Source organism: Zootoca vivipara, chromosome 5, assembly GCF_965207765.1.
Source record: "Zootoca vivipara chromosome 5, rZooViv2.hap1.1, whole genome shotgun sequence".
Taxonomy (NCBI): Eukaryota; Metazoa; Chordata; class Lepidosauria; order Squamata; family Lacertidae; genus Zootoca; species Zootoca vivipara.
This window is the reverse complement of record NC_142588.1, coordinates 14,535,714-15,522,443: the sequence shown is the minus strand read 5'-3', so window position 1 is coordinate 15,522,443 and position 986,730 is coordinate 14,535,714. Positions and strand designations below refer to the sequence as shown.

Below are 986,730 nucleotides of genomic sequence, written 5' to 3'. Positions count from 1 at the left end.
TGAGAGGCCCCTTCCTCAACCATGTGTTTTGCTTAGCAATGTGCTTTTATGGCTCTCTCTGCACCCATAATGGCCAGGAACCTTTAAAATGAAAGCTGAAATTCTGCAGATCATTCTCAGTCTGGCATATTTGTATGATTGCAGGTGGCACACCAGCAGTTCTGCAGATTTTCACAGCTCTCATATATAAGTAGCCTGCATAAGACAGGAAGCAATTTCATTCATAACCTCAAGATACTTTGGCGCCAAGACATGCAGAATACCATTTGCTTGCTTCATGTCATGCACTGGGTTTTCCTTGCTGGTTTGGGGTGTTCAGTCTTCATCAGCATTTTCTCTGTTTTCCTTTTCTACCCCTTTTTCCAACCAAAGGGAATATTCCTATTTCTCTGCAATGAAGTCCTGCGCCATCTGCCCTGTGGCTTTGACTCAGATATCCCCTTCAAGAGATGACAGTGTTGGGAAATTTATGTACCACTTTTAGCCTCAGTCTCCAACTTGCACCATAAACTATAGCAACTACAGGGTAATGTGTGCCTCCAGTTAACAACAAGAGATGCTGCTGAAAGTTTCAGACAAAGACACCTTCCCCCTTGCTACTTCCTACATTTTATTAAAAGTCACTGACAAGAACAGCAGCTTCCCTTGAAGTATGCAATGCAAAAAGAGTTTCCTTGGAATTTGATGAGAAGCTAGGCATTATGCCATTATTTTTGCATTCATTTTTCCTGAACTCAAAGTTGTGGCGGCGGGAGAGAAAGTGCAGGTTAGATAAATTGTCTGTTGGGGTGGATTGGCAGAAAAAGTTGTTGTAACTCAGCAAAGTGAATAAAATACAGACTCAACAACACACAAGATGCAATATGTGCTAGTAGAAGAAAGGGGAAAATGTAACTTTCACAAAAATGGAATTTTCCTCTGAGGCTTCTCTAAGAGCCTGGCTTTAAGTTATATACCTGTAATGTGGAACTGGTGACTTTATACCTGTCTCTCTCTCTCTATTTTCAATAGCATAAAAGCAACATAAAAAGCCTTTTTTAAAAGGCATTGATCCATGAAGGGGGTCACATTGTATATTGCACTTAAAACGTTTTATTTGCAGCTGAAATAAAAAAAATTGAAAAATTGTCCAGTAGCACCTTAGAGACCAACTAAGTTTGTTCTGGGTATAAGCTTTAGTGTACATGCATATTTCTTCAGATACTACACTTAAAATGTTTTATTTGCAGCTGTATAGCTGAGACCATGGAGGTGCTTGGCTGAAAAAACAGATTTCCTTTAAATTTTTGGTACTTTACATATTTTGGTACTTTCCTATACTAATGATATTCTAGCAAAGGGGTCACCAATGTCTTTGAGCTTGTGAGCACATTTGCAAAATCGAGAAGCTGTCATAGCTGCCAAGTTATCCCTTTTTTACAGGGATTTTCCCTTATGCTGAATAGGCTTCCTCGTGAGAAAAGGGAAAACTTGGCAGCTATGGAAGCTGTTGTTGGGCACACAAATTGTGACCAAGGACACAGTAGTCTATTGCTTACAACAGAATGCTTTATTCAAGCTTAATTTCAGCAGGGGGTGGAGGAGCCTTCAGGCACCAGGGAAGGCCTCTGTGGGCACATGTGCTTCTGTGGGCACCAGGTTAGCGACTGCGAACACATACTTGTTTTTCAGAACAAGTATGTGTTCGCAGATAGCTAAGTTGGTAGCGCATGAGACGCTTAATCTCTTGTTGCAATCCTGAACATAGTTTGCTTGAAAGCAGGAGATGGGTTAGACACAGCATATTGCTTGGTATATCTGTTCCTGGAATGCAGAACTTCAGAATTTAGACTGGGAGAGAGATGTTCACAACCTGTGCTTTCCAGAATACTCTATAGGACAGTTTAGACTAGGGTACCTGTGGCACTGTAGACATTGATGGGCTACAACTGCCATCAGCCCCAGCACAGCCAATGGTCAGGGATGATGGGAGTTGTAGTCCGGCAACATCTGGAGAACCTTGGGGTGTTTCTTTAGCCATTGGAGCATAATATGCAATCTGTTTTGCTTGCAGCCAACTAGCAGTATTGCATTGTAAGTGACTCAAAGAAGCCAAGACTTAAAAAACCTCAGGGGCTGCAAGGGAGGCCAGAATGGAAACCTATTGTGAAAGTCATGGTGCCAAGTTCTTTGGCCAATCTGGCACTAGATTCATAAGGATTATTGTTTGGCCAAGTACCTGAAGCCCAAGTCATAGCTCAATGAAGCCTATGTCCCCTGTCTGAAACCCTGCAGAGCAGCTGCCATTCAATGTACCGGTAGTTAATAGATAGATAGGCCAGTTACCTGATTTGGTGTAAGACAGGTTCTTATACTGAACATGTTACTAAAATGACGTATCAACTGCAATGACTACTTGTCCATTTCAAGAGAACCAGGAGCAGAGAACCTGTGGACCCTCCAGATCTTGTTTAACTACAACTCACATCATCCCATGCTTGCTGGGGCTGATAAGAGTCAGAGGAGACAGATGTGACACAATAAAACAGCTCGCTTCACTGTGACTGCACTGCAAATGAGCCTTCATGCCTTAATTAGATTGGCCTGTGTGCCCCCAATCCCCTTTACTGCCACAACCTTTGCTGCCTCCCCTCTGCTCTGGTTGGTGAAAATTGATGTGGCTTTCTGCAGGTAGTTGCTTGAGGCTGGAAGTTTCCTATCCTACACACTTGGCTGCAGGCTGCTTTGTTAATGTTCTCCGATTGCAGAAGGAAGTAGCAGCAATGAAGGTGAAAAAAAGAGCAAGACTGACAAGTTGAGCCACTGTTTCGTTTGATGGGATGCTTGTCTGTCAGTTCAGCCGTGAAGACAGATTGGCAGTGCATCTGACGAATGCCCTTCTGAGCCTCCTTTTAATATTATGTCCACTGATGTCTTAGACTCCAGGGCATCAGGCCGTGCAACTGGGTATCCTTGACCTCTTCTAAATTGTGGTCCAATTAAAGAACTTGGACATCATCCACAGGAACACACACTTTCCCTCTGTCACTGGGAAGCAATGCAAGAGTTCTCTGGCATTTCAGCGAGGGAACAGTTGCGCATAGCAAAGCCCTTGCTCGTCCCATAGTTTTGCCATCCACTTTAGGCATCTGGTAGTTAACAGCTGTTTCTCGGGTGGCATGGAAAGGGATATGGAGGCAAAACCTCCCTAGCCTGAATTCTCCTTCAAGGGAAAAAGTCTTGCTCTTGAGGCAATTAACAGCTTACATGTCCTGTACAAGGCATACCAGGAATTTCGCACTCGGAGAAAGTCAAAGACGTCTTGAAAGTGAAAGCTGGCTTGGACCAGTGCTTGCCTGAAACAAAATGTCAATCTGTCGCGCGGCAGTTAGAGGAATGGGTATGCCTGAAACTGACCAGCTACTGAGTGACAATAGGGTATTAAATCAAACAGTTATCACACAACGCAACACTGCCATTAAATGTGTGTTTTGTGTGCCGGTGACAAGCTCCCCATTTTCCAAGTGGTAAACCAGGGATGGGAAACTTGTGGCCATCCAGATGTTGCTAGACTGAAACTCCATTCATCCCTGATCATTTGAGGTGCTGATTGGGGTTGATGAGAGTTGAAGTCCGGCCATATCTGGAGGGCACAGGTTCCCCACTCCTGAAGTACAGCCACTACACTTGTGAAAAGAGGGTACCCAGACACTTGCAGAGGGGTGTGGGGTGTGGGTGTGGGAGAGAGAACTGTTTATCTGCAGATGAATAGACTGAGCATGGGAAGCCAGGCAGGCAATGGTAGCAAAGCAGCGTTAGTTTTGCCAAGAGCACAGGCCCAACCCTTTGTTGTCTTTATATTTACCCAGGCTTTTTAAACAGTTGCTGCTGGTGCGGTTTTAGCTGACTGCATTGTTTTCCTTATTGTTTTCCTGTCATCATGAACCGTCCTGGGAACTTATACCTGTACAATGAAGGGTGAAATAGATATAATATTTAATAAACTAAGGCTGCTTCCTTCTGCCAGCTTGCAAAACCCTGCCTCATTCCCTGTCCACATTTTGCTTTCTCTGTAGCTCACTCCAATACAAACATGCCAGTCCCTACAGAACAGGGGTGAGCCTAGTTTCAAAGCCATGAACCATCAATGCTCATTGCAGAACTCTGCTAGAGCCTGGATAGCTCAGTTGGTTAGAGTGTGGTGCTGATAATGCCAAGGTTGCAGGTTTGATTCCCTTATGGTACAGCTGCATATTCCTGCACTGCAGGGGGTTGGACTATATGGTCCTCAGGACCCTTTCCAACTCTACAATACTCTTCTTCTTCTTCTTCTTTGGCGATCACTCGTATCCGAATAAGATTGCCTTCCATAAACACAGTTTTAACAATCGGTCCGTAAGTGACTGTGGAGGCCAATTCTGGATCCACACGTCCTTCCACAGTGGGGACATTGGTTTCTGAGCGGGAGTTGGTCACGGTGTGAATTTGCCAAGCCTGCCTTCCCTTTAGCACGTTTCTCCCTTGCGTCCTGAGATCGAGTGTCTTCAAAGCCCATGACACCTTTGGTAAAGGCTGTTCTCCTAATGGAGTGCTCACAGGCCATTGTTTCCCAGTTGGCAGTGTTTATACTACATTTTTAAAGATTTGCCTTGAGACAGTCTTTAAACCTCTTTTGTTGACCACCAGCATTCCATTTTTAAGTTTGGAATAGAGTAGTTGCTTTGGAAGACGATCATCAGGCATCTGCACAACATGACCAGTCCAACGAAGTTGATGTTGAAGAATAATTGCTTCAACACTGGTGATCTTTGCTTCTCCAGTACAGTGATATTAGTTCGCCTGTCTTCCCAAGTGATGTGTAAAATTTTTCAGAGACACCGTTGATGGAATCTAGTCTAGTTTATGCCATTGTAAGCTGCAAGGTACCATAAGCCTCTTTGCTGTCTGAGCTCAAAGAGCAGCTGCTGAGCAACTCTGTGGAATTTCCCCACACTGGCCCACTTATTCATTTGGGTATGTGGAAGAAGTTGTCGTTTTTGCTCACTGTTGATTTTATAATGGGCTTTATTAGATCCTGGAGGAAGGGAAAGCAAAATAAACATGACACAACAAAATGAATCCACAGTACAGGGCGTCTCCTCATATTTTGGCAAAGTCAATTCTTGTCACTTAAGCAGATAATCCTTTTATGCACCTCGTTGCCTATAGTATGGCATTGCCAATAAGAGTATGAGCTGGCTGGATTCTAGAAATGTTGATATCTTGGCTGGGTCACCTTTTGGCTTGTCTGATTCCACCCTTTGTAGGAATGTGACCCACCTGCATTAATTCACACCTGTTGTTGTCATGCTGGCAGCTGTTCGCTATATGCGATTTGTCTAAAATTTGTTCAGACAGTCTTTTCCTCACCCATATAGGGTCTGATCACATGTAAACCCTTTAGACTCAGGATGCACAGAACTTAATGGATACTCCATGTATTGAAGCAGTGTACCTTTGTATGTCAGGTGCTGAGGACAAACAACAGGGACAAACTACCACACCATGCTCTGGCTGAACCACTGTTCCCCACTCCCACCCCAAACAAACTCTTTATTAAGTGTTTGAACCATGGGAACTGGAATAAGAGCTTTCCCCGCACCAGGAAACTCTACTGTGACAGCTTAGGGAATCAATAGTTGCTTTGTCGCTTCTGCTGCCAATACCCTCCACGCCACATATAGCCTCCTTCGTTCTTGCAGTAGCCATCCTTCTGGTCCCAGAAGTAGCCCCCATAGGTGCTACTCTCGTTGTTCTCCACGAGGCTGTCCAGCTTCTCAGCCAGCTGGAACGCCAGGTTCTGTTGGGACGTGGGCTCCGTGTGGTACATTACAACTGCCTGGGTCAGCTGGTCTAAAGATGCCATTAGCTCTTCATTGATGATCATCTTGCTAATGATACTGTGCACTGTGGGCAGGTTGGCTGGACCACTGTTGAAAACGGACTACTGAACACCACTACTGAAATGGTGGTCTGATCCATAGTCTATATTATCTTGTAAAGTAGGTTCTGCAGTAAAGGACCGTATGATAGCCTGACTCAGTGGAAAATAGCTTCAGTTTGTATAATCATAGATTTAAATATATATCTGGATCCTTATTTATTTATTTCAAAAAAGGAATATACTGCTGGATTGTAGGGAAAAAACCTCAAAGCGGTTTACAGTACAACAAAGATAATAAGATTATCACTAAAAAAAAAAAGTTACAGCCGTTATTTAAAACATGTAGAAAGTTAAAACCACAATAGAATAGACTAAAAGAAACTGAAACTCATATGAAATTTTGAAACATCTGAGTAGGCTTGTCTAAATAAGAATGTCTTCAGCAGGTGCCGAGAAGAATTCAATGAAGGCGCTTGCCTGATATCAAGAGGCAGGGAGTTCCAAAGTGTCAGTGCTGATACACTAAACAATCAAGTTCTTACAGGTGGTGTGCAGGTATTATGTGACACCTGAAAAAGTGCCAATTCCACTGATCGAAGCAGTGGAGTGGGCACATTGGGTAAGGCAATCTTGTAGGCAAACTTAATTGATGGATGGACTGTGATACCTTTATTAGGTGGCCTTCAGCCTTGGATCTCAGAGCAAGTACGGTAAATCAGTAAATCAACAAGGGATAAAAAATGGTTTCATTTTCAATCCAAATAAGCTATGATTATTAGAATTAAGAAAACATGCCACTGATTTTAACAGCTGCTGGCACAAGTGGGGAGAGTCTTGTTGAACTCAGGTCCTGATTACAGGCTTCTCATGGGCACCCAGTTGAACCTTGTGAGAACAGGATGCTGGACCACATGGGCCTTTTAAGTTCTTTGAATGTCATCATCCATATCTCCATGCACACCCTCAAACTTAATCCCCATTCCTAGTCTTCTTTTTGGCTTTAATGCACTTTACAATTCAGCTGGCTCACTATTAACTATCAGAAGTATTAGGGTGAACCAGATTTTTAAAGAGAGGACAAGAGTCCTTATCTGGAAATCTTTCCCTGACAGGTGACTTCATAGCTAACAAGGGATAGATGAATGAAGCTGAGTTTTAAAAGAAAGAAAGATATATGACTGACGTTTAGTAAATGTTGGATGACTGAAGTCAAATCATAGACAAGTGAACTGGCATGCTATGCTTCCAGACCACCTTTTGAAGCTGCCGATGGGGCAGGTGGTGGGAGAAATCTAGCTCACACTTTTTCTTTCCCATTTTCGGTTTGATTCTAAGTGTGATGTAGTACTAGTTCAAACATGAGATGAACACTTGGGTCTTTTTTCTTTAGACATATTTACTGGAATATGTGCCAGAAAGCTTGTTTTCTTACTATTTCCTGCTGCCTTAAAATCCCTATAGATTATGATAGTGCCAAACAAGACATGGGAAACTATCCAAATATATTTAAATCTATACAGGGATAAGCACTGGCTTTCAACGTTACCTACCGGTACATTATGTTTCTGGTTCTGTGGTAAATACCCTGCGCAATTTTGGGGCAAGCCATTTATTATTTCTAATGCTGTAGGAGGGGGAAAAGAGAGATTTAAACATATTGCACATTTATATAGTATATATATTTTAAACAAAACTGTGAATGCCCAAACTGGAAGTAGACAATTGATCTTTTGGTTGGGAAAGCCAGAGGTTTGAGGCTTTGGTACATATCTAATGGTTCTAGCAGACACCACAATGAGTGGGGGGGGGGATGAAAACAAGATATCTGCACATTCCTCACACAAGAAAGGGGCTCAAAGTATATTCCCGAAGTTATTTGCACATTATTCAGATGTAGGAAGATTATATTTACTAAATCTATCCTTCTTCCCAAAGGAACTCAGGGGAGGCCAACAAGTGATAAAACAATGAAAACACCAGGTCAGATGCAGACTGGGAAAGGTCTTCAGTGCCTATCTGAAGCACTGCACAGATCCAGACCCGCTTGGTTTTTGCATGGTTGCGCCACCATGTGTTTTTGGAATGTGTCCACACAAAGCTTATTTGGAGTGCACATATTGACTAAGCCTGCTCGAAGATGATTGGTACCCAAGTGCCAGAGCTTTGTCTGTTCTTAGATAGAGAAGATGAAAAACAGCTGGTACCATGTCCCTATAACTCTAGGAAATTTGGGTGAAGGAAAGTTCATTCCCAAAGCACACTAAATCACATTTCAGAGGCTGCATTTTTATGAGATCCAGAGATTGGCTGTTTCTGGTAAGGCTGGCTTTCATGGTCTCTGGATGACTTCTGATCTGCGGTAGTGGAAGGAAAATCACCCTCAACCTCTTTTAAGCCTGTTCCTGTGAATTCATGGGGGGGATAGTTAGCTGCCTACACTTTCAAATGGTTTGAAGAATTGAATCCCTTTCTCACTTGCAGGGTTGTGTATTACTTGCTGCATATTTATTGGCCTGGGAGCTGACAAGTTGTATTTCATTGTGTACCATAAAATAGGAAGTCTGAACCTTTGGGGGAAGTTAATCATCACTTCAGAAACTGCAGTTCTATCTAGGCAGATGGTATCTCGGCAGCTCAAAGAGATTAAAAGAGGACACTCATTGACCACAGGCTTGAGGTTTAAGAGTAAAGGTGGACAGGCATTCTCAGGACCCTTCTGCATTATACATTTAAAGCAAGATCATTCCACTTTAAGCAGTCATTGCTTTCCCCAAAAATTCCTAGGAATTTGCTGTGTGTTGCTGTACATTGTTAGGCGAACCCTATTTCCCTCACAGTGCTACAATTCCCAGGGCTCCCTGTGGAGTGGAGAATTATTGATAGTTAAACCACTCTAGGAATTGTAGCTCAGAGAGAGACCCCAAACAAGCAAGAGACTAATAAGTATAACAGGTACCAGCTAAATCAGTCTTCCCCAACCTGGTCCCCTCCAGATATTGTTGAGCTACAACTTCCGTCAGCCTCGGGCAGCATGGCCAACAGTCTTGAACAAGCACAACATTGGTAGGGCTATGATAAGACACTGTCTAATAAATAAATATCAAAGAGGAAACAGAAACAGAGAGGGATTCCTGAGGAGTCCCCAACCAGGAAGGGGTAGGGAGAAGGATGAAAACACAACATACTTTTTTGCCCTCAACCTTTCTTCCACCAACCAAACAATAGGTTGGTCAACCTGCTCTCCTGCTTCTGTACCACACTGGAACTTCAAATCCAACTTTCCATTCCTGACCACAAGGCAAGAGAGCAGACAGGAAATGGGTGTCCAAAAGCAGTTCCCGGGGAAGGTAATGAAAAAGGAGGCAGGGAACTCTTCAGTTGAGAGAGAGTTATCCTCCCTCCAATTCCCTGGTGCCATGATGTTCTCCTTGATGCCAAGGCTCAGATAATGGTTCAGTACCTACAGACTTGCCTCTACTGCCCTGGGCACTCATGAGGGCTTGAGAAAGTGTGAATACTGCACCACAATACTGCTAACAGCTTGGGGAGAGATTTTGACCCCTCATATTTTTCTGCATTGGTAGAGGGTTTTTATAGAATCATAGCATTGGAAATGACTCCCCCCAACGGCCATCTGGTCCAACCCCCTGCAATGCAAGAATCTCAACACGCGGTTCCCCATCCAATTTGAAACCACACCAGACCCTGCTTAGCTTTGCAAATGTGTGCTAGCATTTTTATAGCTGCACCACTAGTTTTCTTCTCCCCTTCAGAGTCCCCTGCCCCAACTTTGAAGTAAGAATATGCCCTGATGGATCAGGCCAAAGACCCATCTATTCTAGGATCCTCCATTGTGTCATGGATCAGCTGGCAAAGGGGCCTATGTACCTGTGTGAATGTCCACCTGTGTGTGCGTGTGCATGCACACATGCAAGAGTGTGTGTGAGAGAAAGAGTGGGGTTGCCACATGCACCCTGTAGCATGTGGTCCCCAGAGGGTTGGCCAAAGACAGAATGGATCCCAGGTTGTGCTGTCTGTGGTCTCTGTGCCCTTTGGAAGTCACTTTATAGCATTCCTTATTCCCCTATTATGGATAAGGATTTGAAAATTACTAGTTCCGTAGTGAAAAGGAGTGGGTTGGTTAGATGAGAGGTATTAAAGGAAATAATCTGTATCCCTGACAGGTTAGTAAAATGGTTCAGAACACTTTGTCCTTTTACATATATATATAGGGGGGGGGGGGGAGGAAGGAAGGAAAAACATTGCCTCTGTACCACTGCCAATGTCACCAAGACCTTGAGTACATCTGTCATTCAAGTGACGGTGAGACCTGTTAAACTTCTCCAGAAAGTCCTCTAAACTTTTGCACCTACAGTAAGGTTACCAGATTTTTTTCAATAAAGCTGGGGGAAACTTAAATAAATAAATAAATAAATAAATAAATAAATAAATAAATAAATAATATACTTTTTTTAAAAGAGAGAGAGAGAGAAATTAAGAAAAAAGGCAACACCACAGATCAAAGTTTGCTTTAAAACTGAGCTTTGGTTAATTTAAAAACAACCCACCCACCCCCTACCCCCTGCCATGCAATGTATTAAATCCAGCATTTCTTCATCTTACATGTATTGGGAGCTCAAAAAGGTGTGCTGCATATATAAATATGCAGTTTTAGTATCGCGTGAGGCCTACCCAGCTTGGCCTGGTCTCCCTCCACCTTCACGAGCGAGCGCCGGATGAGGTGCTGAGGCAAAAACCAAAAGCAAACAGGCAGCAGCTCACCTGGCAGCAGGCCAAGGCCACCAGGCCAAGAGCTTTACCGATCATTGCCACCGTGGCCACTCCTCGCGAGCCCTCCATCACTCAAGGCAGCTGCCTCTTCTTCCGCTGAGGAAATCCAGCCCACCTCACTCAGCCCCTTCTGCCACTGGCCAGGCCACTCCGCCCTTGCTTGCCGGTCCCCCCCACCCTGGCCACACTGCCCTCTTGACCTTTCTCCGGCAACCCCACAGGGCAGTGGGTGGGAAGCTTTTTTCAATGAAGCCTGGCTCCAGGTTGCTAAGACTGCCACTGCCACATTTCCCAGGGACATTTAATGAAATCCGGGGACATTCAGGGGACGGAATTTGTCAGGGACAAATTTGCGAATCCGGGGACTGTCCCCAGGAAAAGGGGACGTCTGGTAACCCTAACCTAGAGACTCTGGTGTAGAAGTGGAGCCAAGTGTGGCACATGGGAAGTGGGGGTGAAGCCTGAATAGAACCTGGCGGTTTGTGGGTGGAGACTTGCGGAAAATGGTGTGCCTGGCAGATCCTTGAATTCATTGGCATTTCAGAACCCAGCGCTTTATAATTGCACTACTTCACTTGTCAGACAAATCAAATACTGGTAAGTGGCCAGAATTTGTTTTGAAAGTCAAGTTTGCCTCTACGGACGTAGCCAGGGGGACAAGGGCCAGGGCAGCTGCTCCCCAATGGTAAAACACTTAAGTGAAATTAGAAATAATCAGAATATTTGAAATTGAAATGCTCGCTGAGTTCACTTGGATGATGTTGTGGTGTATTCTGGTGACACAACTGGAAAGCTGACTGAGCAATAGGCGTGGTTTCTGCAAACTGCCCAATCACGTCACAGGTAGCTCGGTTCTGGAACTGGACAGGTGGGTGTCCTCCCCCACCAACATAAATCCTGGCTACGCCCATGTTTGCCTTCATAAGGCAATTCATATGTTTGGATTTTTAATGTTTTAAATATAGGACTAAAACAAAATTTGAGAGACAGCTGATGTAGCAAAACAGAGCAAATTTATTATTTATTTACATAGAGCCATCAGTGTTAATTATGCTTTTAATAGTTATTACAACACAAAGAGGATCGAGAACTCTCTCTTGCATGGCTTGCTGAACATTTGTACGGCATAGTTGGCAGGTGTGTTAGAGATCTGGCAGGTGTGACCCTGTGTGCCCCCCCCCCATCCCACACATGAAGAGTGTTTGTTTGAACATCGCTACTAGGAGACATTGTGATGGCTGGGGATGTGTGTACAGCAATGACCCTAAAGTTGTGTTTACAACAAGGTTTTCTGTGTTTACCTTTATTGTCTTGCACCCATTTATTTGAGCAAATTGCAGTTGGGGGAGGCCCGCTGGGCAAGACGTTAGGAGGTTTGTTTTCTGGAAAGCATCTTGTTCATTTTATTTTCTTTGGAGGTTGTTTCCTGGTTGATTATAACTGCCTGAATTCTTGTGAAATGCAATTGGGTTTTACTCTCACACTTTAATTTAGTCATTGTTTATTGCTGCATGGTTAAATTTAACGTTGACTGCTTATCTGCAAGTCTACCATTACTTTAAAGTGAAGGGGGCTTGTTTATATAATAACATCAAATTGGTATGTGCGGGATATTTGGCAAGAAGTAAACTGAGGCGAGAAATGGAGGTAGGAATTGGAGTGCAGCAAGCCTGCACCCATGGAGGAAATGTGTGTCTTTTGCTGTATTCTGCTTTAAAAAATCTAAATAAGGCAATCCCACCCACCCACCCCCCAGATATATATTAGGAAAATTCTTTTGAGTGAGACCATGATGCAGAGTATGCTGCAATAGTGTGACTGCCAGTTTTTGAAGGGAGATGACTACAAGGAAGCACTCTATGAATAATAAACTGCAGATCAGAGGGTCACATTCCCAGTAAGCAGGGAAGTGTATTTGACTGGCAAAAATGTCAATTCCACCAAACCAACCTCAATCAGGCATCAGCATTGTTATTGTTCATTATATTTGTTCATCTGATACTTCATACAAATCTACAGCCTTGTCCCTTGAAGATGAGGAATAGAATCATAGAATTGTAGAGTTGGAAGGCACCCTGAGGACCACCTTAGTCCAAGTGGGCGGGCGCAGCACGGCTTCCGCGTGGCGCCCTCCTGCCGGCCCGGCGCCCTGGTGCCCCACGCCACCGAGACTACCCCTAGAGCCGGGCCTGTTTCATGGCAGGGTTATGAACTCAAAGGCGCACTTTAGAATCATGGAATTGTAGAGCTGAAAGAGACCACAAGGGTCACCTAGTCCAATGCAGGAATCTTTTGCCCAATGTGGGCCTCAAGCCCACTAGTCTCATGCTCTACAAACTGAGACACCCCAACAGTTGTCTTTAAAATCATGCAAAAGGGCATTTTTAATCTTCATTTTAAAGAATTAAACACAGTTCTATATAAAAGATACTTCATGGAAAAATATATTTTAATAGTAATTGATGGCAGTTTAAAGAAACTTGGCATCTAAAACTTGTTCAGAAATCCAAAAGATTTTTTTAAAAATTTTTTAACACAATCCCACTCAGCATAAATCTCTAGAACAGACTGATATTATCTCCTGTCTTGGGTTGGAAAAAAAAGTGGACAACAACAGGCCAGGGATCTAATGCAGGGCAAGGTAGGGACTAGGAGTTCAGAGCGTGTTTCTGATTAATGTCATATGTGTACCATATATTTAAAGCACATGCTTCCTCTGGAGAATCCTGGGAGCTGTGCAGAGCCCCCCCCCCCTACAAACTACATCCTCAGGTTTTTTTTGCAGGAATCAACATGCTTTGAATGTGCGGTGTGGATGTGACCCAAATCATGCTGATATTGGTGTTTAGGTGAGCTGAGTGCAATGTCAACTGCTAAAAGACATGCAAAACTCAGAGCCTTGGACTTCCACAAAGCATTTGATGAAGTACTTCACCAAAGACTCCTGAGTAAGCTTAGTGTTCATTCTGTACATTTCCACTTCCTTCTGTAGTGGCAGCAGCAATAGACAGCAAATAATTGTTTATGATGTCTGCTAATCAGACTTGACAGTCCCAGGCACCAAGCCTTGCCCGAGGTTTTGTAACAGAGTGAAGCTGCTGGTGTACTGAGCCAGTGCAGATGGGGAAGCTCTGGCACTGAAATACTCCAAGGTCTAATTTCTGCATGTATCTTTATCCAGCTTGCCAATCATAAATTGGCTTCTAATGTGGCTCATGACAATTTAAAGAACAACAACAACAAGTTCTCAGCATCTGACCATGCCCAAAGCCTATCCAAATGGGTTCTAAGATCAGCTGACCAGGTCAACCACCTGATTCACAGCAGTCTCACAAGGATACCCACTATGAAGAAGACTGTCCCAAGAACACACTACCTTCCAGGAAAGCGATCTTCAGATATGTTTACACAACTGTAAATAAAAACAGATTTACTCTATGAAGTCATTGATTTTACACCACTCTGTGGTATAAGATTCCTCCCCAACCCGAACCCCTGAAAACTAGCAGATGGGGCTGCTCTGTTAGAGATCTCTAGCCTTCTGTGCAAAGTTATAGCTCCCAGGTTTCTGCACAGGAAAGGGAATGATTATGGAACCAGTTTACATCCGTGGTGTGGATGTGTTCTAATTGTAGCCAAATACAAGCAGTTCTTCTGCAAGACGAATCTTGAGGAAATGAACAGTAACAGCACTTACCATGCTCCTTTGTAGCTCCCATTGATTTCAATGGGACTCATGCTGAAGAACTTCCCATACTTTCCTTGCTATTTCCCCTCCATTGCAGTGTTTTGACATCATATTAAAACCCATGTGGCTTTCCCAAACTATTCCACCTTTCTGCAAAAGAGCTGTTAAGCTACATCACAAGTCAAGGAGTTCTTCCTGCGTATGTAGAGTGGTTTTCCATTTACTGACATTCTTGCTGATTCTCTCTTTCCATGATCAAAGCGGAAAATCTTCAAGAGTTATTTTCCATGGGATCAACTCTATCGGCTGTTTGTAGCTTATTAAAATGCAATCCAATCTCTTGCTGAATGTCACTTAGCTGCTGGTTTCGGTGTAACAGAATCTCACTGCTTCCACCATTTCTTAATCTTATGCTGGTACAGTATTCAATCTATACTGGAAAGGTTACCTAATATCAGCCTTGCAAACATTTTGTTGATCCTGTAGTACAGGGACTGTTACCGAAGCAGCTGCTTTAGCTTCAGCGATGAGGGTAGAATTTCAGTACTGGACAAACGCCATCTCAAAACAAAATCTAGAGGTCTTCCTAGAAGATGTTTGAGATCTGGTGAACCTCTAAAACAGGGGTGGCCAACTTGGGGAGAGGATTACACCTCACCTGCTAAGTTGCTCAAGGGCCATATCTTCCTGCTGCCTCTTACTTAACTGTTGTGACATGCCACGAGTTATGACCTCACAAATGCCTTTTGTTACATAAGCACCATCCTGCTGTGCCTTTCCTTTGAGAGTTATGCTCTCCTCATCAGTAACCTGTACCACAGCAAGGCTACAGCATCTCTCTCACCCATTCCTTGGTCTGTGGCCCAGTGAAGTGTTGGTTCGTGAGATTATTGAGGTGCAAAGAGGGGGTTCCAGTGGAGCTTTGAGAGCTACCCAGCCAAGGGAAAATTGGAGTTCTTGTACTATTTTAAGTCAATGTATTCTAATGGAAAGGGGAGGGGGTCTTTTTTGGACAGGTGATTTCTCATAATACATTTATTCCTTTTTTATTGCTTATTTCCTACAAGTTCCTACCTGCTATTTTCTTTACCTTTCCTAGTTGACAGGCCCTACTGAGAAATGATGAAACTGGTTGACTGTATGTTTCCTGAATCCTGGAGTGGTTGGGTTTTTTTAAAAAGAGGAAGACACTATTGTCTCTGCAGAACCCCAGCAGGAGGTGAAAATTACTGTAAGTTTGCTGATAACCTAGGATTAGTGTGCTGATCTTTACATTAAGTATTAAGAGCTCTGAATATTTACCAATGCCTTCCTGGGCTATTTGAGATAAGGAATTGTACCAGGGTGAAAATAGTTCATTGAGGGGTGTTTTTTATATCAAGTTATGCCAGCTTGATATAATAAACTACAGGGGGGAAAATCAGATTGGCATATACCAGGGGGCTGCTAATAAGTACGAGAAAAAAGTGCAGGCAGCAAGGACCATCTTAAATTAAACCTTCTTCTCCTCTCTCCCATGAAAGGAAATGCCATTTGGAAGATGATGCCTGTTACAGCACACACATTAGGATCTGGGAGACCAGGGTTCACCACTGAGTCATGGAGCTCACTGGGTTACCCCAGGGATTGTCTCTTAGCCAGGCATTGTCTCCTGGTGAGCTCCGACTGGAAAAAAAAATCCCTAGTTGTGAGAACTATGTACTATGTGGAGAGAACTATGTACACCAGTTTGAGCTCCTTGGAAGAAAGGGGGCATATAAAGGTAGCTAATAAATAAGTAAATAAATAGAAATGAAACACAAAGGATGCTTTTTGCTTCAGGACTATTGGTTTGGTATGTGCAAATAAATGCAAATACACTCATACCTTGGTTTAAGTACGCCTCGGTTTGAGTACTTTCAGTTTAAGTACTCCGCGGACCCATCTGGAACAGATTAATCCACTTTCCATTACTTTCAATGGGAAAGTTTGCTTCAGGTTAAGTACGCTTCAGGTTAAGTACAGACTTCCGGAACCAATTGTGTACTTAAACCGAGGTACCACTGTATAACTAATTGAGTCACTGACTTGGCATGTTTATCTAGAAGTCCCATTGGGTTTAGTCGTGCCACTTACTCCCAAGGAACTGTGCATGTATAATTTCACTGGGAACTCAATTGACTAAGAGTTCTTTAATCAAGTGATCGCTCTGAGCATTTGTTGTTGCTGTTGTTTTGTACTGGCTCGTGTTGTCCCCCCACCCCACCAATGCAGCTTTGAGGAGTAATGGCTCCTCAAGCAGGCTCAGAAGAATAATGAACTCTCCCAAGTTCGAAATGGGCTGAGGATGGCTTCCAGAGTTCATTTATTACAGAAGCCTCTGGCAGTAGGGGAGCTCCAATGGCACAAAGGTGGAGAGATCAAGTTTCCCATGCAGAAAGTGCCTGGCCAGAATCTGAGTTTAAGAGTCTCAGGAAGCAGATTCGAACCAGTATCTTTTGAAAAAAAGCAGGCAAGCAAATTTCAAGATTTGCACTTGGAAGACCTTGGAGAAGTGCTACTTGGAGAAGAGCCAGTGTGGTGTAGTGGTTAAGAGCAGTAGACTCATAATCTGGGTAACCGGGTTCACGTCTCCGCTCCTCCACATGCAGCTACTGGATGACCTTGGGCTAGTCACACTTTTTTGAAGTCTCTCAGCCTCACTCACCTCACAGAGTGTTTGTTGTGAGGGAGGAAGGGAAAGGAGAATGTTAGCTGCTTTGAGACTCCTTCAGGTAGTGATAAAGCAGGATATCAAATCTAAACTCTTCTACTAACCATTCCTTCATTGCAGGGGGTTGGACTAGATGACCCTCGGGTCCCTTCCAACTCTACAATTCAATGATTCTAGGAGTAACAAGTGTGGGTTACATCACAGCTGCCAAGTTTTCCCTTTTCTCGCGAGGAAGCCTATTCAGCATAAGGGAAAATCCCTTTAAAAAAGGGATAACTTGGCAGCTATGGTTACATTGGTCAGACCCCATAAGAAGGCAGCTTCCTATGTTCACAGTTAACTCACCTGGTTCAGGAAAATAAAAAAATTCCTTCAGTAGCACCTTAAAGACCAACTAAGTTTTTATTTTGGTATGAGCTTTCGTGTGCATGCACACTTCTTCAGATACACTGTATCTGAAGAAGTGTGCATGCACACGAAAGCTCATACCAAAATAAAAACTTAGTTGGTCTTTAAGGTGCTACTGAAGGAATTTTTTTATTTTACTTCGATCCAGACCAACACGGCTACCTACCTGTAACTGGTTCAGGAAGAAAGTCACGATAGGAATAAACCCTGACTGTCAATAACTTTGAGGCACCATTTGGGGTTTTTTTTGTTTCAAAAAAATAAGAAGAACAAAACAGATATGCATTATGCAAAATGAAACCAAACAATTGGGGCAATGATATGCCAGCCAAATAAAAGCTGCAATATGTCAATTCTTCTAGAAATTGACTTGAGTATTCAGATCATTTGAGGTGGAACAAATATTGCTGCCCCACATGCCACCTTTCTCCCTCAGAACCGATTTTTGGTGTCAGGCAGCCGTGAATACTTCAAAAACACCTAGATGGAGAAATTAATCTATCTTGCAGAGCATATTATTACATTAAGCCCATGTCTGATATAGCTTTACACAGATAAAGCAGGACTGTAGAGCTGAGACTTCTTATAATGATTCTCTCCCTCCCTTTGTAGAAGCACTCCAGTGTAATGGTTTTATAAGAACAGTTTTATGGGTGGTTTGGTAGAGCTGAGTTTGAGAAATAGAAGTTTTCACCTTCCACCCTGCAACCCACGTGGATCTCAGAAGCAGAGTTGTACTACTGGAAAGCTCACTCAGTGGCTAAAAGGCATAGCAAATGGGAAGTCTTACATTTTGCTTTGAGTTGTGGGGTGATTAAGGACTTATTTCACCCTTAAATAGCAAGTATTAACTGGGTCTAGATCCACCCCAGCAATTTTTGGTACTCTGAAACAGTGCAATTCTAGACAAAAGTGGGGATGGATCAATCAGTCTGTCAGTTTCAGTTTCTCTCAGCTTCTCATTTTTCCAGTCAAAAGTTCAGCTTGCCACATTTCCACATCAGTTTGCATTTAAACAAAAAACAAAAAGACCCATTGAAAACTAGCATTTTGGTGCACCTTTGTCCCAGTATACATATTTTTGTATACAATTTTTGCAAGCATTTTTTGCTAATATGATGCATTTTGCGTTATTTTCACTAACATATGCATTTTAGGCACACTTTCCCCTTGTATGCATACCTTTTTTTTGACTGGAGAATTTATTGCAAGATTTGGAGCCATGCTAAGTTCAAAGGATTCCAGTTTACATATTGTCTCACAAAGTGTGAATTAGATAGGTTTGCCTTAATGCAAACAAAGCCAATGTTCTGTCCTCTTGCTACTCAAATTTAAGTCTCATTGAGTGCAACGGGAATGAATTTCAGGAACGTGGGCATAGAATTCCTGCCCAAGTCCATTCACCAAATGTCCAAAGCCAACTAATGAATTCTTCTTTTAAAAAGCAGGCAAGCAATTTCTTACTATTAGTTTCAGAGTTTGCATAGACATCTGATAATGAGGACCCAGTTATATGTTAAGTCAGGTGTGGGGAATCTTTGGCCCTCTAGATGTTGCCAGAGCTCCCATTATCCCTGGCCATTGTGTCATGCTTCCTGGGACTGATGGAAATTGAAGTTCAGCTTAGCAGGCTCTCCACAGCCTTTGCCCTCAACCCTTTCCCCACCTTCGTGCTTCCTAGAACAAACAAGCAAGAAGTCATGCAGCCATGGCTCCCTGCAAGTGAACTGAATCTCTCTAATATAAATTTTATAGCTTACATATATGCTAACCCAAAGATTGCATGATCCTTCTTGTAAGGAAACCAAGTTATTTCTTTTTAAGTTGTTTGGAACCCTTTTTTCATCTTGGTTTTACTGCCAGCAGATGGAGATTCGTTTGCTGTAACTTCTAGAAACATTCACTTATTTGGAAAGCTAAATGTCTGTGATTTTTTCTAGCCTAAGTACTTCCATGGGGAATTTTTGTTTAAGGTGAATGAGGGCAGATGTAAAATCTAAGCAAATTTTGATGTGCTTGGATCAATTGCCATTGGAGAGTAGGAATCTCCCTTACAAATGTGTCTCTCCAACAGAAAGATGATCTCATAAAATTTCTGCACCCAGTTGAACATGCAGAATGTACTAACTCAGAGGTTTGCTAACATAAAGGTCACACTGAACAAATTAATATAACACTTTATTGCCAAATATATGGCTCCCCAAGAGATTCTGTTGAATCTCCTCTTTCAGCTACGCTACACAAACCCCCAAGAATCACCTCTCAACTCTCATCCCTTTGTTTGCTGTAAGAAAGTGCCTCTACATTACAGTAATCATTGCAGCAATCACTACACAGCGAGGCTGAGCAATATCTCAGATGCCAGCACTCTTCTGGTGTGAAGCACAGGCGAACTTTGAAGCTATGGTGTTATGAAAAGAACGACAACTCATTGCAAAGAGCATTATCTGAAGCACTACAATAGCAGCTATGTAACTGCATCTTGTAGGATGTAGTGAGTGAATCGTGCAGCAATTAAAAATATTGTTAAAATTTGCTCACTTACCGTATGTGTTTGGATTCTCTACTGGCTGAAAGTAGATAAACAATAGTTGGCACTATCTGTACAGCAACATTACTTCCTGCTTAAGAAGGTGACAGTGGGAAAACATGGTGGGAGAGATAAGGTAATAGAAAATAAACCAGAGGTGGTGACTTTGGATGACATTTTGCTCAGCAAATGAGACTGCTTGGCTTGCTGTGCTGCAGCTTAATACGATTTCTTGCAATGATTCTGGAATATAAAATGTAGCCACATCTGCTAAGATCCCATTGTGATAACCTTAATTAAAAATATGTTGTAATAATACATCACAGAGATGCATGATCATAAGAGAATTGAATCCTAAGCTACTTGCAACCTCTCCAGCTGAGATCACGAACCATCAAAAGGGTGCTTCCAAAATTAGACTGCAGTCTACGGTGTGTGATAATTGACAGAATCATCCCCCCCTGCTCCTTCATTTTTCTGTCTGTGCACAAAATCAAGAAATGTAATGGGGCTGTACCCAGCGCTCTCTGACCACAAAACAGGGGCTGTTGTGCTAGCAAATGGGTGAATTGCACAACAGAGGAATCTGGTGCAGCAGTTGTGCTAGCAGAAATTTGTTGCGTAACAGATGGCACACTGTTGTGCAACAAAGTCACAATGACCTGCCTGTATGTGCTCTTGCACAACAGTGTTCCACTGATAAAGCATTTTGCCACTGGAACAAGTCTTCTGCTGAGTGACTTCAAATTGGTGCTATGTTGGATAGAACCCATGGGGGAAGGGTTGTAATTTTTATTTCCCCTTCGGTTAATGGATCATCACAAACTGAAATACGACATGAGAGTCTCACAAGCTTCACTTTGGAAAGGATTATGTCAGATACGGTGTTCTCTAACTTTCTTCTCAAACTTGATCATTTCCTGAAGGGAAGAGAAGCACAAATTCCTCAAGCTTCACCAAGATCAAGAACTTAGAAAAGAATGACATCTCAGTTGTTCTATTCTGCTTATACTCAGGAACAATCAGATCCAAATACATAGAATCAGGGCTTCACAATAGTTAATCAGCATGTTCCAATATGAATGTGAATGAATGAAACAAGTGAAGTGTCTCTGAAAAACAAAAGGTCTCTTAGTCTAGTGGGCTTGAACTGCTTCAAATTGCAGGTCAGGGATCATGTTCCTCCACATAAATGATAGCATAAACATACTTCAACATGGAGAACTAGAATGTCAAACTAGTCTAGAACCCGTCACTCTAACATTGGTTTTATTTGGTGCAGGGGCATTTTGTATGGAGAAGCATTTTATCACATGACATTACCACCCACTGAATTTGAAGTGGTATACACCTCAAACAGGTTGACTACTTCAGTGAGAATCTAGACACACAGCAGCACTGGACAGCACTGCAATATTTGGAGTAGTTTTCTGGGAGAAAAAGGTCAGGAACAAAATTTGTACCTCCTTCTAGCATCTCTCAATATTTCAAAGAGACTCGTTTCACACTTCGAGTGCCATAGCTGAGTTCACCCAGAAACTAATGTCCCTAAGATGCATGGTGTGTGTGTGTGTGTGTGTGTGTGTGTGTGTGTGTGTGTGTGTGAATTTGCGCTGTTAATCCATGCCTTTGACTGAGAGCAAAGGTAGCCAGATGTTGTAGGGATATAGCGCTCATCATCCCTGACCATTGGCCATGCTGGTTGTGGCTGATGGGAGTTACAATCCAACACCACTTCAAGATAGGCCAGGATCTCAGCAGCTCTACCTTCACACTTGGGGCTTGATGGGTGAATGGTAAAGGAGAGGGGGAATGGAGAAAGGAGGAGTAGATTACCCAAAATTAGACTAAGTCTTCTGTGTTTGTCCCCCCCCCAAAAAAAATACTATTGTAGATTCAGCTGTTCCTTAATAGTTCTAGTCTGGTTTCTACTATGAAAAAACACAATTCCTCCGAAAAAATCCCATGTTACAATCTTGTTTCATACTCACATTTATTCCTTTGTTACTGGATTTATTTCTACTGCAGCATGTGATTCTATTGCTATGATTCTTCAGCAAATCAATACTGACAGGAGATGAAGTGAATTCCCAACCCCTATTTCTTATTAGCAGCTTTGCAGACAACTAGCCATGTTTCAGAGGTGTTCCTAGGTAAGCTAGAAGTGTATTAAACAAACAAGTTAAATGTTTTCAACACCAGGCCTCTCACATTCTAAATATATATTTTTTGAATTTATATTTTCTTAAAACATCCCCAACTATATCCATTTATGTTAAGTGCTTAATGCAGGGGTTCACAACCTGCAGCCAGCTGACTAATTCTATGCAACCCTTGGTCTAAACTGCAAGTAAACTATCAGTTCAGACCTCTGGCAAGAGTGATGTGTCCCTCTGCCAGCAGTCTGCTTAGCGGGGATGAAGAGAAAGAGAGAAAACAGGGTGGCATAGAGGGAAGAGGAGTGGCTCTGTCCACCAATGGCTTCAGCCCTATCCACCACCAACATTCAGCCCTTATCGGGGGGGGGGGGATTGTCTAGCCATATCTCAATTATTAAGCTTCAATTGACTACTTAAAACAGTGAGTCATTACTACTCATGAATTTTTTCCGAAATTCCACATATTTTCAGTATGGTTGTCATAACTGATTGCAGCATTGTGCAATCTGCAGGCTAGTAGGAATGATGATGATACCAATCTGCAGGTATAAAGTATACTTTGGGTTCCAAGCTTATATCTTGCCATTCCTTAATAATAATTATTGTTATGATGCATTTTTCTGGTGATCAGTTTTTAAATCCGAAAATTGTCATTACATGGGGTTCAAAAACATCTGCAAAAAAACCCCTCCCTCCCACTCGTTCACATTTTTCACACCCATTGTTGGTCTGATCTGCTGCTACCTTGCTACCATTTTTAATGCGAAAGCACATTGTTCACACTCTTTTTTTTATATTAGCTCTTTTACTGTGTAATAATCTGTATGGTGGTGCAGCATAAAATATGACTTTGAAATATCTGTGAGTTTTTAATTGCCTTCTGTACCCTTTGAATGCCCCACCCAAATTACCCCAAATTTGCAAAATCTGCCCCACACTCCAGTTTGATTCAGAAAAAGTCATAACATGGCACCATCCATGTACATGAAGAAGAAGAAGAGTTTGGATTTGATATCCCACTTTATCACTACCCGAAGGAGTCTCATCTCCTTTCCCTTCCTCCCCCACAACAAACACTCTGTGAGGTGAGTGGGGATGAGAGACTTCAGAAGTGTGACTAGCTCAAGGTCACCCAGCAACTGCATGTGGAGGAGCGGAGACATGAACCCAGTTCCCCAGATTACGAGTCTACCACTCTTAACATGGCATTTTGCAGAGTCCTATAAGCTTCTATTCCAAATCAGGTTATTACCTAATTGCATTACTTAATGCTGCACCTGGGTATAATTTCAGTGGCTCCACCTTCTGGCTTAGTTCAAATCTGAGATAGGAAAAAGGACTGCTACTATGTTGAAACATCATGACCATTATTTTGTTTATCAGACTTCTTCCTTGCTTTCGTATTTTTCTTTACTACTTTTCATTTCAGGGACAGACAGTGCAATCTTATGTGTGTCTGCTCTGTTAGTAAGTCAGTTAAGTGTGTGAGGGATTGTGGTGTAGCTGATTTTCATGGTTTATCAGCCTAATCGCTCTATCCCTGCCTTGCTATGGTAAAAAATTTCTCCTAGTTATCACATGGCTTGCAACTCCAGGAGTATCTTAGGCTTTAAACCACAGCTACCTACTTTTGGGTTTCTGATCGCCCTCTTTAACTGCTATTTCTTTCAGGTCTCTTAGTGATTCATCGTTCCCTGTGTCTGCTTTTATCTGCTGCATTTGTGTTAGCTAATGGAAATGCCTGGGCAATTAAATCTGCATACTCTTTTGTTTCACTTTCTAAGGCCTTTTCTGACTTTACATGGCAAATTACTGCTCTAGACTATGGTAATGCCACTGCGGTATACATAAATTTATTTAGTGCATGTTGCAACCCAATTCTACAATTGCAGCTTATTCTTAACTTGCAGTTTGTTCATTGCCTTTGTAAACAATGGGTTGTGGTCTATTGCCACAATAGCCATACAACCTTATATATTAAATACAGAACATTTATTTGCAACTGCTATGTTAAGGGCACCAGCCTTTTCTGTGATGGCGCGTGGGTTGAAATGTTTATGGATGCACCTGAAGTATAAAATTTTATTGTGGCTTCTGCATTAGCTTATAAAAGCTTATAAAAGGATGTCATATACAGTAGAGGAGGGTGAAAAGTTGTTTTCTGCTGCTCCAGAGAAGTGGACACGGAGCAATCCCTGACAGGATTCAAGCTACAAGAAAGAAGATTCCACCTAAACATTAGGAAGAACTTCCCGACAGTAAGAGCTGTTCGGCAGTGGAATTTGCTACCAAGGAGTGTGGTGGAGTCTCCTGCTTTGGAGGTCTTTAAGCAGAGGCTTGACAGCCATCTGTCAGGAATGCTTTGATGGTGTTTCCTGCTTGGCAGGGGGTTGGACTGGATGTCCCTTGTGGTCTCTTCCAACTCTATGATTCTATTATTCTCTTTTAAGGCATTCCTGCCTTCTTGAACTATGTTTGAATTCATTTTATCTTTCATCAACTTTCCTGAACAGTACCATTTAGGCTGTTGTTTTCATGGTGATGTGATTTCACAGTGTAACGGAGGATGAGATCAAATACTGTATGACAAAGGGCAGGATACAAGCAAATAGGTTGATAAATTATATTTGCTCAGATAATTGACAGCTTCTAGAAACCACGGGCAGTCATTCATTGATTGGTATTTGGCATTCTCTTGATGGTTCAGTGTTATCCCTTTTCACTCCTCTGGGTGAAATGGTTTCTCCCCCAAACACCATTAAATAACTTCTCGGAATATAACATGTTGCCAAATTAGGGGAAGGGGATCCCGAAAGCTGCAGCAGGGCAATATTTTTAGAACTGAAATGTCACAATGTGGTGAGCAAGATTTCTCTTTAGGCTGGATTTCAAAATACAGGTAAAGTGGGGCAAATGGGTAGATAGGAAACACCAGCCACAATGTCTACAAATGCTGGGGTATCAGCACCATGACTAGATTTTATCACATACACAGCCAACCTGAAGAACAGTTCTGGAGCACTTGAAATCATGCTCACTACTGAGCTCACTGCATGGTCAGCTGGTCATAATAAAGGTATTGTCCTGCTGCAGCAGTTGGATTTTCTCCAAACACGTTCCTCTCGGTTTAATTCCCTAATTGGATTTCAAAACAACCTAAGCTTTTTTGATCGTGTTTCTCTTTACAGTACTGAGTTCTCCCCTTGCCGGGAGGTGTTTCCCTGAGATGACATTGTGTGGGTTCTCTGGGGTGGCCAGTGACCTCAACGGCACTTACTGCATCTGGTTAGCTCTGCTTTAAAATTGTCTCGTAATGCGTACGGCACCTGTCCACACGACCAATCAGCAGGATTACCACCTTGTTTCCCTGCATGATGTGCTCACATTGCTACACCAGGGTTTCACATTGTGGTCTGTGTAGGTACAAAAGCATCCACCATACCACAGGCGGTCAGGTGGCTTAAACTTAATTTGGTATGCTCTAACCTTCCATCAGAGTGTTGATTTGCACCAGGTCATAGCAGCCAACTCCTAGAGCCCACAATAAAATATTTGAGGGCCCCCCACCCCCAGTTAATGGGCATTACCATTCAAATGGTGTGTGTGCGCTGTGTCTCGTGATTGATAATGCAAGTCGGGGCTTACCTGGCCCCCTCAACATTTTATTCAAGTTGGCACCCCTGCACCAGGTACTTCCTCCTGCTGAGGTCATATTAGGTAAAGGAGATCAATATTGCCATGTGAGTGTGCGCGGAGTGAGGTGCAGGCAGCGCTTTGTGCATATATTTATTTATTACATTTATATCCTGCCTTCTCTCTTATCCTTGCAACAATCCTGTGGTGTAGGTTAGCCTGAGAGGTAGTGATTGGTCCAAGGTGAGTTTCATAGCTGAGTAGGGATCTAATTTACTTAGGGCTGCCCTATATTATGTATTTTAGCACATAAAAAATAATAATCACATTTTCTCAGCCCTAGCCTGACACTCTAACCACCAAACCACACTGCCTCTCAAGTGAGGAGGCATCGATTTGTGCCATTATGTTTTTGTTTTCAAATGATAACTGAAAATTTAGGGAAGGAGCTGGCATGGTTATGACCCTGGTTATTCAGCAAGACTAATGAATACTTACTGGAATGAAGAACAATTAAATTGATATTATGTTTCTTCATGAGGCTTCTATTTACTAAAAAAAAATGGGTTTTAAAGCAAATATTAATGTTAATATGTGCCAGCTTAGATTGGTATTTTCTCCACAACATCCTAGAGTTTATATGATCTAAGAAACAGCTTTTGCAACTTTAAGCTTGACAGTATACAGAACTGCATTTTGAGGAATATTTTAAAAATCCACTGTGGAATTTTTCTGTACACAGAATATCCACAAGAGGGAACTCTAAAGATGAGTTCTTTCCTAACCCTTTCAAATGCATCCCAATGTGCTTTTGAACGGGCAGAATAAAATGCAAAACTCATCCTATTTTTTGAACACATGCAGCGATACTATTTTTAAAATCGTCCAGCTCTTCTAACATTCAATAAGAGAATTAAGGTATGTAGGCTTGCAAGAACCCAGGAAACTGACCTATTTGCTCTTGTTCTCCATTGCAGAGCAGTCAGCCTGAGACAGTGCTCAACTCCTAGTTTGAGTTCAGTATTTTTAGCCTGGATAAGAGGCGACTGAGAGGAGATATGATAGACATCTTCAGATATCTAAAGGGCTGTCACGTGGAAGACGGAGCAAGCTAGTTTTTTCTCCTGCTCCGGAGGATGGGACATAAGCCAATGGATTCAAGTTACAAGAAAGGAGCTTTCTACTAAATGTTAGGTAGAACTTTTGTGGACTCTCCTTCGTTTGAGGTTTTTAAGAACAGGTTGGGTGGCTATCAGTCATGGGTGCCTTAGCTGAGATTCCTGCATTGTAGGGAATCAGACTAGTAGTCTCTAGAGGTCCTTCCAACTCTACTGTTCTATGATTCATCATCAGAGCTGTCTTTCCCATTGGGTTTACTGGCGCGTTGCGCCAGGGCGTTATCCTCTCAGGGGTGCCCAGCGAGTGGTGGAGCTGTGTGGCTTTGCTGGTGCCGGCGGCCTCCCCTTTCCCTGCATGCCCGCTAGCTGCGCCCCGTCAACCATATGGGTGGCGGGCATGCACCTTGCCTCCCAAGTCTCTGCAGGAGGAGAGTGATCCCCACAGAGGCTTAAGATGGAAGCTGTGCCCCGCCAACTATATGGCTTGTGGACGTGCAGCTTCCTTCCCAAGCCTCCGAGAGAGGAGAGCGATCCCCACAGAGGCTTGGGAAAAGGTCGACAACTCTGGGAAATGGGCTGGAGGGATATTTGCACCACGGCACCGGATATACTTAAGACGGCCCTGTTCATCATGATGATGAAGATACCAACAAAGTCGGTGGCTTTGTAGTTCCCTGGGCACATACTGCATTGCTATTTTGCTACTGCAAAATAAAAGGAGCAACAGAAAGAAGATAACAGAGAATTTGGTGGAGGACAGTGCATGAAAGAAAGCAGGACGAACTCACATTAGGAAGCTCTAAATTAATTCTAGCATAGCAAAGCTGTGCCCTGCAAGCACATTTGACAGATGCCATGTTGCACTTAGCACAGAGGAACCGTGTTCTTTGTAGGAAGGAACCAGACCATTCTTCAAACAGTGGTGTGGGGCCCACAAGCTTCCCTTCCCACTCAATCCCTCCCCTATCACAGCTGGTCAAGCTCTTTAAACAAAAGCTGGTGCCAGGCTTTGTTGTTTAGTCGTGTCCGACTCTTCGTGACCCCATGGACCAGAGCACGCCAGGCACTCCTGTCTTGCACTGCCTCCCGCAGTTTGGTCAAACTCATGTTCGTAGCTTCGAGAACACTGTCCAACCATCTCGTCCTCTGTCGTCCCCTTCTCCTTGTGCCCTCAATCTTCCCCAACATCAGGATCTTTTCCAAGGATTCTTCTCTTCTCATGAGGTGGCCAAAGTATTGGAGCCTCAGCTTCACAATCTGTCCTTCCAGTGAGCACTCAGGCCAGGCATTAAGAGCTAAATATGTTATGGAGCAAACATTGCTTGGACGCTGTTGGGACATGATGCACAACATATCAAGGGAGAATTATTATATTGATATGAGATCTTTCAGCAGGGCTCTCAGGAGCTAGGTAACATGGCCACCCCATATTTAGTTTAATGATGGATCCATTCGGGATATGTGGCACTTAAGACATCAGAAGAGTCTTGCTGGATCAGATGATAAAATGTCTAGCATCTGGTCTAACATTCTTTTTTCCAGCAGTGGCCTCTGGGGAGCCCACAGACAAGACATTAAGGCTGTGTCCCTCCTCCAGCAACTGGTGTTCAGAGGTACACTGCCTCAGATCATGAAATATCCATTTAACTATCATTATTGGTTCCCCTTTTAAGCCATCTGGGTCAGCGGCACCATACCTTGCAGCAGAAAATTAAATAAATAAATTGTGCCTTCTTTGTCTGCCTTGAGAATAGCTCAGCCTGAGGCCCAAAGCCCTAAATACTTGCCATAGCACCTCTGCTACATTCCCATAACTCCATGGGCTCTGACCTGCATGTGCAGTGGTTTGGCTTGGCTATTGCTCCCAAGGCACTTAATTGCGGAACAGCAATTATTCAGTTACATCCAGGGTATATTGCAAGTAGAAACATGGATGTTTCTACTGGTTTTATAGTTTCCAGAGTCTAATTTATTTGAATACTTCTGCAGCTAGTTAACATTACTACTTTAAGACATCAGCCAGGTACTATATTTGAAGCCCTAGTCTAGATAGGTAATTTGAACATAACCATATTAGAATATAAAATGATTTTTCATAATATTAATGCAGAGACTCACATGAGAATAATAATTTTATTCAATTGCTGAAGTGGAGGGGGGAAAGAGTTGAGCAAAACGCATTGGCAAACCTCCATGGGAATCTAAAAGAATGATTGAGAAACATTTTTCCATTGTTCACTGGGCCCTCAGCTGAGCCTGATCTCAATACTTCATGGTTTAAGATTTTATGTTTGTAGAAAATAAAGATGGGGAAAACTATTTTACCAATTATCAACTATATATGCCTCTTGTGTGCTTTCATGGCAGATTTAATAGGATCTTTCATCTGTAATATCTGAAGTGCTCAGATGCTACTTAATTGGCAATGAATAATTACTTTGTTAGAGCTCAACCTGGCCAAAGCCAAGCTCTTCCCAAGCTACAGTCTTTCTTGGGAATAAGCCTCAATGAACACAGTGGGGCATGCTTCAGAGTGAGCACCAGGGTTTAAATTAGAAGGATTTAGACGAAATGCTTGGAAGAACCATGCAACTGACTGCCTTGGAAGGTGGCGGACTCTCCTTCATTTGAGATCTTGAAACAGAGGCTGGATGTCCACCTGTCAAGCATGTGGGAGTTGTGGGTTTCCTGCATTGACAGGCATTGGTTTAGATAAGCTTTGAGGACCCTTTACAAGCCTAGAGTTCCATGATTCAAATGCTTAAAACGTTAATGTGGATTATGGCTGTCTTGAAGCAGTATTGAACTGAAAACAAGAGAATCAAGAGAAATATACATATACTGTAGAGGTGATGAAGTTTGCACCCCACCCTTCATCAAATGAGCTCCATAGTTTGTGTGTGTGTGGATTTCACAATGTGTGTGCTACTTCATTCTAGTTACATATGTTTATTTAAAGAGCATGAAACCATCATTAAAATAGTCAAGGCTTTCCTTCCGCCACTGCTGCCAGTCTAAAGAAGGCCTTGTGAAACCAACGCAATTTGTGAGGTTCCCTAGTCTTCCTGCTCTCTTGTTTTGCTCTTGAATTCTTTTGCCTCCTTTTAAATGGCAGCTGGAGTGAATGAGCTTCCTTTGCCTTTCAGTGGGAACCAAATCATGCACAACTGCATGGCAGATTAGATAGTGTACAGCCACTGGTGAACAGGGCTACCAGGTTACTACCATGCCAATTGAAAACAAAAATTGTCATCCCTGAAGCCACATTCATGGATTACAAAAGCAATGCCCTTTTGTCTACTTGCTGCTAAAATGTGCTTGGAGCTGAAGGAGCAGAAGCAGAGGGGACCTAGTTTAATGGCTGGTTATTAATTCACAGTTTATCTCATTGCATTCCTCTTTTATTGATTCTCAGTCCTAGTGGTCATTAACTGGTGCAGAGGAGAGAGAATGCTCTAGAAATCCGGTAAGTTTGTTCAGCTTTCAGTGTATCAGGGTGTGGTGGTGCTTATTTAGAATGTTAGCCTTATTGGGATTTGCACATGTGTTTGTTTGGTTTTTTTATATAAAAAAATATAGGCCTATCTTGAAATGTTTCTGAGTTGTGTCCTGCACAATCCTATGCATTTCCTGCTGTGTTTAATGGGCCAGATGCGTATGAATAGGACTGCAGCTTTATAACGTAATCCTATGGACATCTACTTAGAAGCACACTCCCATTGAATTCAATGGAATTTGCTGTCAGGTTAGTGGGTATAATATTGCAGCCATAGAGTTTGAAAATGATGTGATAAGTTTTGAGTTTTTATGATAGAAGGGCAGAAATATCTAATAAGTGCAGTGCTTCCCCAAATGTGGATTGTGGACCACAACGATCCACAAGCTTCATCCAGGTGGTCCATGACTTGTCTGTAAAAATACAATTTAGAAGCCAACTCATATAACATCTAGCACAGTGTGTTACACTGGCTACAACACGCAGAAAATTCATTGGGTTATCAGTCAAGACCCTCAGCAATTTTCAAGTGGGCCATGGAGGGGGTGGAGTTTGGGAATCATTGCAACAACATACCTAATACCAAATTAAACATTAGTTAATTTTTGGGAAAGTGTTACCTGTCTTAGATGATGACAGGGAGAAAAAGAGCTGTTATTGAAAAATGGGAGAGATGAATGGTTCCTTTTGCTAAAACAGCTCCTCTCTACCTGTTCACAATTTCAAAGGCATCACAGCCTTATTAGCTCAGCAATATTACCGGTATGGGTACCACTATTTGTTGTACTCTAATGAGATATGCTACTGTAAAGTCATGTGATTGGCTCAGGATGCAATTCCTTGGAAGTACCCTTGAATTCAATGGACTTTACTTCTGAGTAGACCCACATAGAAGGGAACAGAACAAACTGAGTCAAGGTTGCCGGCAGGATGTGCAATCTCATGGGCAGTTGACCCATAGAAATGAATGGGATTTCAATGGGGATTGTGCAGGAGAACCCCTCACTGGATTGCACTCCCTGTCTGCCTGGGGGGGGATTAGATAATATTATTTTATTTTGCACAAGAATTCGAATGGAACACTGTAAACTTCCCAAGTAGCTGACAGCTTAGGCGAAAGAACAAACAACTCAGTGACAGATGCCAAAATGGACACCACTTGTGTCATAGGTTAAGTAACGATTATTTATAATGGTGGCTTTATGCAGGAGCTATAAACATATGACGAACAGGAGAGCATGTCCGTCAGTGCACAGCCGGACTCGGCGGTGTTTACCGCTGGAGTGAGGGAGCGAGAGGGACCCTCTCAGAGGGTGGATCTCCCTAGATCTCTGTGGATGGCGCGGAGAGACGCGTGTGCAAATGGTCTCCAGCGGACTCGCTTTTGCGCCTTGGGAATTCCGCGCGAGGGGAGACTCGGGCTGAATCTAGTCGCTGTGACGTTGACAATGGGCTTTACTTTCTCCTGGAATTCTCCCCTCCCCTGCCTGTCATGTAGGTTTCATTGCCAGGCTGCTTCTGTTGCATTTTGGGATTAAGTCTCTCTCTCTCTCTCTCTCTCTCTCTCTCTCTCTCTCTCTCTCTCTCTCTCTCTCTCTCTCTCTCTCTCTCTCTCTCTCTCTCTCTCTCTCTCTCTCTCTCTCTCTCTCTCTCTCTCTCTCTCTCTCTCTCTCTCTCTCTCTCTCCCCCCCTCCCCGCTATCTGTGCCAATTTTAAAACCATGAGCCATATTCGCGGAGATGGTTTTTCCTCCCTGGTGGTTGTTTCGCTTTAAAAGCGAGAGCGACAAAAGCCCGCACAAAACAAAACAACCCCCCTCCCTCGCATCGCGAAGCACCTGTTTCTGCAACTCAACCGTGGCACAAGATCCGGCTCGCTGCTTTCGTTCATTTTCCCAGAACCCACGGCCTCCTTCCCTGCCCTCAGCCAAAGATTGCTTTCAGATCTGGGCCGCGATAAAGAACAACAACACCAACCATCCCAGCCGAACGCTGGGTTTCAAGAGCAGCCTTTAATCGGCGGGGATCGTGTCCCTCTCGGGTTGCTCCCTATGTCTCGTTGCTCCTCCGATGGAGAACGAAGGAAGACAGAGAAAGAATGAATGGCAAACACAAGAGGCGAGCCGGGCGGGGGTGTAGGGAGCCCGATCTCTGCTCTTCTCTTCCGCCTTTCTTGCCATTTGGGGTCCTTCCTCCCCGGCCCGAGCATTGGGTATGCAAGTCACTGAGTTCTGCTGAGAAAAAGAGAGCGGCTGGGAAAACATCGGTGTATTGGGACTCCAACCGTATTAGCGAGCGGGAGGAGTAAAGGCTAGGGGAGGGGGAGCGCGCGAGAGAAGAGAGTGACAGCCAGTGCGTCACGCCATTCAGCAAGTGCCAGGATCGCGCAGGGTTTTTTTGCGCGTCCCTCTTGCGCCGCCGCCTCCACTGCCCTTCGAATTGCTCCGCGTCCAAGCAACGCGCGGAGCCCTTCGCCTTCTCCCTCCGTGTGGTGCGAGGAGGACTTGTTGAAGCGACAGGTCACACGGGCAGCCTGCGTTTTGGCTCCTCCCGCCGCTGCTGCGCCGCTACCTGTAAAGCGCGTCGCTCGCTCCCTTGCTCGCCTCCATCTGTTCGAGGCAGCCTCCGAGAAGCGCGCAGGGCCGTTTGGGAGGAGGCAAGGGGGAGCCTGGAGAGAGACCCGAGACGAGGCAGCAGCTTGGCCCGGGGGGAGCCGTCCGCGCTCGGCCTCCAGCCGTGAGGAGAGCCCCTTCTTCTTCTTGGGGAGCCGAAGCCGCCCCAGCGGCCGAATCACAAGACGCCGCTTTCCTTCCGCGCGCCCGGCGAGTCTCCTACGCCAGCTGCCCGGGAAGCTGAGGCGCGCAGCAACGGCGGGCTGGGCGCGTTGCTAACGGGCGGCGAGGAGGAGGAGGCGGCCGTGTGGCAGCAACAGCAGCAGCAGCCGAGGATGGCAGCCGAGGCGGCGGCCGCCGCAGCAACGACGCAAGCCCGGCTGGGCGAGTGGAGGAGGCTGAATTAGGAGAGAGGAAGGGGCTGGACTTGCCGGAGGGAGACGCCGAACGAGCAGGGCTGCGTGGGCTCACTCTCCGGTCGGCGGAGAGAGAGAGACAGGGCGCGACTGACGAGGGGTCGCTCTCCGCCTTGGCGCTCAAATCGTGAGGCGACCAAAGGACGAATCCCGGATCTCAGCCGGGACCTGCGCGCGTCTGCCCGCCCGCCCGCCTTCTCCCATTCGTGGCGGGCGTCGTGAGGTGCCGGCGCGAGGGGTGGCTGCTGGCTTGATTTCGGGGAGGGGGTGGGGGGAAGGGGGAGCCGCTGATTTGGCCACCGGGAGGAGGCGGCGGCGGCGCCTTTATTTCCCGCTCGGTTCCCTCGCGCCGGAATCTTGGAAGGAAAGGCGCACGGCAGCGAAGGCGCCAGAGCGAGAGGTGCCGAGGGGCGGCCGCCTGCCTGGACGTGCGCTGAGGCTCGGCTTGCGCGCCTCCCAGCCGAAGAGCAGCGCTATGGCTGGGGATGGGCTTGGCCGAGGGCGCTGGCGGCGGCAGCAGCAGCAGCGGGAGCTCCCCGGGGCCCCGGCGGCGCGCCCTGCCCGCTGTTAGCCATGGCAAATGGCAGCGGCGGCGGCGGAGGAGGCGGCGGCGGCGGCGGCTCCAGCGGCTCCAGTAGCTACTACTCGGGAGGAGGAGGCGGCGGCGGCGGCAGCGGCGGCATTAAGATGAACATCCCCATCAGCGCCAGCAGCAACCTGAACGCGGACTCCTCCTCGGCGCCCGCCAAGGCGATCAACGCGGTCATCATCCCCATGACCATGGAGGTCCCCTGCGACAGCGGGCAGCGCATGTGGTGGGCCTTCCTGGCCTCGTCCATGGTCACCTTTTTCGGGGGACTCTTTATTATCCTGCTCTGGAGGACCCTCAAGTACCTGTGGACCGTCTGCTGCCACTGTGGGGGCAAGGAGAAGGTAACGGTTTCTCTTCTTTCCCGGGTTCTCCCGCTTGAGGGCCGCTTCAGACGTTGCCTAGTGCGAGGCGGGACGCTGAAGTCGTGCAAAGCGCGCACATTCGCGTGTCTTGCAGTTGTCCTCTCCAGGGAGCTGCGAATGGCCGTGGAGTGGGGGGAAGGTGAGGGTTTACACCTGCAGAAGGTGTGAAGCGGCCCTTCTATCTCCTTTATTATTTGCAATCGCCTGTTGACAGGGAAATGGGGTCCCAGTGAGTTCAGAGGCTTCATTCTTGAGGGCATCTGCTTAGGAGAGCAAGTGCTTTTGAATGTCACACGCAGCTCAGACCTAAACCTGTTTCTTCAGAAGCTCTTCTTTCAAAGGACTCAGGGACTGCAGCCTTAGTCCCAAGTAAACTGCAAGGAATGGGGAGATTCATCTTCTTTCCTTCACTTCTTTTGGTCCTTTCTAATTTACTGTTTCCCTTCTCTATGTTTTCCCCATGCCCCCTTGTTTACTATTTTTCTTCATTTCCCCCTTCCATTTTTCCTTTCTTCCTCTTCTGATACTGTTTTCCATATACTGAGTTTTAGCGTTAATAGAAGTCAGAGTAATGTCAAAGGTTTATTGCTACTCTAACACAGATGACAGTAATTCAACCTCCTGCCTTCTAACCATCATCAGTTCAGCAAGAGTTGTTTGTTGTGTGTTTGCTGCCCCAGGTTGCCTCCTGCTTCTTTGGTACTACCGTAGGAGAGCAGTGGGCCTTTGTTGTTGCTGCTGCTGCATGAAAAGTTAAAGAAATCCTCAAAAGGCAATAGCCTCAGATTCTGGATAAAATTGTGTTGGACCAGCAGTTCAGTAGTGGTCCTGGGTGAGCTGAGGTTCAAAGGTTGAGACTTCTTTTGTCTGAAGTGGACAGGGAGTCTTCAGACCAGTGGTGGTGGTTCCCCTTTTCCTTGTTGAATGATGCTTCAGCTACTCCTCCCCACCTCACACAACAGGCTGAAAAGGAAACACACCTTGGCAATAATAAACTTGCTAGCCAATTTGCTCTATTATTGCTGCCAGGTCTCTCTTGCACTTGGATGGGTTTGGCTTTCTAACGGCAAGTACTGTCGATTTTGCTAGGTCCAAATCACATTTTGTTTGGTTTAGCCATAGGTGGTAACAAATCAATGGATAAACTAGTCAACAACGTGGATTTGGTGCCCCCCAAAGTTACAAATGGTAACTCAGAATATGTATAATCCAATTCAAGTTTTACTGCCCATTCATGTTAGATCTAATGACAGTGAATGCATTTTGGTGAGGAAAGGGGGAATTCGAGATTTGCCATTTGTAATACTTGCCAGAAGTGATGGCAAACTGTGAAAATACATATAAACAGAACACAAAGAAGACATTTAAATGGGCAAATATTCCTGAAACAATCTCACACTGCCCACCCTTTCTCATTCACCCCTGTTTCTTCCCATTTAAACAAAATCTTCCTCCCTGTAAGGTCAGAATTCAAACTGAGCCACTCTGTATGGCTCTTTCTTCCCTTCTTTGTAAGCAGAATCCATGTGCAATTGTCATCTGTCATGGAGGGTGGATTCCATAAGCACTGCAGAGGCAGAAACATTCTAGCTTGCCAAAAGTATTGTTGCGGAAGAGACCTGGCCACATTGCCCCCCTTAAGGTGACTGCTGAAAATTGTCAAGTAAAATAACTGAGCAATAGGTGGCGGGGGGACAGGGGACGGGGACAGGTCTGAATCCACACACAGGTATTGATGGAGCTAGGATTTTGAGTATCTCACCCTCTTTGAAATCCATGGGATCCTTGCCCAATGCCTTCAGTTAACTCAAGACAGTTGGGATTTTGGCTGTCCGAAAACACATTTTGGGCAGAATCCTGTGAGGGGTTACTCCCATGCAAGCTCCGTTGAAAGAAGCAGGGAGCTACAGAGGAGCACACAGCTGTTGTTTCTTTTGCTGGTGCTTGTGCAGGAAGGCTTCCCACAGGATTGTGCTGAATGATTTCAGTGGACCGAATATTTTGTGGTCTCTCCAGTTACTTTGGGTGCAAGCCTCCCATTGATTTCAATGCAATTTACTTCTGCAATTGTGTGTTAGGCTCCCAGACTTGGGCCACAGCCTACCTAGGACTGTTCTTGGAAATATTGTCCCTGATCCAGAGAAAGCTTCTCACTCCTGAGACCCACTGAAATGGCAGGTCACAACTAACTTGTGCTGTTGATTTCAGTGGGATGGAAGCATAGCTAGGACTGCAGTCCTAAACCACAATTATTAGGGAGTAAGCCCATGGAACACAGTGAGAATTAGATTTCTGTAGACTTGCAAAGGATTGCTATGTAAATTTCTCTGGACTGTGTCAGTCGGTGGCTATCCTTTGCATAGTTGGGTTACTCCTATCCCATTGACTGGTAGGATTTAAGCAGCCTCATTGTGTTCAGGATTGTAGCCTTAGTCCCTTGAAGTTCAGACACTGCCTCTAGAGCCCTCTGCCTTCCACTTGAGCAAAAGAAGTCCCATACCACTTAATGCAAAACAAGCCATACTGAGCCATGAGCTACACTGAGCAAGTCAGCCAGCCGCTGCATTTTGCTGCCCGACTCCATCTCCTGCTCACTGGGTGTAGGTCTCTGCTGCTGTGAGACTAAAAGTAAAAAAATACGATTGGAAAGCCAACACCTGTGGAATATCCACACCTCTCACCAATGTTTCATGTGTTATATCAGTGATGCAGAACCTTTGGCCCTTTCGATGTTGCTTAACTTCAGCTCCCATCAGCCCCTGCAAGCTTGGCCAATGGCCCGGGGTGGCTGGAGTTGTAGTTCAGCAACATGTGGAGGGCCAAAGGTTCTCCATCAAATCTGGCAAATGATGGAACTTGGTATAAGCAAAGTTTCTTGGTTCATGCTGCTTCTGTTCCCCATACACCTGAGGGTGATGGGGGCGACCACTGCTGAAAGGTGAAAAGATAGTAAAGTTGTTCCAAGGCAGCTTATTTTTCATATATATTTGTTTGAACCTTTTGACTTGGATAATCGTTATCCTTCTGCATTGGTGACTCCCTCTTGGTTGTCCCTCTCTGGGCCCATTCACATATGCATGTCATTGCCAGATGTGCAGCTCGGCATGTGAATGGACTCAGTTGCATTTGAGATGTGAAACGTCTCCTTTATCATCAAGTGATGAGCAGATATGTGTGAATCAGGGCAGTGAATGTGAGCAGCGCCAACCCTGCCATCTCTCTTCTTCCTCAACCTTGACAGGCCCACTAAGACCTGGAGCATGTCAGCTTAAACAAAAAATCCATCAAGAAAAAGCTCAAAAAGGATGTCTCAGGGAAACAAAGTGTTGCCTCTTCACTGCCAACTTCCTGTAAAGGGATGACTCGACTCTTGCTAAGGACTTTAACATCATGCCAACTTTTTCTTTCTCATTCCCGTCCCAGTACCCCTTTGCATACATAGCCTGATGAAGAATTCTGGAGAACTCAAAACCTTGATTGTTATTTTGTGAGGCTTGGGCAGGTCCTAATAAAAATATTTCCCCACTGTGGATTTGAGATTCTTGTTGAGGTGAACAGTGAAGCCAACAGCCATTTCCTGCTCAGTGGGATTACTCCAAAAGATGTGTAATGTGGCTTACAGCTGCCTTGTTAGGATTTCCCCATTCAGTTTTATGTATAGCTACCCAGAAGGTAGAATATGCTTAAAATGCCATCACATTTTGAAGGCTAGGAAACAGAGTATAATGAGGATCTTTGCAAGAATGCTTTTTAGCTAAAACAGTGTTAATGCTCTATATTTGCTAACGTGGCATCTGACAGGCTATTTGGACCCTCCAAAATAGACCAGCAGCTGGAGTTTCTCCCTTCCCCTTTTCACATTTTTCGGATTACGAATGGAAGAATAGATCTGCTTCAGCTATTCCTGGCACCCAGCTACACAAAAAGCACCCAAACCTTTTAAATATATATGGTTGCTAGGTTGCTGTCATGATTTGACATTCAGCTATCGGCTTCCCCTGCTTCCCCCAAGATATGGCATAACCTGGCTGTGCAAACGTGGATTGACTTTTATTTTTAATTTGAAAGTGGTTATGAAGTAGGGAAGTATGTGTGTCTGTGTGATGACAGAAATAACACTGCTATGCTGAGAATTATGAATGCAACCTTGAGAAAGTTAGGTGCATCTAAACCTGATCAAAATAGGTGGGAGCTCAAGTATGCTTTATGAATTGCATCTTGTGCAATTACTTACTAATTTCTGAGTTGTTTTTTTTGGGGGGGAGGGTGTAGTTAGGTTGTAGAATGCTCAGAGTTTCCTAAAAGCTCCTGTGATCTTCCAGCAGATGAATTGCCATCATTTCAAACTGGTTTTTCTCTGGAAAGGATGCTATCGTAAGGTATGGGGTAATGTGAAGCTTTAAAATTCAGTTTGACTTGCTAAGTAAATAACAGCAATAGCCTTTTCCCACTGAAGAGATTCTTTTTGTGGAGGGGAAATGGAAATGTGAGTTTTTGGAAAGAAAGATTTGTTGGGGCTGTAACACTCATCTCTATTTATATGATGACAAATGTATATTTTTGAAGAGAACTGGCTCCTCAGAAAGGAAAGCCAAATAGCTAGATAGGTCTGAAGGAGTATTTTTTCCCTCTCTCCCTCTCTCTCTCTCTGTATGTTTATATATATTCATAAATATATTCAAGTGCTTTCCTTTGTTTGTTGCAAGAAACATATTTAAGGAAGTCCAGAAGGCAGCAAATACCCAAAAATTGTTCGGAGATGATTACCAGCACTACCTATTTTTCCTTTGACCACCTGATCCCAAAGTTACAGAACTGAACAAAGTACCTATAGTTCTTCTGTGGGCTGCCAAGTCATCCTTGTGGACTTGGTTGTAGGAACAAGTTTCCATCCCTTGAATGTCCGGCAGTATTAGCAATTTCTACAGCCAGAGTGGGCTTCTAGTTATATGGCCCACTTCCCCGGGCAGTTAACCCTGCAGTATCTCTCTAATAATAATAATAATTATTATTTTTATTTTTATTTATACCCCACCCTCCCCAGCCAAAGCTGGGCTCAGAGCGGCTAACACCAAATATAAACTCCTCACCCACAATAATACAACCACCAGACTTAACATGGACACTGGTACCAGAGCCTGCAATAAACCCAGATGCCAACTTTGCTGCCACATACACCCAGACAACACCATTACTGGCCCCAACAACATCCAACATACCATCTCAGGACTATTTAATTGCTCATCCTCTAACATTGTGTATGCCATCAAATGCCAACAGTGCCCTTCAGCTCTCTATATTGGACAAACAGGCCAAACCCTACGCCAAAGGATAAATGGACATAAATCTGACATCAGGAACCAGAAGACAGAAAAACCAGTAGGAGAACACTTCAATCTCCCAGGACATTCTATACAAGATCTCAAAGTAGCTGTCTTACTACAAAAGAATTTCAGAAATAGACTGGAAAGAGAAGTTGCTGAATTGCAACTTATCACCAAGCTCAAAACCATGGAGGGACCTGGTTTGAACAGAGATATCGGATTCTTATCTCATTATACATGATAAGCGATCTTCAGCCATCTCAACCCTTGCTTTTTCATGCAAAACCATTTGCAGTCGTTTGCGGTCATCAACAGCTATCAGTCAGTCAATCACCCACTTCCACCACCCTTCTGAGTGATCCCCCCTCCCCTCCCCCTCCCCACCCCTCCCCACCCCTTCTCTACATAAGTGCCTGGAAACTTCCATTTCACTGTATCTGAAGAAGTGTGCATGCACACGAAAGCTCATACCAAAATAAAAACTTAGTTGGTCTTTAAGGTGCTACTGAAGGAATTTTTTTTATTTTACCAAATATAAAACAACTGATTAAAATACAACTCAACAACAAGACTAAATATATCAAAATTAAATTAAAAATTAAAAAAAAAATGCAGCCTCAAACAAAAGGGAAAAAGAAAGGGAAAATGGGGGAGGGAATCAGGTTGGCTCCAGGCCAAATGCCAGGTGGAACAACTCTGTCTTACAGGCCCTGTGGAAAGAAATCAGGTCCCGCAGGGCCCTGGTCTCAGGAGACAGAGCGTTCCACTAGGTCGGGGCCAGTGTTGAGAATGCCCTGGTTCTAGTAGAGGCTAATCTGATTTCCTTTGGGCCCAGGACCTCTAAGGTATTACTGTTTATGGACCTTAAGGTCCTCCGCGGGGCATACCGGGAGAGATGGTCCCGGAAGTACAAGGGTCCTAGGCCGTAAAGGGCTTTAAAGGTCAAAACCAGCACCTTAAATACTCCACCGGGAGCCAGTGCAGCTGGAAAAGCACTGGGTGAATATGCTCCCATGGCAGGGACCCTGTGAGGAGCCTCGCTGCAGCATTCTGCACCCGCTGGAGTTTCTGGGACAGCTTCAATGGCAGCCCCGTGTAGAGCAAATTACAGTAGTCAAGCCTGGAGGTGACCGTCGCATGGATCACTGTCACTGATAAATCTGGAGAGCCACACATCTCCACTTTTGCTCATTCACCATCAGTAGTACAGGGTGGCTGAATTGTGCTTTACTGTGCAGTGCTTAAAGTCCAAGAGAAACTGCAGAGATGGTACTCCTCCTGGCATGCTGCCCTCCCTAAGCCCCTGAGCAAGCTAATAGCTGACACTTCATAAACTGTCTTTGAAAAGAAGCCTTCTCATTCAAAACTGAAAGCACATACCGGTATTGCACAGTTGAACATTATTTTTGAACATGCCATATATTGTTGATGTTTCCTGGCCGGGTTACATATTGGGTAGGTTTTCTTACTGCCTTTTTCTAGCTAACATTACTGTCATTGAAAGGCCTGTGTGTCCTTCTGGTCTGTTGTTTTAAATATACAATTCATATCATCAAAATGTGTCCCTTGGTTGAGTAATTGTCCACATTTACAAAATACATGGCCATTGGGCTGTCTTCATTTCAGCGAAACTTGATTTGTTTTCTTTTTCTTCTAACTCTCCTTCGTCACTGTTCAGCCATATGAGCTTCAGACCAGTACTGGTTGGGAAATGCCTAGTATGCTTTCATGCATTCAGTTTCCACTCTTGTGAGAGCTCTTTTCTCTAATTTTCTGAATGCTCCATCTTCTCAATATGTTAGAAAGCCCCAGCCAGGGCCCTAACATTAGGCAAAGTGAGGCATGCACCTCTGGCAGTGTTTTGGTGTGTCATTAAAAATCAGGAAATTGTGTTATTTCATTTATTGTTGTTGCATTTTTTTTGGCCATTAAGGGGTCTACACAAATCCCCGCTTATTGGATTTTTCTGCCTTGTTACTGCCCAAATAACTTGTTTAGCTGTGGATACTTTGCACCTTGAGGTGCTATGCTGTAATGCTGTTCTGCCTCAGGTAGACAAATGTCTTGGGCTGGCACTGGCTGCAGCCATTTCTGATGCCATGGTACAATGGAAAGGCAAGAAAGGGAGAATGGGTAAGGTTTATTTCCAACAGGGAATGGAACAAAGCAAAAGCTTTCACTATATTTAGGAACAGTCAGCCCTCCAATGTGCGAAAGGAAATACAAAGTAGCTGAAACAAAAAATTATAAATAAATAAATAAGATTGCTCTTTCCTGGGTGACACCCCTTGCTTTCAATCCCACACATCTTAGTTATGTGAGGGTTGGTTTCCGCCGTGTGGAGAAATGATTTTATGCCTGGGAGCAAACAAATTCAGATCTGTGAATGTCTGTCTGGCAGAGGGCAAAGGAGAGCAAGTGGGAGATTTCCAAAGACACCTGGATTTTCTAAACAGAGTTGTTCTTTTAAGGGTATATGTTGGGGCAGGGAGCATATTCTACAATACAAACCTCTTTATTATGGCTCCCTCCACAGAATTTCCCCAACGAATCCTCAAGAGGTGCTTATATTCCGTGGTGGTGTTGTAGTAGTTGTAGTTGTCGTTATTTATTTATTTATATTTTTGTGTCACCCTTCATCCATCTCGGGGGGGGGGATTTCCACAGCATTAAAAATACATGATAAAAATAGCTCTCATAACCCCCAGGCAGTATGTGCCTAATGGTCACGGATGATAGAAACTGCAGTCTGAAACATCTGGAGGGCAGCAGGTGGAGGAAGTCTGACTGGGATGTAAGGCACTGCTTCCATACAAGAGGGAGAAGCAGATCAGCCAAAGAAGACCCACGTTATCCATTTCAGTTTGCAAGTGTTGGAAAGTGTCAAATGCTTGAATCTCTCCCACATAAAATCCTCCTCCTTGCAAATCATACAAATGAACATACTAGGGAGAAAGAGAGAGAGAGAGAGGTTCTAGCTGTTTTCCTGGCAAAGCATGCTGGTATTGTATACAGTGTGGGTTGTTTTTTTATTTTTAGGAAGCATCATTTTGAACATAAGGGCCTAGTTCCCATGGCTTCATTCTCACTGCATGCTGCATCAGGAGATTAGTAGTTGATTAATCTTCCTCTGTTTACTTTTACTAAATGCAGCTATAGTGAGGGAAAGGAACTGCTAATTGGACTTCACATGCAACCTGGAGGCATTTTAATCGTTCCTTCCCTGCACTGTTGTCCCAATCCCTTCCCTCCTCACCCCTGTTTCTTACATTTTGCTGGTGGGTGGAATGCAGTTGCCTGCATTATCATTTCATCTCAAATAGCAGCTTGGGGGTATGTGGTTTAGACTGGCACCGTAGGATGGGGGAACAGAGTTGAAAATCCCTAAGCCATTTCCCTGTTCAAATTAGCAGCCTCTCCTTCCTTGTGGCTGCGTTAAGTTTAAGGCTAGACAGAAGATAAACCATTGGTCTGGAATAACATGTAGTTTGGTTCTCACTGAGAGGTGATGAATAGGGACCTCTACAGCGGGAAGGTAAACGGGCGTTTCCGTGTGCTGCTCTGGTTCGCCAAAGTGGCTTTGTCATGCTGGCCACATGACCTGGAAGCTATACACCGGCTCCCTTGGCCAATAATGTGAGATGAGCGCACAACCCCAGAGTCGGTCACGACTGGACCTAATGGTCAGGAGTTCCTTTACCTTTACCTTACCACTTCAAACTGCAGGTGGGAGCTCACATAACTGAGTGTTCCTTCCTACAAAAGCCAAAAACAAACCCAAATTTTTATTGAACATTTTAAAAACAACAACTAGTAAGTCAGGGAGGGGGGAAGAGTCTACATAGCCATTCTTTTCCAGGGCCCCCCTACCCCTTGTATAGAGAAGTATTCAATTGTGTGAATCCCTACTTGTAGCTGGGATAGCTCAGTCAGCAGAGCAGAGTAATATATATATATATATAAGGTAAAGGTAAAGGGACCCCTGACCATTAGGTCCAGTCATGACTGACTCTGGGGTTGCGCGCTCATCTCGCATTATTGACCGAGGGAGCCGGCGTATAGCTTCCAGGTCATGTGGCCAGCATGACAAAGCCGCTTCTGGCAAACCCGAGCAGCACATGGAAACGCCGTTTACCTTCCCGCATAGCTGCCAAGTTATCCCTTTTTTAAAGGGATTTTCCCTTATGCTGAATAGGCTTCCTCGCGAGAAAAGGGAAAACTTGGCAGCTATGCCTTCCCGCTGTAGTGGTTCCTATTTATCTACTTGCATTTTGACGTGCTTTCGAACTGCTAGGTTGGCAGGAGCTGGGACCAAGCAACGGGAGCTTACCCCGTCACAGGGATTCGAACCGCCGACCTTGTGATCAGCAAGCCCTAGTGATTTCTCTATTAAAGATATGAATTGAATTATTAATGTCAGTTTTTAAAAGTATAACTGCAATTTTATGAAGTACTGTTTGCTTGTATAATCTAACGAGAAATATGTATTGTGATTGATGTTCTTCCCTTACCTTGGGTCCTGGTTTCCCATTACTGTGTAGTAATCAAATGCTCAGGTTCACAACTAGTTGTCAGCCCTAAATCTGATCCCACTAATATAGCACAGCAGAAGAAAGGCCTCAAGGTGGGAGGGAAAGGGGGAAAGCCCCCTCCTCACATTCCAGGCATGTTCTTGAAGGTCCCATAAAACACTGCCCATTTGTACTATTCATGCTCATTTTGCACTGTGGACATTTCGGCATTGGAAGGGAATGTCCGTGGTTACTGGTTGATTCCATAATCGTCTGAATTTCTTGTGATCTTTCCAGCTGGTCTGTTTGCACTGCACCTTCAGAACCCAGGTCAGGGTGACCTGAGGTGCACATGACTCTGCTTGTGGCTCAGGCCTGCCATGTCATGGAGTCTTTTCAGTCTTCTGGATAATGTTGGCAGCATCTGGAGTTGATCCAAAGTTGCCTTGCTTCAACCAGGCTGTGGGCACAATAAGGTGCTAAAGCCATACCTGGTGCCGTTAAACCCTTACCTTAAGTCACTTGATAGCAGTTAACCATTGAAAAGGCATGGGCACAGTTTGCCCTTACATAGTAAAGCCCAATACCTTGGCTTGAGGATTGTTTATTTACTTATACCGCAGACCCTCCAAGTGTCCCTGTTTTCCAGGGACAGCCCCTGATTTCCAGAAGCTGTCTTGGTTTATGTTTTGACCTTGGAATGCCCTGTTTTAATGTTTTATTACGGTTTTATATATGTTGCAAGCCTCCCAGAGTGACTAGGACAAGCCAGTCAGATGGGCAGGGTATGATAATAATTATAATTATTTGAATAGGACATCCTTATTTTCATTGGAGAAATGTTGGACAGTATGATATCGGGGTTGGGGGACATGTGGACCTCCAAATGTGGCTAAACTACAACTCCCATCATCGTGAGCATTTGTCCGGGGATACAACTGATTGGAACTAGAATCCAGCTACATTTTGTTTGTTTTGAAGGGAGGAAAAACTTTGGCTGTGTGGTAATTTGTGGTGGTCCCCTTGTTGGATGCATGTTATAAGAGTGCTTATATGTGGGCCTCTTGATGTTATTGGACTACAACTCCCACCATCACCGGCAATTTGCCATGGTGGTTGAGCCTGATGAGTGTTTGAGTTCAACAATATCTGGAGGCTGGTCCATTAGGGAGAATGGGGCACTACCCCCCCCCCAACTTCAGTCAGGCTGCACCTGCCTGTCATCTTAAAACCAGTTGGGGTTTGGGGTGGCACTGGTTGCCTTCCCCCTCAGTCTCTGTGTTGCCCCTTGCAGAACTGAGCAGGGAAGAGGATGACTATTTCTGTCATTGGCTCTGGTGCCCCCTGTGGTTGGGCACCCTGCTTTCTAGTCTTAATGGACAACATCCACCACTGTTTGGAGGGCCCCAGATTCCCCATCCCTGGCTTATCTTCATTTTCTGTCAGCACAGGCTAAATGGTACCACAGCTGAATCAAACAGCAAAGCAGGTGAGGATTGTGCATTCAAGAGTGCCCCTCTTGAATTTGGTGTGATGTGGCAACATGATAATGGGCCTTTTCTATGGTGGTGCCCTGAATGCGGAATGCTCTTCCCAGGGAGGCTCACCAGGCGCCATCATTACATATCTTTGGGCACAAGGCAAGAACATTTCTCTTTACCCAGGCCTTTGGCCATTAAATAACATAGCGCCGGTTAAAGGTAAGGGGGGCAGTTATTACGATTATTTTATTATTACGCTGCCTATTACTATGCTTTGTATAATGTTTTTTATGCTCTGTAAAATGTTTTAATGTTGTACATCACCCTGGGATCTTTTGATAAAGGGTAAGCCTAGGGCTTGCTGATCAGAAGGTCGGCAGTTCGAATCCCTGTGACAGGGTGAGCTCCCGTTGCTTGGTCCCAGCTCCTGCCAACCTAGCAGTTCGAAAGCACGTCAAAATGCAAGTAGATAAATAGGAACCACTACAGTGGGAAGGTAAACGGCGTTTCCATGTGCTGCTCTGGTTTGCCAGAAGAGGCTTTGTCATGCTGGCCACATGACCTGGAAGCTGTACGCCGGCTCCCTCGGCCAATAATGCGAGATGAGCGCGCAACCCCAGAGTCGGTCACGACGGGACCTAATGGTCAGGGGTCCCTTTACCTTTAATCTATAATAATAATAAAAAGGAAATAGTCTATTAAATCATTTATTATATTTATGTATTTAACACAACACATGACTTTTTTTTTAAAAAAAGAAATGTATCAAGGACTGGGTTCTTTATTGACCTATCAAATTTTATGCTATGCCAGCCTTGTGAATTGTAGAAGACCACCTTATTGCTATCCAAAGTAGAATGGAGAGTCTCTTCACTATGAATGTTGGAAGGTGGCCAGGAAGCTTGCAGCTAGACATTTTGGGGCACTTTGGGGAGATCCCTTGTCAGTCAATGTGAAACGGCAAAAAACTAAATCAGATACGTTTACAGTCTTTCAGAGTGTGATCTGATCTCAAAAGTAAGTCTCATGGAAGACTGGGTATAGGATTGCAGCTTAAATGTATCAATAGAACCTGAATTAGATTTCAAGTACCAGGTGTCAAAACGCATGCTCAGGTATCCTAGGGTGACTGATCACTGGCTGGGCACCCATTTTCTCCTCCCCCTTCCATTACCTGAAGCAAATTCATTGTTTCCAACGGACTCCCAGTGCACTAATGTTGATCTAGCTCCAGATTTTACCGTTCCCTGGTCATATTTTGTTGCTGCTGAAGTTAAGGAAGAAAGGACTCCTAACACAGAAGGACGGAAAGGGACCCTGAGGGTCATCTAGTCGAACTCCCTGCAATACAGGTATCTTTTGCTCCATGTGGGGCTCGAACCCACAACCCTGAGATTAAGAGGCTCATGCTCTACTGACTGAGCTGGCTGTTCCTTGCAACTTCCCCTCTTCCGCCCCTTGAGGAGCATTTGAGTGTCTGTATATTTTCTCTTATATCACACTTGCATGTGGAGAGAGAGGGGGAGAGAGATGAAAATTTAGGAAGGCAGCCTAGTATATTTCTATTTTCTCACTGGCTTTGACTCTGGAGGCCAGCAGTACCCTTAAATGCATGAAGCTTAATATAGAACCTCTCCAAGTGCCAGTGGGCATCATGCACATTTGCCAAAACCCAACTAAGAACCACATGGCAGCTGTTTCTGTGAAAACAGATGTTTTGGGGAGTCGTCTTGACCCGCCTTTGATTCAAATTACAGATGGTCTTAGGCTGGAATAACCAAAACCTGAAATGAGTAACCTTCTACTGTATGTTGGTTCTCAAATGAACTATCCTATTTATTTCAGTTAAAGCTTTCAAGAAAGCCCAACATTTAAAACATTTATTTAAAAAATAGGTTTCTTTGGGGGGTCCATGGCTCAGTGGTAGAACACATTTTTTGCAAGCAGAAGGTCACAGGTTCAACTCTTGGCATCTTCAGTGAAAGGACTGTAAGTTGTAGGAGTAGTACAAATGCATTGCTTTCCAAAAAACAAAGCTCAAGCAAACGTCAAGCATAACAAAGAGAACACTAGAAATCTCAGTCCTCTGCCACCTCAGGAACTGGTCCCTAGAGCCCCTACGCAAGACATGGGCTGGAACTGTGTTCCAGCCCTTTGTGAACTGGAATAAATGTAAAACATGGACTTGACTCAAACACTGCAATGACCTCTGCCTTAGACTTTGAGTAATTGTTGCTGCATCTTAGAGTACACAAGAGTAGACCCAGAGCCGTGCAAAACTTTTGGCTGGCTTTCCCTCCACCTGCCCCACAGCCAGCCAGGGAGAAGGGAGACCTAAAAGAAAAGGAGCGGCACCAGGCAGTGGGGCAGGCTGGCCAGCGGCCCTGCTTCTAGGGGGGCAACTGCCCCCCCTGCCTACGCCCATGAATACTTTAAAAATTGTATTTATAAAGAAGGTTAGTATGTACTGTGTGGTCACAAAATACATATTTGCTCTAAGAGAGCTCCAGCTATTCACCAAGAAAAGTTGAAATCTGAGCTTTGTGCAGATTATTGCAAATCTACAAATCTAGCATGTCTTACTCTGCTGATGTTAGTCACAGGAAGGAGCTATGACTTATGCAGAACATTATAACCTTGTCCCCCCCCTCCCAACTCCCAGTCTCTCTCTGGCTTTTGAGGTTTCACGGAGCATTGTTCTTATATGCAGTTGTCTTTGAAGTTATATGGAGTAGAATTGTTTTTCTTAGTAAGCCTTTCCAGCTAAAATGACAAGCAGCACTAGAGAACAGATCTCAGTCTCGGACAGTGGTTTCTTTTCCCAGTCTAGTAGGAAAAGTAGGGAAAGAGATCGATATATTCGTCTTCCTGTGGCTGGAAATGCTGCAGGTGGTGGCTGTCTGCAGGAGGTGAATGAGAAAAGGCAGATGTTTTGATCTGATCCCAGGTGCTACATTGGTTGCATGAAAAGGTTGAGAAAAGTGAGAAAGTGACAGGATAGAAGGGGATAAAGAGGGAAGAAAAGACTGGTGGAGCAGGGATATGTATCTGTGGGCAGCTGGGTATGAGACTGGGCAGGTTGAAGGCAAAAACCTATGACTAGTTCACACGTACGTGTACAACACTGGAGTACTCTTTATGCAGGCCATCATCACCCAATATTGCAGTCATCAAGTGATGAACATTTGCGAGAGAACCACCCTACCAAATGAAGAAGAAAGACTGAGAGGGAAAGAGGCTGCGTAATTGCTGTGGGTGATTCAGCCAGAGTGGCAGGTGGGCGGGCTTAGAATGTGCCCAGTGGAGGCTTTTCCTGAGACGTGACGGCTTTTGGGCTTGCAAAATATTTCACCCACTTTCCAAGGCTGGCTTTTCAAGGCTCCACTCAAGCCAAGTGCCAAATGCTCTCTGCTATGCAATCAAATAATGGATACAGATACGTAAATGTAATTGTAATGTTCTCTGATCTTTCAATGAGTCAGGTACCAGCCAGCCTGCAAGAGATGAAACAACCATGTTTACGCCTCTCACTCCTATCTGTGACAGTTTACAACCAGCTGCCTCCCTGTTCATTTATCTTTTCTCCTGCCTCGGAGGGAATGTTGCATCTCCAATTGCTTAGCCATTTAATAGCACGCAGACAAAAAAAAGAATACCTGAATTATACCCGTGAACCATGTTGAACAAAACAAATCCGTTTTATTCTCCATACTACTAGTCAAATTATGATGCAGAAAGATGATGCAAACTATCCTATTTGCTGAAGGATCACAGAACATGAACTAGGTAGTTGCAGAAACACTAAATACGTTTCTTAGGGGCAGGGGGAAGCCATGTGAATCTGGGAGGGAAAAGTAAGGAAAGAAAAAACATTGTTGCTCAGTCCAGGTAAATATATATAGCAGTAAATATATAACAGTAAATTAATGGAATGAAACTTCCTTACTTTTTGTGTGTGTGTGTGCTTACGGCTGTGAAGTTAGGCCTGAAAATGTATAGGCAAGATCTACTAAAACCTCAGAAGCCCCAGGGGTTGCGGAACAAGGTTTTCAGTGGTTGAAGGATTTCAATGTCCTTTGTAGTGCCTGCCGTACCTGCTCCCCATGATTAGCAGAACCAAAATTAATGGTGGAAAATGAGATGTACATGTACTTAAGTTGCATAACTTATGTATGTTACACAAACTGGCCTTTGGAAGCATAAGATTATTCTTATTACATTTATATCCCACCTTTTCTCCAAGGAGCTCAAGGTGGCATACACAACTTATCCTCTCCCTATCTTATCCTCACAACAACCCTGCAAGGTAGGTTTGGCTGAGAGATCCAGTGATCTCCATGGCCAAGGGATTCGAACCCCAGTCCCCCAAATCCTAGTGCAGCATCCGTACTGGATCAGAAGTGCAGAATTCGAAACTTTTTTCATAGAGCCCTGCCACTACTACTTTAGCTCTGAGCAGCGCAAACAGGAATTTGGCACTAGAAGTGCCAAACTCTCCTGGTCATGTTGATCCTGCTAGCTTGTTTGGAGTAGTAACCATCAGCAAGAGGATTGGTTATGTCTTATTCCTTGGATATGTCTTATTCCTTGATTGGACGTCTACTGATGGTTCACCTAAGGAGCATTCAGCCTCTGCATATTGAACATAGCCTTGGTCTGAGGAATTCTCACCCTAAAAGCTCAGCTGGTACTAATACTTCTATTACTGCTGCTACTATTTACAGAATTTATTTGCCACTGCCCACAAATAATTCTGAAAGCAACTTCAAAAAGATCCCAGGAACTGAAGTTTGATGAGGATGCTGAAAATTGCCTGTTGAAGATTCCCAGATCTGCTGTTTCAGAGCTCCCCGTGGTAAGGGGATAAAATCAATTTAAGTCTGTAGTGTAGATATGCTCAGAGTTTCTCTGGGCAAGGTCCATGACATCCTAGCCGCAGAAGAAAAGCAACTGAAACAATTCCCTTGACTCCCCATAGTTACTCCCATTAGTTTGGTCTGCTACATAAATCCTTAAACCCTCCTGATGCATCTCTCCACACAGCTTTACTTCATCTTCCCAGAGATTCAGACAGGAAGGAAAAGGGGCCTTCAAAGTTTAGCAATGACAAAATCACAATGCAGCCAGAGGTTTCACCATCTGCAGTGCTGTAGGGCGGTGGGATTCTGTCCAGAATCACAGAGCTTGCCATCAACCGCCAGCCAATTATCTCCAGGTTTCCATTCGCAGAGGGTACCGATCGTGCTCCCAGCCAGTGGCAAAGGGCTGCTTTCTAAGAAATGATGCCAACCTAGGCCAACATTCTTTTTTGCCATACAAGCTTTTTCTTAATTCAACACGGACTCCCACAAATGACTTTAGGGCTGAACATTTAATTCATATCTAGCTGTGAATGCACATTCCGACCCCCCACCCCCAAATCACGGGAACTAGAGTTTACCCCTCAGAGATCTACAGTTCCCAGCACCATTAACAAACTGCAATTCTGAGGATTATGGGGGAGAAATGATGCAGTTTTGGTGCGCTTTAAATATATGGTGTGATACACTGTATCAATTCCATTTAAAAAAAATGCATAGCAGTTAAACTATGTTTCTGCTAATTCCCTAAAACCCTGCAAATCCATCACCCACCCCAATGTGATATTTTTCTTCCTTAGGTTTAAAGTTTTCATTTGTCATTCCCCTCTGCATTATGCATGCCGCCTGCACACTAAGGGGTTAAGTTTCTTAAAAAGTTTCAGCTTTGAAGTGCACAGGCCACTAAAGAACCAAATAACCTGGCTTTTAGATTTCAGAAGGATTTCAGTTTTCAACGGCAGGTCTTGTTGGCAAGGCTATTCTTAGCCCTTTTAAGCAACGCATGTTCTCCCCAGCTACCATTTGTGAATGCAGTATTCTGTTCTTAAAAGGAAAATCTCTCAGAGCATCAGCTAGGCTCTCTGGCTATAACCAAGAAAGGACAACAGCAGGAGGCCTGTCCATTGGAGACTGGACCTGAGTCAACAGCTATTAATCACAAAGAATAATTCGTAAAATGTATCTTTTGCCTGGGCCTTGCTGCCTTGTGATGCTAGGGAAGGGAGAACAGGTGATGTGTTGGGAGCCAAAATAAACACTAAATCCGCTAGTTTTCCTTAAATGTCCTTGTGCGACAGATGGCAGGCTGATTTTGTTTAACGTGTCAAAGCAGCATCTATAAAAGCAAACGAGGTTTCTTTAACAGTCTGACGGAAGGAACTTGGCGTTGCTTCCGTTTAAGGGAGAGGTGAGGATTCTTTCCCAGTTCTGAGAGCCTCTTTCCTTCCTCCACAACCTTCCAGGGGCCATATGCTGATGGTGGGCAGTCCCAGAGACAAAAAGTCAGCAGAGGAAGGATCATCTCCACCCCCATTGTCCACCCTGGACACTGACGTCCAGCTCTGAGGGCCTTCTGGTGGTTCCCTCCCTGCGAGAAGTGAAGTTACAGGGAACCAGGCAGAGGGCCTTCTTGGTAGTGACGCCCTCCCATCAGATGTTAAGGAAATAGACAACTACCTGACTTTTAGGAGACATCGGAAGGCAGCCCTTTTTAGGAAAGTTTTTAATGTTTGATGTTTTATCGTGTTTTGAATATTCCCTTGGGAGCTGCTCAGAGTGGTTGGGGAAACTCAGGCAGATGGGCTGGGTATGTATGTATGTAAGTATGAACAAACAAACAAACAAACAAACAAACAAACAACCAAACAGACTATTACCATCACACAGTAGGCTACACTCGAGCCAGGCAAAAGTCAGAGGTTTCTGCAAGTGCATGCACACAAACATCCACAAACACATTGTCTATCCAGGCAAGCAAGAAGCATTACCACAGTTCAATAAAACAGGGCAAGAACGCTTCAAGAGAGTGTGGAGCTGGGCCAATAAGCTGTGTGGGGTGAGGTGGTTTAGGATGAGAGCTAGCAACCACCCAAAAGTCACCCTGTTTGTTTCATGTCTAAGTGTACAATTTGAACCCAGGGCTTCCCACTCTTAGTCCGACACCAAAACCTCCACACTACACTGGACCTCCTGGTTTATGCGGTGGGTTTTTCATGCAGTTGTCACTTCAGCATTCAATTTCTATTCTAATGAACCTTTTCTTATAACTCAAACCAGCTCACCATTCCTCCCTCTCAGGAATTTTCTATGGTTTATTTGTTGAAGTAGCTGTTACAGTATATGCATATGCATAAATTGTAACATAATTGTTACACTTACTGAATTAGGAGCCCTAGGGACGTTTGCTTCTTCTGCTCTGCATTGAAATGCAAGCAAGATAAGAGCAAGACGAGAGCAATGTAGAGCAGAGAATTAGCTAGTATGCAACGCTAGAAAGAGGATGTTGAATCTAATGTAATCAGACCTGGATTAGGAATTGAATATCTCAAGTAGTGATGCTTTTCTAGGTCATCCTTTATGTACCTACCCCAACCTTCTCTCCATTCTTCCAGTCTCCAAGTGGACTTTGGATTTAGCCCTTGGGATCCTTTCTCCTCTCTGCACCTTTCCCTTCTGACCTGATGCACGCAGAGGCAGCTCACTCCTTAATGCTGAAAATTTCTGCTCTTCAGATGCATGGAGTGAGGGAGGGACAAAAGGTTTTATCTTCCAAAGCAGTGAATGCCCAACTTAAATGGAAAAGGAATTTCCATGTATGAAAAGCAATTTACATGTACAAATTGGTATGGCTAATTTGACCCAACAACTCCCTCCTCCCCTCTCACACACAAACACAAACAAAACTCACTGCACCTGCCTCACAATATCATGTGTTTGGTGAGTGACTCAGAGATTCCCCACTCCTGCTGTAAGATATAAAGACCTCCAAGCAGTGCAGTCTACTGCCCACCACCAACTTCCCATGTTTCTTTCCTGCTAAATTCTCACAATTTCTTGTCTACTGAATAAATTCAGTCTTCATCATACTATTTTTGAGATGTTTTTTTGCTTCCTTAATTTTTTTAAAAAATTGTATTCAAACTTTGGGGTGCTCCCAAGCCATGCAGTTATCTCCCTCCTGTTTTGTTGTGGCCCCATTTGGGCTTTTCTGTTGGGCCTAATTTCTTTTGGTATCCTTCACCGAATTTGCCATCAGAAAGTGATACACTTTCAGGGTACACAGAAAATCTCACAGCAGCACATTGTCTAGAAGAGCAGCCTTTCTCAACCTTGGGTCCCCAGATGTTGTTGGACTACAACTCCCATCATCCCTAGCTAGCAGAACCAGTGATCAGGGATGATGGGAATTGTAGTCCAAAAAAAGGCTAGAGATCCAGGTTTGGGAAACCCTGCTCTAGAGTAGACCAACCTTTCTCAACCTTGGGTCTCCAAATGTTGTTGGGCTACAATTCCTGTCACCCCTGAGCACTGGTTCTGCTAGCTAGGCATGGTGGGAGTTGTAGTCCAGCAGCAGCTGGAGACCCAAGTTTGGGAAACACTGGACTAGAGGATAATTACAATATACATTACATAGTTTGAGGGGATGAAGGCAGAAGTGAGGTGTGTGGGAGAGTACTGAGGTACGGGTGGCTGTAAAAGCTGTAAGTGAGCACAGGATTACAGCCCTATACTCTCAGTTTCTTGGCATATTTGGTTTAAAATGTCCTTAGGTAGTAGGGCTGGGCAAGGTGATCAATGGCCTGATTGTTCATATGAATCAACTTCATATATTCAATAGCATTTTTTCGTGAAGATTTGGGAAAGAGGTGGAAAGTGAGCAATTTTTCGTGAAGATTTGGGAAAGGGGTGGAAAGTGAGCAAGAGGTTACAAAATAAGCTACAGGGGATTTGTAGGCTGAAGAGGCAGTGCAGGAGAATGGGCAGAACTTTTTTTAATTTAAAAAAGAAGGGGACCTTTCTTCAGCGCAGGAAGGTAGAGCTGGAGGAGCAATTGTCACAGGCAAGAATATATCAGCCTGATGATGATGGTGATGATGATATAACACTATCTGGTCATCGTTAGGTGGTCAAGCGTGCTCTGCCCTCCCTCGCTCTCTTTTTAAAAAAAGTGTAATTATGTAGACATAAAACATAACAGCCAACTTAATAGCAAACCATAAACTAAATCCAAAAGCTCACAGCAGCAGACAGTTTGTTAATGGTTATTTCAAGAATCGATAATGTTTCTCCAGCTTCTGTTAGAAATATTGATATTCCTATATCATTCTCTGGTTTCTCTAATACAAGTTAATTTCCCCCCTACGTCTTCAGTATACAAAATTATAGACATCCATTCTTTCTGTCTGTCTGGCCCTTGTGGGGTGTGAACTCCTTCCTCTTCTTCTCTTGTGCAGGCATTTCCCATTTCAGTTCACTGGTTAGCATTATACCTGTGCTAGCTTTTTAGCCAACTAACCCAAACCACAGTTTGGAAACCTGTTTCTATCCATAAGTAGCAAAGTGCTGTGCCAGGGTTTCGTGGAAGTGTGCTGTTGGATGATTTAGTGGAAGAACAACAGGCAAATCCCATTGTAGAATAAATGCGCCTCACTGTTATTGATCCTGTTTGACTTGCTAAAATTGGGCTTGGCCCCTTTGTGTAGTAATAATGCACACTTGCCATCTGCAGAGATCCATCAAGTTACCCTCCTTTTAATATATAATTATTATTAGAAATGGGCTTAGGAAGTGAACAAGATACAATATGATCGATTTTAAATTTTAAAAGGCTATTTAAAGCCATTTAAAACATTACTGATTGTGGGACTTTCCAGGGTGGCATTTTAATGCTGTTCATGAAACCAGATTTCCTCACTCACTCCCCCAAGAGTTGCAAAGACAGATGGCCTTGGCTCTTTTATGGGGCATGTGTATCTCAGACACCAGTGTAAATGACAAGCTGCCAGCCCAACCATTGGGCAAAATGAGGCATCTGCCTTGGGCAGCAGATTTTAGGCACCATTGAAATGTGTCAAAAATGGTCGGTTATTTAATTTATCGCCACTGTGTGTGGCACTGCTCAAAGGGTTGGCATCTCCTTTCCCACTCCACCTGGCTGTAAGATGCCTGTGTTTGTCAGCTTTTCCTGGCAGGTAGAAATTCAGTAGGTAGCATTTCCCATTGCTGTACCTCCAAGGGTGACAGCTTGAATTTCTGCCTGGCAGGCAGCTGTTTGGCACATGAACCTGGCCAGGAAAAATGAAAAAGTGGCAACCAACGGGAGGGAGACTCATTTGAATTTTTCGCCTCAGGCATATAGATGTTTTTGGGCTGGTTCTGATAAGCAGCATTGGATTAACCATGTGCATTAGGAACTGGGAAGGCTGCAGGAGCTCGATGAGTTCAGAAACATCATTTGGCTCAACAGGATAATGTGATATAGCCCATCTAAGTTGCCTTATTAAAAAAACCAACATGCAAGCATATTGCCTCTGCATATCACTTAACTAACTGCTTTAACTCTCCCCATCTTAATGGCCAAACCATTTTTTTTAAAAAAAGGGATTGATTCTATTTCCAATGAAATACTGAGGTTGTCAGAGCCTTAAAAGCCCTATAATTTGTGTAGCCAAGAGGCAATTAAGTTACACATCCATTTCCTCTCCCTATTTTTCACTTTTGGTTTGCTTAAAAGTGCCATTCTCTTGATTTCATAAGGACCAGTGGCTTGAACGGCTTACAACACCTAAGTAGTATTCAGTTGCTAGGCCACTGTCTTAACAGTGCAGTCTGCTGGCTGTACATGGAAGGTAATATTGCTTGCGAGGCTCTCTGGGATTCCACTGGTGGAGTGGAATCCTGGGGATCAACTCTCCAGTTGTGTGTGCACCTGCCCGTACAAGCCCTGTTTAGGCATTCAGCTAGAAATGAGCATCAGGGTTGTGTCTGCTGCTTCCACTGCTGCGCTCTATGCATTCAAGGGTCCCATGTACACAGAACCTATTGCACAATCCATACTTTGAAAAAGAGAGAGAAGTGTACGGATTGTGCACACAGAAGCCTGCACATGCCTCGTTGAGTGCATTGAAACTGGAAAGAAGACCAGCAGGCAAAACACTTCTTCATTTCTAGCCAAATGAAGACCTGAATGAGTCATCGAACTTTTACTTCTCCTATGCATCCTCCTGCCAGTACAGACATAAATTAATGGGGCAGAAATGAATGGGACCATTTTAGTAGTCAGGAGAGCTCCTCTGTGCATGCACCAGAACCCTCATTCTTACTGTAAATAACCAGATCATGGCATCGTGAGCCAACTATCAAGCCCTGCATATCATATCCTCTTTTGCAAGAAGATCGAAAAGAGGAGCTTATCTACCTTCTAGAGCAGAATGCCGCTTATGGGAACATTTGGCCAAAAAAGGCTCAAGGTGGATTTTTACCTCGTCCTAAAATATTCTTAGGGTAGTGCAGCCTGTACATTTTCCAATGAGTCACTCATGCAGGCCGCAGGCTGCAGCTACAGTTCATAAGTTGTTTGGTGCTGAACCAAGCAGATGATAATCAGCAGAAGGACCCAGCATCCTCCTTGCTGCTATTCTTCCCCTCCACTCTATTTTATTCCTTTCTCTAACTAAATGATCAAAGAAGGCTGGGCCACATCATTGGTCCAACTAGTCCAGTGCTACTCTATTCTGACTGGCAGTGGCTCTCCAGGACCATGGGCAGAACTCTCTCTCTGCCTTGCATTAATAAAATGAATTTATTTATTTTAACTGAGAATGCAACGGATTGACCCCAGAAGTATGCAGATGCAAAGCATATGCTCTGCCACAGAGCTATGTTCCTTCCCTTTGTCATACATTCCCCAAAGAATCCTGGGAACTGTGGTGTGTTAAAGGTGCCGAGAGTTGTTAGGAGACCCCTATTCCCCTTGCGGATCTACAATTCTTGGAGCGGTTTAACAGTCAGCCCCTCTTTTTCCCAGAGAATTGTAGGTCTGTGAGGGAAGTACAGGTTTCCTAACAACTCTTGGAACCTGTAACAAACTACAGTTCCCATGATTATTATTTTTTTTTGGGGGGGTGGAGCCATTACTGCTTAAACTGGTGTGACACTGCTTTAAATGTATAGTGCAGATGGGGCCTAAGGATGCAGGAAGAATATAGGATCAGACAAAAAGTCATAGATCATAGAATCAGAGAGTTGGAAGGGACCACAAGGATCATCTGTTCCAACCCCTAGGAATGCAGGAATCTTTCACCCAGTGTGGGGCTTGAACCCACGGCCCGGAGATTAAGAAGTCTAATGTTCTACCAGCTGAGCTATCCCTGTATTCTAGCATTCATATAGACCAGGCATCCCCAAACTGCGGCCCTCCAGATGTTTTGGCCTACAACTCCCATGATCCCTAGCTAACAGGACCAGTGGTCGGGGAAGATGGGAATTGTAGTCCAAAACATCTGGAGGGCCGAAGTTTGGGGATGGTTGATATAGACCCACCAGATGTCTTGCAAGCAGTAAGTGCTTATTTCACTTTAGGCCTTGAGTGCCAACACTGCTGTCTTCTAAGGCCTCCTCTAATTCCATTTCTGGCTGAAGCATGATTCTCGACAGCATGATGCAGATCCATTCAGGGTGCAGGAACTCCCTTCTCCTCAACTCAGCCCCTACTTTTCAGAGATGGGACCAGGAGATGGCGCACTGATCCCCCTTCTGCCACCAGTGCATTACAGGCAGTTTATGGGTTCTTTTTTCCCATCAGTAACACTTATTTGATGCATTTCATTTCAATTATGAATCTCTTCCCGTGAAACATTTCAATGTGATTTAGCCGTGAAAACAACAGCAATATTAAATGTATTCAAAGTAAAGGGCTGGCATTAGGGAACATGTGGTAGCCAGAGTGTCATAGGGCTCTCTGAGTTCTGCTGAGCAGAGGATATGCGATTTCCTCCTTGCTTAGGTCCACATGGGGTTCTAAGCTGCATGACTCCAATTAAAAAACAGTAGAAGTCAAGCAGATAAAAACCCCAGTACATTTTCAGCATTCAAGAGGCATAAGGTGGTGGTGGCTGCTTCCGCCAGGATTGCGAGTACAGTGAAGGGAATGATTTGCTTGCTAAGGCTGCAATCCTAAGTATTCTGACTTTAAAGCAGGTCCCCCGCTGAACGTGATGCAGTTTACTCCAGAGTAAATGTTGCTGGGGATGGACTGTGAACTTTAGCACCTGTCTGTTGGCCCAGGTTGGTTCCTGGTTCCTCTATCACAGTAGTTTTCAAACTTCCCACTTTTAGGAAATCCTTCCACATTAACTTTACTGTCAAGGATCCCCTGCATATAAGCCACAGAACCCTGCGTTTTTGCAGAGAATTCTGGGGCAAATTCTTGTTGGCAAATTCATATTGCATTACTGCCATTGAGTGAACTCAGAAGATCAGTAGTAGTTGGGATGGGGGTGGGGAAGCAAGCAGTCTTTGAGGGAAATTTGGTCACCAGTACTGATCTCCTCTTTGGGGAAGCCTTGATGAGGTACTCCCACAATTCTCCAGAACATAGTTTGAAAACTACTGCAATATATTAAGAACACTATCCTCTAGTCTACTGAGACTGCTCCCAGTCATTTCACTAGAAAGGCTTAGCAATGGAAATTTAATAATTACTGGAGACTAGGGGAGACGGAAATGGATCTGGTTTGCTAAAGTTCTTGAACCAGGCAGTTGTGACACAGTTGGCTGAAGCCCATGAAAGCTTGTAAAACTATATTTAAGGCCACAAAGATCATTGCTGTTTTTGCAGAGAGATGCAAGGGTTTCAGCATGCTGGGTTTTCTGCAACATCTGTTCATGTGGTTATACCCTTTTCAGCATAACTTCCAGTTTGAAATGAGCCCAGCCACCTTAAATGTTAATGCGTGCGCACGCACGCACGCACGCACACACACACACACACACACACACACTATAAACAATGGATATGCACAAGATGATTTCACAAAGGTGATACATGTATTGCATAGCTGCCAAGTTTTCCCTTTTCTCACGAGGAAGCCTATTCAGCATAATGGAATTTCCCTTAAAAAAAGGGATAACTTGGCAGCTATGATGTATTGGTGTGCTTCCCCCGGAGAGAAAAACAACCTCAGTTTTTCAATGGCCTAGTTTGCATGCAAGACTACGCCAAATCACAGCCAAGGCTTGTTCTTGGCTTGCCAATCATGGTTTGTCCAGGGGAGACAAATCACAACCTGGGTTGGGACATGACACTAAGCTAAACCATGGCTTGGGTGTGGGTAACACAGCAGCAGCAGAAGGACAGGGGGAAGAAGAGGAGCAATCATGATTTATGCTGTGAGTTCCCCCACATATACGTATTCACACCTAGCCATGGTTTAGCTTAGCATTCCACAGAATGTCTCTGACTGACTTTGACAAACTGACATTGTGACTCTTCAAGCCACGCCTGTTTGGGGGTCACTTGTGGGCCTTATTCCTGACTTAGAATTCTGATTAAGCCTCTTGTTTCCCATTCATTCTTAAAACCATCACTCTCCTTCAGGCATAGACTATAAAAAAAATTCATGATGCACTCTGGCACAAAGCCATTATTCCAGGGCCAAATTCTCCACCTTTATCATCCCCTGCATTGTAAGTCTTGTGTTACAGTGAGCTCCCAGCATTGAAGATAATCTTTAAGGATATAACAGTGAATTCTGTCTATGGACTTTCCGATTCAATCTCCCACCCTCCCTGGACTATGAACACAGATGAAAGATGCTCAGTGTTATAGATGGGATATGCAAAATACTTTCCTTCCTTCAGCTACCAGTAAATCTATGAAGAGGCAAAATACCAAACATAGGCACTTAAATGTGCCTTAAAATGGCTGTTTCACAGCCCTACAAATATCGGAATATTTTATTTTTAGCCTATAAGAAGCCTGAAGGCCAGTTAGGGGATTAAAGGATGTTTGAATCCAAATTTTCACCCCAGCATTTTGAAACTAACCTTTTTATTATTTCCCCAATGAAGCGTACCTATTACGGAAAGCAATAATATATTTCTAAAAGGAAGTAGCCTGAAGCAAAATATGCCAAAATTGGGGGGTAGTCTGTTGGAAATGTTTATTTTCCAAGATATGCACTTTGTCAATGGTGAGTGGGACGGAGGTTCTTATTTGAATGTATATACCAGGCATAGGCAAACTTGGCCCTCCAGATGTTTTGGGACTACAACTCCCATCATCCCTAGCTAACAGGACCAGTGGTCAGGGATGAAGGGAGTTGTAGTCCCAAAACATCTGGAGGGCTGAGTTTGCCTATGCCTGGTATATACAGTATAGTTATTAGGGCTTTGAACACTAAAGAAAGACCATGCTGAACTTACAACAGTTACTATTGTAGCACACTCACAGTGGTGTGGTCTATGGCCTGGATTAGCACACTATAGACTTTATTGTAACTTTATTTAGCTCAACCACACAGGGTCCCACTGTCAGGAGGCATCCTACTCACAAGTAGAACCTTGGCAGAGAGACATGCCCGACTGGCATGTTCCCTCCCGCCTGGTCGATCATTCAGGAGCTTCTTAAGCATTCTCCAGCCTGAACATCACAGCGACTGATGCCAGAAGACATCAGCACACTTCATGGACCCGCAGCAGAGGTTTGCGCAGTTGCGTAACAGAACTCAGTAGCACAGCATCTTGGCTAATCTACTTTATTTACATATAAACACATTCGGAGCACTGTAACATGGGTTCCTCTCTCTCTAGCATCAGACAGCAAAAAGAAAGAACAAAGAACAATAGTTCTACTTCAGAAACACAGTAAGACAAACATCTTGTCTATGTCACTTCTCATTCCTGTGGAATGAAAACACATATAGTTATATGATAGACAACGAACCCATGACTGCACACGGGGAATGAATCTCCAACACCCACACCTTCCTCTGTATGTAATGCAGTAACTAAACTCAGTCTGTCTAGCTAGTGCTTAGTTGAATTTTATCATGGAACTACAGTTCAGTAAATAATGTGCCAAAGGTCTTATACCAAATGAATACAATTAATTACAGCTGGGTCCAGGGATGAATTCTGTACCTATGACAGGCATCCCCAAACTTTGGCCCTCCAGATGTTTTGGACTACAATTCTCATCATCCCTGACCACTGGTCCTGTTAGCTAGGGAGCATGGGAGTTGTAGGCCAAACCATCTGGAGAGCCGCAGTTTGGGGATGAGAACTTTAGCTCTTCATCAACACACACTGATTTAAGTTCCAAATGTGTTGAAGTGTGTTTTCTTTTTTAGTTGTTATGTTTACTTGGTCTTCTAAAACGTTTACACGAATTTAATGAGGGATATCAGCTTTTTCCTCCGAGAACTGTCCCGTCCCCCCGCACTCCACTGGTCTTACGATGGAGATATGCATGGATGTTTCCTGAAACATGTCTGTGAAATATGTGGTGTCAGTAAGAGATTTTCCATTATTGCCAAACCTTTGCAGTTTAACACTGAAATACAGGCCATGCAATATTTTGTACCCTTATGTACCACCTTTCTTTTTACAAGAAAACCCAAGGAAGTTTACAACAAATTCAGAATTACCATGGTAACAACCATGAAATACATTCTCCAGAATGTCTCGTTTGGATTCTGTTGAAGGACAACTTTTGACAACCTCAAGAAAATGAGCTTGGAAAAGGGGTATAAAAGCCATCAGTCCAGCTCCTCCAAATTAGTTAAATTTATTTTGTTTAAAGAATGGTGAGGTCACTTGGCCCTCTCTGTGTGTCAGTGACTAATGTTGCTCATTGCAGGAAAATTCCGCTCCAGCAGTTCTGGCCACCTGGAATGAGAGCAGCACTGTAAGGAGAAACAACTTGGTTGGACGCTGCACCTTGACTTCAGTTCATTCCCACTACGATGACAGTATTCTGCCCAGGAAAGTAGCGCTACACTCAGTTTTATGCGCTTCCTAGCCTCAGATAATGATAGTTCTGCAGCACTCTTTGGAACCTCAGATATCTTACTAACAAATGCAGTGGTACCTTGGGTTACAGACGCTTCAGGTTACAGACTCCGCTAACCCAGAAATAGTACCTCGAGTTAAGAAATTTGCTTCAGGATGAGAACAGAAATCATGCTGTTGTGGCGCAGCGGCAGCAGGAGGCCCCATTAGCTAAAGTGGTAGTTCAGGTTAAGAACAGTTTCAGGCTAAGAACGGACCTCCAGAACGAAATAAGTTCTTAACTCGAGGTTCCACTGTAGAGCTTGGGTTTTGTAAGCCTGCACACACATTTGTGGCTACTCCTAAAAGCCCCCCTCCCCAATCTAAATATGAACTTGGTTCAAGTGTGTGAGGAGAAATGGAATTCCCACAGCCCCACATTCCATTCCAGGTGTAGTTTGGCTTGCTGTATACTGGATTGCTCACCTCTGCTTTGATGTAAACATAGCTCAGTTGTTGGAATATGAGGCTCTTAATCTCAGGGTTGTGGCTTTAAGCCCCACATTGGCCGAAAGATTCTTGCATTGCAGGGGGTTGGACCCTTGTGGTCCCTTCCATCTCTACAATTCTATGATTCTATGTCCTCAGCCTTAACTATGAGCTGTTAAAAAATATATCCAATTTATAGTTCTTTGTAGAATTTGGGTTGTCTTGAGCTAGGTGTGTCCATCAAATTTCACCTTTCTGGGTGGTGTTGAAATACCTTAACCATTTTGAGGGAGAGATGTATAAATGTTGAGGTGCCAGACATGCTTTTATCTCATGATGACCTGCCTGCTTGAATGAGGCCACCCCAAACATATTTGCATGTCAGGAGTGGGGAACAAGATTTGGCAAGCATTCCCCACCAGGTGCTTTGATTGGTGGGCAAGCCCTCCTGCCTGTCAATCAATCACCTGACATCACAATGATGGCAGATGAGTCAGCTTAAATGGAAAGAGTGGAGAGCACACTTAGAGGGAGTCCTAATAAAGCCAAGTTGTTTTGTTGAACATCATTTTCTGTTGTGTTTTAACTGCATGGTAGCCTTCATTTGACCATTTGAACTTAGAACTTAATTATTACTTGACAGTCACTTACAGATAAAGGCAGAGCAGGAGGTCAAGTGTTTTTTAAAGAAGAAGCAGATTGCCTAAATTATGAAATAGAGACTTGGCCTGAGGACAAGCATGGCCGATACAAAGGTTGGGAACCCTTTAGATGCGAAATGCTTTCATCATCATCATCATCATCATCATCATCATTATTATTATTATTATTTTATTATACCTGTATTCCAGCTTTCCTTCAGAAGCTCAGGGCAGTTTATCACATCAACTACCTGTGATTTAGAAGATGCTGAGTTTATGTTGACTAGTCCAAGATCACTCACTGAGTTTCATGACTAAACAGGGATTACTCTGTCTACTGCACTGTGCTGATCTCTCAAGTATAGATTTTATGTAATGCTGCCACCATTTCACTAGGCAAGGGTGTGTCTTATAGCGAATAGTGTGATAGGCAGAAATCCAGTAGGTACTGCTTTCTCCATCACTGGAGGGGAAGAAAAGTTGTACCTGCTGAATTTCGACATGTGACACCACTGTTAAAGATAAATAGCCTGTGTCAAGAACAGGGGAAAGTAACCTACCAGAAATCCATGAGAAATAGTATCTGCTGCAATTGGCATGTAGACTTTTAAGTCAGATTCACAAATGAAGAATTGTGGATTCCCTTCTGTAGCTTGTTGTGATGATAAAGCTAACACTTTTAACTTTTCTTAACCTAATTTTAAACACACTACTAGATTTTAATGGATTACTGAATATTGCTTTATTTGATATAAGTTGTTTATTTTAAAGTTATTGTGATTTTTTGTATTGGATTGGATTGTTATTATTAATTTTTGATATTTTATTATGTTTTGATATGTGTTGGGGCAACCCGGCCAGATGGGCGGGGTATAAATAAAAAATATGTTATAAATTATTATTATTATAATACAAAGTTGGGGAATGCTTAACTTTTAAAAAATATATCTCTCAAGTTTCAAGCTAGGTGGAAAGTTTAACAAGTCAGTCAGCAGATACTGTATCAGGGATTCTGTATTTTATATTTTCTCTTCGAAACAAGATGCATATTTAGCTATCTCAGGATTAGAAGAGGCTTTGGCTTGTCAACCCAGCTTTTAAATGGAGCACTATTTGAACTGCAGACTGCAAACTTTCAGCTTTGCTTCACAATTTGTGTTGCCTGTTTGCTTTTGGTGCTAATCATGCTTGGGGCTTTGGAAGTCACTCTAGCGATAAACATTTGGTAAGGAAAGATTGCTCATCCGTTGTGTATGTCTAGGTTTGGTGTGGAGAAACGTACTTGTTTATCCTAGACAAATTTATGGAGGGTAAGACTACCAATGGCTGGCTGTGATGTCTATGAGCTACCTCTCCTGTCTGGGGCAGCCTGCTGCTGTATACCAGTTGATGGAAATTGCAAGTTCAGTTGTGCTCAAGTTCTGTTAAGGGGCTTCCATGGACATCTAGTTGGCCACTGTGAGAACAGGATGCTTGATGGACCATTGGTCTGATCCAGCAGGGCTCATCTTATTTTCTTAAATATTTAATTTGAGAGCATTGGTATACTAATGCATTTCATAATGAGTGCAATACATGGAGCAGAGAATGACAGAACTCTTTCCATCTCAAGGCAAGCGAGAGACTCACTTTGGGGTGGAATTCTCATTCAAGAAGAAACTGCCCACCCCTTCCCCACCTCCCAGAGATGTTGTGCAGCTCTCATCAATTTTCCATAGCCCGGACTAGTACAATGTGCTGCAAATACAAAACAAGAACTCAAAATAAGCGCATAGCCAACAACTAAAGCACACAATCTCATCCACATACTATACATCCCATCACAAAATATATGCTATGCTTTTATGTGGCATATCATAAAGGAATTAAGCATTTGCACTTACCCATTTAATTTAATAGTTTACCTAAGGAATGTAATTTACCCTCCACTAGGGAGGCTAAGATTAGTTCCAAGGACACTGAGTGAATCGTTCAGAGAAGTGATTCAAATCTTATACAGAACAAATTACCCAAGGAAAGTGAAGCTATGAGATAGGTCAACTTCAGACATATAATTTTGGTCATAGAATGAAACATGTAAACCCAGAAGCAAGATTGTTGGGGCCTAGTGAATCTGGTCAAACTTTTCATTTCAAGGCCTGGTCATTTTAATGTAGAACTGTACTAGTTTTGCCCATCTCCCAACACCTTGGAGAAACAGTAGCACTCTGCTGCAATATTGCTGTAAGAATATTGCACACAGGAGTGGTTTTAAATGCTGTAATTTATTGGGGTAATAGTGAGGTAGAGCCAAACATAGGAAGCAAAAGTTAATGCTTTAAAAAAATGTCTGATGTGACCCTTAATCTGCTCTGGAGTTGTTATTTTCATAAAACAGGTGGCCTCTACCTCCTGTTTCTCAAAGCCTTAGTGATTTTTTTTTTTTTTACAAAAAAAGTAGCAAGCCTACCTAGGATCAAAGCATCAAACTTCCTTCAGTACAGGCTTTTAAAGCTGTAATTGGAGAATCCCAAAGAACAACAGGCTTCTCTGAGCCAAAGCTTCCATCCTTCCAGGTCCTTGAACCTCTGCTGGGCATTTGCTTCTCACTCTTCAAAATCAGGACTGCTGAGAAAAAGAAAGCATCCCTTTGGGAGGAACTGATGGGAAATGCAAGTTCCTGACTCAGAGTCCTATTGCATTTTTCTTCCAACTTCTAGAAACAGCACTTACAATTTAGAAATCTCTCTCTCTCTCTCTCTCTCTCACACACACACACACACACACACACACACACCCTCCCACCCGTGCCCACCCACCCAGTAAGCTTCCTTTCTCCAACAGAGAAAATATGAATTTGATAAGAGACCCAGTGAGCAGGCATGTTTTGCCTTGCATGGCGATTGCATGTGATTAAAAGAGAGATGCAACAATAAGACCGACATACACTCTGTGGAGTTTGTTCTATATTTGGGACTCTGGTATGACAGTATGTGTTGTCAGAGCTTTCCATCCGTCTCAAGCACCAAGACCGGAGTACCACGACTTTATAATCTGACAAAACACACAAAGCAACAAGGCTTGGAAAACATGCTCTGATGGTTAGCAGAGCTCCAGAGCAAAGCTTGTTTCAGGAAGGGGTTTCATCTAGGGAAAAACACCGAGTCTGTTATGTACTGAGCTGAATCCTAGAACAATAGGATCCAGAATGCAGCAGTCTGATTGGTCTGCAGGAGCCACCCAATCCAGCTCCAGGTGGAAGCGAATCAGCAACCTGATTGGCCTGCAGGAACAGCCAATCAGGCTGGCAGAAGTGAATCCGCAGCCGGATTGGCCTACAGGCGCAGCCCTGAAGTAGCCAATCCTGCAAGGCCCATTGTGTAAATAATGTATATAAGCAGACGTTTTGGGGAAAGAGCCACTCTTCTCTTCTTCTGTTGATACTACAAGCCGAATAAAGAGCATGAAATTCACTCTCGACTCCGAGTATATTTCAGAGTTATAGGCATTCGACAGTTTATTTTTTATCAGGGATCGGTAGGCAATTTGTGTTCCAGACTGCTGACAGCAGCCATTTTGTGTGAAGGGAGACAAAGAGGCAGCTGATGTTCATGGTATAACATACAGTGAACCTCTTGTAGATCTGAGAATCCCAGATCTCCACAGATGGCCAGATGAAGATGTGCCTCATGGAGAAGAACACATTATGCACTTAGAACATGAACTCCAAAATAGACGCAGGGCTGTGTGTACAAGGTGTTTTTTTATTATTATTTAATGTGAATGGAGAAGTAGTGCTGGAACTGGTGACAACGGAAACACCACCAGTTTCAGTTACAAACGTTCTTCCCTTACCATTGAACAACTTGCTTGCCTACTCTTCATTTCAGCGAATGGACCATCAGTTCAGAAATTTAACCCAACACATTGCATCAAATGGTGGGTTCTTGTGAGCCATAATTTAGTGCTAACCATCAAGACTAAGAGCCTAACAAACTTATGTCAAGGGTGCCTCAAGACACTCACGAATTTCAACCACATACCAACAAATTCTGGTTGTGCAATTGGGAGTTGAACCCCAAAACATTGGACTTTACGCAGTAAGGAAAGTGGAAGCAAAATGTAGTGTAAAGTGTGAGATGGCTGCCCTTGGGGAAAATGCTGGCAATTTTGATTTAAATGTAGGGTGGGGGGGGGAGCTATTCTCCTGGGCTCCTGTCTGCTGCCCCTTTCCCCACCCCCAAAGTTTCCTGCTTCAGGCTTTGTACAGGAAACTGCTTGTATTCCAGACAGAGAGGAGCTCACTAGGGCGCCACCTAGCAGGCAGGCATTAGTGGCTCACAAGAGTGGAGTCTAGAGCCTGCCTTTGATGTCAGTCCAGGCACATGAAGTAATTAAGAAGATAGTACCTTTTGAGTTTTGCAGTGATTCTCAGGAAATAAAAGGACTTACTGACTGATACCCCTTTGGCAAGTGCAAAGTGTCATTTTCTTTAATTTCTACAAAGGCCCCACACTTCTGGGATTAAGGGAAAGATCTTCCTCACTGGATAAATAGGACATTTCCCCTGGATGCACCCCTAGTGCATGTGTTGCAAATCCACAGCCCCAGTTGAAAACCACCTTTTAAAGCCCATAGTCCCAGTTTGCCACTTTGCCCATTGCACTTGGCAAGATTTGAGTCAGGAGGACTGGGGGAAGTGGCAGTTTAGGAAAGAGAAAGAGGTGGCATTTCCTTGGGTGAGTAGGGGTGCGAGATGGAGAGCCCACTCAGCCAATTCCAACTGTACATGTATGTTGGTGCAAGGAGGAAACCCAGTTTAGAACTATTCCCATGCAGAGCAGACAGATTCCTACAGCTTGGCCTAAATTCTGCATGTCAGAGGAGGAGACACATGTACTTTGATTCCGATTGTCTGCCTGAATGATGATTTTCTCTCTTGCTGAAATGAGAGGTTAAGAAATGAACAATTCTATCTCTTATTTATATATTCATAGAAAAATGTCACATCAGAATAGTGAGCCGCTGAGTGGATTATCATAAGCATCATTTGTAACGTAGCTGTCTTGACTATTAGCGGATGAAAATATCATTGGTTTTTATCTTCCCTTGAAAGCGAGACCTGTGCTCAATAACCTTATTTTGTTCAACATAATGTAGCTTCTGTTCACCTTCAGAAAGTATGTGATTTTTGCATACCAGCTGCAGTGTTATCACGTTAAGCCAAATTTGAGAAAGCCAGGGTTTCTGTTGTTGAAGGCTCTTTCTCGGGAATGTTACTGCTTGCTCTCTAGGGATTAGAAGAGGACATGTAGGGTCTGTGCAGGTCTTGTAAAGCGCAGAGATGCTGATGAAATGTAACTCTTAGATTGCAGGGAGAACCTTTGTGCCAACACTACTCAGAAGCATGGTGTGCTGGTATAACATGTATGCAGGACTGGATATTTGTATATTGAATGCAAATAAATGTAAATAAGTTGTAGTTATGATTGAAGATTCATATAGTAAAAGTACCAAAGTGACATTTACTCTGCATATTTCCATATACTTGGCATTGTGGTGGCAATCCCATTTCTGTAGGTTTGAAACTGTTTTGAGCTCTTGTTTTGTTTTACAACCAAGTTACAAATGCATTTTACTAAATAAATAAATAGCTTCCTTGTGCCGCAGCAATGAAACTGCTGGCACATTTGCAAAGCTAAGCAGGGTCTGGTATGGTTTCAAATTGTATGGGGAACCACATGTTGAGATTCCTGCATTGCAAGGGGTTGGACTAGATGGCCGCTGGGGTCCCTTCCAGCTTTACAATTCTATGATTCTATTGAATAAAACCATTGGCCCGTTGTCTTCACCAACTGGCTGTGTCTCTCCATGGGCAGGTGTCTTTCCTGGGAGATGCCAAGGAGTGAAACTGGGATCTTTTGCATACATAGCATGTTTTCTACTATCACTGAACTTCAGCCCTTCTTCCTGTTATACAAATAGTCCGGTAGGAAACCAGCTGAATTTCATGTGCTCAACTCTCACAGTTTGGTGCCTGTCCCCAATATAACAGTGGCAGAGTGTTCTCTTCTTTCTAGATAAACAAACCCAGTGGTCAGTAGAATTCCAACTTTATGAAATCATGTACAGTTTGATGCAGACTTTCCCCTACCTTTTTATATATTTAAAAAATGCCAAGATGGAAAAAGCCACTGTGACTTGGCAACATGATAAAAGTTAAGAATGAATGGGCATTCACTGGTGAGTCACCAAGGGTTCCACCAACAGACTGTGTATCATCCTGTTGTTACCTTTTTGAAGTAAATGAGTTGACCTAATAAGGACCAGATCTTCAACCGGAATACATAATTTGTCTCCAGATGCTCATTTATGCAAACCCAGAATGAGATTATGCCAGATTTGCACCATACCACTTCAAACAGTCATGCCTTCCACCAAATAATTCTGGGAGGTGTAGTTAAGGGTACTGAGAGTTGTTATGAGACGACCTATTCCTCTCGTAGAGCTACAATAAGCAGAGTTCCCTGTAAAGTAGGATTGATTGCTAAACTACTCTGCTTGCTGTAGCTCTGTGAGAGGAATAGGGTTATCCTAACAACTTTCAGCACCCTTCTACAGCTACCAGAATTCATGGGGGGAAGCCATGACTGTTTAAAGTACTATCTGAGTGCAATAAATGTATGTAGAATTTCAATTGGCTTTCCATATCCTGCCACTAGTGGGTGTGACATAGCCATGTGGGCTGGGAAGGGCACATTCTGTATATAATTTAAAAAATATTTTTCCCCATTGACTTTTAAAATAAATAATTTACTGTATGCTAAAGTATTTGCTTATTTAAGTACTAGTAAGTGATTACTTTAACAACTTTTTTTTTAAAAGTCAGCCACATGATTTGAAAGGTTGGCAAAAATCATCACGGTGTTAAAATGACCCTAGTTGTAAAAGCAGTGTGATTTTAAATTTGCACTAAAACAAGTGCTTTTGTACAAATTTTCACACAGCATTTTTTTTTAAAAAAAAGTATGGGCAGAAATTTGAGTCGGTACCAATTTTAAAATGACACATGGTTAAATAGAACTGGCACAAATAGTGGAGGTGTGCAAAAATAGATGCATAACAATGAGTCTACCCACCTGATACATCACTCCATGTGCCAAAACACAGCACTGAGGTGATTTATATTTGCAGACATTGCACTACTATTCTGTCCCCCCGCCCGCCCCAATAGTTGGATATTCTGTGATCTGAAAACAGGCGAAAGACGCTTGTCAAAAACATGGGAGAACGGCAATTGGATGGCAATGTCATATAGATATATATTTCATATTGAATGGAGTGCTGATTACAGGAAAAACATCAAGGGAATAAAAAAGTCATAAATATATCAGCAGGTGTCAACATCACTATTCCTTGGCCACCAACTAAAATGTGGCACAGTCATTTCTTGTTTACTTATTTTGCTTCCTGGGTTAGATGACGATTACAAGAAGCATCTCTTTCATCTGTCCTGAATTGTCCAACCTTTCAGCTTCATTGGATGAGAGAGGAAGAAAAACATGCATATTTGCGTGCGTGCGTGCGTGCGTGCGCGCGCACACACACACACACACAGAGGCTGGGAGCCTCTGAAGGCTTCACCTGGGGCAAAAAATCCTGGCCTGCCACCTGTAGTTATGGCTCTGACTTCTGTCCACTTTCTCTAGAGTCTTGAAGATGCTCTCGCTTCTAGAACAGGGTGTACGAATGAATATATGAGACTGTTGCTCTGGCTTTCCTTCTCTGACTAGTGTAGAATGATGCATGGAGGGTGTTGTTGATTGCCACAAAATTTAAGGCGTTGCTTTTGGAAATTGTGATTCTTGTGGCACTCCAGCCTATAAATTGTGTTACGTTTCAAACCTGAAATGGCATATTGTAAAGAAGTGTTTCAATGCAATTAACTTAATTACCTAGTGAGGACAGACTGTACAGCCAGAAACTGATAGCAAGCAAATAAATTTAAAAGGTGTACTCAGAAAATATAATCAGGCAGCTATCCAATAAGGCAAATGCGCCATGTTGCAAATGTCTCTAAAAGCAGGATAAGCAAAGGCTGTTAGAATATGTCTTGTAGACTTTTGCTTTGTTTGTTCTGAATTTATGCAAATCCACCAAGATTTTTATGGAAAAACAAGTCAGTATCCCTGGTAATTTGTGGAGGAAGGAATAGACAGCTCGACATTATTGTCCTCCCAACCTAGAATGGTTTTAGGACCCAGGAAGAGCTATATTCTAGGACAGCTTTGCTGAGTAGTCCTTCTATGTTTTTGCAGGGACTGCTGTCAGTTTCAGCCTCCAACAGCTTCCAACTGATCACAGAGTGTTAGTGGGGATAAGGGTTTGTGGCTTTCTGCTTCCAAACACTGCTTACCTGACCATAAGCCCCATTGAATTCAGTGGGACATTTCAGAGTAGATATGGTTAGTAACTGTTTGTGCTTAGTATGTAGCATTTACAGTTGGCTAATATTCAATTTTTTCCAATAAATCTTGATAGCAGAGATGCTTGGTTCCTCTAATTTCCTCTCCCCCAAATCATAACCTCTGGCTAGCATAATTCAATTGTTGAATGAATGAATGAAACTGCCCCCCCCAGTGCTCCCACTTGCTCCTATTCATGCTGTGTTTTATTGAGGCATGGGGAGAGGGTGGCAGTGTGGTCTAAATTACTGAGCCCCTTGGGCTTGCTGATTGGAAGGTCCGTGGTTTGAATCCCTGCAACAGGGTGAGCTCCCATTGCTCTATCCCAGCTCCTGCCAACCTAGCAGTTCGAAAGCACGCCAGTCCAAGTAGATAAATAGGTACCGTTGCGGCACGAAGGTAAACAACGATTATGTGCGCTCTGGTTTCTGTCATGGTGTCCCGTTATGCCAGAAGCGGTTTAGTCCTGCTGGCCACATAACCAGGAAAGCTGTCTGCGGACAAACACCTGTTCCCCTGGCCTGAAAAGCGAGATGAACGCTGCAACCCCATAGTCGCTTTTAATTGAACTTAACCATCCAGGGCCTTTACCTTTACCTTTTTATTGAGGCACAATGAATTAATTGTGTTGCGCCTTAGGATACTTCCTGCTGTAGGCCTGTGCTTAGAAACCTACCAGGCTGGATGAATTAGCAAATTTCCACAGACAACACACAAGTGGCCTAGGTTCATATATGAAGAACACACAGGTGCATGAGCAGGTAACCATAAAAGGAAATATACAAATAGGCTAAATCTCTGAAACCCAACTAACAACTTGAGTGCTTTACTTTCTCTTGTTGCTAGTGGTGACAGACAGGGAGTAGGTGGAGCCAGAGCCAATGAAAGGCAGAACCAGGTGAGGAGACAGGTGAGGGTTACCTGAGGGCGATTCTCCATTTGTCCTCAGACCAACCTCCACTGCTTATGGCCCACATTTCAGGGATGTGGGCATGTCGTTCAACACAGTGGTTTCCAAACTGTGCTGGGATTCCTTGGGTGCTTACCTGGGGTTCCTCAGTGAGAAGGTAAGCAATGGCAGATAAGCATTCCTGGATAATTGTGTGCCTACCCTTGCTGATCTTCCTCTGGTTGTCTTTTTAGTTTGCATAGGGGCACAGTGAGGCCAGCCGACCATGTGAACCTAGATCAGAAGCTCCCAAACTGTGGTCTGTGGACCATAGATGATCTGTGAGTTTTATAAAAAATACAGTTACAAAAAATAATAATAATAATCACACAGTATCTAGCACAGTGCATTTCAATTGCTACAACAGACAGAAAAAATCTTCAGCCAAGACCAAATTTTCAAGTGGTTTGCAGGGAGGGGGCAAGGTTAGGAACCACTGTCCTAGAATATAGTTAGGCAGTTGCTTTTTCTTTTAAAGAAAGTAGTTAAGTTAAACTTAGAATACATTTCATATGTTAGTTTTTAATACATTAATTGTGAGAGATAATTTTTTATATCAGATGCTTAGGCAAAAACGTGTTGGATCGTAAGGTACTCCTATAATGGTATATTTATGGTCTTAATGGCTTAGTTTTCACATCACACTAAATAAAACCATGGTTGAATGTGAGTGTGTGGGCTTCAGGAAGGAGATTGCAACTGCTTTTCTCAACCAAGGAGGAGAAAAGCATTTGCGGTCTCCTTCCTGGAGTTTCCCATCTGCTTTAGTTCTCTGCAGGCTAACCAAGAGCTGTAACCAGTGCTTACCCTATGGCTTATGGCATGCTGTTTGCCCATGAGTCTGGGCTTGGATGACACGCTAAACCAAAGTATGGTTTAGCTCGGGGCGATGCAGCAGCAAATGGATTGGGAAAGAGCGAAGCAACTGCAATCTCCTCTCCAGAAGCCTGAAGATTAATGCTAAGCCATTGTTTGACTCTGCATGACAGGCAAATGAGGCAAGCAGGTTTTTATTTTATTTTATGATGAGTGTATGGAGAAAAGTGTTCGGTATCTTCTGTTTGATCATACATAACAAAGCAAGTGTTCTTCAAGATGAATAACCTGGCCACTTCAAAAGCTTTAGTCCTGCTTTAAATGTATTTGTTGCATTTGTGTTTTTAACTACTTTTAATTATCTTTTGTGTACTGCAAATAACCTTGAGACAGTGGTTTAGAAGGTGGTAAAATAATAATAAAATGACGCTTTATAATACTATTTTCCTGACTTTAAAATGACATATATGTTTTCATCCCATCGAATACTACTGTTTTCTTCTTCTCTGAAGAATTTCTGACCCACTTTCCTAGCTATGATAATGAAAGTGGCTTAAAGAATAATTTCTAGAACCTAGCAAGACTAAGACAGACATGTTAGGGGCTGCTAGACAGTCGCCATTAGGAGAAGAAATAAATAAATAATTAGAAAGAAATAATTAGATAATTTCCTGGCTTTGGGGGAAATAATCATTTTAAGCAAGACACTGCGCTGGTTATTTCAGTCTGTTCTCTTTTGGGTCATCTCGCTCTAAATCGCTGTGACCCACTTGCCAGATGTGATGAGCTCCAGAAACCTTGTGCTAATTATTTTGGCTGAGTTTTCTAAGCTGGTTACAGTTTATAGCTGTGCCAACAAGAACTGGGAGAGTATTATGGTTATTATTTATTCAAACATGCTGTGCAGACAGGCTTTCTTCACATACTGTCTACTAACTTCTGTTGACTTTGAAATGTCTTCATTCTCCTGCTTCCTCTTTTCTGTTCTACTCTTTCTCCAAATCCAATTTCATTCCTTTTCACTATTTGGGTAACCTTATACCTAAATTGTACCCTCCAAAGCACAGCAGTAACTTTCTTCCCTCACTGCTCCTTACCATTGTTCTTCTTAACGCCTCAGGGGTGCCAACTTGAATAAAATATTGTGAGAGCCCAGGTAAACCCCACCCTAGTTAATCGTTCACATGACACTGTGCACACACACCATTTGAATGAGAATACCCATCAACTTTGTGGGGGCTCGACCCCCTCAAATATTTGAAGTCCCCACAGCCCCTAGGAGTTGGCTCCTGTGTAACTCCTGGTTCCTTCCATTCATGTGTTAAGTTTACATGCCTGTGTAAAACTAACCTCCATTCTGGCATTCTCCAGTCGCTTCCCCCACTCCATTATCTTTTGGAGGGTGGCAACACAAGAATGGGGTCTTCTCTGCAGTGGCTCCCCGTTTGTGGAATGCTCTCCTTAGGGAGGATCGGTTGCCTCCTTCATTATACACCTTTAGGGAGGCTTGCCTAGCACCTTCACTACATACCTTTAGGCACAAGGCGAAAATGTTGCGTTGATTGACATCCGATGCCCTTTTAAAATGTGTTATGGAAGGGGGGGATTATTGGGTTGTCTTCACTTTTATTATGTATTTCCTGTTTCTTGTGGTTTTATGTCGTGAACTGCCCTGAGATCTATGGGAATAGGGTGGTATACAAATTTTTAATAATAATAAAATAAATCCCTCCGTCCTGCTTTCCTTTGACTGTCTAGCCCAGGGGCATCCTGCAACTGTTTTAGACTATGGACTCAGTTAGATATGGTAAAGAAAAAGTGATTTATATGCGTTGTATGTGCGGTATAACATTGTGCCACCAGATGATGACGTGGAGTCCCGTTTTTCCTGTTTCAATTTACAACGCTTTAAACTGGAACACTTCTTTGATGTGGCTTAGATCCAGCCTATGACTCGCAGTGTCCTCTGATCATGGGTAATGCTGCCTGGGACTGATGGGATTTTGGAGTCCATAACATCTTGAAGGTCCCAGGTTGGCTACCCCTGGCTTAATCTCATTAGACTGTAAGGCTCAGGGCTGGGCCAGAGACTTGTGCAACTCTGACAGCACTTGGCAAAAATGGCAGGTCGGTCATGCTGGAGGCAGAAGAGCTTCACTGACTCATTGCAGCCATAGGGGAAAATCGGTAGGGGGTTAAGTGGAGAGTAATCCAAACTATTTCCCCCACTGTTTAAATCGGAACCAAAGCCAAACAAATAGTAATTGTGTCGCACATCCTGAATCTGAAACCGAGCCAAAACAGGATTTCACTCCTGTTGTAAAATAGACAGGTCAGCTCCCCGCTGAGAGGAAGAGCTGCAGTTCAGCAGCCGATCCCTTGCATTGCACGCAAAAGCTTGCAGGTTTAATTCCTGGCAGGGCTAGGCAGGGCTTAGCTTCCCTTCTGTCTGAAACCCCGGAGAGTCACTGCCAGTTCATGCTGACAGTACTGACCTAGGTGGACCAGTGGTCTGATTTGGCCATCCTGTGTTCCTAAGGGTGACACATATCTGCTCCCTATTTACTGTCTCTCCCCCAACCCACCTGCAACTCTTTGTTTCTGAAATTCCCTCTTTAAAATCCCACAAAGCAAGCATTCTCCCTGGGCTTTCCTGCACTCTCAGCCTAACCTCATCATCAGTGATGTGCCTGGAAATAAGAAAATAATTATTATGGGGCCCTAGCTTGTGGTGCCAGTTCTTCTGCTGTAGGACGGCAGAATGATAGTCTTTGTTACCAACTCATACAAGCTACAAAACAAGTGAAAGTAGAGTGACCAGAGGCAAAGGTTCCTGTACCTCTAGCCATTGTGTAGAAGAGGGAATTCCAGCAGGTAGAACACCCATATGCTGAAATCCCCTTTTCTATACCTATAATTAGGTGCAGGAGCCCTGTCCTCTTTTGCGCCACCCCCCCCCCGCCCACCCCAGTGGAAGCCTCCATATGGGTCAAATGTGATGTTTCTATTGTCCAGATCTAGGAAACCTTGAAATTCTGTTTGGCAGACTGGGTGGCCTCCATTAAGGGAAATCCATGCAATCAAGCTTTCTGGAAAGTGTATGTGAAATTGAGGCTATTTACAGACACCACCTAATTTATAAGGGTGCTTTTTTCATAAGGCATTTGATTACATCTCTTCCCCTCCACCCAAAGAATGCTTTGTTTCTTCCCCTTAACTCTTGTGGTTTAATATAGCTTTATTCAGATTGTGGCCTTACTAATTATATCCCTACTATGTGCAGATATAAATAGGTTGACTGGCGCTGGAGCAGTTGCCATCCTTGCTCTTTTCCTCTCTACTAATTTGGTTCATGGGGAGAATTCTCCATGCTGCAGTTTTAACCAGGAAAACAGAAGCGCCTTTTTATTATCTCTCATCTGTTTTGACTATCTACTTAACAGCTTCCAGGCTTTGCAGGGAAAACCCCTCTGTACAGAGATTCAGGAGGGAACTAGACGTGGTGTTTGACATGCAGTTGCTTCCAACCTATGTAAAGTTTCTCCTTTCCGGTTTAGTCAGACTTGCCTCTTGCATTATCCCTGCATTATCCAGACCTCGTTGCACATCAATAGCTATCTCTGGTTGGGAAACGAAAGGAACTCGCATGGGCAGAAATGACTGCCTGGTACAGAGTGGGGATGGGTGGGATTTGACCTGGCAAATTTCAGTAGCAGCTCTGTGGCAAAACAACAACAACAACAACAACAACAAATAACACTAATATTTATACCCCACCTATCTGGCTGGGTTGCCCCAGCCACTGGGTTGCTTCCCACACACAAAAGCACTGCTAGTCTAATATGTTGCAGAATCCAACCAACCAAAGCTTGACTATAAGGCTTCTTTGGGTTTGTGGGGAGATCTGTTTCTCTCCATATTCATATACTCCTGCCCTTCATAAAGATGGGTTTTGGTCGGTCTTCTTTACAGCTGTATATGTGGCATCACACAGCTTTCTGTGAAGGTATAATTACACTCTTATACTCCTTGAACCGGGGCAAAACTAGGCTTTATTTAATTATCTGTTGATCTCTGTGGATCTCTTTATGTGTGACTGTTGTTGTCCCAGCGTAGCTATGACAAGGTTCTGACACTACTGGATTCTTCAGAATATGCCTGGGAAACATTTACAAGAAATAAAATAAACTAGGTACAATTCCTGTGTAAACCATTTGCGACCTCATACAACTCCCTGCCTTTTGATTAGGACCTGTGCAGAATAAATTCCTAGAAGATTGTGCCTAGGCAATCCTTAGAACTCCTCCTTTTTCTCCTTGCTGGGACAATCTGCCCAGCAGTGGTGCTGGAATCAGCGTATCCTGTGCTTTTCTGGTTGACTAAGGGTGGTCCAAAGAAGTCCTCCTTCAATAGGGCTTGAGAGCCTATAACGCTTTTCAGAGATAATTGGGAGCTGAAACATGTTCAGCTAGAGATGAAACTGTTTTCACATGGATTCTTGCACTTTGGTCAAACACCAGAGGCTTGCATGTAAAACAGCGGCGTTTAAATTTCTTAAATGCATCTCTGTCCAAAGAGTAGGACACGTGCAGCTAACAGTGCAATCCTATATTCATTTACCCAGAAACATGTCCTAATGAGTTCAGCGGGACTTACTCCCACATAAGTGGATACTGTATAAGATTTTAGCCTGAGAGGCAGTTAGTTCATGCCATGTCTGTAATTGGCTGATATGCACATTGAGCTGCCCATGCAGGTGCTCTTATAAATGTGAGCAGTGCAGTGTTGGAAAAGGGGACTTGATACCTTTCATGAGCAGTGGGTCCTCCAAAACTAGTAATTCTATTCGCAGAAAACGATATGGATCTTCCGTGACCACGTAGAACCCCGTTGTGAGTCATTAAACACTCCTGTCGGCTCCTCATTTGGTTTATACTGCTAAAACTGAGAGTGTGAAACTATTTGCCCTCTTGGGAGTTTTATCTTCACAGCTCCTACTACTAAGCATGCTGTGTTTATCTTGGCTGGCTTGATGCAGACAGGCAGAATATGGCCTCCCGAAATGGCCTTTGCAGCTGCACCCTAATGATTTGCTTTGTAAAGTGCTATGCACATAGAAGGTACTATAAGGAGAGAGAAAAACCACATACACCTGTAATCATAATGACTACAATAATCTGAAACAATTTACAATTGTTTGCTTTTCACACTCCCATGTCATATACCTCATATCTTACCGGAGTTTGAGGCTCCAGGAAGCAAACAGTTAAATGTCTGATGCTAGTGCTAGGATTGGGGCGCAGTGCCTCATTGCTCCCAAACCTAGATGAGGCAACTCATGCAAATGGTATGTTCTCTCCATCTGCCTTTGACTTTTCTTGCTGCTCTGTTCAAAGTGAGTACTGATAGGAGGTGGGTAATTCTCATGGTTTCAGGACCCTGGCAAATGCCCAGCCTTGCTATTTTCTGATTCATAGAATCATAGGATTGTAGAGTGGGAAGGAACCCCTGAGGATCATCTAGCCCAACCCCCTGTAATGCAGGAATTTCAGCTAGAATACATGACAGGTGGCCATCCAATCTCTGCCTAAAAACCTCCTCTGCAGCTTGTCAGCCCTCCTTTGCAGCTTGTCAATATCCTTCTTAAATTGTGGTGTCCAGAAGTGGACACTGTACACCAGGTGTGGTCTGAAGCTGGCTTTGTATGCTGCAATTATTTTCTGAATCGGGCCAGAAAGTGGAATTAAAATTCTCAGGGATAGAATTAATTTGGGTCTGCCTAATATATATATATATATATATATATATATATATATATATATATATATAGTTTTTCCACACCCATGTCGCAAACAGCTTTTGAGTTCCCCTCGACTTGCTATATGGTGACCCTGCTGCCTGAGAAGGAGACATCCATAGTCCGCTTGGACATGTGAAAGTATTTCCACAGTTCTTTGGGTCCTGAACCATGCATTCTGCATATGACACTGTGGGAAAAACACCATTGTTTAGACAGCAAGTTCTTTTTGATTGGCAGGAGGCTATTTCCAGGAAGTGCTCTCAAAGAGATAATGCCACTTTGGCATTTTTAACTTCCAGAGTACAATAGAGCAGAGTGTGAAAAATGCTAGGCCACAGCAATGCTGGCTTTTAACATAAGGTCAAGGTGGAAGAGCTGCTTTAACCTTAAGGTTTTGGTGTCCTTAAGGGTGGCAATGTGAGTGACAGACAAAGCTGATCTCTGGAGTAGCATTCCTATGCAAGCCATAGTGAAATGTATAGGACTGCACAATGTCCCATTTCAACAGAGTATGTGTAGATGGAAACTGAATAGTAGACTGTCTTCACTTGTCTGCTTTAGGGCTGAAGAGACAGTAAACTCCAAATTATGCCATTGACCTGCAAAGTTTCTTTAGTGTCTGCCTTTAACCTTTCAAATTTTGCTTAGCAAATCTCCTAGACTACATTAAAAAGGGCCAGTAGTTTTGAGAACCTATTGTAGGAAACTGGTTATACTACAGCTCAGTTTGGACATCATATCAAACCATGGTTTGCACTAACTATGGTTTAGAACCCAAGCCAACATTTGAGCTTCTAAATATGCTACCGTTTAGAGCTGTTTGCTGATTTAATGTTTGCCTTCTCAGAGCTCCATCCTTTGGGTTCAGTGGGCTCCGAAGGCTGAACATTTACTATAATTAAGGTTTGTCAGTTCTGACATCAAACCATATTTGGCAGAATTCATGGTTTGCAAACTCATTTAAAAGCCTGGTTTCTTATTGATTTCCCAGCTGATCCCAGACTGTGCTTTGTGAGTGCAGACGTTGCAACAAATGATGTTTGAAATGAGCTAACAGTTGTTAGAGAAAGCCAAGAACCTAGACCAGTGGCCCATCTAGTTGTCAGGGACTGGACACCGGAGGAGGAATGGTGGAGACAGCCCCCCTCCTTCTCCTGAACCTTCCTGAGAAGAGGAGGGCAGTACATAATTACAATAGTAATTACAACAGTAATTTTGCAGAAGGTCATGACTGAGACAGAAGAGGGGAAAAGCTAGGAGACAATGCAAGAGGAGGGGGGAGCAGCAGAGCTGGCGCTTTATCATTAGAAAGCATTCCTGACCCCCCCCTTCTCCTAGAACCTGGTGTGCATTGAGAGGAGTAGAACAGAAAGCTCAGAGGCAGAAAGCACAGATTAGCTGGTGCAGGTAAGACGTACAATAGGAGAGGCGGGGGGGGGGGGACTTTACTCGGAGCAACGCCATTATCTAGGAGAGACTGCATTTCTACATTGTCTCTCTGTAATACACAGGCATGTCCAACTCCCAAGAAACTGTGATCTACTCCCAGTATAAAAAAACTGGCAGTTATCTACCCATTGTCATTGGAGGGAGGAGTAGCGTGCGTGGGGTGGGTGGATTGCCCAGAGATGTTGAATTTTTTTTAGGAGGGAAGTGCCCAGAGTTGTTGAGCTTTTTGGGGAGAATTGCACAGATTATTATTATTATTTTGCTTCCCCCCCTTAACTTTTTGTACATGATAAGGCTCACGCGATCTACCAGGATCAGCCAGGGATCTACTGGTAGATCATGATCTACTGATTGGACATTCCTGGAATGAAAGACTTGGTAGGAACCCTCCTTTATTTATCTGCTTCTTGGCTGCCACCATGGGAGGGATCGGATTCTCTGCCTGACACTAGCCCAGGATCTTGCTCTTGCAGGGGCTGCCCAGATGCCCGTGGGAAGCCCACAAGCATGATTTGAGCACATGAGCATGTTCTGCTCCTGTGGTTTCCAGCAACTGCAATTCATAAGCATTGCTGCCTCCAACCGTGGAGGCAGAACATAGCCATCATGACTAGTACCCTTTGATAGCGCTCTTCTCCACTGATTTGTCTAATCCTCTTTTAAAGCCACCATTTCTTCCTGTGGAAGTGAGTTCCATAGTGTAACTATGTACTGCATGAAAAAGTACTTTCTTTTATCTACCCTGACTCAGCATTCAGCTTCACTGGATGTCCAGTAAGTTTCCCTGTGTCATTACATCTCAACCAACATGCACCCAGCACTAACTACCAGGCCATCTGAGTGACGGGCAATATCTGCAACATTTGGGTCAGGCAGGCAATTCACATTGCGGTCCGTATGCCCACCACATCCCCAACTATCTTATACTGATCAAACCATCCACTAACACAATCCTCCCACCCACCCACAAGAGAATTATCCTCAGCACAAGAGGACAAATGGAATTCGTCCCTCAAGGAATAAGTGCTTTCTAAGAGAATTTCCTTTCCCTCAATAACTAATATGTAACCTAATCCTTAGGACACTTTTGTCCTTGTTCCCATAGCAGTGTAAATGTCAAAAAGCCTAAAATTTTAAGATGAAATGATTTCTCCCTTGACTTCAATTTTACAATTCCTCCCCTTTTTACTGCTTTGCTTTCCCTTCCTTGGTAACTCAAGATGCTCCTCCAGTTTGCTGGCAGTGTGGGCGTGAGAAAGACATCTGTGTACGCTAGTTAGCATGGGAGTCTGGGGGAATAACATGCTAAGAAGGTAGGCAAAGAAAGACTGCAGCAGCATGAGGCAATCCACAGGCTGCCTGCTTAGTACGGTTCCAACACAATCCTCCGTACGATTGGTGGCCACCAGGAATAAGCCAGATCACAGTTAATAAGTCAGCTGTCATGTCCCATAGAAATGTAGGTAACATGGTGGCCAGAGGCCAATGTGGGAAGATATGTGAGTTGCCACATAGGAAGCATTCAGGTCCAGGACAGGACCAATACATTGTGTGTGTGTGCGCGCAGTGACTCTGGAGTCTGAAATGCATAGTACAGTCCCATTGGCCTTTCCCCTCTGTGGCCCAGAAGGTACACAAACATTCAAATCTGGATGGTTCTGAAAGATGCGAGCTTTCCTGGGTTTCCCTGGAGGGTGTGGTAAGCACAATCAGTGCCAGGCTGCAGCTGGGCAACAAGAAGCAAAAGGAACCCAGGCCAGCCAACAGACTAAATCCTGACACCGTCCATGTTCATATAATTAGTATATTCATCAATACCTGTTTCTTTTCAGTGGCTATTTGTTATCCACAAATTTCCCAGGGATTCTGCAGAGTCTTTGAAAATGCCTCTCAAAGAACACACACAAAAGCAACACAAAGCTTTAAAGCCACCTCTAAGGGTTACAGTGTCCACAGGGATGAGAAATGTTGTTTTCTGTTTTGTCCCCGTTTGGGAAATTTAGCATCCTGTTATTCATTTAATTAAACTGGTTCCTATAAATTAATCAGGGTCAATTGTGTTTATATATGCCAATAATTCATTTAGAGGCCACTATACGACGAACAGCTAAATAAATATATTTATTTAGAAATCAATTATATAAATTACATGTTGCATACAGAGATGGAGGCTGATGGCTTTAGTACAGCAGTTTATGTCAGATTAATTGTAGAGAGTTATAATAAAGCAATGGTTATTTGCAGTGAATGGCAGGGAACACCCTTGTTTCCGGGGGGGGGGGGTAGAGAGGGAAACAGCATGAATTAATGATGCATTTATATGTTGCAATAGTATCCAGAGAGGATTTGAGACTCATATATGGCAGTACTCTTGTAATTGCTATTTTATTGGTGTAATATACAAAGACCATCTCTCCCTTTTTGTTATTGCATATAAAGGGCACGATTCAGTGAAAAGTTCTGCTGTGCAAGCCACATTGAAATGAATAAGGACCTGTGAAGGTCATGTTAAGGCAATATGACAGCCATCCCAGCACCTTGGAAGTCAGACACAGGTTTACTTCTTCCTATTCAGCTGGGGAGGAGACGAAGCCAGAGAAGCTGCCTGGATAACTCAGTTTGTAGAGCATGAGACTCTTAATCTCAGGGTCATGGATTCGAGCCCCACGCTGAGAAAAAGATTCTTGCATTGCGGGGGTTGGACCAGAATACCCTTGTGGTCCATTCCGTCTCTAAAATTCTAGAATTCTAAGATCACCCCTCCAATAGCTACCGATTCTGTACCAGCATAAAGTAAACCAACCAATCACCTTTCCTGTGCTCTGTCTTATGGTCCACCTTAATGAAAGCATTCAGCAATTCTTGTAAGCCTTACAGAGTAAAGCATGATAGTTCTAAACTGAAGGTCTAGGCTGTTTACATCCAGTATTTTTGTCTTGCTTAAAGGCAATTCACTGAGTGCTTGAATCACCTATGCCAACGATCCTATCCCCGCATTAAGGGTGCCCTCCTCCATTCCATCTGCCAGAGAGATTAAAATGGGAACTGATGGGCATGGAGCAAGCTCTCTGAAAGTGTTTACCCATGCTCTCTCCAGCTGGTTTCCCTCATTTGCCGCCTCCATGTGCCTGTCTGCTTGCATGCAAGTGAGGAAGCAGACAGGTTTTCTGTGTGATCTCCTGTGGTTAATCCCACCCCCCTCCACTTTTTAGTGTATGTGAATTTTATTCATGTTTTACATTGTTTTTATTATGTTGCTTTGTTTTCTTAAGTCACCTTAAATTACAGAGGAGGTTGGATAAATTAGTGAAATGTAAAAGAATGTGGTGGCCCTAGAATGGCCCCTGATTGTGGCGCAGACAGAGAGGACAAAATTTGTTTATGAGTATGATTTGTGAGAAAATTGATACATGTTAAGTACACTTAAAACCCCTCCTAAGAGATTCTTACAGATGCATCTTTAAATTTGTGGGACCAAAGACAAAAAGGAATGCCTAAGGTATTGCTACAGGCCACCCCAATCCCTGCTGAGCTATGCATGGGGTTTCCAGGGTCTTAGCCCTCCACTGGGGTCTGTGCTGCTTTGGAGAATTTAATTCCTTGGAGGCTGTTGTAGCTTTAAGAAATACGATTTATTCACGTACTTACACCTGAATTTAGAGGGAGTGCAGATCTTACAGCATGGTCATCTCAAGAGAGGCTTGTTCTCCACAGCAATGCAGCTCTTGGGTACAAAGCATCTCTTCCAGCCTGCCCTCAGCCAGCCTTCCCAATATGGATCCAGCCTTTTCCTAGCTATTCCAAGCCTCATGCCAAAGGCCCCAAACTCTCCCACTTACCCTGACAACTGTCCAAATCCCCAGTGTCTGTCCACACCTCAAGGCAGAGGGAAAGGTCAGGTCTCTTGCATTGCCAATGGCCTTGCATTGTTTCTTAATGGCCCTAGCTTGGCCAGGTCCTTTTTGCACAGGCTGTTGTTGTTTAGTCGTTTAGTCGTGTCCGACTCTTCGTGACCCCATGGACCATAGCACGCCAGGCACTCCTGTCTTGCACTGCCTCCCGCAGTTTGGTCAAACTCATGTTCGTAGCTTCGAGAACACTGTCCAACCATCTCGTCCTCTGTCGTCCCCTTCTCCTAGTGCCCTCAATCTTCCCCAACATCAGGGTCTTTTCCAAGGATTCTTCTCTTCTCATGAGGTGGCCAAAGTATTCGAGCCTCAGCTTCACGATCTGTCCTTCAGCAATTTCTCTGCAGCTTGCATTTCTCCCTTTATTAATTTCTAGTTTTTTGGGGGGGACCCCCACCCCACAAACCTATAACAGTATTAAGTTTCTTTAGGCAACAACATTGCTAACCATCACAGTATCTGCATTTGAGAAGTTACCTTTATCTCCTTCATCCTGCTGTGTTGGATTACAGAAGCACGCACAATTTGTACTACTTGCAACATTTTATATTTTAGCATGGGGCCAAAGGTTAAAATGTGGAAAACTGGATTATAGATTTGGTTGCAATGGGTTCTATGCTAGTAGCTGTGGCAGCTCCAGTAAAGGCAACTCTTAATTTGTTTCAGTGTAACTGATACTAGAATTACGTGCTGTGTATTGGAAAATTCTGCCTTCACTTGCCTGCTTGTATTATTGATGCCCTCTTTTTAGAGATACAAAAGAAAGAACCCAATGCCCACTTCTAAAAACAGCTCCTAATCATTTGATTATTGCTGTTACGTTAGGCATTAAAGACATAAAGGCAAATTTCATCTTGAGAGAAAGCGCAGAAGGATCACCGGGCTTATTAGGAGCACTCGTGTGTATAGCTGTATCTGAGGACTGAATTTGGCTCCCTGCCTAAGGTTTCAGTAGATCATCATGTAGCCAGGGCTGCGAGCTAACAGATCCATTCTTTATTTACCGCAGGCAAACACAATGAGAGTAATGTTTCATTGAAGCTTCGTTACGTAAAGCCTCTTCGAATAATAGTGTACAAGGATTTCTCTCCGGAAGGGTAAAAATGAAGACATGCCAGAAGGATGGAATCAAGGCCTGTTTTAGAACGGAGCAGCAGCTTTTGAAAAGTAACACCTTTCAATAGATGATGCATAAGAGCATGAAAGCACATTTCCAAGAGAAGTTAGCTCCCCGCGCCCCGTCATGGCCTTTAGTTCATCACCTCTGCCCCTACCTGTGGCCCAAGCTGAAATGAAACCTAGAAAAACAAGATGAGATGTGCAGATATTTCCAGCCATCCAGATTATATTCCTAAATGAAAGTTACAGGCAAAGGACACTCATCACCCATCGAACTCTTTTCCTTTCAAGCTGAGCTAGTGCAAAAGAACTCCCTCCTTGGTTTGGGCCCCAAAGCTTTGCTTCATTGCTCCCATTTGAGCAACTGATTTAATAAAGTCTGAATTCAGCTCTTTATGGGAAATTTTATCTTATATAGCTTCATAAATAGTATAGAAAACATTGATTTGGAAAGGAATAATAATTGCCAAACAAAGTTGAAGTTTAAAACCAAATGTTCATAAGTAGCGGAGAAAAACAAATGGGATGCCGTCACATCAGGACTAGTGAAATGGTTAAGGGGAAGTAATTTCAGTTAATTCAGATATAATTACCTATATACAGCCTAATGAACTGTGGAGAATTATCCCCCCCCCTCCACCAACTCCATGATTGTCCTTGGAGAGGAATTGGACATGGGCATTAGCTGTTCCTGGAGACAGACATACTGAGAATCGTCTTCAGGATCATATGCATCCCTAGCTCCTTCTCTGCTCCCACCTGCGTCTTTCACAAATGGAGAAGTATCAGGGCCTTCTTAAGCACATCCAGTGCCTCTGGCGCCCCCTTCCTTGCACTGCAAGTGGGCTAGACTGGATGACTCTCGGGATCCCTTTCCCACTCAACCTCCCCCTGAGGCCCTTTCGGGGATGCCTGGCCACTCTCCCTTCCCACTTCCCCTGGAGCCACACAGCTGGCCTCCTCAGTTGGGGAGGGTGGGGAAAAGGGAGCTGAGGAGGCTGGTGGGGGGAGACGCGCCTCTGGCGGCTGCTGAGTGAGCTTCTCCCGCCACCTCCTGATGTGATCACGGGGCGCCACTGTGGGCCTGGCCAAGCAGCTCCCGGAGGCCATGGCCCCTGCACCATGCCCAGGGCGTGGGAGCAGATGCTCCTCCCCAGCTTGCAAGGCCTCCGATAGAGGAGCCTGTACGAGGAGGCCCATCTCTTTCCCTTTCTCTTTCTCCACCTCTCCTTTCTTGGCGCCCCCAGCCAAGCCCCGCCTCTCAGCCGAGCTGGGCAAAGGCAGAGCCCGCCCGGCACCATGTGCTGAAGGTGCTGGGCACTGCCCAAGCCCAGCCACATCTCCCTCTTCCCCTTCCTCCTCCTGCCGCTGCTGCTATGCTTGCGAGGGACCCAGCTCGACCCGATGGCCACGGAACAGGAGGTGGTTGCCATGCCACTGCCTGTGCCCTGGGAGTGGTGGGGGTGGGGCAGCGGGCAGCGGTGATGTGGAGGGAAGCCCCTTGGAAGCCGCTCCTGCCACCGCCGCTCCTGCCGCTCCCTCAGGCAACAGTGGCTCGGCGGGCAGGGGATTCCTGCGGCTGAGGGAGAGGCGGCAGTGGAGCTATAGGGCTTAGTAGCTTGTTGTGCCCCGCCAATGCTGGGGCGCCCCTGAGAGGCCGACGCCCTGGCGCAACGAGCCACTACCCCGTATGGGAAGGATGCCTGTGAGAAGTTTACAAATGAATTGAAAATTCAGTGGTTTCTTAACTTTGTGATCTTCCCTGACCGTGGAAAAGAAAACCTTCTTTAAAGCAGGGAGGAGTTAACTTCTCCCAAATTACAAGAATTCCTGTGTTCAAATAATCTCCTATTCAGTTATTTATCTCTAAGTGCAGGAACCAAAGCATGAGTAAGGAAGCACCATGGAGCTATTAAAATGTGGTATATCACCCCTCCACTCCCGGTCTGCTAGCGGCTGTTTGCCCGACATCATTCAATCCCATAAGAGCAATTGTGAGAGAAAAACTAGCGCTACCATCCCTGTTTCCCTCCAGGTACCTCAATTGTTTCTCATTTTGAGGAATGCCACTCATCTTATTGCCTCTTGACAGGCCAAGTAAATTCAGGATCTCATCACTCTCACTGCTGACAATAGTTTGCTTCAGAAATGAAGGAGCTTCCAGTGGAGGTAATGCAAAGATCTATTTACACCAGGGGGAAGAGTCCCATGAGGTTTTTTGCACTACCTGCAGGAGGAAACATGGGGAAATGGAAATGTGGGGGGAAAATGTGGGGTGGGGTTCTCAAATGAAAAGATCAGCAATGGCAGAAAGACTTCCCTGAAAGACAGCTTGCTTTGCAACATATCATCTATCTCCTAATATGCACAGCTGCAAAAAGGCCTGCCATTTTAATTTCCAGTAATGTCCCAGGGTGTCACCATGTTGGGGGACATTGTGGGGACTCCAAAGGACACCTCAGACTACTCTGCAAGAGACACTGTTATTGTGTGGAAAGTTCAAGGTTTCCTCAGGAGGCAGGTTGATGTGGAAATGGCACCTTGAAGCTAGAAGGTTTCCAGAATGTTGATCTAAAGGTCAAGACAGGTGGCAAACATTTATTCCAGTTTTGACATCCACGCCCAAGCTCCTGCCAATATAGGTTGACTTCTGAATCACTTGGTGAGGCAATAGAATACCAGAGGATGCCAATGGTTATTACTTTGAATTTCAGCATTGCAATTCCTTGCACACATCATCTTGGATGAGCTTAGCATTTTCGGATTAGAGCATTTCAGCCACTGAAATGGTTTCAAGTTACAGAAACCATTCTAAAGGTATTTAGATATTGCTTTGGAGTATTCAGAGCACTTTTCGTCCAGTGTCTTATTGCAGTCTGTACAGTCCTGTAAAGTGGGTCAGTATTAATTTTCCTATATAGCACATAGGGAGCTGGGGAAGTTTGGCTTACCTAAGCCCCCTAGTGCATGCATTCTGGAGGTGAATTTGAACTGTGAGTGTTCTGAATTGCAGCTCAGTCAGTCTGTGAGCCACTACACTGCACCAACTCTGTTGGATGGTGCCAGTGTTTCTCTGGGAGATTCTGGCAGAGTTTCTGATGATGCTTGAGGTTCATAATTGTGACTTACTGACAAATTCAGCCTTCCCCAACCTGGTGCCTTTCAGATGTTTTGAACGTAAACCCCCATCAGCCTCAACCAACTTGACTCAGTTGACTAGAGCTGATGGAAGCTATAGCCCAAAATATCTGGAGGGCACCAGGTCGAGAAGAGTGGTCTCATGGAAATACCACGCTCCCCTCAAAATATTGTCTTATGTGCAAATTACATGTCAGATCATTCACAACATCACAGTGGACTTTGAAATTCAAAATGGAATGTGTTTAGAGCTGATCCATAAGTATGTCTGCGGCAAATGTTTGAAGAAAAGACAACAACTGTGCAAAACACATTTCTTTCCACATTGGAGACGGACACACACACGAGAGAGAGAGAGAGGGGGGGGGGAGTTTGTTCTTGTCCCTGCAGTAGGTATGATAAACTTCATGAATTAAATCCTGAGCAGAAAATAGTTTTCTCCAACTCCCTTGCCATTTTGCCTAATTGAATAGTTATATAAATCTAAAAAAAGGTCACAAGATCCTACCAAGATACTCGTTTTCATGTAACAAAAACCCCAAAAACTTCAGTGTCTGTCACGGGCATTAGCTATTACTAATATCATTATTGTGATAATTGTGATGGGGGGAGCAGTAGTACCTCTGATAGGCGACACATCATTCTCCATCTGGGGCAGTTTGCCCATCCTCACCCTGCACTCAGCTCTCACCTGTGGCTCCGGCAGTGGCCACACCCTGGGAAATGGATTTGATTGGATGGCTAATCCAGGTGCTGGTAGCTGATGGGTCTCAGCGAGTTAGGGACTTCGCCTACAAGCTCTCCGGTGTAATGCCTGGCAACTGCCCTAGGCCCAAGAGGCCTGGCCTGAGCCCTGCTCAAGCTGGCCGTGCTCACAGAATTTCTCACCATGTGCTGAGGGTGTGGCTTATCTGCAGGTGAGTCAACGTGGAAAGGTAGGCAGTTTGTAAATCATATTTAACACACTTGCTACTTTTTATGTAACCGTACAAGCCTTGTGTAAACACCCCACCACCAAGTCAGTATGAATTCCCCCCAGCCAGTAGCAGGTGTCCAGGGCAAGAGGTGACACACCAGTAATTCCAGTTTGACAGTAATTCAGTTATCCGTACCGGTCGTCCCCATCTCCCCTCACCAGAAGCACACTATTCTCTCTCTCCCAATACTTTTTTGCTGATTCATTCGACATCTCCCTCTATACTGCTTGCTTGAATAATAATAAAAAAATGCTCTGCAGTAATTTGAAATTTAATATAGGCAAAGGCCTGGGATGATGCCTTGAAGAAATGCAGTGGCTGTAGCTTGTTGGCAGCAAGCCTGCACCTCAGCGCCAGTTTTATGGGTTATTGATTGGCTTACGACATGCAGTGCGGTTCCTGTTCAAAGTAGACTGTAAGCCAGGCAAGCATCTAGGCTTAGACTTTGTTTTTAATTAACGTTGACAACCTATTGTGTACTTGGTGGTGGGGTTGTGCTTGAGACAGTGGTGCTCGCTTCCCAGGTTTGGGACCATTCTTCAATCATCGGCTTAAATTAGGTTAGTGGACTGTAATATACTGGAGCTGTTAACTTAATTATCCTCATAGGGGAAACTTAGGGGAGGGGAGTGGGGGACATGAGTCAGTAGCAGAATATTTTGCCTAATGAAAGATCCCAAGCTCAGTCAGTCCCTGGCATCTCTGAATGGGAGGGCAGGGGCAGACTTTGGTCTTTCAAATTTCAGTGGTACCCTGTAAAAGGCCGAAATTTGGCGACACCGACCCGCCCGCCTCTCGCCTTTTGTTCTGTTCAATTCACTACATTATAGTTGCAATGCCCTATTGGTACCCTGTAGGCTCAGTGCCCAGTGCGGTGGAACTGGTTGTGCTGCCCCAAATCCACCTCTGGGGAGAGTGGCTAACTGGCCCTGAGGAGGGTTTTGATTCACCCCCTCAAAATAAACTAGTTCCTGTGCCCTGTGAAGGAGCCCAGCAGGCCACAACCCATGTCTTGTGGTTATGGGTCACCGGTTGTACACAAGTAGGTATAGGAATCATAAATCGTTTCAGGGCCAAATCGAAATAACCCCCCGAGCTCTTTGCAAGAGAAAGAGAATGTGTTTAAAAAACAAAACCTAGCACCCAGCCAATTTTTACTTTTAGAACCAATTCTGCAAAGGCAGTATAAAATAATACATTGGAACCAGTGTCACCAGTGTGGACGATAAGAAGCTTTCGAATGAAGCAGAACTCTTCCTCAGGGTGGATGCTCAGAACAAAATTAGAAAAGGCAGGGATGAGATGTTTCTCGGTGAGAGTGTTCTAAGTGTTTCCTGCAGTTTACTTCAGTCCCAATACGGTGGTGGAGGATGCTGTAGCAGTCTAATTAGGTAAAAGGACAGTACATGGAGATTATTTGCAAAACAGATAAAAGTCATAGCAACTTGGGGAAGGAGTGGAGAATAAAGCCTGAAGTAAACAATGGTGATGTGCGTCTGTCTGCCAGTGCATCCCTTTGCTGAGCAGCCACGGTGTTGCTAAAGCCTGGAAAGGGAAAGAGGCTGAAAGAGGGGCGGGTTGTTTCCTGCCCGTGGTTGTGACTCAAGGAATAGAATTCTGTGATGAGAAGACACTTTCCATAGCAATGACTTTTCAAACCCCTCGTAGCAACATGTCGGCACATGACCTTTGGGCTCTGTGAATTTGATTGCATAACAAATATTGACTTTTTTGTAGACGGTCAGATTATCCTCATGTGAAATGAAATGGCTAAAATGAAATCATGGGAGCATGTTGCACATATATTATGCATACATGCAAATAGGAGTACTATAAAGGGTAAGGCAGAATTTCAGAAGCAGGACCTGTGGGGCATGCATGTCTTTTCGGCAGAAACATGCATGCAGGTTATGCGAGACAGAAAACTTTGCATCGAACAAAGGTCATTCAAAAGCAGTGCAGGTTCTTTTTCTGTCTTCAGCTAAATTGAATTCTTAGTGCACGAGTTCTATCATTTCTGTAGCTTCTATTTTTTATTGCGGTATATGCATGCATTCGAAGGCGCTGCATAGATAGATAGATAGATAGATAAATAGATACGGTTTTATTCATTTTGCAATGTATAATTTTTGGCTGATGGTGGGATTTTTATTTTAAAAAAAAGAATATAGAAGAGCTGCTTGTGTTTGGCAAGATGAACTGAACTGTACAGTATCCTTCTTCAAGTGGAATATGAATTATTTGTATTTACAAGCAAAAATTGTTACATGTATTCCTCGACTGTTTCCACCATGGGCTGAACACCAGGGTGAAGAATATACCTCATAGGTGGTCTGCCCATTTTTAACACATGCCTGACTTCTTTGGTTAGCTGAAAATGAAGAACAGTAAAAGTGGACGTGTACTACTGAGGATGTGGGAGAGAGGGAATTCCTAAACTGGTATAATCTAGTGCAACACCGTAAAGCATTCTTCTTCTTCTTTGGCAATCACTCGTAGCCAAGTAAGATTGTCTTCCATAAACACGGTTTTAACAATGGGTCCGTAAGTGACTGTGGAGGCCAATTCTAGATCCACACGTCCTTCCACAGTGGGGACATTGGTTTCCAGGTGGGAGTTGATCACGGTGTGGATTTGCCTTCCTCTTAGCATGTTTCTCCCTTGCGTCCTGAGATCGAATTTCTTCAAAGCCCATGACACCTTTGGTAAAGGCTGTTCTCCAACTGGAGCGCTCGCAGGCCAGGGTTTCCCAGTTGTCAGTGTTTAAGATTTGCCTTGAGACAGTGTTTAAACCTCTTTTTTTGACCACCAGCATTACGCTTTCCATTTTTAAGTTCAGAATAGAGTACAGTAGTTGCTTTGGAAGATGATCATCAGGCATCCGCAGAACATGACCAGTCCAACGAAGTTGATGTTGAAGAATCATTGCTTCAACACTGGTAATCTTTGCTTCTTTTAGCATAGTTAATTTCAAAATCAACATTTTGTAGTGCTCTAGATAATTCTCTATTCAGTACCCATGTATTTGATCATGTAGAGCAGTGTCTTCAACCTAGGTCCCCAGATGTAGTTGGACTACAACTCCCATCATCCCTAGCTATGACTAATTTGGCTGGGTATGATAGGAGTTGTAGTCCAACAACAAGGGGATCCAACCCTTCAGAATACTCATTTACTGTGTGTGTGTGTGTGTGTGTGTGTGTGTGTGTGTGTATGCAAGCTGTAGCCAGCATTTGGGGGGGGTGAGGTCATAAAGATTACCTCGTATGTTTAAAACAATTTAGTGCATTAAATGTTAAAAATGTAGGTAGGTAAATGCAGTGTACAGCCTACATAAATATGGCCTGCATGTTTTTCTTTATATCTCTGTAAACATGAGTGCTAGAGGCTTAGGTTTTCTAAAATGGAAATTAAGAGAAGCCTGGAATATGCCTATTAGAACCTAGCCCTTACAGGTCACGCCATAAAAGATATTAGATTAAGTTGGGAATCCACTTAATAATAATAATAATAAAAGCTTCCACACTTGCTTTTAATTATCATGTATAATTCAAAAACAACAAAATCTTGTTGATACCCTGAAAATTATTATTTATTTTGGCATTAGCTTTCAGGAACTTGAAGCCATTTCATCAGATTATTCTGAATTTGCAGACATAGAGAAAAAGAGCCCAGTTGTAATCAGACTTGTAAACAAAATTGTCACGGACAGTATTCCCCCCCCCAATCAGTCCCATTTTTACCTTTCAATAAACACACCTGCACTTTCCCTGCCAGCTGAGGTGAACTTCATTCTTTAGAAAAAGTGTAATTTTAATAAACTGTTAATTTGTAATAAGGGTATACATACGTATTAACCTGCATTAATAAACAAACAACGGAGGTAAGTACTGTAAAGCAATGGGCCCAGCTTCTAGGTAACAGCTGCTTATGATTCAAACATGTAGTATTTCTAACAAATGCCCTATTCTATACACACTTTCCTGGGAGTCAGTTCCAATGAGTTCAGGGGGAAGTACGGTACTTATGAGTAGACATGTATAAGACAGCACTGTAAGTTAGAAGGTGAGACTTGCTTATTCTCCTGGTTAAATTTTATAACTTTGAAAGGAGGCATAGGAGTATAAGATGGGGTGCATTTGATTTTTAAAATTTTGAAATAAGTTACAGATTCCATCCCTCATACTGCATGTGGTCTGACAGTAATTGCAGAGTGGGTTAGTTACTCATACAATCATCGCTGCAGTTTGTGCACACCCAGCAATTTCCTTCCCCAGATGCTATAGATGTGGCTATCTGTTTTGGCTTTGTGTTTGGCCAGGGTGGGGTAGGGAGAGCTATTCATTCTGCTTAAGTCAACTGCCTGGCAATGGAACCCTTGACATTTAGTTCATGTTGCATGCGGAATGAAAGCCACAGCATTTGAGCATGATATATGGGTGTGCCTGTCCACATAATTACTTCTGCATGGGGGCCAAGTTGTTCATTTCAGTACTGTTCATAGTTCTTTCTTCGTTTACATGGGATGTGTATTACAATTAATGCTTCTCTGTTGTATGTCCAAAACCATTTACAGTATTTGCAAAATGGTGCAAATAGTTGCATTTTGTGGTTATTTTTAAAAGATTGCATGTTATCTCAGTATTTTATTTATATTGATTTATATAGTTATTATCCGAACTTTCATAAGCTATATCTGGTGTTTTTTAAAACAAACAAACCAACAAACCAACCTGGGGCTTCATATATCCATTTGTGGAAGGAATGTCCTAGTACTGGAGTTAGTGGATTATGTTTCTAGGCCCTTCCAGTCTTGCAGTACCTGTGGTTTATTGAACTCAAGTTAAACCCCATGCCTAGCACTGGGAGATGGTGGGAAGACATTGTTAATTAGATTAAGGCAGCATTTCTCTCTGCCAGTCCAATGCTGCTACATGTGGCTGGCGTGTATTTGAATGCCAGATTCATTGCAATAAACAGGTCATCAAGGAAAACTATATGGAGCCCACAAGCCCACAAATGGTTATTAGGTGCAATTATAGCTGCTGTTTGTAAGCTAAGATAATCATATGCATAATTAAGGTTTATGGAGGAGGGGCCCAGGGTGCTGCCTGAGGTAGTGGCAGGAAAAAAAAGACCTCATCTTTTCTTTGTTTGGTCTTTTATGGCAAGGTAGAGCTACTCTGATATTTTCTTCTGCTAAAGATTCACTTTGGCAATCAGAAGACTGCATGGATTTAACTGATTTAATAATTCCTTTTCTTCAGGGAATGTTCTTTGAGGCTAGCTTGGGATCCACAACAAATAATTCTTAGCATGCACACCAAACTATACGCAGTTCCCAAGGAGGAGAAAACCAAGACAGTGAAACTGGCATAAGCCACGTTTGCAGAGCGGATCTGCAACTCTGACACTAAGAAGCAACTGTCCGCTGCCTCTCATGGAGACATAACATGCAGTCCAGGATAAGGTTGCCAGCTTTGTTTTTACTAGTAAAAATCCAGCAGAAATGCTTGCCGTGTCTCTTTCCACCCCATTTATTTATTACTGTATTTATTATTACATTTATACCCTGCCCTTTCCTCCCAAAGAGCCTAGGGCAGCATTCCAATTGAGTCCCATTGCTTGCCCTCCTCCCCCAGCTGTTGTGGGGGGTAAAATGAAAGTCTCTCGCTTGCTTCACCAAATGGGAAGGAGGGTCTGCAGTAGGATTCGAGACCAGCCAAGACAGTGGCTGTTGCACTGTACTGTGGAAACAGCCCTGTAAAAGATAAATCCACAAAAGATTCCATATACTTAATGCTGGCAATTTACAGCTTGTAAGTAAAAGACTCAAATGTAGAAGAAGAAGATTACCAGGTGAATGAGTGGCTGTTTACAGTCCCATGTTAAAGGCAAAGGCATATCTTCTGGGATTGTAGCTATGCAACAACCTTAGGCCATATCTATTAACGCTGCGGAAAGTTTTTCGTTGACTTTCACACCCAGTCAGGGCTTGGTGGTAGAGCCTCTGTTGTGCATGCAAAACATTCCAAGTTCAATCCTCATCATCTTGGGGTGGGGGCTGACTGGGGGGGACCCCTGCTTAAACCCTGGCAAGCCACTGTCAGTCTGTGTGGAATACATAATACTGAGTTAGATGAACCGATGGTCTGGCTCAGTAATAAGACAAGTTTCCTAATGCCTGGATAGCTCAGTTGGTGAGAGTGTGGTGCAGATAACACCAAGGTTGCAGGTTTGATCCAGGGAGTTGGACGAGAAGGGTCCTTTCTGACTCTACAATTCTATGATTCCTTTGTTCCTACTGCAGCTGGCCATTATAGAAGGGGAATTAAAAGATCATAGTTAATACGTTTTTCGGTATTCTTTAAAGTCTTTGCTGATCACTAGAGGTAGATGAGAGAGCAGATCCTGATGCTCGCTGGCGTTACCTCAGATGAACTGAATTTAGTATTATTATGGCATAATGGATTGGTTAGTCTTTAAGGTGGCACCGAACTCATTGTTTTTATTAGAAGAAAAATAATTTTGTGGTTTTGGTTTGTGTCCATCCATTGGGCCCATACACAATTGGCCCATCCATTGGGCCCATACACAAATGTTTAAGAGTGAGGGGTATGTTGACTTCTCAGGGGGAAAGGCAAGGTACCTGTTCAGGACCTGCTCCCAGGTAGGGCTGTGAGGAATGCGGAGTCATTTTTCTCTGTGATCTGCACCTGTTCTGGTTGATGTGGAGGAGCTGAAGGCCTCTTTGCAGTTAGCAGCTCTCAGAATCGGTAAGTGGACGTCAGTAGCACTAGTACAGGTATTTTAGCAGGAAGCAAAATGTTAAGAGGGGATTTTCTGTAGAGAGATAGCAAAGGCCACCAGTGGGGTGGTGGTGGTGGAGAGAGTACAGAGTCCTTTACACCCCCACCCATTACTATGGCACACAAACGCACTTGAGACATGTTGAGAGCTAATTCTGTTGCCCTGAAGGCTTTATTATAATCTTCAGCAAAAGCAGTTTGGAGTTGGAATATGCATAATGGGGAAGAGGAAACAAGCCTCCATCTAAAAATACCAACACTTTGTTCAAGGCTTGGAGTTTACAGTGCCTGAGAACCTAGGGCTTTTCTTTTTCCTTCAGGCATGGTGCAAAAGTTCGTTCCCCCTGCCTTGGTGAGGATGAGATTTGTCACAAAACGAGCTTTTTGGACACCTGCAGCGGGCATTCAGAATACAGCTTCTGTACATACTGTTTTCCTTAATGGCCCCTGATAAGATTTGCCCTCCAGAAGATTGCCTAATGCTGCTTTGAAGCCGTCACCACGAGATATTCCACAGAGCTGGTCTCCTTCAACCAGCTCTGTTGCTCTATGGTGTTAGGTTTTTAAAGGCTATTTCCCTTTTATTTATGCAGTGAACTAATTAAACTGCATCTGCTGATTCTGGCACCCTGCCGTTCAGGCCTAAAAACCACCTGGATGCTTCCAAAGAAATGCTCTTGAAATATATCTTACATGCTTCCTAATTTTTGAAAGGCACTTGCACAGCTCTGCAGAGATCAAGATGTATTATTCAGAGAGGTTTGATTCTGGAATTTAATGGCATTTGAACATTAACCGAACATGCTTCAGGCAGAAGAAGGTGTAAAATGAATGGTTGGTGACTAGAGACAGCTTAATAGAATGTATCACTGAGTATCTCAGCACCCTTCCACCATTCCTATTTGGCAGTCCTGGATGACGCAATGATACCACTATGGGATTGCAAGTAGGGAGTCATATTCATTTGCCGTCAGAACGCAGGCAGAATGGAATGGATTTCCTACAGGACCCATGTGCCACCACTGAGAAGGCCCCAACTTGGGACATAGCCAATCTCACTTGAATAAAAGAGGAAACATGGAGATGCCCCTTCTGCAGATTTGTGTGAATGAGGAGGCACAAGTAGCTACTAGTCATGGTGGTGGTATGCTACCTCCAGGATCAGGCTGGCTTTTGATCAGATCAAGGAGATCTTTTTGCCAGGCTTTAAGTAAACTTTTCAGTATTGAAATAACATGCACCAGCCCTTTTGATTGGTAGTATATTGACAGCCAATACAGTGAGTGTGTATTGGGGCACCCAGCTTGCCCTCTTTAGAAGGTGAGTGACAGGACTCTGTATTAGCTCCATCTCCCTAATTATTTTCAAGGGTGGCCCCATACAGAATGTGTTACAGTAATCAAGAGGGAGGTTATCAGACCATGATTGACTGAGGCATTATGATAACTTATCAGTAAGTGGGAATTACAGGTCATTGATTTATTGTAGGACATGGTGTTCTCTTTCATTCATTCATTTGTTCATTCATTCATCTTGTCTGGTAGAGGTATCTGTGCACAATATACGTGCCTGTGGCATCGCTTGAAAAGTGAGTATGCAATATATTATTGCTGCTTGTCGCTTTTAAAAGGTATACTGTAATCATTTCCCTCTTGCAGTATCTGTACAACAAAGGTCAAGCAACTGAAGAGGTGATAACACAATTGTGTACTTGGATGCCGCTTACATTAGTTGACTGAATCTGGGTGGGTTTGTTTCCAGAACTAATGGATGCCTGCCTCATATTGCTGAATCTGGTATTTTTTCCATAGGGATCAGTTCCTAAAGGAATTGGTCTCTTGTAGCAAAATCAGAAGACTCTGGTGGCACCTTGAATACACTTGTTGCATAGCTATGCTTTTAGAATCACTCCCTGTGGAAGAAACCAGATTTAACCTTACAATGTGGCAATCCATTAGACTCCTGAAGAACATTGCCAAGAGGCAGGTTTTGTGCTGCATCTTCAGGGTGCCACAAAATCCTCTCTTGGTTTTGCTCCAAGACTGCAGCAACCCTAACCTCACTTACCTGGGAGGAAGCCCCACTGAATTCAATTATACTTATTTCTGAGTAGGTACGGCGAGGATTTCAATGTGCACAAACAAATGTGAGAGGTTGTTGTTTTGTCGTCAACAGAAACAACTTTGCTAGTGATAAACTGTGTGTCTGAGTCATTTGAGGCAGGTAGGTGTGTCGAGACCATTTCAGGAAAGGGGAGGGCAGAGAGGATCAGAATGCTCATCCTGTTCCAGCTGCATAAATTGTCTTCATCACTTAATGTGTCTCTTTGTTAAATTGCAGCATTGGCATAGGGGAAACTATGTCATGCCAACTTGGCTTCCCCTTTCAGAAATCCCTGAATGATAATACATTATCTCAAAATAACTTCTGAGAGACATGGAGAAGATTAAAAAAAATGGGTGGATGTGTTGTGGGATGGAATAGAAGAGATGCAGTCCTAGTGATTTGAATTTATAGTGTCCAGCTGAAGTAGCAGGTCATAAATAATGCAGAATTTATCTCCCCCTGCAAGACTTAAGCAGCCACCTTAACAAATAAAATACATCTATTTCATTTGGTACACAAACAAGTCATAAATACTGGCTGTCAAAGTGACTTTAAATTCCCTTCCACCATTTTAGTGCCTTGTTTTATTTTATGTTTTGCCTTCAAAACCAAACTGGTGGGCTAGACTTCCCTGAGTAGCTGTAAGAGCCCTATGCTATAGGTAAGTGATTGAAAGGCAAACTGCTTCATCTAACTAATGGAAGCATTAGAAAACATTTATTGGAAACGGCATACAGTGGGTGGTTTTTGTTTGTTCTTAAAAAACAGATTTATGAACTGTAAGATGTCATATGAAATTGTATTTACATCCTGGAGTTTGGCAGGTGGTACAAAAAATAATGAGGACGGATATTATCCTCTATTAAATGATATAGCCTTAGGGTCATTTATACATTAATTTTAATTTCTTCTAAGAACCTATTAATTCTATAACCACAACATTTTGTGTTAGACCCGCTGGGTCTTTAATAAAATAAAATTCTGCCCTACACAAACAGAGCAAGTTACAAATTAGTTGTAAACCTGCCAGAACTATACAGGTCAGCCTGAATTTCACCATTCTTAGCAGGTTGCAGCAAATGAAGGGGGCAAACACTTATCAAATTAAAATTCCAGCTGAGTGATTGTCGCTGGTGCTGAGCTGTAACACTATGCACATGTGCACTAATGTGTCTCATGTGGTTGGTGGCTGCTGGGCACTGCCAGATGTGAACACATGTTCATTACTCTGTAATATAGACAGTCGCCTCTTAGGCCAGTTTTAATCAGATGCATGTGGAGAAGAGCAACCTATCCCATGTATCATTGCACATGTGCAGTGCTTTAAACCTATAAGGCATTACACGTGCATGGCTGGCGTACCAGGGCTCCATAGCCTGCTGGTGTGGGCAATGTGTTGCTGTGGCAATATGGCACCCATGAAGGCCCTCTTTAAAGGAGATGCCAAGCACATATAACGTGGTGCGTTCCATTGGGTGTGTTTATTGCCGGTCCAAATTGGAGGTGCGTGTGGTAAAATCAAATTAACAATTCTTTTTCCTGGAGAGAAGAGCAAAGAATGCATGTGCTCAGAGGCACTTAGTCCAAAGTGTCAAGATTATCAGCAACAAAAGTTGACAAAACCATGAGAGATATATTTATGGAGGGAATTTTGAAAGGATGACAAAAGGAGCTTTTAAGTGGTGGTTAGGCATGAAAGAAACACACCAAAGGCACAGTAGAGAGGTCTGCTATGTCATTTGGGGCTGTGTAGGAGATTATCTATTTTCCTTTTGAGACTTCAGTGGGCTGCTAATGTGTGATTTTTAGCTCAGGACAACTCTTGCCACATGGTTCACTTCAGTTCTGACAACTTTAAGAGGGGGATACTTTTACAATCACCCCCAACTCCCTACTCCCTGTACATAAATGCTTGTGGCTCCTATGAAGATTCCTTGTACCTGGTAAGACATCCTGCCAATTATGTTAGAAGAGTAATGCATTACATTAACCTTGTTTTGCCGATGTTGCAAATTGGGTATGTACTAGGCAAGCAGAGATTTCGCAGGAACGTGTTGTAACTTTGATTTAATTTCTAGATGCACTGAGGATTTTGTAAACTGCTTTCTTCTTGTAATAAACATACACTGACAAAAGCAGGAGGCATTACTCATGTTAAGTTGATTCCGTCTTGTCCTGCCTCCCTTCTGACTAATCCTGTAATTTTCCACATTCCTCCCCCCTCCCCTTGTGGATAGAGATTATATGTTGCAAAAATGAAAAGGGCAGTTGCCCTTAACGACTTCTAGCTTGGGATGAATATACTGTACATGTTTGTATATTCTGGTAAGTTATGAATGTTTTTATTTTGGGAAAGTCCAATATTTATAAGTAGTTAGGCCATCTGTATACAATAGACTCACTTGATGTTTATGCACGGTTCCCTGATTTTCCTACTAATTGAGAAGTGTCAGTTATTTAGCTTTAGCACATGTTAGATGCCTGCCCTAGAGTATGTGCGATCTCATTGAAAATACAATATAAAGTACACCAAATGCTTATTTCTGCCCTAATCACTGAAATCAATAGACCACAGCTGGACCCACTACTGTCTCATTGAAACCATGCGCACATGCAGACTTGAGGGTGATCACGCAAAGAAGAAAGAGTTAGTAAAAATCATAAACTCTCAGGTGTGTTGAGCAATTATCATTTATTAACTTGAAACTGATGCTTTATGAATCTCCCCCAATGCCAGCATTTAGATTGGGTGGGGGAACTGGATCCGGCCACTTCCCTTACCCCATGTGGGCCCAATTCAGCAAGCTGATGGGGCTGCCCACCTGACACTCAACTGATGTCACAATGATGTCAGGTGATGGGGTGCTCTGAACTTTCAACAATCTTCAAAGTGCCGTTCAGAGCTTGCAAAGAGCCTTGCATGGTGCTTTGAAGTTCTGTCAATCAGCTGACCATTGGTACTTCAAAGCACCAAACAGTGTTCTTAGCTTGGGGCTTGCAAAGAGCTCTTCAGCTTTGAAGCATTGCCCATCAGTTGACTATTCTCTCTTCAAGGCACTGAGCAGGGCTTTTTGCAAGGTGGAATGGGCTTGCAGAGAGCCTAGTTTGGCTGTTTGCAAGACCTTTAAAGGATCAGCTGGCTGCAGAGTAACACAGCAAATCCCAGCTGGATATTAATGCCTATCTGTTGACTTCAAGTTCTGCTTTCTGCTGAGATCAGCTCTGCTACAGAGCTCTCCATAGGGCAGATTGAGGTCCTATTCACTCCCCCACTGTCAATAACTATAATATTCCAATTTTGAATTTGTGCTGCAGAAACAGAGCTTTGGAAACCATTCATTCTCCCCTTGTAGTTTCAGGGTTCCAAATCATAGGCTTCTAAGTTTGTTCAGCCATATTTTCTTATAAAACCTCTTTTCACCTTGCCACTCAGTGGAAGGAAACGGGGGATGAGGCGCGGGAGGGGACATGGTGGCAGTTTTATAAAAAGCTATTCACCATATGGCCACTTAAACCTAGGTTATGGGTGCACTAACGAAATATTTAGGTGCCTTAAAGATGACAAAGCTGAAAATGAATTGTGTATATTGTGAGCTCCAGCTAAAATCTGCCATAGCAAAGGGGGGGGGGGAGCTGCTGTGCGCCAGCCAACCCAATGGTGGAGGTGTCAGGCACCATTGTGGCGCCCAGTTATCTTTCGCTTGGTCACAAGTACCCAATAGACAGGTGCAAAATACGTCTGGTGCCTGGTTAATTTTGAACTCTGCATGGTGGATGGTGGCAACATACATGTCCCATCTCACGTTATGCCCTCATGCTTTCTTTGAGGACCTGAACACTGACAGTGTGTCTTGGTCTCTGTGTTGAATTTGGCCTACTTATCAGAACAGTTCTCCTGAAGCTAACTGGAGTAGGAATGGAATTAAATGTGGTGTTTGTTGAGCAGCTCAACCCCAGCTCAAATCCAGTGGCCAGGCACACACACACATTCTTTATTATAGTCCAAAGACCCACAAAAACAATTTTGAAAGCAAAATACAGCAGGGATACAGGGGAAGCATTGCTAGGCAGTAATTGTGTTTTATCCAGAGCATGTTGATTTCTAATTCTTATTAGCTTCAAGAGGAATTTTGTCACAGCCAGGGTTGCTGAGCGGCAAATCCCACCAATCCAAAAAAACATGGCCAGTGGCCAGGGTTTGTGGGAGTTTTTGGTCAGTAACTTCTATAAGGCCAAAGGTTTCCCACACTTCTCCTGTCTTACACTATTCCAGAGGAACCACCAAACATCCATAGATTTTTGGAAAATGCAGGAGTCTGCAGTGTTGAAAGGGGAGCAGACATATGTATTCTGCAAGTGAAACTCTGTTCTCAGAAATCTGGACCCAATCTGCTTCTTACAGTTAAAAGAACTGGGCAAAACATCCTTGCTGTATCTTGATTTCAGATTGAAAAGGCTGCTGAGGACTGAGTTGGTTGTTGTTTTAGCAGGCCTAGCTTACATAGGCTGCCAGTTGCCCATTCAAAATGTTGGTGCAGTTGGCAGGAGGTTTGAAAATCAAGCTGTGTATATTTTGCTCCTGTATGTCTAATTCCTTATTTTCACTCTTTGCTTTGCATAAACCCTTGACCACAGATATGTCTTGTGGAATGAATAAGTCACAATCAGGAAATCCCATGCTTTGAGAAGCGCTTGGGTAAAGAATATTTTTCTTCATGAGTAATTCTGCAAGATCAAGATTTATCTAGATGCAAAGGATGACTCATTCCTTTTAGGTCTGGGCTTCAGTGTTTTCCTGTTCCTTTTTTCTCCACACACGTCTCTTGCCTCCAAGCAGAAAAGCACCACATTGCACCTCATGTGGGTTTGCCACCTTTGTGACAAATCTCAACCACACTCAAATAACTAAATGTCCTTGAGGCAAGGGCAGATGTCAGCTTTGTAAACTTAAGGGCTTTGATTATGCATCCTTACGATTATTAAAGTGAACGCTGCAATTTGTAGACACTCTATGCTGAAAGTTTATTTTAAAAAAAATTGTTTGCCATTTGTTGTATTCTGTTTTTTAACCTTTCAGCATATATGCAAGCTGCTTTATCAGTCTTTCTCTCACCACCAACCCCACATAAATTAGAATTAAAATACAGTGGTACCTCGGGTTACAGACCCTTCAGGTTACAGACTCTGCTAACCCAGAAATAATACCTCGGGTTAAGAACTTTACAGTGGTACCTCTACATACGAATAACTCTACTTACGAATGTTTCTACTTACGAATGGAGCTCCGTCTGCCATCTTGGATGCAGTTTAGATAGGATTTTTTCTACTTACGAATTTTTAGATAGGGTTGCTTCGACTTACGAATTTTCTCTCCCAATGCATTCCTATGGGATTTGACTTACAATTTTTTTGGACTTACAAATGTGCGTTTGGAACGCATTAAATTCGTAAGTAGAGGTACCACTGTACTTCAGGATGAGAACAGAAATCTCGCTGCAGCAGTGGCAGTGTGGGAGGCTCCATTAGCTAAAGTGGTAGCTCAGGTTAAGAACAGTTTCAGGTTAAGAACGGACCTCCAGAACGAATTAAGTTCTTAATCCGAGGTACCACTGTAACAACATCCAAAAGCTCCTAAATTACTTTCTGAGTAAGCAGTGCTAGCTTTTACCAGGATTTATGAGAAATCCTTTCAACAGCATAGGATACACTGTATGCTGTTTCCTCCTCTACCCTTGGACTTGTTACTCAACACCTAAGGTGCCAAGTTTGGATTGGTTTGTAACAATTACCTCCCCCCTGTTAAAAAAAGAAGAAGAAATGGCTCAGAAACCATTTCTTAGCATGGTTCACTTCTTAGCAATTGGTTCACAGGCAGTACAACATCAGACAAGCATAAACTGGGAATTTTTAGTTGAGCAGAAAGAGTTGTTTCTGCAGTGTAAAGAAGTATGTGCCTGTGATCTGTAACAAAAGGGAGCTGAATTATTCAAGTGCTGGTGTCTCTAGGGAGCAGCAGATATTGTGGTGTTAACTGATTGCTTTGCATATGGAATATCTAAAGTTAGCAATAGACAGAACTTCATTAGCATCTCCTGTGATTTATAGGGGGTTGAGACATCCTTGTAATCATTGGAGTATACTCAAGGTGGCAGTTTTGTATATATTAAGTGGCTGAGATGTGAGAGGCGAAAACACTATAATTTTTAAGTCATTTCAGCTTCATATAATAAATGGCTAGCCCAATTGAACTACCCTCTCTTGTCTTACTCAAAGGATCTCTCAAATAGAGCTTTGGCCTAACCTTGGGAGCCTTGTAGAAACCTTTCTGCTTCAGGTCAAAGCGCCAGATGTGGTCTACAAGAGAGGTGGCCATGGTTGTTGTTTTTTGCAAGCACATAGAAATTGGGTTGCTAGCCGTGTCTCCTAATGGCTTTGCCTCCAGTTTACTAACCTACTGCCAGAGAGACTGGCACGAGTTCAGGCCTGACTTTGTGCCATAACCAGACGCATAGGCCCCGCTTTCATCTGAGCATGCATTGCAACACATCCATATTAGCATTGCCAGATGTTGACTGATTGTGGTCATCAACTCGTTGTTTCCTTCTTTCTGGGCCTTTGCTTTCTGTCTTCCTTTGCTTTTGCTCTTGATAGCTGTCTTGATAGCAATATCGAAAGCAACACGATAGCCAAAAACAATTAGAATGTGAAACTTTATGTAATAATTTATGTAGTTTATGTAATAAAACATACTTTATGTAATAATTCAAAACATAAAGATTAACAAACTAAAGTCTCTGAAAGTACTGAATGAATCACGGTGCCAGACTTTACCTGGCGGAGAACACGCTGTGAAGCTTTGTAATTGGCAGTGTCCAATTCTGATGTCCAACTCGGAACTCTGCTGAACAGTTTCTGGATACTCTGGAACAGTGCTCATGCGATTATGTATGCTACATCTATTTAAAAAAAAGATTGGTTTATGAAGAAGTTACATACAGTATCTTTCTACTTACCAGTGTTTGTTGAACTAATTGGCTGATGAAGAATTCAACGAAACAGTAGTTGCTATCCGGAAACACTGTTCTGCAGAGTTCACAGTTGGACATCAGAAGCTTCTGTTCCTGGTGTGGTGGTTATGTGGAAGTGGAGCAATAGGAGCCTTTGTTATGTGGCATGCTCTGGCTTGGATTGAACTGCGTAGTTTCTTTGGCATATTTCCCCCCACCCCGGCAAATCCTATCTACAGTAATTCTCAAAATGTATCAATGGGGATTCCACTATACCATAGTAGGTAGGATTTTCCCTTCAGTTTATCCATGCAGATGCTTGGGTCTGGTAACCAGCCTTCAAGGTTATATATATATATATATATATATATATATATATATATATATATATATATATGTGTGTGTGTGTGTGTGTGTGTGTGTGTGTGTGTCTGTGTGTGCGTGCACAGAAGAAATTGTGTTAAGATTTATTTCATTTGTGTCTATGTGTGTAATAAATGTTTGTGCTGGTGTAATATCCCAGAAGGACGGTCCAGCAGATTAGAGGATTTCTGTGCATATTTCAGGAACTGTGCCAACAGAAGCTTGCCTCTGAATCCTAGCCAGGTTTTTTTTTTGTTGTCCCTGCTGTTTCTTCTCTCCCTTCCCTAGCCCCCAGTTGGCTTGGATCATATTCGACCATTTAGGACAAGCGTGCCTTGTAGTATCTGCATTGTTTTGAAGATAATGGTACCTCAGATGGGTGACTCCATTGGGTCATGATTTGCATACAATGATTGCAGGAACAACATGGCCACTCAGCCGCCTGAAGTTCCTGTCAAATGCTGTGTTTGAATCCTGCTGGTACACATGTCCTGCCCCCTAGGGTTGTCATGTTCCAAATGGGGTATTCCTAACGTGTGTGTGTGTGAAATTATTTGGGTTTTCAAATGCTGGATTTTATTTGCTTTAAACAAAAAGAAAAAGATAGAAGCCAAAAAGATACATTTCAATCTGAAACTTCACCGAAGTTGTTTTAAATATAAAACAATTATCTCTGTTATAACCTATTAATTGTTGTTCCTGTTATAATAGCATAGAAATATTGGCTTATTCAATGGCATATGCTCTGTTTTTTGGTACCTGTTTTCTTTCTCATTTTTTTCTAAGGGGTTTTTCAGATTATTATTGCTGTTGTTGGATTTTGTTGGCACAATTTACTAGAATTGCCAGTCTTGGGCTTCCAGATTTTTTCTTTAAGTGTAAAGAAATCAAATGTTGTGGAGTAGATGGTAGATGTACCATGCTTTCCACGCACAATCCTGCACTTGAGTGCTAGGACAGTGTTATTAGCCAGTGTGCTATAGTAGTGTCAGACTAGGACCTGGAAGACCAAGGTTCAAATTGCCACTCAGCTGTGAAGCTTATTGGGTGATCTTGGGCCACTCACTGACTCTCTGCCTAACCTACCTCACAGGGTTGTTGTGAAGACAAAGCAGGGAGGAGGAGAGCCATGTAGAACACCCTGAGTTCCTTTGATAAAAGCCAGAGCTTGTTATTGGTTGTTGTTGGCATCTGTCTGTCTCGAGAGACAGTGGAGAGCTGTGCCAAGTGTTAAATGAAACCGTTGTGTTAGCAGCACCAAAGTGACCTCCTCAGGGTGCAAGTTTGGGCAGTTTGTATTGAGGTCCTGGGCTGCTCAGATGATAACACCCCCCTCTTGGCCTCACTGATGGGATTCAAAGGAAAGCAGGGCAATACGTTTAGCACCAGATTGGCTACAAGAGTTGTCAGAAGGAGGCGTACAAGGTACCACCCAACCGTCTTAAGGATTCCACGCTGGATTTGCGTATGGTTTACTTCTTAGCTTTTTCTTCTCATGAAGATATCTTGCAAGGCAGTGGAGGTTTAGAATCCACTCTATGTTCTCCTAGATGGGCTACCTTCCCAAGCTGACATGCCCCATCTGCCCCTATACAAAAAGCCAGAACACAAATGTAAGCATAAAACAAATAAGATACCATCCAGGGTGTTGTTTGACATTTCATATGCTGCTGTGGGAAGTGGGATTCATTTTTAACTGTTGATGGTAGGGCAATTATGCTTGGTATACCTTTACTCAGAAGAGCAATCACCATCTTTGTTTTTCAGTTGGTGCAAGACCGGCTGATGCAAAATAAATGAATCCAGAACATAGAATCGTAGAATTGTAGAGTTGGAAGAGACCACAAGGATCATCTTGTCCAGCCCCCTGCAATGCAAGAATTTTTCACCCAATGTGGGGCTCAATCCCACAACCCTAAGATTAAGAGTCTTACACTGTACCAACTGAGCTATCCCTCAGCACCAACAGCTGGCAATGCCTAGTGGGGATAGGAAATGATGGGGTAGTGAGAATGGGGGTTCAATAACTAGAGGAGGGTGGTATCCTGACTTTCATTTGTGAAATGTCTGAAGGGTGTTTGCTGGAGAGGTGCAATAATATTTGTGGCTGCTTTGGCCACTCCTGCAGAGGATACCATTGTGACAGCAGGAATACTTGGATGGGCTCTAAACAGTATCCAGAATATTATGATCCACCGTTGATGACGAAACTGAAGGATAAGCTGGATGATTTTGAACGCCTTCAAAAGCAGTCATGCGTCTGGCAGCTGCTAGTGTGTTAGCTGCACTGTAGGGCCTGCTTAACCTAGATAGTAATCCGGACAGCTACTTCTATTACGCCCAGCCTGGTGGCTGTAGTATTCAGTGAGGCCAATGCCATTCAGAGAGCCCTTTTAAAGGAAATGTAAGACTGGAAGAGCTTGTAGTGAATCTTAATTGGGGCTGAGCCAAAACAGGCTCCCCCAGACTAGAACAAGAAATAGAACTGAGAGTAGCAGTACAGTAATCAAAACTATCTCATAATGAAAAAAACAAATCCAACTTAAAGTATAGCTGAGACATTACATTAAATGGCCTGGCTGAACATTTGTTTGTTCGTTTGTTTGTTTAATGTATATCCGACACCTCCAAGGACTACAACAAATTATACATGATTTTATTATTACAACAACATTGTGTGGTAGGTTTGGTTGAGAGATAGCGAGTGGCCCAGCATCACCTAATGAGCAACATTTTACTTGGTGTTGAAAAACATACATAGATAATGGACACCAGGTTACATCCATAATTGGCAGCATCACAGAGAAGGCTGTTTTGCTAATCACTGCCCGTCTTATTTCAGAGGGAACCCAGAGAAAAGTTTCTGAATTCTATTATTTTAATGTTTGGACAAGTTACTACAAGAGCATGTGGTCCTTCCAGCTCTTAAGTTCTAAATGTAAGAAACAGCACCACAAACTGTGTTTTGGAATCAACTAGGAGCCATTATGCAACTGGTGAGGATATCATCCACACGACTAGTCCTAGTTAGGAATCCTAGCTGCTATGCTTTGCACTCACTGACCGTTACTTTAGAACAGGGGTGGCCACCTCCCAAGAGATTCTGATCTACTCACAGAGTTAAAAACTGGGAATAGTCTCCTCCCTTTTGCGGGGTTCAGGTCAAAGCTGTTGAGTTTTTTTAAGGAAGGGAAGCCCTGTTTTGGGGGGTTCAGGTCAAACTTGTTGAGCTTCTTTTAGGAGGGAGGGAGGCCCATTTTTGTTTAAGGCTTCAGGTCATAGTTCAGCTTTTTTTAGGGAGGAGGAAAATTTTGGGTGAGCTTTTTTTAGGGGTGCCAGTGATCTAGCAGTGATCTACCACAGACATCCAGTGATCTACTGGTAGATCAAAATCTACCTGTTGGACGTGCCTGCTTTAGAAGCCTCAATTTGTACACCCCACCCCCGCCCCCGTATAGTTAGAATTGCCTGGAATCTTTTTCTGCTGTAAGGAAACAGGCCCAAGTTGCCACACATTAATCTCCCTAAAGTTATGCTAATCCTTATTTATAACCTAACGCAGGTCCCTGAACACACATCACACAGCACACATTAATCTATATACATACCCATGCTAAGTATTTCCTACTTTGGTGTTATACCACGGAGGAGATTAATGCCTTCGCAAGAGAAGAGCGTCTGTTGCTATCAATGGAATGGAGAAATGTGGCGTTCAGACACCACTCAAAGGGCTCTTTTATCTTTTTAAAATGCATGTTAGGTTTGTCAAGGAGAAATCGGTGTTTGATTTGCACTTTGTGGTGATGACCACAGATCAATAGGAAGGATTGACTGTCATGGGTCCACAGCATAACCATAAAGCAAAGCAGGTGAGAAGTTTCGAGTTACAAAAAACATTTTCCCTGCCATTTTTTGTGCCTCCTATGGGAGGAGTGCTTTACTGCAACTCCAAGGAATGAAGAAGCAGAACCCTTGTCAACTTGTTACCCATTGAGGATTCTCACAACAGCCCTATGAGGTGGGCTGAGCTGCAGTTTGAATCTGGATGTTCTGCAGTGAGCATCCTGGTTGAGGATGAATTGAAGCCTTAGTCATCCTTCCCAGTTGCTTAACACCATCCATCACAACAAGCTTTCAATTACAGACACTGCAGCAAGCACTGAATCTTCAGATAAGCAATAGATTTCAGGTTGTTATTCAGTTAACTTTTACTCAGAGGAGCAAATGCATTGAATTTAATGGATCCTAAGTTAGGGACGCGGGTGGCGCTGTGGGTTAAACCACAGAGCCTAGGACTTGCCGATCAGAAGGTCGGTGGTTTGAATCCATGCGACAGGGTGAGCTCTCGTTGCTCGGTCCCAGCTCCTGCCAACCTAGCAGTTTGAAAGCACATCAAAAGTGCAAGTTGATAAATAGGTACCGCTCTGGCAGGAAGGTAAACAGCATTTCCGTGTGCTGCTCTGGTTCGCCAGAAGCGGCTTTGTCATGCTGGCCACATGACCTGGAAGCTGTATGCCGGCTCCCTCGGCCAATAATGCGAGATGAGCGCTGCAACCCCAGAGTCGGTCATGACTGGACCTAATGGTCAGGGGTCCCTTTACCTTTAAGTTATTCATGGCCATTAATTCCAATGGATCTGTTCTGAGTATTAGCTGAACGCAGCCCTTTATTTTGTTCATTTGGGCATATGACACACCAGTAAGTCTTGCCCAGGAATCCACACTTTCTCATGCCCAAGTGGCCATGTGAATCTTGACCACTTTACATTAGTGTTATTATTTTAGGTATTGCTATTTAAGTAAGAAATACAAAGGACCTCAGCTCCCCAAGTGCAAGGAGAGCCATATATGTATCCAGTCTTCTTGACCCAAAATTCTGCACAATTAAATGCTTCCAGATACCCATATTAATGGAGGTTGGCCAAATAATATTTCTCTGACACCCCCTCTCCTCTTTTTCTTGAGTCAGTGCCAAGTTGAAACTATTGGACCCAGACCCACATTTAGACCTGATTCAGGTTCAGGATCCCCAATGTTTAGAGGCTTGTGCTGTGCTAGAAAGATGGAGCCTGCAGTGAAAAAGCAGGAAATACTGGCTGAAGTCCAATATTTATTCCATGCATGACCAGTAATCAAGATTCACATTTCCTGCCAGTTGCAGAGGATGGTGTTACAAGCCCCCATTCCCTTCTGTGTTTTTAATAAAACTTTCAGGTCTGCGTCCACAGACACCCCCCATTTAGGGGTAGAAACCTAACCATGCTTCCTTATAAGTAAGTCTTGCTGAGACTTGCTCCCAGGTAAGTGGGGTTATGGTTGCGGCCTAAGCTGGAGTCCATGCCGCCAACACTTGCAATTTCTCATTTAGGCCCTGAAAAACCAGCATGAGAGCAATATCTATATCAAACTTTAACCTCCGGGTTAAGGATAAAGCAATTGAGGATAATCAAGGGTGTGTTTTCTCTTAGATGCACAGAAACATTTCGTTGCAACGTAAGTGCTTTGGATGAAGTCTTTCTCTACCCCCTCCCTGACTTCTCTCACTTTATAATGCATAAGTGGGATGCTTTAAATGGGAAATGTTGCCTTTCTTTGCTTGCTTGTGACCAGTTGTTGTTAAGAGATGTTCACACGTATTTGTTGTGAGAGCTGAGAGTGCATCTAGGTTCCTGTGCAGATTCTGAGATCAGATTTTTTGGTGACTGCATAGTCAGTGAGAGGGAGTACTTGTACCTAAGGTTTTCACCCACACAGTAGGAAAACCTGTTGTTACTTGAAGGCTTGCCCCATGGTCTTGTTTTTTTAATCCAACCTTGTAAATAAGTCCATGTAAGTTGCTAGCCGTGTGTGTGTGTGTGTGTGTGTGTTTTACTACCCTCTGGCTGGATACAGCCATTTATGACACATTGACAGTTCCGTTATCTCCCACATCTATTTCCAAATCTGGTGTAATCCTTTGGAATTAATAGTTTATACAGAGAAGGTGTGCCAAGTGTGATAATACAAACATTTCATATGGTGTTTTTGCTATGAAGATTTTCTTTTACACCCACTAGCAATACTTGAATATAGTTTATCTGGGTGTTAGGGCTGATTAATGCTGCCTTGATCACTTTAAAAGAGCGCCCAGTTGCCAAGAACAAAACTTTCTTGGAGTTTTTAAAGCAGCGGTTGGATGGTCATCTGTCATGTATGAATTCTTGTTGAGATTCCTGCATTGGACCAGAAGACCCTTCCAGCTCTATGAGTCTATGATTCTGTGATTCCTATTTCACATATATGCCTTTCTGAGCTTCTTGGAGGAAGGTAGGATACAAACAAACAAAGCGTAAAAGAGTAAGACCTGTGTTAAAGAATGAAAATTAGAACAGGTGTCTACACATTAGTACATTAGTAGTGTGTTACATGAAAAGCCCAATCTCAGATCAACTCCCAGTTATATCTCCTTTTTTGGACCACCCACCCTCACTGATAGCAGTCGTGTGAATAATCCAAGAATTACAGAATCATGCAGTCCACTAGGTGTTTAGCATTTGGCTCCGGACAAGCTCTTCACATTTTAGAACAGTGTTTCCCAACCTTGTGCCTCCAGCTGTTTTTGGACTACAATTCCCATCATGCCTGACCACTGGTCTTGCTAACTAGGGATGATGGGAGTTGTAGTCCCAAAACATCTGGAGGCACAAGGTTGGGAAACACTGTTTTAGAAGGCAAGCCTACATCAACATCAAAGAGTAATTAGCAATGTTGCTGCTAATGCTGTAATCAATTCATTGGAGGCTACACCATTCTGCATTGAGTAGAATCCCCCCCCCAATGTTCTTGGACAACAATTCCAGGCATCCATGACCATATTATTCTATTATATTAATATTAAAGTGGTAATTTTGGGCAGAAATTCATGATTCCTCGGGGGGGGGGGATCATAGCATATGGAAGCCTTGCTCAAGAACAGATGGCAAAATCTTTCTTTAGAATTTGGGCAAGAATCCTGTGAACAATTTTGCATTTATGAAGCTCAGCTAAGACTGCATTTCTCTTATCTGAGAGTAACCCTCAGGGAAGTCAACCACATCCAAAGGGCCACAGGTCCCCAACTCCTGCTCTAAAGTTTGCCACTGAATTTCACCGAACAAGAAAAGACAAGGTGAATGTGGAGGTTTCAGCTTAGCAAACCAGTTATCAAGGAAGCAACACACTCAGAAGCAAGTCACGAAATTTCTTAGAAGAAGTTGCCCAGTGCTTAGGTACCCCCAGGTTTTTCCCTAAAGCAAAATGTTGATGTAGGTTCCTGTGTTGCAACAAAGAATAACTTCCATAATACTGATTACATTTTTCAGCATACATCTGTACTTCCCTAGGTATATCCAGGATTTGGCACCGGGAAAATGGCTCACTGAGCACAGTAATATGGCTAGGAAAAAGAATGGAGGGGAAGAAATTTGTGCCAACTTGGAAGGGGAAGCAGATAGGATAGGGGAAGTGCTGAATCAAGTTCTGAGCAGTTCCTTTTTATGATTGAATACCTGTGAGATGTACAGGGGAAAAAACCAAGTTTGATTCCCACCTAGAATTCAGGTTGTGTTTCAAATAAGATGAAAGCTTTGCAATGGATTTTGAGTGTACCAATTTTTGGGGGTCTAACAATACAGAGAGGGAGACCTGTTGAAAAATGCCTTTTGCCAGGTGGAGAACAGAAATGGCTTTGTAACCATGTCAGTGTGACTTCTAGAAGCCTGTTAAGAGGCATTATGGAGGGATGGGGGATAGCTAAGATGTAATATCGTACTGTACATTAAAAACTTTCCAGTGAGCATTTTTTTAGCCTTCATCTGCTGCACAATTTTAGAATCACCTGTTGTGTGCAAGGCATTTCTTTAAATAAATAAAAAATCCACTCCCCAGGGCGAATTGTAGAATCAAAGTGATGTTTCTCAAACTTGTGTCACCAGCTATTGCTGGACTGCAACTCCGTAGCTAGCAGGAACAGTGGTCAAGGATGATGGGAGTTGTGGTCCAACAACAGTTGGGGACACACGTTTGAGAAACACTGTTCTGGAAAAGCCTCGCTTTTTGATACTGAGATAGAAAAATGTGTAGGGAAAGGGGTGGCAACGGAGCTTGTCAGCAGTCAGAAATCAAGCTTGAATTCTAGTCTAGATGGTAGAAGATGGTAGGTGCTGTGAAGTATGCTGACAGATCCCTTCCCTATGCGCTATCATTTGCTTAGGGATTCAGACACTAAGCCTTTTGTCCGAAAGAGGGCTCCAAGTGGACACTGTCAACACTCGCAGGTGATAATGTGATCCCTTCCCTGTGTAACTCTTTCTATGGCATTTCCTGTCAGACAACCAAACCACTCTGATTAATGAGAGTGATGTTGCAGCTATTGATTGATGGTATCCATTACTTGATAAGCTGCAAGCCAGGCCTGTCTACCAAACCCTTTCATGTAGTACTTATGTCTAGAAAATTAAACACTATAAATGTCATCAAATGCCAGTTGCACCTGCTGGGTCATTGCTTTCTGCTTGGAAACTCTTTGTAGTGAAACAACATCCTGGGTCAGCTTGCTGTGTCACCACCAACACCACAAGTTGCGATATCCAGCCAGCATTGTATACCTTATACTCCACGTTTGCAATGGTTTTCCTGACATCATGCTTAACAAAAGCAAGCTCTTAGGCTTAGAAAGCTCAGGTGTTGAATGCACAAGCAATTTGAATCAGATTAAAAGACAAAGGATGTGATCAACGGCTTCATATAATGTATCTCTTGCTTCAGTCTGTGGGTGAAGGAGTGCAGTATTTGAAACCTCCCCAACAAAATATAACCTTAGCAAATGCTCAGCTGGCTTTGTCATGCAAAATTTTGAGGAACAGTTCACACACACACACACACACACGACAGATGCATAACGTGAAACATCAGTATGGGGTACACTTGACAGAACTTGTTTTGAGGGGCAGATGTACAAATGCCCCCTTTTAGACTGTTCTAATAATCGAGGAATATTCTGCATCAAAATGTAGCTATTTAACTTGTACTAAGTGGCATAACTATTTATGCGTATGTGCAGAGCTTTTTTCAGCTGGAACTCGCTGGAACTCAGTCCTGCCATCTCTTAGGTGGGCACCATTGCCATTCTAAGAGAACAAGGGAGGCGTTCATGGTGAGTTCTGGCACCTCTTTTTCTAGAAAAACTAGCGCTGTAAATATATAAATGAATACATGCATTTGGGGAGCTTTCAACCATGCAAGCAGCCAATCTGAGTGATGATGTCCAAAAATGGGGCTGGGTAAAGAAATTCTCTCCCACTCCTCCGTAACGTAAAGTAAAACAGACATTGGCAGCAAGCAGAGCGCATAAACAGGTCCTATGGACCACTGAATCTGCAGATGGCTGTGCAGAATGAGGTGCAAGGATTGCGATGCTGGCTCAGTGGAGCCACTTGGGATACTGCTGTGATGTTGCCACCCTACCAAGATCATTGCACAAATAGAGCTGTGACTGCACACATGCTGGTGGATTGCAAAAGCTGAGCACAAAGCTGTTGCATATACCAGTAAACGAACAGAGAATTGAAGCATGGGGAAAGATTGGAGAATTTAGGCCACCACAGACCATCTATGATGAAATATTATAAAAGGTGGCATCGTGCAGAAGGATAGTCCCACAATCCCCTATAGCTCTGGCAGTGCAATTTGTTCTTTGCTTCACAGCCAAGTTATTTTCCAGTTCCTGGTGTTAGAATGGTGTTTCATGGTTTTGGACTCCACAAAATGCATAAGACATGCTAAAGATAAGAGGTTAGAATCCCTTGCAGGTCATACTCTGAAACTGGTAATGGAGCAGTATTTTTGATCTGACATCATCTCTCACAACTGACCTGTTTTCAAGCATATCCTTCAATGTGTCCTTAATATTGCTGTGGGTGGTAGCAAGGGATTGCCCCCTTCCCGCCAAAAAATGGGAAGGGAAGAGCATCATCCAACCATACCCCCACCTCACACAGAGTCTATTTTGTAATCATTCCCTGAAGTTGTAATATTTAGAATGAGTCGCCTGCATGTCCCCCCGATTCCAATCTTCCCAGTCAGTGAATGGATAATTTATCTTCTAAAATTAGTTTCTCATGGGTTTTAAGGCGGGGAATCATTTGGAATTTACATTAAAAGTTGATAGAAAGGTCATTCATTGTCCTCCTTTCTCTTTCAGCAAGTGGGACTAGAGACCTTTCCTAGATTAATTTCATTTTGTAGCCATCAATTCCCAGAAACCTAGGTAGAATTTTTGCTGTATCCACTTTGAGCTCCCAATAATAAAGACATTGGGAAAGTAGCAAAAGGAATCATTGTTTTTGTTGTAATCATGAATTCTTATGAGAGCTTATGTTCTTATAATGACTTTCTATTGAATTTGAGGCTTCTGTTGAAATTTATAAAAGTTGTGCCAACTTTCAAATGCCTGTTGAAAACTTGTGCCACCAGGTCTGTGCAGGCAGTTAAGAGTACATGCCTCACAATGGTCAAGTGATGCTTGTTTTTAATTCATTTTTATGATTTTATTGTTTGGTTTTATTTATTTTTTTAGGTTGTGGTAAGCTGCTGTGATAGATCTCTATGATACAGTGGTATATAAATATTTTGAAATAAATAAATAATAGGCCAAAATTATTCTTATGTGGCATAAGGTGATTAGGATTTAGACAGGCATTCATACCCCACTTTTCAAGATAAACGCCTCCACATAGAGACAATTAAAACAGTTTGAGCATAGTTAAAACATTTAGAAACACAACGCTTAATGTCCATGAGTTATAAATAGCTTCCCAAAACATAGAGGCCTTCCAAGTGTGTCTGAAGGTAAGAGGAAGAGAGAGCTTGGTGATTTCCTTGGGAATGAATTCCACAACCGTGGGGCCACCACTGAAAAGGCCTTTTCACTGATACTTGCCTGTCCAATGTTATTAGCCAACGGTGGGACTGGAAGCAGGGCCTTCACCATTGATATTAAAACTTGAGTAGGTTCATATGTCACGAAGAGTCGGACATGACTAAACGACTAAACAACAACAACAACAAGTTCATATGGGCGAAGGTCCTTATGATAGCCTTTAAATCCCTACAGTTTAGCACCAAGTTAAAAGTAAGTTTCATCACTGTAAGGCAGCCACTGTGAATATATTTGTGCTTGTGAGGATGGTTATAGCCTTCTTCCTAACATGCTAGTATTCTGTCTGAAGGGATTTTATTTTGCGGGGGTGCTTTTAAACATGGAACACACACCTTCAGCCAGAAGAGATACAGTCCTGGAAAAGCGTTGGTGATTGATTCTGCTCAGTGGTATTTAGCACTGCTGGCCTGCCAAAGCCTCATGTATGGACACATCACAGGGATGTAGTGGGATACAGGCACAAATGTACTCTTTGGCTGCAGTTTGGCACCCAGGGAGAAAGCCCAATTTTACTCAATGTGGCTTATTTTTAGTTGACACATTCAGGATTGCACTATACATTAAGCATAACACTTTAAAATGCAGTGTAGCATAACCATTCACTACGGTGTCCTCTGAAGTGGGTAGATAAAAATGTCCAGTAAATCTAATGTTTATTGTTTCCAGTATTGTTTAGGGACTCCTTAGCCCCCCCCCCCTCCAAAGCTGTAACATAATTGCTTTATGTTTGAATGCTTGCATTAATGGAGATTACCTCAGATTTTTGCATTAATATTAACAATTTTAATTTGTGTTCATTACTTAAAGATTTACATGATGTCTTTCAAAATAGGGGACTTATTAATGTGGCTTACAATTAATACATATTTTTAAAAGACTGTTTGTAAAATTACAACTAACCAGCAGGATAAAAATAAAATCTTAATTTATTACATTTCTTAATTTTTAAAAACATAAAGCAGAACCAGTTTAAAGACATAGCTCAATCTTATGTTTAACCAAAGAAACAAAATATCAAGGCTTATTTAAAAGCAAACATTGAAGGAGCCAAGCATGATTATATTGGGAAGGAATTTCATAAGATTATGATCTGTTTCGCACAAAACTTACAAGAGAGGAAGCAATAAAAGTGTATACGTATAGTCAAATAAAAGTTAAGGTAACAACCTACATTGATTTACAGGGGTGTAGATTTCCTCTAATATGCTTTCACCCTTGCTTATTGCACTTTACTGTGTCCAGATGGACGGGGAAAATTATGTGGATCATAGAAGATAATACTAATAATTTTTGTCTCTTCTTTAGCTGCCATGCAAGCAATTTCCCACATTTATTAGCCGATTCAAAAGTTTTTTGATTCATCATTTTAACCTTCCATTCTATTTCTTGATTTAATAACTGCGAATACTGTACTTGTAATAATTTTATACTTTTTTGAATCTGCTGATTCTTTGGATCTGACCTTAATTTCTTCTCTTTGTCTTTTAATTGATCCAATATTGAGAGCTCTTAATGTCTTTTAAATGGCTCTTAGTGGTCTGGTGGTTTCTAACAGTTATGAAATGCACCCACTGCTGTTCTTTTAAAGTGTGTGTACACACCTGCATGTGACTGCATTTTAACTTAGCTGGCAAGGTGATTTTTTTCTTTTGTTAAATAGTGTGGAATTCTACATGTCAAGGTGATTGTTCCATCAGTGGACACAGAACAATCTCTCCCCCCCCCCGCTCCCCAGGCTGTTCTGGGTTTTTTCTTTACCTCCAGAACTGATTGTATGTGCAGGAAGCATGCAGGGGGCAGAGGGGAAGCCTCGTTTTTCTGGCTCCCACAAGTACAACTGTCTAGTTGAATCTGCCCCTTAGGGTGGTATTCAACTAAGTTTCAACAAACTTAGTTGAATACTTTCACTTTCAGGATGTTTCTAGAAGTGCCTGTTAATTGGGACAACTTATTGAATTAACTAGGCACCCAGATTCATGTCCTGTTTTGAGAATCTGTGGTAGGCTAAAAATGCAGGGGACAAGGTCTTGAATAAATATGGATATAATTTGTGTGTATGGCAGTAATGATCCCAAGCGAGTTTTCCCTATCCACTTTCCAGAAATAATTTAACCCAGTCTTCTGTCTGCCCTCTTTTACTTCAAGTTCATGGTGCTTTCTGCTCTAGCTTATTATTCTTGCTCAAATACATATCCTCCTCCCCTTCCTATTTGGGAGATTATCCCATTTTATCCTCACAAGACTGTGAGGAAGGCTAGGCTGAGAGAGCATGATTGGTACTGTAGTTCTTGCAGCCTAACCAATGTATCACTTTTTATCTCAGCTGCCTGAAGCACAGAGATGACATAGTAGGTATTTTCATGCATGCCTAGGAAAGGGTGAAGCTCTAAGGGACAGCCAATCTGAGCGACAGCATGACATAATAAAGGATGAAGGAATAATTTATAAAATGCTTTCTGAGGCCCATGTCAACTTTCTTATTTCCTATGCCATCAGACTCTCCTACTGAGCATTGCTCTCTGACCACCCCGAAACTCATGTCTGTCTGTACATGTCTCTTTTTTGCATACTGGTGCTAGTATTTGGCAAATTAGAATATATGCACTGGACGTTATATATGCAGTGGCTAGCATTATGCAACTCAGTGGGAATATGAAGATTTTGAAGGCACACATTCAAATCTATGTGTAGGTAGCGTGAAGTTTTTAATTGCTACACACAAGTACTAGCACTTTTTACATTTTAAGCACAAATGTGTGGGTGCACAAAATTAATAAAGAAATTGATTTTGTGTGCACAGGAGTTCTTTTTGCTGTCACATGGGAGCTTCTTGGATTCCTTGAATATAATTCCATTAGCTGTGCCTTTTGAATAGCGATGCTTTTAGCGGCTCTTTATACATATATAAACAATACATGTACAGCAAAAATTTCCCTCAACCTGGAGCTCTGCTTTGATTGTATTAATCCACAAGAAAGGTCCACGTACAGAGCCGAGCAACTTTAGGCCAATCAGCCTGTTAAATGTAATTGGGAAGTTCTACTCCAGGTACTTGTTAAACAAGTTATCAAACTGGTTGGAGAGTAATAATATCATTGTAGATGAACAGGCAGGCTTTCACCCCGGAAGATCTACAATGGACCAAATATTAATATTGAACCACTTGGCTGAAAAGTATGCAGGCAAAGCCCCAAAAGCTCTGCACGTGGCCTTTATTGACTTCAAACAGGCCTTTGACCAGATTTCTAGAAAAAAGTTATGGACAAAACTGGCTGCCACAACAATTGATTGTTGTCTTCTTCATCTGATCATTAGCCTGCATTCGACCACATTTCTGAGAGTCAGGATAGATAATAATGGTCTAGTGCAGGCATCCCCAAACTTCGGCCCTCCAGATGTTTTGGACTACAATTCCCATCATCCCTGACCACTGGTCCTGTTAGCTAGGGATCATGGGAGTTGTAGGCCAAAACATCTGGAGGGCCGCAGTTTGGGGGTGCCTGGTCTAGTGTCTAACCCTATTACCACCTCTAGGGGAGTAAGACAGGACTGCCTGTTGGCCCCAGCACTGTTTAATTTCTATGTTAATTCGCTGGTGGCCCACATGGCCAATAATGCTTACCACTCCCCTAAATTAGCTGGTTGATTACTAAACATTCTCCTGTATGCGCATGATGCCGCACTCCTAGCTAGATCTCCCATCGGGCTGAGGAGAATGCTACAAGCACTCCATGAATATTGTGTACAGCATGAGCTTCAACCTAATTATGCTAAGACCAAGATTATGGTCTTCTCCGCCCAACCAAAACTTCACTCATGGTCGATGAATGGTACTACATTGGAGCAGGTTAACTGTTTCAAATATCTGGGACAAGTAATTCGATCAAATAGGTCCTTTCTGGCTTATAGTATACAATTACAAACACATCTAAAGCAGCCATGATGATCAGATCTCTATATGCTAAGAATCAGGCTCAATCAGTGAAAGTTGCCTTGAGACTGTTTCAAATGAAAGTCCTGTTGGTGGGCATTTCCCTGGGTACCTGTAGAGATTTTCTCAGATTGGAATCTATCCAATCACAATATCTTAGAGCCATCCTTAGGATCCCCCCTTCTGTAGTGGGTGCGGTCATGAGATTAGAGGTTGGTTGGCAAGCATTCCGGTATGTGGCCTTGAAGGCAAAACTCTGGCTATGGCTTAAGCTATGTTTTAACCCGGTGGGCATGGCCCCCTTGATATTGAGGGATGATTTCCAATCATCGTGGGAAAAGGAGATCATAAATGAGGTGCAGGCCTACGGATTGTCACATCTTTTCCTGGAGTCTATGACATTTAGTCAAGCCAGAGCTGTGATCTCTCAAAGACTGAGTGACATTGCTAGACAAGAGGACATTGCCCTTGTGAAACCTGGGATGTTCTTGGGGGATCAGATATTTCAGATTATACCAGCCCCTTATCTTGCGGAAATCCACTATGTGGAATACCATAGACTCCTCACAGCTGCTAGGTTAAATGTCCTGGAATCGGCGGTATTGTTGGGAAGGTACAGGGGAGTCCCATATGCCCAGAGATCTTGTCATTGTGCCCTGGGAGTGTTTGAGTCAACTGAACATATTCTTTTGATCTGCCCATTCTATGCAGATCTTAGACAAAAACTTATAGCTCCACTCCTATGCCAATTTAGCCCTTTAGCCAGCGAAAGACAGGTTTTGTTTCTGCTGAACAGGTTTTACTGGAACAACAGCCTCCTTGGTGGCCAAATTTCTTTTTCTGGCCCTTAAGCATCGTAAGGTTAAAATTGACAGCATTGACATGGGTCTAAATGTATAGCCTATTTCTTATTATCGGTTTAAGTTTTAAGTTCTTTTAGATGTTTGATGTTTTAATTTTTGTATGGATAAATGTTTATTTCTGACTGACAGTTGAATAAAGTCTGATTGATTGATTCTTCTAAGAGTCACCTGGTATTTGTATAACAACAAAATTTGCAATAGGTTGATTGGCCTGGTTTGCATAACAACTATGCCAAACTATGGCTTTCTGAAACTGCATGGATGAGCTCCAAAGAGGAGTTCACAGTGGCTTTGTTCCTCTTCAACCTTTTCTCTTCCTGTTAAGCTAAGGTTTGTCTCAACATGTTATCTGATCTTGATCTTGCGGTTAAGCTCTCTCCACACTAACCACAAACTGTAGCTATGGTTTGTACTCAGCTACAGATCATGGTTAGCTATGTGAGAGCTCAGTCATAAGCCTAGGTTCAGATGAGCTAACCTTGGCTTAGCTCAGTGCAGTAAGGGAGTAAAAAAGACGTGGAAATAGCAAAGTACCTGAGCGCTGGAAGCCCACAAGTTTGAATTGTCCCCATGAGCCATTTCTTTGCTTACTGTGATGTGTGAACCAGACTTTTAAAATGTGTGTGTGTGTGTGTGTGTCCGTCTGTCCGTCTGTCCGTCCGTCCAAATGGAGCATCAGTAATTTTGTAGAGGGAAATAAATAGCAATTTAAATCAAGCAAAATAGGAACATTTCTCCCTTTTATATATGGTATTTCAATCTTTCACCTGTAGTTTTACTAGAGAGCAAAAACAGAGGTGCCAGAGAAGGGTACTGGTAGAATCTTGTCCTAAGTGGGCATTTTATTTTATTCCACAGTCCATGGGCATTTTGCTGCCTGTTTGCTTTTGGAATAAACCCACAAGCTTATTATGTGGGGAACGAAGTCATAGTTTAAATTCCTTGTTAGCTGAATGATGTATTGAGTCCGAAGGATAAGATTGAATTAAGCTGTGTAGTTTCCTTAGTTATACCACCAACTACTAAAGGCGGGGAACATGGTTTTAAAAGCATTCTTTATGCACCACTAATGGTGCATCCAATTAAAAATAAATTAAAATGTAAATCTCTGCTGACTGCCTGGATTTTTTTTAAGTTCCCTTCTCGGGCCTCGGCAAGTACTTGAGCAAATTAATTAAATATGTGCTGAACTGAGTACCAAGTGAAGTTCACCCATCTGAGAACACGACATCCACTTACCTCTGTCACTCCTTCATGCTTGTCAAATGAAGGATCTATTTTGAGACCAACAACATAAAAAAGAGAGATGAAAAGTAAGGCTGATTTGAACTAGATAATCTTTTTGTAATTATTCCATTCTCCCTTCTCCCCTCAGTGTTACTCTCTTGGGTGTCATGATAATATTGTTAAATGACATTTACAGAAAACATAAAGGGCATTCCTACTGGATCAGAGTTGTATAAGTAGATATGTAACAGAGCAGGTAAGAAAATCCTAATCTGTTTAGATATGATATATAAATCCAGTTGTCAAAGTTCCATCATGTCACACTATGGTCAAGACGTCAAATTTGGGATTACGTTCTGTTCTGGCCATAGTCAGGGGCTTGTAAGATGATACAAAGACCTCAATAAATTGAAATGGTCGTATTTCATCCCATGAGTAGTTCATCATTCAGAAGCCGTTCATCAGAGGAGGAAGAAGCAGGGCAGGCTAGAAGATCAGTCAGATATGGGCTGCAGGACCTTGGACAGTTCCAAGCCCTTCAACTTGCTCCAGCAATGCACCAAATCTAACTCCTTTGTGTTGGTGCAGGTTCTGAAGTCCAGCCTAGCCATTCCTGAGTGGAATAGTGTTTTCTTAAAGGCACCATGCCTTGCACTCATGTGGTGTTTCATACTCTCTTGGTGAGTTCTTGGGTGTCTCTCACAATGGGTGGATGCCTGTGTGCATGTGTGCGTGCATTTCAAGAGGCTCCTCCTAGCTTTGGGGTTTGTTACTGGTGGCAGAGTGCTGGCAGAGTTGTGACTTCTCTGTGAAAAGGGGGAAAGAGACCTTCTGGGTCAGGGATTCTGGGCAAGATGGCCAGCAGAATGCTTGTCCCACCACCAGTTTTCCACAGCAGCTAAACAGACTTTTTAGGTGTGTGTGTGTGTGTGTGTGTGTGTGTGTGTGTGTGAAAATCAAAGTTTAAAGTGATGCAGGCATTTTCTGTGCCACCTCATACCCCCATGGTTCTTTCTCAGAGCCCAGGGGAGGTAGCAGGCAGGCAGGTGGAGGCAGGTGGCTAACTGGACACCATGTATGGAAGCTGAGTTTGGCTCTTGAGCGGCATGCTTGCATTTCCACACAAGACCCTGTGGTAAGTGAGCAGGTGGCATGTTGGGGCAGTGAGAGGATCTTCTTCTGAGACCTGGAACCCTTGGCCAATGCCTGACTTGGCTGGCTGCTGGTGCCGGATCTGCACAGCCACTTTGCACTGATCAGTATTAGCATCCAGGCGTAGCATCATACTATCCTTGGGGTTCAGTCTCATCCACTGTGTGGGGCCATGACTACTGGACCTGTGCAAATGGGGTTATGAAAATAGGAACAGGCTTGGTTCTCAGTGGCTCAGGACATCAAGGATGGAAACGGGTTTAGCCCCCAGCTGACATCTTTTCTCTCTTACATTTAGATCCCTTTCATTGCTCTGCAGAAGAGTACTTGGGAACACTGTCATGGTGAAAGGCAAATATGCCTATCATGATGTTGGGCTTTTTCTTTCTTTCTGCATATATATAACCAGTGATTTATTGGCATTGTAGTTAAACACTTCTGATACACTTTAGCTTGGGTATAATGGAAGTAGAGAACTGGTGGTGGGACAGTGTGTCTTTGTGTGAAACAACACAAAGTTTATTTATTCATTCATTCATTTCTTTCTTTTCAACATTTATGGGCCGCTTTTCACTAGAAATGCCCTCAAAAGCAGTTTACAAAACCATCAGTGAAACAGTGCATCAGTCAAATGATATAGTATTTAAAATGATAAAAACCAAAAGTAGAAATGTGGAATAGGCCTAATGCAACTTACTTAAAATGCCCGCTGGAATAGTCTTTGTCAAACACCTGAAGTTCAACAGGGAGGAGACATGTCTGGCCTCTTGTTGGGTTTCTGTAGAGTTGCATCACTTTTGTGGGAACACGACACTAGCGAGTCTACTAGCAAGTATGAAAATGCTCTCATTGTTTCACGAACCCTTTATTTTATGTGTATTTTCATAATGTTCTTTTGAAAGAGTGGTGAGCATCTGAATAACTCCCCCCCCCCACAGGGCTGTATCCCAATCTCTTGCCCGTGGAATGGATGTTTCATCATTATCTTTGAATGTAGACTATAATATAAAAGCTAAACTTCAGCTGAGGCATGCATTTCAGTGATCAATTGGACCAAATATGAGCTTTATCCTATCTCAAGTGGCAGATTGACAAATAAATAACCTAGATAGTTTCAGAGGACATTCCTATGTGGAACTAATTCTCAACTAATTAATACATTATTATGCCTTGTGGACGGAGGTGTAGTTCATCAATGAATCGCCTTAGCTAGCCAAGAAGAAATGGAAGGGGGTGGGAAGCGGGTGTATTACTGCTACTGCAAGGCTTAAAGGAAAAAAGCCCTCATGCAGGGTGCTGGTGATGTCTGGGAAGTGACATGAGATTATAGAGATAAATCGGACAGTCTGGAGCACTCCCAAGGCACGAGGCCAGAGAGGATTATGGGGCAGAAAGGCAAGGTCTAATGAGAAAAAAATATATGGGCAGAGATGCATACACAACAACGGCCGAAATTTAAAATATATTGGAAGCAGTTTTGCTTTTGAATATGTGAACTTTGCTCTCAGAATTGTGTTCTCTGGGCATTTCTGAGAAAGAGGTGTACACTTAACACAGGGCCTCTTCATGCAGCCTCACAAACAAGAATGCAAAAGCTACTAACCCACAATGTTTGTTTTTCACTGTGCTGCCTGCCTATGCATATTGTAACCATTTTCTAGCTATTGATGTGCCTCAGGAAGAACAAAAAATACTGCTCCTATCCCAAGTTACAAGAAGGCTTCCTGCCTGATCACCCTGAGGCTGTAGTTACTCATCGTAAGCCAATAGGCAACTGACTATTTACAAGCCTCTCTTCATGCTGCTGAATATGTATTTCTAGCAATTGGCTAGATATGCTTCCTGTGGAAATGTAAGGCGGCTATCTCAAAACACTAATACACCATACTGTGAATAGTAATAGTTTGTAAAAAAAGAAAAGGAAAATTTAGATTTTAGATAACAGAGCATTTAAAAAATGCAGATATAATGGGCACAATTCCATTGAAATCAGAGAAACTTTAGTTCCAACTAAGACTATAATCCTATACATACTTCTATGATAGTTGGAACGACATGTCAACTTCAGTTCTGTCAGTTTCTCATTTATTTCTAATTGCAAAATTGTCTTTAAATATGAACTGAATTGAATTTTCCCTCCTTCCCTACCTGGAAGTAGGTCTCGTTGACCTAAATAAGGCTTACACTTGAGCAGAGCTGCACAGAAAGTCGTATTCCACTGCCTTCAAAAGCCTCGATTAACTTTTGCTGGCTTGTCCCTCTCAACTCAGTTGAGTGAGGGTGGGAATCCTTCAACGTGTTGTACGACCCATCACTATGGGAACAATTTTCAGAACAGATTAGCCAGACTGGCAGATATAGATCAGCAGAGCTTTATAGTGGAGCTTATTTAAGTAACCCGCCAAACACATTTTAAATGTACTTGACCCTTCCCCTGCTTCACTGGTTTGCCCTTGCAATCCCACCCAGCCAGGCATATTGTCAGCCATGGAGCCTCATTTGTGACTATTGGCTGCAAGACTTTATTTGTGGATGAATTGCATTTCCTCACACTTTTTTACCCAGAAAAGCTACATACAGATAAAATAAAATATTGCTGGGTTGCAGGAGGAGTGACAAGAGAAAAGCAGGTCAAGGGTTAAGCACCCTCTCCTTGCTGATTATCTTCTTCAATTGCTTCCAGCTCCTGCATTCACTTTATTTCATTTATTTATTTAGGAATTGCCTCCCATAAGACACCCTGAAACGATTTGCAATAATACCGTGTTACACACACACACGTGCGCGCGCGTGCGCGCGCACACACACACAGTTAAAACCATTGCCCATACGTCATGTGGAATGGACCTTCCAATAGAATGGTATCTGTAGGTTGCCCTCTCCTGCAGAAAGCAGTGAACAGTAGTAGGGGATGAAGCAATTTCTTACATATCCTGGCCCCAAGCTGTATAGACTTTGGGGTACCAATACCAGCACCTAGAATCTTGATTGGTAATTTCCAACCCAAAATGCTTTGAGGCATCCCAAGTTTGTTGTGGAATGTGCAGCTCTGGCTTTGCATCCTTGCCACATAGAAAAGTGAATGTCAAGCCAATGAAAGATGCCTTGCCTTTACCACAATGCAAAGCATGCTAGCAAGGTAGTCGCTTCCGTGTGGGAGAATTTTTATAGGAAAAGGTTTTGTTCTAGCTAGCATCCTGATATCTATTGGATGTTTAATAAGCTGTCACGATTTCTATAAATCAATCTGCCTACTCAGTGACCAGTTAACATAATTATTCTAATGAGGGAATAGCTTTGAGGATAATTGTAGTCTCTAGCTTTATTAATTGCTCGTGGCTAACAGAGCTCACTTTGGTTCAGTTTCAGCCCCCTCCCTGAAGACTGAACCAGCTAGAAAGCAGGGCTTTCTGGCATGCTGTTCCATGTTTTTCTACAGCATGCAGGAACCTAAGCGATCCCCATTGTCCCCCTGCCCAAGAAAAACCCTGGCATGAGTTAAGCCTCTCCCTAGATTGCAAGCAGAGGCAACCTGGACACGAGGCCCAGTTGCTTTAGGCTGCTGAGTTCTCCACAACTGCATCCCATTCTGCCTTTTTTGTGTGCTTTTGACTGAGAGATGCTTTTGCTCCTTGAGAGTTGAGAGAATCACAACCAATTAAAATATATTGTGGTAGGTGAATCTGTGGCCTGACTCATTTTAAGGCAGCTTCATACATTTAAATACATTTAAATTGTATGTGTGCAAGGTGTGTGTGTGTGTGTTGGGGAAAATGTCAAAGTCCCTGGGGAGTTGGGCATTTAGTGTCTCCTGTCTCATGCTGTGGAATGTCCTTCCAGCAGAGATTCGACAGGCATCCTGACTTTTAACTTCCAGGTGTCTCTTGAACCTGTTTTTTTTATGCTGTGTAGTTGCTTAAAGCTTTATTGAGTAGCCAGTCATTTTAATGATTCTTCTTCACTGCTTTTAATGGTTTCTAACTGTTTTTATATTGCTGAACGCCACTCTGACAATTTATGAGTGGGTGGTACATAAATGCTTTTATTAATAAATAAAATAAATCAAGTAAAATACCAGTAAGAATTGGTATTTTGAGAATGCAGCGGTAGGGACATGGGATAGATTTTTTGTATTAATTAAACATGTTTCCCTTAAAAGGTTCTAGGAACTGAGTTTGCCGTGGGTGCTGATAATTCTGTTTTAAGAGACCCCAGTCCCATTCTCTTCCTTATATAACCACAGTTCCCATGGGAGATGGAATGACTATTGAACTAGGGTGAATCTGTAATTTTACAGATTTAAAATTAGATATTTTACAGGTACACACAAAAAAATGCATTATTTCCTCTATGACACACTCATCCAATAACCTGCTTTGTGTTAGGAATTCATGAGTAATGCCATTAATTTGCATCTAGGATAACAGATCCAAGTTGTGGGAAGGTCGTTTTGATTCTTATTTATTTGTTGACATTTTTTGCTCTGTGCCATTTTGAGGAATGTCAACGGTTTGATCTAATAACAATAATTGTGGAGAAATCTGCATTTAAAACAGCATCCTCTCAAACTGAAATTATGCATTCTTTCATTATTTCTAGCAGCATTTCATGTGGAACACGCAGCTAATTTTTTTAATTTACATTTTTACATTCCAGGTCTGACCTTTCTAAATGTGTTTTAAAGGGAGGAAATTCTGCCTTATGAGAAGATAGATGCCAGAATGGCCTAGTTCTTTCACAAAGAGAATTTGGAAGTAGCTAAATGGCTTTGACAGAAGGTGAAGAGGGCAAGTAGAGGGAGCCTCATCCTGCCTTCCTTGAGGGCTTTTGGGGGAAAAAACCCAGAAGGTTCAGGGTGGCTGAAATTCCCCAGTTTAAGACTTGCATGTCAATCTACACCAAACATGTAAACATTCTTATACCACCTTAATAGCCATGGCTTCTCCCCCCCCCCAAATACTGGGAAGTGTAGTTCGTTGAGGGTACTGACCATTAATAAGAGACCCCCCTTTCACAGAGCTACAGTTCCCCACACCCTTCTTTGCATGTATGGTGTACTGTAGGTGTGGGCATCCCATGAGTAAGAGTCAAAAGACAAAAGATGACCTCTTCCTTTGTCTACCCCTCCCAAACAATCCACATGTTCCCTTGTTCTTCCTACTCAAGCCCTGCTCTTCTCCTTCCTTTTGCAGTGCAAGGTTGTTAGCTTTCACTAGGGCGGGGGAAAGGGAACTAGGTTCAAGTGTATGCAGAGGCAATGGAACTAGTCCAACACCACATCTTGATTTATTGAGTAGATGCTAGTTATCCTGTATTTTGGGGAGGGGGGCTGAGGAATGGAGAGAAAATCCACATATTTGGATTATTAGGGGCCCTCCAGCCTGCTGTTTTATTGTTGTTATTCTGCAACATGCTCTTGACACAATAATTGTGTTTCTTCTGCTTCTGGTTTGCTCTGTGATGCTTCCACTTTAATTGCTCTCTGATGGGCCCATTTGTGGCATAAAATGTGATGGCATTTCAACAGCAAGTTTCGGTATATGCCCTGGCTGGAAATGAAGCACTGTAACCCCCCCCCTGAAAAAACACCCCCCAAAACATTTGCAGCCACAAATCGTATTGAAAGCGGGGTCGCGTCTGGCAACCCTGATACCATCATAATCACAAATAATAAGGAATGCACAAAAAGGGATCTGATCAGAAGATACAATTGTCCTGTTTTCAAACTTTTCAAGTATTCAGGACTCCTGATACACTAAGCTAATAGTAATAATAATAATAATAATAATAATAATAATAATAATAATAATACCCCACCCATCTGTCTGGCTTTTCCCAGCCACTCTGGGTGGCTTAAAGGACATATAAAAACATAGTAAAACATCAAACATTTGAAACTTCCCAATATTGGCTTGCCTTCAGATGTCTTCTAAAAGTTGTATAATTCTTTATCTCATTGACAGCCGAAGGCAAGGCGCCACTGCCAAGAAGGCCCCTCTGCCTGGTTCCCTGTAACTTCACTTCTCACAGTGAGGGAACTGCCATAAGAGTTGGAGGAAGACCTCAGTGTCCAGGCTGAGTGATGGGGTGGAGATGCTCCTTCAGGTATACTGGGTCAAGGCCATTTAGGGTTTTTAAGGTCAGCACCAACACTTTGAATTGTGCATGAAAACATACTGGGAGCAAGTGAAGATCCTTTAGGACCAGTGTTAAATGGTCCCAAAGGCTGCTCCCAGTCACCAGTTTAGCTGCCACATTCTGTATTAGTTGTAGTTTCTGAGTCACCTTCAAAGGTAGCCCCACGTAGAGCACATTGCAGTAGTCCAGACAGGAGATAACCAGAGCATGCACCACTCTGGTAAGACAGTCTTCAGGCAGGCAAGCCAGTCTACCAGATGGAGCTGGTAGACAGCTGCCCTGGACACAGAATTGACCTGCGCCTCCATGGACAGCTGTGAGTCCAAAATGACTCGCAGACTGCACACCTGGTCCTTTAGGGGCACAGTTACCCCATTCAAGACCAGGGAGTCCCCCACACTACTTCTGCCTTGTCAGGATTCAGCAGATTTAGCTGCTATCCATCCTCCAACCACCTCCAGACACTCACAGGAAATTCACTGCCTTTTCTGGTTCTGATTTAAAAGAGAGGTAGAGCTGGGTATCATCCGCATACTGATGAACACCCAGCCCAAATCCCCTGATGATGTCTCCCAGCAGCTTCATATAGGTGGGTTGAAACAATTTAATATGCAACTATTTTCTAGTTAGTTGAAACGCTGTAGCCATTTCAGAGTGCAACTTGTTAAATGAAATGTGGGAATGGTTGAGGAGGAATACATTGTCCCTGTTAATTGTTCCCCATTAATAAGCGAATATTTGTGGTTTTCGGGACAGTCCAAGCTTGCACATTTCCTGGATAGGTATCCCAAGATGGCTCAGAATAAGGCTGCTTTAATCTAGCCCTGGAGCTGTTGATATAATTGTCTGCTTGTAGCAATGTTTTCTCATTTGGCTATTATCTGTACTGGAATTTGACCACTAAACAATCTTTTTCTGAAAGCGGAGATGTATGCACTGGGTTCATTCCTTAAAGGGTTGTTCATAGTTGAGTGGAAGAACTGCTTTCAGATATGTTCATTAGTGATATACTTCCAAAAGGGTTTTTAGTCTAGTTGCATTAATAATGGTCATCAAATGGGCATTTTATTGCACATGTGAGTATTTGCATTTGATTTTTGATTTATTTATTTTTAAGCCTGGAAATGTATTAGAAATAGAATCAGGCATGACATTGTAAGGTGACTTAAAGGGACCCCTGACCAATAGGTCAAGTCGTGACCGACTCTGGGGTTGCAGCATTCATCTCGCGTTATTGGCCGAGGGAGCTGGCGTACAGCTTCCAGGTCATGTGGCCAGCATGACAAAGCCACTTCTGGCGAACCAGAGCAGCACATGGAAATGCTGTTTACCTTCCCACTTGTAGCGGTACCTATTTATCTACTTGCACTTTGACGTGCTTTCGAACTGCTAGGTTGGCAGGAGCTGGGACCGAGCAACAGGAACTCACCCCGTCACGGGGATTTGAACCGCCAACCTTCTGATCAGCAAGCCCTAGGCTCTGTGGTTTAACCCACAGTGCCACCCGCGTGACTTAGGGCCAATCTAAGATGAGTGTAATTTTTGTTTGGTGGATTTCAATCCTATCTCAACTAGTCAATCCTCCACCTGGTTGCTTTTCTCCCGTGGACCTTTTGGATCTCCTGCCTGTAAGATTATTATTATTTAAATAAACCACCAACTCATAAGAAAAATCATGGTGGTGTACAGTAGAATAATCAAAACACTGTAAAAACATTACATACAGAGCCAATGACAAGCAATGAATCAAATAAACTATCTAAAAATGCTTGGTGAAACAAAAACATTTTCAGTAAGTGATGGGATATCAAAAGTGTAGAGGCCTGTATGATTGCTCCATAGGGACAGTATTACTGGGACAGTTACCGGTGCCATTATGCCGAAAGCTTTGATTCATGTTGAAAGTGTTATTTATTTATTTATTTATTTATATATATATATATTAGTGGCCAATTTGATTCTTAGAAGCAGTGATGTGCAGTGATAAATTGTGGAAACAGTCCAGCTCCATGGGTTTTCCCCAAGTTGCTAGTACCTGGCAAGGTCTGGTATTTGGATCATTTTAATATGCATGCCACCCGGAGTGAAAGATCAAACATTCCAAACTGAGTTCTCACATCAGATTTTTCATCTAAATACAATTTTCCTCCCACATGGAAATCTGTATTAAGATGTTCATTTTTGACAGATGTCCTTGATAGGGATTTTCCTCATTCGCTTGCACAACTTATAAAGAATTATCTGGATTCCTAGCAAGTGGATCTGTACTCCCCCCTCTCCCTATCTCTTTTACCTGACAGGCTATTAAAGATAAGATTGATGGGGAAGATAAACTTTGTACTGAAGGTTCAATCAGTGTGATTGTTAGGACTGTCAGAAACCAGATAGTAACAAGGAATGCCATGTTTTGCTGAATTTGCTCAATAAGTGGAGATAATGCTTGAAAGGGGTTTTATAATTAATTTGTTAGTGATGCACTGTGAGAAATATATTGATTGGGCTAATTTACGCACCTTGTGAATGTGAATTTGTGTGCAAGATAGTCATTATGAAGTGCATTGGATGGAGCCTCAAAGACAGAGAAGCTTCCAAAAGTCACATTTTTGCCAGAAGCAAGATACTGGACAGGGTGTGTCATAGCCTGGAATGATAGCCTGTGTCAGGCTATCATTCCAATGAGTTTCCTGAAAAAAAGTATATAGGCATGATTCAATACAGACAAGCAGCTTTCAGCAGCATTTTTGTAAAGTAAGGTCTATGCTACAAGCTTGGGCTGAGGCAATGCCATGTTTTAACAGCCATGTGCTTTCCCCCAAAGGATCCTGGAAAGTGTAGTATGGTGAGAATTCTGTGGTTTATTCATTTATTTCCATACCACTTCCTACCAAACAGCACAAAGCAATTTAACAATAAAAGCTTCAGTAAGGGGTGGGGTGGGGGGAACCCATATATAAATTTAATAAAAACAATGTGGTTAGAATATAGGGCTAGAACCTGGGAGACCAGTGTTCTAATCCCCTCTTCAGCCACAAAACTCATTGGGTGACCTTGGGTGAGGATAAAATGGGGCAAGGAAGACTGACATATGGCCCCTTGAGCTCCTTGAAGGACAGGTGGGATGGAACTGTCATAAACAAATAAAACAGAACCGATTCATGTTATAAAGATAATTAAAAGGATTTAATTTATGAAAAACATTTTCAAATCCCATGCAGATATACTGGCATAAAAAAAAACCACTGTTGCAAAAGATGTTCCCAAGACAGTGGAGACGGCACCTGCCTGATTGCAATAAGAGTGTGTTGCAAAGGGTGGTAGCTGCCAAGCTGAAGGCTAATTTCCAACATGGTACAGAACAGTCCTCCTGATAAGTTGGTATCTGGTATTAGAGACACCTAGGCCACTTCTTCTCCCACTCCTTCTCCCTACTTCTCTGTCACTGAAATGCAGCTCCCTTTGGAGAGGGAATGGATATTACAAAACACTTTTGGTTTAACAGATGCTTATGGACCTGCTTTCTCTCTGGCATTTTTGGGGGCACTGTCCATGACTAAATCGAACCTCCTGATTCAGAGGCAATAATGCATCTCTAGATGTTGCTAGAGGGAAAACAGCAGGGTAGGGGTTATGCCTTCAAGTCTTGCTTGCAGGCCTAAAGAAATCAGGCTGCAAACAGGATGCTGGCCCAGGAGGGCCCTTGGTCTCATTTCACTCCTGTTGATGCTGCTGCTTTGCAGCGGCTGAGTAACAACTACACATTGGCCTCCTACCGTATGTTATGTAAGCAAAACCTATGGATTTCACTATAAATCTTACAGAGACACATCTCTGCAGCCTACCATACATGGTAGTTATTGCACACAGTTATGCCAGTCGGCTTTCATCCATGTGGAATCAGCTGCTGAGGTAAAAGCAAAAGGTCAACCATTTCATAAAGCCCTTTTCTTGCAAACCATTGCATTGCAACTCCAGCATGTCTTTACAGAAAAGTAGCAGCAGCAGCAAGCTGTGTTGTTTTGGCATGGAATCGTAGGTGGGGCCAGTTCAGGTAGCAATGATGGGTATTGTCAGTAGCTGGGGAAACTGCCAAGAGGAATGCTTATTCAGAGCTTTTCAGCCACTGATAAAAATAACCAGTACGTGGAAAGGCTTCCTAGGGGCCTATCTAATAGGCTTGATTCATGTGTCTGTTCACTGGGGATGAGTGGATGTCCCCAGTTCCACTTTATCACTGTTCTGTAGGTTGGCTCTGCTTCGTGTTCTGCTCTGCCTACCTTTCAGTTTAATTGCGAAAATTAATTTCAGAAGTGGCTCTTGTGCTCTTTAGCTGCAGTTTTCACTTCATGTCTGTGTTTTCCTTACGGCCACCAATGCACGCCAGAGGATGTGCATTGAATGAAACGCTGCCCAAAGGGGAATGTTGGCTATCATTTGTCATGTCAACATTCTGCTTTTGTGCAGAGTTTTTAATCAGCACAGATTAGTAATCTGTAAGCGGGGAGAGGGATTTTTGCAGCAAACTGAGCACTCTGAATCAAGTATGGAAATTTGCAAGAGTGAACAAATTGTATATCACTAACACAGTGCTGCTGCTCTAAAACCAAATAGATTATTATTCAGAACCCTAAAGGGCAGGTAGAAATTCAGATGGGAAGGATTTTGTAATATTTGTATTCCACTTTTCCAACAACTAATGTTGCGCTCGCAATAATCACAACAGCAGTAAAAACAATAAACATTGCATTCCCTATACTGTACTATAATATCAAACACAGTAGCATATAAAGCAAGAACAACAAATTCATCAAAACAATACAGTTCAATAAACAACATCAAAATGGATTAGCTGTTGGTTATCAAATGCATTGACTTTCAACACTGAGCCGGAAGCTTCATTCACTTTACATGAATTCTAGATACCATGTTTGCTTGAAACCCTGAGTGTTCACTGCAAAACCCACATGCATAGCAGAGGATGATGGGTAGTACTTACCAAATGGTGCCAGCCAGGCTGCTTGGGCCTCATTGTTGCTTCTGAAGATTTGAAGCAATGTATACAAGCTGTCTTTGGAACTCGTAAGATGTCCCAGGAACACAGTTGGAAAAGCACTGTTTATTATGTTCCTATTTAAGCCATGAAAGGCCTCTGGGGCTGCTTTGTTCATGTGTCAATTTATTTTTATTTTTAAGTGGGTTAAGCAGGCCATTTTCTATCAAAACTCTGTAGCAACAGTTTTCCCAAGGAACATCTAAACAGGTGGAGAAGAGAAAAGCTGGATACATTTTAGATTTCTCCCTTGTGTCTTAAGGGGAAGAATTAGAACTTTGGGAGATGATCTTTTTTCCAAGTTTTGTAAATTTGTGCAGTGTGAGCTTCCTCCTCCTCACTTTCCAGGAGATGTTTCGTTGCTGTTTTGCCAAGGTAGCTACGTACTTTGGAAACATGTCCCACCCTGGAAAAGATACCCTAGCTTAGGGGTGGTGCAAAATTGCAGTGCCTTGGATTTTCCTGACCAGGAGAGGGTCATTTTCAGAGCCTTGGGTTGGCTTGGGAAATTAGCCGAGTTCTTTTTGGCTTTTCTTTTCCAAGGCCTGGGGGGCAGGAAAGCTCACCCCCTTCTATTCCTCTCTGGATTGAAGCCTGGCTCCTTTGTTGATCCAGGATTCAAGTACAGTTTCATCAACAAGATGCTCAAAGGAATCCCCCTCACATAGCTGCTAGACAAGAGCTGTGCAGCGTGACATTTTGAATCTGTGCTTATTTCTGCGTTTAATTGGAAGGAAGTTTTTGAGATACCTGTAAAACGGAAAGGGCTTTGATCATGTCTCCCTTCAAATATTCATGGGAAAGGAAAAACCTTTTTTTATTTTTGCAGTTGTGAATCATTGAATACAAGATCTCAGCAGTTTGTTAATTACGGTAAACCTCTCCTGTGCTGCTTTCCTGCCTGCCATTTAGCCTTGTTTATATGGACAAGAAAGGCACACCTGCTACCTGGTGCCTAAGCCCTTTTCTTTTATTTATGACACTGCAGCCTAGAATAAGCTGTTCTGTGTACTAAAAGCTGAGAGAGCAAACTAGCATAATGAAACAATTTATTCTGATTTGGACACATTGATTGTTTGGGAGCTGTGTTGCTGCTGCTAATTCTGATGGTAACGTATTATGGATGACAGTGAAATAATCAATATTTCTGTGTTACTTTAAACATGTGCACATAGCTTCTCCAGGAAAACAGGGGAAAAAACCATTAAAACATTAAACGACAATGAAAAGAAATGGGGGGGGGCAGTCAAAAAAATGCAGCACTAGTGGTAGCAGCAGCAACACAATGTTGCAGCGGCCGCTCAGCAATCCTAAACCTTTTTTGTATCCTGTCCAAAAAAGCTGTAAGAACATGACAGCCATGGAATGCATTGGGGATGTCGTTCCACCTACTTTAATCAATTTCAGGAAAGGGACTGTGCCTTTCACAGATGCAGAATACACATGGCAGCTGGGTTTGCATGAGAGAAGACTTTTTGACCTTTTTTTTTACAAATTATTTTTTTACACGTTTTACTCAATTTGACAGTGTTACGTGCTACTGCAATCACAGGTGGTGCCACGAATCAAATCAGGGGCTGACTTACTGAGTTGTCTGAACCTGCACTCCTCCAGCCCTGGAGCAAAACTGAGGTTGGGTTGCAGTTTAATTCATTTATTTATTAGCTTTACTTCCTTTTCTACCCAGTAGGCTCAAAGTGGGTTGCAGGAGTGCCTTGGCACACAGTTCCAGAATCATTGATCTGAAGACGGCAAATCCTGGCTTCTAGACTCTGCTGCTCACCTCCCTGAATGCAGTTCTTTGGCCAAAGTCTCTCACTTAATTGAAATGCGCAGTTTTATAACTTGTTTGCTGCAGTACACGTGAGACATACTTAGATGCTCCCCAGCCCCTTTCTTTCAGATTATTGATTGTATAGGTGCTACGGGGGGGGGTGATATTGCCTCATTTCATCATGTATACTGTAACATATCAAAACTGTACCTTTCTAATTTTTATTTTCTGAAGCAAAATGTCACCAAAGCATAAAAGCTGAATGGAAGGGTAAAAGGAAACAGAGGTGCATGAATGGAATTATATGGCTTGACCTAGTTTTTCATAAAGGACTGAATGGCTGCAGTGAATGCTTTTGTAAATTGAAAAAACCCGGAAAGTGCCACTAACGTATGAATTTATATAATAAATGGGAGCTTAAGAAGTAAACCCTAATGCTGTGGTTTGACTTCACCCCCGGAGGCCCACTCCATTGTTTCTCGGGACAGACGGATGCCAGCAACAAGGGTGTCCAGCTGAAAAAGAGGACAGGCCTCCTCAACCTTTAACAATTGTGTAGAAGAGGGAGTTTCAGCCAGTGGAGCTGAATGACAAGCAAATTGGGCTGCACTATTGAAGCTGCCTCACACTGAGTCAGACCAGGTTGGACAGCATTCCCTGCTCTAAATAGTGGTGACACAGGCCTCCCAAGTTCCCAGGCTGAGGCTTTCCACATTGCTACCAGAGATCCTTTTAAACTGGAGATTGGACCTTTGCTTATACAAGGCTTCTGCTCCACCAAAGAGCTGAGACCCTTCTCCACTGCAGCTTGTTTTGCAATTGTAAGATTGACATTTCCCAGGCTATATTTTTTTGCAGGATGAAGAGTTGTTTTGATTCACAGTTGCATCTGCAGTCCTTACTTGGTAATCAGTAGGATTTACATCCAAGTAGATGTAGTTAGTATTAAGCTGTAGTAGGTCAGGCATAGACTCAGCCCTCCAGATGTTTTGGGACTACAATTCCCATCATCCCTGACCCCTGGTCCTTCTAGCTAGGGATCATGGGAGTTGAAGGCCAAAAACATCTGGAGAGCCATGTTTGCCTATGTCTGCTGTAGGTTTTCCTTTAAAAACTGACCTTGCAAATGTATTCTCTATCTATATCAACCTTGGGTAGTATGCTATATAAGTACACACACATACACACACACCCTCATCCTCTCTCAGGTTTACAGTATATGCAGCTTCTAAGGTACCATATCATGCTGCAGTTGAAACCAAGCCATAGCCATGGTGAAGAATTATGGGAAATGGTCATAGGAATGGAGGGAGGAAAAAGCTCTGAGAAACCAGTTCTTACAATGCAGCTGTAATACCTTTGCATGCTTCTGGCAACGCTTTCATCTTTATACTTCAAAGTAATCTGTATGAGCACATATCACTAGGAAAGTTTTACTTCAGGTAAAAGAGCCACCATACCCTTTAGACAGCTGTGAAAATTTGTGTCCTGAGCTTTTCAGACTCATCTATTCATGTACGATCAGAAACCAAAGGGGCAGATTGGTTGCCAGATCCTTTTAAGGACATGCATACCCAGGACCTGAAAGCCTTCTGGAAAATCCTCTGGAATTTCAGATGCCTCAGGTCAACCTTCAGCTTCTAGTGGGTGAGTTCAGGGAAATGGTAAATATAGAATTTATTGTAGTACACACACAAACCATCTATCATTTCTCCTCCAATCCAATTCACAATATAACTGTGAAATCATTAAGTAAAAGGGGGGGGGAAAAGATATTTATTTTAGAAAGAGACACACACTGTCCACCGTTTGTTTGCGATCCCTCTAGCAAGGTCATGAAACAAATGACAAAACAAATAGAAGGGGGTGGGGTGTTAAAAATTGCTTGACATTCTTCATGGGAAGGCTGTGTTCCAGTACTGTAGTTCTAGTGGAATAGCCTCCACTGAAACAATGAATTAGTGCACACAAATGATCTAGATTAGGTTTCTTCCATAATTTAAAGGGACTCAGTTTACCATTCATGATGACTTCCAAATCTTACGTTGTAGCAGCAGGTCATTTAATTTGATTGATTCTTTCCATATATCTACCATGATTCCTAACAGATTACTGTTTATAAATGTCTGCACACAATATTTTGCTCTTTGTGTTAAGGCCACAAAAAAGATTAACAGAAGAATATGGTCTGTTTATCTTAACTCTATTTTTCTGCATTTTAGACACCAGTCCAATTGCCTGTTGTAAACAATTTCACACAACATAAGACTGGGGACACCTAATCCTCCTTTATAGCCATCTAAGGCAGCAGCTATCATCACATCTGCTGTAGGTAAATTCCACGAGTAAATATGTATTATGTGACCTATAATGTTCTTTTGTCTTGTCCTGAAGCTGCTGCCAATCAATTTAAGTGGAGGAAAAGGAGAAGGGTTGTTGCTGGTGGAGGAGAGAACTTTTTCCATGTCATTCACAATGTTTATAAATGGATCTACACAAATGTGCTTGCCACTGATGAATTCAGTTGATTACTGTGGCAGTACCTCCTGAAGGGCAGTGAGATCTTTCAGATTTCCCCATGACTTCGGATAGGATCAGAATGGAGCATGTAAATGGTTTTATGTGTCAGCTTCCAATTATCTGATTTTAATGGTGTTGCAGATGTTTGTTAAAAGATCAGCAGTTCCACATTTGAAGTTTTTTTTTAAGACCAATTGAGTGAAAGCCATTTGGCCCTGCCAACTTGTTGGTTTGTAATTTGTCAATCACAACATCATCTTTTTTCTATAACACCATCTTTCCCTCTCTATTTGACATAGCGCCTCTGATACCTATTCTAAAAACAGTGTTCCGGTGGGATTATGTCTCCAACATCTTCCCCAATTAGGGTCAATGTAAAGAATTCATTTATCTTCTCTGCAATGTTTGTTATTCAGTTATCTAAAAGTTGTACAGCCCTCCACGGTGGTTGGTTTTTCTCTGATGCATTTAAAGATTTGATCTTGGGTTGTTCTTATGCCTTTAGGAATTTCCCTCTTCACATTCCTTGCCTTATCACTGATGTGTTTGCTTTGCTAAAACTTGTTTGTTTGTTTTCTTCATTTTGGAACAGCTTCCACTTTTGAAAGAAAGTTTTTGGTTTTGGTTTTGGTTTTAATTTGCTATTTAAACCATGTTGGCAACATCTTAAAGGGATCTCTTTTTTTGCCTGAATGTATGCATTTCTATCTGGGCCTTTATTAGTGGTTTTTTTTAAGAGTGGTCTGGGCTTTTATTTATTATTATTCCCCCCCCCCATACATATGAATACAAAATACAAAAACTTTCCAACCGAGATACAGAATCAACTTATAAAATACATCAAACTTATAACTACCCTATATCCCCCCTCCCTCCCCTCCCCCAACCCCCCCTTCTCTCCCTTTCTCACCTTTTCCACCTTTGATACTGTTTAAACCAAATGTTTTATTAGTGGGCCTTTATTAGTGGTTTTGAACAGAACTGCAATATTAAATCAATTCATTAAGCAGATCCATCATTTTAAAAAAACACTTTGATAGACTAAAATAAAAATCCCCAAGTAAATAGGCAGCAGATTTTTTTGGTGGGGGGAAGGCAATTGATATTAATAACATTCTGTTTTCTCATGTGCAATACTGTACATACCTTAAAAGTGTCTTTACCTCCCGCAGGTGTCAAAGAAGGGGAAATATTTTCCCAATTCTGACACCTCTGTTTTGATACCTGCATCACAGGGGGTTGGACTAGATGATTCTTGGTGTCCCTTCCAATTCTACAATTCTATGATTCTGTTTCCTATAACATATGCATGCATCTTCTAGAAGGTGTGCCTTTTAGGAGAATCTTTTTTCCATTAAAATGGTTTGTGCAGATTCAGTCAATTAATTAATCAATCAAAAACTCATACAATTAAAGATTTCTATGAGTGGCTGACCAAGCCCTGGTTTTGAATAACCTTGGAACTTTTTGGAGGGACTATGGCCTTCCTGAATCTCCTTTCAACTTCCAATTTACTAATCAGCATATTGTTTTATTAAAACGTTATAGCATCCAATTCCTAGCTTTCAGGTCATTTTTCATTCCTGTATATGGTCACACTTCCTAAGCCTTTGGGCAACAGTTGCATCTCTAACCAGGTTCCTGGCACTGTTCAGTATTAAATCAAGAGTTTTCTCCAATCTTGTTGGTTCCATGGATATTATATGACACAGTCATTTATCGTATGTAGAAATGTTGTCCCTTTGTTATGACCTGAATGTACACTGACCCGATCAATGTGAGGATAATTGAAGTCACCCATTACCACTGTATTTCTGCTTCTAGTTGTTTCCCTGATTTCTTTCTCTGTCTTGAGATCACCCATCTCTAGAGCTGTGGTCTAGAGGCCCAGTATTTTATTTCCAGTACTGTATTACTTTTCTCAGCTTGTTCACGCATGCATCTAGATGACCTAGTATCTCCTGACTTAAATACTGATCACTCAGCTCACATCTAAATGTGTGAACTGATTCCCTTGAGAGGCTTGTGTTTGGAGCAATGTGAGATCGTAGGTGGTGTGCAAGTTCTGTAGCATGTGTTCTGTGATAGCTGTCAGTTACACAGGCTGTTCTTCATTTGATGCTGTAGGTCTGGTTTACGCATGCAGCAGAAGTGGCAAAATGAACTGCTCTACTTCAGACTGCAGGTTTGGAGGTGATGGTGAAATCACTTTTTTTAAAACAACAACAACAATGTTTGTTAAAAACTCATTGCAAGTAGAAAACAAGTACAAAGTGTTCGGCTTGAATACTTGTTTCTGATTAGCTGGCTTTCTGTTTGCAAGGAGGTGTTTCACTTTTTAACAGGAAGCATTCAGGGGTGGCATCCCTCTCCTCAGCATTTCACTGCCCAAGAGCCACCTCATTCTGCTGCCTGCCTAGACCCATCCAAGTAGCTCCATTAATGTGTGAAGGAGCCCTTAGAAACTATGTGATGACAGCTGCAGTGTGAGAGTTGTCAGATTGCCCTCTTCTCCAGCAAAGTTATTCCCTTAGGGTATATAAGAAGCGACATTGGTAAGTGTAAATTGCCCTTGACCTTTTCTCAACATCCAGTTCAGATTTCAAGACCTCAGATCTTTCTCTTGGGTTCTGACTGACAGTGTCATTGAACTAGCTCCCTGACCGAGGGACAGGAACGGATGCTCGCAATCATTCTGTCTGAAAGAGACCAAAATGTACACTTCTGAGTTCTTGATGTCTCTTTTCTCCTTTGTACTTAATCCATGAAAAGGGCTGCTTAAAAGGGAAGAACAGGGAAGTTTGCGCCCTGAGCTATTCCACTGCATTTCCTTTTAATATACCTGAAAGTGGTTAGGTTCATAGAAACATCTTCTCAGTGCTTGCATACCTATATACATAAATATCCTGGAATTAAATAGCCTTATGATAGCAATAAATAAATGTGATTGCCAACCATGGCTTTTCCATGCAGGTGAAAGAAGTTCTTTGTTCAGCCCTGTCATCCCAGGGAAAAGGTGTTCCTCTGGAAAGTTAATAAGAATAATATTTCTCCATCTAAATCCTTTTTGACTGGTTCAATTAGTATGTGGAAGAAATGATCTGTTACCAGGATCATTTGTGTAACCATCCTCTAGCAACAGCGAATTGTAAATTGCTAGAAGAATATCTGAAATCCTGGAATATGGGATAGGAAATTAGGCAATTAGATTGAGGGATGGGCAAATCTGCCAGTTTTTCTCTTAGTTTCTCTGTTTTTCATTCTTAAATATTAAATTAGATTCTAATTGCATTTCCCATCCCATATTCCAGGGATGGGAAATATGGGATGGGAACATAGATATTAAAATTCTTATTCTTATTGCACATATGTCTATGCAGTTTTGCCTACTACCCTATTACATGCCGTTTTGAACATGTCACTTGACAGGAGAACTTCACTGCAAAATCTGGAAAATGTGAATTATACAGGTGCACAAATGATATTATAAACTTCAAACCTGAGTGGCTTGAAATAAATACTGAAGCTTTACAACCCGGGAGGTTTTCAAAAGGTCTGCTTTCTAAGGAGGCAAATGGTAGTTGTTCAAACTAAGGGTGAGCATCTTCCTCACATTTTCTTGCCAAGCTCATCTGTGCCTGCCTTTGGAGCATAAAGCAAAGCCTTGCCAGGAGTAGTTCATGTGCTGGCTATTTCAAGACTGGATTGCTGCAAAACGCTATGTTTGGGGCTTCCCTTGCGCTTGATCGGGAAGCTGTAGTTAGTGCAGAATGCAGCAGCACGATTGCTGGCAGGAGTGAGGCCTTGTCAGCAGAGACCTGCCTGCACTGGTTGCCAATTTGCTACCAGGCCAACTTCAAGATGTGACTATTCATATATAAATCCCTTAACAACTTGGGACCGCTTTACCTAAGAAATTGCCTTGCCCCACATTTGTCCATTGGACCACTGCAATCAGTGGAATTGGCACGGCTACATAATACCCGTTCTGTGTGTGTATGAACTCCAACATTTAGTGTGGCGGTGTCTGTACTTTGGAACTCCCTGCCTCTTGAGATCAAGCAGGTGCCTTCACTGTACAGTGGTACCTCGGGTTAAGAATTTACAGTAATTCGTTCTGGAGGTTTGTTCTTAACCTGAAACTGTTCTTAACCTGACTGTGCTGCCGCTGCACAATTTCTGTCCTCATCCTGAAGCAAAGTTCATAACCCGATGTACTGTTTTTGGGTTAGCGGAGTCTGTAACCTGAAGCGCCTGTAACCCGAGGTACCATTGTATTCTTTTTGGTGCCTGCTATTACTATTAAGACAAGCCAAACCCAGATGCTTAGAAAGTTGAGGTAATTTTTAACCTGCTTTAGTATTTTAACTTTTTAATGTTTTAAACTATGGTTGTGAATTTTATTGTTTTATCTTTGAGGTTTTTTAAAAAAATAATAATATAAATATTATGAAACAAACAAACAAACAAATTGTACCATAGCACTGATGGACAATTTACAGGCTAAATGGGACAATTGGGCAAAGATTGGATGCCTTTGTTTTGTCTAAAATGTGCTCTCCGAGGTTCTCATTCTCTCTCTCAAACCTAGGAAGCATTACTGTGACACACTTTGAGATAGAGCTGATGTTATTTATATATATTATTATTATCATTATTGCATCGAAAGATGCACTTCCAGCAAAGTAGACAGCTGAGTAGAAGAAAATTGATATTTTTGAGGGAGTTGTACAATCCACGCACTAGCCCCAAGGCACCATCCATGTTCAAGGAGGTTTGAAATTTAATTGCATGCCTTTTTAGTCCAGTCCCATTTTGCGAATCCCTCTTTTGTTTGTTTGTTTCCTCTCCACATCTCCTCCAGTGGCCCCATCCTCTGGTGTCTGGAAGTGAAGTGCAAATCACTAAATGTGTGTGCGTGTGTGTGGTGTGTGGAGGGCAGGGGAGGCTGTCTCTGTAGCAGGTGAAAGTCGCTCTGCGTTTGTATGTACAGTACACAGCTTCTTTATTCTATGAGGAGGAGGCAGGCTGTAGTCAGTGAGGAAAAATACTTTTAATATAGTCAAAGGCATTTTGGGTGCATCCATACGGTGGCCTACTTTGCAGATGGGTTACTGAGATGCTGCAAGCAGATAGTTGGCAACTGTTTGTTTGTTTATCAGATTTTTCCTAGGAAAGGGTAAATCCAGATTAAATGGGGGAGGGGAAAATACATACTGGCATTTTGATACCAGACGGGCTTGTAGATGTTGCATAATAATAATAATAATAATAATAATAATAATAATAATAATAATAATAATAATAATAATAATTGCTTATGAGGATAATCAATCCCACGATAAGGACCTGTCTAGAAGCATCGTCAGTTTACTGTTCTGTATCTTGCCCTATGACACGTAGAATCATATGAATGGGAATGTAAGTATTTTCATCTGTGACATGTTATAGGCAGGCATTGTTAGTCAAACAGAGCAATCATAGAATCATAGTAGAGTTAGAAGGGGGACCCAGAGAGTCATCTGGTCCAACCTCCCGCAATGCAAGAATCTCAACTAAAGCATCCTTGACAGATGGCCATCCAACCTCTGCTTAAAAACCTCCAAGGAAGGAGAGTCCACCACCTTCTGATGGAGTCCATTCCACTTTGACTAAAGCACCAAGGTGCAGGTTGAACTGAGGAGCGCTGGGGCATCATCATCACCATCATTTTATTTGTACAGTATGCTGCTTTTCCATAGTTAGAACCATGCCCGAGGCAGCTGTCACAGATGGGGTGTTGGCTACTCCCGAGTAAGCACTCCACACATCCTCTGGATATTCATAGTTTTATTGTGCATGCTATATACAGTGGTGAGATGTCTCAAATCATGTCTGCTCTGCATGGGGCAGAAGCCCACAATGGCGTCTCGTGGGCTCTGACCCCCCTTTTAAGACTCCAAACGCCCCTCCTCCTTGCTCTATGGGTCCTCCGTGGTCCCAAACCAGGCTCCTGAGGTGCTGTTCTCTCTCCTCCCTCCTTTCCAGCCCCTGCTGAAGCTAGCTCCTCCCCTGCTTCCCTGCTACCAACCTGGAGCTGAGCCACCAGGACTCTGCAGAGCCCTGGACCCGTCTTAACCCTTCCTGTTCCTGATTTGAACTCCCAGACTTGCTGCTGCTCTCCCATCTGATGGAAGTAAGCAGAGTGGGCTGCTCTCTGCAAGCCCTCTCTCTTACATCCACCCCCCCTCCAGGCTCCCCCCCCTTTCTGAGGCCTGGTTTGCCTGGTCTGATGTCTGTAAAGAGGGCTGGAAGCCTGACAGGTCTTCCTCCTCTGTAGTGTGTGTAAAATCCTGTTCCCAGTCGGTGCTGGGTGGCTGGTCCGTGTAGTTCCTTCCTTTGTCATCCTCCTCCTCCCTCTGGAAAATTGCTTCCGATTCCCGGAGGGCTCCTTGGGTCTGCGTCTCCCCTGCTCCCCACCTGGGATCGCCCTCCCCCTCTGTGTTCCCTGTGCTACTGACGTGTGGTGGTTTGGGTCTGTGGGAGAAAGGAGCGTGCAGTTCCAGTGTGCGGTCCTCCCCTTTCATGGTGTGCGTGGTTGCCTCCGCGTTTTGGGAAGCAGGAGTGCCCTGCCTGGCCATCAGACATTTTAACCCCCCTCCCCCCACCGGGAGCCCGGGCTCGCTGTGGCACTGTAGACCTCCTCCTCTTCCTTTCTTTCTGGAACCTCTTGGCTGCCTTCTCCCTCCACCCTTCTGTCTAGTGTCTTTTGTGTGATTTCCTCCCCCTCCCTCCTGTCAGCGTCTTGTGTTGGATGTGTGTCACGTCCTCTGAACCTTTGGGCTTTCCCTAAAGTGTGAGAGCAAAGACCTTTGACCCACGGGATGGACCTTCCTCGCTGTAGGTACTTCCCCCCTGAAGGTGACAGGGTTGATCTGTGTCAGAACCTTGAAGGGCCCCAGCCTTCTGGGTGCCAGCTTCTTCCCCCTTCCCCCCATGGGAAGGCCTTCTGACCACAGCCAGACCCTGTCCCCTCCGTGGAAGACCTTCTCCAGTCCCCTGTGATGGTCTGCCCCCTCCTTGTAAGCCTCATTGCCCCTTGCCACGTCTCCATCCAGTTGTTGGTGTACTGTCTCCCTCCTCTCACCCCATGCCTCAATAGGTGGTCCCCCAATCTCCCCCTCCCCCTGCCCTGGGAAGGCTCTGGGGTTTCGCCCAAGACTGGCCTTACTGGGTGTGAGCCTCGTGAAGACATGTACTGCATGCCCCTCCGTGGGGTTGTCATGATATTGCCTGAGAATCTTCCCTCTGAGGGAGTCCTGGGGCATATACCGGGCATCATTGCTAAAGAGTAACCCCTCTTTCTCTGCAAGCCCTTCCCCTGCCCCCTCTCCCTCCCTCAAGTCCCTCCGTATGTTCTGGGTAAAAGTGTCCTCTTTGGTGAGTTGGCTCAGTTTCTCTTCCTGCATCCCCGCCTCTGCGTCGTTCCATCCGCCTGGGGAGCTGATGTGGTGCGATCCTGAGGATTCTCCTTCTTTCCTGCAGTGCTCCATGCAGTCTGCATCTCCAAAGGTGAGATCTCCCTGGCACTGGCTGCCCACAGGGTCATGGTCAATTAAGTCAAAAGCTAGCACTTCTGAGTGCCTATTCACTGTCCTCTTCAGAGAGGGGGTCTGTTGCGTGACCTCCCCCTCCTGCAATTCCCTGCCGTCTATGGCCGAGACGCTCATGGGAAGCTTCCTTGGGAAAAGGGGAATCTGATTCTGCCTAGCAAAGTCCACCGATAGAAAATCATTGCTGCTGCCCCTGCAGAGAAGCCCGACTGTCTCCTGGGTCTGGCCTCTTGGTAGCTGCAGACTTACTTCCATCACTTTGCCGTGCTGTGGGGTGTTCCAGGAGGGCTCTGTTGCTCTTCCTCCGCCTGGCCACTCCCCTCCTGATCTGGCAGCCAGGCTGGCTCGTTTCCCCACGCTCCAGTTTGCATGTTGAGCTCTTCCATCTTTGTGCCTGCCTGCTCTCGCCATTCCTTCCTCTGGGGGCAGTGTTCCACCCAGTGGCTGGACGCATTGCAAAGGAGCCATCCCCCGCCTTTCTCTTCTTTCTGTTTTCCCGCGTCAGCGTTTGAAAGCACCCGCGCGCGGGCTTTATCCCTCTGCATCACATCTGGTGGGAGGGGTCTGTGCTGGGCTGCAGCTGCCTCACCAGGACTGTGTGGGGACTTGGGGTGGCAGCCTTTCCCCTCTGTCTGTCCCTCCTGTCCGGAATCGCCTTGCACTCCCTCCTGCGCTTTCATGGCACCATGTCTCTCAGCCTCAGAGCCAGCTCGTGCTGGGGGTCGCCCTTCAAAGTGCTGGCCCGTGACGGCACCCTGCTCATCAGCCCTCCCGAGTGTCCTCTCTGCTTGTCCAGCCTCCGCTCCTCTGGCCTGGCTGTGTTCAGAGCTGCTCGGTTCACTAAGCCTGGCTTCCCCTGTGATTGGGCGCCTACCTTGTCTTTGAGCTGTTCCATAGTTGCAGGGTGCTGGCTGCAGCTTGCTCTCCGCTGCTCCCCTCATGCATGCCAATCCTTCCTTGGCATCTCTCCTTTCCGTTTCAGATGCTGCCAATTCCATGCCTGCTGCCACGTTTGCAGCTCTCTCTCCTCGGGGCAGCCATCAAAGATTGTGGGCTTGCTGTCACAGATGGGGTGTTGGCTACTCCCGAGTAAGCACTCCACACATCCTCTGGATATTCATAGTTTTATTGTGCATGCTATATACAGTGGTGAGATGTCTCAAATCATGTCTGCTCTGCATGGGGCAGAAGCCCACAATGGCGTCTCGTGGGCTCTGACCCCCCTTTTAAGACTCCAAACGCCCCTCCTCCTTGCTCTATGGGTCCTCCGTGGTCCCAAACCAGGCTCCTGAGGTGCCGTTCTCTCTCCTCCCTCCTTTCCAGCCCCTGCTGAAGCTAGCTCCTCCCCTGCTTCCCTGCTACCAACCTGGAGCTGAGCCACCAGGACTCTGCAGAGCCCTGGACCCGTCTTAACCCTTCCTGTTCCTGATTTGAACTCCCAGACTTGCTGCTGCTCTCCCATCTGATGGAAGTAAGCAGAGTGGGCTGCTCTCTGCAAGCCCTCTCTCTTACAGCAGCTTTACCTAATTACAAAAGTAGTCATAAACAATAAATAAATAAATCACATCAAAAAGTAGACAAGAAAAAGGAATGATTTACACACAAATCATAAGATCTAAAAATAAAGATACAAAAAATCAATTTCATTAATAGCAACAAAAGCCCCTAAACAATACTCCAGCTCCTGGCACTGGCCTTTTAAAAAATACAATTGTTTTAGTTCATTCCAATTTCCCTCCCATCTGGGTTGCGGGAGTAAGTGGGAGGCTGGTGGCCGCAGCTACTGGTGAGTAAGACCCACTGGCAGCACTGCAGGGATGTTGTGTTGCAGTTGGGTAAGTTTGCTTCAGTTTATGGACGTTTATGGACAGGACTTCTGTGCCTTCAATTGCCCTGCTCTCTTTTGAGTCTGGAAACCTTAAAGAGAAACCAGCAGACCCTTTGCTTGGAAATTAAACAAAGGGTCTGCTGGTTTCTCTTTAAGGTTTCCAGACTCAACAGAGTGCAGGGCAATTAAAGGCACAGAAGTCCTGTCCACTATTGAGTCTGGCAACCCTACTTCTGGCCCACCAGACTAAACACAATCCACCTGAAATATACTCGGAGTTGAGAGTGAATTTCATGCTCACCCAAGGGCTCAGTAGGCTTCTTATCATTGCTGGCTGCCTAGAAATATTGCCAAACATGGTTGAGAGATGTAATGTATGTCATTGAGTGGACCACAGGTTGTGCAGGCTGTTTTCTCTAGAGGTCAAAGCACCTGATGTCAGTGACACACTGAATTAAAAACCTTTTACGTATTTCAGTATCTTCCTTACTAACTAAACCAGTTCTCCAAGGCAGAGGAGGACATTGTTCCCTGTCTTCCTTTTGTGTTTGGCCATGGCTGAGTGACTATTAACATATTGTTTATCTTCTCATAGTTTGCTTGGTCTCTTAGGCTCAAACTATATTTAAGGAGACTTCCATGTTCTTTTTTTTGTTTGCTTGCTGCCTGAGGCAGCTTAAGTAACAATGACAGAAGGGCAATGGGAGGTTTAACCCTTCTCTTGTTGGTCCTTTTCTTGCTTGAAATCACTCTCTGGAGCTGTTTGGGAAAGCTGCTGTGAATGCAGATACCTTTGCTACTGGGACAAAAGCAGATTAATCTCCTTCCCTGGCTACTGGGAACCCCCATCAAGACTGATGCAAACATGTGAAGGAGGAACATAATTCCTCCTGGCTGGCAGCCTGTCCCATGTGTCCAGTGACTAGACTGTGAGGGAAACTCCGTGAACTGAAGTTGGACGGTTAGGTGTACAAATGCACCTCTTTTCAGACATACCGACTGTTGTCTCTAACTAGGGTTCCATTCAGACAGCCCTTTATTCCATTTTCTCTGTGTTTCCTTACCTGATCATTTTTGCATCTGATGTGATCTTTTACAGGATGTAAAAGCCGCTTCTAGAAATCTAGTGGGATAGTAATAATTCCCATGTCCGAATGTACCCTAAGTTCTACTCAGAGTAAACCCATTGACGGTAAGGGACCCAAATCAGTTAGGTCTGCTAATTTTAATGTGCCTACTCTGAATATGACTCACTTGGATGAACAAGGAGCTCTGAGCCTTGAGCAGCCTCTTGTATCCTATTCTGCTTTCTGGAATTTTGCTGATGTGTCCTATCAATCGTGACTTCCCCACGAGTGAGTGAGGCAGTCAATAGTGAGGCACAAATGCCTTTCCATAGTTATCCATCTAAATAAAATTACATTATGTATAAAATATGTGTTTTTGTGTGATAGCTATAGATTTCGCAGGCTGTTACATTTTCCCTTCAAGTACATCAGCAAATCTTTGTCTAGAGTAAATTGAACTCTATATGAAAAGAATTATGATGGATGATTGTGAAGCCATCGAAAGGCCTTTGTCTTTATAGGTATATTGGCTTAGCTTACCACTCTCCAGAGACTCTTGTATAATCCCATTTTTCTTTTACCTGCAGATTTGATTGCTGCCTTCTTAATATTGCCAAGTAAAGATGAGAGGCAGCTAGTGAAGCAGGATGGGAGCAAACCCTTAGAATTCAGTATCCCCACCCCACCACGTACTTGCAAGAATTGCCAATTAAGGTGTAGCCTTGTTTCTATCCAAGTGAATTGCTTTGTGGACTTCCAACTTTGTGTGCATAAATGGATTCAGCAGATTTCACATGTGACCAGCCATAGTTCCTGAGAAGCAAGTTCTTATAAGAGCATGAACATAAATGTGTCCCATAGGATTCCACTTCACTACATTATTATGTTGGCAGTAATTCATCATTTGGTTCAAATCACTGGGCATAGTGTGGGCCTGCACAAACACTTCCCACCATTTATTGGTTTTTTGGGGGGTGGGGGTGGAGGTCATGCAGGCCTAGCTTTACAATTTGTTTTTCATATTTAATGTGGATTGCTAATGCAAGAACCATTTTAGATGCTCACCTGCTTTATCCTCACAGCATCCCTGTGAGTTAGGTCATGTTAAGTTTCGTTTGATATTTGGGGAGCTGAAACGGAGGACCTATCTACCCTTCCTCTTCCCCCCACTGCTTTCCTGCAGGGGCAGCAGAGCAAACAGCAATTCAGGTTTTCCACAGATTGCTGGGGAAAACCGCTTGGACTTGTGCTTTTTAGTCATGGAACAAGCAGAAATGTGGATAAGGCCTGAGAGATGGCAGGTTGTCTAGGTCTTGTAACTAAGGATGCTTAATGCTCCGTGCCCAAGACTTCTAAGGTGAAAGGGCAATGCTGCAGTGCCATCACTAGACCAATAGCATCTGAACTACTTGGGAAAGCATGTTGTGAACTGGTTTGGGGTAGTGGTTAAGAGTGTTGGGCAAGGATTGGAGAGGTCCAGGTTTGAATCCCCACTTAGTCATGAAGCTTAGTGCCCACTGGGTGACCTTGGGGCGTTCTGTACCATATTTCAAAGCTTACCCAACCTTACATGGAGGAAGGAGGGGAAAATAACTTTTACCAATCACTTTCTTCGATCCATGCTTAAATTTTATAAACATTCTGTCATGTCACCTCCATCGCTGCCACTTTACCTTATAGGGGAACAAGTAAAATGCCAGTTACAGGTAGGTAGCCGTGTTGGTCTGACGTAGTCGAAACAAAATAAAAAAATTCCTTCAGTAGCACCTTAAAGACCAACTAAGTTTTTATTTTGGTATGAGCTTTCGTGTGCACGCACACTTCAGATACACAAGTAAAATGTCCTCATTTTACCAGATCCAGGATGCCATTATGATTCATACTAGATCAAATCCACCACAGCGAGAACAGACTTGATATAGTCTTAAGGTATTTGTTCCAGAGATTAAGTTAAATAAGATGTAATTGTTACACAAGTCAGAAGCTTTGGGTGATTTAAATTGGGTAATTGGGGTTGAGAGAAAAGGGTTAAAGGTCATCCCCCCCCACAGTGTGGTCAGCCTTGTTTATGCATCTCTCTGGTCATATCTAGCTGTTCATAAGGCAGAAGAAAAACAAGGCTCCCCTACATTTTCATAGTTCTGTAAATGGTGGGGAGCAGAGTTAAGCATGTCAAGCAGGGGTGGAGAAAATCAAGCTACATACAACCTGCTAAAATCCCTTTTACGACCCAGCTGAAAATCTGCTGTACTCCTTTCCATCTGTTTAATCTGCTGAACTCTGTATTGCACACTTTCTGCCTGCTAAATACTTTTCACCATTTCTGTAGGGAATAGCTGGATTACAAAACAAGAATAATACCTGGTTTTCTATTTTGTTTGTTAGCTAGCTTGAATATATTTGTGCCTCACTTTTCTATAGAAAATTAACACCCCCTCCTCGAAAGTGGTTAACAAATTCCAACCAACGACATTATGCAACACGGAACTTATTAAAGTAATAATCACATTTAACAGAATTATGCAAAATAAATAGTGTCAGCAGATCAAAAATGTACATAGCAAGAGCCAAAGACCTGCAGAAACAGATAAACTTCAGCTGCCCCTTAGAAGTCAAACTAAGATTTAGGCATGCAGATCTCCCCTGGCAGACATGATCTGAATCTCTTAAAGCAGTTCCATAAGAGATACAATACTCCATCCTAACAATCCTGTAAGATGGGACAGTGCTATGATTGCCACATTTTAGGGAAAGGGGCTGAGGTTTACCTAAGATAAAATAAAGCTACCGCCTTCCCTTGATCTTCGGTGGCAAAACAGAATTAGCCAGATATGGAACTGCTTTAAGAGATTCAGATCAACAATGGCTAATATTTGTGCATACAATTAAAAAGCAAGATACTTCCTCAGTCAATATATGTTCCTAGGTAATGTGTGTGCCTTTGATATGAGTGGCACTTTGATGCATGGAGTAGAGAAAAAATAATGCATTTTCTGTACCTCGGGGTTGTTTTATTCCGAAGGTATTGGGGCCTTTTTTGTGAGAAAAGGTTCCTTTGTATGGCAGGGGGCAACGATGGCCAATTAGCTTCTAGCTAGCTAATCCTGGCAGCTTTGTCGAGAAACTGAAGTACATATATGAATGATCTCTAATGGGGCAGCCCTTCTGGGGCCAGTGTAGAGCTTGAAAGACCCTGCAATTAGAGACTGTATCCTCTGCTTGTCTTCATGTTGTTAAGGTTCAGAGATTCGTCGGCTGCAATGGGGGGATAAGTAAAACAAGCAGAGAGTTCTTGTGAGGACGCAGTATCTGAATCGTTACCACTAAGTCCAGGAGGGTATAATTGATTGGTTAGACAATATACGGTAGTTACAAAAGAAAGGGATTTTTGGGTTTTATTTTTAGCAGCTAAGTGGCAGGCATAAATCTAAGCAAGTTAACTTGATATAATTAAATACATTTATTGCCATTGGTCTGCTTATCTGGAATTCCAAATTCCACCAGTTATGAGTAATACCTAAGTTGAGTTGAGTTTGATGTTTGAGAAAACTGGGAGCTTTGCAAAAGACAGAAAGGAAAGGGAGGCATTCTGAAGCCATGTCTGCTTCAGGACCAAATTTGGAGGGAAAGTACTCCGTACCGGTCCTGGCTGAATGGTGGAATTTAACGTTCAAGAGTTCAAATAGCTTGACATTCACAGGCTGATCCATTAGTTGGGATAAGTCATAAGACCTTTAACTTGCCTGTTTTCCCCCAAACACATCTGCCTCTTATTAATCCCAGGACGATTCTGCCCAAGTCTCAAATCTATATGTGTATATGGATTAAAATGGAGATGAGCGATTTTAAATTCCAGCCCCACCATCACTAATTGCCCCTGGAGCACTTTCAGATGGAGCTTTTTTGGGGGGGGGGAGGTTGAAAGTGCTGGAAAGTGTTTTCTTCTGAGTGTCATTACATGCTGAAGAGGCAGGTTATTTTACAGTGCAATTTTTATTTTATTTTTATTTTTAAACTTGACCTAAAAAGCAACTTGCCTCTACAGCGACGTAAATTGATGCGGTGGAAACTTCAAAGAGTGGAAAGATGATAAATGGAATAAAGGAGAGAGAATCAAGTTCCAGGGCAGGAACAATGCCAGAGGAAGGACATTTCATGTGGTCAGCCTCTAGTGTGACAGCCATAAGTTTAGACAATGTGGCAGCCCACAAAGAATAAGCAGGCCTGGATAATGCTAGCCAGGAATGTTCTGCCTGGTACAGTATCCATCTTGGTGACTGGCAGACAGCATGAATTTTCTAGATTGACCAGGCCTGCTATTACTTAACTGACCTGGGTTCAGAGGAGATCTATGGATTTAGGTTAGTCATCTGACCACTTAGAGCTGTTCGACAGTGGAGGTGGACTCTCCTTCCTTGGTGTTTTTTAAGCAGAGGTTGAATAGTCATCTGTCATAAACGCTTTAGTTTGAGATTCCTGCATAGCAGAGTGTTGGGCTAGATCACCCTTCCAAATCTACAATTCTGTGATTCCATGATTCTACTACCAGGAGTCACCCCTTGCCTGGAAAAGAGGTCTTTCCATTTTGCCTGTTTCATTTCAAGCTCCCATCACTGTCCAGGTCCACACCCAGGAACTGACCTCAAGGATCTAGGTATGGATTCGATCATTGCCACTCGGGTCCCAGCCAGTTCCTGACAGTTATTTTCAGCATGAGTGGAGGTGTAAGAGCCACTGGTATGCATTCTACTTTTAAAAATAACTATTCAGGCATTGAATTTTAGTGCAAAAATCAGCCAGTTGGGACGATTGGGGAATATCATGTGGGTTGTCATTTCAGGCCCAGGGGAACCTGTGTTTCAATTTGGTTTTTTTATTTTGATCAAGTGGAAGTAAAAACTGTCTGCATTCAAAACTTGCACAAGCTTTAGACAAAGAAGAAGAAAAGACAGATCAATCAAAAAGTCTAATCTTAAGATCCCATCATTAATCTCTTGCGGCAACAACATTTGGGTATTCTGTGCAAATGGCACCTTTTCATTGTAGTCATATTTATGAAGGATGAATGAGACAAATGCCTAAATGCATATCTCAGAGTATATATATGGTTTAATTAGGTCTTTTACAAATACACCATGTTCCTAGCAGAGCATTTACAAGTTTTGGGGCATATGGAGAGCCTGTCTGATATAGCATTATGGCACTGTTATTTATGATCTATATTAAGCACTGCACAGCTGCAGTAATGGTTGTGTTAAGCAATGAAAAATCTTCCTACCAAGTGCCGCCTGCAAGAGTTAACCGATTAATCAGTGCGATAAACCAGCCAAATCTTTAATTGCTGTCTGGGCTTAAGCAAACTTCTCCAGGCATTTCTCTAAGGGACCGGACATGCCCGGCAGTCCCTACACTTTGAAAAACAGTTTGCCATGTGGCACTGGGCCAGTGGCTGCTGTTTGAGAATGCCCCCTAGGCACTTGGAGCTAATTGCAGGGTTCTTGGGATCTGTTGATTTTAAAAGCAGTCAATTTTAAAATAAACAGATCCAAGTCACTAGCCACAGACAGGACTCTCTCTAAATTTTATTTCACCTGGTTGATGTAGGGAAATCATTGTGCTTGGACTCCAGCAGAAGCCATTGATTTCTGTAGAGCACAGTGGAAAATTTTGCATGGAGTAACCATGGGAGTAGCCAGGGTTTATGTTGAGGAGGGCAGAACTGAGCTATCTGCGATGCAATTGGTCAGTTAAGTTTACTTACTTACTTACTTACTTACTTACTTACTTACTTACTTACTTACTTACTTACTTGATGGGGGGTGCAGCTGCCCCCTGCCCCTCCTTGCCTATGCCCATGGGAGTAACTGACAATTATTCTGGCTAAAATTAATAATAATACCGGTAATAAAACCCACCCAGCAGCATCTGTGATGATTCTGAGTGAGAAAGCTTCCCACATTTAAGATTACAGATCACACAAGTGAGCCCAAAGTGCAACTTAATTTGGAAAATGCAGCCTTGAAAGTAGTGTCCTTGTTGCCAGTTTTGCGTTTCAGGTGTTGTGGGGCAATCCTCCGATTGTCCCATTGGTAAAGGTAAAGGGACCCCTGACCATTAGGTCCAGTGGTGACCGGCTCTGGGGTTGCGGCACTCATCTCGCGTTATTGGCCAAGGGAGCCGGCATACAGCTTCCAGGTCATGTGGCCAGCATGACAAAGCCGCTTCTGGCGAACCAGAGCAGTGCACGGAAACGCCATTTATTTTCCCGCTGTAGCGGTACCTATTTATCTACTTGCGCTGCGTGCTTTCGAACTGCTAGGTTGGCAGGAGCTGGGACCGAGCAACGGGAGTTCACCCGTCGCAGGGATTCAAACCGCCGACCTTCTGATCAGCAAGCCCTAGGCTCTGTGGTTTAACCCACAGCACCACCTGCGTCTATTGGTATCTGATGCATAACCCATTTGTTTTATTCTGCCAGGCTGACTTTGACATACAATATATATGCCTTATACCATGAGTAGGCAAACTAAGGCCCAGGGGCTGGATCCGGCCTGATCACTTTCTAAATCTGGTCCGCGGACGGTCTGGGAACCAGCGTGTTTTTGCATGAGTAGAATGTGTGCTTTAATTTAAAATGCATCTCTGGGTTATATGTGGGGCATAGGAATTCGTTCATTCCCCCCCCCCCAAAAAATATAGTCCAGCCCCCTGCTGAAAAAGTTTGCTGACCCCTGCATTAAACTTTGGTGCATGCACAGAGCGTTGCGGCTGAACTCCCATCTATTCCACAGGATTGTCACAATTATTATTATCATTATTATTATTATTATTATTATTATTATTACTACTACTACTACTACTCCTGTGCCTTTAGCAGCAACTTGACATGCACAAATCTCACAGGTGATGCTTTTCCTTGGCATGGACATTTAGGTTCGGTAAAAAGCTTCACTTACAAATGTTATGTACATTAGTTCATTGTTAAAAGCACAGGACCAAAGTCAATAACAATGGGGTAGCCCTACTACCCAGTCCTTCTTTCTGCACCCTGAACAGGCCTTTGCTCCTCACCTTGGCTAGTCTTCACTAATATGATAGATTTTCCGGGCATGTGGCCAGAAAGCAAATGGACACATTTTCTAAACGGGGATTTTTATTTTTTTAAAAAAATATATAATTACCCCTTTGCTGTGGTCCCTGTTACACTGTGGTCGTATTATTTAGCATAATGGCTTATCTAGTCCTGTTTGCAGTGAGCAGTGAATGAAACCTTGGAGCCATCATCATCATAGTCTGCCTCCAGAAAATTGGCGCTTAATTTTATTTGGTATTTAATTGAGTTGGCCTGTGTACAAGCTGTTTCAGGGGAGGATTCTCGAATTCTGATTTCAGTTTTGATACAGGACACTTTGTGCTTCCTTAGTGTTTGTCTTTTCAACATTTCCATCTCAAAAAGCGAGGGGCAGTTGTGCTGCAGAGCTTAGTTAGTTTCTTCTCTCCAGGTCCATATATGGTTTCCATCTGCTGCTACTGACTGCCTTCTTCATGTTTGCAAACTGTTTTGGATGGAATCTTTTTGTGCAGTGCAGAAAAACCAATTGTCTTTTGTTTTGTTTTTCTAAAGTATAATGCCCCGATGTAATTTTTTAAAAAATGTTTAGGGATTAAATATTTAAGAACCCAAGAAATCAAATTACCTGTCCTGTTTAAGTCCATAAGTGTAGATATTTATTTTACTAACCATGTTTATAGGCCACACCTTGAAAAAATAATCGAGGGCGGTTTTCCAACATAACATCTAAAAGCATTACACAAATTATTAGAACCATGCAATTCTAAAGAAAAACCCGTAATCTGATATGAAACCATTACAGATGAAGCAGATCAAACAGATTTCAGATTTTAGTCACGGTTAAAAGCAGAATGACTTTTAAGTCTCTCCAAAAGCCCCAGAGAACAGGAGCTTCGTAATGTGGTAGCTACTCACCCCGTCAGAGGGGTGAACTTCATAGTTGGGGAGCCAGTACAGAAAAGATCCTACCTAATGCACTGCACAGTGTGCCACACCAAATGCAAGAAAGCAAGTGGGCCTTCCTTGTGGATCTTAGGACCCAGACAAGTCTATACAGTAGAGAGGTAGAGGTTATTTGGATAAGTGTCCGGGTCCCAGTCATCACAAAGCCATTGAATTGGGCCATCCATAGATATGATTTGCTATCCTTTTAGTGATAGTTAATATAATGCAAAATGGTTTCATCTGATGTGGAAAACCTGGAAACTCAGCCAGTCAGAATCTTAGGATGTTTCCAGAGGGCACTTTACTCCTCAGCCCAATTCATTTCTACTACTGAACTTCAGGTGGGTGAAAAGTGTCTGCCTTGACAGAGCTTGGGGATATAAGGAAGGTGAAGTTTCTGCCGTGCACCCCTTACAAAAGAAAAACAAAACACCCCAGCCTCCCATTTTATAGGAGAACTGGGCACATGTATAAACAACAAACCTGCTCCCATCATATCTATTTCGGTTCTCAGTGGATCAGTATAAGAGGAATAGTCTCATATTGTCTTGCTTTTAGAGATTTCAGTATTTGAATTTATGGGATGGGTAGTCATCTGCTGAGTAATAAAAAATGTCAATTAACTGATAATGTAGAATTGTAAAAGCCAGACGCATGTATTCCCCACCCCCACTCCTCAACTATGCATACCAAACAATCTTAGGGTGTGTATATCACTGTCTTTCAGTGATAAATCTCTTTGTTACTTAAAGGCTCTAGATCTTTAGTTTCATTTTTAAACTCACTGATAAATTTGCTCTGCTGTGAGTAATTTGCAGTGACAGCAGGATAATTTGCTTGTTTTTCAGACAAAACTAAATTGCCTAACAACAGACCTGCTATCATTTTAATTCCTTCAAAAGTAGTTTAGTAGGCTAGCTACATTTTAATACCTTCACTTTGGATAGACAAATTAGCCAGGGTTTTTTTTTTTAGGGAGAATTCTCAGGAATTCAGTTCTGGCATCTCTCGGGTAGGCACCGTTGCCATTCTAAGAGAATGAGGGAGGTGTTCACGGTGAGTTCCGGCACCTCTTTTTCTGGAAAAACAGCACTGCAAATAAGCTATGTTGCAACACAGACAAGGTTTAAGTGAATGCATAGGCCTGTTTATATATCTTTTAAAAATCAATCATAGTTACAGTAAGCTGGTTTTAGGTCGACTCTTAGGAGACATTGTGTGCACAATACTCGCAGAAACATGTAACTGAGATCTAATGCCTTTTTTTTTAAAAAAAAAGGCAAGGAGAGCCATCTTGAGAGGGATAGGTTTGAAGCAGAGAAGTAGGACAAGGGAGGGAATGCTTAACTTTTAAATTATTCACCACTTCTATGATTCCAATGCTCTTCTGGATGCTTCTTCCCCACATAGGAGTAAACAAACATTTAGTCTGCCACAGGATGGCTCTGGTCATTTTTGGAGTGGAGAAGTAGCAGACAGGGGGAGAGTTATTTATTTTATTTAATGAAAATGTGTATATTCCTTAATTGTCAAAACATAAAATATATATTTAAGTCATTTTTTAAATGCCAGTACAGTGTTTTTGTTTTTGTTTTAAGTTAAGCATCTCTTTGCTCTGTCACTGCTCCACTCCAAATGAATTGCCTCCAAAATCCTTTTCTCCCTTTCTCCCTTCAATGTTCTGTTTCATCTGTTTGCACAGAACAGACATCCCCAAACTTCGGCCCTCCAGATGTTTTGACTACAGTTCCCATCATCCCTGACCACTGGTCCTCTTAGCTAAGGATCATGGGAGTTGTAGTCCAAAACATCTGGAGGGCCAAAGTTTGGGGGTGCCTGGCACAGAACATGTGGTTTGTCTGTTAGGGCCATTTTATGCTTCATACACCCTCAAATTTGCCTCCCAGGCATATGCTCAGCAGGAAATCACAGCTCTCTTACAACAGACAGATGTGTTTGCAAATATGTGTGTTGACACATTTGCATTACTTTTTTTAGGTGTGCCCCCCAAACTCCCCACAGAATGTATGACATGGAATCCATGACTGAAGCCATATAATGAACTGCAGGGAGAGGTCAGCAATTGCAAGGCATAAAGGGGAGCTAAGGATGCTGTGAGGAGCTTCTTTGGCTCATCAGCTGTTCAGCAGTGCACACCTGATGGAAATAAAGCTTGAGGCAGGCATGAAACTCCAGGCAAATGTTCTAATCTCCCTTAGGCTGACCTATATTATCTACAGCTGTCCACACATTTTTGACTGCCCTTGATAACCAGCCTGAATTCATGGCTTCCCTGTGCAGCTCCTTAATTGACTTCACCGAGCTTTGAAGGCATTTGGATGTCTGCCTCTGAAGGACAAACTCTTGCCCTTTTGTCCAGCCAGGAAAGAGGCTCATCTCATCATGGCAGTTGCCGGTAAGTTGCTTTTAGGTGGTGCTCAGAAGCCACTGACTTGGAGCAGCTTTGGAACTTAGTGTCACAATAGGGAAGAACCTCCCTGCACTTCCCTTGAGTCTGAGAATGGCAGAGGGCTCATGCTTCCAACGCTGAGCCTCTCGCTTTGCATTTGCCACAATTCACCCTGGCGGGTACATTTCTGAATCTCTAATTATCTTCAGCAAACTTCCTCCAGGTTTATTTGGACAGTGAGTGATTGGGAACAGTGCAGACACATTACAACTATCCTGTGCCCTATATGGGTGCCTGTATTTTCTTTTCACTTCCCTTTTAGTTTATTTTGCCTCTAGTGCTTGTCACAGTCTGAAGGTCTGATGTTCAGTGCACCTGCTTAAGCCATGTGCTGACAGGCATTACAAATGTGCTCTGCAAACCTACTGCTGTTTCTTTGGGTGTATTATTGCAGTAATTAGCATGATAAATAATGCAAAACATGTGGCTTTTTATAATACCCCTTTTGTAGTAGTTTTCAAATGGTTTCATTATAATGCTTTGGGAGCAGACTCGGTGAGAAGAGCCATATGGAAACAGATTTTTGATTTCCTGCTTCCAGACTTACTAATGCTCCCTCTCGCCTTCACTAATCTACCCTTGTTTTCTTATAATGATTATTATTTCCCCAAGAATCAGCCTGAAAGCTCTGCATTTCAAATCAAGACATCCATTGTGACAGGAGCTCTACAGATACTTCACATGAGACATTTCTTGATAGACTTAAACCTGCAGAGATCTAGAAAAGGATATGAGATCAATGTATACCCATATGCTGTTTGAATGCCTTGACTGCAGATTCTAGCTAAACCTCCTGGACCAGGCATCCCCAAACTTTGGCCCTTCAGATGTTTTGGACTACAATTCCCATCTTCCCTGACCACTGGTCCTGTTAGCTAGGGATTATGGGAGTTGTAGGCCAAAACATCTGGAGGGCCACAGTTTGGGGATGCCTGTTCTGGACTGAAGCCATCCATCAAGGGCCCATGTTTACTGTCTCGACCTGCTGTTGCAGAACAGAAAGGTGTATGTGTGAACTCCTAAGCTGCCCATTTAATTGTTAATTAGGGGAAGACATACTTTAGGAAAATGGACCCATACCCTGTGTTGCCTTCTGATATTTTGCCCTACATGCACAGTTGTACGTATTGGGTCTTGCTCTGCAAACGGCAGAAGAGGAGAGTTGGCGCTTTGCTAAATCCAGAGTAGGCCACTTGAGAACTACAAGTTAGACCACAGCATCTCGAGAATCACTGGCTTTGCAGCCTTGGGGAACCACAGTCAGTCTTGATAAGCAGCTAAATCAGCCCAAAGCTAATCAGTAAAAGGCAGCTGGTTGAGATTTATTATTTGGGAGTGATCCTTATCAAAAAAACAATCAGAAAAGTCATGATATGGGCGACTTCACAGGCACCCATATGCTTCGAAAGAGAGTTGTCTGTCAGCTTTCTCAAGGATGCAAAAGTGACAAAAATATCACCATTAATTATGTATCCTTACCCATGGGAGCTTTTAAGTATTGTCAAGGCCAGCAACAATAGACATTTGCAAGAATTCCTGACGTTTGTGAGACAAACTTCGCCTTCTTTATGACAGTGTTGCCGTTTGGGGCTAGAAAGATGGAGATAGTTAATCCTGCTGCTTCCTGTTTCTTTCATGTCATGATCATGATCAAAATGCCCTTTCCCTTTTGTGCCATCATGGTGTCTTGGTGTGTTTGTATCCATGCACAGGGGAAATAATACTAGCAGTCAAAATTCCTTGGCCAGTTGTTTGATGATGATGATGATGATGTCTGCTCCTCTCACAAGTATCACTGTTCCTTTCACATATCTCTTTGGGCACATATATACAAAGGCTCCCCCCTCTCCATGACTCAGGCTGTCTCCATGTTTCATCTTCTCCAAGCCTACCTGTTCCCCATGTTTCTTCAGCTGCCCAAAAGTGGCTCTATGAAGATGCAACACAAAGCAAGCCATCCAGGGCTGGTGTGTGTGGGGGGGGGGGGGAATTGGATAAACCAGTGAAATGGGATCTTGCCAGGTCCACCAGGAAATGCAATCCAACGAGAATTCACCTGCATAAGCTTCAATGAAGAAAAACTTGCATAAATTTGTGCTCATTTTATGCTGAATTAATCATTCTGGAATGAACAACTGCCACCACCTGGCTTAATATTTGCAACCCTCATTAATTAATTTTTGCAATTTGTGTCCTCATCTGCCAAAGTATTCCAGACGATATAACATAAAATAATGTTGCAATAATAATTAGACAGCAAACAATAAAGCCAGCAGAAGAACAAAAGTGCATGAAGGCTACCCAGTCAGAGTTGGAAAACAACAATTAAACGGCATTTAACAGGGATCAGATATGTTTTAAGTATGAGTCGATTAAGTGCTTATATAAATTTGAAAATGTTTTCTGGCTTTTACTAATCAATCTGGAACAAACTGCAGAGTACTGAGGCCAGCAATGAGAGAGCCCCGCTCCAGGTACTGTACCTTCCAACTTCACTTCTTGTACCAAAAAGAGCCCAAGCAAGGCCACCTGCACAATCCAGACCATAAGCAAACAGGAACAGAAATAATGGGAAGAAACCTGCCCTTTCCCCCATGCTACAATTGTGGGTGGACACAAAAGATTTCAACATAATTTGAACCCGGTTCTATACTCGGCAGTCATAATTTGTACAAGCAGGAAGAAGTAGCTATAACTTTTATAAAGCAAAGTAGCAAGCCAAGCTCTCCCTCCCTCATACAAAACTGAGCAATCTCTTTGTGAACAGTAAACCATTGTCTTATGTAATACCACTAAAGGCCACAGTAACTAGGTCCCTGAAACAATGATAGTTCCACATTTGATTTAAATAGTGTCCTGACTTTGATCTAATTAAATACCTGGTTTTGACTCTTAATTCCAGCTGCAACTTTATAATTGGGTGGGAGCTTTGGGGGGATTATTTTAAGTAATGTGATCTGAATTATCTAATAAACTAGGTTATGCAGAGAGAGTGGTGCCATCATCCTAGATCAAAAGTATCTGAACTACTTTGAGACCTGAGCCAAATTCAGATATTTGGGCCCAACAATCATGAGCTTTTTCCTGATAGAGACAGCAAGTTCTAGGCTGTGGCAACAGCCCTGCATGACGATCTGGTCTGCAAATGATGGGAGCCAGAGCTACACTCTCCCCAAGCTTAGCTGTCCGAATTATGCAGAGCACATTACCAAGGAGCTGAATGTCTGACCATAGCTTTAGAGACAGTCCACAATGTCCATGCAAGCAAGCAAGCAAGCAAGCAAGCAAGCAAGCAGGCACGCACGCACGCACGCACACACACACACACACACTACCACTACCACTTTTGGTCTACAATTCTAGTGGATTAGGGCTGCAATCCTAACCATGTCTGCTCAGAAGTGAGCTCCATTGAATTCAATGGGATTACTCTCGGGTGGTTAGGACTGCAACCTAATTTAATTTGCATTTCATATGGGACATGGTTGTGGTTGAATACATTTCCATGTAATCTCAGGATCAACAGTGTGCAAAGCACAAAGTAACCTTCACTAAGGGCATATTCTGACATGAATATGCATTCCTGACATGTGAAATTCCTGCTGAGCAGTATCGTGTTGGAGGGAATGGGGCTGATGGTTCATTCTGACATTCAAGTCACTACTTGAAACTGTTGCCACGGTACAATGAACATGGTGAAGTCTATGCAATGTATCTTTAGGAATGAGGCTATAAAGAGCCATGTGTACTTTTTTTCCAGTGTCAGAGGCAGTCTCCCCTGATTTACCAGTCACTGGGAATCGCAAGTGGGAAGTGTGCTGTTCCACTCAGATCTTGTTTTTGGACTTCTCACAGGCATCTGGTTGGCCACTGTGAGAACAGAGTTATGGACTATGTGGACCTTTGGTCTGATCCAGCAGGCCTCTTCTTGCATTATTGAAAAGAGAAGGTCAGAGCCAGCCTCCCAGAATGTTTTGCTTATTCAGTTCCAACCTGTGAAGAGACTGAGCCATTTATTAAACACCTATGTTGGTAGTGCACCACATTCTGGTACACTAGAGAAAGTAAAAAATACGGATTGTACTTCTAAGTGTGACATTACCTGCAGTCTAAGCTGGAGTAATCAGAGCAATGGTGGTGATTTTGTTCCATTGAGTTATGAAGGACTATAGCCTTTCTCAAACAGGGACTATCATTGCATCTAGAGTTTGCTGTATCAAAATGCTTGTTTGGGGTTTCATACATTCTAAATGGCTAGCAGCTTCTTACCCGGTCTTGCTAGGGAATTCTCAAAAACCAAAACATCAGGGCAGTTTTGAAATCAATAGTTAAAATGATTGCAGTTTTGAAACATTCAGTCTGCCATATTGATTTAAAAATGATGCCCAATCGTGTCCAAACACAGATGGAAACCTGCTCTTTGATCTCACAAACCATCATGCAAAATTTTGTTATGGTATCTTAAGAGATGTCTAAATGCATAGCAAGCAGACAAGCAACCTTCCAAATCAATGAAGTACATGGCTAAGAATTGCTGTTAAAATAGAAATGGCTTCAAGCGCTTCATTTTGGTGAAATCATGCTCAAAGGGTTAAGCTTTCTTGTTTTTACCTGACAAGCTTTAACAAAACTTCTATTCCATTCTGTCAATAAACTGTGCCATCAGGGTTCAGCAAGATTTACATCTTTCCTTGGCCATAATCCAAAACAGAGTTAGGCCCATTGGTTTTAGCTATGTTGAATTATGGCCCATATTATGTTTTGAACTCCAGCATATATGCAGCCCACAAATGTTAACACACATTATGTAAACTGCAGATTTATTAATGTATTTACAGCAGTAACAACCTTTTTCTCTCTGCAATTTGTGGCAGAGGGCATCAGACACGTATTGGTACCTAGATCTTGAATTGAAAGTCTGAGCTCTTTTGGAATGATAGAACCTCTCTATCTCTCTGGACCAACTCAAAAGTGATATTAGAAGTCACAAACACTTAACTGCTGAGTCACAGGAACTTGAGTCACATTTCAAAACAAATGTTTTGTGTTATTACATCACCAAATTGCGCTCACACCAGCATCAACAGCAGTCTTGGCAGGGTGAGGCATTGGCATGGTGGTACCTGTGATGAAATTAAGGCTCTGAATTATTCCTATAACCATTTTTGTGATGACAGATAATGAGCAGATGAGCTGGTTCTTCTCTTGCTGTCTTTGTGTGTGTGCTTGTGTGTAGTCCCCCTTCCCTCATATGCACATTTCAAGTAAGTTTCTCTTCATGTGGAAGGATATGATATAAGCCATTTAATTCGGCTAAAGCCATAGACGGATCATTAATATTTAGATCAAAATAAGTAGATAGTCCATTACCCAAGGCTTCATGTTTTGTCCCAGAACCTTCTGCTCAACTCCTGTTACTTTGCTGGGCTGTCATGGAGCCCCCATACATATAAAAACGGTCATATCAAAACATATCAGCTGTCACCATATAAAAGGCAATGCCCTCCCCCTAATTGTTTTCCCTCAAACAGTTGGTATTTGGAGGAAGATGGCAATTGAACTGGAGGTTCCATATTGCTGACCTTAGTTGGCTCCTTACATCCTGGGAAGTAAGGCTGCTTGAAAGTGTGACTTTCCGCCAAGTGATTGTGCATGGGATGCATGAACTAAAATCTTTTTTGGGTGCAGGTTTTCTTTAGCCGCCAAATTTGCAACCATTACATAGCCTGTGAATAATTTATAGGGAAAAAACGTTTGGTTGTTTCATCAGATGTGTTTTCCACTTGGCTCTCTGTTTCCCTTTCTGCATTGAAAAGAAGAATGTTTTTCTGGGTATCAATAATTAATCCTTTTAAACCGGGGTGTGGGGGGTGTTACAGTATGATATCTGACGTCAATGCAACCTAATAAGAACATAAGAAATTCAGAGGGAGGCTGGCGGTAACCTAGTTTGTCAGCCAGCAGCCATAGCTGTTAGGTGACATTTGTTGGTTCACTTTTGCTGCTTTTTTTTTTAAAAAAAGAATCTTCATGCTAAAATGTTTTGCAAACACTTCCTTCCCCTGCCTCCTTGCACTTTCTGTGCTACCAATAGACACAGTTTTAATCTGGGTGAGCTCAGTAGATCACCACTCTTCAACTGGATTGATTCCATATGTATACATTTTCTGGAACTCCCAGTGACATATGTACCTGGTGCTTTCAGAAGTGTCTTAAAAACAAATGGTTATGGTGCTATTCAAACCTGAGATCCTATTTCTCAGCTTTAGTTTAATTGGAGCTTTCAGTTTCAGGATGAGGTCATTCCCTGTGCCAAAAGATGCAATCAGGCTTGGATGCTGAATTATTTAGAGTTCCGTTTAACCGTTTGCATGTGCTCAAGCGGCAATAAACATTGCCTTGCTACCCTGTAGGCAACTGTGGCTGTTATGCAAAAGGCAAGTAAATGTTCCCCAACCTCCTAGGCTGAGGCATTCTGAACAAAGGAAAGGTGCACTCCAGAACCATTTCCATAGAATCGTAGAGTTGGAAGGGACCCTGAGGTTCATCTAGTCCAACCCCTTGCATTGCAGGAATACACAGCTGTCCCATATGAAGATCGAACCTGCAACCTTGGGGTTATCAGCATCACCCATCAGTGTGTGTTGCTGTTGCACACTGGGAGGAGGAGTGGCATTGTGTAGGAGCTGTGGCAGAGCCAATCAGATGCTCTTATTGCTGTGTCTGCACCATAGCAAGCTCCTGTTACCTTGCCTCTCTCCTTGGCAAGTGGCCATGGTGTTTGGTGCTGAGAAGGCAAGTCAGCAGCACAGTCTCTCTCCCCTGCCCCACTTGCTGGCTACTCCATTAAGGAAAGAAATCAGGGCATGGAGGTAAGTGGATTCATTGCTGAGCTTGGACCAGGAAGACCTCGGTTCAAATCTCTGCCAAGCTTACTAGTTGGCCTTGAGCAAGTTACAATCTCCCATCCTAATCGACCTCGCAGGGTTGTTATGAGGACACAATTAGACCCTGCACCCCATACCCTGGGCATTTTGCAGGAAGCTATGAAAAAGAAATGCATTGTCCTTGGTCATTTTAATTCCTTTTGGATTTCGCCATGGGGGTAGAATGAAAGTTGAAAACTGGAGAATTAAATAAAAATCCCTTACACTTACCCCTCCCCCAATTAATTGGATTTTTCAGGGTCTGGCACAAGCCCCCAAATGGATTCATCACTGCTTAACCAAGTATTCTGATAAACAGGCTGTTTCTCTTTCCCCATTTACTGTATAAATGTAAGAGAGATAACATCACACCAAGCGCTAGAGATACACCACCCTCCCACTTCACTCTATTTATATGTTCCTGTCATCAAGCAATTAAAATAATGAATACTTTACAAAACAACAGGTAAGCAGACTGCATAAAGATAGTATTAGCTTAAAATGTACCTGTCATGCCTCTAAATAAGGCACCAATTAAAACTTCATTCTAGGTTTATTGAAATCTCTCCCCTCCACCCCTTGTCCTGCTTCCTGGGTCATGGAAGGGCTGCAATGCCATTTACTTACTTTTCTGTGTTTATATTTAAACATTTTCAAGCTGCTACAACCACCACATCCAAATAACAACCTTAAAACTTTTTTTAATAGCTGCAACCATAGAACAAATGGAACAGTAAAACAAAAAAAAGGAAGTAGCTTCAACTTGACTTGTCTGGGGGAAATTAAGAAGAAATCTGTCTGGTACTTAAAACTCATTAAATTGGGCGTGAGGCAGACAGGCCTGGAGGGGAGTGTTCCAAAGGAAAAGATTCCTTCCCCAGGCATCGTAATACTCTTTCCTTCTGATGAGGCTCTTAACACGCAGGCAAATTCATGTAGAAGCAGGAGGTTTTTAAGGTTCCTGGATCCCAGGTCATGCAGAGTTTTAAAGGGGAAACACAGGTGAAAAACATCTCCCTTGTCTCAAAACGGCTAATCTTCATGGGAAGTGCCACCCCACCCAGAACTGTCTGAACACCATCTCCCTAGTTCGATGAAAAGGTAAAAGGTAAGGGACCCCTGGATGGTTAAGTCCAGTCAAAGGTAACTCATCTAGCTTTCAGACCAAGGGAGCTGGCGTTTGTCCGCTGAAAGCTTTCCAGGTCATGTAGCCAGCATGACTAAACCTCTTCTGGTGCAACAGAATACCGTGATGGAAACCAGAGCACACGGAAACACCATTTACCTTCCCGCCGGAGTGGTACCTATTTATCTACTTGCACTGGTGTGCTTTTGAACTGCTAGGTTAGCAAGAACTGGGACAGAGCAACGGGAGCTCATTCCGTCATGGGGATTCGAAAAGCCAGCCTTCTGATCGGCAAGCCCAAGAGGCTCGGTGGTTTAGAACCATCTGCCAACTGCACTGCTCTCTTCCCTGGATTGCACTTAAGTTTGTTTCCCTTCAATCCAATCTATTGTGGACTATAGGCACATCTACAACTTCAGCTGAAATGGATGTAAAGGAGAACTTAAACTGCCTTTCATCCTCAACCTCAGCCTAAAACCCCACACAACCTCATGTAGAGACTTCATTAAACAGCAAGAGGATGGCTAATTTTTTGTGGAATGTGTCATTCATGAATGTTGACTGCAAAATATCTGATTCATCAGATCTATATTTATCATTTAATAAAGGCTATACATAATTGAAAATGAAGCATGCCTTTTATCCTTGCCACAGATGTTGATTTGTGCATGCATGCGTGTGTGTGTGTGCGCGCGCATGCACACAGAGTTTTGATTTGAATTGTAATTCATTTCCTCTGTATGGCAGAAATCTGCTTTAGCCACAGAGCAAATGATGGTATATTTCACTTTATCAGTCAGATGCTGCTATTCATATTTCACAATGGAATGTGAACATGAGCAATCATTCTGAATCATAAATCTGTTCTAAATCTAAACAATTTGAATACACATTTGCTGCATTTCTGAGCCATTAATTGCTTGTTATTCATTGTTTGCAAGCTGCTTTGGGATTCAGTTGAATGGGAATCAACATAGAAAATCAATCTGTCAATCAGTCAATCAATCAATCAATCAATCAGGCATTTTAAAGAAAGAAAATGCTTGTTCAAACCAAATCTTACCATGCTTAGAATGCATAGATTTCATTCATCCACAGAATGTGTATTTGTTTTCACTCTAATACCCCCCCCCCCACCCCAGATTTTGGGGAAAAGTTTGGGAAGGATTCCAACTGTGAATGTTGAAGTTTTTCACCTCAATAAAACTTCGCAATCTGAAATATTAGTGTTTTGAAACTTGCAATGTAAAAATTAAAATCTGGAGAAGTCAGTAACATTTCAATGGATGCAGTATTGATTTATCTGTGGAGGATGTGACAGGAATGAAGCTATGGCTTGCTGTTCCATGCTCTGAAACCTCTGGTGAGATCCAGAGCTTCCTAAAGCCATTGGGGACATCTACAAGGGTTGAGGGATGCTGCTTATTTACACCAGGCAACTCAAATGTTGACTATGCTAGGATAGTTAATAAATACAGTATTACTGCTGTTTTGTCACCAACACAGTGAGAGATTCCTTCGAGTTGCGGCTTTTTCTGCATTGTCTTGTGGAAATATTCAGGAAGCAGTAATGAGTGTTAAAAGCGGCAGTGGGAGCTGAACTTCTCTTACTGATCTGAACAAATAAGCTACAGTATTTGGGTGGGTTTCTCTCCCCCCCATCTTCTGTGCTGTTCATGATTGAAGCATATTGAACTTGGGTGTGGCAATGCAGTGTCCTGGCAGCAGGACGCCGTGAGGAGGGCTGGCTGTGAATGGCAGGGGTCAGTGGTGATTCAGTCAGCATAGCACAGCAAGAATGCCTCCTCTTAATTTGCTTCTTCCTCCCTTCCTCTGGTGACTCAGTGAGGGACAGTGCTTACAGCCAGAGAGGAGTTCCTAGGATTTATCATTCAGCTCCCTTTTCAGAGTGGCTCCTTGGCAACCCGGCAGCTTGCTGGAAGATTGGCAGCTCTGCATTCCCACTCTGTTTGGTGTTTTAGGTTCCACACACTCGCCCAATGTGAGCTTCATTGGAAAACTCATTCAGGAAACCATAAATTAAAACAACACCTGACTACTGTGCACATTCACTGTGTGTTATATCATTACTTTACCAAAATACATCGTAGGTTAATTTTGTCTGTGTACATACTTTGAGGTTTGCGTACAGGACCGTACAAATACGAGGCTGTATTGAGATTGCCGACATTCCAGGTGCCAGCTACATTGCATATGAGAACTGAGAGAGGAAACTGACACCTGTGGTGTCAAAAATACCTACTGCATCTCCCTAGCAACTTTTGAAAAACACCATTCACTGTATTTGCATAGAGCTTGGGTAAGAGAAATGCCAACCGGGGGAGTTTTTAGGTGGGGGTCACCTTACGTTGCCCATAACTCATAATCATTTCACAGAATGGGCAGAACTCAAAGTTGAAAGCAGTGCCAGGCCTAGACGGTGCCTGAAGCACACCCCAAATGATATCTCCCTCCCTGCTAGGGCCAACACTTTAGTATTGATGCATTGTTCAGACAACAGTTCCTGCCATCATTTCCTCCCTGCCCCTATCACAGTGCTGCTTGTGGTTGCCTTTCTGAACTTGCCATGACTGAAAGTGTGCTGTACCAAAGTTGGCATTTTGATTGCTTTACTTGGGCTTCCTTCCTTCCTTCCTTCCTTCCTTCCTTCCTTCCTTCCTTCCTTCCTTCCTTCTTAAGTAAGAAAGTAAGCACTTGCCATTAACATATTCTTATTTGCGTATCCCATAGAAGGCAGGCCAGTTTTCCATTTGACAGAAGAACATAATTTTCCCACTCGCCGTGTGTTGTGGTGATAACTGTCTTGTGTGTGTGTGTGATAACTTATATCATTACCAAAATACAAGCATTATTTATAAAATAGACAAACAAAAGGGAAGGGGGGGAAAAATCCCCAGTAAAGAGGATATAAAAGCATTGGGTAACTTTACACAGAGACATTAATTGTCCATCTTAACATCAGTAGTATGTTGGCTTCCGGGTTCAGCGCCAGCGTCGATCGGCGGGGCTTCGTCTCGTCTCCGAGACGGCCCGTCTCTGCTAGGAGTGGGGAGGGCAGCGAGAGCGACGCTGCGCCCCTTAGAACCTCGGGAAGGGCGTCCCGAGGGCAATTTGCTCGGCACAGACCCAATCCGGACTCCCCAACTCTTCGGCTAGCTCTAATAAGAGCTCCGGAGCGAGGAGGGTAGAAGTCGCGGGGGCCATTTTGAGCGGCAACGTTATTCTAGCAGGGAGAAGCTTCAAGCCGAAGGCGGAGAGCGCTGGATTCTTCCGAAAATAAAACGATTGGAAAAGACTGTAAGTAACCTCATGATTTGGATTCAATTTGGATCTGGGAGAGAGGGGAGAAAAGAGGAAGCCCCCCCCCCACGGCAACAAAAGAGACAGTAAATAGAAACCCGAAGCCATAAACAGAAGATTTACAATTCAAAGGATCCCTCAAAGGCATCAAAGAGAATCTCCCCTTTGATGCAGGGTGAAAAGGGGAGAGAGACTGCGGTTTATGACCGCCCTGCAATAAGAGGTACAGCTTAAGAAAAAACCTTTCCACTCGGGAGCCGGCAGCCCAGACAACCCAGTGAGTTGTCAGGATTTATAAGTCAAATTTTACTTCACTTTGTATTTCTGGACTTTGTGGAATTTCTTTTTTGGCTTAAGTGTTTGTGAAATGTGAGTTCGAACTTTATTGTCAATAAGACTTGAAGAATGCAGCCAGCTTGTTAAAATGGAGTCGAAAAATAAACTGTGATCATATTCCACCCCACGTGACAAGTTTTGACCTTGGCAGGACTGAAATATGTCAACAAAAAAGTGTTCCCCTGAGTTCCAGCGGTCTGTTTTGACCTTAATGTGGGAAACAAGAATAGAGTTATGTCAAGAGGAGACACGACGGCAAGAGTTACAGGAAAAATTCCAGGAGGTGATGGCGGAATATGATTTTTTAGGAGATGAAGCTTTTGACACTGAAAAAGATGAATGTGAGAATGACAATGATGGGGAAGGAAAAGAAGAAGATGAGGATTGTGATGATTCAACACAAAATGAAGCACACCACGGAAAAAATGATGACTCTACTCTACAAAAAGTTGGATGGAGTGCCCTGCTTTTGAGGGGGGCACGATTGGTATCATTGGAACTCCAGAACGCCCACAGGGAAGAAGGAAAAAATATGCAGAGAAGAGAAGAAATTCAGGGGTCCTGTATGGTGGCCTGGATGACAAAAGACTGTAAACAGGGGGTGGGGTGAAGGGAAAGTGATGTTGTGATTAAGGATGGATTAACAGGTTTATAACTGGTCTGCTGATTTTGGAATTTGCTGGATTGGGGGGGGAAGCCGGCAATCGGGGATGTAAGGTTAAATTGAGAATAGTTATAGTTTTAAAAGTGAATGGATTTTGGAAAATGTGAAAATATGGAGGCTTATAGAGGGAGAAAAAACAAAAAATTAGGCACGGGAAGAGAAAATGGGAGTTTGATTTCTCAGTGATTTGAATATTAGATGAAAATGTTAACAATTGATTTATAAGTTGTATAAGATGCAAAGGTGTATTTTTATAAAGTAAGAAACTGTTGCAGATGATAAAAAAGGGATGAAAACCGGGGAAGGGGGGGGGAGGGGAAGCCCACAAAATATGGTTTTACAACTATGAATGCAAGAAAAAAATTTTGTTTTGTATTGTTTTTTCTTTTTTCTTTTTTCGCCCTTTCTTTTTTTCCCCCCTTTTTTTCCTATTTCTATTTTTCTTTCTTTTTTTTTTTTTTGGTATGACAATAGATGGTTGGATGGATGTCCTCCTGCGTACTGCCCTGGTTTGCTGGAGCTCCCTGGTGGCAGGGGGGGGCTTTGGGGTCAGGGGAGGGGGGGGAGGACAGAAACCCAAGCATAAAATGGACCATCTCTGACTGTTCACATACATGGGATACTTCTGTGGCAGGGGAGGACCCATGTGGGTGGGTAGGAAGGAGGTGGAAAAGGGGTTTAAGTATGTACCTTTTTTTTTTTTTGCTTTTTTGTATTTTGTAAAATTAATAAAAAGTATGTTCAAAAAAAAAAAAAACATCAGTAGTATGTTTTTAGCTTCTAATGCACTGAACTGGGAGACGGCAAACAGAGATGATGTGTTTATCTGGTACTCTGTTGTAGTTTAACCCCTGCCATTCTAACTGTTTGTCTCTCTCTCTTTCTCTCTATTTTACAGGAGGTCCAGAAGATAACCAGCAATGGGGAGACCCAGGCAGATGGGGAGTTGAAACCCACAGACGAGAAAGAGGAAGTTGTGGCAGCAGAAGTGGGCTGGATGACCTCTGTTAAAGACTGGGCAGGGGTGATGATTTCAGCCCAGACCTTAACTGGCAGAGTCCTTGTGAGTTTCCCCATGCTTTCTTCAGATTTCCCATCTACTTTTTTTAAGATGGCTAGCCAATAATCCCCCATTTAACAATATGGTAATTTTCACATGGTGTCTGCTTGCTGATACATGCAGAAAATGGCTTCATGAGGACAGGCAACCAGGATATTCCTTGATATTTAAAGTAATTAGGTGAAAAGGCTGGCCATGTGCATCCACTCTAACTCTTTGTTCCTAAACCTATGTATTTGAGAGTTAGTTCAAATAAGAGAAATGAGATGCATCTTCCAGGTAAATATTGTTTGTATCAAGGTGCCATATTATGTGACAAACTGTCTTCAGAAAACCCTTTCCTTTCCACAGGACCCCGGTAGACTAATTTTTGCACAGGAAGTTTCTTCCTGTTGAAGGGAAATGTATTGGTTCTGACACCTAAGGTTATGAAAATTAACTACTGTACTAATGTTGGGGAGGTTCTGATATTCAAGATAGGCATCATTTTTGTCGTAATTTGCACCCACTTCCAGGCACAGCAAGTCTTCCCCATAATGGTGCATTTGTGCCACAAAAGCTCCAAAAGTTTCTTGTATTCAGTACTCTAGTTAACTGTTATCCCTGTAGAGTTGTTAAATGGTGGGCAATATCCAACATTAATCATACTTAGAGTAGACCCACTGAAAATATAAACTCAAGTTACTTAAGTCTATTGATTCCAGTCGGTCTAAGTAAGACTTAGTTTGATGGAACCTTGTGAACGGAAAGAGGGCTACCGTAGTTCTATTAGAGAATTTAAAATGTGGAACATCTTTTGCCTCCCTTGAGCCTGGTTCTGAGCTCTTCGCCTCTAGGGAAAAGATTCCCCTTATTTGGGTGTAAGTAATTTGGATCCAGGCCCTATGGGAACAAGGCTCGTTTGTTATGCAAAATGAATTTAGGTAGGCTGCCTGCTAGGACACACTGCAGCCAACATGCTAATTTGGGTTAATTGCCTAGATTTAATTGAGATTTAGAGCTTGTATTGTTAGGTTTGAGTCCAAAGTGTTTATATTATGGAAGTATCATTACTGTGGACTTTTAACAGGTTTTATCATTAAGTTTCATGCACCCACACCATTAATTTATTATTATTTTTAAAGATTTGTTTGCAAGTGTTATAGAGCCAGTTTGGACCATGTATAGAACAGTGTGTTCTGTACATATAAGGAATCCAGTTGGGCCTTTATTGATATAAGCTTAAGCACCATGCAGGTAACATGGTTTTATATTTAAAATTTTATATATCAGAAACAGTCAAAGGATGTAATAAAATTTTTGGTCTCTATACACATTGCCAGATTATGTTTAGTTTGGATAAATTAAAAGTAATGGGATTTAGTCTAACAAACAACAAACACTAGATGTAATTAGCATTTTTGTGTGTGAAAAAAACACCCCCAAAAGGCATGTCAATATCTTCGCCACACAAGTCAACAAGGATCTGTTTAAAAACAGCCTAGCTCTATGAAAAGAAAAGATGAGATGACAAATGTGGTATTGTTTTTCTTTCTTTCTTGATAGAATATATATAGCCAATATGAATACCCTGCTTTCATGGTTTTGCCTGTTGCAATGGTTCACTAAAACTGGATACAGTATATTGACATTTACAATGGTAGTTAGGATTTTTTTATTTAAAAAATGGATCAACATTTGGGTTTGGTTGCTTTATGGCAAAACAAAACTAAATGTGTATATTTTGCTTTATTAACATGCAATATAATTGAAAAAGATAGGAAGAAAATGTACTTAACGACACATTGTTTTACTATCGGTTTAGAAATGCAGCTTACTTTTAGGTAGCATTTTTGCATCCAACGTTTCTGTGGAAATTTCTGCCAATGAATTTATGGGTTGTGGATATTTTAAGTAAAATCTCAGCTGAAACTGAGGGCATAGTTATTGAAAATCTTTTAAATATATTTACCCGCCTCTGCTTCTTAGTGACTTAGCACGCCGTGTATTCCTGAAAGGTCTGATCATTTCCCCTTGAAAGCCAACTGCAGAAAATTCTGTTTTATTGAGTAAAAGATTATGGCTTTTTGTAGGTCAGTTGCAGATCAAAATTAGATCAGCCAGAGTGACAGATGAAGAAATTACAGTACCTTTTCATACAGTAGGCCACAGTTTAAATCAAAATCAATCTTCCAGATTCACAATTAAATAACCTTTAGGAAGTGGTTCACTGAACACTGGTGTTGAGGGAGAAGAAATAGTAGCAATTGATTTTTGGTTTGGCGCCCTCACACAAAGAAAGCTGTTGTGCAACTGCCACCTAGATTTATTTGCTAAGCAAAGAAAAAAAAAGTTATTAAGGTGTGGTGTGAAAATTGATCTAAAAAACAGGACTTCATTAATAGTTCTTTCTTCAAATCACCCTTTTTTCATTCTTATATGATCAGTTATTTCCTTGGAAAAGGGCTCCGATGAGGGTGGTCAATCTCTCAGTTGTGCAGCCCAGAGCTCTGCCTGCACAACTTTCCAGGTTGAGTCCTTGGCCTTTTGGGTTAAGGAAGCTAAAGTCCCTTGCCTAAGGCTTTAGAGACTTGCTGCCAAGCAGACAGTACTTGGCAGGATGGGCCAATGGTTTCACCCATATAAGGCGGTACCATATGTTCAATAAGACTCATGGTAAAAGGGCAAGAGCTTCAAAGGCTAATATTTTCAGGACCCTTTCTCTGTTGTTTTTGTCATTTATTTTTGCATATTGTTCAGTTTAGTCTCCTGCCAACCTAGCAGTTCGAAAGCACGTCAAAATGCAAGTAGATAAATAGGAACCGCTACAGCGGGAAGGTAAACGGCGTTTCCATGTGCTGCTCTGGTTTGCCAGAAGTGGCTTTGTCATGCTGGCCACATGACCTGGAAGCTATACGGCGGCTCCCTCGGCCAATAATGCGAGATGAGCGTGCAACCCCAGAGTCTGTCACGACTGGACCTAATGGTCAGGGGTCCCTTTACCTTTACCCTTTACAGTTTAGTATGGCTCTCATCTCATTCTTCATGAAATGGGTTCCTACCTTCAATCAAAGTGTGAAAGAGTTGGTTTGGATTGCAGCACATATCTGGCAGCTGGTGAGATCTGCCTACCCGATAGCTAGCTGTGAAAGGAGTGCTCATGGAGTGAGCTAAGACGTTTCTCCATCTGTGAAACAAATAACCAGTTGCATTCATAAATGCTAGAAGAAATCAAAAGTTACCAGATCTCTTTATATCAAGTCCAGTCAAGGAGTTGCTTTTCCATAGGAAAAAAAAAACTTTGTAAGGCTGCAGTCCGATGTCCACTTATGCCCAATAAGGAGTAAGTGTCTCTGAATCCAGAAGGACTAATAATAATAATAATAATAATAATAATAATAATAATTAATGATGATGTACATTCTGATTATATGGGACGTTCCAGGATCAAATCGGAAACTGGGATGGCTTTTGTAAATCTAGGACTTTTGCTGGAAAATAGGGACATTTGGAAGGTCTGTTAGTATACCTGGGTCCTGTTGGAGAGCCTAGTATCCATCTCCAAACCTATTCTAGCTCAGTCTGCATCCACAAAATCCAGCTGTTTTTATATCCTTTATACACTATTCTTCATTTTTGATTTTGTGTTGGCTCAAAGTGCTGCACACGTGGGGCATAAGTTTCGGTTTCCCTGCTGGTTACTAAAGCCACAGGAATGTAGGTACGCAATTCATTAAAGCCCTTTGCAAAAAGGAACCTTGAAGGGCTCACAATTTCTTTGACTGTGCTTGCATGTCTTGGATCACCTGCAAAGATAAAGAAACACATGCCACAAAATGAAAACTGCACCAGACTGTGCACGTACCAGTTCCAAAATTAATTCAATTTCTTTCTAAGTTAAGGCAGGCAGGCAGGCAGAACCAGAACATGGGTCAGAAGCAAACCATGGGGCAAAAATGGGAGGGGGGAAAGGGAAACTGAGGATATCCGTCCATCCCTATTCTCTTTCATTTCCATGTTACAAAAATTAGAAAACTTGTCAGCAGCTCAATGTGTGAAAATTATTTAAAATGTGACATCCTTTGCCTGGGCAGCTGTCAAAACCAGGAACAGTTTGTGAAAGCTAATTCGGTTCTAAATGAATCCTGAACACTTCGAAAATAACGCTGTTAAAAGAAAACAACATTTGAGATGCTCCTCTCCACCACCTAATTTGATGGTTGGAAAGAATATATTTTAACATTTTTTGCATATGTTTTATGCACTATAACTTTGCTCACTGTCATGGGCTTTACATATATTTTTGTGTTATGTAGGATAGATTGCAACAGACTGTGCCTGAACCATCTTCCAGGGTTCTTGGCGTACGCCTAAGGTTTCCGCTGCAGAAGTTCACTGCGATCATCTGAGAATCCTAGAAGTCACATGGCTCTGAGAGTAGAGCTCAGCAGCGCCTCCCCGCGCCCTGCCCTGTTAGAGCTCTAGTTTTATGTGATTCCTGCTATGCGTTGCCAACAAACCCTGGCCCTACTTCCCTTGAAATCCACCTGGTTCTTTTGAACGTTCAGCTAGAACATTTGCAAAAAATACGTATTCACCACATGGTCAGCTTTGTAACCTCCCAACAGTGATCAGGTGCTAAGAGGCAAAGTTGGCCAAACCCAGCAAGTGAGCTTTTGGTGCCCCCTGTTACCTTCCCTCCATCACAGAAGCTTTGGGGTGGGGTTGCTTGCAAAAGTGGAAAGATCTAGCAGGCGCAGTGATAGAGGTTGGGGGTGAACCCCCTTTTGAGATGGAGCTTGACTTGAATGAGCCTGGGCCTCCCTTATAGCTCAGACTTTCTCAACTGTGTTAGTCATAACTGTGAACTCGGCCAGCATCACTAAACTATGAATTAATATGTTTGCACATTTGAATTCCTGGGATGGTATCTTTGTTTGGCATAATTAAGAGTTGATTTTGGCATGACATATTACATGGAAGTAGATAAGGGTTTCTTGGGGAGCAGAACTGTAGCAATATGCACTGATTTTGGCGAACATTTACTTACTTAATTTAAATTATTTTTAACACACTCCACCACAGTAGCCTTTGAAGTAGAGCAAGACTCTCCCCTTTCCTGCTTTTCTTCCTGTCTCTTCTTGCTCCACACACTCAAAGCTCTACCCTCACAGGAGGAAAGTAGGAAGCTACAGTCTCTGTTGGGCGTACTAGCTCAGGGTCTCTACTAGTGCAATAATTAGCTAAGGAGCTCCTAGTTTGAAATATAATCACCTGGGTGGATGAAATCGTCGCTAATTATCCAATGGTAGGTAGTGGTTTGTATTAGGGGAAAAAAAGTCATTTTGTGGAGCAGTTTATTTTGAGCATTAAACCTTCTTGTGGGTTGCCATGGGGATTAGGTTCAGCCATAAATCCGCTTCCTAGGTGTTCACATGTGTTAAGCTGCCTGCAAACACTTCTTCTTTCCTTAAAATTAATTTGTAGACCAAACACCTTTGCTCGGCTTGGGTCTGTTATTGATGTGCCTGGTTTATGTGCTGTGGTGTGTGTGTGTGTGTGTGTGTGTGTGTGTAAATCGGTGGTAGCTCTCAGTAGGAGAGATTGCTCATAGCTGAATTGGAAGGTATTTGCTCCAGTTTGCTTTAACCTCCCATGACTACAGTGTGGGTTGTTCCCTAGGTTTCCATAGGGACAGGAACAATGCTTCCCGTTGGGGTTCATCAGCCACAGAATGATGATGCTACAAAGTACACAGTGTTGAGTTGGTCTCATTGGTTTCTATGGTAACTGCAGCTTCCTTTAATCCACCATCCCTCTCTCTCTCTCTCTCTCTCTCTCTCTCTCTCTCTCTCTCTCTCTCTCTCTCTCTCTCTCTCTCTCTCCCCTTTTTGCTTCTGCATCAATATTATTGCCAACCTATGGTGCATTTTTGGAAATTCCTTTTAGGCTTGTATGAGGTATATGCAAGCATAATTCTGAGGATGATGAGGCAGAAATATATTTTTGGCACATCGTGTGTGTGTGCCTTCTCCATTCTCTTATGAAATCAAAACCAAAGTGCTATCAGACCTTCTGCCTCAAATTTTATGGGATGGTCTGGATTTTTATGCACCTGACTAATGCCAGGATTTGAAAACCTATCCAACTGTGTTAAAATTAAGAAGAAAGAAAGAAAGAAGATAAGAGAAGCCATGTAGATAAATAAAACTAGATGAATCATAAAATGATTCATTATTGTCATTTCAGGATGTTATGTTGTGAAACAGAGATATAAAGCTAGAAAGATGCAAAGAACGACTTATTGTACCAATCTCATCTATTAATCATACATAATACATCCATCCACATGATGTCATTTCAGGATAGCATAGTGGATGGTTTATATAACTGCACTTACCAGGTGCTCACACATTTGGGCTGTCCTTGGTAGCCAAGCTAAATTTATTTTTTCCACTGGCCCTACCCTTCTCCTGAGGATTGATGGGGAAGGGGTATCATACATGGCTTTGACTTAAGAGACACAAGACAAAGGGGGAATGCCCTCCCCCCCACGTTGTGAAGAGGCTCAGGAAGTAGCAAGCCTGTAAGAGGGCTGCTCCTTTTCACGAGATCCCATGGTCCTCAGAGTTATGTTATAATGAGAATCTGGCTTTGTGAAAGGTCACACCCCATACATGCAGTGAGTAAATTACCCAGCGCCCTGGCAAGTTCCTGGAAGGGATAATATTTCTGTTTGCCTCTCCCCAGCCATGAGCCTACCCTTGGTGGTACCATTTACCATTTAAGATTATTGTACATGGACCAAAAATGATGCATACCTGACTCACCTAATTGGCTTCCATAGGCTGTGACCATGGCTTAGATCAGCCTTCCAGGTATTGTTGGATTCCAACTCCCATAATCCCAGAACACTGACCATGATGGGACTGATAGAAACTGATAGATGTCTGACAACATTTGGAGGACATTTGGCCAGGAAAGGATGACTTGGGTGATTTTTAAAAGGGGGTGGGGAACAGCAAATTCTAGGAGCAAAATCCTATTGATGGCTATTAACCATGAGAGCTGAATGGAAGCTCTGTGTTCAGAGAATATCAAATGTGGATGTCAAAGAGTGAGGAAGGGCTGTTGCAAATCATCATCATCATCATCATCATCACCATTATTATTATATTTGCACCCCACCCATCTGACTTGATTTGTGCCCTGTTTCTGAGCTTCCTGGAAGTATTCGGTTAGTCACTGTTGGGAACAAGGTGCTGGACTTGAGGATTCATTAGAATGACCCAACGAACTTTTCTTATGTTCTTGCATTTTGCCATAAAGTTATAGCATGCAACATGCTATGATAATCTTTAATTGGTTACAGTGTTCTGTCTTTTTTTTTTAACCAGGACCACAATGTGCAAAGCTCAGCATTAATCTCATGATTTCACCCTTTCCTTACTACTGCATATTTTCACACAGGGGAGGCTTAGCTGTGCATGCAATAAGTCCACTTACCTAAATCAAGCTGGAAAATGATGGCTGCAGTAAGACCAAACTCTCAAGACATTTTTTAAACGCTACTTGAGAAGGTGGTAGTAGGAACATTTGAAACGGGGTGTCAGCAGAAACAAAAGCGTCAAGTCCAAATCCTCCTTTTTTTTTTAAAGAAAACCTTTTAAATATTTTTGTAAAATAGAATTGGAATTTTTTTAAAAAAAAGGAATGGGGAAACACACCTTTCTGTTGCAAGTCTCCATTACCAGTGCAACATCTATAGCAAATGACTCCCTCTAGAGTCCAAATTGCAAAAGAATGTCGTTCCGTTAAAAAAATAGTTTTGTTCTTGTGGCAGCTTTTGTCCTTGGTCACATGGTAAATCCTACGTTGCAAAAGGATCTGAATTATTCCTTGAAGACTATGGCTGTGCCACAGACATTAACTGAAGGACCACGTTGTCCCTTATACACTGGACAGATCACTGTGATCACCTGGACAAAGCCCTCTTGAATGTCCCACTGTGAGATTATATTCTTTTATATTTTCTATGGGAGCCAAGGTTTATCAGTGTAGTGGCATCAGTAATTTGGAATACTAGTTCCTATTGAAATCAGACAGGCACCCTACGAGTTTGTTATTTTGTCACCTTCTGAAAACATGTTTCTTTTGCTCAGCAGTTTTTTTAATGTGATTCATTGCTGGTCATTTGTTCTCTATTTTATGATTTTTTAAATTCATTTAATGTACACTGCCATTTTTTTAATATTGAGTTGGCAGTTTTGTAACATTCTTATAAATATAAACATTGTCTTATGCTTTCATGTCCTGCCAGTGGGGTTCCCAAAAGCATCTGTTTGTCCGCTGCTGAACTAGACAGACTTTTTGCCTAAATCTGACAGGGCTCATTTTGCAGGCTTCAACAGAAGGCCATCCAAAGGCAGCCTTCCTCGCTCTTTGTTCTGCCATTAGGAAACCTAGTGCATAATAGAAATGACTGCAAGAAATTGCAGCTGTCTAATTATAGAACAGTTCAGCATTGGAACAGGTTGCCGAGGAAGGCTGTGAAATCCCTTCCTTGAAGGTCTTAAAGAAAAGGTGAGACAGGCATCTTTCAAGCTTCGGCGATAGAAATCAGCAATTAGCACAAGTATGGAAATATGGAATGTAGGATCAAGGCTTTGGAGTTATATATGCTTCTTTACAGCAATCGAATTTTATCACGTACCTGCTGAGAATCTTCTTTACCCAGCTGCATAGGATTGCATTCAATGTTCGTCATATTCAGAAATTGAAAGACTTCCCGTACCTATGCCCCAATGGAGGACCTTAAGGTCCATAAATAACAACACTTTGGAAATCCCGAGCCCCAAGGAGGTTAGATTGGCCTCAACCAGGGCCAGGGCCTTTTCAGCTCTGGCCCCGGCCTGGTGGAATGCCCTACCACAGGAGATCAGGGCCCTGCGGGATTTGACATCTTTCCACAGGGCCTGCAAGACGGAGCTGTTCCACCTGGCCCTCTCATTTTTATTTTATTTTTTGGAACCCCTCATATGGGATTTTGTATATAATTTTTCCCTCTGCTCTTTTTGCTGGCCCATGTAGGACCAGCATGGATAGTTGGCCCTGGGGAATAATTGACGTTTTCTCCCCTTATGGCTTTGATCTATAGGCTACTACTAAAATGAGGCTGCATTTTAAATGGTATTCTAACTTACATTTTAATCAACTGTTTGTTTTGTTTTTAATATTTTTACTGTATTTATATTTGGTGTTAGCTGCCCTGAGCCCGGTCTTGGCCAGGGAGGGCGGGGTATAAATAAAAATGTATTATTATTATTATTATTATTATTATTATTATTATTATTATTATTTAAGTAACATCTAGAATTTAGCTGGATACAATCCATAGTGTTTTGGGAGGGACCATGTTTTCCTTTATAGATTGCCATCCTAGAGAGATGAAGAAAAGCAAACCTTTTGGGGGTGGGGGACCCAGTTGAGACACTAGGAATGGGGAATTTCTGGTCCTCCAAATGTTGTTGGACTCGCATCAGTCTTGGCCAGCATGGTCAATGGTGAGGGATGATGGAAACTAGAGTCCTGCAATATCTAGAGGGCCATAGGTTCCCCATTCCTGCTATACACCCCTACCTGAACTCCATGGGTCTCACATCTGAGTAGGCATGCATTAAATTGCACTGTAAAAGTGGGCTAGAGGCATGTTCAGTTTAATATAGTTCTAATCAGATAATAATATCCTGGTCTTGTGACTTGGGCAAAAGCTTTTAAGATGTTTTTTTTCAAAAGAGAAATACTTTCCCTACATTATTTAATCAAGAGATTAATCAGCTTTTAATTAAATATACTCTAAACTGAAATACTGCAGCCCTGACAATAATTGGTTCATTAAACAAGGTGTGTCATCAAGACAATCTTCTGACTACAAAAGAACCCTCCTATTTTAAAATCAGCTGTGAAGCTGATTTTTTCCTGTTGTTCTTCATTGTTAAAAAGCAAAAGCAAAAAAAGCGAGCTCAGACCATTCACAGGTGCACTTCAGTAACTTCCAGTTGGCACAATGTCCCCCTTTACAAGAGGATGAAACAGCAAAGAGGGGAAAAAAACCTGTAGCTTCCAACATAAATTAATGAAAGTCTATTTAAAATGGGGGGGGGGGGAAGACCCATGAATGCAGAAAGCAAGAATGGCTGTTGATGCAAGGTCACAGATGATGCTATGGCCTGTCGGCTACGCAAATAAAGTTTGATTTGATTTGATTTGAAGGTCACAGATAGCACCAAAATGGTAAAAGCTGAACTGTTCCTTTTAAAAGGAAGCCTTTTTTGTGTTTATTTTAACAGATAAATGTAGGCAGTATTCATGCCATTGGACCATCTGTATTAGAAGGATATTTTAAGAGCTTCCCTCAATAGGATGTTTTGGGTAAATGATTTGAAACAACAATATACAAGCAAGCCTTTCCACGACGTGTCATCAGTTCAGTTTAGTTTAATGTGTTGGGTGGTTTTATGATCCATTTTTGTCTCAAAGCTTTGGCTTAGTTCTCGTGGAAATGGTAAACATGCCCCAGCTGTATCATTTGAAATTGCAAGTTGATAAAAATAAATAAATCCCTGGGTGTAGAAAACTAGCATGTCAGGGAATAAGCCTGGCATGCACGTTTTGGGTTGGAATGTAACAATTGTCTTTGTTTGTTTGTTTTGGCAAGATTGTATCTGGCTTCTAACACTTTTTTGGGGGGAAATAGATTTTGTTGTCTTAATTTTTTGTAAGCTGTGTTTCTTTGTGCTTAAATTACGTATTTGTGTGTTGGAAGCCTGTTTTTCCTAAATGTGGCATATAAATATAAATAAATAAACTGTAACAATAGCAATACTGGGGTTGGGGGACTGTAAGTAGCTTGCATATTGTAAACTGCCAAGGAAAGGAAAGCTTGGTAGGTTATATCACTTTATAGCTTCTGATGCCAGGTAAATATGTACTTTTTTTTACTTTGCTTTTTATTCTAAAATTCATTGGTACTGACTGGCATTGCTTTGACTGCTGCAGTTATTTTTTTATAATGCCACTTTATTATTTGTGTTGTGATGTTTATTGCTCCTGCCATGGCACAACACCCAGAGCCGATCTTAAAGCAGAATAGATTCCAATTTACAGTTTGGTGGACATGATAAACTATTTTGACAGTATCATTTCTTGCAAACATTTTAGCCCTTGCAGTGTTTTGCTACACAGAGATTGAGAAATGAATTTCAAAGTTTGGGATTTCTGGAACCTCCATTCCTGAGATAAGAGACAGGAGCCTGGAACATAAAGGGTGGGGCATTGTAAATAATAATAATAATAAATAATTTATTTATACCCCATCCATCTGGCTAGGTTTCCCCAGCCACTCTGGGCGGCTTCCAACAAAATATTAAAATACAATAGTCCTTCAGATATTAAAAGCTTCCCTAAACAACGAACTGCCTTCTGGCCCTTGGTGCTAGACCTCAGTGTCCAGGCAGAACGATGGCGGTGGAGATGCTCCTTTAGGACTGAGGCCGTTTAGGGCTTTAAAGGTCAGCACCAACACTTGAATTGTGCTTGGAAACGTAGATCAGGGAAGAAGAGTCTGGTGGATGAAGTGGGGAGCCTAGCTGCTCTCCATGGGTCACAGAGCAGAACCTGATTGACATGGGAACTGAGCTACTAGCAAAAAGCTCTTACTGAGCCAAGCAGAAAATAACTTTTCCCTCACGCTGTCCCCTCATCTTAAATTCTTCTGGAGGGCCCCTGAGGAGTAGAAAACAATGAAATGTCAGGTCAAACTCAGACTTGGCAACCCAGTCACTTACTTTTCCGACAAAAAATCCCAGTTTATTTCTTGCCATTACCTTTTCAGACATTATTTATGCAGTCAGAAAGGCCTAAAAGTTGTATTTGTAGCTGAAATGAGCCCATCAGCATTTCCACATCAACTGGCAGGTTGCACAAATGTTTGCTTTGCGACCATGTGTGTCACATTGCGACTTGCGTTGCTTCACGTGGGTATAAATAGCTGCAAGGAAAACAGGCTGCAACAGAGGGAATGGGGAACCCTCTCCCCATACATATGCTAAAAAAGTTTTTTTTAATTTTATTAATCCAGACATTTTATTTTGGATCAGATCTACAGCGAAAAGCCATTTCTTGCTGCCTGCACCCTTCCCATGCGGTAAACTGCCATTAATAATTAGTCTGTCTCTGTGAAGGGTATACGGAATGCCCTAAACTGTTGCTTCCTATTTTACAAAGAAGCGTATTTCAAAACCTCACAGATGGCTTCCCCTTGAGGCGCTGTGACCTCCTCATGCAGAGAAGAGCAATGCTCTGACCTTGCAGTTAGCAACACTTTGTTTAATGGTTACATACTATTTTTTACTCCATTGAGCGACATTATGCCTGCGTTCTCCAGCACAAAAGTGATTAAGCTGTTAGCAAACTTGGGTGTTCTGCAACATGTAAGCAACCTGAGTTGTTGGTGTCCGGGTTCTGTCTTGGCTTCTGGCAATCTTAAACTCAATAGGGAGCAAACTAAAGATCGCTAGATACAAACAACAACAGCAACAGCAACAACATTATTATTTATACCCCACCCATCTTGCTAGGTTTCTAAAAGTCAGATGGGTTGTTTATGTCCTTGACATCTGATGGGAAGGCGTTCCACAGGGAGGGTGCCACTACTGAGAAGGCCCTCTGCCTGGTTCCCTGTAACCTCACATCTCACAGTGAGGGAACTGCCAGAAGGCTCTCAGAGCTGGACCTCAGTGTCTGGGCTGAACGATGGGGGTGGAGACGCTCCTTCAGGTATACAGGACTGAGGCCGTTTAGATTAAACCCATGTAAACTGTATTTATCTTTCTGCATGCTCATTGTTAGGATCTACTCTCAGGAGGTGAAGATGGGACTGATTCTAGGCAACAACCTTAACATCTATGTGGTATCTTTGTTCATGGATTTATCTCCTACATTCTAGCCTAAGTCCTCAACGTACATGTGTGTGTTGTGGGGGGGATGTCACTCTAGTTGTCCATTCACAGGGAGAAGTATTATAGTGCATTATTGATATGAACACATACATACATGGTTGAGCTATACAGGGCCGTCTTAAGTGCCCCTGGCGCCACGGCGCGACGGATCCCTCCGGCGCCCCCCGCCCCATTTCCCAGTGCGGTTGCCGTGGTCACAGCTGCGCGTCGGACTGGTTGGCCAGCGGGCGGGCCGGCGCCGTGGTGCCCTACGCCACCGGGGGTCTACCTAGAGCCGGCCCTGGAGCTATATAAATAAAGCAAGGATAGGGAACTTCAGAGGCTGAATGCAGCCCTTGCTATCTGACCCTCAGGACTCCCAAAGGCCACACCTCCTCTCCCAGGCCACACAACCCTGACCCTGCTTTGCACCCTCCTCAAGTCTTTCTGCTGAATGTGTATTTGAACCTTGATAATGTTTCTTGCTTGCTGGGATGAAGGATGCAGAGGGGTACACACACACACACACACACACATACACACACGTTTACAAGTGTAAAATCAGTGCTTTTTCCGGGGGGGGGGGACACAAGGGTTCACATAACCCTAAACATTTTGTGAATCTAATGGAAGAAGAAACTAAAAATTTTAAACTTTTTAGTTTCTTCTCTAACACAGTGAATCTTCAGTTCCATTGCTACCCCCGCTGGCGGTCTCATTTCCTGTCGCAATGTTTCCTGAGTCTCAGACATAGCTGCCAAGTTCTCCCTTTTTTAAGGGAAATTCCATTATGCTGAATAGGCTTCCTCGTGAAAAAAGGGAAAACTTGGCAGCTATGGTCTCAGATGGAATGAGAGTACCCCTAAACACTTTTTTTAAAGAAAAAAAGCACTGAGTAAAATTGACATTCATTGATCCAACCACTTTCGCATCTGGCCTGGCCTCCTCTGTCATGTTCGCCCCGAAAAGTTGCCTGGAAAGGAATGCAGTAGCTGTCAAGCTCTGTGGAAAAAACCAGAGAGACCTGACATTAAGCTAACCACATAGGTGCACATTCTCCCCCTGCTTCTGTTGCTTGTGGCCAGGTCAGTATTTCATGGGAATAGCTATGGAATAAGGTTGCTAGCTGGTTTTTGTTGTTGTTTTTAACCGGGCCTGCTTTTGGGCGTCCCAACAACAGAACTGCGGAAATAAGCAGGTGAAGTTCCCTCCACTATTTTGTTTCCATACTCCTGCCATTTTTGTGTATGTCTGGCTGCTGTTAAAGCCGCAGGAACAGGGAGGTAAGTCTTTGACTGTGATATCTATCCTTCCTGCCCCTTAGGATTGGCATTACTGCAAAAGAATGCCTGCTTCTGTATGTAATTGGCCATCTAAAGTTATTTTTGGATTGCCAGTGAGAGATGTGAGTGCTTCAGAAACCATAATAATTCAGCCTAATGAATAAGTCTGCAGTCAGCACACCACACATTATATGGTATTAAGCTTACAGAACAGCTGATTCCTTTCCCCAGGTCAGCTGTTGTATGGTGTTGCCAGAGATAACTGGTGAAAGTGACAGATAGCAGAGGAGATAACTATAAATTAAAAGCTAGACTCCAAATATCATTTCAGGTATGACCTGGGATTTTCGATAATTAGGACTGCTTGCACCCCAGACGTTTACTGTGGAATAGTTTAATTGTGTTCACTTTTTTACATAGTGCTGTCATCAAGTTCTTCTGTGTTTCCTCCATGAGTCCACTGTCTGTTTTCAAACTTTCCTTTTTTATTAATTGTGTGTGTGTGTGTGCGTGTGTGTGTGACAAAGCAAACAGATAAACAGGGAAAGGTACATGGTCGGAGGCTTGATGAGCCTGGCTGGCCACACCCCTTTGGGCCATTTCTTGCACACTGAGTAAGCAGGGTTTATTGCCTCGTCTGTGCTGAATTCAGTGGGTGTGGGTGTGTAGAGATTGGTGGTGTTTTGGTTAATTTGGCTCCATGGTTAAGTTGGTCACATTGTTCACAGGAAAGTGCAAGAAAGCTGAATGTTAGAGAAGGTGAGCACCCTTGAACACCGTTGAAGGTGAAGGGCAAAAGGTGAAAGATTTATACGATCTGAAGAGAAGCCAGAGGCTCCACTTCCACATCTCTCTGCAGTTGTGGGGCTGGGAGCGTGTGGGCCAGGCAGGCCTCCCTGCTTACCATAAGGGTGGGCCCAGGCTTTGCAGCTTTGCCTTGTCATTCCCCTTTGAATGGGCAGCTTTTGGCTTGCCCATGATGGAAGTTAAATTAGGTTCCCACACATTTCCCCTGCAGATATATTTTAAATAAAATGTGGTCCTGGTTCAACCCATCACTTGCATCTAGCCTTTTTATTCCCAGGTCCAGTTGCAAAATGCAAATACAAAGACAAACCCTTAAATTCTCCCTTTATTGGGGACTATAGGAGCAGTAGTATCAGTTCACTTCCAAAATACGGGAATCTTATTACAATATATGAGAGAACGGAAAGGTCAAAGAATTGATCGCGAAAAATGCTACTGTATTTCATATTTGTGTCAGACTGGGACTCCCCCCCCCACCTTTCCTTTTTATTCATACCTGTCCTGTAGTATATACCATACAACCCTCAACACAGATTTTAAATTTAGAGGGGACTGGGATCTGCTGTTAATTAAGGTGGAAATGAAAAATGCAGACTTTTTGTAAATTAGGACTAAATTGGAGGGGTATGAGGTTTGGGGCAGAATCCAGGAAAAGTAAGTTGTAAGTTCAATGTCATTGGTTTCATTGGCGTTTAGGCATAACTATTTTTTAAAGCCTCTGCCCATTGATTGTCCAGATTCCTGCTTATGTAGAACTGCCTAGATGCCTCATATTAACAATAAATGTGAAGCCACAGGGGTGTGTATGTGTATGTGAATGTATGACTAGTGGACATGATCCCACTGCCTCCTTAGCATGGTTACTGAATGCATGAAAGGGTGTTTGAAGTAATCTTAGCTCAGTTCCTGTTTTCTAGGTGGAGTCTTTTTCTGCTGTTTTTTGTCCTAATGAACAGCACCTGCCCCCCTTGCTGGTCTTCTGTTCTTTAGGGTCACAGAACTGGTAGTGTGTGTTTTCATGGGTAGTGGTGGCTGCTGAAATGCTGGATTCAGTTTTCTTCATTGACTCTCATCTTTGCATTGCATACATGCCAGTTTGTATGAATGGGAAAAAAGCCTTCTGGTCTTTGGGCTAGGGGTTGTTTTTCTCAGTTTTTTTTTAAACAATACAGGATTCTTCTTATTCATTCTTGTGTCTTGCATAATTGTGTAAAAATGTTACTTTTTAATTGTGTCAATGTCAGAAAAAAATGTTAAGGTGCTTTGTAAGTGAACCTTTGGGGGGGGGGAAATAAGTGAAAAAGGCTTTTCTAAACAGGTCAGATTTAAATGTTTTATATATCATTCAATTTACAAGGATAATAATTTTTTTGGCCCGTTAAATGTAGCTGGGCTTGCTCTTGTTTGCCTTTCAGTGCTCCCTTTTTATAAGTTCATGCTTTAAATTGTGTGCTCAAGGGAAGAAATGATTCTCTCCCTATGAATTTTTCCCCAACAGTCACGAATCCTATCAAAAGTTCTTTACATCTTTCTCGTAGTCTTTATTTCTTTGGTGTTTTTGCTTTGATGGGGAAATATGAGAGGGGAGGGTGGAAACCTGTTTAATGAGTTTTAAGATTTCAAAAAGAACTATCTATCTAAAGAACTAAGTAGATGACCTTAGCATTGGCACAGTCTCTCGGCCTAAGCCCCACACCTGCAGTATACACCTGCAGTTTAACATGGTTTCAGTAATTCCAGATTGATTTATTTCATTTTTAGTTTGTGAAATTAAAATTTGCAAAAACCTTGTTGGGTTGGATCCTGAGCCTTTAGTTAAAAATTATATCCACTTCAATATGGTTTACAACAGCCTTCCTTCGTGCCTTCCAGATGTTTTGGCATACAGGTACAACCAGTTAAGTTTTTTTAAAATAAAAACAACAACCCTATCATCTAAGAATATAAATATACCACCACCTCTAGCAATTAAACTCTGCCTTGGAGGGTGTCCAAAGCAGGGGAACTTGTGTTTGGGGATTAGGGAGCAGCTCCCTGCACTATGGGACTACTTCCCATTTGAATTCTCAGATAGTTTTAGGCAAAAGATCCAGGGCCCAGGACATTTTGCTGGCCTGAGGTAAAGGTAAAGGGACCCCTGACCATTAGGTCCAGTCATGACCGACTCTGGGGTTGCGGCGCTCATCTCGCTTTACTGGCCGAGGGAGCCGGTGTACAGCTTCCGGGTCATGTGGCCAGCATGACAAAGCCGCTTCTGGCGAACCAGAGCAGCGCACGGAAATGCTGTTTACCTTCCTGCTGGAGCGGTACCTATTTATCTGCTTGCACTTTGACGTGCTTTCGAACTGCTAGGTTGGCAGGAGCAGGGACCAAGCAGTGGGAGCACACCCCGCCGCGGGGATTCGAACTGCCGACCTTCTGATCGGCAAGCCCTAGGCTCTGTGGTTTAACTCACAGTGCCACCCCCTGAGGCAAAGTACAATATAGTAATATATGTGATTAATGGTCCACCCCACCCCCCAATATTAAGGTAATATTAGATCCCCTTGGTATGTCTATTAAACTGCACAAACCTCAACATCCCCCCACTGCTGTCCAGAGGACATCCTATTGCCAAGGATAACATTAGGGCTGCATAGAGAAGGGAATCCAGCTTTCATTTTGTGTGCACTTGCTTGCATTCAAAATACTTGCTGCTCCTGTGAAATAATCCCATTAATGTCAAGCTGAACAGAATTGCTTGAAATATGGATTAAAGGCAACAGCTTGATCCATGTGGAAGGGATATATTTTTTAAAAAATGCAATGATATTGTTTTCCTGATTACAAATGATGTAATTCAAAGCAAGACCTTTTATTGGACCACAATATTGATAGACTACAGTAGCAAAGTTTTGCAGAACTTTTAAAAAATAAATACATTTGGATATATGCTCGTTGTAAACTCGCTATCAATTGGTTGTTCTTTCAGACTATTATGCAACCACATCAATCATAAATAAGGGAGGAGGGGAACATCGGAATGAACGTGCAGTTTATTAAACCAGCATGTAGGTAGTGTTAATAGAGAAGCCCTACTCTAAACTTTAATTCCTCTGTGAAAGGAGTACACCAGTGAGACAATTAGGCAGAATATGCACCTTAACTAGCTGACCTTTCTGTTGTGCTTTCCTCTGTGCTTTGAAGATGTTCATCAGTTTCCATTTTCATGCTGTGCTTATAGGCTGGACAGCTTGAGGAGGCATTAGACCTGCATGTAAATAACATAGCTATGTGATGGGGATTTGAAACACGGTCTCATAACCTTCAAGGAGAGATGGCAAGGTTATTCTGAAACTGCTCCAAGCAGCCATCTCGAAGTTAAATATTTAGCACACCCTTGCAAAAATACAATTGCATAACAGGCAGGAATGTTGCAGGCTGATTGTGAATTCACTGACTGTGTTGGAACAACAGGCAGTCAGAGAGTATCTTCTGTGTTTCGCAGAGCAGTAACCCTTCCATTTGTCTCTTGGATTTTCTTTACAGACGGAGGTGAGAGGGCCAGAGTAGTTATGGCTTTGTGCTGGAGCTCTTGCATTATATAAAGCTACTGTGGCTCCGTGTAGCATTATTTAATCCGTTATTTAATCCATCATGGCACTGAGGATCACTATCTGGCTTGCTTGTCCTTTGCAGATCTCCCCATACTTTACTCTTATCTTAAAGCCACCGTATGGGATATGCTTGAAAGGCTGTTTCCTTGCTGCGAACAAGGCAAACCACTTTTCATGGTAAATTTTAGAATTTGCATAGAAAAGTGAGTTGCCTCCTCAGCATGCAGTGGATGCTCCTAAGAAATGCTTCAGCTTTCAAGTCTTTATTATTTCCATTGTGGGTTTGGAGACCATCTGAAATTGCCTAAAACAAATGGTCCTTGAATAATACTTTTTAGAATTTCCCATCTAAATAATGTAAAATCCTCTGAGTAAGATTTAACAAAGGTAGCATGAGTAGGAGACACTTAATACTGTATTTACTTGAATGTAATGCACACCTTTTCTGGCTGAATGACATCATGAAAATTAGAGTGTACGTGAGAGTTGATGGCATTCATATTCACCAGCAAATCCTTTTTAGGTTTCAAGGTTTGGAAAATTGAGGTGTGCATCAGATTCGATGGCACATTAGATTTGCATAAATCTTGGTAGTAATCATTGTTAAAGCTGATGTAAAGTACCAGTGTGGTAGGAGTCCACAGGCTGCTTCACACATTATGGTTTAAAGTGACCACCTTAGATAGGTTGCGTTCATCTAAAAATGTAACATGAATAATGAATATTCCTCTGAAAACCAGGATTGGCTGCAGTTCTCTTTCATCTGTACCATTGTTCATAAGGTCAGTTTTTGTTTTGCTTTTGCTATATAATGACCCAGTTTGCACATCACATTAAATGGCAATTCATGTAATTGGGCAGTGTGCTTATGCACGTTGCTCAGTGTTTCCTATGCTGCCGAGTCACTGATGAAACAAGCCATAATCTGGCTTCCTCAAGTCATCTGAACCTGAGTTCATAGTTTGTTTCCTCCAAACAAAACATGAGTCATGAGCCAAGAACATACCTTGGTTACTGCTTGTGGTTTGTTGGAAGTATGAAACCATAAGCCCATGTTCAGATCATGATGACATGACAAGCCAACTGCCATGGTAGCATAATGTTTAATGTGACATTAAGTTTAATGGGACATGCAGACCAGATAATTGTGTGGAGGTCTCCAGTTGTGGATGAAGCTGGTCAGATGCCAAAACTGCAAGGCAGAATGTTGGGTTTACATCTTGGGTCAAACACATCAACATGCTCTAAAATGTAGAGGAATACAGGCATAGTAGTTGTTTGATCAACATTTGGAGATAAACACTCATTGTTGCAGTCTCTTGAATGCTACACTCATAATGACAATAAAGAATGCTAACTTGTCGGATGTGCACATTCGGAAAAAAGGGCATAAACAGGCTACTTTGCTATTATTTCCACTTTATACAAATTATTTTCCGGAAAGTGCATCTTTCCCACAATACAGTCATACCTCGGTTTAAGTATGCTTCGGGTTAAGTACGCTTCAGGTTGAGTCCTCCGCGGACCCATCTGGAATGGATTAATCCACTTTCCATTACGTTCAGTGGGAAAGTTCACTTCAGGTTAAGTACACTTCAGGTTAAGTACAGACTTTCGGAACCAACTGTGTACTTAAACCGAGGTACCACTGTATATGCTTAACTCATTTGAAAAGAAAGGGGGGGGGAACCATCATGAGAATTTGTGTGTGTGCTATGGAAATTGGGAATGACTGTGTCTTAACCATTGTCCTGGGCCTCCTTTGAACAACCGGTACTGCTGACAATGAAATGGTCTGCTTAGTAAATGTGTTCAATTAACATTGTCTTACAGAGGGAACCTTTTGTCTTGCACTCATTGTTACACAGAAGCATTCCTGCTCTGCAGTTTTTATTGCAGCAGGATTTCTTAATTTGCATCTTGCCACTCCTTTGACCCTATTTCAGCTGCCAGTGCCTTGGTGCTTATCACAGATGCTCACTCTATATTGTCTTCATATTGGGAAAAATATAACTGTAGTCTTGGATTGTGAAGCTACTCTTGGCTGGCATGAAAAAGGCCAATATTTCTGCTACTGTTTCCTTACTCCTCTAGTGAATTTTAATTTGGTAGCTGGCATGTCACTACTGAAAAAGTCCTTTCCGTTATTGTGACTGCTCTGTTTTAAGCAGGAACTGAAAAGAGAACAGCAAAGTTGTCTTCTTGGTGTCACTAGGCAGGGGGTTCCAAAGTGTAGGAAAAGGTAAAGGGACCCCTGACCATTAGGTCCAGTGGTGACCGACTCTAGGGTTGCGCCGCTCATCTCGCATTATTGGCCGAGGGAGCCGGCGTACAGCTTCCAGGTCATGTGGCCAGCATGACTAAGCTGCTTCTGGCGAACCAGAGCAGCACACGGAAACGCCATTTACCTTCCCGCTTGGAGTGGTATCTATTTATCTATGGTACTTGCACGTTGACATGCTTTTGAACTGCTAGGTTGGCAGGAGCTGGGACCGAGTAACGCGGGGATTCGAACCGCTGACCTTCTGATCAGCAAGCCCTAAGCCAGGCATCCCCCAACGTCGGCCCTCCAGATGTTTTGGACTACAATTCTCATCATCCCTGATGTTAAATAGGGATCATGGGAGTTGTAGGCCAAAACATCTGAAGGGCCGCAGTTTTGGGATGCCTCCCCTAGGCTCTGTGGTTTAACCCACAGTGCCACCTGCATCCCTACGCTAAAAAGCGTAGGTAGTTCCACAATAAAATAAAAATTTTTTACAACTGCAGAATGAGCATTATGTGGCACCTCTCTAAGAGTGCCAGTTCCCTATATTGGAGTGGTTGAATAGGCATATGTGGGGTAACCAGGGTAGATAAAAATCAGGTTTTTTAAAATTTAAATCGGGTTTTTTATTTAAATTGGATTTTTAATATAAAATGCTTTTGGAGGAAAAATCTCTCTAAAGATAGTTTTTCGATTTAAGTTACGTTATAGTCCAAAGGCTATTCATCAGGAAATAAGGATTTGTTTTCAGTTTTTAATGTGTGCTAAAACTCAGTCTAAGTTTTTTATATAAAAAAAACACCCGTTTAACCACATCAGTTAACAAACATGGATACATATGATATAATGTTATTGTTTTAGTTAAATAAATTGTTTAAGTTGTTATTAAGGAAATGATTACAATAATTTCATAATTATCTGTCTATGTATTTCTAATAGTATAACCAAATCAGTAATTTTTGAAATAACTGTAAAAACTACTCTGAAAATTTGTTATTCCAAAAATGAAACCTTCATCTGGTTGTAAACATTAAGATTATACCAGCAAGAATGAGTTTCTGTAAAAGAAATGATTTAAATCAAGTCTTACTGATTAGTGATTTAAATCAAGTCTCACTGACTAGTGATTTAAATCATGATTTAAATTGATTGGATTTAAATCAAATCCACCCTGGGGGTAACACGATCCCACAAGTAAACTGGTCCCAAGCTGTTTTTGGCTTTCTATACAAACAGCAACATCTTGAATTTGGCTTGGTAGCAAATCTCAAACTAGTTCAGATTTTCTGAGCAAAGGTGTTCTGTGCTGACAGGGTCTCATTCTTGTCAGCAACTGTGCTGCAGCATTCTGCAACTATGGTAATAATAATAATAATAATAATAATAATAATAATAATAATAATACAGTAATAAATTTATTATTTATACCCCGCCTATCTGCCCGGGTTCCCCCAGCCACTCTGGGCGGATTACAACAAAATATTAAAATACAGAAATCCATCAAACATTCAAAGCTTCCCTAACCAGGGCTGCCTTGAGATGCCTTCTAAAGGTCTGGTAATTGTTGTTCTCTTTGACCTCTTGTGGGAGGGCATTCCACAGGGTGGGTGCCACTACCGAGAAGGCCCTCTGCCTGGTTCCCTGTAACTTGGCTTCTCGTGGTATACTGGACCGAGGCCATTAAGGGCTTTAAAGGTCAGCACCAACACTTTGAATTGTGCTCGGAAACGTACTGGGAGCCAATGTAGGTAACTGCAGCTTCTGGCTGAAGTGCCTGTTGTCTTTGTCCATGGAGTTTTCTTGGCAGGGATACTGGAGTGGCTTGCCAGTTCCTTCTCCAGGTGGATCACGTTTAGTCAAAACTCTCCACTATGACCTGTCCATCATGGGTGGCCCTGCATGGCATAGCTCATAGCTTCTCTGAGTTATTCAAGCCCCTTCGCCACGACAAGGCATTGATCCATGAAGGGGAAGTGCAAGGGAACCCAAACATAAGAGTGGTATTGCAGCAATCCAGTCTTGGAAGTCGCCATCACCTGCACTACTGAGGTCAAGCTTCCCTAGCCAAGGAGTGGCCACAGCTGTTGTGCCGGTTGCAGCAGGTAGAAGGTCCTTCTAGCCACAAAGGCTGCCTGAACTGCCAGTGACTTAGATGGACCCAGGTCCTTGCCCACAAAACTGTGTATCTGCTCCTTCAGAGGGAGTGCAACCCCATCCAGGGTAGGCCTTACCTTAGGAAGTTTGTTATGGGAAGAGGCACTCCTTCAAATGCTCTGGTCCTAAGCCATTTAGGGCATTAAAGGTAGCAAATCTTTTTAATTAGGGCTGAGAGAGAATAGAGAAGAGCAGCCAGTGAAATTTCTGGCAATATATGACCTGTGTGAGGGGTGCCAATCAAAATCACGGCTGCTGTGTTCTGCACTCTGACTAAAGCTTCCAGTTTTCAGCCCTTCGTAGTCCAAATGGGAAGTTACCAGAACTGTGGCCAGGGTATCTCTGTTTACAACAGGTTGCAGCTGTTGCAGCTGATAAAGCACACTCAGTACTATCAGTCCTCAAGAACATGAGAAGATCCTTGCTGGATCTGGCTAAAGGCCCATATCATCCAGCACTCTTTTCACACAGTGGCCAGTCAGATGCCCATTGTCCAGCCCACAATCAGGGCTTGAGCACAACAACAATCTCCCTACCCAAGATTCCCAGCAGCTGGGATTCAGAGACAAATGGCCTGCAACATTGGTTGCAGAAAGTAGCCATCATGGCAAGCATGTTATTTGTTAAGTCATTTATGCTGCACTTAGAACATTTGTTTAACATATAAGCATCAGCCTGGAAACAAGTTTGCTACCTGCAGAGATATCTTAACAGGTTTGTCTGCTAGGATCCCTAAGAACCAGCCTGGCTATCATTCTTCTCTTGGGCCCCAGTCTTCAACAAGTCTCATGTGATTTCAAAGAGAAGCCTGAAAAGCCCAGTCAAAATCTCTGAAAGAGGCAGTTGGAAAGATCTGTACGATGGTACCTTGGTTTAAGAACAGCTTAGTTTATGAACAACTTGGATTAAGAACGCTGCGAACCTGGAAGTAGGTGTTTTGGTTTGTGAACTTTGCCTTGGAAGCAGAACACGTTTTGCTTCCTGTTGAGTGTGTTCCATTTGTAAATTGAGTCCCCCACTGCTATGGGAACTTTCCCCAAGCTTATTTTCTTTATGGTCTCACTCGCTCTGGGTGTCTGCTCTTCTGTGTGTTTCCTGGAAAGTCCCTGCCATTACAATAATTTCAGATTTTTCTTCCTTGTTCAAAAAAAATATGCACTGGTTTTTCTGTAAGTAAACAAACATAATCATACCCATAAGGACAAAGCAGAAAAATAAATGGATATAACAGGAACCAGTCTTCATATTGATGCAAACACAATGAATAAGTTAACAATACAGATACTAAAGGTGTTAGTATCGATCCTCCTACCACAGTCTGTACAGTTTCTTTCACCTGAGACCTGAGGCCCATTTGCTGGCTTGAATTTTGAAACGCTTATTTGGATAGAACTATGTTTAACAGGTTGGTTTCATGGAAGCAGAGTGTTTTATGCCTTAGAATATTTTGCAAGATGCTTGGCTGTTTAAAAGAATCTGTGTTTTAACAGTTTCCTGTTGTCCTAGAAAAGCCAGTGGTCTGTTTTGTCACTAGATGTCACTGTTAGTAGTTTGTTTCTTAGGAGAACAGTACTGTATGCTGTCTCCAGGTGGTCCTTTTGCTTATAAAGGCCAGTGCTGACCCAGGGAAGTGGGGAAGACACACTAAACAATACATGGACTCCATTCATGTGTTTCCATTCAGAGAAGTGGACTCACAATAAAATATTTCAGCTGCTGGATCCTGATTTAAACTCCCTATTCCATTGAACTGACTGAACAAGGATCAAGTTGACATCTTCTCACCTTGCACCTCTCCCAATCACTGCCAGCAGCCTGTCATAGATGCTTCTGGTGATGGGAATGAATTAAGATGTACAAGAACAACTGTCCAATGCCTAGGTATTCTGTGTCATTTTCGCAATTCACCTGTGTGCCTTTTGAATAGGGAATTTGGAAATAGTTTCTAAGAGAATGAGAGACATTCTTCATATAAGAACCGATAAAATTATTTGTTTAAATCTCATAATTTACGTAAGCCATTTATAATCTCAATGGAATGGGCAGTTGAGAAACTCATCAGGGGATAAAGATTAATAAAACAGGGCGTTAAATGGCAGCATTTGTTATACTGTACATAGATTCAGTGAGTGTGTTTTTAAAAGCCAGTATATTTCACTATTAATTATTTAGACTGTGAAGAACAGAGACCAGATGGTTGTTTTTGCTTAGGCAAGGTCATAAGCATCCCTTAATTATTGCTATTTTCTGCATTTATTCTTATTTTACATGCTAATAGGGGGAAAAACTTGGTGTGTTATCACTATTATCTGCTGGGCAACATTTCATTGTGCAAAATACAAGCTTTGGGTCAGAGACCATAATATACGAATTACCTGTTTTGTAGCACAGTTAGTGCAAAGTATAGCCAGAGGATTTAACATATCCATGGCATCATTATCTCATGTATGGCATGTAATTGTGATGACATAACCCACATGTGAAATAATCAAGATAGCCACCATTCTAAAAAATAGCAAATGCCATTATCTTCTGTTTGACCGATTTTATTGCATACTTTTTATGCTTATTTTTGTAATTGTAAGTTGTTTTAAACTGTTTTTAATATTGTACTTTAATGTTGTAACCTGTTCTGGGATCTTTGGGTGGAGGATAGGTTAGTAGTAGTAGTAGTAGTAGTAAGGCTATTTACAGAAGCTGCAAAACATGCCCTTATGATTTTTTCTTTTTAGGCAAAAAATGGTGATGGTGGGGAATGTGTTGAAAACACCATGATTTGGAGGTATTGTGACTAGAGATCTGCAAGAAAAGAAAATCATTCCTGCATTTGTGCACCTCTACCCTAAGATGCATATATAGGCTTGCGGCTATGACTGTTGCAGCTATTAAAACTTCATTTATTAATGTTGGGTGCTAAAGTGTTGGTTGCTACAGGGCACAACTTTATGACCTTCCAAAACATCATACTTTCCCCCATGCTAGAAGAAGAAGCAGAATCAGACAAGTAAACTTCCTTGCAACACTTCCTTTCTTGCAGCAACAACAAAATAACTATTATTATTATTTCAATACTGCCCTTCATCGGAAGATCAAGGGGTGGTTCACGGTATAAAAACATCAAAATACATACCATAATAACAAACAAAAACAACATCCGCCCCAACATCCTGTTTAAAAGGCCATAAATAGTTTAGTTAGCCAAAGGCCAGGAAAAGAGGAATGTTTTTGCTTTCAAAACTCTTGAATTTATTTAACAACCTTTTTGGTCTCTATGGCCACTTGTTAAAAAAAGCCATTTAAAGCTGTTACAAGGTTTCCCATTTTTGTTTAGTTTGAGGATAAGATAAACTTCGATGGTACACTGTCTATAGCTGGTGCACTGATATCCTGGCCTTTTAGATCTCTCCACACCTGTAGGACACACTACTGATCTGATCATTTCAGATCCTATAAAAAGAATGGTAGAAACTGGTTTGTTAGGACAAGCCAAAGATACCCCATCAACTAACGCTAAATGCTGATTGCATTCTGGAGAGATAAGAATAGACAAAACTGATCGCAACACAATGCAATTTGCAGATCTGTTTGAACTCGTAATTATCTTTCAGGGTCACCATTGATATTTTGATTAAATCCCATTGCAGCCCAATATATAAGGAGGGAGCGAAAAGTATTGAGCAGGCATTATCAGCGAGTAAACGAACAGCAGTAGGAAACTGTTTTCTCAATAATCCACTGAGGATAGAAAAATACATCAGTTTATTAATGTGCTTGCTGCTAACAGAGCATATGAAACCAAGATTGTCTCACATCTTTACTTTACACCCCATAATTAAATTCTACCCCCCCCCCCAAATTATGGGGCCCCACTGTGCATTTTTGTATGATGTTCAGCAGATCCTGCTACACCTCCCTTTTTACTCTTTAGCCTGCTGATGTACCGTAGTATAGTGTAGGGGTTCCCAGACTGTGGCACACCAGTGGTCCATGAGTTACAATAAGGTGGTCTGTGGCACACCTGTGGATTTGTGGTTGAAGTTGGGGAGGTGGCACCCCCATCACATTTAATACATCAATTTTTTAAATTGTATTTTTATTGCTCCTTCTATTTATCACACTCTGTTTTATTGTACTGTATTGCAATTTGAATTATGTGGAGCAAAGTAAAATGCAATCTATAAGAAATAAAAGAAGTGATAAAAATCACTTCAAAACCATATATCATCCAGCACAGCGTGCTGCATTTGATACAGGCAGGGAGAAAAACAACAACACCATGTGCCAATACCCTTAGCAACTCTCAAGTGGCCAGTAGGGGGGAGTTCAAGAAACACTAGATAGAGCAGCATTCCCCAAACAGATGTTTTGAAGCACAGTTTGCACCAGCATGACTGCGCTGGTTGGGCTGGATGGAAGTTGTAATCCAAAAGCATCCAGAGGGCAGCAGATCAGGAAGGCTCAGTTAGAGGGATAGATGGACAGACTAGGGAGAGGAAGGTTTAAATCAGTATCTCTCAGCCTAATTTAGCTGTGGGATCCATGTGAACAAGTGCGGAAAGGCTGTTTAGAAGAATGCTGGGTTTATAAATAAAACCTTATGGTAAATGGGTTTTATTTTTATTTTTAAAGCAATAAAATAAGTCAAGAGCTAAAAAACTTCAACCATCTGCTTTCCGAGGATCAGGATTGAGCCCAATTCAAAAAGCTTTGGAAAGTTTCTAAATGGTATTTAGGCTGCAGACAAAGAAAGATTCTCCATAATGGAACATCTATGTGAATGTTCTTAATTGATGCAAGATTCCTCACCATTTAATAATAAACAACAACAACAATGTCATTAGAGAGTTTTTCTTCGGGGGGGGGGGGATTGGGAACAGCTGTCTTGTGTGGTGAAAGTCTCAGTTTCAATTCTTGGCATTTCCAGTTAAAAAGATCAGCTAACAGGGGATATGGAAACCTGTTGCCTGAGGTCCTGAAGAGCTGTTGCCAGTCAGAGTAGACAGCACTGGTCTGGGCAGGCAAATAGTCTCATTCAGAGTTTTCCAAACTTGGGTATCCAGCTGTTTTTGGACTACAACTCCCATCATCCCTGACCACTGGCCCTGCTACCGGTAGCTAGGGATGATGGAAGATCCTGGTCTAGTTATAAAGCAGCTTCTGGGCTTCATAAACTCTAAAAAGTGGTCCATTTTCACATCAGGCATTGGGCACCAACACTCACAATGTACCAGGAATCCAGGTAATCTAATCTGTTGCTTTCCTCACCACTGTCTGTGGCTGTCTTCCAGACTTTTCCCTACAGAGGCTTACTGGTTCTTCTGCCTACTGGTTATTTTGTTTTGTTGTGCAAGAGGAGGAGATGATTGTTCTTGTATGCGGGCCATGTATCTGAATAACCATTAATCAGTTTCTTTCAGTTGGCTGTTGCTGAAAGATGACTGCCCAGTCTATTGGTTTCATTTTTCAGGCAGTCCCTGGGGATGACATTGCATGCTGATTGCAGGTGATGCTACGTGCCCAGGCAGAGGCCCAGGCTATAAGCGAGTGCGTTTGTGGGGAATGGGGGAGACACAAGGAAAAAGAGAGTCCACAAAAACATTGCTTCCCCCCCCCCCCAAACTCAGAACACTAACTGAGAAATACTAGGGTGTTTTATTATTTTTTATGTTTTAATCAACATTTAGTTGCAAGGGACGTAGCTAGAATGGAACATTAGTAAAATATTGATCTCCGCATGCTAGATAATTGGAAAGCTTTTGTTCCTGTGGCAGATGAACATTACTCTGTTTGCATGAGCGCACCTAAAAAACTGCTCAAAACACTACATGCCCCTTTGAGCTTTTTAGCTGAGAAATCTTTCATGCCAGGAAGAACATATCAAAATCTGGGTTTCTTTAGTTCACAGTAAACTGCAGCAATCCTTTTTCTTCTCCTCATTCTGCCCCGAAAAACCATCTATTACTTGCACTGTAGGTGGAAGTAAATATCAAGTTTCATTATTAGACAGGCAGACAGATGGATGGATGGATGAAGGAAAAATAAAGGCAATGGATGATGCTGAATCAATTTGGATAACTGGATAACTTGAAAACTTTCCATGCTCGTGTATATGAGTTGGGCCACTAAATGATATTCCCTACTAGTACAGTACTTGGATCAGAAAGCCAATGCAAGGAGCCTCCTCCACGTTTACTTGTGGGAAGGAGCAAGTTGGGAAGAAAAGGGCTGCAGGGGCTTCCTTCTAGTCTCATCCTGACATTGCACAGCTCCTCTGTCCCTGCTTGTTGTGTCCACAGATTAGCATGGACACCAGAGATAAGTAAACCTATTTGCATAGAGGTCAATGTGCATAGGCTTCCTTGCCTCATACATAAATATGGGGAAAGGATGGGGGAGTGGTGCATCATCATGGATGGGGGCCAGAGGCATAGCCACCCAGCCCCTTTCTATGTTGCAGTCCCTTTCTACCAGCATTGCATTCACACAAATAATAGATTTCTGCAATGCACTGTGCATGGGGCTACCCTTGAAGACCTAGCAGTTCGATAGCATGTCGAAGTGCAAGTAGATAAATAGGTACCACTCCGGTGGGAAGGTAAACGGCGTTTCCGTGCGCTGCTCTGATTCACCAGAAGCGGCTTACTCATGCTGGCCACATGACCCGGAAGCTGTCTGCGGACAAACACCGGCTCTCTTGGCCTATAGAGCGAGATGAGTGCCGCAACCCCAGAGTCGTCTGCGACTGGACCTAATGGTCAGGGTACCTTTACTTTTACCTTTACCCTTGAAGACAGGCTAGAAACTGCTGCTAGTACAAAACACTGCTGCTAGAACCCTGATGAGTTGATGATACGGAGTCACATTGCACCACTTTTGGAGGTGTTGCAATAGCTACCTGTATGTTACTGGACCCAGTTTAATATATTGACCTTAGAACTGCAAGACATGGATTACTTGGATCATGGATACTCGAAGGAGGGTCACTTCCAATGACATGGATCCTAGATCCTTGAGGGAGTGCCTCTTCTCCTTCGTTCTTAAGGAGAGACCCTTCATCCGGTTCCACTAAGACGTGAGAGGTTCATTATGTGGTGATACCCAACATACAGCCTCTTCCATGATCACACCCTGCCTATGGAACTTCCTCGCTTCTGAATTGGTGTTGCCTCCTGATGTCTTTCAACACAAATTAAAAAGTGTTTTTAATCTAATAATTTTTTATTGTGAACTGATGGGAGATACCTACTGGGATGTACCTGCTATTGTAATGCTGCAGAGGAAGGTTTTGGTATTTGCTGCTGAAATTGTTGTTGGCTGGTGTTTTATTGTAAATGGTTTGTTTCAAGGTTGTTAAAAGTTACCAGCTCTTGGATCATGAAGGTGAGGAAGGGCAGGATATAAACCTCAGTAGAAAATAAAGGAATAATGCATGAAGGGCAGTATGAATGGATTCGCTTGCTGCAAACTTGCAGAACTTCAGAAAATGTTGTTTACCCCACATGTTTTCTTTCTTTTTGTGGCCCAGTTTGCAAACAACAATTGAGCAGCAAGGTAATGGAAAGACTGGGAAATTCTCCCGCTGCCTCACAGTGATGGAGCTACCTTCCCATAGAGATACATCAAAGTCTGAACCTAAGGAGTTCGTATTAACCTTTACCATAAACCTGACACACAGAAATCTTGTGTCACCCTGGGGCAAGGCCCTTTAATCATAGGAGGCAGTTGCACTTTGGGCAGCACATACCCAGTGAAGTTTTTTGTTTAGCAGGCCCCTGGGCAAGGCACAGTTCTGCCCACAGGAAAACAGTATTGTGGCCAGCATGGATGAAAGTGAGGTGGGAAATGTTGAGTTCCAGAGTCAGAAGGTATAGGAGGCAATTGGGCTGGCTGGATCTTCTCACTAAGACACATGCTGCTCATATGGAAAATCAGGCTCTGGACCCAAGGTCTTCCAGAGCTTCATTGGTTCCTTTGGTCACTTGACTGGATTATGCATCAACTGGTAGGACTTCTAACACTGTCTAGGTTTGCTCAGCTTGCAACTCCTTCAGCCGACATGCTTCTTGGGTGAGGCAGGAGAGTTCAGGGGCCAGTGACTGGGTTTTGGAAATACAAGACCCCTGGAATGTTATCGGTGGCTTGTCCGATACTTTGGATTTTAGTGCTGATGTGCTTTGCCAGAAATGGAGGCATGTTCTTGTAAGAAGTTCCTTCCTCCTTGCAGATGGAAAGAGTAATACTGTATAAGGAAAACAAATTGCATTGCACAGCCCAAATCTGATAGACCCCCCTTTTCCTTCCCTTCTCCCTCTTCATTATTATTATTAAGCTTGCTTGTTTTTCATTAGTTTTGCTTTTTCCAGACAGAGGCATCTGGAAAGTTGCCTTTGAGTAAAATGGGGACATTGATTCAGTGGGTGATGATTTTCATGTGATCTTTATTCCTTAATTCGTCCTATAGTATGTTGTGGTTGTTCATATCAGGTTAAGCCAAGAAAATAGATTATGTAATTTGTCTGTAGTATATATAAAGATGCTAACAGTTGGAAAGCATTTTTTCATTTTTAATGCCAGGAAAGAATGGACCTATGAGAGAACTGACTGGTGAATGTATGAGGACAAAAATATCAATCTGAGTTGGAAGTAATAGTCCTTTTGAGTAGAGAAGGTCGTTGTTCTATTAACAGGGAATTAATAGGGTGTTCCAAATGAATGGGTCTTATTTTCTGTTTGATGAGAGGTGGGGTTGCCAGGTGAAGCAGTGTAGATTGAAAAGAGCTTTAATCTATGTAACAAGAACCTTTGTCATAGAAAACACACCAAATAGATTAATCCATCTACATGCTGGAATGAGAAATAATTGCTTTCAAACTTTGCTCTTCTGTCAGTAGTATATCTCGATTTAGGAACTGAGCTTTCTTTCATACAATTCCTACAAAGCCAAACTCTATTTTTAAATTTGACACATCAAATTAAAGACTCTGTTTTAACATCAGTGGTATAATGATTGTACCTGTGGATAGTAACCATGGGGAAGAAATTGAATGCTCTTAGAAAATTTCATTCACTTAGTGAATACTATAGATTTCAGCAGTGTAAAAGTTGTTTGTCACTAAGTCTGAGATGGAGGCTGTACAACCCTTATTAATCACAAAAGACTTTGCACAGAAGAGCCACTGTGGCATGTTCTTGTTGCTAACCCACCCTAATGTCCCAGAGTAGGTTATAACAACATAAAATGCAACATTAAAAACTTGCAATTAAAATTAATGCAATTGTAAAAAATAAAATAAAAAATAGATTGGGTCCTATATACATCTCAAGTGTCAAAGGCCAGGACAAAGAGGTAGTACATAGTGTTGAACTTTGACTAGAAAACCTACAAATCTCCATTCAGCCATAGGGGTAATACTGCATTACTCATGCTTGGCCTAGTCTCCTTGTTGTGAGGAGAAAATGAGAGAACCCCATGTTTTAAGTTTCTTGGAGGAAAGGCAGAATACTGAACAAAATACTAAGCACCAGCACTTGGGGGATTGTTTTCCATCTCTTGTAGTATCAACAACAATAACTGGAGTGAATATGGAGAGCCCTTTTCTGGTGTAACAAGAGATTGAATTTTGGAGGGAGGGTAAATTAATTCTGTTATGATCAGTAAATATTCTAGGTGATTCCGTCTACTCCCAGTGGAGAAGGTAGAGCTGATAACTAAAATCAGTATGTGGAGATTCATATCTAGTAAGTTGACTGGCATCATCTCTAGACAGGGCAAGGAGCCTGTAATCCTGGCGAGCCTCTGCCTGTCAGTGTAGAAACTCCTGAGCTAGACAGACTGGTGCAGCCCAACTCAGTAGAAAGCAACTTCCTAGCACCCAGTGAGGCATTGGCTGAGCAGGCACTTAAGTGCATGTGTGCGTTTCAGAAAGGAATAATCTATAGATGCACATCTCTGTGGCGTGAGAAAGAGAGGGGTGCATTTCTGTTTATGTGACTATGTGGAAGCGGATGGAGAAGAAGTGGTTGGGAGTTGGCAGGATTCCTCCCGTTGCTGCTCTGCTTCTCCCTGCTCTTTCGAATTCCTCTCAGGTACCTGTCCACTATGACCTGTCCATCTTGGGTGGCCCTGCATGGCATAGCTCATAGCTTCTCTGAGTTATTCAAGCCCCTTCGCCACGACAAGGCATTGATCCATGAAGGGGAAGTGCAAGGGAACCCAAACATAAGAGTGGTATTGCAGCAATCCAGTCTTGGAAGTCGCCATCACCTGCACTACTGAGGTCAAGCTTCCCTAGCCAAGGAGTGGCCACAGCTGTTGTGCCGGTTGCAGCAGGTAGAAGGTCCTTCTAGCCACAAAGGCTGCCTGAACTGCCAGTGACTTAGATGGACCCAGGTCCTTGCCCACAAAACTGTGTATCTGCTCCTTCAGAGGGAGTGCAACCCCATCCAGGGTAGGCCTTACCTTAGGAAGTTTGTTATGGGAAGAGGCACTCCTTCAAATGCTCTGGTCCTAAGCCATTTAGGGCATTAAAGGTAGCAAATCTTTTTAATTAGGGCTGAGAGAGAATAGAGAAGAGCAGCCAGTGAAATTTCTGGCAATATATGACCTGTGTGAGCAGTGCCAATCAAAATCACAGCTGCTGTGTTCTGCACTCTGACTAAAGCTTCCAGTTTTCAGCCCTTCGTAGTCCAAATGGGAAGTTACCAGAACACAGATAACTGTGGCCAGGGTATCTCTGTTTACAACAGGTAAAATTAATGCAATTGTAAAAAATAAAATAAAAAATAGATTGGGTCCTATATACATCTCAAGTGTCAAAGGCCAGGACAAAGAGGTAGTACATAGTGTTGAACTTTGACTAGAAAACCTACAAATCTCCATTCAGCCATAGGGGTAATACTGCATTACTCATGCTTGGCCTAGTCTCCTTGTTGTGAGGAGAAAATGAGAGAACCCCATGTTTTAAGTTTCTTGGAGGAAAGGCAGAATACTGAACAAAATACTAAGCACCAGCACTTGGGGGATTGTTTTCCATCTCTTGTAGTATCAACAACAATAACTGGAGTGAATATGGAGAGCCCTTTTCTGGTGTAACAAGAGATTGAATTTTGGAGGGAGGGTAAATTAATTCTGTTATGATCAGTAAATATTCTAGGTGATTCCGTCTACTCCCAGTGGAGAAGGTAGAGCTGATAACTAAAATCAGTATGTGGAGATTCATATCTAGTAAGTTGACTGGCATCATCTCTAGACAGGGCAAGGAGCCTGTAATCCTGGCGAGCCTCTGCCTGTCAGTGTAGAAACTCCTGAGCTAGACAGACTGGTGCAGCCCAACTCAGTAGAAAGCAACTTCCTAGCACCCAGTGAGGCATTGGCTGAGCAGGCACTTAAGTGCATGTGTGCGTTTCAGAAAGGAATAATCTATAGATGCACATCTCTGTGGCGTGAGAAAGAGAGGGGTGCATTTCTGTTTATGTGACTATGTGGAAGCGGATGGAGAAGAAGTGGTTGGGAGTTGGCAGGATTCCTCCCGTTGCTGCTCTGCTTCTCCCTGCTCTTTCGAATTCCTCTCAGGTACCTGTCCCCCCCCCCAATTAAACCTGAAAAATGAGCTGTGAAACCTAATGCTGGCTTGTTTCCAGAGTGCTGTTGAGTTGAAGTTTTGGTTGAACTGACTTCCACAGAATGTGATGGAGTGAAGACTTATGTGCTGAATAACTGCCATGCAATCTGCACTTGTGATGTCCAAATTGCTCACCAAATATAGGAGTCCCAGGCTTGGGTTTTTTTTTTATTGCTGTCAGTTAACCCACTTGATCCTTGCGGCAGGTGTCAGATAGTGGTACCACAGCTGCCCTTAGTATAGTGGAGCTTTTAGCTTCTCCCATACATTTTTTAGTCTATAGATTTGCCACATTTACATATGTAAGAAAACACAGCCTACTCCCCCCCCAAAAAAACAACAACTATGAATTTGGCATGCTCTGTTTCAAACCTTGCTTTTACATTCCTCTGCTGCATCCGTCTTGCTTGAAACAGGCACATTGAAATTCCCACAGATGAGTTCGCTGGATGCAAATCTGAGAACTAAGCCACATCTTTTGGCAATTAGTAGTAAGTGGATGGAGGCAGGAGGCACATACTCATTTAAATAGCAAAGTTGCATTATCCCACCCCCTCCCCACCCCTTGGGGAATTGCAGAGTGAAACTCTTTTGAGCTATGTGCATAATATCTTCCTAAATAACAGATTTTTTAAAAAATGGAATAGCAACATTTTAGAAAATGTAAAAATAAAACTTGGGAGTTGCCTTAATATCTGCAAAGCTTATTGGAAAGGTGACTTCTAAGGTTATCATCATTTGCGGCAAGATCATTTGTCTACAAATAGCAAAATGGACCTAGAAGGCTTGTTTGACATCTCAGAGATAACCTATTGATAATGGCATATACCTGTATATATATTTTTTTTTAAAAAAAGAGAAAATCTCCTTATTTTGGAATGTGGCATATTCTTTGCACACCTCTTTGTTTCTTTCAGCACAAATCGTGAGGCAACATAAATGGTAATTTTTGCACTTTTGGTTGAGGTAGCTATGGGAGATGAATTTGTTCACAGCACTGTCCATGTTCACATAGGCATTTTCATCGCTCAGTTACAGAAACATCAACTGAAGACTGTGGAATGGGCCCTCACAGTTATAAAAGCAGATGCCTTGCTTTTTGGTGGAGTTAGTTCACACTTTCAACTACCGATCAAATTCCATAGGCGCTGCAGGATTGTCACTGCAATTCATTCCTTAATTACCACATTGTTGTTTTTAAGGAAAACTTTCATTCCACTTTCTGGGTTGGTTGTCAGTCATGGTCCATAGCTTTTAGTTGATTAATCCAATTATTTTAACTGATCCCTATTTCAAAGGGGTTATCAATGGGATTGCCATATTGATTATATGTGAAACCTGTTTGCTTACTTGCTGCTTGGGATGAGGTGTCCCTCTGTGGCCGTGCACTTTTTGGTCACAATCCAGCATTCAGAGGTAGTTATAATTGAATCCTTTTAAAATCAAGTGGAGTTAAATTTGTCTTATCATTGGAACGTTGAGCTTGATCACAACCATTAATCCCACTATTTCAGGTCAAGAAGGAAAACACACCTTTTCTGAATGAGAGAACTCACATGTACTTTAACATATGCCACAATGCTCAGCACAAAAATGACAACAGCAAGAGCAGCAAACCGCCACTGAGACAGTGCAGGCTTAAAAGTATTTCTCTTGGTAGTTGCAGGGATGCAGTGCCATTGCGAACACATCTTGCAGTTGCTTCCTGTACTCTATTTGGCAGAGTTTAGGACAGTGGTGTCCAAACTTTTTTCAAAGAGGGCCAGATTTGATGAAGCGAAGGGCCGTGAGAGCCGACAAAAGTAGTTGTTAACCTTTTTTTTAGGATTGAAGTTGTCAAGCTTTTTTTTTTTTACAATGCTGAGCCTTTTTAGGGTTTAACCCCAGGACATGTACTGCTACATGGGCCAGATTAAATCAACCAATGGGCCAGATTAGGCCCCCGAAAAGAACTTTGGACATGCCTGGTTTAGGAGGAGAGCTCATGGCTTTCTATGGATTGTGACATCTGGCTAGCAGAAAGTTCTTGTTCAGTGTTTCTAGACTAGAGGAATAGGTAAATTCAAGAGCTCTTCTTCATTCCCTGGAACTCGCCACCCAAGGGAAGGGTTGCAGGGGTAGATTTCGGAAGACCCATCCCCTGCTACAAGATAGGGGGGAAGTGTTCTAAAAGGTACAAATAGATACTTGTGGCAAAACATTGAATCTCTTGCCAGTCTTAAGCTATGGCTTTTGCCCCCATGTGAATAACTTGTTCTGATGAGGTGGCAGCTCTTGCCTTGGGTTCCCTGAGCAGTTGTTGTTGTTGTTAATACATGCTCAAGAAAAGACTTCATTTTTTTTCTTGAGAAAAAAAAGTCACCCTGATCAATAGACCTGTCCCACAGAGAAAACTAAAATAGAATTAAATGAGACCATGCAATCAACTGACTTTCAGATTACCCATTATGCCTGAAAATTGGGAAATTATGTTCTTGAAGCAAGGCTTGAGGCCACAAACTTGACTTTTTGAGTGTTGACAGATGACATGGTCCAGAGCCTTGAGGGTTTCCTCTTCTTATACATCTATGTTGAGCAGGAGAGGAGTTAGTGTTCTGCCTTTTTAAACTACTACTACTACTACTACTACTACTCCTCCTCTTATAATTAATGGTGTTGTGTTTCCATCACCATGGTTGGCCTTTAAAACAAACATTGGTTGCATTTTTGAATTGGCCCTTGGCATGCTTTACAGCTGTGCTCTGAATGGGTCACTGCAATATAGGGATGGTTGAATTTCACTGAAGGCAGCTCTTTTATAACTAAACGCTGATGGGCTACTGCTGTGTCATGATTCTTGGGTTTATTTTATCCTCTATTTCAAATGTCAGCATACTCAATCTGATAGGATACACATTAATTCTTCTACAATCAGATGCAACAACTGATGCTGCATCAGTTAGTTAGGAAGAGGGTAGCAAATGGTGATAAGACAGCTCCTTCCAATCTTTGTTTTTCTGTCCTTGCTAAGTTGTATTGTTATTGTTCTCCAGTTCTGTGGATTATTTAATACTTCAATACTTTCCTTGAAAGCAATCCTGTAGCCTGTGGTGATTATTATTTTTGACTTAGAAATACTGACCATCTTAGTGGAAGCTGAACCTCCATCTTCTGCCTGTCTTCAATAGAGAAGGAAGGATCTCTGTCTCTCTTTGCATACAGGTGGATGTCCATATCCTAAATCTGAAAGAGAAATTGGGGATGACTAGCAGTTAAAAACACCATGGGAATGTACAATGTTATGAAGACGGTCCAGCAACACATTATCTAGGCAATATGAGAAATTGCTAAGCTCTTCATCAGTATCAATGTGTCCCCCATTGAAACTATAGCCTGTCTGACAACCATTTAACCGCTAGGAGAAGAGTTTAAATCAGAGCAATCATGTAGGGAGCCAGTTAATGATGGAAGGCAAGAGTTCTTCACTCTGTAGGGTAGTGTTTCTGGACTACAACTCACATCATCCCTAGCTAGCAGGGAATGGTTACATATTTTTTATACAATGCATAATGCCATACCTTCCACTACCACCAAGAGGAAAGGGGATTATTTGGGTTCCCCTGGGTCTTAGATTCACCCCTTTAGCCAGCTGCTGTGGAGCTTAGTCAGTTTCCAGGTCACTATTTGTGAGCATGCATGCGAAACAAAAACAGTGCTCGCGTTGCACACCTTCCCACAACAATTATCTTATGGCGAGCAGAACTGGGGCGGCTGTGACTGTTAAAAAGCAATGTACCACTGTGCAAAGGACTGGTTGCACAGTTGAAATAGTAAGTCACGTGAAAGCTGCTTTAATAAATCACAATCTCCATGCATAAAACCTTCCCTTTTTGTGCATACTGTGGCTCGCTCTGCATATTGTGGATGCTCTCCAGATTACTGTTTATCTCATCATGGGAAACTTGATGGGGAACAGGGCCTACTTGAAGTGTTTCAGGGTGGCACCATTTTAGGGGCACTGGCCCCCTAGGAGCTGTTGCACTAGAGCAGGCATGTCAAACTTGCGCCCCTCCAGATGTTTTGGACTACAATTCCCATCTTCCCCAACCACTGGTCCTGCTAGCTAGGGATCATGGGAGTTGTAGGCCAAAACATCTGGAGGGCCGCATGTTTGACATGCCTGCACTAGAGCTAGTTCATAGGATTTGAACACATGATGTCTGCCTTCGTCACATATGAACCAGTGTTATGGATGTTCATTAGATCATAGCCTACATACAGTCTGGAAGAGGTGCCTCAGTGCCTGTGAAAGCCTTCATTTCCTTTGGAGTCCAGTAGTGTTAAATGTCTCCTCCATGCGAAGCAACCAGAACGTGTAAATCCTGTCCATCGTATAATTTATTTGTTTTTGTGTGACTCAGTTGCTTTCCTTATGCTCCAATTAATCTCCACCTTGCACAATAATCTTTCTTCTGTCAGAACTATAAAGAGGGGAAATTATAGTTGCAATTACTCTGGATTCTATATATTATCTGCCAAATGCTTTTAAATCTGGCTGAGTTTAGAAATGACAGATCGGTGAATGTGCAGTAGAATTTTCTATTATTAAAAAACAGCATTCTAACTTTTAATCTTGGGCGTAGACTTTTTAATAGCTTCAACTTTCACTGCAAATTGCGGATAGCACTCACAGAGATTCAATTTAAATAGTGTCAGGCAAGACTGATTTCTAGTATTGCTTGAAAGCTTCCCCACCCCCACCGCGCCCAATATGAAGAAGATTTTTTTTTATTTCAGTAACCAGTATTTTAAAGTGATTTTACTGGAGCAGACAGAGACAAATGTATTTTCAGTTCTTCTTTGTCAGGGTGGTGGTGGCGGCCACATCCCCCCCACCCCACAGAGGTGGATTAGTTTCTAGAAGTACTGATTTCATTCCAGTTGGGCAGCGGTTGCCTCTTAGGACAATAGTGGGCAGAAGGGTGATTGGGATCTAGTTGTAGCTGTCTGGCTGATTTGCAGCAGATAAGAGGTTTCTGACTCCCAATTGTCTAAAGGCAGCAGCAGTTCCTGCCCCCCCCCCACAAAAGTGCCCAAAGAAAATCCGAGAGTGGAAGAGTTTGTGAGCTTGGTTCTGGTACTGATCACAAATTCCTAGGGTGTGCATGTGCTGAGAGGCACTCTGTCCTGCATCAAACATCTATTCAGCTGAGCCACTGTGTTGAACTTGCACCTGTCTCTGGTTGGTGGAGCTCTAGGTTGCAGCAAAAAACAAACAAACAAACAAACAAACAGATCCTGCATGCCTGACATCTGCCCATCCCTATCTTAGTGCATCTTCACAACGCCTTCAGCTGATTTGCTGGGTGGATGGAAAAAGTATGGAATGCCTTTTTGATGTACACATGCCTCTCTTCCTCATTAGCAGTGATATAACATTCACACAAATATTGTGAGAGAGGCATTTTCACGCAAGAGGCTCTTGCTTTTCAGTCCCTTTCGAAATGCAAATGGGAAACTCACATTAGATAGAATGCTCATTCACTTTACAAATGCCTCTCTGCTGCTTTCTCTTCCACATCAGCAATAATCACAATTTCCTCATAAACAATGTGAGAGAAACTCAAAAGGCAATTTAAGCCCCACAAGTGAAAATGTACTTAGATGTATGTATTCCATCCAGACTTGCTGTTTTCAAATCATGCCCGGCATAGACAATTAAGACGGCTGAATGAATAAAAATGAGCTGCCTAGTCACCTTCAAACATAATGTCTAAGGCAAAACCCAGCAGTTGGTTGTTAGGAACAATAATCAAACTGGACCATCTTACTGGGCAGACAAGACAGTTTATATTTCCAAAGATTTCTTTATTGCCTGTCAGCAATGAGTAATAGTATATGAAGTAAGCAGAATATGGAACCACCGAGAAAGACTAGATAGGGAATTACCTGGACTTTATCTGGCTTCTGAAGCTCTTCTTGGCTGTGCTGCCACCATGTGGCAACTCACCTGTAGAAGGATATTGTAAGGGATAGGCAGCATACATACAATTCTGTACATGCAAGCTAATGGTCACACACACACACACACACACACACACAAAGAGAGAGAGAGAGAGAGAGAGAGAGAGAGAGAGAGAGAGAGAGAGAGAGAGAGAGAGAGAGAGAGAGAGAGAGAGAGGTTAGTAGCTTCTCTTACAGGATCTAAGCAGGGCAGAAATGACAGTTTGGAAATATTTTTTTTGTGTATGGGAAGGAGGAGAGAATAGGAAAATTCTTACCTCAATGAGATCTAGGCCTTAGTAAAAATGCCAAAGAGATTTTTTAAAACCCCTGGACATTCAGGAGCTACAATGAGATGAATGTTGGCCCTTTTTTAAATGGCTCAACTATGTTAATACTGATTTGTTGAAGTCAGTTGCATGGAAATATGCTTCAGCTTAGCACTGCCTGATGGTGAAGTCCCAGAACCAGTAAGTTCATCCAAAAAAATGAGGAGAAATTATGAATAAGTGGAAACAGAAGCAAAGCAAGCAAATGAGAAAATTTCTAGGGAATGGCAGGTTGCTGATGCTGTATGCCCCAAACCAAACTGTACCCAACCAGAGTAGGGTTTAGTACTCTGACAAGCTTTCAAAGCATTGGGGGGGGTGGACAACAACAACAACAACAACAACAACTTTATTATTTGTACCCCACCCATCTGACTGGGTTGCCCTAGCCACTCTAGGTGGCTTTCAATACATATAAAAACATAATGAGGGTGTTCCACACAGAGGGTGCCACTACTGAGAAGGCCTTCTGCCAGGTTCCCTGGAATTTCAGTTTTCTCAGTGTCCAGGCTGAACTATGGGGTGGAGATGCACCTACAGGTATACAGGGCCAAGGCCATTTAGGGTTTTAAAGGTCAGCACCAACACTTTAAATAGTGCTTGGGAACATACTGGGAGCCAATGTAGGCCTTTCAGGACTGGTGTTGTATGGAAGGATCTTTCATGACTCTGATCCCAATTTGATTAGAAACCTTATGCTTCCTTAGGCCTAATAATGATGATCAAATATTTCCCAAGTACTTTTCAGCACAAAATGTAATTTTACCATTCTTACTGCCTCTATTGTAAGTGTGCTAGGTTAGACTGAGAGACAATGATGTCCCTCAGGTAAAGCGACAGAATGAAAGGCATTTCTATCAGAGGATTTCTATCAGAGGATTTCTATCAGAGGATTGACTAGGTTTCTTTCTTCTGGACGTTTCAGCAGCTGCAAAACAGTTTTAATGCGGGCTGAAAGGTTTTGGATTTCTTTTATGACAATATTTTATTTGTATTCCCCCCCCCTTTTTTAGATGGCTAAGTATTTGTAAGTATATGTTCTTTTGGCAATTTTTTTTTTAATTCTGCCATTGTGATTGGTTTGTACAGTTTTTGTTCCTTCCGTATTGCTTTGAGTCCTGCTGCTATGACAACAGAGGAGCAGTACAGAAATGCCCAGCAAACAAATAAATCCAGTGAACTTCATGCTGAAAAGGGTTTTGGAATCAGGCTGCTCTACAATTCAAGGGGTATCTTTATTTAGGTTTAAGTGGGGAGGAGACCACAATTTCAGCAAGATTCACAGCAAGCTTGCTCTTGGGTATGCAAGGCTAAAATACACAGAATGCAAGCATTTTAAACTGCATCTGTGGTAGTGATTTTATTGTCCATTATAATACCCAGAATCGGTTTTACCTGGAATGAATGGTCCCTAGGTGTGTTGCCACATGATAGCAACATGGGGCTGCAGAGGTCAGGTCAGGTACAGGGAACATCTGGCCCTTTAGGTTTTGTTCAACCACAGTTCCCATCATCCCTGACCAGGGGGCCATGCTTGCTGGGGCTGATGGGACTTGTAGTTCAACAACATCTGGAGGGTCAAAGGTTTCCCACATATGGGTTAGGTGAAAACATTGGATGGGCCAAACACAGCTGTATTTTGCCTGCTGTATTTTGCCTGTGCTTGGCAATGTTATGGCACCCTTTGGCATATGGGAGAAATAAATTTATTTTTTGCTCCCTAAGGGACGCAGTCCAATCGAAGATATACATGATGACTTAAGACATTATTTACTCATTAGCACGGTTGCCTCTTCACTGTGATTAACTTTCATGCTGATCCAGTAGGTTGTAAATACCGTTGTGTCGTGTTCACACTAGCCATGCTCCACCCAGTTGGTATAACAGTATGGCTGAACTACATGGGTGGATGTTTTGCATGGTACTCTGTTAGTGCAGGAACCAACCAGAGTGAAGAGATCTGGTTTTGTCCCTAAGGAACTGTGGATTCCTTGGCCCTTAGTCTCATTGCTTCCAGCAAAACTTGAGTTGATGGAGGTTAAGTTCCATTTTCTAGCTTTCGATGGGATATCGTCATGCCACTAACTTCTGCTTGGACGGTGCCCAAGGGCTGCAGTGTGGCTCCATCTGCATTAATGAGCCATCTGGTTAATGTGCCATTTAGCCCAGCTACTAGATATGGGAATCCAGGCCAAGAGAACAGAACTGCAAACGCAGCCTGGCTCTGCCATCATCCACATTGCTAATATTTATAATCAGTGACACTTCCATCCTTTGGTTATCCTTTGCGTAGTTCAGTCTCGCCCACGTTCCTCCTCTCCCTCCCTCCTCCTCACGTGGTGTATGTGCACGCACACACACACAATTTTAAATAAAGTTTCTAATAAATGTTGTCCTTTCAAATGCAAGCTTTAAAAGAAGAAAAAACCAACATAGAGACTAGTTAGAGAAAACAGGGCAGGACTGTCAGATAATATTTTGCAAGCAGAACATTTTTCAGCAATGCATCAGTTATTACATAACTACTGAAGGGAATTCCAAGGATCTGACCCCAAGGGAATGTTTTAAAAAGACACAAAAATTGCTGCAGCCTACTGTGTTCTAAAGATAGCCATATTTACTCTTTAGGAACCAAAGAGGAAACACAGCGGAATAATACGCATATATGCATGTGTGCTATATACACGCTCCATTGAACTCAAAGGGATTTATTCTCAGTACAGGACTGGAGCCTGATATGTTAATTTGGATTCTGGATTTGTAATGATCTCGGTATCTCTCAACTGCGTTACTTAACTCCTTTGCTTAAGTGTCACTGTTTTTCTTCTTCTAAAAAATGTGATGTTCCCCAGTGTTACATCTGTCTGCCCCTGCTTTAACAGGAATGCAGACTCCAGGGATTAAAAAACTTCATCATTGAAAGGGAACTTTTATGTGTTCAAGAATTCATCAAACACTGCCTGACCCCACAAAAGCTTGTTTTGTTTTGTTTTTGTTTAAATTTATCAGGAAACATTTACAGATGTTAAGTAAGCTAATCTTCTCTGTATTGTTCCAATTTTAGTATATGTGCTGCTGAAGTGAGCACAGATGTTAAGTAAGCTGTCTGGTTCAAATATTGTCTCTTTCATTATGCCACTGGCCTTATGCATGCTGTCTCTCAGCACAGTTAGTCACTGTACGGTATGAGTTTTAGTCAGTTTGGCTGCAATCCTTTATTTTCTGGGAGTGAGCTGCATTTAACTCAATAAATAGACCTGTAATATCACTGCACTGTTGAGCAATGAGTGAATTTGTTAAATGTGCATTTGAATTAAATAATAATTCTGAAACAAAGGGGGGAAATACATAGTCAGTGTTGTTTATACTGATTGTCAGTTTCTCTCTAGGAATTGAGGCAGGAGATATCCTCAGCCCCACATGGGGATGCTGAGGATTGAACCATGTACATGCCAAACATAACAAGGCCATTCTTGCATGTAAAATGTGCTCCACACATGTGCTGTGTCATTTTCATATGATTGTTTTAAGTGCTTTATTCTGTTGTTGGATTGGATCGTGGACATGCCATGCTGGGCTCCTTCGGAGAAAGAGCAGGATAAAAAAAATTATAATAAATGGCTTAGGAAGACAATGGGAAGCAAAGTGAAAACTGATATGTGCACTCCTCTTTCTATGTCTCCCCTCTGACATGGCACAAGAAGTTCATAGGCTCTGTTGAGATGCAATTCCCAAAGCACAGCTCCTCTTGACCTCTTGTTGATGTCATGTAATTTTCAAATGAACAAAAACATGTGTAGTAGTTGAGTAGTTGTAGTAACACTACTACTGCTACTACTTCTTCTAGTAATAATAATAATAATAATAATAATAATAATAATAATAATAGACCTTTTCATTATACCAATTATAGATTTCAAAATCTAGAACTCCAGATTATCCACTACTCTGCTGTTGTTTAGAGTGTTCCAGTTGATCAGAGAGATTTCCATTAAGTTCATACTAATTCCATTTGGGAATTTACTAATGAGTGCTATAAAAGGGTTGCCAGTTTCTATTTTCAGCAGCACCGGGCCTCTTGGGCCAGGGTCAGGGCGTTGAGCCAGGCCAGTAGAAGAAAGGAGCTCTATGAGTAGAGCCTGGCAGAATCTGCAGCTTAGTGGCTGGTTGGCAGCCCTAGTGGCATACTTGTGAATATATGGAAGGGAAAACTTTGCATCATCAATAAGAGGAACTATTGCTACTTGTTCTGGTCAATGCAACATCTGGAAGGCAACCATTTCCCCATCCCTGATCCAAAAGTTCCTGGCTCCCTCAAATGACTCCACCCTTTCTTTCTTTCTTTCTTTCTTTCTTTCTTTCTTTCTTTCTTTCTTTCTTTCTGTCACCCCTCCAGCCCTCTTGCTTCTTTCACATCTCTCTTTAAAATCCACTTTTTCCTTGGTGCTTTTGGCTCTATTCTTAGGTCCACCAACCATATACTGTAACTATTCCTAGGTATATGCAACAGAAATATGCTTTCTCTGATTGCACTTACCTGCATTTCCCTATTGTTTCCCATATGTTGGATTTTAGATTGGAAGCCTATTGGGCAAGAACTTGCCCTCTGGCACTTTGTAAACAACAATAATAAAATGGTACAGTATATGTTGTCAGTGCTCCCCTCCCCAAGGGTACGCAGTACCGGCACCTCTTTTTGTTGTTGTTAAAAAGTGTGGCACTTGCTGTAACAACGTCATGGTGAGTACTGGCACCTATTTTTCTAGAAAAAAAGCACTGTATATTGTACTCCAGGCTGCAGCTTTAGCCTGAATAATGGGCATCTAAGACCTGGGTTGTGAGAAACCCAGTCTTTGGTGTGGATTTGGTTGCGGCCATCCATATGCCTTAGGTTGAGTAGGCAGGGCCGGCCAAAGACATTTTGACACCTGAGGCGAATAACAAAATGGCTCTCCTCTCCCCGCCAGGGAAGAAAACAGGAATGAAGATCTGCATCAGGATTTTTTTTTGGGGGGGGGGGGTTAAATATCTACATGGGAATCTGCTGCCCCCGTGAAGCCTGCTGCCTGAGGTGGTTGCCTCAGCTTGCCTAATGGGTAGGCCACCTCTGTAAGTAGGGATGGAATATTCTGAAAATCTCACTGATTCCTCCTGCAAACTCTGGTCTGCTTTGGGACTTGTGTGTTGTTCAGAGACCCTTCTCCCCCTCCCCATGGTTCTGCCCTTTTAGTGTTTTCACCCAACTCTCTCCCTTATAAACAGCTCTGCCTGTGGTCTGCTGTTGCCTGGCTCCCTGCAATTTCATTCTGCATCTGCCAGGCAAACATCAGCATGTGATTGTGGGCAGAGGAAGTTGGAGGATGTGAGCAATGGAGCAGTAAATTGTCTGCTGCTGTTCTGTGCAGTATAATAAGCACCTAGAACAGAGATTGCTTTATGGGAGCAACATCTGTTGCAAGCCATGTCTGCTTTGAGAGGGTGGGGGATGGCAACCATTGGGCACTTTCAGGCAAACAAATTATCCACAAACAAACAAAAAAGGGCATATAATGGCTTTATTGGCTTTCCAGTCTCTTGGAAGTGTACAACTGCATCGTGCATGTGTTTGATGAAAATATCACAGATGAAGCTCTCTTCCCATACATAGCAATAAGGGCAATTGCTGAACATATGCTATTGCTCTCTTCTTTCATCCTGACAACAGCAGGGAATGTGTTTACCGTGTTTCTCATATTATAAGTCATGTCTTATATTAATTTTTTCTTCAAAAAAACACGACATGGCTTATTTTTGAGGGATGTCTTATTTTTTAATAAAGTGCACGCGGGCGCTGTTTGCCGGGCTTGTCAAGCCCAGCAAACAGCGCCCGCCGATCTTCGGTGACAGGCGGGGGTGGGCGGAGAGCGGAGAACGATCTCCGCTTCCCCCCCACCCCCGCCTGTCACACAGCACAGGTCGGCGGGCGCTGTTTGCCGGGCTTGTCAAGCCCAGCTAGGAGCGCCCGCCGATCTTCGGTGACAGGCGGGGATGGGGGGAGAGCGGAGAACGATCTCCGCTTCCCCCCACCCCCGCCTGTCACACAGCAAAGGTCGGCGGGCGCTGTTTGCCGGGCTTGTCAAGCCCAGCTAGGAGCGCCCGCCGATCTTCGGTGACAGGCGGGGATGGGGGGAGAGCGGAGAACGATCTCCGCTTCTCCCCCACCCCCGCCTGTCACACAGCACAGGGCCGAAGATCGGCGGGCGCTGTTTGCCGGGCTTGTCAAGCCCAGCAAGGAGCGCCCGCCGATCTTTGGTGACAGGCGGGGGTGGGGGGAGAGCGGAGAACGATCTCCGCTTCTCCCCCACCCCCGCCTGTCACACAGCACAGGGCCGAAGATCGGCGGGCGCTGTTTGCCGGGCTTGTCAAGCCCAGCAAACAGCGCCCGCCGATCTTTGGTGACAGGCGGGGGTGGGGGGAGAGCGGAGCACGATCTCCACTTCCCCCCACCCCGCCCATCATACAGCACAGGGCCGAAGATCGGCGGGCGCTGTTTGCCGGGCTTGTCAAGCCCAGCAAACAGCGCCCGCCGATCTTCGGTGACAGGCGGGGGTGGGCGGAGAGCGGAGAACGATCTCCGCTTCCCCCCCACCCCCGCCTGTCACACAGCACAGGTCGGCGGGCGCTGTTTGCCGGGCTTGTCAAGCCCAGCTAGGAGCGCCCGCCGATCTTCGGTGACAGGCGGGGATGGGGGGAGAGCGGAGAACGATCTCCGCTTCTCCCCCACCCCCGCCTGTCACACAGCACAGGGCCGAAGATCGGCGGGCGCTGTTTGCCGGGCTTGTCAAGCCCAGCAAGGAGCGCCCGCCGATCTTTGGTGACAGGCGGGGGTGGGGGGAGAGCGGAGCACGATCTCCGCTTCCCCCCCCCACCCCCGCCTGTCACACAGGACAGGTCGGAAGATCGGCGGGCGCTGTTTGCCGGGCTTGTCAAGCCCAGCAAGGAGCGCCCGCCGATCTTCGGTGACAGGCGGGGGTGGGGGGAGAGCGGAGAACGATCTCCGCTTCCCCCCCACCCCCGCCTGTCACACAGCACAGGTCGGCGGGCGCTGTTTGCCGGGCTTGTCAAGCCCAGCAAACAGCGCCCGCCGATCTTTGGTGACAGGCGGGGGTGGGGGGAGAGCGGAGAACGATCTCCGCTTCCCCCCCACCCCCGCCTGTCACACAGGACAGGTCCGAAGATCGGCGGGCGCTGTTTGCCGGGCTTGTCAAGCCCAGCAAGGAGCGCCCGCCGATCTTCGGTGACAGGCGGGGGTGGGGGGAGAGCGGAGCACGATCTCCGCTTCCCCCCACCCCCGCCCGTCATACAGCACAGGGCCGAAGATCGGCGGGCGCTGTTTGCCGGGCTTGTCAAGCCCAGCAAGGAGCGCCCGCCGATCTTTGGTGACAGGCGGGGGTGGGGGGAGAGCGGAGCACGATCTCCGCTTCCCCCCCCACCCCCGCCTGTCACACAGGACAGGTCCGAAGATCGGCGGGCGCTGTTTGCCGGGCTTGTCAAGCCCAGCAAGGAGCGCCCGCCGATCTTCGGTGACAGGCGGGGGTGGGGGGAGAGCGGAGCACGATCTCCGCTTCCCCCCACCCCCGCCCGTCATACAGCACAGGGCCGAAGATCGGCGGGCGCTGTTTGCCGGGCTTGTCAAGCCCAGCAAGGAGCGCCCGCCGATCTTTGGTGACAGGCGGGGGTGGGGGGAGAGCGGAGCACGATCTCCGCTTCCCCCCACCCCCGCCCGTCATACAGCACAGGGCCGAAGATCGGCGGGCGCTGTTTGCCGGGCTTGTCAAGCCCAGCAAGGAGCGCCCGCCGATCTTTGGTGACAGGCGGGGGTGGGGGGAGAGCGGAGCACGATCTCCGCTTCCCCACCCACCCCCGCCTGTCACACAGGACAGGTCCGAAGATCGGCGGGCGCTGTTTGCCGGGCTTGTCAAGCCCAGCAAGGAGCGCCCGCCGATCTTTGGTGACAGGCGGGGGTGGGGGGAGAGCGGAGAACGATCTCCGCTTCCCCCCCCGCCTGTCACACAGGACAGGTCCGAAGATCGGCGGGCGCTGTTTGCCGGGCTTGTCAAGCCCAGCAAACAGCGCCCGCCGATCTTTGGTGACAGGCGGGGGTGGGGGGAGAGCGGAGAACGATCTCCGCTTCCCCCCACCCCCGCCTGTCACACAGGACAGGTCCGAAGATCGGCGGGCGCTGTTTGCCGGGCTTGTCAAGCCCAGCAAACAGCGCCCGCCGATCTTCGGTGACAGGCGGGGGTGGGGGGAGAGCGGAGCATGATCTCCGCTTCCCCCCCCACCCCCGCCTGTCACACAGGACAGGTCCGAAGATCGGCGGGCGCTGTTTCCCGGGCTTGTCAAGCCCAGCAAGGAGCGCCCGCCGATCTTCGGCTCTGTCCCCCGATGCGCGACGGCTCGGGGAAGCAGGCAGGGAGCTCCTGCTGGGTCCCGCGCCTTCGCCTCTCGCTCGGTCGGGGCTACACGACATGGCTTATTTTCGGGGTATGTCTTATTTTTCACTAACCCTTAGAAATCCTGTCATGGCTTATTTTTTGGGGATGCCTTAAAATATGAGAAACACGGTAACATACTTCCACCTATTGGTTAACACATTTATCCTGGTTAGGCAGTTAGAAGAGAAGTGAGTCACAGAACATGAGTTTTACCTAATCCAGCACTTCAATTTTCAGCACTAGTCGGCACAATACTCTCCAGGGTTACTTTTGCCTAGAATTTCAGGAGGAGACAGCTCTCATTTTGTCCCTGGCAATTCACCAACATCACCTAGATAATTTGCTGCACCAAGTTCAGATACCTAGGGGTACAAATAACCAGAAACCTCAACAAACTATACCTCCACAATTGCAACCCCTTGTGATGACAAATCAACAAAGACTTGAGGAGATGGAACAATGCCTACTTTACCCTCTCAGACAAAATAGCCACGATCAAAATGATCACCCTCTCAAAATTAACCTACCTATTCCAAATTTCATGGTGTTAGATACTGTGTGATCCTCAACTGAGTAACTGCAAGGCAAAGGCACTGATTCAGTTGGAAGGAAGGAAGGAAGGAAGGAAGGAATTCCAACAAGTTTAAACCCTGTATTTTGAAAATACTCAGTTTCTTTTAGGTGTGTAATACTTTTGAGAATGGAGCTTTAAAGATTCCTGCATTGCAGGGGGTTGGACTAGATGACCCTTGTGGTCCCTCTCAGCTCCACAATTCTATGATTCTTTGGCACGAGTCTCTATATACACCATTTTGTTTATAAGCAAAAGCATCCAACAGAACTGTCATCTCACTGCAGCCAACCTATAACCTGCACTAGAACCATTATTAATTACATGTGGATCCTGTCCATCCTTGAAGTAGTTCAGGGTAGTATAAAAGGTCCCTCAAATTTTATCATCTCAACAACCCTTTGAGGCAGGTTAAGCTGAGAGGTATTAACTGGCCCCAAGTTCACCCAGTGAACAACTGGCTATGGGTGGTATTTGAACCCAGGTCTCCCAGGTCATAGACACCCTGACAACTTCACTACACCAGGAGTCAAGGTGACTCCTTCCCTCTCCCAAGTTTATCTGTTACATATGAATATAATTTTGTGCTGTCTTCCAAACTGGACAAGTAGGGTTGTTGTATTATGGCAGATACCAGTAAGCATTCAGAACCATTCCTGACTTTTCCCCTTTTGCACCTATGCATGTATTTAAACTGCCTATTAACCCCACCCTGCAGGCAATTCACAACGCGTTTAAAACAATAAAATACACACAGCAGTCAAAAAATGTTATGAAAGCAATAAAATAAGTTCAGATTTTGACATGAAAACCAATGTGAAGGACACACAGTCATTCTCAAACAGCACTTAAAACCCAGCTAAAAAGAATTTGCTCCGGGGACTAAAATACATTCCATAATCGAAGCACTACTGGTGTACAACTTATGAGCCACCAAGCTAAATGCAGGTACACATCCGTTTTCCCAGTTCAGGGAGGCTGAAGCTGTTGCTTCAGCAAATGAAGAAGCACATACTAGAAGGAAATGGGGGCTTCACCCCCTTCTGGCTCTCAGCCAGGCCCTGCGTAACTTCTTCCATGTGCTTCCACATCCCCTTAAGTAGACTCACATGCTGCTAGCTGAGCTCTATGGCAGGTTGCTGTTTCCTCAACTCCTGGGTCTCTGGGAGAGATGAGAGGGATCTGAGAACTAACCAGGAAGCCAAACCTAGAGCAGGAGACCCTGGGTAACAGGGGCTGAACCCTGATGTTACCGGCCATATATGGCCAGTATAAGGAATCTTATTTGATAAACCTGTTTTTGCTGCCTGAGATTGAGAAGAAGAAAAATACCGTAGATTGACAATACTGGCTGCAGGGTGGGGGTTGACTTGGTGGATTGCAAGATGTGCAGTCCTGGTCTAAGGTGTGGGGAAAGCTCTCCATTGTAAATCAGACTCTCTCACTGTTAAATTCAAATTGGATATCTCCTGCTCTCCACGAGCTATTTTGGTGAATAAATCAATCACTAATACAGAACTTCTATTTTAATAGAGAATTAGTGTCAGATTTGGGACTCTCGAGCCATCCAGCTTCATTGGGCAACTCAATAACCTCTCTTAGAGAATGTACACTCCATTTGTCAAACAAGCACAGAGATGGATTAGTTTGAGTGTTCGCTGGCTACTTCACTTAATCTCTAATTGAGCTCTGTATCAACTAATTAAAACCACATTTTGTTGGAACCTGATGGGTTCTCTCTCTCTCTTAAACAAACCCTGTCCTTACAGTCCAAGGTTCCTATTAAGCACTTGACTTTAGTCTTCCCTTTATCCTTCTCAAATCTGGTGCCAATAAAGAAAACCTTGTGAAAATTGTCACCCAGTCTCATAGAACTTGCAGAAATACTATTGACTGGCCTGGAGGTTTGTGAGTAGGGGGTCCCAAGAATGACAGGCAGCACGGGTCTCTTACTCTTGCTACACCAGTTTTCCAGGAAGTTTTATGGAAAGCAAGATATGTTGCTGCCCCTGTGACACCTCTGAGATGCACCTGGGATCATTCCTGGGAAGCCTGCCCCAAGTGCAGATGGCCCTCCCATTTGCCCTTTGCGGGCTCTTCCAGACTGTCACTATTTTTGAATGGGATTTGGTTACATACCGGCAAATTCAGGTTGCAGAGTTGATTTGGAGCTTTTAAAATGCAATAAGGAAAATGTGCTGGAAAGTCTGGGTAACATTCGCGTGGTATAGTATCTATGATACTGGGATTCTCCCTTTTCACTAGGTGGTTAGAAAACACATTGATGGGGACTTGCATTAGTTCTTCACCGATGTGTGTAGGGGTATGCAAAGTGGTGTGGCTGTACAATTTGCCTCTCAGAAAGCTCCAGGATCCATCATTTGCCCAAACTGGCTGATCTTTCTGGCTGGCCATGTAGGTTCCCATTGTTTGTCATTTGGAAGTTTCCAGGTAGTCCATGAATGAGATCAAGGTGACCCAGGGTGGGATCTCCCAAGCCAAATGCAACCAGACAGCTGTGAATGGAGGCCCAGTTTTAATTTCCTGGGGTTGTTCGGCGCTAGACAGGTAACAGTATGCATATTTGGCTCAGAGTGTTGCAGATGTGCAGGACTGGATTAGACTGAAAGTGGAGCTCCCCTGAATCATTGGCCAGTTTAAACAGTGACTCATTTCATCCTCTGCTTGCGTGTGTGCCCATATAAGCTCCCTGCTTGGAGCTATATTATTGATATATGTCAGCTGAGGATCTGACCCATTGTTCTTGCCCCAAAACATTTATGCATGTCATTGCATAAGGAGAGTCTGTCCTGGAAGCATAGTCTGGTTTTAGGGGGAGCTACGTAGTCATTTCAGTGGGTAGGAACTTCATTTGTGTGCATTGGCTTTTGTACAAAGTCAATAGTACTTGAGTTAATGGTGTGACAAAACTGTGTAATTTGGACACTTTTCCTCTTAAAAAATAATAGAAAGGAATATTGCTTTTCTAGTCCTTTTGCTTTTCTAGGCACAGGAATAAAAAAAACACTATGTTATGTACACAATCCATCCAACTTGAAGTTGTAGATTGGAAAGGTGCAGGCATGTAGCTTTATCAAGCTGCCATGATTTGTCATGTCTAGCGATACATGCGCAATAATAAGATCGCATGCCATGGGTATATTTTCCTTATCTGTCAGAAAGGAATCGAAAGGGCCAATGCATTGTTCCTCAGTTTTTTCTTCCTGAACTTGCATTGTCATTTTCTCACCGGTAGCTTTAGCAAGAAGAGTTTAGACTTCCACATATTTCAGGGATGCACAGTGTACTAAAATGGGGCAAGGGGAAAAGGAATATCTTAGTCTAATGTTTTCACATTGTACATTAATCTGTGGGGTAGGTCTGGAGCCCAGACAGGTATAATTGTAGAATCTTGGCACTGAGCCTTTTAAAACTAGCTTCCAAAGAGATGCCAACTGGGAAGAGCTCATCATATGACATAGGCCTTGTTTGTGCCAACTGTTGACTTCAGTTTCTCAACTGCTTAATGTGTTTTAAACGCTTCTGCTGACAATAGGATGACATTTCACATTTACGCATTGTGAAAAAGAGGAATCATAGGATCATAGAATTGTAGAGTTGGAAGGAACCCAAGGGTCATCTAGTGACCCCTTGCAATGCAGGAATCTCAACAGGAGACACATTACTATTTTGTTTAAAAAACATAGGGCAGGATTGTTGCATGTGCAGAACAAGGTAAGCTTGTGCAATGGGACTTTTCCCCTCCCCCATGCACCCGCCCCCCCCTAAATCTGATTTGGAGGGTTGGAGAAAATCCCATAACATGTTTAGGAGTGGACATGGGAGGAGAGGGTGGGGAAGTCTCGTTCTGCGAGCAGACCTTGTTCCTAATGTACTTAGCACTCTGTTTAATTCCACCCTTATATTTGCATGTGCTAATTTATGTGTATATATACAAATTTAGGAATAATTGCTATGATTTAAAAAGAAATATAGTGCATCCCACCACCATGGGAGAATACTTTGACCAGGAGGCTTAGTCTGCAGTCCAGGTGATAACTTCAGGGGCTACTTAACGGCAGCTGCTCTTCCTTCTCATGGTTCTTTTATCTTTGCACAGGAAGACAGGACAACCCCTTCAAACAGAATCCTGTCCTCTTGTGAGGTAGGGCATGTGGCCACCCTAATTATCACTGAGACTGGAGTTTTAATTAGCAGCTGATGCGACGGGGTGAGCTTCCGTTGCTCGGTCCCTGCTCCTGCCAACCTAGCAGTTCGAAAGCACATCAAAGTGCAAGTAGATAAATAGGTACTGCTCCGACGGGAAGGTAAACGGTGTTTCCGTGCACTGCTCTGGTTTTGCAAGAAGCAGCTTAGTCATGCTGGCCACATGACCTGGAAGCTGTCTGCAGACAAATGCCGGCTCCCTCGGCCTATAGAGCGAGATGAGCACCGCAACCCCAAAGTTGTCCGCGACAACTCTTATGGTCAGGGGCCCCTTTACCTTTTTACAAATATATACTTAGAAAAATAAGGTTATCAGAGGGACCATAGCTCAGTTGCAGACTGCTTATTGTGCATGAATGAGAACCCAGGTTCAATTTCTAGCACCTGAACCAAAGGATCAGGGAGTAGGTGATATAGAAAGCTTTATTTGTGTGCAACTCGCAGAGCTCCTGCCAGTTCAGATTCAGATTGTTTTATTTGTACCTAATCATCAGGCCACCACAATACAAGGTTTATAACAGTATGAAAGTAGCTCTATGTGACATCAAGAGAAGTTAGCTGAGACCGAAACGAACTACAACATAAACCAACTTAAAATGCTGAATTTCCCTGGCAGATCATAACATGCCCCTTCAAAAAAGGAACGATTGTTCCTCTTTTAACAAATATTAAAATGAAATATTAAAGCAGTAGAGTGGGTTGAGTTTAACTGAATCTGCAATGTATGCAAATCAGAATAAAATTATGTAAGAACTTAATGAATCAAAGCGTAAAACAAACTTAGAATTCTTAACCTCCCTGGCAGGACGCAGCAGTCTTCCTGAAGAATTTTGTCCTCCCATTGGTTATTGCAGATAGAAAATGTGCAGTCTTCACAGATTTATATTTACCTTGGCCATCCAGTATATAGATTGCAAGTTCGTGGTCAGACCTCTCCCTAAAATTTGTCCCAAGTATTGCTTCCTCAATGCATTATATACAAAGCATCATATAATGATATGTACATAGCTGCCAAGTCCGGATCGTAAAGATCCGGGATCGGCAGCGCGCAGATGACCGGAAGTTGTGTGACGCAACTTCCGGTGGCGCTTCGCCCTTCTATGGGCATCAGAAAATGGCGGCGCCGGCGCCGGAAGTCGCTTCCGCGCATGACCGGAAACACGTAAAAGCGACTTCCGGCGCCGCCATTTTCTGATGCCCATAGAAGGGCAAAGCGCCACCGGAAGTCGCGTCACGCAACTTCTGGTCATGCGCGGAAGCGACTTCCGGCGCCGCCGGCGCCATTTTCTGGTGCCCATAGAAGGGCAAGCGGCACCAGAAAAATGGCCGGGTAATTCTCCTCCATTCATAGCTGCCAAGTGTCCCGATTTAAGGGACAATACCGGGATTTTCCGCTAAACGGGAGACCGCCGGGAAACGGTAAGAAAAAAGGGGTTTTCCCGGCGGATACGGGATACTTGGCAGCTATGTATGTACAAGGACTTTCCTCCTGCAGCTCTTTGCTCTTGGTGGGAAGCCTCAGGCGGAGGAAGATCCCAGTGTCCTCTACTAAAGGGACTGTGAAAGGGAGTTTGCTTAAATGCTACAGATGACATGAAAGACTTTACAGACTATCTGAATCTTCAGGGAAACATGTGGCCCCACCCCCTCCCAAAACAGCATAGAATTGATTGATTCTTTGAAGGGGGGGAGGAAGGTGAATGCCAGTCACAGTAAAGCAATATTGGGCTAGATCAGGCATCCCCAAACTGCGGCCCTCCAGATGTTTTGGCCTACAACTCCCATTATCCCTAGCTAACAGGACCAGTGGTCGGGGGAGATGGGAATTGTAGTCCAAAACATCTGGAGGGCCCAAGTTTGGGGATGCCTGGGCTAGATCAGCAAATATTCTGAACTAATATAAAGCACCTAACCCAAAGCAATCTTTGCCCCTGCACCGTGGGTAGCTGAGTATGCCTACATCACAGTAAAGACGCATAAGAACAGAAGAAAAGCCTTGGTGGATCAGGCCCAACGCCCACCCATTCCAGCATCCTGTGGCCAATCAGATCCCTTTGGGAAGCCCATAAATAGGACCTGAGAGCAACAGTGCTCTCCACTCCTGTGGTTTCCAGCGACAAACATCCAGATGCCTATTTCCTCCAACAGCGGCAGTAGAATATGACCATCAGAGGTGGTGGCCACTGTTAGCCTTATCCTCTTTTAAAGCCAACCAAGTTGGTGGCCATCACAGCCTCTTGTGGGAGCAAATTCCATAATTTAACTATTGACACAAAGAACCTACCCTGTGGAGTGGTATTCGAAGGGAAGGCTGAATAGGCAACTTAAACTAGTTCATCTTGCTTGAACCCAACACCTGCTCATAGATACCCCATGGTCACCTTATCCACAAACAGATTAAATTTCACAGTTCCTAACTACACACTTGCTTGCTTGCTTGCTTGCTTGCTTGCTTGCTTCTAAAGCAAGGGGTCAGTGATGTATTCCTTCCTGCTTCTTGTTTTAGTGAGAAGAATTGCTTTACAGTATACTTTGGCTTCATTCTGAATTCCTGCTAGTAATGAAATACAGTTTCATATACAGATACAGAAATATAGCGGCTACTTGGTTGCTTTTCGTTCTGGACATGATTAAGGTGTTGTGTTCAGTAGTGAAGTGCCTATGACTATTCTTCTGCTTAAAAGCAAAAGAAAAAAAATTCCTCCTCCCTCAAGAAAGTATGTATTTTGAGCAGCAGAAATTAAGTAGTCAAAAATTAGTCATAACAACTGTGCTGTGGGAACATTAATAAGGTACAGATGAATAACTTTGTTGTTTGATATGGAACATCCCAGTTACAGAAGACGGTATCTTCACAATTGATTCATTTCCCAGAAATATACTCTGCAAGGTGTTGAGAGGAAATTGACCTCAGCTCCCATGTTTGCAGATTTTTTTATTGTTTAATTTGGTGTGTGATTTTGTCCAAGGAGCTAAAAATGTTTGAATTATGAAAAGATTATGGAAAGATACAAGGACTGTAAAAGGCCCTTGCATTTACTGATGAACAAACATCCAAAATTGTATACCATATAGCAGTGCTTTCCCCCCTTAAAAACATGTTTAGGGGTACTCTCATTAAACGCTCACTTCTGCCTGAGACTCAGGAAACACTGTGACAGGAAATGAGGCTGCCATTGGGGGTAGCAGCAGAACTCACGATTCACCGTGCTAGAGAAGAAACTATATATATATATATAATATATATATATATATATATATATATATATATATATATATATATATATATATATACATTTCTTCTCCTGTTAGATTCACAAAATGTTTGGGGGTATGCGTCCCCCTGCATCCCCCCAGGATAAAAACCACTGCCATATAGAGTAATGAATTCACTGTTGCCTACGCTGAGTCCTTGGAATGCATCAGTCAAATAAACATACACACATTATTGAAAGAGGCAGTGCATACAGGACATTGTAAAACACAATATATGAACATACTGAGGTACGTAGGCCACTTGCCCATCTAGCCCACTTGCTTTTGTCCATTCTGACTGGCAGCAGCCCTGTGACACCCCAGATTTCGAGACCCCAGTCCTGCTATTTGAGATTCTTGAGAAATGCCAGAGATTTGGCCTTAGGCTTTGTGTATGGAAAACGTGTGCTCTACCAATGAGCTGTGGCTCCATGGCAAAAAAGATGGTGACAATACTGAGCTTTCCCCCCTTTAAAGTCTCCATTCTTTTAATTATTTTACCCATTTAAATGAGCAACACTAATGCATATTTGCTTGGCTTAACATAAGATGCAGGGCGGTTCGGGATGTAACATTATTTAGAGGATATTTTCAAGGTGGACAGGTAGTAATGATGCAATGGATTTGAGTTTTGGATTTGAATATAGTAGATCTGTGTTGAAAATCCCTTCTCAGCCATGTAGCTGGCCTTAGGCATGACAACATCTCTAGCCTGATTTTTTCACCGAGTGGAGACATTTTTGTACAACAAACAGAATTATATGATCTGTGTTTTTTCCCTTTTTAAACAAAAGATATCCAGAAGGTGATGCAGATCAAATTCTCAAAGCAAGTGCAGGAAGGGTGAAAGGAGAGAACAGCTTTCTTTGACTCTTCATGTTATTACAGTCATAAATAAAGACTGCAAGCTAAAACACCATCCAAGTAACAGAGAGCTGAGGAAGTCCTTGGTCAGGGGCACAATCAGGGCAGCTAAGCTAGAGCTTCTGCATTTGTATTCATTTTAAGGTTTATGCAAAAAGTACTCATCCTTATTTATCCAGGAACTGTATAGGTAACTTGGGTGTGGAGCAAATGATTAAAATTATTAAGGCAAGCTCCTATAAACAAACATTTTAAGTCCTAAAATTATTCCATTGTGCAGAAGCATCAGAACTAATACACAATCAAATATTATACTCTAGTAAATGGGTGATCAGATACCACTGCCTAACTTATTTGAGCAGCAGTTTTTCTCTTAAGAGAGAATGATGTTTGACAGACATGGGCAATTAAAGATGTCTATAGTGGTAATTCTGCTATTTTTTCAAAAGAATCTCGTTTATAGCTATGGGAGAAATCAGTCTTGCATTTTGAGTAATGGGTTGCAATGAGAATCTATGTCATGCATATTCTATTTGCTCTCCTTATATGGGCTTAAAGCCGTAATAAATATCTATCTATCTATCTATCTTTGCTCTCCTCTGCTTCTGGCTGCCATTATAGGACGTTGTAGTGAGGATGGAATACTGTTTTCTAATCAGTGCCCAAAAGATTATATTGCCAGAGAGGCAACCAGGGGAGCCACTGCTACAAAGCCGATCAATATTGTAGGTTTTCTACCTTCTGTTCTGGAGATGGCAAGAGACAGTTTGAACAAATAATGTAAACTGATATTTGGGCAAGCAAAGATTTACTGGGCCCTGTGATAAAACAGCAGCTCACTCCTAGGATTTGCTGCACATGCATGTTAGCAATTTAGGAAACATTGTCCCAACAGCCACTCCAATGCAAACGCTAAAGCTCGGAGTGTAAGGCACATGCCTGTGCCAAGAGCACAGGAGCAAATGGAAATTGTTAAAAGGTCAAAGTGAGCAAACACACAGTAAGAAGCTAAGGGTCATAATGAAGAATGTATTTCTCAACTCTGAATGGAATGTTGATCTTTAAGGGAGTGCGGAACACAGTAACATGCAAAATTAGTCTTGAAAAAATGCTCTCAAGACTGAATTTTGTTGGTTTATGTACCGGTATGCTCAATTACTGGAACCTTACAACAGCTCAATACTTTTTTCTTAGCCAATCCCCTGCCCCTTAAACTCTTTCCAGCTTTACTTCCTCATTCATCTCAACTGCAAGGTCATTCAGTTGTGTGAAAATGTTGAACGCCTGCCATTTTGACACGCTGAATGCCAGTTCGTACAGTGGGCTGCCAGTTTGCGGTGAGCAGCTGCACTTCCTCCTTGGCCACTCATGGAGCTGGAATTGTGTGGGGAAACATCACTGCAGATGTAGCCAGGACACAGCTATAAAGTTGCAGCAATTCTTGCTCAATGTAAGGAGCTGACTCGATATAGCTAATATTGTCAATGAATCTTAAGGCAATGAAGTATTAACTTGTCAAATTGATTATTTTGAAATGCACCACCAGTTGCATCTCTTATGGAAATCACGGAGTGGGGGGCATTGGAATACACATGGTGGTTTTTTAAATTCTGGTGTGAGATGTGTTCAGCTTCGTAGAATCCTCTTCATCTCCACCTCCAAATGACTTTTAGTCTCTGTCTGTCTGTCTGTTCCTCTCTCTCTCTCTCTCTCTCTCTCTCTCTCTCTCTCTCTCTCTCTCTGTGTGTGTGTGTCTATGGACATTACCCAAATGCACCATGTTTTTCTTTGCTGAGTCAAGACTTCTTCTTGGTTTTGTTCTTTGTTTATGCTAAAGAGAAGAGTTAAATAGCTGGTAGGAGAAGCACTGCACCAGCATCTGTTGAATTTTATATAAAGAGCGACCTAAATATTTAATGCATCAAATTACATTTGACAACACCTTCTCCTTGGTTTTGTGCAGATGTGTTTTGCCAGCATATTTGTCTTGCTGTGTAATTATACAGAGGGAGGGAAAGTATGTTTTGTCGAGTGTAGAGTGTTCTTCCCTAGTTTGGAGAATTTTAACTCGTATGGCGATGATAATAGAAGTGGCCAATTGCCTCACTTCCATAATGCAGTATTTTGAAAAAGATTCATTAAAAAAACCCAACAGCCCATGAACCTAACCACTGAAAATGCAAATGTTTGCAAAGAATTGGGAGGAGGAAGTTGGGTGGAAGAGAGAAGAGACCAACCTTTTTTTCTTGGCTAGAAATCTCAATTATCTTAACCCTGGCATATTGTATATAATTTGCTTATTGATTCTTTACATTACCTGTGGAAACTATTTCACTGGATCCTGGGCCAGTTTCTAGTGCACCTATCACCTACCTGGTCCCCTTCCTCAAGTTTTAGACTACAACTCCCATCATCCCAGTTAGTACAGTAGCCCAAACCAAAGCTACAAACAATGCTAGTAGTCTGCTAACATTGGCTGGGGTAGTAAACACATACCAATGGTTATTCAATGCATTTCTGAGACTCTTTATACCACAGCTGTTCTTTTTGTTTCTAGAAAGATAATGTAAGTAGTAACTTTGTACAAATTACAATTAGTGACAGTGTCCTAGAAGGGCCACCCTGCAGGTCTTATTGTGTGTGAATTGAACATTGAAAAGTGTGCCAGGAGTAAGTTTCCTGCCCCATAGAATTGGGTGAAGGCAAGGGGAACATTCTAAAGCCAGAATTCTAGTAATGAATGCTGGACTAGGGGAATGGTCAGACCCTGAGAGGCACTTCTGAATCAATAGTGCATTATCAGGGTAATTTAGAATATAATTACAATGTCTTTAAGTAAGCTTTTAACATTATGACACATTGGTGAACCATGGGGTTGCTGGTGGTGTGTGTTGCAGTAGTCCATTGCTGTCAGCCCACACCTAACCTCTAGAGCCTGTTTGAAGCACTGCTGTATATCAAGATCAAATGCATCCATATGAATCTAGCTACAGAATGAAAACGTCTCTCTGGATTTGTCAGCTTGATAGCTCTTGTACAAGCTTGGCATCAACATTTCTTAACAATGAACCCACTTTGTTTTCATTCCAAGGCAGCTACTGCTAAACTGGGAAACAATGTCAGGTGTCAAGCTTTCACTCAAACTTCCTATTGAATTATGTCAGTTGGGTGTCCTGGGATTCTCATCTTGCCAACATTTGGGTGTTCAGGAGAGATCCATGCAGGAAAAGTTGTACCCCTTATTTTTTTCCCCAATGTACTGCAGGGTGGTTGCCACAGATAATCCAAAGCACATGGGATTCTAAACCCCTGGGAAACAGTGTTTGTTTGTTTGTTTTTAAAGGCAGACTAGGTCCCTGGCTGAGATGCTTGTAATTACATTTCAACAGAGATGAAGACAAGCTGGATGAAAAAGTTATGGGGAGACTATGCACAAAAGGCATCAGGCCCCTAAGGCTTAGACTCAACAGGGGGTGATGACTAAAGGCACATCCCAACCTCGCCCTGCTGGCGGGGCTTTGCAGAGCCATGGTTGCACCCTCAGCCCAGCCACTCATGGTAGGCGTGGGGGTGTGGGTGCGGAAAGGAAACTTTATTATTGTGTTCAGCTCCAGGCTAGCCTAGTAAACAGCTTTGGATCAGGCCCCAATGCTGTTGTACAATCGCTTTGGATCCAGTGGATCCCAGGCCAGCTCAGACCTGCTGCCCTCCTTGGCACCCCCCATTTCAGGGATAGCACCAGCAGCCCTCCTACTTGCAAGTTTGGTAACTTGTAGGTGGCAGAGTTGAGCAGATGAACACCATAACTCAAACCACATATCCCAAAGCCCAGTGTAAGGAGGTTGGATTGCTCTGTAAGGAACTGAGCCAGAGCCTTGACATAAAAGGTGAGTTTTGAGGAGGGATCTGAAGGAACAGGTGGAGGCAACACCACCGTGTTTTGGAAATAATTGCAAGGTGTAGGAGGCAGCATCATGGGCAGGGCATTTTCGAATTCAAGGGCAAATAGATAAGTCATGAGGGGTTTTAAAGGTAAAGTATATTTGGTTCGTGCTCTCAATAGTGAGCATGACACTAGTGATGATGTAAAAATGGATCTCCTAGTTATGGCCACCTTGAAATTGGTTCTCCACTCACTTTCACACTTACCTGCTCTGATCCATAGGCCACAGTTCATTAAAACCCCAGCTGGAAGTTCATAACTAGCTCTGTTTATTCCCACTTCCTTTTTTCTTATCAGTTCAGGACCAGAATTTATAGATTTGGGATTCGGGCTCTCTTTGTAAACATTTGCCACCTACAATCCAGTGGTGCAGGCTGTGATGCATTATTTCCTAACCAAGAAGTGAAAGGATTTGGTAACAAATGAATGACAACATGCAGTTTAAGAGCTCAACTCACGCAAGACATTGCACGAGGTGGGTGAAGGAGAAGGACTGAACAAGGAAAGTTTCCCATTGCAGGGTTCAGTTTGCAGGACATTCCAGGCTTCTCGGTTTGACAGCTGTGTCCCCAGGCTCCCAGTGAGACAGCAAAAACTCCCAATATAGTAACCCATGTCAATTTAAATACAGCACCAGGATGTTTTGTATTCTTGTTCAGCATCCGGACACAGCAGCTGACACCATGCATTTGGCTGTATAGATCTGATGTTCTGTGCTTTACAAATACAGGGCCTTTAATAGGAAGCTGGATGTTCAGCACTCATGAATAAATCTGGGCTCTTTTTTGGATTTGCACACATGGTGAATGAGTCTCTGATTATAATCAGAGACATACAGAAGATTTTTTTCCCCCTCCTGTGGCTTACTTTATAACTAAAGCAACATGGGGGGGGGGTTAAAAATGCAGAGCTAGGCAGATAGCAGTGCTTATAGCTGGCATTTTGGAGGCAAGTGAGGGGCTGATTGAAAAGGCAGGAAGCTGTGGCCCGCCTGAGAGCAGCTGGTTTGGTCGTCACTCGGGCAACAAGTGGCAGAGACTGTGGAGCCAATCCAGAGTCAGTAGCTTTATAGGACCAAGTGGATCCCCAATGGCCCCGGCTGTCACTTGTTACTCAGCTGGTTGCTGCATCTGTGCCAACTGTGTGGAACTGCAGTAGGGAATAGGCAAGAAGCTGCCTCTTCTAACAAGCGGTCACAGTGGCAATGGGAATAAGGTGTCTGAGTTCTGCTAGTGACTCTGGTTCAAGGTCCCTGTTGCCTTACTCAACCCTGGATCCCTGTGCATTTGGATATGGTTCGCTCTCTTTATTTCTATACAATTTTACACCACGGCCCTTTCCCTTTCAGATTATTTAAATGTTTCTTTTGCATTCATAAAGGCTTGCCACATTTATTGGGGCTCTGACAGACAACTTGCTCATTGAGGATTGGTCCTGACTTGCTTGCACAAACCTTAGGTGGAGCTTAGATTGTATCCAGGCTTCATTGTGCATTTGCTTCTGATTGGTTTATGGGGCGGTTATGCAGACCGCAATGAAAATTCATCCTGATTTGCTTGTGGGCTATTTATGCATCGATCGTCCTGTTAAAAGGTTGTTTGTTCCACAGTTTTCAAGACATTTCCCCTATCATTTTCTTAACTGCAAAAAGTATTTTTTCCTTTTAAAAAGTGGATTTGTTGTACTAGGGCAACAGAGTACTTTAGTCCACTTTAGTCTGGGTATCATCCACCCTCAGAAAAGTAGGACACAGGACTCACCATGTAGCTAATGGCCACCGGAGAAGCTAAAAGAGAGGAAACAATGCATTTTATTGTAGATTTTAACCCATCACAGCAAATAGGAATAAGTCCCCCTCCCAAGTTTCTGGCAACCAAACAACCTTTCCTTGGCAAATTAGGGGAGAAAAGTTAGGTCCAACTGTACTGTAATTGATCCCTATGGGGAAATGTATCATTAAGCTGTATTCCTGCTAGAAACATTTCATCTGCTGCTAAATGTTTAATTCTAGGAGAAAGCAGCAGTCCGTATGAAAACACACTAGGAACTCTTAGATGCTTTTAAATCACAGTTAATGGCAACATCTTAAAAAACAGTTTACGCTTTATAACATGAGAAAGCAGCGCTGTGGGTACTGGAGATTTGAATAAATCAGGACCAATTAAAATGGGGGTTTGAGGAAGCCTGTGGAGTGATCTTCACTTCAGGCACTGCGGTAGCTCAGCTTTAGTCCTTCATGCCATCGCCATGCTCCAAAGAAGAAGAAAAAGCAAAGCAAAGCTAAAATACAGTAGACACTGGGAAGTAGGGAATCTCAATCCAGGGGGAGTTGCCATAATTAGAACTAAGAAGGCTGCCCCCACCAAAAAACCCTGGCTCAGTTCAAACATCATGCTAAGCCATGGTTTGTATTAACCATAGTTTAGAACTTGAACCAGGCTTCGAGATTCCTGATGTTGTATATTAAAAAAATAAATCAGCGTTTAGAGCTGCACTTTGTTTTTTATTTTCTGTCCTCTGAGCTTTTACATTTGCTAGCTTGTTTGTATCTCAAAAGTGAAGCTGGCTCTGGAGGCTGAACAATAGGCATAATTATGATTTGTTTATCAAGGAATCACATCAAACCATAACTAGTACAAACCAAGGTTGCAAACAAACTTCAAAGCATGGTTTGTTAAGTCTGCTTTGCCAGACAATCACAAACCATATTGGGACTACCAAATTATTGTTAATTTTCCTTAACTATTGATGAGTATGATGTCTGAATTGAGCCACAGTTTTGCTAATGTGCTCTTATAGCTCAACCCTGCTTTGATAAAACTAGGGACCCTTCTGTTAACTCAGTGTTTCCCAAACTTTGGTCTCTAGCTGTTTTTGGACTACAACTCCCATCATCCCTGGCTTGCAGGACCAGTGGTCAGGGGTGGTGGGAATTGTAGTTCAAAAGCAGCTGGAGTCCCAAGTTTGGAAAACACAGTGTTAACTGTTCATATAAATTACCTAGCATTCATGCTGTAGAACAAAGCAAAATCATCCAACTTTTGGTATAGTTTTGACTGTTAGCTTGCTCCCAGGCTGGTAAATATACTATTTGTATATTTAGTTTGGAAAGGATCAGTACTTCCTATGGTAAATAAACTATTTGAGAGAAAGCTGGACATTTACTTTTACAAAGCAGGCCCACCAAATTGGGATGCTAATTTTGCATTCAGATTCAATTATAGTTTGCAGTCCAGCAAAAAGTGCTGCATAGCCATCTCCAGTCATTTTTAATGGACCTGTGACTGACTCCAGTGCTTAATGGAATGTGCTCATAGATTTCAGTGTCAAAGTCACAGCCAAGGAGGGCTGCCCTTGCTTGTCCAGAGGAGAACCATGCAAATGCAACTATAGGTAGGTTACTGGAAGCTGTTTACTCTCCAATTTGATAGAGGTGGGAATGCTGTATATTTTTTGGGGGGGGGAACTACTACTGAAAATCATACCTTATTACCAGTAAAAGAATGTCACAGTTCCATGAATTTGATGTCCACAAATATACCTGTGAAGCTTATTCCACTGCAGTATTCTCCCCCCTCCTGCAAGTAGTATAGGCAGTGACCTCTAGAAATCCACATAGGGGTATAAGAGTGCTACTGCTTACCCTGAAAAATGATGGCTAGTCTTGCCTTTCATTATACTTACTGTAGGAGACAAAATGAGAAAAATTACATTAGCCATCTTCAAATATTTAAATGATTGGACCAGCTCCGTTTTCTGTTTCTCCAGAAGGGAAAAGACCTAAGGGAATGGGTTCAAATCTCATGCAGAAAGGGTTTTAAACTAAACATTGGGAAGAACTTTCTGGCAAGTTGTTCGACAGTGAAGTGATGGACTCTTCTTCATTAGACAGTTTAAGCAGAGTTTGGAGCGTGGATTTCCTACATCGACAGAGGGGGTTGGACTTACCTTTGAGGTACCTTCCAACTCTATGATACTATTGAAATGTCAAATGATTTGTCGTCGTATATACAGTAATCTCTAGTATCTAGTTAGCAAGTGAAGCCTTCTAATCATTATAGCCCCTTATTAGTTTATCCAACAAATACTCACAGCCACATTTAACCTCATCTGATCTTTGGACTGGCTGTCTCCTCTGTCAGCTCACACACAACTCTTCACCTTTGAAGTGCTGAGTTTTCTGGAGTGACCCTGAAAATTAGTAGTGAGAAATCAGGAATATTCACAGGTGAAAGGGAAGAAGCCCTTTTCAACATGCCCAGGAAGATCAGCCCCCACCTGATAACTAGAAGTGGACTGGTCAAACCGAGCGATTCTGTGCCCCTTGTGGCTAAATGATCCCAGTGAATGTAAACACTGGACATTTGGTAGCAAGGAGAATTTGCCCCATACGATGAACAAAGCAAAGAGTTTGTATGGAAAATAATCTAAAGAATTAGGTTGAGGGTTTTTCAGGAGAAGCAGAGGACTTTCAGTAATACAGGTAGTGCTATCACTGACACTACTAAGTTTATAGGAAAGAAGTAATGGCGAACAAAGCTGCAGGGCGTGATTATTCATTCAGACCTTCTTTATGTTCCTTGACATCCACAGCCTATGTAGAGCTTCTGTGGTATCATCATCACCATCAGTTGCTGCTGCTGCTGCTGCTGTTTTGTACTTTTCTTGGGTGATCTACATACATTATTCCAGTTGGCTTTTTGACACTGCCTGCAAGGTTGGCCAGCATTAGAATCCCTATATAGGGAGGAAGGAGGTCAGGCCAAGAGAACAGTGTCCTGCCTAACGTTACCTAGTGATCTCTAAAACTGATTAAGAGACAGAGGTGTCCTTTCATACCATAAGTCAAATATTACAGTAAGAGTAAAATTTAATATTTGACTTTTTGTATGATATGACACCTATGTCTCTTAATCACTCCAGTACAGTCACACTAACATTTTGAATCCTAATGACTTCTCTACCAGAATAATATTGTAGAAACCATTTCTTTACAGAGACCCTGGCCAGTAAATAACTGGGGTTCTTTCCAAAAGGGCGAGAACTAATAAATAATAGCTATGATAGGATGGTCCTTTTTATCTCAATGGATGATTGAATTAGATTAGAACGAGCATTACACTGTCACAAAACTTGGCATACTGTACTAGATATTTCATGGGCTGGGACAAGGTTGTTTATTAGTGGCAGGCGAGCTCTGCTTGGCTCAACTTTGCAACGGATTGTGTATGAAAGCTTTCTCAGACTATGTTCAGAGAAAAGGCTAATCTATTTCTGGGAGTTATCTCCCAGCTTATAATGTAGGTTCATGTGTACTGCTGTTGCTGCATGATGTATCTTACCAATTCTCAGCACCAGCTCTGCTGAAGAGTTGCTTGGAAATTCAGCAGCCCACCTCCCTCCTCTCCAGAGCAGAAACTTACCTTCCTCACATTTGACTACAAGAAGGGTGTCCTTTTGTTATAGTTTTGATTCTGGTATGTTGCTGTCCCCAACCATGTTCAAACCAAATATTATTGGATTACAGCTCTCATCATCTCTGACAATTGACCATGTTTACTGAGGCTGATGGGAGCAGGGGTGCCAAATTGAATAAAATATTTGAGAGGGGGCTAGGTAAGCCCTGCCCTACATAATCAATAACAAGACACAGTGCATGCCCATCATTTGAATGACAATGCTCATCAACTTGGGGGGGGGGGCAGCTCCCTCAAATATTTTAATGGGGGGGGGGCAAGGGACCTTGGCCACTAGGAGTGCCTCCTATGGAAGGGAGTTGGTGTGTGTTAGCATTTGGAGGGCACCAGATTGTGGAAGGCTGTCATAGGAAATGAATAAGATATTTACTTTACCAGCAACAATGAGTAAGAATTTTCATGTATTAAATTGTAAGGTATCTTATGCTTCTTTCAGTATTCTAGGAACACAGGAAGCTGGCTGATACCGAGTCATACCACTGGTCCATTCACCTCAGTGGCTGACACACTCTATATGCAGCCTACACAAAAGCTTCTCTCTCTCTCTCTCTCTCTCTGGTCCCAGAGAGGGTTCTGGACTTCAAAGTCCTGCTGAACCAAAATTCCTAAGCAAGTTGCAATTCCAGTTGCTCCCAGTCCTGCAACTGACAGAGTACCAGTAGCAGTATGAGTTTTGAAGTCTGGCAGTTCTCCAGTTTCCTCTCAGGTGATCTCTTCAGAAAAATCTGCATATGAATCCTTAGCTCAAACAGCTAAAAAGGTAAAGGGTTAGGGTTAGGGGTTGCGGCGCTCATCTCGCTCTATAGGCCGAGGGAGCCAGTGTTTGTCCTCAGACAGCTTCCGGGTCATGTGGCTGACAAAGCTGCTTCTGGCGAACCAGAGCAGCGCACGGAAACACTGTTTACCTTCCCGCCGGAGCGGTCCCTATTTATCTACTTGCACTTTGATGTGCTTTCGAACTGCTAGGTGGGCAGGAGCTGGGACCGAGCAACGGGAGCTCACCCCATTGCAGGGATTCGAACCGCCGACCTTCTGATCAGCAAGCCCTAGACTCTGTGGTTTAACCCACAGCGCCACCTGGGTCTTCAATAATTCCTGTATTCTCCTATCGTGACCCACACTGTATGATGTCACGAGCTTTTTATACACAAAGCTACTTGTCAAATCTGCCCAGTAATGTAGATAAGAAAGCCACCAGATTCAGCCGGGTGCATTGTGGGGCATGAGTCAGCATTTCCAACCAATGAGGAATTAACCCAATTACCACTTTCCTAAACGCACCTGAGGTTTTGCTCTGTCATTGAGCTACAGCCGTTCCCATCTCTATGCCCTTTCTCCTAAAAAAGAGATCTGTTGAGGTATTAGAAATAATATGCACATTTATTTAAGTTCAGTCAATTCATGGTTGACTACTCACCTGTCTTTTAACCAATTAAGCAACAGAAGTCTCTTTCATCTGTTGATAGACTTGTTGTTAGTAAAGATGCACTGAATTTGCCCCCAAATACAGCTAAGCCTTATTAGCAGTGACAGGAACTCAACATGCATTAAGAACCAAACTTGCCAAGCAGCATATCCATCCATCTTCCTGAGCACCGAAGAGGAGTGATAGATAAACAGCATGGCTTTTGCACGAGGCTCCTCAATCTGCTGAGCTCTCTGTTTTGGATTAGATGTGTTGCTTACCAGCGCTGTTTATCTTGCTCAGGTACTTTCCTAAGTGAAGGTGGCATTTGCATTAGATGAAGGTCATTGCTGGGTATAAAACGTGATTACTTGTCTGCTCTAATCCACAGGCAGGTAATGCTTTTAACTCTGGCTCTTTAAGGGGCTTTCCTGCTCTCAAGATATCTAGGTCAAGATCTATTTATAAAAGCTGCCGCAAAGACATTGGGGGTTTCCAGCCAGAAAGGGTAGTTGTGATTGAAGAGACAAGCTGGCTCTTTGTTTATTTGCCATGCAGCGAATTTGATTTCAAAGGAATAATTTCATAGAGTTCATTGTTTAGCTTTTATAAATCTCGGTAGGAGGCTGTGGAAGAGAGGGTTTAAAGTCTAAGCTTTAAAACATTCACCATTTGTAATGTAGTCTTGGCTTGTTTGTTTGTGCACTGCTATGCAAGTCCATGATAACAGCTGGCACACTGCCCATTTACTTCACTGCCACTATGAAATTTCGCAAATGAGGTAGGGAATATTGGGATAGGGTTGAGAAGGATGGGGAGATCTTACCTCCCACCATCATGGTGGTAAGTAAAGGGGATGATGGTACAAAAACCACCCTGCCCAGCCTAGAGTTGCCAGCGTTCTTGTACAATATGCCTCTTTTTAGAAAATGATGGCTCCTAAACTGGACAATTGGTTAACATAGGCAGGCTGTCTTTTCCTGCAGTGGATCAATGGGAATCTTTGGTCTTTGACTGCATAAAAATCTGCCGCTAAACGTGTTTGCTAATCTGGGGTTCATAATCCTTGTCACGTCTGGGGTTGCACTGGAATTTATCTGTACCTTTTAGGTGCTGCATTCAAACACTGTCTCCACAAAAGCTGGAATCCTAAGCACACCCACTAAAAAGTGAGTCACACTGAACCTCAATAGGGCTTGAAGGAAACATATATAGGACCAGGCTATAGATTGATAGCATGGCTAGTCCCAAGATTGAACACTAATATATCTAGAAAAATTGGCACAAAAAGAAATCTATGGCTCCCACACACTGGCAAGTTATAAATGGGGGGGGGAGGGGTCATGGAACAGGGTCATGGGGACAGTGCGTTCTTAAGCACACCCGGCACCGGCCGCAAAGATCCCTCCGGCACCACCACCCCCCCTTCTCAAAATTTAGAACTCGGGGCCCAACTTGCAGACCACCTCACAGCCCCAGGAGCCACTGCCCACAAAAGATGTTGCCGGTGTGGTGGGTGTGGTGTGGCTGGCCAGACCGCCGGAACCCCGCACTCGCTTGCAAGGCTCGGGGCGCCTCCTCCTTCTCTGCTGCCTGCCTGACAACTCCCTGCCCAGCAAGAGGGAGGCCTACATAAAGCCACCTACACGAGTCTGTGGCAGAGGTGAAGTCTTTTGACTAGGGGGCCTCCTCCTGAGGTCGACCAGTCTCTTCTTAGCACTGTGTTATGTATTGCCAAGCAGCAATACATAACCAGATCTGAATGCCCAGGGCTTCCTTTGGTCCCACCTGCTTCATCCTCTTCTGCCCCCCAAAACTTCCAGAAGCAGCTCCTATGAGAAGGTAGACACTAAGCTTACAAATCCCAAATTTTGGAAGCAGAATCTTCAAATAAACTTGGGGGGGGGGAGGAGGCATCAGTGAGTGTCACAATGTAAAGGTTCACCGTTGGACATGCCAGTTTTTGTTACGCTGTTATTTGGAGTTCTGTTTTTTCGCAGTGACATTTGAAAACTAATTAAGTATCTGGCCTCCCCCTTCTTAAGCACTGGATGCTCTTTTAGCCATATGTGGCCATTTTTTTAAAATCAAGTCCACAGAATGTTCCTATAATTAAGCCGGCTTCATTGGCATAACCTTGGAAGGGGTTTTGATGGGTAGGCAATATCCTGGTTTCCTTCCAATCAGAAATGCAGATAGAAAGATAGGGTGTTTCAGGTCTTATGCTACCTGTTTGAGGAGGAATCCAGTCAATAAATAAATAAATTCCAGCTCATGATTCACTCTAAAATAATACAATTTATCTAACAGTTGTAGTTGCAAACGTTCTAAATCGATCCCACGGGAGACTGAAACATGCAGCTCACAATTTCTCCTTGTCACCAAGAAACTTATAAACAACAACAGCAACACTCCCACTGATTTCAAAATGGCTTCCTGCCAATGCACCCCCTTTCAGAATACTTTATCCCACAGTGTATGTATGCCATGTTGGAAAAGACTCGTTTGCCCACTTATTTTCCATAACAGCTTTTGCAATGAAAAATAGCCTCAGTGCTGGGTCCGTCATCCATGTTTCCTGTACCTCTGAAGAACAAGGTCAAAAAACATCAATATTGTTGAGTTTAGAATCCTGGAACTGGAGACATTTGAAAAAGAATAATTATAATACGGTAGTTTAAAAGATTTTTAAAAGATGATGAAAACAACCCCATTAAGTAACAAAGCATTCAAATTAATATGGATTAATAATATCTTGAAATTTCAGATTCCTATAACTTAACAAACTTTCAGTAAAATTTTGTTATCCGCTTACCCTGTTATCCTAGGACCTAGACCCTTTTTAACTTGGTTAAGTAAATGCTGTTCCAAATATTTATGTACCACTGACTGATATCTGGGCTACTTGAAGATTTCCTTTTACCAGCTTTACTGCTATTAATAATGCTGAAATGTGTCCTAAATCTATCTCATTAATATCTATCTTTAAAAATATGATAAAGAAGATTGAAGTAATATAATTGTGGGACAGAAAAAAGCCTTGAAAGTAATGCATTGAGTTAGGATCCTCTGCACATTGTGATTTCCCAGTGGAGAGCTAGAGTAATCAAAGGGCATCATGCCAGAGTCCAACAAGCAAGGAATAGTGCAATAAAACAATTCTGGACAGTTCAAGCTGTTTAACCAAGACATTCAATATATGGGTAGGTGACATTATGTTTGAAGAGATATGCAGTCTGTCTGTGATACTGTTTGAATTGATGGCCTTAGATTTGTGAAGGCCTATTTAAATATAATTTACATAACCTTCCATGGCAGAAAGTGACAATTTTTGAGGCTGCAAGAATGTCAGAAAACAGTGCTTCTTGAAATCTTAAGAGTGCAAACTTTCTGGGCTCTCTCTGTGTTAGTGTGATAGGGTCATGTTAAAAAGCTATAATATATTATTAAGAATTTCATGGAACTGAGAGTCAAGTCATAGTCAAGTGACCCAGTCGGAAAGTCTGCTAAAAATACTCTGTTTCCTATAGATCAGGAAAACAGAATAATCTTATTAGTTTCAGCCAGCATGACCAGTGGTGAATGGGAATTACAGAACAAGAACATCGGAAGGACGGCAGGTTGTTCAACCCCTGATGTGCAATATTTGAAATTGTGGACCAGGGATTGCAGGAAGATTTCAAATTCCGAGAAGTGCTGTGGGCGTCAGTCACAAAATGGTCGCCATTGGGGATGTGACATGGCTGTTGTGGGGGCCATGGCATGAGACAAAATTAGAAAGTGTGTAGTCATTGCTGCTCTCTCCCAATACCATGTGCATACATCACACACCCTATTTTCATTGGAGAAATATGGGAGGGTATGGAGTTATCCAACCTCCCAAGCGGTTTTTAATGTTTAATGCAACCCAGTTAGATGGTTGGGATACAAATAGTAGAATTCTTCTTCTTCTTCTTCTTCTTCTTCTTCTTCTTCTTCTTCTTCTTCTTCTTCTTCTTCTTCTTCTTCTTCTTCTTCTTCTTCTCCTCCTCCTCCTCCTCCTCCTCCTCCTCCTCCTCCTCCTCCTCCTCCTCTTCCTCCTCCTCCTCCTCCTCCTCCTTGACTAAGACGTCCCTATTTTCATCAGAGAAATGTTGGAGGGTATGATATGGGCTATACACAAACATGCATCTCTCTTTATCGTGCACATTCATATACCTCACAAATACACGTACACATACAGAACAACCCTCTCTCCACCCAATTGTATCATTTCCTTTGGCTCACAGACCTCCCTTCCTGTCTTTGCGCAAGTGCATCTCAATCACACCGTTGGAACATGCTTGAGCACATTCAGAAAAGCTCTTCCATGGGTGAAAGCAGTTCCTACTATTCCAATAATAGTAATAGTTGTTGTTGTTGTTTAGTCATGTCTGACTCTTCGTGACACGACTAATACACGACTAATAGTAATACACGAGGGCAAACAACCTGGTGTGTCTCTGCAAGTGCCAGGTTGGCAACCCATGATGTAGACGCATGTGAGGACACAGCGAACAGTTTTCAGCTAATGGAGAACATCACCTGCTACATAACATTTGCAGACCATTTGCAGAAACCCTCACAAGGTACCTCATCCAACTTGCACGGTAACTTTTATATGCATGCTGATGAATCAGTCACTATACTGAAAGCAGGCAATTGTCCTGATGCTGTGCATTATTCATCAACTCCCTTGCCGTGCTATTACACTCCATTGCGCTTTGGGACAATAACTACAACCTGCAAATGTGTTCCCCGTTGTGTTGCCTTCCTGACACAACGCCTCAAGCAAACACACTCTGTTTCCCCCTTCCTTCTCCCTTCATATGCCCCACCCAGATTCTATTCTTTCTCTGTTTTGGAACAATGAACTAAACGTTTTAGAAAGCAAATTCTAATGAGTCCCTTTGCAAAATGGAAACTCGTACAGGAAGGAGTTGCATTTATTTATTTTACTTTTCTGCTGGTTAATAAGCTTGGCTGCCCTTTGGGAGGAAGCTACTTCTGGATGACTTAACATTTTTGGTTATATAAGCAGCTGTATTTTCAAACTATCCAGCATCTGTAAAAGACAGTGAGACAGTTCATTCTTCCTTCCCCCCCTCTTTTAAAATCAGAGCTAATGTCAGACTTAGAAACTAAAACGACAGTGTCATCAGAGCTGCATAATGCAATCTTTATATGGGTTTATGAACCTAATTCCATTTTATTTATTTATTTATTGCTATTCCAAAATGATTTTTTTAAAAAAAATACCTATAAGCAGCCAAATGACTACTTTTAAGCACTAAATGGAGTGCATGTTGCAGCAGTGGGGCACTATGTTATCCCAGCTTGAATCATCCCCAGCCATTGTTGCTCCTGGTCAGGGATGATGGGAGATGTAGTCCAACAGCATCTGGAGGGCACCAGGTTGACTACCCCTGTATAAAAAGGTGTAGCCTTGCTGCTGTTGGAACAGGTTACTGTTGGAAATGGAGTTAAGCTGTGTATTCACTATACCTATGAGCACATTTGAAGCACACACTTTTCCTCAAAGAATGCTGGGTGCTGTAGTTAATTGCTGGGAATTGTAACTCTGTGGTGGGTAAACTACATTGCCCAGAATTCTTTGTGGGAAAGAATATTGATTGATCGCATTTTATGCCCCACATTTTTTCTCCATGAGCTCAAGATGGCATACATGGTTCTTCTCCTCCTCATTTTGATCCTCACCACAACCCTGTGATGTAAGTTAGAATGTGCTTCAAAGGTAAACTGTATGCACAGACCCCAGACCAGGTTCCAGGTAATCCAGCAGTCTGTTTTCAATAGCCGCCGTTCCGTTGCCTCTGGAAGACCACAAAGAGAGCATTAATGAAATGGCTTTCTGTCCCTACTAGCTGGTGTTCAAAGGTATTCTGCCACTGAACACAAAGATTTAAACATTTGCTGAAATCAATGGAATTTGCACAAGTGTTTAATAAGATTCAAAAGTACTTACCATTTGGCTAGCTCATGCTCAGTTTTTCTTATTAAAAATCATTTTTGATTCAATGAAGCATAAGAAACAGAAGAAGAAGGCATATTTAAAGGCCGATTCTGATTAAAAAAAGTTATTCCTTTCGAAAACCCCCATGTGCTTTTCTTCACACCTACCATTTCCCTATGACATTGTATTCATGTGAATCACACTCGCATCTTTTAAAAGCTACAGCTGGCTAGCTGATTTTATTCCCGGCATTTCTGAGATGTATGAAAGAGTAACAGAAGTTTCTAGTGCTAAAACGTGCCTTTTCTTTTGTTGTATTCTGTTGCGTTTAGTTGTTGCATATAGAAAAGTGGTGTTGGGATTTTCTTTTTTCTTTTCTTTTTTGACATGGAATGCCTAGTGCACTTGTTTCGCTGGCAGCTCTGCGAGACCATTTGCCTTGATGAAATAGAATCCTGTCTAATGTGCTTGCCTCAGCAGGATGCCAGTGCTTATGTTTTATTTGGCAATAAATTAATATCATTCGGTGCCAAATATAGATAAATAAATAGGCAAACTGACAGCTCTGGACAAAGAAAATGCCACTTCCTTGCTTGCAATTTTTATTTAAATTTTAAGCACCTGGTGTTGAATTAACCCTTGCTGTTTGTTTGGCGGGGGCCTACTCCAACCAAACTGGAACCCTTGCTACTATTATTATCTCAAGGAATATGGTCTTCCCGAGTTCTGGTGTATCCCTGTGTCCTTGGTTGCCCTTCATTCCTGCCTTCTGTCTTGTTCTTTGCTCATTTCCTGGTTTGTCCTTCAGTCAAACTTCTGATTTCAATGACACTTCTAGCAATGGAGAGAGAGAGAGATTTGGAATCCTGCATCACCAACAGGAGGGGACACTTTCATCCACCAGAAGTGTCCCTTCCTCTGCTTGAATGAGTGATGCGGAGCAGAAAGTTTTCCCAAACAAAACATAGTTTGCTTTGTTTTTCCGTGAATTTTTCCCTGTTCTGTAAGTTCATGAGTAGCAGTGAATGGGTGTCAGGCGGCAAGCCTAGCAGTTTACTAAATGTGAGAAAAATAGGCACGCTAAATTTGAACACTCTCTAGGGCACTGAGAAATGTTCTGATGCAAAGTACGCTTGAATTTTTATTTTCCAATTCAGTTCCACAGTCACCTGCCCTTGCCTGTTCCTCCTTGAGAAAGCCAGGCTGCCTGCCTGACATCCAGTGTGTTATTTGCAGCAGGGGGCAGCTGCTTCATGGGACTGGGCACAGAGGGTAAAGGAAAGTGGAGCCAGAGTTAGGAGCAGGAACCTCTTGGTTGCTGCTTGCACCCACTTCCCTTGTGCATGCTTATCACGCCAGATGCCACTCTGCAGTGACCTGGCCTCGTGGTGCCCCGAGGCCACAGAGGAAGCGCTGCCAGCCTGGTTTGGATCAGAATCTGCCAGGGCCACCTTCATAAACAATCAGCACTTGGCAGTCCCCAGCCAGACTCCTAGTTCCTGCCCCCATTGCTGCCAAAACACACCACTACGATGGAGCTCTGGTGCCCTTAAGTTCCTTTGTGAGGATGGTGGCAGCAGCAGACCAGTGAGGAGGTGGGAGTGATGAGCCACACAACTGGCTCATTTTTAAAAAGTGCTCCTTTAGCAGCACAAGTCTAGGCATTGGGCAAAAGATTCCTGCATTGGCGGGGGTGGGACCAGATGACCCTGGTGGTCCCTTAGAGCTCTGTGAGTCTGTGTCTACTCAGAAGTAAGCCTGAGTGCAATGGGACTTTCCCCACTAGTTACAGGTAGGTAGCCGCGTTGGTCTGACGTAGTCAAAACAAAATAAAAAAATTCCTTCCAGCAGCACCTTAGAGACCAACTAAGTTTGTCATAGGTATGAGCTTTCGTGTGCATGCACTTCTCGTGAAGAAGTGTGCATGCACATGAAAGCTCATACCTATGACAAACTTAGTTGGTCTCTAAGGTGCTGCTGGAAGGATTTTTTTTTATTTTGTTTCCCCACTAGGATAAGCATTAGAGAGGTGCAAAGAAGGCCTAGCAGAGTTTAATGGAAATGTTGCACTAGGATGGCTGGATCAAAGTCTGAGAAGTTGCTGAATTGCAGCTCATTAGCAAGCTTAAAACCATGGAGCCACCTGGAATGAACAAAGACATAGTATTCTTATCTCATTATACATTATCAAGCTTTCCTTAGCACCTCAGCCCTTGCTCCCCCCCACAAGACCAATTGCAGTCATTAACAGTCGTTAACAGTCATCAACAGATTTACCACTCCTATCAGCCCATCACCCATTCCCATCACCCCCACCCCCCACCCTCTGAATATACATAAGGGTCTGGTGGCTTTGTTTCAGTGTATCTGATGAAGTGTGCATGCACACGAAAGCTCATACCAAAATAAAAACTTAGTTGGTCTTTAAGGTGCTACTGAAGGATTTTTTTTATTTTGTTTCGACTCAGACCAACACGGCTACCTACCTGTAACTATGAAATTAGAGACACCTTTCCTCTTTGTAATTAATAGCCCATCCTTCAGTGAATGGTCCCAGGGCAGGTTACATAAATACCACCTTTAAAACAAAACAAATCCAAAACTATTAAAACCACAAAAATACAACCATAAACTAGCTGATAACAAAATTAACAAAACAGCACCCCAGAATAGCAATGCAGCAAGGAGGGAAGACATCCAGTCAGGGAACGGTTGTTGATTTCATTGTGAGGGTGGATGGCAGGAAGCTAGAAGAGGAGATCCCATTCAGCTGTGTGGATATGGGATATTTTGAAGTAAGGGGCACTCATCCTAAAAGAAACAATTTTGCGTGCTCTCTCTCTTTCTGTTCCTCAATCTTACTCCCTTCAGAGTGTCAGAACAACCTGTGACAAACACTCAGAAGCTGGCTTTGATGTTTATTACTTGTGCAATTTTTGCACTAAGAGTTCTTGTGCTCTGTGATGCTCTGCTGGCACCCCCTTGCGATCAAATGCCTCCTGAAGTGCCTCTGGTAATGAGTTTTTGTTTAGTTCCTGCCAAAGCTACATGGAACTCTCTCTCTCTTTAACACACAGAGTTACTTCGAGTGCCTGCTTTTATTTATTTTTATTTGCAGTGAGTGTGTAGAGTTCTTTTCATGATGAAAGCACAATTTCTAACCCACAGAAATACTGGATCTCAAATGTCCCTGAAAATGTCATTTTCTGAACCGGATGTTTCCCCTTTGATTCTCAGAGCAAGCGAGTCTTAAAATGGATGGCAGGAGGATGTGGGAATGTTGTTTGGATTAGGCTGCTATGTAGATTTCAGATTATTCCAAGGATCAATAACCGAACCCTTCATTACGTGGAAGAATAAGATGAGCAAGTTTCATAAACAGTCCTGCACAACTGTAATTCATAGCAGGATCCTATATTTGTCTACTCAAAAGCCAGCGCCATTGAGTTCAGTGGGGCTTACTCCCAAATATGTAGGCATAGCACTTCAGTTTCAGTCTCACACAAGTAAATGCTGTGCTCACCAGTACAGAACTGAATTGACAGGCTTGCACTTAAGATTCTATTCATCTTAAAAGATTGAGTAACATATATAAATGCAAAGCGGGATGCAGAATAGGAGGAGGCATGGAAATGGGGGTGGTCTGTGTGCAATGGGTAGTTGGAAGAATCGGGGAGGGGAAAGGGGCGACGGTAAAAATAAGGAGTGCAATGGGGAGTTGCAAAAAAGGAGGGGGGAAGATGCATGGAAATGGAGTGAAAATGAAAGGGTTTGCAGAATAGAAGGGGGGGTGGCCACGTCAATAAAGGAGTGCCCACATTTTAATTAAAAGTACTGGAGAGCGAGTGGGGATGGATTTGCCACACAAAGAACTGATACAAGTCCTCTTCACATGTGTGTGCAGCTAAGAAGCAAGGTGGGGCTGCAGGAATGAGTGCTTTGCCTCTGCCCCCTTTTTGTTGTTCTGGGCCGCCTCTTGGAGCTGGAGAGCAGCTTCCCAAAGTGAGCTTCTTCTTCTACTCATGCGCATTTGAACCCATATTTAAAGGGTTCTAAAATGCATGGGGAGCCTCTAGAACAGGCACCCCCAAACTTTGGCCCTACAGATGTTTTGGACTACAATTCCCATCATCCCTGACCACTGGTCCTGTTAGCTAGGGATCATGGGAGGGCCGCAGTTTGGGGATGCCTGCTCTACAACTCTTCCCTTGCATATTTAGTGCACACAAAATCTGAACAGAGCTATTGCTGTGATGAGGAGGCAGGAGCACGTGGAGAGTGAAGGATTCCCTTGAGTCAAATGTGAAAGTGGATGAGGGATGTCAAAACAGAGCTGGCACAAGTACAGCAGAAAACTGGAGCCAGGGATAGCTGTCAAAGCCAGAGAAGTGGTTAGGCTGAAACAAGAGAGCAAGGTCACTGGTATGATCTGGCCCACAGATTTCCTGCTTCCTGTTTTAGTGCTAAGCTGAAAATGTCAGTCATAAAAACCGAAGACACTAGATAAAACTACCCCAAACTTAAGCTGCCTTCCTAGTCTAGCGTAGACTTCCTGGTGGCATGTTGCTTAAGATTAATGATCTTTCAGTTTCTAGCCTACAAACCATTTGAAGGCAAATGTGTTTCTCAGCATGGAAACACAGAGCGTAGGTATCCAGTGCTGCAGAGTTGGCACTCTTTCTCATATTATTTTTGCTTCATCAAGAAAGGAATAACTCGCCATTCCTTAAAAGCATTTGCTGCTGAATTTCTGTATTGGATCAGGCCTCTCTGCCCAAGGTGGAGAAGTTTCACATCCATTCCACGTGTATCAACGTGCTTACTCTTAGGTGTGTAATAGAAACAACTGCCATGGCGCCACATTTGCAGCTATAGGTTCACATTTGCTTCAGTAAAAACTCTGCAAGTATATTGAAAGGTAGGCCAAAAAAGAGAGGAAAATACCACTATGGGGAACGCTGCTTTTCTCAAAACAAATGAAACAATTAAGTGCCAGGTGAAGGCAGCACAGACCTCTTCTTTTGCACTAACAGACAAAAGGTGGGTTAACAGCATCAAACCCAGAGTTAGAAGCGGGTGTCTCCAATTAGAGGTCAAGGCAGATACTCTTGTTTGGTTTCCAATTATGGAGGCTTTGAATGGAAGCTGGAAGCTGCCAAGCACAATGCAGGCTTGCTGCTCAATGGGCTCCCTGGCTGCTGCTGAATTCCTGAATGAAATGTGTAATCAGATCTTTGCGCTGGCGTCAAGGTTGTATGTAAGTGAAGAAGCATCCCCTTAACTCCAGAGAAGGATCATGGCAACAATGAGCTTCAGAGAAATTCACCATGGGTCACAATCTCCTTTTTAGTTTAATCAGTCTGCAAGAAAACTCACATGTTTTTGCAGTGCTCCTGTTTCTTTTAATGTGGCTTGTATCAGTGAACATAACTTACTGGAAGATGCTCCTTTAAAATGCCAACTTAAATGCCGCTTTAATACTTATTTTGTATTATACTAAGATGGTTCATTTGCTCATCTGCAATATCTGGTGGCAGCTTTGTAGTGTTTCAGGTGGTCTTTATCCAGGCCTACTTAGAGCTGTTGGGACTTTTTGCAAGCAGTGCTCATGCACTGAGACACCAAGCCTAACTTAAACCCAAATACATTGCTCTATTGTACAGAATATGGTACCAGTAATGATGCTGGAAAGACACTTTTTGGACTTTATTTCCTAACCGCCCCCCCTGCTTTTTTGTAATCATTATCCCCCTGTCATATGAATATTATACTTATATTTTGAGGTTGAATTCTCTCCTGGTATTCTGCCAATGATGTATTTTACTGGAAAGACTAAATTCTACTAAAGCTTAATTTACGAGGCAAAAACGTCAAAGTGAAACACAAGGCACTGGGCACCTGACAGCAGAATGTGAACATGATTCAGGGCTTTTTCTTTTCTTTTTGAGGCTGTGCCATACAATTAAAAATAAAATCGATGGAATGATTTAATCTTTTTGACACCCTGATCCTAAATGCATTGGCCATAATCCAGAGCTCTGTGTGAGCATGGGTCTCTCCCTGTGTGACAGCTTTGTACTGCACAAAAGCTTCCCCCTTCCTCTTGCCATAGACAACAGTTGGAGGGCCTGACATGGGGGCTGGACCACAGCCATTTGCTCTGGAATTAGTTCTTTGGTTTCAGCAGAACTTACTCTGTTTATAACCTGCCTTTCTCCTGTTAGGCACTTGAGAAACTATTTCATGAGATCCTATTGGGTTCAGTAAAAGTGCAGTCCTTTTGAGAGCTGGTGTAGCATGGTGTCTCTAAGAGAATGAATTGGGAACCAAGAAGTTAGAGAAGCCAAATTGAGTAGCTTTGCCTAGTGATTGGTAAGGCTACCCAATTTGGCAACTATTGACTTTAGTTTTTACCTTGCACCAAATCTAAAATATCTTCCTCTGTTGAAATAAGGACTATATGGTTTCTCTTTGTTCCTGTTTTCAATCTAAAGCAGGCATCCCCAAACTGCGGCCCTCCAGATGTTTGGGCCTACAACTCCCATGATCCCTAGCTAAGAGGACCAGTGGTCAGGGATGATGGGAATTGTAGTCCAAAACATCTGGAGGGCCGAAGTTTGGGGATGCCTGATCTAAAGGAACCGATCTGTTTTGCCTAAGGATGGAAGCAGAATTGAGTAATGGTTGGCTATTGTATTTGCAGACATGGGGGAACTCAGCCATTATGTGTTTCTTCTCCTTCCCAGAAGGCCACGGTGCAGATTGGAACCTGAAAGCACTTCCTTTGAATGTCTGCTAGCTCATCCCACACTCCATCTTAAAAGTTACCAGATGTAGATATGGACGCAGTAAAAAACACCAGTAGCCTTTTTCCACCTCCATCTTGCCTAGGGTTTTAAGCATCCAGTTTGATTAAGAGTTCTAGGGAACACTAAACAATCAGGAACAGTATTTTGTTTTCTTTTGTATGGGCTAATAAAAAGAATATCTGAATATGGACTTTTGGAAAAAAAATTATGGCCAACATGGTTACCTTTGCTCTTTGAGATAATAAATGTGAAACAGTATGAATAACAAAACTGCTATATTATTGCTGCTGTTGTTGTTATTCATAAACTTTACTACTTTTAATTTCATTTAGTAAATAGTCACAAGCCTTTTTGCCACTGCCTCGTTTCCTGGCCTTGGCAGTTAGTATTAGTTTAAATCTGGCATTTCCAGTTGTCCGTGTTATGCTGGGAAATTGATAACCCACATTTTTAGCAAGTGTACCATCAGTCATCCACAGTTTTGCTATTTTGGCAATTGATTTTCCTTGTTTAAAATGAAATCTGCCCTTTTTTCCATCTTAGCTGACATAAATGTCACCAAAGACACTGTATTTACATTTCTTAGTAGAAATTTTGTTTGGAATTTCTTCTTTAGCTAATGGCTACATTATGTAATTGGAAAAATGAATAATATTGAAGCTGATCATAGACTCTGAGATTAAGAGTCTTATGATCCACTGACTGAGCTATTCTTCTAAACTCCAGGTCACATTTAAGAACTAATATAGAGATGTCGTGCAATATATAATTTCCAGATGAATTTTGTTTGATGGCTTTACTGTTGTTGCAGTTGAAGGAGGAGGATTTCCTCTCAACCATTACAGTGGTACCTCGGGTTACAAACGCTTCAGGTTACAAACGCTTCAAGTTACAAACTCCGCTAACCCAGAAATAGTACCAGGTTAAGAACTTTGCTTCAGGATGAGAACAGAAATCGTCCTCTGGCGGCAGGAGGCCCCATTAGCTAAAGTGGTGCTTCAGGTTAAGAACAGTTTCAGGTTAATTAAGTTCTTAACCAGAGGTACCACTGTACTTGCTAGTGAAGGTTAAGGGTGAAAAGGCCAGAGAAGGAACAGAGAGGAAAAGATTCAGCTGCTTTCTCTTCTTCTACCACCATAGTTTTAGGAACTTACCATTCAGCTGCAACTTGTCAAGTGTACAGGGTAAAACAGTCTTCCTCAAGGTGCTGTTGGACTACAAATCCCATAATCCTTGACTATTGGCCAAGCTGGCTGGGTCTGATGGAAGTTGGGGTCCAACACAATCTGGGAAGGTACCAGGTTGGGGGAGGCTGGTGTGGAGAGAAATAAGGTGAGGATTCCTCCACTTGTGGGACCACTGTGCCTTCTGCATGCTGGTAGTGGATTATTAATTCATGCAAAAAGCTGGGGGTTCCCACCCAGCAATGTGACTTACATTGAAATGGTTCCAGCAGCATATCTAACTCATCATTTCTTCCCAACTATTGCTGTTTATTGTCAGTGCTGGTTTGTTGCTGTTGTTTTTTAACGGAAATCACCATGGCAAATTGCATTTAAATCTCTGAAGCAAGCCTAAGAAATTTCACTAGTCTTATTGGATCTCCTTTGGTTCCCACCAGAAAACAGGCCGAAAAAGAAGAAAAATCTGAAAAGCATTTTAAAAGTCCAAGTGCTAGATATATGATTTATTCCAGGCTTAACATGTCCTGGAACAAAAATCCATCCACTGGGGAACTATAAATAAGCAAATACAAAGTTATAGTTATTCTACCATTATTCTACCTAGCAGTCATCCCTTTTATAAGGCAATGAATTACTGAAGAAGTCCTTGGGGGTGTGCTATACAAGCACAGAATCCTCTTTTTGAAGGGAGCACAAAGCCAGATTAGGTACATTAATAGTGTTCGCTTCAAGAATGCTCCATTCAAGTAAGCATTATCTTTTCTGGCAATGTCTATTTAAACATTATCAAATGGAACATTTGTTACGTTTTGCCATTTACTTTTTCAGCTGTTAATGCAGCAAAGAATTAGAAGGTCATGAAAAGGTTGGAAATGACGAGATGCCGCCCTGGTTGCCTCTGTAACAATGCCATCTCCTGCCTTGCTACAAATGGGCCATTTGGTCACTTCTAACGCTACTATGAAGTGGAAATAAGCGACTTCTGTTGATGGGATTTTGGGGGGGGGTAAAGCTTTTTTTATTATTTCATAACGCATATAAAACATAGGAGACAATTACAACAACAGACAAAACTTAAAAGATGGAATGTTGATGATTATTGTACACTGTCATTTGCCTGATTCTTATTATTGCACGTATCAGGAAGCCCACGTTTTTTTCAAGAGTCACTAAAAAAATAAAGAAAATTGCTATGAAACAGTGAGTAGAAAAATCGAGATATATTGTGAAAAGAGACTGGTACTCAAACCCTCTCCCCCTGTGATCTTAACTGGTTCATAAAGCCAGAATGACTCATGTGACATAAGTAGCCATTTGAATTGTACTAATATTTATAGGAGAAAGATACTTTATCATCATTTTGTGAAGGTCAAATGTCTCTTTTCTGAAGACCCAGTTACCTCATTGACTTTCTAGGCACTAGCTCACCTGTTGAGAGGATACCTTAATAATGAATGAATTGTGAACTGCAGGCAAGGGGTGCATGTCAGCAGGCCGTAAGGATTTCAATCGGAGAGGTTTATTACTTAAGAAGGGTGAAGCCAGACAGTGGTTTTTAAGATAGTTGAAGATGGTTTGATAGAGCCATTGTTACCTACCTGTCATTATGTACCCATTTCCTTTTGTCCCACTCTAACCTTTGAAACACAGCAAAAACTGGCAGAACTTGTTTGATCAGAGATATTTATGCTACAGGGGGAAATGAGCATGTGTACTACAAGCAGCAATGTCTGTATAATACTGTTCCCACCCCCACCCCCCACCCCATCATCTGTCATTAGCCTAGAGATTAATATAGGGCTGCCATATGTCTACGTCCTGATTTTCCTGGAAATTACCAGGATTTCAAAAAAGCTCACCAAGTTTTGGGGTGTCCTAGATTAATGAAAGCACAGGTGTTTGAAGACTTTTGCCACTAGTCAGGCTGATTAAGACGATTACCGATATCCAACAAAACACAGTGGCTGCCTATCTGTGAAATCCACCTTTTGGAGCTGCACTTCTCTATTTTCTAGCACCCCTTTCCCCCCAAATGTAATAAAATTGCCATCCTCAGTTTTCCTGCTGAAAACATATCAAGAATTAGGCTGGAATTTCCTCCCTCTCTCATTACATTAGAACCCTGGGTCATCTAATGAAGCTGAACGTTTGGAGATTCAGAACAGGCCAAAGAAAGAAAGAAAGAAAGAAACGATAAGTTCAAAGCCAGAGTTAAGTAAAATAATATTAAACTGTTAAAAACTATTTTTAAAGGGCTGGTAGAAAAGAATAGTTTTTTCCCCTGGTGGTGAAAATACATTATAGCAGGTGCCAGGCAATCCTACGGTATTTGGGGAGAACATTCCACAAATGGGGCCACCACACACACACAAAAACCCTCACTCTTATTGCCACCCTCTATTTCAGAAGGAGGGGGCAGCCACAGGAGGGCTGCGTAGATGTTCTTTGGGTCCCTAAAGAATATGTGAAACTAGGGGGAGCCTGGATCAAGATGCAATAAATGTTAAGACCCTGCAGATACAGGACTCAACAGCCAGGGTTTGGAGAAAAAAAGGGGGCAGGGAAGCCCCTTACCCTGTATTGTTGAGAAAAACATTTGAGGGTTTCATACTGGAAGCTCACCTTCTTTGCTAAGCCCCTGCTGTGCTTGCTGGTTTTGTAGGGAATTAGGGAGAATCCATTCAGCCTCATAACAGATGGGGGAGAGCAGAACTGTTCCCATCCTGGTCGGGGATTATTGCAACTCGGATTTTAGAAGAGACATACATGTGTGTGTGTGTGTGTGTGTGTGTGTGGTTGCATGTATGGCATGTATGACAAGCATTGCATTGTTTGAAGATGATTAAGGTAACACACATGCACACGAAAGCTTATACCCAGAACAAACTTAGTTTTTCTCTAAGGTGCTACTGGACAATTTTTAAATTTATTTCTGCATGGATTTGCTTGGTATATGCAGTCCTAATTGTGGAAGGGCATGGTGGGTGGGCAAGCAAACACACACAATTCTGCACCTACTCCACAAACTGTGTGTAGGCTTTATGATGGTTTTCTTGTTCTCTTAGGCAAAGTTAATATTTTTTCTACAACCCTAATGAAGAGAGAAAGCTGCTTTGCAAAAAGACCTTCTAAAACTGACCTTCAGACACATTTTATTCAACTGCCTTACCAGCAGATTTCCTACTCTTAATTAGCCCACTCTCCCTTGATTAATTCAGCAATGTAGCAATTCAGTGTTTGCTATTTCAGTTATGTGATCAACGGTACACTGTAATTATTCACGACTAATTTAACTAGGGCATAGTAAATGTATCTCCTCTAGTGTTTATTTTCAAGGAGGCTTACTTACTATAAAAAATGCTTCCCTTAAGTCAGTGAGAAAGGTTTTCCCCTTTAGTAAGAACCAATGGAGTGAGCTGGTTATGGAAGAATCATTCCGTCCATACATTTTTGTTGTTTCTTTACTGAGCCTCGCAGAATATGCTCTGGCTTATGTAGAACATGAGCACCTCTCAAGACTCAGTCTTGCAGAAGGTGTTGAGTTGGCAACTGGATGGATGTCATTTGTGTATTCAGCCTGTGTGCTACCGACTCCCCCCATCCCTGATCATTGTTGTTTCAGCTCGGACTGATGGGAGTTGGAGTCCCAACAATGTATAATGTGGTACACAGTGCCACAGACTCCCCATTCCTGCCCATATGCCATACAGGTTAGATTTGCTCACTGCCCTGAGTCGGGAAGGGACTTTGTTGTTTCCATTTCCCTCTTCAGATATTCATAGCTCACACAATGAGGGAACCGAAGGGGCTGGGTTCCCTGGTCTTGGGCCCTCTGCTACACCTCCATTAGTTTGGTCTCTACAGACCACAGCATTGCAGCACTGTGCATTATCTCAGTCGTTCGGATGCCTGGCTTGGACAAAAAGTAGGCTTTCAACCAAAGTCTTGGACAAAAAGTAGGCTTTCAACCAAAGACCCATTCTGCATACATGCCGAATCTCTCTTTCTCCCCTGAGCTGTTAAAATTCTGGGGGGAAATGACAGTTGATTCATAATTCATCTGAGCATTACAAGCCAGGCAGATTTGTGTTCTGTATTTGTATTCTGAACCAGGCAGTGATGAATTTCAGCATGGAGGAAGGTGGCAGAATCCATAGAAATAAAGAGACAGGTTTTGCATATCCCTTGTAGTTAATGATCTTAAATTCTGCCTGCTTTTCAGTACTTCACAGTAGTGCTGCACATGTGATAATCAGACAAATAAAGGTTTTGGAAGGCCATCTTTACAAGTCTTGTGTAAGATCTGAGGGGTCCCTGGGCAAAGATGCCTTAAGTTGCCCAAAGTGTCCTCTGTTGATGGATTGTGGCTTTACCTGGCAGTGATGATGGATGGCGTCAGAAGCAAGGCTCAGAGCAGCATTAGGTGGCTGGATCTAGCTGCCGTTTAGTTCCCACAATGTTTGTAAGTGATGCTACATTTTGGGCATTGTGGGGAATTAAATGGTAACAAGACCTAGCTGCCTGGTAGCCCAGGGCAAGTGTCAGGGACCTAATGCTAGGGATGGCAGAGACTGTGGTTTGGCCCACATTGTTAAGCAGACTGAACTAATTAGCACCACCCAGACTGATATATAGGTTGAAACTAATACATGTGATCATCTTTCAAGTAGAGACCTTTAATCTCAGGGTTGTGAGTTGTGTTGGGCAAATGATTCCTGCATTGCAGAGTGTTGGACTAGATGGTCCCTTCCAACACTACAGTTCTATGATCTCCAACATTTGTGGTAGAAGTCTCAGCTCAGAACATGTACTAAAATGCATAAAAATAACACATTCAATGTGTTTAGAAAGGAATACATTGAGTTAAAATATGTATTAAAATCAAACGTTTAAATTTAAATATGTCTTATTATGACAGCACATAAAATAAAATACTTTGAATATAAAATATTCAAATCTGTAGTGTGCTAAAATACATATTTGAATGCAATTCTTTTGTGTATTTTTTTAACACAACAACAACAACAACAACAACAACAACAACAACCCAGAGTTTAAGATGGAAACAGGATGGAATAGAAATGAATGGACACACGAGAAACAGTCATGGACCAGAAACAGATTGATTCATTCATCCCAACCTACCTCAGACCATGGCAGCTTGATGCCAGCTGCTGGTGCCAGGCCTATATTTGGGCATTTCCCCTCCTCCTCCATCTAGCTTTAAAACACTACCATTGAACTTCGTTTCTTTAACTGACAGTTTTAGAGGACCAACTTTCCTTCCTCGTGGTATTTCCGTTTGGAATCTTACAATGAGTTTATTTGATTGTTAGAACTGATTCTGAATATGCTTAGATCACCCAGCACCTTACTGGAGGAACCCAGCATGTCTGTACTAGAGATTAGCTTTCATGCAGTTAGATTTTCCCAGCTTTCTCCCCACACCCCTGCAAAATGTCATGCCCTTCACATATCACTTAGCTAACAAATGGCAATAATTTGGATGGAGACGGTGGTTGTTGGAGCTTGGATAAAACAATCTTCTTTTAGTAAGGTCTCTCTACAAAGAATCAAAATCAAGAATTCTCTCTGAAAATATAATAGTACCGGTAATTCTGAGTAAATTGCACATGCTTCCCCCCGCCCCAACACATCAAACTTTAACTTGGGTATATAAGTTTTGCATGACCCCCTTTGTCTTGCATTGGTTTCATTGCAGCCAGTATATTTTCAGCCTCATCCTAAAACTCTGGAAGGGACCACAAGGGTACCCCCCCACAATCTTTTTCCCAATGTGGGGCTCAAACCCATGGCCCTGAGATCAAGAGTCTCATGCTCTACCAGCTGAGCTAAATGTGTTAAGCACGGCCTGCTGGATTTATTTCCAGATAGGTGTGCATTGAATATCAGCCTAAACATGCATAGAATCAAGTCTGAGCCTGAGTTTTCAAGCTGAGGCCACAGCAGTGTTATTTATAACTTGTTTCGTGAATATATTTGTTGTGAAAATTATTTTGCTTGTTTGAGTGATTGCAAAGAAGCTATTCTATCCATGTCAACAGATGTTGTTTGTACAAGGAGTACAGATTCAAACTTAAATTTCTGATCTTGATTATTTGCCATTTTCAAAAGCAGCAGGGTGCAGGTGGGTGTCCTGTATGTAATAATTTCAGATAGCTTGAAAATTTGTTGCAGGGGGTCGGAACATTTTTCTCTAGAAGCAATGTATATATCTTAAGCCAGTATATTTCCATGAACCTCTGGTTGAGTTTAGCAAGTGCTTAATATGGGTTTGTAAAAACCACTTACCTAGTTAATTAGGGTAAATATTTTCACCAGGCAGGAAAACTTTATTTTGGAGGGGGGTGGTTTTTTATTTTATTTTAAGAAAAACTAATCTCGGCATGTGACTATTATAGGCATGAGTCATTATTTATAAGACATTAGCTGTTGTTCTTGTTGGGGACAGCTCCCCCCCCCCCCGGTGTGTGGAAATCTGAACAAGTTTATTCTTTCAGTGGAGTTGGGCATGTTCATCCATCCCTGTGCTGAGGGTGCCTGGAAAAGAAATTTAGCATATTGTGGTCTACTCGTTTAAGAATTTACCAAGGTTAAAGACCTGTTGAAGAATGAACAAAATTATTGCAACATAATGTTTGCACATAAAGCTCATATCTTAACTCGTACACATTAATGTACGGTACATATTCCTTCTCTTTCTCTTTCACACACACACACACACACACACACACACACACACACACACACACACACTGCAGAGGAGTGTTCTGACCGCTAGATGGCCAGTCTAGGAGATCAGAGGGAAAAGGACCAAAGAGTGTAACTGTAGCATCAGATGTGTCATGTTTCCCCAAGTGGATCCGGAGTACTGTATTTGCTTCACATCTTCACGCTTAGATATGTAGTATCTTCTGCCCAGGCTCTTATATACTCCACCCACAGCTATCAGAGGATAGGTTGCTTAGACCTCCTTTCACACCCGTAGTTGTGGGCCGTATGAGAGGATGGGACCATTGTTATGGTTACAATAGATTACAATCTGTAGAATCTTTTTCTCTCTAGCAGCAACATACTCAGAAAGAATAATATGGCTATGTGCTTCTGTACTCACTATCACCAATTATACTCTGGTTGAAATGAAAGGCAGGCTAGGTCTTACTGCATTATGAAACAACTGTACTTCATTGCACTCAAGCAGAATAACTATATGTATGATTCCCACTGTCTTTCTGAGTTTGGATTATTTAATCTAAATTGGGGCTATTGGAAGTATGGATGGAATTTTCTGAAAATCTTGACATGGAGCTTATCTGTATGGATTTTTCCATGAAGGGGTTTCATTGAATGGTTTTGCTAATAGTACAGCAAACAATTCTTCCATGTTATATGCATTATTATACACATGATACGTATAATATTATGTGCATATATACAGTACTTCATTTTTAAAAAGTATCTTGCATATAAACAAATGCCTACAACAATTAATGTAACTGCATAAAAATACTTAGTGTTAATACTAAATTATGCTGCAGAAATTTAGTCCAGCATGGGGCTTGACTCACACATATTATACATTTTTCACATGCAAGTTTGGATATATAATTTTGTGTATAATTAGCTGGACTTTTAAAAATGAATAAATAAACAAATCCTGATGTATCACAAGTGGCTTGGACATAAGAAGCTGGTTGATGCGAGAGGCAGTCGAATATGGACATGACACAGTTGGGTTGGAACAGTCAAATCCGATGGACAAACCAGGTTAAAATAGATCCCTCAGACTGCATTCCTGATCTACAGTTGAAAGCTGTGGCTATTGATGCCTTCAAGATGGGAGGGGACTTCTCTTGTCAAACCATTGGACAGCAGAAGAACAATACTGGAGTAGCATTTCAATCTCTCACTTTGCCGAGATATCTCAGAAGAACCGTTGAAGCAAGATTCAGTCAGGCATAGCTTCACATGCAGCTGTAGAGTATGCATCACCCCAAAACAGGGTTAAGACACCAGTGAAATGTTTTATGTCACCACACTGCAATTCCCAGGATCCTCTGCAAGAAGTGATGTCTGTTACATTGGTACAACTAAAATAAATTATGTAGGGCAGATACATTCTTCAGCCACTTGAAGAGGTATGTAACAAGCTTTTTAAACACCAAGTGGATTGCTAATTCAACATTACAGCAGAAACAAAACTCATAGGAGCAAACTATTCCAGAAAGATTTGTTTTGTCGCTAATTAAATTGCAACTTGCATTGGCAAGCTCTCTGTATGTCTGTTGGTCTGCTTGCTAGGCATTCACACACACACACAAAAAAACCCTAATTAAATTCAAATACACAATCCAACTAACAGATGGGAGTGTCTTTCTTGTGGATTTGCCACTGACTAGAATGCTTCAAAAATGAGAAAGTAAATGGAAGGCTGGGGCTGCATACACACTAAACTGATTGTAGCACAAACATGTAGTCCCCCCCCCAATCCAGTTTCATTCAAGCTCATCCAAATTTGAAAACCCTCCCCTTGATTAGGTTATCCATGCCTTTTCTTCCCTGCACATGCCTCAGGTGAATGAAGGAGGAAGTGGTGATTGCAATTTTGATATATGCCCACCCACAGCATCATTGGGCAGGGGTGGATAACCCACCCACGATTGTCAGAACCACCTACATCTGTTTTTAAATGGACATATTGAGGGGAAATGCAGACTCAAATCTGCAATGTGCTTTTATTTTCAGAGTGAAACCAGTTTCTCAAGAAGTGCTTTTCAGGGGCAAAAAAATATGCAGTAGATCTAGATTGTATGTGGACTATGTAGGGGGGAAACAGCAAGTACCCAGCCTTAATGGATTCTATAATAAAATGTTGTTTGTACACAGCCTTGACATTTTTTCTGCAGATTAGCAGGGAAAGTTGAACATACTGTATAGCAGTAGAAGTACAGCATGATCCTATTTTTCAATTTTGCATGGAATTAAGGCCATTGAGTTGAGTGGGCTTGTGGCCAGGGAAGCGTGCATGGAATTCCACTCTACATCAGCTGTCTTATGCAAGGCATACTTACCAGAAGTAGATACCACAATATTCAATGGGGTTTACTCCCAGGTCAGTGTGCATAAGGTGGAAGCTTTGTGCTGCAGTTCTAACTCCACTTAACCTGAGAGTAAATCCCATTGAATGCAATAGGATTTAATTTTGACCAAACATTCATAGCATCTAACCTGCTTTTGTGGGCAAGAAATGTATTGTGCAGTTTCATGTAAATATCCATCCTATCAGGGTTCCATTCTTTGTGTTCCTTCCTTACCTTGCCCTTGACTTTTTCTTACTTCTCTGGGTTATCTAGCACACTAAAATGAAGAAGAAATTGCTTTAATTTGCTTTCCAGATGAGCAGTTGCATTGATCTGCTGCACTGTTTTGGGTTTCTTTTCTTTTAATGCTCTTTTTGAGAGTAGGTGTTAAACCCAATGGGGCTTACTTCTGAGATGATCGATTCAGGACCATTTTTTATTCTGATTTAATTAATCCAGAACAAAATTGCCCCTGGCTCCATCTGTGATCAACTAGCTCAGCTCTGCACCGGCATTCAACACCCCATGCAGATTACTGGTATTTCCCAAGGGAATGCCTTCCTCAACAGTTTTGCCCATCCGCTGCCTTAGCACCTCACACTCTTCCCATCTTACTCTAGGTATATTATAAAGCCTCCACCAATGTGGTTTGGCCAGGTTCTCTGACCCTGAACCACAGAGGGTCACCTTGACCATGTCAGCAGATGTTTTCTTTGTGACCTTAGTGATGTAGGAGCAGCTGCGTGAGCTGGCTCTCCATGGCTGCTGAAGTATCAATTAATCATTGCGATGCACCAGAATCAACAAAAGAAGAACACCATTTCTACCTGAGAAATGGTTTTCCTCTTCTTCTTTCAGCTCACCCGTCCTTTTAGATAGCACGGCTGCTTCAGATTCTGCAAGAACAGCCTGCTCTGTCAAAATGAATAGTAAAGCATTATTCAAATGGGGGCATAAAATTAGAATGAAAGGGCTCTAATGAGGATACAAATCTGGATAAGAAGACGGCTGAATCTGTTGGCGATTTGGATTTTACAAGCATCTTTGTAAATCATTTCTACCCAGCTGACGTGCGCAGAGCAGAAAAGTTGTACACCAAAGAACTAATGTTTTTCTTTCGTTAGACAAAAACAAAATAATGCAAGGCCTAGTTAGCTTTTCTGTGGACTGTGCCTTCATGGAGCTTCAGTGTACCATATATAATAACTGTTATCCCCACTTCAGAAAGTGTTATTACACAGCTGAATGATGGCTTGAAGAACAGAGGTTCTCTTTCCTTTGTTTTTCCCCTCCATCTCTCTGGGGAGTTAACTGCTAATTATTCCCTGCCTTGTCTTGCAGTCAGTCTGCCCTCAGACAATGCATTCAGAAACTATGCAGGCCGCAATCCTGAAACACATATGCCCGTGAAAGGAACTCTGCCAAAAAAAAAATGCATTCAGGATAGCAAGAGCCATTTTGTAAATGTTTGTGGCTGATAGCCAATCCAGGATATTGTGGAAGCCACAGGGCTTTTGCAGGATGAGACCCATGGGAACTGGCTAGATCGGAAGGATGGGAGGAAAGAGAGGCATGCATGAATATTAAATCAGTGGGGAGCAGCAATTTCCTAAACCTACTAATTCTGGGATTCATCTGATATCATGAGATGAATGGGAATAGCTCAGTGGTATGGAGAACATCTGGTTTACACACATACGGCCCAGGGTGAGTCCCTAGCACAGGCATCCAGGGCCGTCTTAACCATATCTGGCGCCCTGGTTCCATGATCCCTCTGATGCCCCCCGTGAGTGAGGCGGGCAGGAGCGGCGCGCGGGGAGCTAAGAGGCATGGAGTAGGCAGCCCCAGGCTCACGCTCCCTACATGCCTCCAGAGAGTGGCCTTAAGCCGCTCAAAAACTGAGAGGCGCGGTGGAGGCGGCCCCAGGCTCCCGCTCCCAGTGCGAAGCTCCGGAGGCACGCGAGCCTGGGGCCGCCACGCTGCGCCTCTCAGCTGTTCGGGCGGCCTCAGACCAGTGCTCCCCGCGCGCCTCTGGAGAGTGGCCTGAAGCCGCTCAACAGCTGAGACACAGGCGCGGCAGAGGCGGCCTCAGGCTCGCGCTCCCCGCGCGCCTCCGGAGAGCTGCCTGAAGCCGCTCAACAGCAGAGGCACGTGGAGGCAGACACCAGTGTTTGGCGCCCCTTCCACGCCCCTGGTGGCCAGGCACCCTGGCGCCTTGCGCCACCCAGCCCGGGCCTAGAGACGGCCCTGCAGGCACCCCCAAACTTCGGCCCTCCAGATGTTTTGGACTACAATTCCCATCATCCCTGACCACTGGTCCTGTTAGCTAGGGATCATGGGAGTTCTAGGTGAAAACATCTGGAGGGCCCCAGTTTGGGGATGCCTGCCCTAGCATCTCCAGTAGGACTGGGAGAAACCCCTGTCTGAAATATTGCAGTGTTCTTCAGCTTTGGGTCTCTCTATGTTGTTGGTCATTCCTGACTAAGCTGGCTAACAATGATGGGAGTTGTAATTCACCAACATCTGGGACTCAAGGTTGATGAACACTGATGTAGAAGATATTGAACTGATGGACCAGTGTTTTGGTTCAGTATATGACAGCTTCCTATGTTCTTCCTTGGCCCAAGACAGAGGCAGAATTTACCACAATATAAAATCCCAACCTCCACACCCACACCCTGTATTGACTATCTCCAAGTATGCTGCACACACTTCTTAACACCTTTTGCCGTTTTAACTCATTTTCTGTTTTGTGACAACATTGCTGCCTCTTCCTCATTGCATGGCTGATTTTGTCGATGGTCCCAGATAGCATCCCACAATCCCCTGGGGCTGCTTAACCATGTTTGATGGCGCCTCGGAGCCTGTGTATAGCAATTCTGAGAAGGGCAGGGGCTACGGAGCTGAAGGAGTTGGCAGGCCATCCTGAGAAGCAGGCTGGTCTAGGTATAGTAGAGGAGAAGCACATATCCTTTCTCTACTTCTGGTCTCCTGGTTGACCTGGTATGGCCAAGGAAGATGGGTTTGTTTGCTTAAGGCAGGGGTGAGGAAACCTCAGGCCCAAAAGTGAAATGCATCTTTCCGGAACTTTCTATCCAGCGGCTGGAACTCTCACCAGCCCATGTCTGCCACACACAATACACCCCTCATTGTCCCCGTTTCACACTCTCCTTTAAAGTTCCTGAACCATGGTCATTTCTCTTGAATGAATTTACTTTATTCGGTCACAGACCAGCATAAGCAAAACATTTAAATAAATAGCATAACAATATGAATCTAAGCAAATAATTATTAAATAAATGGGAGCAAAAACCAACCATAGATTAAAACATATACATAAAATACTTGATTAAGCATAAATAATGGGTGAATAAAAACTAATAAGAGGGATTTAAAAAGATTCGTTAAATCTGCTATATGGGATGGGGCTGAATGATAGCCATTTAATGATATGTCATCCCTGGTCCAGGTTTCCTGAATGAAGATGATGTGATATTGTGATTAAAAAAAATCAGTGAAGCAAGTATTCCTGATAGATGCAGCCCATCTGGCTACAATCCAGGTTAGGAGGGTGACCTTATGCTGGCCTGTTGACTGTCAGTCCCTCTTTCCCTCATGGGATAGTTGGGGGGCTGTTAGTTCCTTCTATGCCTTTGGAAATATTAGGGTGGCATGTGCTGCAAAAATGGGGATTGTTGACTAGCAAATAGCTACCTTCCTGAGCAGGGACCTCGTTTGTCCTGTTCTGCCAGAGATAGAGTGGAGAAAACTGGTCCTCCTGTGTAAGGGTGGGTATCTGGGTACCAGTTGGATCGTACGTTTTGGAGGCATTAGGCAAAAGTCTGTGTGTAACCTGGGTACTATTGAGTGGTTTCAACTGTCTGTCGGCGACATGGGGTTCCTTGAAGTTTATTAGCATGAGAGTGTCAGGGTTGTCAGACTCCCCCTCTTCACCACTGTCGCTTGGGCAGAGATCAGACAGTTGCACATGTGGCCTTCTTCGTGATGGAGAGCTGTTAGGTGTATTTGAATGTTGTGTTTCCAGCTCCTGTGTCTTTACATCTAGAGTTGAAATTTCAGACTTTATGCTTACTAATCTCCTCTTGTAGTTCTAACTCAGAGTTTTATCCTCCCCCTTCGTGTGACTGCCATTTCTGTTACTTGATTTAGTTTCACTTTTCAACATTAACTTTGATTCTCTGCCAGAGATCAGCTGTCTCATTGTTTCGTCCTTGAAGACCCTTATCGGGTGAAGGGAGTGACTCCACCATAAGGTGTTTTTTCATCTGCATAAGTCGGGAGGACTGGTTTGCTAAAAGTCATAAGTAAATGTTTAGTATTTCTTATGCTGGGCAGAAAGTGGAATTTTTTCCAGATCTACTTTTTGATAGTGGCAGTTCAGAAGCTGGGATAAGGATGTCATAATTGCCCTGCGATTCATCCATCTGTGCACATTGTGGTGAATCTCGAGCAATATCTGATTCTTTTGGAGGACTTGGCAAGACCTTATTACATCCGGGACTCAGGTTGGTGGCTCAATGACGCCGCTGTGCCTTGTCATCCTTTTAACCCTTTGAGAGTTTGCGGGGGGGAGCACATGTCCAGATTTTCCTCTATGTTAACAAGTTTGGTCAAAATTTCATTCAGTCTTTGAAGAACTAAGACCATGGTTTCTGCCAACATTATGCAAATTTCTTGGTAGGGGTGTAGGTTAGAAATCAGTTGAATACAAGCTCCTCCACTCTTGTTCTAGGGAGATAGGTGGGCCAGCATTTGGGATAGGGGAAACCCCTCTTGTTCCTATCCTCTGTGTCGGATCATCTCCTGGGGCCCCCAAAGGGGAGGGGGTTCCCGTGACATCATTACTTATGATTCGTTCGGTTTCCGAGCTGGGGATGAAAGTGTCGATTTTCAGGGCTTCTCTGCTTTAAATGATTTGTGAGTCCCATTTATGCTGTTTGGGCTATTCCTGCCTCGTTTTTTCCTTCTGGCAGACATTCCAATGGAGTTAGCAGAGTTCTATCAAGCCATAGCCCAGTCTTCGCAGCAATGTGTTAGTCCAAATTTCTAGCCAGTAGACAAAGCTGGAAATCAGTCACAGAGGCAACTTTATCGGGCGTCCATTGTTGTGGTAAGTCAGGTTGAGCAGTAAAACAATAAAAGAGTAAAAAAATAAACTACACAGTAAAACAATAAACTAAAACAAGGAGAGGCGATAAGGCAGCCAGTAATACGTTAAAATGTGAGATTAGAATCAAGAAGTGGCTAAAAACTACTTAAAAACTTAATTGAAGCAGGAGGCCCTGACGAGGCTGCTGCCTCCGTCGCCATCTTAGAACTACTCCCGGTCATTTCTCTTGTTGCCTCGAAGGCAGATAGAGATATGTGTCTGTTTTCTTTCTTTCTTTTTTTTAAATATATTTTTATTAATTTTCCAATTAAAACCAATTATATCACATTCATTATTTCAAATTATACACATATATATCAATCAAACCGAATGTTATGCCAAATCATCTAGAAATTTTTTTTTTGGGTTCCCATGCTTCAAGAAATTGGGGATTCCTCGCAACCGTCCACTGCCGTCTTTTTTCTAAAGTTCAAATCGTCTCTCCGAGTTCATAATAATCCAGATCTTTCCCTTACAGTCACATAGATGTTTTCCACTTTCAACCGATTGTTTCCCAGCTGCTGAGATAAATGTCAAACAAAGTTTCACAAATGTTCTTTCTCCTGTGTGAGTTAATCAGTCCAGCCTCCCCATAAATCTTCTTGGTCTGGAGCTCCCTGTTGCGTCGTCAACACAAAGCAGCGCCATCTTAAAAAACTCAAATCACTTTCGTTTTCTCTCATAACCATGTAGATTAACGATCTTTGTAAAATTTACAGCTTTTCCAGGCAGAAGATCCAAACATCAAACCATAGACTCTTGGTAAATTAATGGATCTCCTTGCCCTATAGCTGAACTTAGCTTCAGGTCGCTGCTCCAATTCAAAGTGCGTCACAGCTCATAAATCCTCCGAACGCGTCCAGGCACTCCTCCCGTCCAACTAGAGGGGGGCTTTTCTCGTCGGCAACTCCACATCTTTAACAAATATGCTCAGTAACAACAGTTTATAAAGTTCAACTCACACAGTCTTTTGCTTCTCTTTCACTCCAAACAAGCCAGGACATCGCGTCTGGGAAGGTACGAAGTAACTCATATGAAGAAAAGTAAAAAAAAACTCACTTCCCTTATCGCTCCGTCCCCATCAATCCTTCTTCCAGATGAAATACAGCCTTTAACTCCTCACCCTCAGCAGCATAGATTTCTCAGCAGTAAACAGCGCTTCTGCCCCTCCTTCTGAAGTATGTCCATAGATTTAAGCCTAATTATCTTCTTTAACCATGGAAATCCCCGCCATGCAGATTAGCGTCCGGGAGTCCTGGCCCTCGTAAGTGCTTCAGCCCAAGCTCCCCCCACTCCATAAACAGTCGGAGTGGGTCTGGGGGCATCGCGGGCCAGCGGCCCCTCTCCGTAACCCCCGGAGAGGGTAGGGGGTTGCCATTTACTCCCCTAGCAACCGCCAAATTCCTTACGAAGGTCAGAGGGATGGAAAACAGGTCCGCCATTCCTGCAGGCGGAAACCGGAACCGATATGTGTCTGTTTTCATGGTGGGAATGTAGCCTCTCAAACAAAGGTAAACCCATTGTTCCGCTGAAAAAGGTTCCCCACTGCAGGTCTTAAGCTATGTAACTGCCAGTCTCCTTCACAGATTGTGTGCCTAAACACTTTTGTTAATGGAGACTGTTTTGTTGACAACATTTTTTTAACTTTTTTTTTTTTGAAGAAGGGAAGCATCATTGAGAAATTGTCTACCACTACTTCTCCAAAGGGAAAATGATGTGAAGGGTTCTGAGTGTGGCGGTTCAATTCTCCATTCTCTGATAGGTTCGGGGTGACTACCAGATATCAGAGAACTGATACAGTGGTACCTTGGGTTACAAACACCTTGGGTTACAAACACCTTGGGTTACAAACACTTTGGGTTACAAACTCCGCTAACCCAGAAGTAGTACCTCGGGTTAAGAACTTGACTTCAGGATGAGAACAGAAATCCCGCACCGGCAGCAGTGGGAGGCCCCATTAGCGAAAGCGCGCCTCAGGTTAAGAACAGTTTCAGGTTAAGAACGGACCTCTGGAACGAATTAAGTTTGCAACCCGAGGTACCACTCTACTGCTCTGCTGGATACCCCTCTTCCTATTTGCACTTGGTTCCCTAAATCCTTTCATTTGTAATTCTGAGAGATTTCTGTAGGGAGAGAAAGAAAAAGAAAAAAGCCAAAAACTTTTGATTTTAAGCATTTTATTTGTTCAGGTCAATTAAGCAAAATAGAAAATGCACATCTGACTGAGTTATTTTCCTAAGTGGTTGATTTGGCTAAGCAGTTATATAAATGCAACTAATTGATTTAGGGAGCCGAGTGGAAATATTTGTTTCAGATAGGATTCTTTTTAAGCCTCTCAAAACTCACTTGGTGCTCCTCACACTGTTTCAGGTATCTTGCATTAAAATGGGGGCTTGTTGCAAAGATTCACAAGGCCTTTGCAATTTTTAATGACCCTGGACAGTATTTCCTTTTGGGTTTGATTTCCATTCCCCACCAACCCACCCCCGCTACACATAAAGTATTGATTTTTGTCAGTCTAAGGCAAAGCTATGTGTGCTTCTCAGTCTCGGCACGCTAGCAGGAGACAAATGGCAGAGATGTACGCAGCTGTCAAATTGGCTCTGACGTCTGTGAGATATATAAACTGTAAGGAGCTGCCTTAAACCACACTCCATTAAGTTTGTCTAGCATTCTCTGCTTTGACTGGCAGCATTGCTTCAAGGTCTTAAAGAAGAATATTTTCCCCCAAGTCTGCCTACCTGAGATTTTTTTATCTGGAGAAACTGGGGTCATTGTTCTGCTAAGCATTTGCTCTCCCGCTGAGCTATGTATCCTTTCCAAAGAGAAGCATGTACAATTCAAAACACTCTCTGGCTTGTGAAACTGGCAATTCCATATGATGATATCTCTACACCACTGGTAAAGGTAAAGGTAAAGGGACCCCTGACCATTAGGTCCAGTCGTGACCGACTCTGGGGTTGCGGCGCTCATCTCACGTTATTGGCCGAGGGAGCCGGCGTACAGCTTCTGGGTCATGTGGGCGGCATGACTAAGCCGCTTTTGGCGAACCAGAGCAGCACACAGAAACGCCGTTTACCTTCCCGCTGTAGCGGTACCTGGTACAAGTGGACGATTTAAAGAAATATACAAGATGGACACTCGTGTTCCAGGCCTTTGGATGCTTTGACCTGAGGGTTTGTGACTGGGCAAAGGATATAGGCTAGTGAGAGAGACAGAGCATATTCATTTTTATAATTGATTTTAAATCCACTGGTTGAGCATACGTTGTTATAAACAAAACATTTCCCCTGTGGCTTTTCTATTCCCCCCTTTGAATATTCTATAATCATAGCTCTGTTATTACCAAGCAGTTTTTAGCTCATTCTCATCAAATCCCACATATTTTTTCTTCCTTCCTCTACAAAAACAGTTTTTTAATCCCACTTCTACCCAATGGGGAGTTAACTCTTTAGCTACAGCCTTCTTGCATCCAGCAAGAGATTACGGACCAGTAGCCTGTACTTCTCTTTTACTCAGTTGTGCTAATAATTTAGCAGCTCTGCCTGTGGTATATTGATTAATGTATATTGTGTGTTTGTTTGGGCTTGTGTGCCCGCACACACACACACACATGCACATACATTTTCAAAATTCTTAGTTTATTATTTATTTAATGAAATTTATACACCGCTTGATTATGAAAGTCCTCAAAGCAGTTTACAAAAAGATGAAACAGTAAAATCAAGGGGGGGAAACCACAGCCCTACTTCAAAACATGCAAAAGTCCAAAAATGAAAACAGATTAAAATTACCTCATCTTTCTAAGCACCTACCTGACTTACATTCATTGAATGCTTAAAAATCCTGCTATGGCTTATTTTATGACGTCTTAAAATAGGGGAAACAGGGTAGGTAGGCTTGTCTGAACAGGAATGTTTTTTTACAGGTGCCAGAGTCTCAAACCAACAGGTGATCATGCTTACATTTTGTCTGTAGTAAAACCTGTCCGTGATAGTAAATGTGCTGGATAAATGTGAAACCACAAAGAAACTGTTTGTATAAAGCTTTATTTGTATAATTGCCTTCGACATTATAGTATTGTGAACATAGTGAAAAACAAAAAATGTAGCTGACCACTACTCTCTCCAGGAAGTAAGCACCATAAAAAGCAATCTATAGCTGCCTGTTTTGTGAACAGAGTGAAACCTATCCTACATACTTCAGGTCTTTACTGTATTTGATGAAATAGTGTGTATTGGTATTGGTCAGGAATCCCCAAACTTTGGCCCTCCAGATGTTTTGGACTACAATTCCCATCATCCCTGACCACTGGTCCTGTTAGCTAGGGATGATGGGAGTTGTTGGCCAAAGCATCTGGAGGGCCGCAGTTTGGGGATGCCTGGTATTGGTCATTACCCACAAATAACATTGTTGTTTCTGATTTACCCCACAAGGTTCCACCCGCAACCTGTCAGACCCTGTTGTGTTCTGCCCGTAATCTAATAGACCACAAAATGGCATACAAGCCCTAGTTGGGAATATGCTCTCAAAATGTTTAAAAGTCCTCTTGTCAACAAAGAGGTTTTCCCAAGGTGGATGAAACAGAGCAGTGAGGTGCTTTGACAGGTCTTAGTGAAAAGTGTGTTCTGGAGTTGTGGTCATATTTCTGAGAGCGCCATACCCCAGGGACCAAAAGGCTTCACTTCCTGAGAGGATACGGCCTAGACCCCATAGCACATGGGGGATGTCTGTATGATTTATATTAGGGCGTGGTAGACTGCCTTAGGTTGCAGATGTTAGAACACCATTAAAAGACAGTAAATCGTCCATTATCGTGTTTTATTATTATATTACCACCAGTCGATGCCACCTGGATTTTCTTCCTCAGGCCCACAAATATCTTTGGCAAGCTCTGGTTGTATACATTTCAAGGATTGTCCCCAGTTTTGTCAAGCACTGCAAGCATTATTCATATTTTCGGTAAAGCATAAGGCAATTAAAATGGAACCATAAAATTTCTTGCACTGTTTTCTCATTCCTGTTTGTTTGAAGAATGAATGCCTCATCTGTAAGCAGTAAAGTGATTGCATTTTCTTCTTCTTCTTCACTTTTGCAGGTTGTCTTAGTCTTCGCTCTTAGTATTGGTGCTCTTGTAATATACTTCATAGATTCGTCAAAGTGAGTATTTTAAGACTATTTCCTGTTCCCTTCCGCCCTCCCCTAAAGCAATTATGAGACTTTGTATTGCTCCATTCATCTACTTCAGCTCAAAGCTTTGTACTCATCACCTGCATACAATAAGAGAAGGGGGGGGGCAGACACATGGCACAGTCTCCCAGGCTTAAATTTCAAAGATAATGGGGGAAGGTCTTGTGTAATTTTTGCCATATTTTTATTTTTCATGTTTTGCTGTGGGGCGAGAGAGAAATAATTCTTGTTTTCAGAATATGAGTAATGTAGACACATTTTATTCTTACAGTCAGCAGGTTAAATATCTGTTCACACACATTTTTTAAATTAAATCTAATTTTCCATGGGGTCCCCTCTCCTCCTGTCTTATGCCATGCTGTAATGAGTACAGCATGGCATAAGACAGGAGGAGAGGGGACCGCATGGAAAATTAGATTTGTAAGAATTAAAATAATTGTATGTACCCTGGACCAAATTAGACATTCTGGGTAAATGTATGGCTACAACTCAAGAAAGCTACCATTGTAACTAATCCCTCCTGAACTTCCATCATATTGTGATGTTATAACATTCCACATTTTACTGCCATTGGCAATTTATGATGCCGAGTAGGAGCCAGGAATGTGGAACACAGTGACATCGCTACACAGGGCAAGTTCAGCTGACATGAGTGGGAAGGACACAGCCATTTGCAGTATCAGCGGCACTCTGTGGGCATTATCGAAGCCAAACTAGATACTGTGTTTGTCAGGCCAAACCACATACCACCGCAATAACTAGTCTGGTATTGCTAATATAACCTAAATGTCAATGGATGAATTCTGCCATGTTGTTGTTTTTCCAGGTTCTCTTGTGGAATGCAGAATCCTGATAACAATATAACATTTTATTTTATGGTTAGCAATCCCCATTGATGTCAATCAAGTAGGATAAAATTGTAAATGTGTTTCAGAAAGTGCCACTGTTTCATCACAGTGCCTTTCTTTAGTACAGTAACTCAAAAGGATCATTGTGTCTTTATGTACAATTATAAGATTATAATTTATATTTGATATAGCTAATAATCACATCTATAGTCCCACCTGCAAGATGACCTAGCATGGCTACAGTGTTTGCCCAGAATAGCCTTCCCAAACTTGATGTCCTCCAAACGTTGTCAACTGAAAGTCCCATCAACCCCAGCTAGCACAGCCTATGATTGAGGATGATCCCTTCCAACTCTACAATTCTATGACAGAAGTTGGAGTCCAAAGTATCTGGAGGGTACCTGGTTGGGGAAGGCTGTTCCAGATGATTGTGTGCACCAAATATTACTCTTAGTTTTGCTTGCTTCACACACAATCCCCTGAAAGCAAAGCAGCTCCAAGTGTTTTGACTTCAATGGGATCTTCCATTGAACTCAGTGGCATTTATTACTGCTTCAGTTTGGTTGGATCATGCCCGTTGCTTTGTAGGTTCGCGCCCGAGATGTAAATGTAACAAACATCTTGCATACATGTCTCTCATATGGATGTATTTGTCAGAGAGTTAGGATTGGTTGCCCTATAATGTGCGGATGTCTCTGTGTCTGTGTGTGTGCGTGCGCCTGCACATGTATTTCCAGATGTGGTTGGGTACCTTGTAATCTGCTGTGCAAGGCAAAAATCAGGGAAAATCAGGTGCAAAAGCCATGGCACCTCCACAGCATCATGCCTCGTAGTGTTCTCTCAGAGCATTGCAGCAGCCCTTTATGTAGCCCTTGGATTGTATGTGATCTGGTTTTCACTTCGAAGCAGCACATTCAATGCAGTTGAACAAATTACTCTCTCCCAAACTACTTGCCTTTCAGACTTGGCATCCTGATATTGTTCAGTGCCCTTATATCACCCTGGCTGCTGCTTCTTTTGCACCATTTCCCTGTTCCTTCCTTAATTGCCCACACTCTGATCAGGAGAGAAAAGTGGGAGGGCACCCGTCTTGGAGAAAGGAAGGAAGGAAGGCTCTGGGTACATTATTATTGTTATAATTATTCCACTGTGTTTTGAACAGCATTCTTCCACAGGGGTATCCAGAAGCTTAAGGTGTAACAGTGTGCAGACGTGAGCTGGAAATCGGTTGTTTGGGAGTGCCCCAAAAAGGCAAAACTCTGTTGTTGGGCTAAAACATCAACACCCTCTTGCATAGCTTGAGGCCTCCTTTCTTCTCCCTCCTTGCTGTGCTCAGCTTCATCTGTCCTCGCTGCCACTTTATTCTATTGGCTGTGGCAACCTACCTGATTTGAATATTTGTCTGTTATGTCATCATGTCAGATGTATAGTGACATCAGCAACAGAATGATGTTGGTCACCACAGCCCACAGGATTCATCAAGAGTGTGGACAAATGAAGCAAAAGTCAGTGAATTCAAAGGGTGGGGGTGGCACCCTGGGGGGGGGGGGGGAAACAGCATCAAAACAATGTGAACATGTCCACAACATATGCCAAAAAAAAATTCACCCCTCCGAGAGAAGGCACGTCAACATTAACCCCCCCCCAAAAGTAACTTGAAGGTATGTAATTAGCTTTGGGGTTTCTCCAGCACCACCACTATGGAGCATGAGCCTAGGCTGACCACTGGTTTAGCTGTGCCATGAAAGATCAGGCATTAGTCAGATATGGGAAGAGCAGGAGAGTGACTGGAATGGAATAGTGGTGAAATTATATCCATACCATTCCCTGTGGGCAGGATAAGGGAATTCCCTTATAACACTGGAATGTCACAACCATCTAATATGCAGATTTAATCCATAAATGAGCATTCCAAGACCAAAAATACCAAATACCCCTTTCTGAGTATGGGCAGATGTAGAAATGGCACACGCCAGTGACAATTCCAAGGATTCCCATCTCATTGACACACATGGGAAAGAGACAAAGAGAAGGAGAGTAAGATAGAAGGAACACAGGGCCTCATTAGCTAACTTGGGTCTGGCTGATTCTGCAGTACGCCTATGTGTGGCAGGAGGGGAAGTCTCCTATGACTAAATTTGCACTGCTGTAAGAGAATACTTGCCTTTCTCCTGACTATTGTTCATTTTTTATGTCAGAGCTATTGTGAACTACAGTACAGCTATTTTATTTTGAGCAGTGTTAATCTTTAGTCACTTTCTTTAAAAAAAACATTTCACTTTTTAAAACAGTATTCTTATACATTCACATCATTTTCAGTTTTTACACTCCTGAGATTATTTAGATCCATCAGGCTTACCCCCACCCCCACCCCTGGTTTCCCATTTTTCCCCATATTTTTTGCAAATCTTTGGTCACTTTCTGTTGTTGCGTTATCTGATGCCTTTGAATGGAAAGAAGCACAACATGAGGTTCAGCTACTCCAAATTTGCTGTTCCCAGGGCTTGCTCAGAGCGGAGAGCGGAGTGCCCTAAATCATAATAACAATAATCATTTTGGCTGCGGAAAACCAGGCAGGTGGGCATCCCCAGTGCTCAGGATGCAGTGTCTGCTGGCCCATCCTCTTAAGGCTGCTGCAGAAAGGCAGCTTCTGGCAGCCTCCATAGCATGTTGCAGAATATGTTCTCACACTGTGGGTGCCAAAGACAGTTGCTGTGGGGAGGCGGTGTGGGGCCCTTTGGAGAAGGGCTGCAGCTCATACAAACATAAGAACAGCCCTGCTGGATCACATCAATGGCCCGTCCAGCCCAACATCCTATTTCCCAAAGTATCCAATAGCCTTATTCTCCATGAATTTGTCTAAACCCCTTCTAACACTATCCAAGTTGGTGGCCATTGCTGTATGTCATGGGGGGGGGGGAATTCTGTGGTCCAGCTATTTAAAGAAATACTTAGTTTTGACTGCCCTGAATCTGCCAGCGTTCGTCTTCATTGTATGATTCCGGGTTCTGGTATTATGAGAGAGGGAGGATTTTTTTTTTAAATCCACTTTCTTCACATGATGCCTAATTTTATACACCTCTTACCATGTTTTCTTTTACACCCATTTTTGTTCTAAAATAACAAATCCCTAACCTTTCCTGATACAGGAGTTGTTCAGTCTCGTTATGATTCCTGTTTCCTTTGCTGAAGCCTTCTCAGCTCTATGATAGAAATAATAAATAATAATAATATAATAATAAATTTTTATTTATACCCCACCCTCCCCAGTCAAAACCAGGCTCAGGGCGGCTAACACCAATATAATTACAATAAAACATAAAAATCAATTAATTAAAATACAGATTAAAATACAGTATTAAAATTTAAAATGCAGCCTCATTTTAAGTAGTCCATAAATCCAAACCATGAGGGAGGAAAAACACAGGGGTCAGACTAAGTCCAGCCCAAAGGCCAGGCGGAACAGCTCTGTCTTGCAGGCCCTGCGGAAAGATGACAAATTCCGCAGGGCCGTGGTCTCCTGTGAAAGAGTGTTCCACCAAGTTGGGGCCAATACTGAAAAGGCCCTGGCTCTACTAGAGGCCAATCTAGCCACCTTATGGCTCGGGATCTCCAGAATATTGTTGTTTGTGGACCTTAAGGTCCTCCGCGGGGCATACCAGGAGAGGCAGTCCCGTAGGTACAAGGGTCCCAAGCCGCATAGGGCTTTAAAGGTCAAAACCAGCACCTTAAACCTGATCCTGTACTCCACCGGGAGCCAGTGCAGCTGGTAAAGCACTGGATGAATGTGATCCCGCGGCCAGGATCCCGTAAGGAGCCTCGCCGCGGTATTCTGCACCCGCTGGAGTTTCTGGGTCAGCTTCAAGGGCAGCCCCACGTAGAGCGAGTTACAATAATCAAGCCTGGAGGTGACCGTCGCATCGATCACTGTGGCCAGATCAGGGCGAGAGAGGTAAGGGACCAACTACTTGATATGGCGGAGATGGAAAAATGCCACCTTAGCTGTGGCTGCAACCTGCACCTCCCTGGAAAGGGAGGCGTCAAAGGTTACACCCAAATTCTTGACAGAAGGTGCTGGCACTAATTGAGCCCCTGCAAGAGATGGGAGTTGGCCCCCCAACCCCATGTCGTCCCGACCCAGCCAGAGGACCTCTGTCTTCAAAGGATTTAGCTTCAACCGGCTCCCACGTAGCCATCCAGCCACAGCTTCCAAGCACTTGGTGAGTGTGTCCGGGGCCGAGGCAGGGCAGCCGTCCATCAACAGATAGATCTGGGTGTCATCTGCATATTGATGACAACCCAGCCCAAAACTCCGGACAATCTGGGCAAGGGGGCGCAGAAAGATATTAAAAAGCATCGGGGAAAGGATTGCGCCTTGTGGGACTCCACACACCAAGGAATGTGGTTGAACACCTTATTCAAAGTGTGGTTGGGCCATTGATTTGTGGCGGCGTTATGATATTGACAGTTATATTTACAGTTCCTTTCTGAATGTCCCTCAGCATGGAATTCAGCTTCTTCACCGACAGAAACTCTATTTTTTCTGTTTTACTGAGAAGCTCTGTTTTATGCTGAGAAGCTCTTGAATCTTGAATGTTTACCGCAGGCATCCCCAAACTTCGGCCCTCCAGATGTTTTGGACTACAATTCCCATCTTCCCCGACCACTGGTCCTGTTAGCTAGGGATCATGGGAGTTGTAGGCCAAAACATCTGGAGGGCCGCAGTTTGGGGATGCCTGGTTTACCGCAAGGCACCACTGCACTGCAGAATAATTGTGTGTGTTTGTGCTCCAGGACACACACACTTGTTTTATGCGGGGCACTGGCCAGACAAGTTAAGCTATCTCCCTTTTTGGAGTGAGTGTGTGTCTTGAACTTGAACCAGTGTTGGCAGGTTTCAGGCTTGCATGAACTACTCTCTCTCCCCCCCCCCCACAAACCCAGTGGATCACCAAGCATTTGCTCTGTTTCCATTGGCAGCAGCTAGACTCAAATCAAGACATGGGATTGGAGGTTTGTTGGAAGCATTTTGGTTGTACCACCTGGCTTCATGAATTGCTGCTTGGTTGACAATTTATGTGTGCAATTTGATGAGATCACCCAGCAGTGAAGGGTTTGTGCCTAAAGGTTCCCTTTAGGTCCCAACCAGATGTGATGGTCCAGTAGAAACTCAGCAAACTTCTTGTTTCTGCTGCTACTTTGGAACGGCCAGAAAAGAGGATGGCAGGCCACCGTAAGTGGCCAGTTGGCTTGTGTTGTGAAGGGGTAGACTACTATTGTGTGGGCAGCATCTCTAACTCCATTTTCAACAAACTTTTGTAAAATGATTTGGATTCATCTCTTGTTTTATTCTGGCCAAATCCAGTGCCGATTGCACTAGAAGCTCCGGGTGTTGCTTTGTAGTACAGCAGAGTTATTGCTGATAACTGAATTGTTTTGAAGAGCCTGCTTGCTTTGGGAGTCCTAGCCTGTGGGGTTTCAGAAACTCTTTGATTAAAGCATTTAATTTCCCCTCCTTCAGATAAGGATCTTTCCCTAATAATAAGAGATGCCTCTGGGATAGCTTGAACTTTATATGGGTTTCTTACTCAGTGCTTTACATCCGTTCCTAGTCTTGCTCTTCACCTTCTGAAAATAGGAGAACAGTGAATGAAAGCTCATATTAAAGGGAGGGAAGCCATCTTGAAGAATGTCAAGCTAAGTTGCTATTGGTATCCACACACCCTTTCCTTTACAGTATATGGGGGGATTGCCATCACTAGCAACACAGAAACACTGTGCTCAGCACTCTGGAGGGAGACAGTCCAGCTCGATTTCTCACATTAAGGGCTGTGCAGAGGTCTATTAGGGCGGTGTACAATCAAAGTGAGTGAAATATTATCCTATTAAAATTCCCAGTGAAGTCTGCTGTTTTGTAAAGTAATGCCAAAAATTTCACGCTGGCACACTTCACCAAGTCTACATTTTGATGGGTGAAAAAGTAGGGGAAGTCAAGAAGAAGGGAAAGAAAAAGCCAGGAAAAAGCAGAAAAGCCAGTAAAGAAGAGCACCTGTAATGGAAAATAAAAACAATAATGGAAAATGAAAGCAATAATGACCAATATAATCTTGTGCAGAAGAATGGAAGTGTGATAATTAATAAGTATGTTGCAAACACTTGGTCACGTTTCATAAACAGTAGCAAAACCATGGACTGCAAATAAAACGTTTTGAATGTGTTGTAAAGTGCAGTATACAATTGTGACACTAGATGGCAACTGTGAGCTATAGCAAATTCAATGCATTTTTCAAAACAATAAAAAAACATTTTCACAAAGTTTTTAACTTTGATTCCACCTATGTAGTCATATGTTGTACAAAAGTATCACCTGCCAATGAAAAGGCAAAAAAATATGAAGTATCACAGAATGTTGCAAATGATCCATACATGACAGTCTTCTTGTCCAATGACAGCAGAGGTTTCTGCCCATGGAAGGCAAGTCAGCTAACCTGTTTTCTCAGGTTGCAACCACAGGCATGGAAAATAAGGCTTATAGCTATCTTGACTGGTACATATTCCTGCTTGTTGGCCCCTTTGATTGATGCCGAGTACTAGGTGGCTTCTTCCGATTTGCAGTACTAATTGTAAAATAGTGGAAGCTGCAACTCCATTTCATTACAGGTTAAAATTAATTTGGAAGGGCTTTCCCCTTTTCTTCTGTTTCTTTGCTTTAAAATACATGTTTTTATCAGTGGCTGTCTCAGGGAATCTTTTGAGTATTTAAGAAATTCATCTATCCTTTTCAAGGCTCATTGTTGAAGTCTTTACTTCCTTTTGTTTACATTCCTATGGTGTTGCTCAGGTCAAAGCCAGGTTATGCATGGTGCAGAATCTGATCCTGCAGCTGATTAGAAGTATCATATTTCTTTTCAGTGCACCTTACAGGTTATTGTAAAAAGTTACAGCTGTTCATATATGACCCAGTGACCTCGGCCAGCACGAACCAATCCTATTCTTTTGCCATTGTTTTTTTTTAAAAAATTGCAATAGTACAGTGCTTTATATTACATCTGGGTATCCTATTAAAACATCATGTAGCATTTGGCTTTGACTGATTTATGCTACGTATGTTATCTCCAGTGTTTTGCTTTGTTTGTTTGTTTGTTTACAGTATTGTGTTCTTTTTATATAAGAAATGTGGAACCTGTGACCTCCAGGTGTTATTTGACTCCAGCTCCCATCAACCCCAGTCAGTATGATCAGTGGTGAGAACTGATTGAAGTTGCAGACCAGCAGCATATGGAGGGCCACAGACTCCCCATCCCTGAGAGAGGGGCATATCCCCCATCTTTTATAAGAGTTCCTTACCCAATGAGCGCATGGCCAGTCCTCATTTAGATGTTTTTGGGATTATCCCGAAACTTATTCTTGTAGTTCTGCAAACCCTAGGGTTCCCTCAAGCTTGCTGATCTTGTGCATGATGGAGCCATTTTCAGTGCCTAAGGACTGGCACTCAGAGATACATGCTGTTTCTGTGCTGCATTTTGGTTCTAAGAGTGCCTTCACAAGCCTCCCTTATTCATCATCATTCCCCCCCCCCCCGGTGGGAAATGATTAGTTGTGCACACAGAATTAGTGGCATACTTCTTTACACATAAAATTGGTACAGTGCAAACTGTAAAATAAGCCTGGGTGATTTCAGAAGGACGGGGTGGTTTTTCCAAAGCAAATTTTCTGTGACAAACCATTTGTCAAAACAGGAGGATTTGCAAGGATCACTGCCTTTCAATGTGACAAAGCAAAAAAAAAAATCACATCCCCATTATCAGCTTTCAGCAAACGTGACCTTGCTTATTACCCGCTCTCCCCCCCCCCCCCATTACAATTTGACAGATGTAGCTTTTGGGAGACCCCAGTAGTTAATGAGTCATCTCTAGTTAAAAATAGACTTCCCCACAGCAAGGACACCCATTCCATTTTTGATGCATTTGTCACCACTGATGGAGTCATAGCACCAAGTATGCCGCATTATGGTTGGAAGGCTGAGAGGAGCCTCTCTCTCTTTGCTGTTGTTCATGATTCGAGGCAGTTCTAAAACTACTGCTTTGGCGGCTAAAGATAGACAGTGGGCAAAATGCAGTAAATTTAAATAAATATAATTTATCAGTTATGTTAGCTACTGAAATTCCAACCCAGGAAACCCAGAAACTGCCACCCCAAATCAAACTGATTTGGTAATACAAAATAAAAATCATGAGCTGGGAAAATACATACAGTATGTATGCATGTACGTATGTATGCATGTATGCATGCATGAATGCATGTGTATGTGTGTACACACACACACACACACAGAGAGAGAGAGAGAGAGAGAGAGAGAGAGAGAGAGAGAGCGCCTTTCTATCTCTGTCCCTTCATAACAGTAATGTGAGAACATCTGCAGAGGACATTCTTTGAGCAGGCCAAGGAATACTTTGCCCTTTCCCCACTCATTGCTCCATCCCCCACCCTGCTGTAGCTGACTTTGAACGACTGTGAACAAGCTGATGGTAAAGGCTTGTGGGGTAGGAACTGGAGGGAAAATCAGCATGAGAAGCTTTTCCCTCCCCCTTCCTGCTCACCTACCGTACTAATTCCACTATCTCTGCATGACATGCATAAGCATGTTGTTCTACCTTCAGAAGGTTGCTACTCTAGCAACACAACTGTCCAACAAAAAAGGCATCCATGATCTACTCTACTTATCTTTCCGTGTAGGGCGATTCCTACTGCATATCTTCAAACTACCTTTAAGCCGACTTGGGGACAGATGGCAGCAACCCAGGGCTAAATGCTATAAAAATACAATATATGCAAAAGCCTTTAAGGGAGCACCATATGTTAGAACTCCCTTTTAATGTCATAATTAAGACTGAATAGGTTTTGCATGTTCAACAGGAAAACTGAATGTGGCTATTACGATTATATGGCTTTCAATACTGGCTACATGTTATTATATAATAAAGGCAGTGTCCTTTATAAGCAAACAATCTTATTCGAAATACATTGGGGAATTTTAAGTCTAATTGAATTCAGTTGGGGTGGGGAGACAATCATTCTCCTATTCGAGGTGAACATCAAAGATCACGCCAAAAGGTATTGAAATAATGTTTAGTACGTAATCAGGTTCTCTCTGCCCAGTGGAATGGAATGGAATGGTGAAGCATGTTTTCAAGAGAGTAGATGGAACCCAGTTTGCTCAGAGGGTTATTGTCATGAGTCCCACAGCCCCATCAAGTTTAGACATGGTGATGATTTTTAAAACCCTGACTGGCTTAGGTCCAGAATACCTTGAAAATCACCTCCTCACACGCCAGCATGTTTGGTGCTTAAAAATCGGATGGAGAGTTCTATGTTCTTTCTGCAGTGAAGGCTCTGTTGGGGAAGATGAGAGAAGGGGCTTCAATGTGGCCTTGCCTAAATCGTGGAACAAGGCTCGGTTGCCTGCTTCTCTTGCAATATTTGCCATACAGCAATCCTGTTTTTGTTTTAGGCAGCCTTTTTGTTCATCTGATAGATAATTTTATTATCCAATGCCTATGTTGCACCTGTTATTATTATGCTGTGTTTTCATAGCATTGTTGTATTTTACTGTTGGTGTTAATAGTTAGCCACCTTGAGTGGCAATTAACACTAGAAGGGCATAAATGTCTGTATAAATAAATAAGGAGCAGTACCCTCAAAATTCATAAACCATGGGTCATTCATCTATGGGCAGGGTAGAATTTAGAGACTAATCTGAGCATAGAAATAACACCATACAGTTATGCATCCCTTGAAGTCAACGCACTTTCAAGTTGCATATTTTTGCATAGATTGCATCCATTGTTGTGCTGTGAACTATCCTTGTCACATTATATTCCGGAACGAAATAATAATTTATGTAACTCTTGGCATATTAATATAACTCTTCTCAGGTTGTCAGTGGAACACATGGGAGACATAGAAGCAGTTTAGGTAAAGAAAGCCTGTTGCTAAAAATTATTGTTTAAATTGCAGGTCAGCTATTTCCAGGACTTAAATGGAAAAGTGTTTCTATCCTAGCTAACACTTATAAATTTCTAATAAATAAAAAAACAAGTTCTCACATTCCTTTTTGGAGCCTGATGTTTTAATCCCAAATGTTTTACTGCGGGAAATGCAATGTGACACCAATGCTCCATTTGTGCAAAGGCCCTTTCTTGCCTTGTACATTAAAACCGAGGCAGATTCCAGTGACCTTATTGTGTTTTCTCTTCAGGCATTCAGGTGCATCATTAAAATCTGAGAAAGTAGAAACCTTGAATAGTACCTTTAGGAATGAGTCTCCAATTACTTCTATTTAAAATCCATTTCCCTTTCTTACTTGATGTGTCCCCTGGTTTGACCAGTCATACGAAAACCCTGCTTAATTAGATGCCTATCTTAATTTTGTGGTAAAATGCACTTCTCTCAACAGAGGGAGAAGAGATAACAATTCATCACCTAAACATTGCAAATGCGGACATAGAGAACCCTAATGAGTATCTATCTGATTTTGCTTTTTAACTTCATGTGTAAGCTGCTGAGAAACATGGGGAAAACTTCTGTCTCTTTTATATTTGGGCAAAAGGGATACTGCCATGTGGGTGTGTTTCCCCCTAGTTTATGACTTGATATTTCCTGCTTCAGCACTCTATAATTTCATTGTTGATCATTTCAGGTTTAACTGGATTTTGCTCATATCACATGAGCAAACCCTTTGCTTGGCCTTTCCTTTCTTCCATATAATATGGAGATGGGAATCCTGTAGCCCTCAGTATGTCATTAAACTCCATTCCCCATTAGCCCCAGCCACTGGGATATTGACAGCTGGATTCCCATAACGTCTGGAGCATCGCATGTTTCCCACCCCTAGTATGGTATAGTACCTACAATATACAGACTCCTGCCTACTTCCCCACAGTATACTGTAAAAGATTCTACCCAATTCAAAAGGAAAAGGTGAAAAGTCAACACAGGCATGCTGCTTTTGCAAGCAGCCCTGTGTGTTGTTGCATCCTAAGAAACTTGCTTTTATCAAGAACTGTTTGGCTTCTTTCTGAAAGGCAGTTGAACAAATATCTGTAGCAACCTTCCAGAAGACTACACTACTCAGAAAGGTCAATGGTTGGGAATGATGAACGATATAGGGATGTGCCTTGCTGCATAAGGTACCCATTAAGAAAAACTCTGTGAATTAGGGATGCTGCAATAATATGTAGATTTGATATTGTTCTTCCAGATGTGGGTAACAAGCCTGAACCCCTCTCATGTCTGATTTTATCAATGGGGGAAGGGGAAATATATCAATGCAGACACTTAAGCAAGCTAGCTTATGAATGGGGGTGTGCATTTGAATATAGATCCCATTGGAAGTAATGGACGGCATCCACATTTGGATGCATTTCTGAACGTACAGCTGATTTATGCTGTCTGCTCCTATAAGCAAGGACACTGTGGGCAGTAGCCAAGACCCAAAGGGCAGAAAAGAAGAAAGCTCCATGGAGAGGGGCAATTTTCACAAATCCCTTTTAAGAATCAGTACTGTATAACATGTTTATGTGTCACACTTGTTCATGGGCAAGTAGTCTGCAGCTAGTCAAACAGAGTGCCCCAAATAAACAGGGAGGTTATCAAGTAAATTGATAGGAGGAAAGAGAGAACTTTCACAGTGAGAGCTATTAACACCCAGCACTTAGGTAAGTATTCTTCCACTTCCTCCTCTTTTGGCAAAGGGAAACAAAACTCTTTGCCAAGTCCAACATGCTCTCTTAGTGTCCGTTGCTCCTGTGTGCCAAGTGCTACTCTCTTATCAAAAGGCAATTTAGGGGGTTTGGGGGAGAAAAGCTGGGTGGGGTCTAGGTCATTAAAAATGTAGTGGTTTTGCAGCTTTTGAAAGATATTGCATGGTGTGAATGGAGTTGAGCCAGTAGGTTGTTTATTAGGCATGCTTTGCAGTTTATTTGACTAAAAGGGCAATAAATCTGTTGGTATAATCCACATGTCCTGTAACAGTATTGATGCTTAAAAAAACCCCTGAGCCTTCACTTCCTAATGAGCAAGTGGTGCTCTCATTAATATTAAAGGCCTCTATGCATCTGCATAAAAAATAAAATACATTTCTAAGGGAGCATGAGGGCAAGATGACGATGTTGGTGATGATTCAGTAGTAGAAGAAGCAAAATTATTAGAGAACTCTGATCTTTACTTTTTGCTTTTCTCGGTTTGATTAGTTAATGGTGCCATTTTAGTCATGATATTTATTAATGCATTCTTCAGTGATATGTGAGGTGACCCAAGAGACTGTCAGGAACAGGAGAGAGCCGTGGGCAACTTAAAACAGTACACAGGGAGGGATGCATTCTCAAGTACAGCAGAGTCACTGAGCTCAGCTGCTACAATTAAAACAGGAGAGACTGAGTTGTATTTGGGAGCTGGCAATGTGGGAAACAGAAGGAATGCCTCTGTTGTGACCAGGCAGAAATCCTATCTAGAGACTTCATACTGAAGGAAAGCTTGCGGTGGGGGAGTCCAGGAACAGACTCTGGGGAGGCAAGGCAGGAGAGGGGTCCACTCCTGTTATCTGCACAGTCCCTTAGTTTCCAAAACTTGGGTCTGCAACTGATGTTGGTTTACAACTCCCATCATCTCTAGCTAGCAGGACCAGTGGTCAGGGATGATGGGAACTCTAGTAAAAAAAAAACCAGCAGCTGGAGACCAAGGTTTGGGAAGCCTTGCCTTTGATGCCAAAAATTTTTAGGCCTGCATGCCCTAGTGTCTATGTGAATGGGGAAGACGTGCACATGGAATGTGACTGCCCATCAGTGTGTCAAATTTGGGGCCGAGATACCAGGGATGTTAGAAAGACTTTCATCCACCATAACTTTCACTAATCTTCCATTTATGAGTGGGACACATTGGTTAGTAAAAACTGGGAAAGGCTTCAAGCTTTATTGCTTCCATTTATCAGCTTAAATGAGAACTTCCACTTGGTTAAGACTTTCACCTTGTTTGAAAGGAATGACTTCCATTAGGGAAAAATGTGATTTATAGTGTTTCCCCGCCTCCTCCAACCCATTACAATGTCCTAAGTCTTTGTGCTGTGCTAAAATCTTTGTGCGAGATGAATGACCCACAGTGGTCACGTTGTGGATTTCTTCCTGTCAAGTGTCACTTTTTTTTCTCCCCAGTTAAGCGATAGAAATGGAATTATTTGAGACAGGCTGCCTTCATAAATGATTTTTATAGTAAGAAATTGCTTTTCAGTCTCAATCTCAACAGATCTGACCAGACAAGTGGGTTTCACTGGCTAAGGTGTTCTCATCACAGCTACTTATTGAAGGCAGCAAGAAGTCTTTGCAACATAGCTGCCAAGTTTTCCCTTTTCTCGCGAGGAAGCCTATTCAGCATAAGGGAAAATCCCTTTAAAAAAGGGATAACTTGGCAGCTATGCTTTGCAAAATAGCTTATAAGCAGAGTAGCTGAAGTTGCTATTCACCAGAATGATGAGAGGACTTGCAATTGGTTTTGTTCTAGTGTTCCTCAGATAATCCCCCCCTCTGTTTCATGAAACTGAGAGACCTTGTCCCTTAACTGAGGAATTCCAGTAAGTCATTCTGATTATTTATTTTTATGGGGGGGGGGTGTTTCCTCCCTCAAAACTGAAACCTCCCAATGTGATTTGAGTTCACTTCAGACAAATCTGGTAAAGGCCAAAGAATATATGAATTTCCCTACATATGCTGCAGGTTTTAGGAAGAATCTTCATTGTCTTCTTATTTTTTTAGTCTCCCTTGCAACTTCTCAAATGTTTCGCCTGTTTTCAAACTTGGGATTATTATTATTATTATTATTTTCAAAATTTCAGTGGCAGCTCTAACAAGAGGGGGATTTCATATGGCACATTTTCCTGTGTGAACAAAACAAGAAAATGGGGACATGTCCATCCCCAGTTATGTTATTTATATTTTCATGCCTGTTTCCTCCCTACCAGAGCTACCCTGAAGTGACATCTAATCTGTAGTGAGAAAAACCCCGTGTGAAGCAGGTTGCACTCTCAAACTAGATATACATACCTTAAAAACAGGCTTTGTTCAGGGTTAGATAGAAAGGGGGGGGGGGATGGCAGCAAACAGGCAACTCCTGTCAACAATTGTCTGTGTTTACAACGTTGTATTAGAAAATATTAGCCCATTAATTCCATTGCTGTCTATTGATCCACACACAGAAAAAACAACTCTCAGTATAAACAGCTCTGGGAAAGTGCCGTCTCTGATGAACTACAAAGAGAGTAGTTTGATCCTATGCAAGCTGGAATGTGTATTGATCTTTCAGCATCGCTCCACAGCCAGCTTTCATCAGTTTTAATAGCTGTCACTGTTTTGTGAAAAGATTTAATATGTAGATTTGCATTACTTGCATAGAAATTAAAATATGCTGCACAGGGTGATATGATGCCATGTGAATGTAGGGATTACAGAAGCTGTTACATTAGGAAAGAGGGGGAAGGAAGGAAGGAAGGAAGGAAGGAAGGAAGGAAGGAAGGAAGGAAGGAAGGAAGGTAGGTCTGACTTTTAGGCTTAGACTGCAATACTTACTGGGATTTTATTTTATTTTTACAAAATACATTACATTTTTAATGCCATATTGTCTTCTATCAAGGTTGATGTCTAATTGCCACATAAGCTACCTACGGTGGTTATGTTTTTGAACCTGGGTCTACACCCACTGCAGTTCCTGAACCAAACAGGAATGATACCAAGCAAGGACTTGTTTTGTGGGCCATTGGTGAAAGGAGGAAATGGCAAGAACAGCCGGACCTAAAAGAGAGCCACGGACACTCAATAGGCCAGACCAGGTCACATTATAAGGCTTTACCCTTTTGAAAATCTTCCAGGTCATACCTACTGCCATTGCTGCTGCTGCTGCCTTGCCAAATTTGCTGTATCTTGCCATTACCAGAGCCTATTCCAATAAACCCAGCATTGCCTTCCCTCACTACCTAAACCTTGCTAACCATTTTCATTAATCACAAAAATCCAGCGTCCAGCTGAGAGCCAGGAAACCTGGTGCAGCTAACTTAGCTGGTGATACTTTAGCCTCTGTGCCCTGGGCACTGCTAGATAATAAGACCATGCCACCTCTATGGTAATTCCCTGCCAATAATGCTATTTCTATGGCTGCTAATCCTTGCAACATTGAGGTTTCCAACGATGCCACTACATAGAAACTGTTTCATGATCTGCCTCCCCTTTGGATAAATTAGCTTTACTCTGGAGCAGCTGCTCTATGCCCCCTACATTATATTAAAGGTAGGTTGCAGCTAGGCTTGCGGTGGATTTTCATCTGCTTCTAACAATTGCTTAGATGTAAGCTTTCATCTACCTGCAAAGATTACTGTGTGCACCCAGTAAAGCTTAATCCCCACACTGTGAACTAAGGACTTAGTGGCTGCTACTATATTAACTGTAAAATCAAAATTGAGTTTTTAACATTACAGAAATAGAAACTTACATCCAGAGTTATTTCTCGTGATATTTTTTTTTTAGGTTCCCTGTGTGGTTTAGTGGGGATGCCTCACCATGCTTTCAAATGAGCCACCTGCGTTTAATTTGAATTCACTTCAGTGATATAAGCAGCCATAAGTGGGGGGGGGCACGACGACGGCAACACACAAATATTAAAGCAGCATATCCAATTCTGGCTTTAAAGGTTCCCCAGGCTTAGCTTCTGATAAAAATGGAAGTGTCATTCACTGCTGCGTTTTGCACACTGTGCTTAAGGCTGCTTGCTCCCACTCACACCAGCTGCCAGATCGTCCTTTCTCCTCTCCTGCCCCGTCTGATGTCACAGTGTGTTTCCCTGCGATTCTGAGACAGTTGAAAATGGTCTGATGTGGTTCCTTGTATATTGCAGGAAGAAGTGGCAGAGGGCAGACCCACTCCATATATCCACAGGACATTCAGCACATATTTAAAGCACGCAAATCCCCCACCCTCCGGATCCTGGGAGCTGTACTAGTAGTACTACTACTTGTATAGTGGTACCTCGGGTTACAGACGCTTCAGGTTACAGACGCTTCAGGTTACAGACTCTGCTAACCCAGAAATAGTACTCGGGTTAAGAACTTTGTTTCAGGATGAGAACAGAAATCGCACGGCGGCGCGGTGCAGCGGCAGCGGGAGGCCCCATTAGCTAAAGTGGTACCTCAGGTTAAGAACAGTTTCAGGTTAAGAACAGACCTCCAGAACGAATTAAGTTCTTAACCCGAGGTGCCACTGTAGTATTTTATTTCTTATACTCTACCCATCTGACTGGGTTGTCCCAGCCACTCTGGGCAGCTTCCAACAAAAAGGAAAGTGGGGGGGGAACCCAAACATTAAAAGCTTCCCAGAACAGGGATGCCTTCAGATGTCTACAAAGAGTAATATAGTTGTTTAACTCATTGACATCTGCTGGGAGGGTGTTTCACAGGGTGGGTGTGATCACTGAAAAGCCCTCCTGCCTGGTTCCCTGTAACTTCACTTTTCACTGTGAAGGAACTGCCAGAATGCCTTTGGAACTGGAAAGGCTGAAAGTGTCCAGGCTGAACAATATGGGAAATGCTTCTTCAGGTATACAAGGTCAAGGCCGTTTAGGGCTGTAAAGGTCAATGTCAACACTTTGGATTGTGCTGGGAATTGCAGCTCTGTGAGGGGGAACCAATAGCTCCCAGGATTTTTAGGCCGTGTGCTTTAAATGTGCTTTGAATGTGCTTTAACTGTACGGTGTGGATCTGCCCAGAGATAACTCATGTGCCTTCTTCCCACAATACTGCCATTGGCTGGGGAGGAGTGGGCTTCACTGATGTAAATCTCAATGGCACATAAGAGGCACTGTGATGCCATCTTAAGCTGGCATGTGCCTGTCTCTGAGACTGTGCTTGCTTGGGGGGGGGCATATTCTAGAAACATATTCTATACAACTGCATTTCCCCTTTACAATTCCTTGCATAGAGACAGGCAGCTGTAAGCTAGGGGATGAAATCTTGCCTTCAGATAAATTCTGTCTTACTGTTCTGCACCTCAACCTCTTTCCTCCAAGCTGAGATATGGGTAAAGAGAACTGTGAGCTGCCTGAGCCGCAATTGTGACTCTGGAAGGGTGTATCTTCATGCTCATTGTTTGCTCACATTCCCTTGTGTAGGCCATGATACAAATGGTTCCAACTGGGTCATTGAGGCACTTATAAGGCAGAACTTTGCAAAACCCTCTCCAAGTTCATACTTGAAAAATTCTTTACCCCTAATACTTTTGCAGCTGAGAGGAGAAAGGCTGGTTGTTGTGCAAAGAGTGACCTGTTGCTTTAGCCACAAAGGGTGGAAATATACAACTGCTTTCTCAAAAAATAAATGCAGTATCCCCTCACACCACCCCCAGTGAAGGGCTAGCTTCTAAATAAACAAGTTGGAGATTTGGCAGTGTGCAGGCTTATTCTGTCTTATTATTATTATTTTTAGTTGGCTTTATTCTCTTCAAACTTTTTTTTTAAAGACAAAGATAGTAACTGCAGAAATGAAAAGCTGAAAATATCGCTGTTAGCAAAAGCAGAAGAAGATAAACAACCCATTCTCCTGGGACTCTGCCATTTCCTTAAGTACTGACAGGCTTACATGAGTTCTCTACCTTTTTTTTTAACTTCTACTTTAAGTGTTTGTTCCTTTCTGATCAATTTGTATGTTGTGATGGACCTATGTTCTGGCTCAGTATAAGGCAACTTCCTGAATACATAAAATAGTACTGACTGTATTCAAGAACAAAAATTAATTGTGTTTATGTAGTACCGGTAGGATGTGGAAGAATCCGAAAATGTGGCAGGAGAAGGGTTGGATACTGAATGTCACAATCCACACTCCAGATCTATCACACATTGGCCCCATACCCACCCCAAGTCTGAGCTAACTTATCTGGAGTTTTGGAGTACATTGCCAGCAACTCCATAGACACACAACTCTAATTCTCCTTTATGTCTGCAGGTGTACCAGTGAGTGTGCTGAACTGTTGTCTTGCCTTAGCAATGGACCAGATGAAAGCCAGCAAACTGAGGCTCAATCCAGATAAGACTGAGGCACTGTTAGTGGGTGGTTGCCTAGACCGGATGGATAGGAGGTGGCCTGCTCTTGATGGGGTTACATGCCCTGGGGGTTATTCTGGATCCTTTGCTGTTGCTTGAGGCTCAGAGGGCCTTGGTGGAGCCTAGTGCCTTCCATCAGCTTCAGGTGGTGGCCAGGTGTGCCACTACCTGGATAGGGACAGTCGTAACTAGTGTTGCCTATGCTCTGGTAACCTCTAGGTTAGATTATTGCAATGTGGGGCTGTCTCTGAAGATGGTTCAGAAACTTCAGCTAGTGCAGAATTTGGTGACCAGGTTGCTCACTGAGGTAAGATGGTTTGAGTATATTGCACCGATTCTGGCCCGATTTCACTGGCTGCCAAACATTTTCTGGGCCCAATTCAAAGTGCTGGCTTTGACCTACAAAGCCTTAAATGGCTTAGAACCATAATGCATCAAGGACCACATCTGAATTGACTCAGACCCTGTGATCATCATTAAGGCCCTTCTTGATTTGTCCCTCTCCACGAGAGGTCCAGAGGGGGACAACACAAGAACAGGCCTTTTCTGCAGTGGCTCCCCGTTTGTGGAATGCTCTCCCCAGGGGGGCTTGCCTGGCATCTTCACTACATATCTTTACGAACCAGGCAAAAACATTCCTTGGCCTTTTAAACTTGGGGTGGGGGGGTATTATTTTTGTTTGTTACTGTGTTATATGTTTTTGTGTTTTTATATTGTAAACTACCCTGTCATGATCCTCTCATGAAAGGTGATATAGAAATTTAATAAATAATTACATATCCTTAGGTGCCAGGTGAAAATATTCCTCTATAACCAAGCCTTTGGCAGATTAAACAATCTATGGTGTGTCTGGCTCTTTGGATGAAATATTTAAATAAATAAATAAATAAATATTCATTCAGCTCAGTGAGTGACACCCTGCAAGCCACTGTCAGGGCCTCCTTGAAGTTCTGGATTCCGCTGTGCATGTTCACAGGCTCAGCTGTAGCACTCTGTTGGTATGGAGACAAATAGTCAACACCCACCCACAAACACGAGGGACAGCCCATTTCACTCACGTAACCCCAGGGGTGTGAAATAACTAGGATTTTGCAAGTAAATTTATGAGCAACATTATCACAAACTGTAAAGGGGGTATTGTGCAATGCAAATAATAGCTAACCTGGAGTGAATTTGCTGTTAATTTACACCTTTCCGACTTGCCCAGTGAACTCTGTGTTTTGTTTTTAAGTAGAATGTTTAGCAGTGCTGACATAAACAGGAGTCCTCTGAGCCAAACATTAATGCCTGTGAATCACTGCTGAATATAGTTACCATTCCCATCTGCCCCGTTATTTGTGTATACCATTCCATGCACAGAAATAGCACAGCGCAAATAATGCTAATAATGTTAACAATAATACACCGGATCAGCAGTACAGGAGGGACTGTCAACTGTGCTTAAAAAAAAAAAAAGCCAACCAAACAAACCTAATGGTTTGTCTTTTTCAAAGTGTACAGTGTGATTCAATTTTCACTGCTTTGATGAATCAAACCTAAATCTTAGACACGTTAATACAGTCAAGTTTTGTCTTATGCTGTGGCTTGTGAACTACTCTATATTCACGGGCATCATTCATTATTCCTAGGTGACCCAGATTTCCTTTCTCTGATTTGCCCCTAACATCCCCCTCCTCTTTCTAGGTATTGTTCCCCTTCGAGAGAGCAAAGTTGCCTCTCTAGGACATTTTACTTGAAGTGGGGCTATTCATTCAGCTTAAGTATAAATCCAAGTCTTTATCATCATTGTTCCAGATGTTCTGCTCTGATCATCACCACTAAAGACTACTGGTAGTAGGGGTGCTTAACACCAGTGCAATCATGCCACAACTGCATGGGTATTCTTGTACCTAGGTATCTTCCACCATATGAAACATGTCTCATATTTAAGTTGCGATTTATCACATGAGAACTGTACTGTACAAAAGCTATTTTGTGTGCAGTGGTCCACTTGCACTGATGTTAAGCCCCCTGCTCATCTCCGCAATGAGATTTATGACTCTGCTAAAATAACATATGAACTTGATTCAGGCTTATATGATTAGCGAAAAACAGGTTTCCTCCATGGAAATTTTTTTTTCGACTACGGCAGACCAACACGGCTACCTACCTGTAACTAGACTAGAGCATATGATTCACATAGATAAGGTCCCATGTTCAACTCTCAGAGGTTAAAGAAGAAGTCACCAACCTTTTTTGGGCCAGTGGGCACATTTCAAGTTTTGAGAAAGGGCTGTGGGTGCCAGTCACAAAATGGATGCAGTGTGGTGTGTAGCATAACACAAAATGGCTGCCACATCTAAAATGCACAAAATGGTGCGGACATGCCTCCATCATCCATGAGAAAAGGCACCTATATCGGTGACTGCTCTGCTTACTCACAAAGAAAAGCTCTTTGTATTTCTCCTCTGTTCAGCATGGAAGGGATGGCTGGTGTCCAGTCCATGAAATGTGGGCTTTTTTTAATATAAGGATGTGCTCAATGCAGGAGAGGCCGGGACAGTGCATACAGAATCCATGCAGGAAGAGCACAGCAGTCTCCTGTATCTTGTGGACTTTTGAGGGGATATTTACAGAGAACTTTCATGGATGCCATAAGAGGTGTGGGTGGGCACCATGGCACATGTCGGCGCCATGCTGGTGAGTGGTGACCCCAATGACTTAATGGATCCCTGGTAGAAATATTGGTCTGAGGTCATAGACTACTGCTGCCAATTGGAGTAGACAGTTCTAAGCAATATTCTTACTGTCAAGCCTCATAGCTCATTGGTCGAGTGCATGCTTTGCTCACGTAAGATTTTGTCCCTGGCATCTCCGCTTAAAATAATCTTAAGCCTGCTCAACAGTGGCACTAAAATGATGGAATTTCCTCCCAAGAGGACTCTGCCTCACACCTTCCATAGTAATATTTAGATGCTTACAAAATGCAGTAATGTATTGCTGCAGAGGGTTTTGTGGGGCCTCTGATTACATTGATTTTTACTTGCTGGTTTCTTTATCCCGCTCAATTTTTCATTGTTTCCTGGCTTATTTATTTCTGATCTTTGCTTTGTGGCTTTGGGTTGATTTAGTTTTGTTTTAATGGTCTTAATATTCTAATATTTTAAATATCCCTTTGTTTTATCATTGTTGTTGATGTCACCTTAGAGATTTTGTGACTCAGAAGGCTGAGTACAAACACTTTTAAACACATGCAAATGAAGAAAACCTCTACCAGTCATTGAAACATTACTGGACATATCCTGCACAAAAGGGAAAGGTATCAGCAGGTTTGAGAAACCTTAAGGTTTGCAGAAAAAGAAAAAAGAAAAAAATAGGGCATTGCTGTCTAGAATCTGGAACATGAGCATTCCACACAGTAGCATTTTATTGTAGTCCATGTGTGTATAATAGCTTGGTAGCTTCCAACCTTATTTCACATAGCTGTATAAGGCTCTCATCATTAATAATTCTTGAGCCTGGTGATCTTCATGAGAATCATCTCTAAAGCTTGTGCCAATATCACCTAGTGTCCTTTGACTTTTTATCATTTTGGCAGACCTCTTTGCTCTCCTGCACCACTGCTGTCAGCCTTAGATTTTATAGCAGTTGCAGCTGATGACAGAGGACTGCAGTTATCTGCCTGGCACCTCAAGTATCATTATGAATTCCCACCAGGGTCCTACTGTCACAGGGTTTTTTTTTCCTCCGAGAGCTCCTGCAGTTTTAAGAATTGCATCCGACGGAAAATGGTTGCAGTTCTGAAGTGACAGGAGAAACTGCTCCTGGTGGAATTTAACTTTCTGTGCAAACCACATAGTGGGGATTTGGTACATTATGCATAATGTAGGAAAGCTGGTGTGTGTGTGTGTGTGTGTGCGCACGCGCATGTGTTAAACAAACCAGGCTAAATAAATGGACAGAAAAGCTAACCTTGTATTGTTGTCCTTGGTGGTTTCACTGTGGTTACAAGGCAGGCATGATGTTTACCAGTTTCAATGTTTTTTGCCAAGTAAACTTTGTAATTTTCTTTAAATATCCTGGTAGTGTGTGTTAAAGCTGCGCCCACAGTACAAAATTTATGTTCTGTGGAGGAGGCTTTCCACATTGCTAGGAGAAAAATAGCTGGCCAGTTTGCTGACAAATGTGCCATATTTCTGCTTACTTCGCTCTGTACCCCTCCTTGAATATTTCACAGCCAGGCTCTAAAACAGCTGTGACAATAGGTAGTTCACTGTTCTGAATTGCACAGAGCAACTCTAGAAAGAAAGAAAGAAAAATCACAGAATGGAACGAGAATGGACTTGCAATAAAATATCTCTCCCCCCTCTCCCCCAATGTAACTGAAATGATGCTAGTGGTGTTCAGGGAAGTATTGTGGGAAAGACATAGCCTCTGGCTATTTAGAGAAGCACTGCCACCACAGCAAAAACAAACAAGAACCTAAGGTTTTAAGGAAGGTAAGAATGGGAAGGAAACTGCTGTCAGTTTTGAGGAACAGCTATCCCTCAGAAATTGGCTTTATTCTTCTGCTGCCCTGCTGTGGAAGCTGCATAAAATCCCCTCCTGTTTTGCAACCTGTGAATGGGCCTACAAAAGTGAGAGGGCATTTTTTCAGCACAGCAGTACAAAATATCTAGATGTTGACGTAAGCAATCCGAGGCATACACTGGAGGGGCCTGATGCGGTCATGACTAACCAGGAAAGAGATCGTAGAGCCGCTGTAGAAAGTTCAGTGAAAATGTCAGCTCAGTGTGAGGCAGCAGTGGGAAAGACAAATGCCAGGTTGGAGATTCTCTAGGAAAAGGGCCTGAAAATAAATTTTACAGTGTCTGACAATGTCCTCAATTTAAATCTCTGGTGCGGCAGCATTTGGAATGCTGAGTGCAATCTGTGTTGTTGAGCTGGAAATGGTGAAGGAAAGGCAGCAAGCAGGATGATCAAGACATTACTGCACCTCAGCTACCAATGATGAAAGGCCAGAACAAATTTGTTTGTTTTTGGTTAGAAAAGACATGACTAAGGGAATTGGTGGTACATAGTACAGAGCATGGGTGAGCAGCTCTTGTTTTGATGAGGGCTGCATTCCATTGGGGCTTACTTGTCACATGCCAAGTATTGACTGTGGGTGGGGCTGAAGTCAGCAGAAACAAAACATAAATGTGGATGGGGACCCTTCCCCCCCCCCACTTCCCTGACCAGCAGACTTCCAGAGGGGGAAGAGGTTGTTCCTACCAGATGTCTGAAAGGATTGCTTGAAGTGGGCCTTTGAAATTGGGCTGAGGGGCACATAAAATTAAATTGAAGGCCAAAGGTTCTCCACCTGTAATGCAGGGAAAGTGGACAGAGATTATCCCCCCCCTCTAGCACTAGAACTCAGTGCCATACAGTTGCACTTCTGGGCATTAGATAAGAGGACAGACAAAAGAAAAGTCCTTCCTCAGAGGTGGTGTGCCTTTGAATTCCAGCTGCCAGGAATCGGAAGTGGGAAGAGTGCTCTTGCGGTCTCATGTCCTGCTACTGGGCTTCTAATAGGTATCTGGCTGGCCTGTCAGAAAACAAGACTCTGGACTAGATGGGCATTTGGCCTGATCCAGCAGCGCCTTTTCTGTTCTTGAAATGCTTCCTCGTGATACATAATTGAGTTATGGGTTCCAGTGTTTCAATACCTGGTGATGCCACTGCCTTAGATAGCTTGAAAAGAGGATTGAGAGGGGGAATCATAAGTGATGAGAGGTCAAGGAGACTTTCTTTCTGCCATGCTGAGGCTGGTGGTCTGGCCGTTAAGAGAACCAGTCAGATTGCAAAAGGGACATGGCACGGAGACTGTACTGAGGATGCCATGCAACTCAGGTGTAATGGGTGTGGGCGTTTTGAGGAGGCTGATCACTGAAATTCATCTGTAAATTATTTTCCTCTTTTCTGTTGCTGTTATTGTTATAGCCTGGATGATTGACTACTGAATAAAGTGTGTACACACACACACACACACACACACACACACACACACACACACTGAATCAATGAAGAGGTGGGGACGGAATGGCTAGAGACAAACAGCAAATAGATTATCTTTTACAAGGGTGTTTCAACTATGTATTGCTTTATTGTCATTCTGTACTAGCAAGTGAAGCTTTCTTTCCACAATTACAGATATGTGTTTGTTGTTGCAAGTGGAAATGTCCCCTCCCCAAAATCTGGAAATGGGACTCCCACAACTCTGTCTTTTTCTCTGGATCCAGCTTGGTTTGCTCTTGGACTCTACTATGAGGCAAATCTCATTCCCCACGTTTTGTCAGGCTTTTCTAACTATCTGTTTGGGGCTTTCAGTTTGACCTGAAAATAGCTTAATCGGTTTCGGATGTGGTACATATGCCCTAAAGAGTCAGACAAATGTCTCACTTTTAGACTTTACTAGTAATCAAAATACCTTGGGATAGACATGTGCTAAGTTTACTCTATCTCAGTTTGGAGGTGTAAATTGAATCTTCATTTTTTCAAGGAGAGTTATAACATTTCCACTGATCTGATACATCGCTGGGCACAATTCAAAGTGCCGATTATTATCTATAAAGCCCTGAGACCGAGTTATCTCAAAAAGTGCCTCCTTCCAGAGGAACTTCTCCATGCACTACATGCATCATCTGAGGCCCTGCTCCATGTTCCACCACTTTCAGAGGTGTGTTTAGTGAGGATGTGGTGTTTAGGTTCTGAGATGGAGCCCATGGGGCAAGGCAGGTTTCCTGTTGCAGCACCAAGGAGAGCTCCTTGTGTACAAATGGGACCCCACAGGGACTGAAGGTGGCTTTTGAGCCTTTTGAGCCTCCAGCCCACCTCTCCTGTGCTCTACCACCCTCTGGGGTCTTTTAAAGGCCTGAAGAGAGGTGCTTCTCCTTGGTTCTATGGTCTGCCACTTGGTATACTTCCTGTGTCATTAAATGAGCAAGGTGGCATTAAATGAGGAAGGTGCCTTTGAGTGTCATAACTCTACGGGCCCTAGGGTAGGGGTGTGGGATCCGGTTTGGCAGAGGCTCCTTGTTTGCCAGCCTCAGATTAAGCAGGCTCCTGTTCACCAGCACCAGGCTCAGGGCCAGGAACTTAGTCCAGTCCTTCAGCTGATGACACTGCAGCTTCCAACTTGGTGCATAGCACTGCTGAACCCCGGAGACATGGCAGACATTTTAGAATGTCAGGAAAGGTAAGAAGAGCCTTGCACACAAGCAGTCACATATGCTGTGTCTTTTACCTGTTTTAACTTCCTGATATGTTTCATACTTCTCTTGTGCTCTTGTTTTAATAATTTAATTCAGGCATTGTATTTAGTTTTTTAAAAATCTATTTTTTATTGTATTATTATCTTTTAAATCTGGAAACAGCCTTGAGAACCCTTTTAGGTTGGACACATTTTCTAAGAAGCCCCCACAAAAAAAACAGCGAGAGATGGAACTGTTGAAGTCCGGCAAATAGCATGACAAACGTGTATGTGTACACACACACACACACACACACACACACACACACACACACACTTGGGAGTAAGCCCTATTGAACTCAATTTACTTCACTTCCCAGTAAAATAATAGGGTTAATCTGTAAGGCTGCAATCCTAAGTATATTGACTAGTGAGTAACTTCTAATGAACTTATTCACTTAGCTTGTTTAGAATTGTGGGGTACAAATTCAAACTGGCTGAAATCCTGTACATTCTTGGGACTCATCACAACTTCCTTTCACACTGCCCTTTCTGGGTCCATGTCTGACCAATTCCCCCCCCCCTTTTCTTTTCGTTCCACTACTTTCTCCAGGAAAACCTGTTGTTTACAGTTAAATTGGAACAAACAGCAATCAGGTTTTTCACAGATTGTTGTTTACTCAGATTCAATGGTAAAGCAAATGGAAGTATGGGCGAACCCTTTTTTCGGAAGCAAGTCCAATTAAAATGAATAGGCAGTACTCCTAAGCACATATAGTTATGATGAAAAAGTTCATTTCAGATCAGACTACAGTATGTATCGTCAATACTCCACTTGGTGTCTAAAGATGTATTAGCAAGGTATTCTGTCATTAAAAATAACAACCGATAAACAGGACCTCTGGGAATCACCCTAAATGCCACTAATGCCAATCAATAGTCCAGCAACATACTTCCAAGGGACAATAGTGTTTTGAAATATATTAGTTGATTATAGCTATTAGCAGTCTCATAATGAGGGCAGAAGTGTGTGCTAGTAATATTAATAAGCTTTCACAGTGCACAAATCAGTCTGTTTATCAATGTGCCTGTCTACTCTCAAGCTTCAAAAGGTCCAGATGAGCGGAAAACATCGCCATCTTGTGGTCTTGTGTTTTGAATAAAGAGGACCCCCCCCCCTCGTATTGTCTCAATTATTAGGCTATGTTAAACATTCATCTGTTGTGTTTTTCAGGACGAATGAGGTACTCCTATACCCTTTTACATGGCTACATTTTTAATATTGCCATGTATTGAGAGTGCATCATTTAGAATGGAAATCATATATACACACTTAACTGGGATTAAATCCCATTGAACTCAATTATTGCTGAGAAGACATGCACAGAAGATTGCACTGTTAATCCACTAGGACTTGATTTGGCCAGTGAGGATTTGTTGTGGGCTGAATCTCTGACAGCATGACAGAACTCTTGTTCATTATTTTAGCTTTAAAGCGTTTATCTTCTCTAAGGACACTGTGAATGAAGTCGTCAAAACTGATGTTTGGAACGGGGAACATTTGTTGTTTCTTCAACATTCTTCAAAGTAGTCTTCAGTGTCATTTTTTTTGCTTGGTTTGATGTTGACAGAGGGCTTTGAGGACATGACAAGACTGTTAGTGGGCATTTCCCTAGACTGGATGGCTGGAAGGTTGCCTGCTTTTGATGGGATTACGCTCCCACTGAAGGAGCGGGTACACAGCTTGGGGATACTTCTGGATCCATGGATGTTTCTTGAAGCCCAGGTGGTCTCAGTGGCATGGAATGCCTTCCATCAGCTTCGGCTGGTGGCCCAGCTGCACAGGGACAGCCTAACTACCATTGTCTAAGCTCTGGTAGCCTCTAGGTTAGATTGCTGCAATGTGTAATACATAGGAATGCCTCTGAAGACTGTTAGAAAACTTCAGCTAGTGCATAATTAGGCAGTCAGGTTGGTCACTGGGGCAAGATGGTTTGAACATATTACACTGATCCTGGCCTTACTGCACTAGCTGTCAATTAGTTTCTGGAGCCAATTCAAAGTGCTGGGTTTGACCTATTAAGCCCGATACATTGCTCAGGATTGCAATGCCTCAAGGACGCATAAGCTCAAGGACTCACAGTGTGATGTAGTAGCAAAAAACACTAATGCTACTCTAGGCTGCATGGACAGAATCAAGTGTCCAGATCAAGGGAATTAATAGTACCACTCTATTCTGCCTTGGTCAGACCACACCTGGAGTGCTGTGTCAAGTTCTGGGCACCACAGTTTAATAAGGATATTGACAAGCTGGAATGTGTGTAGAGGAGGGAAACGAAGATAATAAAGGATCTGGAAACCAAGCTGTACGAGGAATGGTGGAAGGAGCTGGGTATGTTTAGCCTGGGAAAGAGGAGACTGAGAAGCGATATGATAGTCAACTTCAAATATCTAATGGGATTACTACTGCTACTATTAATGCAATGCAAGTAGATAAATAGGAACCGCTACAGCGGGAAGGTAAACGGCGTTTCCATGTGCTGCTCTGGTTTGCCAGAAGTGGCTTTGTCATGCTGGCCACATGACTTGGAAGCTATACGCCGGCTCCCTTGGCCAATAATGCGAGATGAGCGCGCAACCCCAGAGTCGGTCACGACTAGACCTAATGGTCAGGGGTCCCTTTACCTTTAATGCAAGAGAAGGCACACATGCTGAAAGATGGCAGCAGGCACACAAGAAGCCCTACCAATGTTGCTGGAGCACATACCTTGGAAGCAGAGCATTAATCCTTTCAATAAGGGCTCATTTTCTCCAGGGAAGCAGAAATGAACAGATATCTCTTTGCCACCCTATATAAAATAAGCTCCTGATCAGAGCTTGCTAGAGCAACATTCTAGCTACTTCGTTGCCTGTTCACTTTGCCTTCATTCCCCAATGTTCTGTCCAGGGTCCTGATATTTAATGTGCTCTCTTAGCATACGGGAATTGCACAGCATTCCTTGTTGTTGCTGGCCTGCTTACTGACCACTTAGTGATGGTAGGCTTCGGATGCTATCTGCAGCTACTTTCATATGGCAGTGGCTTTTTAGTTCAGTAGTGGATTGATAATAGCCTGCTGCACAAAGGCTCTGAGAAGTTTCTCCATTTCAAAAGCTCTTTTCTCTCACCCTGTTGCTGCCTAAATTGTGCAGTCTCTTCACCACTGTTTTAGGAATGCTTTGTTCATTTTCAATTGAAGTGTCATGTTCATGATGTGCAATGTGGAGCTTTGTGCCAGAAATGGGAGATATAATAACAGCAACAGGTGTGACATTTGTTATTCTGCAAGCTACATGTAGTGTGCTTCTCTATATCCATTGAAAGAGTCTCACAAATGGGGGTTGTTTTAGGAGCATCTAGAGATTATAACCACTGAAGGGCTGGTAGTAGGGCATATGATGGCTAAGCATAATTTGTAGGGGTGGGCAAGTTTCCAAAAGCATTCATTGGACTGATTTGGAAGTAAACAGAGCTCATTCAGGGAAAATATAATTAACCTGTCAAGCACTCAGACATTCAGCATGTATGACTTGAATCCAGTCTGACTTGAACCCAACCTTACCACTGTTCTGCACCTGTGTGTTTTCATTGTCCACTTTGGGATTTGAAGTACAGGAATTCAGTGCTGAAATGGGGGCACATGTAATCTGTGAGATGCCCAACCTAGAATTTTAAGCAGTCCAGAGGGCTGCTACATTGTTGTTGTTGTTGTTGTTGTTGTTGTTGTTGTTGTTTTACAAGTCAAGACATGATTGGATGTGTCCCTGGTGGTCTTATGAAAATCTGCATAGGATTGGGATGTTTCAAAAACTTTCGTATTGGCTGGTGGTCACTAGAATTTCCCTGTCCCAAATGGTTAAAGTCCGAATTTTGCAGTTCTTAAATTACGGTGTGTTGGGTGTTTCATGTTTTTATCTTGCTCCCTGCTATGCCTTCAGGATACACAGAGACAAATATTGACAGTTCAGGCCCAGCAAACCATACAGCATGCATGCTCTCTGGAGAATGATGGTACACACTGAGTGTGTGCGAGATTAGAACACATGCATAATACAGATATCCAGATAATGCATAGATATACATATGCACTGAACCAAAACGTGTAGCTGTCCAATTTGTAATATATAATTTCTGTACTGCCTTTCTGACAAAGCACCCAATACACTTTACAATTTAAAATACTAAAAGAGCAAGGAACATTCTCAGGGATGACTCACACCCTGGTCAGCACCTTTTTAATCTCCTGCCCTCAGGCAGGAGATATAGAAGCATGATAAGCCGCACCAACAGGTTAAAGAACAGTTTTTACCCATGGGCCATGAGGCTGCTGAATGGAAGACAGCAACATTGCAGCTGACTTCAGGGTTGGTGGTCATGCGACAGCACCCAGAGAGTAACAAGGACTGAGAGATTGTGGGGGTGGGGTGGGGGGATCGTTTAATCTCACTGTAAACAAGTGGTACAGTGGCAATAAAGTATTTCTATTTTGAACTCTTCATAAGAAGGAGAATTGTGTAGGCTGTCTGGTGATGCTCGTTCACCTGTTCTTTGTACTCCATCTGAACAAGCAGCAACCTTTGGTTGATATAGTTGGTATCACTCAGAGGTTCTACCATTGGTTTCAGTAATTTTGATACAAACATTTCTGCAACTATGTTCAAGCAAGGCAGGTAAGCTTTCCTCAGGCATTGAGGGTTCTGTCTGAATTCCACTTGCTGAATTTCCCAGCTAAGTGAGTTCATTCCCGAGTGAAGTTCAGGAGAAACCCTGCACATCCCCACCCTGCACATTGCCAAGGAGAAACCCTGCACATTGCCAAGAATTTGGCCCTATTTGTTACACGTACCCTTTTTATAAAAACATGTTTGTTTTGTATAATTTACTGTAAAGACTGGAATGTATGCCAATGTATGATAACAATGCATCATTGGTAGCTGATTCGTTAAGCCCTCTGGTCTGGTGGTGCTATTATTGAATGCCAGGTCAGCCCATAGTAAACCTTGCTCATCCATGACTACTTGATTGTGGATGAAGAGGTTGACTTGGCAGGCATTTCTGAGGCTTGAATGGGGGGGGGGCTGGATGGGGGTGACCTAACAATGATAGCTCTGGGAAACTTCAGCATTACATAGGGGTGGCCACTAGGCTGGCATGGGATGCCATGTCTTCTATCACAACCATGGGACCATCTTAAATGTTCATTGGTCCAACCCATCAGTCAGGGCATAACCTTGATGTGGTCTTCACCCCAAGTTACAGGAGGGATGGACCAAAGGTAGGAATGGTGCAATGCATACCCTTGTCATACTTAGACCAATACCTGGTGAAATTTGAACTAGTAGTGACAGCTTTCTCCGGCAAAGGTGGTAAGCCCACTCAGAAGAACAACCCTTGGAACTTGATGGAACCTGATGTGTTCCTGAATGTTCTGGGGGATTTTCTAGAGGAGAAAGCGGCTGATCCTGTCAAAACTCTGTTCTTGCTACAGAATGGCAAGATGGTTTGTGGAGCCCAAATTGCTTCTTCATATTCTGAGAAGCCTTAGGCCATGAGGCAAGCTGGATGAAGACTAGATTATAAATCTTGCACTGAAGCTGTTAATTTTACCATTTATTTCAATGATCTTTAAATGTTTTTCATTTTTAAAAAACAGTTTTTATTGCTAACTTTGGTATATGGTGCTTACTATGTTCTAGCAATACATTTGGTTTAAAAATGAAACAAAGAAACAGCTCCCCAAAGTTCTGATTTTTGCTGCACTCTTTTCTTTTCACATACTTAATCCATCGGGCATCCATTCTTTATTACTGAGTTGCAGTGACAATTTTGCATGCCTAAAATGTTTCCTAAAGAGAAAGTGTAGTTTGTTTATCATAAACCCCATTATATTTTGAGAGCCTCCTGTAGTTCTGCACAGATAAGAGCTAATGTAACATTTTTATTGCACATCTCACCCAAGATTGCATTGAAGAAAACAGTGGTGGAGGTGTCGTTTATTAGTCATTCATCTTGCAAACTGCATTTTTCACTATTTTAGTGGAAAAGTAAAGTAAACTGCAGTTGTCAAATGACTAAGGTCCATTCTCCTAAATCACCCCTAAATTTAGTGGAATTCTTACCAGCTGGATGCCACACCCATGACATTTGGAATAGATTATTTCCTACAACTTGTATCCTTTCCAAACAGTTTTGGCTTAAAGAAATCCAACAGTACAGGATGAAATGGAGAGGTTCGTGCTGTAAACCTCTCTGATAACCTGATAACTTGCTTGACACAGTCAATTTCCATGAAGGTAATTCACAGTTTATCCTCATGGTAAAGAAAGCCCACTAACCTGACTTAATTACAGAAAACTTTTCTTCACTATTACTACCCCATTTACTTCTAAATACCTGACAATTAGCATCTTCGTTATTTATTTTCACTTAGCATGAAACAAATGGCAGCCAGGAGTCCATGATTAACAAGGGCATCTTGTTCTGTGTTTCAGCTTACGCTCATTCTGATTAACCTTGTGAGTGCAAATTACTGAGACAGGTGCGGGCAGCAGTGAGGAGATTACAGTGATCTAACAATGCAATCCAAACCCATTAAAATCAATGAGACTTTGGACTTTGATCATGGGAGGTTGACAATGCTTTAACCAGAGACGAAATGATACATAAAGAAAAATGCAGATCCTGGGGATGAAAAAGGAGAAGATGCTGAAACTGGTTCAGAGTTGGATCAGGGGAGGAAGATGACCCCTAGACAGGGTAGCAGAGCAGACTGACAATAATAGGATGCTTCTGGGCCAACTTGGTGGGATGGTGTGACGACCCTGGTCCCACTCTGCCTTACTATCACTGCGACACAGGAATCCAGAGGGGAAAACACCCACCCTCTGGTCCTGCCGCCTCAAAAATAAACCCCTTTTACTAATGGGTTTCTAAGTAAGGAGAGCCTTCCAGCCTGCGTGACCTGGTACCTTAAGAAACTCTAGGCTGTCCCCCAGGAATAACCTCTTGCCTCCAGTAAAGGGTCTCCCTCAGTTGGATTCCCCCACTGTAGAAGTTTGCCCTATGCACTCTGGCAACTTCTTGGCACCTCAGGTTACCCTTCTAAGTCTGCTCCGTGTAACTTCAGGACACAAACCACCACCTCCCTGCCTGAGGTGAGTTTTGCCCTCTCTTGAGTCACCACGGCTGTGAGTCCTGGTACCTCGCTGGAAAAATACAGACGGACCTCTTGTTGGCAAAAACAGAGATGAAGTTTTATTGTGTTAAAAACATAAGTGATTCTTTAACGTGTCATTTATTAATTAGCTTTGTTCCAGTTGTACAAAATAAACTCAGTCAAACATTTAACTTTAAGTTGTCCTAGCCTCTTCACTGTCTTCTAACAAGCCACCTCATAACACCACACCCCACCTTCCTCCCTCTCCCTCCTAACTGACCAAACCGACACTCCCTCCTTTCAAACCGGGCACAGTCCCGCCCCCATCAGAGTTCTATGTCAGTCAGGCTAAAGGTGGGTTAACTCTTTGCCAGCCGGACAGAAATAAACATTTCAAAAGTGCTTCAATTTGTCACATATCTCCCCCACCACAAAGACATTGCGTCGGCTTGCTCTTAACTAACTAGAGCAATGCCAAAGCAATGGGCTTGGGGTTATAAATCCTTCAATGCATTCTATAACACTCATATTACAAAGTCAACTAAATTAACATCTCATAAACTTGTACACAAATAAACCATGTTTGACATGTGTTAGATTATAACGCCTAAGCACAAATGTTTTGCTAGGGTTACCACCGTTTCATATAATACTTTGCACCATTCTATACCTCTCAAAAATATACCTAGACAAAGCGTCCGCTATGATGTTTTCCTTCCCACTTATGTGCTTACCCTGTGTCTATTTTATAAGTTGCTAGGCTGGTCCTCCCTGGGATGTTTGAGAAGATCTGAGCAAACTGAGCAAGGACTAATTTTAACTGCTCCTTTTGCTCTGGGGTCAGACCTTCGTCGAATGACACCTCTGCTAGAGTTGTGCCCTTACTTAGCTCTCCCCACCCAGTTAAATGAATCCCTTGGGTCACCTTCCCCTTTACTTGTAACACCAACTTATTTCTGTCAAAATAAGGCTTAAGTAAATTTACATGAAAGTTTTTACATCGGTTCCCTTCCCCATCTAACTCTACCAAATAGTTCACCGCAGATATCCTCTCGACCACTTTGAAGGGACCGTCCCACGACATCTCCAACTTCTTTCGACGTCTTGTTCTTAACACGAGCACACTGTCACCAGGCTGGAAAGTTCTGTCTCTTGCGTGTGCATCATACCACTGCTTCTGTCGACGCTGTGCCTGCTGCAAGTTGTGAGCAGCTTGCTCCCGTAGCTCTTGAAGGTCGCTCTGCAGCTCCTGTAGATACGTCACAACATCAGGGCTGTCGATCTGCTCCTCCCCCGACCACGCTGCTTTCATCAAGTCTAGGGGTCCTCGTGGCTGTCGTCCAAATAGGAGTTCAAAAGGACTGAACCCTGTGCTCTCCTGCGGCACTTCCCGATAACCGAATAGGAAGTGTTGCAGCCTCTCATCCCAGTCGTTAGGATGATTGATGGAATAGGTTTTTAGCATCCGGCTCAGGGTCGAATTAAATTTCTCCGTCAAGCCATTCGACTGTGGATGATAAGCCGTAGTTTTAACATGCTTAATCCCACAAAGAGTTAAAAGCTCTTCCATGGTCTTGGACGTGAAGGATGTCCCTAAATCTGTTATAATTTCTTTGGGGAATCCCAGCCTTAAGAACACCGACATGAGGGCTTTTGCTACAGTCTTTGAGTCAATGTCCTTTAGAGGTATTGCTTCTGGATAGCGCGTAGCATAATCTACGAGGCATAAAATAAATTTATTCCCCCTTTTTGTAACTTTGGAGATAGGCCCGAGGATGTCCACTCCTACTCTGGAAAAGGGCTCAGTAATTACGGGAATAGACTGTAACAAGCCTCGCGTTTTGTCCGCTCTTTTGCCTGCTTTTTGGCAGATCACACAGGACTTGCAATACTCTTTGATGTCTTTGCCCATCCCAGGCCAGTAAAATCTTGCTTGGATTCTATCACTAGTCTTTCTAATGCCTAGATGCGCTGCTGAGGGTGCGTCGTGTGCCATTTGTAGCACTTGCAACCGGTAAGCTCTTGGCAACACTAACTGTTTCTTCCTTTCCCAAACAGCAGCAGTTTTCCTCCTCCTAGAAATTCTATACAGTCTTCCCTCAATGGTGGTAAATAAGCAGGGGTTCTCCACAGTTACCTCTGCAGTAGGACTTTGTGCTTTACCCCACAGCTCTTTTATAGTTTCATCCTCTTTTTGATCACTCAAGAATTGGGCACCGTGCTCCTGGACCACTGGCACGCTAATCAGCCCTTCATCCTCACCAGGCTCTATGGGTGACTCTATAACTGCAGGAGGATTACTCTCAGTGACTTGAGACTGTGACCTAGTTATCACTTGAATACGGTGCTTCTGACTAGCTAGGTCATTCCCTATTAAAAAGGGTACCTCCAATTCATTTAGGATTCCTACTCTCCACTTGCCACAAAATCCTTTGTAGGTAATATCAACTTCAGCTAATGGTACTTCAAAATGTGGGCCCCATATGCCTTTTAAACTATAGGACTGACCCTTGAGGTACTGCTCCCTTGGAACAAATTGTGATTTAACAAGTGAGACTTCTGCTCCTGTGTCCCTCAAACCTAAACAAGACTGACCATTTAATTCAATTGGCTCCATGTAATCTTGGTTGCACTCCTGCTCAGCCCTCCAGACCTGTAAGACCTTAGAAGTAGTCTCAGCTGGACTATCTGCTTTCTCTAAGCCTTCTGTCTGAGGCGAGCTATTTTCCTGTGACTGCATTACCAGTTTTACTTGTTTAGCTGCAGTAGGTGTAGTTTGCGACTTAACCAGCAGGGGGCACCTGGCACGTACATGGCCCTCACGATTACAGAAAAAACAAGTGATTTTCTTAGACCCTGTCTTGTCAGAAACTGATTCCCTGACAGGAAAATTTTCTTGCCTGTCTTTATTTTCTCTGTTTCTCCATGGATTACCCTTCTGTGAGTGTTTTGGGAATGCTATTTCATTGAAATCTCCTTGTAGTTCGTCTAAGACCTCAGCAACCTGTGCCACAGTTTTCAGTTTTTTATCCCTCAAGAACCAACGTAAATTGCTAGGGATTTGCTTAAAAAATTGTTCTAAACAAATTAATTGTTTTAACTCATCAAAGTCCTTCACTCCACTCCCTTGAATCCATCTGTCAAGTAATTTATCTAAGCGGCTAGCTAGTTGGGCATAAGTCTCTTTATGTTCCTTTTTTGCCTCACGAAAAGCCTTTCTGCTTTGTTCAGCCGTGAGCCCACATCGAACCCTGACCCTTTGCTTAAATACTTGGTAACATGACAGCTCTTCTTCCCTCAGGTCAGCATAAATTTCGCTTAGTATCCCACAAATTTGAGGTCTTAAATAAAGCATCCAGTTCTCCTCAGGTATTTGAAATTCCACACAAACGCGTTCGAAGGTAAATAGAAACGATTCGACATTATCGTCTTTTCCAAATTTGGGGAATCTTTTAAAATTAATTGCGGTACTATCATTATTAACTGGACTCCGAGTTAATTCTGATCGCAAACGTATCTCTTCAAGCTTCATTCTGTCCTGTTCTAATTGTGCCCTTATCCTCTCTGACTGCATTCTCTCCTCAGCTTCAATTCTAGCTTTTTCCCTCTCACTTTCAGATGCTAACTTTTCCCTCTCAGCTTCAATTCTGGCTTTTTCCCTCTCATTTTCAGCTTCAATCCTAGCTTTTTCTCTCTCACTTTCAATTCTAGCTTTTTCCCTCTCATTTTCAGCTTCAATCCTAGCTTTTTCTCTCTCACTTTCAATTCTAGCTTTTTCCCTCTCACTTTCAGATGCTATCTTTTCCCTCTCAGCTTCAATTCGGGCCATTTCAATTCGTAGTTTCATCAGTTCCACCTCAGAACCTGGGCTTCCCTCAGCCCCTTCCGTTCTTTCATCTCCTTTTGCCTCTCTGGGTTTTCTTACGTGAGTCATTTTCCTCACAGGAAAATCCTGACAGACTCAAACCAAACTAGGCGCGTGAGCTTTGAATTTCGATCACGACGCTGCCACCAAAAATGTGACGACCCTGGTCCCACTCTGCCTTACTATCACTGCGACACAGGAATCCAGAGGGGAAAACACCCACCCTCTGGTCCTGCCGCCTCAAAAATAAACCCCTTTTACTAATGGGTTTCTAAGTAAGGAGAGCCTTCCAGCCTGCGTGACCTGGTACCTTAAGAAACTCTAGGCTGTCCCCCAGGAATAACCTCTTGCCTCCAGTAAAGGGTCTCCCTCAGTTGGATTCCCCCACTGTAGAAGTTTGCCCTATGCACTCTGGCAACTTCTTGGCACCTCAGGTTACCCTTCTAAGTCTCCTCCGTGTAACTTCAGGACACAAACCACCACCTCCCTGCCTGAGGTGAGTTTTGCCCTCTCTTGAGTCACCACGGCTGTGAGTCCTGGTACCTCGCTGGAAAAATACAGACGGACCTCTTGTTGGCAAAAACAGAGATGAAGTTTTATTGTGTTAAAAACATAAGTGATTCTTTAACGTGTCATTTATTAATTAGCTTTGTTCCAGTTGTACAAAATAAACTCAGTCAAACATTTAACTTTAAGTTGTCCTAGCCTCTTCACTGTCTTCTAACAAGCCACCTCATAACACCACACCCCACCTTCCTCCCTCTCCCTCCTAACTGACCAAACCGACACTCCCTCCTTTCAAACCGGGCACAGTCCCGCCCCCATCAGAGTTCTATGTCAGTCAGGCTAAAGGTGGGTTAACTCTTTGCCAGCCGGACAGAAATAAACATTTCAAAAGTGCTTCAATTTGTCACAGATGGTTATCAGCAGCACTGTTTCACGGTGGTTCCATTCTTCCCTGCTGGCTCCTGTCCAGAGAGTAGTATGCATTTTGCAGTACTAAGATGCGTCAGTATGCCGATGATGTCCAGCTCTGTTTTTTCTTTTTTATATAAATATATTTTATTCATTTTTATCTTTAACAATTATCACCACAAATAAATCATAATCATGTATACATAGGATTCTCTGAATCCCTGGACTTGCCTCCGTGGTTTCCATAGTTATTCTAATGTTCTTTTAAGTAACTTATAAATTTTCCCCATTCTTTATCAAATTTATTATCTTCTTGATCTCTGATCTTCCCGGTCATTTTCTCCATTTCAGCATAGTCCATCATCTTTATCAGTCTTTCTTCTTTTGTACTGTATCTTCCTTCCATCTTTGGGCAAGAGGCCCAGCTCTGTTTTTCCATTACTTCTGAGTCATGAGTAGCAGTGCTAATCAACCTGGGAAGTTAGACCATCTAGGAGAAGGAAAACTCTGATCCTAAACCTCTGCTGCCTTGCGGCTATACTCATTTGTGAGAAAGCCTTAAGGAGAAGCTGCAGGGATGGCTCGCAGGGTGAGAGCACACCCTCCCCTGCAGCATAAGACAAGCCACAGCTTGTCTAGCCACCATGCCCACTCTTTGACCTTTTAACTCATCAGCAGTGTTCTGTGCCCTGACCTTTACCTCCTTTGCAAAGGTATTTTCCCCTGCAATGGAAATATGATGTGGTGGAGCAAGTTGTGTAGATAACTAGGCAACTCCCAGGGGGCTTGGGATTGGATAAGTGTAAAGGCCAAAGCCCTGAATGTATCTTGCTGGTTTTGCATATCTTGCTAATAAAAAGAGGCACTGTGTAGCTCAAAGTTAGCTTGCTCCTGCACAGCTCACTTGCATCCCAACTCCTGTGTCATCTCATTTCTACAGAAGCCCTGAAGAAAAATCCATACCTGCTGCTTTGTTAATGAGAAGGAAAAGGCTAAAATCCAGAGTGGAGTCCTTAAGACAGTTGGATGGTGCCTTGTACTCCTCCATCTGGGCTAGTAGAATCTGGAAAAGCTTTGAGTATAATAGAACCATTTTATGCTGGTCCTTCAACACTCTGGGCAATGTGGGAGGGCAGTATGATTTGCAGTCACTACACACTTGCAAAAGCTCGGTTTATATGCAGCCTCCTCAACTGGAGGCCTCTTGGGAGAGAGGGCAGGGATGGTTGATGCTTCAGCTGGAAGAAGTCTGGAAGAACTGCTACATCTGAAGTCCCAACCCCCAGGTTCAACTGTTGATAACATTTCTTCCTTGGCCCCCAGTGTGCCTCAGGTATGTTTTGGTGGTATAGCACTTTCCAAGACAGATCCCTTTGTCTTGTGTTCAGTATCAACACTGGAGAGCTCAGTTGGCTAGAGCGTGGTGCTGACCATGGCAAGGTTGCAGGTTTGATCCCCATGTTGGACAGCTGCCTATTCCTGCATTGCAGGGGATGATCCTCAGGGTCTCTTCCAACTCTACAATTTTATGATTCTATCAGAGGAATCCATGAAGTCCAGGGGTGCTTGGGAGGCAATAGATAGTATGTTACATAAACTAGTAAAACAGTATATGAGAGGCTTTCCTGCAGATGTCTCATTACAGATGATTTCATTCTTTCTGTCCAAGAATACAAGTGCAAAAAGTGAGATGGCGAATTATGCTGCAAAAGTTCATAAATATATTCATTGAGATATGTCAGTAGTGCATATATTTTTCCTGTCCTGCATGAAAGATTGTGTGTGTGTGTGTGTGTGTGTGTGTGTGTGTGTGCGTGTGTGTGTGTGGTGAGGAGGAAGGATGTCGAACCTAGATTGGAACATGAAAAGTCGAATGATGTGCTGAATGTGCTTAACAGGTTACAGTGTCTCACATTTTTGCGGCACATATTGGATTACAGCAATCAGTGGCAGTAAACGTGGCTCCCTTCAGATCTTCTGGGACTACAGTTCCCGTCATCCTTGAACACTGAGCATGTTGACTGGGACTGAAAGAAGTTGGAGACATCAACATTTGGAGGGCACTACTGTCCTTGCAATATATTTTGGGATTTCCCCTCACATCTCTGAAAAATGGATGTGGACGTTGGGTAGGCATTTCAGTGTCAGTGAATATGTTATAAATCTGCATACCAAGTTTCCCTGTGATCTCACAGTCATTAAGTCAGATATCAATCTGCAGTGGGTTTTTGTTTTTCCCCTGCCCTCCTGCACCCTTCCATGGGTTTCAGTCTGGGGTTCAAACCAGTGTGGTCCCAATTGTCTTTCCAAAATTTCAAACTTTAGCTATTGTATTATAATGTTTAGGGAAGCTTTTAATGTTTGATGGATTTCTGTATTTTAATGTTTGATGGATCTCTGTATTTTAGAATTTCTGTTTTGTTGGAAGCCGCCCAGAGTGGCTGGGGGAACCCGGCCAGATGGGCGGGGTATAAATAATAAATTATTATTATTATTATTATTATTAATGTATTTCTCTCCCACCCACCCACACTTGAAAATAGATGAGTTTGTATTTGGACTATTGACATAAAATTGTGTCCTGACCATGTATACCAAATTCATTCCAGGGTCACATTATTCAACATAGATGTTGGGTTACGCACAAGTGAATTATACCAAGGGCTTCACTTAGCCTTAGCCAGTAAATCCACCAGACTAGATGGAAGGATTAAATAAACTACCAAACGACACCTGTCTGGCAGTCCTTGTTCTGTTCATAAGAATGAACTTTTAGAGAGAAAATAGTTGCCTGGCATCTTAAAGAACAAATAAGCCCCGAGGCTCTTATATATAAGTGACATGTGCATACAAGCCTTTTTCCAGTGTACAGATGACAGTGAATTGAAAGGAATGGGTAATGGCTTGATCAAGGCCACATTGTGAAATGAGGATTAACATTCATGCTTGCCCTTAGCTATTATGAGACCAAACTGCTCCAGTTGCATTTCTCCATTCCAATCTTTTAAAATTTTAATTAAAAGGAAGAAAGAAAGAAAAAAGAAAGAAAGAAAGAAAGAAAGAAAGAAAGAAAGAAAGAAAGAAAGAAAGAAGAAAAAACACTTCCTTTTGTCTGGACTCCAGAAGGCTGGGAAAACAAAAGCAATAATCTATTTTTGATTGAGTACATCATTACTGGACTCATTCAAATAATTCATCACTACCTGCCACTTAGTTAAATGGCAACAGAACAGATGTGAAAAATGCAAGGACAATTTTTACATCCTTTATATGCAGTATGTACTATGATAGATTATTCTCAGAACTGCTTCAACAGTCTTTTGTTGCCTGTCAAATGTATTGGCAATCCCAACTCCAAAGAGAAACAGTCTTCTTCCTTAAAAAAAAAAAAAAAACACACACACACAACACCACGATTTTAAAGAGATACATTAAATCCTTTACTCCTCATTAAGGATAGAGAGGGCATTAAAGTCCAAAACGGGGGAGCTGGGTACCAGATTCTAATTACCTGTTCTCTTAAGATCCCCCCAACCCTGATCTACTAGTGCCTTCCAGATGTTTTAGACTACAACTCCCACGAGCCCCAGCCAGCATGGCCAGTAGTCTGGGATGGTGGGATTTGTAGTCCAACAATATCTGGAAGGCACCAGGCTGGGTGAGTCTTTGTTGGATTTTCTGGCGTCTCTTCCAGCACAACACAGGTCCAGCTCATCAAGCTGAGGATTGGCCACTCCCTCACATTTCCTTTTCTCACTTTTTGGAAGCAGGCCAGTGCGCTGTCCTTGGGCGTTAATACTACAAAGCATGTGTAAGTTATGCCTACATACATAATGTCCCCGAATCAATCAGATGAAGTGCTATGATGGCATGGAATCTTCACAAACATTCCAGCAACTCAAGGAGTAAACTGCTAGAATGTTGTACATAAGTCTCTTTGGGTTTAATGGGTCTCACTCCCAAGTAAACAGGACCACAGCCTTAGTTGCATCCTATAACACCCCATATCACTATCTCCACCATCATAATTTTATTTGTATGATGATACCTTTCCATAGTTCCATACTCAAGGCTGTTTACAATGTGAAACATGAGCACACAACACAACTGCCAAGTAACATACAGTATATTACCCTGAATTTATAACAATAGCATGATTCCCAAGTGGTTTCTCATCCTGAAAGATTCAAAGCCTTAAATCTGGGGTGGCCCACATGGTGCCCTCCAGTTTTCCTCAACTGCAGCTTTCAGTTGGCCGTTGGCCATGCTGGCTGGAGCTGATGGGAGATGGAGCCCAGCAACATCAGGATGGCACGGCATTGGCTCCCCTTGCTGCAAATGATCCCGTCTTGTATCAATCTACCTATAGATAAAGATATGCCTTCTCAGTGTGAAATGCAGTGGGTGGTAATGCAGACACAGGGCAATTGTGGAACTCCCTTGGAGGGTGAAGCTCATTGGAGGGTGAAATGGCAGGGTGAGAAGAGGACACAGTGAGAAAGGCAGGATTGGGAAGTGTTGAAGCTCAGTGGTAGAGCATGCAGAACTACTTTGCATGCAGAAGTCCCAAGTTCCATCCCCGGCATCTCCAGGTAGAGTTGGGAATGGCCCATTTCTGAAACTCTGGAGAACCTCTTACCATTCAGTGTAGACAATGCTGAGCTAGATGTACCGATGGTCTGATCCAGTATAAGGCACCTTACAGTGTCCCCACCCCTGCTCCACAATATTGGTTTCTGGCCGCATTACGATTGAGGCCTTAACTGAGATGCTACTTACAAAGAAATATTGCAAAAGTACATATCCCAAGTCCACTTTTTTGCATTTAGTATCTTAAGATACTAGCCCAAAGCAATAGAACATAGAATTATGGTTACTCTAAGTCACTAATGGTGGGTGCACTGCCATAACTGTGTGTTTGTGTGTGAGAGCAAGAGAAAGAAAGAGAGCATGCCAATGTTGTTTGCTAGCAGCATAGTGTGTTCAAAGCACTATACAAACACTGCCACTGTTATTATCATTTGCCAATACATTTCAATGGGGCTTGTGCATTATTATTATTATTATTATTATTATTATTATTATTATTATTAACAGTAACAGTAATGTTGATGATGATGGGATTACTTCACTGTATGGAAATGGTGCATTGCAGATTCTTATCCAGAGGCCTTTAAGTCTAAAAACAGACACAGGGGAGACAACAGAAGAAGGGAAGATAAAGAAGAAAGAAAATGCAGTTATATATGATCTGAATAGATAATGTGCAGCTGTGCCTGGTGAATATATGAATACTTATTCATATTAGAGCCACAGCACTAATGAGGTTCAAAATTCCACCTATGATAAAATCACTGTTTCTCAGTCTACCTACCTCAAGGGGTTGTTGTGAGGGACTCCCATATATGACACCCTGAGCTGCTTGGTGATTTGTGTATTCATTAAGGTAGAAAGATTCCCATCTCCCAGCAGGACTTCAGGAGAGTAAGATATAGCACAATATAAACCAGTGAGCTCAGTTGGTTAGAGCATGGTGCTGATAACAACAAGGCCGCGGGTTCAATGCATTGCAGGGGTTGGATTAAGTGATCCTTGAGGTCCCTACGACTCTATGATTCTATAATGATTCTTACCTCCCAAGAACTCTGTCTTAACTGAGGAAAGGAAGGGAAAGGAAATAAAGAATGTGAAATTCCATGGTAGATGATATACATCTAGTGCTAATGTCACCCACCCACCCACTTTCTTTCACCCTCTTTTTGTGATTTTCTGGCTAATGTGCATCAGTTTGTGAGTGGCTGAAGCTGTGGTCGTGTATTTAGGATTACCGCTGCACTCTAATATAGAAAGCTAAAATGAAATTTGTTCGCAATCAGAGAGCACCTAAGTTTCTAGTGATGTGACCTGCAAGCATGCTCAAAGCCAGAGCAATCCAGACTGTTACATACCACATGACTCGAGGCTGGCAAAAATCTATCGGTCCCATATTTTCTTGTAGTCTATCAAAGTGGTGCTTATTTTTCTGGGAGATGTTCTGCTGCAATTCTAATAATATTAGATCAAGTCCGGAAGTACAAACTGCAACTACATGTCTAATCTATTCTCCCCCATAACTATTCTCCCAACTTAGCTGTGCCCCTAATATCATGGTCTTCTCTCCACCACTGAAAAATAATGTACATTTCCCTATCTCTGCCCCACAGCACTATGATGTAAGGACATTATATATATGTTGTACTGGATGTTTGGGGGAATGGGGAAATTAAAGCATAGTGGCCATTTTCAGAAGTAACCGTGAGTTTAATGTACTGTGCAGACACAGTCTTAAGAGTGCAAGGGAAAAGGACATTTTATGAAATATTTTGCAGACCTGTGTGGTAGAATTATCTGCACAGAAAGAGTTAATTTTAAATGCAAGAGCGAAGGATGACTGTGGAGATGTCCCAAAGCTCATCAAGAGAAGGAGACTATAAAGATATTATTCCTGGTATTTTTGTAACACACATTTTAAACCAGCTTTTCTGAACCTTGGGTTCCCAGCTGTTTGTCAACTACAGGTCCCATCAGCCCTGACCACTGTTCCTGCTAGCTAGTCCAACACCATCTGGGGGACCCAATATTGAAAAAAAAGACTGGTTTAAACAAACACAATTGACAAAATGTTTCCTCAAGTACAAGAGGTTATTAACATTTTGCCTATGATTTTATTCTGTTTAGTACATTATGGGTATTATGTGCATGTAAGCATTCAGCGTAATTTTAAAGCCATGGGGCTGAGTACCAAAGTGAGTCAACTGCTTCTGCTGTTGGAGTGCTAGTCAAACTCCCACAGAGAACTTTTGTATATTTTCCAAAGGAGTGGGTGGAATAAAATACCTGTTTCATAGAATAGCAGAAGTATATTATGTTCCTGTTTTCATCTGTATTTTTTTTTGGGGGGGTAGCTTATCAAGAATGGAGAAAAAGGGGCATTGTTTGGATCATATTATAGCATTTTAATGATATCATATCTGGCATGAAAGAGGACACACTTCGAATTTAATTGGTGTTCTGGGGCTTCGTGCAAGTCTGCCAGGTTCTAGTAGGCTGGAGTGTAGATGGCTTTTGCAGGACTGGGGTTGTGGGGAAAGCAGAATCGGGTTTGCTGAATGAACTAGAAGGCAAGATAAAAGAGGAATAATTGGCAGGAGAACAACTGGGTTGAGAAGCTGAATGGGGAAACAGATTGATAGGATAGGAACTTCTCAGGGCCAGCCACCAGACTTTGTAGTTAGCCATATAGGATACTGAACTTACAAAAACCTAGTGCCGGAAAAGCTTTGCAGGAGAACATGTCTATAGCACTATGGAAGAGATCAAATTATTCTTTTCTGAACTTTTGATACTTGGGTTGCAGACTTTTCATCCCAACTTCTTTTCCTCCCCCTGGACTTCAAATTAGAGACATGCTTCATTCTCATACATGAAAGCATATGTTTAATTATTCTTGTTCAACTCCTGAAATAGTGGGTGGACACCCTAGCAGCCAGACAGCTCAGTTGATATGACCTCCTGATGGTTTGTCCTCCTCTTTGCCCAATCACTAAAGATGGTACCATACTTACTGGGTAATGGTGATGCCTCTGTAATTCCTTAATATCTTGCTGTCCTTCTTCCTCTGATCTCTGTATGGTGACTTCCATGTTTATCAGTGACTTTGCTGCCCTTTTACAGTGTTACACTTAATATTTATAGCTTACCCTTACGCAACTTTTTCTTTTAAAAAACAACCCCACTGTCTCCTGATTTTAATTAATCAGCATTTCATTTTGAAGAGAAGCATAACCTGAGGATGCAGGAGCTCTTAATCCAAGATATTACAAAGCTGCAGCGGACCAACAGTTTTACTGATGTTAGCATCTTGTTAATACCTTAGATACCACACCTTTGCTTGCTTGGAATTAGAACATTGGAATCAATGGTTCTTCTCCAGGACCTTTGCAAGTTATTTGGATTTATTGCATCTTGCTGCAGACCTCTTGATGCGCTAACAACATACAAAGAGCACCCACCATTTTTAAATGGATGAGTAGAAATTATTTAACATCATCAACAAAGAGGGCACCTCTTAATTTACTTGTGTTTATTGGGAGCATCAATTTCTATCAGAATCTCTCTCTCTCTCTCTCTCTCTCTGTGTGTGTGTGTGTGTGTATGGTGGAAAACCATGTCTTGTCTGTGGGTGAATCTGCAATAATTTATAGCCTTCAGTTTGTTACTGCTGCTGTGAGAGATAAATGCATCCAATCTTAAAGCCTCGGGGAAATCTGCAGGTCTGCCAGGAGACACTGAATGAATAACAGAAAATTGCCCATTGTGTATGTATTTCATCTAAACAAGAAGCAATATGGAAATATATTTATATTCCTTCTCCATCCCTCTCTGTGCGGCTGATGGCCATTTTTCATGATATGGTTGTTGCATGAAGCCTGACTGAAACTACTTTCATGGTTGTTCCTCCATATGGTAAGATGGCCATATTGCCTTGGCTTGTTGGTCACCTGGTTGTCTTTGTTCTGCTACAAGTTGCCACCAGAAGCATTTGATTACAAACCACAAGGTGGGGAGTTGACTGAATAAAGCGGCTGCTAGACATGGGTGGTTTAAATAGCTCCCCCGGGACTTCCATATCCTGAGAAGCAAGAGTTAATTCATTTAAACCCACATGCCTTAGATTAATTGAATGGTGAGTTGGACTGCAAGTGCAGACTCTTACAAGTAGTTAAGGTGCTGTCCCAAAACTTACTCCTTTCAATTGGCCCCTCTGAAGTCATTTGGACTAATGGAGAAATATCAGATTCGTAATTTTATACACATGTTTAAAAAAGAGAAATAAACACTAGGTCTCATGTTTTAAAGCCTAATTTTCAATCCATCTGGTTTCCCCACCACCTCAAAAAGTATATTCCTGCATTGCAGGAAGTTGGACTAAATGATCCTCAGGGTCCCCTCCAGCTCTACAATTCTATGATTCTACATCCTAAAAATGGAGAAGGTACAGAAAAGAACAGCTAAAGTGGGTCAAGTGGGGTTACCATTCATATGATGAAACACTAAAGAGACTGACATTTTAGTTTAGAGACATAAGAAGACACAGGCAACAACATTAGCAACTCAACTTAATCAAATAAAACTGATTTGGCAGTAGGTTGAAGCACTGACAGGAGGAAGTTTGTCTTCACACAAAGCATAATTAACATGGGATCCCTGGCATATGATTTGGTGATAGTTGTTAGCTTAGATGGCTTTAAAAATAAGTTTGACATGGAAGGTTGATCTATCAACACTGAACAGTTACTAGCCATGAGAGCCAAATTGAACTGCTAAGTTTGACTGCAATATACCTCTGAATGCCAGGGGCAAGCAATGTCTTGCTTGTGGGCTTCCTGGATGCATCTGGCTGACCACAGTTGGATACAGAAGATAGGTGCCAAGTCTGTTTCAAATTAAAGCGTTCAGCTGTCGATATAGCACAGGTAAAAGCTCTTGTGGATTTTATGCCGGCTGGAATTCTTTGGGGGTTATTCTCTTCAATGACAGCAGTAACCCCTAATTGTTGTAAGTCCCCTGGTTACACTAGTTCCAGACCTTGAATTCCAGAGGCCTAGAATTCTTCCTTATCAACAAAGGACAACACACCCAAGAGCAGTGAAAGGAGAAAAAAAGCACCATTTGCCAGGTACAGTTGTATCTGAACAGCTCATTTCCTGTATGTTTATGGGCCCAATTCACTAGTGCTACATCAGTGCTACATCAGCTGCACTGGCTCCCGGTGGAGTACAGGGTCAGGTTTAAGGTTCTGGTTCTAAATTTTGAAGCCCTATACGACCTGGGACTCTTGTACCTACGAGACTGCCTTTCCTGGTATGCCCTGTGGAGGACCCTACAGTTCAAAGACAATAACATATTGGATGCCCCGGGCCTCAAGTAGGTTAGACTGGCCTCGACCAGAGTCAGCGCCTTTTTGGCCTTGGTCCCAGTCTGGTGGAACACTCTGTCGCAAGAGACCAGGGCCCTGCAGGACTTGACATCTTTCCGCACGGCCTGCAAGACGGAGCTGTTCCGCCAGGCCTTTGGTCCGGGCCCAGTCTGACCCCTCTCCTCCTACAAGACCCTATATATAAGAGGCCCCTCTAACTCCTCTCACCAGCTCATATAAATAGCTGAGCCTGGTGAGTACCTAAGGTTCCCAACCCCTATAGTCATAATTTGCCGGTTGCCGTCTGATCTTATTTGATTTTAATCTGATTTTAAGCTGTATTTCAGTCGATTGCTGGATTTTATGTTTTAATGTGTTTATATTTTGATGTTTGATAAGTCTGATTATGGCTGGGGAGGGCGGGATATAAATAAAATTTATTATTTATTATTATTATTGGAGGGACCCAGGTGGCGCTGTGGGTTAAAGCACAGAGTCTAGGGCTTGCTGATCAGAAGGTCGGCGGTTCGAATCCCTGCAACGGGGTGAGCGCCCATTGCTCGGTCTCAGCTCCTGCCAACCTAGCAGTTCGAAAGCACATCAAAGTGCAAGTAGATAAATAGGGACCGCTCCGGCGGGAAGGTAAACGGCATTTCCGTGTGCTGCTCTGGTTCGCCAGAAGCAGCTTTGTCATGCTGGCCACATGACCCGGAAGCTGTCTGCGGACAAACGCCGGCTCCCTCGGCCTATAGAGCGAGATGAGCGCCGCAACCCCAGAGTCGGACACGACTGGACCTGATGGTCAGGGGCCCCTTTACCTTTACCTTTATTATTATTAGCCCTAAATGACGTAGGCCCCAAATATCTGAAAAGGCCGCCTTATAGGCGTTACAACCATTGGAGTAGACCTTATTGGTAGTCCCACCACTATCAGAAGCTTTGGGCTGTGGTGACCTGGTAGAAGGCATTCTCTGTGGCAGCCCGTAAGTTGTGGAATTCCCTCCCCAAAGAAATGGCATACAGCTTTCACCATATGCTGGAGATGCATCTCTTTACCTTCTGTCATGGCCTAAAGTTTTGTTTTAAATTGTTGTAACCTGCTCTGGGACCTTAGGGTGATGGGCAAGTGATAAACAAATAAACAACAACAAAAACTTGGGGAATAACTATGCCAGTTCTCATTCTCTAGATAACACACTTGACACATCACAGATAGAGATGAACATTCCATTTCATTCTTTCTTTCTGAAGCTTATTTAGCATTCTGCTTTCCTTGTTAGCATAATAACAGTATGTTGTTATGCAGTCAGTGTTCAACCTGAGCCAGAACTGCCTGGTAAAGTCCAGATAACATAGCAAGGAACACATCCTCCAAAGCAAGAATGTTTTAAGTTAAAGCTGGTTTTTAGATGGTATCATCCACTGTGTCTGTCTATGCTTGCTGTTTTTTTATTGTTTTGTTGTTATTCTGGTATTGTTCTCTCTCTCTCTCTCTCTCTCTCTCTCTCTCTCTCTCTCTCTCTCTCTCTCTTGTTTTAAAATGTTCTAAGCTACCCTAAGTACTTTGGACGCAGTGGAAAGGCAGAATATACATTTTCTGAAATAGGTAAATTTGACTGAAGGTCATGTATTGCCTGGCATATTTAAATCATATTTGTCACCTAACATAGCATCCACAAATGCATAGGTGGCCCTTCCAATATCAGCTGAAATGCACTTAGATCACTCTGAGTTTGTTTGCAATTCACTTACAACTTTTTAATAATAAGATTGCTAATTAAAATACTATAAATATTAGAAAACGGAAATACCACAAATATAGAAAAAGAAAAAAGAAATACCAATAAAAATCACTTCCTGTTATTTACAGCACGCGTTCCTTTGTTTCTTCTCTTCTTCTTGCTGTTCCTCCTGATCTATTCCAAATCACATTTTCACTTTAGATTTATTTTATTTTCTCCTTTTAAGTTCTAATCTAAGCATTTCGCTAAATTAATCTCTATGTTCTCTCTCTCCAAATAATCTTGAACGTACTTCCATTCATCTGTTATTCTTTGCCTCGGAACGTGTCTAATTATTGCCGTTAATTTTGCCATTCTTAAATATTCAATTAGCTTCTACTTTATTTGTGGTATTTCTGTATATGTTTTTTCCCCCTGTTTTCCTTTATAGATTCATTTTGTATATATATAATTTGAATATTCTTATTACCTTTTGTTTTTTGCTTCCTTTGTTATGTATGTGTTTTTAAAAATTGAATAAAGATTATGTTAAAAAAATATATTAGAAAACGGGCGCTACAGGGATAGCTAGAATGTAACTCACCATCCACTGCTGGACGATTGGCCGTTTTTTTGTTTTTTGTTTCGGTAGTGCAGATATTGCTTGCTGTTAGTTATTGTTGGGGTTTTTGCAAATAATATTGGACTAAGTAGACCTTTGGTACAGAAAGACAGTTCTTATGTAAGCATTTTTACTCAGGAGGATCAGCTAACATAGATTATTTAGAGCTTACTTGTTAAGAGATCCAAAGTATGCAGTGTTGCATTTTAAATGAATATGCATTGGCAGACTGGGGGGATTCTATGAGGAAGAAGTAGGCTATGCAAATTTGAAGTCAACCCACCTCTGGTGTAGCATATAACTTACTAGAATGTGTCATTGTTCTGTTCTAAATTATGGTCTCAGCAGTAGGAGGGCTACCAAACAGGACTTCAAGACAAAGGTTCTGATTCCAACAAATCAGAGCAAGAGTTCAGGATCCAAATATCACCCTGGACAGTTCCATCTGTTGCTCAGTGTACAGGACTCATAAGAACATGCCTTTCTGAGATCCTTGGAAGATGGGTGGGGAATACAAATGTGAAAGCCAGAGACATTGGTTGTTTTTTCCTATAGCTGTGTGCTGCAGTAATACCCAGATTAAAGACACCTGTGAGCATATTCATTAAAATTATAATAATTATAATACTCTAGTTGAATTTTAGTATACAGTAGTGAATATGAAAGCTGGATTTCAGCTGGCCTTGAAACAAAACCTGGGGTGGCTTGCTCCCGTACCTTTGCTAGAGGTTTGATAGAAATCAGCAGATGGAGCTTTTTTTATGGACTGCAGGTAAGTATAATTACCTGCTCATTGCTGTGGATCAAGCTGCAGTTAAAAGGACAGCTACAGGGAACAGTTCGAAAGTTGGCAATCCAGATTCTGGCCATGCATTTTATCACACTGTGTTTCTGTGCAATCCATGGAGCTTGGATATGATACAGCTTGATGGATTGTGCCCAGTGGGTTACCATTAGTATAAGAGAAATACAGTGTGCATTCAACAATTATTATGACAAATGGATGTTTTGTACTTTAGAGTGGAGATTTCTCATTTACCATCATGGCAAAGCTTCATTTTTGCTGTCAGCCTTGTGCATTTTAACCAATGAAATAAGTTATTAATAAGCTAGATGTTTGTGCTTGTATCATTTATCAGAATATGCAAGGGAAAGGAAATCCATTTTTCTTTACCCCATGCATTTAAATCTCTGTTAATGGCTTATCAGACTTGGATCTCTGTTAATGACTTTGTTAATAAAAGAGATGATTATTAGCTGTATGGCATACATTTTTCCAACAGCAGAGAATATTTGTCACCCCAAAACTATCAATAAACACACATTAACTGCAGTTCCAGCTCCTCCTTTAGATTGACTTAATGATGGAGTTTGTAACACCCAAATCATTTGCTTAAGCACATATGTGAGAACTCTGTTTTGTGTGGTGACTTTCTCAAGCATTTTAAAAAACAATGGACCTTGCTTTGTTCTCTCTCATACACAGTTCACACTATAATGCATAAGGAAGTTGGACTGTGACCTATGTTTGTGTTTGAATGCTTTGGTTTTACAGCAGGCTTCCCCGACTTGCTCCTCTCCAGATGTTTTGGACTACAACTGCTATCAGCCTGAGCCAGTTTGGCCAATGGTCTGGGATTATGGGAACTGTAGTCCCAAACATTTCGAGGGCAATGGGTTGGGGGAAGTCTGCTTTGGACAACAGGGTGCATTACAAGGAAGAAGAGATAAATAATGCTTGATGCATAATGGAACTGGTTAGGACATACATTCCTGAAAGCATTTTCAGTTTCTGTAATGTGTTTCCAGGGTGTGGGGAATATGTACTTAAACCTGCATAGATAGATAGATGATAGATAGATAGATAGATAGATAGATAGATAGATAGATAGATAGATAGATAGATGTTGCTATATATATATTTAAAAAAACCTGTTTAAATAGCAAGCTGAATCAGGAAATGTTACTATTTTTAATGGGCATTATCCTTCTCCTCTTCCCCCTGCAACTGAAAATTGGCAGATACAACCCATATGCTTTCTCCACTGTATTCATGTTTACAGAATTGAAAAGCACACAATCTTAGGACTCTTTGTTTCCCCCCAACCCCAGATGTGTGAAATAATATTCTAAGTAATGTGTAGTTACATATATAATGCCTACGAATAGTTTATATTATGTGTGTAGCTCGTATTATGTATATACTGAATGCACTCAACTATTTGGCTTGCACACCTTAGAAGTTCACAAGCATGACTTCTAAGTTACTTTGCCCCATAGCTCCTTGCCTTGCACAGCTTCAACCAGAACTGCTGGCTTTGTCAGCAGAGCTTATAATTTTATTGAAACAACTAGTGAGCACTAAGCTAACAGTATGCATGCATAGGGCTTGTAGACATACCTGTTCATGTTTGAAAGTGTGTGTGTGTGTGTGTGGACTTTATCAAATTCAAAAGTTGTTTCTTAGTTACATGGAAATCCTTTTAAAAACTGAATGGATACCCTAGTTCTTGTTGAAGGCCATCTGTGATTTAACTGTGCTGCAAGGTCCCATTGAACTGGCTGTGTAAAATTCTAATAGGTTTTTGTAACCTTTTCCTGCTGGGCAAATGCAGTCCAAAGACACCGCTGAACTGTATGGGGGCAAGTTTGGGGAACATTTGGCCCTCCAGATGTTGCTACACTACAAATCACACTGTCCCTGGCCATTGACCATTCTTGCTAGGGCTGATAGGAGCTTTAGTTCAGCGACAAGATGAGAGGGCCCAGTATTCCCCACATCTTGTATGAAGTATAGAGTTTAGGAACCACTTAACTGTATGTAGTATTACATTCAGCATGCTTCGCTTGCAGCCCTCAGAATTAATTTGTTAAAATTCTGTCTTAGCCTTTCTCCAAGGATTTTTCAGTCTCACAAAGAACCCATGAGGTATAAGGTTGAGAAATAGTGGTTTGTCCAAGGAAGAGATTTATACCTGGTTTTCCATATCACAGCCTAGGACTCTAGCCCAGGTCTATACACTTTGTAACAGATACACACACATGCTCAGGTCAAACACCATGTGCTGCGGTTTGTCAGGTACACAACCTGTTGTGTACCCCCCCCCCTCAAAGTCCTAGGCAGGCAGCTAAAACTTGTGCCCCTTGTGCCCCTAGTGCAGCCTTGCCCACTTCTCAGCATTTGGCTCAGGTCCCAAGACCTGCACTGTCAAGAATCATATAATATGGGCAGAAAGTCATGAGCAAAGAAGGAAAGGTGAGTTTCTGCTAGGAAGTGAGAGTAAATAAGACCAAGAGGGAAAATGCAGAGACAGTCTTTTGCATGTGTATGCATGCACACAAATATACACTGTCGACTGACTCTCTGATAGCACAGGAATGGCACATGATTTAAAGCAGACATCCCCAAACTGTGGCCCTCCAGATGTTTTGGCCTACAACTCCCATGATACCTAGCTAACAGGACCAGTGGTCAGGGATGGTGGGAATTGTGGTCCAAAAACATCTGGAGGGCCGAAGTTTGGGGGTGCCTGATTTAAAGAAATGTACAGTGTCTTCTGAAGGGCATGCATTGTACAGATGTTCATGTGGGATTTCTTCTTTCAGTTAAGGAAAAACATTCCATTCACGCTGCCTCAAGATAAGTTTAAGGATTCCTGTAAGGATGGGTTGCTGTTGTTCTCTTGCCCTTGCTAGAGAGAGGGGGGGGGATCTGCTCAAGGGATTTCTGCATTTTCAAAGCAGTTCTGAAAAAAAAAACAAGCACTAAATAAAATAAGCTCAGAATTCAGGTCTATGTGGGACAGAGGGAAATTCTAATTCAGAAGTGCTACTGTGAAAATGAAGCCTTTGAAATATTGAAGACACATGTTTAGGCATGTGGCTTCCAGCAACCTGTTTAGTATTGGGAACCTTCCACTAAAGGGGTTGTTTTCATGGCCTAGCCTGGATGGCACCAGGGCCGTGACTTGCTATACCAGGAGCCAAGTGTGAAGTGCATGTTTAGCAACCGGGTTCCCTGCAGTTGGAGAACCAGTGCCTGGAATGCGGCAAGCAGGTGATGTTGCCCTTGTTGACCAATGAAGACTTGCTAGCATTTATACCAACCCAGAGCCAGCAATCTGCTTGCTAAGCATTGGGGAAGTGAAATTAGGCACAGATTTCCTTGTAGAAGCTATAGGCATTTCAAGGATTTACAAGCAAAATGTTTCTTCCCTTGAACGTCTTGCTGGGGGCATAATGATCTACCAAACTTTCCCATGTGATGTTTTCTATGTGTCATGTTTTCCACATAGGGGAGCTTTCGTATCATAACAGTTCACCACATGAAGTGGTTTCTGGTATGGGCACTGGGTTCTAGAAGAGATCACACTGGGATATTTCTGACACTATATTTAATGCTATTTCAGTGGGGCTTACACAGGAGAACTCCACTGTGTGTGCATGTGCTGGTGGGGAGGGGAGCCCATAGATTCTGTTTTTGTGCAAGGAGTGTGCTTTGAAGTAACTTGGGAAGTACTGAGATTACACTGCTGTTATTCATTCAGGGATAAATGACTTGTGACTGCCTTTTCCAGTGTGCACAATTTCAATTGACGTTTAAAGCTCCTCTGAGAAAGGGCTCCTGAAATACGGTACTTGCCTCCTGTGAATGGTCCTAACATTTACATAGAGTGACTACCTTTTTATAGAGTACAGCCATAGAGCGCAACATTACTCGCACTATTTGTAATAAGCAAACACCATTCAGTATTTCAATCACTGAGTGCAACTCCATTGACGCAGCCTCACATAATATTTTTGCTGCTAGGCTATACCACTTCAGATGGGGGAATGTTTGAATATTTCACCCATATAAAACTCATTCAAAACTAATATGATGGAGGGAAAGGTTTTAGCACTCATGATGCAAACTTTTAAAAATATGGTTGGGTATTCAAACATGTAGTAGCCACTCCTCCAACCATCAGTGTGAAATGGCACAACCTTGTAAAAACTGCACTGTATGATATTGGATAATGCACTTCTGCACTAAGTTGTGGGATTCTGGGGATGTACAGATGAGGTGGTCAAGCAAATAATATTATCTGTGGCTTGTTGGAGTTAGTGCTCATTCTTTTCAAGCCACAGAAAGGTCATTCATCTGCTAAGAAGCAAGGAAAGCTTGAGCACCCTCTAACTTACCTTCCAGTTGGTTCAATACATTGCACATTGATACCTGCGGAAAGTAAAATGCTTTCAGATTTGGGAGGCCCTGAGCTGGGAAGCCACCTTGAATTTGTTTTAACAATTGGAGCTGTTCCTCAATTGCTTAGTGAGGTGGACGTTTTAAGAATGGGTGTGTGCTGGTACCTAATCGATGCCTTGTGTTTTTTTCCTGGATTTTCAAAATGCCGTAAAAAAACAACAACCAAGGTCTGCTTTTGTGCTATGTACAGTGTATTTTTACATCAGTATAAACTTTACAGGCTATGTCTTCATTGCTGAAATAACCCACCTCTTTCATATCAACTCTTACCTAGGAGCCGCTCTGCAGACTCATTGATGTAGGTTCCCCCTCCCCCTGCATGGCAGTCAAAACCAAGCTGTTGGTTTCACTGCATGATGCAACCTCATATGTTGGGGTCTTCTAAGACCAATGTAAACTTTGTCCGCATAGTGCTTGGTGCATGCCAACATGCTTATTCTAACAGCCAGTACACTGAATGTGATCTAAGCATTAAGTGCATGAACCCGATTTGAGACCATGGATCTGTGATAACTTGAGTTTAAATTATTGCTATGATGTTTCATATTTTGATGGGTGGGACTAATGAGGCAGTCTGTCTTTCAAGTTAGACTCCTCGTTGGCCCTGCTCTCGCTTGATGACTTCCTATTACTGTTGGCTAGATAGTGAATGACATAAGCAACTATTTGAGATTTCGTGGGGGGGAGCAGGTGGAAGAGGAAGCATAGAAATCTTGACTCACACCTAGCCCTATCTCTTCTGTACTTTATGTCTTTATATTAATCCAAATTTCATTTGCTTAGTTAGAGCCCCTTCCTAAACATCTCTGTTGCACTGAAAATGAGATGGGAATAAATACACATCTTTGGGATGGAGTCCTGTCTTTCTCTTTCGTTCCTCTGTAAAAAGCACTGTGTTTACTGCTGCACTATAATAAGTAAACATCTGTAACATGATAAAGGTCAAATATTTCTGCCAGTTGCCAGACCTGTTATAGGCACCATGCATTCAGCTACTGGAGACAGTATTGTGGTCTTTGGAATGAGAAGCAATATAAGTCCTGAAGCAAGAGAGTGGAAGCTGAGAAGTATGCAGGATCAGGTTCCATCCCTGAAAAAAGATGGCATTGCCATTGGTTTATTGGCGCTGCTCTTGTACAAGCCTGACGTACAGAACGCAGCAGTAAGAATTTCCCATTACTCACATCTCGATGCCAAGGAAAGCTTCACCTGCAACAATTCTACCTGTCAGGCTGCTGTTAAAGGCATTGGAGGAAAGCCTGTAAATTTTTTTAGCAACTGGGCCCATCTCTGACCACTGACCTTGCCAGCTAGAGCTGCTGAGAGTTTGAATATGCTTGAAAAGTTGTCTTAGTTTTCTTGTTACAAGTACTTGAGCAGAAACACAGAGTCCAGTCCTTACTATAAAAAAGGGGGGAGGAGTCTTACTCCTTTGAATGGAATATTTCCAGGTAAGTATACTTAAGACTGCAACCTCAATCAGAAAAACAGTGTATGATATTTGAAATGAAGAATTCACTACACAATCTGGTATATGTTTACTTACAAGTATGTCCTATTGTGTTCAATGAGGCTTACTGTCTAGTCACTATGTTTAAGACTGCAGCCTTCATCTCTCAACCATCCTAAAGAGCACTACATTATTTTTCTTTTTGAAAAGCCTTAGTGAAAATGCATTCTAAAAATCAGGAGGAAATGAAAAATTTAGCAACACTTTAGCAAAATGATTCTTGATTGACTACTGTCACTGGCTACTCTCAGTTCATTGTAAGCCTCCATTTGGTACTAGAGATTGGTCACACAGCTTTTGTCTGCATTCTATCTTGCAATGTAATAATCTGCCTGTTTTCATTTCAAGATTGATTGCTATTCTGTAGAAACCCATGACAAATGGGAGGGAGAAAAGTGCATGTTTTAAACTGGTGAAAAGAGCTTTGAATGATGCCAGTATTTTATTGCTATCTTGAGCATGAAAATGAAAATTATGTAGATGAAAAAGATTGCAAAGATACAAAGAAAAACATCTTAGTCATTTGTCTTTTACAGAGGTTAGTGGAAATATTTGTTTGTTTATTTAAACATTTATACACCTCATTCTCTGTCACAAAGGCAGTCTATAATCTGCCCTAAAACCATCTAAAAGCCATACACACACACACACACACACACACACACACACACACACACTACAATAGAGCAAATACAAAAAATAAACAAGAAATGCAGTCAGTAGAAATTCAAGTATAATATAAATAGAACAGCATCATCTAATAGCCAGCCAGCTGAAAGTCTGATTCTGACCTTATGGTTGAAGGACAACAGTGATGGAACTAAAAATAAATAAATAAAATCCTTCCAGTAGCATCTTAGAGGCCAGCTAAGTTTGTTATTGGTATGAGCTTTCATGTACATGCACACTTCTTCAGATACACTGAATCAGAAGTCACCAGACCCTTCTAAATAGTGAGAGGGTGGGGAGGGGTATTACTCAGAAGGGTGGTGGGAATGGGTGATTGGCTCAGCCAAGAGCATCTTTTTGGTCTTACTGTTGCAGTAGCAGATGACAAAATTACATTTCCATGGAAGGCTGCACACTTCCACTTTCACTTGCATGGTGAAAACAGTAAATAAATCACTGTTCTGCTCCCAAGAATATACTGTTCTGAATCAGCAGATGAGACAGAAGTCTATAATCAATATTTGTTTTCTTATAGCTGAGTTTTTCATGTCAGCCCCAAATTTAGTCTGGTATTGATAATAAACAGATTACCAAGAAAAGAAAATATAAAATATTATTAATCAAGTTTGGCAGGCACATCCTTTGGCACTCAATCTATAAGAGGTCACCAAGCCTTATTGTTCAGACTCATGAGTCACTTATTTTCTCTACAGAATTAGATATATCCTGTGCAATGTACATGGATCACTCTCTCTTTGTGTTCTATATATCTAAACAATCACCTAGCTTCTGGGACTTGGGGTAGATTTCAATTGATGGTGTTATGCTCATGGGAGGACTTTTGATCAAGCAGATTGGAACAGAAGAGTAGACATTCCCCTCCCCCAAAAAAAATCTGCCCCTGAGGGGGGCGGGGACAAAGTGGAAGGTGGTGTGGGAAGGAGGGAATCTGCGTAAATGTTCTCCTCTCCTCGTCCATTTGTGAAGACGTCTGCTGGATCAAAAGCCTTTTTGTGCATGCAAAGGCACCACGTGGATTACACCTGTTCATTCTACAATTTTTAGAGAAGTTGCATATCCTGCAGTATTGCCAACTGTTGACTCAGGCTGAGGTCCAAAGGACCATGCAGCTAGTTCTGTGTGCCCAAGTGAGCTTCCCGTGCCACATGGAAACTGAAATGACTTTCTAGGGCAAAGGGAGATTAGTTGCTACTCAAAGCCAGACGTTTCATTGTGTTCTGTCTGTTGGGTAGGGCTTGTGGATTGTTCCTCTTTGAACTAAACAGTATTGTGATAGGTTTTTGTCATGGCCCTTCAGTGATGGAAGAGGAAAGAAAATGGCAGCATTTATAATTAAGCAGGATCATTGAGATCAAGAGACAACTACGGGACTCATCCTGCTATAGCCACATTTGTTCAAAATAGTCGCAGCCTTACACCTCTCTCTCTCTTACACACACACACACACACACACACACACACACACCTACCTCTTAATTCTGTAGACAGATATATCCATGTACTTAATAGAGGTAAAAGGAATAAATATCAATCACTTTTCACTCCCTGCATTGCAGACATGTGTCCTGAAATATTGGGTTGGGGCAGTTGACTGCAATCTGTGCTCTGTTATTATTATTGCTACTATTATTAGTGCTTTTGCTGTTATTTGAACTTATTAGTAACTATTTTTGTACAAAAAAGCCTGAAAACAACTTACAAATGTACATTGAAACCAGGATACAACTAAAACAGTGTAAAAGCTAAAAAAATCAGTTGGCATAAGTGTATGGCTTTGGGTAAGCAAGTAGCAGAAACCATAATAATAATAGCAGAACACTGCATTACTCATACTATGCAAATGAATGGGCTCCGGGAGATAAACTTGCAGTCAGTCACTTTGCTCTTCCATGGGTTTTGTTTGTTACTCCCACAGCCACACTGACAAATGCTTTAACATGTCTAAATCCAGGTTTGTGGTCAAGCTGTAGCCAAGGTTTATACTGGCCATTGCTTTTCACTGGGCAGCTAGTTTGGGTGTCTCAGATTTGGAGACATCTATAAATTCATCACTGACTTGCTAAGTAACAAATCTAGTTCTCCAATGTGTCCCTCTCTTGCAATATAGAATTAGAACAGAAGCAAGGAATCGAGGGTAATTTGGAACCAAGACTTGTTGGAACAAAGAGGTGGCTCAGTTGTGAGGCAAGGAGAAGTAGCACATTTGGGAAACCACTGGATTTTGGATTCTTTAATGGTTCCATTGTGGAGTTGAGAGGAGGAAAGTGTTCATGAATATAATGGTGATGAAAAGGAAAGGCATGTTGGAGGTTAATTATATATTTATGCTATCATTATTGCTATCTACTACTGTAAAACTGTTGCTGCTGCTGCTGCTGCTACTCATAAATGTATTGGTTACAGGTAGGTAGCCGTGTTGGTCTGGGTCGAAGTAAAATAAAAAAATTCCTTCAGTAGCACCTTAAAGACCAACTAAGTTTTTATTTTGGTATGAGCTTTCGTGTGCATGCACACTTCTTCAGATACGTATCTGAAGAAGTGTGCATGCACACGAAAGCTCATACCAAAATAAAAACTTAGTTGGTCTTTAAGGTGCTACTGAAGGAATTTGTTTATCATAAATGTATTGTAGCCGAAGACCACGACAAACATATGTTAATAAAACAATACAAAGCATACCTCCATAATACAGGCATACCTTGTTTTATTGCGCTTCGATTTATTGCTCTTCACAGATATTGCTGCTTACAAGGGCATGGGCGCAGCTGCAGGCAGCCAGACTGCTTCTGTTATGCTTTGTTCTCAAGAGTGGCTACCAAGGGGGAAATTTGCTGTTTCTAATTAGTTGCAGGTCCCTTCTGGATTCTATTCAGAAGAGCCAATACCTTAGCTAACTGTTCTTCAAGGTCAAAGCACATACCCCACAAGTGTCCTAGGAACTGGGACGTCCAAAGTTTTTTTTGGGGGGGGGTTAGAGAGAGAGAGAGAGTGGCAGTCATTTTTATTACCATGATCTTGTGTGATTTCATGGCACTGTTCCCCACCACCACCAAAAAAGCCCTGTAGTCTAGCGCTGTGCCCCAGCATAGATTTCTGGACTAAATATGGCAAAGGAGTTCTGGACTCTTTATCTAAGGCACTGCAGGTTCGTGCTTGTGTAAAAGCCATGTTAAAACTTCAGATTACAGTGGTACCTCGGTTTACGAACTTGATCCATTCTGGAAGTCCATTCTTAAACCAAAGCTGTTCTTAAACCGAGGTGTGCTTTCCCTAATGAGGGGCCTCCCGCCACCGGTGCCCTTCCACCGTTCAGCTTCCGTTTGTAGACTGAGGTAAAGTTCGCTAACTGGAACACTACTTCCGGTTTTGCGGAGTTCATATACCAAATAGTTCGTAAACAGGGCTGTTCTTAAACCGAGGTACCACTCTATCCATATTCAGCCAATATGGTCTTCTAAGCATTTCTTATCAGTTAAAAAACACCTAGCCTAAACAGCTGCTCTCCCAGCACCTCTTCCACACCTGCCCTCCAGTTAAAATATATGGCTTTGAAGCCCATGTAGAAGTAAAATAGATAAAACATGTATGTTCTTTGCCTGTTTGTAGCAATTAACATTAACTGCTGAGCCAACTGGCTTTAAGACTGTTCAGATAAAAACAACCCACTGGCAAGCTCCCACTACACAGCAGTGAAATGAACAGAAATTGTGCAACAACATTATTATTTCCCATGGTGCTTGCATAGCAAAGCTTCCTAGTGGACCATAGACCTTGAGGAACTTTTACTCAGAGTAGATGCATTGAAATTAGTAGAGCTACCCTGTTTCTCATATTTTAAGACATACCCATAAAATAAGCCATAGCAGGATTTTTAAGCATTCAAGGAATATAAGCCATACCCCGAAAATAAGACATAGTGATAGGCGCAGCAGGAATGCCGGCCATGGCAGGAGGAGGAGGAAAAAAATAAGACATCCCTTGAAAATAAGCCATAGTGTGTTTTTTAGAGGAAAAAATAAATATAAGACATGTCTTATAATATGAGAAACACGGTAATTTAGTCATGTTCATACATTTCAATAGGTTTAAAAAGGTAAAGGGACCCCTGAACATTAGATCCAGTTGTGACCGACTCTGGAGTTGCGCGCTCATCTCGCATTATTGGCCGAGGGAGCCGGCGTATAGCTTCCAGGTCATGTGGCCAGCATGACAAAGCCGCTTCTGGCAAACCAGAGCAGCGCATGGAAACGCCGTTTACCTTCCCGCTGTAGTGGTTCCTATTTATCTACTTGCACTTTGACGTGCTTTCAAACTGCTAGGTTGGCAGGAGCTGGGACCAAGCAACGGGAGCTCACCCCGTCACAGGGATTCGAACCACCGACCTTCTGATCGGCAAGCCCTAGGCTCAGTGGTTTAACCCACTGCGCCACCTGGGTCCCAATAGGTTTACTCTAAGTAAAAAAAAAAGTTGTCTACAACCCAGTGACTTGGCTCGGATCTGGCTATGTCTGTGTGGCATTTCATACTACGGTGTTAACTGGGCATATATGCATATGTATAGGTATGAATTTCAGGCAACTTTGCAACAAAACCATTTGGGCTTCCATTTGCAGTTAATCTTTCCCTTGATTATATATTAATCTGCTGGTGATATATCAGTGATAGAAGCTTCTCCTTCTTTTGCATTTGCTGTTTATCAATGCCACCTTCTGCAGTCGCCCCAATTTTCATGTTTCATTTAAGTTTTAATGACAACCTGCCCAGTCAGCACTCTTTCCAATTGTTAATTGGAATGCTGTAGAGATTTTCAAGACTTCCCCAGCACACTGCTAATTACTTCCCAGCGTTTGTAGGACGGCAGGAAGAAACTACAGAAAACCACTGTACAGTCTTCTGTTTTGTGCATCTTGTCTGGGATACTGTGGTTCATTTAGTAGCCCTGTTGATGCATAAATAAACAATTTATTCTGGGTCATTCATGTTATGAGTTGGGCAGGGTGGGATAGAAGGAAAAGAGTGATTGATTGATGTAGCTGAATTGGCCTAAAGTGGAACAAAAAAAAATACATATTTTTTAAATTATGCTATTCATTCAGCATTCTGTTCTCAGCTGCCTGTGAGAAACCAGGGAGCAGAACATGAGCACAAGAGCCCTCTGCCCTCCTTTGTTTTTGAGCAACTGCTATTCAGACGCATTGCTGCCCCCAACTGTAGAGTAGAGCACAGCCATTATGGCTAGTAGCCATTGATAGAGCCCTCTGCTCCATGAATTTGCCCAATCTTATTTTGAAGCCATCCAAGTGGGTTGCCATCACTGCCTCCTGGGGGAGCGAGCTCCATAGTTTTCGACTATGCACTGTGTAAATAAGTATTTTCTTTTAACTGCCCTTAATCTCCCAGCATTCATCTTGATTGGATGTGCACAAGTTCTAGTGCTATGAAAGAGGGATGCATAGTTTTATAAACTTCTAGCATGTCACGTCATACCCGCCTTTTCTGCAAACTTAAGAAGTTACAGGTGCTCTAAACTTTCCTCATGGGGGGAACCACTACATCCCCTCGACCTTTTCCAACTCTACATTATCTTTGTGTAACAGCAATGCCACATCAGGGGTTTGCAGCAACTCAGCGCTTGTCATGGTGAATATGTACAATTAGTTTTTTGGTTGTTTTTTTAGAGGAGACCTATGGAAGGCTCATTACTCCACCCTCATTGCCAAGTAATTCCCTGAAGGGAAAAGAGAGAGTGATGGCCCATGGCAGCCGTTACACTATCTGCACTTGCCGTGTGATAATTTTGACTATCGCTTTGTAAAGAACAGGGCTGGATCCAGACTGGTAGTTATGCTAAACCCCATTGAATGCAGCGGACCCTAACTCTCAGTCTGGATTCAGCCATAGTCTGAGAACCTGACAATAGTTACTTCCACTGCAACTAGTCATTTGCAGAACGGTTCCATACAACTGTGCTTTTTCATGTTTGTTTGTTTGTTTGTTTACCTTCGGTTGAGTGCAGATTTCTATGTTGATGATTGTCTGGAATGAAATCAGTATGTGAAATAAGTCCCTACCCAATCTCTCTGACAATCTTGGACTTCTACTAGTACACCATTTTAGACTGCACAATATTGGACTACTGGGACACTTTAGACGGCAGGGAGAAACATGTCTGAATCATCTTCATTGGCAATTCCCCCCATATATCTGAAAGGAGGCTAGCTAGAACTCATCTCCTTACTAGTTTTTTTAATTGGAGAAGCTTCTGTTTGAAGGGTTGCTTTGTGGACTTCAGAAGAAGCTTACAAAGCAGATGCATTAATGTCTCACGCTTCTGCTTTTCCTGCTTCTGATACAATGACGATGTGGGAGCTTGCACATTTCATCCCTTGCCAAATCCATGATTTTCAGATACTTGGGGGATCTGGCAGTGGGTGAAATGCCTGACTCTCATTCTGCATACTCCGGGAAAAGTGGGGGCAGGGGGGGGGGACTGAAAGCAGAAGTTTTTCCCTTTTCTGGTTTCCTCACTTTTCTCTAACGTATTAAAGCAAGATTTATTTTCAGTTGCTTTGCTACCAAGACAATGTGAGATACTAACAACAATACCACCATTTTGTCCTTTATTTATTGCAATTAACACTCTTTCTATGAGACTTGCGTGTTTAATAACTTTGATGCAACATTTGCAAATAGTATTTGCAAATACACTGTGAATATGGCGTTGGTTTCTACTGAGTCTTCTTAGAACTCTGCGTCACTGCCCTTCAGGGAAATGTTGGCAGCTATAAACGTGCCTGAGGATAAAACGGGGGCATGCTGTTATCGGACTTTTTTGAGCTGTGATGTTTGCAAGTAAATGGGAACCTGGCTGCATGTGTAATACCCTCAAAATCCAGCTAATTTTCTTCCCTGCCTTCAATTAGGTCAGCAACATTCAGAATGCACAGAACCTTGCTTGTTTAGCAATTTAGCCTTGCACCTGCAGATGTAGCGCTATACTAACTGGTATGATATACATAGTGATTTATTTGTACAAAGAAGAGTCATGGAATTTCCCGTTACGGTCATTTTCCTTCCCGTTACCTTAAGTGTGTATTTTTTACTTCTTCTTCCCAGAATTAAGTAACTTCTAAGCATAATTCCTGACCTCTGTATTGGTTATGCTGACTGAATGGTAGCTTGTTGCAAATCTTGGGACCATAGCTGCCAAGTTTTCCCTTTTCTCGCGAGGAAGCCTATTCAGCATAAGGGAAAATCCCTTAAAAAAAGGGATAACTTGGCAGCTATGCTTGGGACATGCTGCTTAACCTGGGGGCTGTGATCTGCAGTCTTTCCAACCACCTCAGAGGACCATCACAAATAAATCACAACACACACACACACACACACACACACACACACACACACACTGTTCGATTTGCTGCAACCTGGTTTATTGAAGCATACCACAGTACCAGTTTGTATAGAGTATGCTAGAGTGTTGGATGTAGCCCTTTTTTTAAAAAAAGCAAAACTAGATTTTGCAAGGCTGCCTGAGAAAGAGAGGGGAATCTGAAATCTGCATGTGAAAATTAACCCTTAGAGTCCTGCTTCTACTCCTTTAAATTATGTTGTTCCGCATTAATTCTAACAGCGGGCTATGCTCTTCTTTCTACTAGATTAATGGTACTGTGTTTGTAAAGAAGCAAACAAGTCTCTCACCCAAGTTGCTAATATCTATAAGCAACTCTTTTTATATCACACTAACCAGAAAGGGGAGTGTGAAATATAAGATGGCATTAATTTGGTGGGGGTTCTTTTTAGAAGGACTTCCTGAAATTGTTGGTGTTACTGATTTTACAAGATGCTGTTTCATCCAAAATACACAAAACTTTGTATAATGAAATCAATTTTGCTAGATTTTGGGTTGCCAGCTAATCAGGGAGAAAATCGTATGGCATGCTCTTGTACCTTTAACAGCAGCTGAATTTGCAGGAATTAGCAGATGAAGCTTTTCGCAACGTAGAGATTAGCAAGGGCACCTGCTGTTGCCTGTAGAGCCACCTGCTGTAACAGGCAGAGGAACGAGGCCTGCTAAAAAGTTGGCAACCCAAATCCGATGGTTGAACTGTTATAGCTTTACGTACCCAGTAGAAAGAAGCCAGTTCTTTAAGGGTTAATGTGGGATTGAGGAATCCTAAGAGATTTTCCTGCTTGTCATTCCTTAAAAGTGCCTGCATGTTTCTGCTCACCTGTTGCAACTAACAGGTGAACAGTAAGTATGGCTGACAATACAAAAACAATGTTCCAAATATTATTTCTTTCAATGCCTGCTTGCTTTAGAAATAATGGAAGAACCAGAAGCAGCGTATAATGACTGAATCCTGTCCATTCGCTAATCAAAATTATAACAGTGGCCAGCTGACGCTACTTTTGCCGATATGCATACTTCATTCCCTCTAGTTTACTCTGGTCTTTTTTTCTTTTCTCAAATAGCCCAATAGAATCTTGCCAGAATTTCTACAAAGATTTCACGTTACAGATAGACATGGCTTTCAACGTGTTCTTCCTGCTCTACTTCGGCTTGCGGGTAAGTGCAAATCTCCATATTGCTTGCCTTGAGGGGAGGGGAAGGTACCACAGTGTTTTGTCCCAGAGGCACTTGTGGAGATACCCAGGAAAAAGTCGCCAGTGGCCTAAAAGTGTCAAGCAGCAACATACTGCCATGGATGCGCAAAAGTGTATGAAGGCCATCATAGTTGTCAATACCTTTTGAGTAAATTGGTATGTGAGGTGTTTTCATGTGGGGGTGTGTGTTTATATTTGGGCAGCCAAGTTTGTCAAATTTAAATACAGTGGTACCTCGGTTTTTGAACGTCTCGGAAGTCGAACATTTCGGTTTCAGAACGGCGAATATCCAGAAGTAACTGCTTCAGTTTTTGAATGCTTTTCAGAAGTCGAATGTGCTACATGGCTTCCATATTGAGTTTTCCGTAAGTAAATGCTTCCGTAAGTAAATGCTTCGGTTTTCAAACGTTTTGGCAGTCGAACAGTCTTGCAAATGCATTATGTTCAAAAACCAAGGTACCACTGTACCACATCCATAAAGGTTTTATAAAATAAAATAAAATAAAATAGGCTATTGCCCTTGAATTGGAAGACTTTTCTCAAGCCATGTTGAGAACAGGAGTTGCTTCAATAAACCTTTGCTCAATGATAAAGAGGCTGGTGAATATACTGTCCCACAGCAGTGCTTTCCCTCCCTCCCCCCCCTCTCTCTCACACACAGTGTTTGTGGCAGATCTTACTCAATCCACCATCAGTCATTTATAAGAATGATAATTTATACCTTGCCCATCTGGCTGCATTGCCCCAGGCACTCTGGGCGGCTTCCAACACATATAGAAGCAAAATAAAACATTGAACATTAAAAACTTCTCAAAGGTGCTTGTTGCATGCACCACAATCAGCAAGACACTCATGAGGTTCCAGAGTTTGGTTTCCTTGGAACAAATGTCTATGAATACAGTGGTGATACAGTGGGAAGTATGGTTTTGTTTACCCATAGCTACAACCAGAGCATGGGATGTAGAGGCTCACTGCACTAGCATTCCCAAGAGCTCTTATCCCCCACCCCATTGGGTTTCCTGGGAGGCCCTAAGCCTGCAACAGAGTGAAACAACCCTTTGTGTCAACATTTTCCAGCATCAGCTAATAGCAACAGGAAGCATTCTTCAGCACTAGGAAAAGATATACCAGGTGGACACACCACACTCGGTCTCACTTCACATCTAGAAGGTACCTGCACATTTTGTCCCATAACTTTCTTCCTAGGTGGGCTGGAAACTCCCCCCTCCTCAATGAAAGCTCAGAGTCCAGGGCACCTCCGCAGGGGAACCATTGAAAGCCTTCATGGGTTGGTGGCACCTGCTACAGAGTAGATTAATTAATCCCATTGTCTGGATAGGGAGCTGCCTGGTTTCTTGATACATTCTCCCCCCTCCACCCATTCCTTTGGGTTCCCTCTAGAAAGCAATGGAACAACCCAACAAACACATTTAAAAGGATATAGGATGTTAGTCAGCCAAAGGCCTGGTCCATGGGAAAAATTGATTGCCTGGCACCTGAAGGTGTATAATGAAGGCGCGAAGTGAGCCTCCCTGGGGAGAACATTCCACAAGCGGGGAGCCATTGCCACCCTCACAGGATCTGGGTAGGCTCATATGAAGAGTGGTGGTCTCTGAGGTTCTGTGGTCCTGAGCAGTAAAGAGTTGGTGCTCAGCTCAAGTCTTATTTCATGTGAAGAATGCAATTTTAACCATTTTATTTTGTTAGCTTTTAAACATTTAAAAATTGCAAGCCAATGGTGTGTAAAGGCTTGCATGTTCAATTGAGCACTGAATTTGAACTGGAGTAAAATGTGAGAAGGCGATTTAAGTAGTACCCCCAAAGGGTGATTTTTTGTTTGTTTGCATTGGACCAAAAATCCAAACCAGTTTTCACTTTCAACCCAAGGATAGAGGGGTGGGGATCTAAAGGCACCAGACAGGGCCAGTCCACCCAATAATCAGGGTGAGGGTGAGCCCCTTGCCACAGACAACAGATCATACAGTTGCATGGGGCCCCAGAAGCAGATCCTGTTACCTCAGTAGAGCCTTTGTGCTGCCCTAAACCCCAGCCAGACTAGTCTATGGCAGTTCTGCCTTCTGGTCCTTCCTTTATCTTTGTGCTGTTGGATGCCTGAGGCAACCCTGATTTACTACAATCCCATATATCTGTTAGTTTGATTTATAATCTTTTTACCCTGCTTAATAATAATAATAATAATAATAATAATAATATAATAATAATAATAATAATAATAATAATAAATTCAGTGGTTTAAGTATGAAAACAGAAACATAACAACATTCAATAAAATTTCCTGGGAAAACCAGATTAAAAATGAGATAAAACGATATTATGTATCCCAAATAAATCTGAGCAGTGTGGAGAACGAAAGAAATCAGGAGTCAGGAACCCAGGAAAGCTTGGGTAAACATTTTAGGAGGTGTTGAAAGGTTGCTAATGTCTCTGCCTCACACTTTACCTGAGAAAGAACATTCCAGAGGGTGGACTTATCACTGGGAAAGTCCACTGCCACATTGTCACCAAACCAAAGAACCACCAACAAAGGTGGAAAGATTGGTTTGGTCTGTGTGGGGGAAGGCGTACACTGCTAGATTTCCTGTTCCCAGGTTGCTTAGGGCTGTAAACGTCAGTCGCAAAACCTGCAGCTTGACTCAGTAGATAATAGGCCTCCAGTGCAGACCTTTTGACGCTTGTGATGCAAGATGTGGGTGAACTTAATTTTATGCTCATTTACAGTTTCCACACATTATATTATTCTAATGGTGAGGTTTCCAATGTATGGACCACCCTTTTCAGCTGCTGTGGCCTTTCCCCCTCCCTGCCTGAAAAACTCCCAGAAATAATATATACTGTAATGAGAATTGAGGGATGGAGCTGGCCCTGGGAATATTCTCCTTCTTCACGTTAACCACTGCTCCCTTAGAGGGAACTATTATTTAACTGCTTTAACTCTGTGGCACAAATAATGTTCTAGAAGCTTCTCAGTCTTTTCTCCCCACACACCAGCTCCTACAAACTCCAACACTTGCAAATTGTCCATAGAGAAGGTTTTCAGTGGTCCTTTTGCCTTTTTTAATAATAATAATAATAATAATAATAATAATAATAATAATAATGCTGAGGTACCGTAGATTTGCTTGTAGGACCATGTACACAATGTTGAAGTGATCTCAAGCATTACTAGCCCACCAGGAAAAGTTGTTAGGCTGGTGGTGACAAGGACAGGGCCTGCTCCGTCATGGTCCCACCACACCTTTAGAACCCCCTCTCCAGAGAGATAAGTGTTGTCTCATCACTGCTGGCCATTAAATAAATAAAAACTCACTTATTCAAGACACATTTCTTTGTAAAATCCATATGCTGATTTATTGTAGAAATCTCCCAAGTGGTTTACATAGATGAGGTGGGGTAATCTTTCGCTGCTGGGGGGGTTTTGTGTGCGTGTTTGCAATTGTATCTTCATGTATTTTACATGAAAATGTATTTTACAAAGGTTTTCTTGGGTGAGAAGAGTGCACCCTTAAAAAGCAGGTTAAAAACATTTTTTTAAAAGGAATTAGTCAATTAATGAATGAATTAAAATGAATAAGTAGGTGTATTTTAATTAGAGGTCACGAAAATGATGCCTTAGTTATTTCCAAGGGATGAACAGAAAATCTGTTGTATCTTTCCTAAGGAATTCCCCCCAACCCCCCTCCCCCAACAAAACAACAACCAGTATCCTTATCCTCTTCATTTCCCTCTCCAGTTCATAGCAGCCAACGACAAGCTATGGTTCTGGCTGGAAGTAAACTCGGTGGTAGATTTCTTCACAGTCCCTCCAGTGTTCGTCTCAGTGTATTTAAACAGAAGTTGGCTGGGTAAGTAAACAGCGTTTTTCTTAATTTTGTGTGTGTTTGCAAGATGCTGGGTACTGCTACTGTGTTCTCGATGACTTGTAAATGGCACTGAGAGAAAGGTACTGAGTCCGTCCCCTCCCTCCAAAAAACACACAAACCGAGCCAGACTGGTGGCAACTTGGACGGGGGGGGGGGGGGAGTTGCTCAATTTTCCTAACACACTGAAGCAAAGGGAGAGAAGCTGTAGCTGGCCCTGGTGTAAGAGAGCCTGTCTGAGGGATGGCCTCCTCTCCTGAAGGGGTGTCTGTCTCCCCTGCCCCTCAAAAGTTCTGCTGGACTGACCAGACTGTGATCACTGGCTGCACCTGCCTAAGCACATATAAGCAAGTCTCACTGTGTTCCAGAGGTTTTGCAAGACAACCAGTCTAGTGAGCTGTCCATGCTTCACACAAGCAAGAAAAAGGCAGGATCAGGCCCCAGGCAGCTAAAACCTTCTCCACTGAGTGCCCTTGTGAAGGTGCAATCCTAAGCATCCTTTCTTTATCTGGAAAAGGGAATGGGCTTCCTCTGCAAGAAAGAAGAGGGGGGGAATGATTAGGAAATCAGTTTGCTGCCCATTATGATTCTGCATGTTGACACTTGGAGGTTTGTTGCTGTTATCAGAGGAGTTTCTCAGGTACTCCAAGAAGCTTGCCTTCAAGAGATTTCAGAGTACAACTTCCATCAAAACCATTGCCTCCCTGCTGCGCCCCAATGGCATCTTGGTATGGCAGCATGTTGGGAAATGGTAACCGGTTCCACACCAGCTTCATCACCACCACTGTGGCAGGCCTTTTTGGCTCTCAGGGGAGCTCTGAAGCAGGCGCCACAATGTCTCTAAGAAAGACCCATTTAGGAGGTTTTGTTCCGTCGGGATAAAATAGTGCCATTGACTCTGCATTCTGGAAAATGCAGACTGCTGGAACTGGCCGTTGCTGACTCTTCCTTCCACCACCAGCACCATTGTTTGGTGCCTTTTGAATTTTATTGCCCTTCAGATGCGGCTGCACTAAAAAATTAGCTTCCCTAGGCAGACGCATAGTGTGCCCCTATGGTTAAACTGGCTCTGTATCTTGAACTTTAGTAGGTGAATCTCTCTCTCCCCCACCCCCCCCACCCCCACCACTTTATTTCACCTGCTAAATTTCTCTGTTAGGTTGCTATTAAAGAGAGAACAATGTTGAGGGGGGGGGAAGAGATAATTTTATTCACTGAGCATAAATTTTTTAGCAGCTTTTTTGGGGGGTAGCACCTAGTTTTGTAGTAGTAACACTTACATACAATAATAATTATGAGCTTCATAACATTAATGTTGTATTCACTAGCTTGAGCAGGCATCCCCAAACTGCGGCCCTCCAGATGTTTTGGCCTACAACTCCCATGATCCCTAGCTAAGAGGACCAGTGGTCAGGGATGATGGGAATTGTAGTCCAAAACATCTGGAGGGCCGAAGTTTGGGGATGCCTGGCTTGAGGATCTGTCTAATTCTGTTCTGCTGATTCCATAGCTGCAGATGTTAGAAGTGGCCACAAAACTTGCTCTTTCCTTTCCATCTGATATCTGAAGAAGTGTGCATGCACACAAAAGCTCATACCAATGACAAACTTAGTTGGTCTCTAAGGTGCTGCTGGAAGGAATTTTTTTATTTTGTTTCGACTACGTCAGACCAACACAGCTACCTACCTGTAACTTTCCATCTTTATGTGGCTTAAAGAATTGTGTGCTTCTGCCATCCAGTGGTCATCCTGAGGCATGACTTTGCCACCAGAAACAAACTGCTTTTATCTTAAGTTGTGTAAAGCATGAAGTAGTTGCACTGACACAGCTAATTGAAGGTTTCTGGACTAATCCTAAGATCCAAAACTCTTCGGCCAGTTGGCTTGGGATATTGAAACAGTTAGGATACTTCCTAGTGAGATAGAACAGCGACATGTGGCTACATGTAGCTCAGGCCATCCTGCTTACTGGATAAGTCTGAGAATGAAACATTGTTGTACCTCTTCTTCAAAGCAGGATACTCAAAGTTGGCCTCCAAAGGTGGTTCAGATATTTCCAGATGATCCAGAAAACTGAAACTCAGCGTGCGCGCACACACACACAACCTAAAACATGCTGCAGTTATTCTGGCATCATCACACATGCTTCTCCCCCCCTTCTTTTCACCCATTGTGGACCCAGCCTCATGAAACCCTTCTTTGATTTATTGAAGCACAGTTTGTCATGGCATCTACATTGGGGAAACTGTGGTTTAAATGCTCAGCACTCAAACCAGTTTCCTGTGGTTTGTTGGATAGGGACTGTAACGCCTTGGTCAAAACCAACAATTATTGGGAGGGGGGTATGAAATGGCATTTCTTTTTCATATATGTAAGGGTGACTCCCTACAGGGAGCCATCCCCCATCATCCTAACGTCCACCTCGCCAAGCACAGGGAGCAGCAGTGGGTCTGAAGCAGCCAGGGGGGAGGGGAAAGACTCGGAGGGAGAGAGAAGCCAGCATGCGGAATGATGGGAAAGCTCAGGGGAGGAGAGATTTAGGCAAGGGCTCAATGATGCTGGAGAGCCCTCCCATCGCCTTGACAGGGAGGAGGCTGAGAGGGCATCGCTCCTTCCGGTGCAAGAATTAAGAAGAGCACCGTGACACAGGTCAAGGGGGAGGCGTTTTGGAGTGCCCATACTACTTTGCTGGCGTAGGAACAGACGTACGCCATTGCCGGATTCTGATTCGGAATGAGAGGTCATGTTTTAAGATGTCTCTGCACTGTAAATACTTAGCACAATAAAAGTCTTTAAAGACAAACTGGACTCAAGCGGAGTTACTCTAGAGTAGCCACGACGACCCTCTGACTATACCTAACCATGGGAAATAATGTTTGTCTCGTAACAGAGGGGCAGCATTCTGGCACAGAACAAGGCAATCTTTCATGGGATATGTATTTGGACAGCAGGAGTTCGATTGCTTTTTCAGAATTGAGCTTGGGGAAGGATACACCACAGCCAGAAATACTAAATTGCTATTACGGTAGTCCTCACAGTCTTTCAGAGAAGAGGTGGAGTGAAGTCATGCCTGAAAACTGGGGAGAGAGGGGGGAAATATGGGTTAAATATGTTTTGGTTTTGCAGGAGGGGGGTTAGAGCTTTGCTTAATAACGTCAAAGGTAGTCAAGGGCTGTGGCTGTCCTTGCTTCTAACTTTAACTCCCTAGTTTCCTACACTTCCCGGAAAGCCAATAGGAGGATGTTCCATCTTTACCAGAAAACACAGGCACTGGGGGAGAGCACTTGATAAAAGTGCAGTTATTTAATTACTGAATGAAGTTCTTTTAACTTGAAAACCCATCCTGCCCACACCTCTCAGCTGCCTTATAATGTAGTTAAGGAACTCTGTAAAATTTACAACAACAAAAACTCTTTTGCTGCAAAAGAATCAGAATAACAGCCCCTTTGGGGGGGCGGGGAAGGGAAGGAGGCAAAGAGTTTCCCCACATGCCCCCAGCAGTGCCATGGGTAAGTGCATTTGACTGCTAACCAGAAGGTTGGTGATTTGAGCCTGCCCAGGGAGAGCTGTGATCAGGATTCCTGCATTCCTATAGGCCTCAACAAGGCAACGAGTTGTTTCCATTTGCTGTGAGTATATAGGTAGAATTTCCCCTGTATCATTCCATTGCTTTATTACTTGTTTCCGGATCTTCTAATATGTTAATAATTTATTTAGCTCTTAAAATACTTTAATTTTATCAAGCCGTTAAAATCCTCTCTTTATTCTACTCTAATAATGTCAAGCAATTCGCTTCTCCAGAATTTTGTTTCACTGGCAGACCTTTGCACAGGCAGCTGGCTATAACTTATATAAAAAAGGTTTGATCTGAGTGCTTCTTATAATAAGTGTTACTATGGTGGTTTATGCACTTGACAGAAGCTGCTATGCAAAACAGTTTATTTTCTCATGTTTGTGCATTCTTTCATATACAGTCGTACCTTGGTTTTCAAATTTAATCCGTTCCAGGAGTCCGTTAAACTCCCGGAACAGTTCGAAAACATGGCTTCCGATTGGCTGCAGGAGCATCCTGCAGCCAATCGAAAGCTGTGCCGGATGTTCAGCTTCCAAAAATCATTCGAAAATCAGAACAATCACTTCCGGTTTTCTACTGTTGGGATCCAAAACGTTTGAGTTCAAAGGCATTTGGCTTCCGAGGTTCCACTGTATAGATATGTGGCTATATCATGACCATCTACAATCTAGATATTATTTTAAAGAGTTTTTAAGAGCACCACCTATCATTAGTTTCAGGGATTGTTGTATAGATGTTTGTTCTGTTTTTAATCTGGCTTGTTAGATACAGTTTTTGTTCTGACATATGTTTTAGTAAAAAATCTTTGTAATAAGTAATATGGTATTTTGTTTTATATTTATCTCACCTGAAAATGTATTATGTTGTCCCAGTGGAAGAGTAATCCTGAAACAGGTCAGGTCTGAAATATATTATTATTATTATTATTATTATTATTATTATTATTATTATTATTATTATTAACAACAACAACAATGCGATAAAAGATCAAACATTAAAAACCTCCCTATACAGGGCTGCCTTCCGATGTCTTCTAAAAGTCAGATAGTTGTTTATTTCCTTGACATCTGACGGGAGGGTGGGTGCCACTACTGAAAAGGCCCTCTGCCTGGTTCCCTGTAGCTTCACTTCTCATAGTGAGGAAACTGCCAGAAGGCTCTCAGAGCTGGACTTCAGTGTCTGATCACAATGATGGGAGTAGAGACGCTCCTTCAAGTACACTGGGCCAAGACCTTTTAGGGCTTTAAAGGTCAGCACCAACACTTTGAAAGCACAAAGTGCTTTCTTTCCCCTCCCCTGTCAATGTTTTTTAAAAAGCTAAACTGAACTAATAGAGGGTGGATTTTATGAATTACCCCTCCTCCTAGTTTATTTTGAGAATGCACATATCAAAGATCATAGATCTAGCTCACTGGAACCTACACAAACAAGTTCAGTGGGTGAGGGACATTACCAAGGGGAATTAGATGCTGCAATAGCACTGTGCCAGGCCACTCTGATTCATAGAATCATAGAACTGTAGAGCTGGAAGGGACCATGAGGGTCATGTAGTCCCAACCCCCTACAATGCAGGAATTTCAGCTAAATCACACACAGAAGACCACTCCTGGTTAGGTTTCTTCACTTCATGAGCTTAATTTAGATACCAGGTGTTGATTTGTTATTGCTATTGTTAAACAATTGGGTATCAGAAATCCTTGACAATCTGCGGTAAATCTCCAGAAGATTTAGATTTAGAGTGTAGATCATGATCTGCATTCTGGCCGACTCCTTCCCCTATGCATTTCACTCCACAAACTATCTAGGCAGATCTGGGTAGATTGAGAGGAATCAAATAGTACTCATGCATTCAGGTCCCCTGTTCATGTTTCTGCAGTAGTAGTTTCAAAATAGTTAGATCTTTAAGATGAGACCTCTGGGTATAGGGTGGTATATAAATTCAATCAATCAATCAATCAATAAAATAAAATAAAATTTAAACGTTTATGTGAGAACCTCTGCATTTGTTTTGTTTCTGTTCTGCTGTTCTTAAGACTTTGCTTGCTTTTGGCATTTGTTCTTCATACAGAAAGGGCCTTTCAGAAAGAGGAGCAATGGAATGTTCTTTCTGAATACCATTTCATAATTTTACTCCAAGAGAGAGTATTAGTGGGAATAAATACAAGGAAAGATTAGAGAGCAGTTAGGCAAACTCTCTCTCTCTCTCTCTCTCTCTCTCTCTCTCTCTCTCTCTCTCTCTCTCTCTCTCTCGGGAAAAAAAGATTATGCAATGCTATAATCCATGAAAGTGCAGACAGTGGATTTTTGTTGTCACCAAACAGCTGAACAACCACTTGAATCATTTCGGTGATTTAGAAAAGCTATAATGGAGAGAAAGGGACAGAGATGAATGAGAATGAAATGTCCTTTTCAAACTGTCACATATGGCACAAAATCAGACCCTTTTCACAGAGACCAGAGGGGTATTATTCTAATCAAAAGGGAAAGAGAAATGCACTGCCCTATACTTTTTGTAGCTGATCTTGATTGTGTGCAAATTGGTGTCTTCCTCAATGTAGTGCTCTCCAAATATTGTTGGACTACAGCTGCCTTCATCCCTGACCATTGCCCATAGTGGCTGGTCCAGGTGGGAGTTGTGGTACATCTGGAAGGGTTGGGCAGATGTTCTATGATGGGTCTTACAGTGGGAGGATCCACAAGGACACTGTGGCCAGTTATGTTTCCCAGATTCCAGCACAGATCCGTCCACTCAAGCAGACCATTAGTTCCCTCTGAAGGATCTGATCCCTGGATCAGCCCTGTGCCTTTGGGCAAAGGCCACATTTTGACCTTGTCTGTTTGGTTATCTGGAACCCTTCAAAGTACTTCTGCTACCCAACACCCATATTTTCCAGTCTCTTTGTTTGCCTACCTTTCCCATCACGCCTGTTTTCCCCATTGGTGTTCACTTCTACTCCCATTCTCCTGAGATTCGTCCCTTTATTGCCTTGTGCTCTTGCCTGCTTATGCACCAGCAGTAAGAAAAGCTGTGTAGTAAATAGTCTCTCTCTTGTATCAGTAACAGAGCATGGTACAATATGTGTTCAGATGTGAGTAAGCAGTCAGTAGTCTGACCTGAGATATCACGTGACATGCCCCGTTTGTGACATCGGACCAGCAAAGACTGTGATGTCAGCAGAGCTAAACCAATGGCAGCCAGAAAAAAATGTGACACTTCAGCACCTGCAGCTGAATCTCTGAGGTCACAAAGAGTTTTTCAGACCTCAAGCCTGGCAGATGTCATAAAGTGACTAATGGCACTGAGAGGCGGGGTCTTGGAGGAATTGTTCTCTGAGTCAGACAGTGCTGGTGTCGCTCAAAATGGCCACAAGTTTTGATTTTTTAAGAGTGGAAGTTGCTGGGCTTCTGTTTTTGTTTTGTTTTGGTGGGGAAGGGAGTCCAGAACCTTTATGAACCTCCTCCTGTCCTCAGAATGTTTGGTGTGCATCCTGGCATTGCTTTGCTGTCCTCTGGCTACTGAGGTACCATATTTGTTCATGTATAAGACTAGTTCCCCCCCCAAAAAAAATAATGTCAAAAATTACAGGGCGCGTCTTATACTCTGACCATCTCCATTTTCTTAAATCTGAGTCCCCCAAAATAGGGGGCGTCTTATACATGGGGGTGTCTTATAGACGGAAAAATACGGTAATTAGAGAGAAAACACAGCCCCATTCCTCAGCTATCTAGGATACCCCTGCCACACTACACAGGCAGTTTCATTGCTTATCAGGACTGCCTAGATTCAACTCTAGACCTATGTAGTAGCTTCTGCATAACTAGTTGTGGGAAGAATGTGGATGAGAGTATGTGTTCAGAATGTGTGTGGCAATGGAATTAATGTAGTGTGAACAGACAACACCTGCAGCCACACATGCACACACACAAAAATGCACTCTGTCTCCCTTTCATTTTTAACTACCTTTTCCAGCATCCTGGAGCTCTCTACACAACTGAGTTGTGATAATCTCCAGCAAAATTTTCAGCAGAGTTGCTGAATACAAGCATCTGCCTGAGGCCAGCCCTCAGAGCTAACTAGACATGAGAGGGCAATCCTGACCACTGGTCCTGCTAGCTAGGGGTGATGGGAGTTTTAGTCCAACAACAGCTGGGCAACCCAAGTTTGAGAAACACACGAGCAACCCGTGTATGTATGCATAGATTTCAAATATTTCTATACCACCATTCGTCAGATATTTGAGGCAGTTTGCAAAATCCAAAACAAGTAAAACAACACAAAATATATGCAAGGCAAGAGAGTAGTGAGGAGAAGATACAGGCGAGAGATGCCAAACCTTCCATCTCCATTCTGTCTTACCTTGCTGTGCTCTGTTGCTTTTTTAAAGTACTTCTTCCCCAGCTTATCACCGCTACTGCAAGTAAGATGGACTAGGCAGTGAAAACTGTTGAAGTAACTGAGTGCACATAGATAGGGATGGGGGCTCAGGTCCCCTCACCCACACTGCTCCTTTTTATTTTTATTTTAAAAAATAGACACGTGGAGTTGCCCCCATCGTGTATAGTTTGGCCCTTAAATGCTTTTTACACAGAATAGTTAACTTAGCAGGCTCTAATCTAAAATGATTGAGAGTGACAGCTGGCGAACCTTCGAGTCATCTCACATGATGCTATTGAGGAAGCAGGAGCTAAATAACTGGCACCATTTCCACCCCTTGCTGCTTCTTGCCTCCAAACAATTGGTTCTGACGGCTGCACACTCTCACCCCCTGCTCATCCTGGGGATGGGCCTCTGGATACACTGTGTAAATTTTCTACAGCAAAAGTGGGGAGGTCTGAGAAATTAAGCACCAGGACAGACCCTTTCTTCATTTGTTCCTGCCCCCTTGCATCTTTTGCATGCAGCCCCTATTCATTTGACTTGGCTCTAGGCTATCAAGGTAGGTGTTTGCAGGGGAATGCTTAGGAACAGGGCTGATGAGGGCTTCCAAAGAAAAAACGCATAGGTGGGTGGATCAGAATGCGGGTTCACCATCATGGTGAGCACGATTTGCGGTGGGGGCTAATCAAACCACTCCTGAGTGCAAAGCTGGGGGCATGAGTGGTCACTCCTCTGTTGCTGGGCAAATTCCGATGCTGCGATTTTGTTGGGTCAGCCCCCTGGGTTTAAAAGCAAAGGAAAGAGGTTTCTCTTTCTCTTTGGCTGTGTTTCGGATCCCCACCCTCCCTCCGCTGACTTCCGCGCCGCCTGTATTCAGGGGCCGGTAGGAATTTTTTCCATTTGGCTGATTGGCTGGTGCCATCTGGTTTTTCGCCTACTGCACAGCAAATAAATCACAACTTGTAAGGTTGATGGTTAGGCATTGGTTATTGGATGTATTTGGGGTCTGCTGACTTCGTTGGGCCCTTGTGTTAATGCCTGAGTTAGGGGAAATTCTGGTCAGGAATACAGGGGCTCTATGCAGTGTCCATATCCCCGGTAGGGGACCAGCAACACGCATGAGCCCCTGGGAGATGGGAATTGTAGTCCAAAACATCTGGAGGGCCGAAGTTTGGGGGTGCCTGCTTTACATGAATTCAGTAAATAATACTGAAAACTGCCTAGCTTGCGAAATATTGTATTTACGTCTGACATCTGTTAAATGTTACGAATAACCTTTGTGAAATGGAAAGAGTTGCACATAATATTTACTGCCCCACTTCATTGCTTAGAGACTAATAGTATTTTACCTCTTCAGATCCAGGGTTATTGTGGGTTGCTTTATCTATTTCTCTCTTTTTCTCCTCTCTCTCTCTTAAAAACTTCCTTAACAACAAAAAGGGAAAAAGTGATGGTGGCAATAGTGTGACTCACCAGAAGCTTGGAGGTATGATTCTCTTGTGGGCAATGGCTCACTAACTGAAGAGGAATGCCTTAGGCTACCCATCTGAGTCCGCTGTAGAAGTAGGATCAGAACTCCATTTTGATTAGAGCCCAGTTTCCCAAGGTATAAATCGAAATGACCCAACCGCATTGCTCTAATTTGTATCCATCCACCCACCCTTTCCATGTGACTAGTTCTCTGTGATTTACAGGAGATGCCTCTGGACATATTCATCTGAATGGTGCCTTGTAGCATAAGCCAGGCTTTGCCCCTGAGCTTTGTCCTCCTTTACTTTCCTTCTTGCCATTCTGTCCTGTCCATAGGTTAAAATCTCTCTGAAGATCCTGGTCCTGGTTTCGGGCTATGTTGATGGCAGCAGCCAGATAAAAATAGAAAAGTCATGCTGACGTACAACTTTCTGTGAAGCAAAAGTGCTTTCCATAAAGTTGTGCTAGTGGGTGGGTGGTTTTTTTTTATTTTTGCTTTTGCTTTTAAAAAGGACCCACCTCTGTTGCAAGTTTACCTTGCTGAGAAGGAACATCTCATTTTCCTTCACTTCCTCCACAAAGCTAGCAGGGGCAGCCTTCCAGATGACATTGGACTCCAAAACTCCCATCATCCCCAGTCAAAAGAACCAGTGGTCAGGGATGCTGAGAGTTGTAATCCAACAACTGAAAGGCACCATGTTGGCAATTATTGCAATTGGAACTGCATTAAAGAAGGAAGCGGCTGTTGGTTGTCTCCACCCAGCATATCCTATGCCTGGCCTCAACACCCTTTATGTGCTAAATGGTGAATTTTAGTGGTGGGGAGCCCTGATCGGGGTGGGGTGGGGGTGGGGGTGGGGAGAGCTGAAAGAGTACAGAAGGCTCCCAGCTGCTGATGTTCATAGTGCAGTGTATGGAGGTCAGCAGGGTTGGGCAAGAGATATGCAATGGACGGGGCATGGCTAACAGACATGCACTTGCTCTCCCGCAAACAATTCTAATCACATTGGGGGGGGGAGAGACTGTCTCTGAACAAGGATGTTTCGTTTAGCTAGAATGTTAAATAGCCACTGATAGACCTCTTTTGCTTTTGCTAACGGGAACAGATGTAAGGATAAGCAATCCTCTGAATTAGCCCAGCTTTTGGGGGTTGGGATGACAGCTTTTATGTGAAAGTGGAGATTAAGAAGAAGAAAAACCCCACTGTGTTTGAATTCATAATGGATTGTATAAGCCATAGCATCTGACAGCTGTGGGGAGCCGTAGTTCTTTTCTTTTGTGCAAAACAAGCATTCATTAAAAAAATAAAATAAAATAAATCCCACTATCATTTTCTTAACCTGAATGGATTGGGTAAGGCCTTAGGTGGAAACAAGAGATTTGCAAATACCATCTATCAAAACTCAATTGAATACTGTTTATTTCTAGCTACTCCTTGTTATAGCTTGAAATATTTGGTATTCCAGTTGTCATTAACTGAGGATTAGTTGAAGGTTCCCCCCACAACACACACAACACACACACACACACACACACACACACACATCCCTCCCCAATTCATAAGGACTAAATCCTGTAAGAGTTGGCTGATTACATGACCTCTCTGCAGCATGCAGGCTTTAACCTGAGATGGGGCATGTAATGCTGTCAAACGAACAATTTCTGTGACAACCAAATACATTTTGTGGCATTGTGGGTGGGTCTGTGGATTTGTGGATCGAAGCATCTCCTTTTTGCAGGAACTGTAATCTGTTTTGTTTTCTCCTCCTGGGGAGGATGCAGGTTGGAGGGGATACGAAAGAAGCTTATATGGCAATATCCGGATAGGAGATGCCTTTTAAGCTCTGGGGTAGCACACAAATGAGAGGAGCATCTGCACAGCAAGTCTCTCTGCCATAGCAGTTTGGTCCCTGCTTGCGTGATGTTCTCTGCATTTTAGAGAGCACAATTTGGGATAGAAATTTGTTCTATTTCTCCCTCTTCCAGTCACTACCTCCCCCCTTTCTTTGCTTATGCCATTTTAAAATTATTTTTTGGTAGCAATATCAAATGCAGAATATGCAGTCTTCCTAATTATTTCACAACTTAAAATATTCCAGCATGAGTGGCTGATTCTCAGCAACCTCTCTTACTTTATGCTCTTTACTTTTTAGAGTGTAGTGGGGGGGACTTTACACTCCGACAAATTTTGCCCACACCTTGGAGGAAAGACCTTTTTGGGTAAATTTTGATTTCCCCTCCCTTAACCCTGAAGCTCTGCTGCGATGATTCCCAGCAAGATTTTGGTCTATCACAACCCCTCAGGGGGTACACGGACGGAAACATACAAAACTACCCGGCGTCGTAAGAAGTCTCATGGAGATTTATTCAAAAATGGATACAGAGTCAAATCTGGGCATAGTGCCTCTGAAAAGGAAGAGCAAAATACATATCGACAGACCTTGGTGTCTTGTTACAAAGTTGGCTCATACTGGGGTAAGGTATAAATTACTGAAATAGTTGATTTACTTCCTTGCCCTGTGGGATTTTGTCTGTGGTTGAATGCATGATGTAAATATTATTGTTTTCCAAGTCAGATCCCCCCACTAGTTGTGTTTGTAATGCTTTTGCAAGGCTGAGGTGCTTTCATCTGTATGCCTAGAGACATTTCCTTAAGCAGAGTCATTATCCCGCCCCCCCTCCTCGTAATGTATCTCCAGATAGATGGCTTGTATGTTTCTGTTCTGTAAAATGGGGGATGTGGTTTTATTGGCAGAAGGGGAATTTGGGTGAGGGCTTGATTAATATATTTTCACAAGTATAGATCCATGAACATTTCCCACAGTTCATTTCCTGTCATGCACCTGCTTCCTTTGTACTATAAATTAAATGCAGTGTTATTTTGACTTTTAAGTATTGCCTTTCACAAAGCATTTCATGTTCTGTCCTCTATGTCGTACAAACATGCAGTCAAGTGATAAGAGTCCTGGCAGAAATGGAATCAATTTGGGCCTCCTAGTGGTGCAGCAATAAAACAGCTAGCAGCTTTGCAAAGCTAAGTCTGGTACAGTTTCAAATTGGGTGAGGGATCATTTGTTGAGATTCCTGCATTGCAGGGGGGGGGGGGGTTGGATGACTTAACCCTCGGGTCCCTTCCAACTCTGCAATTCTATGAATCAATGAAACAAGAGGTAGGTGTTGGTGTGATCAGGGAAACTTTAAGGTTTACAGAAGAAGAAGAAGAAGAAGAAGAAGAAGAAGAAGAAGAAGAAGAAGAAGAAGAAGAAGAAGAAGAAGAAGAAGAAGAAGAAGAAGAAGAAGAAGAAGTTGTTTTTAGTAAACCCTAAGGAGCCTACCACCTCTTCCCCAGTGTTTGAAACTCCCCTTGTTCTAGGCGCATTTTGCGACAGGGAATTTTATTAGCATGAGCAGTTTCTGAGCTCTGGGTGCAGTACTGCGCCTAAGATTTCAGATTAAAACTGCAAAGTGGAAGGAAAGGGGGACCTTTTCTGCCTCCCCACTTCCAGCTACTGTCTGAAGACTGGAGAAGAGACCCTCTTAATAATATTACAGGGGTGGGCAGGGGAAGGACTAGACCATGTGAAAAATGAACACAATATTTTAGCTGCCATTCATTCCTTTCCAGCTTTGTATTCTTGTTATAAAACAAAAAGCACAGTAGACATTCCGTTGTTGCCCCCATAACCGAGGTTGAAGGTGCTATTTAGCTCCTAGCTTTCATATCTCAGTTTTTAACACTGTTCTCCCCCCCTCCATAAAAAAACAGCCCTATGAGGGCTGAATGCCCAGCACCCATTGAATACTGAGTGTCAGTTGGGAAGAAGAACAGAAAAGTGCAGTGAAGGGGTTGGTGAGAGGGGAAGTTGAATCTCCTGCTTCTTCCTCACAATTTTTAGCATCCTAGAGGAAGAGGAATTGCCTGGCTGGCAGGGACTCTGGACAGGGGCACTCCTACTAAGTGGAGGAGGAAATAACTCTACAAATGGTTGCAGGTCTTGTGTGTATATGGGACCTGCCTCTTGCAATAATAATGTTCAGAGAGCCAGCCTTTTCAGGATACCATAAGCTGAAAGGAACTCGAACGTATCAATTCACTCCTCCCGCCTCTTCCACTGTTTTCTGTTTTTGTTTTCCAGCTGATAATCAGGGTGTTGTTGTTTTTTACTCATGGAAGCCGCTCAGCAGGCTTAGTCTTCACTGGGTTGCAGGGGGCACTGAGATTTTGCTCTTTTGCTCACCATGGGGCTCATTTAAGCGTGCTGAGGCCTCCCCTTGTCCTGTGGCTACTCGAGTTTTCATGCAATTTCCATGTACTGGTGGTCCTAGTAACATGAGAATTAGATTGTCTCTAGGAAGGCAGTGAATATATGCCATCTTCCCATACTCAAAGTAAAAACCAGGTATTTGCTGTGGTGAATATAAAGCAGTGGTGTAATTGTGCATGCTTTTGAGTGATTAAGCCCCATTCCCTTGTCCTCTTCAGGTGGAATAGAACAACAGAGTATTCATCACTATGCCTAGGAGCCAACTCCTAGGGGGCAAGGATTACATCTGCAGGCTCCTTTAGTACCCTTGGGTGCAGCTCATCAGGCCCTGGAGATTTGAATTCATTTAAAGTAGCTAGGTGTTCCCTTACCACATCTTTTCCTATCTTGGGTTTCAACTCCCTCCTTGCATCCTTTATTCTGTTATCACCAGGTTGGACATTGCTTTCCTTCTGGGGGAAGACAGAGACAAAGTAGGTGTTGCGCAGTTCCACCTTCTCTCTCTCATCCAACAGCATTTCTCCATCTTCTCCATATAGAGGACTACTCTTTGCTTTCCCCCCCCTCTAGCTTTGAACATAGTCAAATAAACCTTTGAAAGTTATATTTAACCTTTCTTGCAAGCCTGAGCTCATTCTGAGTTTTGGGCTGCCTGACCTTCTCCCTGCAGCTGTCGGCTACTCATGTATACTCTTCTTTTGTGATTTCCCCCTTCTTCCATTTATTATACAAGTCCTTCTTAAATCTCAGCTCATATGTAAGCTCCTTATGCAGCCACACCAGGTTCTTTAGAAGCTTCCCACTTCTCTCTCTTGTTGGAATTGTTTGTATTTGTGCCTTCAGTATTCCTCCTTTTAGAAACTCCCATCCATCTTGGACTCCTGTCTCTCTGAGTTTTTCTGGCCATGGAATCTCACTCAATAGCTGCTTAAGCTTTTTGAAATCAGCTTTCTTAGAGTCCAGAGTGCATGTCCGACTACACCCAGTCTTCCCTTGCCTCTGTATCACAAAACTCAAGAGGACATGATCACTTCCTCCCAAAGTTCCCAGTACTTCCACTTTGTCAATCAGTTCCGCCCTGTTGATGAGGACCAGGTCCAAAACAGATGATCCCTTTGCTGTTTCACCTTTTGGGGAGTGAATTTGTCAGCAAGACAATTGAGGAATTTGTTGGAATTTACATTCTTGGCAGAATTTGAGTTCCAACAAACACCAGGGTAGTTGAAGTCTCCCATGACTACTATATTTCTCCTTTTTGAATCTTCAGTAATCAGCTCTAGGAAGGCATCATCCAAATCGTCAGTCTGGCTTGGTGGTCTATAGCAGACACCCACAGTAAGGTCACTGCTTCCCTTACAGTTTTGACCCATATACTTTCAATTTGCCTTCCATGCTCAGGTCATGGATCTCTTCACAAGTGTACACATCCTTTACATGTAACTCTGCTCCTCTTCCCTTCCTGTTTGGTCTATTCATTTGAATAGGTTCTACCCCTCATTTTTTACATTCAATTCATGAGTCTCATCCCATCAGCTTTCAGTAATGCCTATTAGGTCATATTTGCTGTCCTGTGTATGAGGCAGGGAGAGGTGTATTTAGGGATGCCATGAGGCTGTGAATTCAAACCTGTCCTGTGTTTGCTGCAGTCCACGCTGTTTCTCTTCCACTACAGTTTGGCTTCTGCTAAAACTTATGTTATTCGTCTGATTATCCACTGATATAATTCATTACATAGCTAACTTCAATGCATTTCAGGGGAAACATAATAATAATAATAATAATAATAATAATAATAATAATATTGCCAGTGCCATTGTCAGTGCCGAAAATAACATTTGTGGACTAAAAAACCGCTGACATTAATGAATATGACTTGCATTCACTTGCATGATTTCCATTCCTGACCTTGGGCAAACACATAGTTTGCGGCAACTCCTAACTCCTATCTCTGTTTCCAGTGGAATTCTCCAAGATCCCTAGGTGTACCCCCTCAAAAATATTTTCCCGTTTGCAGCTCCATTGTACTGATCTGATACTGAGAAAATGAAATTTAATATCTGCTTAAGCAGCAAAGCATTCTGAATAGGAATAAAACTAAAGGCTGCAAAAAGACATGTTATCTGCATTTCTGGATCAGGGCTTAGGAGAAGATGAAAAGATGGGGTGGATTCTCCAGACCCACTCTTCACAGGGGGACAAGACATTTGCTTTGGTCTGAAAGGAGGAGGAGCCTGGAACAGTTTTTCGCTGATGGATTACAGCTGGCAGGCAAAACCCCTGCTAAATGTCCCCTCTTCTTCTTAAGTTGGAAGAGGAAACTCTCTAATAAAAGTTTGGTCTGAGGCTTTGCAGGGCATTAGCTTGTGTTGTTTTGGGCCGAACACTTCTCCCCAAATATCTGTTCAAGTTAATGTCATAAAGCTATGATCTCAAAGGGAATTTTTCTTTGTACTTCTAAGCATTCAGAGATACACTAGTGTTTTTTTCTCAAGCTGGAGAGAATGGAAATGATCTTCTCCAAAATACTTTGGAGTTAATAAAACTCTCACCCCCCCCAAAAAAATGATAGTGTTGGAATTTTGTTCTCTTTCATATTTTGATTATTTCATCAAGACTTTTAGCCGCTGGTGCAACATTTTCCAGCAACCGGGACATGGTCAAATAAAAAGTTACTGTCCAGTATTTTCAGTTTTGTAGTTGTTGTTGCATATCCACAGTTCAAACATAGTGAATTCTACTTTGCCTTTATTATAATAAAATATGCCTTCTGTAAGGGATGGTAGGTTGAACTTACATGACAGTAATTGGAATTGGTATAAACATGGAAAACATCAATGAAACATTGTTGTTTTTATTAAGCAGCTAATTTGAATGTTCTGAGCACATTTATAATAAAACCATTTTTCATGCGTACAATTATGTAAACTTACCAAGACCCCTTTCATCTCCACTATTAAATAGAGGAATTAATTACAGTGAAATCAACTAATTATTCAAGACTAGGCTGGAAGCTTTTCCAAATATGCTTTAGGTAAAATAATGGGAATACCTTAGGGCCTTTCTAGCTTTAGGATTTAGAGTCCTATTAAGGATATGCTAGCTTTTTGCACACAAACCTATATCCTCTGATATAGACATCTCTCCTCCCCACAGTTGGAGCTGAGAGGAGTTTCAAAATCAGCTGTGAGAATAACATTGGGAGGGTGTCTGCTGCTCGAAAGTTAAAATAAAAAGTTTTATTTTTAACTATCCATTGGGCACTTGGGCCTATCTAATGCAATGCTTTAGATCTCACTCTAGATCCACTAAGTGTTAGTGGATTATGGGATGCCAGGTTCTCCGCATAATTTCTGAAATTAGTAAATGTGGGATTTGATCAATGGATTCAGCAAGGAGGAGGAGGAGGAGGAGGAGGAGGAGGAGGAAGAAGAAGAAGAAGAAGAAGAAGAAGAAGAAGAAGAAGAAGAAGAAGAAGAAGAAGAAGAAGAAGAAGAAGAAGAAGAAGAAGAAGTCAAGTAAGCATTATCTGGAGACTGGCTGAGAGAGGCGCCAGCAAAGAACTAAACAGGTGATGCAAAAGTCATTACCCTGGCAAAAGGCGACACATCAGGACATTCAGTGTCCTGATTCCCCCCTCCAGCTGTGTGTTAGTTAGCAAAAGACAATAGGAGAGTTGGGAGGGGAGAAGTTGCCCGGGTTTATGTCACCACAGGAAAAAAATGTTCTTTTTGCATGAGGCTTGGGTTACCTTTTTAGCAAATGTTTTTGGGGAAAAGGAGGTTGGGGCCAATGCCATGCATGTTGGCAGGCAGAAAAGTTGTGTGGAAGAGACACAGAAATGGCATTGGGGCTGACTTTGAATTCAGTGCTGCGCTGCTGTCGAAACAAGCCGCTCTTGAGACGTGATGCCCCGAATCTTCGCTCTTTATCCAGACTCAGGTGTAAATATGTGCAAATAAACCACATCTCATAAAAACACCACGGCCTCTGCAGCTCCTCATTTTCCCCAAAAGAAACACATGGTTAAGTGCCAAGACCCCTGGAATCTTGTATAGCTCGGCAGAAATTGGAGTAGCCTTTAAAAAGACATTGCAAGTGGGATCTGCAGCAAAATGTTGCAGAAGGTAAGCTCTCCTATTTGGGGCTCTGGCCAATCTGGACCCAGAAACTGCAAGTGAGCGGGGTGGGTAGCAGCAGTGTGTTGTAACTCCTGCGAGGTGTGGTTGTATTGAAAGAGCCCCACCACCTCCAGTAATCCAGTGTGATGCAGGAGGGGAGCAGTGCCACATCCTTAGGTTGAAGCAGGGGCATTGGTCCAGCAGGGTCATCTGAGAGCACCCTGTCATGCTCTCTCCTGTTTCAAAGTCCTCCCCTTCAGCACTTGAAGTTGAGGAGTCTGGCACTAGGGTCATGGCACAGTGGTGCCCGCTTGGCAGTGGAATTCTGTTGAGATACAGCAGGGGTCGGCAAGGTTTTACCTGCCTGGGCTGGTCAAGTCCCGCGGAGATCTCTCCATGGGCCAGATTGCGTGTGTGTTTTCTGGCGTCTGGGCATGTGCAGATGCGATTTCTGCCACCACACCGGTTTAGCGCAGTGTGCAGGAACTTGCCAAGCGGGTGGTTCGGTTCGGGGGCAGCTCGTGATCCGGTTAAACTGCCCCCGTGGGCCACTTGTTGAGGTGGGGAGCTCAAGGCTGGCAGCAGCAGTGCCCTGCAAGAGCGCGCACATGCACACGCACACACACACCTGCAGGGGGGAAATGCTGCCAGCTCAGAACTCTCTTTGCTGCCTTGTCCCCCCATCCCAGCAAACACAGCAGTGGAAGGCCACCACAACTGGCCCCCCTGTTTCATATGGCACTGCAGCCTTGAGCTGTGCAGTGCCGTTCAGGCATCTCTACATGAGGAAAAGGTGGGGTTTTTTTGGGGGGGGGAGTGGAAGACAGATACCTTTTTATTTTCCACCGCCATGCTGTCTCCCAAAGACTTTCCTGTGCTGTGAGATACATATATATATATAGTACTAGAAAAGGTCACAAATTGCTATAATACCGTGTTTCTCCGAAAATAAGTCATACCCCCAAAATAAGCTATACCCTGAAAATAAGCCGTAGTGATAGGCAGTTTAACCTTGTAGGTTAAACTGTACCATACTTAATTTTTAAAAAAGTTCCCTTTTCACTTATCTTGCTCCTCTATAGTGCAGGGATATAGATATGTTCAACTTCACCCTCTCCAGGATGCTTGCTGTAATCTATAAGAGTCTTAAGTTTGTACCGTCAGAAAGTTCACGGCACATTGTTCTCTCTCTCTCTCTCTCTCTCTCTCTCTCTCTCTCTCTCTCTCTCTCTCTCTCTCTCTCTCTCTCTCTCGTAGACAAACAAAACTTTTCTTTCTTTCTTAATTTAAAACTTCTATATGTATGCATACCTGGAGAGTCCCCCAAGTATATTGGAACTAGTACCTTATTTGTTGATTTTAACTTCAAAACTGATAATGAACTTAGATGGCTGTGTTTCTGCTGGAGCGAATGGTGATGATACATAAGGAAAATATAATGCACAGTGACTTTCAGCAAAAGCTACACTGAGCACATAATTATGCAGTGCTCTGCACAACTGCACAAAGACACAAATTTGTCCTCTAAACTTCCTTCCTTCCTTTATAAACTGTATAATACCCAATGTACCTTTAACTCCTGTGAGAGAGATTTGCAGCAGAATTGTTTCCTATCACCATAAGTCTCCCTTAATAATTTAAGCCTTTAATCTTTTACAGTATTTCTCTGTCCCTGTGCAGCCATCCGTAGAGTTGCTATCCATACAACCTGGCTTCACTAATAAAAATGTAATTTCTTAGAAAAATTGCATTGGCTAAAAAGTGGTAGTATAGTTTAACCTATACTAAATTAAGCCATGGTCTATTGGAGAGCCGTTGGAACTTAGGGAGTTTGTTGTGATAATGCAGAATGTGTCAACCAGAGATTTTTACGTCATAAAGTATTATCTTAATCATGGATGGTTCTCTTTTTTAAAAAACAAAACAAAACAGGTTTCCTGGTCACTTGCCCATAATCACTCAATTTTTTCCAGGAAGCTTTGGGTGGGTGGGAGTTAAGAGCTTTCAGGAATATATCATTGGAGGAAGACATTATCCTCCATGCATTTTATAGTTAAAATAGTTTTAATCCATTAAATGTTTGTATGGTTCATACTCACTTCTCTCAAAAGAAATCTATACTTTTCTGAAAATAGCTGGCTAAGCTTTGGGGCTGATCAACATGGAGCAACATTTCAGAGGTATTTGATATTCACCATGTTAGTGACTTTTGATTTCACAGCTGCCTTTGGAATTCATATCGGGATAAAAATAACCTGATTATTTCTCTCTCTCTCTCTCTTTTTCTCTTCCCCTCTCCCTTTTTGAAATTGCAGGTTTAAGATTTTTACGAGCTCTTAGGCTGATACAGTTCTCAGAAATTTTGCAGTTTCTGAATATCCTTAAAACAAGGTAAGGCATTAATGTGTTTTTCCTTAACCTTTTGCACAGTGATTAATTTCACAGTTTCTCAGGGCACTGAAAGGACAAGGTCTAGACTCCTGTCTAATGATCAAATATGAACAAAAGTTATGTTTAAATTTCTCCAGCTGGTGCTATTCAGGTAATGACTAGTTAATTGCTTTATCCAGAGCAGCAATCTTCGGGGTCATCCTTTCTCTACTTCACAGAAAATCCAGGGATTTACAGGACAGTCCTATGCATGTTTACTCAGAAGGGCCTTACTTTTCAGGAAAGCGTGCATAGGATTGAATTATTAATAAATGTGGCAATTAACTGCTCTTGCTAAATTCTGTGAAATGCTCTTATTTTTCACTCAGTTTCACAGCTAGTTCTGCCTGCCAAACTTAATACTGAATGGCATTCATTCATTGATTTGATTTAATAGTTTGGTGCACTTTTACACTTGTAGAGCACAGTTCGAAGCAAACATAGCTTAAAAGCAGTGTGGCATCACCCCTCTTTCCACATTTTCAAGGACCATTTTGTTTGTTAGATAAACCAACAGTGCAGCCTTACTCCGAATGTCCCAAGGAGAGATTTATGGAACCTTGAGAGTAGGTTAGAACTAGGTTAAGGGTGATATCCATTTGTTGCAGCCCAGTCATGCAACAGCCATTCTGCCTCATTAACATGGCAGAACAGCCAGCAGGTGCCTTGTGCTTGTGTAGATGTTGCACAGGAACAATTATTATTAACTGGTAGCAGTTGAGCCTCTGTGCTTATGCTTGCAGAAGTGTTGGCATTCAGACTTCTTGCACTGATTTAACAATGGGTCTCACCCTAAAGTAGTTGAACTTAGGTTCCCACTGGGAATTTATTCATGACTTAAATCCCACTGAGGTGCAAATAACTTGGTCCTGTTCCAGCCCTGTGTGCTTGTTGAAACAATATTTGCCTCTGAATTATAATGACAAACATACTTTCCCATTTGATTCTGGAGTAGATAGTTTCTCAGAGCTCTAAATATCTTAGTCTCTCCTATGTTTGTCTTAAAAGCCCTTACTGACAAGTCTGACAGCAAGATTAAAGCCTAGAGATTGTCTTTGTACCTTTAAATTCCCTGATACAGTGGGAGGATTCACACCTTCCTCTAGCCCAGGCATCCCCAGACTTCGGCCCTCCAGATGTTTTGGACTACAATTCCTATCTTCCCCAACCACTGGTCCTGTTATCTAGGGATCATGGGAGCTGTAGGCCAAAACATCTGGAGGGCCACAGTTTGGGGATGCCTGCTCTAGCCACTTCTTGTCCTTTTGTCTGTCCTCTCCTGTGCCTATTTGTAACACACCTAGAGTGCTGCTCCTAGAAGGGAATAATAATAATAATAATAATAATAATAATAATAAATTATTTATACCCCGTCCATCTGAATATATAAAAAGCGACAAAACACCAAACATTAAAAACTTCCCTAAACAGTGCTGCCTTCAGATGTCTTCTAAAAGTCAGGTAGTTGTTTATTTCCTTGACATCTGACGGGAGGGAGTTCCACAGGGCGGGTGCCACTACCGAGAAGGCCCTTTGTCTGGTTCCTTGTAGCTTTACTTCTTGCAGTAAGGGAACTGCAAAAGGCCCTCGGAGCTGGACCTCAGTGTCCGGGCTGAACGATTGGGATGGAGATGCTCCTTCAGGTATACTGGGCTGAGGCCGTTTAGCAGACAAATGGACATTGGGCAGGGCAGAAAGATGGAAATAGCTGCAGTTGCTAAGTTTACCACTCCACCAGGGATTTAAAACTGTAGTAATAATTTCCAGAGTGCAACCTGTGATGCAGGGCAGAACTTTTCCCCAGTGCTTTTTCCGCCTTGTAATTTTCTCTCCATTTCATAAGTTCATTAGTAACAATGAGTGGGTGCGCAGCGCATGGCATGTACAAGATTGGGCAAGCTTGGCAGTTTCATAGTTTCTGCTTGGTTTACTAAATAGAAGTAAAATAGGCATGCTAAATTACATCACTCCCTGAGGCTGCATTCTTTTTTGGTCAATCTGATGAGGGTGGAACTAAAGGGTGGAGCCAGATGCAAATGTAGGTGGAGCAATGTATGCAAATTTTACAATAATAATAATAATAATAATAATAATAATAATTTTTTATTTATACCCCGCCCATCTGGCCGGGTTCCCCCAGCCACTCTGGGCGGCTTCCAACAAAATATTAAAATACAGAAATCCATCAAACATTAAAAGCTTCCCTAAACAGGGTTGCCTTGAGATGCCTTCTAAAGGTCTGGTAATTGTTGTTCTCTTTGACCTCTGGTGGGAGGGTGCCACTACCGAGAAGGCCCTCTGCCTGGTTCCCTGTAACTTGGCTTCTCGTAGCGAGGGAACCGCCAGAAGGCCCTCGGCACTTTGTCCAATAGGCAAGATTCTACACACAATCACATACTCTCTATCCTTGCATCCGGGATTTTTTTTTTTTAAAAAAAACAAGAGTCAGTAGTACAGGGAGTGGCCTGAAGAGAGAGGATGTGGTCTGGGAAAAGTCCCGAGAGCCAAGTAGAGGTCAGTAGGGACACATTTCACCCTTTCCCTCAGGTTCCCCAGCCCTGCTACTGTGCCCCTGGTTGCTACCTATTCTGTCTCCAGTGAAGGGAGCAGATCCTCTAATGAAGACAGTCAGGTTCCTATGAGAGATGGTGATCCCTTTAGATAACTTGGGGGGGGGGTTTGCCCAGAAATAGGCTGGAAGCCATATTGTAGTTTGCAGTTGCCGTAAAGCTATTTCTCTAGCATTTCAAAGTAACATAATATTCTATCCCAATCCAACCACCCCCAAATAATTAAATAATCTAGGCATTGTACTTTTTGCCAAATAACAAGCATGTAGGTGTGTCTTAAAGTGTATCAGTTTTGGTTTTGAATAACAGAAGACTTCCCTCCATTTTTTTGGGGGGGGGGGAGGGAGGAGGATCCACTGGTAAGCTATGTAATAATGATTCTCCTCCCCCAGTCCTCTAAGAACCAAATAGTGGAGCATAAGAATTTTAATGCAAAAGTGTAGGTCGCATTCAACTAAGTTTACTAAGAGTAGGCTTGCTAAAATTAATGAACATACCGTAGCTACCTTAAGTCCATAAATTTTCATAGGTCCACAGTGTGTGAAACCTAATTGAATACAACCCTATATTTCTATCGTATTAGTGACCCTATATTTCTAACGTAGCTCTGTTAGGTTCAGTGCTTCCGGGGGGGGGGGATTCATTTACCACCCTATTCCACAAATATGTGCATTTTTATTTGCACTTTCCACCAACAGATGCATGTTTGTGCACGCCGGCTGCATTGCAACATTTGGGAAAGTGAAAATTTCAAAGTATAATTGTGTTTCAGTTTATATATAAATATGGTGCATTCATTTTCTCATTGAAATGCAAACAAAATCAAATATCTCTCCCACCCTTACTTTGTCCCTACTTGGTCAGATAGCTGAGGTGACAGCATTAATCAGCTGAGTGGTATGGGGAGGGAATGCAGAGGCTTAATCTGAATTCCCTGCTCCCATTTTTGAACCACTGATCGGTGTCTCACAGTACAGTTACTGAATCAGACTAGGATTCTTTTGTTCAGCAGTCATTTGCACACAATTTTTCATCCAGTGAAGGATATACATCTGTGGGTGCCTGCTTCAGTGTTCAAATGTCTTCTAGCTGGCTCTCAGCAAGAAACAGTTGACAGCATCCCAATAATTCACCCGGTGCTAGAAAGAACAAATCCATTACTTAATACACTTAATACAGTCACCTCTGCAACTTCACTTAATACTTAATACAGTCACTTAATACAGTCACCTCTGCAACTTCACCTAGTTGCACAACTGTTTTTCAGGGGTTGTTGTTCTCCCCGCCCCCCGAACATGACGTATTAAACTGAATAAAGTGAACAAATTTGAATTGATTATTTATGTCTCCTCGCTGCTGGTTTAAATGAGGTTTTTAGTACAACTTCAGGGGCTTAGACTGGACTCAGTCAGAATCAGGGATTGCACAGATGTCTCAAAGAGCTTAAAGAGTAGGGAAATGTTGGTGACTAATCCGCCCATCTATATTTAGAACCCTGACTGAAAAGAGAAAAGGCATCTACAGGCAGGAAACAGTTCTGCATAAAACTGGACCTACACTGCACCAAAGTTAGCCATAAGAAGGATGCAAATGTTTGAAGCATTAGGCTAGTTCACACACCTGTTCTCTTAATATGAACAACTGAAAAATCCATTGGTGGTTTTCACATGTGTGAATGAGGCATTGGAGAACTTCCATATCACACCAGGGATGGATTTTTTTGGTGGAGTTCACTATACACATTTGTTAACTTTTCCACAGAATAATGCAGCTCTGGGGGCTGGGGCTGGGCTCCAATGTTCATCACCCCAGCTAAACCAGTGGTCAGGGAAGATGGAATTTGTAGTTCAACAGCATCTACTACTACTACTACTACTACTGTTGTTGTTGTTGTTGTTGTTGTTGTTGTTGTTGTTGTTGTTGTTGTTGTTATTATTATACTGCCCTATACCCGGAGGTCTCAGGACGGTTCACAGAATAAAATCAAAATATAAAACCACAAAATGCATAATCAAAATAAAAACAACAACCCAATAACACACACCCCCCCCAAAAAACCACCCACCACATTTAAAAAGGGTGACTCAAGATTGAAGAACACTGAAGTAAAGGATGCTCGGCTAAAACATAAACTCTGAAAACATCTTGTTTGTTTGTTTCTGTCTCCCTCCCCCTTCCTTTCTTTAAACCAGTAATTCCATCAAGTTGGTGAATCTGTGCTCAATATTTATTAGCACATGGCTGACAGCAGCTGGATTTATACATTTGGTAAGTATTTTTTAAAGAAAAAAAACTTACTTGGGGATGTTCACATTGCTATTGCCATTTATGTGAAACTTGGCTTGTCCAGGCCCAAAGCACTGGCACAAATATAGATTAAAGAATTTCAAGAGGCATCAAGAAGCCATTTCGCACTTTCTGTGATGTCTCAGGTACACTGCTGGCTGTAAAGGAGAGCTGTGTCCGTCCCCCGACGTGTTGTGAGCATGTGCCAATAATCTGTGCCATTTGAAGATTCCTGATACATACCTCCAGATATTTTCAGGAACCTTTTTCCTCTTGGTGAGAAAAGCTGCTTGGGAGGGGCAGAGGAAAGGATTAAGCCTTCACTTCCACCCTGCGGGTCCTCCCCTCTCTTGGAAGCCATTACTCATTTGCACAATATCAATCCATGGGGGTGGGGGGAGAGCCATCACAGAGCAACTAGTCCTGTGCTCTTTGGTCCTAGCGGTTGAAATAGTTCTACTGAGAATGCCAGTAGCAAAATGTAACCACTAGATGGTAGTGTTTCCTTAATAACAGCAAGGGGGGGGAATGTCACCAAAGTCAATGCATAAAAAAACTATGTTCTAACAAGCACTTTATATGTTACTAATATTTAAGAGAGAGGGAGAGAAAATATTTAAATGATACTTTAATTGTTATATAAATAATGCTTTAGTTTCTTCCTTAAGTCAGCATTCAGCAATTCTTTTTGAGGCCAAGGCACATTACTTTAACAAACATATTCCCTTGGTAAGGGCTAAATAAGTCTTTTGAATCCTCACGCTCTGTTGAGTCATACATGGCTGAAACTCACATATATGGAAACCTTTTCCAGCTAACAAGTTGGTGGGAATTAATTCATACGGACCATTTCCATTCACTGAAACGCATCCCTGAGTGACAGTCACTGAATCTTCGTTGCAGCAGTGGCCCGAATGTTTCGAATCCTTCTCTGCAGCCCCAGAAAATCAAGACCTGCTACTGCTGTGGGTGGTCAGAACTCTGGCACCGGCTCCCAGGACATGGGAGCTGCTGCCACCCTGTTCCTGCTCAGGAATTTATGCGCCTGCTCTGGTCAGTTGTGAGCAGCACAGTGGCCGGTTATTATTGCACAGACAGACGGTGGACACAGGTGTGCCAAAGTTTGCTATGGCTTGGGAAGCCCTGCGGCTCAGTGATAGAGCATTTGCCATGTATGCAGAAGGTCTCCATTTCCATCCACATCATCTCCAGGTAGAGTTTGGAGGGCCCTCTGCCTGAAAAATTGGGGAGCTGCTACCCATCTGTGTAATTAATGGTCTGACTCAGTAATAAGGCAGCTTCTTTTGGGGAAAAAAGTGCCTTATATTGCAGTAACAGCTTCCCCAATTGTCTTGTGCATTAGTCATTGCATTTCCACCCTGTCCTCCTCCAGAGTTTTGGGGGTAGGGCTTGAGCCTCTGTTTTTTTTTCCTTACAGGCAACCTGTGAGATAAATTCGCCTTAGAAATAGGGATTGGCTCAGAGATATTCAGTGATCTTTGTGGCTGAATAGGGATTTGTGCCTGGGTCTCCCCAGTGTAAATCCAAAACCCACAACTGCTACACTTCCCTGCCTATACACACCAGTCCTGCTTTCTGAATGCCTGCTATGTGAAAATTCACTTATCCAAACTCAGGGAATTAGTGCCCAAACCTCGCTATACACACACAGTGGATTCAGATATCTCGACAGAGCATTATTTTCTTTCCTCCTTGTTTGCCTTTTGCAGGTTGACTGAAGAAGGGTTGCTTTTTGCTTTGAGGAGCCAAAATTCCACAGTCGGGAACACATTAGAAATTTCCCCATAGGAATCAATGGAATTTGTCAACTCATTATGCAAACGCTTGCTTAACAAAATGATTTCCAGGGAACACATTGTGTTCAGATAGCAGGACCTGTATATATGTAAAATCGGGGGAACACTCTTACAGTGTTTTACTGTCTTTATTTAATTCAACATCCCAGCAGCCCCCTGTAATGCTGCTATTAATTGCTGGCTAGAAATAAAATAATTTGCCTTCAGTCACCCAATGACTGCTTACCTTCATGCAATAAAGCTTTGTAAACGGCTGTTCTGTTCTTCAGCCTTGTGGGCGTCTGTACACCTGAATCATTCATCTGCTGTTATTCTTTCATTGTAGGTGGAGAACTCAGGGGATCCATGGGAAAACTTCCAAAATAACCAAGCGCTTACATATTGGGAATGTGTTTATTTACTAATGGTTACTATGTCCACTGTTGGTTATGGAGATGTTTATGCAAAAACAACCCTTGGTCGCCTTTTCATGGTCTTCTTCATCCTCGGGGGACTGGTAAAATTCTTGTTATTTTCTGCTGGATTTTTTCTCCTTAATGTAGTAATTATAATGAATCGATGAGTAACAACACATTTTTATTCTTAAATAATAATAATAATGTATGCACAATTATCATTATGCAGAGCTGTTGACTTATAACTCAACTACGACTGTGGTGGTGTGCTTAAAATTATAATGCATGCAGGCACAGAAAGTGCCCTAGGAGTTCTCAGTATGAACTTTCCAGTTAGTGGTTAGTGGCAGTGCATTAATTTGGTGACTACGATAGCAATAACGTTAACATTAGCTGCGGTTTCAAGAACCCTCCCTACCCTCTGTGTTCCTTCCCAATATTCCAACAAACACTGTGGCTTAGGACCACCTTTAAAGAGCCGCTTGCCCGTTCCAGACAATGGCAAAACTGTGTTCTTTTTTGTTTCGACACATGGCAACCATACAAGGAGTAACATGGTACTAACTCAGGCAGTCATTGCCAATTTCCTAAAAGGAGTCAGTCAAGTATGTCTCTGCTGTGCTTGAGGAGCTGAGAAAGTACGTGCTGAATCTCGAGAAGGAGAATATTTGCATAGATAGGTAGATGTACATATCTTGTATCTAATCAAATTGCCTCTTTATTTTTCTGTCAATGCTAAAGACAATGCGGCAGCTGTTGCAATTTTTTTTTCTTAAATTGTCTTAAACAGCACCCTTAGCATTAAGCTTTTCATTTCTTAAGGTAAGTAACTTATCAACTTCAATCCACAATATATGTAATGCACATATATGCAGTCACTGAAGTATTTTTTTAAATCCTCTCACATATTTTTGTATATCTTGTATACATCTCTTTCTTCGGGATGTTGCATCTGCTAAGTGCGTTATAAATGCAGTATTCCATACGCATTTATTTCCAAAAGAGGTGCCATATTTGTGTGCCAAGAAATGAGGCCAAGTTCACTGGCAGCAGCTCTTAGAAGTATCCAGCCACAAGCAAAATGTTTGTTGGACAAAACATGGCAGATTCCATTCCCCATCATCATCATCCCGCTTTTACATCTTTACATGTTCTTATCAACTTTTTTTAAAAGACAAACTTTTAAAAATACGTTTTAGTTACATCTTGTTCATTCTCATGTGTGTGGAGGAAAGCCTCTGCTACCATCCTGTTTTCTTTGGTAACGGGGAGGAACCCCTTGTCTTTCTTTTATAAATTAGCAGCATCGGCTTAGCAATAATACATATTTTGGTTCGTTTTGTCTTGGTGGAGGTTTTTTTTTTTTTTTTGGCGGTGTATAATGTTTGAATATCCCCGCTTGCCCCTTTTCGGAAAGTGTTAGCCATGCAGCTGCACTTTATCACTCAGATGCCACTTTGACCTCATTTTGCTCTTGGCTTTTTTTTTTCGTTTTCGTTTTTGTTTTGTGTGCCTTTCTCCCTCTTTTGATCATTTTCTTGAGTTGACCAGACATGAATTTCTTTTGAGACCCAACATTTATGTCAAAACTTATTTGTTTTAATTTTATGGGGAAAAAACCCTTTTTAAAACCTTTTTGAAGGGGAAAAAAACACCTTTTATAGATCTAAGTCTTTTGCATTTTCAGATCTTAAAGATGATATATCTTAAAATATTCATCACCCCCCTTTCTTTGGCCTCTCTTTTTAGTCTTTTCTTCTGTCTCCTATCTTCTTCCTTAGGCCATGTTTGCCAGCTACGTCCCTGAAATCATAGAGTTAATAGGAAACCGCAAGAAATATGGTGGTTCCTATAGTGCGGTTAGTGGAAGAAAGTAAGTATTCCAAGAGGCTCTCCTGCCTCTGGTGCAGTAGAACACTCTCTGCATGCCATTTTCTTTTTTTTGTGCTTTTGTTTCACGCATGTAGGCAATGTTTGCGCGCTACGTGCCAGAAATTGCTGCTCTCATCCTTAACCGGAAGAAATACGGAGGGACTTTTAACTCAACCCGAGGCAGAAAGTAAGTCCAAAAAGAGACGAAGACCAGGTGTGCTTGTGTGACGTTAAAAGAACCTGCCATGGTGGCGACATCTGACTCACGGACACACCCTGATATGCGCTCTCTGTCTCTTTCTCTCTCTCTCTCTCCCTCCCACGTGCCATTTTTGTGTGTGTCCTGTTGACATCAAATGTCGTTTCCTCCCTAAGTTGTCACACTGCATATTAAGAGACCTGGGCCATATTAAGGTACAAGTCAAAGTGGTTTTTCCCCTGTTCTCTAAAGGAACTGCTGGTAATGCCAGAACTCAGTTAACACAGTCTGGAAGATGACCCTGCTATTATTAATTTGAAGTCAGCGTATAGGACTAAGATGTTTGTTGCGTCAAATATCTCCATGTTAGTGAGGGGTTACTTCTGTGGCTGCTTTTTTCTGAACACTTGCATCCACACTACATGCATGGGGAACATTGTAAGTGAACCAGCTCCCATGTTAATGTCACAAGAGACCATATGGATTCATATCCATTAAGGGCATTTGACAAACTAGCTTACATTTTCTATCTCTCCCTGAAAATGTGTTTCATTGGTGATAGCGGGACATACCCAAATATGTTCAAGTGACTCTGACATTGATGTTGAGATAACCCATGCCAAAAGTACTGTCAGATTCAGCCCTTCATTGATCTGATTTTCTGCTAATAATCTAATTTTCATTTTAGTTGGGTTTTTAAAATGACGCTTATTAACAACAAGCAGATTTTTTGAAGATTTGTCAACAGTTCGGCCAGGTAACCAAGCCGCAACAGAATCAGTGTTATCTATAAATAGAGAAAAAATACACATATAACATCAGCACTAAAGTCCCTTTTTGGGTGGCAGAAACATTTAATGATGTAATGATGTGAGTTCTACTAATTTTCAGAAATTAATTGCGCTAAATTCACATCTTAAAACTATTGGTTACCTTAAGCATACTAGTAACAAGAATTTGCCTCAGAAAATCTGAACAGGGCCTTAACCTTTCCCAGTTGCACCCTGATGTATTTTCATTCAGTCTCCTTATTTCCTTTTGTCTTCAGTCCAGTATGTGTTCTGCCATTCCATAGCAAAAGATGGAAAGAGCTTGTCTGCTAGCCCAACATTCAACTCACTAGTCAACAAACTAAATTCCCATTTGCTGTAGCAGATAGACCATAGAAAAGTGAACTTTCAAACTATTTCCTTTTAATGAACCCTGTTGCCGCTACTCTCAACCCACAAACCATGTTTTCCCATTTTGTGGTGTCTTCTTGAGGGGGGCCTCCACATCTGACAAACTCCAACAGACCTAAAATCTTATCCTAACTCCTTCCAAACTAGTACTTCTTTGCATTGTCTATGGCATTCCAGGGTTTTGGAATGTCCTTCTTTAGATGCAATTTATTTAAATAGTTCAACACCGTGAGATTCCCCCCCCCCCCCGCCGCCTCCTTTCCCTGTTGAAGCTCATGTGATGAGCCCAATCCATTGAAAAAATGTTGAATCCTAATGCTGTGAAGTTTTCACAAGTACAAACCCTGTTATATTCAGACATTATTTGAGTCCTGAAGTGCAGGCTCGCCAATTTTAAACGTGAAATTTAGCTGTGGGATTGAAATGCCTGTGATATAACTTAAAAACTGTAGGTAGAATCCTGCATAGGTCAGTTACAATAACTTCAGGCTGTTAATCAGAGACTGGGTTTTTGAATGCTCTGCTACATTAAAACAAAACAAAAGCCTATCTGCATGTGTAAAGAAACATTTTCTATTACTATATAGAATTGTAGAATTCTTGAGTTGGAAGGACCCCAAGGGTCATCTTAGGAACCCACACATTTGCTTGCTCACACTAAAGTTGTTTGGCTTAGTGTTACATGTGAACTGGGCCAGTGTTAAAGGTTAAAGGTGTTTCATTTTTAATCTAGTTTCCCTCAGTGTTAGTGGTGGTATAATGCCGACTTTTCTTTACTCTCGAACAAGTTCAAGTCTTCAGAAAGCATCCAGTCAGAAATAAGCCCCTCTCAGTTTAGTAGCCCTTGTTCCCAGGGAGGAATGAATAGGATAGCAGTTGAAGTTTAAACGCTGAACAAAGTACTTTAATGTAACAGGATGATATAGATATCTCATCCATTTACTCATCCATTACAGTATAGAGATATCTCATCCATTTTGCCATGATAAATAGAGTTTTCAAGAAGCTAGTCTGTAAGATAAACTATTTTGCACTGGTACCCAGCAGTGCTCTGTTGTCTCTAAACCTAGTACCGGTAGCTGTCTTATTACAAAAGAATTTCAGAAATAGAATGGAAAGATAAGTTGCTGAATTGCAACTTATTACCAAACTTAAAACCATGGAGAGAGAGACCTGGTCTGAATAGAGACATTGGATTCTTATCTCATAAAGGTAAAGGGGCCCCTGACCATCAGTTCCAGTCGTGTCCGACTCTGGGGTTGCGGCGCTCATCTCGCTCTATAGGCCGAGGGAGCCAGCGTTTGTCCACAGAGAGCTTCCGGGTCATGTGGCCAGCATGACAAAGCTGCTTCTGGCGAACCAGAGCAGCGCACGGAAAGGCCGTTTACCTTCCCGCCGGAGCGGTCCCTATTTATCTACTTGCACTTTGATGTGCTTTCGAACTGCTAGGAGACAGGAGCTGGGACCGAGCAATGGGAGCTCACCCCGTTGCAGGGATTCAAACCGCCGACCTTCTGATCAGCAAGCCCTAGACTCTGTGGTTTAACCCACAGTGCCACCATACATGACAATGCTCATTTTTAGCCATCTTGCCCCTTGCTTTTTCCTGTAAGACCAATTGCAGTCGTTAACAGGTTTACCACACCTATCAGCCAATCACCCATTCCCACCACCCTTCTGAGTAATACCCCTCCCCACCCTCTGACTATACATAAGGGTCTGGTGACTTCTGTTTCAGTGTATCTGAAGAAATGTGCATGCACACAAAAGCTCATACCAATGCCAAACTTAGTTGGTCTCTAATGTGCTACTGGAAATAATTTTTTTGTTTTGTTTTGTTTCAAATTCCCACTTCCTGCTGATTCTTAACAACTAGCTCATAGGCTTCACTGCTAGCTTGGGGGCTTGCTTAAGTCTATTTTGCCTGTGGGGGCTTTTGCTTTCTTTCTTTTAAACATGCTCTTTGTTTGTTTCCGTTCATCTGCTTCTATTTGCCTGTATATTTTGTTGACTGAAGCTGAACTCTGTCATCAGTGCACAGGCTGTTCAATTTAACTTTATACATTGTTTCCTGGTTCAAAAAGCTAATTTCTAAATACTTTGGAGAAGCCCTTTGCTCACGTACATCTTTCATCAGAGCACATAAGCTTGGGAACGGCACAGTAAAAAACCATTAGCATCTTACGTTTGATATTGGTTTTGCAGTCAGTAGAACAAGATTGATGAAATGTTATGTTTGGCCAAAAATTTGAGTTTTCCTTTGGAATTCAACATTGAGAGAATGGGTTGTCAGAACCAATAAGTTTTCCATTGCATGGGATAGGAGGCATCTGGTAATAATTAGCAATATAAGTCTTTAGCTGAGCAGCTCAGCAATGATTCTGGCAGCAAACATAATGAGAAACTACAGTTCTGCAATTTCTAATGTCAAAAAGTTCCCAGATAAAATTGAATGCATTTGCAAAATCTGGAGCCGCTAAACTTTGTTGAAAGATGTTGCTCAGAGTCCTAAAATTGTGTGTGCATTTCCTTCTCCCAGGAAGAAACATACATTAAGCTCTTTTGTTTATACATATTATTTAAGTATTTCTTTTTTTAATTGCCATGCATAGTTTAAAGCATAAAACAGGCTTATATGTCAGGAGGCTGCCGTTCTGAAGACAGTATAGTTTTGATCCATAATGCTTTAAGGCTGTAACACCATGCACACTTAATAGAGAATCTTCAGTGGGGTTTTACTTCTGAGTCAACAGGCATAGGTTCATTCTGCATGTTGGCATTAATAGCAGAGCTTTCCAAACTTTTCATGTCAATGACAGACTTTTTAGACATGCATCATTTCATGACACAGTAATCCAGTTTTACTAATAAACTAGAGGTTAAACTAACCCCTTTCCAGTCCCGGAATCAGCACAGGGAGCATTCACGTGACACACCTACACACTGCAGCCGACACACTGACATGGCACAACACACAGTTTGGAAAACTCTGGCATGAAGGCTTAGAGCAGGCCTTCACAACTCAATTACCTACCAAGCCAAATGTAGTTCAGCAGTATTGTTTGACCTGCCTGGTGCTTGACAAGCACTCACTTTCTGCAGTCTTGTGGCAGGCCGTAAAATTAGAGACTCACTGAGCCTCTGGTGGACCATCCCACATGGCTTGTGGATTGCATTCCGTCTGGTGGGACTCAAGTAATGCAGACCTATGTTAGAGACTATTTTCCCCCTATCACCAACACAATCTACAATTTGTACTGAGAGTACTTAACAGAAAGCTGATTTAGCTATGTGTTGTGAGTGAAGAAGTCTCCGATTCAAACTTTGCCTGAGCCATGAATTCACTTAGTGATCCACAGTAAACTGCTATCTTCCAGACTTAGTCCACTCTCACCTACAGGATAATAATACTGTCCAACCTTATCAGCATCGTTGTAAGAGTTATGGAAGATTATATATGACATACTCTGGATACACTAAAGGTTCTTCATTAACAATCAGTCAACAAGAATTATAAAGGATAAGCAGGAATCCTACTAAGTGCTTGAATGGTTAAAACCAGCAACAGGGCCCAACTTGCCCTTTAAAACTTGGTGTTTTCAAATATGGAGAGAGTGAGGTGATTGGTTTACTGGCCATTGATGTCACAATGTTCCACCTCTCTGTATCCATTGTCTGTTTCTTACCTAGGGGATGGGCTGTTTGTGCAGCTCTCCCAGGTGAAAGGGTTGCCATTCTGTACCTCTCCTGCCAATGAGTGTTGCTGTTTAAAAGGAGGAGATGGTTGGGGCAGATTCACTGCTTGTGGACATTTTTAGAAAAGATACTACCTGAGTATGAACGGTGAAGGTTCATATATAAACTACTCCACACTTTTCAGACCTCCTCCTTGTTGGATATTGTGAAAGACTAGGTATCTTCTTGGAACAATTTGGGCAAAGTTGTGTTTGATTTGGTAGGGATTCTTTTTGTTGATTCTACTCCCTGCTTTATATCCTCATACCTTTATCTATTAGGCTTTTGTTGCCTGCTGTGAATGTTCATGATAGGACACAATGCAATTGTTATTGATTATTTCTGGAGTTTATGGGTTGTTAGTATTTCTTATGAAGCGAGAGATATATAAAGTTTTTGCAACTCCCTCTCAATAAATCTGAAATTTGTTACTTTTCCACCAGTGTTTTCATTGGCTCCTGAAGTGAAGCAGGGCCCCACTCATGTTTTTGGTTAATGCAGATTCTTTCAGCTTCCAAGGCAGATCATGTAGGAATAATGAATCCCACAGTGGTGTGGCTTGAAGTATAGGATACCAGCTTGAGTGAAGCCACTACAAGTGGAGATCATGGTGATGATGGGAAATATTTTGCTCATAGGGGTATATGTTCAGTATGTGCTTTGCTTTTATAAGATTATAGGTTCTGCTTTTGATATCTTCTATTAGAAATATGTGGTAACAAGTTCAGAAGAGTCATTGCATGAGTTCTTGGAAAGCAGCTACCACCAGCCAGAACAGATAATCCTGCCCTAGGTGGACAACAACAGGTCTATCTGACAGCCACTGAGGCATACCGCAGTTTGTGTCCCAGATGCAGCCTAGGGGCTAAAATGGTAGCCTCTTGCTTTTGCCATCTATCAGGAGAGGAGGATGCAACGGGTATACTTGATTACCTCATTGACTGGCATATGTGGAGGATCTTGTTCAACTTGCTAAATCATAATTAGTGCAGCCCTGAGGCAGGGAGAGGGAGACTGAGAGGGAGAGGAAAGAGTTGAGTTTGGAGTTGGCAACCTGACTGAAAAAAATTCTGAGAAATTCACTATCATTCAGTCTAGCCTACTTTGCAGGTTTGTTAGGGTAACATACTTATCCCAAGTACTTGCTCCTATAAGACATACGGTTATTAATGGAATAGTATCCTGATTCAAGGTAAAGCAGCACTTTATATCCTGGCAGCCCAATGTGGAAGTAGCCCCAATAGTTTTGAAACCAGCCATTTTCTTGAGGCAGAATGTAACTGCCTCTAGTAACATTGCCAAATGGGCCCTTCTGGAATGTTTGTTTAGTTAAAGCAGGAGGCTGGAATTTCCATTGGAGAAATTATGGGATGGCATGTGCCAGAATTACACCAGACCACATTTAAGTAACAGTTTAGTTAGAAGATGCCCAAGTCTGCACACTAATCCAGGCACCCAGAGAGAGGCAACCACATAACCTGATAACGCAAATTCACCCTGACACATGTTCCCCATCTTTGAAGTGTAAATAAGAATAGCCCACCTCAGAGAGTTGCTATGAGGATGAATGAGATTAGGGATAGGCAGCACTTTTGCACTCTTAAGGGCTTTTCAAGAAAAACATTTCCAAGCACTACAGTCACTAGTGCTAAATGACAACCATGTTTCTCATTTCAGGTTTTTATTTGTACAGCCAGTCAATGGATTTGAGTAACACAGCTGTATCTTTTCCCTTTCTTAAACCGTGCCAAAAATGTGGAATGTTCGGCAACGTTTTGCACTCTCCTTCGGTCGAATTTTCCGTCAAAATGTGTCCCTTGCATGATAAATCTTGTAAAAGGAGCTTAAGGAAGAACCAAATAAGAGCACATGCATGCAGTCAATCAAACATGAATCTGTGAGCCACATCATTGTAAATGATTCTTTTTTCTGGTACACCAACCCGAAAACCTGAGTGAGTTTATTATTGAGTGAGGTGTTGAGGCCTATTAAGACCTTTGCTTCAGAGGAAAATCCTTGGCCAAAGCACACTGGGCAATCTTCCCATAATAAGTGGCTGCTTTCAAGAACTAGCTTGAGAGCTGCTTCTCACTTGACTCTTTTTGGCATTTTGTTGCTGAAAATACTTTTAAAAGCACTAAGTAATATCAGCATTTATCCTGAGACCTCTTAAGTTTTAGGCATATGTCTGAATGCCTTTTATTTTTAAGCTGGCTTTGGTTCTCTGCTGTATAGCACTATGAAGACCTCTTGTTTCTCTCATGGTCCATTATTGCTTCTCAGATATTTATTCTGATTCATCTATAAGCCATAACTTACCAAATCATCAGCCTATCATGAAGAAGAAGAACAATCTGTGAGATTCCTTCAGGAAGGAAACATAGGGACTTGATAGCAGCATTTCTCAGACATAAAAAAGAACTGAGGAGAGACAGACAGTGTAAACAGACAAACAGATAATTTAAGTTGACAAGACACCTTGCATAGATTAGACGTAGTATGTTGATTCTGAGCTATAACATGGTTTTATTTTTCTTCTACTTAGCAATTTGCCTCTAGATTTCCCATAGCTGAGGGGAAGAACTTTGTCTGAAAAGGAATAATATCATTTCCTATTAAACTGACTTGGAAGAACAGGCAAATGAAATACATTTTTCTTGGAAGAGCATATGACCTAGACTACTGTCCTGTCTTGTGATCTTTTTAATTTTTCTAATAATTTCTCTGATTTTCCTGGGCTTCAAATGACATTCCACTAAGCAATACTGTATATTCTAGTGGTGAAGACCTTGAGCTATGCGCTGTAGGTTCCCATGCCCCAGCATAGCTATGATATTCACATTTTATCTTAAAAATGCATATTTTTACATGCATTTCAGTGTTGTTGTTTTTGAGCCGAGACGCATATTGCAAAATTCAGAGAAGTGCAAAAACTGAGGTATAGTTGTGCTTCGGTCCACATATTAGGTCAGGAAGTGCCATTCAGGCCGCTTTACTTAAAATTGCAGACAAATGAAAACCTCACCTGTCCGTAGTATCAGTTCTTTTTGGTAAAAGTTGCAAAACAAAACAATATGATCAAACTAAAATAGCAACAAATCAAATACTTAAACATCAGCAATGTGGGCAAAATTAAATAAATAATGTAGTCACAGTGGATGTGAAGGTCTTTTATATATAAACATGCTTTCACCTGTTGGTAGAATGTATACACAAAGAAGCGGAGTGCTGCAGAGTATTGGGGCCACCACAAAGAGAGTCCTGTTTTCCTTGCTGTGCTTGATTTACTTCACTAAAATGAGGGACACAGAGCAAGCCCATGCAATATTGATTTCAAAGGCCTGGGAGAAACATATCTCAGTGGAAAAGTTCCACTGAAATTAACCTCTTCAAAACCATGTGCATTCATCCACATGTTGCTTAAAGGAAAGAAGAGCCATGCTAATTTAATGTGAATATCTACTGTTACTTTTTAAATTATAGAAAGCTAAATTTGGATCCCTACTTATTCATGATGCTCAGTGAGTTGTTGTCTCTTAGTCTCCATAGTTGGGAGGTAAAATGAAATAGCTCTATGGGTGTTATCCAGTTGTGGCAACCCACTTGCGCAACTACCACTGTGCTAGTTCTTAGTGTAACAGTAATGTTCTTTGTGCAGCACAGCAACTGAATCCAACGAGTGCCTTGCACTTGTGAAAGTTGTTGTACAACTCCTAGCACAATTGTTTTTATTAAGCTTCTGCACTATGACTTGCACAACCCATGTGAACACTCACATTTATTGCATTAGCCTTATGTTGGACGTTTATTTCCTTCACCTCAAAGAGGACAGAAATATGACACATAAATATATGGCACTTGAACAAAGTGTATTTTACTTCGTCAGTATACAGTATTGTGATTCTTGACAATGCAGAAGAATAAATTCAGCAACTTTCAACAGCCACTTAGACCTTCTCCTGGTGATTTAACTGCTTAATGCAGTCTCTTTTCCTCTGAAATTCTCAAGAGAAAAGTTAGAAAACATGGGGAGGCTCTGTTTTCAACCACTCCAAGTCTTCATCTGAAGTGTTATTTCCCAGTTGCTTTACTTAACTCTGCATAAAACACTGATTAAAATAAAAGTCTGCTCTCAATCCCCCACCCTCCTTCCCTGTACCTTTCTAACTACTAAATATACTGTACATCTACTGTCAAGCCTATAGACAACTTTCTCAAAATACCATACTGTGAACTTCCACTCTGATTTCCTATTATGATTCTACATCCTGCAACTGAGAATTCAATTTATAAGCTCTCTTCTCCGCTCCTCTTCTCTCAGGAATTGAGGACAAATAGAATGGACCTGGTGTATTGACACCCCCTCCCCCTTAGATGAAATACCTGGCATATATCTTAAGGGGTGAAGTTAACACTAGTCGTTTCTCATATTGTTAAGGTTTACACCACATGCACCCACCCCAATCATCTTGTAGCAGGAGCCATGTGCAACTGCTGTCCCAGCATCTGTTGAGTTAATGGGGTTCAGTAAACCCAAGGGTGCCATTTCAAATTCTGATATATGCGGTTTGTCAGGACAAAAAACAGCCTTTAAAAAACCAAAACATTTGTCATTAGTCCAACTGATTAAAATGGACCCACACCAAATCATAAAATAATGGCAATAGATCAAAGGTAGCTAACATGGGACTCTTTGGATGTTGTTGAACCACCACTCCCATCACCCCTGAACATGGGCCATGCTGGCTGGGGCTGATGGGGGTTGGAGTCCAGCGGTATCTGGAGGGCACCACATTGACATCTTCTTGATTAATGTACCAGTTAAAATGGTAACCCTAGAAAAGGGTAGCCATCAGTGGTGGAAAGCTTAGTTATAACTTCAAATCATATTGCAAGCTATGCAAAGATTATAAGGCCATTTAAATAGGGGGGGGGGAAACGCTGTAAAATGAGGAGCAGGAGCAAAAACATTGATTGCTTAATAATAGCAGGGTGTCTCTTGTGTGTCCTAACTGTTGCTTCTGGAAGCTCAAGAAATGCCGGGATTTCAAAGGATTAGAGCAGTAGACAGAAGTCTGGTTGATGCTGAAACTGCTGGTGCTGGAAGTGTGGTTTAATCCTGCGGTGTCGTATGAATCTGCTGGCTAGCATGCCGTCCTAACTGCATGTTCACAGCTGTTAACATTTTCTTTTGGGGTTTTGGTCTCAGTTTTTAATGACTAAAGATATAGACTCTGCTTGTCCACTTCATCACAGTATGTCATGCAAAAGAAAGACAGCTCACAGTTGAGACAGTGTTTGTATGTCTCAGAGCAAATGAAAGAGTATTTATCCTGGACTGAGTTTGAATTATACTGTTAAGTGTTATCACTATAGCCTTGGTCACGAGGTGATTCCTGGGGGGGGGGGGAAACTAGTTTGGGAAGTAAGGACTTAATCTGGGCTACAAAGGACCTTGAGACTGAAAGCTGGGGGAGCCAATGGAGTAGTGGGAAATTATTTGGGGGGCATGGCTACTACCCCTTACTATAGAGTCATCCCTGCTTGGTTAGTGCAAATATATACGATGTAGAGCTGTTACTAGAATTTTGGCTAAAGTGAAATTTGAGGTGAATTGTGGGGTTTCCAAATACATCCCTAAAGTTTTGTCTAAAGCAAAATGTTACTCAGGCAAAACATCGGGGGGGGGGGGGTTGCGAACTAAAAGTCAGATAGTTGTTTATTTCCTTGACATCTCAGCAATCTTGATTTAATTGTACGGTAGCAAATGCCATGGTACTTCCTGCTTCAATTAGGCCACTTTTTAAGTGCCAGTAAATGGCTTTCACATTTCTCAAGATGGTGAAATATTCTCACTGAGCAACCTTCCTTCTGTTCCCGGGCTCTGCAGGTAATAGTCAGGATACTTGGTGATTTTACTGTCTCTTGGTGCTAGAACTTGCTACAGGGTCAAGGTCAATAGAGATCAGTGAATCAGCCCAGGTGGGGCCCTATTGGCTGCCCCGGCTTTCCAAAACATTGGAACAGTGGCATTTATTGAGACAGGAAGGGTGGGGCACAGGGAGTTTGGCACTGCACATTGAGTTGCAGGGGAGCCAATCCTGCCACACAGTGCTGAGCTCCCTACACCTCCCCTCTCCCTCTCGGTAAGGGCCAATGACTTGTTATTTTGGGAAGGTGGGAGAGCAGCCTCACAGGCTGCTAGAGGTCAAGGGGCAGGCCTAGAACTCAAACCTGAGAGCAAACTCAAATGTGGAATATGCACACCAGCTCAGGTTCAAACTTAGGGTTTAAAATTAGAACCAAGAAATAGATTAGGACACAAAAGGAGAAGGGATCTGGGAGAGACAAGGCTGGAAAGAAAGCTTTCTCGGAGCTAATGTAGCTCTCTCAAGTGGGCTGCTTCTACACATGGGTGGTGATATGATAGGTGTGGTCAGAAGTCCTGCAGATCTTAAGTAGGGTAAATACTTCGTTCTTCTTCTAAATATCCTTGTGCAGCAGGCCTTCACAAATGGTGAGTGGATTGAAAACAGCCCACCAACCTTACCAGGGGCTGTTTTGTTATCAGTGATAGGCTGCAAAACAAGGTTGACACCAAGCTCCCTGGTGGGCCACTGTTGCCCTTTTTTTAGCGTGAGATACCAATGCAGTCATCTAGCTCCATGTATTTGTGGGCAAGGCAGGCTTAAATTAATCCCTGTATTTAAAAAACAAGTGTTACAACCTTTGTCCTCTCCCCTCACTGCTCCTTTAGAAATCCTAGGCAGGTAAACAGCTTGTGTTTTTGTTTTTTTAACAAGATCTTCAATGCAGTTATCTTCTGCGGTTTCTTTTGAGCATTACTTTCTGTGACTTCTTACATAGGGTTTGGGTTCTGTTAGTCCTGTTGAAGCAATAGTCTGAAAATATAGAACTGCTGAAAGAATGCTGTTTCGAAGGACTTTCTCAAACCAAGTCTGACTCCCTCCCCTCCCCACCCTAACCACCATGTAATAGAATCTAGGTCCAAGATGGTTAATCTGCCCAAACTCAATCATACACAGCTTTTATTTATGTGAAAGAGTGTTCCATTATAGGTTTAATGGGGAAAGCAGTTATTAAGAATATTGTTCCACGCACTTTTTAAAAAAAGGAATAATGATCTACGTGTGGATTTGGCCTTACGTCAGCTATGTTATACCTTGAGTTTTCTTCAAGCTTGCCAGCTCCTGGAGTGCAGACAGAAAGAGCAGGGGAGAACCAGAGAATGGGAGCAGAGATGTTGGACGGCCAGTAGACAAATGCACAATTAGAATGCTAAGGAGGAAGATGCGGGGGGGTGGGGGTGGGGAGACTCAGGCACATGTATTTGATATAAATATTATAGTTATACAGAGACATCTAGATCAATTTATGTCATATTTCATTTACTTGCTTGACAAAATGAATGCAATGTGGTCAGTGGATGTTGAACAGAATCTTCAATTTACTGCCTGTGATTTAAAATGATGGGATGGCAAGGGTGACTTTTTAAGAGGTTCTTTATATTTGTTCCAAGAGAATGGATGCAATTTTCCTTGAAAATAAACAGCCAGGGGAGCTTTGCATTTTGTATTGTTTGCCTATGAGTGCACAGAAAGGGAAGATCCCACCCCAAGGATTATGCTGAGGATCCCATTGTTTTAATTTCAAGAGTAGCTTACGTGGGCCTAACTGCTGTTTACTGTACTTCCCTTAGGGTACCTTTGGGCTTGTCGCACATCTTGTTGGGGAGGGAACTGATTTGCTAATTGTGGTTGGCAAAGCTACGTACGTGAGGGTGGGGGGACAAAAACGGTGTCCTGTTTTGTTCATATGGATTCATGCTCACTTATTCTAAAATTATACTTTCCAAACTCTGCACTGGGTTACACAAGTCTGCAGTGAAAGAAGTGTGGGCAGCATGCAATGGAAAATAAATGAATTTAAAAGTGCAAGGCTCCTGTGTGCCCTCAATATCTACCCACAGAGGAGGCAGTCCACTGTATCTCTACGTGATACATTGATCAGGGCTTGCAGCCACTGCAAGAATCATTGCCCTTGGAATTGCCTCCTAGAAATTGGGAGGGGGGTATACACAAACAAAAGATGAGAGCGGGCTCCTCTGAGGCCTGGTGATTCTTAGTCGTGCATATTCTAAAAATAAACATTTGGTATAATAAGTGAAATGTACCTGTATTTTTAACTCAGGGGGAATGTATTGTCTATTAGAAGTTTAGAAAACATGAATGTGCTACATCATACTACCGGTAGTTTATCTGTAAACAGTTTTAGTTTACTTTGGAGACTGAGAAGCGAACTTAGTGACATTTGACTTTGTAGACCATGTGTGGAAGCCTGATGTAAAAATATTATTTATTTATTTATTTATTTATTTATTTGTTTATTTATTTATTTATTTATTTATTTCTACCCTGCCCATCTGGCTGGGTTTCCCCAGCCATTCTGTGTGGCTTTCAACAGAACATTAAAAACAGAACAAAACTTCCCTAAACAGGGCTGCCTTCAGATGTCTTCTAAAAGTCGGATAGTTGTTTATTTCTTTGACATCTGCTGGGAGGGCGTTCCACAGGGCGGGCGCCACTACCAAGGAGGCCCTCTGCCTGGTTCCCTGAAACCTCACTTCTCTCAGTGAGGGAACTGCCATAAGGCCCTCGGAGCTGGACCTCAGTGTCCGGGCAGAATGATGGGGTGGAGACGCTCCTTCACATATACTGGGCTGAGGCCATTTAGGGCTTTAAAGGTCAGCACCAACACTTTGACTTGTGGTCGGAAACATACTGGGAGCCACATCACCAAAAAGCTATAAATAAACAATTACCTAACCAACCCAACCTAACCTAACCTAACCTAAACTCTGTTGGTGTGGACTAGAAGTAACTGTGGATATTCTAGTATTGGCTGAACTCCAGCTGAGAGATGGGGAACATGTGGTCCTCCAGATGTTATTGGACTCCAAATCCTATCCACTCCAGTCAGCATGGTGAATGTTTAGGGATGATGGGAGTTGTAGTTCACTAACATCTAGAGAGCCACCCACATCCCTGCTCTAGCTAAACTGCAACTTTCCCACAGCATCTCAGTACTGAACCAGTGGGGTGCTGATGAGCTAGTGTCCATTCTGGGCCTGAGTTTTAGCAGTATGGTATTATGGGAAAGCACCAGACTTTGCAGCTGTGCCTTACTTAGGTGCTAATACCAATGGGAAAAGGGAAGCCCAGCAGTACCAGCAGTCAATTCTGGAGGAATTTGGAGTCAGTTTAAAAAAGAAAAACAATAATTATCTGAAGGTCTAGGACTAATAAAGTGTTCTGCTCCACATATAACAACATTACCTCAAACCAATAACTAAGAACTATAATAAATTCCAAGAAGACAGATGCAGTGTTAAGGTCCAGCATGGAGCAGTGATTTTGGCTCCAGAATTTCATGTTAATCATCATTGAATAAATATATTTATTTGCTTGTTCTTCTCAAGCAACTCCTAGTGACCAGCTAGGTTTTCAACCTATCTGAGTCTATGGCTCCCTTGACCAACTACATTCTTTCTGCAACACCCCTGTGGGACTCAGGAGCCCTTTTAAACTGCAACTATCAGGGCAGCGGTGGTGGTGTCAACAGCTGCAGTGAGACCCAGTGTGGTGTAGTGGTTAAGAGCGGTAGTCTTGTAATCTGGTGAACCGGGTTCACGTCTCTGCTCCTCCACATGCAGCTGCTGGGTGACCTTGGGCTAGTCCAGGCATAGGCAAACTAGGCCCTCCAAATGTTTTGGGACTACTATTCCCATCATCCCTGACCACTGCTCCTGTTAGCTAGGGATCATGGGAGTTGTAGTCCAAAAACATCTGGAGGGCTGAGTTTGCGCATGCCTGGGCTAGTCACACTTCTTTGAAGTCTCTTAGCCTTGCTCATCTTACAGAGTGTTTGTTGTGGGAGAGGAAGGGAAAGGAGAATGTTAGCTGCTTTGAGACTCCTTAGGGTAGTGATAAAGCGGGATATCAAATCCAAACTCTTCCTCCTCCTCCTCTTCTTCTTCTTTGGCTCAGTGCCGGATTTAGGGCAGTGCTGGCAGTTACCCTGCACAGGGCACCAAGCCAAGGGGGTGCTAACTATAGGAGTATTACTAGTAATAATAAAACATACAAATGGGTAAACTGTAGCTAAATGAATTATTGTGAAAATAAGAAATATTTAGAGGGGATGCACCAAATTTTGTGCTCACTCAGGGTGCCATATTACCAACGTCTGCTTCGGTTTGGTTGACATGCTCTGTAGGCCCTGGTGACCCTTGGGAAATAGAGTTTTCTCAAGGGCTACTAGCATTGCAGTAAGCCAGGAATTCTTCTCTGGCTTGGGTTTTAATCTGAATTTAGAAGAATTCAGGGGTATCCTGATGCTTAGGTATCCTTTGAGGTGAAGGTCTGAGCCCCTGAAGCTCGTTTATGGGCCTTATCCTAATGAGCTTTGTCAGCATCTCTAATTTCATTAAGTTGGCTTCTATAAACATTTTGTTTTAGCAAAGCTGAAGTAAGAAACAGTTAAGACATGAATTTTGGCATGGAACTGGGGAATCTGTAACTCTTCAGATCAGATGATTGGAACAATGTGGGTTCTCCAGGGTTTCTGGAATAGTGTACAGTACCTAATAACATTCTTTAAGCATGCAGACAATCTGGTTTTGATCTTATCTGTAGAATAAGTTTCACTTATTCTAGCAAGAGAAAAATGATTCTTTTCAATCCAAGATGACAGTCTAGAAGCAGCTGATTTCTTCTTACCATTCCACTGAGCAGCTAAAGTTTGAAGTGAAGCTATTGCACATTAAGAGAGCAATCTTAGCTTGGAGATCTGATGGCTGGAAGAAGTTTGTATGGGTTGGAAGCACCTTTCTGTTGATGTGGGGCAGAATGATCACAGAGGAGATGGGAAGCTGCATAGGTGTCGATATGCACAGGTATAACAGTATGTGGTATTTCTAAGGTAGATTGTATTTTATTCCCTTGAGAAGCTCCAGGATCATCCCCATCAACTACATCAGGCTGGTGCTAGAGTAGCTAAGTTATTCCAGTTTGTTTCAGTGGGGGAAATGTTAGACAGACAGATAGATAGATGATAGATAGATAGATAGATAGATAGATAGAGGAGACTTCATGTATCACCTCCTACTTTATCCAACATGAGCTGGTTAGATTTTGGAAGTGGTGGATTGTCTTCAAGAATCCCTACCCAATATTTAGCTTTTGAAGCAAGCTGCTCAAAAGCTACTGGATTGGTGTACATCAGCCGCTGGCATTCCTAGATGAATCTAATCATCTGGATGAATTGGGTTGGAAATAAGCACAGTGCTTGAGAAGGTCGTAGGAAATTCAACAAGTAGGGCTTAATAAGGTTATTATGGTGATTAAGTCATGGGTTGTTCAAAGGAAATCAGTTTTGGACTGAAGCATATGACACAGGCAGATGGCGGTGGGTTGGAGGAGAGCTAAAACAAGCCAAGGATAGAATGGTAAGAGAGGTCATTCACCATAGACTATAGATTGTGTTGCTTACAGACAAGAAAATATAGAAGGTATGTATTGGAGACAGGAGGACAGCTGGAGAATGGAGGCAGTCAGGCAAGCAAGTTTTTCCTTAATGGCTACATTGACCTGCTGTGCACATCTTTGAATCGTGCCAAGTGGCATGTGGAGATCAATAGATGCTTGCTGTTAAAATGTTGTATTCTCTTCCATCATTTCCTTTTGGCAGTTAGGCAGCACATGGCAAAGAGTAGTCTTCATGGTGGTGACATGGCCACATGGAGATATTATTGTAGATTTGGTTGCATAAATCAGAAACTGTGCTGTAAGAAGGAGCTTTTAAAAAAGAAAGCCAAAACTCTGAGAGAGGGAGGGAAGGAGACTGGTTATAGCCAATAGGCCAGGTTTTCAGTTTCATGCTCCTTTGGGTATGGATTTGGTTTTGTGATGCAACAGCTGAAGAAGAATGCTATCAGAAAATTGGCAATCATATGGGAACAAGAGAAGGGTGGGGCTGCTGGACGATGCCAACAGCATGTAGGGTTTTTTAGTGCTATCCCTGTGCCTGCCTTTCTTATGATAAGCCTTCATTGACAACTAATTTTTAACTGGGGTCATATTTTGAACCAAGCAAGGGCTGAAAGGCTTAGCAGCTTTTATTCTGCCCACTTAACTCTTTCATAAGCCAGGAACTACTCATGGTGAACAGCAACAGAGGCTTTGGCAGAGTCCTGCTCACCTTGAAACACTGGCAAATTCGTATACCGCCCTTCATCCATAGATGACAGGGCAGTTCACAACATAAAAATGCAAATTGAGAACACTATTTAATATTTAATAAAATGAGAACAAAAACAAACCAATAAAACAAAAACAAAAACCACCACCCCCTTGTTGGTGGAGGAAGAAGACGCCCCCACCAGAGAGTAAGGAATTTCCCCCTGCAGGAAAATAGAGGTGGCCTTGGAAATAAATAGGACACCGTCCTCCCCAAGTGACATGCCAGCAAAGGAGGTGCTAGCTCAGGCTTCCTCAAACTTTGTCCTCCAGCTGTTTTGAGACTACAATTTCCATCATCCCTGACCACTGGTCCTGCTAGCTAGGGATCATGGGAGTTGTAGGCCAAAAACATCTGGAGAGCCGAGTTTGAGGAAGCCTGTGCTAGCTCAACTTATCCTCTGCCACTCCGCTCACTAACACTGGTCCCTCCTCCTTCCACCCTGTTGTTTCTTCCCTCCATCCTGTCCCAACCCTCCTCTTCCCTTTCCGTCATGTTTCTGCCATCTGTCCATCTCTGTGCTCTTCTCCCGAGTCTTCCTGTGATCTGTTCCCCCTACTGACTCACAATCCCTCTCACCCTAACACATCCTCTGTATTAGATTGTGTTAGTGGAGAAACACACATTCTGAGAGTTAAAAATAAAACCCTTGGATTTAGGCATATAGACAGAATCACTATAATAATTTTATTTTATTTTTTGAAAAAGAAACCTTAATTTGGCTATAAAGAACTTGTTAAATATGCAGGGTTGTGTTTTAACTCATTCTTTCTGGCCCACTGAAGAAAGCAATGCTATATAAGATGTACTGTGCTATATAATGGTGCAATTTCACTGTCACTAATGACACCACTCCAAGTAGAACCACGTTGGGGGGTGATGTTAATGAAGCCTTTGTTGCTTGTTCTCAATTTATCCATTGTTCTGCATTATTCTCCTCCCACCAACAAGACCCCCACAATTATTTCTCACATTCTTAGTCAAGCATTGAATTATGAAACAAGGGCAGGAGCTCATAAAGGCCCCTAATGGTAAATTACATGGATGGTGATTGCTTGCTGCCTATCTCTCATAGCTTACAGTCAGTGTTTCACCACCACACACAGACACATTTACTGGAATGTGTTCAGAACAATTACAAAGCAGGAGTGACCTGGATAGTCTAAATGTTACCTCTGAAAGTGTTCTGCTCATTATCTGCCACCTGCTGCCAGTTCAGCTGCCAGCTGATGAATACATTCTTAGGTTGTGCACAACAAAAGGGGGAGGCTTGGTGACCCTCCACGAGACCGGTGTATTGAACAGTGTGGTGCCATTGTCTTAACAAGATGAACTTTAGCCACGCTCAATTCTGTAAATGAATACAGATTACCATTTAGGAGGTGGTAGGTTTCCAATGGAGGCAAGTCCCAACTTTGTAAACTGGTCGCTGGCATTGTTTGGCCAAGTAATGAGGATAATTCCCCTGTACTTTGCACCTGTTGCGGAATCGGGGGAAACATGATACCGGTAGTAGTAAAATTCTCCACACAAGTTAGCATGACACAGATGAATGGTTCACCAGTGGGTTATATGCACACTGTAGTAGGATAACAGCAAATGATTGTCTCTACTCATTCCCTTTTTTTAAAAAAAAAATATTTTTATTAATTTTCCAATTAAAACCAATTATATCACATTCAATATTTCAAATTATACACATATATATATATATCAATCAAACCGAATGTTATGCCAAATCATCTAAAGAATTTTTTATTTGGGTTCCCATGCTTCAAGAAATTGGGAATTCCTCGCAACTGTCCACTGCCGTCTTTTTTCTAAAGTTCAAATCGTCCTCCAAGTTCATAATAATCCAGATCTTCCCCTTACAGTCACATAGATGTTTTCCACTTTCATCCGATTGTTTCCCAGCTGCTGAGATAAATATCAAACAAAGTTTCACAGATGTTCTTTCTCCTGTGTGAGTTAATCAGTCCAGCCTCCCCATAAATCTTCTTAATGGAGCTCCCTGTTGCGTCGAAGCAGCACGAAGCAGCGCCATCTTAAAAAACTCAAATCACTTTCGTTTCCTCTCATAGCCATGAAGATTTACGATCATTATAGAATTTACAGCTTTTCCAGGCAGGAGACCCAAACATCAAACCATAAACTCTTGGTAAATTAATGGATCTCCTTGCCCTATAGCTGAACTTAGCTTCAGGTCGCTGCTCCAATTTAAAGTGCGTCACAGCTCATAAATCCTCCGAACGCGTCCAGAACTCCTTCCGTCCGACTAGGGGGGGGGGCTTTTCTCATCGGCAACTCCACATCTTTAAAAAATATGCTCAGTAACAACAGTTATAAAGTTCAACTCACACAGTCTTTTGCTTCTCTTTCACTCCAAACAAGCCAGGACATCGCGTCCGGGAAGGTACGAGGCAACAATATGAAGAAAAAAAATAAAAACTCACTTCCCTTATCGCTCCGTCCCCATCAATCCTTCTTCCAGATGCTGTACAATCTTTGACTCCTCTCCCTCAGCAGCATAAATTTCTCAGCAGTAAACAGCGCTTCTTCCCCTCCTTCTGAAGTATGTCCATAGATTTAAGCCTAATTATCTTCTTTAACCATGGAAATCCCCGCCATGCAGATTAGCGTCCCGGGAGTCCTGGCCCTCGTAAGTGCTCAGCCCAAGCTCCCCCCACTCCAAAAACAGTCGGAGTGGGTCTGGGGGCATCGCGGGCCAGCGGCCCCTCTCCGTAACCCCCGGAGAGGGTAGGGGGTTGCCATTTACTCCCCTAGCAACCGCCAAATTCCTTACGAAGGTCAGAGAGATGGAAAACAGGTCCGCCATTCCTGCAGGCGGAAACCGGAACCCTGTCTCTACTCATTCCCATCGATCACCAATGAATATCGGGAGACGCATGGGAAATTAATGGCAGGAAGCATGGGAGTACAATACTTCATATGCAGAAACCTTTTGAAAACTTGTGAGGAATAAAAATGTTAGTTTAATCTGCGTTGTGATGGAAATGTCCATCCCTCAGTTGGCCATTTCAGCCCAGTCTTTGAACCAGTTTACACACTAAATAGCTAGCAAAAACTCAACACTCTGTTAAGATCATAGACTATTGTATTACTTGGAAATCAATCTCATTGATGTCTGTTGGAGTTGTTGGCCTCCCCTCCCCACTGTGATCTGCAGCATACTTTATTGAAAAGAAGTTCAGCTGGAATCAAAGAAGCTTACTTCTAAGTAAAAATAATTAGGATTGAGATGTAAGGCACTGGAGGCTGTGTCATGGAACATTATAAAATGCTGTCATATTCCCTACTGTCAAATCTGATTCTTTGGTTGCTCATTTGCAGTGGTATGTTAAGACTGCAATCCTAATTATAGTTACCAGGAAATGACTCCCAATGCACTCAGTGGAAATCACTTTTGTGTAAACATGTGTAAATTAAGGACTAAGTAGCAAACTATGCAGTGAATACGGCATTTAGGAACCACTTTTTATGTTACTTAAAAGAAGAAAAAGCCTTTGTAATGGAAGCTAGGGTTGCCAGACTCAATAGAGGACACCACCTGGGGAGATGGTCTTACCTTGCTTGATGGCTGCACCACCCCTGCTAATGGGACTGCTCACAGGGCACTGGGTCCTTCCTTATGGCAAATGAAACTCAGAGGAAGAAATTGAGAAAGATACCTTCACGTGTTGTTGGATTCCAATTCCCTCAACCCTAACCAGCGTGGCCATTGGTCGGGGCAGATGGGAGTTGTAGTTCAGCAACATCTGGAGAGTCAATGGGTTTCCAATCCCTGATCAAGATCTCATAAATAAAGGTTGGTGATCACCAGTGCTTTATTTTTCTAGAAAAATAGGTGCCAGTACTCACCATGAAGTTGTTACAGTAAGTGCCACACATTTTAATAACAGTACTGCGTACCCCCTGAGTACTCCCTGAAAGAAAGAAAAAGCACCGATCACAAAATTCCAGAAGATACATTTCAAGTTACACAGTAAAATTAAGTGCTGGGGGGGGGGGAGTCAAAGGGAAAGAGGAAGGATACTTTTAAGCAAGAAGCCCAAATCATGTTTTCCTTGGATAAGCATATTTTGGTATTAAATTGAGGATATGGTTAAGGAATAATCAGTTATTAGCTAACTAAATTTATAGTTTTAGGAAAATACACCTTTTACATGGTACTTACCCCAAGTATACCTTTGACCAGTGCATGATCTAGGTTAAGACTTCAGTTCTTTTACAACTTTAGCTCTTACAGTATACTATAATGTAGAATAATCTCTTTTTAGCAAACAGTTTTCAGATGAAGGAACCTTTGGTTGTAATGGGCATTAAACCTGGTGATTGAAAGAAACCACCAGCATAATGTCTTCTTCGTCTTCCTTCTTTCTCCTCCTTCTTCTTTGGCAATCACTTGCAGCCGAGTAAGATTGTCTTCCATAAACACGGTTTTAACAATGAGTCCATTAGTGTCTGTGGAGGCCAATTCTGGACCCACATGTCCTTCTACAGTGGGGACATTGGTTTCCAGGCGGGAGTTGATCACAGTGTGGATTTGCCAAGCATGCCTTCCTCTTAGCACGTTTCTCCCTTGCGTTATGAGTTTGAGTGTCTTCAAAGTCCATGACACCTTTGGTAAAGCATCTTGTAACCCCTTCAGCAAGCAACACTAGAAACTACTAGTTGTAGGCCAAACTCAGATCTGGTTTAAGATCAGGGTAGGTCAACAGGCAATAAACCCGAGTTTCCCTTTTTTGTATATAAAGAGGAATTCCTAGTTTAAACAGACCAGATTTGAAGCGCTTAAGCAAAGAGGAGAGAGACGAGTGAATGGGCCATAGTTAAGCAAGCAGGATTGTTACACCCAAAAGGGTCTGTGTCTCATTATTATGCGCACATAACCAGTTGGCCATTTGCTCATTATAATCCTTTGCTAAATTAGACCGCTGGAGTATTTTGGTGTCTCTGGGCTTCTCAAATGTGTCGGTATTTTTCTTTCTCTCTTTCAGGAATGAACTGGAGGCACACACCAGTATATTGGTGCTTCTTTCCTTTCCCCTTTTTCACGTTTCTTTCTTTCCACAACAAAGCAGTGATTTTCCAAATTCTCTTGAGCTTGCTTGTGTTCCTTCCTGGTTGTTCCTTTCAGCAAACTTTTAACTGTGCCCTCCCTTTTTTTCCCCCTGTCCCAGGCACATAGTTGTCTGTGGCCACATAACTTTGGAAAGCGTGTCCAACTTCCTGAAGGACTTCCTGCACAAGGACAGGGATGATGTGAACGTAGAAATTGTCTTTCTGCATAAGTAAGTACAAAATTCAAACCTTCAATTATCAGCTTCAACATGCTTTTTTAAATTATTGTTTTTTTAAAATAAAATGAAAGAAAAAGTATTATAAGGTGAAGTTTGGCTATCAGTTCATGTGGGACAGGAGTGAGAACCAACAGTCATGGCCAGCACCCAATGGAAATAGATGTGGTCTTGTACCTAGAAAGATGCCCATGAATATTCAGCAAGAAGCAGAGGTTGTGAATGTGCAATGACTCCTCAGTAGACAAGTTAAGATGGACAGAATTCTTAGAGGGTAGGAAGTTTGGAAACCACCAGCCTGCATAATATAGGGTGATACCCAACTTTCATTCCACTTGCACAATGGCCATTCCATTAGCAGCAGCCCATTTCTTAGTGTACCACAAGAGGTGAATCCAGTGGGTGTTTTGTGCTTGCAAAATTTGTTGCCCAACCCATACTGCAGCCAGCGCTATAATACTTTGTAACAGTTAAGCTTACCCCTTGTTCCCCCACTTTTTAAAAATAACTACAAATGCTATAATGCTTATTAAAGAGGAAATCATTCAATGTAAGAAAACATGATTATGGCCTCAAATATACTCTATAGCTTGTCATCCTATAACTCCCAAGACTTGGAACCAAAAATCCATCACTCTGTACTATGAAGTCATTAACAAGAGGATGACCACAAAAGGTTTTATACATTTTGCATGTACGGAAGGAATGTCAAAATTCAATCAACAGATGCAGAACTGGGTCAAATTAGTTTGTCATTCCTTATTTCAGATTATGAATTGGCCCCTGTAGTAATGCTTTGAACGCATTATGAATCCAAGCATAAATTTCCCTGAGAAGTTATTCTACAACTCGGAATGTAAATTGAGATTTTGCACATGTACAGAATGTTGTTGTTTTTTTAGCATAAGCCTACTTTTTGTCCACGTCTTGGAAACTAATCATTGCTCAGACGGTGCTAAACCAACAGGCTGGCTGGCTCTTAAATAGCATTTGGGGGAAGTGCAGGGAATTGCTGGGGTGCTAGAAACAAGAACATGTACAGTCTCTAAGACCATCTGGCAAAGCCCCAGAAATCATTCCAACCCAAATAACTTCTGGTTTAAAAAAGAACCTGTTATATGCCCTCTGTTAGCCCTTCCCCTAGGTACTATTGTTTTGATATTTGGGGCTTAGGTTGAGGCTGAAACGATCTTCTGAAAATAAATAAATTTTAAATGCAAATTGGATACTTCTGTGGAGAGCAGGTTCATACATGCATGTGCATGATTTAATTTCTATATATTTTATTACTGTATATAAAAAGGCTGGCAATTGAATATAAGAACAGAAGAAGCATTGTACTTGAGATGATACGTTATGCTATTCAAGTTCTGTCTCTGGCTGTATCCAGCTTTGCAAGTCAATCCACAAGTTTCTAGTCCACAATATTTCTTACTAGCCCACTTGCTTACACTTACTTAATGTTAAATCACATGTGATACTGATAGATAGGAAGGCTTCCTTCCTTCCTTCCTTCCTTCCTTCCTTCCTTCCTTCCTTCCTTCCTTCCTTCCTTCCAATTTATGAAAGTGTCTCTTCCTGGTTCCCTGCTTGGAGGCTATCCATGATTGCCACAGTTGGTTAGATGGGTAACTATTTACAAACTTCCAGAGATGCAGAAGTGCTACCCTCTTGCAAACATTCATGACTACGAAACAATACACAATTTGAAAAGAGAAGCTGGATCTCAGAACCTTTAGACAGATTTTAATACTTCCCCAGAAATGTCCTTGCCAATAGTCACGAATGCTCTAAAGTAGTTGCTGTTTGTCATGATCATGCCATTACAATAAAATCCAACATCAGATCTGACATGTATTCCAGAACTGACAGGGTTGTTGTTTTTCCTTTTCCTTTTTTTAAGCTGCTTGTAAGGCAGTTTTGACCTTTCTCTTATCAGTTAAATGCTGGGAGCAATTTGGAAAGAGTGATATCAGTGCCCTTAACAGCAGGCTACATTAAACGGAGCATAATTATCTGAGAAGTGTGGGATAAAGCAAAGTGCAAATGGCACAGTGGTGTTTTTGTTTTGTTTTTAACAGATTAGCTCAGTTCTCATGTAACATTAAGCCAAACTTTGGCTTGGCACAAAGGAGAAAATATGTGAGCACTTAGGGGAAGGATCACGGCCATTGTCTTAAACTGGGCTCATGGTTTATATTTCCCAGAGAAATGACAAGCAGTAAGCCATAATACAACCTACGTGTGAGATACACCACATGCTAAACCAAACCATAGCTAAGCTTACGGCAGGAGGAGCCAAACTGCCCTGATATTCTCACTAGGAGTCCATGTGATTGCTCAAGTCATGCAAAGCCACAGTTTGCTTAGTAGGGTGTTACTCAAAGTGGGGAATGACTATAGAAAGCATCGCCTCAATGCTCTGAGCATTTTAGGTTGTTCCCATCTAGCAAGTCACTAAGGATGGCAAAATGGAAGTGATGAGGCATTAGAGTTTCCAACTTTTGCATAATGCTGACATCTTAAACTGTGTGTTTCAGCATAGGTAGATTGTCTCCTGTCTCGTGCTTTCTTTTGAAAAAAGATCTAAATGCAAAGTGAGGGCATCCAAAGTATCTCTCCAAATGGTTGGAATTGGCCTCCTAATGAAATAAATAGTATGGACAGTCTCTCGTCCTCTGATGAACACCATCTTTTAAAAAAATGCTTCTTATAGAATGTAGGGAAATTACAATGACAACATTGTATATTCTTCTCCTATTCTTCTTCCTTTTTAAATGTTTCTGTTCTGATGACTTGCCAGATTGGACCAGTAAAATTATGGATTGTTGACAACCTTAATAGAGATAGAAAGGAAGGGAAAATAAGAACATAAACCACTCATGGTTCCTACAGAATTGACTCCATACCTATTAAATAATTTTGTACAATTAAGGGAAAAAAACAGGGGTAATGCTCACAAACTGACTTTATTCTGCTTGTTTTGTCCTTTCTTTTTCAATTTAGTATCTCCCCTAACCTTGAGTTGGAAGCTCTTTTTAAACGACACTTCACTCAGGTGGAATTTTTTCAGGGTTCAGTTCTCAATCCGCATGACCTGGCTAGAGTAAAGGTATTGGTTTCCTTCCCCTTTTTTCTACCTTTCTGTTTGGTGTCTGCATTTAACTAAGGATGCTACTGTGTAGTTACAGTTTTTTTCTTTCCCCATGGAAATATGGGATGCGTAGTTCTGTGAGGAAGGCAAGAAAATCTTAGCATCTTTACCAAACTAAACTACAATTCCCATGATCCTTTGGGAATAGCTATGGGAGTAAAAGTGATACTGGTTTGTAGTATAGATACAACTTTGAAACAATCTGTTAGTTATTCCAACTTCAGAGTGGATCGAAAGGAACCTTTCAATTAATTATCAGCAGGAAAAGAGGTGGGGAACTTGATGTGCTAGTAAACTAACAGATCGGGTATAAAAGGTGTGCAAGCATTTGTTATTTTCAGAATGGGTGGTGACTCCCACTCCCCATGGAAGAACATCAAAATATACCCCCATGCAGATGCCCATGATTAAGGCAGTGTCTGAGCCAGGAAGCCAATGTGAGAGGAAGTTATGGAAGCTTGAACTCTGATTGCATAGAGTTCCAGCTCCCATGGAAACATTCATGCATAGAGGTCTGAATGTATAGATTTCCTCAGCTGCCACATCCACGTCTGATATGTTGATGTCGGAGGTGAGGCCAACAACATGACCCTTCTTTCTGTGTGTGGTTTCTCTAAACGCAGATAATGTGTGGAGGATCCTGTACCTCATCTATGAAAAGGTTCAGGGTTTGATGTTATGTTACCCATTCTTTTCAGTTGCTTTCACTCCTTGGGGGGGTTTCTGTTGAGGCAACTGCGTTTCCACACTTTCAATCGTAGATCGTCCTGGCCTGCAATAGTTTGAAAGTCCCTATATCCCTGGACTTTTCACAACTCTTCTTCCATTTTGTTGAAAACCTCAAAGAGGATTCTTCTGCCTCTCCCCACTGCCCATGGAGATGTGCCACCCCTCCCTGCTTCCTCCCATCTGTGTTTATGGAGTTTACATCATTGGCAGAAGCAACTTGCGTGGTGGGGCAGAACCACAACACTAGCACCCTGGCAGTGGTGTTGCTGTCGTGTACCAGGAGTGGGAGTTGTGTTGGGGGGGGGGCTGGAGGAGGTTGGGATGCAGTGCGAACACTGGAATAGCCAATCTGGCATTTGTGCCCAATGTGTCCACACAGACCTCCCCACCGTCTCTTGGAAAGCGGCACTGACACTCCTGCAGTTAAATTGGTGTTGTGGCTCCACCTCACTAGGCAAGCCGTTTCTAATCCTCAGGAGTCTTCCACTTTCTGGAATGCTCTTATTGTGGAATGGCCAGGCTTTTGATGCCTAGTCTCCTCTGCGTGAGCCAGTACTGTATGGTTAAAGATAGAGTAGTGGAGGACTAGAGATACCCTCCTTGGTTGGCCACTGTGAGAACAGGATGCTGGACCAGATAGGCCTTTGGCCTGATCCAGAAAGCTCTTCTTATGTTCTTACATGACCCATGTAGTTCACGGCATGGTACACCACACACATACAAACATGATTCCACAGTCTATTGGCGGATTGAGGAGGTTCTGTGAAAGCTGATAAGGGTTGGAGAAAAATATTGTAAACATCAGATTGCTCTTTATGCTTGTTTTCTCCTTTGGTGTCCAGATAGAGTCAGCAGACGCGTGCCTAATCCTTGCCAACAAATACTGCGCTGACCCAGATGCTGAAGATGCCTCCAATATTATGAGGTAATTTAGAAGGGGGCATTTGGATTCCATTTTACTCCATGAAACAAGGGAACATGGAAAGAATGGAACCAGGCCTTTTACTGGGCAAGTGAGGCAACTACCTCAGACAGCAAATGAGGAGGAGGAGGAGGAGGACACATGCGCACTACGGAGTGCTACGACGCGGCAAAACCCGCAAGCAAGCTGCGCAGCGAGGCAGCCTTGCTCCGCAGCTTTTTCGCAAACCACCGACGGACGCATGTTGCTCTTGGGAGGGGCGAGGCGACGCTCCAACATGCCACTCAAGAGAGTGGCAGGTGTGGTCGCGCGTGGAGCTCGCTGGGAGCTCCATCCTCCAGACACAACAAACTCCAGAAACAGGCAAACACGGCCGAGTTTTGACAGGTTCGAGGAAGCAAAACAAAACCAGAGAGAAGGGGGGGGTCCAGTGCAGGGTGTGCAGAGGGCGAATGAAGGAAGCCCTTTCCCCGAGTCTACTTGAAAGAAGCCTTCCCTGCTTTGCACACCTCACCGCTTTCCTTTGCAATCCAAGGCTGTTTTGGAAGGGGTGTTTTTGGGAGGGGAATGGTGGTGTGGTTTTTGCAGATGCCTTCTAAGAAAAGGGGTTTAAACCTTCTAAATGAGAGAGAGAGAGAGAGAGAGAGAGAGAGAGCATTTAGACCGTGCACATTTTCGCAGCTTAATAATCCCACAGAAGGAGTGCGCAATTCTTTCTCAGAGCTGCTTCTGCCTGATGCAGGCCTCTTTCCGTCTAGTCCTGCCCTCTCCACCGCCCTTTTTTTTAATGCTCACTCCCTCCGAATTAGACATTTGGCATGAGAGCTATGCTGAGCCCTTCAAATTAGGCAAACAACAGAAACAGTAGTGCACCTTTCTCTTGAATTTTTTTTATTAAAAAAGTCAAGATCTATCATCTAGAAAGTGTGTTTAGGACCGTAGCTTTAAAGAACATTTAGCAAGAGGGTCTTTCCTTGACGAGCAGGCATTGATACACTGAGCATCGCTTTTGAATAATTATCGCATTGATTTCTATGCCTTATCAAAGCATCGCTCGCAGCGCCGTAAAAGGACAGGCTCCCACATTGCCTTAAAACACAAGCCTTTTAAGGCAACGTGGGAGCCTGTCCTTTTACGGCGCTGCGCCCCACCGCCCCGCCCCAGCCCAGCAAGCTCCGCACGGCGAGCTGCCCCCGCCCTGCCAGGCAGGCCAGCCACTCTGTTGAGTGGCGGATGGCTACTCCCCTGCAGCCAGGACATTGGGTCTTCTCGATGGCGGTGGCCGCATCACGCCCACACCCATGCCCACCCCACCCCTGGCCTACTGGATCAAGTTTCCCTACAGAAAGCAGGCTTTGGCTCTTAGGCCAAATCCATATTTGCTTTAAAGTACCGTGCAGGGCTCTCTGCAAGCCTTGTGTGGTGCTTTGAAGTCCTGACTTTGGGATTTCAAAGTGTCCAATCATCTGACATAATTGGCAGGTGGCCAACCCCTCTCACCTATCAAATTTGACCTGCAAGGCTAGGATCTGATAAGGATCTGACCTACAGGAACCAGCCAAGTGGCCCCTGAATCTTGAGAATGGCTGTGTTTGGGGGTGGGCTGTTGGGGGCCAGAATGCATCAGTACAAAAACCTCTGTTACTACATATAGCAACAAAGTTGTAGAATATCCCTTTCCATGCCCCCCCCTCCAAGAAAACGCAGCCCTGGCTTCTTTAATTTTCCAAAGGCACATTTTAATCTGGTGGGAGAACTCTTGCTTTGATTTTAAATTATATACATAGATTAAAGAGAAATCCAGATGCAGATTAGTGAGCTTTTAAATAGATTCCATGTGTTTAATTAAAAAAAAAGTTATTGGGTGAACAGAATCCTCCTGCGTATTTGCAGAACAAACGAGTTTGATTCAATAAAATTGAATGCTTAATTAAATGCTTCAGCTAAAAAAGAGTTTAAGAAGGAGAATTAAGAGTAGGATAAATATCTTTGCAAATTGCTTCTTGCTTGTCAGAGCAAGCTATGCAACCAATTTTGTGAAGTCCATGCTTGGCTGTGGAATATAGGAGCAATACATTCCCCTCCACTCCTAGTAGCTGACTGGAAATCTTCACTTGCGGTATTGTTACCATAACATTTGTTTGTTTGGTGGAGGCTTTGGAGATCTATTGTGTGGGTGGGGGAAAGAAGCAAGGCATTCATATTCACTGCACCCCTTGGGAGCTGAACCACATTGTGAAATCATTTGTTCCTGTTCTGCCCTACATCTGGGACATTGTCCCTTAGCCATTATCTGCATTGTCACAAAATGGTCGATTCAAGGACAGGTCACAAGCCCCCTCCCCCCACCCTTTGTTTGACAGGAGCTACTATTTGTTTTCCCATAAATGCAGAATTGTTTCGTGTCTTCCTGATTTTTCATCTAGTGGATAGAATATGTATGGATTTTTAGCCAGAACCAGAAGTTCTTGCCTCACTTTAATCATGGGATATAAATTATAATGTACAATATGTATTATGGATGGTGTGTATAGAGAAACACAGTGTCCTATGAATGACCCAACAAGGGAATGGGGCCCAAACATACTGATTTTTTTTGCTAACAATGTAGACAAGACCCAACAGAGCAATAAGTTGTTACAATTCAGAGATGCTGGGGATCAGAGATGTTTGACCTGGAGCCCAGCAAGTTAACATGTTTGAATTTGAACTACACAGTAGATTTTAAACTCCCTGGTCTATAGAGTTTTCTGAGTGGGAATGGTGGACATAAAGTCCAGTGTTAACATTTCACAGTAGGCTGTGCAACATTTGCCCCCTTTGATCAAACCCTGGTTTCATACCATGGTTTGGAGGGAGCCCTTAAGCCACAGTTTCCTGGTTTGGGCATTATGGAAAGCTATATTTTAAGTAGCCACTGAAGCATGTGAAGGAGTTATTGAACTGAAAAATATGACATCCTATTTGGCCATCGAGACATATTTGTGGAATTGCTGTTGAGTGAAAATAACACATGTTGGTGTATTTTCTTTGCAGAGTAATTTCCATCAAGAATTATCATCCGAAAATAAGAATAATCACCCAGATGCTGCAGTATCACAACAAGGTAATGGAAAGTCTGTAGGATGCTCATCTCCAAGATAACCTGTAACACAGTTACGTTCTGATTAAGATACAACCTTTAAGGGTGGTTACAGCCATTTTATTGCACATATTACCACTATCTACACTTAATAAGTGATAAAATCATCCTCACCACCTGGCAGAATTCTATGAATGACCAAACTTACTCCAGGATCTCATCCTGAGGTTACTTGGTCATTTGTATGGGTTCTCTGCAACAGTCTAACCAGTTAAGGCTTGAGGGCCTTCTCAGTAGTGGCGCCCACCCTGTGGAATGCCCTCCCATCAGATGTCAAGGAAGATTTTTAGAAGATATCTGAAGGCAACCCTGCTTAGGGAAGTTTTTAATGTTTTTAATGTTTGATGTTTTATTGTGTTTTTAATATTCTATTGGGAGCCGCCCAGAGTGGCTGGGGAAACCCAGCCAGATGGGCAGTGTGTGTGTGTGTGTGTGTGTGTGTGTGTGTGTGTGTGTGTAGTAAAAAAAAAACAAGACAAAAGAGATACCCAAGCTATTGGTCAAACTTTTTTTACTGCTAAGCGGTGTGCTGAGTTTTTCCACTCATCAGTTGTGAACATGTGGTTAAATATGTGGCAAAATTGTAAGTACTTTTAAATGTGATAAACCTTGATTTATCCAGCTATGACAAAACAGAGGGCTGGTACATTTCTGGTATCCAACATTTCTCTGTGGGACAGCTAGGTGTACAAGCCAGCTAGAATATCATCCTCTTTGCCAGTTGCCTGTTAAAAAGACATCAACCAGCAATACCCTGTGTGCTCAGTGTTCTTTTTCTGTACAGCTGATAAAATTCATTTCTTGTACACAAAATATGACACCATTTGGGCAGGACTCTGCACTCAGGGTCATTCTGTCCTTAGGCCAACTATTTTCAAATAAGAAAAGGCACTCTGCACATGCTCTGATACACTCATTTAGGAGTAGGGTAGAAGTGATTTTTTAAATGAGCAACTAGCAACCCTAGAGCAGTTGCCTGTCCCCACCCCTCCTCTCCCCATCCTTTGTTAGCAAAATGCAGATGCAAATGTTTGGTTAGGTTCCCCCCCTTTTTTTCTTTAACCTGTGTTTTTTTCCACTGCAGGCCCATCTGCTAAATATCCCAAGCTGGAATTGGAAAGAAGGGGATGATGCAATATGCCTTGCAGAACTCAAGCTGGGCTTCATCGCCCAGAGCTGCCTGGCACCAGGCCTATCGACAATGCTGGCCAACCTCTTCTCCATGAGGTCATTTATAAAGGTAATGTCTCATCTTATTACAGGACATTAGCATGGGATTCAATTTGTCATGGGGCTGAGTAGAGTGCATGGCCTAAACTCAAAACAGAGAGAAATACATCAGTTCTGATGGTTAAAACATTAAACAACATATTCCAAAGGAAAATAAAACCCATAGCCTATTATAAATCGGGCAGTGGGCCAGGTTCCTTCAAAATTATGCTTTTGTTTTTGTTTGGCACATCTATGGGCATTAAAGATTGTTCAAAGTGCATTTTTAATACTTTATTTCTTTCAGATAAACCACATGTTTATCAATGTAGAAAGCCCCCACAGGTTTGTTTTTAATATATATATAGAGAGAGTGCATTCCCTATCCAATCCATATGGCAACAAAGTGCCGAGAGGAAAAAAGACACAAAGGTTTTCCTTTCTTGGCTTCTCCACACACCCCATTTCCAACCCATCAAGTGGCCAATGGATTCCTTACCTCAAGTATAAAATACAGAACATGTGTCTGTACCAAAGCCCAAATCTCCAACAATAATAATTCATTTATCCTCTTCAGTCAATGAGGCCCTTGAGGTTTACGTGAAAATAGTAATAAATGATAAGGCCCAATGCTTCTCAAACATTTGGAGGCAACTATAGTAGGGACGTCTAGGCTAAAACCCCACTAGTTCCCTCAGTGTTAATTTGCTCCCATTTGGTTTTTGGCTGCTCTCCCCAGATTGGGAACATGGGCTGATTCATTTGGACAAACGGAATGCAAGGAAACAGGACCGCAGTCATGAAAGAAAGGGGGATGGAATACTCTAGTAATTGTTCTGCATAGCAAACATGGAGAAGGTGCCTAGAGCATAGCAGAGGTAGACAACCTTGTAGGGGCTGAGGGCCACATTCCAATGGAGGAAAGTGGCCGAGGGCTACATACCTGTGGTGGCCAAGGCCAAAGTGAACAGGAAAACCCATTTTTTCTCTTTCCCCACTTTCCTCTTTATTAATCCATAATCCTCCCTCCTCTCTCTCTTTCCCTCCTTCCCTCCCTCGTTCATCTTCTGTCACTCATTCTCTGTCACACATACATGCAGGCTTCCACACCCCTAGACAATCAATTTTATTAAAGTTTTTCACGAAAACTAAAACTTAAACTAAAGGGGGGGAGCAAAATACATTAATAATAATCCTCATATGATCCTCATAAAACACAAAATTATAAATCTATCTATGTAGTGCTCAGTCACCATTTTATCATAATCTCCACACATACAGAGAGCTGAAACCTCCCATCTGGCAGACCTTCCCCTTCCTCAGTCTCTCACCCTAAATAGCAGTTATATACATAATTGGCAGAGAAGGAAACAGAAGTATCTCTTTTTTAATCTTCCTGTTCTTTCTTTAACACTACAGATTTCTCAAAACAGAGGTGAGGGAGGAAGTGGGGATACAGTATTCGGGCTGCAGCAGGTGCCTCCAAAGGACCACCTATGGATGGCCCAGGTGTGATGTTTAGGAATGCCATAAATATATGTCCCCAAGACAGACACACACACACACACACAGAGAGAGAGAGAGAGAGAGAGAGAGAGAGAGAGAGAGAGAGAGAGAGAGAGAGAGAGAAAATATATCCTGTTTTGCAAACAGGAATGCTGTTATATAGAATATTTGTTTGTTTGTCCTAGGATTACTTTAAATTCTGTTAAGTTAAAAAACGGGAGTCATCACTGGGGAATTCATATTTTTCTCCTTTTTTGTTAAAATGAAAGAAGAAGGGTGAAATTATTGTTAGAGGAAAGTGACTTACAGTTCTGATAGTAAACAGAAGAAAGCCATTATGGACTAATCTGAAACCGAAGATAATTCTGTTGGCGAAGAAGTTCAGCATCATTCTGAAGTACCAAAATAATCAGATACTGGGGAAAGGAAGCAGGACAGAAATACTGGGAGAACCCTGAAGTGCATCTGTAGCCTTTGAAATCCCCACCTCACTTTGCATCTCTCCTTCTCAAATCACTGAAAATAACAGGATATTTTTTTCCACGGGAGATATTTTTTTCCATGAAATGCATCCTCTGCACCTCACTTCTGCCCTTTTCGGTTCAGGGGGTAGAGAGAGAAAGTCACAAAGAAAGTAGAAAATATGCTCACGAGCATCTGGGTATCACATATTCTAAAGGGGAAGCTTACAAAACAGGTGGAGCTATCTACATGCTACCACAATTCCAAAGTTAATCAGATTTATTTGTGCACATATATTTTGTTGGCCCTCAATCTCATCCTGACCCAGTCCCTTTCCACAAAGTCCAGTGCTTTGTTCTCAGGCTGCACATGTTGCAGGGTGTGTGTGCTTAAGTCAGTGTGCAACAAACAGCGATAAAACATGCAGCACACTTACTGTTGATGGTGGTTGTGCTCCTGGGTTCTGCTCAGTGCCAATTCCCTGTCCTGTTCTGCATTTGTTTCAAACCTCCTGGCCTTACTCTGGATTCTTATCGGTAAAAAACAAAACAAAACAAAAAAACCTGTGGGTTTTTTGTTTTTGTTTTGTTTTTAAAGGCGCCCGGCAGCAGTCAAGAATGTGATTACAATCACGAACAGGGCCACAAAAACAAGAAGCAATTTTTTTTTTTAGCATTGAAGCTTGCATGCTTGATTTTGCTGGCTGAGTGCATTGCCCCCACCCTGCTCCAGTTATGTGGAGATAGGGGAATGGCGTGGTAGTCTCAGTTGCTCCCAGACCATATAGAAAATGCTTCAGGTAAATAACGTTAGTGGAAATATACAATGTTAGAAGCTTGCCAGCAAAATCTGAGCAGAAGTCCTGTCATTTTTGGGAAAATAGATTGAAGTGGAGAGTTCCCCCCCCCCACACTCTCCCTAGCCTGATTGCAAAGCAGGATAATACATCATAAATGTTTGATCCGTCACTGACAACGGTGCATAATCAGTGGTGACATTGCACATACTCAACTGATTATGGCTTAACTTTGCAGCCAAATTATTTGTCTAAACTCTCCACAGTAAAACAAACTTAGAAAACCAAAAATGCCATTTTGCATCTGAATATTTTTCTTTTGCTTTTTTTTTTAAAGCAGCATTCTTCATATGGAAACTCTTATTTTGCATCTAACCTGACCAAAGGAAAGGAAAGCCAAGACAACCAAAGTACATAACATTCAATTGTGCATGATCTGAGCAATTTCTGAAAATACTTAGTGTATATATATGTACACACACTCACAGAGAGAGAGAGAGAGAGAGAGAGAGAGAGAGAGAGAGAGAGAGAGAGAGTAATGTGGATTTTAATAGCGAAAGAAGAAACAATTAAAGCAGAAGTAATTTATAGGAGGTACAGTCTACATCCCAATTCCAAAGAAGGGCAGTGCCAAAGAATGCTCCAACTACCGCACAATTGCGCTCATTTCACACGCTAGCAAGGTTATGCTCAAAATTCTACAAGGCAGGCTGAGGCAGTATGTGGACCGAGAACTCCCAGAAGTGCAAGCTGGATTTCGAAAGGGGAGAGGAACCAGAGACCAAATAGCAAACATGCGCTGGATTATGGAGAAAGCTAGAGAGTTCCAGAAAAACGTCTACTTCTGCTTCATTGACTATGCAAAAGCCTTTGACTGTGTCGACCACAGCAAACTATGGCAAGTTCTTAAAGAAATGGGAGTGCCTGATCACCTCATCTGTCTCCTGAGAAATCTCTATGTGGGACAAGAAGCTACAGTTAGAACTGGATATGGAACAACTGATTGGTTCAAAATTGGGAAAGGAGTACGACAAGGTTGTATATTGTCTCCCTGCTTATTTAACTTATATGCAGAATTCATCATGCGAAAGGCTGGACTAGATGAATCCCAAACTGGAATTAAGATTGCCGGAAGAAATATCAACCACCTCAGATATGCAGATGACACAACCTTGATGGCAGAAAGCGAGGAGGAATTAAAGAACCTTTTAATGAGGGTGAAAGAGGAGAGCGCAAAATATGGTCTGAAGCTCAACATCAAAAAAACCAAGATCATGGCCACTGGTCCCATCACCTCCTGGCAAATAGAAGGGGAAGAAATGGAGGCAGTGAGAGATTTTACTTTCTTGGGCTCCTTGATCACTGCAGATGGTGACAGCAGTCACGAAATTAAAAGACGCCTGCTTCTTGGGAGAAAAGCAATGACAAACCTAGACAGCATCTTAAAAAGCAGAGACATCACCTTGCCGACAAAGGTCCGTATAGTTAAAGCTATGGTTTTCCCAGTGGTGATGTATGGAAGTGAGAGCTGGACCATAAAGAAGGCTGATCGCCGAAGAATTGATGCTTTTGAATTATGGTGCTGGAGGAGACTCTTGAGAGTCCCATGGACTGCTAGAAGATTAAACCTATCCATTCTTAAGGAAATCAGCCCTGAGTGCTCCCTGGAAGGACAGATCGTGAAGCTGAGGCTCCAATACTTTGGCCACCTCATGAGAAGAGAAGAATCCTTGGAAAAGACCCTGATGTTGGGAAAGATTGAGGGCACTAGGAGAAGGGGACGACAGAGGACAAGATGGCTGGACAGTGTTCTCGAAGCTACGAACATGAGTTTGACCAAACTGCGGGAGGCAGTGCAAGACAGGAGTGCCTGGCGTGCTATGGTCCATGGGGTCACGAAGAGTCGGACACGACTAAACGACTAAACAACAACAACCCACATCAGAGTTATATTACTGGTAAAATAATAAAAATACTGATTAGTACATAAACATAAATAGTACATATCAGGACTAGACAGAATTGTTGCTGTATGCAGAAATAGTATAGCAAATTAAATGCTTATCTACACTTACGTTTTTGCCCCTTTCAGGCAGAGGTCCACACATTAACGCTCCGTGTCCTTTTGTTTTGCTTTGCTTTGCTCTGAGCTTTCCCCAAGAAAGCCTACTCTTTAAAGCCGAATTGGAGCAAATGTCAATTTGGGAGTTCCACGGATTGATGTTTGCACTGATTGAGCTTTAAATAGCAGGTTTTTGTGGGGAAAGCTCCAGACCTCCCCCCCCCAAAAGGTGCTGGGTACAGAACAAGTGCAGGCAAGAATGTGTGTGTGGTGGGGGGTAGCCTTTTGGTGCCAACTGTGAGGTCCTGGAACCCACACTTTGCTTATCTGGCTTGCCATGTCATATTAGCTGTGCAGGTCAGAATGCCCATTGTTGGGTCAGCAACAATCAGGCATCATCTACCAATGCCTGTACACTGGCAGAGGGCCCATTGCTAGCCCCTGGACCTCCCTGGCTCTTCTGCTGCTGCTCCACCTGGTCGTGTCTGCATTTGCATTTGCCCTTTTGAGTGAGAAATCAGTGACAAGAGAATAGACCTTGATAGCCAGGGTAAGTGAATGGGCAGCAGTGACCATCTCAGTGAGGAGGTAGATAAACTCAGGGAGAGAGCCCTCCAAATTCTGGGGGAGGTGCTGCAGGGAGGTTCCTGAAATCGGCATATGAGCCCATACAAATGGCAGTTAAGGCCACGTGTACTGCAACTCATGGCCACATTGAACAGCTGCTCTCCCAAGGTGTTGGAGTTAGCAAAATCATTATGTCCTGAACCGCCCTGAGGTCTTTTGATGAAGGGTGGTGCATATATAAATGAAATAAATTTGATTGCAAGTTGCACCTCAGAAATACCTCCTCTGTACAAACATTTATCACACAAGTGTCTTCTATGTCCTCCAAAGGAAATTCACTATTGGAACTTCCTATTGTATTGGAAAGGGTCTGAGGGTAGAAACCTGCCAAGGTGTTTAATTACACAAGTGACAAGGATATGAAACACATCAGCCCCTTGTAATGTACACAGGGCAGATTTGTGTCTAGTCGTGCTCTGTACTTTATACAGTACTCATCTTTTCCCTATGAACCTTCTTCCCTTGCACATGGTTTCTCTTCATGCTGTTTCTCTGAGGTCCTCTGCCCTCTTTTCCCCTATGTGTATTCTTCTACACACACACCTTTAGTGTCATACTTTATTCCCAATTGTATTCTTTGGTTCTGCTGCTTGCAGCTTGTTGTGCGTAATGAGAAAGCAATTCCACAATCATTCTCTGACTGTTCAAACCGAATCGACACGCTTGCATGGTATGCTTTGCGGCACTCATCGGAAATAGATAACAAAGCAAAACATGTAGCTCACAAATTTCCAGCGCAAGCTCCCCATCCAACTTTCAGAAGACTAATAGCTTTTGGAATATGTATTTGAGGAAGGGTGGGTGGGAAGAGGTTTGTTTCTCTACCAGAACCTGATGTGGTTCATATTTTCCTTCAGAGGACAGCTGATCAATAAAAGGGAACAATCTCTGAACTGCTAGATGCATGTTAGATCATGGCAAATCTGATACAGAAATGCTAGGTAAATAGTGAGCTAAGAAACAGAGGCCTTATCACTTTGAAGAAAGGAGGAGATAAGGACAGGGAGGGACTATGCACTGTTTGTAAGAAGGAAGGAGGCATGCTGTATACAGAGCAGGTTTGAAGGGCTGAGGACTGGTCTAAGGGGTGTTTGGCCTAGAAGTAGGGAAGGGAAACCTGTGGCCTTTCCAATGATGCTAGACACAACTGGTCAACATCTCTGACCATGCTGCATGCGGCTGGTGAGAGTTGGAGCCCACAGGTTTCAAAAGCTGCAGGTCCACCACCTCTGTTCTAGAACTACCTGAGCTGCTGTTCTTTCAGTAATTACATAGATGTAGAACTGAGCTAGTTGTGGCTTATGATGTCACTGCTGCACTGTGACCTGACAACCTTGACCAGGCAACAGAAAGACAGGAAGCAGCAGAAAGACTAGGGGCTGAGTTTCACCTATTAATATGAACTCATTCACCAATTCTCAGGCTGCAGACTTTTAGCCATTGTGTATTTATGACTGATTTGGTTAAAAGACAGAATGCAGGCTCTAGTGGTTGTCCTTGGATCTCCAAAAGTCTCATGAGACATCACCATGAGTATAAATGAACTGGAAAGGTTTATAAACAAATCATACATGCCTTGTGAAAGAGCACTTGGAGTAATGTGAGAAACAGACCTTCCCTTTCCTGTTAGAAAGACACAATTCTGTCATTGAAGACACAAAGTCTATATTTCTTTAGCTCCACAACAGCTGATTTTCAGTACCTTAGATCTCCAATCTCTGTACAACATGGGCTAATAAAGTTGAGCCAGCAACAATGGGTTTCATTTCAGAGCAAAGGTTTCAGCTGTAAAACCTTAAGTTTGTTTTGCCGAATAAACTATTCAGGCACTGGGTATAAATCTCTCTTTATTAAGTACTGAAGAGCCCAAGAAAATAGATGTGCTTGTTTCTTTCAGATACCATGTGCTGCAGAACCAGGCTTTATTACCATTTCATTGTTGTTTCTGTGGATGCGCTAGCTGTTTTAGGATTTGGTGGTTGATATATTCCTCAAAGGTTTTCATACACTTTGGAAGACGTATGACTTCAGCTTGTGAAATGACGAAGTTGCGAAAGCACTTCAGAGTAAAATTCAGCTTTTTAAAAAAATGACAGTATGGGACAGTTTTTATGTTTTTGATGGTGGTTTTGGTGATGAAAGTGAGTAACAATCCTTCAGAAATCTTTGTAATGCTAAACTAGTTGTTGCAGTTCCATCCTTGGCAGGAAAAGCTACACTGCTGGGTCTCTTGGAAGCACCAGCAGATACCACCACTTTCTCCTGACCCAAAAGGCTTTGGGGAAAGCGAATGTGGTGGTGGTTTTGATGGTTCACACAACCAGCTTGAGTAGCACTGTGCTCACTTTAAGAACATCAGAAGAGCCCTGCAGGATCAGACCAAAAGCCCATCTAGTCCCGCATCCTGTTTGCTCTCAAGCACTCAAACAAGGGTGCTTGCTTTTGTGAGTGCCCCTGCTTAATTGCTGACAGTATTCTAACATAGGACTCACTCAGGTCAAGCATCTCTCCTCCAAAATGAATGTGCCCTTGCATCCCACGTCACTGTAGTTCATACCTACCAAGTTCCTGTGGGAGAAATAAGGGACCGGACCGGAAGTAGAAGACCGGAAGTAGCGCTGCCGCCATTTTGGAACTGGGCGGAGCATGCTCAGAAGCGACTTTTGATGCTGCTTTGGCCAGTTCCAAAATGGCCGCCGCGCCAGAAGTCGCACTGCAGCCATTTTGGAACTGGGCAGAGCTGCATCAAAAGTCACTTCTGAGCATGCTCCGCCCAGTTCCAAAGTGGTCGCAGCGCCAGAATAAACCGGGGGGAAACAAAAAAATCTGTTTTTTCAGCTGAGAACAGCTAGAAAAACAGGGGTTTCCCGGGGAATACGGGAGACTTGGCAGCTATGCTGTAGTTGCCTTCCGCACTGCTCAGCAACATATATGGAATGATGAATTCTTCTAGGACAGCATTTGCCAATCTGATGCCCACCAGATGTTTTGGACTATAACTCATCTTCATCCCATGCTGGCTGGGCTGATGAAAGTTATGGTCTAAAACATCTGGAGGGCACCAGATTGGCAAAGGCTGGTCTAGGAAGTGTGCACACACCAATTTTTGGCCAGTGGCATGACTTCTTTTATGATCCCTCCCCTGATTCCCCCCCCCCGAAACCACCAGGACTATATTTGCCTTTTAGGAAAGGATTGGTGTTCTGCTCCAGCTGCAGTGGAATATGTTGTGCTGCAGCCTAAGCCAAGCTGTAAGTTCAAGGTATAAAAATGTGAGACAGTGGCAAGCAAGGCCAGTGTTACTCTAATGCAGGGGTTCCCAACAAAATTTTCTCGAGGACCCCTCATCGAGCTGCTATTGTGACAAGGACCCCCATTAATTCCTAATCCTAAAATTAAAAAGTGAGAGCCAAATTAAGAGTCTTTTTATATTTTATATTTATACGTTTTTTACAGTTACAACAGAGTACTCCATCAGTATACAGTTAGTTTTAATTTTCAGTTCTTAATGAGATGAACCACTTTTTAACCAACGGTCCATTTTTAACTATGCGAACTATAGCTTCTGCGAAAAACAACGCTTTGTTTACAAACACTACTGTTTTGCAAAGAGGCAGCGCGCGCCAGGGAGGAGGGAGGGGAATGGAGAAGACAGGGTACCTGCGCAGTAGTGCACAAATGAAGCCGACGTGCGCAAAGCATCTTGGGGAGGTGAGCATTAGTAGAATGCGTGTGCTGCCTCTTTGCAAAACAGTAGTGTTTGTAAAGCGCCACCTAACGGCATACAGCAGAACTACTGCCTCTATCTAATTCTAGTTTTGCGCTAGACTCTGCTCATGCAGGAAGTGGCCAAAACAAAAAATCTGTTATCATACAAAATATATTTAATATATATATTATTCTAATAGCATCTTGCGGACCCCTCTGGCATAGCTCGTGGACCCCTGTGGGTCCGCGGACCACCTGTTGGGAACCACTGCTCTAATGATATCAGTGACTAGAGCTGCAAGACCTGATCAGTACATTGGAGGGAGCATGGTGGCCAAAATGGTGCCCATCATAAGTTGTTGGACTACAACTCCCATCATCCCTGACTACTGACCTTCCTGGGTTGTGGCTCATGGGTATTGTTGTCCAACACCTTGTGGAGGGCATCATGTTCGCTATTCCTAGCATAAGCTGTTCTGAGATATCTGAAGGAAGAGTGCATATTCAGGTTGCATAATAGCAACAATAATATTGACATCTCCCCGCTAAATGCTAAAATAAATAGTAGTGCAGTTAGCAGTAGGTTTTAAGCGGAAAATCAGTAAACTGTGTGCATCATTTATATAAATACTGTTTTAGAATTACTAAAAATTAAGTTGGGCTGAATGATCCAAGGAGAAATATGAGACTAGTTCTGTAAGGCTTTACAGCCTTACATTTCATTGATTTAAATCAGGTTGTTTTGAAGTAAGTATTCATAGGATTGCAATCTATGGTATCTCCAACGCCCTTTGCCACCTACAAAGGTCAAACCAAATTGTCTCTATACAAGAGAATAAATTGTGTGTGTATTGGGGGGGGCGTTCCTGCAGATGTTTATGCACATTAGTGATTTTCTATTGCTAATCCATTATCAATTCAGAGGAAAATGCTTGGATTTTTTTTAATTTATTGGATTTTTTATTTTTTTTAACTGTTTTGCCTGGACCTCGTTTTGATTTGTGCTCTGCATGGTAATATGGCACTTCTGTTCCTTGATCACTAGTTGTCTGACCCGTTTTGTAACCAGTTACACACAAGCGTATCCACCACTCTGCTTTCTTTAGAACATGGAGGAAATCAGTTGTTAATGGATATTTGGACATGCCCGATAGTTGAAGCATTTGATTGAAACCATTGAACTGCTTCCCATAGCAAACAGTGCTCACTGTACAAGTGGTTTAGCTCTATTACCAGGAATGCATTTGTATCTGTAGTAAGAAATCATCGCTGAAAATGTATTGTGTTTTGTGGAGACACACTGGCTATCATTGATGCTTTTCTGAAGCAGCTTGCCCTTGAACATGACGGTCAGATACAAGTCATTGCCTCAGGATGTTTTCAATTGATTACTGAATGGCCACAGAATTAATTTGGGTATCTTTCACTGAGTTGCTCCAGTTCAGTGTTTTAACATCTTTGCTTGACTACTGCTGGAGACATGCATTCATATTTCATCATAATGAATTTATATCTCACATACATATACTTAACAGATAGATTATTATTGGTTGATTGTTTTTAATTTATTGCCTGCCGTTCACCCTAGGGTCCCAGGGTGGGTTACAGCCATTTAAAATGCAACATTAAAATAATATTTAAAATGTACAATTACAAAAAAATGCAAAGGGTGGGTCTAGAAAATATACATCTTGCACTGGATTTTTTAAAAAATCAGGAAAAGGGAGATTGATAAAACGGCTATAAATTGTTGTGCTGATTCAGATGTTTAATCTGAAACCAAGATGGATTGGAGTTCGTTGATGTCTCTGGCAGCCTCTGTTTACATCATGGATGTTGGCTCATATTATGTACAGTGGAACCTCGGTTTATGAACACCTCGGTTTATGAATTTTCGGTTTATGAACGCTGCGGACCCATCTGGAACGGATTAATTCATTTTCCATTACTTTCAATGGGAAAGTTTGCTTCAGTTTATGAACGCTTCAGTTTATGAACAGACTTCCGGAACCAATTACACCCATGCTTCAGTTTATGAACGCTTCAGTTTAAGTACTCCGCGGACCCGTCTGGAACGGATTAATCCACTTTCCATTACTTTCAATGGGAAAGTTTGCTTCAGTTTATGAACGCTTACTCTGCGGACCGTCTGGAACGCATTAATTCACTTTCCATTACTTTCAATGGGAAAGTTCGCTTCAGTTTATGAACGCTTCAGTTTATGAACAGACTTCCGGAACCAATTGTGTTCATAAACCGAGGTACCACTGTATATGTATATGATTTGTATTGTTTTATTGGTACTGTTGCTGCAGATTTGTCATGGCCTTTGGCTAGAATAATAAAATTATATTATTAATAACTATTATTATTATTTAAAAAAACAGAATTACACACTGCTTACAAGGCTTAGTCATTCCTTCGTAAGACTCAACATCAATTTGCTGTTAATAAATAATAAAATATACATGGGTAATCCAAAAGGGGCCGGATAATATTTTCTTGTAGTAGAAAACTGAAATAGATGGAAATTTGTGTATATCTAAATCTGTATCTATAGCTGGCAGCCCAATCCTATGTAGGTTTGTTCAGAAATGCATCTAATTTTACTGGGAGAAAGCACTGTAGTACTGTAGCCTTTGTATACAAGGCACATCTGACTATTTTTCTCACTAAACTTTCCAATTTCCCCCTGCAATTCATAGGACTTAGCTTACTTTAATCTAAGACCATTGTTCTCCAAAAGTTGCCTATATTATTATTATTTTTCCTCCTTGCTGACAACTATAGAGAGAACGTGTAATGGAAACTTGTTGTTTAGTCATGTCCGACCCTTCGTGACCCCATGGACCAGAGCACACCAGGCACCCCTATCTTCCACTGCCTCCCGCAGTTTGGTCAGACTCATGTTGGTAGCTTCAAGAACACTGTCCAACCATCTCGTCCTCTGTCATCCCCTTCTCCTTGTGCCTTCCATCTTCCCCAACATCAGGGTCTTTTCCAGGGAGTCTTCTCTTCTCATGAGGTGGCCAAAGTATTGGAGCCTCAGCTTCCATGGAAACTTAACAGATATAATTGGTAAAGCAAATAGCTGAGATACCATGTTTAATTACCTCAAAATTGATTGATTTTTTAATCACCTCCATTTGTTTTTGCAGAATGTGGTTGCAAATTCTAAAATCGTTTCTTTCCACCCCCTTTTCTCTCCCTCCTTCTTTCTAGATTGAGGAGGATACGTGGCAGAAATACTACTTGGAAGGAGTTGCTAATGAAATGTATACAGAGTATCTTTCTAGTGCCTTTGTCGGTTTGTCATTCCCTGCTGTTTGTGAGTAAGTATTTATACAACCATTTATTTGTAAGCCGCCTTCTTCCTCTCAAATGGCACCAGAAGCTCATTGTTCCAAACCCTAATACAGTTGTACCTTGGTTTTCAAACAGCTTAGTTCTTGCAAGGTTCTGGCTCCCAAACGCCACAAACCTGGAAGTGACTGTTCCGGTTCACGAACTATTTTTGGAAGCCGAACGTCCGACGGGGCTTCCACAGCTTCCCATTGGCTGCAGGATCTTCCTGCAGCCAATCAGAAGCCACACGTTGGTTTCTGAATGTTTTGGAAGTTGGACGGACTTCTGGAGCGGCTTTCTTTTGACTTCCAAGGTACAACTGTACCGTTAATGCAATAGCATTGCAGGACGTCTTCAAATACTAAGGTTGTTTTTTTCATGTACTGTAAATGCATTTAGAATTGATGTGAGGTGGGGGTGATTTTTTTGGAAACAGACTACTTGTGATCTATTTCTTAGAGCTATCTTCCAAGAAGTAGGACAGTGCACATTTTGTAGACATACCATGAAAGCACAGAAATTGGTATTAAATTCTGCTCCCCATTTTTGCTCTTTTATTATTTAATAAAAAGCAGGTATGTAGATCCCGTTGCTGTGAAAATGAGCTTGAAAGTGTCTATGCACATTTGTTTGAGGCTTGTGAGCTGAAGAGGATTTCCATGGGTCAGGTGGGGGGTCCTTCCTAGCACTTCCTCCCTAGCATTTCCTCCCATCAATAGCTGAAGCAGAATAAATTAAGCAAATCTAGGCAGAGGGGTATTATTTTGCAATCTACACGCAGGTCACAGAATCATTCTTTTATTTTCCAGAATGCTGATATTGACTTACTTTTAAGTCAAAGTACACAGAGGACTAGAGAATGGGATTACATAACACATTGCTTCCATTATGAACAATAATAAAAACTGACCAAAAAATAAACAAATAAAATAATTAGTGCCAACCTCAAGTTCAGGCTTATTTGAATTTTCATATAGGTACATTTCACAAAGAAGAGAGCTATGTTGACTGAGACATATTTAGGATAGTGACATTTTCCTGGCTTTGCATTGCATATATTTTCGTACCTATAATAGAGCTGGACCAAAATAATCATCTACAGAATGAAAACAGCCACACAAGCTGTTGTGCAAACACTTGGATGCTCTAGTAGGTAAATTCTATAGTGGATCTCATGCTTGCATAAGATATTGTACAAGGTCTTCTGCAAGCAGAACATCAGCCTTGGGTTTAATTTTAAACATGCAGCTATCTAGGTATAAATGTCTCTTCCATGAGTGGAAGTTGGTTCTGATTGTGGCTGGGCACTTACAGACTTCTAAGAACTTGCAGACAAGCCTCCTGGTTTAATCGAAAGTAGGGAATTAACTGTTGAGTAGCTACAACCAGGTGACTGAGCTGTACACATGGTAAAAACGAAGGGTTCTGATGGCGGGTGGGGGAGAGAATTATTTATAACAATTATGTCAATAGTTGTATTGCATGCCAGAGAGTTTATTACTATACATCATTCACAATGCCTTCAATAAAAGTGACAAACTGCATCTGTCATCTCCATCATATAATATGTGCAGTGAAAAATGTCAGGATTGTCCAAGACAGTAAATCAGCTTAACATGATTAGAAACGAACTTCATTAAAAGAGCCAAATACATTTCAACCAAAGACTTCCTCAGTGACTGTTCTTAAACCAATCTATGATCTCTTGATTCATATTAAGATACAAGTACTAATGGCCTCTAGCTAGTACAATAAACTTATTGAATATAAACTTTATTGATTAATAATATACATACAGATACTATCAAGATATATACTGGAAGGCTTTGGTCAAAGCTATTTTTGTGTTTTTAATGAAATTCAGTTAAATCAGTTTTTTTTGCTTTTATTTTTCTTAAATGTAGTAAAGTTTAAACCATTAAGAAATATAACAGTGTGTAACCAAACAAAGCCAACACCACAATCATATTAAGTATTGGACAAATCTGAAACGTCACTGGAGATGTCGAAGATGATGACTTGTTTGTTTTTTTGAGACACCCAACTTACCTTTTGATCCCAACAGGACAGTAGGTCTGGTGGCCAAATGACCAACTGATATTCAGATCCAGGGGGGGGGCAAACATTGTGTGTGATGTGCCGTAATGTCAAAGCTGTGTCATAATCAGGTTGCCATAGAAGCAGATGTGAGGGCATCAGGCCATATGTGTGTGTTGGGAGCAGGAAGGAAGTGCCCAGACTGAAAGGTGTTGCCTAAAATAGGTTGCCAGAAAGGAACCTATTGTCCTAGTAGGGTAAATAAGTAGAGGTGCATGTTTTGAGCGATCAGATTTTCATGGAGAGAAATTGAGGCTAGAACCTAAGGAAACAGTGAATTGAACACGTTATCAGTAATGGCTCATGTCCACAATAGTGGCTGGCTGCATAACCCTTAAGTAAGTTGGATAACTGTTTTCCATTCTCCTCTTGCATGCTATTTATTGATCATAAGCAGTCAGGTTTGCCTCTGTCTGGCTGTAGTAATAGCAGGGTCACACATAGTTTAGCCTTCAACCTACACAGACTGTGACGAACTTTGGATAAAACATTTTTATTTCTACATAAAACTGCTCTGTTGGTTGTTGTTTTTGTTTTTTTTCAAAATTAGTAAGAAGTTTCAAATACATTTCCATTTCTGATGATTTGGCCATATTTGCAAAAAAGAAAAAGAAAGGTGTCTAATTCCTGTACTGTATTAGTAGTTATTTCACTATGAGATACAGATTGTTACATAACAATCTAATTTATACATATACCGTATATTTAAATTCTCATCACATAATCAAATGAATCTCAGCAATTATATGAGGATTATAATTTTACTCTTTTTTTTAAAGGGGGGACTTTTGGACTCTTTGAGTTGCATGTTAACTTCATTTCCATGTAGCATCATTTCAAAGGCCTGATTCTTGCATCGTTGTGAAGGGGCATGAAGATGTGAGGTATAGAAATACATAAGATACTTTTCTACTCATCATTTTCTAATCACCCCTGCCAGTGTATAAAACTGATGTGCTCACCATTAGCTGGGTTTGCAGTAGTTTGCAAAGCTTGGTGCTTGGCTTATTAACATGGTGAGCAGTCCCCCTGGCTTCATATGAATCTGAACAGAAAATGTCACCTGCTAAACATAAAATCTCAAACGATTCTTGCAACATTTTGCAGTGCAGCTAATCGTGCCCCAGTGGGCATGGTTCATGTGAAGCAAACCCACTGGGAGCAAAAGCTCAAAGCATTTTTCATTGTCATGGCAGCTGTGTTTCCATATGGTTCTTGAAAACATATCTATGCTAAGCCTGTGTTCAGTCTACGGCTATCATTTGTATCAAGTGCTGAGGTAGAATAACCAGTAAAGAAAGAGGCCTTTAATGAATTTTAGGAGCACCCCAAAAACATGCTCCTGAAGTATTTGATTATCTGAAAACTTAATTATCTATTTCCTGATTTAAATTAAAGAGAGGCAGTAACTCAAACTTAACCAACATTTTAATGATAACATGATTCCTCACTTCAGGTTAATTAAAGCTCAGCGGCAATTAGGATGTGGTGTTGTATATCACCAAGCTTGGAGCAGGAATATTTTCATTACAGCAAGGAATTTGTGTTTTGTTTCATGATAACATAGAATACATTAAAATCTGCTTGTACTTGGTTCTTGAAAACAAATATAAATTGCTTGTACCTACCGTTTAGTCACATGGCGGCACACCTACAATCAGCTGTTTTGCTATAATATACAGAGATGGAGCACTTTAAATAGCATTTTGTGCTTTAAAACAGTTTGTAATGGATATTGCTCTTTTATATGGATTGATAACCTGGTTCTTAAATTTCCACCCAAAATGTTGCCTGAAGAGAAATGCAAAGCAAAATGTGTGTGTGTGTGTGTGTGTGTGTGTGTGTGTGTGTTTCTTAGGCAAAAAGTCTGAGGAATTCGAAAGGAAGAGTTCTGATAAGCTAGCACAGTTCTCAGAAGGCTTTTCACAGGTCTCAAACTTTAAAAAAAGATGAGAAGTGAAAAGATCAGGGCCAGCATGTAAATTGTAATTCAGAGTAACTTGCATGGCCACAACCAGTTTTCCACCATGCAAATTGGCTCTGCGTAGGAGCAAAAATTAATGCAGAAAGCCAAACTCATGGAATCAGAACTGGAAGGAACCTGCTCCTTTCCCCTACCAATCAAATCATATTAGTGATTTGGCATTGGCAGAGGGTGTCCAGAGAGTCTACTGTGTGTGTGTGTGTGCACACACGCACACACACACACACAAAGCGGAACAGTTATAAGATCAGCAGTTTCTTGGGTAGTCACACTGACCTTTAGTTAGCATTAGCAATGGAGGAAGCAGAACCAATGAGGGTTTCACCTGCTACTAGCAGGGGTCTCTGCTCCATACTGTTTGCATGCTTACTGTTGCCTCTGGCAGTGCTTCCTCCTAACCCTTTCACAATGCAGCGAGAGAGAAGAAATGAGAGGTGTCTCTGGGTTCTGCCATAGACATTATTCCCACTGGGGTCATGTATACGTGCACCTGTTCATACAATAAATGGCACATGGGCTAAATTTCCCCACTAGTAATCCTAGTCAAATCTGAGTCTGTGGTGGAAAAATATTGTGTTCCATGTGCCTTTGGGGAAACCCGCCTCCACTGCTGTCACCTCCACCACCTCCCTTGTAAGGTTCATATTTTATCTTAAGGCAAGCAGAGGAGGAGGAGATAGCAGTGGTAGCCACTTCACAGTAATTATTTGAATGTTCAAATCAGAACACCATGAAAACTCTGATCTCTTTTGCGATTAGTAGAAAGGCAATCACCCATTCCTAATACCAGCACTTTAAAAATTGTACTGGGTGGGGGTGGAATTGGCAAGAAAAATGCCTGTTACTAACCCCTGACTATTTTGAACCAATTGAATTTTCTCATAGTAGAATATAGAGTGCATTAAAGTTCATGAGTTTCGAAGTCACTCTTACTAACTTCCTGTATGGGTTGTCATAATTGAAAAACCAATTTGCACTGGGAAAAGGCACTTTTTGGCTACTGTCACTACCTGTGAACTCAAGATAAGTGCTGGGACTTGCAGCACACCCAGACCACATGCTCTGCCTGGTTTTTGTTTTTTTGTTTTGTGTGTGTGGGGGGGAGTAATGTCCCAATAAGAGGAACTGCCCAATCCCATACCAACTGGGCCTCCCACAATGAACATCTCCATCATGTCTGGCTTGAATTTTAATTCATTCACCCATATCTAGTCATCACTGATGTAAGGCATCTGTTGAGCGCTCCCTTTGCCTCATCTGGCTTCATTGAAAAGGAGAAACAGGAGAGAAAAGGAGTAACAGAACAGAGCTTACCAATAGCACTTCTCATCAAATCTCCAGACAGTTTCTCAGAGCAGTTTCATGTTGATATTAAACACAAAATTAAAAAGAGATGTTTAACATTGCAATGTGAAATATTTTTTATTTCTTACAACTTGGAAACATTTTTTTCCTTTCCTTGGAGTACATGAGCCAGGACCAAAATGGGTTCCAAGTGTGCTTAATAAGGAGGAATGTGATTCTTCTTCTTTTATTTTACAAGATCTGTACCTCAGTAGTTGGAATATAGGTGGTAACCATGAAGTCATCATTGTCTTAAAAAATGAATAAATGATACTGAAGTTGGTTCCCAGTTCAACAAAAATCTGTGTGAATAGCCTAAATGGTTTATTTGACCTGCACCACAAAATATGTATTATAATACCCCAGATCATGCAGTTCCATCATCTGAGAACTCTCTCCTTTGAGATGCGCCATCAATCTGTGGGACATCATTCTATTTTCAAACTACTGACCTATAGATCATGTTAAAAAAACAACAACACACTTACTCAACACAATTGGTACCAATTCACCATTTGGGGTGGCATGACTCAGGAATGATTAAAGTGAGTGCAAGGAATCATTGATTAAAAATTTGATAGTACAATTTGAAAAAAAAAAATGTTTCAAGGCCCAAATTCAGTCCACCACCCCATTCTGCTTTGTTGATTGAAAATTCACTCCCTAGTTCCAGTATCTTCTCTGCCCCCACTGGCATCTGAAAGGAATTGATCCCTTTATACACCAGCCCCTATCCTTAATTCTACCCACCAAGTGTAAAAAGTGTGTGTGGGGGGGGTGCTTACTTAATTGAGCTAATATCCATGTGCTGTAAATTAATATTTTGTAGGTTCATAGGATTGGAAGGGACCACAAAGGTCAGCTGACCCAGGGGTCAGGGTAGCAGGAGGTCAGTCCTGCACAAACATAGCCCCCGCCCAAAAAAACCCAACAGCACCTCAGTTTTGCTTCCCTTATTTGCTTGTAGCACCTGGGCTTGATGAGGCATGTGAACTTCACCTGTTCTGAGCCTACTCAGGCTTGAGGAATCACACACTACCTCCCACCTGGAGTTAATGAACCCCACCTGGCCAGCTAGTGAGCTGGGCTGTGGGCCCTTGCCTGCCTCAGCCTCCTAAAGCACCCCTTCTGCTGCTTCCTATGCATCAGAGCCTGCCGTGTTGATGGAGCCAGGGGCCCTGCTACTTGGGTTCCTGTGCCCTGACCCCCATTCCCTTGCCATCGTCTGTTACTCCGTGAGTACTTCCTACACCAACTTCTGCTTCCCCACCCTAAGCTTGTGTGCTACACCTCTCGCCAGGATCCTCTTCCTCCTCTCTACCGTCCTGCCAGTTCATGACATTTCATCACTTTGGATATTTTCCCCTGTGGTGTCAAATTAGTGAAAGGTGTGTTTTGTTTTATGGGAACTTCTGTTTACTACCACATGTTAAAGTGGAGTTTTAATGCTATTGTGATGGCAAGGAATGGTTGGATTCTGTGTGTTGTTTCCTTTTCACAGTTTTCCTAATCTGTGCACTGTAGGTGGAATGGTGCACAGAAAGGGGTGACTAGCCTTTTCTTTTTCTAGTAATTTACCATTTTCTATATGCATTGAAGTTTCCAAAATACCAGACCTTGTTTATATCTGTGTGTTCCATGATAATAGCAGGTGTTGGGGTGGGGAGTGATACATTCATTTTTTAGTGAACTAGATATACAGAATGTTTCAAATCTATTTTACGGTATATGAGTGGTAAGTTCAATACCCCCCCCCCAAAAAAATATAATAATAAATTAGAATAATTTCTCTCTAGGTAGGTGGAAACACTTGGTCCTCTGTGTTCATATTGCTGCCATTAATAAAATGTTAGCATTTCAAAAAATAGGAAATAGTAATGTCTTTTTTCTTTTCCTTTTTGTGAATCTTGCCATAGTACTTACATGGTGAAAAACATTTATTAGAATTAATATGCTTGCTATTGTTGGTTCCTACCTTCAAAAAGGCCCCCATTGCAGCTACCATTAGGACAGTGAGCTGTGGAAGACTGTTTAAAAAACCAGGCTTTTTTCATTTATGTAAACCCCCTTCATCGTGTTCCCCTAACTTTGAAACATTGTTTTCTAAAACTGGCTGCATGGAAGATAGTTGATCTCATATGTATGAAATCAGCTGGCTTGAAACAACATAAAACAAAAGATTATTGCTTATGCATTACGTAAAGCAAGGGTACCCAATATGACACTCTCCAGGTGCTATTGGACTGCAACTCCCATCATCCCTCACCATTGGTCATGCTGACCGGGGCTAGCAGGAGCTGAAGTACAGCCTCATCTAAAGGAACCAAGTCGGCTTCCCCTGAACTAAATTGTGTTTGTATCAGCTATGTAGAATAATCTTCCCTTGGAAATAAGACATGCACTGACAGTTTAGTGTTTGACATAATGCTGTTTTGCTTACCCAGTGCAGGTTTAGCCTCAACAGTGCTGTCACCTTTTATTTCCAGCTGAAATTGTGTCTTGGTAACATTTGTAATGAAGAAGTTTTCATTTCTACCCATGATAGGGTGACTGTTTTCTTCCTTCCTTCTGGCAGGCTGGTGTTTGCGAAGCTAAAGCTCTTAATGATAGCCATAGAGTACAAGTCGGAACAACGGGAAAGCAGGTAAGTCATTGTCTACAAAACCATTTTCCTAATGCACCTTTGATAACTTGACCCACTTATATTTCTTCCTTCCTTCCCTTCAATGGATCTTTATACCTATGGAAACATTCTAAATCTCACTCATCGTGGCATCGCTGCACCAGCTCATATAACCCAACCAAATGGCTGCACCATCTCTCTTCTGACCGAGACTCCCATGAGGATGGTTGAAAGGAACACTGTTTTAATTTCTATTGCTAAGCGCTCTCGCTCTCGCTCTCTTTCTCTCCCCCCGCCCCAAGTGCACTGCATATTTAGGAACCAAGGGTAGCAATGTAGCACCCTTCAGATGTTGCTGAACTACAGTTCCCATCATCCCTCACCATTGGTCGTGCTGTAATCCACAACATCTGGAGGAATCAATTTTTCTACCCCTGCATAAAATGCTGCAAAAAAGAACCCCAATCTTGATGCAATCGTACATATAATTGCATCAACTTTGTTTTTTGTTTTGGTTTGCGGTGTTTGTCAGTGTTTATCAGTATTGCAAAAGGTTCTTTTCTTTGAACTAATTCTACAGATGGTTCCGATTAGTCCTTGTAAATACACAGCTACTATAGGCGTGTGTATAGTTATCAGTGAAAATAATTTCTTGTAAAGATTACATGTAGCTCCATGCTAACTATTGCATAATTCACTTTGAAAGTGTCTCTTCCGACACAGTTAAACAGATTATTGAGGCCGGGGGGGGAACTTGCCAAACGTTTGTTTCTTAATGCTATCCAGTGATCATTTGTTCCATTGGCTCAGCTTCGTTTTTTCCATCTTCACCTTTGCAGTCCTCTTGCCTTACTTGCCCATAAAGCTTTTCAATCCCACTGTCTGTGGGGGACTGTAGATGCCAGTGAGTTTCTTCCAAGCCAGGCTCAGAAAAGAACATCAGGGGCTTATAGAAGCCTACCTCAAATGAGAGGCAAGCTTTTAAGACCCCTTGATTCTTTCTCTGCTTGAACTGATATCCAGATGGGAGGAGAATTGCCAGCTTTCCTGACTGGCATATGCTGTTTACAGCCTAAGCAAAGCCTTTACCACCAGATAAGGATTATGGGTGTGTTGGTCACTAAAGGCTGCACACACCTCTAAAAAGTTGTCCCCCTGCCACTGTGGGCACATTTATGTGGAGAAGAGGCATACAAATAGAATGATTAATTGATTGAATAAATACATACATAATGGAGCTAGGTTGCTCCCCTACCTTTCACAGGGCCAGTTTTAAGAGTTGCAGGGGTGAAATCAGAGGGTGGTAACCAAAAGCTGTCTCCACATGGACAACTGCAACATTTCCACACACCCCAAGCCCCAAGAAAAATTACCTAAGTTATCCCCCTTGGAATTTGAATAATTTCCTAGTTAAGATGGGGGGGAGCACTATGGAAAGCTCACCTGTCTTGACCCACAATTTATTGTATACAAAAGATTGTGGTATAATCATGTCAGGCGTAGTGTTGGGATTGGCAAAATCATGGCTTTCCACATTGCTTACAAAAATGTAAGCAAATAAAGATGAGGGCAACAGAGAAGAAAGGAAAGAACAGGTCTGGAACTATGAGAATGTGTTTGCAGCACTTGTTGGAAATGAATGTGAATGGGAGGTGACCTTTCAAACATTCATAAAGCTAAATAAGAGTGCAAAGTAAGGGAGATCGGTTTTTTAAACAGCCCTGATTAGGCATGATAAAGACAGCATACTAGTTGAACTAAACTGTGCTTTCTGATAAGTTTTTACAGTGGAAATTTATTGGGCTCTTTGTTATTTCACCTGTGCACCAACCTCCTCTAGGTTAGGGCGAACCTAGGCCAGTCATTCATTGCAAAGGAAAGTTCCGAAAATTGCCACACTTCCTTGGCATTTTAAAGGGACAACACACACACACACACACACACACACACACACACACACACTGGAATTATTGATATCCTACTTGGTGTCTTATCAGTTTTGCTTTTTGGTGACCTAGGTACTCTCTGAAAACACAGATTCAGCACTCTTTGTTATACTAATGTTTGGAGCAAAAACATGCACCTTTGGTCCTACGTATCTCCTGTAACACTCTGCCAACAAGCGATATGTAGAAAGGGTGTATGTGATCCCAGATGTTTGTTTTATGTTGTCAAATACTAATCTCTGTTTATTTCAAAGGGATCCCATTTTCAAAAACTCACAAACTTGAAAGTTGTTCCAGTTTCAAAATAAATTTTGCCATTGAGAATCCCCACGATGTATTTGCAAACATAAAGTCTATGCTTGATTTTGAACAGAGTTGTTCATTAGTAGTCAAGCTGACTACTGTGGCTTCCCTCCCAATAATGGCATTGCTGCAGCTTTCCTGCACAATGTGGTGATGAAGTTGGTGCCGTGTGGGTGCACCAGCAGAGCCAATCTGATGCTTCTGCTGGAGAACCTGCACAGCTCTGTTGTCCTGTCCTGTCAAGCTGCTGTGACGCTGGTGACAGGACAATGCCTCTGCCCTGCCACCCCAGCTGCTGCAGTATCCAATACCACATTCTCACCAGTACTGTCATACATTACTTTGCACATCATTCAATAGTTCCTGCTCTGAATATTCACAGTAATTTCCTTTGTTGCCATTTACTAACATGCACATCAAATGTATATTTCCCACATCCTTTCTTTAGTAGCACACTGGGCAGTCTCTTCGTTTGAGTTAACCAGTGGTTTTCATGGTTTTCAAAGGAAACTGGAATAAATCTTTCAGTACAAAAAACAAAATATATAAATATCAAGAGCATCCTGTTAGAAATTAAGGCTAGGGTACAAAGGTACACCCAAGGGTTTGGGCATGCCGTTGATCTTTTAAGCTTGTTTTTAAGGCAGTATTGTGAGAATTTTAGCAGGGAATTCTTACATAGGTGAGCATCCTGAGTTTGGGTGAATGGAACTGAGGATGGCACAGCCTGAAAGGAGCAGGCTATACCCCCACTTTCTCCTGCCCCAAAGTTCCCAAAACATACACTGGAGGTGGCCGCAGCAGTGGACATTCCCAGCCCATGGCAAAGCTTCTTTTCCCATTCTAGTTAGTAGCCTAGGAAATGCCAAGAATAATTTATGGCCAATTGTGTGAACCATTAAACCAGCTCTCCGGCGACCAATGCCTTGGCATACCCTAACATTTATCAACTGAGTAATAATAATAGAATCATTATCTGTGGTATACATATTGATTCTCCCCCTGCTCCCAATCCCACCACGGTCACTAGTATCGTGCTTCTGGACCAGAGGGTGTCACCTTCTGGTACCTCACAAGCTAAATTCAGTGGGACTTGATTGTAGGAGTATACATTTAGAGATGAGTGTTAGTATTTGATTGAAAAGAGGGCTTCCAAATGATTCTTCAGTTTAGGTCAGCTGGACCCACACTGCTGAGCTTCCCAAGTGGATGGGTTCAGTTTGCTTCTTGTCTTCCTTGAGGCTCAAGGGCACCATCATTTGCAGCCCAATGCAGAACTGAAATATCTAATCTACGAGCCCTACAGAGGGAAAGTTAATCAAGCAACTAGCTATTTCAGTACCCTGCTAAAAACACCATTTCCTTCCTCAAATACAACTTTGAGAGTGTCTTCCCCCCCCAATGGGACCCAGGTGGCGCTGTGGGTTAAACCACTGAGCCTAGGGCTTGCTGATCAGAAGGTCGGCGGTTCGAATCCCTGTGACGGGGTGAGCTCCTGTTGTTCGGTCCCAGCTCCTGCCAACCTAGCAGTTCGAAAGCACGTCAAAGTGCAAGTAGATAAATAGGTACCGCTACAGTGGGAAGGTAAACAGCGTTTCCATGTGCTGCTCTGGTTCGCCAGAAGCAGCTTTGTCATGCTGGCCACATGACCTGGAAGCTGTACGCCGGCTCCCTCGGCCAATAACGCGAGATGAGTGCCGCAACCCCAGAGTCGGTCACGACTGGACCTAATGGTCAGGGGTCCCTTTACCTTTACCCCCCCCCAACACACTTCCCCTCTTTTTTTGCAAAAGAAAGTAAGAATGGAAAAAGAATCAACACCCTTCTCTCATACACCCCATGTTTACTCCTCCGTTGAACTTTCTCCCTGTCTCTCCATTTTGTCCTCATTCTCAGCAGAAAAACCTTTTTTTCATTTTAAAAAAAGAAGTGCAAAACATGTTGCAGCCTGTGGAGGACTTGAAATAAAAGGGTTTTTTTGCCTTTGTTTTGGTGTCAGTTGATTTCTTACCAAAGTGTTTGATTTGCATTTTTTTTCTTGTCGTTTGCAGAAGCCGAAAGCGGTATGCCCTCTTCGTTACCTTTCCTTCCAACCTCAGCCCTACCTTCACTCCTCCTAACTTCAGGACTAACCCCTTGCCAAGAGTACAGGAAGATAACACCTTTGTCTATCTTTCTCTCCATATATATACACGTAAATATATGTATATACACGTCCAAGTGTGCATACATATATATATATATATATGTATCTATATATATGAGTCCCCCCACAGTTTCAAAGAGGAGAGAGAACTTTATAGCAACAGATTGTTTCTTCGTTGGTTCTTGTGACTCTCGCATTAACTTCTTTGCAGGAATATACCTATATCTATATATACATGCACACATGCGGGTATATATACAAATGAAATTTTGATTCCAGGCTTCTATATTAAGATGCCAGAGGTGCATAAGATTATTACAGTGGGAGAACTGCCTCTCCTGTTCCGTACTCTCCCCACCCCCTGTTTTATGTACTTCCCTTATGTTACCACAGTGTCTGCTCCCTGTCTATTAACCTCTGCACTGCCCCATTGTCTTTGTCGTATTCACACCTTTGCTGAGAGATCCCTTGAGTCCTCCTTCAGCATACCTGTTGAACACACAGTATTTTTCCATGTCCTAAAGTTTCACCTTCCATTAACAAAGTACAAATGTGTTGATTTTTCTTTTAGTTTACATTTTAAAATTTTGGATATGTAACATTCAGTCGGATTAACTGAGAACACAGCGTCACACAGAGAAACAACTATATTGTTTTATCCATGCACAGTGGGTGGCTCTTTGTCCTACATGTTCATATTCATACCAACATGGGAGAGGCCATTTACTGGGACCTTTGAATGAGTTGGCTAATTTCTCCACACTTTGCACTGGCATGTTTTGCATACTACTTTTGTGGGCCGGTATTCAGTGCCCCATCTCGAGCTTACATGCCATCCTGCTGTTTTGGATTTGAAATAAGTAAGGCATGAACTACCAAATCCCTTTAACTTCTCTATTGCTTCACTAGCCTGCACTTCCGAGGGTGCCCACTGGGACCTCCTCAGCCTTGACATACTTTCATTGCTTCTTGCACTGCATACCCCAACCTTCCTTCTTCCTCCTTCTTCCCTTCCTCTCCCTCCTGCTCCTGTTTTCGTTACATCATTCTGTGTAGTTTGTAACATTCTTTCTTTTTAGTTCTTATATCCTGTGGATTTGGAGTAGATATGCGAAAAAGAGAGGTGGCTTCCTGTCAGTTTGGCATTATTCATATGATCCAACTGCAGAGAAGTTACTGCAACACTTGGCACCTTCAAGATCTGCAGTTGTTGCACCTCTTAATTTGGCTTCTTGTTTACCAGTAATGTTAACCTCGTGGTAAAGGCATGCTTGGCAGTGTGAGAAAAGTGTGTGTGGTTTAAAAAGTGCACCGACTTGCTCCCAGAATGGAACGGCTTTGTGCTGCCTTAACATTCGTTTGTTCGCATTATGTGGCTAACCCAATTAATGACCATGAACAATTTGAATGTTTGAGAACACATTGTGTTCGGCACCGTTTTTCTTGAAACAAGTTTGGACACATTCTTGCTAAAGGAGCAGATGATGTAGTCTATTGGCAGTTGACATTCTTACCGAGGACTTTAACTCCCTGGGAGCAACTCTTGCGATTGTCTGCTTTGGTGTTAATGGAGCTTCAGTATTCTGTAACTTTGTGGAGCTGCCTTGTTGTCTGCAATCTCTACAGTGTCTACAGTGGTTCCCCCCCAAAAAAAAGTATATATAAAGATGTGGAATCTGTATTAAAATTATTCAGAGAAGCCCCAAAGAAAGAAGCAGTAGCTGGGAGACACACAGCTCCCCAAAGAGATGTGTGTGCATGCCTCCCATACTGTTCTGCAAAAAGCCGTAAGGGTAAGGGAAAAAAACGAAAACAAAAGCACACCTATAATTCCTAATTGCTTTAAGGACCACAGTTTAAGGAGCTGTTTGCAACATTACAAGCAGGCCTTATCATGGACCAATAGGCACAGCCCATGGATCAACAAATATTTAAAAAGACAACCAATAGCAGCTGTGTTTTGACTTTGTCATAAACCTAATCAAGAACATCCCATGTCTATTAAATTAAATACAGCAATTGCAATATGATGGTGAATAATATATTTTGTTGTGATCTTAAATTGCCTGGGGAATGGTACAGCACATCTACCTTATAATGGAAGTTACTTGTACTTTTTTTTTTGGTTACCCATCCCATCAAAAGTTTGCTAGTTGTTCTATACATGAGCACAGAATATATGCACATAGGAATTGTGTGTCCTGGTGTGCATTTGGGCATACTAGACATTTTCTACTGACATGGAGCCAGGAGTTGGTTGGTTTTTAGCTGGAGATGCCAACTCTTGATGAAAATATATTTATTATTATTATTATTATTATTATTATTATTATTATTATTAGCTGTGTGATATCCAGAAGTTTGGCAGGAATAGCTTTCCCCAACACTTTTTTTTTTAAATGATACATATGATCTTGCTCTAGAAAACTGTAGAAACTTACCTGGGGCTCCCTGTGGTCTCTTGTCCTGGCACCATTCAGGGCTACATGCTCTTAGCTTTCCTGCTCTTCGGTGCCATATTGACATTGGTGATTTTATATTTTGTGGGAAGCTTCATTCGTCAGCAGCAGATTTGGAACCTAATATATAGTTTCAAATTTGAATAGTCTGATGTAAAGACTGAGCAGATGTTTCAGTATTTAACATTTTCCAAGTTCTCGATCAGTTTCCTGCCCTGCCCATCTCCAGTATATAGTACACAGGCATAAATCGTATGCAACAGACCTGGTAGTGTGTTCGATTGAGCTAATCAGGGCTTATGTCTGAGAAGGCATGCATAGGATCACACTTTCTAAGGCTTGTACACACATAATTGGCAATAAGTCTCAGTAGACAAAATGGGTGCTTCTTCTGATTACACATAGATACAATTGTTTTAGTCCAGGGGTAACTAATGCCATGTCTGTCAGATGTTAGTGGGGCACAATTCCCATTACTTTAATTCCCATCCACTATATGGTGTTTTGTTTTATTTTTCCAAAATATCCTGTGATGAGATCCATAAGGAACTGATCCTTATGAAGAATTCAGCACAGGTTCAGCTTTCTGATCACCATGCATTCGGCATTTTTTTTACTTAGAATCTAATCCCATTCCCCAATTACGTTCAACATTGAATGATTAGAATTATCACGTCATTGGATATGTGGGAATTAGGCCATAATTTAATTCATTTTAACCCTTAATATTATGTCTTCCTCTTCAAGTTTTTAAGTGATTACCACTATTCCATTAGAAACAGAAAGCAGGAAATAGAACTGGAACTGGAACTGCTTTGGACGTGACCAGAACCGTTCAAGGAGCAGAGTAACCTGCTACATAAAGCACATGTTATCAGGAAACGTATATCTAAGAAAACCTGTCTCGAGACAAGTATCACTGGAGAGCCAGATTACTGTATAAGTCCATATTTGGTTGTCATTATGAGGTTTGTTGCCTCATTATGTGTGGAATGACCATGGTGAACGAGTGATTCACAGACCAAAAGACCTGGAGCTCCTAAAGGGAGCCCTTAGCCCTACTGAAGTAAATTAATTCATTTAAAAAATCCAACCTTTCTATCTTTTAAAAAGAATGCTAACAATATTACAAAATATGTTAAGGGATGTTAACCAACAAAAATCAGCTAGGACACAAGCACTTCAGAATACAAGAACACACCTTCTGCCAAATGTTCTAGAAAAGAACATATTTACAGTCTAGTGGAAGGCCCAGCGACAATGGGGATGTTCTACAAGTCTGACAAGGTGACTGAAAAGGCCTATCCATTATAATAGCTTACAACGTGGTAGAAGAATGGAGAGAAGGGCCTCCAAGGTTGACCTAAGTATTTGGCTAGGTACATATAAGTGGGTATCTCTGTCCCAGACCATTTAAAGTCTTAAAGATTAGGACTAACGCTTTGAATTAGGCTCAGCAAAAAAAATGGCAACTAGTGGAAATGATATAACACCAAAGTAATATGTGCTTTACACTTTGCTCGGTCAAAATGCTCCAGTTTATTGATGTATCAGAGTACTTCTGAACGCCCTCCTGTCAGATGAGAGAGCCTTTGCTGTAGTGGTGCCTACCTTGTGGAACACTCTCCAATCAGATTTCAAGGAGATAAATAACTATACAACTTTTAGAAGACATATGAAGGCAGTCCTATATAGGGAAGTTTTTAATGTTTGATGTTTTATTATGCTTTTATATTTGTTGGAAGCCACCCAGAGTGGCTGGGACAACCCAGTCAGATGGGCAGGGCATAAATTATTATTATTTTTAGTATTTATTATTATTATTCAAAAGCAGGCTTTCATAGAGCATGTTACAGTAATATAACCTGGATGTTATGAGAACATAAATTACCAGGCTTAGACCTGTCTTGGTGAACAAATTTAAGCTGGTAAAAATACTTATGGCCATTAATGCCTCCTGAGTATCCAACCATGCTAACAGACTCATGATTCTCCAGACCTCCAAACTATGAAGTTGATTCTTAAAGGAAAGTGCAAACTCCAGCCAAAGCAGGGTGAACACCCTAATCTGGACCAGTAGAACCCCCAACAAACCCTACAATCTTATCTGGAATAAGGGTTCTTCGCTTCTCTTAGGGAGCCATTGGTAACCTCTCCATATTGTTGTTGTTTAGTCATTTAGTCGTGCCCGACTCTTCGTGACCCCATGGACCAGAGCACACCAGGCACCCCTGTCTTCCACTGCCTCCTGCAGTTTGGTCAAACTCATGTTGGTAGCTTCCACTATCCAACCATCTCATCCTATGTTGTCCCCTTCTCCTTGTGCCCTTCATCTTTCCCAACATCAGGGTCTTTTCCAGGGAGTCTTCTCTTCTCATGAGGTGGCCAAAGTATTGGAGCCTCAGCTTCAGGATCTGTCCTTCCAGTGAGCACTCAGGGCTGATTTCCTTCAGAATGGATAGGTTTGATCTTCTTGCAGTCCATGGGACTCTCAAGAGTCTCCTCCAGCACTATAATTCAAAAACATAAATTCTTCGGCGATTCTTTATGGTCCAGCTCTCACTTCCATACATCACTACTGGGGAAACTATAGCTTTAACTATACAGACATTTTTCGGCAAGGTGATGTCTCTGCTTTTTAAGATGCTGTCTAGGTTTGCCGTTGCTTTTCTCCCAAGAAGTAGGCGTCTTTTAATTTCGTGACTCCTGTCACCATTTGCAGTGATCATGGAGCCCAAGAAAGTAAAAATCTCTCACTGCCTCTATTTCTTCCCCTTCTATTTGCCAAGAAGTGATGGGACCAGTGGCCATGATCTTGGTTTTTTTGATGTTGAGCTTCAGACCATATTTTGCGCTCTCCTCTTTCACCCTCATTAAAAGGTTCTTTAATTCCTCCTCACTTTCTGCCATCAAAGTTGTGCCATCTGCATATCTGAGGCTGTTGATATTTCTTCCAGTAATCTTAATTCCGGCTTGGGATTCAGCCAATCCAGCCTTTCGTATGATGAATTCTGCATATAATAAGCAGGGAGACAATATACTCCTTTCCCAATTTTGAACCAATCAGTTGTTCCATATCCAGTTCTAACTGTAGCTTCTTGTCCCACATAGAGATTTCTCAGGAGACAGATGAGGTGATCAGGCACTCCCATTCTTTTAAGAACTTGCCATAGTTTGCTGTGGTCGACACAGTCAAAGGCTTTTGCATAGTCAATGAAGCATACAACTCTCCTTGTAAGCTACTTTAGTATCGCTTTGGATCCAACATAAGTTTATCATCTACAATAGACTTTGAAAAAACCCCAACAACATCTCCCTTCATGAATACTTATTCAGATGTAGTCAATGTTAATCTCTCATATACCTGAATATAGCAGAGGTCTGCATGTGGGGCCATAACTCACTATGGCCATTCAAGCCTCCTTCCCCTGAATTTTCAGCCGTTTTTCTTTTTTAAAAGGATCTGTAGCTCTTTTAAATGTGAGGCTATCAGGAAAAACCTGGAGATATTCCTACTGTGCTTAATGCCCTTTCCTAGAGAACGTTCTCTAGCTGCATTTAAGATTCATTCTTGCTTCCTTTGAAATACCTTGGGCAAGAGCCTCCAAAAGTCATTCTGGAATTTCACTTTTGGCAAACTCTATCCCTGAGTTAAATCAACTTTGGTCACTAGTTGTTGCTTTTTCACCAGCTCCACCAGGATATCCAGTACTGCTGAGTGACAGATAAGCTGATATAACAACCTGCACTCACATTTTCTGTTTGGGTGCAAAGGACGTCTGCTTTGTGGACAAATCACCTGAGGCATTTGGCTTGTCTTATTTAAATAGTAAAAAAAAATAAGTACGGTAGCAAAAATAAGGTAAAAATCTCTTTTGGTTCCCCCAAAATTTCTTGGATGTTTTGCCCGAGTAGGAACTTCCAAATTTGATGTTTGCTTCAGGTGAAATTCAGTGGCAACTCCAATTCTACTCATTTGTTTTGTAAGAAGTTAAACCTCTTCCTGTCTTCCAGGGTTCTGACCAATTAGTGCAAGTGCACTGATATGATTGGCGTGTGACTGAAGCAATGATGCCATCCTTCACTGCTTCCTCTTCCACGTATTGATCAGTGAAGGAGAAGAGGATTGATGGCTGTGCTTCTCTCCCTTGTCAGTTCAGTCCTGGTTAGAAAAGACAACTAGATGCTGCAGATATTGCAGTAAATGTGAAACTAAATCTCTGCTTCCCAACTTTGGGTGGTATCAGTTCTCCTAGCACAAGGACTTTTAGCTGCACAATGAAACTCCACCGTCCTCCAAAAATATGTTCTGGATTTCCCCTCCAACACCACTCTAGAGCAGATTTAAGATGGAAGTGGGGGCATGCAGGGAAAGGAGAAGGTGGGAAAGCTCCATTTCACCGCTAAAAGTCCTTGCATTGGTGGAACTGTCTAGTCAGATGCCCCCCCCCATTATTTCTAGTGATCCAATGTGCTATTTCAAGGTTTTCCAAGTGTACAATTTATAGCAGTATTTCTTGAGGGTGGGGGACAACAACTCTGACAGGACAATGCCAGGAAATTGTACCCTTTGTGACCTGCACTGTGTGCCATGTGTTCATATGTATGTGCTTTAACTGTCCTATCAACTTCATCCCTTTAAAACATGGTTTCCTGCCAAGTTGCATTGCATGGATGTCAACTCTCCTCTCACCTAACACAGACAAAGCAAAAGAAGTAACACTCTTCTCACACTACTTGGAAAAATCTGAGGCTTTGCCACCAACAAAGGATAGAGTCCTAAATAGCTTAGATCAGGCACATCCAACAGGTAGATTGTGATCTACTGGTAGATCACTGGACATCTGTGGTAGATCACTGGCTCCCCCCAGAAAAGCTCAACAACTTTGGCTCCCTTAAAAAAGCTCAACATTTTAGCCCTGCACCCCCCCCCCAGAAAGGTGCTCTCCTCCTCCCTAAAAAAACTCAAGAGCTTTGACCTGAACCCCCCCAAAAGCGGGTAGATCACTGCCGGTTTTTAACTCTACGAGTAGATCGCAGCCTCTTGGGAGTTGGCCACCCCTGGCTTAGATGGTCCAGTTTATTGATAGGGCAAGTTTCATGGACTTTCCTTAAAATGGATGAGGTGGAGTTATTGGAGGAAACCAGTTATTCTAGGAACACAAAAGTGTCACGGTGATGATGATCATTATCATGATGATGATGATAATAATTATAATTATAATAATAATATCTTACCCATTGCCTCCTATGTTCTGCCCTAGAAAAATTTGAGGTTGCCTGATATTTCACAGAACAAGCTGATCTCCTGAATACAGAAAAAAACTTAAAAGAAAAATGATGGCTGGTGTTAACACAGCACAGTGTTATATTAATATTCAAGCTTTCTGCTGCTGTTTATGCAAATGTTAATGCTGGGGACCTCCCGACCCCACCCCCTGCCGTCACCAAATACATTCCTAGTGATCTTTGCATTGGAATAAGAGAACCTGGTTTCTCATGGGTGGGATTTGGGGCGGATCAGAAGGGCGATTCATGAACACCCATGCTCATCAGGATATTAGGATGCAGCACCAGAGGAATTCATCCAGTCTTTAGTGTTAATAATATGCTAAAGCCCCTACTTAACATCCTTTAACACAAATAACCAATATATTTCACACTAAAAAGGCATAATCATTTATCAAGTGGTAAGCTAACCACAGCCTGTGTTTATTCAGCTAGTAAGTCAGTTTTCTGTGCTGTCCTGCAGTGAAGAGATGTTTACTCTGGCTCCATATTTCTAAACTGATGCTGAAAGTGAGATAAAATTAAACATTGATTTGACTTTCCAAATGTTTATATACCCACACATGATGATGAGTTACATACTTGGTAAATGGACTTCTATATTTAACCAACATCCCACCAAACCTCATGTAGATTCAACTTTGGGTCGAAGACCCCTGAGCTGGCATTGTTTAGACTTACGCTGATTACTGCCTGAAACCCAAAATAATACATTTTGATGACCATACCTGAAATTCACAGAGGTTAACAAGGAACAATGTGATTAGATATTATCCTCTTTCTTCAAATGTAGCTGATTTCAACCCCCCCCCCCCAAAAAAGGGATGAGTAATTTATTTTTATCCATTGGCAACACATTGAAAAGGAGCCTTGGGATGGAGAAATTATTAGCCATTATACTCATTTTATGTTTTCTTTAGCTACAGTAACTGGTTGTCTTGTACCATTCCCCTTGAGTATATATGTGTATTGTACTGTAAGTAATGTGATATATAGAGATAGGGGGCCCATTAATAACATCCCTATTTCAACAGAAATTGACATGAAGAGGTAAAATGCCTGAGAAATAGAGCCTTTTCCAAGCAACTCTTTCCTTGGGAATCACTTCCTTTCACATCAATCATTATGATTTTGTCAGCCTTTAATGCAGAGCAAAAAAAATCAAAGCTTTTCTGAGAGGCTCCGTAGACTTTTCCTCTCCTAATTTAAGACACACAACTCCTAACACAAGTGTTGGGAGTTGTATGATTATTGCCATTGTTTATCCTTTGAATTTTAGGTATATTTAAAATATGCTTTGGATTGGAGCCCTGGTCAGATTCGAGACCTTCAATAAAAGTGGCTTCCAGGTTTCCTATTTTGATTTTTCTCAACTAATGGGCCTCCTATAACAGAACAAAGATGAAGCAATTAGTTTGATTTCACAACTGAAAAGCAGCATGACCTCATGATGTTGTCTTCTTGGCTTTTGTTTGTTTTTTGTTTCGTTTGGTTTTGTCGGACAGTATATTAATCAATCCTGGAAACCATGTGAAGATTCAAGAGGGTACTTTAGGATTCTTCATTGCAAGCGATGCCAAAGAAGTAAAAAGGTAATACATTGTCAGATTTTATGTTGTTCTCTATATATTCTCCTTCTCCTTCTCCTTCTCCTTCTCCTTCTCCTTCTCCTTCTCCTTCTCCTTCTCCTTCTCCTTCTCCTTCTCCTTCTCCTTCTCCTTCTCCTCCTCCTCCTCCTCCTTCTCCTCCTCCTCCTCCTCCTCCTCCTCCTCCTCCTCAATATGGTGCAACTTCAAACTGTCTTAGTCAACTGTGCTGGCAACTGTCCAAGGCGTGTTTCAGAAACTGGTCCCACATAAATTTCCTTCATCTGATGAGGAATGGAGCAAACCCTCAACAGTGCAGATAAAAGATAGAGAAGGCCTTCCTGGTTCTGACCCAAGGCCCATGTAGTCCAGTGTTCTGCTTCTGCTGGCAGGTAATCAGATGACTCTGAAAATCCCACAAACAGATACTGTCGTTCCAACTCAGTGGTGGCCCGTGTGGTGTGGTGGAACCCAGCATCTCTGCATCAACTCCACACCCAAATGGGGCTGGTGTGAGGCAGTACAGTGCAGGTGCATTGGCAGAGCCATTGCAGCACTGCCACCTGTCATCCACCCATCCACCCACCCCAAAATTTATTGTCACTCTGCTTCACCCTAGCCCTGTCTAGGTAAGCTGGAGCAAGCTCTGCCCCAACAAATGGGCCCAAGGTGGACCTCAAGGCAGCTTATGCTTACTCACATAAAATAACCTAAATATTTAAGATATCTTTATTGTCATGTCCCCTTGGGGGAACAACGAAATTACTCGGTTGCTACATCCACTCAGATAAGGCATTCCGCATAATCCAAAATTACAAAACCTAATTAAAAACAGTAAATATAATACAAATAACAAATAAAATAAAATGACTTCAAAGTCCAGGCTTTCCATTTAAGGCCAAAATCGCTCTAGAGAAGAAACTGTTCCTGAGACGGCTCGTTCTTGTCTATATCTCCGTCCCGATGGCAGGAGCTGAAAGAAATGGTGACCAGGGTGCGTTGGATCTCTTGATATGTCTAGTGCTTTTCTATGGCACCTGGTGGTGTAGATTTGTTTTAAGGTGAAGAGTGAGCAGCCAATAATGCTCTCTGCTGTTTTAATAATTCTACACAGCCCTGCTCTATCCTGAGAAGTACAGCTTCCGTACCACACACATAAACCGTACGTGAGCACGCTCTGTATGGCACAGTGATAGAAGAAGGCAAGCAGCAGCTTTTGTGGAAGATGATTTGAAACCAGCACTAAAACATCATAGCAATTGAGCATCACCAACATTGCATCATAAGACTACCATAATCTGAATTATCAGGTGACACCAGCCACATGAGTTTTGAAGGGCCTTTCAGAAGAAGAACGCATTTTCTCAGCCTCCGAAAGAGCATAAGGGAGCTGGCCTAATGGGTCTCACTTGGGAGAGAGCCCCATAAAGAGGGTGCTGCAGCCACAAAGCCTTGCCTGTTGTAGGACTGTGTCTTAGAAGTCAGAGACCCTCAAAACATGATCTCACCACATGCTCAAAGTATATGGGTGAGGAGAACCTTTAAAAAAGGCTGTTCATTTAGCCCCAAGCCCCGGCTATCTGTCACAATATCATTTAGAAATACATGGATAAATAATAGTATATTGGATCAGAAGTTCCCACTGCAAGCAGGAAGTTGCCAGTTCTCCCCTCCCTTTTTATACAGTGGTACCTCTACTTATGAATAACTCTACTTACGAATGTTTCTACTTACGAATGGAGCTCTGTCCGCCATCTTGGATGCTGTTTAGATAGGATTTTTTCGACTTACGAATTTTTAGATAGGGTTGCCTCGACTTACGAATTTTTTCTCCCAATGCATTCCTATGGGATTCGACTTACAATTTTTTTTCGACTTACAAATTGCGTTCGGAACGCATTAAATTCGTAAGTAGAGGTACCACTGTACTTTCCTACAATAAGGTGCGTGCACAGGGCCCTGACCTCATGCCAGTTTGGTGGGGTGCATTGAGGGCTACAGAAAAGGGTAAATGAGTGCCCCCCCCTTTGTATGAGCAGAAGTAACTTTCACAGAGGAGTCCTTAAGTCAAGCCAAATACTCGTAAAACATCAGAGGTGTCTGTCTAAGCACTGTAATTGCAAGAATAATTTCTATTGTCCTTCATTTGTTTCATGACAGCATCTGAGTTCCTCTAAAACATTAAGCTATGTGAAACTAAGTGGAACAAATGGCCTTATATATCTTCAGCTGTCTGCTTTTTTTCAAAATATATATAAAATAAAAATAAAAACCAGAGGGCTTTGAGCCAGCAATTCCCCTGCCAAGAACAGTGTTTTCATTTCTTGTGTGTTTGGATAATAAAGTCACTTTGGATGCTACTTTCCAAGATGAAAGCTGGATGATCTGATCCACCGTGTCATATTTATTAACCGTTCCCCCAATTATTTTCAAGTTAAATTTATTAAAAGAAGCACGAACTTGAATCACCCGGCCTTGTGTTTGAAATTAATTGTCTTGTAGCAAACATTTCCTTTTTAAAATGTCTAAACCTTTCAAAAGATTAAAGGAAATTAGTGCTGGCATGTTTCATTAATTTGGCACTTGTAGCAAGGAGGAAATGTGGGACTAATTTCATTTGTATGGATTAAGAAATGTGTCAGTTTTTCCATTCTCCCTCCCTCTCTAGGGCATTTTTTTACTGCAAGGCCTGTCATGATGACATCACAGATCCCAAAAGGATAAAAAAATGCGGCTGCAAACGACGTAAGTAATTTTCCTCCCCCCTCTCATCCCCCGCTAGCTTTTCTAGTCTACAAAAACGGTTAAGCATTAAGGGATCTCTTTTAAATATATTTCTACATTTTGAATAGTGCTAGAGAGAGGCTAGGAAATCTGTGCATACCAGCACAATAACTGTGTCCTGCAATATCTACTGCTTGCATATTTTGAGGTTTAAATTTCACACCTTTTGGTTTTACCTGCGCCGTTATTAGAACTTATTTGGCATCTTAACAAAATTTAGAGAATGATCACATTATGTATAGGTGTCAAAATTTCTCCCCCCATCCCTCCCCCCAAAAAACATTAATAAGGGTTTCCACAGTACACTTATTGCCTGTTTGAAGCAAACCCCACCCATGAAGGAAAATACCCTAATTTTAAATTACCTGAACATTGCAAGTATTTGTTTTGTTTTGTTTTGCATATCCAAATCATGGACATAAAGCACTGATCAGAAGGAGCTATGCAGGAAATTTTTTAAAGAGGCTGTGTCCAGCCTTGGGAAGCAAAGCAGATCCACAATCTCCAAGCTGCTCCACAGGGACCAAGCTTTGGGAACTTCCCTAAACCAACTGTGCAAAAGCTCACTGGCGCATCAAAACCTCAGCCAGAGTCCATTTATTTATTCTAGGTTATCAGGAATAGCTGACTTGTGTCCCTGCCGATGCTGTTGGATTCCAGCTTGCATCGATTCCGGCCAGCCAGAGTGTTGTAGTCCAACAAAATCTGAAGGGGCACAATTTAGCCACCCCTGCAGTAAATGAGTTAATATTAGGGCCAGTTTATATAATCAGCAGAATCAAGTGGTAACACTTTATGCGGACTGCAACTACGTGGGCTTGCATTTGAGAGCAGTGGGTTGCATGTTTGAATGCTTCTCACCAGTAACAAAACTGTCTTTATCTTTCCTATTCATGTTCTATTTTTTCATGCACAGGTGTGGGGGGGGAGTTGGAAGGGGGGAAGAACATAGCCCTTCTCAAAGGCTGAAGTGGTCTAGTCCAAGGGAGGAGACAAAGTTTTATCGCAATTATGCTGATCATATAAACTGCTCCTTTATATGAATACTGCAGATTATATATTTGCGTCACTGCCCATGCAGAAATATTATGACAGGCAGACAGATAACAGAATGACAAAGAAAATAAACATATTGGAGGCCAATGAGAGGAAATTAAAGAACTGGAAATGAATCCTCCAAAATGCCTTCCAGCAAAAGGTAACTCTAAAACTACAGGGAAGCCCCCAGAGGACCAACCTTTCAGCCCTCAGTATATAAGAAATAGTCTAGTGATTGCAAGCATCAGTCATTCTGGTGAATGAAAAACTGTCGGACAGATGTTGAAATAAAATGAAGGATGGCATAGAAGGAAGATGTCAGAAACGTTGTCCTGAGTATGGAATCAACAGAACAGGTTGGGAAGGAGGCATGGATAGCAAAATTGGATCCCCCCCCCTTGAGCACTTTCTCACAGCGCAATCTTATGCAGTCCACTCAGAAGTTAGTCCCATTGAGTTCAACAAGACTTATGTCTTATGTCCAAGCAACTATATATAGCATTGCAGACTAAGAGTGGAATTCAGCATTGCACCGCTATGAATGTTGTGTCTGTGCGAGCATTTCAGCTTGCCAGATGGAACAATCCCACTTTCCTTCCTCCACGAGCTGTTCTGGGGCTTCTGCCAAGGGAAATATGCACAAGCAGAAGTTCTTGAGCAGCCCTTCTGTTGATAGGGCTACTTTGGTGGATCCCATCCTAAGTCTCCTTATTTCTGTGTGAGTCCATCTGTGTATGAGTCCACACATTGGCCAGAATTGCATACAATGCACCAAGTTGCATTGTTGCGATGCAAATCTAGGTCTGGAACTTGGAGAGGGAGTTGCAGGAGGAAAGCAGCCAATTCACCCTCCACCGACTGCATCTGCCCTGCAAATTTTCCCTACGAACACCCATTTTGTGGCAGCAGGGTTTGCTCACATAACTGTGTGGTTCCAGGCACAAGCCTGGTATGCAGTTGACATCTCAACACATACGGAATATAAGTGATCCCTCATTAGAGAGCAACCTGTGCCTAATTATACATGGCCAAATCCCATTGATTCTAATGGATGTCACCTAGAGCTGGATGTAACTGGGCCGTTACTTGTAATTCAATTAAGGCACTGCCAGAGAACCATAATATCTATGACTGAGAGTCGCTGGCAGTTTTTTTGCGTGCCCAGTCGCAATGCATGATTATCCCTCAGGGAAGAGCCATGTGTTTGTGGGAATGTTCAGGAATGTGGATGAGGAGATATTGTTTAATATATCCTATCCCCGCTTGCGCTAGCAAGCACAAAACTTTAGCAGAGTAAAACATTCCCCTTTTGCAAAATACACAGCAGAAGAACGTTTGCGCAGGCTTGATTTAAGCCACTAAAATAAAGTGTATTTTCCTGGTATTTCCCCTTTTTCCCTCTTAAAAGAAAAGACACAACACAATGCTCTTAAAAGTATAAAAGATGTTTACTTACAAGCATCTCGAGGTACAGCACACTCAAGAGGTAGACTTGCTTAGTTAAAAGGTAATATATACATTGTGAAGTTCACTTATAAGAAGTGAGACTCCATCTCATCTCTCTCTCTAGGCTGGAGGCCTTGAGGGAGAGACTCACTAAGATGTGTGTAGTCCAAGAGGTCTGGTCCAAGAGAGGGAAAATGGCTGTTTCCTTCAGGATTTATCTGCCACTTCCTCAACTCATTTGCATGTGAAGGAAGAGGAAACTACGCTTAGTCATATCCTCCTCCTCAGTCCTCCAAGTGGACTATCTAGGGATTGTTGTGACTTGACTGCACTTAACCCTTTGCATCCCACAAACCCCTTCTCAGGCAATTCACAACATACACAAAAACATACATAAATAACTTTAATCAACCACCCAAGAGTCCCAGCTTGCCACGAAGATCCTGGAACTTCTCTCTTGGCAGGGGCTTTGTTAGGACATCTGCAGTCATCTGGTCAGTGTTGCAGTAACACATTTCAACAAGTCCATCCTCGATCACCTGGCGTATGTAGTGGTACCTGACCCCAATGTGTTTGGTGCGTGCAAGGAACTTTTCACTTTGTGTCAGCTTCATACTGCTCTGATTGTCCTCCATCAAGCTGACAGGTCCCGTTCTTGGCACGCCAAAGTCCTTCAGGAGCTGATCCAGCCAGGGGATCTCTCTGCAAGCTTCCGAAGCCGCAATGTACTCAGATTCTGTGGACGATAAAGCTACACATTTCTGTTTATAGCTGCCCCATGCAATAGCTCCGTCCCCATACATAAAAACATAGCCACTTGTGGATTTATAATCCTTATTGTCCCCAGCCCAATCCGCATCAGTGTACCCAAGCAGTTTAGGGTCTCTGACAGCTGGCAGTTTTAATTTACAGTCCATGGTTCCCTTTAGATAACGAACAACCCTCTTAACTCCAGCCCAATCATGCTCAGTGGGACAACTTACTTTCCTACTTAGGATCCCCACTGCACTTGCCAGGTCAGGTCTGCATGTGGTAACCAAATACAAAAGTTTGCCAATCGCTGACCTGTATTGCGTGTTGTTTGGCAGCAACTTCGAACCTTGTTGATTCTTCAAGAAGTCTGTGGCCATCGGTGTCGCAACTGGGTGTGCGTCCTGCATCTGCATGCTTTCAATCAGTTCAGTTATCTTTTGCCTTTGGCTGAGTAAGAACGATCCATCCTCTTCTCTCTCAACTTGAATTCCCAAGTAGTATTTCACTTTTCCAAGTTCCTTGACCTCTACTTCCCTGTTGAGGTGTTTGACTATGTCTTTATAGTCTTTCTCATTTGACGTAGAAATTAAAAGGTCGTCAACAAAGGCTAAAATGTACGAAAACTGTCCATTCCTTTGTTTGGTGTACAAGCACTTATCAGCAGTCCCTTGCTTGTACCCAAGCTGCACCAGCATCTCATGGAGTTTCTGGTTCCAAGCCCTCGCTGCTTGCTTCAAACCATAAAGTCCTTTCTGCAGCTTGCACACTAGATGTGCCTCATTTGGTTTAATGAAACCTTTGGGCTGCTTCATATAAATCTGCTCAGAAATTTCGCCGTGAAGAAAGGCTGTCGCAATGTCAATATGGTAAACTGACATTTGCTTAGATGCTGCAATACTTAAAAGTAGTCTGACACTGCTGTATCGAACTGTCGGTGCAAACACTTGATCGTAATCCTCTCCATACTTCTGGGAAAAACCTTGTGCCACAAGCCTAGCTTTGTAGCGTTGCACCTCCCCTTCTGAACCCTTTTTAACCTTGAACACCCATTTACTTCCAATTGCTTCCTTACCAGGAGGTAGTTCTGTGAGTGTCCAGGTCCTGTTCCGATGAAGTGCATCTATCTCCTCCTGAGCAGCTTTCCTCCAGAGACTGGCTTCATCTGGTGGCATCCTCTCTATCTCTTCCCATTTGGAAGGTTCCTGTGGAGACGCCGACCTTGTAAGGTAGGACAGCCGTAATGGTGGAACACCTCTGTTGGTTCTGGATGAGCGTCTGACCTCTGGTCTTTCGACCGCATCAGCTTCCTCATCCTCCTCCAGCAGTGGCATATCCCCATACAGCTGCTCGTCATCATCTTCGTCTCTGGTGCTGCCAGGGGCCTGGACCTCCACGTCTTCTCGGGTGTCACCTATAGGGGGTGCTACGACACTAGAAGTTGGATTAGTACTTTGTATTGGTTCAAAAGGAAAAATCACAAATTCCTCATCCTGTGGCTCCTTGGAACAATCAATGGCAGTGTCCTTTGTATCAACTTTGCCTTGCTCATCGAAGTAAATTACATGCTGCGAACTTGTCTTGCCAGTTTGCGGATCCAAGACTCTATATCCTTTTCCTCCAGAAGCGTACCCAACTAGGATCCCTGCCTTCGCTCTGGAATCAAGTTTGTGTCTGTGCTCCTTGGGCACATGATAGTAGCACAAACTTCCAAATACACGTATATGTGACAAATTTGGGGCTTTTCCATGCCAAAGTTCAAATGGTGTGCGCTCTGCGCCTTTCGTGGGCAGTCTGTTCTGAAGATAGACTGAGCAACGAGCCGCTTCACCCCACAGCCTGTGTGACAAGTTAGCTTCCTTTAGCATGCACCTTGTCATTTCCAAAATGGATCTAAATTTCCTCTCTGCAATTGAGTTTTGTTGGGGTGTGTAGGCAACTGTGGTCACGTGTGATATGCCTTCTCTAGCCATGACGGCCTGCATCTCATGTGAACAAAATTCCCCACCATTATCGGACATTAAAATGGAAGGGGCTCGCTGGAACTTGTTCTTGACCATGTTAAGATAGTCCCTGAACAATTCCACTGTCTCACTCTTCTCCTTGATAAAGTAGGCTACGCAGAATCTCGAGAAATCGTCCAAAAATATCAAAATATATTTATTACCTCCTAGAGAAGACACATTCATTGGTCCACATAGATCTGTATGGACAATGTCCAATACTTTAGTGCTTCTCTTCTCTGCACAACGTGGGAAAGAAGGTTTAGTTGCTTTCTCACTAACACAAGTTATACATTTTGATGTTGGTGTATTTGTGTTGCTTTGCTTTACCTGCAGACCTCTCACAAGATCACCTTTCTGTAGTTCCAGAATAACGTTGGTGTCTCTGTGTCCAAGTCTCTTGTGCCAGAGTTCCAGACTTCCTTCGTCCTTTTGACTTGGTTGCGCCACCTTTGCAGACTGGTTCTGCTGGTTCTCTGAAACATTAAGCTCATATACACCATCCTTTAGTGTGCCTTGAACATAAACTTCATCATGCTTAGTCACAATACATTGTCCTTTTTCAAATGTAATTTTAAAACCTTTCCTGTCCAAACTGGACACGCTGAGTAAGTTGCAATTAAGCTTTGGTGCAAACTTAACTTCAGTTATCTTAGTATTAATTGTTTCATGATCTACGTTGAATTTCAAATTCACAGTTCCTGAACCAATTGCCTTTACAATGTTGCCATCAGCAATCTCAATTTCAGAGGTTTCATCCCCATTAATCTCATTAAAATACTCCTTTTCATAACAGAAATGAGAACTCGCTCCACTGTCAAGAATCCACTTATTGCGCTTATTTTCACAATCCTGGACAGCTAAACTCCTCTCCTGCATCAACATGGTTTGCTCATGACTCCCCTTCTTAACACCTTGTGGTTTTGAGGGGTGGGATTCAACTTTATCCCCATTTTGACTCTTGCAGTTCCTTGCTATGTGGTTTTTCCCATTGCATTTAAAACAAATTATTTCTCTAGATGTCTGTCTGGACTTTCCAAAATGCTTGGATGCATAGCTGCTATCCTTCCTCCTTGGATTCCTTTCTTGAGAATCAAGGCTATCTCTGCATTCCTCTCTTAAATGGTTGATAAGCTCATTAAAAGTTAAATCCTTTGTGTGATCCATTATACTTTTAAATGGAGCAAACGTAGGTCCCAATGATGCAAGCATAAACGTTACTTTAGTCACATCATCAAAGGCTCTGGGAGTAAGGGCAATTCTTTGAACAATCTCAGAAAAATTCTTAAAATGCTCTGTAAACTCTTCTCTAGAATTCATCTTCAACTTGAGTAACTTATCCAACAAGTATCTATAGGAACTCTCTGTAGATTGTGCATAAATGCGTTCAATGTCCTCTAGGATCTTAGATGCATCATCTTCAAAATTTATCATTGATAGATGCTCATTCCTCAAACTGCTCAAAATTATGTGCTTGGCTTCATCATTTTTAATACTCCAAGCTTCTATCTTAGCTAAAGCTTCTGCATCGGTTCCTGTAGGCTTTTCTTCCTTAATGGCCTGCAGAACACGCCTAGCAGCAAGATAAACTAAAACGCGCTGCTTCCACTGCACAAAATTATTGTCATCCAGCAGCATAAAACTTGGTCTTGCCTCACTATCAAAACTGGAGCTTGCCATCTTAAAACTTCAAAAATTTCCAAAATTCAAAAATCTTTCAAAAATCAAATTCAAAATCTCAAAAATATCTTCACTACCTCTGAGCTTTCTCAGTGCTGTAAACTCTGAGGGAGGGGAGGGGTAGTTAATCCCCCAAGCACACTGCAGAACAAAGAGACCATGTGCTCAACCAGGAAATCCTAACTGGAAAAATCCTACAGAGTTCAAAATCACAATCCAAATCAATCCTTCAAAAATACACAAAATACGCAACTCTGGGCCGCAATAACCCTATGTGGGAATGTTCAGGAATGTGGATGAGGAGATATTGTTTAATATATCCTATCCCCGCTTGCGCTAGCAAGCACAAAACTTTAGCAGAGTAAAACATTCCCCTTTTGCAAAATACACAGCAGAAGAACGTTTGCGCAGGCTTGATTTAAGCCACTAAAATAAAGTGTATTTTCCTGGTATTTCCCCTTTTTCCCTCTTAAAAGAAAAGACACAACACAATGCTCTTAAAAGTATAAAAGATGTTTACTTACAAGCATCTCGAGGTACAGCACACTCAAGAGGTAGACTTGCTTAGTTAAAAGGTAATATATACATTGTGAAGTTCACTTATAAGAAGTGAGACTCCATCTCATCTCTCTCTCTAGGCTGGAGGCCTTGAGGGAGAGACTCACTAAGATGTGTGTAGTCCAAGAGGTCTGGTCCAAGAGAGGGAAAATGGCTGTTTCCTTCAGGATTTATCTGCCACTTCCTCAACTCATTTGCATGTGAAGGAAGAGGAAACTACGCTTAGTCATATCCTCCTCCTCAGTCCTCCAAGTGGACTATCTAGGGATTGTTGTGACTTGACTGCACTTAACCCTTTGCATCCCACAGTGTTGGAGTTTTAAACCCCTCCAGTGATGAGGGAGAGTGCTTGTGAATGCACTAGCTCCAACACCAGTCATCTTGTTGCCATCCCTGTTCACCTCTGTAATGGAATGGGGATTCTGCTGCACTTACGTAGGCTACCTGCATGATTTTGAACCCTGAAGTGGGGGTGAATGTGCTCGATTCCACTCTCTCTTTTCACATGAGGACTTTAGAATGCCTGGGAACCCTCTGCATGTTTGCCACAGTAGCTTTGCATGCTCTAGAGCAGGCACCCCCAATCTCGGCCCTCCAGATGTTTTGGGACTACAAATCCCATCATCCATAGCTAACAGGACCAGTGATCAGGGATGATGGGAATTGTAGTCCCAAAACATCTGGAAGGCCGAGTTTCGGGGTGCCTGCTCTAGAGGAAGTGGGGGACACTTCACTCATTTCATGCTGCTCTGTGTAAGCAGAGAAGGCTCCCTATAGCAGGCCAAGAATTATCTTGCAGGGAAGACCAGTATTTGTGGGCAAGGTTTATTTCAAGGCTACTTATCTGCCCTTCATGTTCTTCTCACTGAAGGACCCCTGGTAAGCTTTAAAGAAACCCCAGGCTTCACAAGGAAGCCACTGACGACACAGCTCAGTCATGCTGGTGACAGCTCTTCAATCCAGCCCTCCAGCAGTGAGGCAGAGGTCTTTGTAGTCTTGCTACCCAAGATTTCAACCCTCACCCCAAGAATCTCTGAGTCTGGGGACTGTCTATTCTGCCATTTTCACCTGTAAATTGGCAGAGGCATAGAGAAGTGTAGCACCACCTGGTGAAAGTTAGGTAAATAGTGTGTGTGACTAGATGGAAGGAATATGATTCAGTTGAATTTCAGGAAACTAGCAGTACAGGATTGCAGGCCATGTTAGGAGAGAAGCATGTCGAGAGGGACAGGAGGAATGTTGCCTACTTCTCTTCCCCCCTCTCCTCTCCACTCCCCATGTCTTTCTGTGCAGCAGAATTTGTCTAATCTGCTGTAAAATGTCAAATAGTTACATTAGTACTGACAATGTACTTTGTAAAGCTGCAAGATTTGGAGTTCTCCACTCTCCACTCAGTTTGTCAGCTTCATTTATGGATGGCAGTGAGAGCGAACCTTTTCTCTCTCTGCCCTCCTTCTCCCCCCCCCCACACACACTTTAGCTTTTTGTAATTGGTGAGCTTTATAACAAAAAATAGAAACCTTAAATGGAAATTATGCATAAGATGAAAGGGAGGCACAAGAATAAACCTGTGTGTACAGGTGAATGGAATTTGATAGAATATCTTTTTTCACGTGGAAATCTTAATTATTGTGGCATTAATTACATGCAGTTTCCTGGGATAGTTGAAAGCCATGTTCTTTAATAATGCATCAGAGGTTTCACGTCCCTTCAGATGCTGTCTGAACATTAGCTTCAGTATTGTCAGGGTCTAAAAGTGAGTCTGACCTACATAGCTGTTTGTCCAAACCTGTTAAGCCTAGTATTAATAATTCAGCACAGAGCTCTGCAGTTCCACAAAGCCAGAGATAATTAGAGTAACCTTGCTTTTCTTCCACAGATATCCCCCCCCTTCTTACAGCCCTCTTCTCCCTATTCCTTGAATAATCTGTAGATTTTCATGTAATGTTGTCCGAAAAGAAATTCTACTGTGAAATTCCTGTGCTCCGGATTACTGTGTAGCCTTGTGGTATAATCTGCTTTCAGTTGTGTTCTTGCTTTAATTTCATTACAACTTTCCAGCAGAGTACAAGTATTAATACATATTGTGGTTAGAGAAACAAACCTTCATTGAGGCTGCAGTATTTAGTCGATTGAGTGTGTTAGGCATCTTTTAAACTATATATATATATGTTTAGTGCAAGCTCTTAGAAAAATTGCAGGTGGCTAGAGGCACTTCAGCAGAGATGCTTCCCCCTTCTCTTGCAAGAAGGAGAAGAACCCTCTTCTAAGATGGTGCCCGCCTGCTGAGATGCTATGAAATGTTTGCATGGATCATCTAAAAATGAACATTGTTTTCCTCCCCAAGCAGAACAATCGTTTGATTCATATTCATATAATTTGGTGATTGACTTTCTTATTTAACAGAATGATCAATGAAAACTTAACACGACTGATTCATGTAACTGAATGACAGCCCTAAAGTTTTTATTTGCCACAGCCAGCCTGAGATGAAAGTTGCAACAGGGGATGATGATATACTTACTCTGGTTTCTTCTTCTTGTATTAACCACTTTAGTATAAATATGCAATGCTTTTCTTCCCCTCCTCCAGCCGCGATGCTTCCTTCCAAAAGGGGGCTATTGAACCCCCGAGGTACAGGTCATGTGTGTGTACACTGATAATGTTTGAAGGAAATTGCATTAACCTGTGATATTGACAATGTTTTGATTTATTTTTCCTCTTGCTGCCTTGGAACACGGCCCCTACTATATTTTAACTACACACTGATAGTGATCTATTGTGAGTAAAAACGGGCTCCCTGTAGCCCAGAGTGCAATCCAACCTGTCTTTCTTCCAGTAGAGAGTATTCATTTGTCCAGTATTCCAATTCTTTTCTTTACACTTTTATGTTGCATGTAGCGGTGGCGTCTCATACCCACACCTTTTCTCATTCTTTATTGTGGGTCAGTGCGACGTTGAAGAAAATACAGCAGTCTTTCAACTTGCTTTCCCCTGGCCTCTTCTCATTCCCAACTGTATTTTCCATACCCAACTGTATCCCCCCCCCCAATTGTAAATCAAACAATTTTTTTCTCAAGCTTTCCTAATTTGTTATCTATTACGAGGCTGAGAGAAAGTGCCACCCCTGTTTGCAGCAGGTCAACTAGGTTAATAGTCATCCCCACTGTCCAGGAGAACTCTGGGAACTGTTGTTCAAGGGTCTCCAACTGAAATCCTGCCAGTTCTTAGGAGTCTTTTGTGGAGGATTGAGGGAAGCCATGTATACATTTGTATTGCAGAAATGCCCTTTCCTCTGTTGTTCAGCTCTAGTTCCCAGTCAAAGATGCACAGAACATTTAATATAAAATAGCCAATGAATGACTTCCAGCATCAAACATTCAAACTTGGCAAATATCCATCTGTGTACCAGTTAATGAACCCTGATATACTAATACAGTTGTGGTACCAGTTCTTAAGTAGAAAGAGGTAGTTCTAAAATACTAATTATAAATTATTGTTGCTAAGTATTTCCCTTAGTCTGTAGACTTTGCTGAAGAAATAACAACAATCATGTGTGCGTGGCCTAAGTATATTTTTAGTGGCATCAACTGTCTCCAACTTTGTTTCTTATCACTCCCCACTGAAATGCTTTTCATGTGCCCTCCAAAACACAGGAGGACCACTTCCCTGTGAGTGGCATCCACAAAGCAGGGTAGACATTTAAATGATCCCAATCACATAGGCAGGGGCTGACTGCTTTACTCTTTCCATGGGAACCAAGACTTCGCTTCTAGCAAAGTACCAATTCCATGGCCAGGAACCATCACAATAAGCCACCATTTATGTGGTTGTTTAAATGTTGCTCTCAGCTATAAACCACTCATAGATAAGTAGTTCCCATACATATATAGAAATGTGTAAAAGGACATCACATTGTGAAATTTATCTGGTTTCAAATATTAGCAAAACTGAGTCTAGGTCAGTCTAGTGCACAGCATCGTGTGTGCATAGAGTGTAGCACTGAGTGGGAGGCAGGGGGGTGGGCAGACTTGCTGTAGATAATTTGGCCTGGTGAACTTAGTCTCCTTCCTGCATTTTTGTTATGTTTCAGAAAGAAAGACTAAAGAATATCTCAGAAGGAACAAGAATGCTAGCGTTGTGGAAATCCTAAATACTACATTTTCTGTAATGTATCAGAGCACAAGGCTGCTTAATTGGTTTGTAACCAATTATGTGTTAAGCAGAGAGCTGCAGCTAATCTTGGATATAAATAATAATAATAATAATAATAATAATAATAATATATTATTTATTTATTTATTTATTTATTTATTTATACCAGGCATAGGCAAACTTGGCCCTCCAGATGTTTTGGGACTACAACTCCCATGATACCTAGCTAACAGGACCAGTGGTCTGGGATGATGGGAATTGTAGTCCCAAAGCATCTGGAGGACCGAGTTTGCCTATGCCTGATTTAAACCCCACCCATCTGGCTGGGGAAACCCAGACACTCTGGGCGGCTCCCAACAGAATATTAAAAACATGATAAAAGATCAAACATTAAAAACTTCCCTAAATGGCTGCTTTCAGGTGTCTTCTAAAAGTCAGATAGTTGTTTATTTCCTTCACATCTGATGGAAGGACGTTCCACAGGGTGGGCGCCACTACCGAGAAGGCCCTCTGCCTTCTGTGAAACTGTACCCTTATTAAATGCCCCCAGCCCACTAATTGTGCCTTGTCCTCATTCACACATTAATACTTTTTAAAGTGTGCACCTAAAAATTATGGGGTAGTATCCAATGCTGCTGTCCCCCCAGCACAGCAGAGTTCTACTTCTGCAGTGGGAATTTCCCCTCCTTTTTCCTTATAGCCCTCCATGCACTGTCCAAATGGGCTCCACAGGGTTGATGAGCTGCCCACCCACCCCATGCAGATGTTGAGAGCATGCAGGGAGAGGAAAGGCAAGGGAAGCCCATTTGCACAAGTGGAACTCCATGGGCACAATGTTGGATGCAAGCCGTGAAGTGTAAATCAGTCCCCTGGGGCATTGCTATTCATTTACCTTCGGGCTACGTTTAACATCTGGGGGGGGAGTGTACCCAAGCTACACATTGCTTTAAATGTGTTGTTGCATTTATGCACCTTCTTCATGGCTCCCATTAAAAAAAAACAAGTGTCTCCACTGAATGCTTCCAAGCAAAACTTCTAATTAGTCTTGCGCACTTTAGGGGAAAGTTAAGTAGCGGCAGGACATGGTGTGGGATATTGTTGTAAGAAATAAAAACACCCAAGAGCCCTGTAGCACTTTAAAGGACTAACAAATGCATTATGGCACAAGCTTTCATGGAATCAAGTCCGCTCAGTCAAGTCTTGATCTGAGTTCATGGAATCAAGTCCGCTCCAGAGGATGTGGGGTGCTCAGATTAAGGAGTGGAGCCATCCTGCTGGCTTTCCTGAAATGCAACTCCTGCCCCCATTTGCAACTGGGTTGATAAGCCTCCTGATAAGCCACTTAAAAATATTTTAAAGTAGTGGAAAGGAACTGCAGTTTCAAAAGGGGACATGTGTATGGACAAGAAGCCCCAATAATATGGCACTTTGCCTGGTGGGCCTCCCATCCAGTTTGAGTGCGTCTTTGGCACCTCTCAAAAAGCTATTATCACATGGGGTCACTTTGTGTACTCCTGTACTTCAATAGCCTTTTGCGATAGTGATTATGATACCCATTGTATCATAAGGCGAGGAGGAACATAAAATTTCTGTTCATGGCTCGGCATCCGTGAGCAACTCAGGGATCCCATTAATTAGCCAGCTTGTTCAAGCTGATCAGTGATGGCTGAATAGAGCCAAGATCAGGCATGACCGAACTTGGCCCTCCAGATTTTTGGGGGACTACAATTCCCATCATCCCTGACCACTGGTCCTGTTAGCTAGGGATGATGGGAGTTGTAATCCTAAAACATCTGGAGGGCCAAGTTTGGCCATGCCTGGCCAAGATCATTGCCTTGCACAGAGTTCACGAAGAATTCACTAGTATGACTTTCTGGGGTTAAATTCTCCTTGTTGATTTAATTTGGGACCAGTTGCTCAGAAATTAGCACTGTTGGATTTTGCACCACTTGAAATATTTCCTTCTCACACATACATTTCCCCGGAGTTATATGATTTTATAACTTTATGACTTTATAGTTTTATGGCAGCCTTGATATTTATAATGAGCTGGCAGTTTATCAACATTCTTATAAATAAAAATACATATGCAGAAATAAGACTTAACCATGGTTAGCAGGAATCATGGATCGTTTGCTGCCCCAGGTCTGGTTAAGACCCAGGTGTATTTTAACATTTTGAGTTAGCCTAGCACATTAAACTCTGTCCCCAGATGGCATTATATGTCAACTAGCAAGTGCAGAGACTAGAGCACTGCAGGAGCTAACCATGTTTAAGGAAAACAAACCATATGCCATATTAGAGTTCATTTTGCTTTATTCAATTATAATGATTAAACTTCTTCATATAATCCTAGTTTTACTCTTAATATTAGTTTTGTTTTGTTTAGAAGCACTAGTTCTGTAAAACATTGTCCCAGTCAGAATCCTGATGCTTGTGAATATATTTAACTCCTAAGTAATGTTCAGCAAAATCATTAGTCTTTGAAAGGCATCAATTGTGTCACTGAAATGTCAGTCCCAGTCAACAGACGAGATCTAAAAAATCAGTCAATGAATGCACAATTTGGGTATCAAATTTTAGTATATTCAAATATTGTTATTTGAAATTCAAACTTGTTACCTGAATATTTGGAGGAGTCAGATTTCGGCAGTCAAAATAAGATTGGTTGTGGGGCAGCACATACCTTATTTTCAGAGGCGAGTCAAGGTGGGTAGATTTTTCTTGTTAATTCTGGTTACAAAATCCATACCCACAGCTATTGATGTGAGTTTAAAGGGTGTTATTTTGCCAGTGTTTAGGTAAAGCAGAACAGCCTTAGTGACATGTGTGTCCCTCAGCCTAATTTTATTGATTGATTCCCAAAGCCCCCTACAAGTGGCTAGTTCAGAACTTTGGTAAAAGTGAACAGCAAATCAGAAGGAAGAGGAAGAAAAAGCAGGTGGAAGCAGGTGTCAGAAAGGGAGAGGATGTTATGCTTCCTTTGACTCTGGCCTTGCCCACTGCTGGCTTTTAGCCCAGGGGTTGGCAAGGTTTACCTCACCTAGGCCGGTTCGCTCCAGCGGAGATCCCTCCGCGGGCTGGTTCACACATGCCCACGATTTCCGGCGTCTGCGCAGACACGATTTCCGGCACCATGGAAGTGAGTCCCCATGCTGCACTTTGCCGGTTTAGCAAAGCGTGCAGGGGCTCGCCGAGTGGGCGGCTTGGTTTAGGGGCCGATTAAACGACCCCTGTGGGCTGCTTGTGGCCCATGACCCTTTGGTTGCCAACCCCTGTTTTTAGCCCCATGCACAGTCAGCATGCGGCACTCAACAGATTATCCCTAAAGGAATGCGGCACTCGACAGAAAATAATGCTGACCAATTTTCCCTAAATGATCTAAAAGTAAAGTTTTATTCATTCTTCCTTGCACATAAAACACTTAAATTCTGATCTCGGCTAGAACCAGTACAGTGGTACCTTGGTTTACAAACACAATTGGTTCCGGAAGTCTGTACTTAACCTGAAGCGTACTTAACCTGAAGCGAACTTTCCCATTGAAAGTAATGGAAAGTGGATTAATCTGTTCCAGACAGGTCCACGGAGTACTTAAACTGAAAATACTCAAACCAAGGCGTACTTAAACCGAGGTATGACTGTACTGGCAGGCAATACATTGCTAATGCTTACTGAGTGTGGGAAAGGCAAAACTGTGGTGTGCAGAGGATTTTCAGTGGTATTTAGATTTGCAGTTTATAATATAATTTTAGTGTAGATACTCACTTATTAAGAAGCATTCTACTTCCCCATGTTGCATACTGAAGGAATATAAAAGGCAAGGAATATAAAAAAGTTGATTGCTTTCTTAGACATCATTAATCCAAACATGCTATGAAACATTGGAAAAGTATTGTATAGTAGAATGATCAAACTGCTTCCTTTAATCCTTATATATAGCTACGCAATTTTTGACTGCAAAACCCTGGCAGTCTGTATAATCGGAAACAGCTAACACTCTCCCTTTACTATTATTTAAAAGCCAGAACTTTTAAAAAAAAATTGCAGAAGGCGCAGGAAGTCTGTGGTTTCCCTGGTGTACTATGAAGCAAGGGAGAAAAAGCTCTGCCTGTTGAGCGCAGAGAAAAATCAATTGTCACAACCAGTTTTAAGACACGCTGCTGTATTTTTAAATTTTTAAAATATTTTTTTGCACAGCTGAAACTGTGCTGTGGGGGAACCCTTTGCTATTCTTCAGGTTGATGATCTTAACCAACATCGCCACAAGGCAAATTAAATCCATCTAGCTGTTCCTGTAACACTACAGTTCCTTTGTGACCGTAATTTCTTTGTGAAGTTTTCCTTTGTTGTCATTTACCTCTTGCTGTGGATCATAAGAGAAGTTGAATTGAAATGACATTGTATCCATTTCAATTCATAATGGTAGTCTGGCTCTTTTCCCCCTTTCCTTTTTTTTACTCAACCCCAGTTGACTGACGCGGAGTCCAGGTTTTCTTTAGCCAGCTGTTGTTTGGTGCTGTTCCACTAGATGTCCTCATAGATCTACTTTTTGTTACCATTGGTGATGTAAAAGCCAGGCAGAGGAGTGGTAGCAGTTGGATAGACAATGGTAACAAAAAAAACAAAAAAACAGGTAATCAGCAGAGAAGACCTTTATCCCTGTTTGCTTTGCTTGTCAAAGTGAAAATATTGTTTAGTGGGCAGATACCTTCTTCCGAGGGTATATGTTTGAAACAGGTTGGCTTTTGTAGAATTTTAAGAGGTGCTCCACTACCATGACACCAAAATTAATGAAGTTGTACAGAAGAGTCTCCTGTCTTTCTGCTGATTGCCATATTTAATTAACATTTATGGTGGTTTAATGGGAAACAGTATGTGTCTGGCTGTACCAGCTTTAATCATTCCATCATGTCTTTAATCTGCTCAGCAACCATTATTCCTAATATTCCATCTTGTTATATGTTTGCGGGTGCATTTAAAAATATTTATTTTCTTCTTCTATTTGGTATGAATGCAAAATGACTGTGTAACAGGAATGAAGAGTAATGAGCATGTTGCCTTACAAACTGTGCTGCTCTGATATGTGATTGCTCATATGATGATTGATTAAAACCTTCATAGCAAGTCCTTTTGAGAAGTTTGCTATCATATTTGAGACTGTTTCCTGCATGTTAACAGAATGTATTATAAAATGATGCATGGTCTCCAGAATAATTGATATTAATAATTAAAAACAGTCCCTAAAATGCATTGGGTCTTGAAATGTGCCTTGCACCAGTTCCATTATTGAACAGAAGAATACAAATTATTGTTGAAGAAAATGGTTCTTAAATATTTTCCTCTTCTGTACCCCCCCCCCCCGGTGTCTTATTCTATTATTGCATTTTGACAAAATACAACTTAGATGGAAATGAAAACCAGGGACTGTTACTAACCAATATCAAAACATTATACAACTGGCAGTTACTTGGGTTTCGCTACAGCATTTGATTGGTAGAAGCTTCTTCAAAGCAGTTGTATATTATGCATCATGGAATAACTTTCATTTTTCTTTCACCAAATCAGTGCATTTCAGACCAGATCTTGATTTTCCTTTAAACAAGAAGAGAAAAGCCAAATATTGATATGTTTTGGGGTTTTTTAATGTAGGAATATTTGGACAAACATAATCTTTGTTGAATGAAGAAATGTTTCCCCCCTTTTTTTCTGAATAACCCTTAAATGAGTGATGGAGACGCAAAGAAAAGACGGGGAAAACTGATGAACTAACTATAAGTTGTCCTGAATAATTTTTAGTAGTCTAAACTGTTACCTATCAAAAGCTGTAGTGGAATTCCAGCTTTGTCCTAAAAATCAAGTTCTGGGGAATGATGTATGGTGTGCTGACCGAGCCTGATGTTGCATGTTGACATATTCAAACAGCTGCAAGATAACTCAAAGAGAATGCTAAGAACACATGCCACAGGAAATGCAAGCAACGTTTTAGAGGAACAGAATCACTGCTGAAGAGATCACTCATCCATCTCCCTCAATGCCTGTTTTCCCACAACCATGACGTTACCCCTTGCTTGTCAGATATACTGTGTATGGCAAGTCATAGAGGCCTTAGAATAGGACTTGACCCATTTTGGAAGATTTATACCCTACTTTCTCAGTTTAAAAACAACAGCAACCCCCAAGTCAATGGGAAATGTTTTAAATTAACATGGAAATTGTGACTGCTTCTTTGTAAGGTTACAAGCCTTTAAAAAAAAAAGTTTGGGTGCACATTTGCTCTTACGGGTTGTGCTTTTTGACTACCAGCGACATGCTTCAATGTCACTAAAACATGAGAAACAATTATAAGATGTCCTTTGGTTTCACCTTCATGTGTTGTTTGTGATTGAAGTAACTTTAGTAGAATTGAACAAATTGGGCTTTCTCAAAGACAGCACATTTGAAGCACTGAAACCTGAAACCATTCCAAGTTGAAGGGCTGTCAATTTGCATTGAGTTTCATCAGCCTGACTGAAAAAGGGGAAAATACTTGGCTTTATGACATTTGATGGCTTTTCAAATTTATTTCTTGTGGTGGTTACAATACTGAAATCCCGCAATAGATACAGAAGAGAAAAGATGATGACGATGATGATTGGTTCAACATGTTCCAGTGGACCCATATTTGGTGCACTTTGGTGAACTGCCCTTAATGTTGAACTTAGAACCACAGAATTGTAGAATTGGAAGGCACCCTGGGTGTCATCTAGTCCAACCCCCTGCAATGCAGGAATCCCAGCTAGTAGCAGCACCTCTTGCAATGGACATAATTTGGTATTTCATCAAATTGGTTTTATGTCCTCTGAGGTGCATGCTCAACAAATGAGATTGCGATCTCCTTAGTACTGAGGGGATGAAAGGGTCAAAGCCAAATTTAGCTTAAGAAGCAGTGGCTTTGCACTATTCAGCTTTTCACTTTAATGATTAAAGTGGCAACAAGGGTCCGAGGGAAAGCCTTTATATGTTTCTGCCTCTCTTTGGTGGTTCTTATTATCCCCATGCAACAAAGAAATGTCTTTGTCTTGTGTCACCCCCTAGACACAACAGAAAGAATCACTTATCTTTCCTCTACATTGGATGTACAACCACAGTGTTATTAATAATCAGAATGATTATATCCCTGGGTCAAGACTGCCATAAACTAAGGCCTGTATCTTAAATCCCTTAAATGACCTTCCAGCTGCATTGTTATATTTAACCTTTCCATTAACCTGCTACTCTTCCTCTCCTCCCATCCAACCCATGGTTATAGCCAAGATGTCCATCTACAAGAGAATCAAACTGGCATGTTGTTTTGATTGCGGACGCTCTGAGTGTGACTGCTCTTGCATGTCAGGCAGTGTGCATAGTAACATGGACACCCTTGAGAGAGCCTTCCCACTTTCTTCTGTCTCTGTTAATGATTGCTCCACCAGTTTACGTGCCTGTAAGTTTTAACACCAGCACATGCTGTTCCATGTCTGTGGTGTCTGTGATATCATCCCCGTCCTGTGTCGTACATTGTGGTTTTATTGTTTTGGCTTTCTCCCTCCCCTTTTTCCTTTTCTTGTTCCTTTTTTTTTTTAATACCGTGAGTCAGCACGTTTCCTCCCCTCCCCTTATAACTACTTTAATTTATACAGATCTATATTTATATATTCTTCAATGTACTTCATTAAAAGAAACAATATTTTGTGTAATTGTGGCTCTCCCTTCCTCTTGTGAGCTTTTCAGGGGAAATGCATATTGACAACAGTGCAGTTTCATGACATTTTGTTTCTGATTCATACAGTATAATGGTGATTAAATGCTTTCTTAATGGCTGTGGTAGACATGCTATGTTCTGAACTAGGCATAGGAACAGTGACTTAGGGAACAAATGCTGTAGCTATTTCGGGAAGATTTGGAACAGTTTGCAGTATGTGTATCACACAACTTGTTTAGCATCAAAGGTGTACCTTTGGAGATCTTCAAATGACCCATCTTTTGTCTGAACTAACATAATTTGATTATCATTTAGCACTCCCAGTATCAGTTCATGGTTGGTGGGTGTCTCACAAACTGTTTGCTCTGTATAACTTATCTAATTCATGTTTTGATCTGGTGGTCCATGCACGCCTTTGAGGGTAACACTTGGTTAGCCAGTGAAACATATTGGGGACTAGTAACCACCACTGAGAACTGTGAAAAGTCAGTAAACTTTAGAGCAGAAATAGCAAACTCCTGGAGTTACAGTATTCCATACATAGTGCACTAACTTCTCCCATGCTTCTCCCATGAGTTGCTAGGTGCTGCCTTACTCTGAATCAGACCATTGATCCATGGAGACCAGTATTGTTTACTCAGTCTGGCAATAGGTCTCCAAAGTCTTGGCTACTACTTTCCCATGCTGTCTACCTGAAATCCATTAGGTGGAGATGCTCATGATTGAATTGACAGCCTTCTGCCTGGCTCTGCCTCCACCTTGGCCTGCCAGCTTTGCCTAAGACCTACTTCTAGCCCATCGAGGGATCAGTATTTTGAAATAAAAATGAGTAATCCAAAATGGCACAGGTCAAGGCTCAATCTTTCTGGTGAACGCCCTGGAGGAACATGCAGGTTCCAAGGCAAGGGCTTTAATGATGGCTTGATGTCAGTGGGCTAGATCCAGAGTAAGTTGACTTTAGGTGCCATTGAAATCCATAAGGCAGGTTACTCATGACTTTTAATTCCCATTGATTTAACCAACTTAATTTACCTTGAACCCAGTCTCCCCCCAATACCCACCTAACACTTACTGTATCCATTGTACTTACCAGTCATTACTGAATTGTGGCTAACACATCATTGGAGTGTCCACAACACCTAGTTGTATCCATAAATTTTCTATTCATAGTAGCATCTGCAAGCAAAAAAGAAACTATAACTTGGAAGAGTGGTGCAACTTTCTATTTTTTACTGCTGCCTTTAGAAGGGAAGGAGCATTAAGGTTTGGGCTGCATAACGTAATCAGCCCCCCCCCCCCAAAAAAAAACACCAAAACACGCTGCATGTGATATCAGTGACACCTCCCAAAGTACAGCTTTTGAAAAATGCATTAGCCACATATTGCATTCAGTCATAAAAGTGATGTTGATGGCTTAGGAGGTCTTTAGTTCCTCTGCTTCCCTCTCTCACCTTCCACCCATCATTCACACTGTCACACAAAAGCAAGGTTTCATTCCTCTCCCTGTGTGTGAGATCGCCCACCTTGGATGGTTAATAATAAGAAACAAGCATCAATACCAGTCCATGCCCTTTGTAAACCAATGCTAGTTTATTAGCTGATGTTGTACCCGATTGTAATATCTGCATCTCCATATACACCCACCCTTGAAATCCGATTGGCAAGGCTTCAATAGAAATCAGCATTTTCCTCCCAGTGAGGAGAGGTCAGACAATGCCCATTTTGACAAGAGCTGGTTAGCTCAAAGAACAGTGGTGAGAGTTGGCTTTTCATTAAATATGAGCAGATGTGAAATGTAGAGTGCTTGACAATTAGAAATGGCAGCAGTAAGGCCCTGGAATCAAAGTGAGGTCAGATTGGCGGATCAGATTACCTCCCTTACATTCTTCAGTTGTTCGGGAAATCATTTTGAATTAGTGTCAGCAAAACCTTGATCGGTTTTGCCCTTTGTCTTTCATGCTAGCACTGTATTGTTTCCCAAGACACTCATTAAAGGTCATTATACTATTACAGGGCTGGCTTTGGTCACAGCCTCCCCCTCTCCCCATTGAGTCAGTGTGTGCTTCTAAGATGACTTAATGTGCTTTTCATTTCTCCCCTTTTCTCTCTCCCCCGGCTTTTCATTTTAAAGAGAAACAATCATACAATAATAATAATAATAAACGGGGGGGGGAACTGGTGAAAGAAATCCTTAAAGAGAAAATGGCTACCACAGAATTTTGGTCACAATCCTGTGGGAAATTCTTCCATGTAATGAATGGAAACTGCAAAACCTTTACTCCTCCACAGCCCCCACCCATTTTAATTCATCTGGCAAAAGAGAACTTCTTGCTAGATTGTTCCCAGTGAAAACATCTATTTTACACATCCGTTTAAACTTGCAGTGCTGTGAATTGCCTACCCATGCTGTAGCTAAAGGCACGGGCCTTGCAATATCTTTCTTTGCAGTAGCTGAAAAGTTCACTTGGTGACTCACAACACCATTCAAAATAGTGACCTCCCCCCCCCCCCGGAAAAAAATAGAAAGTTTCAAAGAGGTACTGGGTGCTTTACCAAATGGAATTTTTTTTACCCGCACACCCTTTGTAAAACCCATCAATTTCGAAAGAGATTTCCCATGTAGTATGGAAAGCTACTGCGAGATGAATAAAATTTCCAAAGCTCTTTTAGGTGGGCAGGACTAATTGTAGTGTTCTTAACCAGCACCCCCCACACTGCTGCTGCTGCTTCCACACACACACACCCTGCAGTCTATGTAGTTACGCCCAGACAAATCACTTACCTGCAAGGCTCAGTATCCTTTCTCCAGTAGCGGTAAAATTTAGATGCTCCAGGAAGTTGTAACCACAGACTGTGCAAAACTCTCTCTCTCTTTCTCTCTCTTCTCTGATTATGGGGAAATGTGTTACATGCTCCTTGTAAAAACTAGTGGATATGACCTCTGTGATGGTTTATGCCCATCACTACCATTGCTGGGAGGTTGCTGATGATACCATGGGAACTCTCTCTGCCTGACAGCCACCATTATGATGTCACATTGAGCACTGTGACCTCAATGGATGTCCTGCTTGCATGCAGGATAAAACTATCTACTACTCTAGTTTAAAGACAGGATGCCTCTTAATAATGACTGCTGGGGAATATGAGATGAAGAGTGCTATTCTATTCCTGTCCTGCTTATGAGCTACTCTTAGGCATCTGAAGAGCCACTGTGAGAACAGACTACTGTGCCAGATGGGCCTTTGGTCTGATCTAGAAGGGCTCCTTTTATGTCACACGGATATTAGTTTTTGCCATCATAATGCTCTCCTACCTTGAATCTCTGTGTAGGTTTGGCATTGGGAATGCTCTGATACTAGTATTAGTATTGGTGACTGGGTTGTCCAAAAAGCTGTTGTGGAGATGGGATAAATTGGATAGAGAGAGAAAAAGCCTTCCTCTCAATTGAGAGGCAAGTAGAGGGTTCGGGGGAGCAATCGTAGCTCATGAACTTATTGGCTGACTTTTCAAGTTGGTTGAAAGAATTATTGAGATACCATATGTGAGATTGCACTGTACAAATATTAAAAGTATTATTTTTGTAAGTGTTTAACCTTTGGAGCACAGGACGAGTTGGAAAGGAAAACTATTAAACTATTTCCTCTGTTGCACATGACTTTTAATACCGTGTTTCTCATATTATAAGACATGTCTTATATTTATTTTTTCCTCAAAAAAACACACTATGGCTTATTTTCAAGGGATGTCTTATTTTTTTTCCTCCTCCTCCTGCCGCGGCCGGCATTGCTGCTGCGCCTATCACTAGGTCTTATTTTCGGGGTATGGCTTATATTCCTTGAATGCTTAAAAATCCTGCTATGGCTTATTTTATGGGTATGTCTTAAAATATGAGAAACAGGGTAGTTGCAACAGAACAGAAATACGTTGCAAAGAAATATTATAATTTGAATTTGTCCTTATTGTTTACTTTTTTTAAAAAAAATGTCACTGTTACAGAGTATATCACTTTCAGCATCCTGTGAACCTGTAGTTATTAGTATCTTGGGGCGGGGTATGGCACCTACGGAAGAAGCAAGAAATCAAGGTTTCTTTGAGAAACTGGAACTTAAGAAGCCCTGCAAAGAAAAATGAGATTATTTCAAGCCCTGCAGGAAAATCTTATTAGGGCTACCCAAGAGATTGCAATCAGGCAGCTGTGTTTTCCTAACCCAAATTTTTATGAAACAACCAAACTGGTCTCTGTTGGAGAGCATTAAGCGTTACTTTGGCATGACAGTCTCTTAACGAGACTAATATAAAAAGACAATTAAATCAAGGGCAGAGTGACACAATAAAAAAGTATTAATTCAAGCCCACAGAGATGAGAAATCACACACTATATGTGTCACAAATATCTGACCTTTGTAAAGAAAGCCAGTGTGGTGTACAAGGGATGGTCTAATGGCCTCATCCATAGATTTGCTAAACTAGAAAATAGAAGCTTGGGGAGAGGAATGCCAGCTGTTTTGTTACTTGCAGAGCAGGGCATTATACCAGCATTGTTAGAACATTGTCTGTATATTGTACAACATGGACCAAATTAGGAGGCATACCTTGCCCTGTTTGGTACATGGGCTGAAACTTCCCCACTCCTGCTGTATAGAAAACTCATAATGAATATAGATGCTTAGGTTGCTTTCTTCCAAAAAACATAAAAAAGTTTCCTTCCTCTACTGTGACACTCTAGCCTATTCCATTAGCCATTACTAATCAAGTCAAGGCGTTTCATCTGCCTTGTAGCACATCCCTACATGTGTGTACTTGAAAGTAAAATCCAAAGAGTTCCATGGGTCTTACTCCCAAGTAGAAAACACATTGGGCATGTGGTCTTCAGGATTTTGTTTGTCTCTTCCATACAAACCTCTTCCTTCTAAAGTGTTTCATCGGCACGGGCAATGAAGAAACAGAAAGCTGAAAGTGAGGGGCTATATTTATGTGAGTGGACTCTCTCTGGAGAAGAACTTCCAGGGAACGAAAGCCTCTCACAATGGAATAAGGATTGTTGTAGACCTGCCTTTCATTCTTTTCTCCTCTTTGTGATGTTTGATGATAATCCCGAATGCCCAAATAACAAGTTTCAACTAGTTTTCAAGCCTTCCCGTCACAATGATCTAATGTATAGTTCTTACGTGTTGCGAACTCCATGTATTAAAAGGGGTACTTTCATCAGGGGTGTGCTTTGGTAATCTTTCGTAATATGGTGTCCTGTTTGAGGCCACAATTTGATGCCTCCAAATGGATATTCTCAATTATGTGGGCTCTCGGCTCGGTGCCCTGTGCAGCAGAACTGCCCGCACCACTCTAAACCTGCCACTGCTTTCAGTATACTTTGTGTAAAGAGGAAAAAAAACAGGCAAAAGGGAAGGTATGTGAATAATACACCCTTCCAATAATGCAAAAGCTTGACTTGGGTAGGAACACCAGTGGGATTTTGCTTTTGTCTGAGACCCACATGTTGCTTTATTAGTTAACCTCATGACCTGACTGTCATTCCTCTTCAAATTCTTGTGTTGTTATGATCCCAGTACAAACTTCTGGCAGTGTGATGGACCACCCACGAGGCTCCAGCAACCCAGTGGCTGATGCTTTATCCACTATTTAGGAATCACTGGCTTCACTATACATGTCATGCTGTAGATAGAATAATGAACAAGAAGTCATTGCTTCAGAATGAATTACTGTCAATACTTTATAGTATGACGACTATGCAATCACTTAGCAGCACTTCTGCAGTATGAAAAGTAGTTGTAGCAGTAATATGAAGGGGTTTTTTTTGTTAACTTTATGTTAAATATGTATTCTGTAGTTGACCTCCTTTGTAATGCTTTATTTTGAAATCTTTAGGATAATATTTTAGTTTTCTGTTAATTATGTTGCTTTGACTGTATGCTCTATAGTCAGTCGACTTCAAATTGTTTTATTTATGTTTTATTGATTTAATATGCTGTAAACAGCTTTGAGATTTTCCTTAAAAACAGTATAGAAATTAAACAAACAACATATAAAGTCCCTGCCCAGAACAATGTGCAGTTTGACTAACAGTAATACTTGTTGCTTTTAGTAAGTTTTTTCCTAGTAAGTAGAGTTTGCGTGTTTCAGGAAAGAAAAGTTATATGTGTTGCTTTATTTCTTTACATCACTAGTCTTTCTTAACAAATGAGGAGGTAGAACAGTGGCTTACAAATAGCTAAGTATTGTGGACTCCCTGTTTTTTCAAAAGCCAAGCCATAGACCCCTTACTTTTGCAAATGTGGTATCTCCATGGCAATGTTTGTTATGTGAATGGTGCCACCCAGTGTTTGTTGTTTTCCCAGCCAGAACTCGCTGGAACTCAGTTCTGGCACCTCTCAGGTGGGTGTCATTGCCATTACAAGAGAACAATGGTGAGTTACGACACCTCTTTCCCCCCAGAAAAATAGCACTGGTGCCACCGTACCCTCCAACATGTCCCAGCACAAAAATGGAACACACATCTTCCAGACCATGGTTCCATGCAAGTCACATGACCCACATGAGAGCACGGTGCCCTGACAGCTGATGTGTATGTGCCATAGACCCACTGGGTGTGTTACACAGACCCCTGGGGTCCGGGGACCACTGAGGTAGAGAATTGGAACCTTTGCTGGACATGTTAATCGCTCGGTGAAAGGGTGGGGAACCTGGAGCCCTCCAAATTCTGTTGGACTGCAATTCCAACTAGCCCCATTAGTTTGGCTATTAGCCAAAGATGCTATGAGTTGCCAGGCAACATCTGTAGGTCCACAGACTCCTCATCCCTGTGCTCGATTGCTCTGCCTAAGACCGGCCATATACAAACTAGTGGGTTTTCTTTTCTTGCCACAATCATTTTTCATTCACATTTCCCCCATAAAATATTAATTTCCAAAACTATTAGTATGTGTAGTTTTATATTTAGGTATTTAACATGGATATTTGAGTGGATTAGTGTGCTTGCTTGAGGATGATACAGATTTGAAGGATTGATAGATGGAGAAATACAAGGGGTGTGCAGTGCAGTGGGTTAGCTCAGATGCTCGTCGTTGGGGTTAGTGCAAAGGAATTTGTTTGGTGATGTCCTCAACCCTTTGAATATTACATGTACCAGCTTCTGTGCAGGCGGCAGATGCTCCCAAGTTTAGCAGCAAATATTTCCGAAGAGTTAGATGGAAAAGGCGGGGAGCACGGAAGAGGCAGAGAGAAGTCTTTTTGAGAAATCGCTTCAGGCCTCTACTTTGGGTAGTGTTTCTTACCAGGGTCACAGGAAAGTGACTAGTGAATGGATTGCCTTGATGGGGACAGGCTAGGGGAAGAAAAGCTGTCTCCAGCCCGTGGAGCGGGTTTCAGAGAGGGCCTTATGAAAGGTGACATGGAAATTATGTTTGCATTTTTATTTCCTGAGTGTGGCTGGTTGTCATGAAACTCACCCTGACAGTTTCTTACCACCAGGCAACAGATTCTCCCTGTTACCTCCTCGGTGTAGGACAGATGCTAGCCAGTTAGCTCTCCATCTCTCCTTCTCCTGAGCTATCTCAAGCGACAGATGCCAGGACTAGCTCAGTTTCCTCTTGAACGTTCCTGTCGTAGCCCTGCCTTGAGCCCAAATCCTGACCTTTACTTATATGAAATAAAGTACTTATGAACAAGCAGAGCCTTGATCCAGAGCAGGCTTAGAGCAAATGTCAAGCCAGACTTCTGCCTCCTTTTTCCACCTGCATTAGGGAGCCCAGATTAGACCTTAGAGTAGAGCTTTGGACTGCCTTAGGCTTTACAGGTCTGGAGAGACATAACTTATTAACAAAGAGCTATTAAATTTTTATCCATTTTTACAACACAATATAAATGCTTCCTATGAATCTACATTGTGTTCATTATCATTTAAAATGTTAATTAAGTCAAAGTTACATTTAATTTAGTCCTAAATGTGCCTTTGGGAGGAAGCGTTTAGAAACAGCTGCAGGATTGAGAAAGTACATCAAGTGTTCTGGGAAGTTCCCTGCACCAATTTCAGGACAGATTATCCCTCCCCGCCCCACCACCCCACCCGCTTCCTTCCAATCCTAAATTGAATGCTGTTTGGTGTCTGAAGCTAATTTGTAGCGATGCGATTGGGCACTGCTTCAAATTAGTGTCATACCAATAACTCCAGGGTTATTAACTCTTAGGAGAATATGGAAAGAGTAATGCACAAAAGAACTAAAGTGCTCATTCGAATCTTGACAACTGTTTGAAATTGGGATGCAGTCACGTTCTAAAACGGCTTCCATTCTGCATTTTGCAGAGGCGCTTCGCAAGCTGAGATTCCCATAGCACTAGGTTTCTCAACAGGGTCCAGTGAATGAGTGTCTGCATAGACAGCCTTGGTATAGAAATGTTTGCAGTGGATTCAGAGCTCAAGATGTCACAGGAATTGGATATCTGAATCAACTTTGGGGAGCATCAGGGAGGAGCCCGAGGCCCTCAAGAAGCTGTTGGACTCCAACTCCCATTAGCCCCAGCCACTATAGCCATTAGTCAGGGATGATGGGAGTTGGAGTCCAACAGCTTCTTGAGGGCCTCGGGCTCCTCCCTGATGCTCCCCAAAGTTGATTCAGATATCCAATTCCTGTGACATCTTGAGCTCTGAGTCCAGCAACAGGCTTCTCACCCCTGCTTTATAGTTAAAAGCTGCTTCTTTATATAGAACTGTTTCTCTGTGTTTTCTTTGCCTTGTCTGAACCCTTTACTCCACTTCACTAGAGGAAATGGCAAAAGACGATTTCCATATATTTTCATTCTGGAAGAAAGTTTTACTCTCAGGGTTATTGCTGAGAAACTCTGTTTGAAGAAAACAAACTGCAAATCCTATGTAATTTTCAACAATTTTTAATCTCTAGTTTTAATATAAGCCACAAAAGAGGGGTGCATGGGGGGGAGGTGGAATAACAGAGATGGAAATGCCACATAAAATCTTAGAAATCATACAGCATCTCTGGGCTTTGTTGTGCAATTTTCCTTGCTTGCGCTTGCGTAAAAGACATTGGTTGCATTGGATGTCACTGTCTCCACGGCGTGCACAGCATTATCCTTATTTTTCTAAACACAAATTGCTTTGCATTGTCACTGCAGCACAGTAAAGCATTTCCCCATCACTGCCTGTGTGGTAGCACAGCTGCTCATGGATTTTAGTACCAGTCAGAACTGAGCAGCAACTTTGCCTTCCGTCAGAAATTCAAGAAAAGGGCTGTTGTTGTTGTTGTTTTAAATAAAACTGTTGCTTCTAGGCAATGATACAACTATAGGTTGTAAGAAACTTGGAGCTGCTATTAAAAAATTCGAGCCCCAGAGCAAGTTCCCCTTTCATCTGCACCTTGGCCCACCTTGCCTCATGTTCTCTGGCCAATGTGTTTTATGGTTCTCTGTCCTCAGTTGTATTAGAGTAAATCTGCAACATTCCCCTCTTTCCGCAAATGTACTGCTTATCACTGAGTTTTAGATACTCTTGCAACTTAGTTGCCGCATTGTCAAATCAAGTTTGTTTAGTTTTCATTTCAGATGAGTTCAGATGTATGGATGCTTTTACAGAGTTAATTACAAAGCCCATCCATTTCAATGAGAGTGTGTCTTTGCATGCAGAGAAAGTCCCTATCTCACTGAGGTCTTGAGACCCATCGGCTACCCTCACCTTCTTTAGCCAGCCAGTCAAAGCCGTTCCCAGGGTGTAGTATGCTGGTAGCTTCTGGGAGCCTCAGGGGAGAGGTGAGTGCAGGGTGGCGTCCAAAGGTAGAGGCAGTACACCTCTGAATAAGAGACGCTTGTGAGCATAGAGTGAAGAAGGACTGTTGCTTAATATGCCCTGCAGCTTGTGGGCTTACTGGAAGTTGATCACTGTTGGGAACAGAATACTGGGCATGAAGTAGGCAGAAGGTAGATCTGGCTCTATTGACAGCTCTCTTGAGTGATTTGCAGTTGATTATCAAGCATTTTGACTCCCAATTGTTTAGCAAAAACAGCAACCAAAAGACCCACTCCCTGCTATAAATTATGGTGCTGAAATGGAGGAAGCCTGGGGTAACCATGAGTTGATGTTTGCATGGGTATTCAGCTCTGTTCAGCTCTGGTGCTCAAAACAAAATCCTAGACTTAGAATTCTCTCATTCTAAGTGTATGTCTTTTGCACCAGGTGCAAAGTAGAAGTCTACCCACAGAGGTGGTTCTAGGGTAGTGCTACCGGTTCAGCCACACTGCAGGGAGTGCCACAAAAATGCTGTCGAATGGAACATGAGAAGCAGTGGGGCACCAAATCTTAGCATCACACAGGGTGTCACTGAAAGTCTGCCACTGCTGTTGACTTCATGGTCCTTTGTTCCCATCCAAGTATGCTGTTCTAATATTCTCAAAATTCATGCCGTAGTTAAACAAACAGACAATATGTGACATCAGGTGTGGGACAGGTAAATGTGTGACTGCCAAAGAACAACCAGGAGCTTAAAATGTGCTCCTGCTTGCTCCTTGGCAAGCAGTCCTTTGAGGCTGCCTGTTTGAAGGTGCAATTTGGATTTACACTCTACCTGCAAATGGGCATTTTTCCTCTTCAGGCTGACTTTGCAGATAGCTTTGCTTGTTGGCAGAGGAAAAATGTTTGTAGGCATTGTTTTGAAACAAAAAAAAGCGTCTGCAAATGGACAACTTCAAAGGGGCTTGCTGCTGTCAGTGCCAATCAGCATGCCTTCAAAGGGGCTTGCTGTCAGCCCTGATCAGCTGATCATTGCTGACAGCAAGCCCCTCTGAAATTGTCACCAGGCATCAGAATGATGTCACATGATTGACAGGTGGATATGATGGCCCTGCCCACCTCTCAGATTGGTCTGCAGGGTCAGGGTGGGAGGAGTCCATTTCCCCACTCCTGCCGTATAGACTGTGGTTTTAAGGTAATCAAGTCAATCTGCTTGCAAGTGATAGCATTAGCAAACCTTTCAACAGGCATCCCAAACCCATTGCCTGAAATCAGGGCAAAAACATATTTCATGCAGATCTTATGAATTTCTCTTTCTTCATAAGCTTTGAATGTTGACTGATTTTATTAGTAATTGCCTTTTTTGTTGTTGTTTTTGCCTCTGCAGTCCCCCCCCCCCCGAGATTCCTTCTTTTGAGATGGGTCAATAGAAAGCATCACAAGTTTTGCAATGCTAGCTTGAGGAAATGCCTGAGAACCCCTTCAGGCTTTTAGTCAGCCCCCAGGCTTATGTCTCACATGTCCCTCCAGAGACTGTCCATTGCCTTAACATTTTATCCAGGAGGAATTCAGAACTCTCTTAGCATACACTGCACGGTGGGGAGCGGGGTGTTGTTTCTTTTTGTATCTTCGGTAAACAAGCCAGTTGTTTTTGCTGTCATTGTTCTCCTGTACCTCCATTTGAAAGAACAAATACATTAGTTGGAGCTAGATGACCCAAAATATGATTATTTTAAATTATTTTAAAAGAAGGTAAGACAAACCTGTATATCCTTCAGGATAAATCAAAATACACTAACAGTTCATCCAACAAACCCCCAATGCAGCACAATCCAGTAGTTGCCTCATAGTTTCTGCAAAGGGAATGCCCATTATATTCCATGCACACCCGTAATAACCAGACTTTGTACTTCAACTCATTTGAAGAATGAGGTTTTATGTGATTGTTCTGGCATAGTTTTTTTTGTTTGTTTGTTTAAAAAAAAGAGGGAGGGAGGGAAGAATCATTTCCATAAGTTTTAAAGCCACATCATCACATTTCACAGATATATGTGAAATGACACTCTCCTACCTTCATGTCACAATCATAAGTAGTCTGCTGCTACCCTCTGGAGCCATTCTTGTGTTATCGGTGTAATATTTTTGTTAGCGATTGAATCAGTGGAAACGTATAGCAACCGTTTGTTATTTTGCAGAAGTGCCTTGATCCTATTTTGTTTTTATATGGAAAAATGACCTGGGCTGCATACATCCATCCTTTAGAGTACTTTTTCTGTTAGAGATCAAATCGCCGTTGTAAGTATCACTGCCATTAGTTATCACTGCTAGATTTCTTAGCTTACAGTTTATTTTCCACTCATGAAATTGCCAGTCTGGGCTCCCCCATAACAATCAATTCTAGCCCAAAGTACTATGTACTTTGGTGGATGTTTTAGAATATATTCTTTATGGAAGAGCTCTCTCTCTCTCTCTCTCTCTCTCTCTCTCTCTCTCTCTTGCAAATGTAATCAGATTTAGCTATCACATATCCATAGCTCCATTTTATTGTGTTACTTTGCCTTTTCTCTCTTGCTGTCATTTAGCAAAAATGATAGGCCGCACATATTCTGCTATTCTATATTGCTGAAATATGCTTCAGTTCTGCCTTCCTCTGTTGCCACTTTTTACTATTATTTTACAGATTTAATATTCAGTATTTATAACTGCGGTTATTTGTTGCATTAATACATTCACTGACAAATCTGGTGCTGGTGGGTTTATTTAGAAGAAAAGGGAACTGTGTTGCACCGAAGCCTGTAATAGTGTATGTCAGGAATCAATATAAATATATAGAGAAGATGGATCCCAATGTTTCATCACACTGTAGTGTCAAACCAAGAAATGTAACTGGGACGATGATAAGGAGATGAAGGAGTGAGACTGTGCAGGTAGTGGGTTGAGTTGTCAATGAATTTTATGGGATAAAGGAAAAGCCTGCATTTGGGGACACAGTTGAATGTGGGCAAATGGTGGCCTTCAGGTGTTGGTGGTGGAGTATGTTTCTGTGAAATGCAAGCCATCTCTTCTGTCTTCCTCCTTCCACCATCTTGTAATCATGAAAATGAAATGTTCATATTTTGTCACGTATTTCCAGAGGCCTCTGTGTCATGAACAGGGGTGGGGTTTACAGTTCTGTATATGTGTTGGTCTTTTGACAGCGCTGATGCAACTCAAACTTGGACCGCTGCAGTTCGGCTTTTGTTAACCTTATATGACCTCGGCCCGATTGGGTGGTTTGTGAGAATAACATTATTGCTTTCTATCCTCCTGACAGCTGTAATGGATATCATGACCTAAAGTACTGCTACAGTTATTCAATGCCCATCGTCAAGTAGCCATTTGCATGCCCCCAGAGGTATTGTAATTGGTCTGTCTTGTAGTATCACATTAATTTTGATGTGTCCCTTTCTTCTTACTTACTTATCAAACCTTTATTAGGCATTTTACAAATAAAACCATAAAAGAGAAAATAACATATGAAAGCCTTGAAATGTATATTAAAAAGGCAGCAGTTGGCGCTGTGTGTGTGTCTGTGTGTGTGTGTGTGTGTGGAATCTGTGGTTTTCCTTGTTAACCTGCTCCTTGGAGGACAGCTACCAAAAACTCAGCTACCCCCGCCGTTACCCTTTGGTCAATGTCAGATAGGCAGAATCCCACACTTTCACCTTGCTGGGGTTCCAGACCACCCAAAAGAGGGGACAATACACGTTGACGGAGCGTGCTGTACAATGGGCAATGAAAGAGAATATGCTCTACAGTGCCCTTTCTTCTTTCTCTCTCTCTATATATATATTTAGGAATTCAGTGAGGGTTGTGTTTGCAGCTGAACGAAGCATATTGTTTTGCTGTTTTTTAAAGTTTACATAATTATTGATCTTCAATTGTGTTGTTGGCTCAAACCGTTACGTAAATTTGTAGTTTTTGGTGTTGTGTCCGTTGACCTTTAGCTACATAGTGTAATAGTAAAGTGCGACCCAACCTAAAACTTGATAATGCTGGGCCCACCACATAACATGGTTATTTGTGATATAGATAGTATTTTACTTTCCATCTGCCATGCACCTAATCATGATACTTTTGGTCCCAGGGCACAGACACCTAAGCAACACTGATTGCGTGAATTAGTGAGGTATTTCATTGATAGGATTACCCAGTGCTATTTTTCCTAGAAAAAGAGGCGCCAGAGCTCATCATGAACTTCTCCCTTGTTCTCTTAAAATGGTCGTTGTGCCCACCTGAGAGGTGCTAGAACTGAGCTCTGGCTGGAAAAATTTTTTTGGGGGGGGGATTACTTCACATACCTCTGAGAGACGTTCAGAGAATAGCTTTTCCTTTTAAAATTTCTTTTCCTGTGTATTTACTGTATAATCTATTAGTACTATTAAGCATGGCCTTCTCTCCCCTACCCCACCATGTAATATAGAGCTATATTGGTAGGGAGACAGGATGAGAAATCTAACAATGAATCTAACCATCTTCACTTCGCTAAAGCACAGTTCAAGGAAATACACATTTTAGAACATCAAATCAGACCCTAACTCCAAAACAATTACCCCCCCCCTAAAAAACAACCCCCAGAGTATCACTGATATAATGGCCTGGGTTCAAAAGCATTGTTGTTAAGTGTGTTAAATATTGCTGACACTCACAAGAAACCTGAGTGGCTTGCACAGTTGGAAAAATGAGTGAGGAATATTGCAGAGTTTGCAATAAAGCTCAATTAATGTGAAATTCCCCACCATCTCTACTCATGAGCTGTATTTAATTTCAGTATCCAATCCAATGGCATCTATAATTGCAAGCTTTTACTGAAACGGGATAATTCATTTATTTACTTGTTTGCTTGCTTAATTGTTGTGACTTCCAGTCTTTCCATACCAGTATTAGGTTTCGGAGCTATTAAGATTTCTGTGTTTTCTGTGTTTGAAAGCTGTTAATGAAAGTCCTATCGTTAATGGTGGCCAAGAAATGTGCCTTTTTTAAGGGCATGTTTCATGAAAGAAGTTAAGGGGAAAGTAAAGAAAAAAAGATTGTAGGGGTAGCTTCAGACTACTAGATAATACCAGCAGATGGTGCTGCCACCTTAAGAATCAAACAGAGAAGAAGAAGAATTGCTTTTTTCCAATTAAAACACATTTGAAAACTTAGACATGCCTATCACTTGTCTAAATGTACATACAAGCACATAAATATTTATATTATGCCACATATATAAGCAGATCTTGAGCTGAGCCAAAATGGGCCATTTTTTTCACTGAAAGTCTCCTCAGTATGAAAACTGCCCCTGTCTGTGAGTTTTGATGGGGGTGGGTGGGTGCACTGCAGTATTAATCCATTCAGAGGGAGGGTAGGAAGCATTGCCCACAGTCTGAATTGCCTTCATGGAACCATATCAAATAGGTAACGTAACATGGGGTAGATGCCGTAATCATCATCATCATCACCATGGTGCCGTCACGTAGCTAAATGGCGCACATTCAATATGTGATTTGCTCATTAGTTACAATCACTATACAGCAGGCTTCCTCAACCTTGGCCTTGCAGATGCTTTTGGCCTACAACTCCCATGTAGCAGGACCAGTGGTCAGGGATGATGGGAATTGTAGTCTCAAAACATCTGGGGGGCCGAGGTTGAGAAAGCCTGCTATACAGTGTCTTACATAGAGTTGCCTCTGAAACTTAACAGAGTCAGGGGGTCATCCTTTGTCAGGAAGCCAAAAGAGCTTTGCTAAAGGGAAACAAATATTTCAGAGGGTTGTGTGCTCTGAATTGGCAACTTTTGCCTTTTCCTTATATAACCCTTTAAAGGATGTGTGTGTGTGTGTGTGTGTGTGTGTGTGTGTGTAAAATATTAAGATTTGTAGGTGAAAATTGCCATATTCGCTGAACCTAAATGGCCAGTAACAACCAACAACAGTCCGTTTTCACATCAGTGCTTGCTTTAGAGATGGGCTAACTTCAATGGGCCCACTCTGTAAATAATCCAAACCCTCAAGATTAGTATACAGTACATCAAAAACTCTTTGCTAGACCAGTGTGCTGATAATATCCTTGCTAGCTGATAATATCCTTGGGAGCTGACTGTACCATCCATTGTCAGAATCCATTTTGTGCATGGTGGGATGGGCTTTTGAGTGGTTTGCCTCATTTGCTTGTGCGAATCAGCTTTTCTTTTTCTTTTTTTAAAAAAAGTTCTGAATTGTTTTCCCATAAAAAATTGCAAAACATAAATAGCAAGGACATATCCCACTCTCTGATAAACTGCTTATCCATCATAGTTTTTGCTTGAAATTTGATTGATCAACAATCACTGTTGGGTTCACAAACTGTAGGGCAGGCTTCCTCAACCTCGGCCCTACAGCTGTTTTTGGCCTACAACTCCCATGATCCCTAGCTAGCAGGACCAGTGCTCAGCGATGATGGGAGTTGTAGTCTCAAAATATCTGGAGGGCTGAGGTTGAAGAAGCCTGCTGCAGGGTTTTGTTTTGTTTTTAATTGCTAACCTACTCCATACTGCTGGCTCAAGTAAGAACGTCACACAACCAAATGTATGTGACACAATCTTAGCATTTGTTTCAGGCCCCCCCTCTCCCTCCATTCCATAATCCTGTATTTTTAAAACAAAGAAACATATCAAATAGGTAATGTAACATGGGGTAGATGCCGTAATCTTCATCATCACCACCAACACCAGTGCTTTTTCTGGGGGGATGCAGGGGTACGCATACCCCTAAACATTTTGTGAATCTAAGTTTGGCTTCATTGAGCAGCAGTATTTCAATATGAGTAGGAAAATGAGAGTACCCCTAAACATTTTTTTAGAACAAAAGCACTGATCACCATCATCTTCAAAATAAAAAAAAAAACAATCTGACCCTATCTCCTTAATTTTGGGCTCCGGGAGCCAACACATATATAAAGGAGAAGTGCATTGGTTCTAGAATGTGCTCAGGCAAACATCAATGCTACTTCACCGGAAGCTGCTTCAAATAAAGTACTTTAACAACACTTTTCAGAAGATGCTCAGACTTTGAGGAACATATGTGGGAAGAAATTCCCATAACCACGGGGGTGGGGGGAGAATCATGAATACCTCTACTTATGGCACACAGATGACATATCATTTGGTCTTGGAGATCATGAAAGGATGCTGTGAATAGCGACAAAAAGTAGCAGAATTGGAAAAGGGTATTAAAAGCCTAGATGCTCACCTGGGAAGAATAATAGAATTGTAGAGTTAGAAGGGACCACGAGGGCCATCTAGTCCACCCCCTGCAATGCAGGAATATTTTTGCCCAATGTGGGGCTCAAACTTATGACCCTGAGATTAAAAGTCTCATGCTCTACCAACTGAGCTATCCCAGACAAGAGATGCAGGTTATTACATATCACACATTGTGCAAGAAACCCAGTTTTGCCCCCAATGCATTCTTGATAGAGAGCCACAGATTCAAGCTCATGTACCCTGTTCAGTGTACATATTTGCAAAGACCTGCTTACAGCATTCATATTTTGCAGGTTTGGGGGTACATCTAATATGGCTTTAAAAAATGTGTGAGGTGGCCCTTAGCTTTTTTAGCATAAAACCACACTCAATGCCAAAATAATAAGGAATGATTTTGCAAAGCTAAATAAATAGTAAGATATAGATTGCCCCCAAGAGCTGATACAGAAATAAAATTGGATTGTCTCACAGGTCTTGATAACGGTGAATTTCTGGTAGCCTCATTTTTCCTGCTAAAAAGATCCAGGCATTTCATTACTGAAAACTCAGTGGAGTTGTAGATTGAAACCCATAAGCGAATCACACTCAATGTCACAGGAGCAGCCCATTCTGTTTTGCCGCCTGATGCAAAACAAGAAGGTGTTACCCCTACCACTGAAGCATCATGTACTGGGGTTTATGTGGCAGCAGCTTCTGGTGAGATCTTGTGAGCAATTGTGAGAGTTCCGCAAGATCTTGCTAAAAGACACTGCTGCCACTTCTTCAGCGGCAGGCGCAGGTGCCACCCCTCAGGATTCTACCACCTGAGACAGCTGCATCAGTCCACCTCATGCATGGGCCGGCCCTGCACTCTTAAGGTGGATTTTTCTGTTTCTTAGATTGTTCTTAAAGAGAGGGAGAAAGGCAAGGAGAAAGACAGAAAGCGATAAAAGAGAGCAGGTGAGAAAAAAGAAAGGCAGGCAGGCAGGCGTACATAGTAAAAAATGAAAATCAATCAGGTGTGTCCTGTTTCAGGCAAGGATTAAAGGTAGCTCACAAGTCTGAAAGGTTTGGACGGGTACATCCTAAAATATGCATCAAAAATTTGTCTGCATCTGTGGTCTCAATGCCTAGTGGTATGTTCTCACATTGTCCAGGGTAGAATTACTCCAGTCTCTGATAGTAAGAAAGGAATTTTGAGCTGGGCTCCAGATTTATAGCTAAGTGCTATAGAGAAGTATACATGCGTGTATTGCTGGACCCTTTCCCTCTCTACTAAATAACTTTAGTTTCCTGTCAAATACATTGTATACAATAAACAGAAGGCTTCTAAATCCAGGCGAACAGAACAATCACCAAGGGCCCTATTCTCTCTCTCCCTCTTTCCCCTCCTTCTTTTTCTTTTTTGGCAACAAGGTACTTGTGTATATCTTCATTTATGCTCTCCCACATATACTTGGTTAGGTTGGGTGAGCATAAATAGTTAACGGCACCAGGTACAGGTAACTGGTGGATTGTAGGTGATTCCATTTTAAATATGATCCACCTGTGAGCGCCACATTTTTGAGGCTTCACTGACCTTAACGTGATTGATCGTTGTGCAGTCTATTTAGCCACAAAGGTGCAACCTCCATTAGTGTCTAACAGACAACAGCAGCAGGACAGATCACTAGTACAGTTTGACAGAACTACATAATCACAGCCCGTTCCCACTAATGTTTCTGATGCTGCAACTCCTTGCTTCCGTGTCTCCTGTAGCTGGTGTCAAAACCTTCTCTCCGGCAACAAGACAAAGGGCAGAGGATGTCTTTCTTAGCTACGGTATTAAGAGAAGGACACTTTGTGTATCTCAGTTAAAAAACTTCAAAAATGTAGGTGCAAATAATCTTAACCCTGCAGCTTAGCCTGAGACTGTTAAACTTTAAGTAGGAATAATAATAATAAAAGCAATGATTTTATTATTAAAATAAATACATTAAAGACAGGTTTGAAAACTTGCATTTACAAAAGAGTCTTGGAAAAGAGTCATGGTGCCATTCATTGAAAAACAAACAAACAAACATCTATTTTTAGATTAAGAAAATATATTTGCCTGGATTTAAGGATATGATTTAGATATGTGCACACTCAATGAGAAATACAGTATTGTTAAGTCTTACTGAAATGCTTTTGATGACCTTGGAAAGCCATATATTTTGTCTGAGGAAGGCTCCCCATATTGGCTGTGAATTTGTGCATCATAGAGAACCTTAAGAAATGTAGCTAACCCTCTTGAAATACAGAATTGGGTATCTCAAATTCCACCCAAAAGACAAACCTGTCTATACTACAAGTTTAGGGAAGGGCAGAGAGAAAAATACTTTATAGTAGACCCTCCTTCCTAAGGGTCCTTGCTTCTAGTCATGTTTGTGACCTTCAGATTTTCCTTCCTGTTGGACAATCAAGGAAAAACTTTTTAACTGATTGCTATATAGAGGCCTATTGAGAGATTTTTTATTTTTAGTTTACTAGTTGGTTGCTTGGTTGGTTTTTCTGAAAATAGCTTGTGCTTTTGGGAAAATCAGAAATTGGACCTGATTTACAGCCCAGCTAACTGTAAATTAGTGCTTTCATTCCTCTTGGGCTGTTTTCACCCTTTGCCATTAAGTACTGAAGAAGAAGGGGGGAAAGGGTGTAATGAATGTTTTAAAACAAAGGGTAACTTATGGTACACTTTTTCCAGATCACTAAGTTATCTCTTTATTTCACCCTTTAGCAGTAAGCACCCAGTCCTGCTCTTCCTTTCATAATAACTGCAGAATAAACTAATTGGGCAACCCAAAATGCTTCTTTGTAAGTGACTGGGCAGAGAACAGAATTGAAACTGAACAGCAGAACAAACGAAAACCCAATCGGTGGAGTCTAACTCTAGCTCATAATACAAAGTTCTAATATTTAACTTTTCATGTTAAATATTATGTTACTAGGCAGGCAGGCTCCCCCCCCCCCAAAAAAAAGTAATTATAGGGTGATTGTGGTCATGGAAAGTCAAATAAAGTCCTGAGGGTGCAGATGTTTTTGGGCTCTTCCAAATAAGGTTGTTACTGCAGACCCTCCAAGTGCCCCTATTTTCCAGGGACATTCCTGGATTTACAGAAGCCACCCTGATTTCTGATTTGATCCTACAATGTACTGATTTTCCTCAGGACATTCCTATTTGGAGAAATGTTGGAGGGTATGGTAGGATGTCCTTATTTTTATTGGAGAAATGTGGGAGGGTATGTTATTGTACAGTTGCCCTGCCTTTGCTGCCTGAGGCCGTCAGCTATTCTGCCTAATGGTAGAGCTGGCCTTGTTCAAAACAACTTTCTGCTCCATTTCAATAGTACTAATGTGTGAGTGGGGTGGGTGGCTGTAGAATTTTCATCCACAGAATTCAATCATAACATTTTTATACCATGGTGGCATGGACATGTATGGATTGTCAAGCTGACAGAGAAAAATGCCCCCCTGATATCTTTGAAAGCTTTCATTGGACAGTTTGCCAATAGCACTTTAATGACTTGAATAAACAGACAGTGATTCATAAACTAGGAAGTCAGCACTGTAGAAAGGCATGAAAAGGCAAAATGAAGGAATCAGAGTACAAAAGTCCCAAAATATGCATGGTTCAATAAGGCCATAAAAGTGCTGGAATGGAAATTGTGCTTGGTTCTAATTTCCCACAAATTAGCACTTAATGTTTAGTGTGGGCATATGTGAGTTAGAAAGCAGAGTGATGGCTGCATTCTTGAGCACCCAGATTTATGTCTCTACCTCTATAGGGACATAATATGTAGGCCAATACAACTATGCGGCAAAAATGTCATTTGTGTACATTTTCGGCAACCTGCAACTGGCACCATCATTTCTGCATGTGCACAACTGTTTCTTACATTTTAGATAGTTTTCTGGAGTACTGGGGAAAGAGAATTTTGGCTGCCTAGCCTATCGGTAGGCAAACTAAGATCCAGGGGCCGGATCCGGCAAAATCGCCTTCTGAATGCAGCCCACGGACGGTCTGGGAATCAGCGTGTTTTTACATGAGTAGAATGTGTGCTTTTTTTAAAAAAAAAATGCATCTCTGGGTTATTTGTGGGGCATAGGAATTCATTCTTTGTTTTTCTTCCCCAAAATATAGTCCGGCCTCCCACAAGGTCTGAGGGACAATGGGCCGGCCCCCTGCTGAAAAAGTTTGCTGACCCCTGGCATATAATGAGCATTGTGGGGGAAAGGTCATTTTATTGTTTGTTTAACTGATTGCAACAGCCAACCCCTGCGTATGAGCAGAAAGGTCTTTCTTCCCTTGGAGAAGAGCATCCAGGGATTACAAGGGCCTACCACTGGAAGAGGGACTAAAAAGGGAATAATGTGCAGCATTTGGGATCCTGATCAGGGCTGCTTCAGGTTTGAGGGGGCCCTCAACAACGTGCTGCACATGGGACCCCTATTAAATTGGTGGAAACTAGGGCTTTGGGCTTATCTGGTGGCTATGCGCCACCATTTAAAATTTCCCACAGGGAAATTTTCCCTCAAGGAAAATTTCCCTCAAGGAAGCTCAGGGTAGTTATCAGTGCCCATGGGCTTTTCTGGAGCACAGACCCCCTAGAGGTCTCCAAGGATTCTGGGGCTGATACCAGACCCAGCCCTGAGCCAGCAGTATACATTATGCTTTGCAAAATTTCAGCAGTGAGACACCAGATGGAGAAGCGAGGAATGAGGTGAGCAAGACATAGAAATGCAGCAAGAGAAAGTTGGAACTGAGGCAGATTATGGCAATGAGAGATGGAGTTAGAGGCCTAAAGGCAAAATAAAAAGTGGCAAGTTACTGTGGCCAGATGGCACCTCCCTGATAGTTCTCAAATAACTCAAATGTGGCTAGAAAGTAGCCAACATAGCACCATTTTTTTAAAAAAAAATGGGTGGGGGGGAGGATCCTGGAAATTACAGAATGGTTAGCTTAATATCTATCACAGGAAAATCTGAGTATCGTTAAAGATAAAATAACCAAGTATATGGAAGAACAAGTGTTACTGAAGTAGAGCCAGTATGGCTTCTGCAAGGGCAGGATCTGTCTCAGGAACCAATTATAGTTCTTTGACAGTGTCAACAAACATATAGACAGAAGTGATTGGGTTAATATTGTATACTTGGACTTTCAAAAACCTTTCAACAAAGTACCCCGTCAGTAAGCTTAGTAGTCAAGGAATAAGATTAGAGGTGAATCAGGAATTGGATAAGTTCCAGGAAGCACAGAGCAGGAATAAATGGACAGATGTAGAAAGTGGAATCCCCCAAGGATCAATATTGGGACATAAGCTTTTTAATTTGACCATAAGTGATCTATAGTTAGGAGTGAACAGTGAGGCGGCAAAGTTTCCTGATGATACTAAATTGCTCAGGACAATTAAAACAAAAAAGAGATTTTGAAGAGCTCCAAAAGGACCTCTCCAAACTGAATGAATGGGTGGTAAATTGACAAATGCAATTCAATGAAAAATAGTGTAAAGTGATGTATGTTGGGACATTTATTATTATTATTATTATTATTATTATTATTATTATTATTATTATTAATTCACATATATGCTCATGGGATCTGGTGACTGACCAGGAGCAAGACCTTGGTGTCATAGTGGATAGCTTGATGAAGATGTTGGCTCAGCATGTGGCAGCTGTGAAAAGGGCAAATTCCATGTTAGGAATCCTTAGGAGTTGAGAACAAAACTGCCAATATAATAATGCTGTTATGCAAAACTATGGTGTGATACAACTATGGTGTGTACACATTTTGGAATAATGTGTACAGTTCTGGTCTCCTCACCTTGTTGGATACACTTGTTTTCCTTTCACAGATCTGACAGTGATATTTTCAAACCTTCTGACATTTAAGAGCAACAACCAATGTTCCTAGTTTTCCTCTTTGGGAAAAGAAATTCACAGATTCTTGCATCAATTCTAAACAAGTCTGCAAGCCTTCCCTTTCATTCAGATTGACTGTTTTAGAGAATGAACACTTTATACCATGGCCCTGTATTTCTGATAATCAATTATTTGCTACATATCTTGCTTGGGAAATGGAAATAAACTGAAGTAATAATGACCAATGTATGAACAAATAACTGGAAGGGTTTGTTTTTGGTTTTTTAAGGAACTCGCAAGGATTTTTTCTCTCTCTGAACAGAAAATTAAATGTTTTGATTTAACTCTCTTTGAGTATATGATAAACTCCAACCCAGACCGACTGAGTGCATTTTTTTAAACTACCTTTGATAAGAAATGCATTACAAACTCATCAGCTCAACTTCCTGTTAACAAAGAGACAGCGGCCGTCTGGATTATTCTAGATCCGCAGTGAAACTGCCATACCACGTATATTCAAAGTAAGGCTGTGTGAGTTTGACAAGGGGCAGATGAATCCAGGAGTTATTGTGCAGGGGTTTAAGTCTATGCGGCAGCTGACGGTTGAAATAATCATCCATACATCGCTCTGAGCTAGCTGGGGAAAGGTTGAAGCTGTATATTTTCAACATATCTAGTCTAATGGTTAATCTGTTGTCTTGTACAGAGGGTGCTGGGTAAAATCACAGCAATAGCTGACAGTTTGGAGAAACCGTTGTGAGTATTTTCAGATGCCTGATTCACAGAGTCATAAGTAGATAAGTCTAAATAGGCATTGTCATTGAAAAATGGGAAGACATGCATTGTTTGCCCACACCTGAATCAAACATAACTTTGGTCACCAGAAATCTTGAACCTTTGTGTGTGTGTGTGTGTGTGTGTGTTTCAGAATTCGTAGCTCATCGTAACCCAGCAAGGCACATTCTCCAAGCATGTTAAATAGTGTGTGTGTGTGTGTGTGTGTGTGTGTGTGTGTGTGTGTGAAAGGGGGTTAGTGTGCTAGCTCTGTCCCTGTTCTTGTTGTGCTCCACAAATCAGAGGTGCATGAGTACAGAGGGACTCCCCACTTCAGTCATTCTCCGTGCATCTCATGGAGGTCAATGAGAATAGCGGGTGGAGCTAAGGCACTGATTCTCACTGACCCACCCTCCTCCACCCTTGCATGTTTGTTTAACATGCTCAGAGAATAGCTGAAGGGGGATTTTATGTAAACTGCCAGAAAACAGAAGCTTAGTGTTTGGTTTTGTTGGTTCCTTAAGAAGAGGTAGGAAACTGTAAATTGGGTGGAGGGAACAAAATAGTGTCTATGATTAGGGTGTGGCAAGAAATAGTGGAGAACACAACTATGCTATACAGTGGTGCATCGGTTTAAGTACACAATTGGTTCTGGAAGTCTGTACTTAACCTGAAGCGTACTTAACCTGAAGCGAACTTTCCCATTGAAAGTAATGGAAAGTGGATTAATCCGTTCCAGACGGTCCGCGGAGTACTTAACCTGAAGAGTACTTAACCTGAAGTGAACTTTCCCATTGAAAGTAATGGAAAGTGGATTAATCCGTTCAAGACGGGTCCGCGGAGTACTTAAACTGAAAGTACTCAAACCATAGCGTACTTAAACCGAGGTATGACTGTACTACCGGTATGCTTCATGGCTCATAATGCTTGAGTAGGATGAGAAATAAATACGAGGTTTCTGCCATTAATGCAGATTAATATTCCATAGGCATCTGGAGACACAGTGATTATTGGATGTTGAACAATTCCAAAGAATAGTGATGCTGGCAGTGGGCGAGTTCCTTTTTCTTCCTTTTTAAATCATTTTATTTTAAATGCATTCTTGGCGCTGCTTCCAGGCAAATCATGCAGGAGCTAGTTTCAGCCATTTGTTTCAAAATGCTGCACTGGTATTCTGCCTTGTTACATTTAAATTAAAGCTACATAAAGCCCCCCCCCTTTTTTTTAAAGTTGTGGCAAGTGCACATTCAAAGGGAATATAGCAGAGAGTGCCACAGGCATGGAAATGCCCAATTATCCACATTGGTTACTTTTAAAAAAACGCTTCAGGACTTGATTATTATTAAAATTAACTTGAATGTAGCAAATAAATATCAAGGAAAGAAAATTCCAATGAAAGTCCAGGGTTGTCTTTACATAACTCGTGCTTTAACAACATCTTTCCCCGGGTGCCTCTGGAACGAGATTTCTGCAGGAGTTATGTAGCCAAAATTAGTTATAACTAAAATTATGTCCCTCTACATGCATGGGTTAGACACCTAGATTGAGACTAGTTTCTTTAGACGTGGGCTGCCACCAAAGACATGGGCCTTGCATCTTGTTATCCCCCTGTTCCTGGTAATGGCTAGCAACCCAAAACGTGTGACATGCACTCACTGTGCTCTTTAAGTTCCTTGCCAAGTGGCAGCCAGTGAAATGGAGAAGGGTGTAGAGAAACATGCTGGGTGATGAGGTCACATCATGCATTTTGTCCAGGGTTTAATGTAGCTGTGATCAGACAGCTGCTGTGCATCTCATACCAATAAAAGGCAGCAGTGCAGAGTTGTTGCCACCCCTATAGACTCAACAGCCATCAGTGCCAGCCAGCATGACCAGTGGTCAGGCATGATGAAAGTTGTACTCCCAACAACATTTGGAGAGGACCAGATCGGCAACCACTGTGAAAAGCCAAATAGAACCTGTATACTGGTATTTCTCTAGTAGCTTTTTATCTTCAAACCTTGCTCATGGGCTTCCCAGAGACATTTAGTTTGCCACTGGCGGAAAGAGGGTGTTAGATGAAGTGTCAATTTGTTCTGAACCAGCTGAGCTTTCCTTCTAGCCTTCTTGAACCTGGGGGGGGGGGCGTATCTGGTAGGGATGTTAAGTCTTCCCTTGACTTGTTCCTGGAAAAGGTTACCTTGATTTTTCAGCGTTTTTGGGTTCTGCAGCTCCACCAGCTCCACCTCTTACTCTTGTTATACCTAGCCTATCTGTGCATACTGTCTTTTCACAGTTAGCTTTGCTTTGCCTCTCTGTCCAAGGGTTTTGTATAAACTAGAAAGGGTACATGATAGTAGGTATCGTTTTCATTGCAGTTTAGGCCTTATGCTTGTTGTAGCTCCTGGAGTGATGCCTGTTGGTACACTCATATGAAACCAAGATGCCATCTGCGTTATTAACTCTTTGCTAGAAATAAAGGTCATGGCTGGCATCCTTGATACTGCCATTCATAAGATAACGTGCAAGCAAGTCTTTCAGATAACCTTTTAGATGAAACATGTTCACATGCATATGCACCCTTAGGAATTACTTCTGGAGCAAGGCTGCAGATGCAAAATGTTAACATTGAAAACTTTGATTCCCCCCCTCCTCCTGAATTTGGCGGGCACAGGATTAAGCCTTTCATATGGAATTTGTTAAAAAGCAAACCGGAATAACTCTTTCAAGCTTTAATGTATCTGGTGTAGATAGCATGTGATAAGCTTTCTGTGATAGAGACATGTTTCCTGTTTCTAGAAAGCAACTGGTTGACATCTGGGTTCTGTGTATACATCCCAATCGGTAATTTACTTGTGAGCTACTTATTTGATTGCAGGACTCTGTATACCTTCCTATACATACAAAGATACGTGCTTATCAGCACACAAGTTCCCTGTGCTCCCTTTTCTTTACCAGCATTATAATTTATTTATAAGCCACCATTTAAAAGCTTGCTTTCATTGCTCTAAAATTTCTTCATGTGCTTTATTCACTTTTTGATGTAGTTGGGATCACTAGTGTAGCATGGATTTGTACAGGGCTGGCCCACCCATGGGGCAAGGTGAGGTGACTGCCTCAGGCATCAGGAACCAAAGGGGCAGCAGATTCAGACACCAAGGAATAACCCGCTCACTACTGCCACAGCCTGATTTGTTGGATCTTCTGTCTCCTCAACAGCTCTTCCCCATTTCACCTCTACAGAGGCCTCTTTGCAAATAGGAGGGCTGCTAGTCTCCTCCCACCCTTGTTCCTCTCAAGCAAATATGGACGTACTGATGAGTAAGCCAAAAGGGACGTGGGTGGAGCTGTGGTCTAAATCACTGTGCCATTGGGCTTGTTGATTGGAAGGTCGGCGGCTCGAATCCCGCAGCAGGGTGAGCTCCCATTGCTCGGTCCCAGCTCCTGCCAACCTAGCAGTTTGAAAGCACATCAAAGTGCAAGTAGATAAATAGGTACCGCTCCAGCGGGAAGGTAAACGGCATTTCCGTGCGCTGCTCTGGTTTTGACAGAAGTGGCTTAGTCATGCTGGCCACATGACCCGGAAAAACTTTCTGCGGAGCGGGAAAACGTCGGCTCCCTCAGCCTGTAAAGCGAGATGAGCGCCGCAACCCCAGAGTCGTTCGTGACTGGACTTAACTGTCAGGGGCCCTTTACCTTTTTATGAGTAAGCCGCATTCAATACAGTGGGGTTATTTTCAGATAAATGTGTAAGACGATTGCACCTCAGATCACTTTAATATAGAATTATGCACATGCTGTAAGCCATAGTGGCTGGGGAAACCCAGCTAGATGTGTGGGGTATAGATAATAAAATTATTATTATTATTATTAAGATTTAAATATAACACAACCAAATAAAATAAAATCTAAAATTGTTGTTCCACCAATGAATTTAGCTTATTTATTGGTGATATTGAAGAGGGGGGTCCTTCCTCCCCTTAAAGGTGTCCAGCACTTTCACTACTAGGTCATTAGAATACATGGGGTGGAATGCCGGGGGAAACTATCTGAAAACAAAGCTCTTAGTTTGCATCAATAATACACTTTAATTGTGTATAGCATTATTTGTTTTAGGATTTATACTACTGCTCTTTTAATGTCCCAGCTGTAAACTGCCGTGGGATCCTGGTGGATGAAGGGTGGATTAGCAATGCTGTGCAAGTGTGCATCTTCAAGGGGGGGGGGGGAATACATTAGCAATAGTCCAGAAACAGTAGTTTCACCCACCCAGCTTGAAAATGAAGTTGTATAGTCCAATACACAACTCAGTTAAGTCAGGGTACCAGAATTCAACATCATTTAGTCCCATTGAATAAAGTTTATTTCATGATTAAGTGCCTGAAAATGTTGTAAATGGAGCTACCTAGCTCTGTTCGCATATTCATAGATGCTTCCCCTGTTATTTTGGGTGAGCTGAGAGAATCTGTCTCCTCTGCCATGGAGAGAGAGAGTGAGAGAGATTTTATCAACATGTGGGAAGTAAAGATTGCATTGGAGGCACATCCTCTAGGTTGGGATTATTGCTTACAGATGGTAATATAGTGAAATGAACTTCATATATTTATTTTTGCAAAAGTATATTTTTAGAATAAATGAAGCTGACCACACACATAGGCCAGGATCCAAAAACCTGCACGCTGAATCTTCCATGGTGACTCAACGCAGCACAAAAGTCTGTAGTTGTGATGGGGGGGGGGTCAAAACCCACCTGCACATGGAGAAAAAAATTAATGAAAAGCTGGAGGTTTCAGTTTGGAGCCCATGTGGACTGGGGTTTGGAGGCAACTGCTGCAAGCCCAAGATTGCCACATAAACATCAATGTAGTTTGGGCAGTCTTTTTAACGCACAAAGCATTAATTTGCACTTTTCCCTTATTGTTTAGAAGTAAAGAATGAAGCAAAACCGAGTTACTCAAACCACTCAGTTCAGTCCAAGAGCTCATGTACCCATGCAGTAGTTGGCATCAAGTCCACTGATGGAGTCCCGGAACCAGTTACGCTTGTTAATAACCGCAAAGGAACCCTTCTTCTACCCAACAATCCCTTGCTGCTGCCCCTTAACTCTGCTGAGCATGGAAAAACTTCCTACTGTAGACTGCAAAGGGCACTCAGCCTACCTTCCAAATGCTGCCATTACCAGAACAAAAAGCCGGGGTTGAACCGAGAGCTCTGTAGGTAGCCCCTTAGCCAGATGCATCAGGCAACCGATACTGCTTTGTGCATGGGTTGTGCAATCTGAGCGTTTTCAATGTGAAAATGACATTACTAATGCTCAGCTAAGTCCTTGCAGATGTGAGTTTCTCCAGATGTAGTGATTAATACCTTAATCGAGATACGCTAGTCAACTAATGGTTTCTGGTTGGTTTTGTGTTTCCTGTTTGGCTGGCTTTGAAATCTTTACCTTTTTCATCAATAAGCTTGGCAAGTGTACAAGTTTGCATTAATGTTTGATTAATCTTGTTAGCTGTTACAACTTACTTTGGGATCAGCAAAGTTGGGTTTTGTTAAAAGCCCCTGTTAACTGTGTTGTTGGTGACATAGATGAGACAATGAAGGTGACAGGTTTATTTTTATAAGCGTATTAAAATAACTTAAATAGCTAAAGACCTTGACCACTGCTTCTTTGAAGTCATTTTCTTGAATGTGCTTAAAGTAAGAATTGAGGATAAAAGCCAAGTAAGATGTTGTTTCAGATGTTCGCCTTTGCACAAAGGCCATTAAAATTACCAGCACATCTTAAATCACTTCATGAAACATTGTCTGGAGGTTATGTCATTGAAATAATGAATATATATGAATAATCAAAGATTTTTAAACATCCTTGTGACTTTAAAGTTAAACTGCAGTCTAATCAGAGTATCTAAAGCATCATTAGCCATTGTCTGATGCTTCTCCTACACCGAGTATTCCTCAAAAGATAAAACAGTTTAATGCTGTGCTTATTGGGCAAAAGTAAGCTCTAGGTTGTTGCGAGGATGGTATATTATGTATTACAATCAAAGATATCTAGAAAACCGAGGTCCTGGATATTACGGGATGGGAGTTCAGATCCTACAATATTCCGTGTCAAATTCCTGAACTTCTGCATTTCAGAATTGATAAAAAGAAGCCTGCATAATTCTGTACGTGCATTCATGTCAGTTTATTTTCCAGAATTGTTAAATAAACAAACAATAATAATTTATCAGTTCAGCAAAAATGAACTAATTTTCATTAAAAGGCAATTCAGTAAATATGCAGTGTTGGCAATTAATTGAGGCATCCTAAGCATAGAAAACTGTTGTAAATTAGGTCAGCTTAAGTTAAACTGGCACAATGGATGCCCGATCCAGAGCTAGTTTATGAAGCTGAGGGAGGGGGAAACACCAGAATGAGACCTGCTTGCCTTCAGTGTTTTGCATTCTTCTTAGCTTTGTTCTTCGGATCAGTTTTCTGAACAAGTCCCATTACTCATGACCAATTAGAGTTCTCCAGACTTCGGAGGTGTGAGAAACTTGAGGTGTGTGTGTGGGGGGGGGGGGAATCTATAGAGCAGGCTTTCTCAACCTCGGCCCTCCAGCTGTTTTGAGACTACAATTCCCATAATCGCTGACCACTGGTCCTGCTAGCTAGGGATCATGGGAATTGTAGTCTCAAAACATCTGGAGGGCCGAGGTTGAGGAAGCCTGCTATAGAAGAATCCCGATGCCTGCCTTTCCAGGGAGGCCAGGCCAAGTGGTCAAGAGCAAGATCTAGTTCATGTAAATTAAAATTTGGTTGTTATTGTATTACCCTTTTTGTTTGAAACCATCTCTGTGTTATCTCAGCACTCTAACGTAGAGGTTTTTGCATCCTGAATAGCGGTGATGAGATCTCGTTGGATAAAGCTCTGCTCTAAGTCCCATCTGAAAGTCAGGTGCAGGTGGCGAAGGCACGGAGCAAGATGTTTTCAGTGGCGGTGGTCTTAGTTCCTAGGGCGGGCCACACATCATCTTTGTAAGCCTCCGGAAGTGTAGTTAAAATGCATCTGCTTCACCAGGCATTTGAGAGCGCCAGAGGTCAAGGAACAGGTTGCACGGGGCCCTGGGTAAGTGGCCCAGCAGCCCCTTCCCCAGAGCATCTCTCACAAGTGCCTCCCATAAGCCCACCAGATGGTGAGGGTGCTGGTATTGCCTGGTCCTGCTTTCTTTTTTCTTCCTTTAAAACCTGTTGCTTAGTGGAGGAGCACCAGGCCAAGCAGCTGTGAGTGACCAGCCTCTGCTTCCCTCTATAATACCTCCCCCACCACACTCAGCATTAGGCCCAGCTTTTAAAGGTGCACAAATGGGCCTGGGCATTTCAGTGCCACTTTCTCAGCACTTCTGCCATCTGGTAAACCTGCAGTGGGGCAGCAAGGAAAGTGCCAATAATATCCCTGCCCCCCCCCTTATTTTCTTTTAAAAAAATAGGTAGGTCCTTCACTAAGTAGAGAAGAGACATATTGTGGAAAAAGGAAAGTACAGGTGCTGCTGCTACCTGGTCTGGCACTTCTCCAATCAGCACCAGCCCTTCAAAATTGTAATAAAAAGGTTTGTGTGCATGTGGCGGTGTTGTTTTTAAAATGGTGCCAGCTGCAGTGGGCTCTGCTGTTGGCTTTTCACGGTCTGTAGTAACTTTTAGAAATGGTCGTTCTAATTTTTTAAAAATTTGTAATTCATTTGTAGTCCACATGTGCTGCTCATTGGTTCAGTCAGTAAGCAGTTAGTTAGGGAATCAGTTAATACAGTGGTTCCCAAACCTTCCCCCCTCTCCCGCCATGGGCCAGTTGAAAATTGCTGAAGGTCTTGGTGGACCACTTATTTTTCTGCCTGTTGTAGCAATTGTAATGTGCTGTGCTAGATGCTGTATGAATTTTAGCTGTATTTTTATTTCTTCTTCAATTTTTTATGTATTGTGTTGCAATTAAAATTCCCTAGAAGCAGTGAAAATGCAACTGAAGTCAAGTGCTTTTATATACTGTTGATTTCAGTGGCAACATTAAGCACATGCTTAATTCTCTCTCAATCAAACTGATGGTGGTTATATTTCCTATGTGATCCTTTTGGCGGGGATCATTTCAGGAATTTAAGCAATTTGACTTTTGCAGTGCTTGTGCCATGCAGAATGGCATTTGCTTGTTTTTGTTTTTTGAAAGATGCATTTTATAATTCTGTGGAAATGGATTAGTATTTTAAATCAGATCTACATTTTAAGTTGGTCATTATAATATCCATATAGTTCTTTGTTTCTTTGTTAACTTTCGTCCTGCTCTTTGGCCACAGTTCTCATAGTGATCCGTAACATCACTCTCATTGATGCACGTGTTGCTCTTTTTCTTTTAACTTGAAAGTAACTGCTGCCTTAGGGACGCGGGTGGCGCTGTGGTCTAAACCACTGAGCCTCTTGGGCTTGCCGATCAGAAGGTCGACAGTTCGAATCCCAGCAATGGGGTGAGCTCCCATTGCTCGGTTCCAGCTCCTGCCAACCTAGCAGTTCGAAAGCAAGCAGCGCAAGTAGATAAATAGGTACCTCTCTGGCAGGAAGGTAAATGGCATTTCTGTGTGCTGCTCTGGCTTCGCCAGAAGCGGCTTAGTCATGCTGGCCACATCACCCAGAAGCTGTACACCAGAAGCTGTACACCCTCGGCCAGTAAAGCGAGATGAGCGTTGCAACCCCAGAGTCGTCCACGACTGGACCTAACTGCTACCTAAGGCTCAGTCATATTTAGTCTTATTTTTATTTTTTAGTTACAGGACGAAAATAAACTTGATTTATTTTGTTGTGTAAATTTCTCATACGGGACATTGACAGAGCGAAACTCTTTAAACTGGCAGAGCTCTGATCTGCTAAGAATGATAAATGTTAGAGCCTTAAACATTCACAATAGTGGTTAAACACCATACTTACTCGAATCTAATGCTCACCTTTTTTGGCCAAATTACATTGTGCAAATTAAGGTGCGCATTAGATTTGACGGCACATTTACATTTGCCAGCAAATACTTTTTTTGGTTTCAAGGTTCTGAAAATTGAGGTGCACATTAGATTCGGTGGCACATTAGACTTGAGTAAATATGGTACTTACTGCTAGCTTTGTAAGGAAACTTGCTGTAATTTTGGGAGAGGTGAAGACCCTTGTGCAGTAGTGTTAGCCAAAGGCGGTTTTGTTTTTTATAATTTTAAGGTGGTTGGCTGTTATTGTTTACTATTCAGAAGATGATCTTCCACTCAAAGTGCACTTCATCCCCATCAAAAGAACCTCTGCCACAATTCCCATCCTTCGTTATACAGGAAGTTCTCCCGTCATTTGGTCTTGTTCCACCTGCTCCTGTGATAACATCCCCTTTTGTGATAAAGGGTGAAGCGATGAGTTCTGAGTTGTGCTGGAGATCAATGCGCAGCCACAGAGTTTTAATTTACGGCAATGCAAGCATTGAATATCAAGGCATTGAATGCTGCACATCTCTTCACAAAGACACTGTGGTCTGGCATTCAAAGAGTCAGAACCGATGGGTATTGGGTTCTTTAATAAAGTGCGGTCTGGTAACATTCAGCGTTCGGATTCTGAGTAGACCTCATCTTTTGGTGTATGCAGCAGGACACTAATTTCCATTTTCCAAAAATGCAGCTTAACTAAAAAAGAAAAGAAAAAAGGATTATCTTTTATGAAAGCATGAAACCATGTCCATAACTTCTTCAATCAATACCTTGCTTCTCTTTCCTCTTCCTTGTCTTTAAAACTGATCTATTTTGACTAACACCAGTTTGGTCTTTATTGAACATAGACAAGATAGCAGTGAAGTATCAGTGTGTGAATGGAATTGTGTGTGTGTGTGTGTTATTTGGCTATTTCGCCTGTATGACGTGGCGATCTGAGCTGATCCTAACCTCCTCATGGGTTGCCTGTATTTCCAGTTGAAGATGAGCAGCAGCTGACGACACTCTCACCCAAAAAGAAGCAGCGAAACGGAGGCATGAGAAATTCGCCCAACTCTTCACCCAAGCTGATGAGGTAAGACTCTAAGCAGCTCGCATCTTTATCTCCTCTCCCAACCTATCCTCCTCCCCAATAAAAATGGTGGTGGGTGGGGTGGGGGTGTCATGGCAAGGTGGTGGGGAAAGTAGAAGATTGTTAGATGGTTTCTGAAAGGCTGAAGTATTTATTCTGTCAGCTTGTCAGCAGTTAATGATAGAGCTGGAAAAAAAAATCTGTCATGAAAAACAGTTTGAAAAGCTGTTTGAAAAATACATAGGCTTTAAAGTCTTAGCTGTCACCCTGTCCTGTCCATGTGTAGTTCTTAAACAGCAGTGGCACTAATGATAGCACTAACCAATCAGAAGAACTCATGTGGTTAGTTTGCCTTGGGCAATTCTCTTTTTGTCGGAATCCCTCTGAGTACTGTTTTCTGTACTTAAGGCCATATGTGAGATGTATCATCACAATCAAAAATGAACCTGAATATTACCTTCCTTTTATCCTGTCGATTGAAATCAAATTTCCCCTAATTGATTTTGACTGTGGTTTTTTTTAAGGTCTAGTAATCTTTGTACTTGCCAAAGCAAAGTTCGAAACTAATGCAGTTTTACTGAGGCTAAAAGCAATATTAATTATGAAATAAGGGGATTTTTGCTTTTAAAAAAAATAAAAGACATTATGAAGGCAGGTGGTGAAAACATATTATAGATGTTAGTGGTTTTCCCCTCCCATGTGTTTTCAGATGTGCAGCATTTGTTTCCAGTAGATCTCCCCTATAGATTATTTTTGTGGGATGAGCCTTAAGCAAAGGTTTTCTGGAGCTGATGTTGCAAGCAAGCCCACCTTAGGCTGTATACTAAGCCTCTGGGGAACCGCTGCCCCATAGTAGGCTTCTCTTGAACTCTCCCCAAGTTACACCCCATCCCCAGTGAAGCCCTCTTTCCTCAGACCACATCCCTCATGGGCCTCTATTCACTTGAGTGATTCTTCCAGGCTGGAGTGTGCATCCTCACACTCAGATAATAACTCTTGCTTGTCTGGATGAATGTTAGGACGGAGTCTCCAAGTGTGTATAGAAACTAATATACTTTACAAAGCTAAATTTCACCATTGTTGCTCTGCCCACATTTGCCCCTGCCTCCACTCACCACTGTCATGTGACTCCTGGGAAGTTGGCCAGAAGGGAATAAGGCTTGTGAGCTGACAGAGATTCTTCACCCCTGCGGTATAGTGTTAGGAGCTGACACAGTTTTCACTTGTCTCATTAAAACTTTCTTGTCCTGAGAAAAATCTCCACATTACCCCGAGTTTTGCTTTAGGTAAAATCCCATGGCAAAATAGAGCTAACTGGGATACCCACTGCCAAGAAACAAATCGGTGGCCTTACTAAAACCCTCGCAATGCCTCAGATGTTTTGCTCTAGTAGGAGGCCCCAAATTCACTTTAGATTTTGCTGTTGGCCAAATTCTATGAATGATTCTGTAAGGGGCATCCCACTGAATTTGTAAAAAAATAACAATATGCCCCTTTGAAGTCTTGTTTCACTTGCCAAGAATCCCCTACCAATGGTGGTGATTTTACAACCACATTTTAAGAAATGTTACACATACAAGCAGAGGAGAGTACCACAGCTACACCACTGCAACACTCCAAAATCATGTTATGTGGACATTGTGATGGCACTGTTGCAGAAATTTTGGAGCACGGTGTTAGTCCCTTTTCCCTGCATGTATTTTCATGTAAAGTTGAACTTTGGGTACAAATTATGACCGATTTAGAGCTGAATTATCGCACCTAAATCAGCAGAAAGGCAAGTGGATGCATTTGATTTAAGAAGAACACAAGAAGAGCCTTGCCAGATCATTCCAGGGACCCACTTAGTCCAGAACCCACTTCTCACACTGGCCAACCAGATGCTTATGGGAGATCCAGAAGCAGGAACCTGAGTGCAACACCACTCTCCCTGCTTTTGATTCCCAGCAACTGGTATTCAAAGGCATGCCTCCTCTGATGAATACACAAATATTTGCAATTATTGGCTATTGCAGCTTAACTGCTATCTTATTTCAGTGGCAATATGGATGGACAGATCGGCCTGTTACTGGTCTGTGACCCATTTGCATGTGTTCATAGCTCAGCTCTGCCTGTTTTGGTGAAAATGTACAATTTTTGAAAATCTGCATTTAAATACACATTCTTAATATATTTAATCACAGAATGCACAATTTTAAAAATATTTTCCCCAAAAATAATATTTTAAAAAAAACTCATGAGAACCACATTTGCAGAATCCAACATCAGGATAACTATGTTTTGATCCTCACATTAGCTTGAGAGGTGCAAGTCAGATCAGATTGTATTGGAACTCACAAAGGTTGAATTCCATACAAGCATCTCTACCTGGGAGCGGTCAATGTTTCTCTGATGGCTGTCAACAAATCCATATCTTACTTCTCCTCCCCACACTTTCTATCACTAAGTGCAGCTTAGAGAAATATGCATTCAATTGCTCCTGCAGTAAGTCACCTCTGAGACCCCCATCGTATCTCCAAGTTGTTCCCATTGAAATACCGTAATTTAGGATTGCAGGACCTGGGTTGATTCTTAGAGGGAAAATGCACCTAGTTATGTCCTTTTTGCCCACTACAGGCCATGCATCGCTGTAAAATTCCTGTTCTAAATGCTCCCTGAGTTTCTGTTAACTAAGCCTATGTAAACTAATTGCCTGTGCAATACTGGTTTGCATGCATGTTTATGGGAGGTGGGGGAGAACTCTCTCACTTGTATGGCACATGTTGTCATTCCACCATTTCCAATCCACTTATCTCTTAAGTCATCTCATCTCCATTAAGTTTATCCACTTGAAATTTTAAAGGGGGGGAGCGCCCCACCTCCCATCCCTTCTATCATCTAACAAATGTAGGGGCATCAATGTGAAATAAAAGGAGAGAGAGAGAGAAAGAGAGAGAGAAGGGGCAGAGCAACATTCGGAGTGAAGTGCACTGTCCCTGTTTGCTATGTAAAGTATGCCTCATTTCTTTGATCTTGAGTCATAATAATTCTAGGGAGTTATACTGTTTTCATATGCTTCAAAGCTGTGTCAAAGTTTTGCTGCTTTAGGGTACTTCTTTATTCTACCGGCTCTTGGGTACTGAGATGACAGGTCCTCGGCACTAGGTGCAGGCTTTTTCAAGTCATAGCCTTCAGCAAAACATCAAATTACCAAATACAGGCTAACACACTTCTACACAAATGCCTTTCCTGTAGATATATTATACCATATATATTAAATACTTTAGTGTTACACGGCACATTTTATGTGCAATAGAAAGTGATGGTTTGAGGTAGCCTTAGGGGGACTTCCCCCCTCCCCTTCTACAAGCCGAAAAAGCTAGTGTATACCATATCAAGTATGGTTTTTACAGGACTTTCTGCCCGAAGGCCTTTGTAAATAAGTAATGATCAACAGATTGGCTGTGGGTTTTTGAAAAGCATGCCTGTGTCAGCTTGCATGATGGGGGAAGAATTTTCAAAGTGGAACCTGCTTTCATTGCCTGCTGAAGAGGGACTAAGGGAGATTACTCATCCCAAGCTTGAGCTGTCTGCTCAGTAACACATCAGAATTGCTAAACATGGGTCAGGCAATGAGTGGGGAGCTTGCCAAAACTGAACTTGTTTTTGCTTACTCCTCGGTCTTCTCTGCTGGACTCTAGTCACCTGTCTTTAGTGGCTGACCCTGACCCTGTCCCTATACCCTGCGTCTTGTGCCTTTGACCAAGAGAAGCATCATTTGAGAGCTCCATGTTTATGAAGCCCAAAGATGATAAATCAGAATATTGAAAAAGGCCACTTTGCAAATTTGTATGAACCAGAAATATACTATTTATCTTAAACATCTGCAAATAAGTTATTAGAATAACCCCAGCTGCTTTTCTCTGTCTAGTTCATTCAGTTTATATGCATGAGAAATTTAACTAGCCTTATTGAAAACTTTTTCTGATCCCTATTGAAATATTGTATGTAGGTGGCTTGTGAATGGGAGCGTCCAAATTTAGCTTGAATTGCATTTTAGGTTGGTAACTTTCAGGATTGACTAAAAGCCACATTGGGAAATCTTTCTAGTCTAATATGTGGCCCTTTTTGGCTTCAGGAAACCTCTACAATCCATGCACTTAGGTGGAGGGGGGTTGTTTCTCAAACAGTAGCCCCACCCTGCAATGCCTCATGTCAAACTGCTTTAGAAACTGACAGGACTTCAAAAGTTGTTTGTAATACTGCACGGAAGTCTGCCAATAAAAGGGGGGAAATGTTGAGAGTCCCCCTGGCCATTCACACAGCCTTGGGCACACCTAAAATAGTACTTAGGATCCCGACTGTGGAGATTTATATATAGAACAATTTGGCTACCTACGGTTATTGATTTATTTTGTTAGGAAAGTTTCTATTTTTTCAGTTAATGAGACTCTTACCAACCCCTTGACTGGTTACTAATACCTTTACACCCATAAGCAACTGTATTCTTGAAGCACTCCCCCTTTAATTCATTTAAAACTGATATATTGATAAGATTCGTCAGTAAACATGCATTGGTGCATAGTGTGTTTTCTTCTGGGGGTCATGACCCGGAAGCTGTCTGCAGACAAACGCCGGCTCCCTCGGCCTATAGAGCGAGATGAGCGCCGCAACCCCAGAGTCGGACACGGCTGGACCTGATGTTCAGGGGCCCCTTTACCTTTTTTTATTAGGGAGGACTCTGCTCTTGAATAACAAAATTGAATGGGATTCCCTTTCCCTGTCTTAATTCATGGCATTTGTTGGATAGGGGCCCCATTCAAACGCAATGATTCAATAAACCATGGAGCCAGTGCAGTGTCATGGTTAAAAGCATTGGGCTCAGGTGGTGGAGACTTAGGTTCAAATCCCCATTCAGCTAGTCATGATCTCTCAACCCTACCTACCTCAAAGGGTGGTGATTGTTCTGTGCAGATAAAAAGGGAGGAAGACCATGTATGCTATCCTGAGCTTTTTAAAAGAAGAGTGGGATAACAATGGAATAAATAAGCAGATCAGGAATCAGCCTTGTTTCCATGTGCTCCCCCTTCTCTCCTTCCCTCACACGCACCCAGCTTCAAGGAAGACAATGTGGTTGGTTAAAAAACAGTTTCCTGTGACAGTTGAGCTGAGAAATTGTAGTTTAAGTACTGCTTATTCTATGAGTTTGTTTCGGTGTTTATTATCACTAATGGCATGCAACATTTATTTTGAGTACAGTGGTACCTCAGGTTACAGACGCTTCAGGTTACGTTGCAGACTCCGCTAACCCAGAAATAGTACCTTGGCTTAAGAACTTTACCTCAGGATGAGAACAGAAATCGTGCGGCGGCAGCAGGAGGCCCCATTAGCTAAAGTGGTACCTCAGGTTAAGAACAGTTTCAGGTTAAGAACGGACCTCCAGAACGAATTAAGTTCTTAACATTAATAACATTGGGATTAACATTAGGATTGATAATCCTTAGAAACCCCAAATGCCCTTCCCCCTCATCCATTTACCTGGTAGCTGTTGCTGCCACTCTGACTCTTACTCAGAGCAGTTTACCTATCATATTTCTTTATTTTAAAATTCCAGGAAATATAAGGGGGTCAGACTGAATTACCTCCCAGGGCCCTGTCACTTTCTGCTGCCACAGAGCAGCAGTCACATATATGTGGGTTGGCTGGAGGTGGTTTGTCACTGACTGGGTAGTCAGATGATCACAGCAATCCTGTGAGATCCTGTGAGATTTCATCATTACAACAATCCTGTGAGATCGGTTAAGCTGGATGACAGCAGCTGGCCTAAAGTAACCCAGTGTGCTTCATGGTTGAGTGGGGATTTGAACCCTGGTCTCCCAAGTCCCTGAACCTGCAACCTTGGCATTATTAGCACCATGCTCTAACCAACTGAGCTATCCATAATGAAAGAGGAAAGAGATGTTGTCAAAGACATCTAGTTCCAACTTTAGACAATAAGTAAACAGTTACAGACGTATAACACAGTTGACATGCAAAGTGTTAATTTTTTATTATTATTAATGAGCACAAAACAGTGGTAGAACATGAATTGCAACAGATATGTGGTGTTGATCTGTAGTTAGCATCACCATCAGAAGAGGTTTAGGTCTCATTCAGGTAGCCTGAAGTCTAAACCTGTGTTAGAAATCTTGAAAAAATGTAGGGTTTGTACAGAGAGGATATTAATATTTCCTTGGATCCCAGTGGAGGGCTGGAAATAAATGTCACATGCCATTACTGACAATAATATCCCGTAAAATCAATTTGTGTAGTAAATGAAAGAAATGCATTGATTAATGGGTTAGTCTTTGTAGCAATTGTATGGTTGTATTTAATGTATGTATTTAATCTATTGTATGTGACCGAAAAGAAACTGGGGGCAACCTAAGCAAAACAGTGGAGCCTTCCAAGCCCAGACAAGGTATGTAAACAGTTGCTGGAAACACTGAAGAGCTTCTCATGCATAAAGCCCATTTAATTGAGTGGGGTTTTTATGGGAGCATGTTTTGTTCTTGTGTTATATCCTATTCGTTGCAATGGGGCTTGCACTGGGGAAAATTCCTGGTGGACTGCGCCTCTAGTCCTCAGTGCTTCAGTTGCTGCAGTTTCATGAGTCCGGCGTACACAGAAAATGTCAGACCTGCTGAGACAATGCCTCTTAATGCAGAAGCAAATAGCATGTGACAGGGCCCAAGGGCCTGAAGAGAAAACAAATAGTTTGTCCCTGTCCACTCCAAACTGAATGGTATACTTGACATTGGCCTCTAGACAAGCAGCATTCTCAGCAAAGGGTCATTCTCATTAGTGTCCCTGATCACACACCAGAATCACAGAGGCTCTGGGTCTGCTGGGTTTCCAGTTTGTTGCCAAGGAGAATTTCATAACCCTGAGGATTTTCCTTGATTTTTCTAACCCCCACCCGCTCACCCCACCACTGCCTTCATTCCCTGCCAACCGAACCAGGACATACTAAACTTGCTCAGAGATTGCCAAGGTCCAGCAAAGTGACTGCGAAAAGGACAGCGCTTCTGCATTGTTTGTGAAAATATAATGAGACAGGCTTATGAATAAATATAAAACACGGCCACAAAGTGTATATTTAAATGATGCTACTAGTTGTAGTTTGTTGGATGAGGACTACTAGACTTTCCCCCCTTTTCACAGACGCATGCTGTATTCTGTTCAGTCAATGCAGTGCCGAATTGCATCTTTCTCTCTCTATTACACATAATGCTCTAAGCCAGTTTCCCAAACTTGGGTCTCCAGCTGTTTTTGGACTACAACTCCCATCAGCCCTAACTAGCATGACCAGTGCTCAGGGATAATGGGAATTGTAGTCCAGAAACAGCTGGAGACCCAAGTTTGGGAAACCATACTCTAAGATGTTATTAACCTATGGGATTGGGAAGGATTAGGCACATTAGTGAGTAGGATTTATTGCTTATTTAAATCAACACTTCCCTTCTAGTTGGTGACACACTTTTTGGACCTGCATCATTTCGCGACACAGTAATTCAGTTTTACTAGCAAACCAGAGGTTAAACGAACCCCTTTCCAGCCCCAGGAGGAGCGCGGGGAGCGTTCATGCAACACACCTACACACTGCAGCAAACACACTAATGTGTTGCGATGCACAGCTTGGAAAGCTCTGGTTTAAATGGACACCATCCCAGGGGCTCGGGGCTGCTAACAGTATTGTTACGAGAGATAGTATGCTGTAGCGGTTAAAGTGTTGGACTAGGACTTGGGAGACCAGGGTTCAAATCCCCACTCAGCTATGAAGCACACTGGGTGACTTTAGGCCAACCGCTATCTTCCAGTTTAACCTAAAATGGCCCAAATCAAATCCATAAGGGAGGAAAAACATAATGGTCAGACTGAGTCCAGCCCAAAGGCCAGGCGGAACAGCTCCGTCTTACAGGCCGTGCGGAAAGATGTCAAATTCCGCAGGGCCCTGGTCTCCTGTGAGAGAGCATTCCACCAAGTCGGGGCCAATACTGAAAAGGCCCTGGCCCTAGTTGAGGCCAATCTAGCCACCTTATGGCCCGGGATCTCCAAAATATTGTTATTTGTGGACCTTAAGGTCCTCCGCGGGGCATACCAGGAGAGGCAGTCCTGTAGGTATGAGGGTCCCAAGCCGCATAATGCTCTGATCACATAAAATTCCCAGCTACCTCATTCATATACAGTTCACTGCTATAATAATTATTATGTTACACTTGTGTATTATTATTATTATCAAAAAATAAATTTTACAACTGTGTAAAAAATAAAGAGAAACTCCCATAGATCTCTTACTTGCACTATTATAACCCCACATCTGCAGGTCTTACAATCAAGCACAAAGTCTGCCATGTATGCAGAGTAAATCTGGGTGCTCCCATATTCATCTAGTTTTTAAACTTCCAGCAGCACCATGATATTTGTTTTTAGAATATCCCAATAAAAATACATTCAGCAGTTGTATGAAATAAATATCTGAGCTAATGCTTCCGATAGATAAACACCGATAGATAAACTAAACTCTTCAAACATTGATCACCCAGACAAGAGGCTCTCATGTGTGTTTTTTTTTAAATTCTTCCCTGCCTGTTGGCAATGGCTTTGGCCATTTAATGCAATATGGGAGTACCTAGCAGTAGAGGATGAAGGCTGTGGAGAACCAATGTGCCCTATTAAGCCTCTGCTAGCTACCCAGAAACTATGATTACTAGAAGCTTTAGTGGTTACAGTGTGGGATGTAGAAAAAAAGCCCCATCCTCCATGGAACGATGTATCATCCCAAAGTTTAGATGCAAATTTCCATAGGATAAGTGAAAGTCATAATACCATAGGATTATCCTTTGGTTCTAGGCTGGGTATTGGAAACATACTGGCCTAATTTGGACATGTTAGCTATTATGGTTTAATATTACCTGGCTGAGCTTTGCACTGAAGCACTTCCCTCTCCTCTTGCATGACCATGAGAAGAAAGAAAACTTTGACTTCTGTTGTTAATTAACTATAACTTAATGTTATGTCAACCCCAAACTGTGCTTAGTTTTAACCACAGTATGTTGAAACAAGCCCACTTCAAACCATGGTTTCTGAAGCAGTCTTATTTTCAATAAACCATAATTAAGATTAACCACAGTTTAGGGTTTGGCCATAACTATAAGCTCTGGTTGATAGACAGTGGAACTGGCAGCTTCCAATCTCCTCAAGGCCATGCCACAGGAGGAGAGGGAAGTAGGAAGTATACAACCCTAAGGCTCATTCATATATCACCAAGCCATACTTTAACATTATGTCTGATCCAGGCCAATTTAAACAGCTGAACGCTTTTCAGTTCTCATTGTCATATATGGGATTTAAATCCAGACAAGCATGGATTGCAGCCTTATTGGGATTAGGTCAAGACTCTTAATAGCTAGTTGCCGACTATATTTGCAGATAACTGCCGTTACAATTGTTATCTTTTACTTGGTACTTTTAACATGCAAATTACTTGATGGCATTTACTGTCAAACAGGAATGTTTTAAAGAGTGGAGATCAATGGAGAGAGATAGTGGGTTGGTTAAGAGATAACATGAAACAATTGTAGTTTAGACTGTAAGCTGCAATTTGTGTTCCAGGCATACAGGCAAACCATGGTTTGTGTGGTTTCTGTCTTTTCTCATATTCCTTGTAAATCCCCAGATGTTTTCCCAAATTGTGGCTTCCAAGGCAGGAGCAATATCCCAAACCATGGCTTGTCTGTTTGGATGTAATGCTAGCTGGCTTTTCTCCAAGGATAACAAAGGGTGGGTTATGTAAACTGGGATTCCATTTAGAGAAAAATATGAATTTTGTTTTTTTCCAGATAGGACATCAAATAGTTGGGCAACTAGAAGACCCTTTCACTGAATAATGATTCTTAGGCACTCTATTGTATTGATTTTTCTTGCTGGGTGCTAGGTACCCCCTCCCCATGCCAAATTACCTAAATCCTGAAAACAGCAGCTGATAGGAGAAAATGGAGAGGGGCTAAAGGTTGAGAAAACTCATGACATCCTCTTAGAATCCTCATATAAGATGTTCCAAGTGGGAGCCATGAGAACAAATCTTATGTCGGAAACCTTGCTAACCAAATGCAGGCTGCACTTAAGATACCATAATGTTTCAGATACAATGTACTCAGTGTATTGCAGGTTTGAAACACAAATATAAAACTGAATCAAAAGCCTGTTAGCAGATAAAGTGTTGAGCAGAAATCTGGGTGAATAGTCCACAACACATTAAACCTTTTTAGGACTTGAATGAAAAGCCTCTCAATTGGTGATCCACTCATGGCAGTTGTCTGGGGCTAAACTCTGAACGTAAGGGCGGGAGGAGAAAGGTACATTTCTTTACTCATCACTGTGACCCTTTTTTCGCCTGACAAAGCTGCTTTCACATGTGCTCTGAATCCTTGGAAATTTCATTGCTGATTAAGCTTGTGAAAGTAAAGGTCAGCCAGAAAGTGTCATTAGTGTGACACACACTCACACAGAGGGGCTACAAATTCTCATTACAACTTAATGCCATTGGTGCAGACTGGAGAGGGTCACGGGCACTGGCTAATGCTAGCTGACAAATGTTGGGTGTATTAGTCACAAAACATTTGCCAAGTTCCATCAGAGCAGCGTGACAACCTCTGCAGCCAGTCCCAGCGAGCTGCCGCAGTAGTCGGTGGAGTTTGCCTGTGACAAGCCGTCAGTCTTGGCTTGGTGGAGCTTTGGAGCGCCAGTCAAAGCAGTCAGGGAAGATTGAAGTGACAGAGACCCACTGAGCAAATAGCGAAACATGCAGCACATTATGAAATATTCAGCTGGGGTGTAAAACCTCTAAACGCTTTTTCAATTATTAGCACCTGCATTCTCTGCCTACATCTAACACTAACAGCATGCTAATTGCCACAATTTGTTAGGGTGGCTGTAAGGGGAACCGTGAAAGGCAGGAGATGTTACCCGCTGCATTTAAACATGGTGCATTTGCAAGGTGCCTGTTCCCATTTACACCTTTCCAAAATATCCCAAGCCAACCAAATCACTACATTGCTGCATGCAAACAAAAAACTGCACATTTGCAGAGTCAATGTGTGTCCACCTGCTCCCACAAGACACAGTAAATTACTCTCTGGGAGAGCAACTGCTGCTAAATATTTCCCATGCTAATAAGACACGGGCCTGTGCCATCTTTTTGTGTGGCAGAGAATGATGCACTACCTCCCCTGTATAAACCTGGTTACATCAGACAATAGCCATGCATGCATAGCCCTGTGGCTATTATTTCCCTTTGAGGAAGAATCATGCTAAGCAGGTCCACCCAAATACCTTCCATGGACCCCTCACATCAAGTAATGTATGAATTCATTCTCCAGCATGAATTGCCTATCCATTATGCAGTGTAACAAAAACCCAAAGCAGCTTTGGAAGTGGGTTTCGAGCAGAGAAGCAGTGGGCTTGAGATGAGAATAATTTATCCTTTTCCTGCCTGTTCTTTCTCCTCTCCGGATTATCTCTGTGGAATATGAGGAGGAACAGTATCAAGTCATCCAATTTATGCAGTACTTGCCCCTCCAAAACTGGGGAAGGTAACCCTGTGAATTGGTTGCACATTCATACCATATAAAATGCTGCCTCCTTATTTCTCACAGCAAATAAAGAAGAATCCCTGGCTGTTTCACAAAACAAATTATCACAAAATAAATAAATAAGCCACTTTTTAGAACTACACCCTCACAAAGCAAAGTATAGAGGAGTGAGAGACAAGTTGCAATAGAAAAATGGGCATAGCATGATGTGCAGATTAAGATGGCGAATTTTTATAGAGAGATGAAGCCGTTGTGAAGAGGCTGGCTTTCGAGGCCTGCCTAAATGCTAGAGTTCAAGGGTCGGGGCATAAGGCCATAACACATAAGGCCATTGGAAGGGAGCTCCATAGTTTTGAGGCCACCACTAAAAGTCCCTGCTTCGTGTGCATGCCAGCCTAACAGATCTCAACAGCAGGCACTCAAGAAGGACCCCTGAGGTGGAACTTAGTGTATATGAAGAGTATATGGGTGATGGCAGCCCTTCGGGTAACTTCACCCCAAGCCATTTAGGGCTTCTTAAGATTAAGACCAGCTCCTTGAATTGGGCCTGGAAATCTACTGGCAGCCAGTGCAACTTGTGCAAAATTGATGTTGTGTATTCAGGTTTTCTGGCTCCCAGCAGTACTGTATTCATGCAGCTGCATTTTGCCCAGAGTGTAGCCTGAAGTGTAGTCTTCCTTAGATAGCCCCATGTAAACATGTTGCAGCAGTCTTGTTTGGAGGTAACCAAAGCATGAATAATCAAGTCATTGAAAGCTTTTAATCTGCTTGCCATATTAAGAGTTTTTCCCCAATAAGCAAAGCCAATATTGCCTAACGGGTATATTGAGTATGATCTTAGGGACTGTCTCTTGGTCTCAGTTATCCATATGTGAAATGGGAGCCTGGAATGAATGAGGATTAAATGCATCTTTTGCATTCCAATAGTGCTCTTAGTATGGTGATTATGATTCTCAATAACTATGATTATTGGGTGGGAGGGCTTTTTTTAGGTGATAGCCAAAAGAAACCATGACATAACTTGAATGGCTACAAATATTTTAATTTTTTTATCCCATCTTTTCCCCATGAGAGTAGGACGCATAGGATTCCTAGATAGCTCTCATCCAGATACTAGTCAAATCCCACCCCTGCTTAGCTTCAGAAAGATTAATATATACTTACAAAACTATAGGCTCATTTGGAAATAGAGGAGATGGTTTCCTAGGTGAGGTTATTCTCTGTTGCAACTCCCAAAATGTGGAACTCTCTCCCTGTAGAGGTGCATCAAGCATCCTCATTATATAGTCCTCATTAGATAAACTTTTATACCCTGGTCTTTGACAGTTAATATTTGTGTCATTTATGTGGGATATATTGCTTGATGTACATACTTTGGCTTGTTTTAAGCTGTGTTACTGGATTATAATATTGTATGGTTAAATGAGTATAACCCACCCAGGGACCTTGTGGTGAAGGGCAGATACAATAAATAAGTAAAAAAAGCTCATAAATAAATAAATACAGGCACTACAGTATACAAGGAAGGCATCAGCATATAGGGTGGGATTCTCTTAATGACTCCCATCAAGAGGAAGTCGGCACAAGGACCCATGCTATGTGGTTTTCCCCTTGTCCTCCCTCCCTCGCCTCCAATGCACAAAATTGTACCCACAAAATTGGCTCACTGGGCCAGGACAACCCTCAGAACAGCACACAGGGGGAAGTGTGGGGGATTTTGTCTAGCAATCTGAAAAGCTTTTGTTGACAAAACACTCAACATAGCACAATGTTGGGAATGGCTAACATTTGTGGCCGTTCACTCCATTCTTCCCTATTCACTAACTGTGAGAATCTCTAGGTCAGGCATGTCAAACCAGCAGCCCTCCAGATGTTTTGGCCTACAACTCCCATGATCCCTAGCTAGCAGGACCAGTGGTTGGGGAAGATGGGAATTGTAGTCCAAAACATCTGGAGGGCCGCAGGTTTGACATGCCTGCTCTAGGTGGAGGATAATAACAACCCCAAATGGCTGGAACAACCCAAACTCATTCATATGTTGCCAGGCTCTATTAATACTGTCATTTTGCAAGTTGTGCATTTGGTATGAACTTACTGAGAGGGGGGCTGCCAAGTGAAAGATCCCCTTAAGAAGCAGGTAGGTGGTAAAATAAAGTTTATAAGACAAACACAATATGTATATAGTGGCTTAAGACTGGATGGGAAAGCCTAGGGTAACCATGGGTGAAGCTTGTGCAGGATCAGATAACATAATAGGCATTTGCTAGCTATGTAGCAACTTAAAATCTTTCTATTTAGGCAAGCCTATGTTGACCTTGATGTGCTCTAAGTTCTTTTATTGGTAATTGTTGATGTGTTTTTAACTGGGTTTTTAAATGAGAACCTTAATATCTTTTGTAACCTGCCTTAGAGGTTTTACAACAGTCAAGTGACATTTAACTTTCCTTAAATATCCTGCCCTAGCAGAGGCTTTAATGCAAGAAATCCTCAGCAGATCTTCAAGCAAAGACTGGCTGTCGATCTGTTGAGGATGTTCTAGGTCTTGATTTCCTGCATAGAGCAGGGGAGTTGGACTAGACGATTGACCATCACCTCTCCAACTCTGATTCCATGAGCAAAACTAGCCCTTTGACTCATAGTGTGAACTGTCGCCCCAAATTTCAATGGCATGAGAATATTGGACCATCCTTTGATTTATGTCTGCTGTTTATTCAGCAGCAAGTCTTGCTGAGTTGGGGCCACAACTCTTAATAGCTAATTGCCAGCAGAATTACAAAAGCACACTGTTGATTCCCTATCGTTTTGCATAGTAATTTCATTCACTGTTTTTATGCAAGTGAAATTGTGATAATTTCCCCAGCCTGCCCCCAATCAAACTGCTGCACGCCACATCAATCTCCAAGCAGGTGTTTGCCCTGGGTTCAGTTTCCTCGGAATGAGGGATAGCTGAAACTGTGGTATCTTTAGGATATGTGGTTTATTTACATTTAAATACAACCTGAGCTTATGATGGAGGGGCTAATAGCTTTTATACTCCAATCAGGTCTTGCTTCTCCCATAGCCACAACCTTGGATTCAAGCAGAAATCAAGCATGTCTCTCCCTCTCCGGCTTCTGCCTGCCGCCTGCTTCTAGCTCTCACACACAACTCTGGCCTTTGTCCTTCTAAACAACAGCCAGTTGAGGAAAGGAGTCCCACCCATTTGCCCTCTGCAACAGAGCCACTTCCTATGTTACCTTGTTGTTGTTTAGTCGTTTAGTCATGTCCGACTCTTAATGACCCCATGGACCATAACACGCCAGGCACTCCTGTCTTCCACTGCCTCCTGCAGTTTGGTCAAACTCATGTTCGTAGCTTCGAGAACACTGTCCAACCATCTCATCCTCTGTCGTCCCCTTCTCCTTGTGCCCTCCATCTTTCCCAGCACCAGGGTCTCTTCCAGGGAGTCTTCTCGTCTCACGTTATGTTACCTTAACGACCCATATTTAAGCCATTACCCCACCAAGAAGCTGTCTTTGCTATTCCAGCAATTAAGTCCTTGCTGGATCCAGGAATTAGAGGGGATTCAGGCATGCAGCCCCCCACCCAAACGCACAACAATACTGTGATTACAATGTTGTAGGCAGTCTTTTTTCCCCTTAAAAAACGTTTAGGGATACTCTCATTTTCCTGTTCATAATGAAATACTGCCCCTCAATGAGGCCAAACTTAGTTCCACGACATGTTTAGGGGTATGCGTCCCCCTAGAAAAAAAGCACTGGTTGCAGTGCTATTTGGCAATTCTCATCTTAGACTAACACGACCCCCATAATTATTATTAGTATTTATTACATTTCTATTGATCCCTTCACCTGAATATCACAGGGCACTTTACAATATAAAAACACAAAAACACACACCATGAACACACACCATAATAACAGAGTGGTAGAATTGTGGAGAGCGTGAAAGGAATGAAATGGAATTTGAACTGGGAGCAGGGGAGTGAATCCTTTTCATTCTTTTGACTTTTTCCTCCATTTCCAGGTCAGTTCAGAAGAAAAGTTCCAGAGTTGAAAACGCCAATTGAATGTGTTTAGAGTACTTGTAAATGGCTGCAAGGGGAGCGCTGCTCTTTAAAATATAATGCTGGCTATCTCACAGCAGGTTTGCTGGAAAAGGGATTTGCGGTTTTGCTTTAGGCTGTTGTCTTCCAGGCAGGCTTTTTGGGTTTGCAGCTGTAGCATGGCATTTAGTGTCGCTCTTGAGTTTAATTGATGATAAGTGGCATTATATGCTCCGCAAAACCCTGAAAAGATTGTACTTTCCTCTACGCTTTAACTCAGGCGCACATAATTTTTGCCATAAGAACAGAGAAGCTATTTATATGGCTAGAGATATAGATGTGAGAAAAGTAGCTTGGTAGCTTTTCTGAAGCATGTACAATTGATTCCTGTTTATTTCCTTGCACGAAATTGTGAATGTTGCAGTGCGTTGAAAACGTACGGCCTCTGGCCATCGGGGTTAAAATAATGATCTTAATTACTTACAAGTGGGGTCTCCTTCCCGCACCACCAGTAAAGATATTCACAAATTCCCACTTTGCAACTTTGCAGCAATGCAAGTTTTACTCTAAGCTGCACTCATTGATGAGCACACTTGGCTTGAGGATGAACACATTCATTTTAATTGGTCAAAATCCAGTGCAAGCATGCAGGGGGTGCAGAGGGGAGATAAAGATGAATTAAGAGTAACTTCCTAAATGTTATGTGATTACACATTAAGCCAGTGGCTTTCATACTTTCCAGCTTCAGAAACACTTTTCGCATCAATATCTCTACTAAGAAACTTAAAACTATCTGCCACAGAACCTGTGTGTGTTATAGAACATGTTGTAATAAGTTCTAGGGTGTACACTCAATTTGCATGGGCCATTGACCAAGCTTATGGGACCTTTGTATTGCTGCAGATGAACTTGGAGTATATCATTAAGTACACCCACCCCATGACTCTGCATTGCATGGCAGACAATGTATCTTCCAACTAAGCTTTTCCACCGTTACAGTTCTTCTCATTGAAAAATCCTTGATGTGTTTCCAAGGAACCTCGGGACTCCAGAACACAGTTTGAAAATCATTATGCTAGCCCAATAAGCTTCAACTCCACAGAAGGAACTGGTGAATACAGAATATAAGTGACTTGCGCTCAGAGCTATCCCTAGGGGAATGGGGCAAATTGGTTTCCACAGGTGCAAACCCCCTCCCCCATTTTTCAAGTGGGGAGTCCATCAATATGGTGCCAGTAGCCACAAATAGCAGCCCTACTGCCTGGGAGGTAATCCCCAAAACCCAACCAACATCTGGGCAGGACCCACACACTCCCCTGGAAGTCCTTTTGCAACTCTTGAAAAAGCAGGCACGGGAGGAGGGGTAGGGATCCTCTACAGAGTGCATTGAAAAGGTAACTTGCAGCACTGCAGAAGGAAGAGAATGGACTAAAACTGTAGGAACTTGTGGTCATCTACAGCTCCAACCATCCTCATTGACCATGCTCCCTGGAGCTGATGACTGTTGGAGTCTAAGAACGCCAAGAGGGCTGCAGGTTCACCATCCCAGCTATACAATTTTCAAATCTGATTAGCTCTTCAGAAATCAAAATTAGAATGCATCCTGCAAAACAGAAACATTGTGAATAATGGATGGAAATTAATTTACTCAAACTTGCATGGGTTAACCCCTCTTGTTCCTGTATCTAAGAAGTTGGATTAAAGATGTGAGGGATCACTCTGTGTGCTGCATAATGTGCATTCATTGTAACGTTGACACCTTAGAATTTGCCTAAGGGGTGACGTGGAAGCAGCATTGTGCCAGAACACAACTGAAAAACTCATTAGCACATATGAATATGCTTCATATGGCGGGGTAGGGAGGGTACACATTGTGATTCACCCTGGAACCCACAACCCCATAGCCACAGCCCTCTGTGGGGTAAGAGGCACCCTTCAACAGTTTTCTCATCCATCTTCTGAGCTGGGTTGGAGAAGGGGAGGGCTGTAAGGGTGGTAGAAGCATTAAATCATTAAAGCTGGAGGCTCAAGAGGGCATGATCAGTGTGGCATGTTGGGAGTGGACACTGTGGCAGACATAGCCTGATTTTACGGGCTTTTTGTCTCCAGCCCTCTCTCAAATATGTGAGGATGAAGCACACTATCATTATTATTACTATTATTTGGTTTTGTTTTATTGCAAGAAATGCTTTGAAGGTTGTTACAAATGCTGTAGCTGTCATAGAAAATGGGCATTGTTGTTTAGTATTAAAATCATGTATTCTAGATGTGGGCATTTGTTAGTCAGTTTGCTGTAAAATGACATACTGCTGAATCTTTAAAGGGCTTCAGTTTGGAAAAGCAAAATATGATTGGGCAAATTGCTAAAATATTTAAAGTGCAGCCTGTTAAAGCTTTTACTTCGAAGAGCGTCACGTCAAAAGTTGTATGCGATAAAAGCAAGCAATTGGCTTCCCATCCTCATGCTAGTCAGTTAGCATGGGGGTTCTGTAGTTATCCCTTCTACTCCACTGCAGATGCTAATAGAGACTCTTGTGATGTTTATTTGGATGAAGGAATGAGGACTGGGGTGGGAGGCGGGGACATTCATGGGCCATAAGGTGAGGGAAAGACTTGTATTTCATAAAAGGTTATTGTGATGTTCTTTCTTCCCCTCTCAATCCCCCAAATTTAAATATAACCTCATCTTTCTGTTATCGTCTTAAAAGCAAACCGTATTACAAGCACTGCTCCTAGTTATGGCTTCCATTGATATTAACCTTGACACTTTTATTCTTCCTCAGACACGACCCCTTATTAATACCTGGCAATGAACAAGTTGACAACATGGATTGCAATGTGAAAAAATACGACTCCACAGGGATGTTTCATTGGTGTCCAGCCAAGGAGATTGACAAGGTTATTTTGGTGGGTATCTGCAAGGGAGGAGCACTTCCCAAGTCGTAACAAACTATCAGACTGCACTCTGTTTTGTTTATTTCCTTGCATATAACCAATTCAGTGAGTAATGAACTCCAGGATGAAGTATCTATGGACTGTAGGCTGTGTGTGCCTTAGCCAACCCATTTTCCCGACTGTTGGTAGGTCCACAGATTTTTGGTGGGCAGACCCCTGAGGTTTTCTGTTCCTTGTGAATATTCAACAGCCATTAGTCCCACTTTGCTGCCAGGTTCTGCTTTTCAGACTGTGTGGTGTCATAATTTACCACAGCGTTAGATTGTGTTATCTTCAGGTCCTCTACCTTCATTGCTGGGAGCAAAGAGAGAGAGGGAATTGTAAGTGCAGGTAGGGAATAAAAAACAACAACACATCTTTAGTTGTCCACATGATAATTTGAGACCATTCAATTATAGGTTTTTTAATTAAATACAAATAAGTCATTTGTTCTACGGAAAACCCATAAGGTCAAGAGATCCTTTAACACCCATGTTTTGCCACGGACGCTTTATAACTATGCCACTAACATGATTGAGCAACATTGGCAATATTAAAGTCCAATTCAGAATCAACATTTTAAATGTGATTTATGAGTTAGCTTATTCATCTACAGCTAATCTGATCAATGCTGCAGCCTTGATTACCATAATGCGAATGATTATGTTACACTCAGAAATATCTGTGGGGGTCTTTGAGCTATTCTTCTGCTAAATGCTAGTAGATTGTGAAAGGAAGTTTCCATAGATACAGTACTGAAATTCTCTTTTCAGTCCAGTCCAACAGCAAAGTTCAAGAACTTTCATTAGATTAAAATAAACAGGCAAAGCCTAGATGTAACAGCTGGCCTTTCAGAACCAGGTGAGAAGGCAAAAGAAAATATTTCTGCCTTGCATCTCATAACAGCCAGAATGTTTATTCAATTTCAGTAAGCGGTGTCCTCAGTTTCTCACACTTGCATGGCCATTTTAGACATTACAAGAAACATGAGGTTGCTGCTGAAAGCAGCATTTCCATGTTGAGCGCTATGCCTCTTTATGTTGTGATGTTGTGGCATTATCTGCTCGCCTGTCCCTTGGGTGACTTGGAACAAGTAAATCTATACAGGTTACACGGGCAGAAAATTCCAGCACAAGAGTGCCATTTTTGGAAACAGCCCTGTGTCTTCCTTAACATCAACTTCTGTCCTCAGCCCAACAAAGCTGAAGTGTAAAGCTGCTGCTCTTGCTATCTGAGTCCTTAATTTGGTCTCTCTCCATCTTCCTTTTATTCCTTGTGGGGCCAGCCATCAAACTGACTCAACTAATTAAATATAATCAAAAGGCCTCTTCTAGTTTGTTAGGTTCAGTGAAAGTTTGTGCCGTTTATGTTCGTGTGCTTGAATCAAAGAGTAGCAGCTCCACATCTCATAGACAAAACTGATGATATGTGAAATGAACTCCCTGGTGTGTCTTCACTTTGTTGTAGTTGATGCAGTTTTTTCCAGCGTCTGCTTCCTCAAGATTTCCCTGTACCACTAAATGGTGCAACCAATAATGGTGACAGCTCTGGTTTAGTCTAACGATTGGGAGACAAAACCTTGTTCCTTGGGCTCCTCAGGGAGTTTGTATAATAACCATGACATTGTCTGGAATTGCAATATTGGCATTTAAGCAATCGATAAAGCAGTCAATTCCACTGAGTAAATTGTTACGAATTTGATTCAAAACTGTTTAAATTGATATGCATTCCACAGTGTTCATTAGACCACCAGAGACAACTTTTCCTTGCGTTCTTAAATAACTGAGGGCGACAGATGTCAGCTAGAATATTTTAAATATATTTCAAACAGATATGACACTAATGACCTTAATGTTCCACTTCAGAAAGTTTGCATGTAAAAAAAAATGACATTGGGGGTGGCCTCCTGATCAGGATGTGACTTAACATTTATTCATTCTATTTGCACATGGAAAAGGGGTGTGTGAGTGTGAGAGAGTCCTTTCATAGCAACTCAACAAATAACAAGTTCAGCTTACTATAGTCAACATCCCCAGTGCTAAGAACTTGCACGGGCAATATATCAACACAGGAGAGAATGTTAAAACAACGTGTGGTCACACTACACGCGGTGATGGCTCTCTCATTCCGCTTTCAACCTTCTAAAGGAAAAAAATGTGTGTCTCAATCACTAGTTATTTCAGTTTAATTCTATAGTCTGATTATGTCTATCTTTTTGGCGGGGGTTCACATTAGAAGAAAGTGCTGCTGCACCTGATTGGCTTGTACAGAGTCAAAAGAATTGGCCCTTGGGGTTGGGGCTATGATCCCAATGGGAGATGCATGTGTGCCAGAGAATGGCTACAAGGAATAACCGCATGTGCACCCAGGATTACGTTGTTGTTGTTGTTGTTGTTGTTGTTGTTGTTGTTGTTGTTGTTGTTGTTGCAGCAACAGTTCCATCTAAGACACAGGTTGTGTGCAACCCAGTTGCACACAATGGATGTGCATATACAATTCTGCCTTGTGCATCACTTATTGGGATCCTCACCATGATATTTCCCAGGTCTTATTTTATATAATAAAATTTAATTATATGCTGCTTGATTCCCCTCCCCCCCCCAAAAAACCCCTCTAAGCGGTCTACATAAAATAGTATAAAATATTGATAAGGAAATACCAATAAAGCAAGCAGTCATTAAAGACATAACAACATTATAAAGATATACCGGTAGATGAAATGAACCATTTTAAAAGGAAATGTACATAATAAATTTGCATTTCTGAGTAGGTTTGCTGAAACAAAAAAGGTTTTTAAGCAGGGATCGGAAAAATATAACAAAGGCAGCTGCTTAATAGTATCAGGAAGTGGTGGGGAGTAGGTATCACACTTAGAAGTCTTGATTCCTCACAAATGCAAAAAACAAAACAAAACAAAAACATTCCAAATCCCATATCCACAAATCTAAGTAATTGAATGGGCCTATGTGGGGTAAGCCAAGCCTTTAAGTTAACTGTAACTGGTCCCAAGCTGTTGAGGACTTTATATGCAGGCAACTGCCCATTTACACAGGGGTTGTGTTTCCAAGGCACCATCTGCATTTAGCGGGATGCATGTAAGCCTGCCCCACCCGCTTCCAGTTCCAAAAGGGGGCTCCCCTGGGGATTCAGGCATGGTTCTCTCCAAGATGCCAGGGATTTTCTGCATGCATAAAGGTAAAGGTACCCCTGACCATTAGGTCCAGTCGTGGACGTCTCTGGGGTTGCAGCACTCATCTCGCCGAGGGTGCCAACGTTTGTCCGCAGACAGTTTTTCTGGGTCATGTGGCCAGCATGACTAAGTCGCTTCTGGTGAACCAGAGCAGCACTTGGAAGTGCCATTTACCTTCCTGCCGGAGCGGTACCTATTTATCTACTTGCACTTTGATGTGCTTTCGAACTGCTATGTTGGCAGGAGCTGCAACCAAGGAACGGGAGCTCACCCCGTCGCGGGGATTCGAACCTCCTACCTTCCGATCAGCAAGCCCAAGGCTCAGTGGTTTACCCCACAGCGCCACCCGCTGTATCACTAAGCTACGGTCCTTTTTCTAAAGGATGAGATAAAGGTGGCAAGTGCCCCATAATCCTCATTACAGGTGTAGCAGTGTTAAGCCAGGATTGAAAATGTTTTAGGATAGATTTGAAGGGGAGAAGGGGGAGAGAGAGAGAGAACACCACATAGCCCCTCCAAGAGATGGAGGAGCAGAATTACAGAGGTACCTCGGGTTATATACGCTTCAGGTTACAGACGCTTCAGGTTACAGACTCCGCTAACCTAGAAATAGTACCTTGGGTTAAGAAGTTTGCTTCAGGATGAGAACAGAAATCACGTGACAGTGGTGCGGTGGCAGCGGAAGGCCCCATTAGCTAAAGTGGTACCTCAGGTTAAGAACAGACCTCCAGAACGAATTAAGTTCTTAACCCGAGGTACCACTGTACTTAATATTCAAACAGTCATACGTTGTATATAGCTTTGGGATAGGAGTTTTGGGATTGCCCTGTAATTGAAATCATTATCTGTAGAATTTTGCGGCAGCTGATTGAGATTGAAATCATCTATTTAGTTTTGCTCTGTGTGTCCGCCAACAATGCAAACATGCGAATGGCAGTAAATAATAAATACCGGTAGACATGCGGGTGTTCGTGCACACTCATTCCCTGGGTGGTTGCTCACTAAACTGACTAAGGGAGAAGACATGGGCTAAGGCTACTGTTTGCTGTTCCTTGCTTCCTATGCCACTCTTGCAAGGAATAGGATAACGGTGATCAATGTGGTGTGTTAGTACAGCAGCAATGGTCCATCAATTCCCATTGAATATCAGATTGCTAGCAATAAATCATGCATTAAACCCTAAGTAATCCCACTCAATTCATAAGATTTATATTAGGCTGATTTAGACATTTCCTTTTCTGTTGAGGGATCAGACTCCTGTGAATGATTCCTATGTCTGGATATGCTTGAGAATATACTGCATGCTTGGCGTTTGTTCATCCAAAGGTGGACCCTGAAATATGTGTTTTGTAGAGAATCAACTATTGCTTGTCACATATGTCAAAGTATCCCACACCCCATCTGGGTATTCTGTTGAGCCCTGTTCATGTAGACCCCTTGAATTCTGTGAGGCTTACCACCAGCAAAATGAGTATAGGAGGCCTAAATATTTAATTTGGAGAACACCTCTCAGCTTCCAAGGCCAGACTTCACACACACACACACACACACACACACACACACACACACACACAGTTTGTTTGTTTGTTTGTTTACCCCTCCTCCTAATTGTTATTCTTTTTTGTCCTCCTTACTGACTTTGTTTTGCTTTTCCAGACTCGAAGTGAAGCAGCCATGACAGTGTTAAGTGGCCATGTGGTGGTTTGCATATTTGGTGATATGACATCAGCGCTGATTGGACTAAGGAATTTTGTGATGCCATTAAGAGCCAGCAATTTCCACTACCATGAGCTTAAGCACATTGTGTTTGTGGGCTCACTTGAATACTTGAAGAGGGAATGGGAAACAATGCATAACTTCCCCAAACTCTCAATATTGCCTGTAAGTACAAAGCCCACCTCTTTCTTTCTTTCTTTCTTTCTTTCTTTCTTTCTTTCTTTCTTTCCTTCTTTCCTTCTTTCTTTCTTTCTTTCTTTCTTTCTTTCTTTCTTTCTTTCTTTCTTTATGCTCCAACTGAACAGAACCACACTGGCTTTCATCTTGGGCTTCCTCTTTTATAAAAACTCGTATTCGGTTATAGGCCTCAGGACTTGGCCTTTTCCCTGTTTGTTGTCTCTGTGAAAACTAAGCCCTGAGAGACCTTATTAGAAGAAATTTGCCGACGTGCTCAGTCCCTCGTCAAGGATGAATTTCAGCTGCTATCAAATATGTTAGCTATGTTATCTATTGAACACTTGCTTGAGTGCCCTGCATGCAGCCAATTTTGATGTTATGATTTTTTCTGACAGCATGACAGTCATTACTTATGGCATTATTTATGCCTATGAAACCTTTGGAAACATTTTTGTATTATTTGTCTATCTACCTAATCTATCTGCATCCATAAAGACCTTTTAAAGGCTGGCCTGCTGGCTCTGCTTTATTTAACAGCCTGACAGTGGCATTTCATCTTTTTAAGGAGGTATACAGTCAGAAGATATGAATTTCTTTCTAACACAATGAGTCCTGAACTGAAAGGGCCCCAATTCTTCACTACTTGGTGTTGCCATTTATGCCTGACTGCTAAGATAGTGCAAATTTCTATTAGGTTGCTGTTTACACCCAGCAAACAAGGTGCAAAGCAGCAAGAGAATTGCAATGATTTCCACATCAAATGCTTTGCATTAATATTGTCTGTTTTCTTTTGTTTCTTCTTTTCTGCCTAAAAGTAACAAGGCTTTAAACCCAGCTTGAAGTGTGAAATACTTGTCTATCCAAGTTGCTTGTTGCTTCTCAAAGCTGCAGCTATCACAAGTGACCTTGCTATCCCAAAACACAAGGCAACTAATAATTACTAATGTATCACTCTATCATGCCTCGTTTCTCCAAGGTGCTGGGCATGTCTAAATGCACATTCCTGTGCTACATCCAGGGCGCATCTGTCACATTTTCAGATCTGTGTTGGCCATCAACCCTCATCCATGCAACATTTGCACACCACTGTGGCTAGGAAGGGAATCATTCTAGACTGTAAACACTATACACTGGCATACATTGTGGCCTGCCATGTGGAAGCCCCCTCAAAACACTAATATTTGATCATGCATCAAGTGGCTTGCATAGCACACTGACATTTAGCTCCTTGCTGTGGTCCACATGCATTCATGTGTCATTGCATCAGGAAAGGCCCATCAAAGAATTGATGTCTACCACTTGGAACAGTGAAGTGGATAAATGCATTTCAGTGGCCATTTCACAGGAGCCAGAATGTTATGAGCATCCCTTATTCCCAAATAAACATCGGTCCGAAACTTATACACATCCATAAGAGCATTACAAAATGTTGCTACATTCTGATGGGTAATTTTGCTTCCAGAAGAATAGGCACTGAGACGATTCCTGTTTCTTTTTAAATGGTTCAATCACACTGTTTTAAATGACAGTTTGTTGAAGTACATGGGGTGGGGGCTGACTAGAAAATAATTACTGTTTGCTGGGTATCGCTTCACCTAGTGTTTGTCTTCCTTGCATTTGGGTGTGCAGAGCATCCTGCTTAGAGCATTCTTCCCCCCAGGTTTAGCATGGCCCAATGTTCAAGATACTTGAACACACCCCTTGCTTTGCTTGGAAGGCAAGAACTTGCCACAGAATGAAATCAAGGCAATTCTGAGTTGCAGACAAGATGCAGAGCTCTGGCAACATTCCTGCTTCTTGTTTGTTAGTAATAGCTTGACTGAGTATTGAGACTTAACGCTAAAATGCTGCCATCAGCACCAACTACCCTTTAGATTAGCACATTCCTTCTATTCCCTGGCACATAGTTAGACCAGCTTAATGTCAGAGCATAAAAAAGATACTTGTTAAATAATTTCCCAAAGCTCCTTCTCAGTATTTAATTTGTTTTTTTTCCATTTCTTCCTCCACCTCCCTCCCCTTTTCCTCTCTCTCTCTCTCTGCCGAAGGGTACACCATTAAGTCGAGCTGATTTAAGGGCTGTCAACATCAACCTCTGCGACATGTGCGTAATCCTGTCAGCCAATCAGAATAATATTGATGATACTTCGCTGCAGGACAAGGAATGCATCTTGGCGTCACTCAACATCAAGTCTATGCAGTTTGATGACAGCATTGGGGTCTTGCAGGCTAATTCCCAAGGTAAGAACTGTCCTATAATACTTCTCTATAGTGCCTACAGGGGACAGGACCTGGCAGGAAGAATATCCCTCACTCAGTAATTCAAAGGGACCTTACATCAGCTTGCTTGACAGTTAAACCTGCTGATTGGTACGATGGGTTTTAAAGGGACGGTCGCAACACCACACTGTTTGCACACATACACAAAGGCAAGTTTTGGCAATCCTAGCAAGGGAGCGAAAATGGACTGAGTGGTAGAATTTTATTTCATTCCACTCTCAGATGGGTGATTGCTAAATCTGTAGCATTCTGCAGCCTCCAAGTTTATAGCAATGAAGTCACATTGCTACACATCACATAGCCAGAGGTGGCTTGTCCTCACGCTGGATGCAAAATGGGATAATTGCAAATGTTCTCTGACAAGGGTGTTTGCTTTGTCCGCAAGATAGCAGCCAAGTGCCACACAGCACAATAATAACACCTTTTAAATAAAGATAATACTTTTTAAAGGCGGGGGAAAGAGAGAGAAAAGGGGGAAAGAATGGAAGGTTTGGCTTCATAGAATGCACATGAAGATTCTCACAATTTATTTACAATTCTACATGAATGCAGTCCTTTTTTTTGACCCCCACACTATTCACCAATGCTATCCCAAGGTTGGATAAAAACACTTATGAAAGCAAAACAAACACCCTATAAAATGATAATGCACAAATAAGACTGGGCATTTCCTGTGCGCTTCCTATCAGATCCCATTATTGCAACATAGGAAAAAGCAAACCAATAAGAATTATGCAAAACAAGTAAAAATATCGGTATTTTGTGCATTTGTTTTATATGTGTTTTTGTTGTTTATTACGGTATTCAGGTTGCCTCTGCTTTCCATCCTATGAAATGATAGATATATTTTTTTAAAAAACTCCACCCTCTGCTAACACTCCAGAAGCAAACCCAAATATATAAGGCTCAGACTGATATATCAGAAGTGGATATAATAATTGAAGTTTTGATGAGACACCAACAATAGTATTCGTACATAGTAATTGTTATTGTTTTCAACATCCCACTTTTATATTCAAAACAAAGTTGCTTATATCTATGCAGCACATAGGCCAATACTGCCCTGTGCAACCTTATTTATTCTACTTCCTGGTTCCTCAGAAAATATCAAAATAGAGATTGCTTAGATATTCCCACTTCAGTGCAGAAAATCCAGCGTAACACTGAGAAACTGATGATTGCTTGTGCATGTGGTCCACTCTCAGGTACATTGTAATACGGGGTGGAACTCACAGAAGACACAATAGTGACATTCATGAGCTGCAGATTGATTATCCAATCATGTAGAAGTTACCAACAAATCTTCCATAGAATTATTCCGTTTTACATTGCTTATACATATAACATGCGTCCCATTCTTTTATTAATTTTTTGGTCTATGTATCCACATAGTTTGATTTGCTACTCTCTTACTGATGGAATTCCCTCCCCCCCCCAAAAAAATCTGCAGCTATAAGCATCCTTGCCTCCGTTGTCACATATAGGAATACTTTCTTTTTATCACCAGGAATATAATTTGTAATTAAGCCTAGAAGAAATGCTTCTGGCTTTTTAATAAAGGATATTTTAAACATTATTATTATTTATTTCCTCATATATATATTATTCCAGAATTGTTTGATACATCCACACTCCCACCACATATGATACATTGTTTCGGTTTCTTTCTTACATCTCCAACAAGTATTGGTTTTTAATTTATAGATTTTTGCCAATTTGTACCACTGGTATAGCATTTTCATTAAATTCTCTCTGATTGTATAACATGCCGTAAATTTGATATCATATTTCCATAGCTTCTCCCAGTTGTTCCAGCCGAATTGTATAACCTATATCACATGCCCACTTAATCATGACCTCCTTCACCTCTTCATCCTTTAAATCCCACTCTAATAACAGATTATACATTTTGGATATATTCTTTTTAGAATTTTGTAATAATTATTTTGATCCTTCTTTTTCAAATCCTATTATTTTGTCCTGATTGAATATTTGGGTGATTTGGTGATATTGCAGCCATGCCCTATTATCTAAACGTACCACTTCAACATTAGGAATGCTTGAGGAATTGACTATTTGTGACTAGCCTGATTTGCACCTCTGAGGCTAACGTGCTGATCAGATCACAGTTACTGGTTACTTTTGGATTTCACATTTTGATGCAGTTCTCCACTTAAACCAATGCACAAAACTGCATATCTTACAATAAACAATTAAGAAATCTTGACATTGGGAGAAAACAAATTCAGGACTGCGTTGAGTGAAAAGATATATTTAAATATGAATTTTCATACAGATCCTTTGAATTTATAAACTTCACTGTAATACCTAACTTGATTTATATGTGGAACTGAGAGAGGCCAGAAACAGACTGTTCTGTTGATCTACAGACAATCTGTTCCTAGGTCACAGTTTTTAAAAGCCCCTGGGCAACAGTTCATGCTCAAAATTTGGAACAAGCAGTAAGCCATTTGGCTCTGAGTGGGAATGGTGCTGAGATACTTACTCTTTAAAATTCCAAAGTACCCAGTAAGGAAACACTTAGTTTCATGGAGGTTTGTGCCACTTACGTGTGCACTACTTCTGATCTCGTTATTGTGCTTTCACAACAGAACAGTAGATTTTCTTGAAGGATCTTAAATACCACGGTTCACATTGTCAAAAGCAATTAGATCAAAGGGGTGGCATAAACATTGCTGCAAATTGTATTTGGAGTGACAGTTTTCTCTGTGAGATGCAGTTTTAGTGTAGAACCCAGCAAAAAGCCCTTCTGCGCAAGCCCCGGTTGAATATTAATGTCAATGGGGGGGCTTGCTCAAAAGAGCTCCCCCCTCCCCACACATCCTGTCCTTAATATACAGGAAGCACAGTGGCAGCAGCAGCAGCAATATATATATGGTGATCCTATTTCTGCTGATCAGCAAAGAGTGCCTCCACTTTGCAGCTCCTTACTGGCGACTAAGTGCTTTTATTTACAGAGCCGGCTGTCACTTTCCTTTTGCTTAAAAGTTTGTGCATTATTTATCCTGGGAAAACATTTCAATTCACATCATTTGGTACAAACCCTGACCCATTGCTAGGCATAGCTTTCTGCTTTAAAATGCAAGGAAGCTGAAATTGCACCAAACACAGTGACAGTGGCCATGGAGGGCCACTTCCTCCTTATACTTTCTGCCCAAGCTTCTATGCTTTTAACAACAGATTGATACCCATAAATATCTTTAGACAGAGCCTGGGAAAGCTTCACCTGCTTGTTTTCTGTAGATAATAACATTGGCGGCAATCCTCTGGCCATATGAACCTGAGGGTTTACTCATGGTGACTTCTGTTTCAGTGTATCTGAAGAAGTGTGCATGCACACAAAAGCTCATACCTATGACAAACTTAGTTGGTCTCTAAGATGCTACTGGAAGGATTTTTTTTTAATTTCATGTTTACTGTACATCTCAAATATAGACAGAGAGATCAAACTCAAATTAGTTGATGAGGCAAGCAGTCCACCTGATAAGGTTATATCACATGCCAATTTTTCACTGACAATACATCAGTTTTGTTGAGAGGTGTCAGGAGAAAGCAGCAGAGCTAGTGGTTAATTTCTGTCCCTCGCTATCGAATCTCAATGTGCTGTCCTTGCTTGTTTTGTTTCCACAAATCCTATTGCACCGGGCCTTCCCTCTAGCTTTTCACCACTTTTTCTAAGGGACAAACTCAATGTTACATAGGAGAGACATCAACAGTCTCCCAAGAGTTTTTCTTTTATGGAACAGCTGCCCTGGGAGGCTGCCATTTTAAGCAGAATAAAGGGGGGTGGACAGAGTCTCCTAGTCTACAGAGGACAGTTCCTATTTGAAAAGAATCTGCCTATTCCAAGCCAACATAAAACATAAAGACCCCTAAGAAGTTGAGAACAGGGACATTGACGTTTGCCCAGTTAGCACCTAACCAGCAAAGTGAGCTGCCATACCTGCTCACTTGGCCACAGCCCTCCCCACTATTGCATTGAGATGCATCCTATTTCAATTACAGCCATCATTTAATAATATGCACCTTTTTATTTGTTTATATATTTATAAATTAGCATATGTAAAGCTGTATACTTTTTTGTGGGTGTTTTTTTTGGGGGGGCATGTCTCCTGCCACTTATCTATTCCAAATCACCTGCCCCAGCTGTAAGAGAGATATGGAAATACAGGATCCCACCCAGCCTTCTAATGAGCAAGAAGGACATAGAGATGGATTTTGACTGAGCAAGGAGCTGAGTTGGTTAACCAACCTCTCCACTCCTGCCCTCAGTCATATCTTCAAAGGCTGCTCCCCACACCACCCACTCCCCAGTCTGTACCCCTACCAGCATTATTCTTGAGTGTTTTTGCCTGGCCGGAATGTGTCCTTGAGCTCTGATAATAACTCTTGCTTGCCTGGATGGAGGATTAACCTCTAGTTCTGATGCTGTTCTGAATACCATTTCCTTCCTCCTCCTTTGCCTGCATATTTTTTTGTCAATTACATCACAACATGCCATTGTGATGTGAGGTCACCTGATGTGAGGACTCCATAGCAATTTGTAAACAGAATGTAGTAGGCAAACTAAGCTGAAGACTGTGAGGGCAAAGGAGGAGGGAGATGGTGCCTAGAAGTAGCCACTAAGAGAGGGAACTAGTGGGTGCCAAATAACATTCAAATAACACCTGGTGTTAAGTGTGAGTATTTTGCAGTGATTTGGCTGCACTAAATGTACTATTTTCAATGTAATATCAAAATCTTAGAATATTTGTTCCAAGTATTTAGAAGATTTTCTCTAGGTTTGAAGCATTTAAAAAGCATTGCATAGACTGAACTGGGGGACTGGTATCAGAGTTCTTCATCTTTTTGCTTTGACTTTACTTAAAATTCCAGTGGAAACAGTTTTCCTGCCCCTGCCGGGTTACTTACCCTCCTCTGTTTGTTTATACTCCCCACCTTTTTTTTTTTTGCTAAATGAAGGCAGAGGTGTGCCTATATGTGCACCCTGACAAGTTAAACTGCTTTTATATGGATTTCTGAGCACATTATATTATTGTATGATAGTGAGGGAATCTGTCCCAACCATAATTTGTCAGTTTCACCTCTGTTAAACCAGCCCAAAGTTAGCTGGGTTGCCATCAACTGTTTCAACAGCTGTTTAGAATCTTAACAGTTTAATCTGAGGCGGTAAATCATTGTCAAAGCGAAATAATCATTTCAAAGACGTTTTATAAAGAACAACAGGGTTTATTCAGGCTTTTCAAATGAGCATTAAGGAACACCTTTGAAACTGAGATTAACTAAGCAAACTTAAAACATAGTCCCATCTCCTATCTAAAATCACTTCATAAGGGGGGGGCGACCCTTTGTAACATGTCTGAGAAGCGGGGTTCCATTCTTCCCCCTTGGAAAAAGACTAATAAATAGGTTGTGTGTGTTTTTAGTGGCGAATTATTTCAAAAATTAATGTGAAACATTCAATAGAAGAGCTGAGTATCCACAGATTGGACTGATGAATCATTTTCTTTGCTGATTTAAGAGGGACAGCAGAACATTGGGAACTGCGAGGATTGATGGTGGCCTTCGAAATTTGCTCCACATAATTATCTGCTTTAACTATAGATGTTGTAGATAGAAAACATGGCCCAGAATCAGTCAGTTACAATAATAATAATAATAATAATAATAATAATAATAATAATAATTTAATAATGTATGAATTGCCTTTTAAATGCCTCTCAAGATTATTTTCAAACGTAATACAAACAGCAAATAATAGTTTTTAAAACTGGAAAAAACATGAAGATAGGTTTTTAAACAATACACAATAAACAATGTAGCTTTCCAACAGGTTCTGTAACCACTGCTCGAGTCTGAGCAAGCTTGAGAAACAGACAATGTTCCAGTAAATATAATTGCACTTAAACTGAAAATACACATGCCACACAGTTGCATGTATGTTTTACATAGGATTTTTAAAACTACAGGAGGTCACAGTCATTAGTGGGGGGAAAGGATCTACTTAACCCCTTTTTCCTTGGCTGTTTTTTTCCTCTTCTGCTCAAAAGCATACAAATACCCCAACTGCAAACATGTGGGAGCCATTTGTCCACAATGAAAGTTTATGTTGATTCAAACTGCATGCAAGTGTGTGAGTCCTTTCCACAGAATCAGCATCCTTGAGGCATAGCTGCCAAGTTTTCCTTTTTCTCATGAGGAAGCCTATTCAGCATAAGGGAATTTCCCTTAAAAAAAGGGGATAACTTGGCAGCTATGCCTTGAGGTACCATTTCTTAAGTGGGCAAGGCCAAGCCTTTTACTCTGCTCTAAATTTTCACAGCCAAAGGGAGGCTGAGGCTTGTCCCTTAGTTGATTCTTGTACTTAATTGCCAGCAACAGCATGTGCGAACTGACTCTTGTGAAGATGACTGAGTTTGAAGGGACATATGCGTTCCATCTATATTGTAAATATGTATGGTGGCCCATTCATATGTGCAAGTATCATTTGATACATCGCTCTCAATCAGTGCTGGCCATGCCTGCATGGTCAACAATTTTTAGGGGAAGGGGTTATCAGTATATGATAAATTTCTTGTTTATCAGATGCTGCAACACTAGTAAACTGATGAAGTATATTGTATGCACTGCAGAATAATGTTGTCAAAAATATAGTGCTTACCACTTTTCCTTTTTTAGTATTCCCTCTTTAAATTTCTTATGTGTCTTTGCTTCTCCTCAAACTTGCTGATTCTTGCCGCAAGGGACCAAATCCAAAACATCACACACACACCTCAATTGAAATAGAAAGTGCATGGTAGCTTCCTTGCCAACCACATGAAGGCAATTATTATACTTAACTGTTTAGGAATTTATATGTATAAATAAGTATAAATTTATATGTATAAATTCCTGAACAGTTAAGTATAACAATTGCCTTTATGTACTGGATTTGCCTCTGAGTCGTAACTCTGAATATTCAGTCCAATAATTTTTATCATCTAATGATTTAAACTGTGATTTTGAATCCTGCATAATAAGAATGATGCATGTCATTAAAAACTGATTCTCAGACAATAAAAACACCTTATGGCTTTGAACAGTTCTGAAGCTGAATGGGAGGAGAAAGAGAGACTGAGCAGTAACATTTTTTCCAAAGGCATTATAAAACAGATTGCACCGTAACAGTTCAGGTGTAGTTCAGCCTTGCAATGTTCAGAGAACGGTTTTCTGAATGACTTCAACTTATGGGAGTTTCTCCTGGGAACTGTATTTTAGCCACATAAGTGATCTTGTCGCGAGGTCCGTTTTCAATTTTTGTAATGGGACCCGTGGCAAGACGGTGTAAAAGTAAATAAATAGAGAAAAATACAAAAATGAGTTTGTGCTTAGACAAACCTATGCCAGCAGTGACTCTAGCACCAGCAATGTAATATTGGCATAATGTAGTTGAGATCCTATGCAGTCCCAGCAGTGAAGTTGACAATAAAATTATACCAGTTTAAACAGATAACACAGCAACCCTGACATCATTTCCACAGCATATCACACACACCCCTCCCAAGAAAGGTGCTGGGAATTGCTCCTTTGTGAGGGGCAAACTACAGTTCCCTATATTCTTTGGTGGGGTGTGTGCTTTAAATGTGCTCTAAAGGTATGGTTTGTGGGCAGTGGAAGGTGTTGTGGTTTTTTAATAGATTATTTGACACCACTACCACAGTTACTGCTAAACTCTTGGCATAAATGCATGTTAGGTGGTGTGCCAAACACAAGTGAATTTGCCATGCCTCTGTTAGCTTACAACACACAATTGAACATTGAGCCGGAGAAAGCCTTGTAAAGCAGTAGCAAGGCAGAGTTAACTTCAGCAGAAGTAGCCGGGGGTTGGGGGGGGGGCATAGTGCCGAGATGCCTTTCTTTAAGGCGTAGCTTCTGTAAAAGAAGATAGAGGGGAGAGCTGCTCCCAAAATGGCAGAAGGCAGAATGGGCCAGTTAATGCTAGCTTCCAGATTGGGATCCAAGCACCAGACTCCGGGGGAATCAACCTTCCCCATTTAACTGTGGATTAGTCATTAGCCAGCATTTACGTTAAACCGAGTTTCTGTTAACCAAGAATCTAAAATGGCAGTATGAAGTGAGTTTCATACCCTGTGTGAAGAGAAACACAAATGTTGGAGGGAAGGGAATACACATGCCTGTGGCTGGCTCCTCAGTTAACAGGGTGGCCACATGGTTTCTGCACTGCTTTAGTTGTGTGGAGGAGAAGAGAACCAAGGGTCCTGAAAACAGATGGGCTTGTATGAGAATAGCTGGTTCAGTTAGAGGCACCTTTCTCATCTGCGATCACAGCCTCTCTGCTCCTAATTAAAGTCAAGCCAGCTCTGGCCAAATGAATGAGCCGAAAATGGCTAGAGGAGGGATATAATCTACTGCTAAGCATATGGTGGTATACATTAAGTGCAAACATAAATAATAGTAGCAGAGAAACATATTATGGCTCCTTTGTATTTGTTGTTCTGCATCTCAAAAGGAAAGCAAAACCTTTTAATATGCAGGTGTGTGTGTGTGTGTGTGTGTGTGTGTGTGTGTGTGTGTGTATTAAATATATATATATAACCTGATACTGAGAAATAAAATTTAAACACACACACACACACACACACACACCCTCTCTTTATGAGCATTAATTATATACCAGGCAAGGAAGCAATTGCCTCTGTGTTATGAAATATTAAATCAAAATGCTTCCTGTTTCCCAGATGTCCCAGAGATAAATACAGCAGTATTTTGAAGCCCCTCCCGGAGCTGTTTTGCCTGCAAATTTATAGTTTTGTCTCCGTTTTCCAAAAACCCTGTTTTATGTGAAGTATAGCACTCTTGGTAGTTTTTAAGGAGCAAACTCCTCTGGAGTGCCCTGTGCAGGCAACAATTCTCATGCAGATGGCTCACAAGGGAACTGAAGTCGAGAGGCTCCTTTAAGATGACAAATGGGTTGAAAGTGTTATTGTCTTTGATTGCATGCCTTACATCATCTGTATGTCGGAATAAGAGGGCTATGCTTTATCTTTAGCCATTTTATAAATATTTAAGCCCTTATAGTTGCCTAAAGATATTAAAGCATATTTTTACAGGATTTGGAATATAAATATTATATGTAGTACCAAAGATACCAAAGTGGTTTTAATGAATTCATAATTTTCTGTTCGCTTTTTATTGGAATGTGGTTTATGTTCCAAAAGATCCATTTAAAGAACAGGACACTGCTCAGTTCCCAGACAACATATTAACTGATGGTAAATGTTATTGGAGCTGTTTTAAAATTATGGTAGGAAAGTTATAATAAAAGGAGGACTGGGAATTTCAAGACGTTCTCTCTCAATCTCCTTGTTTTAACAAATGCAGCTAAATCACACAGAGGCATAAACTCTCCATCTAACACTACTAAATACCATGACTTGGAAGTAAGACTGTTGCATCTGATGGAATTTACTTCTAAGTGAATATAGGGATGTGGCTTTGTGCTGTTCAATACAGTGAGACCTCTGAATAAGTCATTCTCGGGGGTGTCGATCTATAACCTGCCTATGTTGAGGCAGACAAGTCGAATTTAGACCTGATTCATCAGCATTATTTTTATACAACTAAAATTGACACACATTTCATTGATGCTGGGCTTTAGCACAGTACCAAATCATATTTTCAGATGTGTAGCTATTGTCACAGCCAGCTGCAAATCTTTTCAGTTTTCAATAAAATGTAGAGAGTTTCCTCTTTAATATTTCACAAAGTTTCACTGGTTCCCAGTGGGAGCCTATTCTGGGTAATGCTTGCTAATTATCAACAACAAAACTAGACCTACAAAGCTGGCAAATTACCTGACCCTTTACATTTTAATGAGACAACAAGGGTTTCACGAAGTGATGTTGTTTCAGTGGTTAATGGTGTCAGCAATGTTGTAATTGTAGGTTGAGGCACATTAGCTGAACAACCCCCAAGTAAGAAGAGGGTTCTCTCGACAGGCCCTTTAGAGAATAGGACTAGGTATTATCATTAAGCCTGTGTCGTTTGCATGCCGCTAATCACTTACTTTATTATCTTGTGTATCCATTGTCTTTCTTTAATTGCTCTTTAAATTAAAATTAAAAATAGTTCCAATGCCCACAGCGGCTGTGAGTATCTTGATTATGAAGATAGCTTCGACAAAATGGAACATATCGATAATATATTACAGGATTATGAGAGAGGTTTGATGTTAGGGCTGATAGCCAGCAGCCTCCTGAGCATAATTCTAGGATATTTCCTTGTTTTGGCACATATTGTTTGTTTAATAAATGGTTATTTATGTGCATTTAGGCAATTACTTTAGGAAAATTCATGAATTTAAAAATACAGTGTTTTCTCTTTGGCTTAAAAGGTTGTGCCTCCAAAGGAATGTTAACTTCAAGATGTTCCCAATGTATAATGGGAGGAACAAAGGGCTAGGATTTTGTTGTATCCATGTTAATATTTTAGTGCACAACTGGCAGTGGTGCTGCACGGCATCCCATCCATGTGACATTCATTTAGTGCACTGTCCAAGTGCCGGTCAATTCTGAATTCTTTTTTAGCTGGCATGGGGAATATCTGGCCCACTGTTAAGTCTGCTAGGCCTCCCCATTTGGCCCACAAGGCCATTTTGGCAAAGCAACATGCATCTGCCCTACACCTGACGTTGCACTGATACCAGGTGTGGGCTGGGGTGCCAAAAGGCTTTACTGGGCCCAATATACTGTATGTAGATTGGGTCTTCTGCTGCATTCGCCAGAGAGGACACATATTTGCCTAACATTTATGTATACTTTACGTGGCATGCAAATCTGTACCCTATTTCTCAGTGGAGCACTCAGAAATAAACCAGGCGTCACACACAAGTAGCAAGAAGTCCAACAGAGAGAATATCAACAGGTGGAGCTTTCCCTAAAATTGTGGTTCCATACTGCAAAAGGCACATATCTCGTGAGGGCACGAGAGCCGTACTCTCTACCCTGAACCATAAAAATAACCCCGTTTCATGCACTGTAAGCAAGTTGTGTTGTTGTAGGTCTGACTATACTACATTCAGTGTGAGACCAGGTGTGACATTTCAGATGGAGGGGATCAAAAGTAATTTACAATTTACTGCAGTTCTGTTCAGATGATAATGATTGGGATGAATTCAAGATTTAAATAAAGCAAGCATGGATACATTTGTTTTGATTATTTATTAATACTTAATAATAACCACTGGGACCCAGGTGGCGCTGTGGTTAAACCACTGAGCCTAGGGCTTACTGATCAGAAGGTCAGCGGTTCGAATCCCTGTGACGGGGTGAGCTCCCGTTGCTTGGTCCCAGCTCCTGCCAACCTAGCAGTTCGAAAGCACGTCAAAATGCAAGTAGATAAATGGGAACCGCTACAGCGGGAAGGTAAACGGCGTTTCCATGTGCTGCTCTGGTTTGCCAGAAGCGGCTTTGTCATGCTGGCCACATGACCTGGAAGCTATACGCCGGCTCCCTCAGCCAATAATGCGAGATGAGCGCGCAACCCCAGAGTCGGTCATGGCTGGACCTAATGGTCAGGGGTCCCTTTACCTTTACCTTAATAATAACCGCAACATCCCTCCCATCTTTGAACAAAAAAAAAAATTGAAATCCCTACTCAGCCATGAAGCTCTTTTGGTGTTCCTGTATGCAGAAGTAAGTAGCATCAACTGCAGTGGTACTTACTCTTGAGTAAGTGTGCCTAGGATTGCAGCCTAAGAGTGTTACTCAAAGCTAGTTCAAGATGCTTCTTCAATGACTTTTAATGGCCAGAATAAGGTATGTTGTTACTGAGCATAGTTGGCTTGTGTTAAATACACCTTTCATCTTTGGGTAATTTTGGAGAGGGCACTTGTGAATTGCAATGTGGCCAGTAAAGGGAATACAAGTCTGAGCTTTGCAATTAGTTAACAAAAAGGCAATGTGGTAGAGAAGGATGCTTTTTATTTTGCAAGAAGTTCATATTATTACTTAGGAGGGAAATGTTGCATTTTTAGTAACAGTAAAACAAATTACAGGTAGGTAGCCATCTTGGTCTGCCATCGAAACAAAATAAAAACAAAATAGAAAAATTCCTTCCAGTTGCACCTTAGAGACCAACCAAGTTGTCATTGGTATGAGCTTACGTGTGCATGCACACTCCCTCAGATACACTGGAAGGATTTTTTCTATTAAAACAAATTGATTTATTCCCATCATCTGTGGACACAGTAAATCAACTGTGAAGCATATTTCGGTTTAAAGAGACACTTAAATTTCACCAAGTGGCTTCAGTTTACATTTACTTTTGCAATAGCAATCAGGGTGGAGAAACCTCCAACAAAATTTTACTGTTTCTGGCTTGCCTTAAAAATTTCTCCCGAGGATGACTCCAAATTCACTTCAAAATTCATTTTAGGTGATATTGAAATCAAATGACAGTCTAGGGATGTTCAGAACCCTCCTGGGAAATTTCACTAGGCAAAGATAAACTCTTGTATCTTCCTTGAAAATTTCTTAGATGATCTCCTTAATCAGCTGTGACCTTCATCTTAGATGGAATTCCAGAGCTGTTTTAGCTGACTGATTCTAGTTCCACTGAAAATTCCAATGGTTTGTTCCATTTTATTCAATGGAAGACAACTGTGTCTTTTGCATATAGCTCACATCTCGCAGGCCTGAGCTTCCACAGCACACCTTTGCTTACTCTGAAAGTGACTGAGGCTGGTAGCTCCCCCCAAATTGCCTCTTACCATGAAAAAAATTGCCCGTATGCTTACTTATAATGGGTAAAAAATATATTTCAAAGACCTTAAACTACAATTTAGATTATTGTGATGGGTGATTAGCTTTGAGTCATTCTTTTGTCTTTTAAATCCCTTATTGGTATGCTGCATTTTATGGTTATCAAAGGTGCACAAGTTGTAGTTATTAGAGAGAATACAGAAAATTCGTTGTGTGTGTGTGTGTGTGTGTGTGTGTGTTATCCAAGAATCTTAAGACATACTCAGAATCACAGGGTCCAACCCCCTGCAATGGAGGAATCTCAACTAAAGTATCCATGGCAGATGGCCATCCAACCTCTGCTTAAAAACCTCAAAGGACAGTATACCACCTTCCAACAGAGTCCGTTCCACTGTCGAACAGCTCTTACAGTCATGCTAGGAATGTTATCAGGAAGAACTGCAAGACATGCTTTTTAGCATTACTTTCTGAGCCTAGGGCTTGCTGATCAGAAGGACAGCAGTTCAAATCCCTGCAACAGGGTGAGCTCCCGTTGCTCGGTCCCAGCTCCTGCCAACCTAGCAGTTCGAAAGCACGTCAAAATGCAAGTAGATAAATAGGAACCGCTACAGCAGGAAGGTAAACGGCATTTCCGTGTGCTGCTCTGGTTCGCCAGAAGTGGCTTTGTCATGCTGGCCACATGACCTGGAAGCTATATGCCGGCTCCCTCGGCCAATAATGCGAGATGAGCGCGCAACCCCAGAGTCGGTCACGACTGGACCTAATGGTCAGGGGTCCCTTTACCTTTACCTTTACTCCATGTCCAGCTGCAGCTCTCTGATCCTTCACTGCCATTCTTGCTGCATGGAGATATTCTGGATGCTTGCTTCACAAGATTTATATACCACTTGATTGCAATAAAACCTCAAAGTGGTTTTCAACAAGAATGAAACTATTAGTAAAAAGCATTTGATAACATCTGTTTGAAATGTGTGGGGGGGGCGATATTTAAAATGGTAAGCTGAAAACCATATTAAAATGCTTGTCAACATTCTACAGGTCTGGATAGGCTTGCCTAAACAAACATGCTTTTAGCATGCACCGAAAAGAGTATATTGAAGGTGGCTGCCTGATTTCAACAGGCAGGGAGTTCCAAAGAGCCTGGCCTCCCTCCACTAAGTCTGCAATGTTGCCATAGGAACATGGGGAGCTGCCTTATACCATGGGTCTATTGACAAGCAACGGTTCTCCAGGATTTCAGACTGGGATCTCTCCCTGCCTTACCTGGAGATGTTAGGGATTGAGCTGGACCTGCTTTGTTCAAAGCAGGTGCCTTACCACTGAGCTATAGCCCTTCTCCACAGCCCAGGGTACAGTGTCCCGTCCCCCGCCCATTACACCGACTATGCACAAGCGAGCCTTTCCTTCTGGTAGGCTTTGTCATCTTAACAGCATAACTGGAAAAGCACTGCCAACTACAGATCTACAGAGATAATATGTGTATGGAAGAAAGAGGCTTCCATTGTTTGGTGCTAAATTGATGATTAGCCATCCCATATAACAGTGGTCTTCAACCCCCGGGCCACGGACCGGTAGCGGTCTGTGGATCAATTGGTACCGGGCCGCCTAAGGATCATTAAATACAATTAAATTAAAATTATTAAATCAAAACAATCTAAATAAAATATAAACAATAAACGCCCCCCCCCCTCAGCGGGCCACAGTAAAATTATCAGACATTGACTGGTCCGCGGTGATAAAAAGGTTGGGGAGCACTGCTATGTAGCATAAAACTCTTGTTCAATAATAACAGTCATTATTATCCATCAGTCTGTACCTATTATCAGGTAACATAAATCCATACTCCCTGTAATACGTTATTGTAAAAGGTATTTATTTTAATGGAAGGCAGTGGCGTAATAGGTATTTCAGCGAGGGGCAGTGTAGCATAGTGTTTCTGATGTGTGTGTTTTCACTGTAAAGGAGACTTGAACATGGCCTCGTTTCTGCACAATCTGAACATTCTCTTGCAGACTGTAAAAGATTTTATTAGGTCTTTTCATTCCAATTATTATTACTTATTTATTCTTAAATTTAAATACAGCACATAAAAAGTTTTTTTTTAAAAAAAGTGAAGAAGGAAAAAGAAACAAAAGTGTAAAATTAACAATTGCAATTTTTAACCTACTGTATTTTGTGTAAATGAGTTCCAAAATTAATTCTATTTGTCCATGCAAAGTTTATGTCTATAAGCAATCTGTTCATCGGTTGGCATGTGTAGTCAGGTCTTCAATCCATTGAATAAATGGAGCTGCACGTTTATCTTCCCAATGCATCAATATCAGTCATTTGGCCATAGTAACATGGAGGATCCGTTTTTGTTGCCCAGTTGTCAAATTCCATATAGTAGGTATGTAGTTCAAAAGAATATTATCCTCTTGAATTCCAATTTCCAATTATGAAGAAGTAATTTTGTTTATTTATTTACCACACAGCACCTGGTTAATGTTTCACTTCCTTGTGGTCACTGTGAAGGCATATAACTTTAGGTACTTGCATTGACCAAAGGAAAAACTGGTATGCAGCATGCAAGGTTCAGCCTGTGTCTGCATGCTTTCTCTCAGGGCTGGACCAAGGTCCTACTGGATTGGTCTGCACACTAGTTTTTTTTTCTGGTTTTTTTTTTTAAAGAGAAGCTTATCTCTCCAGTATGTTTGCTTCCCCATAAAACCAAAAGCAAAGCATCTTTTGTATTCTGGTTACTCGTACTCTGAGAAATCGGCTCATTCTTTCGTTGTCTTCTTTGTCCTCTGTGTATCTACAAATACTTCTTGCCCGTCACACAAGTTTAGGGCCCAAACAAATGTGATGTTAAATACACAAACGCCTTTTCAACACGCCTGTTTTCCGCATTGTAATAAGAGCAGATGCAAGAATGATTTGTGGAAGAAAGCAGGATCGGGACCGCGGGGAGAGCAATAATCCTTTCCCCTCCCCATGGCATTCTTGTTGAAAGCGATGCCCACCCCCCACCCTCACTGAAGCTGTTCTTGGCCTCAGAGCTATTGGATTAATAGCAGCTTTGAGGGTGGACAATTTCATAGCTCTAAAACCACATTTCATTCCAATACAGGCTGTCTGCAGTCTCCTTACAGCAGCATTGACTGGCCACTGTAGCTAAGTAGTGAGTAAGGAGAGGGCTTATCAGCACCCCAATACACCCCCTCCCTCTGTTGCCACTTAACATCACAGCAGCTCCCTCTTCCTGCTTCACTTAATGCTCAGCAATGGGCTACTTAACAGCATTTGGAATGTCATATTCCAAATATATGTCATATTCGAAATATATAGGCAGCCGCAATATACATATTGTACAAATGGTTTGCTTATTATACCAATTTTGCTCCGAGTTTTGTGTGGGGAAAGCATACTTTTTTGGAGTCTTTATGAACAAGTGCAAGGAATAGGCACACAGGTCGATGAATCACAAGGCTTCTGCAGGCCATTGAACATTTGATTTGCTCCAGGAAGGGTCTGAAAGGGGCAACTGGATAATATTGGTCCAGGCTATTTTGGGCTGGAAATCCCTACCAGCCGTTGACAGAAAATGACCAGATGGGGCATTTTTTTAGTTTCGTCTGCCCCTTTGGCTTGCCCCACTCCCTGGTCCTTTGTATTTGGTGCTCGGAAGATTTGCTGAGCACTGGAAAAATGTGTCCCACCATTTGATCACGACACAGAACCCAGAAAGAGGCTCCAGTAGCAGACACCATCCCAGAAAAGAGCCCCCCATTGCAAGGTGGCGAGGTGAGAGTGCAGCGTGCAGACCTTTTCTCCATGGATACCTTGCCTGGCACAATGGTGTGCTTTGCACTGGTTTTAATTGTGCCTCATTGCAGTTTTATTCCTGTACACATCTGTGGGCCCTACCAAACACACGAAGCTGGTCAAAAACAAGAGAGGGGAGACAGTAGCGCCAGAAAATGTGATGAATGTTAAGGTCCATAAAAATGCCGTTTAAGCACATTTTAAGGCTCCATTTGCCTTACCCTGTACACCTGACATTTTCATACTAGTTAAAAAGTAATTGTACTCGGAGACCTGGAATTTCCGTTAACATCGTCTGCTAAAGCAATTGTTGAAATACGTATTGCAGAAGCGGGGAGGGAAGACTGCTGTGGTTATTACTGCTGCAGCTCAGGGGAGCTATTCAGATGCCTCATTTATTGGAGCTTAATAGATTAAAAGTCCAAATTGAGTCTCATGAAATAAGCCTAATCAAATTCTAATCTGCATAATTTCCCCATAAGTGGCAATGGGAATTTATATATATATATATATAATTTATGTTTGAGCAGTTGCCAGTCATGTGTTAAACAGCATTGTTGTGTTTACTTAACAAAATATGTTTTGTTCTTTGTTTGCACTGGTGTTATTATTTTTGCTTTGCTTTTCTCTCACTTAAAAAGCCAGGTGCCTACAGAAGTCTTCCCTAAGTTTCATTTTAAATTCCCTTTCAGAAACAGTGTGCTTCCGTTTTACAACTCATTGACTTAGCAAATATAAGGATTAATGCAGTTTAATTAATTTGAATAGGTGAGCACAGGTCACAATTCCTTAATACCAAGACTAAATTTAACACTAGTTTGTACCAGAAAGCAAATAGAGTTTGGATAAGAATTTCAAAATCGTGATAATTACACTCAAATCTTGTTAAATGGTGCATTCATGCCAAGAGGAACATACCCACAAATCAGTATTCAAGTCTACTGCTTGTTGCATTTGCCCAGGTGAATGATGCGTATGTGACTTTCCCACCCAAGAAATTTCTTGCTGAAATTTCTTACCTCTGAAAATCCCTTGGATGTTTGACCAAAGCAGGAACCACCAATTTTATCCTGAAATTTCACTGTAATCCTATTTCAATGACAACACTTTTTTTTTTAATGGAAGAACAACTAGATGTGATATGTTAGGATTTCCTACTGTTCTAAAAAGTTTAAGAGCAGTCCTGCATCCTTCCATCCCTTCATTTTCCTTATACAAATCCCTTTACCTGCTATTTGTCTTGTAGGAGAAACATACAAGGACCATAACATTGTTGAATCTACCCCCCTCCACCCCAGAAATAACGGGTGTTTTTTTGTGGGGGGGGGGCGTATATGGAAAGTGGGAGGGAAATTAAACACCTGCTCCTTAAACACTGTAGTTCAGATTAGATTGGAAGCCCTCATAGCAATAATTAAACTTTTAAAAAGAAGCAAGGCTATTAAACTGTTTAACATTTAGCCACACACAATCGCTGTGTCAAACGTGAAATAGCTCCGAAGGACACATTTTGTGGGGCAAATATATGAAAACCACGGAGAAACATGCATGCCCATCTGTGTATATACAGGTGTGTCTTTGCATAGCACTGTGCCCAAAAAAATTGGCGTTCCCCTTAACGTTTCAGAAGTCTTTAATCTGAACGTATCTGCTAACTGGATTTCCCCACTCCTTCCATTACACATTGGGTATATATGTAAGGGTGTCAGCTAAAATATAGCTATTAGCCCCAACTGTCTGGTTAACTTTAGTTTGGGAAGCGGCAATTTCCACACTGGCTAAATACACGACTTGCTTTTGTCTCTCCTCGGAAATACTGTTGTCTAGTGTGCAGAGTTTAATAGCTAAGGAGCACTCTGCCCTGGGGTCTGTTCCCCTTGGTGGTGGGTTAAGTGTTTCCCTGTTTGTAACCTCTGAAATTGGCTTGTAAAACTTAGTTTTCCTGCTCTCTTGATGATAGGTGTATGATGTCGGAGTGAACCCTTCCTAAAAGTGTGTTCAGAGGGGTGCCCATACAGGTAGCAGAAGCCGAAGAGCAGAGGGCCCCCGAGGTCAAGCGAGGCAAAAACAAGATTCCTTTCGAGCACAACTGCCCTTTCATTGAAGGGAAATAATATATTCCTTTAAGACTACAAGACATAATTGTATGTTTTGTTTTTTGTTTTCATAAGCAGCCTTAGTTTAGTGTGTTGTGTAACTGGGATTAAGAGAGAATAATGAAAATGTGCTTTAATATTAAGGGGTTAGATCCAATCAGCCTTTTTTGCTTGCGTCTGCGGAAGTCACTGCTTACGTCTCTTGCTCTGCAGCTTCTGATCACACCAGGACTGGCTTTTTAGAGGCTGCAGCCGGAAGGGGGCAGGAATCCCCATATCCTGACTAGAACATAAGACTTAGGGTCCAAGCCAAAATCCTCGATACTATTTAAATATAATAAATATGGCGACTCCTTCCAACACGGGGTGTTAGCTATCAAACTGCAAGATGTCTCACGCTGCCTTCAGTAGCTCAAATAAGCTTTTGGCACAATTAAAGTTTAAATTGAATAAATAGATATAAATTTAATGTAATTATCCCCCCCCCTAGCAACCTACCAATTAAAGCTGCCCTTTTCTCAGGCCCAGGTCATGTAATTTCCATAACATGATGATGTTTTTGAAGATGATGGTGGTGCTGAAGAAGGAAAAAAGTTTATTTAATGGTCCACTCCCCGGCCATTTTCAAGTGGTTAGCAGAGGAAGGGCTTGGAGTGTGAGAATGACTGTTCTAGACAATAAACTAAAGTAACTGCTAGCATTGTAGCTCCTAATTAATGTGGGGTTATTTTATGAACCAAAGGAAAATCAACAATAACAGTCACCCCTCTTCAGTTTTATGGGCCCTAATATTTAAGCTTGGATGACTGAAAACATGAGAAGGCGAATGAAAATGGATCTTCTGAGTAAAGCGTGTCATTTCTGAATGAAGGAGGGCTCTGTGAAGTAGAAGAGAATCTCTTCACATCCCCAAACAGCACTTACATCTCATGACTTAGCCTGTTTCTGGTGCTGTAATGAAATACTGCTTTCCTAATACCCTGCGACCTGAATTCCTTCCTGCTTTGTGGGTGCTATTCCTTGACATACAAATCTGTATTTTCTCAAGTCAGCATTTGATGATGGATGTCAAAATACAGGCCATGTATTATGCATATATAGCATTACCGATTTAAGGTGTTTACTTGTCAAGTTGAAGAAATTCAAAAACTTCACATCCACTGAATTCGCACAGCTGTCACTTGCAGTTTTTCATACTTTCAAATGAAAGTTGTGATAAAACAGTTTATGTTTCCTTCATTTTTTTTTTTAAAAAGGAAGAAAATAGGCAGCATCTAAAATTTATGCTTTGGGCTGGCTAGAAAAGACTGCAAAGAGGATGTTCCTGGAGGTTGGGAGGAGGACCCTGCTGCCTACTTCTCTTCTCCCTGCCAGCTCTCTAAGAGAATGGAAATAGTAACACTTAACATTTAGATGTATATAAGCAAATAATTTTCCCTGGCAACCCTGGGGTGGACTTGTTTCATTCCTGTTGCTCTAAAGGCGCATTTATTTTATTGAAATATGAAAATGGCACCCCCAGGCTGGCAAACCAGGCAGCCTTTATTAATTTATTTTGGTGAGGAAATGCCAACCAGCCCTTTAATTCCATGCATTGAGTGCTCTGTTTCTGAGTGAAAAGATTACTCATAAATGTTTTTAAATAAATAAATACATTTGTATACAGTTGTGTAGAACTAGCTTTCATTCAGGGAGGAAATGCAAGCCATTTAATACTTTCTTCTTCTGTGCATTTGCTTTGTGTATACAATTTGAAATTATAAAGCTGCTGACAGTCTCACAGAAATGTCATAGGCATTTCAAACAAACACTGGAGAGGGGATAGTGTGTGTGTGAGGGGGGTGAGGCTAAAAGCTGGCATGCTGCCGTGAGTAGGAAGAGTCCGTGTATTTATATTGCAGCCATATTCCACTTAGAGAAGAATGCAAAGGACTACCAGTTCCACTTTGGGAAAGCTCTGAATAATGCAGCCAACTATAGCCTGGTTTTCTCCTGTTTCCAAAAACTCTTTCCAAACACGGCTGGTCAGATACACCTAATAGAGCACAAAAGGTCGAAGCGTTTCACTTCTTGGCCTTGGCTGCTGACATATACCGTAGATTTCCTCCCTGGAGCAGCATACAGATGGTCAGGGGGTGGAGCCTTGTAGAGCACATAAGGACAGCAGCACAGTCCTGTTCCTTGTTTTAATTACCTTTTAAACCGATTAACTATTCTGTCGTATGATAAGGTCTGTAATATAGCATGGCATGGAAGGCATAGGTCAGTACAGAAATTTCAGTCCACTAATCCGAAATAAAAAAAATCCAAGCTCGGTTGATGGTCTGCAGGTGCCATTATTATGTCTGATGTTAATTAGGTCCTGCCGATGCCGCAACTCAACTAGGTACCCCTTACTTACCATTTTGAGCTTCTTGGAGCAATCAGAACCAGCGTGATTCTGATTTTTTCTTATTGATAAGGAATACATTGGGGCGCAGGGGGGGGGATCCAACTAAGATTGTCCTCAGTATCATTTGATGTTCTTGCTCTGATTTTGAAAATATATTTATCCACATTCTGTAAATAAAAACAATTCTTTTGATACTGTACTATACTACACTGAACTGAACTGAACTGCTTGATTGTTTCTTGGATTGTCCTTGAGATTCCTGCCACACCAGTGCCACACCCTCTGAGAACCACTGGCCTGAGATCTGGACAGGCACATGTAGAGACAGGCAATCCTTCAGATAACCTAGTCCCATGCCAAAGAAGGGTTTTGAAAGCAAAGTAAATAAAATAAAGGTGGTTTTTTTTTTTAAATGCCCAGGAGCAGACCAGGAACCATTGAAAGCTGTTAGATAAGTGGTATCCCAGTGTAACACCTAAATTTTGGCATGATGTTTTCTCCGCAGGGTTTTCACCACCAGGAATGGACAGATCATCACCAGACAACAGCCCGGTGCATGGCCTCCTACGTCAGCACTCCATCACGACAGGAATTGATATCCCTATTATAACAGAATTAGGTAAGAGAAATTGGAGGTGATCTGTCCTTGTTTGCTCATTTCTTTACCCTTCTTCTCTCCCTCTTTGCCAGCCTAAGGAAATGAACACAGGTCATACATAACACCGTTCATTTAACGTACTGATGTTTATAATTATTCTTGTGAAGGAAGGGAGGGCGGGGGGGGGCAATGATTAAGCAAGCTCGCTCACTGAAGCCTGAACATAATTTTACTTCTTCCCTTATTTGGTGACAGATCTTCAGAATCTGTTCTATAAAACAAAGCTTGGATGCACCACCAGAGGGGGAACAGAAATCAGTGCTAAGAGTGGGGCTGATCCCTACATTCAGACAGACGCATCATGGGTGGGCAACCTGGGAAGGTTCACAGGCTACTGCCCACCATTACACTCTGTTGTTTGCCCCTTGCCTTTCAACGAAACCACCTCAACACTCCCCCCCCCCTTTGCGGGTGGTTGTGGTAGTAAGACCCATTGCATTGAGTAGAGTGCAATTATCCCACAGTTTACACTTGCCCGCTGGATTACAGCACCCCTGTGGGCAGATGCAGGATTGCACATATGTTTATTAGGACTGATGTGCCAGAGTAGGTGTGGCTCTTTAGTTGCAGAGAAAATGCAACCATTTGTCCCGTGTACTACCTGCATCATAACCAAAAATAAATATTTGCTTGTTCATTCCTCTGCTCTTATGCTGACAAATTAATAACTAATTTGTTCCCTAATGGCATTGGGAGTGTTATCATGGAGAATGTGGCGGCCGTTTGCTTGTTTCCCATTTCTGCTGTGGCATTAGACTAGTGAGTGTTGTCAAGCAGTGTGAAGCGTTAAAGCCATTCTGTTTCTCATAGTAAAGGCAAGCTTGATTTGTAGTCCTTTTGTCCTGTTCACTTTCTTTCCATTTAGTTTTAGACCTTACCTGTCTTATCCCTTACTTTATTCTCTTTCTGTGCCTTCTTTCCCCTTCCACCCCAATCCCCTCCTAAACACTTTACTTATTAGCTAAGCCTGGCAAACTTCTGCCTTTGGTTTCAATCAGTCAGGAAAAAAACAGTGGAACTCACATTCTAATGATAACTGAACTGGGTAAGAAGTGCCTTTTTCCTTCACATCAACTGCCTTTTGTTTTATTGTTGTTCCTACTGTCATCAGCTTTCTCTTTTATTTATCTGGCTGTATCAGAGGGGGCTACCCTCAGAGCACCGCTTTGAATGTGTTTTATTTGTGATTCCAGTTGAAATCGACTGTCTTGTTCTGGCTTTTCTTAATGATTCCCCCCCCTCCATACGCAGCATCAGTAAATCTTTGATCACACTCATCTGACCTGCTGGCTGCTCCCATAGTATCTTCACACCAATTCATTTTTCTTTGGTCTAGACATTTTCACGCTCTCTCTCTTGCTTTGCTTTCCTTTAAAAAAAAAAATCTAGCCACCTGTCAATTTGACTGACATGTCTTAACAGCTCTCAGAGGAGTCAAAGAAGAAATAAAAGACATTTTAGGTGGGGGAGAAAGAAACTCCAGCATCAGCTCTTCCCTTAAGCTGTTGGTTTGTTTTGGGGGCCCACTTTCCACACAAAAGTTAAGGGTTCTGATGTCCTGAAACCAGCTAAGCTTCTAAACAGGCTTCTTTGGGAAAGTGAAATTTTGATTAGCACTTCCTGTGGCAAAGTCCTGCACTCTTAAACCAATCCTACCTCTAGTTCCATCTTAGCTCAGAGACATTTCATACTAATCCTAGCAGGAGAATGTAGGCCAGGATGATAAAGGTACTGAGGCTTAGCCTTGCAACGTTCACATTAGATTTTGCTGCGATTTGGAAATTGTCACCATGTAAAAGGTGGGAAAGCTTTTGTGTCAGGTATTAGCCTTGTGTGAGTTATTAGTCTTTCAAGTCTGCCAGTAGGAAGTGGTATATACAGTGCTGCTGAAGATTGTGCCTTGGTTTAATTTTATATTTTTTAATATAAAATAATTTTATATTTTTAATATAAAATAATTATATATTTTTAATATAAAATAATTTTATGTTTTTAATATAAAATAATTTTATAATTTTATATATATTTTATAAATGGAGAATGTCAATTCCCAACTGCAGCCTCACGTTCATCCTTTTAGTGTGGACAAGGCTCACATGTTGTGGCCAAAATTTGCCTGGGATAAGGGAGTACTCATAATAAGGCATGTAAAACACATTGTAGTGTTTCTTCTGTAAAATATTTATGCTGTATGTAGAGCAGAAATGCAGCCAAGCAGGAACTCCCAGCCATTAGGACCAGAGGATATGGGTCCAGGACACTGTCTCCATTCCTTTCTGACCAAAACAAAAACAAAAAACAGTTTAATTTCAGGTGAAATTCCTCAAATGTGCCACACCAGGTCTATTATAGGAAGCCATCTGGGTCTTTACTTGTGTTTGAGCTGAAACAGTATTTTGTGCGATCTCTATTGTGTAATGTAAAGCTGGAGTTGTTCCCTCCTACTGACAAGGCAATCTTGGCTGTGCTTCTGATGATACCAAGAAACTCCTCATATGAGAAATTTATTTCACCTTTTGGGACATTCACATTTCATAACGATCAGCTGGTGTTTGTTTATTTGTTTCCTCTCCCAACACTCATTTCAAACACCCATTTAAACTCCATTCTCACCAACCTGCCTATGTTTCTGGACACACACACACACACACACACACACACACACACACACACACACCTCTTCTCTCCCCCCCCCCCATGTAGCATGACAGGGTCATCTGCTGGTTTATTTATTTGTTAATCATTATCTTTTTAGTGAATGATTCAAATGTTCAGTTTCTGGACCAAGACGATGACGACGACCCTGATACAGAACTGTATCTCACGCAACCTTTTGCGTGTGGAACTGCATTCGCAGTCAGCGTGCTGGATTCTCTCATGAGCGCAGTAAGTATCCAGTGTTTTCTATTTCCACATTACACAGATGGTTGAAACCTGCCATTTCAACCACAGCTCTGCTGGAAAACAGACCACTCCTTTTACTTGACCCATATTTGTATGTCTCACTCTGCCTGTACATCCTTAACTTTTTGATCAGCGCTGGTAGTGCAGTCAGAAACCAGTGGATCATAGGTTGTAGAGAACACACAGCACACCTCTCAGCGTCTCATGTGCCTTAAGAACTACAGTGGGGACAAACAAGCAAGGTGGTCTGAGAATAGGTTGCTCAAGTGCCCTTGTGACATTAAGCTAAGCCTCTGTCCTTCAGCCTACAACTAGTTGCATGGTTGAAAACACCCACTCCATGCTGTGTAATTCAAATGTTGTCTCAGCTCACGTGTGCTGCCTACATCCAGGATGGAGAATAAATGTTGCATGCACAACAGGCCTGGAATTGCTACTGCTGCTGTAGGAACAGATGGCTGCAAGGAGTGGTAAGACACAGGGACTCATTCTGTATGATTTTGGACTTCCCCCACCCCTTTAAAGAATCCTGTCCAAAATGCAAGGATGTTCCCATATGGCTACAGATAAAGTCACCTAAAACGAATGCAGGAAAGAAGCAGGTAACTGAGGAAGGAGGCAGTGGATAATTTTGGGGGTCTCAAGAGAAGGACAATATGCAGAACCCAGCCATCTAGCCAAGGAGTTGTGCAGGATATAGCCAAGTACGGGCCTCACAAGAAACACAGCTGAGGAAGTAAGCAGTTCCCTAATGAGGTAAGTTATCATATTTAAGAGTAAAGCTATCCTTTCATTCACAGTCCTTGAAGTAGCAGATGTTTAGATTTTGCAATATGTGGCTTTACTGTGCAATGAGCACCTTTTTTGACCAAATTACGCCACAAAAATGAGGGTGCGCATTAGATTTGATGGTGCATTTACATTCAGCAGCAAATGCTTTTTTGGTTTCAAGGTTTTGAAAATCGAGGTGCGCATTAGATTCGTGTAAATACAGTATTTTACTTTAGTCAATTAGTCAAAAACAAGGCAATCCATCTAATAAATTTTTCTTTTTTTTTATGTTGGTTGACAGCCACAATTATTATTTTTGTAAACCGCTTAAAGGTTTCCTTACAATCAAGTGGTATGCAATTTTTGTTAAATAAAATAAAACACAAGTATTACACTTTCCTGCTGTTCAGAAATATTATCAAGTGATAAACTACTCTCTTGGTTTATCTTATGATTAAATCATGCAATACCGTACGAATCTGTGAGGTAGATTTATCAGATAAATACATTAGATTATTTCTGCTCTGTTTAGGGTTCACTCCCTGTAACATCACTAGCTTTAAGATAATGACTTCAATTCAGCATTTGGAGATCCATTATATTTTAAATAAACTATACAAAAAAGATGCATTTCTGTAATACTTACAAAAAAAACAAAAACACCAAATACTCCAGCACTGGAGTTTATCTTTAAGCTATGCAAACTTGCAAATATTTTAAATGTGGTAGCCTTGACACAGAAAATGATAGTTTTAGAATAATTATAAATGAAAGGCAAAATGCTATTATAATGTATTAAAGAGCTCTGTTAATTTTCAGTTAAATTTTCTGTAAGAGACCAATTAGTTTAAGAAGCATGACAGCATTAATGATGAACCATAAGATCTTGTGATTATTTTACTTTAAAAGAGGGGGGGGGTTACAAAGCAGGCCCCAAATAGTTGTGCTCTTTCAAAAGAGTTTTGATGGAATGCAGAAAAAAGGGCTAGGTGGCACTGCAAGCTCAAATATAGAGAGACCTGCCTTTTGCCCAAGTAATAGTAAGCCTGGGTTGTGCTTACCTTTGTCCCTCATGCTAGAACAATTGCAGATAGACTCACGTGATTGTCTAGTTAGCAACTGTGGCTGCTAATTAAAAGGTCTTTACCCTTGATTGCGACACAGTCAACAGCAGGATTTTGGCCTAAACGGATTGTGCTAAATTTCATCACCTTTCTAAATGCATTCAGATTTTTTTGCTACTGCGAGTAGCAGATTCAGATTGCATCACCTCTTTCATGATTGATCAGCAAATAGTTTTGTAGTTAATTTTTCCATATGGCCTTGGGTTTCATGTCCAAAGACCTTACTACATAGTAAAAGGTTATGTAGAATGTTCTGAATCTTTTGGAGTTTGAAGCTGCCACAAGCTTTTCCTCCATTATTTTAGTAGTAGTGGTAGTAATCTAAGAGCTAAAGATTAGCTCCTACACCCTCAAAGAAAAAAACAGGGTTACCAAACATTGAAATTCATTCCATGCAATTCCAGGAATTTCAACAGATGAAACTTTTCCTACCCTGGTTTTATTAAGTTGTGTACTTCTACGAAATGTGAAATATGCAGGAGCCAAGGCCACAGTAAGATAAGTAGCAGGCGTAGCTCTCTGGGTATTAAAATTCTCAACCTGGTTCTGGAAATAACGTATTTCCAGAACAGCGTGAGGTCTCTGTGATGCTAACTCTAATCCCTTCCTGTTGAAACTCAAACCAGCAACCATCTTCTTATCCGAAAGCAGCAGTCCTGCTGTCCAAAGTGCGACCAGAGGCCAAGAGGGGCGGGGCTTCTGCACTTTTTACAGCAGGGTAGAAGAGGGGTATAGAACTCCCTATTCTACACGGCCATTAAAAGGTGCAGGCGCCCCGCCCCCTGTTGAATCTGCTTTCCCTAGCAACCACAGAAAGTGCTGAAACAAAAGCCAATAGGACTGTAACAACAATATATTGATAATCCGGAGTTCGCAATCAAGTAGATAAAATATCACAATTGCAAAATAAGCATTTCAGCAAGGCTTTTAAAAAAACCCAAAACTATATATCACAAAAATAATTATTATTTCACTGATGAATGCTCTAACAGACGTGGTTCTAAATAAGGTCCTGTTTCAAAGATCTTCCTCAGATGGTAACACCTCAAACATTTTTGTTTCAATGCCTTGATTGCAGTTTTTGTAACTGGGAGGATTCAGAAATGTTTATATCTCTAAATACGTTATTTGAATCTAAAAGGATGGTATTATCCAAGCTAGTGTAGTAGAGCTGTTAACAAAAATGTGCCTGCTAAGCACAATTGGATGATTCTTCCCATATGAATAATTTGAGGGGGTGCTAAGGCACCATTGATTTGCTTACTTCTGAGCAGACATGTATAGGATTGTGCTGTAGAAGTTTTTCCTGGGTTGCCATCCAATTTTTCCTGAAGCAAAATTTGAAGCAGTTGCCGCATACGTGACCAATACAGCAGTCCTTGTTGGGATTAGAGATAATCCTCTTTAAAAATAAAATAAAATAAAATAAAATAAAATACTGTCCTCCACCAGCCATAGATTGCAATTACTTAAGGAAGCCTCTTGCAACCAACCCGTCATGTGCACTTTTAAATTAACTTCCTTCCGCTGGCGTCTAATTAATATTTAAAATGCCCATTGTTTTGCCTGAGAGACCAGAGCAGCTACTGATGCTGGCAAAATGTCACTGTGGAAAAAATCTTCCCTAATAAACTACACTTACCCCATACCCTAGAGTTTTTTAAAAGGACCAGCAGGACCCTAAACTCATCATACATTTATCTGGAATGAACTCAAAATGTTTAATTGATACATGCTTGTGTCTGAACACTGTCAAGTCTCGTAATAAGATGTTTAGTACAATACAGTGGGAAGACAGCTCGAGTCCAGCAACAGTAATAAGTAATGACACCCGAAGCACAGAGGCGGCTCCCCAATGGATTGGTGACAAGTATAAAAAGGCAATCTAGTCTGTGTAAGCTTTAAATGTGGTCTGGATTTTTACAATTACATGTCCTAAAGGCTGTTATTAGACATGAAGGCAATGAGAAGGAAGGCAGTCATTGCTTCACCACCTACACCAATTATAGGAAACATAAATGATTTACATTTTTGTTCTTTAATAAAAATCAGTCCTGAGTTGGATTTTTTATTTAAAAAAAAATAAGGGGGGGGGAATCGAGCAGAAGCCTAATGGGACAGAAGAAAATAGAGTAATTGGGGGCTGCTGTCTTTTCACTTCCGATGAGAAATTATTTGAAGAGACAAGCCAAGAACTTTAAACAGCAGAAATCCAGAAAAGTTGTAATTTGGATGTCTTCAGTTGTGACTTTAATGGTGTTTGCTTGAAGAGCTTTCTTTTATCTCTGCAGACATACTTCAATGACAATATTCTCACGCTGATACGTACACTGGTAACAGGAGGAGCCACGCCAGAGCTGGAGTCGCTGATTGCGGAGGAAAATGCGCTGAGAGGCGGCTACAGCACACCCCAGACTCTTGCAAACAGGGACAGGTGCCGGGTGGCTCAGCTGGCATTGCTAGATGGGCCTTTTGCAGACCTCGGGGTAAGACCAGGACAGCAAAAGGAAAGTCAGGGAGCTGTTCTGTAGCTGCCTTTGTCTTGTCCTCAACAGAGATGTGTTACCTTTCTTTGAGTATCTCACTCGGAGCTGTTGAATTTGGGGGTTGTTTGCTGTAGTGATTCTAAGAATTAGCAGCTGGAAGACAACACATCTCCCAGATATATTGATAATATTGGACAGGACTGGTATGAGGGGGCAGAGTGCGATGGCAGTTTCACTCAGCGATATATTGCTCGTGAAACAGCCACTGTGTTCCTCTGCCTCCAGCACCCAGCTGAGGGAGAAACAAGTGGAACCAGGCGCTGGAGGCAAAGGAAGTCTGGAATGGTGGTGGTTTCACCAGTGATATACCGCTGAGTGAAACTGCCATCACACTCTGCCCTCATACCGCCGCAGTGGGCGCTCGCCTCAGTCAAGCTGTTTTTTACAGAGCACCTGACCTCCCACTGGCTCGCATGAGCCAGCAGCGTGGGGTTAATGTGCTCTCTCCTCTTTCCAGCTCCTGCTCATGCACAAGTAGGAATCGGATTGTGGTTGTTTAGATGGGGAAGGTACAAGCTCTGCCCCTCAATGGAGACGTTTACACCTCCAACTCATGCGGAGGCAGCCTAACTTGGCTACGGCCTGGCTGCCTTTGTCTGGGAGGGTGGGCTCCATCTTTCCTCCCAGAAAGACGTAGCCCACCATCCCAGCCTGAGACAGCCACGCGGTGCAGGGGCTCTCTGATGCTGCTGCGGGTCCAGCGCTTGCCAGCAACCTCGGACAGCCCCACCTTGCAGACTTCACCAAGGAGGATGGACTTCATCTTTCCTCCTGGGGTGAATAACCACCCCAGGAGGAAAGAGGCAGCACACTTGTATGAGTGAAGGCAGTTAAATACACAGAGCCTGACAGGCTCTGTGTGCTTGGCTACCATCACCTGGTCCATATTGGGGGAGTGGAAGGCGAACGGGCAGCCCCCCCATGCCAAGGAGCACCTGCCACTAACACACAACTGACAGGAACCTCAGGGCTGGCTTGGCGGGGTGGGTGGCAGTGGTAAGAGCCTTTCCAACTCAGCAGCAGGCTGGGCCAGCTGCATTGGTCCCAGCCCATGAGTGAAAGCGCCTCAGCTCCCACAGTGAGAGCTGAGGCAGTTTCACCCCGTGCCTCACCAGCTGGGGCCAATGCAGCTTCTTTTGACATTGCAGTGCATCGCCAAACATCGCGATGTTGAAAAAACAAGCTGCATTGGCCTATACCCACGAGGCAAAATTGCTGCAGCTCTCACTGCAGCAGCTGCGGAAGAGGAAGGTTCTAAAATATAGAATAAGAGAACAAGAAGAACATACATTTAAAGAAGATTGGAAAATGTTTATTGACTATATGGAGGAAAATTGTGTTTGAAAACGTGGGCAGCATTAAGATAAATTCAACAGTGTAAATAATATTGCCCAGGCCTACTAGTGATACACTGCAATGCTGAAAATCCCACATCACCCAGCCTTATTCTGCATCACAGGAAATGTTGTCCAAATTAGCTGGAACCTGGGCAAAATACCTCACACCAACAACTCTGACTATTAACAGCAGCAAAAAAGAGCTCTTCATTTATGTACCTTGGCTGCTGGCTTCTGAGTGCAACCTAAGACATAACAAGGGAATAATAATAATTTATTTATACCCCGCCCATTTGGCTGGGTCTCCTCCGCCACTCTGGGCAGCTTCCAGCACACATCAAAATATCACAGACTAAAAACTTCCCTAAACAGGGCTGCCTTTAGGTATTTTCTAAATGTCAGGGAGTTGTTTATCTCTCTGACCTCTGATGGGAGGGCGTTCTACAGGGCGGGTGCCACTACTGAGAAGGCCCTCTGCCCGGTTCCCTGTAGTTTGCTTCCCGCGTGAGGGAACCGCCAGAAGGCCCTCGGCACTGGATCTCAGTGTCCCGGCTGAACAATGGGGTGGTGGTGGTGGAGAGACTCCTTCAGGTATACAGGACCGAGGCCGTTTAGGGCTTTAAAGGTCAACACCAACACTTTGAATTGTGCTCGGAAACGTACTGGGAGCCAATGTAGATCCCTCAGAACTGGTGTTATGTGGTCCCGGTGGCCATTCCCAGTCACCAGTCTGGCTGCCGCATTCTGGATTAATTGCAATTTCTGGGTCACCTTCAAAGGTAGCCCCACGTAGAGCGCATTTCAGTATTCCAAGCGGGCGATAACCAGAGCATGCACCACTCTGGCGAGACAGTCTGTGGGCAGGTAGGGTCTCAGCCTGTGTACCAGATGGAGCTGGTAGACAGCTGCCCTGGACACAGAACTGAGCTGCGCCTCCATGGACAGCTGTGAGTCCAGAATGACTCCCAGGCTGCACACCTGGTCCCTCAGGGGCACAGTTACCCCATTCAGGACCAGGGAGTCCACCACACCTGCCTGCCCCGTCCCCCCAAAACAGTACTTCAGTCTTGTCAGGATTCAACCTCAATCTGTTAGCCGCCATCCATCCTCCAACCGCCTCCAGGCACTCACACAGGAACTTCACCGCCCTCACTGGTTCTGATTTAAATAAGAGGTAGAGCTGGGTGTCATCCACATACGGATGAACACCCAGCCCAAACCCTCTGATGATCTCTCCCAGCGGCTTCATATAGATATTAAAAGGCATGGGGGAGAGGACGGAACCCTGAGGCACCCCACAAGTGAGAGCCCAGGGGTCTGAACACTCATCCCCCCAACACCACTTTCTGGACACGACCCCAGAGAAAGGAGCGGAACCACTGTATGACAGTGCCCCCAGCTCCTCTAGCCGGTCCAGAAGGATGTTATGGTCGATGGTGTCAAAGGCCGCTGAGAGATCCAGTAGAACTAGGAAACAGATCTCACCTTTGTCCCTAGCCCGCCGGAGATCATCAACCAGTGCAAACAAGGCAGTTTCAGTCCCATGATGAGGCCTGAATCCCGATTGGAAGGGATCCAAGTGGTCCGCATCTTCCAGGCGTGCCTGGAGTTGTTCAGCAACCATCTACTCAATCACCTTGCCCAAGAATGATAGATTTGAGACTGGGCGATAATTAGCCATATTTGCCAGGTCTAAAGATGGTTTTTTAAGAAGTGGTTTAATGACCGCCTCTTTCAGCGGGTCTGGGAAGACTCCCTCACAGAGGGAAGCATTCACTTCCCTCTGTGAATAGTGGAGTGAGTAGCCCAGCCCTTTTTAGTTGTGGCACCATCATTAGGCAATGTCTTCCACAAGGTAGGCACACACCCACCCCAGCCCTGTTTTACCTTCCTTGTTAAACCTTTTTAAAACACAGGGAGGTTTCTGTGGGGAGGTTTCTAGTTGTTGGCTTCTTCCCATCTGCTTTAGCTTGGGTAAATTCCTATTTTTCTATTGCTGTTTGCTGTATTGCTGCTGTTACTATTTGCCACATCCAGGTGGGAGATTTTTATAGAATAGTAGAGTTGGAAGGGACCATGATGGCCATGTATTCCAATCCCCTGCAATGCCGGAATCTTTTGCCCAACGTGGGGCTCAAACCTACAACCCTCAGATTAAGAGTCTTGTCCTCTACTGAGTGAGCTATTATTTTCTTCCTAGAATGGATGCCTCCTCTCCATCCTTTGGCCTTCTCTCCAAGGGGAAGAGGAGTCATCCCTCTAACCAGACTAGCCCTCCCTGTGGTCAGAGAAATTTAAACTGGAACTGGGGTTGGCAGTGGTGATAAACCTGAACTGGGCTGTAACCATGCCAGTGGCTCAATGTGACTGGCCCTTTATATAAAAAACAGAAAACAAATGTTGAGGAGAAAGGACTCACTGACCTGTCAATTCTTTATGTGCAGATATACATGGCTGTATATTCTTCCATATGAGCTCCCCATCTGCATTTGAAGTGGTTCAAACCTGACCTCCGTGAGAATTAGGCATCTCCATCTTCTTCAAGATTTCTTTACCCAGGCAGGCTGTAAATATAAACAAGCACTGCATAATCTTAGACACATGGTTTCTCCATCAGTTCACACATTGAACTACCAGCCATCAAGTGTAGAAAATGAAGTCATGTACATATAGAATAACATCAAACAGATTAAGTATGTCTAACTTGTATGTGCATACACTTGATTCTCCCTCCCCTTATTGTTCTGACCCATCTTAATCAGGTACTCTCAGGGACAAGGCAGGCACCACAAGTCACTCCATACTTAGGCCATACTTAGGAGAACTTAGGCCGACTAGGTCTCTTCCACCACCAGTTGGGCAGATGGGGTAGCATGGGAAGCGCTTGATTGCTCCAACAAGTCAAGCACTGTTGGCTCTGAAACCCCAGCATCAAGAGCCTGATCCAATTCCCCAGTTGGTAGCATAGCAGCTCTGGACTTGGCTGACACCTCTGAGCTTGAGGTGATGACACCTAATTTGTAGAAGGGATAATCCCGCAAATGGGAATACACAAATGCCCATGTACTTACTTAAATAAACGTTACATTCTATGTGAGGTGGGAAGCACATGCGCAACCCTGCTGCCCCACTGCACAAATTGGATCCTTGTGAAATACCAGTTTGACTACCCCCATGGTTCTCTCAGTATGTGTGGGTCACATATTGCTGTTACTTATACAGATGATACTGAAGCTGGTAGTTTGATTCGTCATATATATATGAACCAGTTTCTGTATCTGCCATACTGAATGCCAGTTGAGTCCCCTAATCAAAACAAATGCTTGGCTCAGAGACAAAAGACAATTTTGATAGGTGGCAACTTCAGTTGCCACCTATCAAAACACACATCCCCCTTCTCTAATTTCCTTTTTTTTTCAGGGATAAAGAAAGGGGGGTGATTCTTACTTACTAAGTGTTAATCTCCCCAGAGAAATCCAAACTATCTTGGTGAAAATTGACAACATAGTTAAATAAACTGAGCCATATGACACAGTAATTTGCAAGACCTGAGCAAGTTAGGAAAAGTCACACCTTCTTAATCATCCAGTAGTTCAGACTACATTGCTCTTAATTTGTGGAATAGCTGTTCTCTGGGCCCCAAGCTTACATGTTCAATTAAAATAAGAGTCAGTCACTGTTCTCAGTTCAGGTTAGGGTTTTTTTTTTGGGAGGGGGGCAAAACAACCACTGGGATTGGACACATTCCCATGCACACATTTATTAGCTGGTTTCAAGATTAAATATTTAAGGTAGACAGCTCCTTGACTAATTGTTTCTCACTCATGACAAGTAAACAACAGATTGCCTCACACCTTGTCCCCTTGGCATAGAACTATGGACTTAAAAAATATCCCCCTCCATACATCCTTTCATTATCACTGTTGCAAAGGAGGCTGAAGGGTTGGGGTGGGAAAGAAGTGGAGAACAACCTCTTAATTCCTTTCTTCTTCTTTTTGTCTCCTAGGACGGTGGTTGTTATGGAGATTTGTTTTGTAAAGCTTTGAAAACATACAATATGCTTTGCTTTGGAATATACCGATTGAGAGATTTCAACCAAAGCACGCCTAGCCAATGCACTAAGCGGTATGTGCAAAACTTAAGACTTTTGCCCAGCCATTATCGTTACTGCTGTTTTTCACTGTCCCTGTAAACTTCCCCACAGCACCAAGTGTTGGTTAATGTTAGTAAGACAGGTGCAAGCATTCACAATTCCCCAGAAAATCTATGGGATTGGGAGGCTGGATGTTGAAGGAAAATGTTTTGAACACAACGGCCTTGCTCTGGAATATAGCTTTGCCTTATACCTCTAGGTTTTGTTTTCAAACAAGGTGGTAGAAGTATTTGTGCATATGCTACTGCATGCTTCTTTGGAAGTCGTAAGCTTCACTGAGTTTAAGCCCATTTTGTAAGTATGAAGCATCCCATGGTTTTTTCGCTATGCGAGTTCACTACCACTGATCATTTCCTGAATATAGTGAACTTCCATGTTTATCAGGAGACCCTAGTGCATAGGATAGCCCTGCATAAAAGTACTCCTTCAGTCGTCTTAGAGTGAAAAAAAATATGGGCAAAGATTATACCATTCTTGGGTTCACACCCACCCACCCCAGATCAAACCTGAGGATATACGGTAACTTGAAAGCCTAAAGGCTATTATTTTAGCAGCTCCATTTTTTCCTAATGTACTAGTAGAACAAGCTGATTTTGAACTATAAATAAATAACTACACCAGTTGATCACAATGCACCTGAATACTTCACTACTGAGTGAACTGTTAATAAGCCATGTGTTTTTTTAGAAGATGTAGAAAATATATTCCCTTCCTCGCTCCAAATAACCCCAAGCAATTAGTCCAAAGTTGCAAAGGTGACTGAGATATCTGAAGTGGTACCTTCTCTCATTTGAACCTGTTTGTGTGTTGAGAGTGTCATCAAAAGCCCAGCTTTGGATGCCCCCATTGTCAGAGGTGAGGCAAGCAGGGACTAGGGGCAGGCATTTTCTGTGGCGATGCCCTATCTCTAGAATTCCCTCCCCCAGAAGCTCATGTCTTTCTTCTTTTCCAGCAGCAGGTAAAACTTATTTTGTTTCTTTGGGCTTTTGAAAGGGGAGGATAACTTTTTTAAAAAACAACAACAATTATTACTGTTAAATTCCTGACATGGCTGTATCTGATATTCTCAACATTTGAATGTTGTACATTTGTTGGGTAGAAACACGAGATATGGCTAGTTTAAATAGATAAAGTAAATGAACAAACACCACCGGTGAGCAAACACATACAAGATTTCCCCATTCTGTTTCCCTCTTAACAATTGTTTTGCCTCCAAAGGAGGCACAGGATTTAAAGCTCCTGCAATTCTCAGGTTAGCAAATGAGATATAGCAATAAGTTAAAACTCACAGTATGGAAGAGGGTCAAGGAAGAGAAGTGGGCGAAGGAAATTAGCGAGAAGGGAAGGCTAAAGGTATGACTTACAGCGGATAGGATTCAGAGACAAACAAACAAAAATATCTGAACTGAAGTCTATCTTCCTCACTGATTAACAGAGTCACAGATTGCAGGACAAGATGTCTGCCCCAACCTGCCTACTGTGGCAGAGCATATTCCAGCAAGGGGGGGGGGCTGTCACAAACATTAGTGTATTACAGATAACTGCTTCCAAGACAAAATTACTTGTTCAGCCCACTTTTCTTACTTTATAATAATCTCCTCGCCTACCTATCAGCTTTTGGATCTGTTTCCTACAGATATGGCTGCAGTAAGACACTTTTTCCCAAACCTGGCACCCTCCAAATGTTTAAGCCACATCAGTGCTGCTCACCATTTGAACTGAAAATGGCCTCAGCTGTTTTCTGTCACGTGTGCTGATGCAAATATCCTTTCCCTGAATGCATTAAGATGGGAGGATGTTGCATTATTTTGGTGGTGAGAGATGTGCAGAAGCCTGTAGAGAAATTACAACAGGCTCATTGAAAATCTTCCGGCATCTCTTGAAGTACCTTAGATGTTTTGCCTTGGGAAGGCTTCTCCAAACTTGCTTCAAATTCCAGTTGACAAATATAACCCAAAGATTTGCTGAACCACCACCACCACTACCCTGAAAACACTCGTTTCTTCTGTGGATTCCACCAGCAGTACATTCGATTCCACTAGCAGAACATTTCAACGTCAAGGCCCTCACACATGTTGTTGGGAACCTTTACTGTAGTGCTGTGGGATGGATCCATGAAAAAGCAGCTCCCCACAACACTACTGCAACCTTTATCAGATACCTATGCCATGACTGTGCTATAGAAGCTCACTCCAGTCCTTTCAGCGTGAAAATATCAAGCTGATGATATTATTTGTGTAGAGGTTGGAGCATGGAATCCTCATGAGAAGGAAGTAAGACCACTGTTCTTTTCTTTTTCAGTTTTGTTATAGCCAATCCACCTTATGAGTTTGAGCTTGTGCCGACAGACTGGATCTTCTGTTTGATGCAGTACGACCACAATGCTGGCCAGTCCCGGGCTAGTCTCTCCCATTCTTCCCATTCCTCCTATACGTCTAGCAAGAAGAGCTCATCGGTTCATTCTATCCCAGCAACCGCAAACCGACAGAATCGAACTAAGACCAGGGACTCTCGGGAAAAGCAGAAGTACGTGCAGGAAGATAGACTTTGATACGTGTACCCACTCCCACCGTGTGTGAAGCTGTATCCACCACCCATACCCTCCCAATTGGTGTGTCCAATAGTAGCTTTCCCTCTTCTCCCCAGCCCTTCCCTGTGGAGTTCCCATTTTTATACACATATTTTGCATATGTATAACAGTGTGCATGTGGTTGTCATTTTTTATTTCAATACCATAAAACCCTTAAGCACAACAGCAATGAAACAGACAGACCAAAGATTATTTATGACGCAGAGCAGGTGGGGGGGAGGAGTTAAGAGCAGATGTGAAGAACTCCCCCACCATAACTGTTCTAACAGATTAAACCACATGTAGTGTGACTACTGACTTTGTAGTTCAGCTACAGAAAGTTATCTAATGCAAGGCTGGTGTGGTAAAAGGGGCACTTGCGTGAAATAATTCACACAAATGGAATTCAACCCCAAAGTGGTTACTTTTCTAAGCATGAAATAAATGTGCTGTAGGGGTGGGGTCAATTTTTTGTGCTGAACCAGCCTCACACTATTTTATAAAGTTTTGCTGCACCTGCTTTTATACAAAAGCAATATCAGGGTGTTTCTTGCACATAGGACTTTTTAAAAATATATATAGAGAGAGAATGAGTGCCTTTTTCACATTAATACAAAAAATACTAAAATAAATAACTAGGCCTGTAGTTCTTCAGTTCTAATTATTTAACCTCCCCCACTTTTTAAAACAATGTTCTAATTGCATATTAATTTTTGTCTATACTGCCACATGAATAACTCTATTTTCTCTTACTTTTGACATTTGGGGAGAAAAGCCATGTGTATCATAAATATTGAATACAGCTTATTAGAATCTTCTTCCCTCAGACTTTTATATCTATTAATAAGGTGAATTAGTCACCTTATGTACAGAATAAATGGGGTATAAATCCTCCCCGCTATGGAAAAGGCTCATGCTCATATTATTCAGAAAAGAGCAAATAACTTTACGTATCAATAATCTCTTATTATCAGCGCACTCCCTTCCCATTCTGATAGCTTAATTGTGTTCTATTAAAACCCCCAGAAAGAACTTGCATACACATAAACAGGAAAATATGGGGTCATGCTTTAGTTGATGGGTTTAGACAAGGTAAATAATAATATAGCTGTTGCATAGCACCTGCTGAACTTAATGGAAACATACCCTTTAAATCCTTGAAAGGATTTAAATAATGCACATAACAGATTGCCTTGCATTACTGCCTACTGCTAACACCTTCAGTCGGGGTTGCAAGATTCCACTGCCTTAGAACTAGTAAGCCAGAATCCCCCAAAGTAGTGAGGAACAATTGTTCCTGGAATAAAACTAGAAATGTGCTTCTCTCTGTCTCTCTCTTGCACTCCCTCAAAAATAGATGCATTTTTTTAAAAACAAAAACAAAACAACAATCTGCTCCTAGAGCAGCAGACATGCTTATAATTGGGAATAGCCCTGTTAACATTGCCTTCCAGCAGCAAAAAAAACTTTTGTCCATTCAGTGAAGGTTCCATGATGGTATCATCCCCATACTTTCTGGGCCCTGCTGAGACTTCAGGGATTTCTTCTCACTTACCAGCTGTAATGCAGGCAGGGCTATGTGAGGGATTTGTGGTGTGTTATTGCTTATGCCACTGCCCATAAATTGGCAGGCTGTATGTGGAGAAACAATCCTGCACAGGGCCGCCCCAATATACTAAATCTGCTTTTGTACTCAGTGAACATTTTTGGGGAATCACTGTACAGTCAGAAAGCTCTTTGAAATGACATATTGCAACCCTTTGTGCTAGTTAGTAGCTCATATCTAGTGCATAACCCATTTACTTGTCAGTAAGACCTAGTCGTTAGTTTCAGGGGAAACGGCTTAAATAATGTAATTCAGCAAGATACTGGCCAAGCTAACAACATTGCAGAGAATTAAAAGGAATGGAGTCAGGATTGAATGTTCACTGAACATGTTTCTAAACTATCAGGCTTGCACCTTGGAGCCCTGCACCACCTTATTTATCCATTGCAGAAGACTAGTTCCTTGCAACTGCACCTCCTTGTTCCCTACTTCCTCTGTCCTATCCCTTCCCTTTATAGAAATATTAGCTAGCTGGTTGCCTGGCATGTGCTTTATGTTTTAGAAAGTATATTGGGGATGTGGGGAGTTGCTATATAGATATTTCCCCTCCCCTCTCCTCCCCCAGAAAGCATGATGATTATAGAAGCTTGCTGTGTGAATTGACAATGAAGCCAAGCACTTTTACTGACCACCTCTGGTTTGGTGCAATGCCTAAAGCCTTTCCGCCTTACTTGTAATCCTGATTGGGAGTTCCCAGTCTTACATACTGAAGGGTGACTGCAAGTTGGCATTACTGGAAAACGTTTCAGACTATTATTGTCCCTGCCCCCATCAACCACTCACCCTCTGCCCTGTAAGACCAAAGCAGTACTGCCAACTCATTGTGCTGGACCCTGAATATAAATTTGCACAGTTTTGCAAAAGAAGGTCCTGATCTTTGCCACCAGGCATTCTCTAACACACACCGAGGATGTGCCAGTTAAAGTGCTCAATGGAACGCGTGACAGTTTAAAGGCGTTGTAAAACTTACATAGCTTACTTCTCTTTCTAAAGTGCGACAAGGATGAATAGAATGGGCCAAGGTATGACAATTGATGGTTCTGCATGAGCTAGAAAACTGCTGTGGGGTTTCCTTCTATAACTTTGTCCTTGTGGAAACTTGTGACACATTAAAAACCACGTTACCAAACTTGATTCAGTTTTTTTGTTTTTTAATTTCAGATTTGTTGTAATGTCTATTTTAATTTTATTTATTTATTTGGCTTTGTTTCTAAACCCAAAGTAAACTGGCTGTTGCTGCTGCTGTTGCTCAACTCTCATTTGCGATTTCTTTTTTCTACCCTATCACCTGCTTGCATTTCATTTCCAACTGCACGTGTCCCGTCCCCCCAACTGAACAACTAGGTGCTCACTTGGTGAAACTGTGTCCCCCCCCCTGTGGTGCCATCTTGTCTTGTCACTCTATCTCCCCACTTCTGTCACCCAGTATACATTCACCACCATTCTTCCCCCTATCCCCATTTCTAGTGGTGAATATTGACTTGATATTATGTTACTAATTTATTTAGACTCACTTTGGGGATTGTGGGTGGGGATTCCATATGCTGCTTTGCCATCAGACCTGCTTTTCTGTTAATGCTACAACCTGGTTCCTCCAACTATGGAAGGGATGTCAATATGAAAGCAGTTGTCACACGAATTTGACACAGCAAAGAGGAAATGCATAATTGTATATCTAAAATGGAGAGCATTGTAGATTATGTGTTTGTATTAGAGAAAGAAAGAAAAGGGAAAAAAAGACCAGAAAATGTTCTGCTTGAGGCAAAATTATCATGGAAAGCCTTGCTTAAATTGGGCCTCTAAGGGGCTCCATTCAGCAAATACTGCTGCTGTAGGGCCTTTCCATTCTTTTAACAAGATCCAGCACAGGAACACCATGCATTCACTGAAATAGTATCAGCCCACTCTGCTTGCTTAATTGTGCCCTATATCACCACCCATTTTTACCCTGCTTTCAATATACAAGTAGATTCACTTAGTAGAGATAGTGTGCATGGGGTTGTTTATTGGTTTGTTTACTCATTTGGAAAACATTGTCTTTGAATAAAGGCCCAGGTGTTTATAAAGTGTTGAAGCACGTAAGGCTCGGTAACGTAAAACAGATGTGAAAATTATATGAGAAACACACACCAAATAATGTGCTTACTATTCCCTCCTGTCCCTGCCATCTCCCATTTGAAATAGTACTACATCCTACAGGCATCCCTTCAATTAATTTGGACTGTAATTAGAGGTTACAGTGTACAAATTACAAAGGGTATTAAGAATCTGCAGTGATACAGAGATGGGATTTGTGGCTGAGAAGGGGCGTTTATTGAACCCCAGGTCACATTCTTTCCCATGATGTTAACCAGAACCAGTTTAGCACAGTCCCTGGTTTCCTCCATAGTTATTTTTGGGGCTCAAAGGGGACAAAATCCACTTTACATACAGGCTCCTCTCTCCAGGGAGGGTGGCAAATGGAAGCATCTTCACAGCCTTGATTAGCTGCTGCTGCTGCAGCACCATTAAAAACTCCCATCACCAGCAAGCAAGCAAGCAAGCTGGGAAGCATTGCCTTCACTCTGAGTTAACTTTTGTTTGCCCTCACTGATGCTGACTTGCTTGTTTGGTGGTGGCGAGGAGAGAATTTTTTTAAAAAAAATGAGTGACACTGCAGCAGTAGCCAGCTGACTCTATGAAGCTGCTCCAAACCAGTGGAAAAGGACAAATAAAAGGAACAGTAAGCATGCTAGAACATGGTTTTGGAAGTCCTCAAGCCTTCTTTCATGCTGAAAATGTTATGTGACTGTGCCTAACTTCTAATACTAGAAGTTCTAATACTAGAGACATTTAAACAAACAAGCAAAAAACCCTGAGCTTTATTCATGCAAGAAGGCAAGGGCAAGTGGTGGCCAAGGGCAGGGATGGAGATGTGCTGAAAGATGGAGACATCCACAATAAAAGTTGCATCTAGCAATGTTCACAGAGCCCCAGATGATCAGTGCAGTGTGGTTGCAGGCACTGGCAGAGGAAGGGGTTGCGGTGGGTGCGGTCCGCCCCGGGTGTCATCCCTGAGGGGGGTGACATTGCCGCCCCACCCCCTGGGACGCTCGCCGCAGGCAGTGTCCACCCCCCTCGGATGCTCACCACTCGCCCCACCCGGACGCTCCCCTGCCCCCGTGGGGGGCTAGCCCCGCCCCTGGGTGCACAGCATGTGTGCCACTCTGTGTGCTGGAGCAGCTAGGTCCGCCTCTGGTTGCAGGTGTACATCCAGGTCAGTGTCCACTGCCTGCTTATGCACATGGATCTCCCTTGCTGGATTGGGTGGGCATTTATGTTGAGATCAGAAATGGGCAACTTGTTGCCCATTGAAGGCAGAACTCTTCATGAGCCTGAGGAGCACAGCTGTTTTGCATATTTTAGTAACACAAACATCTATTCCCACAATTTTTCTTTACATGAATGATGGCTAAATTGCGACTGGCAGATGTGTTGCCCAACTGCTTTTATTTTGAAACCACAATGGCACAAAATGCTAAGGACATCTCCAAACTAAAACTGTAAGGGCTGGACACATACTTGGTTTTAAGATACAAAAGCAGGGATCCTATTGAGCTATTACATGCTTAAGTTATCCCCCTCTGAATTTAGAGGATTTAGGCCATGAATTGACTTTAATATGCTGCAAACATGTGAAGTCCTTTCACACTTCGTGCAAGTTGCTATTTCAACAGATATGTAAACCAGTGGGCCCTGCAACATAATGTTGCTGTATGGAATGATGCTGTTCAGAGGATTGAGCCAGATGCAGGTTTCCCTCTGCACCGCAACAGTTAGTGAGCATTTTGTGCCCACTGAGTATGCATAGACCTCCACAGCCTGTTTTGGTGGAGGTGAACACACTTCTGCTTTGTTTCAGCTAGATCAAAATTTCTGCTTTCCCTGTTGGTTTCATGAGCAGCTCTCACTCCCATCCCTCAGGACATTTTAAAATGGCTTTTCAGTGGGAACCAGAAATTGATCTATCCAGACAATGAGATGATTCTTTCTATCCTTTTTATATCTAGGTCCATACATTTTATCCCAGACTCCCTTCCATCCAGTTCTGTTTCTCTCGTTTCGTTCATTCAACATTTCATGCCACCGAGTTATCAGGGGGCTATTTGACAGGGATGGGTTCAACCTCTTAGGTTTTTCTGTAAAGTTTTTTGGGGGTATCGGCAAACCTTGGCGTTAACAAAGTCTGATACCTCTCACGTGTAAGTTGGAGGTATAGCTCTGGCTCCAACACCACGATTGCAGGAAAACTGGAACTGATGTTAAAATGCAAGGTGGTAATAAGAAAGTGTCCATTTGTAAACTGTGTTTGGGAAACTTGTGAAGACAAAAAGTTGGTAAGCAGGGTACAACATTATTGGGCTGCACTGTTCAACTGACCTCTGGCCAGCCGAGTAGCTGCAGCAGACCAGGATGGGTGGGTGAGTGGCGACTGCATGGCAGGTGTGATGCAAACCCACGAGTAGAGCCAATGTGGTGCTCATGCCAGCGCATTTACACTGCCCCAACATCATTGCTGCCATGCCCCTCTATAGCCTGGTATATTGCAGTACCTCTGACAGAGGTCAGGTGAAAGGCACAGTCCCAGTACACCAGTGATTCTCAAAGGGTGTGGCATGCCACACTTATGAGACAGGAGGCAAGTGTGGTGGGAAGATTCAAGGACAATACAAGGAACATTTAAACATTTCAGCACGATATAGTATCTATCTATCTACATTTTTTGCAGATTATGGATAGATATCTTTTCAAATTGAGAGCAAGAGCATCAAGTGAAGCTGAGGACAAGCCTAGTTGTGTTTTCCAATGTTATTATCAATAAAAAATCAGTGTGGCACAAGAAAATTTTTATTCTAAAAGTGTGAAAAAAGTTTGAGAACCATTACACCATCCACTACCAAAGGTGGTGGATGTGGATCCTGAGCTGAGGCACATTTACATATCCAGCCCTAATCTTGGGTCAGAAAGTTCCCCAATTACAACATGATGGTTTTTCCCAAGCTCAGGGCTAGACTACGTAGTGGTGATGGTGGCAATCATGTCTGTTTAAACATGGCCCTGGCAAAAAGCAGGACAGTTAAAGATGTGATTTGAACATCCAAATGAGTGAAATGGGGAGGAGTTTTGAAACCCTCGCCCCCTTCTTCTGTGTGGGACCAGCTAAGCATTCATTTTTTTCTCAACCGGGATCACTTCCTATGTGGAAGCTGGGTAAAAGGGAAGGTTTCAGCTCTCCTCACCCACACAATTCTTTAAAACTGAAGCTACACACCCTGCCTTATGCATGAATTAAGACAGACACATAGGCAATGTGGCTTGCATGCTCACCTCATCTGGCCCACAGAAAACTCAAGAACATAAAACCTTACAAGTGAGATTAGAGTGCAGGAGGGAAAACAACCTACAGCTATGAAGCAATGTAGATGAAAACCTTAGCTGGGCATCTTCATTTTTTCAGACCCTCATCGTTCATGCCATGAAACATGTTTGCAGGGAAAACCAAGTCAGGAATTGTGAAAGCAGTTCAGCTATAATGAGAGCACTCTCCCTTTCCAGCAAGCTGATTGGCACCAACTGCATATAAAATACTCCCTGCCAAACAAACAGGCATGGGGGTGGCAGAACTTTAAATATGCCATTTAGAGGGAGTGAAAAAAATGCATGAAATGTAATTCACCCCACCACAAACACACACATTGCTATTATCATTGTAAACATTCTGCTATGAAAGTTGCTACTTGCAAGCTATTTGCAGCAGATTACGGTATATATTTATCTCTCCCACACAAAAGTTTCTGCATCCAGTGGCATTCTATACACACGTGACCCCTTCATCTAGCTATACTTTTTTTTGGGGGGGTACATAGTTTTACTTAGGTCATGTTTATCAATACTAGTTGATCTACTCTATTAGGTCTGTTAATTTCAACAGGTCTGCTTAAGAGTAAAAGTTGAATACTACCCCAAGAGTACAATCTAGTCATAGTTAAGCACAGTAAACTCCAATGGTAGCCCATACTTAAATCTCCAGTGACATCGAGGACTGAATTGGGGGGACATATTTGGATTGTGTTTTGCTTTGGGTTGTACCCAGACTAAGACTGCAATCCTATACCAATTTACTTGGGACAGAGCTCTGCTGAACTCAGTGGGACTTATTTCTGAGTAGACATGTATAGGATTGCTGTGTAAGTTCATCAAGTTTAAACCCCATTGAAACCAGTGAGGCAAATTAGTCATGATCACAACTAACTCAAGTCCCTTTGATTGCTGCGGGAATAAAGTGTAATTTATTCCAACCAATAACAGAATTCTGAAAAGAAAGTTGCATTTAGGTTTTGCATGAACCACATTAGAACCACAAACTAATGGGCAATTTCACAGCACATGTCTAGAATGCAGAGAGCTTTCCAAAATAATCAAAGCTTGCCTACCTGAGCTTGATTATCGTTGGACAAAGAGTAGTCTGTGCCCTTCTTCTTGCAGAACTCTTAGAAATATAGTAGTGTTACTGACAAACTTCGCTTCAACCAAAATGTGAGGTCAGGCTCTGGGAGAATATTTGAGGAACTGCAAAGGAAACAAACAGGAGTTTGACACAACCATCAAAATGTCTCAGGAAAAGTATGCACACATGTCATCTTTAGGCCATGGGAGCAAGCACTCCTCTATTTCTGGGCAGCTCATGCTGCACCAGTGCTCGAGTGTGATCAAATACAACAGAAGGAAACACATGCCCAAATAGATGCTACATACAAGTTTAAAATTCCAGGAACTGATTGCCCCTTTGTGGGGAGGGAGTGGGAGCAGACTCAGATGACCAGACCAATTGCCCCCGCTTTTCTCCCTTCTGCAGAGTTTGTAAAGCAGCAGATCTGACGAAAAGTAATAACAAACGAGGGAGATAAAAAGTACAAACACTTAACTTCTCTCAATATCATTTTAAATACCAAGTATTTGAAAAACTGTTAGTTTGAAATTGTTTATGTGATCTTGTGAGGCTTTTAAAACATGAGAACCAGTGCATTTTAACACCTCTCTGAAAGGTTAGTTTAATCGTAGATCATACAAAATTGGTTTCCACAAATGCATAATGGTTCATGTGTCACACTTGAACTAAATGGTTTTTAAATGGAGCTGAAATTATTTTGATGTGTACGCATTTCCCAGAATTCCACCCCCTACAACCTTTCTGAAGCCAGCCCGTCAGAAACCCTTCCCTTAGAGCCTCATTAACAATTCAGATATTCTGATGACTTTAAAAGATCTATGGCTATATGTGTGTGTATAAAACCCAGCTTGACAAAAAAGATAAATGAATATAGAAAGAAGCTGTAGGAGTCTGGCAAGCTGTAGATCATCTGAGAACAGACTGTAACTTTATCATTTTGTCAGGAAGAATAATTTAAGTCACTCAATCAGTTAGCTTCACTGTGCAGGATTTAACATTATGAATTCCTATCAGCCAATCTGTTCACATCAGAGCAAACTTAATTAGAGAGTGAAGAACCTGGTTCAGAATCATACATGCTTCCTTTTTTTTAAAGGAAGGAAGCCTACCCTACTCTTGAACACATATATGACAGAAAAAGCAAAATGTGCCTTTCTTTAAATAACAGGATATTTTTAGTCTTTAATCTGTTAAGTAAAAAAATTCTACAAGCAACATAAAGTTATACATAACAAGCCACTAGGTGAATAAAACCTCAGCGTGTCAGCTAATTTTCTAGCACATAAATTTAAGCTGGGCACCTAACAAATATAACACACATTCTCTAGAAACTATGCTCAGTTCCAAAGTACCAGTAATATCAATATGTATCTGCAGCAGTGTTCAGGAGTGACTTCTGTGGGCCTCACATTAAACTGGGCTGACTACCATCATGGCAATTTATTCATGCACAATTCTTTGTGTGAAGCTTCCAAAGGAACCCAACAGGAGTTCCTCTAAATGGGAACAGTGTGGATACTCCCATATGGGTTAAATTTTGTTTTGGGGTTGGGTGCCTTGGCAAGGACCATTGCAGCAACGATCCCCATACTGGAGGGGATAGAGGCACCCACCTACTCACCGAAATAAGGCTCACTTCCCCCCTCCCAGAGCTTCTTAGCCATGCCTTCAAATAGTTGCTCCTACCTTAAACGCCCATTTCCCCAATTCCAGGAATTGAGAAAGCAGTCTTAATTTTGACCTTTGCCACCTGTGCCTATGTTATCTCACAAACCCATTCCATTCTTTTTCCCACAGTAATCTGCCTCCCCTACTGCCCCATAATGAAAAAATATATTTTCTCACAAAATATGCATTTTAACAGTCCAGTCTTTCGGGGTGTGGATGAATGACGAATAGCAGCTGAACCAACACCCTCTGCTGGATTCAAACTGGCAGGGCAGAGGGATGTGGGGTATTTTTTATTCCTCCATCCGTCTCCAAGCTTCAAATAAAGTCTTCCTTAACTTCCTCTCTTTCCCTCCCACTGGAAACAATGGGAGACATAGCGGGCAGAGAGGAGACAGTCTCAGAAGCATTTCTCGATTTCTTCCTGGTTTGGGGGCATGTTAAGGGACAGGAAACATTTGGGAATCTTCTAGTGTCTCAGAAGAGCCAGCCGCAGTGTGAGGGGAAGGCTCTCCTCTGCTAATCTCCTTTTTCAACAGAGCTCTCCAGAGTAGGAGAGGTAGTTCTGATCTATCCTATGGCCCCTGTAGCTCCCAGGGATCGTAAGATCGCACCCCAAAATTTGTTTGACTACTTTTTTGAGCCAATAATTTCAACAGAACATCCACAGAGTGGGTAGCTAAGTTCCAAGCTGCACATCAGCATTTAGTAAAATATGAAGTTACACACTAACTGTCCCACCAATATTATACAAAAGAGACTGTTGAAAAAGCAGAATTCCATATTGCATGGAATGAGCCCTCTGTGTGCATCACTGTATGAGCAGAATCTCCTTCAAACCTGATAGTGATTTTAGAAACTTGTACTTATTTAGAGAATATGTAATTTGACAAGGGGCAGTGGGTATCCTGATGTGTTTTGTCAGTGCTAAACAAGCTACTCATGACTGTATTCAGGGTAAACAAAGCCTGGGATAACTACCAAGGAGGTCATGTAGGAACAGCCAGCAGCAACTATTTGTCAATAAACGCTGGGGAATACAGTAGCCCCAGCCCTGATTCAATTTGAATTTTGCATTTTCCAGTTTTGCCATTCAGATTCTGAGTTTGACATTTCACATTTGAAATATAAATCACACTTTGAACGCCAATTTTTAATCTCAAAGTTCGAAATGTTTGTGATTTGGACATGTTGGTGTCTCTTAATTTGACTTTGGCAGACATGAAATACAAGTCTCATGAATTGTCATCTATCTATTAAATTCCATTATACATTCTCTACCAGATGCTGTCAGATACTGATATTGTTGCACATCATCATTGTACTATGTCAGCTATCTGATATAGCCACCATGTATTAATTCCCCAATAAACACTACATATTTTTCTGATGCCATTGAATAACATGTGTATTGTCTAATGCTGTATTTACTCAAATCTAATGCTCACCTTTATTGGCCAAATTACATTGCAAAAATTAAAGTGTACATTAGATTCAATGCACATTCGCCAGCAAATACTTTGTTTCAAGGTTCTGAAAATTGAGGCACGCATTAGATTTGGTGGTGCATTAGTCTCGAGTACTAAAAATCATCTGTGAAATATTAAACACTGTTCAGATAATCAAGCGCTCATAAAGTATCTGACAAAGAAAGTCACAATGGGGACTCTTTGAGAGAAATGTATTGCAGCAAATTCATTTCAGTTCTTATTTAAACCAGGAAGTGCCTTTCTAAAAGCCAATCACTAGTCATTTCACTAATCACAGTAAAACATAGCGCAGCACTTCTGACACCAAGTTAAAGGCTCTGGTCACCTTCCACAATTAAGTCAGTCACCTGCCAGTTCTTTTTAACCCTTTGCTTTCAAGCCTGCAAACTTTCCACCCTCTCTTCTAATCAGTGTTCTTGGGTTTATAAAATCTACAGCACTTTACTGCTAGCCATTATTCAAAGTCACTTTCTATTGATTGCTCCCCCCGCCCGCCCACACCTTGCACTTTTCTCAACCACTTTTGGCATGGCACTAATTAAACTTTTCCTTTTCCTCCTCCCTTGTTCTGTCTCTCTATCCATTTTGCTCTTTAGCAGAAAAGAAATGGTTTACAGATGAGCCGGACAATGCCTATCCCAGAAACATTCAAATCAAGCCCATGAGTACACACATGGCCAATCAGATCAATCAGTATAAGTCTACAAGCAGCTTGATACCACCAATCAGAGAAGTTGAAGATGAATGTTGACTCACAGAAGGCCAGAACTATTTTTTTAAAAAACAACAACTTGACAGACTTCATGAATGGTGATGTGACATTTGTTCCTCTTTCATGCCGAACCACTGGTGGGAAAAGTTAAAGAAAGGCAAGTGTTTGCCAGAAAGCAAAGTGGACAGATCTTTGTTTGTCTGCCTTTAATATTTGCTTCCATGTATTTTGGAAACTATTTCATTTATAAAACAACATAATCAAAGCAGTCATGTATAGCCTCTAGCGTTCTAAATTATTTTTATTTATTAGAAAGAAAATATATTTTTTTCTTTATTTCACTGTCAAGTATTTTCCCTTAACAAAACAGCTACAAATGTGGCCAGACTCCAGCAAAATATATATATTATATTCCTGCTCCTTTTCATGTCTTTCAGGAGAATGATGGTCACAAAACAAAGAAAAAAATGTAATTAGAAAAAATTATGTATTTTAAAAAAGGTCCAAGTTGTATTTTAGTAATTCAAAGAAGAAGTAACAAAGAAGAGCATACTAGAATGTTTCTTTCCTGGAAGATGTGTATTTTGTTTAGCATTGACACCAGCTCTTAATAAACTGAAGCATATTTATTTTGGAAAAAGAAGTGGAAACGTCATATTTTTGTAAAATTAACTTCATTCTGAAATTATCCATTAGTTTACTACCATATGGCACAGTCCCGTGCACACTTACCTGGAAGTGATCCCTGCTGAACACAATGGGTCTTACTTCTGAGTAAATATGCATGGGATTGCTCCAATAGTTACTACAGATGTTCACACAGAGCATCTTTCTCACAGGTAAATAGATAGTCCAATATCACATAAATGGCTAATAGTGGCAATAAAGTAGCGGACGTTAGCATAAAACAAAAATGCAGCAAATAAATGTGAGAATAATGGGGACTACCCAGAAAGCTGTAGAAGAATTGCTGCTTCCCTTCATTGCTTCATGTTGACTATGATTAGCACATCTCGGTGCAAAGGGGTCAAGCATGGAAATTTCAAGTTTATCACCAAGATTTAGAGGCCTTTAATCCCAACCAATTTTGTTTTGATTTTTAAGGGGTGGGAGTCAAGGAATCAGATCATAATATATGCCAGGACCTGTGTTTAGCAGAAGATAAGCTGGAGTTCCGGTCTTGCAGCCCGAAAGGTGACAAAACTAATTTCCATATCACAACTTGCCAATGGCCTCTCGTGTTTGCAAAAGCCGAATCCAGCCTCCCAATCGCAATACATCCAGATATTAGGTGAGCTCTAATTGTGATGTAAACAATGTAGTTCAGGCACTGCTCATGCTATGCTGCAGCCACCTAATTTCTGTCTTCCTTTGTTAGGTGGTAGAAATAAAACTTCTAATTTCCAAGCTTTTGGGACTCTGCCCCTAAAGGTAACAACAAAACAAGCATAACTGTAGTAACAAAGAATAATGAATGTATTCAATAGAATATTTTTAAAAAAGGCCTGTAGGAAAGGTCGCCAGGAGTTTTTTCTACAAAACGGCCAACAAGCTTTCTAGCCATCAGACGAAATGGTGATGTTTCATATCTGCGCTGCAATATATGGTCACTCCAGCATTTGAGGCTCTAAATAATTTAGCAACTCTCTCTGGTTTAAATTACGAACTGCTGATCTAAGCTGAGCTGGGGCAGATGATCTCCTGAAGTGAAGGAGGACACAATCAGGCTGAGGCAAGAGATTGGCATCAGATTCCACTACACAAGCTGATTTTAGGCTTTGTAATTGTGCAAAGTTGTTAAAAAAAACCCGCTGAGATTAAACATTCTGTGATATTGTTATCATTAGAGTAATATCAGTGAATCAAACGAGTACTGAGCAGATAAAGGTGTCCACTATATAACCCACTATTTTAAGCTAAAAACTATCTCAGCTTTAATGTTTGTCTACTGGCTGCAGTACAAATATATTCATACTCACACCTAATAGACTTAATTCCGGAGTGACTTCTTGGACTGTGACTACTTTGTCATTATGTTTTGTAGAATTAGCTTTTCAAAAGAGAGAGGAAATTAAGAACTGTGAATATAATGTATGGGGAATTGGATTGCTTATCAAAAGTACTTATATCATCACTTTCCTCACAAAGAGCAAACGAACAGCAGTTTGTTTTATACCCATATCACAATACCCAAAACCAAGGTGGGTTTTTAGCTTTGAGAAGTCTACAGGCAGGCTGCAGTTTGTATTCTGGGTTTTGCTTTAGGTCAGGCATCCCCAAACTGCGGCCCTCCAGATGTTTTGGCCTACAACTCCCATGATCCCTAGCTAAGAGGACCAGTGGTCAGGGATGATGGGGATTGTAGTCCAAAACATCTGGAGGGCCAAAGTTTGGGGATGCCTGCTTTAGGTCATTTAAAATAAAAATTCCCCAAAGGGCACAATCCACCCAGACCATTTGCAAAGGCCAAACTGCAGCCTGTGTAGGTTGTGCAAACGCATGTGGATTGTGCCTGAGTCTGTACTCCTTTTTCATTCATGAACTGCAAGACACAAAAAAGTGAAATATGCCTCAATGCCAAGAGAATTCGCTCAATTTTGGGTCCAAGTGGTTGTTTGCTTTGAGAGCAAAGAACAGGAATTAAATCAGTTTAAATTACCTGTAAAGAAGAAAAAAAACCCTCACCATTCTGTTTCTTTGGCCACATTACATAAAGCAGAAAGTTTTATAACAATAAAGTTGAAATAATAGAGAGTGGCACTCATAGCTCAGCTCTGCAATGCATCTTTATTAAGAATTGGGCAGGTCCAGGTGTAGACTGTAAATAAATACAGTAAGCCCATGCAAAGATGATCACAGATTGGAATTATAGTGGAAGCTTTCTTACGATTTCCTTCTTGTGACTGCTAATAGCTTTGAATGACTGAATATGGTTAGGCAAGGACTTGTGTAATGCACTCCAATTCAGTGGGTTGAGAAAAAAATGCAAAATGTGGCCTTAGGTATAGATAGAATTTCTTGAGAATCTCAGCTCACTTTCTAGGATGTATGTATATATTATTTTAAACAAGTATCTAGCCCTTATTGCTATGAAGGTATATTTGAAAGTCTCTGGGTATAGGTAAGTCTGTTTAAATCTCACTCAACAGGGAGGATGGCTGAAACAGATTTTCAGAAATCAGCATGGGGCAGGGGGACTTTATTGGCCTTTAAACACAGTTCCTTGCTCTTCTCCGGGTCTAGCAAATAAGTATAACAAACACTGCAAAATAGCACATGCAGAATGAGGGAAACTCTGGAAGAAGTATTGTACTTAGTTTGCACAATTTGTAAGAAGTTCAGGTTTTTTGGTGCAGAATGAGTACAAAACTTTAATACATTTCATACAGAGGACACACAGACAGCCCTGGGGAAGAGGCAATTCAGCCTTCATTGGTAACAGTTTCCATGATAGCAGTAGCATTCCCAGTTGGTCAGGCCCGCCTGGATCACACACTACATTGTTCCACATTAATATGCAGCCTCAGAGAATTGGAACTTTTCATATGAGGGCAGTTTCATGCGTGAACCAATCAGTTCCACCAGTGATATTTTACATCTATATTCCACCTTCCTTCCATAACAGAATTGAAGGCATGGTACAAGAGGTTTCCAGGCAGTCACTCATAGAGGCACTGACAAGAGCCAAACCTGCTTAGCTTCAGCAAAATTGCATCATCAAGTGCCTTCAGACTATGCCCCAGGATAGTATCCCCCCCCCAAAAAAATAACATCAAATACATCAGGCAATGATGACTTATGTGTGACTGCAACCAGTTATACATGCAACACCTAGCCAATCCAGGGCTAAACCTTTTTTTTTGGGGGGGGATCATTATGTCTGAACTCAAGCTCATGGCATGCTTCACTCCCGACAAACCATGAGCTATAAAAAGGTTTATTCTTAAACATTACATGCAAAGTGGGCCTACAAATCTAGATACAGTGGAGGCTGGTCCCTCAGCCATCCCGCATTTGCCTGCCTTTCTTGTACATAACTAGTCCAAGAGGCAGCACTTGCTGTCATCCTCATCCTCCATAGTCTCAGTGTTGCTTTTGTAGAACTTATCAGGAAGGAAGATGGAAATTGCATTTGTTGGCTCTGCCTGCCATTGGCTCTGCTGCCACCTATTGCTGGGCCCCCTGCCTTCCACCCCCACCAGCTCCTGTCTAGGCAATAGAGAAATTAAACAAAGTCAGATAAGTGGTGTCTGGCTAAAGAGTGACCCACAAGTTTATATTCAACAGAAGGTGGCTTTTCTGCAGCTACCTTGTGGTGGCTCTCATACACACAGAGCCTACAAGCATTGGCTACTACACAGGCAGGATCACAAACACATGGCTATCCTGCAAACATGATCTCAATTTCTTATCCCCTTGTGCCATCAGTTACACACTATGAATATCTGCACACGCTAGCTCATGGGCTGCTTAGTGATAATAATCAGAGAAGAATAAAGCCAAGTCTAAAAATGTTTTTCTGTGCTTTGAATGAGGATGAAATGAAAAACTAAACAATTTTGGAACTGAAAAATATCGGGAAAGTGTTTGCACATAGGTGACTTGCCTCTAGACAGTCAATCCTCCAGCTCTGGTGGTGGAAAATGACAATTAATGAAAGTAGAGCTGCAAGTCTCCCCCAATCCCATTGAATTATGCACCTGTAATTTCAGAAGTTGCCTGGAACACCAGCCACATAGCAGAATTCAAGAGTCAACCTCTTAATGGTCTTGCACCATAAGGTGTGATGACTCCAAGAGCCACACATGAGTCTATGATTCAACATTATACCAATGCATATGACAAGTTTGTCAGTGGCTGATAACCCATGATAGCTAAAAAAAAAAAAGGAAGATACAGCATACTTCTAATTAGTAGATGCCAGAGATGAAACAACAATGTCAGATGGTTATCTTCACTGTGCCCTGATTGTTTTTGTATTATGTATACCATAGGGGTTTGGTCACTGCTGGAGACAGAAGGCTGGATTAAATGGACTAAAAGAGAATCTTACATTCTTAAGTGCATACTGTGCAATTAGCTGCTTCTTTCACTTTAATTGTTGCACTCTCATTCACAGTTGAGTTGAGTTGAGTTGAAGAAGAGTCTTTTCTTCATTTGTTTCAGCTCCCTCTAAGCAATACTTAGTAAGAATCACTGGGGAAGAAACTGCTATGGGATCTCTCTCCATCCAGGGTATATGAAAGAGTTAGCCATTCTAGATCTAGAGAAAGAGGCCACAGTAATAGGGAACCAAGTTGCCAGTTGCCTTGAGGAACTAGTAGGAGCAACACAAGTAAGGCGGAAGTTATGTCATTTCCCCTCAGCCCCTGCCAATGCAGACTTTTTCTTTGTGCATTTTTCTTTCTTTCTTGAGACTCAGCTAAGGATAAAGAGTAAAGCAAGCAGAAGCAGGTGAGAATGCAAGGATGAAAGGTATTTCCTCAAACACACTATTTAGCAGTAATGCAGAAGGCAACCACAGAAAGCTTTCACTATACTTTTAAAGGAAATTCAGAAAACAGTATTAGCTTCTAACTATTAATCTGGTGTGGTGGATGCCACTGAGAGGCAAGCAAAATGGGTAAACTTGAGGGCTTTATTTGCAGAAACACGTGCTTAAGTACTTTGCAATAATAAGCTGCAGAACTCGCCACATAACAACAGCAATAACTTACAAGTGGGTTAATGATCCATGCTTTCAAAATTGAGCATTCATGACACTGTTCACAGCGGGGCCGGCCACCTCCTCCTTTTAAATACCTTATAGGGTCTTCAAAGATTTAAGTACACCACACACAGTAGCAGCAGTTTAAGGGCTCCATTTGCGGCATGCACATGCCAAGGTCACCAGCTGTCCTACACTTTAAAGAATCGCCCCCTTTTTGCAGAATTGTACCATTCCATCTACAGTACATGGGGAAGGAAGACCAATCACACCCGTGACCAACGGGGCCAGATGTGCATGATGCAGCTGTGCAAGGGGCAGCCTGCTTCTGTGCTGCATCCGGGTAACTGGTTTTCCCTTACTTCCACGCGTCACATTTCCACAGCCTCCACAAAGAAATACCCTTGCCTCTGATACTACTGGTCCCAAGCATGCCTTGTTTCCTGCAAATTTGACCTAGCCAACCTACATGCAAATGACCCTTGAGAACTGACCAGTGAAGCACTCTTAAGCCTGCCTAGTTGCATTCACTTTGTCAGGCTCCCTCACTCCTGAGTGCTTTGCCCATGCTAAAGTGCCTCCCAAGAGCAGGCATAAGCATTCAACCCTGGCAGCAATGCACTCTCTATGCACTGATCACCCAAACATGCTTCCCAGTGGGTTTGTGAGGCAAGCAAACTTTCATATTGCTTTGTGGCAGCTATTGTTGCATGTTGCATTTCACCCAGGTAAGGTTCATTCCCAATTAATTTATGGTCTGGAGGCCTTCAAATGAGAAAAGAAAACTGAGCAAACACATCTAATTGAAATTTAAGGAGAAACACTAGTTTGGTATCTTATTGCAGTTTAGGAAGATAGACTAAAACAGGGGGGGGGGGGAATAATTAGAGAAAAGTCACCAGATGTTTCCAAGGTGAGGTTTAGTAGACTTGTGTTACATTTTCAAAGCAATCTTTTTGAAAAATTAACTTCTCCTTTGGGATACTGTCCATGACGTACATGTGTAGTAGAAGTGGCAAATTTTAAACGGCTTGTCATGAAAACCTTGCAGTCAAGATTTAGAAATATTGTGAATTATCAAAGGTGGCCTACCCATTTTCCCCACGGCCCAGCAATGAAGCAAATATGGGACTATGACTTACAGAGGCATCTGTCTTAGCCAGCTGTTTCTCCCGAAGGGATAACAGGGGGGGAAACAGGGGTGTTAACTCAAAGTTCATCAAGAAAAAGGAGTGTGGCTTCATCATTTGTTTTGTTTGTTTGTTTGTTTAAGGATTGGAGGGAGAGAAAGAGAGTGTGCAAATGCTGGTGCTCAGAAATGATCTACCTGACTTTGTCATATGTAATATCCAGTGATAAATATATTGTCTTGTAAAAAGGGTTTGTACATAACTTGTACATGGTTTCATTTTGTATTTTTCTCAGATTAAAAATTTATGTATTTGTGTTCTAAAAACCAAGGAGCTATACTTGTGTGGCTTTTTTCTACCTTCTTTCTCCCATGATATAATGCATATTTAGGTTGGGGGGTCATATGCATAAAGAAGCAGACGTGTGCACACACCGCCACAATTTGCCAGGGAATTATGTGTGCAAACAAGTAGCACACATGATTTCCAGCACAATCTACCAGCAGGAGCTTGTGCACATAACCATGTAAAACAAAGTACAATTGTGCCAATCATCTATTTAGAAGCTGTAGCAAGGAGCTAAGTGCAATTGCACCTTATTTTATAGGGCTACGTGAACATACGTAGATCGGACCTGTTCTGCACTTGTGCAGTGTTAAATCAGAGCCCTAAACCATCATCTTGTAATCGAACTATTCATGGCATCTCAGTCAACTAAAAGTCTCACCCAAAAGTAACCCTTTGAGAGTTTCAAGTACAGTACTCACATATACTGCCTCAGTAATCCTTACAATTCAACAGTGGCCAGAGGATTGGAGAAGATCAGTCTACATCCCAATTCCAAAGAAGGGCAGTGCCAAAGAATGCTCCAACTACTCCACAATTGCGCTCATTTCACACGCTAGCAAGGTTATGCTTAAAATTCTACAAGGCAGGCTTAAACAGTATGTGGACCGAGAACTCCCAGAAGTGCAAGCTGGATTTCGAAGGGGCAGAGGAACCAGAGACCAAATTGCGCTGGATTATGGAGAACGCTAGAGTGTTCCAGAAAAACATCTACTTCTGCTTCATTGACTACACAAAAGCATTTGACTGTGTCGACCACAGCAAACTATGGCAAGTTCTTAAAGAAATGGGAGTGCCTGATACCTCATCTGTCTCCTGAGAAATCTCTATGTGGGACAAGAAGCTACAGTTAGAACTGGATATGGAACAACTGATTGGTTCAAAATTGGGAAAGGAGTACGACAAGGTTGTATATTGTCTCCCTGCTTATTTAAATTATATGCAGAATTCATCATGCGAAAGGCTGGACTAGATGAATCCCAAGCCGGAATTAAGATTGCCGAAGAAATATCAACCTCAGATATGCAGATGACACAACCTTGATGGCAGAAAGTGAGGAGGAATTAAAAAACCTTTTAATGAGGGTGAAAGAGGAGAGCGCAAAATATGGTCTGAAGCTCAACATCAAAAAACCTTGGTCTCCTTGATCACTGCAGATGGTGACAGTAGTCATGAAATTAAAAGACGCCTGCTTCTTGGGAGAAAAGCAATGACAAACCTAGACAGCATCTAAAAAACCAGAGACATCACCTTGCTGACAATGGTCTGCATAGTTAAAGCTATGGTTTTCCCAGTAGTGATGTATGAAAGTGAGAGCTGGACCATAAAGAAGGCTGATCACCGAAGAATTGATGCTTTTGAATTATGGTGCTGGAGGAGACTCTTGAGAGTCCCATGGACTGCAAGAATATCAAACCTATCCATTTTGAAGGAAATCAGCCCTGAGTGTTCACTGGAAGGACAGATCGTGAAGCTGAGGCTCCAATACTTTGGCCACCTTATGAGAAGAGAAGACTCCCTGGAAAAGACCCTGATGTTGGGAAAGATGGAGGGCACTAGGAGAAGGGGACGACAGAGGAGATGGTTGGACAATGTTCTCGAAGCTATGAACATGAGTCTGACCAAACTGCGGGAGGCAGTGCAAGACAGGAGTGCCTGGCGTGCTATGGTCCATGGGGTCACAAAGAGTCGGACATGACTAAACGACTAAACAAACAATCCTAACAATAACCTTGGAAAGTGAATCAGCAGTATTATTGTCTATTGCACCTTTGGAAACCTTTTTTCTTTCCTGTCCCAGAGGAAATGAATTAGGAAGAGAGGGCCTGAGTTTTAACTTGCCAACAGGTACATTCACCAGAGATCCCTTAAATGCTGAAGTGCCCCATCTGATTTGAGGATCCCTAGACTCCTACTGCCAAGCATATTGAGACACAACTTTAAAGAATGTGTATTGAGCATGGGGGGCGGGGGATTATAGGAAATGAAATTTAGGGAGACTATGTATCTCACTCAATGAAATGCCAGCCAGTCTCAACACTATGTGCTACAAACCAGCTTTTTGTGGGTGTTGGCTTTTTTTTAACACCACCACCACAATGTCCCTGGGCTGAAGGGACAATGGAATAAATCTTGTTTCCTTTAATCTTCCAAGCTAATATCTAATATCTTCTAATATCAGCTTGCTCCAGGAACCTTGGAGATGGACCCTGACTGACCAAAACCAACTGCCCGCTGGCCACAATGCACATGGCCAGGTCTTGGAGAGTCTGTTCCCTGACCGGCTTTCTTAATCGATTTCTGGATTTCAGGTTCAGAACTTTAAGACCCCAGAGATGGAGTCGAGTGTGATAGGGGCAGAGGATGGTGCTTAGTGGATTGTGGGAGAACCCTGCTGAACTTTGCACCTCCAAGAACAATCCCAATGTTGATGATGCAGCTAAAATGTCCTGATACAGCTAAAATAGCTCCATAGGGTCAGGCAGGCTGTTTATTGACTCTTTATACCAATTACAACAGCTGCATGTTATAATAGACAAAACTATTAGCATATTTCTCTGCAGGGTTACCGTGGTGCATCTGTGCATTCATAAAAAACAATGAGTTGCAATGTGCCCTACAAATAGTCAAGGCACATAGACCATTCAAGACCAAATCTCCTGATCCACCACAGACTTATTCTGCCTTTAGGGAGTGAGAGGCCCTGTTGCCAAGAAACATCAGCTGAAGGCCACAGAAATCTGACACAGCATGGCTGCTCTTTTCAGCTTCTTGTCTTGACATGACCAGTTTCTCACATAATCCACTTTGTCAAATGACTTTTTAATATTTCAAAAACAGGAACAACACCATGTCTGTTATACATTTCCCCTCTCAAAACAAGGGCACTTCCAGACTATCACTATTTTGGGTGGAATTCAGTCACGTACTGGCAAATTCAAGATGTGTGATGGGATGTGTCCATTGGGAGGTGTTGTGCAACAAATCCATCCCACTGCTCCAAAACAGACTTTTTTGTGATAAGGGATGGGGAAATGCACAGGAAAGTGAGGGATAATGATTGCTTGACCCAATGTCATAACATCCTTCAACTGCATCAGAATGAATGCTCAGTAAATACCTGACATCGCCTAAGTCCCCTGCAAACAAATCAGGATGGATGCTCAATAAATAGGCCATCTGGAAGCAACCTAACCTGCCTACTTCATTTTCAGGGGTAAATGGTTTATTGGAATACTGGCACAAAAATAATAAATGCTTGCAGAAAGATGATCAATTCTGTGTTTTAAAGATCAGCTGCATGAAATATGTTTAGAATAACAAAGGAGCTCGAGGTGGCCTACTTGTGATGATTCTCTCACAGTAACTCAAGTCGGTTAGGCTGAGAGGCAGTGATGTGTCCGAGGCCAGCTTCACAGCTTAACAGTAGTTTGACTCTCTCCATCAGACTGTTTTTCACACCGCAGTGTAATAAGGTGTGTTTGTATGTGCTCCCTGCACCCTGCCTTGTGCTGCTTGAATAAAGGGCAGGATTTAAATATAATAATAAGCATTATATCCCTGATTTCTATTTTTTAGAATGAAAGTTTAATATTTCCTGAAGTGAGCCTTTGCTACCAAGAACCTTTGTAAATTCAATGAGCTGGTTTGCATAACGTGGTCCGCCAAACCATCACTTTCTGAAACAATGTGGGCAGTTAGGCTTCGGAGATTAGTTCTCATCTACTTTAGTATTTTTTGCTGCCACATTGTACTGACTTAAGCCAAGTACTGTAGCGGTGAGTACTGTAATAAAAGAAAAATCCTGGGCTCCCCAGACCACCATCAAATTAGAGTATAGACTGCACAGTAAAGATTAAAGACCCATCACTTCACATAGCTGCCATTGCACATAAAAATTGATCCGGGGCACAGCTCCTTATGGGACCTCGTGATTTTTGGTTTGTGGTGGCGCCCATGGCACTTTCTCAAAAATCCAAATCAGCCAGTGGGCCTCAAGATGCTGGGAGACCAGGGGGCAGCTCTGAAATCTCTTGATATTGCTTTGTGGCCAGCACTTGCCTGAGGCAGAATCCTTTTCTCTTTCAACTTCACATAATCATCCCAACTTCCAAGAATCATTCATTATCAACATGTACTTGAAAGCTAAGTTGGTGGGCATTTTGCCCGGAAATCTGCAGGGTTAGCTGCATAAATGTCCCTTTATATTTCCAGACCTTGCCGTGCTGATAGCCATCCCGGGGAAAATAGCACTGTCTGTCCACTCTTCCCCTTTTGGTGCTCCAGAAGCAGCCTCTCTTTTGAAGACAGAATAAGCCCCAAACTGGATTTACCATAATGACCCATACCCATGAAAATAGAGGGTCTTTCATTCAGAATGGTTACATTTGAAGCCCAAAGACTAGTCAGAGGCATGCAGAAAGAATTAAAACTCTTAAGAAGAGAACGGATGCAGATCCCAGACGGCATGTTTTAAAGCTGAGCAATCACGTTCCATCTGTCAGATGATGTGGCTGACACAAGGCACAGTCAATGTGTGAACTCAAACAGGCGCTTTCTGAGCCAAGTTATACTGGGAATTTACCAAACAAAACTACCAAAGAACCAAATGAAATGGTAACACAAAACATATTATAATAAAACTGCCACTTGTTTCTATTACAATGTCATTGAAGTGGTGTGCATTGAATGAAAGTGCTTTAAGTGACCAAATACTGATCGGACATGGTTCCAACAAAAAAAAAAGCAATAAGGGGGGGGGGGGAAGAGAGAAGAAGAAGCACAAATTCAATCATGCAATCTTAGATAATGTGTGGTTCTGGGTGGCAGATGAATACTGCCCACCATATGCAAATTACACAGAACCAGAGACCTGCAACCCAACTTTTGTAAGTACAGGTAAAGATAAAGGTAAATGACTCCTGACAATTAAGTCCAGTCGCGAAGGACTCTGGGGTTGCGGCGCTCATCTCACTTAACTGGCTGAGGGAGCCAGCGTTTGTCTGTAGTGTTCCAGGTCATGTGACCAGCATGACTAAGCCACTTCTGCAGAAACCAGAGTAGCGCACAGAATCACCGTTTACCTTCCCGCCAGAGCCTATTTATCTACTTGCACTTTGGTGTGCTTTCGAACTGCTAGGTTGGCAGGAGCTGGGACCGAGCAACAGGAGCTCACAGAAAGAGCTTATAAGCTCTCCATCTTGTTACCATGCCCTTGGAGGCTCTCACGACTTTTCACAAAATTTTGGGTGGTGCCACAAGATCTCACGAGAACCTCCCAGAGCCCAGTAAGCATGACAGACAGCTTGAAAGCCCTTTGCCTTGCTTTTAAAACACATTCGGCACACCAGTTTCCCAAAGTCAACTTGGCTGCACAGGGGCAATTCCAAAGGGTTGTTTTTACTATACACGGTTCTGACTTTATGCGCTTTCCCCCAGAACATAACCCCTGCCTATTTTGCTAATTACCTGTAACCGTAATAGGTTTATGTTACCTTTTCAAGTGCTCAGACTGCTTCAGTTCCATTATTGCAGGAATCCTTACAACAGCCTTCTAAGGAAAGCTATTATTATATTTGTGCTGCAAATGAGGCTGAGAGAATAATGGATTGCCTTGAACCTTCTGATGGGCTTGTAGGTGAGTTGAGTTATGAACCACGACTTTCCTGAAATGTTCTAAGTCATTTCATTATACCAGCACAATTCATACATAAAATGCAGTATATTCCACTTTTTTCCTCTGTGGTTCACAAAGTTCCAGATGGCTGGTCTTCTGCCCATCACACTCTTCAAAGAGTTCAGAGTGGTATATGTGGTTTTCTGCCATGTTATCTGCACAACCACCCTATGGGGGGTAAAGTTAGGTAGAGAAACGTAACTAGTCCAAGGTCATCTAGGGAGCTTGATTTGAACCATGCTCCAACTCCAGGACTCTATTCACTAAACCACACTATGTCTCTTGCCAACAATCCACTCTACCTTCCATCTCAAGACCCTATGCAAGCTGTCATCTAACGGCATTTTCCGGCCCGTCCTCAGTCTCTGGGCAAGAATATAAAAGAGCAGGGGAAGATAAACACAGCACAACTCCTGGCTGCTCTAAATTCACTTTTCCTGAGCCTTCAGTGGACACTGCCCACCAATTCTGAAGCTTTAAAAAGTCCCCCTCCTCTACTTCTGATACACAGCAACTATCAGAGGTTAACATGCACACCACTGATAAATTGATCTCATCCACAACCAGTTCACTGGGGGGGGGGGATGCATTTTCCATCTGCGACTTACATTTATAAAGTTATGTCTAAGTCAGCTGTCAGAGAGATGCCTCATTCTGAATGAACTTGCAGCTCCACAGAATACAGACAACCCTTTATAATCTATTATGTATGCCTTTGGACAGATTAATGCAAAGACATGTTGGAGCAGCTGGACTGGGCCCCAGATCAGAATGGGCTTCCTGTGCCAACACTGCTAATATAGTAAGAAGGAGAAGCAGATACTAAAATATCAGCCCAGAGAGACCCAAACACAAACTTTAGCAGGCCACAGCTGCAGCAAGAGGACTTGTTTTGAGAGCTAGGGCTCAAATCTGGAACTTTCAAAGTCTGAGCTCACCTTTTAATAACAAACGGGAGAATATATCTTCATTTGTGCAGAGTACATTTTCTTCACCAGAGAGTAATAACAAACATTAGTCAAGCAGCAGAGAGTATGAAACAGAAATCCAGAGGTGTTGCGGCTTATTTCGCTGAAACGGGAATGTGCCGCCGCCCCTGCCTGGAAAGCCAAATATATGGTGCCCCCATTGGTACCCCACCTGCCCCATCACTACAGAGAAGTGACAACGCTGCCAGTCGTGGAGAGAGTGGGGTGAGCACAGGGCCTCTTCAGCTTCTGCTGCCCAAGCCAGTTGCTTCATCCTGCCACATGAGTGGGCCAGCCATGAAAAAAAACGCTTCAACAGAGACACTTCAGGCATGGAAGGAAGTAGGTATATGCTGTATTGGGCCCTGTGATTGGGAAACTATCCAGAGCTCCTGGATTGGTCAGGTCTGCTCAGAATACTCGGCAACAGAAGAATGCCTGGTGCACTTCTGGCTCATACAAGTGCCCTCAGGAACCCTGGAATGGAGAAGACACCTTCCACATCTAGATCTGGAGAAAGCTGCCCAGGACTCCAGCTTGGCATCCACACCAGATTCAACACATCTGAGATTTCAGTGAAGGGTTTCTATATCACTGAGTGCGCCATCGAGCCAGATTCAACACTTGACACTTTTTTTCACACAGTAACTACTGTGAGGTAGAATGCCTTTCAATGGATGACTTTGCCTATTCAGGCTTTTGTTTCCTATTTATAATGGTCTTGTAATGCAAGGGAAGTATCACTGACCCTAAATCAATGGTTTTAACTCCAGTATTTTTAAACTATTCAAATGTACTATAGCTAGTTGCTGGAGAAGATTCTCTTTGAGCATCATTTTAACACTGGAGTAGCTAAAGCAGGCATCCCCAGACTTCGGCCCTCCAGATGTTTTGGACTACAATTCCCATCTTCCCCGACCACTGGTCCTGTTAGCTAGGGATCATGGGATTTGTAGGCCAAAACATCTGGAGGGCTACAGTCTGGGGATGCCTGAGCTAAAGTGTTTAATATTACTATGCAATTTTGAGTCTTCACAGTGTGGATAATTACCAGTAATATTGCTTGATGAAGCTTCCACGATGTACAATTCTGATTTGGGAAGCAAGACAGAATATGATAAACACGTCTCTTATAAAGACAGATTGAAACCATCAGTTCTAATTTTAAAATGAGGGATGTGGATGAGACAAATCAGTAGACACAAGCCATTTTGTTTTTCATACAGTATTGTATAAATTGAAAAATATTGTATTTCCCTCCCAAAAGAAATACAACTCTTCTAGTATCTCCCCTCCATGAATAGAAATTCTGGACATCCCAGCTATTGGGGGCAACCACCCTCTGCTTAAGAACCTCAGCTAAAGGAGAGTCCACCACTAATGAAGGAGAGTCCCTCAAAAATGGAAGTCTTGTTCAAATGAAGAGTGTGAAAAGGAACAAAACTTTGGCAAAGTAAGTGCAAGCATATAGTAAGGGAAACTAAAGGAGCAGCACATAGCTAAAAACATTACCAACAACAAGAAGTTATTTGAAGACCTCAGTAGCAAGAAACTAGCTAGAGAACCTGATGGTCCCTTGGATGACAAGGGTATGGCCCTCTGCAACAGCATGTCCTGTCTCACTAACTTATTTGGGTTCTTTGAGAGTGTGAATGAGCATGTGGAGAGAGGTGATCCCATTGGCAGAGTGTAGCTTCAAAAAGCTTTCAACAAGGCATCTCACCAAAGACTCCTGAGTAAGCTTAGCAGTCATGGAATAAGAGAGGTCCTCTTGTTGATCAGGAACTTATTGTTAGGAAATTTTTCTTAATGTTTCTTAAAAACAAAACACTATTCGTTATTTGAACCTATTGAAAACAAACTTGCTCCTTCAAACTTGGCTGTTATATCACCTCTTAATCATCTCTTCTCCAGTCCAGTCTAAGCATAAGTCAACCCTTCTCTTTAGGACTTGGTAACCCCCAGGCCTGGTCCGTTAGGGCAAATGGGGAATTGCACCACCAACTTCAGGTAGACCCCACCTACTTGCCTTCTTACAGTTTTGGTATGGAACTAACTGTTATCTTTCTCCTCCTTAGTCTCAGTGTTGCCATTACAGAAGCCAGCAGGGAGGAGAGTGGGGGTAAAAATAGAATTAATGGCTCTGGCTCCACCCACTGTTGGCCTCTCTGGTCTTCGTCTCTACCAATTTCACTCACTACCTTTGTTGCACTCCTTCCTCTTCATCGATCTGCTTCTTAAACTGTGGTGCACAGAACAGGATACAGTACTCCATGGCCCTTAATGGCTGAGACACTCAAAAGAACACAATAAAAAATAAGACTGGTGTCCAAAATGCTAGAAAGGAAACCTGACTGGCCCAAGGTCATCCAAACAGAAAGTCACACCTTAAATACATCTTAGAAAGAACAGCACAAGAAATAAATGGGTACAGAAGCAACTCTCAAATCTAATATGCTTTTATCAGCTTGGTGTGTTATTGTTGTTGTTTTTAAAAATACCCAAATAAATAAAATCAACAGATCTACCACATTTCTGCAATGAATGGAGGTTCCCCCACCCTCCCTCTCTTCCCTCCCAGCAAGCCGGATGACTTCTTATCAGATGTGTCACTTGGCGAAATAATTGCCAGCAATAATGGTTGCAATAGCAGCATACTCTGAGCACAATTTATCTATGTCTGTTCTATCTTTCAACTTCAAAGCTTCGGCTGCCTCACAGATCACATCAAAATGACACCCCTGTCGTTAATGACAGTGGTCTAATGCAATACAGAGAAGTCAAATCACTCCTCCAGATAGGCGAGAAATGCTCATACGAAAAACTAAGCATGTGCAGGGTCCTGACATTCATATTCAGATTGGTATTTGAAGCAGTAAGGGGGAGCTCGGTTTGACATTCAGATTTATTCATATTTGGAAACAGCCTGCTCTTAGGGGAACAAGGAGCTAGAGAGAAGAGAAGAATATGAGAGGACAGCATACAGCTATAATTAATGTAAGGCTAACTCGTGGACACAAAGGAAGGCCAGAGTCCACTCAATACATCAAGCTTCAGCAACAAAGCTAAGAAATCCGACAAAGGCCAACAGGATTGCATGAAGCAAATGAGCAACACACAAATCTCCACGTTTCTCAAAGCTGATGCATCCTGCTGGATAGTGCAAGCTCTTGCCAGCTATTCAAGAAAGCGTTGTTGCAGGAGGATGCCAAACGGCAAAACATACCATACTCACATCCTCCATCTTTATCTAACATCTATCAATTTTTGTTCTGTCTGTCAGTGTGTGTCTATCAAATTGATACAATGAACCTACCCAAACAAAACACTTATCCACATACCTGTATTGGCTTGTTTGTTTGATGCAATGCAGTCTGTCAGGTGGGAAGTGGTTCTTGCCAGTTTGCTAGGGAGCACTGAAAATAATAATGATGATGACGATGATGATGATAAATATCACACTAAGCAGAAGGAAAACTTGAAGGCAGATTGAAATACATGCAACTTTACGGAGGAACACATCACATTTAGCAAGGCAGAAAGAAAGCAGTACACAAGCAAACACTTGTAAGTTATCACCTCCTAGCACAGCTGGCTCCATGGACAGCTGGCCTGGACAATCCAACCGGTACACCCTCTTTGTGCGGGAAGCCTTTGTCCCCTAAGCAGAACCTTTGTTCAGCACCTCTTCTTCCATGGGAAAGTTGTGAGGCAGTGTGCTTCTGACTAGGTCACCCTGTGCACTGTTGGTTAGCCAGGTCAATCATAACTGATGCCTACTTCTCCCAGGGATTTACTAGAGCTAGGCAACCCACCCATTACCTAATTTCATGGCATTGTTCACCATTAAATGAGATGGCATTCTGGTCATGAGCTGGATTTTTGAGGGGGTGGAGCAAAACTTACTGAAGCTCCTCAAAACTGGTGGTTGTCATTTATCGTTTTCCAGAATGCCCTAATCTATTCAGAGGTGGTGAGAGGTAGCCCTCCCAACAACTTTTTTTTTGTGGCAGTTATCATTCCTCAATCAAAGAACCTCAGGGCATTCAGAGAAATCCAAAATGGTGGCCAGCAGCCTGATGAACCATTAAAGAGATCTAGCAAGTTTCATCTCCTTCGAAAATTGAACCCCAAGTTTTGAAGGAAGGAAGGAAGGAAGGAAGGAAGGAAGGAAGGAAGGAAGGAAGGAAGGAAGGAAGATGCTTCACCCCCTCCTATGTCACCAAATTCACCCCAAAATCTAGGTAAACCTGATGGTCCTTCAACTTGGTTCAAGTCAGCTTGTTTTTCTATGTGGAATAGATTTTTTTGTTGATTTATATGGCACATTCATTAATGTAAGCCCCCACCAGCAATCTGAAACTCAGACACAGGCCTGCCACCTTAAGGAGAGCATGTCTTTCACATACCCTCCAACAGGTCATGGCAGAAAACAGGGATGCACATATTCCAGAACATGCTCCCCCAGGAGTCATGCAACCTGCGTAAGATCATGGTGCCTCAAAACGTCAAGTCAAACCGTTGGAAGGTTACAGCACCTGCTATGGCTGTAGCTGCTGCATTTGCAGCACTGAAGTGACATGCAGTAAACATTTATAGTCAAACTATAGTGTGAATGCAATTGGCCTCTCACCAATGCTGAATGTCTTTGTTGAGAGTTCAGAGACGATTTTTTTTGGGGGGGGGAACCTCCTCATGCAGTGGAGAAAGCTGGTTTTGGTCTGGGACTAAAGTTGCCACTTACTTGGAGTGAAATCTTAATATGAATTTGGCACTTCCTACTATAAAGTTTTGTTGAGAAAAATCAATTTCCTCAAAGCGCATTTGCACCTTCTTATAGTTAGCTCATCAATTTTGTCTGGGCAAACTCCCCCCCCCCCCCCCGCCTACGTCTCTTGCCTTAAGGAACCCGCTCTAAAAAGTTTTTTTTTTAAAAAAGCAATTGCTTTTCTTAAACCTCTGTCCAAATACTCCTTGGAGACTTAACTATTAAATAATCTAGATATTCCAAAAATAACAGTCCTTGGATGAGCCTGTCCCTGTAATTCCATATGAGCCATATGGGAACTTATCACTGAAGCCACATTAGTCTTGATTTAAGGTCTTTTGACACATTATTACAGCACTCCAGCATCACTTCACACCTGCCATCCTGTCAATCAGATGGGGAGGGGGGGGGAACCCATTTCGATGTCAATCAAGAAATCCTGAGGGAAGTGTAACCTGTTAAGAAGTATTACCCTTTGCCCGCAGCGATTCTTCAGCTTTGAATTTAAAGGACATATGCCAGAAATAATTAAAGACCATTCTTTTGTATCCTCATATATAAATGGAGGCATTTAGCGCCAGCAGATTTATATTGTCTGGGCTGAGAAGCTAGTTCATGTTCCACAGCTGTTTTTGCTGCAATTAATAGACTGTGCTTGTCCACGACAATGTCCTGCCAATTTGCCCTTGTAGTCACTCTCGAGGCTATCCTCTCAGTTTACTGATGTACAAGTATTGTTTTTGTAGTAGGAAGAAGAGGTTGTGTCAACCTCAAGTAACATGACAATGAAAGCATAAACCTGGCTTATACCCTTCATGGCTGAAACAAGAATCTCCCTCTAGAATGACACTTTACAGCAGGCATCCCCAAACAGCGGCCCTCCAGATGTTTTGGCCTACAACTCCCATGATCCCTAGCTAACAGGACCAGTGGTCAGGGAAGATGGGAATTGTAGTCCTAAACATCTGGAGGGCCGAAGTTTGGGGGTGCCTGCTTTACAGCTTAGCTACTACAGTATTTCTTATGGGAGTGGGTGGGTAGACCAGGGGCTGTCAACCTGGTCCCTACCGCTCACTAGTGGGCATTTCAGGATTCTAGGTGGGCTGAAGCTGAATCCTCCTTCCATAGAGCACTGGTGGGCGGTAAGGAAATGTTACCATAAAGAAAGATGCATTAGTGGGCAGTAGGTATAAAAAGGTTGACTACCCCTGGTGTAGACAGACAGACACCTGACAGTCCCTCTGGTGAGAGACACAGCATCCTCCTTGTGTGGTAGTTTGCACACCTTTGGCTCCACCCTGCATTCAGCTCTCTTCTGTGGCTCCTAGAAGCTGTCACCATGAGACAGAGGTCACACCCCAGAAATGGCTTTGGCCAGTGATACCAGATGACGGTAGTCAATGTGTCTCAAACCCTTGTCGAGTTTGGAACTTCCCCTACATGCAAAGAGAGGCTCCAGCAGATTGAGCAGACGAGACCAATAATTGGTCCAGTTGGATGGTACATTGTACACCTTCCAGCAACACTGCAGCCAAGTCAGTGACAAACGTATTGCCCTGCTTTCCTTTGGCCCACATCAGCGAGGCCGAGAGGGGGGTATTGTTGTCTAGGCAGCCCAGGACCTCCCTGGGGAGGTCACTTTGGTGCTGCTAATGCAGCAGTTTGACTTCACATTCCATCATCTCTCGAGGCAGATGGATGCCAACAACAAATCATTTATTAGTGTTCAGTTTAGAATTTAAAATGCTAAAAAATGTAGTTTTGGTGTTCTCTCTTTTTCTTTTACAAACATAATTTTATTTCAGCGTATTTTAATACCAGGAAAGGGGGACTTAGTGGACTCCAACTCCCATCAGCCCCAGCCCTAATGTGATGGAAGCAGCCATTCAACAGTGCCTGGAGAACCACAGCTTCCCCATCCCTATGACCTTATAATAGCAAGTCATTGTCAAAAAAAATTAATACTGAAAAAATAGCAAGAGTCGTTGTCAATTTCCACTGAGCACTGGAGAACTAGGATGGGACTGAGAAAATTCTCATGAAGGGACAATGAAATGACTGCAACTGTCTGCTGCTCACCACTCCAAGAAAACTACCTACCCTCCAATTTTTCTTCCAACGTGGGCTTAAATTTTGGCTCCTGTTTTATGAACTATTCACAGCGTGCTTTGGTATTGCCTGGGAAATTCTTGTAGAAGCTTGATAGGTGCAGAGTTTGAGCTTACCTTAGCCTTGCGAGGTGCATGAAGGTCGCATGTGGGGGTTTTTTATGACCAATGGCTATTTCTCCTGCACTCTCCTGGCTTCCCCAGCTGCTCACACTTCCCCACCTGAAAAATATCAATGGGAGGAGCTACCTCATAACCTTTCAGCTTTAATTGAAATACAGGAGGCTGAAGAGGCTGGTTAATGAGCACCTGGGACTGAAGAGAGTTTGATTTCCTTTTAAAGGAAAATCCTTCCTTCTGAATTAAAACAAAAACAAAACAAAACTTTACTTATTTAAAAGAAGTAATCAACTATAAAAATGTAGGGAAGCTAGAAGCATGACAGACATTCTCCCTGGATTCCTATGGTTACAGGAAAGCCCAGCTCAGGACATCATGGGGCTTTCAGGAAGTGTGGGCTACAGAAAGCAGACCACAAAAATACAGGGCTCTCAGAAAACCCCTTGGCCACCTTGAAGGTAAGGCAAGTGCAACAAAACAGCTCCATACCCCACCCACAAAAATGTCGCTGCAATTTCTCTTCCCTTTGATCGTTTCTGAATGGAATTTCTTTTCTCATTAACTGATGATGGATACATGAAAAACTGCAGAAGTCATTTTTGAGTGCAGGGCTGCTGAAAAGCCTACGGTGTAATTATTACTAGCAGGAAGTCCACAAATGTATGTGGATATGTGGTAGTTTTGGCTGTGTTCCTTCCCAACTAGCTGCACTCTTGTCTTTTGTTTCATCTTGTTTCTGCCTTACTTTCTTAAGCCTAATCCTCCTTCCTCTCATGTTTTCCTGCATGAAAAAAATTCAAAGTCAAGTTGGGGGCAGCCTGATGATCTAAGAAAACAGCACAAAGGCTTACCAGTAGTAAAGTCATGCTGGAATTGAATAGAATATGCAGCAATAACTGCAATGTTTCCCCAACCATCTCTTCCAGCTTCCTCATACAGAGCTTTTAGGAGGCTGGGATTTATTCTGATTAATTTCTTAAAGTGTGTTGGTTACTAGGCTTGTGGAAGAAGTGCCTTTGTGACATCAGCAGCCATTTTACCAATCCCATGTCTTGTTCCGTACCTCTTGGTAGGCATTCACCTAGAGGACTGTGGATTGGTGTAACAGCTACTGATGTAACAGTAGAAGAAAACTACTCTTTCTCTCTAGTTTCTAATGTTGGAGGAACATTTCATTGGCTATGTGAACAGATCAATATTGCTCTTCCTTGTTAATGATTACAGTGAAGAGATGGGGGAAAGAACCTTTGTTTGCCTCTCCCCGAGTTGCATTTCCTTGATTATCATATACTCAGAGTAACCCTAATTGATATATTTGTTTTTTTGCCTATTCAAATTTCCTTTCTCTTTCCTTTTTGGTGGAAGTAGGTAACTAGAATGTGAGCTCTTCAGGTTTTTGGACCAGACTAAACATAACATGGATTGCATTAATGTATTTTTGTCCAAAAGACAAGCATCAAATGGGATCGATTTACACAGCATATGCTTTACTAAAAGAACCAAAAGTTCAATCTCCAGCTACATCCACTTAGCATACTGTCCTGGCTTGTATAGCACTAAGTTCAAAATGCCAACAGCAGCCTCCCAATTTTCTGCCCTAGCGTTGTATCTGCTTCAGCTCTGGTCAGCAATTACTTTTGTGGGCGGGCTGCATTGAGAAGGGACTGAAAAATGGTAAGAGGGCAAGGCCCATCTTCAAAGCAGCATCCCTGGAAGTGTCATTCCCAAAGCTGTGCCCTGAGCGTAGATTGCAACTTGCAACTGTGCCTTCAACAGCAGCTTGGCCCACACGCAGCAGGTAGCAAGTGAGGACATGAGAATCTGCTGAAGGTCAGTTGCCATAGCAGGTGTTGAGATTGGGGGGGGGGGAGTGCATGAGCGCATTGGGCGGAGGAATCCCCAGAGGAGCCCTTGGATATTTCTTCCCTAAGCTGGGCATAAAACTTTCTGCTATTAGATGCCATACAGGACCTTGAAGGTTTCCAGTATGTGAGTGCATATGCAAAATATCAACCACACAGGGCACCTCCTGGAGAGGAATTTGAAAGCTCCCACTAGCCAAACCTTCTTCCTAGTTACTGCCACTTTGTCTGCAGGTTATTATTTGTGCCATAGCTGCCAAGTATCCCGTTTTCGCTGGGAAAACCCCCCTTTTTTCCTACCGTTTCCTGGCAGTCTCCCGTTTAGGTTTTTATCCCGATATTCTCCCTTAAATCTGCTTCTGCCGGCGGCCATTTTTCTGGTGCCGCTTTGCCCTTCTATGGGCACCAGAAAATGGTGGCGCTGGCGCCAGAAGTCGCTTCTACGCGTGTCCGGAAACGCGTAGACGCAACTTCCGGTGGCGCTTTGCCCTTCTATGGGCACCAGAAAATGGCGGTGGTGGTGCCGGAAGTCGCTTTTACGCATTTCCGGTCATGCCAATCCCGGATTTTTCCGTCCAGGACTTGGCAGGTATGCTTTGTGCATATCTGTTTTTGGGGGGATGGACCCCTTTCTGTCACACTAGAGGAAATGGAAAGAGTGACTGAGAGGAAGGCCAGCCCAGAGGGGGAATTTAAGCAGATCCTAGAAGGTCCCCTATGTTTTTGAACCTTCTCTGATGTATTGCTGTGCTGCTGCTTTTATTGTATATTAACTGTGATCATAAGGTGTTATTTTTAAAAACTTTTTGTTTGGTGGTGGTTGTTGTTTTACTTTTTTAATATAGCCCAGGGACCTTTGGGTGAAGAGTGGGCAATACACTTAATTAATAAATGCCTAAAATTAACTTCAGCCTGCATTTCAGTGGCAGCTGTAGCATAAGAAGAGTGCAGGGTCGGGTTCTTCTTGTGCAGACAGAATGAAATAAATCCCACCAGTCTAGGAAATGGTCCAATGCACTGTGGCATTTAATCAACTGTTTGACTGGGGCCTCACCTCCTGTATCTTTTTTCTGAAGAGAACATGATTCTGTGCACATCACTTTTCCGGCGCGCAGTTTCTCAAAGCCAGGTTATAGGCCTTTAAAAAAGAAAGAGAGAGGAGCCCAGTAAGAGAGGTCAGCTACAATCATGAATTTTATGAAAGCTTTGCTGGGAAACCACATTAAATGGCAACATCGGTGCACATCAGTTCTGCTGTGCTTCTGCAGCCCAAATGATTTGTGATATGCTTGCACTTCAGAGACATCATTGCAAAGCAGTGTCGCTCGCCTCAGTATCAGGACACTCCTTCAAATGCTTCACAATGCACCAGCCTCATCCTATGAAAAACTACCAGCCAGGGACATGTTTGGGCCAGATATGGGCCAGAGAAAGTTAATTCTTCAATAAAACTCTCCAAAGCCAAACATCCACACGTAAGCTCATACCAATGACAAACTTAGTTGGTCTCTAAGGTGCTACTGGAAGGAATTTTTTTTATTTTGTTGAGAAACAATTATTAAACATTTGCATTTATGTAATTCAAGGAGTAACATAAGCAGAAAAAAGAACTGACAATGAGTTTATTGTTATGAATTTAGAGGCAGGGGAGCAGGCTGTATGTGTATAAAGGAACAAATGAAGTGGATCTGTGCCAGGCAGCAAATGGGTGGGCCCCCTCCCTCAACTGGTTGGTAGTTAGAAAGAAAAAAGGTGAGAGTTGAGAGATTTGAGCTGGAAACTAGAAATGGAAAAGCAACAGGCTAGGAAGCCAGAGAGACAGAATGATGCTTGTTTTCTGGTTGAATCCAGGGCTGTGGCTACGGGGGAAGCAAGGCCCCTTTGGTGCATCAATGCTGCAAACCCCTCCATCGTAGGCTCAGGTTGTATATATGTGTAAATAAACCATATATCATAAAGACACCACAGTCTCCTCTGTGCCTCATTCCAAAGGAAACATGAACTCTAGCCTGGAACCCCTGGAACCCCTGGAACCTTGCACTTCTCAGAGACTGGGGTGGTGTGCAACAATATTTTTAAAGCACAGAGTACGTCCAGCAATAGCATGGGGCATCTGCTTCTTGCACAAAATAAAATAAAACCCTGAAGAGTCATGTCTCTCCCCCCCTACCCCCCCCACCTTTTGGTTGTTTGATGTATGACTCGGCCCTGCCTCATCATTCTAGTATGATTCAAACACACAGAGGGAATTTTTTTACTTAAATTCTTCACTGCAAGAGAAGTAAATATCTTACTTTTCTAAAACACCATTTCTTAAAGATAAAATAGAATTCTACAACACTCTCTCAGATAGATTTGCCATAAGTCAGATACCCTTGTTCAAATAATGAACTATGAACACCATCCATCTTGTGCCTTCAGCTCGTTGTGAGCTAGCTCTTGTTAAGGTGCTCCTGTAGCAGACTCTGTTGACTGATAACAATGAATGGGTTTTTTTGCACCACACTGCAGTTGCCGCTATACGTCTCTGGCTCGAATGGAAAGGCAATTAAGGCGGAAAGTATCGAGCAAGGAGGGACTGATGACAGTACTGTTTTTTAAGACAAAGCAGGATTATAAAGCTGCAACAAAAGCGACCTGAAGGGTAGAAATGGGGGGAAGTGTTCTTGTTCCAAAATTGTTGGATCAAAGATGTCTTTAATGTAAAGGCACACGTTGCACCGCCACCACCCAAGAAAAACTACCAGCCTGGTTCTTGAGAAGCCTGAGGTCAATTCCATCCACTGATATAGACTTTCTGTGATGTTGCAAGTTACTTGCACCACAATCCTAAGCACATTTACACAGAAGTCTTACTTATTTCAATGCAACTTACTTCCTAGCAAGCTTATCCATTAGAGGCAGCTCACAAAAAAACCACACTAGGCGGCTTGTTTCTTTTCCACGTGGCCCGATACTGCATTTTTAATGGAAATTGCATAAACATATCTTAGCTAATCTCCATAGCTGCCAAGTTCTCCCTTTTTTTAAGGGGAATTTCCTTATGCTGAATAGGCTTCCTCGCGAGAAAAGGGAAAACTTGGCAGCTATGCCAATCTCTGTTCTTGCAGTTTAGGTAGTTGGGTAGTGTCACATATTTGGCTAACTCCCTACTGTGCTGTGACCCCATGTTAACTTGATGTAAAGTGAATGCTTCCTCTGCCAATGGTCAGAGAAAGTGAGCTATCACGGACATGCTATTTTTTTCATGCTGGCAGAAGTTTTTATATTTGAGACTGACATTTGCATGCTGCTGGCCAAAGCATTTGGACAGGTTGTCATGGGCCTCCTGGGTTGCCTGCCAGTGGGAATAACTCTATAGGTATGACAAAAGCTCTGTGTAAGTACCAATCCACCCCCACCCCAAAATCGTAAATGTTTATGTGAGTGATGATGTTGTTTCCTATATCTGATCAATATTTAAGGACATGTGACAACTCCCCACACCCATCCGCCCTCTGCAGCAAATATTTTTCGGATCAAATGGGTAGCATAAGCATAGAATGCTTTTTATGTGCCCTTATTAACAGAAGGATAAATTTGTAATGAGTTTAATTACTGAAAGGACATAACACATTGATATGGTGATCTTTTTTTAAAGCTTAAACCGTTAAATGGCAGAAGCCAAAATGCAACTCAGAGTTTCCAAAGCAATCCTACCACTTGCAGGATTCATAAACCAAGTAAACCTTCTGACATAACTATAAAATGTGGCATAAACCCTTGGAAAAAATAGCCTTCTTGGAAAGGGTAACAGCACTTTTATGAGGATTTCAACTGCACCATGGCAACATCAACCTGTCAAAGCAAATGAAGGGCAGTAAAACTAAAATTAAAAATGATGAAGGGGACCCCAGCTTGCTAACAGCTTTCCAAGCTGTAAAGCTTTCAAATGTTATCTCTTCATTGGTTTGTTCAATCACACATGTCTTTGCTCCCAAGCTTTATCATATTATGTATCTTTCCCATCACAGCAGGCTGCTGAATTTGATCGACTTATGCATGAAAAAATATATTTCCCCCAACTTCCTCATCTTGCTAAATTCCTTTCCCTATCCTTATTGGTTCATTTTTATTGGTGCTTGCATTGACACCTGCAGGCTACAAGAATAGCACTGACACGGACTGGCAATCATGCCACGTTCTGGGATGTCTGAGGCCTCTGGCATCAAAGTCACTGATGGGGCCCCCTACAAGAATTGGGGAGGAAATCCATTTTAAATGGATTTGTACACAGAATTTGGTGCTTCTGGCATGAACAAGCTTTCACTGTATTGCACAGCCTCTTGCATTTGAAACCACATGCACAAGCCATTCATGCATCACCAATGTTCCGACCCCTTAAGACTAATTACAGTGGGACCTTGGTTTACGAAATTAATCCATTCTGAAGTCCGTTCTTAAACCAAAGCATTCTTAAATCAAGGTGTGCTTTCCCATAGCAGTGGGGGGACTCAATTTACAAATGGAACACACTCAACAGGAAGCAAAGTTCACAATCCAAGACACCTACTTCTGGGTTTGCAGCATTTTTAATCCAAGTTGTTCATAAACTAAGCTGTTCTTATACCAAGGTACCACTGTATATGCTAGTTCCTGAGACTGTTTGGGAGAACTCATGACTATTAAAGTGGCATGTAACAGTTGCTTTAAATGTATGGTATGGGTGCAATTTGGGAATCCGAAGCAGCTTCAGTCCTACCTCCGATCTGCATTAACAACAGTGCAGGGTTTCTGTTTCTCAGCACAGCCCTCGAAACTCAGTAAAATAGAATAACATTCTATTTTGTAACCCTCTTGGCTTCAGCCCATCCCTTAACTTGCAGGAACTCTTTTCTTTGCTGCTCTATTTTGGTATTTTCGTTAGGTGTAGGATGTACTAATGCCCAATCCTAACTTAATTTTTCCATTGGTTTCTATAGGCAACTCTCACTTTCTTCTACGGAGGCGATTAAAACTAGAATCTCAAAGTAAACCAGGGAATGACATATCAAAGCAATGAGAAGGTTTTTACACACACACACACGTCTCTTCCTCTGTTCTCTTTTGCTCATTTCACTTGGAGAAGACAGAAATGGAGAAAAGGGCAAAGGAGGAATAAATATACAGAACTTCCTGGTTCCCAGTCTCCTCTTTACAGCCTCTGCACTCCTTGCCTTCTCTAGGGGCTGGTCTACTGATCTTCAGCTGGTGGGTGCGGATCCACTTGTGGGTCTCAGTCAGATCTAAGACGGGTTGCAACAGGAACATTACCACCATGCAAATGTATGGTAAAAGGTTAAGAAATGGGTTCCCCAATGTGTGTGTGTTAAAAATGGGTCCTGGGCCTGAAAATGTTGAAGCCTCCTGGACCACTGGGGGCATGCCCTCCCCTTCACCAGCCAATTCCATTTCCCCTTCTCCATGGGCCCCACCTGTTTTACAAGCAATTCCAGTGGCTATTTAGCATGCTTTGTTTCCATTGGGTTCTTTTTGGTGTATGACCCCCATTTAGTGGGTGGGATTGAGAGCAGACCCATTGAAATGGATCGTGTTCATTAATGTCATGGGACTAGTCTGAGTAAAACTTAGTTGACTACCACCCTCTGGATTTCCCCCTCCCCTCTAAATAATGTGTGTATTTTCGTAACATGGATGGTGGTATTTTGGCCACATAAGAATCAACACTCACTCCCAAATATTGCAAATTCAGAACCCCAACAAAGAATTCATTGGACTAACAATGCTACGATCAAACTCAGCCTCTTATATGGACAGGATTGGAAGTTAACTGGCAAGGTGTGTGTGTGTGTGTGTGTCCCAATATGTTACTTTAAGACACAACACACCTAATCCTGTCACCATCCTATGATGCAGTCCTTGGAGCTTCATTTTAACACCAGTTCCTTTCAACATCTCTATTTTACTGTTTTCAGACCTTGTCGGAGCATGTCATCTGGGTTCTCACTGTGTCACAGATAATAACTAGGTCTATTTGTCCTTTATGTCAGTATATGGCAAGGCAGTCTCCATGCTGTCTAGATGCATGAATAAAAACCACAGTCTGGTGTCCAGAAATTGGCTTTAATTTCCCTAGGACTGATGTGAGGCTGCTAGATGTTAGACGCCAGTGCCAGTGCCTAGGGGCTAGTCTTTGAAGGACACACTCGCTGCTGGTTAGGGTGGCCATCTCATGGTTATGGTGGCAAGATTAAACTGGACAGACTCTGAAATATTTTCCCCAACAAGCAAAGTACTTCCTCTTGCTGTTACAAATTTTAAAACTAATATTCATGGTAAATGTATGGAAATGAAAAGGGGAAAAAAGTCTCACAAAAAATATAATCAAATATGACAGTTTTCATGGTATTGCAGCATGCATGCAAACTTGAGAAAAAATGCATCAAATAAGGAGGAGCACTGATAAGAATTCAGAGCTGGTTTGAAGTACATTCGTTAATGACTATCAAGTAACAGTTTGCATGTGTAAACTGGGTATCTCAAGTCAGACACTAGAAACAAGAGAATTCATCTCTCTCACACACGTTTTTCAGCTGAGATCACTCATACATAATTGCGGGATGATAATATTGAATCTCAAGAGGGGGTGAGGCTGAGGCTGGGGCTGGTGGGAGAGCTTGGGTGGAGTTGGAATCCTGAGCCCTCTGATTTCCATGGGTACCAGCTACCGCCACTCATGACTCGAACCCTGAGCTGGGCTACAATTATGGCTGGGGTGGTGTGTGTGTGTGTGTGTGTGTGTGTGTGTGTGTGTGTGTGTGAGAGAGAGAGAGAGAGAGAGAGAGAGAGAGAGAGAGAGAGAGAGAGAGAGAGAGAAAGAGAGAAAGAGAATTGTCGGGCTGCCCATTGCAGCTTAACCATCACTGGGAGTGGCAGCAAAGATTTTGTTGCAAGCCTCCCTCTCCATAAGGAATAGAAGACACCAAGCTCCATTAAATGTTCCCCTTTCGTGGGGGGGGGGATGACTTTCATAAGAGGAAAGGGATATTCTGGATGTTTGTTTGATTGATAAAGAAATAAAGTAACTCTCACTCTCCTCTTCCTCCTCTCCATCTCAAGCTGATAATATACCATTCAGGGTTCAACATGGGAGTCCATTCGACTCCTGAAACTGTTCAAAAACCAAGGCACGGCTTCCGATTGGCTGCAGGAGCTTCCTGCACTCAATCGGAAGCCGTGAAAGCTGCATCGGACATTTGGCTTCCGAAAAACATTCATAAACCGAAATACTTCCAGGTTTGCGGCGTTCGGGAGCCAATTTGTTCGACAAAGCCACTTCCGCATCCCACGGAGGTGGTGTTGTGGGCGTGGCCAGAGCGAACTATCGTGACGGGGGCTGAGCGCTCAGTCCCCTCGCGAGATGGGAGTTCCCGCCTCCATCATACCCGGGCCGGCCAATAGGGTCGGCTGGGAGGCGGGGCTTCCCTTCTTTTAAACAAGCCGGAGGCGCGAACTAAGCCTCTTCTTCCCCGGCTCCCCCCCCCCAATAAAGTTGTGGCCTTTTCGCCCACTTAAAATCATTTCACTGTGTCTTGCGTCTTATTTCCTGGGGAGCGAGGGACATCGCCACACAACTAAGCCGTTCGGGAACCAAGGTGCCACTGTCGCTCCTTACACATACCTTCTCCCATTAGTCTAGGCCAACCCTCCTGAGTCTTGTTAGTTAGCCCTTTGCATATTATTTGTATTCCCTTCCTTTCTCTTTGTCCTCCTTTAGCAGTTCACTAGGGTTCTGTGGCGATTCTTCTTCCTTTTTGGCACACAACAAGAAAATATAGCAAAGCTGTGTATCTCTCTGCTATCCATTCTATGGATAAAAATTCTGTGCCAAGGAAAGCCACATCCTGGAATAAAATGTGTTAGAACTGTTGGAATTTAATGCAAAATTCTCAGTGATTCATAGGCTGCCATTACTGAATAATGTCTGAAGTAAAACAGAAATCTTTCTTCTGAGTGCAAGAAAAAAAGAGAAGCAAAATAATGGCAAGTGTGTGCACATGCACACAAAACTATGGGGAAGAAACTGCTCGGATATCACAATGCAAGTTGACATGTGAAGATTTTGTCAAGGACCATCTGGCTGCAGACACAACTCTGGAGCATTTATCGAAACACTGGCAGCTGGCGGGGGACTTGAAGATCATTTTGGCTGGGAATGTAGCGGCTTGATATGGGATAGTGAGATCCAGTTAGTTTTTAAAAAAACAAAAAAACAGGACAGGCTCAAGAAATAGACTTGGCATATGAAGAATTATGGCTCCATGACAGTCCTAAAGACCTACAGAAGACTGCCTTCTAAGAAATGCATGGATTTCAATTTGCAAGCCCTTGAGACCCTCACATTCCAGAATGTGTATCTTAGCATGGTAATAGCTTCTGTATAGTGCAAGTCAAGCTCTCCAGTATTCTTTACAGCAGTGGTCCTCAACCTTGGGCCTCCAGATGTTTTGAGACTACAATTCCCATCATCCCTGACCACTGGTCCTGCTAGCTAGGGATCATGGGAGTTGTAGGCCAAAAACATCTGGAGGCCCAAGGTTGAGGACCACTGCTTTACAGTACCTGTGTAACAGAGGCCAGTTTTATTGACCTTATATTGCAGGGGATAGAGGGAACAGAAACTGGAAGAACACCTGCCTGTCTAAGGTCCCCTAATGAATTCATAGTTGAGATTACACTTGAACTGAGGGGCTTCTCACTTTTTAGCCTCTATACAACAGCTTGCATAGGTTACCTCTTATTCCAGATTACTTTCTTGGGTTTCTGCCTTTTCTCCTGTGTAGGAGGGTTCCTATGCTTTTAAAAGCTGTGCTATCAACTCTGCTGATCACACAACTCTGCTGATCAAAAACACATGAAACCCGCCAAAAAAGGAAGTAGCAATCCCATTTTCTTCCTGCCAATGGTCATAGACCCTTCCTAGCTCCGAGTGCAGCAAGTAGAAATGACCAGACAATTGCCTCTTGAGGTTTATGATACTATGCTATGGTCAGCTAGGAAGAAAACATGGTCATTTATTACCTTCCCTGCACTAAATGGAAGATCAGATCTCTTCCTCAGTAGACATGAAGCTACACATTATCTGGTCCCAAGGTGATACCTGAGGACAGGCTTCCCCAAACTAAGGCCCGGGGCCGGATGTGGCCCGCAAGGCTCTTTTATGCGGCCCCCGGCGACCCCCGCCACCCGCTGCCACCACCCACTCTTAATGGCGCGGCGGGGATGCCCACTTCCAGGTCGCCGAAATAGCTTGTGTGCATCTGCGTCATTTCTGCTGCGCTTCCAAGCTGGAGGAGGCCCATGCACATGCACACAAGCTATTTCCAGTGTTCCAGTGACCTGGAAGTGCACTGGAAATCGCGTGTGCACACGTGTATGGCCGCCCGCTCCCACCCGCAGTGCAATCGGCGCTGGTGGCACCGGCCCTCGGCGAAGTAAGTTTGGGGAGCCCTGCCTGAGGACATGACAGAGTGAGGAATAGGATGCAAGAGAAGGGACATGGATCCAGAAAGACAGGCAGCTTCCAATGATTCCATATAGAAAGCATAGGAGGCACAGATTGGATCCTTTTGGCTCCCCACAGCCCAAAAGCTATTTCCTAGTACAGTTGTACCTTGGTTTTCAACAGCTTAGTTCTCGAATGTTTTGGCTCCCGAACGCCACAAACCTGGAAGTGACTGTTCCGGTTTGTGAACTATTTTTGGAAGCCGAACGTCCAACGGGGCTTCCGCAGCTTCTGATTGGCTGCAGGAGCTTCCTGCAGCCAATCAGAAGCTGCACTTTGGTTTCCAAATATTTTGGAAGTCGGATGGACTCCCGGAACAGATTCCATTTGACTTCCAAGGTACGACTGTACGACTTTCTGGAGTGGCACTGCAGGTAGGAGCAGAACTACTGTAGTACAGTGCCTCCTTAAGTCACTGCAGAAGAACACCATGGTCTATGGTGTCAAGAGCCATTTGCAGATTAAGGGGAATCAACAGGCTCACATTCCCCCCCCTCTCTCCCAAAACCAGGTATGAAACCATACTGGATATTTTATCATCATCATCATCATACTTACTCTACTGGTGGAAATGACTCAAAGCGACTTACACATATCATAAACATACTACAACCAATATGTCTATGTTTACTCTGATGTAAGTCCCACTGAAACAGTTCAGATACCTCAGCCAAATAATAAACAGGGCTTGGGTTCAATTTGAGCCTGTGAATCCTTCTCTGTCCTATCCAGGACTCTGCCTACATCTCTTTCCTTACAAACGGAGGGTGAAAGTCATTGAGACAGAAAATACAAAGCATTTGGTGTCGCTTTTCGGCACTGAGCCTCCATAATTCCAGCCTAGAATGAAAGTGAGTTATAGCAAAAGGCATTCCAAGGATCAGTTGGCAGGACAAGTACAGGCTAAAGAAACCATTTATTTTTTTTTGCTGGACTTTCAGCATTTCTGAAGAATGGGCTGACTGCAGTGGTAATAAAGTAGAACCAAGAGAGGGGACATGAGAAGGACTGTCAAGTTCTTGCTTCAGTTTCTGGGAGCTGAGGAACGGCATGTAATGGGTGGTATCCTCTTTCACATTTTGAGCAGCAGACATTATAAATTAAATTATCCTGGTAAATGTGGACATTCTTACTTTATTATGTGACAATCTTCTTTGGCTTTTGTATTTCAAGAGGTGAAGAAATCAGCCACTGTATGCCTCTCCTTCCCAAAAGGGCTTGGTGAAACTTGCATTGCAACTACAGATCCTCATAGACCTGTATTGTGCCTCCTCTATTCCCACGTTCCCTCTTAAGAGTCTTACAAGATGCAAAGTCCGCTGCCTTTCCCCTCACACCTGTCTTGTTATATTAGTAATAGCAGAGAAACTTGTGTGAAAGACAGCATATCCATACCCTTTCAATCCTCTCCAGCTGCACAAGAGTGTTGGAGATGTTCTGGGACATGTTCTCAGACCTATCCAAATGAGTGTGCTACTCACCCTGGAACATCACAGAATCATCTGCAATGTGCTGGGGTTCTGTGACACATGTGGAGGGGCTCTTTAGCAAATGCATTGATTTGGAAAGAGTTGTGTGACGGTAGGACATTTTAAAGTCACCACGTTCTTCCTAAAATGCTTCTTCACACAGCACATAGTTACACTATGGAATTTGCTCCCACAGGAGACAATGAAGGGCACCAACTTAGATGGCTTTAAAAGAGGATTCATGAAGAGGAGGCTATCTATCGATGGCTACTCGCCATGATGACTATGCTCTGCCTCCGCAGTCAGAGGCAGTAAGGTTTCCAAATACCAGTTGCTGGAGACAACAAGAGAAAATAGTGCTTGTGTGCTCAGATTCAACTTGGGGGTTTCCCACAGGCGTCTGGCTAGCCACTGTAAGAACAGGATGCTGAACGAAATGGTCATTGGCCTGATCCAACAGGCTCTTCTTATGCTTTTAAGTTAGGGTTTGAATGAAATATTTTCCCTAGCCTTTTTTTTCTTGAGCAGCTTGTATGACAGAGTATCACATTTTTATAGTCAACCATAACCTGTCTTGAAAAGCACATTTTGGCAATGCAATTGCATTATCTCAGCTAGCACACCCAGCCTGGCATCAGAGCTTAAAGCAGTACATATCCCCCCACGCATCCCTCCTGCATCTATTTGGAAGAGTCTTACACTCTTGAGATACTAAACATGACACAGAGCTTCCAAACATTATTCTCACACTTTTGTGTTGACATAAATGAAATGCCCAGACACGCCAATTAAAAAAGAAAGGGCAGAAAACTAGAACGTATCTTTTTCATTCTCTTTTATTTAGGATAGTTTGAACTATCTTAAAGGAAAAGTTGAAAGACCAAACCATATATCTGTGCATCCCTCCTAAGGCAGATTCTCCAACCACTGCCAGTTGGATGAGCCACTATCCCGCAAGGCCAAAATTTAGCAATTCATCATGTCAAAGAAAGAGGAGAACTTCACTGACTTCTAGGATTGATCTTTATACCCTAGGGGATCAAGGGCAGGACATAAAGCTTCTGAGTTCCTGCTAACACTGGCTTTTAGTAATAAAGGCTAACTGCCCCATCTGTTTCTTAAAATTCTGAACATGTTTTCTTTCTCATGCACATACCAAAAGCCCTTTCTATTGTGATAGCTGGAAACTGCCCCCTCCCCAAATAAGATTTTAAAAACAAACATGATACAGCAACATATATTGCTACAGGTGCCTCTTAAGAAGAGGAAAAAATAAACTGTGTAAACTTGCCCATAATTTTTGAATAAATGTTTGTTGCACTCCTAATTGGCAGTGTGCTCCAGACAGACAGGTCAAATTGATGGCTTGTTAGTGAGGACTGGCCCCTTTGTGAGTTGTTTTCAGAATGATTGATTTACAATAAAGTGGCTCCTGGTGGGAGCATGCAGGTGGAACTGATTCAGATCGATTCCACAGAAGCTGACTAATCAGCTGTTTAAACTGGCAGAGTGCTCAATGACGGAAACAGTCGAGCCATCATTTTCTATCTGGGATTACAAATTAGCTTGTTCTATTTATCCTGTTCCCCATCAATATGGATGCAAGCAGCTGAAGGCGAGAAGTGGGATTCTGGAATGACAAGATAAAAAGAAAAGAAAAAGAGACCGTCCCCTATTGCAGATCTTTCTGTTGTGATCCTGACAATGGAGGCACCAGGAGGGAGGAGGGACAGCTGCTTTACAGGTTTATAAAACTTCGCTGACAGTGCAATCCTACACATAGCTCCTCAGTAACAAGCCCCATTGAGTGCAGTGAAGCTTATTCCCAGGGAGGTGGGTATAGGACTGCAGTCTAAATATCGCTTCCGGGGCTGTGACCTGAAGCACACTTAACAGAGGATAAGTCACCGGGGAGATTTACTTCTGCATAAACATGAGTAAGATTGTGGTGCATTTTTAAACTAAGTTTAAGGGATGTCGGCACTATGACCAGTTCAGATAGGTTAAACCAATGACAACAGAAGCCAGAAATAACCTACCCAGCCCTTCTTTACACTCTACCCATGCTCTTCAATATATATAATCTCAACACACACACACACTATATATATATGTGTGTGTGTATATATATAGAATGTTGAATATGTGTGCTTCTTTCAGCGATTAAGGTTACATTTGTGGCTGGCCACTACAGCCTTTGAAATGTCACCCAGCAAGGATTTGGTGAAACACACCCATACATCACAATTCCAGGCCACAAACAGAACAAACCAGCCCTCAGATCACTGGGCTGTTAACACTCTTTTGTCAAGTCTTAAGAGGGCATCAAGGTATTGCCCTAGGCAACTTACACCAATATTCCTGCTCAAAGAAATCTGAAACAGAAGCCCATAACAACATACCATATGCTTATCATACTTATCGCAGTGGCTTGGTTTATTTGATTATAAAAAGCTGACACCTCTGGACAGATTTTGTTATGGGGTGGGTAGCAGGGTTCCAGCTAAATAACCAGTTGCCAACTAAGACAGGGGTCAGCAACCTTTTTCAGCTGTGGGCCGGTCCACCGTCCCTCAGACCATGTGGTGGGCCGGACTATATTTTTGGGGGGGAAATGAACAAATTCCTATGCCCCACAAATAACCCAGTGTTGCATTTTAAATAAGAGCACACATTCTACTCATGTAAAAACACCAGGCAGGCCCCACAAATAACCCAGAGATGCATTTTAAATAAAAAGACACATTCTACTCATGTAAAAACACACTGATTCCCGGACCATCCGTGGGGCGGATTGAGAAGGCGATTGGGCCGCATCTGGCCCACGGGCCTTAGGTTGCTTACCCCTGAACTAAGAGGAGGAATTGCAAGATCAACAAACCAAAGGAGGGAAGGGGTAATACAAGTTCAAAAATGTTCAAGTGGAGGGCCAAGGACCTACGCAGGCCATGGAACCCCCACTGGAAATGCATTTTAACCATTTCTCAGGCTTTTTTGTTTTCAGAAATCATTGTCCACACAGTTTCAACATGCATGTGTTCCTGACCATACGGGCTAGACACTTGCTTTAAAAATTGTTGAAATGTAATTTTGTTTTCAGTTCTGTGCTGCTTCTACATTCTCATGGAATTATGGCAAAGCACAGTCCTGAGCATTGATAGTGATGTGCCCAGCAACTCTTAGGGTTGGCATATAAATGGTCAGTGTGTTTAAACTATGTTTAGCTATGAAGGAATTTTGAGCGGCTTCTTACCAGTTTTAGGAATGAATATAAGAATTGTTTCCCCTAACATTGATCATATTGAATATAAAGATCAATCAATACAGCTGCTTCCTGGGTTGAATTATAAATTTAACTGATAACATATGTATTGTATTTAACTGCTTCTGCAAAAATTTGTTGGTTAACCTCAGCCTCCAATATAGTTTGGTCTGTATTGAGCATCCACATTTCAAAATATTTGTTGTTACAAATACAAGCTTAAGCTTCCTTTAGTGTCCTCAAATCCTGACCTGCAGGGCTCATATTCTGTCTCAAGTTGATATAATTCAGTGTCCCTGGCAGTGTGCTTCTAGCCTTCCTTTTAGCAATCTGCCAAAACCAACTGAATTATGTGTTGGTATCGAGATGTGGGCTGCTCACTGCAAATTGAGCCGATAGCTGGCGAAGTCATTTCACTTCACACCCTCACGTTGATGGGCAGCCTCTGGAGGTGAGATAAGCAACCTGGTTCGGATACAGAACAAGATGTGTTTCTTCAAGATAAGATGGGTGATTTAAAAGAAGCAACGGCTCAGGAAAGCGGGGTGTGCGGGTTAGGAGGCATTTGTCATGCAGAACTCTGGCTTGTACACACACAGCTTTCTGCAGCTGCCTTAGATGCATTGGAAAAGGTTGTAACAAAGGCAAAGGTTACATCTTTGACAGGTGCCACTCTCAGACAGCTGCTCCCAGGAAGACGCTTCTGGGGCACACCTAGCTTGAACAAAGGGATGGAGGCGGGCCCTGTATGCTTTTGATCAAGTTTCCATCTCTGCTGTAGTCACACTGAATGACCTTCCTTAGCCTTGATTTCTCCTCTGCAAACAGGAACAGCAGCCTACCCTCTCATTGGGTGGTTGTGCAAATAAATGCTTTGTGTTTGTAACAAACTGTAGTCCAGGCACCCCCAAACTGCGGCCCTCCAGATGTTTTGGCCTACAACTCCCATGATCCCTAGCTAACAGAACCAGTGGTCGGGGAAGATGGGAATTGTAGTCCAAAACATCTGGAGGGCCGAAGTTTGGGGATGCCTGCTGTAATCTTCTTTTGCCACATAGACAAGGCCTTTGGACAACAGGGCCTCTGACATCTCTGCTTTCTCATTCGTCAGGTCACTGCATCAAACAAAACAATTTGATAGAACTTTGAAAATATATACCTACAAACAAGTAACAAGCAAGCATGTAAAAGAGTTGAGGAGCTTCACTGAATTCATGCAAGTTCAAAGCGAAAGTTCAGGATCAGAAAATATGTATCTTTAGGACACCAATTTGAGAACTCAGAAGTATACATTAGTATTTTCAAGGATATTTCATTTACTGGGATGGAGCAAGATATGAATATATGGGTTCAGGATAGCTATGTTTCTCTGCAGTTAGTATGATGCTTGCAGCCTACTCCTATCCATGCTTACTCAAGAAGCCAACTCTACTACATTCAACCCAGTTCCCTTCCCATTTCATGTGAATGGGACTGTAGCCTTGGGGTGCATATAATGATGATATGATATACTATTACAAAGTTTTACTGGGTATCTAAACATACTGCCCTTCCTTAACAACAGTATACAAATGTTTATTTTCTGAATTTCTCTTTAAAAGGTGAGGTTTTTTTCCCTGTTTCTGCATGATTGATGCAGAGGTCTATACAGGGCATTCAGGTAGCAAAAGTTGGGGAGGACCTTTGAGGGGGGTTGCGGGGAAAGTTACTGGCATCATCAATTGTTTTCTTGGCAATCGCCTTTTAAAAAAAATCATAAGACTACTGTGAGAAGCACTGATAATAGTAAGTTCCACCCTAACCCCAAGTTTGCTCTCCCCTTCCAGGAAAACAACAACAACTTGATAGGGGTTTTGGCTCCCTTTGGCCCTGTGAATACCCTCAAATGTAAGGCAAAAGTTATTAAATGAGAATTCTTATATCAAAATATTGTTTCTAAGCCCAGATAATAAAAGTTTCCTCCTTTTATTACAGTATTTATGGTTTCAATTTTCACTTTTTTTTTCTTATTTTCCCAACTGGCAAAGTCTAAGATATACTTAGGTACCCTTATGGTGCAGCAGCTTTCATCTCCATATCTAACACAGCATATATTGTAACTGAGTTGGATTAAAGCATTTATACTTCATATTTTTATAAATATATCTTAAGATTGGAGGTTGCAAAAGGAGAGGGTTAATGCATCCAGGAGGAGGAGTCGAAACGTATGGAATAGTCACTGGCAAAGTTGTGATGCCAATCATTTGTTAGGATACTTGCAGGCAAATGGCCCACAAAGACCAGGAAATAGGTACACATGTTGGCAAAAGACATACACCTCTCTTCTCTTCATCTAATGATGATGTAAGCAAGGTGGTCTCTATGGGCACCTCGAGACAGGTCTTTTACTGCAGGTATATGAAGCAACAACCCACAGATGTCATCAAAGTGTGTTCATAATGGATTTGAAGTAGACTGCATTACCTCCCACTTCATAAATTGCTCTGCAATGTTCCCACATCATTGCCTCCACACTAGTATTGCTTCCCCCACAACTCGAGACAATATTTGCAACTTCCATCACTGTTACCAACACTGACCCCTGCCACTGCTTCCCTACCTTGCCAGAATTGGGGGAGTGGAAAGGGTGGCTAGGTGAAGAGAAATTTGTTAAGCATTTCTGGCACTTCGCCCTGGCAGTATGTATGGCAGGCAGGGAAGGATGCCTCACAATACTCACCCCCCCCCCAAAAAAAGTAGGTAGCCTGCCAAGCAATGCACCAGGAAAGAAAGTGGGGTGAGTGGAACAATACCAAGCAGTACTATTTTATGTGCTAAGTTTTACACAAAACATTTCCCATTCCTAAATTGGTAAGTTTACATTTAGCAAGAAAACTGTAGTAAGTATAATAAGAAAATAAGGTTTTCATGTATTTTAAATTTTGGGAGATGCTGGTTGTTGTTGTTTTTAGATGGGGAAACAAGGTTTTCATGGCTTCAAAAACTATAAATTGAATTTTACCTGGGTGGGTTCTAATCAGATGAAACCTGTGTAGAATTTTCAAAGAAAGTTGAGATAGTAGATCACATTGATGAATGCTTCCCCCATATAATCCATGCACATACAACACTTATGATGACATGGAGAAGACAAGGCTAAAACCCCTCCCCTTGAGTCTGAAGGACCTGTTCTGATGAGCTTCTAGTGGAAGCTCTCCCATTATAGCACCCCAATTATATGGCAGGGTTTCATGGCATCACTATTCTTCTAATATTTATGGCCTGTAAAGCTATGATTGCACAAGTGAAGCCATGATAATAAGGTGTGTGGATGTCAGAGCTTATCTGCCATCAATATTTTGAAAGCTCATTTGAGGAATTAATCACTTAACAACTGAGGCAAATTGATCTCTGCCCATCCAAGATGGAAAGCTTTTGAGTGAATACTATGAAAACATTTCAACAGGGTAAAAAGATTATTATAAAGTCACTGTGGATACAATTCTTTTTTCTTCTTCTTCCTATGTGTAGAAGATGAGAAGCAGACAGAGCAAAGACCAAGGTTTGGGTGGCATGGAAGGTTTGGTGGTGGGGAGATTGGCCAGCCCAGATTGTTCCTTCTCCAGGCATTCTATTCTCTCTCTTTCTCTCCTTTTGTCCAGGCACCAGATGAGAGCTCTGAATGAGAAGTAGGATGAAGAATAAGATGGACTAGCAATCCTCTTCCTACCGGAATGATCACCTCTCCCATTATCTTGCATCTTGCTCTGTCAGCAAGGGATGGATTGAAACCTATTTATGGAACAAAAGATAAATTGTTTCATCAACAGTATCTGGCTGTCTTGGCAAAGGCTCTTCCTGTTTTCTGCTTGATTAGAAGAGTGTTTAGAAGTCATACAGCATTTCAACTTCCAGAGCCCTCTTTTTAGATTATTCCCCACACTGATGAAAAACCTGTCAGGTGGATTCAAGAAGCCATAGAATCCTAAACCATTTCCTTTGTGATGCAATGAAGAGCAGAATAATGGGGTGAGAATCCTCTAAGGGCTAATATACAGTAGTAGGACCATTCTGACCATGGGTAGGTTGGGTGTGCAGTACAAAAACAAAACACAATTGTTAGCATCATGGACAGCAGAGTGTGAGAAATATGTGCTGGATGACTGAACTCTGGCTAGACAGTCTTCAGGCAGGTAGGATCTCAGCCTGCGTACCAGATGGAGCTGATAGACAGCTGCCCTGGACACAGAATTGATCTGCGCCTCCATGGACAGCTGTGAGTCCAAAATGACTTCCAGGCTGCGCACCTGGTCCTTCAGGGGTACAGTTACCCCATTCAGAACCAGGGAATCCTCCACACCTGCCTGCCTCCTGTCCCCCACGAACAGTATTTCTGTCTTGTCAGGATTCAACCTCAATCTGTTAGCCACCATCCATCCTCCAACCACCTCCAGGCACTCACACAGGACCTTCACTGCCTTCACTGGTTCTGATTTGAAAGAGAGGTAGAGCTGGGTATCGTCCGCATACTGATGAACACTCAGCCCAAACCCCCTGATGATCTCTCCCAGCGGCTGCATGTAGATGTTAAAAAGCATGGGGGAGAGGACAGAACCCTGAGGCACCCCACAGATGAGAGCCCAGGGGTCAGAACACTCATCCCCCCCACTTTCTGAACACGGCCCAGGAGGAAGGAGCGGAACCACTGTATAACAGTGCCCCCAGCTCCCAACCCCTCTAGACGGTCCAGAAGGATGGTCGATGGTGTCAAAAGCCGCTGGGAGATCCAGCAGGACTAGGAAACAGCTCTCACCTTTGTCCCTAGCCTGCCGGAGATCATCAACCAGTGCGACCAGGGCAGTTTCAGTCCCATGATGAGGCCTGAATCCCAACTGGAAGGGATCCAAATGGTCCGCTTCTTCCAGGTGTGCCTGGAAGAACTGAATATAAGTGCTCTTTCCATTGATATTTAATTAACATACAATAAATGTCTCACTGCACTCACCATGTGAAAAGCATCCTGGCTCTGATTCTTCAGAATTCTGAAGGCTCCCACCTGAGGAATGTTGGAGGGCCTTACTTTGAAGTTGAGGATGGGAATGCCAGGGACCCATTCTGTTATCCTAGTTAGCTTACTCAACTCATCTTCCCTAGCAGTTAGGACGGACAAGGTGGATAATTACTTCAAAAAGATAACAGAGAAATAACAGGGCAAATAAACCAGAGTTGTGGGCCAATGATACCCCATTTAATTTCTGTAGGATGTCAAGCTCCTCTGGCTTTTCCCACACCTCTTGGGAGGAAGCCTCCAGAAGCCCAAGATCAAAGCCCATGCAGAGCAGGATTCTCCCGCCATATTCTAACATATAGAATAAATCTAAAACCCACCGAATTCAATGAGACTGATTTCTGATAAAACCTTTTAGGAGCTGTCTGTATGAGGTGCTCACCTACTCCTCTTAAAACAAACTTAGATGGTTGAGTGCCTGTTAGTTTGAAAGTAAACCAGGACTATCCAAAATCAATATGGCGGCTTCTGGATGCAACCGGGATGCATCACCCCAGCTTTACAGAGCTATCTGTAAATTAACAGGACAAAGTATGTTTCTCTCTCACACACACAGTCTGACAAGTACTTTTGAGCTTCTAGGATGTACACAATGTGAAGGTAAAAGTTGAGAGAAAGGAAAAAGAAAGGAGGTGAAAGGTTTTAAAACGAAGAGGGTCTTGGCCTGTTCAAGAAAGTATCTTGAAAAAGAGGGGGGATTTCAGGATTGGGGAGATTTTTTTTTCTATGCCCCTCGCACAAAAGCAGTTTACATAAGATTATTGCAACAGAAAGCATTAAAAAGTATGTCACAACGAAAGGAAAAGACTTGTTCTCACTCCCCTAAGATCCAGGTGGTCCTTTGGGCACCTCTGAGTTGGCCATTGGGGGAAAGAGTGACCACTCCGGGAGCTGGGATGTTTACAGGAATGTTTCAGGAGGAAGGAAAGGGACAAAGGATACCCACTCTCAACCACCCCATCCCACTGCACAGCTATAAAACACTCAGATTTGGGAGCTAGCAGCCCCTACCCTAAGCTCTTCAGCACTAAATGCTGAAAGGGAAGCTCTCAAGGGATGGGAAAGGGAGGGAATGCTAATTTCCCACTCCTCACACTTCCATGCCTCGACACAGCTATAAGGCTCCAGTTCCGGGCTGGCTAGAGTTGTAAACAGAGAACTCCTCTGAAGGAGTGGGAGCTGCAACACTTTGTTGCAGGTGCCACTTATGACTACACCATCAATCCCATTCTTTCAAAGATTATTTTATGGATATGAATCATGAATTCTTGTTGTAATGAAGCATTGCAGTTTTTTTAGTTTAACTAAGAGCCTTGTCACTCCAAAAGATCTTGAATCTTATTGTTTCACTAGCAATTATTTCAAATCATTTCCAGCAATATAGTCTAAATAATTGACATGAATCATAGAGTTGCCAGAATGTGGTGATTAATTCATCAGTTAAACTACTTATCAATATTATTACCCACTACAGTGGGGTGGGGGCACATACTTGTGAGTGTGTGGGGGGGGGGGAACATGCTATAATATTTTTTTTTTAGCTGAACTTGAGGGGAAATATATTTCCTAAAAACAGCTCCACACTTCCCCCCTCTAATCGGCCAAACTTTAGCCTTATTATCTGTGTATTTTTATACAGTCATACTGCAATGACAGACCCTTATTATTATTATTATTATTATTATTATTATTATTATTATTATTATTACCCCGCCATCTGGCTGGGTTTCCCCAGCCACCCAATGAAACAATATTATTTCCACATTAAAAATACACATTTTATTTACAGAAACCCAGACTACTTTTAAAGTACATTGTAGTCTATCAGGAATGTCTAAAAGCTCAATCAAAGCATATGACAATGTCCTTTTTGAGTGTATAGCTTCAGAATGAAAGTCAGCTATTGTATTCTTAATGGTTTTCCACCTAAAACCAAACAAAAACAAAAAACCTCTGGATATAGAAAATTAACATTATCAGGGGGGAGGGTAGATTAGAGAATATTTTGGAGCATTTCTGCAGAACTTTTAATATGCAAATTGTGGGTGGCATCTAATGATGCCACAGTGCATGGTTGCAAAGAGAGCCAGCGTGGTGTGGTGGCTAAGAACAGTGGACTCATAATCTGGTGAACCGGGTTCGCTTCCCCACTCCTCCACATGCAGCTGCTGGGTAACCTTGCACTAGTAACACTTCTCTGAAATCTCTCAGCCTCACTCACCTCACAGAGTGTTTGCTGTGGGGGAGGAAAGGGAAGGAGATTCTTAGCGGCTTTGAGACTCCTTAAGGGGAGTGAAAAGTGGGATATCAAGTCCAAACTACTACTACTACTACTACTATTCTTCTTCTTCTTCTTCTTCTTCTTCTTCTTCTTCTTCTTCTTCTTCTTCTTCTTCTTCTTCTTCTTCTTCTTCTTCTTCTTCTCCTCCTCCTCCTCCTCCTCCTCCAAAGTCAGAGCACTCTTTTAATTTTTTAATTAAAAGTCAGAGCACTCTTTTAATAAACCATACCCCAAAAATAGGCCATACTCCGAAACTAAGCCACACTCCGAAAATAAGCCATACCCCGAAAATAAGCCATAGTGATAGGCAGTTTAACCTTGTAGGTTAAACTGTACCATACTTAATTTTAAAAAAAGACATCCCATGAAAATAAGCCGCCGTGTTTTGTTGTTGTTGTTGTTGTTGTTGTTGTTGTTGTTGTTGTTGTTGTTGTTTTAGGAAAATTAAATATAAGACGGTGTCTTATTTCTGGAGAAACACGGTAGTCCTGTGTTTCTCAAAATTGGGTCTCCAGTTGTTGGACTACAACTCTCATCATTCCTAGCTAGGAGGACCAACAACATGGGATGACCAACAACATGATGAGCGTTGTAGTGCAACAACAGCTGGAGACCCAAGTTTCTCAAACACTGGCATAAGTGGTTACAGCAGTAGCAATTCTCAACACTCCTGCTGCAGCACTTCGATTTGGCCGTTTATTGCAGCCTCGCTGCAATTGTTGCTACCCTAAAACGTCAACATCTTGTCATCTTGCTGCCTGTCTTGTGGTTCACCATTCAGAGTTCCTGCCTTCTTTGTATGGTAAAAGGTAAAGGTAAAGGGACCCCTGACCATTAGGTCCAGTCGCAGATGACTCGGGGGTTGCGGCGCTCATCTCACTTTACTGGCCGAGGGAGCCGGCGTACAAATTCCGGGTCATGTGGCAAGCATGACTAAGCTGCTTCTGGTGAAACCTGAGCAGCGCACGGAAACACCTTTACCTTCCCACCGGAGCAGTACTATTTATCTACTTGCACTTTTGACGTGCTTTCGAACTGCTAGGTTGGCAGAAGCAGGGACTGAGCAACGGGAGCTCACCCCGTTGCGGGGATTCGAACCGCCAACCTTCTGATCGGCAAGCCCTAGGCGCTGTGGTTTAACCCACAGCGCCACCTGTGTCCCAGCTGTGTATGGTACCTGACACATAATGTGCATAGAAGTGGCAACGCAGAAATCCTCATTTCTCACACATATCCTAAACATGAATGTATTATCCATCCAACAAATGGTAAGGTATATTTACCCTTCCCCACGTGATGAGAAGCTCCAGGGGCTGTACTACATTGTTTAGTTTCCACTGCATGAAATAGCACTGGACATTCATGGCATTTTTGGAATGTTTGCTTTAATTACAAATATTGAGGCAGAATCTATTGGAAGGAAATCAACCGTCTTACTGCTGGCAGCAGATCCACCAACCTTGCATTGAGCAAGTGAGCATTTGAACCTAATATATACCCCCATTCTGAGCCCACAGCTATTTGCTTCTCTGTCTCCATCTCGGTTCAAATTGCAATTCTAATTCCAACTCACAACAGGATTTTAGAAGAATTCCCCACCATCTGAATCTTCACCACAATTCCTTGTGTTTTGACGCTGTGAGATCCTTCTGTATGGCAGCCGCTGCTGGTGTAAGGAAATAGATGCAGTTTCACGTTTTTAACTTAAACATTATGATTAATGTGTTTGAGAGGGGATGATATTTAAGGTGAAGGTTTTAAAACAGGAGCCGTTTTAATTTATACAATTCCCACTATGTTAAAGTGTTTCCAAGTTGTTGGTTTGTCTGTCAAAAGATAGTGCCATGACTACTAGGTAGCAAATACCCCTTGCAATAAATAAGCAGCAGTCACATTTAATTGGGCCACAATGCATTATTCATAAAGTATGTTTTCATGATTATTTTGGCATTCATTAAAGGAGAAGAAGGGCAGTAAACTTTATTGGTCGAAGGAAACTGAGTTTTAAACTTAGACTCAACCACCTTCTAAAAGTGAGCAATTAAAAGCTGTATTGATAAAACTAGAGGAATTAGAAAGAAGGGAAATAAATTATTCTTGGCCACCTAAAGAAATAAACATGTTGGAAAAGGATAACAGTATCTGTTCAAAATTAACCCTATTGTCTGTGTGTGGTTTGGGGGGGGGGGCGGGGGATAAATACAAGGTTTTCATTATATATATTATGAAACACTACCCTGGGATCTGCTGGAAGAAAGACAGTATATAAATTTTAAAACCAACCAATGAACAAGTTTAACTCTAAGGGCTGCTACCTACATTCTCAGAGCTACGCATGAGCCACAGGGCTATTTCAGGGACTGCACACTAGCAAGCCCAGGCTTCCTATTGCACGTACACGCAGTACAGAAATGTAGACAACAATGACTCCTTGACAAGGATATCTGTACAAAACACTTTTTTGCCAATTCCCTGGTCAATATAGTTAGTAAATCTTGCTAATCTTATGCCATTTAAATGGGACGACGTGGGTGGCGCTGGGGTCTAAACCACTGAGCATCTTGGGCTTGCCGATCGGATGGTCGGCGGTTCAAATCCCCGCGACGGGGTGAGCTCCCATTGATTGGTCCCAGCTCCTGCCAACCCAGCAGTTTGAAAGCACGCCAAAAAGTGTAAGTAAATAAATAGGTTCTGCTCCGGCAGGAAGGTAAACAGTGTTTCCGTGTGCTGCTCTGGCTTCGGTGCTCCGTTGCACCAGAAGCGGCTTAGTCATGCTGGCCACAAGACCTGGAAAAACTGTCTGGCTCCCTTGGCCTGTAAACACCGGCTCCCTTGGCCTGTAAAGCGAGGTGAGTGCCGCAACCCCAGTCGGTCATGACTGGACTTAACTGTCAGGGGTCTTTTACCTTTACCTTAAACTAGATTGAAGCCAGTATTCTCCTCCAGCCACTTCTTCCACATGTCCAATGTTACTACAATATTTCACTCTGACTTTTTCATTTACATTTTTTATGTTTTATAGTTTCACCCCATTCTTTCTCCCCAAGCGATTTACATATGGTTGCAGGTAGTTTCCCACTCTGGCAGCTTACATAGTGAGACCTTCTTAGCAGTTTTAGCATAAGAACTGCATTGTGTGCCTTTGAACCATTATCTGGGATAAACATTACATGGGAAACACTGAGGACTAAATGGTCTTTGGTTCACCTCAAAACATATACCGGTATGCAGAATAAAGACTGCTGACATTTCCATAATAGTGCAATTTATTGTTTAAATAGCATTTTTTTTCTTTGCAAAAGGTTGCATTGCCATTAGCAGTTGTCTTTTTTTCTTCCACTAAACAACCAAAGATGACATTTGTGTCCAAAACCAATTAAATAAAAAATTACTTTTCGTATTTCCTCGGGCTGTCATTATTCATTCTTGCTCTTATAAAAGGAAACTACTGAAAGTGTGTATAAGTAAGAGAGAAATTAGAGGTGAAACAAATATAGCCCGGGGCTCTCTCTGCTGTAGCTGATTTCGGCAGAACTGCTAAACAACATATTCAATAGAGCTAAATTTAATCTGGTTCAGAAAATCAGATTTCCAATTCTAAAACTCCTAATCTTAATTTAGAGATTGGAAATGATATTTGGTAATTTTCAGTACAAATTATAGCTCCTGGTAGCGTGTGAAGGAAACCTTTTCCAACACAAGCCAATACTTGTCCACTCTACTACTACCACCACATAAGTTCCATTGAGTTCAGTGGTGCTTACTCCCAGGTAAGTGTGTATAGAATTGCATCCTGGCCGAGTAACCTTACAGGGGTTGATGGTGGGGAGAGTCTGTGACAAAGGAGCCACCACTTCAAAAGCCCTGCTGGACACACAGCACGCCTGACAGGGGTTATGTGAGTTGGGGCGAATGGCTCTTTACCCTTGTTCAACCCATTTTTCCTTACCAGTTCCTCCTTCTTAAAAAATGAAAATCTAATGCCAATGCTAATTTAGTCCTCCCCTCCAATTTGAAGGTGTGTCTGGAGAATGAGGCTTCTTTGAATCCGGCTGATCCAAAGCCTTCCCCAGCCTACCTTCTTTTTGCCGTGCTGCCCTCAGAACACTAACAATGATGGTGAAGCTCTCTGCTAAGGAGACGTGAGGGAGGCCTCCAACCTTGGAACTCTCCCTCCAACTGTGAATTTGGAAGAGCAAACTCTACAGTATCCAAGTGTGTCCCATCCGCTCTTAGAACTGCTCTCTTCACAAGCTTCATCATGAAGAGCAGAAGGGGTTTCAGGGTGGGTGAAGTTGTAAGTCAAAGCAAATTGCCCATCATTCTACACAATGATGACACTGCATTCCCAGTCTCCCCGTGGGTTTGTGTAGATGTTGAACTGCAGCTTTGTCTTTCCTTGTTTCCTGCTTCCTCCCTCTCTCCATCCTATGGGACCCTTGTGCCCACAACTCCTGTTCCCTTCCCCTCTTCCTCTTCAACTGTAGTCCATCTCTGTTCCTTTGTTACTAGGAGATGACATCAGTACCTTTGTGACGCCAGCAGCCTTGGCAACAATCCCCACTGTTGGCTCAGACGTCTGCCTCTTTCCTTAGCTGTGTTGGTTTCTACCCACATCCAGGTCTGGGCTGAAGGCTGGGGATGGGTACTGATGAAAGTCACATGGGACCATGGGCGGACCCAGTTTGAACATGCCTCTGCTGCATTCTGAGACATTTGTTCTCAGAGCAGAACATGTAGATTCCAACCACTTCTACAATACTTAGAATGTCTTGCTTCCCTTCATGTATTGCCCACATAAACAGAGTCCATAGAGAAAAGAACAGTGGAACACATTGCTGCCCTTGCCCTTAAGGTTGCACAGCTTAATCTAACTGACACCAGTCAGGTTTCATGGGTATGGCTGTGGTCATCATCCTCTTCGGATGGATTATCGGGGTGCTGGGGTGCTGCTGGGATCAAGGCCTTATGCAGTATGTGGCAGGACTTCTCTTCCTCATGGGAGGTAAGGGGGAAAGAGGTTGCCATGAAATGCCATTTTGCTTCTCCACGTCTTCATTTTGTAGGAGCTGCTTCATTTCAAAGTACCAGGGGGACCGGATTCCAGTTCTGTCATTGCATCAATGCCAATCAGCAGCAACTTGTTAAAAATCTGGCACCACAAGCAATTCTTGAATTTATATAGTGTTTTTCACTTGCATTATCTCAGTAATGCTAATGGGGTAAGGGTGTGGGCATGCCAGAATTAAGGAACAGGGCACCTCTGGACATATTCTCTATACAGGAGTTTGTAGGACGAGGGCTAAGCCCAGTACATCCCAAATCCACACCTTATTTTCCACCTAAGTTTCCCTCCTGCCAGCAGTCAGATTTGGAAAACAAATAAAGCTTTATCTTGACAGGATTGCTAAACAACTGGGATTCAGAGACCTTTTCCAATCTACTACAAGTTACTTAAAGCGCTACCAGTCAAGCCTCTGTGTGTTTCCTTCTCTCCCCCTCTTCTGCTCCTGGCCACATGTTTTAAACCCAAATTCAACACCCAAATTCAGTTTGGGGCCTAGATCCAGGGTAGGCTGGCCCTTGCTCATCCTGGGATAAATCAGGGCTGTTCCAAATTGCTATCTTGGGCTTCAGATAGGATCCAGTTGGGCATGCCATACACTGGATTCTACTCATTATATTTGTATTATCTTTTAGGGAGGCTTTTAATGTTTGATTGATTATTGTATTTTTTTTTCTGTTGGAAGCCGCCCAGAGTGGCTGGCGAAACCCAGCCAGATGGCTGGGCTATAAATAAATTATTATTATTATTATTATTATTATTAGGCATGAGATGTCTGAGCTGGGGAAGCCAGTGCATGAAGGCTCCGACAACTTAGCCATTCGTGTCTAATGCATGGGCATCTGTGGAGAGGGAAACTGCCCCACCGCTCTTTTTCTACGCATGGGCCCCCTTCACACAAGCAGCACATGAATAGTGAGAACGCAAAATAAATAATAAGAACAAACCAATAACCCCCCTCCTACAAAGACATTTAAAAGCGCATGCAATATTAATCAGCCAAAGGCCTGGTTATAGAGAAACTTATTCGCCTGGCATCTAAAGATATATAATGAAGGCACCAGGTGAGCTTCCCTGGGGAGAGCATTCCACAAACAGGGAGCCACCTTAGAAAAGGCCCATTCTTGCGCTTCCAATCTCCAGACCTCTTGTGGAGGAGGCACACAAAGTAGGGCATCAGATGATGACTGTAGGGTCCAGACCAGTTCATATAGGGAGAAGCAGTCCTTGTGGTACTGTGACCCTGAGCCGTTTCAGCACTCATTCACTGTTAAAAACAAATGCCATGATTTCTATACCATTTTCTATTTTTAGGGGGGGGATCTCAGCAGTTTACAATACATTAAATGCAGTAGGTGTGTGTTTGAATCACTTCCAGCACACTTTTGAATGTTGGACTGTCTTCAGGCAAAAACTAGCGCTTTTACTGAAAGGAGTTTCACATGTGAAAAAGTTTCAGGCTCCCTAAACATAGTCCAGTGCTTTCAACAGTGTCCTCAACACTGAACGCTGTATTCCTTGGAGGATAACAGGTTGAGGACACAAAAGTAAGTGTGACCCCTCTCTCCCTGCTTCCCCCATCTCTCTGACATGTTGGTTTAAGGAATATATTATTCTCCAGACCACTCAGGGGAAGAGAGAAAGCATACCGGGTTCCAATTTTTCTAAGGTGTTTGCTCATGTTTCTTCTCTAGGGAAAACCTATTATTCAGCTATTTGAACAGGGCTTCCTGCCCAGCGCTCAAATCATGACACTCCCCAAAAATGCAGATGACAAAAAAAAAAAAAGATCTCTGACATCTACCCATTGACCTAGCTTCTGATACCACTGACTATATCCTGAAAGTCACAATGTGAAACTTTGGAAATACCATTAGACATATGGTTGCATAAGCATGCCTTGAGTAGATTCCATTTTCGCAGAACCAGGCAAAGTTCAATTTAAATAGAAGGCAAGTACCAAACAGAAAAGGACAGAACAAGGCAAGTAAAGGCTGTAGCGTGCATATTCCATGCTAGCCCTGAGGGCCTTCATTCAAGGAGCTAGTCAGGAGCTAGTCCCCTCCTAATTTGGATGCCATTTATTACTACTTTTCTCTGTGTGCTGCATTTCTCGTGGCTAAATGTATTGTAACAATAACATGCTGATGCTAGATAGGTAATATTCCATTATGCCCATGTACATTGTCAAAATGCATTTCGATTTAAAGTGACGCACCATAATCCAGCATTGCTCCCTCCTTAATTTGAATCACTGGTAATGTACTATGGAGGCAACAGACAACATACTGTCTATTAGCAGTTTTAGAGTGCATCGCGGTTGGAGTCTTGTCATCTTAATATATATTTAGCCAAGTCCCTATATGATCTATTTGAACATAGCACATATTCCTGTCATTTCCTTTCTAGCATCATGCGTATCAGCACACATCTTGTGCTGTATATGAAATATGCACACAAAACATATTTTTAAATGCATGAGGTTAACCCCAGAAGAATCAAATGAATGCCACACAGTATTAATAATATTTATTTATGCATATTATTTTCCCCTTTGGCAACCCAAGGGCTGTATTTTTAATAAGCCGTTAAGTGCGTAACGACAAAAGAGAAGTGAAGAACAGCAGCATGGATTGGGGAAGCAGAGGTTATAGCTTTTTCACCAACTCAAAGCTTGAACCAGCAGCATATAGTGCTGGTGCCCAGCAGCAATAACTAGGCTGAAATGAATGACGGCCATAACTTTATTGATTAAAGCCCACTGAGTTTAGCATTGTGTAAATCAAAAATCCTCTCACTGGACAGCCTAAGTGCTGATCAATATCACCGCCCCAGTCCATATGTGCCCAGTCTGTATATACAGTGTAATGTGATCATGTGGGTCTATCCTGAAACCGGATTTGCTCTTGGGACCTGAGATTGCAAGCCAGCCACTCATGGAAATGAGGATCTTCCACAACACAGAGAATTATAAAACTGTTCCAGCCCAAAAAAGCTGATGATGCCATATCAGGTTGTGGCCTTGGATCCCCCTACCCAACAGTGTGGCTATAACAAGACCTGATAATGTCAGCCACAATTTCCGGGGTTCATTCACCTGCTCAACTTCCAATGGGACATATGATACGATCTGCCAGCAGTGGCCTTTTGCATTCTACATAGCACAAGCAGACCAGTCTTTAGGCAAAATAATAAATGGATAGAAATCTGGCATCAGAAATGGCATTATAGAAAATCCAGTGGGGGGGGGGGACATTTCAGCCTCCCAGGATACCACATAACCAATAGATGGAGACTACCGCCATGTGCAGATTGCTGACTTAAAACACTGCTAGGTTGTTCAATTGTGGCTTGACAGGAAATGCATAAAAATGCAGTATTTCTAAGAAAGGACAGGATGGATACAGAATAGATGTGTGTTGTCACTACCGTTTGTACAACTGCTTCCCAAAACAGTGGTGGGTGCACACTGGATGCAGAGCAAATGGGAGTGTTTACACTGACTATGATGTGAAACAGGTGCAATGCACAAAAATATCAAATGCTGTCACAGGTATGCTGAATCAGCACAGCGAATTTTTCTCACTTTTACTTGTGCTAATTGGCTATCTAATGTCAGGATGTCTTTGTTATCAGCTACTGAGTGTGCGTGAGAGTGAATGGTGACTGTTAATAAGGTAATTATTACCGTTTGTAGTTTTCTGTGTTTTATTTCCTTCCAACATGAATGTTTACAATCCCCACCCCATTCCAAGTCGTGTATATATGCACCTGCAACTCATAATAACACTTTATGCATCTGATGAAGTAAGCTATGGTCCACAAAAGCTTCTTCCATAATAAATTTGGCAGTCTATAAGACTCTTTGCTGTATTATCTATATTCACTTATTAGTTGCAAAGAAGAAATCCATGCTTAAACTGAATGCATGTTCTAATCAATGACTCCTTTTATAATTCAATTTGGAGGTGAATATCAAAAAGGAATGTTAAGGATCATTCGTGAAAACAAACCACCAAATAGCACTTATATACCTCCTCCTGGTTCAGCCACGGGGAAAACTCCTTGTGGAGTGTGTAAAGCCTGATTAATGGGGAGAGATTAGTGTTATTGAAGTGGCCTGAACTCCATTGAAATATTCAGTGTCTCATATCAATGTCACACACCACAGCTTTAATGGGATTGAGATGCAACAATAATAGTTTCCATGACAATGCGGTGCATTTAGTCCCAGGCACCTCCCTGGGTAAACAGTAATCCTTTAGAAAGAAAGGGGGGGGGGGGAGAGAGAACCAAGAAGGTCATTACAGCAACTTGTCAAATCAATGCAGAGAGTGTCTGAGGCGATTAAGGCATCTACTCTCAGCCCTGACATGGTGTCAATAGTACTGGACCGCTAGAGCTCAGTCAGATGATTGAAATGAAATGCCCATCAGTCAGGGAGCCGAGGTGGACTAATGATTCCCTGTGCTGCCTATTAGGACTACATGACAACTCAATCCTGTTTGCTAAAAAAGGGGGGGGTAGTGACCTTGTTGCTTTGTTTGAAGCTGAATTAAATTGACAACAGCAGCTAATCTTTACCTAGGGCGATTAACAGAATTAAAGCGCAACAACAAAGACACACAAGGCATTGTTTTATCTTCTGGATTTGATGTACACTTCCCAACCTAGGGAGAGTGTATTTCTTTCTAATCAGGTGCAAATATTAATGATTTTGGAAGCTATAAAAACCAAAATGAATGGTAGATTTAGGTTTGGGGAGCAATAATAGGAGAGAGAGAAGTTCTTCCAGAAATACTCCAAATATGTGGGGTTGAGGTGGGGTTAGAAATGAACCCTTATTTATTTATTTATTTATTTATTTATTTATTTAAATATTTTAATGAAAAGTGCAGCTGATTCTTTAGTAGTTACTCAGGAATACATTGTATTCAACCCCATTAATACAAAATTCTACCCTGGGTATATCAAGACCCAGTGGTGCTATTACAACATCAAAGTTGTAGCAACAGGTTTCAAATCAATATAGACATTCAAGGTCTCCATTGGATTTCACTCCGGGGCCAACTCAGGTAGTAAACCCAGGTCTGAGCTGCATCATTTTAGACTTCAATGTTACACACAGTTACCTGAGAATTAATCCCATTGTACTCTGTGAGGCTTACTTCCAACTAGACACATATAGGATTGTGTTGTTAGTGGTTAGAGCCACTAGCTCAGAAGATGGGATGTTCATATACTGTACAGTGGGACCTTGATTGTCAAATGCTTCGGAAGCCAAACAATTCAAAATCCGTTTTTGAATGCGCCTCTGAGTCAAACATGCTGTATTGTTTTAATATTCAATTGGGAGCCGCCCAGAGTGGCTGGGGAGACAGCCAGATGGGCGGGGTATATATAATGAATTATTATAATTATAAACAGCTCCCGGGGCGTGTTTCTCCATTTTTTCAATGGATTTTGCCAACCGGCAATTGCACCTCAGTTGTCAAACGTTTCAGAAGTCAAACAGTCTTCCGGAACAGATTACATTCAACAACCGAGGTTCCACTGTATAGAAAACTATCATTGCAGGGGGAAGACTGCGCTTGAATCTTTCCCCTCCATATTGAATTTTATATGTGTGCAAACTGAGTTTCACTTAAATCCACATATAGTGCACGCAGATGTTTCTGTTCTGGAAAAACTTGTGTAAGAATTTTAGCATATCTGAAAATGATTAGGGGATTTTTTTTTCTCCAAGATATTTACTGATGCTGTACACTTTTCAGCACAAAATGCAACTTTTAGACTAAAGCAAGCATTCAAGTTCAGACATCTATGAATATCTCTCTTAACTTCCCCTGCCGTTTCCCCTTTTTAACTTGAGGGCTATTCTAAAACGATGTGCTTGATTAAAGTCTTCATGTCCAGATCATGTTTCCCTACTGTTTATCAGTTTACATTACTGACCTACTCAATCAAAAGAAGCAAAAGGGGCAGAGAAAGAGAAAGGAATCATAAGTGGAATGTTTTTCATCTTTACAGCAGCTAATAAGAAATGGCTGAGATGGAAGAAAAAAGTAAATATCCTGCCCCGCCCCTCACCATTCCAATCATGAATTTATTGCTTTAAGATGTGACTCTGAAATCTCTGAAATTGTCAGGAGGTCATTCTGGCATCCCTACATATAAAGCCCAAAGTAACGCATTACTCTGAATTGCTCAGTTGCAAAAAAAGAAGAAAGATTAAGGAACATTTTCAGGGATAAGGAAATATGTGGCACCCTGCATTTATCTCATGAAGTGGACAACTCCCCCTTTCCTTATTAGTAATTGGGGAAGGTATTTCAGAACTCACTTTGGTTTGATTACATTTTGGGTACCAAAACCCCACTTTAATACAGGACAGTTTTATCTATAGAGATGGCAGAGGGCACATTTGTCTACAGTGTATGGTAAGGATGGCCTGTATTTAACGTTCCACTATTCAGTCTGTTGCATACCATGAGTGCCATATACGAACAAAAGCTGGCGTATTTTAAACACATCATTCCCTCCTGTGGGCATTGCAGAAACATCTATATGGCCACTGCTGGGAGCAGGTTGCTCATCTAGGTGAATCCTTGGATGACCAAGTAGTGCTCTTCTCAATTCCTTTTTGACAGCAACACTAGCTATTACAAAGTACATCACCTTAATGATGATCTGAAAATAAGTGGCACCTCAGTCTCAAGATTTCCTCTCATTTTATTCCTTTCCCTGCTATCAAAATAATGTGTGGTTCCTCAGCCCTGCTCTGCAGCTGATAAGGATGGGAACATAGGCAACTGCCATTGGATCATCCAGCTCAGTATTATCAACAGTGACTGCCAATGGCTTTCCAGGGTTTCAGAAAGGGGTCTCCCTAGCAGGAGATACCAGAGATTGACCCTGAGATTTTTGCCTGCAAAGTATGTGCTCTGCTCCAGGAAATTCACAGCATCAAGCCACCAAAATGGGGAGGCAGGGACGAGACACTCAACTCAATACAGTCACCATTTTTCTCAGCATCCTTGAGACTTTTGTACTACTAGGTTCATTAACATTTCACAGTTCTTTCAAAAAAGAAAGGTGCTGCTTTTTGGAGTTGCATTCGTGCTTAATAATAGTGTACAAAAGTATGCAGTGGTGCATGCACATACACATAAAGAGAGAGAGAGAGAGAGAGAGAGAGAGAGAGAGAGAGAGAGAGAGAGAGAGAGAGAGAGAGAGAGAGAACGGTATATGAAGGTCTATGTATGTTGTCATAGAGTCACAGTCTGCTGCATTCCCTCTGCTTTGACATTGCAGAGGTGGATTGGTGGAGGGTATTTTCCCCTAGGTGGGAGGGACATATGGGAACACCCTCAACATGAAGGAGGGAGTCATCCTATACTACATGGGACATTGCTGTCACTGCCTCGTCTCCTCAAAGCGCGGGTTTCGGAAGCAGGAGGCACAATTGGCTTGCCAAAGAAGAGGGATTTTAGGTTTTTCCACCTAGCCCTGATACATGGGAATGAGCTTCACAGATATCTTCAGCTCAAGCAGCTTCGACGACATTTTCATCCAGAAGAAGGCAAATAATCTGCTCTGGGTTTTTTTTCACCCATTCCAAAAGGTAAGAGGCGCTTTAAAAGAACTGTGATCCCTTGGAAGTAGAAGGATACCCTACCCTATTTCACTTGCAAAATAGGGTGATGAGCATCCTTTACTTGTCTCTTTTCCCCACTTGGTGAATTTTACTTACTGCTTTCAAAATAATGGGCAAATTTATGATCCCTCTGATCATACATTTAGTGAGTTGAGGCTGTTTGGGCCTGTGCTCTCAAGCTGCCATAGTGGGGAAAGGGAAGACTAGGGCAGATAAAGGATGGAATAACTGGCACCAGGCCCTGAATTTCACCTGTACGTCACCGGGGATGTGCTGCACTGTTTATTCACAGGTCCTACTCGTGCAGTTTAATATCAACACCTTGGTGGTACAACTGCACACACACAGCGCTTGCTTTAGCATAATTCTTTTAACATTAGCGAGGTTCTGCAGTATCTATTTTTCAACAGCATGTGACAACTGTGCTGTTACCTTGGCTAGTTTACATTGTACAGAAGGTTCACATCCCCATGTCTGTGATTTTTACATAATTGGGCAGAACAGACACACATGAGTAAATGTGTATGCTTTGCTTACAAGCCAAGCTTAAAATTTACATTTCCTCTGTGAGATTATCGTTGTAGCATGAAATTCCCATTAATATAAGTAATCACATGTTGTTATTTTTGATATATGCAGTTTAAATGTTCCCCCATAAATTACTTAAAAGGTTGTGCAGACAGATCCACACTTATAAAAAAAAAGCAAAGGAAACACCAGATATATTGTTAGCTGTGTCCCACAGTGCCTGCTGGGAGGTTGACAAAGTACAAGCCACACATTCTGGGTCCCCATTGGCCAACTGTGTAATAGCTATTGAGATCTGTGCTGTCCAATAGAAAGAATTAAAAAGTGTTAAGTTCCTTCATTTGGGGATTAACTTAATTGGGAGTTGTTAATCAACCTGACCAGCTTCCACCAATCTTGATTTACTTTCCATTCTGACATGGAGAGCAGGGTAGGAATAATGCATACTCATGCACACATATTCATATTAATCTTTAGAGATGTATACGGAGAACAACAGTACAGTATAAACCTAAAGTACAAAAAAAGCTGGCTTGTATTTCAAAGATGAGGTAGTATAATTCTGGAGGTGAGCAAATCATAGGGTTGCTTGCTATGTTTCATTATCTATTCACTACATTATTATAGGTTGTTTTGGGGGGCTCACATTTTCAGGCTCAGAAAGATGGCTCTTGGGGGCAAACAACATTCAATTCAAACATGAATCCAGACCCGCTAGTAAAGAATGCCTATTGCAATGGCGTTGTTACCTCCCCCCTTGATAGCATGATATTGGTTATTGGCTGAACATGTATGATGGCTGAACATGTATGATAGCCCACTCAATGTGGCTGACCAAGATGCTCCCACCTTGATGCTTGAAGGATTCTGCTTGTCAACAGTGATGAGCTACCGGTACTACCCCATGGGCTCAACCCTATCTTGTCCAATCATTTCTTCACCATACTCCTTTTTTTTTTTGGCCAGGGTCCAGCTATCTATCCAGCAATAACAACAACCCCATACAGTTGTAACGTCTGGATTTGGGTAAGGGTTTCAATAAGCCTTGAGATATTTGCTTAAGTGAGTTTCATATATCTTCTGGATGCAATTGAAACCCTCTCAGGGCATTTTTAAGTAATCCGGTGCCGTGGCGCAAAGGTCCCTCCGGCACCCCCTCCCTTTCCCAAAATTAAGAATGGGGCAGAGGGCGCCGTTGGGGCTACCTGACTACAGCCCGCTGCCGGCGCTCTCGCTGCTGCCCAGGTGAAATGTTCTTAAAGGGTTAATTTCTTTCCTTCGCAAACTGCATATAGTGCAGGGGAGAGGAGAGTTAATTGTAGGGCATTCAGTATGCAAGGTATTCCCATCCCCCCCATAAAGAGGAAGCCAGGGGAAGGTAGAAGGGGAGGGACACACACACACACTCAAAATTGTTTGCATTTGCAAAGTACTACAGCGAGACCCCACTTCAGAAGCAGCAGCAGCAAGAAGACCCTGCCTGCACCACCAAATAAGCTTTGTTGTTGTTTAGTCGTTTAGTCGTGTCCGACTCTTCGTGACCCCATGGACCATAGCACGCCAGGCACTCCTGTCTTGCACTGCCTCCCGCAATTTGGTCAAACTCATGTTCGTAGCTTCGAGAACACTGTCCAACCATCTTGTCCTCTGACGTCCCCTTCTCCTAGTGCCCTCAATCTTTCCCAACATCAGGGTCTTTTCCAAGGATTCTTCTCTTCTCATGAGGTGGCCAAAGTATTGGAGCCTGAGCTTCACGATCTGTCCTTCCAGGGAGCACTCAGGGCTGATTTCCTTAAGAATGGATAGGTTTGATCTTCTTGCAGTCCATGGGACTCTCAAGAGTCTCCTCCAGCACCATAATTCAAAAGCATCAATTCTTCGGCGATCAGCCTTCTTTATGGTCCAGCTCTCACTTCCATACATCACTACTGGGAAAACCATAGCTTTAACTATACGGACCTTTGTCGGCAAGGTGATGTCTCTGCTTTTTAAGATGCTGTCTAGGTTTGTCATTGCTTTTCTCCCAAGAAGCAGGCGTCTTTTAATTTCGTGACTGCTGTCACCATCTGCAGTGATCAAGGAGCCCAAGAAAGTAAAATCTCTCACTGCCTCCATTTCTTCCCCTTCTATTTGCCAGGAGGTGATGGGACCAGTGGCCATGATCTTGGTTTTTTTGATGTTGAGCTTCAGACCATATTTTGCGCTCTCCTCTTTCACCCTCATTAAAAGGTTCTTTAATTCCTCCTCGCTTTCTGCCATCAAGGTTGTGTCATCTGCATATCTGAGGTTGTTGATATTTCTTCCGGCAATCTTAATTCCCGCTTGGGATTCATCTAGTCCAGCCTTTCGCATGATGAATTCTGCATATAAGTTAAATAAGCAGGGAGACAATATACAACCTTGTCGTATTCCTTTCCCAATTTTGAACCACTCAGTTGTTCCATATCCAGTTCTAACTGTAGCTTCTTGTCCCACATAGAGATTTCTCAGGAGACAGATGAGGTGATCAGGCACTCCCATTTCTTTAAGAACTTGCCATAGTTTGCTGTGGTCGACACAGTCAAAGGCTTTTGCATAGTCAATGAAGCAGAAGTAGACGTTTTTCTGGAACTCTCTAGCTTTCTCCATAATCCAGCGCATGTTTGCTATTTGGTCTCTGGTTCCTCTGCCCTTTCGAAATCCAGCTTGCACTTCTGGGAGTTCTCGGTCCACATACTGCCTAAGCCTGCCTTGTAGAATTTTAAGCATAACCTTGCTAGCGTGTGAAATGAGCGCAATTGTGCGGTAGTTGGAGCATTCTTTGGCACTGCCCTTCTTTGGAATTGGGATGTAGACTGATCTTCTCCAATCCTCTGGCCATTGCTGAGTTTTCCAAACTTGCTGGCATATTGGGTGTAGCACCTTAACAGCATCATCTTTTAAAATTTTAAATAGTTCAGCTGGAATATCATCACTTCCACTGGCCTTGTTATTAGCAGTGCTTTCTAAGGCCCATTTGACTTCACTCTCCAAGATGTCTGGCTCAAGGTCAGCAACCACACTACCCGGGGTGTACGAGACCTCCATATCTTTCTGGTATAATTCCTCTGTGTATTCTTGCCACCTCTTCTTGATGTCTTCTGCTTCTGTTAGGTCCTTACCACTTTTGTCCTTGATTATGGTAATATAATAATAATAATAATTTATTATTTATACCCCGCCCATCTGGCAGGGTTCCCCCAGCCACTCTGGGCGGCTTCCAACAAAACAGAGCTTCTAAAATACAGAGATCCATCAAACATTAAAATACAGAAATCCATCAAACATTAAAAGCTTCCCTAAACAGGGCTGCATGGTAATCTTTGTACGAAATGTTCCTTTCATATCTCCAATTTTCTTGAACAGATCTCTGGTTTTTCCCATTCTATTGTTTTCCTCTATTTCTTTGCATTGCTCATTTAAGAAGACCCTCTTGTCTCTCCTTGCTTCTCCATCTTTGGCTGCAGAGAATATAATCAATCTGATTTCGATGCTGCCCATTTGGTGATATCCATGTGTAGAGTCGTCTCTTGTGTTGTTGGAAGAGAGTGTTTATGATGACCAGCTTGTTCTCTTGACAGAACTCTATTAGCCTTTGCCCTGCTTCATTTTGAACTCCCAGGCCAAACTTGCCAGTTGTTCCTTTTATCTCTTGATTCCCTACTTTAGCATTCCAATCCCCTGTAATGAGAAGAACATCCTTCTTTGGTGTCATTTCTAGAAGGTGTTGTAGGTCTTCATAGAATTGGTCAATTTCACTTTCTTCAGCACCGGTAGTTGGTGCATAAACTTGGATTACTGTGATGTTAAAAGGTCTGCCTTGGATTCGTATCGAGATCATTCTGTCATTTTTGAGATTGCATCCCATTACAGCTTTTGTCACTCTTTTGTTGACTATGAGGGCCACTCCATTTCTACTACGGGATTCTTGCCCACAGTAGTAGATATGATAGTCATCCGAACTGAATTCGCCCATTCCCTTCCATTTTAGTTCACTGATGCCCAGGATGTCGATATTTATTCTTGTCATCTCATTTTTGACCACATCCAGCTTACCTCCATTCATGGTTCTTACATTCCAGGTTCCTATGCAATATTTTTCTTTACAGCATCGGACTTTCCTTTCGCTTCCAGGCATATCCGCAACTGAGCGTCCTTTCGGCTTTGGCCCAGCCGCTTCATCAGCTCTGAATCTACTTGTACTTGTCCTCCGCTCTTCCTCAGTAGCATGTTGGACGCCTTCCGACCTGAGGGGCTCATCTTCCAGCGTCATAACTTTTATATGCCTGTTGTCTTTGTCCATGGAGTTTTCTTGGCAGGGTTACTGGAGTGGCTTGCCAGTTCCTTCTCCAGGTGGATCACGTTTAGTCAAAACTCTCCACTATGACCTGTCCATCTTGGGTGGCCCTGCATGGCATAGCTCATAGTTTCTCTGAGTTATTCAAGCCCCTTCGCCACGACAAGGCATTGATCCATGAAGGGGCAAAGAAGCTTTACTAGAGAAAAAAAGAATCACTCTGTAAAGTTGCTTTTCCAAGCCCAACAAAGTCTATAAATCAAGGTGCAGGGGGTGTGGGAGGGACGGCTTTCTCTGAGTCCCACCATTACATCTCTGCGTTCCCTAAATAATAAAGAGGTTGTGGCAGCAGTGTAGGGGGGGGGGAGTGTGTGTGAGTGGACAGAAGAGATGGTGCACTGACTTCTCTCTCTCTCTCTCTCTCTCTCTTTCTCTCTCTCCCCTCCCTCCACAGTCCTACTTCACATAGAGCCCCACCCTGTCCTTCCCAGAGAGAGGGAGGGGGAAAGTTACTCGCAGCGGCCGAGGGAGAGGAGGCGGAGGCTGCGGAGCCATAGGGCTTAGTGGCTCGTTGCACCCTGCTGGGGCGCCCCCGAGAAGCCCGCACCCTGGTGCAATGAGCCACTAGCCCCTATGGGAAGGACGTCTCTGAACCCTCTTAAAAATAGGGTTGCCAGGTCCGGAGCATCCCAGAGCCTGATATTTCAGGGTGCAGACCCGAGACCTAGGTCTGATAACCCTACTTAAAACAGAGGCCACTTTGGAGACACCTGCCTCAGCAAAAGAACTCTAGAGCAGCTGCAAAAGTATCACCAGGAGTAATGTGTGTTGTGCACATCCCAGGGTAAATTCATCGGGAGTCTAAGCTCATTCATATGAAAACAAATTAAAGAATACACTAGAAGTGCTGGAGGGGGGGGGATTATGTCAAACCCTGAAATCTAGATACAACCATTCCCAAAGTAAATGGGTGCATTGCAGATAGAAAACAACAAGAGCTAAAGGCAAGTTAGCTTGTTTAGTTTAAGCTCTGATGTATGTTTACAACAGTACCTTACCAACTGAAGTAAACAGAGTAATGAGGGACAATTAAGAAAATATTCAAAGAGTAATATTTTAATTTTAAAAGTGAAGGGAATATATTGCCTGAAAGGGTGGTCTACAGTAGCTGTACCTTTGAGCTATTGAAACCTCTGGAGAAATTTGTAATGACAGTATACAAATATAATTTATTTACAATTTGAGAAAACTTGCCATCCACTCCCTTGTGACAATCTGCTGCTTACATTAAAAGTGGAGCTGTTTCTCATAAAGACATGAAGTCAATAGCAACAAGCCAACCCAAAGTGAGCCTGCAAATAAATTAAAAATGGTTGCCATTTGCAACACCATAGGAAAGCTAAGCAGCTATCTGGTAGTCTTCTTATTTTTCAGTCTCACAAATGTTTGCAAGCCTTCAAAAAGCCCAAGTCACTTCTGCTGCCCAAGAAATATGATTGTGCTCCCCAAATCACACATGTGATAGGCCTGCCCAGATTCAGATTTCCATCTCATAGTTCACTGGCAGTATCAAAGCTAATGGAGGGGTTCTGGTATTATGGGGAAGTACAGAAGAAAAAGGAGGAGGAGTGGGTAGAGGTGCTTGTTCTGCTTCAGAGATGGGGAACTGGTGGCTCCTGAAATGTTGACGGGCCATTGGTCATCTGGCTGGGGCTGGGAGTTGAAGTTCAACAATAACTGGAGGGTCATGGTTTTCCCTTCCCTGCTCTATGTAGAAATATTCTGCCAGTATGCCAGGGTTGTTGGCATCAGTCTGTTTCAAGAGACAATGGGATGTGACTCCAAGGGTGAAGTCAAAATGCTGCATTAGCAGCACCAAAGTGAGCTCCCCAGGGTGTAAGCTTGTATGGAGGTCCTGGGCTGCCCAGATGACAAGACCCTCCTCTGAGCCCCACTGATGTGATCCAAAGGAAAGCAGACCAACAGGTTAGGCACCAACTTGGCTGCAGAAGTTTCCGGAACCATCCAACTGTCTTAGGGATTCCACTCTAGTTTACTCCTTAGCCACTTCTTCTCCTGAAGATATCCCACAGGGCAGTGAAGGTTTAGGATCAGTTTTCCTTCTCTTTTCCCAGGTTGACGACCCTCACTTGCCCCTGTACTACACTTTCATCTTCTCTTTGGCAGTCTGCAGGCCATGACAATAGTAGAAGGCCTTTATGGTTCATAAAGTGAATGCTGCTTTCCTTGCTTCTGTTTTACCAGAAATGCTTACCATTACCACCTACCCTGTTTCTCATATTTTAAGACATACCCATAAAATAAGCCATAGCAGGATTTTTAAGCATTCAAGGAATATAAGCCATACCCCGAAAATAAGACATAGTGATAGGCGCAGCAGCAATGCCGGCTGCGGCAGGAGGAGGAGGAAAAAAATAAGACATCCCTTGAAAATAAGCCATAGTGTGTTTTTTTGAGGAAAAAATAAATATAAGACATGTCTTATAATATGAGAAACACGGTATGTAACCTGTAGTTATAGCATAACCTCCGAGCCCATACAGAGCACTGTCTTTGGAGTACCCACTTCTCCAAGTGGTAGAAGAGCTTGTAGAAACCATGTTTCTTAATGAGGAGAAAAGTTTGCCTTTGGTAATCAGCTGTATATTTACAAATGTACCAGTTTAGCAGATGGGAAACAGACAATGAACACAAGTAGCAATAGACCGAAGAAGCATCAATCACCGAGAGGCGACAGCAGTCCCCTATGCAATTTTTTGGTCAGGCAGCTGTAAAAATCTGCATTATTTATTTTCCTCTGCCCACATTTAAAATTGCCTCTTTATATCCATTTGGTACAGATAGGGGGCAGCTCACAGGTCTCAGTACCCATCCTAACACTTAAGTAAAGTTTGCATTTCTAAGTGACTGCAGCTGCCCATCTATCAATCTGCATTCATTGTCATGAGCCAAGGCACTAAATAAGTAAGATGGCATACAGCTTACAAGAATGCACATATATTTCCTTGTTTAATTTCAGTGATAAAATTGCATTTTATTTGTTTGTTCCAAGTCTGTCCATCCCCCCCAATCATATCAGTATCATAGGATTTAGAGAAAAGTTTTGAAATCTATCAGATTAATGTTCATAGTCTTGCCATCTCTGTGATCACTATGATGCTTGTATTGTTCATTTGATGCTTTTCGGTTTAGGTGCAGATAATACATTTTTCCTTTGGGTTCCTTATTTTTCTTCTTGGTTTCTATCAAAGGTGATGATTCCTCAGGCTTTTATCCTTCCATCTATTATATGCATTACTCTGCACATAAAAACAACAATGGATGTACATTCTGCACTACACCCTTATGGGAATTCAATACCAAGGGTTATGGCAGACTGCCAGAGGTGCAAGAAAATAATAATTCACACTGTTTGAAAGAAACAGACGAAAATAGTAATAGACAAGGGGTGAAAAGTAGGTTTCTTTTAGCTTTACAAAATATATATTGGTTAATTTACGAATGTGCTGAATACAGGTGCCCCTCAAAAAACTAAGGGTACAAATTCTTTTTTTTTTACTTCACTTCACCAAACATCCTGATTACACCCACACACACTACTTGTTGGGACAAAAATGTAACTTGAGCTTGTGGAATCTCCAAAGGCCTGAGAACATGTAACATTTAACACAAGAAGCAAGATCTATCCAAAGTTAAATGACTTTTCAGACCTAATTTCCACAACAGGGCCTTACCATACAATCCTATCAAGTAGAAATGTGGAACTTTTTCCTGCCAAAGACCTGCATTCTCTTCTGGGCAACCTTCTGGGGGCCACACGCCAATGTCCGGTGAGGCCAAAGGCAGAAGTGGGTTTGGTCGGGCAAAAATGGGCAGAGCAATGAACACAAATTTTATTTTTGTACAACTGTTGCAGAGATTAAATTACCCTTTCAATCCAGGCAAGCAAGATGTGTTGCCAAGAGTTCAATGAGACATTCTAGCCAGGCAAGAACACTAAAGAAGGGTGCAAAGTAGGGTTGTGGTGAAGTGTGGCTTAGGGAGACTCCCCAGGGACTAGACCGAGAGGCTTGGAGAGTTGCATCCAACCATGTGGTTCCCCATTTCTGCTATAAAGAATTAAGTACATTAAATTCAATTACTTTTGTTTTGTTTTTAATTATTATTTTTTATATTTTTTCATTAATAACAATCCATGCCAATCATGCCAAATCATAATACAATCAAAAGAGCCAATTAAACAGTTTCAAATTAAACATTTTTGGATGACTTCCCATGTTCCGGCTATCAGGAGTTGATCCTGAGCCAATTCTCTTAAGTAGTCCAAGTTCCACAATTCCGATCTTAATCCTTTGTTCTAGCAGCTACTGTGATGACTTTCGATTGTGTTTAATAAATCCAATTCCATTAACTTGCGGAGGGAATTTATATCCTGTAGCTGTGTGAAATATTTGTTTACCTTCTTCTTTTCCTTCATGTTGTAATCAGTCAATTTTCTTCAACATTGCCCCTCCTTCGAAAACTAATTTGTAGGTATGCCGCAGTTTCATTTTGCCTCTCTGAAACCGAAAGCAATCCAGTGTCCGGCCACGACTACTGGTTAACTTCCAGTGTTTATCTCCTTGCTTCTTCTAAAGAGCTGGTGTCTCACCAAAACCATAATAAATCAGAACTAGAGCTCTCTTTAGTTGGCAACGTTGCAAATCATCACAGTATTTTACACGTGTCTATTCTTTCAAGCACTCCATAAAGAAAATTATAGGTTTTTGTTGAATCCCTCCTGCATTCCCTATATAGTTGTAATCCATTAGTAATTTCATTCCATTAATAATAGATTCTTTTTCAGTGAAGGCTTGCCGATTCATAACAAAGCAAAAATAATGTAAAAAAAGAACAAAGGCTCCCCTTACACAGCATTCCAATCAGGATAACGAGAGTCCTCTCCAGATCAAAACCTTGGCACTCAGTGGCTGATTCATTTCGCAGGTTATCTTTCTCCTTCTTCCAAAACACGTCTGTTTCTTAAGTCCAAATTCAGATACATTTTAAAAGAAACAGATACCTCCACTCATGGCGACCGCATTGGGGAGTTTCCAATACGTGCAGTGCTGTGCCTCCTGCGCCCCTGCCCCCACATTCCATCAGAGCGAGAAGCAGTTATCGGACGATCTGCAATAGAAACCCCCCCCCGGACCCCGGGGGGGGGCTTGCAAGGATAATTACTCCCAAATTATCCTTAATTAACTGCATGGCTGACACCCGCTACCATGGGATTGGCAGTTCGCCATGGCATTGCACCGGAAGTCAATTACTTTTGGATCCTCCCTGCTGGTGCCAGAAAGGCAGAAATGAGGCAGGGTTTTTTGGGGGGTGGGAAAAAGTTTTGCTCCGATGTCTCCCAAAACATACTGGTAATTATACGCACCAATGAAAGAGATGCGGGAGAAAAGTGAAAGTAGTGTATATTGTATATCTGCAGCTGATTATGCAATCAAAGAGATAAAGATGGTAATAAAGCTTTTGAGCAAGAATATATATAGATATTGATCTAAGCTCTATCCTTTGGGCAAAGAAAATGGATCATTAAGTTGAAATAAATAAATAATTTTACTACTTCAAATAGACTATGGGACAAATAAGGATCCATCAATTCCAGCTAAAGCTCCAACAGCATCTGTAGTTGATAATATGGAATTTAATTCTATTAGGAGGCTAGATCACTTTGATAAATGGGGAAAAACATGGAACATAAAGATATGAAGATCTCATCAGAAATTCTGAATTCTATCATTTTATGTGATTAAAACTAAAATATTTTTGAGATTCCCCTTTGGTTTAAAAATCTTCAAGAAAGAACATGTTTGTAAAGCTGGAAAGCAAAAGGAGAGAGAAATTGATTTTGAAAAAATTGATCTCTAGTACTACTGAACACAAGTGATCAAAAGTACAAAAGTATTATCTTGTTTAAATTAAAATACCAGTCAAAAAAGTAAAATAAACTATTAATGCACACAGGATTTGAATGCCGCCATATCTTTTACAACCTGGGAATATCTATGGTTAAAAGGCCACTACTTCTCATAAAGTATATAAAGAGGTTTTACCTCAGTGACACACAACACACGCACACACACAAACATACTGTATATAAAATCACTCACTGAACTTTACAAAAACAGCAATTACTGCAAGATGTGCTGTAAATATATATATATATATATATATATATATATATATATATATATCTCCTGAACATTTTATTGTTTCCACTTATTTATACAAAGAGCAACAGTCAACATTCAACAATCCCAGCCATCCCCAGCAGAAGCAGCAAATGTTTAAGTACATTAAACTTTTAAGCCATTTCAGTTTTTAAACAAATGTATCTGTTCACAATTTGTTATGTGTCCTAGTGATTTTGCCTATGTAATAAAACTATGCAAGGTTGGTTGAAAAGTAGTGGTTGCGCTTTCTGTTCAATTCTCTTGGACATGGACTGTAGGTTTGCCCATTAAGTACCAAAGTTGTGAGATCCAGATCTCAAATACTGTAGGTCTGCATTAGGAATCTTCCAACACCTTGTACAGTATGCCGTGAGAAAGTTGTGAACAGTTTCTGAATAGGAGTGCTATTTTAGGATCCAAAGAGATACATGACTGGTACATTGATTCATTTATTCCTCTCCAGGTGTTGCTAGACCACATCTCCCATCAACACTGACCACTAGCCATGTTGGATGGGGCTGATGGGAGATGGAATCCGACAACATTTGAAGGGTCAGTTTCCCCACCCGTTGTTTTAGAACTGTTAGCGCATTGCTTTGGGAAGTTATGCCTTTAAAATCAGATGGTGACATTAGGTGTGATTCACATAGTACGATTTCTTAAACATTACTTGGATTGTGTATGGAGAACTCACCATGGGCAATTCCATTTGAGTGGCATCCACATGGCAAAAATGGTGTGTTCTTCTGCTTCAACAATGCCTTGCACCAGTTCCAAGTAGGACTGAGCCAAAAGGGGACACCTTTCATTAAAAAGTCTATGATTCTATGAAAGAGGTTGACAATTTGTGCTCATTCAGTGGACAATGCTGACCCAGGGAGTATCGCCTTCAGTCTCAAGTCAGCTTTGTTTGTCCTCAATGCTATCCAATGCTATTTCCAGGCTACATAGTTAATATGATGATGCCCTAGGACTATGTGATCACTGGTCGACTGGGACCAGTATAAGAAAGAAAAAGAAACCCTGAGCATAAACAAGTATAGTGAAGGGCAAAAAATAGGGATAAAATGAAGAAACAAAAGGAAAGGGCTTGACTACTAAAGGGACATTCACAAATACCCGCAAAGTTGTATTTCTGGTCCAATTTTTTTTTAAAAGAAAACATTCAGTGCAGCCTTAATTCAACTACACCTGTTTAGACAAAGGACAAAACTAGCAATCCCAGCCAAACTTCAAGAAAAGGTCTGTGATGGTTCATAAAAGGGTTCCTGGCTGAAGTGAATGTCGCCTCCAGGAGCAGCAAGTCAACAAGAAACAAGTGGAAATTTTTATTTGAAGCTATAAAAAGTGAAAATAAGAAATACTGTAATCTTGCCCATCCATCAGAAGATAATTGTTGTTTTTCCGCTTAGTGGCACAGTATGGCTTTCTAAGGGTCGCTGGAAGAGCTGTAGTTTCTCAAGGACAGCTCTGATTATGAAGGATGGTCCCAATGTCCCAGTAAGATGCTTTAATATCTTTTTCTTCCACTTCACTCTTTCCTTTTCCATGCCATGCTGGCAGCTGTATAAAAGCTTGCACTAATCCCCAGAGCCCCTAAAGAAAGTGAATGAGGCAGAAAGAGGGCAAGGTGAACACTGACACTGGCAGCTGATGTGAATGGAATAAAAGGTCATAGCATGAGCCCTATTTGGGGCAGTGGCAACTGTTCCCTATTTCTTTTGGCTTTGCGGAACCTGAGGTTAAGAGGTGTGAAAAGGCCAGAAGTAGTTGCTTGCTCTCCTTACCCACTGTTCAGTCTGGATTAAGGGAATCTCAAGGTTACATAAACTGGATGTCAGAAAGAAAGACACCTTGATACATAGCTGAAGTTTCTCTAAACAAAATGGAAGCTTCTCTTGTTGTGTTTTTTTTCTAAATGTAGGTGTGAAATGTCCTCCTGCCTGCAATGTGGAGGAGGTGGAGAAAGGCACTCAATCTGCTTCCTAATGCATGTTAAAATGCTTTTAAAATATGGCAACCACTTTATATAGTTTTCATAGCTCAGAAGAAATAAGAAACACCAAGTTGAAGCAAGATTTGTGCTTCACTCAAAGGATGTTCCTATCAACAAGGGACAGGCAACCATTGTTGATTCCCCCTGATTTGGAGCCCCCCCCCAAAAAATAGCGTGGGACAGCAGGGGGAGGGGGAATTGGCAAAAAAAATGCTTCCTGTATCTGCCAGTGGTATCGTTCCATTGGCTCAAAAGCCTTCCACGGATGAAGGAGCTTTTGCATCCACAGAAACCAAAGACTGGATCCATCCCACTGAGATTTATATAGCAGTGCTAACTAAATTGTGTTTAGTAGTGCTGAGAGTGGGTCACTTTTTGGTACTTCCACTTGTGGTGAGTTGCTTTGTTCAGCGGGAAAGTGGTATATAAAGTTTGAAATAAATGATCAAACTGGGCATACAACAGGACAGTTGGCTGCAGAGGTCAAAGTCTTTGTTGTTACTCTACCATCACACTTTGCATGCATAAGAGGAGATGGCCAACTAAGAAATCTCCCATTACAGGGGATCAAAACCTTGCATATGTGCCTGCTCAAAGTAGGCATTTCCCCACTGATTTCCTCCTTTCACATATGGCAAAATAGCATCCTTCAAGCAGGCACAACTGAAAGCACTGGATGGGATACTGAAAGACTGTAATCCATCAGCAGACACGTCTGAGAGGGTTTTTAAATGTTGAAGAAATCAAAGTGCTACACACAGCCACAACGTTCATTTGGTGTATTTGAATGGTTACCATATGCAATGCTACAAAGTCAACATCAATCTATAAGCAGAACAAAAGTGCAATCTATTCTTAGGAAGTGATTTATTACATGTGAAATAACTTTTATCTGCAATGCTGTCCTGGATATGTTCTATGTAAAATTATCAACCCTTCTTCTAGTGACAATGATGCTGGTGGTGTAACCAAAATGGTGGTGTAACCAAAATGACCAAATCTGGTAGCTCATTACTGTTATTACAGTACTGTGATTACAGTACTGTGATTTAGTGGGAATGTTAATGTATCAGAACATGCTCTGGCTTCTTCTTTCTTTCTTTCTTTCTTTCTTTCTTTCTTTCTTAAGAGAAAGATGTTGATCCTGATAGAAAAATCCTACACATTTTACAGGTTAGTCAATATAAATTCATTAACTTCATGTCATGGCTACAATATAGTCTGCCCTAACCCTGCCGAACAGATAGTATAGCATTAATCAAACGTATGCAGGACCAAATGCACATAAAACAAATTTACTCTTGCCTTCAGCTAACCAAATGGATGCTACTTAGCCTCAACTTGTAATCTGTTCTGGAACAGCTGGTGCAGCTGGTACTGCAGCCAGCTAACCAATTACTTACCCTAGGTGACTAGCTGTTTACAAGCCTGTGCTGGGCAATTTCTGCTCTCAAATATTGGCTGAAGCCAAATTTCAGGTGAATTTGGACATTCCTTATTGTGTGGAACATCCAATACATTCTAAGAGAAGCACATAGTAATAAAACTAGATAAATTTCTCAGGAGGCATTCTACATTTCTTTAACTTTCCACACAATTTGGCCTACTGAGTATATTGAAATTTAAGGGAGAACTTTATTTCTGCTGATGCTAAACATCTGAGTTATTTTGAGGACGCACAAAGGGTTAGGGTTAGGGTTAGGGTTAGGGTTAGCCAATTCTATGAAGACTTACAACACCTTCTAGAAGTGACACCAAAGAAGGATGTTCTCTCATTATAGGGGATTGGAATGCTAAAGCAGGGAGTCAAGAGATAAAAGGAACAACTGGCAAGTTTGGCCTTGGAGTTCAAAACAAAGCAGGGCAAAGGCTAATAGAGTTCTGTCAAGAGAACAAGCTGGTCATCACAAGCACTCTTTTCCAACAACACAATAGACAACTCTACACATGGACATCACCAGATGGGCAGCATCAAAATCAGATTGATTATATTCTCTGCAGCCAAAGATGGAGAAGCTCTATACAGTCAGCAAAAACAAACCTGGAGCTGAGTGTGCCTCAGATAATCAGCTTCTTATAGCAAAATTCCAGCTTAAACTGAAGAAAGTAGGAAAAATCACTGGGCCAGTAAAACACAATCTAAATCAAATCCCTTATGAATACACAGTCGAAGTGAGGAATAGGTTTAAGGATTTAGATTTGGTGGACAGGGTGTCTGAAGAACTATGGATGGAGGCTTGTAACATTATACAGGAGGCAGCAACGAAAACCATCCCAATGAAAAGGAAATGCAAGAAAGCAAAGTGGCTGTCCAATGAGGCCTTACAAATAGCGGAGGAGAGGAGGCAAGCAAAATGCAGGGGAAATAGTGAAAGATACAGGAAATTGAATGCAGATTTCAAAAAAAAAAAATAGCAAGGAGAGACAAGAGGGCCTTCTTAAACGAGCAATGCAAAGAAATAGAGGAAAACAACAGAATGGGAAAAACCAGAGATCTGTTCAAGAAAATTGGAGATATGAAAGGACATCTCGTACAAAGATTATCATAATAAAGGACAAAAGTGGAAAGGACCTAGCAGAAGCAGAAGACATCAAGAGGAGGTGGCAAGAATACAAAGAGGAATTATACCAAAAAGATATGGAGGTCTCGTACACCCCAGGTAGTGTGGTGCTGACCTTCAGCCAGACATCTTGGAGAGTGAAGTCAAATGGGCCTTAGAAAGCACTGCTAATAACAAGGCCAGTGGAAGTGATGATATTCCAGCTGAACTATTTAAAATTTTAAAAGATGATGCTGTTAAGGTGCTACACTCAATATCCCAGCAAGTTTCGAAAACTCAGCAATGGCCAGAGGATTGGAGAAGATCAGTCTACATCCCAATCCCAAAGGGCAGTGCCAAAGAATGCTCCAACTACCGCACAATTGCGCTCATTTCACACGCTAGCAAGGTTATGCTTAAAATTCTACAAGGCAGGCTTAAGCAGTATATGGACCAAGAACTCCCAGAAGTGCAAGCTGGATTTCGAAGGGGCAGAGGAACTAGAGACCAAATTGCAAACATGCGCTGGATTATGGAGAAAGCTAGAGAGTTCCAGAAAAACATCTACTTCTGCTTCATTTACTATGCAAAAGCATTTGACAGTTGACCACAGCAAACTATGGCATGTTCTTAAAGAAATGGGAGTGCCCGATCACCTCATCTGTCTCCTGAGAAATCTATATATGGGACAAGAAGCTACAGTTAGAACTGGATATGGAACAACTGATTGGATCAAAATTGGGAAAGGAGTACGACAAGACTGTATATTGTCTCCCTGCTTATTTAACTTATATGCAGAATTTTTCATGCGAAAGGCTGGACTGGATGAATCCCGAGCCAGAATTAAGATTGCCGAAAGAAATATCAACAACCTCAGCTATGCTGATGACACAACCTTGATGGCAGAAAGTGAGGAGGAATTAAAGAACCTTTTAATGAGGGCAAAAGAGGAAAATGTAAAATACGGTCTGAAGCTCAACATCAAAAAAACCAAGATCATGGCCACTGGTCCCATCACCTCTTGGCAAATAGAAGGGGAAGAAATGGAGGCAGTGAGAGATTTTACTTTCTTGGGTTCAGTGATCACTGCAGATAGTGACAGCAGTCACAAAATTAAAAGACGCCTGTTTCTTGGGAGAAAAAGCAGAGACATCACCTTGCCGACAAAGGTCCGTATAGTTAAAGCTATGGTTTTCCCAGTTGTGATGTATGGAAGTGAGAGCTGGACCACAAAGAAGGCTGATCGCCGAAGAATTGATGCTTTTGAATTTTGGTGCTGGAGGAGACTATTGAGAGTCCCATGGACTGCAAGAAGATCAAACCTATCCATTCTGAAGGAAATCAGCCCTGAGTGCTCACTGGAAGGACAGATCCTGAAGCTGAGGCTCCAGTACTTTGGCCACCTCATGAGAAGAGAAGACTCCCTGGAAAAGACCCTGATGTTGGGAAAGATGGAGGGTACAAGGAGAAGGGGACAACGGAGGACGAGATGGTTGGACAGTGTTCTCAAAGCTACCAACATGAGTCTGACCAAACTGTGGGAGGCAGTGGAAGACAGGAGGTGCCTGGCGTGCTCTGGTCCAAGGGGTCATGAAGTGTCGGACACAAATAAATGACTAAACAACAACAACAACAACAACAACAACAACAACAACAACAACAAGCAAACTTTCTCAAAGGGCTTCTGCATTTCCTTAGGAGCACTCTGTTTAATAGTAGACGAATAAATGTTTTAAAATGTATCAAAATGGTAACCATATGCAATGTTACATAGTCAACAACAATCCACAGGCAGAACTAAAGTGCAATCTATTATTGGGAAGTGATTTCTTACATGTGAAATAACTATTTCTCCAGTGCTGTTTTGGACTCCTTGTGTATAATAGTAGCAGACCTTTTCCCATTGACATCTATTATCCTGAAAGTATAACCCAATTTGCCATATATTTGTTTATTATTCTATGACAATGACTTTAATTAGTGGGGCTAAGTGTAAGGGTACATGTCTACTTTTTGTGGAGGAAGATCAGAGGAGTCAAAAACTATTCACAAGAGAAGTCTTAGCCAGATGCAGCTTTATTTATTTCTTCCGTGTAAGTGAATTGTTGTCCATTACTGCCAGAAAAGGTTAAGGGCAACATTTGGGGGCAATACTGAAGTGGAAGAGCACCCACACGACCCAGGTGCCAAGTGGCTAACCTCCATGGTTGCCAGGTCTCAAAGAGTTTGACCTAAAGTTTGAGGGTTTAATCCCCTTCTCCGGGGGGGGGGGGGGAGTAAAATCTTAGGGTGAAAGTTAAGAGCAAATGATTAATATTTTCTGCTTGGTTTGATAACTTTTGCTATGTGCTCCACCAGCACACCCATCAGATGCTACACTTAGGCACCACACACGGCAAGGATCTTCCCCAGACATGCCAAGTGCGAGCTTCTGCCTTAATCAGGGACCATTAAGCTTTTCTACCAAGCCTCATGCAAGGTCTGCCCCCTAAATCTGATAGTCTAAGCCTCAAGATACCTGACAATTGCAACAAAGGAGACCAAAGGAGACCTGTTGGAGGGCCCATCAAATATGCAGAACCTCCCTCTGTACACACACTGATCATCATAATGACAAACATTTTGTTAGTCATAGATAAAAAAATATGGTAATTGCTTATGGAGATGTTGCTACACAATGTGTAGCAATATGGTTTCATTAAGTTCTTGGTTATCACAGTTTATCAAAACTCATGTTTTCAGCAAATCATGTTTAGCTTTGCCCTTTTATCAGTTCTGGGAAACTCCTGGGATGATTCCCCCCCACACACACATAAACATACTCCACCCCTGCTCCTTGATCCTTCCAACTTGCTCAGTTCATTTTTGTTTGTTTTCATCTTCCTTTGCAAAGTTTTAAAGCAGCCCCATGCTGTCTATATGGCTGTTTATAGATTATATTTCTAGCTGACGGCTGTGCTTCTAATGTAATTTCTATAACTTTCCACTTGTTTAGCGGTTTCCCTTTCAGATGAATGTCTTAATCCCCCAAGTGCATTGTTTTCCAAAAAATATGTTGTGGTTTATATTGGCACTCTATGCACTGTTCTGTTTTAAACTGTGATTCATGTGGAGTTTTGCCTGCGAGGGTTGAAATATTACGAGGATTGAAACTTTCATCTTATTTCAAGGTTTGTTTTGCCTTCAGAAAAGGGCTGAACCCAAAGAAATCCAAGCAATACTGAAATCCAAGAAAATTTAATTCTTCCACAATCATTAGCCTGGTTATTTAGTTCCATATGCATCCTTAAATGATTATAGTCATATTAATAACTGCATATGCATTAGCTTCAGATAGCAGCACATTAGCCCAAAGTTTAGCTATGAAGCAAGTTCCCTAATAAACATGAAAGCTGTCCAACAGAAGAAAATGCCGTCATTGGGAGTGTTGTTTGGATGTTGGACACATTCAGAAAAGGGTCTTGTGGGCAGGAAGTCACAGAGGCCAGCAATGCAGAGCAAACTTTGGGCAGATGACTATATACATAAACAAAACTAAATAATTTTATTCCGCAATGCCATTGCATTAGAATGCATCTGACTCAAGGGGTTAAATGAAAGCAGTAATGAATTATTAGCTTGGGGGGTATTACATTTTGTTGTACGTTTTGTTGTAGCTGTTAAGACAAATAATTCTTCAAGGGAAAAGGCTCACATTTTGAATGTTTCTCAAAGAATAAAAGAAAATGAAGTTTTGCGACATTTACATATATGAACATTTGATTTGTTAAGATATTAAGTCTGTTTTCTCATGATACTGTAATATTTTAAAAAAGTAAGGTCATTTAAGATTTTGTTTTGCTGTTCTACCTCAATCAATTTAGGAACTTGGCATCCTTATGTTCAGAAAACACAAGGGAATGTTGAAATATACAGATTCTTCTTTGCTTATGTGGAATGTGTCAACTAGCTTATTAATATTTACACATTCATAGGTCTGACATCTGTCAGCATTGAACATTATTTTGTTTTTAATGAGATAATTGATAGATTTATCATTCTGTCCTCAAAACAGCAGGGACAAATTCTTGGGAGGCATTAAAAAAAAAAGTCTTTGAAAAGTTGAGGCAGATTGTAAAGTAGCGGGATTCCCCTTGTTTCTGAAAAGGTTGTATTTGTAGTCTGAGAATACTCTAAGAACATAAGACTATCCTTATGTTCTGTTGGATCAGACCATAGACCCATCTCGTCTAGCATCCTGTTCTCACAGTGGCCAACCAGCTATCTGTTGGGAACCCACAAATAGGACCTGAAACAGTGACCAATATACAGAGGCACACTGCCTCTAATTCTGGAGATATCACACAATCATCATGGCTAATAGCCACGGGTAGCCTTATCCTCCATGAATTGATTTATCCCCCATTGTAAGGCCATCCAAGTTGCTGGCCATTGCTACATTTAATGATTGATTCTAGTAGTGCAGAACAACATTACTGACCTGCTTAAGGCACGATCCATGATTCAGCAAATAGTTTTTAAAATATACAAACGCTATCAGCTATTTCTGGTTTATGTGAATTTAATGTAAAATAGCAAAGAGAAGGTTCCAAAATTTCCCCCTGATATAGTAAATGGTTTGAAATGAATTATAATGAAATGAACTATAGTTGAAATGAACAATTTTGCACTATGCATTTCCCCAAGGGATAAGAAATTAATTTAAGAGGAGACTTTCCCTTGGAAGGTGGGGATACTAGAGTCTTGTGGTGCCTTGTTTATTTACAGCTATATCTGGTCCATGGGGTCACGAAGAGTCGGATACGACCAAATGACTAAACAACAAATGCTGAGCAGGAGGTGGGGATGGAGTAGAGATATATTCAAAACCAGGAAAACAGTGCTCATTTCAAAAATAGCCGGCCGTAATTTCCTAATACAGTGGTACCTCGACATACGAATGCCTCGATTTCCGAAGGTTTTGACTTACGAAGTCGGCAAACCCGGAAGTCTTTTCTCCGCGTGCGCGGTCTGCGCCTGCGCAAAACCGCGCTTCGCACATGCGCACAATGGGCACTTCGACAACCGAAGGTTTCGACTTACGAAGAGCGCCGCAGAATGAATCGCCTTCGTAAGTCGAGGCACCACTGTAGCTCCTTGAGACTCCTTGCTAGATACCTACAAAACTCAAACTTTTGCCTGCTGCACTGGTTACATTCCTAAAGACAACTCTTTATCTCCAGTCCCACCTAAACATGGCGGTGAGGAGTTTGGTACCTTAAAAAGGTAAGAGCCATAAATGCTAATTTATGCAAATTTTATTCCATCCTTCAGTGACCATTAATCAGCTATTAACTGATTAACTGATAAAAGGTTGTCCTCTCATTTGATAGGCGTAACAACATACAGGAATTGGGAATATTTACCATGAAAGAAGACAACTTGCAGTTGGATTCAGGTACTTGAGAAAAACTAGTAAACAAGCTTATTTTGGTTGAGCTTTTGTGGGTAGAGCCATCAGGCCACTGAGGGCCAGTGAAGATGATGAATGCACAAACACTGGTCTGCAAGCTGTGAGTAAACATATCCACAGATTTCATACATTCATCAATCCAATTAAATTAATGAGATTCAGTCACTAGGGGTCAATAAACTTATGGATGTAGATCAGACAAGGTACACCAAAGCTTAGAAGCCTACTGCTCACTTTTCACAACACGACAGGGTGCTACAGACGTGTGCTTCTCCATGTATACCTAATGTGTGGAGGTCAAAGTGGAAACAAATCTGGTGATCAATTAGCACAACACGACAGGGTCACATGGAAATCTGCCTCCACATTAATACTAAAGCCATTGTTTACTCCTTATCCAGAGCACTCCCACTGTGGGTTTGGAAAGAGGTGTATGCAAGACATTAGTGACAACCCACCTGCATCCTGAGTAGTCACCTCACTTTACCTGATTGTAGGGCTGACACTGGATGGACCAGCCTTGCACATTGAAAATACAATCAGTGCTTTCTATAGTGCTTTTAATATGCTCATTTGATATTATGGAATTTTATCTCTTGTGTAACGCAAGTCCAGTAATTAAATGTTTACTCAGTCTATAATTCAGCATTCACAGTTAGGCTAACTGAACAAAATTGGAAGTGATTTCCAGTACACAGTCCAAGGCTCCAGTTCTGGATATGAAAACAAAACCAGGGTCCTAGGCTAAATTCTCCCTTCCAGGCCTTCAAACATTTGCACATGTCCAATTACTATACCATTTGTAACAGCCACATCATTTCTCAATAACAGTTTAGACCCTGAGCTTAGAGAAGGATTTATGGCACTCAATCAAAAGGAGTGTTTATTGTTCATGAGCAACTAATGTGTTTCTGCTATTCACACTTTCTTTTTGGCAAGAGAAAAGTACTTTGTACTAAATATACAATTAGGATAACATGTTTTGCTAGCTTGTAGTAAGTCACGTAGCATGAAGAATCCCAAGGTATCTAAAGCAATCCATTATACACCCCCCCTTTAAGAATATGGGCCACCTAGAAACACATTCTAAGAAAGAAATGGTATTTACCCATATAAGACTGAGAGAGCATAAGAATGATATTGTTGAAGCAAACCAAGCTCATTCAAGTACAGCACTGTTTCCAAGAGTAGACAACTAGTTTTGACCCACTGGAAAGCCGACTCATGTCATGGGGCACAATTTTATTTATTTACATGTCCGATTTCTGCTTTAACAGTGAAGCCTCAATTCACTCCCTCCCCAGTTCAGTTACATTTGCTACCAGATGAATTCAGGAAATCATAGTTCCTGCCAGTCACACTGACTGGTAAATCCATCCTGGCTCAGAGCACTGGATCCAGGGCTGGTGGGAGCAGGTGGCCAGCCAGGTGAAACACTGGCCAAGGACCCAGGAGATCAAGGGGCTCCTCACTCTAGGTAAGGGGTATGTGTGGGTGTGGGTGTGACACAGAGGAGAGAATGCAAGAGATATGAGCCTTAAGAATGGAAGGGAACTATTCCTGGGTTTGTCAAGCACACAGCGTACTGCTACTGCCTTTCCTCTATTCTTTGCATCTCCATTGTCTGGTTACCTTCCTTGTCCCCTTCTTTTTTCTCTATCCTCAGCTTCCCTTCTTCCCTTAAACTCATTTCCCTCCATCTGTTCACTTTCTCCTCCCCCCACCCCCATTTCCATTTGTCTCTTCCTTCCTTTTTTATAATTACATTACTTCTATATCTTCCATTGTATAAATCAGAGGGGCTTGCTCCCTTTCATGTTTGTGGGCCCTCTTTATTTAGCAAGGGGTTATTTTATCCAGACATCAGGTGTGTGGGTATGGGTGATGCTTAAACTCCACTCACTATCTTACATGTTTGCTTCTAATTGCCTCAGTAAGCAGCCAGTTAAAAAAGGAATATAGAGAACATTGGGGGGGGGACACAACCCCTGGACAAAACAGCTTTTTAACACATTTCCCCCTTTGGCCTCTTCCAGTTTCTGAGCAACTTCAAATCACCTGTTTAAGGTTTGATTTTGGATCCCCCTGAGAGGCTTCTGGTCCTTTCAATACATTTGTTTGGTGATATTTTTTTTCTTTTTTAATTACTATAGTGCAGTCTTAATTATTCTAAATGCTTTGAGTAGCTCTCTCCGCCACTAAGCAATAGAATAAATGGGATAAAAATTTGGAAGGCTGGGGATAGGAAAGTGATTTATAGAGTTTTCAAAGAATTGTAGAGTTGTAAGGGACCCCGGGGATCATCTAGTCCAGGGGTCAGCAACCTTTTTCAGCAGGGGGCCGGTTCAGTGTCCCTCAGACCATGTGGTGGGCCAGACTATTTGGGGGGGGGTGGACGCATTCCTGTGCCCCACAAATAACTCAGGGATGCATTTTAAATAAAAGGATACATTCTACCCATGTAAAAACATGCTGATTCATGGGCTGTCCATGGGCCGGATTGAGAAGGCGATTGGGCCGCATCTGGCCCCCGGGCCTTCGGCTGCCTACCCCTGATCTAGTCCAACCACCTGCAATGCAGGAATATGCAGCTGTACCATAAGGGGATCGAACCTGCAACCTTTGCATTATCACCACCACACTCTAACCAACTGAGCTAGGCTTTGTGGAAACAAAGTTAACTTTGGCTAACTTTGTTTGGCTTGGCCGCAAAGAGGCCCTCAAATTGGGGCCCAGAAGAAAGGTTTTCATGTTGTTTGGATAGATCAAGGCTGGGCATTACCCTTCTCCCTCCCCCCGTCACCTGGACAACACCTAGAGAAATGTTTATAAAGTTATAAATTGAATTACTATCACAATTGGTCTGTGGCTGATAGAAAGGGGGCGGTGGGGACTGAAGCACATAGAAGATGAAGCCAGACATGCTTGCAATCAGTGGCATAGGAAGCATCTGGGAACCACCCAGCAGAGTTTGTGGAAATCTTGGAAATGGGAATACTTAGCCAAGTTCTAAAACTTAACATAGGACATCACCGGGGGCAGGAAGCTCAGAATACACTTTGATCCAAAACTGGTACAGACACCCAGACCACTACCAACATGTTGGTAAAATTCTGCCTGCAAATAAATAAAGTTGTGCCCTAGGTGTACTCCAAGACTTTAGCAGCTCCGTTACAATGAAACAGTTTTCAGGATTGTGGAGTTTGCCATCTTTCCTCTGCTGATGGTTTAACAGTTTCCATTGGGGTTATTATTTGCTGAAAGGAGATTCTGTATTTATTTAGCCTTTGCTATTTAAGACTGCTCTACATATTAGATAGATATTGTATAATTCCATTTTAATTGTAAGTTCCATTTTGCAATAAGTGGTGAATAAATTTAAGAAGCGGATGAGGAAGTGCTAGTTCCCACCCCTTTCTTGCAGATCATAAACTCTTAATTTTCCTGTGATTCTGTTTGACTGAAACATAAAGGTTAAATCAGTACTAATGGGCCAATATAGATCTATCTGGAAAAGAAATGCTAATTAGATCCATATTGACTATGAGTGCTTTGCTGAGTGAAAGCCATTAAGAGCAATGCTAAAGGGCAAGAGTTGCATGCACCAAATTGAGAACACTTAGCTACTGCATGCAAGATACTCAGCGTGCCTGTGTGATCTGATAATCAATTTTGTTGCACACAACAGTCACAATGAAGGGTTTTTTTTGGGGGGGGGGGGTAGGATGCAGGGAGTAGTTTGAAAACGTATCTCCCATCCTTCCATTGTCAAACAGCATTGAAGGTGATATTTTCATACATACACATAATAGCAATATTCAGGTGAAAATAGTAAAGCCAGAGACAACTGCAGCAGTTTTCATTGTGTGCAATACAAAACCTAAAGACATATATACCAAGTATTCGGTCAATGACTTTTCAGTCTCTATGGGAAAAGGCACTTGGGACCCAAATGAGCAATAGTTTTGTGTACGGTACTCGTAGTTTTGGATCCTACAAGTTCTAGTAAATTTCACATACACCTCCAAAATAGTCCAAATGGCTTCCCCATGTATTTTAGGTGGCAATGGAAAGACAGTTCATCACTGCAGCCAATAGATCAAAGTGGCAGCCACAAACCACTCAGCTTAGTAATAGCTCACTAACCTCCTCTGAGCTGGCAGTAATACACTGGCTTACATCCTTCATTCCAGTTGGGACTTACATTGTCTGCAACAAGTGGTAAGAACCTTGAGTTGGCTGCCGTGTTGCCTTATTTGCTCTGGTCACTACCAGGGCAGCATTAGCTAGGCAATAGAGGAGATCAATGGTGGGTAATGGAAAAGGGGGGGGTCGCATAGGGCTGTGCTGTATGGCTCATTCCACTCTGAGACAGCTACTAGGCACCACCACCATCCCTTCTGTCCCTTGGTTGGCCCAGCCTCTGCCCTTATAAGCTCAAGGTCTAACTAGTCTTCCCAGTCCAATGGCTGCTGCCACACATCAACCAGATGAACAGCTGTGCTCATTTAGGTTTAAAACAAGAGAATGTTAAGGAGGGTAAATAATCACACTAGAGGCAGGGTGGTCAAACTGAAGAACCAAGCCAAACGTGAATTCATCAGGGAATGTGAAGCACTATAGTTTCCTTCCACCACTTGATAATCTGCAGCAGCAGCAGCAGCAGGGTTATCCTAATGCATCAGAGATCCTGTCAACTCAGGGAGGTGATGACTGTGGTAAGAGGGTAGGAACTGAAGCAATGAGTTGGTGCTGATCTAGAACAGAAAAGATTCAGGAAGTTGTGCAGGACTACAGCTCCTGACCCAAGGGATTGTTGGCATGAGATCAGTACCACATCTTGCAATTCTGCTGTTAAAGTAGGCAGCGAGTTACCTAAGTACCAGCCAGGAACAACTGTCAGGGTTTATAGACTAGCCAAGGGTGTGTGTCTACATGGTTCCATCTCCCACTCCCACTCACCCTGCCCCACACAGGTGCTGCATCTGACTCTTTTCAAATGTCCATATCTTGCTTTGTAGTCTTGGGGTCATTTTAGGAAGGGAATGCCAGAGTAGTGGTGACTTGATTGGGAAATGTTTTCCAAGGACTCTTTTGAAGGCCCTACTTAGAAAGGACTAGGGAGATGGTCTGGCTCCTCCTCTGAACGAGAGAGCTCAGTCTCTGAAGATTCTTGGACAAGGCCATAACAGGACTATAATACATCCTGGCCAGCTGCATCAGTGTTATCCAAGATACTGAGTGTCACCCTCATATCTGTGCTGGGAATCTGCACAGGGAAGTCTGTGCTGGAGCTGACAGACTTCCTTGATTGAGAACCATAGTGCATATCAATAGAGACAGAGGTCAAACATAGAATGTTGCTATCACAGTAAGTCCTGCAGAGTATAAGTAGTTCATCGCTTTTGGCTTTGTGGACTGTGGTAGTCATTTAGGGCCAACATTACTATTAGGAAATTTCTTCTACTCTGTAATGATAGCTAGCTTTTTGCTTGTGCATAAAATTGCACTCAATCCCTCAACCTTCGCTCATATAATGCTATCTCCATTTAAGTAATACATCTTCAGTGCAGTTCACTTCATTGATGTATTACAGTAACATGTCATTAGTGCAACAGCACTACAAGGTGCTTTGATGATGTATTAATAGAATACATCATCAGAATGAGTCACTCTGTTGATGTATAACTTAAAAGATGGTACTATCTAGGGTAATGTGCACATTTAATTTATCAGAAAAACATTAGGATCCAAGATCAAAGACACCCTTTAAGGATAATCAGTGGGTTGGAAAAGCCTGAGATTCCTATGGATTAAGATTTGGGATTGCTATGGTTTTATTTAAGGAATTATTTCAAAATGTATTAAGCATGGAGTGATTTTTTTTTAAAAAAGGAAACAACCCAACAGCAATCAAGTCAAACAAACACCACTGCCAGACCAGGCTCATAGTAATTATCCTTCATTTTTTTGTTCTTTAGTGTCCAGGGCAGAGCCTATAAACCCTTCACTGGCCATACAGTGCAATAGGTTGTTTGTTTCTTTACATTTAGAACCTGTCATTTCCTTGATGTCTCAGGGCAGATCACCACCACAATGAAGCAGAATATATTTAGGGTAGGGTTTAATGGCTGCCACCTAAGCATACTTACCCATTAAAGTCTTATTTAACTCAGTGGCAACTTAATAGGACTTGCTTCTGGGGAAACACACACAGAGCTGTGCTATATATCATGCTTAATTTATTGCTAGACTGTGCCTATTATGGATTTAAAAAGAAACAAAAAAGAGATGGTGCTGATTGAGAGAGATAATTTTATTTATTAAGCCACCTCTGTTATCATTCCATTCTTTGTCATTGTAACTGTTTGATCTTCTGTTTGGCTGTATTTGAATCAAATACATTTTAATAAAAATGGGAAAGAAACCAGTTCTTTTTTTTTTTTAAGTACTCTTGCCCACATAAAAAGGTCTTATGTTGCCTCCAGAAGATGGCCTTATTGTTCTAGCGTGGGTGGTATGCTCAAAATAACATTACCAATTAACTTTAGAGATCTGTAATCAACTAGAATAGCTAGTATAATCTATCTTGATTATATCATCTCTTCCCAATAGAATAAATGTGAACACCAAGTAATACAAAACAAAGAGTTTCTGTAACCCACAAACCCATTGCCTGATGTACATATTTTTAAATTGCTGGTAAGAACAGAGATATTTAACTCACCTATCCTATGCACAGTTGCCATTGGAAAAATAAACAACAGCTGGATGTGCAAACCGTTACACAACCTAGCTGGAGGTTTAAGAACTAATGTGTTTCCATATGTAATATTACACAAAGCAACAAATAACACAAATTTAGATGCCGTTTCCAGTGCCCAGTGTTTCTGCAGATATCTAAGACCATAAGGCAGAAAAATGTGAAACTCCTTTGAAATAAAGAAAGGTTTTCCATATCCCTGATGATCATGAATTATTGGAGAAATTATTTCCTTTGCCAGTAGTCTTAAAGGCCGGAGAAATTTATTTGGCCCCAAAAAAAACATGTGTCTGGTGGGTTGTGTTTAACATAATATTTCAATTCATTCCCACCTTCGTTTGCCTGCTTTTCGTTGCAGAATATGCACAAGTCTGTAAGCGTTTCAGATAAAGATGTCGGATGATGTTGGACATCACTTTGAAACAGATGGTCTTTTTGTTGACATTGGCCTATATTTGTAAAACTTGAAGAGCTGTGAATCTTCTGTAACATGAACTCTGGTATCTTGAATCATTTGGAATTACAGCATGTAGGCCATTACACAGCATGAAGGATTTCAAAGTCTTTCAGTTTGCTGTCTTAAGTCATTTACAAGTGGCAATTGCGACATTGTTCCATTTTTGTGGGCTGAATTCCTTGACAGTTTCGGGTGAGGAGTGATTATCAGTGTAGAGAATTGCCTCCATATTCAGACTATCCATTTTTTACAAGCATCTTCAGTTACCCAAGACAAACTTCTTTTTTAACTACTTATTTTGTTGAAAACCCTTATAATTTGGTTATCATCATAAAGGACACTTAGAATGTGTTTCTTATAACGTTCCAGAGAGTGCTATTTCAATAATCTGTATATTATTATTATTAAAAACATATTGAATTTGTAAACAAGGTTTGTGTTCTAGTACCAAAGATACTTAAGAAGCACATTTTCAAAAATCCCATTAGGGGACTGGTGTTTCAAACTTTGCTCACCAAATGATAATTTTCAACATAAAAATCACCCCGTCTCTCCTGTATTATGTGAGAAGTCTCTGTTGAAGAGATTCTATGGGAAGTACTCATTGCAATTGCATGTAGGGTCTTCCTTAGGCTCAAAGTCCTGCTCATAGCTCAGTCTGCCGATACTCTTTGACCCAGCTTGTTTGTGCTCTCTACAAATGAGTTGCTTCTTTTCAATGGTATGGGTCAGGGGTGGTCAATTTTGATATCCTTTTGATCTAGCAGTCGCACAAGTTTGCAATCAAGAAAAAAACCTGTTTCACTTTTTTAAAAAAGTATATGTTCACAACTTGTAGGAATCAGAGATGTTGCCCACTTTAAATCAGGGGTGGTTAATTCCCATCCAGCAAGACCAAAGGCTAGATATGACAAAAATTGTAGTTCAGCAACATCTGGGCAGCCAGAGTTTAGTCAAGTCTCCTTTAAATGTTATATATCTTGTTAAAGTCTTTGTACGGAACACAAATGCAATGTCTGTGTGTGTGTGTGTGTGTGTGTGTGTGTGTGTGTGTGTGTGTGGTGTGTGTTTGTAGATGCCACAGCTCTCAAATGGGAAGAACAAGGGGTGCCTCAGAGATCCTGCGCCAAACCCCAAAGAAACTAACTACTGGCTGAATTGGGGCAGCCCACAGCTGCCCTTCATAATCATGGCTGTCCAAAATGTCTTGTCAGGGGCCCCTACAAATTTTCTGCAAACGAAATAATCGGGTGGCTGTTCCCCATTGCTGCTGGGTAAGGAACAGAGGAGGACTCTGAGTGAAGCAAACCCCACTCACTCCAAATCTGAGCCTGTTCGAGAACATAAGATTACAACCTCCTCCCACCCGCTATTTCCTGAGAAATGTTGTCCTTACAGATGTTGGCCAGCCATCCTTGGCCTAGCCATCGCTATCAGACGCATTACCACTATCACTACATCAGCCATTAACAGAGAGGTGTCTTGAAACATCTGAGTAATCCCAGCCACCCTGTGTAAACGCATCACACTGCTGAATGCCTTTTAATTAACTCAGAAGCACCTTTAAAGCCTGTTTGGAGACTTGTAAAAGAAAGAAGCAAAAAATGAGGCTATCTGGGGAAGGGGTGCATGCAGTGTCTTTTTAAATGGAACATTGCTAGTTGCTGCTTAATTCAGCTCACGGCCCTCAATTCATGATCATACAGCCACATGCTTCCCCCCCCCCAAGCTGTAGGTGCTCTTCGACTGGCAAATATCATAGAACAGTTTCCGTCAGGTGGGTTCCATTACAGAAGCTACATCTACCTCCAGGGGGCCTCCCCCCCTCCTTCTGCAGTTAAAAGAGAAAGCACTTTCTTTCTTTGTGACCCCTCTCTGTCTGGTGATAATAATATGAATAAATGTCATTGTTTTCAGTGAGCTTTAGTTTTGCTGCTTGTGTTTAAAGTCAAAGCATATAGGTTCAGAGCTCCGGGCCACTTTTGTATTAAGTACTGAGCAGTGGGGTTAGAGAAGTGTACACTCCATCAATAACACACAATGGGGGAGAGGGAGGAAGGGGGGAGAGGGAAAATGTGTAGGGCTCTTAACCATCTCAAAGAGAGAATAAGCGGCCTCACTGTTTTGAAGCATCCATGCCTTCCCGTGCCCTTTTGTGGCTTAAGAAGAGTATTAAAACAGAACTGGTGCATTAATTTTAAAAGGGAACTGGAAAAAGCAACCATATTTCTCTAGCAGTTATCTTAGAAGTGGGGTATATACTCATTCATTATGTTTAACAAACTGCCAATTTGCTTATGCGGTACTTTTCCTTTTAAGTCATGCTACCAAAAAATAAATAAAAATCCAGAGATGTCTTCCTTCATCTCAACAACAAATGCACACGCACATGCAGAGTGAATAAACAGTTTCTGACAAATACGGGTATGCCAAAAATGCACAACTTCCTAGGTGAACCAAAGAACTAGGGTGACTGGGAGAAACAGCAGGCAAACACCATCATTCATGTAACCTCAAGCTGGAGACTTATCCTGCCCAAATTCATTCTGTAATTCACAGGAGAGCAACCTCCAGCCCAGGGACTGTATGCAACACCCCACTTCCTCGTGCATTCAGGAAGGAGGCAGAAAGAATGTTTCATAGAATCAGATCATATAATTGTAAAGTTAGAAGGGACCCTGAGAGCCATCTAGTTCAACCCTCTGTAATGCAGAAAATCTCAAGACAGGGTACCCTATCCAATTTGAAACCTTACCGGAGCCTGCTTAGCTTTGCAAAAGTGCTAGCAGTTTTATTTTCCCATGGGTGGATGGGGAGGAGGAAAGAAGGGGCATCACACCCACTTTTTGCTTTGGCCCCATCAACCACTCTGGCCACTTTACTCCAAGGGAATGTAGCCGTCTACTCTGAAAGTGTTGCTACCTCTGTTCAAATTAAATGCACAAGCTAGCAATATACTTAATAACTCAATAACATTACAAATATATATAAAAAGTTAAGCATACCAGAGGAAAATCACAACTATATTCAACTATTTTATTTAATCCACCGTGTTCAATGTGCAAATCCAATGCGCAAATTGATTGATGCCTACGGTGTAGTGGCAGGTCTATCTCTCAGCTATCATAAATCAGAAATAGTCTACGTTCACATGGGTCCCAGAAGTCACCAAGGATCAAGTGGCCCATCGGGCAGCCCCTTGCCATAAGATTATTAAATAACTAGGTTTTGGATCCCAAATAACCTACGGTACACAGAAGGTAACCTTAACCTTGCGGTCCAGGAAGCCAAATTAGATATTAAAAGTGGTTTTCTGAAATAATGTATCTTTGTGGGAACTCATTGGGTCAAACTGATGTCAATGCATCTACTTTCTTATTAATGGGAAAGATGAACAATGGGTGACCATAGAACAGGACAATAGAACATTGGATACATTTTTGCTTCTCTCTTTGACAGGGAAACAATTTGACTTAGTGAAGAATCCTCCTTTAAATTGCACCATGCAAATTTGGTCTAGATGGCAAATCCCACTGTCTCTTCCAGTCACCCCTCTTCTTCCCCTAATATCATCTACTCTTTAACAACAGAGATAGAGCCCAACAACTGTCCACCTGGAGGAAGTGGGGACAATACCGCACAAGAGATTTCTATAACGGTGGGCTACCAGTGACACAGGATTACATTAAAGCAACTTTGCAGAATCCTCAAATCCTTGGGCTACTGTTACATCAGGTTACTCGCTTTTAAAAAGACCCTGTTGCTAAATAACAGGCCTGGGGCTCAGTTTGAGGGACTGGGGCTAACTGCCCAGAGTTCCTGGAATGGCCTAGTTTCAAACACATATGATAGACTATTAAATACCAGGTCTACCAGCCCATCAGGTATTAGTGTAGCCTGGGAACAAGACACTGGTTAAGTGCTGGGAGACAGAAACTGGAATATATTATGGCAGGGAAATAATTTCCACATTGTACTGTATCTGCTGAGAATCAGAATTTTTTTTAAAAAAACACACTGCATCATTGGCAATATACCTGGTCTAATACATTTCATGGAGGACAATGGAGGAGTGGAGCTAATGTATTTGGAATTCCCTCACTAAGTGGTGGGGGTGGGGTGGGCAAAACAAGCCCCAAGGGGATGATTTGACATGGAAAACATCTGGTAAATTGATTGTCTTCTTGAGAAGCCACACAACTTTTATTCTGATTACGGGAGAATGCCTTTCAATCACTTCACAATGGTCTCTACACAGATCTTATAAGCGGATGAGCACTTTTTTCTGTGTGCAGGGTAGGGGGTCAATGCTAATTCAATTATAATTGGAGGGGAAAGCCTAATCTCTGAAGGGATACCACATTCTGGAAAATGCCTGATTTCTTTATTAATATGCAAAATCATGAAGGCTGGGCCAGAATTGTTTTGCTTGTGAGGAATTCAGAATACAGTAGAGTTATGCACCAGTATTTAGAACATCCCCAATTCCTGAATTGCAGGGGGCTGGACTAGATGTCCTCAGGGTGCATTCCAACTCTATGATTCTATGAAAAGTCCTAACAGGGCTCATTGACACCATCAGCCGGCTCCTCAAGGCGCAGGGTGCAATCTATCCCAGAGCCTAGCGGAGTGGGGCCTTTTGCTGCTGCTGTCTTGCAGCTAGTAAATAACCAAGTGTCTACTCAGAAGAAAGCCACTCTGAGTTCAGTGGGCCTTACTCCCATATAAGGGTATGTGGGGCTGTAGTGTTTTATCTAGGCAGCCAGGGCTTCTCTGGATGACAAGATCTTTTTGCTTTTTAAAAATTCACCCATATATACAGAACTCCCTGTGCACCTTTTGGACTGCATCTGTAGGTTTCCTCCTCTGTGTCAAATAGGTAAAAGTAAAGGGGACCCCTGACCATTAGGTCCAGTCATGACCGACTCTGGGGTTGCGGTGCTCATCTCGCGTTATTGGCCGAGTGGCCAGCATGACAAAGCCGCTTCTGGCGAACCGGAGCAGCACACGGAAACACCGTTTACCTTCCAGCTGTAATGGTACCTATTTAGCTACATGCACTTTGACGTACTTTCGAACTGCTAGGTTGGCAGGAGCTAGGACCAAGCAACAGGAGCTCACCCCGTCGCGGGGATTCGAACCGCCGACCTTCTGACTGGCAAGCCCTAGGCTGTGTGGTTTAACCCACAGCGCCACCCGCATCCCCTCTGTGTCAAATAACTGGGGTCAAATAAGTGTTGTTTACTTTTCATAATACATGGAAGATGGATCTCCCTCGGGAGGTTGTGGACTCACCTTCCTTGGAGATTTCTAAGCAGAGGTTGGATGGTCAACGGTCATAGATGCTTTAGCTGAGTTTCCTACATTGCAGGGGGTTGCACTAGAAAGATGACCTTTCTACCAGTAGGGCGGGGGGCGGGGGGCGGCACAGGAAGAAAACAAGGTCGGAAGGGGGCCACATTTGGAAAAAGGTTGAGAAACACTGGTTTAGGGAAGCAGGCCATAGCTCTGTTCTCCAGCACCCCGGGATCTTCTGCCTGAGGCAGCCATCTCACTCCTCTTAATGATATGGCTGGCCACATCTCTACTCAAATATGTAGCTGTGACAAATTGAAGCACTTTTAAAATGTTTATTTCTGCCCGGCTAGCAAAGAGTTAACCCACCTCCAGCCTGACTGACATAGAACTCTGACGGGGGCGGGACTGTTCCCGGTTTGAAAGGAGGGAGTGTCGGTTTGGTCAGTTAGGAGGGAGAGGGAGGAAGGTGTGGTGTGGTGTTATGAGGTGGCTTGTTTGAAGACAGTGAAGAGGCTAGGAAAACTTAAAGTTAAATGTTTGACTGAGTTTATTTTGTACAACTGGAACAAAGCTAATTAATAAATGACACGTTAAAGAAACCCTTATGTTTTTAACACAATAAAACTTCATCTCTGTTTTTGCCAAAAAGGTCCGTCTTTATTTTTTCCAGCGAGGTACCAGGATTCACAACCGTGGTGGCTCAAGAGAGGGCAAAACTCACCTCAGGCAGGGAGGTGGCAGTTTGTGTCCTGAAGTTACACGGAGGAGGCTTAGAAGGGTAACCTGAGGTGCCAAGGAGTTGCCAGAGTGCATAGGGCATACTTCTACAGTGGGGAATCCAACTGAGGGAGACCCTTTACTGGAGGCAAGAGGTTATTCCGTGGGACAGCCTAGAGTTTCTTAAGGTACCAGGTCACGCAAGCTGGAAGGCTCTCCTTACTAAGAAACCCATCAGTAAAAGGCAGGGTGGATAAAAATCAATGATTTTTTTTAAAAAATCAAAAAAATCGGATTTTTTTGATTTAAATCGGATTTTTTTGATTTAAATTGGATTTTTTTTAATAAAATGCTTTTTGAGGAAAACATATTACCATCCAAAGGTTATTCCATCATGAAATAAAGATTAGTTTTTTAATTTTGTAGTATAAGGTTGTATATGTTTAATTTTGGGGGTAAATAAATTCCATTAATCCATTCACAATGTCATGCTCTTCCAGAGGTTTTTGTAAGATTATTGGGCAGTTTCTCTGCCTACAAGATATTATCACAGGTGCTTGGTTTACTTTTGCAGTTCTCAAAACTGAATTTGACTCAACAGAGATCACATGCCTCTTCTTCACAGCAAAAATGTTATAACATGAACAGAGTTGAGAAAAAGACCTTAATCCTATTGTTCTACAAACCTATGAATACAGAAACAACCCCTTCAGTGCTAAGTTTCAAGAAGTTCAGTGAATAGAATAGAAACAATATTTTTCTGATTGTTTGGAGTGGACAGTATTTAAGTTTTTCATGTGTAGGCTGGACTGACAGTCTAAGTTTCTTAAAATATATATATTTTGTTTTTGTTTAGCCAAATTAGTTAACAAACATGGATGTTTGTTTAAGCAAATAACATTTGCTGAAATGTTATTGTTTCAGTTGAATAAATCTATTTAAATTGTTATTATTAAGGTAATGATTATTTTTCTCCTTCCTAAGTACAACAGTAAAGTTGTCCAAATATGAATGATTAACCTATTAAACTGGGGATAAAAAAAACTAATATGAAAAGTTGTTATTCTAAAAATCTTCATCTACTTGCATAATAAAGTTATACCAGCAAGAATTAGTCTTTATGATTTAAATCAACTATGATTTAAATCAAGCCTTACTGACTAGTGATTTAAATCGTGATTTAAATCGTGATTTAAATCAGTTTGATTTAAATCAAATCCACCCTGGTAAAAGGGGTTGATTTTTGAGGCGGCAGGAGCAGAGGGTGGGTGTTTTCCCCTCTGGATTCCTGTGTCGCAGTGATAGTAAGGTAGAGTGGGACACGGGTCGTCACAGTAGCTAATCAGAATGGTCAGATTATGGGCTTTAAAGTAGCATTTGAATCTTAGTGTGTCATGAAGCCGGTTTCAATCATTCCCACCCCCACGTCCGCCAGTAAAAATTGTGACAGTAAGTAGCTGGAAATGGAAATGGCTTCCAAATCCAGCCATCTTCCAACAGTAATGGGACCCTGTCCTATGCAAAAACCTTTCTAAGGTTGTTGGTTCCCCTATCACTGCTTTCCTGCTCTCTGGTGCCATCTGTTGGCTGAGAGTAGCCCATCATTACTGGAAAATAATAAGGAAAAAAACCATGCTGTATGCAGTTTCTCTGGCACTGACTCTAACATAAATAAATACCTCCCTATTTTCCCCACAGAAGAGCAGTGTATACTTTTGCAAGATGGAAGTGCAAGAACTAATAAAATATATGGTTTAATTAACTAAACTTATGCTGCAGTATACACTAGATGTAAGTGATTTACTGAGCGTTATCCTCTTCAGGACAGAATAATGTAAACAGCATAATTAAAAGTTGATGAGAAGTATATTTATTGAGCGCAAAGGATGAACAGACACTTAGATTTATGGTACACAAAGTGTACCTTTAGTTTACAATATTATTAACGTTTTAAAGTCCAAAGCCTGTGCGTAATGAATTCAAAGTGCTTTGTTCCATGTAGAGATTATTTCAGCAGTGCTAATACCTCACACTTTGGATAGTAAATTACATCTCCGGTCATATCCTAATGCAATATGATCTATTATGATCAAGTGATTACATTCATTGAGACATCTATGGCTACAATATATCAAGTTGTCTATAAAGTCACATGGAATAGATGAAGAACTATTTATTCGTGACATGGGTTTCAGAGCTATTCATCATTGACTGTACCACAAAATGAATACCCACTGTTTAATTTTAATTAATCTGTAGATTCATCTTAGTTAACACTAAAGCCTTTTTTTATTTAAAAAAAAACAGCCAAAAGGATAGTGTGCACAGTACCTTTGTGTGTAATGCTTGGATCACACATTATATTATGCAGATAAGTATTATACTTGGGAAGCAAATGTGTAAACCAGCACACTTATACACACTAAAACAAACTTTGGCTAAGTTTTTGTTGTTGTTGTTGTTGCTGCTGCTGCTGCTTAGATGGCCAATAAGAACAACATTATCATTTACTTCTCTGAGATGGACCATCTGGTATAAGGAGCTAAGCCAAGATGGTGGGTAAGTTTTCAGGGATCATTATGAAAGGGTTGAGAAGTAACTCAGTTCTGAGAATCAGTCCTATTTAAGCTAGGGCTAGTCATGTGACCAGTATAGGAAATGTTGCCCTCTCTGTATGGGCTTCATTTGTCCTCAGTGACATCAGCACATTGCTAAATCTGATTGGCTATATGACATTGTAGTATCATCATGTTCAGAATGTGATCCTGTTGGATACAGCAGTTGGAACTTTCCACTACTTTCTTTACACTACACCTAATTTTACTCGCCTCTATTATGTCCCACTTATTCACCTTTGCCCCCAAAACTAAAAAGGCTAAGATATTGCAACCTTTCCTCAGAATATAGTTGTTCCATTATTCTGATTATTTCAGTTGCTGCTTTCTGCACCTTTACCAACTCCACAACATCCATTTTTAAGGTGAGGTGACCACAATGGTACATAATATTCCAAATGTGGTTGCACCAGATGTGTTTAGTGGCATTATTATATGGGCAGTTGTAACATGGAATCTGCCGTTTTCACAGCTGCTGCACAATAGTTCCAACGTAATCACTGATATATCCACTGTGACTCCCAATATCGCATTCCTAGGCCTGGGTGATATATTGAGGGCCAGAGTGCAACGGCGCCTTCACCTGGCAGTATACTGTGGGTGAAACACAGTATACTGCCAGGTGAAGGCGCCGTTGCACTCTGGCCCTCAATATATCACTCCTGAGTGATCACACTATCACTCCGCGCAGAGGGAGGAACAAGCTGTAGCGACCCCAGCCCTGGCGAAGTGCCAGGGTGAAATTGTCACCACTCCCGCCAAGGGTGCAAGATCTGGTTTCAAGGGAGTCAGGAATAATGACATAATGGAGTGAAATTTGATGTGTATGTTCAGAACACTACTCTACACTTGAAGGCCAGCTTCAACCCCACAACTACCGGTATTTTTAAGGATGGGAGAAGGTACAAGTAGTTTGTAAGGGAACATCTCAAGTGTAGAATCCCCTCCAATTTTGTACACCATTCTTCTCCTGAGACAAAATTTCAGTCCCTGTGTGTGGGGGGGTTTTAACCTGTTCTCGTGATTATTCTTTTGTGGCTTAGATGAATCAGGAATGTGCAAAATAAAGGAGAAAGGGCCTAACCCGATGGGATGTTCTCCTGTGAAAGCTCCAATGAAATGTACAAGGAGGACTGCACAGTAGTTTGTGCACAAAGTGGGAAAATAAAATACGAGCGCCTATTCATTACCCGGTTCATTACACTTTTTAGTGCTTATTAAATCATTGTTAAATGATTTAATTTGTATTTGAAAAAGTGGAGGGTAGAGATTAAAGGGATAAAACGCTGAGCTTTCTGTTTAGGAACTGGCTACAGACTACATGTTAGTCTTGAAAATTAATTTGTCTGTCTCTTGTAAGGGTTAGCCTCCATCAGAATCCACATTACAGTTTGGCTTATTTTTGCTTAATTGGAAAGGCTTTCTCTGGGGAGGACCAGGTCTAGGCAATGGATGAAATAAATCAGCTAATCTACCAGTTCATTCATGTTAAGATTCATCTTTCTTTTTCTTTCTTTTTCCAACAGAGGAACAATAACAAAATGTAGAGAAATTAATGCAGCACCTAACCACATAACATCAAAATATTGAGATTAGTATTGTATTACACATACATATTAATAAGATACAACACACACACACACACGTGCATGCAGATAACTGTTAGGCTCCATAGCCTGCCCTCTATTAAGACAGAAGCCGGGATTCTTATAATACGTTGGCCCATTCACTGTCCGATCCAACATACCAGTAATAATGGACATATTATGTTATGTTGGTAGTATATTATGGAATGGGGAAGCCTATGTTAGCACATAAGCATGAAACAAAACAAGGCAAACGTTTTCAGATTTCAGTTGTCACATCCATTGCTTAATGCTACGTTGTTCTTTACATCTATAGTAGTCCAGATGCTGATGGAATCCAACTCTTATCAGCCCCATCTAGCATGGCCAACAGTCAGGCATTATGGAAGTTGGGCTCTAGCAACATCTGCAGGGCCACAGGATCCCTGTCCTTGACATAAATGTTAGGCGCATTTTCATCAGGTGCAATGGGGTTTGAACCAAGAACCTTGGTGGTTGACCACCAATTCCCTACTTCTCACATCGGTGGAGCCACCTGTCAGAGAAGGTAGTTTCAGGCAGCTGAAACCAAGCTGCTAAAAATGCAGGCGAGAATACTCCTCATACTAGGTGATTTTCCCAGAGAACAAATCCCAAGCCACTGCCTCCTATAGAACGCTGTTGGGGAATAAATGAGTCTGATCACCGAGGGAGGCCATTCTCCACACCCTTTCTCTTGCTCCTGGTTCCACTTCTACAGTCAAGGAGCTGAAGAGCTAATGTAGCCTTTGGCTAGGCTCAGACCAGACTATGGCACCTGACAAAAGAGAATACATCTATTTTTGCAATATATTTCTTCTTGTTAACTGGAAACCAGTGTCTTCATTTTGCTTTTACTGTTTTATTTTTTTTCCTTTTTCATTATACCGGTAGGTTCTAGAGAAGCCACCTCCAGTCCCAAAGGGTGGACTCATAAGCGGTGGCACACTAACTTGCAAGAAAGTCCCATTGAAATAAATGGAAGTTATTTCCATGCAAATATGTTAAGTCTGTAAAATACAAAGAAGAGTCAAAGCAATATTTATGTTTGCTCTTTTCTTTTTCTTTTTGGTAAGAACCATCTCTGTGTTTAGCAGCAGGATACAAAAAATAACAATATGTATATGTACACCACTCTGAGCTTCTTGAACCAAGGGTAAAATTAAATCAATTGATAGATCAATAGATAGATAGATAGACAGACTCACCAGTGTGGCTAGTTGGATGTGTCAATCTTGCAAGTGACTCAAGATACTATAGGAGATAATTAAAGAACAAGAGAGATATTATCAGGGCAATGCGATGGAGTCAGATTCTTACAGTCTATTCAGATTGTGTAGTAAAAATAATCACAGCTGAAGAGAGGGCTAGACAGTAAAAAAAGGGGGGGGGGAACCACACATTATTCCCAAGCCAAAGGATGCAATGGTTCACTGATTATCCAGATTAGATCCAGGTAGTTTGGCATTTCCACTGATAGATGTAAGGTTTACTGGTCTGCTACTACTGGAGTTTGCCACATGGCACAAATATCCTCTTGCAGTATTACTACTGAGGGGGCAATCTATGAATTGAACCATACCAAACAATTCCAGCAAAGAGCAGTTCTCAAATACAATTACTTATGCAGGTAATCACCTAACATGAAGCAAATGAAATCTGCATCCTTTTAAGACTCAACGAGTTCTTTCAGCTTTCTAGGAAGCACTTGGGAATCTGCAGAATCATGCAGTAGTTTTCATTCTAGATTTTGGATACTGTTCTCTAGACTAGAGTAACACCAAGCAACATATCACACAGCTTCAAAACCCAAGAAGCATACATCTGTCTGGGCACCGGAAATCGGGCAGCACCAGGACCCAAAATGGAGCCTCCCTGGCAGGTAAGAAATCCGGGGGATTTACAGGGTTTTTCCCAATCCGGGCTGCCAGCGGGAAATGATTTAAAATACGGGGGTTTCCTGCGAAAAACGGGAGAATTGACAGCTATGCTATGTGGGCCTGTCCTTAAATCATGTCCAGGAGCTTCAGCAGGTGCAGGATGCAGTGACAAAGCTACTGACAGGAACCTGACCATGTAACAAGTTTTAACTCAATTGCACTGGCTCCTGGTCCCAGTTCAAAATGATGGTTATCACATTTGAAGCCCTAACAGTTTGGGACTAAGTGATCTGAAGGACCCTTTCCTTCACATAGGAACACAGAAAGCTGTCTTATCAGAGTAATGGTCCATCTAGCAGAGTATTTTCTACACTGACTGGAAGTGGCTCAAAAGGATTTCAGGCAGGAGTCTCTACCTGGAAATGCTGAAGACTGAGCCTAGTACCTTCAGCATGGAAAGCAGATGTTGTACTACTGAGCTACAGAACTTTATCTTCCTGTACACTGTGATAATCAGAAGTGGCCCTGCTGTTTGCAAAGATGTGCAGGATAGGGGCACAGGACCAGGCATTCTCTACAGCAGTACATAGGAAATGGAATTCATTGCTCCAGGAACTTTGGCAGGCCTTCCTTGCTGTGTGGATATAGGTGACAAGTGAAAACAGCTTTGTTTAGGCACACATTTTCTCCCTAATGCACTTTCTCGTTTTTGAAGGTTGTCGTCATCTGTGGCTGCTGCCATGTGTGCTGCAGTGGAATTAGTTTTGTGCTTCATTTGATACTGTTCATTTTACTCTTACCGTGATTTGGTGTTTTCATATGCTCTGTTGGCTACTCTGAGAGTCCTTTCTAGGGCTGATGATGCAGGCTATCCATGATCATATAAACAGATAAATAAAACTTCTATAAAAAGGACTAAGTGCTTCCTTTCCAACTTCTGGGACAGTTTCAGAGAATAGAGAAAGTGAGGTGCAGGGTTCATGCGGTTAAACTGGATCTACACATACCTTGTTTCCCACATAGAAGTAACCATGCATTCACTATTCAGACCCCTGGCAGCAACTGTGCTGCAAGGACTGGGCCCACGAATGAATTGGGCCCCAGGGAACGATGCTTGCATACTACTCATTTGGGACAAGAAATAAAATACAAGGCATATGTTAACATAAAATAAATCTGTTGGATTTATTTTTTGTCTCAGGCAACAGGTAACACACAGAAAAGCAAGAAATTAAAAATGCAACCATCAACAAATAATGACACAGTATCCACCAAGAAAAATATAAGCATCGCCCCCAGTCTCAAGGACAACTGCACTCCAGCCACTTTCCTTCAAGCAAGGCAAAGGGCTCTCAGCCCTTTCTCCCTAAATGTAAACAGTAGGAGACAATGGCAGCGTGTCTCAGCTGTTCATACCCACAGACAAGTGGAATGGAACAGCTAAACTTCCATCATAAGAGGAGGGCTCTGCTAAATCCTTTGTTGTGTTCATAGTGACAAAGAGGGATTCAGGAGCCTTTTGCCTCTGCCATACTTCATGTGGGAGTGTGTCCATAGGTACAGCCTTATTTTGCTGGCCCTTTGGCTCCTGCCCTGTCACAGAGATGACACCTAGTAAAATAAGTTGCTGACTAGGGACTGAAAACAATCTCACCACCTCACATGAAGGTCCCCTACATAACCTACCTCGGTCTTATTTAGGAAGCCTATTGTTATGTACTGAGCTGAATCCTAGAACAATAGGATTCAGAATCAGCGGGAGCTACCCAATCCAACTCCAGGTGGAAGTGAATCCGCAACCTGATTGGCCTGCTGGAGCAGCCAATCAGGCGGCTGGCAGAAGTGAATCTGCTACCTGATTGGCCTGTAGGAGCAGCCAATCAGGCTGCAGGCAGAAGTCAATCCACAATATAATTGGCCCACAGGTGTAGCCCTGAAGTAGCCAATCACGCAAGGCCCATTGTGTAAATAATGTATATAAGCAGATGGTTTTGGGAAAAGAGCCATTCGTCTTCTCTTCTCCTCCTTGATGACTATGAGCTGAATAAAGAGCATTAAATTCACTCTCGACTCCGAGTATATTTCACTGGCGACGAAGGTGGGATCCTGCTGAGCTGACCGCCACCACGCACTGCACCGCAGCACCGCCACCTGCTGCACCGCTGCATCGCACCGTGCATCCAGGCTTCAGCTCCAGGACCCAGAATGGCAACCGACAGCAGCTTCTTGCCATTCAAACCAGCATCAGGAGACTGGGAAGGGTACGCCGCCCGTTTCAACTTCCTCCTGCAAGCGAAAGAAGTCACCAACGATGCCATGAAGAGGGCGACATTCTTCAGCGTCTGTGGAGAGGAGACGTTTGAAATCGCCCCGGCTCTCCTTGCACCTAGAGATGTCGCTACCGTCTCTTACAAAACAATAATGGAACGGCTGAAGGAGCACTTCTCACCACAGCCCTCGGTGGTAGCTTGCCGAAATGCCTTCTACGCAAAGCGGCAAGCCCCGGGGGAAACAATAACTGGGTTTGTGACCTCCCTCCGCCAAGCCGCCCAGTTATGCAACTTCTCAGAATTGGAGAACATGCTTCGTGACCGCCTCGTCGGTGGCCTGAGGGACGAGATGTTGCAACGACGCCTCTACGCCAAAAAAGACCTCACGTTCCAGATTGCTCTGGAGGAAGCCCTGGCAACCGAAGCCGCCGAGAGGTCAACGCAAGAGGCACGACCGGCCCCGCCATCCCAACCGAGGGTCTACCACGAAGACCTCACCGACGAATCCGAATCTGACAGGGAGGAAGTACACAGAGTACAGCGGCGCACTCAAGCAGCACACACACCACAGCAGCCTCGACGAGAAGGAGGGAACTGTGCAAGCTGCGGGGAGAACCACGAGAGGAGGACCTGTCGTTTCCGCAACGCAGAGTGCAGGCAGTGCAGAAAATTAGGACACATCGCCCGGGTGTGTCGGGCTCGACTCACACGTCGACAAGCATCAGATGACCGACCCAGGAGCCCCAGGTCACACGGCACCATGCACCAAGGCAACTCTACGGAGATCACGGACTACCAGGTATTCCAGTTGCCCCATCCCAGCACAGAGAAAATTTATATAGAGGTACAGATAGAGGGAGCCCCATGCCGCATGGAGCTGGACACGGGTTCAACTCTATCCATAATCTCGGCCCGAACATTAAGGGAACTGTGCCCTAATGGGGGTCCCAAACTAAGGCCGGCCCCATTCACCCTCCGGGACTTCCAGAAGCGTAAGGTCCCTACTATGGGGGTGGGGACCTTCAGGGTGCAATATCGAGGGCGAAAGCAACAATTGGACTTGCTGGTAGTTAAGGGCCCCTACGTTAGCTTACTGGGACTGGCATGGTTTGGACCTCTGGGGCTAGCCGTTACCGGGGTGAACCGCACTAGCTTACAAGTGGACGTGGACGCCATATGCAAAGAGTTTCCAGGGGTTTTCGATGGGGCATTGGGACGATATACAGGACCCCCCATTGCCCTACAGCTAGACCCCGCTGTACGACCCATCAGGCACAAGGCCCGCCGGGTCCCGTTCGCCCTGAAACCCCGCATAGACGAGGAATTGGACCGGCTCGTGGAGCAAGGAGTGCTGGAGCCGGTGCCCAACGCCCCCTGGGAAACTCCAATTGTCACACCCGTCAAGCCTAACGGTTCGGTCCGCATCTGTGCAGACTACAAATGCACCATAAACAAGGCTCTCACGGCCCATGCATACCCAGTGCCAGTGGTCAGCCATGTCCTCGCCACCCTGGCTGGGTCAAAAATCTTTGGCAAACTGGACTTGGCCCAAGCATATCAACAGTTGCCTGTGGACGAAGCCACAGCAGAGGCTCAGACGATTGTGACGCACAGAGGGGCATTCAGAGTAAAGCGGCTGCAATTTGGCGTTAGCGTGGCACCAGGCATATTCCAGAATCTAATGGACTCTCTCCTTAAAGGGATTCCTGGCGTCACCCCCTTCTTCGATGATGTACTGATCGCCGGGCCCACACCAGAGGAATTTGAGGACCGCCTCCGCTCCGTCCTGCACCGTTTCCAGACGGCGGGCCTCAAGGTGAAGCGGGAAAAGTGTTTACTGGGAGTGCCGCAGGTGGACTTTCTGGGATTTAAGGTGGACGCAGAAGGGGTCCATCCAACCGGTGACAAGGTACGGGCCATTTGTGAGGCCCCAGCGCCCAAGAGCAAGCCCGAACTTCAGTCATTCTTGGGACTATTGAACTTTTACCATGCCTTCCTTCCCCATAAGGCAGCGGTAGCGGAGCCCCTACACAGACTCCTAGATAAAAGGGCCCCTTGGGTGTGGGGCCAGCGACAAAGGGCCGCATTCCAGGCAGTCAAGGACTTGCTCGTCTCGAACTCGGTCTTAGCACACTTCGACGAGAGGCTGCCAGTGGTGCTGGCATGCGACGCCTCTCCCTATGGCATCGGCGCTGTCCTGGGACACCAACTCCCGGATGGAAGAGAGGTGCCGGTGGCATACTTCTCCCAGACGCTTGCTGCAGCTGAACGAAACTACTCACAGATTGACAAGGAGGGTCTGGCAATCGTGAAGGGCGTAAAAAAATTCCATGATTTCTTGTACGGGCGGCCCTTTACCATAGTGACTGACCACAAGCCGTTGCTTGGCCTGTTTGCCCCTGAGAAGCAGACCCCCCAAGTGTTGTCTCCACGTGTCCTCAGGTGGTCAATTTTCCTTGCCGGCTACCAGTATGCACTAATCCACCGCCCTGGGAAGGCGATGGGCCACGCAGACGCCCTCAGCAGGCTACCACTACCAGAAACAGGCCCCGACCCAGCGCCTGCGCAAGAGGTTATGACCCTGGAGCTGCTTCCCGACCGACCCATTCAGGCACAAGAAGTTGCGCACCATTCCACAAAAGATAGGGTCATCTCCCGGGTCCTGGACTGGGTGTGGCGAGGATGGCCCAGCAGCAGCCCCGGGCCAGAATTCGCTGGCTACACAAACCGCAAACATGAACTGTCGGCCCACAAGGGGTGCCTGTTATGGGGAAGCAGGGTTGTTGTTCCCCAGCCCCTCCGCAAAAGGGTCCTCACAGCCCTACACGAGACACACCCAGGGGTAGTGAGGATGAAGGCCCTTGCCAGGAGTTATGTGTGGTGGCCGGGGATTGACAGAGAGATAGAGGCCTGGGTCCAACACTGCCAGACCTGCCAAGAATCCCGCCCGGATCCCCCAAGGGCCCCAGTCCAGCCCTGGGAGTCCGCCCGACATCCATGGTCACGCTTGCACGTGGACTTCGCTGGCCCCTTCCAGGGAAAAACATTCTTCATAGTGGTGGATTCCTACACCAAATGGCTGGAGGTCGCACTGGTACCATCCACTTCTACGGCGGCAGCCATCCGGGTACTACGTAAGCTGTTTGCGACCCACGGGCTCCCTGACACCCTCGTCTCGGACAATGGAACCGCATTCACGTCAGAGGAGTTCCAGACCTTCACAGCGCAGAACGCCATCCGCCACATCCGCTCAGCACCATTCCACCCTGCCACCAATGGCCAAGCGGAGCGCATGGTGCGGACCACCAAGGACAGCCTCCGCCGCATGACACAAGGGGACTGGGAATACCGCCTTGCCGCATTTCTTCTAGCACAGCACAGCACCCCAAGCACAACGACGGGCCGGAGCCCAGCTGAATTACTAATGGGCCGGCGCCTTGCAACTAGACTGGACCGACTTCACCCGTACAGAGCTCAGGATGAGGTAGTGGTGGGGAAAGGCAGGAACCCCCGGACATTTGTGGCCCAGGACCCAGTGTATGCAAAGAATTTTGGGGCAGGCCCAGCATGGGTACCCGCCACAGTCACCAAGGTGACCGGTCCCGTGTCGTACGAGGTACTAACGGAAGGGGGGCAATGTTGGCGCCGCCACTGCGACCAGCTACGGCGACGATTCCCAGGAGGAACCCGGGAGGAGAGCGGGTCAGAGGGGTCCCAAGGGGACAGCAGGGCAGTGAGGCCTGTAGAGCGAGAGGGGTGGGCAGGGGAAGCAGAAGCAGTAGGCACAGAGGGGCGCCCCGAGGCTGGAAGGACACCGGAACCAGAGCTACAACCTAGTGGTTCAGTGGCGCCAGACCAGACAGCCCCGGCACAGCCAGCAGCCTCGGAACACGAGCCAGAACCAGAACCCCTGACCAAGGAACACCCCAGGCCACAACGCACACGGAGGCGGCCAGCAGACCTTGGGGACTACGAATGCAACTTCCCGGGCAGGACTGGAACTTAGAGGGGAGGGGTGTTATGTACTGAGCTGAATCCTAGAACAATAGGATTCAGAATCAGCGGGAGCTACCCAATCCAACTCCAGGTGGAAGTGAATCCGCAACCTGATTGGCCTGCTGGAGCAGCCAATCAGGCGGCTGGCAGAAGTGAATCTGCTACCTGATTGGCCTGTAGGAGCAGCCAATCAGGCTGCAGGCAGAAGTCAATCCACAATATAATTGGCCCACAGGTGTAGCCCTGAAGTAGCCAATCACGCAAGGCCCATTGTGTAAATAATGTATATAAGCAGATGGTTTTGGGAAAAGAGCCATTCGTCTTCTCTTCTCCTCCTTGATGACTATGAGCTGAATAAAGAGCATGAAATTCACTCTCGACTCCGAGTATATTTCACCTATATTTTCAAATCAATGTTTCCTTTCACTGTATTATTAAGGGCACCTTGGGAAGCCGTTGGGAAAAGGGGCAAGTGTGTTCCCCTTTGTTTTCTCCAAGCAAGCTCTTCCAGCTCTACCCTTAACAGATGGTAGCCTACCAGAATTTTCCCCCTTTCCTGCCTGTGATGTTAAGTATGATTTACAGGCCTGAGTTATTATTTATCATTATTCATTTCCTGTCACCAGTGCATTGAAGGTTAATAGAAATGCCAGCATGCTCACTGATTTACTTAGTAAAATATTTGTTCCAAGGTTTTAGGTCAGATGATTGGTGTCTGAGAGAGCTTCAGGTTTATGCATTATGAAAAGCAAGCTGACTTGACCTTGAGCCACCAATACTGGCACTATATATTACTTTAGCAGAGTGACCTTCAGAGACCCAAGACACTCGAGATGTATTCAACACATGCTTTTTCCATCCATATTGCTGCCAGCATTGTATACATAAGCAGCTTAACTTATGCCATGAAAGCCAATACTGGCTTTCCCACCTAATGAATCTGAGCAGGGTGATTTAAAATAAAAAACAATAAAAAATACAGCAATCTTGCTTCTGGGTCTACAAACCATCTTAGAATTCTAGAACCCCCACATGCACTGAACTTCAGCAAATGCTTTAGACTAATTGAGACTCATTTATCAAGTAAGAATGATCTATGTAGCAGATTGGGAGAGGAGGGGTTTTACTCAAAAACTCACTTTGCACGGCTGTAAATCATATCTAATGTCAATGGGGAAAGTAAGAGGACAACTGAGGATGTAAGTTGATCCTTGAAGAAAGCTTCTCACCTCAGATGGGTGTTCGAAGCTAAAATTTCCACTACCTATTTATCACTGTAACTCTTACAAGCTGCCGCCAATCTCTTGGAGGCAAATATGCAGGCAGCCCACTAAGTGATGCACCTCACCAAAAAAGTTACCAAAATTATTATTTTTATTTATTTATACAGTACAAGCAATTGTATACCACTTTTCATCAAGGAAAATGATCACCAAAGGGTTTCCAAAAATCTGACAATAATAAACAATGTCAATATAAATGGTACATTTTGAACAGGTGCAATAGAAATTATGGAATGCAATAAAACACCAAATAATATAAGAATACCATAAAACCTACAGAATAGGGCAGCATCAAAGCTTTAAAATCCATAAATAACAGCTAACTAGATCTATGTGGATAAAAACTTCTTTAGGTAGTGACAAAGGCTCATCCATGCCACTAGGGGGAGTTCCATTAAATGGGATGCCACCACCGAAAAGGCCCTATCTTGGGTTCCCATACAGTGAGAAACATTTGCTGGGAGTGCTGATATAATAACCCAGACAGGTTGGTATTTGCAGGTGTGTTCTCTCAGATATTCAGGTCCCAGGCGATTCAGGCTTTATACATCACCATAAGAACCTTAACTTGGGACTGGTAATATATGGGCAGGTAATGCAGATCCCACAAAACTAGTACTATTCACTGAGGTGTCAGTATTCAGCACTAGCTGCAGTTTACTGACTATTTTCAAGGGCAGCCCCATACAGAGTGTATTACAGTACTTTGAGACAAAGAGAAGTCTTTCTCAAAGACTGTTCTGATTTTCCCCATCACATTGCTGTGGCGAGGTGAGAAGCTTCACTTGCCAATCTACTCACGCCTCTCTCCTTTCAAAGCTTTTAATGCACAGTGTCCCACTCAGTCTGTGGCCTGGCAATCTGAATGTATTGCCTGCATACCTGTATGACTGTGGCCATGTTTCTTTGCCATTCTGAGCTTCTCAGGAACCCACCCCCAATAAATACAAGAAAGCTGTCTACATGAGTGTTTTGCACTCATGTGTTGTGATATTAAACAGGCCAGATGCAGCTAGCATCCTACAAAAACAACAACTACTAGTAGTAGTGCCCTTAGATGATGTTGTGCATTCCCAGCTGCCTCAAAGGACACATTCACTGTGTCCAATTGAGACTGCATGATGTGGATCAACAAAGAGATGTGCAGCCCCTATCTGCCTCCACTGCATGAGTGGAAGCCAACTTCTATGCATGGAATCCCCCCAAAACACACACACACACACACACACACACACACACACACACACTTACTTGCTGGATTAAGGCAATAAAACACAGCAGAATGAATGCACACATTGCTTGCAAGATTAAAATATTCATTTGGTTATTCAAATTCAACTGTCATAAATCAGTGAAATCAACCAAATTTGAAAGTACCTGCAGCTCTTTCCTCGGGCTTTAACACTAATGATAAAAAAGCTCAAATCAGTCCTGAATCACATGAATAACTGGGATGGCTAGGAAATAACCGGTTTAACTGCACAGGGCCTGCAATGAGGCACTGGTGAACTAGGAAGTTCCCAATGAGTCAAATAACCCAAACACGTGTGTATGTGTGTGTGTATAGAGTTAACAGACCAGTAACATCCTAGTGACAACTGCAACAATAGAAACCTAGTTAGAAGCAACCATGAGGGTCATCTAGCCCAGCCTCCTGCAATGCAGGAATCTTTTGGCCAGCGTGGGGCTCAAACCCATGACCCTGAGATTAAGAGTCTCGTGCTCTACTGACTGAGCTACAACAACTTAAGAGTGCTTGTCCCAAGACTATGGTAACTTCAATTGGGGAACTCCCCACCCAAATCACTCCAGCATCTCAAGGCTTCCATGAGGGCAAAGGAGATCAGAATCTACTTGAAAATGTGATTTGCAGAGCCCTTTAATTTTTCAGAAACAATACTATTTACTCCTTCAAAAGGGTTGAAAAAAAATTCTTTCTCCAATTAAGGTAAAAGCACCTGCTCACTTATTCTCCTCCCCTTCATCCTTATACACAAGCCTTCCTGGAGAGATGAGATTTATTCACCCGGATTTGACAGCCTTTTCTTATTTATTTATACTAAGAGATAAATCAAACCTAGGCCACTCTGTCCAAGAATAAGTTATTCATTATCTGCCTAGTAAGTATGTTCGCAGATCAGATGTGGTAAAGGTATGTCGGTTAGAAAGTGCATTGTTCAGGCATGATTTACAACCACAGAAGTTATGACTTTTCATTGGTGATTACTCACTATGTTCTTATTGTTTTTTATGTATTTGATCACAACTGACTTTGGGGTTTTGTTAAATGGAGGGGGAGAGAGAAAGGAAGAATACTAGGTGGTAATTGTTGGATGATGAAATGAAGAAGGAAACTCATATTTTTCTATGCAGGAGGAACAAATGCGGTCATTTGGAATCTGTCAAGGAAGAGGTGTTGTCTTCAGATATCTACGAAAAAATGCTGAGAGGTAGGTTGGGGAGTGTGTAGAATTACAATATTCTACTGAAAATAATTTGAAATAAAATAACAAATGTGATTTTTGCATATATATTTTTTAAAAAGTAAGCCTAAGGTGATTTCCCCAAAATTAGGGTGGATCTGGAGAAAAGCACCCCAAAAGGAGAACAGGGCACCCAAGCCTTTTACACCACAAACCCTGAATCACAGCGTGATCAAGTATATATAATCTTAAGCCCCACAAGCCTCAGTTGCCTAGGTAAGCTCTGAAAAATGGTCCCAACCATCCACAGCACTGAAGAAATCAACAGGCTCGGGAGAAGGCTCTGGGTCTCCTCAGGGCTCATCCTTCTCTCAAAAGCAATGTAGGTGTTGGTGCCCTGAAGCTCACTAAATCTAAAACCAATGAAGAACCCAGCAATGCAATCCTACATATGTCTATTCAGAGACGAGATCTGCTGAGTTTAATGGGACTCACTCCCAGGTAAAGGTATTTCCCAATATAGAAGGGCCACCGGGTTGGTGATCCCTGTGATTCCCCTGAATATAATCCAAGAATGGTACAGTGCTTGGAGGGTGTATAAATTACCGGTATGTGAAATAAGTAACAGCACCAGAAGGATTTTTACACAATTTTGCTATGTATGCACACATAATTTTACTTGTATGCTGCCTTTCCATAGTTCAAGCCATGTGCAAGGCGACTTACAATATTGGGGGGGGGGGGATATGTAGCTTCAACATAACAAAAATAGCCGTACATTTTTTTAAAAAAACAACAACATAAGAAATGCACAACCAAACTGAACAAATTCCACATAAATCACAAGAAGATCTAAAATGAAGACGCAAAAAAACAAAAACAGCAAACAACACTGCAGGCCACGAGTCTGTTCAGCAGCCTCAGCTGTTGTAGCTTCAGTCAGTCAGGGTCCCACCCTCCCAGGCCAGGTGAAAAAAAGGCCTGCAAGGCCGGGAGTAGGTCTTCCAGGCCTCATAGTGAAGCGCTTGTAGGAATCACGAGCAGGGATGGTGCTGTCGTGTTCATGTCCCTGAGGTATCCAATTTGCTGATATTAATTATTCTCATCGACAATAATGTGGCTTCTAGGTCAACACACCCAGCAAAAATCGCCTTTCCATTTATTCTTCACCACCACTCATCATCATATATCCCTTCAGTGACTAGACAAAACCTCCATCCCTTATAGAAACAAATAGCTTTTATTACTACACGGGGAGATATGCAAAATTTGGCTAATTGTTCCGAACTGACATTGAATTTGTATGCCGCGTTGCAGTTCCACTTAGGCTGGCTGCCTTGCCAGGTATTCACTGCAATTTCAGCCACTAAAGTAACATTAAAATGTGCAGAGTTTGCAAGAAGAAAAAGCAAGTAAATTGGGGGAATATATAGACAGCAAAACAGAATTTTTAAGCTCTTCTATTTACTAAATCCATAATATGTGACAGCTGCTGTGAAGCTAAATGCATGCCAGACTGATTGTAGGAGACACTCCTTGGGAGATAAAACAATATTCCCATCTCTAATAAAGGCAGTAAGAGAAGCAGCCTAGATTGGTCTAGGCCTGTTGCTGCTGCAATCTCCCCCCCCCCCCGCAAAAAAACCCTCTTCTATCCTGTTGTTAACTTACTCTATCCCTGGAAGTGAAACTTAAAAGCCGCTACGCTAAGTGGTGCACAAATACTCAGAAGAAGTTGGTTCTGGCTTATGAAAGGTGCCCTAAAACTTTTCTGCAATGGATTCAACACAGCTTACCCTCTGGAATAAATTTTCAAGAGAGAAAACTCCCAGGACATGCCAAATTTGATCCACTATATAGAGAGCTTTTTTAAAAAAAACAACAACAACCCAGGACTCCCCCAAAGCATATGCAGTACCAGTGTTGCCTTTTAAACAGTATTTCAACTGGTACAAAATGCAGTGGTCATATTACAGGGTGAGGTTCAATTTAGAACTGATATAATTTATGTTTTTAAACAGCAGTGCTAGTTGCCAGTTTGTTTGTGGGACTCATTCAAGGTGTCCTTGGTAAGGCATTAGTGTTTCACGCCCTAAATGACTGAGGAGCTAGATCAGGCATCCCCAAACTGCGGCCCTCCAGATGTTTTGGCCTACAACTCCCATGATCCTTAGCTAACAGAACCAGTGGTCGGGGAAGATGGGAATTGTAGTCCAAAACATCTGGAGGGCCGAAGTTTGGGGATGCCTGAGCTAGATCAATGAAAGACTACCTCCTTCCCTCCAAACCCTCTCAGGTGTTAAGCAGAGGGGTTTTTCTTGCTAATTCCACTGCCGTCTGAAAATTGGTCTCATTTACCCATTTCCTCCCAGGGAAAAGGGAAGTGACCTTGCTAAGCCTGGTAAAGGTAAAGGTAAAGGGACCCCTGACCATTAGGTCCAGTCGTGACCGACTCTGGGGTTGCGCGCTCATCTCGCATTATTGGCCGAGGGAGCCGGCGTATAGCTTCCAGGTCATGTGGCCAGCATGACAAAGCCGCTTCTGGCAAACCAGAGCAGCACATGGAAACGCTGTTTACCTTCCCGCTGTAGCGGTTCCTATTTATCTACTTGCATTTTGACGTGCTTTCGAACTGCTAGGTTGGCAGGAGCTGGGACCAAGCAACGGGAGCTCGCCCCGTCGCAGGGATTCTGATCGGCAAGCCCTAGGCTAAGTGACCTTGCTAAGCCTGGTAGGGGTCGTCAAACTTTTTAAACCGGAGGCCAGTTCACTGTCCCTCAGACACTGTTGGGGACCGGACTATATTTTGAAAAAAATATGAACCAATTCCTATGCAACCCGGCACTGCGTTTCAATGGTAGAGCCGCCGCCACTTGAGGCGCTTGTTCCCATTCAGCGCCGCAGTCAGCCCCCGCACGCTAAGGTAAACCCGGCACGGCGATTCCGTTGAACAGAATGCACACATGCGTTCTTTTCAACGGAAACTCCTCACACGGGGACTGTATAAAGCTGGTTATCCTACGGCCCTGGGTCAAACAAACTCAGAAAGCTCTTCTGCAGGAGGAAGAAAACGAAGGCTCATAGTTCAGTGATAGAGCATCTGCTCTGGATGCAGAAGGTCCCAGGTTCAATCCCCAGCATCTCCAGGTAGGACTGGGAGAGAACTTTGTCTGAAATCCTGGAGAGCAGCTGCCATTCAGTGCAAACAATGCCGAGCTAGTCTGACTCACTATAAGGCATATTTCTATGTTCCTATGAGAAAATCAAGGAAATCACAAGACCAGAGACTTATGAGGGCCCTACATTCCAGCCATTCTGGAAAAGAATAACTAGAGAACATTCTTCCATGGATTACCAAAATTGGAATCCTCTCCAGAAATTCTAGTCCAGTATAATCAACACCAAGGAGCACCTGCCTTCTGATGTTCATAGATGCTACAACAAATCCCTTTGACTCCTGGCATTATGCCTTCATATGTTCACATTGCCCAGAGGCAGGGGGCTAAACTGACCTACAACGACTATCCAGGAAACAGAATGCTTGAATGTGATAGTGCCATGTTGTATCTGTAGAAAGTAAGGAGGCTTTCTATTTTTAAAAAATGAACTAGGTATATGGTGTTTTCAGCATATTCATATAAGTGGGCCTCAAAGCCTCCACTCTTCAGAGCCTGTGCTTTATTTGCAAAAGAATTCCCACTCCCCAAACCGCCTGACAGAGCAATGGTCTGTATTATAAAATAAAAATATGGAAACACTTTGCTCCTTTGCAAGCGTGATTAAAGCAGTTGTGCCTCTGTTGCTGCAGCCAGAGACAAGGCGCAGACATGGTTTTGCGTTTGAAAATATGGTCATTTTAAGCGTTTAAAGCATTCGCCAGTTTGGCCAAATGATCCTGCCTCCTCTGCAACGATCTACTGTAATTATCAGTCATGGCAGTGACACCTCCTGCTACAGAGAGGGGCTGATCAGGTTACAGGGGTCTTTCTCTGCTTCAGAACCCAACAGCCAAAACAGTGTGCAATGCCAGCAGATGTTTCCAGTTTGAAAACAGTGGGAACTTCATGAACTGTTTCCCCTAACCTCCCAGGAGTAAATGCCACCATGGCTGTGAAACTGGAAACATTTGTCAGGCTCTAGGAAGCAAAAGGTTGTGAAAGAATGCTGCAGTAATTTGCTGCTTCCACAATGCTTTTTTATTGATTGATTTTTTTAAAAAGCCAACACTGGCTATATCCATACAAAACAGCTGGAGGATAAGGCGTGTGTCAGAGGCAGCCTCCACCACCCAATTGTTTGATATGTTGCAGGAATGACAAGGGGACGGTACTGATGTTACTGCTATCCTCCCACCAGCTGCCTTCCTAGATGCCATGGCCACTGTTCTATAGGATGACCCTCCCAAAGATGCTGAAGGGACATGAGCTGGTGCAGGCAGCTGGCGATGCAACTGGGCACAGGACTCAACACAAGGGCCGGTCTGCTCATACCAGTGTGCATACTGCTGCGACTGTGGGTCCCTCTGCCTGTGGTACTGATGTAGAGCACCGGTGGCACACCTGAAGGCATCTGATGTGCCTAATGGGCCTGGTCTAACTCACTCTCTCTCACTACCTGCTGTGCTCTTCATTGTTGGTGGCTCACCTCATGTGGCCGAGGAATGAACAGACATACCCCAGCCTGCTCCAACATTCATTTGCATTTTCATCTGGTACTTTCCATTTTGCTGCAATTCATTTATTTTGCAGAAGCCTTTCTTGCATTCCATTGTCCACTGACGCAGAAATATATGCAATTTCATACATCTGTTGTAACGCATGTTAGAGGGATGCATTTCTCACCCACTGGGATAGATATATGCAAATCAGTTGCCTCCTTGTATGTTCCCCTTCAAAGCTGATGAATTTCCAGAGGAGTACCCCTCTTAGTCTTTTGCAGCAAAAGTAAAGAGCCTGGCAGCACCTTAAAGACAAAGTTAATGAAGTGGCTAATAGGTCATCAAAAAGCTATCTATTCTAACCATGTCTCTGAGAAGTAAATTCGACTGAATTCAACTGGGGTTACTCCCAGGTAACTGGGGCTAGGATTGAAGCCTCACTATCTGGATGTTACAGTGTGCTATAAACTTAACCCTGCCTCTTTTCCCTCATTCAGGCATCAAGGAAAGGATAGGTTCACACCCTGCTGGTATTTTGCTGTGTGTGTCCTGGACTGCAAGAATTCCTGCAGGCATATTAAACATTGTGCACTTATACAAGCCCTTTATGTAATGAATGATTTTATTTCATAAATGTGTGTTTTCTTCAGAAAATGACCATATGTGTGCATTTCCTGAAACATAATGTTCAAGCTAATTTGTTTTAAATGTTTGTAGTAAACACAATTTGTGTCTGATGGCTTCAAATCCTCATACTTTTAACTGAGGAGCACAAATAAAACCAACAGATGACAAAAGAAACTACTACTTTCCATGACAAAGAACAAGAATAAATGATGCATTTCATTGGTTTTTAAAATTCACAGTGGGAAGCAGGTTAAGGCTCCAATCATAACCCCTTCAGTGAGACTTACTTCTGAGGAGATATGGTTAGGACTGCAGCCTTGGGGACTATAGGCTGTGCATGTACACAAAGTCAGCATGCAGTATTTCAGAAAAAAAAAGAAAAGCTGCAAGACCCATGTCAGGACAGCGACAATTGTACATCAATGAGTGTGTAAATAACGTAAATTGCTATGCAATTTACGTATCTATTATGTATAATCTGTACATGATTTTTTTTATAAAAAAACAGTTGTAGAGAACCAAAATGAAAATCATTCTTAGCAAGAGACATGATGGGAGTTGAACAGGTGGACAGAAGGAAATTTCCTCTGTCATTCCTAGTGTGGCTCCACCTTCCCATCCCTTATCTGCTCTTTGCCATGTCTATCTGTGATCACAGGGTGCTCAGTTTGGGGTGTTTTTGCAGCTGTGAAAGCTGTCCCTGCCTATTTGGGCTGTGTACTCTTTTCCATCATGACAATAAATGGTCATTGCTCTCTCTGGTTCTGTGTCTTGGTGGGGGGGGGTACAGAGATGGGGTGCAGAGACCCTAAGGGCCTGGGTGGTAAATGAGGGTGCATGCTGATGATTAATACTGATTTATCAACACCTTCTAACCCACCAGCTCAAGACAATTTGGGTGATGTGTAATACAGCCATCCATGCTGCATCCAAATTTCCTATGGATACCATGGGTATGCCTACACTCTTTCTGCTGCAATTGCTTTCCTTTTCCAACACACTGAACCCCTCATTGCCCGAGGAGGCTAGAGTGCAGCAAATTCAGCACAAGTGGATTGCTGTACCGGTGTATCTTCCCCGTGGAAGACTTCCTCATTTTGAATTGTTTTATATTAATTAATTAACAACATTGAATTTTGTCCAAAAATATCATTGAGTTGTAAATAGCTAGGTTTCTATCGGGGGTGCGGTGCGTGTAGAGGACTGAGGAACTACATGTTGCCGACTAAGCAAATGACCTGTGAACCAGGAGACGCGCCCCCCCCCCACTTTCAACCCCTGGCAAAACTGATCCTGATCAGACTCTTCCCAATTGTCAGGATTCTCAGATCATTATATATTAAACGCTTCAGTTCAAACATTCTGAACTGCTGTCACTGTTGTCACCTTAAAGTACGAAGCTGATTCCAGCCACAACTTCTCAAAATGCACATCGGGACAAAACTACAAACGGGCCTGGCTGTTCTTCCAAACCTCATTTGAAAGTCCTCTCTTTTAAAAGTGCAGTCAGCCCAACAAAAATACGCCATCATTCATATTGTTTTCTCCGTCATAGGCAGGAGATACTAGAAAGGGTTACAGGGCCATTGTTAAGCCTGTAGTAAATTGTGTTTGCGGCACAGAGGGAATAGCTTGGCTCACATTCTCTGGTTGCAACTGTAGTGGAGAAGGAGGAGGCCAACCAAAATCGATAAGTTCAGTGTAAGCAAAGTCAGAACAACCTTTAAAATAATAAGACAAATCAATTTATTTCACAAATGTCTTCATTTCCAAATGCCATTGTTTTGGTGTTCTCCGCTGTCATTGCTCATGACATTTGAGAAAACTGGGCTCTTAATCATTTCGGTGCAGAGGGAGTTATCATGTAAACAGCCAGGCTCAAAGATTATGCGCTCACCCAAAGATATCCTGTAACAACTGAGTCCTGGGGGAGCAGGAGGGCGGAAAGGGACACAGTGGGGGCTGGGGAGAGAAACTGGGGTGGAAGGGAGTTTAAAAATATGGACAGAAGAAAAAGACCCTACTTTATGGCTATATACAATGAAAAGTAATTACAGAGAAAAATGAAAGCTGGGGCTTGCTGTTAGCGGAGGAGGAGGAGGAGGAGGAGGAGAAGGGAATTCTGATCTTTTTTTAAGCTCAGAGTCCATTTTGATATAATTGGTTCCAGAATTATTTATGACATTAATTGCTGCATTATCGACTACCTGTCAGCGGCTCTGGCAGTTAGTCCATCTTTCTTAGCGCAGAAAGCCAGCTCAGCCCAAACGAGACTGACAAGCTAATTATACCCATCTCCCCTTCAATGACAAATGCTGCTCATCGGAAGCCTTTTCTAGAAATAAGCTTTCATTCTTTCCCCCTTTTTCCCTGAGCCAGACACAGCCGATATCTCAAGGTACAGATCACAGCTAAAACTCCGCTCACCAGGGCTATTAGCTCTGAACATCTCACTTGAGCCAAAAAAACCCTAAGCATCTTATGTTATCAAACTGTATGTCATTCCCTGATACTAGTTTTCAGTGAATGTGCACTGGGCCATGCACGTCACTCAAAGCAGTGGCAGAAAGAGCAGACCTGACTGAATTAGCCGGCCCCATCTTTAGCAACACAGCCAGGATGCTGACAGCAATTCCGGGACTTGGCACCCAGGCTTTTGCATCTGATGCAGTTAAGCATCCAGAATCAATAGTGTTGTGGTTTTGTGTTGTGGCTCCTGCTGAGCAAATACATGGAGGTGGAGGTCTGGTGTGGGGGAAGGGGGCAATGCTGGGTAGATGCACGATGTCTAGATGACATGAGACAGCTGGGATACCTGACAGGTGAAGGGCTGTATTAAAAGCTGGGCTTCTTGAAGCACATTGCCCAGAAACAGCCCTACGGGTGTTGCCATTTTCAGTGGAATCCTAACAAGTCTTCTGCCTGCCTGTGGTGCCTCAGCAGAGAGGCACCTTTTCAGTGACCCATGTGGTTTGTCAGTCTTCAGCCAGACCCTTGCAGTACACACAGACACACACTGTACCCCCACATTCTCTTGCTCCTTGCCCAGTTCCCCAACTGTTCTCAGTACGAGGACCCGTGATAGGTGAGCATCTACCCTCGTATATGCCCACGGGTTTTGATGTTCACCCTAACCCTATTCAGGAGCTTGCCAGAATGTATTTGCGCTAAAAATGGGGAGAAGTCAAGGGTGCGTACACACAAAAACCACCCTCAATCTCCCAGGGTTACTAAGGCGCCTTGGGCACAGAAACCCAGAACACCAAATACACATCTAGGGTTCCTCTTTGGCAGGGAGATAGTTATACCTGTGACACTCCCAAACCCCGGCTGCCTTTCTGTCTTTGTAGCTGTTATTGTTTATCAAGCTTATTTTCTTATGAATCTAGGGTTTGTGAGATTAAAAGGAGAAAGAGTTGACCACCCTGGCCTAGAGATGTGAAGGCCCGGGAAAAAAACCAGAAAAATGGGGGGGGGGAAATGTTTTTTTCTGTTTTTTTCCCTGAAGCCTTTTTTGTTTTCCCCCCAAAAAAATTGGAAAAGTAAAAAAATAGATTATGGAAGGTTTTATTTTAACATGATGAATAAAGTATTTTAAGATTAGGGGTTCAATTTTTTTTATAAATCATTTCTAAAAAAATATGTATGGTATCAGATTTTTCTAATTTCTGTGAGGACAAGCAAGTCCTAGCTTACAAACTGAACTCTCCAATGCAAGAACAATATACATTTCTTCCTTTAGGAGGTGCTGTTGTCACCAGAAAAGAAAAAGGTTTCAGTTTTGTGTTTGCATGCATGTGGTATGCATTGGTTCTGTTCCTCTTCACTAGGCCTCAAAGCAGCAGAAGAAAATATAGAGCAACAAAAAGGGCCTGAAAGTATATGTGCTGTTGTGGCAATCAGAAAAGTGTTATGAAAGAAAAAAAGAAATGAAAATATTTTAAACATTAAATGCTGTAAAGCAGTCTTTAAAAAGTGAAATAAACTAATTTAAGCATATAGTAGTAGCTAAAGTGGTTAACAGACCACACACATCAGTGTGAGGAAATACATACGGTCTCATGGGCAAAACATGGGAGGTGGAGTAAGCATGTTGCATAGCAAACAATGATGAATGAAAAATTAAATTTCAGTTCCTGTTTGGATACACTATATTTTTAATATGCTAGTTGTGATAATTTTATGCCAATTAAAATTGTCCATAGTTATATTTTACGTTTCTAAAGTAACAGAATGACTTTCAATCTGGAAAAGAAAAAAACAAGTGCTAATGTAGCATTTTTTTCAATTTTTCCAAAAATTTCCGTTCCCCCCCTCAGAAATTTTACATCTCTACCCTGGCCTCCACCCCACTGCTGAATTCACCCTGCCTGCCTGCTTAACTTCAGTTTAACTTAACACTTCACTGGCGCTGAGGTGCTTCATCAACTGGGTGCTTTGTCTCCCTCTTGTAATCCAGGAATTGTTACCTCACTCATAACTGAAAGCGATTGGCTACATACTGTGATTGGTCACTACAAGATCCCTGAATGGCTGGAATCATCCATGTGAATAAGAAAAGTAGGAGCCATTGGAGAAAATGTGATGCCAAACACGTGTGTGTGTGTGTGTGTGTGTGTGTGTGTGTGAGAGAGAGAGAGAGAGAGAGAGAGAGAGAGAGAGAGAGAGAGAGTCCCCAAAAAAAAATTTCCAGGAAGGAGAGGAGTCTATCTCCATCTGTTTATTTATTTTTTAGATGGCTTCGATTTACGGTTTATGCATTTTAAGAATATTTTTTGCATTTGTTATTTTCAACGACAAATGGACTTGGAACTGTGTTGAACAGGCCCCTCTCTCTCTTTGGTTAGTTGATAAGGTGCAAGAGGAGTAAACAGAATTGAAGCATGGCACATTTTATACTTTTATCAACATAAATGCCGGGGGGGGGAGGGGAAACCTAGCACATAAATTGAGTCTGAAGCTTTTACAAATTGGCTATTTAAACCACTCCACACCTATAAATTGTACAGTGCTGGAGGCCATCTTTCTATGGCTATTGTTCTTCATGAAGCAAGACAACAAAACCTGGCAGGAGAGAACTAAACCCCCATTATATTGGAAAATGTATTAAACTGAATATTAAAATATTGTGAGGAGACAGAGCAGCAGGACCCCCCCAAAAAAAACACCACAGTAAAAACAGAGGAGACTGCAAGATACAAAGACGATTTTGATTTGCATACAAGCTAAGCCCATGGATATGGTGCATTTTCAGAAACTCTTCAATAATAATAATAATAATAATAATAATAATAATAATAATAATAATTTATTATTTATACCCCACCCATCTGGCCGGGTTCCCCCAGCCACTCTGGGCGGCTTCCAACAAAACAGAAATTCTAAACTACAGAAATCCAGCAAAACAGGCAATGAAAACACACAGCATACCTATAGACCTATCATAGTCTATTAAACTCAGCCAAGTTAGGACAAACAATGAGGATCAGGAAAGAGGCATAAAGAGAAATCAGGGCTTTGAACACATCTAAAAAGCAAAGCTAGACACAATGCTTACCTGGTCATGCAGGCCTTTGAACTGCCCCATTACTGGCTAAGACCCCCTAAGTTGATCAGTAAGAGATTGTACATAGACATGAAAGAGACTGAATGGGGAGCCATTTAAAGCAGCCCTTTTCACCCACTGCCTCTCAACCAATCAAGGATCAGGTGGGTGGAAGGCCTAAAATTAAGTGCTGCTCAGGAAACTCCAAACAGGCTGATTTGGGGCCTGCAGATTCATGTGGCAAAAAAGAGCCCAGGGCTGCCCTGGACATCGTGCAGCGGCAGCCTACATAAAACTACAAACTTTCCCCAAATTACTTTGCTGTTTTCTAACTTTGGTAGACAAATTATATATACCTCGATATTTTATTGGCCTGAAGCCTCAGAGGTTTGTTAAAATGAGCCTGTTCCATCATCCGATGTTGCAGTGCCCTGAGAATAATGCACATTTGGCTGTTAGTTACCGATACAGCCCGAGTATAATTTAGCATTTGTCTAACCTATTCAGAAGGAAAATATTGTTCTCATTAATTTACATTAGCAGCTGAAGAGAGTAGGGAAGGGGTCGGTTATCCCTAGTGCTCTAGAATGCTTCCTTACTAAAGAACCATGCAGTCTAAAGAAGTGGGCCGTAAAAATCCCCTTTTGGGGAGATTTCCCACTCACCTGCTTTTCCGCACAGGTGGGAGCCATTCATTGGCTGCACCTTCTCTGAGGAAGCAGAGGGAAAGAGAGGGAGCAAAGACTGCTGGGAAATCGCTAAATCCCACCCACAGTGACTTGAGGGAGGGGCTCAGGTTAACCCTTCCATGCACACAAGTGTGAATCAGCAACTGTAGATTACCAACAGGACTGTTCTTCTTGGGTCCTTGGGGGAAAGGATTTGCACATCAGACCTGAGTTAAAACCGCTCACGGTTGTTTGCAAACATTTTTTGCCGGTGCCGAACAACCCATTTCAGTGATTTAGGCGCTCACTGAGAAAATGCTAAATTATTTGTGGTGCTCATAGTAACATTGTCACGAATCTGAATCTGATTGGCTAGGTAGGTCTTTTCTTTGGTACAGTAAGCTCCACAACCTACGTACATTTATCTTATGCGTATTCAGCTTTATGTATGTGGCAATTAAAAAAAATACTAATAAAAGGGCAGAAAGTGAACGGGGTTCTGGGAAAGATGACTCTGGCAATTGCACTCACCATTGAACCCATTGTGTTTTGACTATACGTGATTTTGGCTTTAGGTGCAATCCCTGGAACATAAACCCCACGTAAATTGTGGGCTTATTGTATTCCATTTGCTGGGTGATCCCTGATTGAGTGGGGCCATCTGTGAGACTCATCCAGGAAAGCAGCAGCAGCAGCCGCCAGGACAAAAATGACCCCGTACCCAAATAAAATACTGTACAGTGGTACCTCGGTTTATGAACACAATTGGTTCCGGAAGTCTGTTCATAAACTGAAGCGTTCATAAACTGAAGCGAAATTTCCCATTGAAAGTAATGGAAAGTGGATTAATCCGTTCCAGACGGTCCGCGGAGTAACCGTTCATAAACTGAAGCGAACTTTTCCATTGAAAGTCATGGAAAGTGGATTAATCCGTTCCAGACGGGTCCATGAAGTACTTAAACTGAAGCGTTCATAAACTGAAACATGGGTGTAATTGGTTCCGGAAGTCTGTTCATAAACTGAAGCGTTCATAAACTGAAGCGAACTTTCCCATTAAAAGTAATGGAAAGTGAATTAATCCGTTCCAGATGGGTCCGCGGCGTTCATAAACCGAAAATTCATAAACCGAGGTGTTCATAAACCGAGGTTCCACTGTAATGGGTTGTATCCAATGTGAGTCACACTCAAGAGTAAATGCTGCAGTTCCCAGCACTTTTAACAAACTATGGCTACCAGGTTTCTCCATAACAAAGTGGTATAAGAGTGTTTTAAATGTTTGGTGTGGATATGACCTAAGGGTCCATATTTAGTTTTTGCTCCTTTGATAGTCTTTGAAAGATATATGACAACACTATGCTGAATGTGATTAGGCAATCCTGAACACCCTAGTATTCCTGGAAGAGAAAACAAAGGAGGTAGTGATATGGATAGTATTGATACCAGTGCTTTTTTTCTAGAAAAAGAGGTGCCGGAACTCACCACGAACGTTGCTCTTCTTCTCTTATAATGGCAATGGCACCCACCTGAGAGGTGACGGAACTGAGTTCCGGCGAGTTCCGGCTGGGGAAAAAGCCCTGAATTATATTATTAGCGGAAGCTAAGCAAGAGAGACACTGCCAAGAATGCTCACAAGAGGCCCAATGTTTATCAGCAAGATGACTCTATCCTGGATTTAAGAACATAGGAAGATTGATCAGAACAAAAGGTCCTTATTGCAGACATTCGGAGGGACAGTATTATGAAGGGATGAAGTAGAATAGGTACTGAACTGGTTTTGACATTTGAAATTGTTCATAAAAATATGTGAGTGGCTTCAGCTCAGCCCTGTCAAAAAATGTTGAACTACTTTAGAAATGCCTGCATGTACTTCACCTCCAAATTTGTCTCAAAATTCAGCCGTAATTCAGTTATCAGGCAGAGTATTATTCTGAGGTGTGGTTTGTGTTCACAATCGTAAGAAAGAAACCCTACCTGGGGAAATAAGGTGAGGAAGGTGAACATTTACAGCAAGGCGAACATTATCATGGTTCATCTCCTTCTTGTCGAGAGTGATCCTTATTTGAAATATAATAAAGGATGAAATGGTTAAATACATCACTATTTTGCCAATAATAGGTGTTCGTATATAAGTCTAAATGGCAGTCAGGCTGCCCAGCCTATTGATTTTACTGTCTAATGGCTGAAAGAGATGTTATCTTGATTAATTAGAAGCCAAAAACAAATGCATCTTAGTTCTGTTAAATCTTCTCACATTTTCTCTCTCCCCCTTTTTCTATACTAGTGGTATTGTGTGGTAGACCTGCAGATGCCTAAACTGAAATAGGAAATTAACTTCAACACGGTAGGAGCTAGCTTGGTGACTTTATTTCAGCTGTCAGTAAAACTCACCCTGACAATATTATTTAACCCCATAATGCTATGGTCCTAGGGAGGATGTAAAATCTTTCCCAACACAATTAACATATAAGGCAGGGGTGGCTAAATGTTGTTGGACTCCAGTATGTTGTTGGACTCCAATTCCCATCAGCCCAAGCCAATGGTAAGGATGATGGAATAATATAATAATAATAATAATAATAATAATAATAATAATAATAATAATAATAATAATTTATTATTTATACCCCGCCCATCTGGCTGGGTTTCCCCAGCCACTCTGGGCGGCTTCCAATGGAATATTAAAAACAGTACAGCATCAAACATTAAGAACTTCCCTAAACAGGGCTGCCTTCAGTTGTCTTCTAAAGGTAAAATAGTTGTTTATTGCCTTGACATCTGCTGGGAGGGCATTCCACAGGGCGGGTGCCACTACCGAGAAGGCCCTTTGTCTGATTCCCTGTAACCTCACTTCTCGCAATGAGGGAACCACCAGAAGGCCCTCGGTGCTGGATCTCAGTGTCCAGACTGAATGGTGGGGGTGGAGACGCTCCTTCAGGTATACAGGACCAAGGCCGTTTAGGGCTTTAAAGGTCAGTCCCAACACTTTGAATTGTGCTCGGAAACGTACTGGGAGCCAGTGTAGATCTCTCAGGACCGGTGTTATGTGGTCCCAGCGGCCACTCCCAGTCACTAGTCTAGCTGCCGCATCCTGGATTAATTGCAGTTTCCGGGTCACCTTCAAAGGTAGCCCCACGTAGAGCGCATTGCAGTAGTCCAAGCGGGACATAACCAGAGCATGCACCACTCTGGCGAGACAGTCTGTGGGCAGGTAGGGTCTCAGCCTGCGTACCAGATGGAGCTGGTAGACAGCCGCCCTGGACACAGAATTAACCTGTGCCTCCATGGACAGCTGTGAGACCAAAATGACTCCCAGGCTGCACACCTGGTCCTTCAGGGGCACAGTTACCCCATTCAGGACCAGGCACGGAGTGCAATTTTGTGGCCGACAGGTTGCCAGGTATCTCCAGCCAAAGCCCTTTGGAGAAGGGATGTTGGCTTATCACCTTATGCTTGTCTGCTCTGTATTTGTTCCCTGTTCTGCTAAGTGGTGCATGCTTGGGAATTGCTGGACATTCAAGTCCTGCTGCCTCTCTGCCACATGCCCACACTTCCATTCCTGTCAAATCAGCTTTGCACTTAGTTTCTATGCCTTGGTGTCAATTCAGCAGAACACAAGCCTGAAGCTGTTCTTTTCATTTATCTTAACTCTCTAGCCCCTGCACCTACCCTTCTGAAATTTTACAGCTTACTTTCCTAGGGGCATTTCTGCAATGTATGCCGCATTCATATTAAAATCATTACGCACAAAAACTACAGGGAGGGAAGTCAATCCCTTTTAGTTCTCCCTTACAAAATCTATTTTAAAACTGCCTAGCAACAACAACATCAAAATCCACCCTACATCTATCCTTCTGAATTTTGGCAGGTTTCTTGCCAAAGGGCACCTCTATGATATGTACTATTTTCACACAAATTGCCCAGGAAAAAAAATAGGGGAGATGAAGTAATCCTTCGTTTAATCACTCACAATTTGCAAAGCCTGCCCTTGCAGTATATCCACTGCAGCTGATCCTTCTGAACTTTGGCAGAAGGGAATACCATGCCTGCACATTTCTCAAAGTCTGCCAGAAAAATAAAGAAACAAAGAAACAAAAAGTTACATGGATACCCTCCTCTTTTTGTCAAAACATACACCAGCCAATGCTGCAACTGGCAAGGGATGGAACTCTTCCAGTGGGATTAATCCACTGAGAGGGGGTGCAGAAAAGGGCCTTCTTATGGTGTCCATACTGTGAAACCTCCCCCCCCCAACTTGGGATGGTGTCAACCAAACTGGGCAGGGCCGTCTTAAGCGCCCCTGGCGCCGTGGAGCGACGGATCCCTCCGGCGCCCGCCCCGTTTCCCAGCGTGGTGGGCGGGCGGGCGCAACGCGGTTGTCGAACCGGCGGACCGGGCGGGCGCAGCTCGCGGCGCCCTCCTGGCGGGCTGACGCCGTGGTGCCGCGAGCCACCGGGGGTCTACCTAGAGCCAGCCCTGAAACTGGGCTTCCATCACTAAGTTAACATATATCCGGGGGGGGGGCACGTTTTAGGGTGGAAATACACACAAAATGCATGCAAAATGTGTACAATTTAACTGCAAAATTCTAAAGTGATTTTAAAAAAAATATAGTCCACAAAGCATGGGGCAGAATAGACCTATGATTGCATCTATGGGAAACTTACACAGAACAGAAATAGGCTAATTTCCCCTTTCCCAATTCAAACATTCAGGAGAACTCTCCAGTAAACATGAGACAGCCTTCACCAACCTTGTGCCCTCCAGCTGTTTTGGACTGCAGTTCAAGGCAGATGGAGGGTACTAGATTGGCGAAAGGTGCCATAATACTGTCTCCTAATGAGTCGCTCCATTAAGGAAACAAATATCTACCATCTAGGAATAGAAGAAGAATTTGTTCCAGTCCAACGCTTCTGGACTTGCTTGTGGGGATCAAATCACAACTCTCAGTGGGATCTGTGCACTTCTCTGAATTTTAGAATGTGACTTGGGGGAACAAAAAGTGCTTACAAAATGTATATCTTATGGGGAGAGGCATTGGAACACTTTGAAATATGCATCCTTTCATAGAGAAAATGAGTATTTTAGCTAAAACTGTGTACAAAATGCATACCATTTCATTGTGGACTCTTTGGGTGTTAATTTCAAAAAGTCTACACAAAATGGGACAGACCTAGGCTTGAGCACCAGTGAGACTGAAACTGGTACTCAGATTAAGCTGCTCATTCCATCCCTACAACCGACCACTCTGGAATATTTACGAACAATTTCCCTAACAAAGGAATGTTAATGCAACAGCCCTTAACACCAGCTTCATAGAATCACTGTATTCAAAGGTAATATACCAATTGCAAGAGAGAGATGATGCTGTCCTGCTTCACTGTAGACTTCTTGGAAGTTCCTTGGTAGAACAGGATGCTTGACTTTACACACTTTGATCTGATCCAGCCAGGGTCTTCCTTTGTCCATTTGGGTTTGGGTGGGGTGGATCAAAAGAAGTCTCCAGTGATTTTGTGTAATAACATATCCAGCAATGGCTTCTCCTTGCCAACCACTGAGACTTTTAATAGCAGCCACCCCTGAGAACCCATTGCTGCGTATCTGCAGAGCTGCTTATTCTTTTGCCCTTAAACTAAACATTTTGATCAAAATGTTAATTCTGCCAAATGCGGGGGACACTCCTACCATGTTGTGTGTGTTTTGTATACCAAATCGTTCCATGTTAGTGTGTGGGCAGGAGGGAGGGTGTCCAGAAATGTTAAGGAATTCATGTGTAGCCGAGTTCTGCACATCAGTTTTGAATACAGCACATAACAAAGGTCAGAGATAGCCTGGCGCTGTGTTTTGTGTGGTGCATCTGTTCTATGAGAAAATGTGCCCAAGTTTCTTTTTTTAAAAAAACAAACAAAACAAAAACATTGTTGTAAAAGCCTGGTTACTGCTGAATATATTTCTAAATGACAAGGTTTATTTGGCTGCATTTTGATATGTTTAGGGGAAACTTGGGCTGACAGTTAGAGGAGGCAGGAAGAGGGGACCGCAGCAACTTCCACCCAAACAGAAAATGTCAGCTCTTCCCTCGCAAGGATGCAGAAGCATCCTGATGAAAAAAAGAGCAGACGTTTAAAAGTTTCTGACATGTGTCACGAACGCAGCCATTGAGCCAGTCCTGCTGATGTGGCTCAAGATGACAGCATCCGAGCCACTGAAGCTGGCTGCGGGACATTCAAAGTTTGGTGTGTGTCACATCGAATCCTTGTCATGTCACACTGGAAAGATAAGGGGAGGGGGAGAGAGAGAGAAGACAAATGGACGCAGGCAACAGCAATAGTTCAGAAACTTAAAACAACACGCTCCCCACTCGTCTAATTGATATTATGAAGCAGCCATAACATTGGACCAGCCACCCAACATCTGAGTTCATAGAAGGTCAGGGTGGATTTTTCTTTTCGGATTAATTCCTGCAAGACACAGACAGTAATTTGTCAAGTTCTTGACCCAAGCACATCTCCTCTGCATTCCAGAAAGGATATTTTCAAGCAAGAGATGGTCCTTGATGTTAGTCACTGAGCCATTGCCCCAGCTGCTCCCGAGGTGTCTCTAAGGAAACCACATGTGTTCACTCCAGATGGTCACCTGACCCCTAGTGACCTAGACTGGATGTCAGTCATACAAAGGATTTGGATTGTTTTGTTTGGGTATCTTCTCTTCCTCCACAGGATCAGAGTGCTTCATTGTGATCAGGATGCAGCCTTGATACTTGGGAGCTTTTGTTGCAGTTGATGAGAGGGGCCTGTCCTTTCCCAGAGCTGCCTTTGTACCCAGATTTATAAACAGTAGCTGTGAGAGACCAGTGGAAGCCAACTCTTAGGGGCTGAGGTCCCCCCCCCATAAAATATCTGAGGGGGTCAGAACCCCCACAAGGGTGCTGGGCGTTGCCATACAAATGGGTGTGTGTGATCGATTATGCAGGGCAGGGCTTACTCCCCCCCCCAATATTTTATTAAAGTTGGCACCCCGCTTGGGACTGAAGAGCAGGGTGTGATTTGGAAACAACAACACACCAATTGGGGATCCCAGAAAAGCACAGATGGAAGTGAGAGTGCCTGTCAGAGACCCCAAAAGGCTGCCATTGCTATGAAAATGGGGTGAGGGTAATATAGATCTGCATCATACTCTAACAATCTGCAGAGCTAAAGGAAGGGGAAAGAGGGGAACATGGGACCAAAAGTATCAAGGTCGCAGTTGGAAGGGATCACAAGGGTCATCTAGTCCAACCCCCTCCCTGCAATGCAAGAATCTTTTTGCCCAATGTGGGGCTCAAACCTGTGACTGAGATTAAGAGTCTCGTGTTCAACCGATTGAGCTATCCAGTTGCCCAGTTGCTTGAGGAGACTTGAGGAGAAGCAGAGAGGTATCAATCTGAAATTAGGAATAGTGGTTAAAATGCCCGAGGCAGCACCAAGGCATAGAAATGCAACAATCTACAAGTAATGCAAAGTAATGTGCATGTACTGCAGTTTCTGGCTCTGATGAAACATTTCCAGTTCCCAACAGGTTAGGCCATGTGCTGAGAGAAATGTAGCTAGGGAAGGGGAGCCTGAAAAAAAAGTTTGGCAGGAGAAGGTTCATGTGAAGCAAACGTTGTGGGTTCTTTTTGCTGTGCCAACCTCGTGACAGTACTTTATAGAAAATAATTTTGTATGCCATAAACATATCTAAATAGCTCCCTCCCCAATAAATTGCTTTCATTGCACATATTACTGAAAAGTCCCAATTCAGAAGAGGTGATGGGGGTATCCAAAGAATTATAGTTAATAGTTATTCACTTGCCATTGATTTCTGTGATCGAGGGTGTGCTCTCTGTCTACCTTCCAGTTTAATATGAGCAACACAATTTTTTTTAATCTAATGGCCTTGGAGGTGAAATTCTGTGGATTTAATTTTTGCATTTTCCAAATACAATCAGACTGTGATAATGTGACTCCTCTGGCAAGTGGCATTTTTACAAAAATCCCTCTTATTAAAAAGTCAGTAGCACCTACAGGCTATGAGGCTGGTTTCCACTTAAATCATTTGGCTACCTAGACAGAGTGATAAATCAAGCACAAGGCAGGGGCTTACAGATTTGCCTCATATGTGCTAAGCCAAGCTTTGAGAGGCACAGGGACATGACAGTGGGATGGTATAAACGGAACGGGGAGAGAGTGTGTACAGAAAATAGAAATCTCCCCCTCAAACACAGATAAATGTTTTAGTTTGTTCCTTTTCTTTCCTTATTTGCTGTTGAACATTTTGACTAGCACAGTTAAAGACACAGCCCCCCTCCCAACCTTTAAATGTGTTGCCATTTAGCAGAGGAGACCCTGAAGGAAAATTATTTTCAGATCCGAGAGAATGGGAATTGTTCATGATAAAAGCTTTGGGGATTATTATTAAAGCAAGGAATGCAAGTATTTTCCCTTCCCAAACTAAGTGCAGGCTTTGTTTCCTTTGCACCCGGTATCCTGTCCCTAATTTAAGGTTACCAGATTTTTTTTCAATGAATCCGGGGACACTTTTCAACTTCAGTAGGAATGATAGAATTTTGTATGGGGACTGATTTGTAAATCCGGGGACTGTCCCCGGGAAATGGGGACATGTGGTAACCTTACCCTAATTCTGTGTTACAAGTAGACTTCTTTTGGGATCTGACCCCAAGCTAATGAAGTCAGCTTCCTGCAAGCCAAGCATCCAGCTGCTCCTAAACAGTGGACTAGGAAACAGTGCTAAATTCCATCTCAAATAAAATGTAATCTGGGATGGATTCCTCAGATTTGTGGGATTGACTTCCATATCAAAGGCTGGATGAATCTACTGGTTGCTGGTGAGTTATGTGGCCTACCTAGAAATAATAAGCAAGGTGAGTTATGGAGCAGCTTAGAGATGTCTCCATGTCATGCTAGGCCTCATCAGCCATGGACCTTAGCATTCATTGTAGTGCCAGATTAACAATGTCATTACCAGTCCCTTTGAGTGGTATGCCTAGAGAGTCTCCTGTGAACCAGGAGTATCCCTCAGCTGCTGCATGCACAGGTGCCCCCTGTACTGATAATATCATTGCTTCTCAGGTAGGGTTGTCATATGTCCGGAATTTCCCAGACATATCCGGAATACTGCAGCCGCAAGCAGTGTCTGGGTGGAAATTGGTGAAATCTCCAGGAAAATCTGGATGTATGGTATGCCCATGTCGGCAGTGTCATTTTTGCTGATTTCCCTCAGAAATAGCTCAGAAATGTCCGTTTCCCTGTGCTGTGCTAGGTAGGCTTCTTTGTGCCTGCCCAATGGCTTGCAGAATCAATTCTGCTTTCAAGATCCAGTCCAATTTATTCTGGAGCAAAATAATCTGAAGTGAAACTGCGGAGGGGAGTCCTCTATCTCTTCTGTGAACTGTTGTTGTTTAGTCGTTTAGTCGTGTCCAACTCTTCGTGACCCCATGGACCATAGCACGCCAGGCACTCCTGTCTTCCACTGCCTCCCGCAGTTTGGTCAAACTCATGTTCGTAGCTTCGAGAACACTGTCCAACCATCTCGTCCTCTGTCGTCCCCTTCTCCTAGTGCCCTCAATCTTTCCCAACATCAGGGTCTTTTCCAGGGAGTCTTCTCTTCTCATGAGGTGGCCAAAGTATTGGAGCCTCAGCTTCACGATCTGTCCTTCCAGTGAGCACTCAGGGCTGATTTCTTCTGTGAACTAGTGAAGGCTTGACTACTATCATGGCAGGTTGCTACAACTCAATATGGACCTACCCTGCAACACTGGGTGGTGGTGGGAGGGGGGAGGGGAGGACTCACATAACTTGTTTCAACAAATTATCACTCCTCCCACACACAAAAATATCTGAGCAGTTTTATAGCATTTCTTCATTAGCTACCACTGAAACCTGCTGGGGGGTAGCAGCCAAAGGAGGAGAACACAATCCATGATTGTGGTGGTGATGACCACCACCCCCCAATTACCGGTATGCATGTGCTTTTTGTGCTCTGGATTAGAAGAATCACTCCAATAAGTTATGATGGTTGTACAGCTACTTGTATTTTCAAATGGGACAAGGGTTTGCACTGCAGACAACGAGGCTAAGAGATTCTCTGTGCAATGCGAACAGAAAATGTAAGAAGGTGTCAGTTCTATATGCCAATGGATGGAGACATGGGCAACTGACAAGCATGCCTGTTTGGCAACGTAAGGCTAAGTCCCTAGTGCAAAAATCCTTGCTGACGCCAACTCTATGGGGCTGAAGGTAGCTCAGTCCCCCCAAAGTATGTGGGGATGGGGCCGAGCACCTCCCCACCCCAATCATGAGGGGCCGGGTCCCACCAGGCCTCCAATCATAGTTCCTAGTGCCCCATAGTGCTTCCTGTTCTCTTCATAATAATTTACCTAAGCCCAAGGAATTGAGGCCATGACACCCCTTGTGCCTAGATGACCAGGCTGGTGCCCAATACCTGAGCAAACTTAGGGTTAATCCCTGCCTGCTTGGTGGACAAAATAAAACCCAAGGAAGGAGGAGTAAAAGTGTGCAAACCAAGTGTGAGCAGCTCCCTAGCAACTACTACATAGCTTCCAGTGTTAGCATCACTCGCAGGATGGAATGTTCTGGAAGGTATGACTAGGACAGTGGCTGATAGTGATGCTGCCAGATCCTTGATGACACAATTTGGCCTCAGAATTGTCCCCAGCACTGTTCCCGCAAGGCCGGTGACAGCATTCCCGCACTCACAAGAAGGGTCTGTTTCAGGACACAGAGGCCACAAACTCACCAGGCATCACATATTACTTTAGAACTCAGGTGCCGTCATTTTTTATCCTCCCTTGCCATCGTATAAGTGGAAGAAAAGCACTGGCTGGCAAAAAAAGGAAGAGCGCCACAACTGAAAGAAATACGGCTCCGCACAAGGCAGACCCAGAATTCACTGCAGCAGGGGGTCAGAGGGCTAAATAAAGCAGCTAGGTTATTAAAGAAGGCTAGGGTGAATTTATGATCCCTCACTAGCATGTGCAGCTCTGGGCAATAGGATAAGGACAACCGGATCACCAAAGCTTCAAGGGTTCTACCTCCCTCATCTCATGAATCAGAGTGAGCAGCCTGGAGGCAGGAGATGAGAAATGGCAAGAGCAATAATCTCAGGGAATGGAAGAAAATCCTTGAGTTTGTCATTCTTGATGCGCATTACATCACACCAGCAAACTGCTTATTTCTTATGGGCATGGGGTCATTTTGCGATCTCTCATACGCCTGCCTAGTGCCTTGATGACAGGAAGAAAGGAGCCACCGCACAGACTGTTTACAAAAGGAATACATGAATATAAACACAAAGACGACCTGTATGTCTACACATGTGTGTACATCACACACACACACTGCTTTGACCTCTAGGCACCCATCATCCCCCCCCCCAAAAAAAACACCACACTCATGAAAACACACACATTAAAAAAATATAGTGGGTAGAAAGGGAAATGATGTTATAAACGTGGAAAAATCCAAAAGCTCATACAACCCCAAATGTGTATTTTGTTATTTGTTTTGCTTATGTCCCACTGTTCTACATCTGTCTGTATCTGTATTAGATTTGAAATTGTTCTACATATGAAATTGCTTTAATTGTTCTGATTAGTGAAATTGTATTTTTGCATTGTTTTTGCATATGAAAGTGTTTCTCTCTCCTCATTGTTCTTATATAAGAAATTTTGTAAAAATAAATAATTTGGTGACTTGCCGATCAGAAGGTCAGCGGTTCGAATCCCTGCGACGGGTGAGCTCCCATTGCTCGGTCCCAGCTCCTGCCAACCTAGCCGTTCGAAAGCATGTCAAAGTGCAAGTAGATAAATAGGTACCACTACAGTGGGAAGGTAAACGGCGTTTCTGTGTGCTGCTCTGGTTCGCCAAAAGCGGCTTTGTCATGCTGGCCACATGACCTGGAAGCTGTACGCCGGCTCCCTCAACCAATAACGCGAGATGAGTGCCGCAACCCCAGAGTCGGTCACAACTGGACCTAATGGTCAGGGGTCCCTTTACCTTTACCTTTACCCACATTATGTACAATGCAAAGCTATCCTAAAGTTTCTAGATAAATAGTGATGTTCAGTGTGCTAGCATTGGAACTAGAGATGCTAGAGAAATAGTAATGTTCAGCGTGCCAGCATCAGTTCTAGCATCAATCCAAAAGGAAAACTAAACCACATTTACTTCACAGTTAAGCAGGGGTGTGTGTATTTGAAGGAGCCATTGCTCATGTGTGGATGTCAGCCTCGTGAACAGAACTTGAAGGGTATGCTTTCCTGTTGGAAAACCAGACAGGTAACGTGGATTGGGTAAAGACATCCCAGCCCCTTTCTGGTGCATACAACAGCATGCAAATGCAACTTGAAACATGGGGAGTGACCTTACTGCATTCTAAGCTGCTAATGTGTATAAAGTCCAAGCATCAGAAATGATAGATAGAGGGAAGAGGGATGGCCAAGCAGGGAGCTACTTGACTTGAAAACAAATTTGGGGGAGTGGGTGCTGAGTAAAGTCCCTCTGGGGAGATGGAGTCCATCTGCAATCTACCACTCAAAAGGGGGCCAATTCTATTTACGGTGGCCAGTCAGGATAACTAGAGTGTGTGGACAGGGAAGGGCCAGTGCCAGCATCTCCCAGTCTCTCTCAACTGATTCAAGAGCCAGGGGGTGTCAAATGAGTGCCCCTCAGTCCCACCCACCCCGCCCCAATTTTGGGAGTTTCCCCTGAAACCATAGGCACTTAGGGGCTCCATTAGTTTTCGTGGGTGTGTAGTTGTGGAGGCTGAAAGCCTTCATCCTACAATTTCACCTCTTTCCAAGGACCCTTTCCCGCCCAATAAGACTCCATTAGTTCTCACAGTGGCATAAAAAAGAAGTAGCTTGGGGCAAAATCTGCTGATACGGATGCAGTTGCAGAAGTGAATGCACCTCTATATCTGCATGAGGAATCTCAAGTCAGTTTGCATCTTTTCTTTTAATAGGGCTGGCTAGATTTGCATTTCCTGGACTAACACACAGATCACACCACTGTTCTCCTTCAGTTATTGTACATTTTCCAAATTTTGGAGTATTTTTTTTAAATGGAAATACACACACACCAAAATGCATATAAAATGTGTATTTTTAATGTTAAAATGTGTACAGAAATGTATACTTTGGCACAACATGCGTATAATGATGCTATTTTAGGATACGGTGATTGGTTCCTTGCATTCGGGAGTGCAAGAGTTAGTGTGTTAAACTCTCCTTCCACGGGGAAAGGAGCTTTAACTGTGAGCTACTTTGTGGATGTAACAGGAAGAAGCGCTAAGTCCACAAATGGCTGACTCAGGTTTAGAGTTTCCAGTTGCGCCTCGAAGTCATCACTATGGTAAAGGGATTTATTTTGTGTGAATAAACAGCTTGTCTCCTTTTGGTGCACCATGGAGACCAGCAGACTATATATGTTCTCATTGTAAAGGGAGGTGTTGTTCCAAGCTAGGCCCTCACATCTTGGCTATTTCCCTGAGGTGTTGTAAAAATAATTGTGTTAGAGCACAGTGGAAGGGGTGGGGTGGGGGGACACTCCAAGCTAATGAAAGCAGGTCGTTTCAAAGGTGCCTGTGCTCACCCCCCCTTTTTTTGCCCTTCCCACCAGCCACGATCATCTCATGCCAGTTACAGAATGAGAAACATCCAGGCCCTGCTCCCTGCTTCACTGGGGCAGGAGTGTGGAATATTAGCTAGAGATTTTAAAAATAACAAGTGAGGTGGAAGGTGATCTCTCTCTCTCTCTCTCTCTCTCTCTCTCTCTCTCTCTCTCTCTCTCTCTCTCTCTCTCTCTCTCTCTCTCCTATCAAACTCAAGATGCATCTGCCTTGCAGATAAGCCTAAGCCTGCCTTACTGAAGAGTGAACAAAAGCACATTTTCCTCAAACAATTTTGCCTTGGTCACATTATGACAAAGCCCATGGAGGGAGGGGAGGGGCCAGGAGGAGGGGGAGGTATATTGTTCATTTATTATTAGACTTGCATCCTGCCTTTCTTCCCAAAGGAGCCCAGGTTCAGCAAAAAAAAAAAAAAAAACCACTGATGAAACACATTAAGAACATCTTCAAAAATTCCAATACAGTTGCAGACTGGGGGGAATCTCAACTTAGGAGGCTTGTTGAAAGAGGAAAGGTCTTCAGCAGGTGCCAAAAAGACAACAGAGACGGCACCTGTTGGATATTCAAGGGGAGGGAATTCCAAAGGGTAGGTGTCCTTTCCTACACTGTGTAGATAAGATAGTGTCTGCAAAAGGCCCTCACTTTCAGAGTGCAGTGATCAACTGGGTATTTAAAGGGTGAAATTATCTTTTCAAGTATCCTGGCAGTACAAGGTTGAATACACCAAAAATGGCACCTTGAACTTAGCCTGGGAGCTAACTGGTAACCAGTGTAATTATTTCAAACAGTGGGGTAATTTGCCAGCAGTATCCTACCCAAGGAGCACTTGGGCGGCGGCTTCTGGGCCACCCTCAAGGGCAGCCCCACACAGAGCACATTGCAGTAATCCATCCCAGAGGTTACCAGCTCATGCACAACAGTGTTCAGGCTATCCCAGTCCAAAAACAATTGTAACTGCCTTACCAGCCCAAGCTGGTGTCTAAAAGTCTGTGGTATTACTTTTATAAGGGTGAGAATTGTGGCAAAAGGATCATGGAGAGCTTTCATGGTGGTGTACGCAAGGACATGCATACTGCATCCTTGGGCAAATGCTGGGACCCACTGCTGCTGACTATAGCATCTTCCCAGTTTATGGATCCTGGGCATGTGAAAATTAAGCACTGAACATGTGGGAACTATCCATGGTTAAGTTCCTCTCTCCCCAATGCCTGGTGTTTTCAAGCCTTGTAGAACAGCTGTTAGTCTCAGCTAACACTGCGGGGGCTAATAGCCGGTGATGCTTTTTTTGTTTTTAGAGTGGGGGATTGGAAATGTCCACTCAAGCCAGTATTTGGGAATCAAAAAGGCATTCCATATGATGTAATTCTTCTGATTCACTTGGACTTGTATGTGACATTGGAAGAGCTCCCATTAAAACGACAGTGTCTCTAAGCAAGGTTGAGAGATATCAGCTTGAAGGTTTGCATAGTCTGTTGAGGGGGGCAGTTTGGCCAAAAGCACTTTTTTCCCCTACTTAGAAGTGTGGTGGGTGAAGCTGCTTGCCTCAGCGTCTTGGAGTTTAATTTCAACCCTTAAAAGTGTGCCAAGAGTTAATAGCCTTAAAAGTCACAAAGTAGAACTGGCCATCCTTTTGTAAAAATGCCATAAATGCCGCAGCAGTCAGAATGACTTCACAGCACTACAATAGGTGCCTTCATGGCGATCTGAATCCTGCTGCTTTATAGTTTGCAGCAGCCACACTCAGGCTCTTATTCCTTGGCAATTTCCCTAAGCTAAATAAGTCTGTGTTCTGCCAAGGAGCTGACACTTGGTGTAGCTGAGACATCCAGCTCTTTCAGGAGAAAGATTAGGCTACAAATCAAAGTCAGAGCCAGCCCACCTAAAAGGGCTGCAGAAAATGACCAACTTTGTATGCAAAAATGTGGCTTGGGGTGGGGGGTGGGGTGTTGTTATTGCACTCATGTGCCAAGTACCCTGGGCTACGTGCACAGCATTGGGAATGTTGCAGCGCGGGGCAACTAAAAATGATCAAGAGTCTGAAGCACCTCTATGAGGAAGGACAACATTAAAAATAATATGCCCAATTCTAGTCCACTTTACTCTCTGCTCTAGGTTCCCTTTCTCTTTTGTGATCTTGCTGTCTTGTAACAATAACTGTGTGGAACTGTTTCGAGATACTTTGCTAGCTTTCTTGAAACCATTTTGACTTACCTTGAATTTCCATTTTCTTTTTTGATGTTTCACCTGAAGAGGAACCTCCGAATTCAGCCTCAGGCATGATACTTGGCCCTGATGCTTTGTGATTTAAAAAGAAAAGCAAAGAAAGATAAAGAAACACACAGAGAGACTGCTCAGAGTTTAATGCCATAGCATAGGGTGGAATATATATCAGAATATATATATATATTTTTTGCTTTGTTTTAAGTCCTTAGAGCAGATTATTTAACCAGTTTTATTTTGTTAATGACTCAGTGGCCGCCAAGGCAAGGCTTTGAATGGGACAAATGGCCTGCTGTAGCGATATTACTAGCCTTCCCTGAGAGACCAGGCATAATTGGTTATGCAGAGGTCCTGGGAACACAATCTAAGAATAATTCTCCATGGGCCAGCTGAATCTGAAAGAATTGAGGAAGTGACAGTTTCACAGGGAAGCAAAGGCTATAAACACTGCCACTCTTTCACAAACCAGATAAGTGTCAGAAATATTCCCCTCACCCTTCAGCACAGGAATGTGCTAAGTACACAAAAGGGAACCAAAGGGAAATAGGGAGGGGAAGTGGGGGCAGGAGGGCATTTTTTCCAATGGAAAATTGTGGGTAAAAAGGAAGGGGGGGCACATTCAGGGTTTAGAAAAGAAAAAAAAGCCTTATTCTGGAATTGAAATGTATCATCCAAACTGACCATGATGGGATGAATCACCTTCTCTGGTGTACTTTACCTGCACAATTGTTTTGGCAGTGAAAAGCACTACCACTAAACCACTGGAACCTCCAATCCAGACAGTCAGTGCTTTGCCATTAAAAAAGAAAAAAACATAATTAAACGCACAAAGTGTTGTGCAAGCTGTTTGCATTCACGTCATTTCACCACTCCTCTCCAATTTCTCATCTACCATTGGGATAATATTATTCACCAAAGCAATTCACAATTAAACAGTCCCATGCATACGCTGAAAAACCCTGCAATTGAAGTTTCCAATGGCACTAGCAGAGGTCACAACAGAAACATCAAATGCGTGACACAAGGGAAGCATGGGCTCCACTGATTCCTAATTGGTCCGTTAAGAATTGATTAAGTGGATGTCCAAGGTTAATTGTTATTAAACTGGTCGATTATGATTCGGCAAGGAAGGCCTGGAGGTTCCAGTGTGCTGCTCATTTCTACAGGGGAAGAATGGGGGCCTGAGAGGGCCCCATAGCAGCTCCTCCTGACCCAGAAGGACAAGCTCCCTGCTCTGCCACATTCCAGGGCAGCACAAGAGAGTCTTGTCTGGGTTGGAAAGGATGCAAGTTGTAGGGAGGCTTGTTATACTTCTACATACAACACAGGCACCCCAGGGTTGTAGAGGACACGTGTGAAATATCTGGGGCTTCTCTGCCACCTGTGCTCAGCCAAGCCTGGAATTACCGTACTTACTCCTCCAAATAAGTAATGCAAAGTGTGTGTGGGGGGGGGGGGGGGAGCAGGGAGTCCTGCTCAGATTGGGAGGGATTGCTACTGCTGCCTCCCAGTGGCATGCCCACAGCAAAAGTCTTCCTTTTTCCACCCAACAGCACCTGCTGGGCTGGATGCAGCTTTACGCAGCAATACTTGCAAAAGACAGTTGGAACAATGCAGTCACACGCTAGAATCATGGGGCATAAAAATGAAGGCTGCCCAGCTCTGATCAAGACAGGCAGCCACTTGGTCTCTTCCAGCAAGTGAAGGGGGGGGGCTACAACCAGTGGCGGAGGAAGGGGGTGCGGTGTGTGTGGGTCACCCCAGGTGTCATCACTGGGGGGGGGGGGGGTTGACAAAATGACAAAAATATGAGTTGTGTGTTTTTAAGGGCTCATGAAACTTTTTAGTTCAGTCAAAAAATGTAATGAAATGCGGCTGGCACTGGATGCCACACCACGGGGGCTGGCAATTACCGTGGGGCCTGCAGTGTGCCGAAGCAACACATCTCTCCTGGGAGTGACATGGTGGTTTGGCCGCCTGCGGGCTCCGCACTGCCTGAAACGCCAGCGTGAGACTTGCATCTGCCCTACAGCTGAGGGGGAGGCAGTGGAGAGGCTCCACGCAGCGTGCCCCGCCCCCCTGGGGGGCCCACCCTGCCCCTGGCTGCAGGACACGTGCGCCGCCCCTGGCAGCTGAGCGGCTAGCTCTGCTGTTGCCAACAACAGGCAGAGAGGCAGGATCCTACAGGCATCAGCCTCAGTGGGCCCTGCCATTTGCCCACCATGCTGGGGGCTGAGAACAGGCTTGGATAGCAGTAGAACCTTTGCATGTTATTTTATTGCTTCTTAGCAAGGAAACTGTATATATGTACTGATTTTTAGCCTGCTGAAGCCAAACAAAACAAAATAAAAAGGTATGTCAGACTTTGTGTAGCTGAAGCGTTATATAATTATGCTGATTTTAATTAAAGTTGTTATATGCAACATTGAAAAAGCAATCAAGCAAACCTCAAAACAAATTAGGCTGAGAATGATACTACGCTCTGGTCACAATACATTCTCAAAATACTTCTGCCTCCAAAGGGTGAAAAGGCATGTCTGAGAATGATACATATGGTTTTGACATAACAACATATCATTGCAGTGGGAGAGGGGAAAAACACCAAAGTCATGTGGTCAGTTTGCAAGTGCATTTTATTGTTTGAGGCAGGGTTAAAAAGTCCTTGATGTAGACAAGAAGAGATATCCAACCAGACTGAATGTGACACAAGGTGATTTCAAACACCCTTGCTTCGAACTCCACTGCCATGGTCAAAACATGTACTTACGATTCAAAACAGCCAGTCAAATGTAAATGTACAGCTCGCGGTTGTTTTGGGAAAATGTCCCCCCCCAAAAAACTTCTTTTGCGTGTGTTAATGTCATACCAATTACCCTCAGTTCTCTAATTTTAAGCCCTTTGGATCACGATTCAGTTTAATAACCAACTAATAGTTCCTGAAAATGGATTCCTGTTTTTGACCCACTGTAAAGCAATTCCTTTGCAGTCAACTCGTGGTGTAGAATTCTCACATTGATATTCTTCTACATTTTCATATATAGATATATGTACTGTATATGTTAAAATGCAGACATAACATGATACCGGAATGGTCACAATCCTGATATACATAGAACTCAGGCACTTGCATCCAAAATATAGGACTTTTTTAAAACTTAAATTGGCTCCCAATGTTAAACCTGGATTCAGTCTTTCTCTTGACCTGTTGCTACGTGTACGTGGAAACGGAGCTCAATGGCACTTTCTGTATGTATGCAGATATAGATAGATATGTCTGGTTAGTTCAGGTGTAGCCAAAATGCTGCCCTGTGGAAATGGTTGGATTTGAACTCTTGACTATTTGTCAGGGATTATGAGAACTGGAGTCCAACAAACATCTGGAATAAGTCAACATCTGCTGACTACCCTGGGTAAGATGCTCTATGACTTTGTGTGGTATAAATGACTGCTATTGAAAATATGGTAATCAGCTAGTGACCTGGTTTAGTATTTGCAAACACTGCTTCCCCCCTCCCCATACAAAAGTTAATATACGGGTAGGTGAGACCACCCCTCACATAAGGCCATGTGATCTGCCTTTCCACACTGTGAGCATGTCCTCAACCTAGGATGTGAATGGGGGTTGGAACCAGATGGTGTAAGGCTGCCACTGAAAACAGCAGCCCAACACCTTATCTGCCTCTCCTCTCCACTAATGTCAACACATACGAAGCATACCATGTGAACGTCCCTCATGCTTCCCTGAAAGGAGCAGAGGTGGAGAAGGGAAACCCAAAGCATGATCACAGTTTGTACCGCTAGGGGTTACAGAGGCAGAAGAAAGGGGCAGGAGATCTGACCTGGCTGTTTTCGGTTGCAAACACATGTCTACTGTAATGGCTGCTTTCAGCCTGAGACCGCTAACCCATTTCACAAGAAGACTTTGTGGTCCCTCAGGTGGTAATAGCTTTCATTACACAAACATGAGCTGGTTTTATATTTTAAAAAAACATATACCCCCAAAAATAGAATACGAAACAATCCTTTCAGAAAACACTTTAAAAAGACGGTAGTTTTAGTTCACAAAAAGGCAAGAGATGTGGCTAGCTCCATTTGGATCTATGCTAATGCTGATGAGTAGTTAATACTGTAAAAGGACTGTCAATGCTGCTTAAGGACATCTTTGTGTTTCTCCTTTCCACAAGTTAATGTTAGGGGAGAGGACTTTGACTCTTTTGCCCCTTCTCCTTTCCTGAAATTAATCTGCATCAGCAGTTTTTGTTGCTGTTTCCCTGCTCTTTCCATTCCTGCACTTTTACCTCCAAACCTCCTCTTTGCAAAACAAAAAAACAAAAACACCAGGCAACTATGAAACCAACTCCTGCCCAAGGAGCTTGGAATTAATATTAACACTTCCGCATGTTATCAAGTAATTTCCACCACCCCTCCAGCATTTGAAATTAAATCACATTTCTGACAGCTTTTGTTATTTCCCCCAATAAAGAAACACAAAGCCACATACGGCATGGCTGCATTGTTTGTGCATCTACCATAAACACTTAATTCCCGAGAAAAGAAAAAATAAAGGCAGGTAAGGAGGGGGTACTCTTTGAAATTTCAAGCAGCAGCCAGGTTAAGTGTTGTTGTTGTTTGTGCGTGTGCGTGTGCGCGCGCGCGTCTGCGCAGACACAGTCACACACAGAGCTTTCTTACTCAACAGGCAAGCTGTAGAAAACAGGGTTGGTTTTGTTAAAAGCAGCTGAGCATGCTCAGTGAGGCCCCAGGTGTGACCTTTGCCCATCTGCAAGCAGCAATTGGGCCAGGCAATCCATCATGGTGTTCTTCCTGTCAGGCCTGGTGCTTCGCTGCAGCTGTCTGTCACACTGGTGGATGGGACCTGCTTAGAGGCAATCATGTCAATCTCTATGTGACTACTCAAGCTAAAGCAGAAGGATGATTTTGACAGGTCTGGCAAAGTCAGCAGAAGGTACTGGAGGACTTTGGTTTACACAAGCTTTTTTTTTAACCCCTTTTAAAGATGTGGGCGAAGTTTGTGCTTTTGTGTGTGTGTGTGTGTGATGTGATGTGTGTGGCTAACGTGGATGGTTTTGGCAGTGTGGAGTTCGCCTCAGAGCTGGTCGTCACGGATGAACCGGTTGCCTTCGGAATGCTTCCCATAGTAGACATAGCGGCATTTCCCTAGGACACCTGCAGCAGAAGAGAAACGAAAAGGTTAGCGCTTAGCGCATCGGTGTAATGGTAGCAAGTGCAAGGAGATGGGAGCAGGAAAAGTTAAAGCTAGGAATTCTGTTCCGTAAAAAGTACTCTATAAAAATAAGACACCCATCCATGTGACAATGAGAACAAAAAACTCCACTCACATATTATGCAAAGAAAGTTTAATGCCTCCTTCATCTCCCCCCTCCTCACTTTCTCTTCCTTTACTTCCCCCCTCTCTTTTCCCCCACCCCTCATTAACTACAACAAAAAATGTCTCAAACTGACTGTAATTGATATATGTTAAGGATGCCAAGACTTAAAAACAGAGACACTGAATGTACTTTTGCTACCTTTGGAGAATCTTTCAGTAAACTGCTATCTGCTTAAAAGCCCTCAAGGTGGAGGAATAAGCTACTGGCCTGGATGGGACTAGACTCCCCAATCTTTTGTATATGTGTGGGTTGGGGAGCAAGACTGGGTCTTTCTGCCCTGCCCACTGTGGGTATCTGTCCTGCAGGGAGTTCCAAAGCTTAGGATAAGCAGCCCCCCCCCACCCCCAAAGGCTCCCTTCAAATACACTTAGCACACTTGGCTTGAACTTACACCATTGAACTCAATGGGAGACTTACTATTGAGTCAACATGTGTAGGTGCGCACTACAAATGCATTTTAAAATGAGTATTTTTGGAAGTGTATGCTTTGAAATGCAAATTTTGATTTAAAAAATACACTTATCTACTTAAAGGTAAAGGGACCCCTGACATTAGGTCCAGTCGTGACCGACTCTGGGGTTGCGCGCTCATCTCGCATTATTGGCCGAGGGAGCCGGCGTATAGCTTCCAGGTCATGTGGCCAGCATGACAAAGCCGCTTCTGGCGAACCAGAGCAGCACACGGAAATGCCGTTTACCTTCCCGCTGTAAAAAAGGTAAAGGGACCCCTGACCATTAGGTCCAGTCGTGACCGACTCTGGGGGTTGTGGCGCTCATCTCGCATTATTGGCCGAGGGAGCCAGCGTATAGCTTCCAGGTCATGTGGCCAGCATGACAAAGTCACTTCTGGCAAACCAGAGCAGCACATGGAAACGCCGTTTACCTTCCCGCTATAGCGGTTCCTATTTATCTACTTGCACTTTGACGTGCTTTCGAACTGCTAGGTTGGCAGGAGCTGGGACCAAGCAACGGGAGCTCACCCCGTCATATGGATTCGAACCGCCGACCTTCTGATCAGCAAGCCCTAGGCTCAGTGGTTTAGCCCACAGCGCCACCTGGGTCCCAGCCTTCCTGCTGTAGCGGTACCTATTTATCTACTTGCACTTTGACGTGCTTTCGAACTGCTAGGTTGGCAGGAGCTGGGACCGAACAACGGGAGCTCACCCCATCGCGGGGATTCGAACCGCCGACCTTCTCATTGGCAAGCCCTTGGCTCTGTGGTTTAACCCACAGCGCCACCCGTGTTATCTACTTATTTAACTGCAAATCTTCATGCATTTTTTTATATAAAAAAATCAGATTAATACATGAAATTGGAAAAGATGTATGGGTGGATGGAGTAAAAGTGTCAGGACCAAGAAAAAGACTGATTTACCCATTCCTCAGCCATTTCCTAGGAGTCAGCATCTACGGAAAACCAGGCTTTTATCTTCTAGAATGTCATTTTCCCATGAACACTGTGGATATCATTACCCCTTTTCGTAAGGCTGGGTGTGCTTTCAGATTCTAAGTATCAAAATTTAAAGTCCACGAAGTGTGTTTTTTATTAGCAATAGTTTTGTTTTGTTTAATTAGCAACATTCCTCAGGCTCCTTTGGCAGACGGCAGTGATAAAAGCCCTCTGCGAGGGCTGCCATGTTCCTCAGAAACTGGGGCTAAGGCTGTTTATGGAAATCCTGGTGAGAGAGTGCTCTTTGATGAATGCCGGAGACTGCAGCTAGGTGTCAGCGCTTAGAAAATGAGGCAAGGACATGAGGTATTAATATTGTCAATGATCTCTTGACAGGAAAACAGATACTGCATTCACCATCAGATTTTAAATAGACATCAAGTGCGTTAATGACAAAAGGGCAGGCTTCAAACAAAGGGGGCTATCTGGCGGTGTGCTGAGCGAGTCTTTGGGCTGGCAATAACCTGATCTGAAAAGACACTGTCATGGCTACAGACAGGCCTGGAATTGTGTGCGGTGACAGAAAACAGAGATGCTGACAAAGATACCGGTGCCATATTATGCCACGTATATTCTAACACTGTCTCCAGCCCTAACAAAACCTGACATCCTTTCCTATCACTTATAGTATTCTCTGTGGTTCCTGCAGAAGATTTCTCCCCAGACATCATTACAAACTCCACTGTAGTTTTAAAGTTCCTGGCAGGCCTGTTCTGTCATGGAGGTTGGGTCCTAGAGGCCTAAGGATAACCTCAGTCAATCTAAATTTGGAGTTTGCCGCAGAAGTGCTCTCATTTTCACTGAGATCTCAGCTACTTGAGGTGATCTGAACGCTAAAGTGTGAGGAGCTGTCACCTTGAATAAAATCCTTAAAGTAAAGGCGCTCAGTTCCTGGGATGTTCAGCAAAGATGTCGGACAGTCTGGCAGCAAGAAATGAAATCCAGCTGCTGCTGCTCGCCTGGGGATAAAGGTGCTTGGGCTAGTGACAGTTAAAGTCAGCTGATTTTTATTTTATTTTTTTATATTTTTTTGAACTCCTGCAGCCTACAATTGTTTAAATTAACGAAGTGTTGTCTCCACCGAGAGTCCCTACCAAGACGCACAGCTGTGATTCGATTGCCGGGCGTATTGTGTACACACTTCTGCTCAGAGGGTCCTGATAAAAAGCACAGTTGAAAATGGTGCCACGAGACTTTATTTTTTATCATGAAGGTTATTTGTAAAACAATAGGCGTCCTTATAATTTAAATGAGGTGGCAGTGATTCATCCCTTCTTCTCACATACACATACAAAAACCTTTCTCTCCCCACCTCCCCTAAACACACACAAACACACACAGCAACTGCAGAGAACTGTGAAAATTATAGGGGGCTGTGGGCTATAGTCAGAGCATTTCATGATCAGATACAGCATATGTGGATTAGGGAAACCAACCGCTTCTGTCTCTGTAGGGGACACGGCTCCCCTACCCCAGCATGATATGCATGTGTTTGTGCGCCCACAATTTGTTAATTCGGTTGCATCTTCAGAAAATAATTCCAAAAACATGTGTTTAAAAAAGAGAGGGAATGAGACACCCCCCCATTCAGTGGCATTTTTAATTAAAGTATCCAGCGCTGGTCATAATAAGCTAAGGGTACTTTCAATGCATCAGGAGCCGTGAGCTCCATTCAGAGCAGGCTCCCTGATCAGGCTCTTGAAAAATGACAACATGGGGTCTCTTGAGGGATCATCTTCCCCCAAATGAGGCTCCTAATTTTTCTTAAGTAGCCGCTTCCACCATCACCATAAGATGTTAAAACTATAATTATGAAAAAATTGCATTGGGAAGATTCATTTTTAAATACACCCTTTATCTTTTAAATGTTTTCCCTCTGTGGAATGGATGTTCTAATTATAACGGCTAAGTAACAATCTTGCAATCGCTCGCATGGACTGAGAGATCGGTCTCACTTGAACACTACATTGTAATGTCAGCACGATAGACCTTTCAGAGCTGGGGTTGGGGGGAGGGAGGCCCAATTATCACCATAAATAAAGACACACATGCATACTAAAGCAAGTTTTGTGTTGTTTTTTAAAGCATTGGGTGTGCATTGCTCAGAACTCTTGGATAACTAGGTTACAATATACACATTTTTCAAGATGTGAAACTCAAATTTGTAAATTTATTTTCTTGACTAGTTGGGAGTGAGACATGGGATATATATATATATTTGTGTGTGTGTGTGTGTATGTGTGTGTGATGTTTAAGGGACCCAGGTGGCACTGTGGGTTAAACCACAGTCTAGGGCTTGCTGATCAGAAGGTCGGTGGTTCAAATCCCTGCAATGGGGTGAGCTCCCGTTGCTCGGTCCCAGCTCCTGCCCACCTAGCAGTTCAAAAGCACATCAAAGTGCAAGTAGATAAATAGGGACCGCTCCGGCGAGAAGGTAAACGGCGTTTCCGTGCGCTGCTCTGGTTCGCTAGAAGCAGCTTTGTCATGCTGGCCACATCACCCGGAAGCTGTCTGCGGACAAACGCTGGCTCCCTCGGCCTATAGAGCGAGATGAGTGCCACAACCCCAGAGTCGGACACGACTGGACCTGATGCGGAAATACATCTCATTCCGCAACAGAGCAGAGTAAAATATCCTAGTTGCCGCTTATTTCTGAGGAACTAGGAGGGAAATTTCAGCCAAGTCCTTCCCTTCTGCCAAGGATAATCTAGTGAAGTAGAACATTTTAGAGGATGGCAACATCACCTCCTGTACAGACAAGAGCAAGCGTCTCAGTGCAAGCAGCTGGTACAGACAAGAACAGTAGCAAATCACACCTCACCACCATGGCTGCAAGAAAGGCCTGGAGGTGGGGTGGGTGGCGGGAAGAGAGAGGTGAGATTGGAGTCAGCAGGGAACGCATGTTGGGGAAATCTGCAATGAAGATTATAGGAGGAGAAACATGTGAAGTTTCCAAACCAGGCCAGGAGAAGCTGCAATAATGCTCAGTTTAAACTATCAGTCAAGCTGATGTGTGATTAAATTCAGTCTGGTGTAAATGTACTTCAGAGTTCCCACTGCAACTGTGGATGAAATGTGTGTTCTTTTTCAAAAGAGAGGAAATAAAGGAGCAGGAGGGGGCAAACATGCACTGTAAGCCTATTTTTAAATAACTAAAATTCTCACAGAATATTTTCCCGGGTTGGAGGGGGGGGGGGAGTGGATTTGCCCAAATCCTTGGGAATAAGCAGGCAAGCTGATATGTAATAATAAGCTGTATTGTTCCAAGGTTGTATTATGTCACTATGATCTAGTCAGGCCACAATCTAGAGGTTGCTTTATACGACCCAGGATGATATATAGTTTAAAGCTCTCTAACACGTTAAGGAGCTGAGCCATTAGGTTGACAGATTTTTTTTTAAAAAAAAGATTTCAAGCTAATGTTTCCATTATGCATATCCTGGCAGTGGAACAAACAACACACTGTTCCTTAGATGTCATACTTCGTTTGTGTAAAAAAAAAAGGGGGGGGGAGACAGGGAGAATCTCTTCCTCCTTGAATGACAGTGACATGATGACCTTTGATCTAGGCATATGCTATCTACAGATCCACTCCCTCTGGTGAAAATGAGCCCATTTACAGCATATTACCTTAAATCATTCAAAGGGGTAGTTGTGACCCTTGGGTGTGAGTAGGTTGGTGACTTTGCAGAAAGACATCTGTATTGTAAATGATGACAAACTGGAAATGTGGACGGCCTTACTTACTTATTTTCTTATTAAGAAGATAGCTTGGGATGTTTGGTTTTATAGGCTAACAGAGCTGGAAGAAACACAACAGCTGAATACGGATGACCATTTGCCAACTGGACAGTTGCTGTTTGGTGAATGCTCTTCAGCATTTACTCAGTCACATGTAATGTGTATGGAATCACTGAGTTAGCCAGTTGTTGTTACCAATTCTGCCAAGCAACGAGGATCATTTTTTGTACTTCCCTCCCCCCCCCTCCTCAATTTCTAACTGGATGTGGATGTGTCTTAAGAGTATTAAAATGGGCACCTTACCAAGTAAGTGATGCAAATTACACTATGGTAAATGTCAGTTGGGTCAGTGGTCATCTATATTCACCCAATAGGTCAGCAAACCCAGCACCCACTCACTGAAGAACAAGAGCTTGCTGTATCTACTGAAAGCAAATTAGAAGCAACGGTGGTGGAAGGAGGACTTTGAGTGAATGTTAAGGAAAGAAAACAGTCTCCTAATTACATCAAGATGACTAGACATGATCATGGAATTTCCCCTCCTGGTAGCTTTCAGGAAAATTTTGAGCAGGCATTGTTTGAAGGGTGTGTTTGAAGGGTGCTTTAGGCACAGAGTACAATGTATTAAAGTACCGCTTAAGTAGTGCCAACTCCAAAACGTTCCAGAAAACCACCAAGAGGGGAAATTCCATGACCATGTCTAGCTATCTTGATGCAATTAGGAGAGTGTTTTCTTTCCCTTAATGTTCACCCTCAGTTCAACTTCCAACTCCATTACTTCGAGTTTCCCTTGAGTAGATGCATTAAAACCATTGTTTTTCAGTGGGTGGATTCTGACTCCATAACTGGATTGCACCCCAACATTAGTTAGGTCACCACTCTTTTCTTTGGTATAAGAGAGAGAAGAAAAAAAGGAAAGAGAAACACAGAACATAGGGAGAAGGGTAGGAAAAGACATTAGAAAATGGAAAAAGAGCCACTTAGGATATAATTTCTTATGCACCTAGAGGCTCTCCTAGGGACCATGAGATAGATCCAATGTACCCCTTTGACACTGGAGAGAGGGGGGGGCTCTGCTGTCAAAGAGGGAGACCTGATTAAGTTCCAAAAAGGGGGCGTTCCAGGAAGGAGATGGGATTCCATGGACCCTGAGCACTTCCAGTTCTCTGTATATGCACACTTCTTAGTATGTTTAACCCCCCATTCTCCTTTCCTTTCCATTGTTTCTGGTGGGTAAAAAATGTTGGCGAGGAGCTTAAACATTTTGTTGGTAGACTGGAAATAGATGGCAAAATGCAGAGCATTCAATTCAACCTTGCTAGCAGAGCTATGCAGTGTGTCAGATGAATCAGTTAAACTGCCATAGCCACCCCTATCCCACGTGGCCCAGCTAAGGATTCCAGCCCAATTTAGTAACAAATTATTTTAAAAGTGAGCTCCCAGACCTGTTTTGTTCTTGACCTTCACTACAGTAATTTAAAATTGTCAGCCATGCCCAACCCTGATATGGTGGCCATTGTAAGCATGAAAAGAAAATTGGCGAGGCATAGCAATTGTGATTTATATTGAATTGTTTTGTAGATGGATGAAAAAGAAAATGAGGATACATTTAATGAATAGGAAAATTAGTAAAAATCTTAATAAAGACACTGAAATGCTGGTTATATGTAATCACATGATATTATGAGGAGGGCTGATTTGAAGAGCCAAATGATTTTGATTGGTTCAGGATTATGACACTGGCTTGCATCTATTAAGACTGCTGTGATCTTTTGACTGGTGAATAAAAACCATGTGTGTAATATGGAATGCACCATTTTCTTTTGGGTTTCTGGGAGGAATAGCTCCAGTCTAGGAACCTCTTTTTAAAATTCTCCAACAGTGCTATGGTGTTGTTTTTCCATAATAACAATATACAAACCGGGGGGGGGGGGGGAGGCATTGCACCAGTTAGGGCTGGGGAGCTCATGCACTGCATGCAAAAGATCTGGCATCTCCAGCCCAAAACAATCTCAAAAATATGCATTGTGAATAAATGAAAGAGTAGCCCAACTGGAAGGGGACGCAGGTAGTCATGCTGGCCACATGACCCGGAAAAACTGTCTGCTGACAAATGTCGGCTCCCTTGGTCAGTAAAGCAGAGTCATTTGCAGCTGGACTTAACTGTCAGGCGTCCTTTACCTTTACCTTTTAGCCCAACTGGAGTGTAATGGGAGTTCAGAAATATCAATAAATTCTCAGGATGAGACCCAAAAGAGGCCCATAGGTATATGAAAGCACATCCTTATGTTCCCATATGTCCTTCCCCCAACACAGCTCCCCCCCATCCTCCATTGGATTCCTCTCCTCAATTGCCTTCTGCCTTTTTGAATTTTATGTGGCCTGGGCTGTTTTAGGAAAAGAATCCTCAGAAACACCTCTGCATGTAGAACACTCGGATCCCAAATAAGGGCTGAGTTTCTGCAATACAGTGGTGCCTCGCTAGACGAAATTAATTTGTTCCACGGGTCTTTTCTTATAGCGAAAAATTCATCTAGCGAATCCCATAGGAATGCATTGAATTTTTTTTTAATTCCCCCCCCCATAGGAACGCATTAATTGAATTTCAATGCATTCCTATGGGAAACCGCGATTCGCTAGATGAATTTTTCGTAAAACGCATTTGTCTAGCGAGGCAACCTCCGCTCGAAAAATCCTTTCGTTAAGCGGAAATTTCGTTAAGCAGGGCATTCGTTAAGCGAGGCACCACTGTACAGGTAGGGACACTAGAGTATACAACTGACAGATGGCATAATGTGCAACTGAAAGGCATCGATACATGAAAGGGTACCGCAGCACATCATATCTCATTGGCAATCCAAACAGATGGGCAGAAGTGGGCAGAAGCAGGCCAGGTTCTGAAACACACAGCACCAAGGATGAAACAAAAGTTTATTCACATTTGATTGATGTTACTATGGAATATTTTTACGGGATGTGGGTGGCGCTGTGGGTTAAACCACAGAGCCTAGGGCTTGCTGATCAGAAGGTGTGAGCTCCCATTGCTCGGTCCCAGCTCCTGCCAACCTAGCAGTTTTAAAGCACATCAGAGTGCAAATAGGCAAATAGGTACCAGGAAAAACTGTCTGTGGACAAACGTTGGCTCCCTTGGCCAGTAAAGCAAGATGAGCGTTGCAACCCCAGAGTTGTCCATACTGGACCTAACCTATTCCTGTGTCCTAACAGCAAGTGGCGCTGTGGTCTAAACCACAGAGCCTAGGGCTTGCCGATCAGACGTTCGGCGGTTCGAATCCTCGTTGCTCGGTCCCTGCTCCTGCCCACCTAGCAGTTCGAAAGCACGAGTGCAAGTAGATAAATAGGTACCGCTCCAGCGGGAAGGTAAATGTCGTTTCCATGCACTGCTCTGGTTCGACAGAAGTGGCTTAGTCATGCTGGCCACATGACCCGGAAGCTGTACGCCGGCTCCCACGGCCAATAAAGTGAAATGAGCGCCACAACCCCAGAGTCGTCCATGACTGGACCTAATGGTCAGGAGTCCCTTTACCCTTTACCTTTACTATGTATGTTTAAGGTTAGCATTAGCAATTATAGCACAAGACATAGGAAAAAGAAGCCTTGTTGTTTCCAGTGGAATGGAGAGCAAGTTTCCAAAGCTCTAAGAAATCTATTCCCACGTTAGCTGCTATGCCTCTGAAATGAAGGTCTTGACCACTAGAGGGCAGCATTAATTTGTCAAACGAAGATGCCAAAGCCAGCAAGCTAAGTATTCTTTGAGGACAATTAAAGCAATCCTGTTTGCTTCCTTCGCAGTCCACTTTATGTTTTGTAAGGATCAGTGGTTTGAATTTATAAGTGCAACGCTTTCAGCCTTCTGCATTGAAACTTGACTTCTGTGAGGCTGAAAAAATCCCACTTACCATCAATATGCGGGCAAAGCTGACAGTAACAAAAATATGACCGTATCTTGTAGTCCAAGGAGAAAGATCAAAGGCGTGTGTATGTTTTAACAGTGGCCACCAAATTGTAGCCGAATAAAATGCAGAGGGTAACTTTGGGTCAGCAATTACTACTGAATTTCACCGAAAGCCATATTTTGAAGCAAAATTTGAAGCTCCCGATTAAAAGAATTTTGAGGGAATTTTGAGGGAAGCAAAGTAAGTATTTTGATAAGATTTAACACCATTTCTCAGGTAGGTTCTGCCCATGCCCACTTGACATTTGTTTAAAAGGGAGCTAGCTGCCATAGAAATGCAAGCAACTGCTTTGATGTCCATGTTATTTCTGCCATGTGTGATAGAACATAGTATTTTATTGCAGAGGAATTCCAGAAGATCAACCCTGTTAGTCTGTTGTAACAAAAACAATGAAGTGTCTTGTGGCACATTAAAAGCTAACAAAGTTTCAGAGGCAAAAGCCCACTTTATCATGCAACATCTTTTTTTGGGGGGGGAGGGGGCGCCTTTTCTTTGAAAGCTCATGCCAAGATTAATCAGTTAAACCAATTTGTGTGCTTCTCCTTGTTTGTGTCATTTTTGCATGTGAACATTATTAAACCTGTTCTATTTCTGCTTTTAAAAATATATATGCACAAAATATTTATCCGAAAATATATCTATTTACACTGCATTCTTTACACTGATTGCCTTTTAAAACTTAAAAACAGCAACACTGAGCAATACCTACTCCAATTTAGGTCATCCAATAAATGACTGTGCAATCTTATGTTTATGAGAAAGTAAGCCCACTGTATTCAATAGGATATACTCCCTAGTCAGAGTGTTTAAGATTGCAACATGATCATATTTTAATTCTAAATGCTGGGTTCTGAATTGGTTGTTCACTATCAGGAAAGCGTTTTTTGGAATGTGGTGAGCAGCTTACTGAAAAATTAATTCACTGTGTACCTGAACTGGGGAAAGCAACACCTATAGCCCCTCCTGTGAGTTTATAACATGAAGGGGACCTACACATTGAAAGGGGAAAGTGGAGGGCACATGCTGGTCCATCTCCAAATGCCACATGGCTTTCTCGCCCCTGATGAATTCTGAGCGGGGAAGCTTGTGCATGCAGTTGAAATCCCACATAATACATGTGAATGTCTGAGGAGGGGAAGTTATTCATGTAGAAAGCTAGCACAGAGGCAGTGGACCTGGGAAAGCTATGTGATGTTGCCCGATGAGCAAGAGCTTTCAGTGGACCCTCTTCACACAATTAGCATGTGAAGGTGGGGTTACATTAAGGGTAATTGGGAAGGGGATGAACATGTCCAGAGTTCTGAATTTCACTCAAGCTGAATTTTATTGCTGCTGTATGTTTATACTCATGACAAATGCTGTTGTTCTTTCTGCTTATTGAAAAGTTACGTGGAACTAGATTTGCATAAGTCTAAGGTAAAATTGGGGCGAAAGAGCATTTTATTTGGCCCCCATTTCTAAGTGAAGTGACTACTAACACACTTTATTACACAGAGTGTAATTGTTCTATGGATTTCACACTTCTCTGTATTTTATGATACAGATCTGAACTAAAGAAACATGTAAAAAAATAATACTTTAGGGTAAAAGTCATCTTAAAATGTACACACAGAGATAAAATACATTTAAATGTTTATTTGTTTATTCAATCAGATTAATGTAAAAATGCCATGAAACAGACTTGTCAACATGTAGGAAATTAACAGCCGAGATAGCGGCACTTGTGTAGTTTTCTTACAAACCATCACAACTACTTCTGACTTTCCTTGTTTGTGGCACCTACCTATGGTTGCCATTTTTCAAAAAGTAAAAGACCAGGACAATAAGCCCGACCCAACCCACCACCTTCTGGTGGGGCAGGGAGAGGGAAGGCTGCTCTCCTGTCTTTAGTGGGTGTGGGTAGCCAGGAACTTTGTCAGGGGGGTGCTTGATGGGGACCAAGCCTCAGGTCTTTTGTACTAGGCCCTGATCTAACTCCCCCTTTCAAAACTTGCCTTGGTATCCCTTCCAACTCTACAATTCTCTGATTCTATTATCACCACCAGGTACCCCATCCCTCCTTACAAGAGAAAACCATGAACATCAACACACCAATATAATTATTACCTTAAGCCAAAGCAATCCACTTGCTAACTGTTCATTTTTTGGAGTGTTTACATGTTAGGGTCCCTGTCCACTATAATTTGAAAAGTTAGAATGCTTTGCCCATTTTATTTAATTATCAGAGGGTTGTTTTTTCCTCCTAAGAAATTAAATCCCAATGGAAAATAAAATATTCCGAACAGACCACAGATAGTGGTGCCTTTGCCACTTTGTATTAATCAATGTGCCCTCCATCAATAATAGCACCACATTAGTGACCTGGGGCAGGATCTCAAGACCCATAAGACTAGTTTCATGAGCCAAACAGGCTCCAGGCATGTTCTTTTCAAACAGAAGCCTGCCATCCTGCATGATAAATTTCTTCTGAAACTGAAAGGCATTTTAAAGAAAGAAGTTTGTGATACGGCATGGGTCTCTTTGTGTGCACCTGCTGTGTGTGCTAAAACAACCACAAAGCAGCCCATTAGATTAGCACAATTGCATGAGATTTAGCAACTTTTGGATCCTAGACCTATATTTCAACCCTATTTTTAATATTTAAAATGATGTAAACAGACGCTGAACAACATACTATATTCACACCAAACCTCTCGACATCTTAATGGTTTGGCCTTCTGGGTGCAACAGATGACTAGGATGTCCATATTTTGCCAGGTTAAAAAAGTGCCGGGGGTGGGGAGTATTTGTTCTACTGACACTTTCCCCTTCTAACAATCAGTGTGTGTTTCAAATAAGATGCTGGAACAGAGCTATGAAATCTACCATGAGAAAGCACACACCCTATGGCATGTTTTTCCAAGGCCCCATTGTTGCATGGCTATGTCTGTGAAATCCTCAGCATGCATGGTGTTCTAGCCAGGCATATGCTGTGTGCGAGAGAGAGACTCATGACTTGGAGTTGCCACCAATACAAATTTGGCACAGTAGCAGCTGCTCATGGATTCATGTGCTAATTGGTAAGAGTAATTGCTACCTTGGTTGTGTTCCTACAAAAAAACTTCATTCAAACAAATGCCTGCGTTGCGAAGACAGTGCACATATACATGCATCTCCAACAGCAAACAAACAAACAAACAAACTCAGTTTGTCCAACAGCAACTGCTTTAAAAAGTTTATATTTACAGAAGTAAGCTTATGGGACACTGCTACCATTAGTCCACCAACTTGAAGCTTGCCTGCACTGGACTGGACAATTTCTCAAGTGCATGTGCTAGCATGGTATCACCAAAATAGGCTGAACTCACCATGCTCAGTCAGGAGTGAAAAAGCATATGTTGTGTGACTGACCACAGTACAAACTTGAAAGCAGACTTTGGGTGCAAAAAGTGTAACAGATTAAACAGGACCCCCGATTCTCTGCATTAGCCCCTTTTGAAAAAGCTACCAGTAGGTAACCATGCCCCACTGAAGCAACCAAATACTCAAACACTCAAAGATGAAACTTCAGTAGGATGTTATTGTATGCAGAATTCTAACTGTAGCCAGAATAAAACATTTTTGTCAGATTTCCCTAATCTAAATTACACGGGGTTTCTCACTTAACATTACTGGTAAAGAAATAGTTGGGGATAATAATGTAAGAACCTTAATACATGTGCGACACAGAAATCTGTATAAGAGAGGCCACAAGAAAAGTAAGATTCTGGAAGCAGCATAGTTGTGTAGGTCTTCTCATGTAAGATACTTGTGTGTTTGGTGAATCCAACAGTATATTTTTTGGAGCACCTCCATGTACTCTTGTTTTTCCAGCACAAAAGTAAACTTGGTGTAAGGAAAACCCTGCCATGAGGCATCCTGGGGCAGTAGCCTCAGATAGCAGATTTGTGGCACCATTAAGGGTGACGGAGTGGGAGTCAGACAGGGAATACTACTGCATGCTTCAATGGGTTCACTCTTTAGTTCCAACTAAATTTGCACTGGTGGATTGTGCCCCTGCCATTAAGTCATAGCTGCCAAGTTTTCCCTTTTCTCACGAGGAAGCCTATTCAGCATAAGGGAATTTCCCTTAAAAAAGGGGATAACTTGGCAGCTATGCATTAAGTGGAGGTGGGAGGTGACATTTGGATTGTTCACACCACAATATTTCGGCCAGTTCATGACATGAGAAATAGCCCCTAACACAACACATCACACACACACACATCCTTTCTACCAGGAGAGGGTTAAAGAGTACTGTACTCTGATAGCTGGGAAACGGCTGCTGTTGATACCAGTGAGGCCTTCTCTTTAACTAGATCCTTCAGGAAAAAAAAAACAAATTAATCAAGAGCTAGCTGAAGTGGGTTTAATGATTGCATTCTGCATACAATCAGCTTTTCCCTTTTCAAGGGCCATCAATATGTCAAGGGAAGACATATCTGAAGGATATAGCTCTTAACATCAAGGTTATCTATTCTCCGCAAGGCTCCCACTCCTTACCGGGGCTGATACTTTACGCTGCCTGTGTCTAACATTTTCATCAACTCGGCAATCAATCAAGGTAATAATGTTGTGCAAAAAATCAATTAACAACGCAATTAAACTTTCCTTATTATCTCAAAGGGCTGAAATAATACCTGAAGGGGAGATAGACTCACTGAATGCAGACATCCATAACCCAATGTGAAAGTGAATTATGAGGTTAGACAGATGTAGGCATGTACCGGCGCGGTTATTTTCAATGGGGTATAGCTCATCCAGGCAGCCTATCAGTCACTGCAAATCCTATATCCTAAAATTCCAAATTACTTTTAAGAAATATATGATGTGCAATACCCAATTCATATTCCCTTTTAAAGATAACACACACATTTACAGCAGCAGTGCGTGCATGCACACACACGCACAAACACACACAGCCTACCCCCCCCCAGAAACCTGAACAAGAATATTATTCAAAGACAAAATGATATTTCAGAGAGAACATAAAATATAAAAGCTATAATAACATTTACATCTGTATACCACCCATGTCAGTAAATGCAGGTCATCAATTATACATAATCTGGAGCATATATAAAGGAGCTAAAAACGACGTGGTACAACGTTTTAAAACCTAGGGGCTTAAATTCGCAAACACCTACATCTGTGGTGCCATCAAACACCATGAAGGAATAGCCCCAGTTTAGACATAATACGGCAGCATCAGTTACGATTCAAGTATTACTCATTTAAAATAAGACAGAGCGACTGTATTATTTAGCAATTACACTCAGCTCTCGCTGAAATACCGTTCCCCAGAGGCAGGATTTTAAAAGTGCATCAAAATAAGGACTATTAACCCATTACAGAGGGGAAGATAATTTGAGATCTCATAGAATTAAAGACTGAAAATTTCTTGATGCATGTTGGATATAGCAGGGGGAAAGGGAGCCAGCATTCAAACGCACCTCATTGTGAACTGGCATGTGAACGCTCCTTCAAAAACTCAAAGGAGACGTTAAAAATGAAAGGGTGTAATACAAACAGAATTAGACGGCTTTGTCTGAAAGTGGCCCTTGTTTCCCTGTATTCTACAGATGCATAGCTGCCAAGTTATCCCTTTTTTTAAGGGAAATTCCATCATGCTGAATAGGCTTCCTCGCGAGAAAAGGGAAAACTTGGCAGCTATGTACAGATGCTTATAGCTACACTGACTTCTTGATAATGAATAAAAATTAACAAAGCAACCTAGGAAACTATTTGAAGAGGAATAAATCCATCTTTCCGATAATCATCTGAGATACCAAATACTGGCAAACAAGACCAAACAATAAAACCACCACACACGCCCTCTGACATTGCCCTCTTGATTCTCTTTATTAAGCATCTCTTGATGTCTTCCATAACGAAGAGCACTACAAAGCAATTCTCCCAGCTGCGGTTCCTTAAGTACATAACAGCTGCATTTTCAAAATGGTCTGTTTTTACAATTAGCTCATGTAGGGCAAAGATACTTATTTGCACCAACAATCCCTTCCTCAACCCCCCCCCCCTAACTCGTCTTTGGTTTGCAATTCTTCCTGGTTACCACCACGAGTTATTGACTATGCCAGGAAGCATGTTACAAATGCAGGATTAGTCCAAGACAATCCTTGGCAATTTCCACCATTTCTGAAGCACCATACATGCCCGCCTCCCACAACAAAATGGATTTTTGAATCACCAGCATTACAGGACAATTAGGAAATTCCTATATTAGTCTTAAATGAACATAATTAATATGTTTTTTTGTCTGCAATGACTTCATTGTGCACCTATCAACTGGAACCATTCCTGCTGTGTACTTGATTCCAGAGACGATGGCGGGGGGCATGTAGGATTTTAAATGATGTGCTGGTGTGTCTGCTCTTTATATGCTGTGGTTTATGTGTTATTCATGGGTTACATTTCGAAGCATGGACGAAACACAGATGTAAATGTTATTAAAGCTTTATGTGACTTAGGCCTTTTGTGAGATATGTCTTTGTTTCCAAATAATTCTTTTAACTATCACAAATAACCAGCAGTACATGACAATGTCTTGAGAGGGGGGGCTTTTTTATTGCCTTACTAAGCCTTTGTGATGAAAAGTGACTCCCCCCCCTTCTAATGCTCTCTCTTTGTCAAAATAAAATGCAGTATGATTTGGCAGACAACAGAGTTATGTCTGCAGGGTAATGTTGAAGAAGACCCCGTTTTTAAAACATGCTTGTTATACAGTATCAGAACCAAAAGTTACTTGATTCCTGACTTAGCTGTCAAAGGTAGGGGTTCAAACACCAGAGGCCTAAGACTGGCATGCTTCGCTACTTGATTTCTCTCCATACTGTCATTAACATTTTTTATTCCAGGAATTCGAGATGGACGTGGCAGTAGGACAATGCCCTGCCAGATCACAGCACATCACTTTGCCATCCTCTATGTCAGTGTGTATTCCGACAATTTTCAAATCAAACAACTTGTCCATTGGCTGCTTTGTCCAGATCTGAACTAAAGGCACAGTCTCTTAAGGAAAGTCACAGAATCTTCAGTGTTGCTCTGTAAGAACCAACAAAGAAACGGGAAGTACTGCCATGTGATGAAAATTACATCACCAGTCTTGTACCAATAGGCCCACAAAACTTATTTCTAGACCATGAACTGTGGCCTCTGCAGGATAGGTTTTCTACCACAGCGACACAGTCCCTGCATGGATGCCAAAGCGGACCTGCCTGATCAGATCCAAGTGGATCACTATGGCCCAGACTAAATCAGTGATTCATTTCATAATCCACAGTCCGGTGCATGCCACTACGAGGTTGTCTAAGGGTTGTATACAGCATATGTTGCCCCTCCCATGTCCCCCCCCCTATAAAATTCCCCATGCAAGTGATGTGACTTCAAGTCCCATTGCAGGGGAGCCCCACACGTTAACTGCTCAGGCAGGAGGCTGGCTGAATACACTGTTTCCAAAGCCTTAAGGGGGGGGGGAGGAGAATAGGGAGATAGCAGCAAGTTCATTAAGTAGGTACTTTTAATATGCTTTCCCAGGCAGACTTAGGGCTCATCCCACTTGTCCAGTGCTACCTAGGCACGACTCCAAGAGGTTTTCCTTTGGTGCCTCCCCTTTCCTCCTGGAAAACCCGCTGTTTACTGACGATTTCTTAACAAGCAAATCTTTGCGGAGGCGCAAAAGAAAAACCTTCTGGGCCCATGCCTAGAAAGCATGGGGTAAGTGCAAGTGTGAATGGACCCTCAGTCCTGCCCCCTTTGAAAACTGGGATGGGCCAGACTTCAATGGGTTTATATTGTAAAATTGCTTTGAGATGTTTCATAGGAGACAATTCAGAAATGGAATTAACTGATTAGTTAGAGCTGGAGTGAAGGAATGTGCTGCCTTCTTTTGTTAGTCCTTTTTGGATGCAGGGTTCAAATTCACACTGGATGCTGGCCTCGAGTTACCACCTTTCGACCTGACAAATCATGAGCACTCCAGCCATTCTCAGCAGCAGCCCTGTGCAAAATGAGAGTAAAGTACAGGGGAGCCAGTGTAATTGGAGGTAACTTGTTGCACCATTTTACTTTAATTGCCTTTCATTTAAAGCCTGCAATATTTGGTGCTTGGAACTTTATCAAATGATGCTACAGGAGACAAATGTGTAGAGCAAACAAACTTTTCTCAACACAGTGCAACTCCTTTATTAATGGCTCACAGTGGCTGCCACCCTGGGTTTCAGTTCTCCACAGGTCATCCCCACAACTACTTCCCCCCGAATGCACCCACTTTCATTACATCTGCTGCCATTACAGTGTCCCTTATTAGCTATTGCAGCAATCACATAATAAGGTGATAAAGCAAAGCAACTTACAGGAAACAATTCTTGCTTTAAATGCTGTTGCTCTTTGCTGACTTTTCTCAAAAGACAGCAATGAACCAACTCTTGTTTTTTATTAAATTAAAAGCACAACTATATGGACGCTCTAAAAAAAACTAAACTAAAAATATGGACGCTCTCCATCCACAATACATTTTCCTACTTATTACAGACAAAGCTCCCTCAAATATGAAGGCCTTCTAAAAGTTATGAACCAGTAGCAGAAGCAACCCTTAACCTAGAGAAAAGGAGGGAATTGTAAGTGGTCAGTTTCAGCAAATAAGCCCTTCAAAACAGCAGCAGGCCAGAGCAAGTCATGTGATAAGATTTCCAGGTTCTTGGTCAAGGCTGCCTTCTCGCCTGCTCACCAGAGAGGACATTATGGATGCTTATTCTTACTGCAGACTGGCCTCACTGCCCTTTGCCGTTGTGACTTTGGCCAGGTCTGACCTTTCATAGTTGATTTCATGTCCTGCCAAAGTGGAGCACAGCTGCATAGAAGTGGATGGCTACCACAATTTGTAGCTTTATTTCACCTTTAAAAGTATCCCCCCCCCAAAGCCAGCTGTGTTATAAACCGGTAAGCAATTATGATCTCCCCTCCTGCAACACACACACACACACACACACACACACACACACACACACAGAGAGAGAGAGAGAGAGAGAGAGAGAGAGAGAGAGAGAGAGAGAAAGAGAGAGAGAGAGAGAGAGAGAGAGAGGCATTTCTGTTTATAGCAAAGATGAATAGCATGATGGCTCTAAAATTTATGGACTCGAAGTGCAATTAATATCAGAGTGTTTGGAAAGCATATACACAGCTATTACTCTACTCCAAAGGAAAAAGCCTGTGGAAATGCAGGTTCCAAAAGTCATTTCCTTGTTTCTCCTTGTCTCACCAAGTAGCCGGGTGGGGGTTTCAGGGGAGGAGAGGCTAATTATAAATCTTCCCAAACTGAAACTTGCAAAAGGACACTGGAAATAATATGCTCACAGGAAAAAGAATATCTGGCAGCGGTTGGTTCTTGTTTTTCCCTAATACCCATTAAAAGCCTCCCCCCAGTTAACCGGTTTACAGCAATGCTAGAAATGGAGTCAACATTTTTATTTAATGAATGGTTGTGAAGCATTAAAAACAGCACGGATGTGCTTGCAAATGTAGCTCCGTATCCTTGGCTTTGTCTCTATTGGCATTCCCCCCCCTTTCATTTTCAATGACATGTCAGCCGTCTCTCACCAACCACAAAGGAAAGTTGAATGCAGGGCTTACAAAGTTAGGCTGACATTTGCTCTCTTCCAATAAAAAATATTTAGTCCATTAAACATAAATACCTGTCATTATGATACATGGACTGGGTACAAGCCTCCCGTTTCCCTCTGATGTTTATTACATCCAAACAACTGCAGTGCCTGCATGTTTTCAACTTTAGTGTATTGATTAAACTTTTAAATGGCTGCCATATAACCCAGGGACATCAGGAAGATTAATTTGCGTCAATGTTCATCTGTAATTCATTAGCCATTTATTCTTTACAACCACATGGGCTATCAAGAAAATGCAGGCCATTTTTCACTCTGCACAGGCTTGGGAACAGATCCTGAAATTGGTGCTGCATACCAATCAGCTCCCCAGGCCCGGCCTCTTAAACTGCTTGGCTTTTCAAAAGTTAAAAGTTGGGAATAGCGGCAGCAGGAGGGGGGGGGGAAGGGACATAAAGAACCAGAAAAATGGACAAAATATATGTCCTCGGGGTACTCAAGATTTAACTGAGTTTGTCCACTGTCTTTTCATCCATGGATTATGGTTTCTTATTTCAGTCAGATTAAAATAACTGAAACTTGTTTCAGAGCAGGGGCCGTAAATAAAACGAGTCACACACACCCCCACCCGCCCGCCACTGCCCCCCAGTAATTTTTTCCTAGAAGTAGTTACTGAGGAAAAGCAGCCGAGAGTGGCAGAGAAGACTTAAATAATAATAATAAAAACCCACAACACCATGCTAGTGCCTTAAGAAAGTCATAGCTGCAAATGCGAGGATACACATTTTAAAAACAGCTTTTGCATTTACTCTGGATTCTGGTCCGGGCTTTATTTGGTTCAATACCCAGCTAAGTATCGCTATGTTTCCTTAGGGGAGAGGTAAGACATCTGGCTCCTGGATTCACCCTGCTGACCCTCTGACATGATAGGAAGTGAATATTAATGCAGAAAAGGGAACAAGTGCAGCTGCAAAGTAAACATTCCATGCATATAGTTCTTGCACGGAGCATGGAAAGATAAATGGCATGCAACCTGCATTCCCCCCCTTGCTTCCTAAATACGCATTAATCAATTATTGTCACTGATCTTCCTGCACTTAACCCATCCATAGCTGCCAAGTTATCCCTTTTTTACAGGGATTTTCCCTTATGCTGAATAGGCTTCCTCGCGAGAAAAGCGAAAACTTGGCAGCTATGAACCCATCTGTTTATGGGTACATTTTACTATTGAAGCCTCAAGGGGGCATATGCTGTTGTAACCTCTCACAACAAAGGGGTAACATGAGCCCACTTATGCCAATAGTCATTCAAACTTTTGTTGTTTTGTTGTTTTTATTTTGAAGCACAGCATCCTGCCAGGCCTGCCACCCGCACTTAGTTTCTGGGGAAGCAGTTGTCTGGCTTTTGATCTACCATATTGAGAATAAATTTAACAAGTGAGACCTGCAACAAAATGTTGCAGCGTTGAGTGCTCCATCCAACCATGCTTATTCCAATATAGTTCATTCTATCCCCACTCCCCACCCCAGCACATGGCCACTGTAGGATTTTTTTATTGAGTGGTTTGGGGCCCTCTCCCTGTACTTCTGGAAACCTTAAGATTCTTCTGAAATATGCTTACTGCATGAAAAGCTAGTGTCCCTATTATCCTACCATTGTTAAATTTGCAAAGTAGCAGCATAGTAAAACCTTCAAATTCTAGTCCAGGAACTAATACAATTAAAAACAACAACAACCTTTACTTTGGATTAAAATTGGGGGAAATGCTTTGAATGCATAATTTGCTTTAAAGTTACATCTTCTATTCTTATTTCAACACAGAAAACAACAGAAGGCTGCATTAACAGAACACCAGTTTTCAAAACAAGATGCAAGGTGTTTTAAAACACTTTTGCGTTTTTATAAAAGCACAAAACAAAATAGGTAACAATGAACTAAGAAGAGAGATAGTGTTAATACTTTCTCTCTCTGTGTGTGTGTGTGTGTGTAAATAACAGAGAGAGAGAGAGAGAGAGAGAGAGAGAGAGAGAGAGAGAGAGAGAGAGAGAGTGTTCCGGGTTTTATAAAAGCACAAAACAAAAGCGCGCGCGCACACACACACACACACTGTTCCGGGGCACCATGCATCACAGTGGAGCATGTATAAGGGAAGGCAAACCTGCCCCGCCCCATTTTCCTGCCACTTCTGGGTTTGCAGTGATGCACTCATGCAGTCGTCACTCTTTGAACACATGCAAAATGGTCATTGCCTGGATAGATAGATAGATAGATAGACTGATAGATTTAATTCTATTAATGTTTAATTGCTTTGTAATGATTGGTCTCTCCTCCCCCTGTGTGGCCTTTCCTGCCCCCCAAAATTGGCTTGTCCGGTTGGGGGAAACTCCAGAACAGCATATGGAGGAAGAGGAAGGCTCATTCAGTCGGGCAAGCTGATATGCTTGTGCAGACAGAATGTTTGTAACAGTGTGACACTGCCGTTGAATCCCACTCACACAACTTATTTAATACACACTGATCACATGAAAACACTGTAAGCAACAAGGGAAGCTGTGCAAAAGAGCAGGTTCATGTTGCATGTTCTGTTTTTGTTTGTTTGTTTTAATGGCAAGCTGAAGAATAAGAATACTCAAGTGGTGCAGCTACAGCCTGTTCCAGCAGAGGCCATGTTTATGACCTAAAGTTTAAGACCACTTCACCGCTGGGCACGCACACCTGCATCTTTCTCACTATCTTGTCTGCAAAGCGTTTTTTGTGATGAAAGGCACAGTAACACATGTAAAATATTACCGCTACAATTGCAAAATGAAACTTCTATGAGGAAAAAAGGCAGACCCCGCCAAGAACAATAAAGCAATCAGTGACGAAGGAACACAATAATGGGTTCTCTCTGCTTTGCTCCGCAGACATGGATTAAATTGTTTCAGCACTAGTCACCCAATCCAACTTAACAAACAAAGGGGAAAATGGGGGGGGGGGAGAGAAATGAGAAACATTTGCTTAGAACGCTCATAACTGCCGGTGTGTTCACAACACCAGCATGTCCTGTTACACCTAATACCTTTGTCAAGGTGGCCTCGTCTGGAACTACTCACTCACAATCTCTGCAGACATTCATTGCAGAATTCCCCCCACCCCACAGGCCCGCAATGTATTTGACAGCCCTAGATCTCTGCTTGGGGTCTCTATCTGAGACAATCCAGATCCACCCAATCTCTCCCACCCCCAAATATCACTCATCACGGCTTAAGCCTGTCTGGTTTGCACTAGCTGTGACCTGGATGTTGCACACGCTACAAAGCAATAAGGGAACAATACCAGAAAGAGGACTGTTTGTACAATGCCGGCTTTTCATAAAGATGTGCTTAACCTTCTTCCAACAAAATTATTGTTATAATATTTTTTCCGCACAATGGTTCTACAAATCAGCCTTAAATTATAGAGTATAAAGGGCATGCATGGTCTTATTTCCTTGTACTAAACATCCCCTTTGAACTAAGGCTTTAAGAGCCTTAGTTCGCTATCCCCCCCAAAATCTTTTAATAAATCAGTGTTCCACTTCTTAATACTCTCATCCTCCCCAATAAACACATGAAATTGCAACCTTCCCTTCCTTGCCTAGTTTTCTATTTTGTTTAAGGACTATTATGTCTGTGCCTCAGAATCATAGGATCAATGTTAAATTTTAAAATACACTGTGCTATTTCCCTCATAATCTTTTCCCCCTGTAAATATGTATGTTTTATAATAATTTCCTACACCCCTGGCAAATCTGTCTATCTACTTCCTTCCCCTAAACTGCCAATGTGGGTAGAAGAGGTACTTGTTAAAAGAGCTGACACTAAGATAATTGATTGCAAACTCCCACCTGAGGCAGAACCCCTCCTCACAATGTCCCCCACACCAAAGTACTACAGAGGGGATAATAATAATAATAATAATAATAATAATAATAATAATAATAATAATAATTTATTATTCATACCCAGCCCATCTGGGCGGCTTCCAGCAAAAGATTAAAAATACATTAAAACATCAGTCATTAAGAACTTCCCTAAACAGGGCTGCCTTCAGATGTTTTCTAAACGTCAGATAGTTGTTTATTTCTTTGACATCTGATGGGAGGGCATTCCACAGGGCGGGCGCCACTACCAAAAAGGCCCTCTGCCTGATTCCCTGTAACTTCGCTTCTCACAGTGAGGGAACTGCCAGAAGGCCCTCAGCGCTGGACCTCAGTATCTGGTTTGAAGGATGGGGGTGGGGAAGCTCCTTCAGGTATACTGGGCCTTTTTTGCCTGTGTTGTGTACCATTTATAAAGCACCTAAATGTGTTGCATGAATATTTTTCAAAATCCAAGATATCCAACAAAGGGAAAATGGGTGAGATGGGGCAGAAAAACCATCTTAACTCAGTAGCCAATGGTCAAAGTTATCAGGGCCCAGCAGGGTGGCAGTCCTAGTGAAAAAGAGGCTGAGATGCATATGTGTGGAGTACTTGGAGCTGTGTTGAAGACCACATAGCAGGAATCTGTGGCCCTCTGAATGTTGTTGAACTCCATCTCCTATCAGCCCCAGCCAGTATGTCCAAAGGTTATGGATTATGGGAATTGTAGTCCAAAACATATCCCACCCCTGCCATCTGTGAAGTTCAAGCTGGATGGATTGCAGCCATCAAGTGGATATCATGATCATACATTTATTTGTATACCACTTTTCCACAAAATTGTGCTCAAAGTGGCTTACAAAATATCAAATGAACAAGAAGTATAACAGTTCAAAAACATATACTGTCTGTTACAGTGTATCCCTGGCATATAAAAAGTAAAAAGTATTAATGAAGAGAACCAACATAATACATTTCTAGCTTGAAGTTTGGAGAATTAACTTACAGTAGAATTCAGCAAGAAGAGAAGATTTCTCTCCTCACTTGCCCCTCACTATAGGCTGAACACCATGAACATCATTTTAGCTAGGATTTGACGGGATGAATTTACACCTTGAATTCAAAGGTTTAAGCTCTCAGCAATCTTTTTAAATAGGATAACTGATGCATTAACTACATAGGAAGATTACTTAAGAGTAGCATACAATGCATTTTACCTTCACTACAACAAAGCCGCACTACCATCGTCCGGAGGCATTAAAGTGCAAATCTCAAGCTATGTTACTAAAGAGCATGTTTTTGAGTACATAGAAACTGTCACCCTGTAATATGCAGAGAGACAAGTGGCCTGGTGTAGTCAGAGACCCCACACTTTCATTAGCTTCACAGAAGCAAGTGTTGTGACTGACAGGAAACAGAGAGCAGGGGAAGCAGTATCCTCCATATCCTGTTTGCCGCCGATGGAAGATGATGGAAGAGGGCTAGGAAGATGACCACCAATGGTCTGTGGGGGTGAAAAGGGCAAGTTGGAGAGTTTGTAAGATGTGGAAGCGAAGGTGCAAGGCAAATATCACAGTTTGTTAAAAACATGCCACAGTTTGCAAACAAATAATTTAGAAAATAGAATATATTTTTGATGGGGGAATTTGAGATTCTCTAGACTAGTGTTCTCTAGACTAGGGACGAGGGTGGTGTTGTGGGTTAAACCATAGAACCTAGGGCTTGCCGATCAGAAGGTCGGCGGTTCGAATTCCTACCACGGGGTGAGCTCCTGTTGCTCGGTCCCAGCTCCTAGCAGTTCGAAAGCACGTCAAAGTGAAAGGAGATAAATAGGTACTGCTACAGCGGGAAGGTAAACGGCGTTTCTGTGTGCTGCTCTGGTTTGCCAGAAGTGGCTTTGTCATGCTGGCCACATGACCTGGAAGCTGTATGCCAGCTCCCTCGGCCAATAACGCGAGATGAGCGCCGCAACCCCAGAGTTGGTCACAACTGGACCTAATGGTCAGGGGTCCCTTTCCCTTTAGTGTTCAAAAAGCAGCATGTGAATAATACAATTATATTAGATCCACGTGGGCTGCAGGGAGATAGTCCTAAAAGATCCCTCAATGAAGAATTTCCTGCACATTTATTGGTCTGAGGACAGGCTTGCATGTCAGATTCCTCCTTGCGGTCATGCAACTGCTTTGAGAACTGCAATGAATATCACTGTATCCAGAGAGATGGCAGATATCACTGTAATCATAGCTTTTTCAGGGCAAGTCAGGATGTGGATGGCACAACAAGACTGAAGGAAAGCAAAGTACAAATTGGAAAGGAACAGGCAACATGACTAGGGCAGGATTCAGGGAGAGGTAGGACACAGCAACTCACTCTAACTTCCACCATGGGATACAAAGAAGAAGAAAAGATAAAAGGAAACGAGTGTTGAGCAGATTTGTGTCTAGTTCCTTTCAGTGCAGTTGAGCCATGCAATGTTGAAACTGTGAGTCAAAGGGGGCATTGTGTAGGGGGAGGACTTCACCTCCTTGAGCCCCTAAACTGCTTATCTTTATACTGGAGCTGAGTATTAGAGCCCAGGGCAGGGGGATGCATGCTGTGAGATTAAAAAGAATGCTTTCTTCTCCGCTTTGCTGTAAAGCACCCAAGTTAAGAGTTGAAAGCTGGTCTACCTTAGCCAGGCATCCCCAAACTTCGGCCCTCCAGATGTTTTGGACTACAATTCCCATCATCCCTGACCACTGGTCCTCTTAGCTAGGAGTTGTAGGCCAAAACATCTGGAGGGCTGCAGTTTGGGGATGCCTGTCCTTAGGTAATCTTTTAGTACAATATAGCGCAACTAGGGAAGGATGTGGGAAAGAGGTTTCTTGAAACCCAAGGAGCACTAAAAGCTGTGGTTCCACACAGGTTGGAGCATTCAACAGGAATACTACTTTTAGAGAAGGCCCCTCTATACATCATTTGTATGTGCACATATTTCTGTTGATTATTGTGCTAATGATGCAATCAGGGTTGTCACAAGCAATTCTGTTTTCAATACGGTTTGTGCCTGCAAAAGTTTTGGGCAGTCACACTGCTTGATTTCCAACCAGGGTATGTCACATAATGTGCTGAAATCCCATAACTTTTTGTACCACCAATGTTCTAATTTATTTTCACCCTGCTTGTGTTGCGCTCTAACCCTTCTGGGCAGCAGCAATGTGCTAGCATTGGGGAAGCATTACAAAACAAACTATTCACATTCACTATTTTCTCAATAATATATTGAATACAATAAAACAACCAAATACAAAATACAATTGAGTATAATAAAATAATAGCCTAGGCCCTAGAGAGACCCAGACTGGGGATAAACTGCAACGTTTTGTTGAAAGGCCCCACTTACACAGTATAGAAATTACTCAAATAGGTGAATCTTAGGTTCAGACAGGTGAATCCTTAGGTTCTCAGGGAAATCAATGGAGTCTTGATGACTAGCGAATTTTGTAATCTAATACCAGTTCCACACATTTATGTGTTGTCACTGGATTTCACCTCAACTGGATTTAGAGGTTCTTCCTTAGGCAAACATCTGGAAAATTTCAGGAGAAGGTAACAGTTTCAATAGCATTAACATTTATCAGGATTGTTTCACATAACACTGAAAGACATACTGCTTTGTTACTTTGAAATACATGTATATTGTTCTAGAAATTGTTGTTTAGTCGTTTAGTCGTGTCCAACTCTTCGTGACAGTCTAGAAGTACTGTACTCATAATGCAAGTTCTTTCACCATCAGAAATAAAAATATATAATAGTAAATTGTGCCTGACGAACTTTACTGGAAAAAAATGTTATTCTCAGTATTATAGAAAAAAGAAACTAAAAGTTATCTGTATTGTCTTAGTACTTTTAAAGAACTAGGTGGTAGGATGCTGAGCTGCTGGTTGTGTGGGCTTGCATTTTCATGTAATTTGTTTTCATTTTTACTAAGTTTTGTGGTGGGGAGCAAAGGGCAACAGCCTAGAGACATACTGGCCAAGAATAAAGAAGAGTATGTGTCTGGTAAAGATTATGACAAGAAGGATGCCACAAAACCCTGAGAGAGATAACAGAGAGATGTGATGAGCTGATTGCTGCTAAGGTTGTGAGGCTATTGGAAACAGAGGACGGCCAATTTTGAATTTAAAAGTGTCAGCACTGATGTTGCCATCATCCCACACCCCCAATATTTTTCTAGTTAATGTAGCAATATTGCTCACTGCTTCTGGGAACTACAAATACAAGTGGTTGTGAGGGTGGCTAGTTAGATTAAGAGATTAATGTGAGGGTCTGAAAAAGAATGAATTTGAAATAAAATGGAGAGAAGCTGCTATGACGCATACAGGCTCGTCTCTGACACCTAAGGTGGACTGCCACAAATGGATAATCATAATCATGTTTAAAATTTGAATAATAGAGCTTTTTTTTTTTTTTAAAGAAAGACAGTGAGGAAAAAGTTCTCATTAAAGTTTAGCTGACAATTTCAGTAGAACCACTTTCTAGCTTCAAATCCAGGCAACTTTCAGCTTAATTACAAATATTTTAGGATTTCAAAAATGTAACCGAACATTCTACACAGAGGAACACTAACTACTAAACCTCAGTTTTTTGAATCCTGATCACTGTTTGCATTTTCAGCACTTCCTGTAGATTTTTTTTAAAAAACTTTTCTCATTCAAAGAGCAATTTACAATATTACATTTCTTGCATGAACAATTTATACCACTAGGAAGATACTGCCAACGAGCGGAAGTTAAGGGGATCAATCTGAAATATATGGTTATAATCCATTTTGCAGCTAAATGACAAAATCTGTGTACAGTTGAATTCTATGCACACTTATTGGGAATTAAGTTCCACTGAATCCAGTGCGACCTACTTTTAAGTAAAGATACATAGGATGGGACTACTCATGCAATTTACAGATCAGAGTTACATGAAATTATTTTCTCTGTACATACTAATGTGATAATATACACATTATCACACCCAGTCACAATTTCTGCGGCATATTTTTAGGGCTTCTCATTACTTTTCAGTATGACTGATGGTTTTCATCCTTGATATGTGGGTTCCCAACTATAAATTTTGGTACCTGGAGAGGTTGCGTTGGAGGAGGAGCTACCTGGGTGAAAAGACACAGAGTTCAGAGGCAGCAGGAGGTGTCAACCCCAGTGGTTTTCGGTGGGTTTGGGAGGTAAAATCGAGCCATTTTTATTCAGTCTAGGGGCAGAACCTAGGTGTGCTCAGCAAATCAGGGGGTGGAGCTTAGGCTATAAAGTTTCTGCTAACCAAAGTCATGCAGCTAAAAAATATCAGTCGTCTTGATTTTCTGGCAACTGATAGAGAAGCATCATAACTAATCAAGTTGTTTTATGTCCTGGTTTGTTGGCAATCTTTTAAAGACGTTTTCATGAACTGGATACCCCAACATTTGAGCTTGCTTATATCTTGGTGGACATAATGCAGACTTTACTATCTATTTGTAAATCTTAATGGCTAATAAGCTGAATAAATTCGGCCACACAGGAACGGAGGGATGCATAACAACAAACCAAAGGGTCTTTCTCCACCTGTCATAAAGGCCGTATTTAGAAGCTAAGCTTAAACTCCAATGAAGACTGAGATCAATAAATAAATTTATTAAATTTTTTTTTAAATGTAACCTGCTTTTCAGCATAATGCTTTCAAGACAGTGCAATGAGTTAACTGATGCAATCAAACAAATGAATGTGATGGAATATATTGGATGGAATCCTCACCATCACATATGCCCCCTTCCCCTAAAGCTTAGGTGCTTCTCCTAGTGATAATGGGAAGGCCTTACTGTCCTGGCATCTTGAAGGCTGAAATGCCAGTATTCTAGAGATCAAGGACCCCGAGCAATGTAACTTTTCAAGGCTCTTGACTACTTAGTGAAGAAGTCAGGAGGCCTGAAAATTGCATGTTCCAGAGAGTTCCTGTAAGTGGCATAGGTTTGCCATTCCAGAGTATGTCCTTTCATTTAAAAACATTTACATGTTACATTTCCAGGCAAAGTTTAAATAAAGCAAACAAAAGTATTCCTGGTTGTAGTTCATTTACTTTGTTCCATAGCACTTGGTGAGATCCATTAAGTACCAAAGCAGCCCTTAACTCTGGGTCCTTTCTTGGTCATGCTAAAGTGTGGCAGAATGTATGCAACAGAATGTTGAGAACTGGGGGGGGGGGAGAGATTAGAATCATTAGATCAAGACTACAGAGCACTAACTCAGTACAGTATGTCAGGATAGAAAGGGAAAGTAGTTAATGCATTGTGTGCATCATTTATTAATTTCTTACACACAACCAGAGATGGGAGGACTGTTCAAAAACTGGAAGACATTAAGGAAAAATGAGGAAACCAATACCTCACAATTTCACCTGATATTCATCTACAATAAGAATTTTCCACATTCATTGGAATGACATAGCTTTTCAGCAGCAGGTGAGACGAAGAAGCAGCTCCATTTCATACTCAGCCATTTCTGTGGGAGGATTTTATGCCCCATTGTGATGATAGCTTCCTATCTCAAAAAGTACAGAACTAAAAAGAAAAGGAAATTGCAAACAGGATGGTTTGTTCTGGTTGGAATTCCCCAATAGGTATCTGGAAAATGTGTTTCATACCCTGAAGGAGAAATTTGCCTACAGAGCCTGTGGTTTCTTTACAGTTCTCTGCAGCAATATTTCTGGAGTAATAAGCTCTTTTCATTGGTAATGAAGTATATTTCCGCTCCCCTAACACAGTTCCCAGTTATACTATGACTTTAAAGGTATATTTTTCTGTATCTGATTAAAAACTTGTAAAGGCATCTACATTGTCTAAAGCAGTATACGGTGGCTCATCCCTGAGATGGGGAGCTTGGCCTTTTTAGGGCTAACCTTCAGCATTCCTTGTGGGCAACATTTCTCACAACTCTCATTTATGGCATATCATGCTTCCAAGGAAACACATGTGCAAGGAACTGACCACAAGGTTGTGCAAGGAGGAAATCCATGATGTTGGACAACAACAAGCACAAATAGAGGCAAAAGGCATTGGAAGATGGCTTGCACATGAGGTGAAAATATGAGCAGAAGTGCTGTTCAAACCATGTGGACATTGTGCCATCAGAGGGCCTTGATGAAGACAAAGGTCTTTTGGGGACTGGGGACTGATCCCTGGCTCAGCTTGTAGTTTTACCTCAACGGGTCATCCATAAGTAGGGACAGGAGAGCATGAAGTCTTACACGGTCCCAAGATGAATGTAACACATATGTCACACTGGATTAATAAAATATTTCATTTTTATGTGAGAGAAGTGTCCTGTGGATCATTCAAGAGAATGAAAATACTGACACATTCTGCATCATCACACATATTCTATATCATATGGTACAGCCCTGAATCTGAAATTCAACACAGGAGTGGCAACAGAAGGAGAGGAAGATGGTGGCTGAGGTATATAGGGAAAATATGTGTATATTTCAATTGCACACACTTAACTGGGGTGGAGTTTTCAGGAAGAATTTGAAGGAAATGAGAGACAGCATAACACAGGTGTTCTGAGAGGCAGTTTCAGGCATAATGGAGAAAAAAGGAAAGTGGTCAGGTTTTAAAAGGCAGGGAGTGAACACATTGTCAGAGGTTTAATCTTCTATAAGAAACTTTTATGCTGGAATTTGAGAGGCTCCCCTGTGAAACAAGGAGAACTCATATTTCCCCAAAGCTATGAAGTTCAGCAACGGTAGCCCTCAATAGGGCATTACTAAGATAAAAACAGGGACCCAGGTGGCGCTGTGGGTTAAACCACAGAGTCTAGGGCTTGCTGATCAGAAGGTCGGCGGTTCGAATCCCTGCAACGGGGTGAGCTCCCGTTGCTCGGTCCCAGCTCCTGCCCACCTAGCAGTTCGAAAGCACATCAAAGTGCAAGTAGATAAATAGGGACTGCTCCGGCGGCGCTGCTGGAGCAAGGGCTTCCAGGCGGGGCTCCTTGCTCCACCCACCAACGCCGCCTGGGTGCCTAGCCTCAGAAAGCTTTCTTCATCCCCGGGGCTGCGCCAGCCTCCTCCTCCCTGCGCCCGTGCGTGGGGGTGTTGAGGCAGCGGCAGCTAGCCGGGGCTCCTCCTGCTCCAGGTTCCCTGAGCCCTCCTCCCTGCATGCACAGTGAGCTGCTCCCATTCTCTCTGGCATCGCTGCCGCCTCCTCCTTTTCCTCTTTCCTCTTCCTCCTCCCTCTCTCCCTCGCTGCTGATACACTGTTGCACTCGCTACAGTGTTACCTCCTCTACCGCTGCAGTGCCAACTTCCCTCAGCGGCAGCGCCTCGTTTGCAGCCCCCACACTAGCAGCGCGAGTAGCAGCTGTTCCTGGACTCCTGCTGCTGGGCGACCCTGCTGGGCAGGCACGCTTGGGCGCCCCTGAGAGCGCTTGGGCGCCCCTGAGAGGCCAGGCGCCCTGGCGCATTGCGCCACCCAGCCCTGCCTTAGAGACGGCCCCGTCTGCGGACAAACGCCGGCTCCCTCGGCCTATAGAGCGAGATGAGCGCCGCAACCCCAGAGTCGGACACGACTGGACCTGATGGTCAGGAGCCCCTTTACCTTTAAGACAAAAACAAAAAAAAAACAGGTTTGCGGTCCTTTGAGTGTTGCACTTTTATTATTATAACCAAAATATATTGGTAAATGACAGTAATAATAAAGATGACTATTAGCCAGCTATTACAAAAAATCAATTCCTCTTTCTAATCATATATTCCCCCAAACCGTTCCCCCCTTCTCACATCAACACAAAGTAAAACTCTTATACCCTGCAAGGTCATCTCTAATACCCCTTCACTTGGCTTTTGTGACTCTGATGCCAAAAAGGCAGCAAGGGATGAAGTCACAAGTGAGAGGCCTGTTGCTCCAAGGCAGTGTAGAAAGTAATATGCAAGCAGGGCTGGACCAAAACATGTTGGCACCTGAGGCAAACCAAAAAATGGAACAACGGGAGAAGACGCCTACATCAGGAACAAGGGTGAGAGGAGACCAGCAGTGCCTCCTACTTGCCAAGAGGACACAGTGGAGGTGGCATGGAAGAGGGAGGCTGCTGAAGAGGTAGCAGACCTGGCCTCCAAGGATCTGTTGCTCCAACTGTGGCAGCAACAGCAGCACTGGGTGATGCATTCATTGGAGGCCAGCTCTGTTGCCCCTGTGGAGTCTGCTGCCCAATGCAGTTGCCTCACCTTGCCTCATGGGTGGGCTGGCCCTGTATGCAAGGCATTTCAGTAATAGTGGGAAAGGCTAGATATTAAACTTGGTAACCCTGTGGTTTGGAGGAGGGACGAAGAAGCTAAAGTAAGCAATAGTTACCAATCAGAGTATCCTTGGCAAGACTAAACTAGAATAGTACAGCTGCCAGACTTCATACAAGGCTCATTCACTTACAACAATGAATAACAATTAGCATTTGCATAGCACTTTTAGAATGCTTAAAGCACTTCACATATGTCTTCTTGTAATCTTTTCAACAGCACTGTATTATCTCCATATTGCCAATGAAGGACTGATGCACTGAGAGTACTTCGCCTAAGGCAACCTAGTGAATTTATGGCAGAGGTGAGATTTGAAAAGGAGATTTCCTGATTTGTAGTTCAGTTAATTAGCTGCTTCTCTATTAGCAGTTGAGCAGAAAGAAGAATTGCAGTGGGTTCACTTTTTCATACCATAAACCCACCTGAGCAGCTATTATGGGCACGGAAACCAATGCCTCAAATTTAATTCGAAAGCCCCAAGAGTCACTGAGGGAAGGAGAATGAAGTGTACACTCCAGATGTGAGAATAAATGTATCCAAAGGAGACCTTGCCAAAACTTGGCAAACAGGGCCAGGAGGATGAATAGAGATGGGGGCAAGAGCTGATGCATACCCAGGTGAGGAACCAGGGTGCCAAAAGTCGCAGGTTGAGACAAAGCTCTCTAGCAACTCTGATGCACATACAGACCTCCTCATGTCACTATTGTGGACAGTTCTGTATCATCCAGGAATATTAGTCTGGAGCAGTCTCCTCATTGTAAGAAATGGACTAACCACTTCAACGGAATACAGTATATACTGGCTCACATACACATGCCTTTCCCCAGATAATTCAGAGTGACCATGCCATTCTGGTTGCCCATCTCAATTCATAGCTTATAGTGGCTGGATTTGGATCTACTGAATGTTCCTGTTCTTGCACCGTCTATGCTTTAAGAAGAATAAAAGTTCAAAGCTACTCAAAGAACGAATTAAACAGCATTTGTTCCTTAACGTTCTCCTCACCCCTCCCCTCAACTCCCTCTTGCAAATAAAAGAGATTACGAAGGAAATTTAATTCTGGTGGGAAATAAATTTTTAACTGAAGTGAGAAATCACACTAAGAAGCTAATTTAAGAGAGATGAAATTAATTTGGGTGACATTTATTCTATTTAGCAAAAATGGCGACAAAACATATAGTGGCTCTGTTACCAGCAGATAAGAGGCTAGTAATTTAAGGCTGGGCACAGCTACCGTCTCCAACGATTTAATCCTTCTGATACAACATCCCTTGTGACCTATCATTAAAGGTTTAGAGTAAAACTGACAATTATTATTAGCTGGTAATTGGATTTTAGAGATTCAGTACAAAGTTAGGATAATTTAAATGACTGCTGACATTGGAAAGATTATGTAAACGTTCTGAATCAGCGGTATTTATCAATATATTAGAACTGAAAAAAACACAAGCATTATCACTGATGTGTGCAATGAAAAGGGTGGAAGTTACAAGGTTCACCAGAGATTCACTAACAAAACAAAGACAAAAATTATGTATTTGAAGGGCTAAGTGGAACATTATCCTTAACTGGCACATTTGCCTCAGAAGAAGAACACCCACATCAAGTTAATGTAATGTCATGCATAGTTAACACAGCTGTTGGTATTTCCTATCCTAAGCTTTTTGTGGCTGCAACAATCACATGGTTATTTCCCATTTTATGTTTATTACTATTTTTAGAGGCAAAGCCATCTTTGTTAGAGCATTTATTATGGTCATAGAAAAACCAATGGGGTACCAGTTTGAAGCACAGAATACTTAGTAATTTTGCCAATTTGCCTTGCAAATAAAATATACTTGCCAAAGTAAAACAAAACAACAACAACAACAACAACAACAACAACAACGAGGTAAAAGAAGGCAGGCTGCAGTGTTGTTGGGAAAGATATATATATGTGTGTGTGTGTGTGTGTGTGTGTGTGTGTGTGTGTGTGTGTATATATATATCCCACCCATCCAAAAGATTAACACCACAAATAGTTAGAAAAAGATTCAAACAACATCAAGTGCCTGAGAGAATGCCTAGTGCCACATTGGTAGCTTGCTATGACTTGCCTTACCCATCCATTTCCAGCCTGGTAGCACGGGCATTTCCATATCTCTCTCTGCCCTTTCATATGCATCTCCTAGACTTAATAGAATTTATCAGTAGACACGCACACATTATGACGACATGTTTCCACATGTAACTCCCAGTGGTCTCCCATCCAAGATAGTGATATACAGATATATCATTTTCAGCACTGTTGCATCATTAACCAGGGCCAGAATCACACTCATAAAATGTTTGCATTGGCATGACTGCCAGAGAGTCCTAAGTGCCAGAAATATAAATTATGGTTGAAGAGGTTTTGCTGGCACAGCAATCAGAATAACCCCATATTGGGCATTTATTTTCTAGGGTACCTAATCTACAAATAACTCTGCTAAGATACCAGGTGCACAGTGTTGGGAAAAACCTTGATTTGATGCATGGATACTCATAGACATGTGTACAAAGGTTCACATAATCTCATCAATTTCTTTTGTTCCTTTTATCACCACATACTCCCCACTCTGAAGCTCCTTCTCTATATGTTCTCGTTTCTGTTTTGTGCCTGTCTCCTCTTCTTACATTACTAGCTAGCATCTTTTCTTCATATATGGAAATTAAAATGGACCAAGTTGCTGGGGTGCCATAAATCATATCTGTCCTCCAGGTAGCAAGCGCACCGTTGAAAGAATGCCTCCCGTGTGTAAAAATTGTCAAGACTGAAGATTCCAAGTCCAACCACTGCACAATTCTGAGTGCATGTCAGCTGCATGAAGTCGCTGCACAAATCCTAGTTAATCTCTTTAACATTTTTGCTTTTGGAAATCATTGTTCTTTTGTTCTTGTTACACAACGACAGGGCAGTGGAAAAGTGCATCCATGGCTGACACGCTACCAATTACCCACAGGTATCAAGTGACAGGAGGGGGAGTGGGGGTGCAGGGCAGAGCAAATGCATGGAACAATAAAGGAACGGAATAGGAAATCTGCCCATCTCCAGTCACATGTAAGGTTCCAGTCACTCGGCAGGTTTCCTGTATATCCAACATGGGAATTGCCGCACGTGGGTCTGGAAATTTTAACTTGCAAGTTAACCCTTGCAGTCACTGATCAATGAAAAGTGGCTTCTGAATATGATGAAAGTCAAAATAATTACATTATAATAATGCTTATGGTGATATATACCGGTATATCAAAATAACTATTTAGAGTAGGGTTACCAGATGTCCCCGTTTCCCGGGGACAGTCCCTGTATTTGCGAATAAGTCCACGGACAAATTCCATCCCCAGAATGTCCCTGGATTTCATCTAATGTCCCCGGGAAACGCAGTAGTGGCAGTCTCAGCAGCCTGGAGCAGTTGGCTTCAGGAGCTGCTCGGAAGTCCCCGTATGATGGTGGTACAGGGGCTCTAAGACGCAGCTTCCGGGCTGCCTCCACCTTCCCTGACCCCAGCAACTAAGTGTTTAAGGGAGGCTTCATGCTGCCTATCAGAGCAGCCTCCCAACTCCTACTTGCATGCAAGCAGGAGCAGGGCGGGGCGGGGATCTCTCAGATGTGAAGGGAGGCTTCATGCTGCCCATCAGACCTTGCGTGCAAGCAGGAGGGGGCAGGGATTTCTCAGTTAGGCAACGGGAAGCCTCCCTTCCCAGATGAGGAGTCCCCGCCCCCTCCTGCTTGCACGCAAGTAGGAATGGGATTGGGGCTGCTCTGATTGGAAGGGAGGAATTGCGCTGCCTGAGAGATCCCTGCTCCCTCCTGCTTGCATGCAAGTAGGAGTTGGGATGGGGCTGCTCCAAAAGGCAATGTAAAGCCTCACTTCCCAGCTGAGGGATCCCTGCCTGCTCCTGCTTGCATGCAAGTAGGAATGGGATTGGGGCTGCTCCGCTGCCGCTCTTAGCCCTCCTCCGCCTTCCATGCCTGACCCACCACACACCACTTCCCCACCACCACCTCCGAAGAACCAACAACTCAGGGACTGCCCAGGCTCATGGAGAAAGGAGGTAGGAGCCTCAGAGGAAGGGGAAACATGGCGGTCGGGGTCAAGACAGCAGCCGCCCCTTTGCCACCGCCATTGCTGCAGCGTCAGCATCCCAAACTTGTAGCATTTATTTATTTATTTATTTATTTATTTATTTATTTATTTATTTATTTATTGTGTCCCCGGATTCATTGAAAAAAATCTGGCAACCTTGATTTAGAGCTCAGGGAACTTAGCTCACACATACACAGCCTTTTCCAACCTTCTGCCCTCCAGATGTTGTTGGATGCAAACTCTCATCGGTCTCAGCCAGCAGGTCCAGTGGTCAGGATGATGGTTGAGTTGTTGTTCAACAACATCAGGAGGGCACCAGGTTTGGGAATGCAAACGTACTCTATCTCTGTGATATCCACTCTATATGTAAAACATCTTCAATGCACATTTAAAGCACATTATTTCCGCCAAAGAATGCTGGGAACTGGTTTCCCCTCACAGAGCTACCATTTCCAGTACAGTGGTGCCTCGCTAGACGAAATTAATTCGTTCCACGGGTCTTTTCTTATAGCAAAAATTCGTCTAGCGAATCCCATAGGAATGCATTGAATTTTTTTTGAATTTCAATGCATTCCTATGGGAAACCGTGATTCGCTAGATGAATTTTTCGTAAAATGCATTCGTCTAGCGAGGCAAGCTCCGCTTGAAAAATCCTTTCATTAAGCGGAAATTTCATTAAGCAGGGCATTCGTTAAGCGAGGCACCACTGTACATTTAACGAACTGCGACTTTTTCCTGTGGTATTATTGCAATTTTATTTTACACGATACTTGTATTTATTTTTAATCTGTATTGTAAACTTGTTGTTACTGTTTAGTCATTTTGTTATGTCTGACTCTTCGTGACCCCATGGACCATAGCATGCCAGGCACTCCTGTCATTCCACTGCCTCCCGCAGCTTGGTCAAACTCATGTTCGTAGCTTCAAGAACACTGTCCAACAACCTCGTCCTCTGTCGTCCCCTTCTCCTATTGCCCCAAATCTTCCCCAACTTCAGGGTCTTTTCCAGGGAGTCTTCTCTTCTCATGAGGTGGCCAAAGTATTGGAGCCTCAGCTTCACGATCTGTCCATCCAGTGAGCACTCAGGGCTGATTTCCTTAAGAATGGATAGGTTTGATCCTCTCACAGTCCATGGGACTCTCAAGAGTCTCCTCCAGCACCATAATTCAAAAGCATCAATTCTTCGGAGATCAGCCTTCGTTATGGTCGAGCTCTCACTTCCAAACCTCTTAGAAGGTTTGTTTTAAAATGTGTTTATTACATTTTGAACACTGCTTTGGAAATATAATTATACTCTGAAAGCTGTCTTAGAAGTCTGTTAAATAAATTAAACAAATGATATGCTAGATATTCCTACAGCAACTCAACTATAACTGAAGCCCTGGCAACATCAGCATTCTTGGTGATGATAGTAATCAGAACACGGTTGCCAAAAGAAGAAGAAGAAGATGACAGCAGCAGAAAAGCTGTGGGGGTGGGGTCACATACATTCCATACTTAAAGTAAGGCAGAATCTCAGAGTGCCAAGCAGTCTTAAAGTTAAAAGGAGGAAATTTAAGTCAACATTTACAGATGTTCTTCCCTTAGCAAATGCAATTAGTGTCACTTTGATTTTAAAAGCAAAACATTTATCAGCAAAACATTCACACAGTGTCTGGGACATTAAGGATGCCCTGAGATACTGCTTGCTTTTCATTACATCATAACCAGAGAAGGCACCTGGAGCAAGGCCCCATTAGAAGATCTCAGTGCTCAAACATGTTACTTGACATGTACACTACCACACAGAACAAACGGATTCCACTGAGCACATGGCAGGACACCCAAAATGAACCATGGGTGATGGCAAGACATCACAATATTGCTGCCCATAGCTAGGGAACAAATGCTATTACAATGAGCTGCCAGCAGCCTCAGGGTTGATAACCCACCCAGAACCTTAGGGTAGATATGCCAGTCTAAACTCCATCTGAAACATAACCAGACTATTTCTACAGGCCATGATGGATGCCTGGCTCCTTAACAAAATTTTTTACAGTAGTAAAATTTTTTACAGTAGTGCTCAACCTTTTTCCACCATGCTATTTCTGATTTAAATCATCCTCCTGAAGCTCCTTTTAGCCCCACTATGGAAAATAAATAGGTTCCTCTACCATCCTGCCCTCAGCAGGGCTAATAACAGCTTTTGGGGGCCAAATGAGGAAATGATGTGGAGGTAGGTTTTAAACCCCCCCCCCAATGAAAAATGTTTTGACTGAAATGTCCACAGCAGCTGCTACGAAGGATGGAAGAGTGATGAGATACTGTCACAGATTTTCCATCTCATATTTCCCTTGATCCACAGACTGTACCATTTGTATCATTCGCTTCTCCTCATCATAGACCATTTCTTGCTACCATGCTACTCTTTCTTGCCACCCACAAAACCCTTCAAGCAATTATTTTTTAAAAAAAACTCACTGGTTGGTGTGTTTTTTGGGGGGGGGGGCGGCGGGGCGCATGTAGCAGAAATTCAGCATCTTTGAATCTACCATTATTCAAGCATTTGTTTTTACAACAGAAAATAGCCCCCTTTGCCTTATTACCTACCGTTATTATTTCCCCACTCTAAACAAATCAATGGAGCTATTAAGAAGGACGAATATTATGAAATCTGACAAAAGTATCAATAAACCATTCTGTGTATAGACTATCAATAAGTTAGTTTATATTCAACTAAATGTTTACATGTAACTACCGGTAAAAAAGAGAGAGGATTCTTTAACACTGATCTGTATTGGTAATGTTGACAATATTAAATATCTGATATTGGGGCAAAGGAGCCAAGATTTATTTCACCTGTCAGAACTTTAACCTGGAACTCAATAAAATCCATTCCAACTTTTCTCAAAGATACAGCCAACCAGCACAACAACCAACACATTTCACAGCATTCATATTTCACGATAGGCCATGATCATGATACAAATTGTGGAAACAAACAAAATATATTTATTTTATTATGAGAAACTGTCAAGAAAGTGCAACACACACACACACACACACACACACACACACACACACACACACACACGTCAGCACTGTTGTAAACAGAATGCTGGACTTAACTGGGAATGCTGGATTTGAAATCTTTGCTTAGTCATGAAGGCCAACATGACATTGGGCCAATTGCATACTCTCTCTAGTGACCAACAACAGGGTTTGTTGTTGTGATGATAAAGAAGAAGTATGCTAGACGAATAGCATTTCCTCCTCAGTAGTATTTATACTCAAGAGAAAAATAATAGATTATGTCCTTATGTTGTGATGGGCCCCAGGAGCATCTCCTGTGTTTGAGAAAGATGATTCTTTGGAGTACAGTATCACAGAACTGAGTTTAGTGCATTTTCTGTATAAAATACCCAGAGCATCGGACAATAAAATGACAAGGGCAAAATATAAAATAATCATAAAAAAGAAAGAAAGATACAATGGAACCATACAATGGTTGCTGATCCTCCAGCTCCAGTGAAATTGGGTGGCCCGTTGGCAGCGCGGTTGGAAACACATTCATAGGCCCCACTCACATACTGCAGTAAACCACAGTCTAAAACAAACATATCCAACTTCACAAGCTGTAAGGAAACATACCACATGACACTGGTTTAGCAACTTTGGTCAATGAAGAAGTGTTTGCTAGCCAGCCAGCTGCCACCCACCCTTGCTGTCCAGCTGACAACCTCTTCGCCGTCTCTGGAAGGCATGTCTGTTCCCCCAACCTCCTGAACTTTTCTACCTGTTCTGATATGGTGTAACCTCTCTCATCTCTCTCTAATGGACCTTTCTTCAGCACTCCTCCACCTGCCAGGTTGTGATCAGTATGCTTTTAACTCTCTCTTTCCCAGTTTGTCCTCTCAAATTACCCCCTTCTCCAAACAGCTCTCCTCCCAGAGGGATCAGAGATTCAATGAACAACCACACGTGATCTGAAACATTGGAAGGGTAGGGGTGGGAATTGCGCGTGCTCTCTAATTTACAAAGATTACCTCTTGTTTAAATATTGATGTGCTCCACCCTTCTGCATCTCGTAATGAAATAACTTTGGAGAAATTGCAGAGGTGCTTAATCAGTTCCCCTTAGCCTCAAGGAGGGAATGGTGGTGGGTGACCAAGCATGGCTGACTCCCACCAAGAGTGAGGACAGTGCAGGCTTTGGGGTATGAGAAGATGGCAAGAACGTGAGGCATCTGGAATGAGTTGCTCCCATGCCAACTGAGTGTTTAGAACAAGGGTGATTAGAAAAGTTGTTTATGGGAGTGGAGGGGGGGGAGAGAGATGGAAAAATATTCACATAATGTTGTTGTTGTTGTTGCTGCTGCTGCTGTTGTTTTAAAGTGAAAACAAAAAATAATAATAATTGTTATGTGCTGTATTTTGATAAGTAACCCAGTTGTCACATTATTGCTCTGAAAAATTTGTACCTAGTGAGAAGGTTCCTTTCCAACTCTGAAATGGACTTGTTCCAATGCAGAGCTCTCTCTTTGCCTCTTCTGTATCTCTCCATTGTCTTGGAGTAACTGACAACATGGCACTGATGTGCCATAAAGAATACCAAATGTTATTTCTAAATAGGAGCTGTTCAGTTGTAGGTAAAATCTGCTTATTGTGCTCATAAACCTCATAAAGCAGAAAGGGAATAAAAGAAACCAAAATCATTTCTTTTCTCTTCATTTTTAAAGGCAAACTCAGTATGCCTGAATACACTTGTAAAGGAAAAAATATGTATGAGAAAATAATAGAGGAATGTAACAATTTATGTTCTTATGTATTTTATGTAGCTCAAATACTTCCCTGACCTCGGCACCAAAATCACCTGCAATATTTTAAAAAAATGAAATTTCACAAATGATTGATTCTATGGAGAAAGTCTTATTTTATCACTGTTTTAGCTTTCCTCCTTCCTTTTTTTCTTTTTTGCAAAACGAAGATAAATAATGTTAAAAAATAAAGGTGGCTGGGCCATGAACATTGATCACTAATTTAATAAGGGTTATTATTATTATTCCTGTAGCTTGACTTTCCCAATAAATTTCTCTCAGCATTTATGTACAAGATAATATATTATTTTATTTCCATTAAGCAAAAAACTCCTCCCTAATCATTTTAGCAGCCTCAGCTATGCTACTTCAGAAGACTGTGATGATAGTGCTTTTCTGTAGCTCCTGTTTGTTTTGTTGAGGGTTGTGCACAGGCGAACTTCCTAGTGGTTTGTATCCTGGTCAGTTTCCAGGAAAACTGTTGAGAGGGTGTCCATTACATGACTTGTATCTTTGGCTTAAGAAACATTTTTTCTTGAAAAGTCATTAGCTGACCGAGAAGAGCAGGGGGAGAGATCATTGGAAACATCTGTCATTGAATCTGCTCTAGAAATGGAAACTGTGACCTCTGTGGTATTATTGCTTTTTAATGGTGGGACCATTACGCCCATATGCTTCAACCAATATTTTAATTTACTGCAAACAACAAGTATCACTAATTCAGCTATAATGTTCCACCAGAAGCAATAACACCTAAAGTAGTCACAAATAACTTGTTCAGTTGATTTCAGAATAACACAGGCAGCTATCCTATACACACTTACCTGGGCATGCATAGGATTCCACTGCCAGTCATTTATTCATTTGGGAGATGGTGACTGGCCCAAGTAAACCCAGTGATTTTAGTTGAATCTGGGCCAACTATGTTTAATTTGATTTGTTTTTAATTAAATATGGAGTGCATGTTTGGAATGGAATGGAGCAAGTGCTTGTTATCAGCACTACATGAAAACTCCACTGGTTTGGGACTCTGGTAGATGATTTCTATTTCAAGGCTTCTGTAATAAACTATATAACATTTATAAATGTAAATGATAAAAAAGAGCAGGCAAGCTGTATGGATTCAAATGGGAGAACTATGAAAGCTTTTAACGTGAGACTGGAGGAATGCCTCTTGGTCTCTAGCATGTTTCTTTTTCTAACTTCTCACTTACAAAGTGTGACGTGTTCTGAGGGTTCTTTTTTTATCAGCTTCTGCTTATTGCAGTGGTAAGGAACCTTTGGTCCAGACATCATTGTGATGTCAGACAATTAGAAGGTGGGCAGCCATGTACACCTGTCAAAGCGGCTCACAAGAGGAGGGATGGTAGGAAACTTAGCTTCATGATTCAGGAAAAGTGAGATTTGTGAGGATGCAGCTGCCACCTGTGGCATCTGCCTTGCATTGCTAGCATCTACAGATCAGAAATAAAACCTGAAAAATAGCCAAATCTGTGTGTATTGCAGGGCAGCCATACTTCAAGCAAGTGGAGTTTAGCTTCAGGAACATCTAAATATATTCTGGACCAGGAGTAGAGAAAGTATTCTGAAAGCCAAATATGATGTATGATACTGTCAAGTTACAATCTGCATCAAAAGTGGATGGTCAAAGGCAAGGCTGTGTTCACCCATAGAAAAGTTTATACCGTAGTAGATTCATCACATCTCGTTGTATAGTTAAATGCTGTACCTTGACTCACATTTTTTCACTCTGATCCAACAGGAGGAAACAGATGTGCCAATTGGAAGTGTGTGTGTAAGTAAGTAATTTTTTATTTATTAACTAAACACCCATCAACCTTTTATGGGCTGTATTCTCATTTACTGGGGAACAAGCACAGACACAAGCAAATTGTCCTAAATAGCATTATTCATTAACATGTTCATGAGATGAGGTACAGAGAGGAGTATTGAGGATTTGATTCAGTCTCCCCCCAGCACTACTGGAGAATTTGACTGGGACACACATGTATAGTGGTGTGGGCCTTTCAGTTAAAAGAAATGTACAGTATCTATAGAACCTGATTGTGCACCTTTTGAATTGGGGCATTTGTGCACTTAAAGAGATTTTCCTCCACAGAAAATGCACATTACGTATGCACTATCTTGACTGTGGCCACTTGTTTAATATACAGTATAGCTAGTTCTGGAATCTGTAAACCGGAAGTGTGTAGAAACACACTGTTTCTTTTTTAAATGTAGTCTTAAATTTAGGGTAACAGCAACATTTGTGATGTTAACTAAGTTTGAAACAAGCTAATATGGTTGATAGTGCTGATCCAACCTTTATGATTTATTCGTGAAACAGCACAAGTCTAGATAATCCATAACTCCACAAATGAATGTGGTCTGGTTTAATTCATACCTTCCATGGAAACAGATGCTCATCATAGTTTCGTCAAAATGAAACAGATGTTCCACAGTTAAAATCCTGGGCATAAAGATTATTTTGAAAATCCATCTTGCAGCTTGTGACATAATGGGGGAAAAGACTGAAGGTACTTAAAAGCATCAGTGATAATCAAGCTGGAATTAGTTTTGTTTTGTAAAGATTATCCATTATTTTTGTTCACAGGCATAACAACTGTGGGTTGAGAAATACTCCTAGCCTTCATTTTTTTCAAAAAAAGAAAAAGTTAAAGGGACGTAAGGAAAAGCATCTAGAAAATTACAGACCCAAAAAGATAAAACCCAATTAGTTGAAAATCTGTACCCTATACTCCTGTTTCTAAACTCCATCCATTTGCATGTGGATGGTCAATGGCAGAAGTGTTAGAAAGGGGTCTTTACCATTGGTAGAATTTAGTGATGTTGCAAAACTTCTTATTTACCTGCCTCTGTCTGGATAAAAATTGGTTCAACTACATAATGCTCAGCTGCATAATGAACAGAACAACAATTGTCCCAGACATCCTTCTCTGCATGCCTCTTTTCATTGATGGCTTCACAAACACTGCAAAGGCAGCATTGCAGGGCTCCTTGTACCGAAGATGATGCTATAAGCATGTTCACAACGTTACAGGTGCAAGGTGCTCTGGAACATGTAGTTTCTAGGACACCTGATTCAAAGGCCTGGAAAACCACATTTCTAAAGGCACCTAGAACAGTGTTGTATAAAGCAGGAAGGCAGGGAGGGAGGGAGGGAGGATGCTCTCTTGTTGCTGTCAAGTAAGTGAGAAGGGCAGAAAGGCAGGGTGGAAGGTATGAAGGGTGTTTGGACCCTGGCATGCTACCAACCACACTGGGATCACAGTGGGAATTTTGGTATTGTGATTTCTTGAATATAATTCCAAACTAAACTGAAGAGAGTTGTCGACTCACCAGTAAGGGGTGTGGGGATGATTAGGATGGCAGGAGAGGATATATTATTTAATGATATCCTTCCTAACTTGCGCTAGCAAGTTCCATATTCTAGCAGAGTTCCAAACATCCCTCCTTTTAAATTACGCAGCGATCAGCTTGTTGCTGACTCATCTGAGTCTTAGTATTAAAGATTCCTTCCCGGTAAAATCCCTTCTAATCCCTCTTAAAAAGAATAAGCACAAGAATCTGATTAATGTTAATATAAAAGTAGTTTACTCACAGATTCACTCAGGTTCACAGACATATCCCTGAAGGCAGGCTTAGGTTACATAGCAGAAAAATAGTGGGTAGTTCAATTGACTTCTCTGTCCACCCAATAAATGCCCAGGCAACACTTCTGCCTTGGCTGCAAATATGGTTCCAAAATCCTCTTCCTCTCCACAGTAAACGACTGTGTGTCCCTGGTTATAGTAACTGAATTATGAAACCTACCATTGAATTGGGAAATCATTTTCAAATCTCCCCCACCATACCTCTACAATAACCTTTTTGAGGTGAGGTGGTCCTATTGAAAGACCCTATTGAAATAAGCAGGTAACAACACTATGCACTCACAGTTTAAGGTTTAAAGAATTAATATAAAAGTTAATGTAACATTCACATTTTTACTTGTTTGGTAACTTACTAGGCCTAGCTCAAATGTGAGAAATGAAGAGCACAAATATAACCAAATATTTATTGTAAGCTCTACATAAAGATAAGGCAAAGTCTTCAAAAAACCTGTGTAAATGATATAAAAAGTGCTGCATTCATTTCAGACCACTAGACTAAAAGAAGCAAGCAAGTAAAGTACAAGTATTTATTATTTAAGAGTCCACGGTAATTTTGTCATAATTCAAAGCAGAAACCTTTCACAGAAGCGGTAGAGATCCTCAACATCTGCTGTGTGTTTAACTGGGGGGGGAGGGAGTGCATTTCATCCGAAGTTTGTGTGCTGAGCAGTTAACTTACTAGTTAACTTACTAGCAAACTACAGGTACACATATATCTGTCATCCAGGTCTTGTCACATACAGTGGAACCTCGGTTTACGAACGCCCGGGACCCATCTGGAACGGATTGATTCACTTTCCATTACTTTCAATGGGAAAGTTCGCTTCAGTTTATGAACGCTTCAGTTTATGAACAGACTTCCGGAACCAATTACACCCATGCTTCGGGTTAAGTACGCTTCAGGTTGAGTACTCCGTGGACCCGTCTGGAATGGGTTAATCCACTTTCCATTACTTTCAATGGGAAAGTTCACTTCAGTTTATGAACGCTTCAGTTTATGAACAGACTTCCGGAACCAATTCTGTTCATAAACCGAGGTACCACTGTATACAAATGGAACTGGGATTTTTAAAAACTGTATCCACATCTATGCAAGTTCCAGATGTGTAATAATATAAGGAGCTGGTTTATACCAAATCAGATTCTTAGTCCGCCAAGCCCAGTATTCTATAACACACACACACACACAGTATAAAAATGAGACTATAAACATTTGAGTTTTCCATACAGTCAGGCCACTGTTAAAGGGCTTGTCCACACTTCCACTTGTCCAGTGCCTAGAAAGCAGAGGTCCAAGTGATTTCCTGCTTGTCCCATGCTTTCTAGAAATGGGTCTGTGCAGTTTTGCCTTTGCCCCACTGCCTTCTCCCACAAAGCTTTCCCTCGTTCTTTAGTGCTGAATCGATGCAAACGTCTATTGGCTGAAACCCCAATTGAAATTTGCTCTAATTCAGCGGTAAAGATTGGGTTACCCCGGGGGGAACTGCAAGTCTAGATGAGCCCCAAGATAGTCCACGGCAATGGTTGATGAGTGCAATTGGAGAGGGGGATGTTCTGCTGTGGCTGTCTGTTGAGACAGTATTGCCCACATGGAGCTGCCTTTCTTCTTTCCCTGAGTACCCTCCATCAACACATGGCACAAGGTTGAATATCCTCCCTGCCACTCTCTCAGGCAGGTAACCCATTCCTGTCTACTCTGATACTGGCTTTCCAGAGTCTTGGGGAGAGGTGTTTGCTAGACAGTGTTAACTGGAGATATCTGAAACTCATATCCTCCAACACTTCTCTGATGAAAACAGAGCCATCCCCTCCAACATTTCTTCAATGAAAATAGGGATGTCCTAAGGAAAAGTGGGACATTGTGGGTGGGCTTCTGTAAATCCACCATGGTCCCTGGAAAATAGGGGGATTAGGAGGGTCTGAAAACTTGGGACCTTCTGTATGCAATGTAAGTGCCCTACTGCTGATCTGTGGCCCCTCTTTCATACCTCCTTTAACAACAGCTGAGCACCTTTGTTTTTTTTTTTTTTTTTTTTTTTACAAATGCTTAGCAGGGCTGAAAAATGCATCCTCCTTTTTCTGCAATTTTGGCAACTCTTGCAAAAATGTTTGTTTGTTTGTTTATAAATTACACTCTTCCTGAAGATATGCAAGGCGATGTACAAGCTTTAAAAGCACAATAAATGCTTCCTTGTAAGAAGGCAATAAATAACGCTTATTCATTTGCATTGCTTTCAGTGACGTCACCTTATAGCCAAAACTGCCAACATAATGTTGCGAAGCCTTTCCTTGAAGCTGTAGTATATAGCATAAACAATGGTGTCAAAAGGGATAGGGAAAAAAAGATGAATATTCACACAATTTGTGTTGAGGGTAAGAACAGATTTGTACCCTACAAAAATGCTTTGTTTCTACCTGCAAAACATTCAACACACCCCTAGCTTTAAACATGCAAGAAAAGAAATATCTTGTGGAAAGTGGCCCTAAGTGTGACTTTGGCGCTGCAAGAGATGTTTCAAAACAAGTCTGCAAAAGGATTGAAGGCTTGATCAAGACGACTAGTCAATTACAGGTCCCACAATTGAACATTCTTGTAAATAATACACACCTGTCTGGAACTGTAGATTTAACATTTGGCAGATTCCTTTAGACATGTGTGATGAAAGGCAGGCACTGAAGGGCATATTCCTAAGAACAATAAAGTCAGCAAATCTTAATGCATTTGAATTGCAGTGCTGTACAGCATATTTAGCAGAACTTGAAAGGCTATGAAGTGTCTCCTTTTATTACCTTCTTACAAGGAAGTGTTTACTGAAATACATTCAAAGGCAATAAGGCATATTTAAAGTTGTGTCAGGAACCAACATCAACGGAGAGAATCGCTTGACTTGAGGCTGGCAATAAAGGTTTCAACACCCTCTCACCAGAGGCTCAGGTTGGAGGGAGGGGAAGGGAGGAGAAGACCCAAAGAAATACAAAAGAAATGAGCAAATGTCATGAGCCAAATTGCAAATCACTGCAGCACAACAACACACAAGATAGGCTAGTTTAGGTATGGCTGAACTCATCTCAGAGCATTCACAAACAGTGGAATGCTTAGGATAGTGGAAGACCCATTACACTAACTGCAGAGGAACATCATTTATGTAACTATCCTGCTTCCCCAGGGTTCCATCCTTATACCGCCCTCACACTTTTCTTTTGAGCCACCCACTCCTGAGCTCAGTTAAAGCTAGTTCTTTTTCATTTCATCAGCTATGGTGGGGTATTGGAGAACCCTAGGACTACTGTCTTGGGGGCTTCAATAGCCATGCTGAGGCTGCTCTCACTGGTCTTATTCCTTGGTTTGTTGCATCAGTTTCAGTTTTTGCATCCTGATGAAGCTGGCAAGGTGGTTGTGAGTATGCACCCAATGATGTGCCTTCTCAACCCTTGACAACAAAGCTAGCCGATTACTGGGTGAGTCCAGGGTGACATCAAGGTTGGACCACTGAAATGTTCTCAGCGTAGGGACTACCCTTGAGGTTGGTCTGAAAGCTGCAGCTAGTACAGTCCATGCATCAAGGGCACTTCACAGCCAAAGGAATGCACATGCTGGATCGTTTACTCATTATTGTCAAAGATAACACAGTCACTTCCACATGCACAGTCACTTCCACATGCACAATATCTAGGCAGATATTCACAAGTCTGCGCTCTATGGAGCAGTTGGCACAAAAGATGATCACTCCCACTCCACCAGTTTATGTACCTTCCCCAGACAAGCTGCAAGCACACAGCCAGGGGCTGCGCCTGCATAGCAGCTTCCTCTGCTCAGGGGCGTAGCAGGGGGGGCGATGGGGGTGAGGCACCCTGTGTTCCAGCCTGGGGGAATGACACTCAGTGTGCCCCTCCCCACCCCCGCACGCCATATGGATATACGCGATCCATACGGGCCGCTGTGTGCGAGCGGCGGCCCATGGGGTTGCCATGCAGCAGCAGCAGCCCCGCACGGACTGCACATGTGTAGCATCCCTGCACATGCGCACTCCATACGGGGTGGTGCACATGTGCCGTCCGACTGTACGGGCTGCCGCTGGCGTGCGGCGCCTTGTGGCCCAGGCTGCCGTGCGCCAGCAGCAGCCCATATGGACTGTGCACATACAGCATCCCATGCGCACGTGTAGGAAGCTGCACATGCAGTCTGTATGGGGTGCCGCACAGATGCCGCCCCTGGTACCAGCTGGGCTAGGAACGCCCCTGCCTCTGCTCATCCCTTTTCAATCCCCTTCTGGTTCTGGGAGAGAGTGGTGCAGGAGAGCATGAAGAAGCCGCTGGCCCTTTACTTGCCTCACCTGCTTTTTCCTCCTCTTCTTCCAATCCACCCTGTGTCCCACCCTCCAGCTCTGAACCTTCCCCTCACTCGACTCTTGCCTCCTAGCTGGTACAGTTCCCCACAAATCACTCTAGCCCCCCTGCCCCAGTGCACACTCAGCGTCCTGTCACTCCCTGATATTGCAGGGGCTCAGTTGCTTGTGTGGGCAACTACCACCAGTATATAACATCTTATCTGTGGCATCTTCACTGGCTGCCAATCTTCTGCTGGGCCCTAAAATATCAGAAGGCTGTTCCACAGAAACTCAGAGCAGGGCTTTCCATGTGGCCTCTCTTATAGCATCATTGTTGAGATGTGTGACAGGTAGCCACTATTTCATATTTCCAGAAACAACTGAAGACATTTTTGTTTCAACAAGCTTTTCCAGCTGGTTGCAAAGTTCTCTGCCTCAGGTGTTTATTCTGTATTGTTTTTAAAACCTGTCTTTAGTTGTTGATTTTGGACTGTTTTAAAGCTATTTTAGCTGCTTTTATGTAAATCACCTTGAGACTCCTTTGCAAGGCGGTTCACAAATTAATAAACAATAGAAAGCTAAAATTTGGTATACACACATAACCCGACATCCTAATTACTTTGACAGAGTAGGTGTTTTGTTTAGTTTTGTTTTGCTTTTAATCTAACAGTGAAATCTCATTGCATAACAGAGGCCAATACCCTAATAGCGGGCAAGAAAATATTATATGGGAGAAGTATGTTGGGTTTAAGTGGGAGTTCTGTTGCCCCCTTCACGCATTCGCATTGGCCTTAATAGTAGCTAGAAAGCAGAAGTAATCAGTACATCTATAAGAATATAAAACTCCTGATCCTCAACTTTTAAAAAAAAGGAATAAGGGGATTAACAAAAAGGAGAGAGTGCAGATAGAAATGTATGAATATTTATATTCCATTACTATCACAGCTGCTTATTCCAGGTCTTTTGTACTTCTTCCCAAAGTTAATTTGCTAACCCCACCAAACTCATCAGCCTTGGAATATTTAAAGCAAAAGCATAGGGTCATTCTTTGTTTCTGAGCACATCTGTGGTGGGTTTTGTTTTGTTTTTGTCAGTCTAACCTTGCTTGAAAAACACTGCTGGTACTTTTCAAACTCCCCAGGAGATGTACCCCATCAGCAATTGCCAAAAACACTGCATGCGCGTTTTGTTTCAAGTTGCATACCTGTTAATTTACACAGCAGGGAGAGAGGTTATGTTTTTTTTTCTTGTGTAATAAATTCCAGTTTCTATATCATGTAACTTGACAATTATTTGTTGTAAGGAGTTTTATTAGTGAAAGGTGGATTCAAAGCAAATCACACTCCTACACAACCACTGATTCCTTTTGAAACAATTCAAGGTTTCTTCCTTAATGAGCCGACATAATTATACAGCTAGTGCTCACACTTGCCTTGGTTTTGCACAGAAGTACAGGGTGAATTAAATGGAGTGGAACTTTTGAAGAGGTGATCACAGCAGCATATCCTGTGAATATAATTTGATAGTGGTGGGGGCATTTACATTAGGAACAGTCTGCCTGGATTACAGACATCGCAGAGTAACCATCATTGCAACCCCCACAGCATCCCCACTACTATGTCTCAAAGCCAATAATTTCAAAACTGTGTGCCACAAGAGACCCATTAAAATGCCATGAGAAATGCATTACATCCCTGTGAACCTGAAGTATACATTTGCAGAGTAAGCTTCCTGCTGCATCTCTGAATGATTCACTGCCCTGGCTTTGCATTCTTCTAGACAAAGAATTTCCTGCTCCCTTCTGCTGAGTAAACGCAACCCTGTCACAACTCCACATTGTATGCAAATGACTGATTAAATTACTTTGATTATAGAGATGCAGCAGAACTAGTAAAGGTGGACAACTGCATCTCTGCATGAGTTGTTTCTCTGACTCATCTCCTTCCACTCAGGAAGGATGCCCAGAGGAATGACTCAAGCAGAAACATGGGGGGTTTAGGGTGGCCCAGCAGTTTAGAGTGGGTCAAGGGGCAGAGTCCAGTGCAAAAGATATGTACGGTATTTACCTAAGTTGTGAAGAAAAAACACAAAAAAGCAATGGGGGTTGGAAAAGGTCAAGAGACAGGAGAACATGCCCTTGCTTTTCTGTACACTGACCTCAAAACAAAACCAAAATGGTTGTTGTTTTTCCTGGTTGGTTGGCAATCCTAGCAAAGAGACACCTAGATTAATTTTGCCGAAGCCTTTGGAAACATCCTGCACAATCTCAAGATCATCTTTACTGCAGCTTTCCAAAATCCTCCTTTTACATTTAACATTTCCAAAACAAACACAATATATGCACTGGTATCAACTGACTAATAAAAGTGATTTTTTTTTTCATTAAAAATTGCATAGGAAATCAAAGCAATCTGATTTCATGTTGAAACGGATACTTTTGAGTCAAGATTTCACATAATAGCCTGAGAAATTGCTTCCTTAACTCTGCTGTAATGAAAAATCAAGAAGCAGATATTTTTCTCAATTTCTATTACATTTTATGTCTACCTTCGGATGTATCGGGCAAAATCTTAAACGTGACACCAATATGAACATCACAAATATAATTTCCTCGCCAACTGAATCCAGAAGAGAAATAGGGAAAGTGTGAACTGTTATAAATTTGAGCTAATCTCTTCATGCTGCAGTCTAAAACTGATCTTCAGCAGGCCAGGTAATCGTCCAGTTTTCAACAGTTTAACAAGCACTGATCTCCCTCAACCTCAGAGGCAAGTAAGAGAAGAAACCGTGTTGGCATCTTCCAAAACTCATGTACACAAAGCTGACTTTTCTGCATTTCAATTCCACTACTTACCCTGAAAAAGTAATTTACTGTAGTATAATGGAACTTCTCACGTTTTAAATTGATCATCAGAAACAACTGCCCTGGGAATTTATTTGAAAGGCAGTATATTAATTCCTGGGATGCGGGTTGCGCTGTGGTCTAAACCACAGAGCCTAGGGCTTGCTGATCAGAAGGTTGGCGGTTCAAATCCCCGTGACGGGGTGAGGTCCCGTTGCTCAGTCTCAGCTCCTGCCGACCTAGCAGTTCGAAAGCACGTCAAGTGCAAGTAGATAAATAGGTACTGCTCCGGCGGGAAGGTAAACAGTGTTTACGTGCGCTGCTCTGGTTCGCCAGAAGCAGCTTAGTCATGCTGGCCACATGACAAGGAAAAACTATCTGTGGACAAACATCGGCTCCCTTGGCCAGTAAAGCGAGATGAGCGTCGCAACCCCAGAGTCGTCCGCGACTGGACCTAATGGTCAAGGGTACCTTTACCTATATTAATTCCTATAAAAAACAAGCAAAAAAAAATCTCCTTAACATAATTTCAGCATGGAAATAGAGGGAGAACAGGGATGGGATGCTAAATTTAACTTTGGCCACCTGAAGGTGTTTCTCAGGAAAAGAAAATCACTAGGCGAATTACCTTTAACTACGACTTTTTATCCAGGAAAGTGCATTGGTACATATACAGAGCACATTTCCCTCATTACTGCAAAACCAAGGTGCACACCATGCCCATTCAGGCATAATGTGTACTAGACCATCATGTGTACAGCTGCTCTGAATAGTGAGAATAATTCACTTTCTCTCATTATTTAACTGCCTCAGCTATAAGTTGAGAGGGTGGTGAAGAAATAATGCCTATAGCTGACACATGGAATGTGACTACCTCAAATTAGGTGTTAATGCAATCAATGTGAACTTTTTTTTTGTTATGCAAAAAGCAGTTCAGGGGGAGGATTGGAGGGGATGGTGAATGTAAAACTATCTCCATCACTGTACCTAGCATCATGCCTTCATTGGTGCTGGTATTATATCTGAAGAACAGAAAAGGGATACAGAACTATCAAAATAATACCTTTATCAAGGGGGGAAATGTTTACAATGCCCTACGTGTGCTTTAGAGTTACCCAGAACTCTTTCCTCAGCTGGCAAACAATTTTAAAAGGGGCATTAAAAGCCAGGGAACTAACTTCAGGTTAGAACTTTACAGCGTAGGGGGTATGAAAAATGAGATGCTTCAGATTCCAAGCCTGATCTGCCCAAATCCCCTCACCTGTGGAGCATGTCCCTGTGACAAGGGCTGTCACAGGCTACATTCTCAGCAAAGAAAGTTGCAGTGCAGTAGCCACCATCCTGCAGATAAGGGACGCATTGGAATACTGGGAAACAGAGCGTTTCTATGTCTTTTAGCGACAGGTACTTAACTCAGTAAATATAACTGCAGTATCATAATCTGTCAAACTTGAATAAACCGGGCCCTTAGAGGGTGTTTTGTCATTTTAATATGCAAGAGGATAAGCAAAGCCTCAAAAGAAACAGTCTAATGGAGCTAAATAAAAAATAACATTACAATAATGATATCCCAATATAAGATTTACTGTGAAATGATGTGCAAAAACAAACATAGGAAAGGAACAGAAGAGGAAGTAATGGCACACTTTTATGGAGTGAAAATAAGATTTAATTTTTAGTTCATTATATCCTGCATGGCTTACAACCTTGAAAAAGAGCACACCCTTTGCCACCATTTTACCATTGCATTTTACAACAACGTTTTGCAGAGGGCAGAAAAGGTCTAAGTCTTATGGGGAGCCTCCACAGATAGAGATGGCTCCTTGTTCCAGACCACTCGCACCCTTGTAGAAGTCAAAGTGACACACTGGAAGGGGGTGGAGCTTGGCAACACCCCCCTACTTCCTCCTTTCATGTTTATTTCAACCAGAGTACATTGAATGACACAGCTAATGACATGTTGAAAATGGATAACAAATGGAGACCAGTTTTGCTTCATCAATGGCAATAGAGAGTGTGTGTGTGTATGGAGAAAAAGAAGAAAAACACCCAGGGGCTACATTCCTATGCATAGTGTGGACCTCTCCCTCCATAAGCGGAGCAGGTGATCCCTCCCTTATTCCAATTCATTGTCTGCTTTGCCAGGGGGCAAGGGAACACACAACTTGACAACATCACATAATGTGATTCATTCCAATTCATTACGGGAAAGGAGGTGGAATTAGACCTGGAAACACTGTTTTGGTTGGCAACCCAATGTTCTGTGAAATATTTAGTTCTACCCTCACTTGCACGCTGGACTCAAAGACAAGTGGAAAGGAACAACAACAAAATTCCTTCCAGTAGCACCCTAGAGACCAACTAAGTTTGTCATAGGTATGAGCTTTCGTGTGCATGCACACATCTTCAGATACACTGAAACAGAAGTGGAAAGGAGACAGCCCTGCATATGTGGTCTACACTTTACTCAACACACTGCTTTAAGTATAAAACGCTTTGTAATTATTTGCTCATGAACAGCAGCAACTGATTTTCCTCTTATGTGCACTAAACTAATAAGCAATCCAGTGCTTTCATATTGCAACTTGTTATAGGCTCATGAGTTCTGCCTCATTATATAGATTACATCCAAGAGTTGTTGCAGTGGCTAATAGACTGACTGCCCTTCTCTCGGAGTATGACATTCGTCAATTGAATGCTTCCCTGTACAAAATAACGAATATCTATGAGAGCTGGTGGAATGAAGGAACCTGGAAAGAGCATCAGTATATATATTTGTGGAAATGTTGATCCTTTTTAAGGAAGGTAACCCAATCCATATATATTTAAACCTTTGAAGTTGTTTCTGTTCTGTTTTTGGCAATTATAAAGGTTACAACAAGATACTTGGAATACTCCAAAATATCGTGTAATTGCTGTTCCTGTTAGTATTCAACATTTTACATTCTTGTGCAGGTGTTGGCCTGACCTTTAAAATTCCATCCTAGTGTTAACTGATAATAGCAAAATTTATCGCTTCCATTCCTGCACAACAAAGGAATGCCTCCTCACATACAACCCCTGGCCGCCTGGTCTGATTGGCTGTCAAAAGCTTAAGTTCAAGTGGGCCAATCAGAGGCCCTTATTCCTGGTCAGCACCTCACTGGTTGGCCAGGCATTGTCTGCTTTCATGGCTGTCCAGCAATGTATTTAAGACACCTACACCGAATGCCCTCAGCGTGGTCGGCAGAAGAAGCAAAAGTAGAGGAAGAACATACAGTATAGATCAGTGCAGCGAGTACTTCACAGAGGGCTTTGCTAAGTCTTTGTCTGGTGAGTTAATTTCTTACTTGCAAGAAGATGACTTTCTCCTGTACAACATAGGATAATATATATCAATATGACCCCCACCTGAAGTCTAAGATGGTGCAAGTCAAAATTCTACACCTCAGTCTGCTACTTCATTTTCAATTAGACATTACAACACGGAGTTTCTCTCTTTAATTGCAATTTAATTACGGTATTCCAAATGCTTTAAGCATTAAACTTCCTCTTGAGATCTATGCCCACAGTATTTTCACCTCTTCTCCACTACTGGTAGTGGGAAATGCTCTTGCAACATAGCGTTACTACTGAAATTTCAAACAAGAAAAAGCATACTTGGGTTTGAATGCTGTAACAGATGCAATTAATATACACCAGACATTTTGTTTCAGAAATAGCCTGAGTTGTGTTAACACTGACAGGCTCAAAAGTAAGTCCAAATTAAATCTGACCTTTGTTGGTCTAGATAAAAAAATAGATTACCCTTCCAAGCACTAAAAAGGCGCTGGAGAGAAACAGATGGTTCTGAGAAACACATTGGTAAGCCACCAATCACTTTTATTTTCAGTTACAAACTAATTATGTTAAATTAAAGACCAAAATTCAAGGCAGTCTGTCAGTTGATGGGAAGAAAAATAGACAGAAGGGAACTGGAGAACAGCAGTTAAGCTAATGAAGAAGAGACAAATAGGTTTGCATCCTATTAAATTAATACAAGGACAGTATAGCATTCCATACCACATGTGCTCTTTCTCACATCACAGACAAACAGAGGCATACCTGGTAGCGGTGGCTGATATTCCCATGTATTGTTCAGGAATGAAAGCCAACGTCTAACTTTTTAGGCATATCCACAGCCTATGGATGATGGAGAAATTCACTCAGTTCGTATTCTGGTCACTGACCAACCAGAGAGCAATGCCCAGCTGGATTATATACACTTCTCTAGATTTTGTGAGGGACTTTTGATGTGCAAAATGTTCACACAAAAGTATGTATTTTACGTAGAAAATGCATATTTAATGGGGAAATTATTGAGAAATGCATATATTATGTTAAAAGTGTAGACAAACTGCTTAAAATTTAAATGCAGTTTTTCATGCATCCTTTCAAAAAGCCAACACACAACAAGACAGAACAAACCTCTGATTCAGCACCAGCAAAACAGAAATGAGATGGAATTAGGCTGCTTTGTCCATCTCTAATCTTCACTGCTATCAAAAGCCATGAAGTGGTAACCAAAACATATGTGCACCCTCCTGTACACTCTCAAAAACGCTTCTGGAGCATAGGGGGACCTTCCAGAGCAAATCTGGGGAGTGCATGGAAGGGAGGAGAGGAAACAGAATTCTCACTCTATCAGCAGAACCCTGTTGGTGCAGCACTGTATACAACCCTAAGATAGCAGTATGCAAGTCACTAGCACCATCCTCTCTTGGAGGAAGCAGAGATGGCTCTTCTACTTCCCTTGCCAGGTTGCTTTGGAACTAGAGGCTGAGAATTGTGCATTTTGCTTCTGCAGTCAGCAGGTTTGAGTGTCTTGTGTGTTCTAGAGCAATGAGTGAGGCTACACCTTTGGAGAGGGGAAGAAGCAAATAATACATTTTACATGTCGAAGGTCCTGGGTTCAGTGTATGGCAACTGTAGTTGAAAAAGTTATATGGCAAAAGTGTATGTTTTATATAAAGCTGTATATATAGAGAGACAGATCACCAAACATTCTCCATATTGTGTGCAGTCCAATTTTACAGATTAATTGGCAGTACAGTGGTACCTCGGGTTACAGATGCTTCAGGTTACAGACTCTGCTAAACCAGAAATAGTACCTCAGGTTAAGAACTTTGCTTCAGGATGAGAACAGAAATCGTGCTCCGGCAGCAGCAGGAGGCCCCATTAGCTAAAGTGGTACCTTAGGTTAAGAACATTTTCGGGTTAAGAGCGGACCTCCAGAACGAATTAAGTTCTTAACCCAAGGTACCACTGTCCTAGGATAGCAATTTGTTGCCCAAAAAATAATCTTCATGCAGATGGAAATTTCTTTTTAGAAAAGGTCACAATTTTTGCTGTGTTTAACACTGAGAAAAAACTTCTAAGATCCAGAGGTGTCTATTTCCTTGGAAAATCCATAAGCTTTATAACATCAGCAGGGGAAATTGTTGATACAGTCATGAGATAAAAGGCAATTATGTGCATATATGGGGGAAATGTATAAGAGCTTAAACCTTTTTGTACTGCATATTCATTTGTCTCTGGATTCTATAGTATGCCATATCTGAAGACTATCACAATTTAGGTTGTTTTTTTTTGTTAGCTGTTGCTAGATATCATATTGTAAACATTTAAAGTCACATACAGAACATTTCAAGCGGGAATCATTGAAAGAAAATAATGGAACTGAAAATCTTCATGTAAGCCACAAAAAAATTAATCAAATGTGTCAACCAATACAGGAATAGGAACTTGATGACAAAAATTCTATTAGGGACTCATTTGTGGGTAACTGTTCAATTTGTGAATGTTTTGATTAGTTATATATATTCTGTACTATACAGTATATAAAACTATTCATCTAGCCTCTAGCATACTACAAAAACTACTGAAGCATGACACCCAGGAAGTGCTATATTCTTTTTATTTACAGACAAGTACTATAGAAATTTTGTAAAATAATATATACAAACTAGCTGGCCCTGCCACACATTGCTGTGGCTTAGTCTGTTAAATGGGTCCTCAGAATCCCCCTTCAGACTCCTCCCCCCACCCCCGCGGCTCATCCCTGTGATTGGCCCTACCCTGTCCCAATCTATATATCTATATCTACACACACACACCTATCATATAGGAAGCACCAACAGTTACCTGCTTTAGAAGATGCATTTTTCTCCCAGACTTTCCCTGACCTGTTGTCGTTTATTTTTTACCACATTTTATCGCCTTTTTACCATTGCTTTGATGGTTTTACTATATATTTCTAATATTGTGTTTTTACTTGTTGTATGCTGCTTAATATTTTTATACATTAAGTGGCAGAGAAATGATTTTAAATACAGTAAATAAACTAAATTATAAATGAATGGTAAGCATTTGTAACTGGAGATAGCCCAATGTATGTTTGTGACCATTTCAGTAAGACTAAAAGTCACATCCACACCTTACATTTAAAACAAATTTAAAGCACATAGCTTCTCCCAAAGAATCATGGGAACTGTTGTTTCCCCTCCGGGGGCTACAGTTGTGTCTTACTTGTACTTTCAATACACGGTGTGGGTGTGACCTGGGCTTTTGCTCTTTTGCAAAATGTAACTTTAAGCTCCTGGCGGGATAACGTTTAACAATGATGAAGTCTCTTATAATTTTGAACTGAATAGATAAAGAAGGTATAAAATATACAGATAAAAGGATCACAAAAATAATTCTAGTTAATGTTTTTATAGGCATATATGCTAGGCTTGTCCAAAGGGAGAAAACAAAATTCAGAATGTACTGAGGAGGAATACACAGCAAAATGGGCTAAGGGCAACACCTAGAAACCCCCAGGAAATAGTATTTCCATACCTTCCTTCCCCTTTCTGAGCAGAGTTGATTACTGGATAGGATAACCACTGCCTTTACCATTTTCTCAAATAAACAGCTTGACAGGCTCAACGTGACAGACATCAATACTAATCTTCCCAGCCTGCCTGTAACCGGACCCTGAGACAAGGCAAACCGCACCTGCCTGTCCACAGGATGTACTTCTAACTTTACCCTCACAGAAACCACTAACAACACTTATTAGCGGCTTCCTTCCATGATAAGTGGTTTGTGCTACTTTTCTGGTTCCCATTATTATATTCATTTCATTGCAGCTCTGTGACGCCTGATACCTCCCTCCAAGTACTTTAGGGGTCCCACATCTGCCACCACACAGTGATTTGACATGACACAGTGACAGAAAACAGGGGAAAGGGATAGAAATAAAAGAACAAGGGATCAAAACAGCCTCATTTGGCTCTCTGTGCAGAGAGCGCCTATCAACACCAATAACTGTTAACAAAGAGCAAGGTGTCACACTAATGGAGGAGACGGATCACTCATGTCAAGGCCCCATTTGACTGGAAGGGATCGATCTTCTTTCCTGATGTAAAAGGACATATCAAATATTTAATGGGCTAGTAACTTTGACTTTTGCATAACCATTCAAGTATTCATACCTTGGAAAGATTCATTGCTGTATTTTTTTTTCCTAAGCCGCATTGTGATAACTGTATTTTTCTCTTTCTGTCCCCAGCTCCAAAGCCTCCCACAGCTGTCTGCTAAATCCAAATAAGAGAGCAAGATATGCTATCTCTTAGATGAATTCCTATGGGAAGCTAACTTAATTTCATCATCACCTTCCTAAATGAGATTTTGGGGGGAAATGATATCAGTGAAATAAATCACATCACTCTAGTGTTTTTTTGAGGAACACTTTGGTTCAGTATTTTCAACACACATCTTAGGTGTGTCACTGCCAGGACCAGGCTGGAACGGAGGGAAGTTGCACGTACCCAAACAGAGGTTTCAACTGGAAGATGACATCTCTACATCAGTAGGCACTGCTCTGTTGAATGGTCAATGGGAAGAGACTAGGCACTTAGTTTTTATACTAGGCTGACCATTCCAGAGGGCTCTTACTGCCTGCCTGTCAGTAGTAGCCTGCCTACCTTCTGAGTAGACTGCATGGTACACAAATAGGCAGTGACCCTCCATATCATGTTCTAATTATGATGCAATAATCAGAGCACAAGATGTTGCCTATCCCTACTCTAGAATGCACAGGCTTGATGCTGTACTCTTCCCATTGTTTTGCCAAAGGAGCCATTTGTATCACCAGCCAGTCTGGTCCTGGTCCTGTTAGCTAGGGATGATGGGAGTTGTAGTCCCAAAACAGCTGGAGGGCCAAGTTTGGCTATCACTGGACTAGAAGATCCTCAGGGTACCTTCCAACTCTACAATTCTATGATTCTATAAATGCATCAAGTACTACAAGTGTCTAGTCAAATCAGTGCAAGCAGAAATAGTTTAGCCCACCAATAACTGATTTTTGAATTGGTGCTCCATTCTTGTTTATTGAAACTGTTTAAACATTTAGGCAAAATATAGCTTTGAAGCTAGTAGGCTGGAACATCATTACATATTTAAATTGAATCATTAAAAATGGGCTTAGACAATCTATTAACAAAAGCCAGGATCCACCCCAGTTTCTTCTCCCCTTGATCCATTTTGGGATCACGCTAGTTCACACATCACAACACCATGTGGTTTTTGCCTACCTCATAGCAGTCGTCACAACTTTGTAAGTTTTGGCGGTTAGGCATTGGTAAAACCTGGTTTATGGGAGGGGAGGGAAGGTTGTGACCATCACCCGCCCCTCCTCTTTAAGGGTATTCCGTTAAAGGGATTCAGGGGTATGGATCTCATCCTAAACCCAGGTATGGACTAGGGCCATGTCACGACCCCAATGGAGACCCTGGGGGAGCTCTCAGTTGATGTCTACATCAACAGGGCTCCCCCTACTGGTGGTTGAACCTTACTGGACTACCTGCATGGCGGGCAGGAGTCAGATATAGTCAGTTCAATACCAATACCAATGCCTAAGCCAATACCACTCACATTCTGCAACCAATAAAGATGTCGTCTTAATTATCCCATTAACCAAAAATATTGGTGTCCATGTGTTTTATTATTCAACAAATGGGGGAGGGCTCGGGGCCTTGACATGCAAAAAGAGGGCATTTGTCCTTTTGGTTAAAGATCATTGATGTGTCCATATGTGTTTATTTGCATGCATGTGCAACATGTAGATTTTGTGCACCATGTTCATATCAATTGTTCTTGGATCCCTTTCAGTCCATCTAAGCTAGTCTGCACCACACCATCTTGTGACAGTGAATTACATCAGTTATGTAAAGTACTTTCTTTCATCTGCCCTAAACCTATGGCTCATCAGTTTCGCAAGGTTTATTCCATGCTGCAGTATTATGCTTTGCCTTGCTCCACTTGATTTCTGCTCCTCCTCACGTTGACTTTGCCCCACTCCCCAGCCTTTCTTGTTCCCAACAACCTGTCCCTCCCCCCGCAACTTGGCAGGAGATCTATGCCTGACAGGTACCCTTCCCAATTCAAACCTTCATCCACAAACACAAATGCGTAATTCTTTAAGATGGTACTTGACACGGATACGGAGTCTTGGCGTTAAACAACTCCCCGCATCTCAGTTTAAAAAATAAATAGCGGTCCTGAGCCAGGTTCACCAAACTAGATGACTCGCAGTGGCACTGGCTTTGAAAAACCCCTGTGTCTGAATTCTCTTCCAGGGCTAAAATGAAAAGGAGTTTCTTTTCTCAGTGACTTTGAAAAGAATGGAGTGGTGATTAACAGCAATATTTTTTTTTTTAATGAAACACAACCCTTCATCCTTGCCATCTTCTGACCATCCTCGCTCGTATGCAGCTCCCTGACAAGTAGAATAATAACGGTCATACATCACTGCCCTGAAAGTCCAATCATCTAAATCTTCACTCGCTCCAGCCTCTGAGACTCAATTACTTTATTGACATGCAATCTTCATAAGGGGAGAAATATTGTGCATGTAAGGTCACTTGGTTATGAAGACATATTATCATATTATCTGCATGAGGGTTGCAGGGCTAAGACCTGACAGAGCTAATTATAATGGTACATGATAGAGTGCTCAGTACATATTATTTGCTTGGCTGCAGCTAAAGGTGAGCTAAGACCCAACATCGCACTGGCTCACATGAGAGTAACGCGCTTCTGCCTCAAAGGCCGTAACTTTTCAGAGCTTAACATTTTGCACGCAGTATATCCTGGCATTTTGTTTCTTTGTGTAACGTCTACGATACAGGAGGCATGAAATAAACTACTCCTAGCATTTTGCATAAGCAGTATAATATGCACTAGAACCCCACATGTACTATAATCTGAGCATACCCACAGTATAGTGAATGTCCCTGTAACATTCACAAGGAAATGGATGAGGGGGAAATGTGAATGCTATAGCCCATACAAGGAACAGAAATAACTGCTTCCTAGGCAGGCGCTCAGACATGTAAGTGAGCAAGCTCTACCTGAAAGCCCTTATGGGGGTAACGCAGAATGCCCTGGCCTATTCTTGATGAGGCTTGTGTTTTACCACAGCTAACTTCCCTGCTGTATCCTCCTTTCATCAGAGTCAAATTGTGGCACACAAGCTGAATCCCTTTTGGCTAAATTCCTTCAGGTACCTGGTTCAGGATTAAGCTCTGAGTCCTATGAGGTGTACGCTATTGTATTATGGCTTTGGTGCGAGGACAATGTTTTTGTGGATGGGCCTTCCAAAAGATGGGTCCTGAATAGAGACTTTCATTATTTATAAATTCCTAAGCTCCTGCAATGTACCAATTTTAAATACTAAGCTCAGTAATTTGTGTAGATTAAGATTAGGCAGAATTACATTATTATTATTATTATTATTATTATTATTATTATTAATAATAATAATAATTTCACCCTTCATCCGAAGATCACAGGGTGGTTCACAACATAAAAATACAAAATGAGAAAACAAAATACATTTTTTTAAAAAACATTAACCCCCCTCCCACAAACACATTTAAAAGGTCATTGTGTTAATCAGCCAAATGCCTGGTTATAGAAAGCTGTTTTTGCCTGGCACCTAAATACCTGTAATGAAGGCGCCAGGTGAGCCTCCCTGGAGAGAGCATTGCACAAATTACAATTACCTGGTCAGCCATCCACCAAGCTCCTTGACTGAATATGGATCTGAACCTCACCTCCAGATGCAACACTGCATTCACAACAGTAGTACGTAGTAGTTTTTCCACTGTGTTCCAAGGGATCCCAGGTTTCATTGGAAGTTTATCAGCGAAGATCACAAAAGGCTCCCAAACCACAACTGATTCTCTTTCCTGCAATTTGCCGCTATAAGGGAGTTGAATGTGTGTTCTGCAGGATGCACTCAGTCCAAACTAGAGAAGAATAAGGCTCAAGGGACCATATCTATGTCTCAGTGTAGAACAGGCATCCCCAAACTGCGGCCCTCCAGATGTTTTGGCCTACAACTCCCATGATCCCTAGCTAACAGGACCAGTGGTCAGGGATGTTGGGAATTGTAGTCCAAAACATCTGGAGGGCCAAAGTCTGGGGATGCCTGGTGTAGAACATACTGCAGGATCCCTTGCACTGGGGAGGGGTTATGTGGCTGACAATGTAGACATCATGTCCTTAAAGCTCAAAGTCTAAAAACAGCAAAATGGTATGAAAACATTAATGGATGCATTTCTTCTCTCTGGTTTGGAAGAAAGTGAATGCAATACCCAATTGCCCCCTACAATGTTTAACCTAAAATCTGTAACTCACTGACTTCTTCCAATTCAAGTTTCCAAAGCACAGTTTTCCTTCTTTCAGTTTCCTTCAGTGCCCACATTTAAGTTTTTCCATTGTACTGATGTTACTGCTTAAACTGACAGTCAGACTGTGTCTTTTTGAACTACTGGCATAACATAGAACAGACTATTCTTTGATGTTCTTTTCATTTTCCCCTCAGCAAGGAGCAGCAGCCATAGGAAACAAAGATAATGGAAGGGATACTGTAAAAAAAAATTAGGCAGTTAACTGGCAATGATATTGTCTCAGTTTCACTGTGGAATGCTCAGAAAGTGTGAATTAACAGTCCAATACGTGCTAACCTATTTCCTTACATTCGAGTTTTTCTTTTTTTCTTGTTGTTATTGAATAAATCTTCCCCCCCCCGTTCCATTTAAAAGTCTAAGTCATCTTAAAGAACATACCGTAATTATTAGTCCTGCATATACATTTTTATAGTAACCTTAGAAACTCACAGACAATACATACTCCAGTGCTCCATGTTTACCAAGGACAGCTACAGATGCTCTCAAATTCCCCTTGAACTACAACCAAATTATCTTGTCTACCTCACAGTGGCTCCATGGCAGAATGGATCCACATGCAAATGCCAACATCAATTTCTTATGTGTTTTTGCCAGTGAAATAAGCATTTCTGCATGCTATTGTGTTTGATTACCAGTCCATTTATACACCAACCCATTTCCTGTCTGTGTGATCTGGCTAGCCGAGTTCAGGGCTCTGCTTCAGATGTAGTTATAACAACATGAGAAGAGTCCTGCTAGATTAGGCCAATGGCCCATCCAGCCTAGCATCTTGTTCTCACCGATGCCAACCAGGTGTCTAAAGGAAGTCCAAGAGCAGGACCTGGTTGCCACAGCATTCTCCCTACCTGCACTTCCTAGCAACTGATATTCAAGGGCATAGTGCCTCCAACACTGGACATAGAATATAGCCATCATGCCTATATTCTATAGCCATGTCTGAGGTGAGACCTGTAGGCCTACTAGCTGAGTTGGAGAAGTTGTGTCAGCAAAGGTATAAAGTCATCTAAAGCCTTTAAGAGCCGTGCAGGACTTGACCTTCCTGTGGTTCTGTCCCCTCCCCACAATAGCTGCTTGCAATATTTAAAGGATCTGTGGCCTGTTCTGCAGCTGCATGCTCCTGCATGGCTGTAGAGCAGGAAAGGCTGCAGGGAAATCCTCCTCCATGTCAGAGGAGGTAGCTGGTGCATCCTCTGAACCAGAGTCCTGCTAGGGCCAGTGCTGAGACCCTGAGGGAGGGGACATAGGGCAGTTCTTAACTTGGTTGCAGAGAGATTTGGTGCTGGATAAATTAAGGGTAAGATACAATACCGTGGTTCAAATTTTGTTCTGCTAATTGTTGTCATTCCTTCAAACTGTAATTTCATGCTGTTTTATAAACAGATCTAATATAAATGTGGTTACATTCATCTCCCGCCTACTGCCTTCTCACCCTGCTTTGAACATGTTTTTGCCCAGTGAAAGAAACAGCCTGAAGGCAAAGCAGAGTAGTAGATAACACCACACCAGGGAAGCCAGAGAGAGATACAGATGCTGGAGAAGAGGTAAGGTAGAGTGCCCAGTCAGGGGTACCGAGAGGAAAGGGGAACAGATCCTCGCCAGAGGAGGGGAAAATGACTCTTGAGGAATCTGGAGGAGGGGAGTGTGTGAGAGAGAGAACCCATGGTCAGAAGAGTGTCTTCCTAATATCTGGAAGAACTGATGCTCAGAGTGAAGAGATGATTGAAGGTCTGGCCCATCAAGGAGTGGTGGATGTGCCACTCAGCAACAATAAGCCCTATAACCATTTACTGTAAGTCTTCTCCCTGCCCAAGTGGCCAATCCTTAACCCACAGGAAACACGGATGCTCCCCCACAGGAAATCAATACTGTATGAGTTCCACTTCCCAAGTAGGACACCAAAGCCTGACAAAGACTACACAGCCAGCCCTATAATCCATATCTTAGATACTGCAGCGTGGGAAGCACTGGTGCTTACTATCAGAAGTTGCCAGTGACACCAGAGGACATCTTTGAAATGCTGCTGAATGTGTGGGAAAGGTGTGGGTGATCGCAACATTGGTAGGAGGAAAATCATCCATCCTCTCTGGAAAGCCTGCAAGCTGACAATGTTTGGTCAGACTTCTTGTCCTCTGCAGTGTGGCTTCCCAATTATGATGTCACCCAAACAATAAGCCTACCACTGTCAGTAGGTGTTGGGGCTTTGCCAGTTAAAAAATCATATTCCAATGTGAATATAATGAAATTTTATTCCTGCTGTCAGCTTTGGGAGTGAGGCAAAGGAAACTGAGGGGTACATGGGGAGTTCAAAGGGTTTTTTGAAATTTCCATTTCTTCCTTCTAGAGACAAAGTGTTGTGCTTTGAACTCATGAGTGGGGCGTGTTTGTTTATCTTAAATAATGACCTGTTTTTGAAATCTCTATATATTTTAAAACACTAAAAAATGCATGTCATTTCAGCTTAGTTGCAACTGTTGTGATTAATCATAGTCCCTGGTTTAATTTGTTACATTTTGAAATTATGTAATTTGAAGGAATGTCACAAATGCTATATTGCCTGTCTCTTACAAAAGCGGAACGATTTTGTGTGTGTGCATCTCCTGCTGATGCTGAGCTGAGGAAGAAGAGGCAAACAACCCAACCAAACGTAAGGGGGGAAAGGTTTTGCAAATTGTGTCCCCGTAGTGGCTGATTAGACAAGCACCAAAACCAGCCAGTCAGTTATTACAACAACAAAACCCTTGAAAGCCATAAATCTCTGTCTAATAAAATGAGCTGTTTATTTAAACTTTGCTGTGCAGTGATGGCCTCTTGGAACGAAGGAAAGAACCTTCACAGCACAGACCTTGGCAAGCAAACAGGCAGAACAAAGCCAATGAACGACAGCAACAGTAGAGAGAACAAGATGTGGAATGTGAACAGGAAAAAGCTACATATGTAGTTTTTAAAGTGACTACATGAAATTTTGTTGATGGGAACACAAAGGAAAAGGTCACCCCCTCGGGCCTCAAAGGCATTTTATTAAGGAAATATGAGGACTAAAAAGGAAACAAATGCTAATGGCATGCCCCAAACCATGAAACCACACACACACACACACACACACACACACACACACACACACACACAGTCAAAGAAACTTTGAAGCTAACAAGGCCAGGCATGCAATTTCAGGTCCCTGTGTTTTAGATGAACTATGGAATGTAAGGCATTCAATACATTTGGCTGAATTGTGAAGTGTACGTGACTAGGTGTCACCCACCTAGCTATAATGCATGTGGACAATATGACAATGCTGATATCACCCATAGTGCAGACACAGCTGGGACGATCTCCAGAGAATGGGTGCCGGGCAAAAATAAAATGAAAATGAGCAGCAACAGCCTTTGGGAAAACAAGAAACCCATGCCAAAAAGGCCACAACCAAAAGGGAATGACATGAAATACTTGGGAGGCCAAAGCGAGACTTTTTTGTCCATATTAAGGTGCGGGCTAAGCAGAAAAGGCATATAACATTTTTAAAAGGTTCTCCCCATCCCCACCCCACAATCATATTCAGTATGTTTGACTATAACGATTATTATGTGTAACAAAGGCGTTTTGTCATGTTCTTTTGTGAGGGGCAGAACACATGTCACTGACTGGGGCAAGAAAAATATGTCAATAAAATGTATCCTACTGGTTTCAAATGCTGAATATATTACTTCATGAGGAATGTAGGAAGCAAGCACTAAAACTAACCCTTTTGATAAGAATAGTATGCACATACATTCTTGTTAAGGCAATATGTAAGAACCAATGAGCACCTATTCAGAAAGTTGCACTGGTGCAGTTTGGGTCTTCTCCTGTATCTTGCCACAAGACTTGAGCTAGTGTTTACCTTTGCCTCAGATGATGACTGTAGGGTCTGGGTTGGTCTATATGGAAGAGTAGAAGGAGCCACCACTGTCTCAAGAGAAGGAAGAGGAACCTGTGGCTCTTCAAAAGTTGGGCTCCCATCAGCCCCAGACAGCATGGCCTATCAAGATTGATGGCAGAGGTTGTAGCCCAACCCATCTGGAGTGCCACGAGCACCTAATTTCTGCCCTAGAGCTTTATTTTGCTTTATGATCCCTGGAAAAATCTGCAAGGCTAGCAGTACGTTATAAAAGCTATGATGAACCCAGCTGATGAAACATGTCTTTCATCCACTGGTAAATCATCTGTCATCATGCTAAGGCCAAGCATCACTGACCACTTCAGTCTCCAAAGTATCCTGCTCTAAATATAGTTTAATAATGAAAGCATTCAGCTTCCCAGTGGAACAGATGACTACTGCCAATAAATCAAATGAGCACTAGTAAAATGCAGGGTCTGAAAGGTCTTGTTTCACTTTATAATCTTGTTTGCATCTTTCATCTTTGCCCCCAGTAAAACAGGTGTGTGTGTGTACAGGTGGGGTGGGTGGTCAAGCAAGTATCCCAACTGCCAATGGAAATTATGTCTTAAAACGACAGAGTCAAGTATATCAAATATGGCTATAGTCTCTTATTCTTCAAGTCATATATTGCACTGAGGGGCATTTTACATTTGTCCCAGCTCCCTTGAAAACAGACTGTATGGGTCCATGGGGAGTTCAAACGTGAAACACAGAATGGTATCCTTGTGGGATATGAAGCTGTCAGTCAAGTCCAACATTCTGAGAGGACTAACTGCCTCTATGTGGCAGGCAGTTTTGTCAGTAGGTTGGTTGGTTGGTTGGTTGCTGCTAGGAGTGTTAGACTGGTAACTGCTCGGATGCAGTCTTCTCATGATTCACTACTATCTAGTATATAGTTTATCCGTTATGTAACCTAAGCCTGCCTTCAGGAACAACTCTCTAAACCTGAATGAATCTGATAGTAGTTTATGTTAATATGATTCAGATTCATGCGTGTTTTCTTTAAGAGGGACAGAAAGGGATTATCAACCAGGAAGGTATAATTATTGATAGGACTCAAACGAGTTAGCAACCCGCTTGTCGCTGCATAAGCTCAAACAGAGGATAAATTATGTAAACGTTCCCACAATCCTGACTGTGTGAATGAGCAAAAATCTCATTTCAATGTCTTCATCTTCAAGGAAGAGGGCACATGGAATTGTGTTTTATATTTTTCCTGGCCTCCTTGAATTAGGTGTCAAATTGGCTTTCATCCTTGAAATTCAGAAGGTTGTCCAGGATTTGCATTGGTGCCTCATTATTCAACACAGATATTCACATTCAGTTGTATTTTGCACACCCCCACCCCTTGAAAATGGGTGGAGAGTTGGAGAGAGCATCAGCTCGGGGGGCTCGATAATGTTGAATTGGAATGATTCTGGAGAGTCAAAGAGTCATCTTAGTAACACCTCCCCCTTTAACAAATCAGATCAGAGCCCTCATTCAACAAATCAGACCAGAGCCCTCATAAAGCCTCATTATGCTGTTGTTTCTGCAGCTTACAGCTGATTTTAAAAAGAATATTAATGTAGCAAGAGGACTGAAATGAAACGAAACTGTTCAGGGGGAAAATATTTAAAAACAACATGCTCAGAATTGTTCCTTCCCTACCCACTTGTGTATGTCACATCACCAAATGTGGATACAGTATGTTTGTACTTAAGATGGCTATGTCTCTGGTTGTGTGAGAATTCAACTGGAATTCCACATGTAGCTTACAACAGAAAAGCAGAAGTGTTTGTTTCCTGGGAAATGATTCAGAAATGAAACAAACATATAATTGGATTAAGTTCACAACTAAAAAAAAAGCAGCAGAAAATCTGATCATAAGCCTGAGGCACAGAGACAGTTACTTAATAGCATTCATAAGGTGGCATGAGACCATTATTTAGTTGCAGAGCAGGATGAAAATGCTTATAAATGTTCCATAATGGAGTACAAATATGGATGAGGCAGCTGAAAATTCATCAGCCTCAGCAAGCATGCCCAACAGTTAGGGATGGTGAGATCATTGTTTTGTTGGTTACTATGTTATGTATTTTTTGTGTTTTTATATTGTAAACCATCCTGTGATTCTCAGAGGAAGGGCGGTATAGAAATTTAATCAATAATCAAATATAATAATATGGATGATGGGGTTATAGCTCAACATCTGGAGAGCATCAGGTTGGGGAAGGTGCCCAACGAATAATTAAAACCAGAAAACCTCAAATATTAACAATGTTCAAGTGATATAATTAAGTATCTGCATTACGATTGACCCAATGATAGTCTTTTTCAAAACTGTGGTTCTTATCTGGACTACTTTGGGGTTCATCATATGAAATCAGGAATTCCTTCATATAATGAGAAAGGGGACAAATATCTCTGAAAGACTCTGTGCTCACTAGTACTGATTTTTCCCTTTCAAGGGGCATCCTGCAAGCAGATCCGATGTCACAGTATCCATTTAAGCAAGAAGACAGTGAAGGCCAACATGCCCAAATGCACTCCACGAGTGTGTTCTAGTATATGCCAGAGAAAGAAGCCTTTATGACATGGGTTCTATGGCTGACGTGTGTGGGTCCTCAGCACAAGAATCCATGTGGAAAGGGCTCCCCAAAGGAAAAGGGTTTGCAAACCACCCTTCCATTAATTTAAGCACTGAACAGATAGATAGGCACCAGAATACACATTAAAAGGTATACACAGCTGGTAACATATAGCGCAATATGAAGCACGCTACAGACTGGTATTCCTAGACCTTTTCTATTATTATTAACATTTATTTAAACAGTGCCATCAATGTACATGGCTCTGTACGCAATTAAAATAAGAAAATATAACTCAAAGGGTGCACAATCTAAAATACTTTCTCTTCTGATAGAACTGATGGTTAGTCGATTTCAAACTGTTAAGTCAAAGCAGGCTCCCTTTCAGCATGTCAAATTAAAGCAAGTGAATGTATAGCATTAAGAACTTTCCACCCTCCTAAAATGACACCAATTCTTAACCCACAGAGTCAGCAGTTCTCCAAAAACCATCCAAATTTTAAATAAATAACATATGTGGATATAAACTAACTCTACCCAGCTTCATTTTATTATTTTTGCCTTGTAATTTATTGAGTTCCATCATTAAACAGATTTGGGGAAGGGGGATATATAAAGGAGATAAAAGAACAACCTAAAGCTTTTTGGCTGTTTTGATCACCTTCTTATATTACAAGTTTTTCAAAGCCACCCCCCTTCACTTAAATACTAAGGTTAGCCACATAATTGCAGATCTTTTTTTTCTGGTTAACATCAGTCCATTACTAGGCTAAGTAACAGGGTCTTGGAATCAGCTGCTGGGTCTGACCTCTGCAGTTCACTCATTTGAATGTTCTTGAAGTGACATTGCCTGTCACAACTCATCAACTGATCACATTCTTAAAGTGAGTTATCTTCTTAAATTGCCATGATATTTCCCCCCTCCACCCTATTTAAATATATGGTTGTACACTTTGCCTTTCCTAGGCCAGATTCATACTTTGCCCTGGAAAGAGCAACAGATTCTACTATTTTTGCAAACCATTTCCACTCACAATATAAATCAAACTCTGCTTCAAGTTGCTAAAGGGTTTGGCATTGGCTATAAAAAGGTGAGAATGTTTCTAATGCATGCAATGATTGTTTTGAAGCCAGTTTAAACACAGAGGAAAAACTAAACTTAAGTATTTGATGACATTTTGGAAACTCATGATGAGTGTATGTTGGGGAGTTAAGGAAAGTTCTGGTCCAGTAAAATGTATAGCCTTAATCTGTTTTTTAATCTTATTCTGTGGGACTGTGGCAAAATGAACAGGCACCCTTCACTCGGCCACTGACTACTTTTCCATGGTATATCACTCCACTGAGCCCTGTCCTGCCACTTTACCCCTTCAGAGTTTTGTGCCTCAGTCTTGGTATACCTTCACCTCTGAGTGTGCAATTTCTAGTTCACTAAGGTGACTCACTTTCTGTCACCTCTTTAGGTTGGTGATTAATTATTAGGTGTGAGGGTTATCAAGATATGCTGAGTTTTTACCCCTTAAAAACAAATTATTAAGCTGTTGTTTTTTAATAAAAAAAATCCATAAGCAAAACACTCCTTAAATCTGCCTCACCAATAAGAGCACTGAGATTAAAGAAACCAGTTAGAAGTCATCTATTTCAAATTCATCAGGTTTTGTTACACTAACTGGTTCTATATTCTTTACTGTAACCAATCTTGCAAGCTCCAAAAGTGACAATATTTTAAAATCATTATTGTGGCAAAAACCTCAGGGCAAGGAGGAATTTTCAACACTCTTTTTAGATATCAGTTTGAAATTATCAACGTTTTTTTTGGATGCACAATAGATTATTGCTTTGACCATTTTTTTGTTGTTGTTGTTGTTGCTGCTGCTAAATGTAAGGTAACTTTCAAGTCCACAACTGGATCTGTGGAAAGGAATTGAAGCATGTGCATCGTAAAACTGCCAGTGGAATCAGACAGGTGAGGGATACATCTTGATTTAAATCTTGGAATAAGAGCTTTAATCTTTGGAACTGGTAGAAGATGATCATTTCTAAGTACTGGTATAAATTATGAGGAATTATTCTATTTGCGGGATACCTTAAAACCTTCTGCGGAAAATGGGGGAATGGTAGTGGCTGTGCCAGTTCATAGTAAGAATCAATGTCTGAATGCTGGGGGATGTTTGTTTCATCTAGGGTTTGTACTTCTTGGCCTGGCCAATTTACGCCACCCCACCCCCCACCCCGATTTCTCCCTGGTCACAGGACACACTAACAGGCACAGAGACATCAGGTATTACAGACAAAAGCCTGCCTAATGTATTGTAAGGCTCATCTCCAAGAATGAAAATGCGTAAATATTAGTAAAAAAATAATACACAAATCACTTTCCCAACATAGTCTTTTGATCCAGAAATAATAAAATGTGTATCTGTTCACCTGGGGCAAACTTGCAACAATTCTCAGACACAGTGATTTTAGAATATGAATTCACAACATGCTGGCTTTTAGTGAACTGAAATCAGCTGAAAATTATGTTGATCTCATGTCATGCTGGCTTGCAGGCCGGCCATTATTTGTACAGTGACTGGTTGGTGTGAAACACAGATTCATTTTCAAACAGTGAAGATTGTCCCAAAAGTCTGGCAGCAATGAGGACATTCTTTGATTTGCACACCCCTCTGACTAGCAAGCACCAGGACTACTCTGAGTACTGAAGGAACATCATTCTTTGCAACCTGAACATAGGACGTTTCCTTCCATAAAGACTTGAGAAATTGGAAAATAACTGCATAGGTAGATAATATTTTCTAAGTATTGTCTTTTCAGGAAACATTAGACACTACTGGGGAGCAGGGAGGTTGCCTCTGGGCTTCTGCTAGTACTAGATACATCAAAGGGGGTTTTCACTAGTAATTTGGGAAGCTTACGCCTCTGGGAGTCACTGCTGTGATTTCAAAATAGAATTATCCGATGCTGTGTGATTTCTTGAATCATTAGTTTCCCATCTCATCCACCTTATTTCTTCATTTCCCCTTTTATTTTGCACGATCCAGAAGCAAAGGAGATGTAAGAAGAAAGGCACCTTAGGGAACAAAGGGAGTAGTGTACTTATCCTCCCCATTAATATATAAACAAATTTACATATAATTATCTGATTAAACTGCCAAGCGATTAACTCTGTGGAACATTCTGTGAATTTATGCAGGTCTATCTATGTAGTGGCATATCTGGGGAAGTTATCTACATTTAAAAAAACCTGTGATTTCACTTGTACTACGTCCTTCACTTAGTCAAGCTAATACTAATATACATTTTTAAAGCATGCAGGCTAGTCTTGTATAATGTGGAAGTTGCTCCCAAACTAACCCTCCAGGGGAACTTTATCTTCATCAATACAGGAATGATAATACTGATCAACGCTACAGTGCTATCATATAAAAAAACTGCTTTTTCTCTAATTTCTGAGATAATCCATAAGAAACAGTTAGAACATTTATTCTGAAGTACTTCTTCATGCTAAGTATTAAGTAATTTTGCTATTGCTCACTCAAGAAAAAATGCAGCATTGCAAGTTCAGCCGAAAGGCCCTGAATTTCCACTCCACAGGCTTTCCTGTCCCATATTCAGTGCTATTTTTTCTAGAAAAAGAGGTGTCGGAACTCACCATGAATGCCTCCCTTGTTCTCTTATAATGGCAAAAGTGCCAGGACAGAGTTCCAGTGAGTTCCGGCTGAAAAAAAGCCCTGCATATTATTGAAGGATGAAGGTCCCTTTGCAGGCCAGTCTGGAATCAACCTATAATTTGCAGAGGACTAGTCTCCATGTGTTTTAGATTCATTTAAGTATTTTACTGTGTTACTGTATTAAAAACATACAATAATGGTGTAACATGTGGGACAGGGAAGAGGTGAACATACATCTTCATATGGATCAAGCAATAGTGTTGGCAAACATTCCTGGGGGGGGGTGTGGTAGACCCCCTGTACCTCCGAGTGTCTCCCAGTAGGCACGTCTCTGGAATGGCATGTCCCTTCACTCCAGAGTGCCTCTCTGTGACACTTCTCATAGCAAAAGTGCACACAAGACATCACACAGCAAGAAGAAATAAACATCCGTAGATCTAAACTATGTTTTGTTGTTGTTGTTGTTTAGTCGTTTAGTCGTGTCCGACTCTTCGTGACCCCATGGACAATAGCACGCCAGGCACTCCTGTCTTGCACTGCCTCCCGCAGTTTGGTCAAACTCATGTTCGTAGCTTCAAGAACACTGTCCAACCATCTCGTCCTCTGTCGTCCCCTTCTCCTAGTGCCCTCCATCTTTCCCAACATCAGGGTCTTTTCCAAGGATTCTTCTCTTCTCATGAGGTGGCCAAAGTATTGGAGCCTCAGCTTCACGATCTGTCCTTCCAGTGAGCACTCAGGGCTGATTTCCTTAAGAATGGATAGGTTTGATCTTCTTGCAGTCCATGGGACTCTCAAGAGTCTCCTCCAGCACCATAATTCAAAATCATCAATTCTTCGGCGATCAGCCTTCTTTATGGTCCAGCTCTCACTTCCATACATCACTACATTTTATTCACACTATATACAGAGAATGCATAATCACGTCTGTGTTCTCCAAACTCTGGCAGAAAACAGAAAGCATACAGCAAAAGCGAAAGTACAATCCAATAACACTCTCAGACAGAAGAGATAAGACAGTTCCCACACTCTTCTCAAACATCTCATGTGATTTACACTAATCACACTAGCCTGCATAGGCTACGTAAAATCCTAACAGGAAAGGGGCTACTTGAAAAACGTCACATCTACCAGAACTTTATTAAGGTTTTCCGGAGGCACGCAGATTGCAGAAAGAACATGGGCCTCTAATCATGGTGTTTACAGTCTCTGATCATAGAGCTGCTCTGTAACCACAAAAAGAGATTGCTAATATTATCTGCTAAGCGAGAAGCAACAGAGTACATAGGTGGTTTTGCCAACGCACCATATCCTTGATCTTCCCCTATTTTCTCCTACCCTGCTTGTCTTGCTTGGCAGGTATTAGCTCGGAATGTTTATGTGGCTGCTGTCACTCCATAACTTAATGCAGTGGTGGTTGTGAAAGTGCCAAGGATGCCACACTTCTCATTACCACCCCGTTTGGGCAAGCTGGAAAACTTCCTCTGGCTGGATTCTTCCCAATGGCTGCCAGTTTCTGGTCCTACTTTAAAGGGATTTATATCTCCTAAATTCTTTACACCTTGGAACTGTGTGCAGCAGAACTTAAAGGAAATTCTTGTTTAACAATGCACTTTAACTTGAAGTTGTAACTTACACTGATCAGCACACTGTGGCATGAGTTCAACATACTGAAAGTCTAGAGCAAGCTCTTCCAAAGAAATCCAAAGCGTGCTGTGTGCGTTTGGAAAGTATTCCTTCCAGCTGAATTTGAGCAGGCCTGGCAGAATAAAAGCCTTTGATTTGAGGGGAGAAAATATATTTAGGATTTTGCAATGGGCCCTTTGAGGGTCATTTATTGTGCATACTTTTCAGCAGTACGTCTGAAATTAACATTGCCTCTTTGCAAAGCAACAGGAGGTCATGTTATTATGAGAACACAATCAGTAGAATTGGTTATGACTAGTTCCCCCCCCCCCTGAAAATGACAGTCTATGCTACAGCAACCATTATATTAATATTTTCTATTTTACTAAAAACAAAAAACAAAAAACTGGAAATTTTACTGTGCAGCTGACGGAGTTCTGGTAAAGTAAAAGATTGCATGATCTGATCAAGACCCAAAGAACCCACTTTTAAAATAGCCAAACCATCTGGCTGGCTGTCTCATGATAAATCTCTATGATAAATGTCTTCGTTTTGATGTTACAAAGGAACCACAAACCTGCTCAGTTTTTGGCACAGCTGAACACTCACTGGCAACAGTAGAATAGAACTCACATGTCCAAAAATAGAGAAATAAATCATTTTGACCTGTGGGGGTGTAATAGATTTAGAAAAAAGCTGATTGTAATTAAAGGGAAAAAAGGGTTAGCCATTATAATTCATCTCTGGAGGGAAGGTGTATTTTTAAAGTTCATTCGCTGCATTATTCCGACACATAGTTACATATCAGTATATTTCAGCATAACTGTATGTTTACAGTTTGATTCATATAGCCACATGCAGGATATTTGGTGGTGGGGAAACACAAATTAATTGCATTCCCAACCCCCAATTTGCTGGATGCACATGTTACTATTCTATTAGTAATTGAATTTATATTCAGGGCCATTTCACACATTACCCAAAGACAAGCTTGTGTTTGAAATTGAGTGTGCATTCAACAGGAGCTTGTAAATAACCTTAATGAGTGTATCAGCATCTATACATTTTGCAAGTTATACTTTACGTTTTTAGGTGTAGCACAGCTGCAAATGTAATGTATAAAGTGGCCAGTTCCAGGGGAGTTCTTCTGGATGCCAGGGAACACCCCCCTCTGCCACTGTTACTTTCCCCTTCCCCAAAGGTAAGGTATTGCAGACAAATAGTAGTGGCTTGCCAGACTGAAGAGAGCAGCACTGCTGCCATCAGCAACCTTGCAATGCCTCCTCGTTCCTGCATCCTAACAACACCTTGTCTCGAGTATAATTGTAGGAGTCTACTGTTCAAAAAGGGACGCGGGTGGCGCTGTGGGTTAAACCACTGAGCCTAGGGCTTGCCCATCAGAAGGTCGGCAGTTCGAATCCCCGTGACGGGGTGAGCTCCTGTTGCTCGGTCCCTGCTCCTGCCAACCTAGCAGTTCGAAAGCACATCAAAGTGCAAGTAGATAAATAGGTACCACTCCGGCGGGAAGGTAAACGGCATTTCCATGCGCTGCTCTGGTTCACCAGAAGTGGCTTAGTCATGCTGGCCACATGACCCAGAAGCTGTACGCCGGCTCCCTCGGCCAGTAAAGCGAGATGAGCGCCGCAACCCCAGAGTCGTCCGCGACTGGACCTAATGGTCAGGGGTCCCTTTACCTTTCGAAAAAATACAAAAAACCCTACAAACAAAATCCAACTAGACAAATTGACAATACCCCTCATCAGAATGGAGGAGGGGGGAAATGTACCCCAATGGGCCAGTCAGGGGACATCCAAATTCCTATTCAGCTCTCATAAAGTGTGACTGGTTAATCCCATACTACAGACCAGGTGGGCAGGATTCCACATAAGGCAACTGATGCTAGTTTGAGGGTGCTACTGCCCCTTGTTCCCCTAATGCATGCTTCCTCCTAATGGGGTATGGGGCAAACTCATGGGACTCCTGCTGTAAATGTGGGAAAATCCTTGTGGGAACTGTTGGCTGCTTCAGTAAATTGATTTGATTACATCTCACCAAGATTGCGGGGGGGGGGGGAGTTTGCACTATGGCATACCCTACACCACTTCACAGATGAAAAAGGGGATACTCTTGTGCACTTCTACTCCCACAAGTATTAGTCATGACCATTTGCACTAGAAACAGATTGCTGAAGGGTCTTATCCCCCTGGTGTACTGATTGCCCAGAATGTGTTATTTTAGCCAAAGCAACACAAGAAAAACAAAATTGTGTTTTGTGAAATGGTAAATTACATGGGCTTTGTTATTAATTACTCCCATGTGTACTAGAAACAAGCTGTATCTGAAAGGGTCGACCCTAAATGACCACTTTCATCACCTTATTTGAAGGTTGGAGGACTAGTCCTGCAATTGTTGAAGAAGAGTATTTATATGGTGCTGGAAATCTTCATGATGGCTGCTGTTTTATTTCCCACAATTCTTCTGTATATTTCTATGTCAATCTAGCATTGTTTCCAGGAAACTAATCTCTCTCTCTCTCTCTCTCTCTCTCTCTCTCTCTCTCTCTCTCTCTCTCTCTCTCTCTCTCTCTGTGTATGTTCCTTCGTCTCTAATGTTCAACAAAACCGCTTGACCGATAGATAGGTCATGGGTTGGGACAGGGTGGGTTCAATCACAGGGATGAGCCGGGGGTGGGGGGAGGAGGGGACAGGATAGGTAGTGGGTTGGAACAGGGTGGGGGGGAGTCACAGGGATGTGCCTGTGTAAACATAACACACGTAAAACAGGGGAACTCTGAAGGTGAGGGGGGTCTGAAGGGGGACTCTGAGGCTCCATTTAACAGACTGAGCCACAACAACGCGTGGCAGGGCCAGCTAGTGGGAAATAAAAATGGTGACAGCTGCCACCACTGGGTTACAGCAGTAAATCTGATGAGCACCCAAATGCACATCCAAGTGTTAATGTTGTGCACCCACCCTGGATTGCTTTTAATGGGGTGTGAATTTCAATACACTTCTTCAGTCTCATTCTGGCACATGAATGTCTGTTTTTAAGTACAACTAAAGCCATGTAGGGCAAAGTACAGGAATCTAAATAGCTTGGGAATCAGGTGGAGACAGCTAGGTTCATTGATTTGTGATTGCATATTAGAAATTCAGGAATTAAATACAGTTGTAGATTCATAATAGCCATCATTTTACTGACACATAAATCTACCGATATAATCATAAAATACCAAATATATATAGATTACATGCTAAAATGATCTATATAGCCTGGACTCTTCACAAAAGAGCAAGGAAAGTGTTTTAAATTACCTTACAACTTTCAATTACACATATTGAATCAACTCTTGATGAATTATAATGTGAACTTCTTAGAAAATGACTGCTAAGAAAACAATTTGATTATATCCCCTTCTTTAGCCCACAAATAAAAGCAAACTATTCTCCACTCAATAAGTGAATAGTTTTTGTTTATCATCATACTTTTCTCTCAGAATTCTGCAATGCTAAAACATGTTTCTTTTCTCTGAATTCATTTGTGCATGGAAATCTTTTAGTGGGCTGGTTCACACTGCTCATGTATGCACATCAAAGAATGATTTGAATAGGAGGATGAATAATCACAGATTAAATACTACAGGAAGAACTTTCTTCACTGTGGTGCACCATGAGGTATAGAAGCTAGTCAGAGAGGAGGGATCTGAAGATGGCCCAGAATGCAACAGAAGGCATCTAAGAGGGGCCAAGGAAATGTAGATAAGCAAGGGTTAAAAGCAAAAACCACTCAATGAGTACAAAATGTAAGAGACAAAACAAAGTGTGGGGAGGAGGAATCCCAGAGAGATGGGAAGCCCAAAAAGCAGGAAAGAGAGTGGAATGCACCTTGGAGTGGAGTGCTGAGACCATGACCAACTGGGCCCATGGATAGAGGCAAAGGATGCAGGAACAAGATGCTGCCGCAGTGTTTACTGGGAATCCCAGATAAAAGAAAATAATGCTTAGCTACAACAAGTGCAACAAGCAAGGAGGCTCCTGGTACAACTCTGTGCCCTAAGAAGCTGGAAGGCAACCAGGGACAAACCTGGTATGTGTTAATCCATAATAAATCCCAGGTTTTGTTTGAAGTACTTGTCTTGCAAGGTTCTACTTACCACAAATTCTTATTACTTCGCATACAGTGCAATTCGATAGTTCACACTCTTTGCTCCCCCTCAGCAAAGACTGGTTCATGTAGAGTCACATCAGTTAATTCCTCTCTATTTGATTAATGTAGTTTTGATAGCTGGGCAGTCAAATATGTGAACCAACCCCATGGAATAACATATGCAACACAGACAGAAAAGAAAGTTCTGGCTTTATCATTAGATCTGTGATGGTTGGTTCATTTACATATAAGTTAGCATTTTGTATTCCAGTTGTCAAGTAAGGAACATGCATGTGTAACCCAGACCAGTCAATCAACACATCTGGAAGTAGGGGACTGGTTTAGATGGTGACATTTTTTTTACATGATGCTCTTACTGAGGCAGTGACGGCATGTAGAAACATAGTGTATATACTCAGTCACACTTGGAAATATGGGATGGGGATAAATTTGATTTGGTTCATATTTAAGCGAACCTAACTAATTCACACTTTCTGAAACAATACACAAACTGAAGCAGTGTCATTCTTCAAAAAATGCACTTCTCTGAATATTGCTATGCAGCTATCCAGTCAAATAACATGTACAAAAATGCTTATACCGGGGGAATGTGCACAGAAATGCAGCTATTAGTGAAAATAATGTACAGAAATCCATTATACAGTTGTACCTTGGTTGTCAAACGCCCTAGAACTCGGACGTTTTGGCTCCCAAACGATTGAAACCTGGAAGTGACTGTTCCAGTTTTCTAACTTTTTTGGGAAGCTGAAATTCCGACGGGGTTCCCACAGCTTCTGATTGGCTGCAGGAGCTTCCTGCAGCCAATCAGAAGCCACAATTTGGAAGTCAAACACTTTGGAAGTCAAACGGACTTCCAGAACGGATTCCATTCGACTTCCAAGGTACGACTGTATTAGGCAAGGATGCTTTGCAAAATTATGCATATTCAGTAAAATGGCATATAAAATGTGCTTAATTACGAGAAATTCACACCACAGACTGATGTAGAAATGTGGAGAGCTGAATTTAACATTCGTCAAATTAGAAATTGAGTGGAATCAAAATTCAGATTCACCCACCCCTACTTAGATATTTCTATGATCAAAGGTTTCCACCAAGTGTTCTGCTCTGATTGTGGAAATTCCACCCAACTGTACCAGTCATACTGAAGATTCATGTGGCATTGTTTTTACTTGATCGAGGGCTTGCAGATACTCAAGGATGATCGCTTGGAGAAAATTCAGTAGTGAAACACAAAATGTGAGCAGGCCTATAACATCATCTGTGAATTGATCCTAGTAAAAAAAACACATTGTGGAATGACAACTCTATTTTATCCAAGAGCCTGTGTGGGGTATAGTGGATAGAACACTAAACTAGAGGCACCTGGGTTCAAACACCAACAGTCATGAAGCTCACTGAGTCAGTCCAGGCCTCTCAGTCTAACCAACCTACTCCACAGGGCTGTTGGAAGAGTAAAATGGGGAGGGTATCATGTGTGCTGCCCTGAGGTCTTTGACCAAAGGGAAAGATAAAAAATGTTTTAAAAGTATAAAACAATGATCTGTGATGACCCATTCATTCAGCGTCATCACTCGATATTGCAGGAACGGAGGAATAATGGACATTTGTCTGAGAAGGCACTTAAAGTGATGAAATAGTCTTCTATTGATTTAAATCAATTCCAGCTATTTATGCAACGTGAGCGTTACTTTTTAAAGTGTATATACACGCCCTTCTATTATTCTTTTCAAAATTTTGTTCACAAAGATATTAGGTTTTTTGTGTGTAAAACACCCAATGCTATGTCAAACAAAATTAAAGAACAAATATACTTTAAACTCTTGAGTTAAATTTTATTTTGCCACAGAATACAATATGTGATTTGTGCTATCCTTTGTCCCTATGATTTCTTGTTGGTTTTTCCTCTTTTGTGTGTGTAATGCTGTTTGTTTCTATTAAAATCAATAAAAATACAAAAAAGGGACAAAATGTGAGAAACAATGATTCATCATCCTCTTAGAGAAAGATCAATAAACTACATTAAAAACTCAGTTGGAAATATTTAAATATTATGGGCACAATCCAGAGGGAATTTATCATGCACAAGCCCCTTTAAAATGAACAGGAACTGCACAAAGCTTCTACCACACAGAGCTCATTTTAATGCAGCTTGTACAGGAGTGCTTTCCACTGACTGTGACCCATTTTTAATTACTTTCACTTGTTTCTTGCATGTTCCTCAAAGTTTTGGACACTTGGTAACATGGCCCACAGGTCAATCCTATACATGTCTGCTCAGAACAACATCCTGCTGAGTTAAAGGGGGATCACTCCCAGGTAAGCAACTATAGGATTAAAGCCTTAAAAACGGATACACATGAAGCTGTCTTAGTCAGACCCCTTGATTCATCTAGCCCTGTATTGTCTTCCGTGACCACCAAGGACTCTCCATGGCTACAAGTCGGAGACTAGCCCAGATTGTCTACCAGAGAATATTTGTAAGCAGAGCAGAAGACTGAACTTGGGACCTTCTGCATTTAAACCATGTGTCTGTTCCTGAACAAAATACAATAATAACTTCATGTATATGCCTAACAAGCCAACACCAGCTTCAGCATGAAGATCTTATAATGTTTCAGGAAGTTTTCAAAGGCTGGTCATGCTCCCCGCCCCATTTGTGTGTGTTTTATTGTATTAATGTCTTTTGATTTGTTGTTAGCAGTTTCCCATTTCCTTCCCCTAAATAAAAGTGTAAAAATTAATAAACATATAAATAAATATCCATGCTGGTTCCCCACCCAGCATCCTGGCTGCTGACACTGGCCTGAGGAACAGCCATGTGTTCAGAAAGCCCACATGGTTTAGCCTCCAAATGTTACTGGGATATTGTGGTCATGGGAAAGTGGCAACCACATCCTTTCCAATAACATATGAACCGTGCTTCAACATTTACCATATTTTTCGCTCCATAGGACGCACTTTTTTCCTCCTAAAAAGTAAGAGGAAATGTCTGTGTGTCTTATGGAGCGAATGCATGGTCCCTGGAGCCTAATTGCCCAGGGGCGAAAAGCAGATGTGCTTGGGGTTTTTTTTGTTTTTAGAAAGAGCTAAAGGCTAACAAGAGGGAAGGAGGGTGTTTAAAGGAACCCGCTCAGCAACTGATTGCAAGAGATCGGGGAGGGAGATAAGAGACCCTAGCTCCCTTCCCGGCCCGCCCCCTTGCCCAGGCCTCCATTGTTGTGTTTCCCCAGCTGACATGTGACTGTCTGATTAGATTATCTGTCTGGAAACTATAGAAATGGCTCCCTTTCCTTTCCTAAAGAAGCTGCAGAACTGTGAGTTGAACCCCATAAAAACAGGATTTTTTTCCGTTTGCAAGGTAAGCTCAACAACTTCGAGCTGATCCTCAAAAACGGAGCTTTCCCCCTTGGCAAAAAAAACTGCACAACTGTGAACTGATGCTCAAAAAAATGGGGCTTTTCCCATTTGCAAAAGAAGCTGCACAACTTTGAGCTGACCCCCCCCCCCAAAAAACCCAGGGCTTTCCCCCTTTCCGCTTCTAAAAATTAGATGTGTCTTTTGGTCAGGTGCGTCTTATGGAGTGAAAAATATGGTACCTCAGAAGTATGCAAATGGTTTGGACATGCTATCACTGAGTACCAACTTGATTACGAAAACTGATTCCCCGCCCCTTTTTCTTATCCTAACAAATTTATATTTCCACCCCACTATCTCACAGAAAAACAATGATGAGTTTCTCCCTCTCCATGGTACTTTTGTGGATAATTCAGAACAGGTGTGCAGAGACTGCAGTATTATCACACATACGTGTGTGTGTGCGCATATCTTTGCTCTAGGCTCTGGGAATGAAGCCCAGCAGAAGGCAACAGAGAAATGAATTACATCTCTCTTCGTGTTATTTGAATTTCATGGTGTATACCGTGTGGGAAAATGGCTAGCATCCCTCAGAAAACCACAACAGGGTGACTCCATAGGGAGATTAAGTCATTACACTGTTTCAGTGATTACGGCACGGCTGCTTAAACGGCAATGCAAATTGGAAAACACTTCCCTGTTAACATTCATTGTAGGGAGATGGAAGCCTAGTGCTTCTATTGATGCTCTGTTTAATCAAATCTTATCTCCATTTTCATCACACTGTAAAGTGCCAGTATCTGTCAGAGCCCAATCAAGCACCAAGTACCGCTAACATGTTTTGCTTTGGAATAAAGGCATTTAAGCAGATTGTAGAATTGTTTTAAAGTTCTCCATAAACTGAACAAAAGACAAGACTTAGGAAGGAGGGAGGATGCCTTAGTCTCACAGATTGTTCAGTTCATTAATGGCCTACCCATACTGGAGTGGCTCTAAAGCTGCTTGTGTCTCCATTGTTTGTTTTAAGGTATACCTATTTATTTAATAAATAAAATTTGTACACTGCATGACTGTACAAAACCTCAAAGCAGTTTACAAAAAGATAAAACAATAAAATTGAAAGGGGGGGGGAATCACAGCCATACTTTAAAACAAAAACGAAAATACTAAAACATGCAAACAGCTCAAGTCCATATGATTTGCAAGCAAATGAAATTATTCAGTAATATAATGGTCTTGGTTACATAGAATACTAAGCATGAACGAGCAAGTATACCGATGGCAGAGCAAAGAGTGCAATGGGTTCATTTCTTTCCCTAGCCCTGCTACAAGGAACTGTGCCATGGTTTGGTTTAGTGCTACTGGAGAACCCAAGTATGTGGTTTCTTCTCCTTTAAAGAAACCACGATGGGTAAGCCAAGAACAAACCTTGGCTACAGTGCTTGGGATATTTGGAATGAGAAAGTCCTGGTTCACACGCAATTCTAGGCCAAACCATTGCTTAGCTCCTTGTAATGTGGCAGCAGTAGAATCAGGGGAGGAGTGGAGTGGCCATGATTTTTGCTCCATGCAACAGCATGCTTGCTTGTCATAGCTGTCAAGTTTGCCCTTTTCTCACGAGGAAGCGAGAATAAGGGAATTTCCCTTTAAAAAAGGGAGAACTTGACAGCTGTGTGCTTGTTTACACTAAGCCACGGGCTGATTTGCATAGGGCTTGCCATCCTTTTTGGACCCGTGGACATACAGTGGTACCTCGGTTTATGAACACAATTGGTTCCGGAAGTCTGTTCATAAACTGAAGCGTTCATAAACTGAAGCGAACTTTCCCATTGAAAGTAATGGATAGAGGATTAATCCGTTCCAGACGGTCCGCGGAGTAACCGTTCATAAACTGAAGCGAACTTTTCCATTGAAAGTAATGGATAGTGGATTAATCCGTTCCAGACGGGTCCGCGGAGTACTTAAACTGAAGCGTTCATAAACTGAAACATGGGTGTAATTGGTTCCGGAAGTCTGTTCATAAACTGAAGTGTTCATAAACTGAAGCGAACTTTCCCATTGAAAGTAATGGAAAGTGAATTAATCCGTTCCAGATGGGTCCGCGGAGTTCATAAACCGAAAATTCATAAACCGAGGTGTTCATAAACCGAGGTTCCACTGTAATTGCAAACTGGAGAAACCACTGTGGGCAACACACACACTGCAAGCAAGTTCACACCATAACCTCATCTGAAGGTGACAATGTAATGATTCTTTTAGTGGGGGAAGGGGACCTTCTGAGTGAAAGAGAAATGAGCACCCACAGGCACCATGTCGGTGACCCCAGTTTAGTGTTACATTTGAACCAGGCCAACTCTGTATGTGGCAAAGTCATTAAGAAAAAGGGTTATAGTTTAAACCTAAGACAAAATTTCAACTGAAATTTTAATGAGCTTGCTTTTGAGAAAAATCCCCCAAACTTCCATATAAGCAAAAGCAGTACTGATAACACTTCAAAAAATTCTCAGAAGGCAACCTGGGTACTTCTAGCTGGATCCCAAGTCAGAACCTGCATGTTTATCCATTGGCACTTACTCATATAAAGTGATTGAGAGTCTCCCTCAGGTAATCAAATAACTAACTGAGTCTAACGTCCAAGTACTAGGAGGACAAAACAATTTTTTGCTTTCTGTCTTGCAATGGACAGATGAAAACTAAACCAGGAAAGAATGTAGATGAACTACTGCATTGCTTTAAAATTACCCGAGAAAGATACTAAGGATGCATTACATTTGCCAAGACAAAAAAAAGAGAGTTGTGTTATGAATTGCCAGCATTGGCAAACAGTACAAGATGATGGAGCACGTATCTTCTATATTATATTGACTGGGGGTGGGGGTGACTTTAGGTCAGTACTTGCATTCTGCAAGGGCTGGATAAGCAAGCTTTTCTCCTGGCAACAATACACAGTCACGGAAGGAAGGCCTGCTTCCAGAATTTCAGGCATAAATGCATAGCTATAAAGGATGGGATGCCATCACTTCCTATTGCAAACTGTTGGCTATGGTAAAGGAGCAACCCCATTAACTCTCTCTGCTTTGGCCAGCTAATGGTTGCCTTCATGCTATCATTACAGAAACAACATTTTGACTGCCCTGAATTTATTGCCCTGAAGGTTTCTTCCAAGAGTGGTTTATAATTTGTTGAAGCCAGGATGTCTCATGAAATTAGATATATTCAGACACAGCAGAAAGTGATACAGGAACACACTTCAGTGGTTGGCTGCCCAAGAGCTCAACCCTTCAGGTTAACTTACATAGGCTGATGAAGAAAAACATGTGGCTGTCACAGATGAACAAAACTTTCATCTCTAAAACACTGGAAACATGCCAAAACCAGGTGGATGAGGAAATTGGGGATGGGAGGAAGAGGAACCCCAATGGTAGATATTGGTGCAGTCATTGTAACCTTCTGTCAGTAGAAAAATCAACCAATGCCACCTGCAAAATAATGTGTTTTACATTTACCTGCTGTAATGCTCTCCACCATTATGCTTAGGTAAGATAGGTCAACAATAGTCCGTTCCTCCAAGTCTGGGATGAATATTGGCTGACTGAAATCTTAGTAGAATTTAGAGCAGCATCATATCGTCTAACATGTTCTAGAATAACCTCAGCTTTGGCAAATGCATCTAACAGCTGGAGAGAGACACTTCCTTCTAGCCCATGGTTGCATTCCCTCTAGATCAGAGGTTGTAACACAAGGGAGTCTCAGAAAACTACTAAGATCTCCATAAAGTGACATTTTTAAGAAGCCAGAAGCCACAAACCCCCAGTCTTAAGTACTTTTTCTTAACTCTTAGTAAAGGTAAAAGTACCCCTGACCGTTAGGTCCAGTCGCAGACGACTCTGGGGTTGCGGCACTCATCTTACTCTATAGGCCGAGGGAGCCGCCGTTTGTCCGCAGACAGCTTACAGGTCATGTGGCCAGCATGACTAAGCCACTTCTGACAAACCAGAGCAGTGCATGGAAACGGCGTTTACCTTCTTGCCGGAGCAGTACCTATTTATCTACTTGCACTTTGATGTGCTTTCGAACTGCTAGGTGGGCAGGAGCTGGGACCAAGCAACGGGAGCTCACCTTGTCATAGGGATTCGAACCGCCGACCTTCTGATCGGCAAGCCATAGGCTCTGTGGTTTAGACCACAGCGCCACCCGTGTCCTCTTAGACCTGTTTATATATGCTTCACCTCTCTTGAAAACTATATATGATGCACAATCCCATCAGCAAAGCCACAACATGGATTTAAGCTGATTTAGAACCAGTCATACATACAAGTTTGAGAAGTATAACTGAGTCTGCTTATGTGACTCTACACTTTTCATTCCTGGCGTGGCTACTGCTGCTGCCTCCATAGTTTGCTCCCACATCAGTCCAGTTATGTGTAAAGGATTCTACTTATATAATTTCTCTTCCAAACATGTTTACAAAATACAGAAGTCATGCATGTCTCAAGGGGCTGGGTACCATGTGTATTTTGAAAGTACACATGGAAAATAAACCATATGGGTGGAAACAGTCACTATGTAAGCAACTGTGGAGGAGGTAGTAGCCGTGCAAGCTGAAGTGCCTATGCAAAGGGCTGGGACAGATTGTTAGAGGCAAACTACGGTGGCATTGCCATTCTGCCACCCTATTTGTAGGTAGCAAAATCATTGGTGGGATGGACACAAAATTCACTGCTGCTCTCAAACTGCCCCCTGGAGTTCTTCTGGGTGACCACCATTTCCTCCAAAAGCCCTCTGACACAAAATGCTACACAATGATGTAGTGCTGCTCTGAAAGGGGCTTCTGGAATAACATTCCTCCCCCCTCCCCAAAAGTTTACATCATCATGCAGCATTATGCTAGTGGGCAGTGTCAGATTTACATATAAACTAAACAAGCTATAGCTTAGGGCCCCACTCTCTTTGGGGGGGGGGCAAAAAAATGAAAGGAAAAAAACCTGGATGCACCTTCAGTAGCTTAGGGCTTCATCAAACCTAAATCCAGCCCTGATAATGGGCTCTGTGAGACAAAGTGGCTCTGAGGTGGGAGTATTGAGGACAACAGTGAATTTCAACCACTCCTAAATCTCATCCCTAATGTCCTATACAAGGAACACTCACATCAGTATTAGATTGCATTATTATATATCATGCTGGCATTGCCTGACACACTACTAAAATGTATGTCTTAAGTAAGGACTCCAAAGTTCACAATTACCTAGTTCAGAATGTAAATTTTGCCACCTTGACTTGACTGACATCTGAATTGAGGGCCATTTATCTACAGTTTAGAATGCTAAACAAGCTTCCGTGCATGTATGGTCTGCTTTAGGTATGGCACTTAAACATCAGCTGCTTGGCAGCTCCATGCATGGAATTTCCCCACCCTCACCCCAACCTCAGCCTTAAATGAAACCCTCACTAATTGCTGTGAAAATGAACTGTTTGAAATAGACAGATGTGTGTGTGTCCTTCCTCACTGGTTCTTAACAGTTGCAAAACAGCGGCATCCATGGGTGCTAAAAGTTCAAGCACTTGCTTACTTAAATGTTTATACCCTGCCTTCCTGCCTAAAAGGGCCACAGGGAAACAAAATGGCCTTTATTGTGTGCTGCAATGCCAGTAAGGAGACGATCCACTGGGTCTCTTGAGGCAGGGATCACCACAAGCTGTTGCCACAAATGTAAAAGCCTTGTGCTGGGACTCCTCTGTGAATGGGCAAGTTCAATGTGGGGAAAGGTAGTCCATTAAATATCCTGATCCCAACCATTAAGAGCTTTGAACTGGAAGCCAGTGTAGACTGAATGGGCTCTAGCTCAAACCCTGTCAGCAGCATTTGCACCAGTTGAAGTACTAGCAAAGGAACCAGCGGCATGGGTGCACCAACACTAGGAATCAAGAGAATTCTGGGGTGGTGGGGACAATGGAAGTTTTCTCTAAGAACTCATCAAGCAAGTTCAGAAATACGGCCAATTACTAATTGAACTGGGGTGTGTGTGTTCACATCTATAATAAATTCTTGTTGAAGAATATTATTTTAAAATAGATTGTAGATTTGAAAGGTTTGTATCTCCTCCCATATATTAGAAAAGACAGGTACTTTTCCATTTTGCTTAACAAAGTTTCCGTGAAACTAGAAAGTCTGCACACATTTTCATCTGTATAAATTGGTCCAATAAAGATGTCATGCACCCAAGTCCATACTACTTGATTACAATTGGCAATTTATAAAAAAACAGCATAAAAGAATCCCTAAAAGGTACAGTAAGTCTTTACAATCATTCACGTAAGATAATGGATTCCATTTCGAAAGTAAAAATAAAGAACTGAAATAAGATCTCTGGATATTTTATTGTTCTCCTTGTGCATTAATGGTGTAGTTTAATATTTCCTGCACTTATCGATGGAACCTTGCATCTTCGAAATATAGGAAAGTTTAAACTCATGATTTCCTTTAATATCTCAAATTAGTTGGCTACCATTGCTTTATGGGGATTATTAATGCATCTGTTCTTGGCATTTTGCCCTACACCATTTGTCTTTGAGATCTTGCTCCAAATTCAATTTTTGCTGGATTTTAGTTACATAAAACTTCCAAAGAGCATTAACTCTTATTCTTCCTATAGGTTCCTGTTTCGGCATACAAAGGGCTTTGAAAAATGCACCCCTATTCATCAAACGACATACTTAATTTTAAATCCTGCTGGATGTAAGCACATCTTAAATTATTTAGTCATATGGTGGTAGTGGCCAGTTTGCATGTTACATACTGTTGGGATGTTATGGAAAAGTCTTTCAGTTACTCATAAATGATGCAGAACTACACTGCCAAATTGTTGTATGTCTAAATGCACGTTTGGGGTCAATTTCAATATCCAATTGTAAAAATTTAAATTGCTAAGCTACCATTGCCAATGGAAATTCATTAGCCATACATTTTTTCTTTCTTTAATAAAAACCCTCAGAATCTTCTTCTAAGCACTAACTTCCATTTTCCCCCTACAAAATCCCATTGTTTCCCCTCCAGATTGACTTACATGTGCTTTCCCATCAACCCTTTGAGGTAGATGACGTCTCTAACCCACCAAGATCATACAGTTAGCTGCATGGCTTAATTGGGTTTGAATCTAGTTCTCCCTGATCCAAGTCCAAAACTTACCATTAAATTCTAACTGTTACCATCATGATACCTCATGATGACTTTACCACAACAAAAACCAATTGTTGGATCCTACTTTGCTGGCTGAAATATATTCCAGAATGGTACATGCGTGAGTTTTCTAAATCTTGCTTCCATCTTTTATGTCATGCCTCACCTCTGTTCAGTTCTGTGTGCCACATCTAGCCCTGGCTAGCTGATGGTAGAATGGAGTGTCTTTCCCTGTAGCAGCTGTGTGACATCCTGCCTTGGCTTTTAAGTGCAGTGCATCATAATTGGTTGTTAGGAACTCTCTCTCTCTCTGTCTCTCTCTCTCTGTCTCTCTCTCTCTCTCTCTGTCTCTCTCTGTCTCTCTCTCTCTGTCTCTCTCTCTCTCTCTTTCTCTCTCCAAGCCTTCTTTGGGGACAAAAGGGTCGTTGTGGAACATCCTTCTTCTCGTCTGTGCCTGGCTCTGCAGTATATACAGTCCCTCACAGGTTGCCCAATGAAGCCTTTTATTAGAAGCTCTGGAATCCTTAACAATCAGAATCATGAGCTCTTATGAGCCAAGCCATGATGTCACACAGGTATTTCAGGGAAGGAAAATTCCACTCTGTCAGCAATAGGAAGAAGTGAACAGAGATTGAACATAACATAGAAGATGGAGACAAGCCTTTGGAAGACAAAATCTGCTCCTATGAAAGCTTTTCAGCAACATGTAGCCTCCAGATTGGCCAGTCCTGGGGTGAATAAAAGAAGCCTGGCCTTCTGCTCAACAGAGCACTATCTTCTAATTGCCACACTCCAGTTTTACTAGCTCAAGCCATTATCAGGGGCCAAGTGTTGGAACCCACACTCCATGGTGCTGCTTCCCCAGCCTGTCCCCAACAGTGAATTTGCACAGAGGTAAGTATCATAGAACTCTATCCTGTACATTGTAGGCACAAAGAACCCATAGTTCAACTTTAATGGATGGTTCAAAGAGGTGAAATAACTGTCTTGGGGAGGAGGGAATCCCTCTACCATAAAACAAGGCAGGAACAACATTCCTTCCAGATGTGCAATAAGAAGTGAAAGTCACAGTATTCCCTAAGGATGTAAGAACGCTTAGAATTTCAAAGACCGATGCCAAGGAACGCCGCCAGATTCACTCCACAAAAAATGTTTGATGAATTACCACCACGAGCACTGACTTTGCAGATAAATGACTATGAGTAGACTACTTTTATGCCTCAGTGGAGGGGGATAAATTTCCCTTTTGTTTGAGAAGGGGAATGTTTTTGGCTATTCCTCTTTTCACCAAACTTAAAACACATTATTAGAATTTGTAGCATTCTAAATGCAATTTTAGGATATTTGAACAGCTTTAGATAAACAAAATGTATCATAACTTGTCCACTCTCTTGGGCTTGGAGCAGTAAATTACAAACAAAACAAAACTGATGCTTTCCTTGCCTGTGTGAGAAACTTCAATATTTTAAACTGGGAATCCCCAGAACCTAAGGTTAAGATTTAAGAAGTGAATTCAAGGGCCCTGCTCTCTTCAGGGTGTCTCGGGACGTCAGAAGGCCACAAATAGCACAGAAGACTGTAAGAGGGGTGTACAACTGTAATTTGGTAGGCAAGATGAAAACAAAGACCTTTTATTTCAGTCCTTTCCTGGTCAACCAAGCAGTATCATCTGCCTGCTACTGCGATCTATAGCTCAAGTTTCAGCAACTGATATCACGGACCCTGGGCCTAGAGAACAGGGCTATGAACATCAGCTTAAAATGTAACCACATTGTGCTTTTTCTCAGTTCAGATCTAAATTGGCTTGGGGGAAAACACATCAAAACACAGTATTTCATAAGAAACAACAGGATAGATATGGACTGTAGCTAACGTGTGTATACTGCTTCCCAAACCAGTGGTAGAGTGCACTGGATACAGAGTAAACAGGAGTGTGTGCATAGCTTAGGTGTATCTAGATTCATGAATAATTCCCCACAGCCCTGACATGGCTCTAATATGCAGACCCCAAACAATATATGTTTTCTTAAATCCTTCAAGGGCCAAAATGCTTTTGTTAAAAAATGTTTGCTGGGCATTCAGAAGTGCTTACCTAGTTGTGTGAAAAGAATCCTCCTCTAAAACCTGCATGTGACTTGGGCCTTCCTCTGTGTTACGACTACTAATATATGGATCAGATGGTGCCCTCTATACCACTAATCTCCAATGGATTTGTTCTGGAGAAACAGAAGAGCCAGGAGAATAAAGAACAGAGACATCAGGTGGATGCACAGCCCAACAAAGAGCATGTTGTCCCGAGGGCTGCTCAGTCCATCACACTCTGTGGTTTGGGTAGCATGTGCACCTGCCCGCCAGCTCTTCTCTTTCTCCTTGCAGTAGTGGTGCATGGGAGCATAAAGGTACAGGATCACCAGGGGCTGCACAGAGGGAGCCCATGTGCCTCATGGGCTGCAGTAGATGCTCATGCTTTAAGCCACAGTCTCTGGGAATGAGAAACACACATGTGGAGACATGGAACAAATGGCTCTTATCCATGTGGCAAAAAGTAATCAGAAAAGCAGCAGTTACATTGTTTTGCCTACATGTGATTAAAAAAAATGCTTGTATATTACACTACAAGATGACCACAGCTACCTCAGCTCTAAAATATCTCCACCCCATAACTGATCAGTGTGTGGAGAATTGCCTCACAACTGGGAAGCAGACGCTTTAATGATGCCTGACCCTTATTCCCTTTGTGAATATTTTCTGGAACCCTAAACCCCTTCAAAACAAATGAAATTTTATGTTTAAGAAATTCTCTTGACAAAACCTGCATATGCTCATTACCACATTTTTTAACTGGCACAAAATCCAAGCAAAATCTTGAGGTGCAAATGATATGCAGTCTATTTAACACCATGGCTATTTATTTTTATGGGCTCTCATTATTGCTCTTTACCCTAAATTATAGGTACATTCCTAGCTGCAGTTTCTCTGCTCTGCAAACTCCACAGTGCTTTCTTATTTAATTTCAAAATCATCCTTAATACCTAATTAGTCAAAAATGCAGTGCCACATATCCAAATGCTTCAAATGAAATGAAGAGACCATGCTGGATTTCCCACCCCCCTACCGCAAAATGGGGCTCACTAAGGTCCTAATTCAGCTCTAGAGTAAATGCAAACTGCAAAATAGCCTCAACCTATTTTGTCAAACTCCTGATTGACTAAAAAAACAGAAATCAAGATGGGGCTATGCAAACTCGTGAGCCATCTTAACTCTTATTTGTTGGCATAAGCTGAGGCAATAAACAGATTTAGACATCACCCTAATAGTTTCCTGTGCATTATTCACTTTTTTCTAAGTAAGTTATGGTTGCCATATTTCAAAAAGTAAAAACCAGGACACCCCGAAAGTTGTTGAGCTTTTTGTACAAAAACGCCAAAATACCACGATTTTTCGATTGACTTGCCTAAGATCCAGGACAAAGTGCCACCTTTTGGAAATTTCCCCCCGATGTCAATTCCACCTTTGAAAGCCCGGTAATATCTGGGAAAATCCACAAGTATGACTGCTCTAAAGTAAGTAGTGGGCTGTCATTACATAAAGAACATACTTTCGCTCCTTGCTGGATCAGACCAAAGGCCTCCCCAGTTTAGTATTCTGTTCTCGCACTGACCACCCAGATGCCTGTGGGAGGCCTACAAGCAGAACATGAGCAAATAGCTTTCTCCTGCAGTTTGCCCCTCATCAGCTTGTATTCAGTGGCACAACACTGCAATAATTGAGGTAGTACATGGCCATTGATAGCCTTACTCTCCAGGAATTTGTCTAATCCCATTTTAAACCTGTCCAAGTTGATGAGCATCACTACTTCCTGTGGAATTCCATAGTTTAACTATACACTGCATGAAGAGCTAAGATTAAGATTAAGCCATCAGAAGTGGCTATGTGGGGTTATCACAAAGCCAAATCAGAGCGAGGTCACTGCTTCCTGCTATCATTCTAAAAGGCAGCTTGTTTGGAGGCACCCTTCCTGCAAAACCGAAAACAGCAACGCGATATATCTGTACGATTTTCCACAGAACATTGTCCCTTCATGCAAATGGATGGGGCAAGGTACAAGCTCACCCACCTGTGAAGTTTCACGGATCTTTTAACTACTTTGTAACTGCGGGAGGCAGTGCAAGACAGGAGTGCCTGGCGTGCTATGGTCCATGGGGGTCACGAAAAGTCGGACACGACTAAACGACTAAACAACAACAATATCTTTTAAAAAGCATCTTTGCATACAAACTGGCACATTTAAATACCACAATTCCTATTTTATTATGGATTCATGGGCGTACCCAGGATCAAAACTAGGGGGGGGCAAGGGGAGGGGCCAAGGCACAGAAGGGGAGGGGCCACAAAGTGGGCGGGAACGGCGAACTCGCGCTCCGCCGGGCTGTGCCCCTCCCTAGCAGCAGGGCTGGTAGGCGGAGGCGGAGCCCAGCCCAGCGGAGCGCGAGTTCAGCGTTCCCGCCCGCCGCGCCGCGCTCTCTGGTTCCCCGCCGCGCTTGGCCTTGCCAGAGGGCGCGACGGGGAGCTGGAGGGAGGGCGCGGCGCGGCGGGCGGGAACGGCGAACTCGCGCTCCGCCGGGCTGTGCCCCTCCCTAGCAGCAGGGCTGGTGGGCGGAGGCGGAGCCCAGCCCAGCGGAGCGCGAGTTCGGCGTTCCCGCCCACCGCGCCGCGCCGCGCTCCCTGGTTCCCCGCCGTGCTTGGCCTTGCCTGAGGGCGCGCCGGGGAGCTGGAGGGAGGGTGCGGCGCGGTGCGGCGGGAATGGCGAACTCGCGCTCCGCCGGGCTGTGCTCCGCCTCTGCCCACCAGCCCTGCTTCTAGAGTAGGGCAGCTGCCCTAACTTGCCGCATGGTGGGTACGCCCTTGTATGGATTACTAGTGTATTTCAGCCCGTTCAATAACGGGCGCTAGAACATCCTGGGGTTCGGAGAAGCGCTTGCGCAGCGCTTCTCCGAACCCTGGGACCTGTCCTTGCTGTCGGCGGCAGGGGGACAGGAACGGAGGAGGAGAAAGCGCTGCTTTCTCCTCCTCCGTACCTCTCCCGCAGCCACCGACAGCAAGGAGACATCCCAGGGTTCGGAGAAGCGCTTGCGCAAGCGCTTCTCCGAACCCTGGGACCTGTCCTTGCTGTTGGCGGCAGGGGGACAGGAACGGAGGAGGAGAAAGCACTGCTTTCTCCTCCTCCGTACCTCTCCCGCAGCCACCGACAGCAAGGAGACATCCCAGGGTTCGGAGAAGCGCTTGCGCAAGCGCTTCTCCGAACCCTGGGACCTGTCCTTGCTGTTGGCGGCAGGGGGACAGGAACGGAGGAGGAGAAAGCACTGCTTTCTCCTCCTCCGTACCTCTCCCGCAGCCACCGACAGCAAGGAGACATCCCAGGGTTTGGAGAAGCGCTTGCGCAAGCGCTTCTCCGAACCCTGGGACCTGTCCTTGCTGTCCTTGCTGTTGGCGGCAGGGGGACAGGAACGGAGGAGGAGAAAGCGCTGCTTTCTCCTCCTCCGTACCTCTCCCGCAGCCGCCGACAGCAAGGAGACAGGGAGGGTTGTCCGCGAGGCGCCGGGCTCCTTAAGGGCGGCCAGGCTTTCCCCGTCGCCTACGGGAAACGTGGTCCCCTTGGTCCGCCGCCGCCGGGAAACGGGAAGTGACAGGAAGGAGACATTGCTGGACACACACGCGCGCGCTCTCCCCCCCCCGCCAACGCTCAGTCTGGCTGGGATCAGCGGTTGGCGGCCGCAGGGAAACGGTAGGTGGGGGGGAGAGCACGCGCGAGTGTGTGTCCAGTCTCTGCTGTCCAATCCCTGTGTCCCTGGGGGACATGCGCAGTGACCCAGGGACACACGGGACAGCTTGGACGCAGGGACAACTTGGAAATTATTATATAGGATGTGCCGAACTAGTTCTGTCAAGTTTACAACAGAATGTCGTAATTTTGAGCAAAATCTAAGCACATGCATCTTTTTCTCCTCCATGGAAACAGTTTGACACACATCCCTATATCTCCTGTCACAGGAAATATCTATGAATATTCTGATAAACAGCCATTATGTTGCAGCACTTTGGAGCTATAACAAGCTTGAAAAAAAGAAATGACAGAACATCATAAACAATCGTGAAAAGCTTAATTGTTTTTTAAAGAACTCTGCAAAAGTTTAATATGGACAATCTCAGCTTCAGCAAAAATGGAGGGAAAGGAAGAGTGAAACTTGCACTGATTCCACATTATCTCTCATACTGTCACTGTATTTTGGAATGAGTATGATAGAAAGCCAATGTTGCAAAGCTGGGGGGAAAAGAGTCTTACAAGATCTAATACAGGCATCCCCAAACTTCGGCCCTCCAGATGTTTTGGACTACAGTTCCCATCATCCCTGACCACTGGTCCTGTTAGGAGGGATCATGGGAGTTGTAGGCCAAAACATCTGGAGGGCCGCAGTTTGGGGATGCCCGATCTAATATTTACTCCTCAACAAGGGAGTTTCATTAGCCTAGCTCAAGCCTTGGGATGGGAGTTCTAAGCCACTTTTGCTTGAGTTTTAAAGTTTGTGCCGTATTGTTGTGATGCTGTTTCATGATACCGTCATACCTCTGGATATGAATGCTGCGGGTTGCGTACAACATGGGTTACGTACGCGCCGAACCCGGAAGTAACGGAACAGGATACTTCCGGGTTCGGTGGTTCTCGCATGCGCAGAAGCGTCAAATGACGTCATGCGCATGCGCAAAAGTGCCGGATCGCGACCTGCATGTGTGCAGAAGCGCTGATGTGGGTTGCATACTGCTCTGGATGCGAATGGGGCTCCGGAACGGATCCCATTCACATCCAGAGGTACCACTGTACTTGTCCTTTCATATGTTGTAAGCCATTTTGAGTTTTGAGGGATGGGAAGCAAAACATACATTTGTGAATGAATGAGTGACTGAATATTTTAGTTCACTGATCCTCTGTAGATAACCTTTCCCAAACCATCAGCATAATAACATTCTACACTTTTCAAGAGCCTCATCCAGCTCCTGCTGCCATTCACTAAACACCCTCCCCTTTACCTCTCTGCGATTCCTCAACACCTATCTCACTTTCTTCCCACAAATACCCTATTTATTTCCGGACAGCAAATTCACACAATTGCCCCTGTTCCTGCATTACGACTGATTTCTGCAATCACTCCTATGGAGTTGGCCACATGGAAGCAGCCTTGGGGATGGATCCACAACATTTCCCATTCCTGGTCCACTGTGCAAACAGCATGTAGCTGTAGGTGCTGTTTCTTTTTAAATGCATCTTGTCATTTGGTGGGGATAACAACTTGGAAAGCAACTAGCTCTAATGCCCAATTTACTGTGATGAGCTGCACGGGTGTACAAGGAAAAAGTGGGATCCTCAAATAAGGCACTAAGCTTGGACACCTGGATTTTCAGACACCAAAGGTGCACATGGAACATTAGAGCCCTGCCAAAGGCCCACTTAGTCCAGCATTCTGTTATCCAATTGGCCAAACAAGCCCACAGGAAGCCCACAAACAGCTCTTGAGTACAAAAGTGCTCTCCCCACTTGTGATGCATAACAACTGGTATTCAGAGGCAGACTGCTCCAAAAGTAGAGGCAAAGCATATACATTGTGGCTAACAGCCATTGATAGCCTTGGCCTCCGTGAAATTTGTCCAATCCCACTTTAAAGCCTCCAAACTTGTGGTCACCACTACATCTTCTGGTAGCAAACTCCATAGTACTTCCTGTCCTGAATCTTCCAACATTCAGTTTCATTGGATGACCCCAAGTTACAGTCTGACAAAAGACTTTGTCCGCATCATGCATAATTTTATACAACATTATCATGCTCCCTCTACTCTTCCTCACCTTTTCTCTAAACAAACTTGCTTCACAGGGGAGTTGATCCAATTCTGCGATCATTTTGGTTGTCTTTTCTGAACCTTTTCCAACTCTGAATTAACTGCAGATTAACTTTCTTTGTAAGAGTCCTCTTAAAAAAACTTAGATTTTAATGCTGTTCACAAACATGTCTCCATACAGTGTCAACTGGGGCCCAAGAACTGACTGAGCTGAACAATTGGGGGGGGGGAATAGAGGCTGCTGTTCACAGGGTTATTTTTGGCATGTTTTGTAAAAGTGCTGCTTCATACAACCAATCAGTGGGCTTCTGTCAAACCCAAATAGGAATTACACTGCTAGGATAATGTATGAAATAAGCCTATGACAGACTCATGAATTGTTAAGTTATTGTTACTTGTTTTTGTATTACAGGATTTTGGGGTAGATATTAGATACATTAGCTCCTGATGGAACAATTCTCCGTGGATTTGTATAATATCACAGCTATGGATTCTACAGATTAAATATGTGCAGTAGTACAGAAGTACTTTTCTTTGAAATAAAATCATTTCCCTCTCTCATTTTTCATCTGGAACTGTAAAACAAACTATTCGTTTCCCTTTTCCACATACTTGAGTTAGCCTAAAACTCAAAGAACAATTCAGAACTGTTTCATTCACCTTCACATTTGCTGTGTGGATTCACATTTTTCATGGGGGTGGGATTATAGGCTACTACCAAGCTGCTTAAGGGGTTGCTCCACATCAGGTTACCAGGACACACACACACTACCAAGGAAATGTTGTGGCATGAAGCCTCTAGAAAAGGGAAATCTTGAAATAGCTACAAAGGACTTCATCTCTTACTAGTGAACTTAACAGCTGTCATGGACTTACTTGCATTCCATCTGGAAAAGAACCTTTAGGACAGGCACCCCAACCTGTGGCCCTCCAGATGTTTTGGCCTACAACTCCCATGATCCCTAGCTAACAGGACCAGTGGTCAGGGAAGATGGGAATTGTAGTCCAAAACATCTGGAGGGCCGAAGTTTGGGGATGCCTGCTTTAGGACAAGGGTGTGGAACAACACTTGTACATAAAGATGTATGTGCATTCTAAATGTTGTGCTCTCAGTGTTTAGAATGATGTAAGTTTTCGTTTAAGACTGAACAAGTACCATCATGGAACTGATGGAGCATGGGACTTTTGATGTACCACCCGCCACTGCAAATATCCTAAGTGGGGTGTAAATGTTTTAAACAAACAAACAAACCTTGACACAAACAAACAAACAAACAAACAAACAAACAAACAAACAAAAAAAGTATGGCCCCTTCCATAATCTCTCCGCTACTTAAACAAAACAGATGGAAGCTTTTCTATACCTTTGGGCTGGGTTTACAATACATCTATTCACCTGTTTCTTTGATGTAATAAATGTATCAGAGAAAATGGTGTTTCTTTCATTAATACTGTGGTTTAAAAACAAAAGACGTTGTGAAGTGGACACTAAACAAATATCCAGAAATTGTTTTTTTCTCAATGAAATTCTCAGCTCTGGAACTGAGCATTATGCAGGTTTTGGAGAGGATGTATAAACATATCCATTTGGCTTCATTGAAGTTTCCCACATTATATTTCTTATCCTCAACAGATCCTATTTCTTACACCAGTCATTAAAAAGGTAAAGGGACCCCTAACCATTAGGTCTAGTCTTGACCGACTCTGGGATTGCGGCGCTCATCTTGTGTTATTGGCTGAGGGAGCCGGCATACAGCTTCCAGGTTATGTGGCCAGCATGACTAAGCCACTTCTGGAGAACCAGAACAGCGCACAGAAACGCCGTTTACCTTCCCACCGGAGCGGTACCTATTTATCTACTTGCACTTTGACGTGCTTTTGAACAGCTAGGTTGGCAGGAGCTGGGACCAAGCAATGGGAGCTCACCCCGTCACAGGGATTCGAACCGCCGACCTTCTGATCAGCAAGCCCTAGGCTCTGTGGTTTAACCGACTGAACCTGAGGATCGTATGGGTGCCACAATGCCACATTTTTCTCTCTTCTTTTTAAAAACTCTTAATGCAAATTCCTATTGTTGCTCCATCCAATCCTCTAGCACTTATAAATATTTCTATTTAAAGGTAAAGGGACCCCCCTGACAGTTAAGTCCAGTCACGAACGATTGTGGGGTTGCGGCGCTCATCTCGCTTTACAGGCCGAGGGAGCCGATGTTTGTCCACTTCCATAGACAGTTTTTCTATGGCCAAAATGACTAAGCCACTTCTGGTGAAACCAGAGCAGCACTCGGAAACGCCATTTACCTTCCCGCCGAAGTAGTACTACTTGCACTGCATGCTTTAGAACTGCTAGGTTGGCAGGGGCTGGGACTGAACAACGAGCGCTCACCCCATCACGGGGATTCAAACCACTGACCTTCCAATCGGCAAGTCCAAGCGGCACAGCGGTTTAAACCACAGCGCCACCCGTGTCCCATCCTTAATTTAGGTAAAGCTAAATCTTTAATTTAGATCCTAACTTCCAAATTTGCATGCAAAAAACATGCAAGTTGAGAATTTTGAGATATGTATTTATTTATTTTTTAGTTTTCTGTTTGAAAGTTCAAGTTAAGCTTTATGAACAAGATTTGAAAGGTTAACACTAAAACATTTGGATTACACTTCATCAAACACAAGACTACTGCTCAAAAATTGTATTGGATTTTGGACTTTCAACATCGATAGCATTAAATGTCAAAAATCTTGAGAGAGTGCAAAATGTATGCATACTTCTGTCTCAGCTTCACTTCTACCTCAAAGAGCCCTGCTTCTGCATCAAGTACAAAGCAGTGAAATAAATCTCTTCTTGTTCATCCCCATCATTGCATGAACCTCAGAATGGAACAATTTTCATAGTAGTTGGATCTTGTTCAGTTTTCTTGGTTTATCATGATAATTATACAAGGTGGATAAAAACTACAAAATCTCTTTAACTTGAGAAGTAACTCTAGCTTTCTTGAGTTTCAAAACAGAGAGCTTAAACAACTAATATACGGATTCTTCCCCCTAGTGCTCACTAATGTGACGGAAAGTGTCTGTTTTCCCAAGTGGCACGTAAGTACTAAAATTGCACTGCATTGCATTTTGCTCTCAGCAGGCAGCAAAGTGCAGAGTCAATGAGTTATTTTCCATCCTTTCTTTCAGGTTTCTCCTGCCATGGGCTGGGGATGGGGGTGCAGAGAATGAGAGCCTCAAGTGATTCCTCAAACCTGGCAGATACTTAAGCACCACCCCTGAGTTTAAAAACCCTCTAAAAGGTACCAATATCACCAGTTGTGCAAGAAAAGTGTGCTTCATTACAACGTCAATAGAGGCTTATTTTCACACAAAATCAATACTATCTGCAGCTCTCAAACTTCGTAAGATGACATTTCTTGGGAGTAACAAGAAAGGATCAAGTCCCCCCACTCCACCCATACTTCTGCAGTTTGTGGAAGTAAACTATCATTCTCCAGCAGAAAATAAGTGTCTCTTTCTTGGCTTTTCTTTTTCTTTCAGAACAGACAATTTGAGCACTCCTACCTACCACAGGAAGCATGAAACCAAGGGAGAATTGTCGTGGCCACTGGCCACAATCAATCCTGCTATCTAACACAGCAAAATGCACAGGGTGGGGGAAAAGACAAAGATGAAAGATGCTTTGGAGGAAACTTTGATAAGCAAACGTATCATTAGATCATGAATACAACCATTTATATTGCATAACATGTAAGCAAGAGTCGACTCCACAACCACTCGCTTTCTAGTATTAGAGGAGAATCAGAGATACCTCTCCCTCTCCAAAAAACCAGAAACACACACAGCATGAAATGCATAACCTCCTTTGGCCTTTTCAGAAGAAATGGCCACAGACTCAGGAATAGCGTATTTAATCTACATTTAAAGTGGGACCTGCAACTAGAGGTGAATGGATTAGCCTTTCTCTAGTTCACATCAGTTTTACATGCGCTCAGTCATATATTCATTCTAACCCATTTTTTGTGGATTAAAAAATGCACAGAAAATGTATTTAATTTGTACACATTTCATATACATTCCTCCTTCAAAATACTCATTTTTAAAATGCTTTCCCCTATAAAATGTGCATTTTTCTACAATGCACACATTTGGTGCCATTTTTCTTTTTTTACTGAAACTGCACCGTAAAATTTGGAGAAGTGTGTAGTCTGCTGCTGCATGTCGGCCCATATACAAGTCTAGGACCAACCAATTAGGTAGGTTTGTTTTAAAATGTAGGCTAAATAAAAAAAATTCCTCTACCCCTACCTTTAACAAAATGTGCAGCATGGAATACCCCTGTTCAGATCTATAGACACTCCATTCCAGTCCACTCCCAAACAGCCTGTCGCCATTCCATGCCCACTGAGCATGTTCAGTCCCTAGGGCTTCTCTTCTAAAGGTATGGTTTTTTTTTGTAGTTCTACAAACATTGGGGTTTTCTCCAGCCTGATTATACAGAAAACTCCCAATTTATGCAGGGGTTATGTTCTGAGTGAATCACATATATCTGAAACACCATAGAAACAGCCTGTAAATACCTTGTTCTGCCCCCACCCCATGCCACCCTGCCCTTTTTTGTGATGTTTTTGGGTCACTTCCTGATTCAGCATGATGTGTATGTACGGTCACATACATATTGAACCCACATGAATGGGTGGGTTGCCTGTATCTCTTGTTAGTGGATGGTGTCATCTTGACTACATAAGGATAGGCATTCTAAGGACTCAGCTAGATTGGTAAAGAAAAAATGCTTTATATGTGTTGTATATGCAATATAACATTGTGCCACCAGATGGCGCTGTAGAGTCCCATTTTTGCTTACTGGATTTCCCTGTTTAAATTTACAATGCATTTAACTGAAACACTTCTCTGATGTGCATAGATCCATCATAAGAATGTACTCACTATGTAATAAAGGTCTTCCAAACACTTTGGAAACCAGTGAAGGAGAGAAGATTGCAGAGTGAACAGATATAGCATTCCGAAGGCAGAAAAGAGTATTTGTCAATCAGTAATGGTTGTGGGGAGGGAGAAGGCTCAGATCAGGAAGTTTTCTTTGTGAGAATCAACGTGGCACTTGTTATTTATTATTATTATTATTTATTAAATTTGTATACCGCCTTATACCCATAGATCTCAGGGAAGTTCACAACCAAGCATAGTGCCAGTATTTTCATTTGTGAAATGTTGGTATGTATGCAGACTTTATCCCTGACCTACCAAGTTCCTGCCTCTGCCACCTGGCCTTGCCCAAGAGGCTAGTAGTTTGTCATCAATTGTTGACAACCATACATAGGGGACCATATAGGGAGGGCTGGTAGGCTAGTCACTCCATGGGTTTTAGAACACAGGTCATTATTCTTTAGTGAAACCTGTATCTCTGCCAAGTTCACTGTGCTCAATTCAGACATCACACCCAACCATGGTTTGTGCTAATCACAATTTATAATGGAAAGATGATTGAAGCTTCCAAGCATACAATAGTCTCTCTTCATTTTATCTCAATACAGTGGTACCTCTGAATACGTACTTGATCTGTTCCGGGGTGCCGTTCTCACCCCGAAAAGTATGTATCCGGAACGGTGCTTCCGCGCATGGGCGAAGCACTGATAGAGTGCTTCTGCGCATGCGCAAAGTGCACAGAATGCTTCTGCACATGTGCACACGGCGGAACCTGGAAGTAAGCACTTCTGGGTCCGCCGCGTTCTTAAGCTGAAAATACGCAACCCACAGCAAACATAACCAGAGGTATGACTGTACACCATTTCATACGTTCATTCCTATCTCTATGGTATAGAATCTTACAGAATCTCTTGAGGCAGAATCTTAGCTGTAATCATAGCTTGACCATACACATGGCACACCAAAGCATAGTTAGTGCAAATCATGGTTTGCAAAACCACATAAAACAATAGTTTCACTTAAAACCATAATTTCCAGCAGTTTGTCAATTTAAACATCACACCAAACAATAGTTAAGGTTCCTTAATAAGTTGTGTAGAATATTGGTATTGAACTTGACCTAAGTTAGAATCTTCTGCAGTACAAGCTTTGTGTTCTAAAAATGAACTATCTCCCTTCATTCCTGGGTACAAATGTAATTCACACGTGCGCACACGCATGCATGCATGCCCACACACAAACAAAAAACAAAACAACCACACCATTAGAAGTTGCCGTCAAGAAATCACGAGCATATTCATTGTAACAGCTGCCTTTGAACTTTGAGGGTGGATATTCAGACTCTAGGAAATATGCCATTCAGGTGTGAAATTTTTGTGTGATTAGCTATACTATCTTGTTATTTAATTCACACACATGCACACGTGCATACAGAGCCATTAGGTGTGTGTAGAAATGGAACCTGAATCTAGGTGGAAATCAGCTTTTGATGTTAGCTGGGTTCTAGGAATAAAAGTTGCCCACAAATGACAATCAGAAATAAAAAAAATAAAATGGCTAGTAAACTGGTCCTGTGGATTAATAATCCCAATCTTCCATTAAAGATTAAATTTATGTGCATCCATGCTCCCTCACCTAAGTATAGAACCAATGTCCACTGAGAGGGTCATCTTTCGAACAAACGTCTAGAGACAGACTCCTGGGAATGTCCATGCTTTTAAACATATTTCAGTCCCAACTTATCCTCCTCTTTCTTCTCTTTCAAAAACCACCAATCTGATCATGCAGTTATTTTATAGCATCATTGGAACAAATACACAAACATCTGGAATCATGAGGTATATTTAATTTTAAAGGGTTCATTTGCCTGAAATGGTAAAATCATGAAAAATTGCCTGTCTACAAGCTTTGAAAAACCAGATGATGAAGCCGTTTGGCTACAGACATTTACAGTCAATTGAAATTTATTGAGGTGCACACCTGCTACAGTCTCCCTACACACTCATATAACACCCATCAGCCTTAATGATTAATTTTTTTGTGTACTAACTGCAGCTATTGTTTCAGTAAAAGGTACAGACTGCTCACCAGAGTTTAATTCCATGTATAGAGGCATGCTGTGGTTACTTAAGACTCCCCTATATGATGGCTGTTCTTGGAAAGTAAGACTAGTTTAGCCTAAATATTCTCAAACTGAGTGTTATTGAACAACCCCCACTATTAGTCAAGAGACATTTTTAACAGCCCTCCAGAAGTTGTTATATCCCAGTTCCCATCAGCCCCAGCCAGCATGGCCAACAGCCAGGGATGGTGATGATGAAGAAGAAGAGTTTGGATTTGATATCCCGCTTTATCATTACCCTTAGGAGTCTCAGAGCGGCTAACAATCTCCTTTCCCTTCCTCCCCCACAACAAACACTCTGTGAGGTGAGTGAGGCTGAGATACTTCAAAGAAGTGTGACTAGCCCAAGGTCACCCAGCAGCTGCATGTGGAAGAGTGGGGACACGAACCCGGTTCACCAGATTACGAGTCCACCATGCTGAACCACTATACCACACTGGCTCTGATGGGAGTTGTAGTCCTAGAACAACTGGTGAAAGGTTATAAAATATGTTTATTCACTAAGAGTTTCTCACCCCTGTTTCATAGCCTCCCCAAGAATTAACAATATGAACCAAAAGCAGCAGCAAAGAACTCTGAAAGGGCAAGGAACAATCCATGCCCCCACTCTATACACACCAAGAAGATAATATTTATCCCACAGGGCTCTTAACACTAAATGGCACAAGTTGAAAAGAAACAAAACCCATGCAACATTCCTCTCCTAAATTAATATGAGTTAGCAATGGTTCAGGGACGCAGGTGATGCAGGGTCCTTTACTTTACTTTAGCAATGGTTCACTACATAGTGAATGAACTATGGTCGTTCCTGGCAATCACCCAAACTTGGAGAGACTCATTCCACTCCAGGACAGACCAGTCATGGGGGAATCAGAGTGGGTGAGTGCTGTTGCATTCATCTCCTGCTTTGGGGCTTTGCATGGTATGCCATCATGAGAAGCAGAATGATGGACTAAATGGGCCTTTGGCCTGATCCAGAAGGGCTCTTATACATGGGTGGACTAATAGCAAAATTACCATCTGAAGTGACATTCCTTATAGCATGTTTTGCCCTGTACAGTGGTAACTCGGTTTAAGTACCTAATTGGTTCCAGGGAGCCTTTCGCTCCCCCAAAAGTACTTAATCCAAGCACCTCTTCTGCGTGTGTGCGAAGTGCCGATAGAGCGCTTCTGCACATGTGCGTGCCGCGGAACCCGGAAGTAAACACTTCCGGGTCCGTGGAGTACTTAAACCGAAAGTACTCAAACCGGAACGTTCTCAAACCAAGGTATGACTGTATCCAGTGCGAGGCTTCCAAAAATGCACTTTCAACCAACAAAAGTGAAAACACCAAAAAGATTAAGGTGGGGCATTGCTGTGGAAGGCATGGCATCTCTTTTTGTTCCAATGCATCTGTTGACTTGACCAAGAGATTGACTTCCAAACTTTCCCTTCCTTGCCAATTCTGTTTATTTAGCTTTGCAACCCATGTAATGAACTCATGCTAGAGGCAGCTTTCTGCTTTAACATGCCTTCCTCATGGTCTAGATACTTCCACCATTCTTCTTCATCAGCAGGGCTACACAACAGTGACAGCGTCCTGAACGTCTATGGCTGTCCTGAATGTCCACGAGAAATATTTCAGAAAGTGTTTCAAGAGGCCTAAAACGTTTTCCAAAATACATCTGAAACCATAATGTTTTGCATTGTTTCACTTGGTGCCATTTAACAACAACAACAACAACCAAACACAGCAGCATGGAAGAAATCCTGCAAGTCAGCCACTAATCTAAACGTGTTGTATGAATTAAGACCTAGAAGAAGGTACTAACTCTAGCAAACTGCTTTAAGAACCTTGGTACAGTATTCCTGTGTCTTTCATAGATAGTAACATATGTCCACCTCTTTCCCATATAATAGATAAGACATTGGAGTCATGAGTAGAGGGGAAATTCATGTGCTGTAAAAACTCAGGGGCTATTCAAATGATACTTTCCCAGTCTCACTTCTATGTTGAGTGAGATAAGAAGCAAAACATGCCAAGTTCCTGCATTTCCTCACAAACTTATAACAACCCTGTAACAATCCACTGCAATAATGGAGAGTGGCAATACTAGAATGGGCCTCTTCTGCGGTAGCTCCCCGTTTATCAAATACGCACCTCAGGGTGGCTCACCTGGCACCGTCATCTTTAGGTGCCAGGCAAAAACATTTCTCTATAACCAGGTCTTTGGCTGATTGAACAATCTATGGACTTTTAAATGTGTTTGTGGGAGGTGGGGTATTGGTTTGCACTTGTATTTTGTGTTCTCATTTTGTATTTTTATATTGTAAACCACGCTGTGATCTTCAGCTGAAGGTGGTATACAAAGTTAATTAATAATAATAATAACAATAATTTGCAACTCCTGCTTTTTCCTGCTGCTGTACCTAGTCCTGCAATACGTCTGGATACCACTAAATATAACTGTAAATCTTGCCATCTCCCACTACTTTATCAAATTGCTCTTGCACCTTAATCCTAATCTTTTGTTAGCAGTGCGTTCATTTTGTGGCAGTATGCACAATCTTACACATTTAATTGTAAGTCTCAGAAAAGGTCCATTAGCTTGCTTGGCAAGTGAATGCGGATCACCTCTTCCTTTTCTCAAAATGTCAAGACTCATGGCTGAAATTCAGGAAGGTAGATGACTTCACCAATTGAAAGCATTTTCCCACTTCAAATCTATTAACTGGTTTTCTTTCCCGAGTGCCTAAAGAAACATTTCATCCAAGCTCTCAGCAAAGCCTCTGAGAGAGTTTATGTACAATTCCAAGCTCGTTCACCCATCCCTCATTCCACATGACTTCCTGCTCCCATCATTATTATACACAAGACAGTGGTACATTTCTATGCCAAAGTTTTAACAGCCTACAGTATCCTGATAGAAACCCAACATTCCTTTGAAGCACAGACGAGAAATTGTTGAGCTTAGAAAGTGACAGCAACATGAATCCAGTGACCCAGATAAATGTATGTTTTGAACCATATTAAGTCAAGGGTCAGAATCAAAACTAACAGCAATGTATTAAACATTCAGTAACATCTGTGTGGTTCCTAGAAAAATGCAGGCACAGAAAATGACTCACATCATTGTTGTACAAGTAAAGGAAGCTCAGTTAAAGCTGGGTTCAAGCTAACACTTCATCCTGAGCGAAGCATACTTACTACACGATATGCAATATACGGCCAGGTGACCCAGCAGGAAAAGAGGAGAGAGGGAGGTGTGAATTGGCTGGATTACATAAGTCACCTAGTTTTTAACTAGCCCTTTTTTTGCCTCTAGGTAAAATTCTTATTTTCAGATACTTAGATGCTTTGTTCTGTTTGGAGTGGCCTAATTTTGCTAAGGAAGTACCGGTAAGGTTCATGTGACTGTCAAGCTAAAAGTCTGCACTAGATTTATCACTGGCTTATACTGTATTTTGTCATGCTGTTTTCAGTGGTTGTTGCAAACGTTTAAACCCTTGTTTAATCAATAAATTATGCAGGGCCGTCTTAAGCGTATCTGGCGCCTTGGCGCGAAGATCCCTCCGGTGCCCCCCACCCCGTTTTGCAGCGTACAGTTGCGGCTGCCACAAGCACAACAGCGCAGTGCCCCCCTGGCGGCCCAGCGCCCTGGCGCATTGTGCCACCCAGCCTTGCCTTAGAGCTGGCCCAGAGAAATTGTGTTTGGTTTCTTATGCGTACAGTTGCTGAAGGGGCAAACTTTTGCCATTTCAGACTACAGGTAGGGGATCACATTATGGGGGGTGCAAATCCATGCCCATAGAAAACTACCACATCAGAGAGAAGGCTAAGCTAGAACAATTCTCCCTGAAACCTACCATTTTTATGCAGAGAGTATTTTATAAATGGAAGAACACTCAGACATGTGGGCAGCCTGAAGTGCTACAGCCCAGGAACAAGTTTTGCTGCAACCCCAAAGTCATTTGCGACTGACTTAACTGTCAGGGGTCCTTTACCTTTTTTAAAAAAATTAATGAGAACTAGGCTATGGTGCATGCGAACAAGCATCCACACACTGCTTCAGACTGATATTGTATATAAAGTGGTTGGTTGGTGGTGTTTTTGCCATAAATTAACCTGGAAGCTATACGCCGGCTCCCACGGCCAATAATGCGAGATGAGCGCGCAACCCCAGAGTCGGTCACGACTGGACCTAATGGTCAGGGGTCCCTTTACCCTTTACCTTTACCTTTAAGCTGTGAAGCATGGGAGCAGACACGAAGGGACCCCTTTTTATTCCCACCACTCTGGGCCTTATAAAGCTTCGGAACAAAAAGTGGTCCACAGCCAATACAGAGACTTCTAAACAAAGGGATAAAATAGTTGTAGCAATGAAAGAAAAATATTATTTTAGCAGCTGAAATAAATGACAGGAAGGGGGTGGGACCAGCTGGAAGGGTTGCATGCATGCACTGATGCTCTGTGAGAGCAAAGAATGTGACACTGGGTGCAAATTTCAGTTTCCAAAGGATCTTGGCTTTCATTAAATAAGAACAACACACAAAGATTGTCTTACACTTCAAAAGATGAAATACAGTAGGCAAGGCCTGTCGAAATCTCATGGTTGGATTAGGACATACACTGAATTAGAATGCACATTTTTACATGCGGCTGAAATGGTTAGAATTCGCACTCACTGCCCTGGTAACAAATGATGCAGAAAGCTGTTCAAATCACTTCTATGGCACTCCTTAACATATACAAAGTGCCACAAGGGTTGGGGATGAGACTTCTACTTCACTCCTGCCCCACTGTAGAATAATTGTGTGAAATTAGAACACTTACCAAAGTTTTAACAAGGGGGGGGTGGAGATTCTGATGTTGGAAACCCTTCAGAAAATGAGGTTGAAGACTCAGAAGCGAGAAGGCAGGCAAGGGCAGGCCGGCCTAATTATTGGGTTGCAGCTTCAGACACTACATAGGACTCAGTCTCAGTTTGTTGTTGAAGAACAACCTGAGCTATTTGGCAAAAGAAGGGTTGAAGTGATAAGAGCTGGTGGCAAGACAGGAGAAACAGACCATAGAAAAGGAAATACAGTGGTACCTCGGGTTACAAGCACTTCAGGTTACAGACTCCACTAACCCAGAAATAGTACATCGGGTTAAGAATTTTGCTTCAGGATGAGAACAGAAATTGCGTGGCGGCGTGGCAGCAGCGGGAGGCCCCATTAGCTAAAGTGATACCTCAGGTTAAGAACAGTTTCAGGTTAATAGCAGACCTCCAGAATGAATTAAGTTCTTAACCCGAGGTACCACTGTAGCTAGAACAAGTTCTACTGGCCAGAGTAGCAGCACAACGTGACATCTACACCTGGAGACATTGTGCAGTTTTCCACAGAGCTTTTTAAAGTCAAGATGATCTAAGCTCTTTTTAAAAAGTAGGAGATGAGGAGATGGACATGTTTTGATCATGACACTATGTAGATGCCCCATAAAAAGTGAGTGAACAAAGAGCTCACTTTCTATTCCACAGCAAATACCCAATGGGAAACTTCCTTGATGACTTCATGTCAATTAGTCTGCCATTTTGCAAGGTATTATTTTAGTGCACACAAAAATGTTGAATTTTGGTAAGTAGTGTTTGCGAACTTTATCTCGGTCTAAGAACAGAATCTGAATGGTGGAAGGGCACTGGTGGCGGGAAGCCTCATTAGGGAAAGTGCACCTCATTTTAAGAACGGTTTCGGTTTAAGAACAGACTTCCGGAATGGATTAAGTTTGTAAATCGAGGTACCACTGTATATGTTTTACATTGGCCAAGGTGGAGCCAAGAAGTTAACACAAGCACATTCTGACTCATACTGATAGCTTCTGAACTTGGAGAAGAAGTAGGAAAGAAATCCTTGAGGAATAAGAACAGGCTACTCTTCCTGTCAATCAACCCTCATATGTTCAGCTTATTGCAAGCACTGTTGCTTTACTCCCAACAAAAATGGTTTGCTTGCTCGTAGGGATGGGAGCAAGCTCTCTAAAGTGTTGCAAATACACTATGGAAACCAACAAAACGAAAAGCCTCGATATTCATACCCACTTCTGCCTGAAATGGAACTCCAATATATTTTAACCACTTACATTTCCCCCCTTATTCATCTCATTGCACCATATTAAATGCATTAAAGCAAGCACTTCCTATTTATAGTCCACGATTAAACATATTTTATGATTCCTCAGGTTAACTAAATGATAAAAAACTACCCACAGGTTTTTTTGGGGGGGATAGCTCACATTAAGAAGCTTCACACAGATATACAGAAAAATCAATTGCTAAGCATAAAGTGCAGCTCACATTAAGGAAACTACAAACTCTGACTAATTATGATAAGTTGCTATGTAAATTACTCTGTGACATTCCCAGCAATCAATCTCAAATTTAAATAGATGAAGCCTCCGGCTGTAAACTGGGATAGGAACCTAACAACTGTATCAACCACCATCACCACAGTAAAGATTTGCAGTGAGAGCATGAGCCAGATAATTACCTTTTGGGAAGCAAAAACTCATCTCTTTTTTATGCCAACATTTTTAAAAAAGGAATTCAGTTTTGCAGTGTGGAAGAGGTATATTGTACCCAATGCACATCCTTTGAGCCTAGTCCCTCCATTTTAGCAGTGATGGGGACTTCTGCCACCCCACCCCACTGCTCTAACAAAAGTTTCTTTGAAACAAGATGGGTATCCCATTAGTCACATTTTCTCATACAAGTCCCTGCAAAGATGGCACATCATCATTCCTCTTGTGGCTACATTTGGAAAGCTTGGAATTTATGCTACTTGTTGAGGATGGGGGACTGCTTTTAAACTTCAAAGGCAGCCCTTGGTCCACTTTTTAAAACTTTAATTTACACCCGTGACAAAAAAAGTCCTACAAAACCCTGTTCTGTTCCACACAATGAACCATCAGGCATGGATCAACTCAGTTTGCTGCAGCAACCCCCCCCCCAGCATCTCTTGACCCTGTTCATGTATAGGGGAAGTTACGGTTGTGTCATTTATTTATGATAAATCTCATTTGCCATTTTATTGCTCATTTCCCCAGTTTAGAGAGATCCTTTTGTGTTGTTGTGTGCTTTTATCACCTGCAAATGTGGACCCACTTCTTACTCCTCAATTAGGAACAGATCCAACTGGGAACAGGTTAAATGGCATTTATTTTTTGCCATCCACTTCTTACTGCCCTGCATTGCGAATAGTCATTGTCCTTCTAACCACTTCCTGTTCTTTAACCAGTTTATCAGGACACACACTCTTTATCTCATAACAGCAAAGTGAAGGGCATTATCGAAACTTTTTGAAAGTCAGTCCAAGTACATAGTATCTAGGGGAAGAGACCATCTACATGTTTTTGACAGACTAGGGAACAACTCTAGGATTAGTGAGGCACAACAAAATTCATGAAGACTAAATATTGCTGAAGACTTCCAGTTGTTTGCAGCACTAAGAAACAGGAACAAGCAAACAAAGGAGAAACAAATCATCCTTTTAAGTCAATGTCTATTTTAACTAAAATTCCATACAGTTTACTTTGCTTGATCAAGAAACACTATAATCATTCTCGATCAAGAAGCACTTTATTTTCTTTCTCCTGCAAGGTATCCCTGCAATAAAGCAATGGGTATGGTACTTGAAGATGAGGTATAGGAGGCTAATGTACATGGAACCTTTACAAGTTTTAACAAGGTCGCTGGTTACTTCAGCAATTAACCTTCTGCCTGTACATTTAAAGAAAAATGGCATTTCACTATTTCTTCTTACAGCAGAATTACTGTAACAGAATTGCTGATAAATATCAGAGCTTGCATACTGAAATTTCTCCATGTTCAAATGCAAAAAAAATCTTCCTATTCTTTTGTGCACTTAAACCCCTGCAAAAATCTGAAATTTGGTAGGGGAAAAAATGGACATTTCAAAAGATTCACCAGTTTGGATTTAGCTCACTTTTTCTAATGCCATGAGATAACAGGGGGAGGGGGCATCATGGTAGAGGACATACCTACCAGGCTGAGATGGCTACAGTGGTACCTCTGGTTAAGAACTTAATTCGTTCTGGAGGTCCTGAAACTGTTCTTAACCTGAGGTACCACTTTAGCTAATGGGGCCTCCCACTGCTGCTGTGTGGCCGCCGCACCATTTCTGTTCTCATCCTGAAGTTCTTAACCCGAGGTACTACTTCCAGGTTAGCGGAGTCTGTAACCTGAAGCATTTGTAACCCGAAGCCCTTGTAGCCCGAGGTACCACTGTATAGGTAAAAGGTAAAGGACCCCTGGACTGTTAAGTCCAATCAAAGGTAACTATGGGGTACGGTGCTCATCTCTCTTCAGGCTGAGTGAGCTGGTGTTTGTCCACAGACCGCTTTCTAGGTCATGTGGCCAGCATGACTAAATCACTTCTGGCGCAACGGAACACGGTTGTGACAAGTGCCAGAGTGCATGGAAATGCCGTTTATCTTCCCTGCCGCAGTGGTACCTATTTATCTACTTGCACAAGCATGCTTTTGAACTGCTAGGTTGGCAGGAGCTGGGGCAGAGCAACAGAAGCTCATGCCATCACAGGGATTCGAACCGCCAACCTTCCGATTGGCAAGCCCAAGAGGCTCAGTAGTTTAGACCACAGTGCCACCCATGCCCCCAAGATCACTATGCAGCAGTCTATTGTTAAAAAGAAAGCCATAGCCATCTTTAAATGGTCAGAAACATTAGTTCTTTTCAGCATTAACACATAGAATATGCTGAAGGGGGAGCGGGGATACATGGCTAGTAAATTCCCAGTGTCAGCAAGCCCTTCTGGCATGCCCCCAACACCTGTATGCTTTGAAAAGGCTTCCAAATGCTTCCACTTTTGTACATGAACAATTGAGGTTCCCAGTGAAGAGGAATACCTTACAAGCACTGCACATACCGGTAGCATAGCTATGCCTGCCTACCTGCCTCCAGCAGCATCTGAAATTTAGTCCAGAGGCATGCAGTTCTTGTGAGTCCTCCCTGTCACCACCTTCACTCTGGTAAATTAACTTAGGGAAAGGAGGGAGGAGAAGCAGCAAGAAAGCCTCTTGGTTTTATCATGCTCCTAGTGATATCACTGAAATCAATTTGCCATGGGGGGTTTAATAGAAATAAATTTGGAATGAGGGCCTGAATTATAATAATTAGGTGAAAATAATTAGTTTTAATCAGTTCCATTGAGAAATGGGTTGGGGACAGTTCACCAAATTGCTTCTAAAGCTCCCTTAGTTTTTTTTTTTAAAGGGATTTCATTTGGCATGGTGAGAGGGTCTGTGTTCAGGAACCAAACATCTAAAGCTGCTTGGGCACAAACAACTAGTTGCCGGTTCTTTGGATCTAGGACAAAGATTGCAAACTAAGCTGAGTAGGAAAAGCATAACTTCTGTCATATTTTTTCCTTTGTTCTAAATGAAGGGAAAAAATGAAGTGGAAATTGTGAAAATGTAGCCAAACACAGATGAGTTGGTTCTGTTTTTCCTCTTTTTGAGCCCCAAGCAGAGTTAATTTACAGCTGCCTTAAGTTGCTCACAAGAGATTCAGTCTTGTAAACAAGCCCCTCTGGAGATGAACAAAGGCAGTGGTCATTCTCTCCCTTAGCTTCAGGCTGCAAAGAATTCCCGAAAAGCTGTCAATATTTACATATGCAATAGCTGATTCAATCTTTTATGTGAGACTGAGACCATTCAGGGAATAGAAAAACCTTAGGAGTGAGATTCCAAAATGGCATGTTTATGTGTCTCATTCTTTTCTTGGTACACTCTTGACTCCAATTAGGTTTTGTGAGCTCAGAGAACTTCTTTGCGTTCTAAAGAAAAAGTTGATGGCTCACATACAATCTTCCAGCAGGATGTTCCAAACTCAATTCACAACACCTGGATTTCTGGAAAACATCCCTTAATTACTATTTCCTTGAGGATATATACATGTTAACTGTCAAAATGAGCCAATGGTGTCTTGCTTAGAGCCAATTTTACCTGACCCTTGGATAATTTTCCCTCTCCTTATTCACATATCTGGCCAAACTTAAATATTTTTAACTTCATTTCAGACCTGCTTAGCAACTTCCCACTGAAATCTCGGGGACTTGAAACTTTGACTGAATTGCCTCCTTCTCCCTGCCCACAGGGCTATGCAATTCAGCTTGAAATACAGGGAAGAGTACTCATTGGTTCAAACATTTATATTAAAAAGTATCTTTAACCCTTCATAGGAGGGTTCTAACAGGGGTTACAAAATGAGAACATTCCGATGTTGTATTGACACCATTTATATGCTGTATAAATAAAAATAGTGCACTGCATAGCCCCCCCCATAAAGGTCTCTATTTGGTAAGGCTACCTTGTCGATACATGACTCTTACTTTCAAAATCTCCCTTCGAAGAATCTATTGTATTATGTTTTCTGCAGAAGTGTGCTACTCTTCTGTTTATTTTATCCCAATGGCAACAATGTTTCTTTATTGTTTGTCTTGTTTGTACATTGTTTTTTGAAATCTAGCAAAATGAATCACCACAAGCTATGAACCGTTTAAAAACTACCTATTCTCGGGGTAGATTTACAGCATACATTTAAAGCACATTACTGCCCCTAGAGAATTCTGGGAACTGTAGTTTGTTGAGGGTGCTGGAAATCCTAGTTCTGTGAGGGGGAAGCTACAGTTCCCAGGATTCTTTGGGCAAAGTCATGTGCTTTAAATGTGTGTTGCAGAGCCGTCTTTCCCATACGGCTTAGTGGTGCATTGCGCCAGGGCACCAGCCTCTCAGGGGCGCCCCAGTGAGTGGGGGAGCTGTGTGGCTTTGCCGGCTGCCTCCCCTTTCTGTGCACGCCTGCCAGCTGCGCCCAGTCAACCATACGGCTGGCAGGCATGCAGCTTGCCTCCCAAGCCTCCTTGGGAGGAGAGCGATCCCTGCAGCAGCTTAGAATGGAAGCTGTGCCCCGCCAACTATATGGCTGGCGGGTGTCCAGCTTGCCTCCCAAGCCTCAGCGGTAGGAGAACAATCCCTGCAGAGGCTTAGGATGGAAGCTACGCCCCACCAACTATATGGCTGGCAGGTACGTAGTTTCCCTCCCAAGCCTCTGCGGGGATTGCTCTCCCGCAGCGTCATGGGGAGAGTTGCGCACCCCCCTCATGGCTGGCAGTGTGCAGCTTCGCCCCCCCCTATCCATAGTAATTTGGGGGCGCTGAGCAGATATTTGCACCCTGGCGCCGCATCTGCTAAAGATGGCCCTGGGGTGTTGGACAACTTTTACATACAGGAATTCTGTAGTGGATCTCCCCTTGGCCTCCCTAAAATCATACAACCTAGTGTTGCAAAGCACCCAAAGATTACCGTTCCCCCCCCCCATCCTTCCAGCATTTGGGCATCAGGGTATAAGGTAAAGGGTGTTCTTGGCTGATCACAGAAATTGTGTTGGGATACACAAGGACTCTAAAAATAATAGCCCTAACTGTTAATCTGCAAAAGAAATTTTGCATCGTTTCCCTCCCTTGTATTCATTTTTATATTCCTTTTGCAACTCATAATAACCCATAAAACAAACTTCTCAGAAAAATATAGTAAAAATAATTACATAAGGGCAAATAAGCTATGAAGTTAGGTGAAAACTGATAAATTGATTCCAATAATTGATAAACAATTCCCATTTTACTCAGAGGTTATCAATGGTATATTCTCTTGACAATAACTAGATAGGTTAATCTTTCCATTTCAGTGTCTGAACAATAATCACTTTTTAAAAGATACTCAGTAAGTTTTCCTTTTTGTGCTAATTCCAAACCACTATTTTCTTCCAAGTGATTCAAGTATCCAAATGACATCTTTGTGAAATTTATTGAGAGCATATATCCTGTCTTACAAATTCCTCCTCACCAAATATTAGTTTTAAAAGAAAACCGATGACAGATAAAATAGTCCACATTTACTAAGTCTTACCTCCATTTGTTATTATGCACTTCAGTCTTGCCAGAGAGAGAGAGAGAGATCTCACCTGAGCTATACCACCTGAAAATTTCCTTTCGTATTAACATCAATTTTACAGGTAGGACCATAATACTATATTAATGCCCACTGGATCTTGGGTGTTATTTTTTTAAACTACTTGTATCTATCATTCATCTTTCCCAAAGCTAAAGTAATGCCCAACTAAGTAGTTTCTTATCTATTAATAGTATCTCCCTCAAAAGGCCTTCAGAATCTTTATGCACTTCCTCAAATGGTGTAAACTCTCCTCAGAGTCTCAGCTTTCCTTACTAATGTGTGCTCAGTTTTCAGTAATTGATAAAACAGCAGTCTGAAATTCATCTAATCAAGTTAAGGATGTTTCTCTTATAAAAACAAAGAGCTACATGTAGCATAGCGTCTAAGACAATGAAGTTCACGATTTCAATCTGCCGTTAACTCACTGAGAGGCCTAAGGCAAGCCACAGACTTAGTTTGCCCTCCGATACTTGGTGAATAATAGTTGCCCACCTGGCAGTTTTGATTGCAACACCATGAATAAGAAACACTTTGAAAAATAAACCATGGATGAATACAGATGATCAACTTACCAAGTGGTAAATGCCGGTATGCTTACCCATATCTTAGTAGCTAAAGTGTAATGAAATAGACAGCCATGGCTGGCTCTGTAGTACAGTGGTTCCTCGGTTTAAGCACACAATTGGTTCCGGAAGTCTGTACTTAACCTGAAGTGTACTTAACCTGAAGTGAACTTTCCCATTGAAAGTAATGGAAAGTGGATTAATCCGTTCCAGACGGGTCGCAGAGTACTCAACCTGAAGCGTACTTAACCCGAAGTATGAGTGTAATTGGTTCTGGAAGTCCGTACTTAACCTGAAACGTACTTAACCTGAAGCAAACTTTCCCATTGAAAGTAATGGAAAGTGGATTAATCCGTTCCAGATGGGTCTGTGGAGTACTTAAACTGAAAGTACTCAAACCGAAGCGTACTTAAACCGAGGTATGACTGTATTCCGCAGTTGCTGTTGTTCTGCCCTTATTCATTGACTTACTCTGTTGCTATGGAGTTTCTTGAATCAGTTGCCAGGAGCAACTTCACATCATTGGCTCCATGTTCTCTGGTGTAGCCCTTACAGATGCTCAAGTTGCAACAATTTATAGCAGTCAAACAACACATGGAGGGCCACAGGTTCCCTATTGCTCTCACAAAGCATGACTACAGTTCTTTGTCTGGTATATTTAGTCACTTACTTTACAGGACTACCACTGAGAAAGGAGACAAGATAGGAAACCTGCATAATGAACAACTGAGGCTGCAATCCAAAACCACAACCCACCATGCTGGAGTGAAGGGTGGGGGTAAATGGGGCAAACATCTCCCTTCATGCAACCCTACGCCACTCTGGTGGCCTTACTCCTGAGGTGGAAATCTTCCCTTTCTACCTGCCAAAAGAGCATCCCATGGAAATCAGCAAGACGGGACATTTTACAGTGACTGAGTCGGTACTGGGTCCATTGGATTTCCAGCTGACCTCGCTGTCAACACTTGATGATATCAGGCCTGACCTAGGCTGGCATAGCATGGAACAAAATTTTGCCTGCCCCCACCCTTCTGCCCTCGCCATTCAAAATACATCCTTTACTGCAACTGTTCATCTCTTTCCTTTTTCTAAGAATGCGCCATTTTTAGTTTTCAATGACCTGTGAGATAGATAGATAGATAAGATTCCTACCCTTCAATGGTAAACAGAGAATGGTAAGAAGAAGCAAATGCCAAGTAAATGTGTACTAAATAGTAAATCATAACTTGAACTGTTAATTGGAAAATAAACATATTTTAGTATTTTTATCATTTACAGATTTTTAATAAATAAATAAGGGGAGCATTCAGTTGTCAATTTAGCATACATAATTGTTCAGATCATTCCATCTCCCAGTAGAGTGCCTGTAAGGCTTGTTTAGATCTGTTAAAAACTAATTTTGCCAAATACACTGTTCTCGATATCTCAAAAGATTAGTGCATTGTCTCCAGGGTGCCTGCAGAGAGGTAGTAAACTTTAATGGCCATACAGTTAAGTTTTTTCACCTCACAGTCATGAATGACAATAGTTCCTTTGTGTGTGTGTGTCCATGTGTGTAGTGTGGTTCTTTTTGTTCTTACCTCTATGGTTGGTGAGGTCCCTTGATCCACTTGGCAGAGGTGTATAGTTCATCTGAGGAGAAATGGAGGCACCATCAGTTGTTGCCTGGGGGGAAGAAAGATAAATATAATTGATGCTAGTATGTATATTTCATTAAGAGGATACACTCGCACATGTACACACAATGCAAAGTACAATATTAGATATAAAATTAATTTTGCCACCTACCCAGAACTTAGATTGGATTTGGCAAAACGTAACTTTCAAGTGATTGACATGGTGAGCAAACTCTTGTTCACTTTTTAGGTTTTAATTGTTTTCATATCTCGACTGTACCACTTCAGGCTGCAGGTGGGGCTTGATGTGATGGTATGCTATGCGCTCTCTCTCTCTCTCTCTCTCTCTCACACACACACACACACACACACACACACACACACACACTGCCTTGATTGTATCCAAAAGCAAGCTGTTAAACCATGCTGTGAAACTTGCCCCAGGAGTACTGAAGTCTTTATATCATCCCGCCACCCCACCTGAACACTAAAATGGCACGCTCTGGCAATCTGCAAGTCAACTCCAGGAAATGGGGTATGAAACAGGCTTGATTTGGATAGCATTACAGTATGCTGCCCAGCTTCCACATACCTTCACAAGCTACCTATGGAGAGAGCTCCACCTCTACCAGCTGCAGCTTTGACCACTGGATGTGGCCATCCTGCCTTGTAAGCAAGATTAACTACTCTCAAAATCCAAACTACATGGAATATATTAAGTAAAATAAACTATAAGAGACGAGTATTAGTTTTTAACAATAAATCTCAAACACTGTTATGGAACATACTTAACTGTCCCATAACAACTGGAATATAAAATAAACCTATAAACCTTGTAATAACAGGTCTAAATTAATTTTGAAACAACCAAGCACACATTCAATTATTTCCTACTGGAAGAGGAGGAATTTTAGGCCTTACTATATTTACGACTAAGCATTCTAGGAAGCAGTATCTTTGTTATTACTAAATGCTATTACTACTAAAGCAGAGACATCATATTGCCGACAAAGGTCCGTATCGTTAAAGCTATGGTTTTCCCAGTAGTGATGTATGGAAGTGAGAGCTGGACCATAAAGAAGGCTGATCACCAAAGAATTGATGCTTTTGAATTATGGTGCTGGAAAAGACTCTTGAGAGTCCCATGGACTGCAAGAAGATCAAACCTATCAATTCTGAAGGAAATCAGCCCTGAGTGCTCACTGGAAGGACAAATTGTGAAGCTGAGGCTCCAATACTTTGGCCACCTCATGAGAAGAGAAGACTCCCTGGAAAAGACCCTGATGTTGGGAAAGATTGAGGGCACAATGAGAAGGGGACGACAGAGGACGAGATGGTTGGACAGTGTTCTCGAAGGTACGAACATGAGTTTGACCAAACTGCGGGAGGCAGTGCAAGACAGGAGTGCCTGGCATGCTATGGTCCATGGGGTCACGAAGAGTCGGACACGACTAAACAACAACAAATGTTACTTTTTTAAAAGCAAGAGACAGGTCTTATTTGTAAATCTGTATTATTCTAACATATATTACTTTAAAACATGTTTTAATATTAGGCCAACTTTTGTAGCATATTATGCCAACTGCTGTAGCAGTACATTCCGACAGGAATTACAAGTTGAGTTCAGAGCAACTAAACTCACAGAAAGATAATTGCACCTTCTGATCATTAAACCCATCTCAACTTAAAGTGTGAAAGCATGCATTTTGATCTAAAGAATACACTCTTTTTTGTTTTTGTTCCGTAGGCAAAAGACTAAACCTACACAGGAAGAACTGCACATGCTAACTGGCACAACCAACATGGTTCTTTCCCTGTTTTTAATGCTAAAATTTAAATTGTTGTTAACCTGCCCTGAGACCTACTGGTGAAAGACAAATAATAAATGTTGTTGTTGTTGTTGTTGACCATTGTATGGCACCAGTCCAAAAGCTGGTTATTACTCAGATCAGGGGTATAGGAAATGGTCCATTTTGTCTCCTCCACTCGGTGACATGCACACATCATCGGGAGGGGGCTCAGCACTTAGCCCAGCACCATGTGGCTTCAATGCGGCTCCTCCTCTCTTGCGCTCAGGAGGAAAGCTGTGCTGTGCACTGCCTCCTCAATCTTCGGGTCTCTGCCCTGTCCCAAAATACATGGGGGTGGGGCTGGAGACACCTCAGCCCTATAAAGTTGGCACCTATGTGTTTTGCTAAATCTGGTTTAACTTCATGAATGTCACTCAACCAAAGACTTATCTCTGCCTGATGTTTGCTATACTGTATTCATTTGCTGTGAAATTATTTCAATGTGCCATAACTTCTGAAGCAGGTGTGTTAGTGACCCAACAAAAACCAGACTGGTTTTCTCTGTTTGTTGTTGTACACATTTTGAAACCATTTATCCTACGATTGGGTTCTCTAGGGAGGGGTTATTTGTTTGTTTGTTTGCTTGCTTGCTTAATTTATTACATTTATATACTGCCCTATACCCGCAGGCCTCAGGGTGGTTTACAAAATCAAAATATTAAACCACAAAATCCATTATAAAAATAAAAACAACAACCCAATAACCCCCCACCCACATTTTAAAAGGTCATAGGGTGCCAATCAAATCAACCAAAGGCCTCGTTAAAAAAGACTGCTTTTGCCTAATGTTTGAATTCACAGTTCACCTGATTGAGCTTATTCTAGTATAGCAGTGAGTCAAGGACACTGAGCAGCATTTACTATCTGGATAGCCCTGTAGGAAAGAAGGTAGACATGTTGGAAAAATGCCCTGGGGTGCCCCTGCAGCCCCCGAACTCCAAGCATCCTCCGGTATGCGCAGCTCTGGAAAAGGCATTCCCCTTCTTCTCCAGGGCACTTCAGCAACATATACCAACTGGTATATGCACACTAATCTTCTGGCGTAACACAGCAAAAAGAATGAGACATCATAGAGCTAATCTACATGTTTATATACACACTACATACAGACAAAGGAATCATTGCATCCTTTCTCTCCAGCTCAGGGCCGTCTTCAGCATACCTGGTGCCCTGGTGAGACGGATCCCTCTGGCGCCCCCCCACCCCGTTTCCCAGCGCGGCGGGCGGGCGCAGTGCACAGCGCGGCTGCCACCTGGAGGGCCGGTGCCCTGCGCCACCCAGCCTGGCCGTAGGGCCGGCCCTGCGCCACCCAGCCTGGCCGTAGGGCCGGCCCTGGGCCAGGGGGCGCTGCCCGCCCCCTGTTGCAACACCCCTGCACGTGACGGAGGCAACCCCAGGCCCGCGCGCTTCCGGAGAGCGGCCTGAAGCCGCTGAAAGCTGAGAGGCGCGCCTGGGGCTGCCTCCGCCGCGCCTCTCTGCGGGCGCAGCGGCGCCCCTGCTGGCCTGGTGCCCCGCACCACCGGACCCGGGCCTAGAGACGGCCCTGCTCCAGCTCCGAGAGAACAGACAGGACAAAAGCAAAAGGAAATGTACATTGTAACAGTACACATAGCGGAAGAGATAAGACTGTCTTCCGTTCCCACGCTCTTCCCAGACAGGCATGTGAATTACACCGATCACATCTGCAGCATTGGAGGCCTGAAATGCTAACAGTGTGCACAAACGCACACACAGGAATATTTTTTTAAGGAATCTGCAATATCTTCCCAAAATATTAAGTATAAGAAGCATTTAGTAGTATAGACTGGCCCTATCAGAAAGGGAGAGGCAGTTGAAACATGTGCTTATCTTCACCTTTAGCAACCAAGGTGAATGTAAGACATTCAGCCCATTCTGGCTTTGGACAGCTCCAGCAGACAAGTCTGATGTTTTCAGTGACTCTAAAATAGTATGCAAAGCACAGGTGCATACACTACACTACATTTTAACTTTGTCTGCAAATCTAGGTAGTATGTTTAAGCTTTTGTCACTTATTTAAAGAATGACCTACAAACTCCCACCCCCCCACCCCAGTTTCTCCAATGGATAAAAAAAGATGATGCGGCTCCATTTTAGACCTTTCAGATATTTTCTGTCTGCACAAGGGCTCTTAGTTGAAACCCTGATAATAGCAAAGATTTCTCTTCGGTACTTTTAATCTCAATTTAGGCTGTTGACAGTTTGATGATAGCTTTTCTTAAAATTACTGGAAGGAAACTCTGCCTTTTCAGCAAATACCACTGACAGATCAAAATTCAAGAACTTCCAAAAAGGATACTGGTGTGAAGGGACAATTTAGCTTTATTTTCCATGTTAAGAAAAGGAAGAACAGAAGGGTTTCAGATAGGTCTTTTCGTACTCTTCTGTGCATAATTCCCTGTCAAGGGTACAAGAGTCTCATTACCTCCGCACTAAGTGTTTTGTTACAAATGCTAGTTAATTCTACGTCAGGACTATTTTGCACAAGTGGTGACTGGCTGAAAAATTCACATAATGCGAATAAAGTCTGTGTAAAAGAAAAAAAAGAGCATCAATCGTTTTTCATTTTTAACTACTGAATGACACCATGCCCTTACCAATTTTCCAAAAGTGAATTGTAAAGAATTATGATTCTTTAATATTTGCCACAATATTTTGATACTGAAAGGATTGATGTGCGACAGCTCATGTCTACAGATAGTTCTGACAGTCATATCTGAAGTTTCAGTTACATCGCAAAAAAAATGACCTTGAATGGATCTTGCTGACAGATACAAAAAAAGAAAGAGAAACAAAAATGAAGATATTTCTCCTGCCTAAGAGAAAACTGGCAAATGGTTTATAGTGTGAATGTGTTAGCTACTGTCCCTGCCAACCACCATTCCATATTTATTCCAGACAACCTGAATTAATTCACCAAATGTACTTAAGACAACCAGAAAACATAGTATTGATTAGCTTAAGATCCCTTGCTGCTATTCTCATGCCACCTCCCATAAGTAATGGAAAGGAGGGATCAATTGAACAGTCTGATCCATGCCCTGAAGCAGAGGTGGGGAACGTTTTCCAGCCTGAGAGCCACATTAACTCATGAGTAACCTTCTACGGACCACATACTGTGGTGGGAGGGCCAGATACAAACATGGATGGAACAACACCGCTTCATCCTTCTTTCAGGCAAGCACAAATCTATCACAAATCCAGGACACATTACAGCCAGATGAAAGCACTTAAGAGTGTGGTCTCTGGGAATGGGTGTGACGTAGAAACTCTCAGGGGCAAAACAGCGAAGTCTGGAGGGCAGCACTTGCCCTCTCATCCTTAGGTTCCTCACCTCTGAGTTAGTGCAGAAGTGGGGAAGCTCTGTCCCCTAGGTCTGATAAGTCCTGCCAAGCCTTGGAGGTTGGTCAACTTGTAAAAGAGGACTGCACCAGGAAACTGGGCATCAAGGGACCCACCCTAAACGCAGTGCATAGATGTGTGAGTGTTCACGATCCAAGATCTTGGTGGAGCTTTTTGTCCATAGTAAGGGCAATGGAGAGGGCCCCTTTCACAGCTTGAAGATCACACCAAGATCACAACTTCCAAGCCATAGCACAGGGTGATGATAGAACTGGCTTGCTGTGCTCTGGCATGACAAAAAGCTTGGAAGAACCAAGGGATCTGAAATTGACCAATTTGACCCCTAAAAGAAACTGAAGTTCACTATGTCTAGGCAAGGAGGACAAAAAATGCCATGGAAGCCTTAGAAGAGACATCAGTCAGAAAGTTAGAGAAGAAGTTGTGTTGTCTCTTTTTAAAGAATACTGAATAGATTCTGAAAAGAATAAGGAACTACTGGTTCTACCCAGATACAACTAAGTCTTGTGCCACCTAGCGAGCCACCTTGTGCCACTTGTCACATAATCACTGCCTGCAACATTCAATGTACATCCATACAGGCATAGGAACGAAACAGGGGGTCAGTGTTTGGCCCTGCCCAGACCCAGAATTTGAGGACCACCAGTAGATAACCATGCTGTCAGTGACCCTGAAGAGCCACTGAATCTATACATCCCTTCCCCAGGGCTGGAGATCAGTATACAAACAGCCTGGATTCCTGGTTGGCTCTCAGATGCCCACCCATCTCACCAACAGCTAGAGGAGGAGAGACAAGAAGCCAGGCAGAAGCTTTAGGGATCTTGAGTCTACTTGTGGAAGATAAAGTGAAAAGTAAAGGTGATTATTTTCAGCTCTTCTACCCCACTCTATCTGACAGCCAGGAGAGGGTGAATTATCCAGCTTATCCATTTTTATTATTTACTGTATTATATTTATATATCACCCTTCATCATAAGATATCAGGGTGGTTCACAGAACCAAAAAAGCTCCCAGTCTGAGCTGCTTCTTGGTGAATCTATAGCTCCAAGCTACAGCCATCCTGAACTGGGAAAACAGACCCTGGAGTGGTGTTGTGTGGAACACCCCTAAGAAACTTTCTACTATTGAAATGATTCTGGGACTTTTGGAATTTTCTGCTTTTTGTTTTACTTGAGAGCACTTCTCTTCCTCCTTTCTTACCACCACACACATTTCCCATTTCACTTTTTTTGGGGGGGGGGGGAATGGATAGAATCTGCTAAAAATGCCATGAGAATTAGTAACAGCATTAAGGTAACGTGTGTAATGTTGAGGCCTTTAGACATCCAGTGTGCCTAAGTGCATACACACTTAAGTGACCTTTAGATTTCTGCAGGAGCAATATGCAAAGCAGGGCTGGAATTAACTGTTAAGGCAGATATACAAACACTGCTGCAAACAGCTGCCGCCTTACCTTCTCTACCCATAATGTTTAATAAGGCAAAGTTTTACAAGTTGTGCCATCGCACTGAAACTCAACATGGAGTAAAGTCTTGCCAGATGTTCTTGCTTTACCCAACCTCAATGGAGGAGGAAATAGGAGGAGGCGGCCTGGAGCCATTGGTTTCAGTGGCAGTCCTAGTGAGTAGTCCTACCTTGATGTAATGAGCAAATTAAATGCTAAAGGTAAAGGTAAAGGGACCCCTGACCATTAGGTCCAGCCGTGACCGACTCTGGGGTTGCACGCTCATCTCGCGTTATTGGCCGAGGGAGCCGGCGTACAGCTTCCAGGTCATGTGGCCAGCATGACAAAGCCGCTTCTGGCGAACCAGTGCACCATACAGAAACGCCGTTTACCTTCCCTGCTGTAGCGGTCCCTTTTTATCTACTTGCACTTTGACGTGCTTTCGAACTGCTAGGTTCGCAGGAGCTGGGACCGAGCAACGGGAGCTCACCCCGTTGCAGGGATTCGAACCGCCGACCTTCTGATCAGCAAGCCCTAGGCTCTGTGGTTTAACCCACAGTGCCACCTGCATCCCAATTAAATGCTAACCTTGAATAAATAAGTTTCTCAAACGGCTGCTTTTTCAACAACGCTGCAATACCTGAAACGGAAATGCCCTTTAAAAATGTTGTGATCATTTTATTTTCACTTCAGCAATAGCAATTGCTTATGAAAAGTAGGATTCTGTCAAACCATTTGTCTTGCTTTATAGGATGCAATGTTGCTGTATTCCAATGAGACTTGTTAACAGTTGGTATCCTTCCATGTGCCGCAGCTAGCGGTTATGCCTGTTGAAGGCGGTGTTCCCCTACCTCTGACTCTTTAAATATTTATCCAGGATATGTGAGAAATTGTGCTCATTTCTATCGCTTGCTATAAATTCTTCACACATGCGCACACATCAATAACCATAATAGTCACTAATATATTGCACCTGACAGAATTTTACAACACAGGAAGAACAGCAGTAAGTCAACATCCTCTCCGAAAAGGATTCAGAGCGTGCAATGAGCACTTACAAAAAGGACACTGAAAATTGTTAATTGCATGTGCATACACACACACACACACACAATCCCCATTTCCAACACTGAATATATTAACCATGACATACAGTTAATTAAAAGGAGCCAGTGCGGTGCAATGGACAGTGTCCGACTGGGAGCACTTTGATTCAAACTGCTACTTACCTAGTGGCTCTGCTACTTGAACCAGGAATACAAGGGTGCCGAGAGGGATGCCACAGGCTGTGTATTCACTTAGGCTTCAAAATCCCTTTCAAGCACAAAAATGATGTATAACTTCAGACCCCATGATTGCCAGGCAGGATGAAGCATCTGCCTTGGCCAGCACAGTATATGTCATCCGTCTTCACCAGGCAATAGGCAGTATTTCTGCTTGCTGTACTCTAGCTTCTAGTTCTAACACCTGACCTCCAGGAATTCTGAGTTTTGGACACCCCACCCTCAGCTTGACCTTGACACCTGGTGCCCTTTCACTATTGCTCAGCTTGGTTTGGCTCATATGGTTGTGAGAAAACAATTAACCTATACACCAGCTCTGATCTCTCTCTCTCCCCCTCTCTCCTCTCTCTCTCTTTCTGGGTGGCTGCAAGAATACAAACGTGATGAATAAAATAAACATTGCTGATAGCAGCTTAAACCCAAGAGCGTAAGATAGTCAAGATAGCTGGCCTATTTAGAAAAGAGATGTAGTAGTTACAGACGGATTCTAGGATAAACATTTGTCTAGAAGCCAAAGTCTTGCAATTCAGGTAAACAAGTACCCTACAAGACAATAGTTTCACAATACATTCAAAGGTGCATGTTGCAGGCTGTGTGCTTATGTCGTATTTGCTCACTCTTAATGTGGATAGCTTATGTGAGGGCCCCCAATTGGAAATTCCACTCTCTGGTTTCAGCGGCATGTAGTCCCCCCCCCCTATTTTTAATGAAAAATAGAAAGACTCTAGCCTTCACCTCTTGAAATAAAATAAAAATAATGGCTTGATCTTTTGCTTATGATATAAATGCACACTTCTTTACATCATCCCAGGACCGCACATCCATTCCATGTCATTTCTCCCTCCCATATATAAAGTGAAGGTGGATAGATGTTTACCAGTGCAAGGATAGCCAATCTTTTTGGGCTCATTGATGAATTTGCAAACCGGATAATAATGGTGGGCACAAGACCCATGCCATCCACAACTAATGCAAATGCTGAAAATAGCCACAAAATAGTCATTCACATTTTCATAGGTCACATTTTCAAACTATGAATGTGTATGACTGTTGGATTTTTCAGTTGCTATTAACTGGAGTTTTTTTAAAAAATGATATTTGATAAATACAGTATACATTCTCATCATTTCCCAAAAGGGAAGTCCTATTGCCCAGGGTTGGAAAACTATTTACACAGGAGGGGCACAAAGAAGAGGATGACGAGTGGCAGGCTAGGTTTCTCCCTCAAGAAAAAAGACTAATCTCCCCAGTACTTGACTTTTATACTGACTTTTATACTGGGCCATAAACACATTTTGGTGGTCATCACGCAATAGCCTCAGCATCAAAAGACAAGTTGCAAGTGAGAATGAACTCTCCATGATGTAGCTACAAATAAAACTTGTACATCATCTGAAACACACTACCGTATTTTTCAATGGCGTTCATTCATTCATTCATTCATTCATTCCTATATCAGGCATTCATACCACCATCAGGGGTTCATTCATCTGAACATCCTCCAACAGCATATATACTAGCAATGCTCTTCTGCTGTTTACATAGCACAATCAGGTTACTGTCTATGCAAAAAAAAAAAAAAAGGACACAAATCCAACATCAACAATGGAAACTTTAATATACAGTGGTGCCTTTGTTCCGGAAGTCTGTTCTTAAATCAAAGCGTTCTTAAACCAAGGCACGCTTTCCCATAGCAGCGGGGGACTCAATTTACACTCAACAGGAAGCAAAACTTGTTCTGCTTCCAAGGCAAAGTTCACAAACCAAAAAACCTACTTCCGGTTTTGCAGTGTTCTTAATCCAAGTTGTTCATAAACTAAGCTGTTCTTAAACCAAGGTACCACTGTACTTGTGGGAGGATATTTTAGTTCCTATGATACCGCTACTCTATTGTTGACCAGAAAACCACAGGTCAGCAAAAAGATTTCAGCAAAAAGATTTCAAAGGAAGGCTTCAGTATGAAACTGCTAAACTTTATCAGATATTTGAAGCTTTTCAACTTGAACTTAATTGAGATTGAAATTATATATTTGCAGCCTATAAAGTCACTGTCTCTCTTTCAGTGTGAAATTAATATAGCAAGAAATACAATATTATCAGTCATTGCTGTAGTGAACGGGAAAGGGTCATACTATTCTTATTTTGTATAGATTTGGTTCTGCAAAGAAATGCAGCAATCCTATTGGTACCCAGAAGTGTAGTAGAGGGTGAATTCAGGACAATACATGAGTGACAATTTAAGGACAATCAAAGAAACATTTAAACATTTCACTGTGGTATGGTATACCGTAGTATCATTTAAATAATAATAATAATAATAATAATAATAATAATGCTAATAATAATTGCAGAATTATTATTATTATTATTTAAATGATAATTGCAGAATTAGTGATGCATAGAAGTGAGAGCTGGACCATAAAGAAGGCTGATCGCCGAAGAATGGATGCTTTTGAATTATGGTGCTGGAAGAGACTCTTGAGAGTCCCATGGACTGCAAGAAGATCAAATCTATCCACACTGAAGGAAATCAGCCCTGAGTGCTCACTGGAAGGACAGATCCTGAAGCTGAGACTCCAATACTTTGGCCACCTCATGAGAAGAAAAGACTCCCTGGAAAAGACCCTGATGCTGGGAAAGATGGAGGGCACAAGGAGAAGGGGACGACAGAGGACAAGATGGTTGGACAGTGTTCTTGAAGCTACCAACATGAGTTTGACCAAACTGCGGGAGGCGGTGCAAGACAGGAGTGCCTGGTGTGCTATGGTCCATGTGCTATGTACTGCTGTTAAGAAGCTGCCTTATGCCTTTTGTTCATCCAGCTCAGAATTGTCCTACATTGACTGACAGTGGCTCTCCAGGGTTTCAGAGTCTTTTTTCAACTCTACCTGGAGATGACAGGGGCCGAACCTGGGATCCTCTGCAAAGTAGATGTTTCACCCCTGAATTACATACAGACCTTTCCTTTCAGCTATGGCTTTTTGAGGGGTGTGGCTCTTTGGGTCTATCACGATGAGTTCCTGCACATCAAAATTTACCACCAAACCACTTCTGCTTCCCTTTGCAACTCATGGTATTCTGACCACACTGTTTACACACTTCTTTCAACTGAAAATCTAGGCTTTAATGCACAAAAGCAATGCCACAATAAATTTGTTACTCTTTAAGGCGCCACAGGAATGTTGGCTGTTTTTGCTGCGAGAGAGAAATAAAGGAGCCAGGCTGGAAAGGTATGATGTAAAGATTAGACACATGACAATGTTATTTAGACTTCCTCTTAAGGAAGGTACATACAACTTGCCTCCTGCCAAGCTACTGTAAAGAGGGTTTCAAGTGAGAGGAAGGCCTGGGCTCCTGTGTGATTTATAACCAGTGGCTGTTATGTTTCAGATGATCCAACAGGTGGCATGCCATCCCTGCCCAGTCCAGTACCTTGAAGACTTTCCTTGCTAATGGCCCCAGGAGCTTATTTTTCATTTTAAACATTGCAATGGCACAGTATACTTTGGGGGGCATCCATGTTGGTAAACTTGCAGAATAAATTAGTCATAAAGAGTTATTTTAATTAGGACGAAATACCATCTGTATGGCATTATCGCAAGTGGACTAATCTTTACCAGCTTAATGAGATGACCTGCTAAGTAACCCCACATAAAAGCAGCAACTTGTTTCAAAAAGTGGTTTTTCAGACATCTGACCATGGCCCTGAACAACAGACAAGCACTTCATTATGGGTGAAAAAACCTTTACTTTTCACTTTATCCACCGCAAGTAGACTCAAGATGCCCCCTATACAGACCTTATTGTTGCAATGTGCTGACGATTGCATGAATTATTGTAACAAATGTATTAAAATGAATGGAAACAATATTTTTAAAGGCAATAAATAGGGCCCTGGTTAATCTCAGAAACTAATGGTTTATTCTGGCAAATCATTAGCAATTATATTGTGAAGGAATGTATTTGTTACCACTATAACTTTATTTCCAGCCCAGGAGAAAACAAGTATGTTAAAAACCTATACCCATGATAAAATGTTTCGCTTTCTCTTCCATCATTTTATTCCATAGCCTGAGAAAAGCCTGAAGGAAACTAAAAACAGAAGCAAACATCAGGATGTGTTAAGGCTATTCTGTACAACAATTCAGAGGATCAGTGAAGAAAACCTGATCCATACAACCATAGCTATGGAAGGAAATGTCTTTGGAGAGCAGGTACATCATAGTGGATAGAGACTTGGATACAGGAGGCCAGGTTTCAAATATGCAAAGTTCATTAAGTTCATTGTGTTACCTTGGGTGTGTTACCTTACAGAATGTTTGACAGAATGTTTGATAGTTAAGTCACGTTCAGAGAAGACCTATTGAAATCAATGGATTTAAATTACTTTTGAAGTCCATGGATTTAAGTGGGCCTGCACTGAATATGACTAATGTTGGCTATCGCCCAATATACTACAGAGACTTTTCCTCCTGCTCAGTTGCTACAGGCTTGATATAACACTTTATAATACCGAAACTGAATTCCATTTGATCCAAACATTCACATCCTCTTTATTTATAAAAATTATTAGGTTGCATTTCTGTAAAAAAATTGGACTCAAAGCAACATACTAGTCATAAAAAATGCAATAATAAAATGAGGAAAGGAACATATTAAAAACACACCATTATTAAAAGCAGATTAAAAAACATAAAAGTTAAAGTGAGGGTTGCTGGGTTAGTCTTTATTAAAGAAAAGTTTACTAAGAGAGTCTAGCTTAAGAAATTACTTTCATGGGACATTTCCTAGTTCATCAGATGCTAAAGTAGAGCTGGAGGCTGAAAGTCACAGAAATCTGTACAGCTCATACTATAGGTCCCCACAGAGATCAGAGAAATATTGAATGGAAATAGACCATTAACTGATTTCTCCGACTTACAGCCCACAGTTTCACTCTAGAACCTGATGAAATGGGTGAACACCCATGAAATATCATGCTCTGTTGTGTGTGTGGGGGGGGGGCGTGTCATTTATGTAAGGCTGCAAGATTCAACTGGACTCTTCTAGTTTTGATTTATCTCACAGCTGTGAATTGTAGAGGTGGGTAAATATTCTATAAAGAGTTCACTATTAAAACCTGACCCCCAGAGGAAAAGTGGAAGTAATGGAGACAGCTGAGTTGGAGAGAGAACAGGAGTGTGAGAGTGAAAGCAGGAGGAGGGAGGAAACCTTTCCATAAATGAATGAAGACTTGTTAGTTCCTCTGAGTATGGATAAATAGTGGGCACCAGCAGGGACCACTTTGACTTTGTTCTCTTCTTCTTCAGGCACTTTTAAGACGGGGCACTTGGCCTTAGGGTGAAGGCAGACATAAAATGTTAAGTATGGTGGTTTCTCAATGACACATTTGCTTAACTGAAAATTGGGTCCTCCCTAACAAGAGGGCATGTGTTGTGGTGCAACCTGGCAACCAGACCCTGTGTTGTGGGTGGGAATGTTTGGATGGCCACAACACCCTATTGGAGGTCCCTCCATGCTGGGTGCAATTAGACAAATGGGACGCCAGCGAAATTGTATCGAGGGACCTCTATTAAAGCCCATGCACGTGTCCCTGAGCTTCCTCTTTTGGGCCAGTGCATCGGAACACCCGCCCACCTCTCCCTATATTTAGGGCTTGCACGCATGACCTTGCTATGCCATCATGTGTCGTCTGTCGTTGGGACAGGGGCACGGCAGGAATTCCCCCCACTTGGTGAATTGGCTGGTGCCATTTCGGTTTCGCCTGCCACGTAGCAAATCGTCACAACTTGTAAGGTTGCGGATAGGCTCTGGTTCAGGTGATAGGGGTGGCAAAGCGGTCTGGCCATCCCTATGCAATGGGTATTCCGTTAAAGGAATCCTGGGACTCTTGGTTGGTCAACCCTGAGAGGGGTTGTGTGCAGAGCCAGAGTCCGGGGGGGGGCTGGTGGACTGGCTTGACCCCTCCCTTCACTATGCCGGGTGTTTACCCAAGGCTGACCTATGGTGTGCCCAGGGTCAGCGCTGCCTGCAAGGGTGCAGGGAGCTAGTCGAACCAGAGCCTATGCAACCACTCACTTGATTGTAATCAATAAAGTTGTGGCCTAAATTCTGCCAAAAACCAAACCAAAAATTTGAGTCGTCTGAATTTATTTGGGGATGGTTAAAAGGTCTACACCCGCAAATAAATGCATCAGAGTGCCACAAATGCGTCTTAGAAGTTTTCTTCCCAACTTGGAATGTTTTGTTTGTTTTTATCCTTCCACATATGGAAATGCATATATTAGGCGAAGCTGTGCATAAATACAAATATATTCATGAAAACAACATACAAAAATGCCATATATGTGGGGAAACTGCTTGCAAGGATGTGTACATTGGCCAAAACTGCATATAAAAATGTGTTTATTAGGAGAAAGTCACAATAAATGCTGGTGAATTTTCATGATGAATAAAAATAAAAATAATCACTAATTGCTACAAAATATGGAGAACTGTATATATCTGTAGGTTTCTTTTCTGAGCTAAGTGCAAATTCCATCCATATAACTACCACATCCATCCTGATTGGTAGGGGCCAGTGGTTAAAGACAACACAAAATAGGCCTGTTATGCTTGGAGACTGACCACACTCCTCCAAATGCTTCGCCCTCTGATGGAAGCAGAGAGAGGCCTGTGGTCCATCTTACCCAATCCTCTCTCAACCACAGCTGCTTTTTCAAAAAATACCAAGTCTTAAATGATGCTCTATTCCAAATGAAATAGCATTACTCTTTTTCTTTTTTTGCTCTTGTGAAACCTAAATGCCAGTGTAAACTAAACATTTCTAGGTAATTTATTTCAAGATTTAAAGAAAATAACAGTTCAACATTTCAGACATTCTTTAGCTTAATGAATAGTGCCATTGTCTTACTTGCAATCAACAGTGTGAACTTTACATTTTACAACAAGCACATCAGTGTTGTTTTTAACATATTTTCATATAAGATGCTACTTTAAAATAAAACACGCACACACAAACAAAAACAAAGCCTTGTTGGCATTGGCTGATGGGGGAAAGAAGGCATAGGGCTATTCTTCAAATTTTATTATGAGTATAGTTACAATTGAAAAGAAAGTTTATACATACAAACATAGCAAGGAAAAATGCAGAGTTTGATATGAAAAGTATTATTCTATCTTTACTTCTCAATTGGTTTATACAGTACAGGCATGTCAGGGATAAGCAAAATTTAAAATGGCCTGAGGGCACAGCCTCGCTTAGTGAGGAACCACATCCTATGCATGATCAGGCTTCATAACCGGCTTCAGGTGTAGAAGGAGAAGTGACATGAAGTCTCTGGATTGTCTGGTAATAGTAGAAATACTGGGAGTCTTGCCCTGGGGCCTTTGCCCTACTCAACCCATGTACTTTCTTGCCAGTCTCTGAGCTCAGGCTTCTTCAGCTCAAGCTGCAGACTCAAGAGGTCCTAACTTTAAATTCCTATGTCTTGGCAGGCAGGTCACTGCTGCTTACCAGGAGGAGTGAGGTGGCTGGGAATTTAGCATGGTGCAAAGGTATTTGTGGTGCCAATCTGACACTCCTGCCAAGGCATTTGCATGGTGCTATATTCCTTGTTGCCTTGCCTCTCTCACCCCTGGTAAGTAAGAGCTAGCCACCAGCTGGAAGCTAACATACTGACTCTGGCCAATCCAGCAAGCTGCTCGTGGCATTCCATGTAAAATCTTATGAATTGCCAATAACCTATTTGCAACCTCTAAATGACCTGATTGCAATATTAACACATCTACAAGCAGTGCAGGAAGTGACAATGAATAATGTTGAAACTGGGCACCGGGAGATAGACATTCATAGGTCCGTATCTATGTTCAGACATTCACCAGATTATGAGGGATTCACAGCATTCCCTTGTGACTTTGCACATCTTTCCAATTGTGGACATATATTTCAATGCTCATGAATCTGATGAAGTAGGCTATTGCCAACAAAAGCACTTTTTTTCATTAACCAGGTAATTTCTGTAAGAATGCAGCACTGTTTCAGAACTAAGAAGGCACCAAAAATTCTACCTGATTGTCATATGCAAAGGAGTCTGTTTGCTGAAGGCCACCCCACCCCATCTCTTTCTTCCACCTTACAGAAAAATGTGTGGTTGAGAGCTGGGTGTAGCTGGATCAGAAATGTTAATCAAGGCAAAAGATTTCTTATTCATTTAAGCTTAATTGAGTGAAATCGATAAGCGCCTAATGTATGGACATTATTTTGGGGGGCTCCTGAATGCCAAAAAATTATGAGCCAGCAATCTGCTTTGGTGAATCAGACCTTGAATTTCCATCTAAAAGTAGCTTTGAATTATGACTGGAGATAAGGTGTAAATGTGCAAGGGAATTTTATCCATGCTTCTCCCATGAATCATAAATGAGGGGGGGAAATTACAGTCTAAATTGCACTTAAAAGGAATAAAGTCTTTTCATGTCATACATGATTTATCAAAATGATCTCATTTTAAGGGTACTGTGGTTATCTTGATTAATAACATTAGTAAGCATGATGAATAGCCCCTTCAATGGTAACACAGAATTTATCGGCCAAAAAAATCTACTTTTATCCAAAGGGGTAGGAAGTAAAATATACAAAGAAACAATTCATTGCAGATACTGCTTGAGTAAACTTTCTGCAAATATATTTTGATTTGGGGTGTGTGTGTGTGTGTGTGTGTGTGAGAGAGAGAGAGAGAGAGAGAGAGAGAGAGAGAGAGAGAGAGAAGGATAGGGTGGCCGGGGGGTGGTGGTGGTGGCGCGTTAAGTTTATTAATCTAACCCTGATTTTATGTGCTGGCAATGGACAAACAATTTATTGCCAAGCTGGTTTCAAAATGAATAATGAATTTTCTTAGGCAAAACCACTGCAAAAGTCAACAGGTCATGAGCTGGGCACAAACAGATTGAACAGATTGACTGTGCTGTAAAAAGGGCACAGTGTACTGAGGTTTCTCAAGCTAGTTTTGGAAAAGGGCAGTCTTTGCCTTTCAGGAAGCCTAGTGCTTCCTCCTCTCCTGTGACCTACTTTAATATCCTCTCCAGTGCTTTGCTTTAATATCCTAAATGCCTCCCTTCTAATTTCTTCCTTACCCAGCCCCCTACTTCCCTTCCTATAATAAAATAGGCCTGATTCAGTCTGCCCTGACTAATTTCCTTTTGGAATGACAGATCAGAGGCCTTATTACCACTGTTCCTTTTAGACACATGAAGCCCCCCTCATAACCCTGCCTCTCATCCACAATTAATCTTTCCAGTTGCCACACTATTAACACTACCACCCACAGTCAGAGGATGCCTTAGTGTAGCTGGACCCCCATTCCCCACTGAAGCATCAAAGATGTCAATCACATGCTAGTCAGAAAGTTGCCTGCTGTCAACATCAGAGGTTTTCATCCTCTTCTGCTCACTGATCAAACATTTCCCCCCCTCTCAGAAGATTAATTCAAAGTCCCCACCCATTTCCTCTTACTCCTTTCATTTTACTCAATGACCCATCTTTCCTGTATGAAAAAGGGAAGCAACAAATAATAGAAACCCTTTCAAAACAAAAGAAAGGCAAAAGTAAAATTTAAATCCCAGCTGTCATCAAGTTTTCTTTCTTTCTCTCTCTCCTCTTTCCACTCCCACTGCTTAAACACCTCTAAAAGCTGGGATTAAGGACTAGTCTTAAATGCCTTTCTACGATCAAAGGCCACATGACTTCACAAAATCATAAGGCAATGCTGGTTCCTAAGGAGATCAAAATTGATTTGTTTTACTGTAATGTACTGCACATTTAAAAAGCCGGTCCATTTGCTTCCTTTGATATTCAAGGTTTTGCCATTGTTGGCTGATTGCATTTCTGCCCCACCCTTCAACTCAAGCCTCATAGGGTGGCTCATCATGATAATAATACGGGCTAAAATATCATCACTCATGACAATAATTCTAAGAATTATGATAGAAATGAGTTCTCTAAAAACAACACGTTACATTAACTGATTTTGATTTCTATCATTGCTTCACACAACCATTTGTCTCTGTAGCACGTTGTCTTTGTGTCATCACGTTGCAGCATGTGTCTTGTCCAACACATGTTGGGCTCTTGGGTTAACACACACTCAAGCTTAATTAACACATACTATACTGAAATTTGAGGCTAGCCAGGCCATTGTAGCCCTGGATTATCAAAGTTCTTGTAGCCCACTGTCATAGGGATTCTCACAATGGGGTGTGTGGAAAAACAGCTCTATCGGGAAAGAGAGTGTATATATCTGACTGAATCGACTTTGTGTGCATTTCAAATATGTTAAAGTACTTTCTTTCATGTGAACCACCACCATTCCCCCCCATCTTTGAAGGAAGGGTGATGCAAAGTGCAGTATGATCCCTTGCCTCTCACTTGCAAGTGCTCTTCCATGAGAAGTGTCTCACCTTCCTTAAAATGGCCAACTGGCACAATATGACGTTTCCCACCCCTGATTTCAGTTTATCAGAGGTCCTTTTTGGAGAGAGTAAGGTTTAATGAAAGGAAGATCCCACATTTCAGTTCATGCCTAGAACCTCCCAGCTTTTTCAAGTCATCAAATGAAGCCTTGCCTCATAATCCTTTTTTTAAGATGAGCAGTCAATACAACTGTGCACAACAGGACTTTAGGAGATTCCAAATAGCATTTTCTTTATTCTTATGGCATAGCTTCTTTACTGTTCTACTCATTAGATTTTGCCTTTATTGCTAATAATTGTAGGCTGTTTTGCATTTTAACCACGTGTGTTAAATTTCTTGTGTTTTATTGTGCAAAGGTGACATATAAATATAAAAATATAATAAACCCATATTGAGTATTTATGGGAAAGGTCTAGTTCAAATACCTATGCTACACATAGAGACCATGATCTAGCAACTATACTAGCAGTGGAGTTTTGTTTTCTGACATTAAGTAAATCTAGGATGTCTTTACACTATGTTAAGGGGGAGAAACTGAGCTGAACCTGAAGCTTCTTGCCACACAGCTTAGTTAGCAGAAGGGGGTGCTACAGCGTAACCTTTTAAAAAGATGCAAATGGATGAAGGTCTTCTACATTTAATATAAAAATTTGGGCACCAGGCATATTCAAAATGATTGGACATGTATTCAGTACAAGAATCAGGTTATTACTGCACTCTGCAAAGTTTTAATAGAGGTTAGAACAATGCTGATAAGCATTTAGGCTTTATGCACTTACACACAGGATTTATTTATAATGTTGTTTCTTATGAAAATAGAACTAGGCCTGCCCTGCTCAGAACTTTTTACTTTTTACTTTACCGAAGTTTTGCAGTTCACAATGTGATTGGCAACCACAAGACTACCACCAAATACCAGGATAGATAATGTACAGAGAGTTTGCCATTGTATTGACATTTTCAGACTCAGTAAAGAAATACTTTATGCATTACAGTTGTTCCTATTTTACTTTGTTTTATATAAGCACTTTGTCCTCTCTACCATTTTGGTCAGGAAAGCCAAAGCCAAAAACAATTCCCAAACAGTGCATCATGGCATACTAATTTGTCAAGAGAGAGCTGCTAGGGTGTGGGGAGAGACACATTCTTTGAAGAATTCAAGGGTGCTGTGAGCCAAAAGAAACCACCCACAGAAGTGCATTGCCCCTGCTTCTTCATGATTCATTACTTTCTTCTGGTCTTGCCTTCTTCCAGTCAGCTCCCACCGGTGATTAGTAATTCTGCTAAGTTAGAACATTCACAGAATTTCCTTGCCCATAGTGAAAGTTCCCCACTCTGTCTCTGCCTGAGCTATTGCTCAGGGCTTCCTTATTTATAGTCAGATGGCAAGATCATGGCATGGTAGAGACATAGGCATGGACTGCTTTGACATCAGAAAATAATTCTTGATTGTCTAAATATAACCCATTGTAAGCCTAAGAGTGAAGTGTCCCTCCAACTAGCCAATGTTTGGAGAGCAACGGTCTAAGTCTCCAGCAGAACCCAATCAACCCGCAGCCTCATGGCTTAATTTTTTTCTCCCCCTAATGTGTCAGGTGTTAGACTAGCAACTGAGTTTCCTCCTGTTTACTCCAGCCAATTCCTGCTTTCTGTTTCATCTCCAATCTCCTAGAGACTCATCAAAACTGCTATTTAATTACATCTTAAGGGAAAAAAACGGAGTGTAAACATGACTCCTTTTTATCTCCTGATACATCTGGACAAGTAGACAATGTGCTAAAACAAAATAAATCTGGCCTGACAGTCACTTCAAAGGGTTCAGCAAGGGGCTTGCAGCTACTTAAGGAATGCTGTTGCTAAGCATCCTTCTCCAACCTACAAGCCCTTAAAAAGAAGAGCCTTTCCTCCCGCTTTCTTTCAGGAGGGGATGGGGAAAGGAGAGAGTGGGAACCAGTCAGCAGAAAGGGAGACTGGGGATTTGGTGGGGATTTTGAAGCCAGCAGTGAAATTGAATGAAGAAAAAGTGGGGCTTTAAAAGACAGTTTCACAATGAGATGTGAGAAAAACATGGAGACTATTTATTTATTGTTTACAACTCTCCTGTATGAAAATAAAGGTACTAAACATATGTACTTTCTTCAGTGTTACACATTAAAAACCAAAGCGCTTCAGGCTGCCAGCTTTCTCCACAAATCCTCATGGCTTCGCAGTGGCAGAAGATCCACTAGGTGGTTTAAATGAAGCCTGACATAAAATATCAACTCTGCAGCCATGATGATACTTTGAACAAGGTGCAAACTCCAGCTTATTCAAAGCTAACCCATAAGATAACATTATTTCACTGGACTGTAGCAAACTTATGGCTGCAACAGCAATAGAATATTGCAATCCAAAGTGATGATTTAACACCATGGAAGAACAAGAGAAACAGGGCTATGGCATGGGGAATGTGAGTGTCAGTTTCCAATGGCACAGTGCACTGATAGATTTAATTCTATTTTATAAATATATTTCTGCTTCTCTCTCTCTCTCTCTCTCTCTCTCTCTCTCTCTCTCTCTCTCTCTCTCTCTCTCTCTCTCTCATTTATTTAAAGAGTTTCTATACCACCCTTAATCATGGATCCCAAGGTAGTTTACAACAAAATAAAACACTGTAATACTATCAACAACATACAATCAAAACAAACATCATCCCAAGCTATTCAGTGGAGAAATAAGGAGACAAACAAACATGGTCACCTGTTCAATTTGCTACTAAATGCTGCTTCCAGGATATGGGGGTGGTGGTCTTCCACATGTCATTCTGCTAAAAAGTTCTTAGAACAATGCAGCTCACTTGGCAGAGCAGCTGTTTTGCATGAAGGGCATCCCAAATTCAGCCTTTGGTATCCCCGATGAAAACAACCTCACAAAACAGGACATGCCTAGATCTTTGAGAGGTACTAACACCGGTTCAAGCAACCAGTACCAGATGGAGTAGAGACTCTGGCTAGGACCAATGGTCTGACAGTAAAAATGCAGCTTCAAGTCAAAGTCTGTGAGAGCTGCCCAATGCCCGAATGTGGCTGCAGTTCAAGACCACAGTAGAAATGCTGCAGGACTGGGGAGGCTGGACTGTGTATTTACTCAGCTCAGAACTGGATGGCTAATTATGTGCTAAATACCATCCCTCTCGGAAGTTGAGGCACAGACCATTGTTTGTGTGACCCTTTTGTCTTCTAAGTAGAGACCCAGGAGCACTGGGAAACTGCAACCACACTTCCTCAGACTAGGTGCACTAAGACATGCATCTCTTGATAGGGGTACTTTTCCTGATGACATGCAGTTGCAGCTCATGAGGAATTTTTCCACTTGGCAAATTGGTTCAGGCCATTTGGTTTTCGCCTACCACGTAGCAACCGTCACAACTTTGTAAGGTTTTGCGGTTAGGCATTGGGTGACCTTCTGATGGGGGAGGGGAGGCCTGGCCATCGCCTGCCCCTCCATGCATAGGTGTATTCCGTTAAAGGAATCCAGGGGTGTGGATCTTGTCCGAAGCCCGGGGCGGGGCTAGGGCCATGCCACGACCCTTCCGGGAACCCAGGGGTGAGCTCGAGTTGGTTTGCATCAACGGGGCTCCCCCTACTGGTGGTTTACTCTACCAGACTTCCTGCACAGCGGGCAGGAGTCAGATATAGCCTGGTCTACTCAATGCCTAAGCCAATACCACTCACATTCTGTAACCAATAAAGTTGTGGCCTAAATTTGCCCAATAACAATAACCTTATATCCTGTGTCCTAGTGTTTTTATTCCTCCTTGAGGGGGGTGGTTGCGGGGTCTCAACACGCAAACTGCAACCGCACTTCCTCGGACTAGGTGCACTAAGAAATGCATCTCTTGATGGGGGTACTTTTCCTGATGACATGCAGTTGCAGCTCATGAGGAGATTGCATGTGAACCTGCCTGCCAATTAAAATCATCTTCAGAGGCTCTTCTCTATCAAGAGGGGGGCAGTCTTATCTGCGGTGGTGCCCAAATTATAGGCTGCTCCCTCTAGAAAGGTTCAGTTGGTGCCAACTTTATTATTTGTTATGTTTGTCCTGTTTTCCTGTTCTTTTAATCATGGTTATTGAGGTCATTTTAATCGGTATTGGCAATTCTTAGTTGCTGTCTATCTGTTGACCTACTTCCTTTAGCTCCATGTTCTGGTACTGTAATTCAATTGTATTTTATTATGTACATTATTGTTGTAAGTAATTTGAATCCGGTCATCCTGAAAGGTAGGCTATAAAGGCAATAAATAAACAGGGTTAAATCCAACAATTCTGCTTTGCTGATGGAAGACTTCCATCTGTATGATGGGAGGGCCCTACCCACTGCAGCCCCCCCATGTGCCCTCTAGATCAGCTCCAGAGGGTCCTCCTACCCTCTGAAATAGATATAGTGGGGAGATGGGGGGGCTGCACAGGGGGCTGCAAATAACACGTATTTGCTCCCTTACCTGTACTCTTGACAGATTCCTTGTCAGCAGATGGACAATACTCTAAATGACCTGGGTGTTAATTTTGTTGTGGCTTTGCTTATGTACAACTTGTTACAAGGACACCTAATGGCATAAAACACACCAGCAGAGTTATAGGTTATGAAGTTTTTTTAAAAAATAGCAAGTCTTCCCATCACTGGAATTGATGAAAAGTTTAACTTTGTATTGCTGCAATATTTATTGTTTCCACAGGCAAAATGCCCTTGTGGGGATGCAGCTCCTGTCAGAACATTTTGTCAAAACAAAATAAAAAAATTCCTTCCAGTAGCACCTTCAGTATCTGAAGAAGCGTGCATGCACACGAAAGCTCATACCAATGACAAACTTAGTTGGTCTCTAAGGTGCTACTGGAATAATTGTTTTTATTTTGTTTCGACTACAGCAGACCAACATGGCTACCTACCTGTAACCAGAACATTTTGTGTTGAAGCCATGTTGCTCTGCACCAGCCACTTTCCTATATTTCTGGTACATTTAAAAGCAATAATAGATCTGGTTTGGCAACCTGGCACATCTTGCAATAAATACCACTACTGAAAGATGGACTTCCTTAAAGATAACAGCAACATGGTGATATCTTAGACTGCATATAATTCTGTCACTTCCAGATTTTTCCTTAGTTCTCAATAAATCTCCCTTTTTACAATGTTTCATTCCTGTTAAAGCAATTCAAAGTATATCATCAGAAACAGGTCCTCTCCTTCAAATCCCTCTATGCTGAATTCCAGAGCAATTGGGTTTAATGCTATGGAACTGCCCATTTGACAAGTTGGATTTGGTATCGGGGGAAACTGTCACTTCTTAAATAAATATTACCATCTGTAGGCTTCCTGTGGAGATAGACTCCTGGTTTGCTGATAAAAAGATCCAGACATTCCATCATTTATTTATCTACACATCAAATAGGATACTGTCATGTCTAGTGCTGACCCATTCATTCAGTTCTACCATGTAACCCTTCCATATGATAAATATGTCACCGAGGAACCATCACTAGTGTTTAATCTGTTCATGGAACAGTCTAGAAGAAGAGAGGGCATGTGCATCTTTAAAGGATCAAATTAGATGTGGGAGAAGTGTGAAGTGTTTCCTAAAATTACTATTTTTTTTGTTAATGGAGTTTCAGGTGGGTCAGAATTTGACTGGAATCACAGTGAGATGAAAGCAGTACTCTAATTACAGAGGGCTAGGTTACATCAGGGTTACCCTTTCCTTATGGCCTCTTATTTTTAAAAAAAACAATTGGAGCAAGGAAAGAGCCTTGCCGTCCTTGCTAAAAAGTTGTCAGTAAAATGCCCCTAGAAGCAGCTGTACATTATGTCACGACTTCCTGGGCAATTGTATTGGGGCGGGCGGGGGGGGCGGGGATGGCTGCTTCCATGTACCTTTTGGTTTTCAGAACAAAGACCCTTGCACCTTTAAATTTGGGGCTGTATTCGGCATACTGTTCTTTCCTGCTATTTTCATAGGGGAACATGGGAGAACATGAGCATAAAGAGTGGCGACATGGCCAATGAAATTGTTCCTGTTTCACACCACACCCACTAGTATAAAATAAGATTAATACAACATAGTGATACACACACAAACACACAAAATTTAATAATAATAATAATAATAATAATGTTATAATTATTATAAGCTCTGTCTTCATTGATTCTTGGATATTATGTTGTGTGTAAAGGTAAAGGTAAAGGGACCCCTGACCGCTAGGTCCAGTTGTGGACGACTCTGGGGTTGTGGCGCTCATCTCGCTTTACTGGCCGAGGGAGCCGGTGTACAGCTTCCGGGTCACGTGCCCAGCATGACAAAGCCGCTTCTGGCAAACCAGAGCAGTGCATGCAAACGCCGTTTACCTTCCTGCCGGAGCGATATCTATTTATCTGCTTGCACTTTGACATCCCTAAGTTTCAAGTTCAGGACTCACTGCAGGCGCATGTCCCGATTACACTTTTTGCCCAGAAATATGCATTCTAAATTGACCATGCTCCAGGCAATCTAAAAGCTCAACTCAACATTTGCAAGCTTGCATATTCCTGCTGTTGAGTCATGTGCATGCTTATCTGGATTGCTTCAGCCTCATCGATCAACTGTTAAATATGAATGGTAGGATACTTAGAAGGGACAAAAGCAAGCAATTTTTCACACAGTGCGTAGTTAAACTATGGAATGCCCTACCGCAGGATGTAGTCATAGCCCCCAACCTGAAAGGCTTTAAAGGGCGATTAGACAAATTCATGGGATATAATTTATAATTTAGTGGGTATTTGTTAAAAGCAGCTTTATTCTGCATGTCTGAAAACTATCAACATTGCATACAATTACAAAGCCTATGATAGAGCACAAACAAATAATGCTTAGCATTATCTCCAGCACAATCATATTTCCTAAACAGAGACTGAGGGCAGCAGCAACCATTTTTATTGTCCCATATAGCTCATGCTCTAATTAAACAGGAGGTTATTTCCACTGCTAACATAGTCATTTATCTTATTTGAGTATTATATATTTATTCTCCCTTTGTCAACCAAGCTTGTGTGTGTATGTATGTGTATGGGTGATATGTTTATATCCATCTATCTTAGAATGAACGAATGAACGAACACACACACACACACACACACACACACACACTTAAAAACTAGTCTTCAGTGTGGTGACTTGCTTTGTCACTGGCAATAAGAGAATGGGTCATTTGCAAAGGGTCAATAAATAAACTTTTTTTGTTTGCAATTGCCCCTAAAACAAGATAAAGCAGACACTTTTCCTTCCCCTCAAGCTTTAATAAAAGGGCAATGAGCTGTATTATTAAAGATATAGGTCAAGTAAACCTGATGATTTCAATCCTGTGGGGTGCTTTAAGACTCTGTTGTCATATTACCAGGATTGTTCTGTTGGCTCCTAATTATTCCTCTTGGTTGCTTCACATTTTCATGTGATTTCTCACACACTTAATGTCAAAACTGATAAGCTGCTTTGTGTAAAAACACTACATTATTTCCTTACTTGTTATGTTAATACTGTGCAGAAACTGCAAGAATGCTTTAATCTAGTTGACAAGGATAATGTGGTCTAGAAATGTAATAAACTTTGTATCTTACCAAGGTGTTCCTGCCCTGAAACATTCCACAGAGATAGACATCTTAAATACAAACACACATTCACACGATTTGCTACCTTGAATATAGGCTCCTATCTATCTTTTAAAAAAAGAAAGAAAAATCTGATACAAAATATAATCTGTGCTAGCAGTGTTCATTCCAATAATTTATGACCCATTTTACTCCCCATGAGTACTTGTGGTTGCTGCCAAGACAGCAAGATGACTTATTAGAGATCTCATCAATGTTCATGAGAACATTGCTTAAGGGACAGCCAAATTCTTTGGTAAAAATACATGTCCAAAGTAATAGTGCTAGTCTAGTCTGTAATACAGTAACATATGAAACCACTCTGTACATTACATGTCAGCAAACCTGGGTTTGTAATCGAGTGTTCACTTTACTGAACTGTAGCCTGGCTCTTAATGAGTGTATCTATGATTGGCTATAAAGGGGGAATTAGACAAATTCATGGATGATAAGGCAATCAGTGGCTACTATTGGTATTTCAGGTATCAAAGACAGTATGAATCTGAATACCAATTGCTGAGGACCTTGAGCAACTCATGTTCTGCTTATAAGCTGCTGGCCACTGTGGGGAAAGGATGCTGGCCTAGATGGGTGACCAAACTCGTCTTCTGATCACATTACCCCTCCCCCCCAAATTGTTTGTCTTATTCATGTTACATTTTTAGGTGTGCACTTGTACACTTTAGAGCATTCAGAGCCCTTCACATAAATCGTATTGCTGACTTTAATTCTTATAACAACCGTGTAATGTATGTCAGTAGTATTACCCTCATACTGCAGATGTGGAGAGGGTTTGCCAAAGAAGGTGATGACCACCTACAACGAATCAGTCCTTATAGACCATCAGGATTGAGTGCAGATCCTCATAAAGTCTACACTTGCTGCAAACCTGAAAATGCTGGTACATAGTGTGTAATGTGGCACTTAGATGCATGTACATAGACACATAGGCAACAAGATTTTTTGGGGGGGGGGGCATGCTCATGTGACATCACACACATCTTCCAATGCTGGGCAGGGCAGACAGGCACAGCCTAGCAGAAGGCTGCCCTGCCCTGTGAAGTGTCAGGAGATGCTGCGTGCAACCTCACTCAAAAGTTAGGCCTCCTCTGCCCCCTCAATATTTTTTGCGGGTGTGTGTGTGGCTGAGCCCCCTGATAAGGAATATTGAGGGGGCTGACAACACCTCTTCTCCCTAGAGTTGGTGCGCTTGCGTTGGCACGAGAGGCGTTCTAAAAGTTGACTAACCTAGTGCTCCTCTTCCTATTTCCCCATTTATCCCGAGTCTAGTTTTGAATTCATTGCCTTCTTGGCTGTAACATTTCTTGAGTCATTAAGATAGAGGCAGCTACAATCTGAATGGTATAAATGCACATATTGGCATGATCATATTTACAAATTTCTACACATTTTTCTTTGCACTTAATTTACCCCGTGATTGCAAATAAATAAATAAATAAATAATGATTCTATCCCCTTATATATAAATGGCCCATGTCTGATGAACATGCAATACTCTGATTAATGGAAAGGGCTGATATGGATCTTATTTCGCTGTGGACTCTTAATTTGTTGGCAAAAATGTAAGTACAAAGAGCAGGGTACACTCAATGCAACAGTATAACTCCTGATTCATGCCGAACAGTTCATGCCACAATGACGTGTGAACTCCATGTAAACATTGGAATTTCAGAATGTTTGCTACATCTGTATTCTTATCTTTTTAAAAAATAAATAAATGAAAGAAAAATGAGCTAAGATTCACTTTCTGCCTATGCACTTTTTTGCACATAAGTGGTACCTCGAGTTACAGACCCTTCGGGTTACAGACCCTTAGGGTTACAAACTCCACTAACCAGGAAGTAGTTGCTCCAGGTTTACAACTTTGCCCCAGGATAAGAACGGAAATTGTGCGCCAGCAGTGCAGCGGCAGCAGAAGGCCCCATTAGCAAAAGCACACCTCAGGTTAAGAACAGACCTCTGGAACGAATTAAGTTCTTAACCCGAGGTACCACTGTACACATGTAAAGTACTACCATCATCCAAGTGCCAATTCAAATATGCAGAAACTGACACCATACAGACCAAGAAAGTCCTAAGCAGAAAATCCAAATGGTACCCTTCCTCCTCCCTCTTCTAATTTTCATGAGATTATTCTTTACATACACTTTGTTTTTAGAACATTACTCTAAACATGGGTGTAGCCAGTGGGGGGGGCAGGGGCAGCTCTACCCCCCTCAGATCATGTAAAACAATAGAAATACTTACTAACTGACCAATCACATTAGTTCTGTCCTCCCCAGCAAAAGTCCTGACCCTCCCTAGCAAAGTCCTGCCCCCCAAACAAAAATCCTGGCTGCGCCTATGACTCTAAACTTGAATTCACACAGTGGAGTTTCCCCCACTTGTAAGAAATTTGGTTCCAAAAGCTAGATTATCATTTTTTTTCCCTAACAAAAATTTCTCACTGTTCTTGCACAGCATCTGCTCCTTGAAATAACTGTTTAAAAGAAAATTATCCAAATGAATAACCCATGTACACACATAATTTAGGCCCAGATGCAGAATTCAATTGAATGGAATAACAAAATGAAACAACAATATTTTCTGCATTACCCTAATTACACATAAGCAAAACATTAAATTCAATGAAATTCCTCTTTACTTTGGTTGCTGGTATTTAATTTCATTGGTTTAATTTATACGTTATTGACAAAAACAACTTGATAAGATTCTGCAAAGTCTAAAAATCTGTGTGGCTGAGATCAAACAAAATTTTCTCTCCAACCTTCTTCCTACATGCAATTCTTCCCACATCTCGCTTTTTCGCCTCATCAGATATCCAAGTATGAGGTCATGGTCGAGTAGCACAGGTGCAAAACAACCAGGGTGCCCAAGATCAATTCCTATATGGCATAAGAGGACCAACTGCATTTTTCAGGCCTGACTATATTGGGAGTTGGGTCCTTTACACTGTGCCCAATTCAAACATTAGTTACAATTCCATGCATGCCACTGTACCCATTCGGACATTGGCTTGGGATTGGGGTACCAACTTTGGAAATAAATTTGTAGTTGGTGGTTCATTCTGGGGTCACCAGTAAGGGAGAGACTAGTGGAGTCTGGAGGCACCAAAGATGGAATCCTGTTTAAATAATAATAATAAAGGAGGAGAGGAAAGGTACTACTCAAGAAAACTACCTTTCTTCCCATATATGAATATGTCACACCCACAAGTATGGATGAAACATTGCTTGATGTTCACATACAAAAAGCACACTACCTTTGGCAGTGTTGGAAAGCCTATTTTATTCAACATATAAACTATATCAGGAAAGCAATGAATGGACATCATTGGGAACTGTCCACATGGAACTACCCTGAAAATCTAAAAGTTCTTAATATGAAGATCTTTCAAAAGTACTCAGTACCACTTTATGTGGTTTTGGCCTAGGGTTAAATGAATGGCAGAAGAGTGATCAGAGGAGGAAGCATCTGGAGGATGTGCAGAAGCCCCTGCAGAAATTTCATGGATCTTTTCCAAATATTTATTGCTGTCCTCAAAATTCCTCAGCTGTTTCTACTCTGCAAGTGCCTACAAATTAGCCTCAGAATTTCCTAACATTAATTACAATACCTTCTTATTCTAAAATAATGTTAATCTATATTTTCAACTGTGCTTTTATGCAAAGCATCTTAGCTCTTGAAACCAGTAGAATCCAGTTGCATTGAATGATAAAACATTCCCCCCTAACAGTAAACACCCAATGAATTCCTTGAATTTTGTAATGAACCTGCATAATCTGAAAAAGTATTTGAAAACATGCTGCTGTACCATCTAGATCTACTAACAACATATCGCTAGCTACTTAGGGAGATTGGGGGAAAATATGTTAGCATGATGTTCTACTCAGCAGGAAGAGTGTTGAGTGCATTTTTTAATGATTTACCAGTTCTACTTGACTGAGCCTGCACCCTGTAAATGGATCATATGATCACTGATCACAAGTTAAACGGCCTTTTTTATTTGCATGGTATGAGCTGAAAGCCTCTTGTACAAAACCAGAGGCTCGTGTGCAGCTGTGTGTAAGACACGGCAAGGTTACATCCAACAGGCGGTTAATGGCTCAAGCCAGCAAGCCTCCAGCTGAAAGGCGGCACATGAGGTTGAATATTAAAGATGTAGATAACTCAGCAAGTTGGAAGTTTGGTGTGTGTGTTAATAATCACTAAACACACTATTTTAACCAAAGGCAAAAATTAGTATTCTCTATCAACAAAAGAAGTCCAAAGAAAACACTTATCTACTTTCAGTAGTTCAAAGGTGAAACTATTAAAAGGATGTGCATTTAATGTTAACTTTTAAACTACACAACCTGCCGCTTTTCAGCAAAACAGCTATATATATATATATATATATATATATATATATATATATATATAGCAGTATGTGGTGTCACTTACATCAATCACATGTCAGTTTTCTGCCTGCAGAGACCAATTTCCATATCAAGTTCTCTGCAATAAAATTATGCAAATGGTGGAGAATTCTTGGGCATCATGTAATGGGCATATTCAGTTCATGATGGGCACTGACCAGTAAGGACATTTGAGAAATGTGAGCCTCATAGTAACTGACCTGATCCATACCTCCTGGAATAATACATTGATCAGAACTTAGTTCCTGATTCCCAAATGTCTTTCCTTACAGAATTTGGACTTTTATTATTTTGTTGCTGACAGCTTTATTCCCTGAGATGATGGAATGTTCATGAACATGCTATGTCATTGCACCAACTCAACCCATCAGTGTTAGAGGCTTCCCCGTCACTAGCATAATGCAATATAAGTATGCCATTCACAATTTTAAATAATAAAATGTTAAAATATTTAGAAACATTTCAGTTGCTTGGAAACAGTTTCATATTCTAATATTTTTTAAAAAATAAATGCTAATAAATTTAGATTGATCTGTATGCAAAATTAGGGTGTTTTTTTAAAAAAAACAATTCAAACTGAGCCTTCTAAATGAAACTTCAACCCAGTAACAAGAAAGGCAAGAAAAACAACAGCTGTAAGGTTATTAACACATTAAGCCAGTAACAAATATTAGATGCAACAGTTTTATTTGAAAAGAGAGCCAAATAAAATGTCTTTGGACACCCAGTAAGTTCCAGTGTGTGTGATGATGCTGCCTTCTAGATATGTGTGCAGACAATGGCATCCGGCCAGGATTTGTAGGGAAAGGTAGCTGATTTAACTAAGTGGTGGGGTAGAACTGAAAATAATGCCAATGTATTTCACATCTGGCAACCAATGCACCCCTTTGTTTTCAGATAGTACATGGATGAAGGTAAAGGGACCCCTGACCATTAGGTCCAGTCGTGACTGACTCTGGGGTTGTGGCGCTCATCTCATTTTATTGGCCGAGGGAGCCGGCGTACAGCTTCCAGGTCATGTGGCCAGCATGACAAAGCCGCTTCTGGCAAACCAGAGCACATGGAAACACCGTTTACCTTCCCGCTGTAGCGGTACCTATTTATCTACGTGCACTTTGATGTGCTTTCAAACTGCTAGGTTGGCAGGAGCTCGGACCAAGCAATGGGAGCTCACCCCATTGCGGGGATTCGAACCGCCGACCTTCTGATCAGCAAGCCCTAGGCTCTGTGGTTTAACCCACAGCGCCACCCGCGTCCCTAGTACATGGATAGATGAGTCTAGAAAGCCTGGGATACCATTTTTTCATGGCCCTCTAGTGGCTATGGTGGCTCATTTACCAGAAGTAATGTATTTAGCATTCACTCTGGAAAGTGTACACTAAATTCTGATCAAATTAGGCCTACTGGGCACACTGGTTGCCAGATGTGATTCCCCCCAGCTTTCCTAGGCTACCTTAGCACCATAGGTGAGAGCTAAGATGGCACACTCCCATTGTTTAATCTAACATGGGCCAACTCACTCAGGTATGATTGTGATTATTTAATTGCTATACCACTTAATATATTTAAAATATCTCTTAAGCAGTGTACAAAAACTGATGCAACAACGGACAACTCAAAATATTACAAAAATCCACAAATTACGTATAAAAATGTTACATTAATGCAAAGTTATTAACATATAAAAATCACTATCAAATCATTTTCTCTCTGATATACCCTCCCTCTCAGCCTCCAGGTTGTCACTCAAGGTCCAAACAAACTCTCAGCTTACCCACAAAGGTCTCACAACTAGAAGAGTTCCTGGAAACATTTGACATCACTCTAGACTTGCTTTTTATGGGCAGGCCCAAGGTGGATGGTACTGCCTCAGGCTGCCTATAGCTGTGTTCCATTCAGGTGCCCTCTCCAGTTCTAGTTCCAGTTTCCTGGTGGGGGGGGGAGTCCAAAGTATGGGGAAAGGGCCTCCCCTTCACTCACAGCTCTTTCTTCACCCCCTATCCTATCCTATCCTATCCTATCCTATCCTCCTCTTTCTCCAGATGCCAAGGACAGGCTTGGATGGGAGCAGTCTGCTGAAGAGACAGAGTACCTCTTCCCATATCCTAGTCTCACCTGGAAGCAGTGAGTAGTGGTTGATTTCCCCAATCAAACTGCCTCAGGGTGACTGCCAGCCTGTCCTGCCTGCAATTCCTTTCTAATATTCACTGAGCCTGCCAACTGTAGCTAGTATGCAATGCAAAATCAACAATATGACACTCACCCCACTGACCTGCAGTATGTAAGTGAAAAAGGCATATCCATAGGGACAGCCCACACACACAAAAAAACTATATTCAACCCCAAGCAGCAACTGGCTAATCTCACATTGCTGGATCCAAGTGGCAATGACAGGAAGTTTAGAGCCAACCTTTTAAAGGAAGCTTCTCACTTCCTGTTTAGCCTTCTGGCCAACACACACTTCGCCCTGTCTCTCACCTCACCAGGGCTATGGAAAATCCATCATATCCCCACTGTTAGCCATGAGGTAGGGTGGGCCATTCAGATGCAGGTGTTTAACCTGCTGCATTCATAGCACATTCTTCATGTAACTGTCAAATAGGCAAACAGAGTTCTAGCCTTGTGCTGACCTTAGTCAGGGTTTTTGAACCTTGGATCCCCAGCTGTTGTTGGACTACAACTCCCATCATCCCTATATAGAAGAACCCCAGGGGTCAGCTGGCAGCTGGGAACTCAAGTTTGAGGAAAAGCTGTGGCTTAGGTGTCTGCCACAGGCTACACTGCCCTAAGGGCCAATTCGCACAAATCTGAGATTTATTTAAAATATCCACACCTGGGAGCTGAAGCCAATCATTTTTCACTGATGAGTGCATCTCTAGGGTGTAACTGTTTGCTGAAGTCTTGTTTATATTTTTTTAGTATACACTGAACACAATGCAGGGGTAAACAGACAGAAAAAGTAGTAATAGGTTGAATGGCCTGAGCTGCTCTGGTGAGGAGTGTAATCACATATTTCACATTAGATACATAGCTGCCAAGTTTTCCCTTTTCTCGCGAGGAAGCCTATTCAGCATAAGGGAAAATCCCTTAAAAAAAGGGATAACTTGGCAGCTATGATTAGATAGAATTCAGGGAAAAAAGATTTGTGAACTCCAAAGTTGCTTCTGGAGTCATATCATTAATGGTTTTTTCTCAGAAGTAGCTGTGTGCTGTGTTTTAACACTCCTGTTACATTTGCATCTATCTTAAGAAATTCCTACAAGGTCACCCAAGAGAAGCAGCCTTTAATTTCCAAAGGCTTATTTGCTTAAAGTAGGGTAAAGATTGTAATTAAAAGAAAATTAAACATAACTGCCTTTAATCCCCCAATTATATAGATATACTTTACAGATACATATATGCAGTCATTGGTTGCTATCATTTATATTCACACAGAAGCCTCCTACCTCACAACTTCCTGGGCCTAGCAGCTGCAAGCCAGCCTGAAGAAGGGGATGAAACCTGAGGGGAAAGCACTTGTTTGTGTACTCTGCAACTGCTCATTGTTCACAATTTCACAAGCATCAGAGGCACTGGGCTAAGCTCCCCATTCAGTTTCCCCTGCCATTTCTAACCCATCTGCCAGAATGTCCTTCACCTCAGTTTGGGGGTAGAAGAGCTGTAACTGTGGCCAGTTGTACAAAGAATGCACCACAGTTTCCAGGGGATTAATGCAGGTGTGAAGAGAAACAGCTGTGGGAGTTCTCCTCCCCCCTCAGGGTTTTCGCTCTCACCTTGTCAGCTGCTGCTGCTGCTGCTGCAGATCCCACGCCACTTAACTAAAATGAGACCTGAGTGATAATGAATACATGGAACCAGGCTCTTCATTGGTCATGTCCAAGCTCCTTGTGGTCATGAAATTTTAATCTCCTTGTGTGTTTTAACTTTTGTATGTTTTAATGTAGGGTTGCAGTTTTTTCCTGATTTTACTGTTACATTTTTTTGTAAACGGCTTTGATGTATTTTTTAAAACAAACAAACAAAGTAGTGTGTGAATTTTATTTTAAAAATTAAAACATTAATTTGTCATTCAGTCAGTATTCAGGCCTCATCACGGGACTGAAACTGCCTCAGTCACGCTAGGGACAAAGGTGAAAGCTGTTTCCTAGTTCTCCTGGATCTCTCAGCGGCCTTTGATACCATCGACCACAACATCCTTCTGGACCAGCTAGAGGGGCTGAGAGCTGTGGGCACTGTTATACAGTGGTTCCGCTCCTTCCTCCTGGGCTGTGTTCAGAAAGTGGTATTGGGGGTGAGTGTTCCAATCCCTGGGCTCTCACTTGTGGGGTGCCTCAGGGTTCCATCCTCTCCCCCATGCTTTTAAACATCTATATCTATATTTTTCAAAGAGGGCCAGATTTGATGAAGTGAACATGCGTGAAGGCCGGCCAAAGTTGAGGGTTTTTTTTTAAAGGATTTTGCCCCAGAATCACTGAGCTTTTTTTAGGTGTTGAGGAGACAGAAGAGAATAGTGACTGTGGTCAAACTTCAAAGAAACAAGCTCTCCATTGTTACTGACATCTCCTTTCCTGGGCTCCTTCAACTAGTTAGACCAGACATCCCCAAACTGTGGCCCTCCAGATGTTTTGGCCTACAACTCCCATGATCCCTAGCTAACAGGACCAGTGGTCAGGGATGATGGGAGTTGTAGTCCAAAACATCTGGAGGGATGAAGTTTGGGGATGCCTGAGTTAGACTCTATGTCAGCCTTTGTCAACCTGTTGCCCCAGATGATGGAGACTACAACATGCAGCAGCAGCAGCAGCAGCAGCAGCAGCAGCAGCAGCAACAACAACAACAACAGCAACAACAACAGATAGAAAGAGAGCTGAGGCATGATTTGATTTTGCCTGACATTCTTAGAATCATTAAAATTAAATGCAATTTTAATGCAACAATTTTATGCAAAGTTTATTGCAAATGGCATGCTTTTCATTTCGTCACATGGATGACAAATTTATACAGGTGTTAAATCACTCTGCCTTTCATATCTGAAGGCCAGATGAAAAATAAATCCAGAAAGCTGAAATATATGTCAGGAACATTGTAAAGTACATTACGCCACAGGCCCGGGCAGGCCGGGTCATCCTCTTTATATACCTGCTGGGATTGACAAGGCATCTGACCCTCACCTGAATCTCATAGCTCTCCTGACGAGTGCTTTGTTACAATCCCCTTTTCAATTAAGTAATCAAATTTAATTTAAAATTTAAATTATCAAAACTTTCTTATTTGTTAATTCGAGCAAGTAAACTACTGTCTCACTTCATTACTAACAGTATTTCTACCTGCAACACACTTGAGCAAACCTGCTCCTCTTCCTTTCACAGATATTTTGTTGCCATTTGCAACTGCTGGATAGTTTTGATGAACTGCAAAAGGATTTTTTTACTTTGCTTTCTGTTGCACCCTGGAACTTTTCTTTATTAGTACCACTTTGTTTTGGACGATTCCTTGCAAATTAAGGGAAACTACTTTTCTGCTTGTATATGTTGATAATATAATTTTCAACATATGCAATTTACAAGATTGTACAAAAACAAGATTCATTAATACTATCAGTATCACTACAGGAAAAGTAGAAAAACTCAAATAATTTATCTCTCGGTCACTCCCTACTTCAAATATTTGTTTGGCAGCATTCCTTCTTTGAAATATTACTAATATGGGAGGTGGTGAGTTTGTGTGGTCCTTACAGCATTTGCTCTCCCTCTCACCCATCCCCCCCCCCCGGTTCCCTTAACAATCACAAATTATATAGGTGCAACCAGCAAATAATATATCAGCAGAAGGCAAGAAATTATCATACAACAATCAATACAGATTTAAGTGCAGTTCATAAAACATAAATGTGCAGTTCTAAACCAGGGGAAGTTTGGTCCCCCCCTTTTAAGGATACAGAAGTTAAGGAAAAGGGTTTCAGTTTTCACAATTAAATTTAATTCAGTAAATTTTAAGGAAATATCTAAAAGAAGGATGGGTGAGCAGATAACTCCTGTTCTATTTTTCTGTCATGATCCTCACCCCACCCCCACCATTCTGATGTGATATACATGCATCAAGGTTCTTCGTCTGTGGTGCATGGAAATGCACATTAACATTAATAAATAGTAATAATAACCTTGAGTCAAAAACTGGAAATTAAAATAAGAATTTAGTCCAAAGCATGTTTACTTGAAAGACATACCCTTAAAAAACAACAACCAATAAGCTTTGCTTTAGAGAAATTAAATTAAAGGTGAGAGTGCTACTTTCCCCCTCAGAAATCCCACATGGGACAGTTGTTCCCCATCCCAGATAAGCACTTTGCCCCCTCCAATATTCCCCCCCCCTGCTGCTGAGCATATGAAAGGGGTGTCCGTGTCTGTGTATGTTGCATAAAGGTTCTGGGAAGAAACTCCAAGGCAGACCTTACAGGATTGTATGTAATTTTGCCTGGACAACACTTCTCTCTCTCTCTCTCTCTCTCTCTCTCTGTTATTCCATACAATTCAGTGGCTTAGCAGGAGATCCTCTGAATTGTGAGCAAGTTATCATCACTAATATAAATTTCTTTGCCATCCCAAAGCAGTTCTAGATGACTATTTAAAAAGATTTCTCTAACCCACACCAAAAATGCCACCTCAAAACATTTGGCTTCCTAATGTGCTCCAAATGCCAGTTGCCCATGCTCTGTATGTTAATCGTTAGCATTCTGAAGTGTTGCTGCCTAACTCACAATTGCTTAAAGTGAGAAAGACTCCCCCCACGACATTTGACACACAGAACTGAGCCAAGAAATGCAGCTGAAGCCAGTTCAAAGACAGTAGGATCCAGTAAAAAGCTGCTTCGAAATGCCTCAATGCTTTCCATAAGTGAGCACATAAGGCTCGAGGAACATCCGCGAATTCAGTCTTTCGGCCTCCCAACCAGGGGAAAGGACTTGTGAAGGTGAATGGTTAGCAGACGAAGAGGTTATAAAAGAGACAAAACCAGGATAAAAATTAAATAAAAGTAGCTGTCTTAAACTGTAATTGCACTTCTCTGCTGAGCATGCTTTCGGATATATAAATGTGATTTACCATCAGCTTGCAACTACAAATCAGGTCTTAAGAAACACTTGTGCTATGAAATTGTTTAATCTCATCAAGCTCTGCTTTCACAGCAAGCCATAAATCACAAAGTCTTTGTTATCATAGACCTCCATGAGCGCCTCTCAGGCAGGCAATGGATCGTGGGTATATATAATCCTGACTGCACAAACAGTGGGGTCGTTGCAAGCTGAAATACTTTCATAATAGCCACTGTGCAGCTGGTGGAACACAAGCCTATGATGGATATCTCATTTCCTACAGTCGGCATCTATTTCGAGCAAATTATTACCACATAAATTTCTTGTCAACAGAAACGGCCAATTAATTAAGTTAAAAATTTACTCGTGATCACATCTACAAACCAAATAGAACTGCAAGGCAATTTTCCAGTTACTGAATATACTGCAGGTCAGTTTAATGAATAATTTTTAACTTTGTCATAAACTCAAAGACAGGCTAATATCTGGAGGAACCTGAATGGAAAGCAGCTGCTGACAGATTTACACATAATATATTTATGCATATCCCAATTGCCGACATCTGGGGACAGGAATAAAACTTTATACAAATTATAGCAACATCTTCAGAGGAATGTGCACTACCAGAATAATCACCCAAGTTTCCCCTCAAAAATCATTGCATTTCAAGTGTGTAACATACTCAGGAAAGAACACTGGGTTGTTTCTATAGAGAGAAAAAAATAGCTATAATTGCATTAAACTCTTAAGCTGAATGGTTCATTATTGAGACTGAGAACTATAATGCATAAAAGGCTCACGATTATACTTATGCTCAAATTTACTTAACTTCCTGACATCTAATAGGACACTTTTTACTGAAAGTTATCACATGCAAATATCATTAGATAGCTGTTACTGTTAATAGGCAGGGAGATAACTAGGAATGCTTTTGTTTCATCAAGATTAACAGAAATGTGCTTTTGCATTCTATAATCACAGTCATTTGAACATTTCCAAGAGTGCAAAATGGGACTGAAATTTAGAACTGTGGCCTCCATTTGAGCCCAAGTAGGCAAATTGATAAGAGCTATGAGTACAGCTACTGACTTAGGGTTATTATAGACATAAAACTGGCCTGCATGATAACAGGCCTCATTTGAGAACACTTCATAATTTTTATTTTAATCTTTTCCCAGAGTGAAAGCCCACACATATCTCAGTCACACACGCCATGTGATAACAAAAAGCAGGAGAAAGCTAATGGGATAAGGAGACTCTCACCTCCGGGTCAATGGTTCAAATTTATCCTGGGTAGCTACTGACAGAAAACAATTACCATCTGAAGGTTTTCTCTCTCTTTCTCTCTTATTTCATTTGCAGCAGTAGCTAAACACAAATTCTAGGAACATCTCGGTAGTTTATTAACTATACAATATATAATATCAACTTGTACTATCTTTTGGATATTGAATTACTGTACTAGCCTGCAGTTTCATATGCATCACCCAAAGGGCATTCAGATGATCCAACATTCAAGTGGAAAAGAAACAAGAAGTAGCAATGACAAGAGGCCACATGGTGGAAGCATTTGGCATGAATTGAGCCCATGGGGTGAAAATGGCTTTACCTGTCTGTTTTATCCCCCTAACTCTGGGGCACTCCTCTAGGGGACACAGATACATGAATATTCCCCTGGGGAGCTGCACATTTGCCCACCAATGGAACTCATGGCCAAGCTACCAGACTGAGTGATAAACAGAGTTTGCTTGAAGCTGTGCTCTGTGCTGCATCTCAATAGGAACTCAGCCCACAATTCTTCTACTTCACATTCTTACCACAAGGAAGGCCAAACTAGACATAACATCGTTCATGTCATTTGGCTTTGCATGACCGTCTTTTTATTAGAAAAAAAAAATCTGGTATGGGAAAGGGAAGAGTCATGCTGAGACTGGCATGTGAAATGGAGGGCTAAACTCTTTGGTCCACCACATTCCTGATTGGAATCACCGCTGCACCTGCTATTTGCCATGGGAGGTAAGCGTTTATTGGTGGCAATGGCAGCTTTTCTTCCATTTTGAGCAACAGGTACAAAAGGGGTTAATTCCAAGAGGTGCCATTTTGGGGTGAAGTGTTAAAGCTCCCAATCCCAAAAACAAGTTGACATCCAAAGAACTCCTTCAGGTGAGCCCAAGGAGTTGAGTGCACCCTTTGGACAGCTGTATTCCCCACCAGCCCTTTGGACGTACTGCATGTGGCTGGTGGACATTCTCTTGGCCAGCTCTGTGAGATGTACTGCTGTTGAAGCAGCAGCATAAAACACATGGTGAGGTGTGATGTAGCTGAACCAGTGTTTTATCTGTGGTTGCTGGTGAATTCAGTGGTTTCTCAAATATAATTTTAAAAAATACACTGCACATAGGCATGATGCAGTACCAAAACTTAAAATAAGCATTAAATACAGGGCTGAGAACAATAATGAATAAACAACCCTACAACCAATAAAGCAGGAGGATCTCACCGATGCAAGGGAAGTTTAAGGACATCTTGATGATTTACACTGAGATGGGTTGACATTCCTGTAAGCATGATACTCAAAAGCTCATTTCAGAAGCTTTAAGTTGTGTGGTCATTTCTCCTGATTTATGGTTATTTTATAGCATCGAGAAATGGGCACGGCAGAGTCGGCGATAGTTCTAAATGAAGTTAAGTGATGCCCTTGATACAGAATCCAGCTGTATAATCTAGCTTTATCACATAGATAGGGATAATTATTTAAAAGGCATTGGTTTTACTTAATGTCATCCATAAATACAAACATGGGCATAGGGAGGCTCACCGTGCTAAAGCATTTGGGTAGATCAACTATATTACAAGTAAATAGTTCCATTTAATATACGTGAATATTTAATATTTGTTGTTGATTTAAAAAAACTCAACCGCTTACAGAGCTTCCCATTTCATTTACACTCCTGACATACTAGGTCACAGACTGAGGACCCAGTTATATATTATGTTTATTGCATGGCTTGCAGCTATATCGGGGGATTTTCAAAAATTAATCCTACGGGGGCGGTCAATTTCCACCAGGTCTGCTGTATGCAGGAAGGAGAGCTTTACATCTTCACTCCCCAGCCATGATGTAACATTGCAACAGAAAACTGCAGCGAGGGAAAGTTCCCATTGCCACAAGTAACACTATTTCAGGAACCTCTGTGAACAGAGATCAAGCTTTGATCCTAGACCTCAGGTTCATATGCACCTCCCACTCTGACTATTCTGTGCAGAAAACATACAGCCTGAAATGGGAGCTACCATTTTTATTTGAATTCGGGTCATCTCTCTGACCCTGTAAAATGAATCCTGCTTTCAAGGAGAATCACAGATATTGTACATTCAAGTGAGTGTACTCCCCTCCCCACTCAGGAATGACATAAACAAGATGGGAGAAGGGGGGTGGATCCAGGAGAATTTGCTCTTTATCACCCCACGCATAGACATATCTGAGTAAGTGTTATTCTGACATGCACACTCCCCAAAATGGCAAATGTGTAACTTTGGGTTATGCCTCAGTCTTATCAGGAATTATTCTGCATTTTCCCTCTGGTTTCAGCCTTAATGGAATACAGCCACCTGTCATTTCTCAATTTGCACATGGTTATCTATTTGTTATACTTAACAGCTACATAAAGGAGGTTCCTTCCTTTAAAAAGGCTGTTTTACTATGCAAGCACCTTCACATACATTGTTACCTCTTTTCCCTATCATGGGCTCTACTGTCTGCCTCCCAGAAAAGTGTAGATTACACTGAAAAGTATAGATTACCATAGTCCAATGGTAACTGCAAACCTGAAGTGACAAGTCAAATGGTTGCTTCCCTTGGATCTAAGAACACAAACAAAAACGGGTCACAATAAACCAGTGTGGACTGCAATTGACAACTTGTTTACTCTGGGTTAATTTCATTCATGTCAACTGGAATGTTCTTCAGGTCTCAAAATTTGACAGAAAATTTCAAGAGTTTCTCAGGGACCTCAAGGGAAGAAGCAAAGGGACAGGCAGAATCCAGGAGGCAGTCTATTTTCCATTTCTCTTCACTTCCCATGTCCCTTTAGCTTCACTCCTGAAGAACTCAACACAGCTAGGCCCTTCTGCTGACCCTACAAGACCTGCCCTCTGCTCCTACCGCTAGGGTATGCTTCTACCATACTGTCTCTACCCTCTGATCTGATAGGCACCACCTTGGAGCTGCCAGATTGTGCCTCCTCGGTCTGAGAAAGGCCTAAGTGCTTTGCATGGGTGGTATGTGGCAGCCCTATGCCACAAACCATGGCTATACAAGCCAATACAGATGTAACAATGTGCCAATGACTTACACCCCCCCAGCTCCTCCCTTCTTGCACACAACTCCCCCGCTGGCTAAGATCATACATGATGCAAGTTGTTCCTGACGCAAGCCCTAACCAAAGACAAACCATGGGCAAGGCTGGGAAATATGTGTGAGTGAAGTAAGGGTCAGCCTGTTGCCAGCCCCTTGTTCCTGGGTTCCTAGTCTGGAATGTTAGTCCACCATAATTCTAGGAGAGCCCATTAAAAATAAGTATCAAAAGGCAGACTAGTTTGAAGTTCTCAAAAAGCACAAAGTTCCTTATAATGAACCAGCGCGTACGATTCAGGACTTGGCCTCTGAGGGTATCAAGCATATTTTTAACTTATATAAAAAAAAAATAGTCGATGGGTGCAGACCTGGGCGCGAACGCACATACATGTACATACACACATTGCTTGAAAAGCTGTGAACACTGGGGGAAAAAAGTGCAGCTGCCTCAAGTGACATAGAGGATAACTGTCATCGGAATTAATAGGATTTGAATGTTTCGGAATTGCCAAAAGATTCCTTCACTTTTTGAAGGGTGTCTGATTCCTGCTGTGAATCAGACTAAGTGCCTGATTATTTGATGGAAACGTTGAGGATATTTCAGTATATGGTTGACTAACGCTCATTTAAATGCATGGAATATATATATTAGTCTGACAGAGCTGCAAACACAAGGCAGGCATTGGGCATTTTTTTCTTCTTTTGTTCTGTTCTATTTTCTTCAGCTGTTCCCCATTACCCCCACTACACCAGACAGCTGACATTGCATCATGGTGAAGCAAATGAGCTCTGAATGAAGAGATCCCTCACTCAGATGGTTAATTTCAGCCATGGACTCAGTAAATGTCTGTAGGAAAACCACAACAAGAATACTGGCCTACCTTACAGAACTGTTGGAAACACTAATGAGACAAACATTTTATGCTCTAAAAATGCTACCGTAATTGCAATTATTATCCTCCCTTCTCACCCACAATGAAGGGGAACTGACTGGTAAACCATGTGAGAAGTTATCTTGCAAATAATAATAAAATCATCATCATTATTATTTTGGAAAGTGACAAGTACTAGAAACAGGCTGACAGTCAGACAGGTGTGAGGTTGTAACTCTCCTTCACTGGATGTTTTTAAGCAGAGGTTGGATGGTAATCTGCCTTGGATGCTTTAGCTGAGATTCCTGCATTGCAGGGGGTTGAACTAGATGACCCTTGGGGTCCCTTCCAACTCTACAATTCTATGTTTCTATTACCCTTTCACCCCTAGCCTTCTCAGGGCAGGCACGGTCCAATACTAGCTTTAGGGAGGCTTTATCTTTACAGTGTAGTTGTGTTTGCTGTAGCTATTCCATTCTTACACCAGGGTTTCCTCTAGTAAACCTCCAAAAGAGAAAAAGTAGGTGTGCCCTAAACACCAGCAACCTGTGTTTGGTCTTGTTACCCTGGTTGGTCACAGCTTCACCGTCTACAAATATGCATGTATCCTTCACATTTTACACACTAGTTTAAGAGATGTGCACCAACAGCCGTACTACCAGATCTATTGGAACTTTGGAGCCTACTTTATATCCAGGCACATAGGAGTACCAAAGAGAATTGGTGTTGCATGGTTTGATCTTTCTAGTTACAGTAACAGGCAGGGGCGTAGGAAGGGGGGCGATAGGGGCCCTCTGCCCCGGGCAGTGCGATCCCGAGGGCACCATTGTAGCGCCCCGTCGGCGATGTGCCCCGCCCCCAGAACACGTGCCACTCCCCTACGGGTGTCATGCCCCCAGAACACATGCCAGCCCCGCCCCCGCCTGCTCTCTGTTGCCTCATCCTGGAACTCAAGAGGCTCATCTTCCCAACCACCAGGCATGCAGGGAACTCAGGAAAAGTGCATTAAAAGCCCTCCCATGCTGACTGCCGGCCCACTGTAAGCTGACTTCATGCATCCATGGCCATGTATTCAGGTTTTGGCATGGGTAGCTTTATTGCAGTGGTGTGTAAAATGCTGAATCCCAAAGTGTGACAGTGGATGCAGACAACCTGCTTGCTCATACACATCTGAACTATTTAGTGAAACAGTGGGAAGGGACCATGCATGTAGCAGAAAGAAAGCAAACAAATGCAGCTCTTTCCATTTTCTCTTTGCATCCCAAAGCAGAAATTCTTCAGCATGTATGAAAAACAAAACCACACACTGAAAACACTGGATACAAATCATTCTAACAGCATGAACACTACCAGGCTGAAATAAGAAAATAATGTTTCCTCAAAATAAGCGACATGCAGTTTGAAAATCAGATTAAAAACATATGAACCTGAAATCATTTTATTGATGACTATTCGGTATATATTCCAACATTCCACTCTCTGGGGAACAAGAAAGAAAGAAGACAGGACACCGAAAGAATTTGCTGGACAAATCCCAGTGTGCCGTGTGAATATGCTGCTTAATTTTCTGTTTACTAAAATCGAGCATGTAAAGATCAGACCATTGTGACCATCGGCACGCACACATATCACACACAAGCACCCCCTGAAACACAATCAGCCCTTCTCCAAATGGGAGATCTGGAGGGGGGGGGGCGGCTCTAGCATTCCCCTCCCAAGGCCATGAAGAGGCCAGTGTGCAGTTGCCATACACCATACACAAAACATTTAATTTATAATAGTTAGAATCTGGCTCTTGACCAAGCTGAAAGAACTATGTCTTATTTCACTTGCTCTTGAGTATGTCTCTTTTGGAGATAAATGGCTGTGCGGTTTGCCAGTTCTCTCTTCTGTTTGGCGTTTTGTTTAGCTCCCCTTGTGACAAGCCAAGAGTTGATGCATCTGCTTGAATGTGTAATATACATCTTTGGTCAACTTAGCTTTTTTCCTTGACAATATTATGTCAAACAATCACATCACAACTGGCTCTGATCTCTTTGTTGTTAGCTAATAAATTAAAGACTATTTATTATCTGCAATCCCTTTTTCCCCCTTTTAATGGTGACACATTTGTGGTGAATTATGGGGCAGCTTTATAAACTAGGCTGTGGGCCAGAATTGGCCCCGGCGTTCATGTGAATGTTCCGTCTCCCACTTGGCCTCCCAGCCTGGTGGTAAATCAAGGCAGCTGTCACAGCACACTAAGTTAGTGTGCGTCATCGGGGAAAGCAGGAAGCACTGGGGGTATAATTCTGTCCATCAAACTAATATGTTATATCAGTAGCTTTGTAATCTTCAGCAATAAGTTATGGGAAGTGACACCTAAGAATTCACTTTGAAAGCAACATGTTCCTCAGACCTTAAGCCAAAACAGACCCATTCCGCAGCAAGGGATTCTCTGTTTATATGAATGGATTTGTTGTTGCAGCTACAAGTCCTGTCCCATATCAATGGTTGCCATATTGTAGACATTCCACAGCAAAACTCTTCCCTCTGCTCAGAGTCTTTCCAGTAGACTCCGTAAAGCCTGAAAACACAAATTCCTTCTTTTCTTTCTTGGTCTTCATCTTTCTTTCTCTTCCTCCACCCCCACCCCCCAATTTAAAAGAAAAAATCATCTCCACTCTTTCTGTAACCTCCAGTAGCGGGCTAGATAAATATACCACTTGAATGTTATCATGACAAACTGAACTTCTGACATACAGGAATGAATGGGTGGCCTATTTCTCTTGTCCGTCCCCCTCTCCTCCTTTTCAACCTTTGCCTTGACAAATGTGGGAAATGACTGTGGACAACAGCAGAATACACACACACAACATATAAAGAACTGGCAGCTCTGTGTTTTTTTTTAAAATGCCCATTGTTCACATGACCCTGAAATAAGAAAAATACAAAGCTTCACAAGAGTTGAAGTTTACTCTCTACTACTATTATTTTTAGTGAGTTATTTAAAATGATCACTGAAGACTGAGAAGACAGGAATGTGGTGGTGGTGGTAGTAGTAGTAGTAGTAGTAGTAGTAGTAAAGGTAAAGGGACCCCTGACCATTAGGTCCAGTCGCGGATGATTCTGGGGTTGCTCATCTCGCTTTACTGGCTGAGGGAGCCAGCATACAGTTTCCAGGTCATGTCGCCAGCGTTACTAAGCCGCTTCTGACGAACCAAAGTAGTGCACGGAAACGGCGTTTACCTTCCCACTGGAGCGGTACCTATTTATCTACTTGCACTGGCATGCTTTCAAACTGCTAGGTTGGCAGGAGCAGGGACCGAGCAACAGGAGCTCACCCCATCACAGGGATTTGAACCACCGACCTTCTGATCAGCAAGCCCTAGTAATAATAATAATAATAATAATAATAATAATAATAATAATAATAATAATAATAAGTAATCTAAATTGGCAAACAGATTATGTGATGTCTCATTTCAAGCTAGGGTGTCCTATGCAGCAAAAGAGAAAATCAGATGTAGAAACAAATGTCTTGAGCAAGGAACAAGTCAGCAAAAGTATTGCTGAAGCTGTTAAAATAAGAAAGAAAGAAGCAGCTTGTTGCACATGTTTTGATATAGTTAAGCCAGCTGCCCAGACTGTACTTCTGAATGGAGAATGTGAACAAATTTTGGTTACTGTGTTTTCAACAAGCAAAAGACAATGAGCAATAGCCCAGGATAAATAACCAATGAGTGCTTTGGGGGTCAATAATCAATAGCGAAAATGCATATATGCAAATCTTGAAAAACATTATGTGTAATGCTGTGGAAGGCAGAAATATTGGGGTGGCCGGATAGGGAAACCAGGAGGTACACTGTGCCTCTGCAGCCTTCCCCTGCTTACAGCAGCCTCTGCAGGTCCAACTGAAGGAGCTCCAGAAATGCATTTTGCTAGATGCTGCTGCCAAAAGAGAAAAATGGCAATCATCCTCTTGCCTGTGCATGCACAGAAGTGCTCTGTGTGCACAGACAGTTTCTCTGTGCATCCCACCTAGCATCATTTAATGTGGCATGTGCCAAGAAGATTCAATTTTTAAAACCACATAACAATGACCAAACTGTGTGGCCCCCACCTCCAAGGGTAAACACTCTGACAAAATAGCAAAGCTAACTGAAGTTATTGCAAATTTAAATTCAGCCCAAGGGAAGACTTTGAACCATTCATGTTTTAAAACTTGCAATAAAAAAAACCCCAAAACAAAACCCAAAAGTATCGGCTTAATGGTTAGCCAACATCTTGTTTCATAAGGTCAGAAATAACTATCTGGAGGTTAATGTACTGGACCTGAGACTTCTACTAAATGCCAAGCTTTGAATTACTTTGAACAAGTGATTTGGCCTCCCTGTGCCTAGATTTTCAGCTTCTAAAACAAGAATGAAGAATAACTGCAGCTTTGAAAGGTGAGACATTTGACTCACAAGAACAACTATGGCCCTGCTAAGGCTTATAGATACATTTAAAGTCATTTGCAGTGTCAGATTTCAGAGTTTTGAGTTCTTTCCCTAGAATTCACAAAAGGCAGAATTTTATTGAATATAGAGATCCCAACAAAGCCAAATATTACTCAGAATATTTTGGCATTTTTCATCGAAATGTGCAATTTTTGTCAAACCTACTGTGAACATTCATGCAACCCTCTGTGCCTGATTTCCACTGCAATGATGAATGTGCCAGCAAAACCTACATTCTATGTGAACATTCAAACCAACATTTGGTGGAGTTTTGTTTATCACAAAAAGAGCTTGGGGTCAAGTTCTTGATTGTGTCTATAGAAAAGCAAGCAAAGTCACTTAAAACTGCAAACTGATATTTATGCTGAATTTCTTCAAGATCAAGATGAATGGCCTCAGTTTTCAAATGTTCACAATGGTGCTTTTCCAGTTGGCCAACAAGCAGCAGGAGTAGCATTTTGAACACCCTGCTTTACACCTTTTCCTCAATTTTACTTGGTCTTTTGTTTTAGAATCATGGACCATAGATCTCCAGGGTAAATCATGGCTTGAGTAAAGGTTATAACTTAATATGACAGGAGATCTCCATTTTAAACTTTATTGACACCTATACCAGTCTTCTCTCAAAGGTGTCCTGGAAGGCATTCAGAAGACATTCTGAATTCCTAATACTTTATGTACAGATCTGCACTTGTAATCTAGTTACCAGCAAAATCTTTATCAACACCTGTTAAAGAGTAGTTGCTACGTGGGGTGCCAACTTGAATAAAATATTTGGGGGGGGGAAGTGAGCCCTGCCCCACATAGTTGATCACATGACACTGCACACACACCCTATTTGAATGGCACTGCCCATCAACTTTGGGGGGCATGGCCCCCTCAAATATTTTATTGGGGGGGGGGGCTGAAGGGACCACAAGCTCTAGGAGTTGGTTCCTATGGTTGCCACTAAAATAGATTAGTCATTGCCCACTTGGATTATTTTATTTCAACTTTTAATGAAGCAGAATAAAAATAGGGAAATGTGCAGGAAACTCTAGGGAGAGACAATAGAATGATAGAAATATTGGAAGTATAGGAATTTCTCATCTCAAACCCATTCCTTTAGGATGCATTGGTTAAAATTAGTACAAAAACCCTGGATTTTCAATGGCTCCAAGCTCCCACAACTCAATGCGATCAAGGAACCAACACACACTTTGCCTTAAGAACAGGTATACCCTTCCCCTCCATTTCTTGTCTTGCTGTTAGTTTGGGTTCTGTGGCAAAATTGTCACATACCCTTTCTGTAGGTTTTTAAGAAGAGTTAGGGATTCTCTCTCTCATCTTTCTGAAAACTTCAGTAAACTAATTAGGCAGGTGGTAGGTCAAGGAGGGGACCACCACAGAAAAGCTTCTGCTCCCGATTGCCATCCATTTTACCAAGAGAAACAGCGCTCAGAGCAGAATCTACTCTCTGTAGTTCTCAGAGGCAAGAAGGGAAGGCATGGTTTGTAGGAATCCCAGTTAATAAGAAGTTTGGGCAACCCAGCACGGTTTGAAAGGAAATAAGTAAATCTAACTATTTCCACAACAGGGACTATACTTGGCTCCCTCAAAAGCATATTGTTTCAATCCTATACACGCTCTGACACTGTAATACAACTGTCAACTTCTCCTTTCTGTCTAATATAAACAGAGAGAATTAGAAAGAACAAACAGCAGTTGAGTTAATCCTTTGCTTCGCAAGTCTTCTGCTGACTTCATGATCTTCAGCTAGTTCTTGCCTATTTGTAAATGTTGTGAGGGCTAAACTGCATTGACACAGCAAGCTGGACCACAATTCCATAGAGAGCTTTGGGATTAGAGTGACTTCCACTCTACTCATTCCTGCTAATTTCTTTCCTGTAAATAATGAAATGTATAAGACCTGCAATTTGCGCCAAGTCAGACACACAATACCCGGCCCATATTGTTTAAATAAGCCTCACAGAATAGAGGCTACACACAAGTCCTGAGAGGCTTTCCATTTCATTTCTCATGTAAGTTTTCATTTTCCACTGCTCAGCCACTTCATAAAGTATTGCAACTTTGCTTTAGTGAAAATGTTAGCTTTGCTAGGAGTGGTTAAGAGACTGAGCTATGAACCAGAAAAATCTCTCAGTCTGCTCATCCTGTCTGCCATGTGAGCACAACACTGGCTTAATTTCCAGAGATGTTGTAAAGATTACTGAGGATACTATACATTTGAATTCTATAAATATCGAAAGTTTACACATCATAGCATCCAAGATATAGCTATTGGTTACTGCCCTGTAATCATAACCAGATATGTCAAATTGTGTCCAGACAAAACAAAGTCTGACATTTGTGCTTGACATTGAAAACTAAAATTGTGTGGCATGGCTAAGTGCAGTCACAGCCACTGGACCCACCTCCATTGCTGTGTCCCCTGCATCAAGGGCATGTATGCAGAGGGGAGCCTACTGTGTGCTCATAAGAATCTCTGTGATGCAGAACTACATGAACCTCACACCCAAATAGAGCTAGACTAACAAGCCTATTGTCTATACTGAGCTTTTGGTTATAGGATGTCAACAGAAACAACATAAAGATTCTTTAGATTGGTTAAAAGGCAGATGCTGGTTGACAGAAATGGATTAATCAGTGGGCATTCCAGCAGAAAGGTACATGTTAAACATGGAGCTTACATACATTCTGTTATGTCTCAGAACTGAAATGCATTTCAGGATAAAGAGAACCTAAGTCTTTTGTGGTGTTCTGTATATTTCACATTTCAAGGCCGTCTGTTTACACATTGCTTCTCATTCTGGAAATCACTGTCTTCCCAGGGGTTATGGGTTCATCCACTAAAGGAGATCTGGACTCACGTGGTGAGATGAACCTATTGTTTTATTTCTTTGGATGACAATGCAGACTATGTTGTTGTGGTTAGGGTGAGTTGAAAGGGGGAACTGACATCAATATTGGCAGGATGAGTATGACACCTTGCATATCCCATTGCCCAGTAGACATGCATAATATCCAAGGGATTTTGGAAAAATGCACAGGGCAGTATCAATCGGTTAGTGTGCCCATAGGCTGGTCAACGTACTCTTGTGGATTGCTCAAAGAACATACAAAATGCATTAGTAGATAAGTATTGCTGAACTGAAGTATTCAATCTAGCAGTTTTCAGACATTTCAGTAAGGTGTGAATTAAGTGTCCTCTAAACGTTGGGTTAAACTTTAAGGGGGGAAATATTCTTACAATTGGCGGAGCAGCTGTTTTTTTTTCACTTTTTCTATAAACAAACAGCATACCAACTGTGCATTTAGAGTCTAGTCATGTGGATCCTTACACACTCATTTTGATCAACACACAATGGATGAAGCCTGTAAGCATTCTCCTCCACACATTCATTTCTACTCTGTTTAACTATCTTCACAGATTTACAATCTTCAAGGAACCATATATCATCTACATAAAAAATGAAATTCCCTAGCAACACTTTTTTTCCTTTAAAAAAGCTGCTTTACTTTTCGAAACCACTGTCCATTATTCATATGTTAAGTGGGGGACAGATCTGGAAGTAAAATGAAACACAAAAACACCTTGAAAGACAATTAGTTTTAACTAATTCACATCTGAAGACAGAGAACAAACTTTTGTTACAACAGCTTTCAAAAAATAAATTTCTTCAAAACCTTGTCAGAGACCAGATGTATCCTAGTTACCATTACATAATGCACAATGTTTCACTTGTATAAAATGGAAGATAAGGGCCCAGGGGAAAATACAGTATACACTCTTTTAAAGTTGTTGCTAATGACTTCAAATTGGGTGCCTGAGTGAAATAAGTGTTTTCAAAACGTAGAAATGGGTCGAAAGGAAGGGTTGGGCTGTCACTGCTGGACTCAACAGAGTCTTGTTTCAAACTGTCTCTTTCCAGAATTGATGAAAATTGCAGCCATGTTAATAGAATTCCATCTACCAGCAGTAATGTTCTGAATGCTCTTCCCACACAGGTCCACCAGTTTGCATGGGGACACTGGCAAGTTGATTCCCACTCAATTCAGTAAAACCATGCCAGGAGGGCATTAAAACATAATAAATGCATGAACTGGAGCCCAATCATGTGGTTAGGATCTCTTTCACACAGAGAATCATTTGAATCAGGTCTTCATTTGTTATGCATCTAAGGCTGGATCTAGACATACCAAAGAAGCGTTTCAGTTAAACGCATTGCAAACTTTGTATGAGAAATCGGGTAAAAAATGGAACTCCACAGCACTATCTGGTGTCACAGTGTTAGAATGCATAAACAACCCATATAAAGTGTTTTTTTTTTTTTGGCCAGTGTAGCGGAGTCCTATGTCAAGTGTGGAGAACCTTTGGTCCTCCAGATGTTGTTGAACTACAACACCTGTCACCCCTGGCCATTGGCTGATGGAAGTTGTAGTTCAGCAACATCTGGAAGGTCAAAGGTTTCCCCGCTCCTGATCTAAGTGGTATGTAACATCAAAAAAGGAGTGAGAGGAGTATGGAATATTTGCATTTCAGAACTGCCTTTCTGGTTCCGACCAATCCAGACACATATTCTGTTTTCCAACAGGGAGCACTTACAAGTCTTGCTTCTGAAATAACTGAGGGAATTACCAAGGAAAACATGGACTTCCTTTCATTTGTCTCTAGCCCCTGGTATTCAGAACTATACAATTCTATACTGTGGAAAGTGGAAATTATCTGACCAAGAGTTCATTTACTTTGTGCAAATCCTATATAAACCGGGGCATAAGCTTTAAATTAAGAGGGTATTCTTGGCTGATTTATGAGGTTTTAATGGGAAAGCAAGTGATAAGTTTTGTTATGTGATGTTCAACATATTATCAATTTAAACCTGTTTTTCCTCCAGTGAACTCAAGGCAGAATATCAGCAGTAGAGTGATAAAATTTGGAAGGCGGGAGTTTATCCCTGAAACCACACTAGCAGAGAAAGTCCATAGCCATGCCCTCAAGGAGAGCCCGCAACTGCAAGCAGCTGTTAAATATCAATATCTATATGTATATGTATATGTATACACATGTCAAATAGTATGATACCCTTTTTATTAGGATCAGCTGAAAGTTACAGAATAAGAAGCTAGTAAAAAATGGTTTAGTGGTTACGACTTTGGGCTTTGGCTGGAGAGACCTAGCTTCATTTTCCTATCAGCTATGAAGTTCATCTTGAGACAGTCACTGTCCGAGCCTAACATACCTAACTATGGGATCATGTGCCAAGCCAAACCTGTCTTTCAATCACTATCACCACCACAAGCTTACAACACTGGCAAATTCTGCTGCAGCAGATGATGTCGTCCTTCCCTCACATTCCTGCTCCCTGATGCCACTGAAGAAGACAATGGTTTTATCCATTTTATTCTGTGAGGTATGCTAGGTCAAGAACTGGGCTAAAATCATTCCATGCTGCTGGTGGAAAATCACATATATGTGTAATATCTCTATAGAAGAAGAAGCAAAACTAGCATAGAGTTGAGTTTCATTTTAAGACGAAAGTCCCATTTTAAACTGGTCTTTTCCACTGACAATCTGGTACATAGTCCACCACTTCATCTGGTACATAGTCCATCACTTCATCACAGGGACTGACCCAAGTCATCCCATGAATTTCATGGTTCAGTGGGGATTTGAACCCATATATTGCAACAGTCTTTTCCTTTTCCAGGGTCTTTTCCCTGGAAGCACTAGGAGAAGGCACTAGGAGAAGGGGACGTCAGAGGACAAGGTGGTTGGACAGTGTTCTCGAAGCTACGAACATGAGTTTGACCAAACTGTGGGAGGCAGTGCAAGACAGGAGTGCCTGGCGTGCTATGGTCCACGGGGTCACGAAGAGTCGGACACGACTAAACGACTAAACAACAACAAATTGCAACAGTCCAATATCCTACTACCCCACACTGACTCTATGTGTGTATGTGCTATATTCTGTTTTCTACCCTGTCCACAAACTCCTGCTCCAGAATTAAAGGGAGAAAGAGGATTTTCGGGGGGGGGGATGTTTCATAGGTTTTTTTAAAAATGCAATCCCAGGTAATTCTAATCTGCCCTTCTATTAAATGGATTTATGCAAATAACATGCCAGCTGCTTCAAATGAATGAGCCTAATGCTAGTTCCCTGTGTTATCACAATCAACTGATCCTCAGCACCAAAGTTTAAAAATGATCCCCATTTAAAAGCCTACAACTAAAATGGTATTCCCCCCCCCATTAATTTGTGGCAGTCATTTTGATGGTGGGGAAAGTTGACAGAGAAATGTGTTCGAACAAATAACATAATACCACAACTTGCCCTCCAAGCACACTGCAGCTTTAATCTCTGATGGCGGGAGAACAGTAAACAGCGCAGGCAGGGGGTTCTCCTTAACCCACACATGGCTAATAAGTTTAAGATAGCAGGCCAGTGCATTTAAATAAAAATCCAGAGTCAGTTTAATAGTATTTGTTATAAAGCTAAATCTAATTATATTAGTCAATCTTTATTAGAAGGCTCATAAGTGCAGAGAACTCTATTATAATCCGTCTTTCTAATGATCTCCTCACTATCATAGTCATAAAAGTCTGGGATAAATTAATCATCTGTTTGCAATCATGAGTAAACATCGAGTCAATTGTTGTTGTTGTTGTTTAGTCGTTTAGTCGTGTCCGACTCTTCGTGACCCCATGGACCATAGCACGCCAGGCACTCCTGTCCTGCACCGCCTCCCGCAGCCTGGTCAAACCCATGTTCGTAGCTTCGAGAACACTGTCCAACCACCTTGTCCTCTGACGTCCCCTTCTCCTAGTGCCCTCAATCTTTCCCAACATCAGGGTCTTTTCCAAGGATTCTTCTCTTCTCATGAGGTGGCCAAAGTATTGGAGCCTCAGCTTCACGATCTGTCCTTCCAGGGAGCACTCAGGGCTGATTTCCTTAAGAATGGATAGGTTTGATCTTCTTGCAGTCCATGGGACTCTCAAGAGTCTCCTCCAGCACCATAATTCAAAAGCATCAATTCTTCGGCGATCAGCCTTCTTTATGGTCCAGCTCTCACTTCCATACATCACTACTGGGAAAACCATAGCTTTAACTATACGGACCTTTGTCGGCAAGGTGATGTCTCTGCTTTTTAAGATGCTGTCTAGGTTTGTCATTGCTTTCCTCCCAAGAAGCAGGCGTCTTTTAATTTCGTGACTGCTGTCACCATCTGCAGTGATCAAGGAGCCCAAGAAGGTAAAATCTCTCACTGCCTCCATTTCTTCCCCTTCTATTTGCCAGGAGGTGATGGGACCAGTGGCCATGATCTTGGTTTTTTTGATGTTGAGCTTCAGACCATATTTTGCGCTCTCCTCTTTCACCCTCATTAAAAGGTTCTTTAATTCCTCCTCGCTTTCTGCCATCAAGGTTGTGTCATCTGCATATCTGAGGTTGTTGATATTTCTTCCGGCAATCTTAATTCCGGCTTGGGATTCATCTAGTCCAGCCTTTCGCATGATGAATTCTGCATATAAGTTAAATAAGCAGGGAGACAATATACAACCTTGTCGTACTCCTTTCCCAATTTTGAACCACTCAGTTGTTCCATATCCAGTTCTAACTGTAGCTTCTTGTCCCACATAGAGATTTCTCAGGAGACAGATGAGGTGATCAGGCACTCCCATTTCTTTAAGAACTTGCCATAGTTTGCTGTGGTCGACACAGTCAAAGGCTTTTGCATAGTCAATGAAGCAGAAGTAGACGTTTTTCTGGAACTCTCTAGCTTTCTCCATAATCCAGCGCATGTTTGCTATTTGGTCTCTGGTTCCTCTGCCCTTTCGAAATCCAGCTTGCACTTCTGGGAGTTCTCGGTCCACATACTGCCTAAGCCTGCCTTGTAGAATTTTAAGCATAACCTTGCTAGCGTGTGAAATGAGCGCAATTGTGCGGTAGTTGGAGCATTCTTTGGCACTGCCCTTCAATTAACAATTGATTCAATCGAGTCAATTAACAATTGATAAATAAACAGCAGACTCCTGAGGCTACTGCTATTAGAAATGCAGGCACTGCTCATCTCCCACACAGCAGCACAGTTCCGCCATTTAATTTCAGTGTGTGTTTCAGAGCTAGGCCAAAACTATTTATCTAACTCTTGGTCACATGGACTAGAGGAGAGTTTAAACAGAGGGACACACACACACAAACACAAACACTGCTTGAGCTTTTGCTCACATTCACGCGGCTACACACAGTCATACATAATTTTCCCTTTTTAAGCAAACAAACAAAAATCAGGAGGGCAGGAGATACTTAAACAAAACAAATGAACTATCCTCTAGTGGGTGAGAATACAGGTCTTATCTTTTCTCTATGAAGGAGAGAAGCAGTTTAGCGGTGATTGTTTTGAAAGAAAAAGCCTTACTGAAGTTAAAGCACTTCTTTCCTACCTGTTGATCCACCACCCTTTGTTGCAAATTTCTATGACTGTTTTTTGGTTCTGTAAATTCCCCCGGAAACTGCATGGAAGAAACATTTTGGCCTTCCTTTGCCATCAGGGACCTTCTCCAAGCTTGGACATTGTGATATACAGCCCCAGCACTTATTTGAGCCATACTTGGTACCCAGGACTTGAACAAAACACACACAAACACTTTCAATAGTTAATCAGTATGTTTCAGTTGCCATCTAAGTTCCATAATCATGCTGCCAAGGAAGATTGTCTCTTACTGTACAGGAAATTCAAATTCTGATATTGAAATGGGGATAGGAAAGTTCAGCTCAACAATCCTAAAGGATGATGCTATTATACCCAAGCAATAGCTAACTGACAGCTCACTTTCACACAACATTATTTGTTTGTTAGTTTACATTTATATCCCAGCTTTTCTCCAAGAGTTCTATATGAGATGCATGGTTTCCACCCAGTCCCAACCATATTACCATCACAACAACCCTGTGGGGTAGGTTAAGTTGAGCATTAGTGGCTTGCCCAATATCACTCAGTGAGCTTCATGGCCAAGTGGGGATTTGAACCTTGGGTTCTTGGTGAAGCAACAGCTATGAATGTGAATATTTGCCAGCAGAGCTTGCAGAGCTTCACTGGCAAGTTTATTTTACTATCCAAATCCCTTTTTCAGAAAGTCCAGCATTTCCACAAAACAATGCTAGATGAAAGGGTGCAACCAAAAGATGGGGGGGGGGTGCTCCTGAAGTATTTGGTAGCAGAAAAGGAGGTGCAAAAAAAATGTAAGGCTACATAAAAATCTTATAATCCACGACCATCCTTGATTGCAATTTTTCCACGGATAGCAATTAATTTATGGCTTAAAACACAGGAGATAGAGAATCCTGTTAATCAAGATACTGACAAGCTGGGACGTGTCCAGAGGAGGGCAACCAAAATGGTCAAGGGCCTGGAAACGATGCCTTATGAGGAACGGCTTAGGGAGCTGGGTATGTTTAGCCTGGGGAAGAGAAGGTTAAGGGGTGATATGATAGCCATGTTCAAATATATGAAAGGATGTCATATGGAGGAGGGAGAAAGGTTGTTTTCTGCTGCTCCAGAGAAGCGGACACGGAGCAATGGATTCAAACTTCAAGAAAGAAGATTCCACCTAAACATTAGGAAGAATTTCCTGACAGTAAGAGCTGTTCGGCAGTGGAATTTGCTACCAAGGAGTGTGGTGGAGTCTCCTTCTTTGGAGGTCTTTAAGCAGAGGCTTGACAGGCATATGTCAAGAATGCTTTGATGGTGTTTCCTGCTTGGCAGGGGGTTGGACTGGATGGCCCTTGTGGTCTCTTCCAACTCTATGATTCTATGATTCTAAGAAAAAGGGAGCCATTTATTGCAACTGTTCCCTTAGAGCATTTAATAACATTGCATCAGCTTGCACACAGCAAAATAAAAATTGAGGAATGGAGGAGGAAGGTTAACAGGAGACATGCCAGAATTAGAAAATGAGGTTCAAGGCAGTATTTCAACTGTGAATTTTTAAACTTTAATGAAGTTGGCACACACTCCTGGTGTTAGATAACAAATCCTGGTGTCAGTACTATAGAAATAATCCACTTGCAACCCTGAGCAGTTTTACATTTCTGACATTCTAACACCTTATAAACTGTATTGATAGCCCACATATACCATAATACTTAGGAGCTCACCCATAAGAAATATTTTCATAAGGCAGAACTGTGTAAAAGCATATAAAAGCAACATGAATTCTGAATGATAACTCAAAACTCCTTATTGATCGAGGATGCTTCCATTGTTCAGCCAAAGGCTAAACCGACCCTAGCTGCAACCTAACATGCTGAATCCCAGTAAACTATTCCATCAAAGTTCCTACAGGTTCCAGTTGTGAGCGAGTCGCTGTCCTGCAGACTTGGAAATCATGGCCATGTTGATACATAATGGACAGCTTTTCTTGTCCACATAGTCAAGGCCTGAAAGGTAGTTACTTCAGGGATAGTGTCCCAAGGTGATAACTTCTGCCCAAGCAAGAACTTCCAGGGTGCTTCTGCCAGTCACTTTCTGCCTGCTTTAGGCCATTCATACATGACTGGGTTTCTCTGTTGGACAGTGTAAGAGAGAGGGCTTGCAGAGAGCAGCCCACTCTGCTTACTTCTACCAGCTGGGAGAGCAGCAGCGAGAGCAGCAAGTCTGGGAGGGAAAACCAGGAACAGGAAGTGGTCAAGAAGGGTCCAGGGCTCTGCAGAGTCCTGGAGGCTCAGCTCCAGGCTGGGAGCAGGGAAGCTGGGGCGGAGCTAGTTTCAGCAGGGGCTGGAAGGGAGGGGGTGGGTAGAACAGCACCTCAGGAGCCTGGTTTGGGACCACGGAGGACCCGTAGAGCAAGGAGGAGGGGCGTTTGGATGCCCAGTCTTAAAAGGGGGGGTCAGAGCCCGCGAGACGCCATTGCGGGCTTCTGCCCCATGCAGAGCAGACATGATTTGAGACATCTCACCACTGTATATAGCATGCACAATAAAACTCTGAAAAATCCAGAGGATGTGTGGAGTGCTTACTCGAGAGTAGCCAACACCCGTCTATGACAGCCAATCTGGAACCCGAAGACTTGAAGCAATCAGGCCTCAGTTCCCTACACACTGGGTCCACCAGCAGAGCTGATGATAGAAGGGAATGTAACATTAGAGCATCCTTAATTAATATATACAGTAAAAAATAAAATAACTACATAACAATTTAATGCTCTGCGAAAAAGGTGTATCTTTAGTAGCTGGTGGAATGGCAACACTAATGGGGACTCTCATGTTTCAGCAGGGAGGACACTGCACAACAGTGGTGCCACCAGTGAAAAAGCCTGCCTCTGCATTACCACGTCATGAATATCCTCGTTTTGACTATAAAAGAGCATGCAAGATAGCTAACAGCATTCAAGAATTACAAGCAAACAATCATAGTAATCAAAAATTAAAACAATTCTGTAATAACAATAATAACATGACAAGTAAATCAATCAAAGCCATCAGAGTCAGCATAAAAACCCAGGTTAATAATAATAATAATAATAATAATAATAATAATAATAATAGCCTGCCTTTTAAAAAAAGTATTCATGGAAAATAGGGGAGGGAGTGAAACAAGCCCATGGGAGAGAATTCTACCCCTGGGGTGCAGCCATAGATAAGGCCAACTTGTGTGACCTGATCAACCTAGTATCCGACCAATGGAAGGAACAAGAAGTGCCAACGAAAGAAGAGTGGCAGATGAAGATGATGGACTTTGCGGGACTGGAGAAGCTGACTGCGAAAATCCGAAACCAGTGTGATCAAGCATTCGAAAAAGACTGGAGTAAATCTATGCAATATCTGAAGGACCATTGTAAGCAACGATCAACACCGGCAGGGTTGTAAGAAGACTTGCAATATTAACTGTATTTACCTTTTTATATTTATTTAAAATTAAGACATTTCAAATGAGTGAATTGTAAATTGGAAAATGTATAAATGCTATGATATAGAGGTCAACTTTGAAAACCACAAGGCGGGAGGGAGGGGAGTTAATATGCTCTTAATATGCTAAAGAAGTAAAGTGAATAATGATGATGTGATTAAATATTATAAAATGGAAAATCAATAATAATAATAATAATAATAATAATAATAATAATAATAATAAACCTAGTATCAGGCCATATCAGAATACAGAGAAGGGCTCGCCTTAGATAGGATGTATCACTGTGGATAGGATGGTAGCAATTTCACTTATCATCTTCCTATTTCCGTCAAGGGTGGATCCAAAGTAGTTAGAGAAAAATAAAAGCTCAGCCTGTCTGCTCTGATTAAACCCCAACACCCAAGAATCTAGAGGGGGGAATCTTGCACCCAGGGATCTCTGTTCCCCCACTAACCTGTAACAATATTTTCAGGGGCCACTTTCAGTTTGCAGGCCTCCAGTTGATTACTCCAGTTCCAAAATGAATGGACATTTCTTCTCCCTTATTTTACTGGCAAAATTGTTCTTCTCGAGAAGAACAGAAAACCCCAAAGAACTCAAAAAACTTGCCCAAAAGACATTGGCCCCAACTTGGAGTGAATTATCCATCTGTTCAATCAGTTTCTTTTCAGCAACCTTTAGACACAATCCTGAGTATGAACCACCTTCTCCTATATTGAGCTGTAACTTACGACAGCAGCTTTAATTAAGATCTACTGCATAACATGGAAATAGAGCACATGTATTTGACCATGCCAAGTGTAATTGGTTGACTGCTTTCTTTTGTCATTTGATTGAGGACCTTGATCATATTCATTTTAATAAAATTAGGACAAGTATCATTTCAGAAAGAGAAGTAATTATCTCTAAACTGTAATCTGCCTTCCTTCGAAACATATGACATGGAGAGTTCTCCTTAATGGCAAAGTTACAGTCGAAAGACTTAATTAAGCATCTTTTCTAATCAAATTAACTTTCACTTCCTAAGTAGAGGTTTCTAACCTCAAAGTGGCTTTAAACCATTGTTTCTTTCAGCCATTACCTTTGAAGAGAAATATAATATCCTCTTGAAGTGATCCTCTTAGAATGAGCTATTATCACTGACTACAGATACAGATATAAAGCTGAAATAACACACACAAACACATACTGCTTCACCGGCTATTTCAAGCAAAGTTTGAAATCTTTGGAATTAGCTCTGATGCCAGCAGGAAGTCCATTACATCCTGCCCCTCCCCATGATCCCATGAGATCCCTCAAAGGGCACTTATGCATAGGCTAGCCCATCTCAGAATAAGTAGTTTATATAACTAACCTGGTCTTGTTTTTTAACAGACTCCTCTCTGAGCAGACAGGCTGTGGGTTCCACTGGAAGCAGAGAAGCTGTTTCCAGATCAGGACACCAAGCTATAATTGTGGCCATTTTAACTTAATCCCTGCAGCAATTTCACTCCTCTCTCTTCATGCTGTGGGCACAGGACAGCTGTGTAACGATCCAAAAATGCATGCTACTGAAAATGTGGCAGAGAAATGTGTTATCACATAAATATATTATTTAATGCCCAAGGTTATTGTTATTAGCGCTATGGTTTTGTTCTAATGTTTTGCATTTTGCTTTCTCTAAAGGAAATTGCTTGGTTATTTTTCATCATTAGAGTTTTGCAAGTACAACCTGACTTACTCCTAGTATGTGCATGATCGTTAGATTTAAGAGCAAAACAGCAGGGAGATAGTCAGAGGAACACACCATTAAGTCCTTTCTTTATCATCCTTCTCTTGCCTCCCTTCACTAAGCATGCTGATTCCCCTGCTATTTTTGTTAAATTGTGATAGACATCCAAACACTGAATGTGCAGGTTTTGTTCATGGTTGATCCAGGCTGTTTGCCCAGCACCATGACAAGCACCTGTGTTTGAAGTGGAGTCTGCTATTGTAATATTTAGTGAATAGGATTTCATTGGGAACTGATCTGTGTGCAGTGAGGGAAAAGGTCCTTTTACACACTACTTGTAATGGAGTGGAAAATTACATTTCCCATTGCAAGAACATCCCCATTAGTGGGAAAGCATATTCTTTAGCAGAGAGCTGGAATGCACCTCAGGCAGTGACGGGGTGACAGCCCAAGTAATGGAGGCTTGGAAAGACCTGGAAGATACTGAAATGGAAAAATGTTTTTCTTTATACATTGCGGTTGCTTCATAAACGTTCTTCCCTGATACATCAGAAGCAATTGGATTTGGAACACTGAGGTAAAACACAAATTTAAACAAGCATGCTTGTCATTTCTGAGAAGGAAATATACCCTTGTAGAATAGAAAATGTTATAATATTCTCCTTAAGTGACTGTCCTAACCACTCAGTTTATGGTAGAGATGCTCCATTGTTTTAGTCCGCTGCTATAACTCTGCTACAAGGGAGATTTCATAAAGTTTGATGGCTTAGGACCGGTTCATGCATTATGAAAGCCAAGCGGAGACCGCTTGAAACAGGCTGTACTGGGCCATTGATCCACAATGCAAAGTCATAATGAGAACAATGGCTTCCCTCATGGATTGCTCTGAACAAGTGGAAAGTCTCCATTGCACATTGACTGGCATTCCTGACGGGAGCTGTTGGTAGCTCCTATGTTAATGGCTGCCACTAGTGATGCTCCTTACGTTTATCCATCTCACAACATGTTAAAAGTATTGCAGAATCATGACCTTTGCCTTTGAAACTAGACTTCTGCCCATAATTCATACTGAGAGTGTTATGAGCTTACGCACTTCTCTTACGTTCATGTACAAGCTAAGTTCCTCAGAATAGATGCTTAAAAAGGCAGTTCCTGAACCAGTGTTTGGCAATTGTTTGTTCCTTGCTGACAGTGACGTGAACTTTTAAAAAATGGGCATGCAAATTTCTCCCACACACCCTAAAGGCAGTGCAGGCATTGTGTAAATGGGATCACTATAAAAGCAAGTCACAAGTCACAAAATATAAGAAGAGCTCTACTGGATCAGACCAAAAGCCTATCTAATAGTGACCAACCCAGTGTTCATTGTTAACAAGCGTCCACACCATCAGTTATGTATTTTTAATTTTATTTTTGCAGGACCTTGAATTTGCAGCAGGACATGGTTTTCTTAGAATGCATTGAGCATATGCAAATTTCAAATACTGTATACCTGAAATGTGCACAAATGCACAAGGTAAAATAAGGGTGGTCAGTTACATATCAAAAAAGAGGACAAAACAGGACACATCTACATATGCTAAATTTTGTGTATATTTAGAAATAATAACAATAATTTAAATAGAAATCTAATACATCTCACCCAGTGCTATTTTTCTAGAAAAAGAGGTGCCAGAACTCATCATGAACACCTCCCTCGTTCTCTTAGAATGGCAATGGCATACACCCAAGTAGAGCCGGAACTAAGTTCTGGCAATTTCTAGCTGAAAAAAAAGCCCTGATCTCACCATAGAGAGGAAGGCTGAGATCAGATCACTTGTGCGCCTGCTCTTTTGGTGGCATCTTTTGAAGGGCAACTTCAAAGCCCCTGGTCTTCCTTCCTCTAATTCTTTATCTTTAATCCAGACCTCAACCAGGCAATTTTTCAAAGAGAAGACTTTTTCCAGAGACCATCCTCTGCCAGATCCTTCAAACAGAGAACTCTTCACTGTAAAGGATACACATGACCACCCTAACTCAAACTTCAAAACAAGCACCCCATATTCTGCAATACCACAAGACCCATCCTTCACATATCTTTCAACTAGACTATTGCCTCAGTTGGATGTGCAAATGTTATAAAGTTCCTCTGATGTGTACCAAGGCTAACTATCATGAAACTGTTTTTGTAATTGCATCACTTTGAAGTAGTAACTGTAGTCACTAACTGTAGGCAGATATGGCTTGCCACTTTACTTGAACAGATCTGTTGCTAATATATGGCAAGCAGCTCCTGCTGGGTAGACTCCTGAGTGCCATGGACTCTCTGGAATTCTGTTTTCAGTTTGCACAATGGTCACAGTTTTGGACCATATCTTCACTTTAGGCCTTTCAATTGGGCTAGCACAATGTATCCCTTGTCCTTCATTCGCAGCCTACCATTCCAACGTATCCTTGGTGAACCCCACTCAGGATCTCTGGGCACATCTACACTCCTTTGAACACCATTACATTTTCTAAAGATACATCAGCTCTGTCATTCCAGAAGTCACTGTGTGTGCCATCTCTGCATGAGCCATCCTGCTTCATGGTGAGTCAACGCACCAACGCTATCTGTTGCCTTCTACCAGCATATGTGAGGATGCAATAAGTGTTGCAGGACCATGATCCCTGCAAAAGTGCACACTAAGAATTTACAATTGTCTGTATGCTTTTGCACACTTCCTGGGCAGGGATATTTTTTATAACCAAGGTTATAAAAAAAGCTATCTGTCAGTATTTAATAGGCATATTGAATCAATGAATTAGAAGTGGGGACAAAAACAAACAGGAAGACCAAAGTTATTCCACATATACCAATTCAAGTACTCTGGCCTAATTTGAATGGGTGAAAAGTGGAATAACAGCTAAATAATGTTCATATGTGAAAAAGTCATAAGGCTTTCTTTTCTTTTGTTCACTACCCCCAATACTCTCTCTCTCTCCTTGCTCTGACTCTAGTTAGAAAGGTTTTTGCTTGTTGCATTTCCTTCTTCTGACTAGCTCTTCTGGTGGCACAGTAAAAAAGGATATAGTGCTAATTCCCAAGACTCCTGGTCTGAATCAGATAGGAAATTGTATCCAGTGATACAATTTAGTTACCTTTAAAAAGGTTTATTGATTTCTATCTTTGTTTTTCATTATGATGGTTTTATGCATGTTTGTTTTTTAATTGGTTTGTGCATTTGAATTGAGTTTTAGCTTCTATTTTATTTGTGCACTGCTTGGAGAGTGATCAAGCAGTTTATAAATCTTCTAGATAAATAAACAAACCCTTCAGCATCTAACCCCACCACTGCAATGGCAGCCAAATGCACACTGACCAAGGTGTTGTTGTTGTTGTTTAGTAGTTTAGTTGTGTCCGACTCTTCGTGCCCCCTGGACCAGAGCATGCCAGGCACTCCTGTCTTCCAGTTTGGTCAGACTCATGTTGGTAGCTTCGAGAACACTGTCCAAACATCTTGTTCTCTGTCGTCCCCTTCTCCTAGTGCCCTCCATCTATCCAGAATGGATAGGTTTGATCTTTTTGCACTACATAGGACTCTCAAGAGTCTCCTCCAGCACCATAATTCAAAAGCATCAATCCTTCTGTGATTATCCTTCTTTATGGTCTTGTGGGTCAAAATTATCTATAACCCAGTTAACACTGGATGTTCAGCTATTTCCTTTGGTCTCAGGACAACCTAGCAGATGTTGGCACTGAAGAGGAGGATTCCATTTTGTTACATATATTTTTTGCTTCAGGCCAGCATTCCTGATGCATAACCTTGTGAAACTTAAACAGAAAAGAATCCCGTGGCATGCTAAAGGCTAAGCAATATATCACAGCGCAAACTTCTGTGGACCACAGCTCATTTAGTCAGAGGTATAAAAAGACAGAAAGCATTGAGGACATTTTAAAACAAACTAGATTTTGTTGTTTCCATATCAAGTTACAGACCACCCCATCCCAAAGGCTTGGGTGGGAAGAGAAACAGAAACTAGTTATGATGCTCACTTAGCTGAGCCACTGCCCCTCCCTTAATCCAATAAAAGGAGCAATTCCATACAACCCAGACCTATAAACCAGTGTGATATTCACCATTTATGCTAAACGAAATATGCATTCCACTCCATTTTTATGCATTCGATCTAAATGTACACAATATCTATGGTATATAATTATCTGCCTTAGAGAGTTCAATTTATTGTTTAAAAATAGAATAGATATTATAGAAAAGAGCAGTGTGGTAAAATGATTCAAATTATATTGGAGCGGTGGGAGGTGTGGTGGCGGGGGGGGGACTTGCTTAGCAACCCAACAGGAAAAAAATAATCTCAATAATACTCCTGATCATATTTTCCACTGTTAAGAGAGCAAAAATTGTGTGGGTGAGAAATAAATATAAATTTCTCGATGGCACCATCATTGGCATTTCTAAGCATTCTTTTTCTAAATATATTCTTTATCTGAGCTGTCTTGAAGTACTTTTAATATAATTAAAGGCACAAAATGAGTGCCAGACTTGTCAATTTCGACAACAAAGTGCTGAAAGTCTTAGTGAAACCGAAAGATCCATCTCCCACACATTGTAATGAATAGGTTCATAAAAGGAAAATAGTTTAATTACATTTTAGTTCATGGATTGTTAATAGGCTGGAGTATCTAAATTGAATAATGTGATTCTGGTATAATAATTATGTGTAAATGAACTTGTTTAAATGATATTTTACAGCTTCTTTATAAAATTACAGCTAGAGGCAATGCAGTGATAGACACACAAAGGCCGTGCAAAAATTATCATAAACTATTAGCTTGTTTGCAAAGGGTTTTATGTTAATCTTTTAGTACTTAAAGCACTCTGCAATTAACATATCACGGGGAGCTGCCTTGAAGCAAAGCCATGCAAATTGAAGTACTCAGATAAAAAGCCATTCACATTTTCTTTAAAAAAATGAAAGAAAAAGGGTAGCATAGCACTCAAAGAAGACTGGTTTTATATTTGAGATTAAGGAGGTGTAATGATTGTGTTATCTAACGACGGTTGTAATTAAAGCTTTTCTCCTGAAGACATGACAATAGATACGGCATTGATTTCGCTGTTTTAATTGTGAAAGTCATTTCATTCCAGGGCAGAAGATATGAATAGCCTAAAATCAAAGGGCTAAAAGATGGTTTTGTTGATATTACTTGTTCAACAGCTGCCTTGTGGCTTGATACACAGATGAGGGGAATGGTGAAAGAAATCCAGGAGGTGCTCTGTATTGTAATTTTCCTGCTGGTTTCCTTTCCTTTTATTGAAGGGGGGGGGAGGCAAGCTAGGAATCTGGATAGAATCGTAAACAAGCAGTCTTTTCACATCTCAGCTCTGTTTTTCCTCCATTAGATCCTCCTGAACAAAAGGAGTCATAAAAGGACCAGGACTAAGGCTTTTATGGCTGCACTTCACCAACGACAAAAGTTTATGCAGTAAAGCCATCATCTGTTCTCAGAGATATCACACTTTTAGTGGAATATAGAACTCTCCGTGTGACAATAATTCCAGTTATCAGAAGCACTACAGAGGCGAAACAAAACAAAGGGCAAAGAGCACAACAGTTGCTGTGTTTTATTTATGTGATGTGTACATATGCCACTTTCTACAACGATAGCAGGAACCAGAATTTTCTATGACCAGGTTCTATGGAAAGAATCAATTCTGTGGAACATCACCAGAGAATTGAAACCTAGGGAAACAGCCACTTTGAAAGCAATCATTGGGCAACTTGTATAATGTTAAGAAAAATGTGTGTGTTCTAAGTTTAACCTCCTGTTGCATCAAAGTTTGTATACAACAATTTTAACAGATTTCTACCTCACATTTGTATCAGATTTGATACAAGTTATTATGATTTGCCATTCAATGTAGCACTAAGTAACTTGTTCCATCAGTGTAAGCATTTATGCTTGCACAATGAACAACATGCTCCTTAAATTTGTTCTGCAGTTTGTCCCAACCCTCCATAATAGATTTGGAGAGGGTGCAGGGTGCATGTTGCGGCGGGGGGGGGAGGGGTGGACTTATGCTGCACAAGCATAAATCCTTGCACTAACAGAACGAGTGCATTGGAGTGTGTGCCTTCCTGTGTGCTTTATGATAAAACACAATCAGACTCAAGCCATGAGATACTCAAGGGGGGGGGGGGGAAACCCTCTGGTGCCAGTTGGCTGGACACAACATTTGAAATCTCAAAAGGTTAATTAAAAACCCTGGTCAAAAACATTTTGTTTGTTTGTTTGCTTGCTTGCTTGCTTGTTTTCCTATCTGGCTCCAAGTATTCCTCCCACCCCAGCTTCTAATTTTTACACAAAGTTTTCCACCCCTCCCAATAACTGAAGCGTACACTCAAATGAGGAGTAAAGACAATTAATCCCTATTCATTCAGAGGATTAATCTCCTGCTGTTTCAGTTTACCTCTGAATCTGTGATCCCCATGATTGTGAAGGATTCTGATGCTGAATGATGTAGTTCTCCTGCTAAGGGAAAGGAAGTCTGGCCAGGAAAGCTGCATGAATGAGATGCCACTTGAGAACACATATGTGCTAGTTCCTTTCCTCCAGCATCCCTTTAATGGGTTGCTTACATATTTGTTCTAGTCATCCTCTCAGAGTTCATAGGGCAGCATATGTATGCGGGGTCTATGAAGACTTCTTCTGCATAAACGCTTGAATATATTTATGGAACTGGTCCTGGAGAAATCCCATTGGCCATCTTTGGATATCTCTCTTGTCCTGTCTGGAATTCAAGCATTTCTTCTTCTTCTTCTTCTTCTTCTTCTTCTTCTTCTTCTTCTTCTTCTTCTTCTTCTTCTTCTTCTTCTTCTTCCATAATTATTATGGAGCTAAATTATTCTGAAACGACTTTCCTCTTTCCAAGGATTTAGTGTTGTCCCTTCCTTCCTCCTTCCTTCCTCACTTACACAGTACTTGCACACTTGCACACAGTTACTATACATTTGTCAAAAAAAAGAAATATCCTCAAAGAAGACTAATTTTCCCCAAACGTATATTTGTGCAGCTGGTTCTTACTGCCTAAGTGTAGACCTTAACATTTGTCCCTATTGAAATTCATTTTGTTAGTTTGGGCCCTGTTCTTCATTCTGTTAAGGCCATATTTATTTATTTATTTATTTATTTATTTATTTATTTATTTATTATTGAATCCTGATTCTGCCTTCAGTGGCATTGGCTACCTGTCCCAGTTTGGTATTATATGCGAATTTGATTAGCATCCCCTCCATACCTTAATCTAAGTCATTTTTAAAGATGTTGAACAATAACGGGCCCAGGGCAAAACCTGCAGCACACTACCTTTCTCCTTCCCAGATGACAAGGAACTGTTAGTGAGCACTCTTTGGGTTTGGTCTTTCAACCAGCTACAAATCCACCTAACAGTAACCTTCCAGTCCCCATTTTACCAGCTTCTCCACAAGAATATCATTGAGGACTTTGTCAAAAGCCTTACTGAAATCAAGATACACTACATCGACAGCATTCCCCCAATCCACCAAGCTTGTAATGTATGTGTGTGTGTGTGTGTGTGTAATGAGATTTGTCTGCTATGAAAAAAGAGGACACCTTAAAATAGAGGCCTGTCCTCTGTTAAGCTGCCCTCACTTGCCAATGTCCTGCACGCCCCTTATCCCTCCCCCAAACTTTTTTTTTTTGGGGGGGGGTGCAGCAGGCTCATTGACCAACACAGATTTAAAGCAGTTAGGTGAATTAAGTACAAGCAAAATAAACCTTTTGAAACTTGAATGTGCAGCCTGATTTTTGAAAATTATTCTGTTGCTCAAAGCCCAACAGCCCATGTTAGAACCTTTTGCTGCAGAAAAAGAATGAGTGAATGGGTGGAACAGAAGGAAGCATAAACTTGAATTATTTATTTATACAAATCACTGCTACTTTAGGTTTTGCTAATAATCTTAATTTTAGCACAAGCCCATTCTATTCAGACTTATTACTTACTAGAATCCATTCCATCACTACTCTCCCCCACCTCCCTGTAAACAGCAAATGCACTAAACTACAGTGTAATTAATATAATTAAAGTATTAATAAAGATTGAAAGGGTTGGACACTGTGTGGAGCGCTTAATTTTGTGTATCTTTTTCTCTGATTGACTGTTTAGGTTTGTGTTTCGGCTGTCACCGAGATTATGTGTAATTAAGCCAAAGGAAAGATGTGCCTCTCTTTTTCTTTAATGAGAGAGGATGGCAGACAAATTCATGGCTGTTTGGGTAGTGGGTGGTAACTCTGCCCACTCTTTTGTAGCTGCTATAATTCCACATTGTTCTTTATTCATGCATTGCACGTTCCAGTATATTTTGGATACTTCTATTTGTATGCAATGGAGAACAAATGATTACACTGGGAAAAGCAAACATATGAATTTTTGACCTCCTATAGCAGGCTAGGTGGTGGAGATGGAAGTGAACTTCTGGCCTTAAAGCTGCTGCAGCACAGTAGCTAAGACACTGAGCTGTAAATCAGGAAGTCCTCAGTTCAAATCTGCCATGAACTCATTAGTTGGACTTTGGAAAAGACTCTCTCTCTCTCTCAGGCCGCATTCCACAATATAGGCTAATAATGCTAATCTATCTCAAAGAGATGTTGTAAGAATGAAAAAAAACAATGTACTATGGAGCACTTTCAATTGCCTATAGTGCTAAGTACAATGGTACCTCTGGTTAAGAACTTAATTCATTCTGGAGGTCCGTTATTAACCTGAAACTGTTCTTAACCTGAGGTACCACTTTAGATAATGGGGCCTCCTGCTGCTGCCATGCCGCTGGAGCATGATTTCTATTCTCATCCTGAAGCAAAGTTCTTAACCCGAGGTACTATTTCTGGGTTAGTGGAGTCTATAACCTGAAGCGTTTGTAACCTGAGGCGTTTGTAACCCGAGGTACCACTGTATTACATCACTGTTATTAACACTGAAAAGCAACAATTGCATGGGTTTTCAGTGTGGGGGAACACAGGAGCAGGCCTGGAAGAAGCACATGGCATGGTTAGAAAAATGTCAGGGCCCTGTTTTATTTTTTATTTTTTTAAAAAAAGCTTAATGTGTGAAGCTGAGAGGGAGAGAGAAGTGCTAAGCAAGGCGACTGTAGCCATCACAATTTTCACTACCCCCAATGCCTGGTGGCAGCTGCAGTTGCTGAAGCTACAGGACCTTTTGTGTCACCTGTCCTGATAACTGCTACCCACTGCAGGTGCCCATTACTGCCCACTCTGTGACTGCAGAGACACATAACTCGTAACTGCTGCCTCCGCATTTACCTCTCCAAGGGGCAAGCCTGGGGAGTGATATATATGGAGGACCTGGGATGCCCAGATGACAAGACCCCCCCCCCCTTCTCAGCCTCACTGATGTGGTCCAAAGGAAAGCTGAGCAATACGTTTGGTGCCAGCTTGGCCGCAGGAGTTACCAGAAGGAGGTGTGCAAGGGACCATTCAACCATCTTAGGGACTCCACTCATCCTTTTCTTCTCCCGAACACGTCCTGCAAGGCAGCAGGTAGGATCAGTAGCAGCCTCTGAAAGATGGCATACTCTGCCCAGGGAAGCTTGACTACAACTGACACAGATATCTCTTTGGCACTAGGCCAGGCATGTCCAAAGTCTGTTTCAGAGGCCTAATCTGGCCCGCCAGTTGGTTTAATCCGGCCCCTGTGGCAGTTTATTTCCTGGGGTAAAATCCTAAAAAAACAACCCTCAACAACTTCAATCCTAAAAAAAGGTTAACAACTTTGGTTGGCCCTTTGGGTTGGCCCTCATGGCCTTTCACTTAATGAAATCTGGCCCTCTTTGAAAAAAGTTTGGACACCACTGCACTAGGCAAAGACACTTCTGTTCTCCCAGGCATATGATTGTCTTTTGTTTGTTTCGCAGCAGTTGCTGGTGGTACATTCCTCTCTATCTTCTGGGGCGGTAAGTGATGGTTAGACTAATGGTAGTGAATGGAGGGGTTGGTACTTCATATCATGTTTAGTTTTACATTATCTTGCTTTTCCTTTGCTGTATTGTACCTACCCAAGTCAACAGAAGACAGAGATCAATGAGATCAGAATGGTGTTTAATAATTACTGAGAGCATTGTTACACAATATGGTCTCAATACTGTGTTGTGGAAGACAGTCAGAAACTACCACATCCAGTATACCCGAAGGAGCGTCTCCTTCCCCATCGTTCTGCCCGGACACTGAGATCTAGCGCCAAGGGCCTTCTGGCGGTTCCCTCGCTACGAGAAGCCAAGTTACAGGGAACCAGGCAGAGGGCCTTCTCGGTAGTGGCACCCACCCTGTGGAATGCCCTCCCACCAGAGGTCAAAGAGAATAACAATTACCAGACCTTTAGAAGGCATCTTAAGGCAGCCTTGTTTAGGGAAGCTTTTAATGTTTGATGGATTTCTGTATTTTAATGTTTTGTTGGAAGCCGCCCAGAGTGGCTGGGGGAACCCGGCCAGATGGGTGGGGTATAAATAATAAATTATTATTATTACTATGAGAACTCTAGTGCAAGGAGATGACACCTGAAATTCAGGAAGGGAAGTCAGGCTTAGTAGGAGGAAAGGAACCTACCCACCGCCTGCCCCAGGTCATCAGTATGCTAAAGATTTCCCAGAGAAAGGATAAAAATGAACATAAAGGGCGAAGCAACAAGCTATACTATTGTATATGTTTAGCAACTGTATTGACCACAACAGCACCGTTCCCAAGACTGCTGAAATACCTTCCCAAACTCTTGTCCTTTAGTGATTCAGAGTGTGTGTTTCTTGCCTGAACTTAATATGGCAAGAGAGATGAGAAATTCCAAGATAAGATCTTAGCCATCAACTATTTGTTTCCTAACTTGCTGGCAGTTCATGTTTCCCCTTTTTTCTAAGCCATTAAAGAGAGAGAAAATAGATATACTATGACTGCACAATGGATCAAGCACAAATATTTTGCATTGTAAAGACATTGCTTGAGATATGTGCAGAGCTTGGTTGAAATATGAAATATTCTGCAAACTTCAGGATAACCTTTTTTGTTTCACAGAGGGAGTAAATAAAATAAATCCTTAACATGCGCTCACTGACTTGCATACTAAAAAGCTTTATATAAGCACACAACAAAATGGACTCAAAATGGTAGCCTCGGTTTCTGTCTCTGCCCTTAAATGTGAATGGGGTATTCTGGACAATCAAATAAACTGAAGATGAACTGGATCTCTTTGCAGGGTTGTTTTAATGAGACCAGTGGTTAATCCTAGAATATATTCTCTATGTAAAATAGAACAATATTACAATTAGCAAAATAAGTATAAATAAATTATTTTTTCCCCAGTGACCTCTATTCTTAGCTAAACATTCCTTTATACCTATACACCTAAAGAACCAAATGGCATACCTGCCCCGTTCAAATGAGGACAATTTTCTAGCAGTTATATCCACATTATTCCTTTATAATGATTCTTTAGCTGATGGATTGACCTTGCACAGGAGATGGAGGAATCACCCACACCACTAGCACACACAGAAGAGTAGAAGCAAAAAAAGGGAATCCCATTCCATCTGTGGGTTGATAATGTAAGAAGAGAACATTGTATGTTACAGTAGTGTATGATAGTTGATGGAAGTAAACATGCAAATGAGAATGTCAACAACTCCAAACAGATTTTTGAATTATTAGTTAGATATATTTACTAAGAGCTCGTCAACATTTTCACTTGCCCCATGTTTTCTAGGCACAGGTTCCAGGAAAACACACTGTTTACCACTGAACGAACAGAAAACCCAACTGACATTTGTTAATTGACATTGGTGTTAATTTAAAATGGGAGGATGTTTAAAGAGCCTGAGAGAAGAGATAAGTCTTTACCAGATGACATGTAAAGTATGCAGGAGCTCAGCTTTCCTAGGAAGAGCATTCCACTGCCAGGGGGGCCATCACTGACAAGGCTGTGTCCTCAACTCTCCACACCTCTTATTGAGGGAGTACTTGAAGAAGGGCTTCCATTGATTATCTTAAGGTATGGGGTGGTAAATATGCGGGAAGGAGTCCCTCTAGATCAGGCATCCCCAAACTGCGGCCCTCCAGATGTTTTGGCCTACAACTCCCATGATCCCTAGCTAACAGGACCAGTGGTCGAGGAAGATGGGAATTGTAGTCCAAAACATCTGGAGGGCTGAGGTTTGGGGATGCCTGCTCTAGATGCTAAGCTCCTAATCACCCAGGGCTTTTTAGGTCAAACTTAGCACTTTCAATTAGATCCCAAAAAGAAACGGAAGTGATAAGATAGTCATAAAAATGTGAGCATCAGCATTTGCTGGTATGACTATCTAAAAAACCAGAGAAACATACATCATGTCTTTGAGCATTCACAAAATTCATCTGGGATTGTCAGCACACACATATGATCACTGACAGCAAATGGTAAACATTCACTGTAAGTGGATGGCATAGTGGGGCTGCCCCACTCACCTGACCTCTAGCCACCTGAGTCGCTGCAGAATAGCAGCACAGAGAAGAGAGGGATGTGGCAGTGGCAAAATTGGTGCCATGGAAATCTGCCAGCAGAGCCTATCTGGAGCTCCTGGTGGTGCATTTGCACCATGCTGACCTTATTTCTGCACCCCTTCCTGTCTCAGTAGGCTGCAGTGACTCAACCAGATGGAGGTCAAGTGAGCAGTGTAGGACCATCAAGTGGTACACTACTGCTGGATTTATTGTTCATTTCAGCTAAATGAGTAATAAACTGCATTTATTGTTGATTTCTTGGGCGGAGGTCTTTGGTGCAATAAAAAGTAAACTCGTCACCTACACAGCCATCTCAACACTAACAGCACAATGTCGCTCTACAACTTTTCTAAGGTAGAAAGGACCTTTTCATTGAGTATTTCCTGTTTAGCAATCCGTTGCATGCCATAATGTAGCGAAAAAGTTGGCCCCAATCCCAGAGCACAAATCCCCATGACTTTGAGTGAGACTCTTTGCCGTAGAAAGCTAGCTTGTGATAGAATTATTTGAATGATAGCCTGATGAAATAGCCACTAACTGGAATTATTACTCTTGGTGGATATTTTCTCTTGCATGCTTTTCTCTCCCACTGCATCTTTTTTTCTGTCTACTTTTTAGGAAGTATAAGGACCATTACACTCAATAAAGTGTAGTGGCATTTGCGGACAGGCCTGAGAAAAATCTGGGAGGGGGTGGGTTAAAATGTTAGCTGAGTTTCGGGGCGTGCCTTGAGTTTGATTGACAGGCACTTCTAACTTAATGACCGCTCACTTTCGTTTCTGATCAGTCCTTTTGAGGAGCTTCGAACCCCACCCTCCCGCCGCTGATTTTAGGCCTTAGCCGACACTGCTTGCCCGATTAGCGGGGCTCGCTGTATTCAGGAGTCCAGTAGGAATTTTTCCACTTGGCTGATTGGCTGTTGCCACGTGGTTTTCGCCTACTGACGAGCAATATGTCACAACTTGTTAGGTTGGCCGTTAGGCTTTGGTTAAATGGTTTTGGAGGGGCATGGCCTATAGGCCTATCCCCCAATTATTTGCTCCTTATAGAAGTATTCCGTTAAAGGAATCCTGGGGCTCAGGGACTCTAGTCCATCATCCGGCCTTAAGCAAGGATGGTGTGTCCATTACAGAGCCGAGCCTCGGGGAACACTCCTTGGGGGAAGGAGAGTACTGGGAAACCGTACCTCCAATCCCTTGGGGTGTTTACTTGACTTACCAACCGTGAGGTAAGTCGGAGTTGGTCCTGACCCCAATGGTCAGATGGAATTGGTCCTGCTCAACTGAGCAGATGGTATGGTCCTGACCCCAATGGTCAGATGGAATTGGTCCTGCTCAACTGAGCAGATGGTATGGTCCTGACCCCAATGGTCAGATGGAATTGGTCCTGCTCAACTGAGCAGATGGTATGGTCCTGACCCAGTGGTCAGATGGAAATGGTCCTGTCCCTTAGGGTGGAGAGAAGGATTAACCAAAGCCTAAGCCAACACTCGAATTTAATTTGTATTTTAAATAAAGTTGTGGCCAAAATTAATGCCAAAAACCAAACCATAATTATTGTGTCCGTTGTGAGTTATTGGGATTTCTTGGGGCCTTGTTACGCAAACACATTGAAGATAACAAAACCGGTATCATGAAAGAAACAGAAGTCCCTAACATGAGTCATTAACTATGAAAAAGAAGAACAATGATAACAACGCTCATGAAAGCCACCTACTAGAATGTGGAATACAAGTTTCACTGTGATAAGGATATTTTGTTATATTATTCAGCCATCATAGACAATCCCCTACATATTTGGCTTTAGAAAAGGGGCTTATGGAATCAGAGTAATTTTTCCAACAGGATGGGAACAAACGTTTGTTTCAGTTTCACCATTTTAAATACTGAGCGTAGCACTTGCATGCTTTCAAACCATAAGTTTTAGATCCATGCAAAGATTTCCAAATAACCTTCCAGTTTCACTCCTGGTGTCCCAAAATAGGAATGAGAAAAGTATCCTGACTGAAGCCCTGTTGCTAGTCTATGTGGGCAATATGTTAGAAGGACCAATGGTCCAACTCAGAATAAGGAAGATTATTCTGTTTCCAACAGGAAATGGGAGAATTTTTAGTGCTCTGGGATATGTATACATTCTGCCCCCACAAGAAAAATAAGTATTTTGTTCATGCTACTGAAATCCTTTGTTTCCCTAACACTCCTCAGATGTTTTGCCTGAGAAGCCTCCAAATTTGTTTCAGCTTTTGCTCTAGGGGAGATTTGGGGCAATCTAACTATGTGTGGGGAAACCACAAAATCACTTCAAGTTTCACTGAACGAGAAATTCCCAGTGCCAACTCCTGTTGTGCAAGAGATATTTGAGTTTCATTTCAGGAAACAGCTGAAGATCATGACCCTAACCTGCTACAACAAAGTACCGTACTGAAGGGTGTATTGTTCCTTTGATAATGCCAGAGATAACTTCACACTAAGTTGGGGGAAAGGCCATCACGTATTTCAATTAACATACAGAAAACCATATCAATAATGCCTTGACATTTTGCTCTTGGAAGTAAAGTATCCCCCCCCCAAAGTGTAAAGCTGATAGAGCTGTCAACTTTATCTACTAAGAGGCATCCAAAAAGTCACAAACATCTCAAGAATTTAAAATATTCTTTTTCATCTGTTCAGAAATTATCAACGAAAGACTCATCTCTGGCTCCTCTGGCTCCCACATCATTAAGAGTTACCTTATACAAGTGAAAATCTTTTGACACACACTTTCATGAAAGAAGAAAAAGGGGGGGGGAACCAAGTCATTAAATGTGTGTTTAGATTTCTTTCATTTAGCAGTTGTTTTAAGTGAGTTTCAGCTGCCAGCTGACTTTCTTGGGTGCAAAGAAAGCACATAGACCTTCCATTAACAAACCCAACACTTTCAACTCAACTCTTTGTTTAAAAAAACACACACACAAAAACTCTTCCCTCTGCTCACCCCTGCCTCCCCTTTTATATGGCTATGCAAATTCCTAAGTAAGAAAACTGATGCAGGGAAAGAAAAGAAAATACTTTAAAAGAAGGAAGAAAACTGATGACTAAGTGCAGTATTTTAATTAATGATATACACTCCTGAACATGACAAATGTATTAGCAGAGCCAAATAAAAGGGTCAAACAGTACAGAAGAGACAAAAGCATATCCTACTCATTTAAACCTTTATTAAGCTTTATCAATTACCTTTATTAATCTGATATTTAAACCAAGCAAACTTCAATAATGCTACTTTTAACGAGAAGTATCTGACATTTCCTCCATTTCAATGATAAAAATATGAAAATGTATTAAGGTTTGTTTGTTTAAATTCAAATCATTTGTGTTCCACCTTTCCTCCATGGTTCTCTGACTCCTGATTTTATCCTCAAAACCACCCTGTGAAGGTGGGTTTGGCTGAGAGATGGTGCCCAGGGAGCTTCAGGGCCTAGTGGGAATTTGAACCCAGATCTCCCACGCCCCAGTCCAGCACTCTGCTCAAGACATCATACTAATACATACCCTCCAAAATCTTCTGCTTCCACAGCTGGCATTTCGGGGGCCACAGCAACGTGACTTTCAGAACAGGAAAGCTGAGTTGCTGCAGCTCTCGAAGCAGTGGAGGCTGCCACAGTCTCTGCAGCCACCACCGCTGCTGCAGCAACCATAGCCTCCACCGCCACAGCTGCCATGGTCGCTTTGAGGGTTGCAGTGACTTGGCCTTCCTGCCAATGTACTTCCAGAAGCCAGCACTGCTTTCAGAAGGAAGAAGAGTGGCCCCATCTTTTGGTCTCGCACTCCGGTGTGAGCCAACTGACCCATGCCACAGTGTGGAACAAAAAAACACGTGTCTTTTGGCCCCTCACTCTGGCACAGCCAGGACTGGGATCAGAAGCCAGGCTGGCTTCTGTAAATCTGGGGTGTTGCGGGACAGTTGCATGGCATGCTAATGCTATATATTAATACTGGAATAAAACAACATAGGGATGGTACTGAGCCAATATAACCCAAGATCAGTTGTGTTCTCTCCCCCCCCCCCGAATCCACTCTTGACAGTCATGCATTTGTTCATTTAAACAGGGGGTGCCAAACTTTTGGGACCTGTGGGCACATTTGCAAACTGCGAAGGTTAAAAGTTGCACCACACACACTGGCTGTGGCCAGTCACACACTCTTCGCTTGGCTACAATAGAGCGCTTCTTGTAAACCTTATTTCCATGCTGGGAGGGGATCTTGTGGGCACCAGGCAAAGGACTCTGCAGCTGCATGCATGCCTGTGGATGCCATGCTGGCAGCCCTTGCTGAACCTTACTTACGCTTTCTTAATGACTGCACCAACAAATGCATCTGTTGTTGTATTAAATTTGACACCCACACACACCCACACACATGGTGGGGTCATTCAAAGTTTTAAACTTTGGATGTGCAGTGTCTCCTTCCCCCGCTACACCACCACCCAATTCACTTGTAACTGGGCATTTGAACTCACACCCACATTAAAATGCACACACATCTACGAGCAGGCAGGATAAAAGCAATACCAAATACCTGAGCCCTTTAAACTACATGAAGCACAATGTGGCATGGGTTAGGACAAAAACATAATGTGTTGACTCCAAATACATAAGAGGGTTAGCTACTGCTTCAGTAAGAAATGCCCAATAAACCTAATGCTTGCTTGCTTGCTTGCTTGCTTGCTTGCTTGATTCTATATCCCAGCCTTCCTGAAAGGGGCTCAAGTTGAGGTGCATAGCTCCTTCTTCCGTTTTATCCTCTTAACAACCCTGTGAAGTAGGTGAAGCTCTTGTTGTTACACAATTGCATTGACTGCAATCACATAAAAAAGTGAATTACAGTACATGGGAGTTACTGTGTCAGCTGTACCTATCTCTGGAGATTGACCCTTTCCTGCTTTTTGTGCTTTAAAAACTTCACTAAAAATTGGTATTATGAGAGTTTTGAAATGGTGACAAGGCTCACATAATTGCAAGTGATGAAAGCCAATAAAAGCTGTTTATTTCTCAGTTAACTCCCCCCCCCCGGTTTACACCTAACATATAAATACACATTATTTTATTTTAAAAAATGTAAAAATCTGCAAGGCAGTTGGCTCTTTGTGTGAGCCAGTGCCTTGGAGGATTATGAAAAATAAACAATGAAAAAGAAGATTGATTTACTTGGTGTTGGAATGTGATTTCCGTACCATGTGCTTGGATTTTATATAAAGATCTTAGCATAGTTATGTTTGTACCAAAAGATTAATATGATGAATTTTAATGGCTCAGCAGCAGCCAATTTAGCTTGGAAGAAGTTAACTATTTGTTCAATGTATAACCATTTGTGCTATGGTAATCTCTGCAATCATAACAGGATTTACTAATTCCATTTTCAATTTTTAAAACTTGTTTTGATGCTTTTTGTGTTACACTGCATTTATTATTATGAAGCAAGTAGCTTTTCTTGTTTCTTAAAAAACAGTAATTCTAGTTCTTTGAGAAAATCCCTCAGTCACACATTTGTGTGGCCAGGTGGGTTAGCCACTCACTGGAACGGTGCTATGAAACACTGCATAAATGTTGTGTGATGGTTGTAGGCCTGTGATCGCAAATACATGGCCGGTGAGGCCTGAATGCCTAATCTGGATCTAGACACAGATCATTTTACCAGATTCAGATTCCAGGCAGTCTGGAGTCTGATCTAAAACATGTCAGTGGGAAACACACCTGTGAAATCTGATGTAAATCCAAGTAATTCCAGATCTCATTAGAATGTCTACTAGCTACTTACATCAGGTATGGAGGAGAGGCAAGTTGTGGTATCATTTCAATTTTACAGCTATTTTACAGGGCTTAATCCCACATACTTACGCAATGTTTAAAAGCCCCACTACCATATGGGAGAAGAGAGCCATGTCATCCATAGCATTAAATAATTGCTCATGAACTTGGTTGGGTGACATCTTTGTGTGTATGGACGGGGCACTGGTCTCTCTACTGCTTTCTATTCATCCTGCAGCATTTCATCCTGAGCTGCTGGGCTGGCACTGAGTATAATCAGAGTCCGTGTGGTGTCTTGATTAGCATTGCTCGACTAGAACTTGGAAAATCTAGGTCCAGATCTCCATTCTGTCACCTGGGAAACCTTTGGACAACCACTCTCACTCAGCCCATCCAGTCATGGAATACATTTTTTTTTAACCAGGAAGATAAGATCTTAAAATGAACACATATCCAAAAGTATGTAGACATATTATACAGGTGTCTATTACTGTACTGCAGCTTGTGTTTAAACATTTTCCCTTTCAGTTGCCAATTATGGAAATGCTGTTCTCTTCCATATACAGGTCCTCACATACAAAGAAGACATTTGTATTTGTATTTTATTAGGACGTACAGTTCTGTAATTGACTAAAATTGCTGGCAGCTATCATGAAAGCGTGTGACACTGTGTGCTGGGCACAATTGCTCAGATCCATCATGGGTGGTGCTCCTTTACTTTCCTTAATGCACAAACGACTTTCCAAGCTAGTACTGCATGGTTTGAAGGCAATTCTGTCACTCACCCAGCTTTCAGCAATCTTTATCTAATTCTGTTCTAAATGTGTAGCTGTACAAAACAGAACCAAATGTTCTTCTTTATTTATTTATCCAAAATGCCCTATCTCCCGTGTCCATGTCTGTCAGTCATCACTCCTCCAACTCTACCACCCTCTTGTCTCCTGCTCCTTTTAAACTGGCCCCATTCTTTCTTTCTTTCTTGCCTCCTCTCCATACCTGGAACTCCAAGTGGTGCTTCTACGCAAAGATAGCAAAAAACAAAACAAAACAGCAGAGGCAATGTCATATTGAGAGTGAGGCATGGCTGCAGCACTTCAATCAGTTTGTTGTCTCCCCTGTTACTTAAATCTAGATTGTAAACTCTTCAGGGTAGGGATTTTATTGCTAAGATACTGTGTTCCATGTATATAATTGTCGTTATAGAACAACAGTCGCCTCAATAATCCAGCCTACAAATTACAAATGCATTGTACAGTATCTCAAGCCACAGAAATGGCTCACTGCCTCCCATGGACCTTTATTAATTGGGTTGTGCATACAATTTCAGCTCATAGAGCAGAAACTCAAGAAATGATCATACATAGGGATGAGCAATGCTGCCTTTGCAATTCTAAAAGTTTGGGGGGTTGGCAGGGTTTTTTGGGCGGTGGTGCTTAAGTTATTGTTATTGTTGCTGCTGCTGCTCTTTGTTGTTTTTTAAACTCAGACATTCAATACTGCCCTATAACAGCTTCTGAAAAGCAAACTTATTCCCTTCCAGGAAAAAAGGAAGTTCTGAAACTTGTTTCTAAAATTCAGATGTCAAAAAAGAGAGAACCCTTTAAAAATGTAAGTAATTGTATGGCTTTTTTGTTTTGTTCCTGGATTGTCTTTCATCAGTTGTTTCTTAGAGTTAAAATGAAGCACTTTTTGATGTGTGTGACAAGTGACAAAATGGAGACACAAAACAAAATTATAGGAGGAAGTTTCAAATCATGTGGAAATAACTTCTTTTGTATGAAGTAGTTTGTATAGGATTTTTAAAATCCAATAATACTCACAATACTATGTAACATTAACTACTTCAGTGACATAAGAACATAATAAGAATCCTGATTAATCTGGCCAAAGGTCGATCTAGTCCACAAGCCTTTTCCCACAAGTGGCAGCCAGGTTACCTCTGGAAAGCCTAAAGATAAGAACAAGTAAGTCATAAGAACCCCGTATAGTTTGTGGGTTCCATCAAGCCATTACAAGCTATTACCTATCTCCCATGAATTTGCCTTATCCCCTTTTAAAGCCTTCTAAGCCAGAGGCAGCTGCAATTTCCAATAGTTAATTATGAGTAGAGGTTCAAGAAAAAACTTCGGGAGCTTGTTATATTCTGACTCAAAAGAGATGTGTGCTTTACTGGGCACCAAATTCTTCTATGGCTCAGGTTAAAATCTGAGCCAGAGAAAAAGACGCTGGCTTTCCTGGCCTCTCAGTTTTACCTATTGAATGGAAACACTGCTCCACTCCAATCAAAAGGGGGAAAGAGATTCAATAGAGGCATAACCTCTGCATGGAAAAATCTGCAGGGGTGAGATCTCCAGTGATCTTCAGGTTTGATTCCCCAGCCATCTTCAGGTTTGCATCTTAATTTCTGCTACTGGTATTTCATGTTAATGAAGTGTCATGGTTTCATTATACTCAATGCTGCAGGAAAAAGAATCCAGGGGTTTTGGAAACCCACCCTCTGCAGGTCATTTGTGTTGGTGGGCTCCATTCCCTTGAATTTTGCCTATTCAGTATTTTACACCCACCCATATAATCTAATAGAGTGACTTTATGCCATTTCATGAAATAAGGTGCAGACTGGTAGGTAATTTTTCTGAGTCATCAGATTAGTTTGGGTAAATTACAAGATTCTATTATTATGGATGGGGATTTGTGGTAATTTCTCAGTATTCCAAGGGGAACTTTAAAGTGCTCATCTCAAATTATTAATTTGTCTGTCTTGAATTTACTGCCCATCATTTTTGGGAGGTGAATATAAGTTCTAGTAATTTGTGTTGTGGAGAAAAAAATATTTTTCAAATTAAATATCTGTGTTCAAATATACAACTACTTCAGAATGCAGTTCTGATTTTCACCAGGAATCTGAATCTAACTGGGAAGAAGTAGCTTCTTCTGTTGCTCTCCAGCACTCAAGAGAGTCAAACTCCACATTATGTAGGTTCTCTAACTTTTTTCCTCTGTAAGGTAAAGGGACCCCTGACCATTAGGTCCAGTTGTGACCAACTCTGGGGTTGCGGCGCTCATCTTGAGTTATTGGCCGAGGGAGCCGGTGTACAGCTTCCAGGTCATGTGGCCAGCATGACAAAGCTGCTTCTGGCGAACCAGAGCAGCACACAGAAACGCTGTTTACCTTCCCATTGTAGCGGTACCTATTTATCTACTTGCACTTTGACGTGCTTTCGAACTGCTAGGTTGGCAGGAGCTGGGACTGAGCAACGGGAGCTCACCCCATCGTGGGAATTCGAACTGCCAACCTTCTGATCGGCAAGCCCTAGGCTCAGTGGTTTAACCCACAGCGCCACCTATGTCCCATGATTTTACCTCTGTAGTTTTGTTTTAAAGCCAGAATCATTATATCAGTCATGTTGTGAGTCAAAACAGAAAAGGATGCACTGCTTAACCCTTTCCTCACCAGTCATTTTTAAGCTTCAGAGTAGCAATCCTATGGAACAGGAGGAATCCATGGCAGAGCTATCACTTCTTACAGTCTGCCACAACAAAAGGTGGAGTAGGGTAGGATTGCCCCATTTCCCCCCCTTTTTTTAATAAAAAAAATCCCTTCCATTGACATAATTGGGAAGTAAACTAACTATGTTAGCACCAAGGCTGGTCTCAGTCATCTGGGAGGAGCAAGCTGGGAAAACAAGGGTGCTTTGTATCATGTGCATCCATGACTGTTCCAGACCCATTTCAGGCCCCACTGTTGTACTGAAATTCCACAGTACCTCTATGTAGAAAGAGCCTTCCCTGGCATACTGGGAGCTCCTCCAAGGCACCAGTGGAGCTCCTCGTTGCCAGTGTAGCAGCACTTGCATCAGTTTCAAAGGCAGATTCCTGGTACAGATAGGATTGCTCTGGAAATCATCTATCCCAAACTGCTATTTCATCCCCAGGAAGAAAGATACAGGATTCCCATATCTCTCATGTTGTGGGTGATAAAGCATCTTAGAGATGGCGATTTTGAGAAAAGCTGGCATCGGCATGAGGTATGGTCAAGTAAACGCTATGGTCCCTTTGAAAAATGAATGTCAAATCACCCAACACTGTGGAGATGAGTTGGGCAAGGCAGTTACAGATGCTTCCACAGCCATTCACTTTATTATTTCTTATTGCCTTGGGGGCCTCCTGCCAATGTCAACACCAGAGATCATGAGGTGAAGGTGGTGACAACACTGGGTTCAGCTAGGCCTGCAGCAATGGAAGGAAGCTGCAGTGGTGGACCAGTGGTCAGTCAGCAACTAAAGAAGAGTGCTTCTGGCCATAACCACTTCTGCTGCCCCCACTCACATATTGTCAGTCAGATTTTTCTTGTTTGTATCCAATGACCATTACAATGTAACTCACACACATAAAAATACAGTAAGACAATTCAGGAGCAAGTTAAACATACAGGATGGCATTCAACACCACACTCTTCCTGTCATTCTGTTCACACAGGTATTACAAACATACACATACACACTGCATGCTGTTCTATGTGTTCTTCCAATCCCCTAAGCCAATTCTGGGGGGCTTGGGGACATGCAGGAGGAAGAGAAGGTGGGGAAGCCCTAGCACAAGTGAGGGTCCTTGGGCAGGGCTTCTACTGTTGAGGCTGGTGAAGTATATGCTACTCAATGCTTTTTCAGAACTGCAAGATGTCAAAACTTTGTTCTGTAAATCCCCCCAAATCATTTAAATTTAACTGATCCTCTTAGGAGCCAACAAAGTAGGCCATTGATTTCTCACTGTTAACACATGTAACGTTACCCTGTAAGTACTGATCCTCATCCACCCAGATTAGCAGGTATGGCAGACACAGTAGGGTTAACTTCAGGCAGGGCCGGCCCACACATGAGGCAAGGTGAAGCAACAGTTTCAACAGGCAGGATCCACAGAGGCAGATCCTGATGGAGATCTTCATTTCCCCACCCTTGTTCCTGATGATAGATCTTCACTCACCCTTTCTTCTCCAGAAGGGAGTAGAGCACCATTTTGTGGTTCGCCTCAAGTGTCAAAAAGTCTTGGGCTGGCTCTGACTTCAGGCCTAGGGCAAGGAGTCTATTAGTCCATTCTAGTGTACAGTCACCCCCACCCACCCACTGGGACAAAATAAAGAAGTGAGCTCCACCCATCAATGGGAAATGCCATTTTGGGGGCATGAGCCAACCTCAGAATGAACCAGATACAAACTCTGGAAGGGGTTTGAGCTCATGTCATATTGTGCAAATTGCCTCATAAGCAACAAAAGATTAAGAGCCTCTATGCCAAAACAGCCTTCCTGAGTAGGTACAGTTACATGAATTAGAGCCATTTTCGGCAGGGTTTAACAATTATTTCAGCTGACAAACATCCTTTCAAACCTAACTATGTTTTAATGACTTTTTAATTGGCAGTTTTTAGACTTCACTAGAGACGCATAAAATTGCATTTTTTTTCTTTTTTTAAAAACAGTTCAGTTAACCAACTGATGAAGTGGCTTTTTCAATTTTAATTGTTCGGCTAATTTTAGTTCTGTGGTTGAGATGGATTAACTTCTGAGCAAAGCTGAAAACAGTAAGCCTATTCAGTGTTTCAAAAATAATAATAATATTTTGGTTAGGTTCAACTCTGCAAAAAACCTACTTTTTTAATAAAAAAAACCCCGAAAACCCATGTGACTACTAAATGTATGTGTATAAGATAAATTATGCAACAACTGATGAAATGAAAACATACCTCATACTGTATATCTATAAACTCTGAAGTTTGCATATTCAATCCTTCATATTAGGCTAATAAAATTTTGCTGCTAGATAAACAGACTTTATTATGTGTGACATTTGTAAAATAACACACACCTTGAGTCTGGATGTTTTTTAAACCAGGGAGCTATCAAAGCATAAATGTCTGCAGTTTAGCACCGCAATCAGAGAAGACATATATTACAATACAGTGAAGCTTAGCCATTGTGAAATGTGTTAAATGGCGGCCTGACAGTACCCCTTTTAGATGGTTGGTAGGCCTCACTTGGCATGCTCTCCATCAGAGAACACAACAAACAAGAAAAAAAATTCCCAAAGAGAGAAAATTAGCACGCCAGGGAGAAGACTAGGCTGGAATCTTTATCTCTGATATGTTAGATTTTGTGTGTGCAGGGAATGCTTTACTACTGTTCATTCACATTGAAATCTGAAATGGTACAGTACAGATACAGGCTTACCATCTCAATGAGAATGAGGCCTTACCCTTTCCACATACTAGTACTGTAAAGGATAGAATGCCTATTCAGTAATTCTCAGAGAGTTACAGTGTTATTCCATTCCCTATAAAAACAAACAAACCCAATAATAATAAAATAAACTTTGATAAAAAATCATAATATGAGATGTTCAGAAAAGAACCCCTTATTTTCATGGATTTTTATTTTCTTTTATTGCTTTTTTTGCAGTGCTATTTTTTAAGAAAAAGAGGTGCCGGAATTCATCATGAACGCCTCCCTTGTTCCCTTAGAATGGCAATGGCATCCACCTGAGAGGTGCTGGAACAGAGTTCCAGTGAGTTCCAGCTGAAAAAAAGCCCTGTTTTTTGTTTTTTGCAAGATGACATGGCATATCAATGACACTCAGACATTTCACTTTTCCTTTTTGTGTTGAAGAACTGAATCATGTGGTGCATCCTGCAATCTGCAGTTGGCTTAATTCAACATCCAGTTCCCCATTCAAAGGCACAAGCACCTCTCTAAACAAGGTAATGCAGGTCTACAATCGCCAGACCTGTGGGAAGCAGCTTTACTTGCTGTATTTTGAGATTGTTTATTGTGATTCTATTAATGCATTTTGATGGTCCTTGTAAACTGCTGGGATTTGCATCCTGAAAGGTGGGCTATAAATAAATGCAATAAACGAATGAATCTGTGAGCTTTCCCCCATCTCACCACAAAGGGACATGGTTGGATTGTGGAGTTTGCAGGGATTCATTTGAAATGGAGCCCAGCCCCAAGGGAACCAATAGCAGGACACATCTGAGCATATATAGAGTTCATTTCCATAAATAACAATTACCTACAGCCACATTCTACTCATCTGGAAGTAAAGAAACAGGGCTTCTAAGTGCAGAGAAGGAAATTGCAAGCAGACACTCTTGAACACCAATCTTAACACAATTTTGCTAAGGATGAGGAAATACCATGTGGGTTTCATTTTCAAGATTCAGACATGGATTCCCCAGCTTCTCTGCCCACATGCATTTCCTTGGTTGCTACAATGCCCCAAGTTACTGAAAATGAACCCAGGGAGGTGGGGAATAAAAGATGGGGTGGAAGACCTTTTCTAAACATGGATGAGGAAAAGGTTACAGTTCCCCAGACCCAGGTTTGCAATTGCATAAAAAGTTTAGAGACTGAATCGGGATTCCTCGGAAGGATAAAAACCCTGTTAGCGCTATAACCCTGACAGGGTAATTAAAGCAAATTTCCCTTTGGTGTGTACTCCCTGACACCTCCGAGAAAGTTAAATTTATTTTATTCTTATATAAATGGTTCAAGCAAATCCACCAAGCACATATTAAAACAGTCACTTGATTCTCAGAGTTATTTACTGCGTTTGCCCTTTAGGAACTGTTGATTCTGTATTTCCATTTTGAAAAGCTAAATGCCTCAGATCAATCAGTCAAAATTATGCTGGCTGCTCCCCACATCCAACCTTCTGTTTTTTATAACAGGGACCACAGTCTTATTTCAAGAAAAGGCTGACAAATTTACAGCCACAGATGGAGAATTTATGACATTCTTTGTGGCAGGAATGAAAGAAAACAGGATTGAGGAAATGGGCAGGAGAAGGCAGGTATAAGTGGAAAGTCCTATCATAGTTACAGACAGAGGGCCAGTTTCTAATCTCAGGTGTGCAGTGTCCATCATAATGCAGCTATAAAAAGTTTCAATCCTTGGAATCATTTAAATGGAAAAATATACTCATTGGATCAACACAAGAGAAGATATCCTAATGGTTAAAACAGGCTGCAGTGGGAGTGATGTGCAGGGCCCTTGCATAGTCCAAATCATGTTCGGAGACTCCACATGTATCTTATCCATATGCAGCTCCTTGGGCCGGTGGGGGGGGGGCTGCCCTTTGCTTGTCCCACAGAGCACAACACACATGCCTAGGTTGTAGTATTAATTGCAACGTGGCAATGGTCAATGGTTCTGACTGCTTTAAAATAGATTTGACAAATTAAGGGATAGGTCTATCAGCAGCTGTTGGCCATGATACCTAAATAAGGATGCCTGTTACCAGCAGATACCAACAGCACAACAGGGGAGGGCTTGTGCTTCTATGCCCAGTTGTGAGTTTCCCAGAGCATCTGGCTGGCCACTTTTTGGAGCCAGGTTGCCTGCACTAGATGATCTGACCCTGTATGTATTCTACTCCGAGCAACTGCCTCTCAGCAGTATAGAGAGGAGGCTTCCATGGCACCCTGGACAGCTCTATGAACCTCTGCCTTCCATGAGAACCTTTAAAGAGATTCCGCTTGCCTTAGCAGTAATTGACTCTGGCAGAACAGGGTGGGGGGTGGGGGTGGGGAGACTGTTGTGCTACAAGGGCTTCCAAACTGAAGTCCCCAGAGTCCATGGATGACAATACAACTTCCTCTGACAGGAAAGGCACTGGTGCAAGAGGCAAGGAGGAAGGGAAGAAAGAAAATATCTTCTCTCCCCTGAAGAAAGGAAAGGGGAGCTACGGTATATGAATTTGTGGGAAGGCTTTTGGCTACAGGGAAGGATGGCAGAGATGTAGAATGGGCGTAAGTTAGAAATTGCTTTCTGGCTCAGGTTTTAACTCCTGTTGGAGTAGAATTTAAGTTTTAGAAGTTCACCATTCATTTGAGGTGGCATTTTAAGAGCCCATGAACCTGGCTCAATATATATTTGCCAGCTTTCCTAATAACTATGCAATGCATTCTCAAATAAGCATTGGAAAGTCTACATTAGGGGTCAGCAACCTTTTTCAGCCATGGGCCGGTCCACTGTCCCTCAGACCTTGTGGGGGGCTGGACTATATTTTTGAGGGGGGGGGGAGAACAAATGCCTATGCCCCACAAATAACCCAGAGATGCATTTTAAATAAAAGCACACATTCTACTCATGTAAAAACATGTTGATTCCCGGACCATCCATGGGCCAGATTTAGAAGGCGATTGGGCCGGATCCAGCCCCTGGGACGTAGATTGCCTACCCATGGTCTACATCCTCCCAATGCCCCCAATGCCACAAGAGGTCCGATGGGTGGCATCGCAAGAATGGGCCTTTTCTGCAGTGGTTCCCCATTTGTGGAATCCTCTCCCCAAGGCGGTTCAACCTGGCACCTTCATTATAAATTTTTAGGTGCCAAATGAAAGCATTCCTCTTTGGGCTGATTAACATTCTATGCCCTTTTAAAGCCACACACCACCTCAGTTCATTTCCATGAGAACAGTCTGAAAAAGATTAATAGCATAGGACGCACTTCAGCCTTTCACTATGGAGCTATGAACATGCATTTCCATACACAGGTGACCGGCAAAATTGTTCCCCTTTTTTATTTTGAGCAGCTTTCATACTCCCTGTGGTTCAGGAGAAATAAAAAAAATCTATACAGTTCTGAAAGCAGGGGTTTAAATCAGTGCAGTTTTGAAAGGTTCAGTCTAGCATCTACTGTAGATTCAAAATGGTGTCCAATTGTATCCAAACACAGATGAAAACCTGCTCTTTGATCTCAGGAGCCATCATGCGAACTTTGGTTACGATATCAAAAGAGTTGACCAAATGCTATCAAACAAAAAACTTTCAAAAATATATAGTTGCTATCATTATCATTATTTAAAGTACAGGAGTTTAAGGTTGGAGTGAGGAATCTATATGGTTTCCAAAATTGGTATAATTCTAGATGCCTCTGAAATTACCTAGATCCTTAATGTCATATTTTTATATAAAAACATTTATTACAAGTTTCACAATAAGGAATTCCGTTACATAACATCTCAACAGTGCAGCTTCACAGTCAATAAATGCTACCCAAATCATTCAAATAAATGATCAAAGTGTGGAATATCACTATCTATATGTATAAATGATTACGGTATGTTTGCAAAAGCAAATACTTTGTTCAATGAGTCTCTTGTAACTTCAACCAGAAGTTAAGCCAAATAAATAAATAAAGATCATCAAACCATGAGCATGAGAAAGATTGCTACTATATTCAGTGAACCTTTGCCCACACATACACTGAAACTCCCATGGGAGAAAGAGCTTTGCACGCTAATCATAAAAAAAACTTTCTGACTTGCAGAAGAAAACATTTTACTACCCTTTAAAGTTTTATTTTCCCAGCTGCAAAATGACTTTATTAAGAGAGATAACTTTATGTCTGCCAAGTAACTTGGTAGTGCCTGGTAAAGCTCTAGCTGGAATGATTATATAGTTCACACTGCTTCTTTAGAATGATTTGTAACAAAAAATGGATATAGACTGGAAAATATTTCCTATTTTAAGCTTTTAGTCTCTACAGAACTTTTGGTAATTGTTGAAATAGGCTTGTTCGATGTACTAAGTGGCCTACAAATTCAACCTTTCAAATATTAGAAGGGAATCAGAGCAGCACCCCATGTGACCCTATAATTTGGTGCCCACTCCTCGTCTCTTGCCTTCCATTCATCATCATGGTTCTGGGTCCCTTTGCAGCACCCTCAAGGCTCGATGCCCAGTGTGCACCCCTGTAAACCTGCCTTTGACCCATCATAAGTGTGGGTGTCTGTCACAATTACAAATAAGAATTCTCTGTACTGCTCATGCCTGCTTCTTAAATAAATCCCTGTTGTGACGTGGTGTTTCTAAGCACGTTGCCACTGAAATCCAGTCATCTCTCTCTCTCTCTCTCCCTCTCTCTCTCTCCCCACCCTCTCTCTGTGTGTACACAACATATTTTATAGAAGGCCATCTATAAATGCACCAACCAACAACAAACATGCTATTTTCTTTTTGGTTTTGGATCATTCTGTTTTGATTATTAGCCAGCCAAGAGGATGAAAATCAGTTCAGGCCATTAATTTTTGAGCAGTTGCCACCCTAATACCATCAGTCTAGATATATATATCCTCCCTGATTCCTTTAAACTTTTTTTTTTAAAAAAAAAGAAAATGAAAAGGGGGTATGCAAGCAGTCTTACAAGAATTGCTTTAGCTTTTGTACTTAACATGTCCTCAATCTTACCTCCATTATAACCCTGACAGAATCATTAATTTTAGTCAGTCAGTCATTTAACCAAAACAACTCTCAGGTGACCTCAAAATAACATATAATCAACACAGAACTAGTCACAACAACAATCTTTAGATCCTCTTGGAAAGTAAAATTAAGCCAGCTATGTGTGGCTCGGGGCAAACTAAGCTGTAAATCTCCCTTTTCTGATCTCTTCATATAGATGAAAGAGCACTGCCGCCCTGGATTGCACTGAACAATTATATGTTCTAAAAACTCAGGGAATCAGCTTTCAGACAGCCCTAATCACTACCAATTAACCACATTTTCTGACATCCTGTAATAGCTGCACCATGCTTGTGAACACCCAGGCCAGGCTCTAGGCAGCGCAGCCAATCCTTACAGTATGGTCTTATGGGGCATTGCTGTTTTTCTAAAACTCAATCTGTTGATATTTGCCAACAATTCCAAAATACCGGTAGTTGTTGCTTTTATCATTGTGCCACTCTTACTTTTTCGCCTCCAAACAGTTTACAAAAATAAGTAGACGAGGAAAGCAATTTTATCATTCCTAATTACATCTGGATCCTGCAATTTCATCAATTTAAGCTTAGGTACAGAGGAATTCCTACCATTTTTCTTTATAACCAACTTACGAGGTAGGCTAAGTCACAACTGGCTGTATGTCAGTGGTAGTAGACATACTATGCAAGAATAAGAGCCAAGATTCAGTCCTTTGCATCTCCGGTTAAAAGGATTTCAAGTAGCAGAGCTAAAAAAACATGCCTGCCCGGTGCTTTTTTTCTAGAAAAATAGGGGCCAGTACTGATAATGAAGTTGTTACAGTAAGTGTCACACTTTATAACATGCCCCCCAAGGGGTGCCAGTACTGTGTACCCTTGAGTACCCCCTTAAAAAATCACTGCACCTGCCTAAAAAAGTTGTTGCCTGTCAGAGTAGACAGCACTGGTCTACTGATAGATATCTTAGTAGGTTCACAGCCCCAGGATCACCAAGAGAGTTTCATGAGTGAGCAGATCTTTGAATCTCATTGAAGCCAAACTATTTGCTACACCACAAAAGCTGTACAATTCAAAAGTGCATTTCTACTTCAAAAAAAAATCTGAATGCCTCAGATTTAGCATACCGGTATAGGCTCAATGTAGGCATCACAGCAGACAATAGTTTGCACTAACCACAGTTTAGAACTCAAGCCATGGTTTAAATTTTCAAACCTAAAGGCAAGCGATATTTCAGAGCTGTTTAGTAGGTTTCATTTTCCTTGCTCCTTCAGTACTCATAAATCTATGGTGCACAGGACATCTGCAGAAAGAGCTATTTTGGTTTCTGAATTAGGAGACCATGGCCAAATATAGTTAAGCTTTCTGAATCGTGGTTTGGTTTCATCAGAATTAATCCAATAGTAAAGAGTACAGTATGACAAAGGGTAGAGTACAGTATGACAAAGGTCCAGAACAGTATAAAGAAGATAATAATAATAATGTGTACGTGTGTTGAAGTGAACTCCAGAACTCTAGTAAGTTGTGTGGTTTTTTTTTTAAAAAAACTCAAATAGGGATGGGTATCTGGCATTTTAAATCTCTATTTGGTGACAATGATATCAGTTACTAGGAATGTAAATTCAGCATTGCCCCTGAACTGCACTGTTTAAAACAAAATATCCCCGTAATACCACCCAATTAATATTCCACACCTCAGGCTAAACGTAACTGCTACTTTATAAGGAACTGCCTGGATATGTAGAAAAGAAACAATACAAAATGTCTTGCAGTAACATTAAAGAGATCCATTTAATAAATGTTGCATTATCTGTAGTTATTTTTAATAGCTGCATATTGTATTAATAAAAACTACACAGAGTCCGAGATTAAAGAGTGTGTTTTGCTAAACTGACAATAAAACCCGTTTTTAATAATAAGTCATATTACACGAGAGCCCTTGGCATTATTGGATTGCACACATTTTCATATTTTTGGCAGTCTAGCAGCAATAAGCCTCACTTTATTGGAGAATTCTGAAGTGTATGCTCAGTAAACTATGTGCCTGGAAACAGTAATTAGAAGCACAACTGAGTGTAACCAACAGATTTCACAAAACATCTGGGCAAGTGTGTGCAGATGCAGAATGTGTGTGTGTGTGTGTGTGTGTGTGTGTAACTGAAAAGTGTGCATCCAACTAAGCTGCACATGGAATAGACCTATTAAAATTGATTGAGTTAAGTTAGTCATGTCCATTAATTTCAATACTCCTGGGCATGACTACCCATGGCTCCAAGCAGCAAGAAGCTCTAGGAGGCAATGCTACCCCTTGATTTCCAGTGGATTGGGGTAACCAATGTGGTGCCCTCTAAAAGTTGTTGGGCTCCAACTCCCAACAACCATAGGCTGCACAGCCAATGGTCTTATTATTTATATTATTTAAACACTTTATATACCACTTAACTATAGATGTCTCGAAGTAGCGTACAATAAATAAAGTAAAGGAAAGGTAAAAATCGGTCAAAACTATAAACTAGACTTGAATTAAAATGCCTGCTAGAATAAAAGGAAAGTCTTCAGTGGATGATGGAAGTTCAACAGAGAGGGGGGCAACCTCTCACCTCAGCTGGAAGGGAGTTCAATCAATTTGGGCCCATAATACCAAGCGTATGACTCCTGGTGGATATGACTCCTCTAAAGACCTCAGTGATCAGGCAGGGATATAAGGGCTTAGGAGGTCCTTGAGGTATCCTGGACATGAGTTGTTAAGGCCTTGTAAATTAATACAATAACCTTGAACTTGGCCTGGCTGCATATGGGCAGCCAGTACAAGCTTTTGAACACTGGAGCTATGTGCTGGTGATAGTCTGTACCAACCAACAGTCTAGCTGCAGTATTTTGCACCAGCTGGAGCCTCCCATCAAGGCTCAAGGATAGCCCCCTATAAAGCATATTGCAATAGTCAAGTATTGAGGCTACCAATGCATGAATCACTGTGGACCAGCTACCCCTGTGCAAAAATGGCTGTAGTTGATGTACCAGCAGTAGCTGGTAAAAGGCACTGAGGTTACCTGAGCTTCCAGTGGTAAAGATGGATTCAAGAGCAACCCCCAAACTCTGAACCTCTTCTTTCAGAGGGAGTGAAACCACATTCAGAACATGCAACTAGCCAATATCCTAGACACAGGAACCATCAATCTACAGTGCCTCTATTTCCCCAGGGTTCAAACTCAGTTTATTGGCCCTCATCCAGTCCACCATTATGCCCATATAATGGCCCAGATCATACACAGCCTTTCCTAAATCCAAACTTATGGAGAAGTAGAGCTGCGTGCCACTAGGGTTCTGATGACACTTTAATCCCAAACTCCAAATGATTGCACCCAGTGGAAAGTAGTTTTCCTTAATCACTTGACTTTCTGGCTTGAGGGCACTGCCAAAAGTTTCTGCCCATTGGCTCGAAGGGAAGCATTTTTCCATCTGACCAGCTGCCCTGATGGTGCAGTGAGAAGTCTGTTCAACTCTTGTAGAGAATGAGATGGTAGAGTCCTGGAGTTGACAGAATGGATGGTACCATTTCAGACTGCAAATGAAGAATCACAGTTTTGAAAGCTCCCTTATGTTTTAAGAAAAAAATCTCAATAATTGCACAAGAAGGAATGTAGCACAATGATGAGAATAATAGGCTAAAAAGGAGCTTGTTGTTTACATGCAAGGATTTCCTCTCCCCACCTGCAAAGTTAGAGGGTTTTCAATAATGGCATTTCCCACCTACACCCTGAAGTAGAACAGTCCACTCTACCTTCTCTGGAATCGTTTATCTTATTTTCCTTCATGTTTAGACCAAGCATGCTTAAACCCCCATTTGAGTCCAGTGTGCTTGACCCCCCTCTACCTGCCACTAAGGTCCACTACAAATGTATGAAATAGACATCCTTCTGCTACATTTGAAATGTCATATAAAAGCATGATAAAGGATATTAAAAATAACAAGCAAATGCTCTTTCTACACAACAGCAGTTTTAGAATGTTTATATTATGTGGGCCTTCTTCCATGCAATATATTAAACTAAGCCACAGGGCTGCAAAAAGCACCCCCAGTGTGTCCCTTCAAGCAAAGCAGTATTGACAATTCTGTCAGTAACCTTTGTTGTGCATGCTGCATTGCTGTGCCCCAAAGAGCAATGCGTGACTCTTAAGTCTGAAGCATCTCCTTTACTGTCATCCATTTTCATTAGGACCCTTTGATCTCCCCTCTATTCTTTGTACACAAGACGTCATCACCTTTATTTTCTATCATAATTGCACGTGAAAGATTCTCCCTTTTGATACACCTCAAATGCCAAATCATTATCGAAAGAGAGTGTTGAAAAGTGTCATGTGTTGCTCTCCTCTGCCTCTTGCTGGAGATGGAAACCCATACACCTGTGGAAGACAAACAGCTTTTTTCAAAGATGTGACACATCTATCATCCGTCCACAGGATATGAGCTGCTCTGTCTGCTTAATAGCAAGGGGCTGTGCATAGCAAAAAGACTAACTGCTGAAAGAAATTTGTAGCACATTGCAAACTGTCTGGCAGCCCTCCCGAAGCCTGAGCTCCATCCTGGCCTGCTGATAATTCGCAGACTGTGTTCCCGTGTGCTCATCACTCTGGCAGTAAGAGTGGCTAGATGGGGCCCCCCGTCTCTGCTCCTTGTCACACTGTCATTCAGGTACGTCTGTCTGCCATCACCTGCTGACAGCACCGCATGTGTCTCAATTACAGCCCAGGCCTCCACTCACATGGCTGATGAAGATGTTCAGCCTGCTCTGGCTAATAGCGTTTGCTCTCAAAATATGCATCTTTGGGGGTTTCGTGAAGACAGGCGCCAGGCAAAGCCTATGGGACATTGCACATAGGACTCATCCAAGTATCTGGGAATGTTAGCAAGGGCCATATAACCCCCTCCACTTTTTATTTATTTTTTACCATTCCTATCATGTATAACATAAGCATAAAGGATTTCTTCCATCTCTGCCTAGGCATGAAAACAACTGATTAGACAGCAAAACCCAATAAAGAGTGTTTCCCCCCCCCCAGTGAAGAATAATTGACAACCTACTGCAACATATTCAGGGCTTGGATCACCACAAGTCAATCCTAAGTGATTGTTAGGGTGGCTGTGTGTTTTATTTTATCGAGGCTCATCCTCTGTCCAGCCCAAGTCCAATTTAAAGAAAAAGAAAGACCTCATGATGGCATAGGGCTTCTGACTCTTAAATGGCAAAAGTCTGAGACTTAAGCAGGACTCAGGGATGCAGCCTAGGGATCAAGGGATTGACCTAGAGATCTAAAGGCCTGGGGAAAGCTGGGGTAGGGGGGTCAGGAAATAATAATAATAATAATAATAATAATAATAATAATAATAATAATAATAATATATTTGTACCCTGCCCTCCCCGGCCAGAGCCAGGCTCAGTGCGGCTAACATGAAAATAATACAGTATACAAAGAACATAAGAACAGAAAAACAGGCAACAGAAAAACAATGATTTTTCTTTTGGGGGATTCCTGTGCCCCAGTTAGTCCAGTCTAAAAACTGGATATTTGAAAGAAAGGAAAAAAGAGGAGCAGCTCTCATGCAGTATTTTATATTTCAGGATGAATGGATTATTTTATTTTAGTGTTTTAAATCATTACTAATGCAATATTGTAGTACTCCTGTCACAGGACAAATCTGTGAATCAACACCCGAACCTAAGGCACCCCCTAGACTCGGCAGTAGCCCCTTAGACTCAACTCCCAGTGTAGCGGAACCAGTTGTGCTGCCCTAAATCCGCCTCTGACACTAGCAGGAAAACTCAGCATCACTAGCAGCTCAGAATCCATCTGGCACTGTTTCCCCACACCTATGTTTCCCCAAACTGTGCACTGGGCATGGGGAAACATTCGATGAAAGGACCAGACCTGCTTCCTTGGAAAGGGTATTCCACAGGCTTGGTACTATCACAGAAAATGTCTACCTCTGTGGCCTAAGCACGCAAAGTCACAGGTGGTTCATGAGGCTGGATTCTTGAGAGTTAGCAAGGTAGCAAGCCTCCAAAGCCGAAGAACAGGGATGGAGAAATCTGTGCCTCCCCACCAATGTTTTTGGAGTACAACTCGCACCATCCCTAACCATTGGCCATGCTGGCTGGGACTGGGGGGAGTTGGAGTTCAACAACATTTGGAAGATACCAACTTCCCCACCCTTTCAAATTGGCTGATTAAAAAAAAAAGCTAGACTTTCAGTAGGAGCTGATCGCTTTGTCTCAAGTTTAAAAATGCTATTCTTTCATGATTCCTTTTCTCTAGAGATGTTTCACCATCACACAATCTAAACCATGTAAGCCAATGTGCATGAGCCAGAGAAGGGTATAGAATCATTGCAGGAGCTATGAGAGATGCAGCTTTGATGCTTCTTAGAGCAGGTTTTATTTTTATTCTTGCTCCTCCACAGCTTATTACTCAGCCATTGAGTCTGTTCTTAAAGATTTAATAAAACCAGGACAAGTATGTACATTTGGGTCTGAAAGTCATGGAAAACATAAGAGATGGAATTCAACAGCACACTCTTCCAAATGCTCCATCTGCACAAGCATTGCAGTTTGCCAGATGCAACAATCCCCTCTCTCCCCCACCCTGAACTGTTCTAGGGGGTTCTCCCAACTCCCCCCTCCAAACTGATTAGGAGGGGCAGAGGGGGCACACAGAGGGAGGGGGAAAACCCCATTGCACAAGCATCCTGCCCCCCGTGCCCTTCTCCCACTTAGCTTTCTGAATCTCATAATAAAAATGCTGTATCCAATTAACTCCAGGGACATCTGCATGACATACATTATCCAGAAGACTGTTGGGGCTCCCATGATGCCTTTACAAAATACACCAACAACTGTACTGCAAAGCTTAATGCAACTGCTAAGTCACCCACTGTGCTCAGAAAACTGAAACCATGTGAGGCCCAGGAGAGTACGGCTCTTCTATCAAGAGCACATCCTTTCAGTATGATGATACAAGAGCCAGTTCAAGCCAGTGAGTGCTCCACTGTGTGGGAAACTAAACTGTGCACTGTAGATTATATTCACAGCTGCTTATTAGATAAAGTGATCATAGCTCTTGTTTCCTTAGGGACAAGCATTGCTTCCCACCCACCCCTTTAGCAATAAATAATGTTCACTCACATATTCATAGAATCATAGAATTGTAGAGTTGGAAAGGACCCCAAGGGTCATCTAGTCCAATCTCCTGCAATGCAGGAATCTCAACTAATGCATCCATGACAGATGGCCATCCAACCTCTGCTTAGACACCTCCAATGATTCATTCATTTATTCCCCTTCCCCCCTCTCTCACCCACCCCTTTGCACTTTGTTAAACAGAAGGGTAGTCTGTGATCTACACAGGTGAGACCCGTTCTGTACAACCTCTGTGGAAGTGTTGCAATGCTGGGCTGGGCCATAAGTAGCCTAGAAAGGCAGCAGGGTGAGGAGCAGAATATAGACATCCCTGATACTGAGTCCTGAGAAGAAACAAGAGCCAGGGATCCAGGTACGGACTCAAGGCCCTGGTTGTTGCCCAGGAACAACCCAAGCCTGACTTCTTTACAACCTTACAGCTTATAAAGAGAGCAGTGAGTGAGTGAAACGAGTCGCCTTGGGAACTGAAAGGGTATCATGCTGCCCTATAAATCTTTCTCTCTGCATCTTTGAGTGATTCACCACAAGGGGCAGCAGAGTTTCTGCTTCCAGCCTGGCAGGTAAAAAGAGAATTTTAGTTATGGCAGCCAGGCGCCATGTGCTCTGCAGGTGTGGGATCACGTTAGGCTCTACACCACCATTCAAGGCACCCCAGGGTGCTGCAGCACCCCGGTTGAAAACCACTGATATAACAAATCGAAACAAAATAAAAAAATTCCTTCCAGTAGTACGTTAGAGACCAACTAAGTTTGTTATTGGTATGAGCTTTCGTGTGCATGCACCACACTTCTTCAGATGATATAACTAATGTTAATGCAGACTAACACACTATTTCTAACATTGTACACTGAGGACCATATTCAACTAACCCCATTAGTGGAAGCCAGTACTAGGACTTCCGCTATTTCAATGGGGCTCCTTCCCACTCCTGCTCACCCAGGCACCTCCCCAAATCCACTCTGGAGGGTAAAGAAAACCCCTGGAACAGTCCACTGATGGGGGGAGAGAGAAGGTCATTCAGTTGGGCATAGAAATGCTTGCACCAATGGAACGATCTCTTTAGCGCTGCAATGAATTTCACCCCGAGTATTAAGACATTTTTGTTATTGCAAGTTCCAGCACAGTGTTATTCTTACATGTTTGTAATAAAATGCAACCAAATTCAATAAAATTCAAGTGCATGAATAATGTTAATGCAAACGAAGGCAATATTTCTAAAATTGCACAGCTGGAAAGAGTTGTGCCTGCCCAGAATCTCTCCATTTGCCAGAAGTCCCTGATGATGAATGAGTTCTACACTTCTCTGTGTGTGAGAAAATATCACTCAACTCACATTGAAAATGATAATGTCCCTGAATAAGCAACCAAACACCCAAACAGGCCATGTGGAGATGAGAACTACAGCAGCCTGTCTGCAGTAGGGTGACAATGATATGTTGATGTACCTGCCTGCCCCTTGAGGAGAAAATATCAGAATTCTTGCCACTCATACCCATGGTACATATATCCATTTTCTAGAGGTTTCCTAGTTCATGAGCTCTTGGTGTGTTTTTATTATCCATGAACACAGAGTTTTGATGAAAGAACCACAGGCAGAGAACAAAATGAAGTGTGATATTACAATGCCAGGTATTCCCCCCTCCCCACCCTCATCTTGGATACAGGTACTATCCTTTTCAAAATCTATATTTCTAGACACTGCAAAGCTTGAGCCTTGGAAAGTGAGATTACTATTCAACAGCAAGAAGCATTTACAAGATTGAATACAGAGGATGAAACTCAAGGACAACTCTGCGGTGCTGGCTGGGATTTAATCTTTCCAACATTTAAGACATTAAATTAAGTTCAGGAACATCCCCACAACAACGGCAGGAATGAATCACCGCGGACGTTAACCAGAGGTAGAGCTTGAGAAATGTGGGAGCTGGATTACTTCTCCTGTGCTTTTTTTGATCACAAACATTTTCTCTCAAATTGTGTCTTGAAGCAAAGTTTTGTTAATAATTGTTTCACAAATGCCTTTCTTTGTTTACTTACTGAACAAAGTTATGTTTCAAGCAAGTGTCTTGACCTGTTTAATATTTTCCAATGGACTTCACAGTGGCTTCAAAAATAGCTGGGTGATGTATAGAACTTGTCTTCAGTCTTATGCAGATGTTTTATTTTGTATAGAAATTAAAGCAAGGAGAATTAAAGCACTGATACCAGCTGGCCTCATCCCCTACTTCTATCTGTACAAGAAGAATAGTATACATGTGCACATTTTGGTTACCATTGCTTGTAGGCAATACGGTAGGTCTGACAACATCTGCTCAGGTGCAATATTACCTTTCCATATTATTACATTGTCTGAAGAATGAACTTCCTGGTTATTTTTGAAGGGTATTTTTGTTTTCTACTTCCTCTGGAGCAGAAGTGAGAGACGGGCACAGTAAATAATCCCAGGATTTTGTGTATCTCCCACTGGGCAGTAGCATGTATTCCTCCCCTCTAAGCAAAAGTTAGCAACAATGAGTCAAAGACATGCTCTTAAGCCTGGGCTCTGAAACAGTGAAAAAGCAACAAGAAAGGTGAGCCAGGGAAGCTTCCACCTACACACCTCTGCCAGCCAGCCCCAGTTTTGACCCAAACTGATAAGTAGCTTGTCTCAACTCTGGTCGCTACAGACCCCACATCATTTCCCTGCCTATTTGTATTTATTGTAAGCAACACTCCTGAATACAATTTTATATTTTTGTTTCCCATTTAACTGGCTTAATTTTGGGTCTATTTGAGTTCGGTATCAGATTAATAAACTGCCTTTTCTAAACCCAGAAAGGTTAAACTAAGAAGATGGCATCGAAATCCTATACTGTACAGTTAAGAGCACTAAAAAGCATGGGATTTACAATGATTTTTGGAGGCGATGCATTAAAATTGTACAAAATGGCATTCCTGTTTCTGCCTGATAAGGTGTGGAATTCTTCAGCTAAGCTGTCCAGAGGTGAAATGGAGAGGCGGGGGGGCTGACATTGGCAAGCCTAATGGGTTTTAATGGAGCTCCTTCATTAATTATCCGAGTGCTGGCACTGCTTACCATGAACCCGACATTCTATAAAGAAGAAAAAAAATTCACTTGGCCGCAAGCACTTGAAGGTTACAAAAAATGCTTTTCACCGAGATGCTGCATTTGTATGCTTATCTAAGAGTTTTTAATGTCATTTTACAGTTAATAATTAGCCTTCCCTTGGTCTCCACAAAGAGTGCCACCGAGACAAAAGAAAACGTTAAGTGTGTTAGCTATACTTGCCACTGGTATAAATAGTCAAAGGGATGATTAATGAATGAGGGAGAGAATTAAACAGAGCAGGGAACAAAGACAAAGCCCATTTGCTTGGCTGCCCACAAACCAAGACAAGCCGCAGCCGTAAAAGAAACTACAGAAAGTGACAAAAAAAAACCACACAGCTTAATAGACAGCTCATGAAGACTTACTTTAACCCTCCACATTATGACAGCCTGAAGCACTTTATTAACACTCGGACACGTTAAGATGCTGGGGTCGTTTGAGGCTAATACATGCATTTAATGGGGAGTCACCCCCTCAAAAAAGGGGGGTCCCCCTTTTTTGAGTGTGACAGAAAGAAAAACAGAGAAGCCCTAAATAACTTAAACAGCACTCTTCAGTGCTCCATTGTGGAGCATGCCAAAACCGACGTTTTTAAAGAGTTGTTTGGAGACATCAGACAAAGCAGAGGAGGCAGCAACACAAATGGCCCGGCAGAAGCAGCTTGACAAGCCTTGTCCTTGACTTAAATGGCTACATTATAGAAAAAAGGGGGGGAGCGAGGAAATAATTGAGTGAGGTTATAGCAGGGTGGACAACATGAATCCCACATGGCATTTCTTTTGTTTTTGTTTTTTCGGCTTTGCCCAATCCTGGGAATTCAAGCTTTCTGAGGATATTCCCCCACCCCACCCCACCTCACAAGTTTCTAGTCCTTGCTGTCACAGAGACAAATTCAAAACATGTGATAATAAAAACAGCTAAAGGATTGGAATGAATGACACAACAGAATTCAGAGCGTAAGCAACGGTTTCCTCAGTGTATTTCCAGGAGTTGCCTGGAATAACTTCCTAAACCTTATAAACTACACACCTTTCTCCCTTCTCTATACTTGCTGCCAGCCCACACAAGGCATAAAACCAACTGACTAGGTTTGTTTTTCTCACCCCATGCCAAAAGGCCATCCAGTGGGGTACAGCTTATTTCTGGCCACTTGGAGGTGTCACATGGCTCCAGCTTGGCTACTTCCAGTCTGAATTTTCCTCTGCCTCAAACCAATAATGCTTGATGACCTGGAACTAAATATGAAGAAATGTAATGTGGATGCTTTGATTTGTGAGGAATTTCCAGGGACTAGGCACCTGGGAAAAGCTGCTCTTTCAAGTAGTTTTGGAAATCATGGGTGCAAGTTTCATTAAAAAAACACACACACACACACACACACACACACACACACACACACACACACCTCTTTCTTTATGCTCAGAATGGCTGTAAATACCAGGGCTCTCCAACAGCTGTTAGATTTGGTTCAGATTTTCTGTAATGCCCTTTCACCCTAGACTATCAACCACTGGCAGAGTAGCTAGCTAGCTAGCTTATTTATTTATTTAAAAACATGCATATATCATTATTCATTTTTTTTAAAAAAAAGCACAGCAGTTTACAACAGTCATACATAAAATCATGTGATAAAAATACCATACTGTATAAAAATTAAAATATGAGATCCACTGAACATTACAGAAGGATATTTTGTTAATTGTCAGCATAAGCTTGGTGGCATAGAAAGGTTTTCAACAGGTGCTTAAAGGTTAAAAAAAAGTAGACACCTGCTGAATCTCTACTGGTAGAGCATTCCACATGACTGGGCTGATAAGCTTTAAGACTCAGGTTCTTGTTAAATCGAATCACCAACTTGTGGGAAGACCAACAACATTCTTGCAGTCGATCTCAGTGATTAAGCTAGGATATAAGGGACCCCTAAAGTACCCTGGACCAAATTTGTTCAGGGCTTTGTAAATTGATATAGGGACCTTAAATCTGGCTTGAGAGTAGTTAGGCAGCCAGTGGAGATGTTTCAACAATTGTGTCGCACGTTGTCTTCCATGAGCCCCCATCAGTAGTTTGGCCATCACATTATGCACCAGCTGAAGCTTCCAAACCATGCCCAAGGGCAGCCCCACATAAAGCACAATGCAGTAATCTGACCCTGAGGTTGTCAGTGCATGGTCTATTGCAGTCAGGAAATCCTTGTCCAGCATCAGCTGTTGGTGGTGAACCAGAAAGATCTGGTAGAAGACACTCCTAGCCGGCAAGGACACAGGGCTATAGTGACAGAGTTGTATCCAGGAGCACTCAAGGGAAGGTAGTGCGACCCCACCCAGAACAGGTCACTTGTCAGTCTCCCAGACACAGGAACCACCCACCTAAAGAGCCTTGATCTTCCCATGATTCACACACAGTTTATTGGCCCTCATACAATCCACCACTGCATTTAAACACCAGTCCAGAACTTTCAAAACCATTCCTGATTTGGATGTTATGGAGAAATAGAGCTGCCTGTCATCAGCATATAATAGCAAAAATAATGACTATATATTGCTGAAATCACAGCTCAACCACAAGTACAGAAAATGATGAGCCTTTAATTAATTAAGCAATGAGATATTTATATAGCACTCACAATGTGCAACCTTTTGTACAATCTTCATCTTCCAACTCAAAGAGATTAGTTGATGGACATTCTCATTTGATCTCTGGATTCTCATTTTCATTTCACAGTTTGTTCTCTGAATTAGTTAATCTCACAGTGAGTAAGTACTCTTTAATTTGTTTGATTTGTTTGCAAAGGAAGAAATTAAAAAATAAAGAAGGGCAAGGAAGTGCAATCATTTAATAAAGAGATGCATAAAATAAGAATGAGAACTGAGTGGCAACAACTACTTCTCTCTTCCTGGAATCATCACAAGGAATGTAAACACTTCTTAAGAGAGAAAAAAAGTTTTGTTAAACAATAGCTGGGCAGCCATTTCAAAATGTACTTAACACACTTATTGAAGTTACACACTTTCCTAGTTTTCCAGTGCATCATTTTATGAGGATGTTCATAATATCATTATACATCCTTCAAAAGAAAATAGTGATCTTGCCTAAAGTATAATTTTAATTACAAAGTGTGAGCATGTGTATGATATACGAGTCACAATAGTGGAGCAGAATGGGCACAATCCAGAAACAGGATGTGACACCTTGCAGCCAAGGGCTGAGTTCCAAATCACCAAACATGGAACACCATTAGGGTTGTCGCCCATCCCTAGAAAAATGTGGTTGTCCTTTTTTGGGATAAAAGTGTCCCCCATCCTGTTTGGACTTCAGACAGGATGCCCCTTTTCACATATTCGAACTCCTCTTCCTTCTCCTCCAAACTGCATGAGCAGCGAGTGGGTCCAGTGGGAGGAGGAGAGCAGGAGCCTGAATGGGAATTTGTGTAGGCAGAGAGGAGGAGGAGTCGAGAGAGAAAGCGAAAGCTATTGTGGGACGTGGGCAGAGGGTGGAGTGGAACCAGGAGGAGACATTTGCGAGAGCTTTTGCACAGGCAGAGGGTCGGTTGTGGAGAGTGAGAAGGGGGGGGGGGTTGCAGGGGCTGGTCTAGTGTGGGAGAGACAGTTTTTACATGGGCAGAGGGGCTGGGAGTGGGTCAGGCTCAGAGAGCGACAGAGGGGTTTTTTGCATGGGCCTGGTGGAGAGCAGGGGAAAGAGAGTTTGTGTGCGGGCAGAGGCAGGTGGATCAGAGACAGAGACTCAGAGTCGGAAAGTGAGGGGGAATTGCCCATCCGACTTGTCCCATATTTTGCCTGACCTGTTCTTTATTTTGACCTGACCAAAGGTGGCAACTCTAAACACAGTACATCCCCCCAAGAGCTTTAGCCCACCAAACCCTCCTTCATAACACCTGAAAAGCCTCTCGTGAAGGTTGGGGTGAATCTCTGGAGTGGACTCAAGGCAGCATAAGGGCTTGAGATCCCACCATCTCAAGATATTTTAGTTTGCAAATAGGGGAGGCCATAGGTCTGGGTTTAATCAGTCAGGATCCACATGGTGTCCTACACAGAACTGACTTAGCAAATGCATCTTTCTGCAAATCAGCCTTCAGCCGAACTATCGTAAACTCCACTGTTCTCCTTGATTTGGAACTGATGAGAAAGACTCTGAACTCATGCATTTCTAGTCCAATAAAATCAAGTTCCTCATTCATAAGCAAACATGATATAATCACACCACTACTGCTCCACTGCCCACTGCCTCACCCAATAAATGTGTAAAGAACCGCCAGGCTTCTGTTCCCAGGGAAACAAATAATATCCTAGGTGGAGGATTCTCTGCTTCACAATAACAGTGACAGGTGAGAATCAAAACAGGAAAAGAAGCCTGTAAAATGATTAGGACGTAAGGAAATAAGAAGCAAGTTGATGGAAGGAAGGCATAAAAAGAATCGGAATGGAGGTTGGAAAAGGAAGAGAATTTTCAAAAAAAATCCAATACTTTGATTAGCTTGTTAAGGCTGCAGGCAGGTCTTTGTAATTGGTAGCTGATGTACAGCACCTAGTATGCTGCCAGCAGAGAAGCAGCACTGATTTCTGGCGAGATCGCACAATGTCTCTCATAAACCATGAGATCTCACCACAAACTGGCACTGGTTCCACTTCTCCACCTGCAGCGGAGGTGGTCAGGTGGGTAGGACGGAGATCCTCCTAATCCCTGAATCCAGAAAGTCTTAAAATATAAGCAAGGATTCAAATTCTAGCCTAGGTAATAGGCCATTAAGAGAACAAAGGACTCAACTCTTTCTAACTACCCAAAAGGCCAGAAGTTAGAGTTGAAAGTGGAATTGTGTGAGCTAGAAGCTGGCAGACTGGGAAGCCAGAGAGAGAGAGAGAGAGAGAGAGAGAGAGAGAGAAGAGCGAGCGAGCGAGCGAGCGAGAGCTGTGATTTATTTCTGTTTGAATCAAAGGCTGTGGCTATGGCGAAAGCAAGGTCCCTTAGTGTGTCAATGCTGTGAACCCTTCCATTGTAGGCTCAGGTTGGATATATGTGTAAATAAACCATATATCATAAAGACACTGCAGCTTCCACTGTACCTCATTCCAAAGGCAACACAAAACTTTGGTAAGCATCTGGAACCCCGGAATCTTGGACCACTCGGAAATTCAGGTGGCGTGCAACAGTATAAATAGGCTCCCAGCTTCATCAGCCTCATAATATGACCTACCATCAAGGTCCTTTATCATCTGCACCTCTTTCCTCTGAATCTTTTCTAATTTGTCACCAGCCTCCCTAACAGCACTGTGTAGTACTTCAGTCAGCATTTTACCATTGCTAAATGGGGAAGTTTAAGGATCCAAGGTCTAATGTTTACAAAATGAAGACTTTACTGACATCAGTTACTTTAATGTAAACAACAACTATGACATAAAGTGAAAATGCTTGCCTTTCTCACTTGCTTTTCTCAAGAAATGCATTTCTGAAATACAATTAATTCTGTACTAGTCTCATGAGGAAGGTAAAGAATGTCCTAGACAGCAGCAAATTGCTCACCGTTCAGTCACAATGTTAGATTATCAGTGTAGCTCAATACAGTTAAAATGGCAGTACTTCCAGCCTCCCTAATTTGTTTTCATGTTTTTGTCTTCAATTCATCATTACTGTTATTTTCCCCCTCCTATTTATTTACTTCTCTAATTCCAAATGTCACTCTCTAAAATCTATTACACTGAAAAGATTGTAAGCAATGATCATGACATGTAACTTAAATTGATTTGATCAACTGGTGTGCCTTAATTGTTCAGATAAAACTTCTTCCTGGAAGGAGGGGGTAGCTATGCAGTCATGCTCTGTTATATGACTGATAAATCAGATGCACGCCAGTGTTCAAGATTCTTGCATGACAATCACAAATATTTTTTGAAATAATTTTAAAGGGCACCCTGCCACCTATTTTCCCTCATTATGTAGGGAAGAAAGAAAGAAAATGTGATCAATGAATGCTTTCCCATCGTACTCATTTCTATAGTTACTGAATTCTCAGCTGATTTAAACACCAAATACTACTCATAGCAGTTCAACACCATTAGCAACTACAGTCAATATATTATTTAAAATGGGTACAAGCTTGGATCATTCTACAAAAAACATTAGTTGATTAATATGCAGAGACCAATTTTAATATGCAGAGGGCAAATTTTAGCTGATGATACTGAAAGTTAACAGCACATTTGTTACTTTTTAAAATGCTGTTTTGATTCTAATGCTTTACTGTAAAAGAGATAGTAAACAGAAAGTATTGACTGGCTTTTCCCTGTAATGCAGCAGCTTTTGTTTATTGGATAGTACTTTCAAAATCTTCAAAAAGGCAACTAGGTCAAAGTTTTGTTAAATTGAAGAATTCAGTTTAATTAATTGACCTGTATGCAGATGATTAATCAGCAAAGCTAATGATCAGAAAAGGGAGGCTAGGATCATAGACAATCTCCCTAATATGCAGTCCCGCCAACTCAAGTCACAGTACAGAAGCATAACAATTGGGAGCTGGGGAAGGGATGCAAACAATCACAAAAGCTTTCATATCTATCACAATAAGGTAAATTAACTCTAGTTGGCTGGATACAACATTGCTTTGATAAATAATCTGGGTTATCTGGAGTCCGTTCACTTCAATGCAATAAGATGTACTAGACAACAACATGTTTATATAGCATTTACAACACTCCATTGGGAACTGCAAGCTGGACCAGCTGCACTTGATAAAAAAGATACTTGTGTAAGCATACTTGGACCTTTTCCTGGCAGCAGGTCTTGGCATGGTTGGGCACACACCCCAACAGGGGAGGGGCCATGCTGTCAAGAGTCCTCTGGACCTGGTGCTCAATAAGGGAAGGGAATCCCTAGAGGGTAAATTGCCAACGGGCCCTCTAAAATCTGGAGCTAACACTGGTGACATTGTTGTTGTTGTTGTTTAGTCGTGTCCGACTCATCGTGACCCCATGGACCAGAGCATGCCAGGCACTCCTGTCTTCCATTGCCTCCCGCAGTTTGGTCAGGCTCATGTTAGTAGCGTCGAGAACACTGTCCAACCCAGTGTTTCTCAACCTTTTTTGGGCCACGGCACACTTGTTCCGTGAAAAAAATCACGAGGCACACCACCATTAAAAAAGTTAAAAAAATTAACTCTGTGCCGCCCTATATTATAATTATGACTGTAAGAAACACTTGCCAAATATTGCTTTCCGGCGGGTCAGTGTTGTGTATTGGTGGCCGCCAGGCTCGTTTGCACTGAGCTTTGGGAAAGAGGAGGCGAAATATTGCTTTCCGGCGGGTCAGTGGTATATATTGGCGGCCGCCAGGCACGTGACAATGCAAATCGCCCTTCTCATCACCGCACGTCACGGCACACCAGCCAGCGTCTCGCGGCACACTAGTGTGCCGCGGAACAGCGGTTGATAAACGCTGGTCCAACCATCTCGTCCTCTGTTGTCCCCTTCTCCTAGTGCCCTCAATCTTTCCCAACATCAGGGTCTTTTCCAGGGAGTCTTCTCTTCTCATGAGGTGGCCAAAGTATTGGAGCCTCAGCTTCACGATCTGTCCTTCCAGTGAGCACTCAGGGCTGATTTCTTTCAGAATGGATAGGTTTGATCTTCTTGCAGTCCATGGGACTCTCAAGAGTCTCCTCCAGTACCATAATTCAAAAGCATCAATTCTTCGACGATCAGCTTTCTTTATGGTCCTCCCTCCTCTGGACACATTCCAGCTTGTCAGTATCCTTCTTGAACTGTGGTGCCGGTAAGAGCAGGTGGTGGCAGCGGGCGGCGGGGGTCGTCGCGGTCATCGCGGGCCGGATAAAAGAGGCCTTTGGGCCGTATGCGGCCTGCAGGCTTTAGTCTGGGGAGGCCTGGTCTAGAATTTGAGTCTTAGTATGCTTGGTTGCTCCTTTCCACTGTATAATAAACTCCAGAAGAGCATGGTCACTCCCACCTAATGATCCTGCCACTTCTACCCCACTAACCAGGTTATCACTATTGGTTAGGACCAGATCTAAAATGGCTGATCCTCTTGTTGCTTCTCCCACTTTTGGACAATGAAATTGATTTAATTGCCATGCTTTTTCACTGATGTGTTTTATTGTGTATTTTAACTAAGGATGTTTTGATGCCCGGTGGAATTTTTATTGTGTATTTTAATCGCATATGGACTTTATAATTGATTATATAGTTGCAAACCACCAGGAAGCCATTTTGGCATATAAGTGGTATATAAAGTAAATAGTAAAAGGTGCTTTAGTAATGCCAGGAAAGTCAGACTTGAATATGCAAAGCATGAATTCCAAAAAGGATCTGAGGAGCACTGAGACTGAACTCTTCTGTCATCATAAAGATACACATCATTAGTCATTTTCCAGCCACTCAATGTAAATAGGTTTAAAAAAATATGACTAGGACAAAACAATGTCAGAAGTGCTCTCCCTATCTCCTTACATCTTTTTAAGTTCAGAGCAGCTGTGAGTAGCAGGTTTAACCCACCCCTCCATTCTATATTCCTTATCAAAATCACCCCAACAAGCTGCTTACAGTCTCCCTGGTGAAAAAAGGCAGATGCAGCACAGAGAGGACAAACAGCAGCTCCCAGGGGAAGGTGGGAATTAATCAAGTTATACTCCCTCTTCCACAACACCATGGTCTCAATTCAGGGCACCCACAGCCATTTTTAAGCATTGAAAAAATTTGCTGGGTGATAAATCACAGCCTCCTACTCACACCTAGCTTGGCCCTGAAATGCATGCCAAGCATGAAGGGAGAAATGTGGTAACTACCGGTAGGAGTTTTGCCATCTAGCCATTTGACACGTCCCCACCTTGCCCCAAGGGGATATTTTCAAACGACTGGCAGTCTTTTGTAATAAATTGATTGACAAAAATAAGACTTGGGAAAGTGTACCAGTATTTGATTATATACATGTTTAGGAAGTGGTTGAATATTAAACATTATTCCACTTGGATGCCCTCTTGGATGTTGAGCCAACCCTGTTAAAGGCCTGTGTACCACCCACATGTGGTGAAGTCCCAGAGGCCTCAACAGAGCCTGCTGTCAGCGGCGTAGCAAGGGGGAGCGGAGGGGGCGGCCCGCTCCTAGCTCCGTCTTTTGGGGGGCACATGAGTGGCGGCACCGGCACCCCACTACATAGCGCGCATGTGCAGCATCACTACCTATCGACGCATACATCGTAAGTAGCGAAACTGCACATGTGCGCTACATAGCAACACCCCGCCCTGGGTGTGTGTCCTGTTTGCCACTCCGGGTGCTCGAGTGGCTTCCTACGCCACTGCCTGCTGTATCCCCACCACCACCACCACCAATGCAAGTGCTAGGATCCCAAGGAAGGATGGACAGCATATTTCCAGTCAAGTAATTCCTCCATGTGCCATGTGAACATGCATGTCACATTGAGTGTAGCTAGAGGGGGGCTATGGGCACATGGATCTCCCATTTTCTGCAGTGCCCCCTTGCACTGCCTGCTCACGTGCAGACAATTGGCAGGGAGTATATAGAGCCCTGTGACATTCCTCTTTGTTTAACTGGATTAAGCCCTATGTAAATAGGGGATCAGATTTAACTATAAGATTAAAATAACAGAAAATATTCTCTTTGGAACACCTGATTTCTTACATCAGGGAATTATTTGTACTTCAAAAGAAGCTTTCTACTCACCAAAGGAGGAGCAGTCTTTTATTGCTATTTTTTCCTTTTCTCTCTCTTTTTAAATGTAGTGCTAGAATGACTTTAATTGCTCACATTTCCAACATGCACTCTCTCTTAGAAACATTTAAAGTTTGAAGACATTGAAATTTTCTATAATTTTCTTGCAAAGGGATATTGCATCTCAATTCCTTTCTTGATGTTTGCAGCTTGAGATGAGCACTGAGCAAGCTAAAGGGCATTGTGAAGATAAGTTTCCATGACACTCGCCATAACTCTTTTATATTACCATCTGGCTATTTTATATGTAGCATTCAGAGGCAAATATAAAAAAAATGATGTAAAGCCGAAATTATTTCCTTGATAACACTTGTTTTAAACACCGTGCCACTAAATAGCTAAAAAGTCTCAAAAGTGAATGCATAACGCATATAAAAGCTACAAACCTACTTACATAAATTCTTAAGATTAAAGTAATAACTTCTAGAAAAGGGTGGGAGAAAACATACTACAATAAATCTATTTGTAATGGTATTTGGGTTCCAGCAACTGCTTTCATTGTTCTCAAGTGGCTTACATATAAAACAATACATTTGATGTATGATTTCAATTCCTTATGGAAAACTGTTCTATCTACAAGCAGCCTGTCAAACAGAACAACAAAAATAGGTTAGTACTCTGAAGGAAAGCAGCACTTTAAAATATAAAGTAAGGACACAGATTTTTTTTTTTGTGAAGACAGTTTGAACTCTTGATAATCAATGTTTGAGTAATCTCAGAATATGAAACGATGAGTAAAAAGAGGTTGCCACAATGACAACCAATTCTAAAGCACTAGCATTAGCATTTTTTAAGATTAGAATTTATATTTCAGCACTGATTCCACCATTAGTAGGAAACTGATATACACAAATAAGCACTGTCGAGAGGATGGTATCCCATCAAGGTAAAAAATTTCACTATCCACCAAGTGGAAACCTAAATTGTTTCTCCCACCCTCCCAATATGGAGATTTACCTCCATATCAGGAAAAAGCTTTTTTGTTGTTGTTATGTTTGAATAGCAGAATTGTTCCTATTTTTTAATGTTGCAGTACAAAGATCAAGTAGCTAGCTGCTTCAAATGGGTAGGTTTCCTGATGTGTGTATCTGATGCAAAAGAACATAAAATAGTTTTTCTCTCCTTCCTGGGGAAAAATAATTACCTTAGGGCTAGTTACACAGGCACCAGCAAATATATTACACCCATTCCTTTCTACTGATGATATTGGGTCATGTTCATAGGCTGCTGCTCTTCACTTCAACCGAAAAGAATTGAGCCACTTTAATCGTGAAGTAGCTTAGACCATGATAAGTGGACAGAATGTGCCAATCCTTCTAATATTCTTCATCATCACTGTGACTTTACCAAGAGATTCATAGAATCCTCACTGGACCAATATCTAATGGGGAAAACATGCACATTTCAAGCAGTTTAATTGACTGAGTAATGGGCTTTTGACCTGGAAGCACTGGGTTCAAATCTATGCCCAGCTATGAAGCCCCTGGGTGACCCTGGGACCAGTCAACCCCACAAGGATCTGACATGTCATGGGCGTAGCCAGGTTTTATGTTAGGGGGGCAGGCTTAATGTTAGGGGGGCAGAACCTCAGTTAGTTAAGTCAATAAAAATTATTTACTTGATGGGGGGTAGCTGCCCCCTTGCTCCCCCTCTTGGCTACACCCATGCATATGTTTTATGCATATTCATTAGACACATCTGATGCTGTGATAGATCTGGAAAACTGTGATCTACGTTTTTACTGCAAACCATGGATTGACCCTGTTTTGCAAGCCAGCATTGCAATGAGAGCCGAAAGCATTCTTTCCCAGTTTTTATGTAACAGAAAACTGTGGCTCAAGAAACCCTGGAAGTGTTGCATTAAGGGATGATGGAGAATGGAAGAGGGAGCATGCTGGCAGACCAAGATCACTATGTCTTAATCAGGTCAGAAAGAAAACTCTTGCTACATCTCTGCATGGGAACCCTGACATGAGCCAACATCAAGAGAGACAATATACCCTCTATAAGGTAATGGCTATCTATGAAGCCCTCAGAGAATTCCTTGGATTTGGACCCTGGCTTCTAGGTTCAACATTTTGTAGAATGACAGGCAGAAACAGTAGGTGTAATATCTAGGCACATCTGTGGAAAAAAAATCCTTATAAAAAGGTGGTTTAAAAGACATGATTCTAACATAATGAGATACCGTGGTTTCTCAAGGATATTGCAGGAGAAGTGTGTGTGTGGGCATGACAGTCAGTCTGATAAACAATGGTTTGTCAGACTAAGATCATTACATCTGAACTAGGCCTATGTGCCCATTTGCTCCATTAGGTAGATTTATAGTATTCTTTTGTGAGCGGCCATCACAAATCATATAAGACAGCAGAATATAAAAGTTGTAAATAAATAATATATCCTTCAAGCCGGGGTGACAAGGGGGTATATTTACACTCAGAGCAAATGTACTGAAAATTGAAACAAATAATTATTCCAGGATTGTGTTACCCTGTAGATCAGGCCTGACACTTTTCATAAGTCCAGGAACATGCTGAAGCTGAGAACCTGCTTTTTCAAGGGTACTGCAACTGTATCCAAATCAAACTAGAGTCCCCTTGACCATTCTGTTTTCCCTGGATTAAATTTCAATTAATCTATACCTGTAATCCAGGAATACCACTCATGCACTGATACAAAACCTTTCTAACCTCCCCAGAATAAAATGAAAAAGCAAAGTAGAGCTGGGTGTCAGCCACATGCTTATAGGACCAAACTTTAAATCTCCAGACTATCAATTCTAGCAGTTTCATGAAGATGTAAAACAGTATGGGGGCAGGGGGAATTGGGGACCTTGAGGGACTCCATAAACCAAATGCTAATGGCTCAAGCAGGAGTCCCCATTCACCACCATCTGCAAGCTAACTTCCAGAAAGGACAAGAACCACTGTAAAACTGTACTTAAAGAACCATTCCAGCCAGGCAATCCAAAAGGATACTACAGTATGTCAAAAGCCACTGAGAGGTCCAGCAAAAAGGAAGAGGAACGTCGTCCCCCTTTCCAGCTCTCAGTGTAAGTCACTGACTGGGATACCCAAGGCTGTATCAGAGGTGGATTTAGGGGAGCACGACTGCTTTGGTCACACAGGGCACAGAGCCTTGGGAGCATCACAGGGGACACAACAACTATTCTTTAAAACAGAGTGCAAGAGGCAGGGGTGTGCATTTTGGTGTCTCACAGGGCACTGCAGAAATTTGAGACCCCTGGCTGTATCTTCAAACCAAACCAGAAACCAGGCTAAAACAGAGGAATTCAACATTCTGCCCTTCTGATCATTCTGCCACACAACCATTTTTGCTTGCTTCCCCCTCTCCTCCCTCTGTAAGCTGTTCTGGGGGTTCTTCTGACCCTCCAGCATGGATTTCGGGAAGGCAAATGGGGAGAGCTGGGGCAGGAGAGGGGTGAAGTCTCATTGCATTAGCAGGAGCCCTCACACTGTTTCTGCTAGTGCACCAGGTTAGATGAATCCAGGCCTAGATAATTAGTGCCATCCAGAAATACCTGGAGATATGTGTAAAGAGCAAAGAGATACATTTCCCTCTTTGGAATCCTTTAGGCTACTCAAAGGTTGTAACAGCAGAGGGCAAAGAAGGAGGCAAGAGCAAGGTGTCTGCAGGCAATTGGGCAAGAGAACAAGCATGGAGGAACACAAGTGCACATAAGGAACATGGTGCTCTTGAACCTTATCATCTGGAGGCCATGCCCAACCTGCATTAAAGACAAAACATGCTGTCAAGCTCTTCCTTCCAAGCGCAATGTTCTAAAGAAAGTATGTGTGTTTGTGTATCTCTATCTCTATGCATGCCTTGGCAAGTCAATACAGCCCAACAGAATGCACACAAAAATAAAAGTATACTTGTGGCAGTATTGCTACCAAGTTCCAAAATTAAGAATTTTACCAAAAAGTTTTAATTATTCACAACTGTGAAATCCACAGGGAGATAAACATGTTTTGCGGTTTCTGACCAATACAGGCAACATTGTCTAAGTCTGAACACATCATTTGGGGGTTGATTTAACATTGAGGAGTTTGCGGTTTAGGGTTTCATCTCTGTGTTGTTACAACAGGCTCACTCACTCCATGTTATTTAAATATTTCAAATTGATGGGTAGTTTCCACAGTGTGCATGCATATATATATATATATATATATATATATATATATATATATATCCGATTTCAGTAATGCTTGCTAATGAAAGCTTTTAAATCAGGGCCCCACTGTATAAAATTATCAATCTCTGTCAGGAGCGGTTAACAGCCTGCCTTGAGAATGCTGATTAAAACAAAAGGTCACAGCAAACATCAGTGCTCCAGAGACTCTTGCAGATAGGAGTGTAATTAAAATGTAACTCTAGCTGTGGCGTGTTTTCCGTGTCAGCGTCTTTTTCAGCAGGGAATGGGGCAAATAGCTTCATGAACTCAAGCTGCCACATCAGAAGCAGCAAGGAAACACATCTGACTAGGGGAGCTAATAGATAGCCATCAGTGTTATCACCTCACACTGCATGCTGGCACCCAAGCAGTCCCCCTCCTCTTCCCGCCCCCCACCCATGCTTCCTCCCTCCCTCTGTGTTATTCTTTCTTCTTTTCCTTCAGTGCATGCACTGTCCTTCCTTTTGTTCTGCTAGAGATAAGATGTATAAATTATGAGTAGTTGACAAAGTAGACTCCATTGCCTGAGGCAGCTCATCAATCATCTTCCACATGTCAACAGGTAATTGATGCGAACCCTGTAGGCACAAGGCACATCCCCGTCAGGTAAAAGAGGGAGGGAGGGAGGGATTCAATTTGCTGTCATGAGCCGAGCAGCTGATCTGTACTTAACATTCTTTTTAATTTAGAAATTGTTTATTCTAAACCGCACTCGGTTTCCACACGATGCGCTGGCTTGTGAGGAATTGGCTGCACTGCTGAAATCCACCCAAGGTCCTCCCCTTATTTAAAAAGCAAAACAAAACACCTCTCTTAAGAAGGCTTCCATCACAGGGCAGCCAAAGACCACCCAGTGACTGCTGGGAGGAGGTGAGGAACTGACTTTCTGCTTTACTGAAGCTTAACATCAAAGGCGTTGGCTGTCAAGCAATTATCTGTCAAGTGAATCAGGTTCCAGCCAATCGACATGAGAATAACAACTATAAAAGAACTTTCCTGCACATATTATCTTATTTGATTCTATTTAAACATCTCTGCTGCATAAAGTTTAATCTCCAAAGCTTTGAAAACAGGCTTTAGGGGAAAAATACCTAAGCCTTAAGCAAGAGAGAGGCCTTGCTGCTCTTGAGAAGTTATGCATATGTCTACACTGTAATCCTGTGAGGTCTAACAATGGCTGGCTTGCAAAGTTGCATTACAGGGAACTACAGGAATTTTTTAATTTTTTAATTCCCCCCCCCCCGACTACGGCAGACCAACACAGCTACCTACCTGTAACTGTTACAGAGAACATTATGGAGAGTTGTGCAAGGCATCATTTAATGTGTTTATGAGCATAATTAACGTAAATGTTAGAAATCTGAAAAATGGAAGGGTGTGGGGAGGGGGATTTCATCAACATACCACGTGTTTTCAATTCCCACTTCATTGGGACATAAGAATCAGGGTCAGGCCAAAAGCCTATTTAGTCCACCATCCTGTTTTCACAGTGGCCAACCAAATGCCCATGACTTTCTATTTGTCAACATGCTTTATATTTGCATAAGAGAGTGGGTTGGAATTAATACAGCACTCCTTCCTTACAGATCCTCTTGGGTGTTATGGGCTCTTTTGGTAGTTCTGCCACCCACAGAAGCTTGGGGTGGCGATGGCCCAGGAGAGGGCAACCCATTAGCTGTGGAACTCTCTTTCCAACAGAGGTTGGAGAGTTTCTGGTGAATGCTGAAGACACACCTCTTTTCCCTGACATTTTACACATGAGATGTGTATTTTCCTGACCCACCCCATTTTTTGTGATTGCATTATTTGAAAACAGTAATACAGTAATGAAAATGTTGCATTTTAAATTGCTGTCACCTGCCTTGAGATCTTAGGGTGAACGGCAGGTAATAAATCATCACCACCATCACTACCACCTCTTCCTGCTCTTTGTACCAGCATAAAAACTCCTGGGAGAGTCAGGAAGCTATCAATATCACCTGAAACATTTGAGCCATCTTTCTTTATTCTGTGGGTGGCTAACCTGTCACCCTTTCAGATGTTATTGGATTCCATCAGCCCCAGCCGGCATGGCCAATCGTCAGGGATGAATGCAGTTGAAGTCCATAAACATCTGGAGGGCCGCAGGTTAGACTTATTATATCACTGCAGGAAGGATAACTTTCTGGTGTGCATAAATGTCCTGGTGCAGCATACAAGTACACTGAGAAAGAAAATCGAAGGGCACTGGTGGTGATTATGCAGCATGTAAATTTTACCCTGTTATAACAGTGCTTTCTGGGTTTCTTGTAATTTTTTTTATCCGTAAGTTTTAATGTTTGGATTGTTTTATGATTTCATTTTAACATTGGGCTGCTTGAACACAAGTCAGAAGCAGGGTGTGAATGTGGGACAGAGCATAAATGTATAAAAGCATGAATAGATGGATAAAAGACCAAGGATTTCACTCATATAACAATATAGGGCATTTATCCTGTAGCTGGCCACAACCACAAACTCCTGTCACTGCTAATATCAATATTTGCTGGTACAACAGAAACCAATGCTAATGCGGTTATCTTGGACAAGGTCTACATGAGAACTTTTGTTTAGCCTGAAGAAAAGTCTAATTAAAGTTCCGCAGCCTTGAGTGCATTATGCTGTTTGCCAGATCCAGGCTGGCTGCTGACAACTCGAATCTCCTCTTCGGCCCTGAGAAGAGCTTTTTTCACATTCGTTTTGATGTGGAAGTTTTAATCTAGCTGCCACTTCTAACATGTTTTATCAGTCCATATATATATATATATATATATATATATATATATATATATATATTCATTTGGAAATTTGTTTCTTCTGACAACAAGACCCAAGTTGGAGCTAATGTTAGAAAGTCCAGGGACTCAAGGAGATTCTTCACCTATAGCTTCACTCTCTGAGGATATGTGAACAGAAAACCATAAATCAAAAGGAAGCTCCTCTGTGATCTAAGGTCTGGTTCACACAAGCATGTACATCACTTGACCGGCACACCTGAATGTGTGGACTGAGTTCAGTAGAAAGCACTGTGACTGAGGTGTTGCAATAACATATGAAAGTGCTGCCTGTGGTATTGTTTCTGATATCCCATTGACACTTGCAAATATTTACCAGATATTGTAGGCATCGAGTCATAACATGCATGTATGAGTTTGCCTACCATCAATGCTTTTCTATATCATATTGTCAGATCTTTGCTTCTGTTATTTGTTTTTACTGTCTTTTGCAGACCTTCCATTGTTATTTCATTTTATTTGCACTCCTTTGGCCATTCCTTATTTACTTGCTCTTTAGCTTTTGCAAGTTTGCACACTACACACACACACACATTTTTAAAAAGAACATATTTAAAACTTTCAAAACGTTTTTTAAAAGATCAGAATAGTGGCCACCAGTACAGCAAAGTTTAGGATGTAGTAGCCTAGATAATAAAAACAGAGCACGTAACAGAAAGACAGTAACTGCTATCCCTCCAGATGGAAAATATATTATCCAGGAAAGCATACTAGAAACCAGCTTAAGCCTTCATAAGGGAAGGCAATTCAGAATGTTCATAGGAGAAAGACCTATTTTTCTAAAGGCAAGGAAGATCATGAGGAGTTTTTTTTGTTGTTGTTTTGCCAAGATGGTCAGATCTTGGAAACTGATTTTTAGAGTGAACGAGATCCAAGGTTGTTACAGTGGTTGGCTCAAACTACAAAGCAATTCACAACCAGTATTATCCCACTTGCCAGCCCAGCACCTCTACCATTTTTGCACAGATGTGTTGTCCAGAAAAACGTGCAATGTGATTGCCTTACAAAATCTCTTAAAGGGCAGAAAGAATGTAAATGTTCATGTAATCATCACAAGGGGAAAACTACAGCAAGCACAATTTTATTTTATAGTGTGAACAAAAGAAATTTTTATAAAACGATTGCATTTACTGTTGTTTGTGCCCCTCTGGAGTCCACTAAAGCTTTAAGGTTACAAGGAAAGATTTCCAGCGCCATCAGTAAATGCAGCTGCTATGAGAAAATGATGTTTTAAATTATTGATGTTTTAAATGATGTTTTAAATTATTGAGTGCACATCCATCTGCTGAAATAGTAGTACGTGCTCACTGTTCTGAATTTGGCCTGCACCTTCTAGATTTAAAGTTCATTTGGACAGACAGGTTCCCCTTTCTATCAATGGGAGCCCACATCTACATACTGTGTTGCATAACTTACAACCCAATTCTGAGAACCTGCTGTGCCAGCAACTCAGCATATAGAAGCTGATGCACCAGCCATGATTCCATAAAGCATGGGCTTAAGTTGATGTCAAAAGGACAGGAAAATATTGCAGAGTAAATGTTTAAACCAAGGGGTGTCAATGCTTGCATCATTCCTCTTTTTCAGTACAGTGGTACCCCGGGTTACAGACGCTTCAGGTTACAAATGCTTCAGGTTACAGACTCCGCTAACCCAGAAAAAGTACCTCGGGTTAAAAACTTTGCTTCAGGATGAGAACAGAAATCGTGCGGCGGTGGTGCAGTGGCAAGAGGAAGCCACATTAGCTAAAGTGGTACCTCAGGTTAAGAACAGTTTCAGGTTAAGAACGGACCTCCAGAATGAATTGAGTTCTTAACCCGAGGTACCACTGTAATAGTATAATACATGACCTTGGAAATGTTCATTAACCATTCCCAAGAGCCAGTGTGGTTAGAGGAAAAGCATTATTTGCATCACATCTGGCTCAAGAACACAAGACCGGAGTGGCCTTTTACCTTGACTGGAACCTACATGCAGAGACTTTTGTGTCAGGCTTATGAGGTTCTGTTGAAAAGTGGCTGTTCAACTAGATGGATCCTTAATCTGATCCTGCAAAATTGCTTTTAATACTTGTTCCCACCAGGGACCACCACCCTTTGATATTGACAGATATTATGGTATCTTCACTTTGGAATAAATGACTTAGTTATAAATAAATAAGCAGGTTTGAGGCAAGAAAATGACAATATGCTGCTTTAAGCAAATACTTTATGTTGTTTCATGATTTGGCTATGGGCAGCCCTGCCTTTTGGGGTCTTAAGCCCCAATTTAATTGCTGCCTTCTAGTTGTGCTGAATATACCAATGGTTCAAAAGGAAGTCCTTTGTCATTGACACTGCTGCTTGGACATACGAAGCTGTTTTATAATGAATCAGGCCATTCATTATTATGCCCTGGTATTGTCTGCGCTGCCTGGCTTGTTCTTGGCATCTGTCTGTCTTGAGAGACAATGGAAAAGTGTGTCTTCAAAGGTGAAGTAAAACCGTTGGAGAGTTATTGCGCCTGCTGTGGCTGTAGAAACAGACACATGGGAGACATTTGGGAAGGGACCACAGGGTTATATAGTCCAACCCCCTGCAATGCAGGAATCTTTTGCCCAACATAGGGCTCAAACCCACAATGTCAGGAATGGAACCTGAAACCTTCTGCATATCCTCTGCTTACTAAATTGTGGCTGCTCATCATGTCACTCAGATCCAATCCATTAGTTCAGAGGCACCAGAAGCCTCACAAACATGTATCTTCAGCCTCTGTCTTCCACATTCCCAGCCAACTGATCTAGCCCTCAAGCTTCAAGGTGCAAAAGCATCACATCTTGCATACACCAGGTCCCCAGACTCCCATTAGCACCATTGTAGAACAGGGATGGGGAATGTGTGGTCCTCAAAATGTTGGATTCCACCTCCCACAGCAAGTGGTCAGGGATAATAGAAATTGTAGTCTAGCAGCATCTGTAGGGCCACAGGTGCTTATAGAGCCTTGTCTATAATGAGTTGTTTCAATGGGCAGGTAAACATATAGTGCCTCATACAGATCCAGGACTTTGGTCCACCTAGCCCATTACTGTCAGCTTTGATCAGCAGCATCTCTCTGAGGGAGAGCTCATTCCCACCCCCAATAACTAAGGCCCTTTTAACTGCATATTTTAAGAATCAAACAGTTTGATTTCATTTACTTTTGTTCCACAGTTCTGCTTTGTTTTGTTCTGCAATTCACATTTCACTTAAAAAAGGTGTAAAATAATACAAATCACAGTGAAACAAAGCATAGCAACTCTGCAATAAAAAAAAAACCCAGTTTAGAATGAAACAAGTCACTCAGGAAGAAACTAAGCATGAGGCCTCACACATCCAAATCATACTTCTACCACATAATTTATCTTCCCTTAACCCATTTTTATCTGGCATAAACAACTACCGTAGCAGCCTATATCTAAGTATGCAATATAAAGGAGAGACACGCTTTTCTAAAGCAGGACTAATTTACTTTCTTACATGTGTGTGGGAAGGGAGGGGACAGAACAGAAGCGGATGTACACTAGTGTTCCTCTGATCCCCTAAGGTGATCATCTCTGGAAAGCTTGCTTCAGGTTCCATCTACTTTCAGTGCAAATACTATGGCTGTAACATGAACCATATGTTTAGAATGAAACTTAGGAAGTATAAATGACCCAGCACTTGTGTCATTCAATGATATTAATCTGAGTTTGCACGACTAATCCCACTGTGCAGCTGGCAGTTGCACAGCAGTTTCATTCAGTCACATTTAGCTCTGCAAGTCAATGATCCTAAGAATAAAAAGGCTGAGAGCACCTCATAGCATTCATTCATGTGCTACTTGAGATGCAGTCTGTGGCCTTTAGTGTTTAAGTGAAAGTGATTAGTAAGGTAGAGGTGGGTTAAAGATTGCAGCATGGTGACTTAACTACCTGCATGGATGGAGAACTAGGGCTACCACTATCAGTCTTAGCTTTCACCAAAGCACCCAACTGAGTTTTAGATATACATATGATTGACATCAAGGTCACAACACTTCTATCGCTGAGCATATTGCCTCTTTTGAGTTACTGTATATTGGGTTTTTTAACATCCAGCCCCTATTTACAGCTTGGGTCCAGATTTTTCTGTTTCATCTGTTCAGTAATGAGGGAACCATACTGCAGGTCTGAAAATAACTCCATGGGCAAAATATGTAGCATTCTTTCCCAAGTCTACCGATCCTGATGAATATATCCACTGTGACCCCTTGCAGAGTGCCAACTTCTTGTGGTTTTTAAGAATTTGTTTTGGAGGACATCTGTGAGTCAAAATTCTACTTTTCTGTGAAGTCTTTTGCACACATCCTGGGTGCAGAGCAGGCAATCAATCCACGGACTCCTATGGCAGACTTGTTCCCAGAGAGGGTCCCAAGAAACTGCCCCACCTTCCACCCTGACCAGCAGGAATCAGCAAGGTTGTGAATGCAGTGATGGCTCCATCATTTCAACTGGCTGGTTTAGGATTGCTTTGCCCATCTAGATTTTTATTTGCAGACCAAGATTTCAGGTTAATAATACAATCTGTCTTATACAGAGAATAAAATAGGTTGTACGTTCTAAATGCATTTACCTGTATATCAGCAGAGCCTTGGCTTAAGGTCAATGGTGGCTCTCCTAGCTCAGGAAAACTGAGCATCCCAGCAGACTTAAAGACTTATAGATTTATTCAGGAATACAAACAATTATCAATAAACAACTTTTAAAAAAAGCCTCCCCAAGTCATTACCATCTCTGCCTCACAAATTATCCAAGGGAGGGCATTCCCTCAGAATGCCTCACTAGTCATGCTTCAGCATCATAGAATCATAGACTTATAGAGTTGGAAGGGACCACAAGGGTCAATGCAGGAATCCTTTGCCCAATGTGGGGCTTGAACCAACAAACCTGAGATTCAGAGTAAAGATCTACTAACTGAGCTATGACAAGCAGTTTCTCTTCATAAGATCTTAAAGATTGGCTTAATCTGAGAACCAGGAGAGGTGGTACCCTAGGTACAGTATTCTGGTCCCAAGTTGACCCTTTCTTCAGGTGTCACTTTGTATTACCTAATTCAATAATTAGGCATGTGTGCGCATGTGTATTACTGTTTTTCGTCTAAGAAACAGCATAATAGTTTATTGAATCTCATTGAATTTGTAATAATCTCCTATCCTGCCATATGGAGGCTGTAGAGGAGTTTGCAACTTTGTCACACATTGGAAATATATTGTGGATCACTGGATCTCACAATTATTTTCATGTGGAAGGCGTTTTCTTGAACATGTCAGATTGGCCAGAGTGATACATGCTTTAATTACATACATGGCTTACATCTCCTTTAGTTTACTGTGATGTGCACCACACACAGGGCTGCTTTTGAAGAGTGCTCATAAACTTTGGCTATTCCAAAATGCTACAGTCAGGCTGTTGACCAAGAATGTGACCTGGATGTTACAACAACTTCATTGGTTACTGGTTTGTTTCTGTTCCCAATTCAAAGTGCTTGTTTCAATTTGTAAAGCCCTAAATGGCTTGAGACCACACTACATGAAGGCTTGTCTACTCCCATATAATCCTGCCAAGTTAATATCTTTGGGAGAAGCTCTTCTCTCTGTTGTTCAACATTTCCTTTGTGGGAACTAGAAAGGGCCTTCTCAGTGGCCACCTCTGGGCTCTGATGATCTACTGCTTGTTTCTAACAAGTTTTAACCAGCTTCTGTTTTTATTTATTGGTTTTGACTCCTCTGCTTAATGTGACTACTTTTATTATTAGTGACCTTGGATACCATGAAGGAAAGTGGGATCAAAAATGAAATAATATAAACAAACAAACACAGCAAATACCAGACTGCAACTGGTTGACATTTTGCCCTTCTACAGTACACCCATTCAGAGATTGCTATCTGAACATTTTACCTTTCCATTCATTACTTCTATATGCACATAATCATTCCAACATGACAAGTCGGAATGTTTTATGCTAAGGCTGTTTCATTCATGTCAGAGGTCAATAACCAGAGTGATTATTCACTTCAAACATCAAACATTTAACCACTGACTCCCAGACTGGCTAACACTAACTATAATCAGGAATACCTCACCATATGATACAAAAGTACTTACTGTGATGGAGGCTGTGGAGAATTTTCAACAAGTCCAACAGAGGGAGCAGAGTGGTCATACTCTTAATAGGGATGCAATTACAATAGAAGGGGAACTGCCATCTGACGTCACAAACATAAAATCTACACTATGTGCAACAAAAAAACTAAGCAGCAAATACTGGGAGCACAAAAAGTCAATGTATTTCCAGATCCAACCCACTTATTGGACAAATGGTAAGTTCAGCCAAGCAGGCAGAAACTTGGCATTCCCAACAGAGATACCTAGTCAGTTTCAAGCCCAGCCAGCCGTTTGACAGTGGAACAGACTCCATCAGAAGGTGGACTCTACTTCCTTGGAAGATTTTAAGCAGAGGTTAGCTCAGTCATGGATGCTTCAGTTGTGATTCCTGCACTGCAGAGGGTTGGACATGATGATCCTCAGAATCCCTCCCAAGAGTCCCTACAATTTTATGATTCTATGATCATTGTCCTAACCACAAAGCAGGCCACTAAGCAGTACACTCTGAATGAAGGGGTACCATTTGCCTGCCACCAATCTCCATCTCTGTAGGGCTGTCATTATTTTAAAAATAAATAAATGTTGAGGTGCCCATTCGCTTCACCGTCTTTCACTTTCGCTTCCCCTGTCCAAAAGTCTGTTTAGAGTCAATTTTCATTCCAAGGCATGGCAGGAAGGCATTAGGAGAGGTGCAATCTGTCTGCCTCAAAAAAGTAGAGTCAATCTGAAACAACATCCAGAGTAGCAGAAGCTTCCTGGCAGATATAGTTCAAAACAAAAACTGCAACTAACATGAGATCTCTGCCCTTAGCAGATAACATTTAGCTATGTGATGCAGGGGAAGAAAGCATCAGCTTCGACAGTATGCAGAGGAACGAAGAACGTGCGATGTATCTGAAGTTTGGTCACTGCTCCTACACATGCTTGGGCTTTGTTTCAGGTACCATGGGAAGACCACCTCAAGGGCTTGTTGAACTCCAGCTCTAATCATTCCCAATCATATAGCCCATGGTCAGGGATGCTGGGAAGTTTGGTCCAGCATCACTCCAAGTTCCCCCCTCCTGATGTAGAAGTAAAGCACAGAGCCAGAATCCCATTTAGGGGCAGGCTTACATGTTTTATAACATAAACCTAATAGACCACACACCCTCACACCTACACTGAAGGCCTAATGAGGTATTTGCTGCTACATTCCATCAGGCGGCAAGTATGCAACATGTACAGTCAGACAAGAAGGATTAAAATAAACAGTTTCAAGGAACATGACTGTATTCTTGCACACAAGCTTCAACTGACTATTGTAGGAATTAGAATCAACAGTCAATCACTTCATATTAAGTCAGCATTATTGTCTTGGGTACCCCCTCCCAAAAATAGAGAAAGAGAGAGAGAAAGGTATGCTTTAGTAAACTGCCTGCTAGTCATTAAAACAAAATATGTAACTGGAGCAATAACACTCAAATACTATTCCTCTCTCCCTTTTATAGTGATTAGGCCAACAGAATCCACACTTGAATGTCCTATATGCTATAATCTTAGTCCCCTCTACCAGATGTTAACCTCCAAAAATCATAGGTGTACTGACAATTCTACCACATGTGTGTTACGTGAGCATTTGATGTTGAGCACTTCCAACATTTATAACGTGTTTCTCTATACATTCTGTTCATCCTGACAGGTGTCATATACAATCATAGCATAAAACTTAACATCTGCACAGAGTTTGTGAAAGGAAGGAAGACATTAAGACCAACCACAAGAAGTTCTTTAAATACGTTAGTAGCAGGAGACCATCTAGAGAGTCAAAGGTGTTCTGAAGAAGAATAAGAAAATTGCAGAGAAGCCGAACGAATTATCTGCATCTGTTTTGTAAGAGAGTCTGGGGAACTGAGACAGATAGTGATGATGAGATGAAGTTCTAGGCCTAATAGACAAAGCAAAAACTGAAAAGTCACTGGGTTCACATGGCATCCACTAAGGAAAGGTGGCAGCATTTGGGACTCTTTAGTTAGAGAAAAGGCAGATAAGAGCTGGCATGTGCCATTGACCTAATCCAGCATGCTTTTCTTAAGGAAGGAAGGAAGGAAGGAAGGAAGGAAGGAAGGAAAGAAAGAAAGAAAGAAAGAAAGAAAGAAAGAAAGAAAGAAAGAAAGAAAGAATACTGTAGTGTGGGAAGGAATATATTATGAAAGACAGACATGCTGGAAACAATGAAACCTAAACAAACTAAAATATAATCAGAAAGCCCGATACCAGCGCCACAATAATCTTACTTTGCATATTACAGGCAATGTCTCAAGTCAATAGTGATAATTTTCATGTATCATTGTTACTGAAAGACATTTCTTGTTTCTCTTCTGCACCCTGCAATCAGCAGAGTTGACAGTGAGTGCCTCAGCATCGGATGCCAAGGGAAATGGTTTTCAGCAATGCCAGAGTAACACATAAAGATCAAGTAACAAAGGAAGTGACTCCTGAGGGGGGAAAGCAGAGAATGTGGATCTAGAAACATAATGTCACATGGGCCATTCAAATAGCTTGATGTCAACATTTCTCACAACAACCTTGACTTTCCAGTTTCTTGTTGTTTTTCAGTGGAAACTCTTCTGAATGTCTATCTAAACCAGGAGTGTATGTTAATTTTTTTTAAAATAAAACCTTGGAGCCACATAGTAGGAGAGACCGGCTTCCTGCCTTCTACAGCATCCCAGATGCCAAAGAAATGTGAATTTCAAAGGATAGATAAGTTTCAGATCACATATTTTTTCAGGAAGACAAAGAAATAAAGAAATAAAGGTAGCTTTACTTTAAAATGTGAAAAACCCAATTCCCAATTTCTCCACCATGTCTGCTGGTGACAAGGCTGCATTCACCACTGACCTGTGGGCAGAGGGCTAGCTTAGAGAGGAGGAGGCTTGCTTAGGGGGCACAAGACAGGGCATGTTGCACACCTAACCACCTCACCACTGCCCCCTATCACTCAGGATCCATGTGTGTGGTAGCCACCTCACGGCCTAATAGGACTGGTCATGTTGTACCTCTGAACATAGAGGCTCTGTTTAACTTTCATGGCTAATAGCCAAAGGCAAACCCAATCTCAGCAGCTATGTTCTGATTTCATGGATAATGATCACACTTCGGGTGGGAATAACATATTCCAACCCCAAACCTGATGCATTCATCCAAATTTTTGCACTAAGCCTATGCAGAGGTTCAGAAGAATTCGTGGTAGTCTCAAGGTTGGGCCACTGAGCACAATCCAGTCCTCTCCTCCATACATTCTTTATCCATGGAATTTGGTCAACTGAACAGTGTTAAGGTTTGGCAGGCTGCTATTTGCATTGACCAACTAAACGTGCTCAGTATGATTAATCAGCCGGAGGGCTGGCTGACTAATATATAGATGAAGCGGATTAAGGCTTGTAACCTTAGTTGATATATATGATCAGCTGAATGCAAAGACAAGGACTGAAACATGCACTGAATAATTGTAAGTTATTACGCGGGAAGCGGGGGGCCTTGCTTGTATATTTTGCCAAGTCCAAGTCAGTTACTATTAATAGACGGAACATGTCAGCTGACACCCAAATATTGGATGTCATAAAAGTATGAACCCAGAGCTGTGCTAGTTGGGTAAATACAGATACAGTACAGGCATCATCTCAACACATAATTTCCTTGTTAGTTCAACAGCTGTGTCATTTAAAAAGCAATACGTGCAGTGTAAAGAGCTACAGTTTTAGAAAAGGTGCTGGTTTCATGTGCAGTTGTAACATCAATTAAAGTCAATATGCTACACTTACTGCTGCACAAATCAGGCAACCTTCTCCTCCCCACCCCTATTATAGCCGAAAGTGTAAAAGCACAAGTTGAATTAACAACCTCTCCGCTAGGATATTTGTGAATAAGGTGCCCAAATGAGAAGGGGGGAAACCACACAACATGCAAGCACTTGTCATCCTGCTTCCCAGTTGTATGCCACAGCCCTGTTACAGGTTCTTAATTTGCAAGGGTGTAACAATGAACCAGAGAATAAAGTCGCTAATGAAGAGGCTATGACAAAACAATAAAATTTGGACTGCAAAATAGAAATTGCAAAACTGGAAATCACTCTTAGGCATATAAATGTATCTGTGTAAGGGGGGAGGGAGGAGAGACAAACTACACACAAATATATTTTATTTTATTTAAAAGGAGATATAGACCACAATTCAGGGTTCTATGTGGACACAGCTATCATTGCCCATACTGCCTCATTTTTTTCTTTTCCTGTTATGGTTTCTAATGTAGCAATTCATAAACTTACCTTAAGAAAGTTACTCTTTCTAAGTATCAGCTCCTCCTCAACCCTTGCAATAGAGGGATAATAATATGGCCTATCTTGCACAACTGTTATAAGCCTTTTAACAAAGTAATGCATGTGAAGTGCCTTGAATATCTGAAAGCACTATGTCCAACGCTAACTGTAGGAAGAGGAGGAAAAGGCACAAAAACAGATTTATTACCAATTCAGAAATGGCAGCAATCCAGCTCAAAAAGCCCAACATGTTTCAAGGCATGATCCTTCCTCATCAGTGGAACACACCTAGATTATTCTAAGGACCTTTTTTTAGGGGAAGTAAAAACCTGCACACACACAACTTACAGTTGCTTTCTTTGCTGGAAGATTAATTTAAAACCTGAAAAAAATATCTCTGTTGAAGAGCTGATTTTATTTAAATGCAAAATTTAATTGGTAAATGAATAAACTAAAAGTCTGATTTGCCAGGCAGGTTGCAGCCCTAATACAAATGTAAGGTACTCCAGCCAGAAAGCAATGATTAGCTGGAACTTTTTGTTGAGCATATCCCTCTGTGACAACCTGGAGTCACCGCTGTGTAATTTGTGAAATGCAAAAAATGGCATCTCAGCAATCAGTACAGTCACCTGGCCAGTGGTAAACCATGTAGGACAGAGAATCTGCAGCACACACAACACTTTTCCCTGAAGATGAAATACTATACAGTATTCCAATGCAGGTTGCCCATCAGATAAAGGTGACTGTCTTATAACAAAAAAGATGCTCTTACATCTAGTCAGTCATTACATAGAGCTTAATGTTACAAGCAAAACAGTAATTTGCAATCAGTCCTAATCATAGTTATTTTAATCTAACATCCTTCAAATGAAACAAGAGCATGATTATCTTACACATGCACACACGGCTGTTTGTATACCTCACATACGTGGGAAATCTATAACTGCATTGACAGCTCAAACCAAGATGGTATTTCCCCTGCCAAAATCTACACTTCCAAAATGGATTGTCACATGCCCGGATTTCCCCTGACATTTCAGCGATTTCTGGCTGGACTGAAATCCAGCTATGTCCAGGAAATTCCAGACATATGGCAACCCTAACCCACAATAACTGGAAGGCACTGTGTTGTTTAACCTGTCCTTACTGTCCTTACTGAGATAATGCATGTGAAACACTTTGAAAATTCTCACGTGCTATACAAATGTTTACCAGCAGAAGACTGGTGTGTGGGGGGGGGGGGAGTTGGTGGTGGGTCAGGGTCAGCTTCAATCCATTCCCCAACACTTTCATCCTAGTTCTTCTTGCTAGGTCCACACCCTTTGCTCACTGCAAACTGTCTCCAAACACATCATTATGCTATTCTCTGATGCTTGTTATTCACTTGTGAACATTCCAACCCCCCCCCTATCAGAATATTTAGTCCAGTCAAAAGTCACTAGTTTCAGGTGGTGGCACAAAAACACCCCCTAAAGATTGCATTAATCTGGAGGGAGACGTGATTAAAGATTTTTCTGAGGTGAATGGCCTTATGATGTAGCTGGGCATTTCCCCCATTTTCTTTCTTTTACCTAAAGGGGTGTGGGGGGGAATTATTGTTCTCATGAAGGCATTCTGATCCAGAAATACAGGGGTGCAGCCAAGCTACCACTTGCAGCAGCAGCAAAGCTTTGGGGTAGAAGAGGAAGCATACTGACGAGGAGACCTCACTACAAATGCCCAAACAACCTTCTCAAGAGTTACATATAGATGGTGGACATCATGGGAGAAAATCACAACTTTGCAGCACCCTGCAAATGGGGGAGATTTTAGCAGTCATACTCAACAATGCATATTTGCTAGTTAGTATATGAAGGCGTTAAAGACCAGAGTTCTAATTTCTAGAGTAGGCTCAGTGAAGTCACATCCTCTCTTCTTCTGAGAGGGAGGAAGTAAAGATACAGAAAGATTCATGACCAGCTAATAGTCTGAAAAATCTGCTGAGGCAAAGTTGGGTTTCTTGAGAAGTGGGCTTCACGACTGCCTCCTAAGAAAAAGACTCATCCTCTTAAGAAAAAGCCATAATTACACTTCCTTACTAGAAGTACCAGAAGCTATTTACTGTGAGCTGCTCCACCAAGTCAATACCATAACTAGCATGCAGCTTCTGCTAGGCTAGCAATCCTAAGAGAGGAAGAGGGGTGACATCTTAGATTGATGCAATGACAGGAAGGGCCAAAGATTGCCAACAGTTAACAGTGTCTTCATACTCCAAGACTCAAATCAAATTGCTGATATTTGCACAGAGGAAATAGAGGTTGGAGGGGGGAAAGAAGTGAGTATGAAGCTTCTATTGGTGTGGGTGGAAGGTCAAAAACCTATCATTTATAGTGATTTAGGGAATTCAAATTCCCTATCATATACATTCCTGTGATGTGGTTCTTACAACAACTCTGCAAAGTATGTCAGTATTATTACCCCATATTACCAAAGGGGGTTGAGTTTAGGAGATGGTGGCTAGATTAAGGCCATCTGCTATGCTCATGGTAGGGTTGAAAGTTGAACTGGATATATCCTAATTCCTAGCTCAGGCTGTAATCCTATACACATTTACCAGAGAGTGAATCCCACTGAATCCCATTACTGGGTAATGTAGTCTTTTATCCACTATGTCACACCAGAAGAGATTGAGCAAGAAGACCAAGTATTCTTAGATAAACAGACCCCCAACAAGGGAATTATCTGGAGAAGAAATTAGGTGAAACCGGTATTTTCTAAAAACTGGACCCTGTTTGCTATTGAACAAGCAGATACCGAACCCTTCCAGCAACAGAGACATTATTTTGCCTAGCCATTTAAGTTCAAGGCAAACCAGTTCAACTGAAGCTTGTCATCTTGCCTATTAGCTTGATGTCTTTATTCAGAGGCCATCTGTACCACTGAGAGATACAGAGGCAGCTAATGTCAATATGAACAAATGCCCCGTCTTTTACAAGAAATGTCAAACATAGGAAAGAGTAGAATTGACCCCAGGAATACCAACAGATGTTAGCTACAAGGTTTTGGGGGGGAAATCAATCATTCCTACTGGGACTAATTAAGACAAAATAAAGAGCCAAAGAAAGAAAAATCATGCTGTATTATCAGGAACTTCATACATACTGTCCAAGCTCATTATTGGCTTATTGCCCTGCGGCCTTTGGAGAAAGGTTAAAAAGAGGTGCAAGAGCTGACATAGCCACAGAAAGAAAAGAAAAAAGTTAGTTCACATTCTAATCCTGAATTTTGAAATTCCTATCTCTAAGGAAGTTATGCAATGTGCCAATAAGAAGCTAAGATGAGCTCTTACATTTCCAGCCTGCCCCAAAGAATTTTACCTTGTATACCAGTACATATATTGATCAGTACCATCAATTAAAGCAGATATTTGGGGCTTAGCAGCATTCCCCAAAGCTGTTGAGAAACATGGTTAAGAAGCCTAATGCTAACCTTCCCATAGCCAGATTCAAACACACAAACAATACATTCCATTACAAACATTACAAACAAACAATACATTCATCACAAACAACAAAAATCACAGTGTAGTATGCAAGCTTCTGAGTTCACCAGAACTCTTCTTCTGGCTGGAAGTTCAGCAGATAAATGGAGGGATATTAAGAGGCAACGGCTGGGGATGGTGGAAGCCTCAGCCTGTACTCATAAACAACAAAATTACAGTAAAATGGAATTAGATGCTTTCAGACCACTCTGAAATCCACTCTGGATCTTTCACAAAAGTCTGATTATTATTTTTTTGTAATATAAGAAAAAATGTGTTTGTAACTTGTTCTGGAATACTAGCTGAATCATGCCAATGCCAAGTGACAGCATGCCAAACAAACAAACAAACCAAACCAAACCCAGCAACTGTTCCACTATAAATGACAAGTTTGGCTTGGTATTGCTCTTGCTTTATTTGTAATTGTTATTATTTGTGTGTTTTATTTTCTCTTGCCTGCTGTTGTTCAATGTTTTACCGTATCCTGCCCAGGGATCTCTTTTGACAAAGAGTGGATTAAAATATTTTAAATAAATGTAAACAATCTGTATGCACAAATTGTACTTGTCTGTCATTCAGTTGAATCCAAACCATAGATACCCTGAATAAGGGGGGGGGGAGAGAGAGAGAGAGAAAGAAGAAAAAAGATCTGTAGAAGAACTCATCCTAAGAGCAGTAGTAAAGAAAAAACATGGTAGCCCTTAGATTAGCAAAGCTGGAGACTGATTTTGGATGGTGTGTTTGGTATAGAATCTATGGAAGCCAAACTAGGCGCCATTTGCCTAGTGTGTGGAGGGCTTGTTTTACCCATTTCATCATGGTCCTATCACTCTGGGTGGTGGGAGGTTTGGATAGCATATTCCTGGCTGTTCTTAGTCAAACACCAGAGTTCTTTAGATAGATATAAAGTTGGCTCCTTAGATTGTTATACAGATCATGTGTACACAACATATGCATGCAGAGATTGTATGGGCACCTGTTCAGCCCATACTGTTCAGTACAGGAGCTGAGAGTGGAAGGCATGATCCTGCCCCACCCCCACCCCCCGGACCATGCATTCATTGAATGCTGATTTGTCTTCTGAATAGAACTAATTATTGGTTTTTCTGAAGGGAAGACGTGAAAAGGAGGATATTCAACTACTAATGAGTTCATTAAGAGTACGCTGCTTCCACTTTGGAAAATAGCAACTGCTCCATCAGTTTCTGAGTGGCTTAAAATAATACACACAATTATATTTATATACATCTAAATTAACTAAGAGCTTGCATCTAAATTAACTAAGAGCTTGCATGAGTATACAAGCAGTTTTACTGGAACAAGTATTAGGGTGACGTGTTTTAAGATCACAATCTTATGCTCTTGATATACTATTTTTGTCAGGGGTTCTTGTGACTACTCCAGAGTAACGACACTCCCCATGCTTGTCTTTAAACAGTATTTTATTGGTGCACTCTATTTACAGTGAGACAGGTGTGGAAAACATGTCTGCTCATTCCGATGCAGAATCCGGCACTGCCCCCCCCCCGTGACTTCCTCCAACATAAGAGTCTTGGGACAGTGAACCTCCTTCCCCTTTTTCTCCTGCGTAATTCCGGAACCGGAGGAAAGGGTCTATGCTCCATGCTTTCCTTCTCCCCCCTTTCCCCCTCTATTTCCTCCCTCCTGTGTAGCCGGGGCTCTCCCATGCTGCCAGAGCCCCGGCACTCTCCCTCCACTTCCTGACAGGCTTCCTCAGCGTCTTCGCTTTCATCACTGCTTGGGGAGGAGCTACTTCTGATGCACGGGGGAGGTTCTCTATACTGTCTCCCCCTTACAATTTTTAATTTAATTTTTTGTTCATGTTGCATTTATGTCCTATTTGTGGGCTTCTTAGAAGTATTTGGCAATGGCAGCTCTTGAAATCAAGAGGTTGAACTAGGTAGTCTGATCCAGAATGGCTTTCTAAGTCCCTTGCAACAAGAGCAGGCAAAATTCATATCCTCATCTGTATCACACCTCAGGGCACTATAGCAAGGCCTGTTCTTGAGTGCCACAGAAGCTTCCTCAGATCTGACAGGCTCATCTCTTTTGCTTCCTATGGACAGTAAATGAATTTCTGGAGTTCTGTGGCTGGTGTTATGTATCTTGTCCCTGGGGCTTCCTAGCATGTCTCCTCTTGTGTCTGACAAACAATTCATACACAGGCTCCCTCTTCTGATTTACTGCTCAACCTTACAAGTAAGGATTATACAATAATGACAGTTTGAAAAACCAGAGGTAAAACTTGGAAACAAAACACTAGCAAGGCAAACGACTTTACAAGTAACTGTCACCATTTATCAAAGTCTGTTTTGCTGGAGGCAGAGTCCCAGGTAACATTTGAGATATTTATTAAAATCTTTATGAAGCAGATTTCCAACACACCCCATGGCCTTCTTATTTTCCTCTTTCTTTTAAATAGAGAAGAGCAGCAGCTACAAGAATCCAAAACTTGACTCCCAACATACACATTTACCTCTCAAAGTTTTTGGATTTTGTTTGATCCACCACGTTTGCTCTTTGTGGCCCTAAAAACACCCTTTTGAGTAGCAAAAGTAGATCCAGAGAATAAAAGTATATTCAGAGAATCAGGGAAACCCCACCCCATCTCCCACAGCTATGAGTCATAGAATAAAACTTTCCACTGGTGGCAAAGGGCTGTGAGAGAGATTTGGGTGTGTGTGTGTGTATATAATAGTGGCTGGGAAAGAATATAAATCTCCCTTCCCTGTACCCCGTGATCCCAATAACACACCAGGGGGACTTGCACTTAATTACATACACAATTACAGAAAAGAAAGGTGTTGTTGCATGCTACACATCAAGCTTAAAATGTAGTTTAGCCCTCAGATAATCTGTTTGCTGTAACCCTACAACAGCTACTACAGTCCTGTTGTTGACATTCAGTTTCTGGAAGGAACTGATTTCCTACATGTATGAATTCCAAAAGGTGGGTGCCACAAGAGTAGAGACCTGATTCCTAAGTTGTGCAGAACGAACCATACACTCATGGAAGGAGAGGCAGAATAAAAAGGTAATACATAAACAGCACATATAAAGTGCATTCAAGTGTCTTTCAGCATTCTTTATGATAGTCCTATAAGACAGGCCAGCGTTATTATATCCATATAAAAAAGAATAGAAGGGTACGATAAAGCATCTTGTTTAAGATGCTATGGTTTGTCAAGGGCCCCTTACTAAATTCATGGCCGAGACAAGTTTCAAAGCAAGGACATGTGAGCTTATAACTCACAGTACACAATACCAGTTTTTAATGATGGCTGTAATAACATTACACTTTAAACTGTTGTCAGTAGGAATAAAAATAAACAGAAGCTTACACAGATAACCATGAAGGGTGGTACAAAGAACAAAAGTCTTAGATTCCAGCTATGTTTCTAATCTCTACTCAGCCATAGATTCAAAGTCTTGAGTCTGGTGCTGACTACAATGTATGTGGAGTTATTCTATGCCTAAGAATGAGTGTATACACATTCAAACCCAAAGTGAATAGACACAGGAAAACCCAAATAAATGTGGGGTTGTGATTGCACATTCACTCACATGACTTATGATTGTGTAAACTGTTGAAGATGTGAGGACTTTGGAGAAGCAAGAACCTCTTCAAGTGACCTGCCCATTTGTAAATGTTTTGTAACATCTACACATCTGTAATATTCCTGTATGGAAATATAATGGTCTTTCCCTGGAGTGAAGAAGAGCACATCAATAATGTGAAAGGCTTTTGAACACTGAAGGAGCTAAGAGAAGACTAGAGAACTAATTACCAATGTTTATCAAGATCCCAGCACCTATACAACACAATGCTTACAGGATGGTTGCTTTTTAAAAGAACTCTAAGAAAACTAATATCAGATGGTTTCTCAGGCCCATCACAAAATTCATGTACTCAAGGTTGGGAAAAAAATACACAAATTCCACAACTCCCACGTGATAGTACATAGACATTTCTTTTAGATTATCTTCTAAATAAAAAATGTAAAACCTCTATCAAACCTAGAATTCTATGGCATAGCCACCATGGGGGATTATCATTTTTTAGTATAGACCTAATAGACCTGAGCACGTCCACCCTATAACCATGCCAAAAATTCAATTTTTATTAATACTATTGCAATGTTACAAGAATGAGAGCAATTTTCTTCTCAAAACGGTCAATTATTATTGTTTTAATAGGGGGGGGGGAGAGGTACATGACAACCCAGTTGCTAATTGACCCAAAAGGTGAAAGCACTCTAGAATGAGATAAGATGCCTTGCTGATCTCCAAAACCTATTTAAAAAGTCTTTAAAAAACAAAACAAAGCTATTCGAAGTTCCAAAGATGCTTTCCACTAATAGAGCAGCATCAAAGAGAATGAGACAGATTAGACTAGCACCAGAAGTTAGTTTTCTAAGCACTAAGGCATCAGCTAACAACCTTATCTGTTCTGAAGCAAATAATTTGACCATACAGCTACAAAGCACAGTGTGTGGTTCTTTATCGTCTGTTCACACACACACACACACACACACACATTCTACAGTCTCCTGTAGCATATCAGAAAGTGTAAACTGCGGGTGCTAGTAAAATGTGTTGTTCATTTCCCCCAACCCCACTTGGCAAATGCTACAATTCTTCTGTAACTATGAAACATCTGCAGGAGCATCTCCTCCCTTCCAAGTTCCATTCCCATGATGCTCTCTGTGTCTGTTCCGAGCCAAATAAAGGTCAAGCAGCCCATCTGGAATCCCCCCCCCCTCCCGTTCATCCATTCTTGCTCTTCATCTCCCTGGCAAAAAGAAGAAGCAAAAAAAAGAAAGAAAAAGAGAGGAGTTTCTGCGGAATTTGTCACTTCCACCTGTTCTGACAGGTCCCCCTGCCTGACCCAGAGATAGCCCTTGGGGACATTAATCATATAACAGTCAGAGCTGTGAAAGAAACAAGGCTTGGCTGGATACTGTTACAGTCTCTGTCACCTACTAATCATGTTCTGTGACACAGAGAGGCTTAATCAGATGGTCAGATTTCTCATTACTCATCATGCTTGCAACAATGAAACTCTTCTCTGGAAGATTAAAGTTTTGGCTACTTTGGGCTCCCTGCCTCCATACTGCTTGCTGCCTATATTATAACTAAAAACTTCCAAGAGTTATGATCGAAGCCTGTGATTGGCATTCAATTGCTAAAAAATTGTTTTAGAACCTCTCTCTCACAATTATAACATTAGTGTTAGTGAAATTTAAATACTGTATGGTGGCCTGGTTCACACATCACGCTAAGACAAACTGTGAGAACAAATCTTGGCTGCAGCTCATGTTTAGTGAGGAAAGAGCTTAGCCATGACTCCCAGTTCAGCTTGGCTCAGCAAGGCACAGTAGCAAAAAGGAGCAAAGGAGCTGCTAGCTCCTCTCCGGGAGCCTGCATGCTTGCATGGTCCCACAAAGCCATAGTTTGCCTTAGCGTGACTTGTGAAGCATCAGAAACAGAATGAATTTCTCATTTATAAGCAGTAATTTGGGCAGTCTCATGAAAGTCAGGTTTAAAAACATACTTTAAAACCTCTTGTAGGTAAATCTTATTCACGAAGTTATGTCTGAATCTGCACATATGAGAACTTGCTAGATTTCACTACTCATCTGCAAAATAAAACACAATGTTGTTACATAGCACTCTTGTTTCTACAGAAGTTTCATCCATGCCAGAATATAAGAGAAACAGCACATTCTTCCAAAAGTTTTGCCACTAACAGCAATCCCACTAGCAGGAACATGCTGGAAATGAACAGGGAAATTCTTCAGGTGATAGAAGAAGAAGAAGAAGAAGAAGAAGAAGAAGAGGAGGAGGAGGAGGAGGAGTTTGGATTTAATATCCCGCTTTATCACTACTCTAAGGAGTCTCAAAGCGGCTAACAATCTCATTTCCCTTCCTCTCCCACAACAAACACTCTGTGAGGTGAGTGGGGCTGAGAGACTTCAGAGAAGTGTGACTATCCCAAGGTCACCCAGCAGCTGCATGTGGAGGAGCACAGATGAGAACCCGGTTCCCCAAATTACTAGTCTACCGCTCTTAACCACTACACCACACTGTATGTACCATGTCAGATAGGGTAATAGAATCATGAATCACGTTGTATACACACACACACACACACATACAGAGATAAAAGAATGCCAGCAGAATGAAAAACAGTACAACACACTGAGAGCTACAACTGTTCCTGTTTTCATTTTGCTTTTTTGTTTTTGATTTACTGAAATGTTTTGTTTTGTTTGTTCTTTGCATGGGAGGACATTCAAAAATAGCATCTCTCATCTGAAGGCTTGCAAGAACAGAAGTTTTACCCTTGGGTTTCGCCATGGCAATGTGAGGTGGGAATGGGGCTGTATTGTCTCCCCCTTGCCTTCTTGTTAAGTTGGGTAAGCAAAGTAGCACAACCTATCCACAAACCCATTTAGCAATTGGAGCACCTAGACTCTGACTGCTTTGGGGGGGGGGGAAGTTTTTGAAAAAAGACTTCTTGGGGGACGATGACACAATTTGTCATTGAGCTGGCATGTCTTCTTGCCTTCTCTGTTTTCAATGCCTCCCCCACTTTGGCTGCGCTTCTGTCATTCCATCACAACATTTTCTAGAAGGACCATGATGGATACTGAAAAGCATCAGCAGTATGGGGAGCACAGGAAGGTCCCAAAGTACCATGTCAAATAAGTTGGGAGATGGCAAGACACTCGCAAGGCTGAATGCCCCAGAAAAGGAATTGCAAACTATGCTTGTGAAGGCAGGGGTCCAGCAGTGAAGCTTTCACACACCTACATCTCTCCACAAGGGTATCTATTGGGTGCACTCAGTCTATGCCAGTCTCTCTTGGCAATGCAACAGAGTTAACACGACCCCTTGCACACTAGCCTTAATAACTAATAAGCACCTCTGTGTTGTTTTAATACACATGTGGACTGTTTAATCCCAGCTATTGGCACCTGCCTCTTTTGTTACCTCCCCATGGCAATGTACTTGTTAACTGTAACTTATTTTTGTTGCACTGTGCAATGATAAGAAACTGGCATAAATTTGCCCTTTAAGCTATGAAAGAATGAGGATTTCTTAATCTAAATCATCATCTGATCTTGTCAGGGGAAGGGGAAGAGGTTAGGGAAGGAAGTTTCCAACAGCCTCTTACCTGCCTGAACTTGACCTGACAGCCAGTGAGACAAAGTCACCATCAAAGCAACACTCTGCTTGAGAGCTGCTGTGTTCAGAAAGAGTGGCGCTTTAACCAGGTTACCTAACAATAGCTCTCCTATGAAGCCTGCCACAAAAGGACCTTCAACGCTGCCTTACTTTAACTTCACAATGCTGAGCTGAGGACTGAGCTGTTGTGTTTGTTTCTATTCAGCGATCCCTCCATTGCTAGCCTAGAAATGACAGTAGGTGGAAACGCTATCTTTCATTACAAAAAGTATAAATAGTGTAATCTATCAGCGCTGTCAATCAAGATGATTGATTACAGGCTGTCATAGAGAAGAGTGACATATTAGAAAAGTTTTGTTAACAATGCCTATTGCTAGTCAGCCTGCCACAGAAGCTGGTGATTAATGTGTTGTCAGGCTGTAATCCCACACCCCTGGCTAATGAGGCAGGAATTTATCATCTTTAGAGAGTGGCAGATGTCAGAAGGAAAGGAATCCAAGTGCTGGAAACAATATACTTTTTCTTACCACGCCTGACAAGCCTGACAGGCCTAAAAAACCACAAAGAAGCTTTGTGTAAGCACAAACTTAAAGAGAGAGAGAGGAACTTTCATTTGGTATCTTTGCTTTAAATACTGCCGCAAGTCGGTCGTCTATCCCTCAAAGGAGTCACAAATGAAAAGCTCTGTGAACTTTGAACCCAACCTCCCCGCCATCCTTGACAACTAGGAAATCTCCAAAATAGGTTTTCGTGGCAAGCAAACAGGCAGCTCTCTTTGAAAGAGCAGCAGCAAGTAACTTTTAACTCTACATGTGAACTTGTGACTGATTAAAAAAAGCCTTCTAAGTGGAGTGCGTAGGATGCAGAGTCCTAGCTGCTCTGCATTTTGCTACAGATGATCAATACACCCAGGAGAGCTGTTATTCATGGGGGGAAACCCTCCAAGGAAATAGTCTTTGGGGATGGGCATAAGAGAGCAGATGAAGACAGGCTTACAAAATCTAGGAATAAGTAATGCTTGCAATTTTGTTTAAAAGGGCTTTTCTTCTGAAAGCTGCCAGACAGGTTTCTTTTTCTGGTTCCCACTGGTGGCCTCGTCTTCTTACATGTATTCACACAGTTCCCCCCCCCCTTACACACACACGCACACACACACACACACACACACACACACACACACCATGTTTTGGCCGCCTGAAATTATTCTTAAGTGATATAGGTATATTCCTCGGGTTGTACTCACCAGAATTTGTAACCCAGCGATTATTCAATGGGCTCACAAGTAAAGTACAAATGAGGAACAAACAATTTCACTCCATAATTGTTATGGAATTCCAGCATCCAGAGACATGCATCAATTAAATTTAAGTCAGAAATCCAGAACCCTGGGAATCAATTCAAGTGCATGTAGTATTCCAAGCTTTATAAGGCATTGAAACAAACTAGTAGCACAACTGCACCATTTCACACCTGTCTCCATTAAATTCAATATGGAGATGCAAAGAGCACCACCCAAAAACATCTGGTTGAAGGCAAACAGCAACTCATTCCTGAATAAACACAGGCACATCTTCCCCTAGCTTACCACATGCCACTTCATTGCCCTAGGCACTTTTCTCCCAGCACAGAACTGAAATGGTCTGCAAAGAAAAGCACTTGCAGCAATGGCGTCTGGTGAAGCAATGCTCCCTTCAGCTATGTACTACCTCGCTTTGGGTTAAGATATATATCCATGGCTCCTGATTGGGGCAGATGTGTGAAGTGTGGCAACCTCCATCATGTAGGGCACTATTTCACCTTTCATCCCATTTCTACATGAGTCGGACACGACTAAACAACAACAACAATGCATACATTTTCATATTAAAAATCTGCACACACAAAAATCAAATTTAAACATTTATGTTTTATCACTACATACACATTTCTGAATGTAGCTTATCCTAAAGTATGCATTTTTTTACTACATTTTGGTTATGAAGATGAATCAGATTCTGATCTGCACTTTAGTCTAGGAGGTGTGAATCACAGAAATTGAATTCCTCAAGCATAATCTTGTTTGGCTTGGCCCTAAGGTTTAGTTCACCAGACCCTTTCTTCAGATCTGCCAAAAACAGATGATTTTCCCATTCAGAACAGTGGCAAAAGATTGTCTGCTCTTTTTTTATATATATAAAAAAGCCCATGCAATCCCTTTCTTGCTCCTGTCTCCCAATGTTCTGCTTTTCGTTTTGGGTGTTCTAAATCTTTTCTAAATCTTTTCTTGTGCACAGCAAAAGATTAAATGTGTTCCTTGGGTTCATGTAATTAAGTAAGGTAAAAGGGGCAAATCATTTGTGAAAGGTTTTGACTAACATAATCCCTTTTTCAAACACAGATATGTCTACAAATGTGCACGTACACACACACACACACACACACACACACACACACACAAACAAAAGAGCAAACTAGAGAAGAAAATAGCTGTCTTTTTTCAGCTGCACACACCAAGATAAAAAGCAAATTAAAACATTGTCAGTGAAAGATGAAGGAAGAGACTGTATGGTATAGTGGGCAGAGTGTGGTGTTTGGGACAATGATGCTCAGTTTCAGATCCCTTTTTTAGGCATGAAGGCCACAAGATAACCTGTGCTGGTTCAAAGCAGAGGAGCCTGAAATCTAACCTTCTTCCCCTCCCACCACCTTGAATTATATATGAATCATATATGAGGCAGGCAAAATTTTTGAGCTTGCCTCCATGCATACTGGGAACTCATAGCTCACCTCCACCAATTGAAGCCTGAACTTGTAGGTGCTTGCAAATGCTATCCATTTGCTTGCCATGTTCCTCTGGACCCAAACTGCACCACCACACTGGGGGTGGAGGGGCAAGCCAAGCAGAGGCTACTGCTCAAACTCCTTGCTCATCATTGCTCAAACACTTGGAGAGGCCAGGTGAGCAGACACTGGCACCAGGAAGGAGAAACATTTACCTCTATGGCCTAATTGCCACTGATGCCAACATCTGGGCTGTACCACTTCAGACTCTAAGGGGGGGGGGTGTCACATAGTGGAATGATACGCAGTGGAAGACATTCCTACTACCATGCCATGGACAATATTACGTTACAATATTTTCCCTTGACACCTGGTTTTCTATACGCATAAATGTTTGTACTGAAGAACATTAAACCATTTGAACCCCAACCTGTTGTCCGAAATACTATAGCCCAGATACCTCAGTGAGGATTAGACCCATTAAGCAGGTTTTGTGAAAGTTGCTGTTGTTGTTGTTGTTCAAAACTTGAAACCCTGTTGGACCAGAGGTGATATCGGGTAAAGCGAAATATGTATACCATGGAAAGTAATGACACAGTCTGCTTTTAAGTCTCTTAAAGCCTCTTTTGCCACACCTACTTTGTATAGTTTGGGTTGAAACTATTACCTTTTGCTACCTTGTGTGCACACAGGAGTTTTTGCACAGCTTTGGACTCAGATGAATGTGTGCATCAGACCAAGAATTTTCTGCCAATGTGGATATCCTTTGTGCAATAAGAGCATAGGACTTTTACCTTTTCCCCAATGTAAATTAGTTTAACGTTTATTAGACAGCTCTGTCTTTCCCTTCCTTTAAACTAATTAATAATCCACTGTATTTGAGACTCGAAATATGATTGCAGTCTGTCATAATGACTGTTTCAACTTACAAGGTATGGTAAGGATTTATTAGAGTTATTTTTACAATCAATCAATGCTGCATAGGAATGATGCCATCCTGATTTAAATTCCATTTATTAAGCCTTCTAAAATAAACTTAACTGGGGAATAGTGGCATCATAGAATTGCTTTTCCCTGGCGTTAATTTGAAGATTGCTATTTCCCAGACAAAGTGTTACATCTGGCATGAAAGTCAAATCAGTTTTTGATGGATGTAACCTGTTAGGAAGTCTTAACTAAAGCTTTGAAATTACACTCATTATCTAGTTGATTGGAAGCCACTTCAAGCAAGCGTTTTAAAGCAGTAATGAGCTTTTTTGGGGTGTGATCATATGAATCTAGAACTGCAGACCAAAAGGGTTGAAAGAACAGCAAAGTTCATTTGAAAGTCAAGTTTTTGGTATAAATTATATGCAGTTGTGCAAACATGTCAAACTCTGGTAAATTGGCCTTGTGTTAATGTCAACAATTTGGGACCAAAACAATAACATAGCTTTCTGGAAAAGCTGTTACATCCCCATGCATTTAGAAAGTTTGTATAACTTGGGTGAGAATTATGCTCACTGAAATTCTGGGCAGAAACCTATGGAGGGATAGCTATTGATTACATTTCTCTCCCATAAGACTGGCTTATAATCAGGCCAGCAATAGCTGATGTAGCAAAGTGGTTAAAAGACTAAGCTACAAAATCCATTAGCCCCTAGTGGGGATCATGCACAACTGTGAAGTCACTAGGTGGCCTTAAGCAAACCACCTTCAAACCCCATCTGCAATATAGGTATAATAATCAGTATAAATGTGACCCACCTTTATAGAGTTGATGCAACAATTAGAAAACGAGGTATATTAAGTGCTTTGAATACTCAAATAGCATCCCCCCACATGAAGTCTGGAGTAGTATAATCTATTCTATGCCCTCATGAGCCTTTCAGTTCATTCTACTATGGTAGGGGTAGCCCAGATGTTGTTGGACTACAACTACCATCAGTCCCATACAGCATGATCAATAGTGAGGGATGAGGGGAGTTGTAATGAAACAACATCTGGAGTGCACCACATTGACCATCCCAGGGTCACATGTATAGGATCAGGCCAAACAGGTGTCCATTTTTGCACTAGCTCTCAAGGGTTCCCTTGCAGATGTGGAGTCTGTGTGGAAAGTCTTTCCTAGAGGCAGGAAGCGCAGAAATCACTACTTGTAATGCATGGTCCTAGTTATCTCAAGCAATGAAAATACTCCAGTATTGTGAAAGTAGAGATGCTCTGAGCCTACAGTTCAAAAACACCTTTGTAGTGAAGTCTTGGAAAGAAGCCTTTATGAGGAATAGCAAGAGGGAATATCCTTGAAATGCTACATTTGAACAAGATTCATTAATATGACATTTATTTTAGATGGCTAGAACCCAACAGAGGAACCACGCAAAGTAAAAGTAGATTATATAACACACATTTTACTGAAAATAAATGGAAGGTGCTGGTAATGTAGCAGAACGCTTGCTTACAGTGAGGTGAAGATATATTTATTAAAGTTTGCAATTTAACTGTTTTCTCATACATTGGCATTTTGCTTTGACCCAGAACAAGACAAGGTAGCAGGATGCAATCCTTATGGTCCAAATGATTAAAAGTTCTGCCTCTTTCCACTGCTTTCTCAAAAATCCTGACTAGAATACTGTACACTGTCTTACTATGGGAACCAGTCATTGCATGTCCTTTGTGTCTCTATAACATTCTAATCTCAATCCTAAATTAAACCACCTTTTTTCATACAAAAAGGCCATTTTTTCACATAGAATAAAAGAAAACATCAAAAATTGGGCCTATTGTTAGGGCCACTCTAAAAGTTATTTAAAATCTCTCTTTGCTCCTGACTGTACATTCAAGCAGGGATCTACAGCAAATCATGGTTCCCTGACAAAAGTACATGAAGAGTACAAGTTTTGTCACATGCTTGTACTTGCATTTTTAGGGATACATCTAAAAATATGGTGTGTGAAGCACCAGAGAAAGGCACACTCAACCCAATGGCAGCAGCCCAGGTGTCCTGCCTCTACCAGTCAGACTCAGAACTCAAAGTATCACCAGGGTTGGAAGTTTAAAGAATGGGTAGGCAAACTAAGGCCCGGGGGCCAGATTGCCTTCTAAATCCGGCCCATGGATGGTCCAGGAACCAGCATATTTTTACGTAACTAGAATGAGTTCTTTTTATTTAAAATGCATCTCTGGGTTATTTGTGGGGCCGGCATGGTGTTTTTTCATGAGTAGAATGTGTGCTTTTATTTAAAATGCATCTCTGGGTTATTCATGGGGCATAGGAATTCGTTCATTTCCCCTCCCCCCAAAAAATAGTCCAGCCCCCTACAAAGTCTGAGGGACAGTGGACGGCCCCCTGCTGAAAAAGTTTGCTGACGCCTGGTTTAAAGGTTTTGTTCACTTATTCAGGACTGTGTTGCCAAAAGGGCTACTGGTTACAAGTTCATGGCAGAGCTCTATGATACGCAGGTGTGGATAAGCTAAGTTGTTGCTCCATTGACATGCTCCCTGTGCAGGAATCTTTTGGGTATTTAAAGTAGGAAGAACTCCTACTCTTAGTCCTTCCGAACACTGAAAGTAGAGCAAGATCATGACTGGGCAAAGGGCTGCCTTGATAATTACAGGTCAAATGTCACAGGCAGAACTTTCACTCCACCTTACCTCACTTAATAGTGCTTTTTGCTAGAACTACAATAGTTCACACATTCTCCAGCATAGAATCAAGTGTTGAGAAATCTAGACAGGAATAAGCACATGTGAAAGCGACTATGTCAGTTGCCTTTAGGGGAGACGTGTGGCTTTAAGGCTGGGCCATCGATGGCTCAGTGGCAGTAAACTGGAAACACCTCTCTGAGGACAACACTGTTTCTTGTATTTAAAATACTTGGTGGTATAGTTTACTTTCTTGGGTTCTATGCTGCAGATGGTGACAGCAGTCACGAAATTAAAAGACACCTGCTTCTTGGGAGAAAAGCAATGACAAACCTAGACAGCATCTTAAAAAGCAGAGACATCACCTTGCCGACAAAGGTCCGTATAGTTAAAGCTATGGTTTTCCCAGTAGTGATGTATGGAAGTGAGAGCTGGACCATAAAGAAGGCTGATCGCCAAAGAACTGATGCTTTTGAATTATGGTGCTGGAGGAGACTCTTGAGAGTCCCATGGACTCATAAAACCTATCCATTCTGAAGGAAATCAGTCCTGAGTGCTCACTGGAAGGACAGATCCTGAAGCTGAGGCTCCAATACTTTGGCCACCTCATGAGAAGAGAAGACTCCCTGGAAAAGACCCTGATGTTGGGAAAGATTGAGGGCACTAGGAGAAGGGGACGGCAGAGGATGATATGGTTGGACAGTGTTCTCGAAGCTACAAACATGAGTCTGACCAAACTGCAGGAGGCAGTGGAAGACAGGAGTGCTTGGTGTGCTCTGGTCTATGGGGTCATGAAGAGTCAGGCACGACTAAACAACAACAGTTTGGCTGTCCCTGCTACAGGACATATATTTTATCCTTAATTACAATCCCTTTCCTCTACCCTTAATGCATTAGCTGTCCTTATTTAGACAGTGAAAGGCTGGGAGGTATGCAATGGTTATTTCATACCTATGGAATGATTATTTTTGCTGTCATGAAGTGGAACGTTTATATGGATGCTAATAAAAACCCATTTTTAAAATGGAAGCCATGCATATATATTTCCTACAAATTAAATTTGTGGATCAATTCACATGTCTTGAGGACACATTGAAAAGATTAATTCATATTTTGACACCCATCTCTCTAGTTGCAAAATACATTATTATACTCTTCTGAATAGGAACTTTATTTGCACCATGCTCTCAAGCTGGAAATTCTTCACTGGGAGAATGCACCTCTGTATTTAATTCTTCAGAGTGAACTTGAATTTGCAAAGAGTCTTTCCAGAGAGTTGCAAGAGCATAAATAACACATTCTGTTAATCGTCTGTGTTTATATTCCACTAATGTCTTCGGGCAGAGAGGTTAACAAATTTATTTCAGCTCCAAATTACCTTTATGGCCAAGTATTAAAATCTGGAATCTAGAGACTTGATAATTGAAATCATGTCAAACTGTTAACTATCGGTTTACTAAATCAGGTATGAAAATTCAGACTCTGGCCTATTTGAGTCCTATGTAACTCTGGAAAGAAATGAGATGGCCAAATATCTGCCAAGTCATGGCCACTGAGAATAATCTCTTAGCTTGGATGGCATTCGGCTTATTCGGCAGCCAACTGCTACAAATGCAGTTGGATTTTAATTGGGAAAGTAACTTTATGGTTTCCCTCCTGGGACAGAATCTGGCCTCCTCGATTATCTTGAAATATAGAATCAAAATTTAACTCTTCAAAGGGTCTCTGGAAGGATCTGCATTTATTTCTAGTGATCCATCAGCACTGAATCCATCTACTAATAAGATAGATGTTAACTGCAACAATAAATTTTTGATTTATGGAAACTAAATGGTGAAATTACTTTCCAAGGATACAGTCAATTTCATTTTCCTTCTGCTGTATCTCAAATTTCTCTCACAAGTATGTGAAGTTTGACAAATCCATTTACAAAGCTGGAGGTTTTTTTTGGAGGGGGGACTGCTCCAAAGGGGGAAGTCGTTTTCCAAACCAAGAATGCAAGATTCAGGGATAAATTTGATAGTCTTCCCTGAAAAATTTTTTCATGAAAAACTGCTACATATCTGCTGCTATGGCAGAAATAGAAAAGGAAATGAGGAACCATCCTTATATGCTTATATATAGTAATTAGGTAAAGTTTTGGCTCTTTTGGGGGGTGTTATTGGGTTGTTTTTGTTGTTTATTTTAATTTGTGTGTGTGTGTGTGTGTGTATGTATGTGTGTTTTTTATGTTGATCTTTTCTGTGAACCGCCCTGAGACTTCCAGGTATAGGGTGGTATATAAATTCAATAAATAAAAATAAATAAATATAATTATATCCCTGCTTAAACAAAGTCAATTGCACCCCAACATTTCTTGTTGCCACTTACAAGAACAGTACAGTATTTCAACTAAATATAGTGTTTTGTGAAATTTGTTTTGCAAACCCATCAGTACATTTACTCTGAAGTAAGTCCCACTGAACTAATAGGGACTTCCTTCTAATTGGAGTGCAGAGGAGTGCCCTGCTAGTCTCTGATTACAACCCCTCCCCCCAAAAAAAAGATGGCATAGGATGCCTTTTTGAACCTTTGAGCCTGCTTTCAAATGAAACATCTTTGGTGTGTGTGTGTGTGTGTGTGTGTGTGTGTGTGTGTTCAAAATGTAAAATATATTTTCCCTGTAATTTGAGGTTCAGAAACAGGGTTGCACAGAATTCAACACTGTAAGTTTATAGTTTTTTGGAGATTATTTATTTAACATTATACCTCTTAAATAGTAACAGCTGCCACCCATTCTGTAAAAGTGTCCTTGTCCCACATACAGTCATACCTTGGGTTACAGCTGCTTCAGGTTGTGTTTTTTGGGGTTGCGCTCTGTGCCGAACCCGGAAGTACTGGAATGGGTTACTTCTGGGTTTCGGCGTGCGCACATGCACAGAAGTCCTAAATCGTGCTTTGTGCATGCGCAGAAGCGCGACCCGCATGTGTGCAAACGTGGGTTGCGAACGCTGCAGGTTGCAAACGTGCCTCCCGCACAGATCACATTCGCAACCTGAACGCCCACTGTATATTCAAAAGATGTCCTCCCTAATGTCAGGCCCCAGACAACGGTGAAGGAAGCAGCCATTTTGAATTCCGCAAAATTCAAAAAGCACATCAGAACAGTACTTTCTTGGGGAAACAAATGGCAACTTCGCTAATTTTCTCCCCCCCCCCCAAGGAATTTCAATTCACCCTTTTTTTTCAATTCAGTGCAGCTCTAGTTTTTATACAGTTGTTAAAAGGACTGCACTTACATTAAATAAAAATAAATGGCTTTGAAAAGAATAGCAGTTTTGTAATGCCAAAATTAATCCACACATCATAGATGTAAAAGATTATATATAATCTGCACAAAATGTAATCCAAATTTACATTATACTTTCCATTTTAAAGATGGGGGGGGGAGAGTTGGGAGAACGGCAGCCTACCTATGCCACCTGGTGAGTTCATGGCAGAGGTATGATTTGGACCAGGACTTCCCAGCTCACAATCCCTGGCAGCATTGTTACACCAACTTCTGTCTGGGATAATTGACAGCATGAGGAGATGTTGAAGTATCAGCACTACTTCCTTTCGGGTCCACATTTCGACATTATGTTGCTATTTATGCAGATAAGAGGGACATATTTAGTCCCGAATTAGCTAATAACTCAGTATGGCAGTAGCAATGAGCAATCACAAAGCTCTTTGATTTTTACGAGGTGTTCATAATATGATTTATGTTCATTCTATATGATTTATAGGAAAAACACGTCACCTCTTCAAATACAGGTGATCTGCAAACAGCAGCCTTGCTGTGTGACCTCTTGTTAACATTGAGGTGACTCATAAAACTTAAAAGGGTTTCTGTAACCTTTTTCTATTAATAGGAGGACAAACACCATAATAAAATATAAGCAGGCAGAGTCTCCTATGTTATTTGAGAGTTATGGTTTCCAGTTTAAGTTTGTTTGTGTGTTTTTTTACAAGTACAGTGGAGGATGTTTAAAAAAGAAGCAGGAGCAGTTTATAACTTAGAATTATCTGCTGCTCTGCTTTAACAAACAAGGAAATGAAACCATCTATAGTTCTTCAGTGCTCTGCAGTCAGCATTTAGACAGCCTCACATCTTGTGAAACCCATGAAAACACAGAGACATAGAAATACAGAGAAATATATCATACAGAGGAGAGAACAGAAAAACACACAATATTTGGGAGGTATGATCTGAATTATTGTTGTTGTTGTTGTTGTTGTTACTACTAACATAATAATATTTCATTGTATTCACTTAGGATGCTTTCTCGACATCATGTTTTAACTCAGGGAGGGGCAAAATCACCCCAAATCACCCTGATTCACCTCCCTCATTAACGTTATTGAACCCCAGCACAGACCAACTGCACACCCCTAATATTTTCTCTCTCTTTTGATTAGGCTATTACTTGCTTAAACCTACTGTCAAGAATACTTATTATGGTGACCCAGCTCATTTGATATGCCAAATACTGTAATGCATTATGGTTTCAACAATTGTTTCACACACACACACACAGAGAGAGAGAGAGAGAGAGAGAGAGAGAGAGAGAGAGAGAAATTCTGCACTTATTTGGATAAGCTAAGTGCATTATGATGCTGCAAATGCCATATTATTTTCTCCAGATTCCTTTCACAATCCCAGTTAAAGTCCAAAATTATCTTAATGTGTTTTCTTATCCTGAGAATAGTCTGTCTTAATGCAGTAAACTGTGGTAGTCATAAAAACCACACAGTTGGAAAGGATCAACTAGCACAACAAACCCAACTCCCACTCTGGTGAAATGGCAGGATTCTACAAACTGTTTCTAACATGTTTGAGATAGCATTAAGGAATAGTACACGGAACACTAAAGAGAACGGAGATACTGTATAGCATTTCAAAATGCAGCAGTGTCTGCCCAGATCATGTGTCAAGTAAAGGGACGTGATTTTAACATCAAAGGGGACATCTGGTACTCCCACACTTGAGTGCTCCACAGTCGTTTGCCCAAACTCCTTCCCTCCCCTTCTCCCCCAGTCTGGCTACAAAAGCAAGCTGGTGGACTGGGAGGAAAGTACCTGGGGTGACAGACTGCAGGAAGGCAGTGTGGGGAAAAGTTCAGGTCATTAGTTGTGTACCCCCTTTTTTAAAATGACAAATTGCATTCCTCTATTTCCACCTATTTCATTTATTAGTGAAGAAAAATGGTTGCTGCAGCCACCAATGTCAGAGGCAGGGGGACTTGTTATCAACACCCTGAACCTCCTGGCTTGACTCACCCTCCTTGTAGTCACTGCTTGTCCACCTGCCCTCTCTGAGTAATCGGCATAAGTGAGGAGATAGAGCAACAGTCTTGTTTTGACAAGGTTTGGCGGGGGGTGGGGGGAGAGCAGTAGTCTGGGAAGTGGAACAGATTGAGCCCAAAGAGGGAAGATAACTGAATAGGAAGCAAGGACAGTAGCAAAGAAAAGATAGGCCAACTCATTGAGGGAGTGGGGGCTCACTCAGGGCATCTTGTCAAAAGTGACCCCCAAAACCTGGAGTCAGCATTTTGTTCAGTCTAGGCCAGGCATCCCCAAACTGCGGCCCTCCAGATGTTTTGGCCTACAACTCCCATGATCCCTAGATAACAGGACCAGTGGTCAGGGATGATGGGAATTGAAGTCCAAAACATCTGGAGGGCCGAAGTTTGGGAATGCCTGCTCTAGGCCCTCAAATGACCTATTTTATTGGTGCAAGTCTCACAACCCCATGCAATAAAGAAATAAGATGGAAAATGTCTATGTTCCTTACGCCCTGTGCAATCCCTACTTCTAGAGCTGTTTGCCACATTTATTCAACACAAAAAAGAAAGGTGATCACAATGAAAACTAAAATATAAAACCTTACCAACTGATTGATTTTTTGCTTTTTCAGATGTGTTTTTTTAATGACAAAAAAGAAAGGAGAAGAATCTTGAAAGATGTGCGGTCTGCTACTGAAAGTTACTGGAAGATAGGCTTTTTGTTTGTATATTGGAAATTGGTTAGCCAGCTGTTTGTAAGATACATGTGTCTAACTGCACAGTTTAGGAATACTAAATTAATAAAGGTTTGCAGCTGTAGTTCCCCTCCCAATTTTATCTCTATTCATAAAGGTAAAGGTAAAGGGACCCCTGACCATTAGGTCCAGTCGTGACCGACTCTGGGGTTGCACGCTCATCTCGCATTATTGGCCGAGGGAGCCGTCGTATAGCTTCCAGGTCATGTGACCAGCATGACAAAGCCACTTCTGGCGAACCAGAGCAGCACATGGAAACGCCGTTTACCTTCCCGCTGTAGCGGTTCCTATTTATCTACTTGCATTTTGATGTGCTTTCGAACTGCTAGGTTGGCAGGAGCTGGGACCAAGCAACGGGAGCTCACCCCGTCACAGGGATTCAAACCGCCGACCTTCTGGTCAGCAAGCCCTAGGCTCAGGGGTTTAACCACAGCGCCACCTGGGTCCCATCTCTATTCATATCTGGGGGGGAAATGCACTCTTGAGTCCTGTGCCGATGATTTGATATACTGGCCACACTTGTGACCTTTATGCATATAGATCAGTGCATGCTTAGACTTTGCACATTTAGAGAGCAGGCAGAGGAAGCCTATAGTGTATGCAACTTATACATACATAGGGCTCTGTTTAGAAAAGCTGATCAAAACACAGGGGCCAAGAATGAAACCAGTGTAAGACATTAGCAGGATTATTGTAAATACTTGAAGTTTCTAAAACATCTATGAAATAGAGGAGGAAAAGAATAACTAGAGTTAATTGGGATATGCAGAAGAAGAAAAAGAGAGGGTAAATTCATGGATCCAGTGAAAGAGGGAGAGGGAAGTCGAGGTTTGATATGAGAGAATTGTTTTTTAAAAAAATTGTTGAAATGTTTATTTGTTATAAATGAGAATTATACATAAACTTATATTTTTTAAAAAATATTATAACCAGTGAACACAATCCCATTTCACCATCTGTACATCAACTATCCCCACATTTAATCACCCGTGCAGGTTTTGTATGTTTGAATTTCCTTTTTAGAAACTCTTGCATAGTAACGTACAAAAAGAAATGCACTTTGTCACTCTTTCGTATTGTTGATTTTTTAAAAAAGGGAATAAAGGCTTGCTCAATTTTTAAAAATACTGGTGTTAGTTATTCTGGAGAGGGGAGAATAAAAATCTTTATGATAAGCTCAATTAGATAATGTACACCTGGGAAGAAGCTTCAATATTATAATGCAAATATGCTAATCTGGCAGAAACAGGATGAGCAATTACTCCATAGATTCTGAGGCAAATTCAAATTGAGAGACATTAATAGCCCTCCTTTATGTGTTTTTGCAATATCTGATGATATGGCCTCTTCAAGTAGTCATTAAACTAAGTAAATTTTAATCTGGTTCAATATGCTTTACGAGCATTAATCTTCACCTTATGTCTTTCATTGGGTTTGCCCTTCTTATTGACATTATATACATATTTATAAAAAGAGAGAGTAGAGAAATAGACAAAAGGAACCTTAACCGATGCCTCACATATCTAGAAAGCAAAGCAACACTACAAGATAACATGCCACTCATTTCTCCCTGAAAGACACATCATGACAATGGAAGCCACACAAATGCATGTAACAATATGCATATGACAGAGACATGTGCTGTTAAAGAATCAAACCCCCACCAACAAAACCCATAACCAGTTTCAGGTGAAATAAGCATGAGGCTAGCAGGTACTTTGTTAGAAGTTCAGAACTTGTGTGTCTTCTGCACCGCCCTATTTAGGGAAGTACAGGGGTATGGACAGAAGATCCACTGGGATCCACTAGTTGATACCTGGGTGATTTTCAGTAGATTGGGAAGTGTTCCTGACTCCCAATACTGCAGTTTAAAAACAGTAGCAACAAAATGTATATTTCTACCTAAATTAGGCTCCAAAAATGAAGGTAGCTAGCTAGGACTGGAATTTTGGGTGGAAGGACATTGAGCTCAGTTCAGTTATAGTAATGAAAATAAAATCCTTGGTTCAGCTGGTTAAGAGTGGGATGCCGATAATGTCAAGGTCCCCATATGGCACCCAACCTAGAGATAGTTCTTCAAGAGAACCATGTTGACCAAGATTGAGGATGACATGACAATTGCAAGGCTGGAGTTACTCACAAGTGGGACTATTGTCTATGGTACTGAAGGAATGCTAAAACTAAATAGGGTTGTTGGCGGCTTTGGTGTATAACTTGCTGCATATCTCCCACATCTCTCTGAGGACCAGGAAGAAGCAGTTTATCAGGTTCTATTTTCAAGTGATCTGAATTGCGCAAGACTCCT

The 986,730-nt window shown here is 42.3% G+C and overlaps 2 protein-coding genes, 2 long non-coding RNA genes and 1 pseudogene across 9 annotated transcripts in view; 1 reads left to right on the top strand and 4 right to left on the bottom strand.

Moving 5' to 3' along the window:
• Positions 1-33,395: 33,395 nt before the first annotated feature.
• Positions 33,396-574,541, top strand: KCNMA1 (potassium calcium-activated channel subfamily M alpha 1). 5 transcript variants are annotated; one of them, XM_035137304.3, is made up of 29 exons: positions 33,396-34,377; positions 174,433-174,597; positions 277,183-277,244; positions 343,661-343,754; positions 347,544-347,655; positions 367,790-367,865; positions 372,667-372,742; positions 374,903-375,073; positions 376,754-376,845; positions 399,479-399,589; positions 402,602-402,707; positions 404,321-404,403; positions 407,437-407,506; positions 408,627-408,782; positions 421,135-421,244; positions 429,258-429,326; positions 442,954-443,040; positions 445,703-445,779; positions 498,749-498,845; positions 505,231-505,281; positions 517,283-517,406; positions 522,280-522,504; positions 524,565-524,757; positions 546,379-546,492; positions 549,287-549,417; positions 553,622-553,816; positions 559,220-559,338; positions 561,668-561,892; positions 573,789-574,541. In XM_035137304.3, the coding sequence occupies exons 1-29, from the start codon at positions 34,018-34,020 to the stop codon at positions 573,808-573,810; spliced, it is 3,573 nt and encodes a 1,190-aa protein (XP_034993195.3). In that variant the 5' UTR covers positions 33,396-34,017; the 3' UTR covers positions 573,811-574,541. The 5 variants fall into 5 exon arrangements, with proteins under 5 accessions (XP_034993195.3, XP_034993194.3, XP_088526246.1 ...); XM_035137303.3 differs by having other exon boundaries at positions 573,786-574,541; XM_088670120.1 differs by lacking the exon at positions 505,231-505,281 and adding an exon at positions 564,535-564,563 and having other exon boundaries at positions 573,786-574,530.
• On the bottom strand, positions 218,643-218,697 carry LOC148685576 (U6 spliceosomal RNA; annotated as a pseudogene).
• LOC148685575 (uncharacterized) lies at positions 238,601-244,237 on the bottom strand. Its single transcript, XR_015950141.1, has 4 exons — positions 244,110-244,237; positions 241,039-241,137; positions 240,590-240,629; positions 238,601-238,732 (listed from the first exon to the last, which is right to left on the bottom strand). It is a non-coding gene; the product is annotated as an uncharacterized LOC148685575 (long non-coding RNA).
• Positions 383,687-398,221, bottom strand: LOC148685574 (uncharacterized). The gene is made up of 3 exons (XR_015950142.1): positions 398,157-398,221; positions 384,279-384,380; positions 383,687-383,802 (listed from the first exon to the last, which is right to left on the bottom strand). It is a non-coding gene; the product is annotated as an uncharacterized LOC148685574 (long non-coding RNA).
• Positions 574,542-711,311: 136,770 nt separating the features above from the next.
• LRMDA (leucine rich melanocyte differentiation associated) overlaps positions 711,312-986,730 on the bottom strand; it is a 743,869-nt gene continuing 468,450 nt past the window's right edge. The window contains exons 6-7 of one of the 2 annotated variants that reach the window (XM_060275030.2): positions 833,208-833,292; positions 711,312-713,883 (exon numbers count right to left, since the gene is read on the bottom strand). In XM_060275030.2, the coding sequence (XP_060131013.2) occupies positions 713,804-713,883; positions 833,208-833,292 (165 nt within the window). In that variant the 3' untranslated portion in view covers positions 711,312-713,803. Of the gene's footprint in view, positions 713,884-833,207; positions 833,293-927,948; positions 928,158-986,730 lie in introns of those variants that run through there. The other variant, XM_088670119.1, reaches the window with a different exon arrangement.

Excerpts from the sequence above, each read along its gene's own strand:
- KCNMA1 (XM_088670120.1), top strand. The coding sequence starts at position 34,018 with ATGGCAAATGGCAGCGGCGGCGGCGGAGGAGGCGGCGGCGGCGGCGGC. Across the intron at positions 407,507-408,626 it reads TGCTGCAGTATCACAACAAG|GCCCATCTGCTAAATATCCC; the intron begins GTAATGGAAAGT and ends TTTCCACTGCAG. Across the intron at positions 429,327-442,953 it reads TCGGAACAACGGGAAAGCAG|TATATTAATCAATCCTGGAA; the intron begins GTAAGTCATTGT and ends TTTGTCGGACAG.